The 1,153,433-nt window shown below is 43.7% G+C and overlaps 3 protein-coding genes and 1 pseudogene across 4 annotated transcripts; 3 read left to right on the top strand and 1 right to left on the bottom strand.

Moving 5' to 3' along the window:
• Nucleotides 1-61,710: 61,710 nt before the first annotated feature.
• On the bottom strand, nucleotides 61,711-63,522 carry LOC120985792 (general transcription factor II-I repeat domain-containing protein 2-like). The gene has a single exon (XM_040413938.1). The coding sequence runs from the start codon at nucleotides 63,520-63,522 to the stop codon at nucleotides 61,711-61,713; it is 1,812 nt and encodes a 603-aa protein (XP_040269872.1).
• A 725-nt stretch (nucleotides 63,523-64,247) lies between these two features.
• Nucleotides 64,248-65,876, top strand: LOC120985783 (general transcription factor II-I repeat domain-containing protein 2-like). The gene has a single exon (XM_040413927.1). It carries the CDS (start codon nucleotides 64,248-64,250, stop codon nucleotides 65,874-65,876), a length of 1,629 nt encoding a protein of 542 aa, XP_040269861.1.
• Nucleotides 65,877-245,761: 179,885 nt separating this feature from the next.
• RELN (reelin) lies at nucleotides 245,762-1,086,866 on the top strand. 2 transcript variants are annotated; one of them, XM_040412563.1, is made up of 64 exons: nucleotides 245,762-246,216; nucleotides 321,576-321,686; nucleotides 376,861-376,996; nucleotides 503,914-503,984; nucleotides 510,546-510,578; nucleotides 521,736-521,814; nucleotides 561,477-561,573; nucleotides 567,321-567,372; nucleotides 598,776-598,872; nucleotides 601,343-601,583; nucleotides 734,416-734,561; nucleotides 780,892-781,043; nucleotides 798,772-798,884; nucleotides 805,038-805,246; nucleotides 815,992-816,120; nucleotides 819,031-819,140; nucleotides 820,730-820,796; nucleotides 821,273-821,506; nucleotides 821,917-822,078; nucleotides 836,119-836,355; nucleotides 852,687-852,879; nucleotides 866,336-866,448; nucleotides 866,949-867,086; nucleotides 871,576-871,762; nucleotides 875,341-875,546; nucleotides 876,230-876,401; nucleotides 877,874-878,074; nucleotides 894,145-894,380; nucleotides 905,902-906,059; nucleotides 915,120-915,327; nucleotides 917,721-917,797; nucleotides 925,070-925,228; nucleotides 929,710-929,898; nucleotides 933,972-934,245; nucleotides 946,437-946,577; nucleotides 951,682-951,859; nucleotides 952,855-952,939; nucleotides 955,912-956,094; nucleotides 958,271-958,442; nucleotides 958,804-958,906; nucleotides 965,366-965,595; nucleotides 967,385-967,605; nucleotides 970,034-970,181; nucleotides 972,060-972,318; nucleotides 976,875-977,124; nucleotides 996,115-996,283; nucleotides 998,047-998,187; nucleotides 999,040-999,217; nucleotides 1,000,523-1,000,716; nucleotides 1,003,000-1,003,256; nucleotides 1,004,509-1,004,663; nucleotides 1,014,153-1,014,367; nucleotides 1,018,984-1,019,161; nucleotides 1,021,452-1,021,627; nucleotides 1,021,754-1,021,857; nucleotides 1,024,456-1,024,698; nucleotides 1,024,940-1,025,112; nucleotides 1,039,097-1,039,170; nucleotides 1,043,067-1,043,228; nucleotides 1,047,106-1,047,263; nucleotides 1,050,567-1,050,786; nucleotides 1,051,846-1,052,043; nucleotides 1,064,344-1,064,442; nucleotides 1,085,530-1,086,866. In XM_040412563.1, exons 1-64 carry the CDS (start codon nucleotides 246,000-246,002, stop codon nucleotides 1,085,624-1,085,626), a joined length of 10,365 nt encoding a protein of 3,454 aa, XP_040268497.1. In that variant the 5' UTR covers nucleotides 245,762-245,999; the 3' UTR covers nucleotides 1,085,627-1,086,866. The 2 variants fall into 2 exon arrangements, with proteins under 2 accessions (XP_040268497.1, XP_040268488.1); XM_040412554.1 differs by having other exon boundaries at nucleotides 1,024,937-1,025,112.
• On the top strand, nucleotides 1,010,553-1,010,671 carry LOC120987538 (annotated as a pseudogene).
• Nucleotides 1,086,867-1,153,433: the final 66,567 nt, after the last annotated feature.

Raw genomic sequence — 1,153,433 nt, 5'->3', positions numbered from 1 at the left:
TTTTTTTTTGTGTCAAAAATGATATTATTGTGTAAAACCTAAATAAATAAAAAAGTATACATATTAGGTATCGTCACGTCCGTAAGAACCTGCTCTATAAAAATAGCACATGATCTAACCTGTCAGATGAACGTTGTAAATAATAAAAAATAAAAACAGTGCCAAAACAGCTATTTTTTGGCAAATTTTCCATTTTAATTCATTTTTTCCCATAACAAAGCAAGGGTTAACAGCCAAACAAAACTCAATATTTATTGCCCTTTAGTTTATAGAAATGCCCCATATGTGGTCGTAAACTGTTGTATGGCCACACGGCAGGGCGCAGAAGGAAAGGAGCACCATATGGTTTTTGGAAGGCAGTTTTTGCTGGACTGTTTTTTTGACACCATGTCCCATTTGAAGCCCCCCCGATGCACCCCTAGAGTATAAACTCCAAAAAGTGACCCCATTTTGGAAACTACACCCCTCAAGGTATTCAAAACTGATTTTACAAACTTTGTTAACCCTTTAAGTGTTCCACAAGAGTTAATGGCAAATGGAGATGAAATTTCTGAATTTCTATTTTTTGTTACTTTGCCTCACAAAAAAGTGTAATATAGAGCAACCAAAAATCATATGTACCCTAAAATAGTACCAACAAAACTGCCACCTTATCACGTAGTTTCCAAAATGGGGCCACTTTTTTCGAGTTTCTAACCTAGGGGTGCATCAGGGGGCTTTAAATGGGACATGGTGTCTAAAAACAATCCAGCAAAATCTGCCTTCCAGAAACCATATGGTGTTCCTTTCCTTCTGCGCCCTGCCGTGTTGCCATACAGCAGTTTACGACCACATATGGGGTGTTTCTGTAAACTACAGAATCAGAGCCATAAATATTGAGTTTTGTTTGGCTGTTAACCCTTGCTTTGTTACTGGAAAAAAAATATTAAAATGGAAAATCTGCCGAAAAAGTGAAATGTTGAAATTTAATCTCTATTTTCCATTTATTCTTGTGGAACACCTAAAGGGTTAACATCGTTTGTAAAATCAGTTTTGAATACCTTGAGGGGTGTAGTTTCTTAGATGGCGTCACTTTTATGGAGTTTCTACTCTAGGGGTGCATCAGGGGGGCTTCAAATGGGACATGGTGTCAAAATAAACAGTCCAGCAAAACCTGCCTTCCAAAAACCGTATGGCATTCCTTTCCTTCTGCGCCCTGCCGTGTGCCCGTACAGCGGTTTACGACCACATATGGGGTGCTTCTGTAAACTACAGAATCAGGGCCATAAATAATGAGTTTTGTTTGGCTGTTAACCCTTGCTTTGTAACTGGAAAAAAAATATTAAAATGGAAAATCTGCCAAAAATGTGAAATTTTGAAATTGTGTCTCTATTTTCCATTAAATCTTGTGCAACACCTAAAGGGTTAACAAAGTTTGTAAAATCAGTTTTGAATACCTTGAGGGGTGTAGTTTCTTAGATGGGGTCACTTTTATGGAGTTTCTACTCTAGGGGTGCATCAGGGGGGCTTCAAATGGGACATGGTGTCAAAAAAACAGTCCAGCAAAATTAGCCCTCCAGAAACCAAACGGCGCACCTTTCACTCTACGCCCCGCTGTGTGGCCATACAGTAGTTTACAGCCACATATGGGGTGTTTCTGTGAACATCAGAGTCAGGGCAATAAAGATACAGTCTTGTTTGGCTGTTAACCCTTGCTTTGTTAGTGGAAAAAATGGGTTAAAATTGAAAATTAGGCCAAAAAATGAAATTCTCAAATTTCATCTCCATTTGCCAATAACTCTTGTGCAACACCTAAAGGGTTAATGACGTATGGAAAATCAGTTTTGAATACCTTGAGGGGTGTAGTTTCTTAGATGGGGTCACTTTTAGGGAGTTTCTAGTCTAGGGGTGCATCAGGGGGCTTCAAATGGGACATGGTGTAAATAAACCAGTCCATAAAAATCAGCCTTCCAAAAACCAAACGGCGCACCTTTCACTCTACGCCCCGCTGTGTGGCCGTACAGTAGTTTACGGCCACATATTGGGTGTTTCTGTAAACGGCAGAGTCAGGGCAATAAAGATACAGTCTTGTTTGGCTGTTAACCCTTGCTTTGTTAGTGGAAAAAATGGGTTAAAATTAGACAAAAAAATGAAATTCTCAAATTTCCTCCCCATTTGCCAATAACTCTTGTGCAACACCTAAAGGGTTAACAATGTATGCAAAATCAGTTTTGAATACCTTGAGGGGTGTAGTTTCTTAGATGGGGTCATTTTTGGGTGGTTTCTATTATGTAAGCCTCGCAAAGTGACTTCAGACCTGAACTGGTCCCTAAAAATTGAGTTTTTGTAAATTTCGGAAAAATTTCAAGATTTGCTTCTAAACTTCTAAGCCTTATAACATCCCCAAAAAATAAAATATCATTCCCAAAATAATTCAAGCATGAAGTAGACATATGGGGAATGTAAAGTCATCACAATTTTTTGGGGTATTACTATGTATTACAGAAGTAGAGAAACTGAAATTTGCAAATTTTTGGTAAATTAGGTATTTTTTTGTGCAAAAAAAAAAATTTTTTTGACTTCATTTTACCAGTGTCATGAAGTACAATATGTGACAAAAAATCAATCTCAGAATGGCCTGGATAAGTCAAAGCGTTTTAAAGTTATTAGCACTTAAAGAGACACTGGTCAGATTTCCAAAAAATGGCCTGGTCCTTAAGGTGAAAATGAGCCCGGTCCTGAAGGGGTTAAACAATTCTGGACTGCCCCATATGATGATGTCGTGTTTGGAAGCTTCTGTTAGATTTGTTGACAACATCTGAGTTAATTAGAGACACACCTGTGGATGTATTTAAATGCACATCTGAAACACACTGCTTCTTTGTGTAGCATCATGGGAAAGTCTAAAGAAATTAGCCAAGATATCAGGAAGAGAATTGTGGACTTGCACAAGTCTGGCTCAACCTAGGGTGCAATTTTAAGATACCTGAAGGTGCCTTGTTCATCTGTGCAAACAATTCGCAAGTACAAACAAGATGGGAATGTCCAGTCATCATACCGGCAAGGAAGGAGACGGGTTCTGTGTCCCAGAGATGAACGTGCTTTAGTCCAACATGTGCATATCAACCCAAGATCAAAAGCAAAAGACCTTGTGAAGATGATGGCAGAAGCTGGAAAGATTGTATCAATATCCACAGTGAAACGAGTATTGTATCAACATGGGCTGAAAGGCCACTCTGCCAGGAAGAAGCCATTACTCCAAAAGAAACATAAAAAAAGCCAGATTAATGTTTGCAAATGCACACAGAAACAAAGACCTACATTTTTGGATTCATGTCCTGTGGTCTGATGAAACTAAAATTGAACTTTTTAGCCATAATGACCATCTTTACGTTTGGAGGAAAAAGGGAAAAGCTTGGAAGCCTAAGAACACCATCCCAACTGTGAAACACTGGGGTGGCAGCATCATGTTGTGGGGTTGCTTTGCTGCAGGAGGGACTGGTGCACTTCACAAAATAGATAGCATCATGAGGAAAGAAGATTATGTGGAAATACTGAAGCAACATATCAAGACATCAGCCAGGAAGTTAAAGCTTGGGCGGAAATGGGTCTTCCAAATGGACAATGACCCGAAGCATATTGCCAAACTGGTTACAAAGTGGCTCAAGGATAACAAAGTCAATGTTTTGGAGTGGCCATCACAAATCCCTGATCTCAATCCTCTTGACAATTTCTGGGCAAAGCTGAAAAGGCAAATGCGAGCAAGACGACCAACAAACATGGCTCAGTTACACCAGTTTTGTCAGGGGGAATGGGCCCAAATTCTGATCAACTATTGTGAGAAGCTTGTGGAAGGATATCCAAAACGTTTGACAAAAGTCGTACAGTTTGAGGGCAATGGTACCAAATGTTAATGAAATGTATGTAAACTTTTGACTTTGCAGAAAGTAATGAAATGCCTTAAACATTCTCTCTCTCATTACCAAAAACATTGACCAAAAACAGAAAAGGTTTATTTAGATTTTATGTCAGATATTGAGAAAAACATGCATACAGGTACTGTACTTTTTATATAGTGTATATAAACTTCTGGTTTCAACTGTATAGTACTTAACCCATTAACACAATTCAACATGCAAATTATATTAAACCTTTAGCTGGACCATAAGTGATCCTAAAATTACTTTCGCAAATATTTTTTTTTTTTTATTTTTTTTTGCATATTTATGTTTTTTTGGGCAATTTTTTTGCACCAGTGTTTTTTTTTTCTTTAAAAATGCCATATTCAGATGCTAACTGTAGATGTATGGGAAAAATGAAAAGTAGGACACGCAAGTGTTTATTTGCGAGTGCTGTTTTTGTTCATTTGGTGGCAACATTTGTCTTGCTTCTTTTCAAAAATTCTACGTGTTATGTCTCCAGGTACGGTATTTTGACAATGTCTTCTCTATAGGGGAAAACATCATGATGAAAATGCTAGTGGTAAGACACACTGTTCAAAAAATGCCATAAAAAACATAAAGACTGTATGAATGGGGCTAAGCTGTGATACCAAGCATAAGCACTATACAATGTACGGCACTGTGCTAAGGGAGCTGTGAGAAGGCAGCAGCACTCACAGGAGTGTCACTGCCTTCTCAAACAGCTGATTGCCAGAAGAGATGTCCCGAACTATTCGCCGGCGAACAGTTCCCGGCGAACATCGCTTGTTCGCGTTCGCCGTGGCGGGCGAACATATGCGATGTTCGGTCCGCCCCCTATTCATCATCATTGAGCAAACTTTGACCCTGTACCTCACAGTCAGCAGACACATTCCAGCAAATCAGCAGCATACCCGCCCTCCCAGACCCTCCCACCTCCTGGGCAGCATCCATTTTAGATTCATTCGGAAGCTGTAGTCTTAGTGAGAGGAGGGACAGTGCAGCTGCTGCTGATTTAATAGGTAAATCGATAGTTAGGCCAGTGTATTCAGTGTCCACTCCAGTCCTGAAAGACTCATCTGATCTCTGCTGTAAGGACAGCATCCTGACAGCACCCCAAAAAGCCCTTTTTAGGGCTAGTACATGAGTCTGCTTTTTTTTTTCCCCTCTGTAATCTAACTGCAGTTGCCTGCCAGCGTGTGTGTCAGGCACACAGCGTATACTGTGCCCACTTGCCCAGTGCCACCACTCATATCTGGTGTCACAGTAGCTTGCATTTAAAAAAACAAAAACTTTTTTGACTGTAATATAATTGCAGTTAGTTGCCTGCAAGCATGTGTGTTAGGCCTACAGTGTGTACTGTGCCAACTACTGCCAGTGCACAGTGCCACCAGTGCCACTCATATCTGGTGTCACAGTAGATTCCATTTAAAAAAAAAAAAAACTTTTTTGACTGTAATATAATTTCAGTTACTTGCCTGCAAGCGTGTGTGTTAGGCCTACAGTGTGTACTGTGCCAACTACTGCCAGTGCACAGTGCCACCAGTGCACAGTGCCACTCATATCTGGTGTCACAGTAGATTACATAAATAGATTACATAAATAAAAATAAAAAACTTTTTTGACTGTAATATAATTTCAGTTACTTGCCTGCAAGCGTGTGTGTTAGGCCTACAGTGTCTACTGTGCCAACTACTGCCAGTGCACAGTGCCACTCATATCTGGTGTCACAGTAGATTCCATTTAAAAAAAAAAAAAAACTTTTTTGACTGTAATATAATTTCAGTTACTTGCCTGCAAGCGTGTGTGTTAGGCCTACAGTGTGTACTGTGCCAACTACTGCCAGTGCACAGTGCCACCAGTGCACAGAGCCACTCATATCTGGTGTCACAGTAGATTACATAAATAGATTACATAAATAAAAATAAAAAACTTTTTTGACTGTAATATAATTTCAGTTACTTGCCTGCAAGCGTGTGTGTTAGGCCTACAGTGTGTACTGTGCCAACTACTGCCAGTGCACAGTGCCACCACTCATATCTGGTGTCACAGTAGCTTGCACGCATAGTACAACTAAACTAATCAAAAAAAAAATGATAAGCAGAGTTAGGCCACCCCGCAGGGGCCGTCGTGGTCGTGGTGCTGTGATTCCCTTTGGCCCTAGAATAATGCCCAGTGTTCAGAGGCCATGTACCCTGAACTCGTGTCACAGTAGATTACATAAGTAGATTACATAAATAAAAAAAAAACACTTTTTTGACTGTAATATATTTTCAGTTACTTGCCTGCAAGCGTGTGTGTTAGGCCTACAGTGTGTACTGTGCCAACTACTGCCAGTGCACAGTGCCACCACTCATATCTGGTGTCACAGTAGCTTGCACGCATAGTACAACTAAACTAATCTAAAAAAAATGATAGGCAGAGTCAGGCCACCCCGCAGGGGCCGTCGTGGTCGTGGTGCTGTGATTCCCTTTGGCCCTAGAATAATGCCCAGTGTTTAGAGGCCAAGTACCCTGAACTCGAAAAGTTCTGAGGACATAGTTGACTGGCTAACACAGGACACCCAATCTTCTACAGCCTCCGCTCGGAACCTTGACGCACCATCCTCCTCCAGCTCAGCTTCGGGCACCTCTCAAGTTACCACTCACCCGCCTTCCACCACCACCAACACTAGCACCACAGCACTTGATCTGTCAGAGGAGTTATTTACACATCAGTTGGAAGAAATGAGTGATGCGCAACCATTATTGCCAGAGGATGTACTTAACAGGGATATGTCTCACGTGGATGTCACGTGGGTGCCCGCTCGAAGAGAAGAAGAACAGGGGGAAAGTTCAGATGGGGAGACAGAGAGGAGGAGGAGACGAGTTGGAAGCAGGGGGAGGTCGTCGCAAGGAGCTAGTGGCACAGTCAGACAGCATGTTTCGGCACCCTGGGTCAGCCAGACAGCACGGCAATCAACGCATGCTGTTGCCACCACCAGAATGCCGTCATTGCAAAGCTCAGCAGTGTGGCATTTTTTTTGTGTGTCTGCCTCTGATAACAGCGATGCCATTTGCAACCTGTGCCAAAAGAAACTGAGTCGTGGGAAATCCAACACCCACCTAGGTACAACTGCTTTGCGAAGGCACATGATCTCACATCACAAACACCTATGGGATCAACACATGATGACGAGTACAAGCAGCACACAAGCTCAAAGCCACCATCCTCCTCCTGGTCCAGCATATTCAGCCACGTCAACCACTGCTGTCCTCCTTGCCCCCTCTCAACCATCCGCCACTCCGTCTCTCACCTTGAGCAGTTCCTGCTCATCTGCCCACAGTCAGGTGTCTGTCAAGGAAATGTTTGAGCGTAAGAAGCCAATGTCACAGAGTCACCCCCTTGCCTGGAGTCTGACAGCTGGTGGAGTCTGAGGGCTTCAGAAATTTTTTTGCTATTGGGACACCGCAGTGGAAGGTACCCGTCCGAAATTTCTTTTCACAAAAGGCAATCCCCAACCTGTACTCTATTGTGCAAAAGGAAGTCATGGCATGTCTGGCACACAGTGTTGGGGCAAGGGTCCATCTGACCACTGATACCTGGTCTGCAAAGCACGGTCAGGGCAGGTATATCCCCTACACTGCGCATTGGGCAAACCTGCTGACGGCTGCCAAGCATGGAATGCGTGGCTCTGCAGAGGAGTTGGTGACACCGCCACGACTTGCAGGCAGGCCTGCTGCTACCTCCTCCATTCCTCCTACTCCATCCTCTTCAATAACCTCTTCAGCTGAGTCCTCTTCTGCTGCGTCTTGCTCCACATCAACTGCACCCCCCCAGCTCCCCAGGGGCTATTCCACATCCCGGATACGACAGTGTCACGCCGTCTTGGGGTTGACTTGCCTGAAAGCAAAAAGTCACACCGGACCAGCACTCTTGTCCGCCCTGAACGCACAGGTGGATCAGTGGCTGACTCCGCACCAACTGGAGATCGGCAAAGTGGTGTGTGACAACGGAAGCAATTTGTTGGCGCCATTGAATTTGGGCAAGCTGACACATGTGCCGTGGATGGCACATGTGTTGAATCTGAATGTACAACACTTTGTGCATAAGTACCCAGGCTTACAGGACGTCCTCAAGCAGGCCAGGAAGGTGTGTGGCCATTTCAGGCGTTCCTACACGGCTCACTGTCCTCAGGACAGCGATACAGATGCCTGTGCTAGTGCGGCAGGGCAGTGGAGGGAGACGTGTCCATTCCCCTTCCTCTGATGGGCTGCAGGTACTAGGCCGGCAGCCTATCAGAGGGCGGCGCAGGCGGCGCGATGATGTCATCGCGCCGCTTGAGCCGTACAGCGCGGGACACAGGCCGGAAGAGGCCTGCATCGCATCGCTGACATGGAGGTAAGTATAAGTGTTGTTTTTTTTTTATATGTGCAATAGTTTTACAGGCACATTAGAGGGGTTCTTGTTACTGGCACATTGGGGGGGCTCTTGTTACTGGCGCATTGGGGGGGCTCTTGTTACTGGGCTGGCACATGATGGGGGGCTTATTACTGGCACGTGATGGGGGGACTCTTACTGGCACATTGGGGGGCTCTTGTTACTGGGCTGGCACATGATGAGGGGCTTATTACTGGCACGTAATGGGGGGATCTTACTGGCAGATGGGGGGGCTCTTGTTACTGGCACTTGGGGGGCTCTTGTTACTGGCACATTGGGGGGCTCTTGTTACTGGCACATGATGGAGGCTCTTATTACTGGCACGTGATGAGGGGGCTCTTATTACTGGCACGTGATGGGGGGGCTCTTATTACTGGCACGTGATGGGGGGCTCTTATTACTGGCACGTGATGGGGGGCTCTTATTACTGGCACATGATGGGGGGCATTTGTTACTGGCACATGATGGGGGGCTCTTATTACTGGCACGTGATGGGGGGCTCTTATTACTGGCACGTGATGGGGGGCTCTTATTACTGGCATGTGATGGGGGCTCTTATTACTGGCACATGATGGGGGCTCTTATTACTGGCACGTGATGGGGGGGCTCTTGTAACTGGCACATTATTGGGGGCACTTATTACTGGCACATGATTGGGGGCACTACAGGGGCATCTACTGAGGCCACAAAGAAGTGGTATTTTATATGGGGGGCTCTGTACAGTAGCATGTTATACTGGGACACATTATGGTGGGTACTATGGGGAAGGGGGAAGAGGAGCACTATGGGGTCATCTACGGGGGGCAGTAAGAAGGGGTATTTTATACTTGCAAATTATGGGGGATACTGAGGGCATCTACTGGGGCACTATATATGGGGCATTTTATACTGGTACATTATAGGGGGCACTAGGAGGAAGGGGGGAGAGGAGCACTATGGGGGAATTTACTGGGGGCACTATATAGGGGTATTTTATACTGGCACATTATGGGGCACTATGGGGACATTAGCTCAACTGTGGGCATTACGAGGGGGTATTTTTTGCACTGTCACATTATAAGGAGAATTATTTCTACTGGGGGGGGGGGGCATTATGGTGGCATTATTACTCCCCCAGGGTATGAGCGCCCTAGTAGCAGCACCAACCTCTTCCTGCTCTGCGACCCCCTTTTCCAAATCCTTATTATGAAATCTTTCTCATTAGGATAAAACACATCATCAGCTCCACCGAGCCCCCCAGCCAAAGTGTTGAAGTGGTGTCCGAGATCCCCAAGGGCCAAGCCAAGTAATTTTAAGTTTTCATGTGAAATATGTTTATGTTATACACATACACTGTGCCACACAATATACAGTATACCTCTAAACTGTATAGTCTGTTCTATAAGCAACATTGTTTTGTGGCGGCAGACAGAAAATAATCTGGAAGTGCCCCTCCCGAGACCAGGCTATGGATCCGCCACTGGTCTGGACCGCTCACAGGAGTGTACATTTCTTCTAAACTGTAATCCGTATCCTCTGACCTGCAGAAATCAGCGCTTGCTCGGTAACAACTAACAGGCAGTGCCTGTAGGCTGTAGCCTGGCCCTGTTACCGAAGCTAGCTGAGTGGTGTAAGGTTAAGGTACTAGTAGAGATGAGCGGCCGCTGAATCCTGATTTAAAGTTAAAGTCACTGCAGGATATGGATTACAGTTTAGAAATGTCAAATGTACACTCCTGTGAGCGGCGGGGAGGGGGATCTGTGGATGATACTGTTATAGGGAGGGGGATCTGTGGATGACACTGTTATAGGGAGGGGGATCTGTGGATGACACTGTCATGGGGAGGATCTGTGGATGACACATAAAGCATAAGATGCTATATACGGTATGTCGGGCATATTTATATCTGCATATTAAGGTCTGACAATATTAGAACCAAAATGGAGATACACATTACCTTTAAGAGGCCGAACTCTCTGTTGGAATAAGCTAGAAAGGGTCAGGATAAGTTTAACTGGCACGGAAAGTCACTGGCATGCAATGTATACTGTTTTAAAAGTTATTGCCAATAGATGTGGTATCTTAAAGAATATAATGGGTCTCACATAAACTGTCTTACATACCGGGGTCAAAAGAGGTTATTGCTTAAGACACTGGTATGCAGCGTTATTCCTTTTAATCACCAGTATAAAGTATACTGTATATTCACGTGTGATTGCATATAATTTAATATATTTTAACCAATGATATAGAATGTTTGTATATTTATATCTAGTTATTGATAATGTATCATTGTATCCATTTATATATATATATATACAGTACAGCCAAATAATGTGGGGATAGGCGCTAAAACAAAATAATAATAACTTTATTATATGTACGGTTAAAATAAAGGGTAACACCCATCAGTGTAGCAGTCAGCAACTGACTAATACTAAGTATGTGAGAAAGAAATAATGTCTCCAAACAGCGCCACCACCTGGAGCACCAGAACAGTCTCACAGACTAAACCCACCAACACGTAAGGGGGCTCGATACACCACAGGGTACAATGTGTGTGACCCAGGGTGAGGACTATAATCCAGGGGATGTCTGGTGTCAAGAGATCACCAAACAACACTCCAAACAGCGAGAGCCAGCGCGCAGACTCTCACTGCACTGAGATAGTCAGAGGTGCAGGACTATGGCAGAGCATAAGCCGTCACTCCAATGATAATATACGGAGCAAGGATTGCCCTGATATACCCCTTAATGGTAACAGCTCAACGCGTTTCTATGCATTAGAGATGCATTTCATCAGGAGCTATATGCACCATACTTAAACAGAGCCCAGAGCCTCAGCTATGATTTTAGACTGAGGTAGTGGACGGACAGGCAGCAGTAGAATAACCTGCCTAACACCGCATTCCTCTAGTGTGAGGTACGGTGCTATAACTAACAGACTACTGTCCTGCCTGAGCTAGCAGCCTCTAGGTTGAGGCGCAGCGTGCTAGTGTGCATCTGAATCGGCGCTGTAATGGCCGCAAAGCGGCCCACAGAACGCCGAAATTTACAGGGTGAAACCCCGCCCTGCTAGACACGCCTCCGTCTCACAGCCAATCCGGCCAGGAGGCTCGGTCCAAGGTAAACCAATGGCTGACAGAAGGAGGAACTCAGTGGGTCTCAGGGGAAGCGCAGAAGCGCCGCATTTATATATAAGGGAATTCACAAGGCGGCTTCATATACAGTCACCGCAGCATGGAAACCTCTTCATTAGTATACAGTGGGTAAGATCATAAAGGAGAGAGATGTACAAGAACGAGCAGCCGCATATGCTCATATGTATCAGTAGATGAATACGAATCTCTCAATTCAATACAGTGCACAAAATCATAAAATAGTTTTGTCATCATATAAAGGGACAAATGAGATCGCATCATGAGGCCAGATGGTTTAATGGTGTTTAAAGAAAAAATCCATCTCGCCTCTTTTTGTAACAACATGCGATCACAGTCGCCACCCCTGGGTGACAGCTTCACAGAGTCGATCACTTGAAACTTGACCGACGATGTGTTCCCTCTGTGATGTTCAAGAACATGGCGTGCAATTGGAGTGTCTTTGAGATTCGTGATGTCAAGAATATGCTCCCCGATCCGTCTTCTTAGCTCTCTGATGGTTTTGCCAACGTATTTGATGTTGCACACACATGTCATTAGATAAACAACACCAACCGACTTGCAATTATGAAAAAGACTTGGTGAAAAACGTTTTATCTGCAGTACTGTTGCTAAAGCTATTGACTTGTTAATGAAGCCACAAAATTTACAGGATCCACAAGGAAATGTACCTGTAAACGGGTTTCGTAACCATGATTGCGGTCGGGGGCTAGTATATAAACTATGCGTCAACATGTCCCGCAAATTGTTGCTGCGCCGATATGTGACTAAGGGTTTGGCTGGAATCATACACCCAATATCTGGGTCAGATTTGAGTATGTCCCAATGTTCAGCAAGAACATGGCGCACCCTCTCATGGGCACTGTCAAACGTCCCGATAATCCTCAAAATGTTATCGCCAGTGTCTCTCTTTTTGGGAGACAACAACAGATCCCTGTTGGTGCTCATTGAATGCTGATAGGCCTGTTTTAAACACTGCTGAGGATAACCACGACGCTGAAACCTCTGCTGAAGATCTTTCGCAGCCACCCTAAAGTCACTAAGATGGGAACAATTCCTCCTCACCCTTAAATATTGGCCCTTCGGAATTCCTCTCTTAAGGGCCAAAGGGTGCCCACTCTCCCATTTCAACAGATTATTAGTGGCTGTGGGCTTTCTAAAAACGTTGGAACTAATACGCCCATCAGCAGCCAGTGAAATGGAGAGGTCCAGAATGGAAATGGTGTTCAAATCAATTTCTGACGTGAAGAACAGTCCCAGAGTATTCCTATTGAGGACTGCAACAAATTCTAGGAACACAAATTTTCAAAGACCCCCTGGACCCAGGAAAAACTAGTTATATAATTCAAATAGTCTAGTTGCCTAGACTAATAGACTCCCGTTTCTGGTCAGTATAAAATATAACGTTTATTTATTTCATTGTTAATTCTAAAAATTCTAGGAACAGTTCACTGTCGCCCCCCCACAGGATCAGCACATCGTCGATGTATCTGATCCAGAGGGGGACCACATCCGTGAACCGCTCCATATCCTCACAGAACACCACCTCTCTTTCCCACCAGCCCAGGTAAAGGTTCGCAAAAGTCGGGGCACACGGACTGCTCATTGCGACCCCCCTGAGCTGGTGGAAAATACAGCCATCAAACAAAAACACATTGTGTCTGAGTATGAAACTCAACAGTTCCATGACAAAGGTGTTATGATCCCTGTATTGTTCACCTCTCTGCTGGAGGAACGTGAGGATCGCTCCACAGCCCAACTCATGAGGAATCGAGCTGTAGAGTGCCTCCACGTCCAAACTGGCCAAAAAAGTACCCTTGTCACATTGGACACCATCCAAACGTCCCAACACATCCATAGTATCCCTAACATGTGAGGGCAAACTATTGACAAATGGACGCAAGATGGTGTCCACATAGGTGCTGATATTGGCTGTAAGACAGTTGTTCCCAGACACTATCGGCCTCCCCTTTAAAGCTCATACCCCTTGTGAACTTTGGGAGACAGTAGAAGGCCGCAGGGACTGGGTGCGCAGGTAAAAGAAAGGCCAATTCAGTCTTGTCGATGAGTTTCTTCTCTAGGGCTTGGTTCAAGATACAGGACAATTCCATCCTATAGGCTGGAGTGGGGTCAGACGGGAGTTGTTCATATGTGAGTTTATCCTTGAGCACTCTCATACACATATTCCGGTATTGTTCATGCCCAAGAATAACAATATTCCCGCCCTTATCTGACGATTTAATCACCAACTCCTTGTCCTGTTGCAGCAACCAAAGAGCCCCTCTTTCTTGATCATTCAGATTGTCACTACTAAGTCCATGCGAATCAATTTGACTCAGCTTACTGGACACTATAGACACAAAAGTGTCAATAGGGGTGCAGTCACCAATGGGAGGCATTTTGGTTGATGGTGACCTGAGCTTGGTCAATGGACCATCACCTGGATTTCTTTGTCCTTCAGCAAACAGATCTGACAAAATTTGGACGTCTGGCAGATCTGACATCTCGATTCCCAATTCCTCGCATTTCCTACGGTCATGGGTGACAAAAAATTTGCGCCATTTGAGTTTGCGCGCAAATAGATTTAAATCCCTTTATTTTAACCGTACATATAATAAAGTTATTATTATTTTGTTTTAGCGCCTATCCCCACATTATTTGCTTGATTGTACAAATAGGCGCATATCCAGTACACCACTCTAGTTTTGGATTTTCTATTAAGTTTAATTGTATTACAGGAAATGGCAGGCTTTTTGTCTAGCAGCATTGACACCGCTCAGTGGATGGGAGATCCTAGTGAGGTGTTCTCTGAACGAGACATATCCTTTTCCTCCCAGACAATTACCATCTCATCCGCTTTCAAACAAGTTACCAGGATCTATAAAAATTTTGTTAGATCTTGGTGGGAGGTGCAGTCTTTGGAAACATACATTGGGAATAAAATTGTCCCACGTGGTCTGAGGAATCCTATTACACCAGCAGTCCGACTTAGATCTACGGATTTTCTCAAAAAGTGGGAGAAGGAATCCGTAGATTCATCTCTGAGGTTAATGAAACTCCTACTAGAGGAGGAAAAGAGTGTTGTGGCATCTCTGGAGAGTGAGTTGAAGGAAGCGATTGAGGCAACCAAAAAATTCAGTAGTCATACTGACTTCAATAAAAAAGAATCGCTCCTTCAAATCTCCGTAGAAAAATATACTGCCCAGTTGAAAGAAAAGAAAGACTCCCTCTTCAATAGGGACATTAGAGACTTCAAAGAGGGCAAAATCTTTGATTATAGTATTAAACATTCAGATGCCCTTGAGTTAGATACTGAAGTTTCTTCCTCAGAGGGTGAACCAGACTCAGAGGCTACTGGTGGTAAGCAAACAGGGCCCCAATCTGCCAGAAGACCATACGGTGGTAGAAATAGGGGTCAGGGCAGCAGAAGAGGACGAGGGGGTAGAGGTCAATACGGTAGGGGGGGTTTTTTAGACGATACCCCGCCAATGTCCCAATACCTACTGAGGAACAAACAATGACATCCCCCCTTGCTTCCCAGACAGCATCTCAATTCTCACCCAGATCAGCGAGGGATGAGTTACAAGTTATTAACTTGTCCCCTCGTATTCTCGCTACCATGGAGACTCAAGTTTTACAAAAGGGCCTCTCATTTGTCCCGATGCGTAGATTTGATTGTTTTGGGTGGGTGAAGAATTTAAATCTATTTGCGCGCAAACTCAAATGGCGCAAATTTTTTGTCACCCATGACCGTAGGAAATGCGAGGAATTGGGAATCGAGATGTCAGATCTGCCAGACGTCCAAATTTTGTCAGATCTGTTTGCTGAAGGACAAAGAAATCCAGGTGATGGTCCATTCACCAAGCTCAGGTCACCATCAACCAAAATGCCTCCCATTGGTGACTGCACCCCTATTGACACTTTTGTGTCTATAGTGTCCAGTAAGCTGAGTCAAATTGATTCGCATGGACTTAGTAGTGACAATCTGAATGATCAAGAAAGAGGGGCTCTTTGGTTGCTGCAACAGGACAAGGAGTTGGTGATTAAATCGTCAGATAAGGGCGGGAATATTGTTATTCTTGGGCACGAACAATACCGGAATATGTGTATGAGAGTGCTCAAGGATAAACTCACATATGAACAACTCCCGTCTGACCCCACTCCAGCCTATAGGATGGAATTGTCCTGTATCTTGAACCAAGCCCTAGAGAAGAAACTCATCGACAAGACTGAATTGGCCTTTCTTTTACCTGCGCACCCAGTCCCTGCGGCCTTCTACTGTCTCCCCAAAGTTCACAAGGGGTATGAGCCTTTAAAGGGGAGGCCGATAGTGTCTGGGAACAACTGTCTTACAGCCAATATCAGCACCTATGTGGACACCATCTTGCGTCCATTTGTCAATAGTTTGCCCTCACATGTTAGGGATACTATGGATTTGTTGGGACGTTTGGATGGTGTCCAATGTGACAAGGGTACTTTTTTGGCCAGTTTGGACGTGGAGGCGCTCTACAGCTCGATTCCTCATGAGTTGGGCTGTGGAGCGATCCTCACGTTCCTCCAGCAGAGAGGTGAACAATACAGGGATCATAACACCTTTGTCATGGAACTGTTGAGTTTCATACTCAGACACAATGTGTTTTTGTTTGATGGCTGTATTTTCCACCAGCTCAGGGGGGTCGCAATGGGCAGTCCGTGTGCCCCGACTTTTGCGAACCTTTACCTGGGCTGGTGGGAAAGAGAGGTGGTGTTCTGTGAGGATATGGAGCGGTTCACGGATGTGGTCCCCCTCTGGATCAGATACATCGACGATGTGCTGATCCTGTGGGGGGGCGACAGTGAACTGTTCCTAGAATTTTTAGAATTAACAATGAAATAAATAAACGTTATATTTTATACTGACCAGAAACGGGAGTCTATTAGTCTAGGCAACTAGACTATTTGAATTATATAACTAGTTTTTCCTGGGTCCAGGGGGTCTTTGAAAATTTGTGTTCCTAGATTTTGTTGCATTCCTCAATAGGAATACTCTGGGACTGTTCTTCACGTCAGAAATTGATTTGAACACCATTTCCTTCCTGGACCTCTCCATTTCACTGGCTGCTGATGGGCGTATTAGTACCAACGTTTTTAGAAAGCCCACAGCCACTAATAATCTGTTGAAATGGGAGAGTGGGCACCCTTTGGCCCTTAAGAGAGGAATTCCGAAGGGCCAATATTTAAGGGTGAGGAGGAATTGTTCCCATCTTAGTGACTTTAGGGTGGCTGCGAAAGATCTTCAGCAGAGGTTTCAGCGTCGTGGTTATCCTCAGCAGTGTTTAAAACAGGCCTATCAGCATCCAATGAGCACCAACAGGGATCTGTTGTTGTCTCCCAAAAAGAGAGACACTGGCGATAACATTGTGAGGATTATCGGGACGTTTGACAGTGCCCATGAGAGGGTGCGCCATGTTCTTGCTGAACATTGGGACATACTCAAATCTGACCCAGATATTGGGTGTATGATTCCAGCCAAACCCTCAGTCACATATCGGCGCAGCAACAATTTGCGGGACATGTTGACGCATAGTTTATATACTAGCCCCCGACCGCAATCATGGTTACGAAACCCGTTTACAGGTACATTTCCTTGTGGATCCTGTAAATTTTGTGGCTTCATTAACAAGTCCAATAGCTTTAGCAACAGTACTGCAGATAAAACGTTTTTCACCAAGTCTTTTCATAATTGCAAGTCGGTTGGTGTTGTTTATCTAATGACATGTGTGTGCAACATCAAATACGTTGGCAAAACCATCAGAGAGCTAAGAAGACGGATCGGGGAGCATATTCTTGACATCACGAATCTCAAAGACACTCCAATTGCACGCCATGTTCTTGAACATCACAGAGGGAACACATCGTCGGTCAAGTTTCAAGTGATCGACTCTGTGAAGCTGTCACCCAGGGGTGGCGACTGTGATCGCATGTTGTTACAAAAAGAGGCGAGATGGATTTTTTCTTTAAACACCATTAAACCATCTGGCCTCAATGATGCGATCTCATTTGTCCCCTTTATATGATGACAAAACTATTTTATGATTTTGTGCACTGTATTGAATTGAGAGATTCGTATTCATCTACTGATACATATGAGCATATGCGGCTGCTCGTTCTTGTACATCTCTCCTTTATGATCTTACCCCACTGTATACTAATGAAGAGGTTTCCATGCTGCGGTGACTGTATATGAAGCCGCCTTGTGAATTCCCTTATATATAAATGCGGCGCTTCTGCGCTTCCCCTGAGACCCACTGAGTTCCTCCTTCTGTCAGCCATTGGTTTACCTTGGACCGAGCCTCCTGGCCGGATTGGCTGTGAGACGGAGGCGTGTCTAGCAGGGCGGGGTTTCACCCTGTAAATTTCGGCGTTCTGTGGGCCGCTTTGCGGCCATTACAGCGCCGATTCAGATGCACACTAGCACGCTGCGCCTCAACCTAGAGGCTGCTAGCTCAGGCAGGACAGTAGTCTGTTAGTTATAGCACCGTACCTCACACTAGAGGAATGCGGTGTTAGGCAGGTTATTCTACTGCTGCCTGTCCGTCCACTACCTCAGTCTAAAATCATAGCTGAGGCTCTGGGCTCTGTTTAAGTATGGTGCATATAGCTCCTGATGAAATGCATCTCTAATGCATAGAAACGCGTTGAGCTGTTACCATTAAGGGGTATATCAGGGCAATCCTTGCTCCGTATATTATCATTGGAGTGACGGCTTATGCTCTGCCATAGTCCTGCACCTCTGACTATCTCAGTGCAGTGAGAGTCTGCGCGCTGGCTCTCGCTGTTTGGAGTGTTGTTTGGTGATCTCTTGACACCAGACATCCCCTGGATTATAGTCCTCACCCTGTGTCACACACATTGTACCCTGTGGTGTATCGAGTCCCCTTACGTGTTGGTGGGTTTAGTCTGTGAGACTGTTCTGGTGCTCCAGATGGTGGCGCTGTTTGGAGACATTATTTCTTTCTCACATACTTAGTATTAGTCAGTTGCTGACTGCTACACTGACGGGTGTTACCCTTTATTTTAACCGTACATATAATAAAGTTATTATTATTTTGTTTTAGCGCCTATCCCCACATTATTTGCTTGATTGTACAAATAGGCGCATATCCAGTACACCACTCTAGTTTTTGATTTTATATACAGTACAGACCAAACGTTTGGACACACCTTCTCATTCAAAGAGTTTTCTTTATTTTCATGACCTATGAAAATTGTAGATTCACATGGAAGGCATCAAAACTATGAATTTCCTTTCAGGGACCCTTCGGACCCGGGATTTAAATTATTAAAGTTCAGATAGCCATACGGCTAATGGGTTCCCGTTTAAGGTCTATTTTAAAATATAACATTTATTGAATATTCATTTAAAATTAACGGGAAAAAGAAAAGAAAAGTATTTAAAAGTTAGTGTTGTTAGTAGCTCCATAGCCCCTGAAGACGCCACATCCGTGGTGAAACATGTCGGGGGAGCTACAATCTTAGGTTTTAGATCAGTGCAGAGTGCTTGTAGTCCGGCCCCGGTGAGCTGCAGACACTAGGTTAGCCGTGACAAATAGTTACAATCTATCCTTAAGAGGAACAAGGGATAGAGTTACATATACTCTATCCATTATGATGCGGGACTGATAGTGATCTATCTCGCCATACTCCTGCTTAACTGAAGCAGGGAAACTCAGTTAGATTAACTCCTCAGGATAGAGTTGTAGATATATCAAAGATTGAGAATGTCATACAAGCAGTGGACATAGGAAAATAGAGCAGCTACTGTTATCAAGCACCAGAGCATTTGAACTTTTAAATACTTTTCTTTTCTTTTTCCCGTTAATTTTAAATGAATATTCAATAAATGTTATATTTTAAAATAGACCTTAAACGGGAACCCATTAGCCGTATGGCTATCTGAACTTTAATAAAACTATGAATTAACACATGTGGAATTATATACATAACAAACAAGTGTGAAACAACTGAAAATATGTCATATTCTAGGTTCTTCAAAGTAGCCACCTTTTGCTTTGATTACTGCTTTGCACACTCTTGGCATTCTCTTGATGAGCTTCAAGAGGTATCCCCTGAAATGGTTTTCACTTCACAGGTGTGCCCTGTCAGGTTTAATAAGTGGGATTTCTTGCCTTATAAATGGAGTTGGGACCATCAGTTGCGTTGAGGAGAAGTCAGGTGGATACACAGCTGATAGTCCTACTGAATAGACTGTTAGAATTTGTATTATGGCAAGAAAAAAGCAGCTAAGTAAAGAAAAACGAGTGGCTATCATTACTTTAAGAAATAAAGGTCAGTCAGTCAGCCGAAAAATTGGGAAAACTTTGAAAGTAAGGGCTATTTGACCATGAAGGAGAGTGATGGGGTGCTGCGCCAGATGACCTGGCCTCCACAGTCACCGGACCTGAACCCAATCGAGATGGTTTGGGGTGAGCTGGACCGCAGAGTGAAGGCAAAAGGGCCAACAAGTGCTAAGCATCTCTGGGAACTTCTTCAAGACTGTTGGAAGACCATTTCAGGGGACTACCTCTTGAAGCTCATCAAGAAAATACCAAGAGTGTGCAAAGTAATCAAAGCAAAAGGTGGCTACTTTGAAGAACCTAGAATATGACATATTTTCAGTTGTTTCACACTTGTTTGTTATGTATATAATTCCACATGTGTTAATTCATAGTTTTGATGCCTTCATATTCATGAAAATAAAGAAAACTCTTTGAATGAGAAGGTGTGTCCAAACTTTTGGTCTGTATTGTATATTATGCCACATATGTATCAATGAGAGCATATTCTATAGAAGTATATAAGCTGATTTTCTACTAAGAAGATCTTCTTTTAGGGAAGAGCTCAGTTATCTTAGACGGCAATTAATTAGTCATTTGGATGGCTAAGATACACAAACTGGATAAAACTTTCTAAGGACTATTGTATTCTTATCTGCCCAATAAATTCAAGGATTAGGGAAACTTCTAATACCGCCAGTCGGTCTGAGCAAAGTGTCAGAAAGAGTACCTCCTTGGTTGATTTAATGGGAAAGGTTAAGGAAGTCATGAGAACAGGTTAGATATGTGTGCATTTGGCATTTCTGAACGTTTAAATTTCATATATGAAACAACAGTGCCATCAAGTGGTAGATGGGCAGAAGTTTCTAAGGAATGCCAATTAAATGACATCATCCCCATGATTAACATACGTCACACCCACCTTATCTAATTGGAAATCCCTAATCCAAGAGATGAGGGACATAGATAAGGATTAGAATATCTGATCCAGTTTTGGAGATCAGGGGATCATCACTACACACGTCAGGAACGTACCACAGGACGTCACAGATCACAGAACATTTTCACCACTTCCAGTCCTAAGAAAAATCTCCCTACACCCTAAGGAATTCTTCCAGGGACACACCCGAGACTCGCAAAAAGAAACTGACAGATCTAAATCTTGGAAAGCTGGGTCCCTTCTAAAAGCTCTTTATCTCAAAGCCAGGGGTCATGTATAATTTATTTCATTTGCAGTAATTATAAATCGCTCCATTGGGCATATAGTTGAGACCCCATTATTAGTGGGTCAATAGTGTTAAAACAGTAATTTTATGGGAAATTTTTATGAACGTGCACATCATTGGAATTCCTGTAATATATCTATCAGAGTGGGATCTCTGATCGGATTTTAGTATCTGTAGTTAGGCCAACGGGCGTATTTTTAAGGTGTCTCTTACTGCCATATTCTTTGATTGAGCATAAGGGACTTTCCACAAATTAATTTCTATTTTTTTTTTGTTGTTGCATTATAATGTTTTGATAACCAGTACACTAATCGGTAATAATTTGATAAAAGAAAAGAGTAGTATTGTATTATACTTGGTGTAGTAAATTAAGTGAGCCTGGCGTAAACGGTGGAGCACCATCTTGTGGTCAATTTTGATATTGTCCTTGTATTAATTTGTATGCAATTTTTACTGTATATATTTGTAATAAATTATATTTTATATAATTAATTGCACCCTGTTTCATTAGCTGCACGAATTGACTTTAGATCTCATCAATAAAAAAACTGGCGTTTATATGTCCGCCAATTGAATTTTTTCATTTTTCAATTTTCATATTTCATAAAAATATGAAATCATAATTTTTATGATTTCATATCTTATATGAAATAAATACTTGACAGGTATGTGTCATCCACAAATCCCCCCCATAGCAGTGTAGCAGTGTCATCCACAGATCCCCCTCCATAACAGTGTCATCCACAGATCCCCCCATAGCAGTGTCATCCACAGATCCCCCCCATAGCAGTGTCATCCACGGATCTCCCTCCCTATAACAGTGTCATCCACAGGCACTTAGGACATGTTGAAATCTGAGTGATTTATTTATTTTTTTAAACCACAGACAGCAGGACTTTTCTTCCCTGTTGTGGTTTTAGGTATTGGGTAAAGTATCGCAGTATTTCTAAGCATACTTGTGAAAATGTATCGTTGTTATAGCAGCCCCCCTACTTTTGTCCTGGCCCCCAGTGTGCCCCCCCCAAAAAATTCTAAGCTAGAGTCGCCACTGGTTGGACCCCCAAAATCGGAAAAAATCTCAGAAAACCCTTTTAAGAGAACTGTGCATAAACAAATGCCCAAAAACCTTAATGAACTAAAGCAACATTGTAAAGAAGAGTGGACTGAAATTCCTCCAGAACAATGTGACAGACTGGTAAAGTCATACAGAAAACAATTACTTCTGCTAGATGTGGTTCTACAAGCTATTGATTCATGGGGTTTATTTAGTTTTCACACATGAGTTTTCCATTTTGCTTCATTTTGTTGAATATACAGTATGATAAAACGATGGAATCTGTTGTGTGATGTTCATCTGAGGTTGTATTTACCTAATTTTGAGACCTTCTAAGGACCAGATTTTTATTTATTTATACCCTGATATGCAGCACTATACACTCACCTAAAGAATTATTAGGAACACCATACTAATACGGTGTTGGACCCCCTTTTGCCTTCAGAACTGCCTTAATTCTACATGGCATTGATTAAACAAGGTGCTGATAGCATTCTTTAGAAATGTTGGCCCATATTGATAGGATAGCATCTTGCAGTTGATGGAGATTTGAGGGATGCACATCCAGGGCACGAAGCTCCCGTTCCACCACATCCCAAAGATGCTCTATTGGGTTGAGATCTGGTGACTGTGGGGGCTATTTTAGTACAGTGAACTCATTGTCATGTTCAAGAAACCCATTTGAAATGATTCGAGCTTTGTGACATGGTGCATTATCCTGCTGGAAGTAGCCATCAGAGGATGGATACATGTTCTCATTCTGTTTTAAGCCAAATTCGGACCATTTGAATGTCTCAACAGAAATCGAGACTCATCAGACCAGGCAAAATTTTTCCAGTCTTTAACAGTCCAATTTTGGTGATCTCGTGCAAATTGTAGGTAAGAAAAGAATAAGGCAAATTGTAGCCTCTTTTTCGTATTTGTAGTGGAGATGAGTGGTACCCAGTGGGGTCTTCTGCTGTTGTAGCCCATCCGCCTCAAGGTTGTGCGTGTTGCGGCTTCACAAATGCTTTGTTGCATACCTCGGTTGTAACGAGTGGTTATTTCAGTCAACGTTGCTCTTCTACCAGCTTGAATCAGTCGGCCCATTCTCCTCTGACCTCTAGCATCCACAAGGCATTTTTGCCCACAGGACTGCCACATACTGGATGTTTTTCCCTTTTCACACCATTCTTTGTAAACCCTAGAAATGGTTGTGCGTGAAAATCCCAGTAACTGAGCAGATTGTGAAATACTCAGACCGGCCCGTCTGGCACCAACAACCATGCCACGCTCAAAATTGCTTAAATCACCTTTCTTTCCCATTCTGACATTCAGTTTGGAGTTCAGGAGATTGTCTTGACCAGGACCACCCCCCCTAAATGCATTGAAGCAACTGCCATGTGATTGGTTGACTAGATAATTGCATTAATGAGAAATAGAACAGGTGTTCCTAATAATTCTTTAGGTGAGTGTATAATTCATAGAGGGTGTGTTTTGTTTTCTTCAAGACTGTATCTGCCATTTGATAACTTTGGTGCTACAATGCAATTTTTTAATGATGAGAAGTAAAAAACGTGATTCCATTACCCATCAGTACTGTGGACCTAAGTAGGGGGTTGTAAGATCAATATTCTCCACATGTGATACCAGTAGAAACTGGTATTCTATCTACTTTAAATTGATTGGAATGCCTTTGGATGGAAAAGTTGACATTTCATTTTCTTGTATATTAACAAGAACCTGTTTTCTTTCCAGTTTGTGCTTAAGTCATCCAAATTGTATACACTCTTCACTGTTTAACATCTATTAAATACTATTATATAGAAAAAAGAAGTACAATTCAGGGGCAGGTATCAAACAGTTTTAAAACATATTAAACATCTCTCTATGAGCAAATGTTTAAGAGACCGATTCATGCTTCTTTTACAGCAGGAAACCAAGATGCAACTGGGGGAAAATAGGCTGTCAGACTTACTAACACTAGGTGGTACAAGAATACCTATTGTTTTACTAGCAAGAAATCTGCTAATCTAGGAGATTATACATTGCATCTGCTTTATCTGTAAAATAAGAAAAATTAATTAGAAACATTCTGGGCATATTTTAGCTGGATATATAACATTTAAGTTTCCCCAGTAGTTTTTAGTTAATTATGATTTGCAGCTGATTATTGTGCATGACTTTGTTTTACCTCTGTGCCCAGGACATATTTAGATACAACCTTATATCTGAAACTTGCAGTTTTCACATAATAAATTAACATCTGAGCTTTGTTAATTTTATTAAAATAACATTTGACCTAAATTTGATCAGACCATAGTAGCTAAAATGAATGCAGTTATCAAAAAATCACAAATATATACAATAAGGTGTAGATTTATCAAAATCGGTGTAAAGGAAAACTGGCTTAGTTACCCACAGCAACCAATCAGATTCCACCTTTTATTTTTTAGAGCTCCTTTGGAAAACAAAAGGTGGAATCTAATTGGTTGCTAGGGGAAACTAAGCCAGTTTTGCTCTACACCAGTTTTGATAAATATCCCCCCTAAGAGTATTTTTCACATATTGGAAATGTATTGGAGATGTCTACAGCTTCTTTACTTTCTCCTTGCTAGAGATAGATAGAAATCTTCTTTGATTGTTATGTAACACACTTTTAATAGCCTGTGTAGTGAAGAACATTTGGTAATATACACTCACTACTCTGAAAAAGTTAGGGATATTTGGCTTTCGGGTTAAATCAATGGAAAAAGTAAAAAAAAAAAAAGGAAAATGTAAAAAGTTCACGCTACTGGGATACTATATCATAAAAGTAGGGCATTTAAAGGGTTTCTGTCACCCCAATTTTCGCTATTAAAAAGGCTGACATTATAGATGTGAAAATGTCACCTGAATTTAACTCTGCATTTCTTTTATTTAAGTATGCCCCGTTTTCGTGTAATTTTGACTTTTATTATATGCAAATGAGCCTCTAGGAGAGGGGGGGGCGTTGGACCTGCTACTAGAGGCTCGGTTCGCCTACCTCATTTCCAAGCCCTTCTGTCTTGATTGGCTGCCGGCTTTCTCACTGCGCCTGCGCCGAATACTGAATGGGACGGCGCAGGCGTGAGATTTACACGGCAGACGGGGCCAGCAGGAGGACCAACGCTGGCCTGGCCCTGTCAATCAAGACAGTAGGGCGTGGAAATGAGGTGGGCGAACTGAGCCTCTAGGAGCAGGTGCAACGCCCCCCTGCTCCTAGAGGCTCATTTGCATATAATAAAAGTTAAAATGACACGAAAACGGGGGCATACTTAAATAAAAGAAATGCAGAGTTAAATTCAGGTGACATTTTCACATCTATAATGTCAGCCTGTTTAATAGCGAAAAATTGGGGTGACAGAAACCCTTTAAGTAGAAGCATGCAATACTGATTTCCTCATCTCAAACAATTTATTGAAACAAAAGCCAACAACAGTGGTGGGTATACCCCACAAAATATGTCAATGTCTTAATAACTTGTCATGTGGCCTTGAGCATCATTTACAGCTTGATAACGACGTCTCATGCTGTTCACAAGTCAACTTATTGTCTGCTGAGTCATGGCATCTCACTCTTCTTGAAGGGCAGCCCGCAGGTCATTGAGGTTCTGTGGTACAGAGTGACGAGCCTCTACACAGTGACTCGGCTGATCTCATCGGTTTTTAATGGGATTTAAGTCAGGAGAAAGTGAAGGCCACTCCATCTGAGGTACCTCAGTCTCCAGCAGCCGTTCCCTAATGATGCAACCCGATGAGCTGGCACATTGTCGTCCATAAAAATGAAATTAGGCCTGTGTTGTTCATGCAGAGGCACAATGACTGGATTAATGATGTTATTCAAGTAGTATGTGTTTTGTCACTGTACCATTAACAAAGTGTAGGGCAGTTCTGTGTTGACTAGACACGTACCTATACTAACACCACCACCACCACCAAAGGCTTATCTGGTGACAACAGTGGCTGATAAATAGTGCTCTTGTTGACGTCTCCAAAATTGTTGGTGGCCCTCATTTCTGCTCAATGTGAATCAACTTTAATCAGTGAACTGCACTGATGCCCACTGGTCCCTCGTCCAGCATAGATGCTCCCTGGCCCATGTAAGACAATTACACCTGTGTCTGGAGATGTGGTCAGGTACCCTTGCAGGTTGTCTAGCACATATACCATGCTGATGTAAACTGTTTCAAATGTCTTTCACCTCCTTTAAATGTGCCACAGACATCATCTCGTTCCGCAGGGCATGGTTCACAATGTAGCGGTCATCAGTGTGGGATGTGGCCAAAGGACGTCCACTTCTATGCCTTTCTATGACTCTTCCAGTCTCTTTGTATCTCTGTTGCAACCTGCTGATAACACTCTGAGAACATCCTGCTTGAAGCCTCGCAATGGCAAGGTACTGTTGATTAATTGTTAGGTGTCGTCTTAGTCTCATGATGTCAAAATGTGAACAGCATGATGAGGAGGACTATTTAAATACCAACACTAATTAAACCAGGACATTTATTAGGCAATTCATGGATCAAACACCTGTTATAAATTTTGCCATTAAGCTCCTTGTTACAGAACGGCAAGTTGTGCAAAAAGTACTGAAACATTGAACAGTTGAACATGTGCATTAAAAAGTTAAGAGACAGTCACATTAAATTCACCTGTAAAGGTTAGAGCACATTTTAGGTTCATCCAGAAATTTCACCCACAAGCCAAATATCCCTAACTTTTTGTGAGTAGTGTGTATTTAGCTTCACCTCTTTCACCTCTTCCTCATCTCTGTGACCAATGGAGAGAGTCCCAGCAGAGGGAAAGATTAAATAACTTGGTGCTAGGACAACATAGTGACATGTATTACCTGCATCCTCACTATAGGTAGTATCTAATGTTGCTTCATCAGTGTAAAAATCTACAATATATTTATTTTTTCTTGAAAACCAAAGGACTTTTAGGCAACCACTTTGCATTGCTTTTTTGTCTGTAACAGAATGTGATGTTATTATGTGATAAAGCTGCTCCTGTCATAACTAGAGTTGAGCGAACACCTGGATGTTCGGGTTCAAGAAGTTCGGCCGAACTTCCCGGAAATGTTCGGGTTCGGGATCCGAACCCGACCCGAACTTCGTCCCGAACCTGAACCCTATTGAAGTCAATGGGGACCCGAACTTTTCGGCACTAAAAAGGCTGTAAAACAGCCCAGGAAAGGGCTAGAGGGCTGCAAAAGGCAGCAAAATGTAGTTAAATCCCCTGCAAACAAATGTGGATAGGGAAATGAATAAAAATAATAATAAAATAAATAAAAATTAACCAATATCAATTGGAGAGAGGTCCCATAGCAGAGAATCAGTCTTCATGTCATAGCAGAGAATCAGGCTTCACGTCACCCAACACTGGAACAGTCCATTGTCAGATATTTAGTCCCCGGCACCCAGGCAGAGGAGAGAGGTCCCATAACAGAGATTCAGGCTTCATGTCAGCAGAGAATCAGTCTTCATGTCATAGCAGAGAATCAGGCTTCACATCACCCAACACTGGAACAGTCCATTGTCATATATTTAGGCCCCGGCACCCAGGCAGAGGAGAGAGGTCCTATAACATAGAATCTGGCTTCATGTCAGCAGAGAATCAGTCTTCATGTCATAGCAGAGAATCATGCTTCACGTCACCCACCACTGGAACAGTCCATTGTCAGATATTTAGGCCCCGGCACCCAGGCAGAGGAGAGAGGTCCCATAACAGAGAATCTGGCTTCATGTCAGCAGAGAATCAGTCTTCATGTCATAGCAGAGAATCAGGCTTCACGTCACCCACCACTGTAACAGTCCATTGTCAGATATTTAGGCCCCGGCACCCAAGCAGAGGAGAGAGGTCCCATAACATAGAATCTGGCTTCATGTCAGCAGAGAATCAGTCTTCATGTCATAGCAGAGAATCAGGCTTCACGTCACCCAACACTGGAACAGTCCATTGTCAGATATTTAGGCCCCGGCACCCAGGCAGAGAAGAGAGGTCCCATAACATAGAATCAGTCTTCATGTCAGCAGAGAATCAGTCTTCATGTCATAGCAGAGAATCATGCTTCACGTCACCCAACATTGGAACAGTCCATTGTCATATAATTTAGGCCCCGGCACCCAGACAGAGGAGAGAGGTCCCATAAGAGAGATTCAGGCTTCATGTCAGCGACTCAGCAGAGAATCAGTCTTCATGTCATAGCAGAGAATCAGACTTCATGTCACCCACCACTGGAACAGGCCACTGTCAGATATTTTTAGGCCCCGGCACCCAGACAGAGGAGAGGTTCATTAGACTTTGGGTTGCCCCGCAATATAATGGTAAAATGAAAATAAAAATAGGATTGAATGAGGAAGTGCCCTGGAGTACAATAATATATGGTTAAGGGGAGGTAGTTAATGTCTAATCTGCACAAGGGATGGACAGGTCCTGTGGGATCCATGCCTGGTTCATTTTTATGAACGTCAGCTTGTCCACATTGGCTGTAGACAGGCGGCTGCGTTTGTCTGTAATGACGCCCCCTGCCGTGCTGAATACACGTTCAGACAAAACGCTGGCCGCCGGGCAGGCCAGCACCTCCAAGGCATAAAAGGCTAGCTCTGGCCACGTGGACAATTTGAAGACCCAGAAGTTGAATGGGGCCGAACCATCAGTCAGAACGTGGAGGGTTGTGAACATGTACTGTTCCACCATGTTAGTGAAATGTTGCCTCCTGCTAACACGTTCCGTATCAGGTGGTGGTGCAGTTAGCTGTGGCGTGGTGACAAAACTTTTCCACATCTCTGCCATGCTAACCCTGCCCTCAGAGGAGCTGGCCGTGACACAGCTGCGTTGGCGACCTCTTGCTCCTCCTCTGCCTTCGCCTTGGGCTTCCACTTGTTCCTCTGTGACATTTGGGAATGCTCTCAGTAGCGCGTCTACCAACGTGCGCTTGTACTCGCGCATCTTCCTATCACGCTCCAGTGCAGGAAGTAAGGTGGGCACATTGTCTTTGTACCGTGGATCCAGCAGGGTGGCAACCCAGTAGTCCGCACACATTAAAATGTAGGCAACTCTGCTGTCGTTGCGCAGGCACTGCAGCATGTAGTCGCTCATGTGTGCCAGGCTGCCCAGAGGTAAGGACAAGCTGTCCTCTGTGGGAGGCGTATCGTCATCGTCCTGCATTTCAACCCAGAACAAAAACTGTGCTTTGACGGACACAATATAACTTGACCAGCTACAGCAATAACCACAGATTTAGCTGAATATAAATTTGAGGCCTATTATTTAGGCGCTGGGTGACAGGTATACATTTACGGACAGAATTAATGGAAAATAGAGATACAATTTCAAAATTTCCCTTTTTTGGCAGATTTTCCATTTTAATAATTTTTTTCCAGTTACAAAGCAAGGGTTAACAGCCAAACCAAACTCAATATTTATGGCCCTGATTCTGTAGTTTATAGAAACACTCCATATGTGGTCGTAAACTACTGTACGGGCACACGGCAGGGCGCAGAAGAAAAGGAATGCCATACGGTTTTTGGAAGGCAGATTTTGCTGGACTGGGTTTTTGACACCATGTCCCATTTGAAGCCCCCCTGATGCACCCCTAGAGTAGAAACTCCATAAAAGTGATCCCATCTAAGAAACTACACCCCTCAAGGTATTCAAAACAGATCTTACAAACGTCGTTGACCCTTTAGATGTTCCATAAGAATTAATGGAAAATAGAGATACAATTTCAAAATATCACTTTTTTGGCAGATTTTCCATTTTAATCCATTTTTCCCAGTAACAAAGCAAGGGTTAACAGCCAAACAAAACTCAATATTTATGGCCCTGATCCTGTAGTTTACAGAAACACCCCATATGTGGTCGTAAACAGCTGTACGGGCACACGGCAGGACGCAGAAGGAAAGGAATGCCATACGGTGTTTGGAAGGCAGATTTTGCTGGACTGTTTTTTTTGACACCATGTCCCATTTGAAGCCCCCCTGATGCACCCCTAGAGTAGAAACTCCAAAAAAATGGCCCGATTTTAGAAACTACGTAATAGGGTGGCAGTATTGTTGGTACTAGTTTAGGGTATATATGATTTTTGGTTGCTCTATATTACACTTTTTGTGAGGCAAGATAACAAGAAATAGCTGTTTTGGCACCGTTTTTATTTTTTGTTATTTACAACATTCATCTGACAGGTTAGATCATGTGCTATTTTTATAGACCAGGTTGTAACGGATGCGGCGATACCTAATATGTATACTTTTTTTTATTTATGTAAGTTTTACACAATGATTTCATTTTTGAAGCAAAAAAAATCATGTTTTAGTGTTTCCATAGTCTGAGAGCCATAATCTTTTTTAGTTTTTGGGCGATTACCTTGGGTAGGGTATGATTTTTGCGGGTTGAGATGACGGTTTTATTGGCACTATTTTGGGGTTCGTGTGACTTTTTGATCGCTTGCTATTACACTTTTTGTGATGTAAGGTGACAAAAAATGGCTTATTTAGCACAGTTTTTATTTTAAATTTTTTACGGTGTTCATCTGAGGGGTTAGGTCATGTGATATTTTTATAGAGCCGGTCGATACGGACGCGGAAATACCTAATATGTATACTTTTTTGTTATTTATGTAAGTTTTACACAATAATATCATTTTTGAAACAAAAAAAACATATTTTAGTGTCTCCATATTCTGAGAGCCATAGTTTTTTCAGTTTTTTGGCGATTATCTTAGGTAGGGTCTCATTTTTTGCGGGATGAGATGACGGTTTGATTGGCACTATTTTGGGGTGCATATGACTTTTTTATCGCTTGCTATTACACTTTTTATAATGTAAGGTGACAAAAAATGGTTTATTTAGCACAGTTTTTATTTTTTATTTCTTACGGTGTTCATCTGAGGGGTTAGGTCATGTGATATTTTTATAGAGCCGGTCGATACGGACGTGGTGATACCTAATATGTATACTTTTTTTTCCCCCCTATTTTTTACCAATTTTTTTTTACTTTATTTGGGGAAAATGACATTTTTGTTTATTTTTACTTGAAACTTTTCATTTTTTTAGGGGAAAACTTTATTTTTTCAACTTTTTTTGTCACTTTATTTTTTTTCCCACTTTGGGACTTGAACTTTTGGGGTCTAATCCTTTACAATGCATTCCAATACTTCTGTATTGGAATGCATTGGCTGTATGAGTAATACTGTGTGTATTACTCATACAGCTTCCGGCCTGTGAGATCCAGGTGGCTGGATCTCACAGGCTGGTCACCGGAAGGCAGTGCAGATGCCTAAGGAAGGCATCGCGCTGTCTTCCATCCCATCGGGTCCCCCCCACAGCCCCATGGGGACCCGATGGCACCACCGCCGCCGCACCAGGTAAAAGCCGCAAACCTCAGGTCTGAATTGACCTGCGGTTTGTGGCGATCGCCGACATGGGGGGGTCACGGGACCCCCCCACGCATTTAGTCGAGGTGCCTGCTCAATGATTTGAGCAGGCACCTTGTTCCGATCACAACCCGCCAGGCGGCGGTGATCAGAACAACACATGACGTACCGGTACATCATGGGTCCTTAAGGACTCGGGAACCATGCCGTACCGATACGTCATGGGTCCCTAAGGGGTTAAAATAACATAAAATATGTAAAAATAAAAAATAATAATCTTGCTCTAGGAGGACAAGGTCCATATGGAGTAGGAGGTTGAGGAGGCGGTGGATGTGGAGGTGTAGGTGGAAGTGGCAGTGGAGGAGGAGGAGGAGGTAGCCTACACTTCTTTTTGGTTTTAAATGTATTTGTATTTTTTTTAAATTAGGGTACACCCCAAAACATTGGGAAATATAACCCTCCAGTCGTGCTAAACACACGTTCAGACAATACACCGGCTGCAGGGCAGGCCAGCACCTCCAAGGCGTAAAGGGAAAGCTCAGGCCATGTGCCCAATTTGGAGACCCAGAAGTTGCAGGGGCTGACCCCTGTCAGTTAGTTCGTGTAGGCGTGTGCATACTTACTGCCCCACCATGTGGCACATCCCCGTGATGTTCACAATCCAACTTGATATCTGCTCTATCAACTCTCGATGTTCTTTTATGCGCCTACCATGGTGATCATGGGTGGTGGGGAATCAGGGTTCCAGGCCGGAGAGGGAGCGTGAGAAAAAGAGACCAAATTTAAGGGAGATAAATTACTAAAAAAAAATTGGGATCGAGCAGAAATGTGGGTAAAGCTATTGAGGCGCACATGTGGGACAAATTTAGAAGAAGCCCAAATGTGGGCCAAAAGAGTCAAGCGGAATTGTGGGAAAAGCTATTGAGGCGCAAATGTTGGCCAAAAGAGTATAGCGGAAATGTGGGACAAGGTATTGAAGCGCAAATGTGGTACAACTTGTTTAAGTTTAAGCATTGAATCAAAGGAGGTGGCGCGCATCAATTAAAGAAGCATTTCAGAAATGTTATTCCCTGTCACCTATGCAGAGCAGGGGTTTATTCACATCTAAAATTGTATAATGTCAACCCAAGAATGTAACAGAAAAATTACAGTAAATTAATTAACCTGTCTACTTGGTAGAGCAGGGGTCTATGACAGAAAACAATTGTTTATTGTCACCCGAAAATGTAAAATAAAAATTATTGAAATTTATTAAGCTGTCAACTAGGTAGAGGAGGGGTATATTACACCCAATAATTGGTGAATTTGACCCTAAAATGTAACTGACAAATGTTTTTTTGTTTTTTTTTACCGGTCTAATAGGTATAGCAGGGGTACATCACACCCAAAAATTGGTGAATTTCCCCATAAAATGTAAAAAATATTTTTTTTATTGTTTAACCTGTCTACTAGGTATAGCAGTGGTACATCACACCCAAAAATTGGTGAATTTCACCGGAAAATGTAACTGACAATTTTTTGTTTTTTAAACGGCCTACTAGCTATAGCAGTGGTACTATACACCCAAAATTTGGTGAATTTCACCCGAAAATGTTAATGACAATTTTTTTTTTTTAACCGGCCTACTAGGTATAGCAGTGGTACTATACACCCAAAAATTGGTGAATTTCACCGGAAAATGTTAATGACAATCTTTATTTAGATTTTTAACCGGCATACTAGGTATGGCAGTGGTACTATACACCCAAAAATTTGTGAATTTCACCCAAAAATGTAAATGACAAAGTAGTAAAATGATATAAAATAAAACACGTACAAAAAAAATAAAATTGATTTATGAGGTGGAGTTCCATATGGAGTAGGAGTTTGAGGAGGCGGTGGACGTAGCGGTGTAGGTGGAAGCAGCGGTGGAGGTAACCAACACAGGTTTTTGGTTTTAATTTAATTTTTTAAAATTAGGGTACACTCCAAAAGAGTGTGAAATATCCAAAATACAAACATGAGCAATTGCGCTACTGTATAACAATGGCTGGTTAGTGCTGGTATACATGTCTATTCTAGACAAGGTACGGACAAGTCCTGAGGGATCCATGCCTGGTTCATTTTAATGAATGTGAGCTTGTCCACATTGGCTGTGGACAGGCGGCTGCGCTTGTCTGTGATGACGCCCCCTGCCATGCTAAACACACGTTCAGATAATACACTGGCTGCAGGGCAGGCCAGCACCTCCAAAGGAGTAAAGGGCAAGCTCAGGCCATGTGCCCAATTTGGAGACCCAGAAGTTGAAGGGGGGTACACACATACTGCTCCACCATGTTGGTGAAATGCTGCCTCCTGCTAAGACGTTCCATATCAGCTGGTGGTGCTGGTTGTTGTGGCGTGCTGACAAAGCTTTTCCACATTTCGGCCATGCTAACCCTGCTTTGAGGTGCTGGCGGTGCCCCAGCTGCGTTGGCGACCTCTTCCTCGTCCTCTGCCTTCGCCTTGTGCTTCCACTGTGCCCCCGCTGTCAGGTGGGAATGCCACCAGCAGCGCGTCTACCAGCGTGCGCTTGTACTCGCGCATCTTACGATCACGCTCCAGTGAGGGAATTAAGGAAGATACGTAATCCCAGTAATCAGCACAAGTTAGAATGTGGGCAACTCGGCGGTCGTTGCGGAGACACTGCAGCATGTAATCGCTAAAAGCTGTCCTCTGTGGGAGGTGTATCGTATGTGTCCTCTGTATTGGCCATGAGCTGGTCTGGGTGCCACCCTGCTGTGAACATGGTTCCTCCTCCTCCATCTCCTACTCCTCATCCTCCACCTCCTCATCCTCCAGAACTGTGCCCTGGCTGAACAATTGTGTACCTTGGGTCTGTGGGTGCAGGAACCCACCCTCGGAGCCACTTTGGAATGACTGGCCGGAAACCCTACAAATGATCCCTCTTCCTCCTCCTCCTCCTGTGCCACATCCTCTTCCATCATCGCCAGGAGCGTTTTTTCAAGGAGGCATAGAAGTGGGATAGTAACACTGAGAACGGCGTTATCGGCACTGGCCATGTTGGTGGAGTACTCGAAACAGCGCAACAAGGAACACAGGTCTCGCATGGAGGCCCAGTCATTGGTGGTGAAGTGGTGCTGTTCCGCCGAGCGACTCACCCGTGCGTGCTGCAGCTGAAACTCCACTATTGCCTGCTGCTGCTCGCACAGTCTGGCCAGCATGTGCAAGGTGGAGTTCCACCTTGTGGGCACGTCGCATATGAGGAGGTGAGCGGGAAGGCCGAAGTTACGCTACAGCGCTGACAGGCGAGCAGCAGCAGGGTGAGAACGCCGAAAGCGTGCACAGACGGCCCGCACTTTATGCAGCAGCTCTGACATATCGGGGTAAGTTTTAAGGAATCTCTGCACCACCAAATTCAGAACATGCGCCAGGCAAGGGATGTGCGTCAAACCGGCTAGTCCCAGAGCTGCTACGAGATTTCGCCCATTATCGCACACCATCAGGCCGGGCTTGAGGCTGACTGGCACAAACCACTCATTGGTCTGTTGTTCAAGGCCCGTCCACAGCTCCTGCGCGGTGTGGGGTTTGTCCCCAAACAGATAAGTTTTAAAACTGCCTGCTGTCATTTACCCCTGGCTGTGCTGAAGTTGGGGGTGAAGGTGTTACGTTGACTGGATGAGGAGCTGGTAGAGGATGAGGAAGCAGAGTAGGAGGAGGAAGCAACAGGAGGCAAACTGAAGTGCCCTGCAATCCTCGGTGGTGGAAGGACATGCGCCAAACTGCTATCTGCCTTAGGCCCAGCCGCCACTGCATTTACCCAGTGTGCTGTTATGGAGATATAACGGCCCTGACCGTGCTTACTGGTCCACGTATCCGTAGTCAGGTGCACCTTGCCACAGATGGCGTTGCGCAGTGCACACCTGATTTTGTCCCCTACTTGGTTGTGCAGGAAAGGGATGGCTCGCCTTGAAAAGTAGTGGTGGCTGGGCACGACGTACTGTGGGACAGCCACCGCCATAAGGCCTTTAAAACTATCCGTCTCCACCAGACAGAATGACAGCATTTCAAAGGCCAGTAATTTAGAAATGCTGGCATTCAGGGCTAGGGATCGTGGGTGGGTAGGGGGGTACTTCCTCTTCCTCTCCAGCGTTTGGGAGATGGAGAGCTGAATGCTTCCGTGGGACATTGTGAAGATGCTTGGTGACCCAGGTGTTGGTGTTACTGGCAGATCCTCTGTTTGCGGGGTGGCAGGTGGCACTGTCACTCCAGAGGTGGATGAAGAGGCCGAGACTTCAGCAGAAGTGGAAGTAGGAGGAGCCAGAAGAGGTGTCTACTCCTCTGCAGCTCGTGCTTTGCACTTAAGTGCCTGGTCATGCAGGTCGTGCTCAGGTTGAGAACGTTTATGCCTGCGCGATTTTTCTCAAGTGAGTGCAAAACGCATTACAATGTTTTGCACTCGCGCGGAAAAATCGCGGGTGTTCCCGCAACTCACCCGCACATTTTCCCGCAACGCCCGTGTGAAACCAGCCTTACTGAAATGTTCGGGTTCGGGGTCCAAAAATCCTAAAGTTCGGCTTCGCTCAACCCTAGTACAGACCAATAAGTGGCATCTATTATTAGGCTTAGTAGCCAGTGGGAAAACTGCAGGATTTTATGTTTTTTGTTTAAATATGCATATTGACATAGAAAATGAAAAATAACATCACCCAAAATTCTTTCAAAACATGTTAAGCATAAAAATGTGATTTAAACAAAAAGTCATTTTCTGATGACATGTTTCTTTTAACTGCTTCCCGACCGCCTAACGCACGGATGCGTCCTGGCGGCGGTCGATTCATTCCTCCTGGACGCATCCGTGCGTCATCTCGCGAGACGCGAGATTTCGGTCAGAGCCGGCCCGCGCATGCGCATTGCGGGCCGGCAAAAGTTAAAGGACAATTTCGTCACCAGCCTACCAGCCAATGATCATCGCTGGCAGGCTGGCGATTTTCAAAAAAACGAATCACAAGCCATATAACACCTTATATTTATAAATATAAGGTGTTAAATGGCTTCTGTGCTCCTCTGCTGGTCCTTTTCGTTGGTTGGTTCCAGCAGAGGAGCACACATCACAGTGAGTAGCCACCAAACACTACACTTAGCCCCAGATCACCCCCTATCACCCCAATTAACCCCTTGATCAGCACTTGATCGCCCCTGTCAATCACCTAGTGAAAGGGAAAAAAGTGATCAGTGTAAACTGTCACTTTTTTTTCCCACTGGTATTGACTGATAGTTTTAGAATAGTTTAGGCCCCTTTGTTAGGTAGTTAGCGATCATTTAGCGCCCAGCCCACCGCACCGCAGTCACTGATTCGCTGATTAGCGTATCGCTAATCAGCTTTTGTACTTTTATAGTATCTGTAAGTGATCAGAACTGATCACAGTCAGATCTATAATAGTATTAGTGTCACCTTAGTTCGCCCTCCACCCAAAACGCAGTGTTTGCCTGATCAGGCCTGATCGGTCGCCCACACGTGTGTTCACCCACGCCCGCCCCAGTGACAATTTTTTTTAATTTTTTTGATCACTGCACAATCACTTTACAAGCGCTGCGGCGATAAAAAGAATCAGTTTTGATATTTTTTAGCAATCGCAGCGGCCTCCGGTACTTCGCTAGCCTCCCATTTGTAAGACAGGCTTGCTTTTTTTCTTGGGTAGTCTCAGGGAATACCCCCTAAATTTAGTAGTCCAAATGTCAAACAGGGGGTATTCTTCTGAAGAGGCCTACAGGCTTCTGACCCAGTCGGATGAGGAATGGGAACCCTCATCTGACGAATCTAGCGGGTCAGAATATGAACCTGTAGAAAGCAGTGGCAGTCTGACCCAAAGTTCGGACGAGGAGGTTGAGGTCCCTGATAGCACCAGGCGTACCTGGCCCCGTGTTGCTAGACCACAGGTTGCGCAGGATCCGCTTCAAGGGCAGCAGAGTGGGGCTGGCGTTGTCGGATTACGTGGTGAGGCATACACCAGCAGCGCAGCCCATCCTGGACCTAGTACCAGCACTGCCGTACAACATGGTGAAGTGGCGAGCACCAGAAGGGCAGTTGAAGCTGGTACGGTGGCATGTGCAATAGTTACCCCGTCGCAGCCACCGCACAGACAGGCCCGTAGAGCCCCTAGAGTCCCTGAGGTGCTGGCAAACCCTGATTGGCAGTCCCCAACTTCAGCCGCACCATTAGTTCCCCCTTTCACCGCCCAGTCTGGAGTTCGGGTTGAGACAGCTCAGATCGGTTCGGCACTGGGATTTTTTGAGCTGTTCTTGACTGCGGAGCTCTTGGACTTAGTCGTGGCAGAAACAAATCGGTATACCACTCAATTTATAGCCGCCAACCCGGGAAGCTTTTATGCCCAGTCTTTCCGGTGGAAACCCGTCCAAGTTTCCGAAATTAAATTTTTTCTGGGACTTCTCCTCAACATGGGTCTAACCAAAAAGCATGAATTGCGGTCATATTGGTCCACGAACCCAATTCATCACATGCCCATGTTCTCTGCTGCTATGTCCAGGACACGATTTGAGACCATCCTGCATTTCCTGCACTTTAGCGACAACAGTACCTCTCGTCCCAGAGTCCACCCAGCTTTTGACCGGCTCCACAAAATTCGGCCCCTCATAGACCACTTCAACACCAAATTTGCAGATTTGTATACCCCTGAGCAAAACATCTGCGTAGACGAGTCCCTTATACATTTTACCGCCTTGGCTTCAAACAATACATCCCAAGCAAGCGCGCCCGGTATGGGGTCAAATTGTATAAGCTCTGTGAAAGGGCCACAGGCTATACCCACAAATTTCGGATCTATGAGGGTAAAGATCAGACCCTGGAGCCGGTCGGTTGCCCTGACTACCTGGGGAGCAGTGGGAAGACAGTCTGGGACTTGGTGTCACCCTTATTTGGCAAAGGGTACCATCTTTATGTGGACAATTTTTAGACAAGTGTGCCCCTCTTCAGGCATTTGTTCCTAGAACAGATTGGCTGCTGTGGCACCGCGCGACCTAGTCGCCGGGGCTTCCTCCAACGGCTCGTTACCACCTGTCTTGCAAGGGGGGAGAGGGCTGCCTTGTGTAACAAAGAACTGCTCGCGGTGAAATGGAGAGACAAGCGTGACGTTTATATGCTCTCCTCCATTCACGCAGACACGACAATACAAATAGAACGGGCAACCAGTGTCATTGAAAAGCCCCTCTCAGACCACGACTATAACCTTCACATGGGAGGGGTGGACTTCAATGACCAGATGTTGGCTCCTTATTTAGTTTCCCGATGCACCAGACGCTGGTATAAGAAGGTGTCTGTATATTTGATTCAATTGGCTGCATATAATAGTTTTGTTCTCTACAGTAAGGCTGGGAGAACAGGATCCTTCCTCAAATTTCAGGAAGAGATCATCGAGAACCTCCTGTATCCAGGAGGTTCCATGGCCCCATCCACCAGTGTAGTGAGCCGTCTACACGAGCGACATTTCCCCAATGTCGTTGCTGGTACCTCAACCCAATCGTCACCCCAAAAAAGATGTCGTGTCTGTAGCAGGAGTTGAATAAGGCGTGACACCCGCTATTTCTGTCCTGACTGCCCTGACCACCCTGCCCTATGCTTAGGGGAGTGTTTCCGGTACTACCACACACAGGTACACTTAGCATAGGGATTGCATCTCACAGGACAGGCACACAGGGCTATTAGGGCCCTTTCACTCACAGCTGCTGCAAACCTCTCCTTTCACCTGGGACAAAGTGCATAATGTACTTCGCCACATCTTTGGGCGATTTGCGCTTTGCACATTGTCCCATGGGGAAGGAGAGGTTTGTCCTATAAAAGGTTAAAAAAAAAAAAAAATCACCGGTAAGCAAAAAAAGTTAACGTTCTGTTCAAAAAGTTCAATAAAGTTTATATGTTGCGTTCAAATTTTATTATAAAGTTAAAAAATTTATTGCGTTGCGGCCTGGTTTTTTCTTTTCTTTTTTTTACCTTCCAGGTGGACCAACCGATCAACTAGCTGCAGCACTGATGTGCATTCTGACAGAAGCATTGCGCTGCTGTCAGATTACACAAAAGTCGGTGTATGCGGAGCTGCAAGACGAGATTTCTCCTCTGCAGTAAAAGATACGTTTGCCGAGGCATATGAGCTGAGGGGGCGGCGGTGTTCATATGCTTTGGCAAACACTTTGTATATAAAAAATAAATAAAAAAATCCCGGCAATGATTTATTCATCCACATCGATTGATGTGAATGGAGAAATCGGGTTTGCCAGGGCATACGGGCTAAGTGGGTTTGGATGTTAGGCGGAGCTCCTATGTCCTGGCAGACGCCTTTCCCCTCCTTTTTTTTTTTTTGGCAGAGATTTTTTCATCCACATTGATCAATGCGAATGAAGAAATCTGTGACGTTCATTTTTTCTTTCAGCCCAGAGGCTGAACGGAAAAAAAAAACTCATTACCCGTATGCTCAATATAAGGAGAATAGCAGAAACTCCTAATGCTGGCCATACATGTAATGATTGCGGAGACCCTCAAATGCCAGGGCAGTACAAACACCCCACAAATGACCCCATTTTGGAAAGAAGACACCCCAAGGTATTCGCTGAGGGGCATATTGAGTCCATGAAAGATTGAAATTTTTGTCCCAAGTTAGCGGAAAGGGAGACTTTCTGAGAAAAAATAAATAAAAAATCAATTTCCGCTAACTTGTGCCAAAAAAAAATAATTTCTATGAACTCGCCATGCCCCTCATTGAATACCTTGGGGTGTCTTCTTTCCAAAATGGGGTCACACGTGGGGTATTTATACTGCCCTGGCATTTTAGGGGCCCTAAAGCGTGAGAAGAAGTCTGGGATCCAAATGTCTAAAAATGCCCTCCTAAAAGGAATTTGGGGCCCTTTGCGCATCTAGGCTGCAAAAAAGTGTCACACATGTGGTATCGCATGGGTAAAAAAAAATGGTTTGGGTAAAAGTTGTAGCGTTTACAAACTATGGTACAAAAATGTGAATTTCCGCTTTTTCAAGCAGCTCTGACTTTCTGAGCACCTGTCATGTTTCCTGAGGTTCTACAATTCCCAGACAGTAGAAAAACCCCACAAATAACCCCATTTCGGAAAGTAGACACCCTAAGGTATTCGCTGATCGGCATAGTGAGTTCATAGAACTTTTTATTTTTTGTCACAAGTTAGCGGAAAATTATGATTTTTTTTTTTCCTTACAAAGTCTCATATTCCACTAACTTGTGACAAAAAATAAAAACTTCCATGAACTCACTATGCCCATCACGAAATACCTTGGGGTGTCTTCTTTCCAAAATGGGGTTACTTGTGGGGTAGTTATACTGCCCTGGCATTTTAGGGGCCCTAATGCGTGAGAAGTAGTTTGAAATCAAAATGTGTAAAAAAGCCCTGTGAAATCCGAAAGGTGCTCTTTGGAATGCGGGCCCATTTGCCCACCTAGGCTGCAAAAAAGTGTCACACATCTGGTATCACAGTACTCAGAAGAAGTAGGGCAATGTGTTTTGGGGTGTCATTTTAAATATACCCATACTGGGTGAGAGAAATATCTCGGCAAAAGACAACTTTTCCCATTTTTTTATACAAAGTTGGCATTTGACCGAGATATTTATCTCACCCAGCATGGGTATATGTAAAATGACAAATAAATAGATAAGATGTCGCACTAAGATCACCTAAACGACACCAGGTGCTCCTGTAGATTGAGGCCACTCACTCAATACAAAGAAGCATAAAATATATAGTAAACAGGGCACTCAAGGATAACGTGACCATGTAGTAAAAGCAATTATGAGCTTTATTAATAGTTAATAAATGAAATAAATATGCAATACCATAAACTACAGATAAAAAATAATCGATGGACCAGACCAATAAATAATCGATAATCCGATATACTATGCAATGAACTATAGATAAAAAATACTAAACGATTGGCCAGACCAATGAATAATCGATAATCCGATCTAATATATCTTCGGTCCAATCTTTATGGACATTCGAAAATTTAGTTGTCGATGAATCTGCTAGTTTTTATCGAGACCACAGTCATATGTCTCACAATTGTTCAATTTGTCACGGCGGCGTCCCGCCAAAGTAACAAAGGTAGCGACAGCTCGCTACTAAATGGCTTGCAAGTGAATATAATCCATTACCTTTGAATCGACCAAATATTCGTCCGAAATTATCACAAGAGTCTTCCGATGTACTCACTCCCAAGATATGCCCTTTGATGTTTGTAGCAATATTCAATCAGGAGATTAGCGACGGCTCTCTGTTCGGTTATGGTCGATTCGTTGGTAAGGTAGGTCCCTCAGTGCAAAGATGGGGTGTAGCACCAGACGCGTTTCGGGGTCCAACCCCTTCCTCAGTGGTATGCTTCACCCCATTCAAAACCCCTCTTTTATACTGAATGTTCCATACTTTGATTGGTCTCAATTTGATCGTCACATCCTGTTTGCCGATCTACTCAGATGTTCTTCATTATCGCTCAATCACAAAGAATGTCATATAGAGAAAGTTACTAAAAAGTACTTTTGACAACTTTAGCAATTCATCATGTTTCTACAATTTCATCTAGTTATACATGGCAAATTCCTGCATTCATTAAAGCAAAAAACGCATCTAGGTACCCTGCGTTTTTGATGCGGTATCTATGCGTTTTTTGCTTTTTGAGTTGCACAAGGGCACAAATGGCCCACCCATCAATATATATTATAGTTAAAACAGTATGTATTATGGTTAAAACAATAAATAACACCACAAGAAGTCTTCCTTGCAGCTCTTAAAGGGAAATATGTTACAGGATTATAATCTAACCTAATGACTCTTTATAAAACACCATTTGTCATCTACATAAGGAATGACAATCATCAGTCCTACCATGTGTGAATATTTTCAGACATGGTGGACAAGCAAAATCAATAGATATCAATAAAAGGTTTTCCATAAATATGTTAAAAATGCACAAATTCAATAAAATTCAATAAAATCTGACAATAAATATATATTCGATAAAATCTGACCATAAATATATGTTAGTTCGAGGGATGTACTGTAGTGGGCACCCACGTCTAGAGGAGAAACCGACTGAAATGTAAACAGTCGGTTAATCGTCGAAACGTCGGCGCCCACCATCTACTCATAGAAATCCAAAGAGCTCAAACTCTGCGTTGAGCCCCCTGGGGATCAGGGTATCGAATTCAAAGATTCGCTTGGTTTCAAGTCTAGACATCCTTTCTATATGGTTACCTCCTCTCCATTCTTTCTCCACTTTATCAATAGCTAAAAACCTCAAACCTGAGGGATCCTGATTATGTGTGATTTTAAAGTGGTATGATAGCGAATGGTTCTCAAATCCCTTCTGTATATTATTTATATGTTCCGAGATGCGTTTTTTTAAAGATCTTTTAGTTCTGCCTATGTAAAGTCGTTTACACGGGCATTCTATAGCATAGATAACATTTTCTGAGTTGCACGTTAGACAATCCTTTATTGGATGGCGATGATTGTTATTAATAGACACCAATTCACTGGTTCTTTTTTGGAAAGATGTTACTTTACAATTTCTACAGGTGCCACATCTGAAAAAGCCCAGATGTGGCACCTGTAGAAATTGTAAAGTAACATCTTTCCAAAAAAGAACCAGTGAATTGGTGTCTATTAATAACAATCATCGCCATCCAATAAAGGATTGTCTAACGTGCAACTCAGAAAATGTTATCTATGCTATAGAATGCCCGTGTAAACGACTTTACATAGGCAGAACTAAAAGATCTTTAAAAAAAACGCATCTCGGAACATATAAATAATATACGGAAGGGATTTGAGAACCATTCGCTATCATACCACTTTAAAATCACACATAATCAGGATCCCTCAGGTTTGAGGTTTTTAGCTATTGATAAAGTGGAGAAAGAATGGAGAGGAGGCAACCATATAGAAAGGATGTCTAGACTTGAAACCAAGCGAATCTTTGAATTCGATACCCTGATCCCCAGGGGGCTCAACGCAGAGTTTGAGCTCTTTGGATTTCTATGAGTAGATGGTGGGCGCCGACGTTTCGACGATTAACCGACTGTTTACATTTCAGTCGGTTTCTCCTCTAGACGTGGGTGCCCACTACAGTACATCCCTTGAACTAACATATATTTATGGTCAGATTTTATCGAATATATATTTATTGTCAGATTTTATTGAATTTTATTGAATTTGTGCATTTTTAACATATTTATGGAAAACTTTTTATTGATATCTATTGATTTTGCTTGTCCACCATGTCTGAAAATATTCATACATGGTAGGACTGATGATTGTCATTCCTTATATAGATGACAAATGGTGTTTTATAAAGAGTCATTAGGTTAGATTATAATCCTGTAACATATTTCCCTTTAAGAGCTGTAAGGAAGACTTCTTGTGGTGTTATTTATTGTTTTAACCATAATACATACTGTTTTAACTATAATATATATTGATGGGTGGGCCATTTGTGCCCTTGTGCAACTCAAAAAGCAAAAAATGCATAGATACCGAATCAAAAACGCAGGGTACCTAGATGCGTTTTTTGCTTTAATGAATGCAGGAATTTGCAATGTATAACTAGATGAAATTGTAGAAACATGATGAATTGCTAAAGTTGTCAAAAGTACTTTTTAGTAACTTTCCCTATATGACATTCTTTGTGATTGAGCGATAATGAAGAACATCTGAGTAGATCGGCAAACATGATGTGACGATCAAATTGAGACCAATCAAAGTATGGAACATTCAGTATAAAAGAGGGGTTTTGAATGGGGTGAAGCATACCACTGAGGAAGGGGTTGGACCCCAAAACGCGTCTGGTGCTACACCCCATCTTTGCACTGAGGGACCTACCTTACCAACGAATCGACCATAACCGAACAGAGAGCCGTCGCTAATCTCCTGATTGAATATTGCTACAAACATCAAAGGGCATATCTTGGGAGTGAGTACATCGGAAGACTCTTGTGATAATTTCGGACGAATATTTGGTCGATTCAAAGGTAATGGATTATATTCACTTGCAAGCCATTTAGTAGCGAGCTGTCGCTACCTTTGTTACTTTGGCGGGACGCCGCCGTGACAAATTGAACAATTGTGAGACATATGACTGTGGTCTCGATAAAAACGAGCAGATTCATCGACAACTAAATTTTCGGATGTCCATAAAGATTGGACCGAAGATATATTAGATCGGATTATCGATTATTCATTGGTCTGGCCAATCGTTTAGTATTTTTTATCTGTAGTTCATTGCATTGTATATCGGATTATCGATTATTTATTAGTCTGGTCCATCGATTATTTTTTATCTGTAGTTTATTGTATTGCATATTCATTTCATTTATTAACTATTAATAAAGCTCATATGTAAAATGACACCCCAAAACACATTCCCCAACTTCTCCTGAGTACGGCGATACCAGATGTGTGACACTTTTTTGCAGCCTAGGTGGGCAAAGGGGCCCACATTCCAAAGAGCACCTTTAGGATTTCACAGGGCATTTTTTACACATTTTGATTTCAAACTACTTCCCACACATTAGGGCCCCTAAAATGCCAGGGCAGTATAACTACCCCACAAGTGACCCCATTTTGGAAAGAAGACACCCCAAGGTATTTCGTGATGGGCATAGTGAGTTCATCGAAGTTTTTATTTTTTGTCACAAGTTAGTGGAATATGAGACTTTGTAAGGAAAAAAAAATCATAATTTTCCGCTAACTTGTGACAAAAAATAAAAAGTTCTATGAACTCACTATGCCCATCAGCGAATACCTTAGGGTGTCTACTTTCCGAAATGGGGTTATTTGTGGGGTTTTTCTACTGTCTGGGCATTGTAGAACCTCAGGAAACATGACAGGTGCTCAGAAAGTCAGAGCTGCTTCAAAAAGCGGAAATTCACATTTTTGTACCATAGTTTGTAAACGCTATAACTTTTACCCAAACCATTTTTTTTTACCCAAACATTTTTTTTAATCAAAGACATGTAGAACAATAAATTTAGAGAAAATTTATATATAGATGTCGTTTTTTTAAAAAACTATTTACAACTGAAAGTGAAAAATGTCATTTTTTTGAAAAAAAACGTAAAATTTCGATTAATAACAAAAAATGTAAAAATGTCAGCAGCAATGAAATACCACCAAATAAAAGCTCTATTAGTGAGAAGAAAAGGAGGTAAAATTCATTTGGGTGGTAAGTTGTATGACCAAGCAATAAACGGTGAAAGTAGTGTAGTGCAGAATTGTAAAAAGTGGTCTGGTCATTAAGGGTGTTTAAGGTAGGGGAGCTGAGGTGGTTAAATCCACTGAATTAGACAGCAAGAAAATAATTATTAATAATGTATTGGAAGCAGGAAAAATAGACAACACACTCCACATGTATACATTATCAAAATGTCTTATTTGCTTCAAGTAGTGCAGTTCAGTCTGATAATGTGGACCTTGGACCAAAACAAGGTTTGTTATTTTAACTGAACTAATGATCTTAAAGGTTCATATCCTTTTTATGAGAACAGCAAGACATAGAACATTTGATTGAAAATACAAAGTAAAAAAGAGTACCCATTGTATGACTCTATTGGGTCCCTGTTATTTTTTGTGTATAATTATGGATGTGTTGTGCTGGGGTCCCGCTTCTCCCTGAGGGCACCACACTACTCATTCAGCTGGCTTCCCCTCCTGTATGGTGGTCTCAGTCCACTCTCTGGTCCTCTCTAGCCGGTGGCAGTCCTGATATCTTTAGTGAATGTTGCAGGCTGCATCCTGTTGTAAAGGCCTCACGGCCTGTTCCTTATGGTGCCTGTTAAAATTTCAGTGTGTGCAAGTCCAATTACTTCCCCAGACTATGGCTGACAATCCTTGGGTACTTAAGGCACCTTCATCAGTGAGAGGGTGCCTGAGCTGTAGTTTTCCTAGTCTAGTAAAACGCAAAGGTGTTTTCGATGTCTGACTACCTGTGTAACTTACTCCTGCCTGACTACCGACTTTGACTGCTAGCCACTTGCCCTGACCTTAGCCTGTTTCTCGGATTGCTCTATTGCCACATGTCCTGATCTCAGACTTGTATGACGGATATGCCTTTTCACTGCCTACCCTGACCTTTGTCTATCTCTAGACAATGCATATAGCCAGAAACCTCAGTGCCTCGTACTTGTGTCCCCGCGGGTCAGCTGCCAACCATACCAAGACTATCTCAAGAAGTAGTGTCCTGGTAGGTTCCCTGAAGTAAAATCCACCCGATCTCTTACAGGGGGCTGTGATCCGCACAATTAACCCCTCAGGTGCCGCACCTGAAGGTGTTAATTGTGCGTATCATAGCCCCCTGTAAGAGATCAGGGGCTGCCAGGCAGCAGGGGGCAGACCCCCCTCCCTCTATTGTATTAATATTATTGGTGGCCAGTGCGGCCCCCCCGGCCCCCCCTCCCTCCCTTTATTGTATTATCGTTGGTAGCCAGTGTGCGGCCCCCCCGGCCCCCCCTCCCTCCCTCTATTGTATTATCATTGGTGGCCAGTGTGCAGCCTCCCCTCTCCCCCCCCCGATCATTGGTGGCAGTGGAGAGTTCCGATCGGAGTCCCAGTTTAATCGCTGGGGCTCCGATCGGTAACCATGGCAACCAGGACGCTACTGCAGTCCTGGTTGCCATGGTTACCTAGCAATATTAGAAGCATCATACTTACCTGCTGCGCTGTCTGTTACCGGCTGGGAGCTCCTCCTACTGGTCAGTGACAGATCATTAAGCAATGCGCCGCACAGACCTGTCACTTACCAGTAGGAGGAGCTCCCGGCCGGTCACAGACAGCGCAGCAGGTAAGTATGATGCTTCTAATATTGCTAAGTAACCATGGCAACCAGGACTGCAGTAGCGTCCTGGTTGCCATGGTTACCGATCGGAGCCCCAGCGATTAAACTGGGACTCTGATCGGAACTCTCCGCTGCCACCAATGATTGGGGGGGGGGGGGAGAGGGGAGGCCGCACACTGGCCACCAATGATATTAATACAATAGAGGGGAGGCCGGGGGGGGCGCACACTGGCCACCAATGATAATACAATAGAGGAAGGGAGGGGGGGAGAGGGGGGGGCGCACACTGGCCACCAATGATAATACAATAGAGGAAGGGAGGGGGGAGAGGGGGGCCGCACACTGGCCACCAATGATATTAATACAATAGAGGGGGGGCCGGGGGGGCCGCACACTGGCTACCAATGATAATACAATAGAGGGAGGGAGGGGGGGCCGGGGGGGGCGCACACTGGCCACCAATGATAATACAATAGAGGGAGGGAGGGGGGGGCCGCATACTGGCCACCAAAGATATTTAAACTGGGGAGGGAGGGGGGTCTGCCCCCTGCTGCATGGCAGCCCCTGATCTCTTACAGGGGGCTATGATACGCACAATTAATCCCTTCAGGTGCGGCACCTGAGGGGTTAATTGTGCTGATCACAGCCCCCTGTAAGAGATCGGGTGCTGCCAGGCAGCAGGGGGCAGTCATGTACACAGTTCGTAGTATATTCTAACTTGAAGCGTCCCCATCACCATGGGAACGCCTCTGTGTTAGAATATACTGTCGGATATGAGTTTCACGATCTAACTCAAATCCGATGGTATATTCTAACATAGAGGCTTTCCCATGGTGATGGGGACGCTTCAAGTTAAAATATACCATCGGATTGGAGAAAACTCCGATCATATGGTATATTAACTCCTGACTTTACATTAAAAGTCAATGGGGGACGGATCTGTTTGCAATTGCACCATATTGTGTCAACGTCAAACGGATCCGTCTACATTGACTTGCATTGTAAGTGAGGACGGATCCGTTTGGCTCCGCACGGCCAGGCGGACACCAAAACGACTTTTTTTTCATGTCCGTGGATCCTCCAAAAATCAAGGAAGACCCACGGACGAAAAAACGGTCACGGATCACGGACCAACGGAACCCCGTTTTGCGGACCGTGAAAAAATACTGTCGTGTGCATGAGGCCTAAGAATATATTTAGATCAATTATGCAGATTGTAGCAGAAATCATTATGTAATCTGTTGTAAATTTATTTTTGGTGAATGTATATATACAGATAATGTAGGAGATGAAGTCGGAATATATATTTTTTGTACTTAAAGGGATTCTGTCATCAGAAATTACATTATGTAGCTGACTGACATTAGCGATGTGCTAATGTCAGCAGCACATAACAGTATGATTTATAACTCTCTGCCTGCCTCCGTTCTCTTAAAATAAACACATTAAAAATATGCTAATGAGCCTCTAGGTGCTATGAGGGCGTTGCTTCAGCACCTAGAGGCTCGGTCTACGCACCCTTTGGCAAGCCCAGGTCCAGTTGATTGACTGGAGAGTTCTCCTCTTCGTCCAGTAAATTCTGTGCCTGTGCCGTCCTGTTTAGTATTCGGTGCAGGCGCAGTGAGTGAAGGACTCGCTCCTGCTGCCGGCCTCACTCACTGAGCCTGCGCTGGTTCCACTCACTGCGCAGGTATTCGGCGCAGGCGCAGTAAGTGAAGGATGCGCTTCTGGAGCGCGTCCTTCACTCACTGCGACTGCGCCGAATACTAAACAGGACGGCGCAGGCGCGGGATTTACTGGACGAAGAGGAGAGCTCGCCAGTCAATCAACTGGACCTGGGCGTGCCAAATGGTGAGTAGACTGAGCCTCTAGGTGCTGAAGCAACGCCCTCATAGCACCTAGAGGCTCATTAGCATATTTTAAAAGTGTTTATTTTAAGAGAACGGCGGCAGGAAGAGACTTATAAAGCATACTGTTATGTACTGCTGACATTAGCCCATCGCTGATGTCAGTCAGCTACATAACGTTATTTCTGATGACAGAAACCCTTTAAAGTTATTTCTATCATTTTTTGTTCCCAATCACATAAAGGTTTTAAAAGTTTAGTTAAGATCTTTTAAAAATTAAATAAGAATCTGCCAATGAATATTTAATTATCATAATGCTTGAATATACCCATTAGCTTGAAATGTTCTATTATACACAATGGATTCAAAGCATTATTATAAAATTCAATTTTCTGCTAACCTTTATTTTAAACTTGTTATTCTATTTTAAATTGATCAATTTAGCAAAAGATCCTTTCTGAAAATGAAGATTTCACTCTGCTAAATAATTGCTGGTGAGGAAAAAATGTTTTATTCTGCTCCTCTTAGAGTATTCCTTAACCACCTCAGCCCCTACCTTAAACACCATTAAAGACCAGGCCACTTTTTACACTTCTGACCTACCCTACTTTCACCGTTTATTGCTCGGTCATGCAACTTACCACCCAAATGAATTTTACCTCCTTTTATTCTCACTAATAGAGCTTTCATTTGGTGGTATTTCATTGCTGCTGACATTTTTACTTTTTTTGTTATTAGTCGAAATTTAACGATTTTTTTGCAAAAAAATGACATTTTTCACTTTCAGTTGTAAAATTTTGCAAAAAAAAACGACATCCATATATAAATTTTGCTCTAAATTTATTGTTCTACATGTCTTTGATAAAAAAAAAATGTTTGGGTAAAAAAAAAAATGGTTTGGGTAAAAGTTATAGCGTTTACAAACTATGGTACAAAAATGTGAATTTCCGCTTTTTGAAGCAGCTCTGACTTTCTGAGCACCTGTCATGTTTCCTGAGGTTCTACTATGCCCAGACAGTACAAACACCCCACAAATGACCCCATTTCGGAAAGTAGACACCCTAAGGTATTCGCTGATGGGCATAGTGAGTTAATAGAACTTTTAATTTTCTGTCACAAGTTAGTGGAAAATTATGATTATTTTTTTTTCTTACAAAGTCTCATATTCCAATAACTTGTGACAAAAAATAAAAACTTCCATGAACTCACTATGCCCATCAGCGAATACCTTGGGGTGTCTTCTTTCCATAATGGGGTCACTTGTGGGGTAGTTATACTGCCCTGGCATTCTAGGGGCCCAAATGTGTGGTAAGTAGTTTGAAATCAAAATGTGTAAAAAATGACCGGTGAAATCCGAAAGGTGCTCTTTGGAATGTGGGCCCCTTTGCCCACCTAGGCTGCAAAAAAGTGCCACACATGTGGTATCGCCGTACTCAGGAGAAGTTGGGGAATGTGTTTTGGGGTGTCATTTTACATATACCCATGCTGGGTGAGATAAATATCTTGGTCAAATGCCAACTTTGTATAAAAAAATGGAAAAGTTGTCTTTTGCCAAGATATTTCTCTCACCCAGCATGGGTATATGTAAAATGACACCCCAAAACACATTCCCCAACTTCTCCTGAGTACGGAGATACCACATGTGTGACACTTTTTTGCAGCCTAGGTGGGCAAAGGGGCCCATATTCCAAAGAGCACCTTTCGGATTTCACCGGTCATTTTTTACACATTTTGATTTCAAACTTCTTACCACACATTTGGGCCCCTAGAATGCCAGGGCAGTATAACTACCCCACAAGTGACCCCATTTTGGAAAGAAGACACCCCAAGGTATTTCGTGATGGGCATAGTGAGTTCATGGAAGTTTTTATTTTTTGTCACAAGTTAGTGGAATATGAAACTTTGTAAGAAAAAAAAAAAGAATTTCCACTAACTTGGGCCAAAAAAATGTCTGAATGGAGCCTTACAGGGGGGTGATCGATGACAGGGGGGTGATCAATGACAGGGGGGTGATCAATGACAGGGGGGTGATCAGGGAGTCTATATGGGGTGATCACCCCCCTGTCATTGATCACCCCCCTATAAGGCTCCATTCAGATGTCCGTATGTGTTTTGCGGATCCGATCCATGTATCAGTGGATCCGTAAAAATCATACGGACATCTGAATGCAGCCTTACAGGGGGGTGATCAATGACAGGGGGGTGATCAATGACAGGGTGGTGATCAATGACAGGGGGGTGATCAGGGAGTCTATATGGGGTGATCACCCCCCTGTAAGGCTCCATTCAGATGTCCGTATGTGTTTTGCGGATCCGATCCATGTATCAGTGGATCCGTAAAAATCATACGGACATCTGAATGCAGCCTTACAGGGGGGTGATCAATGACAGGGGGGTGATCAATGACAGGGGGGTGATCAGGGAGTCTATATGGGGTGATCACCCCCCTGTAAGGCTCCATTCAGATGTCCGTATGTGTTTTGCGGATCCGATCCATGTATCAGTGGATCCGTAAAAATCATACGGACATCTGAATGCAGCCTTACAGGGGGGTGATCAATGACAGGGGGGTGATCAATGACAGGGGGGTGATCAGGGAGTCTATATGGGGTGATCACCCCCCTGTAAGGCTCCATTCAGATGTCCGTATGTGTTTTGCGGATCCGATCCATGTATCAGTGGATCCGTAAAAATCATACGGACATCTGAATGCAGCCTTACAGGGGGGTGATCAATGACAGGGGGGTGAACAATGACAGGGGGGTGATCAGGGAGTCTATATGGGGTGATCACCCCCATCATTGATCACCCCCCTGTAAGGCTCCATTCAGACGTCCGTATGCGTTTTGCGGATCCGATCCATCTATCAGTGGATCCGTAAAAATCATACGGACATCTGAATAGAGCCTTACAGGGGGGTGATCAATGACAGGGGGGTGATCAGGGAGTCTATATGGGGTGATCAGGGGTTCATAAGGGGTTAATAAGTGACAGGGGGAGCTACCTGTGTCCTCTGGTGGTCGATCCAAACAAAGGGGACCACCAGAGGACCAGGTAGCAGGTATATTAGACGCTGTTATCAAAACAGCGTCTAATATACCTGTTAGGGGTTAAAAAAATCACATCTCCAGCCTGCCAGCGAACGATCGCCGCTGGCAGGCTAGAGATCCACTCGCTTACCTTCAGATCCTGTGAGCGCGGGCGCCTGTGTGTGCGCGTTCACAGGAAATCTCGCGTCTCGCGAGATGACGCATATATGCGTGACTCTGCGCAGGGCTCCGTTAGGCGCGATCCTGCGTTAGGCGGTCCGGAGGCGGTTAATAAAAGCAGAGTGTATGTTCTTATGTATAGGAGTTTGCACACTGTAGGAAAAACCACCGGTCTATGCACACTCCGGTGGTTCTGACCACCAGAGAGGCTAGAGCTTTTTTCTATAGTGTGCAAACGCGGCTGGATTACAGGAAGGTCGTAATCATGGAAACGATAAGTGTATAATGCAATGAAAAAATGTATCAAGTCAGCAAAGGAAACAAAATAACAATACATTAGAAAGTGGCTTGTATTAACTTTGTATATATGATATATGTCACTTCTTGTACTGCTTTTCAAATTTTACAGTGAAAGCATTTAATCAGCACAAGTTACTGTAAAAATTCACAGTCCTGGTGACTTGAATTCTCAGTCAGTGAGAAAGGCCAGTCTTAAAGGGGTTATCCCATGATTAATGTAAAATTGAAATGAAGACATCATATAATACTTAATCTTTTTATAACCACTCTGTACCTGAAAAACATAAATAATCCCTTGAGCAGGATCCTAGGGATATTAATATTGAAATACACAATGGTCGAATGACCAAAAAATCCCACTAGGGATCCACTGAAATATCAACTATTAAAACTTAACCTTTATTTTCTTTATATTTAAAATATATATATATATATATATATGTATTAAGGCAGATTGCCTGGATTTGTGGGAGGGGCTGAGGTCCGCCTCCAGCCTATTTAGGGCACTCCCCTTACCTGGCTCCTGCATCATTGAGGTCTGAGCTTTTGAGAGAGGAGGTCGCTTGTGGAGTGTCTGGAGAGTTGCCTGCGAGTCGCTGAATTCCTGGGAGTTTTTTCGTTGCCATCAGTTCTGGATTTGGAGCATTTCGGTTCTATTTTTCCGGCTTTACTCAGGTTCACTGTGGGTCACGTTTGCCCGTTAAACTGCGAGTCATCTATACGGTACAGCCGGGGCCTCACGGTTGCCCCTGTACTGGTTCAATTCATTTCACCAAACGCTGCACCAATGTCACTGTTTTGTCATACAAGTCACCAGTATTCATTTCTGTCACGCCTTGTTCATGCGCAATTTGTCCACACCGTACTACCATTCCGGTCAACACCTCTGCAGCATGCGGCATGGTTTCTGGCCTAATCCCCCATTTCTGTTTCATTTCATAGACGCTGCGCTAATGTCACGGCTTTCTCAGTCACCAGCATCTCTTTTTGTCATGTCTCGTTCAGCAATCTTCCCACAGGCACAACACTGCGGTCAGCACCCCTGGGGTCCAGGCTCGTTCCCCATTTCTTTTTCAGTCCATATCACCCCACAATCATCCACATTCATGCCCCCCCCCCCTCCTCATGTTCATGTGCACGGCTGCAGGAGCACAAATGCGTATGAGTTATTTCATACGGTACAGCAGGGCCTCACGGTTGCCCCTGTACCGGTTCATCTCACTTCATCAATGCGCACCAATGTCACGGTTTTCATGCAAGTCACCAGCATTCATTTCTGTCACACCTGTTTCATGCATATTCATTCACAAACCGCACCACCATTCCGGTCAACAGCTCTGGCAGCATGCGACCAATGGTTCGTGGATTAAATCCCCCCCTTTTTTTCCATGGTTCTTTTCACACACACTGCATCCATGTCACGGCTGCTCGCAGCAATCACCAGCAGCTCATTGCTCATGCCTATTCTGGCGTCTCCCCACAGGACCGTCACTCCGGTCAGCCCCCTGATGGTTCCAGCCCCATTCCCCATTTCTGGGTTTCACCCCTCAAACATCCAACATTCATGCCCTCCCCCTCCCCCTTCCCCTCCCCTCCCTCCCCTCCTCGTTTTCCAGGTACACAGCACAGGGGCCAGCTGCGGTACACCCGGCACACCCCCCATTCATTTCAAACTTCACTGGGCTTGCCGCGGCGCGGACATCCCCTCCCCACCGCCTCCTGCCTGTTTGCCACTCCTCCTGCTGCGCGGCCGATGGCGCCCGGCCGCGTCCTGGGGCCTGGTCTGCGCATGCGCGGCGATTTCATCGGCGCATGCGCGGTGTCCCGGCGGCCGTGGGGGGACTCCGGACGAATGGGTTCAAAAATAAATGGCTTTCATTTTTCCTATGCTCCAAAATGTCACTCCTTACAAACAGTCACATAATCCTCCAAGCATGTTCCACATGATTCATTTTCACTTCACCAACAACGTTCATGGCCCCCCCCCGGTCATTTAGGTGCGCTGTCACGGGGGCCAGCGGCGGTGCAACCTGCACCCCCCCCCCCATTCATTTCACCTCCACTGGGCTTACCGCTGCCCTGACATCCCCTCCCCACCACCTCCTGCCTGGTTACCGGTCCTCCTGCTGCGCGGCCGATGGCGCCCGGCCGCGTCCTGGTGCCTGGTCTGTGCATGCGCGGCCGGGGTTCTGCGCATGCGCGGCGATTCCGTCGGCGCGTGCGCGGTGTCCCGGCCGTGCGCGCCGCTTCTGTTGCGGGGGGGGCGCCGTCGGACGGCAGGGGAGCCTTCCAGCACGCCCCTTACAGTCATATAACACCCCAGCAGCCCACACAAAGAAAAGAAAAATAAATAAATAAAAAAACACCATCAAACACCTTTTGGAATAAACATGAAGATTATGAGCCAGGCCCTCTTGTCCAAAATCAATGTATGATCTTATAAATGCTCTTCTGGCTGAAAGGGCATAACTTCCCATACACACACTCAGCTGCAAAGAGACTGTCTCAAAAGGGTTCTTCACCTTTTTGCTAACAATGATCTACCCTTTGGATAGGTCATCAGCTTAGAAAAAAAAAAAATAATAATAATGGAAGCACTGAGGGGAGGAGTCATCGTCTGGTCATCCGGAAAAAATAAAAAAAATATATATATTATAATTGTTTCATCATAATCAATAAATAGGTGGGAATTGCAGGGACACGGTCCAAATGTTCCATTAAATTGCCGGCACGCGCTTTCCGCCTGGGCATGGCCACACGGCACGCACTGGTCTCTTTTCACACCAGGCGCAAGCTGTCGTTTCATGAACAACCGCCATGATCCGCCCGGTCGTGTATATGTACCATATGCATTTGCACATTTCATCACACTATTTTATGTCTACCCCCCCCCCCCCCCCCCCCCCCTTTCTTTTTCAGGCGGTCAACCTATATTGTATTTTGCACTACCATGTATCCGGAGAATTTTTCTTACCACCAGGTACGTTCACCTGCTCATTAACAAAAGTCTTCCTTACATTTCGAATGATCCCGTTAGGGTCAGCGTGCTGGCTTTAGGGGCACCATCATCCCACTAGGTTACCCCCTTCTTGGCTTCGCCAGCAGTTAGTGGTCCCGCGAGGCCGACACCCCGCCTCAAACGTACAGAGGCACCCGCCCAACGCGCCACCTCGTTAGTAAGCCGCCTCGCGTGTTGCATAGAGAGGGCCTCACCTGTCACTCCCTTCCCCTAGTCCTGTCTTACAGTCACCGAGAGGCCAACGCTCCTGCCACTACCACAAGTGGCCTCATTAACCCCTCGCGCCAAATCATAGGTAGAGCCTCTCAAGCCGCTTGGCAATTAGCAGGGCCTCATCTGTCACCATGCAAGTATAATTTTTTCGCCGTCCGGCCTAGCTAGCCAGCACGATCCTGTGTTTCCCCAAGCTAATCAACTGTTTTGTTTTACTATATCTCTGGAAGGGAAAGAGAACTTCTCCCTACCTGGCACCCGTGCTAGATCCGTCACTGCTACCCAGGGAGACGGTCTAGCCAGTCCAGCACCCATCAGATCCTGGGCAATCCCGCGCATAACGACGGAGTCAAGGTGACGGCATGTTCCCTTCCCCGCCACGGCGAGGGAAGCAGAGCTTTTCCGGCTGCTGCGCACGCCAATCGATAACAGGGAGGCAGGGGAGGACCTAGCCAGTCCAGCACAGGGGATATACATGCCATGCTGTCCTCCCTAAATGTCATCCATGTCTAAAGTCAACGCCAGGTTGGAGAGGCTGGAATCGGTCACTGCGACCCTCTCCTTGGCGGGGCCACCACCGGCAGCGTCACCGGCCGGATTGCCAGTGATCACGTCGACCGTTAGCCTGGAGGACCAAGAAGTCAGCCCGACGCACATAATACCGGAGGAGGAACCGGGGGTACCCATCGCCACCAAGAAGACAGAAGGGCCAGACACGGTCATCACCTTTCCTGGGTATCCAGTTGGATTCAGCCAGTTTGCCATCTGGGAAGATCCAGGACATTCTCGCCCACATAGGCAACTACCTTCAACTCAGCACCGGCAACCGCAAAGAACTGCAGTCCCTGCTGGGCTCCCTGATCTTTGCCATGCGCATCCACCTCAGTGTCGCTCATTTATATCACGGCTCCTGCACCTCTCCCCTTTTCCTACACGACTCGCACAGGTTGTCCCTGGATGCCCACGCTGCAGGCAGGTCTGGGCATGTGGGGGAGATTTCTGTCCACCTGGAATGGCGGGAGCTTGTTTCTCCCTCAGCCGTCGGACTCTTCCCCCTCTATCTGGTCAGATGCGGCATCTACCACAGGCTTCGCCGCCATTTTTGGGAACGATTGGCTGTGAGGCAGCTGGCCTCCTGCGGTCCGGGGTTTGGAAGGATTCTCCACTGCCTCAGCGCTTTTCAAGATCTACCCCATCGTGGCGGCGGCCGTAGCATGGGGTCATTCATGGGCAACATGTCGGTCCGGTGCTATTCAGACAACCATACGACCTGCCAGTTCATCAACAGGATTGTTCCAAATCTCTCACAATCGTGAGGTTTCTGCGGAGACTTCCTCGGTTGGCCGCTTGCAATATTTTCTTCTTGCATTGTTTCCATGTCCCGGGGGTGGGCAATACGGCAGCTGACAGTCTGTCTCGCGTCAAATTTCAGGCATTTCATCAAGCTCTCCCATCACCGTTACCCACGGCCTCCATTACTCCATCATTTCAAACAGCTCATTCTGGATTAGAAGGCATCATGCGGCATAGCCAGTCTTTGTCCCGCTTAGCACTATCAGACGATACACATAGAACATACGACAGAGCGTTCACACTATTCAACAGGTCCTGTTGGAACACAACATCACGCACCCTTTTTGTCATGACGTCTCTTCCGGGGTTGGCTTCTTTTTGCCACCTCAAACTCATGTCATACAACACCATCAAACCATATCTCACTGGCATTTCAACATCATATGCTAATCATACACCCCAATAACATCAGCTTCATGTCCTCGCACCAGATCAAATCCATACTCAGAGGTATTCAGGAAACGGAACCCGCACGTCCAGCCCAGAGGCTACCCCTAATTAATCATATCTTCAAAGCATTATCCGACTTACTGGACGCCACGCCTCTGGAAACAGATACCAACTCCATCATCAATACGGCATTTACTTGACCTTCTACGGATTCCTGAGTTCCGGGAAATTCACTACAGCCTCCACGACCCGAACCTCACCTTGTCTTCTTGTCTCCCACTTGTCAAAACATATGGTTCACTACATCCTGTCCTTACCTCACTCCAAGAATAGTCAGCACTTACCCGTCAACATTTCATATTACCCCACGCACAACAGATGGTGTCCAGTCAGGGTCCTGGATGCTCACAATCAGCGTCACAAGTTCTACCCTCTCAACCGCTACTTCAACTACATGGTTCGGTACTCACCACCACCACCTTCATGACCCATGTCGGGTCATCCCTCACACAACCAGGCCTCAACGCAGCCAACTACTCAGGGCACTCCTTTCGCATTGGAGCCACGTCCACGGCCTCCAGTGCCAACATCCTCACTCATGGCATCAGGGGATTGGGGCGCTGGGAGTCATCCGCTTACGCGCAATACATTCCCCAATCCAACACAAGAGTTTAAGAGTGGCTTTCCAAAACATGTCGGGTTAAGCTATTGATACATCAATTGGCTACAATAAACTGGTTATTTCCATTTTTGCCCTCTTCTTTCTCAGGCCTACCTCATCCTCGGTTTCGGCACACCACAACCGACTGCACTCATTCCCTGCTTTCCCAGGGCTCTTCACTGTACTACCGTAAGCCCCTTACACAAGTATTAAGGCAGATTGCCTGGATTTGTGGGAGGGGCTGAGGTCCGCCTCCAGCCTATTTAGGGCACTCCCCTTACCTGGCTCCTGCATCATTGAGGTCTGAGCTTTGACCCTCCCACCACTCCACTCATTTACAACTCATTTCTTCCATATCTTTTCCTTGGGTAGGCCCTCTTCTTTCTCAGGCCTACCTCATCCTCGGTTTCGGCACACCACAACCGACTGCACTCATTCCCTGCTTTCCCAGGGCTCTTCACTGTACTACCGTAAGCCCCTTACACAAATATATATATATATATATATATATATATATACAGTATTACAGAAATGCCCAAATGTGGAAAATTTTAATTATCACCTGACTGCCAAAGATGGACCTCTATCTCAGGCCCATACTGCTATATCCATGTCAGAAGGGTCTCTAGTGTGGCTGTGGAGTATGCCTCTAATGAACATGAATCGTGAGGTTTTTTCCCTTTCATATAATGCTGTTTACTTTATTACAGCACTATAAACACCACGATAATTCTGGCCGCTTTGGTTGGCAACGGCCCACAAGCCAAAGGCTGCTTTATGATCCATCGATTGCTGGATTCCCTGGTTACAGTCCTATATTAGATTAATCAACTGAGCCCTAATGGTTATATGCAGCACCACGTACTCCACGGTCTCTTGTAAGTGAGAGGCCGCTGGATACACTGTCTGCTAGTTTATAAATGTATCAGCTTGGCTCTTGCAACATTCTAAGTCATCAGACACACACTATCACTGCCTGTAGAGACTGTCCCTATTCCCACATTGATTCATAGGTTAGCATGTTTCTGGCTCCAATTTCTTTATGTCCTGGTCTGTACAACTGAGCAAAAAAATGCACCCCTTTCTTTTTGACATGTTTCGCTGCTGGTGTGGCTTCGTCAGGGTATAAGGGGTTATGGCGCGTGCACGCCAACATCACCCTGCTATATTAGCTCTTGCAGCCCACACCTCTTCATAGTATCCAATCCATGCTTTGGCTTCTGAATGACAGCCATGCGCCTCGTTTTTTCCCTGAGTGACAGTCTGAGTCAGCAATCAGCTGCTCCCAGTGTCGCTTGCGTCATCCATGATACAGCCAAGGTTTCTATGGCAATGTATCACTTCACAGCAAGTGATGTCACTTCATCTCAGCCACATCCTCCCTGAAAGTTTCATTATGACCTAGCCAGGGAAGGATTAGTATATCTAATTAGCTCTGTTCACCACATGGATCCAAAGATCTCCCATTTAATTTAATGAATTGCTCTGCTAGATTTTATTTCAAGTTTGCAGCTCAGGGGGTGTGTCCTTTTACAGGGAGTGTGTCCTTTCTGCTGCCGTTTTCTCCCTGTAATTTCCACAGCTGGTGGCAGTTGAAAGATAGAACTGAGCATGTGTGTCCACCTCAGTCAGATGGACAGAGAAATAAAGAAAAGAACAAGCAGCAGGTGCGCTATACAGATAGATTTTATTAAATTTTTAATTACATGCAGTTACAAAAGTATTCAGATCCAGGTGCTGTTTTGAAAAATGTAGAATATTTTTATGGGACAACGCTTTTAAATGGTAAGGTAAGAATACTGTCTCACCCAAGCAGCAGCGTTAGTCAGGAGCTATATGCAGATTTCTTTAGAATGTACAGTATGTCTACAGTTGTTATTAATGCTCTCAAAAATATAAGAAACCCATTATATAAGTCAATGGTGTCCATCTGGGTTCACTGGTATCTGTTCAAAAATGCATTTGTCAAGGCTGTCATGGCTCCATTTTAACCCCTTCCTTACATATGACGTAATAGTAAGTTATGGCGGCATGTGACTTGCCGCATTTTGACGTACTATTTCGTCATGGTGATCGGGCATGCACCGGAGCAGTGCGCGCCCGATCACTGCAGGGGCCTGGTAGTTCCTGATAGCCGGGCCCCTGCTTTATCCACCGGCATTGCTGTAAAAGCTTAACGCCTTCTATGCCGCGGTCAGCGATGACCGAGCATGATAGAAGGTGCATGATAGAAGGGATCAGACCCTCAAAAGTTAAAGTCCCAGAGTGGGACAGAAATAAAGTAAAAAAAAAGCAAAAAAGGTGTTTTAATTAAAAAAAATTAAGTTTCAAGGAAAAAAAAGAATAAACACCCCCTTCCCCTGATAATATAATAAAAAAAAGGAAAAAAAAAAAAAGGAAAAAGCACACATATTAGCTATCACCGCGTCCGTAACGACTGGCTCTATAAATATATCACATGATCCACCCCGTCTGATAAACACCATAAAAAAAAGTAAAACTGTCAAAAAAAGCCACTTTTGTCACCATACATCACTAAAATTGCAACACCAAGCGATCAAAAAGGCACATGTCCCACAAAATGGTACCAATAAAGCTGTCACCTCATCCCGCAAAAAATGAGCCCCGACATAAGAAAATCGTTTAAAAATAAAAAAAACTATAGGTCTCAGAACATGTAGAAATTAAACCATCATTTTTTGGTTTCAAATATGCTATTATTGTGTTAAAGTGAAATAAAAAAAGATATATTAGGTATTGCCGCATCCGTAACAACCTGCTCTATAAAAATATCATATGACCTAACCCCTCAGGTGAACACTGTAAAAAATATAAAATAAAAACAGTGGCAAAAAGCCATTTTTGTCACCTAACATCACATAAAGTGCAACACCAAGCGATCAAAAAGGCATATGCCCCCCAAAATAGTACCAATCAAACCAACACTTCATCCCGCAAAAAATTAGACCCTACATAAGACAATCGGTCAAAAAATAAAAAAGCTATGGCCAGTGGCGTACATAAAGAAGTAAGGGCCCCAAAGCAATGATCAAACCAGGCCCCTCACACAGGACAGAAGTGTTTCTCCCTAAACCCCTTTCAATGACACTTAGGCCATTTTTTCCACTGCCTTGTTTGCTAAAACTTGTTCCTTTAGAGCAGGGGTGTCAAACTCAAATACACAGTGGGCCAAAATGTAAAACTTGAACAAAGTCGCGGGCCAGCATTGAACAAATGAACCTTTTAACATGGACCCAAACAAAATTTGCTTTAACATTGAATATGGAACAAGCATATTCATTTATTAAATAAGATTTAAATAATAATAAATAATAATACTTTTTAAAATAACAATAATAAAATCAATCAACCATTCAAGCACATGTCTTGGAGTAGCAAGAAAAAGTGCATAAAGAAAACATTAATTATTGCTCAGTTTGCTGCACACTGATCTAATCTGATGTGCCCAAGCCAGATACCTGGCATCTCTTCTTGGATGATAGTTCATCAATGTCTGGGCTCAGGCTTTGAGCTGAGGAAATCCTCAGTATCGAGCGAAGGTGTTCATCAGTCAGACGTCTCCTGTGAGATGTTTTGGTCATCTTCATCGAGGAGAAAAGTTGCTCACATAGATAAGTGCTGCCGAACATGGAGAGCATCTGAGCAGCTTGGGTGCGGAGCTGAGGCATTGTGTCAGGGATGAACTGTGGAAACTGTGCGGCGCCCACAGCATCATACTTTGACTTCAGTGTGTCATTACACTGGAGTTCAATTAGCTCCATTTGGAGGTTGGTTGGTGCGTTTTCCACATTAACTGCGAAGGGATTACTGAGGAGTTCAAACCTACATTTCTGGACATCAAAGTCGGCAAATCGCCGGCTAAACTCAGCGCCGAGTACACTGAGTTTTTCAGCAAACTGTGCGCATGGGAACAAGTTGGTAAAGAACTGCGTTTTCATGGTTTGGCAGCAGGGAAAATGGCCAAGGTTTCCTTGCAGCATCTGATTCTCCCACAGGCACAGTTTAGTTTTAAAAGCCCTCACTGCAGCGTACATGTCTGTGATGATGCGCCTGCGCCCCTGAAGCTGCAGGTTCAGCGCATCGAGATGGCTCGAGATGTCACACAGAAAGGCCAGCTCACACAGAACCTTTTTCTCCCGAAGCTCTGCTGTGTCCTTCCCTTTGCTTTCCAGAAACTGACATATTTCCTCATGCAGCTCAAAACATCTATTCAGTACTTTTCCTCGGCTTAACCATCTCACCTCTGTTTGATTCGGCACGTCTGAATACGCCGAACCACACTCCTCCAGAAAAGACTTAAACTGGCGGTGATTCAGACCTTTGGCTCTTATAAAGTTAACTACTTGTGTTACTGTGGTCATAACATGTTCCATCTTTAGGGCTTTGCCACACAGTGATTCCTGATGTATGATGCAGTGATAAACAGTTAGTTCACCTGCACAGTTCTCTTCCTGCATCTTCTCCCGGACCCTGCCCACCAGTCCACTTGTTTTACCGCACATCGCTGGCGCACCATCTGTCGTTAATCCCACGAGTTTATCCCACGACAGCTTTATTTCAGTTACGCATTTGGAAACCTCCTCAAAGATTTCCTTTCCTGTGGTTGTGCCATGCATTGATTTGAATCCCAATAGCTCCTCCGTAACACACATATTTGAGTCCACTCCACGGATGAAGACTGACAGCTGAGCAGTATCAGATGCGTCGCTGCTCTCATCCACAGCAAGGGAGAATGCAACGAAATCTTTTCCCTTTTCCAAAAGCTGGTCATACAGATTGGTGGCAAGATCACATGTGCGATCAGCTACTGTGTTTCTGCTCAGGCTCACGTTTGAAAAGGCTTGCTTTTTCTCTGGGCACACGATGTCACAAACTTTCAACATGCACTTTTTCACAAACTCTCCCTCATTAAAGGGCCGGGCTGATTTTGCGATCTCTACTGCTACAATATAACTAGCTTTTACAGCAGCCTCACTTTGTGATGTGGCTTTTTTGAACATATTCTGTTGTGAAACCAAACTTCTTTTCATCTCCTCCACTTTCTGGCTCTTTTGAGTCATGTCCAGGTCCTTGCACTTGTCATGGTGTTTTGTTTCATAGTGTCGTCGAATGTTGTACTCCTTAGTTATAGCCACGTTGACTCCACAAATCAGACAAACAGGTCTGTCTTTTACATATGTAAACAGATATTCTGTCTCCCACCTGTCCAGAAAGTTCCTGTTGTCTGCCTTTCTTTTTGCCATTTTTGGGAAGGGGTTCCACAGTGACAGTTGTAGCTTGAGATCGCTATGACTTCTGTCACACAGGAGAGGGCGTTTCTGGGACCAGTCCTTATTGACGCGCCAAAACATCAGCAAGGCATTATGGGATTTGTAGTATTAGCGATGAATGAATGCGCTGTATAATACCGGCGGGCTAGCTCTAGTAGTCATTTGGTATAGCCTCGCGGGCCAAATATAATTACACTGCGGGCCAAATTTGGCCCGCGGGCCAGAGTTTGACACCTATGCTTTAGAGCATAGGTGTCAAACTCTGGCCCGCGGGCCAAATTTGGCCCGCTGTGTAATTATATTTGGCCCGCGAGGCTATACCAAATGACTACTAGAGCTAGCCCGCCGGTATTATACAGCGCATTCATTCATCGCTAATACTACAAATCCCATAATGCCTTGCTGATGTTTTGGCGCGTCAATAAGGACTGGTCCCAGAAACGCCCTCTCCTGTGTGACAGAAGTCATAGCGATCTCAAGCTACAACTGTCACTGTGGAACCCCTTCCCAAAAATGGCAAAAAGAAAGGCAGACAACAGGAACTTTCTGGACAGGTGGGAGACAGAATATCTGTTTACATATGTAAAAGACAGACCTGTTTGTCTGATTTGTGGAGTCAACGTGGCTATAACTAAGGAGTACAACATTCGACGACACTATAAAAAACAAAACACCATGACAAGTGCAAGGACCTGGACATGACTCAAAAGAGCCAGAAAGTGGAGGAGATGAAAAGAAGTTTGGTTTCACAACAGAATATGTTCAAAAAAGCCACATCACAAAGTGAGGCTGCTGTAAAAGCTAGTTATATTGTAGCAGCAGAGATCGCAAAATCAGCCCGGCCCTTTAATGAGGGAGAGTTTGTGAAAAAGTGCATGTTGAAAGTTTGTGACATCGTGTGCCCAGAGAAAAAGCAAGCCTTTTCAAACGTGAGCCTGAGCAGAAACACAGTAGCTGATCGCACATGTGATCTTGCCACCAATCTGTATGACCAGCTTTTGGAAACGGGAAAAGATTTCGTTGCATTCTCCCTTGCTGTGGATGAGAGCAGCGACGCATCTGATACTGCTCAGCTGTCAGTCTTCATCCGTGGAGTGGACTCAAATATGTGTGTTACGGAGGAGCTATTGGGATTCAAATCAATGCATGGCACAACCACAGGAAAGGAAATCTTTGAGGAGGTTTCCAAATGCGTAACTGAAATAAAGCTGTCGTGGGATAAACTCGTGGGATTAACGACAGATGGTGCGCCAGCGATGTGCGGTAAAACAAGTGGACTGGTGGGCAGGGTCCGGGAGAAGATGCAGGAAGAGAACTGTGCAGGTGAACTAACTGTTTATCACTGCATCATACATCAGGCATCACTGTGTGGCAAAGCCCTAAAGATGGAACATGTTATGACCACAGTAACACAAGTAGTTAACTTTATAAGAGCCAAAGGTCTGAATCACCGCCAGTTTAAGTCTTTTCTGGAGGAGTGTGGTTCGGCGTATTCAGACGTGCCGAATCAAACAGAGGTGAGATGGTTAAGCCGAGGAAAAGTACTGAATAGATGTTTTGAGCTGCATGAGGAAATATGTCAGTTTCTGGAAAGCAAAGGGAAGGACACAGCAGAGCTTCGGGAGAAAAAGGTTCTGTGTGAGCTGGCCTTTCTGTGTGACATCTCGAGCCATCTCGATGCGCTGAACCTGCAGCTTCAGGGGCGCAGGCGCATCATCACAGACATGTACGCTGCAGTGAGGGCTTTTAAAACTAAACTGTGCCTGTGGGAGAATCAGATGCTGCAAGGAAACCTTGGCCATTTTCCCTGCTGCCAAACCATGAAAACGCAGTTCTTTACCAACTTGTTCCCATGCGCACAGTTTGCTGAAAAACTCAGTGTACTCGGCGCTGAGTTTAGCCGGCGATTTGCCGACTTTGATGTCCAGAAATGTAGGTTTGAACTGCTCAGTAATCCCTTCGCAGTTAATGTGGAAAACGCACCAACCAACCTCCAAATGGAGCTAATTGAACTCCAGTGTAATGACACACTGAAGTCAAAGTATGATGCTGTGGGCGCCGCACAGTTTCCACAGTTCATCCCTGACACAATGCCTCAGCTCCGCACCCAAGCTGCTCAGATGCTCTCCATGTTCGGCAGCACTTATCTATGTGAGCAACTTTTCTCCTCGATGAAGATGACCAAAACATCTCACAGGAGACGTCTGACTGATGAACACCTTCGCTCGATACTGAGGATTTCCTCAGCTCAAAGCCTGAGCCCAGACATTGATGAACTATCATCCAAGAAGAGATGCCAGGTATCTGGCTTGGGCACATCAGATTAGATCAGTGTGCAGCAAACTGAGCAATAATTAATGTTTTCTTTATGCACTTTTTCTTGCTACTCCAAGACATGGGCTTGAATGGTTGATTGATTTTATTATTGTTTTTTTTTTTTTTTTTATTATTATTTATTATTATTTAAATCTTATTTAATAAATGAATATGCTTGTTCCATATTCAATGTTAAAGCAAATTTTGTTTGGGTCCATGTTAAAAGGTTCATTTGTTCAATGCTGGCCCGCGACTTTGTTCAAGTTTTACATTTTGGCCCACTGTGTATTTGAGTTTGACACCCCTGCTTTAGAGGGTAGAGTCCTGACCAAGTTTTCACCTTCACTACAAGAGGAGATGATCCCAACTGGGACCCCTCTTGCCCTGGGCCCCATAGCAGTCTCATGGTCTGCCGCTATGGTAGTTACGCCTCTGGCTATGGCTCTCAGACTATAGAGACACTAAAACATAATTGGTTTCAAAAATGCTATTATTGTGTAAAACTAAAATAAATAAGAAAAAGTATACATATTAGGTATTGCCAAGTCCTTAACGATCTGTTCTATAAAAATGTCACATGAGCTAACTTCTCAGGTAAACGCTGTAAAAATAAATAAATACTGTGCCAAAACAACAAATTTTTTGGTCACCTTGCCCCATAAAGTGTAATAATGAATGATCAAAAAATCATATGTATCCAAAAATAGTACGATACAGCGCTCCTTTTCTTCTGCGCCCTTCCGTATGCCCTTGCATCAGTTCACGACCATATGTGGGGTGTTTCTGTAAACCGCAGAATCAGGTTAATAAATATTAAGATCTGTTTGGCTGTTAACCCTTTGACGTGTTAAAGAAAAAAATGTAAAAGGTAAAAGTTTCCTGCACCCCCATACAGGGGAACAATACCCAATACGGTTCCACCTAACTTGTATTTCGAGTTATATTATATATGTCCTTACCTGTCCATGTAAACTATTGTATGTGGGTGAGACCTCCACGGATTTAAAAACGCGCCTCAAATAACCACAGATTATCCATTAGAAAGAGGCGCTCTGATTTTCTGGTCTCAAAACATTTTCTTGACAAGAAACATGTTGAAAGGGACCTTAAATGTTATATAATTGATCATGTACAGTACAGACCAAAAGTTTGGACACACCTTCTCATTCAAAGAGTTTTCTTTATTTTCATGACCATGAAAATTGTAGATTCACATGGAAGGCATCAAAACTATGAATTAACACATGTGGAATTATATACATAACAAACAAGTGTGAAACAACTGAAAATATGTCATATTCTAGGTTCTTCAAAGTAGCCACCTTTTGCTTTGATTACTGCTTTGCACACTCTTGGCATTCTCTTGATGAGCTTCAAGAGGTAGTCCCCTGAAATGGTTTTCACTTCACAGGTGTGCCCTGTCAGGTTTAATAAGTGGGATTTCTTGCCTTATAAATGGGGTTGGGACCATCAGTTGCGTTGAGGAGAAGTCAGGTGGATACACAGCTGATAGTCCTACTGAATAGACTGTTAGAATTTGTATTATGGCAAGAAAAAAGCAGCTAAGTAAAGAAAAACGAGGGGCCATCATTACTTTAAGAAATGAAGGTCAGTCAGTCAGCCGAAAAATTGGGAAAACTTTGAAAGTAAGGGCTATTTGACCATGAAGGAGAGTGATGGGGTGCTGCGCCAGATGACCTGGCCTCCACAGTCACCGGACCTGAACCCAATCGAGATGGTTTGGGGTGAGCTGGACCGCAGAGTGAAGGCAAAAGGGCCAACAAGTGCTAAGCATCTCTGGGAACTTCTTCAAGACTGTTGGAAGACCATTTTAGGGGACTACCTCTTGAAGCTCATCAAGAGAATGCCAAGAGTGTGCAAAGCAGTAATCAAAGCAAAAGGTGGCTACTTTGAAGAACCTAGAATATGACATATTTTCAGTTGTTTCACACTTGTTTGTTATGTATATAATTCCACATGTGTTAATTCAAAGTTTTGATGCCTTCATAGTCATGAAAATAAAGAAAACTCTTTGAATGAGAAGGTGTGTCCAAACTTTTGGTCTGTACTGTACCTATGCCAAGACGAGGAGGTAATAGATCCACTCTGTTGAAGAAAAAAGAACTAGAGTGGATCTATATACTTAATTCACTTAAACCAAATGGTCTCAATGTAGAATACAATATAGGATTGGTTGGATAGGATTGTGGCTTGCCCTTGTTTCCTCGCTACTTTGGTCCGACCATTGACGCTATTCTGTGTTGGGTAGTTAGTATTTGGACCATTACTGTTTTTTATTGCCCATATAATAATAAAAATTCTTCTTCTTTTCCTTTTCCTCTTTTTTTCAGATATGCCGATGATGACTGACATGATGATATTGGAAACTACACTGCTCTGATGTCCTAGCGATTTCCTTACATATAAGATAGATATATATTGTACACTGCTCAAAAAAATAAAGGGAACACAAAAATAACACATCCTAGATCTGAATTAATTAAATATTCTTCTGAAATACTTTGTTCTTTACATAGTTGAATGTGCTGACAACAAAATCACACAAAAAAAAAAAAATGAAAAATCAAATTTTTTAACCCATGGAGGTCTGGATTTGGAGTCACACTCAAAATTAAAGTGGAAAAACACACTACAGGCTGATCCAACTTTGATGTAATGTCCTTAAAACAAGTCAAAATGAGGCTCAGTAGTGTGTGTGTGGCCTCCACGTGCCTGTATGACCTCCCTACAATGCCTGTGCATGCTCCTGATGAGGTGGCGGACGGTCTCCTGAGGGATCTCCTCCCAGACCTGGACTAAAGCATCTGCCAACTCCTGGACAGTCTGTGGTGCAACGTGACGTTGGTGGATAGAGCGAGACATGATGTCCCAGATGTGCTCAATTGGATTCAGGTCTGGGGAACGGGCGGGCCAGTCCATAGCATCAATGCCTTCGTCTTGCAGGAACTGCTGACACACTCCAGCCACATGAGGTCTAGCATTGTCTTGCATTAGGAGGAACCCAGGGCCAACTGCACCAGCATATGGTCTCACAAGGGGTCTGAGGATCTCATCTCGGTACCTAATGGCAGTCAGGCTACCTCTGGCGAGCACATGGAGGGCTGTGCGGCCCTCCAAAGAAATGCCACCCCACACCATTACTGACCCAATGCCAAACCGGTCATGCTGGAGGATGTTGCAGGTAGCAGAACGTTCTCCACGGCGTCTCCAGACTCTGTCACGTCTGTCAAATGTGCTCAGTTTGAACTTGCTTTCATCTGTGAAGAGCACAGGGCGCCAGTGACGAATTTGCCAATCTTGATGTTCTCTGGCAAATGCCAAACGTCCTGCACGGTGTTGGGCTGTAAGCACAAGCCCCACCTGTGGACGTCGGGCCCTCATATTACCCTCATGGAGTCTGTTTCTGACCGTTTGAGCAGACACATGCACATTTGTGGCCTGCTGGAGGTCATTTTGCAGGGCTCTGGCAGTGCTCCTCCTGTTCCTCCTTGCACAAAGGCGGAGGTAGCGGTCCTGCTGCTGGGTTGTTGCCCTCCTACGGCCTCCTCCACATCTCCTGATGTACTGGCCTGTCTCCTGGTAGCGCCTCCATGCTCTGGACACTACGCTGACAGACACAGCAAACCTTCTTGCCACAGCTCGCATTGATGTGCCATCCTGGATAAGCTGCACTACCTGAGCCACTTGTGTGGGTTGTAGACTCCATCTCATGCTACCACTAGAGTGAAAGCACCGCCAGCATTTAAAAGTGACCAAAACATCAGCCAGGAAGCATAGGAACTGAGAAATGGTCTGTGGTCACCACCTGCAGAACCACTCCTTTATTGGGGGCGTCTTGCTAATTGCCTATAATTTCCACCTGTTGTCTATCCCATTTGCACAACAGCATGTGAAATTGATTGTCACTCAGTGTTGCTTCCTAAGTGGACAGTTTGATTTCACAGAAGTGTGATTGACTTGGAGTTACATTGTGTTGTTTAAGTGTTCCCTTTATTTTTTTGAGCAGTGTATTAGATTGTATGTTCCCGGATTGTGTAGACATGACATAATTGGATCTGAGTGGCACATCTTTTGTTGATATGATTTTTGATAGGATGCATGATATGGAGGAGATCCCTTCTGGGCCCCGCAATGACACACTGTAATAGTGGTAATGGACGCGGCATATATATGCAGGTTTGCATGCGACTTTCTTGCGGTAAATTGTTTACTTGATGGTAAACAGTTGTTGATTCAACATTGTATAGCCCAAATGTATGCTAACATGAATGGAAGTGGCCTTTTTTTACGAGATCTGGACTTACGCAATATTCCAGTTAATATACTGAGATTCGTGCTATGACCTCTTTGTACGCTGAACAGAGCTGGGCCACGCTACACTAGAGGGGGGGGGGAATGAGAGTGACAAGGGAGGGGAATGAGAGTTACAAGGGAGGGGGGGGGAATGAGAGTGAAAAGGGAGGGGGGAATGAGAGTGACAAGAAGGGGGAGAATGAGAGTGACAAGGGAGGGGGGATAAGAGTGACAAGGGAAGGAGGGGGGAGAAGAGAGTGACAAGGGAGGGAGGGGGGGAGAAGAGAGTGACAAGGGAGGGGGGGGAGAGTAACAAGGGAGGGAGGGGGAGAAGAGAGTGACGAGGGAGGGAGGGGGGGAGAAGAGTGACGAGGGGGGGGGAGAAGAGAGTGACAAGGGAGGGAGGGGGGGGGAGAGAGTGACAAGGGAGGGAGGGGGGGAGAAGAGAGTGACAAGGGAGGGAGGGGGGAGAAGAGAGTGACAAGGGAGGGAGGGGGGAGAAGAGAGTGACAAGGGAGGGAGGGGGGAGAAGAGAGTGACAAGGGAGGGAGGGGGGAGAAGAGAGTGACAAGTGAGGGAGGGGGGCAGAAGAGAGTGACAAGGGAGGGAGGGGGGGGAAGAGAGTGACAAGGGAGGGAGGGGGGGAAGAGAGTGACAAGGGAGGGAGGGGGGAAAAGAAAGTGACTCAGGAGGGAGGGAGGGGGGAGAAGAGAGTGACAAGGGAGGGGGGGAGAAGAGAGTGACAAGGGAGGGAGGGGGGAGAGTGACAAGGGAGGGGGGGAGAGTGACAAGGGAGGGAGTGGGGAAGAAGAGAGTGACAAGGGAGGGGGGGGGGGAGAGAAGAGAGTGACAAGGGAGGGAGGGGGGAGAAGAGAGTGACAAGGGAGGGAGGGGGGAGAAGAGAGTGACAAGGGAGGGAGGGGGGAGAAGAGAGTGGCAAGGGAGGGGGGAGAAGAGAGTGACAAGGGAGGGGGGAGAAGAGAGTGACAAGGGAGGGGGGAGAAGAGAGTGACAAGGGAGGGAAGGGGGAGAAAAAAGTGACTAGGGAGGGAGGGGGGAGAAGAAAGTGACAAGGGAGGGAGGGGGGAGAAGAAAGTGACAAGGGAGGGAGGGGGGGGGGAAGAGAGTGACAAGGGAAGGAGGGGGGGAGAAGAGAGTGACAAGGGAAGGAGGGGGGGAGAAGAGAGTGACAAGGGAGGGAGGGGGGAGAAGAGAGTGACAAGGGAGAGAGTGTCACGAGGGTGTCAAGAACCACGCCTGACTCCGTTATACCCTGGGTCAGGAAGTCGCAGCGGTTGGCTGCACGCTCTATGTAAGATAGGGCTGTTTCCTTATGGTAGCTTTCTGGGTTTGCTTTGCAAACCCTTTTGGCTCACTCAGGGATCCGTAGCCCTTTCTCCTCAGCTGTTCCTTGTCCAGCACTCCCAAACCTCCTTATATTCCCCTCTCACACTCCTCTGGTTGCCAGATATAGAGCTTCCTGCCTGGACATCTATTCTGACCCTCTGGAGCTGTGTTGCTGCGTTCTCTGGTAGTTGGTCCAGAACGCTACCCTCCGGATCCCTGTTGGACCTTTGTGGTCTATTGTGGTCGCCCACCTGGGTGTATGTGTTTGTCTGTTTTGTCTGTCCTCTCCCTGGTGTTTCCCTCTTAGTGACAGTGGTGCGGACTAGCGATCCCACCGGCCCGTTCACTATCTAGGGCTCATTTTAGGGAAAGCCAGGGTTTAGGCACGTGATCGCCGCACGGGTGAGGAACCCGTCTAGGGACGTCAGGGCAGTCAGGTGCCAGCCGCAAGGTGAGTTAGGGGTCACCACCTTTCCCTCTCCCTTGGGCAGGGCTTTCCCTTTTTCCTCCCTGTGCGTGACGCCGGTCATTACAGGGAGGGGGGAAAAGAAAGTGACAAGGGAGGGAGGGGGGGAGAAGAGAGTGACAAGGGAGGGAGGGGGGGAGAAGAGAGTGACAAGGGAGGGAGAGGGGGAGAAGAGAGTGACAAGGGAGGGAGTGGGGGAAAAGAGAGTGACAAGGGAGGGAGTGGGGGAGAAGAGAGTGGCAAGGGAGGGAGGGGGGAGGGGGGAGAAGAGAGTGACAAGGGAGGGAGGGGGGAAGAAGAGAGTGACAAGGGAGGGAGGGGGGAGAAGAGAGTGACAAGGGAGGGAGGGGGGAGAAGAGAGTGACAAGGGAGGGAGGGGGGAGAAGAGAGTGACAAGGGAGGGAGGGGGGAAGAAGAGAGTGACAAGGGAGGGAGTGGGGGAGAAGAGAGTGACAAGGGAAGGAGTGGGGGAGAAGAGAGTGACAAGGGAGGGAGGGGGGAGGGGGGAGAAGAGAGTGACAAGGGAGGGAGGGGGGAGAAGAGAGTGACAAGGGAGGGAGGGGGGAGAAGAGAGTGACAAGGGAGGGAGGGGGGGAGAAGAGAGTGACAAGGGAGGGAGGGGGGAGAAGAGAGTGACAAGGGAGGGAGGGGGGAGAAGAGAGTGACAAGGGAGGGAGGGGGGAAAATAAAGTGACAAGGGAGGGAGGTGGAGAAGAGAGTGATAAGGGAGGGGGGGGGGAGAAGAGAGTGACAAGGGAGGGAGGGGGGGGAGAAGAGAGTGACAAGGGAGGGAGGGGGGAGAAGAGAGTGACAAGGGAGGGAGGGGGGAAAAGAAAGTGACAAGGGAGGGAGGTGGAGAAGAGAGTGAAGAGGGAGGGGGGGAGAAGAGAATGACAAGGGAGGGGGGAGAAGAGAGTGACAAGGGAAGGAGGGGGGGGGGAAGAGAGTGACAAGTGAGGGAGGGGGGAGAAGAGAGTGACGAGGGAGGGAGAGAAGAGAGTGACAAGGGAGGAAGGGGGGGAGAAGAGAGTGAGAAGGGGGGGGGGAGAGATTGACATCCATCACAATGCACCCCTTGCACACATACACAGACACACACACTGCATCCCTTACATACACAGAAACACACCTTGCAGCCCTTACACATACAAACACAGATTCACACAACGCATTCCGTACACACATTCAGAAACACACAATACATACCTTATACACAAACTTCTTTCTATCCCTTACACAAAAACACACTGCAATCCACTGCACACACACTGCATCATCTACACACACTGGTATCCCTATACACTACATTCCATAAGCAGACACATTAGATTCTATAGAGCAACACATAAAACATCCCCTACACACTTCACCCACTGTGAACAAACTCATGGGTGGAATATGTAGGTGGACTTATGGGTGGGCCTTATGGGCATACTCACCGTCAGGCCCTGGGGCCCTTCCCATTCTCCCAGAACATAGATTTTTGTGACCACAGCTACAAACAGCCTCCAGAGAGCCTGTTCTACACAAGAGCAGTGGAGCCAGACTGCAGCTAGAGCCCATCATCATCCTCATCTGGTTGTAAGGAGGCAGTCTAGTATATTATTCGTGGCACTAATCTCTAATTTACCTCACATTAAAGAGACACTATAGTCCCCAGAACCACTGCAGCTTAATGTTCTGGATCCAGTGGACCATCACGCCAACGACACCCTGGATGAGGTAGGACCAGATTTTATTAGGACTGGGTGAGTGAAGCCATGCATTGGGCTTAGGGCTCTTTAACACGAGCGGATGCCATACGGGTAAACATGAAAATGACGTTGTGCTGGACTGCTGGTATAATTACACAATGCTATGGGGCTGGTATGTAATTTTTTCCAGGGCTGGTTGTCATACCCAGTCTGGCCCTGCTTAGAAGTACTATTCTGGCCCCCTAATTTCCCAGACTTCAACCTAATTGAGCATCTGTGGGACCACCCCGGTCATTGAGTTCGCTCTATGGATCCTCCCCCTGAGAAGAGAGTGACAAGGGAGGGAGGGGGGAGAAGAGAGTGACAAGGGAGGGAGGGGGGAGAAGAGAGTGACAAGGGAGGGAGGGGGGAGAAGAGAGTGACAAGGGAGGGAGGGGGGAGAAGAGAGTGACAAGTGAGGGAGGGGGGCAGAAGAGAGTGACAAGGGAGGGAGGGGGGGGAAGAGAGTGACAAGGGAGGGAGGGGGGGAAGAGAGTGACAAGGGAGGGAGGGGGGAAAAGAAAGTGACTCAGGAGGGAGGGAGGGGGGAGAAGAGAGTGACAAGGGAGGGGGGGAGAAGAGAGTGACAAGGGAGGGAGGGGGGAGAGTGACAAGGGAGGGGGGGGAGAGTGACAAGGGAGGGAGTGGGGAAGAAGAGAGTGACAAGGGAGGGGGGGGGAGGGAAGAGAGTGACAAGGGAGGGAGGGGGGAGAAGAGAGTGACAAGGGAGGGAGGGGGGAGAAGAGAGTGACAAGGGAGGGAGGGGGGAGAAGAGAGTGGCAAGGGAGGGGGGAGAAGAGAGTGACAAGGGAGGGGGGAGAAGAGAGTGACAAGGGAGGGGGGAGAAGAGAGTGACAAGGGAGGGAAGGGGGAGAAAAAAGTGACTAGGGAGGGAGGGGGGAGAAGAAAGTGACAAGGGAGGGAGGGGGGAGAAGAAAGTGACAAGGGAGGGAGGGGGGGGGAAGAGAGTGACAAGGGAAGGAGGGGGGGAGAAGAGAGTGACAAGGGAAGGAGGGGGGGAGAAGAGAGTGACAAGGGAGGGAGGGGGGAGAAGAGAGTGACAAGGGAGAGAGTGTCACGAGGGTGTCAAGAACCACGCCTGACTCCGTTATACCCTGGGTCAGGAAGTCGCAGCGGTTGGCTGCACGCTCTATGTAAGATAGGGCTGTTTCCTTATGGTAGCTTTCTGGGTTTGCTTTGCAAACCCTTTTGGCTCACTCAGGGATCCGTAGCCCTTTCTCCTCAGCTGTTCCTTGTCCAGCACTCCCAAACCTCCTTATATTCCCCTCTCACACTCCTCTGGTTGCCAGATATAGAGCTTCCTGCCTGGACATCTATTCTGACCCTCTGGAGCTGTGTTGCTGCGTTCTCTGGTAGTTGGTCCAGAACGCTACCCTCCGGATCCCTGTTGGACCTTTGTGGTCTATTGTGGTCGCCCACCTGGGTGTATGTGTTTGTCTGTTTTGTCTGTCCTCTCCCTGGTGTTTCCCTCTTAGTGACAGTGGTGCGGACTAGCGATCCCACCGGCCCGTTCACTATCTAGGGCTCATTTTAGGGAAAGCCAGGGTTTAGGCACGTGATCGCCGCACGGGTGAGGAACCCGTCTAGGGACGTCAGGGCAGTCAGGTGCCAGCCGCAAGGTGAGTTAGGGGTCACCACCTTTCCCTCTCCCTTGGGCAGGGCTTTCCCTTTTTCCTCCCTGTGCGTGACGCCGGTCATTACAGGGAGGGGGGAAAAGAAAGTGACAAGGGAGGGAGGGGGGGAGAAGAGAGTGACAAGGGAGGGAGGGGGGGAGAAGAGAGTGACAAGGGAGGGAGAGGGGGAGAAGAGAGTGACAAGGGAGGGAGTGGGGGAAAAGAGAGTGACAAGGGAGGGAGTGGGGGAGAAGAGAGTGGCAAGGGAGGGAGGGGGGAGGGGGGAGAAGAGAGTGACAAGGGAGGGAGGAGGGAAGAAGAGAGTGACAAGGGAGGGAGGGGGGAGAAGAGAGTGACAAGGGAGGGAGGGGGGAGAAGAGAGTGACAAGGGAGGGAGGGGGGAAAAGAGAGTGACAAGGGAGGGAGGGGGGAAGAAGAGAGTGACAAGGGAGGGAGTGGGGGAGAAGAGAGTGACAAGGGAAGGAGTGGGGGAGAAGAGAGTGACAAGGGAGGGAGGGGGGAGGGGGGAGAAGAGAGTGACAAGGGAGGGAGGGGGGAGAAGATAGTGACAAGGGAGGGAGGGGGGAGAAGAGAGTGACAAGGGAGGGAGGGGGGGAGAAGAGAGTGACAAGGGAGGGAGGGGGGAGAAGAGAGTGACAAGGGAGGGAGGGGGGAGAAGAGAGTGACAAGGGAGGGAGGGGGGAAAAGAAAGTGACAAGGGAGGGAGGTGGAGAAGAGAGTGATAAGGGAGGGGGGGGGGGGAAGAGAGTGACAAGGGAGGGAGGGGGGGGGAGAAGAGAGTGACAAGGGAGGGAGGGGGGAGAAGAGAGTGACAAGGGAGGGAGGGGGGAAAAGAAAGTGACAAGGGAGGGAGGTGGAGAAGAGAGTGAAGAGGGAGGGGGGGAGAAGAGAATGACAAGGGAGGGGGGAGAAGAGAGTGACAAGGGAAGGAGGGGGGGGAGAAGAGAGTGACAAGTGAGGGAGGGGGGAGAAGAGAGTGACGAGGGAGGGAGAGAAGAGAGTGACAAGGGAGGAAGGGGGGGAGAAGAGAGTGAGAAGGGGGGGGGGAGAGATTGACATCCATCACAATGCACCCCTTGCACACATACACAGACACACACACTGCATCCCTTACATACACAGAAACACACCTTGCAGCCCTTACACATACAAACACAGATTCACACAACGCATTCCGTACACACATTCAGAAACACACAATACATACCTTATACACAAACTTCTTTCTATCCCTTACACAAAAGCACACTGCAATCCACTGCACACACACTGCATCATCTACACACACTGGTATCCCTATACACTACATTCCATAAGCAGACACATTAGATTCTATAGAGCAACACATAAAACATCCCCTACACACTTCACCCACTGTGAACAAACTCATGGGTGGAATATGTAGGTGGACTTATGGGTGGGCCTTATGGGCATACTCACCGTCAGGCCCTGGGGCCCTTCCCATTCTCCCAGAACATAGATTTTTGTGACCACAGCTACAAACAGCCTCCAGAGAGCCTGTTCTACACAAGAGCAGTGGAGCCAGACTGCAGCTAGAGCCCATCATCATCCTCATCTGGTTGTAAGGAGGCAGTCTAGTATATTATTCGTGGCACTAATCTCTAATTTACCTCACATTAAAGAGACACTATAGTCCCCAGAACCACTGCAGCTTAATGTTCTGGATCCAGTGGACCATCACGCCAACGACACCCTGGATGAGGTAGGACCAGATTTTATTAGGACTGGGTGAGTGTAGCCATGCATTGGGCTTAGGGCTCTTTAACACGAGCGGATGCCATACGGGTAAACATGAAAATGACGTTGTGCTGGACTGCTGGTATAATTACACAATGCTATGGGGCTGGTATGTAATTTTTTCCAGGGCTGGTTGTCATACCCAGTCTGGCCCTGCTTAGAAGTACTATTCTGGCCCCCTAATTTCCCAGACTTCAACCTAATTGAGCATCTGTGGGACCACCCCGGTCATTGAGTTCGCTCTATGGATCCTCCCCCTGCACCCTCCAGCAGCTGCGGAATGAATTGCAGTCAGCATGGCTCCAGATACCTTTGATACCTGCCTGTCTAGCTACTGTCCGTGCATATACAGTGGCATGCAAATGATTGGGCACCCCTGGTCGAAATTATTGTTACTGTAAACAGTTAAGCAAGTTGAAGATAAAAATTAAAGATGACACGGTCTCTTTGTATTTTAACCCCGTCAGTACTGAGACACTTAAGTCCAAGGCTGATATTTGTCAATCTGACATTTTATGTGGTAATAACTCTGGAATGCTCTTACTTATCCAAGCCATTCTGAGACCTTTTTCTCATGATACATTGTACTTCATGCTAGTGATACATTTTAGTCAATATGTTTTACCTTTATTTATTTTTAAAAAATCCAAAATTTACACAATTTTCGACATTTGAATTTCTTTAAGATGGATAATGACATCCCATAAACTAGTTATGTAGTGGCCTCACGGACTAAGCGTGGGCACTACACGAGGGTCAATTGGGGTGTGCGTGACTCCTCTTCACTAGGGACAGAAGTGTTATTTCCAATTGTGTATATTTTATGTAAATTTTAAAGTATTGTTTTTGTATTGTGTAATGTTTCCCTGTTATAGGCATTATCAGGCCTAGTCCCTGCAGTTAGTCATCCCAGACGCTAGAGGGAGCTAGAGTACCCCGAGTATAAGTGTTCAGGCCCCAGACAGGGAAGGGTTGTTGAAGGTCAGGAGTCTGCAAAGACAAGCTGGAAGGCACCAGTCAGGGCCTTCTCCTGACATGCAACTAGACAGTCCAGGCTTCTAGTTGCCACCAGGAGACTAGTAGAGGGATCCTAGTCTACCTCCTGATCCAGAGAGCCATGGTTAGCTCAGAAGATCTAACCCAGGGGAAGAGGTTGCCTCCTGGGAGAAACCCTGTAGTTCCCACCAAGTCAAGCAGAGCCCACAGGTCCAGCTGATACAAGCAAGCTGAAGGGCAGAGAGAATAGAGGTATGGAGCAAGAATGAGCACCTAAGGAGGACTATTTACCAAGGATAAAAGCCTACAATAAGGTATCTGGGCCTTGGGATTAAAGCCAGACAGGAGTCTGAAAGGGACAATGTACACTAATCTCCGAGGAGTCTGTACAGCCTGATTCTGCGCATGTGGATGTTTACCCTCTGTGTATCTTGCCTAACCACCATATACCTGCCATCATTGTGTAACCTGCTTGTGAAGTGTACTTGACATGTGGAACTGAGTTGCCATCTAACTGTACAAAGTGGAATTTACTACAGTAAAGCAAAGTTTGGTTCACCCTGCCATCTGTGTTCCTTGCTTATTAAGACCTTCCACCGGTGTGCCACCGTTACCGGCACTGGCGTCACGTACCTCAAAGGGACCTTGCCCCAGGCACATAAAACACCTGCAACACCCAGGGCACCTCAACCATCATCAGGCCTGGTCCCTAAATACAGAGTGTGCCCCAGAGGACTTTTGTGCCAGCCTCTCCTTCACTGCTGTATGCCTGCCCAGGGGCTCCATATAATAACTGTGAGTGACCCTCGCTTGCCATCGACCGTGACCTCACATTCGCATTACCCTGCAGGTCTGGCGTACCGCAGTTATTACTTAAAAATCCCCATATGTCCACTTTATGTTTGTATTATTTTGTAAATGCCATTTTATTTTTTGAAGATATTGCAAAGCTTATTTTAGAAGCATTTTTAAAACGTAAAAAAATTTCAAAAACCAACTTTTTACAGAACCAGTTCAGTTATGAAGTGATGTTGAGGGGCTTACATAATTGAAACCACCCAAAAATTACTCCATTTTAGAAACGTTAACCCTCAAGTTATTCAAAACTGATTTTACAAACTTTGTGAACCCCTTAGGTGCTCCACAAGATTTAAAGGAAAATGAAGGTGAAATTTCAAATGTTCATTTTTTTGCAGATTTTCCATTTTAATCAATAATTTTTTCCTGTAACACAGCAAGGCTTAACAGCAAAATAATATTTATTACCCTGATTCTTCAGTTTACAGAAACACCCCATATATGGTTGTAAACTGCTGTATGGGCAGACGGCAGGTCTCAGAAGGGAAAGAGCTCCAGATTTTGCTGGAATAGTTTTTGGGTGCTATGTTGCATTTGAAGAAACCCTGGGGTAACCCCCAGGGGCGTTGCTAGGTTAAAACATTCGGGGCCTGGGACCGAATGTCCTGCCTGCCAGCTAGATACAACTGTATTGCTGTCCTCAGGACAGCAATACAATTGAATCTAATCCACTGGAAGAGCTGAAGGATCTGTGATGACATCACAGGTCATGTGACCAGTAGAACAGGCAGTGGTTGAGAAGGACCTGTGATGATGTCACCATCATGTGGCCAGTGCAGAAGAGGACGGCAGCGAAGAGGAGAAGTTCTGGGGGAAGAAGCTGGTGTGATGTCTGCTACATGAGTAAAGGTAAGTGAAGGGAGAGGCAGAGCAATGCTGGGAGTTGTGGTTATTTACATGGAACTGTGTGTTGATGGTGGCTGTAGGAGGGAGTGATGTTATTTACATGGAACTGTGTGTTGATGGTGGCTGTAGGAGGGAGTGATGTTATTTACATGGGACTGTATGTTGATGGCGGCTATGGGAGGGAGTGATGTTATTTACATGGGACTGAATGTTGGAGGGGCTGTGGCAGGGTGATGTTGAAGGTGGCTGTGGGAGGGGATTATGTTATTTACATGGGACTGTATGTCGGAGGGGGCTGGGGGAGGCAGTGATGTTATTAACATGGGACTGTATGTTGATGGCGGCTGTGGGAGGGAGTGATGTTATTTACATGGGACTGAATGTTACAGGAGTCTGAGGGAGGGAGTGATATTTACATAGGACTAAATGTTGAGGAGGCGATGTTATTTACTTAGGACTGTATGTTGAAGGTGGCTGGTGGGGGGAAATTATGTTTTTTACATGGGACTGAATGTTGAGGGGGTGATGTTTAGATGGGATTGCATGTTGGAGGCGGCTGGGAGGGGGTGATAATATTTACTTGGGACTGTATGTTGAAGGCAGCTGGGGAGGAGGTGATGTTATTTACAAACCGGATTCCAAAAAAGTTGGGACACTATACAAATCGTGAAAATAAACTGAATGCAATGATGTGGAGGTGCCAACTTCTAATATTTTATTCAGAATAGAACATAAATCACGGTACAAAAGTTTAAACTGAGAAAATGTACCATTTTAAGGGAAAAATATGTTGAATCAGAATTTCATGGTGTGTCAACAAATCCCCAAAAAGTTGGGACAAGGCCATTTTCACCACTGTGTGGCATCTCCCCTTCTTCTTACAACACTCCACAGACGTCTGGGGACCGAGGAGACCAGTTTCTCAAGTTTAGATTAATTAATAGGAATGCTCTCCCATTCTTGTCTAATACAGGCCTCTAACTGTTCAATCGTCTTGGGCCTTCTTTGTTGCACCTTCCTCTTTATGATGCGCCAAATGTTCTCTATAGGTGAAAGATCTGGACTGCAGACTGGACATTTCAGTACCCGGATCCTTCTCCTACGCAGCCATGATGTTGTGATTGATGCAGAATGTGGTCTGGCATTATCTTGTTGAAAAATGCAGGGTCTTCCCTGAAAGAGATGACGTCTGGATGGGAGCATATGTTGTTCTAGAACCCGAATATATTTTTCTGCATTGATGGTGCCTTTCCAGACATGCAAGCTGCCCATGCCACACGCACTCATGCAACCCCATACCATCAGAGATGCAGGCTTCTGAACTGAGTGTTGATAACAACTTAGGTTGTCCTTGTCCTCTTTGGTCCGGATGACATGGCGTCCCAGATTTCCAAAAAGAACTTCGAATCGTGACTCGTCTGACCACAGAACAGTCTTCCATTTTGCCACACTCCATTTTAAATGATCCCTGGCCCAGTGAAAACGCCTGAGCTTGTGGATCTTGCTTAAAAATGGCTTCTTCTTTGCACTGTAGAGTTTCAGCTGGCAACTGTGGATGGCACGGTGGATGGCACGGTGGATTGTGTTCACTGACAATGATTTCTGGAAGTATTCCTGAGCCCATTCTGTGATTTCCTTTACAGTAGCATTCCTGTTTGTGGTGCAGTGTCGTTTAAGGGCCCGGAGATCACGGGCATCCAGTATGGTTTTACGGCCTTGACCCTTACGCACAGAGATTGTTCCAGATTCTCTGAATCTTCGGATGATGTTATGCACAGTTGATGATGATAGATGCAAAGTCTTTGCAATTTTTCGCTGCGTAACACCTTTCTGATATTGCTCCACTATCTTTCTGCGCAACATTGTGGGAATCCTCTACCCATCTTGGCTTCTGAGAGACACTGCCACTCTGAGAAGCTCTTTTTATACCCAATCATGTTGTCAATTGACCTAATTAGTGTTAATTGGTCTTCCAGCTCTTCGTTATGCTCAAATTTACTTTTTCCAGCCTCTTATTGCTACTTGTCCCAACTTTTTGGGGATTTGTTGACACCGTGAAAATTGGAATCAACGTATTTTTCCTTTAAAATGATACATTTACTCGGATTAAACATTTGATCTGTCATCTACGTTCTATTACAAATAAAATATTGACATTTGCCATCTCCACATCATTGCATTCAGTTTTTATTCACAATTTGTTTAGTGTCCCAACTTTTTTGGAATCCGGTTTGTACATGGGACTGTATTTTGGAGGGGGCTGTAGATAGAGAGGGATGTTATTTACATGGGACTGTATATTGGAGGGGGCTGGAGATAGATTGAGGTGTTATTTACATGGGACTCTATGGAGGGAGGAAAATAGTGTTATTTACATGGGACTATATATTGGAGGGGCTGAAGGCAGGAGAGTGATGTTATTTACATAGGACTGTATTTTGGAGGGGGTAGGAGAGATGGTGTGATGTTATTTACAGGATCTGCCTTATTTCTACTAAGAGCACTATGGGGGCCTCATTACTACTGAGGGGTCTTAAGAGAGCTTTATTACCACTGGAGGAACAATAGGTGAGCATTATTTCTACTGGGGGCTCTGTGAGGGTATTATTAATACTAGAGGGCTCTTCTACTAATGGGGCACTCTTGGGTAGCGTTATCACGGTTGGGGGCACTGTAGGGGGCAGTATTAATAACGTGGGCATTCTTGAGGAGCATTATCACTGTTGGGGGCTCTGTAGGGGGCAGCATTACTATTGAGGGCATTATAGAAGGAAATTACTATTGGTGGGACTTTGAGGAGCACTGTCACTATGGGGGTCACACAGTTTTGTTCAGGATAGTATTTGGGGGTATTGGGGATCACAACAAGCAGCAGGATAACACTTTGGGGACTCCAGGTTGGGAGATGATGATAGAAATGTGAGGAAGCTAAGATGTCTGTGTATCACACTCTACAGAGACAGGCATGGCTGAAAGAAGTTGTACGGACCAAATGGAGAAGATGATGAGAAGATCTACATCGGAGGAGACATCACCTGGGAGGCACTGGATGTGACAGGTATGTGCTGCTGTATAGAAAGTACAGCAAAATGCAGTGTGTGGGGGGAGGGGGTTGACTTAGAGAACTGGGCCATATTCATTGGGGCTTGGGCCCCGAATCTTTTGAGACCCTAGCAACGCCCCTGGGTACCACTATAGTTTAAACCCCCAAAGTTTGACACCATTTTGGAATTTACACCCCCCAAGGAATTTTTCAAGGGGTGCAGTGAGCATTTTGGCCCAATAGGCATTTCAGAGAATTTAGAAACACTTAGTCGTGAAGATGAAAAATTACATATTTTACAAGAAAATGTCGGAGTAACAGGAGAAAATGCACTCCGCAATTTGTTACCCATTTTGTTCTGAATAGGGCAATTCCCCATATGTGATCATAAACTGCTGTGTGGGCATACAGCAAAACTCAGAAGGGAAGGCACACCATATGGCTTTTGAGGGAAGATTTCACTGGAATAATTTTCAGGTGACGTGTTACATTTGAAGACACCTCGAGGTACCCTTACAGTGGAAGCCCCCAAGAAGTAAAGCCATTTTGGAAACTACACCCACCAAGGAATTATTCAAGGGGTGCAGTCACCATGTTGGCCCAACAGGTGTTTCGTAGCATTTGGAAACACTTGCCCATGAAAAATTATTACATATTTTACAAGAAAATGTCACTTTAGGCCCATTTTTATCATTTTCACAAAGGGTAACAAGAGAAAATGCACCCCACAATCTCTTACCAATTTTGTCCTGAATACAGAAGTACCCCATATGTGGTTGTAAACTGTTGTGTGGGCACACAGTAAAGCTGTGCCATGTTTCATTTGAAGACACCCTTAGGTACCCCTACAGTGGAGGCCCTCAAACAGTGACCCTATTTTAGAAACCCCTAAGGAAATTTTTAGGTAGTGCAGTCACCTGGCTATTAAAATGAAAAATTACATATTTTACAAGAAAATTTTACTTTAGCTTCAAATTTTTCATTTTCACAAGGGGTGAAAGCAGTGGCATAACTAGAAATGACTGGGCCCCACAGCAAATTTTTTAATGGGGCCCCCTCCCCCAGTAATTTTTTCACAACCCCTTCCTTCAATGCCGCCCCCATTCCTGTGGCTAGTAAAGATCGCTCTCTCACAGTGGCGTCTCCAGGGGGGGGGGCCAGAGGGGGCCACGGCTCCCCCTACATCACGCAGTGCCCCCCCATGTGCCCCCCCCAACTAAAATGCCCCCCCAACTGAGCGGCTGCAGCCGGGCACAGGAAGATGAGCGCTTCCATTGCGCTCATCTCCATAGTCATCTGCCTGTGCTGCGGCGGAGCAGGGGAGGGAGAGGCGTGTCCCTTCCCCTTCCTCTGATAGGCTGACGGCCTAGTGCCTGCAGCCTATCAAAGAGCATCCAGCGCACGCCTATTCTTTCTGCCTTCAGACCCCGCTGAAGAAGGTCGCACAGACCGAAACGTTCGGGATTTTTCTATCTTAAATGGCATAAATACTTACTATATGTAAATGAATTTTGCACTGGATGTATATTAACAGCATTCTGTTTACTAAGAATTAAATGAGATTATTTATCTTGCAAAAAACTTTTGGAGTGCCGTGGATTTAACTTATATTGCCTATCAAAGGCTGGTGCAGGCCACGCGATGACGCCATTGCGCGGCCTGAGCCATACAGCGCGAGACACAGGCCGGAAGAGGCCTGCATCGCATCGCTGACATGGAGGTAAGTATAAGTGTTTTGTTTTTTTTACAATAGTTTTACAGGCACATTAGGGGGGCTCTTGTTACTGGCACATGATGGGGGGCTTATTACTGGCACATGATGGGGGGCTTATTACTGGCACATGATGGGGGGGCTAATTACTGGCACATGATGGGGGGGCTAATTACTGGCACATGATGGGGGGGCTTATTACTGGCACATGATGGGGGGCTTATTACTGGCACATGATGGGGGGGCTTATTACTGGCACATGATGGGGGGAATTATTACTGGCACATGATGGGGGGCTCTTGTTACTGGAACATTGGGGGGCCTCTTATTATCGGCACGTGATGGGGGCTGGGCTCTTATTACTGGCACATTGGGGGGCTCTTGTTACTGGCACGTGATTGGGGGCACTTATTACTGGCACGTTATTGGGGGCACTTATTACCGGCACGTTATTGGTGGGCACTATAGGGGCATCTACTGAGGCCACAAAGAAGGGGTATTTTATTATGGGGGGCTCTGTACAGTAGCATTTTATACTGGGACACATTATGGTGGGTACTATGGAGAAGGGGGGAGAGGAGTACTATGGAGTCATCTATGGGGGTACTAAGAAGGGGTATTTTATACTTGCAAATTATGGAGGACACTGAGGGCATCTACTGGGGCACGATATATGGGGCATTTTATACTGGTACATTATGGGGCACTAGGAGGAAGGGGGGAGAGGAGCACTATGGGGGCATTTACTGGGGGCACTATATAGGGGTATTTTATACTGGCACATTATGGGGACATTAGCTCAACTGGAGGCATTGCAAGGGGGTATTTTTTGCATTGTCACATTATAAGGAGAATTATTTCTACTGGGGGGGGCATTATGGTGGGCTTTATTACTCCCCCATGGTATGAGCCCCCTAGTAACAGCCGTAGTTCAAAAATAGGGTCAAAATCCCAACAATTTCCCAATACCTGGGGGAGATAATTTACAGTAGGGACAACAGTACACCCCAATTGGTGTTTTGGAAACAAATGGCAGGCTTTCTCTCAAATCCAACAACTACTCAAACCTTTCTGGCAGAGGCAGGGAGAGTGTTCTCTACCGAAAGTCTACCAGTGGACTGTCTTGATGTTGCTCAGGCCTTCAAAGAAATCAACAAAACGTATAGACGATACATTCGAGGAGTTTGGGAAACAGCTAGCCTAGAAACGTACATCCAACAGCAAATCGTATACAGGGGAATGAGAATTAATATAACTCCTAACTCTCATCAGGAAGATAGCGAATTTATAAAGGGGTGGGAAATACTTCTTACAGAAAATTCATTGCGGATGCAAGCCTACCTTTTAGATTACGAACAAAAATCTCTGGTTAAAATTACGATGCAATTACAAAAAGAGATTCAGGAGATCCAAACATTTAGAACTAAACCTGAGTTTGTGGAGTACGAACAAAAATTGCAAAAAAACGTAGAAAGTCTCCAAGGAGAAATTAAAGAACGCAAGCATAGAAAATACAATCGAGATAAAAAAGACTTCGATACTGGTAATATATATTCCAGAAAACAAGGGGGGCGATTCCCGTTTAGACAAAAAGAAAACTGGAGAGAGTATACAGATATATCTGAGTCCGAAACCTCTGAAATAGAGGGCGGTAGTAGTCAGACAACGGGAAATACCAAACGAAAACCGAAAAATAAACTACCTTACTCACAGAGGAAAAACTCTCAAAGGAATCCCACCTCAAGTGGTAACCCAAATTCAACTAGAAATACAACATGGACAACAAATCAAGACCCAGGGCAAAATTTGCAAGCACAGTACTCACAATTTCCACAATATCCGCAATCATCCTCCTTACCTGTATTAATAAAAGCTGTTCCACAACCCCAAAATGCCACACAGGGGGGTTTTTTAGGACAAGGAATGGGAGTACAATTACGCGACAGAGAGAAATGGGGCTACAATCAAAAGATCTAATAACAAGAGTACCACAAATAACAGAAGGGAATATAGACCCCAGTGCAGTACCGCATAAAAATAATGAGGGGGCAATGCAGATTATTAATAAAACTAAGATTAATCTAACTACTGAGCATATCAGTCTGATACAAAAAGGTCTCTCCTTTACCCCAGCACCACACTTCAACTGTTTCCTGTGGGTGAAGGATATTAATCTCTTCGCCAGGAAATTAGCGTTGCATAAGGAATTTAATTCCAGTGAGCAAGCGGAAGCCAACGTACAAAAGCGTTAGAGGAAAGCAGTTGAAACTCTTGAGTCGTTGCTGAGAGAAGGAGAAGGGGAAGTAATAGCCCCCAGTCCACCATTTAGCACATTAACTCCCAAGTCCAGATTTACCCCCCCTTTTGGAAAATATGCAAATATCCAAACGTTTGTTGATGTTGTTACTAGGGATTTGCAAAAAATCAAAGCTCCCAAAAGGAACAAGTACAGCAATCTGACTACAGAAGAACAAACAGCCATGAAAGACCTAATGAGTAATGACAATCTAGTCATAAAACCTTCAGATAAAGGAGGGAATATTGTGCTATTGGAAAGAAATGATTACGAACAAATGATAATGGATCTCCTTAATGAGAGTAACACCTATAGGGAGCTAACAACAGACCCCACTGAAAAATACGTTTTAGAACTAAAAATACTCCTTAAAAATGCCAAAGATCGTAATTTAATCACTAAGGAAGAGTATAAAGTCATGTACAGACCGCGACCTACCATAGCAACCTTTTATGCTATTCCCAAAATCCATAAACAGAGGGAACCAATCCCAGGGAGACCCATTGTCTCTGGTAATCAAAGCTTATGTGAAAGCATTAGTGAGTATGTGGAACAGGTTATTTCTCCATTTGTTAAGACACTACCTTCATATCTTAGAGACACCAAGGACACTGTCGTCAGGTTGCAGGAAATCCAAGTAAATTCACATACGCTCATAGCAAGTCTCGATGTTGAGGCACTTTATACCAGCATCCAACATCACCTGGGTATACAAGCAACACAATATTATTTGAACACAAAAGGGACACAGTATCATGAGCACAATAGTTTTGTTATTTCACTATTAACTTTTTTGTTGGAGCACAATTATTTTATGTTTAATCGCAAATATTATTTACAGGTCACTGGTACCGCTATGGGCACGATTTGTGCACCAAGTTTTGCTAATTTATTTTTAGGGTGGTGGGAAGACCGTATAGTATTCACGGACACCATGGAAAGGTACACGCAACACATATTATTTTGGGGTCGTTATATTGACGACATTTTAATTTTTTGGGATGACACTGAAGCACAATTTTATGATTTTGTAAGCCAATTAAATGATAATCAGATTGGCATGAAGTTCACAGCTGAAATACATAAAAATACTCTTAATTTCTTGGACCTCAAAATTAATCTGCAACCTGACGGCAGAATCCAAACCGAAATACACCGGAAAGCAACATCAACAAATAATCTGCTACACTGGCAAAGCTTCCACCCTGACTCTCTCAAAAAAGGAATTCCGGTTGGACAGTATCTTAGAGCCAGGCGGAATTGCTCCACCGAGGAAGCATTCCAAAAAGAATGCAGTATTTTATACTCACGATTTCACAAGAGGGGTTATTCCAAAAAATGCTTGCATCAAGCTTATAATAAAGCCAGAAAGACAGAAAGACTCGACCTGTTGACAAACAAAAAAACAAAAGAGGGAGAGAAAATTATACGGTGTATAGGAACGTACGATACAGAACATAGTGTCATACAAAAAATTCTGAGACGGCACTGGCATATTTTGCAGGCCGATATGGATTTACAACAACTAATACCAAAATATCCAGCTATAACATTCAGAAGAGGACAGAACTTAAAAGAAAAGCTAGTCCACAGCCACTACCAATCCCATCAAACAGGGAATAAAACCACCTGGCTGTCTCACAATGGATCATATCCCTGTGGAGACTGTACCTTTTGTAGTCGGATGAAAATTACCAAAACATTCATAAATCCAGTGGATGGAAAAAATTACGAAGTCAAAGATTACATCAACTGTAAGACAAAGGGGGTCGTATATGTTATCAGATGCGAATGCCCCAAACTATATGTTGGGAAGACTATCCAGGAGTTGAGAAAAAGGATATCAAGACATCTGAGTAGTATTAATACAGGAGAGGACACCAGCCTGGCCAGACATATGAGAGAAAAGCACAAGGACCACAACACGGATTTTAAATTTTGGGGACTGATGAAAGTTAAACCAGGACCACGCAAAGGAGATATAGACAAGAAACTCCAGCAAGAAGAAACAAAATGGATTTACCTACTAAACAGTCTAGCCCTGAGAGGGCTGAATGAGGGGTTCACGTACTCGTCCTTCCTGTAGGTATCATTATCCCCGCCTAGGAAGAAAGACAAAAATTAAAATAATAAAAAATACTTCAAATAGTAAATGGTACAATGTTTTACAACAAATAGAGCAACCCTCTCTACGGCAAGACTCACTAAGAGAGATAAAAATAAAAATAAAATAATGAAAGCTTCATTGGAGAAAAAGGCCTCTCAAGAAAATCTCATGAATCTACTGTACAGGAAATATCTAACGGAAACTATACATGTACCAAGGCCAGACATTAGGGGATAAAAGTGGGAGACACCATCGAAATGATAAAAATAAGGCAGATCCTGTAAGGCAGATCCTGTTGATTTGCCTAGCCTGCTCCTCTATAATTTCCTTCCCACGACCCCTTTCCTCCCCAGTCTGGCTAAATATAAGGAGGTACAGCAAAAAGTACATTAGTATAACCATAAAGACAAATATGGTGACTTATGGAGAAGATAGTGGGATTACAACACTGGGTTTAATAAGGATCCACTCTGGCAGTATAATCTGGGGGCAGTCATCAATAGGAAGTGAATATATGGTGGCGAGTGTTTTTGGGATATACCTATAGAAGAATAGATAATACCTGAGCTGAGCAATATTGAATAATATACCCATGCTAATATATCCCACTAATAATGAAGAACATCGGGACCTAGGAAATTATTACCTGAATAGAACAGAGTGATAAATGTGATATAAATAATGATATCGCCAGAGTCGGAGCCAAAGACTGTGGGCATGCGCCGCAGCTATGTGTAAGATCCTGAATGGGAAGAGGCCGTGAACTAAGTCGGAGGGCATGCGCAGTAATACAAGCATTGGCGATACCTAAACCCACCGGACATGCGCGGAATCACCCGATGACGAGGACCAATCAGAAGGAGGAAAATAGGAGGTAGCTGACGTCGGATGGGCGGAGCCATGACGGTAGTAAGCGCTACCCGAGGACGCGGACCAATTAGAAGGAAGAACATAGGAGCTAGCTGACGTCGGGGGGCGGTGGCTATGACGAAAGCAGGCCGAGCCCCGTAGCGCACCCAATCAGCACCCCAGTAGAGATCTCCACCACGCCCCCCCCCCTAGAGAGGCCCCCAGCAATTACGTCACCAAACAAAGCTTTTATAAGCTAGCCGCGAGGAGGACACGCTCACACTCTGCCCTAACCCCTGAAGACGCCGTGATACGGCGAAACATGTCGGGGGGCAGCGTGAAGCTCTGATTTTAAAACAGCTAATCACTGTGGCCTAATAGTACATGAAAAATGAATCACACAGTGCATATATTATATACAGGCAGCGCGCAGCCTGGTTGGCACTGGTGTGTATGAACCTAGCAGAAGGTAAACCTAGTCAGGTGACAATACTGACAAGGTTGTTTAGGCTAAATAAAAAGGCCAGTGATACTGGAAGTTTTAATTAACCAGTCATTTACACTAAGTGATATTAAATAGAAGTGAATAAAAGTTAAGTCTTAGCGAAGTAGGTAGGTGCAGGAAAAATTGGTGTAATTTAGTCCAATAGGACATTAGTAGTAGTATTTGTTGGTTAACACACCATATCCCTGCTCTTAAAGGAAAGTACAGTAATTGTAGTAACAGCCCCAGCCTCTCCCTGCTCTGCTATCCCTCTGCCCCTTCTCCAAATCCCTATTATGAAATCTTTCTCATTAGGATAAAACACAACATCAGCTCAGCCGAGCCCCCCAGCCAAAGTGTTGAAGTGGTGTCCGAGATCCCCAAGGGCCAAGCCAAGTTACACTGTGCCACAAAATGAACAGTATACCTCTACACTGTGCCCCACAATATACCTCTACACTGTGCCACACAATATACAGTATACCTCTACACTGTGCCACACAATATACAGTATACCTCTACACTGTGGAGTCTGTTCTATAAGCACCCTTGCTCTGTGGCGGCGGACAGAAAATAATCTGGAAGTGCCCCTCCTGAGACCAGGCTCTGGATCCGCCACTGGACCGCTCACAGGAGTGTACATTTCTTCTAAACTGTAATCCGTATCCTCTGACCTGCAGAAATCAGCACTCGCTTGGTAACAACTAACAGGCAGTGCCTGTAGGCTGTAGCCTGGCCCTGTTACCGAAGCTAGCCGAGTGGTGTAAGGTTAAGGTACTAGTAGAGATGAGCGGCTGCTTAATCCTGATTTAAAGTTAAAGTTACTGCAGGATATGGATTACAGTTTAGAAATGTCAAATGTACACTCCTGTGAGAGGTGGGGAGGGAGATCTGTGGATGACACTGTTATAGGGAGGGGGATCTGTGGATGCCACTGTTATAGGGAGGGGTATCTGTGGATGACACTGTTATGGAGGGGGAAATGGGGATGACACTGTCATGGGGTGGATCTGTGGATGACATGCATAAGATGCTATATACGGTATGTGTCATCCACAGATCCTCCCCCCCATAGCAGTGTCATCCACAGATCCCCCTCCCTATAAAAGTGTCATCCACAGGCAACTAGGACCCGTTGAAATCTGAGTGATTGTTTTTTTTATAAAAAAAACACAGATAGCAGGACTTTTCTTCCCTGTTGCGGTTTTAGGTATTGGGTAAAGTATTGCAGCATTTCTAAGCATACTTGTGTAAATGTATCATTGTTATAGCTGCCCCCCCTACTTTTGTCCTGGCCCCCATTTTGCCTCCCCCCCCCTCCAAATAAAAATGTGAAAGCTAGAGACGCCACTGCTCTCTCAGACCAGGCCCGGCAGCTGTTCCATCCATTTCCTACACTGTCTATACTGTCACTGTATATAATTTCATTGTGTAATACTGTTGAGGGGGCCCTGACAAAATCTTTTAGTTTTCCTCCTCCTAGATGGGCCCCTTTTGGGTCAGGGCCCCAAAGCAGCCACTTCCCCTGCTTCCCCTATAGCTACGCCCCTGGGTAAAAGGATATAATGCACATTATAATTTGTTAACCATTTTCTCCAGAATACGGCAACACCCCATATGTGGTTGTAAAGTGCTGTATGGTCACACAGCAGGACTCAGAAGAGAAAGAGCATTTGTGGCCTAGATACTGTAGATGATTTACACAGCATTGACCAAGAACTGCAGAGGCTCTGAGGTTAAATATAAAAAAAGACACCGCCAAGAAGTGACCCTATGTTAGAAACTACAGCCCTCAGAGAATATACCTAGGGGTATAGTAAGTACTGACCCCACAAGTGTTTTGCAAAAGATAAATTCACCACAGATGGTGCAAAATTGCAATTTTTACACAGAGATGCCATTGCAGTGCCCAATATGCCCATTTTCTGCCAGTGTGAAAAGTGAGCCTTTTTATTATACCGCTTATTTGGAATTTACATCACCTGGTCTTCCCTAACAATGATTGTGGACAAGCCTTAACCCTAACAGGCTATTTTGGATCTGAAACCTCGGTCAAAGTTATTTGAGAGTTCAAATCTCCTTGGGTTCTCATACTTTCCTTTTTTCACTCTAAAAATGTACAAAACTAAAATAATACACTGATATTGCTTAAAATGTTGAAAAGGGAGTTCCATCTTTAACTTTATATCTTTTGGAGATGATTTCATCTTCAGCTTGTTTAAACTGTTTACAGTAACAGAAATTTGACCAGGGGTGCCCAAACTTATATATATATATATATATATATATATATATATATATATATTACAGTACAGACCAAAAGTTTGGACACACCTTCTCATTCAAAGAGTTTTCTTTATTTTCATGACTATGAAGGCATCAAAACTATGAATTAACACATGTGGAATTATATACATAACAAACAAGTGTGAAACAACTGAAAATATGTCATATTCTAGATTCTTCAAAGTAGCCACCTTTTGCTTTGATTACTGCTTTGCATACTCTTGGCATTATCTTGATGAGCTTCAAGAGGTAGTCCCCTGAAATGGTCTTCCAACAGTCTTGAAGGAGTTCCCAGAGATGCTTAGCACTTGTTGGCCCTTTTGCCTTCACTCTGCGGTCCAGCTCACCCCAAACCATCTCGATTAAGTTCAGGTCCGGTGACTGTGGAGGCCAGGTCATCTGGCGCAGCACCCCATCACTCTCCTTCATGGTCAAATAGCCCTTACTTTCAAAGTTTTCCCAATTTTTCGGCTGACTGACTGACCTTCATTTCTTAAACTAATGATGGCCACTCGTATTTCTTTAGTTAGATGCTTTTTTCTTGCCATAATACAAATTCTAACAGTCTATTCAGTAGGACTATCAGCTGTGTATCACCCTCACTTCTCCTCAACGCAACTGATGGTCCCAACCCCATTTATAAGGTAAGAAATCCCACTTATTAAACCTGACAGGGCACACCTGTGAAGTGAAAACCATTTCAGGGGACTACCTCTTGAAGCTCATCAAGAGAATGCCAAGAGTGTGCAAAGCAGTAATCAAAGCAAAAGGTGGCTACTTTGAAGAACCTAGAATATGACATATTTTCAGTTGTTTCACACTTGTTATGTATATAATTCCATATGTGTTAATTCATAGTTTTGATGCCTTCAGTGTGAATCTACAATTTTCATAGTCATGAAAATAAAGAAAACTCTTTGAATGAGAAGGTGTGCCCAAACTTTTGGTCTGTACTGTATATATACATTCATACAAACGCACACACAGTAAGTGGCAACATTTCAAGCTCAATTGATTAAACACAGGATTGTCTTTTTTGGGTTAAGAAAATCTTTAAAGCATAGCGTAATTTTGTCATTTCTGTAATTTCTTTCCATGCGGATGTTTGACAGTGACTATGCCAAGATTCATTCGCTCTTTACATTATCTGGCTAGGCAGAGGAGTATTTTGGCTCCAGTGGCCTTGCTCAAACAGGTGCTGCCCCAGCATGGAATTTGATAAAAGAACTCTGATTGGGCTAGGTAATTCTAGACAGAGGACTATTTTCCAGAGGCCCTAGTGTATTTGGAAGCAATGTGTCAATTATAAACAGTGGGATCTGAATACAATCTGTTCTTCTCATAATGATGTTATCTTAGTTCTAAATTTGCCTACAACTCATCTACATGTGGCTCTATTTTACTCTTTGAGTTATTCTGTGTGCTTAGAGCATGGCAGCAGAGCTTGTTTGCATTTTTAGACCTCTCTGCAGGGATGCTTGCAGATGTCTGCCAAAGCAGCTTTTCCTAAGGCTGGCCTTTTAAGAGATTGATACAGAAAATTATAATAACCTAAGTGCGTATTTAAATTCAAGCTGGTGCCTGCTTATTACTGAACATGAAATGTTTAAAGGAATATTAAATGTTTTGCTATGTTACATAAATGTGTAAGTATTCAGCAAAATATGCAAGAATTATGAAATATATGTTTTGTAAAGTCATTGATAAATAGGTAAAATACTTTCATACTGTTATGTCCACAAAAGCTGACCTATATTTAAAGACAAAAAAGAACATCAATAAAACAACCATTGTTCAATTGTGCAATAAATCGGTGTGGACATTACTAAATATTCTAATGGCAAAGTGCAAAAAAAATTGTAGTATTCCTCAATCTCCTTAGAATCTAGAAAAGTATGTGTGTCATGGATGCAGGGAAGTGTGTTACTTGTGTTTTACCCCTCTTGGCAAATGAGAAGTCTGCCCCTGCTTATTAACATAAATGTCAAACCTTTCACTAGCCTCCAGATTGCCCCTTTAGATGACCAATTAATGGACATAACAGTGTCATGTAATTCAGTAGTATGAGTTATGACTCAGTCTAATGCAGTGTTTCCCAACCAGTGTGCCTCCAGCTGTTACAAAACTACAACTCGCAGCATGCCCGCACAGCCATATGCTGTCCGGGCATGCTGGGAGTTGTAGTTTTGCAACAGCTGGAGGCACACTGGTTGGGAAACACTGGTCTAATGTAAATGGTTTATACTAGTAAAGCCTCAGTCACACATCCGTGTTTCACGGACGTGTGCTGTACATGTTCTCCGCGGACAGCACGCATCCCCATTCATTTTAATGTGTGTATTCACACATCAGTGTTTTAGCACGGTCCGTGGGTCCGTGTTCATGGATCCATCATGACCATTATAGTCTATGGGTCCGTGAAAACCATGTATGCCATCCGTGTTGCATCCATGCATCATGGAACATTGGATGTGAACCCACTGTGCCACTGACTAGCAATACTCCAGAGGGGTGTGACTAAGCAACTACCAGGATTTCACTAGAGCCTCAGATGGTGAGGATAGGCTTGACCGTTGGTAGCTGCCAGGGGCTACTCTGGGGTGTAAACCAGTCAGTGACAGCTGGTCCAGGCAAACCAGGAGGTACCTGCGAAGGTACCGACAGTATAGACGTAGTAAACCAGGCAGGGTTGTGACAGGAACCAAAGGATGATGCAAAGATGTTGTCAGGACGAGCAAAGGGTCAAGACAGGCGGCACAGGAGCCAGGTCAGACAATTCAGGTCGGCAACAGGAAAGGCGATGCAAGTAGGCTGGGATAGGAGATAAACGAAGTCCAGGAACGAAGCATCAAGTCAGGAACACGAGTGGTAAGCAAGCTCTTTAGCACAAGATTAGGACCTTGACACTGAGGCATCTGGCTAGCTACTAAAGAACCTGCAGGAGAGCCAGGATTAGTTAATGAGATCACCTGACACAACTCAGCCCCGCCCAGGGAGTGATGCGTACTGCCACAACCGAAGCCGAGTTCAAGCAGTGTTCAGGTTGAATGGAAGCTGTGGAGCGGAATCTTCAAAGGTAATACTAACCACACAAGCAGAACCCAAAGCTGCAGCAGAGACAGGGAAGCACAGACCACTATCACAGATAATCACGGTGCCCGGAACAGCGGTGGTAACCAGGGGGAAAGCGTCACACAGAGGACGCTGTTACAGTTCCCCCCCCTTCCCCCTCTTTTTGAGTACATGGCGAGACAGAAAGCGCTTGATAAGATCCGGAGCATAAAAGTTCTCCTGCGGCTCCCAGGACCTCTCTTCTGGACCAAATCCTTTCCAGTCCACAAGATAAGAGGTTTTCTTGCCCCGCTTCTTGACATCCAGGATGTCCTTGACTTCAAAGACTTCATCAGTATATTCAGACACTGGAGTAGGAGTAGAAGGAGCCTCTGAGAAACGGTTAAGGACCACTGGTTTAAGCAAAGATACATGGAAGGCATTGGGAATGCGCAGAGAGAAAGGCAGACGTAACTTGTACGTCACCTAGTTCATCCTCTTCAACACTTCAAAGGGTCCAAGGAATCTAGGAGCAAACTTAAAACTGGGGACTCTTAAGCAGATGTTTTTGGAGGAAAGCAATACCTTCTCTACAGATGAGAAATGGGGTGGTCTCCTTCTCTTGTCCTCATTGGTCTTCATGCGGATCACCGCTTTGTCGATACAGACCTTGGTGTCACTCCAAATCTTCAAAAAATCTCTAAAGGAAGAGTCTGCAGCTGGTACCCCGGAAGATGCAGGAACAGGAAGAGGAGTACGAGGGTGTTGACCATAGATGACAAAGAATGGCGAGGATCTAGTAGACTCACTAGTGTGGTTGTTGTATGAGAATTCTGCCCAAGGTAGCAGTGATACCCAGTTGTCGTGTTGCATAGAAACAAAATGTCGAAGATAGTTCTCCAAAATCTGATTGACTCGATCTACTTGCCCATTGGTTTGGGGGTGATAACCGGAAGAGAAGTCCAGGTCAATTTCTAGCAGATGACAGAGGGCTCTCCAGAGCTTGGATGTAAACTGGACTCCTCGATTGGAAACAATATGCCCAGGCAAACCATGTAGTCAAAATATATGTTTTATGAACAGCTTGGCTGTTTCGCAGCAGAGGGCAATCCAGGCAATGGATGTTCAGCAGCCGAGGGCAATCCAGGCAATGAAACTAAGTACGCCATCTTGGAGAAGCGGTCCACCACTACCCAAATCACTGTATATTCAGCTGAAGAAGGCAGATCTGTAATAAAGTCCATGGCAATGTGTTGCCATTGAATATCAGGGACAAGTAGGGGTAGCAACACGCCTGGTGGTTTGCTCCTGGAATTATTTGGAGCACAGACGGTGCAAGCAGAAACATAGTCACGTATGTCTTTGGACAATGTGGGCCACCAGTAGTGGCAAGACACTAGTTCTGTGGTCTTGCAGATCCCGGGATGACCAGCCAGTTTGGAGTTGTGCCCCCACGACAGAATACTTTTCCTTTTGGCAGCGGGTACGAATGTTCTCCTGGGAGGAATGTCTCTTACCAGGACAGGAGCCACTGTGATGAAGCGAGCAGGATCTATCATGTAATGAGGCTCCTCCTGTTGGTCAGAAAAATCAAAAGATCGGGACAGAGCATCCTCCTTGATATTTTTCTCAGCCGGGTGGAAGTGTAACTCAAAGAAAAAACAGGAGAAGAAAAATGCTCACCTGGCTTGGCGGGGGTTCAGACGCTGAGCTGTCTGCATATACGTGAGATTCTTGTGGTCGGTAATTTTTTTTACTGGATACTGGGCTCCCTCCAATAGATAACTCCACTCCTCCAAGGTGATTTTAATGGCCAGGAGCTCCCTGTCTCCTATACAGTAATTCCTCTCGGCAGGAGAGAAGAACTTGGAGGAGAATCCACAGGTGAACATCTTGCCCTTGGAATTCTTTTGTAGTAGGACTGCACCGGCTCCTGTGGAAGAGGCATCCACTTCTAACAAGAATTTTCGAGAGACATCGGGATGTCGCAGGACAGGTGCATATGCAAAGTATCTTTTTAATTGGACAAAAGCTACCTCTGCCTCAGGAGGCCAGTCTTTGGCCTCTTTTTTAGTAAGAGCGGATATCGGAGACGTTAGGGAGAAGTTCGGAATAAACTGCCGATAGAAATTGGCAAATCCCAGGAAGCGCTGTATAGCACGCAGACCCTGTGGGCAAGGCCAGTTCTTTACCGCATTCAGTTTTTCAGGATCCATCTGCAATCCAGCATCTCAGATGATGTATCCGAGAAATGGTACTGTCGTTCTTTCAAAGATGCATTTCTCGAGTTTGGCATAAAGTCTATTTTTCCTCAAGCGCTGTAAGTCGTACATGCCTTCAGTGAGTGGTCAAGTTTGGAGAGAAGACCAGTATATCATCCAGATACACAATCACGCAGGTATAGATCAGGTCCCGGAAGACATCATTAACTAGCTCTTGGAATACTGCAGGAGCATTGCATAGACCGAAGGGCATTACAAGATACTCGTAGTGTCCATTACAAGTGTTGAAAGCGGTCTTCCACTCATCACCTTTTCGAATGCGGACAAGATTATAAGTACCACACAGGTCAAATTTGGTGAAGACTTTAGCCCTCCGGATTCTGTCAAAGAGTTCGGAGATCAGCGGAAGAGGGTATCGGCATTTAAGCGTGATCTTATTCAGACCTCGTTAATCGATACAGGGCCGCAAGGATCCATCTTTCTTCTGCACGAAGAAGAACCCAGCCCCGGCTGGTGAAGTGGATTTCTGAATAAACCCCCTCTCAAGATTCTCTTTAATGTAGTCAGTCATCTCCTGAGTCTCTGGAAGTGAGATTGGGTAGACTCGACCACGAGGAGGAGTGGTACCAGGCAGAAGGTCGATCGGACAGTAATACGGACGATGAGGAGGCATAGTCTCGGCGTCTTTTTTACTAAAGACGTCCGTGTAATTGGCATATTGCTGCAGAAGTCCAGGCAGGTCTACAGGTACCATAGGCGAGGAAGCCAGTCGGACCTCCACTAGGCAGGTGGAGCGACAAGATGATCCCCATCAGGGTAGCCTAAGAATAATCAGATTCACAAAGACTGGCAGCACATAGAAAGAGATCAGCTCCGAGTGCAGAACCCCAATTTGTAACTTAAGGGGCAGAGTAACCGTGAGTACTGGTTCAGAAAGAGGTAGTCCATTTATGGAGGCCACAGACAAAGACCTCTCCAGTCGGGTGGTGGGAAGCCGATACTGATGGACCAGCACTTGTTGAATGAAGTTACCGGCTGACCCAGAGTCCATGAATGCTGGCACAGATAACTTAACTCCCTTGTCAAAGAGAGTCACCGAAACTGAAAGTTTCAGAGAGTACTTCTCCTGGTCTAGGACCACCTCTCCAACTGATCCTAGACAGCAGCGTTTCCCGGGCCTCTGCGAGCAGTTATGCACAAAATGGCCCTTGCTTCCACAATATAGACATAGATTCTCCACCTTGCGACGTAGACGTTCTTGGTCAGTCAGACGAAGGCGCTCAATTTGCATGGGCTCCTCAGGAGGATGCCAGAGGAAGGACCGGCCTCTGGAAGGATGGAGCCAGATGAGGTGGTCTTCTGGCGTATGTGACCTGCTTAGAGCGTTCCCTGAAACGCACATCAATCCTATTTGCCAATGTGATCAGATCATTCAGAGTGGACGGGCGGTCGCGGCCAGCTAATTCATCCTTAATGCGGTCAGAAAGGCCTTCCCATTACACCGCCAGTTAAACCTCATCATTCCATGAGAGTTTGGCCACTAAGGTACGAAACTGGATGGCGTACTGACCCACAGTCGTGGAACCTTGTCTAAGATGCAGCAGTGCTGAGGCAGTGGAGGATGTGCGACCCGGCTCCTCAAAGACCATCCGGAAGGTAGTCAGGAAATACTGCAGACCCCAGTCATTTCTGGACCTCCACGTTCCCAAATAGGGTTCACCTAGGCAAGGGCCCCATCCGACAGCAGGTACACAATAAAGGAAACCTTGGACCGCTCCATAGGGGACCTCTGCCCATTTAACTCGAAGTGGATCAGGCACTGATTAAGGAGTCCACAACACATTTTTGGATCACCACCGTAGCGAGTAGGCAGCAAGAGTTGCACATCAGCGGCACTCTGATCCAGAATCACCGGTGAAGTCATAGCAGGGGCAGGAGCGACTGGCAACCCTGCAGTGGCAGGAGGAGAGACTGCATCCAGGCGAGCAGCAACATTCTGCATGAATGTCACGAGGGTATCAAGAGCCACGTCTGACTCCGTTATACCCGGGGTCAGGAAGTCGCAGCGGGTGGCTGCGCGCTCTATATCTAAAGATCACGTTGTTTTTTAGTGATTGTTTTCTGTGTTTGCCTTGCTATCCTTTTTGTCTCTCTCAGGGATCCGTAGCTTCTCCTCCTCAGCTGTTTCTTGTCTGCCACTCCCTACCTCCTTATATTCTCCCCTCACACTTCTCTAGTTGCCAGTTATAGAGCTTCCTGCCTGGACATCTATACTGACCCACTGGAGTGGTGAATCCTGCTTGTCGTTCCTGAGTGCTACCCTCCGGATCCCTGTTGGGCTTATTGTTGTCTCCTGTTGTCGTCCACCTGGGAATATATGTTGAGTCTGTGTTGTCTGTCCTCCCCTTGGTGTTTTCCCTTAGAGTTAGTGGTGCGGACTAGTGTTCCCATCGCCCTGTTCACTACCTAGGGCTCAGCTCAGGGAAAGCCAGGGCTTTAGGCACGTGATCGGCGTACGGGTGAGGAACCCGTCTAGGGACGTCAGGGCAGCCAGGTACCAGCCGCCAGGTGAGTCAGGGGTCACCATCTTCCCTCTCACTTGGGCAGGGCCTTCCTCGTTCCCTCCCTCTGTGTCACGCATGTGATAGCCACGCCGACTGTGATATTATAACTGGCCCTTACTTTTTGAGAAAAAAAAATAAAAATAATTTATATAATTTTTTTTTGTTGTTTTTTTTTCTCTCTCTCTCTACTTAGAATCCAATATGGATCCTATTGATGCCTTGGCAGAACAGCTTCAAAGCCTGTCTTTGGAGGTGGCAGGATTGAAGGCGTCTGTTCTCCAACAACAGCAGCAAATGCAGCAGACCGCACCCCCAGCGGTTGCTATGGGTAACCAGGTTGTCACTGAACCCAAGGTTGCTCTTCCCGACAGATTTTCTGGGGGAAGGGACAAATTTGCGACGTTCCATGAGGCCTGCAAATTATATTTTAAGTTGCGCCCTTACTCCTCAGGTCATGAAGAACAGCGGGTAGGGATTGTCATTTCCCTGCTTCAGGGGGATCCGCAATCCTCGGCGTTCTCGTTACCCCCTGGTTCTCAGGCTCTCCGGTCAGTGGAGGGATTTTTTGGGGCTTTGGGTCTCATATATGATGACCCTGACCGAGTCGAAGTTACGGAGACTCCTACAGGGAGATCGGTCAGCAGAGGAATATTGCTCAGAGTTCCGTAGGTGGGCTACGGATACTCAGTGGAACGACCCGGCTCTCAGGAGTCAGTTCTGCTCTGGGTTATCTGAAAGGGTTAAGGATGCACTGGCGCTGTATGAGACCCCCCTTTCCCTTGATGCTGTAATGTCCCTCTCTATCAGAATAGATAGACGTCTTAGGGAGAGATCGAAAATTCCGGAGCAATTGGTTACCTCTCCCAAGCAACAGTCAGCCTGTACTGACTTAGATGAGCCTATGCAGCTAGGAGGAACTTCTCGTCAGGTCCGTGCTCCCGAGGTTCGCCGTAGGGGGGGGCTTGTTTTTTCTGTGGGGGGAGGGGTAATTTCATTAATGTCTGTCCCTCCTTTCTCAAAAACAAAAGACCGTCGGAAAACTACTAACCCCGGGCTGTGCGGAGGATGTCAGCCGGGGGGTATACGTTTCCTCCATACGAACATCTCAATTTGTGTTACCAGCGGTCATTGTTTTTGGTGTTAAGACGGAGTCTATTTCTGTTTTTCTAGACAGTGGAGCAGGGGTAAACTTGATTGATGCCTATTTTGCCCGCACTATGGGTTTGTCTCTCTGTACGCTGCAGAGACCTATTCCCGTATTCGCTATAGATTCTGCTCCTCTGTCTCAGAGAAACCTCACCCACATTGTTCGTAATTTACACCTTCGGGTAGGGGACCACCATAATGAGTGTCTTTCATGTTACGTTCTGGAGGGCCTTCCCTCTCCGGTGGTATTGGGTCTTCCCTGGTTGATAGCGCACAATCCAGTGGTGGATTGGCAGGCCTGGGAGATATTGGAGTGGAGTGAGCATTGCAGAGAGAATTGCTTAAATAACAATTGCTTAATCGCCTCCATAGCTTCCCTACCTACATTTATTTCGGACTTTGAGGACGTTTTTTCTGAAAAGGGTTGTCAGAAACTACCACCTCATCGTCCTTATGATTGCCCGGTTAACCTGATTCCCGGGGCAAAATTACCCAAGTCCAGGTTGTATAATCTTTCGGGTCCCGATAGACAAGCCATGAAAGATTATATCTCCGAGAGTCTGGCTAAGGGACACATCAGACCCTCTTCTTCACCCGTGGCTGCAGGGTTTTTCTTTGTTAAAAAGAAAGATGGGGGCCTGCGTCCTTGCTTAGATTTCCGTGAGTTAAACCAGATAACCATCCGTAACCCATACCCTCTTCCTCTCATTCCTGACCTTTTTAATCAGATTGCGGGTGCTAAGTGGTTCTCCAAACTTGATCTTAGGGGGGCCTACAATCTGATTCGTATCAGGGAAGGGGATGAGTGGAAGACAGCTTTTAACACCCCTGAGGGGCATTATGAAAATCTAGTTATGCCTTTCGGTCTGACCAATGCCCCTGCTGTCTTCCAACATTTCGTTAATGATATTTTTAGTCATCTCATCGGCAGGTTTGTAGTTATATACCTAGATGATATCTTAATTTATTCGGCTGATCTGAAAACACATGAGGTGCATGTCAGGCAAGTACTGCAGGTCCTACGGACGAATAAATTATATGCGAAAATTGAAAAATGTGTCTTCGCTGTTCAGGAATTACAGTTCCTGGGATATCTATTATCTGCTTCAGGTTTCCGCATGGATCCTGGGAAGGTCCAGGCAATTTTAGATTGGGATCTTCCTGAGAACCTTAAAGCCCTACAACGGTTTTTGGGTTTCGCTAATTTCTATAGAAAGTTCATTAAAAATTATTCAGTGATCGTTAAACCCCTTACCGACATGACTAGGAAGGGGACGGATTTTTCCAAATGGTCTGTCGCCGCTAAAGATGCATTTTCCTCTCTAAAGGAGAGGTTTACCTCGGCACCTGTTCTAATTCAACCTGATGTCTCCCAGCCTTTTATTGTCGAGGTAGATGCGTCAGAGGTGGGAGTGGGAGCTGTATTGTCTCAGGGTCCGTCTCCTGGCAAATGGCGTCCTTGCGCTTTCTTTTCCAAAAAATTATCTTCTGCGGAGAGGAATTATGATATTGGAAATAGGGAACTGTTGGCGATTAAACTGGCGCTTGAAGAGTGGCGTCACTTCTTAGAGGGAGCAATCCACCCCGTCACGGTGATTACGGATCACAAGAACCTTCTGTACCTAGAATCGGCTAAGCGTCTCACCCCTAGACAAGCTAGGTGGTCGCTATTCTTTACCAGATTTAACTTTGTAATCACCTATCGTCCTGGGGCAAAAAATACCAAGGCAGACGCATTATCTCGTAGTTTCCCTGGAGGGGGTAATGTTTGTGATCCGGTACCTATTTTACAAAGAGGAGTGGTTGTCTCTGCTGTACACTCTGTTCTAGAGGGAAAGGTGTTAGAGGCTCAGGGGGGCGCCCCGGCCTCTTGCCCCTCAGAGAAATTGTTTGTACCGTTAAACCTGCGTCTTGAATTATTAAAAGAACATCATAATTCGGCACTTGCTGGACACCCGGGTAGTAAAGCAACCTTGGAGCTTTTATCTCGTCGTTTTTGGTGGCCAAGGTTGCGTCAGGATGTAATAGATTTCGTGTCTACTTGTTCTACTTGTGCACGCGCGAAAGTCTCTCATACACGTCCAGCAGGGTCTTTATTGCCACTTTTCATCCCCAATAGGCCATGGACACATCTGTCAATGGATTTCATCACTGACTTACCGTTGTCGGCGGGTAAAACAGTTATCTTGGTAGTAGTAGACAGGTTTAGCAAAATGGTACACTTTATTGCGCTACCCGCACTTCCTAATGCTAAAACTCTCGCTCAGGTGTTTATCAGTGAAATCGTGAAGCTTCACGGGGTCCCTTCCGATGTGGTTTCGGATCGGGGAACCCAGTTTATTTCTAAGTTTTGGAAAGCTTTTTGTTCCCGTTTGGGGGTTCACTTGTCCTTTTCCTCAGCTTTCCATCCTCAGTCGAATGGACAGACTGAGCGTACCAACCAAAACCTAGAAACATATTTAAGGTGTTTTGTGTCTGGAAACCAAGAGTTGTGGTCATCATATTTACCGTTAGCTGAGTTTGCCATAAATAATCATTATCAGGAGTCCACTGGCAAGTCACCATTCCTTGGTGCATATGGTTTTCATCCCCAATTTTGTACTTTCAAAGAGGGGGGGTCTTCTGGGGTTCCCGAAGAGGAAAGGTTTTCTTCATCTCTTTCATTGGTATGGCAGAAGGTGCAAGTTAACTTGAAAAAGATGAGTGGTAAATATAAATGCATGGCCGATAAGAAACGGTCGCCAGGTCCGGACCTAGGAGTGAATGACTATGTGTGGTTGTCTACTAGGAATATTAAGTTGAAGGTTCCTTCTTGGAAACTGGGTCCTAGGTTCATTGGTCCCTATAAAATAGTAGCCGTCATTAACCCTGTGGCTTTTCGCCTGGAGCTACCTCAGACTTTTAAGATCCATAACATCTTCCATAAATCGTTACTCAAGAAGTATGTTCCACCTCTAGAACCATCGCCGCTGCCACCTCCTCCTGTCATTGTGGCTGGTAATCTGGAGTTTCAAATAGCCAGAATTGTTGATTCTCGTCGGGTCCGCCGCTCTCTTCAGAAAGAATGTGGGTTCCAGCGTCAGAGGTAAACGCCAACAGGTTAATTCAGACTTTCCATGCCTCTCATCCGGAGAGACCTGGTCCTGAGTGTCCGGAGGCCCCTCGTGAAAGGGGGGGTACTGTCACGAGGGTATCAAGAGCCACGTCTGACTCCGTTATACCCGGGGTCAGGAAGTCGCAGCGGGTGGCTGCGCGCTCTATATCTAAAGATCACGTTGTTTTTTAGTGATTGTTTTCTGTGTTTGCCTTGCTATCCTTTTTGTCTCTCTCAGGGATCCGTAGCTTCTCCTCCTCAGCTGTTTCTTGTCTGCCACTCCCTACCTCCTTATATTCTCCCCTCACACTTCTCTAGTTGCCAGTTATAGAGCTTCCTGCCTGGACATCTATACTGACCCACTGGAGTGGTGAATCCTGCTTGTCGTTCCTGAGTGCTACCCTCCGGATCCCTGTTGGGCTTATTGTTGTCTCCTGTTGTCGTCCACCTGGGAATATATGTTGAGTCTGTGTTGTCTGTCCTCCCCTTGGTGTTTTCCCTTAGAGTTAGTGGTGCGGACTAGTGTTCCCATCGCCCTGTTCACTACCTAGGGCTCAGCTCAGGGAAAGCCAGGGCTTTAGGCACGTGATCGGCGTACGGGTGAGGAACCTGTCTAGGGACGTCAGGGCAGCCAGGTGCCAGCCACCAGGTGAGTCAGGGGTCACCATCTTCCCTCTCACTTGGGCAGGGCCTTCCTCGTTCCCTCCCTCTGTGTCACGCATGTGATAGCCACGCCGACCGTGATAATGAACTGCATCAATACGTCTTGTCTTTCACTGGCACTTTAATTCCTGTAACAGGTCATGAACAACAGCCTTGGGATGACCAGCAGGGTCCATGGCCTCAGTGTACTATCACGGAACAGCGGATGTGAACCCACTGTGCCACTGACTAGCAATACTCCAGAGGGACATGACTAAGCTTCTACCTGGATTTCACTAGAGCCTCAGATGGTTAGGATAGGCTTGACCGTTGGTAGTTGCCAGGGGCTACTCTGGAGCGTAAACCAGTCAGTGACAGCTGGTCCAGGCAGACCAGGAGGTACCTGCAAAGGTACCGACAGTACAGACGTAGTAAACCAGGCAGGGTCGTGACCATGAGCAACAAGACAGGAACCAGAGGATGATGCAGAGACGTAGTTAGGACGAGCTAAGGGTCAAGGAGGCAGCACAGGAGCAAGGTCAGACAATCCGGGTCGGCAACAGGAGAGGCGATGCAAGCAGTCTGGGATAGGCCATAAACGAAGTCCATAAACGAAGTCAGGATCACGAGTTGTAAGCAAGCTCTTTAGCACAAGATTAGGACCTTGACATTGAGGCATCTGGCTCATCCTTCAGTAACTGCAGGAGAGCCAGGATAGGTTAACAAGATCACCTGACACAACTCAGCCCCACCCAGGGAGTGATGCTTACTGCCACAACCAAAGTCAAGTTTAAGCAGTGTTCAAGTTATATGGAAGTTGTGGAGCAAAATCTTCAAAGGTAATACTGACCACACAGGCAGAACCCAAAGCTGCAGCAGAGACAGAGAAGCACAGACCACTATCACAGATAAGCACTGTGCTTGGGACCGCGGCGGTAAGCAGGGGGACAGCGTCGCACAGAGGACGAGGTTACACCGTGTTTGACGGATCATTAAGGAAAGATTCTTTGAAAATAATTTTTCAGCTGTTCAGTGTCAGTGAAACACGGATGCAACACGGACAGCAAAAAACGGACACACGGACCCAACACGGATCCTTCATGGACAGCTTCACAGATGCATCACTGACCAACTGCTCACAGATTTGAGCACGGACATGTGAATGAGGCTTAACAGAGTGCCTTTAAGTGTAAAATATATGCATATAATTAGCCAAGCAAATTTCAGTAGAGGTTAAAGTTTATCAAATGGACAAAAACAGACTGCTACATATGTATCAGTGTGTGTAAGTTTTCATCGGTTGTCATTTGCAGCTGAATACAGACAACCATCATGCTCATTAAAAACATAAATATAATTATTCAATAGTTGATATGTTGATGCATATGGAACAAATAGCAAACACAGACGTTCGTTTAATTTTAAAAATACATTTCATCCATCTGTTTCTGACAGTTGCACAAACACTGAAGTTATTCTTGACAAAATACATTAGTCCAAATTAGAAAAAGGCACTCAGCAGCTTGTTAGTATTGTATTAGAGTTTTAGGTTTGATAAGTGCTGCGAGGTAAAGATTTTTTGGCCATTATTTGCTTTACCCCCAGTTGATCTCCTATTGGGCATTGCAAACTTCATAATACAACTCAAAATTTGTATGTTTTTCAGAATTACAGTATATGGCTATTTCAATTTTTATATTTAGAATGGTTTAAGAAATGTATTACCTCTTCTATCATACATTTACAGCTAAACCCTGCGTTCCAATGTACAAATACTTCCCTTCTGCACTAATGGCTGGGATAAGAGCAAACTGCAGTCGCGGCAGATTAACCCCCTAAAGCACAAACTGAGAAGGCTCCCTTTGTCATATCAACTGGAGACCACAATGTTGAGCTGACTCTGCTTGTTTAGGTTTTCCAAAACTGCCTATCTATTCATTTTTTTTAACTTTTCTTTATTTCTAAGTCATCCTCTAATACTTCAGTTATGTGCAGTCGTGTAGCCATATGAGATGCTGAGCAGGACTGCCCTTAAGTTGGGATATTGGCCTGTGTCACACAGCCTTCTCTAACATTTAATGTACCAAAGACATTACAAATAATGCTACCATACAATGTATAAATAACAATACCAGACAGTGCAGAACTCGCTACAGTAACTGTGTTATAGATTGGTATAAAACAGTGCCATATATTGCCCTAGTAACACTTCCACACAGGTGTTTAGCTAACAGTGCTATCAAATGCCCACCCTACCATACACAGGCCCTAGAATGCGTAAATGAATATTACCAATCATTACTAAACTAATATAACACCTTAACAGTGAATTGAAAAGATTATATATTATCTAAACAGTATTCCGATAAATGTTTTATCTCACAGAATACCTGTCAATAAAACATCACTATGAAATAATTATCATACAAACAAGAAAAATTAGCACCAAAAGTGATCATGTTTTTCAGTTACAAATTGTTTGTGCAAAGAAATCCTAAATTCCAGAATAATTGTAGGAACTGGCAGTGTAATAAAAGTATGGTATCATTAAAAAAAACTTAAAATGTAAATTTTAGGCGCTTGGAACCAAGGACCAACTAGGCATGCTTGTTCATAGACATTCACTTGGTGGATATGATATGTATGCTTGCTTTTTTAAAATATGCTTGTAAATTTATAATTTCTAAGTGACTTCAATCTTCCAAATGTCACAAGCAGGTGATTTACTTTACTTACATTACTTAAAATGAGCATGCTGATAGATTGTTGTTATAAACATTTGTAACATACAGGCCCTGCAGACTGCTCCATCATCTTACATACTTATCAGTTTACAGTTTTGTACCATGCAATGGAAGATATTTTGAAATAACTGAAAAAGAAAATGATAACCACAGAAAGTAGATATTGGGAAAGTACATTTTATGTCACACCATGTTCTTGCAACTGTTGCAAGACAAAGTAAGGCCTCTTTCACACGAACAATACGGATTGGCTCCAGATGCGTTCAGTGAAACTCGCACCATTTTGCAAGCAAGTTCAGTCAGTTTTGTCTGCGATTGCATTCAGTTGTTCAGTTTTTTTTATGTGGGTGATATCCATTTGGATGCGTTTTTCACGTGGATCAAAAAAAAACAACTGAAGGTTTACAATCAACATCTCCTAGCAACCATCAGTGAAAAACGCATTGCACTCGGACTGCATCTGGATGCAATGAGTCTTTCACTGAAGTCACATTCACTTCTATGAGGCCAGGGCTGCGTGAAAAATGCTGACTATAGAACATACTGCGATTCTCATGCAATGCAGAACTGATCCGTGAAAAAAAACTCTCATGTACACAGACCCATTCAAATGAATGGGTCAGTATTCAGTGCGGGTGCTATGTGTTCACTTCACGCATTGCACACGCACAGAAAACTCGCTTGTGTGAAAGGGGCCTAAGTGAACCCTTTCCTGGATTTCTGTATTGATTACTAATACAATGTGGTCTGATTGTTAACTGAGTCACAATTATAGAGAAGTTTGTCAAAGACCACCTGATGTTTCACAATGCTACACACTATGCTCCAACACTGGCACCTGATTTCACTTTACACTGCTAAGTTTTCTGCCAGGCTACTTAGCCTGACAGTATATCTCATGCAATTACTATCTATTGTAGAGCAGGAACTCTTCTCTGCAAAAGATAGTAACAATGCAAACCCATGTGCAAAAAACCATTGTGAATAAGCAGCCTGACAGGAACAGGGAGCTGGATTGCTTTCCTCCTCTCTGTTCCTGTCAAGCTGCTCAACCATGATCGCATATTGCACACAGTTCCTGATCTACAATAGTTAGTAAGATACAGTATGCTGTCAGGCTGGGAAACCTATGTAAAAAAAAATTAGATAACCACAGCGCATTGTACAATTCTATTTGGTATGCATACTCCTACTGTCTACACCTTGTGTTTTGCTCTCTACACTTTGGAGCAGCTCTTAATGTTCTTTCTACAGGCTGGGAAGCCTGACAGCAAAGCAAAGCAATGTAAAGGAAAGGCAGAAGCTGGTGCTGGGGTGTAGTGTGCAGCAACCCCCACCCCTCTCACGGCCCTGAGCAGCTCTAAGGCAATCTGTTCTCATTGCACTCCTGGATGGGTAACTGGAGGTCATTTTTAATTATTCCTGGTGATCAATATTGTGTCTTGTGGAAACCATCTTGCTCTGGTTTTAGCACTGATTTCCCTTCACCTCTGTTTCTGGTCTCCACCAGACCAGAAGTGTGACCTGCCACTTTTGAGGCCACGGCAGATCAATAGCAGGTGAGTTTTTCCTTCTATAAAAATATAGATGTATTAAAGATGATTTAATGCATTTTTAAGTAGAATTTGGTCTTGCATAGCTGTATTTTTTGCTAGTGCTTTTGTCACCGCCAGTTCTGTGAGAAGGTCTGGCAGATGTTCTTCTCTACCTCTTGCATGACGTTCTTTGTTTTGGTTTCACTTTCTCATCTCCTTTCCTTCTCCCAGGTGTCACCTATTTAGACTAATTGTCTTCCTTTATATTCCCTCCCATACTGCCTCACTTTGCAGTTTATACTACTTCCTGGATGAGGTGTTCACTGCTGGAGGCTTCTGCTGCTGTTTGCTAAGATAAGTATTTTTCTTTATTTGTGTTTCCTTGCTGGCTTGATTCTAGGTGACCCTGACTCCGTCCATATTAAGTGCAGGGAGCCGGTGGTCGTGTCCCCTCACTATTATAGGGTCTTCAGGTGTCACACAGTCTTAGGTACGTGGGCATGCAATCGTCTACCATTCAGACCCTTGCATGGGCATAGCAGTCAGGGAGAGCTCTTAGGGTTTTATAGGACTCACCCATATGCTCCTTAGTTTGGGATCAAGCCAGTCGGATGTTTATTTATAAGTTCCAGCTATCTGCAACATCATCCGTGACATTATAAACCGCCATAACCATCTTAAGTATGGATCCGGTTTCAGCCTTGATTGACCGCATGCAAGGTCTTTCGCTGGAGGTAGCAGATCTCCGTAAAACTGTGTCTCAGTTTCAGGTGACCATTTCTGCTGGCATTCATGGAGTTTGTTCCGAGCCTAAGATCTCGCTTCCGGATACGTTCTCCTGGGGTAGTGAGAATTTAGTTCGCTTTAGAGAGGCTTGCAAACTCAATTTTCGCCTACTTCCCCATTCCTCTGGTGAAGAGGAGCAGAGGGTGGGGATCATCATCTCGCTGCTCAGGGATAACGCTCAGTCTTGGGCCTTTTCACTGCCGGTGGAGGCACAGCCCCTCCGATCGGTGGATGAATTTTTTGTAGCCCTGGGGCAGATATATGATGACCCAGATCGTATTGCTCTGTCTGAATCTAAACTGCGTCTTTTATGCCAGGGTCCGCAGAGATATATTGTTCTGAATTTCGGAGATGGGCAGCTGATACTGGTTGGAATGATGCTGCACTCCGAAGTCAATTTTGCCATGGTCTTTCGGAAAGATTGAAAGATGCATTTGCTTTTCATGAGAGACCAGCCTCGTTAGAGTCTGCCATGTCTCTAGCTGTTCGTATTGACAGGCGTCTTAGAAAGAGAAAGTAGACTACTCCTTCCTGTCATATTCAGCCCAAGGACAGTGGGGCTGTCTCATTCAGTGTGCAGGGGTCTCAGTCTCTCTCAATCCCCTCTGAGGAGGAGGCCATGCAGCTGGGTTTGCTTGCCTCTGATAGTAGAGGATTCAGCTCTCAGAGGAGGGGTTGTTTCTGTTGTGGGGGTATAAATCATTTGGCTAATGTTTGCCCCTCTAGGAGATTCATGGAGTTTTCTAAAGGGTAATAAAAGAAAAACAAAAAGAAAAAAACCCTCTAAAAACTTTCCATTTGCTTCTATTGGCAAGGTTGATGCGGAAATTGAAGGTTTGCCGTTTGCTTGTAGTTCCCGTTTTCTCCTACCTGCCAGGGTGGCTCTAGACAGCAAGAACATTGTTTGTGAGATTTTTGTAGATAGTGGAGCAGCTGTCAATCTCATTGATAATCAATTTGCAATAACACATGGTTTCCAGGTATGCACTTTGGAAAAGGATATACCTGTTTTTGCTATCGATTCCGCTCCACTTTCTCAAAGATCGTTAAAGGGCATAGTTCACAATATCCGTTTGACTGTTGCTGAAGCTCATGTTGAGGATATGTCGTGTTTCGTCCTAAGCGGATTACCTACTCCTCTAGTGTTGGGGCTACCTTGGCTCACTAAACATAACCCCACCATTGATTGGCAAGCAAGGCAAATAAATGGTTGGAGTGAGTTTTGCAGAGAGAATTGCCTCACGGCGTCTCTTTCAGAGGTTTCTACCAAGACTGTACCATCTTTTCTCTTTGAATTTTCGGATGTGTTTTCCCAGAGTGGCGTCCAGGAGTTGCCCCCTCACCGGGAGTACGATTGCCCTATTAATCTCATCCCAGGCGCCAAGCTGCCAAAATCACGTTTATACAATCTCTCCCAACCTGAAAGAGTCGCTATGCGTACTTATATCTCTGAGAGCCTGAGAAAGGGACACATCCGACCCTCGAAGTCACCTGTTTTTTTTTTGTTAAGAAAAAAGATGGTTCTTTAAGTCCTTGTCTGGATTTCAGGGAGCTGAACCGTATCACAATTCGTGACCCATATCCGCTTCCTCTGATCCCGGACCTGTTTAACCAGATTGTTGGGGCTAAAGTTTTTCTAAGTTGGATTTAAGAGAGGCATACAACTTAGTCAGGGTCAGGGAAGGGGACGAATGGAAGACGGCCTTCAATACCCCTGAGGGTCATTTCGAGAATTTGGTTATGCCCTTTGGTTTGATGAATGCTCCGGCCGTCTTCCAACATTTTGTGAACAGCATTTTTTATCATTTAATGGGGAAATTTGTACTGGTGTATCTAGATGACATTTTGATTTTTTTCTCCTGATTTCAAGACTCATCGGGACCACCTATGTCAGGTCTTGCTGTTTCTGCGGGAGAATAAATTGTACGCTAAACTGGAAAAAAGTGTGTTTGCGGTTCCGGAGATTCAATTTCTTGGTTTTCTTCTATCCGCTTCTGGTTTTCGCATGGACCCTGAGAAGTTCCGGGCTGTGCTTGATTGGGAGCTTTCTGAGAATCAGAGGTGCTGATGCGGTTTTGGGGTTTTGCCAATTATTACAGAAAGTTCATTTTGAATTATTCCTCTGTTGTTAAGCCACTCACTGATATGACTAAAAGGGGGGTACATTTTTCCTCATGGTCGGTAGATGCGCTTAAAGCCTATTCTAGTATCAAAGAGAGAGTTTTGCTTCCGTTCCCATTTTGGTACAACCTGATGTCTATCTACCTTTTATTGTTGAGGTGGATGCTTCTGAGGTGGGTGTGGGTGCGGTCTTATCTCAGGGTCCCTCTCCTGCCAAATGGCGACCGTGTGCCTTTTTCTCAAGGAAACTCTCCTCTGCAGAAAGAAATTACGATGTGGGAGATAGGGAGTTGTTGGCCATCAAATTAGCTTTTGAGGAATGGCGCCATTGGTTAGAGAGAGCCAGACACCCTATTACCGTGTTTACCGACCATAAGAATCTAGCCTACTTGGAATCGGCCAAGCGTCTAAACCCGAGACAGGCCAGATGGTCTTTGTTCTTTTCTAGGTTTAATTTTGTTACGTTCCGCCCTGGGGTTAAAAATGTGAAGGCTGATGCTCTGTCACGTTGTTTTCTGGGAGGGGGGAACTTTGAAGACCCGGGTCCCATTTTGGCTGAAGGGGTGGTCGTCTCTGCTCTTTATCCTGATTTGGAGGCAGATGCTCCTGATCTTTGTCCTCCTGGGAGGTTGTTTGTGCCCCTCGCTTTACGACACAAGGTTTTTAAGGAGCACCACGATACTGTCCTTGCTGGGCACCCGGGGAGTAGAGCCACAGTGGAACTCATTGCTCTGAGATTCTGGTGGCCGGCTCTTCGTAAGACGGTTGAGGGTTTTGTGGCAGCTTGCGAGACCTGCGCTCGTGCCAAGGTCCCTCCTACACGGCCATCGGGTTCTCTCCTCCCGTTACCCATTCCTTCCCGTCCTTGGACGCATCTGTCCATGGACTTCATTACGGACCTGCCTCATTCCTCAGGGAAGACTGTGATTCTGGTGGTAGTGAACCGTTTTAGCAAATTGGCGCATTTCATTCCCTTTCCTGGGTTACCCAATGCTAAAACGTTGGCGCAAGCGTTTGTTGATCACATTGTTAAATTGCATGGCATTCCTTCAGACATCGTTTCTGATAGGGGCACGAAATTTGTTTCCAGATTCTGGAAGGCCTTCTGTTCTCGCTTGGGGATTCGCTTGTCATTCTCTTCTGCTTTTCACCCGCAGTCAAATGGTCAGACCGAACGCGTCAATCAGAATCTGGAGACATATCTGCACTGTTTTGTGGCGGAAAATCAGGAGGATTAGTATTCTTTTTTGTCCCTTGCTGAGTTTGCTTTAAATAACCGTCGCCAGGAGTACTCTGATAAGCCACCATTTTTTTTGGTGCATATGGGTTTTATCCGCAGTTTGGGACATTCTCTGGAGAAGGGTCTTCTGGTTTACCTGATGAGGAGAGATTTTCCTCGTCTTTGTCATTTATTTGGCAAAAGATTCAGGGTAATCTGAAGAGGATGAGTGAGAGATATAAGCGTGTGGCGGATAAGTGATGTGTGCCTGGTCCGGACCTGAATGTGGGTGATCTGGTGTGGTTGTCTACAAAAGAATATCAAACTGAAGGTTCCCTCCTGGAAGTTGGGTCCTAATTTATTGGGCCTTACAAGATCTTGTCCGTTATCAATCCCGTTGCCTTCCGTCTTCATCTTCCTCAGACTTTCAAGATCCATAATGTTTTTCACAGGTCCCTATTAAAACCTTATGTCCAACCCACTGTACCCTCCTCTTTGCCTCCTCCTCCGATTTTTGTTGATGGCAATCTTGAATTTCAGGTCTCTAGGATTGTGGATTCTCACATTATCCGCGGTTCTCTCCAGTACCTCACTCATTGGGAAGGTTATGGTTCTGAGGAGAGGATGTGGGTCCCAGTGGCGGACATTAAGGCCACTTGTCTCATCAGGGCTTTCCATAGGTCTCATCCTGAGAAGGTGGGCTCTGAGTGTCCGGAGTCCACCCGTAGAGGGAGGGGTACTGTCACCGCCAGTTCTGTGAGAAGTTCTGGCAGACGTTCTTCTCTACCTCTTGCATGACGTTCTTTGTTTTGGTTTCACTTTGTCATCTCCTTTCCTTCTCCCAGGTGTCACCTATTTAGACTAATTTTCTTCCTTTATATTCCCTCCCATACTGCCTCACTTTGCGGTTTATACTACTTCCTGGATAAGGTGTTTACTGCTGGAGGCTGCTGCTGCTGTTTGCTAAGATAAGTTTTTTTCTCTTTTTGTGTTTCCTTGCTGGCTTGATTCTAGGTGACCCTGACTCCGTCCGTATTAAGTGCAGGGAGCCGGTGGTCGTGTCCCCTCACTATTATAGGGTCTTCAGGTGTCACACAGTCTTAGGTACTTGGGCATGCAATCGTCTACCATTCAGACTCTTGCATGGGCATAGCAGTTAGGGAGAGCTCTTAGGGTTTTATAGGGCTCACCCATATGCTCCTTAGTTTGGGATCAAGCCAGTCGGATGTTTATTTATAAGTTCCAGCTATCTGCAACATCATCCGTGACAGCTTTACATGGATAACTTAAGAAAATGATTAATTTATAAAGATGTCTTATGAGGTATATACAGTATGTATAAGGCCTTTAAAATAACGAGGACTGTGCCTTTAACAGGTGAGTTTTTCTTCTATAAAAATATATATATATATTAAAGTTGATTTCATGTATTTTTAAGTAGACTTTGGTCTTGCATATTTTTTGTTAGTACTTTACATGGATAACTTAAGAAAATGATTAATTTATAAAGATGTCTTATGAAGTATATACAGTATATATAAGGCCTTTAAAAAAAACGAGACTGTGCCTTGAAAAATTCTTTTCTCCCCAGTTTTATTTAGCTAGAGCAATACAATGATGATTCTCTGCAGCTCTGCCTGTTCATAGAGGCGGTCTTAGTATGCACACAATCCCACCAAAACTCATCAGGAATTCAGTGCACAGAGGGCTGCTTTCTATTACAACAAGGTTTTAATATATCATTAACTACACAGTCATAAGTAACCGAATACTATATGCAGTTGCCAGTCATATACTGAGGTAAGTCCTAACAGCCAATATAAATGCCTTTGTAGAGAGTTTTGATGCAATTTTTGGAGACAATGGAGGAGATTTATCAAAACTGGTGCAAAGGAAGGAGCTCTGAAAAATGAAAGGTTGAATCTGATTGATTGCTGTGGGCAACTAAAATTTTCTTTTGCACCAGTTTTGATAAATCTTCCCTACTATGTCATTCTAGTAAATAGATTTTATTCAAATTGGCATATTATTCAGGGATTTAGAATCATTTCCATTTAGGGATTTAGTAGGTGTTTGTTTTACATTTTTTGCAAAAGTAAACAAAGTTGTGAAATCTTGAGAAGAACAGAAAAAAGGTAGTACACTACACTACCATACTCACTACTGTGACTGAAATTAAAACATTCCTGAGTAGTTTCCATTTCTAAACTCTGCTCACAGTCATCAGATCTTTATCTCATGCAAGTACTGTATATGCTATGGTGAGGGGAGAGGGATGAGTCAGCAGGAACTAAGGGAGACTGCGCAGGCACAGCTAAATAGACAGTTTCTTCTCAGCCCAAGTGCTATATACGCATCCATACAGGTCAGTACTTCTCTAATGTCCTCCATGACCCTGGGGCTACTTCTGAGTGACTGTGAGACAGTTAGGATGCAACTTCCCCTCTATATTATGTGCCGTAAATGGGAGCTAACTTCACCCACCAGATCTGGGAGAACTGCAAATTAGACATACACCCTGCACAGGGAAATCTTGTAATAAATGCAAGATACAAGTCATATAATGGCCAAAAATAGCATTATTCCTCACGTATACACACTGTAGTATTGATTAATACTAAGTTTGTTGAAAGGTAAAGTACATTTTCCAGAAAGACAATTTAACATTAAAGCTGAGAATATTTGACTGGGGCAAGTAATGAAACATATTTCTGATTTCATTTCTTTTGCAGAAAACTGCTTTCATCTGTAGCTGTATGTAAATTCACAGCACACAGTCATTATTTTACAAAAGAATAATACAATCCTCAAAGCACAACAGGAAGTCTGAGAACCAACAATACAAACTGTATTTGAAGCAAAATACTTTGTAAAAGTAGGCCTTAGAAATCAGTTATCTTCCTCACTGAAAATTTTAAAGAGGCCAGAATCCGATTTACATACTGTGACCTGCATGAAGCAAACATAAAAGGGGAATTTATTAGCGCTCTACAGCAAAGGTCACAACTATTATCACTCTACTCTGTAGAAAGGTCACAACTTTTGATGTAAATTTGTGACTTTCACCCTTTTATGCCACGCTTGCTACTTTTCGAAAAAGTGGGTGAAGAGTCAGTGGGAGGGGGCGTGTGCTATTTGGCCTGAAATATGTTACAATTAGTTACACCAGAAAACTGACATAGATTACACCAAAAATGTATGTCAGATACTAGCTGGGGTAGATGTTTCTGGCACATAGATGGATCTGGCGAGATGCAACAAAATTATTAAGAAGAGTGTGCATCTTCATAAATTTGTTACATTTTATGGCAGCATATTTTTTATTAAGAGTGGCATAAGAACTTCCAGTCCTGTGCCTGTTCCGTCTTGCTAAGTTTCTGCACATTTATCTGCTATGTCTGTACTCGGTTCTGAAGTGTGTTATGTGAATTTTGCATGTTCCCTGCCTGTTTCTGTCCGTGTTTTGCCTTGAACTTACTTGTGTTCTGCCTGTCAATCCTTGCCTGGTTTTGTCTATGATCTTGTCTTTGCTTCCAATGCCTTTCACTGGTGTTTGTGACCCAATGTGTCGGCTGCCAACTACACAGGACTATACCAATAGGTAGTGGTCAGGTGACTCCCTGCAGTGAAGACCAAATCTCTGTATAGGGGTTAAAGGGTGAAACTAGGGGACCACAAAGACAACGCCCTCAGGTCTAGCCCTAAGTCAAACCAGTTAGTTGGCACAATGGTTCCATGACCATGGAATAGAAATGAACCAATAGTAAACCTACCCTATGTGAATTTAACTCAGCAATACAGCCATGGCAGTACAACAGCACAGAAACAAAGAAATCCCAAACATATCAAACACACTACGTTCTGTGAAATGACAGATTCCAAAATACACAGAAAACACACCAGACTCTGTGGTCTGAAATATGTTGCAGTTTCTGGGACAGAAAAAACTGCCAACTTGCAGCTTAAAAAATATAACATAAGTATTGACTAAAATTTCTCACCAGCCCTTTGTTCTGGTGTAATAATTAGGTTGCAGTGACAAGGAGTTATTTCATGTGGAAGCATCATACAATTGATATGCTGGTGACAGCTACAACAGTGGTCTTTTTTCCCTTGGGATGTAAGATCCAAAGTCAATTAACAATGCAGCCACATGAAATTACTAAGGATCCATGGTGACTGTGGCCTGCATTCAATCTATTTCAATTTGTAAATAAATTAAAATAAATAAATAAGTAAAGAAAATTAATAAAAAATACTAGTATTGTGGATTGTAAAGGGTCCATGACCCAGACAATTCTTTAGCTTAGATAAATATGTTCAATGCAAAGAAATATATCAGTAGAGAGTAGCCTAGTGTTTTGATGTCAATCAATGACAAGATAATAATTAATTTGCAAGCAAACAGGACATTGAACTTTCCTTTTAGGAGAATTGCAATATTGATAAAGGTTTTGCAATCAGAAAGTCTGAATTTTACTACGTAATCTGTTGTGTCATTTAACATGAAGCATTATGTTTATGGGTGCTTTAAAGAATGCCAAAACCATGCATCATGGTGAATCAGTAAAGCAAAAGAACAATATACTATTTATTCTATGTCTTATTTAAACAATTTGAACAACTTAAGGTATATTTTTGATCCATAAGGTTATATTACAGGAAACAACATTTCAAATCAAATTCAATGTCAAATATCAAATCAATATCACATTGATATTTGTCATTAGAGATGAGCAAATTTCTCAAAAATTCAATTCGGCCGGTTCGCAAAATGTTTAAAAAAAATGCGGTTCAATACGAATTTATTCACAGCGAATTGCGTTAAAAAAAACTTCTATTTCCTGGCTGCAGAGAGCCTTTATAGTGGTGTAGAACACTGTGCCTTGCAGTAACACACATAGGGAGTCTGCTGTGGTAGTGAAGCAATACTGTGAATCAGTATGACATGCAGATGACAGGCGTCGCTCTTAGAATCACTGTTTGATTCACTTATTTGGGAAGTTACACGGCAAAAACTGACTAAATAACTCAAGTATGAACTCAGCCTTACAGGTCAATATTAGCGTCAAGAAAAAGCGCACTCCTTTTACACCGTCGGCAGCGGATTCCACATAGATGTTTACAGAACCTGTTCTATTAAACACTTATACAAGTAGAGCCCCCCCGACAGAGTGGAGAGGATGTCAGCAGTAAGTTTGTGTTGACGTCACTGATTATTTTGCCCTTCCTCTGATCCTTCAGAACAATAACCCCCAAAAAACGGATCCTGTCTGTGGAGCATCCTCCTTCACTCGGTCAGCATTTGATCAGTAATCCATCAGTATTGCTAAAGCCCAAAAAAAAACAGGAGTGGATCCAAACCAGAGATGACACGTGAATGGAATATTTGCATGTCTTCTGTGTTTTGTACCTTCTCCTGTTTTTGGCTACCAAATCATAAGCCAATTCTGATGCAAAATAGGGACCATGTCATGCATGCCTTACAGCTGTTACATAGACGGGGTCCGTTGTGCATCAAATTTTTCCTTCCTTCTAAAAGATCAGAAGAAGAGTCAAATAAATAAAGATGTCAGCCAGGCCGAAAGGCAAAATAGTGGCCCAGTCATGAAGAAGGGAGGGTGGGAACTGCATAAGAAATCCACAGAGTTGCCCTATGACATAGTGGTGAGGTGGAATCAGCATGAGGAGGCCACAGGGTGGCACAATGACAGTGTGGAGGTGGCAGCAGCATCAGGAGGCCACAGAGTGGCACAATGACAGAGTGTGGAGGTGGTGGCAGCAGCAGTATCAGGAGCAGGCAACAGGGTGGCACAATGACAGTGTGGAGGTAGCAGCAGCAGCATGAGGAGACCACAGATTGGCACAATGACAGAGTGTGGAGGTGGCAGCAGCAGCATCAGGAGGAGGCCACAGGATGGTACAATGACAGTGTGGAGGAGGCAGCAGCATAAGGAGGCCACAGAGTGGAGCAATGACAGAGTGTGGAGGTGGCAAGAACATCAGGAGGCCACAGAGTGGCACAAGGACAGAATGTAGAGGTGGCAGCAGCAGCATCCAGAGGAGGCCACAGAATGGCACAATGACAGTGTGGAGGTGAAAGCATCAGTATCAGGAGGCCACAGAGTGGCACAATGACAGAGTGTGGAGGTGACAGCAGCAGCAGAATAAGGAGACCACAGAGTGGCACAATGACAGAGTGTGGAGGTGGCAGCATCATCATCAGGAGGACACAGAGTGGCAAGGTGACAGTGTTGAGGTAGCAACAGCATCAGGAGACCACAGAGTGGCAAGTTGAAATAGTGTGGAGGTGGCAGCAGCATCAGGAGACCACAGAGTATCAAGGTGACATAGTGTGGAGGTAGCAGCAGCATCAGGAGACCACAGAGTGGCAAGGTGACATACTGTGGAGGTGGCAGCAGCATCAGGAGACCACAGAGTAGCAAGCTGAAATAGTGTGGAGGCGGCAGCAGCATCAGGAGACCACAGAGTGACACAGTGACAAAGTTGGGAGGCGGTTGGAAATACCAGTACCAGCTGAAGATGGTGGGTGAAAGAAGGAGCGCTTGGCATCAGATGTGTGGCATCAGGCGGGTGGCAGCATCAGAATAGTAGGTAAGGCAGGTAGCCAGAAGAAACCAGTCTCTTTTGTCAAAGTGTTGGTGTGGCACCATGGATGACTTAGTCTGATGCATCAGGCATTGGTTGGTGGAAATTCTGGCTGATCCACACCTAATTTATCTTGACAAAGGTCAGTCTCTCCACATTTTGGGTGGACAGGAGAGTTCTTCTTGGGGTAACTATGACCCCAACTGAACTAAAGACCCCCTCCGATGCCACACTACTGGCCGGGCAGGACAGATTTTCCAGGGCAAACTCTGGCAGTTGCGGACACAAATCCAGTTTGGCTGCCCAGTAGTCCAGCGGATCTTCAATGTGGGGTGGCAGGGTGCTGTCCAAGTATGCCACCACCTGCTGATTCAGGTCCTGCTCCAGGTCTTGCTGCTGGTGAGTAGTTTCTTCACTAGGCTGGTGAAGAAAGCTGCTCTTCAGCGACTCTAGACTCAAGTTGCTGCTGATGGAGCTGGAACTGCTCCTACCCCCCACCCTGCCACAGCATCCACGGCAGAAAAACGTGAGCGCAGAGGGCCCCCCGGTCAGACCTGCGAGAGGATAGACGATGGGGCAGATAGGCAGCGGCCAACTGACTACATAGGATGTCTCTATAGTAGTTAAGTTTGTCCTCCCTCTCAGCGGGTGTAAAAAAAGGCCCCAATTTTGGACCGGTACCAAGGGTCCAACAAGGTGGAGAGCCAGAAGTCAACCCTCTGCCGAATGCTGACAATTCGGCTGTCACTACGCAAGCAAGTGTGCATGCATCGGGCCATTTGTACAAGTGACTCGGAGGGACTCCCTGCCTCCATCTCCACTGCATACTGCCACGGTGTGGGTCCTCTGCGTCATCTTCCTCATCGCCCTGTAGCTCCTCTGGCTGCTCCTGCTCCTCCTCCTCTCCTGTCACTTGTGTAGAAAAACCACCCATTTCGCCAGGAGCACATTAAGCTTCTGCGCCATACTGTTGTCTTTTGACAATAGCTTCGGTGATCGATTACTGACGGAATGACTGACAAGGAGTAGGAGGAGTTGCAGGAGCATCAGGGCCAGCAGATGATGGGAAGGACAGACAGCTCTTTTCGGCTGAGGTGGTGAAGCCTTGACTGCCTGAAATCGGGTGCGTCCCACTGGGTGCTGCGGCAGGCTGGACCACCACATCGGAGCCACGGTTCTCCCAGGCCACTTTATGGTAACGCTGCATATGTTGACGCAGGGCCGTGGTGCCAACATTGGCACCTTGGCCACGCTTCACCTTCCGCCCACAGATTCTACAAATGGCCATGTTCACCTCCTTTGGCGGCTTAAGAAAAAAACTGCCGCACCGCCGAGTAGGTGATTTTACCCCCAACACTCTGCGCTGACTGACTTCTACTTCCACTGCCTCCGTAAACCCCTGCACCACTACTTTCCGGGCAGGTAGGATTCTGTGAAACGGTCTACCCCGGGCACGTTAAGCTCCCGACCTCCCACTGCTGCCACCCTGCTGACTCCCGGCCACGCTAGCGATTTACTGGCTCCGCCGCTGCCTCACGGGCAAGCTGCCATCCTCTTCTCCCAATGATGATGAAGCCCCTAATTCACCCAGCTCCCAAGTGTGATCAGCTACATCATCATTAGAGATTAGATTATAATTTCTTAAAAGTTCGATTCGACTGATTCGCCAAATTTCCCCAAAAAATTACTTCGTCACGAATCTCATTTTTTTGTAAGTAGCGTGTGCAATGACAGGGAACCGCCCCCGTCATTGTACCCCTCAGATGCCACGTTCATACATGATCTCGACATCTGAGTGTAAAATTTAAAATAAAAATAAAAATTCTAGCAAACTTACCGCCTCCATTTGCTCGCGACGGGCCGGTCGCCGCCACCTTGCTTGAAGATCTCAGTCGAAATCCTGTGCGGCGCAGGATTACGTCATCACGCTGGCTGGCGTGATGATGTAATCTCGCACCGCACGTGATTTTGGCCAAGATCTTCAAACAAGATGGAGGCTGGCAGACCGTCATGAGCAAATTCAGTAGGTAAGTTCAAATTTTTTTGTTTTTTATACTCTTTCAGGTTAAAGCGATTCGCTCACACGAAGCACAAGGAAATTCGGCTTCTAGGTCAATCGAATTTATCCTGAAATTCGGATCGAATTCCACTTCGTATGATTCGATTCGCTCATCTTTAATCATCATCATCATCATCATCATTGAGTATTGTCTGCACGTTACTGATGTCCTCCTCAATGGTCTCTGGGTCAGGAGCTGACCGCTCGCAACACCAGCTCACACGCCACCCTCCTCATCACTACTTGCCCTCCTACCGGAGGAAGCAGCGGATGTCTCCTCCACATCTTGGCTGGCCAGTAGCTGCTGACTGTCCTCTAGTATCTCGTCCTTGCTGTATAGTGATGCTGAGCCCACAGGATATAATACATCTCTGGCTGAGGGAACAGAAAAAGACAGAGGCAGGTTGAGAACAGGTGAGGGGACAGGGCCTGCTCCAGGGCCATGCCAACTAAGGGTTGTGTCTGACGAACCCACCGACTCTTGGCTGGGGGTGTCTGATGTCACTTGGGATGAAGTGGATGACCGAGTCAGTCATTCAAGAACCGCTGGGTTGCTGGTCAAGACACAACCGCTAGATGACACCGAGAGCACAGGCCTCTCGCTGCCACTCCTGCTGCCACACCCCCTTACTCTGCTGTGACCTGTGCCTGCGCCAGGAACATTTCGGCCTCTGCCACTACCCTGTGCAGTGCCTGGCACTTCTCTGTCTGACATACTGTGAGATCAAATAAATAAATAAAATTGAGATTAAAACACCCCAAAAAGTCTGTAATTTTCTCACTTCACCACACAACGGCTAATAAGCCCTTTTTTTCCACTAATACATACCAAAGAAGGCTTTAGAACATATGACTGCACCGCTGAACAGCAAATAGGCCCTTACTTTTTTACACTTAGACTCCACGAAAGGTTTTAGAACATATAAATGCACCGCTGAGCTGCAAATAATATATATTTTTTTTCACTAATAAAATCCAAAAAAGGGGTTTAGAACATATAACTGCACCACTGAACGGGAAATATATATATTATTTGCCACTAATACACGCCAAAAAGGGCTGTAATTTTCTCACTTCACCACACAACGGCAAATACTTTTTTTTGCGCCACTAATACACGCCAAAAAAGGCTTTAGAACATATAACTGCTCCGCTGAATGGCAAATAATATATATTTTTTTGGCACTAAAACACGCCAAAAAGGACTTTAGAACATATAACTGCACCGCTGAACGGTAAAAAGGCCCTTATTTTTTTCCACTTCTACACGCCACAAAAGGATTTAGAACATACAACTACACCACCGAACGTCAAATAATATATATATTTCTTTGCCACTAATACATGCCAAAAAGGGCTGTTATTTTCTCACTTTACCAAACAATGGCAAAAACTTTTTTGTGTACCACTAATACACGCAAAAAAGGGCTTTAGAACATATAACTTCACCGCTGAACGGCAAATATATATTAGCTAGAGGGAATTATGAATAGTTCCAAATACCAGTCAATTTTGGCACAAAACCTTCAGGCTTCTGCTAGAAAGCTGAACATGAAGAGGAACTTAATCTTTTAGCATGACAACGACCCAAAGCATACATCCAGATCAACCAAGGAATGGCTTCACCAGAAGAAAATTTAAGTTTTGGAATGGCCCAGCCAGAGCCCAGACCTGAATCTGATTGAAAATCTGTGGGGTGATCTGAAGAGGGCTGTGCATAGAAGAAGCCCTCGCATTCTGACAGATTTGGAGTGTTTTTGCAAAGAAGAATGTGCAAATCTTGCCAAGTCAAAATGTGCCATGCTGATAGACTCATACCCCAAAAGACTGAGTGCTGTAATAAAATCAAAAGGTGATTCAACAAAGTATTAGTTCAAGGGTGTGCAACACTTATGCAACCATATTATTTTATTTTTATATTTTTTCTTCCCTCTACCTAAAAGATTTCAGTTTGTTTTTCAATTGAGTTGTACAGTTTATAGGTCACATTAATGGTGGAAAAAGTTCTGAAATGATTTATCTTTGTCTCATTATTGCCACTAATACATGCCAAAAAGGGCTTTAGAACATATAACTGCCCGCTGAACGTCAAATAATATATATTTCTTTGCCACTAATACATGCCAAAAAGGGCTGTCATTTTCTGACTTCACCACACAATGGCAAATACTTTTTTTTGTGCCACTAATACATGCAAAAAAGGGCTTTAGAACGAGGGGCGTGGCTAGCGGCGCATGGAGACAGACGGCTGAGCCCTGAGCTCCTGAGCCATCGGCACCAAAATCGGCAAAAAACAGCCCTGCAAGTCCGTGCATCTCCCTGCTGTGAGCACCGGAGGACTGCCCAAGCACCCTGTTACCAGCGGCACCAAGATCAGCCATGCCGAGGGGTAAGAAGCGCCGTAGCCCGGCAAAACTCACCAGCTTCTTCCCTGCTGTGAGCACGCTCCAAGATGGCGACTCTCGCGCCCCAGCTGCAGTCACAGCGGCATCATCCCCGTCCTCAGCGCAGCCTGTGTCTCCTCAGACCTAAGGAAGTTCCCCAGCCTCCTCCTCTGCATCGATATCCCCTGCACAGGTCACATATTCTCCTCAGCATGACCTTTCTGTGCAGCAGGACCCTCCATCACATCGGGCACACAGTGCCTCACATAGCAAAGTTAAACAGTTTGCCTCAGCTGCCTTGCTGGAGATGGCAGGAGGGGAATCAAATCCTGCACCAATCACTGATGCAGTGTTAAGGGGATGAAAGTTCTCATGGCAGATTTACAGAAGTCCTTAAAACAGGACCTCAGGGACGCTATTACCCAAATTCAACATGATATCTCAGCTTTAGGGTCTAGAACCGCACATGTGGAATCTAAAATGGCGGAATTGACCTCTGCATATAACGAGATTGTGGACACTACTAATTCCCATGAAGAAGAAATAGCAGCGTTGAAACTTAAAATCGCAGACATGGAGGACCGTTCACGCAGGAACAATCTGCGTTTCCGCGGAATTCCGGAGACTGTGAAAGGCGAAGATCTTGCAGCTTTCCTAAAAGAATTCTTCACATGCATGCTACCTCAGGCTCCAATTGCAGATTTGCTCATAGATAGAGCACATAGGCTACCCAAGCCCAAATCTCTGCCTACCTCTGTACCGCGTGACACTATTGCGCGCATCCACTTTATCCATGCTAAAGAACAGATCCTGAAAGCAGCAAGAAACTCCCCTGCTCTACCGGAGCGGTTTAAGGACATTTCCATTTTCGCCGATTTATCAGCGGCTACCTTGGCGAGGCGCCGGGAATTCACTTCCAGCACTGCTTTACTGCGTAAGCATGGGATCCCTTACAGATGGGGGTTCCCCGTTAAGTTGCTCATTACTTACAGCGGCACACTGCAAGTGGCCTCCTCTCCGGCTTCTGCGCTGAAACTTTGTAAAGAATGGGGCCTATCCGACCCTGAATCTCATGGCGACCATCATCAGCATTCGCCGATCCCGCGCGTTGAAGAGGAATGGTTCACCGTGGAACGTCGCAAGCGAAAAACTGTATGATTATTGGATGAGTGAGAAATCTCGCTCGTCACTGCCATTCAATTTGTGCCTGTTTTTTGCCTCCTCTTATATCCTGCTAATTTTCCTTGCAGGGCGCTACTTCAGCTGATTCAGGCCGATCCTAGCTCGTGAATATGACCAGTATTTTTGTATACTGCCCCTATGTTGCATTTACCCTTCTTACTGAAGTTTTGTATATTATTCCTACTTCTCTGTACCCGAGCGGTTACCACCGCCATCTGTTCTCTTAGTTATGTTATTGTCTTGATTCATTTCTCTGTTTACAGCGCCACATTTTCCTCTTCTCAGGTGTACTCTGCATCTCCTATGATTGATCCTGTACCTCTACGATGTGGGGTCTTCTCATATGAGATAATGCGGCTAAACACTCCCTCGATTGGTTTTCACTATGGTATTTAAGATTGTTTCACTCAATGTTAAAGGGCTGAACTCACCCTTTAAACGGTCTTTATTATGGAAAGAAACTAAGCACCTTCAAGCAAACATACTCTGCGTACAAGAAACACACTTATTGCCCGTCGATGTACCTAGATTAAAGCACAAAAATTTCCCTCATATATTCTCAGCACCCGCAGTTGGGAGGAAAAAAAGGGAGGTATCCATTGCATTTAAAGACTCTATTGCATTTCAAATGGAGAAGGTTGAGATGGATAGCGGTGGGAGATTTGTCATTGTGATCGGCCTTATTAACAATGTCCAATACACAATTGTCTCTTTATATGCACCTAATCGGCGCCCCTCTGCTTTCTGTAATTCTCTTCTGCGCAAAGTGTCTAAAGTTCAGAAAGGACGTCTCATTGTGTTGGGAGACTTTAATACTGTGATGTGGCCTTCCATGGACTCTACCTCCTTAACTGATGCTAGGGAACCCTCGGCGATAGCTAAGCTTACACAAGCACATGATCTATATGACGCCTGGCGGATCCAACACCCCACAGAGCGTGATTTCACCTTTTTTTCTGCTGCCCATAGGGTGTACACTACGATTGATTACTTTTTGGTCAGCAGGCAATTACTGCCCTGCATGGCCTCCTCAAATGTCTATACCATTACTTGGTCTGACCATGCGCCCATTGCAATTGAAATAACAGAACAATATGCTACTGCACACCACTCCATATGGAGGCTTAATAACTTTATACTGCAGAGTCCGCGTTACTCACCTCAAACCATCAAATGTTTGCACAATTATTTTAGGGAGAACGACACTGGTGACATCTCTGATGGTATTTTGTGGTGTGCAATGAAAGCGACTCTCAGGGGTCATTTTATTAAACAATCTTCCTATGATAAAAAATGCAGAACTCGGTTGTTACTCCAGTTACAATCTAGGCTAGCTGATCTGCATCGATTAAATAAATCTTCCTTCTTGCCCCATAGGGCAGCAGAAATAATGTTAATTCAATCTCGCTTGCATGAACTAAATTCTTACCAGTATGACTTGATGCTACGGAAGCTTAAGCTCCAACATTACTGGCAAGGTAATAAAGGGGGGGCATTACTTGCTAAACAATTGAAGTCGCGCGGTGCCAAAAATAGAATTTCTTATCTATCCTGCTCTGATGGGTCTAGGGTGTTTGATCCGCAAGGCATTGCTGATGAGTTTGCTAAATACTATGCCTCACTGTACAACCTTTCAGATGACGCATCCACACCTCAACCTTCTTTACCCTCTATACAAACGTTTTTAAGCCATCTCAATTTGCCCTCATTGACAGATAGTCAGAAACTAGACGCATCCTCTGTTTTATCTCCGGAGGAAATTTCTGCAGCAATTAAAACCCTAAAAGTTGGCAAATCACCCGGCCTGGATGGTCTCACCAATGAATTTTACAAAGCCCATAAAGACCTACTAGTTCCTTACTTAACTAGGCTATTTAATGATGCTGCGTCCTCAGGTTCATTACCTGAAGAAATGCTAAGTGCATTGATAGTCACCCTGCCAAAACCTGGGAAATCCCCAGATGTTCCCTCTAATTTTCGGCCAATATCTCTCCTTAACGTGGGCCTAAAAATCTACGCTAAGGTGATTGCGACCCGCTTGACAAATGTTCTCCCAACGTTAATTGACGCTGATCAAGTTGGATTTGTCAAGGACCGGCAGACGGTAGATGGTACACACAGGTTCTTGAATATTATGTCAGTGGTGGCTGAAGGTCGAGCGTCTTCTCTGCTCCTATCATTGGACGCCGAGAAGGCGTTCGACCGGATCCACTGGGGCTATCTTGAGGCAGTGTTGGGCAAATTTGGTTTTCCCCCAAGGCTTCTGTCTTCAATTTTAGTGTTATACTCTAAACCCTCGGCCACAGTATATTCCTCAGGAGCCCTCTCCACACCTTTTATGATCACTAATGGCACTAGGCAGGGGTGTCCCCTTTCTCCCCTCCTATTTGCTCTGTTGATGGAACCTCTAGCTCATCGAATCAGGCTGTCCCCAAATATTAAGGGTATCACTATTGGCAAAACCGAGCATAAAATAGGTCTTTTTGCGGACGACGTCATTATTTCAGTCATAGACCCCTTATCCTCCTTAGTAGCCGTTTCAGATATCGATCAATTTAGTCGGGTGAGCTACTATAAAATTAACTCTCACAAATCGCTTATGTTAGGAATGTGGCTCTCGTCAGATACTAAAGGTGCCATCTCAGCTGAGTTCCCTTTCAAATGGGCCGAAGGTAGTATTCCTTACTTAGGTATCACCCTCACGTTCCCCCTTAGTAACCTCCAGTCAGTTAACTATAATGCTATCATCACTCAAATTAAAAATGACATTTTGGCTTATTCGCAATACCCTCTCTCTTGGGTGGGCCGAATTGCAGCGACCAAAATGTTCCTTTTGCCTAAGATTCTGTACTTATTTAGGAACCTGCCTGTCATTGTGCCACGCAGATATATTGCCTCACTTCAAGCCCTTATATTGCAATTTATATGGAAAAAACAGAGGGCGAGAGTGGCGGCAGATATCCTATACAGGCCTGTTAAGCTGGGGGGGCTGGGATGTCCGTGCCTTTTTACCTATTACCAAGCTACTGTGCTCGACCAACTCAAAAGCTGGTGGATTAATGACACCGCGAAAAAATGGGTATATATGGAATCTAGCTTAACTCGTGCACCCTCATTTCAGCATTTACTTTGGCAAGGAATACTCTCCAAAACACCTCCTTGATCTCCATCGGTCACTAATCAGGCTGGAATGTCTTTGTCGACCAAATGTCCCCTTATACCGAAAATTCTTCCATTCAGGATTATAGATGCTCCGTTGTCAGCTTTCAGTGCTTGCTTGCCGGATACTGATTTCTCACAATGGGAATCTAAAGGTATCCTTTCAGTGTCTCAAATTTTTTCTAATGGAGCCCTGATATCATTCACAGAGTTGAGAGCGGTATCAAATCCAGTGGTCTGATTTTTATAAATATCTTCAATTACGTCACCTTCTAGCATCTAAGAACATTACGCATTCCTCTAAATCCTCTGTGTTTGCTGTATTTTTCCAGAACCCTCTGATACGGAAAGGAGGTATTTCTGAGGCTTATAGGGGGTTACAACTCTCGGTTACTATATCAAAATTCCCGTTCCAGATTAAATGGGAGAAAGACCTAAATAAAACTTTCACGCCAACACAATGGGCCTTCGTATTCTCCCTCAGCTCTAGAACCTCGAAGTGTGTCAGCCACCTAGAAGCCTCAAGAAAACTCCTTTATAAGTGGTATTACACCCTTTATCGCCTATCCATTATATACCCAACTACCTCGAATGTTTGTTGGCGATGCCTATCAGCCACTGGAAGCTTACTGCACATCTGGTGGACTTGTCCCACTGTTCACCGTTTCTGGTCCAACATATTGTCACTTGTGGATGCTGTAATTGGGGTGGCACTCCCATTCTCCCCGGAAATAGCTTTGCTCTCCTTGGGGCTGGAATGTTTAAGCATAGCAGACCTAACTATTGCTTTTTATATACTAACGGTAACAAGAGTTGCAATAGCTAAGAGGTGGAAGAGCAGGGAACTCCCAGCCATACCAGAAATCATTGCTAAAGTCCACTATAATTATGGCATGGAACTACTGATTGCGAAAAAACTATGCCGGTTGTCTTGTGTCAGCGTCAGGTGGCAAAAATGGGCATCTTACATATCCAGAAACTATCCTTCTTTACCGGATCTGCAACTGTAGGAGTTAGATATTTCATTTCTACTAATTGATTTTAAATGTGGTGCAGTTTTAATTACTGTTTGTTGGCCGTCTCTTCACGGCCTTGTTTCTTCTTATATAAATGTAAACTCCTCATCCAATGTCTTCTATTTTATGAGTCTGTACTGTGATGCGCAAATTATATTGTATTTCATTGTACTGTGACACTATGGAAGATGTTGTATGCTCTGATTTTCTAATAAAAAATTTGTGAGTAAAAAAAAGGGCTTTAGAACATATAACTGCACTGCTGAACGGCAAATAGGCCCTTACTTTTTTCTACTTATACACTCCACAAAAGGCTTTAGAACATATAACTGCACCACTGAACGGCAAATAATATATATTATTTTGCCACTAATACACACCAAAAATGGCTTTAGAACATATAACTGCACCGCTGAACGGCAAATATATATTTTTTTGCTACTAATACACATCAAAAAGGGCTGTAATTTTCTCACTTCACCACACAACGGCGAATACTTTTTTTTGTGCCACTAATTCACGCAAAAAAGAGCTTTAGAACATATAACTGCACCGCTGAACAGCAAATACACTGCTCAAAAAAATAAAGGGAACACAAAAATAACACATCCTAGATCTGGGTTAATTAAATATTCTTCTGAAATACTTTGTTCTATAGTTGAATGTGCTGACAACAAAATCACCCAAAAATAAAAAAATGGAAATCAAATTTTTCAACCCATGGAGGTCTGGATTTGGAGTCACACTCAAAATTAAAGTGGAAAAACACACTACAGGCTGATCCAACTTTGATGTAATGTCCTTAAAACAAGTCAAAATGAGGCTCAGTAGTGTGTGTCACCTCCACGTGCCTGTGCGACCTCCCTACAACGCCTGTGCATGCCCCTGATGAGGTGGCGGACGGTCTCCTGAGGGATCTCCTCCCAGACCTGGACTAAAGCATCTGCCAACTCCTGGACAGTCTGTGGTGCAACGTGACGTTGGTGGATAGAGCGAGACATGATGTCCCAGATGTGCTCAATTGGATTCAGGTCTGGGGAACAGGCGGGCCAGTCCATAGCATCAATGCCTTCGTCTTGCAGGAACTGCTGACACACTCCAGCCACATGAGGTCTAGCATTGTCTTGCATTAGGAGGAACCCAGGGCCAACCGCACCAGCATATGGTCTCACAAGGGGTCTGAGGATCTCATCTCGGTACCTAATGGCAGTCAGGCTACCTCTGGCGAGCACATGGAGGGCTGTGCGGCCCTCCAAAGAAATGCCACCCCACACCATTACTGACCCAATGCCAAACCGGTCATGCTGGAGGATGTTGCAGGCAGCAGAACGTTCTCCACGGCGTCTCCAGACTCTGTCACGTCTGTCACATGTGCTCAGTGTGAACCTGCTTTCATCTGTGAAGAGCACAGGGCGCCAGTGGCGAATTTGCCAATCTTGGTGTTCTCTGGCAAATGCCAAACGTCCTGCACGGTGTTGGGCTGTAAGCACAACCCCCACCTGTGGACGTCGGGCCCTCATATCACCCTCATGGAGTCTGTTTCTGACCGTTTGAGCAGACACATGCACATTTGTGGCCTGCTGGAGGTCATTTTGCAGGGCTCTGGCAGTGCTCCTCCTGTTCCTCCTTGCACAAAGGCGGAGGTAGCGGTCCTGCTGCTGGGTTGTTGCCCTCCTACGGCCTCCTCCACGTCTCCTGATGTACTGGCCTGTCTCCTGGTAGCGCCTCCATGCTCTGGACACTACGCTGGCAGACACAGCAAACCTTCTTGCCACAGCTCGCATTGATGTGCCATCCTGGATAAGCTGCACTACCTGAGCCACTTGTGTGGGTTGTAGACTCCGTCTCATGCTACCACTAGAGTGAAAGCACCGCCAACATTCAAAAGTGACCAAAACATCAGCCAGGAAGCATAGGAACTGAGATGTGGTCTGTGGTCACCACCTGCAGAACCAATCCTTTATTGGGGGTGTCTTGCTAATTGCCTTTAATTTCCACCTGTTGTCTATCCCATTTGCACAACAGTATGTGAAATTGATTGTCACTCAGTATTGCATCCTAAGTGGACAGTTTGATTTCACAGAAGTGTGATTGACTTCGAGTTACAATGTGTTGTTTAAGTGTTCCCTTTATTTTTTTGAGCAGTGTATATATTTTTCTGCCACTAATACATGCCAAAAAGGGCTTTAGAACATATAACTATCCCGCTGAACGGCAAATAATATATATATTTTTTGCCACTAATACACGCCAAAAATAGCTTTAGAACATATAACTGCACAGCTGAATGTCAAATAGGCCCTTATTTTTTTCCACTTATACACGCCACAAAAGGCTTTAGAACATATAACTGCATCGCTGAACTGCAAATAAAATATTTTTTTGCCACTAATACACACCAAAAAGGGCTTTAGAACATATAACTGCACCGCTAAACGGCAAATACCGTATTTTTCGCCCTATAAGAAGCACCGGCCCATAAGACGCACCTAAGTTTTAGTAGAGGATAATTAGAAAAAAATATTTCCCATTACACCTCAGATCAGACCTTAGCTAACAGCCCCAATCAGACCCACAATGTTAATAAGACCCCAAGTCATGTGAATGACCCCCAATCAGACCTCAGACCCCAATCAGACTTCATATCAGCCCCCAGCAGCCCCCACTGCCTCTCATATTGCCTCCATTGCCTCTCATGTTGCCCCCATTGCCTCTCATGTTGCCCCCATTGCCTCTCATGTTGCCCCATTGCCTCTCATGTTGCCCCATTGCCTCTCATGTTGCCCCCATTGCCTCTCATATTGCCCCCAGTGCCTCTCATGTTGCCCCCAGTGCCTCATGTTTAATAAAATAAATAAACCACTTACCTATCCTGCTCCTGGACGCCACCGCTCCTCTCCTCCGGCACGCTCTGTCTTCCGGTTGTGCTGTGAAGGCTGCGCACAGCATGAGATCAAAGAGAGCAGTCACAGCCTTCACAGCTGACAGCCGAGGACCAGTAAGCGGTGAGTACAAATCCTTCACCGCTTCCCGGTCCTCCAGCACTAATGAGCGCTTCCATAATGGAAGCGCTCATTAGTATTCGCCCCATAAGACACGCATTTTATGCGTCTTATGGGGTGAAAAATACGGTATATATTTTTTTGCCACTATTACACGCCAAAAAGGACTGTAATTTTCTCACTTCACCCCACAACGGCAAATATTTTTTTTTGTGCCACTAATACACACCAAAAAGGGCTTTAGAACATATAATTTCACCGCTGAACGGCAAATAATATATATATTTTTTCCACTAATACACGCCAAAAAGGGCTTTAGAACATATAACTGCACCGCTGAATGGCAAATATATATTTTGTTTGCCACTAATACACACCGAAAAGAGCTGTAATTTTCACACTTCACCACACAACGGCTAATAAGCCCTTTTTCCCACTAATACAAGCCAAAAAATGCTTTAGAACATATAACTGCACTGCACAAGGACAAATAAGACATACAGATGTAGTAGAGTTAAGACACATGCTTTATAAGACGTGTTATCTAAACTAAATGCGTTAAGCAAACACTTTCAATTACCGTATATTTCACCCTATAAGACGCACCTGCCCATAAAACGCACCTAGGTTTTTGAGGAGGAAAATAAGAAAAAAGAAATTTGAACCAAAAGGTGTGCTTTTGGTGGGTTTTGAACTAATGGTGGTCTGTGGATGACACTATTATGGGGGATCTGTGTATGACACTGTTATGGAGGGGATCTGTGGATTACACTGTTATGGGGGCATCTGTGGATAACACTGTTAAGGGGGCATCTGTGGATGGCACTGTTATGGAGGGGGGATCTGTGGATGACACTGTTATGGAGGGGATCTGTGGATGACACTGTTATGGAGGGGATCTGTGTCACGGATGATGTTGCAGATAGCTGGAAGTTATGGATAAACATCCGACTGGCTTGATCCCAAACTAAGGAGCATAAAGGTGACCCCTATAAAACCCTAAGAGCTCACCCTGACTGCTAAGCACATACAAGGGTCTCAGAGGTAGACGATTGCATGCCCTCGTACCTAGACTGTGTGACACCTGAAAACCCTATAATAGTGAGGGGACACGACCACCGGCTCCCTGCACTAAATACGGAGGGAGTCAGGGTCACCTAGAATCAAGCCAGCAAGAAAACACAATACATGAAAGGACTTATCTGAACAAGCAGCAGCAGTGAAAACTTCAATCCAGGAAGTAGTATAAATCGCAAAGTGAGTCAGTATGGGAGGGAATATAAAGGGAGGCAATTAGTGTAAAGAGGTGACAGCTGGGAGAAGAAAAGGAGATGACAAAGTGAAACCAAAACAAAGAACATCATGCAAGAGGTACAGAAGAACGTCTGCCAGACCTTCTCAGAGAGCTGGCGGTGACAATCTGTGGATGACACTGTTATGGAGGGGATCTGTGGATGGCACTGTTATATGGGGGATCGGTGGATGGAACGGTTATGGGGGATCTGTGGATGGCACTGTTATGGGAGGGGGATCTGTGGATGACACTGTTATGGGAGGGGGATCTGTGGATGACACTGTTATGGGGAGGGGGATCTGTGGATGACACTGTTATGGGGGGATTTTTAGATGACTATGCTATGGGGGGGATCTGTGGATGACACTATATAGCATCTGTTACGACACTCACCGCCAGGTAGATGAAGCCGCCGTTTAGTGAATAAGCCCCTTTCTCCAGAAATGCAGTTTTTAATCCAGCCGATCGTCAAACTCCCGAATGGAGCATACGAAGTGGCAACTCCCGATCAGCAATTCAGTCGAACTCCTTCCACAGCTAGCAATATACGAAAGCGCTGTCCCAATAATAAATCCCTCCACAAACGAGACCAAGCTCCGTCTTGAAAGTCAAACAGGAATCAATTTTATTGAGGGCTACCCACCCGTATTTATGCAGGTCTCCATCTGGTGGACATGCCCCTAGGGGACCAGAATGGAGACTGACACAGGACAGACATGCAGCACTACAGAGACAATACATCCCCCACAATGCATCATGGTCTCCTCCTCTCTGCCCTGGAGACCCGAGGAGTAATCCCATTATCTCTCAAGACAGAGGGTAACCACAATACACATGTGGGGACAACAGAACAGACATCACCATTTAAACATACAATGTCACAACCCTTTTCAATACACAGACATTTAACATCTCACAATGGCACGCATTAGACCAGGAGTTTAAGTTAGTTTAAGTCCTTTGTGAACAATGAGGCCATTGGGGTTAACTAGCAGCACACTGTTCTCCTGGGTGGCCGTCCGTTCAGTAGTTCCAATCGGTATTTGGGGAAACACACGAACAGGGGCATACGGGCAGGAAATCCAGTGAAATGAAGGCAAACAGACGAACCAGCAATATAGGCCTATACAGATGGATCTGTCACACGGCTCCCCCCTTGTGGGACACTCCGGCAGACCCGGCTTGACCCTTTAGCGGGTCAACTTGGGGATGACCGGACTAGGAGGTAGCAAGAACGTCGGTTTGCCGGGACAATCCATCTGCATTCCCATTCTGCTTACCGGGTCGGTAGCTGATGGTGAAGTTATACGGTTGTAAAGCTAAACTCCACCGCAGCAGTCTACCATTGTCTCCTGAGACCCGGTTAAGCCAGACAAGGGGATTGTGGTCCGTCACAAGGGAAAATTCCTGTCCATACAAATAAGGGCTTAACTTTTTCAATGCCCAGACCAGGGCCAAGCATTCCTTCTCCACTGCCGCATAACTCACTTCTCGGGGTAACAGCTTTCTACTGAGATATGCGACAGGGTGCTCTCCTCCATCTTCCCCGACCTGGCTCAGCACAGCCCCCAGTCCATACATGGAAGCATCTGTATGGACGAGAAAACGTTTGCTAGGGACTGGGGCAGCCAGGACAGGGGCATTTACAAGAGCCTGTTTGAGTGCTTGAAACGCAGCTTCACAAGCCGGAGACCACAGGACCTGCTTAGGGAGATTTTTCTTAGTCAGGTCAGTCAGGGGCTTAGCAATAGTGCTGTAGTCCGGGACAAAGCGTCTGTAATACCCTGCTGTCCCTAGGAAGGCTAACACCTGGGTCTTAGTGATAGGTGTGGGCCAGTTAGCTACTGCCTCTATCTTAGCCGGCTCCGGTCTCTGGCTCCCACACCCCACTCTGTGACCCAGGTATTGCACTTCAGCCATGCCTAGATGGCACTTCTCTGGCTTCAATGTCAGGCCAGCAGCCCGAATTTTGTCCAAAACTACCCCTACATGTACTAGGTGTTCCTCCCAGGACCCACTGTAGATCGCAATGTCATCCAGGTATGCACACGCAAATTCCTGGAATCCATCGAGAAGTCTATCCACCATACGCTGAAAGGTAGCCGGGGCATTCTTCATCCCAAATGGCATGACCTTAAATTGGTACAAGCCAAATGGGGTGACGAAGGCCGACTTGGGGATAGCATCCTCGGCCAGGGGAATCTGCCAATAGCCTTTACACAGGTCTATGGTGGTCAGATAGCGTCCCCTGGCAATACAATCTAATAATTCGTCTACCCGGGGAATCGGGTAGGCGTAAGTGTTGGTCCGCCCGTTGAGCCGCCTGTAGTCTACACAGAACCGCGTGGTCCCATCTTTCTTAGGCACCAGGACTACAGGCGAAGCCCAAGGACTATCGGAGTGTTCGATGACCCCAAGCTGGGTCATCTCCTTTATCTCCTTCCGCATTCCTTCTCGGACTGCTTCAGGGATACGGTAAGGGGGCTGTCGCAGGGGGTTCTGTCCAGGGGTCTCTACCTTATGTACAGTTAGGGTAGTGTAGCCAGGCTCTTGGGAGAACGTCGCCTGCTTCTCCCACAGAAGCTGTCTTGCCTGTCCCTTCTCTGTGGGGCTTAATCTATCCCCTAGCTGTACAAGACTAGTAAGGTCAGTCTGGGAGTCCCTGTCTAACAAATCGGGTAAGGGTAAACTCTCTGTATCGTCTGCAGCAGGGGCACATACTGCAGCGACATCCTCCGGTCTCTCCTGATACGCCTTTAGCATGTTCACATGAAAGGATCGCTGGATCCTCTCATCTGAACAGCTGGCTATGAGGTAGGTAGTGTCACACACCTGAGCTACCACCTTATACGGGCCCTGCCAAGATGCTTGCATCTTGTTCGCCTTCACAGGTTTGAGCACTAGCACTTTCTGCCCAACCTGGAAGACTCGCTGCCGGGCACCCCGATCGTACCATCTCTTCTGTCTCCCCTGGGCCACCTGGAGATTCTCTCTTACCATCAGGGACAGTTTCTCCATGCGGTCCCGGAGTTCCAGGACATACGGTACTATGGGGGTCCCTATCTGCTCTGTCTCCCCCTCCCAGTGGCCTCTAATGAGATCTAGGGGTCCGCGGACCCTCCTCCCATAGAGCAACTCAAAGGGGGAGAACCCAGTAGATTCCTGGGGCACCTCTCTGTAAGAAAACAACAGATGAGGCAGGAATCGCTCCCAGTCTCTGCAAGTGTCAGAAAAGGTCCTCAACATCTGTTTGAGGGTGCCGTTAAATCGCTCGCAGAGGCCGTTAGTCTGTGGATGGTACGGGGAACTAAGTATCGGTTTAATGCCGCACACCCTCCACAGTTGCTGGGTGAGCACAGCGGTAAATTGGGTTCCCTGGTCAGAGAGAATCTCCTTAGGGAACCCGACCCTAGTAAAAATTCTAACCAGGGCATCAGCAACTGTCTCTGCCTCTATATTAGACAGCGCTACTGCCTCTGGATAGCGAGTGGCATAGTCCACCACGGTGAGAATATACTTCTTACCGGATGGACTAGCCCTGGCCAGTGGACCCACAATGTCAACGGCTATGCGGGCAAAGGGCTCCCCAATGATAGGCATAGACATAAGCCTAGCTCTTGGGTGGTCCCCCCGCTTTCCTACCCGTTGACAAGTGTCACACGTACTACAATATATCCGCACAGCCTGATTAAAATTTGGCCAAAAGAAGTTCTGCATGATCCTATAGGCTGTGCGGCGGGACCCTAGATGTCCGGCTAATGGAACATCATGCCCTATCCGCAGAATCTCCTGCCGGTATTTTGCGGGCACCACCAGCTGTCAATTCGGCGGATGGGCAACACTTTTCTGGGACGGTTTAGGGATCCTATATAACCTGTCCCCCACCCATTCATACCGCTCCCCATCTACTCCTACCTCTCCAGTATCTGCTCTGTCTCTATACTTCTGGAGAGTCGGATCTGCCTGAGTTTCCCTCCCAAACTCCTCTGGGGAATCCCAGCTAGCAAAGGTCTGTCCTAGGGTATCAGTCGGGGAATCGGGTCTTACCTGGGTCTCAGCAGCAGGTGGGCTGGTTCCAGCAGCACGGGTCTGGGCCCGGGTAGTCACTGGGTTGACATCAGCAGGTCCCATTGGAGCATAAGCAGAAACCAAAGGGGCCAGGTCATTCCCGAGCAAGACATCAGCAGGCAAGTCTTTCATAACCCCCACATTCACATGTCCAGAGCCCACTCCCCAATCCAAATGAACCCGGGCAACAGGTAGACGGAACACGGCGCCTCCTGCTACCCTCACTGCCACAGTATTTCCAGTGTGTTGGTGTTCCGAAACAAGGTTCTTTTGGAGCAGGGTCATAGTGGCTCCAGTGTCTCTCAGACCAGTGACCACTTTGCCATTTAGTCTAACGGTCTGCCTGTGTTGCTGCCGGTTATACTGCTGGGCTGCTTGTACTGGATCCGCCTCATGTAGTATACCCCAAAATTCCTCCTGCTCAAGACAGTGAGCGGAAGACTGGGGTGGCTGCTGATGTCCGCCGGCTGGTTTTCTCCACGACTGCGCATGGTTGGTATTGTTCAATGGGCACTCCGGTCTCTTGTGCCCCAACTGTTTGCACTCATAGCACCGGATAGGCTGAGAGTAATCCCGGGCGTTGAACCGAGCTGGCTGAACATAATTGTTCGCTGGTGGTATTGTGGGGGTACGTTGCGCTGGCGGGTGATACACAGTAGTGGTTGGAGGTGCTGCCGGTTTGTACTCCACTCGGGTAGGGACCTTGGCTGCTGTCTGGTCTAGCCTTCGTGCATCTGTGTATTCATCGGCCAGACGAGCAGCTTCAGGTAAGGTAGCGGGTTTGCGGTCCCTAACCCACTCTCTGACTCCTGCAGGTAACCGATCAAAGCAGTGCTCCAACAAAAATACTTGCAGCACCTCTTCCCCAGTTACCGCTTGACACCCTGCCATCCAGTGGGCTGCGGTGCGGTGTACCCTGCATGCCCACTCCACATAAGAATCGCCAGCCTGCTTGTTAGTGTCCCGGAATCGCCGCCGGTACGCCTCAGGGGTGACAGCTTATCTGGCCAAAAGGGCATCTTTTACTGCCCGGTAACTTGTAAGTTCCTCCTCTGGGATGGCCCGAAAAGCCTCACTGGCCCGGCCGGATAATTTCCCAGAGAGGATAGTGACCCATTCCTCTGTGGGTACCTGGTGTAAGGCACACTGCCTTTCAAAATCGGCCAGGAACCCGTCAATCTCTCCCTCCGTTTCCACAAAATGTCTAAATGCAGCAAAAGGTACCTTTCTCCTTCCATTATTATTATGGGGTACCTCTGCTGCTGCAGCTCCTCTTCCCTGGAGCGCCTGTTGTGCTGCTACTGCTGCTTGCACCTGGATCACAATATCTGCTGCAGGGTTGGGGCCAAAGTGTGCCAGCCTTATCTGGACTGCCCGGTTAAATTGTACCTCCTCGGGTGTTAAATCCAGTATGCCAGGCACATTAGCTCTCTCCGTTCCCTGTGCTGCATCCATCTCCAATAATATAGAAATAATCTCTCTCTTCTTGAGATTACTCGCTGATCGTCCTCTGCGTTCCAATATATCTTTAAGGGTAGCACGCCTTAATTCCTCATACTGCATTTCCACCCTGGGATTTGTAGCTGGCCTTCTGGGCGGTGGAATTCATCCCGTTGCTTGCCACCAATTGTTACGACACTCACCGCCAGGTAGATGAAGCCGCCGTTTAGTGAATAAGCCCCTTTCTCCAGAAATGCAGTTTTTAATCCAGCCGATCGTCAAACTCCCGAATGGAGCATACGAAGTGGCAACTCCCGATCAGCAATTCAGTCGAACTCCTTCCACAGCTAGCAATATACGAAAGCGCTGTCCCAATAATAAATCCCTCCACAAACGAGACCAAGCTCCGTCTTGAAAGTCAAACAGGAATCAATTTTATTGAGGGCTACCCACCCGTATTTATGCAGGTCTCCATCTGGTGGACACGCCCCTAGGGGACCAGAATGGAGACTGACACAGGACAGACATGCAGCACTACAGAGACAATACATCCCCCACAATGCATCATGGTCTCCTCCTCTCTGCCCTGGAGACCCGAGGAGTAATCCCATTATCTCTCAAGACAGAGGGTAACCACAATACACATGTGGGGACAACAGAACAGACATCACCATTTAAACATACAATGTCACAACCCTTTTCAATACACAGACATTTAACATCTCACAATGGCACGCATTAGACCAGGAGTTCAAGTTAGTTTAAGTCCTTTGTGAACAATGAGGCCATTGGGGTTAACTAGCAGCACACTCTTCTCCTGGGTGGCCGTCCGTTCAGTAGTTCCAATCGGTATTTGGGGAAACACACGAACAGGGGCATACGGGCAGGAAATCCAGCGAAATGAAGGCAAACAGACGAACCAGCAATATAGGCCTATACAGATGGATCTGTCACAGCATCTTATGCTGTATGTGTAATCCACAGATCCCCCCATAACAGTGTCCCCCAATACTCTGGGCCCCGCCACTCACAGCAGTATACATATCTAAATAGTAATTCTTAACCTCGAGTAACTTTAACTTTAAAGCAGCGCTATCCTGATTACTACCTTACAATCAAGCTCCGGTAACAGGCAAAGCGGACGATGGCAACATCACACACGTCACGTGATGTGAGTGAGTGATGTTACGCCGCCGCCCGCACTGCCTGTTTCCGGAGCTTGATTGTAAGGTAGTAAACAGGATAGCGCTGCTTTAAAGTTAAAGTTACTCGAGGTTAAAGATTACTGTTTAGATATGTATACTGTTGTGAGTGGTGGGCCCGGTGTAAGAGTACAGTGACTGCACCGAGCGCTGCCGAGAGTTGCCGGCCTCCAGCCCCTCCTCCCTCCCCGCTGATACATTGCTGCACTGTGCAGCATCGCAACTGGCGATGTATCAACGTTAGCGATGTAAAAATGCCAGCATTCGCCCCATAAGACCCACCACCTTTGGGGGGGGAAAAAGGTGCATCTTATGGAGTGAAAAAAACTGTACTTTTCAATGGCTTTTGTTTCAAGATAACGCGATGAGTTAAGAAATTTGAGTTAAGAGTTTGTGTGTCAACCCTGCTACATCTGTAGAAGTATTTCCTGTTAATGGCTGTATTAAACAGCACTTGTACCCTGATAACAAGAATGGTTTGCCGGAATTACAGAGATGTATAATGGCAATTTGGTTCTGCAGGCAGTGCAGCAAGGTGTAATAGGATTGTTCCTATTACCCAGGCTGTAAACTCCCCTACTGAACCCTGTTCTGCTTCAATACTGTGGAATGATTCTTCCCAATCCTTTCCCTGAACTTCTATACAGCAAAATAAAAGTTTTAAAGTCTTTTCTACCACTGTCCCTAGCGCCTGCTGATGTCTCTCCCGGCACTAAGTACACTGGAAAATGGCTTAATCCAAGATGGCTGAGGCAATTTATAGGGCTGTGACATCACAGGACTGGCTGGCTGATGATTGGCTGCATGCATGGCATTGTCAGTGATTCCTCGTTCCCAGAGTTCCTTGCTTCATGTCCTAACACATGCAGCAGCCATTTTAGGAAAAAATTCCATTCATTACCACGAAGCGTGAGGAAATTCGGATTCGGAGAGAATCAAAATTTTCCTGAAATTCGGATCGAATTCCACTTCGTCAACTTCGATTCGCTCATCTCTATTTGTCATAAATATTTGACTTGTCTCTCTTATGTGTTAGGTATGTATCAGATAATGTCTTGCTTACTGTATATCCTACATTAGTATTGTAAACTGGCTGCAGTATATAGAACAACTTCAACAATATTTCACACCTAATGACATTGCTGCTGAGAAGATGGTACAATTGTTACTGATGTCATGGGGGAATGAATTATGTTGGCAGCCCCCATGGAGCCTGCTGAATCTAGCTTTGTTGATCTTGTCACAATCATGCAGGAACACCTGCCACCTAAACCCTTAGTGATTGCAGAGTCTTTCGGATATTATGAACGAAACAAAAATGAAGTCAAATCTGGCCGCGTCGAAGAAACAGTATGAATATTGCCAGTTTACAGATGTGTGGGAATATGAATGTAAACATCCAGAAAATACTTTTGACAGAGCGCAGTTTAACATTAAAGAGGACCTTTCACCGCTCCTGACATGCCTTTTTAATACGTAGCTGTATGCATTCCCCATGTAATAACAATTCTGGAACATCTATTCTTATGGCTCTATGTTGTGCCGTTCTTTTATCATTTCTACTAGAAGTTATGAATGAATTGCTAGCAGTCTGCAGTAAGGGTACAGAGGGATGTTAACCAGTTGGCAGTGTACCTGCACAGTCTGACACTATCCAGTCAGTGCTGCTATTGTCAGACTGTCAGAAGAGGTGACAGGTCCTCTTTAAGATGGCATTGGAAATTGCAACATCAACACAAACAGCAGAAAGAGATGCATATGAGTTACAGTCAGGAATGAAGGTAAGCATTAATAAGGTGACAAAAATAACTAAAGCAAATGTGAGAAGACAAAATAAACTTAAATTTAAAATTAGGAAAATTGGCTTCTACCTGATGAGGGTTTCTTTGCCTTCCTCTGGATCAACTTGTCAGTATAACAAGCAGAACTGGTTTGACATATGGTATGCCTTTTATCAGCCTTACAAACTATGGGGGTCATTTATTAAGACCGGTGTTTTAGTGGCCGGTCTTAACAACCCCTGTGCTAGTGGTGAATCCATCAAAGTTATGAAGAGGCACCGACCTCTACATAACTTCGCCGCATCCACCGCCGGTCTAAATGTATGAAATTTTCTACACCTAAAACAGGCGTGGGAAATTATAAATGAGACTGGCCTGTCGGGCACGTCCCCTTCCCTGCCTACACCACACACCCTTTTTTAGACCTAACGTGAGCAAGGAAAAGTCGCAGATTGCAGCGCAAATAACCTTTACATCTTAATCTGAGACAGATATACGCTGGGGTATATCTGATATTAAATGACCCCCTATGTTATTATGTTATATTTGCCCAATGTAGTCTTATAGGGTCCATATGCAGAAAATACAACAAAGCCAGGCATATACAGAAAGTCTGTCACTCTAAGAAAAATACTCTGTCAAAAGTAAAGCAAAAAATAAAAATAAACAAAACAGATGGGTCAAAAATGTGTCAGTAGTGAACATAATGATCATGCTATAGATGAGCATGATAATGACTAGAGGTGAGCAAAGTTTTGAAAAATTCTAATTGGCAGCTTCACCAAAGTTTGATAAAAAATTTGATTTGTCACGAATTAATTCATCATGAATGTTAAGACCCTATTCAGCCTATCAATCAATGAGACCATTTTTAATGCTCGCTTAGACCAAAGTGCACTTGTCTAACAGCCGTTAAAAACGGTAATACTTTAGTGCAATATGGCCTTTTGAGTCTAAAAAGGCAGTCCACCCCTCTCTTGAGTGGAAAAGACCTGCCAAAAGACCTGCGCTGAGCATGATGTCACCGGCGTGCTCCCAGAGTGATCACGTGGTGACGATGAGTAAGACACATCTGCATCCTATCACTCAGCTGCCAATGGTTTGGCTGAAAATTTTGTCCAGATTCTAAAAAATGCCTCACAGGCCACGTCAATGGATGATATTACCCTTGCTAATGTTTTATTTGGTTACAGAAATGCTAATCATGCTATAAACCAACCTCCTAAAAAGTTGTTTCTAGGGTATTCTTTAGGGTCAAGATTAGATCTCCTCAGAGCAGGTGGATTTAGATGGACCAATAATCGTCCATATTATCAGGAACAACTATTCCTGCGAACTCACGTTCCCAATAATCTGGCCATCTAAATGTGCCGCCAATCACCTGATGAACGAACAAAATGCTTATTCATCGGGTGCTCCTTTCATTCATACAGGCACCACTAACTATAATTTCTGGGCAGCAGATCGTGCTGTCAAAACAGTGATCTGCTGCCCAGAAACAAAGATTCTATATGCCTCCTCATACTGTGTAGCAGATCTCTGTATATAAATGCAGCTGTCTCGTTCACTGAGCGAGCAGCCGACTGTTGGGAAGGAACGCTTCCTTTACGACAATCAGCTGCTCAAATTTCCTGTCTAAACCCGCCTTAAAGAAAACTGTACAATAAAAACAAAACAAAATGGATCTGCCCATAAGAAATTGCATCAGTTTAATGTGGGAAAATGTTTTGGCACTGGAGAATAGAAGTGGCTTCCAGGAAATCACAGCACAAACCAGTCCACTTTCGTACATACCCTGTTTCCCCGAAAATAAGACAGTGTCTTATATTAATTTTTGCTCCAAAAGATGCGCTAGGTCTTATTTTCAGGGGATGTCTTATTTTTCCATGAAGAAAAATACGGTACACATTTATCGTTGAAAAAAAAAAAGGAAATCAGGGTGGGGAGGGGGATCACTTAAAATGGCACAGGGTGATCAGAGAAGGGAAGCAAAATGACACAGGGGTATCAGGGTGGGGAGGGGGATCACTTAAAATGACACAGGGGGATCAGAAGGGGGAATCAAAATGGTACAGGAGAATCAGAGGGGGGGGGGGATTACTATAGCATTTTAGTACCCCCTTCTGATCCTCCTGTGTCATTTTGATTCCCCCCTCTGACCCCCCCTGTGTCATTTTAAATGATCCCCCTCCCCACTCTGATCACCCTGTGTCATTTTGATTCCCCCCTCTGATCACCCTGTGTCATTTTAATTACTGTTTTTAGTCTCTCCCCTCCATCTTCACCAGACATCCCCCACCTTCCATCAGATATTCCCCCCCCCCCTACCTGTCACCCCGTCCCCTGTGTGTCCGTGCCAGCCAAGTTGTGAGACTCCATCAGGGCAGAGCGAGCAGCAGGCGGAAGAAGGCGGCAGCTTGTCCTGGCGGCAGCTGCGGCCAATCAGTGAGCTCCGTACATTCTGGGGTGGCTTGCTTTATAATCGGGGAGGCATTATGTTCGGCGGATGTTTTATAATCGGGGAGTCATTATGTTCAGCGGATGCTTTATAATCGGGGAGGCATTACGGTATGTTCGGCCGATGCTTTATAATCGGGGAGGCCTTATTTTCGGGGGATGCTTTATTATCGGGGAGGCCTTATTTTCGGGGTGATGCCTTATATTACAGCGATAGGCAAAACTAGAGGTAGGTCTTATTTTCGGGGGATGTCTTATTTTCGGGGAAAGACGGTAGTAGAAGTCTCTCCTGTTGATAATTTGGAGACATCATATCAATCAACCAAAGGGACCGAAGATAGTGCAGTACCCCAGAATAGGATACTTGCAAAATTGTTTTTGTTATTTAATATTCTGATTAATTGCATTCTGCATGGTTTTGTATGGATAGGTCAGGGTTAACAATCCTGACTCTGCCTTTGTAAGAGGCTAGGAGTTGAACCTATGTCTGCCCCTAGTTTTAGTGTGGGAGTCTAGTGTTAGCTGAGGAAGAGAGGAAGTACATGTGCTAACTTCTCATTCTACTCACTAATATTATGTCCTATCTGCAGGGGTGGATTGGAAAATTAAAGTGGCCCTGGAAAAAAAAACTAAAAATGGCCCCATGTTCTGAGTGGGTCCAAATTGACAGAAGACAAAACAAATAGGAAAGCAACAACAAATTGACAAAACAAATAGGCAGGAACAAATAGGCAGGGCCTGCAACACTGTAGTGCAGCACAGAATACCACCCCAGCAGAACCAAATACTACAGAGCAGTACATAATACTGCTGCCCCAACCACAGTACTCAACTGTATCACAGTCCATTTTTGCAGATGACACTAAACTGTGTAAAGTAATTTGCACTGAAGAGGACAGTATACTACTACAGAGGGATCTGGATAGATTGGAGGCTTGGTCAGATAAGTGGCAGATGAGGTTTAACACTGACAAATGTAAAGGTATGCACATGGGAAGGAATAATGCAAGTCACCCGTACATACTAAATGGTAAAACACTGGGTAACACTGACATGGAAAAGGACCTAGGAATTTTAATAAACAGAAAACTAAGCAGTAAAAACCAGTGTCAGGCAGCTGCTGCCAAGGCCAATAAGATAATGGGTTGCATCAAAAGGGGCATAGATGCCCGTGATGAGAACATAGTCCTACCACTTTATAAATCACTAGTCAGACCACACATGGAGTACTGTGCACAGTTCTGGGCTCCTGTGAACAAGGCAGACATAGCAGAGCTGGAGAGGGTTCAGAGGAGGGCAACTAAAGTAATAACTGGAATGGGGCAACTACAGTATCCTGAAAGATTATCAACATTAGGGTTATTCATCAAATGTGTGAGAGAGAATCTAAATCGCACATCCTCATTACTATGCTTTTGATATAACAACTGTTTTAAATTTCAGCAAGATAAAGAATGGCTATACAGCACTATTATCATTAATTTGCTATGCACTATTAGGAGGCATTAGTATACAGTTTCATCAAAGAGCATAGTCCCTTGACCCAGGGCCTAGGTGGCTTTTCTGCACAGCGGGCGCTGTGTGGCTACTGGGTCCCATTGCCTGCTGGAGCGGTGTGGGGGCGCGATGGTCGCCGCACTGCGCCGCGCAATAGTTAGAGTAGGTCCCCACTTGAAAGGAGGCGACCTTGTCGTGGTAAGTGGGCCTATGCTCTTTGATCAAACTGTATACTAATGCCTCCTAATAGTGCATAGCAAATTAATGATAATAGTGCTGTATAGCCATTTTTTATCTTGCTGAAATTTAAAACAGTTGTTATATCAAAAGCATAGTAATGAGGATGTGCGATTTAGATTCTCTCTCACACATTGGATACATTAGGGTTATTCACTTTAGAAAAAAGACGACTGAGGGGAGATCTAATTACTAAGTATAAATATATCAGGGGGCAGTACAGAGATCTCTCCCATCATCTTTTTATCTCCAGGACTGTGACTGACGAGGGGACATCCTCTGTGTCTGGAGGAAAGAAGGTTTGTACACAAACATAGAAGAGGATTCTTACAGTAAGAGCAGTGAGACTACGGAACTCTCTGCCAGAGGAGGCGGTGATGGTGAGTACAATAAAGGAATTCAAGAGGGGCCTGGATGAATTTCTGGAGTGTAATAATATTACAGGCTATAGCTACTAGAGAGGGGTTGTTGATCCAGGGAGTTATTCGGATTGCCTTATGGAGTTGGGAAGTAATTTTCCCCCCCCTTAAGTGGGGAAAATTGGCTTGTACCTAACAGGGGTTTTTCACCTTCCTCTGGATCAACTTGCTGGATAACAGGTCGAACTGGATGGACAGATGTCTTTTTTCGGCCTTATATACTATGTTACAATTGAGTTCAGGAGGGCACATGTGGCTGTTGAGCATGAGATCATTATGTACCTGGCCTGCGGCTATCAAGAGGGCTTGAGTGGCCCCCTGGGCACCGTCCTCTGGGAAATTTCCCTGTAGGGTCTATGGCCAATCTGCCCTTGCCTATGTGCTATCTGAATAAACAATCATGCCCTTTGTGCCTCTTGAATAAATATAAATGCTCACTTGTGCCACCTGAACAAATAATAATGCCCGTGAATAACTAATAATGCCCATTGTTCCTCTTAACTAAATAACAATGCCCCTTATGTCCCCCTTATTGCCACCAGAAGAAAAAAAAAATTGTGCTCACCTTACCTTGATGTAGTGATGTCATTGCACCACCTACATTGGGATGCTGATGTCTTATACATGTTCTGGTATCCTGTAGGCCTCAGGCCACTTTAAAAAACAAAGAATGGTAGGGCAAAAAGACTATGGCTCCCTGCTATACCATGGGCTTCAACTGTATCTGCATCCTGCAGATATTAATACAGTTGAGAATAGTAGGCCCCACAATACCACTGGACCTGGGGCTCCTACCCCTTTGCACCCCAGCTAGCTACACTTCTGGTGACAGTCTCAGCTCACCTCCTCCGCTTTCTCCTGCACAATAACCTCTGCATAGGTCCTTGTGCAGAATAACTAGAAAACATTCCCATATAAGTCAATGAACATAATTCTAAAAGTACCTATGGTCCATGTGACTGCTGTAAAGCATATTTCAAAATGCTGTTAAAAGCAGCTCAAGAAATTTGACTGTCCCCATAATCATATATTGAAAAGAGAAGAAAATAAACTAAAGTCAGAAATAAAAATAACTTAAAAAAGGGAATATTTCTCAGTATATGGTTTTAATCAGTAAAAAATATAGGTAATATATTCCCATTAAGGGAAGATTCTGCACATTCTCATACAGAAAAAATGCAGCGTAATACAGTTGCAGCAAAGTGTTTGAGATTAGACAAATCTCATGTACTCTTTGCTTTTTATTTCTGTGCAGAAATTGACCTGCTGTGCATATTTAGGAATCCGCAACATATCAATTTCTTTGGTGATTTTTGTGAAGATTTCACTCTTTGCAACTATTAATATATTTTATACTCGTCTCCAAGTCATTGTGTATTATTTAAGCAACTGGGCACAAAAACATAGACCCTCGTCCTGAATTCTGGTCACCATCTGGAGAATACTGACTGATAAGATATCCAATTAAAAGTGGTCTTCAATAAACATTAGTCTGGTGCACAGAAAAAATGCTGTGCATTCCTGCTACATAAAAATAATGAATTGTACGCAATTTTCACTTATTTCACCTAAATATATTGTCTGGGTCTCTCAAAATGGCATTTCCTCACATAATTACTTGAATAGGAGCACTTTCAATGTACCAAGGTCCTCTCATGACCTTGGACAATCATTTGCACTTCCACAAAAGATGTTTGCTATTCAGATACAAGCCAAATTCATAAAACATACACAGGGTCTTTTTTTTTTTTTTTTTTTTACAGCAACTGCTTTCATGGAGGAAATAAACGCTAACATATAATATGTATTTAATTAATGTATTCAAAAATGTATTTATGGTGCAAAATATATCTTCTAATATATTAATATTATATTAACAGCACAGTATTTTATGAATAATAAGTTGTCATCCTTCAAAGGCCAGCTGCATATCACCATTCCCTGAACAGACATAATCGGGGGCTGGGATGGTTGTTAGGAGCTGTTTTTGTGATAGATTTTAAGGTAGATCAAAAGTAAAGCATTCTTGTCTTATTCTGCCTTCAAATTTATAGAAAAAAATGTCAATTCAGTCTCTAACAGCTCCCAACAAATTCCACCAATGGCATTTGTAGCTGTTTGGTAAGGTAGGCAAGCAGGAGGAATGCAAAGGGTAATGACCTAGTGGGAGCAAAACCTTGCACAGGACAATCTGTTATTTTAGATAAATGAAGATAATATCAGAGTGTACATTTTCTGCAAGGGATTAATAAAATAAATTATAAAATAAATTATATGGCAATTTTTAAAACATTGAGGCCTTACTATGCTATGTATATCACTTTTGTGGTGTCAAAAAGTCGTACATTTTGTTGCAACTTTTTCCCCTTCATGCGACTTTTCAGAAGTGGAGAGAAAAGGGGGCATGGTGAGGGCCCGGCACATTTACCTTTATTCACATCAGTTTTCTGGAGTGAATAAAGGCATAAATCTACGGCAGCTAGCAGGCTGTAGATTTAGAATGTTGCAAGTCCAAATGTATGAGAGACATGCACCTCTGCATAAATTTGTCACATATTCCGGTGGCACAGGGGGAATGAAAACGGTGAAGAAGACGCCTTTCTTGATAAATAACCTCCATTTTGAGATTTTCAGACAAATTTTATAATCAGGAAAAACGGTAAACATACAAAATAACAAACCCAAAACTTGAACTAACCTTCATTTTTAGACAGAAGCAGAATGCAAAAAAATCTATGTACTATATAATATTTGTATAAAGTTTTCCTTTTCACCACCAATAAATTAGCAAGTATTCTATCACCTAATACAAGAATAGTAGTTTGAAAGGTGTGGTACATTTTAGCTGATCTAGATAACAGTTTTAGCAGAAATGAATGGGACTTCTTTAAAACAGTCATGCAATTCCATTAGCGACTGTGAAAGAAATATCAAGTAACGATCTTTAATAAATGTGCATACTGTATCTGCAAACGTGTTGGTGCACATTTGTGTTCTGATTGTTGTTCTTTTATATATAACATGTTATCATCAAAATACATACCGTACATACAAATTAAAGTGTAAGAGGTAAAAGATAATTTAAAGGGGTGTCACGAGGCGCCAGCTTCACGTTCTCCCTCCTATGCAGCGTTTAGAACATATAACTGCACCGCTGAACGGCAAATAATATATATTTTTTGCCACTAATACATGCCAAAAAGGGCTTTAGAACATATAACTGCACCGCAGAACGGCAAATAGGCCCTTATTTTTTTCCACTTATACACACCGCAAAAGGCTTTAGAAGATACAACTGCATCGCTGCACGGCAAATAATATACACTGAACAAAAATATAAATGCAACACTTTTGGTTTTGCTCCCATTTTGCATGAGCTGAACTCAAAGATCTGAAACATTTTCTACATACACAAAAGACCCATTACTCTCAAATATTGTTTACAAATGCCAAACTAATTTAATCAGTTTCTATGAGGAGGTAAGTTCTAGACTTGACAGCGGCGAATCAATGGATGTCGTATATCTGGACTTGAATGCTCGGACTGGGCGAAAATGTCTGTATGTGGGTAAGTAACTGGCTGAGTGATAGAAAACAGAGGGTGGTTATTAACGGTGCACACTCAGATTGGGTCACTGTCACTAGTGGGGTACCTCAGGGGTCAGTATTGGGCCCTATTCTCTTCAATATATTTATTAATGATCTTGTAGAAGGCTTGCATAGTAAAATATCCATTTTCGCAGATGACACTAAACTGTGTAAAGTAATTAACACTGCAGAGGACAGTATACTACTACAGAGGGATCTGGATAGATTGGAGGCTTGGGCAGATAAGTGGCAGATGAGGTTTAGCACTGACAAATGTAAAGGTATGCACATAGAAAGGAATAATGCAAGTCACCCGTACATACTAAATGGTAAAACACTCGGTAACACTGACATGGAAAAGGATCTAGGAATTTTAATAAACAGCAAACTAAGCTGCAAAAATCAGTGTCAGGCAACTGCTGCCAAGGCCAATAAGATAATGGGTTGCATCAAAAGGGGCATAGATGCCCGTGATAAGAACATAGTCCTACCACTTTACAAATCGCTAGTCAGACCACACATGGAGTACTATGTACAGTTCTGGGCTCCTGTGAACAAGGTAGAGATAGCAGAGCTGGAGAGGGTCCAGAGGAGTGCAACTAAAGTAATAACTGGAATGGGGCAACTACAGTACCCTGAAAGATCATCAAAATTAGGGTTATTCACTTTAGAAAAAAGACGACTGAGGGGAGATTAAATTATTATGTATAAATATATCAGGGCTCAGTACAGAGCTCTATCCCATCATCTATTTATCCCCAGGACTGTGACTGTGATGAGGGGACATTCTCTGCGTCTGGAGGAAAGAAGGTTTGTAGACAAACATAGAAGAGGATTCTTTACCGTAAGAGCAGTGAGACTATGGAACTCTCTGCCTGAGGAGGTGGTGATGGTGAGTATAATAAAGGAATTCAAGAGGGGCCTGTATGTATTTCTGGAGTGTAATAATATTACAGGCTATAGCTACTAGAGAGGGGTCGTTAAACCAGGGAGTTATTCTGATTGCCTGATTGGAGTTGGGAAGGAATTGTTTATTCCCCTAAAGTGGGGAAAATTGGCTTCTACCTCACAGTTTTTTTTTGCCTTCCTCTGGATCAACTTGCAGGATGACAGGCCGAACTGGATGGACAAATGTATTTTTTCGGCCTTATGTACTATGTTACTGTAACGGACCGTTTCAGCAGACAAGGGGTTAAAATCCGTTTAGGCGATGTGCCCCTTTCTGAGAGACAGGCACAGCTACTGCAGGACACCAACCTCCCGAACTGGATACAAAGTAGCACTTTAAACTGGAACCTCACGAATAGCTGCTAGCAGACGAACAGGAATCAGCTTACACTCCTGGCAATCAGTCTCTAACAGCATACAGCGGATCCCCCCAATAACGAGACAAGGCTCCGTGTTGAGGGTCAAGCAGTGGTCTGAGGTGCTGGCACACCGAGCCTGGTTTTTATTACAGTCTTTTCAAATACAGGACCGCCCACAGGGAGGTATAAAACAACCAATCACATATCAGTTACATCCCACATATTCCCTCCCCTTATCCTGAGAGGAAACTCAATTACACATACAGTTAAAACATACTTTCTACCTAACTTTCATAACTCTAAAACCATACATCACATTCACATAAAAATTACATATTCACAATCAATCCATTCAGGGGAACAACATATTACAAAATGGCATGAATCAGACCAGGGGTTGAAAAGTTAGTAAAAGTATCTTTTGGGCCCTGGCTGGCAGCATGGCAATCTGGCTCAAGCAGGTTTTACAGAGACAATACATCCCCACAATGCATCATGGTTTCCTCCTCTCTGCCCTGGAGACACCCGAGGCGTAATCCAATTATCTCTCAAGACAAAGAGAAGTCACCAATACACATGTGCAGACAACAGAACAGACATCACCATTTAAACACACAATGGGACAATGGCACAATAGAAACACACCCAGCATTTCCTCCCAAGCTGACAAGTTACACTTATTATAAATTGTTACAACTTTGTGAGTTTACATTGGCCAACTTACATCAATTTAAACAGTATAACTTGGGGACCAACCTATCCAAAATTCACTTGAATAGGTTCAGGGGTTTAAAAGTTAGTATGGGCCATAATCCTGAGGGAAGAGGCGGATAAACAGGCCTCTCCAAAACCCAGTGGCGAGGTTGGTTTCGCCACAGTTACTATGTTACTAAATCTGTCGAAATCTGGGTTAGTGAGCACTTCTCCTTTGCCGAGATAATCCATCCCACCTCACAGGTGTGGCATATCAAGGTGCTGATTAGACAGCATGAATATTGCACAGGTGTGCCTTAGACTGCCCGCAATAAAAGGCCACTCTGAAATGTGCATGGTTTTGCCTTACTGGGTGTGGGGGAGGGGGGGGGCAGAAAACCAGTCAGTATCTGGCGTGGCCACCATTTTCCTCACGCAGTGCAACACATATCGTTGCATAGAATTGATCAGGTTGTTGATTGTGGCCTGTGGAATGTTGGTCCTCTCCTCTTCAATAGCAGTGCGAAGTTGCAGAATATTGGCAGGAACTGGAACACGCTGTCGTATACGCCGATCCAGAGCATCTCAAACTTTCTCAATGGGTGACATGTCCGGTGAGTATGCTGGTCATGCAAGAACTGAGATGTTTTCAGCTTCCAGGAATTGTGTACAGATCCTTGCAATATGAGGCCATGCATTATCATCCTGCAACATGAGGTGATGGTCGTGGATGAATGGCACAACAATGGGCCTCAGGATCTTGTCATGGTATCTGTGCATTAAAAATGCCATCAATAAAAAGCACCTGTGTTTGTTGTCCATAACATATGCCTGCCCATACCATAACCCCGCTGCCACCATGGGCCACTCGATCCACAACATTGACATCAGCAAACCACTCACCCACACGACGCCACACACACCGTCTGCCATCTGCCCTGAACAGTGAAAACCGGGAGTCACCCGTGAACAGAACGCCTCTCCACTCGCGTGCTAGATGCCATCAAATGTGAGCATTTGCCCACTCAAGTCGGTTACGACGACGAACTGCAGTCAGGTCCAGACCCCGATGAGGACGACAAGCATGCAGATGAGCTTCACTGAGATGGTTTCTGACAGTTTGTGCAGAAATTCTTTGGTTATGCAAACCAATTGTTGCTGCAGCTGTCCGGGTGGCTGGTCTCAGACGATCATGGAGGTGAACATGCTGGATGTGGAGGTCCTGGGCTGGTGTGGTTACACGTGGTCTGCGGTTGTGAGGCTGGTTGGATGCACTGCAAAATTCTCTGAAACGCCTTTGGAGACTGCTTATGGTAAAGAAATGAACATTCATTGCATGGGCAACAGTTCTGGTAGACATTCCTGCTTTCAGCATGCCAATTGCATGCTCCCTCAAACGTTGCGACATCTGTGGCATTATGCTGTATGATTAAACTGCACATTTCAGAGTGGCCTTTCATTGTGGGCAGTCTAAGGCACACCTGTGCAATAGTCATGCTGTCTAATCAGCACCTTCATATGCCACACCTGTGAGGTGGGATGGATTATCTCGGCAAAGGAGAAGTGCTCACTAACACAGATTTAGACAGATTTGTGAACAATATTTGAGAGTAATGGGTCTTTTGTGTATGTAGAAAATGCTTCAGATCTTTGAGTTCAGCTCATGCAAAATGGGAGCAAAACCGAAAGTGTTGCGTTTATATTTTTGTTCAGTGTATATTTATTTGTGCCACTAATACACGCCAAAAAGGGCTTTAGAAAATATAACTGCACCGCTGAAATGCAAATATATATTTTTTTGCCACTAATACACGCCAAAAAGAGCTGTAATTTTCTCACTTCACCACACAATGGCTAATAAGCCCTTTTATCCCACTAATACAAACCAAAAATGATTTAGAACATATAAGGCTACTTTCACACTTACGTTTGGGGTTCCGCTTGTGAGATCCGTTTGAGGGCTCTCACAAGCGGCCCTGAACTGATCCGTTCATCCCCAATGTATTCTGAATGGATAAGGATCCGCTCAGAATGCATCAGTTTGGCTCCGTTCCACCTCATTTCCACTCTGGAGGCGGACACCAAAACGCAGCTTGCAGCATTTTGGTGTCCGCCTGGCCGTGCGGAGCCAAACAGATCCATCCTGACTTACAATGCAAGTCAATGGGGACGGATCCGTTTGACTTTGACACAATATGGTGCAATTGCAAACGGATCCGTCCCCCATTGACTTTCAATGTAAAGTCAGGAGTCCCTAATAATATACCATCGGATCTGAGTTTTTCTCCAATCCGATGGTATATTTTAACTTGAAGCGTCCCCATCACCATGGGAACGCCTCTATGTTAAAATATACCATCGGATTTGAGTTAGATCGTGAAAACTCAGATCCGACAGTATATTCTAACACAGAGGCGTTCCCATAGTGATGGGGACGCTTCAAGTTAGAATATACTAAGAACTGTGGACATAACGGCCCCCTGCTGCCTGGCATCACCTGATCTCTTACAGGGGACTGTGATCCGCACAATTAACCCCTCAGGTGCCCAGACCCCCCTCCCTCCCCAGTTTTAAAATCATTGGTGGCCAGTGCGGCCCCCCTCCCTCCCCAGTTTTAAATTAATTGGTGGCCAGTGCGGCCCCCCCTCCCTCCCCAGTATTAAATTCATTGGTGGCCAGTGCGCCCCCCACTCCCTCCCCAGTATTAAATTCATTGGTGGCCAGTACGTCCCCCACTCCCTCCCCAGTATTAAATTCATTGGTGGCCAGTGCGGCCTCCCCTCCCCCCCTAATTAAAATCAACCCCCCCATCATTGGTGGCAGCGGAGAGTTCCGATCGGAGTCCCAGTTTAATCGCTGGGGCTCCGATCAGTTACCATGGCAGCCAAGACGCTACTGCAGTCCTGGCTGCCATGGTTACTTAGCAATTTTAGAAGCATTATACTTACCTGCGCTGTCTGTGGCCGGCCGGTCGCTCCTTTTAATGGTAAGTGAAAGGTCTGTGCGGCGCATTGCTTATAGCACAGACCTGTCACTTACCATTAAGAGGAGCGCCCGGCCGGCCACAGACAGCGCAGGTAAGTATAATGCTTCTAAAATTGCTAAGTAACCATGGCAGCCAGGACTGCAGTAGCGTCCTGGCTGCCATGGTAACCGATCGGAGCCCCAGCGATTAAACTGGGACTCCCATCGGAACTCTCCGCTGCCACTAATGATGGGGGGGGATTTTAATTAGGGGGGGAGAGGGGAGGCCGCACTTGCCACCAATGAATTTAATACTGGGGAGGGAGGGAGGCCGCACTGGCCACCAATGAATTTAATACTGGGGAGGGAGGGGGGCCGCACTGGCCAAAAATGAATTTAATACTGGGGAGGGAGGGGGGCCTCACTGGCCACCAATGAATTTAAAACTGTCACGGCCATGGCTATGACCGTGACTCCTGAACCGCATGCGGTTGTCAGCGGTTCTCTTTGGTGTTCAATCACAGGTGAGGGCTGTGGTATTTGCCTCACCTGTGGTTGCCGCTGGCAACAGTGTGTATGGGCAGCGTAGCAGTCGGAGCTGTGCCATTGCAGCTTGCTACGTTGTGCATGCGGTTTTGTGTGATGTGTGTATGTGTGCACTTGTTGTTAGTTATTGTGTGCACTTTCCCTTTATGTATGTTTGTTTTCCCTTCTGTGTTACTGGAAGGGTTAACTTCCTTCCCAGTGTGTGTGTGATGTCACTGGGTGTGTCCAATCCTTGGGTGTGGCCACTTGGGCCTATAAAGACCCTCTCTCTTGCAGAGCTCAGTAGGTTGCTTCAGCATGCTTGCTGATAGCAGCCTCCTGTGTTTTACATCCGCCAGTGAGAGCCACCACTGTGGTCATAGTTTAAGTTTAAGTTTGAGTTTACAGTTCATAGTATAGTTTTATGTTTGCCTATGTCTTTATGTGTGTGTTGTAGCAAGTTTGTCTGTTGGGATTTTCATATGTGTTTGTGCAGCATAACGGTTCTGGATCCCTGTCTGTTTAGGGATCCAGTCAGCAGGGCTGTGGCAGGTTGGTGAATGTCTGTTCACCTGCCATTTCCGTATTGCTGTTTCTGTTCCCCTTTTTCCTGCAGCTTGGCCGTTGAGACTCCTGCTCCTCCGTGTCTAGGAGGAGTGGGCTTGTCTTACTCAGCTCCTAGGTGAGGGTCATCTTGAGGGCTAGCAGGGACTTTTAGGTTCCGGAGCATGGGCCCTCCTACCATCAAGGTTGGCTCATGTAGCTAGGAGCCAGGGTCAGGTTAGGGATGCGTTTAGGAGGTGACCTGCTCCCTAATCCTGTCTTCATGGCCAAGCAGCCGTAACATCACCGGGCTCCACACGGCTGAGGATTTCCCCCATCCTCAGCCGTGACAGTATGACCACAGAGGCTTCCCACGTGGCACTCCCTCGAAAGAGGGTAAAGCATGCACCGCTATCTGCGGATGGGGTGCATGCGTGTTCTCCAGAGGGAGAGCGTTATGGGGCGTTCACCATTTACGGCGCGGTGAGTGGCATTCCCCGCCATTCCGCGCTCACCGTTGTCCGTGTTGGTGTCCCCTTTTGTTTGTCTTTCCCCTCCCCCCCTCCCATTGTTTTTTATGCCTCACCAACTTTCCCCTTTTGTTGTTGGGTTGGGCTTTGAGGGGTGGGAGTAGCTTCCCTCGAAAGAGGGTGTAGCATGTACCGCCGTCTGTGAAGGGGTACATGCGCGCTCTTCGGAGGGAGAGCGTCCTGGGGGTTTCGCCTCTGATGGCGCGGTGAGTGGCGTTTCCCCGCCATCCCTTCACCGTTGCCTCGTGTGGCGTCCCCCTGATTTTACTACACGTGGTGTGTGTCTGGTATGCGGTATGCATACCTTCAAAAGAGGGTGCAGCATGCAGTGCCATACCCTTGTGGTCTGCATGCGCGTTCTCTGGAGGGAGAGCGTTCCTGGGGGTTCTCCGTTAACGGCACGGTTGGTGGCTTATTCCCCGCCACCTTACCTTCCGTGTCCGTGTTGGGGATCCCTCGTTCCTCTCCATGTTCCCATCTCTGGTCGTCTGCTGGCAGCACTCCGTAAGTGGTCCGGCTGCGTGCTGGTTAGGAGTGTCTGCTGGCAGCGACTGGAGTGGGGACGTGAGTGGAGAGTCCCCTCGTTCACTCTCTGTGGTTCTCCTCCCTGTGTCACTGGTGCGGGCTGCAGGCCTCGTCGGACTGGCTGTGTTGTGTGCTGGGAGAGGATGCAGCTGACAGTGACATTTTGGGAACCGTGTCTGAGAGTGGACGTCCCCTTCTCCCATCCCCTTGTGTGAGTCCCTCACGTTTTGTTTTTTTTTATTGGTGGGGGGGCTTTGAGGGGTGGGAGTGTCACGGCCATGGCTATGACCGTGACTCCTGAACCGCATGCGGTTGTCAGCGGTTCTCTTTGGTGTTCAATCACAGGTGAGGGCTGTGGTATTTGCCTCACCTGTGGTTGCCGCTGGCAACAGTGTGTATGGGCAGCGTAGCAGTCGGAGCTGTGCCATTGCAGCTTGCTACGTTGTGCATGCGGTTTTGTGTGATGTGTGTATGTGTGCACTTGTTGTTAGTTATTGTGTGCACTTTCCCTTTATGTATGTTTGTTTTCCCTTCTGTGTTACTGGAAGGGTTAACTTCCTTCCCAGTGTGTGTGTGATGTCACTGGGTGTGTCCAATCCTTGGGTGTGGCCACTTGGGCCTATAAAGACCCTCTCTCTTGCAGAGCTCAGTAGGTTGCTTCAGCATGCTTGCTGATAGCAGCCTCCTGTGTTTTACATCCGCCAGTGAGAGCCACCACTGTGGTCATAGTTTAAGTTTAAGTTTGAGTTTACAGTTCATAGTATAGTTTTATGTTTGCCTATGTCTTTATGTGTGTGTTGTAGCAAGTTTGTCTGTTGGGATTTTCATATGTGTTTGTGCAGCATAACGGTTCTGGATCCCTGTCTGTTTAGGGATCCAGTCAGCAGGGCTGTGGCAGGTTGGTGAATGTCTGTTCACCTGCCATTTCCGTATTGCTGTTTCTGTTCCCCTTTTTCCTGCAGCTTGGCCGTTGAGACTCCTGCTCCTCCGTGTCTAGGAGGAGTGGGCTTGTCTTACTCAGCTCCTAGGTGAGGGTCATCTTGAGGGCTAGCAGGGACTTTTAGGTTCCGGAGCATGGGCCCTCCTACCATCAAGGTTGGCTCATGTAGCTAGGAGCCAGGGTCAGGTTAGGGATGCGTTTAGGAGGTGACCTGCTCCCTAATCCTGTCTTCATGGCCAAGCAGCCGTAACATCACCGGGCTCCACACGGCTGAGGATTTCCCCCATCCTCAGCCGTGACAAAAACTGGGGAGAGAGGGGGGTCTGGCCCCTGCTGCCTGCAGCACCTGATCTCTTACAGGGGGCTATGATACGCACAATTAACCCCTCAGGTGCGGCACCTGAAGGGTTAATTGTGCGGATCACAGCCCCCTGTAAGAGATCGGGTGCTGCCAGGCAGCAGGGGGCCGTTATGTACACAGTTCTCAGTATATTCTAACTTGAAGCGTCCCCATCACTATGGGAACGCCTCTGTGTTAGAATATATTGTCGGATCTGTTTTCATGATCTAACTCAAATCCGATGGTATATTCTAACATAGAGGTGTTCCCATGGTGATGGGGACGCTTCAAGTTAAAATATACCATCGAATTGGAGAAAACTCAGATCCGATGGTATATTAATAGGGACTCCTGACTTTACATTGAAAGTCAATGGGGGACGGATCCGTTTGCAATTGCACCATATTGTGTCAACGTCAAACGGATCCATCCCCATTGACTTGCATTGTAAGTCAGGACGGATCCGTTTGGCTCCGCACGGCCAGGCAGACACCAAAACGCTGCAAGCTGCGTTTTGGTGTCCGCCTCCAGAGCGGAATGGAGGCGGAACGGAGCCAAACTGATGCATTCTGAGCAGATCCTTATCCATTCAGAATGCATTGGGAATGAACGGATCAGTTCGGGGCCGCTTGTGAGAGCCCTCAAACGGATCTCACAAGCGGAACCCCAAACGCAAGTGTGAAAGTAGCCTAAAAGTTTTAAAGTCTTTTCTACCACTGTCCCTAGCGCTTGCTGACGTCTCTCCCTGCACTAAGTACACTGGAAAAATTGGCTAAATCCAAGATGGCTGAGGCTATTTAAAGGGCTGTGACATCACAGGGCTGGCTGGCTGCTGATTGGCTGCATGGCATTGTGGGTGAATGCAGCAGCCATTTTAGGAAAAAAATGCGATTAGTTACCACGAAGCGTGAGGAAATTCGGATTCGGTGCGAATTGAATTTTTCCTGAAATTTGGATCGAATTCCACTTCAAATATCCACGAATATAACAACAGTACAATCCAATTAAAAAAAAAAAACACACACATGTTAATATATGAAACAATTCTTTATTGACTCCAAAAAGGACAAATACAAAACAAAACAAAAAATGATAACCATAATACAAAGACAATGCGGACAGTGCTGAAGTATGGAAAGAACCCTCCAGAGTGGAAAGTCAGATAATAAGGTATCAGAGGCCAATCCTGGTGTGTACAGCAATACAAAAGACCAATATACCCCCAGTCCAATGACATGTAAAAAGTGATAGAAGGAAAGAAAACCCCACCAATGTAATAAGTAAATGCTAAATGCTGAGTGCCAGCTAAATAACAGCGGAACACCCAATCAAGGGGCATCAATCCAGTGCCACTAAAGTGCATGCATTGGTAATCCAGGAGTATAATAGATCGAGGGGTAAAGAGCCAAATGCCGTCTAAATAAGAGGGTGGTCACCAAATGGATAGGGAAAATACCCAACCACCCCTCAGATACACGAGTAAACACACCAGGGTAAAAAAAATGCAACAAAAGTAACATACTGACCAAACTGGAGGGGCAAAAGAGCCCGACGTACGTTTCGCCAACGTACTTCCTCAGGGGGCGTGTCAAACCATCCCTAACCCTTCCTATATATACCCCTCTAATAAATGATCGCATGTAAAACATCTGTTAGCGGGCGGTAAACAGGTCTCGCGATGCAGCCGTGGCGCATGCAACAACCAAAGTCATGCGTGCCCTGGCTGCATCACGAGACCCACTAACGTCACATGACACAGTCATGTGATCGGAACACCACGTGAGGTGCAGCGGGGACGCAACACCTCCTTGCGCAGCATCTACATGAATATTAAAGCACAGGAGGATATCCCCGCCTACTAACGAACAAACAGCGGCATTTTAAAAGTGGGCAACATCGACTGGCATAAGAGTAAGCCAGGTAAAATAAATTGTCAAAAACACTTGAATATGAAACCTATAATCAAATTAAAGTGCTAGTGCGTAGTGCAAGAAGTGCAAAGTGAGTAGTGCCAAAAAAAGAGCATGCAAGAAAACCAAATAAAACAGGAAAACCAGTGAAAAAGTGCAAAAGTGACCAGAAAAAACATGAGCTATAAAAGCATAACCAATGTATAAATACAAATATGACCCATATGTGAGAGCAGCAAAAATAAACAATAAATACTTAAAATGGTATATATATATATATATATGATCCATATCATAAAGACAATATGTATCAATCAGTAGTATACAATTACATGTCATACAGACATACAAATAGGAAAAAGGAAAAAACCCATCCATTAGACCCAAACTGCCTACAATATATAATAATAGTTTATGTCCAATATGGCACCGACTTCATGTAATGTTGATAAGTCTTGTAGATAGTGGCGCACGTTTTGGACCGTTTGTGAGTGCCCTGAACAGATCTCACAAACGGAAAGCCAAAACACGAGTGTGAAAGTAGACTAATTCATTCATTTTTACTTCTAAATTCATAGAAGTATATAGCTATATCTTTCTCTAGACAGTGAAGAAGGGAATTGTGGGGTCAATTTGAGGAATGAATGCAATTCGTACATATCGATAACAATTAAAAAATCCTTCAAGAAGCAATCTAGGGCATGATCCCCTTCACAAAATAAGGCCACTTATTTGCACTACAAGAAACATTTCTAAAATTCTATACTCCTGATGTAAACTTCAGGATGGACGAATTCCTTGTTAATTTTAAGAGGCGACTGTCATTTAGACAGTATATGCCATCAAAGAGAGACAGATATGGTGAAAAATTATGCAAAGCTTGTGAGAGTAAGGCCTCATGCACACGGCCATTGTTTGGGTCCACATCCGAGCAGCCGTTTTGGCGGCTTGGATGCGGACCCATTCACTTCAATGGGGCCGCAAAAGATGCGGACAGCAAAACGGACAAGAATAGGCAGTTATAACAATGGCCACCCGTTCCGTTCCGAAAATTGCGGAAGGCACACGGGCGGCTTCCGTTTTTTGCGGATCCGCGGTTTGCGGGCCGCAAAAAAACGCCACGGTCGTGTGCATGTAGCCTAACACTGGTTACATGTGCAATTTCAATATTTTGAGGGCAAGGACTGTGACATATAGTAAATCCTCCAGGATGCCCAGAAAACCTTGGTGCTAACAGAAAAATTGTCTGTTACCTAATGCAGTCATTTCTTCACAAGGGCTACAGCGTGTACACTGACAGATTTTATTGCAGTGTGGCACTATTCAAAAACCTTTATGCTGCTAAAACAGGGGCTTGTGGGACTGTCCACAGAAACTGAAAAGCCATCTCTAAATGCACGTAGCAAATAATTTGCTTTAGGTCTCATGCACACGAACGTATTTTCATTCCATGTCCATTCCGTTTTTTTGCGGACCGTATCTTGAACTATTAATTTCAATGGGTCCGCAAAAAAAAAAACGGAAAGTACTCCGTGTGCATTACATTTCCGTATTTCCGTTCCACAAAAAATAGAACATGTCCTATTATTGTCCGCATTACGGACAAGAATAGTACTGCTCTATTAGGGGCCAGCTGTTCTGTTCCGCAAAATACGGAATGCACACGGACGTATCTGTATTTTTTGCGGATCCATTTTTGCGGATCGTGTGCATGAGGCGTTAAAAAGTGATGAAATCCTTGCACTTAAGTTCAATGACTGCAAAGAGGTGTTAATGCGAAGTACTATACACAATGACATGGTTAACACAAGAGAGAGGCGCTACTGCCGACAGAAGACAATCTGTACTACATAGTACAATAGGTTCATGGGGGTGTTGACTTCTCTGAACAGTCTATCCAATCTTATTTGATAAAAATGAAAACTAGACCCTGGAACAAGAAAGTGGCAATAATACATGTACCTGATTCAGGTTGCCTGGTTTGCTGAAAACATGGCCCGTTATGCCCTTAAAAACCAGGACTGTGTAGTTACCAGTGCTTTGAAAACTATCATGCAGTAGTAAGTTATAGAAATAAAACCATATCTAGGGTGACCCAAAACGAGAGATATAAGAGATCTAGAGAATAAATTATAACTTTTCATACTTCCAATTTATGTGTGTGTGGGGGGTGTATCCTAATGTTGTATGAAGATTCATACCGTCCTAACCGTGGCAGGATCCTTCATTACATTTACCTATGTTTTACTCTGTAACGCTGCCAGGCGAAAAAATAGGTACAGGGAAAAGTGTCTGTATGATGGCTTCTTCCCACCTGTTGCAGATTGACTGACAGCTCTCTATCTGTTAAACAGGAAGAAACCTATCTATAAGACCGAACCAGGCATGGAGAAGCCAGAAGGGAGCCGTCTAGCAGACAATTCTCTTTTTGCTTGGCTGCGTTTCAGAGTAAAACCTAGATAATAGGAATGAGGGAGCCTGCTGGTATTTCATGCTGCCCGTGGTTAGGGTAGCATGAGTCTTCTGACAAGTTCCCTATTGTATATTTCAGGAAAATGGTTACTATATCTCTAATTGATTACCTTGCATTGTATATTATTATACCATATCTCAACAGTAAGGCCTTGTTCACATCAGCGTTCAGCCTTTCCGTTCTCCTGCTCCGTTATAGGAGCAGGAGAACGGAAAGGACGGATTCGGCTCATAACTGAGCCGAACGGAGCCTACAGACCCCATAGACTATAATGGGGTCTGTCAGGTTTCCGCTCAGAAGATGATTTTGGAGCGGAGACAAAAGTCCTGTGTCTCCGCTCCAAAATCATCTTCTGAGCGGAAACCTAACGGACCCCATTATAGTCTATGGGGGTCTATGGGGTCCGTAGGCTCCGCTCGGCTCTGTTATGTGCCGAACCCGTCCTTTCCGTTCTCCTGCTCCTATAACGGAGCAGGAGAACGGAAAGGCTGAACGCTGATGTGAACTCAGCCTTACATAGTGAGTTTGAAAATAGACATAAGTTCAAGTTCAACCTATAAAACTACTGTATTGACCCAGAGGAAGAAAAAAGCTGAAATAAAACTATATCCATACATAATTACCCTGTAGGGTCTTCTTTCCTAGATGGAGTCATTCTAGGGTTACTTTTTATGATTTGACACCATAAAACCTCAGCAAAGACAATTTGAGGCTTGAAAATCAGCTATGGAAACAAAGTCAAAATGAGCACCTTCTGTTCTATGCCATGTCATGTTTTTATTTATTTAAAAAATGTTACTCATGAAATTGAGGAAAAATTTATTTTTCCCACGTTTTTCTTGCCTTTTTCTAATATTTAGAACAAATCAGATAAGAATGCCGATAATACATACCACTAAGGCCTCACGCACACCGTATTTTCAGTCTGATGCTGACCAATTCATTTTAATGTGGCCGCAAATGATGCAGACAGCACACTGTGTGCTGTCTGTATTAGTATGTCTGTTCCGCGGCCCCGAAAAAAAATGGAATGTATCTTATTTTTCTCCATTTTGCAGACAAGAATAGACATTTGTAATATATTGCAGGACCTGCGAAAGGGGAAAATGTGGTATGCACACGGCCAGTATCCGTGTTTTGCATATGCGTGATTTGTGTACAGCTTAGGTCACCGTCACCGAAAGAGAAGATGTCATCGGCGCAGGCACACTGAGGGAGTGCTGAGGAGGCGAGCCTCCTTATCTCAGAGCGCCTGCGCCGAATCAACACAGGCGCACGATTTTTGAAATGCTGACAGGGCTGGCCGGAGGAAGAGATCGCGGCTGGCCCTGTCAATCAACAGAAGGAGGGGGCGGTTTTCTGCGGCTGCTACCAGCAAGTAGACGCCCTACTTGCTGGTAGAAAGGTAATTAGCATATCATAAAAGTACGTTTTTTGCTAAATCTACTGAACGAAAATTATTAATAACATAATGTATGGCAATATGGCAGGATAGGGATTATAAGTACACAAATAAATAAAAAAATGAGTTTAGTGGGGTGACAGAAGCCCTTTAAACTGATATGGTCATGTGTATGAGGCCCTAATGAAAGCCATACTTCTCTTGAAAAAACACCATATCAAACTTAGGGCTCTTTCACACCTGCGTTATTGTCTTCCGGCATAGAGTTCCGTCGTCGGGGCTCTATGCCGGAAGAATCCTGATCAGGATTATCCTAATGCATTCTGAATAGAGAGAAATCCGTTCAGGATGCATCAGGATGTCTTCAGTTCCGGAACGGAACGTTTTTTGGCCGGAGAAAATACCGCAGCATGCTGCGCTTTTTGCTCCAGCCAAAAATCCGGAACACTTGCCGCAAGGCCGGATCCGGAATTAATGCCCATTGGAAGGCATTGATCCGGATCCGGCCTTAAGCTAAACGTCGTTTCGGCGCATTGCCGGAGCCGACATTTAGCTTTTTCTGAATGGTTACCATGGCTGCCGGGACGCTAAAGTCCTGGCAGCCATGGTAAGTGTAGTGGGGAGCGGGGGAGCAGTGTACTTACCGTCCGTGCGGCTCCCCTGGCGCTCCAGAGTGACGTCAGGGCGCCCCAAGTGCATGGATCTCGTGATCGCATGGATCACGTCATCCATGCGCATGGGGCGCTCTGACGTCATTCTGGAGCGCCCGGGGAGCCGCACGGACTGTAAGTATACCGCTCCCCCGCTCCTACTATGGCAACCAGGACTTTAATAGCGTCCTGGGTGCCATAGTAACACTGAAAGCATTTGGAAGACGGAAGTGCATGCCGGATCCAAACAACGCAAGTGTGAAAGAGGCCTAATTCGGGTACATAAAATCCCCACCCAGGTATAAAGTGTTACAGTAAATGAAGGTACAGCAAAACTGTTAATTGCTAATACATATTACAGAGTGAGTGCTTTGGACAAGACTTTTTTTTTTATTAGTGGGTCACTTGATAATAAGGTGACCACAGAGTGGCTGTACATTTTGAGCTCTGGAGCATTCTATACCTGCAGAGTTTTGTTTTGTTTAAGGTGGTGAAGTGGTTATCACTAGGGTTGAGCGAACCCGAACTGTAAAGTTCGGGTTCGTACCGAACTTTAGAATTTTTTGACCCCGGACCCGAACACGAACATTTCAGTAAAAGTTCGGGTTCGGGTTTGGTGTTCGGCGCTTTCTTGGCGCTTTTTGAAAGGCTGCAGAGCAGCCAATCAACAAGCGGTTAACTGTCTGACCTTAGAAGCTATCACAGCCATGCCTACTAATGGCATGGCTGTGATTGGCCAGAGCAGCATGTGACCCAGGCTCTATATAAGCTTGAGTCACATAGCGCTGCACGTCACTCTGCTGTTACAAGTGTAGGGAGAGGATGCTGCTGGACTTGTGATTTCAGGGAGAGAATAGGAGAGAATCTAATTCTGTTAGTTAGGTGGGTGGCGCCGGCGGCCATTTTATGCAAGCTCAGTGCACCAGCACTGCATCTGCGCTTTTGGGACATTGCAAATCACCATTTTTTTGGGCAAACTACAACATCTGTATTAGGCTTCATTCATTTCAATGGGTCCGCAAAAGATGCGGACAGCATTCAGTATGCTGTCCGCATCCCAAATCCGTACCGTTCCGCAATGCGGATCCGTCAAAAAAGTACTGCATGTCCTACTTTTGTCCGCAAATTGTCATCCGCATATCATCCGCAATTGTGGATCGTGAATTGCGGATCTGCAGGAAATAGAAAAAGAATCCTGCCCCATGTGACCTTGATCTCCAGGGAGGCAGGTGGCAGGAAGACAGGATTCATCTTCAGAGCCGACCAGCACATATATCAGCAGACATTATATGCAATTTTGAAGTGGAAAAACTGATAGTCCTCATACAAGAGAGGCCAGCCCTGTGGGACTCCTGTCACTACCAGAGCTTTGAGACGTTCTCACAGCTCTGTTTCTCCACCCCTGTGATGATGTCACTACTAGAGCTTGGAGGAGTCCTCCCAGCTGTTCCTCCTGCGTTTGATTTCCCTGCCTTTAAATCACCCCTCCTCCTTTCTTGGGTGTGGATTATATTTCTCATTTGAGTTGTAGCTCTTGCTTGAGCATCTTCACTTGTTAGCTATCATTTCACTGGACCTGTGTTCTGCTGCAGCAAGCACTCCGGATATTGCCAGCTGTCTTTGGATCCGTCTTCTCTGCGGCTGCAGCTCCTTCAGCTAAGTGTGCAGACATTGTTGTGTACCTGTTTATTTTCTGACTGGATCTGAGGCGGCCAGGGTTCCCTCCATATACTGAGCAGGGCACCGGTGGCCGTGCCCCTTCCACTATTGTAGGGGTTACAGTGGTCATCAGTCTTAGGTACGCGGGCATGCCCCGTTCCACCATTTGGATCCGGGCATGTGCTTTAGCAGCATAGGGAGAGCTTTGAGGGTCTGACAGGGGTCACCCTTTATCCTCCCTAGTTTGGGTCCGGTCAGTAGCTCTATTAACTGTGTATGCTCTTGTTGCTCACATACAGCCGTGACAACTCCAGGATTGAAATATACCATGAACGGACCATCAAAGATCGTTCATGGAATGAAGTGTGCCTAGAGTTGCTGTCCACTGCATGGACCTCCGCATCAAAAGAAAAGCAAATTAAAATGCGTGAGTAAATACTTTACTTTAAAGTTATGTGTATTTAATATTGGTTAATACACACATTCATGTTGCATGGTGTGTATAGGCAGCCTGCCATGCACACGTGTACACCCAGCCTGCCAATACACACATTCATGTTGCATGGTGTGTGTATACGCAGCCTGCCATGCACTGGTGTGCAGGAGTGCATAGCGTCATTGCTTGCTATGACGCTGTGTGCTCCTGTACTTCAGAGCATGGCAGGCTGGGTATACATGGACCGTGCTCCACGGATGTGTGTGTCACGACTTGTTCCATGAGTGCGCTATATGTCCTGGAACAGCATAGACTGTGTAGTTTTGCACATAGTCTATGCTTGTACATGACAGATGTTAAATCACTTTTTTAAAAATATATTACATGTTTTTGTTTTTGTCCAAAAGGCCTATTCAGAAATTGTCTTTTTTAACAAAGTCAATATCAAATTTTTAAAGTTTCTAACTAAAACTATCATATATATTAATTTTTAATAGGCCTCTTTGTCATAAATGATTATTGCTCCTGGAAATGGCCGTAGAGTGGTCACTCCATGCATTGTGGAGTGCCATATGCTGGGCGCAATACGGTCATGTGCATGTGCCATAATACTCTTTTTTTATTAGAATTTTCACTCCTACACATGACCGTATGCATCTGAGTCACATGGTCTGTGATTAGGCCATATGTCCAAGAAAAACACTGATTGTGTGTACATGAGATAAATGTCCATTTAAAGTTTTGTTAGCACAATTTTAGAGTATTTAATGAATAATTATATATATTTTTTTTTACAGTTGAGCAAATAAAAAAAAGGTGGTACACATGCCGGGATCAGTTCCGGAGAGAACTCAATAGTTCCCAAAAGAGCGGTGATGGAGCCAAACGCAAGAAACCATATATGTTTACAAGGCAGCTCCAATTTCTCAAGCAAATAATGGACGTAAGACCGTAAGTAGTTTTTAAGTTATATATTGTTTGGGTGCACCTTTCACCAGTTTGTACTCATTAAAATGTGGTACCTTACACAGTAGCACATGTCCCCTACATGTCATGTAGTAAAGAATCTTCATTATATCCTCCGTTGCGGTGCAGTAGTCCCCATTAGATTTATGCGCCCTGTATGTAAATACCTAGCATGGGAACAGGGAGGAGGAGACATCTGCTTTTCTCACAGGGTGAGTGTTCTATCTGGCATTAGGGTACATGTGCTACAGTGTGAGGTACCACATTTAAAGAGTTTTAACTGGTGAAAGGTACTATGTTAATAATTTTTTTAATTTGTTAATTTATTTTTGTATTTTTTATTATAGAACGGTAGACAACTTAACTGAAAATCCTGGTTTGCAAACCCCATCTGTAGAAGTGGCTGAGAGGCCACACACTTCAACAATGGACCAACCACTGGTGATGGAAGAACAAGAAGGCACCGAAGAAGCCTTATGTTCTCAGCTTCTGAGCACAGAAGAACCAACATCAGAAAATGTGGAAGTACCACAAATCCCTCCCAGCAACGAAGCAGCAGAGGAACCCGTTTGCCGTTCTTCTGGCAGACGAGCTAGAAGAGTCAATACCGATTCCGGTGTAGATCTCCGCCAACGAGTAGATATGATGGTGATGGGGTAAACCGGAATCGGTCTGACGGGAAGGAAGAAATTACATTAAAAGGGCTGGCTCCTTGCTTCCGCCGTGTGCCCGAAGAACGGCAAACACGTTGCGTTTCGGCTATTGCAATGCTTATGGACCTTTTTTCTGGCCCCCAGGAGCCACATCATCTGATGGACTATATGATGAATGCCCGAAATGCCATGCTTCAGGTCACTCTTCATTCAAGTCACCGTCCTGATCCCCCTTATGGTCCATCCTCCAGGCACTTTCATGAGGGATTTATATGACCTTTAATTTATTTGAATTTTTGGGTTTGTTCTTAATAAAAAATATTTACCTTTCAAAATTTGAATGTTTTTTTTCTTTTTAAAGTTTAAGATTTTATCTTTTTTTTATTTTTTTATTAATATTGATGACCTATTATAAATTTAGGTCATTTGTATTAAAAATGGTCTAATGCACACGAAAGTAGACGCTTCTGTTCCATGCATTTGGTACCACAATTTGTGGTCCCCAAAACACAGAGAACTGAAGTTCAGCAGTCGGGACTGATCCAGACCCATTCTACTTGAATGAGTCCGTGATCCATCCGTTCTGCATCACTGTGATTGAGGATCCATTCAAGTGAATGGATCCACATCAGTGAAGACCACAGGGACAGGTGCCCGTGTATTGCGAAATTGTATCGTGAGGGCTGCAATACTGCAACGAGTAGGTTATGGTCATTTGCTCAAAAAATACTATTTGGATCCATATTTTCATCCATGCTCACCCTGCGTGACCATCAGAGGTTTTTAATAGTCAAATATTCTCCATTGCTATTTGCTTGTTAGTGCATGGAAATGACTATTTAAAAAATTAAAAAGTTATGCAGATGTTTCTGGCAAGTAGTGTTTTTGATTATGTCACTAGCTCTAATGGGCTGGCACTCGCACAGCCCTAGCCTTTTAACGGACCAGGTCAGCGCAGAAGGCCGCATATTAGTGCTATTGACATCACCAAACACAGTGCTTGGTAGAAGCATCTGCCCATCAGTGGCAATGTTTTGGCCAAATAAGGTACCCATTTCCATGCCCGATCAAGTGATGTGCAAATGAGAGCATTGGAGTATGAAATGCTCCAATTCTCACATCGCAGTGTCTACATAGATGAAATTATGATGTAATATACTTACCTTTTCTGCGTAGAAGGATTTTCTCTGTTAATTGCGGGCCAGATTACGTCTGTTGTTGTCCTTGTTGAAAGCTGAACGCATATATATACCATTTTATTATAAAAAATGGGACATGTTCGTATTGAGCTGTGAGGACATGAACAAATGTAAAAGTTGCAAAAAAATATTTTATAGACGTAATTAGAAAGGTATTTACACTAAATTTCAATAAAATTTGGGATTTGGCACAATACCTCGGGTCGCAAGCCCACGTCAAGGGTCCTCATTATCTTGCGAGTCCCTAATCTAAACTAACAACAGGGGATCTAACTAAACTAAGTAATTTCAATTTTTCAAAAATTTAAACCAGATTCCAGCTGAAATCAGCGTCTTCCACGGATGGCATCCAACTGCCACGACAATGCCCCCTCAGGACTGCAGAAGTAGTCGGCATAGAGTTCCCGAACAGCTAGTCCAGCTGTTCCAGGGCGTCCAGGCCGGCTCAGGTCTAAACTGACTGAAGATGTCATATTTAGGCCCAAATCTGCATCTGTTGACGCATCGTGGATCCTGGTGAAGTTGTGTAGCAGTACACAAGCCTGTATCACCAGGGTGGCATTGTCCGGATTCATCTGTATGGATGACATGAATACTCTCCACTTAGTGGACAGTATTCCGAAAGCGCACTCCACATACCGACGGGCGCGAGACAATCGATAGTTGAAGATACACTTCCTGTCATCCAGATCGCGTCTAGGGAAGGGCCGCATCAGGTGGGGTGACAATGCAAATCCTTCGTCTGCCACGATCACAAATGGAGCCGGCGGACCTGCAGATCCGGGAAGTCTACTGGGCTCTGGCAGGGCAAGCTGGTTTGTGTGAAGCCGTTCACCCATTCTGGAAGCACTAAAAATGCCGCTGTCTGAAGTGCTCCCATAGGCCCCGATATCCACAATTACAAACCTGTAGTTACTGTCAGCAAGGGCCATCAGAACTACAGAAAAATATTGCTTGTAATTGAAGTACCGGGACCCTGAGTGAGGCAGCTTCTTCACATGGATATGCTTACCGTCCAGTGCCCCAATGCAGTTAGGAAACTGCGCAGATTGATAAAATCCCTCGGCGATACGTAGCCAATCTTCCGCCTTGGGGGTGGGCATCACCGCTTCTCTGAGACGCTGCCATATAACTGTACAGGTATGACAGACGATCCCAGAGATTGTAGAGATTCCAACATACAGGGGTTTGATTCAGAAACTCAAAATGCAACGAAGCGAATGAATTTCCAGTAGCAAGGTATCTGAAAAATACAAAAAAGGAAAGAAAAATAAGTTCAAACTTTCATTATAATATATTTATATTGAATATATAGCAGTGGTGGCGAACCTATTGCACGGGTGTCAGAGGCGCCACTCGGAGCCCTCTCTGTGGGCACCCACACCCTGGAAAAAGTCTGACTGTACCAATATGACCTTTCCTGCCATTCATGAGCGCAGGACGCACCATGAACAGCGCAGGCAGCGCACTGAATGTAGACAAGCTATTATAGCTACTACATGATAAAGTACATGAAAGATATACTATATTGGACTGTAGGATTTAGGTTAACTTGCCACGTTGGCAATTTGCGATAAATAAGGGGGTTTTGGGGTTGCGATTTTGGACACTCGATCTCTAAAAGGGTCGCCATCACTGATATATAGTATCTAAAAATGGCACATTCACTTACCTCAGGGTGACAAGCAACCGTTGTTCAGCAGATATGCAGTGCCTCATGCTGGTGTCCAGGAAATTAAGGTCAGGATGTAGAGAGACCAGCAGATGATCTAATGCTTCCATGGACATCTGGCAATAGCTTTTGAACTTTATAGGGTCTTGTCGCAGATCGTTGTATAACTTATGAAATTGTCCTTTCTGAAGGCGCTGAGCAACAATGGGATGGACCCACTGCCGTCTCCTCTTCCTCCCCGGTTCTTCATCCAGCATAGATGACTGCCGTCTGAATCGCCGAGAGAGAAGCCAGTAAAATAGTACGTTATCCATGTCTTCTGCCATGATGATCGCTGAGAAATCGGTAGAAAACTATGCCAGCCAAGCAGAGGTTTCTTACACAGCTCTGAACGACACGAAAAGCACAATAAAATGGCAACTGTACAAGCACATGGCCTCTGTTCTTATAGACTTTTTTTTTTTTACAACATCTGGATTAGTCAGTGTGCAATTTGAGCTAGAAATACACCCATCATTTTCTGGGGTTTTAAAAACACACTTTTTTGTCAAAAACAGTATTTTCCTGATCTGCAAGTGTTAAATTCAAGTTTAATATATACAGCTTTCATATTCTGTTACCAAAAAAAACACTTTTTGGGCAATCTACAACATCTGGATTAGTCAGTGTGCAATTTAAGCTAGAAATACACCCATCATTTTCTGGGGTTTTAAAAACACACTTTTTTTGTCAAAAAACTGTATTTTCCTGATCTGCAAGTGTTAACGTCAAGTTTAATATATACAGCTTTCATATTCTGTTACCAAAAAAACACTTTTTGGGCAATCTACAACATCTGGATTAGTCAGTGTGCAATTTAAGCTAGAAATACATCCATCATTTTCTGGGGTTTAAAAAACACACTTTTTTTTTACAAAAAACACTATTTTCAGGCCTTGCAGCATCAGCACATGTGAAATTACAGGCTTATATACGGCTGTCAAATTCAGTTGTTAAACAAACACTCGTTTGGGCCCAAAAAAAATAGTTGACAGCCTTTGATGCATATGTCATTGTGAGATACACCCTTAATTCATTTGGGTTAGATTCAGAGATTTGAAATACCGCCATTTTGTGCAAATAAATATTTAGTTCAGGCCTACACTGGTTCAGACCGTGTGAGATACACCCTCTACATACAGGGGTATGATTCAGGCATTTGAAATACCGCCATTTGAAAGACAGCCTTGTTGGGCAAAGAAATATTTAATTCAGGCCTACACTGGTTCAGACCGTGTGAGACACACTCTACATACAGGGGTTTGATTCAGGCATTTGAAATACAGCCATTTGAAATACAGCCATTTTGTGCAAAGAAATATTTCATTCAGGCCTACACTGGATCAGACCGTGTGAGATACACCCTCTACATACAGGGGTATGATTCAGGCATTTGAAATACCGCCATTTGGTGCACCAATATTGAATTCAGCCCTACACTGGTTCAGGCCCTGTGAGATACACCCTCTACATACAGGGGTTTGATTCAGGCATTTGAAATACAGACATTTTGGGCAAAGAAATATTTATTTCAGGCCTACACTGGTTCAGACCATGTGAGATACACCCTCTACATACAGGGGTTTTATTCAGGCATTTGAAATACAGCCATTTTGGGCAAAGATATATTTAATTTAGGCCTACACTGGTTCAGACCATGTGAGATACACCCTCTACATACAGGGGTTTGATTCAGGCATTTGAAATACAGCCATTTGGTGCACCAATATTAAATTCAGGCCTACACTGGTTCAGGTCATGTGAGATACACCCAGGGCCGTCTTTAACGCAGGGCAAAAGGGGCAGCTGCCCCGGGCCCAGTTGCTCCTGGGGGGCCCAAGGCAGCTCCCTGTCCCGTCCCGATCCTAATCCTATCCTTCACTATGCGAGCAGAAGCAGAGCGGCATGGCTCGCATAGTGAAGGACTTCTTGCTTATGTGACACTGACTGCTGCGCTAGTCTCACCAACCAATGTCACCATAATAATAAGAAAGTGCGGGGGGAGGGGGGGCAGGCGGCTAGCGATGTCTGTGTAGTCAGTGCAGACAGGTCCACATTATCATCAAGTAGATGTCAGCAGACAGCAGGGTCACCATCAGGGCAGTAACTGAGCGCTGTCAGGGACCATGCTGGCTGCTGCAAAGAGGCAAAATAGGGGCCACTCATAGCTGCCCCCATCGGGAAGCCCATATTACAGTTTACTGACCCCAAGAGAAGGCAGCTCCCCCTCCTCTCTGCAGTGTGATAGTCCGTGTGAGGAGGGGGCGGGGACTCCTCCAGACCTTCAGTGGCTGCAGGAAAAGATGAGAGCTGGCCTGCAGAGACGTCACCTCAGGTAACGTTAGTGTGCCTCATCATGTGTGGTGCTGGAAGTTCAAGTATGAAGTCCCCTCACTGGCCCCTGCTTCCTTCTTACATACAGCAGCAGGGGGATAAGTTACTGTAGGGGGCAGTCAGTCCTGAAGGTGCTGCCTATCACCTGTGTTCAAGTCCAATTCTGTGCCCCCCTGACCTTACAGAGCCCCTGCAACTCTAGTGTTCCCCTGTGTCCCTTGCCACATCACAGATCCCTGCCCACCAACCATCTCACCTTCTGACATCTCCCCCTGCCCTCTGGAGTTTATATCAGTGCTGGAGCGTTATAAGAGGAGCGGCTGATATCAGTCACATATGATGTAATGTCTCTGGAGCAGGGCTTTTTTTCTCAGAGAAAAGGTGGTGGAACTCACCCCCCCTCCCCTGGCCACGCCCCTACCCAACCCTAGGACAGCCCCCCTACCCGCCCCTAAGACCGCCCCCTACCCACCCCTAGGACCGCCCCCTCTACCCAACCCTAGGACCGCAAGTAAAATTTGGGGGGGGGGGGGGGGGCTATAAAAGTCCAGCCCAGCAAAGAAACCCCCCAGATGGGGATGGCACTGGATCTGGGGATGGCACTGTTATGGGGTGGAGGATCTGGGGATGGCATCCACAGATCCCCCATCCTATAACAGTGCAATCCACAGACCCCCCCCCCCCCCTCCATAACAGTGCCATCCACAGACCCCCCCCACCCCGTAACAGTGCCATCCACAGACCCCCCACCCCATAACAGTGCCATCCACAGACCCCCCCCACCCCATAACAGTGCCATCCACACCCCCCCCCCCCACACCCCATAACAGTGCCATCCACACCCCCCCCACCCCATAACAGTGCCATCCACAAACCCCCCCACCCCATAACAGTGCCATCCACAAACCCCCCCACCCCATAACAGTGCCATCCACAGACCCCCCCACCCCATAACAGTGCCATCCACAGACACCCCCACCCCATAACAGTGCCATCCAGAGACCCCCCCACCCCATAACAGTGCCAACCACAAACCCCCCCACCCCATAACAGTGCCATCCACAGACACCCCCACCCCATAACAGTGCCATCCACAGACCCCCCCACCCCATAACAGTGCCATCCACAGACCCCCCCACCCCATAACAGTGCCATCCAGAGACCCCCCCACCCCATAACAGTGCCATCCACAAACCCCCCCACCCCATAACAGTGCCATCCACAGACCCCCCCACCCATAACAGTGCCATCCAGAGACCCCCCCACCCCATAACAGTGCCATCCACAAACCCCCCCACCCCATAACAGTGCCATCCACAGACACCCCCACCCCATAACAGGGCCATCCACAGACCCCCCCCCCCCATAACAGTGCCAACCATAGACCCCCCCCACCCCATAACAGTGCCATCCACAGACCCCCCCCACCCCATAACAGTGCCATTCACAGACCCCCCCACCCCATAACAGTGTCATCCACAGACCCCCCATTGCCGCTCCAGTACAGTTATACAATGTGTAATGAAATGAATAATGATTCCTGCTGCCCCTCAGTAGTATAACATTCAATGTATTTGTACTCACAGACGGCTACTGACATCGTAATCCAGGCCGGCCGGGCAGACGAGCGGCAGCGTCACTGACTGACGTCACGTGAGTGCGCCGCCTACTTTATGAATGAAGCAGGCGGCCCAGGCACGTGACGTCAGTCAGTGACGCTGCCGCTCGTCTACCCGGCCGGCCTGGATTACGATGTCAGTAGCCGGCTGTGAGTACAAATACATTGAATGTTATACTACTGAGGGGCAGCAGGAATCATTATTCATTTAATTAAACATTTTATAAGTCTCTACTGGAGGGGGGGGGGGGCTATAAAAGTCCAGCCCAGCAAAGAAACCCCCCAGATGGGGATGGCACTGGATCTGGGGATGGCACTGTTATGGGGTGGAGGATCTGGGGATGGCATCCACAGATCCCCCATCCTATAACAGTGCCATCCACAGACCCCCCCCCCCCACTCCATAACAGTGCCATCCACAGACCCCCCCCACCCCGTAACAGTGCCATCCACAGACCCCCCACCCCATAACAGTGCCATCCACAGACCCCCCCCACCCCATAACAGTGCCATCCACACCCCCCCCCCACACCCCATAACAGTGCCATCCACACCCCCCCCACCCCATAACAGTGCCATCCACAAACCCCCCCACCCCATAACAGTGCCATCCACAAACCCCCCCACCCCATAACAGTGCCATCCACAGACCCCCCCACCCCATAACAGTGCCATCCACAGACACCCCCACCCCATAACAGTGCCATCCAGAGACCCCCCCACCCCATAACAGTGCCATCCACAAACCCCCCCACCCCATAACAGTGCCATCCACAGACACCCCCACCCCATAACAGTGCCATCCACACACCCCCCCACCCCATAACAGTGCCATCCACAGACCCCCCCACCCCATAACAGTGCCATCCAGAGACCCCCCCACCCCATAACAGTGCCATCCACAAACCCCCCCACCCCATAACAGTGCCATCCACAGACCCCCCCACCCATAACAGTGCCATCCAGAGACCCCCCCACCCCATAACAGTGCCATCCACAAACCCCCCCACCCCATAACAGTGCCATCCACAGACACCCCCCCCCCATAACAGTGCCATCCACAGACCCCCCCACCCCATAACAGTGCCATCCACAGACCCCCCCCACCCCATAACAGTGCCATCCACAGACCCCCCCCACCCCATAACAGTGCCATTCACAGACCCCCCCACCCCATAACAGTGTCATCCACAGACCCCCCATTGCCGCTCCAGTACAGTTATACAATGTGTAATGAAATGAATAATGATTCCTGCTGCCCCTCAGTAGTATAACATTCAATGTATTTGTACTCACAGACGGCTACTGACATCGTAATCCAGGCCGGCCGGGCAGACGAGCGGCAGCGTCACTGACTGACGTCACGTGAGTGCGCCGCCTACTTTATGAATGAAGCAGGCGGCCCAGGCACGTGACGTCAGTCAGTGACGCTGCCGCTCGTCTACCCGGCCGGCCTGGATTACGATGTCAGTAGCCGGCTGTGAGTACAAATACATTGAATGTTATACTACTGAGGGGCAGCAGGAATCATTATTCATTTAATTAAACATTTTATAAGTCTCTACTGGAGGGGGGGGGGGGGCTATAAAAGTCCAGCCCAGCAAAGAAACCCCCCAGATGGGGATGGCACTGGATCTGGGGATGGCACTGTTATGGGGTGGAGGATCTGGGGATGGCATCCACAGATCCCCCATCCTATAACAGTGCCATCCACAGACCCCCCCCCCCCACTCCATAACAGTGCCATCCACAGACCCCCCCCACCCCGTAACAGTGCCATCCACAGACCCCCCACCCCATAACAGTGCCATCCACAGACCCCCCCACCCCATAACAGTGCCATCCACACCCCCCCCCCCACACCCCATAACAGTGCCATCCACACCCCCCCCACCCCATAACAGTGCCATCCACAAACCCCCCCACCCCATAACAGTGCCATCCACAAACCCCCCCACCCCATAACAGTGCCATCCACAGACCCCCCCACCCCATAACAGTGCCATCCACAGACACCCCCACCCCATAACAGTGCCATCCAGAGACCCCCCCACCCCATAACAGTGCCATCCACAAACCCCCCCACCCCATAACAGTGCCATCCACAGACACCCCCACCCCATAACAGTGCCATCCACAGACCCCCCCACCCCATAACAGTGCCATCCACAGACCCCCCCACCCCATAACAGTGCCATCCAGAGACCCCCCCACCCCATAACAGTGCCATCCACAAACCCCCCCACCCCATAACAGTGCCATCCACAGACCCCCCCACCCATAACAGTGCCATCCAGAGACCCCCCCACCCCATAACAGTGCCATCCACAAACCCCCCCACCCCATAACAGTGCCATCCACAGACACCCCCACCCCATAACAGTGCCATCCACAGACCCCCCCACCCCATAACAGTGCCATCCATAGACCCCCCCCACCCCATAACAGTGCCATCCACAGACCCCCCCCACCCCATAACAGTGCCATCCACAGACCCCCCCACCCCATAACAGTGTCATCCACAGACCCCCCATTGCCGCTCCAGTACAGTTATACAATGTGTAATGAAATGAATAATGATTCCTGCTGCCCCTCAGTAGTATAACATTCAATGTATTTGTACTCACAGACGGCTACTGACATCGTAATCCAGGCCGGCCGGGCAGACGAGCGGCAGCGTCACTGACTGACGTCACGTGAGTGCGCCGCCTACTTTATGAATGAAGCAGGCGGCCCAGGCACGTGACGTCAGTCAGTGACGCTGCCGCTCGTCTACCCGGCCGGCCTGGATTACGATGTCAGTAGCCGGCTGTGAGTACAAATACATTGAATGTTATACTACTGAGGGGCAGCAGGAATCATTATTCATTTAATTAAACATTTTATAAGTCTCTACTGGAGCTGCGGGGCCGGAGCACAGTGAACGCACCGGCCCCCAGCTCCTCCTCCCAGTCCCTCCCCGCTGATACATCGCAGCTTGCGATGTCAAAAGGTGGCGGAACGCCGTTCCGGTGCGTTCCTCCAGAAAAAAAGGTGGGGGGGCTATAAAAGTCCAGCCCAGCAAAGAAACCCCCCAGATGGGGATGGCACTGGATCTGGGGATGGCACTGTTATGGGGTGGAGGATCTGGGGATGGCATCCACAGATCCCCCATCCTATAACAGTGCCATCCACAGACCCCCCCCCCCCACCCCATAACAGTGCCATCCACAGACCCCCCCACCCCATAACAGTGCCATCCACAGACCCCCCACCCCATAACAGTGCCATCCACAGACCCCCCCCACCCCATAACAGTGCCATCCACACCCCCCCCACACCCCATAACAGTGCCATCCACACACCCCCCCACCCCATAACAGTGCCATCCACAAACCCCCCCACCCCATAACAGTGCCATCCACAAACCCCCCCACCCCATAACAGTGCCATCCACAGACCCCCCCACCCCATAACAGTGCCATCCACAGACACCCCCACCCCATAACAGTGCCATCCAGAGACCCCCCCACCCCATAACAGTGCCATCCACAAACCCCCCCACCCCATAACAGTGCCATCCACAGACACCCCCACCCCATAACAGTGCCATCCACAGACCCCCCCACCCCATAACAGTGCCATCCACAGACCCCCCCACCCCATAACAGTGCCATCCAGAGACCCCCCCACCCCATAACAGTGCCATCCACAAACCCCCCCACCCCATAACAGTGCCATCCACAGACCCCCCCACCCATAACAGTGCCATCCAGAGACCCCCCCCCCCCATAACAGTGCCATCCACAAACCCCCCCACCCCATAACAGTGCCATCCACAGACACCCCCACCCCATAACAGTGCCATCCACAGACCCCCCCACCCCATAACAGTGCCATCCATAGACCACCCCCACCCCATAACAGTGCCATCCACAGACCCCCCCCCACCCCATAACAGTGCCATTCACAGACCCCCCCACCCCATAACAGTGCCATCCATATACCCCCCCCCACCCCATAACAGTGTCATCCACAGACCCCCCATTGCCGCTCCAGTACAGTTATACAATGTGTAATGAAATGAATAATGATTCCTGCTGCCCCTCAGTAGTATAACATTCAATGTATTTGTACTCACAGACGGCTACTGACATCGTAATCCAGGCCGGCCGGGCAGACGAGCGGCAGCGTCACTGACTGACGTCACGTGAGTGCGCCGCCTACTTTATGAATGAAGCAGGCGGCCCAGGCAGGTGACGTCAGTCAGTGACGCTGCCGCTCGTCTACCCGGCCGGCCTGGATTACGATGTCAGTAGCCGGCTGTGAGTACAAATACATTGAATGTTATACTACTGAGGGGCAGCAGGAATCATTATTCATTTAATTAAACATTTTATAAGTCTCTACTGGAGCTGCGGGGCCGGAGCACAGTGAACGCACCGGCCCCCAGCTCCTCCTCCCAGTCCCTCCCCGCTGATACATCGCAGCTTGCGATGTCAAAAGGTGGCGGAACGCCGTTCCGGTGCGTTCCTCCAGAAAAAAAGGTGGGGGGGCTATAAAAGTCCAGCCCAGCAAAGAAACCCCCCAGATGGGGATGGCACTGGATCTGGGGATGGCACTGTTATGGGGTGGAGGATCTGGGGATGGCATCCACAGATCCCCCATCCTATAACAGTGCCATCCACAGACCCCCCCCCCCCCACCCCATAACAGTGCCATCCACAGACCCCCCCACCCCATAACAGTGCCATCCACAGACCCCCCACCCCATAACAGTGCCATCCACAGACCCCCCCCACCCCATAACAGTGCCATCCACACCCCCCCCACACCCCATAACAGTGCCATCCACACACCCCCCCACCCCATAACAGTGCCATCCACAAACCCCCCCACCCCATAACAGTGCCATCCAAAAACCCCCCCACCCCATAACAGTGCCATCCACAGACCCCCCCACCCCATAACAGTGCCATCCACAGACACCCCCACCCCATAACAGTGCCATCCAGAGACCCCCCCACCCCATAACAGTGCCATCCACAAACCCCCCCACCCCATAACAGTGCCATCCACAGACACCCCCACCCCATAACAGTGCCATCCACAGACCCCCCCACCCCATAACAGTGCCATCCACAGACCCCCCCACCCCATAACAGTGCCATCCAGAGACCCCCCCACCCCATAACAGTGCCATCCACAAACCCCCCCACCCCATAACAGTGCCATCCACAGACCCCCCCACCCATAACAGTGCCATCCAGAGACCCCCCCACCCCATAACAGTGCCATCCACAAACCCCCCCACCCCATAACAGTGCCATCCACAGACACCCCCACCCCATAACAGTGCCATCCACAGACCCCCCCACCCCATAACAGTGCCATCCATAGACCACCCCCACCCCATAACAGTGCCATCCACAGACCCCCCCCCACCCCATAACAGTGCCATTCACAGACCCCCCCACCCCATAACAGTGCCATCCATATACCCCCCCCCACCCCATAACAGTGTCATCCACAGACCCCCCATTGCCGCTCCAGTACAGTTATACAATGTGTAATGAAATGAATAATGATTCCTGCTGCCCCTCAGTAGTATAACATTCAATGTATTTGTACTCACAGACGGCTACTGACATCGTAATCCAGGCCGGCCGGGCAGACGAGCGGCAGCGTCACTGACTGACGTCACGTGAGTGCGCCGCCTACTTTATGAATGAAGCAGGCGGCCCAGGCAGGTGACGTCAGTCAGTGACGCTGCCGCTCGTCTACCCGGCCGGCCTGGATTACGATGTCAGTAGCCGGCTGTGAGTACAAATACATTGAATGTTATACTACTGAGGGGCAGCAGGAATCATTATTCATTTAATTAAACATTTTATAAGTCTCTACTGGAGCTGCGGGGCCGGAGCACAGTGAACGCACCGGCCCCCAGCTCCTCCTCCCAGTCCCTCCCCGCTGATACATCGCAACTTGCGATGTCAAAAGGTGGCGGAACGCCGTTCCGGTGCGTTCCTCCAGAAAAAAAGCCCTGCTCTGGAGGTTATATCAGCACTGGAGCATTATAACTGGAGCATCTGATATCAGTCACATATGATGTAATGTCTCTGGAGGTTATATCAGTGCTGGAGCGTTATAAGAGGAGCGGCTGATATCAGTCACATATGATGTATTGTCTCTAGAGGTTATATCAGCGCTGGAGAATTATAAGAGGAGCGGCTGATATCGGTCACATATGATGTAATGTCTCTGGAGGTTATATCAGCGCTGGAGCGTTATAAGAGGAGCGGCTGATATCGGTCACATGTGATGTAATGTCTCTGGAGGTTATACCAGTACTGGAGCGTTATAAGAGGAGCGGCTGATATCAGTCACATGTGATGTAATGTCTCTGAAGGTATTTTTTCCCTGGCTGTGACGCTCTGGCTGTGATTGGACATCGCAGGGAGAAGGAGACGCAAATTGAGAAACCCTGGCGTCTGCTCCCTGTTCCGATGCTAGTAATTTGCATAACAGGTGCGATAATTAAACAGGGGCACAGCGGGCGAACGGAGCTGCGCCCAGGAATAATAGTAGGCTATATTAGATCCCTGTTTGATGCCTACCTAACGTGCCACTTATTTTATAATGTCTGGACCCATAAAAGGTCCTCTTTAAATGGGTTAAAGGGTTTGTCTCACTTCAGTAAATGGCATTTATCATGCAGTTAATAAAAGGCACTTACTAATGTATTGTGATACTCCATATTGCCTCCTTTCCATCACATTATACACAGCACGTATTCGTGGTTATTACCATCATGTAATCCATCAGCGGTGGCCGTGCTTACACACTATAGGGAAAGGCTGGAAATGCTCATAGGCGAACACCTTTACCTATAGTGTGCAAGCACGGCCACCGCTGCTGGATTACACAGTGGTAATAACCACGAATACGTGCTGTGTATAATGTGATGGAAAAGACATGCAGACACAGAATGCACACAGAGTCTTTTTTTTTTTCAGCCCCATTGAAGTGAATTGAACGGTACAGACATGGGGGAAAAAAAAATAAGTTAGTGTTCAGGAGCCCTAAGGTGGGCCCCCAGAATCAGTTATACCGGTGGGCCCTAAGTACCCCAGTCCCACACTGCACAGAGGCACTGCAACGCTAGGGTGACCTGAGCCCCGGTCTCCTTCCTGCAGAGCGGTGCCCACATCCAGGCCCGGTCTCCTTCCTGCAGAGCGGTGCCCACTTCCAGCCCCGGTCTCCTTCCTGCAGAGCGGTGCCCACTTCCAGCCCCGGTCTCCTTCCTGCAGAGCGGTGCCCACATCCAGCCCCGGTCTCCTTCCTGCAGAGCGGTGCCCACATCCAGCCCCGGTCTCCTTCCTGCAGAGCGGTGCCCACTTCCAGCCCCAGTCTCCTTCCTGCAGAGCGGTGCCCACTTCCAGCCCCGGGCTCCTTCCTGCAGAGCGGTGCCCACTTCCAGCCCCGGGCTGCTTCCTGCAGAGCGGTGCCCACTTCCAGCCCCGGGCTCCTTCCTGCAGAGCGGTGCCCACTTCCAGCCTGAGCCCAGCTGCCCAGAGCACTGATCCTGAGCCACTGGAGTCTTCAGTATTGACAGTCATTCACTGTAAGCTATATTATATATATTACTTGTTTTATGTGAGTAAGGGTACTGGGTGGTTGGAGAAGGTGGGTGAGGGGGGGGGGAGAGGATGGAGGGGTTAGTAGTACAGTATTATCTGAATATTGTAAAAAGAAAATACTATATATTTGTGTCAGAAGTTGTGCTTTTTAAATTTTTAGAATAATGATACAGCCATATTAGTTGATACTTTTGTGCTGATTCTTTTTCCCCCTCTATATTAAGGGACACTACAGTCACCAGAACCACAACAGCTAAACGTAGTAGTTCCGGTGTCTATAGCATGTCTCTGCAAGCTTTTTAATGTAAACACTGCCTTTTCAGAAAAAAAGGCAGTATTTACATTTACTGCCAAGGAACACGTCTAGTGGTCACTCATCAGACGACCACTAGAGGTGCTTCCTAGTCTAGTGTTGTACAATTTGCAACACTGGCATTCACGCTAAACACTCCTCATAGAAATGCATTGCTTCAAAGCATCTCTATGAAGCCGCGCATGCTCAATAGCCTCCCAATGCTTCTCTATGGGAAAGCAGTGGGTTGGCTATAATATACTCACACACTGCACATTCCTGTGCATTGTATTGATGAGGTTGTTTGTGTGTTGTGGTGGAGGGTGTGATTGCCTGCTAGGGTGTGGGAAGGTGGGATCCAGGGGGCCCAAGTAAATTCTTGCCCAGGGTCCAATCAATATTAAAGACGGCCCTGGATACACCCTCTACATACAGGGGTTTGATTCAGGCATTTGAAATACAGGCATTTTGAAATACAGCCATTTTGGGCAAAGAAATATTTAATTCAGGCCTACACTGGTTCAGACCGTGTGAGATACACCCTCTACATACAGGGGTTTGATTCAGGCATTTGAAATACAGCCATTTGAAATACAGCCATTTTGGGCAAAGAAATATTTAATTTAGGCCTACACTGATTCAGACCGTGTGAGATACACCCTCTACATACAGGGGTTTGATTCAGGCATTTGAAATACCACCATTTGGTGCACCAATATTGAATTCAGGCCTACACTGGATCAGGCCCTGTGAGATACACCCTCTACATACAGGGGTTTGATTCAGCCATTTGAAATACAGCCATTTTGTGCAAAGAAATCTTTACTTCAGGCCTACACTGATTCAGGTCGTGTGTGATCCTCCCTATACATACAGGGGTTTGATTCAGGCATTTGAAATACAGCCATTTGTAATACAGCCATTTTGCACAAAGAAATATTTAATTCAGGCCTACACTGGTTCAAGCCGTGTGAGAAACACCCTCTAGATACTGGGGTTTGATTCAGGCATTTGAAATACCGCCATTTGGTGCACCAATATTAAATTCAGGCCTATAGGGGGTCAGGGTGTGTGAGATACACCCTGTATATACAGGGATTATATTCTGTCATTAATTAAACACCCTTTTTGGGGCAAAATACACAATATTTCGGGCCTTGCCGCATAAACACGTTTGAAATTCCTGGGTTATATACTGCTGCCATATTGAGTTATTAAACAAACACCCGTTTGGGAAAAAAAAGGTTATTTGGCAGCCTTTGCTGCATATGTCATTGTGAGATACACCCTTAATACATTTGGGTTAGATTCAGAGATTTGAAATACCGCCATTTGGTGCACCAATATTTAATTCAGGCCTACAGTGGTTCAGGCTGTGTGAGATACACCCTTTACATATAGGGGTTTGATTCAGGCATTTGAAATACAGCCATTTTGGGCAAACAAATCTTTAATTGAGGCCTAGTCTGGTTCAGGCTGTGTGAGATACACCCTTTACATACTGTCATTCTATTCTACAATTAATTAAACACCCATTTAGGGCAAGATCCTAAATTAGAGAAATATAAGGAGAGCGTCAAATAAGGGACATGGCCCAGGTCATGGTGCTGTTGGTGGAGCTCCTGTTGCAGGGAGAGGATGTGGTCAATCTGTGCCAGCTACAGGCACAAGTGACACCCCTTCCTCAGGTGAAAGTAGGTGACAAAACCTGCAGCGGTATTTGGTCGGGCCTAATGCTGCTCTACGAATGGTGAGGCCTGAACAAGTACAGGCGATAGTAGATTGGGTTGCTGACAGGGGATCCAGTTCCTTCACATTGTCTCCCACCCAGTCTCCTGCTGAAAGACCACAGTTGGCACCTGCAGCCGATGTCCATCAGTCTTTCACCTCACCCCCTTGCAAATCAGCCAAGCAGTCTAAGCCACAAGTCATGCAGCAGTCTCTTCTGCTTTTTGATGACTCTGTTAGCAGGGTTTCCCAGGGCCATCCACCTAGACCTGCCCCAGAAGTGGAAGAGATTGAGTGCACCGATGCCCAACCACTTATCTTTCAAGATGAGTACATGGGAGGACCATCGCAGCACGTCTCGGATGATGACGAAACACAGGTGCCAACTGCTGGGGCTTTCGAAAGTGTGCAGACCGACAAGGAAGGCAGGGGTGAAGACTGGGTGGAAGATGATGTGCAGGACGATGAGGTCCTCGACCCCACATGGAATCAAGGTCATGCGAGTGACCTATGTAGTTCGGAGGAAGAGGCGGTGGTCGCACAGAGCCACCAGCACAGCAGAAGAGGGAGCAGGGTGCAAAAGCGGCCATCCTCTAGACAGTACGCCTGCTACTGCATACAACAGCAAGGGACCGAGCACACCAAAGCCAGCTCCAAGGAGTTCCCTGGCGTGGCAGTTCTTCAGACAATGTGCTGACGACAAGACACGAGTGGTTTGCACGCTGTGCAATCAGAGCCTGAAGCGAGGCATTAACGTTCTGAACCTTAGAACAACCTGCATGACCAGGCATTTAAGTGCAAAGCACGAGCTGCAGTGGAGTAGACACCTCAAAAACCAAGAAAGATCTCTGGCTCCTCCTGCTTCCTCTTCTGCTGCAGTCTCGGCCTCCTCATCCACCTCTGGAGTGACAGTGCCACCTGCCACCCCGCAAACAGAGGATCTTCCAGCAACACCACCACCTGGGTCACCACAATGTCCCATGGAAGCGTTCAGCTCTCCATCTCCCAAACCTTGGAGTGAAAGCGTAAATTCCCACCTAGCCACCCTCGATCTCTGGCCCTGAATGCCAACCTTTCTAAACTACTGGCCTTTGAAATGCTGTCATTCAGGCTGGTAGAGACGGACAGCTTCAAACAGCTCATGTCGCTTGCTGTCTCACAGTACGTCGTTCCCAGCCGCCACTCTTTCTCCAGGAGAGCCGTGCCTTCCCTGCACAACCAAGTATTGGATAAAATCAAGTGTGCACTGCGCAACGCCATCTGTGGCAAGGTCCACCTAACCACAGATACGTGGACCAGTAAGCACGGCCAGGGACGGTATATCTCCCTAACTGCACACTGGGTAAATGTAGTGGCGGCTGGGCCCCAGGCGGAGAGCTGTTTGGCGTACGTCCTTCCGCCACCAAGGATCGCAGGGCATCATTCTTTGCCTCCGGTTGCCTCCTCCTCCTACTCGGCTTCCTCTTCCGCTTCTACCACCTCCTCATCCGGTCAGCGACAGACCTTCACCACCAACTTCAGCACAGCCAGGGGTAAACGTCAGCAGGCCGTTCTGAAACTGTTGTGTTTGGGGGAGAGGCCCCACACCGCGCAGGAGTTGTGGCGGGGTATAGAACAACAGACGAGTGGTTGCTGCCGGTGAGCCTCAAGCCCGGCCTGGTGGTGTGCGATAATGGGCGAAATCTCGTTGCAGCTCTGGGACTAGCCGGTTTGACGCACATCCCTTGCCTGGCGCATGTGCTGAATTTGGTGGTGCAGAAATTCATTCACAACTACCCCGGGATGTCTGAGCTGCTGCATAAAGTGCGTGCCGTCTGTGCGCGCTTCCGGCGTTCTCATCCTGCAGCCGCTCGCCTCTCTGCGCTACAGCGTAACTTCGGCCTTCCCGCTCACCGCCTCATATGCGACGTGCCCACCAGGTGGAACTCCACGTTGCACATGCTGGAGTGACTGTGCGAGCAGCAGCAGGCTATAGTGGAGTTTCAGCTGCAGCACGCACGGATGAGTGGCACTGCGGAACAGCACCACTTCACCACCAATGACTCGTCCTCCATGCGAGACCTCTGTGCCCTGTTGCGCTGTTTCGAGTACTCCACCAACATGGCCAGTGGCAATGATGCCGTTATCAGCGTTACAATACCACTTCTATGTCTCCTTGAGAAAACACTTAGGGCGATGATGGAAGAGGATGTGGGCCAGGCGGAGACTTTCAGGCCAGTCTTTTAGAAGTGCCTCAGAGGGAGGTTTTTTGCAACAGCAGAGGCCAGGTACAAATTTGGCCAGCCAGGGCACACTACTGGAGGAGGAGGATGAGGAGAATGAGGAGGAGGAGGAGGAGGATGAAGCATGCTCACAGCAGGGTGGCACCCAACACAGCTCGTGCCCATCACTGGTGCATGGCTGGGGGGATACGGAGGACGCAGACGATACGCCTCCCACAGAGGACAGCTTGTCCTTACCTCTTGGCAGCCTGGCACACATGAGCGACTACATGCTGCAGTGCCTGCGCAATGACTGCAGAGTTGCCCACATTTTAACATGTGCTGACTACTGGGTGGCCACCCTGCTGGATCCCCGTTACAAAAACAATGTACCGTCCTTAATTCCCTCACTGGAGCATGATAGGAAGATGCGCGATTACAGGCGCACGCTGGTAGAGGCGCTCCTGAGAGCATTCCCGACTGACGCTGGGGGACAAGTGGAAGCACAAGGCGAAGGCAGGGGAGGAGGAAGAGGTCGCCAACGCAGCTGTGTCAGTGCCAGCACCAAAGAAGGCAGGGTTAGCATGGCCGACATGTGGAAAAGCTTTGTCACCTCGCCGCAACAACCGGCTCCAATTGCTGATATGGAGCGTGTTAGCAGGAGGCAGCATTTGACCAACATGGTGGAACAGTACCTGTGCACACGACTACACGTACTGACTGATGGTTCTGCCCCATTCAACTTCTGGGTCTCCAAATTGTCCACATGGCCAGAGCTTGCCCTGTATGCCTTGGAGGTGCTGGCCTGCCCTGCAGCCAGTGTACTCTCTGAACGTGTATTTAGCACAGCAGGAGGCGTCATTACAGACAGACGCAGCCGCCTGTCCACAGCCAACGTGGACAAGCTCACGTTCATTAACCGCCTCCAGACCGCCTAATGCAGGATTGCGTTCCGGAGGCGGCAGCCCTGCGCAGAGTCACGCATATACGCGTCATCTCGCGAAATGCGAGATTTCCTGTGAACGCGCGCACACAGGCACGCGCATTCACAGGATCGGAAGGTAAGCGAGTGGATCTCCAGCCTGCCAGCGGCGATCGTTCGCTGGCAGGCTGGAGATGCGATTTTTTTAACCCCTAACAGGTATATTAGACGCTGTTTTGATAAAAGCGTCTAATATACCTGCTACCTGGTCCTCTGGTGGTCCCTTTTGTTTGGATCGACCACCAGAGGACACAGGCAGCTCTGCAATAAGTAGCACCAAACACCACTACACTACACCCCCCCCTGTCACTTATTAACCCCTTATTAACCCCTGATCACCCCATATAGACTCCCTGATCACCCCCCTGTCATTGATCACCCCCTTGTAAGGCTCCATTCAGGCGTCCGTATGTTTTTACGGATCCACGGATACATGGATCGGATCCGCAAAACACATACGGACATCTGAATGGAGCCTTATAGGGGGGTGATCAATGACAGGGTGGTGATCACCCCATATAGACTCCATGATCACCCCCCTGTCATTGATCACCCCCCTGTAAGGCTCCATTCAGACGTCCGTATGTTTTTTACGGATCCACGGATACATGGATCGGATCCGCAAAACACATAGACGTCTGAATGGAGCCTTACAGGGGGGTGATCACCCCATATAGACTCCCTGATCACCCCCCTGTCATTGATCACCCCCCTGTAAGGCTCCATTCAGACGTCCGTATGTTTTTTACGGATCCACGGATACATGGATCGGATCCGCAAAACACATAAGGACATCTGAATGGAGCCTTATAGGGGGGTGATCAATGACAAGGGGGTGATCACCCCATATAGACTCCCTGATCACCCCCCTGTCATTGATCACCCCCCTGTCATTGATCACCCCCCTGTAAGGCTCCATTCAGATGTCCGTATGTTTTTTACGGATCCACGGATACAAGGATCGGATCCGCAAAACACATACGGACATCTGAATGGAGCCTTATAGGGGGGTGATCAATGACAGGGGGGTGATCACCCCATATAGACTCCCTGATCACACCCCTGTCATTGATCACCCCCCTGTCATTGATCACCCCCCTGTAAGGCTCCATTCAGACGTCCGTATGTGTTTTGCGGATCCGATCCATGTATCCGTGGATCTGTAAAAAACATACGGACGTCTGAATGGAGCCTTACAGGGGGGTGATCAATGACAGGGGGGTGATCACCCCATATAGACTCCCTGATCAACCCCCTGTCATTGATCACCCCCCTGTCATTGATCACCCCCCTGTAAGGCTCCATTCAGACATTTTTTTGGCCCAAGTTAGTGGAAATTTTTTATTTATTTTTTTCTTAGAAAGTCTCATATTCCACTAATTTGTGTCAAAAAAATAAAATCTCACATGAACTCACCATACCCCTCACGGAATCCAAATGTGTACATTTTTTTAGACATTTATATTCCAGACTTCTTCTCACGCTTTAGGGCCCTTAAAATGCCAGGGCAGTATAAATACCCCACATGTGACCCCATTTCAGAAAGAAGACACCCCAAGGTATTCCGTGAGGGGCATATTGAGTCCATGAAAGATTGAAATTTTTGTCCCAAGTTAGCGGAAAGGGAGACTTTGTGAGAAAAAAACAAAAAAAAATCTATTTCCGCTAACTTGTGCCAAAAAAAATACATTTCCATGAACTCGCCATGCCCCTCATTGAATACCTTGGGGTGTCTTCTTTCCAAAATGGGGTCACATGTGGGGTATTTATACTGCCCTGGCATTTTAGGGGCCCTAAAGCGTGAGAAGAAGTCTGGGATCCAAATGTCTAAAAATGCCCTCATAAAAGGAATGTGGGCCCCTTTGCGCATCTAGGCTGCAAAAAAGTGTACCACATCTGGTATCGCCGTACTCAGGAGAAGTTGGGCAATGTGTTTTGGGGTGTCATTTTACATATACCCATGCTGGGTGAGATAAATATCTTGGTCAAATGCCAACTTTGTATAAAAAATGGGAAAAGTTGTCTTTTGCCGAGATATTTCTCTCACCCAGCATGAGTATATGTAAAAAGACACCCCAAAACACATTGCCCAACTTCTCCTGAGTACGGCGATACCACATGTGTGACACTTTTTTGCAGCCTAGGTGGGCAAAGGGGCCCACATTCCAAAGAGCACCTTTAGGATTTCACAGGTCATTTTTTACACATTTTGATTTCAAACTACTTACCACACATTAGGGCCCCTAGAATGCCAGGGCAGTATAACTACCCCACAAGTGACCCCATTTTGGAAAGAAGACACCCCAAGGTATTCCGTGAGGGGCATGGCGAGTTCCTAGAATTTTTTATTTTTTGTCACAAGTTAGCGGAAAATGATGATTTATTATTTTTTTTTTTTTTCTTACAACGTCTCATATTCCACTAACTTGTGACAAAAAATAAAAACTTCCATGAACTCACTATGCCCATCACGAAATACCTTGGGGTGTCTCCTTTCCAAAATGGGGTCACTTGTGGGGTAGTTATACTGCCCTGGCATTTTAGGGGCCCGAATGCGTGAGAAGTGGTTTGAAATCAAAATCTGTAAAAAATGGCCGGTGAAATCCGAAAGGTGCTCTTTGGAATGTGGGCCCCTTTGCCCACCTAGGCTGCAAAAAAGTGTCACACATCTGGTATCACCGTACTCAGGAGAAGTTGGGCAATGTGTTTTGGGGTGTCTTTTTACATATACCCATGCTGGGTGAGAGAAATATCTTGGCAAAAGACAACTTTTCCCATTTTTTTAAACAAAGTTGGCATTTGACCGAGATATTTATCTCACCCAGTGACAAAAAATAAAAAGTTCTATGAACTCACTATGCCCATCAGCGAATACCTTAGGGTGTCTACTTTCCGAAATGGGGTCATTTGTGGGGTGTTTGTACTGTCTGGCCATTGTAGAACCTCAGGAAACATGACAGGTGCTCAGAAAGTCAGAGCTGCTTCAAAAAGCGGAAATTCACATTTTTGTACCATAGTTTGTAAACGCTATAACTTTTACCCAAACCATTTTTTTTTTACCCAAACATTTTTTTTTAATCAAAGACATGTAGAACAATAAATTTAGAGAAAAAATTGTACATGGATGTCGTTTTTTTTGCAAAATTTTACAACTGAAAGTGAAAAATGACATTTTTTTGCAAAAAAATCGTTAAATTTCGATTAATAACAAAAAATGTCAGCAGCAATGAAATACCACCAAATGAAAGCTCTATTAGTGAGAAGAAAAGGAGGTAAAATTCATTTGGGTGGTAAGTTGCATGACCGAGCAATAAACGGTGAAAGTAGTGTAGTGCAGAAGTGTAAAAAGTGGCCTGGTCATTAAGGGTGTTTAAGCTAAGGGGGCTGAAGTGGTTAAAATGAACCAGGCCTGGATCCCTCAGGACTTGTCTGTACCTTGTGCAGAATAGACAGTTCTAACAGCTTCAACCATCCATCCTTGTACTCAAGTGCACTTATTCCTTTTTTTTTGTATATGTTCCAATATTTTGGGGGATTCCCCTATGTAAAAATGCAAAATAACAAAATAACATCTGTGTTGGCTACCTATTCCTCCTTCGCCGCCGCTTTCACCAAGACCGCCACGTGAGCCTACACCGCCACATCCACCCATTCACCGCCTCCTCAACCTCTTCCTCCTAGATCATTCCTAATTTTTATTTTTTTTAAGGTCTTTTATGTTATTTTAATTTATTTCCCTATCCACATTTGTTTGCAGAGCTATTAAGCACATTTTGCTGCCTTTTGCAGCCCTCTAGCTCTTTCCAGGGCTATTTTAGAGCCATTTTAGTGGCCAAAAGTTCAGGTCCCCATTGACTTCAATGTGGTTCGGGTTCGGGGTCAAGTTCGGGTCCCGAACCCGAACTTTTTTTTAAAGTTCGGCCGAACCTGCCGAACCCGAACATCCAGGTGTCCGCTCAACTCTAGTTATCACTGGTGCCTTGCAGCTCTGGGGTCTTTCAAATAGTCTGTATCTTCTCCTCTTGTTTGTGTGAGTTTCCTCTGGGTACTACAGTTTCCTCCCACACGCCAAATACATACTGATAAAGAACTTAGATTGTGAGCCCCATTGGGGAGAGTAAGTGATGATAGTGTCTGTAAAGTGCTGCAGAATATGTCAGCGTATTAGGTCAGCGTTCTGTGCCTGCCATGCCACTCACCATGTTGCCTGGCCCCGTCCTCTGCAGGTTACTCTCTTCCAGTCTGCCAGTATCTGTGTGCTTAGGGCGTGCAAGCTCACATCTGGCCTCTTAATAGTCCAGCACATGCGCTTCCAAATTCTTTCCCAATCGTTGGGGGTTCCTGGGTATTTAAGGCACCCTCCCCAGTCACAGAGTGCCTGAGCTTAAGGTTCTAGGTGACCAGCAGAGGTATAGAAGTCTAGTGCTTGTGCGGTTCTCATGCGTTTGTTCCTGTTTGTGGTCCAGCTATGTACCCGCCCTACCTGTGTGCTCCAACACTGCAAGTCTGTCCTGAATCTAACCTCAACCATGCTAACTGTGCATTTTCTGGATTTCAAAAACCAGCTTTCAAGCTTTAGTAACTGTTCAGACTAAACCTGCACTTTTTCTGTATTTCTGATGCATTTTCTATATCTTGAGATCCCAGTGCTTGCACTGGAGTCCCTGACCCCAGTGGGTCAGCTGCCAACTACACAAGACTATCCTAGGAAGTAGTGGTCTGGATGCTTCCCTGTAGCAAAGGCCACATCCTTGTACAGGAGTTAAAGGATGAATACCAAGGGAGCATCACAATAACATCATTAGGGTTAGCCCTACACCAAACCAGCTGGTTTGTACAATGGGTCCACGCTCATTGATCCATAACACAGCGCTATACGATGTGATACACTTTATTGATCCCCAGGGAAATTTCAGTATCACAGCAGCACAACATAGACATGGATCACAGTAGACAATTGACAGTATAATCCCATACATTACTATTCATGACAGGGCAGTACAATACACCATTGGTACAACAATAATACAACATAGTCACTTTAAGGGTTTCACACTTAGGTAGTTGTCGGCACAAACTATTTCCTGTATCTTTCTTTTTTACACCTTAGTAGGATTAGACTGTTACTGATGCTGCTCTTCTGCCTAATAAACAGCTCATATAATGGGTGTGCATTATTGTTCATAATCGCTATACACTGCTTTCGAATTCTTTCCTCCACTACCTCCTCAAAAATGTCTAAGTGGCAACCAACAACCAAGCTTGCCTTCCTGATGAGCTTGTTGAGCTTATTAGCGTCAGCCACCTGCACACTACTTCTCCAGCATATGAGTGCAAAAAAGATGGCACTTGCCTTAACAAACTGTTAGAACATTTATAACATTTAAAAAACCTTAGTTTCCGTAGGAAGTACAGTCTGCTCACCCCCTTTTTGTAAACCCTCTCAGTATTGCCCCTCCAGTCTAGTTTGCTGTCCAAGTGGACCCCCAAATATTTGTAACTCTCTACCTGCTCCACTTCCTGACCCTCAATAGTGACAGGTAAATATTCGATCTTTCTCCTGCTATAACTCACCACCAACTCCTTAGTTTTCTTTACGTTTAGTTGTAGATAGTTAGCCTGGGACCACTCTACAAAATACGACACCAGCTTGCTATATTCCTCCTCACCCCAGCCCCCCCTAATACATGCAACTACCACAGAATCATCCGAGAATTTTTGCAGGTGGCAGAAATCTAATTTATACCGAAAATCTGCAGTATACAATGTGAAAAGAAAGGGCGACAGCACAGTTCCCTGAGGGGCACCTACAATGCTCAATAAACTGCCAGACACTGCTGCCCCCATCTGTACAAACTGCAGCCTGTCTGACAGGTAGTCAATTATCCAATTTATCATCCTCTCATCAACCTTCAAATCAGTCATCTTCTTGCGTAATAAGAGTGGCTGTAAGGTATTAAACGCACTAGAAAAATCAAAGAACAATGCACACACAGTGGTTCCGTCATTGTCCAAAAATGAATGTACTGTATGTAAGAAAAACATAACAGCATTGTCCACCCCCACGTTATGCTGATAAGCGAACTGTAGGGGGTCAGCAAAAGGCCTCACCTTTGGACTCAAGTAAGCAAGCACTAATCTTTCCAAGGACTTCATATCATGCGATGTTAAGGCAACAGGACGATAGTCACTAAGGGACGTTTGGAAAGTAGTCTTGGGGACTGGCACCAGGCAGGAAGTCAACACTGGTACTCTCTGTGATTGTAGGCTCGTTAAACAAGTAGTGAAAGACTGAACACAGATGGTTTGCACACACTTTAAGGACATGTGGACTGAGTCCGATTGGCCCTGCTGCTTTGCCTATCTTCAGTTTCCTGAATTGTCTCCTCACATCATTTTGAGAGACTCTGAAATCAGCTAGTTTATCACCCAATGTCAGTGTTGCTGATTTATCCCCAGCTCCATCCTCCCTCCCTGTTGGAGCTGCACATATATTGCTGAACCTGTTGAAGAACTTGTTCATTTCCTTAGCTCTGTCCAGTCCCCCTTCTTCGTGCTCCGGCCTTGCCTTAAAGCCAGTCATTAATTTCACACCAGACCACACCTCTCTGGAGTTATTGTGTGACATTTTATTTTCTAGCTTTATTCTGAATGCCTCCTGAGCATCTTCTAACCTGCCCTTCAAATCTCGTTGTGCCATTTTCATTTTCTCTTTGTCCCTCATATTAAACACCATTTTTTTCATGTTCAGCAAAAGCTTCAGCTCTTTTGTTATCCATGGTTTATTATTTGGAAAAGGCCTAAGCTCTTTTTCTGGCACCAGCATATCAGTGAGTAAAATAAATAAATAATTTGTTTACCTTTTTTAACCTTATTTTTAGTCCCTTAAGGGACTTAAACATGCAATTGTTAGATTGCCTGTACCATATATTTTAATGATTTACCACTGCAGTCTATGGTAAATTCTGAAATATGCCTAAATTAGCTGTATTTATGGCGGCGCAATGGTTAGTTGTGCCGCAATCTGCGACTTCGCCCCGCTCACACCAGGTCTAAAATCAGACAGCTCACGACCTCAGTAACGATGTCCGCATGGGAAAGGAGCAATCCCCATGAAATATATTAAATGATCCCAGCAGACGTACTTGCTCTTCAGAATATGCTTTATTAAACGGTTCACAGAAAGTGCAGTTTAGGGTGGCTGACATGCCGAAACGCGTTCTGTGAACCGTTTAATAAAGCATATTCTGAAGAGCAAGTACGTCTGCTGGGATCATTTTATATAAAATTGTGGGTGTGGCGTGGAAATCATCATTTTCTACACCTGTTTTGGGCATAGAAAATGGTCTAGATGTAAGACAGCTCGGAAGCTGTTTTACATTTAGACTGGCGCTGGATTCGACGAAGTTATAGGGAGGCCAGCGCCTCTTCATAACTTTGGCAGATCCTTCGTCAGCTATGGGTCTTTATTAAAACACTGGTCTTAATAAATGTGCCCCTATGTTCCCATAAAGCCCTGCTGCTGAACAGGAAGTTTGCTATGGCAGACCTGGAAGTCTTCAGAAGGCTATTGGCTACCATGGTAACTGAATGACTCCCTCATTACTGCGGGGACCATTTGGTCAACTGGAGCAGCCTGTCGCTGATAAATGATCCCACAAATGCCGTGGTCGCAACTGACAATGGTATCTAGGGGTTAACTGTGGTCTGTGGTTGGAGTTATCTCCAATCATAGCCATTGCCAGCAGGCATCTGCTGTATAATTCAGCAGTCACAGACCTGCTAAGGTGTCCACTTAGCTGTTAACCAGGTGCCATGTTTGAAACATCATAAATGGGTTAAATGGGATATATTAAGAGGTTGAAACATAATTATTTTTCATGAAAAAGAAAATATCTTATCCCGGACAACCCTTTAATGGACAGAATATTCCTGTAACTAAGTGGTTAATAAATAAGAGTGAGCATATTTGCAAATGCAGTCAAAAGATGACCTTTAATGCTAGTCACAGCAAGTAGCTCTCAAGTATTTGCCGTGGGTGAATAAACAAAAGATCTGATAGTGTTCTAAAAACAATGCTGAAAAGCCCACTCTCACTTATTTAGAAAGGGTATGATGCAATAAAATTAGACCAGGCCCACACATGGCAATATGGTGCAGGTGTTGATGGTTTCAAGCCTCAATTCCTAAAAAAATGTATAAAGAAAATATGTATATATTATAATATAAATTAATATAAAAAGTTTTCCAAAAACTGCATTGTGTGAAGTTGTGTGGTAGGAAACATTTCAGCCAATATAGTAACATAGTACATAAGGCCAAAAAAACGACCTCTCTCTACTAGCTATAGCCTGTACAGTGCTCCAGACTAAAAAAAATACCTAGTAGCCATTGGCTCCTGAACTGAAAAATGTAGGAGCCAAATCGAATTTTTAGTCGCCAAATCGAAAGCTAATCAAAATTTTGGTATCGTGACAACGCTACGCCGATCAGATCGGCGTAGGGTTGTCTTGATACCAAAATTTTGATTCGCTTTCGTCACCATAAATACTGCACAAAAAAAAACACAAAAAAAAGCTGCGTGCATTTCGCATTTTATGAAACGTTCGGCCCATAATAGAACAGTCCTATCCTATTTTTTGGGGTGACTAAAAAATGGCGAATGCTCACCGCATAGGAGATATTTTTTAATAATTTAATAGTTTGGACTTTTCGGACGCAGCGCTATGTAATTATGTTTATTTATTTATTGTTTATATATTTTATATGTAAAATTGGGAAAGGGGATTTAAACTTAATATTTTAGGGTACTTCCACACTAGCGTTTTTCATTTCCGGCATAGAGTTCCGTCCTAGGGGCTCTATACCAGAAAAGAACTGATCAGGCATATCCCCATGCATTCAGAATGGAGAGCAATCCATTCAGGATGCATCAGGATGTCTTCAGTTCAGTCATTTTGACTGATCAGGCAAAAGATAAAACCGCAGCAAGCTACGGTTTTATCTCCGGCGAAAAAACAGAAGATTTGCCTGAATGCCGGATCCGGCATTTTTCCCCATAGGAATGTATTAGTGCCGGATCCGGCATTCAAAATACCGGAATGCACCCGAACTGAATCCGGACCCATTCACTTCTATGGGGCTGTGCACATGAGCGGTGATTTTCACGCATCACTTGTGTGTTGCGTGAAAATCGCAGCATGCTCTATATTGTGCATTTTTCACGCAACGCAGGCCCCACAGAAGTTAATGGGGCTGCGTGAAAATCGCAAGCAAGTGCGGATGCGGTTCACGCACGGTTGCTAGGATGAAAGTCTATTCACTGTATTATTTTCCCTTATAACATGGTTATAAGGAAAAATAATAGCATTCTTTAATACAGAATGCTAAGTAGAAGGTCAATATAATAAACATTATATACACCCCAGTATAATAAACATTGGTGGCGCAGTGCGCCCCCCCAACACCCCAGTATAATAAACATTGGTGGCGCAGTGTGCCCCCCCAACACCCCAGTATAATAAACATTGGTGGCGCACTGCGCCCCCCCAACACCCCAGTGTAATAAACATTGGTGGCGCAGTGTGCCCCCCCCCAACACCCCAGTATAATAAACATTGGTGGCACAGTGCGCCCCCTCCCAGTATAATAAACATTGGTGGCGCAGTGTGCCCCCCAACACCACAGTATAATAAACATTGGTGGCGCAGTGCGCCCCCCCAACACCCCAGTGTAAAAAACATTGGTGGCGCAGTGTGCCCCCCCAACACCCCAGTATAATGTGCCCCCCAACACCCCAGTGTAATAAACATTGGTGGCGCAGTGTGCCCCCCCAACACCCCAGTATAATAAACATTGGTGGCACAGTGCGCCCCCCCAGTATAATAAACATTGGTGGCACAGTGCGCCCCCCCAGTATAATAAACATTGTTGGCGCAGTGTGCCCCCCCCAACACCCCAGTATAATAAACATTGGTGGCTCAGTGTGCCCCCCCAGTATTATAAACATTGGTGGCGCAGTGTGCCCCCCCAACACCCCAGTATAATAAACATTGGTGGCACAGTGCGCCCCCCCCCAGTATAATAAACATTGGTGGCGCAGTGTGCCCCCCCCCCAACACCCCAGTATAATAAACATTGGTGGCACAGTGGGCAGTGCCAATGAGGGTTAAAAAATAAAAAAATAATTAACTCACCTCCTCCAATTATTGGTTATAAGGAAAAATAATAGCATTCTTTAATACAGAATGCTAAGTAGAAGGTCAATATAATAAACATTATATACACCCCAGTATAATAAACATTGGTGGCGCAGTGTGCCCCCCCCCAACACCCCAGTATAATAAACATTGGTGGCACAGTGGGCAGTGCCAATGAGGGTTAAAAAATAAAAAAATAATTAACTCACCTCCTCCAATTATTGGTTATAAGGAAAAATAATAGCATTCTTTAATACAGAATGCTAAGTAGAAGGTCAATATAATAAACATTATATACACCCCAGTATAATAAACATTGGTGGCGCAGTGCGCCCCCCCCCAACACCCCAGTATAATAAACATTGGTGGCGCAGTGCGCCCCCCCCAACACCCCAGTATAATAAACATTGGTGGCACAGTGCGCCCCCCCAAGTATAATAAACATTGGTGGCGCAGTGTGCCCCCCCAACACCCCAGTATAATAAACATTGTTGCCGCACTGCGCCCCCCCAACACCCCAGTGTAATAAACATTGGTGGCGCAGTGTGCCCCCCCCAACACCCCAGTATAATAAACATGGTGGCACAGTGCGCCCCCCCAGTATAATAAACATTGGTGGCGCAGTGTGCACCCCCAACACCCCAGTATAATAAACATTGGTGGCACAGTGCGCCCCCCCCCAGTATAATAAACATTGGTGGTGCAGTGTGCCCCCCCAACACCACAGTATAATAAACATTGGTGGCACAGTGTTCCCCCCCAACACCCCAGTGTAATAAACATTGGTGGCGCAGTGTGCCCTGTGAGGTAGAAGCCAATTTTCCCCACTTTAGGGGAATAAAAAATTCCTTCCCGATTCCAATCAGGCAATCAGAATAACTCCCTGGATCAACGACCTCTCTCTACTAGCTATAGCCTGTACAGTGCTCCAGACTAAAAAAAATACCTAGTAGCCATTGGCTCCTGAACTGAAAAATGTAGGAGCCAAATCAAATTTTTAGTCGCCAAATCGAAAGCTAATCAAAATTTTGGTATCGTGACAACGCTACGCCGATCAGATCGGCGTAGGGTTGTCTTGATACCAAAATTTTGATTCGCTTTCGTCACCATAAATACCGCACAAAAAAAAAAAAAAACACAAAAAAAAGCTGCGTGCATTTCGCATTTTATGAAACGTTCGGCCCATAATAGAACAGTCCTATCCTATTTTTTAGGGTGACTAAAAAATGGCGAATGCTCACTGCATAGGAGATATTTTTTAATAATTTAATAGTTTGGACTTTTCGGACGCAGCGCTATGTAATTATGTTTATTTATTTATTGTTTATATATTTTATATGTAAAATTGGGAAAGGGGGATTTAAACTTAATATTTTGGGGTACTTCCACACTAGCGTTTTTCATTTCCGGCATAGAGTTCCGTCCTAGGGGCTCTATACCAGAAAAGAACTGATCAGGCATATCCCCATGCATTCAGAATGGAGAGCAATCCATTCAGGATGCATCAGGATGTCTTCAGTTCAAAATAAAAAAATAATTAACTTACCTCCTCCAATTATTGGTTATAAGGAAAAATAATAGCATTCTTTAATACAGAATGCTAAGTAGAAGGTCAATATAATAAACATTATATACACCCCAGTATAATAAACATTGGTGGCGCAGTGCGCCCCCCCCCAACACCCCAGTATAATAAACATTGGTGGCGCAGTGCGCCCCCCCAACACCCCAGTATAATAAACATTGGTGGCACAGTGCGCCCCCCCAAGTATAATAAACATTGGTGGCGCAGTGTGCCCCCCCAACACCCCAGTATAATAAACATTGGTGGCGCACTGCGCCCCCCCCAACACCCCAGTGTAATAAACATTGGTGGCGCAGTGTGCCCCCCCAACACCCCAGTATAATAAACATTGGTGGCACAGTGCGCCCCCCCCCCTAGTATAATAAACATTGGTGGCGCAGTGTGCACCCCCAACACCCCAGTATAATAAACATTGGTGGCACAGTGCGCCCCCCCCAGTATAATAAACATTGGTGGTGCAATGTGCCCCCCCAACACCACAGTATAATAAACATTGGTGGCACAGTGTGCCCCCCCCCAACACCCCAGTGTAATAAACATTGGTGGCGCAGTGTGCCCCCCACAACACCCCAGTATAATGTGCCCCCCAACACCCCAGTGTAATAAACATTGGTGGTGCAGTGTGCCCCCCCAACACCCCAGTATAATAAACATTGGTGGCACAGTGCGCCCCCCCAGTATAATAAACATTGGTGGCACAGTGCGCCCCTCAGTATAATAAACATTGGTGGCGCAGTGTGCCCCCCAACACCCCAGAATAATAAACATTGGTGGCACAGTGTGCCCCCCCAGTATTATAAACATTGGTGGCGCAGTGTGCCCCCCCCCAACACCCCAGTATAATAAACATTGGTGGCACAGTGCGCCCCCCCAGTATAATAAATATTGGTGGCACAGTGTGCCCCCCCCCAACACCCCAGTATAATAAACATTGGTGGCACAGTGGGCAGTGCCAATGAGGGTTAAAAAATAAAAAAATAATTAACTCACCTCCTCCAATTGATCGCGTAGCAGCCGGTCTCCTGTTCTTTCTTCAGGACCTGTGGTGACATCATTGTGCTCATCACATGATCCATCACCATGGTAATGGTGAATTCTAAGTCGCATTGGCGACCATTTTGGAGCCCTGCTGTAATATTATTACGCTCCAGAAATACATCCAGGCCCCTCTTGAATTCCTTTATTGTACTCACCATCACCACCTCCTCAGGCAGAGAGTTCCATAGTCTCACTGCTCTTACCGTAAAGAATCCTCTTCTATGTTTGTGTACAAACCTTCTTTCCTCCAGACGCAGAGGATGTCCCCTCGTCACAGTCCTGGGGATAAATAGATGATGGGATAGATCTCTGTACTGACCCCTGATATAAGGGTACTGACCCCTCATAAATAAGGGTCTGTCTATGACAATTCCCTTAGGATACGGGGGTGTATGCGATCTGGTCCTGGCGATTTGTCTATTTTTAATCTCAATATTGTAGCCAATACTTTTTAAAATATTTTTTTCCATCAATAAATTTATATTCTACTTTTACAGAGCAGTAAGGCTTTCAGTGTTCAATAAAGATTATTGGTCCCTTAGCAACTTTTGACTATAATTGCACAATGCTTAAAAGTCTAGAACAATTTATTACCTTGTAAACAGATTCCATGAACTTCATGCATTTTGTGTCATTCTTTTATCCATACATTTTTTTTTTTTACATGAGCTATATGTGTTTCCCAATCCTATAGAAAAGACTATGGAAAAACACATGGAAAAATGCCATACTTAGAGAATGCTGTATTTAAAAAAAAAAAGTCAGAAACCCTAAAAATTTACTACAAGTGATAAATAAAAGCTCACCACAAATAGTATCCTTGTTTGTGACTTCTCTATAGAACTGGAAAAAAAATGAAAATGGCAACAGAGGCAAAAAAGCCATAAAAATGTTGTAAATAGGAAACCTATTCCTACTTTTTGCCATTTAATATTAGCTATCCATCAATATAAAATTCTGGGCTCATGCACAGAAACTTATTTTTTATCCATGTCCACTTTTTTGCGGACCATATGCGGAACCATTCATTTCAATGGAGCAGAAAAAAAAAATGCTAATGACTCTGTGTGCATTCCGTGTCCGTATGTGCGTTCCGCCCAAAAAATAGAACATGTTCTATTCTTGACGTCAGATCAGCAGAACGGAAAATTAAATGGAGATGTGGACTCTCCCTTACATATATGTACCCCCCGCAGATCCATTTAAAAACCAAACAAAAGAAGAGGCTTATTGAAGTATGACCAGTACCACCAATAAGAATATAAACTTGAGATAAAATCATGTTACAATGTGAATACACTGTAATGCCAAAAACTTTGAATCCGATTTGGTCTCTCAGTAGCAATCTAACTGAAGCTAGAACACAAAGAAACTAGAGCAAAGAAGATCAAACTTTGAAGCAACATCCTCTTGGAGTCTATTCATTATGGACAAATGACTGCTCTGTTTCAAAAGTTTGCCTTTTAATGCTTTGTAGATAAATACAGCTGGGCACTAGTAGCTGCAGTCTGGCATAGATGCACTATAGTGTGACACTGAGGGATTGTAATACTGAAAAGTACTTATTATGGAACAGGACACGGGAGAGATGAACACTGGATTCTTATACAAGATCTTGGTTCTGTCATACATGGATACTTTTTACGGGTTACCCTATAAATGTTGTATCACCATGAGGAATACAGTCTCTCAAATAAATATAGTAAACCAGTAATCATTCCTGATCATAGCGCCCCAAAAGACAAGTAGAATTTTCTGCTTGATATGTTTGCCATATTTATCTAAACACTGAAGTTTGCCTCAAATAGTCAATAAAGATGTGGTAATGTTTAAGGGGAAAACAAACAATAAGGGTAGGTCTACAGGGGATACCATGAATTTGATCTTCAACTGTTAAAGCTTTTGGGGATGAAATTGTGCAATGAAAATATGCAACAGTGCACAATGCATGTGAATGGACTTAAAGGGGTTTTTCAAGACTTTAATACTGATGACCTATCCTCAAGGTCATCAGTATCTGATCGGTTGGGGTCAGACACTCGGTACCCCCAGCGATCAGCTGTTTCATAAGGCACAGGCGCTCCTGTAAGGGCTGCGGCCTTCTCTCAGCTTTTTCTACGCCAGTGATGACACGTTTATCTGTCACGTGGCCTAGGCGCAACTCAGCTCCATAGAAGTGAATGGGGCAGAGCGCAATACTAAGCACAGCTGCTATAATTTGTACGGCGCTGTGCTTGGTAACCACAGAAAAGGCCTGTGAGCGTTGGTGCCTTCTCACACAGCTGATCGACAGGGGTCTCAGATTTCAGACCCCCACCGATCAGATACTAGGTCGTCAGTATAAAAATTTAGGAAAACCCTTTTAAACTATTTTTTTTCCAACTTTTTTGCAGTCAGCCTGACAGACAATCAGGAGGGAGGATATTGGCTGTTCTATCAGGCTCTATGCCAGCTCTAAAGCACAGACTCCATCACGGGCTCAGCCACTGATGTAATAAGACAGCCACGCCTCTGACAGACATGAATTAGACACATAAGTAAGCCATTTTAGGGTCTTGCAGAGACAATGTAGGAATTGTGAAGAAGATATATTTAGTTTGGTAGATTCAATTACTAGTTAGAAAGTAACGCTTTATCATTATGGACAGATTTAAGGCAGTGTCACGACCGTAGGCAGGGAAACGCACACAGTGAGCCCCTAACCTGCACCCAACCCGCTCTCCCTGCCTACCTGCAAAGCAAGCCCTAAACGGCTAGTCCACAATTAGTCGGCCGTCCCTATACTGGTAAGTGCACGGAACCAAACCAAGCACCCACAGTAAAAAGTGAGAAGGGACGTACAGAAATTGGTCAAAAGCCGGGAGGTCAATACAGTACGAAATCACAGGACAGAGAGTGGTCAACAATATCCAAGCCAAGGATCAAACCAGACGGGAAACGGGGTACAAAATCGCAAAGCAGAGAGAGAGGTCCAAGTCAAGCCGAATAGTAGCAATCCAATAACACACGATAGCAACTGCAGCACAGCAAGGGAAAAACCTATAACTGGCAAGGGTGTATGGCCAACAGGTGCTTTAAATAGAGCACAGAATCCCTGGCCATACCAGAGCCGGACGCGCAGTCCCTCGCTACCAGTAGGGATAGCGTGAATGCAAATCATTGTGCTCAATATTTGTACTTAATCGTCATGTCAGTCTGCGCAGCCCCGGGTCATCAGTAGGGGTTGCGCTTCGTGCTTTTTCAAGTGGCAAGCAATAATTACTGGCGGTGCCATCTCCCAGCAAACAGGGAGTACTGCGTCTCCTACCACGTGATTTTTCGGCATCTGATACTTTGTGCATCCATTTTAACACAGTGTATCAGTCTGGCCATGTGCTTCTCAGGGTTGCTTTTCTGTGGTCCCTGATGATCTGGTGACTGCCAGTGAAACGCGTTGAGCGCATTAGATGTTATAAGCGACCTTTACTCTTACATACTAAAGATGCACTTTGACTAACAATCATAGTGGATTGACATTGTGACTGCTCAGACTAGGTTCAGTCAGCAGTCATATGTACAGTACATCCAGACCCATATGTTGGTCAAACATTTGGGGTCCGGGTATATGAATTAATAGCAGGAGTAATAAGAATTTCACTCCCTTTGATCTATATTCATATTTATCCCCATTTGCCCCGTTAATCACGCCTCCACACTGTCAACGGATGTAGATACACAGTCCGCTATTAGATATCCCTTTAAGACAGCTTGGGATTGCAACATTGTGGGGCGTGAGCTTGTGATACAAGGGCAATCGCCCACCAATAGATTTTTTTTTTTTTTTTTAACAAATCTTTATTGTCGTTGAGCCATATTGATCTACAGATACATGTCAGTTACAATAATTGCATAACATGAATCGTTATACATGTACAATATTACTTACACTTATAAGCAGTGCATTAGGTGTTGGCACAACAATTTTTATTGTTTACACCTCCCTAAAGTTTCTTTTTTAGTGACAGCGTCTAACCATTCTAGATGAAAGGTTTGTCTCAATTGTCTCAGCAATACCTCAATAGTCGGAACATCTGGTTCTATCCATTTTGATAATAAACACTGTTTAGCTCCCAGCACCACTTTGTGACCTAATGTAGTGAGGCCCATCTCCTTCCCATTCCCATTTCCTGCAGTTCCTTCAACATTATCTGCGTGCAATATAACTATCGATGGTGACAGCTTTTTGTGGTAATTGCTGGTCCCTTTCAAGATTTGATCTACCTGATGCCAAAATTCCCCTAATCTTGGACAACTCCACAGACCATGAAGAAGGTCAGTTTTCGGCGTAGAACACTTAGGACAGGCAGTTATTCTATCAGGCTTAGTTGCTGTTACAGGCAGATCAAATCCATATAGCGCGTGGTGGATGATTTTGAAATGAGTCTCCCTCATCCTCTCGTTCACTACAGCTCTATTCAATGCGGTGATGCCTGCTCGAACAACAGGCTGAATATCCTGGACATTCAATTGGGCGCCCTATCTCTTGAAAAGCCCTCTGGAAGTGCAGTCATCCCATGCATTCCTCAGAGTGTTCACCAATAGATTTTATCCGAGGACTTTAATAAAGATTAATTATTTTTTGATTTTAGTATCTATACAGGCAGTATTTTTCTAACAGAAGAACCACAGTCGACACCAGCCATCTGTCCAGTGGTAGTAGTAGCAGCACACAGTTCTCTCTCGCTTCAGGTAGGTAACAGATTATTACTGAGGACAAAGTGGATGACACTGTGGACTAGATGGCTCTTAGTAATAGCAGGATAATGTTGATGTCACCTTCAAGTCTGACACCATGCCTTTGAGGCAGGATTCAGTGCATTACTCCTGCTCCTCCTCCTTTCAGCCCCAGAGAAGCCTTTCATTTGTCTTTACTTCCCCCTCCAAGTGGGGCACCTTCTTTTTCCTAAGAAGAGCCAACAACACCCCATGTGCTAAGGAAGATTCTATCGTCATATTAGGAATTGGTGATGCAGCTGATGCCATTGGTGCAGGCTCCAAAAGTGCCAGATCTAGGCCAAGCTCAGCTGCTAGCTCTGTGTAGGTATCTCCCGTATAGTAATTTTTCTTCACTGTGCCTGCACACTAAACCACTGTTGTGTGAAAGATCTGCGGGATAAAAATAAGCTGTGGGAATTCAAACATAATCATAGGCACCACAGCTACATTGCAGGCTATCCTCCTCCTGGTCTTCTTTATGGCACCTTTTTTTTATTGTAATCATGAGTTACTGCTTCTTCTGCTCAGACTCCTCCTTCTCGTCCTCTGCTCCATTGTCAGCTATCCATAATGGAATGTGTGGCTAGGAAAGAACTATATGTGCCTAGCAATCTGCTTGTGTGCAAGCTGAACTCCCACCTAGCCAAGATGCTGATGGCATGCGCTCAGTCTCGATGGAAGATCCCTAACTGCTATTTCTCAAAAAAAGCCATCCCTACCTTGGACTCTCAGGTGGCGGAGAATGTGGGCCGTTCCTTGAAATTGTCATTGTGAGGCAAGGTGCATGCCACCATCAACACATGGAGCAGCAATTATGGCCAGGCAGAATACATGTCTTTGTCACGGCCTCTGTTGTGTGCGCTGTGACACGGTTGCCGTGCATGCTGTTAACTTGTAGTTGTTGCAGCATGTAGGTGGCTCCTCCTTTCCCCTGGGTTAATTATATGGCTGGTGTGGATTTAGGTGTGTCTTGGGTGTGGCCTCTTTGCTCTTTATATGTTGTGTTGTGAGCTTGAGGTCAGTGGCCCTTCAGCCTTTTTGAGAGCTGGAGTGATGCTCCTATCCTGGATAGTCCATCTGTCCAGTGGGAGGGCCTCCTAGCTAGACATCAATTTCTCCATGATGTCTTCCCTATGTCTTTACCTTCCCTTGTATCTATGTTTGGTGTGGGTAATGTGCGTGGTCTGTTGTATGTCTAGTTGTCGTTACATGTCTGGCATGTGGTGTCTGTCTTCCAGCATGTTTGCTAGATATTTTCCCGTTAGTCACATACCCTCCGGAAGGTGTCAGGGATCCCCAGAGGGGGGATCACAAGTAGGTGAGCAGCTCTGCCTGGGGCCGCCGTGCTTTCTGTCTGCATGGGGGTCCGGTTGTCATTGTGGCCGTGGCAGGTAAGTGCGTGTTGTTTCTGGGCTCTTACCTGCCGTTTCAGTGGCTGTTCACTGGCTGACCTTTTCCTTGCAGCTAGGCCGGTGGAGACTCCTGTTCATCCGCGTCTGGGATGAACAGGTCGTCTCCTGCTCCTAAACTTATTTCAGGGATCCTCAGGGCTACTCAGTGTTCCCACTTTATATGGTGGGGAGTTTCCCTCCACTCCCCATCGTGACAGTCTTTCAATGAAAAATGAAAATGCCTGTGGAAGCGCAGTCAGTGAGAAACGGCTGTTGCCTCATTACTGCATACTGCATCCTCATGCCAGTATATTTTATGGATTTTGATAAACCAATAAAGAGGATATTTTAAATCGGTGAGTGTCACATTTTCATCTTAATGAAGATTAGACTCGTGGACGCGTGTATGCTGAGCACCGCATTGATAAACATTGTATCGCTCTTGAGGAGTTGAAGCAGAATAGGAATAAAGTAGTGCCGACTTTTTTGCCTTCTTTGTGGAGAGTACGTCTTTCATGTGATATGAAATACTCATTGCCAGTTATCGCAAATGCTTTATTGCAGTTGTTGCCGCCAAGGGTGGCACAACCAGTTATTAGGTTTCAGGGGCAATTACCTTTTCATATAGGGCCAGGTTGGTTTGAATAGCTTTTTTCCTTAATAAATTAATTATCATTTAAACACTGCATTTTTGTATTTACTCAGGTTATCTTTGTCTGATACTCAAATTTGTTTGATAATTTTAAAAATTTAAGTGTGATAAATGTGCAAAACCAAAAGAAATCTGTAAAGGGGCAAATAATATTTTATAGCACTGTGGCAGGTCCATAGCATATGCTATGGAGGTCATATGTTAAGGAGCGTGCTGCTGTGCAAGTCAATGTTAAGGGTCAGGCCGCTGAGCATGTCACTGTGGGGGGTCACTTAAGAGGGCGGACTGCTGTGTAGGTCACTGTTAAGGGGGTGGAATGCTGGGGAGGTCACTGTTAAGGGGGCAGAATGCTGTGGGGGGTCCACTGTTAAAGGGGCAGGCTGCTGTGAAGGTCACTGTTAAGGGTAGATCACTGTGGAGGGTCATTGTAAAGGGTGCAGGCCACTGTGGAGGTCAGTGTTAAGGGGGCAGGGTAGTGTGGAGGTCAATGAGAAGGTGCTGTAGAGGTCACTATTAAGGGAGGGTGCTGTGAAGGTCACGGTTAAGGGGGCAGACCACTGTGCAGGTCACTGTCAAGGGGGCAGGTGCTGTAGAGGTTATTTTTAAGGAGACGGGACATTGTGAGGTGACTGTTAAAGGGGTGGGACACTGTGGAGGTCACTGTTAAGGGGCGGGCCACTGTGGAGGAAATTGTTAAGGGGTGGGATGCTGTGAAGGTCAAAGTTAAGGGGCAGGGTGCTGTGGAGAGTCAGTGTTAAGTGTGATGGACCGCTGTGGAGAACACTGGTTTGGGGGCAGAGGACTGTGAAAGTCACAGTTAACTAGGTGGGGCACTGTGGAGGTCACTGTTAAAGAAGGGGCAGGCTGCTGTGGAGGTCACAATTAAGGGGTCGGGTGCTGTGGAGGTCACTGTTACAGGAGAGGGGTGCGGAGGAGGTCACTGTTAAGGGGCAGGATGCTGTGGAGGTCTCTGTTAAGGGGGCAAGCCACTGTAAATCTCATTGTTAAGGGGGCAAGCCTCTGCGGAGGTCACTGTTAAGGAATGGGACTCTGTAGAGGTCACTGTTAAGGGGGCGAGGTGCTGTGGAGGTCACAGTTAAGAGAATAGACTTCTGTTGAGGTTACAGTTAATAGGGCATGCTGCTGTGGAGGTCACAGTTAAGGGGGTGGGCTGCTGTGGAGGTCACTGTTAAAGGGGCAGACCACTGTAGAGGTCAATGTTAACAGGGTGGGGTACTGTGGTGGTCACTGTTAACCCCTTCACTATCAGCGCTGTACATGCTGGAGCGATGTGCGAACATGGCATCCGCTCGCACGTGCAGCGGGCATCATGGCCGACAAGTCTCTGCTGTTTCAAGCAGAGACCTGCGGATAATTACCGTGATCGGCAATAATGCCGATCTCGGTAATTAAATGCTTTAGATGCCGTGACCAAGTGAGATCATGGCATCTAAATGCGCAGATGTAGTCAATTTAGGCATTGGTGGTTGCGCTGAATACTTTCAGCCTTGCTGACGAGGCTGATGGTATTCATGCTGCAATTCTTATTTTGGCCACCAGATGGCAGGCCAGGATAAGAAATGAGAAAATTAGGGTTTAAGTGTCAATTAAAAAATCCCTGAGAAATAACAAAATCAAAAATTCAAAAAATTATTTATAGGCTCATATATGAGCTACAAAATTATCACAAAAAATAAAAAAAATGTTAAAAAATATATATAAAAAAATAAATAAAAGTTTAAATCACCCCCCTTTCCGTATAATTAAAAAATAAATACCTAAATAACAATGAATATAAACATAATGGGTATCATCGCGACCGAAAATGGCCATACTATTAAAATATATTTAAAAAATCCAATATGGAGATAGGCGGAACGGAAAAAAGGGTAAAAATTAGCAATTTGCCATTTTTTCATTGCTTCTCTTACCCCAAAAAATTTAATAAATTGTGATCAAAAAGTTACGCACACTCCAAAATGGTATCATTAAAAACTACAGATTGTTCAGCCAAAAAATTAGCCCCTAAACAGCTCAATAGACAGAAGTATAAAAAAGTTATGGGGGTCAGAATATGGTGATGTAAAAAAAAAAAAAATGTTATCAAAGTTTACATTTATTTTTGCACTATTTAGACATAAAAAACCTACACATATGGGGTATTGTTGTAATCGTACTGACCCAGAGAATGAAGGGAATGGTTTTGACGCAAATAAAACGCCGTTGGAACAAAACCCATAAAACCGTGGAGGAATCGTGTTTTTTTTCCAATTCCACCCCATTTGGAATTGTTGTACCGCTTCCCACAAATTTTTATGCCATAATTAATGGTGGCATTAGAAAGTACAACATGTCCCGCAAAAAATAAGCCCTCATACAGCTATGTGACCAGAAATATAAGAAATTTATGGCTCACGGAAAATAGGGAAGAAAAATGTACCCCAAAAAACTAAAAAACGTCCGGTAGCATAAGGGTTAAGGGGCGGGGTGCTGTGGAGGTCTCTGTTAAGGGACGGAGTGCTGTGGTGGGTGCGTCACTGTTAAGGGGGTGGAACGCTGTAGAGGTCAATGTTAACAGGGTGGGGTACTGGGGTGGTCACTGTTAGGGGCAGGGTGCTGTGGTGGTCTCTGTTAAGGGGTGGGATGCTGTAGGGGGGGTGAGTCACTGTTGTGAGGGATGAGAATCCATTTTGTATAAACATGTCCTCCATCTTGTGTATATGTGATATTTAGGTCAGGTCCTAAATAGGACTTACAGGGTTAAATAGACAGATAATAAGAAAGCTAAAAACAAAGTAAAAAATGTGTGTTTATTGCACCCACACGCCCCTCACGCCTCCCCACAGTTTCCTCTCAAACAGAGTTATAGTCTAAGCCTCAGGAGGTGCGGAAGGGGGGGGGGGCAGAGGAGAGAGGAATGGAAACATGCGTATGGTCTTGTATGGTCTTATGACCTATATCTTATAACCGCAAATGTCATGTTTGTCATGTGATGGTTTTTTTCCTGTTTCAAGCCTATATTATTGTGAGCTTGTCTTTGAACTAAAGAGAAATCTGATACAACTACATCCAATGTTTGTGTCAGTTTCCCGAGCTCTCGAATCCCTTTTAATTTGAATTCCAACATTTATAGGTGATGGGATATTTTCCTAACACTGTTAAGGGGGTGGAACGCTGTGGAGGTTACTGATAAGGAGGCAGGTGCTATAGACATCACATGTTAAGGGGGTAGGATGCTGTGGAGGTCAATGTTAAGGGACAGGGTGCCTTGGAGGTCACTGTTACACTGTTACAGGGGAAGGGCGCTATGGAGGCCACTGTAAATGTCATTGTTAAGGGGCAGGCCTTTGTGGAGGTCACTGTTAAGGGGGCAGGCTGCTGTGGAGGTCACAATTAAGGGACAGGCTTGTGTGGATGTCACAGTTAAGGGAGCGGTCCACTGTGGAGGTCACAGTTAAGGGGTGGGGTGCTGTTGGCGGTCTGTGTTAAGCGGGCGGGCCAAAGTTTAGGTCACAGTTAAGTGAGGCAGGGTGATATGGAGGTCACATTTTAAGAGGTCGGGCATTGTGCAGGTTACTGTTAAGGCGCAGGCCACTGTGAAGGTAAATATTAAGGGGCGGGGTGCTGTGGGGGGGGTCACTGTTAAGGGGGTCAGCCGCTATGGAGGTTACTTTTAGGGAAGCAGGGTGCTATGGAAGTCACATTTTAAGGGTGTGGTGCACTGTAGAGGTCACTTTTAAGGGGGTAGGCCACTTTGGATGTCAATATTAAGGGCTCTGGGTGCTCTGGAGGTCACTGTTAAGGGGTTGGGGTTTTGTGGGGATCACTGTTAAGGGTGCAGGGTGCTGTGGAGGTCACTGTTAAGGGGGTGACACACTGTAGAGGCCATTTTTAAGGGGACATGCCGCTGTGGAGGTCAATGTTAAGGGGGCGAGGTGCTGTGAGGTCACTGTTAAGGAGTGGCGCACTGTAAAGGTCACTGTTAAGGGGGTGGGCCGCAGTGGAGGTCAATGTTAGGGGGCGGACCATTGTGGAGGCCAATGTTACGGGGGCAGGGTGCTGTGGAGGTCACTGTTAAGGGGGCTGGCCACTGTAAATGTCATTGTTAAGGGGCAGGCCTCTGTGGAGGTCACTGTTAAGGGGGCAGGCTGCTGTGGAGGTCAATGTTAAGGGGGCGAGGTGCTGTGGAGGTCACTGTTAAGGAGTGGCGCACTGTAAAGGTCACTGTTAAGGGGGTGGGCTGCTGTGGAGGTCAATGTTAAGGGGCGGGCCATTGTGGAGGTCACTGTTACAGAGGCATGGTGCTGTCGAGGTCACTTTAAAGGGGGTGGTACACTGAAGAGGTCACTGTTAAGGGGGTGGGGCACTTTGGATGTCACTGTTATGGGGGACACAATTAATTTCTTTTAACCACACACACAAACATTAAATGTAAAAGCTGAAACATACCCATGCAAAGCCGAGTCATTCACAGTCATGTCCTTCATATAAAAATGCATTTTTGTATGGCGGACATGACTGTATGAATAAACGGTTTGGAGCTACATTTGCAGCCTGCGATGCTATGGTCTCTAGTTCGCTTGTACATTCTGAATGTTCATCTGGTGATCATGGGCACAGTGAGCAAATGACTCTGGTGCTGATTTTCATGGATTATATATATATAGTAAAGGCAAAATGGGAGGCAGCACCGATATAGGTATGAAATAGCCGGGTGCACGCTCTGGGGACTGAAGCTTACCCAAATATAATGTGCAAAAAAAGAGCAGCACTCCAACATAGGATAAAATAAAATGCAAGAAAATGTATTCACCCATGGTGTAGCGACGTTTCGGCTCTACAATTGAGGCTTGAGAAAGGCACACTATATATATATATATATATATATATATATATATATATATATATATACATACACACATATAACTACTAGGACACCCCCCACTCCCCACTTAGGTAAGAGTGTAAAAAGGTTGCCTGCTGTGATTGTTTCAATAATTGACATTTCTTCTACTTTCACTTCATTAACCTCTTGTCACTGAAACGCAAGTACGTACCATATCCCCAGTGGGAAACTGGACATATATCATTGAGGCATGTTTGATAAGATGCAAACCTCTGATCGAATGCAATATTCCAACAGGACATTAATAAGCCTTAATGGTTTATCCATACTTTTAAAGCTTGATTTTTTTTTTTTGTTATTTATAATTTGATAACGTGAAAAACCTATCAAATGGCAGGAGATACTGCTCAAATGGCAGGAGATACTGCTCAAACTATAAATTAGTGTAAGGAATGCATTTTGTGTTGCATTTAAAAACACCACCCACTAGGGTTGTCACAATACCAAAATTTTGATTCGATTTTGATACCATAAAAAAGTATTGCGATACTCGAAAAAAAATAAAACACCTAAAAAGCCGCATGCATTCCGCATATTATGGAATGTCTGGCCCATAATAGAAAAGTCCTATCCTATTTTTTGTGGGGACAAGGTGACAAAAAAATTGCGAATTGAGAGTTTTTTATTTTTAGTTTTTGTTACGGCATTCATCGCATAGGAGATATTTTTTATATTTTAAGGGTCCATTCACACGTCCGTTGTTTCTTTCCTGATCTGTTCCGTTTTTTGCGGAACAGATCTGGACCAGATCTGTACCCATTCATTTTCAATGGGTCCTGAAAAAAAATCAGACATTGAGCTGTCCGATTTTTTTCAGGACCCATTGAAAATGAATGGGTACAGATCTGGTCCAGATCTGTTCCGCAAAAAACGGAACAGATCAGGAAAGAAACAACGGACGTGTGAATGGACACTAATAGTTTGGAATTTTCAGACGTTGCAACAAATAATATTTATTTATTTTTTGTGTGAATATTTAATATGTAAAATTGGGAAAGGGGGTGACTTAAACTTAATATTTTAGTGTTTGTGTTTTAAACTTTTTTCTTAATAACTATTAGTCCCCTTAGGGGCTAGAACCTGGGATCTTTTAATATCTTGTCCTATCACCCTAATAGAACTCTATTAGGGTAAATAGGACTTTACACTCTCCCTGCTGTCATGTGCTTTGTGCACACAGCAGCAGGGAGCTAACCATGGCAGCCAGGGCTTCAGTAGCATCTTGGCTGTCATGGTAACCGATCAGAGCCCTGCGATTACACTGCTGGGGCTCCAATCAGAACTGCCACCATTGAAAAGGGGAAGAGGGGACCGTGTGGCCACTGCCACCAATGACTTTAACACTGTGGTGGTGGTGGTGGGGCTCACTGCACCACCAATGAAGATAACTAACGTTTAATACAAATACAGGAGGCAGGTGCCAGCAGCAGCAGAATCACAGATATTTTATATATATATATACATTTTATACATATGTTTTATATATATATTTATATATTATATATATATATATATATATATATAGAGATAGAAGAAGTCGGACTGCACTCCAAAATAATAGTGAAATACTCGGTTTATTCACCCATAGTATGGCAAACTTGCGACGTTTCGGCTCACCAGAGCCTTCCTCAAGCATAGAGGTAGTGAAAGTGAGAGCATATAAAAGACATTTCATAAGTGTGAAACCAATCAGATTGAAGTTACAATTAGGCTCCAATTACATACATCTGATACAAAACACAAAGTGCATGTGCATAAACTGGCATGTGTCATGTGATCTATATCCTCAGGACTAAATCACTTTATGTGAAAAAATAATGCCGTTACAGATCATGATAAAAACAGTGATGTAATAATGAGTACGGATCAAAGAAATAGAACCTTAGGAAGTCATAGCGCCCACATAGACCATCGCGTTCGTTGAGCGTCTCTGTCTCTTCAATGCGCATGTCCAGACAAGCGTAATCCTAGGAGTCATGATGCAGAAAATGTGGCGCATGCGTTCTATAGTATCAAACAGACATCGCCATCTTGTTAAAGGGCATATTGCCCTATACATTTATACATTGCACCGAAGTGAGCTGTACCGAATATCACCGGAATAAGGTAAGTAGCCATGGTAGGGATCTCCTACATGTGACAGCAGATGGATCGGGATCCCGCCCCACCGAGAGGGACACCGAACCAAAGGGCCGCCGGTGCCGGACGGGAACACTTCCATGAACCATACCGACACCAATAGCCTGACCGCTGACAATATTATGGCCACAGGGAGATCATCCCTTAATAAGATGGAACAGCATCACAACATAAAGATAATCAAAGATCTAGGTCTGCACTATAGAGAATTATAAATCTAGGACTGCGCACAGAAGAGAGAAGATGGTATCCGCTCTGGTCTCCATTGCTTCCAAAAGGATATAGTTCACGGATCCGTATCCAGTACCATATATATATACACTGCTCAAAAAAATAACGCATCCTAGATCTGAATTAATTAAATATTCTTCTGAAATACTTTGTTCTTTACATAGTTGAATTTGCTGACAACAAAATCACACAAAAATAAAAAAATGGAAATCTAATTTTTTAACCCATGGAGGTCTGGATTTGGAGTCACACTCAAAATTAAAGTGGAAAAACACACTACAGGCTGATCCAACTTTGATGTAATGTCCTTAAAACAAGTCAAAATGAGGCTCACTAGTGTGTGTGGCCTCCACGTGCCTGTATGACTTCCCTACAACGCCTGTGCATGCTCCTGATGAGGTGGCGGACGGTCTCCTGAGGGATCTCCTCCCAGACCTGGACTAAAGCATCTGCCAACTCCTGGACAGTCTGTGGTGCAACGTGACGTTGGTGGATAGAGCGAGACATGATGTCCCAGATGTGCTCAATTGGATTCAGGTCTGGGGAACGGGCGGGCCAGTCCATAGCATCAATGCCTTCGTCTTGCAGGAACTGCTGACACACTCCAACTACATGAGGTCTAGCATTGTCTTGCATTAGGAGGAACCCAGGGCCAACCGCACCAGCATATGGTCTCACAAGGGGTCTGAGGATCTCATCTCGGTACCTAATGGCAGTCAGGCTACCTCTGGCGAGCACATGGAGGGCTGTGCGGCCCTCCAAAGAAATGCCACCCCACACCATTACTGACCCAATACCAAACCAGTCATGCTGGAGGATGTTGCAGGCAGCAGAACATTCTAAACGGCGTCTCAAGACTCTGTCACGTCTGTCACATGTGCTCAATGTGAACCTGCTTTCATCTGTGAAGAGCACAGGGCGCCAGTGGCGAATTTGCCAATCTTGGTGTTCTCTGGCAAATGCCAAACGTCCTGCACGGTGTTGGGCTATAAGCACAACCCCCACCTGTGGACGTCGGGCCCTCATATCACCCTCATGGAGTCTGTTTCTGACCGTTTGAGCAGACACATGCACATTTGTGGCCTGCTGGAGGTCATTTTGCAAGGCTCTGCCAGTGCTCCTCCTGTTCCTCCTTGCACAAAGGCAGAGGTAGCGGTCCTGCTGCTGGGTTGTTGCCCTCCTACGGCCTCCTCCATGTCTCCTGATGTACTGGCCTGTCTCCTGGTAGCGCCTCCATGCTCTGGACACTACGCTGACAGACACAGCAAACCTTCTTGCCACAGCTCGCATTGATGTGCCATCCTGGACATGGTATGACCACATGCATAATTATTGGAACTATCCATATATATATTTATTCCCAGAGAATTCTTGTACAGTCACTCAGAATTGAGAAAGCTCGTTAGAAGAATGAGTGAAACGTTTTCAAGAAATCTACAGTAAGTCCAGTTGCCTTGATTTATTCTTTACAGATATACCATGACCTGGATAAATGAGAACCTTCACAGACAGCGCAAATATAGCATTACTCATCCTGAAAGGTGAATAGTGTAAATTAAAAACAAAACACCAGAATGAGTCTCCTATAGGCATGGTAGATGTTTAGTATTTAGCGTTATGTATATATATGATTTGTCCATTGTTGAAACCATTTGTTTAGAATAAAATGAAGTAAATAAGTAGGCACAAAATTTCTATATACTTGTGTGAGCTCACTCTGGTTAAGGGTCCCATAAGAACATGCTTTTAAAAAAAAATTCTTTAGTATTTAATAAGGCCAAGAAGGCTGAAGAGCAGCAACAAGAAGAAAAAAGTCAGCCTGGTCCATCTTCTTTGTTTGAGGAATGTGAAGAGCTTGAGGATGAAGTTGAATATGAGTGCGACACTGCTGAAAAAATAGATGATGATGATGATGAAGAACCTTCATTCCAGATTGAAGAAGAAAGCACCTCCTCACAAAGCAATATCCAGCACAGTGCTTATGAAGAGGTTTTCAGTGAAGCCGTACTGCCACAAAGTGAACAAACATCTGCTACCAGTGAAAAAACAAAGGTGCATGGACCAGATGATATCAGCCGGTGCACCCCAGAAGGGCCAAGACAGCCTGTATTAAAAAAAATATCCCTCTAAAAAATGGGAGAGCGCTTCAGGTCATTCCGACCACAGTGGTTTAAATCATTTGAATGGCTGGAGTATTCTATTTCCTAGCCTGGGAAGAGAAGGGGACTTACCTCTGACATAGCCGATAGATGCTGGAATTGGAGTAATTCCAGCATGTCCAGGCAGCTAGGACATGTTGAAATCTGAGTGATATTTTTTTTTTTTAAACCACAGACAGCAGGACTTTTCTTTCCTGTTGCGGTTTTAGGTATTGGGTAAAGTATCTCAGCATTTCTAAGCATACTTGTGTAAATGTATCGTTGTTATAGCTGCCCCCCCCCTACTTTTGTCCTGGCCCCCAGTGTGCCCCCTCTAAAATTGGAAAGCTAGAGACGCCACTGGTGCCTTGCAAAAGTATCCCCCCCCCCTTGACTCTTTTCGTATTTTGTTACATTACAGCCTTAAATTCAATGTTTTGTTAATATGAATTTTATGTGATGGACCAGAACACAATAGTCTAAGTTTGTGAAGTGAGAAAAATATATTAATAAAACTATTGTTTAGAAATAGAAAACAGAAAATTGGCATGTGCGTATGTATTCACCCCCTTTGTTAGGAAGCCCATAAAATGCTCTGGTGCAACCAATTACATTCAGAAGTCACATAATTAGAGAAATGATGTCCACCTGTGTGCAATCTAAGTGTCACATGATCTGTCATTAGATATACACACCTAAGCAAGAGGCATCAAAAACACTTAAGCAAGAGGCATCAATAACCAAACACTGCCATGAAGACTAAGGAACTCTCCAAACAAGTAAGGGATAATGTTGTTGAGAAGTACAAGTCAGGGTTAGGTTATAAAAAAAAAAATCCAAATCTTTGATGATCCCCAGGAGCACCATCAACTCTATCATAAACAAATGGAAAGAACATGGCACAATAGCAAACCTGCCAAGAGACGGCCGCCCACGAAAACTCATGGACCGGGCAAGGAGGGCATTAATCCGAGAAGCAGCACAGAGACCTAAGGTAACCCTGGAGGAGCTGCAGAGTTCCACAGCAGAGACTGGAGTATCTGTACATAGGACGACAATAAGCCGTACGCTCCATAGAATTGGGCTTTATGGCAGAGTGGCCAGAAGAAAGCCATTACTTTGAGCAAAAAACAAAAAGGCACGTTGTGAGTTTGTGCAATGGCATATGGGAGACCCAAAATGTATGGAGGAAGGTGCTCTGGTCTGATGAGACTAAAATTGAACTTTTCGGCCATCAAAGAAAACCCAACCCAACACATCACATCACCCAAAGAACACCATCCCACCAGTGAAACATGGTAGTGGCAGCATCATGCTGTGGGGATGTTTTTCAGCAGCCGGGACTGGGAAACTGGTCCGAGTTGAGGGAAAGATGGATGGTGCTAAATAAAAGGATATTCTTGAGCAAAACCTGTACCACTCTGTGCCTGATTTGAGGCTAGGACGGAGACCCCAAACACACTGCTAAAGCAACACTTGAGTGGTTTAACCACCTCCGGACCGCCTAACGCAGGATTGCGTTCCGGAGGTGGCAGCGCTGCGCAGAGTCACGCATATACGCGTCATCTCGCGAGACGCGAGATTTCGCTCAAAGCCGGCCCGCGCATGCGCATCGCGGGCCGGCAAAATTAAAAGAAGTATTTCGTCACCAGCCTGCCAGCAACGATCATTGGCTGGCAGGCTGGCGATTTTCAAAAAATCCAATCCAAAGTCATATAACAGATCATATTAGTAAATATGATCTGTTATATGGCTTGTCTGCTCCTGTGCTGGTCCTTTTCGTCGGTTGGATCCAGCACAGGAGCAGACTGAACTGTGAGTAGCACCAACACTACACCTTAGCCCCAGATCACCCACCTGCACCCCAATTAACCCTTTGATCACCCCTTTGATCGCCCCTGTCAATCACTAGTGAAAGGAAAAAAAGTGATCAGTGTAAACTGTCACTTTTTTTTTTTCACTGGTATTGGCTGTTAGGTTTTAGGGATAGTTTAGGCCCCTTGGTTAGGTAGTTAGCGTCAGTTAGCGCCCACCCCACCGCACCGCAGTCACTTATATTCGCTGAATAGCGTATCGCTAATCAGCATTTGTACTTTTATAGTATCTGTAAGTGATCAAAACTGATCACGGTCAGATCTATAATAGTATTAGTGTCACTTTAGTTTGCCCTCCACCCAAAACGCAGTGTTTGCCCGATCAGGCCTGATCGGTCGCCCACACGTGCGTTCACCCACGCCCGCCCCACCGCAGTGACAAAAAATTATTATTTTTTGATCACTGCACATTCATTTTACACGCACTGCGGCGATAAAAAAATCAGTTTTGATATTTTTTATCAACCGCAGCAGCCTCCGGTACTTCGCTAGCCTCCCCTTTGTAAGACAGGTTTGCTTTTTTTCTTGGGTAGTCTCAGGGAATACCCCTAAATTTAGTAGTCCAAAATGTCAAACAGGGGGTATTCTTCTGAAGAGGCCTACAGGATTCTGACCCAGTCGGATGAGGAGTGGGAACCCTCATCTGACGAATCTAGCGGGTCAGAATATGAACCTGTGGAAAGCAGTGGCTCTCTGACCCAAAGTTCGGACGAGGAGGTGGAGGTCCCTGGCAGCACCAGGCGTACCCGGCCCCATGTCGCTAGACCACAGGTTACGCAGGATCCGCTTCAAGAGCAGCAGAGTGGGGCTGTCGCTGCCGGATCACGTGGTGAGGCATACACCAGCAGCGCAGGCCTTCCTGGACCTAGTACCAGCACTGCCGTACAACATGGTGAAGTAGCGAGCACCAGAAGGGCAGTTGAAGCTGGTACGGTGGCACGTGCAATAGTTACCCCGTCGCAGCCACCGCAAAGACAGGCCCGTAGAGCCCCTAGAGTCCCTGAGGTGCTGGCAAATCCTGATTGGCAGTCACCAACTTCAGCCGCACCAGTAGTTCCCCCTTTCACCGCCCAGTCTGGAGTTCGGGTTGAGACGGCTCAAATCGGTTCGGCCCTGGGATTTTTTGAGCTGTTCTTGACTGCGGAGCTCTTGGACTTAGTCGTGGCAGAGACCAACCAATATGCCACACAATTTATAACCGCTAACCCGGGAAGCTATTATGCCCAGCCTTTCCGGTGGAAACCAGTCCAAGTTTCCGAACTTAAAATTTTTTTGGGCCTTCTCCTCAACATGGGCCTGACAAAAAAGCATGAATTGCGGTCATATTGGTCAACGCACCCAATTCATCACATGCCCATGTTCTCTGCTGCTATGTCCAGGACACGATTTGAGACCATCCTACGTTTTCTGCATTTTAGCGACAATACCACCTCCCGTCCCAGAGGCCACCCTGCTTTTGACCGGCTCCACAAAATTCGGCCCCTCATAGACCATTTCAACCTGAAATTTGCAGATTTGTATACCCCTGAGCAAAACATCTGCGTAGACGAGTCCCTAATACATTTTACCGGGCGCCTTGGCTTCAAACAGTACATCCCAAGCAAGCGTGCCCGGTATGGGGTCAAATTGTATAAGCTCTGTGAAAGGGCCACAGGCTATACCCACAAATTTCGGATCTATGAGGGAAAAGATCAGACCCTGGAGCCGGTCGGTTGCCCTGACTACCTGGGGAGCAGTGGGAAGACAGTCTGGGACTTGGTGTCACCCTTATTCGGCAAGGGGTACCATCTTTATGTGGACAATTTCTACACAAGTGTGGCCCTCTTTAGGCATTTGTTTATAGAACGGATTTGCGCCTGTGGCACCGCGCGAACTAGTCGCGTGGGCTTCCCCCAACGGCTTGTAACCACCCGTCTTGCAAGGGGGCAGAGGGCTGCCTTGTGTAACGAAGAACTGCTCGCGGTGAAATGGAGAGACAAGCGTGACGTTTACATGCTCTCCTCCATTCACGCAGACACGACAATCCAAATTGAGCGAGCAACCCGTGTCATTGAAAAGCCCCTCTGTGTCCACGACTATAATGCGCTCATGGGAGGGGTGGACTTCAATGACCAGATGTTGTCTCCGTATTTAGTTTCCCGCAGAACCAGACGCTGGTATAAGAAGGTGTCTGTATATTTAATTCAATTGGCGCTCTACAATAGTTTTGTTCTCTACAGTAAGGCTGGGAGAACAGGATCCTTCCTCAAATTCCAGGAAGAGATCATCGAGAACCTCCTTTACCCAGGAGGTTCCGTGGCCCCATCCACCAGTGTAGTTAGCCGTCTACACGAGCGACATTTCCCCAGTGTCGTTCCTGGTACCTCAACCCAACCGTCACCCCGAAAAAGATGTCGTGTCTGTAGCAGGAGTGGAATAAGGCGTGACACCCGCTATTTCTGTCCTGACTGTGCTGACCACCCTGCCCTATGCTATGGAGAGTGTTTCCGGAAGTACCACACACAGGTACACCTAGCATAGGGATCACATCTCACCAGGACAGGCACACAGGGCTATTAGGGCCCATTCACTCACAGCTGCTGCAAACCTCTCCTTTCACCTGGGATAAAGTGCATAACGTACTTCGCCACATCTTTGGGCGATTTGCGCTTTGCACATTGTCCCATGGGGAAGGAGAGGTTTGTTCTATAAAAGGTAAAAAAAACTAAACAAAAAAAAAAATACCGGTAAGTAAAAAAGTTAAATGTTCAGTTAAAAAAGTTTAAAAAAAGTTTCTATGTTCTGTTCAACAGTTAATAAAGTTATTGCTTTGCGGCCTGGTTTTTTCTTTTTTGTTTTGTTTTTTTTACCTTTCAGGTGGACCAACCGATCGACTAGCTGCAGCACTGATGTGCATTCGGACAGAAGCATTGCGCTGCTGTCAGATTACACGCAAGTCGGTGTATGCGGCGCTGCAAGACGAGATTTCTCCTCTGCAGTAAAAGATACGTTTGCCGAGGCATATGAGCTGAGGAGGTGGCGGTGTTCATATACTTTGGCAAACACTTTGTATATATAAAAAAAAAAATCCCGGCAATGATTTATTCATCCACATCGATTGATGTGAATGGAGAAATCTGGTTTGCCAGGGCATACGAGCTGAAGTGGGTATGGATGTTGGGCGGAGCTCCTATGTCCTGGCAGACGCCTTTCCCCTCCTTTTTCTTTTTTTGGCAGAGATTTTTTCATCCACATTGATCGATGCGAATGAAGAAATCTGTGCCGTTCATTTTTTTCTTTCAGCCCAGAGGCTGAACGGAAAAAAAAAATCTCATTACCCGTATGCTCAATATAAGGAGAATAGCAGAAACTCCTAATGCTGGGCATACATGTAATGATTGCGGAGACCCTCAAATGCCAGGGCAGTACAAACACCCCACAAATAACACCATTTTGGAAAGAAGACACCCCAAGGTATTCGCTGAGGGGCATATTGAGTCCATGAAAGATTGAAATTTTTGTCCCAAGTTAGCGGAAAGGGAGACTTTGTGAGAACAAAATCAAAAAAATCTATTTCCGCTAACTTGTGCCAAAATTTTTTTTTTCAATGAACTCGCCATGCCCCTCATTGAATACCTTGGGGTGTCTTCTTTCCAAAATGGGGTCACATGTGGGGTATTTATACTGCCCTGGCATTTTAGGGGCCCCAAAGCGTGAGAAGAAGTCTGGTATCCAAATGTCTAAAAATGCCCTCCTAAAAGGAATTTGGGCACCTTTGCCCACCTAGGCTGCAAAAAAGTGTCACACATGTGGTATCTCCGTATTCAGCAGAAGTTGGGGAATATGTTTTGGGGTGTCATTTTACATATACCCATGCTGGGTGAGATAAATATCTTGGTCAAATGCCAACTTTGTATAAAAAAAATGGGAAAAGTTGTCTTTTGCCAAGATATTTCTCTCACCCAGCATGGGTATATGTAAAATGACACACATTTGGGCCCCTAGAATGCCAGGGCAGTATAACTACCCCACAAGTGACCCCATTTTGGAAAGAAGAGACCCCAAGGTATTCGCTGATGGGCATAGTGAGTTCATGGAAGTTTTTATTTTTTGTCACAAGTTAGTGGAATATGAGACTTTGTATGAAAAAAAAATAAAATAAATAAATCATCATTTTCCACTAACTTGTGACAAAAAATAAAAAATTCTAGGAACTCGCCATGCCCCTCACGGAATACCTTGGGGTGTCTTCTTTCCAAAATGGGGTCACTTGTGGGGTAGTTATACTGCCCTGGCATTCTAGGGGCCCAAATGTGTGGTAAGGAGTTTGAAATCAAATTCTGAAAAAAATGACCTGTCAAATCCGAAAGGTGCTCTTTGGAATATGGGCCCCTTTGCCCACCTAGGCTGCAAAAAAGTGTCACACATCTGGTATCTCCGTACTCAGGAGAAGGTGGGGAATGTGTTTTGGGGTGTCATTTTATATATACCCATGCTGGGTGAGATAAATATCTTGGTCAAATGCCAACTTTGTATAAAAAAATGGGAAAAGTTGTCTTTTGCCAAGATATTTCTCTCACCCAGCATGGGTATATATAAAATGACACCCCAAAACACATTCCCCACCTTCTCCTGAGTACGGAGATACCAGATGTGTGACACTTTTTTGCAGCCTAGGTGGGCAAAGGGGCCCATATTCCAAAGAGCACCTTTCGGATTTGACAGGTCATTTTTTTCAGAATTTGATTTCAAACTCCTTACCACACATTTGGGCCCCTAGAATGCCAGGGCAGTATAACTACCCCACAAGTGACCCCATTTTGGAAAGAAGAGACCCCAAGGTATTTCGTGATGGGCATAGTGAGTTCATAGAAGTTTTTATTTTTTGTCACAAGTTAGTGGAATATGAGACTTTGTAAGAAAAAAAAAAATAAATAAAAAAATCATCATTTTCCGCTAACTTGTGACAAAAAATAAAAAGTTCGATGAACTCACTATGCCCATCAGCGAATACCTTAGGGTGTGTACTTTCCGGGTCATTTGTGGGGTGTTTGTACTGTCTGGCCATTGTAGAACCTCAGGAAACATGACAGGTGCTCAGAAAGTCAGAGCTGCTTCAAAAAGCGGAAATTCACATTTTTGTACCATAGTTTGTAAACGCTATAACTTTTACCCAAACCATTTTTTTTTTACCCAAACATTTTTTTTTTATCAAAGACATGTAGAACTATAAATTTAGAGCAAAATTTCTATATGGATCTCGTTTTTTTTTGCAAAATTTTACAACTGAAAGTGAAAAATGTCATTTTTTTGCAAAAAAATCGTTAAATTTCGATTAATAACAAAAAAAGTAAAAATGTCAGCAGCAATGAAATACCACCAAATGAAAGCTCTATTAGTGAGAAGAAAAGGAGGTAAAATTCATTTGGGTGGTAAGTTGCATGACCGAGCAATAAACGGTGAAAGTAGTGTAGGTCAGAAGTGTAAAAAGTGGCCTGGTCTTTCAGGGTGTTTAAGCACTGGGGGCTGAAGTGGTTAAGGGGAAACATGTAAATGTGTTGGAATGGCCTAGTCAAAGCCCAGATCTCAATCCAATAGAAAATCTGTGGTCAGAATTAAAGATTGTTGTTCACAAGCTCAACCCATCCAACTTGAAGGAGCTGGAGCATTTTTGCAAGGAGGATTGGGCAAAAATCCCAGTGGTAAGATGTGGCAAGCTCATAGAGACTTATCCAAAGCGACTTGGAGCTATGATTGCCGCAAAAGGTGGCTCTACAAACTTAAGTATTGACTTTAGGGGGTGAAAAGTTATGGACATTGACCTTTTCTGTTATTTTGTCATATTTGTTTGCTTCACAATAAAAAAAAAAAAAACATCTTCAAAGTTGTCGGCATGTTCTGTAAATTAAATGATGCAAATCCTCAAACAATCCATGTTAATTCCAGGTTGTGAGGCACCAAAATACGAAAAAAAAAAGTCAAGGGGGTGAATTCTTTTACAAGGCACTGTATCTACATCTACTGCTAGGAAGTTGTTGTTTCATTTGTTACTTTTCAAAGGTTAGTGGTAATGATACTTGCTGCTCTCTGCATCTGATTTGTTCATGTCATTGTCTTCCTGGCAGGAAATGAAGAGTCAACTAGAGTTGTTGATGAAGAGCAAACAATACAAATACCACAGGGAGAATCGTAGAAGTCAGGTGCAAGGGAAGAGATCAGTCATCACGGAAACAGAAAACATCACCCAGTGTCATATAAAGCCTACCTCTCTCATTATATGAAAGCTGTTCTCCGATAGTTTCATGCTTGTGTGTAAAGAAAAAGGAAAACTAGGCCATAAAAAATCATATTTAAATACTGATGTTATTATATGGCTGCAACAGCAGTGCTAAGGTCAAATATTTTCATATTTCAGATTTTCCCATATCACCGCTTACTGTATATTCTATGCAAAGGAACATTTTAGATACATATATCATAGTTGCTCTATAGGGAATATCTGGATACAGGATCTGATGTAAGGATTGATGATAACATGCAAATATCAATATCTTGATGTCCTTGTTAAATATCGTAAAATAAACCATTTAAAAAATAGAAAAATAATCAAAACCTAGACAAAGGGTACACATTTCTTCCAGCAAGTTATACCAAGCTGCTTTTCATAAAAACAAAAATAAAATCGATTCCATGTATTGAGATATCAAAACGTCATTCATTTATTGCAGTAAGCCACCGTATCCAGATATCTTAAGTATATAATTCCTGTGTCACTACACATTTTGGACTCAGATAGGATGCTTATGATCTCTTCATTTATCATTTTCATCATTAACCTTGTACTGTTGTAACAGGAATATCAATTTTCAACCAGATTTTAGTCATAGACATTTCTGCTGATAATTGAGTGCAAATCCCTGATGTGATTGATTGAGTCAGTATCAAATCATAAAGCATTCCATCAGAGTCTTTATTTCATGATATAAGAGTAATCAAGAGTAATATAACCCATTAAAGGAGCGTACTTTTAGCATAGTCAATTATACTTTTCAACATACAGTAGCTGTGAACAAAAGAAAAATTAAATACTGATCAGTCTGTGAGTTTTTGGCAGATGCATACAGCCTAGTCATAGGTTTAGCCAGGACTGTATTAAACAATCCCACCAAATGTATTCCACAAATGAAGAGTAGATTTAGTTTTAAAAAAAGCAAATCACCTAAACAGTGTCAGATACGATCACATGACAACCTTATAGGCATCAATGTAATCTACATACTTTTTTATTTATTTCAAGACTTTTAACCATTGTAAGGCTAGTTTCACACTAGCGGCAGGGGAGTCTGGCAGGCTGTTCCGGCGGGTGATCAGCCTGTTGGATCTGTCCTGCCGCTAGTTCACGTGTGCCCCCGGGCTGCTGCTCCGTCCCCATTGACTATAATCGGGGCGGGGGCGGAGTTCCGGCGGCAGCACGACAGCGCACAGCGAGAGGCAGCCAGACTAAAAGTACTGCATGTCGTACTTTTAGTCCGGCTGCCTCTCCCCATGCCCTGCCGTGCTGCTGCCGGAACTCCGTCCCCGCCCCATTATAGTCAATGGGGACGGAGCTGCAGTCCGGGGACACACGTGAACTAGCGGCAAGACGGATCCGACAGGCGGTTCACCCGCCGGAACAGCCTGCCGGACTCCTCTGCCGCTAATGTGAAAGTATCCTAAGATATATATCTATATATTAGCAGAAGGACCCATCTTCGCACGGGTATATTTCATCTTTTTCATTTAATGTTTGTGTGTTTCGTTAAACGATATCAATAGTATCCCCCATAACAGTGACCTCTACAGAACCCTGCCGCCTTAACAGTGAACTCCACAGCCCCCCACCCCTTAACACTGACCCCCCACAGTGCCCCACCTCCTTAAAATGGGATCTCCACAGAAGCCCATCCCCTTAACTTTGACCTTCACAGCAGCCCGCCCCTTTAACAGTGAGTTTCACAGCACCCCACTCCCTTGACAGTGACCTTCTCAGGGGTCCGCCCTCTTAACAGTGACCTATACAGCACCCAGCCTCTTAACACTGACCTCCATAGGGGACCGTCCCCTTATCTGTGATCTCCACTGTTCCCTGTCCCCTTAACAGAGACCTCCACATCACCCGTCCTTTTAACAGTGACTGCCATAGTACCCTGTTCCCTTAACAGTGACCTCCACAGTGCCCCGCTCCCTTAACAGTGACATCACAGTACCCTGCCCCCTTAACAGTGACCTCTGCAGTGCCCGCCCCTTTAACAGTGACCTCCACAGCAGCCTGCCCCTTAACAGTAACATCCACAGTGAACGCCCCTTTAACAGTGACCTCCAAAGCAGCTGTCCCTTTAATAGTGGCCCCTGCCCCCTTAACAGTGACCTCCACTGCCCCTTTAAGGCTACACTACGAGATGTGTCGCGCGATATTTTGTCGCACCAATGTCGCACGATTTTTACAATGATAGGCTATGGTGTAGCACTGCGACATGCTACGACTGCGACACGACAGTCACAAAAAATCCATCCAAGATGGATTTTTCTGTGATTGTTGCGTCACAGTCGCAGCATGTCGCATGTCGTAGTGCAATACCATAGATTATCATTATAAAAATTGTTGTGCGACATCGATGTCATAGTGTAGTTGTGCCCTATGTGTGGTGAGACTTATTTTCGCGCGACATATGTCGTTGTGTAGCCCTAGCCTAAAGCTGACCTACAGCAGTGAAGAAAAATGGCTGGGTTGTTATGGAAACCTGGAGTAAAACTGTGTGTACATGTAGACATGGAGGGCCTGCGAGCTTCTATTGGCTGATAAGGGACATGTGAGACTTGCAGGCTTCTATTGGCTAATGGAGATCATTTTTTGGGAATATCTCAGGAACGGTACGTCCTAGAGAGCTGAGACTCAGTCTTAAACCTTCCCGGACACCTGATGTACCTGTGTGCCAAATTTGGTTAAGATCGGTTCAGTCGTTTGGTCGTGCAATAAGAACAGACAGACAGACAGATGTTCAGACAGGCAGAAACTCATATATATATACAGTGTGTGTATATATATATATATATATATATATATATAAATTTGTGTGTGTATGTATATATTATAGAAAAAATTCGGACAATCGTTATATTTAAATTACTAGTTGCCCTTATACCAGTAAGCTAGTGGGTACAAGGAGGCCAAAAGACAGAAAGTCATATTTACTATTGTGACTGAGCCTTAATTCTGATGTAATTTGTGTCAAAATTTGCTGCATTTTATGTGAAATTTACTGTATCTCTTTTTAAAAAAAATATTTATAAACAAAGTAAGCCAAAAAGAATAATCCACTGCACCTCATACACTGAGGAGGTGTGGCCTCACGGGAAAAGGCAAGACCAGTTTGCGCCCAAATTTTGGCACAACATTCTTTCACAAAGTAAGCAAACAAATAAGTCGTATAAAGTTAGACTTTATCATCCAGCATCAGCTACTGTGATAAATCTGGTGGATTTTTAGGCTGCTTTTCTGATTTTACAGTCTATTAGACAGGATTAGTAAGTCTGCCCCAAAGAGTTCTATATGGTAAGCAAGAAAGATGTCATGGATGCATCAATGAGATAAAACTTGTCCAAACACCTGTGGAAATGTGTTACCCTGATTCGGTAATAAGTCATAGAAAATCATTCAGGAGACAAGTAGAGGAGAATGAGGCTGAAGACTGTGCTGTCTTATGACATATCTGATGGAATTTCAGTGCAAATGGCTTTCTGCAGGCTGCTATGAACTTCTATGGGAGTTCTGAAAATAGCTAAGTAAGTGTGCATGCTGGGAGTCGTAGTTTCACCACAGCTGGAGTGCTGAAGATTGCTCTTCAGATCCCTGTCCTAGATCCTAGATCCGAAGTCGCTTCAGTCAAAACTTTATTTGATTTCTGTACGGAGATTCTTCTCCATACGGTATTCAAATGTATGGGCTCCGGCGAGTTAAAATGAGTTATCAGCGAAGTCTCATGAGACTTACGGGTTGCACCTTAATGGGGAGGGTGCAACTGCCCTGGGGGAAATAATGGTTAGACAGCTGGAGGAGCTTTTAACCTAAGATCTGGGGGGAGGGTGGGGGTCATACTAATAAGGGGGTAGATAGTGTAGATAGAGAGTGGGATATAGAAGGGGACAGTGGGGATTTAGTGGGGGCTGGGGTTAGCGAGGAAAGTAGGGGGAAGACTGGGCATAACTATACACTTATGAAAAATAGAACTGCTGGTAACAAGGACCTGTTACATACAAACATCAACCAAGGTAACCCCAAAAATCCCGGATATTCACTTTTCAAGTAATAGTAATTTAAAATGTATTTTCACAAATGCCAGAAGTCTAGCTAGCAAAATGGGGAAGCTGGAGGCTATGGTACTAAAAGAACACATAGATATAGTTGGTATGGCTGAGACATGGTTGGATTCTTCGTATGACTGGGCTGTAAATATTAAGGGTTTTACACTATTTAGGAAAGATAGGGTTAATAGAAAAGGCAGTGGCTTGTGCCTGTACAGTATGTGAAGAGTGATCTGAAGACAAGTGTGAAAGAGGCAATTGTGGGTGAGAATGGTGAGGATATGGATACCTTATGGGTGGAAGTTCAAAGGGATAAAAACACTGAAAAATAATACTTGGTGTAATCTATAGACCCCATAACATCACAGAAGAGATAGAAACGCAACTGTATAACCAAATAGAGCGGGCTGCACAAGCTGGTACAGTGGTCATAATGGGAGATTTTAGCTTCCCAGACATTGACTGGGGTCATGGTTCTGCCTCAACCGCAAAGGGGAGAAGATTCCTCAACTTGCTGCAGGACCACTTTATGGGCCAGTTTGTAGAAGCTCCCACTAGGGGCAATGCTCTGTTGGATCTGGTAATCTCTAATGATGCAGAGCTTGTTGGAAATGTTACTGTTCAAGAAACACTAGTAATAGTGACCACAATATAATTATATTCCCCCTAAACTATTAGAAGCAAACTCTCTCAGGCAGAGCAAAGACAATACATTTCAAAAGGGCTAATTTCCTTGGGTTGAGGGCAGCATTTCAGGGCATAATTATATAGAGGACGGGATTAATAGTACCATTTCTATTTTTGCAGATGATACTAAGCTATGTAGAACTGTACAGTCTATGGGAGATGTCCACAAACTACAAGCTGACTTGAACACTCTGAATGATTGGGCGTCAACTTGGCAAATGAGGTTCAATGTGGATAAATGTAAAATTATGCATCTTGGTAGTAATAATCTCTGTGCTTCATATGTCCTAGGCAGGGCCGGTGCTATAATAAGGCAGACCAAGCGGCTTCCTTAGGGCGCAGAGACGGGGGGGCGGAAAAAATGAAACTTTTTTTATTTATTTTTAAATACCCTGTATTTTTTGCCCCTGGGTCTTATTGGGCGCATACTAATGAAGTGCTTCCATTTTGGAAGCACTTCATTAGTACCGGAGGATCTGTACTCCCTGCTTCCTAGTCCTCTGCTCGGCTGTCTGCTGTGCAGGGCTGTGCACCATGTGACCTCACTGTGCGCAGCCGTCACAGCTGACAGCCAAAAACCAGGAAAAAGAGAGAGAGCGCTGGTGGTGAGGAGTGGCGGCGTCCAGGAGCGGTAAGTTATTTATTTTTATTTTATTTGCACTGATGGCTGACATGGGGGGGCATGATTGATAGAGGGCCTGATGGCTGACATGGGGGGCTGATGGCAGACATAGGGGGCTGATCTGAGGCATTGGGGGTCTGAGTTCTGATTAACATTGGGGGTCTGATTGCTGGTCTGACCTGAGGTGCAATGGAAAATATTTTTCTCTTATTATCCTCCTCTAAAACCTTGGTGCGTCTTATGGGCCGGTGCATCTTAGAGGGGGAAGGGGGGGTGCCAAAATGTAGCTTTGCTTGTGTTGGCAAAAATCTTTGCACCGGCCCTGGTCCTAGGTGATGTAACTGGGAGAGTCACTTATAGAAAAAGATTTGAGTGTCCTTGTGAATGGTGGATTAATTTATAGTATACAATGTCAGTCAGCTGCTTCTAAGGCCACCAGGATACTGTCATGCATTAAACAAGGCAAGGACTTACGGGGCAGGGATGTAATACTACCACTTTACAAAGCGTTGGTGTGGCATAATCTGGAATATGCAGTTCAGTTCATAGAAAGGACGCACTACAGCTGCAAAAAGTACAGATGAGAGCGACTAAAATGATAAGGGGCATGTAGGGTCTTAGTTATGAAGAAAGATTAAAAGAATTGAATTTATTTAGTCTTGAGAAGAGACGTTTAAGGGAAGACATGATTAACCTATACAAATATATAAATGGGCCATACAAAAAATACGGTGAAAAACTGTTCCATGTAAAATGCGCTCAAAAGACAAGTGGGCACTGCCTCCAATTGGAGAGGAAAAAGTTCAGTCTCCGGAAGCGTCAAAGCTTCTTCTTTACTTCCTCAGGACGTGGTCACAGCAGGAACAGTGGACAGTTTTAAAAAGGGTTTAGATGAATTCTTAAAAGTAAACAACATTAATGCTTATGAAAACATGTAGAAATCTGAGTCTCACTTCCTTCTGGGATTCACGTCCCCACCTATCCCTTGGTTGAACTTGATGACTTATGTCTTTTTCAACCGTAATAACTTTGGCATTCGATTTTTAAAATTGAAAACCATTTCAAAACCGGAATCCGAAGCCGACTTCGGGTCCAAGTTTTAAAATGGTTTTCAAGTTAAAAAATCTAATCCTGAAGTTATTCGGTGATAACAAATTTAATCTCGTCGGAGCCCATGCATTTTAATGCTGTAAGGAGAGTTTTGAGCGAATCGACTTTGAATTTTGGATCCAAAGCTCGATTTGCTCATCCCTACTTAGAGGCTTCACCAGGCCAAACAACGCAACATTGTAAAACAATGCCCCTGTACAGGGGGGGAGTGGTAACCCACCTTATCAGCACCACTATCCTGATTACTTGAATGCCAGTACCAATACAGGGGGTGCAAAAATGGATCATGAAGCGGCTAGTATGTCAACGCTGACTGTGAGAAGACCAATGAGCACTGAATAGAGGCCTGCTAAAGCAGTAGCACTGAGTGCTATGTGCCTCCACCTTCAGTGTACAACAGAAGATGGCTTTCTGCTGCAATAGCAGATGGCCATGTATGCATACTACAACAGCGATGACTTCCAGCAATGGTGAACAAAGTGCAGGAGGAGAACTAGGATTTAGTGCCACCAGGCCAAAGAGGAGTCAAAACCCTAGTCCATGCATAAGCCCCTGGGAATGCTGGAGCCGTAAGAGGATCCCTAGCTAAAGCATCTGGTGTCTAAAGACTCATTTACCCTGATGAAGGTCCCCCTTGGGACTAGCTGCTAACTAATGAGCTGTAAATATGGACTATAAATAGTTGCAAGGACTGTGTCTATATGGAGTACTAATACGCCTATTGTGCTGCTGGACTGCAGATTCATAACTCTCAAGAGTATGCACCCTTACTTGCAAGACTGGAAGCACAGGGCAATACTGATAATGTTAGGCTCCCATCTACAAAAGCCACCTTGGTGTTGGTAGACGGGCCCAACACAATGCACACAATGTAACTTGCTACCTGTAGATTACATTGCATTTTCATGGTGACAGAAGCCCTTTAAATGTATGATCACTAGGGGGCCCCCACCGCTGGAACTACCACTGATCACAAGTATGCTAATTACTAGTCCCAACCCTATTTTCTGGAGGAATTTGAATAGAGTAGTGTTATGGCAGTGGGTATGGAACCACTGTATCAACCAACAGAGTTAACGGTGGGCTACTCTTAAGGGTCTTATCCTGGCAGTCCCCTGGTAATCACCATTTAACTCCTTGAATAGTCTATGTATTATTGACAGCTGACCCTTGGGGGTCAAGAGAGACACCAGTGCTGGGCACCAAGGGTTCAGGCAACATGTCAGGGACAAGCTGAGGTCAGGACAAAGAGAGTATTTGCAATATGGAAAATAATCTAATGCCAGGGCAGACACCAAAGAGACAATTTGGAGGTCACAGTCCCAGAAACGGGCAATCAATATAGCATATCTTTGAAGGATATTAACAGGCTAGGAACCTATTGCACAGGCACTACCTGTCATGGCCTTTGGTGTGCGCCGTGACACGGTTGCCATGCATGCTGTGTCTGGTGCCGGAGGGGTTAATTATCTAGCTGGTGGGGATTTAGGTGTGTTCTGGGTGTGGCCACGAGGTTTATATTACCTGTGGCTTCCAGGCTGGAGTTAACTTGTACTCCAGCCTTGTTTGGTGATGGAGCTCTGCTCATTTCCTTGGTGAACCTGCCCAGTCCTTGAGGGCCAACGTCATGTAAACCCAGCCTAACACATCTTATCTGTAAAAACTACATGGCCAATTACTGCATCAAACACAGCAGCAATCACAATAAAACACACCTCAAAGTGTAAGGGCTGTTTCACACGGGCGAGTCCATTGCGGGAATAACGCTCCGTGTGTGAGTGTGATCGTCCGCTCTGGACTTGCAGGAGCGCACGGCATTATCATTATTTATAATGCTATGTGCCTCTGCTTGACCTTATTTCTACAGAATCATACTGACAGCTTTATGTCACTATGATTCTGTGGAAAAAAAGGCCATGCAAAGACACATAGCATTATAAATCATGATAATGCCGTGCGCTCCTGCAAGTCCAGAGCGGAGGATCACACTCACACACGGAGTGTGATTCCCGCAATGGACTCACTCGTGTGAAACAGCCTTAACAGCTTTTTATACTCTGCACATTAAAGTCTCATGCACACGACCGTCTCCCTTTTGCAGATCACAAACCGCAGATCAACAAGATATGGATACCGGCCGTGTGCATGCAGCATTTTTCTACTAGAACTGACTATGGCTTTGGACGGCACTTAGATTAAATCTGTGTGTTGTCTGCATTTCTTGCATGGTCTGCATCAGACGCAGACCAAAACTGGTCATGTGCATGAGGCCTAAACCTTTAGGTGAAGAATTGCAACAAACCCTGACTGCCAAGAACTATAACCCCTTTACCCAACCTTGCATCCCACCTGCCATAAAAAGACACCGACAATTTTTCTTTATTAGGAGAAGGAAGTCCGTCACAGCTTTATTAAAATCTTTCCAACCTTCAACATTATTTCAACATGAAAAACAGCATATCAAGGGGTTAAGAAGTGGTATGCCAGACCCCCGGTGGGCAAGTCCACCTTCTGTTCCACTCCATTATGACCAACACCCACCACCAGCTTTGACTTGAAGAAATACGATCTCTACAAAATAGAGAAAACAGGTGAAAACAACCACACAAAACACCAACATTGAGCAGGGAGGGAGGGTGGCGATGGCGGATCACAACTCCCAATCTGGAGTGCACAAAGCGAGCAATTCTCGCATTGACTGATCTCCAAACTCTTTCCACCGCAGCAGAATCTCTGGCCCCTTGCCAAGTTGCCTGGGGGATGATCTCGGACCAGACCAAGACCAACTCGGTGATAAAATGGGCATTCTCTCCAGGTCTGACCGAATGAGGGTGATTAGCTCAACTAGTTTAAGAAAACAGAGGTTGTTACCACCCATATATATAATCAATATGACAGGGGAGCGATAAAGCCTGCTCAACTCAACGGCTTCCGGCAGTACCTGAGACCATCGAAGGCTGTGTATCCCTCGCCAGTGGACCTCGATATTCGTGAAACCCAGGCTTCTACCTCCAGGTCTATATTCCACCCTTTGGGCTGCCCAAAAAACATAGGAATGACCCAGGACATGGATATCTGCGGGGAAAACACAACTAGGTTAACAAATCTGGGCGCACATACGAAGCAAAACAGGAGGATTTCCACCAGTCAATCATTGAACTTCTGCATCAGGTAGCCCGAAACGTGTTGCTTCCGTGGCAGACCCAGGGCCGGATTAACGTAGGGGCTGATGGAGCTGCAGCTCCAGGCCCCTACAATAAAATAGGCCCATCCGCCAGCCAAAAGGCCGTCGGGAGCGGCCCGCGATAAAAGTCCTCTGTTGTCAGCTGTCACATAGCACACAGACAATGCAGAGACGCTCACCTCACGCTGGCAGCAGGGAGCCTGAGGGAGAGGCTCGGGAGGAGCGTAATATGATCCTAGAGTGGAAGCTGCTTCTGCCAGCCCCTCCCCGCCCACCAACCAATCAGAGCTGAGGCAAGGCAAGCACTAGCAGCTCTGAGTCGTCTGAGTAGTACAGGGAGTCTAAGAATAGAAATGAATCGAATGAGTCACAAGTTAAAAGAATCTAAAGATCCGATTAGTTAGTGACTCATTCGATTCTTTGAGTTAAAAGAGCCGTGAGTCAGACTCTAGAACAGGTTACAATGAGGCTGTCAGAGTCTAGAACAGGTTACACTGAGGCTGTCGGCTGATGCTTTCGTTGCAGCAGTGATAAGATTAGGCTAGGTCTACACGACGACATTTGTCGCGCGACATTTTGTTGCACTAATGTCGCGCAAAATTTTTTATAATGGCAGTCTATGGTGTCGCACTGCAACATGCAACATGTTGCGACTGCGACGCAACAGTCGCAGAAAATCCATCGAGAAGGATTTTTCTGCGACTGTTGCATCGCAGTCGCATCATGTCGCATGTTGCAGTGCGACACCATAGACTGCCATTATAAAAATTGTTGCGCGACATTAGTGCAACAAAATGTTGCGCAACAAATGTTGCGCCCTATCTGTCGCGCGACTTATTGTCGCGCGACAAATGTCGTTGTGTAGACCTAGCCTAAGGGACAGGAGCAGAGAGATAAGAGAAGTGACAGATGACACAGAGTTTAGATTACAGGTTGAATTAACCCTTTAGGATCAAATTGGCTTCTCAGGAGATATATATGTTAAAGGCATCTCATTCAGTAGCTATATAACTAAGGGTGGGTTCACATCTCCTTTATGGATTCCGTTAAGTGGGGACTGTTTTATTATCAGCCAGTGACTGTGTTACTGTAATACTGTTATCAATTCAGCACATAGTTTTCCCTGTGCGTACATTCACATTTCACTTCACTTGGTACTAGTGTCAGTGTCAGACTGTTGTCACTGTGGGTAACAATGCACAACAGACAACAATGCACACCACAGTGACAGCTCCTGAGTCCTCCTGTCCGGCGTCAGCCTCAGCTTCCCTTCACTATCACTATAATCAATCACTCTTCCTGATCCTGACTCACTCATTAGAGAGCTGAAGAGCCGACTGAGTCAGCAGCAGCAAGTGAATCGAATGGATAGCATCTGCGCATGCGCACCGGCACCTAGAGTCTTCGGTTCACTTGCGAGTCAGCTCAGCAGTCAGTCACTCAGCAAGTGAACCGAATGAGCTGATTCAAATGAACCGATTCATCTGAAAGATCCGAACTTCCCATCACTACTGAGGTCATATCTGGCGGGCCGCGGCATTACAGGAACAGCACCAGCTGCTCAGACGTCCTGCCGCCGGATATACGTCACAGGATATCCGGCGGCAGGACGTCAGAGCAGCTGGTGCTGTTCCTGTAATGCCGCGGCCCGCCGGATATGACCTCAGTGCGCCTGCGCAGCAGTTTCGACCAGCACACAGCCCACAGCGCTCAGCCACACCAGCTAGCGAGACAGCAGGAGCTTCTGGAGCAGGTATCAGATAAACTCATCCAGTTGGAAGGGAGGGCAATCATAGTGCTGTTATGATTTATTGACACAGCTCTCAGCATGCTTAGCCAGCCTTCTATCTGGCTTTGCATCTTGAGAGTTACAGTCCACAGGCTGTTTCTGAGCCTGTGGACTGTGACTCTCAAGAAGCACAGCCAGATAGAAGGCTGGCTAAGCATGCTGAGAGCTGTGTCCATAAATCATAACAGCACTATGAAAATTACTGACTGGCTAAGCATGAGAGCTCAGTCTAAATAACACATTAAAGAAATTACTGTTTCTATCTGCTAGTCCACAGCAGACATTTCTTTAAAGGTATTCTGTCACCAGGTTTCACCCCTGTCAGCTAAACATATGCTGATGTTCAGGGCGTCTTCACGATTCCTAATGTGGGCTTATAAATGTCATCTGTGGGCTTATTTAGCTAAAAAACAGCTTTTACTAACCTGTCAGTCAAACAAATATGGTGCCCAAGTGGATGTTAATGGATGCAAGGTGCCGGCCGCACCCGCCGCCGTTCGTGCCCAGCGCCGCCTTTCCGGACTTCTGCACCGCCTCCTAATCCTCTGTGCCACACATCTCGCTCTCCCTCCCTCCCCCCTCCTTCTGCTGTAAGATCTCGCGCTTGCGCACAGGGCTCTGCCTGATGCGCCCGTGCAGACTTCTCCATTTGGCTTCTTACAGCGAAGTGCGCATGCGCCGGCACTTCGCTCAACCCCTGTATGCGCGAGATCTTACAGCAGGAGGAGAGGGGAGGGAGGGAGAGCGAGAGGCGGCACAGAGGATTAGGAGGCGGCGCAGAAGTCTGGAAAGGCGGCGCTGGGCACGAACGGCGGCGGGTACGGCCGGCACCTTGCATCCATTAACATCCCCTTGGGCTATTTGTTTGACTGACAGGTTAGTAAAAGCTGTTTTTTAGCTAAATAAGCCCACAGATGACATTTATAAGCCCACATTAGGAATCGTGAAGACGCCCTGAACATCAGCATATTTTTAGCTGACAGGGGTGAAACCTGGTGACAGAATCCCTTTAATGTGTTATGTTATTTAGACACAGCTCTCAGCATGCTTAGCCAGCCTTCTATCTGACTGGCTAAGCATGCTGAGTGCTGTGTCCATAAATCAAAAAACACACCTCTATGAAAATTACTGTTTCTAGCTGCTGTTGTCCACAGTCCACAGCAGCTAGAAAACAGTAATCTTCATAGTAATGTTAAATGATCACTATAGTGTCAGGAAAACAAAGCGGTTTTCCTGACACTACAGTGCCCTGAGGGTGCCCCCACCCTCAGGGTCCCCCTCCCGTGGTCCCCCTCCATGTTGCCAAGATAGACGCCAAATGAAGGGGTAGTTGCAGGAACAAAACACTTTAATGGTATCGATAAAATATATATGTAATTAAGACACTGAGTGCAGTTCCATAAAAAGGCCCAGCAAAATCCTCAGCACCAGGCCCATGATGCTCTTAATCCGGCCCTGGGCGGACCCAATATGAAAAGAATGAGTACCAAATTCCGATGGGGATACTCCCGCCGCAATAAGACAATGCTTAATAACAGCTTGGAATTGAAAAAGGGTGAGGGTGGAACCAAAAAATAATTTACGGTCCGACACAGGGTCAGGTACTCAGACACCGCCTTTACTGGGCAAGCAGGGCAGGCTGTCGCTTGGAGCACTATCCACACACCTCGGCCAAATGTGTCCGTTTTCGACCACCATATGCAGAGGCGAAGGGCCCCTTTGGATGGGACTACATCAGGGCACAGTAGACCGGCCGGCCGGAGTTTCGATGGGGCCACTAATTCACTGATTCTAAGAGCGAAGAAAAAAACGAAGCAAAAACTAGCCCGAAATAGCACTGCTTCAAAAGGGGTGGGACAAACCTCGTCAGTTACTCCGAGTAGACAGCACAGTTAAGAGTAGGATACTGGACGCCTGCATTCCTTTCTAACATACTCCTTACGCCAGCCTTTTAAGGCCTGCCGGACTAGAAAATGCCTGGTAACATCTATCCAGCCATTAAAGGGATTCTGTCACCTCCTTTTACGATTTTAAGCTGGCACCATCGCTATGTTGACTAAAGTAGCTTATTTCCAGGACTCTTCTTTTTACTTTATTTCGTTTAGTAGTTTTGATGTAAAAGCGATTTTTATGTTATGCTAATTAGGGTCCAAGGTGCCCAGAGGGGCGTTTTTCTCACAGTCCGGTGCCCAGTGACGCCCCCCTGCAGTGCCCAAGACAGCCTCCTGATAATCAAAACACCTCCCACAGCCCGGCAAACGGTTCCGCCCCCTCCCCACGTCATAATCTACCTTATAGATATGCCCCGTCCTCCTTCCTGTCTGCAGCCAGAAAACTCACGCAGGCGCAGTACCGCCTGCGGCCTGCGCGATCATCAACGTCCTGAAGGCAACAGCGCTCAGGTCACATCACTGGGCTCGGCGCATGCCCAGTGAGACTTTTGAGGCTGTTGCCCTCAGGAGGTTGATGATCGCGCAGGCGCAGGCAGTACTGCGCCTGCGCGAGTTTTCTGGCCGCAGAGAAGGAAGGAGGACGGGGCATATCTAAGGTAGATTATGACGTGGGGAGGGGGCGGAACCGTTTGCCGGGCTGTGGGAGGTGTTTTGATTATCAGGAGGCTGTCTTGGGCACTGCAGGGGGGCGTCACTGGGCACCGGAGAGTGAAAAAAAACGCCCCTCTGGGCACCTTGGACCCTAATTAGCATAACATAAAAATCGCTTTTACATCAAAACTACTAAACGAAATAAAGTAAAAAGAAGAGTCCTGGAAATAAGCTACTTTAGTCAACATAGCGATGGTGCCAGCTTAAAATCGTAAAATGAGGTGACAGAATCCCTTTAAGATGAAAATTAAAGCTGACGCCGGCAATGTGGTGCTGGGCCACCACTGCAGAAACCCTGCGGTCGCGTAGTCAAAGTAGATAAGCTAGCGTGACCGATAAGGACTCCTCAGAACAGGCACCTGTTTGTTGGCAACTAACACCTACCATTCTGCCCAAGCCTTACCATGAACTAGCCAGGTGGCTGGTGCAACCAAAACTTGGACCAAAGACATCAACCGCTGGTCATCATATCCCGCATCCGGCAACAGGTCTCGAAACTTCTGCAACTGGAAACAAGAGCCGTTTTGGTAGATAATCTCGGGAAAGGGCGGGGACATCGGACTGCAGCATGGACGCTGCCACAGGACAAGCACTCATGCTTATATTTACAGTGGCCGTAGAATCTACAATGCCCTTCATTGAAGAGCCAGCATGCTCCTGGGCTGCGCACAGGTGCTGATCCAGGGGCATTAATGGAGGGACCATTGGCCACCGACTGAAATGTTTGAGTCTTCTACGCCAACGTTAGATGCAACCAGACGTCAGTCACTTTCATTCCCTACTCATTTCCGGCTGCAGTGCTAGGCGTCTACAAAATTCATCATCGTATTTCCACCAAGCACTGTCGCTGTGGGACTTATAAGCACTGTATATGGAGTCCATATAAATGAAAAGCTCTGTGCAGCACTCTGGGTGTTTCTGGCCCGTTATACATCCTAAGGGCTCATGCACACGGCCGTTGTGCGGCCGTTCCGTGCATTGGGGACCGCAATTTGCACTCCCCAATGCACGGGCAACATCCATGTGGCGGCCGGGACGGATCGGGACCCATTCAACTTGAATGAGTCCGTGATCCGTCCGCACCATAAAAAAATAGAACTTGTTCTATTTTTTTTGCGGTTTGGAGGCACGGACAGAAACACCACAGAAGCACTCCGTAGCACTCAAGTGAATGGGTCAGCATCCATGATGCGTGGTGCACACGGCCGGTGTGCCCTAACATTGCAAAAGCCTTCAGCCAATTACCCATTGTGCAGGTTACTTCAGACTTCCTGTCTGAAAATCTCTCTACATTGGGCCTGTGCTCCTTATCTACTGTATGTTGGTCCACCGATACTAAAGACCAAATGTCCACATACTGGTTGGACCAAATCCTCTGCTTAGTGTCCTCATCCACATAAGAACCCAAAGGGCTAATTCTGCTTCCTTATGAACCCCTGCTCTAGGAACTTTGTCAACAGGCGGCGGGTACACAGTAATGGCCGCCGGTTCAAGCTGACGTAATAAAGCCTTTTATTAGCAATCCCAGAATCCCAGGCCCTCGTAAAATTTAACTCACAGCCCTCTGGCATCGGAAGAGCCACAGGAACCATAGGCTGAACCTCTGGAAGAGTAGGTGCCACAGAAACCGCGCTGTCCCGACTGACCCCACGGGATGACCGACTGGCCAAAGGAACAGCCTCTTGCTGCAAAGATGAGGTTCCGACCTGCCAGAGCTGGAGCTGCAGGAACTCAGATTGAACGTCGATGGCGAGCGCCAACGGGAAGATCTGGAATGGGTAGAACGCCTGCTGTGCTGGGAAGATCTGGAACGGTAGCATCAGGGCGCTGCCTACGACGACTGGCACTTCTTGAGGACGACAGAGATCGGGAATCCAGCCTGGCGCCAGCTGTGGGACAGGTAGCCATGGGCTACTGAAGTACAGAAGAAGCTTGTAACAGCATGGCAGGGAGAGGGAGGCCACCAGGAGGTGGCGCTGTAATAGAGGGAATAACAGCAGGAGGAGCAGAAACCTCTGGGACTGTCTGGAGGGGAGAAAAGACAGGCAGCTCCTGGGGCTGATCATTAGGGGAGGTGACAGGCTCTTCAGGAGCTGAAGAAGAAGAGGCATTATTATTGCCCATGTTAGCAAGGCAGCGCTGTGGGGGTAAGGAGCAGGGTGCATGGGGTTATATTACTAGGCTAGCAGGCACAGAGCAGAGGGCGGGGGCACAGAACATGGGTCCGGAAGTGCCCTCATGTTGTCGGCGACAACGCAAGAAGGGGGAGGGGGGCTAGAGTCCACCTGTGCGAACGGCGCTCCCCCGCAGCAGATGCCACAGAAAGACCAGGAGATACGAGGGGCACGGAGGGAGTCTGCAACCCATCCAATAGGTGGGGCAGAAACCCTGCACCCGGGAACAGCTCCTCGTCAGCCATGCCTGCAGGATGAACCCCAAGTTTGCTCCTCTTTCAACACTTCACAGGGGAGGGGTGCAGGAGACCAGGGGAGAAAACCATTCCTGCTTTATTTTGAAGCCCCCCCCCCCTTCAGCTTGATGGCTACATCTGCTCAGGCAGGCTGGCTGCTCTATTAACCCTTTCCACACGGAAACTTAGGAAGTCTCTTGCAGTCAGAGACCTCCTTATACAGTCCGGTGTCTATCAATCTGTGCCTGTCTTTAGGAACTGTCATTTGGGCTGCATTTTCTTTCTTCTGGGAATTGTTTGTTCGGAGATTCCTGTCAGCCTCACTCATTAATACTCTGTCTTCCTCACTCATTAATACCCTGTCTTCCTCACTCATTAATACCCTGTCTTCCTCACTCATTAATACCCTGTCTTCCTCACTCATTAATACTCTGTCTTCCTCACTCATTAATACTCTGTCTTCCTCACTCATTAATACCCTGTCTTCCTCACTCATTAATACCCTGTCTTCCTCACTCATTAATACCCCGTCTTCCTCACTCATTAATACCCCGTCTTACTCATTAATACCCTGTCTTCCTCACTCATTAATACCCTGTCTTCCTCACTCATTAATACCCTGTCTTACTCACTCATTAATACCCCGTCTTCCTCACTCATTAATACCCCGTCTTACTCATTAATACCCTGTCTTCCTCACTCATTAATACCCTGTCTTCCTCACTCATTAATACCCTGTCTTCCTCACTGATTAATACCCTGTCTTCCTCACTCATTAATACCCTGTCTTCCTCACTCATTAATACTCTGTCTTCCTCACTCATTAATACCCTGTCTTCCTCACTCATTAATACTCTGTCTTCCTCACTCATTAATACTCTGTCTTCCTCACGCATTAATACCCTGTCTTACTCACTCATTAATACCCTGTCTTACTCACTCATTAATACCCTGTCAGCCTCACTCATTAATACTCTGTCTTCCTCACTCATTAATACCCTGTCTTACTCACTCATTAATACCCTGTCTTACTCATTAATACCCTGTCTTCCTCACTCATTAATACCCTGTCTTACTCACTCATTAATACCCTGTCTTACTCATTAATACCCTGTCTTACTCATTAATACCCTGTCTTCCTCACTCATTAATACCCTGTCTTACTCATTAATACCCTGTCTTACTCATTAATACCCTGTCTTCCTCACTCATTAATACCCTGTCTTACTCACTCATTAATACCCTGTCTTACTCACTCATTAATACCCTGTCTTACTCATTAATACCCTGTCTTCCTCACTCATTAATACCCCGTCTTCCTCACTCATTAATACCCCGTCTTCCTCATTAATACTCTGTCTTCCTCACTCATTAATACTCTGTCTTCCTCACTCATTAATACCCTGTCTTACTCACTCATTAATACCCTGTCTTACTCACTCATTAATACCCTGTCAGCCTCACTCATTAATACTCTGTCTTCCTCACTCATTAATACCCTGTCTTACTCACTCATTAATACCCTGTCTTACTCATTAATACCCTGTCTTCCTCACTCATTAATACCCTGTCTTCCTCACTCATTAATACCCTGTCTTCCTCACTCATTAATACCCTGTCTTACTCATTAATACCCTGTCTTACTCATTAATACTCTGTCTTCCTCACTCATTAATACCCTGTCTTACTCACTCATTAATACCCTGTCTTACTCACTCATTAATACTCTGTCTTCCTCACTCATTAATACTCTGTCTTCCTCACTCATTAATACCCTGTCTTACTCACTCATTAATACCCTGTCTTACTCATTAATACCCTGTCTTCCTCACTCATTAATACCCTGTCTTACTCATTAATACCCTGTCTTCCTCACTCATTAATACCCTGTCTTACTCACTCATTAATACCCTGTCTTACTCACTCATTAATACCCTGTCTTCCTCACTCATTAATACCCTGTCTTCCTCACTCATTAATACCCCGTCTTCCTCACTCATTAATACCCCGTCTTACTCATTAATACTCTGTCTTCCTCACTCATTAATACTCTGTCTTCCTCACTCATTAATACCCTGTCTTACTCACTCATTAATACCCTGTCTTACTCACTCATTAATACCCTGTCAGCCTCACTCATTAATACTCTGTCTTCCTCACTCATTAATACCCTGTCTTACTCACTCATTAATACCCTGTCTTACTCATTAATACCCTGTCTTCCTCACTCATTAATACCCTGTCTTACTCACTCATTAATACCCTGTCTTCCTCACTCATTAATACTCTGTCTTCCCTACTCATTAATACTCTGTCTTCAGTCACTTCTCTCCCTGAGGTAACATTTTATTGAAGCAAATGTCGATTAGCACTGCGCGCCGCAGAAATGAGGTTATTAGACATATGCAGTACTAGTTCTAAGGTTTTCCTGACAGATATCCGGCCACCCTGAGGTACACGTTTGACCAGTTCCATGCACCGTCTGAAGACTGCTTTTTCATTATAAAACCATATCTCCTAAAGTGATACTGGAGCAAATGGTGTGGAAAACAGAACAAGAGCCGAGATGAATTCCCACAAACGGCTGGGAGATATAACACCCAGTCATGCACTTCACACAGCGACACATTCGGCTCCTATTATTTATCATCTAATACCAGGACCATTCACCTTTCCAAGCCCCTCCTGGCAGATGGTGATGGACAGCTGGTGGTCCAATCAGACGCCGGGGGGCGTGTCCCTGTGCACAGATAACACGATGAGTAGATGAAGCGAGCAGCTCCTGTGTAAGGGACCCTCATCGAGTGCTCGGTCTCCTTTCTGCCACCTGTCTATTGGCTCTGGTGCTGCCTGTACAAGGTGCACGGAGTATGTAAACAGCTGCTTCCCATTCGTGCTTTTTTTAGTTGCAGAGGAGACAGTCGCATTCACTTTTATCCCTGTAAACTTTTATTGCTATTTGTCGTGCCCGCTCTTCTCTCAGCCACTTATGCAGTATATAGAATAAGTACAAGCAGCCTCGGGGAGCCCAGCAATGGATCAGAGGAGCTCCTGGACTATGCTACTGCTTGGGATGCTGAGTGTGGCCATTGCAGGAGGAGCAGTCGGGTATTACCCCAGATTCTCCCCATTCTTTTTCCTCTGCACCCACCACGGTGAGCTGGAGGGAGATGGAGAGCAAGGAGAGGTGCTCATATCGCTGCACCTGGCGGGGAACCCCAGCTACTACATACCTGGACAGGAGTACCACGGTGAGTAGCCCCTACCACAGCACCATGGCATTGTCTATGTTTTCAGGGCACATAACAGGCTTGAGGTGTGTAATGGAGCAGCTTCTGCTAGTCCAGTGCCTCCTGTCAGGATGTGGGACATGAGGGGGATTGTAATGGCATACTGGGAGGACTTCATGCTTTTCATTTTAAGGAAAGAACACCCCTACCTCCTGGTAGAATTATACCTCTGGCCATGCCAGCGCTCTGTAGTTGGCATGACACATTTATTACCATGTTGCCAAAACCACCACATAGTTTTGAACAGATGTATTGTGAGGAGAATGTTGTGTGACAGGCCTTCCTTGTCCGATACGTACAGCGATTTATGTCACCGCCTTAAAGGGTTAATACACCGATGACTATAGTGCGACTACTCTTTGTTTCCTAAGAAAGTGACGAGGAAAACTAAAGCGGTGCAATAATAAATAGGGCACATGTATCAAACGCGATATTTCCTGATGTATTTGCGCCTTTTTCTGTGGTAAAAAGACAGACACAAGCCCCCGCTGGGTTGATTAAGTTGCTACCTGCAGTCATTCTTTGAAGTCACTGTTCATCTGCCTTTGCTGAATTTTCAGTCTGCTTTTGTCTATCTAGGTTACTGGATTTATGAGTTGCTATACCAGAGCATAGCTAATTTTTTTTATTTTCTACATAAAAAAAAAAGACCCTGGCACACTGACCTGTATTATGTCTGGTGAAATGTAAGTGGTAAGCTGGCCATACATGACAGGGCAACACAACAATCCTGAGGTGGTGGCATCGGTAATTGGCCTACAGTAAGATGAAAGCGTCAGGGATAAAAACGCAAGCCTGTAGTACAAAAATACGTTTGCTCTGAAATCTTCAGGGCAGAAATTGGATGATTTTTTTTTCCCAATAGATGGAGCAATTTTTCCAAAAGGAAGCCTGAATTTGAAAATTCCTGTCACAGCTTTTGCACGATTGGATTTGCACACAAAGTAGTAATCTGTCTCTGTGTTACGTCTCCGTGTGAATGGGCAGATTTACTCTTATTTCATTAGCATTCCTGGTTTTCAGCGTTAGGGTGCGGCCATACGGTCAGGTTTTCTTAGCCTACTTTCACACTAGCGTTGTTTGAATCCGGCGTTCAATTCCGTCAATGGAACTGCCCACCGGATCCGGAAAAACGTGTGAAAACTGATTACATTTGAATCCTGATCAGGGTTTTGATCACAATGAAAAAATGCATTGGAAAAAAAAACTGATCCGCCATTTATGGACTTTAATTTTTTTTCACATTTTTCGGGTTTAACATGCAAAAGCCGGATCCGTTTTGACGGAACACACGGCGCCGGATCCGGCGTTAATGCAAGTCAATGGGAAAAAGGCCGGATCCGGCGTTCAGTCAAAGTGTTCCGGATTTTTGGCCGGAGGTAAAAATACAACATGCTACGGTTTTCTGAAAAGCCTGATCAGTCAAAAAGACTGAACTGAAGACATCCTGATGCATCCTGAACGGATTTCTCTCCATTCAGAATGCATTAGGATACAACTGATCAGTTCTTTTCCGGATTTGAGCCCCTAGGACGGAACTCAGCGCCGGAAAAGAAATACGCTAGTGTGAAAGTAGCCTTATGCAGTTTTGGAAGCTAAAACCAGAAGTGGATCATAACAGGAGAGAAAGTAAAAAAAAGGACAGATAAGAGGTATTGAGGGAGATATATCAAGACTGGTGGATCCATCCGCCAGTCTTGATCTCCCTGCACTCGCGTGAGATGCACCTGATTTGTTATGAAGCAGAAGCCTCTGCCCTGCTGTGCGCCAGAAAGTGAAGTTTATGCCAGTTACAGGCTGGTGTAGATTTCAGCTATAACTTCCGCCACTTTCTGGCGAAAGTTATAGTAAATGCGGCAGACGTAGCAAAGCCACGCCCTTTCAGCTAAGACACGCCCCCTTTTGACGGCCCTTTGGGAAAGTGTCAAGAAGCTCAAAAAGTCGCACATTATGGTGCACAGATGCCGTGCGCCTTGATGTGTATGTTTTTTACGCCTCAATTGTGGCGTATAGGGCTTCATAAATATCCCCCATTCTGTTTTTTCAATTCACTCCTGTTTTTGGCTTCCAAAACTGCATCAGGAAACCGGACCATGAGGCCATACCGCGACAGCAAGACACTGAAAAGTCATGCGGTACAAAAATATGTGCGACTTGTCTGCAACTCGTTGTCGCATGACTATTTTAGAGCTGCGGTTTGGCTGTGAAAATGTAGCCAAGTCACATGTTGCTCACAACTAACATTAAAGCCTATGGAGTAAAAGTCAGGTGCAATTTCTGACAAAAAAAAATCCAGCATTGCAACACCATTGACTATCATTACATGAATTGTTGCGCGACTTTCTAGTCGCTCAACACATCGCCATGTAGAAGTACCCTTAAAAGGGTTTTCTGAGTTTTTAAACGGACACTGTCACCTGGATTTCACTTACTGAGCTATTAACATCACCACATCAGTCTCCACAATTTACATTAAAATATACTAGTATTACTGCCCTGTGTCTTGTAATTAGTCTATAAAATCGCTTTTATTAATATGCTAATGACCTCAATAAGGAGCCCAAGGGGCTGTCCTTCCAGCCATGCCCATTATCTTGGAGCCCAGCACTGCCCCACTGCTAATTGTTTGTTGCGCCCGAAATCTCACGCATTTCCGGGTCGAGCGAAGCTGGCACATGCGCACTTCGTTCTGTGAGGCCGATGCTAGGACATCGGTAAGTGAAATCCAGGTGACAGTGTCCTTTTAACACTGATGACCTATCCTCAGGATAGGTCACCAGTATCTGTTCGGTGGGGGTCCGAGACCTGGGACTCCTGCTGAACAGCTGTTTGAGAGTGCCGTGGCCTTCTTCATGCTTACTAAGCACAGTGCAGCACATTGTATAGCGGCTGTGCTTGTTATGGCAGCTCAGCCCCATTCGCTTCTATGGAGCTTAGATGCGCCTAGGTCATGTGACTGATGAACTTGTTGTTACTTGACCTAGACTAGAGAAAGCAGCAAGAAGGTTGAGGCGCTACTGCGAGTGCCGCTACCTTCTCAAATAGCTGATCCGTGGGGGTCCTGGGTGTCATGCCCCCACTGATGAGATACTGATGAGGATCCAGAGGATAGGTCATCAGTGTTAGTGTACTTTCACTGTAGCGTTTTTGTTTTCCGGTATTGAGTTCCGTCACAGGAGCTCAATAACGGAAAAGAACTAATCAGTTTCATCCCCATGCATTCTGAATGGAGAGCAATCCGTTCAGGATGCATGAGGATGTCTTCAGTTCAGTCACTGAACGGCGTTTTGGACGGAGGAAATACCGCAGCATGCTGCAGTATTACCTCCGTCCAAAATTCCAGATCAGTTGCCGGAATGCCGGATCCGGCATTAATTTACATTGAAATGTATTAGTGCCGGATCCCACATTAAAAATACTGCAATGCCAGATCCGCATGCGCAGACCGGTAAAACTGTGAAAAAAAAATAGAAACTGATTCGTTTGTCCGTATGACAAACGTAGAGACGGATCAGTTCTTGCAATGCATTTGTGAGACGTATCCGCATCCGTCTACAAATGCTGTCCGTTTACATGCAGATTGTTGGATCAACGGAACTGCTTGCCGGATCACTCTGCCACAAGTGTGAAAATAGCCTTAGGCTAGGTCTACACAATGACATTTGGGCACAACTACACTGCAACATTTGTCGCGCAACATTTTGTTGCACCAATGTCGCGCAACAATTTTTATAATGGTAGTCTATGGTGTCGCACTGCAACATGCGACATGCTGCGACTGTGACGCGACAGTCGCAGAAAATCCATCTCAAATGGATTTTCTGCAACTGTTGCGTCGCAGTCATAGCATGTTGCAGTGCGACACCATAGACTGCCATCATAAAAATTGTCGCGCGACATTGGTGCAACAAAATGTCGCGCAACAAATTTCGTTGTGTAGACCTAGCCTTAAAATCTCAGAAAACCCCTTTAAAGTTAAAATTGATACATCCATCACCACCCAGAATGTATAATCTGAAAGCTCACTATTGGAGGTGAAATATAAAGAGTTTTAGGAGAATTTGAAACTGAAACAAAAATGTCCTGTACAGTGATTTCTTAACATACAGTGGTCTCTCATTATAATACTGTATTTTCAACATATGATGGTCTTTCCTGGACCATTGTAACTTAAAACCACATTAAATATGCAGTGCCAAAGAGAGTCATCACATGGTTTATAAGGATGCATTCACACGGGGGAGATTTTTTTTGCGGAAAATGTTTGCAACTGAAAATAAATTAATATGTTCATCTTCATAAATTCATCAGTCATCTGAATGGGGTTTTTTGGTGGGAAGCACATGGATTTCTTCAAGTCCCGTTTAGGTGAATTAAACTAATTTTTAGTTTCAGGAATTTTCTGCAACAGTCTGCAATGTGTGAAGGCACCCTAAATCTATGTATGGAACCTTAAAGGGGTTCTTCAAATAATTTATTCAAAATGGACGCAAGCAGCCATTCCTGGAATGTGAGTAGGACTGGTTGCCTCCACTTACAGAGCTGCTTAGAGGAGCAAGGGCGCAAGGCCTCACTACACACAACACATCTATAAAATAGATGGTAATGATGTGATCCTGCCTACAAAATTCTATGATGGCTGCCAGCCTGACAGGAAAACTCACCAATATGCAGTAAATGCAAGAGCGAAGTGTGTAGTGAGGCCTTGCCCCCTAGACAGCTCTGCATTCTTGGACAGGTTGCCTGTGGTCTTTTTAATTCATTTTCAGAGAACCCCTTTAAATGAAAACTATTTCTCATTTCAGAACTAGGTAAAAATGTTGATAATTCCCAAATATAAATGTGACTCATCTGTGCTCAGTTTTCCAGTCCACCTGCATTTGGATGTTTATACTTTTCTCAGTTCATTACATTTTGTAGAGTGTATGGATAAAAATCTTCATGTGCCAACAGGAAGCCATCAACAAGGAGGCTAACCGTCTGAGGTTTTTTGTCTGTGCCTCTAGTCCCTAATCATTTTATTACTTTTACTATTTATTATATTTTCTGAAATTAGACACCTGGCATCAAAATTTAATTTTTTCATTAAAAAAAAAAATATAAAAGTTGGTATTAGTGGACAACAGTGTGACCCAGGCAGAAAGTTATATGGATCACACTTCAATATGTTCAAAGGTCATACCTAGCACTTAGGTCTAAATTTACATGCTAATATTTTAATAAAATCACCAGAATGGAAAGCCCAAAACTCTATTTTTAAGCTGACATTAAAAAAAGTGGTAAATTATACAGTACAGGGATTACAGTTCTTTAAAATTAATTACAGCCCTAAAACCTATATACTGTAGTTCCTGAAAGCAGACAACTGGATGATTGCAGTTGTCTTGATGGAGTGTTGACAACCATGTCGACTGTCAGGTAAATTTGTCACAAACAGGAATTATCTTAGGTTACTTTCACATGTGCGTTTTTTGTGGATCTGGCAGGGATCAGCAAAAACGCTTTTGTTATGATACTACAACTGGCTGCATCCGTTCCAGTTGTATTATCTCTAAAGTGACCAAGACGTAAGTCAATGGCTGCTGGATCAGTTTTCTTTTGAGAAAATGGATCTGGCCCATTGACTTGCATTGTATATTATGCCGGATGCGTCTTGATCAGTATCCCATGACGCACACAAAAAATGGCTTGCTGCGTTTTAGCTTGCGTTATGGAAACACAATGAAACAAAACGGAATGCATTCTGGGGCACTTTGTTCCGTTCAGTTCAGTTTGGTCCCCATTGACAATGAATGGGAACAAAACGGAAGTGTTTTCCTCCGGTTTTGAGATCCTATAAAGGATCTCAATGCAGGAAAGGAAAGTGCAGATGTGAAAGTAGCCTTAGAAACGTTTGCATCAAAACAACAAAAAAATGATTACATAAAAAAAAAAAAACTGCGGTAATTGAAAACAATTATTTGTGGTGACAGTCAGTGAATGAAAATGTCTTTTCTGACTGAGAAAAACATTTCCATCTGCAAGAAATATATTAGATATTCCTCTCTAGTGATAATCGTTATCTCTATTATTGCAGAGTGTAACGGATATGGCTAGAGAGGCAGTCTGCATATTTTACTCTAAAAACTGGGTATGGACAGGATAGTGACAGTGTAAAATGGAAACTTTATTGATGTTTGGGGGGGTGTTTGGTGCGACTTCTTTGGCGTTGTGATCTATACACTAGTAAACCTCTGGGTCATTAGGTCAATAAATGGCATAATTAGACACAGGGGGGTGATTAGATGAACCGCCTTTAGAAATTGCGTCAGGAGTGAAAGCTGGGAACTGTTTCTAACAGCTGTATCTCGGGAAGTATTTTGGCTTGCACCACAGTGCCAGTCTTCTTTTACAGCTTAGATTGTCATCTTAAAAAATAAATAAAACGTCCTTAGCTACTGAAGTGCCTTTCTGCAAGGATATGAGATACATTCTCGGCATGGAAAGTGTTAAAGGGCATCTGTCAGCAGATTTATACCTATGAAACAGGCTGACCTGTTACATGTGCACTTGGGAGCAGTGTTGGTCCCATGTTCATATGTGCCTGCATGCTGAGAAACATTATGCTTTACTATGTGCAAATGAGCCTCTAGGTGCAATGGGGGCGTAGCCGTTACATGTAGAGGCTCCAGTTTCTCTTTATCAGGGCCAGGCAATGTAAATGTCATCACACCTGCTCCTGTCAATTAAAGTGCAGAGGGAGCTGCAGTTGCAGAGAAAGCAGAGCCTATAGGAGTAACGGCACTGCCCCCGTTGCTCCTAGAGGCTTATTTACATATACTGAAACATTCTTTTTCTCAGCAATGCGGGCACATATGAACATGGGACCAACACAGATGCCTTCAGCTGCCAAGCGCACATGAAACATCTCAGCCAGTTTCATAGGTGCAAATCTGCTCACAAATGCCCTTTAAAGGGCTTGTTCACATGAACGTGTGAAGCCCGTGCCCGTGCTGTGGACCGCAAATTGCGGACCGCAATGCATGGGCGCTGTCCATGGGGATCGCAGACCCATTCGCTGGAATGGGTTTGCGATCCTTCCGTTCCGCAAAAAGATAGGGCAAGTTCTATCTTTTTGTGCTGCGGAAGCATGGAATGGAACCCAAGAAACCACTCCGTAGTGCTTCCATAGTGTTCCGTTCTTCTGTTCCGCATCTCTGGATTTGCGGACCCATTGAAATTAATGGGTCTGCATCCGTAATGCAGAATGGCCACGGAATGGTGCCCGTGTATTGCGGATCCGTGTAATACGGCAACGGGCATCACACGTTCGTGTGAACGAACCCTAAGGTGTATTCTGCTTTATAGGACTTGACTCCTACTGAAAGTCTGCGTTAGGGCTCATGCACACGACAGTATTTTGCGTTCAGTATACTGCCCGTTTTTTTAGTTCAGTATGTGGTACATATACTGAACCATTCATTTCAATGGTTCAGCAAAAAAAACTGAAGTGTCTCCGTGTGCATTCCGTTTCAGTATTTCCGTATTTCCATACCGTGAAAAGATAGAACATGTCCTATTCTTGTCCGCAAATCACGGTGCTTGGCTCCATTCAAGTCAATGGGTCCGCAAAAAAAACGGAACACATACGGAAATGCGTCCGTATGTCTTCCGTATCCGTTCCGTTTTTGCTGAACCATCTATTGAAAATGTTATGCCCAGCCCAATTTTTTATATGTAATTACTGTATACTGTATATGGCATACGGAAAAACGGAACGGAAAAACGGAAAGAAAACGGAAGCAAAAAACGGAACAACGGATCTGTTAAAAACGGACCGCAAAACACAGAAGAAGCCATACGGTCGTGTGCATGAGCCCTTACAAAGAAAAAATCCTGAAAATATAGTGATTCAATCTTTTCAGTATTTCCCACATAATCACTCACCACTTAGGGCTGTTTCACACGAGCGGACAGCAGAGACACGGAGCATTAACATGATTGATAATGCTCTGTGCCTCTCTGTGACCTTTTTACTACAAAATCCCAGTGAGATAAAGTTGTCACCGTGATTTTGTAGTAAAAATGTCACAGAGAAGCACAGAGCATTTTCAATCATGTTAATGCTCCGTGTCTCTGCTGTCCGGAGCACGGCTTGGCTGTCATTCACACTTCGGATTACCCGCACGGCATCCGCTCGTGTGAAACAGCCCATCCTGATCTAGAATGCACTTTTAAAGCTCCCAGCCTAGGGTTATGACTGATAGGTGGTTCAGCTTCAGCTTGCTGGTCGAGCATTCTCAGTCCCAGCACTAGGAATTATAGGAGGCTGTAACTGGGATCTAGTGTGGGAGACTCACCATTGAGGGACCACAATATGAGATGCACAAGAAGGGGGTGGGGGAGACTTGCTGCTCAGCAGCTACGGGAATACAGAGGAGACAGGAATAGATGTCAGCAGTACAAGATGGAAACTGTACTCTATCCCACATGGGCTGCTGCACCAAGAAGGAGCATATAGGGAGCAACATTATGGGGAAAAAGATATGCAGGTTTTGGATGTACTATTAGTATTATGTAGTATTAGTGTTACACTATTGCTCTGTGTGTAATGGCCCTGCTGCCTTCCTTCAAGAGTCTCTTATGAACACCAGAATATGCTTTATGGTGTACTGCTGAAAGTGGTCTAATAGTAATAGTGCTTTAACAACACATTGACTCTGCTTTCACACAGCGTCATGATTTTGGCTGCATTTAAACATCTGCATTACGAACACAATACCCATGTCTCCAATCCCAGGTCCTAAAGAGCTGAATTTAGATCACTATATAATCCTCTGGTGTGTCAGCTTTCACTGGAAAGGGTGTGGGATCTTGGATACTAACCTTAAAATGCGTCCATATTACAGCAATATGAAACAGGCCTGACACCTTCCATTTGAGGGATTAAGGTGCTGAAGTCCACTTCTGTGGCAAAAAAACCCTCTAAGATTTCACTCACATATATGCTAAATATTTCTATTGTTCTTGGGGTATGTCCACATGACCCAGTCGTGACTTTAATACCGCGCGGCCATTAGCAATGAAGACCAACTAAACAGTGCAGTCTTTATTAGTTAAATGAAAGGCAGCTGTGGTCTAATTGTCTAATTGGTTCTTGACCCCAGCACACCTGCAACCCAACCGGATCACGGCCACGCCGTGTGGTCATACCCTTATAGAGGCAGTCCTTTGCATAATGGACACACATGACAAGATGGACCCCATTAACTATAATGGGGTCTGTACTATTTCTGTCACAGGACGGCATTTTACTGCTGTAGAATCTGTGATGCCTCTAATGAAGCCCCTGATGTGTAAGAGCTGGACACTACAATAAACCATGTCTGTGTCCTACTTTCCTGTGACCAGATATAGTCCATTCTACTGCCATATAATATACAACTCTCACATAGACTGTTCACATGTGACTGGAGTGGCGAGTCCACTGACTTCCAAATGACAATGCTTCTCCATTTGGCGTGATGTTAGAATGACAGGGATATATCGGGAGTGATGTATGGTGAATGGGTGGAACAATAGGTGACATAGGTTGATAGGGTATAAAAGGTATAATGTGGTGGTAGGGCAGAGGATGACATATGGGCATAGGGGATAACAGGGTGACAGACAATGGCAGAGGAAAGTGACGGGTCAGAATCAGCAGCCAGAAACGTGGGCCCTGGGCACTGAACTGCTAACCTGCCATGTCTGGGCCCATTTTGTGGGTGGCTTCAAACAGTTTAGGATTGCTGCAGATTTTGTCTATGGATTTGCAGGCACTGTCTGATCATTTATCTGTGGATTTGTCTCGGATATATTCACTTTGAATTATAGGGGATAAATGCGCTGTGAGTCTGCAGCAAAATGTGCATATCACGCGTGGATGTGCCGTGGATTTACCTTAGTGGGGTGTATTCAGTCTTAGTGCCTTTGGCAGCACAAACTGTAAGTACAGCCCTGTACACTTGCCTAAAGATGCAGACCTGTACATGTTATATGCTATATGTGCACCCTACACGTACAGAATTATATATGCCTGCTGTACATGTTCCGGTTTAGTTGACTAAATACATTTTGTCTTAGAAATAGTGGCATATTTCTGATGAGACCTTCAGTCAGGCAGCATCTTCATTGCAGGTGTGCAGTGGAACAAGCTGTAATTAACTGCTGAAATTTGATGACTAAAGTGTATATTAGGCTGTCATCACATCATGTTGTCAGTATGCATTTGAAAATAAAAATAAGTATCCTGCTATAACCTGTATTGAATACATGGGCTACTGTAGAGCTGACATATGCCAAAATATAATATTGGCATTTGCTGGCAAGTTAATTTCTGGATATTTTTCTGGTTACCTTTATGTTCTTGAAAAGCATTTTCTTTAGAAAGAGCACACATATGCAGGAAGATTTTGGCTGCTTTCACACAAGCAAGTTGTACACTCCGGAGCGTGAGTATAAGGCCTCTTTCACACGAACGTGTGCGCCCCGTGGCCGTGCTGCGGCCCGTAAATTGCAGGCTGCAATGCACGAACACCCACCGTGGGGCAGCCGCAGCGGATCGCGGACCGATTCACTTTAACGTGTCCGTGATCCAGCCGTTCCACAAAAAGATAGGACATGTTCTATCTTTTTGCTGAACGGAAGTACGGGACGAAACCCCACGGAAGCACTCCGTAGTGCTTCCGTAGGGTTCCGTTCTTCCGTTCCACACCATTCCGCATCTCCGGATTTGCGGACCCATTGAAGTGAATGGGTCTGCATCCGTGATGCGGAATGCACACGGAACGATGCCCGTGTATTGCGGATCCGCAAATGCGGTCTGCAATACAGCCACGGAGCGCACATGTTCGTGTGAAAGAGGCCTAACACAGCACCTGGCTATCCTGAACTTCTAGCACTGCTGGGGTCACGTAGGATTATATTGATTTATGATGCTATGTAACCATTACAGTTCTGGAATGTATTAGATAACAGTGACATAATGCTGTCAGTGTTATCCAATACATTCCAGAACTGTAAGGGTTACATAGCATTATAAATCAATATAATGATATGCGACCCCTGCAGGGGCAGGGCTGGAAGTTCAGGACAGGAGCTGTGTTGTCCACTCTGGACTCGGAGCATGAGTATAACTCGCTTGTGTAAAAGCAGTGTCTTTATCAATAGTCATGTTGCAGATTTATCAAAACTGGTGCTTAAAAAATCTAGCAATCAATCAGATTGATCCTTTCATTTTTCATAGAAGCTTTGAAAAATTAAAACTAGAGTCTGATTAGTTGCTATGGGTAACCAAGACAGTTTCTGTTTGCACCAGTTGTGATAAATCTCCCAAAATGGCACAAATTGCATCAAATTTATCGAAATGCATGGGGCATGATAAATGGGATGCGATTTGTTTCCTTATGTCACCTTCTGGTTTACATGTTTAGCAAAGTCCCTTTATACTCCCATGCGTTTTCTAGATGTGTAGGAACTGACTAGGTGTCGTAGGAATAAAATCTAAGGCTTCATCTTAGAAGCCTCCATTTTGTTTCATGGGGCTTTCTATCACTTTTGAGAGGACGAATAGAGCATCATTCATGGTTATTATTGCTATCAAAGTAAGAGAAACCTCAAGAGAGCCTGGGGGACCTTTTTATAATTCAGAGGGACTGTTAGTCATCATTTGGATTTGTTATACCACAGAACTGTGACATTACCATAGCTTATAAATGAAAGCCATTGTGTGAACATACCTTAAAAGACATAATAAATGTTGCCAATATGCCTATGTATAGCAGTCACTAAGGTACCTTAGTGTAGGCTGCCGCCCTTTTATGCTAACCCAATCTAAGAGCTGCACGGTTCTCCTGTGCAGAGGAGAGCAGGGGCTCTGCTCTTACATGAGAGATGGGCTCCTTCTCTAATTCCTTAGATGCCACAATCAATAGCAACTGCGACATATAAATGGTTTTGAGAAAGCAGTGCTGATGTATTCACATGGCAGCTTAGGGCCTAATGAAGGTTCCACACCTGCCTGCAGTATATCTGTATACGGATGTCAGTATAGCACTGTCAGTATAATACTTTGTACTGCATAAGCAGTACAGTGTATTATAGAAGCAATCATAAGATCGCATGTTGAAGTTCCCTTGTGGGAGTACTAAATGGTTAGAAAAAGTTAAAAAAGTTTTATTAAATAAAAAAATATCCAAATTAAAAAAATACTCAGTGGAACAAAATATAAAAAAGTTAGGGGCCTTAGGAAGCAGCAACGCAAAAACATTTTTTTTAAAGAAAAGGTTTTTATTGTGCAAAATTAGTAAAACTTAAAAAATATATATATATAAATTTGGTATCACTGTAATTATACTGACCCAGAGAATAAAGTTCTAATGTTATTTATGACGAAACATGAATGCCACAACATTTATAATGTAAAAACTCTGTGGTATTGCTGCCCCCCCAAAAAAATATATAAAAATTTGATTGAATAAATACTCATTAAGGCCTTTTGCACACGATCGTGGTTTGGTTCCACAGCCAAGCCGCATTTTTTGCGGCTCGGGTGCGGACCCATTCACTTCAACGGGCTGCAAAAGATGCGGACAGCACTCTGTGTGCTTTCCGTATCTTTTGCTCCGTTCCGTGGCCCTGCCAAAATTATAGATCATGTCCTATTCTTGTCCGTTTTGCGGACAAGAATAGGCATTTCTATAATGGGCCGTCTGTTCCGTTCCGCAAATTGTGGCGAGGCATACGGGCGGCATTTGTGTTTTGCGGATTCACAATTTGCAGACCGCAAAACATGCCACGTTTGTGCGCAAGAAGCCTAAATAATATTTAATCAGTAAGCTATGTATACCCGAAATGGTGTCATTAAAAACACAAGCCCTCATTCGACTACATCGACAGAAAAATTAAAAGTTATATATTTGGGAATACAACAATGAGAAATAGAAAAAAATTACTTGGTCACTAAGGCCCAAAACAGGCAGGTCACTAAGGGGTTAAAGCATAATGTTTTCATTAAAAATACGTGTTTGTGATAAAACTCTGACTGAAGAAGAACCTCAGATGCCCAACACTTGCAGATTTTATACATATCGTCATATTCATACATATTCACTAGAACCTAATAGACAAAAAATCTCTGAGATACAGATGCCAGGAAAAGTTTGAGTCATGCGGACAAATGTCCTAATTCAGTGCAGGGAGTGATTAGATGTGCATCGCTTCTGATGCCAGCACGGCCGCCGCTGCATCTCGCCTGGCCGGTGACGCTAAGGAGGCTCGTTCCCATATTGGCCTGCTATTAGCTGACCCCCCCCCCCCATTGCACGTGTGAAAACATCAGCCATGCCAGCATTAGAAGTGACGCGGGTGCCGGGGAGCAAGGTAAGTACAACCTCTGTGAGGGGCCCGGGCATATGGTTGGTCTCATCTTGGACAATGGGGGCATATTGCTAGGATATGCCCCAATTGTCTTATAGGTGCGGGTCCGCACCTATATCGAGACGGGAGCTCCGCAAGTGAAGGAGGGCTCACTGCGCATGCACAGCTGCCCTCTGTTCATTTTCTATGGGGCCAGCGAAAATAGCTGAGCGCTGGCTCGGCTATTTCCGTCGGCCCCATAGAAATTTAAAGGGAGCGGGGACCGCGCATGTGCGGTACGCTCCCATTCACTTCTATGGACCGTAGTCCTCCAGCCACCACCTTGCGGGGCTCCGTTCTCTATATAGGTGCGGGTCCCAGCAGTGGGACCTGGACCTATAAAACATTGGGGGCATATCCTGGCGATATGCCCCCATTGTCTATGTTGAGACAACCCCTTTAAGTGAGACAACCCCTTTAATTAAAAAAATACATTTTGGAGGGGCGTGGCTTGGCTGCCGAGTCTGATGGACGCATAGCCCAGCAGCTCCTGCACCACAGCGACATAGATCAAGCATTGTACCTTCAATTCCACCTGAATCAACCCAAAAAGAGGATCGTTCAGATCAGTACACGATGGGGAAGAATAAAAGGCTGCTCCCAAGGCTGAATAGTGAGAATCTGGAGAGATATTTTGAAAGAGAGTAAATCCAAGATGGCGCCCGGAGCCCTGGAGCCGCTTCTGCTCCCGCCTCACCACTGCTGAGTGCTCCGTCCCCATCGCAGATATCAGAACATTTCCCCTCTGCCTCATCCCCTATCCTACCGGACCCCTCTCACCTCACAACACCTCAATTCCCCGCTACTCCTGAGGACATCAGAGCGGCAGGATCGGGACACAGGGTCTCACAAGATGGCGCCGCAAGTACTTCCAGCTCACCTTCTTCAAGCCCACAGAAGAGGAGACCGAGGGTAGAGCTACCTGAGGACATCCAGGTTAGTCTGGTTTCCTCTCCTCAAGAGACTGAACTATTTACTAACTACCCTGTCTCTGACAAACTAGTGTCAGAAGACTCTCTAAAACAAATGCTGTTAGCTTTAAAATCTGCAATGCAACAAGATTTAGCAGCTTTAATTGCTCCCATGTCTGCTACACTACATAGGGTTGAGCAAAGGGTGACGCATATTGAGTCTAAAATGTCGGACTTTGCAACATCCCAAAATGAAGTAATCGACGCGCATAATGAAATGGCGGACGAAATGGAAAGCATAAAATTGAAAATGGCAGACTTAGAGGATCGTTCGCGACGGAACAACATTAAGTTTCGCGGCATCCCAGAAGATATTTCTAACACAGAGCTGCCTTCCTATATCCAAAAGCTTTTTGTGTCCCTTATCCCTAAGCTTTCCTCTCAAGATTTAATTGTGGACCGAGCCCATAGGGTTCCAAAACTGAAACACCTGGGTCCAGATATCCCTAGAGACGCTCTAGCACGTATCCATTTTTTCTCGACAAAAGAAGCGGTGATGTATGTAGCCAGAAAAATAGGCACTCTCCCGGCTCCTTTCCAATCTGTTAGATTATACACAGATCTCTCTGCAGCCACCTTGAAACAACGCCGTGAGCTTCTACCTATCACGCTCTCCCTGTGCAAACATGAAATTGTTTACAAATGGGGATACCCTATGAAGTTACTTATTTCTAAAGATGGACGCTCTCACCTGGTCCGATCCCTTGAAGAAGGGAAAACTCTACTAAAAGGTTGGCAAATTACCATCTCTACCCCGGTTCACAATACTCCCTACACTCAACATCTAAAATGATCTGCACAGTTGTCTTTTCAAGGACTTTCCCTGTTTTATTACAAGTTATAGTCACTAAATCTACCCTCGTGGTGAAAGACCAGCCGTTGACTCTTCGTGGGCAAGCCGTGAAGATTTTAAAGGACAAGACACAGATACCTCATTTTCTTCCTTCAAGGATTTGTCAAGTGTTTGTTCTCTATCACGTTTGTTTTTGTTTTAATTATCTGCCACAGGTGGCGTAATGCGCTTTTCAGCTGAATACGTATTTATGTCTACCATAGGTGCACTTTAGGTTATGATATACCCATCCAAGGCTGAATAGATTTTTATTCTTGGTTTCAACATGGAACTTTTGCCCCTACTTGTAGACACAATGTTATGTCTACTTCAGTGTTTTCTGTTTTTTTTCTTTTAATTTCCTCAGATTTTTTGCATTAATGCTTCACTTTGCGCTGTATTTAACTTTGCTTATATCTCCCTCAGGTCTTTTTGAGCAGTGTGGTGGCCATCTTCAGCGCCATGGATCAAAACCATGGGACTGACAATTCTTTCTCTCAACTCCAGGGGACTAAATTGCCACAGAAAAGAGCTTATCTTTGGAAAGAGTCGATGTTTGGCAAAGCTGATGTACTGTGTATTCAGGAATCTCACCTGTTACAGAAGGATGCATACAGGATTAGACACCGCTTGTTTCCAATTATAATTCACTCTCATAATGCACAGAAAAACAGAGGAGTATTTATCGCTGTTAAAAACTCAGTGTCCTTTTCTTTACTCTCACAAGTGATAGATCCCTAGGTATGTGTGGTGAATAATATCAAATATACATTGGTGAATATTTACGCGCCAAACGAACACCAGATTTATTTCCTACATAGAGTTATGAAGAAAGTCCACAAAATTAAGCAAGGTAAACTAATCATCTGTGGTGATTTCAACTCAATAGTGGATCCCTCTCTTGACTCAACTAATCCCTCCAGACGCTCTCCTATAGGCTTATCAGCTTTTCTTCACTCCGAAGGCTTTATAGACGTCTGGAGGGCTCAGCACGGCCAGGAAAGGGACTACACCTTTTTATCCTCCTCGCACCTCTCTTACTCTAGAATAGACATGTTTCTAGTAGACCAAACGACCCTCTTCCACACTTTAAACTCATCCATTGGTATTATCAAATGGTCTGACCACGCCCCTATTTTACTCCAATTGGCGGAACAATTCCAATCTCCCCCCCTCCAGTGTGGAGGAATAATCCATTTATCCTTTCCCACCCCAAACACAAACTTGAAATTACAAAAGCCATACAGGAATACTTCCAATTGAATGCGAACTCAGTTCCTGACCCGTACGTAGTTTGGCAGGTGCACAAGGCGTTTATAAGAGGCATCTTGATACAAATAAACCACATTGAAAAGAAAAAAAGGGAAAAAGAACTAATAGATACTCTAGCAAGGATCTCGATTCTAGAATCTAGAAATAAGCGACTTCCAACTGTTGAGATAACCGCTGACCTGCGTGGTGAAAGGGATAAATTAATGTGTCTCCTTAACAATGACTTTACTAAATTCCTCATACGCACTAAGGCCAGATATTACGCCCAGGGAAACAAAGCAGGAAAACTTCTAGCCTCAAAACTTAAACATCAGCAAGCAAAATCTAGAATCCCCTTCCTCTTACATCCCACAACTAAATCGAAAGTTATTGACCCAAGAGATATAGCAGAGCAGTTCCGCCTTTACTACAAAGACTTATATAATCTTAAGGATAGCTTGTCCCTCCCAACTGATTATGAATCACTTGTACAGGACTTTATAGATAAGGCTAAATTGCCCAAACTATCCCAGTCTCACCTATCACAACTAAACACCCCAATTACAGATCTTGAATTAAATAAGTTAGTTTCCTCCCTCCCCCTGGGAAAATCTCCAGGCCCAGACGGCTGTCAAATGAATATTATAAACACTATTACCCTACTCTAGCCCCTTTCCTTCTCCCACTGTTTTAAAAAATGATGTCTGGCTCTTCCTTCCCCTCAGACATGCTGATGGCACTAATTGTCACTTTACCCAAACCTGGTAAAACCCCGGACTCGCCTCAAAATTTTAGGCCAAAATCCCTTCTAAACTCTGATATAAAAATCTTCGCTAAACTGATTGCTTCCAGGCTTGCCATAATCCTTCCCAAATTAATAGGTGATGACCAATCAGGCTTTGTGAAAGGCAGACAGGCATCTGATAACACTAGACGTTTATTCAACATTATTAATGTTGCGGAATCACGCAACACTCCTATGGTTGCAGTTACCCTGGACGCAGAAAAGGCGTTTGACCGCCTCCACTGGCATTATGCTTTTTCTGTTCTTGAATCCATGGGTTTTATTGGCCCTATTATTCATGCAATCCGTGGTTTATATTCAGACCCTATAGCGAAGATTTTTGTCAACGGAGTGCTTTCACAAAGTTTTCATATCACTAACGGTTCCCGGCAGGGATGTCCTCTTTCCCCCCTTTTATTTATCCTAGCCTTAGAACCCCTTGCTCAACACATTCGTCTCTCGCCCGATATACACGGATTAAGAATAGGTTCAAAGTCCCTTGTAATATCATTATATGCTGATGATATTATCCTGACAATGACGAATCCCACCCAATCATTAACTCACGCGTTTTCCATTATTTCTCATTATGGAGATCTTTCATATTATAAAATTAATAACTCTAAATCTCAGGTGCTCCCTATTAACATCCCACTAACAGAACTGAGAGTCCTAAAAAATATGTTTCCGCTAGACTGGCAAACATCACATCTCCCTTACTTGGGAATCAAATTGTCATACCCTTGTTCACTCGCATACCAACACAATTATGTTCCACTACTCACCACTATGGCTAAGGATTTCGCTTCCTTTAACATGCAGGAGATTTCCTGGGTTGGCAGGATAGCGTCTTTTCAAATGATGACTTTACCCAAACTCATCTATTTTTTCCGGGCGCTACCTGTTCCAGTTCCTGATTCCTTCTTCAGAGACGCTCAAAAGATCATCAATAGTTATATATGGAAATCTAGCCGCCCTAGAGTGGCCCACTCTATTATGTTTAGAAGGAAACAAGTAGGTGGACTGGGCTTTCCCTCCATTAAGGATTACTTTCTATCTATTAATCTTTCTTTTACTAGAGAGTGGTGGAATCCACTTTCAACAAAACCGTGAATCCACTTTCAACAAAATCTATCTCTATTAAAACCTAAGAGAATAGATCATCCCCTGATTATGGTGAAACAGGCTATTGTACTGTGGTCCAAGTTCCACTTATTACAAGGCTCATCTAATCTCAACATTTTACCGCATGTATCGATGAATACCCTAAGTTTATGTATAAACAATATTGATCTCTCAACCTGGACCACAGCTGGCATCTTGTCCGCTGCTCAGTTGGTGGAGAATTCGGCCATGATCTCCTTTGATAAATTATGCCAATTATACTGCTTACCTTCCTCCCAATTTCTCTCTTATATGAGAATAGACCACTGCCTCAGCAATTTCCTTCTCTCCCCTCCTAGATCTCACACAGAGGTGATGAGGATTTTCAGGTCACCTTCTCTATTCAGGCATCATACCACTCATCATTTATACAATATACTAAATGATGAAGCTAATTTTAGCAAATCTCCTCCCTTATTGAAGTGGGAAAGTGAACTAAAATTGTCATTTTCAGAGGAGGAATGGGCTGCGGCAGTTCGTTTTATTGGGATTGCATTTAAATGTGTTACACATTATGAGGCCGGGATAAAAACCCTTCTAAGGTGGCATTTATACAGGTGCTTCGGCTTGCTGCTGGCGTGAACGTGGTAATACCGGTTCTCTCCTTCACATACTTTGGGCGTGTCCTAAACTCACTCTCTTTTGGGGCTTGATATTTGATCTGATAGCTCAAACCACGGGTATACGGTTGTCTCCTTCCCCGACGTTAGCTCTTCTATTCCCCAATATAGAGGATTTACCGTTTGATGACAGACGTGTTATAGGACATATCCTACTCAGTGCTAAATTGGTTATCACTAGACATTGGAAAGCAGTAAATCCGCCAGCAATCTCTGAAGTAATCCAAACTATAAATACCACGTGTAGACTTGAGAGTCTTCTCCCAGACTCAATGTTAAGCCAGACTCTAAAGAAAAAGACCTGGTCCCCCTGGATGTTGAGTCCCTACTACGCACCTTGAATTACATATTATCTTCTAGAATGGCCGTCGCACTGCTCAATAGACCTTATATGTTATAGTCTCAATTTTATTTTTATTTTCCTGCTAAAGTGAAGAACTCAGAATTCAGTTTTTTTTTTGTCAAAAGATCTTAAGCTCAATGACAATTTAATACTTGTATTGTTTCCTGATTTTCTGTTATTTTTATGAGGCAAATAGAGGGTTTGTGCCTCTCCCTCAACTGTATTGTACTACAATGTTACTGGTATAATACCAATTGTTCTCTATATAAAAAATCTTTTGCATAATGGACGCTGTCTGTAAACATATGCTATGCAAAATCAATAAAAACGATTAATCATAAAAAATACATTTGGTAGATAAGCAAGAAGTTGGGGACAGATGAATGGCAACATGACTGTAGGATGATACTATGTAGTTTTTTTTTTGTATGTTACTATGGAAACGTATAGTACTGTAGAGGAGCAATAGACACAAAGGGGGAATTTATCATTTGGGTTGGTTTTGGTGTCAGTTTTAAATCTGTCTTTGCTTTGTGAGGTTGCGCCAAATTTATGAAATGGCCCACTGTAATTATATATATATATATATATATATATATATATATAGCAAGGACAATGGGATGTACACTATGGAGAAGAGTTTTTTTTTAAATGGGTGTAAAGGAAAACTGGCTTAGTCGCCCATAGCAACCAATCAGATTCTGCCTTTCACTTTTCAAAGGAACTCTGAAAAATGAAAGGTGGACTCTGATTGGTTGCTATGGGCAACTAAGCCAGTTCTAGTTTACACCAGTTTTGATCAATCTGCCCCTATATCTGTAACAGTACACCAAGGGGTTGCTTGGTGTGGAGATGCAACTTTTTAAAAAGTCGTACATCATAAATGAGACTTAAAGGTGTACTGATCTGAAATCCTGACCTACTTTTCATTTCAGTTCTAAAGGCGGCGAGGTTCACCAAATATCACAGTAATATGCATCAAATGTCGCATGTGGGCATCACTTTTACACATCACATTTTTACGCCACAAAATGGGCATAGAAGATTTGATAAATATCTCTCAGAATTTTAAGACATATTTAATTAAGCCAATTTAGTCAAACAAGGTATAATATGATATTACTGCCAAGATGATACCATGCACATGAGTCATAAAGCAAGGGACAATACCCGAGAGGTAAAAAACTTTTATCTTTTCCATTGATATGCATCAGCCCCCTGAGGAAACCATTTGTTTTGGGGGAAACGCGTTGTGGAAAATGTTTTTGTAAGTCTGATAGTTTAGGGACACCCAGGTTCATTTAGGTATAGGTACGAGAACGGAGCAATCCCACCATCAGGGGCTGTCTCCAGGCAGAGGCTACAATAGGGCTGGCTCAGGAAAAGAGCAAGGGTTAATTGTTCTTTCTGTATTTGGGCCTACATGTCTTTCTCCCTTACCTCTGCCATTTTCTACCTCTCGGGTATTTTTCCTTGCTTTATGACTCATGTGCACGGTATCATCTTGGCAGTAATATTATGATATTATACCTTGTTTGAATAATTTGGCTTATATTTAGCTTCATAGATGACCAATAATCTTAAGGGGTTTCCTTTTTAAGTATTGACCTATTAAAGTAATTGTTTTCAGGCGTCCTTTTTGTTTTGAGTAATACATTTTGTCTTTGTTTGGATACTACTATCACTAGCAAATATCTGATTTTGTACATGTTTTGTTGAATAAATAAGAGTATGGCAAATTTTTTAAGCGGCACTATTTTCAGAGGCATTAATTAAGGAGGCGCAGGACATCTTTTCAGAAAAGGAGATACCAGGATTGATGTCTTCTGTCTCCTGTAAATTGGCCTTTCAGGAATTGTACGTGGGCTTTAAGGACAACATTAAATCCTGGTGGGAGATCCGATCGCTTGAGAGTTACCTGGAGCATAAAATAGTTCCTAAAGGTCTCCGTATCCCTATTTTTTCAGCCACATGGATCTCATCTCCCAACCTGACCAAAAAGTGGGAGGAGGAACTTACTCGTAGCTCCCTGAGTCTTATGTGAATTCTATTAGACGAAGAAAGAGTTCTGTTTCAAAAAACATCTGACAAGCTGTGCATCCTGAAGGAGACAGTCCTCAAATTTGAGACTGATCCTGATTTCAGGAAATGTGAAACCTCTCTGCAAACATCTGTAGAAAGGTTTCAGAATAAAAAGACCATAAGCATAGACAATTTGTCAAAGATCTCTGTGAATTCAGGGAGAACAGGGCCTATCTGTTTGAGAAGAAGGGAGCTATTCCAACTGCCTCTGACATTTCTTCTTCAGATATTGAATTATCTGATCTGGAATCTACTTCTGGCCGTGAAAAAAGTGGTTCTAGAAAGGGGGCACCAGCTTTCAAAAAACAAGGAAAGAAGTGGCAGAGATGGGGAGGAGAACCAGGCCACTCGCAAGGGGTTGATTAGCAGGGGGCATTGTCCTCCTCCTCTTCTGCACCATTATCCACGACCTCTCAGCGTCTTTTAGCGTCAGGACAAACCACATACGCGACAGAAACAAATAAGCTCCATAACAGATATAGGTGACGATCTGCAGGTATTGAATCTTTAGTTTAGATAACATGTCTCAGAAAGCATGTGTGTTAACTCTACTACATCTGTATTCGCATATACTGCTGTAATTTGTGCTGCTGTAGCCAGCTGACATTGTGGCTGTGGCAGTGCACACTGCAGATCAATTCACAGCTCTGGAGTCAGGATTAGTGGTACAGGTCAGGTCTGGTCACAGTGTGATGAATTAAGTTGTGTGGCTCACTAAAGTTTCTCTGCTAGGCGCTAGGTTAGTCCATCAGCAGCAGATTCTACTAGCACTGCTAATGCATATTGCCCAGCCTATTGCCCAGCCGAGAGACAGAGTGCTCGTTGGGACTGAGGCGGGGGTTGCTATAGAGTCAGGGATGTACTGACTAAGGGGTGGCAAGCCAGAGCACTGAGGTATTGGGGAGCCAAAAGGTGGGGCTTGAGTCTCTGGCATGGACTTGAGACGGGAGCAGAGGTATTGCATGTAATCAGACGGGCAAGGCCCCTCACCCCAGCTTTCTTCTCAGTCTGCCTCCATTGGAGGTACACCATTGCCACAGAAAAAACACCATAATGAACACTTTCAGTTTTATGGCTCTTTTCTTTAGCAGCAGAAATATTCTGGAACAAATGTATGTGTGTATGAGCTCTAAAGCCTTTTTGACACTTGCATCTATTAATGTATATTTTTTTGCCATATGAACATAGCTTTAGTTTTATATTGTGTTGGTGTAGCTCACAGTTGAAAAACATTTTTGCATTTATAGAGGGGACATGTTTTTAATATGTTTAAAATGTTTTCTCTTTTCAACTCTATATATAGTAAATTAGTAATTGGTACAAGAAATTAAACAACCTATAATCTATTAGACCTGATAGTAAGGCACACCAAAGACATATACATAAAATAAATGTTTATTTGTGTGTATCTTAATGAATTGAAATAAAGGATATATTTTTGTATATCTTCCGTTGATTTTCTGTTCTGGGTATTCACACCAGTAGTTTGTATAGGATTAGGTACAAGAGGTTAGTAGCCTAACAATGTACCATGGCACAGTTGATTGTTGACAGCAACATAACATAGGAAGAAAGGGAATTTGATGTGGCAATGGGGAAATATAATTAAAATTATAATAATGAGTTGAACTGACATACCATCTAGGCTGGAGGCTTGGTGTCCAAAGATTTGACATGACAAGGGCTGATCTTACGGCTCAAAAAAATGTAGCCCCAGGCATGTAGCTAATAGGGACTCTCATTTGGGAATGGTTGCTATCCCAAAAAGACTTTTTTATAAAGAGAATATTGTGACAAGGATACCAGAATTTTGGAATAGAATCATTTTGATGGCATTAATCTTTAATGTGTTTTATACATGAACTTGGTTGTTTTTTGCTATCTTCATATTGGTTAAAATTTATTCATATCGAATTACACTATGTGGATTGATTGATTTCAGTGTTCCAAGATTACAAGAATTTAGTATTTAGGATTGATGACATGTGATAATCATCATTGCTGAAACGTTTTATTTTATCCTATATGTGCAGTATCTGCACACCAATGCTTTATAGTTTCTGTAGTCAAATTCAACTTTGTTTTTTTCTGTGAATAATATTAGACAATAATTGTCTTTCTGACAAAAAAAAATATTATGTGTATGGTAAAACCGGAATGACTTTTGTAAAAACTCACGATTTTTTAAGGGTTTATAGTTGCTATTCCTGGAAATTACCTATACAGACCTGTAGGTTTTGAAATGACCTACTGTAGAGTTTGTTAATGTGTAGCAGTGTATACAGTTCATCCTGCTATTCCATGGTACGCATGAGACGTGGTACGCAGATTTGAATTTGTTCTTAATAGTACTATACTATGTGGCAGTGAGCCCATTCACAAAGATCAAGTTGGTTCTATTTTTTGGACTTATATTGCTGTGCATAGTCAAATACCTCCTCCCATCTGACAGCACGGTCTTTTGGGCCCATACTGATGTGGAGAAATGCATGACATATTATGTCAGATTAATAACATAAGAATAACCTACTGTTTAATACTGTGGGTGTATTATCTAAGATTCTTATGTGGTTGTGGCTGAAGAAAAAGAACACAATGTATAATTTGTTAATTAACTTTACTGTAGAATAACTCGAAGAATAAAATGTTTACTTATAAAGGTCTTTTCATGTCTCGTACATTACATTATGCCAAATGTCTGAATAGTAGGTTTCACTGTACTCAAGATAATGACTTTGGGTGTTTTGGTTAGGGTCCCAATTTGCTGTACTTTTATTGAAGTAAATTTAGGGTAACATATACATGTGACATTTCTGTCAGAGAGACATTTATCAAACACCAGTTGCCATTTGTGGTATAGAAGAAAGGTTTGTAGCGCAGTGGAAAGGTAAGAAAGGAAAGTGCTTTACTTTGGTGGTTATTCACCTTTCCCCTGCGCTACAAACCTTTCCTTTATACTCCAAGTGGCAACTAGTGTTTGATAAATGTCTCTCTGCTCGAAACATCACACACATACATTGCTCTAAATTTACTTAAATAAGGCTAGTTTTGCAATAGCCCCAAAATCTTCTGGCATAGCCAGATACTACCTTTCCCTGCTGGAGCCCATTGATGATAATGGCACCCAGGAGGAATCCAGCTTATTTTCGGCATTAGTGCAGACAAAAATATGTCTGGCCGAAACCCTGAAACAGGCTGGGTCCCATTATAGTCAATCGAGCCTGTCAATGCACTGAGCATTTCCGGCTATACTGAATACAATTACCGTAACTCTGACAGGCTGCTTCTCTCTGTGATCATCCTGCTGGAAGATTTTGGTGCTAGTGCAAAACTACCATCAAAGCACCACAATTATTAGGTTACATTTTGGAGTGCTGAAGTTTATGGGGGAGATTTATCAAAACTAGTGTAAAGGAAAACTGACTTTGTTAGCTGCAGAAGCTAATCAGATTCCACCTTTTATTTTTCAGTGCTCTCCCCTTAGGTCTTTGAAATTATGCCAAATATGGTTTTAAAAGCTAAAATTCTTCTAAAGTCTTTACCTTACATAGAAACATAGAATGTGTCGGCAGATAAGAACCATTTGGCCCATCTAGTCTGCCCAATATACTAAATACTATGGATAGCCCCTGGCCCTATCTTATATGAAGGATGGCCTTATGCCTATCCCATGCATGCTTAAACTCCTCCACTGTATTTGCAGCTGCCACTTCTGCAGGAAGGCTATTCCATGCATCCACTACTCTCTCAGTAAAGTAATACTTCCTGGTATTACTTTTAAACGTTTGCCCCTCTAATTTAAAACTATGTCCTCTTGTATCAGTTTTTCTTCTTTTAAATATTCTCTCCTCTTTTACCTTCTTGATTCCCTTTATGTATTTAAAAATAGGGGGGAAGAATTAAGGTCGGGTAAGGGAGTGGGGGTCTCTTGTATCAGCTCCTCCCACCAGTGTCAGAATACTATACCATTGTCTAGATGTGGCCATGTCGCAATAGTTATTTTTTTATATCACTTTGAGATCTCACCCAAGAGCTTAGAAAACTCTGAGTAAAGGAACAGGTAGAGAGATCCCCATTTAGTATTGAACCTCTGTCCTTGATCATGAGAGTATGCAATCAGTTCTTCCATTCTAAATATATGTCAGAGCTCAACAGCCCATTCACAGCGAGAGGGTGCAGTCCTCGATTTTCAGTGTCTCGGTATTACCAATCGAGCTGCTGTGAGGAAAAATCTCAGGGCGCACTTCTTTATTTGGGCCAGAGTCCCCGGCAAGAGAGATAGTAGAGTCACTTTGGGTAGATTGGGCACTTTCTTCCCTGAAAATTTGTCATATACCTGGAGCACTTGGTCCCAAAATTTGTTTATGGTTGGGCAAGACCACCATATATGTAAGACAGTTCTCTCCTCCTGTTCACATCTCCAACAAATGCTAGGTACATCAGGGAACATTCGATGTAGAGTCGTTGGGCAGTAATACCACCTGGACAGAATCTTAAAGTTCTTTTCTTTTGTGTAAGCTGCTACGGATAATCCATGAGAGAATGTACATACCTTGAGAATGTCCTCTGTTGAAAAGGTGAGTTGTAGATCTGTTTCCCATTTTCTAAAATAGGGAGTTACATCTGGATTGCTTTGGTCTATTGAGATCCTATACATTTGCGACAATAATCTAAGGTGAGTATTAGGTTTTAGAAAAAGGTAGTCAAAGTCCGTCAGGTTGTCACCTACACAGCTCAAAGAGCAACCACACAGAGAGTAATTCTAATCAATTATTCTTTATTAGATATCCAACACATAGATGGTATATCGGTTAAAAAACATAAACAAAAGACAGTGCATACTGGGAACACAAAGGTGTTACAATAAATGTATAAAAACAGAGTAAGCTCCAAACCAATAAGGGACTAGTATCCCCCCATACACAATAAAGCAGTATCAGCTTGGTGGGGCGCCTATAGTCCGTCAGGTTGTGACCAAGCTTTTGGCTAAGTAATCTGTTTAGGTACGATCTCAGTTGAACATAACTGAACCATTGAGAGCCTTTAAGTCCTTCATCTAAAACAAGGGATTCATATGAGACTAATTTTACCTTCTTTATAACATCTAGGCTCTGGGATACAAAGTTCTATTCCATATTAGGAACCTATCCACCCTCAATCTAGTGGTGAAAGCGGGATTACCCATGAGGGGTGTCATGGGACCTGGTCTCTGTGATATCTGAAACTTCGTGACCCAGCTATCCCATTGAGTAAGAGCATGGAGAACTAGAAAGGGCCATTCTTCCAATGGCGGTCTATCATCTGGAAGCAACCATGGAGCAATTATCAAGTTCATCGGGGATAGTTCCCGTGCCAGCTGAACTCAAAGTTTCAGAGATGATCTATTTGACCAATATAAGATCCGCATGAGGATCGCTGAAGTATGGTATGGTTGAGGTCTGGTAGTCCAACTCCCCCTCTACTTCTGGGTTTGGTCAGTGTCTTAATGTTTATCCTGGGTCTGCTCGTACCCCAAACAAAACGCGTTATGGCTCTTTGGAGGGACAAGAAGAATCTACTTGGAACACAGATACTTATCGTTTGAAAGAGATCAAAAAATCTCAGTAAGATATCTATTTTAACTATATTCATCCTGCCAAACCATGATAGAGATTTCAATGAATATTTTTGCAGGTCCTCTAAAGTCTTCCCAGTTACATGGATATAGTAGGTGTAAGTGAGCCTGGATCTGTAACCCTAGGTAAGTGAGACTCTGAGTCTGCCAGAGAAATTAGAAGTTGTTTCGTACAACATGCGCATCATTTATAGAGAGTGATATGTTCAACATTTCACTTTTAGTGAGGTTAATTTTAAAATTGCTGAGGTGGCCAAACCGCTGAAATTCACTAAGGATAGATGGGAGAGAGGTATGGGTCGAGACATATAGGAGAAGATCATCCGCATATAGTGCCAGTTTGTGATGATACTCTCCTACCCGTATTCCAGAGATGTCTGGATTTCTTCTCAGCGCAGTGGCTAGATGCTCCATTACCAAGACATATAATAGGGGCGATAGAGGGCATCCCTGCAGGGTCCCGTTCCTGGTGTCAAAATAAGGTGCTAGTATACCATTAGCTCTGACTCTAGCAGTGGGGTTGGTGTAAAGAGCACACACTTTATCTACAAAGCTAGGCCCTAGTCCTATTTGTTTCAGGGAGGCTATCATAAACCTCCAATCAACTCTATCGAATGCTTTTTCAGCATCTACTGATAGGAGACATAGCGGAGCCTGATGACTATGCGCTCTGGAGATAAGGTTGATAGTTCGAATGGTGTTATCCCTGGATTCCCTGCCTGGCACAAAGCCTACTTGATCTCCGTGGATGACCCCCGGAAGAGCTATGCTGAGCTGGTTTGCTAATAGTTTAGAATACATTTTGAGGTCACAGTTAATTAGTGAAATGGGGCAGTAGTTACTGCAGGCAGCCGCATCCTTATTAGGTTTTGGAATCACTGCTATATGTGCTTCTAAGGCTTGTTTAGGAAAATGGCAAGAGGAGGAGATGCTAATAAATACTTTCAAGAGGAAGGGTATAAGCTGTTCTCGAAATTTCTTGAATAATGGTGCAGTAAACCCATCTGGGCCTGGACTCTTCCCCCCTTTCAAAGAGGTCAAGACCTCTCTGATTTCCATCTCCGAGAATTCCTCCTCCATCCTATCACTCATCTCTTCAGAAATTGAGGGCAGCGCCGTATCATCTACATAGGCTTTTATACGATTATCTAAGTCTGATGTCTGCATATGAGCCAGTTGCCCCCTGATGTTATATAAGGATTCGTAGTACGTTTTAAAGGCCTCAGCTATTTGGCGAGGATGATGGACTGATGTGCCCCTTGTATCTTTGACAGTGGGGATGTAGCTCCCTTGTTGGCGAGGGTGTATGAGTCTCGCTAGGGCCTTACCCGGTTTGTTGGCTTTTTCAAAGAGGTAACTGTGAAATATCTCTGTATTTCTACAGACCGATTCTGTGAGAGCTTTCTGGAGTTGATCTCTGACCAGGATAAGCTCAGTAAGGAATCCCGGGTCTAATGTCTGCGTGAACATTCCAAAGCATGAACTTGGGACAATAGCTGTTGTATTTTGGCATTTCTCTCCTTCTTGAGTCTAGCCCCATTCTGAATGAACACCCCTCGTAGTACACATTTTAGTGCCTCCCACTGCAGAGGAAGAGCCATGGGATATGAAGAGTGGTCCATTATGAAATGTTTAATGGCTGAATCTAAGTCCCCCAAACAAACACTATTGTGTAGGCGAGCCTCGTTGAGGCGCCAAGTCCATTCCCTAGCTACCAGTCCTGGTAATTCCAAAGATAGAAATATTGGGGAGTGGTCAGACCAGATAGAAGTCCTTATATGTGAGCTGGGTTGGAAGGTCAGAGCATAATGGGAGATCAAAAACATGTCCAGTCTACTGTAAGATTGGTGGGCTGGGGAGAAATATATATAATCCCTGTCCTTGGGATACAGAGTGTGCCTAATATCTACCAATTGTCTAGAGTATAATGCTTGCTTTGCTCATGAGATTGCTGAGCTAGGAACCATTGATTTGCCCGTGGAGAAGTCCATCAAGGGTTCCAAGGTCATATTAATGTCACCTCCTAACAATACTATTCCTTCTGCAAAGGCGTCTAGTTTGGACAAAATACCTGTAAGTGCTTTACTTTGTTATTAAGCGTTGTATGCCGCTTTGGTCTCCTGGAGTCCCTGCTCTGTGATTGCCAGCAAGGGACCCTTTTCTTGTCCTCACCATTGGTGCCCCAAGGACTCTGGAGCGGGCTGGTGCTTAGAATCTCAGCCTCTGTCACGATGGACAGGATCTCAGATACACAGATAAACCAACCAACAAGTTTCTAGACGAGAAGCTGGGGATCAGGTCACCTCCTAGCAAATCCCTAACCGCTCTCCCTATTCTGCTAAGCCCACATTCAGACCCTTAAGGTGGGAATAATGTGTCCTCGTGCCTGGCTGAAAATACCCTAGAATCCCTGAGATGGTGAAAGGGGAAAAGGGGCAGCCTGCTCCCTCAGAACCTGGAGGGGACAGACGTCACACAAACAGCCAAGACAGCAAACAACAAAAACAGAAACCAAACTTATCTTATCTGAGCTGGAACGGACAATCCTTCCTTCCTTGCTTCCAAGGCCAGACTGATTTCTATAACCCGCACGGAACACTGGGAGTGAGTGTAATTTAAACCAATGACCCCACCCAGTGCACCTGAAGGGAGGCGGATCTGGCACGACTCCAAAACAAAACAAAAACTAGACACGTGCTGCTAGTCTGGTCGACCTCTGCACATAGTCAGAGCAGGGCATGACAGCCTCGTGGCGGGAGCTCCTGTGTGATGCGTTCTCACTCGGCCATAATCAGGCCACGCCCCCCGGTTAACGTTTTTTTGGTTATATAAGCTAAGTCGTGATGTTATTGGTAAGGGCATGTCCACATCTGCATTGGAGGCTCTGTTTGGGCCTCCATAGCAGATTACACAAAAAATGTGCAGCAGGACTTTTTTTTTTTAAAAGCAGACGTCCAAACGGAAACCAAATAGACCCCATTATAATCAGTGGAGTGTATCCGCCCCTTAACAATGGAAATAACTAGCGGATATGTAAACATGGTCTAAAGCAGTCCATTACTGAATATCAGTCGAAATGCTATTTGTAGTGCCTATTTGCACAATTTAACAATCTACAGGCTCTGAATCAGAACTTGAACTTGACCTGAAACATGGAAAATTTTGAGTCTGATTAGATTAGACATTTCCATATATGACTAGGATCCCCAGGTTTCTGGCAGCATAGCTACTGTATGTTAGGTGCATTGAGAGTTCTAGTTCATTGGTGGTAAGAATTTAGACTGCTCACTGTCAATACATCTCCATTCAGATGGCGTGAGTGTAAAAACAGCAGTATAATAACAAGTAAAAATGTCGGAGCTGATTATGCAAAAAGTGGGCAAATTACATGTTTCCAGTGACCTTTATATAAACTGAAACAGCTCGGGCATGTAGAATTTAAGCATTAAAAAAAGGGAAGGAAACATACTATATTGTGGGACTGCAAGTAGTACATGAACCTCATAAACTTTATACGGAAACAGCTGTCTGGAAAATCCTTCAGATGGCTTAGATTATTTCATATTTCCTTTAAAACAGTTATTGCTGAAAAAGCATTGATCATCAAACAGTATTTATTAGTTGCTTTATATTTATAATCCTAATTTTTTTTTATTTATCAACAGGTTTTTATTGAGTTTAATTTTCTTCTTTTTATCCAGTCATGTATCAACTTGACAAACACCAAAACAGTGATGGGGATGTGGGTAGGTTGAGGGAAACAGTTAAGAGAAAGTCTCCTTTGTTCACCGTCAGGGTGGGCCCATCAGTAAGAAGGTGGCAGAGGGCATCATATGCTCGACTGGTCCAAACTGGAGTGTGGCAGGAAAAAAATCATCTACAGGTTCCAAACAGCTGAGGTCATCATGTTGTGGGTGCAAATGAGGGGTCAGTCTTTCCCAAACTGTAGAGCCTATGAGCACCACAACATTGTAGAAGATAGTGTAGCCGCTTAGGGTTGGTTCACCTAAGAGTTATAAAGGAGAGGGATTAAGGAGAGAGAATAGAGGATGCACAGCCCTAAATCACCCCAAGGAGCTGGAGTAAAAAGAAAGAGTACATATCAAGAATGAGGAAGCACTCACTCGAAGCAGTTGGAAATACCAGTCAACTAGACTGGGTTTCTACCAAGCAAGAACTGCACCAAAAAGCAAACTGTACAGCGGAAGCATTCCCATATTCTGGATTTAACATAAGCAGGCGAGATTTAAATAGGGAGCCAGATCTCAATTTTTTTTTTTTAACGTTGCCTCTTCATCCATTGTCTTCATCGATAGAAGGCCAGCTTCTCCAAAAACAGCAGCAGCGCCAATATAAACTGTTTGTGTATTTGGGGAATAGGTGTGTCTAGCAACTGATCAAAAAGAGCCCAGCCAGGCATAAGGGAAAAATTTTGAAAAGTATGCATGTGTGTAAATATTAAAATCCTTCATTGTGGGCCCACAAAGAGTAGCTCTGTGAGTTTTGTCTGTTGTGTTCTATCAGTGTACGCTGGTCCTCTGGTATTTCCTTGTTGTCAACACTGAAGTTTGTTTATTTGGCAAGTTTTTTTTCTTTTTCTTGGCTGTCTTGCTGGGTTGAATTTCAGAGCACTGCCATTTGTCCACTTTGGGTGCCATTATCATCTCCCATATACTCCATTGCCGGACTCCCATCTCCTTCATCTGTGGCTATCATTCAGTTTCTGTCATCCATCAGTTAGTTTATTTCATTACATTGTTTACCAATGTTGATACATGCCTCATGTTTCTCTGTCTGTGTAATAACTGTACCTGTCTGAGCTCCAACGGCGCCATCCTCAGCCTCGGCATGGCCATGCCAGGAGCGACGCGCTTCTGAGCCACACTTCCTGGTGACGCGCCCGCATGCTCTGTTCCTCCACAGCTGGCATGTGCTGGAGGAGATTAGCAGGGGGCTGATTAGCTCATCTGCTCTATTAATGTGTACTAGTGTTTCTGACTAATGGAGCACCAAGTCAATCGACCTATCAGGTTCTGATACAGGAAATTGGCGCTCTATTTAAATCCCTTCCTGGCCATGCACCATTGCCACTGATAGTCTTGTTTAGCTCACTAGGTAGGTTCCTTGTTCCCTGTTACTGATTCCTCTGTGCTTCTAACCTCGGCTTTTCTTCTGACCATCCTCTGTCTCTCATTTGGTACTGAGTAGCCCATCTGGTTCTGACCCACTGCCGTATGACTCTGCTTTTGTGTTTGTTGTCTGTTGGTGTTTGTCTGTCTCTGCACTTATTTAGAGTAGGGACGATCGTCCAGCTGTGGTTCTGCCAAGTAGGTAGGGAAAGCGGGCTGGGTTCTAGGTTAGGGCTTACTGTCCTTGTCTGTCCCTACTTACAGGCGTTATAGTCCAGTTGTTGTCTAATTTAGCCTTACGATAAGTAATAGGGATAGCTGAGTGTCAAGAGACACTGTTAGTACTTGGGAAGGTTAGTTGCTAACATTATATTACCCATAAAGATTATTATTGGCTGTAGCACCAGTAATTCATTTATGTAATGGTACGGTAATGGTACTATAGAGCATATTAAGGGTAAAGGATCTAGCGATTGCCCCACAAGGAAGATCATCATTTTGTAAGGGCTGTGTGAAATATGATTTCATCCTTTCATTATTTCTCTCTCTACCTACAAGCCCAATGCAGTCAACAGCTCCACCCTAGATTATCCAATCCATGAGAGACAACACATGTGTTCACAGGATGTCCTGCATATATCGCTAAGCTGTAAGTGTCCCTCATATCACTACTAGGGGTGACCAACATATGCAATGGCTCCCCAGATCATCACACCGGCAGTTGAAGCAGTCCAAGTTTCTCATTTACGATACCACTGCAAACGACTGTGGGAGCTATTTGTGTGAGACTGTGCACAGGTACATTTTAAGGGGAACCAGCACTCGGACAAGCACCCTGACCCCTTCAAACAGCTGATCAACAGGGATCCTGGTAGTTAGACCCCTGCCAATCTGATATAGATGACCTATACTGAGGATAGGTCATCAGTATTATTGCACCGCACAACCCCTTTAATTTGCCATTCCAGTGAAGCACAGTTCTGATTTTAATCAGAGTCATGAAACCAATATTAGCCCTGCACTTGACTGACACTGACTGATAGCTGGGCTACTGCTGTAACAACCAGGATAGGAGATAACTCTGATCCTGGCTGTTTAACCCCCTAGATGCCATTGTCTATAAGCAGTTAGAATGGTGTGTGGCTCTCTCTGACCCCCGATGCGTTGCCATGACCGCCGGGGACCTAACAAAGTCCTTTTCTACTTCTCTTTTCTACTTCTCCTCTCAGTCCAGTGATGCACTCCTTCTTAAAGTCTGTTAACTGGGCAAAATGTTTTTAAGTGCATCGTAGAGGCATGTCTAGCATGTGGATGATCACTCACCAAAAGGTACACTACCCAAAGTCCCCAGGCCCATGGTTTTATACTTATTAGGTTGTGACACAGAACCAGCCTATAAGATAGCCTGTCACTGTCTTCACTGTCTTACAGTAATAGGCTATAATGCTTTGGTATACAAGCCATACTAATGCTCTGATTTGATTATAATGTCCCTTGCTTGGACTACATAATAATTAATAATTAAAGGTTAATACAGTTTATTAAAGTGGTAAAAAAAAGCACCTACACATTTATGGTATGGTTGCATTTGTCAAAACCAATATATTAAAGATAACGTCTTATTTAACCCCTTAAGGACCCTCGCCGTACATGAGCGGCGCTGGTAGACGTGATTTAAGGACCATCGCCGTACCTGTATGGCAGGCTGTCACTGACTGCATACGCCGGCATATGTGAAAACACAGATGCCGGTGTAGTAACCCCTTGTATGCCGCAGTCGAAGCTGACCATGGCATGTAGAGGGTTTGTAGAGGGTACGGTGCCCTCCGTTTCCTCATCGGGTGCCCACCACTGCAGCACGGGGACCCAGTGGGGAAGCGGAGGGCACCCGTACCAGAGAAGGCAAGCCCCCTTCCATAGGCATCGGGGCTTGCCTTCTACAGAAGCCTGTGAGATTCAGCCCTTATGCTGGGTCTCCCGGCAGGCTGTCAGCATAAATTCTTATTATAATTTTTTTTTTTATGCACTTATATAGCGCTACTATATTCCACAGCGCTTTACAGACATTAGCATCCAACTGTCCCCAATGGGGCTCACAATCTAAGGTCCCTATCAGTATGTCTTTGGAGTGTGGGAGGAAACTGGCATACCCAGAGGAAACCCATACAGATGCAGGGAGAACATACAAACTCCATGCAGATGTTGTCTTTGGTCGGATTTGAACCTAGGACCCCAGCACTGCAAGACACCAGTGCTAACCACTGAGCCACCATGCTGACAGCCAATGCATTACAATGCAGGTTGTTTTGTAATGCATTACAAAGGGGATCAGACCCCAGAAGTTGAAGTCCCAGAGTGGGACACAAATAAAAAGTTTTTTTTTAAAAAAGTGAAAAAAGTGTTTTTATAATAAAAAATAAATGAAGTTTCAAGTAAAAAAAACACTTAAAATTGTAAAATAAATTGAAAAAAAAGGAAAACCAGACATATTGGGTATTGCCTCATCCGTAACAACTGGTTCTACAAAAATATCACATGATACACCCCCTTACCTTAATGCCGTAGAAAAAAAACAAAAACTGTGCTAAAACAATCCATTTTTTTGTCACCTTACACCACAAAAAGTCATACGCACCCCAAAATAGTACCCATTAAACCGTCATCTCATCCCGCAAAAAAATGAGATCCTACCTAAAACAGTTGCCCAAAAAATAAAAAATGCTTTTATTGTGTTAAAAGTGAAAAAAATAGAAAAAGTAGACATATTAGGTATTGCCATGTCCATAACAACCAGGTCTATTAAAATATCACATGGCCTAACCCCTCAGTTGAACACCATAAATTTATTTTTATAAAAACGGTGTAAAAAAAAAATTTTTTGTCATCTTACATCACAAAAAGTGTAATATCAAGCGATCAAAAAGTCATATGCACCCTAAAATAGTACAAATCAAACCGTCATCTCATGCTGAAAAAAATTAGCCCCACATAAGACAGCCGCCCCAAAAACAAAACAAAACTATGGCTTTCAGAATATGGAGACACTAAAAAAATAATTTCTTTCAAAAATGCTTTATTATGTAAAACTGAAACAAACAACAAAAAAGTAGTTATATTTGGTATTGTCGTGTCCGTAACAACCTGCTCTATAAAAATAACACATGATCTAACCTGTCAGATGAAAATTGTAAAAAAATAAAAATAAAAACAGTGCCAAAACAGCTATTTGTTACCTTGCCTCACAAAATCATATGTACCCTAAAATAGTACCAGCAAAACTGCCACCTTATCCCGTAGTTTCAAAAATGGGGTTGCTTTTTTGGAGTTTCTACTCTAGGGGTGGATAGGGGGTCTTTAAATGTGACATGGCAACTTAAAATTATCCCAGTGAAATCTGCCTTACAAAAAGCATATGGCATTCCTTTCCTTCTGCGCCCTGCCGTGTGCCCATACAGTGGTTTACGACCACATATGGGTTGTCTCTGTGAACAACAGAATCAGGGTAATAAATATTAAGTTTTGTTTGGCTGTTAATCCTTGCTTTGTTACTGGAATTTTTTTTATAAAAATGGAAAATCTGCCAAAAATGTGAAATTCTGAAATTTCATCTACATTTTCCTTTAATTCTTGTGAAACACCTAAAGGTATAAGAAAGTTTGTAAAATCAATTTTGAATACCTTGAGGGGTGTGGTTTCCAAAATGGGGTCACTTTTTGGAGTTTCTACTCTATGGGTGCATCAGGGGGTCTTCAAATGTAACATGGCAACTTAAAATTATCCCAGTGAAATCTGCCTTCCAAAAAGCATATGGCGCTCCTCTTCTTCTGTGCCCTGCCGTATGCCCATACAGCTGTTTATGACCACATATGGGGTGTTTTTGTGAACAACAGAATCAGGGTAATAAATATTTAGTTTTGTTTGGCTGTTAACCCTTGCTTTGTTACTGGAAAAATTTGGCAAAAAAGTGAAATTCTGAAATTTCATCTACATTTTCTTGAAATTTTTGTGGAACACCTAAAGGGTTAACACAGTTTTTAAAATTCGTTTTGAATACCTTGAGGGGTGTAGTTTCTAAAATGGGGCAGTTATGGGTGGTTTCTATTATGTAAACCCTACAAAGTGACTTCAGACCTGAATTGGTCCTTAAAAACTGGGTTTTGGAAATTTTCTTGAAAATTTCAAGATTTGCTTCTAAACTTCTAATCCTTCTAACGTCCCAAAAAAAGAAAATGTCATTTACAAAATGATCGAAACATGAAGTAGACATATGGGAAATGTAAAGTAATAACTACTTTATGAGGTATCACTGTCTGTTTTAAAAGCAGAGAAATAAAAATTTTGAAAATTGCAAATTTTTCAAATTTTTGGGCAAATTTGGTATTTTTTATAACTAAAAAGAAAATATTTTGACTCAAATTTACCACTGTCATGAAGTACAATATGTGACGAGAAAACAATCTCAGAATGGCTTGGATAAGTAAAAGCGTTTTAAAGTTATCACCACATAAATTGACACATGTCAGATTTGCAAAAAATGGCCTGGTCCTTAAGGTGAAAAATGGCAGGGTCCTTAAGGGGTTAAACAGCCCAGACAATAATGTAAAAACACACACCAGAATAACACAATGGAATAGCTTTTTTTTCCTATTCCCCCCACAAAAAATAGTAAACCTTAATAAGTCTCATGTATTCCATGCGTGAAACATGCTTTTTGTGCAAAAGCAGTACAAATACAAATAACACTATACATATTTGGTAGTACCATAATTGTACTGACCCACAGAACAGAATTTTTTGTATTATCGCCCCCCAAAAAAGTTAATCAATACATTATATGTAGCCCAAAATAGTGTCACTAAAAATATAATTTGTCATAAGCTGTCATGCAGTTACACAGTTACATTAAAATAAAAGTTATGACTCTTGGAATGTCAGGGAACGCATGACGTATTATTATTGTGCAAAAGCAGTAAAGAATAAAAAAATTAAAAAACTATACATACTTTGGTACTGATGTAATTGTAATGCACCATAGAATAAAAGCAAAAAGCTGGTTACGCCAAAAAGTAAAACACAAAATCAACAGAATTTTTTTTTTAAATTCACCCCTAGAAAGACTAGGCTAATATCTTAGAATAGGTTAATCAAGTTATTTGTTTCATTATCCAGTCCTAATGGAGCAGCAGGTTCAGAATTGCACCCTGCCACTCCATTCATTCTCTGTGAGACTGCTGTAGAGCAGAGAAAATACAAGAAAATCGAGATTAAAATTGAGAATCATCCTTAAACAGGTTTTCCACTCTTTTAGAAATGATGGCCGACCCGCAGGATAAGCATATTGAGATCTGATTCAGCGCCAGAAGTAGGTGCCAGAACTGCACAGCTCTGGACTGAGTGTGTATGTGCCATTTTTGCCTATTTTTTTGCAGTTTTTTGCCCCCTTTTTTTACATACATTTTGGTGCATTTGTTCCTGAAAAAATTCTAGTTCCAGATGTTATTTGAAAGTCTACATTAATTATGAAATGCAGTGCACGCATGCATTTTTTCATGGTGACGTTTTTGTGTTCATTACATTTTTTTTGACCTGATGGCCTGATGAAGGCACTAGTTTGGTGCCAAAACACATAGGGACACTTTTATTAAGACTGGCATTTTAGACACCGCCCTAAGCTGACGGTGGATCTGCCGATGTTAAGAAGGGGATGGAGACCTCTACATAACTTCGGCACATCCAATGCCACTTCAAAATGTAAGACATCTTCCTAGCTGTCTTACATTTAGACCTTTTTCTACCCCTGATACAGGCGTAGAAGGCCTGCCAGCCTGTCCCCTTCCCTACCCATGCCACACCCACTTATTTAGACCTGGCGTGAGCGGGACATAGTCGCAGATTGCAGTGCACCTAGCTGTTGCGCCACTATCTGCAACTTAATTATGCGTAATTCAGTCATATTTCAGAATGATAAATGACCACCATAGTCGTCCCAATAAAGCATCTATCTTGGATGAACTTCATTCAAAGACCTATCAGTACCAGTGGCATGGTCAAGTCCCCACTTATCTCTTTTTGTTCATGTTGTAGTAATGGCGTTTTTTTCATGTGTGAAAAAAAAGCACGACTAAAAAAATGCCATAAAAATGGGCAAAAAATGACACGCATAATGTATGCGTGTAAGAGCTAGAGATTAACAAATCGCTCAAAATTCCATTCTGGTTTAATTCAGCCAAATCTTCTTCTGTCTCTCTCGCTATCTCTCTCCAAAATTTGCCGGATTAAATAACCAAAAATTCAGATTTGGATGCTACTTGAATTTGGCTCAGAAAATTGCATTAAAAACAGTGCTGTTGTTTTTTTTTTTTTTACAAAATGAGCTGTCTGTGTGTGAAACCACTCTAAGACTGGTTTCAGACAAGCATAATATATGGACATTTTTACACTTGTATTACTACTGCAAATCCAAGCCCAACTGTGGCTCTAATGACCTGAATTAAAACCATAATTTTCTGAAACTAGCCTAACATTTACATTTAAAATTTTATGTCCTTGTGTTCTTAACGCGTGTGTGGTTTTCTTTTATTATCCTGTAACTTTCCCAGCAATTTTTAAGAAAAAACTTTTTTAATCATTCACACAATTACTCCAAAGGACGGAAACAGGAATAATCAAGGTCATTTCTGTTTACCATTAGTTAACTATGACTAGATAATAATCTGTTCCCAGTCAAGTGCCTCTTTTTATGTAGTGCAAAATGTGTTTGAACTAGTTTAAAGGAAAGTAAGGAAAAAAATAAAACTATAAATGCATCCGCAGCCTCTCCTATTTTGGCAGGTTTGTCATTAGTGGCACTACTTCACATCCATTCCCAGCCCTTTAGACTTTAATTGTTACAAAACATCTTTTGAATAAGTATGTGAGTCCTCAGGCATCTTTCATCATGCATTGTCAGTTTTATGCAAAATGTTACTTCCCTCAATGGACTCCCCGAGTCCTTCGTTCATTCTTAGGCCTCTTTCACACGGGCGTCGCGGGTGAGGGCTGGATGTGTTCAGGGTGCATTGCGGGAAACCTGCACGAGTAGGCACGCAATTGCAGTCAGTTCTGTCTGCGATTGCGTTCAGATGTTCAGTATATTCCACGCGAGTGCAATGTGTTTTGCACGCGCGTGTGAAAAAACTGAATGTGGTACTCAGACCCGAACCCGGACTTCTTCACTGAAGTTCGGGTTTGGGTTTGGTGTTCTGTAGATTTTATTATTTTCCATTATAACATGGTTATGATGGAAAATAATAGCATTCTTTAATACAGAATGCTAAGTATAATGTCAATTGAGGGTTAAAAAATCATAAAAACATAACTCAACTCATCCACTTGATCACGCAGCCGGCATCGTCTTCTTTCTTCTTCTTTCAGGACCTGCAGAAAGACCTTTGATGCTGTAATCGTGCTCACCACATGGTGAGCGTGGTGACGTCAGCACAGGTCCTCCTGAATGAAGATAGCAGGATCTTCTATCTTCATTCAGAAGGACCTCCGCTGACGTCACCGCACTCACCACGTGGTGAGCACGATTACGTCATCAAAGGTCATTCTGCAGGATCTGAAAGAAGAAGAAAGAAGACTATGCCGGCTGCGCGATCAAGTAGATGAGGTGAGTTATGTTTTTATGATTTTTTTAACTCTCAATTGACATTATACTTAGCATTCTGTATTAAAGAATGCTATTATTTTCCATTATAAGGGAAAATAATACAGTGAATAGACTTTAATGGGGTCCAGGGTTGCTCATCCCTATCATCTCCTAGCAACCATGCGTGAAAATCACACCGTATCCGCACTTGCTTGCGGATGCTTGCGATTTTCACTCATCCCCTATGATTTCTATGGGGCCTGCGTTGCGTGAAAAAAACAGAATATAGAACATGCTGCGATTTTCATGCAACGCACAAGTGATCTGCACAGCCCCATTGAAGTGAATGGGTCCGGATTCAGTGCAGGTGCAGGTGCAATGCGTTCACCGCAGAATTCTCGCCCGTGTGGGCCTTAGGCTGCATTCCACCATCTTTGCTTTCATTTTCTGTCCATCTGTCTCTGTTTTTAATGGCTGTTTTGCATCCGTTTTTCATGGTTGTTAAAAATGGATGTATTTAATTGGCTTTTTTTTTTTTTATAAAATCCCAACCCCTGCAGTATACATAATGTCCCCCATAGTTGTCCCCAGCAGTAATAATGTACTCCATAGTGGCCCCCAGTGGAAATAATGTCCCCCACAGTGGCCCCCAGCAGCAATAATGTCCCCCATAGTGGCCCCCAGCAGTAATAATGTCCCTATATTGGCCCCCAATGTTAATAGTGGTCCCCAGCAGTAATAATGTCCCCCATAGTGGCATCTAGCCATACTAAGGTCCCCCATAGTGGCAAGGTTATTAATGATGTGTATACAGGGCAGAGCCTTACAAGCCTTCCTTCAACTCTGATGTCAGAGGGACATCATCAGGACAGAAAGCCAAAACAGGTGAGAATGTTACATGGGTGCGATGGCGTGCAGGAAAATGGGGCAGTACAGATAAACAATCACTGTCAGGGGATAACGTGTTGTTTCCTGTCAATTAATGCTGAAAATTTCAAAATTGGAATACCCCTTGAAGCTCTTTCTTGATTTTACCCCTTTGTCTTCATCACTAAAATGCTTTAAAATATGATCTGTGAGTTTGTAGGTTGTGGTCCAGGGTTGGACAGTCCATAAAAATAGGCAACTTTTTTCCTGTGTCCGTGTAAACAAATTCATGGGTCTGTGATTTTTTTCAAGGCTGGTAGTATTTGAATATATTATTTTGCTGGTAATGAGTTGTTATCAGTATTTTGAGCTATAGACCCTGTAACGGATCTCCTGGCACCCTGACCGGGTACCTCAGTTGATAGATGCTCCTAGTGCTTTCCGAGGATTCCAAGCACTCCACTTGACACCGTACACACTGCAGACCCCACGAACCGCCGAAGCTTGGTTGAGGTCTCACGGTCTCCTACCCACCCTGGACCTATGACAGGGCTCCAGGCTCCACTGGGTGAACCTCTCCTAAAACCAGAGAGCAGGAACAGCTCTTACAAGAGCTAGTAGTAAAGCCAGGGGAGTATAGCAAATCTTCAGCGTATAGCAATCCCCCAGTGTTGATCAGTTACCCAAACACCAGCCTCAACATGATGAAGGATAAAACAGGCACTCTTTATTGAGGGCTACCCGCCTGTATTTATGCAGGTCCCCATCTGGTGGACACGCCCCTAGGGGACCAGAAGGAAGACTGTGACACAGGACAGATATGCAGCAATTCAGGATACACAGACACAATACATCCCCACAATGCATCATGGTTTCCTCCTCTCTGCCCTGGAGACACCCGAGGAGTAATTCAATTATCTCTCAAGACAAAGGGAAATCGGCAATACACATGTGGGGACAACAGGACAGAAATCACCATTTAAACATGCAATGTCACAACCCTTACAGTAAACACAGACATTTAACATATCCCCAGATAGCTCAAGTCTGAGTGCATATTATTAGGTGAATGGCACTCAGACTACACGAATACAATAAAATTAGCTATCTGGGTACCCTCACATAACATAAAATACAATTCCAAAGACAGATTTAAGCTGTGCGGCCGGTCTGTCTTCTCCTTTAAAGTTAGTATGGGCCATAATCCTGAGGCAAGAGGCTGGTAGCCAGGCCCCTCCGAAACCCAGTGGCGAGGTTGGTTTCGCCACACATCTCCCCCTCCCAGGGAAGACTAACCAGATACCTGACCTCATGCCGGTCGGTATCTGAGTTAGTCTGGCAGTCCACCCACAACCCAATACTGGACCTGTTGAATTTTGGGGCCCTGTTCTGTATGTCCCCAGCTGTTGAGGGGGCATCTGCTACTCCTTGCTTCCTTGTTGCTTTCTAGCTTGGAGCTGTAGGTACTTGGTGGGCAGAGGCCGACTGCGCTCTGCCCCGATGCCAGCTCTTCCGCTGGGGTAGCCTGTGGGAAGTCCGGCTCTGGAGAAGAGGATAGGGGAGGGCAGAGGCCGACTGCGCTCTGCCCAGATGCCAGCACTTCCGCTGGGGTAGCCTGTGGAAAGTCAGCCTCTGGAGAAGAGGATAGAGGAGGGCAGAGGCCAACTGCGCTCTGCCCAGATGCCAGCTCTTCCTCTGGGGTAGCCGGTGGGATGTCCGGCTCTGGAGAAGAGGATAGGGGAGGGCAGAGGCTGACTGCGCTCTGCCCAGATGCCAGCTCTTCTGCTGGAGTAGCCTGTGGGGAGTCAGGCTCTGGATAAGAGGATAGGGGAGGCCAGAGGCCGACTGCGCTCTGCCCAGATGCCAGCTCTTCCGCTGGGATGTGGTCAGGGAATCCTATCCCCAGGACCTTGTTGCAGATCGGCTGTGGAGAGGAGGAATCGCTTACCTCCTCCTCCTGGCATTCCTGCAGGGTTGGTTGGGGATCTGAACCGGCCGTCCAGCATCCCGGTAGGCCTAGTGTCACGGAACCATGAACCAGACGTACAACAAGAGATAAGTGAAAATAAGAAGGCTTTATTGAAAATAAAGCTGTAAAGCAAAAGTCCAAACGGATGGTGAAACCGAGCAGAGTCTTTGCGAAGCCAGAGGTCAGGAACCAGAAGGGTAGTCAGACGAAGCCAGGATCAGGAACCAGCAGGGTAGTCAGACGAAGCCAGGATCAGGAACCAGCAGGGTAGTCAGACGAAACCAGGATCAGGAACCAGCAGGGTAGTCAGACGAAGCCAGGATCAGGAACCAGAAGCAGCAGCAGTCTTAGAAGCATGTGAACACAAGAGGACCAAGCAAGGAACTGAAGCCACAGACCTCCTATATATATGAGCTAGGCATCCAGCTCCTCCCAGGGGAAGGAGGAGCCGCAGGGTGGAAGGCTACAAGAAACCAAGATGGCCGCCAGCACATGTCAAACGAAGGAGAGCAGCAAGCAGGTAAGACCATGACAGTACCTCCCCCTCAAGGGCCCCTCCTCCGCGGAGCACAAAACGGTTTCTGAGGGAAGCGTGCGTGGAAGGCTCGGAGCAAGGCAGGAGCATGGACATCTGCGGAGGGAACCCAGGAACGCTCCTCTGGACCATAACCACGCCAATGGACCAAAAACTGCAACCGACCGCGGACCAGGCGTGAGTCCAGGATATTGCTCACCTCATATTCCTCACGATTGCCCACTTGGACCGCACGAGGCCGAGGAACCGAGGAAGTGAAACGATTACACACCAGTGGCTTCAACAGGGAGACATGAAACACGTTGGAGATCCGCATGCCAGGAGGAAGCGCAAGGGCATAGGCTACCGGGTTTACCCTGCGAAGCACTCGGAAGGGACCAACAAAGCGAGGCGCCAGCTTGGGAGTGGGCACTCGAAGGTTGAGGTTGCGGGTGGACAACCATACACGGTCTCCGACCTGGTAGGAAGGAGCAGGCGCTCGTCTGCGATCAGCCTGGAGTCTCTGGCGCTGCGCAGAGACCTCAAGGGACTTCTGGATCTGTACCCAAGAAGCACGTAGGACGGAAAGGTGATCCTCCACAGCCGGAATATCCTGGGGAGAGAATACCTCCGGTAACACGGCAGGTTGGAACCCATAATTGGCCATGAAGGGAGACGTCCCAGAGGAAGAGTTCACCGCCGTGTTCCTGGCAAACTCAGCCCAAGGCAGGAGGTCAACCCAATTGTCTTGGTGATCGGAGACATAGCAACGAAGGAATTGCTCCAAGGCCTGATTGGATCGTTCTGCGGCCCCATTGGACTGAGGGTGGTAGGCCGAGGAGAAGGAGAGATGAATCCCCAACTGGGAGCAAAAGGCGCGCCAGAACCTGGACACAAACTGACTCCCCCGATCCGACACAATCTCCTTAGGCAAACCGTGCAACCGGAAGACCTCCCTGGCAAAAATCGTGGCCAACTCTTGTGCAGAGGGTAACTTCTTGAGAGGAACACAGTGGCACATTTTGGAAAACCGATCCACAATCATGAGAATGACCGTATGGCCTCGGGATGCAGGGAGGTCCACAATGAAATCCATCCCCAGGTGTGACCATGGACGCTCCCCGGTGGCTATGGGTTGCAGAAGGCCCAACAGAAGGTGCCGAGGGGACTTACTCTGGGCACAAACGGAGCATGCCGCTACATATGCGGCGATGTCGGAACGTAGGGAAGGCCACCAGAACAGACGTGAAACAGCCCAGGACAGCTGATTCTTTCCAGGATGCCCCGCGGTCTTGGAGTTATGGTAGGTTCGCAACAACCGAGTGCGCAACTCCTCAGGCACAAAACATCTGCCGTTGGGTCTCCCAGAGGGAGCACCAGATTGAGCCGCCAAAATCTGCTCACCCAGGGGAGAGGTCAGGCTGGTGCGAATGGCGGCCAGGATCTGATTCGGAGGTATGACCGAAGTCGGAATCGACTCCTCCCTGGACAGCTCGGAGTACTGCCGTGATAAGGCATCCGCCCTGATGTTCTTGGAACCGGGTAGGTAGGAGACCACGTAATTAAAACGTGACAAGAACAGAGCCCATCTGGCCTGACGTGGTGTCAATCTCTTGGCCTCAGAAAGGTAGGTCAGATTCTTGTGGTCCGTCAGGATGAGAACCGGAACCACCGAACCCTCGAGCAAGTGCCTCCATTCTTTAAGGGCCTGCACGATGGCCAATAACTCCCTGTCACCAATCTGATAGTTGCACTCCGCGGAAGACAGTTTCCGGGAGTAAAACCCACAAGGAAGCAGAGGACCCTCTGGTGTTCTACGCTGAGACAGAAGGGCGCCTACTCCCGTCTCAGACGCGTCCACCTCGAGGACAAAGGGCAACCCAGGGTTGGGATGCGACAGAATCGGAGCCGACACAAAGGCGGACTTTAGGGCCTCAAAAGCTCGGATGGCCTCGAGCGGCCAGACCTGGGAATTACTGCCCTTCCTGGTCAGATCCGTGAGAGGCTTGGCCAGCATGGAAAAGTCCCTGATGAACTTCCGATAATAATTGGCGAAGCCCAAAAAGCGCTGCAGGGAACGAAGACCACTGGGCTGGGGCCACTGTAAGACAGCCGAAACCTTCTCGGGATCCATGGAGAACCCCTCAGCGGAAATGATGTAACCTAAGAAGGTTACCTGGGATCGGTGAAATTCGCATTTCTCAAGCTTACCGAACAGCTTGTTCTCTCGTAACCGTTGCAACACTCGTCTGACATCCAGAATGTGGGCCTCCATGGATTCAGAATATACCAAGATGTCATCCAAATAGACTACCACACACTGCTGCAACAGGTCACGGAAAACATCGTTGATGAATTCCTGAAAGACTGCGGGCGCATTGCACAACCCAAAGGGCATAACCAAGGATTCGTAATGACCGGTCCTGGTGTTAAACGCGGTCTTCCACTCATCGCCCGCCTTGATCCTTACCAGGTTATATGCCGCCCTCAGGTCGAGTTTGGTAAAGACCGTGGCCCCTTTAAGGCGATCGAACAGCTCGGAAATCAAGGGTATCGGGTAAGCGTTCTTGATCGTGATGCGATTGAGACCCCTGTAATCGATGCAAGGCCTCAACTCACCGCCCTTCTTTTTCACAAAGAAAAATCCAGCCCCTGCCGGGGACGAAGATTTGCGAATGTGTCCGCGTGAAAGCGCCTCCCTCACGTACTCCTCCATGGCCTCATTCTCCGCTACCGACAGTGGATAGACTTTGCCACGAGGAGGAACGGCACCAGATTGTAACTCTATGGCACAATCATATGGGCGGTGCGGAGGTAGGGCAACCGCGCGCACCTTATCGAATACATCCCGGTACTCCTCATATTCAGGAGGCAACAGAGAGTCCGAGGAAGTACACAGCAACTTGACAGACCCATGGATGCAACTAGCCCCACACTGCGGTGACCACGAGAGGATCTCGACCGATCTCCAATCGAAAGTCGGATTATGCTTCTGGAGCCAGGGGTACCCCAAGACCACCGAGTAGTGTGGAGACGAAATAACCTGGAGGCAGACCGACTCTCTGTGAACGGCACCAATGGCTATCCCCACTGGAAGGGTCTCATGAGTCACGTGTGGCGGCAGAAGGGGTCTGCCGTCTATCGCCTCAAGAGCCAGTGGGGAACCTCGAGCCTGCAGAGGAATGGAATTGGCGGCAGCGAACACACTATCAATGAACAAACCACCAGCACCAGAGTCCACCAACGCCTGGGTCGTCACCGAGCCCCCGACCCAGGAGAGGACAACAGTGATCAGTGGTTTGTCAACACGGGAAACCGGGGACGAGGAGACTCCACCCAAGATCTGCCCCCGACAGGATCTCAGGGTACGAGCGTTTCCCGGACGGTTCGGACATGCCAACCGAAAATGCCCACCGAGACCACAGTACATGCATCGGCCCTCACGTCTCCGGAGTGCCCTCTCCCCCTCGGACAGGCGAGCAAACCCCAGCTGCATGGGTTCACCCCCAGACAAGTCATCCCCAGGAGGCGTGGGAGGAGAGGGAGGCACTGGTGGGACAGCAAACGTAGGCACCAATCTGTTAGAAGACCTCCGCAGGTTCTCCTTAAAGGAAGGTCTCTCCCTGAGTCTGGTGTCAATCAAAATCAGGAAAGAAATAAGAGACTCGAGCTCAACTGGTAGGTCCTTAGCTGCAACCTCATCCTTCAAGGCATCCGAGAGACCATGAGAGAAAGCAGCGACCAGAGCCTCATTATTCCAGCCCACCTCTGCTGCCAGGGTACGAAACTCAATGGCGTATTCAGCTACGGATCGTGAACCCTGTCTGATGGACATAAGGAGCTTCGCAGCAGAGGCAGCACGAGCCGGCACATCGAATACCTTCCGAAGAGAAGCAACAAAACCGGAAAACTCGGCAACCACCGGATTGTTGTTCTCCCATAAAGGGCTGGCCCAGGCCAAGGCCTTGTCCGAGAGCAGCGAGATCAAGAAGCCCACCTTTGATCTCTCAGTAGGAAAGGCATGTGGCAGCAACTCGAAATAAATGCCCACCTGGTTAAGGAAACCTCGGCACTGAGTTGGCTCTCCCCCAAAGCGCTGTGGAAGAGGGGCAGAACCGGTCATACCCCGAAACACCGCAGGCGCAACAACAGGTGTCGGGGTAAACTCTGGCGCAACAACCGGAGCGGCAGTAGGAGCGAGCCCAGGAGCGACAACCGACCGATCGGCAACGGGAGCGAAATGAGCCGTGCGTTCAAGCAGGGTTTGCAACGCCACAGCGAACCGACCCAACAGGTGATCCTGCTGATCAAGTCTGGCAACCAGCGTGGGTAGCGAGGATGGCCCTGTACCGTCAGAATTCATGGCTTGGTCCTAATGTCACGGAACCATGAACCAGACGTACAACAAGAGATAAGTGAAAATAAGAAGGCTTTATTGAAAATAAAGCTGTAAAGCAAAAGTCCAAACGGATGGTGAAACCGAGCAGAGTCTTTGCGAAGCCAGAGGTCAGGAACCAGAAGGGTAGTCAGACGAAGCCAGGATCAGGAACCAGCAGGGTAGTCAGACGAAGCCAGGATCAGGAACCAGCAGGGTAGTCAGACGAAACCAGGATCAGGAACCAGCAGGGTAGTCAGACGAAGCCAGGATCAGGAACCAGAAGCAGCAGCAGTCTTAGAAGCATGTGAACACAAGAGGACCAAGCAAGGAACTGAAGCCACAGACCTCCTATATATATGAGCTAGGCATCCAGCTCCTCCCAGGGGAAGGAGGAGCCGCAGGGTGGAAGGCTACAAGAAACCAAGATGGCCGCCAGCACATGTCAAACGAAGGAGAGCAGCAAGCAGGTAAGACCATGACACCTAGTTCAGAGACCGCGGTCCCATCTGCACCATCGGAGTTAGGGGTGCTGTCCCCCTGTGGTTGGGGAGAGAGATCGGTTGTCTCTTCTCTCTTTACAACACACTGCTGCTGGGGAGTCAGACCAACTGTCTCAACTCCCTGAAACTCCGGCTGCCATTTGGGATCTGGGTCGACTGCCCAGCATCTCTGTAGGGCCGGTGGGGAGACCTCGGTCCCATCTCCACCTGCCATCGGAAGGTCTTCCCAGAACCAGTCGATGAAGTTCCCTACTTTGGGAGTTGGTAGGGAAGCAGGGGGTATCGCCGGCAAGTCTTCCCAGTTGTAGGAGGGCAGATCTGGCTCTGCTTGTCGAGTAGGTTGGGGATGAATGGAGCTGAGCAGGTGTTGGTAGGTCTGCTCCAGCTCCCACTCCCTTGTTACCAGGTGGGTCATGTCTTTGCTCACCTCCCTTCCGTCAGCATAAACATGCATGCCCATCCGGTAGTTGTAGATGTCCCAAAACCTAGACTCCTCCGTGCTGCCAAGATCAATGTCCTCCTCCAAGGCATCCCATAGTAACCCAGGTCCATCATAATCCTCACCCTCGGGTCTGTCGTGCTCAGCCATCCAGGGGGAATGTTGAATGACATGCCACCTTAAGGCCTGGTAAGCGTCCTCTAGCCAAAGCTCCTTACATACCAGGTTCTGGAGCTCTGTTACCCAGTCATCCAGGGGCTGCTCTCCCAAGAGACCCATCCGCATCGCCACACGCTTCTGTAGCCACTGCTCATAACTGGGGAGACTCTCACCTCGCCGCCACTGGGCATTTTCCAGGGCATCATACCAGACTTCCTTTCTGTCTGCATCCCTGTAGTCTGCGGCTGCCTCCTCCTCCTCGTCATAGAACGCTGTCCGAAGACTAGCCGATTCCATCCTGCTGTAGCCAGGGGCGCTGTACAGATACTAGCGTTGCCCTCAATTTAGTAAATCCACGAACGGTGTCTCCGAGCTGCTTCTCCTCTCACTAGGACGCCATCCCACTGCTGCCACCAAATGTAACGGATCTCCTGTCACCCCGATCGGGTACCTCCGTTGATAGATGCTCCTAGTGCTTTCCGAGGACTCCAAGCACTCCACTTGACACCGTACGCACTGCAGACCCCACGAACCGCTGAAGCTTGGTTGAGGTCTCACCGTCTCCTACCCACCCTGGACCTACGACAAGGCTCCAGGCTCCAGTGGGTGAACCTCTCCTAAAAGCAGAGAGCAGGAACAGCTCTTACAAGAGCTAGTAGTAAAGCCAGGGGAGTATAGCAAATCTTCAGCGTATACCAATCCCCCAGTGTTGATCAGTTACCCAAACACCAGCCTCAACATGATGAAGGATAAAACAGGCACTCTTTATTGAGGGCTACCCACCCGTATTTACAGTAAACACAGACATTTAACATATCCCCAGATAGCTCAAGTCTGAGTGCATATTATTAGGTGAATGGCACTCAGACTACACAAATACAATAAAATTAGCTATCTGGGTACCCTCACATCAGTGGCGTTGCTAGGGCTGGTGTCACCCGGTGCGGTAGAAAATGGTGTCACCCCAACCTGCCCCGCAGCTCACCTGGTGTCACCCCAACCTGCCAACCGCAGCTCACCTGGTCCTGGTTCTGTCTGCAGCAGCTGGCTTCTCCTCTGTGTGGTCCTGATATCTTCGCTCTGCTTCAATCTGGTTTGAGGACTGTACTTTTCGCCCTATAAGATGCACATAGGTTTTAGAGGAGTATAATAAGAAACAATATTTTCCATTATACCTCAAGTCAGACCCCCATATCAGCCGTCAGCACCCCATCCATCATGCCCATGTCAGCCGTCAGCACCCCATCATGCCCATGTCAGCCTCCATCCATCATTACCCCCCATGTCAGCCATCAGCCCCCCATGTCAGCCATCATGCCCCTATGTCAGCCATCATGCCATCATGTCCGCCGTCAGCACCCCATCATGCCCATGTCAGCCCCCATCCATCATTACCCCCCATGTCAGCCATCAGCCCCCCATGTCGGCCATCATGCCCCCATGTCAGCCGTCAGCACCCCATCCATCATGCCCATGTCAGCCCCCATCCATCATGCCCCCCATGTCAGCCATCATGACCTTATGTCAGCAGTCAGCCATCAGCCCTCCATGTCAGCACCCCATCCATCATGCCCATGTCAGCCGTCAGCACCCATCCATCATTACTCCCATGTCAGCCATCAGCCCCCCATGTCAGCCATCATGCCCCCCATGACAGCCGTCAGCCCCCATCCATTATGCTCCCTAATGGGGGACAATGTTGGAGTCTGCACCATCAGGGGGGGTGACATGATGAAGGACAATGTTGGAGTCGGTGGCACAGACATTTCTTCTCTTCCCCTCCAGGCTCCATGGCACAGACATGTTTGTACATTTTGTCCCCCATCTCCCCCTCTCTGTTACAATTACAATACATTTACAGTGTCAGTACCTGATATATCACTGGGGTCTGTCTGGAGTGGGGTCGGTCTGGTCCTGGCTCCAATCTCAGCTGGCTCTGCCTTAAGGTGTCTTCTCCAACAGTCGTGCCACTGTGTTCTTCTGCTGCCAGCCTGGAGGGGCAGCTTTTACAGGCCACAGCAGACAGAGGCAGAGCAGCTCCGCCTCCTCTCCTCCCTCCGCCGCGGCCCCACTGACAGTCAGTGACGCCTCCTTTGGCCTGAGCCGGCACACATGTAGGCAGGACAGCCGCAGGCCCGCTGCCGCTGCCCGCACTGTAAGTAAAATTTAAATAGTATGTAAGGCCCCCGGACTTACTGCCGAAGTGCAATTTCAATGTGTTACACAAGCATGTCAAACTCAAAGGCTAAGGCCTCTTTCACACTTGCGTTGTCCGGATCCGGCGTGTACTCCACTTGCCGGAATTACACGCCGGATCCGGAAAAACGCAAGTGTACTGAAAGCATTTGAAGACGGAACCGTCTTCCAAATGCGTTCAGTGTTACTATGGCACCCAGGACGCTATTAAAGTCCTGGTTGCCATAGTAGGAGCGGGGAGCGGGGGAGCGGTATACTTACAGTCCGTGCGGCTCCCGGGGCGCTCCAGAATGACGTCAGAGCGCCCCATGCGCATGGATGACGTGATCCATGTGATCACATGATCCATGCGCTTGGGGCGCCCTGACGTCACTCTGGAGCGCCCGGGGAGCCGCACGGACGGTAAGTACACTGCTCCCCCGCTCCCCGCTACACTTTACCATGGCTGCCAGGACTTTAGCGTCCCGGCAGCCATGGTAACCACTCTGAAAAAGCTAAATGTCGGCTCCGGCAATGCGCCGAAACGACGTTTAGCTTAAGGCCGGATCCGGATCAATGCCTTTCAATGGGCATTAATTCCGGATCCGGCCTTGCGGCAAGTGTTCCGGATTTTTGGCCGGAGCAAAAAGCGCAGCATGCTGCGGTATTTTCTCCGGCCAAAAAACGTTCCGTTCCGGAACTGAAGACATCCTGATGCATCCTGAACGGATTTCTCTCCATTCAGAATGCATTAGGATAATCCTGATCAGGATTCTTCCGGCATAGAGCCCCGACGACGGAACTCTATGCCGGAAGACAAGAACGCAAGTGTGAAAGAGCCCTTACATGGGCCAAAAAAACAAAATTTTAGTTTATGTGGGCCGCATCAAAAAAAAATAATTTTTTTTTACAATATAATGCAGACGGATCCGTTCTGAACGGATCCACCGTCTGCATTATATGAGCGGATCCGGATCCGCTTTGAACGCAAGTGTGAAAGTAGCCTTAGGGGCGAGAACCTGGGATCTTTCATCCCTTGTCCTATTCAGCTCTATCAGGGTGAATAGGACTTCACACTGTCCCTGCTGCTCTGTGCCTTGTGCACACAGCATCAGGGATGTTACCATGGCAACCAGGGCTTCTGTAGCGTCCTGGCTGCCATGGTAACTGATCGGAGCCCCAGGCTTACACAGCTGGGGCTCCGATCAGAAGCTGCCACTGCACCACCAATGAGGGGGAGGGGGGAGGTCCCTGTGGCCACTGCCACCAATGATTTTAATACTGGGGGGGGGGGGGGGGAGAGGGGCTGGCGCACTGTGCCACCAATGATTTTAATGGGATGGGGGGTTGAGGGGGGCACACTGCACCACCAATGATAAATTACACCTTTATACAGGAGGCTGGTACTGGCAGATCAGCAGTTAACCCCTCAGGTGCGGCACCTAAGGGGTTAACTGCCTCTGATCGCAGCTCCCTGTCAGCGGCAGGGTGCCGGCAATGCAATTCTGCTGCCGGCACCCGCCTCCTGTATTGTGTTAAAGACTGACTCTTACTATCAGGCCACACAGAGCGGCGCCCAGCGATGTCTCAGCACTCACCATTAGTTCTGTTCGCCGCTCCGTTCGCCTGCAGTGCTCCATTACTGTCTCCTCTCCTGCTCCACATGCTGCTGATTACTATCGGAGCGATGGGAGGAGACATCAGCTTCACTAGTGGGCGTTCCTTCTTCCTGGCTGTAGCGCTGTCCAATCGCAGCGCAGGGAGAAGGAACGCCCACTAGTGAAGCTGATGTCTCCTCCCATCGCTCCGATAGTAATCAGCAGCATGTGGAGCAGGAGAGGAGACAGTAATGGGGCACTGCGGGCGAACTGAGCGGCGCCCAGGACTAATGGTGAGTGCTGAGACATCGCTGGGCGCCGCTCTGTGTGGGAAATGGGAATAGTCCTATCATTGGTGGCTCAGTGCGCCCGCCCCTCCTCCGCCCCTCTCTCCTCATTGGTGGCGCAGTGCGCCCGCCCCTCCTCCCCCCCTCTCTTCCCATTGGTGGCAGCGGCAGCAGCACAGGGGGAGGGAGGACAGCTTCCTTCTCCCCGTGCTGCTGAGAGAACATGAGCGCGCCGATAGCAGCGCGCTCATGTTCAGAGATACTAGACTGCCGGGCCGCAAAGATATTCATTGCGGGCCGCATGTTTGACACCCATGGCAGCCAGACCTACCAAGGTGATTAATGAAATGATGTAACACATTGAAATTGCACTTCGGCAGGAAGTCAGTCCGGGCCTCCGGCGGCCGGGTGACACCCCATCAGACTGGTGTCACCCGGTGCGGCCCGCACCCCCCGCACCCCCCTTGCAACGCCACTGCCTCACATAACATAAAATACAATTCCAAAGACAGATTTAAGCTGTGCGGCCGGTCTGTCTTCTCCTTTAAAGTTAGTATGGGCCATAATCCTGAGGCAAGAGGCTGGTAGCCAGGCCCCTCCGAAACCCAGTGGCGAGGTTGGTTTCGCCACTGACCCATATTACTAATAATCCTTATCATTCATTATGGTTTTCCAATTTGTCCTTAAATTTTTTTGCCTGTCCATGATTCTGGGATAAGTTGTCCAGAAAAAAGAAGTTCTGGTTGACAACCCTGTTGTGGTCCCATAATTAGCTTTTATATACAAAAGTTAAAAGTGAATAGATGCTAGCAGAAGGTCCCTCAAGATAACTGCCGATCAGAAGCTGCCACTGCACCACCAATGAGGGGGAGGGGGGAGGTCCCTGTGGCCACTGCCACCAATGATTTTAATACTGGGGGGGGGGGTTGAGAGGGGCTGGCGCACTGTGCCACCAATGATTTTAATGGGATGGGGGGTTGAGGGGGGCACACTGCACCACCAATGATAAATTACACCTTTATACAGGAGGCTGGTACTGGCAGATCAGCAGTTAACCCCTCAGGTGCGGCACCTAAGGGGTTAACTGCCTCTGATCGCAGCTCCCTGTCAGCGGCAGGGTGCCGGCAATGCGATTCTGCTGCCGGCACCCGCCTCCTGTATTGTGTTAAAGACTGACTCTTACTATCAGGCCACACAGAGCGGCGCCCAGCGATGTCTCAGCACTCACCATTAGTTCTGTTCGCCGCTCCGTTCGCCTGCAGTGCTCCATTACTGTCTCCTCTCCTGCTCCACATGCTGCTGATTACTATCGGAGCGATGGGAGGAGACATCAGCTTCACTAGTGGGCGTTCCTTCTTCCTGGCTGTAGCGCTGTCCAATCGCAGCGCAGGGAGAAGGAACGCCCACTAGTGAAGCTGATGTCTCCTCCCATCGCTCCGATAGTAATCAGCAGCATGTGGAGCAGGAGAGGAGACAGTAATGGGGCACTGCGGGCGAACTGAGCGGCGCCTAGGACTAATGGTGAGTGCTGAGACATCGCTGGGCGCCGCTCTGTGTGGGAAATGGGAATAGTCCTATCATTGGTGGCTCAGTGCGCCCGCCCCTCCTCCGCCCCTCTCTCCTCATTGGTGGCGCAGTGCGCCCGCCCCTCCTCCCCCCCTCTCTTCCCATTGGTGGCAGCGGCAGCAGCACAGGGGGAGGGAGGACAGCTTCCTTCTCCCCGTGCTGCTGAGAGAACATGAGCGCGCCGATAGCAGCGCGCTCATGTTCAGAGATACTAGACTGCCGGGCCGCAAAGATATTCATTGCGGGCCGCATGTTTGACACCCATGGCAGCCAGACCTACCAAGGTGATTAATGAAATGATGTAACACATTGAAATTGCACTTCGGCAGGAAGTCAGTCCGGGCCTCCGGCGGCCGGGTGACACCCCATCAGACTGGTGTCACCCGGTGCGGCCCGCACCCCCCGCACCCCCCTTGCAACGCCACTGCCTCACATAACATAAAATACAATTCCAAAGACAGATTTAAGCTGTGCGGCCGGTCTGTCTTCTCCTTTAAAGTTAGTATGGGCCATAATCCTGAGGCAAGAGGCTGGTAGCCAGGCCCCTCCGAAACCCAGTGGCGAGGTTGGTTTCGCCACTGACCCATATTACTAATAATCCTTATCATTCATTATGGTTTTCCAATTTGTCCTTAAATTTTTTTGCCTGTCCATGATTCTGGGATAAGTTGTCCAGAAAAAAGAAGTTCTGGTTGACAACCCTGTTGTGGTCCCATAATTAGCTTTTATATACAAAAGTTAAAAGTGAATAGATGCTAGCAGAAGGTCCCTCAAGATAACTGTAACGATATCGAGATCAGTGATATTAAGGGCACAGTAGCATAGTATGGGTAAGGGTTACAGAAAAACACTGCTGCCACAGGTCTTAAAAGTCTATGGCAGCAACATACAGGTGAAACTTAAAAGGTGAAACTAACATATGAGATAGACTCATTACATGCAAAGCAAGATATTTCAAGCCTTTACGTGTTATAATTTGGATGATTATGGCTTACAGCTTATGAAAACCCCAAAGTCACAATCTCAGGTACCCTTTGCTCAGAGGGCATGGATTAATTAGCTGACTAGAGTGTGACTCTTTGAGCCTAGAATATTGAACCTTTTCACAATATTCTAATTTTAAGTTGCATTACTGAAAAAAATGAACTTTTGCACGATATTCTAATTGTTCGGGTTTCACCTGTATATATTATGGTGAGGTTAACTGCTGGTTATAACTTGTAAAACAATAGGTAAAATGTATCAATTAGCAGAAATGGGGAATACACCATAGAGTAGACAGTTGTTTATGACTTCTTTTAAAAGGATTTTCTTTGTCTTTAATGATAATAATACAAAACAATGCTCTTTATTTATATACTGTATTGTTCTTCCTTTTGCTCTGGTATACTTCACCTTATAGCATCATAAGGTAATGGTCCTAGGATGTAATGCTCACTGCATGCACTATATATAGTAGAATGAAGGTAGAAAGTGAAAGTGACTGATGTCAGGTGCCGCACCTGAGGGGTTAATTGTGCGTATCATAGCCCCCTGTAAGAGATCAGGTGCTGCCAGGCAGGAGGGGGCACCCCCCCTCCCTCCCCAGTTTTAAATTCATTGGTGGCCAGTGTGCCCCCCCCCTCCCTCCCTCCCTCCCCTGTATTACATTCATTGGTGGCCAGTGCGGCCCCCCCTCCCTCCCCTGTATTACTGTACATTCATTGGTGGCCAGTGCGGCCCCCCTCCCTCCCCCTCCTAATTAAAATCCCCCCCTATCATTGGTGGCAGCGGAGAGTTCCGATCGGAGTCCCAGTTTAATCGCTGGGGCTCCAATCGGTAACCAGGGCAACCAGGACGCTACTGCAGTCCTGGTTGCCATGGTTACTTAGCAATTTTTAGAAGCATTATACTTACCTGCGATGTCTGTTACCGGCCGGGCGCTCCTCCTACTGGTAAGTGACAGGTCTGTGCTATAAGCAATGCACCGCACAGACCTTTCACTTACCAGTAGGAGGAGCTCCCGGCTGGTCACAGACAGTGAAGGTAAGTATAATGCTTCTAAAATTGCTAAGTAACCATGGCAACCAGGACTGCAGTAGCGTCCTGGTTGCCATGGTTACCGATCGGAGTCCCAGCGATTAAACTGGGACTCCGATCGGAACTCTCTGCTGCCACCAATGATGGGGGGGGGGGATTTTAATTAGGAGGGGGGGCCCACTGGCCACCAATGAATGTACAGTAATACAGGGGAGGGAGAGGGCCACACTGGCCACCAATGAATGTACAGTAATACAGGGGAGGGAGAGGGCCGCACTGGCCACCAATGAATGTACAGTAATAGAGAGGAGGGAGGGGGGGCCGCACTGGCCACCAATGAATTTAAAACTGGGGAGGGAGGAGGGTGTGCCCCCTCCTGCCTGGCAGCACCCGATCTCTTACAGGGGGCTATGATACGCACAATTAACCCCTCAGGTGCGGCACCTGAGGGGTTAATTGTGCGGATCACAGCCCCCTGTAAGAGATCGGGTGCTGCCAGGCAGCAGGGGGCAGTCATGTACACAGTTCGTAGTATATTCTAACTTGAAGCGTCCCCATCACTATGGGAACGCCTCTGTGTTAGATTATACTGTCGGATCTGAGTTTTCACGATCTAACTCAAATCCAATGGTATATTCTAAGATAGAGGCGTTTCCATGGTGATGGGGACACTTCAAGTTAAAATATACCATCGGATTGGAGAAAACTCTGATCCGATGGTATAATAGGGACTCCTGACTTTACATTGAAAGTCAATGGGGGACGGATCCGTTTGCAATTGCACCATATTGTGTCAACGTCAAACGGATCCGTCCCCATTGACTTGCATTGTAAATCAGGACGGATCCGTTTGGCTTCGCACGGCCAGGCGGACACCAAAATGACTTTTTCATTCATGTCCGTGGATCCTCCAAAAGTCAAGGAAGACCCACGGAAGAAAAAACGGACAAGGATCACGGACCTACGGACCCCGTTTTTGCGGACCGCAAAAAAAAATTGGTCGTGTGCATGAGGCCTAAAACTCATAGTATTATACTTTGCAATGCAAGAGCATTGCAAAGTATACTACAGCCATGAGCCCCACTGGATCTTCAAGATCCAAGTGGGACTTGATAAAAAAGTGCGAAAAAAATAAATAAATAAAAAAGGAATAAAAATGTTAATTAAAAATAAAATAAATTGCCTTTTCTTATATCCGCTCATTTATAAGGGATTAAAAAATGAAAAAATAAATAAATAAACTACACATATTAGGTATCACTGCGTCCGTAACGACCGGCTCTATAAATATATCACATTATCCACCCTGTCCGATAAACACCATAAAAAAAAGCAATTTTTGTCACCTTACATCACAAAAAGTGCAACACCAAGCGATCAAAAAAGCATATGTCCCACAAAATGGTACCAATAAAACCGTCACCTCATCCTGCAAAAAATGAGCCCCTATATAAGAAAATCTCTCCGAAAATTAAAAAAACTATAGCTTTCAGAACATGGAGACACTAAAACATAATTATTTTTGTTTCAAATATGCTATTATTGTGTTAAAGTGAAAGAAAGAAAAAAAAAAAGTATACATACCATATTAGGTATCGCTGCGTCCGTAACAACCAGATCTATAAAAATATCACATGACCTAACACCGTAAAAAAATAAAATAAAAACAGTGCCAAAAAAGCCCTTTTTTGTCACCTTACTTCACAAACATTGCAACACCAAGCGTTCAAAAAGGTGTATGCCCCCCAAAATAGTACCAATCAAACCGTCACCTCATCCTGCAAAAAATAAGACAATCAGTCAAAAAATAAAAAAGCTATGGCTTTCAGATCAGAAGGAAGATGGAGCAGCATCACTTCACAGGTGCCGCGATCAGCCTTGATCGCGGCACCTGAGGGGTTAAATGGCAGGGAAGGCGCGATCACAGCTTCCTGTCAGTGCGGTCGGATGCTGGCTGTACCATACAGCCGGCAGATCGCGCGTATGGAGCGGGCTCACTGCAGAGGCCCACTCCATACATCTCCTGGCACGCAATGACGTACCTATACGTCAAAATGCGTGAAGGGGTTAATGAATTAGTGAATACTGCATGCACACTGAATATGTGGAGCAGAAAGTTCATACTGTACACAATGGTTACATATAAGTTCTGCAGATAGAGAAAATACTTGTACTTTATTGTGTATAAACGTCGTTTTGATGAACACTGAGGCAGGCTTACTAAGAAGATGAAATTGCAATTGCTTTCATGTCTCATTTAAATGGGTTTCCCGATCTTTAAAAATTGTCACAAATGGCACCGCTTTTATAAGCTGTTTGAGTCAGACACCAGAAACATAAGGCCCCTTTCACATGAGCGTGACGGTTTAGGTCCGGATGCGTTCAGTGAAACTCGCACTATTTTGGAAGCAAGTTCAGTCAGTTTTGTCTGCGATTGCGTTCAGTTGTTCAGTTTTTTCCGCGCGGGTGCAATGCGTTTTGATGCGTTTTTCACACGCGTGATAAAAAACTGAAGGTTTACAAACAACATCTCTTAGCAACCATCAGTGAAATACAATGCATACAGATGGGGGGACAGGGGAAGCTGAGCTGCGGTATACTGAAATGGCCATTAAACAGTGGATTAAACGGTGGAAGGAGCCTTCTGATTCTGGCTCCATCCACTGTTAGGCCCCTTTCACACGAGCGAGTTTTCCGCGCGGGTGCAATGCGTGACGTGAACGCATAGCACCCGCACTAAATCCTGACCCATTCATTTCAATGGGTCTGTGTACATGAGCGTTGTTTTTCACGCATCAGTTCTGTGTTGAGTGAAAATCGCAGCATGTTCTATATTCTGCAAGCAAGTGCGGATGCAATGCGATTTTCACGCAGCCCAATTCACTTCTATGGGGCCAGGGCTGCATGAAAAGTGCAGAATATAAAACATGCTGCGATTTTCACTCAACACAGAACTGATGCGTGAAAAACAACGCTCATGTACACAGACCCATTGAAATGAATGGGTCAGGATTTAGTGCGGGTGCTATGCGTTCACGTCACGCATTGCACCCTCGCGGAAAACTCGCTTTTGTGAAAGGGGCCTAACAGTGGATGGAGCCAGAATCAGAAGGCTCCTTTCACTGTTTAATGGCCATTTCAGTATACCGCAGCTCAGCTTCCCCTGTCCCCCCATCTGTATGCATTGTATTATAAAAGTGGTGAAGTCTCATAGTGCTCCTTAAAAATAAACAGTTTAAAAAGTTCTATTAGGTTTTTAGTAATATAAAATGCACATTTCACATTTAAAATGATTCAATACATGACACATAATGCCTCTTTTACACAAGCAATATGGATTGTGTCAAGATTGGATCTGACACAATCCATATTGCTCATGTGAAAAAGGCCTTATGTGTATTTTTTCAATTTTTTTCTGTAATGTACTGTAGCATTTTGTATGTGAAATGTGCATTTTATATCCGTATGCCATCCTTTTTTTTTTTGTGGATCCATTATAACAATGCCTAAAACAGACAAGAATAGGACATGTTTTATTTTTTTTGCGGGGCTACGGAACGGACATATTGATGCGGACATTTTTTGCGGACCCATTGAAATGAATGGGCCCGCATCCTATATGCAAAAAAAACTGAATTCAATGGGGCCACAAAAGATGCGGACAGCACTCCGTGTGCTGTCCGCATCCGTTGCTCGGTTCCGTGGCCCCGCTAAAAAAATATAACATGTCCTATTCTTGTCCGCGCTTTGTGGACAAGAATAGGCATTTATATTAAATGCTGTCGGTGCCGTTCAGCAAATTGCGGAACGCGCACGAACGCCATCCGTGTTTTGCGGATCCACGATTTGCGGACCGCAAAACACACCACGGTCGTGTGCATGAGGCCTTAGTTTTATATGAACTCTTTATATATAAGTAATGAATGTCCAATGTGTATAAATATTTCTTAGTGAAAGTGGATGGGCAGACAGAGTGGTAGGGCAGTCAAAATTTGGTGACCAGGCAGACTTTTTGCTTATTTGGGCGTAACATAAATCCTGAGTAATATGTAGTTATTAATGGTGCTGATGGGTCATGCAGGATATATGCACACATCAATCCAATGTGAGCTATGATATGCGTTCCCTAACAAGAGACATCAGGCATTGGGTATGTAGCCCAGCATGCTACATTGCTGACGCACCACAAGTTCCTCTTATGGGCTTCAAATGATTTGTCTTTTGTATCCACACTGCATACAGTAGTCTCCATTGATGATTTTCTTGTTCAGTCTGGTAACTCAGAATGGCATGTAAAATGCAACTTTATGAAAGTTATGCATCAAAACTTGCGTAATTTTAGGCAACTTTTCCTTTTCTTTTGTCAAATCTGAAGCATGATTGAAAAAGTGAGTGTGGTCTCTGGAGACAATGAAGAAGTTTTATTCTGTAAATGTAAATCTGTTTAGGCAGAAAGAGGTCATCGCTATTTATGTAAAAATATTGCCTAATAGCACATAGTACCTAATTTCCAGATGTACCTTTCTTTCTGCGATTCTTGTTTCCTATTTTCAGAAAATCTACTTTGTTCAGTATGCAAATCAGCAAAGCCTGCCCTCATGCAGAGCCCAAGTACGCCTCTTTTTCACTCAAATATGATGCTCCTGCTGCACCATGTCTACCCACCCCACCGCTCAGTCACAATCACACCATTATCTCGCCCACCATCTCCTTGCATAATTTCTTCCAAATATTGCGCATATGCAGTGGCGAATGCTGCCTGCACCTGCACGCCTCGTCTCCAACTGAGGGCATCTGCCTCAACTATGGAACTGGGCATGCGCCAAGCAAGGAGATGGTGGTAAGGTTATGGTGTGATCAGCAGGGTGGGCGGACACGGTGCAGCAGGGGCATCATATCTGAGTAATGAGGAGGCGTGCTTGGGCTCTGCGCGAGGGTGGGCTTGGGCACTAGATGGAGGCGTGCCAAGATCTGAGAAGGGATGACCATGGGACTGGGGGGAGGGCGAGCCGCCAACCTGGGGACTGCACAACATATGGAGACTATTCTGAACTCCGTGGGCACAGTATGCTTGACATCTATATGATGTATGTGGATTTCTAATTTAAGTACTCAAAGGATAATGTTTTTCATCGAATGGAATGCACATCCTTTCTTCTTTAGTATCGGTGTCTCTCTGAATTTTCTACTATGTTTTGTTTAAATACAGTACATGCATAAAATTAATAAAACCATAAAACCAACATAATCGTAATATATCAAGGTGTGCACATCTCCTATATACCAGAAGTATGCACATCAACAAGAGCTTGTACTCTTAAAAACCACTGGAACAGAGGCCATGCAATATATAGTTATCCACATATGTGTTAGAAATGTATACTATCAAACCCTACATCTGAAGGCGCAAAACATACTTGGAGTCATTTATTAAACTGATGTAAAGTAGAACTGGCTTAGTTGCCCATAGCAGCCAATCAGATTCCACCTTTCATTTTTGACAGCTCCTTTGGAAAATGAATGGTGGAATCTGATTGGTTGCTATGGGCAACTAAACCAGCTCTACTTTACACCAGTTTCATAAATGGCCCCAACTGTGTATAAAATATAATGTAATAAATAATTAGCAAAAATTGGACAGAAATAAAAATTTACGACAAACATGCATACCCCCATGAGAGTCCTTATGCAAATAAAATATAGTTGGCAAAAATTGTAAGATTTGAGGAGTTCATGCATACTACACATAAAAATGCAGATTGTACACGAATGGTGTACGTATTTTGTGGATCACCAAATCTAGCTTAGGATAGACTATTCTGTTGAAATTAACAATACTATGGGGAGATATATCAAGACTGGCGGATCCATCTGCCGAAGTCATGCCCCTCCACTAAGCCACGCCTCCTTTTCCTCTGCACTTAAGAAAAGTGCAGAGAAGCTCAAAAAGTCGCAAATTAGAGTGCACCATAATCTGCGACTATTTTATGCCACAATTGTGGTGTATAGGGCTTGATAAATGTCCCCGAATGACTGTAATATAGGTTGTGAAATTATTGTAATCCTTTATATAAATGATATGTGAAGAGCTAACATTAGTTGCATATCATTATTCTATTCTGGTCATGATGCAATAAATGTGATAACAAAAGATTACATATTATCCCTGTTAACATGCAGTACCAGAGAAGAAGGCTGCTTTTTATTTGCAAAAGTGTATGATAATGCAGAATTCTTCTAGAGGATTGTAGAAGCAGAGCCATTAAATATTAAACAATAAATGTGCAGTAGCTGATTAATTCAGAATATTTGTGAGCATCTCATGAAATTTTAATGCCCATATTTTGCTTATTGAATATCTTCTGCTTTATCCAGATGATTATCTCATATGTCCGTGTAATGTATTTCAGTTAACAGCATTGTTTACGTAAAACATAATAACGATAATTATAGTAAACCATGAGACAAGTTCCAGCCATAATTATATAGAGAGCGGGAGATGGTATAAATGGGGAGGGGGGTAATGGAAGCTTCATACTTTACACAATGGTGTCTGGTCTCTGTATTTTTCTTTGGCCCCTGCAGTTATAGAAAATTATGGCATTGAAGTGAGACGAGGAGCAACGTACATGGCGCTGAGGTGTCTATAGAACTTATTTTTTGCTTGTAAAGCAATGGCTTATACAGCTTCTTTACTCTTAGCCCCCTTTCACACGGGCGAGTATTCCGCGCGGATGCGATGCGTGAGTTGAACGCATTGCACCCGCACTGAATCCTGACCTATTCATTTCGATTTTCACGCACGGTTGCTAGGTGACAATCGGGATGGGGACCCGATCATTATTATTTCCCCTTATAACATGGTTATAAGGGAAAATAATAGCATTCTGAATACAAAATGCTTAGTACAATAGGGCTGGAGGGGTTAAAAAAAAATAATACATTTTTTTAACTCACCTTAATCCACTTGCTTGCGCAGCCCGGCATCTCTTCTGTCTTCATCTGTGCTGTGAACAATAGGACCTTTGATGATGTCACTACGCTCATCACATGATCCATCACCATGGTGATGGATCATGTGATGGACCATGTGATGAACGCAGTGACGTCATCAAAGGTCCTATTGCTCACAGATAAAGACAGAAGAGATGCCGGCTGCGCGAACAAGTGGATTAAGGTGAGTTAAATTTATTATTATTATTTTTTAACCCCTCCAGCCCTATTGTACTATGCATTCTGTATTCAGAATGCTATTATTTTCCCTTATAACCATGTTATAAGGGGAAATAATACAATCTACAGAACACCTAACCCAAACCCGAACTTCTGTGAAGAAGTTCGGGTCTGGGTACCACAGTCGGTTTTTTATCACGCGCGTGCAAAACACATTGCACCCGCGCAATAAAAACTGAACATCGGAACGCAATCGCAGTCAAAACTGACTGCAATTGCGTTCCTACTCGCGCGGGTTTGCTGCAATGCACCGGGACGCATCCGGACCTAATCCGGACACGCCCGTGTGGAAGAGGCCTTATTGTTTAGTATTTGTATGTGCACATGTATGTCTTAATTAAGACAACCTCTATCCATATAATTTATATCCAGCTCATAGAGGGGCTTACAAGAGGGGGAACACTTTATGTGATGTACACATGCTGCTTTAATAAATGATTATAATTTATTAGGGCATACAGTATGTACATCACATAAAGTGATCCTCCTCTTGTAAGCCTCTATATTAGCTGGAGTAGAAAGCTGCTGTAAATAACGTCCTTTGCTCTGAAACTGCAACCATGTTTTACACTATAATATTTAAAGGGGTTTTCCCCACAAATAATATTCTACAGCACCATGGTCTGAATACTTTTGTAATGGCATGAGTTATTCAATAAAATCTATCTGTATAGCACCACCTGCTGTTTGCTCTTTATCTGATTTCTCAATCCTGCTCACTCAGATGGAAGCACATGCTCAGTTCCATCCTTCAACTGACACTAGCTGCAGCAGACAGGACACACCCTCTGAGAAAAAACACCCCTCCCTAAGCTGACAGCTTGGAATAAATGTAGCAGAGCAATTGGAGCAATGAATGGGGAGATCTCTGGACCCATGTGAGAGACAGGGCTGGTTCTAGCTTTGTTAGAAAGAGGTTCTCATGTGGTAGATTATGTATGATTTTAATTTTTTACATTAATCATGGGATAACCTTCTTAATCTTAATAGTGTGAATTCCGGTGGTCACATGCAGCTTTCGGGTATAACCAGGGATTTCGGCAGCCGGTCAGTCATCTGATTGCAAGCTGCATTCTGAAAGGGGTTTAATCAGCTCAGAAATTCACTTTAAAAAGTACCTGTCAGCAGGATCAACCTATTAAACCAGGCATACTGGCTGGTAGGTTTGATCCTGCTGACTAAGGCCTCATGCACACGACAGTATTTTCCGACTATGTCCAATCCAAATTTTTGGTTGATCAAACTTAGACCCAATCATTTCTATGGGGTAGCAAAAAGTGCACCTGTGCTGCTGCTGCTGCTGCTGCTATTATTATTAATGCACATGAGAGCTTTAGTGCACTTAGGGTGGGCCTAGCTCCTCATTTGCATGAATAATAAAGGTCTTTCTTCTTGGTAATCCACAAGTGATTTTCACAAGTTAGGTATAATTTTAATAAGCAGGATTACCTTACCAAGCAGTATGCCTGGTTTAATATGGTTGGGGTTGATCCTGGAAACAGATTCTCTTTAAATTATATCTGTTGGGGTAATAAGCTTCCGTATGTAAGGAAAGCATATTACAACTAGAGGCCCTGCTCCTAGTAGCAAAAAGTCCCAGCACTCCCATCATTGCCTCACCCCAGTTGTCACAAAAGAACCTCTACCAAACTCCCAGTAGTCACAGCAGTGCAAATCTTCATTAGTAGTCACAGTAAGACTTACCTTTCTCCAGTAGTTAAAGCAGGGCTTTTTGCCTTCATTCACTAGTCAGAACAGCACCTCTTCCCTTCATTCAGCAGTCACATCTGTCATACCGGCAGTCAATGCCCGCCGCTGTCTTGCTGTCCCACGCAGTCTTGGACGTCACTCTACTCTCCCTGTGGGAATTGGGACTAGTGCTTAGTGAACTATCTTTCAGCACTGCAAAAGTTAATCCTTTCCTAGTGTTCCCAACCCAGCTGCTGATTAAGGAACTGACCAACCTTTCCATTTAGCTGGGCTTTGGATCCCCCTCCTCGCCGGAGCGTTGAGGTTGTCTAGTCTTTGGTAACCAGATAAGGTGTGATCTGTCGTCTGACTACCTGCGTATCATACTTTGCCTGACTGATTCTTTTCCTTGCTGCCTGCCCGGAACTAGGAATTGCTATCTGCATGACGCACGTACTCAGCCTGCCTCAACTGTGGAATTGTTATCTGGAATACATATGTACTCAGCTTGCCCAGATTGTATTCTGATTATGTCTTCTGCCTGATTCCTTGGTGCTTCACACCAGTGTCTCTGACCCCCATGGGTCAGAAGTCAACTACATCAGGACTACTCCAGGAGGTAGCTGCCTGGTTGGTTCCCTGCGATGAAGTCCAGATCCCTGTATAAGGGTAAAGGGTGAATATCAGTGAACCACCAGGACAAAGCCCTTAGGTTTAGCCCGAAGACAAACTGGTTAGTTGGCACAGTAGGCCCACACCTACTGTCTGTTATAACAGCGTTTCCTTTTTCTCCCATTGTAATCAGCCAAATCACTAAAAAGGTTGACATAGTCAGACTTTGCAAAGAATACTTTGGACAGTGAAATCTAAGGGCTTCAACAGGTTTTGCAGGCCTCTCTAGTCTCTATAACTTCAGGTCATCCAGCGCCAGTCTAAGTGTAAGACAGCTTCCAAGCTGTCTTACATGTAGACCATTTTCTATGCCTACAACAGTCGTAGAAAATGATGAATGAGACGGGGCTGCCGAACCGTCCCCTTCCCCGCCCACACCACGCTCACTTTTTTAAAACCGTTGCGCCGCAATCTGAGCCAGAAATATGCATACTATAATCATATGTCTGGATAATAAATAAAGGTTATATATGAATTAATACCCATTTTGATATGATAAATAAATCTGAGGTTCTTAGAAAATATATTTTGATCAAAACACATTTGTGCCCACCTCCCACAGCAAGGTGTCTTCAGTCCAGGCAGGAACCTACTCTATTTAATACCTAACTCTGTGCCAGTAGGCATCTACAGTTAGAAGAGCAGAGCCTACACATATACTTGTTACTTCTATGTGCATTTAAGCCTCCAATAAGAGTAACAGCAAACTCAGTAATATGTATCTCCTAATTGAAAGCAGCCTGTGGCATAAAATTAGTACTTCTAGTACTTATATATGTATATGTCTGTATTGATATTGTTCTATTGATCCCTAAACGATATGTATTTTGCTATATCCAATTTCAATGTGATGTTGCCATTCCTATTGATTCATTCCAGGCTTTCTATTTGCCCTTTGTACATGCTTCCTGTAATGCCTGTGTATTTAAGCACTTTACTTTTATTGTGTGTAGGGATGTCCCGATACAAGTATCGGTATCGGGACCGATACCGGACATTTGCACGAGTACATGTACTCGTGCAAATGTCCCCGATACCACTGCCGATACCTGTGCGCCGCCTCTAAATGTGTCTGTGTCCGTCCGCGGCCTGCCCCTGCATCTCGCACAGCAATTACAGCTTCAGAGGCAGCAGCAGGCAGTGTAATAGGAGCCTACAGTGGAAGCTAGCCCCGCCCCTCCCCGCCCTCCAACCAATCAGAGGCAACCAGCACTGACTCACAGCACAGGGGGAGTCGTGCAGGGACTCAGAGAATCGTCTGAGAGTTTATTAGTTAAAAGAATCGAATGAGTCAGAGACTGTGTCACCGAGTCCCTGCCAGGCTTCCTGCTCTGCGGCTCCCTGTAAGTCCGTCCGGGGGAAGGGGGGGCATTATTAGCATAGCATGTAGTGGAGCTGTGTGTGTACAGGTGCATGTAGCAGAGCAGGAAGCCTGGCAGGGACTCGGTGACACAGTCTCTGACTCATTCGATTCTTTTAACTAATAAACTCTCAGACGATTCTCTGAGTCCCTGCAATAACTATACATTGTAATTACATCACAGTCTGCTCCACTGCATTCACTGCAGCAGAGCTGTGTTTGCCAGGAGCGAGTCCCTCTAAAGGTGATAGTGTCTGTCTTCTATGGCCCTGGTCCTTCCCTTCCTGCCTGCAAGCTGCACATTGATCTCTAAAAGCAGGCATTAGGGCAAGAAGAAATATACATTACTGTATGATGGCCACAAGACTATTGTACTGAGGAGGGAGGGGCTTCAAAAATTGTTGTCCTGACTCCTTACAGTAGCGTCTCCTTGTGGCCCTGATACAGTATAACGTCTCCTTGTGGCTGACCCCATACAGTATAACGTCACCTTGTGGCTGCCCCCATACAGTATAACGTCTCCTTGTGGCTGACCCCATACAGTATAACGTCACCTTGTGGCTGCCCCCATACAGTATAACGTCTCCTTGTGGCTGCCCCCATACCGTATAACGTCTCCTTGTGGCTGCCCCCATACCGTATAACGTCTCCTTGTGGCTGTCCCCATACCGTATAACGTCTCCTTGTGGCTGCCCCCATACCGTATAACGTCTCCTTGTGGCCGCCCCATACAGTATAACGTCTCCTTGTGGCTGCCCCCATACAGTATAACGTCTCCTTGTGGCTGCCCCCATACAGTATAACGTCTCCTTGTGGCTGCCCCCATACAGTATAACGTCTCCTTGTGGCTGCCCCCATACAGTATAACGTCTCCTTGTGGCTGCCCCCATACAGTATAACGTCTCCTTGTGGCTGCTCCCATACAGTATAATGTCTCCTTGTGGTTGCCCCATACAGTATAACGTCCCCTTGTGGCTGCCCCATACAGTATAACGTCTCCTTGTGGCTGCCCCCATACAGTATAACGTCTCCTTGTGGCTGCCCCCATACAGTATAACGTCTCCTTGTGGCTGCCCCCATACCGTATAACGTCTCTTTGTGGCCCCCATACAGTATAACGTCTCCTTGTGGCTGCCCCCATACAGTATAACGTCTCCTTGTGGCTGCCCCCATACAGTATAACGTCTCTTTGTGGCCCCCATACAGTATAATGTCTCCTTGGAATGTTATAGTTCTGTTTTTGGGCCTTTTGGTTGGTCAGTGGTCAGAAAATACATGTGTGTGTATTTTATTGTTAAAATTAGTATCGGTAATTGGTATTGATGAGTACTTAAATAAAAGTATCGGTACTCGTACTCAGTCTTAAAAAAATGGTATCGGGACATCACTAATTGTGTGCTATGATTTAGGGTGGTTTATCACTTGAAACGCAAAAGCAAACATGTTTTTAACCTTCTCTGTGTACCCCAAGACTTGAAAAGGTTTTCCAAGATTTTACAACTGGATAGGTCATCAGTATCTGATTGGTGGGGGTCAGACTCCCAGGATCCCTCTGATCAGCTGTTTGAGAAAGCACCACCACTCCTGTGAGCGCTGCAACCTTCTTCCACAGCACCATACATTATATAGCGGCTATATTTGGTAGTGCACTCAGCCCCATTCACTTCTATGGGGCTGAGCTACGCTTAGGCCACGTGACTGATGAACGTGTCATCACTGGCCTAGGGAAAGCTGAGAAAAGGCCATGGCGCTGCTGCCTTCTCAAACAGCTGATCTGCGTGTTGGACCCCCACCGATCAGATACTGATGATAGTATTAAAGGGTTTCTATCACTTCGCTTCACATAATTAGCTGTCAGACACTAGCGATCCGCTAGTGTCTGCTCTGCCAAACCATCCTAATATAATTGCTTTTGGGGCAGCCGTTTTGCTAAAAAAATAACTTTTATTAATATGCTAATGAGCCTCTAGGTGCTATGGGGGCGTAATTAGCACCTAGAGGCTCCGTCTACCTTCACAAGCGTATGTATTCGGCTCATGCGCAGTGAATGTCTGACCGCTTCCCTGCTCAGACATCTCCACTGCGCCTGCGCGATGACGTCATAGTGCTCCGAGGAACAGGAGATGTCTGAGCAGGGAAGCGGTCAGACATTCACTGCGCATGCGCCGAATACAGGCGCTCACAGGGAGGATCGCATTTAGGAGGAGATGGGCGGGCTGGAGGGACGCGCTGGGCGGCGGCAGTTTGTGAAGGTAGACGGAGCCTCTAGGTGCTAATGACGCCCCCATAGCACCTAGAGGCTCATTAGCATATTAATAAAAGTTCTTTTTTTAGCAAAACGGCTGCCCCAAAAGCAATTATATTAGGATGGTTTGGCAGAGCAGACACTAGCGGATCGCTAGTGTTTGACAGCTAATTATGTGAAACGAAGTGATAGAAACCCTTTAAAGTCTTTGAAAACCCCCTTTAATAAACATGAAAGTACATTAACTTTCCTTCTCAATATTAATAATTACAACTTGCCTCACAACAAATAAACCCTAATATGGTTATGTGAATAAAAAAAATTGAAAAAATTGTGGCACCAAAAAGGGAGAGAAAAGCAAAAACAGAAAATCCTATGGGGTTCAACCCCCAGTGGCTCCAGTGTTGCTGTTCCAGTGCTCTTCGCCAGTGTTTGTTTGCATGGCTGCAGCGGTGACGTGGCAGTCTACTCACGTAACTGCTGCAGCAAATCAGTGGCCTCAGCCGTCTTGAGCTGTACACTGCTGAGGTCACATGGGTAGACAGGCACATCAGTGAGAACCTATACCGAAAAGCTAGAACTGTGGGGAATGTATCTGGTGAGTGAGTAATGGTTCATTTGTCATATTCACTCAATTCTTCATATGGTAACTTGCTTTAGGGGCCCTGTTCCCTAAAAACATGTACAGGTAATTATAATTTTTCTGGTTAGTCAAGAAGGAACCTTTAGTAATAATTTTGTCATAATTTTGTCTTATTTGGCACAAAAGTATGTAACATCACAGCTATTACTGGCTTATATGGTACAGGTGTTTTTTAATATTAGTATATTGATAATATATTGATAATATTTGTGTAAATGTTATCCTGTCTAGCATTTGGTCAAGAATTCCCAGTTACTGAGTGTTCCATAGTTATATGGTAAAGTTGAAAAAAGATATGCAGTATGTACATCTACGGGAAAAAGAAAAATCCAGCTTCTGTAGTAAAAATAAAATAGCCTTTATTATTCCATCAGTATAAAATCCATGCAGTCACCAAGTCTACGCGTTTCAGGTCTCGCACGGACCCTTACTCATGACATAATGGTAACAGATTTGACAGGTGTTTAAATACAACCACCCACCAATTATACGTGGATGGGGTGTGATTATATTTCAAGCTATTTATAACAAGCAATTGTGATTTAAAGCAACATGCACATGCAAAGAACAAAAATAATAAAAACACAACACAAGAAGACCGTTAAATAAACACCAAATAATGTAACATTATGTCTTGTCTTTTATTCAACCATTGGGTGTGCGAGTATCAAGCTGATAAATCCAAAAGGATTCATGATTCAAAAGTTTGCGCCTGTGATCTCCTCCCCGGATCGGTAAGGACACACGTTCCACCCCCTGCACTGAGAAAGGAGCGGTATTGCCCTGATGGACTACCGTGAAGTGCAGACTGGTCACAGAAACATGCCTGCTTTTATAGTGGGGTATGTCAGATAAATGTTTCCTAATTCTAACCCTCAACTCGTTGGTAGTACAACCAATGTATTGAAGGTTGCAGCCTGCAAATAGTATGGAAATAGTATAGTATTCCAATAGAAAAAGTAGAATCCAGCTTCTCATAAAAAAAGTTTTATTTCCTTGTATAAAAATATCCAGACATCATATGCAAAACTTTGTCTGTGTGTTTCAGACCTTAGAAATAAAATAAAATGAAATCCTTCTCTTATAGTGATGGGCTGGGTTTCACCTAATCAAATCCCCCACCCCACCTGTACACCTACCGAGAGGGAAAGAAAAAAAAACTCCTTCTCCAAAACATAAAAAGACCCCTTAGGCTATCTGTATTGGAGAACTAAATCATGCTTCTTATTCAGACTGCTTGGAAAACAGGTTCCTAACTTGAGCATCCAATAAGTTTCTCTGTTCAATAATTTCTGTCTGTGATCACCTCCTCTGATCGGGGCACGCACCCTTTCTATGCTCTGTACTACAAATGCCGACGTGTTTCCTTTATGGACAGTTGCAAAATGTAATGTAGCCGCTGACACATTCCTAGTTGTATAATGGGGGATATCAGATAAATGTTTCCTGATTCTCACCTTAGGCTACTTTCTCACTAGCGTTCGGGGCTCCGCTTGTGAGCTCCGTTTGAAGGGGCTCACAAGCGGCCCCGAACGCATCCGTCCAGCCCTAATGCATTCTGAGTGGACGCGGATCCGCTCAGAATGCATCAGTCTGGCGGCGTTCAGCCTCCGCTCAGCAGGCGGACACCTGAACGCTGCTTGCAGTGTTCGGGTGTCCGCCTGGCCGTGCGGAGGCAAGCGGATCCGTCCAGACTTACAATGTAAGTCAATGGGGACGGATCCGTTTGAAGATGACACAATATGGCTCAATCTTCAAACGGATCCGTCCCCCATTGACTTTCAATGTAAAGTCTGAACGGATCCGTTCAGGCTACTTTCAGACTTAGAATTTTTTTTAAACTATAATGCAGACGGATCCGTTCTGAACGGATACAAACGTCTGCATTATAGGAACGGATCCGTCTGTGCAGACATCAGACGGACCCGCTCTGAACGGTAGTGTGAAAGTAGCCTTAATTTGATTAGTCGTACAGGCCACATATTGTAGCTGGCATTCCCTGCAAGTCATGAAATAAACAGCAAAATCTGTATTGCAATTCAAATAATGTTGTATTGTATAGCTACCTCCATTAGCTGTGGAGGTGATTGATTGACAGCATATGCATCTATTCCTGCCACATTTGTAACAACCCTTGTATCTTAACCACGTGGGTTTTTTAGTCTTCTTGCCTTGATCAAAAAATAAACTCGGGCTGACCCTCTGACCAATGGTAGGAGCTTTTCGTGCTACACATTTAATACTTGCCGATACTACATTTTCCCACTCTCTGTCATAATTCGCTGTATGATATTGGTGATCTCCCCAAATTCCTCACTGAATCTTGTAACAAAGGTAATGGGATGTGTTTTTTGTTTCATAATACTGCACGGTTCACATTCTTCTATTGCTGATCTTATTTTTTGATCTTTGTTTAACTGTTAAGGGAAATACTAAAGAAACCCTATCTTGTGTCAGTGCACAGCGCTTCGCTCTCTCAATACTCTGCTCAGTATAATATCTTGCCAGCAATCTTGTTGTAATCTTCTCTGCTTCCTGTTAAAACAGGGGGGCATTTGAGCAGTTACGTCTAGCCCTAGTGATCTCTCCCTTTGGGATATTTTTGATGACATGTGCAGGATGGCAAGAAGTTGCCAAAAGTATTGTGTTACCTGCTAACTCTTTCCTGTGTGTATATGTTAGAACACTGGCCATTTCACTATAGGCCTTTAAACACAGATCTAAGAAAACAATCGATGAAGGGTCACTCTGCATGATTAATGAAATTGAGACAACACATCCATTTAGATACTCCTCAAAAACGGGTATGTCGGATGCTATACCCTGCCACACCATCAAGTCGTCAATATAACGACCATACCACTTAATACAGTGAGTGAAAGGATTTTTCTCAGAAAACAAATAATGTTTTTCCCATCACAACATAAATATATTTATTACCGACGGTGAGAACTTGGCCCCCATAGCAACCCCAGACACCTGGAGAAAAAAAAAATAGTATAGTGGAATTTTTGTGTGTACAATATACAAACATACACATTTTTTCCCTCTTTGCTTGCTTGAAAAATGTTTTAAATCTAGGTATTTGTTATAGCTATATTTAGTATAGCAGGGAAGGGGCCCTGCGTAAAATATACAAAGGCATGCAGATTTTTTTATTTATAAAAATTTTTTGAAAAAAACATCCAAATGCTTAAAATGTCCAAATTTCCCCAAAATTAATACCTTAGGGGGACAACAAAAAAAAGTCAGTTTGAAGGGTCTTGTAATGTTTTAGCATTATCCAACATCTGTACTGGCAGTACAGTGCCATACAACCAGTAATAAAAAAAAAAATAGGCTTCCAAAATGCGCTGTAGCCTTTTGAAGTCCATTTTCACAGTACAAACGTATGGTAATGGTTTAAGAAATGTTTTGTCTTGAAACCTTTTGTAATAAAATTGATAAGAAAGGAAAAATATTAAATTTTCACAATTTTTCCTTACTATTTTTTTTAAACTATTATACCTGTCATCTAATGGCACAAAAGAATGGTCTAAGACAAGTCCATTGTGTACCAATATGCCTTAGGGCTGCTTCACACGAGCGGATGCCCTGTGGGTAATCCGCAGCGTGAATGACAGCCAAGCCCCGCTCCGGACAGCAGAGACACAGAGCATTAACATGATTCATAATGCTCTGTTCCTCTCTGTGATCTTTTTACTACAAAATCACAGTGAGATAAAGTTGTCACCGTGATTTTTTAGTAAAAAGATCACAGAGAAGCACAGAGCATTATCAATCATGTTAATGCTCCGTGTCTCTGCTGTCTGGAGCACGGCTTGGCTATCATTCATGCTGCGGATTCCACGCACGACAATGGCTCGTGTGAAACAGCCCTTAGACTTTTCCTGCCATTCATTAGCAACAGGTTGGGGAGGAGTTATCTGAGAAGAAGGCAGAGCGGCCTGGGCACTTACAGCACGAATGCCACCACTGGGCACTTGCGAGCCCTCATTTACATATGAATAAAACTGTGTTTTTGCCTCTGGTGAACAGAAAAAAAAAAGAACAAAGGTACTATTTGACTCATGCATAGTTATGCTAGAGTGCTATGCAAGCAGTGTATAATGGCAAATTGTGGTGACAGACTCCCTTTAAATCCAGTCGTTCGGTAATATATAGATAGTTCAGCATTCATCTCAATTATGAGGCATACATAATGCAACTAGTAAGTGGATCACAGGAGCTGTTCAGTAATACATCGACAGTTCAGCACTCGTCTCAATTATGAGGAATACATACTGTGTAAATAAATTACAGGAGTCGGTTTCGAGCTGCGCTGATGTGTGCTGGCTTGTGAGGTCTGTTGCCAGCCGCTCACTTGGCATGCTTCCTCTGCGTGCCGTCAGCACGTGTTTGTCTCTGAGATATTAAAGGGGTTATCCCATGATTAATGTAAATAATGAAAATCAGACATCTTATAGTACATGACAACTTCTTTCTAACAAAGCTAGAACCAGCCCTGTACCTCACATGGATCCAGAGATCTCCCCATTCATTACTCTACTACATTTATATCGAGCTGACATCTCAAAGGGAGTGTCTTTTCTGCTGCAGCTCAGGGGGCGTGTCTCAGCTCAGAAGGCAGCTGAAGGATGAAATTGAGCATGTGCGGCCTTCTCAGTAAGCAGGTCAAAGAAATAAGAAAAGAAAAAAAACAGCAGATGGCGCAATACAGATACATTTTATTGAATAGCTCAGTGGCTATGCTAAATCTTTAATTACATGCAATTACAAAAGTATTCAGATCCAGGTGCTGGTTTGAAAACTGTAGAATATTTTTTCGTGGGACAACCCCTTTAAATGTTTCCACTTCTCTTGTATGCAATAGACTGTGGGTGCTTGTGTCTCCCCAATTATTTGATCCTCCAACAGGTAAGACTCGTTTCGGAGTACCAGACTCCTTCCTCAGTGGCTATAAAATCAACCATCACAACAGTGTGGGGCAGAGGGTTTGGTAGCCTCCCTGTTCTTACAGTAAAAACAATAGTTGTAGTGGATGCACACTTGTTATATTTATAGCCATAGGTATAAAAAGATTATGTACATTGCTATCTATACTACATGTACTATGTTGTATGTAATAAATACATATCATTTCTTTACAGTGACTATTTCAACAAGTACCTACTTTGATGGCCTTTTAGTGACGGGGTTATACACATCTACTAGTGTACAAGCATCTCAAAGTATTGGAGGATCCAAGGCATTTGGATTTGGTGAGTCCAATATCACAGTTATAAATGGAATAGCTTATTAATTGATGTCAGAAACAGTTATGATACTTATGGGTTAAAGAGAAGGTAGAACATTTTTTTCTAACAAATTAGCTTTATAGAATATCCACATTAAGGTATAGAAGTTGACGAAAAAATAATTATAACCAATGCATTTGTTCACTGTTGAGGGGTTTGTCTTAACCGAATAATATTCATCAATGATTAAGGCATGTAGATATCATTGTGAAGGAAGCCTGCTAAGAACCTTCTATTTTGGAGTTGAAAGCCCCTAGTTTGGCCTTTGTTGGATGAGCTAATCTCTGGTTGGCTGCATTTTGAAATATTTAATACAGTATAATACAATTTTAGCTCTGTATCAAGAAAGTCAAAATTATTATTAATGCCGTTATAAGGGATAATAAATACTCAATTGAGGATAAGCCCATGGTATTGGATTCCTTGCACTGCTGCCTCATTTGACTTTAGGTGCTGGATGCTGGTAGGAGAAAGAACCTGTGATGACATCATCGTCATGTGACCAGTCACATATGGATGTTACTGGTTACATGGTGATGATGTCATCACAGATCCTTTCTCCTACCAACATCACAGAGGAGTCTTGCTGCAGGAGAAGTTTGGTTTAGTTTCATGTGGAGATTACCTCAGGAGAAGGTGATAGAGTGTGTTATATTGTATACTGCATACTGTGGGGTACTGTATACTGTGGGGTGTTATATGATATGCTCTATACTGTGAGGTACTGTATAATGTGAGGCATTATACTATGTACTGCATATTGTCAGATACTGTATACTGTGGGGTGTTATATTATATACTGTATATTGTGGGGTGTTATACTATGTACTGAATACTGTGGGGTGTTATATACCATATACTACATATTGTGGGGTGTTTTACTATATAATGCATACTGTTGGACACTATTTACTGTATACTGAGGGCTGTTATATACTATATACTGTGGGATGTAATACTATGTAATGAATACTGTGGGGTGTCATATACTATATACTGCATACTGTAGGGTGTTATATACTGTATACTGAGGGGTACTATTTAATGTATACTGTGGGGTGTTATACTATATACAGCATACTTTGATGTGTTATATACTACTGTACATGCTGTGGGGTGTTATACTATAGACCGTATACTGTGGGATGTTATATACTATATACTGTGTGGAGCTTGGCATATTATACTATATATGTGGTATAGTTTTCTTTAATATTTACCAGAAAAAATAACTATGGGGTAGAACAGGAAAAGGGGGAATGGTTGGGGAAAACAGAGGCAGGAGGGTATCTGGAATGGTATTTTATGCTACAGTATACAGAATTTTTCTATGAGAGAGGGACTATACCCAGGTTATATGTTGATCCTCCATACTTTAAATCACAAAATAAATGGGTCAAGGATATTGCAGGCATATCAAAAGCTCACTACGTTGGTATATATAACTAAAAGCCAATTATCTATTTGAAGCATAACCTTTAAATTACAAAATTCATGTTTGTGCATAGTAGAGATGAAAAAAACGATTCTACCAATTCGGAATTCGTCCCAAATTTCCCCCAACAAAAATAGAGAGAGAACCATGGGTAATACTCTACTGGAAAAGAGACATGCAAGTCAGTTCTTTCAAAAGGACAAGAGTATTGAATGTCCCCATATTATGCTTCTCTGAAGGAAAAGAAAATTTAGTGTCTCAAGATAAAATTGAGTGGTCTTTCTCAAGGTCTTGGGGTGTTCTTTCTTATAAGGTAGTTAACCTAGTATACAGGAGGAGTATTGTAGTTCAGCCAATGCTGCTCTGCGTTTCTGGGGAAAATATATGCAATTTAGCATATATTACTTCTATTGCCATCAGGTAGGCTTAGTGTTCTTTTCTTTTTGGAAGAAAAGCTAATTTGAATATCTTTCCCAGAAACCCAAAGGTATGCAAATTAGCTTTATTTTATGAAAAAGCACTGATTGAACAGTTCGAGGCTTCCACCAGGGTAAAGTCTTATTCTGAAAAAGAACTGATTGAACTGTTTAAGGCTACCACCACGGGAAAATCTTATTATTAAAAAAAAACAATGATTGAACAGTTTTAGGCTACCACCAGGGGAATTTCATAGTATGAAAAAGCACTGATTGAACAATTTGAGGCTACCACCAGAGGAAAAAATGTAATATGGGGGCATTCTTTCTTTCTCTCTGCCTTTAATAAAACTTTTGATTTGGATAGAATTGATTCAAGAAATTCACTGATTTCTACTGCATACACTTTACTATTCTGTTTTTTTGTTCACAAGATTGGAAAAAACAAGCCAATAGCTGTGCTAGATGTTTAGCTTCTAAAGTAAACTGATTCAGTCTCACTTGGAAACTGCCAAGCTTTCCAGGTTTTTGAAGGAAAGAAGAACATTTGTACATGAAGGTGTTTGAAGGACATACTTCAAGTAGAGGCTGTACTGAATCCTTGTCTTTGCCTTCTCGAGACACTTCTACTTTTATTTTTATAAGTAAACATACCCCAAATATTTAGGGCTCTTTATTAAAGGGGTTGGTCACCCCGAGGGGCTGAGTTCCGGCTCCTTTGCTCACCCGTCACCACCGCAGCTCTCTGGCTCCCTGCGTCAACCTCACGTGCCCACTGCATCCAATGACTGGCTGCAGCACTGATGCGTTCCTCATGCATCATGTCAGTAGGTCACTTGACACATGGTGAAGAGGTGGACACAGACAGCAGAGGGCCCCTGTGCAAAGAATGTGCCTGGGCACCCCCTACCCCCCATGCCAAATTCTCAACCTAACCGATTCCCTCCTAACATTACATACAGCAATACAAAACATACAGGGTAAGGCTAATTCCACATCTGCGGCACTACAATCCGGCCACCTAATCCGGCAGAAAATACAAGGAATCGACCGGACACAAACTGCAGTGTGCAGGGTTTGTTTCCCACTGATTCTCAGCATTTTTGCCAAATTGTTGATCTCTGCCGAACCCTATTATAGTTAATGGGGCCGGCAAATGTGAAGTTAGCCTAATACAGCACCACATACCTCTTACATCCAGTGACGTCTCCTTTGATGTACAAACCGGATTCCAAAAAAGTTGGGATACTATACAAATCGTGAATAAAAACTGAATGCAATGATGTGGAGGTGCCAACTTCTAATATTTTATTCAGAATAGAACATAAATCACGGAACAAAAGTTTAAACTGAGAAAATGTACCATTTTAAGGGAAAAATATGTTGAATCAGAATTTCATGGTGTCAACAAATCCCCCAAAAGTTGGGACAAGGCCATTTTCACCACTGTGTGGCATCTCCCCTTCTTCTTACAATACTCAACAGACGTCTGGGGACCGAGGAGACCAGTTTCTCAAGTTTAGAAATAGGAATGCTCTCCCATTCTTGTCTAATACAGGCCTCTAACTGTTCAATCGTCTTGGGCCTTCTTTGTTGCACCTTCCTCTTTATGATGCGCCAAATGTTCTCTATAGGTGAAAGATCTGGACTGCAGACTGGCCATTTCAGTACCCGGATCCTTCTCCTACGCAGCCATGATGTTGTGATTGATGCAGAATGTGGTCTGGCATTATCTTGTTGAAAAATGCAGGGTCTTCCCTGAAAGAGATGACGTCTGGATGGGAGCATATGTTGTTCTAGAACCTGAATATATTTTTCTGCATTGATGGTGCCTTTCCAGACATGCAAGCTGCCCATGCCACACGCACTCATGCAACCCCATACCATCAGAGATGCAGGCTTCTGAACTGAGCGTTGATAACAACTTGGGTTGTCCTTGTCCTCTTTGGTCCGGATGACATGGCGTCCCAGATTTCCAAAAAGAACTTCGAATCGTGACTCGTCTGACCACAGAACAGTCTTCCATTTTGCCACACTCCATTTTAAATGATCCCTGGCCCAGTGAAAATGCCTGAGCTTGTGGATCTTGCTTAGAAATGGCTTCTTCTTTGCACTGTAGAGTTTCAGCTGGCAACGGCGAATGGCACGGTGGATTGTGTTCACTGACAATGGTTTCTGGAAGTATTCCTGAGCCCATTCTGTGATTTCCTTTACAGTAGCATTCCTGTTTGTGGTGCAGTGTCGTTTAAGGGCCCAGAGATCACGGGCATCCAGTATGGTTTTACGGCCTTGACCCTTACGCACAGAGATTGTTCCAGATTCTCTGAATCTTCAGATGATGTTATGCACAGTTCATGATGATAGATGCAAAGTCTTTGCAATTTTTCGCTGGGTAACACCTTTCTGATATTGCTCCACTATCTTTCTGCGCGACATTGTGGGAATTGGTGATCCTCTACCCATCTTGGCTTCTGAGAGACACTGCCACTCTGAGAAGCTCTTTTTATACCCAATCATGTTGCCAATTGACCTAATTAGTGTTAATTGGTCTTCCAGCTCTTCGTTATGCTCAAATTTACTTTTTCCAGCCTCTTATTGCTACTTGTCCCAACTTTTTTGGGATTTGTTGACACCGTGAAAATTGGAATCAACGTATTTTTCCTTTAAAATGATACATTTACTCAGATTAAACGTTTGATCTGTCATCTACGTTCTATTACAAATAAAATATTGACATTTGCCATCTCCACATCATTGCATTCAGTTTTTATTCACAATTTGTTTAGTGTCCCAACTTTTTTGAAATCCGGTTTGTAGATGTTTTCTTTCCTCATCTTCTCCATTCAGACCAGACCACCATGATGATTTCTTTCAGCCATCTCTTGTCTCTGCAGAGTTTGACAAGCAGACATCTTAGTTTCCTACTGTTCCATCATCTTCCCACCTTCTCAACATCCCATCATGCACCCCCAATACTGTGCCCACTGTGCTCCCCAAAACTATACTACAGAAACAGATAAACCCCCTGAAAATACTAGTTACACACAGATAGTGCCCCTGCAATAATTATTGGAACACAATGCCCTAAAAAATAATTGCATCCAGTAAATAGTGCCCCTGACACTAATAGTGTAAACATAATGTCCCCCAAAAAGAACTGTGCTAAGCTGATTCTGTGCCAGTGTGCCCCCCACTGTAATAGTGCTCCCAAAGTCCCAACAATAGTAATAATTCTCGCCAGAGTGCACTTCATAGTAATACTGACCCTACAGGGACCCTAAAAGGACTAATGTCCCCACTGTGTCCCAGATGTAATTAAGCTCCCATAGTGCCCATACTAGTATTCATGTGCCCCATAGTCCCCCCCAGTTGTAATAAAGCCCACCATAATGTCCCTGGTAGTAATAATTCTCTTAATAATGTGTAACAGTAGAAAAACACCCCCTTATAATGTGTGCCAGTACAAAAAATGCCCGTAAAAAAATACCTCCTTTTAGTGCCCCCAGTAGAGACAATGTCCCCAGAGTGCCCCCATGTGTACCAATGACCCGTACTGTGTGCCAACACAAAAACACTTTTAGTGCCCCCAGTTGAGCTTAGGTGCCCATTGTGTCAGTATAAAATACTCCTATAAAGTGCCCCCAGAAGATGCCCCCATAATGCTCCTCCCCATCCCCATAGTGCCCCCTATAATGTGCCAGTATAAAGTGCCCCTACAGAGTGCCCCACATAGATGCCCCCATATTGCTCCTTCCTTCCTTCCTTCCCCATAGTGGCCCCAAAATGTGTGCCAGTATTAAATGCCCCTATATAATGCCCCTCTGGTAGAGCCCCCATAGTGCTTTTCTCCCCCACTTCTCCATAGTGCTCTTATAATGTGTGCCAGTAAATAGGGCCCCCAGTAGATGCCCCCATAGTGCTCCCCCCACTTCTCCATGGTGCCCTCCATAATATGTGCCAGTATATAGGACCCCCAGTAGATGCCCCCATAGTGCTCCTTCCCCCCACTTCTCCATAGTGCCTTCCATAATGTGTGCCAGAATATAGGGCCCCCAGTAGATTCCCCTATAGGGATCCTTTCCTCCACTTATCCATAGTGCCCCCCATAATATGTGCCAGTATATAGAGCCCCCATTAGATGCCCCCATAGTGCTCCTTTCCCCCACTTCTCCATAATGCCCCGCATAATGTGTGCCAGTATATAGGGCCCCCAGTAGATGCCCCCATAGTGCTCCTTCCCCCTACTTCTCCGTAGAGCCCCCAATAATGTGTTCCAGTATATAGGGCCCCCAGTAGATTCCCCCATAGTGCTCCTTCCCCTCCCCCCACTTCTCCATAGTGCCCCCCCATATTATGTGCCAGTATATAGGGCTCCCAGTAGATGCCCCCATAGTGCTCCTTCCCCTGCCCCCACTTCATAGTGCCCCCCCCATATTATGTGCCAGTATATAGGGCCCCTTCCCTTCTTCACCATACTATACTAAAAATAATGAAAAAAAACACTAATACTTACCTCCATGCCGCTTTCAGTGATGCGATGTAGGCCTCTTCCGGCCTGTGTCCCGCTCTGTACGCTGCCCGGCTTAGGCGGTGCAACATCATTGCACCGCCTGCACCAACCTCTGATAGGCTACAGGCACTAGGCCTGTAGCCTATCAGAGGAACGGGGACGGGAGACGCCTCTCCCCTGCCCCGTCGCACCTTTCATCGGTATCGCTGTCCTAAAGACGGTGATACAAATGAATATAGAAATGAGTGCTTCCACAATGGAAGCATTCATCTCCCGCTGCCCAGCCGCCAAACCTCTCAATGGGCCCCCTTCCACACTGGGTTCCTGTGCAGACAAATCGGCTGCACAGGCAGTATGTCTATCCCTGAAATGGTGGACATGTCACTGCAGTGGCCAATTTTTGGCTTCCCTGGCCACATGACCTGCATCAAACCAGATGTTGACACGTGGAGCTGGAGAGCTGCAGTGGGGGAGCAAAGGAGCCAGAACTCAGCGTGGAGCAGGTAAGTATGATTACCTCCACAGGTCTGGCCAGGTTGGGGGAGTCTGCCCAAAAGACCCCAAGGAGTGGACAACCCCTTAAAGGGGTTTTCCCACTTTGCTAAATCAGCCTCACCTGCAGTCACTCTGCTGGTAACTTCCTGCTTTTCTGCAGATAAGGCTGGGCGGGATTAGGCAGCTAGAGTGAAGGCCGGCCACACCTCCTTATGACATCACACTGAAAGCTGATTCCTGCGTGCTAGTTCATGTGAAGACTATGACTCATCAGGCTCACTGGCTCCCGGCAGTGTCTGTGAAGCTTATCTCTCCTGGTGTGGATTGCTATCACTCAGCAAGCAATGCTAAATGATCTTAGAGAGTTGCATTTTGATGTCCTGAGTACTATCCACACATAAAACTTTCCAAATATATTCAACACTATATCTGTGCATCAAAAACTGTAATTTACTACAGCACAAATGCATGACACCTTGTATAAATATGATTTTTGTTTTTTACTCCCCTAAAACAACCACTGAACAGCATAGATGCTGTATTCTTACCATTATAGCTGTACTAAATTGAGTAATAACATTCATATCCAACTTTTCTATATATCAGTGTATTCCCCTCCCCCCATGTCATCTAGATTTCCACTTTTCTCTGTCATACCTTGCTAATCCACTCCCCTGCTATCCCTGTGGATGCTTGCAACACGATTAGCTCTTCTACATTTTATGGTTTTCCGCACCCATGTCATCTAGATTTCCACTTTTCTGTCATACCTTGGTAATCCACTCCCCTGCTATCCCTGTGGATGCTTGCAACACGATTAGCTCTGCTACATTTTATGGTTTTCCATGCCATTCATAAACTTGCCCCCAGTTTCCATAAAATTCATATAGTTGCCCCCAGTGTCCATCCATTTCATATACACTGCTCCAAAAAATAAAGGGAACACAAAAATAACACATCCTAGATCTGAATTAATTAAATATTCTTCTGAAATACTTTGTTCTTTACATAGTTGAATGTGCTGAAAACAAAATCACACAAAAATAAAAATGGAAATCAAATTTTTCAACCCATGGAGGTCTGGATTTGGAGTCACCCTCAAAATTAAAGTGGAAAAACACACTACAGGCTGATCCAACTTTGATGTAATGTCCTTAAAACAAGTCAAAATGAGGCTCAGTAGTGTGTGTGGCCTCCACGTGCCTGTATGACCTCCCTACAACGCCTGTGCATGCTCCTGATGAGGTGGCGGACGGTCTCCTGAGGGATCTCTTCCCAGACCTGGACTAAAGCATCTGCCAACTCCTGGACAGTCTGTGGTGCAACGTGACGTTGGTGGATAGAGCGAGACATGATGTCCCAGATGTGCTCAATTGGATTCAGGTCTGGGGAACGGGCAGGCCAGTCCATAGCATCAATGCCTTCGTCTTGCAGGAACTGCTGACACACTCCAGCCACATGAGGTCTAGCATTGTCTTGCATTAGGAGGAACCCAGGGCCAACAGCACCAGCATATGGTCTCACAAGGGGTCTGAGGATCTCATCTCGGTACCTAATGACAGTCAGTCTACCTCTGGCGAGCACATGGAGGGCTGTGCGGCCCTCCAAAGAAATGCCACCCCACACCATTACTGACCCAATGCCAAACCGGTCATGCTGGAGGATGTTGCAGGCAGCAGAACGTTCTCCACGGTGTCTCATGTGCTCAGTGTCACGTCTGTCACATGTGCTCAGTGTGAACCTGCTTTCATCTGTGAAGAGCACAGGGCGCAAGTGGCGAATTTGCCAATCTTGGTGTTCTCTGGCAAATGCCAAACGTCCTGCACGGTGTTGGGTTGTAAGCACGTCGGGCCCTCATATCACCCTCATGGAGTCTGTTTCTGACCGTTTGAGCAGACACATGCACATTTGTGGCCTGCTGGAGGTCATTTTGCAGGGCTCTGGCAGTGCTCCTCCTGTTCCTCCTTGCACAAAGGCGGAGGTAGCAGTCCTGCTGCTGGGTTGTTGCCCTCCTACGGCCTCCTCCACATCTCCTGATGTACTGGCCTGTCTCCTGGTAGCGCCTCCATGCTCTGGACACTACGCTGACAGACACAGAAAACCTTCTTGCCACAGCTCGCATTGATGTGCCATCCTGGATAAGCTGCACTACCTGAGCCACTTGTGTGGGTTGTAGACTCCGTCTCATGCTACCACTAGAGTGAAATCACCGCCAGCATTCAAAAGTGACCAAAACATCAGCTAGGAAGCATAGGAACTGAGAAGTGGTCTGTGGTCACCACCTGCAGAACCACTCCTTTATTGGGGGTGTCTTGCTAATTGCCTATAATTTCCACCTGTTGTCTATCCCATTTGCACAACAGCATATGAAATTGATTGTCACTCAGTGTTGCTTCCTAAGTGGACAGTTTGATTTCACAGAAGTGTGATTGACTTGGAGTTACATTGTGTTGTTTAAGTGTTCCCTTTATTTTTTTGAGCAGTGTAGTTGCCCCCAGTGTCCATAAAATTCATATAGTTGCCCCCAGTGTCCATAAAATTCATATAGTTGCCCCCAGTGTCCATCAAATGCATGCAGTTGCCCCCAGTTTCCATAAAATGCATGCAGTTGCCCCAGTGTACATAAAATGCATACAGTTGCCCCCAGTTTCCATAAAATTCATGCAGTTGCCCCCAGTGTACATATAATGCATACAGTTGCCCCCAGTTTCCATAAAATGCAGTTGCCCCCGGTGTACATAAAATGCATATAGTTGCCCCAGTGTCCATAAAATTCATATAGTTGTCCCCAGTGTGCATGCATTTTATATAGTTACCCCATTGTCCATACAATTACGTATAGTTGCCCCCAGTGTCCATAAAATTCATATAGTTGCCCCAGTGTGCATGCATTTTATATAGTTGCCCCCAGTGTCCATAAAATTCCTATAGTTACCCCCAGTGTCCATAATATTCATATAGTTGCCCCCAGTGTGCATAAAATTCATATAGTTGCCCCCAGTGTCCATAAAATTCATATAGTTGCCCCCAGTGTGCATACAATTCATATAGTTGCCCCCAGTGTGCATAAAATTCATATAGTTGCCCCCAGTGTCCATAAAATTCATATAGTTGCCCCCAGTGTGCATAAAATTCATATAGTTGCCCCCAGTGTGCATAAAATTCATATAGTTGCCCCCAGTGTCCATAAAATTTATATAGTTGCCCCCAGTGTCCATAAAATTTATATAGTTGCCCCCAGTGTGCATACATATAATATAGTTGCCCCCAGTGTCCATACATATAATATAGTTGCCCCCAGTGTCCATACATATAATATAGTTGCCCCAAGTGTACATAAAAATGCCCCCATTGAATTCACTATGAACCCCCTTTATTGCCGAATATTCAATAATCGTTGGTGGATTAGTGGGCCAGTAGATATTATACTTACAGTATCCCGTTCCTCCGACGTCCGTCCGCTCACTCCGCTGACTCGCCCGAACTGTTCGGATGCCCGCGCATGCGCAGCTCTATCTAAGATGCGGTGGATATACTGCGCATGCGCGGACGTGCGCGTTCATGTAAAAGTGGAGAGGCTGGCCGATGAATTTCTTAGCCTGTGGTGCGCAGGCGCGGCAAAAGGATGCGGCCGGCAAAAAGAGGCCGTATCCATGGGAGACCTGAGTAAACAAACGATTCTAATAGAACCAGTTTTAGGAAGATTGAAACGTTTTTTTAACACACATATATAAGAAGAAATGTTCAATGGGGGAAAATCATTTAGGATAAACCTATTTAATGAAGTGGGACAACCCCTTTAAGTCCTGTGTAAACACATTGCCATTCACTCTTAGTCCTAGGCAACGAGCACTAGCCTATTCAGAAAACCTTTTATCTTAGATACATAACTTAATAACAATACGAGATAAACCAAATGGGGCTGCAAGGTGCCATTTTGCTGGCATAATATGTTAGATGTATACAACATGTTTGCTTAACTGTCATAGTTTACTGCATCCTATGTACTTCTATTGTAACCTCTTGATTTAGAAAATGCTGTCTTACTCAGTTGTATTTTTATAATGGCACCTTCAGCATGAGTGTTTTCCTTTTGCCATAAATATGTATTTTAGTGTAAAATTTTATTAAATAATAAAGGTAAATTTGTGCATGAAGAGAGTGCAGTGTTATAGTTTATTTAGGTAATTTTTACTCTGTGTATCAGGGTGTTATTTATACGCTGTATGGTGGGATTACCCACACTTGACGTAAACCACAGCAATCCCAAAAATAGTGAATGAATAATGAAATTCTATTTCTGTAGAGTACAATCCAGGCCATCCAAACATATTCTGTAGGAATAGTATGGACAGTGGACCTTGTTTACAATGTAAGGGTACTTTCACACTAGCATTATTCTTTTCCGGTATTGAAATCCACACTGCACAGCCAACAGCCAAGGACCAGGAAGCGGTGAATACAGAGCCTTCACCGATTCCCGGTCCTCCGGCACTAATGAGTGCAAAGTAAAAAATAAAGCAGCACAAGTCGTCCCCCAGAAAATAAACTGCAATGAGTTTTTTATTCACCCATGTGAACAGACGCAACATTTCAGTCCTCAGGCTTGAATGTTGCACCTGTTCTCTTTGGTGAACAAAAGTTTTTATACTTTTTCATCATTTTGAAGATTTCCTTTCTTATATAGGGTATATATTAGTAGAAAAAGTATTGTTGTGCCTCTAATCCATACATTGATCAATAGTTAAAAAACTGTAGAAGGGATCACAACACTCCAGTAGTTGTGTAGTGATAAATGTTAGATGCAAAAACAATGAAAAACAACCAACCTCTTCTCAGATTCTAATAAGTAAGTTCACATACAGAAGGTCTTCAATACATACATTACCCTAAATTTTGGTGGGAGCCATTTCACTGTTTGCCTCAGGCAGCAGAAAGGTTAGGGGAATCCCTGCCACTTGCATTTTTATTTTTTTATTTTTGTCATCTGTCAGTCAGGATAGTAAGATAGCCAGGGACCCACACTCATGCCTGTTCACTGTTGCAGAGTTAGCCCTGCTAACATGGCTCTTCTTTATAAGAAAAATGTATTGGAAATTTTATGAGTGGCTAAAACAACAATTTGATATTTCCCTAAAAAGTTGAAATGCACTGAAGAACTTGGGAACACTGAAGGGCCTAGAAAAGCACAGAAGACTACTAAAGTGGATGACTGCAGAATTACTTTTGGCCATGTAAAAATGAAGAATACAAAACTATATAAAAAATGCTGTACTTGCTAAACTGTTAATACAATATTTTTGTCAAACCCCTAAAATTAAAAATGAAAGTTTGCAATACTGTCGTATGGCTTTATGGTGCTCTTTAAAATTCACTGTGCTCGTGTACAAAAGCTAAATTATGAAAATTGTGTCACTGTCCAAAAACTTCTGGAACAACTATGTACTAAAGGTTTTTTTCTGGTAATGTACCACTTTTTTACTTATGCCCCATAGACTGCCTCACCTATGGAAAGAGTCATATTTAACTGTTTAAATATTATATTAACTGTTTGAGGGAGCTCACCAGCTGGTGTGGAGCCCAGTCTACCGTTCACCCCACGGTACCAAATGCTACAAATAATTCACTAATATGACTGGCTCTTAACACATCTCCGGTATTTTATTAATTCATCTTATATATAAACATACATTAAAAATATAAAAAATACATGAATTGGTGATCCAGGCCTATAATATGCAGAGCTCACGCATAAAAATAAATAAAAATACAAAAATTTGCCAAACTGATATATCAAATCTGTGTTTTTTGGACGATGATTTAATGGATATTAATGTCCATATGTTGTTATTCACATTAATTTATGATTCAACAAATCTCAATTCCCATATGTTGTTATTAACATTGATTAGGCTGCAATTGATCCCAAGTGAAAATTAGACATTTAAGTTGATGTTCAGATGCTGCATATATTTATGCGTTAATATGTCCATTCACATGGATAATAACCATATGGGACTTAGAGGCTGGCGATTTTACGGTAGGCTGCGATCCTCTCTGCGGGACACTTGTGTGTGTCCTCGCTGTGTGTTCCTTGTTCAGATCGTGTCACTCGTAGCTGGCTCAGAACAGCTTCGGCAGCTACTCTCACCGACGCTTTAAACACAAGCGCGCAAACCTCAGTCCTGCTGTAACGCCTTATGCCTATCATGACCGGCGTGCCGATCACATACGTGACGCAAAGGGAGGGAAATGGGAAGGCCCTGTCCAAGGGAGAGGGAAAGGTGGTGACCCCTAACTCACCTTGAGGCTGGCACCTGACTGCCCTGACGTCCCTAGACGGGTTCCTCACCCGTACGCCGATCACTTGCCTAAACCCTGGCTTTCCCTGAGATGAGCCCTACGTAGTGAATAGGGTGGTGGGAACACTAGTCCGCACCACTAACACTAAAGGAAAACACTAGGGAGAGGACAGACATTACAGACAAAACATATAATCCCAGGTGGGCGACAACAGTGGACAACAAAAGCCCAACAGGGATCCGGAGGGTAACGCTCTGGAACAACAACCAGGAATCACAGCTACACAGCTCCAGTGGGTCAGTATAGAAGTCCAGGCAGGAAGCTCTATATCTGGCAACTAGAGAAGTGGGAGAGGGGAATATAAGGAGGTTGGGATTGCTGGACAAGAAACAGCTGAGGAAAAGAAGCTACGGATCCCTGAGTGAGCCAAAAAGGATTGCAAGGCAAACCCAGAAAGCTACCATTAAGAAACAGCACTATCTTTAGACATAGAGCGCGCAGCCACCCGCTGCGACTTCCTGACCCCGGGTATAACGGAGTCAGGCGTGGCTCTTGACACCCTCGTGACAATGCCAGTCTGTGGATATTTCTCTTATATGTCTCATGGTCTGGAAGGTGAGGTAGGATACCAGTGGCTGTGACAATCCAGATGACTGGAGTTTGCAGAAACAAAGCTTAGCCAAATAATAGTCCAAATTTGGTAACAGATGAATGGTGTAGTTGTAGCTTGAAGCAGAGGAGTAGTAAAGTAACAATCCAAGTTCAGGGATGAATAGTAATAATTGTATCGTGAGGCAGAAGTGCAGTCAAATAAAAGTCCAAGTTCGGTAACAGATAAGTACAACAGTTTGTAGGATCATATTTAACTGTTCCTGCTGTTTGGTTCTGCACACTGGCTCCCTCTCATCAATCTTCCAATCTCTGGCTTGTTTTCTTGCTGGTTGTGGACATGGTCACATGTGCCGTTGCAGCCAATGACATGGTCACCTGTGCCGCTTGGGCACATATTACCGCTGAAGAGAGCAGTTCATATGACCATTAGGTTCATTTGACCATTTGAAAAATACATTTAAAAATTTTTGAAAACAAATATGTAAAGTGTCCCCCTAGCAACCCTCTAACTGTAATTACAAAGGATAACCAGTTTTCAGAATTCTACAGAATGCTGAAGACACTGGATAACTGATGCAGCCAGCCTCTTGTTTTCCTGTCTCAGTCCTTGCCTCCGTACCCCAGACCTGTCTCCCTAAACCTGTAAAAGAGCTTACTAAAAATAATGTGACATGCCCCTCTGTTATCTGCTGCCAGCACTGATGGCTGGCAGTAGAACTTTCCACTAACTTACCAGTGCATCTCTGGTTAGCACTTGGAAGATAGGGAGGGGGTCGGGCTGCAGTGTTAAGCACTGACAGTAAGAATATGGGAATATAGTTTACTTACTGTCAGTTCTGACTGCTGAACCCCCACTTCTCTACCTATCTTTCCAAAGCTAACCAGAGACATAGTAGAAAGATAGAGGGACAGCAGTGTTCAGCACTGACAGTAAGCCCACCGTGTTCTTGCACTATGTACAGTACTTACTGTACTGTACTTGTTGTCAGTGCTCTGTGCTAGTGCCCTGCACCTCTTTTCCCATTACTAACCAGACACATGCTGGGATGGTAGGGGGAAGCACTGACAGCAGATAAATTGCAGAGAAGCATGTCACATCATTTTTAGTAAGCTCTATTATAAATTCAGGGAGGCAGTGTTGGGGTAAGGAGGAGAGGCTAGGACAGGGAGACTAGAGGCAGGCTGAGAAGCTTCTGCATTATACAATTATTTGTCGTCTTCTGCATTCTACTGTTAGAGTGTTGGTAAGGAGAGAGATTTTACATATAGTGTTCTAATAAAAATTTACTTATTTCCCCTAATAAAGTACATTACAAAAACACACTCACTGCTCCCCCCTACACATTAAAAAATGAAATAACATTTACACTTTTAGTATTTTCATATACTTCTGCAATGTGCTGCCTTTATAGACAAAGAATTTAAAGACTGTTGAATTACATCTAAAATGTACTCAATAAAATTGCCTCTTTGTTTAAGGGATTGAATATTAGATTCTGAGTCATGCGTGAGCATTTGCATGAATGTGAAGAAAAAAAAACTAGAGTAATCCACTAGTAAGCTCATCTTTCTTCTCAATGCCAAAAAGAGGACTGATAACCTTCATTATAAGGACTGCTACCAGTCTTATGAAAATTACTCTGTAAATCTCACTTAAGGATTTTAATCTTCTGCTACCTCTGCTTCCCTTCCCTCCATTATGTCAAGTAAGAACTGTAGCCAGTGTCAAAGCATTTGACAAATGAGGCACAAGCGAATGTGATTTACATTGCTCCCGTATGCCTGTCTCATTGCCATCGTTATATTTATGAGGTTTGGGGCCTTTACTGGCTGCAAGTCAGACAAGATGTGTAATCATTAAAGATTTAATTTTTTTTTCTCTAAAGTCTTTCCTCTTGTAAATTGCCATACTGTCATAAACATGATTACTGCATGAGTGTAATTTAAACACTGTCTGCACAACTTCTGGAAGCATGCAATAATTCATCTTCTTGTTATTAATGACAGAACCAGAAGGATTATTTCCTAAATGCTCTCATTTATAATCATTCCCTCCTGACAAGAAGTCCAGTAGGCACAGAATTAAATCTCTAGGTAGTCCTAGTAGTGTGATTTGACAGGATTACTTGGGCGTGTGCATCAGGCTGTGGACATCAGAGACAGTAGATATGACCTAGAAGTGGCTCTACCTGTGGTCTAGCTGTTCTTGATGTCTGGAAGCCTATGAGAATCTTATATAGTCTGGAATTCTGTCGTCTGACAATTTGAATTACCACATTTACTCACGTGTGCCATTTAATTATACAAACCGGATTCCAAAAAAGTTGGGACACTATACAATAAATAATAAAAACTGAATGCAATGATGTGGAGGTGCCAACTTCTAATATTTTATTCAGAATAGAACATAAATCACGGAACAAAAGTTTAAACTGATAAAATGTACCATTTTAAGGGAAAAATATGTTGAATCAGAATTGCATGGTGTCAACAAATCCCCAAAAAGTTGGGACAAGGCCATTTTCACCACTGTGTGGCATCTCCCCTTCTTCTTACAACACTCAACAGACGTCTGGGGACCGAGGAGACCAGTTTCTCAAGTTTAGAAATAGGAATGCTCTCCCATTCTTGTCTAATACAGGACTCTAACTGTTCAATCGTCTTGGGCCTTCTTTGTTGCACCTTCCTCTTTATGATGCGCCAAATGTTCTCTATAGGTGAAAGATCTGGACTGCAGACTGGCCATTTCAGTACCCGGATCCTTCTCCTACGCAGCCATGATGTTGTGATTGATGCAGAATGTGGTCTGGCATTATCTTGTTGAAAAATGCAGGGTCTTCCCTGAAAGAGATGACGTCTGGATGGGAGCATATGTTGTTCTAGAACCTGAATATATTTTTCTGCATTGATGGTGCCTTTCCAGACATGCAAGCTGCCCATGCCACACGCACTCATGCAACCCCATACCATCAGAGATGCAGGCTTCTGAACTGAGAGTTGATAACAACTTGGGTTGTCCTTGTCCTCTTTGGTCCGGATGACATGGCGTCCCAGATTTCCAAAAAGAACTTCGAATCGTGACTCGTCTGACCACAGAACAGTCTTCCATTTTGCCACACTCCATTTTAAATGATCCCTGGCCCAGTGAAAACGCCTGAGCTTGTGGATCTTGCTTAGAAATGGCTTCTTCTTTGCATTGTAGAGTTTCAGCTGGCAACGGCGGATGGCACGGTGGATTGTATTCACTGAGAATGGTTTCTGGAAGTATTCCTGAGCCCATTCTGTGATTTCCTTTACAGTAGAATTCCTGTTTGTAGTGCAGTGTCGTTTAAGGGCCCGGAGATCACGGGCATCCAGTATGGTTTTACGGCCTTGACCCTTACGCACAGAGATTGTTCCAGATTCTCTGAATCTTCGGATGATGTTATGCACAGTTGATGATGATAGATGCAAAGTCTTTGCAATTTTTCGCTGGGTAACACCTTTCTGATATTGCTCCACTATCTTTCTGCGCAACATTGTGGGAATTGGTGATCCTCTACCCATCTTGGCTTCTGAGAGACACTGCCACTCTGAGAAACTCTTTTTATACCCAATCATGTTGCCAATTGACCTAATTAGTGTTAATTGGTCTTCCAGCTCTTCATTATGCTCAAATTTACTTTTTCCAGCCTCTTATTGCTACTTGTCCCAACTTTTTGGGGATTTGTTGACACCGTGAAAATTGGAATCAACGTATTTTTCCTTTAAAATGATACATTTACTCGGATTAAACGTTTGATCTGTCATCTACGTTCTATTACAAATAAAATATTGACATTTGCCATCTCCACATCATTGCATTCAGTTTTTATTCACAATTTGTTTAGTGTCCCAACTTTTTTGGAATCCGGTTTGTACAAACTACCACCCATTGCTAGATCGGTTGTACAACTGATATAAACAGTGATCTGAGGATACACTGACTTACAATGGGGTACAACAGGTTCCATCAAGGTGCTGATCATTTTGATAGGAAACATAAATATGCCAGAACCTGTAACAGAAGCTCAGATGTGAATGTAGGCTTAGTTATGATGAGTTCATTGAAACAGTGAGTTTGTAGGCTCAGAGGCTGCCATAGTGAAGTTCCCATAAGCAGGGCTTGATAGAATTTTAGGGGGTCATTTACGGTCAGATATACAACAGTTTTCTGGCATATATCTATCTCAGATTGCAGCGTAAAGGCTATTTCTGCCACAATCTGCGACTTTTCCCCGCTCATTTAGATGCAAGGTCTAAAAAGGGGGGAGTGGCGTGGACAGGGAAGGGGTTGGGCTGGCCTGTCTCCTTTATCATTTTCTACGCTTGTTTTAGATGTAGAAAATTGTCTAAACTTAAGCCAGCAAGAAAACGTACTTACATTTAGACCAGTGGGGGATGTGCTGAAGTTATGTAGAGGCTGCCAGCACAGGGGTTAATAAATGACCCCTGTAGTGATTCTCCCATAGACTGCAATGATTTTTCAATGAGTTCAAGTCCCTAGGGGGATTAAAATAAATGTAAAAAAAATATATAAAAATTCAAATCACCCACCTTTTACCATTTTAAAAATAAAAATAAACAAAAAATCATAAAGATCATTGCTGCAACTCAAAATGCCCATACTGTTAAAATATAAAAGTATTTATACGATATATGATGAATGGCACAACAGAAAAAAAATCAAAATAGCCGATTTGTCATTTTTTGCTTGCTTCACTTCCCAAAAAATTTAATAAAAAGTGGCCAAAAAGTCATACACAGCCCAAAATGGTTTCAATTCAAATTGCCCCACCAAAAATTAGACTTCCACAGCTTCATATACATAAATACAAAAAAGGTATGTAGGTCAGAATATGGTGATGCAAAGAAAGATTTTTTTTTTCAAAGTTATTATTGTTTTAAAAGTATTAAAACACAAGCCTGGCCTGACTAGCCCACCAGAGTACCAGAGGATCCTCCAGTGCGCCCATGGTCTGATACTATACTGGGCTCCAAAAAGCCAGGAGGAAAAAAAACATTTGTCTGTCCATTGGAACCTATCACTTGCCACTAGGCTCTGTTTCTTTGATTCAAAACCTATTAAATTTTATTGATGATATAGGGTTTGGGCATCAGGAATAATTTCCTCAGATGGGCCCCAGGAACCCCAGTCCGATCCTTAGAAAAACTGTAAAAATTGTGTCCCTGGAATCAAACTGACCCGCAGAATAAAGGTAACATGTTACTGCAAGGCATGTTTTTTTGTACAAATATGTTATGCAATGTATTGTAATTGGACATTGTAAATAATTATACCGGTATTTATTTTGTAGTTCTAAAGTAGATTTTGATTTGACATAGATCACATCTGAACATATACGGATTTTAAGGCCGACTTGGCTATGACCTTCCAATGCCAAGAGTAAAATCTGAGATGATATCTGGAACAAATTCATGTCACAAAGAGCATGCTATGGATTTTGAACACCAGAGCATACCCTAATGATAAATGAAATATACCTACAGTATATGACTGTTCACAGTGGAAGAATAGCAGAAAAAAAACTTTAATCATGTCTCCTGTTGACAACTGTCCGTTGGGCATTGTCAGGCCAGGGAGATGTCCTTGCTTATTGTCAGTAATCCGTCCCTGACCTCTCCCCTTTAATCTAGATCTTTGGGTCAAGCATCACTTTACATTACATGATATCAGAAATCTGTTGTATTCTACTAATTGAATACTACAGGCTGCTAGTATGTTCTTTAACTTGCTCATAATCAAGATGAATAATGTTGTGGATAGGAACCATATTGTTTCCTGTTTGGACGTACTTCAATCCATGTGGGTTAGGATGCATTCACGTGACCGTATGTATTTTGTGGTCAGCAAAATGTGGATCCACAAAAAAATACGGAAGATGTGCGTGTGACAGCCACAAAACGGACAAGAACAGAACATGTTCTATTGTGTTTGTGAGACTGTGTAACGGGCACATGGATGCAGACAGCACACAGTATACTGTCCACATTTTTTGTGGCCCCATTCAAATGAATAGGTCTGCATGCAATCTGCAAAAAATGCAGATCGGATGTGGACCAAAAATATGATGATGTGAATGAGGCCTTGTACAAACATTGCTGGAGTATTGTGACTTGTTACAGTCTCCTGACCAAAAGAACTATCTTTGCCAGAAAGTTCTTACTCCTTGTTGGACTTCTACTTTACCTCATCTCTTCCTCTAGCAGATCTACTGAGGATATCCACCATCAGTTCTCCACTGTGCTCTGCTCATTTCTTCTGCCTTGGATTTCAACAGTATTCACCAGTATTATAACACATAATTTCTTACACTGAAATCCTGTCCATGAATTCTAGGGGAGGCCTAGGCACAGTTAGGGATATCCATAAATCTGTCAACCTTACTGCAGAGGTGATCTGGATCTGATAAGACCCAGCCAGCTCCACAGACATCTGGCCCCTGGTGGTCATATGACCACTGGGCCCAGAGCAAGAGGTGGCAGTGGTGTGTATAGAGCAATGGAGAAGGCAGGGACGGTGAAAAAACATCTCTGCCTTTTCTAAGGGGAGCCCTGCTATCACTGACAGCAACCTCCCTGTTCCAGCAGCTGCACAATTGGCATGCAGCTGCTATGACATTATAGTCTGTGAGCAGTAGGTAAGTGGTTAATGGGGAAAATACAGGAGAGGACACATACAGCAGAGGGCCCATGTGTAAATAATGTGCCTGCCCCCCCCCCCAACCACACATACAGATACAAACATAGGCCATAGGCAAGGATTAATACATAGTAATGTGTGGCAGCAGAAGGCACACCAAATTGTCAGGTCCCCCGATCCTGGCCAGGGGCTGGTAGAGAGTATGATAGGCCTGGGGCTGTCTACCCAACTTGGGCCCCCTCCCTCTATTTTACCTTGACATCCCCCCATCCATGTACGGCCCAATAGCTTTTTTTCTGTATGAAGAGGCTGAGGTGCTTTTCCTAGGCCATATGACGGCGCATTCATCAGTCACGTGGCAAAGGCGCAGCTCAGTTCCTTCCTAGTGAATGAGGCTGAACTGCAATGTCAAGCACAGTGCTATGAAATGGACAGCTCTGTGCTTGGTAAGGAGCGAAGAGGTCGCAGCGCTCACTGGAGCACCGCAGTCTACTCAAATAGCTGATCACTGGGGGTGCCAGGAGCCGAGCTACCACCAATCTCATATTTATGACCTACCCTAAGGATAGGCCATCAATATGTAAATCTAGGAGAACCCTTTTACCTTATGTTATCTGTAGAGTTACATAGGACTGCAGGTACGATCTACTACATTATCTGCACACAGAAAGTTATCAATGTTATCTGGAGTGTTACATAGGACTGCAGGTGACATCTACTACATTATTTGTACTCAGATTCTCTGAGTACAGATAATGTAGTAGATTTTACCTGCAGTCCTATGTAACACCACAGATAGCACAGTGATAACTCTCTGAGTACTGATAATGTATTAAATGTCACCCGCAGTCCCATGTAACACCACAAATAGCACAGTAATAACTCTCTGAATACAGATAATATAGATGTTGCCTTCAGTCCTATGTAACACCCAACTTAACACAGTGAATTATTGTGTTATGTGGGGTGTTAAATAGGACTGCAGGGAACATCTACTATGTTATCTGTACCCAGGAAGTTATCCCTGCAGTCTGCGCTGCTCAAAGCTGGCGTACCCTCATCGTGCTTGGCAAAAGGGAGGAGGCGGGGACTGCAGACAGTGTTCACCATAAGCTATGGCAGCTGCTAAGTGGGGTCGGCTTAGAGTCGGACAATGCTTAGTCAAAGGTGGACAATATGAAAATCACACATGAGATAATCGTTACATCTGTCAAACATCAAATTTAGCGTACTAAGTAAGACAGGATAAAACAGTTACTCTGCTTACAGCAGATTCCCAGGTTATACAAGCATGATCCATATCACTATATACAAGAAAATGTATAACCTTTACCAGCTGTACACATATACAGTTGCAAGAAAAAGTATGTGAACCCTTTGGAATGATATGGATTTCTGCACAAACTGGTCATAAAATGTGATCTGATCTTCATCTAAGTCACAACAATAGACAATCACAGTCTGCTTAAACTAATAACACACAAAGAATTAAATGTTACCTTGTTTTTATTGAACACACCATGTAAATATTCACAGTGCAGGTGGAAAAAGTATGTGAACCCCTAGACTAATGACATCTCCAAGAGCTAATTGGAGTGAGGTGTCAGCCAACTGTAGTCCTATCAATGAGATGAGATTGGAGGTGTTGGTTACAGCTTCCCTGCCCTATAAAAAACACACACCAGTTCTGGGTTTGCTTTTCACAAGAAGCATTGCCTGATGTGAATGATGCCTCGCAGAAAAGAGCTCTCAGAAGACCTACGATTAAGAATTGTTGACTTGCATAAAGCTGGAAAGGGTTATAAAAGTATCTCCAAAAGCCTTGCTGTTCATCAGTCCACGGTAAGACAAATTGTCTATAAATGGAGAAAGTTCAGCACTGCTGCTACTCTCCCTAGGAGTGGCCGTCCTTTAAAGATGACTGCAAGAGCACAGCGCAGACTGCTCAATGAGGTGAAGAACAATCCTAGAGTGTCATCTAAAGACTTACAAAAGTCTCTGGCATATGGTAACATCCCTGTTAGCGAATTTACAAGACGTAAAACACGAAACAAGAATGGATTTCATGGGAGGATACCACAGAGGAAGCCACTGCTGTCCAAAAAAATACATTACTGCACGTTTACAGTTTGTACAAGAGCACCTGGATGTTCCACAGCAGTACTGGCAAAATATTCTGTCGATAGATGAAACCAAAGTTGAGTTTGGAAGAAACACACAACACTATGTGTGGAGAAAAAGAGGCACAGCACACCAACATCAAAACCTCATCCCAACTGTGAAGTGTGGTGGTAGGGGCATCATGGTTTGGGGCTGCTTTGCTGCGTCAGGGCCTGGACGGATTGCTATCATCGAAGGAAAAATGAATTCCCAAGTTTATCATGACATTTTGCAGGAGAACTTAAGGCCATCTGTCCACCAGCTGAAGCTCAACAGAAGATGGGTGTTGCAACAGGACAACGACCCAAAGCATAGAAGTAAATCAACAACAGAATGGCTTAAACAGAAATAAATACGCCTTCTGGAGTGGCCAGTCAGAGTCCTGACCTCAACCCGATTGAGATGCTGTGGCTTGACCTCAAGAAAGCGATTCACACCAGACATCCCAAGATTATTGCTGAACGTAAACAGTTCTGTAAAGAGGAATGGTCAAGAATTACTCCTGACCGTTGTGCACGTCTGATCTGCAACTACAGGAAACGTTTGGTTGAAATTACTGCTGCCAAAGGAGGTTCAACCAGTTATTAAATCCAAGGGTTCACATACTTTTCCACCTGCATTGTGAATGTTTACATGGTGTGTTCAATAACAACATGGTAACATTTAATTCTTTGTGTGTTATTAGTTTAAGCAGACTGTGATTGTCTATTGTTGTGACTTAGATGAAGATCAGATCACATTTTATGACCAATTTGTGCAGAAATCCATATCATTCAAAAGGGTTCACATACTTTTTCTTGCAACTGTAATTATATACAGGAGATACCCAGGTTATACCATGGTCCATATAACTATAAGAAGAGGTTAAACCAGCTCATTGCCTGTGAATGTATATTAGAGTCCACTCTCTAAGAAGGTGCCGCCTCCCTGTTGTCACCGGACTGCTGCTGAGTCATCTTAACGCATAAAAAGGAGGAGGAGACAGCAGCAGCCCGGCAATATTGAGTAGGCGGTGCCCGCTTTGAGCCCTGCACAGAACATTCTGATGGAAGCGTCAGGACATTCTGCAGAATAGGACAACTGTGGTAGACAACAAGTATGGACAGTGGTGCACCTAGCCTTTCTGCTGCCTCAGGCGAAAATTGAAAAGGCAAACCTAACGCCTTCCCTCCTAACATTACATACAGTACTACAAAACATACAGAGTAATACAGCACCACATACTGTACCCCTTACATCAGTGACGTCTCCTCTTATGTAGAGTTTTTCTTTCCTCATCTTCTCCTTCCGGAGCAGACCACCATGATGATTTTTCAGCCATCGCTCCTGTCTGCAGAGATTGACAAACAGACATCTTAGTTTCCTAACTTTCTATCATCCTCCCACCTTCTAAACACCCCATCCTGCCATCCCCAATACTGTGCCAGCTGTGCTCCCCAATACTATACTACAGAAACAGCCCCCATGAAAATACTAGTACCGTATACTAGTACTAGTACTAGTACCTCAGTTAGGAAGGAAGACTAATGAATCTTTTGATGCATGTGTCTTTACAGAGGAAGAGGTTCTAAGTCAGCTGTCTAAAATTAATACAAATAAGTCACAGGGGCATGATGGGATACACCCAAAGCTATTAAAAGAGCTTAGCGGTGAGCTAGCAAAGCCATTAACAGATTTATTTAACCAATCACTGGTAACAGGAGTCATCCCAAAAGATTGGAAATTAGCAAATGTTGTGCCCATTCACAAGAAAGGTAGTAGGGAGGAATTGGGCAACTATAGGGCAGTAAGCCTGACATCAATAGTGGGGAATTTAATGGAAACCATACTTAAGGAGAGGATTGTGGAACATCTAAAATCCCATGGATTGAAAGATGAAAACAGCATGCGTTTACTTCAGGGAGATCATTTCAAAGGAAGGTGTCGCGCTGCCTCACTTGGCTGTGATTCAAAGGGCTTGATCAGGATAGGATACGACAGCTTTTAGGTAATGCCAAACAACGAGGTTCCACAGGAGGATAATCTCGGTCACAAAACCACCCCTCTGTAGATATAAAGGTGCAGGCACATAGTGAAGTTCCACCAATGTTTCCAATGGTAATAGCTTTTATTATACTCACAAAGGTATAAGATCAATAGACATAAAACAGCACAAAATCTCCGTGGTAATATTCATGGTTGGAATATTATTTTTAACTTGTCCTATTCTTGTCAACGCTGTCCGTGCCGTTCCGCAAATTGCGGAACGCACATGGATGCCATCTATGTTTTGCGGACTGCAAAACACAGAACTGTCGTGTGCATGTAGCCTTATAATGTGACATATAATGTAGAAAAATGTCCCCTAATGTGTGGCAGTCCAAAAAATGGACTGTTCACTAGTACAAAAAATGCCTTATTATAATGTGCGCTAGTACAAAAAATGACCCCTTATAATGTGCACTAGTACAAAAAATGCCACCTTACAATGGCCCGTAATAATGTGTGCCACTGCAAAAGATGCCCCCTAATATTGTGCACTAGTACAAAAATGCCCCCTAATGTGTGGCAGTCCAAAAAATGGACTGTTCGCTAGTACAAAAAATGCCCCCTTATAAAGTGCACTAGTACCAAAAATGGCGCCTTACAATGGGTGGCAGTACAAAAAATGCCCCCTTATAATGTGTGCCACTGCAAAAAATGCCCCCTAATAATGTGCACTAGTACAAAAATGCCCTGTTCTGTGTGCCAGTACAAAAAATACCCCCTCTTAGTGCCCCCAGTTGAGCTAATGTTCCATAATGTGTGCCGGTATAAAATACTCCTATATAGTGCCCCCGGTAGATGGCCCCATAGTGCTCTTCTTTCCCCCTTCCCCATTGTGCCCCCCATAATGTGTGCCAATATAAAATGCCCCTATATAGTGCCCCAAGTAGATGCCCCCATAATGTGCCAGTATGAATGCCCCTTCTTAGTGCCCCCTAGTAGATTCCCCCATAGTGCTTCTGTCCTCCCTTTTCCCATAGTCCCCCCCAAATGTGCCAGTAAAAATGCCCCAATATAGTGCCCCCATAGTGCGCCCAACACCATTGTGCAAAAAAAAAAAAAAATACACTAATATCTCCATGCCTCTTCTGGCCTGTCTCCTGCGCTGTATGGCAACGATGATGATGTCATTGCGCCACCTGCACTGGTCTCTGATAGGCTGCAGGCACTAGGCCAGAAGCATATTAGATGAACAGGGAAGGGAGACGCCTCTCCCCTGTCTCACCACAGCAATCAAATGTATCGCCGACCTGAGGATGAATGTAGAGAGATGAGTGCTTCCACAATGGAATCGCTCATTTCACACGTACCTACCACTGCTGCGCAACTATGGGGGTTTAGAATGGGCCCCCTCCCACACTGGGCCCTGGGAAGACATCTGAATAGGAATAGAAGATATACAGCTTCAGGGACATTCTGCAGCCCATTATCTTGTATGCTGTTAGAAGTTCATCTACAAACTGATGGAAATTTTCGACTAACATTTCCTATCAAACTAGTTGACCCAATTAAGCCTTCTGTGCTTCTGTTTTGCTGTCCTTCAACCAGTTCTCAAATTTTCATATTTTGTTTTTACGTGTTCCCTCTGTAAATTCCAAACAAGAACCGGTCTCTCATTTCAATGTCATTTTTGTTTTCAGAGCCACAATTTTTTTTAAAATTACTTAATTATAACACAGTTAGGCCTCTTGCACATGACCATATGGCTTTTTCAGTATTTTGTGGTCCGCAAAAAATGGATCTGCAAAAAATACGGATGACGTCCGTGTGCATTTTTTTGCAGAACAGCTGGCCCCTGATCGAACAGTACTATCCTTGTTCGTTATGTGGACAATAATAGGACATGTTCTATCTTTGAACGGAAATCCGGAAATGGAAGGCATACGGAGTACCTTCCGTTTTTTTTTGCGGATCCATTGAAATGAATGGTTCCCTATACGGTCCGTATACGGAACACAAAAAACGGAACGTAAACGGAAAAAAAACGTTCATGTGCAGAGGCCTTACAAAAAACGTCGTGATTTTTGTAGAACAGTGATATCAGTTATTCTCAGAATATGGTGAAAAAAAGCAAATGGAAAAAAAAGTTTACAAAGCAGAGATTGAAACATAAAAACTATGGCCCTGATTTATCTTACCTTCACTCTAGAATTCTGGCGTCAAAAAGTTGAAAAAATAGGGCTTTTAACTTTTATTAACTATCCCTTGGTTGAACTTGATAGACATATGTCTTTTTTTCCGCCGTATTAACTATGTAACTCTTTCTGAGGTGAATGGGAAAAGCAGCAATACTGCCAGTGAGTTTTTACTTTATACATTTTGTAGCATTCATTTTTATTTTGCATAAATAACATGATAACTTTACTCTTTGGATCAGAATGATAACAGATATATATACAGTTAGGTCCATATATATTTGGACACTGACACAAATTACCTGTTTACTAAAACATATTCAAGTTATAGTTATATAATGGACATGAACATAAAGTCCAGACTTTTAGTTTTCATTTGAGGGTATCCACATTAAAATTGGATGAAGGGTTTAGGAGTTTCAGCTCCTTTACATGTGGCACCCTGTTTTTAAAGGGACCAAAGTAATTGGACAATTGACTCAAAGGCTGTTTCATAGGCAGATGTGGGTAATTCCTTCATTATTTCATTCTCAATTAAAGCATCTAAACTAACTATACAGACGTGTAGAGCGGTGCCCAGGGATCCCCTGCACTTACTGTTATCCCCGGGCGCGGCTCCGTTCGCCCGGTATAGCCTCTTCATAGTTAGGCTCCACCCAGACGTCTCTTTCTCCCATGCTGTAGCGCTGGCCAATCGCAGCGCTCAGCTCATAGCCTGAGAGAGAAAAAAAACTCTCAGGCTATGAGCTGAGCGCTGCGATTGGCCAGCGCTACAGCATAGGAGAAAGAGACCCCGGCAGGTTCCCCTGGGTGGAGCCTAACTATGAAGATACCGGAGGCTATACCAGGCGAACGGAGCGGCGCCCGGGGATAACAGTAAGTGCAGGGGGGTCCCTGGGTGCCGCTCTACACGTCTGTATAGTTAGTTTCGATGCTTTATTCTGGTGAAAGGTCCTCTTTAAGCACATAAAAGGCCTGGAGTTGATTTGAGGTGTGGTGCTTGCATTTTGAAGATTTTGCTAAGAAGTAAACATGCGGTCAAAGGAGCCCCCTATGCAGGTGAAACAAGCCATCCTTCCTCTGTGAAAACAGAAAAAAACTATCTGAGAAATTGCTACACTATTATGAGTGGCAAAATCTACAGTTTGGTACATCCTGAGAATGGAAGAAAGCACTGGTGACCTCAACAATGCAAAAAGACCTGGACTCCCACGGAAGACAACAGTGGTGGATGATCACAGAATAATTACCATGGTAAAGAGAAACCCCTTCACAACAGCCAACCAAGTGAACAACACTCTCCAGGATATAGGCGTATCAATATCTAAATCTACCATAAAGAGAAGACTGCATAAAAGTAAATACAGAGGATTCACTGCACAGTGCAAGCCACTGATAAACCTCAAGAATAAGAAGGCTAGATTGGACTTTGCTAAAAAAAAAAAAACATCTTAAAAAAACAGAACATTTCTGGAAGAACATTCTTTGGACAGATGAAACCAAGATCAACCTCTACCAGAATAATGGAAAGAAAAAAGTATGGTGAAGGCATGGTACAGCTAATGATCCAAAGCATACCACATCATCTGTAAAACACGGCGGAGGCAGTGTGATCGCTTGGGCATGCATGGCTGCCAGTGGCACTGGGTCCCTAGTGTTTATTGATGATGTGACAGAGGACAGAAGCAGCTGGATGAATTCTTGGGTTTTCAGAGACATACTGTGTGCTCAAATCCAGCCAAATGCAGCCAAACTGATTTGTTTCATAGAACAGATGGACAATGACCCAAAACATAAAGCCAAAGCAACCCAGTAGTTTATTAAAGCAAAGAAGTGGAATATTGTTAAATGGCCAAGTCAGTCACCTGATCTGAACCCAATAGAGCATTTCACTTGTTAAAGACTAAACTTCAGACAGAAAGGCCCACAAACAAACAGCAACTGAAAAACGCTGCAGTAAAGGCCTGGCAGAGCATTAAAAAGGAGGAAACCCAGCGTCTGGTGATGTCCATGAGTTCAAGACTTCACGCAGTCATTAGTGATGAGCGGCAGGGGCAATATTCGAATTGTATAATATTCATCATATATTCGAGAATTAGAGATTATATTCTTGATTGCGAAAATCGACAATGTATTATTCGCGTAATGCGCGTGAAATACCGGTGTGGGTCACTTATGCTAAATTTTTCAAGCCGGTATAAGTTTCCTGAGACTGAAGAAAATGGTTGACACGGCAGAACATTAGAATAGCTTTATATGCAGCTAGAGTGCTCCAATATATTTGCCCTTGCGAATTTTCTGCAATTAATGTTGCGCATATTTTTTCGCAATATGTGCAACTTGTATAGTAAGGGGTAGGCAACTTTTCTATTGGTTGCTAAGGATGTTGCTAAGCTGTGACAAAGCCTTCTCATTGGCCACCAAGCTAGAAGAAGGGAGGGATGATCACCTGATGTGTACTGTGTTAAAAAAAAAACAAAAAAAAAACGAATATATATATATATATATATATATATATATATATATATCACTATATTCTAAATATTTGTGAATTCTCGTAGTTCCGATATTCGCGATGAAAATTTGCTTTTTGAATATTTGCGCTCAACAGTATAAGTCATTGCCAACAAAGGGTTTTCAACCAAGTATTAGAAATTAACATTTTATTTACAATTATTTAAGTTGTCCAATTACTTTTGAGCCCCTGAAATAAAGAGATTGAGTTAAAAAAATGCTTTAGTTCCACACATTTTTATGCAATCATTTTGTTCAACCCACTGAATTAAAGCTGAAAGTCTGAACTTCAACTGCATCTGAATTGTTTTGTTCAAAATCCATTGTGGTAATGTACAGAACAAAAATTTTGTCTCTGTCCAAATATATATGGAGCTAGGTATATATATTATTTTTATTTATTTTTTTCGTTTTACTTTTGCACAAATAAAACCCTTTTTAAAAAACAAAAACAGTTTTTGCGTCGCCTCCTCCTAATACCCATACTGTAGCTTTTTTTTACATTTTTCTTCCTACAGAGCAGTGTGGGGCTTTATTTTTTCCGGATGACTTGTACCTTTCATTGGGGGATACATAACAGTTTTTGATCACTTTTTAAAAACAATTACGGCATTCACAAAATGGCATAATAATGGTATTGTGCGGTCATTTTAGATGTGGTAATACCAAATATATGAAGGGGATTTTATTTTTACAATTTTTTTGCATTGAATATCTGCTGTCTATTGTACCTGTGGTTAATGTGGCTGCTGTAAAGCATATCTCTGTTAACAAAACAAAGCAGGAGTTCTGGCAAGAAGCCTTTCCCTCCCCCCATAATAATGTGCAGAATACAGTAATCAGAATAGAAAAAATATAATACAATTATGTATTCAGTATCTGGGATAGGCGATATACTCCCTTTAAAGAAATTTTAAGTTATTATATTCTTACCTGTTTTCCCTGTGCTGTTCTCAGTGCGACTCTTTGAGCTCATTTGTGTAAAGAATGTTGTGACTTTTTGCATTTTTACACCACTCACTTAAGTTTTGACACATGGATGGGAAATTGGACATGTTTAGGTATGTTATTGAGTTTCACTCCAGATTTATCATTGAGACTTTTTAAAAAACTGACAAAAAATAAGTTGCAATCTCAATCCATCAGGAAGATGCAGTAGGAAAACTGTAGTAGATTTTCTAGACAAAAGTGTTAGGTTTAAGGATAAAACAAATAGATCAAACAAAATTCGACATTTGATAAATGTGGCTTAAAGTACACCAACACACTCCACTAAAACTGACTTCAAATATTCTCCTCATAATAAATTCCTTTGTGTTCAGACCACTAAGTGACAATATTAGAGAAAAACAAGAAAATTCTGTAAAGATACTTGCAGTCTAAGCTCATATGATTTATATTGCACCTTTACTAAATATATTAACTTGACATTTGATGTGAAACTTTAATTTCTTATTTCCTAATATAGAATTATGCTTGCAGCAAGGTTTGTTCATTGCTAGTACTGAGCTTGTGAAAGTTGAGGTCACAATGATAATTACAGTGATGACTTTGAGTAGATTTTCTGCTTACCACTCCACAGATTCGTTTAGAATATTTCAAAGTTATAAGGATCGATGGTATGTTTCTTTTATAGCTTATGAATTATAACAAAATTGGATTTCCATTTCAAATGAAAACCTAATTAAGTCATGTTTTAGTAGTACATGTAAGTTCTCTTGCATAACACTAAAGTTATATTCATAATAGAGTTTTTCTTTACATTGTTCTGTCCTATTGTTCTTGAGAAAAATTGGTTGACATCAGTTAGCTTCTGTTCTGTCATTAAATATTTATGAAAGGTCACAAGAATCCACTTTCCCTAACAGTTACAGCAGTGTCCTGTGATTAGAGATGAGCGAATTTCTCCGAAATTAGATTTGGCCTGTTCGCCGGATTTTCCCCGAAAATTCGGTTTGATCCGAATTTATTTGCCGCGAATCCCATTAATAAATGACTATTTCCTGGCTGCTGAGAGCCTTTATAGTGGTGTAGAACACTGTGCCTTGCAGTAACACGCTTAGGGAGTCTGCTGTGGTAGTGAAATAATACTGTGAGTCAGTATGACATGCAGATGACAGGCATCGCAGAATCACTGCACACTTGAGTTATTTGGTCAGTTTTGGCCCCGTAACTGCCCAAATAAATGAAGTGTGAACTCAGCCTTATGCAGACGCCCAAGATCCTGCGTGAAAAAGCGCAATTCGTTTTACACCAATTCACTGATTCCACATAGATTTCTACAGAACCTGTTCTAGTAAACACTTATACAAGTAGAGCACCCCTGACAGAGTGGAGTGGGTGTCAGCAGTAAGTTTGTGTTGATGTCAGTGATTATTTTGCCCTTCCTCTGATCCGTCAGAACAATAACCCCAAAAAAACGGATCTTGTCTGTGGAGAATCCGCCTTCACTCGGTCAGCATTTGGTCAGTAATCCATCAGTATTGCTAAAGCCCAAAAAAACAGGAGTGGATCCAAAACAGAGATGACACGTGAATGGAATATTTGCATGTCTTCTGTGTTTTGTATGTACCCACTCCTGCTTTTGGCTACCAAATCATAAGCCAATTCTAATGCAAAATAGGGACCATGTCATGCAGGCCTTACAGCTGTTACATAGACAGGATCCGTTGTGCATCTAATTTTTCCTTCCTTCTGACAGATCAGAAGAAGGGTCAAATAAATGATGATGTCAGCCAGGCCGAAAGGCAAAATAGTGGCCCAGTCATGAAGTGGGGAGGTTGGGAACAGCATGAGAAGTCCACAGAGTTGCCTTATGACATAGTGGTGAGGTGGAAGCATCAGGAGGAGGCCACAGAGTGGCACAATGACAGAGTGTGGAGGTGGCGGCAGTAGCAGCATCAGGAGGATGCCACAGGGTGGCACAATGACAGTGTGTAGGTGGCAGCAGCATCAGTAGGAGGCCACAGGGTGGCACAATGACAGAGTATGGAGGTGGCAGCAGCATCAGTAGGAGGCCACAAAGTGGCACAATGACAGAGTTTGGAGGTGGTGGCGGCAGCAGCATCAGGAGGAGGCCACAGGGTGGCACAATGACAGTGTGGAGGTGGCAGCAGCAGCATCAGGAGGCCACAGAGTGGCACAATGACAGAGTGTGGAGGTGGTGGCAGCAGCATCAAGAGAAGGCCACAGGGTGGCACAATGACAGTGTGGAGGTGGCGGCAGCAGCAGCATCAGGAGGAGGCCACAGGGTGGCATAAAGACAGCGTGGAGGTGGCAGCAACAGCATCTGGAGACCTGAGTAGTGAGGTGGCAGCAGCATCAGGAGACCACAGAGTGACCCGTTGACAGAGTGGGGCAATGGGTGGCAATACCAGTACCAGCTGAAGATGGTGGATGAGAGAAGGAGCACTTGGCATCAGATAAGTGGCATCCGGCGGGTGGAAGCATCAGAATAGTAGCTGAGGCAGGTAGCCAGAAGAAACCGGTCTCTTTTGTCAAAGTGTTGGTGTGGCACCATAGATGATCTAGTCTGATGCATCAGGCATTGGTGGGTGAAAATCCTTGCTGATCCACGCCTGATTCATCTTGACAAAGGTCAGTTTCTCTACATTTTGGGTGGACAGGCGAGTTGTTCTTGGGGTAACTATGGCCCCCGCCACACTAAACACCTGATCTAATGCCACTCTGATGCTGGGCTGGACAGCTTTTCCATGGCAAACTGTGCCAGTTGCGGCCACAAATCCTGTTTGGCTGCACAGTAGTCCAGCGGATCTTCAATATGGGGTGGCAGGGCGCTGTCCAAGTATGCCACCACCTGCTGGTTCAGGTCCTGCTCCAGGTCTAGCTGCTGCTGCTATTGAGTCGTTTTTTTCACTAGGTGGGTGAAAAAAGCTCCTCATCGGCGACTGTAGACTCAGGTTGCTGCTGATGGAGCTGGAAATGCTCCTAACCCCCCCCCCCACCCTGCCACAGCAGCCTTGGCAGAGGAACATGAGCGCAGAGGACACCCCCGGTCAGACTTGCGAGAGGATGGACGATGGCGCAGATAGGCAGTGGCCAACTGACTACATGGGATGTCTCTATAGTAGTTCAGTTTGTCCTCCCTCTCAGCGGGTGTAAAAAAGTCCCCCATTTTGGACCAGTAACGAGGGTCCAACAAGGTGGAGAGCCAGAAGTCATCCCTCTGCCGAATAGTGACAATTCGTCTGTCACTGCGCAAGCAAGTGAGCGTGCAGCGGGCCATTTGTGTAAGTGACTCAGGGACTCCTTGCCTCCATCTCCACTGCATACTGCCAAGGTGTGTCTGAGTCCTCTGTCTTGTCTTCCTCATCGCCCTGTAGCTCCTTTGGCTGCTCCTGCTCCTCTTATCCTGTCACATGAGTAGAAAAACAACCCATTTCGCTACACATTGCTTGTGCTCCAATGTCCTCCTCCTCTTCCAGTTCAGCCCCCACAGGGCTCATGTGGCCATGAGATCTAGGCGCCACGTCTCCAGTCCCATGACCAGCCAGATTTACCAGCATCTCTTCCAGGACATGAAGCAGTGGAATGACTTTGTTCATCCCATAGTCCTGACGACTGACAAATAACGTGGTCGCCTCAAAGGGCCTGAGCAAACGGCAGGTGTCACGCATGAGCTGCCACTGGCTGACATTGAAGTTACACATGGGGGTATTCCTGTCCGCTTGGCTCTTTAAGAAATAATTTATGGCCTTTCTCTGTTCGTATAGTCGGTCCAACATAGGGAGAGTGGAATTCCAACAGCCTATGTTGGGGGATGCCGCTGAAATATATATTTTTTTTTACACTAATACACGCCAAAAAGGGCTTTAGAACATATAACTGCACTGCTAAACGGCAAATACTGGTACATATTTGTTTGCCACTAATACACGCCAAAAAGGGCTGTCATTTTCTCACTTCACCACACGACGGCAAATACTTTTTTTGTGGCACTAATATACGCCAAAAAGGGCTTTAGAACATTTAACTGCACCGCTGAACGGCAAATAATATATATTTTTTTGCCACTAATACACGCCAAAAAGGGCTTTAGATCATATAACTGCACCGCCGAACGGCAAATATTATATATCTATTTGTCGCTAATATACGCTAAAAAGGGCTGTAAGTTTATCACTTCACCACACAACGGTTAATAAGCCCTTTTTTCCCACTAATACAAGCCAAAAAATGCTTTACAACATATAACTGCACCGCACAAGGGCAAATAGAAATATTTCCTTGTTATAAACCCTCTTAATGGCTGTATCAAACAGCACTTGTACCCCATTAACAAGCGGTTTGCTGGAATTACAGAGCTGTATAATGCCAATTTGGATCCCCAGTCAGTGCAGCAAGGTGTAATAGGATTGTTCCTATTACCCAGGCTGTAAACTCCCCTACTGAACCCTGTTCTGCTTCAATACTGTGGAATGATTCCTCCCTATCCTTTCCCTGAACTTCTATACAGCAAAATAAAAGTTTTAAAGTCTTTTGTACCACTGTCCCTAGCACCTGCTGACGTCTCTCCCTGCACTAAGTACACTGGAAAATGGCTGAATCCAAGATGGCGGAGGCTATTTATAGGGCTGTAACATCACAGGGTTGGCTGCTGATTGGCTGCATGCATGGTATTGTGGGTGACCCCTTGTTCCCAGAGTTCCTTGCTCTATGTCCTAACACGTGCAGCAGCCATTTTAGGAAAAAATGCGATTCGTTACCATGAAGGCTGAGAAAATTCAGATTCGGTGCAAATCAAATTTTTACAAAAATTCGGATCGAATTCCACTTCGTCAACTTTGATTCGCTCATCACTACCCATGATCATTAAAAATTCTTCCACAAATGGTCATAGAATAGCCATCCAGGTGTCTCTCCCTGTTCTCTATTACTCATTGAAAGCCATTCCCTTCTTTCACCTGTACTCTGTGCATGACCTCTTCCTTTTCTTCAGGTACTTCCTGCTTCATTCGATGATGCACTCTCTGCTGGCAGGAAGCTTCATGAGAACAGTTTCTTCCCAGCTGTTGGATAAAGTTCACACTGTATTTTAGATTGTGCATGTCATATCATGACAACTGTGTGCCCTCTGCTGATAGGAATAGTGTGTATAGAGGTGAATGGAGAGCACATTGCTTTTGCGGTCACCTCTCCATTCACCTCTATGGGAATACCAGAAATTTGTCTAGCCAGCGCTCAGCTATTTTCAAAACTCCCATAGAATTGAATAGAGGGTGGGCGTGCTTGTGCATTTTGCTCTCATTCACTTTGGGGGCCCAGAATGGCATCCCAGAGGATGGACCCACATCTATCTGACATTGGTGGCATATGATATGCCATCATTGTCTTAGATGAGACAACCCCTTTAGAGGTTTTCCAAGAACCCCAGAAATTTAGATAATAGCATTGATTATTGTAAAATAAAAAAAGACGGGTTACTCACATTTCCGCTCCCACTCCCTTATAGCACTACCCACTCTGGTGCTCTCTTCCAGTTTTAACTTCTGGTGTTGCAGCAGTGATGTTCCTGACTACCCTATGTGATGTGCGGCCAATCAATGGCCTCAATTTTCATGTCGGGTAGTCATTAACGTCATCATTGCAGAGAAACTGGTGCTACATCAGTTATAATGCTGACATCATTCATCTTCATCTGATTGCTGAACCCTTTAATTGGCTCCAGCAATCACATGGGGTAGTCTGGGATAGACAGACAAAAAGTACCAAAGTGGTGGCACTGAATTAGAGGTGAACTCTTCTGTTAGCTGCAGTAGTTCCTCAGAATTTTGAAGATTTTACAGTTTATTACAAAAGACCTTTACAAATTTGGGGAAGATGATTTATGACTGTGCTTGCATTTCCTCACAACTAAACAGACACCCATAGAAAGAAGAAAGAAATAAAATATAGATTTGGACTTTGCTTTGACAAACTATTTGTTATCTACAATTATGTCACATTAGGTTTTAAGCGCAGCATGTTGCTGCTTTCGGTGATTATTATTTATATTCAAATGATAAAACTCATAATAATATATGCAGATCTTTTAATCTCTTAAGAGCTGCAATTTTATACAATACCTACAGTACAGCAAAAAGTTTAAGATTGTTAAATATATTACAATTATTAAATTGTTATTCAATAAAACAAATTAATAAAAGTATATACAGTGAATATATATATATATATATATACAGTACAGACCAAAAGTTTGGACACACCTTCTGATTCAAAGAGTTTTCTTTATTTTCATGACTATGAAGGCATCAAAACTATGAATTAACACATGTGGAATTATATACATAACAAACAAGTGTGAAACAACAGAAAATATGTCATATTCTAGGTTCTTCAAAGTAGCCACCTTTTGCTTTGATTAATGCTTTGCACACTCTTGGCATTCTCTTGATGAGCTTCAAGAGGTAGTCCCCTGAAATGGTCTTCCAACAGTCTTGAAGGAGTTCCCAGAGATGCTTAGCATGCTTCATTTCTTAAAGTAATGATGGCCACTCGATTTTCTTTACTTAGCTGCTTTTTTCTTGCCATAATACAAATTCTAACAGTTTATTCAGTAGGACTATCAGCTGTGTATCCACCTGACTTCTCAACGCAACTGATGGTCCCAACCCCATTTATAAGGCAAGAAATCCCACTTATTAAACCTGACAGGGCACACCTGTGAAGTGAAAACCATTTCAGGGGGCTACCTCTTGAAGCTCATCAAGAGAATGCCAAGAGTGTGCAAAGCAGTAATCAAAGCAAAAGGTGGCTACTTTGAAGAACCTAGAATATGACATATTTTCAGTTGTTTCACACTTGTTTGTTATGTATCTAATTCCACATGTGTTAATTCATAGGTGTGTGCAATTTTTTGGTCTGTACTGTATATATATATATACAAAAAATAAAGCAGCACAGCTGAAATTATGCCAGTAGTTATGCTATAATCTTACAGGGCAGATTATAGCTACAGACACACATAGGAAAGAAATTTTGGGAAATACTATATTACATGCTAAAATTCATCATCCTATGCATACCCTCAAAGCCATCCCTATGGGGTAAAACAATACGTACCAAGCAAATTGCAGTACAAATAAAGCTTTCCAACTAGAATCCCAGAATATTAACCAGCAATTAAAAATTTGTGAATACTCCCCCTGGACTTTAGAATGTGGGCAAAATAAACAAATTATCCTAACACCAAATATTGTTTGGAACTAACAAAAACAAAAACGGGAGCATTGCTCCGGTGATGGTGTTACAGTATGGTCCCCAATTTTTCCAACTACAAGATATTATTAACAAATATTTACCCATACGCTATTAGATAAAAAATTGGAGCACATACTGTCTCAAAGTATTAGAATTGTATACAAAAAGCACCCACTATTGGGCAAGCAGTCTACCCTGAAAACCAATGAGACCTGGTTACACTGCACTGTTTTTTACAAATGTGACACACATCCATGTAGAATGTTTCATTTTGCTAAACTTAACAAAAATGTCTCAGATTCTGCCCATATTGTTGCCTATCCAATTAAAAATTATATAAATTGTAATACAGATGCAGTAATATATATATAATTACTTGTACATTGTGTGACAAAATATATATAGGTAGTCAAATTAAACGATATGACCAGTAATAGCCAGCACAACATGTCTGGATCGTGCAGACATTTTTGTGAATGCCATGCAGGGATACTAGCAGCGTTCCGGATAAGTGGCATTCAAAAGGTTAAATTATCTACCTGAGACTGTCTGACGATGGTCCAGGCAGACACACTAGGACCAAATAGGTATAGGAACCAGTGTACACGGATTCAGATGTACTGGATCAAAACTAGGAGATGACAACAGAGCCAGATCAGAAATCCGATCACAATATAATTGCAGCCAGGTAAATACACAAACGGTCAAATCCAGGTCCACTTTGTCACACAGAAGCAAATCCAAAAACCAAGCCAGGGTCAAGCCAGGAGATATACAACAGCCAAATCGAAATCCAAGAATCAGGATCAAAGGAGTAACCAAGCTCAGTAGTTAGAGGGTCCAGAGGAATTCAAAACGCTGAGCGCTGGTGAGGTGTAAAGAACCATTCACAGACAACCTGTGACCAGTAGGTTGCCTGTTTAAATACCCCGTGCTTCCTAGTCACATGACGTGCATGGCGTCACATGACCAGTGACATCAGCACTTCTGCCGTTGAAAGGGCCGGTCCTGATTAACCAATGCTCATTCACAGGGAGAACCCACTGGGAGACCCAACCGTCTCCTTGGTAACCAGACGCCAGCAGCTCTGTGGAGGAGCGCGTCTGCCCGTGTGAAACCAGGTTAAAAAAAAGTTTAATTACATAGTATTAAGATAAGATAATCCTTTAATAGTCCCATCATGGGGAAATTCGCAGTGTTACAGCAACACAGAGAATACAAAAACTCCAAAATAAAGGCATTATAGTGACAGTAGATTACAGGTAAAAAATGTAAAAAATAAGGGATATAGATATCACAGCTTCTAGAGTTCAGTCTCTGGATGGAATGATTATACACAGGAACCTATAGACGATGACTGCAGTCTATTTCTGCTTGGGTCGGTGTTGGTTGTACAGCCTAACAGCAGCAGGGAGGAATGACTTTCGATAGCACTCCTTCTCACATTTGGGGTGAAGCAGTCACTGACGGTACTGCCCAATGCTATCACCGTCTCATGCATGGGATGGGAGTTATTCTCCAGCATGGAGTTCAGCTTGGATAGAATCCTTCTCTCGCCTACCACCTGCACTGGTTCTTGGGGGCTCCCCAGGATGGAGCTGGCCTATCTAATCAGTTTTTCAAGTATCTTCCTCTCCCGGGTTGACATTCTGCTACCCCAGCAGGTCACTGACGAAGATGGCTGATGCCACCACAGAGTTGAAAAAGCCCCCAAGAAGCCCTCTGCACTCCAAAAGCTCTCAGCCTCCTTTCTGTATAGTGCGTCCATGTTATCTGCCCAGTCCAGCTTATTATTGAGGAGTACACCCAGGTACTTAGAAGGGCTGTTTCACACGAGCGGATGCCGTGCGTGTCATCCGCTGCGTGAAAGACAGCCAAGCCCCGCACTAGACAGCAGAGACATGGAGCATTAACATGACTGATAATGCTCCATGCCTCTCTGTGATCTCTTTACTACGAAATCACAGTGAGATAAAGTTGTCACCGTGATTTTGTAGTAAAAAGATCACAGAGAGGAACGGAGCATTATCAATCATGTTAATGCTCCGTGTCTCTGCTGTCCAGTGTGGGGCTTGGCTGTCTTTCACGCAGCAGACGACACGCACGGCATCCCCTCGTGTGAAACAGCCATAAATGTTGACTATCTCAATGTCCAAATCGTGGATTAGTATTGTACAGTTGATTTATTTAGTATATATTTATAAAATTACAGCTTGTTTAGATATTTTCTTTCATAGGAATTTAGGAAACTTAAGAAATTTTCAAGTGTAGTGGTTGTTTCAGATACATTTTTCAGAATACCCTGCAATGTGTGTATACATGAGCAATAACGGCCATACCAGAGCCGGACGCTCGGCCTCTCATCATCTGCAGGGGCAGCATTCTCTCCTCCTGTGTTAGTTAATAGTTAAAGCTCTATGTCCAATGCACAGCCCCTCATTATTAGTAAAGGTGCACTGTTGCTTTGACTAATACTGGCTTAACCTGGGTGACAGCTCGATTTCCCAACACCAGGAAAAATTGCGCCCTTTTTACCTATGTGCAGTATATGCATAACTCTGATACTTTGTGTATAGCTAACTAACACACTGTATCAGTTGTCTTTCATCATACTAGTCTTTAGTGTTGCCTATTCACATCTGAGGCTCCTGATGACCTGGTGCTAACCAGAGAAACATGTTGAGCACCATAGATATGTGTTTAAGCGACAAAAACTACATACACATTCTGTGTTCATGCATTTAATTAATCACCCATATTGGATCTGCATTAGTGGACACCTGAGCTATCTCAGGTAGTTACCACATTTACATACCAGACCTCTATGTGGCGTTTAATCTTATGGGCTAGTGATTACAAATATCACTGGGGATTCAGGTTTTAATTCTCCTAGTGTACAAGCAATCACGTTACCAGTACAGTAATCTAGCCCCAACATTTATTTGTCTACACCTCCAAATGTACAACAATGCATTAAGTGTATTGGTGTACACATCTCGTAACTCCCCTTACAGGGACTCATTAGTTTGGAGGTTAGAGCCTGTGATACAAGGGCACCCGCCCATCATAAGTTTTAATATTAGTATTTCCTAATAAAGATTTTTTATTTTTGAATTTTAGTATCTATACAGGCAGTGAACTCTTTTATACATGAGCGATAACTCTTTATCTGGTTACAGGGTACATCTATGATTCTCATTTGCACCTGAGCTGGTATATAGAGACTAGAAATCATCATGTCTGCCCATAGACTACACATGGAGACAACAGATTTTGCTTCCTAACCTTTACTCATAATCACCAGTTTAGATGTGCATAAAGCACTTGGGGTGAGATATAACACTTAAGGCCGAATGCACACGGCCGTGTTCCGTGGCCGAGAGCGGTCTGTGGTATGCCGGGCTGGATTGCTGTTCAGAGCAGGAGCGCACGGCGTCATTGGTTGCTATGACGCCATGCGCTTCATGCCGCCGCTGCACTACAGTAATACACTTGTATGATCTATACGAGTGTATTACTGTACAGAAGCGGCGGCATGAAGCGCACGGCGTCATAGCAACCAATGGCGCCGTGCGCTCCTGCTCTGAACAGGAATCCAGCCCGGCATACCACGGACCGCTCTCGGCCGCGGAACACGACCGTGTGCATTCGGCCTTACTATTAGCTGCAGTTATTATGGCTGTGTGTTTCACTGTTCTGCTCACTGCTCCTCCTCCCTCAATTCTCCATAGACTTCTATGGATGATGTAATCTGATCCTTCAGTGAGCTTGCAGCCCTTCTTGGTTTAAAGAATTTATCACACAATACAGACAGAATGTTAGTTTATGAAAGGGAGGAGGAAGATGTAAACAGCTGATAACTGGAGAGCAAGGCATTTTCTCTAATGCATATAAAAGCTGTTAGATCAGCTTACCCAGCGATCATAGGGCTCAACACATGATCAACAGGGCTCACTCCCAGAAGTGAATTCATAAAAGGGAACAATGTCCAGCAGGCCCTAAAATCTTGAACTTTATTTGATCTTTTGGACACGTGTCCAAAAATCAAATAAAGTTCAAGACTGCAAGCGCTGTCCACGTACAATGTTCACTAGTATGAATTTTCTCTAATGTATTATAAAGTGTCATATTCATTTACCTGTACTTTTCATTTAAGCACGATGCATGAAAGTACAGTGACATTTTATTCATATTGATATATGTTACGTTCTGTCAAGCTAAGATCTCTGTTTATCAAAAAAAATAAGCCGCAACAGAAAGTCAGTTCTCTCCTCTCCAAGGCTGTTAGCTAAAATGAATCTGTGCTGCACATGCTCATTAGTGCTGTCTGCAGAACTGAAACATGCTGTATCAGTTCCTCAGAGTGCCATTCTCTGAGACATCTGTAGTAATAAGTCAAAGCAACTTTTTTTTCTTTAAAGACATTTTGCTGGTTGTCCAACTGGCTTTCTCAGTTAGAATAACTTGTACAGGGAATCTTTGACATCAAATACTGTTCACTCAAGCTTCAGTCTGCCTAATCTGTTTATCATAATCAACACAAGGTCAAGGACCTCATGAAGGTAAGATGTTGATTACATACAAGGTGTGATTAAACTGCTTCAGGAGATGTGTTAGAACAACATTGTAAGTGGTTTTGTGTTTATGCCGTGAAAATGCCAGAGATTCTGTGTATAAGTTATTCTAATTGAGAAAGCCAGTCGGATGATTAGTGAAACTTCTTCAAGAAAAATACAACAAGCCCAGTTGCTTTGACTTATTACTACTGATATACCATGACCTGAATAAATGAGCCACCCCTTCCTCTTTTCTCTGACCTGACATTTCTAGAAAGAAGTCTGTTGTAGAGGTTGCGCTTCACACACTATGTAATGCTGTGCATTTTACACTTTTTGGTCTGCTTTATGCCAGGCCGGGTCCCCTTGACATTGACTGCTGTTCCTGTAGCATCCTCTAAGGCTGTGCCCTAGGTTACAAATATCTTGCACTGTAGGTAAGGCACTATACTAGAGTATGTAAGGCACTATACTAGAGTATGTAACATGCACTACACAGAAAGCAAATACACTGATAAATGTAGACTTCTGTGTCTTAATGAGGTTGGAACAGGCTTAGGGTACTTTCACACTAGCGGCAAGGAACTCCGGCAGGCTGTTCCGGCAGGTGAACGGCCTGTCAGATCCGTGCTGCCGCTAGTGCACGCGTGCCCCCGGACTACCGCCCCATTCCCATTGATTATAATTGAGGCAGGCCAGAGTTCCGCGGTAGGACGGCAAACATGCCGAGAGGCGACTGGAGTAAAACTACAACACCCGCCAGAACAGCCTGCTGGAGTTCCTTTGCCGCTATTGTGAAACTATCCTTAGCTGGTGAACAAAATGTAATTGTCTGCTGCAGTTAACCCCCTTTTCTGCAAGAAACTATGGAGTTTTTGTTGGATGCTTAGGTTGTCCCCTACCGATGAAATTTTTCCATAATTCTTACATTCAGTACATAGATACTGAATAAGTTATATGAAAATTTCCCTAGTGCATGATGAAACGTATAATAAATTACTATTTACAGTAGATGTAGTATAATACACCCTACTAACTTTCTAGAATTGTGTGTTGAACATCCTCTACAAGGAGGAATTGTGTGCTCTTCTATATGCATTCTGGGAATTTCTTAACATTACTGCCTTGTGAAAGTCTATTTTCACTTTTATAACTAGAATATGTTGAGACACTTTGTCAATGACAGCGGACCAGTTGTTCTTATAGTAACAGAACATAACAGAATACCTCAGCCCAATAGGGCCCTACTTTGTCATGTTCTGACTGCAACAATTTCCTTATCTAGGAGATGGAAAACTGCTAACCTTTTTACTTTGCAATAAATCATTAGGTTTGTTAAGGCTACTTTAACATTTGAGTTTTTGCCTGATCCGGCAGGGATCAGCAGAAACGCTTTTGTTATGATAATACAACCGTCTTCATCTTTTATGAACAGATCCGGTTGTATCATGTCTAAAATAGTCATGACGGATCCGGCACTAAAACCATTGTAAGTCAATGGGCACCGAATCTGAAAAAACTGAACTACGTCTAAGCAGGACAAATATAACTAAAAATAAAACACCATTAACTTAGATTGTGTTTCATGCCGGATCTGTCTTTCTCTGCATCCCATGCCAAACAGAAAAATGTTGCTTGCAGTGTTTTTCTGTCTGGCATGGGAACGCAACCAAAAAGAACAGAATGCATTCTGGTGCATTCTGTTCCGTTCAGTTCAGTTTTGTCCCGATTGACCCCTATGACAGATGTCAATACCGGAAAGGAAAAAAACTGATGTGATAGTAGCCTAACAAAACCTACAAATACACCATAGTTCGTAATAAACACTATTCTGCTCACTGCTCCTCCTCCCTCAAAACATGGACAGGCTCAAGTTACTCTGACCTGCTGTTCTAGTGTACTTACACTAATCCTCGTTTACTCTACACAATTATGTTTTGTTTTATTTTTAGTTATACTTGTCCTGCTTGTGCGTAGTTCAGTTTTATACTGCACAAACTCAAGGTTTCTGATATGCATATACCAGTATTCCTATTTAACATTAGTATCACTGTATCTTGTACTTTGCACTTTCTCTTTATGCTATATTGTTATTGCTGTGTGTTTTCAATACTGATTCATTCTGTTGTAATCTCTATGTTGGGGCATATATGATTTAATTAAGCAATGCATTATGCCTTTTTCTTCTGTACTCACCTAAGAATGTATACTTTTCAAAAAATTCAAATTTAAACAATATAGAAGCTGTAACACACCCATATATAGTGCTTACCACAATCCACAAGCTGTGAGAATATAAATAAGTTGGATGCAGAATATTGAGGTATATTTGCTGTTCAGTTAGAATGTAGCAGGCTAATGTTTTTCTTTCCTCTGGTCTTTATACTCTAATTTGCTTAGTGGGAACCAAATTCTTAATTACACAGTTTTGCAACATTCCACAGAGAGCATGGCCATGCAAAAGAGAGTAGTGTTTGTTTTTTTACTTTGCTAAATGTGTTGCTTAAAAAGACCTATAGCTATTTCCTGTCATTAACAATAAGGAGTATAGACTATTTGTTCTTAATGAAAAATCTGCTTTAGAAAAAAGTTTTACATATACAGTAGTGCTTGAAAGTTTGTGAATCCCCCAGAATTTTCTATATTTCTGCATAAATTTCACCTACAATTACATTGGATTTTCAATATTATCTACTTTTTAAGTTCTAAAAGTAGATAAAGATAACAAAATCAAAGAAATTAGTCAAAAATATTAGACTTGGTTGTTTAATTATTGAGGAAAAAGCCACGTAGATATCTCTAATGTATTTATTGTTTGTTGTATTCGAATGAATTGAGGGGAACGACAGCCAATTGGGGGGGGGGGGGGGGCTATAAGGATATTTATGACTGTTATACTATATACACTGATCTGTTCTAAATTGGTCTATGTACTAATTTTATGTCTTTTCAAAATAAAAATATAAAGAATTAAAAAAAAAGAGTTAAAATTAAAAAAAAAAAAATAATAATAATTATTGAGGAAAATGATCCAATATCACACCTATGAGTGGCAAAAGTATGTGAACCTTTAGGATTAGTAGATAATTTGTAGGTGAAATTACAGTCAGGTGGTTTCAATCAATGGGGTGACAATTAGGTGTGAGTGGATGACCTGTTTTATTTAAAAAACAGGGATCTATCAAAGTTTGATCTTCATAACACATGTTTGTGGTGCAAACAAAGGATATTTCTGAAGACCACAGAGTTGTTGATGCTCACCAGACTGGAAAAGTTTACAAAACCATCTCTTCACCAATCTACAGGCTGTGTACAAATGGAGGAAATTCAAGACCATTATTACCCTATCCAGGAGTAGTTGATTTTGTACAAAGATCATGCAAAGAGCAATGTGTAAGGTGTCACGACCACCCCCGTTTAAATCAGACTTATGACCGCTAGAACACCCCAGCGGGGATAAAAGCCCAACCGAGGGTGGACTGTGACAGGGGGGAGATTCAAGATTACCCAAACAGTCAATCCTGGACCCCCCCTTATTTTCTGCTGCCACCACGTTCGTGAGTGAACGACTCTATAATTGTAGGGATAGGGGTTCGGACCACTCACAGATCAGCCCCACTACCACGCTACAAGCTAACACCAATCGAGTCGTAAAACAGTTATGTCTCTAATATCAGTCTACTATAAAACAGGTAGGTCTCCTCAAGGCGTACAAGTACTGTGTTGCAGTGGGGCTTAGAGCGATAAGAGAGAGACAATGGAAAAGATATGAAAATATCTTTTACTTTAAGTATCACAGAAGTGAAACAAACAATGCATACAAAAATTTACTGAAAAAGATTACAAGAGCAAGATGGGAAGCATGTGGAAAATAAACGGGGATAAAAAGAGAAATTACTATCTTGGATTTTGCCTATGCAAAATCCAGGCACAAAACTTACGTTCCAACGGACAGCCTATCGGCGATGTGACCACAGGGCAAAAAGCTCCCCTCCCCCATTGCGCACTGACTTTTATGCCCCATTTTGTGGGAGGGTAAGGGGGGTTGGCCCAGCCAATTGCTGGCCAAGGGCTGCACGGTGGGGGTTCCTGAAGGAGGGTTTGGGAGGGCTTGTTCGCCCCTCCCTGCTGCTGGCCAGGCCAGTTTTCCCTAATTTTACAAAAACTGGCACATAACTTTGCCGGCACATAATTTTGTGCTGGGTCCCCCATGAATTTATGGACAATTCCATGGGTGACACCACACCTCTCTCCCCTCTAGATGGCTAGTAACCCATTTCCCAGTCTGGGAAGACCCCAGAGCTGCCAAGTTTGGACTCTCCCGGTTCCTCTGGGTGAGAGGTGCATTTTGAGTGTACCTACATTTTTGTGTCATAATTCCATATACCCAAATATGCTTTTTGGGGTTCTCAGAGCATGGTTCACATATCTCTCCTTATGCGCTTCCCCCTCCCAGCTCTCTCTGCTTCTGATGTGTAAATTGACCAGGCTGCAAGGAAGGGCCAACTACCATGTGTTTAACTTTCGTGGTTTCAAAGTGGCCAGGAGACGCATGGTCTGAGGTTTGTCCTTTGAAGCTGTCCGAGGTGTGAGGTGATCTTAGCAGGGGGTGATTAGAGTCTGTGGTCTACAAAGGGCTACAGGAACGTCCATATATGGACGTCCTGTTCCCTGGCTAGAAGCGGTTCATTTTTTTAAACTGACAGTCAACCGGATTCTACTCATAAAACATTTTTATGAATAAGATCCGGACGGGGATGTGACATCGCGTCACATAAGGGTCTTCAAGGTCACAAAGAAACCCCAGGTAACCTCTAAGCAACTAAAGGATTTTCTCACATTAGTTAATATTAATGTTCATGAGTCCACCATCATGAGGACACTGAACAAAAATGGAGTGGATTGGCAGGAGAAAGCCACTGCTCTCCAAAAAGAACATTGCTGCCTGTCTGTAGTTTGCTAAAGATCACCTGGAAGGCTATTTGAACAATGTTTTGTGGATGGATGAGACCAAAATAGAACTTTTTGGTTTAATTGAGAAGCGTTATGTTGGAGAAAGGAAAACAACCCATTCCACATAAAAACCTCATCCCACCTGTGAAACACGGTGGTCATAGTGTTAAGGTTTTTGCCTGTTTTGCTGCATATGGTAAAGAACGAATTGCCATCATTGATGGAATAATGAATTCTGAATTATACCAGCAAATTCTAAAGGAAAATGTCAGGACATCTCTCCATGAGCTAAATATCAAGAGAATGTGGGTCATGCAACAAGTTGTTTTGCCAAAGAATGGTTAAAGAGTAAAGTTAAAATGTGGAAATGGCCAAATATCTGACCTTAATCCAATAGAAATGTTGTGGAAGGACCTGAAGTGAGCAGTTCACCATACATAACAAAGATGAAGCTATTTTGTACGGAGCAATGGGCTACAATGCCTCCAAGCCAACAAATCAACAATTACTGGAAACATTTAGTTGCAGTTATTGTTCCAAAGAGGCATCACACCAGATACTGAAATCAAAGGTGATATTGGATAATTTTCCTCAATAAATAATAAATAAAGTGTAATATTTTTGACTCATTTGGTTTTGTTTATCGTTATCTACTTTTAGGATTTATGTGAAAATCAGATGTAGTTTTAGTTCACATTTATGCAGAAATATAGAAAATGATGAAGGGTTCGCAAACTTTCAAGCACCTCTGTAGGTAAACCATTTTAATGTAGTAAAGTATACTCATTAGGCATAACAGGTTTATTTAGCTAATGCAGATGTCAACAAAATGCTGATACAAAGAAGAGTAGATGGCTCACCTAGTGCAATTGATGGAAAGCTGTGGGGGCTCTAATCTCACTGGTTGCCTGATACCAGAGTTCATAAATCCTAATACAATATTTGATAACACAGACTGGCACTCTCACATTCTGACAATTAGACTGTGATATATTGTTAAATAATAATAGTAATAATAATAATCATAATATTTTATGAAATATAACATAGTAAGGGGGAAAAAATGTAAGACTGTAGTATACCAATGAATAAAAAATAAAAAGAATATAAAAACAAATTACAAAAATATATTAATGTAGTTAAAATAATAATAATGATGTAGAATAATACTACCTTTGGGTGTCCTGACTATAATACTGTCCTTTCTCCAATGTGAACTTACATACACTGCCACCAAAAAAAAAAGCCTTTAGCTTTGATTACGGCACACATTCGCTGTGGCATTGTTTCGATAAGCTTCTGCAATGTCACAAGATATATTTACATCCAGTGTTGCATTAATTTTTCACCAAGATCTTGCATTGATGATAGAGTCTGACTGATGCGCAAAGCCTTCTCCAGCACATCCCAAAGATTCTCAATGGGGTTAAGGTCTGGACTCTGTGGTGGCCAATCCATGTGTGAAAATGATGTCTCATGCTCCCTGAACCACTCTTTCACAATTTGACCCTGATGAATCCTGGCATTGTCATCTTGGAATATGCCCGTGACATCAGGGAAGAACAAATCCATTGATGGAATAACCTGGTCATTCAGTATGTTCAGATAGTCAGCTGACCTCATTCTTGGAACACATACTGTTGCTGAACCTAGACCTGACCAACTGCAGCAACCCCAGATCATAGCACTCTCCCCACAGGCTTGTACAGTAGGCACTAGGCATGATGGGTGCATCACTTCATCTGCCTCTCTTCTTACCCTGATGCGCCCATCACTCTGGAACAGGGTAAATCTTGACTCATCAGACCACATGACCTTCTTCCATTGCTCCAGAGTCTAATCTTTATGCTCCCTAGCAAATTGAAGCCTTTTTTTCTGGTTTGCCTCACTGAATATTGGTTTTCTTATGGCTACACAGCTGTTCAGTCCCAATCCCTTGAGTTCCATTCACATTGTGCATGTGGAAATGCTCTTACTTTCACTATTAAAAATAGCCCTGAGTTCTCCTATTGTTTTTCTTTGATTTTATTTCACCAAACGTTTAAGTGATCGCCGATCACGATCATTCAGGATTTTTTTCCTGCCACATTTCTTTCTCGAATACGATGGGCCCCCACTATCCTTCCAGTTTGTAATAATGCGTTGGACAGTTCTTAACCTAATTTTAGTAGTTTCTGCAATCTCCTTAGTCTTGAATCCACCAGATATACAGGTATCTGGTAATATCATGTGCTGTTCTTCCTTCCACATATAAATCCTTATGGACTTATAGGGACGTTTTATTTAATACTGTCTTCTCTACATGCATATATATAAGTCCATTCAGATGATAGGGTATTCAAATGTATATACATTTTTTCACTTTATATACAGTATATAGTCAATTATGAATGACTCTGTGACAGTCATTACTTATTGGTTACGCTTGAATTTCAAAATATCCACCAGTGATCGCTATTAGATTGAGTACCTCCAAATTATAAGGTGACCATAAGGCAGACCTAGAGGATGTTAGGTCTCCTGCTGCCATAGCAAGTCTATTCAGGGACAAAAGGAGCACCTGTTGTCCTCTTGTTCATTGGATGAACCTGTCATTTGTGCAGGCACCTAAGGGCTGTTTCACACGAGCGGATGCCGTGCGTGACATCCGCTGCGTGAATGACAGCCAAGACCCGATGCAGACTGCAGAAGCACGGAGCATTAACATGATTGATAATGCTCCGTGCCTCTCTGTGATCTCTTTACTACGAAATCAAAATGACAACTTTATCTCACTGTGATTTTGTAGTAAAGAGATCACAGAGAGGCACGGAGCATTATCAGTCATGTTAATGCTCCGTGCTTCTGCAGTCTGCATTGGGTCTTGGCTGTCATTCACGGAGCGGATGTCACGCACGGCATCCGCTCGTGTGAAACAGCCCTAAGTTATCATTTCTGGGCAGCAGATTGTGCGGTCTAAACAGCGATCTGCTGTCCAGATACAATGCAGCTGCAATAGAGATCCTTCTTCCTCATACTGTGAAGTTGATCATTGCATGTAATGCAGCGCCTTACCTCCACTGAGTGAGCAGCTAACTGTCGGGAACGCTTCCTTCCTGAGAATCTGCTTCCCTTCACCCTGTCTAAATCCACCTTAAGGGTTTACCTAAACGAATGGATTGGAGGTAGCTTTGATCTTGGTTGTCTTGGCATCAGTGAAACATAACTGTACATAGAGGTGTGGGAAGTTAACCCTCGCCTTGACTTACAGTTACATATAAAAATATGTGCAGCATGTGCATGAGGTTTTTGGTACTACAGCCTGTTATACATTTTCTATCTGTAAATCCGGATGTAAAGTTTGTAGCAGTTCTGAAATGTATAAACAAGCCCTTACATGTACAATAACTGTGGTCTTTCTTTTTCTTTTTGCAGTCATATATAAAAATTCATATAGTGAAAAGTATGCAAATGATAAAATGTATACATGATACAATGCATACTGTCTTTAGAACTACTTCATGACTTGTAGACGTAAAGATCAGTGTAATCACGTAGATTAGGGAAAAATAGGTGCAACACTTCTAATTATGTTCAGTTTGTTGTGTTCTCAGCTTGTCTAGTGAAGCTGCTTCCTGAAAGGAAACTATTTCATGTCAATGGTGTAAAATGAGCAAGTGGCATTTATGGTGCTCTTTGTTGACTAACATCTGGGCTTCTTTTATGCATGTTCAATGGTTGAAAATCTTGTATTACTTTCAGTGAATGACTCCTAAAATTTTTGGCTCTTTAATCAGCCTCTCTTGCCTGTCTGACATGCTTTCAATGCATCAATCACTGCACAATAGACCACGGACTATGTGTGTGCTGCTGTCTAAGCATCCTGCACATAGATACATATATGCCTGACAGTCAGTTTAGTCTTTCTAATTAATTGTGAGTAATTCATTTGACTTGAGACATTCTGGCAAAGTTCAGTTCAGCGACTAAGCAAGTCAGTTGTCTTGGATAGATAATGCTATTCTATGCATAATAAAATGAAGAGACACTCAGGATACAGATATGCAAGTGTCTACTTAATATAGCCACCCAAAACTGCAAATCAGTTATGAATAAGGGCAATGTTCACAATTGCACCACTATCTGCGGTGGAAGTTCCTGTAGGAGGCTCCTTTACAAACTTTGAAAATAAAAAAAGCAGTAGAAAATACTGCTGCATGGAGCAGTTTTTGTCCGACAGGATGCTGGGGCCAAAAACTGAAAACTGACATACCCCATTATAGTCAGCAGGATCTGTCGGACTCTGTTAGTATCTGACATGCCACATACGGCTTCCATTCTTCTGTTGCTATACCAAAAAAAGAGAAACGGAAATTTGCTGAGATGTGAACCTAGCCTTAGTCTAATCTCACACGTGTATTACAGGCACATTTCTGTCTGCCTATTACATCTGCAAATTTGGGCTTGTGCTTGTGTAAAATTGGCCTTATGCTACCTTCACACTCAGAATTCACATTCAACAACAACCTACAGTCAGCAACAGAACACCCAGCACTGCAACAACCTACACTGCAGTACAACACAAATGAATGAGGATTCCAAGCAAGCTGAGGATTTAAGTACCTGCATGTCCTTTGTGGTTTTACCCAAAAATGTGTTTGAGTGTAAATTCTCCTGTAATATCAATTGCCAATGTTTTGGGCCTTCATGAATCAGCCTGCGGGCTCATGCACATGGCTGTATGTTCGTTCGGCATCTGATCTGCATGGGTCGGATGCGGACCTATTCATTTGAATGCTCTCCGCATCCGCATGTCTGTCACATTTCCCTGCAAAAAAGATAGAACATGTCCTATTCGTTGTCTGTTTTACGGACAAGGATCGGACATTTCTAGAGGAGAGTGAAAAAAAATGGCAGCATGCACACAGCCGGGATCTGTGTTTTGCGGACCCCAAAATGGATGTGGTGGTCTGCATGAGCCCTGCATCAGATTTATCATCAGGGCACTCACCTTGTTATCTAATGCACTCTTAGATGTTATAGTGACATGTCATGTATTATTATGGGTGGTGGTTTGGGTAGTGAAACCTCCACTGACTGCTGAAATGAAGAGGCATATTTGCTCAGTTAAGCACTGTGATTCTGTGACTGTGAATGGCTTTACTCAGCTCTCTTCAGAGACAAATGCAGAGTGGGGTAGAAGCCCATATACTTCTGTACACCACTTTACTCTTATCTTGTGATATGGACAATTTAAGATAAAGTACCTCCCGAAGAAGCCGTATTGTCAAAATGCGCTGGAATCTAAGTGGGTCTCGCTTTCATTATATGCCATCATTTGGTCGATAATTTATTGGATATTGAATCAGCAGGCTTATTAGTAGATACAGTTAGAAAAGTTGGATATCTTTTTCGCTTATAGCCCCTTGCACTATGTTATTCTATGCATTTTCTGACCAAATAATTTATATTATACCAACGTTTCATACTTTTGGCTCATTGCAGTATGACTGTTAGTTTTGGCGGCAGATATTTTCTTAAATTTACATGAATTTTGATATTTATTATATCTATTATTTATAATATATTACTGTACTGCATTTTTAGCCTATTGCAATGAGATTAGTAACTTTGGGAATATGTCCTGCTGATTTAATTTATATACACTTTTTATACATTATAAGTATTTATTCATAATGTATGCATCAATACTGATAATTATAACCACCAAGTATAAATTTATATTTATTTTTCTTTTTGATATATTTTTGGCATATATATGTAATATATCATCAATTTACTATATAACTATTTATTATTTTGGTATTTTATATCATTCTATTTTTTTCTTATATATTATCCACCACCTTGTTGATTAATGGCAGCCTTGTTCCCTCTAATAACATTTTTATCAGATTTTATGGGGTGTGTTTTTTTTTCTGTTGATATATCAATAAGGATTAATTATATTTTAATATAATATGGTCGGTCTTGTCGGTCTTACATTTTTTTTATGTAGTAATTAAAAGGCATTTATAGGTGATCACTTTAGGATAAAACCTGCACTGTATAGAGATTCTGATGACAGTATAACCCTGGCTGATTTTTGTGAGGTGTAGTGTTGTCATGGCCATCTTGTATGGACTCAAACCACAAGCAACAGCAAAGAGCAAAAATATAGTCCTTGATATTTCGGATGGATGTATCAGGGAAATGTCATTTAGGGAAACATATGTTGAACAAATTGAATACATCATGTACATTGAAAGTCTGGTCTACATTGAGCTAAATTCATGTTATATTGAAGGAATAAGGTGTTGTAAGTTTTTTAAATTTAAATGGATTGTCTGGTCAGTAATTTTAAATTTTATTTTTTTAAAGGCACAGAATGCTTAAAAAAATAAAAAGTAATACCTCACTAATCCCCTGCCAATCCCAAACCAACACTTCCCAGGTCTCTTGTCAGTCTTTACTTCCTGATCCCTCTTGACATGTGATGCTGCAGCCATTTTCAGGCTGTAATAAATAATGAGTAATGGACCAGGGGGTAGAGACCAGCGGGGGACCAGGAAGAATTGGAGCAGGAGTAATGGTATTGGTCAGATGAGTATAACTTTTTTCTTAAAGAATTCTAAACCTAAAAAAATATTGGCTGGACAATCAATTTTGAAGTGTACCTGAGTTTTCAAAAAGAGTTTGTATAATGACTGTGCTTCATTGTAGAATCATAACACTGAAGGAACTGTTATGTTTGTTTTTTCAGCCATATTATTCCCTGTGTCAGCTGCACAGCTAGATGCATTTCACACAAAAGCAGGGGATACCTTCTGCAAGACTGTACTGCTGTGACATCCTTGAACTTACTTCCCACTATGCTTGTTTTGGGCTCTGTATCTCACAAAACAGATAAGAAGGGATAAATCATATATACAGACACACAGGAGGCTCCTGTAATGTTCAGAAGCAGTTATTTTTTCAGGTTCATGATCTTATCTAGCTTTGACACACACACACTTCCTCTCAAACATTTTCTGAGTGTCTGTTACCAGGGACAGATCTTGCCAGATCTTAGGTGGAAGTGAGACCCTTAGTGGCCTTGACTTTACTTACAGTTTTTTTCTTCAAGTGGATACAGGCAAAAAAATTTAAATGAAGTGATTTAGAAATGGTCTAGATATACTATTCTCTATTAAATGAAATAAAGATTGTGTGAAAGTACGGTGACTCTTTAAATCAAATTCCTATAATACAATAGTCTCTGGGTAGTTCCAAACTTATATATCTGTCCTAGAGTTAATTTGTGAAATAAAGAAAAACTTTAAGGTGTTTTTGAAAACCTGGAAACTGGGATACATGATGCATTTATATGTTGTTCATAAATCCTGAGTATCCTGTACGACTTTGTTAGTGCCCGAAATACCATTAATATTGTTCAGGCAGAGTAATTTGAGGGTGTTTCATGGGAGAAAGGTACTTTCCTTAAAGAAAATACTCCCTATAGACCTTGAAGGGCATCCGTCAGCATATTCGTACCTATGAAACTGGCTAACCTATTGCATGTGCGCTTGGCAGCTGAAGGCATCTGTGTTGGTCCCATGTTCATATGTGGTCGCATTGCTGAGTAAAATGATTTATATGCAAATGAGCCTCTAGGAGCAGCGGGGACATTACCGTTATACCTAGAGGCTCTGCTCTATGCATTTGCCACACTTGACAGACCAGGCATCATGAGGTTTTTACTGCCTGGCAGCAGTTGCAGAGTGAGCAGAACCTCTAGGTGTAACGGTAACACCCCTGCTGATCCCAGAGTCTCATTTGCATATATTAAAACTTCATTTTTCTCACCAATGTGGACACATATGAACATGGGATCAACACAGATGCCTTCAGCTCATGGCAGCTAGTCTACATTGCAAAGGTGGGACATAATGGTTTCAGGAGTCTTATAGTTAGTGCTCAAGTAAATGATCCATGATTCTTTAGCGCATTCCAAAAGATTCAAGTTTTAGAAGTTGAATTTTTTGGGTTGTAACTCACATGTATTTTTTTTTATATATACATGTCCTGTACATTTTACATACTGTACATTTAAGTTAGAGTGGATGTGATTAAAATTGCCTCACTGGCTGTTATATTTCTTCAGGTATAATGTCTGACCACCAGTTTGGAACTCAGTTCATGTGTAGCGTTGTGGCTTCACATGTAAGCCACCTGCCAACTACAAACCTCAGCTTTGTGTGGATCGCCCCGCCAGCTGGAACAGGATGTGTCAACTTCATGTAAGTAAATTCTTCAAATTCAAATGGATTTTTTTTTTTTATTAAATAGTTGTCAAGCTACATTTTTATTTAGCAAATGCTTACTTTATTAACAATGGGTTCATCTTTAACTGGTTTAACTGCCTGCCGTACATATATGGCGTAAGCTTAAGGCAGGTGACCAAGTGTTTGGATAGCTGAATGTCAGGTCCCTTAGTGCGAAGAACTGCCAGAGACCCTAGAGAGAAGACAAAAGTGGTTGAGTCATACAAATGAAAAAACAGACAATCTATTTTATTGTAATACTATATTATTTTTTGAAAATAACCCTGTTCCTGAACTGGTTAAACAAACTGCTTTCTGAGCCTCCATCACAAATTCTTATTGATAATATAAAGTGGACACCTCAAACAAATCTAAATATACCAGGTTCTTCCCGTGAGCAAAAAGCAAAAAGCAATGTGTATTTGCAAACCACAGTACACATGAAAAAAAGGAGCATACCAGGCCAGAAATCCTTAAAAAATACCATCATTTTATTATGGCGTCCATTAATAAATCACAACTCTAAAAGCCACAGCCCAAGCCCCTGATAAGTCAAAAATCTATTTGCAAAATATGGTAATGCTGACAAAGTGGCTAGTGCAAAATGTACTGACAAAACATAGTAACGATGTCACATCAGAGATGCTAGAATATCCCAAATCTGATATACTGTCACCACCAGATCTTTGAGTAGTTCTGTTAGACGTTCTTCAGTACCTTCTGCATGATCTTCTTTTGTTTTTCTTTCGTTTTGACATCTCTCCTCCCTCTCCCAGCTGTCATCTATTAGCAGTGATTGCCTCCCTATATATCTCCTCCCCATACTGCCTTACCTTGCGGTTTATACAACTTCCTGGAGTGTGCTGATGCTAGAAGCTGTTACAATGATGCATTAATTTATATACCGGCCATAGGGGGTATTTTCATCCACACTTGTCTGCATTTCCCTTCTGCGTTTTAAGAAATTCTTGTATTCATTGTATTGTATTTTTTGCATATATGTTTAATAAAATATTTTTGTATGAACATCACCGCTGGCATCTATAGGAGTTTGTGAATTTGTGGCCGTGCGGTGCACATTTTGGCTGGCGACAGCCATTTTTTTGAGTCTATTAAGCTGTTACTGCTGCATCCACAAGATAAGTCTGTTTCTTTATTTCTGTGGACTTGATCCTAGGTGACCCTGACACCCTCCGTATTAAGTGTAGGGAGCCGGTGGTCGTGTCCCCTCACTATTATAGGGTGTTCAGGTGTAATACAGTCGAGGAACGAGGGTATGCAATTTTCTACCATTGAGATTTTTGCATAGGCTGAGCAGTAAGGGAGAGAGCTAGGGCTGTTACAGGGCTTACCCTTTTGTTCCTTAGTTTTGGATCAAGTCAGTCGGATCTCATTTGTGTCTTCTAGTTTTCTGTAACACCATCCGTGACATTATAAACCGCCAAAACCGTCTTAAGCATGAATCCGGTTTCAACCTTGATTGACCGCATGCAGGGTCTTTCACTGGAGGTAGCAGATCTCCGGAAAACTGTCTCTCAGTTTGAGGTGACCGTTTCTGCTTGCGTTCATGGAATTTGTTCTGAGCCTAAAATCTCGCTTCCGGATATGTTCTCCGGGGTAGTGAGAATTTTGTTTGTTTTAGAGAGGCTTGCAAACTCCATTTTCGCCTACTTCCCCATTCCTCTGGTGATGAGGAGTGGAGGGTGGGGATCATCATCTCGCTACTCAGGGATAACGCTCAGTCCTGGGCCTTATCGCTGCCGGTGGGGGCACGGCCCCTCCGTTCAGTGGATGAATTTTTTTTAGCCCTGGGTCAGATACAGTACAGACCAAAAGTTTGGACACACCTTCTCATTCAAAGAGTTTTCTTTATTTTCATGAATATGAAAATTGTAGATTCACACTGAAGGCATCAAAACTATGAATTAACACATGTGGAATTATATACATAACAAACAAGTGTGAAACAACTGAAAATATGTCATATTCTAGGTTCTTCAAAGTAGCCACCTTTTGCTTTGATTACTGCTTTGCACACTCTTGGCATTCTCTTGATGAGCTTCAAGAGGTAGTCCCCTGAAATGGTTTTCACTTCACAGGTGTGCCCTGTCAGGTTTAATAAGTGGGATTTCTTGCCTTATAAATGGGGTTGGGACCATCAGTGGCGTTGAGGAGAAGTCAGGTGGATACACAGTTGATAGTCCTACTGAATAGACTGTTAGAATTTGTTTTATGGCAAGAAAAAAGCAGCTAAGTAAAGAAAAACGAGTGGCCATCATTACTTTAAGAAATGAAGGTTAGTCAGTCAGCCGAAAAATTGGGAAAACTTTGAAAGTAAGGGCTATTTGACCATGAAGGCGAGTGATGGGGTGCTGCGCCAGATGACCTGGCCTCCACAGTCACCGGACCTGAACCCAATCGAGATGGTTTGGGGTGAGCTGGACTGCAGAGTGAAGGCAAAAGGGCTAACAAGTGCTAAGCATATCTGGGAACTCCTTCAAGACTGTTGGAAGACCATTTCAGGGGACTACCTCTTGAAGCTCATGAAGAGAATGCCAAGAGTGTGAAAAGCAGTAATCAAAGCAAAAGGTGGCTACTTTGAAGAACCTAGAATATGACATATTTTCAGTTGTTTCACAGTTGTTTGTTATGTATATAATTCCACATGTGTTAATTCATAGTTTTGATGCCTTCATAGTCATGAAAATAAAGAAAACTCTTTGAATGAGAAGGTGTGTCCAAACTTTTGGTCTGTACTGTATATGATGATCCGGATCGTTTTTCTCTGGCGGAATCTAAACTGCGTCTTTTATGCCAGAGTAAACAGTCCGTAGAGATATATTGTTCAGAATTTCGGAGATGGGCAGCTGATACTGGTTGGAATGATGCTGCACTCCGAAGTCAATTTTGCCATGGTCTTTCAGAGGGATTGAAAGATGCATTTGCCTTTCATGAGAGACCTATCTCTTTGGAGTCTGCCATGTCTCAGGCCGTTCGTATTGACAGGTGTCTTAGAGAGAGAGGAGAGATCACTCCTTCCTGTCATACTCAGTCCAAGGACAGTGCGGCGGTCTCATTCAGTGCGCAGGGGTCTCAGTCTCTCTCAATCCCTTCTGAGCAGGAGCCCATGCAGCTGGGTTTGCTTGTCTCTGACAATAGAAGATTCAGCTCTCAGAGGAGAGTTTGTTTCTGTTGTGGAGGTATAAATCATTTGGCAAATGTTTGTCCCTCTAGGAGATTCAGGCAGTTTTTTGAGAGTAATAAAGAAACAAAAAGAAAAAATCCTCTAAAAACGTTCCATCTGTTACTATTGGCAAGGTTGATGTGGAAATTGAAGGTTTTCCGTTTGCTTGTAGTTCCCGTTTTGTCCTACCTGCCAGGGTGGCGCTAGAGAGCAAGAACATTTTTGGTGAGAGTTTTGTAGATAGTGGAGCAGCTGTCAATCTCATTGATAATCAATTTGCTATAACACATGGTTTCCAGGTATGCACTTTGGGAAAGGATATACCTCTTTTTCCTATTGATTCCGCTCCACTTTCTCAGAAATCGTTAAAGGGCATAGTTCACAATATCCGCTTGATTGTGAGTGATACTCATGTTGAGGATCTGTCATGTTTCATCCTAAGCGGGTTGCCTACTCCTCTAGTGTTGGGGCTACCCTGGCTCACTAAACATAACCCCACCATTGATTGGCAAGTGAGGCAAATAAATGGTTGGAGTGACTTTTGCAGAGAGAATTGCCTCACGACATCTGTTTCAGAGGTTTCTACTAAGACTGTACCATCTTTTCTCTCTGAATTTTCGGATGTGTTTTCTGAGAGTGGTGTTCAGGAGCTGCCCCCTCACAGGGAGTAAGATTGCCCTATTAATCTCATCCCAGACACCAAGCTGCCTAAATCTCGTTTATACAATCTCTCCCAACCTGAAAGGGTCGCTATGCGTGCTTATATCTCTGAGAGCCTGAGGACACATACGACCCTCGAAGTCACCTGTTGCCGCTGTTTTTTTCTTTGTTAAGAAAAAAGATGGTTCTTTAAGACCATGTCTGGATTTTAGGGACCTGAACAGTATCACAATTCGTGACCCTTATCCGCTTCCTCTGATCCTGGACCTGTTTAACCAGATTGTTGGGGCTAAAGTTTTTTCCAAGTTGGATTTAAGAGGGGCATACAACCTGGTCAGGGTCAGAGAAGGAGACGAATGGAAGACGGCCTTCAATACCCCTGAGGGCCATTTTGAGAATTTGGTTATGCCTTTTGGTTTGATGAATGCTCCAGCCGTCTTTCAGCATTTTGTGAACAGCATTTTTTATCATTTAATGGGGAAATTTGTACTAGTGTATCTAGATGACATTTTGATTTTTTCTCCTGATTTCAAAACTCATAAGGACCACCTACGTCAGGTCTTGCTCATCCTGCGGGAGAATAAATTGTACGCTAAACTGGAAAAATGTGTGTTTGCGGTTCCAGAAATTCAATTTCTGGGGTTTCTTCTCTCCGCTTCTGGTTTTCGCATGGACCCCGAGAAGGTCCGCGCTGTGCTTGAGTGGAAGCTTCCTGAGAATCAGAAGGCGCTGATGCGTTTTTTGGGTTTTGCCAATTATTACAGGAAGTTTATTTTGAATTATTCCTCTGTTGTTAAGCCACTCACTGATATGACTAGAAAGGGGGTAGATTTTTCCTCCTGGTCGGTAGAGGCGCGTAAGGCCTTTTCTAGTATCAAGGAGAGTTTTGCTTCCGCTCCCATCTTAGTACAACCTGATATCTCTCTGCCCTTCATAGTTGCGGTGGACGCTTCTGAGGTGGGTGTGGGTGCGGTCTTGTCTCACGGTCCCTCTCCTGCCAAATGGTGACCGTGTGCCTTTTTCTCGAAGAAACTCTCCTCCGCAGAGAGAAATTACGATGTGGGAGATAGGGAGTTGTTGGCATCAAGTTAGCTTTTGAGGAATGGCGCCATTGGCTAGAGGGAGCCAGACACCCTATTACCGTGTTTACCGACCATAAGAATCTGGCCTACTTGGAGTCAGCCAAGCGTCTGAACCCGAGACAGGCCAGATGGACTTTGTTCTTTTCAAGGTTTAATTTTGTTGTCACGTTCCGCCCTGGGGTTAAGAATGTGAAGGCGGATGCCCTGTCACGTTGTTTTCCGGGTGGGGGGAACTTTGAAGACCCGGGTCCCATTTTGGCTGAAGGGGTGGTTGTGTCTGCTCTTTATCCTGAATTGGAGGCAGAGGTTCAGGCAGCCCAGGCAGAGGCTCCTGATCTTTGTCCTCCTGGGAGGTTGTTTGTGCCTCTCACTTTACGACACAAGGTTTTTAAGGAGCACCACGATACTGTCCTTGCTGGGCACCCGGGGGGTAGAGCCACAGTGGATCTCATTGCTCTGAGATTCTGGTGGCCGGCTCTTCGTATGTCGGTTGAGGGTTTTGTGGCAACCTGCGCTCGTGCCAAAGTCCCTCATTCACGGCCATCGGGTCCTCTCCTTCCGTTACCCATTCCTTCCCGTCCTTGGACACATCTGTCCATGGATTTCATTACAGACCTGCCTCGTTCCTCGGGGAAGACTGTGATTCTGGTGGTGGTGGACCGTTTTAGCAAAATGGCGCATTTTGTTCCTTTTCCTGGTTTGCCCAATGCTAAAACGCTGGCGCAGGCATTTATTGATCACATTGTCAAACTGCATGGTATCCCTTCAGACATAGTCTCTGATAGGGGCACGCAGTTTGTTTCCAGATTCTGGAAGGCCTTCTGTTCTCGCTTGGGGGTTTGGTTGTCATTCTCTTCTGCTTTCCACCCGCAGTCGAATGGCCAGACAGAACGCGTCAATCAGAATCTGGAGACATATCTGCGTTGTTTTGTGGCGGAGAATCAGGAGGATTGGTGTTCTTTTCTCTCCCTTGCTGAGTTTGCTTTAAATAACCGTCGTCAGGAGTCCTCTGATAGGTCACCATTTTTTGGTACATATGGGTTTCATCCGCAGTTTGGGACATTCTCTGGAGAGGGGGCTTCTGATTTACCTGATGAGGAGAGATTCTCCTCGTCTTTGTCATCTATTTGGCAAAAGATTCAGGATAATCTAAAGAGCATGAGTGAGAGATATAAGCGTGTGGCGGATAAGAGACGTGTGCCTGGTCCGGACCTGAATGTTGCTTATCTGGTATGGTTGTCTACTAAGAATATCAAATTGAAGGTTCCCTCCTGGAAGTTGGGTCCTAAATTTATTGGGCCTTACAAAATCTTGTCCGGCATCAATCCCGTTGCCTACCATCTTGATCTTCCTCAGACTTGGAAGATCCATAATGTTTTTCACAAGTCCCTATTAAAACCTTATGTCCAACCCACTGTACCCTACTCTTTGCCTCCTCCTCCGATTGTGGTTGATGGTAATCTTGAATTTCAGGTCTCTAGGATTGTGGACTCTCATATTGTCCGCGGTTCTCTTCAGTATCTCGTTCATTGGGAGGGTTATGGTCCTGAGGAGAGGATGTGGGTTCCAGTGGCGGACATTAAGGCCACTCGTCTTCTCAGGGCATTCCATAGGTCCCATCATGAGAAGGTGGGCTCTGAGTGTCCGGAGTCCACTCGTAGAGGGAGGGGTACTGTCACCACCAGATCTTTGAGAAGTTCTGCTAGACGTTCTTCAGTACCTTCTGCATGATCTTCTTTTGTTTTTCTTTCGTTTTGACATTTCTCCTTCCTCTCCCAGCTGTCATCTATTAGCAGTGATTGCCTCCCTATATATCTCCTCCCCATACTGCCTTACCTTGCGGTTTATACAACTTCCTGGAGTGTGCTGATGCTAGAAGCTGTTACTGCTGCATCCACAAGATAAGTCTGTTTCTTTATTTCTGTTTTCCTGTGGGCTTGATCCTGGGTGACCCTGACTCCCTCCGTATTAAGTGTAGGGAGCCGGTGGTCGTGTCCCCTCACTATTATAGGGTGTTCAGGTGTAATACAGTCGAGGAACGAGGAAAATGCAATTTTCTACTATTGAGATTTTTGCATAGGCTGAGCAGTAAGGGAGAGAGCTAGGGCTGTTACAGAGCTTACCCTTTTGTTCCTTAGTTTTGGATGAAGTCAGTCGGATCTCATTTGTGTCTTCTAGTTTTCTGTAACACCATCCGTGACATATACAGGGTGGGCCATTTATATGGATACACCTTAATAAAATGGGAATGGTTGGTGATATTAACTTCCTGTTTGTGGCACATTAGTATATGTGAGGGGGGAAACTTTTCAATATGGGTGGTGACCATGGCGGCCATTTTGAAGTCGGCCATTTTGAATCCAACTTTTGTTTTTTCAATAGGAAGAGGGTCATATGACACATCAAACTTATTGGGAGTTTCACAAGAAAAACAATGGTGTGCTTGGTTTTAACGTAACTTTATTCTTTCATGAGTTATTTACAAGTTTCTGACCACTTATAAAATGTGTTCAATGTGCTGCCCATTGTGTTGGATTGTCAATTCAACCCTCTTCTCCCACTCTTCACACACTGATAGCAACACCGCAGGAGAAATGCTAGCACAGGCTTCCAGTATCCGTAGTTTCAGGTGCTGCACATCTCGTATCTTCACAGCATAGACAATTGCCTTCAGATGACTCCAAAGATAAAAGTCTAAGGGGGTCAGATTGGGAGACCTTGGGGGCCATTCAACTGGCCCACGATGACCAATCCACTTTCCAGGAAACTGTTCATCTAGGAATGCTCGGACCTGACACCCATAATGTGGTGGTGCACCATCTTGCTGGAAAAACTCAGGGAACGTGCCAGCTTCAGTGCATAAAGAGGGAAACACATCATCATGTAGCAATTTCGCATATCCAGTGGCCTATCTTTGTACCCCATATACCACACCATACCATCAATTTTTTTGTTCCAACAGTCTTGGAGGGATCTATCCAATGTGGGTTAGTGTCAGACCAATAGCGGTGGTTTTGTTTGTTAACTTCACCATTCACATAAAAGTTTGCCTCATCACTGAACAAAATCTTCTGCGTAAACTGAGGGTCCTGTTCCAATTTTTGTTTTGCCCATTCTGCAAATTCAGTGCGCCGATCTGGGTCATCCTCGTTGAGCTGCTGCAGTATCTGGAGTTTGTAAGGGTGCCATTTGTGAGTAGCTAATATCCGCCGAAGGGATGTTCGACTAATGCCACTCTCCAGTGACATGCGGCGAGTACTACACTGTGGGCTCTTGCTGAATGAAGCTAGGATAGCCACTGATGTTTCTTCATTAGAGACAGATTTCATGCGTCCACATTTTGGCAAATCCAACACTGAACCAGTTTCACGTAACCTCGGCGACATGTCAATGGCTGTAAACAAAGAGAAACTTGTAAATAACTCATGAAAGAGTAAAGTTACGTTAAAACCAAGCACACCATTGTTTTTCGTGTGAAATTCCCAATAAGTTTGATGTGTCACATGACCCTCTTCCTATTGAAAAAACAAAAGTTGGATTCAAAATGGCCGAATTCCAAATGGCCGCCATGGTCACCACCCATCTTGAAAAGTTTCCCCCCTCACATATACTAATGTGCCACAAACAGGAAGTTAATATCACCAACCATTCCCATTTTATTAAGGTGTATCCATATAAATGGCCCACCCTGTATAATCCTGTGATGTAAGACAACAAAAATAAATAAGTCATACCATGATATAAACATACAAAATAAAAAGTAAAGAACAGCTTCACATAAATAGGGCTGTGTAACATTCCCCACACGCTTTGCCCCTGGCACAGCTTCATTAGAATACTTCACGAATTCTGTGTATTTTAAGTGTTTTTAAATTGCTTGTATTTGTCTCAGATGACATTAATAAAAAGATGGTATTTTTGGCGTGGTGTGCTCTGTTTTGTGATGTGTCCTGTAGTTTGCTAACCCATTGCAGATTCTGACATATTTGAGCGGTAATATAGCATTTTTTTTCCTGTCAAAACAACTGATACCTTGGCCTAACCTGATGAACCCCATTATAAGTCAATGGTGCCTGTGATGTCCTTTAAGACTCAGCAGTAAGCGCTATGCACTGAGGAAAGGAGAAGGCAGATATGGTTCAAAATCTCTTCTGTCCTCTCTTTCGGGACCTGATCTGCCCCTGCTTGATTTCCGGACGGTAGCTTTAATCCCACGTCATACATGTACGGTTCTCTGGATTAAGGGTCCATTCACACGTCCGTTGTTTCTTTCCTGATCTGTTCCGTTTTTTGCTGAACAGATCTGGACCAGATCGGGTCCTGAAAAAAAACGGACAGCTCAATGTCTGATTTTTTTTCAGGACCCATTGAAAATAAATGGGTCCAGATCTGGTCCAGATCTGTTCAGCAAAAAACGGAACAGATCAGGAAAGAAACAACGGACGTGTGAATGGACCCTAAAGCCCGGCACCAAGTCTGGGAAAATGCTTATTGGTTAATACAGCTCCAGTCACGCAGACAAAGTGGGTCATTTATGATGCAGAAATACGCCTATAGTAGGCATATTCCAGCCACAGATTGCTACGCAACGGACTTCTTCCCACTTACGCCAGGTCCAAAATTGTGGGCTTGACGGTGGAAGGGGAAGGGCCGGCAGCCCATCTCATTTACCATTTTCTATAACTGTTTCAGGGGTAGAAAATGGTCTAAATGTAAGACAGCTTCCTTGCGGTTGATCCGCCGAAGTTATGCAGAGGTTGGCGCTTCTTCATAACTTCGGCGAAACCACTGCCAGTGAAGGGCTTTATTAAGACCAGCGTCTAAAACGCTGGTCTTAATAAATGTGCCCCAAAGTCCGTAACTGTGTGACAAGAGACTGTTATAACTAATGAACGCTGCACTTTTGCAGTGAGGCTCAGTTCACACCTGAGCGTTTTACAGCGCGTTCCTACGCGCTGTAAAACGCTCAACAAGGAGAAACCGATGCTTCCCTATGGGAATGGTTCTCACCTGGGCGTTTTACAGCGCGTACGATCGCGCTGTAAAACGCCCGACGCTCAAACAAGTACAGGAGCGTTTTTTTGGGCGCTTGTCGCGCGTTCCCGTACATAGACTTTCGGGAACGCGCGACACTGTGTGTACACTTGTCTCTGTATGCGCGCTTGTAAACGCCCGTACAATCGCGCATACAGAGCGCTCCTTTCAGAACGCTCAGGTGTGAACTGAGCCTGAAGGAAAGTGCTTGCTAATTAAACTGTGCTTGATTTTCATACAGGCACAAAACTGATTGCACAGACAGACAATCAGTGGTAACACTATCCAGCAGGACAGGGCAGTGCAGGCCACAGGTTGTGCACCCCTGTGTTTGACACTTATAAGGATTGTCCTTCGGTATAATTTTTTTTATACTGTACATAGCTCATAGTGGGTTAAAAAAAAGCCATACTCACAATCACTGATCCCCAGCCAGTTTAATGCTTACCAGTCCCTGCTTCTACAGTTCTTGGTCTCAGCTCAACACATATCTGGTTGTGCCTGTTCAGCCAATCACTGTCCATAGAAGTGACCCACCTGGCATTGTTTTCAGTCACTTTTCTAAGGTTTCCTTCACACATAGTGGCACCTTTATAAAAACTGTCTAAGGATACCTTAACACAAAAATGTAGTCTAATTGTTTCTCAAATGCATGTGTTTTTTATGGTGTTTTTATGCATTGAGGCACATATGTGCACTACATTGAGGTACAGTGAACATCTGGAGATGACAAAAATGCACCAAAATACTTGTCAAAAAGTGTAAAAATAAATAAAAATAAAAACACCAGAAAAATAAATCTGTGAAAAAAACAAAGACAGTGTTCCTTGCAGATAGTTTTGAGAAATGAGCTCATAGTATTTGTCATGCTTTTATTCACTTTCTTGTAAAAAGCGGTATTTCACACATTTTTTTACCTGCATTTTCCCCTCAGCCCTATAGGGAAGCCTATGGGTAAATAAAAAAAATTTAAAATAAAAACTCTCTATCACATTCTGCATTTTGGAAAAAAAAACACCACTGACTAAAAAATGCACTATTTGCTGTGTATTTTCTATTTGTAGATCTGGCCTCGACTGTTTTAGAAAAAAAAAAATGGACTGAACAAAAGCTATGTGTTTCCCCCTTCCCACTCTAGTTAACTCTCTGTTCTGTAATAGTACGGAGCTGGGCCTGCAGTGTCACTTGTGGGTGGCGGTTGTATTATACAGCAGGCACCTGTCTCACACTGCTGGGATTGGAGATAACTCCAGTCTCAGCAGTCTAACCCCTTAGGCCCCTTTCACACGGGCGAGTATTCCGCGCGGATGCGATGCGTGAGTTGAACGCATTGCACCCGCACTGAATCCTGACCCATTCATTTCTATGGGGCTGTGCACACGAGCGGTGATTTTCACGCATCACTTGTGCGTTGCGTGAAAATCGCAGCATGCTCCTCTTTGTGCGTTTTTCACGTAACGCAGGCCCCATAGAAATAAATGGGGTTGCGTGAAAATCGCAAGCATCCGCAAGCAAGTGCGGATGCGGTGCGATTTTCACGCACGGTTGCTAGGTGACGATCGGGATGGAGACCCGATCATTATTATTTACCCTTATAACATGGTTATAAGGGAAAATAATAGCATTCTGAATACAGAATGCATAGTACAATAGGGCTTAAAAAAGGGGGTTAAAAAAAAAATATATATTATTTAACTCACCTTAATCCACTTGTTCGCGCAGCCGGCATCTGTTCTGTCTTCATCTGTGCTGTGAGCAATAGGACCTTTGATGACGTCACTACGCTCATCACATGATCCATCATGTTATGGACCATGTGATGAACGCAGTGACGTCATCAAAGGTCCTATTGCTCACAGATGAAGACAGAAGAGAAGCCGGGCTGCGCGAACAAGTGGATTAAGGTGAGTTAACCACTTCAGCCCCCCTACCTTGAACACCCTTAATGACCAGGCCACTTTTTACACTTCTGACCTACACTACTTTTACAGTTTATTGCTCGGTCATGCAACTTACCACCCAAATGAATTTTACCTCCTTTTCTTCTCACTAATAGAGCTTTCACTTGGTGGTATTTCATTGCTGCTGACATTTTTACTTTTTTTGTTATTTATCGAAATTTAACTATTTTTTTGCAAAAAAATGAAATTTTTCACTTTCAGTTGTAAAATTTTGCAAAAAAAAACGACATCCATATATAAATTTTTCTCTAAATTTATTGTCCTACATGTCTTTGATAAAAAAAAAATGTTTGGGTAAAAAAAAAATTATTTATTATTCGCTGATGAGCATAGTGAGTTCATAGAACTTTTTATTTTTTGTCACAAGTTAGCGGAAAATTATGATTTTTTATTTTTATTTTTTCTTACAAAGTCTCATATTCCACTAACTTGTGACAAAAAATAAAAACTTCTATGAACTCACTATGCCCATCACGAAATACCTTGGGGTGTCTTCTTTCCAAAATGGGGTCACTTGTGGGGTAGTTATACTGCCCTGGCATTCTAGGGGCCTTAATGTGTGGTAAGTAGTTTGAAATCAAAATCATTAAAAAATGGCCGGTGAAATCTGAAAGGTGCTCTTTGGAATGTGGGCCCCTTTGCCCACCTAGGCTGCAAAAAAGTGTCACACATGTGGTATCTCCGTACTCAGGAGAAGTTGGGCAATGTGTTTTGGGGTGTCATTTTACATATACCCATGCTGGGTGAGAGAAATATCTCAGCAAAAGACAACTTTTCCCATTTTTTCACAAAGTCTCCCTTTCCGCTAACTTGGGACAAAAATTTCAATCTTTCATGGACTCAATATGCCCCTCACGGAATACCTTGGGGTGTCTTCTTTCCAAAATGGGGTCATTTGTGGGGTGTTTGTACTGCCCTGGCATTTGAGGGTCTCCGCAATCATTACATGTATGGCCAGCATTAGGAGTTTCTGCTATTCTCCTTATATTGAGCATACGGGTAATGAGATTTTTTTTTTTTCGTTCAGCCTCTGGGCTGAAAGAAAACATGAACGACACAGATTTCTTCATTCACATTGTTCAATGTGGATGAAAAAATCTCTGCCAAAAAAAATAAAAGGAGGGGAAAGGCGTCTGCCAGGACATAGGAGCTCCGCCCAACATCCATACCCACTTAGCTCGTATGCCCTGGCAAACCCGATTTCTGCATTCACATCAATCGATGTGGATGAATAAATCATTGCCGGGAATTTTTTTTATTTTTTATATACAAAGTGTTTGCCAAAGCATATGAACACCGCCGCCTCCTCAGCTCATATGCCTCGGCAAACGTATCTTTTACTACAGAGGAGAAATCTCGTCTTGCAGCGCCGCGTACACTGACTTTTATGTAATCTGACAGCAGCGCAATGCTTCTGTCAGAATGCACATCAGTGCTGCAGCTAGTCGATCGGTTGGTCCACCTGGAAGGTAAAAAAACAAAACAAAAAAGAAAAAAACAGGCCGCAACACAATACATTTATTAACTTTATAATAACTTTTGAACAGAACATATAAACTTTTGAACTGAACGTTAACTTTTTGGCTTACCGGTGATTTTTTTTTTTTTTTTTTTACCTTTATAGGACAAACCTCTCCTTCCCCATGGGACAATGTGCAAAGCGCAAATCGCCCAAAGACGTGGCAAAGTACATTATGCACTTTATCCCAGGTGAAAGGAGAGGTTTGCAGTAGCTGTGAGTGTAAGGGCCCTAATAGCTCTGTGTGCCTGTTCTGTGAGATGCAATCCCTATGCTAAGTGTACCTGTGTGTAGTACTTCCGGAAACACTCTCCAAAGCATAGGGCAGGGTGGTCACGGCAGTCAGGACAGAAATAGCGGGTGTCACGCCTTATTCCACTCCTGCTACAGACACCACATCTTTTTCGGGGTGACGGTTGGGTTGAGGTACCAGGAACGACACTGGGGAAATGTCGCTCGTGTAGACGGCTAACTACACTGGTGGTTAGGGCCACGGAACCTCCTGGATACAGGAGGTTCGCGATGATCTCTTCCTGAAATTTGAGGAAGGATCCCGTTCTCCCAGCCTTACTGTAGAGAACAAAACTATTGTACATCGCCAATTGAATCAAATATACAGACACCTTGTTATACCAGCGTCTGGTGCGTCGGGAAACTAAATAGGGAGCCAACATCTGGTCATTGAAGTCCACCCCTCCCATGAGCACATTATAGTCGTGGACTGAGAGGGGCTTTTCAATGACACGGGTTGCCCTTTCAATTTTTATTGTCGTGTCTGCGTGAATGGAGGAGAGCATGTAAACGTCACGCTTGTCTCTCCATTTCACCGCGAGCAGTTCTTGGTTACACAAGGCAGCCCTCTCCCCCCTTGCAAGACGGGTGGTAACGAGCTGTTGGGGGAAGCCCCGGCGACTAGGTCACACGGTGCCACAGCAGCCAATCTGTTCTAGGAAAAAATGCCTGAAGAGGGGCACACTTGTTAAAAATTGTCCACATAAAGATGGTACCCCTTGCCAAATAAGGGTGACACCAAGTCCCAGACTGTCTTCCCACTGCTCCCCAGGTAGTCAGGGCAACCGACCGGCTCCAGGGTCTGATCTTTTTCCTCATAGATCTGAAATTTTTGGGTATAGCCTGTGGCCCTTTCACAGAGCTTATACAATTTGACCCCATACCGGGCGCGCTTGCTTGGGATGTATTGTTTGAAACCAAGGCGCCCGGTAAAATGTATTAGGGACTCGTCTACGCAGATGTTTTGCTCAGGGGTATACAAATCTGCAAATTTCTGGTTGAAGTGGTCTATGAGGGGCCGAATTTTGTGGAGCCGGTCAAAAGCTGGGTGGCATCTGGGACGGGAGGTGCTGTTGTCGCTAAAGTGCAGGAAACGCAGGATGGTCTCAAAACGTACCCTGGACATAGCAGCAGAGAACATGGGCATGTGATGAATCGGGTTCGTGGACCAATATGACCGCAATTCATGCTTTTTGGTTAGACCCATGTTCAGGAGAAGGCCCAGAAAAATTTTAATTTCGGAAACTTGGACTGGTTTCCACCGGAAAGGCTGGGCATAATAGCTTCCCGGGTTGGCTATAAATTGAGTGGCATACCGATTTGTTTCTGCCACGACTAAGTCCAAGAGCTCCGCAGTCAAGAACAGCTCAAAAAATCCCAGGGCCGAACCGATCTGAGCTGTCTCAACCCGAACTCCAGACTGGGCGGTGAAAGGGGGAACTACAGGTGCGGCTGAAGTTGGTGGATGCCAATCAGGGTTTGCCAGCACGTCAGGGATTCTAGGGGCTCTACGGGCCTGTCTTTGCGGTGGCTGCGACAGGGTAACTACTGCACGTGCCACCGTACCAGCTTCAACTGCCCTTCTGGTGCTCGCCACTTCACCATGTTCTACGGCAGTGCTTGTACTAGGTCCAGGGAGGGCTGCGCTGCTGGTGTATGCCTCACCACGTAATCCGACAGCGCCAGCCCCACTCTGCTGCTCTTGAAACGGATCTTGCACAACCTGTGGTCTAGCGACACGGGGCCGGGTACGCCTGGTGCTATCAGGGACCTCAACCTCCTCGTCCGAACTTTGGGTCAGACTGCCACTGCTTTCTACAGGTTCATATTCTGACCCGCTAGATTCGTCAGATGAGGGTTCCCATTCCTCATCTGACTGGGTCAGAATCCTGTAGGCCTCTTCAGAAGAATACCCCCTGTTTGACATTTGGACTACTAAATTTAGGGGTATTCCCTGAGACTACCCAAGAAAAAAAGCAAGCCTGTCTTACAAAGGGGAGGCTAGCGAAGTACCGATCAGGCCTGATCGGGCAAGCACTGCGTTTTGGATGGAGGGCGAGCTAAGGTGACACTAATACAATTATAGATCTGACTGTGATCAGTTTTGATCACTTACAGATATTATAAAAGTACAAATGCTGATTAGCGATACGCTAATCAGCGAATAAGTGACTGCGGTGCGGTGGGCTGGGCGCTAAACAATCGCTAAACTACCTAACCAAGGGGCCTAAACTAACCTAAAACCTATCAGTCAATACCAGTGGAAAAAAAAAGTGACAGTTTACACTGATCACTTTTTTCCTTTCACTAGGTGATTGACAGGGGTGATCAAGGGGTTAATTCGGGTGATGGGGGTGATCTGGGGCTAAGTGAAGTGTTTGGTGCTACTCACTGTGATGTCTGCTCCTCTGCTGGGACCAACCAACGAAAAGGACCAGCAGAGGAGCAGACAAGCCATTTAACACATCATATTTACAAATATAATGTGTTATCTGGCTTTTGATTTGATTTTTTAAAAATCATCAGCTTGCCAGCCACGATCATTGGCTGGCAAGCTGATGACGTGACCCCCCTCTAACTTTTGCCGGCCCGCGATGCGCATGCGCGGGCCGGCTTTGAGCGAAATCTCGCGTCTCGCAAGATGATGCGTATATGCGTGACTCTGCGCAGGGCTGCCGCCTCCGGAACGCGGTCCGGAGGCGGTTAAATTATTATTTATTTATTTTTTAACCCCTCCAGTCCTATTGTACTATGCATTCTGTATTCAGAATGCTATTATTTTCCCTTATAACCATGTTATAAGGGGAAATAATACAATCTACACTACAACTAACCCAAACCTGAACTTCTGTAAAGAAGTTCGGGTCTGGGTACCACAGTCGGTTTTTTATCTCGCGCATGCAAAACACATTGCACCCGCGCGATAAAAACTGAACATCGGACTGCAATCGTAGTCAAAACTGACTGCAATTGCGTTCCTACTCGCACGGGTTTGCCGCAATGCCCCGGGACGCATCCGGACCTAATCCGGACACGCCCGTGTGAAAGAGGCCTTAGATGTCACGGGCAATAGCGATAGAATCATCTGAGCAGTTAGACGGAGGGAAGGGAGCTCTCTCCCTCCTATTGGCATTCTGCAAATGCAATTGCAGCGTGATAAGTACCTAAAGATCCCCAGGCTCGCCACGTCCCAAATGCTATTACTTCCTGCCTCTGTCAAGGTGTGATAGTCTGCCTGTCAATATGACTATGCACTGTATTACAGTGTATAGTACAAGCAATCAAAAGGTTACAGGTTCAAGTGCCCTAAGGGGACAAAAAATTGGAGAATTTTTTTTTAATAAAAACACTCCACAGTTTTAGCGCAACACCTTTGATACATTATTCCTTATGTTTGTGTAGTACATAGAATACTTTTACTCATATTTTATTATGAGTCTACTGTAAATGAAGAACTGCAGGCAAAGGCACTTCTATGACCTTACTGATACATATTTCATTACATGGCATAAAAATAAAAAGAAGAAATGTCTCTTTTAAATCAACCCCCATAAAACATGCCACTTGCCGAGTTACACGTAGTACCTTCGAGATAATAGAATATCTTCTAGGGATGCAGTGACCTTATTTCACTCAGTAAGGACATGAAATAACGTCTTGCTGAGGCCTTGACAGAGTTTATTCCTGGCAGGCAACAATAGCGGTTTATTGGCCACCTGCATCTGATGAAGTGCAGACACTTTGCTCTCCTTCCATTCATCTCTCCAGTCAAGGCACAGCAGGGCAAAAGGAGAAAAGCTTGTATGTCAAGGACTGGTGCAGTACAGTACAGTGCACTTTTAGGGGGAAAAAATAAGGTACATATAACAAGGAGAAGGTTATATGAAAGGTAAGAAAGACATGAACTTTATCCAGGAGCACATACTGTCAATGTTAGGCTACTTTCACACTAGCGTTCGGAGCGGATCCGTCTGATGTTTCATCAGACGGATCCGCTCCGATAATGCAGACGTTCGCATCCGTTCAGAACGGATCCGTCTGCATTAAAACTTAGAAAATTTTCTAAGTGTGAAAGTAGCCTGAGCGGATCCGTTCAGACTTTACATTGAAAGTCATAGCCATATGGTGTCATCTTCAAGCGGATCCGTCCCCATTGACTTACATTGTAAGTCTGGACGGATCCGCTCGCCTCCGCACGGCCAGGCGGACACCCGAACGCTGCAAGCAGCGTTCAGGTGTCCGCTCACTGAGCGGAGCGGAGGCTGAGCGCTGGCAGGCGGATGCATTCTCAGTGGATCCGCCTCCACTGAGAATGCATTGGGGCCAGACGGATGCGTTCGGGGCCGCTCGTGAGCCCCTTCAAACGGTGCGCACGAGCGGACACCCGAACGCTAGTGTGAAAGTAGCCTTATTGTATCACTAAGCACAGGAGGATATGTAAATAAAAAAAAAAAAATTATATATATATATATATATATATATATATATATATATATATATATAGGAAACGATATGGCAGCACCAATTCACAATGGTAGTCACGGGTGCTATGTCCCAGGGTGTCACTGCTTACCCAAAAATGTAGAAGGAAACGGACAGCACTTCCAAATAGAAAATTGTGATTTATTCAGCCACAGTGGCACAGTGAGGCAATGTTTCGGCTCGAACACAGAGCCTTTCTCAAGCATAAACCATAAGTGTAATACAAGGTATAAATAGGAAAGCATGATTAGGGGGTGGAGCAATCAATCAACATAATCGTTACAGTAGAAATATATAAAAAGTGAATACAATGTGATATAACATGATACAGTGTATAGCAATAATCATAAAACACATGATTATATGTAAATTACAAAAGTTGATAATAATAAAGTGCAAGCAATGAATAAAATCCATAAATGTGTCACGAGGGTGTCAAGAACCACGCCTGACTCCGTTATACCCGGGGTCAGGAAGTCGCAGCGGTTGGCTGCGCGCCCTATGTAAGATAGGGCTGTTTCCTTATGGTAGCTTTCTGGGTTTGCTTTGCAAACCCTTTTGGCTCACTCAGGGATCCGTAGCTCCTTCTCCTCAGCTGTTCCTTGTCCAGCACTCCCAACCTCCTTATATTCCCCTCTCACACTTCTCTGGTTGCCAGATATAGAGCTTCCTGCCTTGACATCTATTCTGACCCTCTGGAGCTGTGTTGCTGCGTTCTCTGGTTGTTGGTCCAGAACGCTACCCTCCGGATCCCTGTGGGACCTTTGTGGTCTGCTGTGGTCGCCCACCTGGGTGTATGTGTTTGTCTGTATTGTCTGTCCTCTCCCTGGTGTTTCCCTCTTAGTGTCAGTGGTACAGACTAGCGATCCCACCGGCCCGTTCACTATCTAGGGCTCATTTTAGGGAAAGCCAGGGTTTAGGCACGTGATCGCCGCACGGGTGAGGAACCTGTCTAGGGACGTCAGGGCAGTCATGTGCCAGCCGCAAGGTGAGTCAGGGGTCACCACCTTTCCCTCTCCCTTGGGCAGGGCTTTCCCTTTTCCCTCCCTGTGCGTGACGCCGGTCATTACATTATGACACCAATATATATCAGCTGCTATGTATCATCATAATTAAATTAAAATAAAAACAGGAGGAGCAAACGATGAGATCAGTAACATACCGCATAGAACCATCGTGCATCCACATGCGGTCAATGGCCAAACTTGGCGTCTGTCAACTAGCAATGCGTGGGCGCCAGGTTGCATCTCAATAGTATGATGTCATGCCGTGCCCGAAGTGGACGTCTCGCACATCACCTCCCCATTCGGACACGGCCAGACTGGAAGCTCCTGCCAGTGTTCCAACGCGCATGCCCACATCAAACCATGTCGGGAATCGCCATATTGGATATTGGCAAAGTTACCTCAAGTTGTAATACTCTTATAATAACAGCTCGCAGGAAGCAAGAATAGGAGGTGGACACTCCTGTTCAAGGGGGTACACCATCCTAATAATGGGCATGCAATATGAGCCCAACCGGCACTGCTGTGCCAATCGCACATTCAAGCGCCGCCCCCATACACGCCTCCTGACACAGCCAAAGACAGGGTTCTCCTGACAACTATGGGATACATTCTACAGCATATAAAAATATCTATCAAGGCTTAACCTGGACAATAGCACAAAAATAAAAAATAACCATAACATCATTATACTAGACAGGCATGGGATAACGATGTTCATCCATATAGTATGCTAATGTCTTCTCCATATTGCTCCACATCTTTCATCAAAAATTCTACAAGAGAAAGAGAATAGAATCATGAGTAAGATCTTATATAATCACTTATGTTTAACATCAATCACCACTACAGGACAAAGACAAAACAAAAATGCAAAAGGACATTATGGGGCAAACCAATCCCTTAAGAATATACCCCTAAGTTATAATCTATATTCAGACCATTGGGTCTCAAGGTATTTAACGTATGTATCCAAAACAATTCCTTCTTTTTTAATAGCAAGATTCTGTTACCTCCACGTCTAGGTGGAGGAATGTGGTCAATTATCCAGCATTTTAATTGTTTTTCTGAACGATTCATCTCTACAAAATGTTTGGGAATAGGCAAATCCTGGCGTTTCTTCCTAATGGTGGATCGATGATTGTTTAAACGGGTTTTAAGATCAGTGGATGTCTCACCTATGTATAATAATTTGCAAGGGCAGCTTAAGACATAAATCACAAAGTTAGAATTGCATGTGAGGTAAAAATAGGATACCTCACATCCGTCGTAGGATGTACAAAACTGATTGCTCCACCCCCTAATCATGCTTGTCTATTTATACCTTGTATTACACTTATGGTTTATGCTTGAGAAAGGCTCTGTGTTCGAGCCGAAACGTTGCCTCACTGTGCCACTGTGGCTGAATAAATCACAATTTTCTATTTGGAAGTGCTGTCCGTTTCCTTCTATATATATATATATATATACAGTGTCTATATATATCTATATATCTATATATATATATATATATATATATATATATATATTGTGAGGCAGTGACAGGCCTCACGGCTGCTAGGGGAGAGCTATGGCAGGAGTTTCCATTTCTTCGCTGTCAATCAGCAGGTCAGAGGCCGCACCAGGTGGAACAATCAGTCTGGGATAAGGGCTCAGTCCAGACTGTTAGGAAGAGTCTGTGTGCAGCAGAGGCCTGGGAAGGCTCTGTACAAGTGGGCTCAGCCGAGCTGGCTGAGGGGCCACGGGGCTAGATGTTAGCCTGAACTTTGGGGGACTCCGCGAGGTCTTGGAATCAACGGTCGCTAGGCCAGAGTCAGGAGGACTTCTGGGCCACAATCCCCCAAAAGGTACTGGACTTTGTTACAGCCTGGAAGTGCTGGATTGTTAGGCTGGGAAAAGCCGCATGTTCTTCCCGTGTGTGAACGGGGCTTTAAGTGAGGTAGGGAGTTTAGTTAGAGCCCAGCCGGGCTAGTGTTTATTATTTTGTATTATTGTTTATGTTTATGCGGATGTGCCTCAATAAAGCACCGTGTTTGGATCTTAAACTTGGTGTCCTGGAGATATCTGTGAGAATGACCCCCGAATAAGAGGCAATCCCTTACAATTGGTGTCGGATGCGGGCAAGTTGTCCATGAGAGAAGGTCAACGGTCGGTTGCTAGGGGCAACGACGAGACAGCAGGTGCTGATGAAAGCTGTTTTGCAGTGCGTGGAGTTAAAGGGCCGGAAGCCTGTTTGTTCGGTGGAGCAGGTGCTGCTCGTGCTATTGTGGACTATTTTTGCTGTGGTGCAGAGATTTAAAGGGCCAGAAGCCCAGAGAAGAGACTGAAAAAAATAATTAGTTTTTGTTTTTGTCACTATGAGGTCTGTGCAGACCCACCTGCTGCAGGACTATGCAATGGACGATTGTGAGGTCAGAAGATCTGATACAGAAAGATCCTGCGAGTTGGTGATTGGGGGAATCCCGCTGTGGGTCACTTTAGATTCCCGCCAACGCGTGTCCTGGGTTAAGCCCGAAATACTGGACTTTCTAAAGAGGGGGCCAGACAGATGTCACTGTGTCTCTGACCTTTATCATGGACTATGGCCCTGTGCAATGGGAGCTCTTAAAATGTGAGACCCTGGAAGTGGAGTTTGTGCTTGGCAAAGACTTTCCGTTCTTCTGGCAGCTATGGCGCGGAAAAAAGGCTTTGAGTTCCAGAGGAAAAGATGTGTGCTGTTGCCAAGGGCAACCGTCGGGAAGAAAAGGAGGTGGAGACCGGTGCGGCTCTCAGGAGATCCTATGTTTCCTGCACGTGTGCGCAAAGTCCTAAAGAGTGCGGCTGGTGTTACCGTCCAGGAAAAGTCGGGACTCCAGGCCATACTGTTTCCGGTGGCAACGTTTGCAGTAAGGAGTCTGCGGGTGTTCGGAATACCAGGAACCAAGAGAAGGCTGGTGATCTTTGTAGAGATGTCCTGGGAATATCGTCGTCTCCCGAATCCACGATGTTAGGCGGTAAGACTGTTCCTGTTAATAGTTGTGTGACAGATCCAGTGACCGTGAGCTAGCCGCAGTGGAAACCGGCTGGGTCAGTGATGAAAAAATCACTGAGGCGAAAAACCGTCTCGGAAGTGTATGACATTCGGAAAAATACGGTGTCTGAACAGGCGGATAAGCCTGTTGTGGTTACTCCCTCGCAGGAACCTGCAGGGGAGAAGGTTTCTGGGTCGCCCAAAGAGCCTGTGATCAAAGCTAGATTTGGGGTGGTGAAAGTCAGAGATCCCATGCTAGCCCGGGTAAGAGGTAGCATGATGGCCGACCCAGAGACTGATAGAGTGTTACATGTTCGGGACAATTATGTGGATAATACGGACTATCAGGTGGTTCTCACTGAGGGAGAGTCTCCGGTGAGAACTGGGACTTGTGAACCTGATGTTACAAATACGCTCATACATGAGGGAATGGTGGGCCGTAATTTCCCCTTATGCTTGGAGGTTTTAAGTAATGGAGACACTTCTGCAGAGAGTGACAAAACTCCTGCAGAACCTGTACCTGTCCCTTTAAATGATAATGTGAAGGAGCTGCACATTGAGAACAAGGGTGCAGATAAGGTGCAAAGTAATGGTACCATGTTTGCCGAAATGCATAATGGCAATGTGATGTCATGTGAAATATGTGATAATAATGACATGCCTTTTCCTTTGCAGGCTGTGATTGGGGAAAAAGCTCCCCCTGTTGGTAAACATGTGTCTGATATAAAAGTGTTGATAAATGTTGAAGAAACACTGCTAGGAGACCCCAGTGTAGACAATGTGGCGGGGCTAGAGGGTGTACCACACGTACCAGAGGTGGATGTGCAGTCTCCACAGGTTTATATGATTAATAAAATGTCCCAGGTGGGGATTGACTCATGGGTGCCCCTAGAGGTCAGGGTTAATAATGACACGAGCAGTATAAGTGGCGTATGTGCCGTGACAGTTAGCAACTCAGAGAGTGAGGCTACCATGTCAAGACCCAGCAAAACTAAAGTGGTTACTAGTAGCGACCAGATGATAGTTATATCTGATGAGACGAGAGTTCAGTCGGGTGACAGCCTAGTGTCTGAAGCTCATATCCAGACAGTTAAAGATGTTTTTGCTTGCTCTGCACAGTCCCTAGATAGACTAGAGATGGGGCTAGCGGTTCTCGCAGAGCAACTGCAGGAATCTCCAGAGGAGTCACAGAAAGAGATGAATGAACTGAAGGAACTAGAGTCACTAATAGAAGTGGAAATTCTCCAACTTCAAGAGGAACTTGCAGCTTCTGAGCAATCCAGACTTCATGCAGAACTGGAAAAAGATGAGCTGGCTGATAAGGTTCTAAACAGCGCCTCAGAAAAATCTGCTCTCTTGGAGGAGAAAAGACATTTGGAAGCCAGGATGGCTCAACTTAATCAAGAGTTGCGTGATCGGATGGTAGAAATTGTGTCTAAATTGGAGAAGAAACAGAAGATGTTGGACAAGCTCCTGGCTGAAGAGAAAACCACCTCGGCCAGATATGCCGAAGAACGTGACCAAGCGGAGACTGATGCTCGAGAGAAGGCGACCAAGGCCCTCTCCTTGGCCAGAGCTCTTGAAGAAGTACTTGAGGAGCGAGATGAATTTGAGAGGCTGAACAGGCAACTCAGAGCAGAGATGGAAGATCTCATGAGCTCAAAAAATGACGTCGGGAAGAACGTCTATGAGTTGGAGAAGTCTAAGCGTGCTCTCGAGCAGCAGGTGGAAAATGAGAAACCTGAAGAGGAGAGTGCTCTGAAGGATGTCAAGAGGTCTAAGCCAGAGCCTGTTAGGAGGCGGTCTGGAGATGGTGGCGCTGTAGTACCGCCCGAGGCAGAGAAGATGGAAGGTTTTTCTGCTGAACCTGTTGATGGGGCTGATGTGGATGCAGAGGCCAAGAGTCTCATGACAGTGTGTAACCAGGACCAGGTCGCAAAAGACGTCCCCTCCGCCTACAAGGCCTTCCAAGTAGCCAGCAGTCTGCTGGGGAAGAAATATGAGGAGATGGACGACCAGTATGCAGATCCTGTCTACTACTGTGGGCTGGCTCTCCCGAATTCCTCCCAAAAGGAGAACAGTGTCCTGGGTGAGCCTCTGGAGAAAGAGAAGAAGGACTTAAAAGGGCAAGTATATGATGCTGGGTCCAAGGAAACAAAGGCTGAAGAAGTTAAGGCCGAGGTGTTGGGGGATGTGAAGTCCTCAGGTGCTGCAGAGACCGAAGGAGTGGCTACTGATGTGGAAAAAGCCACTAAAGAAGCAGAGGTCTCTGAAACTGCTGCCAAAGTGGGGGAAACCACAGCTGGGAAGATGGAAGATGTGCACCGGAGGCACTTTAAAAAAGCGTGCGGGGACAAGCCTGCTCTGCTGAAGGAGAAAGTGTTGAGACACAACCATGAACTGGAACCGTTCAGTCAAGAGTTGCAGCAGTCCAAGAAAGGACATGAGGAGCATGTACAGAAGCCCGAGAATCAAAAAAGAGACCTTGCCGATCATATAAAAACAGTTCCAGAGGCCGAAGGCCAAATGTGGAGAGAAAAAGAAAGAAAAGAGAGAGGCCACGGGTGCGAAGGCATAACATCCTCGCTCGTGAAAGAGAGTACCTGTTCATGAGATGGGGAAGAAAGTCCCATAGATATGATCTACTCCATAATAAACTTGTGTTCGTGACAAACCAAGCGCTGTTGTCCTGGGTCTGGCAGAATAAAGGGAAGACTGTAGGCCAGGTAGATGCCCTCTCACAAGCATCTGGGTTTGGTGCTAGTGTTCACCCCTACGGGCTTGAACAAAGGGGGGGGGGGGGGATATGTGAGGCAGTGACAGGCCTCACGGCTGCTAGGGGAGAGCTATGGCAGGAGTTTCCATTTCTTCGCTGTCAATCAGCAGGTCAGAGGCCGCACCAGGTGGAACAATCAGTCTGGGATAAGGGCTCAGTCCAGACTGTTAGGAAGAGTCTGTGTGCAGCAGAGGCCTGGGAAGGCTCTGTACAAGTGGGCTCAGCCGAGCTGGCTGAGGGGCCACGGGGCTAGGTGTTAGCCTGAACTTTGGGGGACTCCACGAGGTCTTGGAATCAACGGTCGCTAGGCCAGAGTCAGGGGGATTTCTGGGCTACAATCCCCCAAAAGGTACTGGACTTTGTTACAGCCTGGAAGTGCTGGATTGTTAGGCTGGGAAAAGCCGCATGTTCTTCCCGTGTGTGAACGGGGCTTTCAGTGAGGCAGGGAGTCCTCATGTTTAGTTAGAGCCCAGCCGGGCAGGTGTTTTATTTGTATTGTTTGTTTTGGTTTTGCTGAAGTGCCAAATAAAAGTAATGTTTGGCCCCTAACCCTGTGGTCGATGAGGATCATTGTGAGAATGACCCCCGAATAAGAGGCGATCCCTTACAATATATAGGTAAGGTGTACGGTAAATTGCTGGAAGGGGTGTATATTTCACCCAGAGTTCTCAATTGGGTGAGCTAAATGAAATCCAGAGGGTTGCAGTGGTTTCAGCAAAATGAAGTTTAATGAGGCAGGTTTGGTTAGATTCTGTTCTGCTCTGTATTTTTTGGACTGGTGGGTAGGTGGAAGTGGGAACCACCAGTCCACACCATTCTTCCAGAATGGCTATTTTCCCTAGCCTGACAAGATGTCTGGGATCATTACTGGGGAATGAAATCAGGTCTCACATTTGCAGTCAGGACCAGAAAGCCTGGAAAGCTAGCTGACCTGCTAGCTGTCTGAGCCCGATTCCCCCTGTTTGAACTGCGCTTTTTGGTGAGATAGAGACAAACTGTGCATTACATAGTTAGAGCCCAGACGGGCAGGTATTTATTTTGGTGTTTTGTTGTGTTATGTACTGCGGCTTCAGCCAAGTGACTGTTAACTTGGATGCCACAAATTGTGCTGTGCTGATGAGCAAATAAAGCGCTATTTGGACTTTTAACCCCTGGAGTCTGAGAGTCTGTTATTGCCGACCCCAGCCCAAGCACTTTTACAATATATATATATATATATATTGTGGGGATCCGCTCTGGTAGGCAGTGGTAGCGAGTGCAGTATAGAGGCAACACAGACCGGTCTTGGTGTAAAACACAATGCTTTGTTTATTCACACGGTGCATCTTTGTAAAAGACGGTGCAGTTCATAGGGAGGGTGGTCACACACAGCAAAAATAACAGTTCAAACACAGCAAGTCCCTGCTGCAGGCTACTTGAGGCCTGTTTCAGTCACATAAAGCAAAGTCTATTTAAAGCCAGGAGTAATGTCACCTTTTCTCCTTGGTGAAGTAAGTCCATCGGTCCGGCTCCTAGCCACAGGACATGGATCCCTTCTGGATTCAGCTGCGGGTCCCTGCACACTCCTTTACAGGCCTCAGCACGCAGCCCAGCTCACCTCCACTCCTCACTCTCACAGCCAGAGAACCCACAAGCTCCACACTGTGCACCACACCCTTGTTGCTGGTCAGGTTTTAACCCTTCCCTGCAAAACCTGGCCTGGACCGTGGGGAGACAGGCACCCGCCCGCATATCTGCCTGCTCCCAATAAGAGCCGGCCCGGATCCGTTGTTAACAGCGTAACCGCTGCAAAATGCACTTTTCCGGCTTATACTCCAGCGGGGCCAGGACCCCCGCTGGCACGTACCTCCCGTTTACGACCACCCCAGGTACTCTCCTACATATCCCCCCCCTTTGTTCAACCCTGAAGGGTTGCACACCCTGTTCAATCCTGAGAGGTTGGACACACGTACAACAGTGTACCCGGGACAGGGCATCGGCATTCCCCTGTAAGCGCCCTGCCCTGTGTTCGACACTGAACTTAAAATTCTGGAGGGATAAGAACCATCTGGTGACCCGGGCACTCCCCTCCTTGGCCCGGCTCATCCACTGAAGAGGGGAATGGTCGGTCACCAGACGGAACCTTCTCCCTAACAGATAGTACCTAAGGGACTCGAGGGCCCACTTAATGGCCAGGCATTCTCTCTCTACCACGCTGTACCTGGTTTCCGCTGGGGTGAGTTTGCGACTCAGGAAAACAACAGGGTGTTCCTCCCCACTGATTTCCTGAGAGAGTACTGCCCCTAGGCCCACTCCAGAGGCGTCCGTCTGAACGACAAATTCCCGTGTGAAGTCTGGTGTCACCAAAACCGGGGACCCACACAGAGCCGACTTCAAACGGGAGAACGCCTCTTCCGCCTGCTCATCCCAGCGGACCATCACAGTCTTCCTCCCCTTTAAAAGTCTTGTCAATGGGGCCGCCACTGTGGCAAAGTTGGGGATAAAGCGCCTGTAATATCCTATCATCCCTAGGAACGAACGTACTTGCTTGGTGGTAAGAGATCTGGGCCAGCTCTTGATCGCCTCAACCTTGTCTACCTGGGGTTTGACAACTCCCCGCCCAATCACGTATCCCAGGTACCGGACCTCCTCGAACCCGATTGAACACTTTTTTGGGTTGGCCGTCAGTCCGGCTTTTCTAAGTGAATCGACTATGGCCTGTACCTTGGGCAGGTGACTCTCCCAGTCCTGGCTAAACACGATGATGTCGTCCAGATATGCCGAAGCATATGGACGATGGGGCCGTAGGATGACGTCCATCAATCGCTGGAAGGTGGCTGGAGCGCCATGTAGGCCAAAGGGCAAAACTTGGTACTGAAATAACCCCTCGGGGGTGACAAAGGCAGTCTTCTCCTTTGCCGCCTCCGTGAGAGGCACCTGCCAATATCCTTTTGTGAGGTCGAGGACGGAGAAATAGCGAGCTTTCCCTAGCCGTTCTATGAGCTCGTCTACCCGGGGCATGGGGTAGGCATCGAATTTCGACACTTCGTTGAGCTTTCTAAAGTCATTGCAGAAGCGCAGAGTACCGTCAGGTTTTGGGATGAGGACTATGGGGCTGGCCCACTCGCTCCTTGACTCCTCAATCACCCCTAACCTCAACATCGACCTTACTTCTTCTGAAATGGCCTGTCGCCGGGCCTCCGGTACACGATACGGCTTTAACCGTACCCTGACGTGGGGCTCGGTGACGATGTCATGTCGGACTACCGAAGTTCGACCAGGAAGCTCAGAGAACACGTCCCTATTTCGACTCACCAACTCTTTGGCTTCCTGAGCTTGTCTGGTCGACAGACCACCCGCTATCTTTACCGCGGAGGTGCCCTCCGGGACCTCGGGTGGAGCTGGGATCTTCCCCGCAGATAAGACAGTGCTTGGGCCGTCCCCAATGAGACACTCCCTATCTCTCCACGATTTCAGTAAATTTACATGATATACCTGTTCTGGCTTCCGCCGGCCTGGCTGGGATATCTTGTAATTCACTGGCCCTACCTTCTCTTTCACCTCGTAGGGACCTTGCCACCGTGCCAAAAACTTACTGTCAATGGTGGGGACTAGCACCAGTACCCGGTCACCCGGGTTAAATGTCCGGACCTGGGCACTCCGGTTGTATGATAACAGCCTGATGAACGTTTAAAAAGAAAAAAACAAAACCTTTATTTAAAGTCTGTTTAAAATAGGGTAGGGAGAACCCATATGTCACAATCTGTGACCATCAGGCAACTAGTCTTTAATGAACATACAGAGGGGGAGACTAAATAACACCTCTGTATATCCAGAAAGACCAGGCTAATATCTGACTTGCTAGCTAAGCTAGCTAGAGTATGCAAGTCAGGAAACGGACACAATAGAAAAGAGACAGTGTGAACGGATGTAGAGCGTGTGTGTGCCAGTGACCCTGAGGACAATATATACGAAAATTACAGGTAAATACCCACTGGTATACAGATCTGAGCACACTAAGTCTCGCTACCTTAATCCAGTAGCAGTGTAAAGGATCTGAAACCACTGGATATAACGTGTACTATATGGCCTATGGTCAGGACCAACTGTATGCCCACAGCCAATTTAAGCTGAATACAGTCACTCAGAGCTAGTATATTTTAGCTCCATGCACACAACAAAAGCCAGTATATTTTGGCTCATCCGTTCATCACATGCAAACTCTAAGGCTGGCAAAAGGTAATTTGCATCTAGTGCAGTCCTGCCTAAAGAGCTGTGTCCTAGTACATTTACAGCAGCTCTACGCGTTTCTACGTGATCTATACATTATCACGCTTCTTCAGGAGCTTATTTTTAGTACATGTGTCAAAGACAGTTGGAGCCGCACTGTAGTGTGCTAAGGCTCATGGCGCTGTAATGGCCGCATGCGGCCGATAGAACGCCGAACTCATATGGCCGAGACCCCGCCCATCAAGAGAGGTGTGCTGGTAGCACCTCCAATCAGAAGTATGGGCGGGCCCGATGGCTCCGCCCTCCGACCGGCCGATGCCGAAATTAACACTGACACCTTCTAGCGCATTAAGCGCATTTACAGTAGCAGGGGGAATGAGGATCGCGGCCCGTGCAATGCCATTAGATCCGGAGCAACTTCACTGGACGGGGTTCCATCAGGGTGCATGAACCGAACCAACAGGTACCACTCACCATACATGTCATGTGACATTAGCAGGGAGGGGCTCTATCAAACAGATCAGTGCCAGACTAACGATCTACATTATATTGCTACACGTCACAGTACAGATGCAATATGCACAGTATATCCTCAATATGCATAGATATAGATCTACATATATGCTGGGTGCAGCAAATAAAGACATGGAAAAAGAATCGGACCAATTGCAATCACATATTTATAATGTAGATAACTTGGGGCAGCATAAGAACCATAGATATGTGTACTGATGTATCACCAGACATACAGTGCTGATACAGGAGAACACACATCATTCCATATGTATAGGAGGCTGTATTAAATGAAGCTGGCAAAGGATATGGACTCATTAAGCCCAGATGGTTGAACTGTCTGCAGCTTATATGTCCACATCGCTTCTTTTCGTAGTAGGGGTATATCAATATCCCCTCCACGAATTGACATTTTTACTTGGTCAATCCCTTGCACTTTTAACACATCAGGGTTACCGCCATGCATGTCGCATACATGACGTGCCACTGATGTGTCACGCTTATTGCGGATGTCAGACAGATGTTCCCCAAATCTGCGTCTCAGTTCACGTCTCGTTTTACCGACGTATTGTGACCCGCATCGGCAGCTGATTAGATATACAATACCCACAGAAGTACATCTGATAAATGACCGTATCATATACCTCTTGCCTGTTGTATGGCTAGTAAAAAATTCCCCTCTCAGGATATTTCTACAGATGATACATGAGCCACAGGGAAAGGTGCCTTTAAGGGTATTTCTCAACCAGGTCTCAGATTTCGGTTGTGTATATAAGCTATGCACCAGGTGGTCACGTAGGTTCAGACTACGACGGTACGTGATTTGGGGGACATCCGGAATAAGCCTCCCAATGTCTGGGTCAGATTGCAAGATGGACCAATGATTCAGTAAAATGTCACGGACATTTTTATGAGCCTTATCAAAAGTTGCGACAATTCTGGGCGTAGAGTCCACAGTGCTTCTGGATTTCGGAATTAAGAGCTGCGTGCGATCTGCACTCATAGAATGATGGAATGCCTGTTTCACGGTATATTCCGGGTATCCCCGATTAAAAAATCGGTCCCTAAGGTCAGACGCTGCAGCTCTGAAATCACCTAGGCCTGAACAATTCCTCCTGGCCCTGAGGTACTGTCCCTTAGGGATACCTCTTTTCAGGGCCAGGGGATGACCACTTTTCCAATGCAGTAAATTGTTAGTAGAGGTCTTTTTTCTAAACAGGCTCGTGGTGATTTTTCTGTCAGTACCTATGGTGATCATCAAATCCAGGAACGCTATCTGTTGTTCTTGTACTTCAGAAGTAAAAAATTGCCCCATCTGATTTACATTCAATGCCGCCACAAATAATGCAAATTGTTCTTTCGTCCCCTTCCACAATATCAGCACATCGTCGATGTACCTAATCCATAATTGTACATTCGACGTGTGCTGCTCCATCTCATCACTAAACACAACCTCCTTCTCCCACCAGCCCAGGTACAAGTTGGCAAACGTCGGGGCACAAGGACTGCCCATCGCGACGCCCCTGAGCTGGTGGTAGAAGTGCTGGTCAAAGAGGAAGATGTTGTGGGTGAGGACAAAATCCAGTAACTGTAACAGGAAGATGTTGTGCCGGCGACATTGTTCACCTCTCTGTTGGATGAAGGCCTCGACAGCCCTACACCCAGATTGATGGGGTATAGAGCTGTACAAGGCCTCTACATCCAAACTAGTGAGGAGGACGCCTTCCTCGCACTGGATCCCATCCAGACGTTGTAGCACATCCATCGTGTCTCGGGCATAGGATGGCAAAGATGCCACGAATGGACGTAAAATTACGTCCAAATACGTACTTACATTGGCAGTAAGACCACCTATGCCCGAGACAATGGGCCTACCTTTCAGCACTGGTCCTGCTTTGTGCAGTTTAGGCAGGCTATAAAAAGTTGCTACAACCGGAAACTTGGGAAGCAGAAAATCCAGTTCACTTTTGCTGATAAGCTTATTTTCAAAGGCCTTATTCAGCAAAATCGCGAGTTCTTGCCTGAATACAGAGGTGGGATTGGTTGAAAGACGTCTGTATGTTTTAGGGTCCTCCAGCAAACGGAGACACATAGAGCGATAATCCTCCTGCTCCATCACGACAATGTTACCGCCTTTGTCGGAGGGCTTAATAACAATAGATGTATCCTTCTCTAGTGCTTCCAGAGACCGTCTTTCGGCCGATGTAAGGTTGTCCCTTCCCAGAGGTATATCCTCAAGTTTTTGGAGGTCCTGCATAACAACATACAGGAAGGTGTCAATCGGAGTGGTATCACCAACCGGGGGAAAAATTTTTGACGGGTTCCTCAACTCCGTAAATGGACCATCCCCTATCATTCTGTCACCCTCTTCCGATAGACCTGCTAATAGCAGAACATCCTGTAGCTCCTCCACCTCTATACCAAGTTCCTGACATCGTCTCCTGTCGTGGATTTTAAAAAAAATTTTCCATTTGAGTCTGCGTGCAAAAAGTTGCAAATCTTTAACCCAATTAAATAGGTTAAACTTCTGTAGGGGTACAAAAGAGAGTCCTTTCTTCAACAGACTCATCTCTGTTGTGGAAAGTATGCGTTTAGACAAGTTGACAACTTGTAGTTCATCTACTTGGGGGACTAGGGTGCCTTCTTTTGGCGCAGTAGGTAGTCGGATACCGGAGGAAAGTCTAAAAAACCCCCCCGAGACCCTCTCCCAGATCTACCTCCCTGTTGGGAGCCACGCGCTCTACGATTTCCTCGTCTATAGCCACCTCGTCCTCTTCTAGATCCACTACCCTGTTCGGCGTCCGTGTCACATTCCGAGGACGACACTTCTGTATCCACCTCAGCCGCAACCGGACGTCTGGGTCCAAAGTCAAAAATACGACCCTCCCTAAAGTCACTAATGTCTCTATTAAACAGATTATGTTTCTTCTCCTTAACTTGACAGGTGAACCGTTCAATATTCTGTTGTAATAGAGACTCTTTCTTGATGAAATCCGTGTGATCCTTGAATTTCTGAGCCTGCGCAACAGCCTCCTTCAATTCAACCTCACTATTGGATAACTGCTTATGCTCTTCCTCAGCCAGTAACTTCATCAAGCGAAGGGAGCCCGCAATGGACTCCTGCTCCCATCGCTTGAGAAACTCGGGAGAGCGCAGTCTTGGGACCGGGAGAATGGTGTTTCTCAGACCTCTTGGTACTATATTATTTTTCAAATAGGTATCAAGTGTCTGCACTTCCCACCAACATTTCACATGATTTTTGTAAACCCTATTCAGATTTTTAAAGGAAGCAGTGATACTAGTCTGGATTGATTGAGTAGGTAATTCTTTTTCGGAGAACACCTCCTTAGGATCCCCTAACCAGCATTCCGAGCTCAGATCATGGGACAAAAAGCCTGCCATTCCCCAGATTAGGAAATTGCTTAAAAAGAAATACACACTTGGGAGAATTAAATCGGTAGACGTTCCTATAATAATTGCAAGATAACAGCCTGATGAACGTTTAAAAAGAAAAAAACAAAACCTTTATTTAAAGTCTGTTTAAAATAGGGTAGGGAGAACCCATATGTCACAATCTGTGACCATCAGGCAACTAGTCTTTAATGAACATACAGAGGGGGAGACTAAAACTAACACCTCTGTATATCCAGAAAGACCAGGCTAATATCTGACTTGCTAGCTAAGCTAGCTAGAGTATGCAAGTCAGGAAACGGACACAATAGAAAAGAGACAGTGTGAACGGATGTAGAGCGTGTGTGTGCCAGTGACCCTGAGGACAATATATACGAAAATTACAGGTAAATACCCACTGGTATACAGATCTCAGCACACTAAGTCTCGCTACCATAATCCAGTAGCAGTGTAAAGGATCTGAAACCACTGGATATAACTTGTACTATATGGCCTATGGTCAGGACCAACTGTATGCCCGCAGCCAATTTAAGCTGAATACAGTCACTCAGAGCTAGTATATTTTAGCTCCATGCACACAACAAAAGCCAGTATATTTGTATACCCGGCTCTGTGCCAGTTGGGCGGCCTCCATGTGTTCCCGGACGATTGGTAGGACTGTCTCGATACGGTCCTGCATCTTTTCTATATGCTCTATAATACTCTTGTGTGGGGTGGGCTGTTGCTCCCACGCCTCTTTAGCGATGTCCAGCAACCCTCTTGGCCGTCGACCGTACAATAGCTCGAAGGGTGAGAATCCCGTAGAGGCCTGGGGCACTTCTCGCACTGCGAACAATACGTACGGCAGCAACAAGTCCCAATCCTTTGCGTCTTTGGCTACGGTTCTTTTAAGCATAGTTTTTAGGGTTTTGTTAAAGCGCTCCACTAGTCCGTCGGTTTGAGGATGGTATACGGACGTGTGTAACCGTTTAACCCCTAAAAGCTTGCAGAGCTCCCTCGTCACCTTAGACATGAAGGGTGTCCCCTGGTCGGTCAGGATCTCTTTTGGAATCCCCACTCTTGCGAACATGCCCATGAGTTCTTTAGCTATAAGCTTAGCTGAAGTATGACGTAGTGGGATCGCTTCAGGATATCTGGTGGCATAGTCTAAGACCACCAAGATATGCTGGTGCCCTCTGGCCGACTTGTTTATGGGGCCTACCAGATCCATCCCTATTCTTTCGAAGGGGACCTCAATGATGGGCATGGGTACTAGGGGACTGCGATAGTGGGGCTGGGGGCTCGTCATCTGACACACTGGACAGGATTGGCAAAACCTTTTGACCTCTTCATAAACCCCGGGCCAATAGAATCTTTGCAGAATCCGCTCTTGGGTTTTTTTTACGCCCAAATGTCCTCCCAGCACGTGGGAGTGGGCCAAGTCCAGTACCACACGGCGGTATGGCTGGGGTACCACCAGCTGCTCCACTACCTCGTGCTGCACTTTATCCACCCTATACAGCAGGTCCTGGTTAAAAGCCAAATGGGGAAACACCGAGTCGGCCCCTGGGTGCTGAGCCACCCCATTTACCACTGTCACCCCTTCCCTCGCCCGCAATAATGTCGGATCCTGGAGCTGGGCGGTCCCAAACGTGTCACGGGATACCTCCAGGTCCGGGATGGACGGGGTTTCCACGGATTCGCCTGCCAACACCTCTAGGGAAAACCTATCGGGATGACACTCTACAGATGATGTGGTGACCCCTACGGCTGGTATCCCCGCATCGGGATCCTCGGGCACTGGGCCAGATTGTCGTCTGTCCCTAAGGGAAGGCATATCGCTCTTCCATAGAGTCCAGAATAAAGGAAAATCCCTTCCCAGTATGGCGGCATAAGGGATTTGGCGTCCCACTCCGACGACATGCTGCACCTCTTTGCCCAACACGGACATGGTAACCCTGGCAGTGGGGTACTCCCGGCGATCCCCATGGATACAGACAATGGACAGGGTTTGCTTCTCTGGGAGTGTCTCAGACACTAAGGACTCATGCACTAGGGTTACCAGGCTCCCAGAGTCCAGCAAAGCATTAATCGGATGCCCATCGACCAAGACTTGGCACAGAGGTGGCATATCTGCGTCCGGCCAGGCATCTGCGGTACATACAGGCCGGGCAAAGAAAGAGGACCGGCGAGCGAACCCGCAGTCCATGGGTTCAGGTGTTTGAGGACAGTTCGTTGCCCTATGTCCCAGGCCGTGGCAGTGCCAACATTGAATCCCCGTGGTCCCTCCCCGGTCTCTCTTCCCTGGAGTAGGACTAGCCTTCCCCCCCCTTTGTGGTTGGGACCCTTTTCCCGGATCCCTAGCCTGAGAGGGAGCCTGACGGGATTCCCGTACCTGCGTTGAGTCCCGCACCAAGTCCTGGGTCGCCACATACCTCTCGACTAGGCTTACTAACTGATCCAGGTTGCCGGGGTCTCCCTGACCAACCCAGCGCTGTATGGCCCTTGGCAGGGTCCGCACCAAACGATCGACCACCACCCGTTCCACCATCTGCGAGGGGCTCAATGTCTCAGGCTGCAGCCATTTTTTTACTAGGTGTAACAGGTCATAGGCCTGGGACCGAGCAGGCCGGGACTCAGAGAAGGCCCACTGGTAGACTCGATGTGCACGCACATAGGTATTAACCCCAAGACGAGCCAACACCTCCCCCTTCAGCCTCTTATAGCTCTTGGCTTCCTCCTGACTGAGGTCGAAGTAGGCCTTTTGTGCGTCTCCCACTAAAAATGGTGCTACTACTTCGGCCCACTGTTCTGCAGGTAACCTTTCCTGTTCCGCAGTGCGTTCGAAGACCATCAGGAACGCCTCGATATCATCCTCGGGGCCCATCTTTCTTAACGCTGAGCGCACCTTATCCGGGGCAGCAGGTAGGACTGCGGTTCCTCCTGGGACGGCTTGTTGTTGTAACACACGCATGGACTCCTGCATAGTCGCCAGTTGCTGGGCCAGTAGACTATTCAACTGCCTCTGGTCTCTCAGGGCTTCCTCATGTCTCCGAGTAGCCTCCTCATTACTTTGCACCAAGTGTCTAATGGCTTCCTCCATCTTATCTGGAGCCACAAAACTTGCCGGTTTAATATATGACATACAGTCCAAACAACACAATTTTCCGGCCTCACTGCTGTTTGCCCGCTGAAGCCACCAATTGTGGGGATCCGCTCTGGTAGGCAGTGGTAGCGAGTGCAGTATAGAGGCAACACAGACCGGTCTTGGTGTAAAACACAATGCTTTGTTTATTCACACGGTGCATCTTTGTGAAAGACGGTGCAGTTCATAGGGAGGGTGGTCACACACAGCAAAAATAACAGTTCAAACACAGCAAGTCCCTGCTGCAGGCTACTTGAGGCCTGTTTCAGTCACATAAAGCAAAGTCTATTTAAAGCCAGGAGTAATGTCACCTTTTCTCCTTGGTGAAGTAAGTCCATCGGTCCGGCTCCTAGCCACAGGACATGGATCCCTTCTGGATTCAGCTGCGGGTCCCTGCACACTCCTTTACAGGCCTCAGCACGCAGCCCAGCTCACCTCCACTCCTCACTCTCACAGCCAGAGAACCCACAAGCTCCACACTGTGCACCACACCCTTGTTGCTGGTCAGGTTTTAACCCTTCCCTGCAAAACCTGGCCTGGACCGTGGGGAGACAGGCACCCGCCCGCATATCTGCCTGCTCCCAATAAGAGCCGGCCCGGATCCGTTGTTAACAGCGTAACCGCTGCAAAATGCACTTTTCCGGCTCTTACTCCAGCGGGGCCAGGACCCCCGCTGGCACGTACCTCCCGTTTACGACCACCCCAGGTACTCTCCTACAATATATATATATATATTTATACAGTGCCTTGAAAAAGTATTCATACATGCAAGTATTGAAGTTTTCCTCTTCTTTTCACGCAACACCAACAAACTTAAATGTATTTTATTGGGATTTAATGTGATTGACCAACACAAAGTAGCAAGTATGTGTAAAGTGAAAAAAAATTATACATGGTTTTCAATTTTTTTTATAAACAAATATCTTAAAAGTGTGGCATACATTTACTCTGATACCCCTAAATGAAATCCAGTGTGACCAATTGCCTTCAGAAGCCACATAATTAGTAAATAGAGTCCACCTGTGTGTACTTTAGTCTCAGCATAACTACAGCTGTCTGTAAAGGCCTTTAGAGTTTTGTTAGTGAACATTAGTGATCACACAGCATCATGAAAACTAAGGAACACAGACAGGTCAGGGATAAAGTTGTGGAAAGTGTAAAACAGGGTTAGGTTATAAAAAAATATTCCAAGCTCTGAACATTTCACAGAGCACTATTCAATCCATAATCCGAAAATGGAAGTATGGCACAACTGCAAACCTACCAAAACATGGCCATCTACCTAAACTGACCGCCAAGGCAAGGAGAGCACTAAGGCCGATAGTCAGTCTAGAGGAGCTGCAGAGAGAGATCCACAGCTCAGGTGGGAGAATCTGGTCATAGGACAACTATTAGTTGTGTACTCCACAAATCTTAGAAACCAAGCCATAAGAAGCCCTGTTTGCAGTTTGCACAAGCCTTGTATGGGACACAAAAGTTTAACTTTTTTTCCTACAGAAAAGGCAAAATGTTATGTGTGGCGGAAAACTAACACTGCACATCACCCTGAACACACCATCCCCACTGTGAAATATGGTGGTGGCAACATCATGCTGTGGGGATGCTTTTCTTCAGCAGGGACAGGGAAACTGGTCAAAGTTGATGAGAAGATGGATGGAGCTAAATACAGGCGAATTCTGGAGGAAAACATGGTAGAGGTTTCAAAAGATTTGAGACGGGAGCAGAGGTTCACTTTCAGCTGGACCATGACACTAAACATACAGACAGAGCTACAATGGAATTGTTTAGATCAAAACATATTCATGTGTTAGAAGTCTAGCTCTAAATCCCCTTGAGAATTTTTGGCAAACATTCTTTAAAAATTGCTGTTCACAGACGCTCTCCAATCTGACTGAGTTTAAGCTATTTTGCAGAGAAGAATGGGCAAATACTCTACCTGTCCCAAAAAAAAGTCGCCACCAAAAAAAAGGTCACACACTCTAATATTTCGTTGGACCGCCTTTAGCTTTAATTACGGCACGCATTCGCTGTGGCATTGTTTCGATAAGCTTCTGCAATGTCACAAGATTTATTTCCATCCAGTGTTGCACAAATTTTTCACCAAGATCTTGCATTGATGATATAGTCTGACTGCTGCGCAAAGCCTTTTTTCAGCACATCCCAAAGATTCTCAATGGGGTTAAGGTCTGGACTCTGTGGTGGCCAATCCATGTGTGAAAATGATGTCTCATGCTCCCTGAACCACTCTTTCACAATTTAAGCCTGATGAATCCTGGCATTGTCATCTTGGAATATGTCAGTGCCATCAGTGAAGAAAAAATCCATTGATGGAATAACCTGGTCATTCAGTATGTTCAGATAGTCAGCTGACCTCATTCTTGGAGCACATACTGTTGCTGAACCTAGACCTGACCAACTGCAGCAACCCCAGATCATAGCACTGCCCCCACAGGCTTGTATAGTAGGCACTAGGCATGATGGGTGCATCACTTCATCTGCCTCTCTTCTTACCCTGATGCGCCCATCACTCTGGAACAGGGTAAATCTTGACTCATCAGACCACATGACCTTCTTCCATTGCTCCAGAGTCCAATCTTTATGCTCCCTAGCAAATTGAAGCCTTTTTTTTCTGGTTTGCCTCACTGATTAGTGATTTTCTTATGGCTACACAGCTGTTCAGTCCCAATCCCTTGAGTTCCCTTTGCATTGTGCATTTGGAAATGCTCTTACTATTACATAGCCCTGAGTTTTACTGTTGTTTTTCTTCGATTTTATTTCACCAAACGTTTAAGTGATCGCCAATCACGATCATTCAGGATTTTTTCCCTGCCACATTTCTTCCTCGAATACGATGGGTCCCCACTATCCTTCCAGTTTTTAATAATGCGTTGGACAGTTCTTAACCTAATTTTAGTAGTTTCTGCAATCTCCTTAGATGTTTTCTCTGCTTGATGCATGCCAATGATTTGACCCTTCTCAAACAGACTAACAACATCTTTTACACGACCACAAGATGTGTCTTACGACATGGTTGTTTAAGAAATGAGAAGCAACTCATTGCACCAGTTGGGGTTAAAAAACTTGTTACCGGCTGAAAGATAATCGCCCATGCAGTAATTATCCAATAGGAGCCTCATAACTATTTGCTTCGTTAAATCCGGATGGTGACTTTTTTTTTGGACAGGCAGTGTATTTCAGCCCCTATATGTGCAAAGCTGGTAGATACATATCCCAAAAGACTTGCAGTTGTAATTGTGGCGAAAGGTGGTCCTACAAAGTATTGACTCAGGGACTGAATACAAATGCATGCCACACTTTCTAGATTTGTATTTATAATTTTTTTTTTAAAACCATGTATCATTTTCTTTTCACTTCACACATACTTGCTACTCTGGGTTGGTCTATCACATAAAATCCAGATAAAATACATTTAAGTTTGTTGGTGAATTGTCAAAAAAGTGAAAAAGTTTAAGGGGTATGAATACTGTAGTTTTTTTTAATACCATTTTGGAGTGTTTATGTCTTTTTGATAAATTTTTATTTTGTGAATGGCAAATCAGCCATATTTTTCTACCATTATGGCATTCAACGTATAGGATGAATACATTTATCTTTTGATAGTATGGGTGTTTTGGGTCATGGTGATCCCTATGTTCCCAATAACATGGAGAAGGGGAGTGATTAAAATTTTTATATATTTCAATTTTTTTTATATTAAATATATTTTTTTTTTTTACACACTTTTTAAGTCCCCATTATGGAACTTACCATTTCAGCCTATGGGAGTCTGGTAAGCATGGTAGCTTCTGAGTAGGTTCCAAGTGTAAGAATAGGACCAGAGGTCTTGCAGGGGTTAAGTAGGTTGGTTTCAAATATATAGACCTCACAGAGCCACATCAGAACTGAATTGTAGTACGTAGGTTTCAGAATTAGTTTTTTTAATTTAAAAAAATTGCTTCTAAATTTGTAAGCCTTCTAACATCCCCAAAAAAATTAAAGTATGTTTGAAAAATTATGCCAATGTAAAGTGGACATATGTTAAATGTTAAATATTTACTATTTTATGAGATCTGTCTTAGGGTACTTTCACACTTGTTTTGTATTCTGGCAGGCAGTTCCGTCGCCGGATACGGCAATCTGTATGCAAAGGATACTATTTGTAGACAGATCCGGATGTGGATTCGTCTCACAAATGCATTGCAATACCGGATCCGTCTCTCTGGTTGTCATCTGGGAAAACGGATCCAGTATTTATCTTTTTGACATTTTTAAAGGTCTGCGCATGCGCAAACTGCAAAACCGGATCCGTTTTTCTGGAACACTTGGGGCCGGATCCGGCATTAATGCATTTCAATGGAATATAATGCCAGATCCAGCATTCCGGCAAGTGTTCCGGAATTTTGCATGCTGCGGTATTTTCTCCGTCCAAAAACTGTACAGTGACTGAACTGAAGACATCCCGAATGCATTAGGATAAAGCTGATAAGTTTTTTTTCTGGTATTGAGCCCCTAGGACAGAACTCAATACCGGAAAAGTTTAAAGTATGAAAGTACCCTTAAAAGCAGATATTTTCACATTTTGAAAACTGTAAATTAAAAAAATAAAATCTATAAATTTTAATTTATCAATTTATTTACTTCATTTTTTTACTCACGTATATAGAGCTGACATATTCAACAGCACTTTACAGATATTATAATCACTCACTGTCCCTAGTGGGGCTCACAATAAAGTTCCATATTAGTATGTCTTTGGAGTGTGGGAGGAAATCTGAGTACCCAGAGGAAACCCACACAAACGCAGGGAGAACATACAAACTCCATGCAGATGTTATCCTTGGTCGGATTCGAACCTAGGAGCCCACCAGTGCTAACCACATCAATGAAAACAAAATATTTAGACCAAAATTTACAAAGAACATAAAATACAATGGCTCATATTTACTAATCCTAGTATAGGCTGTCTAGCACTGCACCAGATTTATCATAAGGGCTCAGGCTGGAAGACAAATCTGGTATGGGGATAGACACTTTTCTCTGACTCTACAGTCATGGCCAAAAGTTTTGAGAATTAGATAAATATTGGAAATTGGAAAAGTTGCTGCTTAAGTTTTTATAATAGCAATTTGCATATACTCCAGAATGTTATGAAGAGTGATCAGATGAATTGCATAGTCCTTCTTTGCCATGAAAATTAACTTAATCCCAAAAATCATTAAAGGACCTGCTGAGATCATTTCAGTAATCGTCTTGTTAACTCAGGTGAGAATGTTGACGAGCACAAGGCTGGAGATCATTATGTCAGGCTGATTGGGTTAAAATGGCAGACTTGACATGTTAAAAGGCGTCCAAGAAAGTCCAGCAAGCGCCAGGATCGTCTCCTAAAGAGGATTCAACTGCGGGATCGGAGTGCCACCAGTGCAGAGCTTGCTCAGGAATGGCATCAGGCAGGTGTGAGCGCATCTGCACGCACAGTGAGGCAAAGACTTTTAGAAGATGGCCTGGTGTCAAGAAGGCCAGCAAAGAAGCCACTTCTCTCCAAAAAAAACCATCAGGGACAGATTGATCTTCTGCAGAAAGTATGGTGAATGGACTGCTGAGGACTGGGGCAAAGTCATATTCTCCGATGAAGCCTCTTTCCGATTGTTTGGGGCATCTGGAAAAAGGCTTGTCCGGAGAAGAAAAGGTGAGCGCTACCATCAGTCCTGTGTCATGCCAACAGTAAAGCATCCTGAGACCATTCATGTGTGGGGTTGCTTCTCATCCAAGGGAGTGGGCTCACTCACAATTTTGCCCAAAAACACAGCCATGAATAAAGAATGGTACCAAAACACCCTCCAACAGCAACTTCTTCCAACAATCCAACAACAGTTTGGTGAAGAACAATGCATTTTCCAGCACGATGGAGCACCGTGCCATAAGGCAAAAGTGATAACTAAGTGGCTCGGCGACCAAAATGTTGACATTTTGGGTCCATGGCCTGGAAACTCCCCAGATCTTAATCCCATTGAGAACTTGTGGTCAATCCTCAAGAGGCGGGTGGACAAACAAAAACCCACTAATTCTGACAAACTCCAAGAAGTGATTATGAAAGAATGGGTTGCTATCAGTCAGGAATTGGCCCAGAAGTTGATTGAGAGCATGCCCAGTCGAATTGCAGAGGTCCTGAAAAAGAAGGGCCAACACTGCAAATACTGACTCTTTGCATAAATGTCATGTAATTGTCGATAAAAGCCTTTGAAACGTATGAAGTGCGTGTAATTATATTTCACTACATCACAGAAACGACTGAAACAAAGATCTAAAAGCAGTTTAGCAGCAAACTTTGTGAAAACTAATATTTGTGTCATTCTCAAAACTTTTGGCCACGACTGTATACCAACTATTGATTGGCTTACTTTGAGACAGATTTTTACATCAGAATTGCACCAAAATTTGGGTGCAAATTGGTGCATCTTCAGTCCGCCCCTTTCATCTGAAGCCCCGCCCACTTTCAGCAAAGTCCTTCTCCCTTGTCATGCATGTCAGAAGAAAATGTAGAAGCCCTAAATGCACCAAATTACACCAATTATTTTTAGACAGATTTCTGGTACAGATACATTAGTAAATCTAGGGCATTGTGTCATGAAAAAACTGTCTCAGAATCTCTTTCATACATGTACAGATGTAGCAGGGGTAACACTCACACTTTTAACTCAAATTTCTTAACTCATCGCGTTATCTTGAAACAAATGCCATTGAAAAGCAATTGCTTAACGCATTTAGTTGCATTTAGTTTAGATAACATGTCTCATAAAGCATGAGTGTTAACCCTGCTACATCCGAAAAAGTGTTCTAAAGCTTTTAGCACATAAAGTGATACTTGTCAGATTGAATAAAAGGGCTATGCCCTGAAGGCTAAACTAGGTTGTGCCCTTAGGGCTCATGCACACGACCGTTTTTTTGGCGTTCCGTATACGGGCCGTATTATACGGAACCATTCATTTCTATGAGTCCGCAAAAGATGCGGACAGCATTCTGTGTGGTGTCTGCATCCGTTGCTCCATTCCATGGCCCTGCAAAAATTATGAGGCGTGTCCTATTCTTGTCCGTTTTGCAGACAAGAATAGGCATTTCTATAATGGGCCGCCTGTTCCGTTCCGCATTTGCGAATCCGCAATTTGTCGTGTGCATGAGCCCTAAAGGTGAAATTCCATGGCAGTAACCCTCTGTTTTGTGCTGCAAGTTTTTCAATTGGCATGTGGCAGATCCACCTATTTATTTATCTGTGAGTAGACTTCCTCCACAGTTTCCATTGGTGCCAAATATAGACATGTCTGGACATGGCGCATTCTGAAAAAACATGCATAAATCATCTGTGGCCTCATGAACGGAGGCATGGACTCCTATTAAAAACAGTGGTAGTTTCACAGTAGATTTGCAGAATACACAGTCAAAACTGTGGACAATATCTGGACAATATCTGTTCTGTAATGCTAAGGGGTCAATTTCAAAATGGAAAATAAAATAATGAAACGTTATATTTAAAAAACTTACAGTTTCTTCATACAGTATGGAGTACAATATTTATACATGTATGAAAAAAATAGTTTCAAGCATTTAAACAGATACTTCCATCATTTTTTTTTTTTAACTAAATATTTATAGAAACTATTTTGGAACTTAGTTTTGCTGTTATACACACCATTGTCCTTTTTTTTTTTTTTTTATCAGTCAACACTAATGATCAGACCTCCAATTCACTGTCAGTTTACTGCTGCTGTAAGTGAAAGATGTAATCTAAAGTGTAATCCTTATGATAATGGTCTGATTGAGTCACTATTTCTTGTAAAATTATTTTTATTAACATTTTTTATGTAAACAAACAAAACAGAATATAATGGAATGAATCTATGATAGGCATATATGTAATGAGGCAAATAAAAAGCAGATATGGTATCACATAAATCGGTTCAACTGAACATATATGCAGTATGTATGGATAAACTCAAAGCAATAACAAACCTGAAAAGAAGTAGATAAAAGGCATCATAACAGTATAAAACACAAATAAAACAAAATAACATAGTACAGGATTTCCCTTTACATTTGAGAACGGTGATATATACTCTCCAACCATTTGTCCCATCTGTAGTGAAATGTAGAGGACCTATTTTGAATGCGAGCAATGGTTTGCTCGAACATACATGTATTGCTGACAGTTTGCCAAACCTCCTTCACATGTGGGGTATCTGTCGATTTCCAATGCCTAGTTATAACCAATTTTGTAGCCATAACTAGGTGTGCTATAATTGACCTAAAATTGTCTGGCAAATCATCTAATCCCAGTAATAAGAGTGCTAAGTGTTGAGTCACTATTTCTGATAACTGTGATGGTCTGACTGAAAACAGTGTTTGCTATGCTAAAAGTCTAAACAAAAGAGGAATTTAAAGAGCCAGGATAGGAAGAATATGTGAAGTAACTTCCATATTTTTTTTTTATAAGAAAAATTACATTAAACGCCATCTGCCAGAAGATTTGTACCTATGAAAATGGCTAACCTGTTGCATAACTTGGCAGCTGAAGAGATCTCTGTGGGTCCCATGTTCATATGTGCCCGCATTGCCATTACTCTTAGGCCTCTTTCACACGGGCGTCATGGTTTTGGGCCGGATAAGATGCGGGTGCGTCGCAGGAAAATGTGTGATTTTTCCGCACGAGTGCAAAACATTTTAATGCGTTTTGCACGCACATGAGAAAAATCGGCATGTTTGGCTTAGGTTTTGTGTAGATTGTATTATTTTCCCTTATAACATTGTTATAAGGGAAAATAATAGCACTCTTAATACAGAATGCTTAGTAAAATAGGGCTGGAGAGGTTAAAAAAATTATAATAATATTTAACTCAACTTAATCCACTTGTTCGCGCAGCATGGCTTCTTTTCTTTCTTCAGGACCTGGGTAAAGGACCTTTGATGACATCACTGCGCTCATCACACGGTCCATTACATGATCCATCACCATGATGATGGATCATGTGACGGACCATGTGATGAGCGCAGTGACGTCACCACAGTTCTTTTTCCTACTGCACAGCAAAGATGAAGACAGAAGAGAAGCCGGGCTGCGCGAACAAGTGGATTAAGGTGAGTTAAATTATTATTATTATTTTTTAACCCCTCCAGCCCTATTTTACTAAGCATTCTGTATTAAGAATGCTATTATTTTCCCTTATAACCATGTTAGAAGGGAAAATAATAATGATCGGGTCCCAATCACGATCGTCTCCTAGCAACCGTGTGCAAGAAAATTGCACCGCATCTGCACTTGCTTGCGGATGCTTGCGATTTTCACACAGCCCCATTCACTTCTATGGGGCCTGTGTTGCGTGAAAAATGCACAAAGTGAGCATGCTGCGATTTTCACGCAACGCACAAGTGATGCGTGAAAATCACTGCTCATGTGCACAGCCCCATAGAAATTAATGGGTCCGGATTCAGTGCAGGTGCAATGCGTTCACCTCAGGCCCCTTTCACACGAGCGAGTTTTCCACGCGGGTGCAATGCGTGACGTTGTTTTTCACGCATCAGTTCTGCGTTGCGTGAAAATCGCAGCATGTTCTATATTCTGCGTTTTTCACGCAGCCCTGGCCCCATAGAAGTGAATGGGGCTGCGTGAAAGACGCATTGCATCCGCAAGCAAGTGCAGGTGCGATGCGTTTTTCACTGATGGTTGCTAAGAGATGTTGTTTGTAAACCTTCAGTTATTTATCACGCGCGTGAAAAACGCATCAAAACGCATTGCACCCGCGCGGAAAAAACTGAACAACTGAATGCAATCGCAGACAAAACTGACTGAACTTGCTTGCAAAATAGTGCGAGTTTCACTGAACGCATCCGGACCTAATCCGTCACGCTCATGTCAAAGGGGCCTTAGGCCCCTTGTAGACGAGCGTGTCCGGATTATGTCCGGATGCGTTGCGGATGCGTTCAGTGAAAACTGTGCGATTTCACAAACAAAGCCATTCAGTTTTGTTTGCGATCGCGTTAAGTTGTTCAGTTTTTATCGTGTGGGTGCAATGCAATTTACTGCCTTAGGCCCCTTTCACATGAGAGAGAACGCATCATATTTATATAGCTGTCCTGTGTGGACTGTATCATATGTATATAGCTATCCTGTGTGTACTGGGCAGTGTGTATATGTCCTGTGTGTACTGTATCATATTTATATAACTGTCCTGTGTGTACTGAGGAGTGTGTATAGCTGTCCTGTGTGGACCGAGGAGTGTATGTAGCTGTCCTGTGTGGACTGAGCAGTGTTTATATGTCCTGTGTGTACTGTATCATATTTATATAGCTGTCCTGTGTGGACTGAGGAGTGTATGTAGCTGTCCTGTGTGTACTGGGCAGTGTGTATATGTCCTGTGTGTACTGTATCATATTTATATAGATGTCCTGTGTGGACTGTATCATATGTATATAGCTATCCTGTGTGTACTGGGCAGTGTGTATATGTCCTGTGTGTAACATAGTAAGATAGTACATAAGGCCGAAAAAAGACATTTGTCCATCCAGTTCGGCCTGTTATCCTACAAGTTGATCCAGAGGAAGGCAAAAAAAAAACTGTGAGGTAGAAGCCAATTTTCCCCACTTTAGGGGAATAAAAAATTCCTTCCCGACTCCAATCAGGCAATCAGACTTAGGCCTCATGCACACGACCGTTGTGTGGCATCCGCGTCCATGATCCGTGGCCGTAGGCTACTTTCACACAGACGGATCGCAGATCCGTCTGCATAAAAGCTTTTTCAGAGCTGAGTTTTCACTTTGTGAAAACTCAAATCCGACAGTATATTCTAACACAGAGGCGTTCCCATGGTGATGGGGACGCTTCAAGTTAGAATATACTACTAACTGTGTACATGACTGCCCCCTGCTGCCTGGCAGCACCCGATCTCTTACAGGGGGCTGTGATCCGCACAATTAACCCCTCAGGTGCCGCACCTGAGAGGTTAATTGTGCGTCTCCGATCGGTAACCATGGCAACCAGGACGCTACTGCAGTCCTGGTTGCCATGATTACTTAGCAATTTTTAGAAGCATTATACTTACCTGCGATGTCTGTGACCGGCCGGGCGCTCCTCCTACTGGTAAGTGACAGGTCTGTGCTATAGGCAATGCGCCACACAGACCTTTCACTTACCATTAGGAGGAGCGCCCGGCTGGTCACAGACAGCGAAGGTAAGTATAATGCTTCTAAAATTGCTAAGTAACCATGGCAACCAGGACTGCAGTAGCATCCTGGTTGCCATGGTTACCGATCGGAGCCCCAGCGATTAAACTGGGACTCAGATCGGAACTCTCCGCTGCCACCAATGATGGGGGAAGGTGATTTTGATTAGGGGGGGAGAGGGGAGGCCGCACTGGCCACCAATGATGGGGGGGTGATTTTAATTAGGGGGGGGAGAGGGGAGGCCGCACTGGCCACCAATGATGGGGGGGATTTTAATTAGGAGGGGGGGAAGAGGGGAGGCCGCACTGGCCACCAATGATGAGGGAAGGTGATTTTAATTAGGTGGGGGGGGGGAGAGGGTAGGCCGCACTGGCCACCAATGAATATAATACTGCGGAGGGAGGGAGGGGGGCCGCACTGGCCACCAATGAGTTAAATACAGGGGATGGAGGGGGGCCGCACTGGCCACCAATGAGTTAAATACAGGGGAGGGAGGGAGGGGGGCCACTGGCCACCAATGAGTTAAATACAGGGGAGGGAGGGAGGGGGGCCACTGGCCACCAATGAGTTAAATACAGGGGAGGGGGTCTTCCCCCTCTTGCCTGGCAGCACCTGATCTCTTGCAGGGGGCAATGATACGCACAATTAACCCCTCAGGTGCGGCACCTGAGGGGTAAATTATGCTGATCACAGCCCCCTGTAAGAGATCGGGTGCTGCCAGGCAGCAGGGGGCAGTCATATACACAGTTCTTAGTATATTCTAACTTGAAGCGTCCCCATCACTATGGGAACGCCTCTGTGTTAGAATATACTGTCGGATCTGAGTTTTGACGATCTAACTCAAATCTGATGGTATATTCTAACATAGAGGCGTTCCCATGGTGATGGGGACGCTTCAAGTTAAAATATACCATCGTATTGGAGAAAACTGCGATCCTATGGTATATTAACTCCTGACTTTACATTGTAAGTCAATGGGGGACGGATCCGTTTGCAATTGCACCATATTGTGTCAACGTCAAATGGATCCGTCCCCATTGACTTGCATTGTAAGTCAGGACGGATCCGTTTGGCTCCGCACAGCCAGGCGGACACCAAAACGACTTTTTCTTCATGTCTGTGGATCCTCCAAAAATCAAGGAAGACCCACGGAAGAAAAAACGGACACGGATCACGGACCTACGGCCCCCGTTTTTGCGGACCTTAAAAAAAACCGGTCGTGTGCATGAGGCCTAACTCCCTGGATCAACGACCCCTCTCTAGTGGCTATAGCCTGTAATATTATTACGCTCCAGAAATACATCCAGGCCCCTCTTGAATTCCTTTATTGTACTCACCATCACCACCTCATCAGGCAGAGAGTTCCATAGTCTCACTGCTTTTACCGTAAAGAATCCTCTTCTCTGTTTGTGTACAAACCTTCTTTCCTCCAGACGCAAAGAATGTCCCCTCATGACAGTCACAGTCCTGGGGATAAATAGATGATGGGATAGATCTCTGTACTGACCCCTGATATATTTATACATATTAATTAGATCTCCCTTCAGTCGTCTTTTTTCTAAAGTGAATAACCCTAATTTTGATAATCTTTCAGGGTACTGTAGTTGCCCCATTCCAGTTATTACTTTAGTTGCCCTCCTCTGGACCCTCTCCAGCTCTGCTATGTCTGCCTTGTTCACAGGAGCCTAGAACTGTACACAGTACTGCTTGTGTGGTCTGACTAGCGATTTGTAAAGTGGTAGGACTATGTTCTTATCACGGGCATCTATGCCCCTTCTGATGCAACCCATTATCTTATTGGCCTTGGCAGCAGCTGCCTGACACTGGTTTTTGCAGCTTAGTTTGCTGTTCATTAAAATTCCTAGATCCTTTTCCATGTCAGTGTTACCGAGTGTTTTACCATTTAGTATGTACAGGTGACTTGCATTATTCCTTCCCATGTGCATAACTTTACATTTGTCAGTGTTAAACCTCATCTGCCACTTATCTGCCCAAGCCTCCAATCTATCCAGATTCCTCTGTAGTAGAATACTGTCCTCTTCAGTGTTGAATACTTTACACTTTAGTGTCATCTGCGAAAATTGATACTTTACTATGCAAGCCTTCTACAAGATCATTAATACTGTATCATATGTATATAGCTGTCCTGTGTGAACTGAGGAGTGTGTATAGCTGTCCTGTGTGGACTGTATCATATGTATATAGCTGTCCTGTGTGTACTGAGGAGTGTGTATAGCTGTCCTGTGTGTACTGAGGAGTGTGTATAGCTGTCCTGTGTGTACTGAGGAGTGTGTATAGCTGTCCTGTGTAGTGTTGATCACGAATATTCGAATTTCGAATTTTTATCGCGAATATAGGTACTTCGAAAATTCGCAAATATTTCGAATATAGTGATATATATTCGTAATTTTGAATATTCAATTTTTTTTTTTATCAGTACACATGATCCCTCCCTGCTTCTAGCTTGTGGGCGAATGAGAAGGCTGCGGTATATTTGAATTTAGGAGTAGTGTTGTTTGTGAATTTTTTTATTTTTATTGCGATTTTTTTCAACTTACAACTATTAGACAAAGAAGATTATAGCACTATATTAGCTAAATTGCTCTATATTCGTTTTTTTTCCCGAATATTTTCTATATTGCTATAACTTCGTAATATTCTAAAACAAGAATATATAGCAATATAGTGAATATTCGAAAAAAAAAACGAATTTAGAGCAATTTAGCTAATATAGTGCTATAATCTTCTTTGTCTAATAGTTGTAATTTTTTTCTCATCTGAAGTTCAGATTGGAAAAAAATTACAACTATAAAAAAAAAGATTATAGCACTATATTAGCTAAATTGCTCTAAATTCATTTTTTTTCGAATATTCACTATATTGCTATATATTCTTGTTTTAGGCCTCATGCACACGATCATTGTGTGCATCCGTGGCTGTTGTGCCGTTTTCAGTTTTTTTTCGCGGACCCATTGACTTTCAATGGGTCCGTGGAAAAATCGGAAAATGCACCGTTTTGCAGCCGCATCCTTGATCAGTGTTTCCTGTCCGTCAAAAAAATAGGATCTGTCCTATTTTTTTGACGGACAACGGTTCACGGACCCATTCAAGTCAATGGGTCCGTGAAAGAACACGGATGCACACAAGATTGGCATCCGCGTCCGTGATCCGTGGCCGTAGGTTACTTTCATACAGACGGATCCGAAGATCCGTCTGCATAAAAGCTTTTTCAGAGATGAGTTTTCACTTCCTGAAAACTCATATCCGAGGGGTTAATTGTGCATATCATAGCCCCCTATAAGAGATCAGGGGCTGCCAGGCAGCAGGGGGCAGACCCCCCTGCCTCCCCAGTTTTAATTTCATTGGTGGCCAGTGCGGCCCCCCCGGCCCCCCCTCCCTCTATTGTTATGTCATTGGTGGCCAGTGTGCCACCCCTCCCTCTATTGTATTATCATTGGTGGCCAGTGTGCGGCCTCCCCCGACCCCCCCTCCCTCCCTCTATTGTATTATCATTAGTGGCCAGTGTGCGGCCTCCCCCGGTCCCCCCCCTCCCTCCCTCTATTGTAATATCATTGGTGGCCAGTGTGCGGCCTCCCCCGGCCCCCCCTCCCTCTGAGGAGTGTGTATAGCTGTCCTGTGTGGACTGAGGAGTGTGTATAGCTGTCCTGTGTGGACTGAGGAGTGTGTATAGCTGTCCTGTGTGGACTGAGGAGTGTGTATAGCTGTCCTGTGTGTACTGAGGAGTGTGTATAGCTGTCCTGTGTGTACTGAGGAGTGTGTATAGCTGTCCTGTGTGGACTGAGGAGTGTGTATAGCTGTCCTGTGTGGACTGAGGAGTGTGTATAGCTGTCCTGTGTGTACTGAGGAGTGTGTATAGCTGTCCTGTGTGTACTGAGGAGTGTGTATAGCTGTCCTGTGTGGACTGAGGAGTGTGTATAACAGTCCTGTGTGGACTGAGGAGTGTGTATAGCTGTCCTGTGTGGACTGAGGAGTGTGTATAGCTGTCCTGTGTGGACTGAGGAGTGTGTATAGCTGTCCTGTGTGTACTGAGGAGTGTGTATAACAGTCCTGTGTGGACTGATGAGTGTGTATAGCTGTCCTGTGTGGACTGAGGAGTGTGTATAGCTGTCCTGTGTGGACTGAGGAGTGTGTATAGCTGTCCTGTGTGTACTGAGGAGTGTGTATAACAGTCCTGTGTGGACTGAGGAGTGTGTATAGCTGTCCTGTGTGGACTGAGGAGTGTGTATAGCTGTCCTGTGTGGACTGAGGAGTGTGTATAGCTGTCCTGTGTGGACTGAGGAGTGTGTATAGCTGTCCTGTGTGTACTGAGGAGTGTGTATAGCTGTCCTGTGTGTACTGAGGAGTGTGTATAGCTGTCCTGTGTGGACTGAGGAGTGTGTATAGCTGTCCTGTGTGGACTGAGGAGTGTGTATAGCTGTCCTGTGTGTACTGAGGAGTGTGTATAACAGTCCTGTGTGGACTGATGAGTGTGTATAGCTGTCCTGTGTGGACTGAGGAGTGTGTATAGCTGTCCTGTGTGGACTGAGGAGTGTGTATAGCTGTCCTGTGTGTACTGAGGAGTGTGTATAACAGTCCTGTGTGGACTGAGGAGTGTGTATAGCTGTCCTGTGTGGACTGAGGAGTGTGTATAGCTGTCCTGTGTGGACTGAGGAGTGTGTATAGCTGTCCTGTGTGGACTGAGGAGTGTGTATAGCTGTCCTGTGTGTACTGAGGAGTGTGTATAGCTGTCCTGTGTGGACTGAGGAGTGTGTATAGCTGTCCTGTGTGGACTGAGGAGTGTATGTAGCTGTCCTGTGTGGACTGAGGAGTGTATGTAGCTGTCCTGTGTGGACTGAGGAGTGTGTATAGCTGTCCTGTGTGGACTGAGGAGTGTGTATAGCTGTCCTGTGTGTACTGAGGAGTGTGTATAGCTGTCCTGTGTGGACTGAGGAGTGTGTATAGCTGTCCTGTGTGTACTGAGGAGTGTATGTAGCTGTCCTGTGTGGACTGAGGAGTGTGTATAGCTGTCCTGTGTGGACTGAGGAGTGTGTATAGCTGTCCTGTGTGTACTGAGGAGTGTATGTAGCTGTCCTGTGTGGACTGAGGAGTGTGTATAGCTGTCCTGTGTGGACTGAGGAGTGTGTATAGCTGTCCTGAGTGGACTGAGGAGTGTGTATAGCTGCCCTGTGTGGACTGAGGAGTGTGTATAGCTGTCCTGTGTGGACTGAGGAGTGTGTATAGCTGTCCTGTGTGGACTGAGGAGTGTATATAGCTGTCCTGTGTGGACTGTTTCATATGTATATAGCTGTCCTGTGTGGACTGAGGAGTGTGTATAGCTGTCCTTTGTGTACTGAGGAGTGTGTATAGCTGTCCTGTGTGGACTGAGGAGTGTGTATAGCTGTCCTGTGTGGACTGTATCATATGTATACAGGGATCTCAAGTCTCCCGGACGTTCAGTGAGTCTCCCGCTATTAGATAGCGGCTCCCTGACGCCCGCATGTGAAACAATATATCCCGGAAAGGTTTACTCTAGTGATGTCCGGTTCATGAACGAATCGTTCTTTTGAATGTATTCAGTTCACTGAACCGGAGGAGTCGATTCCTCTGACTGAGCTGATCCGTGTGAAACAGCTCAGGCCTCTTTCACACTTGCGTTGTCCGGATCCGGCGTGTACTCCACTTGCCGGAATTACACGCCGGATCCGGAAAAACGCAAGTGTACTGAAAGCATTTGAAGACGGAACCGTCTTCCAAATGCGTTCAGTGTTACTATGGCACCCAGGACGCTATTAAAGTCCTGGTTGCCATAGTAGGAGCGGGGAGCGGGGGAGCAGTATACTTACAATCCGTGCGGCTCCCGGGGCGCTCCAGAGTGACGTCAGAGCGCCCCATGCACATGGATGACGTGTCCATGTGATCACATGATCCATGCGCTTGGGGCGCCCTGACGTCACTCTGGAGCGCCCGGGGAGCCGCACGGACGGTAAGTATGCTGCTCCCCCGCTCCCCGCTACACTTTACCATGGCTGCCAGGACTTTAGCGTCCCGGCAGCCATGGTAACCACTCTGAAAAAGCTAAATGTCGGCTCCGGCAATGCGCCGAAACGACGTTTAGCTTAAGGCCGGATCCGGATCAATGCCTTTCAATGGGCATTAATTCCGGATCCGGCCTTGCGGCAAGTGTTCCGGATTTTTGGCCGGAGCAAAAAGCGCAGCATGCTGCGGTATTTTCTCCGGCCAAAAAACGTTCCGTTCCGGAACTGAAGACATCCTGATGCATCCTGAACGGATTTCTCTCCATTCAGAATGCATTAGGATAATCCTGATCAGGATTCTTCCGGCATAGAGCCCCGACGACGGAACTCTATGCCGGAAGACAAGAACGCAAGTGTGAAAGAGCCCTAAGTCAGATAGCAGAGCAGAGAGACGCTGGCAGCAGGGAGGAGCGTAATCTGATCCTAGAGTGGAAGCCAGCCCCTCCCCTCCCCGCCCACCCCGGCCTGCAACCAATCAGAGCTCAGGCAAGCAGCTCTGAGTCACACACTGTACACGGAGTCTAAGAATCGAATGAGTCTACAGGTTAAAAGAATCTAAAGATCCGACTTAGTTAGAGACTCATTCGATTCTTTGAGTTAAAAGAACCGTGAGTCACTCGAACAGTTTACACTGAGGCTAATGACCAGACTGCAGTAGTGATAAGGTTAAGGGACAGACGGGCAGTCAGCAGAGAGATGAGAGAAGTGACAGGACAGAGTTTAGATTACAGGTTGAATTAACCCTTTAGGGTCAAATTGGCTTCTCAAGGAGATATACATGTTAAAGGCATCTTCTGTCTCATTCAGTAGCTATAGAACTATTGAGAGAGATGTATTTTTTTTTAAATACATTTACACATTTAACCCTCCATTTTAATTATATTATTTACCCCAGTGTTAAATTCACACCCACTGGATGCTTGATTTTTTCCCTACAGTGGGGTAGATAACTACACACAGGGTTTTAAAGAATAAACTTCCTGACTCAGACCAAGAGCCGACTCAGCGAGTCAGCAAGTGAATCGAAGCATCCGCGCATGCGCATTGCGCAACCTAAGCTTCGGTTCACTTGCTTCAGCTCAGCGAATGAACCGAAGATTCGATTCATGAATCGGTTCATTTGAATGAACTGATTCAAATGAACCGATTCATGTAAAAGATCCGAACTTCCCATCTCTAGTTTACTCGCAGTAAACCTTTCCGGCAACCTGTAGCAGTGTCCCCTTCTCGGCGCGTGCGCACAGTGCAAGAAGAAGCCGATGCCAGCAGCCCGCAACGGCGCATCAGGCTGAGCCTGTGCGCACGCGCGGGATCTCAAAGCGGGAGGAGTGGGAGGGAGGGAGAGGCGGCACTGAGGAGTAGAAGGCGGCGCTGGCCACGAACGGCGATGCGTGCGGCCGGACACCATGCATCCACAAACCTCCCCTGCTTGGGCACCTTAATTCAATGATTGACAGGTTAGTAAAACCTGTTTTTCCGCAGAATAAAGCCACAAATAGCTTTTATAAGGCCACCTTAGAAATCAGAATGCTACCCTGGACATGAGCATATGTTTAGCTCACAGGGCTTATAGGTGGTGACAGAATCCCTTTAATCATATACATAAATATGATAATTTGGGGCAGGGTAATGAGCCCAGTCCTCCACACCATAGAGCAAAGTGTGCAGATACTGCATATGTTTGGAAAATGTAATAAAAAGTTTGTGGAAAAAAAAGAAAAGAAAACCTCCCTGAAATGAGAAGTGCACCTCCCTGAAATGAGTTTTTGCAGGTTGGGATGTCTGTGTATATAGCTGTCCTGTGTGTACTGAGGAGTGTGTATAGCTGTCCTGTGTGTACTGTATCATATGTATATAGCTGAGGAGTATATGTATATGTACTGAGGAGTGTGTGTAGCTGTCCTGCTTTATTATATACAGTACAGACCAAAAGTTTGGACACACCTTCTCATTCAAAGAGTTTTCTTTATTTTCATGACTATGAAAATTGTAGATTCACACTGAAGGCATCAAAACTATGAATTAACACATGTGGAATTATATACATAACAAACAAGTGTGAAACAACTGAAAATATGTCATATTCTAGGTTCTTCAAAGTAGCCACCTTTTGCTTTGATTACTGCTTTGCACACTCTTGGCATTCTCTTGATGAGCTTCAAGAGGTAGTCCCCTGAAATGGTTTTCACTTTACAGGTGTGCCCTGTCAGGTTTAATAAGTGGGATTTCTTGCCTTATAAATGGGGTTGGGACCATCAGTGGCGTTGAGGAGAAGTCAGGTGGATACACAGCTGATAGTCCTACTGAATAGACTGTTAGAATTTGTATTATGGCAAAAAAAAGCAGCTAAGTAAAGAAAAACGAGTGGCCATCATTACTTTAAGAAATGAAGGTCAGTCAGTCAGCCGAAAACTTGGGAAAACTTTGAAAGTAAGGGCTATTTGACCATGAAGGAGAGTGATGGGGTGCTGCGCCAGATGACCTGGCCTCCACAGTCACCGGACCTGAACCCAATCGAGATGGTTTGGGGTGAGCTGGACCGCAGAGTGAAGGCAAAAGGGCCAACAAGTGCTAAGCATCTCTTGGAACTCCTTCAAGACTGTTGGAAGACCATTTCAGGGGACTACCTCTTGAAGCTCATCAAGAGAATGCCAAGAGTGTGCAAAGCAGTAATCAAAGCAAAAGGTGGCTACTTTGAAGAACCTAGAATATGACATATTTTCAGTTGTTTCACACTTGTTTGTTATGTATATAATTCCACATGTGTCAATTCATAGTTTTGATGCCTTCATAGTCATGAAAATAAAGAAAATTCTTTGAATGAGAAGGTGTGTCCGAACTTTTGGTCTGTACTGTATATTACTTGTTTTATCTGAGTAATTGTCCTGGCTGGTTGGAGAAGGGGTGTGTGTTGTGTGTTGTGGTGGAGGGCATGATTGCATGCTAGGGTGTGGGAAGGCGGGATCCAGGGGGCCCAAGTAAATTCTCGCCCAGGGTCCAATCAATATTAAAGACGGCCCTGCATATAACTCTATTCACCAATGCACTTTCACTGACAGTGTCCTTTGTAAAATGTACTAAGAATGCAAAACTACAGTAAATCCTGTAAAATATGAAGTACTACTTAAAATGAGTAAACTGCATCTATTGTAGCATTGTACTAGGTGCCTCGAAAAGTGCCAGGCTACAAAGCAGATGTACCACGAGATCTGTTAAAAGCTTGAGCTATTATTTAGGAAAGAAAAGAGGTAAAGTCTGAGAAGACATACTCTGTAAAGTAAATATAACGAGCAGGCAGCAGCATTGTCCCTGCTTTTGCAGTTTCTGCTATATTTCACTGACATTATAAGGAGTGGGAGAGACAGAGACATAATGTGGGCACTTGCCACATTGTCTGTGAATTTTAACAGAACACAGTTAACAAACATTTTTGCATTAATTACCACCCATTTCTAAACAGCACAATGCAAAAGTCTTTCTGAAACACAGGACCAATTAGCACTTTTTACAGAAATGTAGGAAAAAACGAATAGCACAGTGAAAGGCAATCTGTTATGGCTGTTATTTTAATTTCCAATTCTAAGGTTAATGCTTCTGGAAACAGGGCCTTCTGCTCCACGGGAGGTTTCTGTCCTTCCTGAGCTCATGATTAGGTGTGTTTTATTGCATTTAAAGAGAATATGTCACAATGATTTTGGACTATTACTACTATTTCTCTCAGCGCTCAAGTTCTAGTCCTTATCTGCAGTACTATTCATGTAGAACTGTAGATAATACTGCAAAAGTATGGTAACATATTCCCTTTAACTGTATTAAGATATACAATATGGCTGTATTCAGATGTGCTGGTTATGTCGCAGAAAAGGCCGAATGCACACGGCCGTTTTCCGCGGCTGAGAGCGGTCCGTGGTATGTCGGGCTGGATTCCTGTTCAGAGCAGGAGCGCACGGCGTCATTGGTTGCTATGATGCCGTGCTCTTCATGCCGCCACTGCACTACAGTAATACACTCATATAGTGTATTACTGTAGCGCAGCGGTGGCATGAAGCGCACGGCGTCATAGCAACCAATGACGCCGTGCGCTCCTGCTCTGAACAGGAATCCAGCCCGGCATACCACAGACCGCTCTCGGCCGCGGAACACGGCCGTGTGCATTCGGCCAAACATGCAACAATCTTTGTAAACGTCAATGCTACAAACTGAAACGTGTATATACAGTGGGGAAAATAAGTATTTGATATACTGGCAATTTTGCAACTTTTTCCTCCTACAAAGAATGGAGAGGTCTTACATTTTTATCATAGGTACACTTCAACTGTGAGAGACAGAAGCTAAAAATAAATCCAGAAAAACACATTGTATGATTTTTTAAAGGGTTTCTGTCACCAGAATTAACCCTATTAAAGGGGTTGTCCGGGTTCAGAGCTGAACCCGGACATCCCTCCATTTTCACCCCAGCAGCCCCCCTGACATGAGCATCGGAGTAGTTCATGCTCCAATGCTCTCCTTTGCCCTGCGCTAAATTGCACAGGGCAAAGGCATTTTTAGGAGTTCCGGTGACGTACCGGGGCTCTCCATGGGGCTGACAGGAACACCGGTGATGTCACCGGCACTGAGCAGTAAAACAGTAAAACGTCACCGAACACACTGCCGGGCGGAAGTTTCCGCCTGGCAGTGTGTTATTGAAAACAAAAAAGCCCGTGCCCTGTGCGATTTAGCGCAGGGCACGGGAGCGCATCGGAGCATGAGATGCTCCGATGCTAGCCTCCGGGGTTCTGTCTGGGTGAAAAAAAGGGTATGTCCGGGTTCAGCTCTGAACCCGGACAACCCCTTTAAACTAGCTGATATTAGCGATGTGCTAATGTCAGCTGAACCTAACTAGCCTATTTCTACTTTTATCTATGCTCCCGTTACTCCAGAAATATAACTTTTATAATATGCTAATTAGCCTCTAGGAGTGGTGGGGGGCATTGCCCCTGCTCCTAGAGGCTCCGTTATCCCACCTCTGGCCACTCCCTGCTACACTAGATTGACAGGGCCAGGCAGCCTTCACCTCCAACTGTCGCCCCTGTGCGCTGGGGAAATCTCGCGCCATTCAGTATTCGGCGCAGGTACAGTGAGTAAGCCGGCAGCCGGCGAGCACCCTTCACACACTGCGCCTGCGCCGAATACTGAACGGGACAGCGCAGGCGCGAGATTTACATGGCAGACAGGGCTGGCAGTAGGAGACCAATATTGCCTGGCCCTGTCAGCAGCCTCCTATATGTCAGCCATCAGCCCCATATATCAACCCCTATATGTCAGCCATCAGCCCCCAGTGCAAATAAAATAAAACAACTCACTTACCTCTCCTGCTCCTGGACGCCATCGCTCCTCACCATCGCGATCCTCTTCATCCTGCTGTCGGCTGTGTATCGAGGCGCACAGTGTGAGGTCACGGAGCGCCCTCACGCTGTGCGCAGCCTTGCACAGCCGATAGCCGAGCCGAGGACCAGGAAGCGGTGAGTACAGAGCCTTCACCGCTTCCCGGGCCTCCAGTACTAATGAACCGCTTCCATAAAGGAAGCGCTTCATTAGTATTCGCCCCATAAGACGCAGGGGCATCTTTCCCCCACTGTTAGTGGTGCCTAAAGGGTTCCATTACTCTTTAGAGCACTACAGCAAATTTATTCAGGAAATCAGTGAAGGTTAGAGACTCTAGTGTTCTGACATGTACCCATGACTTGTTGGAAGATCATTTTTATCTTCTGACATCTGCACTAGCGTTCCTGGATACCCAAAGAGTCAGTGAATAAGAAGTAGGGAAGCTTAGAAAAGTAACTCTGGGACTCTGCAAGGTTTCTGCACTGCCCACATAATTCCAGCTATCTCATCGATAGAAAGTAACAGGGGCATATTTTCAATGCTGTTAACTGTTCTACCATCTCATTCAGTCAGTTGAATACTTAGAAAACTGATGACAGATTACCTTTAAGCGGTATTCAATTGCAACCACATCTTGTGAACCCAGCTTAAACGCTATGTACAGTACACCTTTGGGGACAATTTTTTTTATTAGTGCATTGTACTCATTATTAGAGATGGCCTTGCGGTTCACCCAGCGGTCGTTTCGCGGGGAACTTTGCTCGTTCGCTGTTCGCCGAACTTGCGAACATATGGCGATATTCGCGACCGCCATATTCTTTTACATTGTGAAAAACTTTGACCCATGACACCTCCATCAGGTGGTGCAGGACAGCCAACTGAGACATTTCAGCATATGGACATACCCCCTACCTTATAAATAGACCCGATCTGGCTGCCATTTTACATTCTGTCTTTTGTCAGTGTAGGGAGAGGTTGCTGAGTGGAGCAGGGACAGACTGTTAGTGACACAAATCGCTAGATAATAGGTCCACAAAAGTCCTTTTAAGGACTGGTATAGTTGTACTTTTGTTTGGTGTGCAGTATATAGGGGTGTAATACACTTATAATATACTTTCTTTTATAGAAAGCTTATTATAGTGGATTTGTATTGTGCAGCATTGTGACTGGTGATCGGTTCTGCAGCGATACTACAACTACAAAGAGCGACAAACGCAATTAGAAAAAAGTATTATAACTGGTGTGATAGACCAGTGGCCCCCAAAACCACATATTGAAGCGGGGTGTTCTCTAAGAATATACTTTTCTAATAGTGTGTTTGGGTACTGGCGAAATTTATCCTCTTTCACTGCGTTACCTCTGCTACACACAGTGAGAAAAGTTACAGGAACATTTTTTTTATAACTGGTGTGATAGACCAGTGGCCCCCCAAAACAACATATTGAAGCAGGGTATTATATAAGAATAGACTTTTATGACAGTGTATTTGGGTACTGCAGAAATGTATCCTCTTTGGCTGCGTTACCTCTGCTACACACAGTGAGAAAAGTTACAGGAAATTTTTCTTTATAACTGGTGTGATAGACCAATGGCCCCCAAAAAACAACATATTGAAGCGGGGTGTTATATAAGAATACAGGGAGTGCAGAATTATTAGGCAAGTTGTATTTTTGAGGATTAATTTTATTATAGAACAACAACCATGTTCTCAATGAACCCAAAAAACTCATTAATATCAAAGCTGAATATTTTTGGAAGTAGTTTTTAGTTTGTTTTTAGTTTTAGCTATTTTAGGGGGATATCTGTGTGTGCAGGTGACTATTACTGTGCATAATTATTAGGCAACTTAACAAAAAACAAATATATACCCATTTCAATTATTTATTTTTACCAGTGAAACCAATATAACATCTCAACATTCACAAATATACATTTCTGACATTCAAAAACAAAACAAAAACAAATCAGTGACCAATATAGCCACCTTTCTTTGCAAGGACACTCAAAAGCCTGCCATCCATGGATTCTGTCAGTGTTTTGATCTGTTCACCATCAACATTGCGTGCAGCAGCAACCACAGCCTCCCAGACACTGTTCAGAGAGGTGTACTGTTTTCCCTCCTTGTAAATCTCACATTTGATGATGGACCACAGGTTCTCAATGGGGTTCAGATCAGGTGAACAAGGAGGCCATGTCATTAGATTTTCTTCTTTTATACCCTTTCTTGCCAGCCACGCTGTGGAGTACTTGGACGCGTGTGATGGAGCATTGTCCTGCATGAAAATCATGTTTTTCTTGAAGGATGCAGACTTCTTCCTGTACCACTGCTTGAAGAAGGTGTCTTCCAGAAACTGGCAGTAGGACTGGGAGTTGAGCTTGACTCCATCCTCAACCCGAAAAGGCCCCACAAGCTCATCTTTGATGATACCAGCCCAAACCAGTACTCCACCTCCACCTTGCTGGCGTCTGAGTCGGACTGGAGCTCTCTGCCCTTTACCAATCCAGCCACGGGCCCATCCATCTGGCCCATCAAGACTCACTCTCATTTCATCAGTCCATAAAACCTTAGAAAAATCAGTCTTGAGATATTTCTTGGCCCAGTCTTGACGTTTCAGCTTGTGTGTCTTGTTCAGTGGTGGTCGTATTTCAGCCTTTCTTACCTTGGCCATGTCTCTGAGTATTGCACACCTTGTGCTTTTGGGCACTCCAGTGATGTTGCAGCTCTGAAATATGGCCAAACTGGTGGCAAGTGGCATCTTGGCAGCTGCACGCTTGACTTTTCTCAGTTCATGGGCAATGTTTTTCCACACGCTTCTTGCAACCCTGTTGACTATTTTGAATGAAACGCTTGATTGTTCGATGATCACGCTTCAGAAGCTTTGCAATTTTAAGAGTGCTGCATCCCTCTGCAAGATATCTCACTATTTTTGACTTTTCTGAGCCTGTCAAGTCCTTCTTTTGACCCATTTTGCCTAATAATTATGCACACCTAATATAGGGTGTTGATGTCATTAGACCACACCCCTTCTCATTACAGAGATGCACATCACCTAATATGCTTAATTGGTAGTAGGCTTTCGAGCCTATACAGCTTGGAGTAAGACAACATGCATAAAGAGGATGATGTGGTCAAAATACTCATTTGCCTAATAATTCTGCACGCAGTGTATACTTTTCTAATAGTGTATTTGGGTACTGGCGAAATTTATCCTCTTTTGCTGCATTACCTCTGCTACAAAAAGTGAGAAAAGTTACAGGAATTAATTTTTTATAACTGGTGTGATAGACCAGTGGCCCCCCAAAACGACATATTGAAGCGGGGTGTTATATAAGAATATACTTTTCTAATAGTGTATTTGGGTACTGCAGAAATGTATCCTCTTTGGCTGCGTTACCTCTGCTACACACAGTAAGAAAAGTTACAGGACTTTTTTTTGTATAACTGGTGTGATAGACCAGTGGCCCCCCAAAATGACATATTGAAGCGGGGTGTTATATAAGAATATACTTTTCTAATAGTGTATTTGGGTACTGCAGAAATTTTACCTCTTTCGCTGCATTACCTCTGCTACACACAGTGAGAAAAGTTACATAAAATTTTTTTTTATAACTGGTGTGATAGACCAGTGGCCCCCCAAAACTACATATTGAAGCGGGGTGTTATATACCTTCTTCCACATACACTGCGCTTCTCTAGAGACTTTTCTCACAGGATCATTTAAAAAATGACAGGCAGAGGAAGAGGCAGGCCCTTCCGCAGGGGTGGTAGGGGTAGGGCAGGAGCACCAGACTGGAGCCAAGGTGGGAAGTTGCAGAAGGTGCGTTCGATTACGTCAAAGGATGCACCAGACTTGGTTGAGTGGTTCACTCAGCCTTCCGCTTCTGCACCCTCCTCATCCTCTCTATCTGCACCCTCTTCACACTCTGCTGTGTGCACCCCCAAAGACACCACCACCAACACCACCACCACCATATACCCTCCGCTTGAGCCGCAGGAATTATTTTCCGATCCATCACAAGACATTTCCGATGCGCAGCCATTCTTGGCATCAGATCAGGAAGAGGAGGTAGCAACAGCCGCCACTCAGCAGTCTTACGACAGTACCCAGATCAGATCAGCCCAAGGAGGTTGGTCCCTGCTGTTGCTGCCTACTCCGGATATTTCTCGCAGAAGGGCATCCCAGAGCTATATGGCCACGTTCAGCGGCAAGTGAATGTATCTCTGGCACACAGTGTCGGTGCCAAGATACATCTGACCACAGACACGTGGTCTAGCAAACACGGGCAGGGAAAGTATATAACTTTTACGTGGCACCCGTGTTGATTTGGTTTTACCGCCACGGATTGCATGCAGGCCTGCCTCTTCTTTTCCTACTCCATCCTCCCTCTCCTCCTCGGCTAACTCCTCCTTTTCTGCTGCTACCGTCTCTTCCGCTGCGCCGGCCAAGATCCCCAGAACCTATTCGACATGCCAGGTGAGACGTTGCCATGCTGTGCTGCGTCTGTTGTGCCTGGAAGCCAAGAGCCACACTGGTCCTGCACTCCTTTCAGCTTTGCGTTCACAGGCAGGTCAGTGGCTAACACTGCTCAATTTGACAGCTGGTAAAGTGGTGTGCGACAACGGTGCCAGTCTGCTGAGCGTGCTGAAACAGGGCAAAATGACACACGTGCCATGCATGGCACACGTCCTGAACCTGGTAGTGCAGCGATTCATTGTCAAATACCCTGGGGTTCAGGACGTCTTGCAGCAGGCCAGGAAAATCTCGGGCCATTTCAGAAGATCTTACACGGCCATGGCTCGCCTTGCTGACATTCAGCGGTGACACAACCTGCCCGTCAGACGTCTTATTTGTGACTGCCCGATGCGATGGAACTCAACCTTGTATATGCTTGATAGTCTGCTCCAGCAGAAACGTGCAGTTAACGACTACCTGTACGAACTCTGCAACAGGACAGGTTCGGGGGAGCTTGTTTTTTTTTCACCGCACCTGTGGCTGCTCATGCGTGACACATGAAGACTTCGGCAGCCATTTGATGAGATCACCAAACCGGTCAGTCGCAGCGAGGGCGCCATCAGTGACATCGTACCTTACGCCTTCTTTCTGGAGAGTGCATTGTGTCGTGTCATTGATCAAGCCGTCGAGGAGCAGGAGCAGGAAGATGAGGAAGCCCAGGGGGGGCTACATCATCTGAGACAAGTCAACAACAGGAGTCTGAAGAGGAGTCAGAGGAGGATGGTGCCGGGGAGGATGAGGAGGAGCTAGAAGAGCATGCTTTAAACCTTTCTGAGATCCCTGGTGTTGTCCGTGGATGGGGGGAGGAGAACGAGGACGACATTATCCTGGATGATGAGCAGGAGCCAGGCCACTACACCGCTTCCAGTTTAGTGCAAATGGGGGCCTTCATGCTCCAGTGTTTTAAGAGGGACCCCCGTATAAAAAGCATAAAGGGCAAGGACCTGTACTGGGTGGCAACGTACTTACCAACAAAAAATGGCGGAAATGTTACCACCATCACAGAGGGCTGTCAGAATGCAGCACCTCCAGGCCTTGCTTCGAGAAATGCTGCATTCTGCTTTTGTGGGCGCTGGCAGAGGAATTTCCACTCACAGAGAAACTGTTGCGGGTACCAATGCAACTGCGCCTGCAAGAAGAGGGTGGTTTGAAGATGTGTTGGTCACTTCTGATATGAGATCATTCTTTCAGCCGACCCATCGACAGCTGTCCTCCGGATCCAGCCTCAGGGAACGCCTAGACCGACAAGTGTCCGACTACATCGGGTTAACAGCTGATGTGGACGCTCTGAGAAGTGATGAACCCCTGGACTACTGGGTGGGCAGGCTTGACCTCTGGCCAGAGCTTGCACAATTTGCAATGGACCGTCAAGTGTCCTGTCCGAAATGACGTTCAGCGCAGCAGGGGGGATCGTGACCGATAAGCGCAATCGCCTAGCTCATGACAGTGTTGACTACCTCACATTTCTAAAAATGAATGAGGCATGGCTCTCAGAGGAATTTAACACATGTGACCAGTAGACCATGTTTTATTCAAATTCCTCATGACAGCCCACAAATATCCACCACCACTCATAACAATTTATGGTCCCTGTCTTCGGTAAATACAGCGGCATAAAAGGCCTTTTATGTCGATTGAATGCCTAATTTTTGGGGCCTGTAATGGCTGACACTTATTTATCCTGTGAATGCCTAATGTACCACCAGCCACAGAATAAAATATGCTTTGCTGTCAGGTGAACGCCTGTTGGCTAATTTTTGGGGCCTGTAATGGCCGACTCTTATTTACCCTGTGAATGCCTAATGTACCACCAGCCACAGAATTAAAAATGCTTTGCTGTTAGGTGAACGCCTGTTGGCAAATTTTTGGGGCCTGTAATGGCCGACACTTACTTCTGTATCCGGTGAATACCTAATGTACCTCCAGCCACAGAATACAAAGTTCTTTGCTGTCAGGTGAACACCTGTCGGCTAATTTTTGGGGCCTGTACTGGCCGACACTTACTTCTTTATCCTGTGAATGCCTAATTTTTCAGACTGGAATTGAAAATCAATGGGTCTGTAAACGTTCCGCTAAATTGTGGAACGGATGCGGCCCCATTTTACAGACGTGTGAATGGACCCTATATGTATTTGACATGTATTTACTTGCTGCTGTCAGTTGTGGCTGATTTAGGCCAAGCTATTACACTAAGGCCTCTTTCACACTACTGTTTTTTTTTTTGTTTTGCGGGCCGTTTTTTGCGTTCCGTATATGGTCCGTATACGGAACCATTCATTTCAATGGTTCCGCAAAAAAAACGGAATGTACTCCGTATGCTTTCCGTACTTCCGTTTTTCCGTTCCGTTGAAAGATAGAACATGTCCTATATTTGGCCGCAAATCACGTTCCGTGGCTCCATTAAAGTCAATGGGTCCGCAAAAAAAAAACGGAATGCAGACGGAAATGCATCCGTATGGCTTCCGTATCTGTTCCGTTTTTTGCGGAACCATCTATTGAAAATGTTATGCCCAGCCCAATTTTCTCTATGTAATTACTGTATACTGTATATGCCATACGGAAAAACGGAACCGAAACGTAAACACAATGGAAACAAAACAATGGAACAACGGATCCGTGAAAAACGGAATGCAAAACACTGAAATGACATACTGTAGTGTGAAAGAGCTAAAACAGAGCAATATTACAAAAACAAAATACACGTTATAACTGTATAAACGATTTATATAACTTTTAGAAATTTTTATGGCAACTTTTCCAATAGCAGGATCATCTCCTGCACCCCCTTTATGGCCTGGCGTTGCCTCTCCTCCATGGCCTTCATGCGCTCCTGAAAGTCCTGCATATCGTTGCGCTGCTCCTTGTACCTTCAATGTCTTCAGTACTGTTTGAAAAAATATATATATGAACATTATTTGCAATTTTTATTAAACCTTTAAACCTTTATTTTGTGGTGCATCTGACTTTATGATCGCTTGCTATTACACCTTTGTTTTAACAAAAGTTTCCAAAAAATTGCCTAAATTTTTGTTTTGAAAGGTGTCCACCTGAGGGGTTAGTTGGTATGATATTTTTATACAGCTGGTTGTTACAGATGTGGCAAGACCTAATATTTTTCCTTATTTTTTAGTTATTTCTATTTTACACAATAAAAGCATTGTTGAACCAAAAACAATTAATGTTTTACTGTCTCCATAGTTTATGAGCCATATTATTGTTTTTATTTGGCGATTGTCTAATGTTAGGGTCTCATTTTTGGCAGAATGAAATGACCGATTGTTACTATTTTGGGGGGCATATGCCTTTTTTGATAGCTTGGTGTTGCACTTTTAGTGATGTTAGGTGACTAAATAAGTATTTTTTTTTTATGGTTTATTTTTTTAAAGTTTTACAGTGTTCACCTGAAGGGTGTACACGGAATATGTACACGGCGGTACTAAATATGTCTGTTTGTCTATTTTTTAACTTTTTTTATTTAAAGTCTTTATACACCTTGACGATTTAAATCTCAATACGTTAGTTTGTGATATTTATGATGATTATATAGTTTATTAGTTAGTGATATTTCAGTACAGTATAATTTTATTTTGTTTGTTAGTAATGGTTCTATAGAGTTTAATATTATTTATTTGTTAAGTTAATGGTTTTAATGTAAATTAAAGGGTTATTGTCCAGTGTTCTTTTTTGTATTACTATAGTGTATGTTGTTGCCTCATTGTCGGCCCTTTTAATGTTTATGTACATGTTATGGATACATAATCATATTGCTATGTGCACATATTTACCCTCCTGGCGGGGGCTGGTGATCGCCTCCTCTTCCTCCGAGTCCTGAGATGGGGTGGTGCTGGAGTGTCCAACACTTTCCACCTCCACCTCTTTAACCCCATAGGGACACAGCCTTATTTCACCTTAAGGACCAGGCCATTGTCACTTTGTCACAAATCACAAATCTTACCAGTGTCACTTTAAGCGCTGATAACTTTAAAATGCTTTGACTTATCCAGGCCATTCTGAGTTCGTTTTTTCGTCACATATTGTACTTCATGACACTGGTAAAATGAAGTAAAAAAAAATATTTTTTTTGCACAAAAAAATACCTAAATTACCAAAAATTTGGAAAAATTAGCAAATTTCAAAGTTTCAGTTTCTCTACTTCTGTAATACATAGTAATACCCCCAAAAATTGTGATGACTTTACATTCCCCATATGTCTACTTCATGTTTGAATTATTTTGGGAATGATATTTTATTTTTTGGGGATGTTACAAGGCTTAGAAGTTTAGAAGCAAATCTTGAAATTTTTCAGAAATTTACGAAAACCCAATTTTTAGGGACCAGTTCAGGTCTGAAGTCACTTTGCGAGGCTTACATAATAGAAACCACCCAAAAATGACCCCATCTAAGAAACTACACCCCTCAAGGTATTCAAAACTGATTTTTACATACGTTGTTAACCCTTTAGGTGTTGCACAAGAGTTATTGGCAAATGGGGATGAAATTTGAGAATTTAATTTTTTTGTCTAATTTTCCATTTTAACCCATTTTTTTCCACTAACAAAGCAAGGGTTAACAGCCAAACAAGACTGCATCTTTATTGCCCTGACTCTGCCGTTTACAGAAACACCCAATATGTGGCCGTAAACTACTGTACGGCCACACAGCGGGGCGTAGAGTGAAAGGTGCGCCGTTTGGTTTTTGGAAGGCAGATTTTGCTGGACTGGTTTATTTACACCATGTCCCATTTGAAGCCCCCTGATGCACTCCTAGAGCAGAAACTCCCTAAAAGTGACCCCATCTAAGAAACTACATCCCTCAAGGTATTCAAAACTGATTTTACAAACTTTGTTAACCCTTTAGGTGTTGCACAAGATTTAATGGAAAATAGAGATACAATTGAAAAATTTCACTTTTTGGGCAGATTTTCCATTTTAATATTTTTTTTCCAGTTACAAAGCAAGGGTTAACAGCCAAACAAAACTCATTATTTATGGCCCTGATTCTGTAGTTTACAGAAACACCCCATATGTGGTCGTAAACTGCTGTACGGGCACACGGCAGGGCGCAGAAGGAAAGGAATGCCATACGGTTTTTGGAAGGCAGATTCTGCTCGACTGTTTTTTTTGACACCATGTCCCATTTGAAGCCCCCCTGATGCACCCCTAGAGTAGAAACTCCAAAAAAGTGACCCCATTTTAGAAACTACGGGATAGGGTGGCAGTTTTGTTGGTGCTAGTTTAGGGTACATATGATTTTTGGTTGCTCTATATTACACTTTTTGTGCGGCAAGGTAACAAGAAATAGCTTTTTTGGCACAGTTTTTTTTGTTATTTACAAAATTCATCTGACAGGTTAGATCATGAGGTAATTTTATAGAGCAGGTTGTCACGGACGCGGCGATACCTAATATGTATACAATTTTTTTTCATTTATGTAGGTTTTACACAATGATTTCATTTTTAAAACAAAAAAAAGTTTTAGTGTCTCCATAGTCTAAGAGCCATAGTTTTTTCAGTTTTTGGGCGATTATCTTAAGTAGGGTCTCATTTTTTGCAGGATGAGATGATGGTTTGATTGGCACTATTTTGATCGCTTGCTATTACACTTTTTGTGACGTAAGATGACAAAAAATGGCTTTTTTTACACCGTTTTTATTTTTATTTTTTTACGGTGGTCATCTGAAGGGTTAGGTCATGTGATATTTTTATAGAGCCGGTTGATACAGACGCAGCGATACCTAATATGTATACTTTTTTTTATTTATGTAAGTTTTACACAATGATTTCATTTTTGAAACAAAAATAATCATGTTTTAGTGTTTCCATAGTCTAAGAGCCATAGTTTTTTCAGTTTTTGGGCAATTATCTTAGGTAGGGTATGATTTTTGCGGGATGAGATGACGGTTTGATTGTTACAATTTTGGCGTACATGTGACTTTTTTGATCACTTTTATTACCTTTTTTGGGAAGTAAGGTGGGCAAAAATTCAATTTCATCATAGTTTTTAATTTTTAATTTTTATGGCATTCACCGTTCGGGTAAAGTAACATGACCGTTTTATAGATCAGGTCGTTACGGATGCGGCGATACCAAACATGTGTAGGGAATTTTATTTCTTTCATTTTTAATCAGTGATAAATGTGTTTTTTGACTTTTACTTTTTTTTCACTTTTTTTCACTTTTTTTTTACCCAGACCCACTTGGTTCTTGAAGATCCAGTGGGTCTGATGTCTGCATAATACAGTACAGTACACTATATGCCTTTAGCACAGATCTGTTCAGCACCATGGACAGCAGGATGCCTGAGAAGGCGTCCTGTTGCCATGGGAACCTTCCCTGTCTGCTCAGTTGTGGCCAGAACTGCGCAGACGGGGAAGGGTAAGGAGGGGGATCTGTCTGGGGGCTCTCTCCCTCTCCATCAGGGGGCTGCAAAGGCACAGCAGCCCCCCGATGGGAGAGGGAGGGAGCTCCCTGAGCTGTTAACCTTTTCCATACAGCGGTCCGTACGGACCGCGCTATGGAAAGGGTTAAACGGCTGACATCGCATCACAGATGTCAGCCGTTTATACCAGGGTGTCAGCAATGTGCTGACACCATGGTATACCCACTGTACACCAACGATTATTCAAGGGGAGGCGGCGGGGGATCGCGATCCCGCCTGCCGCACCGCCCGCCTCCCGCACCGCCCGCAACCCTCCCCCTGCACCTCCCACCGCCATAAAATCATTCGGGGGTGCAGGGGGGGTTGAATAAAACTATATTTTAGGCATATAAAGTTTCTGATCCCCGCGGTCAGGGACCGCGTGGATCAGAAACTGCTGAAAGTGCAACAAACCGCAGGTCTGAATTGACCTGCGGTTTGTTGCAATCGCCGACATGGGGGGGTCACGGGACCCCCCCGCGCATTTAGCCGAGGTGCCTGCTCAATGATTTGAGCAGGCACCTTGTTCCGATCACAGCCGGCCGGGCGGCAGTGATCGGAACAACACATGACGTACCGGTACGTCATGTGTCCTTAAGTACCAGGACATCATGACGTACCGGTACGTCATGTGTCCTGAAGAGGTTAACTTCTCCCACATATGGTATGGGTGGCTCAATAGGCTGGGAGGGTCAGGCCTCTTCCTCCTCTTCCTTCTCAACCTCCACGGCCTCCGCCGATCGCTTTCTCCAAATGGAGGGAATAGGAACTTCTGTGATCACAGAATGTTCAGATTTTAGAAAAACAACTCCGAAATCTTAACAACATTAGATATAAAGAAATTCAGCTTTATGACGCATAACTCAATAAAAAATGAACAGCATGCAAAAAGACATCCCCTACACAGTGTCTTGATGAAACAATAGGGCGAGAGGAGACCCATTGCGATGGGATTATCTCCAGAGTGTATCATAGGATGATCTACTTCTCTACACCAAAGTCGGCTACTTCTTAATCCCATCACTTACACAATAGAACAAAGGGACAAATAAACTAACACATTCATTGGGAGTCTCAGTGCAGAGTTAACCCTTATTACGTTTATGGATTCACACCATGCAACTTTAATGGGGAATAGGAAAGATGTGGCCTATAAACTCAACCAAAAAATAAGGGTTTATAGTTCCCTCTAACCCAAATAGGTCAGAGTGGGGGTCTCCATAGTCCTAGGTCAATAGCCCGTAGGAAGAAGGCTAGCCCTCAGGCTTCTCCTGCAGACACAGTGATGGTTCAGTCCGTCACTTGTCTGGCACAAAGCCAACACATCACATCACCCAAAGAACACCATCCTCACAATGAAGCATGGTGGGGGCAGCATCATGCTGTGGGGATGTTTTTCAGCAGCTGGGACTGGGAAACTGGTCAGAGATGAGGGAAACATGGACAGGGATATTCTTGAGCAAAACCTGTACCACTCTGTGTGTGACTTGAGGCTAGGACAGAGGTTCACCTTCCAGCAGGATAATGCCCCCAAACACACTGCTAAAGCAACACTTGAGTGGTTTAAGGGGAAACATGTAAATGTGTTGGAATGGCCTAGTCACAGCCCAGATCTCAATCCAATAGAAAATCTGTGGTCAGACTTAAAGATTGCTGTTTACAAGTGCAAACCAATTGGAAGGAGCTGAATCAGTTTTGCAAGGAGGAATGGGCAAAAATCCCAGTGGTAAGATGTAGCAAGCTCATAGAGACTTATCCAAAGCGACTTGGAGCTGTGATTGCCGCAAAAGGTGGCTCTACAAAGTACTGACTTTAGGGGGGTGAATAGTTATGCACATTGACCTTTTCTATTATTTTGTCCTATTTTTTGTATGCTTTACAATTAACCAATTTAAAAAAGTTGTGGGCATGTTCTACAAATTAAATGATGCAAATCCTCAAACAATCCATGTTAATTCCAGGGGGTGAGACAACAAAAAAAAGAACGAAGTCCAGGGGGGTGAATACTTTTGCTTAGCACTGTATACATTACAGAGTGTTGGCAAAACATACAAAAGTTATTTACGCATCTACCTGGGCATTTTTCGTCCCAGATTCTTTTTATAATGGCCAGACGGCGGTGTTTTACACCCGTTTGGCGCCAGATCTCATAGGCCAGCACCTGCACAATTCGCTGCTTCTCCGTGTGGGACCGGGTGCGGTCATATCCCCGCCCCAACATCCGCTGCAAGATAAAAATGCAAGCATATAATCCCAATTTTTAACAATAATAGTATTGAAAACAATTTACTCAAGTAAACTGCAAAAAGTATTTAATGCTTTGAAGTGGAAATTTTAGATTTAGGCCGCCTGCACACGGGCGTGTTTTTTCACAACTACGGACCGTACAAACCCGTCCCGCAGAGTGGACGAGCGCACGGCGTCATTGGTTGCTATGACGACGTGCACTTCTGGCCACCACCGTTGTACTGTGATACACTTGTATGATCTATACAAGTGTATTAATGTACAGCGGTGGCGGCAAGAAGCGCACGGCATCATAGCGAGTTAGCAACCAATGACGAAGTGCACTCGTCCACTCTGCAGGACAGCAGCCCGGGTTTTCACGGACCGTAGTTGTGAAAAAACACGCACGTGTGCATGCGGCCTTACTGTTACGGTTAGAAGATGGGATTGTATTACAACTGTATGTGGGTGGGGTCTGAGCTATCAGATATTGTCCAGCTAAGCAGAGATGTACCTGTCTAGTTAAGTGACGGTACGGTATGGGGTGTACAGGTGGTTCGCCTCCCCGGGATGCACCCTGGGTAACTCTAAATGAACCAGCAAATACTGGCGATCTGACAAAGAAAGCTTCTCCTGAGTCCTGACCAACAGGATACAAACTATAATTTATAGACTCTGTGTATGTGTGCGGTATATAGTGTGTGTCTGTGTGTATTCGTTATATAGTGTGTGTGTGCGGTATATAGTGTGTGTGCAGTATATAGTGTGTGTCTGTGTGTGTGCGGTATATAGTGTGTGTGTGCGGTATATAGTGTGTGTGTGCGGTATATAGTCTGTGTGTGTGGTATATAGTGTGTGTGTGCGGTATATAGTGTGTGTACGGTATATAGTGTGTGTGTGCGGCATGACAATGGATGTGCAATGTGCATGTTAAATATATTTCTATGCTTTCCATACAAATATGCTACTAACATAGTGGGTGTGATGTCACAGGAATACTTAGTGCAAAAATCTATAATATCTAGTGAGACCTTATAAAATGTGAAGTTTGGTGCACGTAAAAAAAATTTAATTGCAGGTCGCACTGGCGATTTTTTGATAACACTCTTTATGCATATAAAGAGATTGTTCAGACAGAAAAACCCAACATGTGGTCTTAAACTGATGTAGGGCAGAGCGCAGAAGAAAAGGAGCACCATATGGTTTTTGGAAGGCAGATTTTGCTGGACTGGTTTTTAGATGCCATGTTCCATTTGAAGCCACCCTAAGGCACCCTTACAGTAGAAACATCAAAAAGTGACCCGATTTTGGAAACTAGGGGATAAGGTTCCAGTTTTATTAGTACTATTATTTTGGGGTACATATGATTTTTAATTGCTGTATATTACGTTTTTTGTGAGGCAAGGTAACAAAAAAATTGCTGTTTTCATCTGAAAATGGCACCATTCATCTGACAGCGCAGATCATGTGCTATTTTTATAGAGCAGGTTGTTACGGACGCAATGATTTCAAATATGTCTACTTTCTTTGCTTGTTTCAGTTTTACATAATAAAGCATTTAAAAAAAAATGTTTTTGTGTCTCCATTTTCTGAACGCCTTATTTTTTATTTTATTTTTCTGCCGATCGTCTTGTGCATGGGCTCGTTTTTTGCAGGAAGAGTTGATGTTTTTATTGGTACCAATTTTTGAGCATTCATTATTACACTTTATGGGACAAGGTGACCAAAAAATTGGTTGTTTTGGCACAGTTTTTATTTATTTTTACAGCATTCACCTGAGGGGTTAGGTCATGTGACATTTTTATAGAGCAGATCGTTATGGATGTGGCAATACCTAATATGTATACTTTTTCTTATTTATTTCACTTTAACACAATAATAGCAGTTTGAAGCAAAAAAAAACCCACATATTTTTGTGTCTCCATCGCTTAAGAGTCATATTTTTTTTTTATTTTTTCACCGATTGTCTTAGATAGGGTCTCATTTTTTGTGGGATGAGGTGATGGTTTGATTGGTACTATTTTGGGTGATGCCTAATATGTGTGTTTTTTCCTTTTTTTTCTATTTTTTATTATAAAATCAGGGGAAAGGGGCATTTTTTCTTTTTTTACTTGAATTTTTTTTTCTATTTTTTTTTTAACTTTATTTCTGTCCCACTCTGGGACTTCAACTTTTGAGAGTCTGATCCTCTCTGCAATGCATTATACATCTGTATTGTAATGCATTGCCTGTTAGTGTATTACACTGAGTAATACACTAACAGGTTGCCTAGGAGACCTAGCCTGGGGCTGGATCTCCTCGGCCCTGTAGAAGGCAGGTCCCGATGCCATGCAAGGCATTGGGCAGCCTGTGCATGGCATCGGGCTGCCTTGTCACCCATCGGGTCCCCACCACAGCAGCGCTCCCTCACCCACTGCATGCACCTTCTATGCCGCTTTCAGTGCTGACCGCGGCATAGAAGGAGTTAATTCTCCGGGCCCTTGCAGTGATCAGGCGTGCACCGCTTCGGTGCCCACCCGATCACCATGACATAATAGTACATCAAAATGAGGCAAGTCACTTGCCGCCATGACGTACTATTCCATCCTATGTCGGGAAGGGGTTAACTGGGTTGTCATATTGTCACAACCAACATTGGTTTCAGCAGTGTCCTAGCAAAAACAGTAGAAGATCTCCAGAATGGCAATGGCCATGTAAGCAAAACTTTAGGGCTAAATAGAGCTGTAGTTATGTGCTGATTTTGACAGACTTTGACAGCTCCAATGGTGTATCCATAAGCCCTTATTGTGTAACTGTCATCTAGATTTCCACAATGCCCTGCCCTCTAGAAACAGACATCAAGCAGAAGTTCCAACTATAAGTACTATAAATACATTAGGAAAACAGTGTGTGTCTTTTCTGCTACTTATTTGCCCCCAAAATTAGAGCCATTTGTGCCATGATCATCAGTTTGTAGAGGGAAAAGTGGGCCTGACTTTCTGCTTGGCCAGGAAATAGACATATTCATGAAGTGTGACTTTTTTAAATGTTGAAAAATAGTTTGTTCAATCACACTGCAAGTAGTGGGTGGTGTAGAATTTGAAGAATCAATTCTAGACATAATTAAAGGGGTTCCTCTGGGAATAAAAATAAAATAAAGGAAATACTTAAATAATACTTTTTTATAAATATATTCCCATATACCTTTCATTAGTTATAATGGCTGTTTTGTCTAGGGAGCAGTCATTAGGAGAAATAAAATGGTTGCCGTCCTATTAGTACACACAAAACCTGTCCAAATCACGCAGGAGGACTAGTTACTTCACAGAACTGAGCTAAAGAGCTGCCTCATCCTACTCTGCTACTTGTCACGGATTATGATCCTGAATACAGCTGATAGGCTCTTCAGCTGAATTTCTGTAGCAGTGGAGTTCATGAGGAGACATGAAGTATTGAGAGGATGGACAGGACAGACGGTGGTAATATGGGGCTGTGGTAATGAAGACTGCATACAAGTGCTGCTGCTCAATAGCCACATCCCTACCTTCCTCTCTGTTCCTCGTGTCTCCTCATGAACTCCTTTCCTACAGAGATTCAGCTGAAGATCATATTAATCTGTATTTAGGATCATAATCTCTGACAATTAGAGCAGAGAGGATGAGTCAGTTCTTTACCTCAGTGTTGTGAAGTAACTTGTCCTGCTGCATGATTAGGACAGGTTATGTGTGTACTAATAGGACGGTGGCCATTTTAGTTCTCATGATTGCTCCCTAGACAAAACGAACCATTATAACTAATTAAAGATATTTGGGAATATATTTATAATAAAGGGATATTTAAGTATTTTCACTTTCTTAATTCCCAGAGAACCCCTTTAAAGACGTGACACGTTTTTCCGCATTGTGTGACATTTTCATATACTGTATTTGTCTCAAAGGTAATGTTGCCTCTACAAAACTGACTTAACGCATATGATAAATTCCCCCACAGTGTTTTGTTTTTAGTTACTTAGGTAGCATTTTTGTCATTTTATACTCAGAGCAGCATACACTAGGTGAAGTGAAGTGATCGCTTTCTAAAAATTTTCTCCATTGACTTTTCTGTTGAAGATGCTTGCAACGCAGTGTTTTTACCAATATAAGCTGAAGATTAAAAAATGAAGTGAAACAGAAGCAAATTATGATACTTTATGATCTACTCTTATGTATGACTAAGGCCCCTTGCAGACGAGCGTGTCCGGATTAGGTCCGGATGAGTCCCGTTGCATTGCGGCAAACCTGCGCGAGTAGGTACACAATTGCAGTCAGTTTTGACTGCGATTGCGTTCCGATGTTCAGTTTTTATCGCGCGGGTGCAATGTGTTTTGCACGCGCGTGATAAAAAACTGACTGTGGTACCCAGACCCGAACTTCTTCACAGAAGTTCAGGTTTGGGTTAGTTGTAGTGTAGATTGTATTATTTTCCCTTATAACATGGTTGTAAGGGAAAATAATAGCATTCTGAATACAGAATGCATAGTACAATAGGGCTGGAGGGGTTAAAAAAATAAATAATAATAATTTAACTCACCTTAATCCACTTGTTCGCGCAGCCGGCATCTCTTCTGTCTTGTTCTGTGAGGAATAGGACCTTTGATGATGTCACTACGCTCATCACATGGTCCGTCACATGATCCATCACTATGGTGATGGATCATGTGACGGACCATGTGATGAACATAGTGACATCATCAAAGGTCCTATTCTTCACAAAAGAAGACAGAAGAGATGCCGGCTGCGCGAACAAGTGGATTAAGGTGAGTTAAATTATATATATATTTTTTTTAACCCCTCCAGCCCTATTGTACTATGCATTCTGTATTCAGAATGCTATTATTTTCCCTTATAACCATGTTATAAGGTAAAATAATAATGATCAGGTCCCCATCCCGATCGTCACCTAGCAACCGTGCGTGAAAATCGCACCGCATCCCCACTTGCTTGCGGATGCTTGCGATTTTCAATCAACCCCATTCATTTCTATGGGGCCTGTGTTACGTGAAAAACGCACAAAGAGGAGCATGCTGCGATTTTCACGCAACGCACAAGTGATGCGTGAAAATCACCGCTCATGTGCACAGCCTTATAAGAAATGAATGGGTCAGGATTCAACTCACGCATTGCACCCACGCGGAATACTCGCCTTTGTGAAAGGGGCCTAAGGCTACATGCACATGACAGTTGTTTTTTGCGTTCGCAAATTGTGCATCCGCCCAATAAATCGGCATCCGTTTTTTTTGGCGGATCCGTTTTTTTCCACAGATCCCTTGTAATAAATGCCTATCCTTGTCCGCAAATGTGAAAAAAGTAGGACATGCACTATTTTTTTTGCTGAAGGGAAACACGGACAACGGACGCGGAACACAAACGGATTAACTATCAGCATTTTTTTGCTGACCCATTGAAATGAATGGGTCCCCATCCTATCCGCAAAAAAAAACAGAACGGAGGCCGAGAAAAACAACTGTCGTGTGCATGAGGCCTAACTGTTAGATCCATAAAATAAGAAATGTCATGCTACCAAAGCTTTAGCTGGCTGTGTGTGTACCTAGTCATGCATATTTGTACATATGATTTCACAGGAACTTCCTGACTTTGAGAATAAAAGCTCATTTTGGTAGCTGTCAGGCTCATTTTATCTGTCATAATAGATGTCTGGCTTATAATCAAATTGTGCCAAAACAGTACTTGCAGGAGCATGGATCAGAATTAGCAGGGAAAAATGATGCTTCCAATCACTAAAACCATTTGATTCGCATTTTATAGGCCTCAATATGCAGTCTGTAATATGTGATAACAGAGCCAATGGAAGCATCTGCCTAGAAAGAGATTACTTTAATTATGGACTCAATGAGCTATTTCCTGCAAGTGATCCCAAGAGAATGTCTTCGTGCTAGACAAAAGGTGTTCACATTCACATTACAATTCACAACTCAGAGAGATCATACAGCAAAAGCGGGATGGCTGTAAAAACTCATGAAGCATCATCCACTTAGGTGCTCAAGTAAAGTTATTGTCTTCTAATTATTTTACTATCTGCCAAGGTCCTGTATTTCTTAGTGAAGAGATTGATGACATCACAATGTTTAAAATAAATTGTTGAATAATTTTTAACTGTGTAGTTTATAGCTGATAAGCCTACTTAATGTCAGTAATAATTTTAAAAGGAAGCCACACCACTGCGTATGCATGTTTGTATGTATTTAAGTTTTTGCCACAATTGTTTAAGCCCCAACCCCTTAACCCCATAGGGACACAGCCTTATTTCACCTTAAGGACCAGGCCATTTTTTGCAAATCTGACCACTGTCACTTTAAGTGCTGATAACTTTAAAACGCTTTGACTTATCCAGGCCGTTCTGAGATAGTTTTTTCGTCACATATTGTACTTCATGACACTGGTAAAATGAAGTCAAAAAAATAATTTTTTTTGCACAAAATAATACCTAATTTACCAAAAAATTTAAAAGATTTGCAAATTTCAAAGTTTCAGTTTCTCTACTTCTGTAATACATAGTAATACCCCCAAAAATTGTGATGACTTTACATTTCCCATATGTCTACTTCATGTTTGAATTATTTTGGGAATTATATTTAATTTTTTGGGGATGTTATAAGGCTTAGAATTTTAGAAGCAAATCTTGAAATTTTTCAGAAATTTACAAAAACTCAATTTTTAGGGACCAGTTCAGGTCTGAAGTCACTTTGCGAGGCTTACATAATAGAAACCACCCAAAAATGACCCCATCTAAGAAACTACACCCCTCAAGGTATTCAAAACTGATTTTACATACGTTGTTAACCCTTTAGGTGTTGCACAAGAGTTATTGGCAAATGGGGATGAAATTTGAGAACTTCATTTTTTTGTCTAATTTTCCATTTTAACCAGTTTTTTCCACTAACAAAGCAAGGGTTAACAGCCAAACAAGACTGTATCTTTATTGACCTGACTCTGCCGTTTACAGAAACACCCAATATGTGGCCGTAAAATACTGTACGGCCACACAGCGGGGCGTAGAGTGAAAGGTGCGACGTTTGGTTTTTGGAGGGCTGATTTTTATGGACTGGTTTATTTACACCATGTCCCATTTGAAGCCCCCTTATGCACCCCTAGAGCATAAACTCCCTAAAAGTGACCCCATCTAAGAAAGTAAACCCCTCAAGGTATTCAAAACTGATTTTACATACGTCGTTAACCCTTTAGGTGTTGCACAAGAGTTATTGGCAAATGGGGATGAAATTAGAAAATTAAATTTTTTTGCCTTATTTTCCATTTTAACCCATTTTTTCCACTAACAAAGCAAGGGTTAACAGCCAAACAAGGCTGTATCTTTATTGCCCTGACTGCCGTTTACAGAAACACCTAATATGTGGCCGTAAACTACTGTACGGCCACACAGCCGGGCGTAGAGTGAAAGGTGCGCCGTTTGGTTTTTGGAGGGCTGATTTTTATGGACCAGTTTATTTACACTGTGTCCTGTTTCAACCCTCCTGATGCACCCCTGGAGTAGAAACTCCCTAAAAGTGACCCCATCTAAGAAAATACACCCCTCAAGGTATTCAAAACTGATTTTACATACGTCGTTAGCCCTTTAGGTGTTGCACAAGAGTTATTGGCAAATGGGGATGAAATTTGAAAATGTCATTTTTTTGCCTTATTTTCCATTTTAACCCATTTTTTCCACTAACAAAGCAAGGGTTAACAGCCAAACAAGACTGTATCTTTATTGCCCTGACTCTGCCGTTTACAGAAACACCCAATATGTGGCCGTAAACTACTGTACGGCCACACAGCGGGGCGTAGAGTGAAAGGTGCGCCGTTTGGTTTTTGGAGGGCTGATTTTTATGGACTGGTTTGTTTACACCGTGTCCTGTTTCAACCCCCCTGATGCACCCCTGGAGTAGAAACTCCCTAAAAGAGACCCCATCTAAGAAAGTACACCCCTTAAGGTATTCAAAACTGATTTAATGTACGTTGTTAACCCTTTAGGTGTTGCACAAGAGTTATTGCAAATGGGGATGAAATTTGAAAATTTCATTTTTTTGCCTTATTTTCCATTTTAACCCATTTTTTCCCACTAACAAAGCAAGGGTTAACAGCCAAACAAGACTGTATCTTTATTGCCCTGACTCTGTCGTTTACAGAAACACCCAATATGTGGCCGTTAACTACTGTACGGCCACACAGCGGGGCGTAGAGTGAAAGGTGCGCCGTTTGGTTTTTGGAGGGCTGATTTTTATGGACCGGTTTATTTACACCGTGTCCTGTTTCAACCCCCCTGATGTACCCCTGGAGTAGAAACTCCCTAAAAGTGACCCCATTTTGGAAACTACGGGATAAGGTGGCATTTTTTGGGGGACTATTTTTAGGGTACATATGATTTTTGGTTGCTCTATATTACATTTTTGTGAGGCAAGGTTACCAAAAATTTGAATTCTGAAATTTCATCTCCATTTGCCATTAACTGTTGAGGAACACCTAAAGGGTTAATAAAGCTTGTATAATCAGTTTTGAATACCTTGAGGGGTGTAGTTTCTTAGATGGGGTCACTTTTAGGGAGTTTTTACTCTAGAGGGGCATCAGGGGGGCTTCAAAAGGGACATGGTGTCAATAAAAAAGGCCATCAAAATCAGCCTTCCAGAAACCATGTCGGTCCTTTCCTTTTGCGGCCTCTTTTTTACTGATACAGCAGTTTACGACCACAAATGTGGCATTTCTGTAAACTGCAGTATCAGGGTAATAAATATAAACTTTTGTTTGGTTGTCAACCCTTGTTTTGTTACCGGAAAAAACGGATTGAAATGGAAAAGTGCCAAAAATTGTGTTTTTGGCCCGTTTTTTTTTTTTTTTTAACCGTGGTAATCTGGGGGGTTAGGTCATAGGATATTTTTATAGAGGAGATTCTTACGGACGCGGCGATACCTAATAAGTCTACTTTTTTTTTACAATTATTTAGGTTTTTGACTATATTATCCTTTTTGATACAAAAATACATTTTTTGTATCTCTAAAGTCTAGGTGTCATTTTTTTATTTATTTTTTCTCCGATTATCTTATGTGAAGGCTCATTTTTTGCGGGACGAGCGGACGGTTTTGTTGGCACTATTTTGGGGGCTATATGACTTTTTGATCGCTTGCTATTAAATTTTTAGTTATGTTTGGTGACCAAAGACCAAAACATTTTTTTTTTGCACTTTTTTTTTTACCGTGTTAATCTGGGGGGTTGGGTCATGGGGTATTTTTATAGAGGAGATTCTTACGGACGCGGCGATACCTAATAAGTCTACTTTTTTTACATTTATTTAGGTTTTAGACTATATTATCCTTTTTGATACCAAAAAATTTTTGGGGGATCTCTAAAGTCTAAGTGTCATTTATTATTATTTTTTTATCCGATTATCTTATTTGGGGGCTCATTTTTTGCGGGACGAGCGGACGGTTTTATTGGCACTATTTTGGGGGCTATATGATTTTTTGATCGCTTGCTATTAAACTTTTTGTTATGTAAGGTGACAAAAAAAAAAATTTTTTTGCACCTTTTTTTTTTTTCCCTTGACCGTGTTAATCTGGGGAGTTAGGTCATGGGGTATTTTTATAGAGGAGATTATTTCCGACGCGGCAATACCTAATATGTCTACTTTTAAGTCTGAGAACCAGTTTTTTTATCCGATGTCAGTGCTAAATTGGGATATAAATTTAGTACTCCATGGAAGTGTGATGATCGGGGCACGTGTCACATTGAGTAGTGGTGTCCTTCCGTATCCCCCTCCTGTGACACACTCTGCACCTTTTTTGGGTTCGTCCCTTCTTTCCAGTATGGGGGACCACACCTGGAAAGTGTTGGCCAGGGACGATCCGGGCGCCTACAGTTCCCGAGGTACTCCGGCCTGCTCTTTCCCGGTCTGAAAAGATCAGGGCCATGAGGACTGCCTCATAGAACTGGAGGAATGTCCCTGTGCTGCCAGCGCTTCGGGATAGTACAAAAGAGTTGTACATGGCAACCTGTACCAAGTAGACCGCAACTTTTTTGTACCATGCCCGGGTTTTGCGCATGGCGTTATATGGCTTGAGGACTTGATCAGAGAGATCAACTCCTCCCATATACCAATTGTAGGCGACGATACAATCGGGCTTGAGGACCGTTGCCGCGGTACCTCGCACTGGGACAGGGGTGATGCCGTTACCATGAATTGTGGACAGCATAAGGACATCCATCTTGTCCTTATACCTGACCAGCAACAGGTTTCCAGTGGTAAGGGCACGGGTCTCACCCCTGGGGATAGGTACCTGGAGGGGGAGGGCAGGGAGGCCGCGTTGATTTTTCTGCACGGTCTCACAAGCGAACGTGGATCTGGCGGCAAGGGACTGGAACAAGGGGATACTGGTATAAAAGTTATCCACGTACAGGTGGTAACCCTTATCCAGCAGTGGGTGCATAAGGTCCCACACAAGTTTCCCGGTAACACCCAGAGTGGGGGGACATTCTGGGGGTTGAATCCGGGAATCTCGCCCCTCGTATATACTAAATTTGTAAGTGTACCCTGAGGTACTCTCACAAATTTTGTATAGCTTCACGCCATACCTCGCCCGCTTGGAGGGCACATACTGGCGGAAAATGAGTCTCCCCTTGAACGCAATGAGAGACTCATCAACCGCGACCTCCCTTCCAGGTACATAGGCCTCCATGAATTTGGCCCCAAAGTGATCGATGACCGGCCGTATCTTATACAGACGGTCATGGGCAGGATCACCTCGGGGGGGACATGCTGCATTATCGGAATAATGCAGACATTTCCGGATGGCCTCAAACCGGGAGCGTGTCATGGCCGTACTGTAAAGTGGGGTCTGGTATAGGACGTCCCCACTCCAGTACAGCCTGACACTAGGTTTCTTGACCAGGCCCATATGCAGCACGAGGCCCCAAAATGTCCTCATTTCGGCTGCACTGACCGGCGTCCAGCCACCGGGCCTGGCCAAAAAGGAGCCCGGGTGTTGAGCGACGAACTATTGGGCATACAGATTCGTCTGCTCCACCATCAGATTTACCAGTGGGTCACTGAAAAAATTACAAAAAAAGTCATATTCAGTATAGCCCACTGTGGAAATCAGGATTCCTGATTGGCCTACAAAATCAGGAATCACGGGCTCGTATCGCTCTGGGCTACACCAGACAAGTTCACCGGCAGGGTGCTCCGGTGGATTTAACTGGTGGGCCGGGAAACCAGTACGAGCCCCAGAGCTGCTCGTACTAGTGTGGGCCACAGGGTCCCTAACATGGCGGTCCCCTTGCTCCGCCTGGCGGCGTCTCCGCCGCCTTGGGGGCTCATCATCATCGCTAGATGATGAGGAGGACCCGGATGATAACAGGAATGTGGGGTCATCCTCGTCCTCACTGGGACTCTCGGACTCGGAGGCAAGCTGGGCGTATACCTCCTCGGCCGAGAACGTCCGGCGGGCCATAGGGGAGTGTGTGTCTGCGTGTATATGTTCGTGTGTGGAAATCTTTATTTTGTGTGCGTGTGTGTGGGGGCACGGGTGTTCACGAACTCACCCTAAAACTAACAGAAAAAAAAAAAAGACTAACTAAAAAAAGGACAAAAAATGTTTAAAAAAAATTCAAAACCGCTGATCAACCGTCCGAAGTTGATCAGCGGTGGGGTGTGCGATGCACTAACAGTGGCCGGACGCTAAGAGTGCCGGCCACAGTCAGCGTACACAAAAAAATAAATAAATAATCCTACACCCCAAAAAAGTGGGGGGGGGGGGCAAGCGGCAGCACCCCTGGGGGGTCTAGGGTCACACAGCTGTGCTGTGGACCCCAGACACCCTAACTAGGGTGATGCAATGAAAAGTTCACAAACTAACTTTCCCTTTTTTTTCCCTGCCTAAGGCCTCATGCACACGACCGTGTGTGCATCCGCGGCCGTTGTTCCATTTTCCGTTTTTTTCACGGACCCATTGACTTTCAATGGGTCCGTGGAAAAATCGGAAAATGCACCGTGTCCTATTTTTTTCACGGACAACGGTTCACGGACCCATTCAAGTCAATGGGTCCGTGAAAAATCACGGATGCACAGAAGATAGTCATCCGCGTCCGTGATCCGTGTCCGTGATCCGTGTCCGTTTTTCCTATCACTTTCAATGGAAACTTGACTTAGTTATTTTTTTCACTTTTCATGTCCGTGGATCCTCCAAAAATCAAGGAAGGCCCACGGAAGAAAAAACGGTCATGGATCACGGAACAACGGAAATCTGTTTTGCGGACCGCAAAAAAAAACGGTCGTGTGCATGAGGCCTAACCCAAACTTTCCCTATGTTGTCCCTATGTACCTGATGGGGTGCTAGGGGCACATATCGGGTCCTGGGGGCACAGATTGGGGTGCTGGCAGCGATGGCGGACACACGTGCAGGCAGCTCCTCCCTCCTCGGCTCCGGAACACAAAAGGAGGAGGAGAGGAGCGCCTGCCTCTTTTGAATCTGCCTCCGGACCGCCCACAGACCAATCAGAAGCGATCCTGAGTGGTGATGTCACCATCACCACTCTGGATGGTGATTGGTGGGGTGAAATCACACCACCATCACCATCCTGTTCCGGGTTATCGGGTCTTCAGAGACCCGAATAACCCGGAAACGCAGAAAACCGCAGGTCTGAATTGACCTGCGGTTTTCTGCGATCGCCGACATGGGGGGTCACAGGACCCCCCGGCGCATTTGCCCCAGGTGCCTGCTCAATGATTTGAGCAGGCACCGGGTTCCGATCACCTCCCGCCTCACGGCGGTGATCGGAACCATACATGACGTACCGGTACGTCATGTGTCCTTAAGTACCAGGACATCATGACGTACCGGTACGTCATGTGTCCTTAAGAGGTTAAGGACACAGCTAAGGCTACTTTCACACTCGTGTTTGGTGCGGATCCATCATGGATCTGCACAGACAGATCCATTCAGATAATGCAACCGTCTGCATCCGTTCAGAACGGATCCATTTGTATTATCTTTAACATAGCCAAGACGGATCCGTCTTCAACACCATTGAAAGTCAATTGGGGACGGATCTGTTTTCTACTGTGCCAGATTGTGTCATAGAAAACGGATCCGTCCCCATTGACTTACATTGTGTGTCAGAACAGATCCGTTTGGCTCAGTTTCGTCAGACGGACACCAAAACACTGCAAGCTGCGTTTTGGTGTCCGCCTCCAAAGCGGAATGGAGGCAGAACGGAGGCAAACTGAGGCAAACTGATGCATTCTGAGCGGATCCTTTTTCATTCAGAATGCATTATGGCAAAACTGATCCATTTTGGACCACTTGTGAAATCCCTGAACGGATCTCGCAAACGGAAAGCCAAAACGCCAGTTTTCACACGTAGTAAAACATAATGGAAACTATATAAATTTGATAACGCTGTAATCATACTGACCCACAGAATATAATTGTCATGTCATTTTTAATGCTGCAAACACAAAACAAAAAAAATTGTAAATTTAATTTATTTATTTATTTTCTCACAAAGAATTTTTTTCCACTTACAAAAAAATACGGTACAATGCAAAAATTGACCCCCGTAGTGCTATGTGAATGGAAAGTTTAATAAATGTTATGGGTCTCAAAAGGGGGGAAGAAAAAACAAATATCGCAAAAAACAGGCTACTTTCACGTAGCCTAAGTTTTTTGCGGTTTTTGTTTTTTCTTCCCCCTCTTTTGAGACCCATAACATTTATTAAACTTTCCATTCACATAGCTATATGGGGGTCAATTTTTGCATTGTACCGTTTTTTGGTAAATGAAAAAAAATTCTTTGTGAGCAAATAAATAAATAAAAATTTTCAATTTTTTTGTTTTGTATTTGCAGCATTAAAAATTACATGACAATTATATTCTGTGGGTCAGTATGATTACAGCGTTATTATTATTATTTATTATTAAAGCGCCATTCATCCCATAGCGCTGTACATATGAGAAGAGGTATACATACATAATACAGACAATTGCACTAATCATAAACAAGACGAGTTACAAACTGGTACAGAAGGACAGAGGGTCCTGCCCGTGAGTGCTTACAATCTACATGGTATGGGAGAAGGACACAGTAGGTGCGGGTAAAGTTGGTCATGGTGGTATAGAGGCAGCAGGGTCACTGGTTGGAGGCTTGTCTGAAGAGGTGGGTTTTCAGGTTTCTTTTGAAGGATTCCACTGTAGGTGAGAGTCTGATATGTTGGGGTAGCGAGTTCCAGAGTATGGGGGATGCACGGGAGAAATCTTGGAGTCGATTGTGGGAAGAGGCGATAAGAGGAGAGGAGAGAAGGAGGTCTTGTGAGGATCGGAGAGTGCGTGTGGGGATGTATCGGGAAAGTAGCTCAGAGATGTAGGGGACAGGTTATGGACCGCCTTGTATGTATTTGTTAGTACTTTGAAGTGAAATCGCTGGGCAATGGGGAGCGAGTGAAGGGATTGGCAGAGGGAAGAGGCAGAGGAGTAATAGGGTGAGAGGTGGATTAGTCGGGCAGCAGAGTTGAGGATAGATTGGAGGGGTGAGAGAGTGCTAGATGGAAGGCCACAGAGGAGAGTGTTGCAGTAGTCTAGGCGGGAGATGATGAGGGCATGTACAAGCATTTTCGCAGATTCAAAGTTAAGGAAAGCACGGATGCGGGAGATGTTTTTGAGTTGGAGGCGGCAGGTGGTGGAAAGGGCTTGGATGTGTGGTCGGAAGGAAAGGGCAGAATCCAAGGTCACTCCAAGGCAGCGGACTTGGTTGACCGGGGAGAGTGTGCAGCCATTGATCGTGATAGATAGGTCTGTTGGGGAGGTTGAGCAAGATGGGAGAAAGATTATGAATTCTGTTTTATCCATGTTAAGATTTAGAAAGTGAAAGGCGAAGAAGGATGATATACAGTTGCAAGAAAAAGTATGTGAATCCTTTGGAATGATGTGGATTTCTGCACAAATTGGTCATAAAATGTGATCTGATCTTCATCTAAGTCACAACAATAGACAATCACAGTCTGCTTAAACTAATAACACACAAATAATTAAATGTTACCATGTTTTTATTGAACACACCATGTAAACATTCACAGTGCAGGTGGAAAAAGTATGTGAACCCTTGGATATAATAACTGGTTGAACCTCCTTTGGCAGCAATAACTTCAACCAAACGTTTCCTGTAGTTGCAGATCAGACGTGTACAACGGTCAGTAGTAATTCTTAACCATTCCTCTTTACAGAACTGTTTCAGTTCATCAATATTCTTGGGATGTCTGGTGTGAATCGCTTTCTTGAGGTCATGCCACAGCATCTCAATCGGGTTGAGGTCAGGACTCTGACTGGGCCACTCCAGAAGGCGTATTTTCTTCTGTTTAAGCCATTCTGTATTTGATTTACTTCTATGCTTTGGGTCGTTGTCCTGTTGCAACACCCATCTTCTGTTGAGCTTCAGCTGGTGGACAGATGGCCTTAAGTTCTCCTGCAAAATGTCTTGATAAACTTGGGAATTCATTTTTCCTTTGATGATAGCAATCCGTCCAAGCCCTGACGCAGCAAAGCAGCCCCAAACCATGATGCCCCCACCACCATACTTCACAGTTGGCATGAGGGTTTGATGTTGGTGTGCTGTGCCTCTTTTTCTCCACACATAGTGTTGTGTGTTTCTTCCAAACAACTCAACTTTGGTTTCATCTGTCCACAGAATATTTTGCCAGTACTGCTGTGGAACATCCAGGTGCTCTTGTGCAAACTGTAAACGTGAAGCAATTTTTTTTTTGGACAGCAGTGGCTTCCTCTGTGGTATCCTCCCATGAAATCCATTCTTGTATAGTGTTTTATGTATCGTAGATTCGCTAACAGGGATGTTAGCATATGCCAGAGACTTTTGTAAGTCTTTAGCTGACATTCTAGGATTCTTCTTCACCTCATTGAGCAGTCTGTGCTGTGCGCTTGCAGTCATCTTTACAGGACGGCCACTCCTAGGGAGAGTAGCAGCAGTGCTGAACCTTCTCCATTTATAGACAATTTGTGTTACTGTGGACTGATAAACAGCAAGGCTTTTGGAGATACTTGTATAACCCTTTCCAGCTTTATTCAAGTCAACAATTCTTAATCGTAGGTCTTCTGAGAGCTCTTTTGTGCGAGGCATCATTCACATCAGGCAATGCTTCTTGTGAAAAGCCAACCCGGAACTGGTGTGTGTGTGTGTTTTTAAAGGGCAGGGCAGCTGTAACCAACACCTCCAATCTCATCTCATTGATTGAACTCCAGTTGGCTGACACATCACTCCAATTAGCTCTTGGAGATGTAATTAGTCTAGGGGTTCACATACTTTTTCCACCTGCACTGTGAATGTTTACATGGTGTGTTCAATAAAAACAAGGTAACATTTAATTCTTTGTGTGTTATTAGTTTAAGCAGACTGTGATTGTCTATTGTTGTGACTTAGATGAAGATCAGATCACATTTTATGACCAATTTTTGCAGAAATCCATATCATTCCAAAGGGTTCACATACTTTTTCTTGCAACTGTAGAAGATAGACATTGTGGGATTCTTGATAGTAAGGTGGTGATGTCTGGACCAGAGAGGCAGATTTGTGTGTCGTCGGCGTAGGAGTGATACTGAAAGCCATGGGAGTCTATGAGCTGTCCCAGGCCAAAAGTGTAGATAGCGAAGAGCAGGGATCCTAGGATAGAGCCTTTGCGGGACACCAACAGAGAGGGAATGAGACGAGGAGGTGGTGCGGAAGTGGGAGATGCTAAACGTCCGGTCTGTGAGGTATGATGTGATCCAGGAGAGGGCCAGGTCAGTGATGCCAAGAGATGAGAGAGTTTGCAACAGAAGGGAGTGGTCAACAGTGTCGAAGGCAGAGGACAGGTCAAGGAGAAGGAGGACAGAGTATTGTTTCTTGGTTTTGGGAGTCAGTAAGTCATTGAGATGTACACTGAGATATACGCTCCCTGCAGCTGGCAAAATAACAGATTTTAAACGTGCTTCATCACAAATGAATTTTTATCCAATAAAATTTTTTGGGAAAAATCGTCGAAGCATCTGAATTGAATTTTTGACAACTTCGCTCATCTCTAATCACCACATTCTGACTGTCAAATATATATATATATTTTTTCCATCTATAGTGCTGTGCGAGGGTTCATTTTTTGTGGGGAGAACTGTAGTTTTTAATGATTACATTTTGGGTACATATGGAAAATCAGCTTTTTTTATATTTTCATTATCATGTTCACAATAAATATAGTTACATTTTAACCCCTTAGGGACCTGGCTGATTTTCAACTTAAGGACCAGGCCATTTTTTTTCAAATCGGACCAGTGTCACTTTATGTGGTGATAACTTTAAAACGCTTTGACTTATCCAGGCCATTCTAAGACTGTTTTTTCGTCACATATTGTACTTCATGACACTGGTAAAATGGAGTAAAAAAAAATATTTTTTATTCATAAAAAAGAATAAAAAATGACCAAAAATTTGGAAAAATGTGCAAATTTTTAAGTTTCAATTTCTCTACTTCTATAATACATAGTAATACCTACAAAAATAGTTATTACTTTACATTCCCCATATGTCTACTTCATGTTTGGATCATTTTGGGAATGATATTTTATTTTTGGGGGATGTTACAAGGCTTAGAAGTTTAGAAGCAAATCTTGAAATTTTTATGAAATTTTCAAAAACCCACTTTTTAAGGACCAGTTCAGGTCTTAAGTCACTTTGTGAGGCTTACATAATAGAAACCGCCCAAAAATGGTTTCTATTACCACCCCATTCTAGAAACTACACCCCTCAAGGTATTCAAAACTGATTTTACAAACGTCGTTAATCCTTTAGGTGTTCCACAAGAATTAATGGAAAATAGAGATACAATTTTAAAATTTAACTTTTTTGGCAGATTTTCCATTTTAATATTTTTTTTCCAGTTACAAAGCAAGGGTTAACAGCCAAACAGAACTTAATATTTATGGCCCTGATTCTGTAGTTTACATAAACACCCCATATGTGGTCGTAAACTGCTGTACGGGCACATGGCAGGGCGCAGAAGGAAAGGAATGCGTTACGGTTTTTGGAAGGCAGATTTTGCTGGACTGGTTTTTTGACACCATGTCCCATTTGAAGCCCCCCTGATGCACCTCTAGAGTAGAAACTCCAAAAAAGTGACCTCATTTTAGAAACTATGGGATAGGGTGGCAGTTTTGTTGGTGCTAGTTTAGGGCACATATGATTTTTGGTTACTCTATATTACACTTTTTGTGAGGCAAAGTAACAAGAAATAGCTGTTTTGGCATCGTTTTTATTTTTTGTTATTTGCAACATTCATCTGACAGGTTAGATCATGTGGTATTTTTATAGAGCAGGTTGTCACGGACGTAGCGATACCTAATATGTATACAATTTTTTTTATTTATGTAAGTTTTACACAATGATTTCATTTTTGAAAAAAAACAAACATGTTTTAGTGTTTCCATAGTCTGAGAGCCATATTTTTTTTCAGTTTTTGGGCGATTATCTTAGGTAGCGTATGATTTTTGCGGGATGAGATGACAGCTTGATTGGCACTATTTTGGGATGCGTTTGACTTTTTGATCGCTGGCGATTACACTTTTTGTGATGTAAGGTGACAAAAAATGGCTTTTTTTACACCGTTTTTATTTAGTTTTTTTACGGTGTTCACCTGAGGGGTTAGGACATGTGATATTTATATAGAGCAGGTTATTACGGACGCGGTGATACCTAATATGTATACTTTTTTTTATTTATGTAAGTTTTACACAATAATATCATTTTTAAAACAAAAAAAATCATGTTTTAGTGTCTCCATAGTCTGAGAGCCATAGTTTTTTCAGTTTTTGGGCGATTATCTTAGGTAGGGTCTCATTTTTTGCGGGATGAGATGACGGTTTGATTGGCACTATTTTTGGGTGCATATGACTTTTTGATCGCTTGTGATGTAAGGTGACAAAAAATGGCTTTTTTTACACAGTTTTTATTATTTTTTTACGGTGTTCACCTGAGGGCTTAGGTCATGTGATATTTTTATAGAGCAGGTTATTACGGACGCGGCGATGTATACTTTTTTTTTATTTATGTAAGTTTTACACAATAGTATCATTTTTGAAACAAAAAGAATAAATCATGTTTTAGTGTCTCCATATTATATAGGTAGGGTCACATTTTTTGCGGGATCAGATGATGGTTTGATTGGCACTATTTTGGGGTGCATATGACTTTTTGATCGCTTACTATTACACTTTTTGTGATGTAAGGTGACAAAAAATTGCTTTTTTTTACACCGTTTTTATTATTATTTTTTTACGGTGTTCATCTGAGGGGTTAGGTCATGTCATATTTTTATAGAGAAGGTTATTACAGACGTGGTGATACCTAATATGTATACTTTTTTTATTTACTTTAAAAATGATGTTTTAGTGTCTCTAGTGTGTATTACTCATACAGCTTCCGGCCTGTGAGATCCAGGTGGCTGGATCTCACAGGCTCGTCACCGGAAGGCACCGCCGATGCCTAAGGAAGGCATCACGCTGCCTTCCATGCCATCGGTTCACCCCTACCGCCGCATTGGGACCCAATGGCACTGCCGCCCGCTGCGCGGCGGTGATCAGAACTTCACAGGACGTACAGGTACGCCCTGTGTCCTTAAGTAACAGGACATCAGGGCGTACCTGTACGCCCTGTGTCCCAAACAGGTTAATAGTTTAGACATTTTTGGATGAGGTAATGCTTAACCCGATGGGGAGTACAGTGTGTAAAACATAACTTTTATTGAAAACAAAGTTAAAAAGTACGGAAGATAATGAAAACATGGAATGCTTTAGATACACTGTGTAATGCATGTAAAGCTGACACATAGGGTTAGGTTGTTTGTGGTGGCCTGTGGCCAGGGCCAGTTTTAGACAAAATGTGGACCTTTGTGAAACTAAAAGCGGGGCCCCAAATTCTGAAGTACTGTATCAACAATCACATTTCTTTACCACGCAAGCGGAAAAGTCCCCGCCATGGCCCACAGTTGTTTGCAGGCAGCATCTAAATGGATGATGGCATCCAGGGACCTGAGCAGAGGTCGGAGAGCACTGGAGACAAGAACCAGTGTCAGGAAGCAGGTAAGGCCCAGTTTGCACTTCAGTTGTTTGGTCAGTTATTTCCATCAGTTATTGTGAGCCCAAACCAGTAGTGAAGGCTACTCAGAGATAAGGTATAAGGCTGGGTTCACACGCGCGTTGCGGGAAAATGTGCGGGTGCGTTGCGGGAACACCCACGATTTTTCCGCGCGAGTGCAAAACATTGTAATGTGTTTTGCACTTGCGTGAGAAAAATCGCGCATGTTTGGTACCCAAACCCGAAGTTCTTCACAGAAGTTCGGGCTTGGGATCGGTGTTCTGTAGATTGTATTATTTTCCCTTATAACATGGTTATAAGGGAAAATAATAGCATTCTGAATACAGAATGCATAGTAAAACAGCGCTGGAGGGGTTAAAAAAATAATAATAATAATTTACCTCACCTTAGTCCACTTGATCGCGTAGCCCGGCATCTCCTTCTTTCTCCTTTGTTGAACAAGACCTGTGGTGAGCATTAATTACAGGAACAGGACCTTTGATGACGTCACTCCGGTCATCACATGATCCATCACCATGGTGAAAGATCATGTAACGTACCATGTGATGACCGGAGTGACGTCATCAAAGGTCCTGTTCCTGTAATTAATGCTCACCACAGGTCCTATTCAACAAAGGAGACAGAAGGAGATGCCGGGCAGCGATCAAGTGGACTAAAGTGAGTTAAATAATTTTTTATTTTTTTTTAACCCCTCCAGCGCTGTTTTACTATGCATTCTGTATTCAGAATGCTATTATTTTCCCTTATAACCATGTTATAAGAGAAAATAATAATGATCGGGTCGGATGGATCACGGACCCTTTCGAGTTGAATGAATCTGTTTCCGTCTGCGGCAACAGCACGGATGGTGTCCGTGCATTGGAGATGGCAAATTGCGGTCTTCAATGTACGGAACGGCCGGTTTGTGTGCAAAAGCCAGATTTATACAAAGAATCAATAAAAAAAATGCAATTTCTCAGTAGGAATGCAAATGATACACACTGGAGCTAAGCAATCTATGTACTACCTTTGAGTGTTGGGTGAATAAAAGAATCCACTTGTTTTACTGAAGCCAAATTGCTGCCTTTCTTCCATAATTTTAGATAGATAGATAGATAGGGGATAGATATCACATAGAAAGATATTAGATAGATATAGATAGATAGATAGATAGATAGATAGATAGATATGAGATAGATAGATATTAGATATCCCAAAAAAATAAAACACAAGCGGCACAGCAGGAGCAATGTGAATGATGCTGTGCCAGCAGCTGTGGAAGTGACCCAGCATCCAAGTAACTAGGAAATAAAATTTAACGCTGCTACCAAAAGTTGTTCAAAGGTCGTGTTCTTTAAAGGGAACCTGTCACCTAGAAAATGCATATTAAACCGCCAGCAGTACATTATTGCAGCCTATAGCATGATTATAAAGGTGTCTGTGTCTTTTCTGTGCAATGTGGCAAAAGTCTGTAAAAATACTTTTATTCAACGATAGTCTTGTCAAGGGGGCAGTGGCTTTCTCGACTGAAGTCAAGCGCACCCCGCCCCCTTTACCTCCCCATAGCGTTTGATTCGATAGGATGCCCGATTACTTCACTGCCGGTTGCTTGAATGTAGTCTAGCACATGCGCGGGCTCGCGAGTACCCGAGCATTAAGCACTTTTTGGGGTCAGCGTGGAAATTTCTTTGATAGATAGATAGGTAGATAGATAGATAATGAGATATATTATAGATAGATAGATATAAGATAGATAGATATAAGATTGGTAGATAGTGTGTCTGTCAACAAGCAGCCCTTGTCATTTATTGCAGCACAGAGAGGAGAGAAGGGCCAGCAGAAAATGTCAGGTCATGAATGAGGGTGACATTCTAAACCTTAGGAGCAGGCTAGAGGAGGCTACTACATTCACAGTGCAGGGCCTCCGGTGAGAGAGAGAGAGAGAGGAAGGAGGCCTGGCCAAGGTCTGCCTGACTGCTGTGGAGCCGGTGCTATGGATGCAGAACCCAGCTCCTCACTACAGCATAAGGACCCTGCGGGCCACAGTGGGCGGGAGACCAGGGACCAGTGCTCCTTGCTGTGCTGTCTGTGCTCTTCTCAGGTGCGGCCACCAGCTCTCTTCCATGTCTGGGCAGCTCAGCAGGGGGCTCCATTTAGGGATTGGGGCCCTGGGCAATTTCCCTGTTTGCCCCCCCCTAATGCTGGCCCTGTCTGTCTGTGCAGCTTAGCAGGGGGCCGCATTTAGGGATGGGGGCCCTGGGCAATTCCCCTGTTTGTCCCCCCCCCCCCCCCCTAACGCCAGCCCTGTCTCTGGGGTCTGTATTCGTGCCTTTATTCTGGCTAGGTGTTCATTGACTAAACCCTAGCACTAGACCTCTGACCCTTATGGTGAGTGAAACTGAACTGGCTGTTCAGTGAATCTCAAACAGCAGCATAGCAGTGTCAGTAAATGCCTCCTTGAGGACCTTATCCAGATATCACTTATCTAGGAATCGTGATCTCAGGTCTTTTGCCTATGTGGAGTGCCATGGGGGTGACATCAGAGCTACCTCATTTGTCGGTACAAGGATCCTGCAGAATGTGAGAGGTGGAGACTTGGTACCGGGTGCTTTTACAGATGGAATCCAAATGGATTTTTAGATTAAGATCCTGAGCACTCGCTGGACTAAATAAGAATCTAAACTTCAATAGCTTTACTCCTCAAAGGAATGATTTTCTCTCCCTCACAAAAAGCTAGAGCAATGGAGCAGGTCGTCCTACAGCATGTACCCCAGGACTGCACTGTGCACCACTAGACCCCCCCTCACCTGGCCGATTGCAGGCATACACAACCCCTCTCTCCCAAAGTACCTCCACGACCTCCAGTGTCCATGCATAAAGAAAGCTCTGTCCTATACACATTTGGTCATGTGATCATTACGCCCTTTCCGACATCCGCCGTAAAGGTACGGCTTATGTCGGGTCTTTAAAGATGGTGTTCCGGAGCAGAGCGCGTGCCGAAGTAACCGCAGCAGGTAATGCTGCGCAACTGCAGTGATGCTGACCGTGGACATTTAACCACTCAGCTGCTTTTTCAGTATTAAAATGCAAGAAAAACTATACGTATGTGGTATTGCCAGATTTGTACTGACCTGGAGAAGAGCACAAGTCAGTTTTACCGCATAGGGAACACCATAAAAACAAACCCATCAAACTTTGGCGGAATTGCATTTTTTCCCCAATTAACCCCATTTCGATCTCTTTTCCCACTTCCCACTACATTCTATGTAATATTAAATGGTGGCATTAGAAAGTACAGCTTGTCGAACAACATAACTATGTTAGCGTAAAAAAATGCCGGGGAGCGAAAAATTTAAACGCAAAAATGGAAATCGTCACGTCAGCTAAGGGTTAAACAGCATGTGACTAGTGACGTCACAAACCTTCTAACAAATCCATTCTAGCTTCTACCCTAGCGCAGCAGTGTGGTAAGAAGAATGAGGAGGTGGCACCAGATTCCCGCTCCTTACAGAAGGTCCTGACGCTGGTGTTCTGAAGTTCTGAGCACTGACTGACTGAGGCTGAGCTTGGTGCAGTGAGTGTGCCTATTGAGGTCCTGAGCGGGGGGTGCTGTTAGGTTTGCCACCTTTCCCAACAAAAAATACCAGCCAAATTTACACATGGTAAAAAGGTTTATGTGGCTTAACATGGGTTAATTTGATGATATTTGATCATATTTAAAGTTTTTGCTCCTTTTTTTCAATAAAATAAAACTTCTCAATGTTGGGGATACCCTGTGTCTTATTTAACCTCTATTTTTGAAATGTTTCTGCCAGGATTTGAAATCTCAAACATCTATATTAAAGGCAAGAGTTTTAGCCACTGAGCTGTAAAGCTCAATGTTAAAGGGAACCTGTCACCTCCTAAAACCATCCCAAGCCGCCAGCAGTACTTGCATGTAGCCAGCAGTGTGTTTCTGATGATGCCTTTCTTCCTGAAGGCAGATACAGCAAAAGTACTGAAAACGTTGTTTTATCCCCTGCCCGGCACGCTTCTCCACACATGCTTGAAGTCAAGGAGGCAGCGGCCTCCTTGCTTCAAGTCAGGGTAACCACACCCCCTTCCCTGCCCCTTTGCCGCTGCCTCCTTGACTTCAAGCATGTGTGGAGAAGCGCATCGGGCAGGGGATAAAACAACGTTTTCAGTACTTTTACTGCATCTGCCTTCAGGAAGAAAGGCATCATCAGAAACACACTGCTGGCTACACGCAGGTACTGCTGGTGGCTTGGGATGTTTTTCGGAGATGACAGGTTCCCTTTAAACTATATTATAGCTAAAAATCTCAGTAGTAGTTTCCTATATATTATGTATTTATATATATATCAGAAGTATCATTCGATAAAACATTTTTACAGATTTTTTAGTAACTCCAAACTTATTTTGTGTAATTGTTTTTTCATTTACTAAAAAATATATAAAATAATACTTCTGGTGTATTGAATAACTAATACATGAGAAACTACAAAGAGGTTTCTCTGTAGCAGTTTAACATTGAGCTCTATAGCTCAGTGCTTAGGGCTTTTGCCTGTAATGTACATGGTTTTTGAGTTCAAATCCCGGCAGAAACATTAAAAAAATACGGGCTAATTAAAACTTAAATACACAGAGTGTCCCAAGTATATATTGACATCGCCATATATAGAGTTAGAGTAAGGACTTTCAGAAGCACTGACATAGAGAAAAGATTCCCAAGCCATACAGTTTATGGAGTCAGAGCATGGACTGAAGGAGTCCCAACTGTTCAGCTGAACTGAAGCAGGGGGCCCTGGGCAATTACCCAATTTAACCCCCCCCCCACCCCTCCCACAACGACGGCCCTGCTCACGCGGAACAGTTTTTCCAACAAAATTGGTGCAAAATGTGTCTATTTATATCTATGTCGGTTTATACTTGCTGGAGATGTGTATTAAGGTCTCAATGTAGAATAGATGCCTCACCAGTGGTGCATGCAGATGTTAGCCTAAACCAGGAGCCAGTTCAAAAAAGATCAGAAGCCGTATGTGTCCTTTATACTTTATCTCCTTTTATTATCCACTCCTACTAAGACTCAGCAGCTCGTGCAGATACCTGAACTCTATTGATGACTTGATTTTCTAGGACCGAAGCAGGAAGCGGTTTGCTGCTTTCTGATCTTTATATACAGCACTCATTGTGTATTGCTGCTTTTTCTATGGGGAGCCCAACTGTCACTGACAGCGTGTAGCTGCTAACTCTGCAAGGACGTTCAGGAACTTCCTTGCAGATATAAGCACATTCCACCCAGACATATAGGGAGTCATTTATTAAGTTTTAATAAGCCTCTGCGGCAGCCTCTATGTATTTTTGCGCTATAAGACCGCACCTACATCGCACCAGCCCATAAGACTCACCTACAGTAGTTTTAGAGGAGGACAATAAGAAAAAAATATTTTTCATTAGACCTCAGGTCATATATACACTCACCTAAAGAATTATTAGGAACACCTGTTCTATTTCTCATTAATGCAATTATCTAGTCAACCAATCACATGGCAGTTGCTTCAATGCATTTAGGGGTGTGGTCCTGGTCAAGACAATCTCCTGAACTCCAAACTGAATGTCAGAATGGGAAAGAAAGGTGATTTAAGCAATTTTGAGCGTGGCATGGTTGTTGGTGCCAGACGGGCCGGTCTGAATATTTCACAATCTGCTCAGTTACTGGGATTTTCACGCACAACCATTTCTAGGGTTTACAAAGAATGGTGTGAAAAGGGAAAAACATCCAGTATGCGGCAGTCCTGTGGGCAAAAATGCCTTGTGGATGCTAGAGGTCAGAGGAGAATGGGCCGACTGATTCAAGCTGATAGAAGAGCAACGTTGACTGAAATAACCACTCGTTACAACCGAGGTATGCAGCAAAGCATTTGTGAAGCCACAACACGCACAACCTTGATGCGGATGGGCTACAACAGCAGAAGACCCCACCGGGTACCACTCATCTCCACTACAAATAGGAAAAAGAGGTTACAATTTGCACGAGCTCACCAAAATTGGACTGTTGAAGACTGGAAAAATGTTGCCTGTTCTGATGAGTCTCGATTTCTGTTGAGACATTCAAATGGTAGAGTCCGAATTTGGCGTAAACAGAATGAGAACATGTATCCATCCTCTGATGGCTACATCCAGCAGGATAATGCACCATGTTGTTAAAGCCACACTTCAATTAGGGCATTTAAGATACACTCTGGTGTTCCGAATCAATGTACCCTCAGGGGGTTAATATCCACGCGTGGTAGAAAGACTGAACACTGACACAGAAGTTGGTCAAAGCAATCTCACTCTAACTTTTATTACATGAGGTAGACATATATATATCTTCAGAAGAGGGCAGTCCTCACTGAGACACAAACCATTGTTTCATTGGTCAAAGAGAAAAATAGATAAGAGAAACAGAGATAACACTCAACATCTGCGCAGTAGGTACCACCTTGGAATGTTAAGCTAATTGTAAACATCTAAGGGTCTCCATTTTGTAATGGTGGATAGTCTAACACTACTACTGCATACGTCATATGTGACACTTCAAAGAGGTGCTTCTCTATAGGCAGTGAACAACATATATCATCAAGTCATGTGATTGGTCTACACATTCCATCACACTCCATGGGACACCTGCAAAAAGGTGAGAAATCAGACACTGCCCACAGCACTTTGCCCCCCTTCCTCTCCTGCTTGAAACAAAGAGAGGGGTGGGAGGGAGGCACTTGGAGAAGAAAAAGTTTAACTCATTACAGTCCTAGATATACAGAAAACATAGAATAAAATTCACACATCTTTAACAGTAAAATTCACACATCTTTAACAGTCAAATTCACACATCTTTAACAATGTCACAAAGCTCGAATCATTTCAAATTGGTTTCTTGAAAATGACAATGAGTTCACTGTACTAAAATGGCCCCCACAGTCACCAGATCTCAACCCAATAGAGCATCTTTGGGATGTGGTGGAACGGGAGCTTCGTGCCCTGGAGGTGCATCCCTCAAATCTCCATCAACTGCAAGATGCTATCCTATCAATATGGGCCAACATTTCTAAAGAATGCTATCAGCACCTTGTTGAATCAATGCCACGTAGAATTAAGGCAGTTCTGAAGGCAAAAGGGGGTCCAACACCGTATTAGTATGGTGTTCCTAATATTTCTTTAGGTGAGTGTATAATGGAGTGGAGAACCGCACTCAATTCAGTTGGTTCTGGTGCCAATCAAGGGCTGAGAATAGCCAATGTTCATATAGCGAAATTGAGGCACTTCAGGTGCCTCAATTTCGCTATGTAGACCTCAGGTCAGACCACCAATCAGACTCCCAATGTTAATCAGACCTCAGTTAACAGCCCCAATTAGACCCGCATTGTTAATCACCCTAGTAGCCCCCTTTGCCTCTTATGCTAGCTCTCAGCAGCCCTCATTGCCTCATATCAGCCTCCAGTAGCCCCCATTGCCTCTCATGTTAGCCCCCAGCAGCCCCTATTGCCTCATGTTTAATAAAATAAAAAAACACTTACCTCTCCTGCTGCCGACGCCACCTCTCCTCTGCTCCAGCGCTCTTTTTTCTCCTCCTCCATTGGCAGTGCTGTGATCTGACGTCACAGTGTGAGGTTACAGAGCACCCTCACGATGTTCACAGCCACTGCACAGCCGACAGCCGAGGACCAGGAAGCGGTGAGTACAGAGCCTTCACTGCTTCCTGGTCCTCAGGTACTAATGAGCGTTTCCTTAATGGAAGCGCTCATTAGTATTCACCCCATAAGACGCAGGGAAAAAAAATGCGTCATACGGGGCGAAAATATGGTAACTTCAGCGTATCTAGCGCCTGTTTAAATGTAAGCTAGCTTCCTTTCAGCAGCCAATGGCAGGTGGTGACAGGGATGAGTCTCCCTAGCATCACCCGCGATGCTAGGGAGGCTCGTACCCATCACCGCCTGCCATTGGCTGCTCCCCCCGACACCGGATGTTTTCATCCGCACACGGGTAGAAGCAGCAGCGGCGGTGCAGAACCCAGGAGCGGCGCGGGGAGCCGGGTAGGTAGATTCAGTGTGAGGGGCCCAGGCATATGGAGGACATTTTTTAGTCTTGGATAACCCCTTTAACCCCCCCACCAAAAAACAAAACAAAACTGAGTACTTGAAAACAATGATTTATGGTCAGTAAGTAAGTGAAAATTTACATATTTTTGGACTAATGAAAATATTTTTAATCTGTCAGAAATATATTAGGCTACTTTCACAGCCTGTTGGAATTCTCTAGATCTGCCAGATGCAACTGATGTAACTGGAATGCCCACGTACCCCATTAAGTATAATGGGGGCTGACGGAGATTCGGTCGCATTCTGTCAAAAATGGCGAGAATTGTCTGGACACAAAGCGCTGCATGCTGCAGTTTCTTTCCATCCTATTACCGGCATTGTCTGCCGGATCAGGCAGCCGGATTGTAGTGCTGCCAGTGTGAAAGTAGCCTTAGATTCCTCTGCAGTGTGTAACAGGTATTGTTATAGAAGTGGTCTATATGTTTTACTCTACAGATCAGGTGTGGACAGGATAGGGAATAGGGATAGTATAATATGTAAACTTTATTGATGAGTCTCTGTTTGTGGTGTGTTTGGTAAAACTTATTTGGCACTGTGATCTGTATGCTGGTAAACCTAAATAGGTGAAGAGGGTTGATTACATGAGCAAGCACTCATCTTCTCACTACTTTTCTGGATAAAAGAGCCACCATATGTGACAGTTAGAGAGTAAGCATACTTTCTGATTGGTGGGTGAAATAGGAAGTCCAAACTGCCTTTGCTATGCTATGACTAAGAATGCACTAGCTTTCGAAACGCGTAGGAAATTTTTAGTCGGGTACTACTACATTCTTTTTGTATTTGTATTGCTGTGATTTTATTCATGATTTATTCAAAATTGCATGCTGGATTTTAACTGTGTTGGATTATCTTGTCTTTGGATCTGAATTCTAAAACATATTAGAGATAATTTGCTTTTGATTTCTTTTTTTAATATTTGATGGTTGGTTATTACCTATACCCTTAGTGCAGATACCTATGATCATATATAAATTAAAATCAGGTTTAGTTTAGAAATGTCATTTTCCCACAATGCAACATAGTAGGTATTTATAAAATATATGCCAACAACTATGTAACTACAGTTTGAGACATCTACCAAGCTGTTTCTAGATGGGGCATAATAGATTGTTAAATCATACACACAGTGGGTTTTCTGGCATCACATTCTGAGAAGCAAGTAGAAATCCTGCTGAGATACAGTATTAACTTCTGATTTTTATTCCTTTTTTCCACATCATAATTGGTTTGCTGCTGCGATTGGCTCGTCCATTACTTATGAGTTTTCTCTGCATATGTACTTCAGTAGATACTGTAGTTTTATTAACACATTTGCCACATTTCGCTTACCATATTATAACTATGCTATTAAAAAAAATGTTGTTAATAAAATTTGTTTAAATGCAATAAAATAAAAGGCACAAGGAACAAAACATGCCCCCAAGAATTGGGCGAATGAAAAGAAAAATTGCTATCACAGGTGATTCCATCCATGTTCCTTTAAATCAGTCAGGGCAGCATATGTAATGTGCTTCAGACAGGTGGGATGGACCAGTACAGTGATGCAGCAATGGGAGTGGTCCGAGTGCAGTCTATGAGCCAGTCAGAGAGCATGAGCTGTGGTCAAATGAATGTATGATGCAGTCAGGGGGATGTAAGAACATTTTTCTGGTAAGCAGGCAGAGTGTTATGTGGCTTACCTAGTGGGGTGTTTACAAGTCTGATAAGTATGATTAATGCTGAAGAGGAAAACTTAGAAGACTCTCAACACAGAAGGGAGGGGGAACAGTTTCTTCTTAGGTCGAAACTAACAAGACCTACTGAACTGCCAGTCAGGACGGCCAAGAATTCCTGGAATGCTTAAAAAAGTTTAAATTAAGGTGCATTAGTAAATATATTGTGTATATATTGCTAACATTTGCACTATCATTTCTTTAATGTACAATTTTCAGCATAAGGTATTGTAAAATACATATTTCTTAAATGTTTTTTCTCAGTTGTCTCTTTATTGAAATTCTTTCTTTAATAAAGAGACAATTGAAAAAAAAGAATCCATCAAAGTAAAAAGAAACAGATTTTATTTTATTTTTTAAAGACAGGTTTAGGTAAAATAGTAAACTAAGTTTTCATTCTCAATCAAGAAATGAAGGAGATATTTTCCAGATTCTCCAGTAATTGAGGAAGTCTACTGACCTAGTATGGAAGAAAACTTGTGAAGGCAAAGCCTGTCAACAGAAATTCCCAAAACTATTGAGGTCATTAACTGGTGTAAAGTAGAACTGGCTTAGTTGCCCATAGCAACCAATCAGATTCCACTTTTGTGTCAAGCATGTGTGGTTGCAAACAGGTGAGGAGTACAAATACAAGTGTGTCTTTCCTACAGGCAAGCATGGTGGTGGGAGTGTCATGGTTTGGGGCTGCATGAGTGCTGCCGGCTGTGGGAAGCTACAGTTCATTGAGGGAACCATGAATGCCAACATGTACTGTGACATACTGAAGCAGAGCATGATCTCCTCCCTTTGGAAACTGGAAATGACCCCGAACACACCTCCAAGATGACCACTGCCTTGCTAAAGAAACTGAGGGTAAATGTACTGGACTGGCCAAGCATCCTCAAACGGAAGGTGGAGGAGCACAAGGTCTCTAACATCCACCAGTTCTGTGATGTCACCATGGAGGAGTGGAAGAGGATTCCAGTGGTAACCTGTGAAGCTCTAGTGAACTCCATGCCTAAGAGAGTTAAGGCAGTGTTGGAAAATAGTTGTGACCACACAAAATATCGAAACTTTGTTAACAATTTGGCCATTTGGGTGGGTGTACTCACTTTTGTTGCCAGCGGTTTAGACATTAATGGCTATGTGTTGAGTTATTTTGAGAACACACCAAATTTACTAGCTGTACACTGACTACTTTACATTGTATCAAAGTGTTATATTTTCAGTATTGTCACATGAAAAGATGTAATAAAATATTTACAAAAATGTGATGGGTGTACTCACTTTTGTGAGATATTGTAACTCGGACCGCTTTCTACTGATGAAGCCAGCGCTAAACAAACATTTGGATCGTTTAAATTTATTTGTTTAAAGGGAGTCTGCCACCAAAATATGACATTATACACCACTTACATGGTTCTCTAGCATACCTATCCATGATTCAAATGGTACCTTTGTAATTTTCTTCTGACTTTCACCAGCAGGAAAAACGATGTTTAATCCATATGTAAATGAGGGCTCGCAAGTGCCCAGGGGCGGCGTTCGGTGTGTAGGAGCCCAGGCTGCTCTGCCTTCTTGTTGCATAACTCCTCCCCAGCCTCTTCCTTGGCCTTCCCTGCAAGTCCCTTGCTTCATCCACAGGACTGGCGTTTTCTGGCGCATGCGCACTATATGTAGCGATGCCGTGCCCACAATGGGCATCACAGTGCACATGCCCGGACCAGCGGTGCACTGCGCACGCACGGGATATTGGCCAGTCCTGTGGATGAAGCAATGGACTCATTTACATATGGATTAACCGTTGTTTTTCCTGCTGGTGAAATTCAGAAGAAAATTACAAAGGTACCATTTGAATCATGGATAGGTATGCTAGAGAGCCATGTAAGTGGTGTATAACATCATATTTTGGTGACAAACTCCCTTTAATGCACGAAAAGAATGCTACTTGCATAGCCATTGCTTTTCCTGTCCATGGGTAGTGGCTTTAGGCTACTTTCACACTCGCGTTTGGTGCGGACCCGTCATGGATCTGCACAGATGGATCCGTTCAGATAATACAACCGTCTGCATCCGTTTAGAACGGATCAGTTTTTATTATCTTTAACATAGCCAAGACAAATCCGTCTTGAACACCATTGAAAGTTAATGGAGGACGGATCCGTTTTCTATTGTGCCAGAATGTGTCATAGATTTGTTTGGCTAAATTTCGACAGATAGACACCTAAACGCTGCAAGCAGCGTTTTGCTGTACGTCTCCAAAGTGGAATGGAGACGGAACAGAGCCAAACTGATGCATTCTGAGCGGATCCTTTTCCATTCAAAATGCATTAGGGCAAAGCTGATCCGTTTTGGACCGCTTGTGAGAGCCCTGAACGGATCTCACAAACTGAAAACCAACACGTCAGTGTGGAAGTAGCCTTATCCTGTTACTAAATTCTTGCTACTATGGCTGCTGTGTATGGTTCTACAGTCTGTTAGCACTGTCATTCAATGCACAGTTAGACCTCTCTAATAGACCATCTTTGATCTGGACCATATTTTTCTCTGAAGGATTTTTTTATCACTTTACAATTGAAAAAAAGAGTTGTTTGGGCCAACAGAATATTACTAATATGATGCAAATGTGCACATAATTTCCATTTTACATATTGTGTCATGGCAAATAACCACCACATAGGTACCATCTGTTTATTTTGGTCATACTCCTACATTTAACTAATTTACTCTGGGCAGTGTTTCAAATGTATAGCATAAACAAAAAAGTTTGTTTTAATGGCTGCTTTAAAATTCTGTGTCTAATTTGTCATCAGTCGGAAGTATTATTTTTAATTTATTATACCTTATTGGTTTTGTTTGTTGGAAACTAAGGAACACAGGCAAGCAGCAGAGGCTTCTGGGCTGCAGTCCAGATCATCAATCAGCACTCTGGCTGCATTTTCTCTGTTTGCTGGGACTTGAACTCTGATGAGCTTCTGTACTTTCATAAATATGGGTATAGAACATGCTTTGAGGTACAAATAATTATGTTAATTCAGCCATTTTATTTTCTGACTCGCTACAATTTCTTTCTGAAAATAGTGCCTGATATATTTATATCAGTTTACAATTTAAGATAATACTCTACACTCACCTAAAGAATTATTAGGAACACCATACTAATACGGTGTTGGACCCCCTTTTGCCTTCAGAACTGCCTTAATTCTACGTGGCATTGATTCAACAAGGTGCTGATAGCATTCTTTAGAAATGTTGGCCCATATTGATAGGATAGCATCTTGCAGTTGATGGAGATTTGAGGGATGCACATCCAGGGTACAAAGCTCCCGTTCCACCACATACCAAAGATGCTCTATTGGGTTGAGATCTGGTGACTGTGGGGGCCATTTTAGTACAGTGAACTCATTGTCATGTTCAAGAAACCAATTTGAAACGATTCGAGCTTTGTGACATGGTGCATTATCCTGCTGGAAGTAGCCATCAGAGGATGGATACATGTTCTCATTCTGTTTACGCCAAATTCGGACTCTACCATTTGAATGTCTCAACAGAAATCGAGACTCATCAGACCAGGCAACATTTTTCCAGTCTTCAACAGTCCAATTTTGGTGAGCTCGTGCAAATTGTAGCCTATTTTTCCTATTTGTAGTGGAGATGAGTGGTACCCGGTGGGGTCTTCTGCTGTTGTAGCCCATCCGCCTCAAGGTTGTGCGTGTTGTGGCTTCACAAATGCTTTGCTGCATACCTCGGTTGTAACGAGTGGTTATTTCAGTCAACGTTGCTCTTCTATCAGCTTGAATCAGTCGGCCCATTCTCCTCTGACCTCTAGCATCCACAAGGCATTTTTGCCCACAGGACTGCCGCATACTGGATGTTTTTCCCTTTTCACACCATTCTTTGTAAACCCTAGAAATGGTTGTGCGTGAAAATCCCAGTAACTGAGCAGATTGTGAAATACTCAGACCGGCCCGTCTGGCACCAACAACCATGCCACGCTCAAAATTGCTTAAATCACCTTTCTTTCCCATTCTGACATTCAGTTTGGAGTTTAGGAGATTGTCTTGACCAGGACCACCCCTCTAAATGCATTGAAGCAACTGCCATGTGATTGGTTGACTAGATAATTGCATTAATGAGAAATAGAACAGGTGTTCCTAATAATTCTTTAGGTGAGTGTATATAGCTAATTCTATTTTCTGATCCCTTCTGGTAGGAAAATGTGAACATATATGTTTATCGTGAGATCAGTTCTGGAAAAGATAGACTTAACACGACTGCATAAAGAGTTTACTAAACTATGATTAAAGCTATATATACACAAAGATATATAAAGATAAGTAACAGTCACCGCAAGTCATAAGACAGATGGCTCTGGGTCAACCAGCACCCAACATGGCACTTGGTCGGGCTGTCCCTTTCCCTGCCCACACCACACACACTTTATAGACCTGGCGTGAGCGGTGAAAAGTCGCAGATTTCAGCACAATCTGCGCCAGAAATACGCCTAATATAGGCATTTATGTTTCATAAATGACACTCTAAGTGTTTTCTACTCTCCTTGCCTCTTCTAGGCCCACCTAAACGTTAGTACGCATGTACAGTTACCCGATACTGTGGCCAGGTATAGACATCACTAAATAACTTCATGAAGTTAAAGAGGAAGAACCAATTAAAACTCTCGCTTTACAATATATATAGAGTATATAGACTAAAAAGAATTCAGAGTATATGACACCCAGTGTGCTGTAGGGGGTGTCTTTGTAGCTATGATATGTAATCAATATTTTTCTTTTTGAACCCTTTCCTACGCCATGTAACACATGTTAAAGAGGTTATCCAACATGTGAGAAAAAAAAAAATGAAACAGTTATAATTGTAAAAAAAAGAAGAAAAAAAAACCTATTCACATTTTCTTTTCTCCAGTGATGCAGCACAGAAGCTCTAGAGGTCCTCCCAGTCATTGCTTGCAAGCAGCCAGCAACAGTTATGAGCTGTATTAACTTGCATTTTTATTGACGTCACAATTATAGGAAGACTGAAAACAAAAACTGTCTTTTATTGAGCACATTGAGTACACAGCCACAGTCCAGGGAGAAAAAGTGTATCTTTGCTTTTAATAAACTGTAAATCCCCTTTTAGCCAAGATGCCTTAAACCTTAGGCAACATACACACTGTCCGTTTTTCATGGTCATTTTGCATCAGTGTTTTTATCCATTTGGTGTTAAAAACGGCCATTAAAAACCAATGCAGTTCATTGGTTTTCTTTTTTTTACATCCCAACCCTGCCCTCACTATATTTTATGCTTCCCCAGTCCACCCTCAACATCAAATTGCCCCCATAATGTGTCCCCCAGTATGAATAATGGCCCCATAGTGCCCTCTCAGTATGGATAATGGCCCCATAGTGCCCCCTCAGGGGTCAGGATGCAAAAAACAAAAAAAAATGCATCTGTTTTCAATGGCCATTAAGAATTGATGTAAAATTAAAAACAGATACATGGCCAGAAAAATGGATGCACACATGAGTGTATTCATTTTTAATGGCCATTTTTACTCACTATCGTGTGAATGTAGCCTGCAGTTGGCCATACATATTAGTCTAAAGTTGATCAACACAGAGGTTGAAATTTAGCAACAAATATATATACAGTATATATAATTTTTTATTTTTTATTTTTGTGTGTTCTGCCTTATTTGCCAATGTGCACTAAAACCACTTTCCCTTGTGGATGCTTTGCCTTGAACAGCTCACTTATAGTTATCTGATAGATGTGCTTTTGCAGGCAGGCAATGGGGCTACATTGTTTCTGGTCGCAGGTGTGGGTGCTGGGGAGTAGCACAATAAATGCTGTGTTCAGGGTGGAGTTGGATGTATATGGGCTGTTTTGCATGCTTTGGGTGGAACTGTGTGTACTGAGTAGTGGAGTACCTGAGATGGGATGCATTGTACTAACAGCTGCAAGAGCAATTTGGCCTGGTCTGTGAGAGTGGATTGAGGTACAGCCAGCAAGCCACGCTAGAGCTCTTGATGCAGATACCTTATTGGGAGATGAATCAACACCTTGTTCATCTTGACCCGCATTGGGCTGTGGCCTTGTTTAGGACCTTGCTGCACCTGACTTGTCCCTGGAAGCATTGCAAGTAGTCACTTATCGCTTCCTGGAGAGTGCCTGTACTGTAGGCTGATGAAGGCCCTGGAGACTACTGCTGTTGCGACCAGAGGCTGAGAGCTAGCCCACGGTGCCACCAACAAGATAATGTGACGTTAACTCAGAGCCCGTTTAGGCTACTTTCACACTAGCGTTCGGGGCTCCGCTTGTGAGTTCGGTTTGAAGGCTCTCACAAGCGGCCCCGAACGGATCCGTCCAGCCCTAATGCATTCTGAGTGGATGCGGATCCGCTCAGAATGCCTCAGTCTGGCACCGTTTGTCCTCCGCTCAGCAGGCGGACCCCTGAACGCAGCTTGCAGCGTTCGGGTGTCCGCCTGGCAGTGCGGAGGCAAACGGATCTGTCCAGACTTACAATGTAAGTCAATGGGGACGGATCCGTTTGAAGTTGACACAATATGGCTCAATATTCAAACGGATCCGTCCTCCATTGACTTTCAATGTAAAGTCAAAACGGATCCGTTTGCATTATCATGAACAAAAAAAAAAAAAAAAAAATTTATTTTGTTTTTTTGTTCATGGTAATGCAAACGGATCCGTTCTGAACGGATCTAAACGTTTGCATTATATGTGCGGATCCGTCTGTGCAGATACCAGACTGATCCGCATCTAACGCAGGTGTGAAAGTAACCTTAGACTGCAACCAAAAATGCTGAGTGTTGCATATGAGAGACTGTAACTAATACATTTTGCATTCTCAAAGAAAGACTGTAACCAGTATGTAGTCTGCCTTTAAAGATAGACTGTAACCAACTTGCTGTGTGCTCTCAAAGAGAAACTGTAATCAATATACTAAGTGCTGTCAAAGAGAGACTGTAAACCATATGCAGTGTGCCCTCAAAGTGACTGTTCTGTTGGCACTCTCAACTGCCAAGCTCTGTTCCTTCAACCCTTTCAGGACCAGCTTCCAGCTACATTATATGCAATATAAAATGGTGCCATTAGAAAGTACAACTTGTCCTGCAAAAACAAGCCCTCATGTGGCTACGTGAAATGTGAAGTTATGGCTCTGGGAATACAGGAAGTAAAAAATGAAAACATAAAAATGGAAAATCGCCATGTCAGGTATGGGTTAAAGAAGTTGTCCCATCTGGGACATTTATGATAGGATATGCCACAAATGTCTGAGAGCAGTGGGTGCCATCTTTGGGACCTGCTCCTATTTCAAGATCGGGCCCCACTGTGAACTGAGAGCATGGCTATTTTTTGTAGTCCAATAGTGGTGAACAGAGAGGTGGCTGTAAGTCTGCAGCTTGCTCTCTGACCACTTTGGAGTCCATTCTTGAGAAAGGAGCAGGTCACAGAGGCTGCACAGGCAGTTAAAAATTATCCTTTGAAGACTTATGGCTTTACTTGCATAGTATGACACCAGTGTCCATAGTGTGTAGCAGTGTGCATATCTATCTAAGGCTGGGTGCACATACATCACTGATGCAAGTATAGTACAGTATAGTGCAAAGTTTCCATGTCCATAGACATAATGCCTATAATTTTACTTTTTTTGAAAGTTTATTTTTATGTGTAAAATTGGAAAAGGGGGGGTGAGTTGAATAGTTTTTTATGTGTGTTTTTTTAAAAACTTTTTATTACTGTACTTTTTAGTCCCTTTAGGGGACTTAAACATGCAATCTTCTGATCGCTTGACCCATAGACTGCAATACAATTACATTGCAGTATATGGGATTTTCACTGGCTGTTTTTCACAAATTTCAACAAAGTGAAACAGTCAGCACTCCACTATTCATGCGCGGTGCAAGTGTCAGGGTCGGCGTCCCCCAAATACACAAAGGAGAAGACCGGCACTCGCTAAAATAGATGCAGTGCTTCTTTTTATTGCCACATGGAGGAACCAAGTAAGTGATGCGTTTTGACTCAAGTCTTTGACAAATACAAAGTTCCTCCATGTGGCAATAAAAAGAGGCATTGCATCTATTTTAGCGAGTGCCGGTCTTTTCCTTTCACAAATTTCAGGCATGGCTTTTCAAGCAACATGCTGACAGTGCTGGGAGCCTTCACAAGGGGTTAAAGGGGTTTTCCAGGACTTATATATTGATGACCTATTGTCATGATAGGTCATCAATATTAGATCGGTGGGGGTCCAAAACCCAACACACCCACCCATCAGTTGTTCACAGGTGCTGGAAATGATACAGTGGATAAAGCCAGAGGCAAAAGGCTCTGTCAACGGTGTAGTGTCAAGTGAATGGAAGCTGAGCTGCAGTGTGCCGCTTCCAGAAGCAACAATGTGGATGAAGCCTTCTGCCTTTACTTCATACAATGTAAAGCTTCCGGCAACAGTGATTGCTGCAAACAATTGATCAATTGGGGTGGCCTGGTGTTGGCACCCCACCGATCTGATATTGATAGCCCATCCTGAGGATAGATCATCAATATCTAATTCCTGGAAAACGTTTTAATGATATTTAATATTGAGCACCACATTTACTTAACATCTATCCAACCAGTGGGTGTGTTTTGTACTATAAAATGTATTATATTTCCTGCACGTAGAATAAAAGAGAAAACTAAAATATTGCGTACAATATCATATGCTATCAAACACAACACAGGCTTATAGCATATAACAGAATGTAATTGGGTAAATTGTACCATGTTTGACATAATGCCAAATGTATGCTAGCCCTCAAGTAAAACGCTTGGAGGGGTTATTTTAATATGTGCTACAACCAGTGTTATTTCTTTTTTTACTGTACAGGCTTCTAACATAGTATGCCCGCTTGTATTTTTTTTTTAGAAGACACCAGCCTCAAGGATTTTGATTTTTCACGGATCTACAGCTGTCAGCTTCATTCTGTTGCAGATGTAAATTGTCCTTCTTTGAGGCACTAAAATTTGTTTTATCCCACTTGCAAAAAAGGCCTTGGAGAGCCATACTTTTGCCTAAATTCATAGCTTAGAGAAAACACTGATTCAAGGCACTATACTTTCCTTGAATTGCTAATATCCAAAAAAGCACCATTTCTCTAACATAATTAACATTACTTGAGACACTAGAAACTTGAAATGTTAACAGAACAAAAAGATTGCAGTTTTGTCAGTTAAAATATATATTTTCACTACGTTCCTTATATGTTTATCTTTGTAATTGATTGATACATTTCCAATTACTTTACTATTGCATGACAGAGTTTTCAACAGAAATACTGTACATAAGTTTCAAATACAAAATGCTACATACACCCTTTTAATGTGTAGGTTTTGCGCTACTGAACTGAATTCTGAAGCATAAGTTGCTGCAAAATGGCTTGGACATGAAGGGGTTAAAGGGGCTATCCAAATAGCTTGGACATAAAGGGGTTAAAGGGGTTATCAAAGACTATAAAATACCCCCATATGCCAGGCCCTTCACAATGAATATACTTACCTGGCTCCCCACTCCTTCTGCCGCTCCCGCACCGCCACTTTTTCTTCTCCCAGTGCGCAGATGAAAACATCCGGTGTTGGGGGAGAGCAGCCAATGGCAGGTGGGAACGGGGGGGAGCCTCCCTAACGTCACCCGTGATGCTAGGGAGGCTCGTCACCGCCTGCCATTGGCTGCTCTCCCCCCCCCCCCCCCCCCGACAACGGATGTTTTCATCCTCGCACGGGGAGAAGCAGTAGCGGTGGTGCGGGGACCAGGAGCGGCGCAGGGAGCCAGGTAGGTATATTCACTGTGAGGGGCCCGGCATATTGGGGGGGCATTTTATAGTCTTGGATAACCCTTTTAATGAACAAGTTGCTCTTAATATAACACAGGACTTTTTTTTTTATAGAATCAGTAGTAATACTAAACCATTATTCATATCAATGTTATATCAATGCTATAGATTAATTTTCTCTCTCTCTCTGACAAGTAGGGCAGAAAAAAAAATATATGCATCTGTTGAAAGGCAATGATTGTTTAGATTATTAAACGTATGAAATTGTTGAGACAGGTACTCAGAGTTTGGTTGTTTTTTAAGAAATTCTCAAAAGGCCAACTCCATAATTGTGTAGATCATTGTAAAATATAATTGTGTTTTTCCGTATTTAATATCATACTTGTAATTTGTTTAGTGTGGACAAACACCATTTATTTAGAATAAATGATAGAAGGCAATTAATCTGATAAATGTACATTTACTGCAAGTGTTGTCAGGTCACATCAATCCAAAGATTAGCTATGAGCTAAATGATGTTGAATCAAATTGCCTTTATCATCTCGTAATTCACTGTCACAAACTGTTTCATTTAATTAGGGTAAGAATCATCTTCTTTTTTTTTTTTGCATACATTTTAGATATTTTGATTCATAGTGCTGCAGTCATTGAGATACTCTTGCCATTATGTAGAAAGAAGCAGAATCTTTAGGCCCCTCTCACACGGGCGAGGTTATAAGGGAAAATAATAGCATTCTTAATACAGAATGCATAGTACAATAGCGCTGGAGGGGTTAAAAAATAAATAAAATATAACTCACCTTAATCGACTTGCTCGCGCAGCCCAGCTTCTCTTCTGTCTTCATCTTTGCTGTGTACAGTAAAAGGACCTGTGGTGACGTCACTGCGTTCATCACATGGTCCGTCACATGATCCATCACAATGGTAAAAGATCATGTGATGGAAGATGTGATGACCGGAGTGACGTCACCACAGGTCCTTTTCCTGCACACAGCAAAAAAGAAGACAGAAGAGAAGCCGGGCTGCGCGAGCAAGTGGATTAAGGTGAGTTAAATTTATTTATTTATTTTTTAACCCCTCCAGCGCTATTGTACTATGCATTCTGTGTTAAGAATGCTATTATTTTCCCTTATAACCATGTTATAAGGTAAAATAATACAATCTACCCAGCACCTAACCCAAACCCGAACTTCTGTGAAGAAGTTCGGGTTTGGGTACCAAACATGCCGATTTTTCTCACGCGAGTGCAAAACGCATTACAATGTTTTGCACTCACGCAGAAAAATCGCGCATTTTCCCGCAACGCACCCGCTTCTTATCCGGGCAAAAAACATGACGCCTGTGTGAAAGAGGCCTTACTGTGGTGATAACACAAATGCATTCAAATTAAAAATAGTTTCATATATTAATGCAATAAGGTATTTTTATCCAAACTAATATCTTTATCATGGTAGCTTTATGATACAAAATGATATCAGAGGGTATTCAGAAGAAATTTAAGAAGTAAGTCAAGCGCATAACTGAAATTCTTTAGACTCCATATCAAATTCAGGAATGGGCAACATACCGGTACCTTGTTGATAATAAGTAGAACTGTAAGAATGCAAACAGCAAGATATATAGGAAGGGGCAGATTTATTGAGACTTGCATGTTTTATGCAAGTGTTAAAGGGGTTGTACCACAAAAAATATTCTACAGTTTTCAAACCAGCACCTGCAACTGAATACTTTTGTAATTGCATGTAATAACTATTTTGTATAGCCACTGAGTTATTCAATACAATGTATCTGTATAGTACCACCAGGTCTTTGTTCTTTTTCTTATTTCTTTGTTCTGCTCACTGAGATTGCCGCACATGCTCAGTTTCATCCTGAGCTGTGATAGGGAGAGCTGAGACACACCCCTTAGCTCCAGCAGAAAAGACACTCCCCTTGAGCTGTGATAGGGAGAGCTGAGACACGCCCCCTTAGCTCCAGCAGAAAAGACACTCCACTTGAGTTTCCTGCTTGATATAAATGTAGTAGAGCAATGAATGGGGAGATCTCTGGATCCATGTGAGGTACAGGTCTGGTTCTAGGTTTGTTAGAAACAGGTTGTCACGTACTATATGATGTCTGATTTTCATTTTTTAAACTGATTTGCATTGAATGAAATGAGCCTAATTTATTTAGAGGCTCATCCTGGTCCATCTTTGGCTGTCTTTAAACCAGAAATGAAATATATTCCTACTATGAGTAGAAGTAGATTTGTGACATTCTTGTACCGTTTTCTGGCTGAAAACTTAATAAATATATCAGAAAGATGCCAACTATACCCCTTGCTGTTAGCCCCAACTGTTACAGCCCTTTTGAATAGTTGCAGTGGTGAGAAAAGTCACAAACTATAGTTCAGATAAAGTGTACCTGTGGCGGAAATAACCTTGCCACTGGGTTTTGGAGAGGCCTGTTTGCCAGCCTTTTGCCTCAGGATTATGGCCCATATACTAAAACTTTGAAGGAGAAGGTAGACCGGCCGCACAGCCTAAATCTGTGAAACAGTTTTGGAAAGGAAAGTCATGCTTGCGGTCGGTCAAATGTAACTTCCATGGAATTCGGGAACCCCTGCTCGGATCTGGGTGATTTCTGGATATGTTGTTCGCCCAGATCAGAGCTATCCAGGGATGTATAATTTTTGGGGATATGTGGGGCTTTGGGGTGTTTTCTGTTTTTTGGGGAAAAATGTGTGTTTTCTGCCTGTGAGTGATTAAGTTAGCCCATTGTGTTTGTTAATTGTATCACAGGCAGAGTCCATTGTGTTTGTTAATTGTATCACAGGCAGAGGGAGGGGGGGGGGGGGTGTGTACAATTGCTGGGCGTGTTTCCATACTGTAAATGCATGTGATTGGCTAATGTAAAAAAAAACTCAGTCCTCCACAGGGTCCCCAGGGGAGTGTCCTTTGCTGGAAGACCTGCATAAAAGGCTGACAAAAGAGTTCCTGTTTTACCCTCAACATAGATCCCCGTCTCATGTGTGTTGGGGAAAAGGCTGCATCTACACTTGAGAATGCTATACGCTGTATACTCCCCTGGCTATAATCCCTGAGCTCTTTTAAGAGCTTGTTCCTGCATTGCTCTCATAAGGAAGATAGGTTCACCCAGTGGAACCTGGAAGCCTTGTCATAGATCCAGGGTGGGTAGAAGAATGCGAGATCCCAACCAAGCTGCGGTGGTTCTTGGGGTCGGCAGTGCTTACAGTGTCAAGTGGAGTGCTTGGAGCCCTCGGGAAGCACTAGGAGCATCCATCAACAGAAGTACCCAGTCGGGGTGCCAGGAGATCCGTTACAGTGCCATAATCTGTGACTTTTCTATGCCATAAAAGTCGTGCAAAAGGATTCATAAACGTATAGACATCAGAAAGTCACTACCTTTTTGTTTTCCCACAATGACAAAACAAACAAGGCCAAGGTCATGGGATAAAGGGTTGTTGTGGGGAGTCTGTCACCAAGAAATTAACTGTTAAACCTGGCACAATGCCTTGTATGACAAGCTCAGGTAAATGAAATAAGCAGTTAAGTGCACCAAGGGCGGGTCCAAATCACTCTTTGCTCCCTTGCTCCCTCTACTTCTTGAATGACAGTGCCAGGCACTGTGCAGGCCCAGTCAAATTCACTGTTAAACAATATGATGTAGTGGTAAGCTGAATAGGATGGAATTGGAAAAAAATGCAATTCTGCCATATTTTTATAGACTTTTTTTTAATGGCGTTACTTACCCAGTAAAACCGACCTGTTCGTTTCATTCTCTGGGTCAGTACGACCGCAGTGGTACCACATTTATATAGTTTTAATGTGTTTTAATGCTAAAAAAAGATGGAAACTTTGAAAAAAGCTTCCAAAATTTGGAAAAATTTTTTTTTGTATCGCTATATTTTGACCCCCATAACCTTTTTTATATTTATGTCTGTGGAGCTGATTGAGGGCTCATCTTTTGCAGGGTAACCTATAGTTTTCAGTTATACCATTTTTGAGTGTGTATGACTTTTTGACCACTTTTAAAAAAAATTGGGGGGAGGTGAAGCAATGAAAAAACTGCAAACTGGCCATTGTGATTTTTTTTGTTACAGCGTTCATCATACATTTATATTTTAATAGTATGGGCATTTTGGGATATGGTTACTGCACCTCTGCTAGTGAAGTTGCATTGGTAGAAAAGGCTTCAATTTTCACAGCCGTATTGGACGTGGATCTCCACTGATTGGCAAAGGGTTGCCTTCTCAGAGGAGTCATGTTTTCTGCTTCATCGAACAGATGGACGTTGGCATGTCAGATGAGAAACATCAGAGAACAAGCATCCTGCAACCATTGCTAAAAGAACACAAGCTGGTAGTGGCAGCGTTATGATCTTTGGAATATTTTCATGGCACTCTTCACTCCAATCCATGTGGAAAGCACTCTCAACTGATTTTCTGTGTGAATCCATCCTTGCAGATCACGTACACCCGTACATGCTGACAGCAAGAAATTGAGACATGTCACACGGCTAGAAATGTCTGACATTAGTTGGAAGAGCATGATCAAGACTTCCAAATACCACCCTGTCCCCTAATCCCTCAGACCTGAACAGAATTGAGCATCTGTGGGACTACCTTGATCGTTGTGTTCGCTCTGTGGATCCTCCCCCTGCACCCTCCAGCAGTGGTGGGTTGCACTGCAGTCAGCATGGCTCCAGATACCTGTGACAACCTACCAAGACCTTATTGAGTTATTCCCAGCTCATCTAGCTTTTGTCCATGCTGCACACAGCGGTTACTCTGGATATTAACTGGCAGTCATAATTATATGACTCGACTGTGCAGTAGAACGCAGTAATAATAGATTTTATAGCAGTGCTGATAGCAAAATATCATATATTGTATTTTGAAAATTAGCTGTAAGAGTACTTGGATATACTGAACATAAATCCTGTCTTTGCTTTGTACTTATCTCTGAACTCAAATTTTGGGTGGCCATACATGTGCCATAGCTATTGCCTGATCATTCGACACCCAGCTATCTGTCACGGATGAGGTATAGGAGAAAACACCAAACTGACAACCAGGAGGGACAGGGAAAGCCACTAGGCCTTAATGCTAGGGACAGGAAAAGGTTACCTCCTAGTAACCTTACTTCTGGCCCTGGTTCCTTACCGTATGGGCACCCCTTGAAGGTAGAAATGCCCGGAACCTGGGACCCTGGAGACCCTAGATATCCCTAAGATTATTTATTGTCAGGGCTGAGGCAACTTGTTCCTTCCCCGATTAAAGAACAGGCGTCTCCCTGAGGCCTAGTAAAAACAAGCAAGGGAGGGAAAACAAAACACAAACAAATGCGACACTTAACTTCTGTAGTGATGGACGAACAGGAAAACCAGAGACAACCTCACACCAGCTCAGCCAAACCCAAATGAAGTTATCTACCGCACAGTCAGAAGGGTGGGGCAACACTAAATAGGGTAGAGTAATGAGTACTAAGCTACACTTGAAACAAGGGATGAGGTCATAAACAAACACAGAATAAAGAGTAATCAAAGAGGCTGTTAGATTCCTTCATGCTCTGCCAGTCTCCTTGATCTCCTGACATCTGACACAGAAGGGACTGTGACACTATCTCTCCTGATTCTTGTATACACATGCATGCTTGACAGGGCATGTATGACAGAAGGGTCTGCCCCAAGTATCTGTAACGCAACCTTTTGATGAAATTTTTTCTAATATTTCAGTAACTTGATTTCACCACATAATTTTCTTTTGTGTCAAGTAGTACAAAAAAGCATTTGTTCTTTATATTGTTCAATATTCTGTGTGAATATCTTATAGTGAACACTGTCTGTGCAGGGTAACTGCAATACAACTCTATTCACTGGGGTTCGCTACACAGCTGGTGGCTGGGAGCTCTGTTGTACATCTCTTATATACAGGGCTTTTTTTCTCAGAGAAAAGGTGGTGGAACTCACCCCCCCTCCCCTGGCCACGCCCCTACCCACCCCTAGGACCGCCCCCTAAAACCGCCCCTTTAGAGAACAGGGATGCAAGTAAAATTGCCAGTGACGGTCGTGACAGCCAGGCTGCCAGTGCCCGAGGCAGTGGCGACTCTAGGAACAATATATAGGGGGCGCACAAAGATACCACAGTCAAAAATGGGGGGGCAAAAACAAAATAAGTATATATAAATAAGATTACAAAATACGAGAGAATTGCGGTATGCAGGGATACATTTATAATAAAACAATTTACTTACAAAAGAAGCTATTCAGTCGTCTGCTGTGCCGTCCTCTGCTTGCTTCCGCGGATTCTTTCCCCTTCTTTCTGTCTCTTGTCAGTGCGCAGGGGTACTGTTATGGTGGATCTGTGGAAGACACACTGTTATGGGGGCATCTGTGGATGACACATTATGCCTCTCATTAGCCCTCATTATGCCTCTCATCACTCCCATATCAGCCCCCATGCCTCTCATTAGCCCCCATATCAGCCCTTATGCCTCATTAGCCCCCATTATAAGCAATTATGCCTCATTAGCCCACATTATGCCTCTTATTAGCCCCTATTATAAGCCATTATGCCTCATTAGCCCACAGTATGCCTCTTATTAGCCCCCATATGCCCAATTAGCCCCATTATGTCTCTAATTAGCCCCCATTATGCCTCATTAGCCCCCTGTCACGAGGGTGTCGAGGACCACGCCTGACTCCGTTATACCCGGGGTCAGGAAGTCGCAGCGGTTGGCTGCACGCTCTATTTAAGATAGGGCTGTTTTCCTTATGGTAGCTTTCTGGGTTTGCTTAGCAAACCCTTTTGGCTCACTCAGGGATCCGTAGCTCCTTCTCCTCAGCTGTTCCTTGTCCAGCACTCCCAGACCTCCTTATATTTCTCTCTCACACTTCTCTGGTTGCCAGAGATAGAGCTTCCTGCCTGGACATCTACTCTGACCTTCTGGAGCTGTGTTGCTGCGTTCGCTGGTAGTTGGTCCAGTACGCTACCCTCCAGATCCCTGTTGGACCTTTTTGGTTTATTGTGGTCGCCCACCTGGGTGTATGTGTTTGTATGTTTTGTCTGTCCTCTCCCTGTTTTTTTCCTCTTAGTGATAGTGGTGTGGACTAGCGATCCCACCGGCCTGTTCACTATCCAGGGCTCATATTAGGGAAAGCCAGGGTTTAGGCACGCGATCGCCGCACGGGTGAGGAACCCGTCTAGGGACGTCAGGGCAGTCAGGTGCCAGCCGCAAGGTGAGTTAGGGGTCACCACCTTTCCCTCTCCCTTGGGCAGGGCTTTCCCTGTTTTCCTCCCTGTGCGTGTCGTCGGTCATTACATTATCTCTGGCCATTATTTTGTGTAGGTAAAAAAAAAAAAAAAAATTTTTTTTACCTACTTAGAATCCAGTATGGATCAAATTGCTGCTCTGTCCAAACAATTTCATGGCCTGTCTTTGGAGGTGGTAGGATTGAAGGCGTCGGTCCTCCAGCAACAGCAGCAATTACAACTGACTGCAAGCCCAGCGGTTGCTACTGGTAACCAGGTTGTTGCGGAACCCAAGGTCCCTCTCCCTGACAGATTTTCTGGGGGAAGGGACAAGTTTTTGACATTCCGTGAGGCCTGTAAGTTATATTTTAAACTGCGCCCTTACTCCTCTGGTAATGAAGATCAGCGGGTGGGGGTTGTTATTTCCCTGCTGCAGGGGGATCCGCAGTCCTGGGCGTTCTCTTTACCTACTGATTCCCAGGCTCTTCGGTCAGTGGATGAGTTTTTTGGGGCCTTGGGTCTCATATATGATGACCCTGACCGAGTCGCCCTGGCTGAATCAAGATTACGGAGACTCTTACAAGGAGAGCAGCCGGTAGAGGAGTATTGCTCTGAATTCCGTAGGTGGGCTACGGATACCCAATGGAACGACCCGGCTCTCAGGAGTCAGTTCTGCTCTGGGTTATCCGAAAGGGTTAAGGATGCGCTTGCATTATATGAGACCCCCTTTTCCCTTGATGCGGTTATGTCCCTTTCTATCCGAATAGATAGACGCCTTAGGGTCAGGTTGAAAAAACCGGAGCAATTGGTAACCCCTCCCAAGCAGCAGTTAGTCTGTACGGACTTAGACGAGCCTATGCAGCTAGGAGGAACTACTCGTCAGGTCCGTCCTCCTGAGGCTCGCCGTAGGCGTGGGGTTTGTTTTTTTTGTGGGGAGAGGGGTCATTTCATTAATGTCTGTCCTTCTTTCCTCAGAAACAAAAGACCGTCGGAAAAACTACTAACCCCAGGCTGTGTGGAGGATGTCAGCCGGGGGGTATACGTTTCCTCCATACGTACATCGCAATTTGTGTTGTCAGCGGTTATTATTTTTGGTGATAAGACGGAGACTATTTCTTTCTTTCTAGACAGTGGAGCAGGGGTAAATTTGATAGATGCCCATTTTGCCCGCACTTTGGGTTTGTCTCTCTGTACTTTACAGAGACCCATTCCCATATTCGCTATTGATTCTGCTCCCCTGTCTCAGAGAAACCTCACGCACATGGTTCATAATTTACACCTTCGGGTAGGGGACCACCATAACGAGATGCTTTCAGGTTATGTTCTGGAGGGGCTTCCCACTCCGGTAGTGCTGGGTCTTCCCTGGTTGGTAGCGCACAATCCAGTGGTGGATTGGCAGGCCAGGGAGATATTGGAGTGGAGTGAGCAGTGCAGAGAAAATTGCTTAAATAGCAATTGCTTAGTCGCCTCCATAACTACCCTACCTACATTTATTTCGGACTTTGAGGATGTTTTTTCTGAAAAGGGTTGTCAGAAGTTACCACCTCATCGTCCTTATGATTGCCAGGTTAACCTTATTCCCGGCGCAAAATTACCCAAGACCAGGTTATATAATCTTTCGGGTCCAGAGAGACAAGCCATGAAAGATTATATCTCCGAGAGCTTGGCTAAGGGACACATCAGACCCTCTTCTTCACCCGTGGCTGCAGGGTTTTTCTTCGTTAAAAAGAAAGATGGGGGCCTGCGTCCTTGCTTAGATTTTCGCGAATTAAATCAGATAACCATCCGAGACCCATACCCTCTTCCTCTCATTCCTGACCTGTTTAATCAGATTGCGGGTGCTAGGTGGTTCTCCAAACTTGATCTTAGGGGTGCCTACAATCTGATTCGTATTAAGGAGGGGGATGAGTGGAAGACAGCGTTTAACACCCCTGAGGGGCATTATGAAAATCTAGTTATGCCTTTCGGTCTGACCAATGCTCCTGCCGTCTTTCAACATTTCGTTAATGACATTTTTAGTCATCTAATCGGCAGGTTTGTGGTAATATACCTAGATGATATTTTAATTTATTCGTCCGATCTGAAAACACATGAGGTGCATGTCAGACAAGTACTGCAGGTCCTACGGACGAATGAATTATATGCTAAAATTGAAAAATGTGTCTTCGCCGTTCAGGAGATACAATTCCTGGGTTATTTTTTATCTGCGTCAGGTTTCCGTATGGATCCTAGGAAGGTCCAGGCAATTTTAGATTGGGATCTTCCTGAGAACCTCAAAGCACTACAACGGTTCTTGGGCTTCGCGAATTTCTATAGGAAATTCATTAAAAATTATTCACTTATTGTAAAACCGCTTACTGACATGACTAGGAAGGGGACTGATTTTTCTAAATGGTCTGACGCCGCTAAAGTTGCTTTTTCCTCTCTAAAAGAGAGGTTTACCTCAGCACCTGTTCTAATTCAACCTGATGTCTCCCAGCCTTTTATTGTTGAAGTCGATGCGTCAGAGGTGGGAGTGGGGGCGGTGCTGTCTCAGGGTCCGTCTCCTGGCAAATGGCGTCCTTGTGCTTTCTTTTCTAAAAAACTATCTGCAGCAGAAAAGAACTACGATATTGGCAATAGGGAACTATTAGCTATTAAACTTGCGTTTGAGGAGTGGCGTCATTTCTTAGAGGGGGCAGTCCACCCCGTCACTGTAATTACGGACCACAAAAATCTTCTGTACCTCGAATCAGCTAAGCGTCTCACCCCTAGACAGGCTAGGTGGTCGCTATTTTTTACCAGGTTTAACTTTGTGATTACCTATCGTCCTGGGGCAAAGAACACCAAGGCTGATGCACTATCTCGTTGTTTCCCTGGAGGGGGTAATGTGAGTGATCCGGTACCCATTCTTCAAAGAGGAGTGGTTGTTTCTGCGGTACACTCTGTTTTGGAGGGGAAGGTGTTAGAGGCCCAGGGGGATGCCCCGGTCTCTTGCCCCTCAGAGAAATTGTTTGTACCGTTGAACTTACGTTTCGAATTATTAAAGGAACATCATAATTCGGCACTTGCTGGGCACCCGGGTAGTAAAGCAACCTTGGAACTATTGTCTCGTCGTTTTTGGTGGCCAAGGTTGCGTCAGGATGTATTGGATTTTGTGTCTTCTTGTTCTACCTGTGCGCGCGCAAAAGTTTCACATACACGTCCTGCAGGGTCTCTATTACCACTCGTCATTCCCAATAGACCGTGGACACATCTGTCAATGGATTTTATCACTGACTTACCTTTGTCTGCGGGTAAAACAGTTATCTTGGTAGTAGTGGACAGGTTTAGCAAAATGGTACACTTCATTGCGTTACCCGCACTACCTAATGCTAAGACTCTTGCTCAGGTATTCGTCAGTGAAATCATGAAGCTTCACGGGGTCCCCTCCGATGTTGTTTCGGATCGGGGTACCCAGTTTATTTCTAAATTTTGGAAAGCTTTTTGTTCTCGTTTGGGGGTACACTTGTCCTTTTCCTCTGCTTTCCATCCTCAGTCGAATGGACAGACTGAGCGTACCAACCAAAACCCTGAGACATATCTAAGATGTTTTGTGTCTGAAAACCAAGAGTTGTGGTCATCATATTTACCGTTAGCTGAGTTTGCCATAAATAATCGTCGTCAGGAATCCACTGGCAAGTCACCATTTCTTGGTGCATATGGTTTTCATCCCCAATTCTGTACTTTCAAAGAGGGGGGGTCTTCTGGGGTTCCCGAAGAGGAACGGTTTTCGTCATCTCTTTCATCGGTATGGCAGAAGGTGCAAGCTAACTTGAAAAATATGGGAGGTAAATACAAATGCATGGCTGATAAGAGACGGTCGCCAGGTCCGGACCTAGGAGTGAATGACTATGTGTGGTTGTCTACTAGGAATATTAAATTGAAGGTTCCCTCTTGGAAACTGGGTCCTAGGTTTATTGGCCCTTACAAAATTGTAGCCATCATCAACCCCGTGGCTTTTCGCCTGGAGTTACCTCAGACTTTTAAAATTCATAATGTTTTTCATAAGTCGTTACTCAAAAAATATGTTCCACCTCTAGAACCATCACCGCTGCCACCCCCTCCTGTTGTCGTGGATGGTAACCTAAAATTTCAGATATCCAAAATTGTTAATTCTCGTCGGGTCCGCCGCTCTCTTCAATATCTGGTGCATTGGAGAGGTTACGGTCCCGAGGAAAGAATGTGGGTTCCTGCGTCTGAGGTAAACGCCGACAGGTTAGTTCGGGTTTTTCATGCCTCTCATCCTGGGAGACCTGGTCCTGAGTGTCCGGAGGCCCCTCGTAGAGAGGGGGGTACTGTCACGAGGGTGTCGAGGACCACGCCTGACTCCGTTATACCCGGGGTCAGGAAGTCGCAGCGGTTGGCTGCACGCTCTATTTAAGATAGGCCTGTTTTCCTTATGGTAGCTTTCTGGTTTTGCTTAGCAAACCCTTTTGGCTCACTCAGGGATCCGTAGCTCCTTCTCCTCAGCTGTTCCTTGTCCAGCACTCCCAGACCTCCTTATATTTCTCTCTCACACTTCTCTGGTTGCCAGAGATAGAGCTTCCTGCCTGGACATCTACTCTGACCTTCTGGAGCTGTGTTGCTGCGTTCGCTGGTAGTTGGTCCAGTACGCTACCCTCCAGATCCCTGTTGGACCTTTTTGGTTTATTGTGGTCGCCCACCTGGGTGTATGTGTTTGTATGTTTTGTCTGTCCTCTCCCTGGTGTTTCCCTCTTAGTGATAGTGGTGTGGACTAGCGATCCCACCGGCCTGTTCACTATCCAGGGCTCATATTAGGGAAAGCCAGGGTTTAGGCACGCGATCGCCGCACGGGTGAGGAACCCGTCTAGGGACGTCAGGGCAGTCAGGTGCCAGCCGCAAGGTGAGTTAGGGGTCACCACCTTTCCCTCTCCCTTGGGCAGGGCTTTCCCTGTTTTCCTCCCTGTGCGTGTCGTCGGTCATTACACCCCCATATGCCTCATTAGCCCCATATGCCTCTAATAGTCTAATTAGCCCCCATTGTGTCTCTAATTAGCCCCCATGATGCCTCTCATTAGCCCCCATTATGCATCATTAGCCCCCATATGCCTCATTAGCCCCCATAGGCCTCCAATTAGCCCCCATATGCCTCCAATTAGCCCCCATAGCCCCCATATGCCTCCAATTAGCCCCCATATGCCTCCAATTAGCCCCCATAGCCCCCATATGCCTCTTATTAGCCCCCATATGCCTAATTAACCCCCATTATGTCTCTAATTAGCCCCCATTATGCCTCATTAGCCCCCATATGCCTCATTAGCCCCATATGCCTCTAATAGTCTAATTAGCCCCATTGTGTCTCTAATTAGCCCCCATGATGCCTCTCATTAGTCCCCATTATGCATCATTAGCCCCCATATGCCTCATTAGCCCTCCAATTAGCCCCCATATGCCTTCAATTAGCCCCCATAGCCCCATATGCCTCCAATTAGCCCCCATATGCCTCCAATTAGCCCCATAGCCCCCATATGCCTCAAATTAGCCCCCATATGCCTCAAATTAGCCCCCATAGCCCCCATATGCCTCCAATTAGCCCCCATATGCCTCCAATTAGCCCCCATATGCGTCCAATTAGCCCCCATATGCCTCCAATTAGCCCCATTTTTTATAAAATAAAAAACCACTTACCTCTCCTGCTCCTGGACGGACGCCGCCTGCAATTTTCTTTCTCCTCAGTCGACTGTGCTCTGAACTGGCGCGCACAGCGTGAGGTCACAGAGCGCCCTCACGCTGTGCGCAGCCCTGCACAGCCGACAGCCGAGGACCAGGAAGTGGTAAGCACAGAGCGTTCACCACTTCCTGGTCCTTCGGTACACTAATGAGCGCTTCCATAATGGAAGCGCTCATTAGTATTCACCTGGGAGAATCAGCGGGGGGGGGGGGCACCCGTGGGGGCGGGGCGAGTCGGCGAAAATAGGTGTCGGAACGCCGTTCCGGCGCGTTCCGCCAGAAAAAAAGCCCTGCTTATATATATATAAAAATGAGTTTCTGTCTTTTCTTTATGCACGACCAAACGACTGGCCCGATTTTCAACAAATTTGCCACACGGGTACATCATGTGTCCGGGAAGGTTTTAGACCGGGGGTCTCAGCTCTCTAGGACGTACCATTCCTGAAATATTCCCCCAAAATTACCTCCATTAGCCAATACAAGCCTGAAAGCCTTTATCTTCTCTTTCTCTTCATATCAGCCAATAGACGCTCGCAGGCCCTTAGTCTCCACATACACACAGTTTTACTTCAGGTTTCCATAACAACTCAGCCATTTTTCTTCAGTTCTGTAGGTCAGCTTTAGGCTAGGGCTACAGGACGATAATAAGTCGCACAACACATAGGGCACATCTACGTTGCTACATGCAACCATCTTGGATGGATTTCTTGCGACTGTCGGGTCGCAGTCGCAGCATGTCGCAGTGTGACACCATAGCCTATCATTATAAAAATTGTTGAGACAAAATGTCACGTGACATATGTCGTCTTGTAACCCTAGCATTAAAGGTGGAGGTGACTGTTAAAGGGGCGGACGCTGTGGAAGTCACTGTTAAAGGGGCAGGCGCTGTGGAAGTCATTGTTAAAGAGGCGGACACTGTGGATGTTACTGTTAAAGGGGCAGGGCGCTGTGGAGGTCACTGTTAAGGGGCAGACACTGTGGAGGTCACTGCTAAGGGGGCAAGGGCCACTATTAAAGAGGAAACTGCTGTGGAGTTCACTGTTAAGGCAGCAGGGTATTGTGAGGTCACTGTTAAGGGGCGGGGCCCTGAGGAGGTCAATGTCAAGGGAGTAGGGTGCTGTGAAACTCACTGTTAAAGGGGCGGGCTGCTGTGAAGGTCAAAGTTAAGGGTATGAGCTGCTGTGGAGGTCCCATTTTAAAGTGGCAGGGGACTCTGGGGGGGTCAGTGTTAAAGGGTGGGGTACTGAAGAGGTCACTGTTGTGGGGGATACTGTCGATTATCTTTTAATGACACATACAAACATTAAATGAAATAGATGAAATATACCCGTGCGAAGCCGGGTCCTTCTGCTAGTATATGTATAAATGTATATCTACTGTATACAATGGGGAAACTTGAGGAGAGGTGATTAGGCAGCAGCGGCAGCGCTTGGCTCAATGGATCTTTAGAGGGGCTGTGGTCACTGGAGGGCAATGATCTTTTAAGCCTCATGCACACGGCCGTTGCCCGCAATCCGGTCCGCAATCCGGAACTGCAGTGCGGAACAGAGGCACGGAAGCACTACGGAGTGCTTCCGTGGGGTCTCTCTCCGTGCCTCCACATTGCAAAAAAATAGAACATGTGAGGACAGATCACGGACCCATTCAAGTTGAATATGTTTCGATCCCTCCCGGCCCCCACACTGACGTTGCCCGTGCATTGGGGACCACAAATTTCGGTCCCCAATGCAAGGAACGGCCGCACAACGGCCGTGAGCATGAGGCCTTATGCTCACATGTCCTGGGCAGCATCAATTCAATGTCAGTGTCTCTGTTAGTTAAGAAATCTGATCATGCTGCAGCTGCCCAGCACACATACAGTTCAGGGATTTGTTAGTGCGCTGAACAGTGACAGTATGATCAGAAATATTAATATGACAGTAAAATAATAGTATATTAAATTATTTTATAATAACTTGACTGTGTAAATGTGTAAAAGTGACAAAAATTAAATTTTGACAATGTTTCACTGCCTTAAAATTGTAAGCATCAATTTTTATGTATGACACCCATTGTGTGTGTGTGTACATATTCTGTATTCAGTCATAGATTTTCCTTTCTTTTTCTGTCTTCAGGGCTACAGCTACTCACAGAGGCCAGGTTATATTCAAAGATGCTCTGGCACAACAGTTATGTGAGCAAGGAGGTAAGAAATTGTATGTATTAAAATGTTATGTATATGTTGTCTTTTTGCAGCAGATATTCATTGTTGGGGATTTTTTATATTAATCAAAGACAGCTGTAGCAAAGCTTTTTGTGTATGCTCAAGGCACTTGTCCTCTCACAGTCATTGGATCAGTTACCTTTCATCTTTACTAATGAGGGACCAAGGGACTTCAGTTTTAAGGCTAATGGAAGATTTGAATGTGTCAAGGAACAAATCAGATGTACAGAATTATCCAGCGCTCATTTAATGTCAAGTAATTTGAAATAGGCATTTTAATACACTAATTACGTGCTAATTACGTGCTATTAATATGTAATATGAAGACCTCACTATAATCTATCTATCTTATATCTATCTATCTCAGTGGCATAGCATGGGTTACCAGCACCCGGGGCAAGCCAATTATTGCAACCTCCCAATCTGTCGACACACCCCTTTTTTACACATAATGTAGTAGATGTCAACGGCAGTCCTATGTAACACCAGACGTAACACAGTGATAACTCTCTGAGTACAGATAATCTAGTACATGGATAGGAGGCCCTAGAATTCAGATCACACACAGTGTGGCCTGAAGTCCCTCCCCCCAACCCTACCATGAAAGAAATATGTGGATGGACATTACATATATTGGTACAAAAAATACTGTAGAATACAGCAGCACATACAGTGGGGGAAATAATTATTTGACCCCTCACTGATTTTGTAAGTTTGTCCAATGACAAAGAAATGAAAAGTCTCAGAACAGTATCATTTCAATGGTAGGTTTATTGTAACAGTGGCAGATAGCACATCAAAAGGAAAATCGAAAAAATAACTTTAAATAAAAGATAGCAACTGATTTGCATTTCATTGAGTGAAATAAGTATTTGAACCCTCTAACAAAAAAAGACTTAATACTTGGTGGAAAAACCCTTGTTTGCAAGCACAGAGGTCAAACGTTTCTTGTAATTGATGACCAAGTTTGCGCACATTTTAGGAGGAATGTTGGTCCACTCCTCTTTGCAGATCATCTCTAAATCCCTAAGGTTTCGAGGCTGTCTCTGTGCAACTCTGAGCTTGAGCTCCCTCCATAGGTTTTCAATTGGATTAAGGTCCGGAGACTGACTAGGCCACTCCATGACCTTAATGTGCTTCTTCTTGAGCCACTCCTTTGTTGCCTTTGCTGTATGTTTTGGGTCATTGTCGTGCTGGAACACCCATCCACGACCCATTTTCAGTTTCCTGGCAGAGGGAAGGAGGTTGTCGCTCAGGATTTCACGATACATGGCTCCGTCCATTTTCCCGTTTATGCGAATAAGTTGTCCTGTGCCCTTAGCAGAAAAACACCCCCAAAGCAAAATGTTTCCACCCCCATGCTTGACGGTGGGGACGGTGTTTTGGGGTCATAGGCAGCATTTTTCTTCCTCCAAACACAGCGAGTTGAGTTAATGCCAAAGAGCTCTATTTTGGTCTCATCAGACCACAGCACCTTCTCCCAGTCACTCTCTGAATCATTCAGGTGTTCATTGGCAAACTTCAGACGGGCCTGCACATGTGCCTTCCTGAGCAGGTCGACCTTGCGAGCCCTGCAGGATTTTAATCCATTGCGGTGTAATGTGTTTCCAATGGTTTTCTTGGTGACTGTGGTCCCTGCTAATTTGAAGTCATTAACTAACTCCTCCCGTGTAGTTCTAGGATGCTTTTTCACCTTTCTCAGAACCATTGACACCCCACGAGGTGAGATCTTGCGTGGAGCCCCAGAGCGAGGTCGATTGATGGTCATTTTGTGCTCCTTCCATTTTCGAACAATCGCACCAACAGTTGTCACCTTCTCTCCCAGCTTCTTGCTAATGGTTTTGTAGCCCATTCCAGCCTTGTGCAGGTCTACAATTTTGTCTCTGATATCCTTGGACAGCTCTTTGGTCTTTCCCATGTTGGAGAGTTTGGAGTCTGCTTGATTGATTGATTCTGTGGACAGGTGTCTTTTATACAGGTGACTAGTTAAGACAGGTGTCCTTAATGAGGGTGACTAATTGAGTAGAAGTGTCTAACCACTCTGTGGGAGCCAGAACTCTTAATGGTTGGTAGGGGTTCAAATACTTATTTCACTCAATGAAATGCAAATCAGTTGCTATCTTTTATTTAAAGTTATTTTTTCGATTTTCCTTTTGATGTGCTATCTGCCACTGTTACAATAAACCTACCATTGAAATGATACTGTTCTGAGACTTTTCATTTCTTTGTCATTGGACAAACTTACAAAATCAGTGAGGGGTCAAATAATTATTTCCCCCACTGTACCTCTTATATCCAATCACGTCTCCTCTGAGGTACACTCTTTCCTCACCGTCTTCATTCGGAGATAAGACTGCCATGATACCTTCTTTCAGCTGTTGTCATAAGGAAGGACCGCTAATTACCCATGGTCTGAAACGCGTAACTGAACTTATCCTGTCATTTCATGATTTTAAACCACAAATAAAGCTACAATTCTTCGCTACCTTGGAGCTGGATTTTTCTTCATTTTCTGCTACACAATTATCGCATCCAGGTGCGCTATCCGGGCTCAGAGAGTGGAGGGGAAGGTGAGAGCTGCCTTATGCCTTCTTTGTGACTTCTTTCAGCCATGTCTCATCTCTGCAGAGTTTATCACAGAATAATTTTTTTACATTCCTCACTTTACTATCATCCTCCCCCTCCTGGTGCCTCAACACTGTCATCCTGCTGCTACCCCCCAATACTGTGCTTGTACCACACAGATAGTCCCCCATAATAACACACTCCCAAACTGTCCTCAATGGTAATAGTGTTCCCTGCATCACCCTTAATAGCAATCCCATTAGTAGTAATGTCCTCCATATTGCGCTCAAAACCACTTCAGCACCCCAGTATTAATAATGCCCGCATAGGGCTCCTAGTATAAATAAGGCCTCCTATAGGGCCCCCAGCAGTAACATGGCCCCTCTATAAGGTACCCCTATAAGATCCTGCAATAGTAATAAAGTCCCCTATAGTGTCTGCAGTAGTTATAATGCCTTCTATAGTGGCCCAAGTATTTATAAAGACCCCTGTAGTAGCCCCAGTATTTATAAACACCGGTCGTAGTGCCCCCTCTGTATTATTATATATTACTATAATGAATGCCTCTGTATTAGTGGTATATTGGCCTCCTCTGTATTAGAAGTAATGGCTCCCTCTGTATCAATAGTATAATGGCCCCCTCTGTATTATTAGTATAATGACCCCCTCTGTATTAGAAGCTTTGGCCCCCTCTGTATTTGAAGTATTGCCCCCCTCTGTATATGAAGTATTGGCCCCCTTTGTATTAGAAGTATTGGCCCCCTTTGTATTAAAAGTATTGGCCCCCCTTCTGTATTAGAAATATTGGCCCCCTCTGTATTAATAGTATAATGGCCCCCTATGTATTAATAGTATAATGACCCCCTCTTTATTAATTGTATAATGACCCCCTCTATATATGAAGTATTGGCCACCTCATTACCACAGCCTGTCCTGTCTGTCCTCTCTTTACTTCATGTCTCCTCATGAACTAAATTCCCCAGAGATTCAGCTTAAAGGGGTTATCCCATCTTAGGCCTAGTTCACACGAACGTTTGGCTTTTATAGTTTTTTGCGGTCCGTTTTTCACGGATCCGTTGTTCCGTTTTTGAGTTCCGTTGTGTTTCCGTTTCTGTTTAGTTTTTCCGTTCCGTTTTTCCGTATGGCATATACAGTATACAGTAATTACATAGAAAAAATTGGGCTGGGCATAACATTTTCAATAGATGGTTCAGCAAAAACGGAACAGATACGGAAGACATACGGATGCATTTCCGTATGTGTTCAGTTTTTTTTTGCGGACCCATTGACTTTAATGGAGCCACGGAACGTGATTTGTGGCCAAATATAGGACATGTTCTATCTTTCAACGGAACGGAAAAACGGAAATGGAATGGATACGGAACACATTCCATTTTTTTTGCGGAACCATTAAAATGAATGGTTCCGTATACGGACCGTATACAGAACACAAAAAAAACGGCCCGTACACCCGCAAAAAATGTTCGTGTGAACTAGGCCTTAGACAATGGGGGCATATCGCTAGGATATGCCCCATTGTCTGATAGGTGCGGGTCTCACCTCTGGGACCCGCACCTACAAGGAGAACGGAGCCGGGGAGAGTTGTGGCTGGAGAAACCCAGGGTCCGTCCACCACCAGGTGCAGCTCCCCGCCTCTTCCATTGAAGTGAATGGGAGCGCACCGCACATGCGTAGCCACCGCTCCCATTCCTTTCTATGGGGCCGACGAAAATAGCCAAGCCAGCGCTCGGCTATTTTCGGCGGCTCCATAGAAATGAATGGAGGGCGGCTGCGCACTCCGTTCTCCTTGTAGGTGCGGGTCCCAGAGGTGGGACCCGCACCTATCTGACAATGGAGGCATATCCTAGCGATATGACCCCATTGTCTAAGATGGGCTAACCCCTTTAAGTTCTTATCATCTGTATTCAGGATCATAATCTCTGACAAGTAGGAGAGGAGGATAAGGCAGCTCTTTACCTTAGTGTTGTAAAGTAACTTGTCCTAATGTGTGATCAGGACAGGTTTTGTGTGAACTAATGGTACAGCGGCCATTTTGTTTCCCCTGATTAATGCTCCCCAGACAAAACGAGCCATTATAACTAATGAAAGGTATTTGGGAATATATTTATAATAAAGTAATATTTAAGTATTTTAATTTTCTTAATTCCCGGAGAACCCCTTTAAATTGTCTTATGTTTAAGTACCTATGAGAGTAAAAAAGACTTGCTTCTGATATACTAGGCAATAGTATATCATACATTAAAGGGGGTTTTCAGGGGAATCATTTTTATTTAAAAACAGTTTTGGATGAGTTAAAAATTAATAAAAATAATCAATACTCACACTCACCAATCCTCTGCCGATGTCTTTCCGTTGCTGCTCTCCACTTCCTGCTCTCGAACTCACAGACAGGAAATGGCTTGGACTGCCTGGTCAGTCAATCCCTGCCTGCAGTGGGGACCCTCCACAGCCATTGATTGGCAGTCTAAGCTATTGCCATTTCCTGTAGAGCCAGAGAGCAGGTAGCAGAAAACAGCAAGGTCCAGAGCAGCGTTGGAACAGCAGCGGCAGAGATCAGTGAGAGTAAGTATTGATTATTTTTAACTTATTCTAATCCTATTTTTCAATTTATAAATTATTCCCCTGGAAAAACCCCTTTAAGAAATAGCTACAGATTAACCACTACCATTGACAAATGCAGTGGCTATAGTCATCTCTAATATTAAAGGGGTTGGCCACTTTCTGGTTACTGTTCTCCAGTGTGTTTGTGAGATGGTTATATGTTAGTTACTAATATTATCTTTGTTGCAATTCTGCACCATTTTCTAAATTTAATTTAAAACTGAGCTCTAACACTCCAGGGGCGCAAAACAGCGTTAATGATCTATTAGTGTTAATGATCTATTAGTGAACGTCTCCTTGGGGGTCCTTTACTATTGGTCATAATGTAGCATTCAAGCAGTATAGACAGTCATCATGGGACCATTGATGGTCTTTTTATAGAATTTTTACTCACTCCTAATGAAGAGGAGATACAGCATTTAAAAGGGCTTTTCCATCTCAGACAATGTGAAGGAGGGCACATCGTGCATACACGGCTGCCCTCCATTCATTTCTATTGGGCCTCGGAAAATAGCCGAATGCTGGCTCAGCTATTATCGTTGGCCCCATAGAAGTGAATGGAAGCGGTGGTCGCACAGGCAGGGTGCACTACCATTCATTTCTGTGGGGATTCCCATAAATTTCTATGGTGGTGGCCAGACCCGGCACTGCTGTCCACCACTTTGCTGGCTTAGATTTCGGCTGCGTTTTCGAGATAGGAGCGGGTCCCAGAGGAGGGACCTGCACCTATCAGGCAATGGAGATATATCCTAGCGATATGCCCCCATTGTCTGAGACGGGAACACCCCTTTAAGCGACATTCTGGGTGTATCATCACCCTTCTGCAGGCAGTTTCATGGGGGTGGGTGTACACGTTGACCACTCCATTTAAAGAGCGTCTGTCACCAAAATGCTTTTTACTGTCACTAGAGCAATCATTATGGAATCATATCATACATATATTACATTCTATATGGCTCATTTTTTACCATTAACTCACACTGCATCTGTCCTGAATGTTATCTGTGTATCTAAAAAAAAAAAAAATTTATGGACCTCACCTACAATGGGTTACACTGAATCTGCAGCTATAGCTTTTAGCCCATTAGAACTATTTATCCAAATGGTACTAACAAATGTAAAGTAAATTCACTAAAAGAGGTCATGCAACCAAATGTCCAAGGTATTCCCTTGTCATAAACTAATACAGATTGCAACCTAACAATTGGTGACAGACATATTTTAAGCTATAATAAAACAAAGCTACGTACAGTATGGAGGCATGCACCCAATGATTCAAAATTCATGGAAGACTATAAACTGGTCTATAGAAGCATATGTAAGTTGTGTTAACATGTTACTTTTCTTTCCTTTTAGCTCCAACAGAATCGCCTTTACGTCCAAATTTGGGTAAGTATTAATTATTAAATTAGATAAATGATAATAAGAGAGCTAATTTACAGCATTGCTGTTTTTCTGATGATCAATATACATATTTGAAAAAAAAACATTCTTCTGTGTACTATTGTACATTGGTCTGAATTTTCATCAGTTCTTTGTACGTAATCAAATTTTCTCCTTGGCCTGAGCACTATTGTGAATTCACATTTAACAAAGGAATAATGGGGTGACATTTTTCTTTCACGTTGAAGAAAACAGCCAACAGACCAAATGCAGACTGCCCTACTTTATTTTACCTCTTTATTCTATCATATTGTTAAAGAAAAACAAAAACTGTATTTTAAAAAAAATCTGAAATCAAGTGCTGTAATTCCCTTTTAATGCTCCTTAATACCTTTTTGTTCCTGCATTCATATACTGTAGTTGTATGCAACAGAGCTTCATTGTATGGAAAAAGTACCTACTCTGTACTGGCCAGTGTTGTCTCCATTGTTTATAGTGCCAGCAGCTCAGTTTGGGGAGACTTCATTGTGACTGGCACCTCTGTTATCATGTCTTACAAAATCAACCAATAATCCAGCTCACTGATCCGTAATCGGCATGCTGCATGCTGAGAGATGTAGGTTTACATCAAATCATAGGAAAAGAGAGAGTTCCAGTTCTACGATGCTTGAAATCTCGCTTTTCCATAGGTGAAATGTGTATGTCAAAATTCTTCTGTAGTTCAAGGTCTAAATACATTTAGATTTTCCAAAATCAGATTATCTGTTATATGACTGCTGCTTGTCCAGCAGCCCTCTGCTCCACTCTAGAAATAAAGGGACACTTCTGTCAGAAAGGGGTATTTTTTAACTAATGGAAGTCATTTTTTAGACTTTTTGGGCCAGATTTATCATTAGCTCAAGTCAGAATAATGGAGTGAAAAAGTTGCAAAGTTTTGCGCAATCGCTAAAACTGCGCACAAATTTGCAACTTTTTTCTGCTCTGCACTATGCTCGCCAGTTTTCTGAAAGTGGGCGTGTTTTCTTATGTAAATGAATCTCTAGACAGATTTACTATTGGGACTATTTAAAAAGTCGCAAAAAATCGCAAAGAAATGCGCAAATTCACTCCAGTGAGGACCATGCTTATCTTATGAGACTTTTTAATAGAACATGCAACTTTTTCGTAAGGACGTGCAACTTTTGTAAAGCTGCTTACTGACGGATAAACTGCTACCGTCAAACCACATTTATTACAGTCTTAAAGGGCCGATCATAAATCTGACTTGGCTAAAACTGACTTTAGCCATATGTGAAAGTGGAGTGAGCTGTCAGAGGAATGATAAATCTGGCCTTTTGTCTTTTTTAATCCCAGCAATGTTATTCCATTAAATATCAAATTAATAATATTGTCCTGCTGTAGCATTGATCATAGAGATAAAAATTCTGAACGTCACAGTAATCTCAGTTTACAACCCTGGATTTACTGCAGCATCTGTAATGTCCTGTTCATGTACGTTGGGATTTACTCCTGGTGTATGCCTGTGATGTATTCCAGCTGTATAGACTGTGACACAGTAAGGCCCCTTGCAGACGAGGGTGTCCGGATTAGGTCCGGATGCGTCCCGGTGCATTGTGGCAAACCTGCGCGAGTAGGTACACAATTGCAGTCAGTTTTGACTGCGATTGCGTTCCGTTGTTCAGTTTTTATCGCGCGGGTGCAATGCGTTTTGCACTAGCGTGATAAAAAACTGAATGTGGTACCCAGACCCGAACTTCTTCACAGAAGTTCAGGTTTGGGTTCAAGGTTGTGTAGATTGTATTATTTTCCCTTATAACATGGTTATAAGGGAAAATAATAGCATTCTGAATACAGAATGCATAGTACAATAGGGCTGGAGGGGTTAAAAAAATTAAATTAAATTAAACTCACCTTAATCCACTTTATCGCGCAGCCGGCATCTCTTCTGCCTTGTTCTGTGAGGAATAGGACCTTTGATGACGTCACTGCGCTCATAACATGGTCCGTCACATGATCCATCACCATGGTGATGGATCATGTGACGGACCATGTGATGAATGTAGTGACGTCATCAAAGGTCCTATTCCTCACAAAAGAAGACAGAAGAGATGCCGGCTGCGCGAACAAGTGGATTAAGGTGAGTTAAATTATTTTTAATTTTTTTTAACCCCTCAAGCCCTATTGTACTATGCATTTTGTATTCAGAATGCTATTATTTTCCCTTATAACCATGTTAGGCTGAGTTCATACGGGCGAGTATTCCGCGCGGGTGCAATGCGGCAGGTGAACGCATTGCACCCGCACTGAATCTGGACCCATTCATTTCTATGGGGCTGTTCACATGAGCGGTGATTTTCACGCATCACTTGTGCGTTGTGTGAAAATCGCAGCATGCTCTATATTCTGCATTTTTCACGCAACGCAGGCCCCATAGAAGTGAATGGGGTTGCGTGAAAATCGCAAGCATCCGCAAGCAAGTGCGGATGCGGTGCGATTTTCACGCACGGTTGTTAGGAGACGATCGGGATGGAGACCAGATCATTATTATTTTCCCTTATAACATGGTTATAAGGGAAAATAATAGCATTCTGAATACAGAATGCATAGTAAAATAGCGCTGGAGGGGTTAAAAAAAAATAAAAAATAATTTAACTCACCTTAGTCCACTTGATCGCGCTGCCCGGCTTCTCGTCTGTCTCCTTTGTTGAACAGGACCTGTGGTGAGCATTCATTACAGGAACAGGACCTGTGGTGACGTCACTCCGGTCATCACATGAACTTTTACCATGGTGATGGATCACAGGTCCTGTTCAACAATGGAGACAGACGAGAAGCCAGGCAGCGCGATCAAGTGGACTAAGGTGAGTTAAATTTTTTATTTTATTTTTTTTAACCCCTCCAGCGCTATTTTACTATGCATTCTGTATTCAGAATGCTATATAACCATGTTATAAGGGAAAATAATACAATCTACAGAACAGGTTTGGGTACCAAACATGCGTGATTTTTCTCACGCGAGTGCAAAACGCATTACAATGTTTTGCACTCGCGCGGAAAAATCACGCATGTTCCCGCAACGCACCCACACATTTTCCCGCAACGCCCGTGTGAACTCAGCCTTATAAGGGAAAATAATAATGATCGGGTCCCCATCCCTATCGTCACCTACCAACCGCATCCGTACTTGCTTGCGGATGCTTGCGATTTTCACGCAACCCTATTCATTTCTATGGGGCCTGCGTTACGTGAAAAATGCACAAAGAGCATGCTGCGATTTTCACGCAAAGCACAAGTGATGCGTGAAAATCACCGCTCATGTGCACAGCCCCATAGAAATGAATGGGTCCGGATTCAGTGCGGGTGCAATGCGTTCACCTCACGCATTGCACCCGCACGGAAATCTCGCCCGTGTGAAAGGCGCCTAAGGGTCCATTCATACGTCCACAAAATGGGTCCACATCCGTTCCGCAATTTTGCGGAATGGGTGCAGACCCATTCATTTTCAATGGGGCCGGAATGTGCTGTCCGCATCCGCATTTGCGGATCCGCACTTCCGCACATTGCCGGTGTCCATGTTTTGCGGATCCGCAAAACACTTACGGACGTGTGAATGGACCCTAAAGGGAATTGTATTTGGAGGCAGGTATTTTCTTCCCAGTGTGTGCTGCTGGACTAATTAGCAGTCAGGTAAGGTCAAAAACCGGACTGGATCGCAGGTGCCGATCCGGGTTTTTGTTAACACCTAGCTGCCTTTAAAAGACAGCTGGGTTCATGCAGAGGGGATCTCTGTATTGGGATCTGAAGCTTTTACCGGGGTGGAGGGCTGAGACCAATGTGAGGGGAAACAGGCTGACTAAAGCCCGCTGATGGACTTTTATTGGCAGAACAGAACGCATGGTGTGAACTGACATCATACTGCAAGGTGACTTTTTTGCTTGAAAGTGTTTTTTTTGTTCTGTGAACTTTCTAACGTGTGAATAAACACTGAACTTTTGGTTTAGAAACTGGTTGGTGCCTCTGTACTGCTTCCGCTTATCCTGTTTACCAGAGCGAATCTCCACAATTGGTGAAAGAGGCGGGCAATCGCAGTGAGGCTGGCATAAAGCCGAAATGTTTTTGTTGCATTTTTTTCAGGCTCTGTTGTATGTCCTGGAATCAGGGCCGGCGCTTCCATAGAGGCAAGGGGGGCAATTGCCCCCGGGCCCCCGAGTCCTTAGGGGCCCCCCGCGCCAGCCCGCAACTAACTTTAGGCAGGCAGGACAGTCAGTGTCACACGTAGATGAGCGCTTCCATTGTGGAAGCGCTCATCTCCAGTCATCTGTATCGCAGTCCTCAGGACAGAGATACAGATGGCTGTGCGGCAGGGAAGAGAGAGGTGTGTCCCTTTCCCGTTCTCTGATAGGCTGTAGAGGCCGGCACAGGCGGCGCAATGACATCATCGCGCCGCCTGAGCCGTACAGCGCGGGACACAGGCCGGAAGAGGCCGGCATCGCATCGCTGCCAAGGAGGTAAGTATAAGTGTTTTTTTTTTTTTTTCTTCTGTACAATACTGGTGGCTACTGGCAAATGATGGGGGGCTCAGGCTACTGGCACATGATAGGGGGATCCCTATGGCTACTGCCACATGATAGGGGGGCTCAGGCTACTGCCACATGATAGGGGAATCCCTATGGCTACTGCCACATGATAGGGGGGCTCTATGGCTACTGGCACATGATGGGGGGGGGCCCTATGGCTACTGGCACATGATGTGGGGGGGCCCTATGGCTACTGGCACATGATGTGGGGGGGGGCTCAGGCTACTGGCACATGATATAGGGGGACTCTGGCTACTGGCACATGATATAGGGGGGCTTTGGCTACTGGCACATGATATAGGGGGCCTCTGGCTCCTGGCACATGATATGGGGGGGCTCTGGCTACTGGCACATGATATAGGGGGACTCTGGCTACTGGCACATGATATAGGGGGGCTCTGGCTACTGGCACATGATATAGGGGGGCTCTGGCTACTGGCACATGATATAGGGGGGCTCTGGCTACTGGCACATGATATAAGGGGGCTCTGGCTACTGGCACATGATATAGGGGGGCTCTGGCTACTGGCACATGATTGGGGGGCATCTATGAGGGCACATTTTACTGGCACATAATTGGTGGCACTATAGGGGCATCTACTGAGGCCACAAAGAACGGTTATTTTATATGGGGGCTCTGTATAGGGACATTTTATACTGGGACACATTGTGGTGGGTACTATGGGGAAGGGGGGAGAGGACTACTATGGGGGGCACTGAGAAGGGGTATTTTATGCTTACAAATTATGGGGGACACTGAGGGCATCTACTGGGGCACTATATATCGGGCATTTTATACTGGTACATTATGGGGGGCACTAGGGGGGAGAGGAGCACTATGGGGGCATTTACTGGGGTCACTATATAGGGGTATTTTATACTGGCACATTATGGAGGCACTATTGGGACATTAGCTCAACTGGGGGCATTACAAGGGGGTATTTTTTGCACTGTCACATTATAAGGAGAATTATTTCTACTGGGGGGGGGGGGGGCTTTATTACTCCCCCATGGTAGGACCCCCTAGTAGCAGCACCAGCCTCTCCCTGCTCTGCTATCCCTCTGCCCATTCTCCAAATCCTTATTATGAAATATTTCTCATTAGGATAAAACACAACATCAGCTCCGCCGAGCCCGCGGCCAAAGTGTGGAAGTGGTGTCCGAGATCCCCAAGGGTCAAGCCAAGTAATTGTAAGTTGTCATATGAAATATATGTTTGTTATACACATATAGTCTACACTGTGCCCCAAAATATACAGTTTCTTCTGTAAAAGTCATCAAGTGTCATGGGGGGGGGCCCTTTTTGTTTTTCGCCCCAGGGCCCCATTTCACCTAGAACCGGCCTGCCTGGAATAAGCCTGCTAAGTTGCAACCAGCATCACGGGACAAAATGGAGGAGATGATTAAGCAGCTGGTGCAGGCCAACCTAAGGCACCAACAGGCCATGGAGCAGCAGCAGGAGACTAACAGACAACTGCTTGTCACAAAAATGGGGTAGGGAGTAGTACACCCCTGACTGCCACCCACGCCTCTGTCCCTGCCTACTTGCACTTACTCGTCCTAGATATCGAAGCGCAACTGGGCGGCGGTTCCTAACTTAAGTAAGTGCGGAAAGGACAAACATGACAGACAATACAGAAAGTCCAGGTAGCAGAAGTCAACACTTGGAAGTCGCAGTAGAACCAAGGAGCAGTCAAAGTGAGTCAAAACCCGAGCCAGGAGTCAAACCAGGAGATAACAGCAAGATACAAGGAGCGGGCGAGGAAGAGTCAAAACACGAGTTGGGAGTCAATACCAGGAGATACCACAATACACAAGGAGCAGACGAGAACGAGTCAAAACGCGGGCCGAGAGTCAATACCAAAATCAGAGAAAATAATGCAGCAGTTTACACTAGGTAAGGACCTTAATCACAGGCAACATGTGGCCAGCAGGCTACCTGTTAAATAGTGAGGAGTAGGAGTCATGTGACGTGGCCAGCATCACATGACTCGCTCTCCTGTATCCAGCTGAGCTCCGAGTGCTCAGCTTGGTGCTCAGACTCAGCCCTGTTACCATGGGAGCCGGTGACGCCAGTCACGCAGGAAAGACGTGCGCGGCGGGGTCCTCCCCGCCCCTTGTTATTCTGGAGACGAGGACGCAGCACGTGTCCTCGCTCCGATCTACCTGCAGGACGCCATCGAAGCTGAGGAGAAGGAGCGCCTCGTCGGCGCCCTGTGACACTGCTAGAGACTAAAACCTTGGAAGGTTAGGGAGACCTGTACTGAGAACAGCCCGCGGCCGGTTTATCTAGGGGAAGAGATTCCGGTCCCTCTGCTACAGGGGAAGCGACTGCCGCAGAAAAGATTATTGACAGCCTTTTCCGCTAAACAGGCCAGGGAGTTTGTTAGTCGGAATACGGATGTGTTCTAGGAGCTCCCTGAATGCCCTTCCGTAACCCACCGTGATATTGTCACTGAGCTCCAGGCAAAAGTCTGGTTAAAGCCGTACCGGGTGCCCGTGCGAGCCATCTCTAAAGGAGCTATACGGGGTTGTCCGTGGCCTGTCACCACCTGGACAAAGAGAAGAAGTCACGGGTCACCAGATGGCTCTGGGCACTGCAGAACTTTGAGTTCATGGTGGAGCACAGAGCAGGTCGTTTGCAGGGAAACGTGGAGGCACTGTCCCGGGTGCACTGTTTATGCATGTGTTCACCCCCTCAAGGTTGAACAAAGGGGAGGGGGGTATGTGACACTGTAAAGGGTATTGTATTGTGTGTGTGCTGCTGGACTAATTAGCAGTCAGGTAAGGTCAAACACCAGACTGGATCGCAGATGCCGATCCGGGTTTTTGTTAACACCTAGCTGTTAACACCTTTAAAAGACAGCTGGGTTCATGCAGAGGGGATCTCTGTATTGGGATCTGAAGCTTGTGCCGGGGTGGAGGGCTGAGACCCATGTGAGGGGAAACAGGCCGACTAAAGCCTGCTGATTGACTCTTATTGGCAGAACAGGCCTCATGGTGTGAACTGACACCAATACTGCAAGGTGACTTTTTTGCTTGAAAATTTTTGTTTTTGTTCTGTGAACTTTCTAACGTGTGAATAAACACTGAAGTTTTGGTTTACATACTGGTTTGTGCCTCTATACTGTGTCTGCTTATCCTGTTTACCAGAGCGAATCCCCACAAGGCATACAATGTGATACGTCACCCATAGGCTCCGATGGTAGTAAATATGAATAATGCATAGATTTTTTTTACTGTCTAACTTTGTATACTATGCTGTTCAATACCATAAAATGGCATTCAACATGTACCAGCCCAACAGTGGCCAAAATGAAACTCTTGGCCTCCATTGGGGAAATGGAGGGTCTGTGAATACGTTTCATGTACAATATGCACTGGAAGCTTTTCGCAGTGTATTGTATATGCCAAACATAGGCCCAATACATAACTGCCCTGATCTGAGCACTGGGAAAGCTGGGCTATACTACAGCTCTGTAGTTTTTACTGACTGTTAGTAAAGCTGTGCCAATCCTGCTCACTGCTAATGTCACCCTGATTGCACTGACCAGAATAGTGTCCTGGCCTGCCTCCCCCTGCATGTCGACCGAGCGCTTGTTCTTTATGCAAGAACTCACCTACAATGAGTTACAAATCGAATTAGAAGGGTATATCAGGAGTAGCACTGCTGTGATTATCAGATGTTGTAGTATGTCAGATATAGCCGTGATAACGCTTCTGCAACACTACGCGTTTGACAGGACACAAACTAAGTACTGCCAAATCTGGAATGTTAAACTCTGTTACATCTGAAAAATGCAGCCTTATTGCATCACTAGTGTATCTGACAGGACACAATTTTGAGTAACATTTAGCAGAGCTGGTTGTGTGTCCTCGCTTAGAAGGGGTTTTTCAGTAATGTTAATTTTTAAGCAAGTGCCCGCAGCCTGCCCCCTGGTACAGAAGATTTATACTTACCAGCTACATGCTGCTCCTCCTTGTTGCCTCCACTGTCTCCATCTTAAGGTCCCCACACTGTTTACATCCAGCAGTGCATGGGCATGGTCACATGCACTGCTCCAGCCAATTACTGACTTCGGCGGTGATGTGGCTACAAGCAGCATATCGCCTATGAAGCTAGTTATTTGGCCTGAGCAGTGCCTGTGACCATGCCCATGCAATGTCAGACGAGCACCATACATTTAAAGCGATTGGGTCTTTAAAGATGGTGCCACTCATAGCCGCAGGGTGCTTGCTGTAATGTCTGCAGTCAGTGATAATGCTGATTGCAAACATTTAACCTCTCTGACTCTGTGGTGACCACAGGATCTGAGCGCTGCAAACCTGGGATCGCTGCCCAAGCTGGAACGCCCCCTCCCCCCCCCCCCTCCATGGCGATCAGGGGAGCTGTTGGTTGTTTCTAATACCCTGGGTAGAGATTGCATGGTCAGGAACCCTGGGTTGGAGGTTAAGAAAAGTTTAAAAACTTAATAAAAGTTTTAAAAACACTAAAAATTTTAAATATAACAATTCATATCCCCATAATAAAAATAAATAAACAAAAAGATTAGGACAGTAGGCATCGCCATGTCCCAAAATGCCCAAACTTTTAAAATATATGAATGTATTGCCGCTTATGGTGAACGCTGTATTGGAAAGAAATTCAAATGGTCAATTTGTATTATTTTTGTCGATTCACCTCCCAAAAAATTGAATAAAAAGTGATCAAAAAGTAACACACATACCAAAATAGGATCTATAAAAACTACAGACCACCCCACAAAAACGAGCTCCCACACAGTTTCGTAGAGGTAAATATAAAAAGTTATAGGTGTCAGAATATGGAGACATAGAGTGTTTTTTTTTTTTGTTTTTTTTTAGAATTAAAATACAAGAAAAAAATATAAATGTGCTATCGCTGTAATTGTACTGACTGGAGAATGGAGCAGGTCAGTTTTATTCAATAGGGAACACTTGTAAAATGAAACCCATAAAACTGGTAAAAAAATTTTTTTACATTTCCACACCATTTGTCATTTTCTTTCCAGCTTCCCAATACGTATGCAATACTAAATGGTGCCTTTAGAAAGCACAACTTGTCGCGCAAAAACAAACCCCTATACGGCTATGTGATCAGAAAAATAAAAAAGTTATGGCTCTGGGAAGGCAGGGAGTGAAAAGCGAAAAAACAAAAATGGAAAATCTCTCAGGCCTGAAAGGGTAAAGTAGCAGCGATGTAGCAGTGTTGAGTCTGTCAGTTTTAGCTGAGTTTGGTATGTTGATATAGCCATTTGACTGTGTATTTGTTTGGCCCCATTTCTAAGTACATGAAATTTATTGATTCATTTTTTTGTGAACTTCTGTATTTCAATATTAAAAAAATAAAAAGAAGTGGTAAAAAGAACCATGAGAGGTCTAGGAAGCACAGTATCCAAATTATATTTGTTTTTAACTCCTTAACACCAAAACCTGGAGTGGCCCTTTATAGTTCTACTTTTGTTCTGTTTTTTACTTTTTCTCATCCCTGCCTTCTGAGAGCCAAAACTGTTTGATATTTCCATCAACAAAGCAATATAAGGGTTTGTTTTTTGTTGGTATTTTTAACCAGTATTTTTTTGGATAATCTCAATAATTAATATTCATAAATAGGCGTGGATTGAAAAGGTTTTATTAACTCTTTCATTGGAGGAATGGAAAAGGAATTCACGAATTGTGCAACTTTTTTATGGCATTTACAATGCTGTATACGTAACATATGAAGTTTATTCTGCGAGTCATTGTAATCTTAGTACCAGCAGCAATTTTAGCTTTTTTCCAAAGTAGTAAGTTAAGTAGATGGGTTACAGTATGGATGACTGGGGGAAGGAGTTGGAGAGGTCTACAGGGATACTGTGTGTGATACCACCACCGGCGTAATCTCTCCGGTCATCATGTCTTACAGCAGTCCCATATCAGTGTAAACAATGGATGTTTAATGTTTTAATTCATCTGCTTGTTGCCCTGATAAAATTAAGAAATCCTATTTGTCTTAAATACACACACAGAGAAAAAGTCTGTAGTCCCGCCATTCCTCACCACTCCCATTCCTTGCAGGAACAGGAAGTTTCTTGGTCGTGTGACTGCTGCAGCCAATCACAAGCCTCACATCTATTTGAACGATATGTCACATTGACTTTCTGACCTACTGAATTTACTTTAAAGATTTTATATAAAAAAAAGAAAACCAGTAATTTAAAAAATGCAGTTGTGACATGTTCATATGTAAAAAAAAAAAAAAGTGATGGAAGTGTCCCTTTAAATAGCTGTTCACCAGCGATTGCATTCAGTTTATATTTTCAGTTTACAAGTACAGTGGGTTTACATGCAGCATTACTTGTTATTACTTCCAGTTGAGAGAAGAGCCTATAGTATACAGAGCACCTTGGCGTAGCATAAAATACAGTTAATAATGCTTTTGATATGTTGACTTACCCTACTTGGGCCTTTTGACTAATAATCACAATTTGCCCATTGATTCAATTTAAACATAGATGCTGTTTGTATATACTGTGTAACATGACAAGTGCATTAACTGTATACTTTTATATAATGTTTTTTTTTTCAGCTGAAATCCATAGCGAAAGTATTATTTTGAGAGATGATTTTGATTCTTACAAGCAGCAGGAATTGAACCCTAATATTTGGTAGGTGTGGTATCTATTGTTTAGACATGTGTGTAATATTATAATGTTTTTATTGTAAATATGACTGACTTTAATTGGTCACAGTTTGTATAATGATAAAGTACTGAAATACCAAAGCATTCTTGAATTGAGGATTTACTTGGAAGATAATGCTCAAAAGACTTGTCAGTCAAGACATACTCTGCTTCCTAAATAATGTAGGTTCCTTGGTGTGGGTAAAAGGCAAACCACCTCGATGGAAAATATGAGACCTAACAGTGACATAAATAATACACTACATTTATGGTACACTTTGTAAGATTTTCATTAAAAGTTGTACACACCTTTGCAACCTTTTTTGTGGTTCTAATTAGAGTTGAGCGAAGTGAGCTTCTGATGCTTAATCCGAAGTCGCTTCGTTCAAAACTTCAGATTAATACTGTACGGAGATTCGTCTCCATACAGTATTAGGCTACTTTATTCATGAATAAGTTCGGTAGTTGATTTTTAAAGTGGACAAACACTTAAATTTGAAAATAGAACTCGGCTTCAGTTCCGAGGCACTGGTTGGAACTGAAGCTGAGTTCGGTTTCAAGTTTTAAAGTGGTTTTCCACTTTAAAAATCAATTACTCAAGTTATACAACAAAGTCACGCACAACTTCGTGAATAACTTACTTCGGCTCATTGGAGCCCATACATTCTAAATGGAGACGTCTCGGAACGTACACGAATATCTGTACACTATTTTTCCGAACTTTTGAATGAAGTGACTTCGGATTAAGCATTCGAAGTTCGCTTTGCTCAACTCTAGTTCTAATGCATCCAACGTGAAAATGAATTAACTTAGCAAATATTGTTTAATAAAAATGTAATTCAATGTTTACAGCTCCTATGCAAATCTATATGTCTCTATATTAACAGATAACAAGAAAACTCTGGGGCTTCAGTCATTCTTCCCTCCATCTGCCCCTTACTTCTTGGCAGTATACCAAAAGTGTATTAGCAAGATAGAGGAGAGATGAAAGGGAGTTTGATTGCAGAACCAGACTCCACATAATTTGTTTGTGGTTATGCATATTTTGCATGAAAAGGCTCTAAAAGCTGCTACGTCAAAACACTAAATTTGGAATTATACCTGGAATAAAGGATCACCAAGGTCATAATTGGAAGTGCTGTCTCCAGCTGCTCATTAATTTGGATGCATGTAAAAGCTGACAGGGGAGAGGTGGCAGGGCAGAGAGGGCAAACAGGTTGAAGCTGCATTACATGTGGAAGGCTGAAAAGTCAGCCTGAATTTGTGGGAGGGGCATATTACCTTCCTAAGCTCCAGCCCCCAGCTCCTCAGGGCGCTTCTGTTCACAGTCTGGATAAGGAGTCGCTTGCTCTGGTACCACATCCGTGCACGTCATGAGTTGCTTTCATCTGGTTCGTTCGTTTCGTTTTCATACACTGCCGTCACGTCTTCAGGAGAGGTAACTCTGTGCAAACAATGCGCCACAAGGGCTCCATCAGCGGCGGTCACATACCTCCGGCTCCCTGAGTCGGCGTGCGTTCCAGCGTGGAACGCATGCCGATACACACTTCTGCCCAAAATTGTTTTTTTTTCTTGTTTCTCCCCTGTCTTTTCCCATCCAACTCCCTCCCGAGACAGCAGGGGGGGCAGGGTCTGACCCGCGGGTTCCCCCCTCCACACGGCCTCCCCCGTCCTTACCTCGGGCTCCGCTGCAGGCCGACGTGCGTTCCAGCATGGAGCGCACGCCGGAAATCCGCCACCGGGCATGATCCGGGTCACGTGGTCGGCGTGCGTTCCGGCTTGGAGCGCATGCCGGAGTCCCTCAGCCGGGCCTGGGCCTGGTCACGTGTTCAGCGTGCGTTCCAGCTTGGAGCGCACGCCGGAATCGCCATTAGGGCCCGGCCGATTCATGCCATGGCGGCTCCGGTGCCTTGGCTCCTACCTGGGTCATCCCTGTCCCCTCTGGGTCCCTCCCCTTCTTCTATTACACCCTGTTTCTGGCCTTACTATTAGGTCTACGGCCCCCAGACTGGCACCCCCGTCGAAACAGGCCACACGCGGCAAGCAGGGGTATCTAGCCCCTGGGCAACGACGGCCCATGCCCACAAACAGCAAAAAAAAAAATATACAATGAAATCGGTAGGTTCCAATCACCATGCCATTTCATACGCACTCCCGCCGTGCAAGGCAAGCAGGGCCGGTACAAGGCAGGGGCCGAAGGAGCGGGTGCCCTGGGCGCTACCATTTGCGGACAGGAGGGGGGCGCAGGTGAAGTGCCAGCCACGGCCCCCCCCTACATCATGCTGTGCCCCCCCATGTGCCCCCCCAACTAAAATGACCCCCCCCCCCCAAGTGAGCAGCCGCCCCCTAATTACTCCTGTTTACCTTTCTAAAGCTAAAGGACCTTTGATGATGTCATCACAGGTCCTGTAAGGGAACTGCACAGTGTAAAGTGTAGTTCCCAGGTTAGAACAGTGCATCTGCCAGGACCTGTGATGACATCATCTTCAACATCACAGGTCCTGCAGAATCTAGCAAAGGAACTGCACCAAAAATGGTGTAGTTCCTAGGTTTCAAAGGTACATCTGCCAGGACCTGTGATGACATCATCACAGGTCCTTCAACCCCTAACAGCAAGTATTAAAAGTTCACAAGCAGCTCTGTATTGATCCATACAGACTGGAATGGAGAGGTAAGAGGAGGTCCTCCACTTTTCATCATTTACCCCCCCCCCCCCCCCATGCCCTGTTTTTACTCATTGCTTACTCATGTATACTACTTCAGACAGTTACCACTACCTCATGTACCTCACAGTGACCATAATGCATAACTGACCACATATTTCTATAAACACTGCATCTACAGTATTATACCTTCTATGTGTCACATCAATACACTGCTCTGTATATATATATATATATATATATATATATACACACACATACATGCACACACACTGCATATATTACACAGTATTATACATGCAATATGTACAGATATATAGTATATACCGCAGTGCACTGATATGTGAGGTATGAGGTATAATAGATGCTGTGTGTACAGATATCAGTACACTTCTGTATATACTATATATGTGAGGTACGAGGTATAATAGATGCAGCGTGTACAGATATATAGTATATACAGCAGTGTACTGATATGTGAGGTACGAGGTGTCAATACACTGCTGTATTTACTATATACCTGTACACACTGCATCTATTATACCTCGTACCTCACATATTACACTACTGTATATACTGTATACACTGCATATATTATACCCCGTACCTCACATATCAGTACACTGCTGTATATACTATATACCTGTACACACTGCATCTATTATACCTCGTACCTCACATATTACACTACTGTATACACTGCATATATTATACCCCGTACCTCACATATCAGTACACTGCTGTATATACTATATACCTGTACACACTGCATCTATTATACCCTGTACCTCACATATCAGAACACTAGGGAATATACTATATACCTGTACACACTGCATCTATTATACCGCGTACCTCACATAACTGTACACTGCTGTATATAATATACATCTGCATCTATTATACCTCTTTTGTGTGCCAGGGCTGTTTTGTAATCCCATTCCGGCCCTGATGGCATAAATTATAAAACGCAGCAGCAAGAATAGTTCATGGAACAAAGGGAGGGGCTATAAAAGGGGAATGGGGGCCCAATTTAGATTCCTGCTATGGGGCCCAGTGATTTTTATGTACGCCCCTGGCTGCAGGCACTAGGCCGGCAGCCTATCAGAGGCCGGCGCAATGACGTCATCGTGCCGCCTGAGCCTTACATTACAGCGTGGGACACAGGAAGAGGCTGCATCGCATCGCTGACACTTAGGTAAGTATAAGTGTTTTTTTTTTGTTTTTTTTTACAATAGTGTTACTGGCACATTGGGGGGGCTTATTACAAAACTGGCACATGATGATGGGGGGGACTTTATACTGGCACATGATGATGGGGGGGAACTTTATAGTGTCTGTGACTTTCAAAGTCCCACAGTCCTTTGTTCTATTGCTTTAAGTATATTCTTGTTTTGAAACAACATTGATTCTTTCTTAAAAACGGGGGGGGGGGGGGCGCAGTTTGCCATCTTCGCCCTGGGCACCAAATGGCCTTGTCCCAGCCCTGAAGGCAAGTCATCCCCAGTTCCTCATTTAGGGGGAGGGCCCCGGGGTCCCTGCTGGGTGGAAGGGACCTAGTTTCAGCACGGTGTTCAAAGAAACCGGGGTCTCACCACGAGTAGGCCAGGTCATCATTGCACGCCATACCCATTCAGCGGTCACTAAACGCTCATTGCAGTCATCTATTCTATGGTGGCAACAGTGCCATGTGTTATAGGTATGTACTTCACGTTATATGCTGCTGTCTCATCTACTGGTTCGCCAGGCTCATACCTACTTCTGTCTCCTGGATCGCCCAGGCTCATACCTACCTCTGCCTCCTGGATTGCCCAGGCACGCACCTACCTCTGCCTCCTGGATCGCCCAGGCACGCACCTACCTCTGTCTCCTGGTTCGTCCAGGCTCATACCTACCTCTGCCTCGTGGATCGCCCAGGCACGCACCTACCTCTGCCTCCTAGATCGCCCAGGCACGCACCTACCTCTGTCTCCTGGTTCGTCCAGGCACGCACCTACCTCTGCCTCCTGGATCGCCCAGGCATGCACCTACCTCTGCCTCCTGGATCGCCCAGGCACGCACCTACCTCTGTCTCCTGGTTCGTCCAGGCTCATACCTACCTCTGCCTCCTGGATCGCCCAGGCACGCACCTTCTTCTGTCTCCTGGATCACCAGGCTCATACCTACCTCTGCCTCCTGGATTGCCCAGGCTCGCACCTACTTCTGTCTCCTGGATCGCCCAGGCTCATACCTACCTCTATCTCCTGGTTCACCCAGTCCCATCACCCTCCTCAGTTATGTTCTCTTTTTCCTTCCGAACCTTATGATTTGCCCTCTCAGGAACGTGTCCTGATCGTTCACTTATGCGACATTTGGATCAAGGTCAGGTGACCCAACACATCGATACAGGTAGTAGCCTCTAAGCCAGGTACGTTGCCCAGACCGACTCAAGCCTTCTCGTAGGCACCAGTCGTACTACGTTCCGATCTCATATCCCTCCTTGCTCACGCCAGGAACCTGGTTCAGCACTCCCTCTCCTCCAATACCATCAGGAACTACCAAGCCGGTGTCAGGGTTTACGAAGGTTTCGCCAGGTCCCACCCGCAAGGTGGCTTGGACGATGTCTCCTACACCCTGGCGTTTATAGCCCATTTTTTCAGTGCAGGCGGTAAAAGCTGCCCTTAGGGGGATCCAGAAGTGCGGGGACGTCCCTCCCGCCCGTAGGCAGCCTGTCTCCGGCGAGATGTTTAGGCGACTCTCGTCCGCGCTGGATGGATTTCCTTTTTGGGCACTCTCCTAGTTTGATTATTAAGGCAGCCATGTATCTCGGGTTTTACGGGTTCCTCAGGCCAGGTGAGTTCACCAGCACCTCCCCTAAACGTCAGGGGTCGCAGGTGCGACAGTTGTCCTGGGCCCATGACCATTTTGTCCTCTGGCTCCCTTCCACGAAGGCCAATCAGCATGGACCACCCTCGGAGGTCAGATTTTAAAACCTCCAACGATTGGTGCCCAGTCATGGTCCCCCGTCAATTGCTGGCCCTGTTGCAAGATGCCTCCCCAGAGGCCCCGCTGCTTCCTTGGCATGGGGGGGCCCCTGACGTCAATCCAGTTTGTGTCCCACATCAGAACGCTGGCCTCAGGTCTCAGTTATAACCCGCTGGCCATCACAGGACACTCGCTCCGAACCGGAGCCGCGTCCTCAGCATCAAAAACGGGGTCCCGGCGCACGTGATTAAATGCATGGGTAGGTGGCGCTCTTCTTGCTTCACGAGATACATCCCGAACCCGCATGTTGAGATTTCCCAGGCATTTTGTAATCTTGCTCTCTGGGTGGTATTAAAGGCTTTTGGTCACTACTCTGCTCTCCTCGTTTATTTTGCCCACTACTAGGCTTACCCTCGCTCCTGGCTTCCGGCACAACACAGCCAGCTAGGTCAGGGGAAGTGCTTCACCCACTCATCACAGTTAAGCCTCTCCCATTGTCACGGCCATGCCCATGACCGTGACTTCTTTACCGCATGCAGTTGCCTGCGGTTTTGTATGGGTGTTCAACCACGGGTGAGGGCCGCTTGTTTGTGGCCTCACTTGTGGTTGCCGCGGGCAACTAGTGTTGTATTTAGCAGCAGAGCAGCCTGAGCGTCGCTAGGCAGCTTGCTGCCCTGGCATGCGGTCTCACCTGACTTTCTTTATGTTAGGTGTGTGTGTTGTGTGCACGGTGTATTATGTATTGTGTGCACTTCCCCTTTATGTGTCTTTCCCTTCTGTGGTACTGGAAGGGTTAACTTCCTTCCCAGTGTGTGTGTGATGTCACTGTGTGTGTCCAACCCTTTGGTGTGGCCACTTGGGCCTATATAGACCCTCTTTAGCAGGGCTCAGTAGGTTGTTTCAGTCTTGCTAGCTGGAGCAGCCTCCTGTCTTTTCTATCCGCCTGTGAGAGCCACCACTGTGGTCATAAGTTTAAGTTTAAGTTTAGCTAAGTCTGTGTGATGTTTGGTTTATGTTTTCCTGTATTATTCTGTGCTGCCATGTATCTGGGTTCCGGTGTGTGGATGAGTTTGTGCTGACTTCTGTTTGCTATTTGTGGACTTCAGCTTTCCTGCACACGGATCCAGTCAGCAGGGCTGTGGCAGGTGGCTGGAACCATATACATAGGCTTGCATTTGTTCCCCTTTTCCCAACAGCTTGGCCAGTGAGACTCCTGCTCCTCCGTGCTTAGGAGGAGTAGGTCGTCTTACCCTGACTCCTAGCGCAGGGACCGGACGGAGGGTGAGTTAGGGATCCGAGGTTCCTGCGCATGGGTCCTCCTACCTTTAAGGTCGGCCCATGCAGTTAGGAGTTAGGGTCAGGGTAGGGACGCTGTAGGAGGTGACCTGCTCCCTATCCTGTTCTCCTGGCCGAGTAGGCCAACAGCAGACGCAGCGCACGGCTGAGGATTTCCCCCATCCTCAGCCGTGACACCCATAAGTGGAAGGCTGAAAAGTCAGCCTGAATTTGTGGGAGGGGCATCTTACCTTCTTAAGCTCCAGCCCCCAGCTCCTCAGGGCGCTTCTGTTCACACCCACCCACCCCCCCTGTTCTCAAACACTCCCTTTAGGGTACGCCCACTACTAGGCTTACCCTCGCTCCTGGCTTCCGGCACAACACAGCCAGCTAGGTCAGGGGAAGCGCTTCACCCACTCATCACAGTTAAGCCTCTCCCATAAATGAGAACATGGAGACTCTGCAGTGTGAGGGTATAGCAGCTGTATCACTGATCTAGTACTAGATGCCTTTACACATCACTGAACAGTTACTCAGAGTAGTGCAGTGTGACTCCACCCACTCTGCACTGCAAAGGCAGACATGTTGGGAAATGTAAGATTTATTAGGAAAACCATAAAGGGAAGAAGGAATCAAGATGGCAGACAACCTACAAATTGCACATCAAATAAAACCAGTATAAAGAAGGCATTCACAAAAGCCTCTATCTTATTCATTAATAATGGCCTATTCTGCACTATATAGGCAAAAACAATTCCTGGACTGCTTCCTTAACATGTCATTTTTACCACAACATAGTGAAAACAAAACCCTGAAAAAAGTTGCAAATTGCATTGTTGCTCCAAAAATGTTTATTGCATATATTATGCAATACAGTATAAGTGCCCCTAAATGGTGGAATAAAAAAAAATACAACTAATTAGACATAAAAATACCCTTATATGGCTATGCTAAAGGAAAATTGGCATATCACTGCATCCTGGCAGGATGTTTACATGCAGAACTTTCTTTTTTCATTAGCTTAAAGGGGTTGGCCACTTTCTGGTTATTGTTGACCAATGTGTATATAAGATGATTATATGACACTTACTAATATAGTCTTTGTGGAAATTCTGCATTGTTTTGTGCTGTCCACACAAAGGTCTTGTCCATAAAATGGCTGCTGGTGGAGGAACATGTGACTAGGCAAATCGCCTCCATGTGATGTCTCGTACATTCAGACACACTGTACCTGCACTAAACGACAAAAGTAACAAGTGCAGATGGCAGATGCAGTGTATCTGAATGGAGGAGTCATCACATGGAAGCGATTTGCCTAGTCACATGTCCCTCCATCAGCAGCCATTTTATGGACAAGACCTCTGTGTGGACAGCACAAAAGACTTTGTGTACCCTATGAAATATAGAAAACGATGCAGAATTTCCACAAAGGCTATATTAGTAAGAGTCATATAATCATCTTATATACACATTGGTCAAAAATAACCAGAAAGTGGCCAACCCATTTAACCACCTCAGCCCCCCTAGCTTAAACACCCTTAATGACCAGACCACTTTTTACACTTCTGCACTACCCTACTTTCACCGTTTATTGCTCGGTCATGCAACTTACCACCCAAATTAATTTTACCTCCTTTTCTTCTCACTAATAGAGCTTTCATTTGGTGGTATTTCATTGCTGCTGACATTTTAACTTTTTTTGTTATTAATCGAAATTTAACGAAATTTTTGCAAAAAAATGACATTTTTTCCCTTTCAGTTGTAAAATTCTTCAAAAAAAACGACATCTATATATAAATATTTCTCTAAATTTATTGTTTTACATGTCTTTGATAAAAAAAAAAAATGTTTGGGTAAAAAAAAAAATGGTTTGGGTAAAAGTTATAGCGTTTACAAACTATGGTACAAAAATGTGAATTTCTGCTTTTTGAAGCAGCTCTGACTTTCTGAGCACCTGTCATGTTTCCTGAGGTTCTACAATGCCCAGACAGTAGAAAAACCCCACAAATAACCCCATTTCGGAAAGTAGACACCGTAAGGTATTCGCTGATGGGCATAGTGAGTTCATAGATCTTTTTATTTTTTGTCACAAGTTAGCGGAAAATGATGATTTATTTTTTTTTCCTTACAAAGTCTCATATTCCACTAACTTGTGACAAAAAATAAAAACTTCCATGAACTCACTATACCCATCACGAAATACACTTTTTTGCAGCCTAGGTGGGCAAATGGGCCCGCATTCCAACGAGAACCTTTCGGATTTCACAGGGCATTTTTTACACATTTTGATTTCTAACTACTTCCCACACATTAGGGCCCCTAAAATGCCAAGGCAGTATAACTACCCCACAAGAGACCCCATTTTGGAAAGAAGACACCCCTCGGTATTTCGTGATGGGTATAGTGAGTTCATGGAAGTTTTTATTTTTTGTCACAAGTTAGTGGAATATGAGACTTTGTAAGAAAAAAAATAAAATAATTTCTGCTAACTTGTGACAAAAATTAAAAATTCTAGGAACTCACCATGCCCCTCACGGAATACCTTGGGGTGTCTTCTTTCCAAAATGGGGTCACTTGTGGGGTAGTTATACTGCCCTGGCATTTTAGGGGCCCTAATGTGTGGGAAGTAGTTTGAAATCAAAATGTGTAAAAAATGCCCTGTGAAATCCGAAAGGTGCTCTTTGGAATGTGGGCCCATTTGCCCACCTAGGCTGCAAAAAAGTGTCACACATCTGGTATCGCCGTACTCAGAAGAAGTAGGGAAATGTGTTTTGGGGTGTCTTTTTACATATACCCATGCTGGGTGAGAGAAATATCTCGGCAAAAGACAACTTTTCCCATTTTTTTTATACAAAGTTGCCATTTGACCGAGATATTTATCTCACCCAGCATGGGTATATGTAAAATGACACCCCAAAAAACATTCCCCAACTTCTCCTGAGTACGGCGATACCAGATGTGTGACACTTTTTTGCAGCCTAGATGCGCAAAGGGGCCCAAATTCCTTTTAGGAGGGCATTTTTAGACATTTGGATCCCAGACTTCTTCTCACGCTTTAGGGCCCCTAAAATGCCAGGGCAGTATAAATACCCCACATGTGACCCCATTTTGGAAAGAAGACACCCCAAGGTATTCAATGAGGGGCATGGCGAGTTCATAGAAAAAAAAAAAATTTGCCACAAGTTAGCGGAAATTTTTTTTGTTTTTGTTTTTTCTCACAAAGTCTCCCTTTCCGATAACTTGGGACAAAAATTTCAATCTTTCATGGACTCAATATGCCCCTCACGGAATACCTTGGGGTGTCTTTTTTCCAAAATGGGGTCATTTGTGGGGTGTTTGTACTGCCCTGGCATTTGAGGGTCTCCGCAATCATTACATGTATGGCCAGCATTAGGAGTTTCTGCTATTCTCCTTATATTGAGCATACGGGTAATGAGATTTTTTTTTTTTCCGTTCAGCCTCTGGGCTGAAAGAAAAAATGAACGGCACAGATTTCTTCATTCGCACGATTTTTTTTACCTTTTATAGGACAAACCTCTCCTTCCCCATGGGACAATGTGCAAAGCGCAAATCACCCAAAGATGTGGCGAAGTACATTATGCACTTTGTCCCAGGTGAAAGGAGAGGTTTGCAGCAGCTGTGAGTGAAAGGGCCCTAATAGCCCTGTGTGCCTGTCCTGTGAGATGCAATCCCTATGCCAGGGGTACTCAACTAGTTTTATTAAAGGTCCACATACCAGGGTCTGCAGTCAGGTGAAGGTCCGAGCTGAACGCCAACAGTAAAGATGCCATGCGATCATGTGATACATGCGCGTGGGGCGCTCTGACGTTATAGTGGAGCGCCCCGGGTAAGTCCCAGAATTAGTAATGGCCACATTAGTGCCCCAGTAAGAATAATGTCCCCATTAGTGCCCCCAGTAAGAGTATTGCCCCCATTAGTGCCCCCCTTCTCTGCTTTTGCAAAAAAATAAAAAATAATTTGCATTCACCTGGCTGCGGTGAACATTCGCTGCTGACTGCACGCTCAGGACCGGTGCTCTAACGTGATGGCGTCTTGTAGGTCCTGTCCTGAGCTTCTAGTCAGCAGGGAGTGTTCTCCACAGCGGGAGCAAATGGAGGTGGAGGTACCGTAATACAGTGTTTCCCAACCAGTGTGCCTCTAGCTGTTGCAAAACTACAACTCCCAGCATGCCCGCACAGCCAAAGGCTGTCCAGGCATTCTGGGAGTTGTAGTTTTGCAACAGCTGGAGGCACACTGGTTGGGAAACACTGCCGTAATATATATATATTTTTTTACTAGCACAAGTAGCGGTGGAGGTAAAGGCTGTACTAATGGGCGTTCCATGATGGAAGCGCTCATTAGTAAGGGTACTTTCACACTTGCAGCAGGACGGATCCGACAGGCTGCTCACCCTGTCAGATCCATCTTGCCACTACTTCGCCGTGCCACTGCTCTGTGCCCATCGACTATAATGGGGATGGGGCAGAGCTACGGCGCAGCACGGTGAGAGGCCGCCAGACTAAAAGTACTACATGTCCGACTTTTTCGTCTGGCGGCCCCCTCAATATAATAAACATTGGTGGCGCAGTGCGCCCCCCCTCAAAATAATAAACATTGGTGGCGCAGTGCGCCCCCCCATCACCCCGATATAATAAACATTGGTGGCGCAGTGCGCCCCCCCTCAATATAATAAACATTGGTGGCGCAGTGCGCCCCCCCTCAAAATAATAAACATTGGTGGCGCAGTGCGCCCCCCCATCACCCCAGTATAATAAACATTGGTGGCGCAGTGTGCCCCCCGATCACCCCAGTATAATAAACATTGGTGGCGCAGTGCGCCCCCCCTCAATATAATAAACATTGGTGGCGCAGTGTGCCCCCCAATATAATAAACATTGGTGGCGCAGTGTGCCCCCCAATATAATAAACATTGGTGGCGCAGTGCGCCCCCCCTCAAAATAATAAATATTGGTGGCGCAGTGCGCCCCCCCCTCAAAATAATAAATATTGGTGGCGCAGTGCGCCCCCCCCTCAAAATAATAAACATTGGTGGCGCAGTGCGCCCCCCTCAAAATAATAAACATTGGTGGCGCAGTGCGCCCCCCCTTAATATAATAAACATTGGTGGCGCAGTGCGCCCCCCCTCAAAATAATAAACATTGGTGGCGCAGTGCGCCCACCCATCACCCCAGTATAATAAACATTGGTGGCGCAGTGTGCCCCCCCATCACCCCAGTATAATAAACATTGGTGGCGCAGTGCGCCCCCCCTCAATATAATAAACATTGGTGGCGCAGTGTGCCCCCCAATATAATAAACATTGGTGGCGCAGTGTGCCCCCCAATATAATAAACATTGGTGGCGCAGTGTGCCCCCCAATATAATAAACATTGGTGGCGCAGTGTGCCCCCCAATATAACATTGGTGGCGCAGTGCGCCCCCCCTCAAAATAATAAACATTGGTGGCGCAGTGCGCCCCCCCTCAAAATAATAACCATTGGTGGCGCAGTGCGCCCCCCCCATCACCCCAGTATAACAAACATTGGTGGCGCAGTGCGCCCCCCCATCACCCCAGTATAATAAACATTGGTGGCGCAGTGTGCCCCCCCATCACCCCAGTATAATAAAAATTGGTGGCGCAGTGCGCCCCCCCTCAATATAATAAACATTGGTGGCGCAGTGTGCCCCCCAATATAATAAACATTGGTGGCGCAGTGTGCCCCCCAATATAATAAACATTGGTGGCGCAGTGTGCCCCCCAATATAATAAACATTGGTGGCGCAGTGTGCCCCCCAATATAATAAACATTGGTAATGGGCCGTGTGATGAGCTCAGTGACGTCACCACAGGTCCTGAAGAAAGAAGTAAGAACTGGAGACCGGCAGTTACGCGATCAACTGGAGGAGGTGAGTTAATTTTCTTTTATTATTTTTAACCCTCATTGGCACTTCCCACTGAGCCACCATTGTTTATTATAATGGGGAAGGGGGGGGGGGGGGGGCACTGCGCCACCAATGTTTCTTATACTAGGGGGGGGCGCACTGTGCCACCAACGTTTCTTATACAAATACAGGAGGCGGGTGCTGGAATCAAATAGCCGGCACCCGACCTCTGTGACAGGGGGCTGCGATCAGCTACAATTAACCCCTCAGGTACCGCACCTGAAGGGTTAACTCAACTGCAGCTGATCGCAGCTCCCTGTCACAGAGGTCGGGTGCCGGCTATTTGATTCCAGCACCCGCCTCCTGTATTTGTAATACAGGTCAGTTTTCTTCATTGGTTGCGCAGTGGCCACAGCCCCTCCCCTCCTCCTCCTGCCTCTTCTTATTGGCAGCGGCGGGGGCAGCAGCAGCACAGGGGGGAGGGAGAGACTCCTCCTGCGCTGCTGAGAGCTATCATCAGCTCCTGTGCCCGCCGCTGTATTGAGCAGAGCTGCCAGAGTGTGCAGGAGGAGGAGCGCTTACATGTGGAGGAAGCCCTGTCTCACTGCGCTGTGGGACAGGCGGAAGTGCGCCGGTAAGCTCCTCCTCCTGCACGGTACAGTGTGCGGGAGAGGAGCAGCGCTCTGAAGGATGGCCGGGGTCCGGACAACTGGCGGCCGCGGTCCGTATTTGGACCGCGGTCCGCCAGTTGACTACCCCTGCCCTATGCTAAGTGTACCTGTGTGTGGTACTTCCGGAAACACTCCCCTAAGCATAGGGCAGGGTGGTCAGGGCAGTCAGGACAGAAATAGCGGGTGTCACGCCTTATTCCACTCCTGCTACAGACACAACATCTTTTTCGGGGTGACGGTTCGGTTGAGGTACCAGCAACGACATTGGGGAAATGTCGCTCGTGTAGACGGCTCACTACACTGGTGGTTGGGGCCACGGAACCTCCTGGATACAGGAGGTTCTCGATGATCTCTTCCTGAAATTTGAGGAAGGATCCTGTTCTCCCAGCCTTAGGCCCCTTTCACACGGGCGTTGCGGGAAAGTGTGCGTTGCGGGAACACCCGCGATTTTTCCGCGCGAGTGCAAAACATTGTAATGCGTTTTGCACTCACGTGAGAAAAATCGCACGTGTTTGGTACCCAAACCCAAACTTCTTCACAGAAGTTCGGGCTTGGGATCAGTGTTCTGTAAATAGTATTATTTTCCCTTATAACATGGTTATAAGGGAAATAATAGCATTCTGAATACAGAATGCCTAGTAAAACATCGCTGGAGGGGTTAAAAAAATAAAAATAAAATTTAACTCGCCTTAGTCCACTTGTTCGCGTGGGGTTGCGTGAAAATCGCAAGCATCCGCAAGCAAGTGCGGATGTGGTGCGATTTTCACGCATGGTTGCTAGGAGACGATCGGGATGGAGACCCGATCATTATTATTTTCCCTTATAACATGGTTATAAGGGAAAATAATAGCATTCTGAATACAGAATGCATAGTAAAACAGCGCTGGAGGGGTTAAAAAAATAAATAAAAAAATTTAACTCACCTTAGTCCACTTGTTCGCGTAGCCTGGCATCTCCTTCTGGCTTCATCTGATCTCTGTGCAGCAACAGGACCTTTGGTGACGTCATTCTCGTCATCACATGATCCATCACATGATCTTTTACCATGGTGATGGATCATGTGATGACCGGAATGACGTCACCAAAGGTCCTGTTGCTGCACAGAGATCAGATGAAGCCAGAAGGAGATGCCAGGCTACGCGAACAAGTGGACTAAGGTGAGTTAAATTTTTTTATTTATTTTTTTAACCCCTCCAGCGCTGTTTTACTATGCATTCTGTATTCAGAATGCTATTATTTTCCCTTATAACCATGTTATAAGGGAAAATAATAATGATCGGGTCTCCATCCCGATCGTCTCCTAGCAACCATGCGTGAAAATCGCACCACATCCGCACTTGCTTGCGGATGCTTGCGATTTTCACGCAACCCCATTCATTTCTATGGGGCTTGTGTTACATGAAAAACGTACAAAGAGGAGCATGCTGCGATTTTCACGCAACGCACAAGTGATGCGTGAAAATCACCGCTCATGTGAACAGCCCCATAGAAATGAATAGGTCAGGATTCCGTGCGGATGCTGTGCGTTCACCTCCCGCAACGCATCCGCGCGGAAAACTCGCTCGTGTGAAAGGGGCCTTACTGTAGAGAACAAAACTATTGTACATCGCCAATTGAATCAAATATACAGACACCTTCTTATACCAGCGTCTGGTGCGTCGGGAAACTAAATAAGGAGCCAACATCTGGTCATTGAAGTCCACCCCTCCCATGAGCGCATTATAGTCGTGGACTGAGAGGGGCTTTTCAATGACACTGGTTTCCCGTTCTATTTGTATTGTCGTGTCTGCGTGAATGGAGGAGAGCATGTAAAAGCGGGACTCGTCTACCAGATGTTTTGCTCAGGGGTATACAAATCTGCAAATTTGTTGTTGAAGTGGTCTATGAGGGGCCGAATTTTGTGGAGCCGGTCAAAAGCTGGGTGGCCTCTGGGAGGGGAGGTGGTGTTGTCGCTAAAGTGCAGGAAACGCAGGATGGCCTCAAATTGTGCCCTGGACATAGCAGCAGAGAACATGGGCATGTGATGAATTGGGTTCGTGGACCAATATAACCGCAATTCATGCTTTTTGGTTAGACCCATGTTGAGGAGAAGGCCCAGAAATTTTTTTAATTCGGAAACTTGGACTGGTTTCCACCGGAAAGGCTGGGCATAATAGCTTCCCGGGTTGGCGGCTATAAATTGAGTGGCATACCGATTTGTTTCTGCCACGACTATGTCCAAGAGCTCCGCAGTCAAGAACAGCTCAAAAAATCCCAGTGCCGAACCGATCTGAGCTGTCTCAACCCGAACTCCAGACTGGGCGGTGAAAGGGGGAACTACAGGTGCGGCTGAAGTTGGGGACTGCCAATCAGGGTTTGCCAGCACCTTAGGGGCTCTACGGGCCTGTCTGTGCGGTGGCTGCGACGGGGTAACTATTGCACGTGCCACCGTACCAGCTTCAACTGCCCTTCTGGTGCTCGCCACTTCACCATGTTGTACGGCAGTGCTGGTACTAGGTCCAGGGAGGGCTGCGCTGCTGGTGTATGCCTCACCACGTAATCCGAAAGCGCCAGCCCCACTCTGCTGCCCTTGAAGCGGATCCTGCGCAACCTGTGGTCTAGCAACAAGGGGCCGGGTACGCCTGGTGCTATCAGGGACCTCAACCTCCTCGTCCGAACTTTGGGTCAGACTGCCACTGCTTTCTACAGGTTCATATTCTGACCCGCTGGATTCGTCAGATGAGGGTTCCCACTCCTCATCCGACTGGGTCAGAATCCTGTAGGCCTCTTCAGAAGAATACCCCTTGTTTGCCATTTGGTCAACTAAATTTAGGGGGTATTCCCTGAGACGACCCAAGAAAAAAAGCAAGCCTGTCTTACAAATGGGAGGCTAGCGAAGTACCGGAGGCCGCTGCGATTAATAAAAAATATCAAAACTGATTTTTTTTATCGCCGCAGCGCTTGTAAAGTGATTGTGCAGTGATCAAAAAAATATATATATTTTTTGTCACTGCGGCGGGGCGGGCGTGGGTGAATGCACGTGTGGGCGACCGATTAGGCCTGATCGGGCAAACACTGCGTTTTGGGTGGAGGGCGAACTAAGGTGACACTAATACTATTATAGATCTGACTGTGATCAGTTCTGATCACTTACAGATACTATAAAAGTACAAATGCTGATTAGCGATACGCTAATCAGCGAATCAGTGACTGCGGTGCGGTGGGCTGGGCGCTAAACGATCGCTAACTACCTAACCAAGGGGCCTAAACTAAACCTAACAGACAATACCAGTGGGAAAAAAAAGTGACAGTTTACACTGATCACTTTTTTCCCTTTCACTAGGTGATTGACAGGGGCGATCAAGGGGTTAAGTGTGGTGTTGGGTGTACTCACAGTGATGTGTGCTCCTCTGCTGGAACCAACCGACCAAAAGGACCAGCAGAGGAGCACAGAAGCCATTTAACACCTTATATTTATAAATACAAGGTGTTATGGCTTGTGATTAGTTTTTTTGAAAATCGCCAGCCTGCCAGCGACGATCATTGGCTGGCAATGTAATACCCCTCTAACTTTTGCTGGCCCGCGATGCGCATGCGTGGGCCGGCTTTGAGTGAAATCTCGCGTCTCGCGAGATGACGCGCCGATGCGTGACTCTGCCTGAGACTGCCGCCTCCGGAACGCGATCCTGCGTTAGGCGGTCCGGAGGCGGTTAATGATAGGTTTTGTAACCAAACCCAGCATGCTTTGATCCGTAATGTTTCTCAGGTTTTGCTCCATCTGCCACACTGTTCTCTATGAAGGAGTCACCTCCCTACTCCTCCCCTCTCCATTTTAGCTAGTAACAAAACTCCGGGCAGCACTCTGTGTATAATCCTTTATTGTACCCAACACAATGTGAGCCTTTCTCAAGCATCTCCATCTCAGCTAGATGGAGCAAGCACTGTGAAACATTGCAGAGTATTACAGGACATTCTTCTGCATCTGAGAGAGTAAATGTCTAGGACTGGAGTTATTGTCAGTGTGGGCTGGCGTTAGCTGTATTACGCAGACTGTTTCATACTCCCCACATGCAAATGAAGTTCATGGGTTAAGGAGTCAAAGAAAATGACATGAAAAAGTGGCCTTGACCACTGGACTTTTTTTCTCAAATTTTCATTAATAAACTTATTATCCTATTATTTGAGGTTCACTTGAACAGGACAAAGCTGCAATATCCTGCAGCACTGCTACTAAGTATTTAACAGCAGATAGATGGACCCACGTATGAAACATGAAATGGAGAGGCTGAAAAACTTGTACAAGCACCACGGCCTGATCAAACAGCTTATCTATGTGGGTGCTAAGAGTTGGACGTCCATCCCTACTTATCATCAATATCCTGATTAGAAATAAATTCTAAAGTTTTTTTTTTTTAAAACACAATGGGCCAGATTTATCATTATCTCAAGTCAGAATAATGAAGTGAAAAAGTCGCAAAAAAATGCGCAAACGCTAAAACTGCGCACAAATTTGCGACTTTTTTCTGCTCTGCACTATGCTCGCCAGTTTTCTGAAAGTGGGTGTGTTTTCTTATGTAAATGAATCTCTAGACAGATTTACTATTGGGACTATTTAAAAAGTCGCAAAAAAATGCGCGATTTCACTCCAGTGAGGACCATGCTTATCTTATGAGACTTTTTAATAGAACATGCGACTTTTGTAAAGCTGCTTACTGACGGATAAACTGCTACCGTCAAACCACATTTATTACAGTCTTAAAGGGCCGATCATAAATCTGACTTGGCTAAAACTGACTTTAGCCATATGTGAAAGTGGAGTGAGCTGTCAGAGGAATGATAAATCTGGCCCAATGTCCCATATTAAAGAGGACCTTTCACCTATTCTTACCCTATGAACTAAGTATACAGCCATGTGGAGCGGCGCCCGGGGATCTCACTGCACTTACTATTATCCCCAGGCGCCGCTCCGTTCTGCCGCTATGCCCTCCGGTATCTCCGTTCCCTAAGTTATAGTAGGCGGAGATACCAGTCCCTAAGTTATGGTAGGCGGAGTCTGCCCTAGCGCTGGCCAATCGCAGCGCAGAGCTCACAGCCTGTGAGGTTATTTTCTCCCAGGCTGTGAGCTCTGCAATGCGATTGGCCAGCGCTAGGGCAGACTCCGCCTACCATAACTTAGGGAACGGAGATACCGGAGGGCATAGCAGGAGAACGGAGCGGCGCCTGGGGATAATAGTAAGTGCAGTGAGATCCCCGGGCGCCGCTCCACATGGCTGTATACTTAGTTCATAGAGTAAGAATAGGTGAAAGGTCCTCTTTAACTAATGTGAGTGCTCTTAAATTCAGGCAGAAATTGTACCAAAATGTGGTGCAATTTGACACATCTAGATTTAGAGAAATAATCTGATTCTGCACCTAACCTAAAAATGGGCATGGCTTAGTATAAGTGGACGTGGCTTCGCATGAAATAGACATGGGCTAATGCACAACATTTAGCACCACAGTTCTGTTGTAATATTCTGCCTCAGTCAAACTAAGACATCCAATAGGTGGTATAAAGGTATAAAAAAAAGCATCTAGCCCTGTACCACATTTGTCTGAGCCACTGTGGTAAATCTGGTACATGTCTAGATAACCTAAGTTTACACCGTCTATCGGATTAGCAAACCTGCTCGATTATATCTGTAAAGTGTTTCAGTCAGCAACAAAATATTTACATTTTTATGTCTGCATTGCATTATTGAGAATAAAGAAAATATAAAATAAAGAAAAACAACCTTTTATACCTTTTTAAAGAAAACTAAACTGGAGAACAATGTTGCAGATACTTTGTTTAGTGTGCTTATTATTAGAATGTAGTGAAGCAGTACGAAAATCTGAGAAATAACAGATGTTTCCCTTTCATTAAATTGTTTAGTGAGGTGAACTGGGCAGGAATATCATCCGGTAACTGGTTGGAAATGCAGTGTCTTTTCATACCTAAAAATATAATAAACATGATACGTGTTAATAGATTCAGTGACATGGTGACTTACAGATAAAGTATACCCGGGAATAATTCTCCTATCTGGTGCCAGGAAATACTCAGCACATGACAGAATGCAGGAAAATTCTGTGTCCAGTGCACAGTGAATAATAATTGAGGGTGTACTTACCATAAAAAACATGCTGATTACTTGTTGATGTTACAGTTTTTCCTAAGAGAAAAGTTGTCCTTTAATTCTTTCTAAGTACTTCTCCCACTTCTTGTCTCTCTCTCTCTCTTCCAAATTGCCAGGAAAATGTATATATGTCCCAAAATACTTTCAAATACAGTGGCCAGATATATTATTAAATGCGCCAGACTTATAGGTTGTAAGATGGTTGAAGGGGTTCCCACAAAGAGATGGGACTAAGCATGGGCTCCAGATGGCCAGACTTATGGAAACAGCCTAGTGCAGTGGTGGCGAACCTATGGCCCTTTCTGTTGGCACCCACACCCTGGAAAAAGTCTATGGTGTACCAATATGCCCTAGACTTTACCTGCCACTCATCAGCGCCGGGCGCATTATGAACAGCACAGGCAGCACATTGAATATAGGCAGGCTATTATTGCTGAATGATAAAGTACATGGAATATATACTACACTGCTCAAAAAAATAAAGGGAACACAAAAATAACACATCCTAGATCTGAGTTAATTAAATATTCTTCTGAAATACTTTGTTCTTTACATAGTTGAATGTGCTGACAACAAAATCTCGCAAAAATTAAAAAATGGAAATCAAATTTTTCAACCCATGGAGGTCTGGATTTGGAGTCACACTCAAAATTAAAGTGGAAAAACACACTACAGGCTGATCCAACTTTGATGTAATGTCCTTAAAACAAGTCAAAATGAGGCTCAGTAGTGTGTGTGGCCTCCACGTGCCTGTATGACCTCCCTACAACGCCTGTGCATGCTCCTGATGAGGTGGCGGACGGTCTCCTGAGGGATCTCCTCCCAGACCTGGACTAAAGCATCTGCCAACTCCTGGACAGTCTGTGGTGCAACGTGACGTTGGTGGATAGAGCGAGACATGATGTCCCAGATGTGCTCAATTTGATTCAGGTCTGGGGAACGGGCGGGCCAGTCCATAGCATCAATGCCTTCGTCTTGCAGGAACTGCTGACACACTCCAGCCACATGAGGTCTAGCATTGTCTTGCATTAGGAGGAACCCAGGGCCAACCGCACCAGCATATGGTCTCACAAGGGGTCTGAGGATCTCATCTCGGTACCTAATGGCAGTCAGGCTACCTCTGGCGAGCACATGGAGGGCTGTGCGGCCACCCCACACCATTACTGACCCAATGCCAAACCGGTCATGCTGGAGGATGTTGCAGGCAGCAGAACGTTCTCCACGGCGTCTCCAGACTCTGTCACGTCTGTCACATGTGCTCAGTGTGAACCTGCTTTCATCTGTGAAGAGCACAGGGCGCCAGTGGCGAATTTGCCAATCTTGGTGTTCTCTGGCAAATGCCAAACGTCCTGCACGGTGTTGGGCTGTAAGCACAACCCCCACCTGTGGACGTCGGGCCCTCATATCACCCTCATGGAGTCTGTTTCTGACCGTTTGAGCAGACACATGCACATTTGTGGCCTGCTGGAGGTCATTTTGCAGGGCTCTGGCAGTGCTCCTCCTGTTCCTCCTTGCACAAAGGCGGAGGTAGCGGTCCTGCTGTCGGGTTGTTGCCCTCCTACGGCCTCCTCCACGTCTCCTGATGTACTGGCCTGTCTCCTGGTAGCGCCTCCATGCTCTGGACACTACGCTGACAGACACAGCAAACCTTCTTGCCACAGCTCGCATTGATGTGCCATCCTGGATAAGCTGCACTACCTGAGCCACTTGTGTGGGTTGTAGACTCCGTCTCATGCTACCACTAGAGTGAAAGCACCGCCAGCATTCAAAAGTGACCAAAACATCAGCCAGGAAGCATAGGAACTGCGAAGTGGTCTGTCGTCACCACCTGCAGAACCATTCCTTTATTGGGGGTGTCTTGCTAATTGCCTATAATTTCCACCTGTTGTCTATCCCATTTGCACAACAGCATGTGAAATTGATTGTCACTCAGTGTTGCTTCCTAAGTGGACAGTTTGATTTCACAGAAGTGTGATTGACTTGGAGTTACATTGTGTTGTTTAAGTGTTCCCTTTATTTTTTTGAGCAGTGTATATTGGACTGTAGTATTCAGGTTAAATTGCCGTGTTCGCACTTTGCTATAAATATGAGGGTTTTGGGTTACAGTTTGGGCACTTGGTCTGTAACAGGTTAGCCATCACTGGCCTAGTGGGCAGGCGCTCCGCTGTTTCCATAACTCCCTGTGTAGTGAATGGGAGCTATGCAAACAGCATAGCAGAACAAGCTGCACTGCTTCTGTAACTCCTGGATTTACAGAAGCAGCAGTAAGGACAGACCCATTAGGACAGTAGTCGTCTTTCTTTTTTTAAAGATCTTTAATGAAGACATTTTAGTGCAAATCACATTTAGGCCACACCCCATTTCCCAGTAAGCCACTTTTATGGACAGTAAGAGTAGAACCACTTCGCCAACCAGTTTGACTTTGGGCTAAAGCTAAGGGCGTTATCCTGGCAGCCCACTGGTTCTCCCCCTTGAATCCCTAAACAGGGATCTGGTCTTCGCTTCAGGGCAGCCACTAGGCCACCATCTCTTGGAATAGTTTCAGTATGGTTGTCTGCTGACTCACAGAGGTCAGGTACAGTGTGAAGCATTGAGGGGTCAGGCAATATTCATAATCAGTAAACAGGCAGAGGTTAGTACAGGCACATTTCATGCAAATCTGTGAAACTAGTCCAGGTCAGGGCAGGCAGCAAAGGGTCAATACGGTAAAGAGCATAAAGTCAGTGGAGGGTCAGAATCAGTAAACAGTAACTGGTAGCTAGCAAGCAAAGTGACTTAAGTGACCTAAAGCTCAAGCACCCTCTCTTAGAGGAAGGTACCTTAAATATCCTGAGGTAACCAGCCATTAGCTGGGGAAAACTTGGGTGTGTGCATTGGCTATTTAAGAGCTGGAGCCTGTGCATGCAGTAGAACAGAGCTGAGAGGCCTTAGAAGGAAGCACAGGCCGTGGCCTGCAGGACAGGAGATTTTGTGAGATGCTGGCAGTCCAACCCGCTGCTAGTTGGCAGAGAAGGGCAAGTGGCTCCAGACCACTGGCATAGAAGAAACTGGAAGAGTGGCACAGTACTTATGCTCACTCTGGGGAGCGGACAGCAGCAGTCACAGACCACCAGCACAATAATAACCCTCCTTACACGTTCTCTTCTTTGAACTGGAATTTTTGCAGGAACTTGGATCTCTCCTCAGGACCAAAGCCCTTCCATTCCACCAAGAAAAATACCTTCACTTCATAGACATCTTCAGAACTGACTGGGTAGGCAGCAGGAGTTAGACCTCTGGAATATCGTTTGAAGATCGCAGGCTTGAGAGACATAAAATTAATTAAGTACCTTTAGAGTCAGAAAGCCGCATTAATACTAACCAGGTTCAATAGCTTAATCACTTTAAAGGGACAGAGGAAACAAGGTGTCAGCTTGTTTGAGGGTACTCTGAGTCCGATGTTCCTAGAGGATAGCCAGAAATTAGGTGGAGACCTGCGTCTTCAGTCACCAAACTTCTTCATCCTAACAGTGCTCAGTTCAAGAGCAGCCTGATTCTCCTGCCAAATCTAAGAAAAATGTTCAACAGTTGGCTGCCGGTACCCCAGAAGAAACAGACACATGAAAAGGGACCCTAGTTGACAACCATACCACAATACCCTAGAAGCAGAGATGGGATGCCTTAGAAAGAAGTTCAGGCAATGGCCTGCAGCAAATGAGACTTCATGGGACGCTAGTGGTTGGGCAGCTGGGGGGCAGAGGAGGGAAAATGGGTCCAGATCGTCGGCACAGAAGAAGTTAGGGGAGTGCTGTGGCCAATGCCAGCTTGGGGGAATGGATCAGTGATGGATATGAGCCCCTAGTGCACCGTCCACATCCTTTTCACACCCATGATGGTTTAGCAAAAAAAAAAAAACACAATGTGACTTTTTCCACCAAATTGCATCAAAGTGCACACAAATTTTAGACAAATTCAAGGTATAGAGTCAATAGTGAATCTGGACTAGTTTTTTAAACAGTTGTTCAGGCCACTTTCATTGGCATTTTCATAGCATTTATGTTTCCAAAATGCTTTGGGCAGATATTTATTGTCTATTATATTGAAAAGTGTACATACACACCATATTGTTTTTTTTGCCATTTTTGTTGTGCTTTTTGGGGGTGGGGTTCAAAATGTGTTTTAGGTACTACATTTTTTGCGTTTTTAATAGACTTCTGTAGATGCTTCACAAATGGCAAAAAAGAAAAATACACAAAATGTTGAAAATTAAAAAAATAAACAGCAAAAAGTATGTCATTAAGAATGCACGAAACACATTTTAACAACATTTTTTGAAAGGGAAAAAGTGTTCAGGACCACTTCACAAAGTTTGTTTTCTGTATTTTAAAATAAATGAAAAAGGTCATGTTTTAATGGCACTTTGTGTTTTGGGTGTTTATATTTTTTAAGATTAATTCTTTTTTTAACCACCTCCGGACCGCCTAACGCAGGATCGCGTTCCGGAGGTGGCAGCCCTGCGCAGAGTCACGCATATACGCGTCATCTCGCGATGGCCGAGATTTCCTGTGAACGCGCGCACACAGGCGCGCACGCTCACAGGAACGGAAGGTAAGAGAGTTGATCTCCAGCCTGCCAGCGGCGATCGTTCGCTGGCAGGCTGGAGATGTGTTTTTTTAACCCCTAACAGGTATATTAGACGCTGTTTTGATAACAGCGTCTAATATACCTGCTACCTGGTCCTCTGGTGGTCCCCTTTGTTTGGATCGACCACCAGAGGACACAGGTAGCTCAGTAAAGTAGCACCAAGCACCACTACACTACACTACACCCCCCCCCCCCCCGTCACTTATTAACCCCTTATTAGCCCCTGATCACCCCATATAGACTCCCTGATCACCCCCCTGTCATTGATTACCCCCCTGTCATTGATCACCCCCCTGTAAAGCTCCATTCAGATGTCCGCATGATTTTTACGGATCCACTGATAGATGGATCGGATCCGCAAAACGCATCCGGACGTCTGAATGAAGCCTTACAGGGGCGTGATCAATGACTGTGGTGATCACCCCATATAGACTCCCTGATCACCCCCCTGTCATTGATTACCCCCCTGTCATTGATTACCCCCCTGTAAAGCTCCATTCAGACGTCCGCATGATTTTTACGGATCCACTGATAGATGGATCGGATCCGCAAAACGCATCCGGACGTCTGAATGAAGCCTTACAGGGGCATGATCAATGACTGTGGTGATCACCCCATATAGACTCCCTGATCACCCCCCTGTAAAGCTCCATTCAGATGTCCGCATAATTTTTACGGATGCACTGATAGATGGATCCGATCCGCAAAACGCATCCGGACGTCTGAATGAAGCCTTACAGGGGCATGATCAATGACTGTGGTGATCACCCCATATAGACTCCCTGATCACCCCCCTGTAAAGCTCCATTTAGATGTCCGCATGATTTTTACGGATGCACTGATAGATGGATCCGATCCGCAAAACGCATCCGGACGTCTGAATGAAGCCTTACAGGGGCATGATCAATGACTGTGGTGATCACCCCCCTGTCATTGATTACCCCCCTGTGAAGCTCCATTCAGATGTCCGCATGATTTTTACGGATGCACTGATAGATGGATCCGATCCGCAAAACGCATCCGGACGTCTGAATAAAGCCTTACAGGGGCATGATCAATGACTGTGGTGATCACCCCCCTGTCATTGATTACCCCCCTGTAAAGCTCCATTCAGATGTCCGCATGATTTTTACGGATGCACTGATAGATGGATCCGATCCGCAAAACGCATCCAGACGTCTGAATGAAGCCTTACAGGGGCATGATCAATGACTGTGGTGATCACCCCCCTGTCATTGATCAACCCCCTGTAAAGCTCCATTCAGATGTCCGCATGATTTTTACGGATGCACTGATAGATGGATCGGATCCGCAAAACGCATCCGGACGTCTGAATGAAGCCTTACAGGGGCGTGATCAATGACTGTGGTGATCACCCCATATAGACTCCCTGATCACCCCCCTGTCATTGATTACCCCCCTGTCATTGATTACCCCCCTGTAAAGCTCCATTCAGACGTCCGCATGATTTTTACGGATCCACTGATAGATGGATCGGATCCGCAAAACGCATCCGGACGTCTGAATGAAGCCTTACAGGGGCGTGATCAATGACTGTGGTGATTACCCCATATAGACTCCCTGATCACCCCCCTGTCATTGATTACCCCCCTGTAAAGCTCCATTCAGATGTCCGCATGATTTTTACGGATGCACTGATAGATGGATCGGATCCGCAAAACGCATACGGACGTCTGAATGAAGCCTTACAGGGGCGTGATCAATGACTGTGGTGATCACCCCATATAGACTCCCTGATCACCCCCCTGTCATTGATTACCCCCCTGTCATTGATTACCCCCCTGTAAAGCTCCATTCAGACGTCCGCATGATTTTTACGGATCCACTGATAGATGGATCGGATCCGCAAAACGCATACGGACGTCTGAATGAAGCCTTACACGGGCGTGATCAATGACTGTGGTTATCACCCCATATAGACTCCCTGATCACCCCCCTGTCATTGATCACCCCCCTGTCATTGATCACCCCTCTGTAAGGCTCCATTCAGACATTTTTTTGGCCCAAGTTAGCGGAATTTTATTTATTTTTTCTTACAAAGTCTCATATTCCACTAACTTGTGTCAAAAAATAAAATCTCACATGAACTCACCATACCCCTCACGGAAACCAAATGCGTAAAATTTTTTAGACATTTATATTCCAGACTTCTTCTCACGCTTTAGGGCCCCTAGAATGCCAGGGCAGTATAAATACCCCACATGTGACCCCATTTCGGAAAGAAGACACCCCCAGGTATTCCGTGAGGGGCATATTGAGTCCATGAAAGATTGAAATTTTTGTCCCAAGTTAGCGGAACGGGAGACTTTGTGAGAAAAAAATTAAAAATATCAATTTCCGCTAACTTGTGCCAAAAAAAAAAATTTCTATGAACTCGCCATGCCCCTCATTGAATACCTTGGGGTGTCTTCTTTCCAAAATGGGGTCACATGTGGGGTATTTATACTGCCCTGGCATTCTAGGGGCCCCAAAGCGTGAGAAGAAGTCTGGTATCCAAATGTCTAAAAATGCCCTCCTAAAAGGAATTTGGGCCCCTTTGCGCATCTAGGCTGCAAAAAAGTGTCACACATCTGGTATTGCCGTACTCAGGAGAAGGTGGGGAATGTGTTTTGGGGTGTCATTTTACATATACCCATGCTGGGTGAGAGAAATATCTTGGTCAAATGCCAACTTTGTATAAAAAAATGGGAAAAGTTGTCTTTTGCCAAGATATTTCTCTCACCCAGCAAGGGTATATGTAAAATGACACCCCAAAACACATCCCCCAACTTCTCCTGAATACGGCGATACCACATGTGTGACACTTTTTTGCAGCCTAGGTGGGCAAAGGGGCCCACATTCCAAAGAGCACCTTTAGGATTTCACAGGTCATTTACCTACTTACCACACATTAGGGCCCCTGGAAAATGCCAGGGCAGTATAACTACCCCACAAGTGACCCCATTTTGGAAAGAAGAGACCCCAAGGTATTTCGTGATGGGCATAGTGAGTTCATAGAAGTTTTTATTTTTTGTCACAAGTTAGTGGAATATGAGACTTTGTAAGAAAAAAAAAAAAAAAAAAAAATCAGCATTTTCCACTAACTTGTGACAAAAAATAAAAAGTTCTATGAACTCACTATGCCCATCAGCGAATACCTTAGGGTGTGTACTTTCCGAAATGGGGTCATTTGTGGGGTGTTTGTACTGTCTGGCCATTGTAGAACCTCAGGAAACATGACAGGTGCTCAGAAAGTCAGAGCTGCTTCAAAAAGCGGAAATTCACATTTTTGTACCATAGTTTGTAAACGCTATAACTTTTACCCAAACCATTTTTTTTTTACCCAAACATTTTTTTTTTATCAAAGACATGTAGAACTATAAATTTAGAGCAAAATTTCTATATGGATCTCGTTTTTTTTGCAAAATTTTACAACTGAAAGTGAAAAATGTCATTTTTTTGCAAAAAAATCGTTAAATTTCGATTAATAACAAAAAAAGTAAAAATGTCAGCAGCAATGAAATACCACCAAATGAAAGCTCTATTAGTGAGAAGAAAAGGAGGTAAAATTCATTTGGGTGGTAAGTTGCATGACCGAGCAATAAACGGTGAAAGTAGTGTAGGTCAGAAGTGTAAAAAGTGGCCTGGTCTTTCAGGGTGTTTAAGCACTGGGGGCTGAGGTGGTTAAAGGGGTTCTCCGGGCTTTTAATATTGATGACCTATCAGGATAGGTCATCAATTGCAGATTGGCGGGGGTCCGACACCTGGCACCCCGCCGATTATCTGTATGAGGAGACCGCGCGCGCATTGTGCACGTGCCATCTCCCGTCTCTCTTCCTGCTCTGCTGCTGCTTTGCCATAGACATAGCAGCAGCGAATAGGAAGAGAAACAGGAGACGGCACATGTACACTGCGCGCGCCGTCTCCTCATACAGCTGATCGGCGGGGTGCTGGGTGTCGGACCCCCACTGATCTGCAATTGATGACCTATCTTGAGCCTAGGCCATCAATATTAAAAGCCTGTAGAACCCCTTTAGGATGTGCACAGTGCTGCAGCAAATTACTGTAGACTGCTGAAGACAGTGATTGAATGCAGTGGTCACATGCCATATACTGGCATGTTACCGCTGCAGTTTGCAAACAAGCAGCAGGATGACTAGAATGGTGACATTGAGAAAGGCACTAGCGAAAGAGTTAAGTATAACATTTTATATTCAGGAGTTTTTCAGAGATTTTTTTATTACCTGGGATAACCCATTTAAGTATATTTTTCTGTTTTAGGAAGGTGTTTTATTGTAGGTTCTAGGATATGGTAATAAATAGGCTGAAGCAATAACTAAGTGAATAAGTGATTTTCTGACTAGAGATGGGCGAATTGATTCAGACAAATCAGTTTGTTCATCAGACTTCTTGAGTAGCGAACAGTTGGCTGACTGTCCAGGAGGATACCTCTCCCCCTTGATTGACAGGTCCAGACATCTCACCTGGCCCTGTTAATCTCACACCCTCACCGTTGCTCCGAGCAACGTTGCAATTGCAGGGGCTCTGCTGCTGCTACTGGAGCAGCATTGATACCGACTATGCACACACCTGGCCCTGTCAATTGAGAGAAGAGGAGCCCCTTTAGCAGCCAGGCCAGCCCTTTGATGCTCAAGAATTCATGTTTTAATGAATGAATCGATTTGCTCATTTCTAGGGTTGAGCGAACCTGAACATTTCAGTAAAGGTTTGGGTTCGGTGTTCAGCGATTTCTTGGCGCTTTTTGAAAGGCTGCAGAGCATCCAATCAACAAGCGTTTAACTGTGTGCCCTTAGAAGCCATCACAGCCATGCCTACTAATGGCATGGCTGTGATTGGCCAGTGCAGCATGTGACCCAGCCTCTATATAAGCTGGAGTAACGTAGCGCTGCACGTCACTCTGCTGTGCTTAGTGTAGGGATAGGATGCTGCTGCTGTGAGGGAGAGAATAGGACAGAATCTTTAATCAGAACTCCAATTGAACTCAGCGATCTACATAGATTTTGTTGTGTGGGTGCAGTGCACAATCTTTTTACCCTGCCCTGAGGCCCCAAAAAACTTTTATCCGTCTGTTAGTTAGGTGGGCGTTGGCGGCCATTTTATGCAAGCTCAGTGCACCACCACTGCATATGTGCTTTTGTGACATTCAAATCCAAGCTCGAAATACTTTTATAATAATCTGGTTTTAAAAAAACACCCTTTTTTGGCAATACCCTCCATCTGGGGCCCGGTCATTTTTTACACATTTTGATTTCAAACTTCTTACCACACATTTGGGCCCCTAGAATGCCAGGGCAGTATAACTACCCCACAAGTGACCCCATTTTGGAAAGAAGACACCCCAAGGTATTCGATGATGGGCATAGTGAGTTCATGGAAGTTTTTATTTTATGTCACAAGTTAGTGGAATATGAGACTTTGTAAAGAAAAATAAATAAAAAATCATAATTTTCCGCTAACTTGTGACAAAAAATAAAATATTCTAGGAACTCGCCATGCCCCTCACGGAATACCTTGGGGTGTCTTCTTTCCAAAATGGGGTCACTTGTGGGGTAGTTATACTGCCCTGGCATTCTAGGGGCCCAAATGTGTGGTAAGAAGTTTGAAATCAAAATGTGTAAAAAATGACCGGTGAAATCCGAAAGGTGCTCTTTGGAATCTGGGCCCCTTTGCCCACCTAGGCTGCAAAAAAGTGTCACACATGTGGTATCTCCGTACTCAGGAGAAGTTGGGCAATGTGTTTTCGGGTGTCATTTTACATATACCCATGCTGGGTGAGAGAAATATCTCGGCAAAAGACAACTTTTCCCATTTTTTTGTCATGGTCTTACCTTCTTGCTGTTCTCCTTCGTTTGACAGGTGCTGGCGGCCATCTTGGTTTCTGGGTTTCTTGTAGCCTTCCACCCTGCGGCTCCTCCTTCCCACTGGGAGGAGCTGGATGCCTAGCTCATATATATAGGAGGTCTGTGGCTTCAGTTCCTTGCTTGGTCCTCCTGTGTTCACATGCTTCTAAGACTGCTGCTGCTTCTGGTTCCTGATCCTGGCTTCGTCTGACTACCCTGCTGGTTCCTGATCCTGGCTTCGTCTGACTACCCTGCTGGTTCCTGATCCTGGCTTCGTCTGACTACCCTTCTGGTTCCTGATCTCTGGCCTCTCAAAGACTCTGCTTCGGTTTCACCATTCGTTTGGACTTTTGCTTTACAGCTTTATTTTCAATAAAGCCTTCTTATTTCTTTCCTGATTTTGATTGACACCAGACTCAGGGAGAGACCTTCCTTTAAGGAGAGCCTGCGGAGGTCTTCTAACAGATTGGCGCCTACGTTTGCTGTCCCACCCGTGCCTCCCTCTCCTCCCACGCCTCCTGGGGATGACTTGTCTGGGGGTGAACCCATGCAGCTGGGGTTTGCTCGCCTGTCCGAGGGGGAGAGGGTACTCCGGAGACGCGAGGGTCGATGCATGTACTGTGGTCTCGGTGGGCATTTTCGGTTGGCATGTCCGAACCGTCCGGGAAACGCTCGTACCTGAGATCCTGTCGGGGGCAGATCTTGGGTGGAGTCTCCTCGTCCCCGGTTTCCCGTGTTGACAAACCACTGATCACTGTTGTCCTCTCCTGGGTCGGGGGCTCGGTGACAACCCAGGCGTTGGTGGACTCTGGTGCTGGTGGTTTGTTCATTGATAGTGTGTTCGCGGCCGCCAATTCCATTCCTCTGCAGGCTCGAGGTTCCCCACTGGCTCTTGAGGCGATAGACGGCAGACCCCTTCTGTCGTCACACGTGACTCATGAGACCCTTCCAGTGGGGATAGCCATTGGTGCCGTTCACAGAGAGTCGGTCTGCCTCCAGGTTATTTCGTCTCCACACTACTCGGTGGTCTTGGGGTACCCCTGGCTCCAGAAGCATAATCCGACTTTCGATTGGAGATCGGCCGAGATCCTTTCGTGGTCACCGCAGTGTGGGGCTAGTTGCATCCATGGGTCTGTCAAGTTGCTGTGTACTTCCTCGGACTCTCTGTTGCCCCCTGAATACGAGGAGTACCGGGATGTATTCGATAAGGTGCGCGCGGTTGCCCTACCTTCGCACCGCCCATACGATTGTGCCATAGAGTTACAACCTGGTGCCGTTCCTCCTCGTGGCAAAGTCTATCCACTGTCGGTAGCGGAGAATGAGGCCATGGAGGAGTACGTGAGGGAGGCGCTTTCACGCGGACACATTCGCAAATCCTCGTCCCCGGCAGGGGCTGGATTTTTCTTTGTGAAAAAGAAGGGCGGTGAGTTGAGGCCTTGCATCGATTACAGGGGTCTCAATCGCATCACGATCAAGAACGCTTACCCGATACCCTTGATTTCCGAGCTGTTCGATCGCCTTAAAGGGGCCACGGTCTTTACCAAACTCGACCTGAGGGCGGCATATAACCTGGTAAGGATCAAGGCGGGCGATGAGTGGAAGACCGCGTTTAACACCAGGACTGGTCATTATGAATCCTTGGTTATGCCCTTTGGGTTGTGCAATGCGCCCGCAGTCTTTCAGGAATTCATCAACGATGTTTTCCGTGACCTGTTGCAGCAGTGTGTGGTGGTCTATTTGGATGACATCTTGGTATATTCTGAATCCATGGAGGCCCACATTCTGGATGTCAGACGAGTGTTGCAATGGTTACGAGAGAACAAGCTGTTCGGTAAGCTTGAGAAATGCGAATTTCACCGATCCCAGGTAACCTTCTTAGGTTACATCATTTCCGCTGAGGGGTTCTCCATGGATCCTGAGAAGGTTTCGGCTGTCTTACAGTGGCCCCAGCCCAATGGTCTTCGTTCCCTGCAGCGCTTTTTGGGCTTCGCCAATTATTATCGGAAGTTCATCAGGGACTTTTCCATGTTGGCCAAGCCTCTCACGGATCTGACCAGGAAGGGCAGTAATTCCCAGGTCTGGCCGCTCGAGGCCATCCGAGCTTTTGAGGCCCTAAAGTCCGCTTTTGTGTCGGCTCCGATTCTGTCGCATCCCAACCCTGGGTTGCCCTTTGTCCTCGAGGTGGACGCGTCTGAGACGGGAGTAGGCGCCCTTCTGTCTCAGCGTAGAACACCAGAGGGTCCTCTGCTTCCTTGTGGGTTTTACTCCCGGAAACTGTCTTCCGCGGAGTGCAACTATCAGATTGGTGACAGGGAGTTATTGGCCATCGTGCAGGCCCTTAAAGAATGGAGGCACTTGCTCGAGGGTTCGGTGGTTCCGGTTCTCATCCTGACGGACCATAAGAATCTGACCTACCTTTCTGAGGCCAAGAGATTGACACCACGTCAGGCCAGATGGGCTCTGTTCTTGTCACGTTTTAATTACGTGGTCTCCTACCTACCCGGTTCCAAGAACATCAGGGCGGATGCCGTATCACGGCAGTACTCCGAGCTGTCCAGGGAGGAGTCGATTCCGACTTCGGTCATACCTCCGAATCAGATCCTGGCCGCCATTCGCACCAGCCTGACCTCTCCCCTGGGTGAGCAGATTTTGGCGGCTCAATCTGGTGCTCCCTCTGGGAGACCCAACGGCAGATGTTTTGTGCCTGAGGAGTTGCGCACTCGGTTGTTGCGAACCTACCATAACTCCAAGACCGCGGGGCATCCTGGAAAGAATCAGCTGTCCTGGGCTGTTTCACGTCTGTTCTGGTGGCCTTCCCTACGTTCCGACATCGCCGCATATGTAGCGGCATGCTCCGTTTGTGCCCAGAGTAAGTCCCCTCGGCACCTTCCGTTGGGCCTTCTGCAACCCATAGCCACCGGGGAGCGCCCATGGTCACACCTGGGGATGGATTTCATTGTGGACCTCCCTGCATCCCGAGGCCATACGGTCATTCTCATGATTGTGGATCGGTTTTCCAAAATGTGCCACTGTGTTCCTCTCAAGAAGTTACCCTCTGCACAAGAGTTGGCCACGATTTTTGCCAGGGAGGTCTTCCGGTTGCACGGTTTGCCCAAGGAGATTGTGTCGGATCGGGGGAGTCAGTTTGTGTCCAGGTTCTGGCGCGCCTTTTGCTCCCAGTTGGGGATTCATCTCTCCTTCTCCTCGGCCTACCACCCTCAGTCCAATGGGGCCGCAGAACGATCCAATCAGGCCTTGGAGCAATTCCTTCGTTGCTATGTCTCCGATCACCAAGACAATTGGGTTGACCTTCTGCCTTGGGCTGAGTTTGCCAGGAACACGGCGGTGAACTCTTCCTCTGGGACGTCTCCCTTCATGGCCAATTATGGGTTCCAACCTGCCGTGTTACCGGAGGTATTCTCTCCCCAGGATATTCCGGCGGTGGAGGATCACCTTTCCGTCCTACGTGCTTCTTGGGTACAGATCCAGAAGTCCCTTGAGGCCTCTGCACAGCGCCAGAGACTCCAGGCTGATCGCAGACGAGCGCCTGCTCCTTCCTACCAGGTCGGAGACCGTGTATGGTTGTCCACCCGCAACCTCAACCTTCGAGTGCCCACTCCCAAGCTGGCGCCTCGCTTTGTTGGTCCCTTCCGAGTGCTTCGCAGGGTAAACCCGGTAGCCTATGCCCTTGCGCTTCCTCCTGGCATGCGGATCTCTAACGTGTTTCATGTCTCCCTGTTGAAGCCACTGGTGTGTAATCGTTTCACTTCCTCGGTTCCTCGGCCTCGTCCGGTCCGAGTGGGCAATCATGAGGAGTATGAGGTGAGCAATATCCTGGACTCACGCCTGGTCCGCGGTCGGGTGCAGTTTTTGGTCCATTGGCGTGGTTATGGTCCAGAGGAGCGTTCCTGGGTTTCCTCCGCAGATGTCCATGCTCCTGCCTTGCTCCGAGCCTTCCACGCACGCTTCCCTCAGAAACCGTTTTTTGCTCCGCGGAGGAGGGGCCTTTGAGGGGGAGGTACTGTCATGGTCTTACCTTCTTGCTGTTCTCCTTCGTTTGACAGGTGCTGGCGGCCATCTTGGTTTCTGGGTTTCTTGTAGCCTTCCACCCTGCGGCTCCTCCTTCCCACTGGGAGGAGCTGGATGCCTAGCTCATATATATAGGAGGTCTGTGGCTTCAGTTCCTTGCTTGGTCCTCCTGTGTTCACATGTTTCTAAGACTGCTGCTGCTTCTGGTTCCTGATCCTGGCTTCGTCTGACTACCCTGCTGGTTCCTGATCCTCGCTTCGTCTGACTACCCTGCTGGTTCCTGATCCTGGCTTCGTCTGACTACCCTTCTGGTTCCTGATCTCTGGCCTCTCAAAGACTCTGCTTCGGTTTCACCATTCGTTTGGACTTTTGCTTTACAGCTTTATTTTCAATAAAGCCTTCTTATTTTCACTTATCTCTTGCTGTACGTCTGGTTCATGGTTCTGTGACATTTTTTTATACAAAGTTGCCATTTGACCAAGATATTTATCTCACCCAGCATGGGTATATGTAAAATGACACCCCAAAACACATTCCCCAACTTCTCCTGAGTACGGCAATACCACATGTGTGACACTTTTTTGCAGCCTAGATGCGCAAAGATGCCCAAGTTCCTTTTAGGAGGGCATTTTTAGACATTTGGATCCCAGACTTCTTCTCACGCTTTAGGGCCCCTAAAAAGCCAGGGCAGTATAAATACCCCACATGTGACCCCACTTTGGAAAGAAGACACCCCAAGGTATTCAATGAGGGGCCTGGCGAGTTCATCGAAATTATTTTTTTTGGCATAAGTTAGCGGAAATTGTTTTTTTTTTTTTTTTTTTTCTCACAAAATCTCACTTTCCGCTAACTTGGGACAAAAATTTAAATCTTTCATGGACTCAATATGCCCCTCAGCGAATACCTTGGGGTGTCTTCTTTCCAAAATGGGGTCAGTTGAGGGGTGTTTGTACTGCCCTGGCATTTGAGGGTCTCCACAATCATTACATGTATGGCCAGCATTAGGAGTTTCTGCTATTCTCCTTATATTGAGCATACGGGTAATGAGATTTTTTTTTTCCGTTCAGCCTCTGGGCTGAAAGAAAAAAATGTACGGAACAGATTTCTTCATTCGCATCGATCAATGTGGATGAAAAAATCTCTGCCAAAAAAAAAGAGGAGGGGAAAGGCGTCTGCCAGGACATAGGAGCTCCGCCCAACATCCATACCCACTTAGCTCGTATGCCCTGGCAAACCAGATTTCTCCATTCACATCAATCGATGTGGATGAATAAATCATTGCCGGGATTTATATATATTTTTTTTATATGCAAAGTGTTTGCCAAAGCATATGAACACTGCCACCTCCTCAGCTCATATGCCTCGGCAAACGTATCTTTTACAGCAGAGGAGAAATCTCGTCTTGCAGCACCGCATACACCGACTTGCGTGTAATCTGACAGCAGCGCAATGCTTCTGTCAGAATGCACATCAGTGCTGCAGCTAGTCGATCGGTTGGTCCACCTGGAAGGTAAAAAAAAAAAGAAAAAACCAGGCCGCAACTCAATAATTTTATTAACTTTGGAACAGAACATATAAACTTTAACTTTTTGAACTGAACATTAACCTTTTTGCTTACTGGTGTTTTTTTTTTTTTTTTTACCTTTATAGAACAAACCTCTCCTTCCCCATGGGTCAATGTGCAAAGCGCAAATCGCCCAAAGATGTGGCGAAGTGCATTATGCACTTTGTCCCAGGTGAAAGGAGACGTTTGCAGCAGCTGTGAGTGAATGGGCCCTAATAGCCCTGTGTGCCTGTCCTGGTGAGATGTGATCCCTATGCTAGGTGTACCTGTGTGTGGTTCTTCCGGAAACACTCCCCTAAGCATAGGGCAGGGTGGTCAGGACAGTCAGGACAGAAATAGCGGGTGTCACACCTTATTCCACTCCTGCTACAGACACAACATCTTTTTCGGGGTGACGGTTGGGTTGAGGTACCGGCAACGACATTGGGGAAATGTCGCTCGTGTAGACGGCTAACTACACTGGTGGATGGGGCCACGGAACCTTCTGGATACAGGAGGTTCTCGATGATCTCTTCCTGAAATTTGAGGAAGGATCGTGTTCTCCCAGCCTTACTGTAGAGAACAAAACTATTATACAGAGCCAATTGAATCAAATATACAGACACCTTCTTATACCAGTGTCTGGTTCTGCGGGACACTAAATACGGAGACAACATCTGGTCATTGAAGTCCACTTCTCCCATGTGAAGGTTATAGTCGTGGACTGAGAGGGGCTTTTCAATGACACGGGTTGCTTGCTCAATTTGGATTGTCGTGTCTGCGTGAATGGAGGAGAGCATGTAAACGTCACGCTTGTCTCTCCATTTCACCGCGAGCAGTTCTTCGTTACACAAGGCAGCCCTCTCCCCCCTTGCAAGACGGGTGGTAACGAGCCGTTGGGGGAAGCCCGCGCGACTAGTTTGCGCGGTGCCACAGGCGCCAATCTGTTCTAGAAACAAATGCCTAAAGAGGGCCACACTTGTGTAGAAATTGTCCACATAAAGATGGTACCCCTTGCCGAATAAGGGTGACACCAAGTCCCAGACTGTCTTCCCACTGCTCCCCAGGTAGTCAGGGCAACCGACCGGCTCCAGGGTCTGATCTTTTCCTTCATAGACACGAAATTTGTGGGTATAGCCTGTGGCCCTTTCACAGAACTTATACAATTTGACCCCATACCGGGCACGCTTGCTTGGGATGTATTGTTTGAAGCCAAGGCGCCCGGTAAAATGTATTAGGGACTCGTCTATGCAGATGTTTTGCTCAGGGGTATACAAATCTGCAAATTTCTGGTTGAAATGGTCTATGAGGGGCCGAATTTTGTGGAGCCGGTCAAAAGCTGGGTGGCCTCTGATACGGGAGGTGGTGTTGTCGCTAAAATGCAGGAAACGCAGGATGGTCTCAAATCGTGTCCTGGACATAGCAGCAGAGAACATGGGCATGTGATGAATTGGGTTCGTGGACCAATATGCCCGCAATTCATGCTTTTTAGTTAGACCCATGTTGAGGAGAAGGCCCAGAAAATTTTTAATTTCGGAAACTTGGACTGGTTTCCACCGGAAAGGCTGGGCATAAAAGCTTCCCGGGTTGGCGGTTATAAATTGTGTGGCATACCGATTTGTTTCTGCCACAACTAAGTCTAAGAGCTCCGCAGTCAAGAACAGCTCAAAAAATCCCAGGGCCGAACCGATCTGAGCTGTCTCAACCCAAACTCCAGACTGGGCGGTGAAAGGGGGAACTACAGGTGCGGCTGAAGTTGGGGACTGCCAATCAGTGTTTGCCAGCACCTCAGGGATTCTAGGGGCTCTATGGGCCCGTCTTTGCGGTGGCTGCGATGGGGTAACTACTGCACGTGCCACCGTACCAGCTTCAACTGCCCTTCTGGTGCTCGCTACTTCACCATGTTGTACGGCAGTGCTGGTACTAGGTCCAGGAAGGGCTGCGCTGCTGGTGTATGCCTCACCACGTAATCCGACAGCGCCAGCCCCACTCTGCTGCTCTTGAAGCGGATCCTGCGCAACCTGTGGTCTAGCGACACGGGGCCGGGTACGCCTGGTGCTATCAGGGACCTCAGCCTCCTCGTCCGAACTTTGGGTCAGAGAGCCACTGCTTTCTACAGGTTCATATTCTGACCCGCTAGATTTATCAGATGAGGGTTCCCACTCCTCATCCGACTGGGTCAGAATCCTGTAGGCCTCTTCAGAAGAATACCCCCTGTTTGACATTTGGGCAACTAAATTTAGGGGTATTCCCTGAGACTACCCAAGAAAAAAAGCAAGCCTGTCTTACAAATGGGAGGCTAGCGAAGTACCGGAGGCCGCTGCGGTTGATAAAAAATATCAAAACTGATTTTTTTTATCGCCGCAGCGTGTGTAAAGTGAATGTGCAGTGATCAAAAAATATATATTTTTTGTCACTGCGGTGGGGCGGGGCGTGGGTGAACGCACGTGTGGGCGACCGATCAGGCCTGATCGGTCAAACACTGTGTTTTGGGTGGAGGGCGAACTAAAGTGACACTCATACTATTATAGATCTGACCGTGATCAGTTTTGATCACTTACAGATACTATAGAAGTACAAATGCTGATTAGCGATACGCTAATCAGCGAATAAGTGACTGCGGTGCGGTGGGCTGGGCGCTAACTGATCCCTAAACTACCTAACCAAGGGGCCTAAACTATCCCTAAAACCTAACAGTCAATACCAGTGAAAAAAAAAAAATGACAGTTTACACTGATGACTTTTTTCCTTTCACTAGTGATTGACAGGGGCGATCAAAGGGGTGATCAAAGGGTTAATTGGGGTGCAGGGGGTGATCTGGGGCTAAAGTGTAGTGTTGGTGCTACTCACAGTGATCTCTGCTCCTCTGCTGGATCCAACCGACGAAAAGGACCAGCAGAGGAGCAGACAAGCCATATAACAGATCATATTTACTAATATGATCTGTTATATGGCTTGTGATTCGATTTTTTAAAAATCAGCAACCTGCCAGCCACGATCATTGGCTGGCAGGTTGCTGACGAAATACTCCTTTAACTTTTGCCGGCCCGCGATGCCGGCTCTGACCGAAATCTCGCGTCTCGCGAGATGACGCACGGATGCGTCCAGGAGGAATGAATCAACCACCTTCCGGACGCATCCGTGCGTTAGGCGGTCCGGAGGTGGTTACAGCCCTTGCTGCATCTGCACGTGCGAAATTCAAGCATTATATACTGCTGTCATATTGTTAGTAAAAAAGCACCCTTTTTGGGCAAAATACTTAATATTGCAGCCTTTGCTGCATATGTTTGTGTGGGATACACCCTTTAGATACTGTTGTTCTATTCTGCTATTAGAAAAACACCCATTTTGGGCACAAATCTTAAATTGCGACCTAGTCTGCATCTGTACGTGTGAGATACGCCATTTAGATACTGATGTTCTATTCTGCTATTAGAAAAACTCCCATTTTGGGCAAAAATCTTAAATCTTAAACATAATTTAAACAATAGATAATTTCTGATTATAAGTTCCCTTTAAAATGTCATAAAGCCATCCACCCTAGAGACATAGGGAGGGAGGGGTAGTATATAGAGACTTTATAAAAAGGAGAATTTCATACATTTTGAGCTACATTCACACGAACGTATTTTGTTTTCGTGTCTGTTCAGTTTTTTTTTGCGGATAGGATGCGGAACCATTCATTTCAACAGGTGCGCAAAAAATGCGGGCAGCACACTGTGTGCTATCCGCATCCGTATGTCCGTTCCGTAGCCCTGCAAAAAACATAGAACATGTCCTATTCTATTCTTGTCCGTTTTGCTAACAAGGATAGGCATTGTTACAATGGATCCGCAAAAAAAACGGATGCCATACGGAACATCATCCGTTTTTTTGGGGAGATCCGCAATTTGTGGACCGCAAAACACATACGGTCGTGTGAATGTAGCCTTTTTCTGAGTTTTCCGTTAGCCAAGGTGAAAATTAAATTATGCTTGATTTTTTTCTTTTATTATGCAGGACACCATGCAAAAACTGTGAAGTTGGAGAGCTGTGTGGCATAATCATGCATGGAAGTGCTGTCACATTTTGTGATCCATATGGTCCAAGAGAGATCGTAAGTTAATATTCCAACCTAGGTGTCAAATTATTTAAATTGCTTTGCTTTATTATGTTTTCCTCACAGCTTCATCTGCATTTAAATTTTATGTTGGAAATACAAGTAGTGTTTTTTTTTAAGCATATCTTGGTACGAGAACAAAGGGTCAGCCCATAAATGGCTCAATTTTGCCATTGTGTGTTAGATGACAATGATAATCAGATGACAATCAGGCAATGTAATTACCATTTTAACAGTCAGAAATTCATGTTTTTGTACACTCACAGAGGATGCAATTTCAGTGAAAAAATGGGTTGTACTGTATGTGGGTTTGAAGCAGACATTACCCTGTGCATTACAGAGGATGTAATCCGTGTTAGAAGTCTGCAGTACCATGTCAATTTTCATTGATTTTTATGCAGCATGTGGATAAGATTAGTTCAGCCACTTTGCAGCTACTATAAAATGTTTTGGATTTTCCACATTGTATATGCCTTGTGAGACATACTTAAATATAAAATACAGTGGCTTGCAAAAGTATTCAGTCCTTGGTGTTTTTATTTACTGTTTTGTTGCATTAAACCTGGAATAAAAATTTTGATTTTATATATTTGACCTGGCAAAATAGTCCAAATTGTTACAGTAGAATGAAAACAATACCTTTTTAACCTGTTAATGCAAAATACTGTACATGTATGGAATTTGTGTGCAGGGATTGTATGGAGTGGGCTCACAAGCTTATGGCTCATGCACATGAACGTATTTTTTTTGTGTCCGTTGCATTTTTTTTGCAGACCGTATGCGGAACCATTCACTTCAATGGGTCCGCAAAAAAAAACTGAAATTACTCCGTGTGCATTCCGTTTCTGTATGTCCGTATTTCTGTTCCACAAAAAAAAGAACATGTCCTATTATTGTCCACCTTACGGAGAAGGATAGGGCTGTTCTATTAGGGGCCAGCTGTTCTGTTCCGCAAAATACGGAATGTACAAGGACGTCATCCGTATTTTTTGTCGATCAGTTTTTTGCGGACTGCAAAATACATACGGTCGTGTGCATGAGCCCTTAGCTTGCACCAGCCACCACAGGTGCTGGCTGTGTAATACAGCAGACACCCACTGGCATAACCAAGATTGGAGATGACTCCTGTCCTAGTCACTTAACCCTTCAGATGCCTGTGGATGGAAGGGGCATTCTCCCCCGATCGAAGTTCCCGCAGCAAAATCGTGGGGCCCCGATCTGTTGCCATGACATACTGTGGCATTGTGAAGGCTCCCAGGCCTGTCATAGTAAGTTGTTATTATTATTATTTATTATTAAAGCACCATTCATTCCCTAGCGCTGTACATACGAAAAAAGGGTATACATATATAATACAGACAATTGCACTAAGCATGAACAAGACGAGTTACAAACTGGTACAGAAGGAGAGAGGGCCCTGCCCATGAGGGCTTACAATCTACATGGTATGGGAGAAGGACACAGTAGGAGAGGGTAAAGTTGGTAATGGCGGTATAGAGGCAGCAGGGTCACTGGTTGTAGGCTTGTCTGAAGAGGGGGGTTTTTAGGATTCTTTTGAAGGATTCCACTGTAGGTGAGAGTCTGTTATGTTGGGGTAGCGAGTTCTAGAGTGTGGGGAATGCACGGAAGAAATCTTGGAGGCTATTGTGGGAAGAGGAAAGGAGAGAAGGAGGTCTTGTGAGGATTGGAGATTGCGTGTGGGGATGTATCGGGAAAGCAGCTTAGAGATGTAGGGAGGGCACAGGTTGTGGACAGCCTTGTATGTATTTGTTAGTATTTTGGACTGAATTCGCTGGGCAATGGGGAGCGAGTGAAGGGATTAGCAGAGGGGAGAGGCAGAGGAGTAACAGGGTGAGAGGTGGATTATTTGGGCAGCAGAGTTGAGGATAGATTGGAGGGGTGCGAGAGTGCTAGATAGAAGGCCACAGAGGAGGATGTTGCAGTAGTCTAGGCAGGAGATGAAGAGGGCGTGTACAAGCATTTTCGCAGACTCAAAGTTGAGGAACGCGCGGATGTGGGAGATGTTTTTGAGTTGGAGGCGGCAGGTGGTGGAAAGGGCTTGGATGTGCAGTCAGAAGGAGAGGTCAGAATCCAAGGTCACTCCAAGGCAGCCATTGATCGTGATAGATAGGTCTGTTGGGGGGGTTAAGCAAGATGGGGGAAAGATAATGAATTCTGTTTTATCCATGGTAAGTTTTAGAAAGCAAGAGGAGAAGGACGATATTGAAGATAGACATTGTGGGATTCTGGATAGTAAGGTGGTGATGTCTCGACCAGAGAGGTAGATTTGTGTGTCGTCAGCATAAAAGTGATACTGAATGTCTTGGGACTCTATGAGCTGTCCCAGGCCAAAAGTGTAGATAGAGAAGAGCAGAGGTCTTAAGGCAGAGCTTTGCGGGACCCCAACAGAGAGGGAATGAGACGAGGAGGTGGTGTGAGAGTGGGAGACGCTAAATGTCCATGCCTGTGGCATGGCTTGACAGGCAGCCAGTGAAAATGCAACTTGGTCCACAAAAATGAGTCCTCAAATGATTATGTGAACCAAAAATTAAAAAAATTGTGGTTCTTGGAAGGCAGGAAAGAATAAACAAAAATACGAAAAAAAACCTGGCCCTTAAGGCTGCGTTCACACGGGCGAGTATTCCGCGCGGGTGCAATGCGGTAGATGAACGCATTGCACCCGCACTGAATCCTGACCCATTCATTTCTATGGGGCTGTTCAGATGAGCGGTGATTTTCACGCATCACTTGTGCGTTGCGTGAAAATCGCAGCATGCTCTATATTCTGCGTTTTTCACGCAACGCAGGCCCCATAGAAGTGAATGGGGTTGCGTGAAAATCGCGGTGATGGACCATGTGACTGGAGCATGTGATCTGACGTCACCAAAGGTCCTTTAGCCCATAGTTTATCTTTTAAAGAACTAAAGACCGGGAGAACTACGCGAACAAGAGGAGAAGGTGAGTTATTTTTTTTAATTATTTTAACCCTCAATTGACCTTGTACTAAGCATTCTGTTTTCAGAATGCTATTATTTTCCCTTATAACCATGTTATAAGGGAAAATAATAACATCTACACAGCCCCGATCCCAAACCTGAACTTCTGTGAAGAAGTTCGGGTCTGGGTACCACAGTCGGTTTTTTATCACACGCGTGCAAAACACATTGCACCCGCGCGATAAAAACTGAACATCGGAACGCAATCGCAGTCAAAACTGACTGCGATTGCATTCCTACTCGCGCGGGTTTGCCGCAACACACTGGGACGCATCCGGAACTAATCCGGACATGCTCGTGTGAACCCAGCCTAAGGCGTTAATGAATAAATAAATGTAAACTGAAAAGTTGTGGGTTCTTATGTATTCATCTCTTTGCTATGAAACCCCAAAATAACTCACAAAGTTACTTGAAAAATGTTCCCCACTGTGCAAAGTGTCACATGATCTGAGTATACATACACCTGTTTTGAAAGGCCCCCAAGTCTGCAGCACTACTAATCAAGCAACATGAAGGCTATGGGGTTCTCCAAACAGGTATAGCTCAGGGTTTAGTTACAATATGCAAACTTTGAACATTCCACAGAGCACCATTAAATTCAGTATAACAAAATAAAAATTATGGCAAAGTTGACAAATTAACCACCTCAACTCACAGACCAAGAACACTGGAGCACCAATTAGAGATGGAAGCGTCTGTCCATAGGGCCAATCCAGAGTGGGGCTTTATGGAAGAGTGACCAGAAATTTGCATTGCTTAACCCCTTCTGGATCTTCATTGTACATGTCGGACGGGGGCTGACAGGGAGATCCGTACCCACATAGTACATGTGCATTTTTATCTGAACTTTTTTTCTTTCTCTTAAATTTTATCTGAAATTTATTGCAGCCCCATCACATGTAAAATCACTACATATACACCCTTGTGAATAAATAAATTAATACACTCTTTACACATGTTGAACCATACACATTACATATCCCAATAAAAATAAAAAATGGCCCCTTCACCCCAAAGGATGTGTTCAGCTGATGAGGCATATGCCATTATTGCCTCTGATACTAATATGGCCAGCAAGGGAGAAGACATTCTTCTACTCCTCTTCTTCCTCATCATCCAGTGAAGAGGAACGTTCAAAAAAGTGCCCCAGAACAACAGCTGAGACAGCCTCCCAACCACATGAGGATTATCAGCCTCAAATTCCTGATTTTTTGGGCAGCTCAGTAATCTAGGCTGACATTGAAAACTTCACATAACTTTTTTCTAAATCTTTTTTAAAATTTTGTAACTTTATATGCCCAGCAATTGATTGCCCAGAACCCCACATTGCCATTTGATCATATAGGGAATATTAGTTTAATATTTTTAAGGCATCACAATCTGTCTTTAACCCTTTAATGACCTGACAATTTTCAATTTTTTTCATTTTCATTTCTTACTTCCAGCCTTCCCAATGTCATAACTTTTTTATTTTTCCATTCACGTAGCCGTAAGAGGTTTTTGTTTCTTTTGTGGGACAAGTTGTACTTTCTAATGACACTATTTACGGTTGCATACAATATAGTGGGAAGCGGTAAAATAAATTCCAAAAGGGGTGGAATTATAAAAAATAAAAAATTTCACCATGTTTATAGTGTTTTCTGTGCAGTAAAACTAACCTGTTGCTTTCATTCTCCGGGTCACTACAATTACGACAATACCACATATGAATTTTTTTCCAGTACTAAAACACAAGAAAAACTATGAACTCTGGAAAAAAAATATATATATATCTTTTTTTTTTTGTATCACCATATTCTAACATGTTTTATTTTTATGTGTACGGAGCTGTACGAGGGCTCTTTTTTTGCTGGGCAATCTGTACTTTTCATTGATATAATTTAGGTGTGTATGATTTTTTAATCACTTTTTAATAAATTTTTTGTGTGAGGTGAAGCAACCAAAAAAAGGCGAGACATTTTGATTTATTTTTTCTGTTTTGCCATTTGCCACATGGAATAAATATTTTTTTATTTTAATAGTATGGGTGTTTTTGCACTCGGCAATACCCATGTTAATTTTTTAATATCATAGAAACATCATAGAAACATCAGCACTGAGGTCCGAAAAGTGGGTGGCGGTTGTCAATGTGAAGTCACTCCCCCTGGACTTTATTGGAGGTAGAAAGGCTTAGCATTAGCATTCATAACCCAATAAGCAGAAGGAGAATTCCAAGAACAATGAACTCTAACAAGGTGGGTGATTTACTGTAGTGGAACAGGTGAAACTTTGCCTGTATAAATAGAAGAAGCAGCAAGAAGTAAATGGCCAGGAGAGCAACCAGAAGAAAGAATGTCTGTGTGAGGTCAGTAACTACTGGGAAGAGCTGCAGCAAGAGAAGAGCCATATGTGTCAGCATAGACAACCAAGACAGTGCAGGGGAGGGGGAAAGGAAGTCCTAGCTGACACTGCTAAATATTCATGAGAAGAACATCACAGAATGTTGTTACATGCCCCCACATCTCTGCATTTTCTGTAACTCGGACAACCCCTTTAAAGTAATATTCTCATTTAGCAAATAAAGATTATTGTTTGTGTATTCGAAAGTAATGCCTTTTTTTTTTTTTTACATACTTGCAATTCTTCATGGTTTTCAAGATAACTGTTTACTTCCAGTGAATAAAAATGTATCCCAGTCATAGCCAAGTGAAGAATTTAGATATGATGATAAAAAAAAAAACATTACATTTAAATGTCTTTTTGTTTTAGATAACAACTAGCCTTAATACGACTACAGCATCCGTGTTGCAGTTTTCTATTGGTAAGTCTATTTTTCCATATGATCTGTCAGCTAAATTACATAGTGAGAGTTCCATATAACACTGATTGGTTACCTGACATGTAACATGTATTTGCATCCTAAGGCTCCATTCACACGTCCGCAAATGGGTCCGCATCCGTTCCGCAATTTTGCGGAACGGGTGCGGACCCATTCATTTTCTATGGGGACGGAATGGATGCGGACAGCACACAGTGTGCTGTCAGCATCCGCATTTGCGGAGCGCGGCCCCGATCTTCAGGTCCGCAGCTCCGCAAAAGATAGAACATGTCCTATTCTTGTCCGCAGCTTGCGGACAAGAATAGGCATTTCTATAGGGGTGCCGGGCGGGTGTGTTGCGGACCCGCAATTTGCGGGTCCGCAACACACCACGGACGTGTGAATGGAGCCTAAGGCCTCTTTCACATTTCAGTTTTTGACTGACGTGTGCTGTCTGCATTTTCTGCGGACAGCACACACATCTATTGATTTAAATGTGTCTGTTCACATTTCAGTAATTTTTTACTGACCATGGGTCAGTAAAAAAATCACGGGGACATGCACTACTTTGATCTGTGATGCGGACCAAGCACGCCCATTGAAGTCTATGGGTCCGTGAAAATCACTGACACATATCCGTGTTGCGCCCGTTTTTCACTGATGACTAGGAGATTCTTTGGAAATTAATTTTCAGTTGAGCGATGTCAGTGAATTATGGATGACACACGGATGGTAAAAAATGGACACACAGACCAATCACTGATCCTTCACGGACATCTTAATGGATGAAACATGTATGCTTTTTTTTCACGGATGTTACACTGACACGGAAATGTGAACGAGGCCTAAAGATTTATGTATCACATGTTATCTTCAGGGTAGCCTTATGCCAGTTATCTGTAATTTATGTCTTGTACTGTGCCATTTGAATTATAATTGTATGCGAAGAGATACATTTATTATTACTTACACCATCTTTCTAGTGCAAGTGGACTAACTGGTGTAGATTTCAGATTCTGCTGCAGAGGGCTGCCATGATGCACCAAAATGCTTAAGAGGCGTGTACCTCAATTTTATTTTGCCACATCTCACACAACCATACACTAAGGCCTAGTTCACACGATCGTTGTTTTTTGCGAGTGTACGGGCCGTTTTTTTGTGTTCCGTATACGGTCCGTATACGGAACCATTAATTTCAAAGGTTCCGCATTAAAAACGGAATGTGTTCCGTAAGCATTCCATTTCTGTATTTCCGTTTTTCCGTTCCGTTGAAAGATAAAACATGTCCTATTATTGCCCGCAAATCACGTTCCGTGTCTCCATTCAAGTAAATGGGTCCGCAAAAAAAACGGAACACATACGGAAATGCATCCGTATGTCTTCCGTATCCGTTCCGTTTTTGCGGAACCATCTATTGAAAATGTTATGCCCAGCCCAATTTTTTCTAAGTAATTACTGTATACTGTATATGCCATACTGAAAAACGGAAACACAACGGAACTCAAAAACGGAACAACGGATCCGTGAAAAACGGACCGCAAAAAACTATAAAAGCCATACGTTCGTGTGAACTAGGCCTAAATCAAGACTGGAGTTAGAACCTCCAGTCTTGATGTATCTCCCCCAATAGGTTTACAGTTTGTGTTCTGCAGCTCCCTTGTCAGCTATGCTGCATAGAATGGAACATATGAACATAGTCATCTTATTATTAGTAAAATAGGACACAACATATTTTGGCGTTCAGGATGCAGTAATTTTTTTTCAGCCCCACCTTTCAAGAAACATAACTTTTTTATTTTTCTATTGCAAAGCGTTTATTTTTTTATTTTTTTGTGGCTGGGCATACATAAAAAGCAGAAATTCCACCGTTTTTATTTTTATTTTGTTTATTGGGTTTTGTTCATAAAGCCTTCACAGTGCGGTATAAACATTCTGTGGGTCAGCACTACTACAGTAATACCAAATTCATGTAGTTTTTTTAAGAATATGTTTTATAATAAATAATAAATTACAATAAATAAGCACAATAAAAACTCTATAAAACAATCATTTGTGTTTGTGTCGCTATATTCTGAGAGCAATAACATTTTTATTTTTATTTTTCATGAAGCTGTGTGAGGCCTTATTTGTGGGATTAGTTGACATTTTCATTGGTACTATTCTGGGTTAAGTTTGACACTTTAATCACTTTTTATTCAGTTCAGGGAGGTAGGATAAACAAAAAGCAACAACATTCACTGTGCTGGTTAAGCAACAGTTCTGGTAATTGCAGACACAGCAGTACTATTATATATATTTTTTACATAACAAAGCGATTTGTGGACCATGTTGATGGTTTCTATAATATACTGCAATACCTTTCTATTGCAATGTACTATGCCTGTCAGCATAACGGTGACAGGCATCCTATTAGACCCTGCAGGGCCTAATAGTTGTACTAAGATAGAAGACATGGGGATTTTTTTTAGACCTCCTGGCTGCCATAGAAACCTATTGGCAGCCTGTCACCATGTCTTGTTAAGAACAAAAGGTAAGAGAGGGAGCCCCCTCCATCTTGCTATCCACTTACTTACTTACTCTCAGTAAACTTCCAATAATTTTAGCTGCCATAAAGTGCACACATTCTGCTGCATAGTTTATATAGACCAGTGGTGCCCAACCATTTTTCGTCTTAGGGCCGCACTAGACATGGTATAAATTTTGCGGGCCATAACCAGGTAGCTTTGCCAGAAAGAAATGCAAACACTGTGAGGGGGCACGTGTGAGCAATACTAAAATACATAATACGTAGGCCTTCAGATCTGCATTGGAGGCTGCGTTTGGAGCCTCTGTTGCAGCTTCTGTGAGAAGACCAGACAAAAAAGCCTTGTATGCAGCACTTTTGTGTCCGGTAAAAACACAGGATCCTGAACTTAAACTGAACGGATCCCATCATAGTCAGTGGAGTCTGTTCAGCTTCTTCCCTGTGGGGCACAGGAGGAGGAGAGGGGCATGGTCACTAGTGGGGTGACAGGAGGAGGGAGGAGCAGGGTCACTAGTAGGGTGACAGGAGGAGGGGGAGCAGGGTCACTAGTAGGGTGACAAGAGGAAGGGGAAGCAGGGTCACTAGTGAGGTGAGAGGAGGAGGGGTAGCAGGGTCACTAGTGGGGTGACAGGAGGAGGGAGGGGCAGGGTCACTAGTGGGGTGACAGGAGGAGGGAGGAGCAGGGTGACTAGTAGGGTGACAGGAGGAGGGGGAGCAGGGTCACTAGTGGGGTGACAAGAGGAAGGGGAAGCAGGGTCACTAGTGAGGTGAGAGGAGGAGGGGAAGCAGGGTCACTAGTGAGGTGACAGGAGAAGGGGTAGCAGGGTCACTAGTGGGGTGACAGGAGGAGGGAGGGGCAGGGTCACTAGTGGGGTGACAGGAGGAGGGAGGAGCAGGGTCACTAGTGGGGTGACAGGAGGAGGGGGAGCAGGGTCACTAGTGGGGTGACAGGAGGAAGGGGAAGCAGGGTCACTAGTGAGGTGACAGGAAGAGGGGGAAGCAAGGTCACTAGTGAGGTGACAGGAGGAGGGGGGAGCAGGGTCACTAGTGGGGTGACAGGAGGAGGGAGAGGCAGGGTCACTAGTGGGGTGACAGGAGGAGGGGGAAGCAGGGTCACTAGTGAGGTGACAGGAGGAGGGGGGAGCAGGGTCACTAGTGGGGTGACAGGAGGAGGGGGAAGCAGGGTCACTAGTGAGATGACAGGAGGAGGGGGAAGCAGGGTCACTAGTGAGGTGACAGGAGGAGGGGGAAGCAGGGTCACTAGTGGGGTGACAGGAGGAGGGGGGAGCAGGGTCACTAGTGGGGTGACAGGAGAAGGAGGAAGCAGGGTCACTAGTGGGGTGACAGGAGGAGGGTGAGAAGGGTCACTAGTGGGGTGACAGGAGGAGGGGGGAGCAGGGTCACTAGTGGGGTGACAGGAGGAGGGGGAAGCAGGGTCACCGGGGACCAGTCATATGAGTCCACGGCTCCTTACCTCTCCAGCAGCCCTGTCATGTTTCCCAAGGTCCTTGGGCAGCGCGCCCCGCTCTCCTTACAACAGCCACCCCTGGAGCCGGCCCCTCCTCCTTCCAGCTCCCGCCGGCTTCCCCTGTTTCAGGACCTGTTTCGCTCCAGCGCGCGCCTATACCAACCAATAACAAAGCTCCTTGCTGTAAGGAGCTTTGCTATTGGTTAATTCAGGCACAGGCAGCAGGAATTGTCTCTCCAAGATGGCCTCCAGCAGCGATGTTTAAAAAATAGCTACAACATTTACAATAAATATATCTCTTCCACAGACTTACATCTAAAAAATAAACACCTTTCCTACATCCTCTGTACATGTACAGCAGAATCTGCGTCTTTAACTACTTCATTACCAGAGCGTTTACCCACCTTCCTTACCAGGCCAATTTTTCAGTGCCTAGCTATTTCAAATGGACATTTTACACTGTTGACTTTTTTAGGAAAACTGAATGGAATTAGGTAGAGACCATGGACATTTAACCCTTCATATGATGTGGCTAATTGTGACTGCGGCATCTGAAGATTCCTGCATGTACGTCATTTGCATTAAATGAATATATGGAATGAGCTCATTGGCTCAGCTTGCTCAGATTGTATAATACAGCAGACACCTGCCAACAGTGACTGGAATTGGAGATAATTCAGATCTTGGCCATTTAAACTCTCAGATGCCAAAATCTTTCCCTTTTCCATTTTAAATATAAAATAAACAATATAAAAAATAAACATAATAGGTATTGCTATGTCTGAAAATGTCCACTCTGTTAAAATATAAAAATGTTTTTCCTGCATGGTGTATGCTCTAACAGAAAAAAAAAAATCTACAATTTGCTATATTTTGGTCACCTACTCCCCGCAAAAAATAAATAAAAAATATTATGTAAAAAGTGATTAAAAAGTGTAATGTATCCTGAAGTGGTGCAAATAAACACAGCAGCTCGTTTTAAAAAAAACCTGCCCTCATACAGCTCCTTAGACAGAAATATAAAAAAAAGTTGAGAGTGTCAGAATATGGTGATGCAAAGAAAATTTAGACTTTTTTTTTTAAAGGATTTTTAAGTAGTAAAACATAAAAAAACTATACAAATTTGGTATAGTTTTAATCATACTCACTATGCACTAAAAAGATCATCACTGCACTAACAAAACCAAAACATTTTTGGCATATTTTTTTTTCAATTTTGCCCAACAAATATTTTTTTCCATTTCCAATACAAGATATGGAAAATTTAATCGAGCCTTTAAAATGCAACTTTTCCCTCAAAAAGTAAGCCCTCATATGGCTATGTGAACAGAGAATTAAAAACAATTGTGGCTTTTGAAGGGCAGGGAGGAAAAAACATAAATACAAAAACAAAAATTAGCCTGCTCCTTAACCACCTCAGCCCCTCTAGCTTAAAGGGACACTGACAGGGCCAAAAAGCATATTTAGGTATATATATGACATTACAGGTCTTATAAAGTGTATTAGAATCATCTAAGTATCCCCCCTGTCCACCTTATAAATACAGTAAAATGAAGTTTTATAACCTGCTTGAATCGTGTTCAATCTGCCCAAGGGGCGGCGTTTCATCTCAACTTGCGCCCAGCCAGCCTCGCCACAACTGCCGTTTGAAGCGCCGCCCAGCTCATCAATATTCACTTCGCTGGGCGGCTACTAGTGTCCCCGACGATGAGCCGGAGGCCGATGCCCATAGTATTGTACTGGGCATGCGCCGGATCTTGCGTCAGGGACACTAGTAGCCGCCCAGCGAAGTGAATATTGATGAGCTGGGCGGCGCTTCAAACGGCAGTTGTGGCGAGGCTGGCTGGGCGCAAGTTGAGATGAAACACCGCCCCTTGGGCAGATTTAACACGATTCAAGCAGGTTATAAAACTTCATTTTACTGTATTTATAAGGTGGACAGGGGGGGATACTTAGATGATTCTAATACACTTTATAAGACCTGTAATGTCATATATATACCTAAATATGCTTTTTGGCCCTGTCAGTGTCCCTTTAAACACCCTTAATGACCAGGCCACGTTTTACACTTCTGCACTACACTACTTTCACGGTCATGCAACTTACCACCCAAATGAATTTTACCTCCTTTTCTTCTCACTAATAGAGCTTTCATTTGGTGGTATTTCATTGCTGCTGACATTTTAACTTTTTTTGTTATTAATCGAAATTTAACGAAATTTTGGCAAAAAAATGACATTTTTCACTTTCAGTTGTAAAATTTTTCAAAAAAACCGACATCTATATACAAATTTTTCTCTAAATTTATTGTTCTACATGTCTTTGATAAAAAAAAATGGTTTGGGTAAAAGTTATAGCGTTTACAAACTATGGTACAAAAATGTGAATTTCCGCTTTTTGAAGCAGCTCTGACTTTCTGAGCACCTGTCATGTTTCCTGAGGTTCTACAATGCCCAGACAGTAGAAAAACCCCACAAATAACCCCATTTCGGAAAGTAGACACCCTAAGGTATTCGCTGATGGGCATAGTGAGTTCATAGAACTTTTTTATTTTCTGTCACAAGTTAGCGGAAAATGATGATTTTTTATATATTTTTTTTTTCCTTACAAAGTCTCATATTCCACTAACTTGTGACAAAAAATAAAAACTTCCATGAACTCACTATGCCCATCACGAAATACCTGGGGGTGTCTTCTTTCCAAAATGGGGTCACTTGTGGGGTAGTTATACTGCCCTGGCATTTTAGGGGCCCGAATGCGTGAGAAGTAGTTTGAAATCAAAATGTGTAAAAAAATGCCCTGTGAAGTCCAAAAGGTGCTCTTTGGAATGTGGGTCATTTTACATATACCCATGCTGGGTGAGATAAATATCTCGGTCAAATGCCAACTTTTTATAAAAAAATGGGAAAAGTTGTCTTTTGTCGAGATATTTCTCTCACCCAGCATGGGTATATGTAAAAAGACACCCCAAAACACATTGCCCAACTTCTTCTGAGTACGGCGATACCAGATGTGTGACACTTTTTTCAGCCTAGGTGGGCAAGGGGCCCACATTCCAAAGAGCACCTTTCGGATTTCACAGGGCATTTTTTACACATTTTGATTTCAAACTACTTCTCAAGCATTCGTGCCCCTAAAATGCCAGGGCAGTATAACTACCCCACAAGTGACCCCATTTTGGAAAGAAGAAAGAAGTTAGTGGAATATGAGACTTTGTAAGAAAAAAAAAAAAATATCATCATTTTCCACTAACTTGTGACAAAAAATAAAAAATTCTAGGAACTCGCCATGCCCCTCATGGAATACCTTGATCGATGCGAATGAAGAAATCTGTGCCGTTCATTTTTTCTTTCAGCCCAGAGGCTGAACGGAAAAAAAAAATCTCATTACCCATATGCTCAATATAAGGAGACTAGCAGAAACTCCTAATGCTGGCCATACATGTAATGACCCTCAAATGCCAGGGCAGTACAAACACCCCACAAATGACCCCATTTTGGAAAGAAGACACCCCAAGGTATTTGCTGAGGGGCATATTGAGTCCATGAAAGATTGAAATTTTTGTCCCAAGTTAGCGGAAAGGGAGACTTTGTGAGAAAAAACAAAAAAAAATCAATTTCCGCTAACCTGTGCCAAAAAAAAAAAAAATTCGATGACCTCGCCATGCCCCTCATTGAATACCTTGGGGTGTCTTCTTTCCAAAGTGGGGTCACATGTGGGGTATTTATACTGCCCTGGCATTTTAGGGGCCCTAAAGCGTGAGAAGAAGTCTGGGATCCAAATGTCTAAAAATGCCCTCCTAAAAGGAATTTGGGACCCTTTGCGCATCTAGGCTGCAAAAAAGTGTCACACATCTGGTATCGCCGTACTCAGGAGAAGTTGGGGAATGTGTTTTGGGGTGTCATTTTACATATACCCATGCTGGGTGAGATAAATATCTTGGTCAAATGCCAACTTTGTATAAAAAAATGGGAAAAGTTGTCTTTTGCCGAGATATTTCTCTCACCCAGCATGGGTATATGTAAAAAGACACCCCAAAACACATTTCCCTACTTCTTCTGAGTACGGCGATACCAGATGTGTGACACTTTTTTCAGCCTAGGTGGGCAAAGGGGCCCACATTCCAAAGAGCACCTTTCGGATTTCACAGGGCATTTTTTACACATTTTGATTTCAAACTACTTCTCAAGCATTCGTGCCCCTAAAATGCCAGGGCAGTATAACTACCCCACAAGTGACCCCATTTTGGAAAGAAGAAAGAAGTTAGTGGAATATGAGACTTTGTAAGAAAAAAAAAAAAATATCATCATTTTCCACTAACTTGTGACAAAAAATAAAAAATTCTAGGAACTCGCCATGCCCCTCATGGAATACCTTGGGGTGTCTTCTTTCCAAAATGGGGTCACTTGTGGGGTAGTTATACTGCCCTGGCCTTTTAGGGGCCCTAATGTGTGAGAAGTAGTTTGAAATCAAAATGTGTAAAAAATGCCCTGTGAAATCCGAAAGGTGCTCTTTGGAATGTGGGCCCATTTGCCCACCTAGGCTGCAAAAAAGTGTCACACATCTGGTATCGCCGTACTCAGAAGAAGTAGGGAAATGTGTTTTGGGGTGTCTTTTTACATATACCCATGCTGGGTGAGAGAAATATCTCGGCAAAAGACAACTTTTCCCATTTTTTTTATACAAAGTTGGCATTTGACCAAGATATTTATCTCACCCAGCATGGGTATATGTAAAATGACACCCCAAAACACATTCCCCAACTTCTCCTGAGTACGGCGATACCAGATGTGTGACACTTTTTTGCAGCCTAGATGCGCAAAGGGTCCCAAATTCCTTTTAGGAGGGCATTTTTAGACATTTGGATCCCAGACTTCTTCTCACGCTTTAGGGCCCCTAAAATGCCAGGGCAGTATAAATACCCCACATGTGACCCCACTTTGGAAAGAAGACACCCCAAGGTATTCAATGAGGGGCATGGCGAGTTCATCGAATTTTTTTTTTTTTGGCACAAGTTAGCGGAAATTGATTATTTTTTTGTTTTTTCTCACAAAGTCTCCCTTTCCGCTAACTTGGGACAAAAATTTCAATCTTTCATGGACTCAATATGCCCCTCAGCAAATACCTTGGGGTGTCTTCTTTCCAAAATGGGGTCATTTGTGGGGTGTTTGTACTGCCCTGGCATTTGAGGGTCATTACATGTATGGCCAGCATTAGGAGTTTCTGCTATTCTCCTTATATTGAGCATATGGGTAATGAGATTTTTTTTTTCCGTTCAGCCTCTGGGCTGAAAGAAAAAATGAACGGCACAGATTTCTTCATTCGCATCGATCAATGTGGATGAAAAAATCTCTGCCAAAAAAAAAAAAGGAGGGGAAAGGCGTCTGCCAGGACATAGGAGCTCCGCCCAACATCCATACCCACTTAGCCCGTATGCCCTGGCAAACCAGATTTCTCCATTCACATCAATCAATGTGAATGAATAAATCATTGCCGGGATTTTTTATTTTTTTTTTATATACAAAGTGTTTGCCAAAGTATATGAACACTGCCGCCTCCTCAGCTCCTATGCCTCGGCAAACGTATCTTTTACTGCAGAGGAGAAATCTCGTCTTGCAGCGCCGCATACACCGACTTTTGTGTAATCTGACAGCAGCGCAATGCTTCTGTCAGAATGCACATCAGTGCTGCAGCTAGTCAATTGGTTGGTCCACCTGGAAGGTAAGAAAAACAAAACAAAAAAGAAAAAAACAGGCCGCAGCACAATAAATTTATTAACTTTATAATAAAATTTGAACAGAACATATAAACTTTATTTAACTTTTTGAACAGAACGTTAACTGTTTTGCTTACCGGTGGTTTTTTTTACCTTTATAGGACAAACCTCTCCTTCCCCATGGGACAATGTGCAAAGCGCAAATTGCCCAAAGATGTGGCGAAGTACATTATGCACTTTGTCCCAGGTGAAAGGAGAGGTTTGCAGCAGCTGTGAGTGTAAGGGCCCTAATAGCCCTGTGTGCCTGTCCTGTGAGATGCAATCCCTATGCTAAGTGTACCTGTGTGTGGTACTTCCGGAAACACTCCCCTAAGCATAGGGCAGGGTGGTCAGGGCAGTCAGGACAGAAATAGCGGGTGTCACGCCTTATTCCACTCCTGCTACAGACACGACATCTTTTTCGGGGTGACGGTTGGGTTGAGGTACCAGCAACGACATTGGGGAAATGTCGCTCGTGTAGACGGCTCACTACACTGGTGGATGGGGCCACGGAACCTCCTGGATACAGGAGGTTCTCGATGATCTCTTGCTGAAATTTGAGGAAGGATCCTGTTCTCCCAGCCTTACTGTAGAGAACAAAACTATTATATGCAGCCAATTGAATCAAATATACAGACACCTTCTTATACCAGCATCTGGTGCGTCAGGAAACTAAATAGGGAGCCAACATCTGGTCATTGAAGTCCACCCCTCCCATGTGAAGGTTATAGTCGTGGACTGAGAGGGGCTTTTCAATGACACTGGTTGCCCGTTCAATTTGTATTGTCGTGTCTGCGTGAATGGAGAGCATGTAAACGTCACGCTTGTCTCTCCATTTCACCGCGAGCAGGTTTTGGTTACACAAGGCAGCCCTCTCCCACCTTGCAAGACGGGTGGTAACGAGCCGTTGGGGGAAGCCCCGGCGACTAGGTCGCATGGTGCCACAGCAGCCAATCTGTTCTAGGAACAAATGCCTGAAGAGGGGCACACTTGTGTAAAAATTGTCCACATAAAGATGGTACCCCTTGCCAAATAAGGGTGACACCAAGTCCCAGACTGTCTTCCCACTGCTCCCCAGGTAGTCAGGGAAACCGACCGGCTCCAGGATCTGATCTTTTCCCTCATAGATCCGAAATTTGTGGGTATAGCCTGTGGCCCTTTCACAGAGCTTATACAATTTGACCCCATACCGGGCGCGCTTGCTTGGGATGTACTGTTTGAAGCCAAGGCGCCCGGTAAAATGTATAAGGGACTTGTCTGCGTAGATGTTTTGCTCAGGGGTATACAAATCTGCAAATTTGTTGTTGAAGTGGTCTATGAGGGGCCGAATTTTGTGGAGCCGGTCAAAAGCTGGGTGGCCTCTGGGACGGGAGGTGAAGTTGTCGCTAAAGTGCAGGAAACGCAGGATGGTCTCAAATCGTGTCCTGGACATAGGAGCAGAGAACATGGGCATGTGATGAATTGGGTTCGTGGACCAATATGACCGCAATTCATGCTTTTTGGTTAGACCCATGTTGAGGAGAAGGCCCAGAAAAATTTTAATTTCTGAAACTTGGACTGGTTTCCACCGGAAAGGCTGGGCATAAAAGCTTCCTGGGTTGGCGGCTATAAATTGAGTGGCATACCGATTTGTTTCTGCCACGACTATGTCCAAGAGCTCCGCAGTCAAGAACAGCTCAGAAAATCCCAGTGCCGAACCAATCTGAGCTGTCTCAACCCGAACTCCAGCCTGGGCGGTGAAAGGGGGAACTACAGGTGCGGCTGAAGTTGGGGACTGCCAATCAGGGTTTGCCAGCACCTCAGGGACTCTAGGGGCTCTACGGGCCTGTCTGTGCGGTGGCTGCGACGGGGTAACTATTGCACGTGCCACCGTACCAGCTTCAACTGCCCTTCTGGTGCTCGCCACTTCACCATGTTGTACGGCAGTGCTGGTACTAGGTCCAGGATGGGCTGCGCTGCTGGTGTATGCCTCACCACGTAATCCGACAGCGCCAGCCCCACTCTGCTGCCCTTAAAGCGGATCCTGCGCAACCTGTGGTCTAGCGACATGGGGCCGGGTATGCCTGGTGCTATCAGGGACCTCAACCTCCTCGTCCGAACTTTGGGTCAGACTGCCACTGCTTTCTACAGGTTCATATTCTGACCCGCTAGATTCGTCAGATGAGGGTTCCCATTCCTCATCCGACTGGGTCAGAAGCCTGTAGGCCTCTTCAGAAGAATACCCCCTGTTTGACATTTGGACTACTAAATTTAGGGGTATTCCCTGAGACTACCCAAGAAAAAAAGCAAGCCTGTCTTACAAATGGGAGGCTAGTGAAGTACCGGAGGCCGCTGCGATTGATAAAAAATATGATTTTTTTTTATCGCCGCGGCGCTTGTGAAGTGATTGTACAGTGATCAAAAATATATATATTTTTTGTCACTGCGGCGGGGCGGGCGTGGGTGAACGCACGTGTGGGCGACCGATCAGGCCTGATCGGGCAAACACTGCGTTTTGGGTGGAGGGCGAGCTAAGGTGACACTAATACTATTATAGATCTGACTGTGATCAGTTTTGTATTCACAGGTTTGAACATAATCCTGTTCATGGGATTCTATAGTAGAAATCGGTTGTCAACTTGAGAGTTCACAGCAAAACCATCATTCTAAAATATAACTTTTAATAATAATATATAAAATAGTCAATACATCCCTCTAATATAATTTGATAATAAATGATAAAGCGAAAAAGGAAAATAAATCAAAAACTAGGGTCAGGTTGGTGTTAGCAATAGATTAGTAGATGTTAGTAGAACCTACTAAGGGGTTATAGCCCTACTTCTGGCCCTAGTGTAGTGGCCCTGCCTAATTACGGAATAGCCGCCCCGATAGGGGCGATCCCGTTGCTCGTGCCTCCTATTGTCCCTGGTAGGCCCTATCGTGGGGTGATTACCTGTATAATGGGGGACCCTATAGGATGACCTGGGCTAATCTACACACAGAAAATAAATTATTATTGTAAAACATATATATACCCAAGATGGGTGATGAACAACCTAAGTGTCAAGTTGATATAAGAGAAATTAATAAATAATAAGAGTGAAATGTCCAATTGTCCCTACGCGTTTCGCCTGGTTGGTGTCAGGCTCATCAGGGGACATATTTGACAAGGAGTACCTATCACCAAGAAGTCTTACAAATATTAATACATATATATAAATTTCTTTTCTTTTTATTTTTCCTTTAGAGATACACGAACAAATATCCGAATCTAGAATCAGATAGACCAAAAGTTAGGAATAGTAGTGATCAATCAATTCAATGAGATTATCAAACTACTTGTGGGTAGGCCAATAGCTAGAGATAATGAAGTTACTGATCAATCAATTCAATAAGATTATCATAAAACTGATTATTAACAGCAGGTAGTCAGTAAAGGAGTGTGAATAGGAGTTTTCAATAATGATAGTGATAGAAAAAACACCCAAAATATTCACACATCTCCCGCTTAACGATATAGCCAGACTGGGATAAACCAAATCATATATCTAGGTATCAAATCCTCAGTCAAACCCAATAAGAACTATGCCTATAAATTATAGCCCCATCACAACATTAGGACATCGTGCCTCTGACAGATGTCAAATAGGACACATAAATACATTTGTCAATTATAGCAACAAGATGTTAGCTATATAATCGGCTCAAATGATGGCAGCCGATATGTATCAAGGTTACAAACATAAAGTACCACCAATCGCTATGTGATATCAAGCAGTAGCGGATAGGATCCGCCGATAATACTTGCATGCCCTTATGTGACTTAGATAGATAAGTGGTGGTGTCCGTAGATGTTGATACCAGTATTGACAACGAGGTGACCCAGAGTGGTGGCGTCCGGCAGATGAGCGGCGAGGTTATGCCGCCGTGTCCGCTTTTTAAAGCCATGACTTCCGGGTATCGGATCATGTGACTAGCTCACCTGATCATGATGTCGGAGAGCGTCCGACGTCAGACGCAAGCACCCAGCTCTCAGTGGAGCATGGGAGGAATAACGTCTGACGTCAGGTGCATCAATTGACCTCTATGCGTCTGTTGTTACTTCCGGGTATACGGTGACAGGGGGTCCCATGTGATCGCGATGTCAGGTGACGTATAACGTCACATGCTGGTACATGATCAAAACAATAGCGTGTAACAAGGTCTGCACCGTAGTGACCGCTTTATCGATCATGCGATTTATCTTATACAGCCGGTCACATGCTTATTAGATAGGGCCCCTAGTAAAATCTAATAGTTATTTATCGATACATAGAGGATGCTCAATGTGTAAAACTAGTATATGGGTGGCATCAAGTGTTATTCCTAACCATATGGATATACTGAGAAATGAGTAAGTAGATGTCAATGACAACCACATAGATGTAATATCATATGACAGTAGTCCATTCATAATTATCAGGTAATAATATTTTAGGCTGATAAATTAATAATAATATCCCATTTTGATAGAATAATTATAGGGTGATTGACATAAAATATATAGTTTTGGGGTGATTATATAAAAAGATTAGTCCCCCCTATTTCAAAATTTATTATGATATAAAGGATATGATGATCCTATAAGATAGATAGGACGACTTAAATAAAACACGCAAAATCTATTGATTCATTTAGACCAATTGGTATGACAGTATTTAGCCTAAAGATCCACCTTGATTCTTTTTGTTTTAACAATCTATCCAAGTCACCACCTCTTTTAGACATTTTAATTACCTCTATCATAGAGAAATGTAAAGTTTTGTCAGATCCTGCATGTCTACTCCATATATGTCTTGAAACGGGTTTATCCCGTTTATTACGGATATCCCCGATGTGTTCTAGGATACGTTTTTTGAAAATCCTTTTGGTCTTGCCTATATACTTCAGTCCACAGTCACATTGAGCCATGTATATAACCCCAGAGGTATTACAATTGGCAAAACAGCGGGCATAAAAGGTTCGATTTCCCATACTGTTGGAGAAGGTGTTACCCACGGCTATATACGTACAGGCTTTACATTTGCCACACTTGTATGTGCCCGTCTGTCTATTAGACAACCAAGTGTTCTTGTCTGGGGGCTCAAAGTGACTGTGGACTAACGTGTCGCCAACATTGCGCCCACGTCTATAGGTTATAGCTGGATTTTCAGACACCACTTTTGTTAAATCAGGATCTGTCTTTAACAGAGACCAATAGCGGTTCAGAATGTCCCGAACCTGCTGGGATTCTGAATCAAAGGTACCCACAATTCTTATTGGGTCTTGTGGACTTGTTGTTTTAATTTTTGGACGTAACAAGGCAGTACGATCCCTTGATTCAGCCCAATCCCATGCTTGATATAGACATGCACTGGGATAACCCCTCTGTTTAAACCGGTCAAAGAGTTTGGATGCTTCATGTTTGAAACTCTTATTGTCTGAACAATTTCTACGAACTCTCAAGAACTGACCCTTCGGGATACCCCTTTTCAGGGGGATGGGATGGTAACTCTCCCATCGTAAAAGACTATTGGTAGAGGTCTTTTTTCTAAACAGGGTCGTCTTGATACAGTTGTACTCGTCTCTTTCTAGACATACATCCAAAAAGTTGATGGTATTATGATGTATTTCACAAGTAAAGAACAATCCAATATGGTTGGAGTTTAGTGTATCCATAAATTGCTGAAATTCACTAGCTGTCCCAGACCATAGAAGAAAGATATCGTCTATGAATCTGGACCAGAGTGTGATGTATCTGGTCCAAGATATCATAGATTCGGTGAACACAACTGTATCCTCCCACCAGCCCAGGAGTAAGTTGGCATACGTCGGTGCACAAGGGCTACCCATCGCAGTACCCCTGAGCTGGTGGTAGAAACGGTCCTCAAAAATAAAGTAGTTGTGTGTCAGAATGAAATTAACCAGCTGAAGGGTAAATAAATTATGTTGGTGTAAGTCCACAGATCTGGAATCCAGGAAGTATTTAACTGCTGATAAGCCCTTGTCATGAGGGATAGAGGTGTATAGCGCTTCAACATCTATAGAAGCAAACCAGCTATCATGTTCTATAGTAACACCCTCAACTCTTTGCAGTAAATCAGTCGTGTCCCGTAGATAGGAGGGAAGTGTGGATACAAAGGGACGTAAGATTTTATCAATATATATACCAGCATGATGGGTAAGACTCTCAATCCCAGAGACTATGGGTCTACCCTTCAAGGGGCTAATGCCCTTGTGTATTTTTGGAAGCCCATAGAAAGTTGCTGTTTTTGGGGTGGTAGATAACAAATATTCAAATTCTTTCCGGTCAATACATCTAGTTTCTAGGCCATCTTGTAAAATCTGGAGTAGTTCTGTCTGGAATTTAACGGTTGGATCCCCCTTTAAAACTATATAATTATTTTTATCTAAGACCAGGGAGAGGCACATGTCTCTATATTGTTGTAGTGAGAGAATAACAATATTCCCCCCCTTGTCCGATGATTTGATAATGATATCCCTATTCCTACTCAGGTCCTGTAGAGCAGTCATTTCTGCCGAGGTATAGTTTTTAGCAGAGTTAGTGTCAACTATTTTTTCAAGATCTCGTGTGACCGATTTAACAAAAATATCTATATTAGCGTCATTTAATGTTTTGGGTGGCATCTTAACACTTTTGCTTCTCAAGGTGGTAAAGGGGCCCTGACCTTTAGGTCTTTCTCCTTCCTCTAGGAGGTGTACAAGAGTGTCAATGCCCTCAAGGTCACTTATTTCTACCCCTAACTCCTGACACCTCTTTTTGTCTGAGGAAACAAAGATTTTGTGCCAACGTAATTTCCTGGCAAAGAGTTGTAAATCCTTAATCCAGTCGAAGCAGTTAAATCTAGTAGTTGGTACATAAGTGAGTCCCTTTCTCAAAATGGACATCTCATTTTCCGACAGAATTAGACCCGATAAGTTTAAAATTTGAGTGTCATTAGTGGATGACCAATCTACTTTTTGCTGACATGTGGTTGGACTGGTTGACGGTCCCTTAACATATAGGTGTTCGGTTGAGTTTGATCTAAAAAAACGGCAGATGTAGTCGTGGGGGGAGGTACCTGAGTATATGAGGAGGAGGGCCCAGATGTAAATCCAACCTGTTCTGGTTGTTCCTGGCTTGTCCTTTCCCTGTCTCCTGATCCTCCTCTGTTTCGGGGTCCCCATGATCTAGACGGGTAACCACCTGAAAAAGATTCGTTCCTCCAATTTGACCTGGGGGCTGAATACCTATTACGTCCCCTATAACGGCCTCTACCTCTCCAATTAGATCTTGGATTTGGGAATTGTGGTCTATAGGAGGAGGACTCAGGATCCGAACTCTCTAGCTCAGAAGCTGATGTATCAGTATTAGAACCCCTTTGGCCAGCTCCCGTAGTGATATATGCTGTATTGTTTCTAAATTCAGTTAGATCGTTAGTGAATTGTCTATGTTTTCTTTCCACTAGACCAGTTCTGAATTTTTCGATGTTATTTTGTAGTTCAAGTTCTTTCTTAGAGAAATCAGTATGATCCCTGAACTTAAGTGCTGTCTCTATTAGAGCGGTTTTTCTCTTTTCCAGCTGTTCAATATTAATTTTTTCTTGTTCCAGCAATAATTTCATGAATCTGACTGAGCTCGCTGTAGCTTCAATTTCCCATTTAATCAACAAATCAGGAGTACTAATGCGTGCCGCCGGTCGTATATAAATTCTAAGGCCACTTGGCACGATAGAATTTTTTATATAATTATCTAGAGATTGAATCTCCCACCAGGTTTTGATATATTCCTTATGGATATCATAGAGCTCTTTAAAAGTAGTTTTGATTGAGGGACTCGTTATACTAGATAGAGTTAATTCTTTGTCAGAAAAGATTTCACTAGCTTCTGTGAGCCATCTGTCTTCATTAGTTTGCGTACTTAAAAAGCCGGCCATCACATAGATATTATAACAATTAGATGATTGATAAATATTTCTCGTGATTTTATAAATTTGTATTCACAGGTTTGAACATAATCCTGTTCATGGGATTCTATAGTAGAAATCGGTTGTCAACTTGAGAGTTCACAGCAAAACCATCATTCTAAAATATAACTTTTAATAATAATATATAAAATAGTCAATACATCCCTCTAATATAATTTGATAATAAATGATAAAGCGAAAAAGGAAAATAAATCAAAAACTAGGGTCAGGTTGGTGTTAGCAATAGATTAGTAGATGTTAGTAGAACCTACTAAGGGGTTATAGCCCTACTTCTGGCCCTAGTGTAGTGGCCCTGCCTAATTACGGAATAGCCGCCCCGATAGGGGCGATCCCGTTGCTCGTGCCTCCTATTGTCCCTGGTAGGCCCTATCGTGGGGTGATTACCTGTATAATGGGGGACCCTATAGGATGACCTGGGCTAATCTACACACAGAAAATAAATTATTATTGTAAAACATATATATACCCAAGATGGGTGATGAACAACCTAAGTGTCAAGTTGATATAAGAGAAATTAATAAATAATAAGAGTGAAATGTCCAATTGTCCCTACGCGTTTCGCCTGGTTGGTGTCAGGCTCATCAGGGGACATATTTGACAAGGAGTACCTATCACCAAGAAGTCTTACAAATATTAATACATATATATAAATTTCTTTTCTTTTTATTTTTCCTTTAGAGATACACGAACAAATATCCGAATCTAGAATCAGATAGACCAAAAGTTAGGAATAGTAGTGATCAATCAATTCAATGAGATTATCAAACTACTTGTGGGTAGGCCAATAGCTAGAGATAATGAAGTTACTGATCAATCAATTCAATAAGATTATCATAAAACTGATTATTAACAGCAGGTAGTCAGTAAAGGAGTGTGAATAGGAGTTTTCAATAATGATAGTGATAGAAAAAACACCCAAAATATTCACACATCTCCCGCTTAACGATATAGCCAGACTGGGATAAACCAAATCATATATCTAGGTATCAAATCCTCAGTCAAACCCAATAAGAACTATGCCTATAAATTATAGCCCCATCACAACATTAGGACATCGTGCCTCTGACAGATGTCAAATAGGACACATAAATACATTTGTCAATTATAGCAACAAGATGTTAGCTATATAATCGGCTCAAATGATGGCAGCCGATATGTATCAAGGTTACAAACATAAAGTACCACCAATCGCTATGTGATATCAAGCAGTAGCGGATAGGATCCGCCGATAATACTTGCATGCCCTTATGTGACTTAGATAGATAAGTGGTGGTGTCCGTAGATGTTGATACCAGTATTGACAACGAGGTGACCCAGAGTGGTGGCGTCCGGCAGATGAGCGGCGAGGTTATGCCGCCGTGTCCGCTTTTTAAAGCCATGACTTCCGGGTATCGGATCATGTGACTAGCTCACCTGATCATGATGTCGGAGAGCGTCCGACGTCAGACGCAAGCACCCAGCTCTCAGTGGAGCATGGGAGGAATAACGTCTGACGTCAGGTGCATCAATTGACCTCTATGCGTCTGTTGTTACTTCCGGGTATACGGTGACAGGGGGTCCCATGTGATCGCGATGTCAGGTGACGTATAACGTCACATGCTGGTACATGATCAAAACAATAGCGTGTAACAAGGTCTGCACCGTAGTGACCGCTTTATCGATCATGCGATTTATCTTATACAGCCGGTCACATGCTTATTAGATAGGGCCCCTAGTAAAATCTAATAGTTATTTATCGATACATAGAGGATGCTCAATGTGTAAAACTAGTATATGGGTGGCATCAAGTGTTATTCCTAACCATATGGATATACTGAGAAATGAGTAAGTAGATGTCAATGACAACCACATAGATGTAATATCATATGACAGTAGTCCATTCATAATTATCAGGTAATAATATTTTAGGCTGATAAATTAATAATAATATCCCATTTTGATAGAATAATTATAGGGTGATTGACATAAAATATATAGTTTTGGCATAACCTCGCCGCTCATCTGCCGGACGCCACCACTCTGGGTCACCTCGTTGTCAATACTGGTATCAACATCTACGGACACCACCACTTATCTATCTAAGTCACATAAGGGCATGCAAGTATTATCGGCGGATCCTATCCGCTACTGCTTGATATCACATAGCGATTGGTGGTACTTTATGTTTGTAACCTTGATACATATCGGCTGCCATCATTTGAGCCGATTATATAGCTAACATCTTGTTGCTATAATTGACAAATGTATTTATGTGTCCTATTTGACATCTGTCAGAGGCACGATGTCCTAATGTTGTGATGGGGCTATAATTTATAGGCATAGTTCTTATTGGGTTTGACTGAGGATTTGATACCTAGATATATGATTTGGTTTATCCCAGTCTGGCTATATCGTTAAGCGGGAGATGTGTGAATATTTTGGGTGTTTTTTCTATCACTATCATTATTGAAAACTCCTATTCACACTCCTTTACTGACTACCTGCTGTTAATAATCAGTTTTATGATAATCTTATTGAATTGATTGATCAGTAACTTCATTATCTCTAGCTATTGGCCTACCCACAAGTAGTTTGATAATCTCATTGAATTGATTGATCACTACTATTCCTAACTTTTGGTCTATCTGATTCTAGATTCGGATATTTGTTCGTGTATCTCTAAAGGAAAAATAAAAAGAAAAGAAATTTATATATATGTATTAATATTTGTAAGACTTCTTGGTGATAGGTACTCCTTGTCAAATATGTCCCCTGATGAGCCTGACACCAACCAGGCGAAACGCGTAGGGACAATTGGACATTTCACTCTTATTATTTATTAATTTCTCTTATATCAACTTGACACTTAGGTTGTTCATCACCCATCTTGGGTATATATATGTTTTACAATAATAATTTATTTTCTGTGTGTAGATTAGCCCAGGTCATCCTATAGGGTCCCCCATTATACAGGTAATCACCCCACGATAGGGCCTACCAGGGACAATAGGAGGCACGAGCAACGGGATCGCCCCTATCGGGGCGGCTATTCCGTAATTAGGCAGGGCCACTACACTAGGGCCAGAAGTAGGGCTATAACCCCTTAGTAGGTTCTACTAACATCTACTAATCTATTGCTAACACCAACCTGACCCTAGTTTTTGATTTATTTTCCTTTTTCGCTTTATCATTTATTATCAAATTATATTAGAGGGATGTATTGACTATTTTATATATTATTATTAAAAGTTATATTTTAGAATGATGGTTTTGCTGTGAACTCTCAAGTTGACAACCGATTTCTACTATAGAATCCCATGAACAGGATTATGTTCAAACCTGTGAATACAAATTTATAAAATCACGAGAAATATTTATCAATCATCTAATTGTTATAATATCTATGTGATGGCCGGCTTTTTAAGTACGCAAACTAATGAAGACAGATGGCTCACAGAAGCTAGTGAAATCTTTTCTGACAAAGAATTAACTCTATCTAGTATAACGAGTCCCTCAATCAAAACTACTTTTAAAGAGCTCTATGATATCCATAAGGAATATATCAAAACCTGGTGGGAGATTCAATCTCTAGATAATTATATAAAAAATTCTATCGTGCCAAGTGGCCTTAGAATTTATATACGACCGGCGGCACGCATTAGTACTCCTGATTTGTTGATTAAATGGGAAATTGAAGCTACAGCGAGCTCAGTCAGATTCATGAAATTATTGCTGGAACAAGAAAAAATTAATATTGAACAGCTGGAAAAGAGAAAAACCGCTCTAATAGAGACAGCACTTAAGTTCAGGGATCATACTGATTTCTCTAAGAAAGAACTTGAACTACAAAATAACATCGAAAAATTCAGAACTGGTCTAGTGGAAAGAAAACATAGACAATTCACTAACGATCTAACTGAATTTAGAAACAATACAGCATATATCACTACGGGAGCTGGCCAAAGGGGTTCTAATACTGATACATCAGCTTCTGAGCTAGAGAGTTCGGATCCTGAGTCCTCCTCCTATAGACCACAATTCCCAAATCCAAGATCTAATTGGAGAGGTAGAGGCCGTTATAGGGGACGTAATAGGTATTCAGCCCCCAGGTCAAATTGGAGGAACGAATCTTTTTCAGGTGGTTACCCGTCTAGATCATGGGGACCCCGAAACAGAGGAGGATCAGGAGACAGGGAAAGGACAAGCCAGGAACAACCAGAACAGGTTGGATTTACATCTGGGCCCTCCTCCTCATATACTCAGGTACCTCCCCCCACGACTACATCTGCCGTTTTTTTAGATCAAACTCAACCGAACACCTATATGTTAAGGGACCGTCAACCAGTCCAACCACATGTCAGCAAAAAGTAGATTGGTCATCCACTAATGACACTCAAATTTTAAACTTATCGGGTCTAATTCTGTCGGAAAATGAGATGTCCATTTTGAGAAAGGGACTCACTTATGTACCAACTACTAGATTTAACTGCTTCGACTGGATTAAGGATTTACAACTCTTTGCCAGGAAATTACGTTGGCACAAAATCTTTGTTTCCTCAGACAAAAAGAGGTGTCAGGAGTTAGGGGTAGAAATAAGTGACCTTGAGGGCATTGACACTCTTGTACACCTCCTAGAGGAAGGAGAAAGACCTAAAGGTCAGGGCCCCTTTACCACCTTGAGAAGCAAAAGTGTTAAGATGCCACCCAAAACATTAAATGACGCTAATATAGATATTTTTGTTAAATCGGTCACACGAGATCTTGAAAAAATAGTTGACACTAACTCTGCTAAAAACTATACCTCGGCAGAAATGACTGCTCTACAGGACCTGAGTAGGAATAGGGATATCATTATCAAATCATCGGACAAGGGGGGGAATATTGTTATTCTCTCACTACAACAATATAGAGACATGTGCCTCTCCCTGGTCTTAGATAAAAATAATTATATAGTTTTAAAGGGGGATCCAACCGTTAAATTCCAGACAGAACTACTCCAGATTTTACAAGATGGCCTAGAAACTAGATGTATTGACCGGAAAGAATTTGAATATTTGTTATCTACCACCCCAAAAACAGCAACTTTCTATGGGCTTCCAAAAATACACAAGGGCATTAGCCCCTTGAAGGGTAGACCCATAGTCTCTGGGATTGAGAGTCTTACCCATCATGCTGGTATATATATTGATAAAATCTTACGTCCCTTTGTATCCACACTTCCCTCCTATCTACGGGACACGACTGATTTACTGCAAAGAGTTGAGGGTGTTACTATAGAACATGATAGCTGGTTTGCTTCTATAGATGTTGAAGCGCTATACACCTCTATCCCTCATGACAAGGGCTTATCAGCAGTTAAATACTTCCTGGATTCCAGATCTGTGGACTTACACCAACATAATTTATTTACCCTTCAGCTGGTTAATTTCATTCTGACACACAACTACTTTATTTTTGAGGACCGTTTCTACCACCAGCTCAGGGGTACTGCGATGGGTAGCCCTTGTGCACCGACGTATGCCAACTTACTCCTGGGCTGGTGGGAGGATACAGTTGTGTTCACCGAATCTATGATATCTTGGACCAGATACATCACACTCTGGTCCAGATTCATAGACGATATCTTTCTTCTATGGTCTGGGACAGCTAGTGAATTTCAGCAATTTATGGATACACTAAACTCCAACCATATTGGATTGTTCTTTACTTGTGAAATACATCATAATACCATCAACTTTTTGGATGTATGTCTAGAAAGAGACGAGTACAACTGTATCAAGACGACCCTGTTTAGAAAAAAGACCTCTACCAATAGTCTTTTACGATGGGAGAGTTACCATCCCATCCCCCTGAAAAGAGATATCCCGAAGGGTCAGTTCTTGAGAGTTCGTAGAAATTGTTCAGACAATAAGAGTTTCAAACATGAAGCATCCAAACTCTTTGACCGGTTTAAACAGAGGGGTTATCCCAGTGCATGTCTATATCAAGCATGGGATTGGGCTGAATCAAGGGATCGTACTGCCTTGTTACGTCCAAAAATTAAAACAACAAGTCCACAAGACCCAATAAGAATTGTGGGTACCTTTGATTCAGAATCCCAGCAGGTTCGGGACATTCTGAACCGCTATTGGTCTCTGTTAAAGACAGATCCTGATTTAACAAAAGTGGTGTCTGAAAATCCAGCTATAACCTATAGACGTGGGCGCAATGTTGGCGACACGTTAGTCCACAGTCACTTTGAGCCCCCAGACAAGAACACTTGGTTGTCTAATAGACAGACGGGCACATACAAGTGTGGCAAATGTAAAGCCTGTACGTATATAGCCGTGGGTAACACCTTCTCCAACAGTATGGGAAATCGAACCTTTTATGCCCGCTGTTTTGCCAATTGTAATACCTCTGGGGTTATATACATGGCTCAATGTGACTGTGGACTGAAGTATATAGGCAAGACCAAAAGGATTTTCAAAAAACGTATCCTAGAACACATCGGGGATATCCGTAATAAACGGGATAAACCCGTTTCAAGACATATATGGAGTAGACATGCAGGATCTGACAAAACTTTACATTTCTCTATGATAGAGGTAATTAAAATGTCTAAAAGAGGTGGTGACTTGGATAGATTGTTAAAACAAAAAGAATCAAGGTGGATCTTTAGGCTAAATACTGTCATACCAATTGGTCTAAATGAATCAATAGATTTTGCGTGTTTTATTTAAGTCGTCCTATCTATCTTATAGGATCATCATATCCTTTATATCATAATAAATTTTGAAATAGGGGGGACTAATCTTTTTATATAATCACCCCAAAACTATATATTTTATGTCAATCACCCTATAATTATTCTATCAAAATGGGATATTATTATTAATTTATCAGCCTAAAATATTATTACCTGATAATTATGAATGGACTACTGTCATATGATATTACATCTATGTGGTTGTCATTGACATCTACTTACTCATTTCTCAGTATATCCATATGGTTAGGAATAACACTTGATGCCACCCATATACTAGTTTTACACATTGAGCATCCTCTATGTATCGATAAATAACTATTAGATTTTACTAGGGGCCCTATCTAATAAGCATGTGACCGGCTGTATAAGATAAATCGCATGATCGATAAAGCGGTCACTACGGTGCAGACCTTGTTACACGCTATTGTTTTGATCATGTACCAGCATGTGACGTTATACGTCACCTGACATCGCGATCACATGGGACCCCCTGTCACCGTATACCCGGAAGTAACAACAGACGCATAGAGGTCAATTGATGCACCTGACGTCAGACGTTATTCCTCCCATGCTCCACTGAGAGCTGGGTGCTTGCGTCTGACGTCGGACGCTCTCCGACATCATGATCAGGTGAGCTAGTCACATGATCCGATACCCGGAAGTCATGGCTTTAAAAAGCGGACACGGCGGCATAACCTCGCCGCTCATCTGCCGGACGCCACCACTCTGGGTCACCTCGTTGTCAATACTGGTATCAACATCTACGGACACCACCACTTATCTATCTAAGTCACATAAGGGCATGCAAGTATTATCGGCGGATCCTATCCGCTACTGCTTGATATCACATAGCGATTGGTGGTACTTTATGTTTGTAACCTTGATACATATCGGCTGCCATCATTTGAGCCGATTATATAGCTAACATCTTGTTGCTATAATTGACAAATGTATTTATGTGTCCTATTTGACATCTGTCAGAGGCACGATGTCCTAATGTTGTGATGGGGCTATAATTTATAGGCATAGTTCTTATTGGGTTTGACTGAGGATTTGATACCTAGATATATGATTTGGTTTATCCCAGTCTGGCTATATCGTTAAGCGGGAGATGTGTGAATATTTTGGGTGTTTTTTCTATCACTATCATTATTGAAAACTCCTATTCACACTCCTTTACTGACTACCTGCTGTTAATAATCAGTTTTATGATAATCTTATTGAATTGATTGATCAGTAACTTCATTATCTCTAGCTATTGGCCTACCCACAAGTAGTTTGATAATCTCATTGAATTGATTGATCACTACTATTCCTAACTTTTGGTCTATCTGATTCTAGATTCGGATATTTGTTCGTGTATCTCTAAAGGAAAAATAAAAAGAAAAGAAATTTATATATATGTATTAATATTTGTAAGACTTCTTGGTGATAGGTACTCCTTGTCAAATATGTCCCCTGATGAGCCTGACACCAACCAGGCGAAACGCGTAGGGACAATTGGACATTTCACTCTTATTATTTATTAATTTCTCTTATATCAACTTGACACTTAGGTTGTTCATCACCCATCTTGGGTATATATATGTTTTACAATAATAATTTATTTTCTGTGTGTAGATTAGCCCAGGTCATCCTATAGGGTCCCCCATTATACAGGTAATCACCCCACGATAGGGCCTACCAGGGACAATAGGAGGCACGAGCAACGGGATCGCCCCTATCGGGGCGGCTATTCCGTAATTAGGCAGGGCCACTACACTAGGGCCAGAAGTAGGGCTATAACCCCTTAGTGTGATCAGTTTTGATCACTTACAGATACTATAAAAGTACAAAAGCTGATTAGCGATACGCTAATCAGCGAATCAGTGACTGTGGTGCGGTGGGATGGGCGCTAACCGATGCTAACTACCTAACCAAGGGGCCTAAACTATCCTAAAACCTATCAGTCAATACCAGTGGGGAAAAAAAGTGACCGTTTACACTGATCACTTTTTTCCCTTTCACTAGGTGATTGACAGGGGCGATCAAGGGGTGATCAAGGGGTTAATTGGGGTGATGGGGGGTGGTCTGGGGCTAAGTGTGGTGTTTGGTGGCTACTCACTGTGATGTGTGCTCCTCTGCTGGGACCAACCGACGAAAAGGACCAGCAGAGGAGCACAGAAGCCATTTAACACCTTATATTTATAAATACAAGGTGTTAGATGGCTTCTGATTAGATTTTTTGAAAATCGCCAGCCTGCCAGCAACGATCATTGGCTGACAGGCTGGTGACAAAATACTCCTTTAACTTTTGCCGGCTTGCGATGCGCATGCGCGGGCCGGCTCTGACCAAAATCTCGCGTCTCGCGAGATGACGCACGGATGCGTCCCGGAGGAATGAATCGACCGCCGCCAGGACGCATCCGTGCGTTAGGCGGTCGGAAAGGAGTTAAAGGGCATCTGTCAACAGATTTATACTTATGAATCTTGCTGACCTGTTGCAATGGGAGCATTGCCATTACACCTAGACGCTCTGCTCGGTTTGCAAATGCTGCACTCTCTGCACAGGGCCAGGTAGTGAAAACGCCATCATACCTGGCCCTGTCAATCAAAGTGGAGAGGACGTGGCAGTTGCAGAGCATGCAGAGTCTCTGGGTATAACGGTAACTCCCCTGTAGCTCCTAGAGGCTCATTTGCATATTTTAAAACATATTTTTTCTCAGCAATACAGGCACATATAAACATGGGACCAACACAGATGTCTTCAGGTGCCAAGCGCACATGCAACAGGTCTGCCAGCTTCATAGGTATAAATCTGCTAACAGATGCCCTTTAAGGCCTCCTGCACACAACCGTTTCCCCCCCCCCCCCCGTTTACTGTCCGTTTTTTGCGTTCCGTATACGGTCTGTATACGGTCCGTATACGGAACCATCCATTTCAATGGTTCTGCAAAAAAAACGGAATGTACTCCGTATGCATTCCGTTTCCGTATTTCCGTTTTTCCGTTCCGTTTAAAGATAGAACATGTCCTATTATTGCCCGCAAATCACGTTCTGTGGCTCCATTCAAGTCAATGGGTCCGCGAAAAAAAACTGAACACATACGGAAATGCATCCGTATGTCTTCCGTTTCCGTTCCGTTTTTTGCGGAACCATCTATTAAAAATGTTATGCCCAGCCCAATTTTATCTATGTAATTACTGTATACTGTATATGCCGAACGGAAAAACGGAACAGAAACGGAAACACAACGGAAACAAAAAATGGAACAACGGATCCGTGAAAAAGGACCGCAAAACACTGAAAAAGCCACACGGTCGTGTGCAGGAGGCCTAAGGGTTTGAAGGGAATGGCTGATGAGATCGCAAGAACAAGGGAGCAGTTCAGTTGCTATGACATCCGGGAGCCTTGTGAGGACAGGGCTCAGTACTAACAGCAATTTAACATAGACTGCAATGGTAATAAAATATATTTTAAAAAACATAGAATTACAATTTCAAGTCACTACCCTTTTCATTTTACATATAAAAATGAATAAATAAGAAAAAATACATAATTGGCATCACCGTGTCTGAAAATGCCTACTTAAAATATAAAAATTGGGTTTTTTTTAAGATTAAAAGGAGATTTGTAACATGGAATTGGAAGGAAATGCCCAAGATTTGTCACAGCCAGGTTAAATACTGGGAAAAATTTCTCACATGGTGGAGCACATATATGTTATATTGTACATTTCATAGTCTTTTTAATACTGTAAAAACAATCTCTAAATGCTTTTTACATGTGTTCCACAATGGGCTGTTGTGATGTGCAATGTGCTGTTTTTATTTTATTTTAGGGGGATGGGTTAAATTATATAAAAATAATAAAATGTTGCACAATGTTACACTTATGTGTTTTAGTTACCGAATGCGTTGCTTGAAATAACTAATAGTTAACTAATGGTGGTTTAGCAGTAATGCAGAATTTTGCTAATTAAAATAGCAGGAGATGTCTTAATCTTCCTCATTATGTGACTATTCATTCTGCTGTATAGAATCATGTACAGTTTCATCATTCATGCTGTATGAATGTATTTGATGAACTAAAGATGAGGTTGATTGGTTCTGAACATGACTCTTCTAAGTAATATAAATGAATATGATTAAAATTTGGAGCCCTGGTGTGGAGAATGGTACAAATATGGACGGCAGATGTTCATTTACTGGAACACAAACAGTGGAAGCAGATGGGCTCAAAATAATAATAAATTGATATATCAACACAAACCTTAATTTATTGTGTTCAATATAAATACATATATATAATATTTCAGAGCACTATTTCCTGACTGTGATGTGATGTGATCTAATAGCTGTATATCTGTGACAGAAATGGGGCCTTTGTTAATGCCATGACTGAAATGACAACCCATTGGCACCCTCTAATTGCATTGTGTGGGTATCGACTTCTCTTTAACCCTTTGGAGGTTTTTTCCTTTTTGCGTTTTCATTTTTCTTCCATATCTTCCTTGAGACATAACTTTTTTTTTTTCACTCACATATCCATATGAGGGCTTATTTTTTGCAGGACAAGTTGTACTTTCTAATGCCACCATTTAATATGGCATACAATGTAGTGGGGGAAAAACCTCCACCGGTTTGCGAGTTTTGTCCCTACGGCATTCCCTTTGCGGCAAAACTGTCCTGTGCTCTTCATTCTCTGGGTCAGTACGATTACAACGATACCACATATACATGGGTTTTTATGTATAAATAGTGTAAAAATAAATTAAAACTTAAAAAAATTTATTTATTTTTTTATATCACCATATTCTGACCCCCAGAACTTTTTCTATAGTTATATCTACTGAGCTGTGTGGGGGCTAATTTTTTGCGGGACAATCTGTCGTTTTTATTGATACCATTTTGGAGTGTGTGTGACTTTTTGATCTCATTTTATAATTTTTTTTTGGGGTAAGAGAAGCAATGAAAAACACCATTCGCCGAAAAATATTTTATATTTTAATAGTACAAGCGTTTTAAGACATGGTGATGCCCATGATGTTTATATTTTTTTGTTATTTATGTATTTATTTTCTATTCTACAGAAAGGGGGTGATTAAAATTTTTATATATTTTGAATTTTTTACACATTTTTTAAGATTCATTTTTATTTAAACTTTTTTTATGTTTTTTTTTAAAACGTGTTTGAGGCTATAAGACTCTCTATTTTTTATTCTGTACCATCATGTTTCTTATAGATCTATGATGATACTAGAATTGCTCATTTCTTCTGTTGGCCGAGTTCAGTTCCAAGTGGTACCTTGGAACAGAACCTGAGTCCGGGAAATGTTTTTTTACAGTAAAAATTAATCTATGAATTTATTATGCAAAGTCACGCGAGACTTCACAAAGTAATAACTTCGGCTCGTCTGAGCCAATTCATTCTAATACTGTATGGAGCGCTTGCTCCGTACAGTATTGGACCAAAGTTTTATGCGAATCGACTTCAGATGTTTCATCTAAAGTCGATTCGCTCATTCCTGTCAGCAACAGAAAATGAGTAGTGAGAATCTTGCTATAATCAGTAATGCTTTAAAGGGGTTATCCAATGAAATGTTTTACTATGCAATGACAAGATTCTATCAAATATTATTAAATGAAATATTCATGAAATTAAAAAAAAGTTAGTTTTTTATGCCATTATATTTCTCTCACTAGTACTGCCCACTGTTGGCAATCCTTGTAGTCCACCTTCTCTTGCATTCAGAGGAGGGCTAATGTGCTCAGTAGCTTTCCTGCCCCCCCCCCCCCCCATGAGTGAGGGCTAGCGTAATGATCTTGTAGTGAAGCAGGTGAAGTGATCCAGACACCTTTTATTCATAAATCTCTACTTCAGTATATAGCTGAGAAGTACATTGAGGGGGCATTGCATGCCATATGGGTCTCTAGGCTTATATGTGAGGGACTATTTTCTATGCAGGGGAGGAAGAGGTTAAAAATTGCAATGCATTTTGGGAGACGCACATGCATCCACCCACAGAAAGGGAAGAAAGTCCTCATGAGATTTAAAAAAATAAATAAATAAATTGAGGTATAATACATTTAAGCAAAATGGATCAGTAACAACTGAACTGAAAGCTCAGGTTTGAATGAAATTATAGTTTTGCTTCAACCATAGATCACAATGCAGCGCATCTCTAAAACGGAACAAAAGTACGGTACATTTGAAAAGCATTGTCATTAACGTCTAGTTCTAGTAAAGCAGTACTTTACGAACTGTTGCTTGTTTATAATAGTGCCTTTCTGACCTTGAAAACATAATTATGCAAGCATCTGCCCTGTACCAATGCGATCCAGGATAAATGTTTATTATATTTTAACAAGGCGCCATCCAGTGAATAAAATGTGACTCGTTCTTAATAAATTACATCATATTTAAATGATAATATGATCAGTTTATGCAAATTCGTTTTTTTATTAGACCACTGTGTAATGTAATCTGTCTATACTGTTATTATCACATTGTTTCTCTGCTTTTAACCTTTTAATGCATTTACCGTACATGTTCAATATCTAGTTACTCTGTTTAAATGATGCCACGTGCTGTATATTTAAGGGTAGTATGAAGAAGTATATTGTATTGATTTTGCAGTAAGTAATATTTAGGTCATATGTTAGTAACATACACATCATTACAGAGTGCATATCATTCATACTGCTCCCCAGGGAAATCTAAAATATGTTACAGAGCTGAGCTGTGATTTATCACATTTGTATCAATCTTGGCATTTTAGGCATGGATAAATCTGTTGGTTATGTTCAGCAACAGCTCTTATGCCATTTCATTATTGATTTAGTAATTTAACGTATAAAAAATGGCATTGTGTGTAGGGGTTACTTGCCATTTGCGGTTATTAATAAAGTAGTGAATTGCTTTGTCACAGTGTAACCTTTTTTTAATGTGGTTTCATCTTACAGGGTCAGGTTTATGCCGATTCAGCTACTCTGATCCTGGTATTGTTGTTTCCTATGCCAAGAACAATGCTACCAACTGGATGCCACTAGAGAGAATCAGGTCTGTTCCTGTATATAACTGCATACTTTTATAATACTATTTTGAATACTTATATTTTGTTTACCTGATATGCATTTATACCTAAAATTCCATTACCTTACACTTTAAGTATGCAAGTACTTCAAATACTAAACCATACCACAATTATGGTGGTTTGACAGCCCAAATTTATTAATGTATCTGCGCCAAAAAGCTGAAATAAAGTGGCATAAAATGGCTCAACTTGGCACATTTAGGGTTTATAATTTCTTTCCAACATGCTCAAAAAGGGGTGGGCCTTGGTGAAAGGTAGGTGGGGCTTTGCATGAAAGAGGCGTGGCCTAAATGCACAAGTCTGTCTCAAAGTAAGCAAACAAATAATTGGTGTAGAGTCAGGAAAAATTGTCTATTCCTGCACCAGATTTATCTACCAATCTGAGCCACTGTGATAAATCTGTTGAGATTACGCCATTCATAGAATTATTAAATCTGGGGGGGTTTTGTAGTGGTTTATTTGTGTTTTTTCTCCCATTCTCCACTTTTTTGAAATCACAGCATACTCTGGGTGTGGCATTTTCAGGCAAGATGCAAGAAAAAATAACTTAAAAAAGCCTGCAGTGTGTTTTCTTTTTATAGAGGCAGAAATTCATGCCATAGGTCTCATCTTTTTGATTTGTGGGAACTTGTTATTTAAAAAGTTGCACAGTGGCGTTAATTAGCTTTACAGTTTCCAACATTTACAATTACTAAGCATTACTTAGCCATTTGTCTACTGGTGATTTGTGTGCTGCATTTGCTCAGGTGACCAAACAATATTTAGCTACATATAAGAGTACTATTCACATTAATGTGGTGGCCTTGTGGAAAAGCTAATACTCAACTTTTATTTTAACCGTAGTAAAATAGAGCACAATATTTTCAATAATATATCAATGCGTACAATAGTGCAGTTGGTTCCAGTGCCTGATAAAGGAAGGAACGGTCTTACTATCTCAGTTGTGCACAGTATTAGGGGGTCCCAAGTGACAGAGCCAGGTATCTTACCCTATTCACCCCTACTTTGCCTGAGCTGTTCTGTAGCGCTCATGGCGAGTGATCCGCTACCTGAGCGTTACAGAACAGCTCAGTAATAATTAGTATCACAACTACTGCAGTGTGTAACAGGTATCACTAGAGAAGACATCAGTATATTTTACAGGTATACAGGTATGCTCTCTGATTAATGGAGGGTGATGTTTTATAACATGTACAGAAGTCCATGTTACCCGCTCCCCTGGGGTTATGTACAGGGAGAGGAAGATCTAAGTCTCTTCTCTCTGCAGCATTTCACCTCCTTGCTGGCTGACTTAAAAGAAAAATGACGCTATATCTCAAACTATGTAGCAACTAGAGATATAAGCCTTTGTGGCAATTTTTTAGCAAGATCTTTTTTAGTAAAACTTGTGTCCTATAGTCTGAAACATGTGGTAATTATGTGGGGAACACATATATACTCCACACATTTAGGTTTGCTTGACCTGTTCTTTAGGATATAGTAAAATGGTATCATATTTAAATTTAACCAGTTACCACCACATGACTACATACATCGTGGCGGTAAGCTCTTATCTGTAAGCATTGGGTTATATTACGATTTTCTGGCACCCCGTGGTGCTGCAGATCTCTGGCTGTGACTGCGCTTTATTTCATAAAAAATAACTATATTTATTAGTTTTAGCACTTGTGTGTTTAAAATATACAAACGTACACACTTTTTTTTTCATAAAAAAGTCACTTTGACAGCGTTTCTAATGTTTTAGAATTGTACAACATCTGTACTGGTAGTACAGTCCAATAGAACCATCAATAGAAATGCGCTTTAGTCCTTTGAAGTCTTGCAGTAGGCCCAGACAGTAGATAAATTACACATATACTATCCATTTTCACAGTATAAACATACGGTAATGGTTTTAGAAAAGTTTTGTCTTGAAATCTTTTCTAACAGAAAAAAGAATTGATAAGAAAGGAAAAATATACTTTTTTGTCATCTAATAGCAGAAAAGAAATGTCTAAGGTGTCCTGTGAAAAATAATATCAAATACATGTAGTTTGGCTCAGAAATTAATTAGTTTTTTCTATTTAGATAGGCCCATTACTAAAACTCCAAAAATTGGTTTGGTAAGGAAGGTGGTGGCGGTAGGGTAAACACTCAAGTAATGAAGTGGTTAAAGGAGTTTACAAAGCTCACTTCAGAGAGGACTCGCCTATATCTAAAAAAAAAAATATATGTTTTGCAGCACACTAGTAAATATCCTAATTCTTAAGGTATTATCTTTAATCTATGTAGACTTAGATCTTTCAAAGCATGCACAGTGTCGTTTTTCCTTTTTTAAGTGTATTTTAAAATATCAGGTGTGAATCGTGTTAAAAATGTAATTTAATAGCATAGGGGTTTGCAATAAGTACTGTTTAATATAAAACATGTATTTACTTATTGTCTTCCTTCCTTCAGGGCTCCTTCAAATGTCAGTACAATCATCCACATTATCTACCTGCCTCACGAAGCCAAAGGGGACAATGTGTGGTTCCGGTGGGCACAAGAGCCCACACAGGCAGGAGATGTGTATGAGGCATGCTGGGCACTGGACAACATACTTATAATCAATGCTGCACATAAACAGGTTATATTAGAAGATAATCTTGATCCAATGGACACTGGAAATTGGCTTTTCTTTCCAGGAGCTACTGTCAAGGTATGTTGCATAAAATATTTTCTGAACAATTTTGGGAAGAGTAAATATTTTGTTAATTACTAGATATGAACACAACCCTTAAAATGTGAACCATATATTAGGGAATACTTTGTTCAGTTGGAACATTGAAAACAAGCATAAAAAATACAGCATGGTTTAATTTAATTATAAATACATTCACACCTTATTATAAAATGTCCTGGTTCAGACTGATCTTAGAATTTAAAACTTTCGTTTTATTAGAAAGTATAAATGTATTTATTATTTTATAATATTCTAGGCTGCTCAGACCCCCAGCAGTTAGCTGTAATATGTGAAGAAACCCAACAGAAAGTGTTCAGTTTGCCTACATTGTCACCACTGAGAAATGCACAGGTCTTGTTGAAATCACTAGGACATACAGTATGTATAATGTACAAACAGGCAAAGTCTTCCAGAGTCACACTCTTTGTAGATATTCTCTGGCCCAGGTAATGAGGGTCCTGAATGAGGGACGTCTTTGTACTTTTCAGTGATACCATTTTGAGGTGTGTATGACTTTTTAATCACTCTTTAGTACATTTTTTGTAAGAGGCGAAGCAACCAAAAAACAGTGAATCATCCATTTTGACTATTTTGTTCTGTTTCACCGCACACACACTCCGGCTCCCCTGGTGGAGATCTGACAGAAGCACGACCGGGAGCGTGCGCTCCCGGTTTTTATCTTCCCAGAGGCTGTGGTCACATTTGACCATGGCATCTGAAGATTTAAAAGTCTGCAATCAGTGGTACCACTGGTGGCAGACATTAGCCCCAGATGCATGCTGTTTAAAACAACAGCCATCCGGCAGCAATGGCGCTCGTTGTATGGGCATGAGCAGGCGCTATATTTACAGTCACAACCGCCAATGTATATATACGTAAGACGGTCAGAAACGGGTTAATGAACTGAACAGTGGTTAATCATGTAAATTTAGTGTATATTTAACTATTAATTGGTGACTTGCAGTGCTGTGGGGGTAAGAGGATGACATCAAGTGAATAGACAAGAGGCTACAATAGACAAAGCACAACATAGTGTAATGCTGTATTTTATAAGAGCAGACAACCATTTAAAGTTATAAATTAAAGGAGTTGCCCAGCCAAAAATACAAATTATGTAGAGGAAGACGGGTGAGTAAAAAAAAGGCATCCCTCACCTTTAAAAAGTACCATTGTGCCATAATTGCCATTCCATCCATTTCCAGTTCTCCTCACATTTATGCGACTGCTGCAGTCAATCAAATGCCTCAGTGGTCACAGTCTACTTTATGTTTGTATCATTTGGTAAATTGTAAATGTCATTTTATTTTTTTAGGATATTAGAAGGCTCAGAATTTTAGAAGCAATTTTAAAAAAAATTAAGAAAATTTCCAACACCAACTTTTTTTAAGGACCAATTCAGTTATGAAGTCACTTTGTGGGGCTTAATAATAGAAACCACCCATAAATTACCCCATTTTAGAAACTACACCCCTTAAATTATTCAAAACTGATTTTAGAAACAGTTTTAACCTTTAGGTGTTCCACAGAAATTAAAGCAAAATTGGTCTCCTTAACCACTTCCCGACCGCTCATTGACTATAAGCGTCCTGGGCAGTCGGGTTTATCTCTGAATGGACGTTCTGGAAAGTCCTTTCAGAGATGGCAGCTGCACGCTAATCGTGCAGCTTCCAAGCGGGGGGCCCGCTGTCAATGACAGCAGGGCACTCCAGGGAGAAGGCAGGGACCGTTCATGCGTGTCCCTGCCTTCTAGATCGCTGTATACACAGCACTCAATGAGCACTGCCGCTTCCTGTCCAAGCCCGGTGATCATGTGACTGCCGGAGCTGGGGGAGTACAGGAGCTGTGGGGTCTTTCATAAACCACGATCAGCCATGCACTAAGGCTGTACAGCTCTGTATTCTGCTGTACAGTCTCTCTGGGGGTGTATTTACCAAGTAACTGGGGTAAAATAAAAAAATTGAATAAAATAAAAAGTGTTTTAAAAAAAAAAAAAAAAAAAGTTTCACATAAAAATAAAAATACTCCCCCAAATCTGGTATTTAAAAAATGTTAAAAATAGAAGAAGAAAAAATGAAAAAAGAGACACATTTGGTGTCACCACATCTCCAACGACTGACTCTAAAATAATATCATATGATCTACCCCATCAGGTGAATGCCATAAAAAATTAAAAAAATAAAGATTGAGCCAAAACTGATTTTTTTTTTAGTGAGCTCACCTCCTAAAAAACATAATGTTAATCAATCAAAAAGTCCAAAATGGGAGCAATAAAACGTCACCTCATCTGCAAAAAATGAGCCCCCACACAAGACCATAGCAAGAAAAATAACAAAAAATATGGCTCTATGATTTTTTTTCTAAAAATGCTCTTATTGTGTAAAATGTGAAAAAATAAAAAAATAGACACATTTTGTATTGCTGTGTCCGTAACAATTGGCTCTACAAAAATGTCACATGATCTACCCCATCGAGTGAACAGTGTAAAAAAAAACTAATAAAAATTATGCCAAAACAGCCTTTTTTAGACACCTCACAAAAACATAATATCAATTAATCAAAAAGTCGTATGTACCCCAAAATAGTAGCAATAAAAATGTCACCTCGTCCCGCAAAAAAACAAGCCCTCACACAAGACTATAGCCAGAAAAATGAAAAAAATATGGCTCTAAGAAAATGGCAACAAAAAAGCATGATTTTTTTCTAAGAATGATTTTATTCTGTAAAACGTAAAAAAAAAAAAATAATTTGACATATTTGGTATTGTTGCATCTGTAATGACCGGATCTATAAAAATATAGACCCCATCAAGTGAACGGTGTAAAAAAAAATTGAAAAATTACACCAAACTGCTTTTTTTTGTGAATTCACCTCCCAAAAAATGAGATAAAAAGCAACCAGAAAGCCAAATGTACCCCAAAATGATGCCAATCAAAACTACAGCATGTCATGCACAAAATAAGCCCTCACACAGCTCATTCAACAAAAAATAAAAAAGTTATCGCTCTTAAAAACATGACAGAAAATTCCATGTTAGAAAATCCAGATGCCGTGAAAAACTGCTACAAGAGGACATAGTTTTAAATAAGAGGGGCAAAGGTTTAAAAGTAATATCAGGAACTATTACTTTACTGAGAGAGTAGTGGATGCATGGAATAGCCTTCCTGCAGAAGTGGTAGCTGCAAATACAGTGGAGGAGTTTAAGCATGCATGGGATAGGCATAAGGCCATCCTTCATATAAGATAGGGCCAGGGGCTATCCATAGTATTCAGTATATTGGGCAGACTAGATGGGCCAAATGGTTCTTATCTGCCGACACATTGTATGTTTCTATGTTCCTTCCCTTCTGAGCCCTGGCGTATACCCAAATAACAGTTTACGACCACAATTGGAGTCTTACTGTATTCAGGAGAAAATGGGTAGCAAATTTGTGGGTGAATACTCTCCTGTTATCTTTTGTGAAAAAGAAAGTTTGGGCCTAAAGCACAATTTTCTTGTAAAAAAAAAAATCTCACCTCTATTTTGCTTAAATTGCTATGGAATACCAGTTTTGAATAGTGGTGTTTCAAAAATGGGGTCATTTATGGGTTGGTTCTATTATGTAAGCCCCACAAAGTGATTTTAGAACTGAACTGGTCCTTAAAAAAGCTGACTTTGGAAATTTTCTTCAAAATGTAAAAAATTGCGTCCTAAAAAAATAAAATTACATTACCAAAATTATGCCAACATAAAGTAGACATATGGGTAATGTTAATAAATGAATATTTTATTCTGTCTTAAAAGCAGAGATATTAAAATTTGTCTTAAAAAGCAGATATTAAAATTTAGAAAACAGTGAATTTCTTCACATTTTCGATAACTTTTGAATTTTTTATAAATAAAGGTAAAACATATTGACTCAAATTTACCATTAACATGAAGTACAATGTGTCACGAGAAAACAGTCTCTCAATGGCTTTGATAACTAAAAGCAAAGTTATCACTACATAAAGTGACACATGTCACATTTGCAAAATTAGGCCTGGTCAGGAAGGAGGTAAATGGCCTGGTCTGGAAGTGGTTAAAGAGACCAGCTATGTATGCAGACTTACTGGAAGTGATCCATGGTATGGAGACTTATTGGCAGTACTCCATGGGAAAAGAATATGCAAAGTGGTATCTTCCAAGAAAAGAGAACCATCTCACTATCACCACCCACTGGATACAACTTAGGCAGGGTAGAAGGTCTCCTTAAAGAGACCAACCATGTATTGAGACTTACTTGAAGTGCTCCATGGAGACTCAATACCCCGCCTAAGCTGCATCCAAGGCATCACACCCAGCTAGCCAGAATCCTACTCCATAATGAGGGGCAAGCACCACAAAACAGCCGTCTATGGATAGATATTTGGCTTGGCAATATTCCCTTGTTATATCCCAAGGCTTAGTTAAAAAGTCAGATTTTGACTCATAACAAGCCACTTCCACAAGCTGGCTCTAGCAAGATGGTCCTCTTTTCTTGGGACATACCTGTCTGCATATCCTTTTCTCATGGAGCATTGCCAATAAGTCTCTATAACATGAAGCTCCTCCATATAGCTGCTATGTTTAAGGAGACTCAGCACCCCACCTAAGCTGCATCCAAGGCATTGCACCCAGCCAACCAGAATCCTACTCCATACTAACGAGGAGAAAGCCCCCCCCCCCCCCGAAACAGCTGTCGGTAGATGGATATTTGGCTTGGGATTATTCCCTTGTCATATCCTAAGACAGTTAAAAAGTCGGATTTTGATTCACAAGGTGGCTTTAATGAGATGGTTCTCTTTCCTCAGTATTACATTTTTTCCAATAAAATATTATTTTAGCCCCATTTTATAAATTTTCACAAGGGGTAACAGGAGAAAAAAATAACCCACAATTTATTATCCATCTTCTGAATATAGCAATGTCACATACAGTATGTGGTCAAAAACTGATGTATGGGACAACTAAATGGAAGGAGGACACCATCTGGCTTTTTGAGGGCAGTTTTGCTGGAATGTTTTTTGGGGTGTGATGTCGCATATAAAGTGTCACGGCTGTGTCATGGTCTGGTGGTAGTGGACCATGACACTTTTGCCGTGCAAGCTTGTTGCCGGTGGCAACATGTAGTTTTTATCATGTTTACACACTTCCCCTTTAAGGTTGTTGTCCCTTCCCAGTCTGGTGGGTATGGGGTTAAAGTGTAAGCAAGGTGGAGCTGGGTGTGGCCTCTTATAGTACTTGGGCTTGGAGCCTGAGGTGAGTGGGACTTCAGCTTCTTGTGGAGCTGGAGTTATGCTGTCATTCTGGACCTTACCATCTGTCCAGTTTAAGGGGCCTCCTTGGACATAGATTGTCATCCCTTATGTATCCTCCATGTTCCCTACCCTACCTGTGTTGATGTTTGGTGTGGGTTTATGTTCAGTGTGTGTCATGCCCTGCTCAGGCTATGTGCGGAGGTCTGCTAGATTAGCAGCACGTGTCTAGTCTTTTGTTTTGTTTTGGATTCGAGCTAGATCTGCCTTTCTTCAGGTGCACTGGGTGGGGTCGTTGGTTTCAGTTTAAATCACACCCACTCCCAGTGTTCCTTGCGGGTTATAGTTTCTGTCAGGCTCTGTGGAAGTAAGGAAGGAAGGATTGGCTTTTCCTGCTCAGAAAAGATAAGTGGTTTTTCTGTTCTCTTATGGTTTGCTTTCTAGGCTGTTAGAGAGACGCCTGCCCCTCCAGGTTCTGAGGGAGCAGGCTGCCTCTATTCCCCTTTCACCATCTCAGGGATTCTAGGGTATTTTAAGCCCAGGCACGAGGACACATTATTCCCACCTTTAGGGTCTGAATGTGGGCATAGCAGTATAGGGAGAGCTGGTAGGGATTTATCAGGAGGTGACCTTGATCCCTAGCTTCTCGTCTAGAAACTTGTTTGTTTGTTTGTTTGTTTTTCTATGTATTTGATATCCTGTCCGCCGTGACATTATAACCCGCCAATACTTTGACTGCCATTGCTCAGCGGTTTTGAGATGGAGTCAATTAATACGCTAGTTGATCGCATGCAGGGATTATCCCTAGAGGTTGCGGATCTGCGTAATTCGGTCACACGGTGTCAGAATGCTCTGGCATCAGGTGCAAGGAAAATTTATAGGGAGCCTAAGGTCGCTCTCCCTGATAGATTTGCAGGGGGTGTGGATGACTTTATCCGCTTTAAAGAATCATGCAAGTTGTATTTTTGGCTGCGTCCATCTTCGTCTGGTGATGAAAGTCAGAGGGTTGGTATAATAATTTCTCTGCTTAAAGGGGACGCGCAATCCTGGGCCTTTTCTCTGCCGTCTGGTTCTCTGGCCCTCCGGTCAGTGGAGGAATTTTTTTAAAGCCCTGGGATTAATTTATGATGACCCAGATCGGGTCTCGATGGCGGAATCTAAAATGCGTAATTTATTGCAAGGTGAACATACTGCAGAGGCTTACTGCGTTGAGTTTAGGAGATGGGCTACCGAGTCAGAGTGGAATGACCCCGCATTACGTAGTCAGTTTTGTCAAGGGTTATCTGAGAGATTGAAAGATGCTCTTGCCTTTCATGAGTATCCGGATACTTTGGAGAATGCTATGTCTTTGGCAGTACGGTTAGATAGGCGTATTAGAGAGAGGTGTAAGGCTCCCTCCGCGCAAGGGATCACTTCTGTGAGTGGTTTCATCTCACCTGCTCCCCAGGGTGATATTACATGTAACTCTGGGGTAGGGGAGGAACCCATGCAGCTGGGTCAGGTATCTTTCCGTTCTGGTAGTGGAGACTTTAGGAGATTGCATAAACTATGTTATTACTGTGGGAAAAGTGGTCATTTTATTTTTGCTTGTCCTTTTGTTAAACCGCATGTTGATGAGAAAGAGTCACAAAGAGGTTTACTTAAAGAGAAAAAAAAAACATTCCTGACTCTTGGTAGTGTGAATTGAGTGGTGGAGCAAACAGGTATGCAAGCTCCCTGTAGTACTCATTTTCTCCTTCCAACTATGGTGGCGCTAGACTCAAGAATTTTTTTTGTTGAAGTATTCATTGACTGTGGTGCTGGGATAAACCTTATTGATTCTCTTTTTCTTCAAAATCTGGGTCTAAGTCCTTGCATTTTAGAAAGAGAGATTCCGGTTTTCACTCATATTACTCATGGTATTCTGTTAAGGGTGGGTGATTCACATGTTGAGATTGTCTTGTTTTGTCATGAAGGACTTGCCCACTCCTATAGTCTTAGGTTTACCGGGGTTGACAAAACATAACCCAATTATAGATTGGCAAACAAAACAGATCATTGGTTGGAGCGAATTTTGTTCGGATAATTGTCTTGGCACATCTATCTCTGGAGTGTCTACTACGGCTCTACCTCTGTATCTCTCGGATCTTGCAGATGTGTTTTCGGAGGGTGGGGCTCAGGAATTGCCCCCTCATCGTGACTATGATTGTCCAGTTAATCTCATTCCAGGGGCTAAGTTGCCAAAGTCTCGGCTTTACAATCTTTCTCAACCTGAAAGAGAGGTCATGCGGAAGTATATTGCCGAGAGTTTGGCAAAAGGTCATATTAGGCCATCTAAGTCGCCAGTGGCAGTGGGTTTTTTCTTTGTGAAATCGCTGAGACTTGTTTGGATTTTCGGGAATTGAACCGTATTACGGTCCGTGATCCGTATGCCCTTCCTTTGATCTCCGATCTTTTTGATCAGATTGTTGGAGCCAAGGTGTTCTCCAAGTTGGATTTAAGAGGGGCCTACAATCTGATCAGAATCAAGGAAGGGGATGAGTGGAAAACGGCCTTCAACACGCACAAGGGTCATTTCGAAAATCTGGTTATGCCTTTTGCGTTAACGAACGCGTCAGCGGTATTTCAGCGATTAGTCAATGACATTTTCCATCATTTTGTGGGGAGGTTCGTGGTAGTTTACTTGGATGACATTTTAATTTACTCTTCTGATCTGAGGACCCATCAGGATCACGTGAGACAGGTTTTGACGATCCTTCGGGAGAATAAATTATATGCCAAATTGGATAAATGTGTGTTTTCTGTGCAGGAGCTTCCGTTTCTGGGATATCTGCTTTCTGACTCTGGTTTTCGTATGGACCCCGAAAAGGTCCGGGCAGTTCTGGAATGGGACTGACCGGAGAATCAGAAAGCTTTGATGCGGTTTTTGGGGTTTACTAATTATTATAGAAAATTTATTTTGAACTATTCTACCATTGTAAGACCTCTTACCGATATGACTTAGAAGGGCGCCGACGTCTCTGTCTGGTCGGATGAGGCATTGCAGGCCTTTTCAACTATTAAGGAATGTTTTGCGTCAGCTCCCATTCTGGTGCAGCCCGATGTATCTCAGCCATTCGTGGTGGAAGTTGATGCATCAGAGGTGGGGGTTGGAGCAGTGCTGTCGCAGGGTTCATCTCCTGGCAAATGGGTTCCGTGTGCTTTTTTTTCCAAGAAGCTCTCGGTCGCCGAGAGGAATTATGATGTAGGAGATAGAGAATTGCTGGCCATCAAATTGGCCTTTGAGGAATGGCGTCACTGGTTGGAGGGGGCGTCTCACCCCGTTACAGTATATAGTATACGGATCATAAGAATTTGGCTTACCTGCAATCTGCCAAGCGTCTGAACCCTAGACAGGCTAAATGGTCACTGTTTTTTACCAGGTTCAATTTTGTGGTTACTTTTCGCCCGGGGGTTAAAAACATCAAGGCAGATGCGTTGTTTCGCAGTTTTCCTGGGGGATGTGATTCAGAGGATCCTGCTCCGATTTTGGCTGATGGGGTGGTGGTCTCTGCTCTGTACCCCGAATTGGAGATGGAGGTGTTAGGAGCCCAGGAGGGGGCTCCTGGTTCTTGTCCCCCAGGGAAGTTGTTTGTTCCTGATAGACTGCGATACAAGGTATTCAAGGAACATCACAATACTGTCCTTGCTGGACATCCTGGTGGTAAGTCCACCTTTGATCCTGTGTCCCAGAGGTTCTGGTGGCCCGGGCTACGTAAGAGCATTGAGGATTACGTGGTAGCTTGTGAAACCTGTGCATAGTCAAAGGTTGCTCATACTCGACCTGCAGGTTCACTTCTTCCTTTGTCTATTCCGTCTCATCCTTGGACGCACTTGTCTATGGACTTTATTACGGATCTGCCGAGTTCCTCCGGGAAAACAGTAATTTTGGTGGTTGTTGACCGTTTTTAGTAAAATGGCTCACTTTATATCGTTAGCTAGTCTGCCCAATGCCAAGACTCTTGCGCAGATTTTTGTGGATAATATCGTGAAATTGCATGGCATCCCTTCGGATGTGGTTTCTGATAGGGGCACACAGTTTGTCTCCAGGTTTTGGAGGGCGTTCTGCTCTCGGCTTGGCATTCGACTTTCGTTCTGTTCGGCTTTTCATCCGCAGTCGAATGGGCAGACAGAGCGTACTAATCAAAACCTGGAGACCTACTTGAGGTGCTTTGTAGCTGAGAATCAGGAGGACTGGTCCTCATTCTTGTCCCTAGCAGAGTTTGCTTTGAATAACCGTAGGCAGGAGTCCACGGGTAAGTCGCCATTTTTTGGCGCATACGGTTTTCATCCTCAGTTTGGTACCTTTTCTGGGACTAGTTCCTCTGGGATGCCAGAGGAGGAGAGATTTTCTTCTGCCTTGTCTTCTATCTGTCGGAGGATCCAAGCGAATTTGGAGAAGATGGGTGAGAGGTATAAGCGAATGACTGACAAGAGACGTGTGACTGGTCCGGACCTGTGTGTGGGTGATTTGGTGTGGTTTAAAAATATTAAACTGAGAGTGCCATCTTGGAAACTGGGTCCAAGATTTATTGGACCGTACAAAATATCTGCGGTGGTCAATCCAGTAGCGTTTCGGATGGATCTCCCGCAGACTTGGAGGATCCATGATGTGTTCCACAGGCCTTTACTGAAAAAATATGTGAAACCGGTGGAACCATCGCCATTGCCTCCTCCTCCTGTTCTGGTTGATGGAAATTTAGAGTTCGAGATTTCCAGGGTTCTTGACTCAAGAGTTCTTCGGGGTTCCCTTCAGTACCTGGTACACTGGAGGGGATACGGCCCTGAGGAAAGGATGTGGATTCCGGCTCTGGATTTTAGTGCCAGCTGACTGGTTAGGGCTTTTCACAGATCCCACCCGGATAAGGTTGGGCCGGGGTGTCCGGAGGTCATCCGTAGAAGGGGGGGGGGGGTACTGTCATGCCCTGCTCAGGCTATGTGCGGAGGTCTGCTAGATTAGCAGCACGTGTCTAGTCTTTTGTTTTGTTTTGGAGTCGAGCTAGATCCGCCTTCCTTCAGGTGCACTGGGTGGGGTCGTTGGTTTCAGTTTAAATCACACCCACTCCCAGTGTTCCTTGAGGGTTATAGTTTCTGTCACTTCAATAACTAAATTTTCCCTTTAAGTACAAGGATAAGGTGTATTGTGCAACAATTTATTACTTTTAATGCCTGTTAGGGCTAGATTACACCTATTGATCCTGTACCTACCAATAGCTAAGACATAACTTTTAATTGATACTGCTGCTAATACTTAAATAAGTGACTAACTAAACTAAATGGTTAAAACTTCCAGCGCCCGCTGGCCTTCCAATATCAGTTTCAAGTGCACTGTCAGGATGTCACCTGACCAGAGTTGTATACTACTGTGTGATTCCACACTAGTGTCTAGCTGGCTGCGCGCTGCCAGTGTAGCTTGTGGACACTGTGTGACTACTATACACAGTAGTACGAGGCTTCAGCGGTATGCTGAGTTAAAAATTAGAGGCTCACACTGCCCCCCGACATGTTTCGCCGTGTACCGGCGTCTTCAGGGGTAAGGGCAGAGTGTGAGCATTTCCGCTCTCGGCTAGCTTATAAGACCTTTGTTTATTACGTGTTTCCTGTGTGTATTTCTATGGGGCATGAATTAGAGACCAGGGCTTAGGCTGTGATAGGACACTCAGCGGGGCTCCACCCCCTGACGTAATTGAGGATCCAGAGCTGAGGCGGTAATAGGATACGCTGCATAGGTGTAATCTAGCCCTAACAGGCATTAAAAGTAATAGTTTCTGTCAGGCTCTGTGGAAGTAAGGAAGGAAGGATTGGCTTTTCCTGCTCAGAAAAGATAAGTGGTTTTTCCGTTCTCTTATGGTTTGCTTTCTAGGCTGTTAGAGAGACGCCTGCCCCTCCAGGTTCTGAGCAGGCTGCCTCTATTCCCCTTTCACCATCTCAGGGATTCTAGGGTATTTTCAGCCCAGGCACGAGGACACATTATTCCCACCTTAAGGGTCTGAATGTGGGCAAAGCAGTATAGGGAGAGCTGGTAGGGATTTTTTAGGAGGTGACCTTGATCCCTAGCTTCTCACCTAGAAACTTGTTTGTTTGTTTTTCTATGTATTTGATATCCTGTCCGCCGTGACATTGTGGTGTACGTCTTGTTGTATTTTCATGTCTGGTCTTTTGGTGTTGTTTGTCCAGCATGTTTGCAAGGCATTTCCCTGTGTGTTGCGCCTCCTGTGAGGGGGCTCCTGGGTTCCTCGGAGGGAGAACCGCATTGACCATCTGCTTGCGGAAGTGGGCTCCAAGGTTTCCCGGAGGGGGAACCACTAGTCAGAAGCAGTTGTTGTTTATTCCAGTTGTTGTGGCAGGTAAGTGCTTTGTTCCAGTGTGTGTTTGCGCTCGGTGCTTACCTGCCAATCTGGTTTATGCTACTGTCTGCTCCTTTCTTGTTGCTAGGCCTGCTGGAGACTCCGGTTCATCCGTGTCGTGGATGAACAGGTCATCCCCTAGCCCTGACATTATTTCCAGGGTTAGTAGGGCCCGAGGTTCCGGGTATGAGCCCTCCCACCATTAGGGTTCGCTCATACAGTTAGGAGGTCAGGGCTAGGATTTAGGGATGTGTCGGAAGGTGACCTTCTCCTTTTATTCCTGTTTCCAAGCCCAGTGACATATTCCGCCAACCTACATTGTACGGTGTGGAGTTTCCCCCACTCTTCACCGTGACATAAAGAGACCCTAAGGTACCCATACGGTGAAAAATAATAATAATTTTACCCCATTTTGGAAACTAGACCCCTCAAGGTATTAATTTATGGGGGTAGTGAGCATTTTGACACCACAGGGGTTTTGCAAAATTTTACATACAGCAGATGATACAGAGAAGTTAACCCCGAGAAGTTAACCCATTTTGGTATTTATTGAGGGGTGCAGTGAGTATTTTGACCCCACAGGTGTTTTGCAAAAAATGAATGCACAACAGATGGTGCACAGTGAAAATTGCAATTTCTCCACAGATATGCAATTTTAGTGCACAATATGTTGTGCCCAGCTGGTGCCATCTGAGAAGCACCACACCTTTAAATTGCTAGGTGGGTTATACAAGAAATGCCATAAATGTGGACATAAACTACTGTTTGGGTACGCTGCAGGCTTCAGAATGGAAAGGCCACCTTTTGTTTTTTGTAACACAGATTTTTATGGAGTGGTTTAACTGCACCATTTCACTTTTGAACAGCATCTGGGGTACCAGTACAGCCATTTCCTGAGAATCATACTATTTTTTTTTTTTATCTTGACAGAGCTGTGTGAGTGCTTATTTTTATGAGGGATGAGTTGCCATTATCATTTGTTCTATTTTGGGGTACATATGACTTTTTATTTAGCTTTTTGGGAAGCAGGATAAAGAAAAGTCAGCAATTCTGCAATTGCTTTTTGGGTTTTGTTATTGCAATGTTTTTATTTGTCTGGTTATGGTCTTTTGTGAGGGCTCTTTTTTGCAGGATGAATTGACGTTTCCTTGGTACTATACTACACTTGACCGGGGTTAGTCAATGGATGTCATATATCTTGACTTCTCCAAAGCATTTGATACTGTGCACAAAAAAGGTCAATATATAAAATGCTTGGACTGGGAGAAGTAACTGGCTCAGTGATAGAAAACAGAGGGTGGTTATTAATGGTATACACTCAGATTGGGTCACTGTCACTAGTGGGGTACCACAGGGATCAGTATTGGGCCCTATTCTCTTCAATATATTTATTAATGATCTTGTGGAAGGCTTGCACAGTAAAATATAAATTTTTGCAGATGACACTAAACTGTGTAAGGTAATTAACACAAGAGAGGACAGTATATTGCTACATATGGATCTGGATAGATTGGAGGCTTGGGCAGAGAAGTGGCAGATGACAAATATAAGGTTATGTATATGTACATTGTGGGGATTCGCTCTGGTAGACAGGGTCTGCGGACGCAGTACAGAGGAAAATTACCAGTTCTTAAATCAAACTTCCGTGTTTATTCACACATAAAGCAAAAACAAAATGTCACTTTGCAGTTTTGGTGTTAGTTCACACGGAAAGTCCACATAGTAAAAATCACCTTGTTGGCAGTTCTGCCTCCAGCAGTCCATAGCAGGCTTTTAGGGGGCCCATTTCCCTTACAGATCGGTCTCAGCCCTCCAGCATGGCACAAGCCTCAGATCCCAGGACACACACCTCCTGACCTCCACTGTCAGACTGAGGTAATCCTCCTCACCTGGCAGTGCAGGCTGGTTTTTAGGCCTGACAGAACCTGGCCTAGAACATGGTAAGTAGTCACCCACCGAGCACTTTGACTATTCCCAGTAAAAGCCATCCCGGATCAGCTATACTGCCATACTAAGTATTAAAGTGTCAAACAGCAACTGCTGCTAACACATAAAAACTGGCTCTTACTCCACTGAGGCCAGGAACCTCGATGACATGTACCTATAATCCACGGTGATTCCTTGTACCTTCTTACAACATGTACAAGGAATAATGCAAGTCAGCTATACATACTAAATGGTAAAACACTTGGTAAGGGTCTATTCACTCCTCCGCATCTGTTCTGCAATTTTGCGGAACGGGTGCGGACCCATTAATTTTCAATGGGACCGCAAAAGATGCGGGCAGCAAACAGTGTGCTGTCCGCATCTTCACTTCGGTTCCGAGGCCCCACAAAAAAATAGAACATGTCCTATTCTTGTCCGCAGACACGGACAAGAAAATACATTTCTATTATAGTGTCGGCCATGTGCAGGGGCGGATTAAGTGCATCATAGGCCCAGGGCTGTTTACTCCTCTTTGACCCCTTCTCTCCTTTTGCCCTGACAATCCCCCCTTTTGTGTTCCACCCCATTTTTTTTTTTCTAGCAAATATTAACTCTTTCAGGACCCTGCTATTTTTCACCTTAAGGACCAGGCCATTTTTTGGACGTTTGACATGTCACATTATGTGGTAATAACTTTGGAACGCTTTTACGTATCCAAGCCATTCTGAGATTGTTTTCTCGTGACACATTGTACTTCATAATCGTGGTAAATTTCAGTCAATATTTTTCATTTTTCCTTAAAAAAAAATCCCAAATTTACAAAAAAAATTAAAAAATTTGCAACTTTCCAAATTTCAATGTCTCTGCTTTTAAAGCAAATAGTAATACCTCATATAATAGTTATTAGGTTACATGTCCCATATGTCTACTTTATGTTTGGGTCATCTTGTAAATGCCATTTTATTTTTTGGGGACGTTAGAAGGCTTAGAAGTTTAGAAGCAAATCTTGAAATTTTTCAGGAAATTTCCAAAACCCACTTTTTTAAGGACCAGTTCAGTTATGAAGTCACTGTGGGGCTTACATAATAGAAACCACCCATAAATGGCCCTATTTTAGGAACTACATCCTTTAAAGGTATTCAAAACTGATTTTACTAACTTTGTTAACCCTTTAGGTGTTCCACAAGAATTAAAGGAAAATGTAGATGAAATTTCAGAATTCACTTTTTTGTCAGATTTTCCATTTTAATAAATTTTTTCCAGTAACAAAGCAAGGGGTAACATCCAAACAAAACTTAATATTTATTACCCTGATTCTGTAGTTTACAGAAACACCCCATTTGTGATCGTAAACTGCTTTACGGGCACACGGCAGGGTGCAGAAGGAAAGGAGCGCCATATGGATTTTGGAGGGCAGATTTCACTGGGATAATTTTAAGTTGCCATGTCACATTTAAAGACCCCCTGATGCACCCCTAGAGTAGAAACTGCAAAAAAGTGACCCCATTTTGGAAACTAATATATTAAGGTGGGAATTTTGCTGGTAAAAAAAATTGCTGTTTTGGCACCGTTTTTATTTTTTGTTTTTTACAATGTTCATCTGACAGGTTAGATCATGTGCTTTTTTTTATAAAGCAGGTTGATACGGATGCGACAATATCAAATATGTCAATTTTTTCAGTTTTACATAATAAAGCATTTTGAAAAAAAAAATTTTTTTAGTGTCCGCATATTCTGAAAGCCATAGCTTTTTTCTTTTTTGGCCGATTGTCTTATGTAGGGGCTCATTTTTTTCAGGATAGGATGATTGTTTAATTGGTACTATTTTAGGGTACATATAACTTTTTCATCGCTTGGTATTACACTTTTTGTGATGTGAAGTGACAAAAAATTGCTTTTTTGACACCTTTTTTTTTACAGCATTCACCTGAGGGGTTAGATCATGTGTATTTTTTTATTTTTTGCCTGATTGTTTTATGTAGGAGCTCATTCTTTGCGGGATGAGGTGACGGTTTGATTGGTGGGCATACGCCTTTTTGATCGCTTGGTGTTGCACTTTTTGTGATGTAAGGTAACAAAAAAAATGTTTGTTTTAGCACAGTATTTATAAAAAAAATTCTACGGCGTTCAGGTGAGGGGGTTATCATGTGATATTTTTATAGAGCCCTCGTTACAGACGCAGCAATACCCAATATGTCTTTTTTTTTTTTTTTTTGTCCCACTCTAGGACTTCAACTTCTGGGGTCTCATCCCCTCTGCAATGCATTACAATACATACTGTATTATAATGCATTGCCTGTCAGCGCAGGGACCCGATGGAGATGCGGAGGGCACCGCTACAGTGGCATACGAGGGGTTAATACGACTGCCAGGTCTGTGCCGCTGATCGGGCGGGGGCAGCTCCTGCTCCCGCCTGATCAGCCCGCCGTACATGTACGCCGCGGGTCCTCTAGGGGTTAAAGAAAATTATTCAACATATATAGTATAACATTCCCAGCCTCTCATAGTGTACATGTATAGTTTACAACACCCGACAGTATATATAGTATACTACAGTATATAGTACCCCGGACACAGACAGTAGCCTCAGGCCTCTGCTGTTTAAAAAGCAGAAACCCTGCGGCTATGGCACCTGCTGCACTCACTTACGGGTGCCATATTAAAAATAGACTACCAGCGCTGTACATTAAGAGTTAAATAAAAGGTTAGGCTGTGTTCACATCACGTTTTGCCATCCATTTTACGTATATGTTGGAGGGAAAAAGGGATAAAAAAGCGCAGCACCCAACGCTTTTCTATCCAGCAGAGTCCAGTAGAAAAAACGTATACGTTAAAATATTAATTTTTCTTTCGAACTCTATGATAAAGGATGCCACTGTATGTATACATGAAACAGATGGCAAAAATGTGATATGAACTCTGCCTTACCCTTTAAGTTTTATTTATTTTTAGATAGGTGTAATGCAGAGGAGAGCCTATAAGTTAATTACTGCAGCAGGACTGCCCACACGGGTCAATGTGACCCCTGTGACAGATCTTCTGCAGGTCCACAGCATTAGATCTAGGGCTGCGCATCTTCACTCGTCTCACGATTCGATGCGATTACGATTATCAAGTCCACGATTCGATTCGATTCGATTCGGCGATGCATCACGATGCATCAAGATTATTACCCAAGTCCCCTTGTTTTTCAATTTTACATCAAAAAATTAATTCAATCAGTCAGAAATTGCACAAAAATATTTATTTGTATCTGCTATTTAAACAAATCATACCAAGTTCCCTGCATATCATATAGCAAAGTCTGAATGAACAAAACAGTGCAGCAGACAACAGTATTTATTTAAAACAGTACTGTCAGTGTCTCTGTAACATTAAACTGTTGTGCTGGCCTGGCTGGTGCAGTTAGTTTATAAGTTTTACAATAGTTTTACCATATAATATATATTATATATTATATAATATTAAACAGTACCTACAAAAAAAGGAGCACTTCAGTTCCTGACTTTAAAACATCACAGTGAGTCAGTGAACCTATAACACAGTCAGTGACTGTGTTATAGGTTCACTCACTGTGATGTTTGCCAGTCAGGAACTGTCTGTCACACAGTGTGTTCAAGTTGTCTGTGTTGCAGAACTTCCTGGTTCACCGTGATTGTTTTGCAGCAGGAGCAGCACCACCACCAGCACCACCACCAGCACCACCACCACCAGCACCAGCACCACCACCAGCACCACCACCAGCACCAGATGGGTAGTACGTCTAGATCAGTGCTATAAGCTCTCAGAGTTGTCACTTTACAGAAAACGTTACCTGCACTGAGCACTCAGCAAGCACTCTACCACGATACATCAACTGAAGCCAAGCCATGCCACCATTAGAGGAAGCTGGAAAATCCTTGACAGAATACATTTTCAACTGAATCTGAAAACCTTGGACAAATCTTTATGGGATCACAAACAGTCACCACAGAATACCAAAAAAAAAAGAAAACACACACATGACACTGGATAATGATTGGTAAAGGGCAGGCCACAGCAGGTCAGACAGACAAGCGGGCAATGTGGCACAGCCACAGACAACATGAGGTCAGGTAGGTGTGTTTTTTTTTTTGTTTTTTTTTTGGTTCGTGTGATCCAATAAAGATTTACACAGGGGGAGGGGGGTGTCACTGTCGTCACGTCAGCGGGAGGCGGGAAAGAAGGCGCCAAAAAACTTTTTTTTCCGACTCGGCTCTGCACGGCGGACGCGACGCTGACATCATCAACATGCATCGATTATTTAAAGCAACCGCATCGATGCAGAATCGCCGGGGGTCGAATCGCGATGCATCGCTGCATCGATTATATTCGACAGCCCTAATTAGATCTCTGTCTCACAGCTCAACTTCTCCCTTTGTTATTAACAGGGAGCAGAGCTGAGCATTTTTAGTCATGTCCCATCCTTTTACCTTAGAGGTAGGCTATCTGGAGCATCCAGCACATGCCTCAGGTCCCATATGAAAGAATATATAAGCAGAGCTGAGGCTCCTGTCTGACTGACCCTAAGGCTAGGTCTACACGACGACATTTGTCATGCGACAGATAGGGCATGTTAAAGGGGATATTAATTATTGCAATTTATGCAAATCACAATAATCAATATTCATAAATAGGAATGAGTCGTCTAGTGATGCCTCCGCCTATTTATACCAATTAAACAATCACTACTGATTACCTTACTCTACACTGAACTGCCTACGTCTATTGCTGCGGCACCTATTACAATAAGAGACCACACACGATGATTAAATAAAAGGTATTTATTAAAACACTATACGTTATAGTCTGATATCTGCTTATAAATATATATATATATATATATTAGGGCTGTCGAATATAATCGATGCAGCGATGCATCGCGATTCGACCCCCGGCGATTCTGCATCGATGCGGTTGCTTTAAATAATCGATGCATGTTGATGACGTCAGCGTCGCGTCCGCCGTGCAGAGCCGAGTCGGAAAAAAAAGTTTTTTGGCGCCTTCTTTCCCGCCTCCCGCTGACGTGACGACAGTGACACCCCCCTCCCCCTGTGTAAATCTTTATTGGATCACACGAACCAAAAAAAAAAAAAACACACCTACCTGACCTCATGTTGTCTGTGGCTGTGCCACATTGCCCGCTTGTCTGTCTGACCTGCTGTGGCCTGCCCTTTACCAATCATTATCCAGTGTCATGTGTGTGTTTTCTTTTTTTTTTGGTATTCTGTGGTGACTGTTTGTGATCCCATAAAGATTTGTCCAAGGTTTTCAGATTCAGTTGAAAATGTATTCTGTCAAGGATTTTCCAGCTTCCTCTAATGGTGGCATGGCTTGGCTTCAGTTGATGTATCGTGGTAGAGTGCTTGCTGAGTGCTCAGTGCAGGTAACGTTTTCTGTAAAGTGACAACTCTGAGAGCTTATAGCACTGATCTAGACGTACTACCCATCTGGTGGTGGTGCTGGTGGTGGTGCTGGTGCTGGTGGTGGTGCTGGTGGTGGTGCTGCTCCTGCTGCCAAAACAATCACGGTGAACCAGGAAGTTCTGCAACACAGACAACTTGAACACACTGTGTGACAGACAGTTCCTGACTGGCAAACATCACAGTGAGTGAACCTATAACACAGTCACTGACTGTGTTATAGGTTCACTGACTCACTGTGATGTTTTACAGTCAGGAACTGAAGTGCTCCTTTTTTTGTAGGTACTGTTTAATATTATATAATATATAATATATATTTTATGGTAAAACTATTGTAAAACTTATAAACTAACTGCACCAGCCAGGCCAGCACAACAGTTTAATGTTACAGAGACACTGACAGTATTGTTTTAAATAAATACTGTTGTCTGCTGCACTGTTTTGTTCATTCAGACTTTGCTATATGATATGCAGGGAACTTGGTATGATTTGTTTAAATAGCAGATACAAATAAATATTTTTGTGCAATTTCTGACTGATTGAATTAATTTTTTGATGTAAAATTGAAAAACAAGGGGACTTGGGTAATAATCTTGATGCATCGTGATGCATCGCCGAATTGAATCGAATCGTGGACTTGATAATCGTAATCGCATCGAATCGTGAGACGAGTGAAGATGCGCAGCCCTAATATATATATATATCAATGGAATAGATATATATATTTATAACAGTACATAACAATATACTATAACAACACACAATACGGTACTAACTACACTAGACACAATCCCACTATAATAATCACCCCCAAAATCTAACTTTACCTAACACTTACATACACGTTAACAGCAGCCCACCCAATCCTGGCAATATACTATCCCTACGGGGAATAACAAGGGGTTAATTCAGACTCAGCTGCTGCTGGGGTATGCAGGGCAGCTGTGAAAGGGTATCAAGGAGTACCAGGGGTAGAAAATGGGGTGATATATATATATATATATGGGGAGGTATAAGGGTTGAAACCAGGGAAGCAGGGGATATAGGGGAATGAGGGATATACAATGTAGGGGGGGAATGCAGGGGAATTATGGGTATAGGGGGAGTAAGGGTTAATGCTGGGGATGCAGGGTGACGTTGGTGGTGTAGGGGGGAGTAGATAAGGGTTAATTCGTTGGTGGTATAGGGGGAGTAAGGGTTAATGCAGGGGAATCGTTGGTGGTATAGGGGGAATAGATAAGGGTTAATTCGTTGGTGGTATAGGGAGGGTTAATGCAAGGGTCGTTGGTGGTATAGGGGGGAATAGATATACTCAGCCGGTATGCTCGTTGTCCAGGGGGTGCTCGTTTTCCTGGGGGATGATCCTCACCGGCTGGGGGCTGGTCAAAAAGTGCCCCAGCGTAGCGCCGCCAGACTATTTAAGTTCGGCGGCGCTCACTCCCGAGGCAGCCCGTCCTGTGGCCGCCGGCCAGAACACGTGGGCCGGCGCGATAATATGACGTCACAGCGCATCCCAGAGCGCGCTTCCAAGCGGAGGGTTCCTTTGATCCTCCGCCTGTAGCGCATCTGCATACCCTGCGGTGCGATAATTATCGTGCCGGAGGTATGCAGATAACAGAGGGAGGGAAGTTTGTTTCTATCCCCAGCAGCTGGAGATAGCTAACCCCAAAAGGCATCGGATCTCTATTGATCCTATGCCTTTTAAGGTCACCAGAGGCTGGACATAATTGTCCAGCCATCTGGTGACCTTCTCATCTCCTGCAGGGATGCAGGAGAAGGGGGGGGGGGGGGGGCACCCGAACAGGGGGCATCTTTATCTGTATACGATATGTGTATAGATGCTTGGGGCACATCCATACACACATATATTCAAATCTTCTGGTGGGAGGCATACATACATATATATTCATGGATGTTTGGGGCACATCTATAAATATATATATATATACACACATATATATATATATATATATATATCTATATATATATATTGTAGGAGAGTACCTGGGGTGGTGGTAAATGGGAGGTACGTGCCACCGGGGGTCCTGGCCCCGGTGGAGTAAGAGCCGGAAAAGTGCATTTTGCAGCGGTTACGCTGTTAACAGCGGATCCGAGCCGGCTCTTATTGGGAGCAGGCAGATATGCGGGCGGGTGCCTGTCTCCCCATTGTCCAGGCCAGGTTTTGCAGGGAAGGGTTAAAACCCGACCAGCACAAGGGTGTGGTGCACAGTGTGGAGCTTCTGGGTTCTCTGGCTGTGAGAGTAAGGAGTGGAGGTGAGCTGGGCTGTGTGCTGAGGCCTGTAAAGGAGTGGGCAGGGACCCGCAGCTGAATCCAGGAGGGATACGGAGACATGGTTTAATGAAAGAAATGACTGGGACATAACCATACCAGGGTACTCTTTATACAGAAGAGACAGAGAAGGCAAGAAAGGAGGAGGAGTGGCCCTGTATGTGAAAGATAGCATTAAATCTAAACTAATACAAGTTGGTGAGGCCAACATAGTCAGTTTGGGTTACGTTGCAGTTTGCTAACCATGCAGTAACTCGTGTAGGTGTGATATATAGACCACCTGGTCAAGTTAAAGAACTAGATGATCTACTAGTTGAAGAAATAGCTAAAATGACAATGAAAGGAGAAGTTATCATTATGGGAGATTTCAATCTTCCAGATATAAACTGGAAAACCAAAATAGCAAGTTCTACCAGGAGTACAGATATTCTAAATTCCCTACTGGGGTTATCTCTACAACAAGTGGTTGAGGAGCCAACCCGGAGGGAGGCCATTTTGGATTTGGTATTCACAAACGGGGATTCGGTATATGATGTCATTGTAGGCGAAACCTTGGGATCTAGTGATCACCAGTCAGTGTGGTTTAATATAAGAACTGTGAAAGAGTCCCACCACACAAAAACAAAAGTTTTAGATTTTAGAAAAACAGACTTTTCAAAAATGAAATTAGTCATAAATGAGTCCTTATCAGACTGGAACGGATTACATGGAGTCCAGGAGAAATGGGACTACTTAAAAGGTGCATTATTGAAGGCAACAGAAAATTGCATTAGACTTGTCAGTAAAAGCAAAAAAAGGAGGAGACCAATGTGGTACTCAGCAGAAGTGGCCCAAATCATTAAAAATAAAAAGCTAGCATTTTGTAATTATAAAAAAACCCAGAGCAATGAAGATAAGGAAATCTACAAGATTAGGCAGAGAGAGGCCAAGCAAGTTATAAGAACTTCTAAAGCGCAGGCAGAAGAAAAACTAGCTCAGTCTATGAAAAAAGGGGATAAGACATTCTTCAGATATATAAATGAAAAAAGGAAATTAAAACAAGGAATAACTAAATTAAAAACAAAGGACGGAAGGTATGTAGAAGAGAATAATGGGCTAGCCGACTGCCTTAATGAATACTTCTGTTCAGTTTTTACAAAAGAAAAAGGAGAAGGACCTCCACTAGAAAGAATGACTATTAAATCGTTTGATGCATGTATCTTTACAGAGGAAGATGTTCTAAGTTTGCTGTCTAAGGTGAAGACAGATAAGTCACAGGGGCCTGATGAGATACACCCAAAATTATTAAGAGCTTAGTGGTGAGCTGGCAAAACCGTTAACAGATTTATTTAACCAATCATTAGTAACAGGAGTCGTCCCGGAAGATTGGAAATTGGCAAATGTCGTGCCTATTCACAAGAAAGGTAGTAGGGAGGAATCGAGCAACTATAGACCAGTGAATCTGACATCAATAGTAGGCAAATTAATGGAAACCCTATTAAAGGATAGGATTGTGGAACATCTAAAATCCCATAGATTGCAAGATGAAAAACAACATGGGTTTACTTCAGGGAGATCATGTCAAACAAATCTTATAGATTTTTTTGACTGGGTGAATAAAATAATAGACGGTGGAGGTGCAGTAGACATCGCATATCTAGATTTTAGTAAGGCTTTTGACACTGTCCCACATAGAAGACTTATCAATAAACTGCAGTCATTAAGCATGGACTCCCATATTGTTGAGTGGATTAGGCAGTGGCTGAGTGACAGACAACAGAGGGTTGTAGTCAATGGAGAACATTCAAAACAAGGTAATGTTACCAGTGGGGTTCCACAGGGATCTGTACTGGGACCGATTTTATTTAATATCTTCATAAGTGATATTGCAAAAGGCCTCGCTGGTAAGGTTTGTCTTTTTGCTGATGACACAAAGATATGTAACAGGGTTGATGTTCCTGGAGGGAAACGCCAAATGGAAAAGGATTTAGGAAAACTAGAAGACTGGTCAGAACTCTGGAAACTGCACCTGGGGCGTAAAAACCCAAGGGCAGAATATAGAATATTTGACACAGTCCTGACCTCAGTATCTGAGGAAAGGGATAAAGGAGTAATTATTTCAGAAGACTTAAAGGTGGGAAGACAATGTAATAGAGCAGCACGAAATGCCAGCAGAATGCTTGGATGTATAGGGAGAGGTATAAGCAGTAGAAAGAGTGAAGTGCTTATGCCGCTGTACAGAACACTGGTGAGACCTCACTTGGAGTATTGTGCGCAGTACTGGAGGCCATATCTCCAGAAGGATATAGATACTCTAGAGAGAGTTCAGAGAAGAGCTACTAAACTAGTACATGGATTGCAGGATAAAACTTACCAGGAAAGGTTAAAGGACCTTAATATGTATAGCTTGGAAGAAAGAAGAGACAGAGGGGATATGATAGAAACTTTTAAATACATAAAGGGAATCAACTCGGTAAAGGAAGAGAGCATATTTAAACGAAGAAAAACTACCACAAGAGGACACAGTTTTAAATTAGAGGGGCAAAGGTTTAAAAGTAATATAAGGAAGTATTACTTTACTGAGAGAGTAGTGGATACATGGAATAGCCTTCCTGCAGAAGTGGTAGCTGCAAATACAGTGAAGGGGTTTAAGCATGCATGGGATAGGCATAAGGCCATCCTTCATATAAGATAGGGCCGGGGGCTATCCATAGTATTCAGTATATTGGGCAGACTAGATGGGCCAAATAGTTCTTATCTGCCGACACATTCTATGTTTCTATCCGTGTCCTGTGGCTAGAAGCAGGACCCATGGACTTACTTCACCAAGGAGAAAAGGTGACATTACTCCTGGCTTTAAATAGACTTTGCTTTATGTGACTGAAACAGGCCTCAAGTAGCCTGCAGCAGGGACTTGCTGTGTTTGAACTATTATTTTTGCTGTGTGTGACCACCCTCTCTATGAACTGCACCGTCTTTCACAAATATGCACCGTGTGAATAAACAAAGCATTGTGTTTTACACCAAGACCGGTCTGTGTTGCCTCTATACTGCACTCGCTACCACTGCCTACCAGAGCGGATCCCCACAATTGGTGGCTTCAGCGGGCAAACAGCATTGAGGCTGAAAAATTGTGTTGTTTGGACTGTATGTTATATATTAAGCCGGCAAGTTTTTGTGGCTCCAGATAAGATGGAGGAGGCCATTAGACACTTGGTGCAAAGTAATGAGGAGGCTACTCGGAGACATGAGGAAGCCCTGAGAGACCAGCAGCAGTTGAATAGTCTACTGGCCCAGCAACTGGCGACTATGCAGGAGTCCATGCGTGTGTTACAACAACAAACCGTCCCAGGGGGAACCGCAGTCCTACCTGCTGCCCGGGATAAGGTGCGCTCAGCGTTAAGAAAGATGGGCCCCGAGGATGATATCGAGGCGTTCCTGATGGTCTTCGAACGCACTGCGGAACAGGAAAGGTTACCTGCAGAACAGTGGGCCGAAGTAATAGCGCCATTTTTAGTGGGGGACGCACAAAAGGCCTACTTCGACCTCAGTCAGGAGGAAGCCAAGAGCTATAAGAGGCTGAAGGGGGAGGTGTTGGCTCGTCTTGGGGTTAATACCTATGAGCGTGCACATCGAGTCTACCAGTGGGCCTTCTCTGAGTCCCGGCCTGCTCGGTCCCAGGCCTATGACCTGTTACACCTAGTAAAAAAATGGCTGCAGCCTGAGACATTCAGCCCCTCGCAGATGGTGGAACGGGTGGTGGTCGATCGTTTGGTGCGGACACTGCCAAGGGCCATACAGCGCTGGGTTGGTCAGGGAGACCCCGGCAACCTGGATCAGTTAGTAAGCCTAGTCGAGAGGTATGAGGCGACCCAGGACTTGGTGCGGGACTCAACGCAGGCACGGGAATCCCGTCAGGCTCCCTCTCAGGCTAGGGATCCGGAAAAAGGGACCCAACCACAAAGGGGGGGGGGGGTTAGTCCTACTCCAGGGAAGAGAGACCGGGAAGGGACCACGGATTTTCCTTTGTTCTGGACTCTATGGAAGAGCGATATGCCTTCCCTTAGGGACAGACGACAATCTGGCCCAGTGCCCGAGGATCCCGATGCGGGGTTACCAGCCGTAGGGGTCACCACATCACCTGTAGAGTGTCATCCCGATAGGTCTCCCCTAGAGGTGTTGGCAGGCAAAACCGTGGAAACCCCGTCCATCCCGGACCTGGAGGTATCCCGTGACACGTTCGGGACCGCCCCGCTCCAGGATCCGACATTATTGCGGGCGAGGGAAGGGGTGACAGTGGTAAATGGGGTGGCTCAGCACCCAGGGGCCGACTCAGTGTTTCCCCATTTGGCTTTTAACCAGGACCTGCTGTATAGGGTGGACAAAGTGCAGCACGAGGTAGTGGAGCAGCTGGTGGTACCCCAGCCATACCGCCGTGTGGTACTGGACTTGGCCCACTCCCACGTGCTGGGAGGACATTTGGGCGTAAAAAAAAACCAAGAGCGGATTCTGCAAAGGTTCTATTGGCCCGGGGTTTATGAGGCGGTCAAAAGGTTTTGCCAATCCTGTCCAGTGTGTCAGATGACGAGCCCCCAGCCCCACTATCGCAGTCCCCTAGTACCCATGCCCATCATTGAGGTCCCCTTCGAAAGAATAGGGATGGATCTGGTAGGCCTCATAAACAAGTCGGCCAGAGGGCACCAGCATATCTTGGTGGTCTTAGACTATGCCACCAGATATCCTGAAGCGATCCCACTACGTCATACTTCAGCTAAGCTCATAGCTAAAGAACTCATGGGTATGTTCGCAAGAGTGGGGATTCCAAAAGAGATCCTGACCGACCAGGGGACACCCTTCATGTCTAAGGTGACGAGGGTGCTCTGCAAGCTTTTAGGGGTTAAACGGTTACACACGTCCGTATACCATCCTCAAACCGACGGACTAGTGGAGCGCTTTAACAAAACCCTAAAAACTATGCTTAAAAGAACCGTAGCCAAAGACGGAAAGGATTGGGACTTGTTGCTGCCGTACGTATTGTTCGCAGTGCGAGAAGTGCCCCAGGCCTCTACGGGATTCTCGCCCTTCGAGCTATTGTACGGTCGACGGCCAAGAGGGTTGCTGGACATCGCTAAAGAGGCGTGGGAGCAACAGCCCACCCCACACAAGAGTATTATAGAGCATATAGAAAAGATGCAGGACCGTATCGAGACAGTCCTACCAATCGTCCGGGAACACATGGAGGCCGCCCAACTGGCACAGAGCCGGGTATACAACCGGAGTGCCCAGGTCCGGACATTTAACCCGGGTGACCGGGTACTGGTGCTAGTCCCCACCATTGACAGTAAGTTTTTGGCACGTGGCAAGGTCCCTACGAGGTGAAAGAGAAGGTAGGGCCAGTGAATTACAAGATATCCCAGCCAGGCCGGCAGAAGCCAGAACAGGTATATCATGTAAATTTACTGAAATCGTGGAGAGATAGGGAGTGTCTCATTGGGGATGGCCCAAGCACTGTCGTGTCTGCGGAGAAGATCCCAGCTCCACCCGAGGTCCCGGAGGGCACCTCCGCAGTAAAGATAGCGGGTGGTCTGTCGACCAAACAAGCTCAGGAAGCCAAAGAGTTGGTGAGTCGAAATAGGGACGTGTTCTCTGAGCTTCCTGGACGAACTTCGGTAGTCCGACATGACATTGTCACCGAGCCCCACGTCGGGGTACGGTTAAAGCCGTATCGTGTACCGGAGGCCCGGCGACAGGCCATTTCAGAAGAAGTAAGGTCGATGTTGAGGTTAGGGGTGATTGAGGAGTCAAGGAGTGAGTGGGCCAGCCCCATAGTCCTCATCCCAAAACCTGACGGTACTCTGCGCTTCTGCAATGACTTTAGAAAGCTCAACGAAGTGTCGAAATTCGATGCCTACCCCATGCCCCGGGTAGACGAGCTCATAGAACGGCTAGGGAAAGCTCGCTATTTCTCGGTCCTCGACCTCACAAAAGGATATTGGCAGGTGCCTCTCACGGAGGCGGCAAAGGAGAAGACTGCCTTTGTCACCCCCGAGGGGTTATTTCAGTACCATGTTTTGCCCTTTGGCCTACATGGCGCTCCAGCGATTGATGGACGTCATCCTACGGCCCCATCGTCCATATGCTTCGGCATATCTGGACGACATCATCGTGTTTAGCCAGGACTGGGAGAGTCACCTGCCCAAGGTACAGGCCATAGTCGATTCACTTAGAAAAGCCGGACTGACGGCCAACCCAAAAAAGTGTTTGATCGGGTTCGAGGAGGTCCGGTACCTGGGATACATGATTGGGCGGGGAGTTGTCAAACCCCAGGTAGACAAGGTTGAGGCGATCAAGAGCTGGCCCAGACCTCTTACCACCAAGCAAGTACGTTCGTTCCTAGGGATGATAGGATATTACAGGCGCTTTATCCCCAACTTTGCCACAGTGGCGGCCCCATTGACAAGACTTTTAAAGGGGAGGAAGACGGTGATGGTCCGCTGGGATGAGCAGGCGGAAGAGGCGTTCTCCCGTTTGAAGTCGGCTCTGTGTGGGTCCCCGGTTTTGGTGACACCAGACTTCACACGGGAATTTGTCGTTCAGATGGACGCCTCTGGAGTGGGCCTAGGGCAGGGCTTGACAAATTTCCTTGGAATCTAGGAGCCAGCTAAAAAAGTTAGGAGCCAGGCGGAGCTGCGTCATAAAGCCCCCAGTAGGTGCCCCCATAGTGCTTCCCCCCCACTTCTCCATAGAGCCCCCCAATAATGCTGTATACCATGTTACATATACCGTCGCTCCGTCCCCGGACCCTATTGACTATAATGGGGACGGGGGTGGAGCTCCGGCGCAGCATGGCAGTTCGCGGTGAGAGGCCGCCGGACTAAAAAGTTGGACATGCAGTACTTTTACCATGCACTGCCGTGCTGCGCCAGAGCTCTGCCCCCATTATAGTCAATGGGGACAGAGCTGCGGTCCGGCGAAACAGCGGAAGGACGGATCTGACAGGGTGAACCGCCTGCCAGATCCATCCTGCCGCAAGTGTGAAAGTAGCCTAAGGCTACTTTCACACTAGCGTTCGGGTGTCCGCTCGTGCGCACCGTTTGAAGGGGCTCACGAGCGGTCCTGAACGCAGCCGTCCGGCCCCAATGCATTCTCAGTGGAGGCGGATCCACTGAGAATGCATCCGCCTGCCAGCGTTCAGCCTCCGCTCCGCTCAGTGAGCGGACACCTGAACGCTGCTTGCAGCGTTCGGGTGTCCGCCTGGCCGTGCGGAGGCGAGCGGATCCGTCCAGACTTACAATGTAAGTCAATGGGGACGAATCCGCTTGAAGATGACACTATATGGCTCAATCTTCAAGCGGATCCGTTCCCCATTGACTTTCAATGTAAAGTCTGAACGGATCCGCTCAGGCTACTTTCAGACTTAGAAAATTTTCAAAGTAATAATGCAGACGGATCCGTTCTGAACGGATGCAAACGTCTGCATTATCGGAGCGGATCCGTCTGATGAAACATCAGACGGATCCGCTCCGAACGCTAGTGTGAAAGTAGCCTTAGTTCTATAGCTACTGAATAAGACAGAAGAAGGGATGCCTTTAACATATAGATCTCCTTGAGAAGCCAATTTGATCCTAAAGGGTTAATTCACACTGTAATCTAAACTGTGTCCTGTCACTGTCTTATCACTGCTGCAAAAGCATCAGCACAGCCTCAGTGTAACCTGTTCTTTTAACTCAAAGAATCGAATGAGTCACTAACTAAGTCGGATTAGATTCTTTTAACCTGTGACTCATTCGATTCTTTCTTACTTAGACTCCCTCCTCTACTTGTGTCAGTGACTCAGAGCTGCTAGTGCTTGCCTTGCCTCAGCTCTGATTGGTTGGTGGGCGGGGAGGGGCTGGCAGAAGCAGCTTCCACTCTAGGATCAGATTACACTCCTCCCGAGTCCCTCCCCTCCCTGCTGCCAGCGTCTCTGCTATTGTGTGCTGTGACGGAGCTGACTCACACGGTGCTGCCTCCGGACAGAACGGCAGCTCCGCACCCATCGCCCGGGCACCTTTGAAAACGGGCTGACAAATACCCAAGCGCCAGGACTAAATTCCTGGTCGCCATGGCGACCTGGCGCCTGGGATTTGTCGAGCCCTGGCCTAGGGGCAGTACTCTCTCAGGAAATCAGTGGGGAGGAACACCCTGTTGTCTTCCTGAGTCGCAAACTCACCCCAGCGGAAACCAGGTACAGCGTGGTAGAGAGAGAATGCCTGGCCATAAAGTGGGCCCTCGAGTCCCTTAGGTACTATCTGTTAGGGAGAAGGTTCCGTCTGGTGACCGACCATTCCCCTCTTCAGTGGATGAGACGGGCCAAGGAGGGGAGTGCCCGGGTCACGAGATGGTTCTTATCCCTCCAGAATTTTAAGTTCAGTGTCGAACACATGGCAGGCCGCTTACAGGGGAATGCCGATGCCCTGTCCCGGGTACACTGTTGTACGTGTGTCCAACCTCTCAGGATTGAACAGGGTGTGCAACCCTTCAGGGTTGAACAAAGGGGGGGATATGTAGGAGAGTACCTGGGGTGGTGGTAAACGGGAGGTACGTGCCACCGGGGGTCCTGGCCCCGGTGGAGTAAGAGCCGGAAAAGTGCATTTTGCAGCGGTTACGCTGTTAACAGCGGATCCGGGCCGGCTCTTATTGGGAGCAGGCAGATATGCGGGCGGGTGCCTGTCTCCCCACGGTCCAGGCCAGGTTTTGCAGGGAAGGGTTAAAACCCGACCAGCACAAGGGTGTGGTGCACAGTGTGGAGCTTCTGGGTTCTCTGGCTGTGAGAGTAAGGAGTGGAGGTGAGCTGGGCTGTGTGCTGAGGCCTGTAAAGGAGTGGGCAGGGACCCGCAGCTGAATCCAGGAGGGATCCGTGTCCTGTGGCTAGAAGCAGGACCCATGGACTTACTTCACCAAGGAGAAAAGGTGACATTACTCCTGGCTTTAAATAGACTTTGCTTTATGTGACTGAAACAGGCCTCAAGTAGCCTGCAGCAGGGACTTGCTGTGTTTGAACTATTATTTTTGCTGTGTGTGACCACCCTCCCTATGAACTGCACCGTCTTTCACAAATATGCACCGTGTGAATAAACAAAGCATTGTGTTTTACACCAAGACCGGTCTGTGTTGCCTCTATACTGCACTCGCTACCACTGCCTACCAGAGCGGATCCCCACAATATATATATATATATATATATATATATATATAGAGATATAACCAATAAGCCCACCCATATAATATACCATATACATAGAGATGCATGCTGCCAAGGGGGCATACATACATCTCCATGTATACACACATGTCCCACCTGGACGGGCCCATAGAAAAGGGCCAATATATATGTATATATGTCAGGGCATATATACATATATATTTAAATATAACACTTCCCTCAACAATCCCCCTGTTGTCGGGAACACGACAAAAAACTTTTTGGGGGAAGGGTTGGGATGTATTTGCCTCCTCAATCGCACTCTTGGTGACAGCTCAGGAAGGACTGAAGTACTATGGCTCTTAGGTACCTAGACATCACCCATCGTGACTAACACCTCCGACCTGCCCTTCACCAAATGTCTCCATCCACTGAATACACAGTCTTCTTCTTCTTGGATAACTTTCATTATGATCTTCAGGTATCAGCTACTCCCAATGTAGTCTATTCCTGACTCCGGAATGGCTTCACCCTCACCGTCTTTAGGTCACTCCACTCAGTGACCGTGGACTGTCCTTCTTTCTTTCTCTTTGTCAGTGTTGCTCTTCTGGCATCAGCCACCCACAATGTCAGTGCCAGTTTTTTTCGGTGTCAGTCACTCCTAATGATTCCGGACTGACTTTACCCTCAATCCATGTAGCACCTCCTTCCGGGGTACGGATGGCCGTAGGCTGGCCTTTTAACACAAGTGCGACTTCCATATTGATTGAAGACTCAGTTGTTGGAGAGGTTCTCCCATGGACAGGTACGTAGGTCTTAACAAGGCAGGTCAGAATTTCTGGTAAGAAATGATGTCATAGTACCTAAAATCTAAATGTGGGAAAGAACCCCGCACTACCACCATTCAGTCCAACCCTTACAAACGTCACCATTGTCGATGTTAAAGTTGCAAATACCTTAGTAAAGGAGGGGCCTGTCCCTAGGGGATCTACTCTTCCCCACTCACACAAACAGGTCACATCCCTCCCAATACAGCCAAATTCAATTTAGTGTGTACCCATAGAGACTCATGCAACCTGGCCTATCTCTCTACACCTCCAAAGACACCGGTAGGTTACAGACCCCCTGTGTCAATGGGAAATGACTATAGGATGCAAGTGTGCGTCCAACCATATTGTAGTATGGCTGTCACACACTTGCACCTAGATTGTCCATGGGTACACAAGGAACTCATATGCAAAAAATCTATATATATCTACACATTATGAGGTCACAGGATGGCCTAGAAGTGCATCCCGACCCCTCATAGGAAAATCTACTACAATATAATATATACATACACAGAATACTATGAGGTCACAGGATGGCTTTGGATGTTCATCCTGAACCCTCATAGGAAAACCAACTACAATATAATATATACATACACACAATACTATGAGGTCACAGGACGGCTTTGGATGTTTGTCCTGAACCCTCATTGGAAAACCTACTACAATATAATGTATACATACACACAATACTATGAGGTCACAGGATGGCTTTGGGTTTCCATCCTGAACCCTCATAGGAACAGTCTGGTTATGGTTTAGTTGGTCCGCAAGTCTCTTGATCCTCCTGTAGATTAGACACATTCCAATATACATGACGACTACTAGAACCAGAAGAACTATAACCGGGTGTATCAATAGGTTGAAGAAGGATGTTGCCTTTGGACTGTAGCCGAACAGACTTTCCCACCAGGAAACCGTGGAGTCCTCATCTAAGGCAGTAGTTATTGCCATTATTTTGTTCTTGTCGTGCGACAGTTGGATGGTGGCCTGTTTCTCTGTTTCTCAAAGATTCTGAAGTACACTGCTCAAAAAAATAAAGGGAACACAAAAATAACACATCCTAGATCTGAATTAATTAAATATTCTTCTGAAATACTTTGTTCTTTACATAGTTGAATGTGCTGACAACAAAATCACACAAAAATAAAAAAATGGAAATCAAATTTTTCAACCCATGGAGGTCTGGATTTGGAGTCACCCTCAAAATTAAAGTGGAAAAACACACTGCAGGCTGATCCAACTTTGATGTAATGTCCTTTAAAACAAGTCAAAATGAGGCTCAGTAGTGTGTGTGGCCTCCACGTGCCTGTATGACCTCCCTACAACGCCTGTGCATGCTCCTGATGAGGTGGCGGACGGTCTCCTGAGGGATCTCTTCCCAGACCTGGACTAAAGCATCTGCCAACTCCTGGACAGTCTGTGGTGCAATGTGATGTTGGTGGATAGAGCGAGACATGATGTCCCAGATGTGCTCAATTGGATTCAGGTCTGGGGAACGGACGGGCCAGTCCATAGCATCAATGCCTTCGTCTTGCAGGAACTGCTGACACACTCCAGCCACATGAGGTCGAGCATTGTCTTGCATTAGGAGGAACCCAGGGCCAACCGCACCAGCATATGGTCTCACAAGGGGTCTGAGGATCTCATCTCGGTACCTAATGGCAGTCAGGCTACCTCTGGCGAGCACATGGAGGGCTGTGCGGCCCTCCAAAGAAATGCCACCCCACACCATTACTGACCCAATGCCAAACCGGTCATGCTGGAGGATGTTGCAGGCAGCAGAACGTTCTCCACGGCGTCTCCAGACTCTGTCACGTCTGTCACATGTGCTCAGTGTGAACCTGCTTTCATCTGTGAAGAGCACAGGGCGCCAGTGGCGAATTTGCCAATATTGGTGTTCTCTGGAAAATGCCAAACGTCCTGCACGGTGTTGGGCTGTAAGCACAACCCCCACCTGTGGACGTCGGGCCCTCATATCACCCTCATGGAGTCTGTTTCTGACCGTTTGAGCAGACACATGCACATTTGTGGCCTGCTGGAGGTCATTTTCCAGGGCTCTGGCAGTGCTCCTCCTGTTCCTCCTTGCACAAAGGCGGAGGTAGCGGTCCTGCTGCTGGGTTGTTGCCCTCCTACGGCCTCCTCCACGTCTCCTGATGTACTGGCCTGTGTCCTGGTAGCGCTTCCATGCTCTGGACACTACGCTGACAGACACAGCAAACCTTCTTGCCATAGCTCGCATTGATGTGCCATCCTGTATAAGCTGCACTACCTGAGCCACTTGTGTGGGTTGTAGACTCCGTCTCATGCTACCACTAGAGTGAAAGTACCGCCAGCATTCAAAAGTGACCAAAACATCAGCCAGGAAGCATAGGAACTGAGAAGTGATCTGTGGTCACCACCTGCAGAACCACTCCTTTATTGGGGGTGTCTTGCTAATTGCCTATAATTTCCACCTGTTGTCTATCCCATTTGCACAACAGCATGTGAAATTGATTGTCACTCAGTGTTGCTTCCTAAGTGGACAGTTTGATTTCACAGAAGTGTGATTGACTTGGAGTTACATTGTGTTGTTTAAGTGTTCCCTTTATTTTTTTGAGCAGTGTATTTCGTCTTCTTGGCTGAATTCTAGCAGGAGATGTTTGAGTTCTATCCCAAAGCCAAGAGGAATCTCACGGGAACGTCAGGGCGGATGTCGAGTCTCTTCTCCGGGGTGATTGGTGTCCTTCCTTGTAGCTCTGCGACATCAAAACCTAGGACGGGACTAAGGGTGCAATACGCTCCAGGGAGGAGTTCTCCTCTCTCGGTGCAATTAGTTCCATAAATTGTTAAACGGATTAATGGACTAGGTCCTATGGATAAATATCAAATATCAATAACTACGGGATTAGTGATTTGTTGATTGTATTAAAACATAACTTTTACTAAAGCATTTAAGAAAAATAGGCCCAAAATACAAAAATACATTATATAGTCAAAGCGGCGGTATAGCAGGTCATTGTGCATGGCGGCACCCAAACAGTCAATTAAAGGGGGTACTCGGCGGCACCTAAAAAGAACCTGTACTCCTACCGCTCTGTTGTCTGCGTCCAGGGTGCAGATTGCGTCTAGATGGTACCAAGGTGATTGACTCCAATGCCGGACGCTTGGCTGCTAAGGGGCGGCGGGGTTCAATTTGGCCCTAATATGGCCCTGTTGAGTGGTCTATGGCTTGCCCTGATACTTTAAAGGGATAGCAGCCTAACCACAGGGCACTCGTCCTTATAAGGGCGACCCCGTCCGGAACCTTTCCCTGCGACCTGGCCCTATGTGGCCCTACTCTAGTCCCGCTCCCTACATGCACGTTTCAGCAAGAATCATCATCAGGGGAGATATATAGCTAGGACTTAATTACTTGTGACGATCAGGTGATATCCGATATAACACACCCAAATGATCGTCAATGGACTATTGGATCGAGTGCTGGATAATGCTCCTCTTCCTTAGTTCGGGCATCCTCAGATAAGCCACGGGCAATAGATCGCGATGGCTTATCTGAGGATGCCCGAACTAAGGAAGAGGAGCATTATCCAGCACTCCATCCAATAGTACATTGACGATCATTTGGGTGTGTTATATCGGATATCACCTGATCATCACAAGTAATTAAGTACTAGCTATATATCTCCCCTGATGATGATTCTTGCTGAAACGTGCATGTAGGGAGCAGGACCAGAGTAGGGACACATAGGGCCAGGTCGCAGGGAAAGGTTCCGGACGGGGTCGCCCTTATATGGACGAGTGCCCTGTGGTTAGGCTGCTGTCCCTTTAAAGTATCAGGGCAAGCCATAGACCACTCAACAGGGCCATATTAGGGCCAAAGTTGAACCCTGCCGTCCCTTAGCAGCCGAGCGTCCGGCATTGAAGTGAATCACCTTGGTACCATCTGGACGCAATCTGCACCCTGGACGCAGACAACAGAGCGGTAGGAGTACAGGTTCTTTTTAGGTGCCGCCGAGTACCCCCTTTAATTGACTGTTTGGGTGCTGCCGTGCACAATGACCTGCTATACCGCCACTTTGACTACATAATGTATTTTTGTATTTTGGGCCTATTTTTCTTAAATGCTTTAGTAAAAGTTATGTTTTAATACAATCAACAAATCACTAATCCTGTAGTTATTGATAGTTCCATAAATTGCATAAGACATATTTTGCCTTTGGTACCAACACCAATACCCCTGTCCCAAGTATTTAGGGGAGGAGGGTATTGGGCTGGCCTTCGTCTCACAGGACCCTTCGGTGCTCCAACATTGGTGTCTAAGCACCCGATCCTGACTACCTTGACAGAGGATAGCATCCTCTTTCTTCCAACATCCCTCTGTGTGTAACAGATAAGGATGGCCTCCCTCATAGGTAAGAACGCCCGAGGGGAGCTGTGGATGAAGCACCGTCCGGTTATTTATGACAATCCCTAGGTTAACTGCATTGTAACCCTGTCTAAGATGGCCAGATACAGGAGCCAATGATGAAGCAGTGCAAGTGAGATTCCTACATCCGTGCCACTGGACTACCCACCAGTTGGTGTGATTGGCTGCAAAAGGAGATATGAGGACTTACCCGTTGGCGGAGGTTGAATGGGAAGTGGCCGCCGTATAATGATAATACAATATGTTTAAGGTTGTCCGAGAGTTCACTTTGGACTTGCGTACACGCCAGAGCAAGCTGAGCTCTATCCTGTTCCTCCAAGAGACCCACAACTAACCTTCTAAACTTCTCTCGTAGAGCAGAAGATAGAGAGGTAGTGGCATCTATGTGCGAATGCTGCAAACCCTCTAAGACATGGTTTACATCAAGCTGGGTCTCGAATCCTTCCCCGGCGTGTCGCGAAACATCCCCAAGTTTACCTCTCAGGACTTCCATATCCATAGTGTTCAGGGCGCCCACTCCCAATGCACCTCCGCCTAGTCCCATGGCTATCAGATCTCTTCTTCCCCTGTGATTCCTGTGTATGAGATCGTCCTTTCTTACCTCTTGCCCCGCCTCTATCCAACCTCTTATCATGTCAATTTGGTTCCTCACAAACTCCCCACATCTGTGATCCCACTGATCAACTCTGAAGTCATCTACGGAAATTTTCCAAGTAAATAGGATGAATTTTGTCCCCGTGATGATCTTCCATGGGGATGACAGTTGAAGAGCTATAGGATCTGCCAATTGATGGATAGGGACGTTGCAAGAGTCTAAATGCATTTTTACAGGTTGGAGACCTGTCGCTTCATAGGGGATCCTCACCACCGTTACACAAACTTGCCCTCTACCTCTGAACGGATACCATTGGTTACTTTCTCCAGCCTGTAACACTAGCTTTCCTACGGGATTTAGACAGATAGACCCATTGTGTAAATGTCCAGCACCCTTCATCTACTGCCTCGCAAAAAGGGCATCTAAACGAACCATCTATATTGATGTCAAAGTTAATATCCCTGCCACTGGGGTCTTTCCAATCGGAAGACACATACCTACCCTGGTATTCCTCAGTCATAGGGGTACCGTCCATCCATACATCCACTGTAGGGGTATCCACCCCATTGCACACTAAATCCCAACTCCAGGGGTTAGTGTCCAATGTTACCATCTGGGTATCTTGTTCCCAGTGGGCATAGGTGACGAAATAGTATCCGGTCACCTCCTGCACACAATTGTCTCTCATGATGGTGATCATGAAAGACCGTATGGATAGAGATCCCTTTAACTGGGCATACCCAGGATCCTTGGCATCTGTCCGTACTTTTAAAATGGTGGCTCGGTAAAAGCCTTCCAGTTTTACCGGACCACTCTGGTCATTCCATAGGGCCTGGCCAGAGTAACTGCAGTTTAACTTTAACATCACTATACTGTTTCGTATGTAATCTGTGTACACATGTGTCTGAACATAACTGGATTCCCTAGTGATAATCATCTGGGAATCCCTTAACATACAATAAGCTTTTAGGGTACCCTTTACCGGAATGGGTCTATCAAAATATGTCCTTACCCTCAGCCCATCTTGGCTATCCCTCCTTATGAAGGTAGCTTTAAGGATATACCAGCCACTATACTCTGCCCCCCGTGACATCCTCAGGACTCAGAACACCCTCCTTGGTACACAACACTGTGGTAGTGTTAGCTTCCACTTGCTTGTAAGGGTGCAAGTGAGGGTCCCTAGACACCCATCTTAAAGATCTCATAGGAGTAGGGTCAGAGTCCCAAAAATGTCTGAATTCTTTGAGGCAGAGGGCATGTAAATCATGTTGTATGGCAGGGGTATAATGTTGAATTACACCTTGGGCAAAACTCTCCCTCTGGAAACCATACAGATACCACTGTCCTGGTGTAAAGGAAAAGTTCTCGTATGGTTCCAGGATTTTGCCCTCCAAACATTGCACCATTAAAAGGCTGGGTTTACCAATAGATATGTTGGCCATACCATTATTAACTCCCAGGCCCTCCCCCGAAGAGGTTTAGCCTGCCATCATCATGCTTACCACCAGTGTCACAAGCTGGAGATGTGCCATGTTCAGAGGATTTCTATATCTTTTCTGGTTAGTCGTAACCTTGGTGAGTCTCCCTCCCGTGATCTGTCAATTCAATGTGAATGTAATCAGTTTCATAGATCCACCCTCGACCCACCAACCCCCCCATCACCCAACTCTACGAGTCTTCACGTTATTGAGTTGGGGAGGCTCGGGTGGCCTTGGCCTGGTCGATATGGATCCATAAAACTCCCTGCCGCCTACCTGACTTTTTCTTGGTCGTCATCGGCCTTTGCACCCTCAGCATTGTGTCCCCCATTACTTCAAGGACCTGATAGGGTCGTTCCCAGTTTGCATCCCAGGGGCCGGCCCGACTGAAGATTTTTACCATCACCAGCTCTCCTACAGAAGGCATCGGTGTTTCCCCCTGTAGATACGGTCTATGCAGCCGTATCGCTGCTTGAGGCAATAACTCTTTCAGGTTTAGTTGAACCTGTTGGAGAAACAGGTCTCTGGCGATGGCATTCTTCACCGGTTCTGACACTAGGGGTTCATTGGGCAGGCATAGGGGCATTTTGCGTCCGGTCATTAGTTCCAATGGGGTGATACCAATGCTGGTAGCCTCGGTAGCTCGGATTCCATTTAGCTTGGCTGGCAGAGAGTTTACCTATGAGAAACCTTTCTCCAGTAGCGCTTTAGAAAGTCGTTTCTTAATGGTCCGGTTCATCCGCTCCACGATCCCTGCAGACTGAGGGTGGTAAGGCACATCAAAACCTTTTCTTTATGTCTAAAAGACCACAAAGCGCTTTCATTACCTTACCCGTGAAATGGGTCCCTCTGTCTGACTCTATCAATCTGGGATACCCCATTGTGACAGAACCTGTTCCCAGAGAACACGGGCAGTGGTTGTAGCCGAATTGTTAACCGTGGGGATGGCTTCTACCCACTTAGAGAAGACATCCACTACCACCAGTGCGTAACGATAGTTACGACTTCCTGTTGGTAAAGGTCCTATAAAATCAATTTGGAGTGCGGACCACGGACCATCGGCAGGAGGAACTCGCTGCAACACCGGCTTCAGGGCTGACGCCCTTGGGTTGACCTGAGCACATACCAGGCACTGTTGTGTAACTTCCTCTACTGTGTTGGACATTCCCAGCCAGTATAATTTGTCTCTCAGGAGAGACAAGAGTTTATCCCGGCCAAGGTGTCCAAACAGTTGGTGGTTAGCTCTGTTTGCAGATGCTGCAGAACCACGGGAAGAGGAAGTTGCTGTGTACCGGTATCGGAACACAGGATCCCTTGCTGTATTGACCAGGGATGCTGTGGAGATGTGAAGTGTGTCATTAGAAGAGGATCTTTGTCTTGTTCCTTCTCAAATGACACCGGGCCTTTATTCAGGTTGGTACGAACTGCAATCTGGTAGGCTGGTAGCGGCTCGGTGCCTGTTTCCCGAAGGATCCCAGACACTGCCGCTAGTTTGGCCAATTCATCCGCCTTGTTGTTACCTAGCGTCAAAGGGTCGTCCCCTTTCTGATGCGCAGGTATTTTTATGATGGCTGCTTCCGCCGTGTGTGCCATGCCCCATTCCCAAAGTTCTTTCAGGACCGACAAATGAGCCAGAGGTTTGTTTTGGCTGTCCACAAATCCTCGTCTTTTCCATGTGTCCAGGTGCAGGGTGAGAGAACGAACTACATATGAACTGTCGCTATATATAGTTAGTTTCCCTGGGGGTTGAAAAAGCAAGGCTTCCTTGACCTCCTCCAGTTCTGCCCGCTGTGCCGACATGTGACCTGGTAACTTGACAAGACTCTGGGTACCTGTGGTCTCATCCGGCACAGCAAAACCTGTGACATAGGTCCCATCCATGTAAAATCGAGAGCCATCAACAAAGATGACTCTGTCTTCTGGATCTTTATCGGTTCTGAAAATTTGTGGCGCATTGATATGCGCTGGTTGGCCACAGTCATGTTCGGTTCCAGTTAGGTTCAGTAACTGGGACAGAACATACTTGGCTTTGTGGTTCACCTGCAGACTCCGGCCACTGAGATCCATAATCCACCTCCCGAATCTCTGTTGGGAGACTCCAGGGAGTGTATCACGGAGCAGGAGGGCCAATGGAGAGTGTGGAGTCTGCAAAGTGAGGGGCCTGAATCCTACAATATGCTCGGTGGTTTTGACGGCATAGTGTATGGCTGCCAGTTGTTTGGCACACTCCTCAAACCCTCGTTCAACGGGCGAAAGTAACCTAGAGAAGTATCCCAGCGGTCTAGTGTCATACCCTATCTGCTGTAGGAGGACCGCTGAGATAGACTCCGTCCCTGCATTCGCCTGTATGGCTATTTCCCCTTCAGGATGGGGAGTGGCCAGTACAGGGGCAGAGGAGAGATCCCTTTTCAAAGTAGAAAAGGCCTCTTCCTGTGCATCAGACCAACCTTTGATTGAGGGGTCTTCTCCTCTGAGGAGTTCATAGAGGGGTTTCGCTTTGGCAGCAAAATCCTCTATGAACTCCCTCATGAAATTAGCAACTCCCAGGAATTTTCTCAAATCCTGTAGAGTGCCCGGCCTAGATAACTTTACCATGGCTTCCACTCTGGCTGCCACGATTCCTTTGGCTCCAAAATAAATTTGGACTCCAAGGAAAGTCACCTCTGTTCTGGCCAAATTTGCCTTGTGGGGACTCAGCTTGAGTCCTGACTTGGCCTGGAGTCCCACTAGCTATTTTAATAGAACCATGTGTTTTTCTATGGTTTCTGTGTGTAAGAGCAAGTCGTATTGCACGTATTGCAGAAGGCATCCCGGCCGTAAAAATACACTCAGAACGACCGCCAATGCCTGGTGAAAATACGTGGGACTACTGTGGAACCCCTGGGGGAGTACACCGAACATGTACTGTTTGTCCCCTACTGTAAAGGCAAATTTGTACCTACAATTTTCAGTGAGTTCAATTCAAAAGAACCCATTGGCAACATCTATGGTCGAGAATATGCGACTTTTGCCACTTATTCTGCCCATGATGTCGGGAGTCTGTGCCACCACTGGAGCGGACATTGGGGTGTATTTGTTAACGACCTGGAGGTCTATGGTGAGCCTCCATGCATTGGTGTCCTTTTTCTTTACTGGCCAGAGGGCATTGTTGCATTTAGAATTGCCCTCTATGACCACCCCCCTAGTTTTCAATTCCTGGACGATGTCCAAAATTGAATGGGTGGCTTCTGGCGGAAAGCGGTATTGTCGTTGAGGTGGAGGGTCGGGGCCTTGTATGTCCACCTGAACTCAGATCAGTCTGCCACAATCGTTTTTTCCCTGGGCCCACAGATCAAGGTACTCATACACAATAGGCTCAAGGTCTGGATTATGCGAGATCTCAGGCCATTTGTGTTCGAGTACTTCAGTAGAATTATCTACTGTTGCCAATGGTGGTCCCAGAAACTGGCGTTTGATGACAAACACCTTGGATTGTCTGGGACCCTTCCATACAATACTATTTGCCAGATGTAGGATCCACCCATTTTGTGTCATTACGTCGGTTCCAATAATGTTGTCAGAACTGGGGTAATACCACATGGGGATCCTAAGGGTCATGTAACTGGTAATCTGGACAATTACCTCTTCTATTCTGTGGGCCTTCACCCCCCCTTGTTGGTGATCAAATCCGATCACCACACACTGAGGGCTGTTGGGATGTAAATCATGTTTGACATTGGTAATGGAAATTTCCGCACCAGTGTCAAGCATGATTTCAGCGTCCTGATTTTGGCTTTTGGCTTTTATGTGGGGTCTTCCTGAAGAATCCAGTATGATGGGACATACTGGCGCCAGATCTTTAGGGACCCCTGATCTTCAATCAATTTCCACAAGACTCCCAGTAGGTACCTGTGAGGTACATACTGCCACTCGTGGGTTCTTGCTATGGACCCTTGGTGTGGATTCCGGGAATTCCACACCCCTTACCGAACGCGCTGGAACATTCAGAACAGCCACACGTTTTGGTGTTTGGACCTGTGAATGTCCCAGATTTTTCTCAACATATTCCCCCACTGATTTGGCATAATTAGGTTTCATCTTGAAACCGTTATTATTGCCCGTTCTCTCAGGATTTGTCCGGTTATTACGTGGCTATTGTGGACAATTCCTCTTTATGTGCCCATATTGTAAACACAGGAAGCATCGAATGCCTCCTGTCCTTTCCAATGGCGGGGCCGTGGGGCGAACAGCTGAATTAAACTTTGTGTGCTGTACCCGTTCATCTTGAGATGTATCGTGTACAGGCGCACGCTCCGTCACTTTGACGCATTTCTTATTGAGCAGTGTATCCTGTCTGCACTATTCAATAATCATAGCAGCATCCGTGAGGGATGGCTCCCTAGCTGCACTCAACCGAATTGCAGTGTCAAGGTATGGGAATTTTTTCCACAAACATACGTATCATAACCTGTGGAATTCCGATACCGTGATCCTTTGTAACCCTTCTGTACATTGCTTCAAACCGACTACACATAGACAGAGGTTTGTCATGTATAGTGGGTTTGAACTTGGACAGGATATCTGGAGTGACGTCCCAATGGCCCGTTGACAGTCTCATGAGTATGGAGAGACGTTCCTCCTTGTCATAAAACTGTCCATGCATGAGTTGCGTCCTCCCCGTTACCTCATACCTTTGGTTTAGGTGTGTAGGTAACCATAACTTGAATAACTCCATGCGATATTCGGGAGCCACTGAATACTTGTTACAGTGACCCTCGAAGATATCACATGAAGTAAACAGATCTACCCTGGGATTGTATTTTGGGATCTCCTTGTAAATCCGTAACAGGAAGTTTATCCTTTCCATACTGGAATGGTTAGGATAAAAGTCTTCCTGTCTTTCCGGACGCGTTGGCGGATTGGAAGTGGTAAATGGCCAACCACTTTCCTCTCCCCAATTGTTGTCCTGTTCCTGGAATCGGTTGCTATACCTGTTCTCCCTGGGTGTTTGGGTGAAATGTAGCGTCCGTTCCATCTGTCCCCTAGTGTCTACTGCGTCAGATGTTTGATCCGTGGGAGACCTTGGCGCCGTCGCCGCTGTCTCCCCCTGTGCCGTTCCCGAAACCCAATCCTGTTTCGTGGGCAACATGCTGTTAGCACGAGGCCGTGACAGATTCGAAATGACCTGCTGTAAATCCGCAATGGTTTGCGTTTTCGCAGCCAGGTCCTCTCAAAGTTGAACAATCATGCTATCCGTAGATACCACATTGTTCCTAAACTGATTTATCTCAGTGTACAGTCTGAGCAGTTCCTTTTCCATGTCAGAGTAGAAACTCTCCTTGTCCAAGAGTCTAGACTCTAACACGCAAATCTCCCTGCCCCTCTCGACTGTACACTGGGACTTCTCTTGTAGTTGTGTTTGTAATGTGTGTAACTGTTTAATGTTCTCAACACAACAATTGCAGTGAAAGTTTGCAGTGTTAGAAACTTCCTCTGCTTTTGTTGTGCTGTTAAGTGTTTCAAGATGTTCTGGCTTCCAAATGATATCCTCAAAGGTGTGAACCAATTTGGCTAACATTTGGAGAAGTTTTTGGTTTTTTTTGAACACACTATTATTAATGCAGAGTTTATCATGAGCGTATGCCTGGTCCAATAAAGTGGACCATAGCAGCTCAGTGGATTTGTAAGTGGTGGGGATGATGGGGTTGTATGTGCTATGTTTGCTGAGGTGTTGCAGTGTGGAGAAGTTCATACTCACCTTTTGACTAGAGGCCATCTTCTTTGGTGCCGTTGTTCGTTTTACTGTGTTGCTGCGTGGAGGAGGTCCTTCAATATTCCGAACGCCTTCTCCCGACCAGCCAGACGACTTCTGTTCGGCTTCAATGATGATGGTTCTCTCTTCAGTGTTGTAGGTGATATTAATTATTGCAATTTATGCAAATCACAATAATCAATATTCATAAATAGGAGTGAGTCGTCTAGTGATTCCTCCGCCTATTTATACCAATTAAACAATCACTACTGATTACCTTACTCTCAGTGGCGTCGCCAGGGGGGGGGGCCAGAGGGGGCCACGGCCCCCCCTACATCATGCTGTGCCCCCCCATGTGCCCCCCCAACTAAAATGCCCCCCCCCAAGTGAGCCGCCGCCGCCGGGCACAGGGAGATGAGCGCTTCCATTGCGCTCATCTCCATTGTAATCTGTGCCTGTGCCAGCGGAGGTGCAGGGGAGGGATAGGCGTGTCCCTTCCCCTTCCTCTGATAGGCTGCAGGCACTAGGCCGGCGCAGGCGGAGCGATCGCGTGAGCCTTACAGCGCAGGACACAGGAAGAGTCTGCATCGCATCGCATCGCTGACACTGAGGTAAGTATAAGTGTTTTATTTTTTTTACAATAGTGTTACTGGCACATTGGGGGGGCTTATTACAATGGGGGGGCTTATTACAATGGTGGGGCTTATTACAATGGGGGGGACTTAATACTGGCACATGATGATGGGGGGGACTTAATACTGCCACATGATGGGGGGGACTTAATACTGCCACATGATGGGGGGGCTTAATACTGACACATGATGGGGGGGCTTAATACTGACACATGATGGGGGGGCTTAATACTGGCACGATGGGGGGCTTAATACTGGCACATGATGGGGGGCTTTATACTGGAACATGGGGGGGCTTAATACTGGCACATAATGGGGGGCTTAATACTGGCACGTAATGGGGGGGGCTTATTACTGGCACGTAATGGGGGGGCTTATTACTAGCACGTAATGGGGGGCTTATTACTGGCACGTGACGGGGGGCTTATTACTGGCACATTGAGGGGCTTATTACTGGCACGTGATGGGGGGCTTATTACTGGCACGGGATGGGGGGCTTATTACTGGCACGTAATGGGGGGGCTTATTATTAGCACGTAATGGGGGGGCTTATTACTGGCACGTGATGGGGGGCTTATTACTGGCACGTGATGGGGGGCTTATTACTGGCACGTGATGGGGGGCTTATTACTGGCACGTGATGGGGGGCTTATTACTGGCACGTGATGGGGGGCTTATTACTGGCACGTGATGGGGGGCTTATTACTGGCACGTGATGGGGGGCTTATTACTGGCACGTAATGGGGGGGCTTATTACTGGCACGTGATGGGGGGCTTATTACTGGCACGTGATGGGGGGCTTATTACTGGCACGTGATGGGGGGCTTATTACTGGCACGTGATGGGGGCTCTTGTTACTGGCACGTGATGGGGGCTTATTAATGGCACATTGGGGGGCTCTTGTTACTGGCAGTGGCACGTTATTGAGGGCACTTATTACTGGCACATTATTGGTGGGCACTATAGGGGCATCTACTGAGGCCACAAAGAAGGGGTGTTTTTTATGGGGGGCTCTGTACAGTAGCATTTTATACTGGGACACATTATGGCGGGTACTATGGAGAAGGGGAGACAGGAGTACTATGGAGTCATCTACGGGGGACACTAAGAAGGGGTATTTTATACTTGCAAATTATGGGGGACACTGAATTATGGGGGACACTGAGGGCATCTACTGGGGCACGATATATGGGGCATTTTATACTGGTACATTATGGGGGCACTAGCAGGAAGGGGGGAGAGGAGCACTATGGAGGCATTTACTGGGGCACTATATAGGGGTATTTTATACTGGCACATTATGGGGGACATTAGCTCAACTGGAGGCATAAGGGGGTATGTTTTGCACATTATAAGGAGAATTATTTCCCCTCTCCCTGCTCTGCTATCCTTCTGCCCCTTCTCCAAATCCTTATTATAAAATCTTTCTCATTAGGATAAAACACAACATCAGCTCCGCCGAGCCCCCGGCCAAGTGTTGAAGTGGCGTCTGAGATCCCCAAGGGCCAAGCCAAGTAACTAAGTGTTCATGTGAAATATGTTTATTTTATATATGTACACTCCTGTGAGAGGCGGGGAGGGAGATCTGTGGATGACACTGTTATAGGGAGGGAGATCTGTGGATGACACTGTTATGGAGGGGGAAATGGGGATGACACTGTCATGGGGTGGATCTGTGGATGACACATAAAGCATAAGATGCTATATACGGTATGTGGCATCCACAGATCCCCCCCATAGCAGTGTCATCCACAGATCCCCCTCTCTATAAAAGTGTCATCCACAGACAGCTGGACTTTTCTTCCCTGTTGCGGTTTTAGGTATTGGGTAAAGTATTGCAGCATTTCTAAGCGTACTTGTGTAAATGTATCGTTGTTATATCTGCCCCCCCTACTTTTGTCCTGGCCCCCAGTGTGCCCCCCAAAATTTGAAAGCTAGAGACGCCACTGCTTACTCTACACTGAACTGCCTACGTCTATTGCTGCGGCGCCTATTACAATAAGAGACCACACACGATGATTAAATAAAAGGTATTTATTAAAACACTATACGTTATAGTCTGATATCTGCTTATAATTATATATATATCTATATCAATGGAATAGATATATATATTTATAGCAGTACACAACAATATACTATAACAACACACTAATACGGTACTAACTACACTAGACACAATCCCACTATAATAATCACCCCCAAAATCTAACTATACCTAACACTTACATACACGTTAACAGCAGCCCACCCAATCCTGGCAATATACTATCCCTACGGGGAATAACAAGCGGTTAATTCAGACTCAGCTGCTGCTGGGGTATGCAGGGCAGCCATGAAGGGGTATCAAGGAGTACCAGGGGTAGAAGATGGGGTGATATATATATCAGGGGAGGTATAAGGGTTGAAACCAGGGAAGCAGGGAATATAGGGGAATGAGGGATATACAATGTAGGGGGGGAATACAGTGGAATTATGGACATAGGGGTAAGGGTTAATGCTGGGGATGCAGGGGACGTTGGTGGTGTAGGGGGGAGTAGATAAGGGTTAATTCGTTGGTGGTATAGGGGGAGTAAGGGTTAATGCAGGGGAATCGTTGGTGGTATAGGGGGAATAGATAAGGGTTAATTCGTTGGTGGTATAGGGAGGGTTAATGCAAGGGTTGTTGGTGGTATAGGGGGGAATAAATATACTCAGCCGGTATGCTCGTTGTCCAGGGGGTGCTCGTTTTCTTAGAGGATGATCCTCACCGGCTGGGGGCTGGTCAAAAAGTGCCCCAGCGTAGCGCCGCCGGACTATTTAAGTTCGGCGGCGCTCGCTCCCAAGGCAGCCCGTCCTGTGGCCGGCCAGAACACGTGGGCCAGCGCGGTGATATGACATCACTGCGCCGCCCCTGGCATCCCAGAGCGCGCTTCCAGGCATAGGGTTCCTTTGATTCTCCGCCTGTAGCGCATATGCATACCCTGCGGTGCGATAATTATCGCGCCGGAGGTATGCAGATAACAGAGGGAGGGAAGTTTGTTTCCCTCTCTCTGTTATGTTAACTATCCCCAGCAGCTGGAGATAGCTAACCCCAAAAGGCATCGGATCTCTATTGATCCTATGCCTTTTGAGGTCACCAGAGGCTGGACATAATTGTCCAGTCATCTGGTGACCTTCTCATCTCCTGCAGGGATGCAGGAGGAGGGGGGGGGGGGGCACCCGAACAGGGGGCATCTTTATCTGTATACGATATGTGTATAGATGCTTGGGGCACATCCATACACATATACAGTACAGACCAAAAGTTTGGACACACCTTCTCATTCAAAGAGTTTTCTTTATTTTCATGACTATGAAGGCATCAAAACTATGAATTAACACATGTGGAATTATATACATAACAAACAAGTGTGAAACAACTGAAAATATGTCATATTCTAGGTTCCTCAAAGTAGCCACCTTTTGCTTGGATTACTGCTTTGCACACTCTTGGCATTCTCTTGATGAGCTTCAAGAGGTAGTCCCCTGAAATGGTCTTCCAACAGTCTTGAAGGAGTTCCCAGAGATGCTTAGCACTTGTTGGCCCTTTTGCCTTCACTCTGCGGTCCAGCTCACCCCAAACCATCTCGATTGGGTTCAGGTCCGGTGACTGTGGAGGCCAGGTCATCGGGCGCAGCACCCCATCACTCTCCTTCATGGTCAAATAGCCCTTACTTTCAAAGTTTTCCCAATTTTTGGGCTGACTGACTGACCTTCATTTCTTAAAGTAATAATGGCCACTCGTTTTTCTTTACTTAACTGCTTTTTTCTTGCCATAATACAAATTCTAACAGTCTATTCAGTAGGACTATCAGCTGTGTATCCACCTGACTTCTCCTCAACGCAACTGATGGTCCCAACCCCATTTATAAGGCAAGAAATCCCACTTATTAAACCTGACAGGGCACACCTGTGAAGAGAAAACCATTTCAGGGGACTACCTCTTGAAGCTCATCAAGAGAATGCCAAGAGTGTGCAAAGCAGTAATCAAAGCAAAAGGTGGCTACTTTGAAGAACCTAGAATATGACATATTTTCAGTTGTTTCACATTCGTTTGTTATGTATATAATTCCACATGTGTTAATTCATAGTTTTGAGGCCTTTAGTGTGAATCTACAATTTTCATAGTCATGAAAATAAAGAAAACTCTTTGAATGAGAAGGTGTGTCCAAACTTTTGGTCTGTACTGTATATACAAATCTTCTGGTGGGAGGCATACATACATATACACTCACCTAAAGAATTATTAGGAACACCTGTTCTATTCCTCATTAATGCAATTATCTAGTCAACCAATCACATGGCAGTTGCTTCAATGCATTTAGAGGTGTGGTCCTGGTCAAGACAATCTCCTGAACTCCAAACAGAATGTCAGAATGGGAAAGAAAGGTGATTTAAGCAATTTTGAGCGTGGCATGGTTGTTGGTGCCAGATGGGCCGGTCTGAGTATTTCACAATCTGCTCAGTTACTTGGATTTTCACGCACAACCATTTCTAGGGTTTACAAAGAATGGTGTGAAAAGAAAAAAACATCCAGTATGCGGCAGTCCTGTGGGCAAAAATGCCTTGTGGATGCTAGAGGTCAGAGGAGAATGGGCCGACTGATTCAAGCTGATAGAAGAGCAACGTTGACTGAAATAACCACTCGTTACAACCGAGGTATGCAGCAAAGCATTTGTGAAGCCACAACACACACAACTTTGAGGCGGATGGGCTACAACAGCAGAAGACCCCATCGGGTACCACTCATCTCCACTACAAATAGGAAAAAGAGGCTACAATTTGCACAAGCTCACCAAAATTGGACTGTTGAAGACTGGAAAAATGTTGCCTGGTCTGATGAGTCTCGATTTCTGTTGACATTCAAATGGTAGAGTCCGAATTTGGCGTAAACAGAATGAGAACATGTATCCATCCTCTGATGGCTACTTCCAGCAGGATAATGCACCATGTCACAAAGCTCGAATCCTTTCAAATTGGTTTCTTGAACATGACAATGAGTTCACTGTACTAAAATGGCCCCCACAGTCACCAGATCTCAACCCAATAGAGCATCTTTGGGATGTGGTGTAACGGGAGCTTTGTGCCCTGGATGTGCATCCCTCAAATCTCCATCAACTGCAAGATGCTATCCTATCAATATGGACCAACATTTCTAAAGAATGCTATCAGCACCTTGTTGAATCAATGCCACATAGAATTAAGGCAGTTCTGAAGGCAAAAGGGGGTCCAACACCGTATTAATATGGTGTTCCTAATAATTCTTTAGGTGAGTGTATATTCATGGATGTTTGGGGCACATCCATAAATATATATATATATATATATATATATATATATAATACATACATATAGATATAACCAATAAGCCCACCCATATAATATACCATATACATAGAGATGCATGCTGCCAAGGGGGCATACATACATCTCCATGTATACACACATGTCCCAACTGGACGGGCCCATAGAAAAAAGCCAATATATACAGTTGCAAGAAAAAGTATGTGAACCCTTTGGAATTATTTGGATTTCTGCACAAATTGGTCATAAAATGTGATCTGATCTTCATCTAAGTCACAACAATAGACAATCACAGTCTGCTTAAACTAATAACACACAAAGAATTAAATGTTACCATGTTTTTATTGAACACACCATGTAAACATTCACAGTGCAGGTGGAAAAAGTATGTGAACCCCTAGACTAATGACATCTCCAAGAGCTAATTGGAGTGAGGTGTCAGCCAACTGGAGTCCAATCAATGAGCTGAGATTGGAGGTGTTGGTTACAGCAGTGTTTCCCAACCAGTGTGCCTCCAGCTGTTGCAAAACTGCAACTCCCAGCATGCCCGCACAGTCAAAGGCTGTCCGGGCATGCTGGGAGTTGTAGTTTTGCAACAGCTGGAGGCACACTGGTTGGGAAACACTGGGTTACAGCTGCCCTGCCCTATAAAAAAACCACACACCAGTTCTGGGTTTGCTTTTCACAAGAAGCATTGCCTGATGTGAATTATGCTTTGCACAAAAGAGCTCTCAGAAGACCTACGATTAAGAATTGTTGACTTGCATAAAGCTGGAAAGGGTTATAAAAGTATCTCAAAAAGCCTTGCTGTTCATCAGTCCAAGGTAAGACAAATTGTCTATAAATGGAGAAAGTTCAGCACTGCTGCTACTCTCTCTAGGAGTGTCCATCCTGTAAAGATGACTGCAAGAGCACAGCGCAGACTGCTCAATGAGGTGAAGAAGAATCCTATAGTGTCAGCTAAAGACTTACAAAAGTCTCTGGCATATGCTAACATCACTGTTAGCGAATCTATGATACGTAAAACACTAAACAAGAATGGATTTCATGGGAGGATACCACAGAGGAAGCCACTGCTGTCCAAAAAAAACATTGCTGCACGTTTACAGTTTGCACAAGAGCACCTGGATATTCCACAGCAGTACTGGCAAAATATTCTGTGGACAGATGAAACCAAAGTTGAGTTGTTTGGAAGAAATGGGTGGAAAAAAGAGACACAGCACACCAACATCAAAACCTCATCCCAACTGTGAAGTATGGTGGTGGGGGCATCATGGTTTAGGGCTGCTTTGCTGCATCAGGGCCTAGACGGATTGCTATCATCAAAGGAAAAATTAATTCCCAAGTTTATCAAGACATTTTGCAGGAGAACTTAAGGCCATCTGTCCACCAGCTGAAGCTCAACAGAAGATGGGTGTTGCAACAGGACAACGACCCAACGCATAGAAATAAATCAACATCAGAATGGCCTAAACAGAAGAAAATACTCCATCTGGAGTGGCTGTCAGAGTCCTGACCTCAACCCGATTGAGATACTGTGGCATGACCTCAAGAAAGCGATTCACACCAGACATCCCAAGAATATTGCTGAACTGAAACAGTTCTGTAAAGAGGAATGGTCAAGAATTACTCCTGACCGTTGTGCACGTCTGATCTGCAACTACAGGAAACGTTTGGTTGAAGTTATTGCTGCCAAAGGAGGTTCAACCAGTTATTAAATCTAAGGGTTCACATACTTTTTCCACCTGCACTGTGAATGTTTACATGGTGTGTTCAATAAAAACATGGTAACATTTAATTCTTTGTGTGTTATTAGTTTAAGCAGACTGTGTCTATTGTTGTGACTTAGATGAAGATCAGATCACATTTTATGACCAATTTGTGCAGAAATCCATATCATTCCAAAGGGTTCATATACTTTTTCTTGCAACTGTATGTATATATATCAGGGAATATATACATATATATTTAAATATAACACTTCCCTCAACAAGACACAACTACACTGCAACATTTGTCGCGCAACATTTTGTTGCACCAATGTCACGCAACAAGTTTTATAATGGCAGTCTATGGTGTCGCACTGCAACATGCGACATACTGCGACGCGACAGTCGCAGAAAAATCTCGAATGGATTTTCTGAGACTGTTGCGTTGCAGTCGCAGCAAGTTGCATGTTGCAGTGCGACACCATAGACTGCCATTATAAAAATTGTCGCGCGACATTGGTGCGACAAATGTAGTCATGTAGACCTAGCCTAACAGCTGTAAATTCAGTCACCCTGCTGTAGCAAATAGCCCGTCTTCCTGTCAGCTCCTCTCACCTCAGCTCTGATCCATCATGCAGAGCACTTCTGCTGCTGCTTCCTTCTGACTCCTTACCCAGCCTAGGAATAGTGTGAAGGAAGTGACTGGCAGTGCTGGGGTTAAACAAGCAAAGAGAATTGCAGGAGAACCCAGAGGAGGGTAAGCATGTGGAATATATGTCAATTATCACCACTGATAAACATAGAAACATAGAATGTGTCGGCAGATAAGAACCATTTGGCCCATCTAGTCTGCCCAATATACTGAATACTATGAATAGCCCCTGGTCCTATCTTATATGAAGGATGGCCTTATGCCTATCCCATGCATGCTTAAACTCCTTCACTGTATTTGCAGCTACCACTTCTGCAGGAAGGCTATTCTATGCATCCACTACTCTCTCAGTAAAGTAATACTTCCTGATATTACTTTTAAACCTTTGCCCCTCTAATTTAAAACTATGTCCTCTTGTAGCAGTTTTTCTTCTTTTAAATATTCTCTTCTCTTTTGCCTTGTTGATTCCCTTTATGTATTTAAAAGTTTCTATCATATCCCCTCTGTCCCGTCTTTCTTCCAAGCTATACATGTTAAGGTCCTTTAATCTTTCCTGGTAAGTTTTATCCTGCAATCCATGTACTAGTTTAGTAGCTCTTCTCTGAACTCTCTTCAAAGTATCAATATCCTTCTGGAGATATGGTCTCCAGTACTGAGCACAATACTCCAAATGAGGTCTCACTAGTGCTGTGTTGAGCGGCATGAGCACCTCCCGCTTTCTACTGGTAATGTCTCTCCCTATTACCCCAAGCATTCTGCTAGCATTTCCTGCTGCTCTATGACATTGTCTGCCTACCTTTAAGTCTTCTGAAATAATGACCCCTAAATCCCTTTCCTCAGATACTGAGGTTAGGACTGTATCACAGATTTTATATTCTGCTCTTGGGTTTTTACGCCCCAGGTGCATTATCTTGTACTTATCAACATAAAATTTTAGTTGCCAGATTTTTGACCATTCCTCTAGTTTCCTAAATCCTTTTCCATTTGGTGTATCCCTCCAGGAACATCAACCCTGTTACAAATCTTTGTGTCATCAGCAAAAAGACACACCTTACCATCGAGGCCTTCTGCAATTTCGCTGATAAAGATATTAAACAATATGGGTCCCAGAACAGATCCCTGAGGTACCCCACTGGTAACAAGACCATGGTCTGAATATACTCCATTGACTGCAACCCTCTGTTGTTTGTCCCTCAGCCACTGCCTAATCCATTCAACAATATGGTAGTCCAAGCGCAAAGACTGCAATTTATTGATAAGCCTTCTATGTGGGACAGTATCAAAAGCCTTACTAAAGTCTAGATAAGCGATGTCTACTGCACCTCCGCCATCTATTATTTTAGTCACCCAATCAAAAAAATCAATAAGATTAGTTTGACATGATCTCCCTAAAGTAAACCCATGCTGTTTTTCATCTTTCCATGGGATTTTAGATGTTCCACAATACTCTCCTTAAGGCCTCATGCACATGACCGTATTTTTTTGCGGTCCGCAAAACGTGGTTCCGTTTTTCCGTGATCGGTGACCGTTTTTTCGTCCGTGGGTCTTCCTTGATTTTTGGAGGATCCACGGACATAAAAAAAAAGTCGTTTTGGTGTCCACCTGGCCGTGCGGAGCCAAACGGATCCGTCCTGAATTACAATGCAAGTCAATGGGGACGGATCCGTTTGACGTTGACACAATATGGTGCAATTTCAAACGGATCCGTCCCCCATTGACTTTCAATGTAAAGTCAGGAGTTAATTTACCATCGGATCGGAGTTTTCTCCAATCCGATGGTATATTTTAACTTGAAGCGTCCCCATCACCATGGGAACGCCTCTATGTTAGAATATACCGCCGGATTTGAGTTACATCGTGAAACTCAAATCCGACAGTATATTCTAACACAGAGGCGTTCCCATGGTGATGGGGACGCTTCAGGTTAGAATATACTAAAAGAACTGTGTACATGACTGCCCCCTGCTGCCTGGCAGGTGCTGCCAGGCAGCAGGGGGCAGCCCCCCCTGTAGTTAACACATTGGTGGCCAGTGTGGCCGGCCCCCCCCTCCCTCCCCTGTAGTTAACTCATTGGTGGCCAGTGCGGCCGGCCCCCCCCTCCCCTGTAGTTAACTCATTGGTGGCCAGTGCGGCCGGCCCCCCTCCCTCCCCTGTAGTAGTTAACTCGTTGGTGGCTAGTGGGCCCCCCCTCCCTCCCCTGTAGTTAACTCGTTGGTGGCCAGTGGGCCTTCTCCCCTCCCTCCCCCTCCTAATTAAAATCTCCCCCCTATCATTGGTGGCAGCGGAGTGTACCGATCGGAGTCCCAGTTTAATCGCTGGGGCTCCGATCGGTAACCATGGCAACCAGGACGCTACTGCAGTTCCGGTTGCCATGGTTACTTAGCAATTTGTAGAACCATTATACTTACCTGCGAGCTGCGATGGTCTGCGTCTGGTCGGGAGCTCCTCCTACTGGTAAGTGACATGACCTGTCACTTACCAGTAGGAGGAGCTCCCGGCCGGACCTGTCACTTACCAGTAGGAGGAGCTCCCGACCGGACGCAGACCATCGCAGCTCGCAGGTAAGTATAATGGTTCTACAAATTGCTAAGTAACCATGGCAACCGGGACTGCAGTAGCGTCCTGGTTGCCATGGTTACCGATCGGAGCCCCAGCGATTAAACTGGGACTCCGATCGGTACACTCCGCTGCCACCAATGATAGGGGGGGAGATTTTAATTAGGAGGGGGAGGGAGGGGAGAAGGCCCACTGGCCACCAACGAGTTAACTACAGGGGAGGGAGGGGGACGGCCCACTGGCCACCAACGAGTTAACTACAGGGGAGGGAGGGGGGCCGGCCACACTGGCCACCAATGAGTTAACTACAGGGGAGGGGGGGCCCACTGGCCACCAATGAGTTAACTACAGGGGAGGGGGGGGCCCACTGGCCACCAATGAGTTAACTACAGGGGGGGGGCGGCCGCACTGGCCACCAATGAGTTAACTACAGGGGAGGGAGGGGGGGGCCGGCCACACTGGCCACCAATGTGTTAACTACAGGGGGGGGGCTGCTCCCTGCTGCCTGGCAGCACCTTCCAGGCAGCAGGGGGCAGTCATGTACACAGTTCTGTTAGTATATTCTAACCTGAAGCGTCCCCATCACCATGGGAATGCCTCTGTGTAAGAATATACTGTCGGTTCTGAGTTTTAACGAAGTGAAAACTCAGCTTTGAAAAAGCTTTTATGCAGACGGATCTTCAGATCCGTCTGTATAAAAACTAACCTACGGCCACGGATCACGGACACGGATGCCAATCTTGTGTGCATCCGTGTTCTTTCACGGACCCATTGACTTGAATGGGTCCGTGAACCGTTGGCCGTGAAAAAAATAGGACAGGTCATATTTTTTTCACGGCCAGGAAACACGGATCACGGATGCGGCTGCAAAACGGTGCATTTTCCGATTTTTCCACGGACCCATTGAAAGTCAATGGGTCCGCGAAAAAAAACGGAAAACGGCACAACGGCCACGGGTGCACACAACGGTCGTGTGCATGAGGCCTAAGTATGGTTTCCATTAATTTCCCCACTATTGATGTCAGGCTTACTGGCCTATAGTTGTCCGATTCCTCCCTACTACCTTGACCTGTCACTTACCAGTAGGAGGAGCTCCCGGCCGGACCTGTCACTTACCAGTAGGAGGAGCTCCCGACCGGACGCAGACCATCGCAGCTCGCAGGTAAGTATAATGGTTCTACAAATTGCTAAGTAACCATGGCAACCGGGACTGCAGTAGCGTCCTGGTTGCCATGGTTACCGATCGGAGCCCCAGCGATTAAACTGGGACTCCGATCGGTACACTCCGCTGCCACCAATGATAGGGGGGGAGATTTTAATTAGGAGGGGGAGGGAGGGGAGAAGGCCCACTGGCCACCAACGAGTTAACTACAGGGGAGGGAGGGGGACGGCCCACTGGCCACCAACGAGTTAACTACAGGGGAGGGAGGGGGGCCGGCCACACTGGCCACCAATGAGTTAACTACAGGGGAGGGGGGGCCCACTGGCCACCAATGAGTTAACTACAGGGGAGGGGGGGGCCCACTGGCCACCAATGAGTTAACTACAGGGGGGGGGCGGCCGCACTGGCCACCAATGAGTTAACTACAGGGGAGGGAGGGGGGGGCCGGCCACACTGGCCACCAATGTGTTAACTACAGGGGGGGGGCTGCTCCCTGCTGCCTGGCAGCACCTTCCAGGCAGCAGGGGGCAGTCATGTACACAGTTCTGTTAGTATATTCTAACCTGAAGCGTCCCCATCACCATGGGAATGCCTCTGTGTAAGAATATACTGTCGGTTCTGAGTTTTAACGAAGTGAAAACTCAGCTTTGAAAAAGCTTTTATGCAGACGGATCTTCAGATCCGTCTGTATAAAAACTAACCTACGGCCACGGATCACGGACACGGATGCCAATCTTGTGTGCATCCGTGTTCTTTCACGGACCCATTGACTTGAATGGGTCCGTGAACCGTTGGCCGTGAAAAAAATAGGACAGGTCATATTTTTTTCACGGCCAGGAAACACGGATCACGGATGCGGCTGCAAAACGGTGCATTTTCCGATTTTTCCACGGACCCATTGAAAGTCAATGGGTCCGCGAAAAAAAACGGAAAACGGCACAACGGCCACGGGTGCACACAACGGTCGTGTGCATGAGGCCTAAGTATGGTTTCCATTAATTTCCCCACTATTGATGTCAGGCTTACTGGCCTATAGTTGTCCGATTCCTCCCTACTACCTTTCTTGTGAATAGGCACAACATTTGCTAATTTCCAATCTTCTGGAATGACTTCTGTTACCAGTGATGGCTTAAATAAATCTGTGGTTTTGCTAGTTCACCGCTAAGCTCTTTTAATAGCTTTGGGTGTATCCCATGGGTGTCAAACATGCGGCCCGCGGGCCGCATGCGGCCCGCAATGAATATCTTTGCGGCCCGGCAAAGATATTCATTGCTCTGGTTACCTGGAGGCGGGCGGAGATAAAATAAAAAAGTCAGAGGCGGTCCAGGAGCGGTTGAAGGATGGCGGAGGCGGTCCAGGAGAAGTTGGAGGCGGTCCAGTAGCTGACAAGCGGTCTAGGAGAGGATGGATGCTGGCGGAGGCGGTCCAGGAGCAGTTGGAGGCGGTCCAGGAGAGGATGGAGGCTGGCGGAGGCGGTCCAGGAGAAGTTGGAGGCGGTCCAGTAGCTGACAAGCGGTCTAGGAGAGGATGGATGCTGGCGGAGGCGGTCCAGGAGCAGTTGGAGGCGGTCCAGGAGAGGATGGAGGCTGGCGGAGGCGGTCCAGGAGAGGATGGAGGTGCGCAGAGGTCAACGTCACGTCCTGATGTGACGTCATCAGGCTCCGCCTTGAAGGAGTTCTGACACATGCTGCGGACGGCGCCATTGCGGCTATAGACGCAGGGTACCAGATTCACAAGGTAAGAAAAGTAAATATTAATGCTAATATTGTCGTTTGAATTATTTTTTTTTTTTTTAAACAGTGAATGGGGTCTTGTGCAGGGGGGATATGGGGGCAAAAGGGGCATGGGGTGTTGTGCAAAAGGGGCATGGTGTCTTGTGAAGGAGGGGCATGAGGTCTTGTGCAAAGGGGGCATGGAGTGTTATACAAAAGGGGCATGGGGTCTTGTGAAGGGGGGTCATGGGGTCTTGTGAAGGGGGTCATGGGGTGCTGTGCAGGGTGGCATGGGGTCTTGTGAAGGGGGTCATGGGGTGTTGTGCAGTGGGGCATGGGGTCTTGTGCAAAGGGGGCATGGGGTCTTGTGCAAAGAGGGCATGGAGTGTTGTACAAAAGGGGAATAGGGTCTTGTGAAGGGGGTCATGAGGTGTTGTGCTGGGGGGCATGGGGTCTTGTGCAAAGGGAGCATGGACCAGACTGATGAGTTTGAGACCAAAGGGTCTTTCAGAAGAAGTGTGGGCGTCCTGGCCAGCACAGTGCAGTGGTAAAAGGTGCAGAGGCGGCTTGGGGAGTCGAAGCCTACTGAGAGCAGGTTGCTCCGGACTCTTTTATTATTAATGGTAAAGCTGTCTGTTGGGGAAACATTCCAACAGCTGACAGGGTGATATGTTTGCTGGCATTTGATGTTTAAAATAAATAAAGCTGTGGCCGTTGCCCTTACCCAACAAACCTAGGTCTCACTTGTGTTATTGGGCAACGGGATGTTAGGGGTCAGCAGTCATGAAACAACAATGTTGTTCTATGAAAATGTACGATTTTTTTTTTTTTTTTGATGCGGCCCACATAAACTTAAATTTTGTTTTTTTGGCCCATGTTAGCCTTTGAGTTTGACATGCTTGGTGTATCCCATCAGGCCCCTGTGACTTATTTGTATTAATTTTAGACAGCTGACTTAGAACCTCTTCCTCTGTAAAGACACATGCATCAAAAGATTCATTAGTCTTCCTTCCTAACTGAGGTCCTTTTCCTTCATTTTCCTTTGTAAAAACTGAAAGGAAGTATTCATTGAGGCAGTCAGCTAGTTCTTTATCTTCTTCTATATACCTTCCTTCTTTTGTTTTTAATTTGGTAATTCCTTGTTTTAGTTTCCTTTTTTCATTCATGTATCTGAAAAAGTAAATACAGGGCAGGCTGGTACTTTACTGCGCTTCTGGTGGCAACCCTAGCTAGCTGTGGGAGCAAACTTCCACTAAAGACATCACAGAGGGGCGGGCACATCAGGCACTGAGCTGCTACCTGATTGGAGGAAGCGTTGCAGCTGCTCACTCTCCTTTCCCTCCCTCCTTCCACTGGGGGCCTGGCCTGCTGTTGTCCGCGCAGCACTAGCGCGGCGCATAGTGATAAATGAAAATGTATATATGTAATGGCACTGGGGTGTTTGGGGTGGCAATGGGCCCCTCATTGACACTGGACCCGGGGCTGCCGACCAAAACGCCCCTATTATAATCCACCATTGGCCATGTGCGATCCGCAAAACAGTTGCAGAAGTGTGAATGAACTCTTAAACTGACATGGAAAAGGACTTAGGAATTTTAGTGGACATCAAACTTAGGCTACTTTCACATCTGCATTTTTAATTCAGCTTTTGAGATCCGGCAGAGGATTTCAAAACCCTAATTAAAAGGATCCGTTCCATTTAATACATCCTGATGGTTCTGTTTCGGCCGGATTCGGTTGTATTAAATAAAAAAGGAACAAACCTGATCAGGAATGAAAATTATTGTTAGGGTACTTTCACACTAGCGTTATTCTTTTCCGGCATTGAAATCCGGTAAAGGGTCTCAATACCGGAAAAAAACACATCAGTTTTGTCCCAATGCATTCTGAATGGAAAGCAATTCGTTCAGTATGCATCAGGATGTCTTCCGTTCCGTCCCTTGTACAGTATTTGACCGGGAAAAAATACCACAGCATGCTGCTGTATTTTTTCCGTCCAAAATCCCGGAACACTACCGTACTTGTTATTGAAATGTATTAATGCCAGTTCTGGTACCAAGTGTTCCGGAAATTGCTGCATCGCCAGATCCGGTTTTCTGGTCTGCGCATATGCAGTTATTTCTAGCTGTCAAAAAATTCAATACCGGATCCGTTATTCCGAATGATACCGGAAAGATGGATCCAGTATTTCAATGCGAAAGTCTAACGGATCCGGAAAAAAAAGATATCCATTTGCATACGGATTTCCGGATCTGGCAGGCAGTTCCGGCAACGGATTCTTCTAACGCTAGTGTGAACGTACCCTAACTTAATGGCCGTCCGATCCGTTTTTTTCTATAACGGGTTTGTTCAGCTTTGCAAACCGGACACAAAAACACCGCTTGCAGTGGTTTTGTGTTCCGTCCCAAATCACAACTGAACTGATGCATCATGATAAGTTTTGTCCCTATTGACAATTAATGGGGACAAGGCTTCTTTCACACCGGTGTCAGGCTACTTTCACACTAGCGTTAATATTTTACGGTATTGAGATCTGTTATAGGGTCTCAATACTGGAAAAAAATGCTTCCGTTTGTCCTAATTCATTGTCAATGGGGACAAAATGTAACTGAACAGAACGGAATTCTCCAAAATGCATTCCGTTCCGTTCTCATACCGGAGAATAAACTGCAGCATGCAGTCCCCCATCGACTTTAAATGGAGTTCATGACGGATCCGTCTTGGGTATGTTAAAGATAATACAACCGGATCCGTTCATAACGGATGCAGATGATTGTATTATCAGTAACGGAACAGCCTGCCGGATCCGTACTAACGTTTGCACATGTGTGCTGCCGGAAGTCCGCCCCAGCCCCATTCACTACAGTGGGGACAGGCTGGAGATGCTGCTACAGCCTGGCAAACATGCTGAGAGGTGGCCGGACAAAAACTGCAGTGTCAGACAGCTGCTGCCCAGGCCAATAAGATTATGGGGTGCATCAAAAGGGACATAGATGCCTGTGATGAGAGCACAGTCCTGCCGCTTTACCAATCACTAGTCAGACCACACATGGAGTATTGTTTAAAGTTCTGGGCTTCCGTAAAAAGACAGACAGCAGAGCTGGAGAGGGTTCAGAGGAGAGCAACTAAGGTAATAACTGGAATGGGTGGACTACAGTACCCGGAAAGATTGTCAAAATTAGGGTTATTCAGTTTAGTAAAAAGATGACTAAAGGTAGATCTAATTACTATGTATAAATATATCACGGGTCTGTACAGAGATCTCTCCCATCATCTATTTATACCCAGGGCTGTGACCGTGATGAGGGGACATTTTCTACGAGGAAAGAAGGCTTCTTTACTGTAAGAACAGTGAGACTATGGAGGTGATGATTAGTGATGAGCGGCAGGAGCTATATTCGAATTCGCAATATTTCACGAATATTTTGTAGATAATTCGTAACGCGAAATACAGGCGTGGGTCACTTTGGCTACATTTTTCAAGCTGCTAGAAGTTTCATTAGTTTCTCCTCAGAGTGGCGAAAACGGTTGGTACAGCGGAAGATTAGAATAGCTTTATATGCAGATAGAGTCAAGTGCTTTTCGCGATTGTGCTTATCGGCAGTGATTAGAATATTTTTTCGCACTACGTGCAACTTCACATTTTAGCAGGTCTGACTACAGATTACTGATTGGGGCATTACGTATTGTTGTGAACTTGACATTGCTTCCTTCTCATTGGCCCACAAGAAAGAAGCAGAGAGGAATCATGTGTTGAGATGGAAAAAAAATGATAAATATTCGATATAACGAATATACTGTATAGCACTATATTTTAAATATGTGCGAATTCTCGAAGTGGCGATATTTGAGATAAAAATTTGCTATTCGAATATTCGTGCTCAACACTAGTGATGATGGTGAATTCACTAAAAGAGTTCAAGAGGGGCCTGGATGTATTTCTGGAGGGTAATAATATTACAGGTTATAGCTATTAGATTTCTGGAGAAGGGTCGTTGATCCAGGGAGTTATTCTGGCTGCCTGATTGGAGATGGGAAGAATTTTTTCCCCTAAAATGAGGAAAATTAGCATCTACCTGGCTGGGTGCTTTTGCCTTCCTCTGGATCAACATACAGGAAAACAGGGTGAACTGGATAGAAGGATTTCTTTTTTTGAGCCTTACCAACTACGTATGTATATGTATGAAAAATAAAATCCCTTGGGACTAAAAAAATATAAAAAATAAAGTTACAGTTAATAAAATGTAGTAACCTCAAAAAGAGCAGATTTACTAATCATATTGACTGGTTATGGGCTGCCTGCACCACAGTATACTTATGGTGCAGGTTTTAGGTGGCTGCCAGAGCATCCAGGCAGCTTGGGTAGCCAATTACTAGGTCACTTATTGTCAAACACTAATAATAATAATAATAAAGCCTTTTCTGACAGTATTAAAATAAATACAAAATATGCGCACACAAAAAAAAAATACCCCAAAAAATAATGTTACCCATGCTAATTGTTGCACGAATAGCCAGTTATCAGTACGCCTGTGTCCTTTCTCAGCTTTCTTTTTGGCTGGACATGTCCTGAAATGTGTGTCACAAGATGACCATATTTTCAAAATAGCATGATTTAGCAATATTGTATCACAAGAGCTGTATGCTATATGTGTCTATGTGCAGTTGTGTTGTGATTGGATTCATGAGGAATTGGAGTCCTTAACCAAATTTATATTAAAGTAAGGCTCATTTCACAGGAGCTATACGAACTATGTCAGGATCAGTTCAGGTAAAAACTGATAGTTTTGGATGCAAGTTTAATCAGTTTTGTCTGAGACTGCATTCAGTGTTTCAGTTTTTTCCATGTGGATGCAATCAGTTTTTTTATGCGTTTTTCACATGTGTGAAGAAGAACTGAAGAATAACAATCTATAGCTCCTAGCAACCATCAGTGAAAAACAGATTGCATCCTGCTCCTGAAAAACGCACAATATACAGGTAGATCATGATTTTTCCTCAATGTAGAGATGATCAGTGATGATAATTTAAAGCGCTGAAGAATATGTCAGCGCTATACAAGTGAGTAAAATAAATAAAATAAAAATCAGTGAGCAACAGGGGTGTTGTAATTACACCTAGAGGCTCAGCTCTCTCTGCAACTACTGCGCCCTCTCCACTTTGACTTTAGGAGAAGTCAGGACCAGGTGTGATGATGATTATGCTGTCTGGCTCTGTAAATCAAAGAGCAGAGAGCACAGCAGTTGCAGAGAGAGCAGAGCATCTAGGAGTAATAGCAATGCCCCCGTTACTCCTAGAGGCTACACTTCATTTCTCTCAGCAATGCAGGCACATATGAGCATAGAACAAACACAGATGTCTTCAGCTGGTCAGCCAGTTTCATAGGTGCAAATCTGCTGACAGATGCCCTTAAACATATACTACTCACAAAAAGTTAGGGATATTTGGTTTGTGGGTAAAATTTAGGGATGAACCTAAAATGCACTCTAACCTTTACGGGTGAACTTAATGTGACCTTCTCTAAAGTTTTGAATGCACATGTCCAACTGTTCAATGTTTTAGTACTTTAGTTCAGGTGTTTGATGCATGAATCACCCACTAAATTTCAGTACCTCACCATTGCGAGGCTTCAAGCAGAATATTATCAGACGGAAGTGGCCACTGAGCTTAGAGTGTCACAGAGTGTCATCAGCAGGTTGCAACAGAGATACAGAAAAACTGAAAGAGTTACAGAAAGGCATAGAAGTGAACATCCTTGGGCCACCTCCCACACTGAGGACCGCTGCACTTTCTGCAGACCTAAATCCCATTGAAAACCTATGGGATCAGCTGAGTCACCATGTAGATGCTCGTAACACTGTACCCCAGAAATCTTAATGACCTGAGGGCCGCCCTTCAAGAAGAGTGGGGTGCCATGCCTCAGCAGACAATAAGTTGACTTGTGAAGACCATGATACATCGTTGTCAAGCTGTAATTGATGCTCAAGGCCATATGACAAGTTATTGAGACATTGATGTTGGCTTTTGTTTCAATAAATTGTTTGAGATGAGGAAATCACAATTGTATGCCTTTACTTAAATGCCCTACTTTCATGGTATAATATCACTGTAGGATAAACTTTTTAGGTTTTCCATATATTTCACCCAAAAGCCAAATATCCCTAACTTTTTGTGAGTAGTGTATCTTTCAGATTTTCTTTGTGCATGATTATCCCAGTCTGTGTGCTTAAATATGCATTAAATCAAAGGAAAAGAGCATTAAAATGTAAAGATTATAAAATATCTGCTTATATAACTCATAAGCATGAAACTGAATGTTTCTGAGGATTATTTTTTAAGGTTGGGCAGACATTTTTTCTGACTATAAGCATTGAGTAAAACCTAAATAAACTAAAATATATTAAGAATATTTTAAGTAATACTATTTAAAGGGTTTCTCAGTGAATTAATAAAATTACTGAAATTACCTACTATATATTACTTTATTATAAACACATTCCCAAATAGCTTTTGGCTAGGATAGGTTACTTAAAAGCAGTTAGCTAAAGAACTGTCTCAACTCTCCTCACTATTCTTGCTGTCATGAATTATGATGTTACACACAGCTGATAAGACATCATCTGTGTGTAGTAAAGGCGTGAAGTGAAAGTACAGAAAGAACAGACAAGACAGACTGCTGTGTAAATGTGGTAAGGTAGCAGAGTGCATACAAGTGCTGTTGCTCATTAGGTACATCCCCATTCATGATATCATAGCTGTATGTAAGATCGGAATTCATGACAGTAATAGTAGTGAGGAGAGCTGAAACTGCTCTTTAGCTAACTGCTTTGAAGTAACTGGTTCAGCTGTGTTATTAGGACTATTAGGATGGGTTATGTGTGTGCTAATTGGGTAGCAGCCATTTTAATTCCCTTGATGCTTGCCCCCTAGAGAAAAGGAGCCACTATAAATAATAAAAGCTATTTGGGACTGTGTTTGTAATAAAGTAATATTTAGGTATTTTCAGTGATTTTATTAATTCCTGGAGAAACCCTTTAAGCTCTACACATACAGTATAAATATTTTTTGCTAAAAAGATCATCCTATGGTGCTCTTTATTGTTTGTTTTTGTGTTACATGCAATTTCTGCATTTTAAATATTCTATAACCATTGAGATTTTTAAAATTAAATAGCCCAATGCATCTTCTGCATTAAAGCTCTGAATATTTTTTGTCACCACCATATGTTATAAAAATGTTATAGATATTAACATTTTGTGTGAAGATAAAACATAGTCAGTATAATTGACATTGTTTTTTTTTTGCCTTATTATAATTGTTTATATGTCTACAATCCCATGTGTAACCTGACAATGACTAACACAACAGTGTTTCATTATAGGTTGTTTCCCAGTATACTTGTCACAGTAACCTAGATTATTGTAGTATGACATTTTGAAGATGAGCCAATTAAATATTATGCTGACATATTGGAAGGTTGACATAATAACGCAATCTTGGTTCTTTGCATGCTGTCTCCTGTTTGTCAAATAGTTTTAGTTTTTTTTCCTGAAAACTGGTAATTATTAATGCTGTTAGGTTAGAATTATTTTGTTTGACTTGAAGTCTAAGTTTATTGAGTTTTAGAAAGCATCCTGACATGACTTTCATAAGCTTAAAGTCAAAGTTAGTGTGTTGTGTGTTTGTGTATATACACTGCTCAAAAAAAAAGGGAACACTTAAACAACACAATGTAACTCCAAGTCAATCACACTTCTGTGAAATCAAACTGTCCACTTAGGAAGCAACACTGAGTGACAATCAATTTCACATGCTGTTGTGCAAATGGGATAAACAACAGGTGAAAATTATAGGCAATTAGCAAGACACCCCCAATAAAGGAGTGGTTCTGCAGGTGGTGACCACAGACCACTTCTCAGTTCCTATGCTTCCTGGCTGATGTTTTGGTCACTTTTGAATGCTGGCGGTGCTTTCACTCTAGTGGTAGCATGAGATGGAGTCTACAACCCACATAAGTGGCTCAGGTAGTGCAGCTTATCCAGGATGGCACATCAATGTGAGCTGTGGCAAGAAGGTTTGCTGTGTCTGGCAGCGTAGTGTCCAGAGCATGGAGGCGCTACCAGGAGACAGGCCAGTACATCAGGAGACGTGGAGGAGGCCGTAGGAGGGCAACAACCCAGCAGCAGGACCGCTACCTCCGCCTTTGTGCATGGAGGAACAGGAGGAGCACTGCCAGAGCCCTGCAAAATGACCTCCAGCAGTCCACAAATGTGCATGTGTCTGCTCAAACGGTCAGAAACAGACTCCATGAGGGTGATATGAGTGCCCGACGTCCACAGGGGGGGGTTGTGCTTACAGCCCTACACCGTGCAGGACGTTTGGCATTTGCCAGAGAACACCAAGATTGGCAAATTCGCCACTGGCGCCCTGCGCTCTTCACAGATGAAAGCAGGTTCACACTGAGCACATGTGACAGACGTGACAGAGTCTTGAGACGCCGTGGAGAACGTTCTGCTGCCTGCAACATCCTCCAGCATGACCGGTTTGGCATTGGGTCAGTAATGGTGTGGGGTGGCATTTCTTTGGAGGGCCGCACAGCCCTCCATGTGCTCGCCAGAGGTAGCCTGACTGCCATTAGGTACCGAGATGAGATCCTCAGACCCCTTGTGAGACCATATGCTGGTGCGGTTGGCCCTGGGTTCCTTCTAATGCAAGACAATGCTAGACCTCATGTGGCTGGAGTGTGTCAGCAGTTCCTGCAAGACAAAGGCATTGATGCTATGGACTGGCCCGCCCGTTCCCCAGACCTGAATCCAATTGAGCACATCTGGGACATCATGTCTCGCTCTATCCACCAACGTCACGTCGCACCACAGACTGTCCAGGAGTTGGCAGATGCTTTAGTCCAGGTCTGGGAGGAGATCCCTCAGGAGACTGTCCGCCACCTCATCAGGAGCATGCACAGGCGTTGTAGGGAGGTCATACAGGCACGTGGAGGCCACACACACTACTGAGCCTCATTTTGACTTGTTTTAAGGACATTACATCAAAGTTGGATCAGCCTGTAGTGTGTTTTTCCACTTTAATTTTGAGTGTGACTCCAAATCCAGACCTCCATGGGTTGAAAAATTTGATTTCCATTTTTTTATTTTTGTGTGATTTTGTTGTCAGCACATTCAACTATGTAAAGCACAAAGTATTTCAGAAGAATATTTAATTAATTCAGATCTAGGATGTGTTATTTTTGTGTTCCCTTTATTTTTTTTGAGCAGTGTGTGTATATACATATATATATATATATATATATATATATATATATATATAAATTATATACATAATTATATACAGTCCTGATCAAAAGTTTAAGACCACTTGAAAAATGGCAAAAAATCCTATTTAGCATGGCTGGATCTTAACAAGGTTCCAAGTAGAGCTTCAACATGCAACAACATGCAACAAGAAGAAATGAGAGTAAGACAAAACATTTTTTGAGCATTAAATTTAATGAAAACAACGAATAAACTGAAACAGGCTCTTTTTCAGCTGATCAAAAGTTTAGGACCACACCTCCAAAAAAAAACTAAACCCCCCAAAACATAAATCCAACTTCCAAACATGAACTCAGAAATGAGTAGCTCCGCCGTTATTGTTTATCACTTCAAAAATTATTTCGGCATGCTTGATGCAAGCGTTTCCATGAGGTGAGTGGGAACATTTCTCCAAGTGGTGAAGACGGCCGCACAAAGGCCATCTACTGTCTGGAACTGTTGTCCATTTTTGTAAACTTCCCTTGCCATCCATCCCCAAAGGTTCTCAATTGGATTTAGATCAGGGGAACACGCAGGATGGGCCAAAAGAGTGATGTTATTCTCCTGGAAGAAGTCCCTTGTCCTGCGGGCATTGTGTACTGTAGCGTTGTCCTGTTGAAAAACCCAGTCGTTACCACACAGACGAGGCCCTCAGTCATGAGGAATGCTCTCTGCAACATCTGGACATAGCCAGCGGCCGTTTGACGCCCCTGCACTTCCTGAAGCTTCATTGTTCCACTGAAGGAAAAAGCACCCCAGACCATTATGGCGCCCCCTCCACTCTGGTGCGTACAAAACATCTCAGGTGGGATCTGCTTGTGAGATCAGTAACGTTGGAAACCATCAGGACCATCAAGGTTAAAATTCATCAGAGAATAAAACTTTCTTCCACCTTTGAATGTCCCATGTTTGGTGCTCTCTTGCAAAGTCCAAACGAGCAGTTTTGTGGCGTTCAAGGAGACGAGGTCTTTGGAGACGTTTTTTGTTTTTGAAGCCCTTCAGTCTCAGATGCCGTCTGATGGTTATGGGGCTGCAGTCAGCACCAGTAAGGGCCTTAATTTGGGTCGAGGATCGTCCAGTGTCTTGATGGACAGCCAATTGGATCCTCCGGCTCAGTGCTGATGAAATTTTTTTGGGTCTTCCACTTGACTATTTTGTTCTATAACCCTCAGGATCATTTAAGAAATTCCAAATGACTGTCTTACTGCGTCCCACCTCAGCAGCGATGGCGCACTGTGAGAGACCCTGCTTATGCAGTTCAACAACCCGACCACGTTCAAAAAGGGAGAGTTTTTTTGCCTTTGCCATCACAACTTGTGACTAGTACTACCTGACAGAAAATGACAATGAATCCACATCTTTGCACACATTTGGCCTTTTAAAGGCATGTGGTCCTAAACTTTTGATCAGCTGAAAAACAGCCTGTTTCAGTTTATTCATTGTTTTCATTAAATTGAATGCTCAAAAAATGTTTTGTCTCACTCTCATTTCTTCTTGTTGCATGTTGAAGCTCTACTGTCACGGCGGACAGGATACCAGATGCACAGAAAATAAACAAACAAGTGTCTAGGCAAGAAGCTGGGGATAAAGGTCACCTCCTGACAAATCCCTACCAGCTCTCCCTAGACTTCTATGCCAACGTTCAGACCCTGAAGGTGGGAATAACGTGTCCTCGTGCCTAGGCTGAAGATTCCCTAAAATCCCTAAGATGGTGAAAGGGGGATAGAGGCAGCCTGCTCCCTCAGGACCTGGAGGGGGCAGGCGTCTCTCTAACAGCCTAGACAGATAACCACAAGAAAACAAAAACCAACTTATCTTTTCTGACCAGGAACAGCAAATCCTTCCTTCCTTCCTTTCTCAGAGTCAGACAGAAGCTATAGCACGCACAGGACACTGGGAGTGGGTGTAATTTTAACTCAAACCAACGACCCCACCCAGCGCACCTGAAGGGAGGCGGATATAGCTCAACTCCAAAACAAAAACAAAAGGCTACACACGTGCTGCTAACCTGGCAGACCTCCGCACATAGCCTGAGCAGGGCATGACAGTACCCCCCGCCTTCTACGGGTGACCTCCGGACACCCCGGCCCAACTTTATCCGGGTGGGATCTGTGAAAAGCCCTCACCAGTCGGCTGGCACTAACATCCACAGCCGGAACCCACATCCTCTCCTCAGGGCCGTATCCCCTCCAGTGTACCAGGTACTGAAGGGAACCCCGAAGAACTCTTGAGTCGAGAACCCTGGAGATCTCGAACTCTAAATTTCCATCAACCAGAACAAGGGGAGGAGGCAATGGCGATGGTTCCACCGGTTCCATATATTTCTTTAGTAAAGACTTGTGGAACACATCATGGATCCTCCAAGTCTGCGGAAGATCCAGATGAAACGCTACTGAATTGACCACCGCAGATATTTTGTAAGGTCCAATAAATCTTGGACCCAGTTTCCAAGATGGTACTCTCAGTTTAATATTTTTAGTAGACAACCACACCAGATCACCCACACACAGGTCCGAACCAGTCATACGTCTCTTGTCAGCCATTCGCTTATACCTCTCACCCATCTTCTCCAAATTCACTTGGATCCTCCGCCAGATAGAAGACAAGGCAGAAGAAAATCTCTCCTCCTCTGGCATCCCAGAGGAACTAGTCCCAGAAAAGGTACTAAACTGAGGATGAAAACCGTATGCGCCAAAAAATGGCGACTTACCCGTGGACTCCTGCCTACGGTTATTCAAAGCAAACTCTGCTAGGGACAAGAATGAGGACCAGTCATCCTGATTCTCAGCCACAAAGCACCTCAAGTAGGTCTCCAGGTTTTGATTAGTACGCTCTGTCTGCCCATTCGACTGCGGATGAAAAGCCGAAGAGAACGAAAGTTGAATGCCAAGCCGAGAGCAGAACGCCCTTCAAAACCTGGAGACAAACTGCGTGCCCCTATCAGAAACCACATCTGAGGGAATGCCATGCAATTTCACGATATTATCAACAAAAACCTGAGCAAGAGTCTTGGCAATGGGCAGACTGGCTAACGATACAAAGTGAGCCATTTTACTAAAACGGTCAACAACCACCAAAATTACTGTTTTCCCGGAGGAACTCGGCAGATCCGTAATAAAGTCCATAGACAAGTGCGTCCAAGGACGAGACGGAATAGACAAAGTAAGAAGTGAACCATCAGGTCGAGTATGAGCAACCTTTGACCATGCACAGGTTTCACAAGCTGCTACGTAATCCTCAACACTCTTACGTAGCCCGGGCCACCAGAACCTCCGGGACACAAGATCAACGGTGGACTTACCACCAGGATGTCCAGCAAGGACAGTATCGTGATGTTCCTTGAATACCTTGTATCACAGTCCATCATGAACAAACAACCTCCCTGGGGGACAAGAACCAGGAGCCCCCTCCTGGGCTCCCAACACCTCCATCTCCAATTCAGGGTACAGAGCGGAGACCACCACCCCATCAGCCAAAATCGGAGCAGGATCCTCTGAATCACATCCCCCAGGAAAACTGCGAGACAACGCATCTGCCTTGACGTTTTTAACCCCCGGGCGAAAAGTAACCACAAAATTGAACCTGGTAAAGAACAGTGACCATCTGGCCTGTCTAGGATTCAGACGCTTGCCAGATTGCAGGTAAGCCAAATTCTTATGATCCGTATATACTGTAACGGGGTGAGACGCCCCCTCCAACCAGTGACGCCATTCCTCAAAGGCCAATTTAATGGCCAGCAATTCCCTATCTCCTACATCATAATTCCTCTCGGCGACCGAGAGCTTCTTGGAAAAAAAAGCACACGCAACCCATTTGCCAGGAGATGAACCCTGCGACAGCACTGCTCCAACCCCCACTTCTGATGCATCAACCTCCACCACGAATGGCTGAGACACATCGAGCTGCACCAGAATGGGAGCAGACGCAAAACATTTCTTAATAGCCGAAAAGGCCTGCAATGCCTCATCCGACCAGACAGAGACGTCGGCGCCCTTCTTAGTCATATCGGTCAGAGGTTTTACAATGGTAGAATAGTTCAAGATAAATTTTCTATAATAATTAGTAAACCCCAAAAACCGCATCAAAGCTTTCTGATTCTCTGGTCGGTCCCATTCCAGAACCGCCCGGACCTTTTCGGGGTCCATACGAAAACCAGAGTCCAAAAGCAGATATCCCAGAAATGGAAGCTCCTGCACAGAAAACACACATTTATCCAATTTGGCATATAATTTATTCTCCCGAAGGATCGTCAAAATCTGTCTCACGTGATCCTGATGGGTCTTCAGATCAGGAGAGTAAATTAAAATGTCATCCAAGTAAACTACCACGAACCTCCCCACAAAATGATGGAAAATGTCATTGACGAATCGCTGAAATATCGCTGGCGCGTTAGTTAACCCAAAAGGCATAACCAGATTCTCGAAATGACCTTTGTGCGTGTTGAAGGCCGTTTTCCACTCATCCTCTTCCTTGATTCTGATCATGATTGTAGGCCCCTCTTAAATCCAACTTGGAGAACACCTTAGCTCCACCAATCTGATCAAAAAGATCGGAGATCAAAGCAAGGGGATACGGATCACGGACCGTAATACGGTTCAATTCCCGGAAATCCAAACAAGGTCTCTGCAATCCATCCTTTTTCTTTACAAAGAATAAACCCACTGCCACCGGAAACTTAAATGGCCTAATATGACCTTTTGCCGAACTCTCGGCAATATACTTCCGCATGACCTCTCTTTCATGTTGAGAAAGATTGTAAAGCCGAGACTTTGGCAACTTAGCCCCTGGGATGAGATTAACTGGACAATCATAGTCACGATGAGGGGGCAATTCCTGAGCCCCACCCTCCGAAAAGACATCCGCAAAATCTGAGAGATACTGAGGTAGAGCCGTAAAAGACACACCAGAGATAGATGTGCCAAGACAATTGTCCGAACAAAATTCACTCCAACCAATGATCTGTCTTGCTTGCCAATCTATAATTGGGTTATGTTTTGTCAACCACGGTAGCCCTAAGACTATAGGAGCGGGCAAGTCCTTCATGACAAAACAAGACATAATCTCAACATGTGAATCACCCACCCTTAACAGAATACCATGAGCAATATGAGTGAGACTCCTTTGAGAAAGAGGGGAAGAATCAATTGCGAAAATCGGAATCTCTCTTTCTAAAGTGCAAGTACTTAGACCCAGATTTTGAAGAAAAAGAAAATCAATAAGGTTTACCCCAGCACCACAGTCAATGAATACTTCAACAGCGCCACCATAGCTGGAAGGAGAAAACGAGTATTACAGGGAGCTTACATACCTGCTTGCTCCACCACCCCATTCACACTACCAAGAGGCAGGGATGTTCTTTTTTTTTTTTTTTTTAAGTAAACCTCTTCGTGATTCTTTCTCATCAACATGCGGTTTAACAAAAGGACAAGCAAAAATAAAATGACAACTTTTTCCATAGTAATAACATAGTTTATGCAACCTCCTAAAGTTCCTACTACCAGAACGGAAAGATACCTGACCCAGCTGCATGGGTTCCTCCCCTACCCCAGAGTTACATGTCATATCACCCTGGGGAGCAGGTGAGACGAAACCACTCACTGAAGGGATCCCTTGTGCGGAGGGGACCTTACACCTCTCTCTAATACGTCTATCTAACCGTACTGCCAAAGACTTAGCATTCTCCAATGTATCCGGGTACTCATGAAAAGCAAGGGCATCTTTCAATCTCTCAGATAACCCCTGACAAAACTGACTACGTAACGCGGGGTCATTCCACTCTGACTCGGTAGCCGATCTCCTAAACTCAATGCAGTAAGCCTCTGCAGTATGTTCACCTTGTAATAAATTACGCAATTTAGATTCCGCCATCGAGACCTGATCTGTATCATCATAAATTAATCCCCAGGCTTTAAAAAATTCTTCCACCGACCGGAGGGCCAGAGAACCAGACGGCAGTGAAAAGGACCAGGATTGCGCGTCCCCTTTAAGCAGGGAAATGATTATCCCTACCCTCTTACTCTCATCACCAGACGAAGATGGACGAAGCCGAAAATACAACTTGCATGACTCTTTAAAGCGGATAAAGTCATCCACACCCCCTTCAAATCTATCAGGTAGAGCGACTTTAGGCTCCCCATAAATTTGACTTCCTCCTATTGCACCTGATGCCAGAGCATTCTGACACCGTGTGACCGAATTACGCAGATCCGCAACCTCTAGGGATAATCCCTGCATGCGATCAACTAGCGCATCAATTGACTCCATCTCAAAACAGCTGAGCAATGGCAGTCAAAGTATTGGCGGGTTATAATGTCACGGCGGACAGGATACCAGATACACAGAAAATAAACAAACAAGTGTCTAGGCAAGAAGCTGGGGATAAAGGTCACCTCCTGACAAATCCCTACCAGATCTCCCTAGACTTCTATGCCCACGTTTAGACCCTGAAGGTGGGAATACCGTGTCCTCGTGCCTAGGCTGCAGATTCCCTAAAATCCCTAAGATGGTGAAAGGGGGACAGAGGCAGCCTGCTCCCTCAGGACCTGGAGGGGGCAGGCGTCTCTCTAACAGCCTAGACAGACAACCACAAGAAAACAAAAACCAACTTATCTTTCCTGAGCAGGAACAGCAAATTCTTCCTTCCTTTCTCAGAGTCAGACAGAAGCTATAAGCCGCACAGGACACTGGGAGTGGGTGTAATTTAAACTCAAACCAACGACCCCACCCAGTGCACCTGAAGGGAGGCGGATATAGCTCAACTCCAAAACAAAAACAAAAGGCTACACACGTGCTGCTAACCTGGCAGACCTCCGCACATAGCCTGAACAGGGCATGACATCTACTTGGAACCTTGTTAAGATCCAGCCATGCTAAATATGATTTTTTGCCATTTTTCAAGTGGTCTTAAACTTTTGATCAGGACTGTGTGTGTATATATATATATATATATATATATATATATTTACAACATATATATGTATATATATTGTAGGAAGGCGCAAGGTTCCGTCATTGACGGAAGGTATGTGTCACCGAAATTCCTGGCCTCGGTAAGGTAAGAGTCAGTAATTTAATGTGTCAGTGGCAGCTAGTGCTGGCTGACATGGTTTTGCTATTTAGTTTGGCTGTAAAGCCGATCCGGGTACGGCTCTTCATGGGAGCAGCCAAAGTGCAGGGTGGGTGGCTGCTCCCCACGTTCCAGGCCGGGTCTTGGTTTGGGCTATAAAACACAGGCAGCACTGTCAGGTGGTGAGAATTTACTCCTCTCTGACAGTAAAGCTCTGTCAGTCTCTGTGTTGGGACCTGGGAGTTTGGGCCTGGGTAAAGGCCTGCTACCTTGTTGGCGTGAGAGCAGGCAGTTTCTGCTATGTCCAAGGACTTCTGCATTGCTGCATGGTGTGAACAAACACCAGACTCAAGGTGACTGTTTTCCTTGAAACTGACTTTTTGTTTTGCTTATCCTTATGTCTGAATAAACACTGAACTGTTTAAGTTAAAGACGTTGTCGTTGCCTCTATACTGCGTCCGCAAGCCTGTCTACCAGAGCAAATCCACAACTGTAAAAAGTTCACGATATAGTGATATTGTATCATGAAAGTAGGGCATTTAAGTAGAAGCATGCAATGGTGATTTCCTCATCTCAAACAATTGAAACAATACTGAAACAAAAGTCAACAACACCGGTGGGTATACCCCCACAAAAAATGTCAACGTCTCAATAACTTGTCATGTGGCCTTGAGCATCAATTACAGCTTGATAACGACGTCTCATGCTGTTCACAAGTCAACTTATTGTCTGCTGAGTCATGGCACCCCACTCTTTCTGCTCAGCGTGAATCAACTTTCATCAGTGAACAGCACTGAGGCCGACTGGTCCCTCCTCCAGCGTAGATGCTCCCTGGACCATGCAAGACTATGACGCCTGTGCCTGGTGGTGTGGTCAGGTACCCTTCCAGGTCGTCTAGCACACAGACCACGCTGATGTAAACAGTTTAATGGTCTGATGTGATACTTGGGTGCCTCTCATCTCCAATAAATGTGCCTGGAGTTGTGTGGTATTTATTATCCGGTTCCGCAGGGCATTGTTCCACAATGAAGCTGTCATCAGTGTGTGATGTGGTCAAAGGATGTCCACTTCTGTGCCTTTCTGTGACTCTTCCAGTCTCTCTTTATCTCTGTTGCAACCTGTTGATGACCACTTCCGTCTAAGAACATCTTGCTTAAGAACATCTTGCTTGAAGCCTTTCAATGGTGAAGTACAGTGGATCAGTTTTTAGGTGTTGTCTTGCTCTCATGATGTCAAAATGTGAACAGCATGATGAGGAGTACTGTTTAAATAACAATTCTAATTAAACCAGTAAATTTATTGGGCGATTCATGGATCAAGCATCTGTTTGAATTTTGCCATTTAGCTCCTTGTTAGAGAACAGCAAGTTGTGCAAAAAGTACTGAAACACTAAACAGTTGGACACGTGCAGTCAAAAGTTTAGAGAAGGTCACATTAAGTTCACCTGTAAAGGTTAGAGTGAGTGCATTATCCCCTTAGGGATGCATGACGTACCGGTACGGCATGCTTCCCGAGTCCTTAAGGACCCATGACGTATCGGTACGTCATGGGTTTAAAACGCGATTGCGGCGCGGCGGGGATTAATCTGAACAGGATGCCCGCTGAAATCATTCAGCGGGCATCCTGTCACAACGCCGGGGGAAGGTTCATGTGACCCCCCCCGTATCGGCGATTGCCGCAAACCGCAGGTCAATTCAGACCTGCGGTTTGCGGCTTTTCCTGCGGTTGCGGTGGCTGTGCGGCGGTGCCATCGGGTCTCCATGCGTCTGTAGGGGGGACCCGATGGCATGGAAGGCAGCGCGATGTCTAAGGAAGGCATCGCGCTGCCTTCCGGTGAAGAGCCTGTGAGATCCAACCCCCTGGATCTCACAGGCCCCGGAAGCTGTATGAGTAATACACACAGTATTACTCATACAGCCAATGCATTCCAATACAGAAGTATTGGAATGCATTATAAAGGAATATACCCCCCAAAGTTCAAGTCCCAAAGTGGGACAAAAAATAAAGTTAAAAAAAAGTTAAAAAAATTTAGTTTTCCCCCAAAAAATTTAAAAGTTTCAAGTAAAAATAAACAAAAACGTCATTTTCTCCAAATAAAGTTAAAAAAAATTGCTAAAAAATAGGGGGGGGGGGGGAAGTATACATATTAGTTCTCGCCGCGTCCGTATCTATAAACATATCACATGACCTAACCCCTCAGATGAACACCGTAAAAAAATTTAAATAAAAACTGTGCTAAATAAACCATTTTTTGTCACCTTACATCACAAAAAGTGTAATAGCAAGCGATCAAAAAGTCACACGCACCCCAAAATAGTGCCAATAAAACCGGCATCTCATCCCGGAAAAATCATACCCTACCCAAAGTAATCGCCCAAAAACTGAAAAAATTATGGCTCTCGGACTATGGAAACACTAAAACATGATTTTGTTTGCTTCAAAAATGAAATCATTGTGTAAAACTTACATATATAAAAAAAAAGTATACATATTAGGTATTGCCGCATCCGTGACAACCTGGTCTATAAAAATATCGCATGATCTAACCTGTCAGATGAATGTTGTAAATAACAAAAAATAAAAACGGGGCCAAAACAGCTATTTCTTGTTATCTTGCCTCACAAAAAGTGTAATATAGAGCAACCAAAAATCATATGTACCCTAAACTAGTACCAACAATACTGCCACCCTATCCTGTAGTTTCTAAAATGGGGCCACTTTTTTGGAGTTTCTACTCTAGGGGTGCATCAGGGGGGCTTCAAATGGGACATGGTGTCAAAAAAACCAGTCCAGCAAAATCTGCCTTCCAAAAACCTTTCTGCCTTTCCTTCTGTGCCCTGCCGTGTGCCCGTACAGCTGTTTACTACCACATATGGGGTGTTTCTGTATACTACAGAATCAGGGCCATAAATATTGAGTTTTGTATGGCTGTTAACCCTTGCTTTGTTACTGGGAAAAATGGATTAAAATGGAAAATTTGCCCAAAAATTGAAATTCCGAAATTTCATCTCCATTTGCCAATAACTCTTGTGGAACACCTAAAGGGTTAACGACGTTTGTAAAATCAGTTTTGAATACCTTGAGGGGTGTAGTTTCTTAGATGGGGTCACTTTTATGGAGTTTCTACTCTAGGGGTGCATCAGGGGGCTTCAAATTGGACATGGGTGTCAAAAAAACTGTACAGCAAAACCTGCCTTCCAAAAACCGTATGGCATTCCTTTCCTTCTGCGCCCTGCCATGTGCCCGTACAGCGGTTTATGACCACATATGGGGTGTTTCTGTAAACTACAGAATCAGGGCCATAAATATTAAGTTTGGTTTGGCTCTTAACCCTTGCTTTGTAACTGGAAAAAAAAATAAAAATGGAAAATTTGCCAAAAAAGTGAAATTTTTAAATTGTATCTCTATTTTCCATTAATTCTTGTGGAAAACCTAAAGGGTTAACGACATTTGTAAAAATCAGTTTTGAATACCTTGAGGGGTGTCGTTTCTTAGATGGGGTCACTTTTATGGAGTTTCTACTCTAGGGGTGCATCAGTGGGCTTCAAATTGGACATGGTTGTCAAAAAAAACTGTACAGCAAAACCTGCCTTCCAGAAACCGTATGGCATTCCTTTCCTTCTGCGCCCTGCCGTGTGCCCGTACAGCGGTTTACGACCACATATGGGGTGTTTCTGTAAACTACAGAATCAGGGCCATAAATATTGAGTTTGGTTTGGCTGTTAACCCTTGCTTTGTACCTGTAAAAAAATTATTAAAATGAAAAATCTGCAAAAAAAGTAAAATTTGGTAAATTTGGTATTTTTTTATAAATAAAAAAGATTTTTTTTTAACTTCATTTTACCAGTGTCATGAAGTACAATATGTGACGAAAAAACAATCTCAGAATGGCCTGGATAAGTCAAAGCGTTTTAAAGTTATCAGCACTTAAAGTGACACTGGTTAGATTTGCAAAAAATGGCTTGGTCCTTAAAGGGTTTCTACCACTTCATTTTCACATAATTAGCTTTCAGACACTAGCGATCCGCTAGTGTCTGCTCTACCAAACAATCCTAATATAATAGCTTTTGGTGCAGCCGTTTCGCTAAAAAAAGAACTTATATTGATATGCTAATGAGCCTCTAGGTGCTATGGGGGCGTCATTAGCACCTAGAGGCTCGGTCTACCTTCACAAAATGCCGCCGCCCAACACGTCCCTCCAGCCCGCCCTTCTCCTCCAGAATGCGATCCTCCCTGTGAGCCAGCGGACGAATTCTCGCGCATGCGCCGTGCGCGTCTGTATTCGGACATCTCCACTGCGCCTGTTCCTCGGAGCACTATGACATCATCGGCGCAGGCGCAGTGGAGATGTCTGAGCAGGGAAGCGGTCAGACATTCACTGCGCATGCGCCGAATACAGACGCGCACGGTGCATGCGCGAGAATTCGTCCACTGGCTCAAAGGGAGGATCGCATTCCGGAGGAGATGGGCGGGCTGGAGGGACGCGCTGGGTGGCGGCATTTTGTGAAGGTAGACCGAGCCTCTAGGTGCTAATGACGCCCCCATAGCACCTAGAGGCTCATTAGCATATCAATATAAGTTCTTTTTTTAGCGAAACGGCTGCACCAAAAGCTATTATATTAGGATTGTTTGGTAGAGCAGACACTAGCGGATCGCTAGTGTCTGAAAGCTAATTATGTGAAAACTAAGTGGTAGAAACCCTTTAAGGTGAAATAGGGCTGAGTCCTTAAGGGGTTATAGGTTCATCCCTTAATTTCACCCACAAACCAAATATCCCTAATTTTTTGCGAGTAGTGTGTGTGTGTGTGTGTGTGTATGTGTGTGTGTGTATATATATATATATATATATATATATATATATATATATACAGGGTAGGCCATTTATATGGATACACCTTAATAAATGGGAATGGTTGGTGATATTAACTTCCTGTTTGTGGCACATTAGTATATGTGAGGGGGGGAAACTTTTCAAGATGGGGGGTGACCATGGCGGCCATTTTGAAGTCGGCCATTTTGAATCCAACTTTAGTTTTTTCAATAGGAAGAGGGTCATGTGACACATCAAACCTATTGGGAATTTCACAAGAAAAACAATGGTGTGCTTGGTTTTAACGTAACTTTATTCTTTCATGAGTTATTTACAAGTTTCTGACCACTTATAAAATGTGTTCAATGTGCTGCCCATTGTGTTGGATTGTCAATGCAACCCTCTTCTCCCACTCTTCACACACCGATAGCAACACCGCAGGAGAAAGGCTAGCACAGGCTTCCAGTATCCATAGTTTCAGGTGCTGCACATCTCGTATCTTCACAGCATAGACAATTGCCTTCAGATGACCCCAAAGATAAAAGTCTAAGGGGGTCAGATCGGGAGACCTTGGGGGCCATTCAACTGGCCCACGACGACCAATCCAATTTCCAGGAAACTGTTCATCTAGGAATGCTCGGACATGACACCCATAATGTGGTGGTGCACCATCTTGCTGGAAAAACTCAGGGAACGTGCCAGCTTCAGTGCATAAAGAAGGAAACACATCATCATGTAGCAATTTTGCATATCCAGTGGCCTTGAGGTTTCCATTGATGCGCTCCTCATGTGTTAACCTCGGCGACATGTTAATGGCTGTAAACAAAGAGAAACTTGTAAATAACTCATGAAAGAATAAAGTTACGTTAAAACCAAGCACACCATTGTATCACGGTCGGCGTGACTATCACATACGTGACACAGAGGGAGGGAACAAGGAAGGCCCTGCCCAAGTGAGAGGGAAGGTGGTGACCCCTGACTCACCTAGCGGCTGGCACCTGGCTGCCCTGACGTCCCTAGACGGGTTCCTCACCCGTACGCCGATCACGTGCCTAAAGCCCTGGCTTTCCCTAAGCTGAGCCCTAGATAGTGAACAGGGCGGTGGGAACACTAGTCCGCACCACTAGCTCTAAAGGAAAACACCAAGGGAAGGACAGACAATACAAACTCAACATATAATCCCAGGTGGGCGACAACAGGAGACAACAAGAAGCCCAACAGGGATCCGGAGGGTAGCACTCTGGAACGACAACCAGGATTCACAACTCCAGTCGGTCAGTATAGATGTCCAGGCAGGAAGCTCTATAACTGGCAACTAGAGAAGAGTGAGGGGAGAATATAAGGAGGTTGGGAGTGGCAGACAAGAAACAGCTGAGGAGGAGAAGCTACGGATCCCTGATTGAGACAAAAAGGATAGCAAGGCAAACACAGAAAACAATCACTAAGAAACAACGTGATCTTTAGATATAGAGCGCGCAGCCACCCGCTGCGACCTCCTGACCCCGGGTATAACGGAGTCAGACGTGGCTCTTGATACCCTCGTGACACATTGTTTTTCGTGTGAAATTCCCAATAAATTTGATGTGTCACATGACCCTCTTCCTATTGAAAAAAACAAAAGTTGGATTCAAAATGGCCGACTTCAAATTGGCCGCCATGGTCACCACCCATCTTGAAAAGTTTCCCCCCTCACATATACTAATGTGCCACAAACAGGAAGTTAATATCACCAACCATTCCCATTTTATTAAGGTGTATCCATATAAATGGCCCACCCTGTGTGTGTGTATATATATATATATATATATATATATATATACATACACACACACGTCGAGTCACGTTATTATGACCACCAGCTAATATCCAGAGTAACCACCATGTGCAGCACAGACAGCAGCTAAACAGACTGGGAGTGACTCAATAAGGGCCTGGTAGGTTATTACAGTTATCTGGAGCTATGCTGACTGCAGTGCATCCCACAGCTGCTGGAGGATGCTTAAGGGAGAATCCATAGATTGAACATGATCGAGGTGGTCCCACAGATGCTCAATTGGGTTCAAGTCTGGGGAATGAATGGGCCAGGTTAGTACTTGGAAGTCTTGGTCCAACTAATGTTAGACATTTCTAGCAGTGTGACATGTCGCATTGCCTTGCTGGAAGATCCCATCCACTCCAGGGAAGACAACTATCATGTATGGGTGTATGTGATCTGCAAGGATGGATTCATACCCAAATCAGTTGAGAGTGGATGAGGGGTCCCAGAGGATACCACGAAAACATTCCCTAGACCATAATGCTGCTACCACCAGGTTGTGTTCTTTCAGCAATGCTTGCAGGGTGTTCTCTGATGTTTCTTCGCTGACATACCTATGTCCATCTGTCTGATGAAGCAGAAGACATGACTCATCAGAGTAGGCAACCTTTTGCCAAACAGGAGAGGTTCCATTCCGATACTGCTGTGAAACTGGAGCCTTTTTTTTTCTGCCAATGCAACTTCGTTAGCAGAGTAGCAGTGACCATCTGTCTGCTTACGCATATGCAGTAGGGTTCACTAAACTGTTGTTTTAGACTCACATCTGGTAGCCCCCTGGTTAATTTGGCGGTAAACTGCTCCACTGTAGCCTGTTGGTCCACCCTGGTGCAACTTCATAGCCGACGTTCATCTGTCACATGAATGGCACGTGTTGTTATGCAGTTTCCACGTTGCATATTTGCAATGGTGCCATTTGTCCAGTCAGGATACACTTTTACCACAGCAGCATGCGAACAGTTCACAAAATGCGCAGTTTCAGAAATACTGCACCCAAAAGGCAATATATGCAGTGGTCCCCCCAGATACAATAGCCTCAGGCTATGAAGAAGCTCCCCCTGCTGGTAAAAATGTAATCGATGTAAAAATTCTGATAAATGTTGAGGCACACAGCTGAGGGAACCCACTGTGATAAATGTGCGGGAAAGTGGGGCAGGGCTAGCGTATGTACCACACGTACCAGAGGAGAGTGTGCAGTCTCTCCAGTGTTCTATGTTTAATAAGAAAATGTCCCAGGTGGGGAAAAGCTCATCGGTGCCCCTAGAGGTCAGGATTAATAATGACACGAGCGGTAAATGTGACGTATGTGCTGTGACCGATAGAAACTCAGAGAGGGAAGCTACCATGTCAAGGTTCTGCGAAACTAAGGTGGTTACTAGTAGCGACCAGATGACAGTTATACCTGACAAGACGAGAGTTAAGTGGGGAGACTTCACTCTAGTGTCTGAGACCCATGCCCAAGCAGTGATAGATGACCTGATATGTCAGTACAGCTGCAATCAGATGCTGTCTACTACTGTGGGGTGGCTCTCCTAGAGCCTGCACGAATGGAGAATGATATCCTGGGTGACTCTCTGGAGGGAATGCCAGAAGATGAAGAGTCTGATAAGGACCCCAATGTCCCCAGTGCCTTCAACTTTGATGAGAAAGAAAAGGAGGAATTCAAAGGGCGAGTATATGAATCCATGTCTGAGAAGGATGAGAAGGCTATCAAAGAGAATGGAAACTCCAAAGAGACAAAGGCCGAAGAAGCTAAGGCCAATGTTTTGGAGTGAAAGAAATCCTCAGATGCTGCAGAGGCCAAAGAGGAGGCTTAAGGAGAGTTTGCCAAAGTGGAAAAAGTCACTGAAGAAGAAGAGGACTCTGAAACTGCCACCAAATCTGAGGTAACCACTGCTGAAGAGAAAGAAAAGAGTGAGAATCAGAATGAGGAATTGAAGTCCCCAGGTGCTGCAGAGAACAAAGTTAAGACGAAAGAAGCGGCTGCTGAAGTGGGAAAAGCCACTGAAGACGCAGAAGACTCTGAATCTGGCCCCAAACCCGAGGGAGCCCCTGCTGAAAAGAAGGGAAAAGTGGTCCAGATGCGCGGAAAAGGGGTGAGCCGTAAAAAGCATGCTCTCCTGAAGCAGCTATGCAAAACAAAGGGAGAGCAAGGTCAAAGAGTTGAAAGAGAGGGTCGGCCCGTTAGATGGGCACAAGAGTCCCTTAGGCATTTTCAGTGTTGATGATAAACCAAGCTCTGCTGGCCTGGGTGTGGCAGAATAAAGGAAAAACTTACAGGAAAGTAGAAAAAAATTCAGACCATTCTTGGTGGCGCTGATGCAGAAAAAAAGCTCATTACTCTAAAAGGTACCATTAAAGGTAATCTTTTATTAAAGAAAGTCTACGCGTTTCGGGGGCAAAACATCCCCCTTCATCAGGACAATAGAAATTGAATAAAGGAAAAGTGACACTGGCCACATCTTCCAGGGGGCATGGTGCGATGTTGGAAAATCCCCTGAAGAAGAGGGGGGGGGGCGGGATATGTGGTGATGTGAACAGTTAAATGTATGAGAAAGTCCCAGAAGGGTTGTATATCTCACCCAGGTTCCTCAACTGGGTGAGGTAAATACAATCCAGGATGATACTAGCTTCAGCAAACATAGTTGCTGAAGCTATTTTTCTTTAGTAGTTCATGGGCTGGATTTTATTGGACTGGGGAAGGTAGGCTTGGTAGTGGGACCTCCCCAGTCCACCCCATTCCAGGGCCTGTTTTCCCCTAAGCCTGAGGGATCTCCAGGTGTCATCTGGGACCGTTAAGGGGAAATAAAAACCTGTCCCAGGCTGTCAGTCTGGGGGAAGAGAGAGATTGACTTGGAGGCAGAGACCTGCCGAGGCTCTGCGTGGTCTCAGTCAGGAGGACTTAGGGGCCACAAGGCTATGCGATGGCTGATTACTTCCCTGGGTGTACTATTTGGCTGGGTAAAGCCGCACCTGAGACAGTGTGTGAACTGTGCTATGTAAGGGAGTCAGGGAGACACGTTATACGTATTAGTTAGAGCCTAGCCGGGCAAGTGTTTGTTTTGTGTGGATATCACATGTGTTTAGGTGAAGCTGTGACTTCATTACCTGTATCGGCTGAAGTGTCCTGAATAAATCACATGTTTGGACCTTAAATTTGGTGTCTGGTTAAGATGTCTGTGAGCGTGACCCCTGAAGTAAAGCGATCCTCTTACACTTTTTTTTATTGCACTTGTTGCTCTTTGCACTTCTGCTTGGATGCAAACTGTATTTCGTTACCCTGTATTATACATGTGTAATGACAATAAAGTTGAATCAAATCAAATCCGAATCAATCAATCAAATCCAAGTATGTCCACAGATGTGCAACTAGTGGTAGATGGGGATGAACCATGTGGGGGATCAAATTTACCTACTGATCCCTTGGTTTTACTCTTTCATAAATCCCGAGACAATTGTCAAGTACTCTTAGTGGCGAACAGAGCACTATTGGTAGTGGCCAGCTGTCTCCAAAGCACTTGGTTATGACCAATCATTCCAACTTTATCAGACTTGATATCCCAAACAAAACATTTCATATTAATGGATAGAATGGAGACAGAAAATCTTAAAACAACACAAACGAAGCACTTCTTCCGAGAGTAGAGAATGCTTTTTTGCACACATATGATGATGGACGAGATTAACAACTTGATGATATCCTTTCGTCACTCAGAATGGTATGCCAGGGAACACTTAGTTAAGAGGTACCTTAGGTAGATTGCAGGTGTCTTGAGAATGTTAATACTAGGTACTTATTTATGTATAGATATTCTCTTCTAAGCCAATAAAGAAACTAGCTTGGTTCCAGTTAGATATATGTAAAAGGGAGGGAGGGGGAGGGACTTCAGTTATGGTTGTAAATTGTTACCATTTCTAAATTGTTTTGTACCACACAAATGTTCACTTATTGCTGATGTGAACATAAAAAATGTATTTAAAAAAAAAAGCAAAACAACAAATAGTCTGTAAAGGCCATAGATTTTAGTTCTCTATTGCCTACTTTTAATCTCTGAACCCCTGCGCTTGGCCTGAAGGAGATTCTTAATAACTATAATAAAAAGTGATGGGTGACAGTAGGCCAATCCCTGATTGGCCATAGACTATATAGGGAAATTCCCCAGTGGGCCAATGCCCATGGGCCACTTAATCCCTCCTGTTGGCCATCAGCAACATACAAAAAATTCTGATGCCCTCAGCATTAATTAATGTAGGAGAATCAGGCACCTATGCACCTGGCCAGTGGCCTCAGAAGTCCTTCTGAATTCAATGATATTGCTGTCCTCAGGACAATGATACAGCTTCATACTGTGAGGCGATAATGAAGCAAATCCCAGCGAGTGCTTGTAGTAGTCTTCAATTCAGTTTATATGAAAGTTTAATGGTGGTGCTGGTGTACTTATCCCCCCCCCCCCCCCCCCCCCGAGGAATGTATAGATATCTGGCAGTCTACTTGGCTGAGTGGCAAGACTTGCTGAATTTAATAAAGCCTTATCTTGATTTGCTGCATGAGTGACAAACCCCAGCAGATCTTTAAAGTGTCTGTGGACTATTTCTATGGGCCGCAAAACTTCTTCTGTGGCTCCATCATCTGTTAAACGATTTATGGATGCCATGAGTAAAACTGAACAGGAAAGTGAGGGGTCTCCTGTCCCTGGTTCCTCTGCTGAAGCCTCTCAAATTATGAAAGCTATAGCTGCCTGTCAAGCTGCTCTTACATCAAAGATAGACCATTTACAGTCTGACCTTAGCTGTTTGCGACACAATTTTGACAAAATACGTGAAAGAACATCTGCAGTGGAACAAAGAGTGAGTGATGTGGAAGATGCGTCCAGAGCAGCTGGAAATGACACCAGGCAGCTGCTGCAACAGGTACAGATGCTGCAAGCCAGGACGCTGAGAACCGCAATAGACGTAACAACGTCCGTATCCTGGGCTTACCGGAGCGAGCAGAGGGGTCTACCCCAGAAATTTTTGCGGAACAGCTCATAAAAGAAGTGTTACATCCCATCTCACTTTCCAGTTGCTTTGTTATAGAAAGGGCACATCGGATTCCAACCAGGCCCTTACCGCCGGGATCCCCTGCTAGACCTTTCATCATGAAGATCCTGAACTACAGGGACAGAGACGCTATTTTGCTAGCTGCTCGACAGAAGGGGAATGTCAGCTATGAGAATGTCCGTTTGTCCTTTTACCCGGACTTTACTGCAGAGGTCCAGAAGAAAAGGAAGCAGTTTACTGAGGTCCGAGCGCGGCTGAGGGACAAAAATGTGAAATATGCCATGATCTACCCTTCTCGCTTGAGGGTGCAGGATGGTGAAACAGTCAGTTTTTTTAGTACTCCTGAAGAGGCTACTGAATGGATTGAGAGAAATCTAAATGCAAGGCATCACCGCTGATGGTTTATACTATAGTGTTGGCAGCTGGAGCAAATAATACTTGATTAAATGTTAAATTGTTTTGCTGACAAGATGGTTGGGGGAGGGGGGAGTATCTGGTTTAAATGCACCATTATTACTCCTGTTAGAATCCCTGTTCTTTGACTTTGTCTATTGATCAGATGTTTAACCCCATATTGGTATGCTGGGTGGCAACACCCTGTATGACTATGCACTGTTGTGGGTAGACGTATATACTTGCTTCCTATCACCAACGTACCTATATGGTATATATGTTCTAATGAGTTAGGGTAGGTTATCGTACCCAGGAGTTGCTAGTTTGGGGTGTCAGGCTCAACCATGTTAGGAAGGTTTGGGCAGGGTGGGTTAGGGAGGTTGGGAATGGGTGGGTTGAAGAGAGTTTCTCTGTTGAGGGGTTCTTTGATGTGGATTGTATGTGTGCGTGAATGTGCCTTCATTGGTCGGAAATTATGGAGATGTTATCTTTGGAAGAATAAATGGCGGTAATTAAGCTACTTTCGTGGAATGTTCGGGGTCTGAATGATAAGATTAAACGGTCTTTAGTGTTCAATTATCTGAAGAGGTATAACCCTGACATAATGTTATTGCAAGAAACGCACCTGCAGGGCCAGAAAGTACTAGCTTTGCGGCGCCCATGGATAGGCCCCACATATCATGCGGTTTACTCAAACCACGCTAGAGGCGTGTCTATTTTAATTGCTAAAAGTCTTCCATTTCAAATACTATCTGTGCAGCTAGACCCTTATGGTAGGTATGTGATTTTACATGCTTGTGTCAGAGGCCTGCAGTACCTATTTGTGGGACTATATATTCCTCCGCCATTCCGCAGAGAGGTCCTAGACTTAATTACAGCTAAAATAGCAGGATTTCCAGCAATGCCTTATATTATTATGGGTGACTACAATGCCACTTTAGATCCTATACGGGACAGAAGTGTTCCCCAGGCCTCACACAACAATGTCCTGTCACATTGGGCTAATACTTATGATTTAGTAGAGACGTGGCGCTATTTCCACCCCACAGATGCACAATTCTCTTGCTATTCAGCTTCTACTGGCTCACTCTCTCGTATAGATCTGGCCTTTGTCAGCAGAGATTTATCCCCCTATATCAAGTCTAGTGATTATCTACCGAGAGGAGTTTCAGACCATGCCCCCCTCCTTCTGATACTGTCACAGCCGCTGGCTTCGACTGATAAGCAGTGGCGGTTAAACCCTATGTGGCTCGAGGTATTACCTGTGGTGAGCGAGAGTCTAGATGCAATGGGGAATTACTGGGCAGAAAATGAAGGGTCTACGAATCCTCTGGTAGAATGGGATGCTTTCAAGTCAGTAATGAGAGGGGCATTGATTGCTGCTATTGCAACTCATAGAAAGGAACTGAATATCAAACGGATAAAACTAGAGACGGAACTAGCTGATAAGGAGAGGTTATATATACTAGATCCGTGCCCTGAGAAACAGACTTTGTGGCTTGAGGCGCAGCGTAGGTTTTTACTTTGCATTTAACTGAATATACTGAGAAGAAACTTTTAAATCAGAGGCAAACTATTTTCTCAGATGGTGATAAGTGTGGCAGGGCCTTGGCGTACTTGACTAGATCTGAGACTCAACAAACGGTGGTGGCGGGAATTCTGAATGATCAGGGGCTCTTATTGAGGGAGCCCAGAGATGTCTGCCGACAGTTTGCCTCCTATTATGAGACATTGTATGCCCCCAAGATCACGTGTACTTCGGAGGAAATTGTCAATTTCTTAGCAGGTATTAATATTCCTTCTTTGGACAGGGATGACAGGGGAGCCCTGGCGGCAGACATATCTGACCTGGAGATTGAAACAGCCATTAGTTCCTTAGCAACCAAGAAAACCCCGGGACCCGATGGATTTCCTGCTGAATGGTATAAGCGATTTTCTAAAGACCTGGTTAGTAGATTTGGGAAGCTGTTGAGGTATGCACTGGAAAGTGGTTCGTTGCCACCGTCCTTTCTGGAGGCAACGATAGTAGTGATTCACAAGTCGGGGAAACCATCTGACCAGTGTAGCTCTTATCGACCTATCTCACTTCTGAATCTTGACGTCAAAATCTTTGCGAAGGTACTGGCGTTAAGATTGCGGGGGGGGGGGTAATTCTCTCCTTGGTTGGGGTAGATCAATCGGGTTTTATGCCAGGGAAAACCACAGATATTAATTTAAGACGATTGTTCACTAACCTTCAGGTCAAACAGGATAACAGAGGTATGAGGGCTCTTGCGTCCTTAGACAATGAAAAAGCATTTGATTCAGTAGAATGGGAATTTATGTGGGCAGTGCTGACTGAAATGGGCTTTCCGGAGAAATTTTTGTGCTGGTTACAAATGCTTTATAGATCCCCTTCGGCGAGAGTCAGGGTGAATGGGTACACATCGGACTCCTTCCCCTTGGGTAGAGGCACTAGACAGGGCTGCCCTCTCTCCCCCCTGTTATTTGTATTAATCATGGAACCTTTGTCGATACTCATATCCTCTAACTCAGGTATAGAAGGCTGGGAAATAGCTGGAATATCAGAAAAGCTTTCATTATATGCTGATGACATGCTGGCATACCTGGTAGATTCAGGGAAATCCTTGGATACCCTTTTAGGTGTTGTTGATCAATTTGGGGGTTTCTCGGGTCTCCGTGTGAACTGGGCTAAGTCTAGTCTCTGTCTGGTTGATGATGTTGACCCAGCTCGCATTTCGGTGAACAATAAGCTTCAGATTGTGGAGCAATTTACATATTTGGGGATTATTGTTCATAAAGAAGTGGCAAAATTTTATGATTTGAATGTTGCTCCTACAATGCAATCCATTACTCGAAAGCTAGAGGCTTGGGAAAACCTTCCTTTAACTCTGATTGGGCGTATCAATGTTGTAAAAATGATTCTTCTCCCAAAATTGCTATACTTATATAGGGCTGCCCCAGTGTTACTCCCCAAGAAACATTTTGCTACTTTGGATAGAATAATCGCTCCCTTTCTATGGAATAAGTCTTCTCCCAGAATAGCGAGATCCACCCTCCAGGCGTCTTACCTGCGGGGGGGGTTTTGCCTTACCAAACCTGTACATGTACTATGTAGCGGTGCAGCTGAGCTATGTGGCGTGGTGGGTACGGGCGGACTCAGGTAACCAGGCGGTAGTGTAAGAGGCAGCTTTATTGGGGTCCTATGAGGCACTTACGAACTTGGCATATAGGAGGGGGGCTAGGTCTACAGTACACTACACCCAATCGATGGCTGCTGCAGTACAGATTTGGGTCAAATGGGGTCAGAAATGTAACCCTGATGAGAATGATATTACTTGGTCGCCATATTTGCCTTTGTGGAGAAACAGAGTGCTTCTGGAGCTGTTCTCATTACTGGAGTTTGAATTTTGGCCTCAGAGGGGGGTGCGCTACCTTACCCAACTATATGATAAAGGCCTATTTAGAACCTTTAATAGTTTGAAACAGGAATTTAATTTGCCCCAGCGTTGTTTGTATAGATATCTTCAACTCAGGCATGTCTGTCAGGCTCAGTTTGGTAGAGAACCTTTAAAACTGGAGTGTGGTACAGTTGAGGCAGCGATTAGGAGGGTTCCTTTCGTCAAACCAGTGTCGACCCTGTATGCGTCGCTGATGGCGTTGCAGGACTCCCCCCTAGACAGGGCATTTGTTAGGTGGAAAAGGGACATTAAAGGTTTGGAAGATGTTCATGTTAAAGAATCTAGCTGTACATGGAGATCTACAGTGGTAAGTGCTAAGGATCAGTTGATTCAAGTTAAATGGCTTCATAGGATTTATTATACTCCTGTGAGGCTATTTAAAATGGATAAATTGCCGAACCCTCATTGTACAAGATGTGGACATGAACACGGTTGTCTTATACACATGGTTTGGCAGTGTCCGATTATTCATGGCTTCTGGTAAGAGATCCATAAATATTTTAATGATAAACTAGGCTTTCCTAACGTCTGTACTGAGCTCACTAGTCTGTTGGGAGTAGCTAACGAGATTGTTCCAACCAAATTTGGCAGGAAGCTGTATAGAATACTCTTATATTATGCTAGGAAAACTATCCTTCTCAACTGGAAACCTCCTAAGAATCCTACTGTGCAACAATGGGTACATCTAGTTAATGCTGATCTTGAATTATATAAGTTTGTGTATGAGAGAAGAGGGACCCCTGATCGCTTCATGAAGATATGGGACCCCTGGATTGGAGCCCAGACTCTGGTACCATAGATGACTGAAAGACTGTTCTGACCAATGAAGGTGTGTGTGAATGTGTGTGTGTGAATGTGTGTGTGTGTGTATGTGTGCAGTACTTTTAATCATCCTTAGGTTTGATATGTTGGGTACTGTTCATCCTGAACTTGATATTTTTTCTTCTGTCCCGAACTTGGGTCATGAGGAGCTGTTATGATTGATCCCATGTATTTGATTTGTACTGGACTCAATTGATGATTGTCTGTATTTGATGTGTTTGTTATGCTTTTTGCTAAATTAATAAATAAAAAGATACTATTAAAAAAAGAAGGGAGGGATGATCACCTGATGTGTACTGTGTTAAAGAACAAAAAAAACGAATATTCGTCATTACGAATATATAGCGCTATATTCTAAATATTCGCAAATTCTCGAAGTGCCGATATTCGCGATAAAAATTAGCTTTTTGAATATTCGTGCTCAACACTTGTAACAAAATGTCAAAAAATTAAAAAGGTTGAAGACTTTCCGAATGCATTGTATTTTATTAATAGTGATTTCTGAGTTCTTTAAACACATTTGTAGTCTTTTGGCAAATCCGTTTTTTGTATTATTACTGCCTTTCCCCAAACAGATATGATCAATGTACAAGATAGACATCTGAGACACTACTTATCTGAATTACTATATAATTAATCACAATTGAGATATGTTGTAATATTCTACAGCGGCTCCCCATTAATCTCTTTCCTATTTTCCTCTGTAACTCTCATATCTCAGCTGTGCTCATTGCCTAGTTTTTAATTAAAAAAAGTCCTCTCTAAGGAGGAATCAGAAGTGGCAAACATAATCACTTAAAATATTACCGTCATTACAGAAATTGGCTGCTGCATTTTCAATCTACTCATAAACTCTTATTTTCTATTGCCTCCAAAGTGTTCTTTGCATCCACGTTGTTTATAAGCTAATCTGGTTACCAGAAACCTTCCACTCAGATGGGCTGTGACAACTCCTTAATTGGTAAAATTGATGACTTTATGCTCCTGTAGAGGTAAAGGCAATGTGGACAGATTTCTTTCCATCTGCCATCAGACCTTTGCAAGCTGCCTGTCCCAAATACCCAATGTTCTCAATCCAATCAAAAAAATGTCGCCAAAAAAAATAAATTGTTAGGTCACAGCTGTCTATAAGAATCATTGGGCCAATGGATCCCAAGGAGAAATTAAACAAGAAGTCTTACTGATTTAAGCCAGCAACAAAATGTTGAATATGTAATGCACTGTACTGTAAATTGTGCCTATAAAAGCACAAAACTTTTTTTTATAGTGAATGAAACAATGACTTTTTTTTACAGTTTTTCTTTCATGTGTTTATTCTTAATATTTTGTTGCATCATAGTACTGTGAAATACTTATGTACAGTAAAAATCTGTATGTTGGAAGATCCAATAACATGTTTCACAGTCATACCACTGCTGACGGACAATAGTGGCCTACCATTATGCATGAGCACATGCAGGACTTAATAAAAATAAAAAAATAGCACTCTACATGTAGTAGCTGCTAGGTACTTGCAGCGAGCCCAGGAGAAGGAAGAGGAGGATGGGAGTGGCAGTTGTGGCTCGGAGTGTAATTCACAGATCACAGTGGCAATTTCCCCTCTGATTCTCCCTGCCTGGTGGTAGTTGGGGTGCCCTTGGGTTTAAGCACTGTTCTGGTAAGGCAAGTGGGCTGGTGCAATGGCCGACAAATGGTGGAGTCAATAACCAGGCTAGTTGCTGTAAAAAAAAGTCTTTATTTACTAAATTGAAGTAGTAATACAGTACATCCAACAATGACAAGGCACAGTTCCAAAGTAGATTACTGTTCAGATCCTTCCCCAGTAGCAATATATGGACAAAAGCAATGATGTGATTATAGCACTCCTTCTCTCTGTCTCTCTAAAGCGTCTCTGCAGAACCTTAGCCTGGCAATAAGGTTTTTTGTAAACATTTCTGCAAATTACCAGACTGAGGGGTGCATATTTAAGATACGGTTGGCCAGACAGTCTCCAAGTGTGGAAGGGTGCACTAACAATGTTCCTTCTCATAGTTTCAAAATCTATCTTCCATAAGTCTGCACAATACCTTGCTGACTGACCCCAATGCATGACCTTGTAGATTCTGGCTTTGTATATTCTGGTCCTTTCTCTTCCTCAGCAAAGCACAGACTCTACACCAGGGGGCAGATCCAGGTCCATGTCCTGGCATCCTAAGGGGATAAACCAAGTTCTTAGCTGTCCATATGCAATGCCCCAGAACACTGTACTTGCAAATTGTTCTAGTTTTATAATATTATGCAATGTTATTTAATGCTATTTTACACCTTCATACCTTGTAACGTACCCAGTATAGCTTTTGTATGGATTAGACGGGGGTTAAGTACCCTGACTCAGTCCCTGCAGGGAGTAAGGTATGGATCCTGGGTATGCCCCTACCTCAGTCTAGAGTAGTGTGTTATAGGAGGAAGGGAGAGCTGTGACATGTGCTTCACCTTTACCTTCTCTGAGGATTATCTACTGAAAGACCTCAGTCTAGAGTAGTGTGTTATAGGGGGAAGGGAGAGCTGTGACATGTGCTTCACCTTTACCTTCTCTGAGGATTATCTACTGAAAGACCTACTTGTTGGGGGCGTGGTTGTACTTGTACAGTACTTCAGAGAAAGAGAGAGCCCAGACCGTTCAGAATCTGCATGGCTGAGTATTGTAGTCAGTCAGTATGATATTTTGCTGTTTAAGGCTGCTACAGACTTATCTGCAGTGAAAGGGACATTGCTAAAACAGCCTTCACACTGGGACACGGACTGGCCAGTCATATCTTGACCATGCATCCCTCAGCTGGAAATTACAACCACCATTGCATGAGTAATATTGCCAGCCTGAGATTCTATAGAGAGAGAGACTTTGGAGAGATGGAGGAAAGAAGTACTACAATTACCGTCTTTGCTGAAATTGATACATTGCTATCTGGGAAAATTTGCATTGTGAATTATTTGGAATTGTGTATTGATACAATTGGATGTAGTACAACTTCCATTGTGCATTTTAGTAAAGAGACGTTTATTTTCTACAACTGGCTTGGTTACTGACTCCTGCACCATATGCTGGCCTTTGCACCCTACACCTCCTGCTATGAACCTGCACCAAATCACAACAGCTAGGGCATACCAACTACCATCAGGCAAGAGCACTAACATCAAGTGTGCTCTGAGGGAAGAAGGGGTGCAGCCTCCTAACACTTCGCTGGACCTAGGGATCATCGGTTCGAGGATTGCCACTGTACATCGATTGTGAGTAACTGTGGGGGATTAGCTCTTCTCCGGGGGTCACTCACACAAGTATCTTCACCAGACACCAAGTTTAAGGTCCAAACATCGCTTTTATTTTGCACCTCAGCAAAACAAACATAATACAAAACAAACACCTGCCCGGCTGGGCTCTAACTAAACATATGGTAGAATCCCTGACTCACCTATAGAGTGCTGTTCAGACACAGTGTCAGGTCCAGCTTTCTCAGCCAAGCGTATACCAGCCCCCCAGGCTGTAACACAGTCAGTCCAGGCTATGTGCCAGCCTTGTGGTTTCTCAGCCTAACCTGGCTGGAACCAGACACCTAGAGCCTCACCCAGCCTCTGTTTGCAACCACGCCCCCGACTGACAGTCTGGGATGGGCTTTTACTCCCCAGTAATGATCCCAGGTGATTACACCTGGGGATCCCTCATGCTAGGGAAAACCTGCCCTGGAATGGGAGGGGTGGATTGGCAGCTCCCACTACCAACCTAGCTCCCAATCCAAGTAAAATCCAGCCCTTAAATACTAAACAAAATAGCTCCAGCAACTATGCCTTGCTGAAGCCAGCACCACTCTGGAACTTATCTCACCCAGTTGAGGAACCTGGGTGAGATATACCCCTCTTCCAGGATCCTTATTCACTTTAGCGTTCACATCACCACATATTCCCCCCCCCACCCCTTTGTTTAAACCTGTGGGGGTGAACACTTGCACCCACCAGATGCTCATGACAGGGCATCCGTCTTATCCTACAACCTTCTGGCTCAATGTTCCCCCTGGAATATGTGGTCAATATCACCTTTTTACCCTTATTCTGCCCTGCCCAGGCCAGCTGAGTTTGGTTTGTCACTAATACTGGCTTTCTACCTAGTAGAAAATATCTAACAGACTCGAGTGCCCATCTAATTGCCCGACACTTTTGTTTTACTCTCTGGTCTCGCTCTCTTTGTTTCTTTGGCTCTCGCCCATGCCCTTCCAGGAATCTCCACTTTGTCACCGTTCCTTTTTTTCTAGTTTTTTCAGCATTTCTGCTTCTAAACTTGCTAGCTCTGCAACGACCATAAGTTCCACTTTCATGTTCATTCTTTACTTCAGCAGTGGTTTCCTCAGCTTTGGCGGTAGTTTCAGAGTCTTCTGCTTCCTCAGTGACTTTTTCCACTTCGGCAGATTCTCCTTCAGCCATTTCTTTGATCTCTGCAACATCTGAGGAGGATTTGTCCCACTCCAAGTCATCGGCCTTAGCTCTTTCAGCTGTTGTCTCTTTGTTGTCTCCACTCACTTTGTGAGCCTTCTCATTCTTCTCAGACAGGGTATTATATGGATCTACATACTGGTCATCCACTGCCATGAGTCTCTTGGCGTCTGCATCCACATCAGCCCCATCAACGGGTTCAGCAAAAACATATTCGATCTTCTCTGCCTCGGTCGGTACCGCAGCACCACCATCTCCAGACCCCTTCTTAACAAGCTCTGGCTTAGACTTCTTGGCATCTTTCAGAGGACTCCTCTTCAGGTTTCTCATTTTTTTTTGATTGAGCCAACCTGCCATCTCGAGAAGCTCTTGCCTCTAACTCTTCAAGCTTAGTCCTCATTTCCTCGACCTGCTGCTCGAGAGCATGCTTATACATCTCCAACTCACAGACGTTCTTCCCACCGTCATCCTTTGAGCTCACGAGATCCTCCATATCTGCTCTAAGTTGCTTGTTCAGCCTCGCCAATTCATCTCGAACCTCAAGCGCTTTTTCAAGGGCCCTAGCCAGAGAGAGGACCTTGGTCTCCTTTTCCCAAGCATCAGCCTCCGCTCGGTCACGTTCTTCGGCATATCGGGCAGAGATGTATTTCTCTTCAGCCAGGAGCCGGTCAAACTTCTTCTGTTTCTTCTCAGACTTTCGCACCAGCTTGTTGGAAGCTCCCCGCTCTTTGGCCTCCTGTTCCAGCTGCTCCTCGCTCTGCTCTGTTGCAGCAGACGTAGGAGTACCCCCATTCTCTTTTGGACACCCTGTGGGGGTACCACCCAGGGTCCCTTTAAGCACTTTGTCTGTGTCTACTGTAGTCTTTGATGTCTTTCTGGAGTCTTTACTCTTCTCCTGGACATTAAGCAGTAGACCCTTCAGGTCACTCGTCTCTTTCTGGGTCTCCTCCTTTGACCCTTCTATAGCCTTCTTCAGTGGCTCTGTGAAGACCGCTAGTCCCTTCTCTAATGCATCCAGGGATGGCACGGAGCGAGCAGAACCATCTTTAAGTTTGCAGCTGCACTGACCTGCCGGGTCAACTATAACTGTCTGGATCTGGACCCGAGACACTAGGCTGCTGTTACCCCCTTATCTCTCATCTTGTCAGATATAACTATCCTTTGGTCACTATTAGTAACTCCCTTTATTTTGCAGGATTTTGACATGGCAGGCTCACTCTCCTAGTCGCTATCAGTCACAGCATTTACGTCACGCACACCGCTCGTGTCATTAGTTATCCTGACTGCTAGGGGCGTCGATGAGCTCATTCCCACCTGGGCCTTTTCCTTATTACCCATAGAACACTGGGGAGACTGCTTATCCAACCTAGCTCCTAATCCAAGTAAAATCCAGCCCTTAAATACTAAACAAAATAGCTCCAGCAACTGCTTTGCTGAAGCCAGCACCACTCTGGAACTTTACTTATATTACCCAGTTAAGGAACCTGGGTGAGATATACCCCTCTTCCGGGATCCTTATTCACTTTAGCGTTCACATCACCACAGTAACACACAGGTCAAAAACTTCACAACCATTATCTGGGGCTGTCACTGCCATTATTGTGCCCCACAACAGCACCTACTATGCTGCAGCTATACCATTTAAAGGGGACTCGCATTCAAATTGTTGCCATTGCCTATGGCAAAATACAATCAAAGATTGCCACCACTGATTCTGGACTGTGCAACTGTGGAACTTTGTGTGACATGCTGTTTTGTCAGCCTGATGTGGATGCTGACCAAGATATTTACTTATATGGATGCAGCGAGGAGTTGGAGAATAACTGCCTGCAGAAAGACTTCTATGAAGGAACTATTACCCAGGTGGAAAGCCTTCATGGATCATACGGAGCATTCTACATTGTTAGATTGCTCTGCGCTAGTTGAACCAATTGTTACCTAGCCTATGCCATGTGATCACCCTGCACCTCAAGGGCCTGTGACTGCTCCTGCATTAGACAGGGATATTGCACATCCAGAGGAGGTCCGAACCCTGGCAATGGTAATTGTAACTGCAGACAGCACTCCAGGCCCCACTACCATTGAAATTGAGTCTGAACCTGCCAATAAAGTGGCACCATCTTTGCAGGCATGGGAAAGTGAGGAACCACCTAGCAGAAGCCTGCAAAATTGAGCAAGCACAATCTGCTGCACCACAACTGGATTATCAACTACAAATGTTAGGACCAAAACTCCAAGATCTGACAATTCTCAGCAACAGTACAATCCTGAACCACCTTTGGCAAAACAACTATGGATCCAGTTCCAGACTGAGATCTGAGTCATTGGAGAATTGCAGGATTACTTCACAAGTGAAAGAATGCCAGAAGGAATCCTGTTCTGCTGTGTCCTTAAAGAGGAACTTTCATGTTTTGTTTTTTTTCTAGATAAATACCTTTACTTGCGGGGTACCCCCCGCTGATGCTGCCACCTGAGCATCGGTACAGGGAGGAGGAGATGCCAGGGTTTTTTCAATGGGCGTCAACTTCTCCCTGGCTATGGCGCGATCTAATCACAGCGGAGAGCGTCGCAGCCAGAGTGAAAAAAAAAAGCTCACCTTCTCTCTAGCTGTGACGCTCTCCTCTGTGATTGGATCGCGGCACAGACATGGAGGAGGAGACACCCATTGAGAAACCCTGGCATCTCCTACTCCCTGTACCGATGCTCAGTATTAACATACTGAGTGGGAAAACTACAGGGCATAGGAGCGATATTTTATATAAACAGGCAGGGTGGTAGAATAAGAAAAAAAAACATGAAAGGTTCTCTTTAAAGGCTGTGTACACCTTCGGAGGCAATTTTGTTTTATGATTGCTTGTTACTTATTTTTGGCTAAAAATATTTTTTTTAATTGGCCTTTATTAAAAATATTGAGCTGTTCTGTTACAAAGGGTTAATTGTTTTTCTAGCTGTGTGACTGGTACTTTCACTTTCACTTTGTGCCAGTCATCTAATAATCCTTACCTCTAAACTAGTGAGAGGTCATAAACACTTATTTAAGCCACATTCTTATTAGTAAGATAAGAACTGAGCTATAATGAGTGTTTAGGAGGTCAGAGAGCAGAGATAAGGAGTCCGTCTGCTCCTGGTCTTATGGAAAAGACAGAAAATCCAAAAGAGGTGCTACTATAGCATGTCAGCTCTGTACAGAAAAAAGGACGCCATAGGGGTCATTTATAAAACTGGTGTAAGGTAGAACTGGCTTAGTTGCTTCAAGTTCAGAAGAAATGGACACCAATGGGATACTTAAAGAAGATGAAGTTTGTATGTTCTCCCCATGTTTACGTGAGTACTCCGGTTTCCTCTCACACTCCAAAGACGTACTGACAGGGAACTTAGATTGTGAACCCTATTGGGGAAAGCTTGATGCTAATGTCTGTAAAGCACTGCGGAATATAGCAGCGTTATTTAAGTTCATAAAATAAATTTAAGATAGTAAAAAATGCTCTAAAGATCTATAATGCCCCCTCATATGCTTGGGCCCCTTACAGAGGTTGTAGTTAGTTACCTCACTTCCCGACACCCGCAATCTCTTCTGATGCCGGCACCAATAGCAGGCCATGACTAGAGATGTCGCGAACATAAAATTTTCCTTTCGCGAACGGTGAACGCGAATTTACGCAAATGTTCGCTAACGGGCGAACCGCCATAGACTTCAATAGACAGGCGAATTTTAAGACCCACAGAGACTCTTTCTGGCCACAAAAGTAATGGAAAAGTTGTTTCAAGGGGACTAACACCTGGACTGTGGCATGCCAGAGGGGGATCCATGGCAAAACTCCCATGGAAAATTACGTAGTTGACGCAGAGTGTGGTAAGTTGAATTTGCAATGCGATTAATATAACCTGCATTAATCGCATTGCGAATTCAACTTAGAGCTAAGTTCCTAATGGTTGTATTGCTAGAATTGACGAATATAACGAATATAGCACTATATTCTCAATCTTCGTTATATTCTAGCAATACAACCATTACCCAGCTCTAAGTTGAATTCGCAATGCGATTAATATAACCTGTATTAATCGCATTGCGATTACAACTTAGATCTGAGTTCCTAATGGTTGTATTGCTAGAATTGACGAATATAACGAATATAGCACTATATTCTCAATCATCGTTATATTCTAGCAATACAACCATTAGGAACCCAGCTCTAAGTTGAATTCGCAATGCGATTAATATAACCTGTATTAATCGCATTGCGATTACAACTTAGTCAAATTTGTGACACTGCAGCTTCAGAATGAATCTAAGATGGATGCTGTCCTTGCTTTTTGATAGGAGGTGGGAGGGTCTGGGGGGGAGGGTATGCTGATTTGCTGGAATGTGTCTGCTGACTGTGAGGTACAGGGTCAAAGTTTGCTAAATGATGATGTATAGGGGGCAGTCCGAACATCGCATATGTTCGCCTGCCGCAGCGAACGCGAACAAGCTATGTTCGCCGGCGAATAGTTCGGGACATCTCTAGCCATGACGGGGACAAGCCTCCCTAGCATCGCGGGTGACGCTAGGGAGGTTCGTCCCCATCACGGCCTGCTTCCCCCCCCCCCCCCCAACACCGGATGTTTTCAAACGCACGATGGGGAGATGCGGCAGCGACCGTGCCGGCATCAATAGCGATACGGGTGCCGGAAAGCGAGGTAAGTACAACCTCTGTGAGGGGTCCAGGCATATGGGGGAGGGACATTATAGATCTTGGATAACCCCTTTAAGAATCCAACCAAGTGGCCTGGGGCTATCTTAAACATTTCTGATGTCACACAAAGTCGGCACTCAATCTGAATAGATAGATGGATCAAATCTTCTGAGGACAGAAATTCTTGTCTGCACAAGTTCTTTCGTGAAATGACTGCTTAGCCCCAGACAAAATTGAATCTTAAGTGCTGCATCATTCCATTTTATATTGGCAGCAATCCAATGTAGTCTTCCACTGGCTTTGTACCTTGACTTAAAGGGCTTCTGTCACCCCACTAAAGTCTTTTTTTTTTTTGGGCTAGTTAAATACTTATACTGCGATATGTGTCACTTTATGTGCTATTAACTTTGGAATGCTTTTACTTATCCAAACCATTCAGATTTATTTCTCGTTACACATTGTACTTCATGACAGTTATAAATTTGAGTCAATTTATTTCACCTTTATTTATGAAAAAATCCCAAATTTACCAAAAATATTGAAAAATTCGCAATCAAGTTATTCAAAACTGATTTTACAAACTTTGTTAACCCTTTAGGTGTTCCACAAGAATTAAAGGAAAATGGAGATGAAATTTTAAAATTTTACTTTTTTGGCAGATTTTCCATTTTATTCCATTTTTTGCTTTAACACATCGAGGGTTAACAGCCAAAAAAATCTCAATATTTATTATCCTGATTTTGTGGTTTACATAAACACCCCACAGTAGAAACTCCCAAAAAGTGACCCCATTTTGGAAACTAGGGGATAAGGTGCCAGGTTTATTGGTACTATTTTGGTGTACATATGATTTTTAATTGCTCTATATTGCGTTTTTTGTGAGGCAAAGTAACAAAAAATGGCTGTTTTGGCACCATTTTTATTTTTTATTTTCTACAACATTCATCTGACAGGGTGGATCATGTGCTATTTTTATAGAGCAGGTTGTTACGTGGACGCAATGATATCAAATATGTCTACTTTGTTTGTTTGTTTCAGTGTTACATAATAAAGCATTTTTGGAAAAAAAAATGTTTTTGTGTGTCTATTTTTTAAACCCCTTATTTTTTTTATTTTTCTGCCGATCATCTTGTGCAAGGGCTCGTTTTTTGCAAAAAGTGTTGACGTTTATATTGGTACCATTTTTAGGTTCATATGATTTTTTAACCCCTTAGGGATACAGCCTTATTTCACCTTAAGGACCAGGCCATTTTTTGCAAATCTGACCAGTGTCACTTTAAGTGGTGATAACTTTAAAACACTTTGACTTATCCAGGCCATTCTGAGATTGTTTTTTTTATCACATATTGTACTTATTGTACTAGTAAAATGAAGTAAAAAAATTCTTTTTTATTTATAAAAAAATGCCAAATTTACCAAAAATTAGTAAAAAATTGCAAATTTCCAAGTTTCAATTTCTCTACTTCTATAATACATAGTAATACCTACAAAAATAGTTATTACTTTACATTCCCCATATGTCTACTTCATGTTTGGATCAATTTGTGAATGATATTTAATTTTTGGGGGATGTTACAAGGCTTAGAAGTTTAGAAGCAAATCTTGAAATCTTTCAGAAATTTTCAAAAACCCACTTTTTAGGGACCAGTTCAGGTCTGAAGTCACTTTGTGAGGCTCACATAATGGAAACCACCCAACAATGACCCCATTCTAGAAACTACACCCCTCAAGGTATTCAAAACTGATTTTACAAACGTCGTTAACCCTTTAGGTGCTCCACAAGAGTTAATGGCAAATGGTGATAAAATTTCAGAATTTAGATTTTTTTGGGCAAATTTTCCATTTTAATCAATTTTTTCCAGTAACAAAGCAAGGGTTAACAGCCAAACAAAATGCTATATTTATTGCCCCGATTCTGTAGTTTGCAGAAACACCCGATATGTGGCCATAAACTACTGTACGGGCACACAGTAGAGCGTAGAGGGAAAGGTGCGCCGTATGGTTTTTGGAAGCCAGATTTTGCTGGACTGTTTTTTTGACACCATGTCCCATTTGAAGCCCCCCTGATGCACCCCTAGAGTAGAAACTCCAAAAAAGTTACCCCATTTTAGAAACTACGGGATAGGGTGGCAGTTTTGTTGGTACTAGTTTAGGGTACATATGATTTTTGGTTGCTCTATATTACACTTTTTGTGCGGCAAGGTAACAAGAAATAGCTTTTTTGGCACTTTTTTTTTTTGTTATTTACAACATTCATCTGACAGGTTAGATCATGTGGTAATTATATAGAGCCGGTTGTCACGGACGCGGCGATACCTAATATGTCTAAAAAATATATATTTATGTAAGTTTTACACAATGATTTCATTTTTGAAACAAAAAATATATTTTAGTGTCTCCATAGTTTAAGAGACATATTTTTTCAGTTTTTGGGCGATTATCTTAAGTAGGGTCTCATTTATTGTGGGATGAGATGATGGTTTGATTAGGACTTTTTTGGGGTGCATATGACTTTTTGATCGCTTGCTATTACACTTTTTGTGACGTAAGATGACAAAAAATTGCTTTTTTTACACCATTTTTATTTTTATTTTTTTACGGTGGTCACCTAAGGGCTTAGGTCATGTGATATTTTTATAGAGCCGGTCGTTACGGACGAGACGATACCTAAATGTATACTTTTTTTTTTATTTATGTAAGTTTTACACAATGATTTTATTTTTGAAACAAAAAAAATCATGTTTTAGTGTTTCCATAGTCTAAGAGCCATAGTTTTTTCAGTTTTTGGGCGATTATCTTGGGTAGGGTATGATTTTTGCGGGATGAGATGACGGTTTGATTGGTACTATTTTGGCGTACATGCAACTTTTTTGATCACTTTTATTACCTTTTTTGGGAAGTAAGGTGGGCAAAATTTCAATTTTCTCATAGTTATTTTTTTATTTTTATGCCGTTCACCGTGCGGGGAAAGTAACATGACCGTTTTATAGATCAGTTCGTTACGGACGTGGCGATACCTAATATGTGTAGTGTATTTTTTTTTTTTTTTTTTATTCAGTGATAAATGTTTTGTTTTTTTTTAACTTTACTTTTTTCACTTTTTTTTACATTTTTTTGACCCAGACCCACTTGGTTTTTGAAGATCCAGTGGGTCTGATGTCTGTATAATACAGTACAGTACACTATATAGTGTATTGTACTGTATTTTACTTACACTTTGTCTGAACAGATCTATGCCTTTAGCACAGATCTGTTCAGCACCATGGACAGCAGGATGCCTGAGAAGGCGTCCTGTTGCCATGGGAACCTTCCCCGTCTTCTCAGTTGTGGCCACAACTGCGCAGACGGGGAAGGGTAAGGAGGGGGGCTCCCTCCCTCTGTCACCCCATTGTCACGAGGGTGTCAAGAGCCACGCCTGACTCCGTTATACCCGGGGTCAGGAAGTCGCAGCGGGTGGCTGCGCGCTCTATGTATAAAGATAGGGCTGATTCTTAATGGTAGCTTTCTGGGTTTGCCTTGCAACCCTTTTTGGCTCACTCAGGGATCCGTAGCTCCGTCTCAGCTGTTTCTTGTCCAGCAATCCCAACCTCCTTATATTCCCCTCTCCCACTTCTCTGGTTGCCAGATATAGAGCTTCCTGCCTGGACTTCTATACTGACCCACTGGAGCTGTGTAGCTGTGTTCCCTGGTTGTTGTTCCAGAATGTTACCCTCCGGATCCCTGTTGGACTTTTGTTGTCTGCTGTTGTCGTCTACCTGGGATTTTATGTTTTGTCTGTGTTGTCTGTCCTCTCCTTGGTGTTTTCCTTTTAGTGTCAGTGGTGCGGACTAGTGTTCCCACCGCCCTGTTCACTACGTAGGGCTCATCTTAGGGAAAGCCAGGGTTTAGGCACGTGATCGGCGTACGGGTGAGGAATCCGTCTAGGGACGTCAGGGCAGTCAGGTGCCAGCCTCAAGGTGAGTCAGGGGTCACCACCTTTCCCTCTCCCTTGGACAGGGCCTTCCCATTTCCCTCCCTTTGCGTACGCCGGTCATGACACCCATCCTGTCTGGGGGCTGCAAAGGCACAGCAGCCCCCCGATGGGAGAGGGAGCTCCCGACTGTTAACCTCTGCTGTTAACCTCCGTACGGACCGCGATATGGAAAGGGTTAAACGGCTGACATCACAGCACAGATGTCAGCCATTTATACCAGAGTGTCAGCAATGTGAATTGACCTGCGGTTTGCTGCGATCGCCGACACGGGACCCCCCCCCCCGCGCATTTAGCCGAGGTTCCTGCTCAATGATTCGAGCAGGCACCTTGTTCCGATCAACGCCCGCCGGGCGGCAGTGATTGGAACAACACATGTCATGTGTCCTTAACCCCTTAGGGACGCATGACGTACCGGTACGGCATGTTTCCAGAGTCCTTAAGGACCCATGACGTACCGGTACGTCATGAGTTCAAAATGAGATTGCGACGCTGCGGCATCCTGTCACAACGCTGGGGGGGTCATGTGACCCCCCCGTATCGGCGATCGCAGCAAACCGCAGGTCAATTCAGACCTGCAGTTTGCTGCGCTTTCTGCCAATTCTGATCCCCGCGGTCCCTGACCGCGGGGATCAAACTTTAAAATGCCCCATATAAAGTTTTTTTCACCCCCCCTGCACCCCTGAATTATATTATGGCGGCGGGTGGTGCAGGGGGGTGTTGCAGGCGGTGCGGCAGGCGGGATCGCGATCCCCCGCCCACCTCCTCTCTTGAATAATCGTTGGTGTTCAGTGGGTATACCAGAGTGTCAGCACATTGCTGACACTCTGGTATAAACGGCTGACATCTGTGATGCGATGTCAGTAAGATGGGGCTCCCTCCCTCTCCCATCGGGGGGCTGCCACAACTGAGCAGACGGGGAAGGTTCTCAGGCATCCTGCTGTCCATGGTGCTGAACAGATCTGTGCTAAAGGCATAGATCTGTTCAGACAAAGTGTAAGTAAAATACAGTACAATACCCTATATAGTGTACTGTACTGTATTATACAGACATCAGACCCACTGAATCTTCAAGAACCAAGTGGGTCTGGGTCAAAAAAAAATAAACAAAGTGAAAAAAGTTAAGATAAAAAAAAAACATTTATCACTGAATAAAAATAAAAAAAATAAAATACACTACACATATTAGGTATCGCCGTGTCCGTAACGACCTGATCTATAAAATGGTCATGTTACTTTCCCCGCACGGTGAACCCCATAAAAAAAAATTAAAAAAAACTATGAGGAAATTGAAATTTTGCCCACCTTACTTCCCAAAAAAGGTAATAAAAGTGATAAAAAAAGTCGCATGTACGCCAAAATAGTACCAATCAAACCGTCATCTCATCCCGCAAAAATCATACCCTACCCAAGATAATTGCCCAAAAACTGAAAAAACTATGGCTCTTAGACTATGGAAACACTAAAACATGATTTTTTTTGTTTCAAAAATGAAATCATTGTGCAAAACTTACATAAATAAAAAAAAGTATACATATTAGGTATCTCCGCGTCCATATTGACCGGCTCTATAAAAATATCACATGACTTAACCCCTCCGGTGAACACCGTAAAAAAATAAAAATGGTGTAAAAAAAGCAATTTTTTTCTCATCTTACATCACAAAAAGTGTAATAGCAAGCGATCAAAAAGTCATTTGCACCCCAAAATAGTACTAATCAAACCGTCATCTCATCTCGCAAAAATCATACCCTACCCAAGATAATCGCCCAAAAACTGAATAAACTATGGCTCTTAGACTATTGAAACTATGGATTTTTTTTGTTTCAAAAATGAAATCATTGTGTAAAACTTACATAAATAAAAAAAATTGTATACATATTAGGTATCGCCACGTCCGTGACAACCTGCTCTATAAAAATACCACATGATCTAACTTGTCAGATGAATGTTGTAAATAACAAAAAAAAAATATGCCCAAAAAACTATTTCTTGTTACCTTGCCAAAAATCATATGTACCTTAAACTAGTACCAACAAAACTTCCACCCTATCCCGTAGTTTCTAAAATGGGGTCACTTTTTTGGAGTTTTTACTCTAGGGGTGCATCAGGGGGGCTTCAAATGGGACATGGTGTCAAAAAAACTGTCTAGCAAAATCTGCCTTCCAAAAACCGTATGGCATTCATTTCCTTCTGCGCCCTGCCGTGTGCCCGTACAGCGGTTTACGACCACATATGGAGTATTTCTGTAAACTACAGAATCAGAGCCATAAATAATGAGTTTTGTTTGGCTGTTAACCCTTGCTTTGTAACTGGAAAAAAAATATTAAAATGGGAAATCTGCCAAAAAACTGAAATTTTGAAATTGTATCTCTATTTTCCATTAATCAGTTTTTAATACCTTGAGGGGTGTAGTTTTTTAGATGGGGTCACTTTTAGGGAGTTTCTACTCTAGGGGGTGCATCAGGGAGGCTTCAATTGGGACATGGTGTCAAAAAAAACAGTCCAGCAAAATCTGCCTTCCAAAAACCATACGGCGCTCCTTTCCCTCTACGCCACTACTGTGTGCCCGTACAGTAATTTACGGCCACATATGGGGTGTTATTGCAAACTACAGAATCGGGGCAATAAATATAGCATTTTGTTTGGCTGTTAACCCTTGCTTTGTTACTGGAAAAAATTGATTAAAATGGAAAATTTGCCAAGAAATTGAAATTCTCAAATTTCATCTCCATTTGCCAATAACTCTTGTGCAACACCTAAAGGGTTATCAAAGTTTGTAAAATCAGTTTAGAATACTTTGAGGGGTGTAGTTTCTAAAATGGTTGGTTTCTATTATGTAAGCCTCTCAAAGTGACTTCAGACTTCAGACCTGAACTGGTCCAAACATGAAGTAGACATATGGGGAATGTAAAGTAATAACTATTTTTGGAGGTATTACTATGTATTATAAAAGTAGAAAGATTGAAACTTGGAGATTTGCAATTTTTTAAATTTTTTTGGTCAATTTGGTATTTTTTTATAAATAAAAATGATTTTTTTTTAACTTCATTTTACCAGTGTCATGAAGTACAATATGTGACGAAAAAACAATCTCAGAATGGCCTGGATAATTTAAAGCGTTTTAAAGTTATCAGCACTTAAAGTGACACTGGTCAGATTTGCAAAAAATGGCCAAGTCTTTAAGGTGAAATAGGGCTGAGTCATTAAGGGGTTAAGGACTCGGGAAACATGCCGTACCGGTACATCATGTGTCCTTAAGGGGTTAAACATTCATTATTACACTGGGGCAAGGTGACCAAAAAATTCGTTGTTTTGGAACAGTTTTTATTTATTTCTTTTTCCAGCGTTCACCTCAGGGGTTAGGTCATGTGACATTTTTATAGAGCAGATTGTTACAGATGTGGCAATACCTAATATGTATACTTTTTCTAATTTATTTAAGTTTTACACAATAATAGCCATTTTGAAACAAAAAAATTATGTTTTAGTGTCTCCATAGTCTGAGAGCCATAGCTTTTTTATTTTTTAACTGATTGTCTTAGGTAGGATCTAATTTTTTGAAGGATGAGGTGATGGTTTGATTGGTACTATTTTGGGGGGCATTTGCCTTTTTGATCGCTTGCTGTTGCAATTTTTGTGATGTAAGGTGACAGAAAATAGCTTTTTTTGACAGTTTAAATTTTTTATTTTTTATGGTGTTTATTGGATGGCTGTATCATGTGATATATTTATAGAGCTGGTTGTTACGGACGCGGCGATACCTAAAATGTATACTTTTTTTATTTATTTCACTTTAACACAATAATAGCATATTTGAAACAAAAAAAATATGTTTTAGTGTCTCCATGTTCTGAGAGCCATTGTTTTTTTTATTTTTTGAGTGCTTTTCTTATGTGGGGGCTTATTTTTTGCAGGATGAGGTGACGGTTTTATTGGTACCATTTTGTGGGACATATACCTTTTTGATCGCTTGGTGTTGCACTTTTTGTGATGTAGGGTTACAAAAATGGCTTTTTTGAAACAGTTTCTTTTTTTAATGGTGTTTATCGGACGGGGTGGATCATGTGATATATTTATAGAATGGATGCTTTGATACTTAATATGTGTAGTTTTTGTTGTTTTTTTTTGTTTGTTTTTTTAATCTCTTATAAATGATATAGGAAAAGGCAATTTATTTTATTTTTAAGTTACTTTTTTATTTTTATTTTTTTTACTTTTTTTATTTTCGCACTTTTTTTTTTATCAAGTCCCACTTGGATCTTGAATATCCAGTGGGGCTGATGGCTGTACTATACTTTGCAATGCTCTTGCATTGCAATGTATAAGTATCAGTTTTACACTGATAGATGGCAACACTGGACGCCTTTGCAAAGCTCAGCAGCCCGATGGTTAATAGAGGGAACCCCTTTCCTCTATTAACCACTTGGATGCCCTTGACTGCTGCATCTAAGGGGTTTCAGCAGAGTGTCAGCGGCTCAGGAACAGAGCCCCCACCATCAAATACAGCAGGAGAACCGCATCAGGGGCAGGGGGCGTAAATGGGGGCAGCGCTGGAAAGGGGGGGTATGGCCAGCATGGAGGGGGCACAGACAGAACATAAGGGGCATGGCCGGGACAGAAGAGGCACGGCCGGGACAGAAGTGGAACAGCCGGCACAGAAGGGGCATGGAAGGACACATCAGGTGTCACAGATTGGGGGCAAAGATCAGCTAATGCCTGATTTCAGGCTCTGATCTGCAGAGTGCAGATCAGAGCCTGAGACCGGCATTTTTACACTGCCGCCATCCGATTGGTTAGTCTGCATAGACTAACCAATTGGAGCGATCGCCGACAAGGGACCACTCTGATTGGTCTATTGTCGGCATTACTGGACTGTACGCTGTCCGTGACAGCAGCAGTTCAGGGGCAGAAGCTTTAATTCAAGCGCTTTGCAGTGCTTGGATTTAAGAGCCGCCATGACATTTATACAGTATATGTGCTATCTGCACGGGGTATGTGCAGATAGCATGTATATAGCCGTATGGCCGGCGTGAAGGGGTTAAAATATAAATATATTTATCCCGTATGGTGAACAGCATAATAATAATTTTTTTTTTAAATAGCCAATTCTGTATGTTACGTCACTTCAGCTCCCACAAAAAAAAAGAATAAAAAATTATCAAAAAGTCATACACACTCAATGGTATCAGTAAACACTACAGATCTCCCCACAAAAAATGAGTCCTTACACAGCTCCATAGACATAACTATTGAAAAGTTATGGGGGTCAGAATATGGCGATGCAAGAAAAACTATAAAAAAATGTGGTATTGCTGTAGTTGTACTGATCCGGAAAATGAGAAACAAGTCAGTTTTACTGCATGGGAGCGCCGTAAAAATGAAAGCCATAAAACTAGTGGATTTGCGGGGTTGTTTTTTTTTCAATTCCACATTTTTTTCGAATTTTTTCCAGCCTCCTACTTCATTGTATGCAGTACAGATGTATCTCAATAACTTAAAAAACTCTCTCTTTTAATTTTGCTTCCTATAGCCAGTACATATATTGTGCATTTTTTGTATAGGCTTTTTTGTTCATTGTGTGTTTTTTTTCTCTTTTTGTCTCTTTTTTTTTCTCATGAGAAGTCTTGTTCATAGGTGTGGCATGTTTTAGAGGGTGTCTGCAGTAATGTGACCACAATCAGTGAAAACAGGTGCAGTCCCTCTATAAATACTGCCACTTTTTAATGTTGTATTGTGTCATGAGTAAGGGCGCGAATTGTCTTCAGTAGCCCGAAACGCGTAGACAACGACTTTGTAACTGTAACTGGATGTATTTTACCGCCAGCAAAATTAATTTTTCCTTTACCGAAGTGGAGCTGGATTTTCTTGAACCATATTGCAATATCTCAATAAATTAGAATATCACCTAAAAGTTTATTTATTTCAGAAATAGAATTTAAAAAGTGAAACATATTGTATAGATTCATTACATACAGAGTGATCTATTTTAAGTGTTTATTTATTTTAATGTTGATGATTATGGCTTACAACTAATGAAACCCCAAAAGTCAGTATCTCAGAAAATTATAATATTGTGAAGTAGTTCAATATTGTAGCCTCATGGTGTCACACTCTGATCAACAAATCAACACAAAACACCTGCAAAGGTTTCCTAAGCCTTTAAATGGTCCCTCAGTCTGGTTCAGTAGGCTCCACAATCATGGGGAAGACTGCTGACTTGATACTTGTCCAGAAGACAGTCATTGACATTCTACACAAAGAGGGTAAGACACAAAAGTCACTGCTAAAGAACCTGGCTGTACACAAAATGTTGTATACAAACATATTAATGAAAAGTTGAGTTGAACAAAAAAGTGTGGTAGAAAAAGGTGGACAAGCATCAGGGATAACCCCAGCCTTGAAATTATCCACAGTCAGTGATGGTTTGGGGAGCCATATCATCTGCTTATGTTGGTACACTGTGTTCTATCAAGTCCAAAGTCAGCACAGCATCTACCAGGAAACTTAAGAGCACTTCATGCTTCCCCCTGCTGACAAGCTTTATGGACACGCTGATTTAATTTTCCAGCAGTACTCGGCACCTGCCCACACTACCAACAGTACCAATGTCTGGTTTAATAACTATGGTATCACTGTGCTTGACTGGGAAACAAAGTTGCCTGACCTAAACCCCATAGAGAAGGCTGCTATCAAAGCAACCTGGGTGACCAGCCTCAGCAGTGCCACAGGCTGATTGCCATGCTGCATTGATGTAGTATTTCATGCAAAAGGAGCCCCGACCAACAATTGAGTGCATATACTGCACTTACTTTTCAGCAGGCCAATATTTCTGTATTAAAAATTATTATTTTTAATTGGTCCTATATAGTTTTCTAATTTTCTGAGATACAGATTTTTAGGTTTTCATTAGCTGTAAACCATAATCATCAACATTAAAATAAATAAACACTTGAAATAGATCACTCTATGTGTAATGAATCTATATAATGAGTTTCACTTTTTGAATGGAATTACTGAATTACAGTAAATTAACTTTTCTGTGATATTTGAATTTATTGTATTAAATAGTGCCATTAGAAAGTACAACTCATCTCACAAAAAATAAGCCCACACACAGTGTGAACGGAAAAATAAAAAGTTATGCCTCTGGAAAGACAGGGAGTGAAAAAGCAAACACAGAAATTTGCACAGTAATGAGGTGGTAAAGGAGCTGATGTAAGATCTGGCAGACGATATCATCATAGATAATAACCACAGAATTGGGAAAGGCATCAAGATCCAGGAGCAAGGAGCTCACTATAGAGACAGTGCTCTCACAGAACTGCAAGGAGCTGCAATTCAGACTCCAGGCCTGCTTTCCTGCAAACCCCTGCTGTAATACCCGGAATGCCTGCAGGCACGATAGCTAGCAGGCACTGCCGCCGGCGTCCAGTTTCCATGGTTACCAGATCGGGACTCCATGTACAAGAGCACCAGCCAATCCCTGCAAACACCAGCACTTCCTGCTTGATGATATCACACAGTTTCACATAATCTTGGGTGTCTTACATGACCACTGGGCACCACTATTTAAACAGGCAAGCTGCTTCCACAGTTACGTGTAAATAAGGTCTTCTGGCATTCTTAATTGCTGTGGAATTCTTGCCTGCTACCATATTCTGTCTCTGTATCTGCCTGTATCTTATTTGGACCCCGACACTCTAAATATTTTATTTTTATTTTAACTAGGCCGTAATATATTGGACTTGATCTCCATCATGGAGAATACTCACAGGTCCTTGCTGTGCTTGCTCACTGACATTTCACACAACTTTACCTAAATCAATAGTATAAGCCACCACAAGAAGCTTTGTAATATGTCTTATCAGAGAGAAATGTCTAGTTCTCATGTTGCCAGCTGTTCCCCTCTCACCCTCCCCCCTTGCTAATTGCTTTTCTGTTTTGCATATGCTTTGAATCTATATCAAGATGGAGCAGCTCACAGAGGGATCATATTACAGATGTCAATACAAGTCTATGGAGAAAGGAGGGGGAGGAGTGAACATAAACATGAGTGAGAAGGGACTCTAAAGAGAAGGCAAGACACTAAAGAGACTGCACAGCTACATAGGAAGTTCATATCACTGGACATGTGCTAAATATTATGGTCTGTGGATGTGGATACACTGCGCCAACCACCGGGAGTGGTCGACTGCTGAATCATTGGGATCAGAGACACCAATGTGAGGCACCAGGGAACCAGGCAATAGTCATAGTCTAGATTCAGGGTGAGGTCAGGGCAGGCAGCAAGAGTCAAAGTCCAGGAATCCAGCAGCAGTTCAGTACACAGGAACAAACAGGTTATAGCTCTGTCAACAAAGACTAGCAGAAACAGGCTAGACCTGCAGATCAGGCACTGAGTGGAACATGGAGTTGGCTTATATAGGGACATAGATGAGTTAGTCACTAGTCAGAAAGTATAAAGCAGACCAAGAAGAGAAAGGGTGTAACCTCTGCAGTGCTGAACCTCAGGTTAAACACATTGAACTAATCTCCTTTTCACAAATACACACCGGACAGGCAGCAAACACACGTCGCCAGTGTAACACTAAATTCACAACCATACAGGTCAGTACTTCTCGATATTGGGGCTGGGACTGCTTTTGAGTGAGTAAGGGAAGGTTAGGAAGCACATTATCATCTACTTCTGGATTGCAGTGGGTGACAACTGGTCTTAACTCACAAGATCTAGGAGAACTGCAAACAAGACATTCACCATGCACCGATGAAAACTGCTAAAAAATGCCAAATACAAGTCATATAGTGGTCGAAAATACTGTTATTCCTCATGTTCACATGCTCTAGTATTGATGAACGCAGAGTTTATTGAAAGGTTATGCATGCTTAAAGTCCTGCCATGCAGAAACAAGGGGCCACTTTTTCCCCAGGGCAACTGTAAGTTACCAATCCACCCCTGGAAGCAGCATTCTCCTCCAAACTACCATTTCCCATTGGAAGCAACACTTTCACAATTCCCACCCCTTTCAGACTGGTAGGACTATCAGAAACACATGATCAGTTGGCCCATTGACTGCTAGGGCAAATTACCTGTCCCAGTCTGACTGTAGGAGATTTTGAAAAAGCCAAGTGACCATGTGTCTCTTTTTGAAGACTGCAGGCCACTGAAGAGCTCTGGCATCCCCAACTATTATTATTATTATTTATTATTAAAGCGCCATTCATCCCATAGCGCTGTACATATGAGAAGAGGTATACATACATAATACAGACAATTGCAATAATCATAAACAAGACAAGTTTATCAAAGGGTTTTTTCATACTTACTAATTAATAATCTACCTGATAGGTGACTAATATCAGATTGGTAGCAGTCCGACTCCAAGCACCCTTGCCAATCAGCTGTTTTTACTCTATGTAGTGGCCCTGCCTGGTATGAGGTGTCTGACTGATAGTGCATAGGTGACAGGTCAATTTGAACATTTTATTTGTCTGGGCCCCTGACAGCAGCACAGCATTTATTTCTGTGATTACATCTACTGAGCTTCAGGATCTGTGCACACTAAATCTGAGAATTAAAATGACAAAATAAAAAAAGCATTTCATCATGAAACACTAAGTCAATTTTATTTATTTGTTCCTATGTTCAAGTGGCCTATATATTTTAATCACCACTTATCCACCACTAATCATCTACTAAAGGATTGCCCTTTATTCTGACAAATGAGAATGCACTGCCATCAATAGGTTACTGTTATATGAACCACTACAAAGGCGAAGAGGATTCTGAATCCTCAAGGATACACTGCTCAATGACAGAAGAATACACTAAAATCCTTGGAATAATATAAGCAATCTTTAAAGCAATGAATGGAAATAAGAGCTTACACCAAGTCCCTGGCAGAAAGCTTTTAGTAAACCATGAAGTGTGTTTTATTTTTTTTTATACTACTTCGATAGCATGCAGACAAAAATTGGCTTAGACAGAAAATGCACTAGCAAGGAATTATGAAAGGATTAAAATCATCTATACACAATTCAACTTATCTGCTTTTAGCAGGATACCCACTATCTTGAAAATGTGCCAACCGCATGGATCAGTGGTTGTTGACTGAACACATTTTATTTTAAAAATAACCATGTCCTTACATTGAGCAGAGTTATGTTAGGTCGTTCTGATGGAAGTGGCGATTTCCATTTCCAAATAGATCAGTGAATTAACCCCTTGGGGACCCTTGACGTACTAGTACGTTATGGCCGCCAGTGCCTTGACATCATTTGACATACTAGCCTGTCATGAGGATCCAGACAGGCACTTGGGCAATGCGCCCGCTGTGACTGACAGCTGTTACTCTGTATCTGCCGGCATCACTTTAAACAGTGATGTAGGCGGATTAACTCTTTAGATGCCGCAGTCAACGCTGACGGTGGCATACAAGTGGTTTGCGATTCCCTCCCCATCCCCATCGGGTCCCCGCTCTGCGGTGATGGGTAGTGATGAGCAGCGGGGGAAATATTAGAATTGACGATATTTAGCAAATATTTGGGCGAATATTCATCATAAATTCACGAATTCGAGAATTCACTATTATTTTCTTGATTGCGAAAACCGGCAATATAATATGCGCGTATTGCGCGCACAATACAGGCGTGGGTCACTTTTGCTACATTTTTCAAGCTGCTAGAAGTTTCCTGAGACTGGAGAAAATGGTTGGCACGGCAGAACATTGACAATAGCTTTATATGCAGCTAGAGTGCTCCAATATATTCGCAATTGCGCAAATCGGAAATTAATGATGCACATATTTTGTCGCAATACGTGCATCTTCACATTTTAGCAGGTCTGACTACATATTACTGATTGGTGCACAGTGTATTGTTGTGAACTTGTGACATCACAGCACTATGTCTATAGCATGTTTGTATGGACAGCAGAACCTCAGCTACACTATATCACGATCTAACCTACACTGACTATCTCCCACTATCTGTATGTTATATATAAGCTAACTATCTAATGTAATGACACAGCAAAGCACAGAGCACAGCAATGACACTGCTGTCTCTCTCAGAACTGCAAAAACAGCAGAAAATGGCTGCTGGGGAGGTTCTTATATAGTAAGGGGTAGGCAACTTTCCTATTGGTTGCTAGGGATGTTGCTAAGCTCAGACAAAGACATTGCAGCCTTCTTATTGGCCCACAAGCAAGAAGCAGGGAGGGATCATGGGTTCAGATGAAAAAAATCTAGAATATTCGCGAATACGAATATATAGCACTATATTATAAATCTTCGTGAATTCTCGAAGTGCCGATATTCGCGATTAAAATTTGTGTTTCGAATATTCGCGCCCAACACTAGTGACGGGGATCCAATGGCTGGAAAGGCACCCTGATGCCTTCCATAGGCATTGGGGCTTGCCTTGCACAGGAGCCTATTATATCCTGCCTTATAAGGCTGGGTCTCCCAGGCCACTGTCAGCATAATGTTGACAGTCAATGCATTACAATACACAATGTATTCTAATGCATTGTAGAGGGGATCAGAACCCCCAAATTAAAGTCCTACAGTGGGACAAAAATAAAAAGTAAAAACTTTAAAAAAAAGTTATTTCAAAATAAAAAAAATAAAGTTTCAAGTAAAAAAAAGCCTAAAAATGCTCCCTTCCCATAATAAACACATATAAAGTTGTAAAAAAAAATTGAAAGAAAAACAGACATATTAGGTATCGCTGTAGCAAACAGCATTATAAAAATATCACATAATCCACCCCATTAGGTGAATATCGTAAATTTTTTAAATAAAAATTGTGCCAAAAAATAAATTTTTGGCACCTTACAGCAACATCGTAATACCAAGCGATCAAAAAGTTGTATGTACCCCAAAATAGTATCAATCAAACCATCATCTCATCACAGAAAAAAACAATCACCTGAAAAATGTAAAAATAAAATAAAATATGGCTTTCAGAAAATGGAGTCACAAAAACATGATTTTTTCCCCAAAAATGCTTTTATTGTGTAAAACTGAAAAAGTAGACATATTAGGTATCTACGCATCCGTAATGACGTGCTCTATAAAAATATAGAATATAAAAATATCACATGCTCTACGTACCTCCTAAAGTAAACACCATAAAAAAAAAACTGTGCCAAAACAACCACTTTTTGGGTCACCTTGTCCCATAAAGTGTAGTATTGAATGATCAAAAAATCATATATACCCAAAAATGGTACCAATAAAAACGGCAACTCTTACCGCAAAAAACTTGCCCCCTACACAAGATGGTTGGCAGAAAAAAATTAAAAATGATGGCTTTCAGAGAATGGAGACACAAAAGCATGATTGTTTTTTTAAAATACTTTATTATGTAAGACTGAAGCAAACAAAAAAATAAAAATAGACATATTTGATATTGTCGCATCCGTAACAACTTGCTCTATATAAATAGCACATGATCTAACCTGTCAGTTGAACATTGTAAAAAATTAATAAATTGTGCCAGATTAGCAATTTTTTGGTTATCTTGCCTCACAAAAAGCGTAATATAGAGCGATCCAAAATCATATGTACCCCAAAATAGCTCCAACAAAACTGTCACCTTATCCCAAAATGGAGTCACTTTTTGGGAGTTTCTACTGTAGGGTGCATCAGGGGGTATTCAAATGTAACATGGTGTCTAAAAACCAGTCCAGCACAATCTGCCCTCCAAAAATCATATGGTGCTCCTTTCCTTTTGAGCCCTGCTGTTTGCCCAAACAGCAGTTTTCCCCACTACATGTGGTGTGTTTCTATAAATTGTTTGGCTGTTAACCCTTGATGTGTTACAGGAATAAATTGAAGTGAAATGTTGAAATTTTAACTCTATTTTCCTTTAATTCTTGTGGAATACCTAAAGGGTTAACAAAGTTTGTAAAATCAGTTTTGAATAACTAGAGGGTGTAGTTTCTAAAATGGGGTCATTTTTAGAAATTTTCTTTCTAAAATTCTACACCTTCTAACGTCCCAAAAAAAAAAAATGACATTTACAAAATGATGCCAACATAAAGTAGGCATATGAGAAGAGTAATAACTATTTTATGAAGTATCACAATTTGCCTTAACTAGAGTTGAGCGAACACCTGGATGTTCGGGTGCGAGAAGTTCAGCTGAACTTCCCAAAAATGTTCGGGTTCGGGATCCGAACTCGACCCGAACTTCGCCCCGAACCCGAACCCCATTGAAGTCAATGGGGACCCGAACTTTTCGGCACTAAAAAGGCTGTAAAATAGCCCAGGAAAGGGCTAGAGGGATGCAAAAGGCAGCAAAATGTAGGTAAATCCCCTGCAAACAAATGTGGATAGGGAAATGAATAAAAAAAAAAAATAACTAATATCAATTGGAGAGAGGTCCCATAGCAGAGAATCAGGCTTCATGTCACCCACCCCTGGAACAGGCCTCTGTGAGATATTTAGGCCCCGACACCCAGACAGAGGAGAGAGGTCCCATAGCAGAGAATCAGGCTTCATGTCATAGCAGAGAATCAGGCTTCACGTCACCCACCACTGCAACAGGCCATTGTCAGATATTTTTAGGCCCCGACACCCAGACAGAGGAGAGAGGTCACATAGCAGAGATTCAGGCTTCATGTCATAGCAGAGAATGAGGCTTCATGTCACCCACCACTGGAACAGGCCACTGTCAGATATTTTAGGCCCCGGCACCCAGACAGAGGAGAGAGGTCCCATAGCAGAGATTCAGGCTTTATGTCATAGCAGAGAATCAGGCTTCACGTCACCCACCACTGGAACAGGCCATTGTCAGATATTTTTAGGCCCCGGCACCCAGACAGAGGAGAGAGGTCCCATAGCAGAGATTCAGGCTTCATGTCACCCACCACTGGAACAGGCCACTGTGAGATATTTAGGCCCTGGCACCCAGACAGAAGAGAGAGGTCCCATAGCAGAGATTCAGGCTTCATGTCATAGCAGAGAATCAGGCTTCATGTCACCCACCACTGGAACAGGCCACTGTCAGATATTTTTAGGCCCCGGCACCCAGACAGAGGAGAGAGATCCCATAGCAGAGATTCAGGCTTCATGTCATAGCAGAGAATCAAGCTTCACGTCACCCACCACTGGAACAGGCCATTGTCAGATATTTTTAGGCCCCGGCACCCAGACAGAGGAGAGGTTCATTCAACTTTGGGTTGCCCCGCAATATAATGGTAAAATTAAAAAAAGAGGATTGAATGAGGAAATGCCCTGGAATACAAGAATATATGGTTAAGCGGAGGTAGCTATAAATGTCTGCACAATGGATGGATAGGTCCTGTGGGATCCATGCCTGGTTAATTTTTATGAATGTCAGCTTGTCCACATTGGCTGTAGACAGGCGGCTGCGTTTGTCTGTAATGACGCCCCCTGCCGTGCTGAATACACGTTCAGACAAAATGCTGGCCGCTGGGCAGGCCAGCACCTCCAAGGCATAAAAGGCTAGCTCTGGCCACGTGGACAATTTGGAGACCCAGAAGTTGAATGGGGCCGAACCATCAGTCAGTACGTGGAGGGGTGTGCACACGTACTGTTCCACCATGTTAGTGAAATGTTGCCTCCTGCTAACACGTTCCGTATCAGGTGGTGGTGCAGTTAGCTGTGGCATGGTGACAAAACTTTTCCACATCTCTGCCATGCTAACCCTGCCCTCAGAGGAGCTGGCTGTGACACAGCTGTGTTGGCGACCTCTTGCTCCTCCTCTGCCTTCGCCTTGGGCTTCCATTTGTTCCCCTGTGACATTTGGGAATGCTCTCAGTAGCGCGTCTACCAACGTGCGCTTGTAGTCGCGCATCTTCCTATCACGCTCCAGTGCAGGAAGTAAGATGGGCACATTGTCTTTGTACCGGGGATCCAGCAGGGTGGCAACCCAGTAGTCCGCACACGTTAAAATGTGGGCAACTCTGCTGTCGTCGCGCAGGCACTGCAGCATGTAGTCGCTCATGTGTGCCAGGCTGCCCAGAGGTAAGGACAAGCTGTCCTCTGTGGGAGGCGTATCGTCATCGTCCTGCGTTTCCCCCCCCCAGCCACGCCCCAGCTGCGTTGGGTGCCACCCCGCTGTGAAAATGCTTCATCCTCCTCCTCATCCTCTTCATCCTCGTCCTCCTCGTCCTCCAGTAGTGAGCCCTGTCTGGCCACATTTGTAACTGGCCTCTGCTGTTGCAAAAAACCTCCCTCTGAGTCACTTCTAAGAGACTGGCCTGAAAGTGCTAAAAATGACCCCTCTTCCTCCTCCTCCTCCTGGGCCACCTCCTCTTCCATCATCGCCCTAAGTGTTTTCTCAAGGAGACATAGAAGTGGTATTGTAACGCTGATAACGGCGTCATCGCCACTGGCCATGTTGGTGGAGTACTCGAAACAGCGCAACAGGGCACACTGGTCTCGCATGGAGGCCCAGTCATTGGTGGTGAAGTGGTGCTGTTCCGCAGTGCGACTGACCCGTGCGTGCTGCAGCTGAAACTCCACTATGGCCTGCTGCTTCTCGCACAGTCTGTCCAGCATGTGCATGGTGGAATTCCACCTGGTGGGCACGTCGCATATGAGGCGGTGAGCGGGAAGGCCGAAGTTACGCTGTAGCGCAGACAGGCGAGCAGCGGCAGGATGTGAACGCCGGAAGCGCGCATAGACGGCCCGCACTTTATGCAGCCGATCTGACATGTCGGGGTAGTTGTGAATGAACTTCTGCACCACCAAATTCAGCACATGCACCAGGCAAGGGCTATGCGTCAAACCTGCTAGTCCCAGAGCTGCAATGAGATTTCGCCCATTATCGCACACCACCAGGCCGGGCTTGAGGCTCACCGGCTGCAACCACTCGTCGGTCTGTTGTTCAATACCCTGCCACAACTCCTGCGCGGTGTGGGGCCTGTCCCCCAAACATATGAGTTTCAGAATGGCCTGCTGACGTTTACCCCGGGCTGTGCTGAAGTTGGTGGTGAAGGTGTGTGGCTGACTGGATGAGCAGGTGGAAGAAGAGGAGGAGGAAGCCGAGTAGGAGGAGGAGGCTACAGGAGGCAAAGAATGTTGCCCTGTGATCCTTGGCGGCGGAAGGACGTGCGCCAAAGAGCTCTCCGCCTGGGGCCCAGCCGCCACTACATTTACCCAGTGTGCAGTTAGGGAGATATAGCGTCCCTGGCTGTGCTTACTGGTCCACGTATCTGTGGTTAGGTGGACCTTGCCACAGATGGCGTTGCGCAGTGCACACTTGATTTTATCGGATACTTGGTTGTGCAGGGAAGGCACGGCTCTCTTGGAGAAGTAGTGGCGGCTGGGAACAACATACTGTGGGACAGCAAGCGACATGAGCTGTTTGAAACTGTCTGTGTCCACCAGCCTGAATGACAGCATTTCATAGGCCAGTAGTTTAGAAATGCTGGCATTCAGGGCCAGGGATCGAGGGTGGCTAGGTGGGAATTTACGCTTTCTCTCAAATGTTTGTGAGATGGAGAGCTGAACGCTGCCGTGTGACATGGTGGAGATGCTTGGTGACGGAGGTGGTGGTGTTGGTGGTACATCCTCTGTTTGCTGGGCAGCAGGTGCTAACGTTCCTCCAGAGGCGGAGGAAGAGGCCGAGGCAGCAGCAGAAGAGGTAGCAGGGGGAGCCTGAGTGAGTTCCTTGTTTTTAAGGTGTTTACTCCACTGCAGTTCATGCTTTGCATGCAGATGCCTGGTCATGCAGGTTGTGCTAAGGTTCAGAACGATAATGCCTCACTTCAGGCTCTGATGGCACAGCGTGCAAACCACTCGGGTCTTGTCGTCAGCACATTGTTTGAAGAAGTGCCACGCCAGGGAACTCCTTGATCTGCCTTTGGGGTGCTCGGTCCCAAGTGGCGGTGGCCAGTAGCAGGCAAACTCTCTTGGCGGCGGGTGTTCTGCTTTTACCCACTGCTCCCTCTTTTGCTACGCTGTTGGCTCGGTCTCACCACTGCCTCTTCCTCCGAACTCTGAAAGTCAGTGGCATGACCTTCATTCCATGTGGGGTCTAGGACCTCATCGTCCCCTGCATTGTCTTCCACCCAGTCTTCCTTCCTGACCTCCTGTTCAGTCTGCACACTGCAGAAAGACGCAGCAGTTGGCACCTGTGTTTCATCATCATCAGAGACGTGCTGAGGTGGTATTCCCATGTCCTCATCATCAGGAAACATAAGGTTGTGCGTCAGTGCATTCTATGTCTTCCACCGCTGGGGAAGGGCTAGGTGGATGCCCTTGGGAAACCCTGCCAGCAGAGTCTTCAAACAGCATAAGAGACTGCTGCATAAGTTGAGGCTCAGACAGTTTCCCTGATATGCATGGGGGTGATGTGACAGACTGATGGGCTTGGTTTTCAGGCGCCATCTGTGCGCTTTCTGCAGAAGACTGGGTGGGAGATAATGTGAAAGTGCTGGATCCACTGTCGGCCACCCAATTGACTAATGCCTGTACCTGCTCAGGCCTTACCATCCTTAGAACGGCATTGGGCCCCACCAAATATCGCTGTAAATTCTGGCGTCTACTGGGACCTGAGGTAGTTGGTACACTAGGACGTGTGGCTGTGGCAGAACGGCCACGTCCTCTCCCAGCACCAGAGGGTCCACTAACACCACCACGACCGCGTCCGCGTCCCTTACTAGATGTTTTCCTCATTGTTACCGTTCACCACAATAAGAAAACAATTATTTGGCCCAATGTATTGAATTCAAATTCAGGCCTTTTTTTACAGGCACCTAACACTATCTGGCTATCTTTTTAGGTACCGTATTACACTAATACAGGCACAGCAATAACCACAGATTTGGCTGAATATAAATTGTAGGCCTAGTATTTAGGCCCTGGATGACAGGTATCCCTTTTACGAACAGAATTAGACTTGGAAATGCACAGTAGCGTGTGAAGTTATTGAGAATGACCCTATCAGCACTTTCAATGTAATATACCCTTTTGTGGAAAGATTTAAACTTGGCCTGATACAGCAGAAACCACTGATTTATGGAATTGCTAATTTGGGAATTGAAATTCAACCCAGAACAAAAACTGTGCTTTGACGGACACTAAATAACTTTACCAGCCACAGCAGTAACCACAGATTTAGCTGAATATAAATTGTAGGCCTAGTATTTAGGCCCTGGATGGATGACAGGTATCCCTTTACGGACAGAATTACACTTGGAGATGCACGGTAGCGTGTGAAGTTATTGAGAATGACCCTATCAGCAGCTTCAATGTAATATACCCTTTTATGGATAGATTTAAACTTGGCCTGCTACAGCAGAAACCACTGATTTAGGGAATTGCTAATTTGGGAATTGTATTTCAACCCAGAAAAAATATATATCCTTTGCCAGACAGCAGACAGTATTACATTTGGCTAGCCACAGCTGAAACATCAGATTTAGGGTACTGCTATTTTGGCAATTGTATTTTACCCCTCAATAAAATAGCAAGCACAGCCAAGCCCCTGATGTAAGATATAGCAAAAATAAATAACACACTATTGATGGTTAAATGGACTTGGTGGCAGCTTGTGCTGGCGCACCACAAGACACAAAATGGCCGCTGATCACCCCAGAAAAAAGTGACAGAAAAACGCTCTGGGCAGCCTAAAAACAGTGAGCAATTAACTAGCAGAAGTTGAATCATACACAGCTGTAGATCGATCACTTCAGTAAGTGTTTTTTATGAGTAAATCCCTGCCTAATCTGGCCCTAACAGCAGCAGCTGCATCCTCTCCCTACACTGATCAGAGCAGAGTGACGTGCGGCGCTACGTGACTCCAGCTTAAATAGAGGCTGGGTCACATGCTGCACTGGCCAATCACAGCCATGCCAATAGTAGGCATGGCTGTGATGGCCTCTTGGGGCAAGTAGTATGAAGCTTGTTGATTGGCAGCTTTGCAGCCTTTCAAAAAGCTCCAAGAAAGCGCCGAACACCGAACCCGAACCCGGACTTTTACGTAAATGTTCGGGTCCATGTCACGAACACCCCAAAATTCGGTACGAACCCGAACTATACAGTTCGGGTTCGCTCATCCCTAGCCTTAACCTCTTATGGACACAGGGCGTACATGTACGCCCTGATGTCCGAGTCCTTAAGGACACAGGGTGATCGGAACGGGGTGCCTGCTGAAATCATTCAGCAGGCACCCTGTGACAATGCCGAGGGGGGTCCCGTGACCCCCCGTATCGGCGATCGCTGCAAACCGCAGGCCCCGTATCGGCGATCGCTGCAAACCGCAGGTCAATTCAGACCTGCGGTTTGCAGCGTTTCCGGGTCATTCGGGTCTTCGGTGACCCGATGACCCGGAATAGGAGGGTGATCGATGGTGTAATATACACCACCAATCACCCTCCGTAGATCCTGTGAGGTGGTGGTGACGCCACCTCTCAAGGATCGCCTGTGATTGGCTGGATGGATGGACGGGGGGATAACGTCCCCGCCCACAGACTTCCGTGTGAGCAAGAAGAGAGGAGCCCCGTGTCGGTCCCTCTGCCTCCCACGCAATCTGCCGCCATCCATGGCCCCTGAGCAACCATAAAGTGCCATCTGGCACATAAACATTTAGGGAGAGCTTTAGTTAGGCAGGGAGAGTGAAAAAAAAATGGGTTTTTTTGTGTGCAGCACACGGATCTGACGGTGTCTGGGGTCCACCCTCAGCTGTGCAACCCCTGTCCCCCCAGGGGTGCTGAAGCTTGCCCCCACACACACATTGTTTTGGGCGCAAGCGCTTTTCTTTTTTTTGTAGGTGCGCTGACTGTGGCCGGCATTCTTAGCCATAAAAGAGCGTCCGGCCACTGTTAGCGCATCGCCCACCCCATCGCTGATCAGCTTGATACCGCCAAATTTTTTTTCTGTTCGGCTAGGGTGAGTCAGAGTAGGGTATACATAAACCCCCCCCCACACACACACACACACACATTTTTTGCCGAAGTGACATTTAACAGGTTCTTAAGCTCTGTACGGAGCTGTGCTAGCTTTTGGACTTTTTCCCTAGTTGTAGTCTGTAGGAAACCTCAACCCGAGAAATTTGTGACAGGAGGGCGTCTAGAGCTGCTGTATGTTGTTTTTTAATTTTTGAGCCTAAAGCTACAAGCTCTCCCCTTATGTGCCTGAGCTTCCCAGACTATAAATGGGGAAACTGTGTCTGAGGAGTTAAGGGCAAAATATTCAGCGAGGGATTTAGTTATTTGCGTGATATGAGAATGGTCTGCTATCAAAGTCTCGTTTGGACGCCAATTCCACTCCCTCTTGGGTAGAGCTTTCAGTAAAATATGAAGATATATTGGAGCGTGGTCTGATAGCGTAATATTACCAATGCTAGCCCCAGTGACCAATGTCACATGTGGAGTTGATAGGAATAGGTAGTCAAGTCTGGAGAAAGTGGATTTGGTGTGAGAGTAGAATGTATAGTCAATACTCGTGGTATTGAGAGTTCTCCATACATCTGTCACCCCCAACTCATGTAGAGTAGCTTTCAGTCGGCCCAACAATTTATGTGAGATCTGTGAGCGCTTAGAGGAGGAGTCTAGATCTGGCGTAAGTGGCAGGTTAAAATCCCCTCCCAGGACAACCATGCCCTCTTTAAATTGCGTTAAGAGCTTGAGTATGTTATGCAACCATTAGACTTGCCCTTTATTTGGGCATATATGTTTGCGAGTGTTAGTGTGTTGTCAGCTATGGTGCCTTTTACAAATAGATAACGACCTTCAGGGTCGGTAATGGTGGAGATATGTCTGAACGGAAGCTGCCTGCGTATGGCAATGCTAGCTCCCTTGCTGGAAGAGGCATAAGTGCTGTGGAACCACTGAGAGAATTGCCTAGCTGGTATATTGGGTATCTTACCCATCTTAAAATGGGATTCCTGCAGGAAGGTGATGGAGGTCTTGGCTTTACATAAGAGAGAGAGAATCTGGGATCTCTTCTTCGGTTCGTTCAGGCCCCTAGCGTTCAACGATGAAACTACAATAGATGTCATAGTTGTAAGTGTGAGAGTAGTAAAGTGATGCCATGAGATCCCACCATTAATAGCAGAAGGACAGGGAAAGGAGGTGAGAGGTTAAGGAATGACAAAGAGGTTTGAGTGACAGTACAAGAAAAATGGTACAGAAGGCATAACACATAATGAAGTACTAACAGTCGTCCTGCAAAGCTCCTGAGGGGAAGATTGGTACCCCTGTTTAACATGCAGCCAGGGGAAGCCTCAGGAGGGGGGAATTGCAGGGCACCTGAGGGTTCAAGGTAAACCATCAGAAATAAGAAGTTCCTAGAACTAGGTAAAGTGCTGGCAGTAAACCCTAAATCGTAAGGGAACATGTAACCAAAATGGCAAACACGCTATGGGGTGAATTAATGAAAATGGCGTAGGGGAACACCTAACAGAGTGTATCACTAAGATAGCCCAGAGAGTCCTACATCAGGGCTGCCACTACAGATCTGACCCTTTCAGATACAGCGACCCCATCTCCGTAGATCCTAGAGAGAGGGTTCAGGTCGACAGCAGGCTGACATATAGTCCGCCATGCTGCCTGAGCAAATATATGTTAAAGGTGTTTGCGAGTGAAAGGGGGTGGCTACAGGTAACAATAAGCTCTCTATCTGGAACAAACTACATTTCGATAGCGAGAAAGAAATGAGGGCTCATCTTAGGACTTAACATAGAAAAATGATCAACGTCCTCTTATGGTTTTGTCTGCTTTCCCAGGCATAACCTTTTGCCAGGCATCAGGGCGAGGCAACACAGGTAGAGGGATGCTGTGATCCGCAGAAAGCCAGTAAGGTATATCTATAGGATTGATGTCCAAGATGTCCCAGGCCGGTTTTAGGTTGGAAGGAGTGCGGATGATGATTTGCCTCCCGTTCCTAGTGAAGGATAAACTGAATGGGTATAACCAGGGGAACGGCGTGAACGCAGACTTCAACGCATCCAGCAACGGGCGCAGGGCACGACACTTTGCGAGGGTGGAGGGCGCTAAGTCCTGAAAGAAAAGGATGGAGCTACCCTCATACTGGACCTGCGCCTCTTCTCTGTCTGCCTTTAGGAGAGCGGCCGTGTCTACATAGCTCAGAAGTCCACATATAACATCACATGGTGGCTCGTTGGGTTTCGGCGTAGGTCTCAGGGCCCTGTGGATTCTTTCTATAACAATTCTCTCTGCCCTGTCTTGGCCTAGTAGAGAAGAAAAGATCTTGCGCGCAACTGACAGGCGCGAACGATTCAGGGAGACCGCGGATGCGCAGATTCTGTCTTCTGCTGCGATTCTCCTAGTCCTCCATGCGTAAGTATGCTTCATTAAGCAGGTCTGTATGGGCTTTGAGCATATCACCTACTTTTTCCCCATGGGTTAGAATCACCTCCTGGGTGCTCTCCAGAGCGACCACTCTGTGGGCTAGGTGTCTCAGCTCCTCCTTGATGTCTGCCAAATCCTTCTTTAATGGCAATAGCGCTGATTCTAAGACTGCCCGAAGGGCAGTTTCTGAGATGGGGGAGGTCCGACGGCGGGATCCGGCTTCGGATGCATCGGAGATGCTGCTGGTCTCCGAAAGGTCCTCCATATCTGAATGCTGAGTGGAGCGCGGCGCCATCTTGGCTGCACCAGTGCTTGCGTTTTGAGCTTTAGGTTTCAGATATTTATCCATGTCAGGCTGTTTCATGCGACCCGGTGTCGAGTCCGCTTGGTCCTTAGGCTTATCTTTGCCGAGTTCCCCCATATTTGCTTGAGTACAGCGCTAATTACTGCCAGCTCGGATGAGGAGCACAGTATCAAGCGGCCATTCAGTAGCACGGCCAGGCTCCACCCCCCTACACCAGAGGATTTTGAGCCCGTGATTCCTGACTTTGTTGGCCAACCAGGAATCCAGATTCGCACAGTGGGCTTCACTGAATATGACTTTTTTAGTTTTTTTTTCAGTGACCACTTTGTGAATCTGATGGTGGAGGAAACGAACTTGTTCGCCCAACAGTTTATTGCTCAACACCCCCCGGGCTCCCTTTTGGCTAAGTCCGGTGGCTGGACTCCGGTCAGTGCAGCCAAGATGAGGACGTTTTGGGGCCTCGTGCTGCACATGGGGCAAGTCAAAAAACCCAGTGTCAGTACTAGAGTGGGGACGTCGTCTACCAGACCCCACTTTACTGTATGACCATCACACGTTGCCGTTTTGAGGCCATTCGGAAATGCCTGCATTATGCAGATAATGCAGCATGTCCCCCCCCAGTTGATCCTGCCTATGACCGCCTTTACAAAATCAGGCCGGTCATCGATCACTTTGGGGCCAAATTTTTGGAGGCCTATGTACCTGGAAGGGAGGTCGCTGTTGACGAGTCTCTCATTGCTTTCAAGGGGAGACTCAGTTTCCACCAGTACATTCCAACTAAGCAGGCGAGGTATGGCGCGAAGCTGTACAAACTTTGTGAGAGTACCTCAGGGTACACTTACAAGTTTCGTGTGTACAAGGAGCGAGATTCCCGTATTTAACCCCCAGAATGTCCCCCCACTCTGGGTGTTAGCGGGAAACTTGTGTGGGACCTTATGCACCCACTGCTAGATAAGGGTTATCACCTGTACGTGGATAACTTTTATACTAGTATACCCTTGTTCCAGTCCCTCGCTGCCAGATCCACGTCTGCCTGTGGGACCATGCGGAAAAGTCAACGAGGCCTCCCTACCCACCCCCTCCAGGTACCTATCCCCAGGGGTGAGACCCGTGCCCTTACCAGTGGAAACCTGTTGCTGGTCAGATATAAGGACAAGAGGGATGTCCTTGTACTGTCCACAATTCACGGTAACGGCATCACCCCTGTCTCTGTGCGAGGCACCGATCCTCAAGACCGATTGTATCGTGGACTACAATCGGTATATGGGAGGAGTTGATCTCTCTGATCAAGTCCTCAAGCCATATAACGCCATTCGCAAAATCCGGGCATGATACAAAAAAGTTGCGGTCTACTTGGTGCAGGTTGCCTTGTACAACTCTTTTGTGCTGTCCCAGAGCGCTGGCAACACAGGGAAATTCCTCCAGTTCTATGAGGCAGTCCTCAAGGCCCTGATTTTTTTCTGATCGGCAAAGAGCAGGCCGGAGTACCTTGGGAACTGAAGGCACCCGGTTAAAAAAAAGTGCAGAGTGTGTAACAGGAGGGGGATACGGAAGGACACCACCACTCAGTGTGACACGTGCCCCAATCTTCCGGGCCTCTGCATTAACGGTTGCTTCAGCGAGTACCACACTTCCATGGAGTACTAAATTACTAAATTTATTTGTCCACAGTCTTCCAAATTTTAAACCCCAAAATTCTTTCTCCAAAATCCCAATGGCGCTCCTTCTCTTCTGAGCCATGTAGTTTGCCCGCTTTTTCTCCTATTACCCCTTGTAAAAATGAAAAATTTGAGGTAACACCAGCAATTTAGTGTAAAAAATACCTCATATGTGGATGTAGAGTGATCTTTGGGTGAACTACACGGCTCAGAAAGAAGGAGCGCCATTGGGATTTTGGACAGAGAATTTAGCTGAAATGTTTGTTGGGGGACATGTCACATTTAGGAAGCCCCCATGGTGTCAGAACAGCAAGAAACCCCCACATGGCACACCATTTAGGAAAATAGACCCCTTGTTATGTACCTTGAGGGGTCTAGTTTTCTAAATGGTGTGCCATGTGGGGGTTTCTTTCTGTTCTGGCACCATGGGGTGCTTTTTCTCCTTTTAACACTTGTAAAAATGAAATAAAAGGGGCTACAAGAACATTTTGAATTTTCTCCTCCACTTTGCAGCTATTCCTGTGAAACACTTAAAGGGTTAACAAACTTTCTGAATGTCATTTTGAATACTTTGAGGGGTGAAGTTTTCATAATAGGGTCATTTATGGGGGATTTCTAACATAAAGACTTTCAAATTCATCTTAAAAACTGAACTGGTCCCGGAAAAAATTAGATTTTTACATTTTCATGAAAAATTGGAAAAAAATTGCTGTTCAACTTTAAAGCCCTCTAACGTCTTCAAAAAGTAAAAACATGTCAACTTTATGATGCCAACATAAAGTAGACATATTGAATATGCAAATCATTCTATCATTTTTTTGGCATGTCCATTTTTCTTACAAGCAGAGAGTTTCAAAGTTTTAGAAAAATGCAAAATTTTCAAATTTTTCATGAAATTTTGGAATTTTTCTCAAAGAAATTAGGTAAGTATCGGTGAAAATTTACCACTAAAATAAAGTAGAATATGTCACGAAAAAACAGTCTTGGAATCAGTATGATAGGTAAAAGCATCCCAGAGTTATTAATGCATAAATTGACACTGGTCAGATTTGCAAAAAAGTGCCTGGTCTTTAAGGTGAAAATGAGCCCGATCCTTAAGGGGTTAAAAGCAGGAAGAAAAATAATATTTTTTTTACATTTTTGGAAATTTGGGGATTTTTTGGGACATAAAGGTGAAATACCGGTTTATCTATTCAAATTTATCAATGTCATGAAGTACAATGTGTCACAACAAAACAATCTCAGAATTGGTTGGATAGGTAAAAGCGTTCCAACATAAAGTGACACATGTCAGATTTGAAAAAAAATTACTGACATAACCTATTTTGCGTTTTTTCACTCCCCGCCTTCCCAGAGTCATAACTTTTTTATTTTTTACGTTCACTTATGTTTTGCGGGACAAGTTGTACTTTCTAATGGCACCATTTATGGTTGTATACAATGTAGTGGGAAGCGGGAAAACATTCCAAATTATTATTTTTTTAATCTCCACATTTTGACCCCTATAAGTTTTTTGTAGTTTTGTGTACAGAACTGTTTGAGGGCAAATTTTTTTGTGGGGCGATATATACTTTTCAGTGATACCATTTTGAAGTGTGTGTGACATTTTGATCAAATTTTTTTGTCAGTTGAAGTGACAAAAAATGGCAAATTGGCTGTTTTTATGTATTTATTTTCATTACACCATTCACCCTATGGGATTAATATTGCTATATTTTAATAATACAGGTGTATTCACACAAGGTGATGCCCATTATTGGTTATGTACTATTATTTACATTTTGAGAAAAGGGGATGATTTGAACTTGAACTTTTTTTTATTTATTATTTTTTTTTAAACTGGGTCACTTTAACCGCCTCCGGACCGCCTAACGCAGGATTGCATTCCGGCGGCGGTCGTTTCGTTCCTCCTTCACGCTTAGGCGCGTCATCTCGCGAGACGCAAGATTTTTTCTGTGAACGCGCGCACACAGGAGCGCGCGTTCACAGGATCGGAAGGTAAACGAGTGGATCTACAGCCTGCCAGCGACGATCATTCACTGGCAGGCTGTAGATGCGATTTTTTTTTTTAACCCCAAAAAGGTATATTAGACGCTGTTTTGTTAACAGCGTCTAATATACCTGCTACCTGGTCCTCTGGTGGTCCCTTTTGCTTGGATCGACCACCAGAGGACACAGGCAGCTCTGTCCCTTATTAATCCCTGATCACCCCATATTAGACTCCCTGATCACCCCCTGTCATTGATCACCCCCCTGTAAGGCTCCATTCAGATGTCCGTATGTGTTTTGCGGATCCACAAAACTCATACGGACGTCTGAATGGAGCCTTACAGGGGGGTGATCACCCCATATAGACTCCCTGATCACCCCCCTGTCATTGATCACCCCCCTGTAAGGCTCCATTCAGACGTCCGTATGTGTTTTGCGGATCCATGGATCTGCAAAACACGGACACCGCGGATCCACAAAACATGGACACCGGCAATGTGCTTTTTTACGCATTTTGCGGATACGCACATTGCCAGAACTATATAGAAAATGCCTTTTTGCGGACAAGAATAGGACATGTTCTATAGGCTCTACAAAAAATGCAGTGTTCGCCCAATCAGGCCTGATCTTGTGCGCGCACTTGCGTTCAGTCCGCCCCACCGCAGTGACAGAATTTTTTTTTTCTGATCACTGCAAAAACACCGTAAAATCGCTGCGGCGCTATAAAGATCACTTTTGAGGGGCATGGCGAGTTCATAGAAGATTTTTTTTTTTTGCCACAAGTTAGCGGAAATTGATTTTTTTTTTAGTTTTTTCTTACAAAGTCTCATATTCCACTAACTTGTGACAAAAAATAAAATCTCACATGTACTCACCATACCCCTCACGGAATCCAAATGCATAACATTTTTTAGACATTTATATTCCAGACTTCTTCTCACGCTTTAGGGCCCCTAAAATGCCAGGGCAGTATAAATGCCCCACATGTGACCCCATTTTGGAAAGAAGACACCCCAAAGTATTTCCTGAGGGGCATGGCGAGTTCATGTAAAATTTTATTTTTTGTCACAAGTTAGTGGAATATGAGACTTTGTAAGAAAAAACATTTTCCGCTAACTTGTGGCAAAAAAAAAATATTCTAGGAACTCTCCATGCCCCTCACGGAATACCTTGGGGTGTCTTCTTTCCAAAATGGGGTCACTTGTGGGGTATTTATACTGCCCTGGCATTTTAGGGGACCTGAAACGTGAGAAGTAGTTTGGAATCCAAATGCGTAAAAAATGCCCTGTGAAATCGTAAAGATTCTCATTGGAATTTGGGCCCCTTTGCGCACCTAGGCTGCAAAAAAGTGTCACATGTGGTATCGCCGTACTCAGGAGAAGTAGGGCAATGTGCTTTGGGGTATATTTTTACATATACCCATACTGTGTGTGAGAATTATATCTGTAAATGACAACTTTTTAAATATTTTTATACAAAGTTGTCAATTTACAGAGATATTTCTCTCACCCAGCATGGGTATATGTAAAAATACACCCCAAAACACATTGCCCTACTTCTCCTGAGTACGGCGATACCACATGTGTGACACTTTTTTGCAGCCTAGGTGCGCAAAGGGGCCCAAATTCCAAAGAGTACTTTTAGGATTTCACAGGGCATTTTTTACGCATTTGGATTCCAAACTACTTCTCACGCTTTAGGTCCCCTAAAATGCCAGGGAAGTATAACTACCCCACAAGTGACCCCATTTTGGAAAGCAGACACTCCAAGGTATTCCGTGAGGGGTATGGTGAGTTCATGTAAAATTTTATTTTTTGTCACAAGTTAGTGGAATATGAGACTTTGTAAGAAAAAAAAAAAGAAAAAAAAGAAATAAATCATTTTCCGCTAACTTGTGCCAAAAAATAAAAACTTCCATGAACTCACTGTGCCCATCAGCGAATACCTTAGGGTGTCTACTTTCTGAAACGGGGTCATTTGTGGGGTGTTTCTACTGTCTGGGCATTGTAGAACCTCAGGAAACATGACAGGTGCTCAGAAAGTCAGAGCTGCTTCAAAATGCGGAAATTCACATTTTTGTACCATAGTTTGTAAACGCTATAACTTTTGCGCAAACCAATAAATATACACTTATTGCATTTTTTTTTTATCAAAGACATGTAGAAAAATAAATTTAGAGAAAAATGTATAGAAATGTAGTTTTGTTTGAAAAATTTTACAACAGAAAGTGAAAAATGTCTTTTTTTTGCAAAAATTTCGGTCAATTTCGATTAATAATAAAAAAAAGTGAAAATGTCAGGAGCAATGAAATACCACCAAATAAATTAGTTGAGAAGAAAAGGAGGTAAAATTCATTTGGGTGGTAAGTTGTATGACCGAGCAATAAACCGTGAAAGTAGTGTAGTGCAGAATTGTAAAAAGTGGTCTGGTTATTAAGGGGGTTTAAGCTAGGGGAGCTGAGTTGGTTAAAAGGCCAGTGTGTGCTCTTCCAAATTTTGGATTTCTTTTGGATATTTTTCTATCTATCTATCCATCTATCTAATCCAACCAAGGATAACATCTGCATGGAGTTTGTATGTTCTCCCCATTTTTGTGTGGGTTTCCTCCCACAGTGAGTGATGATAATTTCTTTAAAGTGCTGTGGAATATGTCAGCGCTATATAAGTGAGTAAAAAAAATAAATCTGTCCATCTGACATTGCACATAGAGAAGAGGATATTGAAGGGAAGTAAAAGAAGCTCTGTGAGCTTGTGCATCCTGTAATACAAGACTTCATTAAGGGACATTACCAAGAAACTGAAACTGATTTGCAGTGGTAGGCTAATAACTTTAGATACTGTAGGTGTGGATCCTACCTCTGGGACCTGCAACTATGTCTAGAATAGGGACCCCAAAGGGAAAGGGAATGAGGATGCATTGCGTAAACCATCCTCCATTCACTCTTATGGGAAAATGGCCGAGCGTGTTTGCCTGGCTCGTTTCAGAAACTCCTATGGAAGCGAATGGAGAGCACAATCCACATGCAGTGTATGTTCTTTTTCACTTTGGGGGCCACGTTCTAGAGATAGGTGCAGGTTCCAAAGGTGGGACCCACACTTAGCTGACATTGGGGGTATATTCTAGTGATATGCCACTAATGTGTGAGATGGGCCAACCCCTTTAAATTCACAGATGATCGTGTGCCCTGGATAATGGTATGCTTGTCTCAGGTTAGAGGAGGCTTGTGTGGCATTTTTAGCATCTGAATGATAACAGGGATGTTCTCATGCACTGAAAGCAAAGATATTTCAAATCTTGAGCAAATGAGATACAAAGTATATTAGAAAATTGTAAAAATTTTCATTTTACAGTAATGAAGCATTATTGGCATAAACCAGAAACCCAATTAACAGTGAAATCTAAAGCCCATTTCAATGTGCTTTAAAGATAGACATCTGGCTAGATGAACTTGTAGATCTGTTCATACCTCCAGAGCAACCTGTCTTTATAGATTAACACGTCTTGTTTTTGTCTCCATAGCATAGCTGTCAATCAGATGGCAACTCCATGTATTTTCATGGTATGGAGGGAAGTGAATACAACTTTGCTACAACAAGGGATGTTGATTTATCTACTGAAGACATCCAGGATCAGTGGTCAGAAGAATTTGAGAGTCAGCCTGCTGGGTGAGCATTTCTCTTGCAAAACAAAAATCAACACACACGAACAATGGACACAAAAACTGAGAGATTAAAAAATTACAAATGACCTCACTCCCTGACATTTTTATGGTATATACAGATGTAGCAGGGTTAACATTCGCACTTGGTGAGTTATCACCTCTAGTTAGCGTGTTATGTCTGTGACTATTAACTCTGCTTCATATGTATACTGTAGCTTTAGTGAGTTGAATTTTCTTTCATGGAGTACTTTAACATAAGCATGCAAGGGTGTTTTTTCCTGCCATATATGTTCATTTATGTGATGGATGCTTATTCATGTGATATGATTCATTGTATACCACCAGTATCTAACTGTCACTGGCCAGTTTTCTTTCCTGCCATTCCCCCATTCATTTAACTATTTACATACATATAAACATAAAAGGAGTCTGTCTCCTTCAAAATCAGTTTTAGTAAGTAAGCATGCCGGCCATGCTGTAGGTGCCCTTAAACAAAACCATAGCTTTCTTTTGACAATTTGTTCCTGTGATCCTGAGGTATGCTTTGTATTATTTGTATGCACATAAGGTGGTCAGTGCACTGTGGTCGCTTTGTTCAGTGTACCTGACTTTCCCTTCGTCATCACTACCAGATCTGAAATCTCAGGCACTGTTAAACAAGAGGGAGATACATTAGTTGGTATTACTAGTGGAGCGATTGTGCACCAAATTGCTTAAAAATAAAAAGAAGCATTCCTTAGGATTAGAGGAACGAATTTTCACAAGGAAGCTATGGTTATACACTGCGTGCAGAATTATTAGGCAAATGAGTATTTTGACCACATCATCCTCTTTATGCATGTTGTCTTACTCCAAGCTGTATAGGCTCGAAAGCCTACTACCAATTAAGCATATTAGGTGATGTGCATCTCTGTAATGAGAAGGGGTGTGGTCTAATGACATCAACACCCTATATTAGGTGTGCATAATTATTAGGCAACTTCCTTTCCTTTGGCCAAATGGGTCAAAAGAAGGACTTGACAGGCTCAGAAAAGTCAAAAATAGTGAGATATCTTGCAGAGGGATGCAGCACTCTTAAAATTGCAAAGCTTCTGAAGCGTGATCATCGAACAATCAAGCGTTTCATTTAAAATAGTCAACAGGGTCGCAAGAAGCGTGTGGAAAAACCAAGGCGCAAAATAACTGCCCATGAACCGAGAAAAGTCAAGCGTGCAGCTGCCAAGATGCCACTTGCCACCAGTTTGGCCATATTTCAGAGCTGCAACATCACTGGAGTGCCCAAAAGCACAAGGTGTGCAATACTCAGACATGGCCAAGCTAAGAAAGGCTGAAAGACGACCACCACTGAACAAGACACACAAGCTGAAACGTCAAGACTGGGCCAAGAAATATCTCAAGACTGATTTTTCTAAGGTTTTATGGACTGATAAAATGAGAGTGAGTCTTGATGGGCCAGATGGATGGGCCCGTGGCTGGATTGGTAAAGGGCAGAGAGCTCCAGTCCGACTCAGACGCCAGCAAGGTGGAGGTGGAGTACTGGTTTGGGCTGGTATCATCAAAGATGAGCTTGTGGGGCCTTTTCGGGTTGAGGATGGAGTCAAGCTCAACTCCCAGTCCTACTGCCAGTTTCTGGAAGACACCTTCTTCAAGCAGTGGTACAGGAAGAAGTCTGCATCCTTCAAGAAAAACATGATTTTCATGCAGGACAATGCTCCATCACACGCGTCCAAGTACTCCACAGCGTGGCTGGCAAGAAAGGGTATAAAAGAAGAAAATCTAATGACATGGCCTCCTTGTTCACCTGATCTGAACCCCATTGAGAACCTGTGTTCCATCATCAAATGTGAGATTTACAAGGAGGGAAAACAGTACACCTCTCTGAACAGTGTCTGGGAGGCTGTGGTTGCTGCTGCACGCAATGTTGATGGTGAACAGATCAAAACACTGACAGAATCCATGGCAGGCTTTTGAGTGTCCTTGCAAAGAAAGGTGGCTATATTGGTCACTGATTTGTTTTTGTTTTGTTTTTGAATGTCAGAAATGTATATTTGTGAATGTTGAGATGTTATATTGGTTTCACTGGTAAAAATAAATAATTGAAATGGGTATATATTTGTTTTTTGTTAAGTTGCCTAATAATTATGCACAGTAATAGTCACCTGCACACACAGATATCCCCCTAAAATAGCTAAAACTAAAAACAAACTAAAAACTACTTCCAAAAATATTCAGCTTTGATATTAATGAGTTTTTTGGGTTCATTGAGAACATGGTTGTTGTTCAATAATAAAATTAATCCTCAAAAATACAACTTGCCTAATAATTCTGCACTCCCTGTATATCTGGGCACTTACCCTACCTGGTGGTATGATTACTTTTATAGCCGTTTTGTAGGTGGCAGACTCCTTTTAAAGAAGCTGTTCAACCCCCTGTTCAACACTGGACAGGATACAAGATACAACAGAAATACACAAACCAGTGTCTAGGCCAGAAGCTGGGGATAAAGGTCACCTCCTAACAAATCCCTACCAGCTCTCCCTAGACTTCTGTGCCCACGTTCAAACCCTAGAGGTGGGAATAAACATGCCCCCGTGCCTAAGGCTGAAGATTCCCTAAAATCCCTAAGATGGTGACAGGGGGAAAGAGACAGCTTGCTTCCTCAGACCTGGAGGAGGCAGGCGTCTCTCTAACAGCCTAGACAGAACACACACAAGAAAGCAAAACCAACTTATCTTGTCACAGAGCAGATACAGCAAATCCTTCTTTCCTTCCTTCCTTCCTTCCTTCCACTGAGCAAGATAGAAGCTATAACCCGCACAGGACACTGGGAAGGGGCGTAATTTAAACTCATACAAACGACCCCACCCAGTGCACCTGAAGGGAGGCAGATACAGCTCAACTCCAAAACAAAAAACTACACACGTGCTGCTAACCTGGCAGACCTCCGCACATAACCTGAGCAGGGCATGACACCAAGGCTCCTATGTCATATATCTTTATCACATTACATTATTGCCTATGCATACAAAATGCACTGGCATCTGTTAGGGTATACCTAAGGTTCCCTAACATTAGGCCCAGGCTGTCCATATAAAACAATCAGCCCTAATGACTTCAGTCCCAGGGTAGTGGGCTAGTGGTAAAAGGGTTACCAGTGGAAGAATGGATATTGAAGTGGTTATGGACAGTGGCAATTTGTATTAGGGTGTAAATGACATAAGCTGTGATCGGAAACGGTTAAACAAAATTTCCTTTAAAGATAATGCACATTTATGTGTCAATGAGCAGATAATAGGAATTGTATCTTCTCACATAGTAGACAGTACAATATGAGTGTTTTACCTTAGTGAGAAAACAGTTTTCAAGGGGCAAAATTTCTAATGTTGCCTTTCAAGAAATATTAGCTTTAAGATAAATAAAGCTTAACTAATCAATTACTTCTTTCCAGGAAGCATCATTTTGTATATTGCTCACATGTCATAAATTGCAATCCTGGGTTAGCGTTTGGGTGAATGGAGAGACATCTACTTCCCTTGGAGTAAATGGAGCATATTTATAGCCAGTGAACCAGAAAGAGAGTGTGGCAGTCTTAATTGACTGCCAAGTAAATCAAGCATTTATGTCATCTGTATTCTTTAACAGATTCATTTCCCAGTGGACCTTTCTCTTTTTCCACAATGGGATTTAAATGCCACTTAGAGCTGTGACTCCCAAATTATATAGTAGTGCTGTGCATAGAACAGCCATGGTTGTCATTAACTCAGACTCACATGATATAGAGTAGACAAGTGAAAGCTCACTGAAAGCCACAATAAAACCTGCCACTCTAGGTCAGATGTCAAGGGGGACATTATCTGAGACTGGATGAAAAAGAGGCTGCAATAAATACATAGCACTTCTGTGATTTCCAAAGGAAATTCTTGAGAGGTAGCAGGGGTATCTGCTCACTCTACCTGTAATATGTGCCTAAGGGAGCCTTCTTCAGTTCTTGCCTATACAGTACATGACACCAAAACAAAAGAAACCGTTTAATGCCGAGATAATGCATAAATTAATTCTTAATAATAATGTCTCTCAAAACAATAGGGGCCTTTAAGTAGAGTACAAGTATTGTAATATACTGTGTAACTGTATGCTGTACATTTCAATGGGAAGTAACTCTCTTTGTACTTCGAGAGAACCTGTCACAACAAAATTCAGTCTGCAGGCAGCATGTTATAGAGCAGGAGGAGCTGAGCAGATTGATATACAGGGTGGGCCATTTATATGGATACACCTTAATAAAATGGGAATGGTTGGTGATATTAACTTCCTGTTTGTGGCACATTAGTATATGTGAGGGGGGAAACTTTTCAAGATGGGTGGTGACCATGGCGGCCATTTTGAAGTCGACCATTTTGAATCCAACTTTTGTTTTTTCAATAGGAAGAGGGTCATGTGACACATCAAACTTATTGGGAATTTCACACAAAAAACAATGGTGTGCTTGGTTTTAACGTAACTTTATTCTTTCATGAGTTATTTACAAGTTTCTCTTTGTTTACAGCCATTGACATGTCGCCGAGGTTAACACGTGAGGAGCGGATAGAAATTGTGTTGATGTCTGGTGAACACAGTAACCGGGTCATTGCAGCAGATTTCAATGCAAGACACCCTACGAGACCACCCATCTCCCATGCTACAGTTAGCAAACTGCTTGCTAAGTTTCGTGAAACTGGTTCAGTGTTGGATTTGCCAAAATGTGGACGCATGAAATCTGTCTCTAATGAAGAAACATCAGTGGCTGTCTTAGCTTCATTCAGCAAGAGCCCACAGCGTAGCACTTGCCGCATGTCACTGGAGAGTGGCATTAGTCGAACATCCCTTCGGCGGATATTAGCTACTCACAAATGGCACCCTTACAAACTCCAGCTACTGCAGCATCTCAACGAGGATGACCCAGATCGGCGCACTGAATTTACAGAATAGGCAAAACAAAAATTGGAACAGGACCCTCAGTTTACGCAGAAGATTTTGTTCAGTGATGAGACAAACTTTTATGTGAATGGTGAAGTTAACAAACAAAACCACCGCTATTGGTCTGACACTAACCCACATTGGATAGATCCCTCCAAGACTGTTGGAACAAAAAAATGTATGGTATGGTGTGGTATATGGGGTACAAAGATAGTAGGGCCATTCTTCATCAATGGAAACCTCAAGGCCACTGGATATGCGAAATTGCTACATGATGATGTGTTTCCCTCTTTATGCACTGAAGCTGGCACGTTCCCTGAGTTTTTCCAGCAAGATGGTGCACCACCACATTATGGGTGTCAGGTCCGAGCATTCCTAGATGAACAGTTTCCTGGAAAGTGGATTGGTCGTCGTGGGCCAGTTGAATGGCCCCCAAGGTCTCCCGATCTGACCCCCTTAGACATTTATCTTTGGGGTCATCTGAAGGCAATTGTCTATGCTGTGAAGATACGAGATGTGCAGCACCTGAAACTACTGGTACTGGAAGCCTATGCTAGCATTTCTCCTGCTGTGTTGCTATCAGTGTGTGAAGAGTGGGAGAAGAGGGTTGCATTGACAATCCAACACAATGGGCAGCACATTGAACACATTTTATAAGTGGTCATAAACTTGTAAATAACTCATGAAAGAATAAAGTTACGTTAAAACCAAGCACAGCATTGTTTTTCTTGTGAAATTCCCAATAAGTTTGATGTGTCACATGACCCTCTTCCTATTGAAAAAACAAAAGTTGGATTCAAAATGGCCAACTTCAAAATGGCTGCCATGTTCACCACCCATCTTGAAAAGTTTCCCCCCTCACATATACTAATGTGCCACAAACAGGAAGTTAATATCTTCAACCATTCCCATTTTATTAAGGTGTATCCATATAAATGGCCCACCCTGTATATTTTAATTAAAGATTCAGTAAAACTTTTATTTTATACATTTATATCTGTGCTCGTTCTGAACTTAAGACCACCCTTTTGTATGGCAGTGACGGACAGCTAGCTATATATACAGAATTTACACAGACAATGCTGTCAATCACTAATAACAACTCCCACGAGAACAATGAAGTCAGAAATACCAGAGATATAAATGTTTTACTGAATCTTTTCCCACAAAACTATATATCAATCCTTCTGCTCTATAGCCTGCAGACTGCACTGCATTTTGGGGTGACAAGTCCTCTTTCAGTAGTGTGTAGCAACAGTAATGTAATGTCCAGAGTGGCATTTTGAAACAATTATCCTAATTAGAGATGAGCGAATCAAAGCTGATGAAGTCGAATTCGTTCCGAATTTCAGGAAAAATTAGATTCTGAACGAATGCGAATTTCCTTGCACTTCGTGGTAACGAACCGCAATTTTTCCTAACATGGCGGCTAGCCGGCTACAATGGCGGCTAAAATGGCGGCTACACGTGTTAAGATATGGGGCAAGGAACTCTGGGAAGGCGGGATGACCCATAATGCCATGCATACAGCCAATCAGCAGCCAGCCAGCCCGGTGATGTCACAGCCCTATAAATACGGCGGCCATCTTAGAGTCTGCCATTCACTATCGTACTTTGTTTAGGGACATACGTGTATGCAGCTGCTAGGGAGAGTGAAAGAAATACTAATTGTAAAAAAAAAAAGGAATGAAGCGATTTACTAGTGCAGGGAAAGGATAGTGAGAGGAATCATTTCACAGGCAGGGAGAGACATGTGCAGATGCTAGGGAAAATCCTAATTGTAAAAAAAAAGATTTACAAGTGCAGAGAAACATTACTTGGGGGATCCATATAGTCTCATAATAGAGCTCTGTAATTCCAGCAATTAGTTATTGAGGTGCAAGTGCTATGTTAAAGTCTTTAGTGGCTTTTATCTGTGGAAAAAGATAAATATATACGCAGGCCACTTTTGCTGTTAACTGTGCTGATATCATTTAGTGGCCTATTTCAATACAATACGAGAAATATTAACGCAGATCACTTTTGTTGTTATTTGCGCTAAAAGCGTTTATTGCCATATTTCTAAAGAAAAAGAGAAAAATAGACTAAGTTCATATTTGCTGTTATTTGCGCTAAAAGCATTTCTTGTCGTATTTCACTACAATACGAGAAAAATAGACGCAGTTCACATTTGGTGTTATTTGCGCTAAAAGCGTTTATTACCATATTTCACTACAATACGAGAAAAATAGACACAGTTCACATTTGGTGTTATTTGCGGTAAGAGCGTTTATTGCCATATTTCTAGAGAAAAATAGACTAAGTTCATATTTGCTATTTGCCCTAAAAGCGTTTATTGTCATATTTCACTACAATATGAGAAAAATAGACGCAGTTCAGATTTGGTGTTATTTGCACTAAAAGCTTTTCTTGTCATTTTTCACTACAATAGGAGAAAAATAGACACAGCTCACATTTGGTGTTATTTGCACTGAAAGTGTTTCTTGTCATATTTCACTACAATATGAGAAAAATAGACTAAGTTCATATTTGCTGTTATTTGCGCTAAAAGCTTTTCTTGTAATATTTCACTACAATACAAGAAAAATAGATGCAGTTCACATTTGGTGTTATTTGTGCTAAAAGTTTCTTGTCATATTTCACTACAATACGAGAAAAATAGACGCAGTTCACATTTGGTGTTATATGCACTAAAAGCGCTTATTGCCCTATTTCTAGAGAAAAAGAGAAAAATAGATTTAGTTCATATTTGGTGTTATTTGCCCTAAAAGCACTTATTGTCATATTTCACTACAATACGAGAAAAATAGATGCAGTTCATATTTGTTGTTATTTGCGCTGAAAGCGTTTCTTGTCATATTTTACCACAATATGAGAAAAATAGACGCAGTTCACATTTGGGGTTATTTGCACTGAAAGTGTTTCTTGTCATATTTCACTACAATATGAGAAAAATAGACTAAGTTCATATTTGCTGTTATTTGCGCTAAAAGCTTTTCTTGTAATATTTCACTACAATACGAGAAAAATAGATGCAGTTCACATTTGGTGTTATTTGCGCTAAAAGAGTTTCTTGTCATATTTCACTACAATACGAGAAAAATAGACGCAGTTCACATTTGGTGTTATTTGCGCTAAAAGAGTTTCTTGTCATATTTCACTACAATACGAGAAAAATAGACGCAGTTCACATTTGGTGTTATATGCACTAAAAGCGCTTATTGCCCTAGTTCTAGAGAAAAAGAGAAAAATAGATTTAGTTCATATTTGGTGTTATTTGCCCTAAAAGCACTTATTGTCATATTTCACTACAATACGAGAAAAATAGACGCAGTTGATATTTGTTGTTATTTGCGCTGAAAGCGTTTCTTGTCATATTTTACCACAATATGAGAAAAATAGACGCAGTTCACATTTGGGGTTATTTGCACTGAAAGTGTTTCTTGTCATATTTCGCTATCATACGAGAAAAATAGACAAAGTTAATATTTGCTGTTATTTGCCCTAAAAGCATTTATTGTCATATTTCACTACAATATGAGAAAAAAAGACGCAGTTCACATTTGGTGGTATTTGCACTAAAAGCATTTATTGCCATATTTCACTATAATACGAGAAAAATAGTTCACATTTGGTGTTATTTGTGCTAAAAGCATTTATTGCCATATTTCTAGAGAAAAATAGACTTAGTTCATTTTTGGTGTTATTTGCACTAAAAGCTTTTCTTGTCATATTTCACTACAATAGGAGAAAAATAGACACAGTTCACATTTGGTGTTATTTGCGCTGAAAGCGTTTCTTGTCATATTTTGCTACAATATGAAAAAAATAGATGCAGTTCACATTTGGGGTTATTTGCGCTGAAAGCGTTTCTTGTCATATTTCACTACAATGCGAGAAAAATAGACGCAGTTCACATTTGGTGTTTGCACTAAAAGCTTTTCTTGTCATATTTCTAGAGAAAAATATTCGCAGTTCACTTTTTATGTTATTTACTTAGAAATCGTTTAGTGGCCTGTTTAATCCAATACGAGAAATATAGACGCAGTTCACTTTTGCTGTTATTTACGCTGAAATCATTTTGTTGCCAATTTCAAATCCTTTAGTTGCCTATCTCAGTAAAAAAAGAAATATATATTTGGCGCTTTTAGAGGTGCTTTTAATTTAGATCAGCTAGAGGTATGTACGACAGAGAAGTGCCAGGCTCTGCACAGGGGAGTGTTAGAGGCGTAAATGATTCTGGTGCAGGCACAGGTTGTAGCAGGGTAAGGGGTCGTGGCAGCAGGGGTTTCTTCCCAGGGCCTCAGGTCCACATGTCAGCTAGCGGTCGTGTCTTGACCAGCAACTCAGCGGTTCTTGATTAGTTGACTGGATCTTCGATTTTGTCGCAAGTGACAGCAGCACCAGCAGCCTGAGTCTAGAGTCGCTGTTGAGCAGCTTTCTTCACCCGCATAGTGAAGAAACTACTCAGCAGCAGCAGCAGCAGGTAGACCTAGAGCAGGACGTGAACCAGCAGGTGGTGGCATATTTTGACAGCACCCTGCCAGCTGTCATAGAAGATCCGCTGGACTACTGGGCAGCCAGACTGGCCGCAACTGGCCGAGTTTGCCCTGGAAAAGCTGTCCAGCCCGGCCAGTAGTGTGGCATCAGACCGGGTGTTTAGTGCGGCGGGGGCCATAGTTTCCCCAAGAAGAACTCGCCTGTCCACCCAAAATGTGTAGAGACTTACTTTTGTCATGATGAATCAGGCGTGGATCAGCCAGAATTTCCACCCACCAATGCCTGATGCATCAGATTATATCATCCATATCCACACTATTTCACCATGCCACTCTGTGGTATCATGCTGCTGCTGCTGTTTCTTCCATGTCCACACTATGTCACTATGCCACTCTGTGGCCTCCTGATGCTGCCATCTCCACACTATGTCACCGTGCCACTTTGTGGCCTATTGATGCTGCTATGTCCACACTTTGTCACCTTGCCTGTCACACACACACACAGGGAGTTGGGGAAGTGACCACTGAGCTCAACCTGCACCCCTGTTCCTGCCTACTTGCCTCACAAGTCCTAGTGACAAGGGACAATTAGTCGACAAACCCTCAACTAGGATAAGTGCAGGGAAGAGAGACGAAACACACAACAGAACAGTCGTACGAACTGAGTCTATAACCAAGAGAGCAGCAAGGTACCAGAGGAGCAAGCAGAGGCTCGTCAGGAGGAAGCCGAAGTCAGAACCAGGAGGGAACGCCAAGACCAAGGGATGAGACGGATGGGAAGTATAACACGAGCAGGAGAACAACAAACCAGGTAAGTAATCGCAGGCAGATTGCCTGTTTAAATATGGCGCCAGTGGAGTCATGACTACTGAGTTCCAATCCAGCCAAATGCCGAGTGAGCAGTGAGCAGTGGTTACTACGGGAACGGGCGACGTGGGGGGCACTGATGACGCGAGTGCGCCCCCGCTGTCCCCGCCTCCTGGAACCCCATACAGAGCGCACCGTGACAGTACCCCCCCTTTTACGCGGGGCCACCGTACCCAAGGCCCCAGGCGACAGTTTCTCAGAATGTTCGACATTAAATTTTTTAACAAGTCTAGAGGCATGAACATCCTTAGCTGGTACCCAGGACCTTTCCTCCGGTCCTTAGCCTTTCCAGTGCACCAGGTATTGTAAAGAGTTACGGACTCTCCTGACATCCAGTATCTTGGAAACCACAAACTACGGAATCATTAACCAGTATCGGTGGCGGAGCGGACTGTGAAGGAACAACAGGTGCAACATGTCTTTTAAGCAGAGATTTGTGGAAGACGTCATGAATGTGGAAAGACTCGGGCAGTTTCAACCTAAAAGATACTGGGTTAATTATCTCCGTAATCTCGTATGGACCTATAAAGCGAGGTGCAAACTTTTTGGAGGCCACCTTAAGAGGCAAATTTTTTGAAGATGGCCACACCTTCTCCCCAACCTAAAAAATCCATACCTTTTAGAACGTTTCTTATTAGCTTTAATTTTAATACTGTTTTGAGCTTTTTCTAAGTTCGACTGAACAAATTAAGAATCAAGGGGAGGGAGTATTGATTCTTAATCGTAATCTTATTTAAATCCTGATAATCGATACAAGGTCTGAGGCGTCCATCTTTCTTTTTGACAAAGAAAAATCCCGCCCCCATAGGAGATACAGAAGGCCTAATGTGCCCCTTACTGAGACTCTCCTTAACATAATCCTCCATGGCTTTGCGTTCAGGCCTAGAAAGATTATAGATGCGTCCCTTGGGAAACCTGGCACCCTCTACCAATTCAATGGCGCAATCGTAAGACCTATGGGGTGGTAGACTCTCGGGGTCTGATGAGGAGAACACATCCATATATTTCTTAATGAGTAGAGGCAATGTATCGGATTGTGCTGAGACCCCAGCTTGCACCACAGACAAGCACGAGTTGCATTTAACCCCCATTTTACCAGTTCACCCTTGGTCCAGTCAATAATGGGATTATGTAACTGGAGCCAAGGCATCCCCAGTACTACCTCTACTGGTAAGTTTTCAAGAACTAACAAGGAGCATATTTCGGAATTACACACCCCCACAGTCAAGAATATGTCAGAGGTGAAATACTTCATGGTACCACTCACCAGGGGGTGGAATCGATCGCCATGATGTGGATGGGAGTGGGTAGTGTCAAAATCGAAATGCCCAACCCTAGTGCAAATTTATGATCAATAAAGTTGGCAGCAGAACCAGAGTCGATAAAAGCATTACCAGAACATTTGTTATTACCCATGGAGATAGTAATAGGTACTAATACCTTATTCTTGACCACGTTTGGATATAACTGGTTCTTAGGCTCCCCCGTCTTGGTCGATTTACTGGAGGAAGGCTTCCTGGAGCACTGGTTAATCCAATGTCTGAGTCTCCACAATAGAAACAAGCCCCATGTCGGCGACGCTGATCTCTGAGTCATCCCGACCTGCATGGGTTCCTCAGAAGAGATATCGGCTCTGCTCATAGGACAGACCTCTGGCTGGACCGTCTCCTGGAGAAAAAGCAAATGTTTCTGCCGTCTCTCCCTAACACGTCTGTCAAGTCGAACAGCGAGTGTCATAGTCTCCTCCAATGTCTCAGGAAGCTGATAGTTTACTAATAGGTCTTTAAGATTCTCGGACAACCCTGACCTGAACTGGCTTTTAAGGGCTGGTTCATTCCAGCCAGAGGGAACACACCATTTTGAACTGGGTGCAATACTCTTCTGCAGGTTGATCTCTCTGAACCAGAGCTTTAAGAGCGGTTTCAGCTACCATGGCCCTGTCAGGTTCATCATACAAGGTTCCCAAGACCTGAAAGAACCCCTCGATGGATCTGAGACAACTAGCATCGGAAGGCAAGGAAAAAGCCCAATCCTGGGGATCCCTCTGTAGTCGGGAGATAATTATGCCTACTCGTTGACTCTCAGAGCTGGATGACAAGTGGCGTAACCTGAATTAAAGCTTACAGTTCTCTTTGAAGGACAGAAACTTTTTACGGTCACCAGAAAATGGTTCCGGAAGCTTTATCTGGGGCTCCATAAGATGACTAGGTGAATGTGGAGTGGAGGCACTCTGTCCTGTCGCGTGTAAACTGAGTTTCTCCCCCAATTCCTGAACCATCTGAGTCAAATTAGATACATGCTCTGTCAGGGTAACTAAAGGATTCATGGTAACAGTGGTAATTTAGGCCTGTTATTCTGTCACACACACAGGGAGTGGAGGAAGTGACCACTGAGCTCAACCTGCACCCCTGTCCCTGCCTACTTGCCTCGCAAGTCCTAGTGACAAGGGACAACTGGTCGACAAACCCTCAACTAGGATAAGTGCACGGAAGACAGACGAAACACACAACAGAGCAGTCGTACTAACCGAGTCTATAACCAAGAGAGCAGCAAGGTACCAGAGGAGCAAGCAGAGAATCGTCAGGAGGAAGCCGAAGTCCGAACCAGGAGGGAACGCCAAGACCAAGGGATGAGACGGACGGGAAGTATAACACGAGCAAGAGAACAACAAACCAGGTAAGTAATAACAGGAAGGACCTCAATAACAGGCAATCTGTGGCCGGCAGATTGCCTGTTTAAATAGGGCAAAAGTGAAGTCATGTGACGTGGCCAGCGCCACATGACTCCTGAGTTCCAATGCAGCCAAGCGCTGAGTGAGCAGCTCGGCGCTCAGACCTATTGTGGTTACCACGGGAAAGGGGCGATGCCGGGCACGCTGATGACGTGAGCCCGCCCCGGCCGTCCCCGCCTCCTGGAACCTCGCACAGAGCTCTCCGTGACATTGCCACTCTGTGGTATCATGCTGCTGCTGTTGCTGCCATCTCCACACTATGTCACCTTGCCACTTTGTGGCCTCCTGATGCTGCCATGTCCACACTATGTCACCTTGTCACTATGTGGTATCATGCTGCTGTTGCGGCCATTTCCACACTATGTCACCTTGCCACTCTGTGGCCTCCTGATGCAGCCATGTCCACACTATGTCACCATGCCACTCTGTGGTATCATGCTGCTGCTGTTGCTGCCATCTCCACACTATGTCACCTTGCCACTCTGTGGCCTAATCATACTGCTGCTGTCATCTCCACTTTGTCATTGTGCCACTCTGTGGCCTCCTGATGCTGCCGCCACCTGCAGACCCTTTCATTGTGCCACTTGGTGGTCTCCTCATGCTGCTTCCACCTCACCACTATGTCATAGGGCCACTCTGTGGACTCATGCTGTTACCACCCTCTATCAGTTTTTGTGGGTTATTGTTCTGACGGATCAGAGGAAGAGCAAAATAATCAATGACTTCAACACAAACTTACTGTTGACACTTAGAAACATAGAATGTGTCGGCAGATAAGAACCATTTGGCCCATCTAGTCTGCCCAATATACTGAATACTATGAATAGCCCCTGGCCCTATCTTATATAAAGGATGGCCTTATGCCTATTCCATGCATGCTTAAACTACTTCACTGTATTTGCAGCTACCACTTCTGCAGGAAGGCTATTCCATGCATGCACTACTCTGTCAGTAAAGTAATACTTCCTGATATTACTTTTAAACCTTTGCCCCTCTAATTTAAAACTATGTCCTCTTGTAGCAGTTTTTCTTCTTTTAAATATTCTCTCTTCTTTTACCTTGTTGATTCCCTTTATGTATTTAAAAGTTTCTATCATATCCCCTCTGCCTCGTCTTTCTTCCAAGCTATACATGTTAAGGTCCTTTAATCTTTCCTGGTAAGTTTTATCCTGCAATCCATGTACCAGTTTAGTAGCTCTTTTCTGAACTCTCTCCATAGTATCAATATCCTTCTGGAGATATGGTCTCCAGTACTGAGCACACTCTGTCGGAGCGAAGCATATTTTTTCGGAAAATTCAGCGAACCGGCCGAATCAAATTTTTTAGTAATTTGCTCATCTCTAATCCTAATCCCTTAATTAAAGGGGTTATTTGATTTGTAGATATTGATGACCTCTTTCATGAGAGGTTATCCAATATGAGATCACATGGGTTCTGACAACATCTGGCACTCCTACAGATTAGATCAGTGGAGGTCCAACACCCAGCAGTCTGTAGCTGCAGAAACAAAACAGTCTAAGGAGCCCAAAGGAGAAGAGGCTCCATCCACCGTGTAGTGTCTATGCTGTTTTCCGACATCTCAGTTCCGTACACAGTGGATGCAGCCTCTTCTGCTTTGGGCTCCTTAGACTACTGGGTGTTGGACCTCCACTGATCTTATATTAATGACCTGTCCTAAAGAATGGGTCATCAATATCTAGAATCCAGAGTTCCCTTTTAATAATATAATAATTAGAAATGCATGTGCATACAGTATTCTATGAACATAAATGCAAAGCTGAATCCCAGATTTCGATTTCCAAACCTTTGTTCATTTGGAAAACCGGGAAATAAAAAAAATATTAGCATTAGTGTCTAGTGACTGTAGTAAAAAAGCACCAAATAAGAAAAAATACAATGTAAACAGCCATTTTACCACTAACTCCCATATTACAACTAGAGATGAGCAAATCTAAGTTGACGAAGTGAAATTTGATCCGAATTTCAGGAAAAATTTGATTCGCACCGAATCCGAATTTCCTCACGCTTTGCGGTAAAGAATCGCATTTTTTTCTAAAATGGCTGCTGCACGTGTTAGGACATGGCGCAAGGAACTCTGGGAGCGAGGGATCACCCACAATGCCATGCATGTAGCCAATCAGCAGCCAGCCAGCCCTGTGATGTCACAGCCCTATAAATAGCCTCAGCCATCTTGGATTCAGCCATTTTCGAATGTGTACTTAGTGCAGGGAGAAACGTCAGCAGGCGCTAGGGACAGTGGTATAAAAGACTTTAAAATTTTATTTTGCTGTATAGTAGTTCAGGGAAAGGATAGGGAGGAATCATTCCACAGTATTGAAGCAGAACAGGGTTCAGCAGGGGACTTTACAGCCTGGGTAATAGGAACAATCCTATTACACCTTGCTGCACTGACTGTGGATCCAAATTGCCATTATACAGCTCTGTAATTCCAGCAAACCATTCTTGTTATTGGGGTGCTGCTGTTTGATACAGCCATTTCCAGGGTTTATTACAAGGAAACATTTCTAGGTCTTATTTGCCCTTTTTGGCGTGTAATATATATTATTTGCCATTCAGCTGGGTAGTTATATGATCTAAAGCCCTTTTTGGCGTGTATTAGTGGCAAAAAAATATATATTATTTGCCTTCAGCGGTGCAGTTATATGTTCTTTTGTGGCGTGTATAAGTGGAAAAAAATATGTGCCTATTTGCCTTCAGCGGTGCTGTTATATGTTCTAAAGTCCTTTTTGGCGTGTATTAGTGTCACAAAAAGATATATTATTTGCCGTTCAGCGGTGCAGTTATATGTTCTAAAGCCTACTAGAGCATACCAGAGAGCCCGTAATAGCAATCACACTGAACTTTTACATCCAAAAAAAGATTAAGCTGGGACAAATCAAATACGCCTAATAGCCACCTTTGACAGAGCAGCGAAGGAGGTGAGAAGGGTTATCTAAGTACTGGAGGATCCTACAACTTGATCCAGACATCAAAGGTGTGATCTCGGAGACCCCCCAAATAGCCTATCGCAGAGGTCATAGTCTGTGTGATTGGTTGGTACACAGCCACTTCAACGAGGCTACTGATAGGACAGGGTTGTGGCTCTGGTCTGTGGCCGGGTGCTTTCACGAGCAATGTCACTGGTAAAAATTATAGACGTTTTTATTATCAGACATTTCATTAATTGCCATACAAAAGGAGTCATCTACAAGGCAACATGTGTATGTGGTCTTGAATGTTTAGGTAAAGCGATCCGTGAATTTCGTAGGCGGATTGGCGAACACCTGGGTGACATGCGACATGGAAGGGATACTCCTTTGGTCAAACATATTGAAGTGAATCATAATGGCTACTACTCTAGAATGAGGTTCTTGGGATAGAGGCAGGACACCTTACCAGGTTATGGACCTAGAACCAGCTGCATTGTGAAGAACCCCGTTTGCGCAATTGACAGGAATTTGCCTATCGAGTTGCGAAGTACTATCATGTGAATTTCGGTGAGTGTATTGAGGAGGCGTATCTGGCTCATTCAGCCTCCTCACACTCCCGCCCAAGAATCCGCCAAACCACAGCATCATGGTGCGAGGCATGTACCTATTATTTGGACGCGCCTTCTTTGTGCTTGATACTGGTCACGTGACCTACTTGGTCATGTGCCCGCTCATGTGATTGCTCAGATGATAGAAGAGGTGGTCTTATAGTAAACCTGCGCAGGCTTAAAACCAGCCAGCACGGACGCTTGGGCTGTCACTGCCACATGCAGGATGGAATGCAGGCTTGCTCCGTGAACATCAACCTCTTCATAGAGAGATAAGTATTAAACAACACAGCGACTGATAATCGCTGATTCTTGATTTCTGAAACTGTTGATTTGTGAGTCCGGTTTGTACTGTGGCTATTGGTCACTTGTTTGCCAATGTTGTTGTACTAGTTCCCTGATGATTTGGATGTGGGTCATTGAAACGCGTCAGGACGTCGTGTGGAGTTGGCATGAGTGTACCCCTGATCTTTTGTTTCCCTGTCAAATGCTGGGCAGTCATCACCACTACACAGGGACAATCAGGGGCATGTAGAGAGGTGGGAATTGGAAGAAGGTATAGGGATACATAGGGGAAAAGACCCAGCATCTGTGTCCCACCAACTTCTCTTCCTCAATACAAATTACTACTACCTATCCCCCTCTCAGTCTTTTATATTTTTTTGTATGCAGGAACACTCTATGCATGCATGTGTTTTGCGTGTATAGGTGGAAAAAAATAAGGGCCTATTTGCCGTTCAGTGGTGCAGCTATATGTTCTAAAGCCCTTTTTGGCGTGTATTAGTGTCAAAAAAATATATATTATTTGCCGTTCAGCAGTGCAGTTATATGTTCTAATGCCCTTTTTGGCATGTATTAGTGGCAAAAAATATATTTGCCCTTCAGAGGTGCAGTTATATGTTCTAAAGCCTTTTGTGGAGTGTATAAGTGGAAAAAAGTAAGAGCCTATTTGCCATTCAGCGGTGCAGTTATATGTTCTAAAGCCCTTTTTGGTGTTTATTAGTGGCAAAAAATATATATTTGCTCTTCAGAGGTGCAGTTATATGTTCTAAAGCCCTTTTTGGCGTGTATTAGTGGCAAAAAAATATATATTATTTGCCATTCAGCGGTGCAGTTATATGTTCTAAAACGCTTTTTGATGTGTATTAGTGGCACAAAAAAAAAATTTGCCTTTGTGTGGTGAAGTGAGAAAATTACAGCCCTTTTTAGCGTGTATTACTGGCAAAAAAATATATATTATTTGTGCTGTCCTAGAATTTATTTCTTCCATTTAAGATAAATTGCTGTATTTGTGTTATCATATGATTACCATGTTATGTAATGCTGCCACCCTGTGGTCATTCTTGTTATAGGTTTCCTGAATGTATTATGTAAATCCCATTGCCTTTGCTCTCTGTCTACTCCTCCCTTTCGGTGACATCATATCCTGTTTGTTCTGGTCCTGTGTCTTTCTTTTCTGCAGCAGACTCAGAGGTGTTGAGAGCATTTAGTTTTGACCTCTAATGTCCTCTATATGTCTTTGCTCAAGGTAAATTCAATAAATTGCCAAAGCATCTCCATTGTATTCTCCTCACTGGATTATCACATGCAACTGGTACTACGACCTAGGGATATTAGTGCGTTCAGCTGTCTACCATTGGTTGTACAGAGATTACCACTCACAACCAGTCACAGATTTTTCTAACGTACATCTGTGGCAGAATAGTCAAAACGAAGCTTAAATCTACACTCTTTGCATGTCTACACGCAGTCTGCAAGCAAGCAAGCCTAGAGCTGTCCGCCATCTTACATGCACGTGGCTTCATAAGCACAGTGAGTAAGCTGAAATCCTTTCTTAAAGAGACAGTACCACTTAAATAGGAATAGCATGTCCACAAGAGGCTCTGTGGATTTCTCGGTCACTGAACATACGGAAACTCACCCTGCTCCCAAAAACTCAGATATACAGGAAGCAGAGTCCATGTTCACTGAAGAACAAACTGTACGATATAAACGTGTTATCAAGCCAACACAAAAGATTAGAGAGATCTTTGAGGCAACCAAAGAAGAGTTCAGTGACAATTTGAATGATTTATGGCAAAGAACTGAACACTATATAACAGCTCTTTCACGCTATAACAATGATGCACCAAAGTTAATCACAATGTTGAATCGTTTAACTAACGCCTATGTTTGCTATCAGCGAATGTCTGCAAAGTACATCACCTTTCTGAACGATTCCGATTTTGATGATGCTTCAGAAGAGTTGAGATAGCGAAAGAATCTACTCCAAGAGAAGGATACCTTAGTACAAGACACTAAGAACAAGGCAGAACTCTGCATCGCACACTTGCAGGAGGTGAGATCTCATCGATTAACTTCAACCAAATATACGCTTTCATCTTCCAAAACCTCTCGTTCCGGAAGATCGGCGTTACATGACAAGCTGATAGAGATCCGGGCAGAAGCAGAGGAAGCTAGTGTAAGAACTTCCTTTGCTAAGAAGGAGGCAGAAGCAGAAGCTCAACTAAAAATTCTCCAAACAAAAAGGGAAGAAGCATCTACCTTAGCTAAACTGAAGGTCTTCGAGCAAGCATTAGGGCAAGGTACCAACCTAGAATACAAATAAAACAGAAAGTCAGTCCTGTGTCCCAACACGGACAATTACTTGCGCTGCTGCTGGTCCCGGAATAGTGTGGTAGGTTTCACACTGGCAAAGTCAAGTCAATAGGTTTTGGAACCGCGCTGCTGGAAACTATGTGTTCCGGTCACAAGTGGATGGTACAAGGGTGTCAGCCCCTCTCCTCAACACCAAAGGATACGATCCTCCTAGATCTCCTCCTCTACAGGATTTAAGGAGATAGGCAAAATAGTGAAGCACCCTTGAGAATCTTATCATAAAAAGGTTTTATTCTACTTACAACAGGTCAGTAGACAAAAGGCATAAAAATACAAAGTGATCTTTACTTTCCTGCCCGACCCGGGTTTCGCTGCCTCGCTTCTTCATCGCCCTTGAAGAAGCGAGGCAGCGAAACCCGGGTCGGGCAGGAAAGTGACGATCACTTTGTATTTTTATGCCTTTTGTCTACTGACCTGTTGTAAGTAGAATAAAACCTTTTTATGATAAGATTCTCAAGGGTGCTTCACTATTTTGCCTATCTCCTTAAATCCTGTAGAGGAGGAGATCTAGGAGGATCGTATCCTTTGGTGTTGAGGAGAGGGGCTGACACCCTTGTACCATCCACTTGTGACCGGAACACATAGTTTCCAGCAGCGCGGTTCCAAAACCTATTGAAGGTACCAACCTAGACTGTTTCATTCCAGGAGAAGTGGAAGACCCAGCTGACCGCACTGCCAGATATGTGCTAAGGCAATCATCGCCTGCTCCTCCTGCTAAATCGCATGTACCAATGCCACTTCTAAATCACCAATAGGGTGAACCCACAGAGCACCAGATATCGTCATCCACCAATGACAAAGTATCCACTCTACCTGCTTTATCCTCTTGCTCAAGGTATGACAACACAACAGGTAAACGTAGAGACTTAAGGAAAACAAACATCCCACTTATTACAACCTCCACTACTAGGAAGGACACTCCCGTCCTTAAAGAAAGGGACCCTAATCGCATGTGCCCTTTCCACAAAATACCTCATCCTTTAAAAGAATGTCATGGGCTCAGGTCACAGACTTTGCAAGAATGCAGAGAGACACTCAAAGAGCTTGGAGTGTGTTACAAATGTTGTGCTTCGTCAAATCATATGGCAAAAGACTGTAAAGCTATTATCAGGTGTGCAGAATGCAGCAGTGACAAGCATGTTTCATTAATGCATCCTACTTTGCCTCCAGACAACACATCTCAATCCGCAACCAACTCCGTCACACTTTATGGCCGGGGGCCACCGGCTCAAGAGCTAGCTACGACTGTCTCCTCTTCCTGTATGGAAATATGTGGCAAGGAGACTGGTTCCAAGTACTGTGCAAAAGTGTGTTTGGTCAACGTCTACCCAGAAGGGCAATCTGAAAAGGCCACCAGAATGTACGCCATTATAGATGAACAAAGCAATAGGTCTCTGGAGAAACCTAAATTCTTTGAGATCTTCGGCATAACGGGAGAAGCAACATCATACACCCTCAACACTTGTTCTGGTCGTGTAGAGACACGTGTATTGGCAGAAGAGCCACTGGATACCTTATCTCCTCCATTAAAGGGAGCGTTCATATACCCTTGCCAACGTTAATCAAATGCGACCAGATACCTGATGAAAGAGAGAAAATTCCTACTCCAGAAGCTGCATACCATCATTCCCACCTGAAACATCTAGCTAGTGAGATTCCTCCTATGGACATGAATGCTGACATCCTACTCTTGCTCGGGAGAGACATTCTGGGAGTCCAGAAAGTGCGGAAACAATGCAACGGTCCTGACAACGTCCCATATGCACAAAGACTCGACTTAGTCTGGGTGATTGTGGGCGATGTATGTATAAATAAGAGACACAAACCATCTCAATTGAACTGCTTCAAAACTTTGTGCTCGCACAATTCACTTTAAGCCATGTGTTAGTCATTATGAGGCAAAGGAAAAGCTTTCTAATCTCTTTAGGCACCAGACCTCATTCCTACCTTTTATGACAATTTAGGAAGATCAGTGTTTTGTAAAACACCAGAAGACAACAGATTGGCCTTGTCCATGTATAACAAAGAGTTTATTAAAATAATGGACAATGGATTCTTCAAAGACTCAACTAAACACTGGGTTGCACCTTCACCTTTCCGTGCTATAAGAGCCAGACTTCCTGAAAACCGGGAACAGGCACTATCCAGATTCATCTCTTTGCAACGTACGTTAAAAAACAAACCCGAAATGAAAAATTCATTTTGTGGCCTTCATGGAAAAGATATTTCACAATGACCATGTAGAGCTGGCTCAACCTTTGCAGGAGCATGAATAATGCTGGTACCTTCCCTCCTTTGGAGTATATCACCCACGGAAACCAAACCAGATAAGAGTGGTATTCGACTCAAGTGCCAAACATAATGGCGTATCTCTGAACTACGTCCTTCTCACCGGTCCAAACCTGACCAATAATCTGGTAGGAGTACTTCTGAGATTCAGAAAGAAGCCAGTGCCATTACTGCAGACATTGAACAAATGTTCAACTGCTTTATCGTACGGCAAGACTATAGAAATTATCTCAGGTTTCTTTGGCACAGAGACAATGACACCAGCAAGGAAATGGTTGAATACCACATGAAGGTGCACATGTTCGGTAACAGTCCTTCACCTGCTGTTGCTACGTATGGCCTACGTAGGGCTGCCTCTGATGGTGAGTCAGAGTTTGGGAAAGATGCCCGAACTTCGTTGAAAAAGACTTCTTCGTGGACGACGCACTCAAATCCTTGCCCACAGCGGAGGAAGCTATAGATCTGCTCAAAAGGACACAAGGTATGCTTTCAAAATCTTGTCTGAGGTTACATAAAATTGCCTCTAACTGTGCTGCTGTAATGAAAGCCTTCCAGCCCAGTAATCATGCCACAGAATTCAGAGACTTGAATATAGGGTAAGACAATCCACCAGTACAGAGAAGTCTGGGTTTGAGGTTACTCCCTTGGGTTTCAAGTTAGTTGTGTACATAAACCATTTACTAAACGGGGAATTCTTTCATTGGTGAACAGCCTATATGATCCCCTGGGATTTGTAGCACCTTTGACTGTACAAGGCAAATTCCCATTAAGACAGCTTTCAGAGTCTATTTCGGACTGGGATGCTCCACTGCCCTCTGAAAAACAGCAAAAGTGGGAGTTTTGGAAGGAATGCCTGCATGCATTAGACAGGAATCACATGCCACGATGCTACACTCCACTGTCCCTTACAACTCAGAGGAAAGAAATCCACATCTTCTCAGATGCGTCTACTGAAGCTATTGCAGCTGTTGCTTATTTGAAGGTAATAGACTGTTGCAATTAGCTCCGAAACCTGAGCACACCTTTCCTAGGTTCGAACTTTGTGGGACGGTACTAGCTGTAGAGATTGCAGACTTTATACAGTGTGAGCTAGATATTGATGAGGATGACATTCAGTTTTACACAGACAGTAAGGTTGTTCTGGGTTATATATACAACCAGTCGAAACCCTTCTATGTCTATGTCAGTAACCGCATTGAAAGGATTAGAAGGTCCTCTGAACCTGAACAGTGGCACTATGTTCCATTTCATCTCAAACCCACGGATTGCGCCACCAGACCAGCATCTGGTAGAGTCTCTGCAAATTCTTCTTGGTTAACAGGCCTGGAGTTTTTGCTGAAACAGAGTAAAGAAACTCCTACTCAAGACGTCTTCAGTCTCCAAGACCCTCATGAAGATTCACCCTGAAGTTAGTACCCTTCTCACCAAGTCTGAAAGGAGGTCTCGCTTGGGCTGTCACCGCTTTGAACGCTTTTCCAGATGGTCAAGGCTTGTTCACAGCATTGCAAGATTAGTCCACATTGTACATTGCTTTCGCGCTGAGAAACATAACACTGAATGTTGCAGTTGGCACGTGTGCCATAAACCTCTCACTGCAGAAGATATTGTCCTAAGTGAGCTGCTTGTGATACGTAACATAGAGCAGAGTGCCTTTCACATAGAACTGAAATGTATACATGACAAGCAAGATATTCCAAAAAGCAGCTCCATTGTCAACTTGAAACCAGGAATTGACGATCACAGCATGCTGAGGGTTGGTGGTCGCCTAAACAAGGCTAAGTTAGAGATTTCAGAAAGGAATCCCCTCATTATTCCTGCCAATCACCATGTTACTACACTGCTGATACGGCATTATCATGAAAGAATCAAGCACCAAGACAGACATTTCACTGAGGGTGCTTTCAGAGCCGCAGGTCTTTGGATAGTGGGAGCAAAAAGACAGGTTGCTCATATAATTCACCATTGCATTAAATGTCGCAAGGCAAGGGGAAAACTGCAACATTAACAAATGTCTGATTTCCCACTTGATAGGACAAGCTCCGAACCACAGTTTACTTATGTTGGTATGGTGTCACTGCACATAGGATCAGAGGTGGTCATGCAGACAGCAAACGATGGGCAGTGTTGTTTATATGCTTAACTGTACATGCTATATACATTGAAGTAATAGAATCCATGAACGCTTATAGTTTCAGCAATGCTTTAAGACAATTTCTCGCCATCAGAGGACCAGTAAAGCAAATGAGATTTGACTGTGGAACCAACTTCATAGGCACCTGACGAGAATTGCAAATCAAATCTAAGCCAAAGCCAGTTCAAGACTACTTGGCCAACAATGGTTGTACATGGATCTTTAACCCCCCCCCCCCCATGCCTCTCATATGAGCAGTTCATGGGAAAGGATGATAGGCATCACCCGCAAAATATTGGACTGTATGCTAATGGCCTTAAACTTCACAAGGCTCACCCATGAGACTTTGACCACCTGCCTTGCATAATAAAAATTCTAAAAATAAGTTATCTACAGAGTGCTGTTGTTTCTCCTTTATTACATCATATGGACATTTATGTTTTGCATATAGTGTGAATTCCTAGGATTTCAGACAGGAAGTGTGCTGTCCCAGCATTTATTTCTTCCATTTAAGATAAATTGCTGTATTTGTGTTATCATATGATTACCATGTTATGTGATGCTGCCACCCTGTGGTCATTCTCGTTATAGGTTTCCTGAATGTACAGTCGTGGCCAAAAGTTTTGAGAATTACAAAAATATTGGAATTGGAAAAGTTGCTGCTTATAAGTTTTTCTAATAGCAATTTGCATATACTCCAGAATGTTATGAAGAGTGATCAGATGAATTGCATAGTCCTTCTTTGCCATGAAAATTAACTTAATCCCAAAAAAACCTTTCCACTGTATTTCATTGCTGTCATTAAAGGACCTGCTGAGATCATTTCAGTAATCGTTTTGTTAACTCAGGTGAAAATGTTGACGAGCACAAAGCTGGAGATCATTATGTCAGGCTGATTGGGTTAAAATGGCAGACTTGACATGTTAAAAGGAGGGTGATGCTTGAAATCATTGTTCTTCCATTGTTAACCATGGTGACCTGCAAAGAAACGCGTGCAGCCATCATTGCGTTGCATAAAAATGGCTTCACAGGCAAGGATATTGTGGCTACTAAGATTGCACCTCAATCAACAATTTATAGGATCATCAAGAACTTCAAGAAAAGAGGTTCAATTCTTGTTAAGAAGGCTTCAGGGCGTCCAAGAAAGTCCAGCAAGCGCCAGGATCGTCTCCTAAAGAGGATTCAGCTGCGGGATCGGAGTGCCACCAGTGCAGAGCTTGCTCAGGAATGGCAGCAGGCAGGTGTGAGCGCATCTGCACGCACAGTGAGGCGAAGACTTTTGGAAGATGGCCTGGTGTCAAGAAGGCCAGCAAAGAAGCCACTTCACTCCAAAAAAAACATCAGGGACTGATTGATCTTCTGCAGAAAGTATGATAAATGGACTGCTGAGGACTGGGGCAAAGTCATATTCTCCGATGAAGCCTCTTTCCGATTGTTTGGGGCCTCTGGAAAAAGGCTTGTCCGGAGAAGAAAAGGTGAGCGCTACCATCAGTCCTGTGTCATGCCAACAGTAAAGCATCCTGAGACCATTCATGTGTGGGGTTGCTTCTCATCCAAGGGAGTGGACTCACTCACAATTTTTCCCAAAACACAACCATGAATAAAGAATGGTACTTAAACACCCTCCAACAGCAACTTCTTCCAACAATCCAACAACAGTTTGGTGAAGAACAATGCATTTTCCAGCACGATGGAGCACCGTGCCATAAGGCAAAAGTGATAACTAAGTGGCTCGGGGACCAAAACGTTGACATTTTGGGTCCATGGCCTGGAAACTCCCCAGATCTTAATCCCATTGAGAACTTGTGGCCAATCCTCAAGAGGCGGGTGGACAAACAAAAACCCACTAATTCTGACAAACTCCAAGAAGTGATTATGAAAGAATGGGTTGCTATCAGTCAGGAATTGGCCCAGAAGTTGATTGAGAGCATGCCCAGTCGAATTTCAGAGGTCCTGAAAAAGAAGGGCCAACACTGCAAATACTGACTCTTTGCATAAATGTCATGTAATTGTCAATAAAAGCCTTTGAAACGTATGAAGTGCGTGTAATTATATTTCACTACATCACAGAAACGACTGAAACAAAGATCTAAAAGCAGTTTAGCAGCAAACTTTGTGAAAACTAATATTTGTGTCATTCTCAAAACTTTTTGCCACGACTGTATTATGTAAATCCCATCCCAGAGCTGGTGAGAGCATTTAGTTTTGACCTCTAATGTCCTCTATATGTCTTTGCTCAAGGTAAATTCAACAAATTACCAAAGCATCTCCATTGTATTCTCCTCACTGGATTATCACATGCAACTGGTACAGCGACCTAGGGATATTAGTGAGTTCAGCTGTCTACCATTGCTTGTACAGAGATTACCACTCACAACCAGTCAGAGATGTCTCTAACATACATCTGTGGCAGAATATTATTTGCCGTTCAGCCGTGCATTATATGTTCTAAAGCCCTTTTTGGCGTGTATAAGTGGCAAAAAATATATATATTATTTGCCGTTTAGCGGTGCAGTTATATGTTCTAAAGCACTTTTTGGCATGTATTAGTGGCACATAAAAAAGTATTTGCCGTTGTGTGGTGAAGTGAGAATATAACTGCCCTTTTTGGTGTGTATTAGTGGTAAAAAATATATATTTGCCATTCAGCGGTGCAGTTATATGTTCTAAAGCCCTTTTGGGCGTGTATTAGTGGCAAAAAATATATATATATTTGCTGTTCAGCAGTGCAGTTATATGTTCTAAAGCCCTTTTTGGCAGTATTAGTGGCAAATAAATATATATTTGCCATTCAGCGGTGCAGTTATATGTTCTAAAGCCCTTTTTGGCATGTATTAGTGGGAAAAAAGGGGCTTATTAGACGTTGTATGGTGAAGTGAGAAAATTGCAGACTTTTTTGTGGTGTTTTAATTTCCTTTTTTTCATTTATTTGATCTAACAGTATGTCAGACAGAGAAGTGCCAGGCCCTGCACAGGGGAGTGGCAGAGGCCTAAATGTTTCTGGCGCAGGCAGCAGAGTAAGGGGGTGTGGTAGCAGCAGTTGCAGAGAGAGGCCTGAGCTCCCGGTGTCATCTAGCAGTCGTGTCTTGACCAGCAACCCAGCAGTTCTTGAATAGTTAACTCGATCATCCACTTCGTCCAAAGAGACAGCCCCAGCCAAGAGACAGTGGGCTCGTCAGACGCAACCCTTAGTTGGTGCTGCAGTCCCTCCCTTTCCAAGTGGTGGACTCTGCACCTTTCAGAGAACTGATGTCTTGGTCCCCCATTGCCCGCAGAACTGTTGCTTAGCTTTTGGAATGAGGTTCTGTGTTTGACCTCATTCCCAGGGCGGCTTTACTAGCTGGGTGGCTCCCTGCTCCTAGTCTGCCTTGAGCGCCGAGCTGATCACTCGGTGCTCGACTGGTTAGTCTGTCGGTCATGTGATGCTGGCCATATCACATGACCCTCACTCCCCACTATAAATACAGGCAGCCTGCTGGCTACAGGTTGCCTGTTAATTTCTAGGCTCCTGGCTATTTGTTGGACTTCTGAATATTTACCTGATCCTGTTCCCTGACGATCCTCTGCCTGCTCCTCCTGTACTGCGCATACATCCTGGTATTGTGACCTCAGCTCCCACCTGACTACTCTCTTAGGACTCCTCTTGTACTTCGCTACTCTCCTGGTATTTGACCCCGGCTTCTCCTGACCATTCTTTGCTTAATCCGTTGTACTGCGTAGCTCTCTTGGTTCTGACCCGGTCCGTTCATGTTCCGTATTTTGTCTTGTCTGTCTTCCCTGCACATATCCTAAGTTAGGGATTGCCGTCCAGTTGTCCCCTGTCATCAGGACTCGTGAGGCAAGTAGGCAGGGCCAGGGGTGAGGGTGGAGCGCAGTGGTCACTACCCTTCCCCCTGTGTGTGTGTGGACGTGACCGTTACAGATTAACAGGCCCAATAACCACTGTATCATGAATCCTCTTACTACCCTGACTGACAATGTCTCTAACTTGACACAGAGGGTGCAGGAGCTAGGAGAGAAACTCCGTTCTTGTGAGTTAGGGCAAGGTTCTTCCACTCCTCTGTCCTCCAGTCCATATTTTGAACCCCAGATCAAGCTCCCAGAACCCTTTTCTGGAGACCGGAAGAGGTTTCTCTCCTTTAAGGAGAATTGCAAACTCTACTTCCGTTTGCGCCCCATGTCCTCCGGTCCCGAGAGCCAACGCGTGGGGATTATCGTTTCTCTACTACAGGGTGATCCCCAGGACTGGGCATTTTCGTTACCTCCTGGGGCCAGTTGTCTAACTTCTGTGGAGGGTTTTTTTCAGGCCCTGGGTACCCTCTATGACGAACCAGACAGGGCCCTGGTAGCCGAGACAGCTCTTAGGGCACTGGTTCAGGGCCATCTCCCTGCGGAGGAGTATTGCACCCAATTCAGACGGTGGTGTGTCCCCTCAGGATGGAATGAACCAGCTTTGAAGAGTCAGTTTAGGTCTGGTCTATCTGATAATTTAAAAGATCTATTGGTCAATTACCAAATTCCTGAGACCTTAGAGGAGATGATGACCCTAGTTGTCCGACTTGACAGACGAGTTAGAGAGAGACGACAAGAACGACAGTTCAGTTCTCAGATGGTGGTCCAGCCAGAGGCCTTTTCCAGGGACAACACTGAGGTCTCCACCGAGGAACCCATGCAGGTTGGCATGACCCGGGGTAATCTTCGTCGCAGACGCGGAGAGTGCTTCTACTGTGGAGATCCTGGCCATTGGATCGACAAGTGTCCTAAGAGGGACCTCTCTGACAAGTCTTCTAAAGCAAGACAACCTAAAGACCAGGTACACCCTGATTTTTCTAAAGGTAAGCTTTTGGTACCCATAACAATTTCTCTGGGGTTTTATTGACTCTGGTTCAGCGGCCAGCTTTATTGACTTTGAGTTTGCTTGTAAATTGGGTATTCCAATGTTTGCTTTACCTACACCTATCCATGTCATGGCTATTGATGCTACTCCCCTGATTGGTGGTACGGTGAGGTCATGTACCTCTGAAATTTCTCTGTCCGTGGGTGTGTGCCACTCTGAGAGATGTTCTCTTCTAGTCCTGGAGAACCTACCGGTTGAGGTGGTACTAGGGTTGCCTTGGCTCCGTTTACATAACCCCACAATTGATTGGTCCAAAGGAGAGTTGGTGAAATGGGGACCTAAGTGTGACTCATGCTTGTCCGTGGTCCTGGCTGGGGTTTCAGTAAGGTCTAATACATTACCCTCTGTTATTAAGGAATATTCTGATGTGTTCTCGTCCCTTACTCCAGAGGTTCTACCCCCCCCATAGACCTTATGATTGCGCCATAGAGCTAATTGAGGGTGCCGAATTTCCTAAAGGTCGAATTTATAATCTTTCAGGGCCCGAACGCAAGGCTATGGAGGATTATATTAAGGAGAGCCTTGCTAAAGGGCATATTAGACCTTCAGTCTCTCCTATGGGAGCAGGGTTTTTCTTTGTTAAAAAGAAGGATGGTGGTCTTAGGCCTTGTATTGATTACCGGAGATTAAATAAAATCACTGTCCAAAATAGATACTCTCTCCCATTGATTCCGGATTTATTTAACCAGGTTTTGGGGGCAACCTGGTTTTCCAAGATTGACCTGAAAGGGGCATACAATCTAATCCGAATCAAGGAGGGAGACGAATGGAAGACAGCGTTCAATACTCCGATAGGACACTTTGAATATCAGGTGATGCCTTTTGGACTCAGCAATGCCCCAGCTGTGTTCCAAAACTTAATGAACGATATTCTTAGGGAGTTCTTAGGTAAATTTATTATTGTCTATCTTGACGACATTTTGATATTCTCTCCTGATTTCGAATCTCATGTGTCCCATGTCAAACAAGTATTAGAGGTGTTGAGGGAGAACCAGCTATCCGCTAAGCAAGAGAAATGTGTCTTTGGTGTACAGGAGATACTGTTTCTAGGGCATGTTTTGACTCCTCACGCCTTTAAGATGGATCCTGGTAAGGTTTTAGCAATTAAGGAATGGGTAAGGCCTTCATCCTTAAAGGCTTTACAACGGTTTTTGGGTTTCGCTAATTACTACCGTAAATTTATCATGAATTTTTCTGTAATTGCTAAGCCATTGACCGACCTTACTAAGAAAGGGGCGGATTTGGAGAATTGGTCTACCAAGGCCATTTCTTCATTTGAAACATTAAAAAAGGCATTTAGTAGCGCTCCCATTCTGATCCAGCCTGATCAGGAGAGACCCTTTATTGTGGAGGTGGATGCGTCCGACGACGGCGCAGGAGCAGTCCTTTCACAAGGTCCTGCTAGCCTCACTAACCTGAGACCGTGTGCCTTCTTCTCTAGGAAATTCTCTCCCACGGAGAGAAACTACAACATAGGGAATAGGGAGCTGTTGGCCATTAAATGGGCATTTGAGGAGTGGAGAAATTTTTTGGAGAGGGCAAGGCATCGAGTAACTGTTGTCACTGACCATAAAAACCTAATGTTTCTCGAGTCCGCTAAGAGGTTGAATCCCCGACAAGCCCGATGGGCTCTGTTTTTTACCCGTTTTGATTTCTCCATTACGTTCAGGCCGGGAAGTAAAAATGTGAAGGCAGACGCATTATCTCGGAGCTTCCATGCTTTTCAACCCACTGAGACGCCGCCTGAATCCATCCTACCAGCAAACATCTTCTTAGCGGCTCTAACCCAGGATATCTCGGCTCGCATTAAGGCTGAACAACATCTGGCACCGGCATCCACCCCAACAGATAAGTTGTTTGTTCCCGTACAATTTCGTCTCCAGCTGTTGGGTGAGTGTCACGATTCTGCCTTTTGTGGACATCCGGGTATTGAGGGCACTAAGGATCTGGTTTCTAGATCTTATTGGTGGCCCACTCTGACCAGGGATGTCAAGTCCTACGTGTCAGCCTGTGAGGTTTGTGCCAGGTCTAAGACACCTAGGACTCGCCCTGCTGGTAACCTACGACCCCTACCCATTCCCAGTAGACCCTGGTCCCATATCTCGATGGACTTTATAACTGACCTACCGCTGGCGGAGGGTAAGACTGTGGTTTGGGTAGTGGTCGATAGGTTTAGCAAGATGGTTCATTTCATTCCCCTGTCTAAACTTCCGAATGCTAAAACCCTGGCGTCTATTTTTGTTAGAGAGATTGTTCGTTTACATGGCATCCCGGAAAATATTGTTTCGGACAGGGGTGTGCAGTTTGTGTCCAAATTCTGGAGGGCCTTTTGTCAAAGATGTAAAATTTCGTTGTCTTTTTCTTCCGCCTACTATCCTGAGAGTAATGGGCAGACTGAACGCCTTAATCAGTCTGTGGAACAATTCCTGAGGTTGTATGTTGCTGATGACCAGCAATTATGGGTCAAATTCCTTCCGTTGGCTGAATTTGCTCTGAATAACCGTGTCAATTCTTCTGCTGGGGTCTCCCCTTTCTTTTGTAACCATGGTTTTCATCCCCGTTTTCATTCTGGGTCGTCCGTCTCCTCCTCTAACCCTGAAGCTGATAAACTCTCCTCCGAACTGTGCACAGTTTGGGCCCGGGTTCAATCGAACCTAGAAAAGGCTCAAAGTTCTCAAAAACTCAAGGCCGATAGGAGACGTTCGAGGGGGGTGAACTTTCAGGTTGGGGATAAAGTATGGTTGTCCTCCAAGAATCTATCTCTCAAGGTAGCTTCTAGAAAATTTGCTCCTCGTTTTATTGGTCCATATAAGATCACGGAGGTGATTAACCCGGTATCATTTAGGTTGGAGCTGCCCGAGTCATTCCACATTTATAATGTGTTCCATAAATCTCTACTTAAAAAATATTTTGAACCGGTAGTACCATCGAAAGCCTCGCCTCCGCCGGTTCTTGTTAATGATGCTGTCGAGTATGTCGTGTCTAAAATAGTGGATGTCAGGAAGGTGCGTAACTCCTTGCAGTATCTGATTCACTGGAAGGGGTATGGACCTGAAGAGAGATCTTGGGTACCTGCCAGGGAGGTTCATGCTCCTAGACTGGTTCGTAAATTTCATTTAGAACACCCTGAAAAGCCATCGCCTGAAGTCTTGGGTCCGGTGGCCCCTCGTAAAAGGGGGGGTACTGTCACGGGGTTCCGAAGGTGCACTCGGTCCCCCATTGCCCGCAGAACTGTTGCTTAGCTTTTGGAATGAGGTTCTGTGTTTGACCTCATTCCCAGGGCAGCTTTACTAGCTGAGTGGCTCCCTGCTCCTAGTCTGCCTTGAGCGCCGAGCTGATCACTCGGTGCTCGACTGGTTGGTCTGTCGGTCATGTGATGCTGGCCATGTCACATGACCCTCACTCCCCACTATAAATACAGGCAGCCTGCTGGCTACAGGTTGCCTGTTAATTTCTAGGCTCCTGGCTATTTGTTGGACTACTGAATATTTACCTGATCCTGTTCCCTGACGATCCTCTGCCTGCTCCTCCTGTACTGCGCATACATCCTGGTATTGTGACCTCGGCTCCCACCTGACTACTCTCTTAGAACTCCTCTTGTACTTCGCTACTCTCCTGGTATTTGACCCCGGCTTCTCCTGACCATTCTTTGCTTAATCCGTTGTACTGCGTAGCTCTCTTGGTTCTGACCCGGTCCGTTCATGTTCCGTATTTTGTCTTGTCTGTCTTCCCTGCACATATGCTAAGTTAGGGATTGCCGTCCAGTTGTCCCCTGTCATCAGGACTCGTAAGGCAAGTAGGCAGGGCCAGGGGTGAGGGTGGAGCGCAGTGGTCACTACCCTTCCCCCTGTGTGTGTGTGGACGTGACCGTTACAGTGAGCCAGTCCTTGAGCCTGTCGGTGTCTGCCAAAGTGCACGGCAGCACTGACGTGTGGAGCTGTAACTAACTTAGTTGGCATGGCCCGGGAGCAGGCCCTATGCCCTTACCTGTACTCAACCTGCCTCTGTCCTTTTCTGTTCCCTCAGCCAGACAAGTATTATATGCTGTAGGCTCAGCTTCACCATACAGCGAGGATGAGCTACTAGAGAACAGTAAGCAGCTACTGGCCAGCCAAGATGTGGAGGAGACATCCGCCGCTTCCTCTGGTAAGCGGGCAAGTAGTAATGAGGAGAGTGGCGTGGAAGCTGGTGTTGCGAGCGGTCAGGCACCTGTCCCAGAGACTGTTGAGGAGGACATCAGTGACATGCAGACAGTACTCGATGATGATGTAGCTGATTGCACTTGGGAGCCAGGTGAATTAGCGGCTTTATCATCTTCGGAAGAAGAGGGTGGCAGCTTGCCCGTGAGGCCAGGCTTCGGCAGTGTGGCCCAAATTCTATATCCACCCCCCAAAACAGATATTTGGATGGACATAACATACATTGCTATGAAATATACAGGAGAATACAGCACCATACCTGTTACATCCAGTGACATCTCCTGTGATGTAGACTTTCCTCAGCGTCTTCATTCGGAGATAGGACCGTCATGATAACTTATTTCAGCCGCGTCTCGTCTCTGTAGAGTTTCACAGAACATTTTTTAGATTTCTCACTTTACTATCAGCCTCAGATAACAGACCTCCCCTCCCCCATAGTGCCCATAACTATAATGCCCTCTGTATAATTATAATATATACTGGCCCCTCTGTATTATTATTATTATTATTATTATTATTAATATTATTTCCCCCTCTGTATTATTATTATTATTAGTATTAGTATAATGGCCCCCTCTGTAGTATTATAGTAATAATTATGCCCCCCTTCAGCCCCTCCAGCATACAGTCCCATGTAAGATACAACCTTCCCCCTGCCTTCAGCCCCTCCAGCATACAGTCCCATGTAAGACACATCACTTCCCTGCCTTTAGCCCCTCCAGCATACAGTCCCATGTAAGATACATCACTCTCCTGCCTTCAGCCCCTCCAGCATACAGTCCCATGTGAGATACATCACTCTCCTGCCTTCAGCCCCTCCAGCATACAGTCCCATGTAAGACACATCACTTCCCTGCCTTAGCCCCACCAGCATACAGTCCCATGTAAAATACATTACTCCCCGCCTTCAGCCCTCCAACATACAGTCCCATGTAAAAATACAAAAACTCCCCCTGCCTTCAGCCCCTCCAGCATACAGCTCAGGTAAATAATATCACCCTCCCTCTCTTCTCCGTGGGCCTTCAGCCCCTCCAGCATACTGTCCCAAAAGATACATCACTCCCCCTGCCTTCCAGCTCTTCTTGCAAACAGTCCCATGTAAAATTCACCACTCTTCCTGCCTTCTGCCCCTCCAGCATACAGCCCCATGTAAAATAATTTCACCCCCCCGCCTTCAGCCCCTCCAGCATACAGTCCCATGTAAATAATATCACCCCCTCTACCCTCTCTTCAGACCCTTCTAACATACAGTCTCCAGTACATGGATTATTCCTTCTCCCTTCAGCCCCTGCAAAAAGCCCCCCAAGTAAACATACCAGTCAATATTCTACTCCACACACTGACCTGCAGCCTCTGCTCCTCTCTCCAACAACGTGCTCTGTAGAATCTCCTGCAAATATTGAGGCCCCGCCCCTGGGTGACGAGACTTCGCCTCTTCCCCAACATCATACCTCCTAGGAGCAACTCCATTCTAGTCACTACGGTCATTCTACTGCCTCATAGGCTTCAGGCCACTAGACTGAATCCTATGAGGAAGAACGGAGGGGACGGGTGCCATAGGCTCCCGTGGCCCTCATTGAAGTGCCTGGTGCCCCCTGCAATTTTGTGCCCGGGGCAATGGCCCCCATGGTCCCCCCCCCCCACGCTACGCCACTGCCGCTGCCTATCTGCGCCTTCTTCCATCCTCTCGCAGGTCTGATCGGGGGGCCCTCTGCGCTTATGTTTCTCTGCCATGGCTGCTGTGGCAGGGTGGGGGGGGGGTAGGAGCAGTTCCAGCCCCATCAGCAGCAGAGTCTCTGATGAGCAGCTTTCTTCACCCGCCTAGTGAAGAAACTACTCACCAGCAGCAGCAGCAGCTGCTAGACCTGGAGCAGGAGCTGAACAAGCAGGTGGTGTCACATTTGGACAGCACCCTGCCACCCCACATTGAAGATCCGCTGGACTACTGGGCAGCCAAACTGGATTTGTGGCTGCAACTGGCAGAGTTTGCCCTGGAAAAGCTGTCCTGCCCGGCCAGTAGTGTGGCATCAGAGCGGGTGTTTAGTGCAGCGGGGGCCATAGTTACCCCAAGAAGAACTCACCTGTCCACCCAAAATGTGGAGAGACTGACCTTTGTCAAGATGAATCAGGCGTGGATCAGCCAGGATTTCCACCCACCAATGTCTGATGCATCAGACTAGATCATCCATGGTGCCCCACCAACACTTTGACAAAAGAGACTGGTTTCTTCTGGCTACCTGCCTCAGCTACTATTCTGATGCTGCCACCTGCCTGATGCCACACATATGATGCCAAGTGCTCCTTCTTTCAATCACCATCTTAAGCTGGTACTGGCATTGCCAACCACCTCCCCACTCTGTCACCGGGTCACTCTGTGGTCTCCTAATGCTGCTGCAACCTCCACACTATGTCACCTTGGCACTCTGTGGTCTCCTGATGCTGCTTCCAACTCCACACTATGTAACCTTGCCACTCTGTGGTCTCCTGATGCTTCTGCCACCTCCACACTATGTCACTTTGCCACTCTGTGGTCTCCTGATGCTGCTGCCACCTCCACACTATGTCACCATGCCACTCTGTGGTCTCCTGATGCTGCTGCCACCTCCACACTATGTGACCTTGCCACTTTGTGGTCTCCTAATGCTGCTGCCACCCCCACACTATGTCACCTCGCCTTTCTGTGGTCTCCTGATGCTGCTGCTACCTCAACACTATGTCACTGTGCCACTCTGTGGCCTCTGATGATGCTGCTGCTACCTCCACACTCTGTCATTGTGCCACCCTGTGGCCTCCTCCTGATGATGATGCTGCTTCCACTTCCACACTCTGTCATTGTGCCACTCTGTGGTCTCCTTATGCTGCTGCTGCCACCTCCACACTGTCATTGTGCCACCCTGTGGCCTCCTCCTGATGCTGCTGCTGCCACCTCTACACTCTGTCATTGTGCCACCCTGTGGCCTCCTCCTGATGATGATGCTGCTTCCACTTCCACACTCTATCATTGTGCCACTCTGTGGCCTTCTGATGCTGATGCTGCTGCTACCTCCACAATCTGTCATTGTGCCACTCTGTGGCCTCCTCCTGATGATGCTGCTTCCACCTCCTCACTCTGTCATTGTGCTACTCTGTGGCCTCCTGATGCTGCTGCTGCCACCTCCACACTGTCATTGTGCCACTTTGTGGCCTCCTCCTGATGCTGCTGCTACCTCCAGACTCTGTCATTGGGCCACTCTGGGGTCTCCTAATGCTGCTTTCACCTCACCACTTCATGACTGGGCCACTATTTTGCCTTTCGGCCTGGCTGACATCATTTATCTAAACCTTCTTCTGATCTGTCAGAAGGAAGGAAAAATAAGATGCACAACGGATTCTGTCTATCTAACAGCTGTAAGGCCTGCATGACATGGTCCATATTTTGTATCAGAATTAGCTTATGATTTGGTAGCCAAAAGCAGGAGTGGGTACAAAACACAGAAGACATGCAAATATTCAATTCACTTGTCATCTTTGTTTTGGATCCACTCCTGTTTTTTTTTGCTTTAGCTATACTGATGGATTACTGACCAAATGCTGACCGAGTGAAGGCTGATGCTCCACAGACAGGATCAGTTTTTTGGGGGTTATTATTCTGACGGATCAGAGGAAGGGCAAAATAATCAGTGACATCAACACAAACTTACTGCTGACATCCTTTCCACTCTGTCGGGAGGGGCTCTACTTATATAAGCGTTTAATAGAATAGGTTCTGTAGACATCTATGTGGAATCAGCTGCCGACGGTGTAAAAGGAGTGCGCTTCTTCTTGACGCTAACATTGACTTGTAAGGCTGAGTTCACACTTGAGTTATTTGGTCAGTTTTGGCCCCGTAACTGCCCAAATAAGTGAAGTGTGCAGTGATTCTAAAAGTGACGCCTGTCATCTGCAAGTCATACTGACTCACAGTATTGTTTCACTACCACAGCAGATTCTCTATGCGTGTTACTGCAAGGCACAGTGTTCTACACCACTATAAAGGCTCTCTGCAGCCAGGAACAGCAGTTTTTTACGCAATTCGCCACAAATAAATTCGTATCGAACCAAATTTTTTCAGAAAATTCGGCAAACCAGCCGAATTGAATTTTGGAGAAATTCGCTCAACTCTAATTACAACACATCCTCTCCAAATAGAGACGGCAGAAAGCTCCATATTGGCAATGGGACAAAGTAGTCATATGCATAGAAAGTAAAAACCTTCTCCATCCCTGTCTTAATAAAAAAAAAAATCCCAAGTTTATTTCATCTTCATTAAAAACATATAAAGTAAAATCAAGGTTAAAAACATATCACACATATTTTTTGGGCGATTGTCTTAGGTAGGGGCTCATTTTTTTGCATGATGAGATGACGGTTAGATTGGTACTATTCTGGCGGGCATACGCCTTTTTGATCACTTGGTGTTGCACTTTTAGTAATGTAAGGTGACAAAAAAATGTTTTTTTAGCACAGTTTTTATTTTATTTTTTTGACGCTGGTCATCTGAGGGGTTAGGTCATGTGATATTTTTATAGAGACGGTCGATACGGACGTAGCGATACATAATATGTCTACTTTTCTTATTTTCCCTAATTTTTACAATTTTTTTACTTTATTTTGGGAAAAGGACGCTTTTTTTTTAATTAAACCTTTCATTTTTTTTATTATAAAAAACCCCACCATTTTTCACTTTTTATATTTGTCCCACTGTGGGACTTCACCTTTTCAGGGTTTGATCCCTGTTCCATCCCTCTGATTCCATCGGTCCCCCGCGCTGCACTGACAGGGGGCCGATTGTTGCCATGGCAGCCCCGATGCCTTCCACAGGCATCGGAGCCTGCCAGGTACGGAAGCCCAGGAGATCCAACATAGTGTATTGTACTGAATTGAAACAGGGATCAAACCCTAAAAAGGTGAAGTCCGACAGAGGGACAAATATACAAAGTGAAAAGAGGTGTTTTTTATAATACAAAAATGAAAGTTTTAAGTAAAAAAAATAAAAGCGGCCTTTTCCCAAAATAAAGTAAAAAAATTGTAAAAATGAGGGAAAATAAGAAAGTAGACATATTTGGTATCGCCTCGTCCGTTTCGACCATCTCTATAAAAATATCAAATGACCTAACCCCTCAGATGAACAGCGCCAAAAAAATAAAATAAAAACTGTGCTAAAAAAAACATTTTTTTGTCACCTTACATCACTAAAAGTGTGACACCAAGTGATCAAAAAGGCGCCAGAATAGCCGCCAGAATAGTACCAATCTCAAGCCCGATTGTATGCAGATAAGGCAGCATGTCCCCCCCAAGGTGATCGTGCCTATAACCGCCTGTACAAAATCAGGATGGTCATCGATCACTTTGGCCAAATTTTTGGAGGCCTATGTACCTGGAAGGGAGGTCGCGGTTGATGAGTCTCTCATTGCTTTCAAGACTCCTTTTCCGCCAGTATGTTCCCTCTAAGTGGGCGAGGTATGGTGTGAATCTGTACAAACTTTGTAAGAGTACCTAAGGGTACACTTACAAGTTTTGTGTGTATGAGGGGCAAGATTCCCGTATTCAACCCCCAGAATGTCCCCCTATCTGGGTGTTAGCGGGAAACTTGTGTAGGACCTTATGCACCCACTGCTAGATAAAGGTTACCACCTGTACGTGGATAACTTTTATACCAGTATCCCCTTGTTCCCTTGCCGCCAGATCCACGTCCGTTTGTGGGACCGTACGGAAAAATCAATGCGGCCTCCCTACCCACCCCCTCCAGGTATCTATCCCCAGGAGTGAGACCCATGCCCTTACCAGTGGAAACCTGTTGCTGGTCAGATATAAGGACAAGAGGGATGTTCTTGTATTGTCCACAATTCACCGTAATGACATCACCCCTGTCCCTGTGCGAGGTACTGCGGCAACGGTCCTCAAGCCCAATTGTATCGTTGACTACAATCGGTATATGGGAGGAGTTGATCTCTCTGATCAAGAACTCAAGCCATATATTGCCATGCGCAAAACCCGGGCATGGTACAAAAAAGTCGCGGTCTATTTGGTACAGGTTGCCTTGTACAACTCTTTTGTGCTGTCCCGGAGCGCTGGCAACACAGGGAAATTCCTGCAGTTCTATTAGGCAGTCCTTAAGGCCCTGATCTTTTCTGACCGGGAAAGAGCAGGCCGGAGTACCTCGGGAACTGGAGGCGCCCGGATCATCCCTGGCCAACACTTTCCAGGTGTGGTCCCCCATACTGGAAAGAAGGGACGGTCCCAAAAAAAGTGCAGCATGTGTCACAGGAGGGGGATACAGAAGTTTACCACCACTCAGTGTGACACGTGCCCCGATTATCTGGGCCTCTGCATTATTGGTTGCTTCAGGGAGTACCACACTTCCATGGAGTACTAAATTTATATTCCACTTCCCCAATTTTAATTCCATTTAGCCACTGTCAATCGAAAAAAAACTATGGTTCTCAGACTTGAGAAACTAAAAAAAAAAAATTTTTTTTCAAAAATATTTTTTGTAAAACTAAAATAAATAAAAAAATTTGACATATTAGGTATCGCCGCGTCCGTACGAATCTGCTCTATAAAAATTTCCCATGACCTAACAAGGCAGATGAACACGGTCCAAAAAAATAAAATAAAAACGGTGCAAAAAAAGGTATTTTTTGGTCACCTTACATCACAAAAAGTGTAATAGCAAGCGACCAAAAAGTCATATGCCCCCCAAAATAGTGCCAATAAAACCGTCCTCTTATCCCGCAAAAAATTAGCCCCTACCTAAGATAATCGGCAAAAAAAAAAAAAACTGACTCAGACTATGGAGATACTAAAATGTTTTTTTTGTTTTATAAAAAGATAATATAGTGTAAAACCTAAATAAATTTTAAAAAAGTAGACATCCGTACGAATCTGCTCTATAAAAATACCCCATGACCTAACCCCTCAGATGAACACGGTCATAAAAATAAAATAAAAACTATGCCAAAATAGCTATTTTTTGGCAAATTTTACATTTTAATCAGTTTTTTCCACTAACAAATCAAGGGTTAACAGCCAAACAAAACTTAATATTTATTACCCTGATTCTGCAGTTTACAGAAACACCCCATATGTGGTCGTAAACTGCTGTATGACCAAAGGGCAGGGCGCAGAAGGAAGGGAACGCCGTATGGTTTCTGGAAGGCAGATTTTGATGGCCTTTTTTTTGGCACCATGTCCCGTTTGAAGAACCCCTGATGCACCCCTAGAGTAGAAACTCTATAAAAGTGACCCCCATCTAAGAAACTACACCCTCAAGGTATTCAAAACTGATTTTACAAACTTTATTAACCCTTTAGGTGTTCCTCAACAGTTTATGGCAAATGGAGATGAAATTTCAGAATTTCTCTTTTTAAACCTTGCCTCACAAAAATGTAATGTAGAGCAACCAAAAATCATATGTACCCTAAACATAGTCCCAAAAAACTGCCACTTTATCCCTTAGTTTCCAAAATGGGGTCACTTTAATGGAGTTTCTACTCTAGGGGTGCATCAGGGGGGCTTCAAATGGGACATGGTGTAAATAAACCAGTCCAGCAAAATCTGACTTCCAAAAACCACATGGCGCACCTTTCCCTCTACGCCCTACCGTGTGCCCGACCAGTAGTTTACGGCCACATATGGGGTGTTTCTGCAAACTACAGAATCAGGGCAATAAATATTGAGTTTTGTTTGGCTGTTAACCCTTGCTTTGTTACTGGAAAAAATTGATTAAAATGGAAAATTTGCCCAAAAAATCTAAATTCTGAAATTTTATCACCATTTGCCATTAACTCTTGTGGAGCACCTAAAGGGTTAACGACGTTTGTAAAATCAGTTTTGAATACCTTGAGGGGTGTAGTTTCTAGAATGGGGTCATTGTTGGGTGGTTTCCATTATGTGAGCCTCACAAAGTGACTTCAGACCTGAACTGGTCCCTAAAAAGTGGGTTTTTGAAAATTTCGGAAAGATTTCAAGATTTGCTTCTAAACTTCTAAGCCTTGTAACATCCCCCAAAAATTAAATATCATTCACAAATTGATCCAAACATGAAGTAGACAAGTAGGCAAAACCACTTTTGAATACCTTGAGGGGTGTAGTTTCTTATATGGGGTCGCTTTTATGGAGTTTCTACTCTAGGGGTGCATCAGGGGGGCTTCAAATGGGACATGGTGTAAATAAACCAGTCCAGCAAAATCTGCCTTCCAAAAACCACACGGCACACCTTTCCCTCTACGCCCTACCGTTTGCCCATACAGTAGTTTACAGCCACATATGGGGTATTTCTGCAAACTACAGAATCAGGGCAATAAATCATGAGTTTTATTTGGCTGTTAACCCTTGCTTTGTTACTCAAAAAAATTGATTAAAATTGAAAAATTGGGAAAAAATTTAAATTCGGAAATTTTATCTCCATTTGCCATTAACTCTTGTGGAACACCTAAAGGGTTAAGGACGTTTTTGAATACCTTGAGGGGTGTAGTTTCTAGAATGGGGTCATTTTTGGGTGATTTCTATTATGTAAGCCTCACAAAGTGACTTCAGACCTGAACTGGTCCTTAAGAAGTGGGTTTTTGAAAATTTCAGAAAAATTTCAAGATTTGCTTCTAAACTTCTAAGCCTTCTAACATCCCCAAAAAAAAAATGTCATTCCCAAAATGATCCAAACATGAAGTAGACATATGGGGAATGTAAAGTAATAACTATTTTTGTAGGTATTACTATGTATTATAGAAGTAAAGAAATTGAAACTTTTACCAGTGTCATGAAGTACAATATGTGACAAAAAAAACTATCTCAGAATGACTTGGATAAGTCAAAGCATTTTAAAGTTATCACCACATAATGTGACACTGGTCAGATTTGCAAAAAATTGCCTGGTCCTTAAGGTGAAAAATGGCCGTGTCCTGAAGGGGTTAATAGCACATTCAAAGTATAGAACTTTAAATCCATATATTACATTTCATAAACCCTTTCAAAAAAGAAAACACTATGGAGGAGATATTTCAAGCTAGAGTAAAGGAAATCTGGCTTAGTTGCCCATAGCAACCAGTCAGATTCCACCTTTCATTTTCAAAAGGAGCTGTGAAAAGTGTAAGGTGGAATCTGATTGGTTGCAATGTGCAACTAAGCCCCGTTTTCATTTTCACCAGTAATGATAAATCTCCCCCTGTATCCATATATTACACTTTAGAAACCTTCTCAAGAGAGAAACTTCAAGAAGCCAATAGAATGACACAAAGTCTGAATGGAGATTTAAGCCCTTTGGTGCCCTTGTTTCCAATTCCAAAATCCAAAAAGCCTGGTTACTCTGGACCCTGTGTTCCAAACCACCCCTCCTCATCAGCTTATGTATTCTCCCACAGCCATATACCTTTATGTGTGCATTATCACAAGCATGGACTTATCAAAAAAATGTCTCAGTACAGCAGAAGGATTACGTGAGCCTGGACTTAATATGTCATAGAGATGTTTAGAAAACCACATGTTCAAAAAAGCTAAAGATCATTGAAGAAGAGGATTTCTGAACATATCTATGATGTATTAAGTCCAGGCTCATGTAATCCTTCTGCCACTTTGAGACATTTTTTTAAATAAATCCATGCTGGTGATATTACACATATGTATACTGCTGTGAGATAATACATAAGCCACTTGGGGTCGGAAACTCAGGGTTCGGAGTAGGGGGGACCTGTGTATATCTTTTGACCCCTTGAAGTTTATCTCTTGAAGAAGTTTCTGAAATGTAATATATGAATATAGGGGGACATTTATCAAAACTAGTGTCAAGGAAAACTGGCTTAATTGCCCATAGCAACCAATCATTTTCCAAAGAAGTTTTGATAAATCTCTCCCATAGTGTTTTCTTTCTTGAGAGGGTTTCTGAAATTTAATATATGGATATAGGGGCACATTTATTAAGACATTTTAGATGCTGGTCTTAATAAGGCCCTGCGCTGGTGGTCGATCCACTGAAGTTATGTAGAGGTGCCGCTTCAAAATGTAAGACAGCTTTCTTGCTGTCTTACATTTAGACCATTTTCTATGCCTAAAACCGGCGTACAAAATGGTAAATGAGTTGGGCCTGTCGGCCCGTCATCTTCCTCACCCTTGCCACGCCCACTTCTTTTTAGACCTGGCGTGAGTGGGGATAGTCGCAGATTTCAGTGCAAAGGACCTTTGCGCCACAATCTGCACCAGAAATACACCTAATGTAGGCGTATTTCTGTTTAATAAATGATCCCCATAGTGTTTTCTTTCTTAAACAGGTTTCTGAAATGTAAAATATTATAAATAATATTTTTTATAGTTTGAATGTGTTATTGTCCCACCTTTGATGTTATATGTTCCCTTCTTTATTGGGAATGATTGGTACTGCTTTTTCCTTGGTATAAGACATGAAATGTTTAACCAACATGATTTCTTAGTTCTGCTTACACCTGAGAATGTAAATATAATGTGTGTTAGTCACTTTTGAACACCAATTGCACAAACATTTTTGCGCAAGTGCCATTTCTCCCCCACTTTTGCCACTTTCTCAAAAAGGTGCTTCGGGAGGCGTGGGGACAATGGCCCTGCCACATTTATCATCTTTTGTGCCATTTTTCCGGCAGACATTAGCCCCAGTGTCTGCTATGTGCAACAGCAGGCACCCAGTAGCTATGGCACTTGCTCCACGGATGTCTGGAAGGGGTTGAATTGCATTTCTGGTTTACAATAAAAAGTGAATATCCGTGAGTTGTCGTCTTCTGTCAAGTTGTTAAACATACAGTATATTCAGGAGTTTGTTTGTTTTTGAAAGCTGTGTGAAAATCAATAAGGTCATCACATCCACAGGTTTCTGAGATGTCTGAATGACAAATCTATCCAACCACATAGTTATACAGGAGTAGACATATATCACTGCATAACTAGGCAGATTTCCTATTTCCTTTAGATTTAATGTTTGTGCTAAACTGCTCAGAGTAGCTCACTGCAGAAGATGAAAAGAAGTGAATGTCAGCCACAATATTAGAGATTGATAGAGAGGCATCAAGCATTGAGAATGTATGCTTATTTTGAAACCTTGCATGGCTGCTTTCTTTCAGTTGCCCTATACTGATGGTTTACGGAGAGAAAATGTCTTAAGTTAGCTATAATGTTTTCTATGAAGCCATGAGCTTTTCAATTATATGCCATGAGTTTTTCAATTATATGTTGATGTGCGGCCTCTACATAACTTTGACGCTTGATACCTCTGGCAGTGCAACATGCTTTAAACTATGCCAGCTTCATTGCTGGCACAGATTAAGGTAATTTTCCACGCCAAAAACTGTAGTGGAAAATTATTAAAAAGACGGTCCAGCCGGCCCACCATCTTCCCCGCCCACACCAGTAGCAATTTTATTAAAACACAGCTTACTCTAGGTATGTGATATAGTCAGTGGATGTCGTCCCACCATACCAACTAACCAGCTTAACCGTGGGCTAGACCAAAGGGTGTTATCCTGGCAGTCCCCTGGTTTTCACCCTCTAACTCCTATACAGGGATCTGATCTTCACTGCAGGGGAGCAACCAGGCCGCTACCGCTTGGAATAGTCCTAGTGTGGTTGGCTGCTGACCTAGGGGGCCAGAGACAATGATGCCCTGAGGAATCAGGCAATACTCGTAGTGAGTAAACGGCAGAGGTCAGTGCAGGCAGGCAGAGTACGTGCAAATCCATGAAACTAATTCAAGGGCAGGGCAGGAAGCAAAGTGTCAGTGCAGTAAACAAGTAGTGGTCGGGTTAGGCAGCAAAGGGTAGTTCGATAGGCAGAATTTGGTACACGGTCAGACAGTCAGGAACAGCACACCTTCACTTAGAACTAGTAAGCTAGAACAACCTAAAGTAAACTAGGAAGGTGCCTTAAATACCTTGAGACAGCCAGTCATAGGCTAGGGAAGAATTAGGGCATTTGAACGCTGGCCCTTTGAGAGCCAGGAAGCACGTGCAGCCTATGGCTGCGTCTTGCAGGAAGAGAACAAGACTCTAGCGCCCAGGCCCGCTGTGGGCGTAGATAAAAAGGGACTGCAGGCCCAGGCCACCAGACAGGATGGGTAGGTTAAGTACAGCAGCGCACATTTCTGCCTGTAGACAGGGGCATGAGCACTGTACTAACAGGTGTGGTTTCAGGTGTTTTTCTCCCTAAACTTCTCAGTAAAATTTCGAAAACACCCAGAGCACAAAATGCCACAAATTAAAAATGCCACTAGTAACACAATTTGGAAATGGCATAAAACAGGGTAAAGCTGTGTTTTTCTTATTTTTGTAAAAGTTCACCAACTAGGGGGTGGTATAACATGCTATCAGCATAACTATTAAAATTCAATATGTGGTTGATCAGCTTATGAATGGATACCACCAATGCCCCTAATCTGTTCCCTAATATAAAAACTATTCACCTGTCCATGGCACATCACTGCTGGTGCCGTGCTAGTTATGTGCCACTCAAGCACATTTGAACACTTAGGCCAGTGATTGGTGGTAGCAGTCATGGGACCATGTCACCTCCAGGCCTGTAGGGACTAGAAGCGGCTCAGAATGGGTCAGCAGTGCAGGCATGGCGAGACAGATGACAGGTTATTTTTATTTTTTTATGAGGTACAGTTTATTAGCATTGAGGTTGATGGCTCCTGGGCCAGACAACCCCTTTAATATTGACCTTACATAGGGCACGCCTGTTTAATAATTTTGGCATACAAAAAAATCTAAAACACCTATTTCCACAATGCAAAACCAGTATTAAAAAACATGTTTGTATATAATAACAAAATACAGATTACGCAAGTAAAAACGTGTTCCATGACTTTATTAGCTTGTAACCTGTATACAGTGTGCTGCAAACACTGCATTCCTTTAACCTTTACAGTACTTGAGTTACTGTAGAATATTGGATGTTAAAATAAACTTTCCAACATCAGCATCAACATTTCAAGCATCATTCCTATGAATACTTTCACACTTGTGGCAGAGGATTCCGGCAAGTGTGAAACTGATGGCATTTGTCAGTCGGATCAGGATCCTGATCCGTATGACAAATGCATTGAAATGCCGGATCCGTCTCTCCGGTGTCATCCGGAAAAACGTATCCGGCGTTTATTTTTTTTCACATTTTTTGCATTTGACCTTGCGCAGACTGCAATGCCGGATACGTTTTGCCAGAACACTCGGGCCGGATCTGGCATTAATGCATTTCAAAGGGAAAAAATGCCGGATCCGGCATTTCGGCAAGTGTTCCGGAATTTTGGACTGCATGCTGCGGTATTATCTCCATCCTGAAAAGGCAAAAAGACTGAACTGAAGACATCCTGAACGGAATGCTCTCCATTCAGAATGCATTAGGATAAAACTGATCAGTTATTTTCCGGTATTGAGCCCCTAGGACGGAACTCAATGCTGAAAAAGAATAACGCTAGTGTGAAAGTACCCTAGCAAACCTTACTTTGTGTACTCATTCTTGTGAAAATATAGTTCTATAAAACATTACTACTGATATAATGCAGATTTATGCATCACCGTGCTATCTTTCTGTTACTAGGTGGGAAATTTCTGGAGCTGTCATTGGTACTGAATGTGGAACAATAGAGTCAGGCTCTTCTCTTGTATTTATGAAAGATGGAGAAAGAAAATTATGTACTCCTTATATGGATACTACTGGATATGGAAACCTGCGATTTTATTTCAGTATGGGTAAGTTAACAAGGATTTGTTCAAATCAGCATTCTGTTATGTAGTGGTACTATCATGACATACATGTTTCCCTATCAGAGGGCGGCAAATGCTAGTAAAGGAGCCACAGACTATGAATATATATGTTGTAATGCACTTTATGCACTGTATGTCACATAGAAATTATATATAAGAGAGCAGTGGGTCCCTAGTAACTGTAGGTAAGCAGGGCTGGCAGAAGAAGTTACTGGAGTTTGTAACAAGTCTACTAGTTGGAATGCAACGCATTCTGTCAGAGAAGGTAAATGCGTGCATTTTGGCTACGGGCTTCATTGCATGTGGTGGGATCTAATGAGCTTCAAATTCCCTATTATACCAAAAGAACAGCCACACCTGTTTAAAGACTCATTGGCTGCAGGGGATGCTGGTAAGAAGCCTGGAAGCGCAAGCTTGATCACGGCATCTAAAGGCTTGATCACACTTGATCGCAACATCTAAAGGCTTTAATAACCATGATTGGCATTATCACCCGTCGCGGTCATTAGCCGCTGTTCTCTGTTGTTTGAAACAGCAGAGATCCACTGGCCATGTCTCCCGCTGCACGCACGAGCGGGCGCCACGTTTACCCATCGCTCCAGCGACATAAATGTACGGCGCTGGTAGCGAAAGGGTTAAGAACAGCTCAAGCAAGATGGCTGCCCCCATAATCATGTTCGGGAAATCGAATAAATAAATCTGTAATCAGAAACTAAAAACAGATTAGATAAAAAGGAGACATGTCACTATATACAGTTGCAAGAAAAAGTATGTGAACCCTTTGGAATGATATGGATTTCTGCACAAATTGGTCATGAAATGTGATCTGATCTCCATCTAAGTCACAACAATAGACAATCACAGTCTGCTTAAACTAATAACACACAAAGAATTAAATGTTACCATGTTTTTATTGAACACATCATGTAAACATTCACAGTGCAGGTGGAAAAAGTATGTGAACACTTGGATTTAATAACTGGTTGAACCTCCTTTGGCAGCAATAACTTCAACCAAACGTTTCCAGTAGTTGCAGATCAGACATGCACAGCGGTCAGGAGTAATTCTTGACCATTCCTCTTTACAGAACTGTTTCAGTTCAGCAATATTCTTCGGATATCTGGTGTGAATCGCTTTCTTGAGGTCATGCCACAGCATCTCAATCGGGTTGAGGTCAGGACTCTGACTGGGCCACTCCAGAAGGCGTATTTTCTACTGTTTAAGCCATTCTGTTGTTGATTTACTTCTATGCTTTGGGTCGTTGTCCTGTTGCAACACCCATCTTCTGTTGAACTTCAGCTGGTGGACAGATGGCCTTAAGTTCTCCTGCAAAATGTCTTGATAAACTCAGGAATTCATTTTTCCTTCGATGATAGCAATCCGTCCAGGCCCTGACGCAGCAAAGCAGCCCCAAACCATGATGCCCCCACCACCATACTTCACAGTTGGGATGAGGTTTTGATGTCGGTGTGCTGTGCCTTTTTTTCTCCACACATAGTGTTGTGTGTTTCTTCCAAAGAACTCAACTTTGGTTTTATCTGTCCACAGAATATTTTGCCAGTACTGCTGTGGAACATCCAGGTGCTGTTGTGCAAACTGTAAACGTGCAGCAATGTTTTTTTTGGACAGCAGTGGCTTCCTCTGTGGTATCCTCCCATGAAATCCATTCTTGTTTAGTGTCTTACATATCATAGATTCACTAACCGGAATGTTAGCATACGCCAGAGACTTTTGTAAGTCTTTAGCATACACTCTAGGATTCTTCTTCACCTCATTGAGCAGTCTGCGCTGTGCTCTTGCAGTCATCTTTACAGGACGGCCACTCCTAGGGAGAGTAGCAGCAGTGCTGAACTTTCTCCATTTATAGACAATTTGTCTTACCGTGGACTGATGAACAGCAAGGCTTTTGGAGATACTTTTATAACCCTTTCAAGCTTTATGCAAGTCAACAGTTCTTAATCGTAGATCTTCTGAGAGCTCTTTTGTGCGAGGCATCATTCACATCAGGCAATGCTTCTTGTGAAAAGCAAACCCAGAACTGGTGTGTGTTTTTTATAGGGCAGCTGTAACCAACACCTCCAATCTCATCTCATTGATTGGACTCCAGTTGGCTGACACCTCACTCCAATTAGCTTTTGGAGATGTCATTAGTCTAGGGGTTCACATACTTTTTCCACCTGCACTATGAATGTTTACATAGTGTGTTCAATAAAAACATGGTAACATTTAATTCTTTGTGTGTTATTAGTTTAAGCAGACTGTGATTGTCTATTGTTGTGACTTAGGCCTCATGCACACGACTGTATTTTTTCACGGTCCACAAAACGGGGTTCCGTTGGTCCGTGATCCGTGACCGTTTTTTCATCCGTGGGTCTTCCTTGATTTTTGGAGAATCCACGGACATTAAAAAAAAGTCGTTTTGGTGTCCGCCTTGCCGTGCGGAGCAATTTCAAACGGATCCGTCCCCCATTGACTTTCAATGTAAATTCAGGAGTTAATATACCATAGGATCTGAGTTTTCTCCAATCCGATGGTATATTTTAACTTGAAGCGTCCCCCTCACCATGGGAACGCCTCTATGTTAGAATATACCATCGGATTTGAGTTACACCGTGAAACTCAGATCCGACAGTATATTCTAACACAGATGCGTTCCCATAGTGATGGGGACGCTTCTAGTTAGAATATACTACAAACTGTGTACATGACTGCCCCCTGCTGCCTGGCAGCACCCAATCTTTTACAGGGGGCTGTGATCAGCACAATTAACCCTTCAGGTGCCGCACCTGAAGTGGTTAATTGTGCGTATCATAGCCCCCTGTAAGAGATCAGGGGCTGCCAGGCAGCAGGGGGCAGACCCCCCTCCCTCCCCAGTTTGAATATCATTGGTGGCCAGTGTGCGCTCCCCCCTCTATTGTAATTTCATTGGTGGCCAGTGTGCGGCCACCCCCCGGCCCCCCCTCTATTGTATTAATATCATTGGTGGACAGGGTGCGATCGGAATCTTCGCTGCCACCAACGGAAACGGAAAACGGCACAACGGCCAGGGATGCACACAACGGTCGTGTGCATGAGGCCTTAGATGAAGATCAGATCACATTTTATGACCAATTTGTGCAGAAATCCATATCATTCCAAAGGGTTCACATACTTTTTCTTGCAACTGTAGTTTTAATTGGCAGATGACATTTTTGGTGACTGAGATGTTAAAAATGTTGTCCGCGTGTGAATGCTAAGGTTTATTAGCTCGAACACTATATGTGTTTTTTTTTCAACAAATTAGAACATATAGTGCAGGGATGCCAACCCTGTGATATCCCTGATACAGTGCATGAGTCTGTGCATGTGCTGCATAAATATAGAGGGGCTGTTCACATTTGACATATACATTAAGATGTACATTAAAAAAAAGTATACAAACGTATCCAATTTTGTGGTTATCTTTCCTTTTTAAACAAAAAAAAACATACATGTTACGGACTTGCATACCTTTCAATATGTTTGTGTCCAGTGTGATAGGTTTAATAGATAAACATAATGAGGGACATTTATCAAGCTCTTTACGCCACTATTGTGGCAAAAAAAGTCATAGGTTATGGCACACGCCATGTGTGCAGCATAATTTGCAACTTTTTGAGCTTCTTGGCACTTTTCTGTAGTGCCGTGAAAAGGGAGCAGGGCTTAGTGGGAGGAGATGGGCTTTGAAGCATTTACTATAATTTTCGCTGCAAAGTGATGGAAGCTATAACTGAAGTCTACACCACTGGCATAGACTTCAGTTTCTGGTGCATAGTAGGGTAGAGATTCACCTGATTTGTTAGGAAGCATCTGCCTCTAAATAAATTAGAAACAAGCAAAATGAATACCAGCAAGTATTTACATTAAATTTGAAATGCATCAAATCTAATAACCACTGTAAACCAGTGGTAATAATGTGCTTAATATAGGAGAGATACGACCACATAAGTAGCCTAGAAAAATGCCGTTAGCAAAAATCATATAATTAAACCTACAAAAGGAATCATGAAATCTTTTTATTGAACACATTAACCACTTGCCGCACACATAACACCGATAGGCGTCCGGGTGGAGGCACTCTCAGGCTCAGCGACGCCTATTGGCGTCATCTCGTGTGAGCCGAGATTTCCTGTGAACGCACGCTCACAGGAGCGCGCGTTCACAGGATCGCGCAGTTCAGAAGTTCATCTAAAGCCTGCCGGCAGCGATCATTGGCTGGCAGGCTGTAGATTTTTAAAAGATCCAATGAAATGGGTATGTCAGACGCTATTTACAAAATAGCATCTGATATACCTGCTACCTGGTCCTCTGGTGGTCCCTTTTGCTTGGATCGACCACCAGAGGACACAGGCAGCTCTGTAAGTAGCACCAATCACCACACATACACTACCCCCCCCCCCATCACTTATTAACCCCTTATTAACCCCTGATCACTCCATATAGACTCACTGATCACCCCCCTGTCACCCCCCTGTCATTGATCACCCCCCTGTAAGGGTCCCTCATCACCGCCAGTTAGTTAGCTACTTGTTAAGTAGTTAGCGCCCACTGCACCGCAGTCACTGATTAGTCGCGGATTAGCGTCATCGCTGTAGCTAATCAGCACTAGTACTGTATAGTATCTGTAAGTGATCAAGACTGATCGCAATCAGATCTATATAAGTACATTAGGGTTACCTTAGGCTCTACAAAAAATGCAGTGTTCGCCAGATCAGGCCTGATCTTGTACGCACACTTGCGTTCAGTCCGCCCCACCGCAGTGACAGAATTATTTTTTTCTGATCACTGCAAAAACACTGTAAAATTGCTGCGCCGCTATAAAGATCACTTTTGAGCTTTACTTCGCAAGCACTCCTTTTTACTAGGTAGGTTTGCTCTTTTTCCTGGGTAGTCTCAGAGGAATACCCCCTAAATTTAGTTAGCCCAAAATGTCAAACAAGGGGTATTCCGCTGAAGAGGCCTACAGGATTCTGGCCGTGATGGATGAAAGCGATGGGGACGCCTCACCCGCTGAATCCAGTGGTTCAGATTATGAACCTGTAAGACAGCAGTGGCACTTTGGCTGTGCAGGCATGCTGGGAGTTGTAGTTTTGCAACAGCTGGAGGCACACTGGTTGGAAAACACTGCTCTAACCGCTAGTGAAGATGACGAGGTTGAGGTCCCTGCTACGGTCAGGCGTACCTGATCCCAGGTCAGTGTTCTGCATACCCCGCGTGATGAGCCTCATTTGCAGCAGAAAGTTGCTAGCGCTGATCTTTTTTATGGTGCGGCATACACCAGCAGCGCAGCACATCCTGGACCTTCTACCAGCACTGCCGTATTCCCTGGTGAAGTGGCGAGCACCAGAAGGGCAGTTCAAGCTGGTATGGTGGCACGTGCAGTAACTCCCCCGTCGCAGCCACCACGTTCACAGGCCCGTAGAGCCCTTAGTCTCCCAGAGGTGCTGGCAAACCCAAATCGGCACTCCCCTGCTTCCGCCGCACCCGTATTGCCCCCTTTCACCGCCCAGTCTGGAGTTTGCGTGGAGACAGCTCATTTAGGATCAGCCCTCGAGTTTTTTGAGCTGTTCTTCACCGCGGATCTCTATGACTTAGTTGTGGCAGAAACCAACCGCTACGCCACACAGTATCTACGCCACACAGTATATTACCGCCAATCCAGAAAGCTTCTATGCCCAGCCTTTCCGGTGGAAACCAGTCACAGTTTCCGAATTTAAATAATTTTTGGGCCTTATCCTCAGCATGGGTCTAACTAAAAAAAATGTATTGTGGTCCTATTGGTCTAAAGACCCAATACATTACATGCCCATGTTCTCTGCTGCTATGTCCAGGGCACGTTTTGAGGGCATCATGCGCTTTATGCATTTTACTGACAATAAAACCTGTCATCCAAGAGGCCACCCTGCTTATGACCGGCTCCAGAAAATTCGGCCCCTCATAGACCAAAATTTGTCATCCAGATTTGCAGATGCGTATACCCCCAATCAGAACATCTGCATAGACGAGTCCCTCGTACATTTTACCGGGCGCCTTGGCATCAAACAGTACATCCCCAGCAAGCACGCCCGGTATGGGGTCAAACTGTATAAGCTCTGTGAAAGGGCCACAGGTTATACATATCGTTTTAGGGTCTATGAGGGAAAAGACTCAAAACTGGAGCCGGTCGGATGTCCTGACTACCTGGGGAGCAGTGGCAAGATTGTCTGGGACTTGGTGTCACCCTTACTCCACAAGGGGTACCTCTTTCGGCACTTACATCTAGTCGGAATTCAATGCTGTGGCACCACGTGACCTAGTCGCCGGGGCTTCCCCCAACGGCTCGTTAATACCCGACTTGCATGGGGGGAGAGGGCTGCCTTGTGTGACCAAGAACTGCTCGCGGTGAAGTGGAGGGACAAGAGGGACGTTTACCTTCTGTCCACCATTCACGCAGACACGACTGTCCAAATTAAAAGGGCAACTAGAGTCATTGAGAAACCCCTCTCTGTCCATGACTATAACCTTCACATGGGAGGGGTGGACTTCAATGACCAGATGTTGGCTCCCTATTTAGTGTCCCGCCGCACCAGACGCTGGTATAAGAAGGTGTCTGTTTATTTAATTCAATTGGCTCTGTATAATAGTTTTGTTCTCTACAGTAAGGCTGGGAGAACGGGATCCTTCCTAAAATTCCAGGAAGAGATCATTTTGGAACTCCTGTATCAAGGAAGGTCCGTGCCCCAAGTCCCTGATGTAGTGAGCCGGCTACATGGCAGACACTTCCCGAGTGTCTATCCTGGTACCCCAACTCAGCGTATCCCAAGAAAAAGATGTCGTGTCTGTAGCAGGGCTGGGATAAGGCGTGACACCACTTTTTTTTGTCCTGACTGTCCTGAGCAGCCTGCCCTATGCATAGGAGTGTTTCCGCAAGTACCACACACATGTACACTATTAGTGTAGGGATTGCGTGACACAGGACAGGCACACAGGGGTCTTAGGGCCCTTTCACACAGAGCTGCCACAAACCTCTCCTTTCACCTGGGACAAAGTGCATAATGTACTTCGCCACATCTCTGGGCGATTTGCGCTTTGCACATTGTCCCATGGGGAAGGAGAGGTTTGTCCTCTAAAGGTAAAAAAAAAAGAAAAATCACAGGTAAGCAAAAAAGTTAATGTACTGTTTCAAATGTTATATAAAGTTTATAAAAGTTGATGTTAATAAATTTATTGCATTGCGGCCTGTTTTTTTTTTTTTACCTTCTAGGTGGACCAAGCGATCAACCAGCTGCAGCACTGATGTGCATTCTGACAGAAGCATTGCGCTGCTGTCAGATTACACAAAGTCTGTGTATGCGGCACTGCAAGACGAGATTTCTCCTCTGCAGTAAAAAAGATACGTTTGCCGAGCCTTATGAGCTGAGGGGCGGTGTTCATATGCTTTGGCAAACATTTTTTATAAAAAAAAATAAAAATTCTGGCAATGATTTATTCATCCACATCGATTGATGTGAATGGAGAAATCGGGTTTGCCGGGGCATACGGGCTGAGTGGGTTTGGATGTTGGGCGGAGCTCCTATGTCCTGGCAGACGCCTTTCCCCTCTTTTTTTTTTTTTTTGCACATTTTTTGGCAGAGATTTTTCCATCCACATTGATCGATGCGAATGAAGAAATCTGTGCCGTTCATTTTTTCTTTCAGCCCAGAAGCTGAACGAAAAAAAAAATCTCATTAGCCGTATGCTCAATATAAGGAGAATAGCAGAAACTCCTAATGCTGGCCATACATGTAATGATTGTGGAGACCCTCAAATGCCAGGGCAGTACAAACACCCCACAAATGACCCCATTTTGGAAATAAGACACCCCAAGGTATTCGCTGAGGGGCATATTGAGTCCATGAAAGATTGAACTTTTTGTCACAAGTTAGCGGAAAGGGAGACTTTGTGAGAAAAAAAAAATATCAATTTCCGCTAACTTGTGCCAAAAAAAAAATCTTCTATGAACTCGCCATGCCCCTCACGGAATACCTTGGGGTGTCTTCTTTCCAAAATGGGGTCACATGTGGGGTATTTATACTGCCCTGGCATTTTAGGGGCCCTAAAGCGTGAGAAGAAGTCTGGAATCCAAATGTCTAAAAATGCCCTCCTAAAAGGTACTCATTGGAATTTGGGCCCCTTTGCGCACCTAGGCTGCAAAAAAGCTAGGCTGCAAAAAAGTGTCACACATGTGGTATTGGGGCATGGCGAGTTCATAGAAGAATTTTTTTTTTTTGGCACAAGTTAGCGGAAAATGATTTTTTCTTTCTTTTTTTCTTACAAAGTCTCATATTCCACTAACTTGTGACAAAAAATAAAATTTTACATGAACTCGCCATGCCCCTCACGGAATACCTTGGGGTGTCTTCTTTCCAATATGGGGTCAATTGTGGTATTGCCGTACTCAGAAGAAGTAGGGCAATGGGTTTTGGGGTGTATTTTTACATATACCCATGCTTGGTGAGAGAAATATCTTTGTAAATTGACAACATTGTATAACAAAATGTAAAAAGTTGTCATTTACAGAGATATTTCTCACACACAGTATGGGTATATGTAAAAATACACCCCAAAACACATTGCCCTACTTCTTCCGAGTACGGCGATACCACATGTGTGAAACTTTTTTGCAGCCTAGGTGCGCAAAGGGGCCCAAATTCCAATGAGTACGTTTAGGATTTCACAGGGCATTTTTACGCATTTGAATTCCAAACTACTTCTCACGCTTTAGGGCCTCTAAAATGCCAGGGCAGTATAAATACCCCACAAGTTACCCCATTTTGGAAAGAAGACAACCCAAGGTATTCCGTGAGGGGCATGGCGAGTTCATGTAAAATTTAATTTTTTGTCACAAGTTAGTGGAATATGAGACTTTGTAAGAAAAAAATAATAATAATTTCATTTTCCGCTAACTTGTGCCAAAAAAAAAAAATCTTCTATGAACTCGCCATGCCCCTCAAGGAATACCTTGGGGTGTCTTCTTTCCAAAATGGGGTCACTTGTGGGGTATTTATACTGCCCTGGCATTTTAGGGGCCCTAAAGCGTGAGAAGTAGTTTGGAATCCCAATGCGTAAAAAATGCCCTGTGAAATCCTAAAGGTACTCATTGGAATTTGGGCCCCTTTGCGCACCTAGGCTGCAAAAAAGTGTCATACATGTGGTATCGCCGTACTCAGAAGAAGTACGGCGATACCACATGTGTGACACTTTTTTGCAGCCTAGGTGCGTAAAGGGGCCGAAAGTCCAACGAGTACCTTTAGGCCTCTTTCACACCGGCATTGCGGGAAAATGTGCGGGTGCATTGCGGGAACACATTGTAATTCGTTTTGCACTCGCGTGAGAAAAATTGCGCATGTTTGGTACCCAAACCCGAACTTATTCACAGAAGTTCGGGCTTGGGATCGGTGTTCTGTAGATTGTATTATTTCCCCTTATAACATGGTTATAAGGGAAAATAATAGCATTCTGAATACAGACTGCATAGTAAACTAGCGCTGGAGGGGTTAAAAATAAATAAATAATAATTTAACTCACCTTAGTCCACTTGATAGTGCAGCCCGGCATCTCCTTCTGTATTCTTTCTTCAGGACCTGGGTAAAGGACCTTTGATGACGTCACTCCGGTCATCACATGATCCATCACCATGGTAAAAGATCATGTGACGTACCATGTGATGACCGGAGTGACGTCACCAAAGGTCCTTGACCTATAATGAATGCTCACCACAGGTCCTATTCAGTAAAGGAGACAGAAGGAGATGTCGGCATCGCGATCAAGTGGACTAAGGTGAGTTAAATTATTTTTTATTTTTTTTAACCCCTCCAGCGCTGTTTTACTATGCATTCTGTATTCAGAATGCTATTATTTTCCCTTATAACCATGTTATAAGGGAAAATAATAATGATCGGGTCTCCATCCCGATCGTCTCCTAGCAACTGTTCGTGAAAATCGCACCGCATCCGCACTTGCTTGCGGATGCTTGCGATTTTCACACAGCCCCATTCACTTCTATGGGGCCTGCGTTGCGTGAAAAACACAGAATATAGAGCATGCTGCGATTTTCACGCAACGCACAAGTGATGCGTGAAAATCACCGCTCATGTGAACAGCCCCATAGAAATTAATGGGTCGGTATTCAGTGCGGGTGCAATGCGTTCACCTCACGCATCGCATCCGCGCGGAATACTCGCCCGTGTGAAAGGGGCCTTAGGCTTTACAGGGTTGCTCATAATTTAGCCCCGCCCAAAATGCCAGAACAGTAAACACACCCCACAAATGACCCCATTTCGGAAAGTAGACACCCCAAGGTATTCACTGAGGGGCATAGTGAGTCAGTGGGACATTTTTATTTTTTTTGCCAGAAGTTAGCAGAAATGGAAACTTTATTGTTATTTTTTTTTCCTCAGAAAGTGTCATTTTCCGCTAACTTGTGAAAAAAAAATTAAATCATACATGAACTCACCATGCCCCTCCGTGAATACTTTGAGGTGTCTTCTTTCAAAAATGGGGTCATTTGGGGGGTATTTATACTATCTAGCACATTCTAGCACCTCAAGAAACATGACAGGTGCTCAGAAAGTCAGAGCTGCTTCAAAATGCGGAAATTCACATTTTTGTACCATAGTTTGTAAACGCTATAACTTTTGCGCAAACCAATAAATATACACTTATTGGATTTTTTTTATCAGACATGTAGCACAATAAATTCTGACACAAACTTGTATAGAAATGTAATTATATTTGAACAATTTAACCAGAGAAAGTTAAAAATACACTTTTTTTGAGAAAATTGCAGTCTATTTTGATTAATATCAGAAAAACAAAAAATGTCAGCAGCAATCAAATACCACCAAAAGAAAGCTGTATTTGTGAGAAGAAAAGTAGGTAAAATTCATTTGGGTGCCAAGTTGCATGACCGAGCAATAAACCGTTAAAGTTGTGAAGTGTCGATTTGTAAAAAAGGGCCTGGTCATTAGGGGGGTATAAACCTGTGGTCCTTAAGTGGTTAATCAAGACAGTTTAAAAACAACAACGCAGGAAACAAATGGCGACATCACTGGAGGAGATCAACAGGGCAGCAACATATATCCAATTGGCATAAAATAGAGCAAGAAAAGTGCAAGTGCAAATGGTAAACATAATCAATGGTTTTAAAGTGAATTACCAATAATGCCAGCCCAGTCGCACGTTTCCGACGAAGGATTCCCCACTCAAAAAAAAAACCACTAACAGCGTAAGGGAGCGTACAATGCATTTATTTATTTTTTTGCTGTTTCCCATTCATTTAAATGGAAAATTCAGTGTGGATTCCCTGCCAAGATAGGGCATACTACTTCTTTTTTCCTTGATTTTTTTCCACACAGAGAAAAAAAACAAGTGCTGCTTCCCATTGAAATGAATGGGAGACTGGAGGCATTTTTTTTGGCAACGATTCTGAGAGAATAAACAAAAGAGAGATCTAAATCAAATCAATATTTGGTGTGACCACTCTTTGATTTCAAAACAACATTAAATCTTCTAGGTACAGTTGCATATAGTTTTTGAAGAAATTCTGCAGGTAGGTTGTTTCAGACATCTTGGAGAACTAACCACAGATCTTCTGTGGATGTAAACTTGCTCAAATCCTTCTGTGTTTTCATGCAATCCCAGGGAAACTAGATGATGTTAGGAACCTTCACTCTGCTTCACTGTTGTCTGCAGACACTCATTGTACCGCTTTCCAGCTGTTCGGCGAACAAACTTCTGCCACAGCCAGTTTAAATTTTAACTCGTCAGTCCAGAGCCCCTGCTGCTATTTTTCTGCACCCCACTTAATATGTTTTCATGCACAGTCTCTTGGCCTTGTTTCCACGTTGTATGGCTTTTTGGATGCAATTCTTAATTCTTCCATCAAGACCACTTCTGGCCAGACTTCTCTGAATAGTAGATGAGGTTACCTGAGTCTCCCATTTCAAATGGAAGTAAGCATGATATGTCTTTCATCTACTTCACTAAGTTTCCTTGGCTGTCCACTTTGTCTATCATTCTCAGTAATAGTCACTGGTCGGTGGTGAGAAATACAGACAATAAGGGCTCGTTCACACAAACGTTTTTTGTGTTCCGTATATGGGCCGTTTTTTGCGTTCCGTATACGGTCCGTATACAGAACCATTCATTTCAATGGTTCTGCAAAAAAACAGAATGTACTCCGTATGCATTCCGTTTCCGTATTTCTGTTTTTCCTTTCCGTTCAAAGATAGAACATGTTCTATTATTGCCCACAAATCACATTCCGTGGCTCCATTCAAGTCAATGGGTCCGCAAAAAAAGGAACACATACGGAATGTACTCCATATGTTTTCCGTATCCGTTCCATTTTTGCGAAACCATCTATTGAAAATGTTATGCCCAGACCAATTTTTTCTATGTAATTACTGTATACTGTATATTCCATACGGAAAAACGGAAACACTACTGAAACAAAAAATGGAAAAATGATCCATTGAAAACGGCCCGCAAAACACTGAAAAACCCATACGGTCGTGTGAACGAGCCCTAACTGTAGATGTATCTCTTAGTATCTTCATATTGTTGTTGTATTATGACAGTACATATGCATGCAGCTACCATTTCATATATCTCATGATCCAGAAATTAGTACAGGGTTCCTGCAATGTTTTTGTAATTTTTGTCCTGCAACTGTACCAAACAGAGTACACCTATTCAAGTGAATGGAGTACTTGTAATTACACTCGCTTCCAAGATGACGAGCAGTGAGGAAGCAGCACTTGCACGTAGCACTGCCTTCTCTTCAAACGGCTGATCGGCCGGGGTGCTGGGTGTTGGACCCTTGCCAATCTGATATTGATGACCTGTCCTGAGGATAGGTCATCAATATAAATCTCCAGGGGTTTTCTTGGAATATTAACTTTTAAGGGAAGGCACATAGCCTGCATCGCCTCTTTACCTGCTTCCCACTGCACTGGTCTTGCGCGCTGGTACCTATAGTTCTATCTTTCAGTCCCTAGTTTTCTTCAGACGGAACATGGAAATTGCTAGATGTGTCGCTGCAGGCAATGACTTGCTTCCACAGTCACTTATACCTTTAAGGATAAGTATCACAGTATTGTTGTTAATGGTGTGCATTCTGTAGTGAACCAAAAGGGTTTGCTATGGGTCCACTTTTTTTACATATGTTAGTAAGGCCTCATGCACACGACAGTATTTTTTCACGGTCCGCAAAACGGGGTTCCGTTGGTTCGTGATCCGTGACCGTTTTTTCGTCCGTGGGTCTGCCTTGATTTTTGGAGGATCCACGGACATGAAAAAAAGTCGTTTTGGTGTCCGCCTGGCCGTGCGGACCCAAAGGGATCCGTCCTGACTTACAATGCAAGTCAATGGGGACGGATCCGTTTGACGTTGACACAATATGGTGCAATTGCAAACGGATCCGTCCCCCATTGACTTTCAATGTAAAGTCAGGAGTCCCTATTATACCATCAGATCTGAGTTTTCTCCAATCCGATGGTATATTTTAACTTGAAGCGTCCCCATCACCATGGGAACGCCTCTATGTTAGAATATACTGTCGGATATGAGTTAGATTGTGAAACTCAGATCCGACAGTATATTCTAACACAGAGGCGCTCCCATGGTGATGGGGACGCTTCAAGTTAGAATATACTAAGAACTGTGTACATGACTGCCCCCTGCTGCCTGGCAGCACCCGATCTCTTACAGGGGGTTGTGATCCGCACAATTAACCCCTCAGGTGCCGCACCTGAGGGGGGTTAATTGTGCGTATCATAGTCCCCTGTAAGAGATCAGGGGCTGCAGGCAGCAGGGGGCAGACCCCCTCGGCCCCCCTCCCTCCCTCTATTGTATTATTTTCATTGGTGGCACAGTGTGCGGCCTCCCCTCTCCCCCCCCCCCCCGCCGATCATTGGTGGCAGCGGAGAGTTCCGATCGGAGTCCCAGTTTAATCGCTGGGACTCCTATCGGGGTAACCATGGCAACCAGGACACTACTGCAGTCCTGGTTGCCATGGTTACTTAGCAATATTAGAAGCATCATACTTACCTGCTGCGCTGTCTGTGACCGGCCAGGAGCTCCTCCTACTGGTAAGTGACTGGTCTGTGCGGCGCATTGTTTAATGATCTGTCACTTACCAGTAGGAGGAGCTCCCGGCCGGTCACAGACAGTGCAGCAGGTAAGTATGATGCTTCTAATATTGCTAAGTAACCATGACAACAGGACTGCAGTAGCGTCCTGGTTGCCATGGTTACCGATCGGAGCCCCAGCGATTAAACTGGGACTCCGATCGGAACTCTCCGCTGCCACCAATGATCGGGGGGGGGAGGCCGCACACTGTGCCACCAATGAAAATAATACAATAGAGGGAGGGAGGGGGGGCCATACACTGGCCACCAATGAAATTAATACAATAGAGGGAGGGAGGGGGGGCCGGGGAGGGGGCTGCACACTGTGCCACCAATGAAAATAATACAATAGAGGGAGGGAGGGGGGGCCGGGGGGGCCGCACACTGTGCCACCAATGAAAATAATACAATAGAGGGAGGGAGGGGGGGCCGCACTGGCCACCAATGAAATTAAAACTGGGGAGGGAGGGGGGTCTGCCCCCTGCTGCCTGGCAGCCCCTGATCTCTTATAGGGGGCTATGATATGCACAATTAACCCTTTAGGTGCAGCACTTGAGGGGTTAATTGTGCGTATCACAGCCCCCTGTAAGAGATCGGGTGCTGCCAGGCAGCAGGGGGCAGTCATGTACACAGTTCGTAGTATATTCTAACTAGAAGCGTCCCCATCACTATGGGAACGCCTCTGTGTTAGAATATACTGTCGGATATGAGTTTTCACGAAGTGAAAACTCATATCTGAAAAAGCTTTTATGCAGACGGATCTGCGATCCGTCTGTGTGAAAGTTGCCAACGGATCACGGACGCGGATGCCAATCTTGTGTGCATCCGTGTTTTTTCACGGACCCATTGACTTGAATGGGTCCGTGAACCGTTGTCCGTCAAAAAAATAGGACAGGTCATATTTTTTTGACGGACAGGAAACACGGATCACGGATGCGGCTTCAAAACGGTGCATTTTCCGATTTTTCCAGTCAATGGGTCCGCGGAAAAAAAAACGGAAAATGGCACAACGGCCACAGATGCACACAACGGTCGTGTGCATGAGGCCTAAATGACATAGAAAGTTTAATAACAAAGTTTTGCCTGTTTGACAATGACTTGGGGAACTCTGTGTCTGAGTATTATACTTGCAGTTCTGTATTAGCCAAGCCAGAACTTTAGGAGAGAACGATTTAGGGATTAAGATTTTTGACTACTTAAAAATCATTTCCAGGCAGTAGGAAAAGCAAGTAGAGTTCTTGGCAGAAAAGCTAGAGTTATAACTAGTAGAAAAAGGGAGAGCTAGTGAGACCATGTTCAGTTCTGGAGACTTCACCTATAAAAAAATTTTGCTAAAATAGAACTGGTCCAAAGACAAGCTGTCAAAGTGGGTCTAAAAGGTGCAGTCCATCTTCAAGGGCTTTTCAGGCAGAAAGCCCCATGTGATTGGACCTGTGGAGGGAAGTGTACTTACCTGCTTCCGAACACTGAGCTTTGGCTCCTTTGGTCCACCACTGCTACTACCATCCCCTGGTCACATGTGCCGTTGCAACTCATGACTGGCTGCATTGGTGACGTTTCCCCATTTGTCATGTCAATGGGTCACATGGAAAGAGGGGTCTTGTTGAAAGATCCCAAAAGCTGAATCACCCTTATAATCATAACACTTTGCAAAATGACTTAAAAACTTAATATGTACAGTCTTGAGGAAAGAAGAGGTACAGGGGCATGGTTGAAACCTTTAACTACAGGGTGGGCTATTTATATGGATACACCTTAATAAAATGGGAATGGTTGGTGATATTAACTTCCTGTTTGTGGCACATTAGTATATGTGAGGGGGGAAACTTTTCAAGATGGGTGGTGACCATGGCGGCCATTTTGAAGTCGGCCATTTTGAATCCAACTTTTGTCTTTTCAATAGGAAGAGGGTCATGTAACACATCAAACTTATTGGGAATTTCACAAGAAAAACAATGGTGTGCTTGGTTTTAACGTAACTTTATTCTTTCATAAGTTATTTACAAGTTTAGTTTCTGACCACTTATAAAATGTGTTCAATGTGCTGCCCATTGTGTTGGATTGTTAATGCAACCCTCTTGTCCCACTCTTCACACACTGATAGCAACACCGCAGGAGAAATGCTAGCACAGGCTTCCAGTATCCGTAGTTTCAGGTGCTGCACATCTCGTATCTTCACAGCATAGACAATTGCCTTCAGATGACCCCAAAGATAAAAGTCCAAGGGGGTCAGATCGGGAGACCTTGGGGGCCATTCAACTGGCCCACGACGATCAATCCACTTTCCAGGAAACTGTTCATCTAGGAATGCTCGGACCTGACACCCATAATGTGGTGGTGCACCATCTTGCTGGAAAAACTCAGGGAACGTGCCAGCTTCAGTGCATAAAGAGGGAAACACATCATCATGTAGCAATTTCGCATATCCAGTGGCCTTGAGGTTTCCATTGATGAAGAATGGCCCCACTATCTTTGTACCCCATATACCACACCATACCATAAATTTGTTTGTTCCAACAGTCTTGGAGGGATCTATCCAATGTGGGTTAGTGTCAGACCAATAGCGGTGGTTTTGTTTGTTAACTTCACCATTCACATAAAAGTTTGCCTCATCACTGAACAAAATCTTCTGCGTAAACTGAGGGTCCTGTTCCAATTTTTGTTTTGCCCATTCTGCAAATTCAGTGTGCCGATCTGGGTCATCCTTGTTGAGATGCTGCAGTAGCTGGAGTTTGTAAGGGTGCCATTTGTGAGTAGCTAATATCCGCCGAAGGGATGTTCGACTAATGCCACTCTCCAGTGACATGCGGCGAGTGCTACGCTGTGGGCTCTTGCTGAATGAAGCTAGGACAGCCACTGATGTTTCTTCATTAGAGACAGATTTCATGCGTCCACATTTTGGCAAATCCAACACTGAACCAGTTTCACGAAACTTAGCAAGCAGTTTGCTAACTGTAGCATGGGAGATGGGTGGTCTCGTAGGGTGTCTTGCATTGAAATCTGCTGCAATGACCCGGTTACTGCGTACACCAGACATCAACACAATTTCTATCTGCTCCTCACGTGTTAACCTCGGCGACATGTCAATTGCTGTAAACAAAGAGAAACTTGTAAATAACTCATGAAAGAATAAAGTTGCGTTAAAACCAAGCACACCATTGTTTTTCGTGTGAAATTCCCAATAAGTTTGATGTGTCACATGACCCTCTTCATATTGAAAAAACAAAAGTTGGATTCAAAATGGCCACCTTCAAAATGGCCGCCATGGTCACCACCCATCTTGAAAAGTTTCCCCCCTCACATATACTAATGTGCCACAAACAGGAAGTTAATATCACCAACCATTCCCATTTTATTAAGGTGTATCCATATAAATGGCCCACCCTGTATGTTAAAGTGTAAAGAGGTTTGGGAGGGAAGTTCTGGGAAAAAAGATGAAAGACATACAATTGTCTGTATTGCTATTCAAATTGTATTATACATATTTGGGTGATAAATAATTTGAATTATACTTTTTGACTAGATTTTAATATTATCATATATAGGTGGACTTTGCAGCCCAGGAGAATCCCATGACAATGATGTTGTCCTATATGCGCAGGTTGATGGTAGAAAAGAACATACTGTAATGGATACACTTCCCTATTCATCCTACAAGGTAAATATGCAACAAAAATAATCAAGTAAGACTGGAAGGAGTGTTGAGCGAATCGAGCTTTGGATCCTAGATCCGAATTTGATTCATTAAAAACTTAGTTTGAATGCTGTACAGAGATAGACTCCGTACAGTATTGAAATGTATGAGCTCCGGCAAGGCAAATTCATTAAATCAAATCCCGAAGTTATTCACGAAGTCCCGCAAGACTTTGGTAATTAACTTCGGGATTTGACTTTACAACTTTAAAACCATTTTAAAACATGGATCTGAAGTTGGCTTCAGTACTAAGGAACCAGCTGGTACCGAAGCCAACTTCGGATCCATGTTTTACAATGGTTTTAAAGTTTAAAAATTGATGGCCGGAGGCGCATGCACGAAGCCGGAGGAAAAGGACATGCTTCTCTGAACTCCGTGCCGCGGGCTATAAAAATCCCTCCTTAAGCGCCGTTATACCGGCTCCACAAGCCTCCAGATTTCGTGACAAGTTGCACGAGGATGAATACGTCGACTCCTTCACAGACTTTGCCTGAACTTTTCAGAAGTGCCAGGCGATCAACAATGGCGGACCCCTCTCCAGCTCCGTCTAGCCCTGCCTCCTCCATAGCCAGTGGATCCATCCTGGAGCCCCAAGAGCAGCAACCAGGTCAGACGGAGCTTTTTGCTAATAATGCATCGTTGTTCCGTATGGAACTCTCACAGGCAGTGGCCGAATTTACTCGCCAAATTCAAGACCTGGGGCAGCGGGTCTCGGACTTAGAATCTCGGACCGATGATATAGCAGACGCTCTGGGGACAGATAGAGCGGACATTGATGCGCACACAGCATCCAAGATCGAGGACCTTGAGAACAGGTCCCGCAGAGGGAACCTTCGGGTGAGAGGTCTGCCGGAATTATACACAGACCTACCTGCTACCATGAAAGCGCTATTCAGCGCCCTTATTCCACAGGAGGATCAAAGCCGCCTGAAAAAGGACAGAGTCCACAGGGTCTTGGGCAAACCGCGCTCCAGTGATCTACCCAGGGATGTTATATTGAAATTTCACCACCCTGAAACCAGGGATCTGATCCTGGCAGCAGCCAGAAACATCTCTGAATTACCGGGCCTCCCGTCATCTGTACATCTTTATGCAGACTTGGCGCCATCCACCCTGCGCCGCCGCCGCGAGCTGCGGCCTGTTACTCAAGCACTACAAAAGGCTCAAGTGAAATACAGATGGGGCTTCCCCTTCGCGCTGTCATTTCAGCTCAACTCCCGGACCCATGTGGTTCGCTCACTATCGGAAGGCCTGGATACCTTGCAGAAAGCGGGCATACCGCACGACCAAAGAGATGGTCCGGATCCGGCCCCCAAGCCTCAAAGACCAGCTAGAGTTTGGACCACAGTGGCTCCGTCATCTGGTTCCGTGAGTCGGTCGCCAAGGACCTGAACTACGCTGATCAGGGTGTTCTGATGCTCTATAGTTTTGAACTTACTGTTCTAACGTTCTTAATGATCACCGTTGCCCCTGTTATGTTGCACCACACATCAGGGATTCCTCAGCGATACCTGATTTTCACCCCGTGCTGGAGTCCTATACCGGGGAAGTAGCCTAGTGGACTTCCATGTTGCCTCACCTGAGAGGGTTGATGGAGACTGGGATTCGTGCCATTTTTGGGCGAGGTCCTCCCTCATCCAGCCTGTTAGAGTTAGCTGACCCGAGTCAGTCAATGTTAGACATTGTTTCTTATACAATAGTCATAACTTTTCTTGTTTTACTGTTTGATTTTTATGTTTTGGATCAATTATTCTATGGTACCAATGAGAGCTTAGCAATAAGTGTGGAGGTGGTTGTTTGGGTAACTGAGCAAGAAAACGTCGTTACCTCTAGCATACATACGATCCCCTTAGTAACCATGGATCATGTATAAAGTTCTGTCACATAATGTAAGGGGTCTAAACTCCCCTAGAAAACGGAAGACTGCATTCGCAGTTTACTTGAAACATAAACCAGACGTTCTCTGCCTTCAGGAATCTCACTATACACCAGGGTCCCACCCGAAATATTTTCACCCTCAATATTCCAGGTTCTATTCATCTACTTTCCAGTCTAAGAGTAGGGGTGTGATAACACTTCTAAGGAATTCCTTCCCTATGACAGTCACACAATCAATTCTGGACCCCAACGGGAGATTCGTCATTTTGTTAGGAACATATCAGGAGGAAACTCTCTGTCTGGTTAATGTGTATGCACCTAATGAGGACCCCGTCTCATTTTTTAGTGAGATGGGCTCTATCATTGACGCACTTACATTTCACAAAGTGATTTGGTGTGGAGATTTTAATTTCACTGTTGACCCTGTTTTAGACCGCTCATCCCTTCCCGTCCAACCACGTCCTCGTACCCATGACATTAGAATCCGCAAGGTTCTTGAATCCATGAACATATCAGACACATGGAGGGAACATAATGGATCATTTAGGAGTTATACTTATTACTCGCCCATACACCATGTATATACTCGCATTGATATGATACTATCCTCCATAAGTCTTCTCCCGTTTTTGTCTTATTCAAGACATATCCCTTCCTCCTGGTCGGATCATTATATGGTACTGGCCGAGATAGATAGTCCAGGCCGGGCACCTAGGCCTTTCCACTGGAGACTGAACGAGTCCTTGTTATCCAGACCGGGCTTGGTAGATCAGTTACAAGTGGACATTCGTGAATTTTTCAGGGACAATACTACAACTGACTCTGATCCATTAAATGTATGGTTAGCCCATAAGGCATTTATGAGGGGGAAACTTATTAATGTAGCTTCACGTCTGAAACGTGAACGCACTGAAGCCCAGAGAGCTTTAGACGCTAAACTAGAGAGACTGGTCAAGGCCCATCAACGCTCGCCTTCCCTATATCTACTAAAAGCGGTAAAGGATACGAAATTACAGTTAAATACCATACTCTCTAATAACACAGAAAAAGCCTTGCGTTGGACAGCCTCGTATTATTATCGCTTTGCCAACAAACCTGATAAAATGCTGGCCTCGCAACTTAAGGCCAAACAGAGATTAAACCAGGTATTCCAACTGCGTACGGCCACAGTGCACATTACTTCCAATCCCGACATGATTCACCAAGCATTTCATTCCTTTTACCAAAAGCTTTATTCAACCCCTAACCCTCCTCCTCTAGAAGCCCATCTACACAACTTCCTCTCCTTGGTCCCTGTCCCCCGAGTGACTCCAGAGATTTCCGCGTCGCTTGGCGGACCGGTATCTGAGGAGGAGGTCGAAGTGACTATAAAAGACCTAAAGTTAGGTAAAGCCCCTGGCCCAGACGGGTTTTCAGCCCTATATTATAAGAAATTTGCTCCATTACTTTCCACCCACATTGCAATGTATTGCAATCTCCTTCTGCAGGGAAGGGTCCCTCCAACTGAATTTCTGCAGGCCAACATCACAGTTATCCCCAAACCCAACAAAGACCCTTTGAACCCCTCGAACTATAGGCCAATTTCACTCCTTAATTTAGATAACAAAATTTTCACTTCCAGATTAGCCAGGCGGTTGAACGCCATTCTACCCGATTTAATACATAAGGACCAGGTGGGGTTCATCCCTGGGAGAGAAGCCCCAGACAATATAAGAAAAGTTCTGAATTTAGTGCAGGGAGCTAATCAACGTAAAATACCTCTAGTACTATTGGCTCTAGACATAGAAAAGGCGTTCGACTCAGTCTCGTGGGTCTATTTAAAAAAGTACTATCTAAGATGGGAATAAGTGGTCCCTTCCTTGCAGCGGTGAATTCATTGTATTCCTGTCCTGAAGCGAACCTTAAACTTCCCACCTCTAGTCCTTCCCCTATAAGGATTTATAGAGGTACACGACAGGGCTGCCCCTTATCTCCTGCCCTCTTTGCATTAGCAATGGAGTGTTTGGCCATTCATATTAGAGGCAACCCTGACATTAGCGGAATGACTATAGGTGGGACGGAATACAAACTGAGTTTATTTGCGAATGACTTGTTAATGTCCATTACAAATCCCACAGTGTCCCTCCCTAACCTGCTGCTTCTGTTAAAGTCCTTTTCAGAAGTCTCGGCCCTAAAATTAATCACAATAAATCAGAACTCCTCCCTTGCAATGTTCCCCCCCAGCAGAAAGATCAATTAATAGGTAACTTTCCATTCCAGCTTATGACGCATTATATTTCCTATTTAGGGACGTCATTGCCGACCAAAACAGAATTGGTTTACAAGTTTAACTTCCCCCCGATGTACAATAAAATTAGACAAGATTTGAAATCTTGGACCTCCCTGCCGGTATCATGGATTGGCAGGATTCATATAGTCAAAATGGTAGTGCTTCCAAGACTATTGTACTTGTTTAGAACGCTACCAGTCCCAGTCCCTTCAGCCGACTTAAAATCTCTGCAAAGGGATGTTATGAAGTTTATATGGGCTAATAAGAGACCTCGCATTTCTAAATCTACGATGTGCAAACATAAATCCCAAGGGGGGTTATCAGTACCAGACTTCTTGAAATACTTTAGAGCTGCTAGGTTAGCTCAGCTCTTTCTAACACAACTGGACAAGAGAAAGCAGCCATTATGGGTCTCTCTAGAAATGTCCAACATGGCGCCTTATACTTGGAAGGCCTTGATATGGACGGCTTCATCTTTGCCGTCGACCGTCCGTAGCACGTCCCTCCTATCACATTATTCATTGATACTCTGGAGGTCAGTACGTTTCAAATATAAGTTGCAGTCCACTCCATCCCCGCTGACCCTGATTTTTGGCAACCGGTTGTTTCGCCCGGGTTTGCATCCCACGTCTTTTCACTGGTGGATCAGCAACAACCTTTGCACACTACACAAATTTCTCCTTAGAGGCACTTTAGATTCTAAAAGGGGTTTCTTGGAGAAACACTCTCCTCCTGATGGAGAACATTTTAATGTTAATAGCATCTTCTCCTTTTTGAAGTCATTAGTAGGGTCAGCCCAGAACATAGACTTCACCCCTTTTGAAAGAATGGCCACATATTCTCTGTATAAGCAAGGTCTCCTGTCTAGAGTGTATGGATACCTTGATGCTCACCCGGGAGGGATAAAACTCCCTTACATGTTGGCTTGGGAAAGCGACATGGGACGGGAGTCCTCTGCTTCCACTTGGTTCCAGCGTTCGCAAACACTTACAAATGGTTCCTGGCAAGTTACCCTAGCTGAGACCTCTATTAAAATTTTACATAGAACATACATGGTTCCAGCCAGGTTACATCTTATGTACCCAGAGGTATCCGAGAAGTGTTTTAGGGGATGTGATGCGGACGGTACGATGCTACACACTTGGTGGAATTGCCCAGTGGTGAGACGTTTTTGGGATCAGATTTGCTCAGTAATTGCTTCCACCTTAAGCTGTAGTTATCTGGCTACGATCTCCCAATGTCTATTGGGCGACAAACCCTCTGGGTTATCCATGGCTAATTTTAAGCTATCACAATTTATCTTGCTGGCTGCAAGAATTCATGTCGCTTTTAAATGGCGCACACCCTCGCTTAGCAAACAAGCAGTTATAGATAGGGTCAACAAATTGCTTCTCTGTGAAAGACTCTCTGCAATCAGGACAGATACTGTTGATGTTTTTGAAAAAGTCTGGAACCCTTGGATGTCATCTGCTTTCTCTGTGGACCTCAGATACACCTTCACGTTATAATGCATATGTATGCGATTGTATAGCCTCTCATTGTGCTTGCTTACTTCTGATATTGATTGATCCGAGTTGTTTATTTTCTTTTCTTTTTATTGTTAGATCTTATCTAATAACGCATATTGAAGATAATCTATGATGCAATTTTGGTCTGTAATGTATCTTTATGCTGTAATTTTCTTATATGAATCATAAAATAAATGATTTTTTGGAACTAAAAATTGATGGCCGATGTTAATAACGAATTTACCTCGCTGGAGCCCATACATTTGAATACTGTACGGCAGACGAATGCTACACAGTGCTGCAGAACACAAGCTATGCTGCAGAAATATAAGCTAATTATAACAGCACAGTCTATGATTTGTAATTCATGACCAGTACCTGAATCTTTGACCAGGGTTAACAGTATTTCTATTTCTGCCATTGCATCATTAAAACATATGTAACATGTCTTGTTCTTTTAAGGTGCCATCCTTAGTTTCTACCATTATTAGTCCAGAACTGCAGACTCCTGCCACCAAGTTTTGTCTGAAGCAAAACAGTCACCGAGGACACAACTTAAATGTTTGGGCTGTGGACTTTTTCCATGTTCTTCCTATTCTCCCTTCCACTGAGTCTCACATGATACAGTTTTCTATTAATCTTGGTTGTGGATCACATCAGCCCGGGAACAGGTAAATCTGTCAACATAAACATATCATTCTGAGAGATATCATAAAACCTGCTACACAGTGTATGTGAATAAGTGCTCTCCATGGACTAGTTGAATACTGTATATGTAGACTGTTTTATAGAAGGAATACACATAGAAGTATTCTAGTAATCAGTCATGCTAGTTTCTTTTGCCTAATGCTTTTTACACATCTTAGGAATTTCTATGGTGGGCAAACGGCTTTCTGGGCACTTTGGCTCTTTCAGGGTGACCATAATTGTAATGTGCTTTGTGTGAGGACTGCACAGGATTTTGCACACAGTTTTGCTACCAATTCTTTAGATGCCATGATTTCAATGTGTTTCAGCTGTACAAGCCACCCAGGACAAAAAATTAAAATATGGGAATTTGTAGTAAATAGTGTCGAGCAAGCACCAAAGTGCTCGTGTGCTCGAGTAGAACACTTCGCGATGCTCGGGTGTTCTACCAAGCACCATAGCACAATGGAAGTCAATCGGAGAACCCCAGGCACCCCCTGCTCTGAAGAGGGGAGGGTGTCGGGACTCTAGTTCGGCTTAGGAGTCCCTGCTGTAACTCCATATATAGCAGTGTATTTAAATCTAATTTAGCCTGTATTTCAAAAAAGTTTCTGCCAGGATTTGTAATCACGACCTTATGTATTAGAGGCAAGGCACTTAACCACTCAGCTATAATAGTTGCATAGCCAGTTACTTAAAAAAAAAAAAAAAAGATGAGACTTCTACTGTACTGTACTTCTACTGAGACCTATAAAGTAGAAGTCTCATATTTTATTTTTTGTGACTGGCTATGCAGCTATATAGTGTAATAGCTAAAGTTCTGGGCTGTGATGCAGAAGCTGTGAGTTCAAATTTCTTTTTCAGAAATAGAGGCTAAACTTTATTTAAACTTATATATACGTTTTTAGCCATAATATATTTACAATTTATTGTTATATATTTAGAATATATAATATATTATAATATATGTAAATATATTATGGCTAAAACATCAGTAGTAGTTTTCCACATATTATGCATTCATATATATCAGAAGTATGATTATACACTGCTCAAAAAAATAAAGGGAACACAAAAATAACACATCCTAGATCTGAGTTAATTAAATATTCTTCTGAAATACTTTGTTCTTTACATAGTTGAATGTGCTGACAACAAAATCACACAAAAATAAAAAAATGGAAATCAAATTTTTCAACCCATGGAGGTCTGGATTTGGAGTCACACTCAAAATTAAAGTGGAAAAACACCCTACAGGCTGATCCAACTTTGATGTAATGTCCTTAAAACAAGTCAAAATGAGGCTCAGTAGTGTGTGTGGCCTCCACGTGCCTGTATGACCTCCCTACAACGCCTGTGCATGCTCCTGATGAGGTGGCGGACGGTCTCCTGAGGGATCTCCTCCCAGACCTGGACTAAAGCATCTGCCAACTCCTGGACAGTCTGTGGTGCAATGTGACGTTGGTGGATAGAGCGACACATGATGTCCCAGATGTGCTCAATTGGATTTACGTCTGGGGAACGGGCGGGCCAGTCCATAGCATCAATGCCTTCGTCTTGCAGGAACTGCTGACACACTCCAGCCACATGAGGTCTAGCATTGTCTTGCATTAGGAGGAACCCAGGGACAAGCGCACCAGCATATCGTCTCACAAGGGGTCTGAGGATCTCATCTCGGTACCTAATGGCAGTCAGGCTACCTCTGGCGAGCACATGGAGGGCTGTGCGGCCCTCCAAAGAAATGCCACCCCACACCATTACTGACCCAATGCCAAACCGGTCATGCTGGAGGATGTTGCAGGCAGCAGAACGTTCTCCACGGCGTCTCAAGACTCTGTCACGTCTGTCACATGTTCTCAGTGTGAACCTGCTTTCATCTGTGAAGAGCACAGGGCGCCAGTGGCGAATTTGCCAATTTTGGTGTTCTCTGGCAAATGCCAAACGTCCTGCACAGTGTTGGGCTGTAAGCACAACCCCCACCTGTGGACGTCGGGCCCTCATATCACCCTCATGGAGTCTGTTTCTGACCGTTTGAGCAGACACATGCACATTTGTGGCCTGCTGGAGGTCATTTTGCAGGGCTCTGGCAGTGCTCCTCCTGTTCCTCCTTGCACAAAGGCGGAGGTAGCGGTCCTGCTGCTGGGTTGTTGCCCTCCTACGGCCTCCTACACGTCTCCTGATGTACTGGCCTGTCTCCTGGTAGCGCCTCCATGCTCTGGACACTACGCTGACAGACACAGCAAACCTTCTTGCCACAGCTCGCATTGATGTGCCATCCTGGATAAGCTGCACTACCTGAGCCACTTGTGTGGGTTGTAGACTCCGTCTCATGCTACCACTAGAGTGAAAGCACCGCCAGCATTCAAAAGTGACCAAAACATCAGCCAGGAAGCATAGGAACTGAGAAGTGGTCTCTGGTCACCACCTGCAGAACCACTCATTGGGGGTGTCTTGCTAATTGCCTATAATTTCCACCTGTTGTCTATCCCATTTGCACAACAGCATGTGAAATTGATTGTCACTCAGTATTGCTTCCTAAGTGGACCGTTTGATTTCACAGAAGTGTGATTGACTTGGAGTTACATTGTGTTGTTTAAGTGTTCCCTTTATTTTTTTGAGCAGTGTATATATATATATATATATATATATATATATATATATTGTAATTACATATTTATTTTGTGCCATACATTTTTTACAATCACTAAAAGATAAAATATACAAATTCTGTGATTATCCTATCTGGATATTTGAGTCATTGCCTACATAGCACCACAGCCACCAATTTGCTCCAAGAGGTTTGAATTTTTTTTAAAAACAATAAAAAACACAAATTTATAAGATAATTAAAGTTGTTCTAAAAACGAGTGGAAAAAAATTGATTGTTTATTCTATTTTGTGCATTCTCCTTAAAAATATTGAAATAAAAACAGTTTATGTTAATATTTTTTAAACAGAATGTGCAAAAAAAAAATAATCTATTCCCCCAATGTTTTCTATGTTTTTTCCAATAGTTTTTTTTTGGGAGCACCTTAACCCTTAGCGGACCTTGGGAATTTTTATTTCTGCATTTTTGCATTTTCGTTTTTCACTCTCCACTTTCCCATAGTCCTAACTTTTTTATTTTTCTGTTCACATAGCCTTATGAGGGCTTATTTTTTTGTGGGACAAGTTGTACTTTCTAATGCACCATTCCAGTTGCATACGATGTAGTGGGAAGTAGGAAAAAAAAATTCCAAAGTTTTTTTTTTTTTTACACCGTTCACTATGCAGTAAAACTGACCTGTTACCTTCATTCTCCAGGTCAGTACGGTTACAACAATACCACACTTTTATAATTTTTCTTGCGTTTTAATACTGAACAAAAATTAAAAGCCTTGAGAAAACTTTTTTTTTATCACCATATTCTGACCCCTATAACTTTTTTGTGTACAGAGCTGTGTAAGGGCTCATTTTTTTTGCAGGGCAATGTGTACTTTTCAGTGATACCATTTTGAAGTGTGTGAGACTTTTTGATCACTTTTTATTAAAAAAAATTTTTGGGGAGTTAAAGTGACAAAAAATGGCAAATTGGCTGTTTTTATTTTTTGTTTCCCATTATGCCATTTGCTGTATGGCATTAATGTTGTTGGATTTAAATTGTATAAGCATTTTTGCACGCGGCGATGCCCATGATGTTTATTTTTCTTATTCATTAAGTATTTTTATTTTAAGGAAAGGGGGGTGATTTTATATATTTTTTTATCTTTTTAAAAACTTGAGGCTTTGGGCTATTAGTGTACTGTAACAGATTACCCGATCTCAGCTGGGAAATGCTGTTACCGGAGTGGGAGTGCATGTCTTCCTCTTGTGGACTGATCAGATGCCGTAGTCTCATTTGAGGGGGAAAATTTTAAACAGCAGAAACCTGGCGGCTATGGGCCCACTGCACATGCGAACGGGCGCCATGTTTAAAGACTCGACTTCTGCCGTACATGTATGGCGGAGGTCCTGAAAGGGTTAATTTATTAAATCTATGTGTTTACTTCATGTAAACTGGAAAAACATTTATAGAGGTAGTTCTATGTAGTTAATGCTAAATTCCTGAAATATATGTGGATGACACGGGAACAGGGACTATGTCTGTGCCACATACAGTGGTCATGAGCTGTACATATAGATGACTTTCTGTCCTTAAAACGATCTAAACTTTCAACAAACTCTGCATTAATCCATAGTACAGTGTGTGTACATCGGAATAACACTATCTGGTCATTATATGATTTGTAGCTGGCATTATCAGCAGTATTTCCTTGTGCATGCTGAATGTCTAGTTTGAGAGTGGAGACTACAGTAGCTGCCATCTACTGCACACAGAAAGTAGAGGTGAATCACAGAGAATTAGGACTCATGCACAGGGCCGTTGCCTGGCCCACATACAGCGGGTCCGCAATACACGGGCATTGGTCGTGTGCACCCCGCATCACAGATGCAGACCCATTCACTTGAATGGGTCCGCAATCCGGGAGATGCGGAACAGAAGCACAGATCGGAAGCCCATGGAAGCACTACGGAGTGCTTCCGTGGTGTTTCTGTCCGTGCCTCCGCACCGCAAAAAAATTGAACATGTTCTATTTTTTTACGGTGTGGACGGATCACTGACCTATTCAAGTTGAATGGGTCTTGATCCATCCCGGCGGCCTTACGGATGTTGCCCGTGCATTGGGGACCGCAAATTGCGGTCCCCAATGCACAGAACGGCCACACAACGGCTGTGTGCATGAGGCCTCACAGAGAAGTACTGACCTTGACTGCTGTGTATAAAGCACTTTGACTGAGATGGAAATTGTCTATTTAGCTGTGCAGTCTCTCTGGTTGTGTGTGCCCAACTCATTTCCTGATCACTCCTCTCTCCTCCCCTCTCCATAGAGTTGTATGTGATGATGTAATCTGATTCTTCAGTGAGCATCAGCTGTCCAAGATAGATTTCTTATGATTTTCAGAGTCATCTTAGAAAATAGAGGGGAAGGGGAAGAAACAGCTGATAACTGAAGAACTGAATCTAGAACAAGACGTTTCTCTCGGATAAGACATATTACAAAGTTTCTTATGGTTGCTTGTAGTATAGATTTCTACAAAGTTGTGGGAAAAGTTAGTGACCATTTAAGGGCAAAAATATCTGCTTGTTTAGTTTATAATTTAACAAATAATTTTATCAGACTTTATTCACATTATTTGTCCTACGAGGGGACTTTTACTTTTTAGTTTTACTTATTATAATGTATTGAGATACTTGTGTATTTTAATGCATTTAGTAAAACTATCATTCCCAGTGATTGCTATGATTGAGGCTGACAATCTGGTTTAAAACAATGGTGGTGATGTAATTCCAGTTGATCCAGTCCAGGATCTGAGTTTTCTCTGGCCCCGTCCCTTGCAATGGAGAGCCAGCTGGCAATCACAGCTACACCCTGTGGGTGATCTCACAAGCACAATTTCAGTGCCCCCATGATCACAATGGTGGAAATGTAGAGTGCTACATACTAATCACTAGTGATGCACATTTACAGCAGATGTCACCAAAGGGTTAAAAATCCATTTCAATCACTTAATGCAATGTATACAGCTCATCTGTAAATAAATATCAACTCATATTAAAGAGAAATAATGTTTGTGGTCTTACTGCTTTTAAGAATGGTTTACCTGCTTTGTATCTTCTTGGTTTGACTAAGATTTAGCCTAATCCTTACCCATGGGATGTATACAGCTCAGAAAGAGATGCAGAAGTGTATATTCTGCTTTAAAATACAGTCCCATTGTCATTTACACATGGGCATAGCTGATGTCAATCCTTTTCAATTTATTGAATATAAAACACACTAATACTGCAGTCCATTAAAATCTCTCAGTAATCTAAACAAAGAGCATATATTTACACAACCCATTCTCTCAGCTTGTCTATCTAACAATCTAACTATATATAGCTGTACCTGAAATACAGTAATGTGGAACGTCATAATGCAATACTTTGCAGCATTTTAAGTCTTAATCTTACATTTTATTTAGACTTTTAATTCCAAAATATTAAATTTATATACAAATTATCCAACACATTTTATCACAAAACCTCAGGGGCAAATCTTACTAATATTTTTACTCTTCACTAATGTTAGTAGGTAAGTTTCTATATTTATCAACAATATAAAGCACAAATTTAAAAAAAAGTTAAAAAAGCAATATTCTTAAAGGTATGTTTACAGAAAAATAAGTGCAAAAGCTGTAAGCAGATATAAATGAAAATGTGTACAGATGGATCTACAGGGAGTGCAGAATTATTAGGCAAGTTGTATTTTTGAGGATTAATTTTATTATTGAACAACAACCATGTTCTCAATGAACCCAAAAAACTCATTAATATCAAAGCTGAATATTTTTGGAAGTAGTTTTTAGTTTGTTTTTAGTTTTAGCTATTTTAGGGGGATATCTGTGTGTGCAGGTGACTATTACTGTGCATAATTATTAGGCAACTTAACAAAAAACAAATATATACCCATTTCAATTATTTATTTTTACCAGTGAAACCAATATAACATCTCAACATTCACAAATATACATTTCTGACATTCAAAAACAAATCAGTGACCAATATAGCCACCTTTCTTTGCAAGGACACTTAAAAGCCTGCCATCCATGGATTCTGTCAGTGTTTTGATCTGTTCACCATCAACATTGCGTGCAGCAGCAACCACAGCCTCCCAGACACTGTTCAGAGAGGTGTACTGTTTTCCCTCCTTGTAAATCTCACATTTGATGATGGACCACAGGTTCTCAATGGGGTTCAGATCAGGTGAACAAGGAGGCCATGTCATTAGATTTTCTTCTTTTATACCCTTTCTTGCCAGCCACGCTGTGGAGTACTTGGACGCGTGTGATGGAGCATTGTCCTGCATGAAAATCATGTTTTTCTTGAAGGATGCAGACTTCTTCCTGTACCACTGCTTGAAGAAGGTGTCTTCCAGAAACTGGCAGTAGGACTGGGAGTTGAGCTTGACTCCATCCTCAACCCGAAAAGGCCCCACAAGCTCATCTTTGATGATACCAGCCCAAACCAGTACTCCACCTCCACCTTGCTGGCGTCTGAGTCGGACTGGAGCTCTCTGCCCTTTACCAATCCAGCCACGGGCCCATCCATTTGGCCCATCAAGACTCACTCTCATTTCATCAGTCCATAAAACCTTAGAAAAATCAGTCTTGAGATATTTCTTGGCCCAGTCTTGACGTTTCAGCTTGTGTGTCTTGTTCAGTGGTGGTCGTCTTTCAGCCTTTCTTACCTTGGCCATGTCTCTGAGTATTGCACACCTTGTGCTTTTGGGCACTCCAGTGATGTTGCAGCTCTGAAATATGGCCAAACTGGTGGCAAGTGGCATCTTGGCAGCTGCACGCTTGACTTTTCTCAGTTCATGGGCAGTTATTTTGTGCCTTGGTTTTTCCACACGCTTCTTGCGACCCTGTTGACTATTTTGAATGAAACGCTTGATTGTTCGATGATCACGCTTCAGAAGCTTTGCAATTTTAAGAGTGCTGCATCCCTCTGCAAGATATCTCACTATTTTTGACTTTTCTGAGCCTGTCAAGTCCTTCTTTTGACCCATTTTGCCAAAGGAAAGGAAGTTGCCTAATAATTATGCACACCTAATATAGGGTGTTGATGTCATTAGACCACACCCCTTCTCATTTCAGAGGTGCACATCACCTAATATGCTTAATTGGTAGTAGGCTTTCGAGCCTATACAGCTTGGAGTAAGACAACATGCATAAAGAGGATGATGTGGTCAAAATACTAATTTGCCTAATAATTCTGCACTCCCTGTATATTCAAATTTGTAAATACTGTACATGCATATATATTACATGTGTTTTGTGGAATTGATAGGCTGTGGGCTGTAGGAACCATGAAAAAAAGTTTCCTTAGGGGCCTTCCTACTGTCAATTAAAGGGAGAAATCATTGCTTAACAAAATATACCTCCGTGCTCCAGGAAGTATCCAAACCTTTTGGGAGTTAATCAGAAATGAATGTTAGTGAGAGTTTCTGACCGCTCAGAGTCACTCAAAGTTTTTGAAACCATGTAATCTATTTTTAAATTTTCTGATAGTAGTGCTAATAAAACCTTATTAAGTATCACAGCATCTGTAGGTGTATGTAGTTCTTTAACACCTGTTATTGCAGATCTCCATATTGTGTCAATTTCCTTCCTTGTTTCAATGGTAATTGTAATCTCAGTGCCTCAGGCAGGAGTATTCTGAGTGGAATCCTGCTGTTTCAGACTCTGCCCTCACAGCACAAGTCACAGCAATTTACGTGCATGGCTAGACAGGGGACATGCCAGCATCCTGTCCCACCTTCTATTTGCTGGGAAACTTATTTCAATTTCAAGGTTCATCTATACCCATGTGAAAGATGAATAAATGCCCTTGCATCCTTCCAATCAATAATTGCATCTGGGATCAAACTTTCCCAGCAAAAAATTGAAGAAACATGGCTGACTCGTAACAGAAGACCAGCCAAAACCAGTACTTCCAAACAATACAACCATAAGATAATGAACATTAGATACCTCCAATACACCTTTATGGCGGTTAGTAAGGTGCCTTGGGCTAGGGCTCTGCCTTTTTAGAGCGGTGCTTGAGCCCAAGCTAGTATGAATACTAAGCACTAAAGTTCTATTCCTTCAGCTTACAAGTAGTCTTTGATCACGTGATCACTGAAAATGCTGGCAGCAGAGCTGCTGGCAGGAAGCTTTCTCTCTCCTCGCACATAAGAGTTTGGGGCCTGAAATTTTCAAGTAAAATTTGTGTTCTGAAAGCCAATGGGTCCTCCTCTATATTTGGGATGTATGTCAAGACATAAGATTAGGGCAATGGGTATATTTCGAAAATATGGCGAAAAGATGTTCCATGTAAAATGTGCTCAAAAGACAAGGGGGCACTGCCTCCGACTGAAGAAGAAAAAGTTCAGTCTCCAGAAGCGTCAAAGCTTCTTTACTGTAAGAACTGTGAATCTGTGGAATAGACTTCCTCAGGACGTGGTCACAGCAGAAACAGTGGACTGTTTCAAAAAGGGTTTTGACTAATTCTTAAAAGTAAAAAACATGAATGCTTATGAAAACGTGTAGAGATCTGAGTCTCACTTCCTTCGGGGATTCGCGTCCCCACCTATCCCTTGGTTGAACTTGATGGACGTTTGTCTTTTTTCAACCGTATTAACTATGTAATTTATTAAACAGAAATATGCCGAAATGATTCATATTTTTGCAGCAGATTGCAGAGAAAAGGTCCTTTGAGCCACAATCTGTGACCTCTCCCCGCTCATGCCAGGTCTAAAAAAGGGGGCGTGGCATGGGCAGGGAAGAGGACAGGCGCTGGATGCGCTGAAGTTATGGAGAGGCCTGCGCCTATTCATAACTCCAGCAGATCCACCGCCAGCACAGGGCCTTTATTAAGACTGGCGTCTAAAACATCAGTCTTAATAAATGTGCCCCTAAGTACTTCAAAAAAATTTAAATTAATATTAAAATTTTAAGTCTTCTAAATTCCTAAAAGAATATGTACAATTTTGTAAGAAATGCAGCCAAAATAAAGACATGGAAATAAATGTCTAATTTAAAAAAATTGAACAGTATATATATGTAAAATTTAGCAGTTAAAAATAGTAAATATTGACAATTTAAAAAAAACATTGCTTTTTGCATTTTTTATCAATATACACAAGTTGTATACCACCTAACTATTACAATATGTGTCAGAAAACCTTTACATAGTTATTCTCTGTTAAAATGACACATGCCAGATTTCTAAAATAGTCATTAAGGATCAAACAGGCATGGTCTCTAAGGGGTTAAAACATGGCATAAAAAAAACAGGGGCCGTACTTTCCACCAGAAACTATATGGCAATATTAAACTGGTTTTCGAGATTTTTCTAAACTTAGCTCAAAACAGGTTACTGTCCAAAATAAAGGAAAAACCCTTAACTCACCTTTTATATGCCTGCTCTGGTGTCAGTTGTTCTGATTCCTGCTGGGTTTGCAGCAGCCACATGCAATTTGTCATTCACATGAGAAGTGCAGCTAATCACTGGCTTCAACAGTTACAGTATGTGCCATTCATGCACATGTGGCCACTGAAGCCACTCATTGGCAATAGCATCAGATGTAAATGATGGAAATGACATCATCACTCCGCTGGATCTGGGGTACTGATAAAAGGTGAGTAGGAATTTTTTAAAGGGTTTTTCCTTTATTTTTATTTTAGATTCTTTTTTGGGCACCATATGGTGCTATTATGTAGGCTGTATTTGGCAGTCTTAACTTGCCACTATATATCAGTATTATGTGGGCACTGTTATAAGAAAAGCTGTCTACAAATGGCAAGTAGAGGAGACCTAATTTGATTGTTGCCCTATACTTTCTAAAAAAAACAGCCCTGTTATTAATATTTCATCCTTCCTTTATCATCTACGGTACTTCTGCAGTGTTTATAGATATATTTCTAGATTTTATGGAATTTATGCATTATTTATTTTAAGTACTAAATTTGATACAGTTTAGTAATGTGGTATCATACCATCTTGTGAAACCATGCAGACTTTGTCATGTCTCAGTTGTGTGACATTTAACACTGCTATTAGCATGTGTATATGGTATATATTTTTTGCAACTATATTAACATTTTTTCTTTCAAATGTCAATAGTGTTAGTTTGGAATTTTCAACCAATCATGGCAGGACCTGGTCTTTATTACATTCTGAATGTTTGCCTGAGCTTTGTGCTGGACCTCATCTACCACATAGCACCATATATTCATCTGACAACTACAATGGGTAAGAAGAAACTTCAGATTTTCAAAAAGTTCTATGGTTTAAATCATCATGGTCCCAAAAGATCAGTGTTCTGAGAAATGTTATGTTATAGAAGCACTGACAGGCTGCTGTCTTGTAATAGTGACCATACACCATCAATAGCTGTTGAACAAATGCTTGTTTAGCAGTCAGCCATTCTTCCCAACTCCCCCATCCGCATGTATGCTCAGTTTGGCAAAGTATGCTTGTGTTTTAATTGGGGAGAGGGGAAAAAGCCAATCCATCACGCCCAATTCTACATCTGCCATTAGAGAAGAGTCAACACACACATAAGATCAGTCAGTCCCATCAAAATCAGTAGGTTGGCCAACTGCTCGTATGTGTATGGCCACCTTAACTTAGGCTACTTTCACACTTGTGTTGTTAATTCTGGTATTGAGATTCGGCAGAGGATCTCAATACCGGAATTAAACGGATCTGTTTTGATTTTGCACATTACATCAGGATGCATCCCTTCCGTTAGGATGCCGTTGTGTGACATCAAAATGGAAAAAATTGGATCTGTCACTAAATACATTGAAAGTCAATGGGTGATGGATCAGTTTTTTTGGGCTCCTAAAAAAATGGATCCATCAACATTGACTTAGATTGTTTTCAGTAACGGATACCTTTTTTCCGTTTTTATGACCAGACGCAAAACGACAGCTCGCAGTCATAAAACGGAATGCTGCCTGAACGGAAGACATCCTGATGCAACCTGAACAGATCTCTTTCCATTCAGAATGCATGAGGACTAAACAGAAACATTTTTCTCCTGGTATTGAGATCCTAAGTGTGAAAGTACATGATAACACACTATTTCTTGAAGGTTATACAGTACACGTTCAAATAATAATCATAAATTCACAGCCTGAGATAACGTTAAACAATTTTTTTTTTTTAACTGAAATCACTTAGTTAAAATAGGGCGCTAAGACACCCTCGTAAGTTTAAAACAAGCTAACAGGGCACCATCTATGCACAGAAGGACTTAGACGACATCTACACACCGGGAGCCCTGATTAATACTCTGTGGTGCAATTGGATACATTCACTTTAGTTTGTAACAGTGAATATAGCGCACACAGATTTGATGAAATGGCCACTAGAAGCAGGCCTGAGCAGGGCCAAGAGCCCCCAGTAACTATCACTTTCTGGAATATCTAAGCTATTCAACAGAAGTGCAGGGGAGCTGATATCTGGCACAATCAGTCGGTAACTCACAGGTTGCTACATCCAGCTACCTCATGCCCTGCCTATTGTTTCCATAGACACACATTAGTGTCTTATTAGAATACACACTGTACACGTTTCTGCATGGGAATAGTGACCCACGCTTCATCAGTGTGAAAGTACCCTTAGCTGAGCACGGGAACATTGAGGTAAGTTTAAATCTACATGCTATTGTTGCTGACAGCATTACAGGGTCACTGTGGCAACCCTTTATAAAGGTCTATGTGTCCATATACATCAATCAGCCATAACATTAACCCTCCTGCCTTATATTGTTTGGGTCTCCCTCTGCTGCCAAAACAGCTTTGAGCCATCAAGGCATGGACTTCACAAGACCTCTGAATTTGTCCTGTGGTGTATGTCACTAAGACAGTAACAGCAAATCTTATTTTGTAAATCCTGTAGGTTGTGAGTTGGGGCCTACATAGATCAGATAAATTTTATTCCACTGAAAGAGGCCACTGCCATTAGGTAATAGCATCGCAATGAGGGGATATAGGTGGTATGCATATGTAAAAGTATCAGGATCCAAGCTTCCCATCAGAACAATGCCCAGAGTGTCACATTGCCTCCACCACTTGCCTTCTGCCCACAGTGCATCCTACTGCCATCTCTTCCTCAGGTAAGTAACATACACACATCTGGCCGCTCACATAATGTAAAAGATAACGTCATTCACCAGACCAGGCCACCTTCCATTGCTCCTTTATTCAGTTCTGAGGATCACGTTATCATTGTAGGCACTTTTGTCAGTGGACAGGGTGAGCATACATACTATTGCAGTTCTGTGGCAAGCTGCAATGTACCAAAAAAATTTATGCCACAGTAGCTGTTCTGCAAGATCAGACAAGTCAGGGTAGTTTTCTTTCCCCTACAGACGTCAGCGGGCTTTGGATTCCCAGGACCATGTAGCCAGTTCACTGGTCATCCCTTCTTGAACAACTTTTGATAGATACTCATCATTGCGTACCAAGAACACTCCACAAGAGCTGCCATTTTGAAAATGCTCAGACCCACTGATCTAGCCGTCACAATTTGGCCCTTGTTAAGGTTAATTCCTTATACTTGCCATGTTTTCCTTCTTCCAATACATCAACTTCACTGTTCACTTGTTTCTAATATATCCTAACACTGGACAGGTGCTGTTGCCACAAAATAATATTACTGACTTCACCTGTCAGTGGTTTTAATGTCATGTTATGTTGTGTGATTCATGTCCCCTTTGTATATTTGCTGTCAAATACAGATCTTGAAAGAAGAAAAAAAAGATCATTTACTTTGCAAAGGTTTTTTCTTTCTACTCTGTAATATTAATGCAGTCTTCGCAAATTGCAGTTTGAACTGTTCACTAATACAGTATATTACCTAATATATTCACAAATGTAAACCAAAATTGACATCTCTCCTGGTTTGTTTTAGTAAATGCTTGTATTCTTCATTAAATAATTAAACAACACTGGGGCACCTTTTATTTGAACTTTAATTTGTGTTATTCCTCTGTTTGAAGAGAATATGTTCCAGAATTGTTATGTTATGGGGAATATAAGTATTTACAGCAGTCAGGAGAGGTGACATGTCCTCTTTAATTATAAGACCGTAGTAGCCTTGTTTTCAGTCAGTATCCTATCCTATGTTAATATAGATATCTATATTACTCAGGTGGAGTAGGATTACAACCCCTCTTCCAAATGCAGCTCTTACCAGAGACACCCGACTTCGATGGAGACAGAACGGACCTGTTGTTGGGAACATGTGGGCACTTGATAACAGTTAGTATTAACATTCTTAATTAAAAACGAGATATAAAACCCTGATTTTAAAGGTAGCTATTATTTATTCTCCTTCTGCACACTTTAGTATATGGCTGATGGTAAACGAACTGGTCTTTAGGCCATATATCCAGATGTAGGTATCTTCATGAGAAGTCCATAATTGTCTGCTCGTTTCTATATCTAGAGTGTTCAAAGCATACATTTTCTGATGTACCAGTGATATAATAGATTACTGAATGCCTAACGGTTACAGTTGCTTTTCATGAAACGTGTGAAAATCATCAAAGCCTACAAGTACTCTGAATATGATATGAGTCAGTGTGCAAGTACAAGCAATTAAAAGCATATTTCCCAAACCTACTAAATTTAACCATTTCATTATAAGGTTCCCCACTATTAACCTTCAGCCATGTCACATCAAAAGGTTTCTGTCATTTCTACGATTTTAAATATTGTTAAAGTAATAGATAACTTGAAGTTTTTAAACATATTCCAAAAAAAAATTCTGCGAAATCATTGACTCCTTGGTTGCCAAGGTTGTAATGTACAGCGTAATAGGGTTATACAACAGTTAAACTAAACATACACGCACAGCAGACTGAACAATCTTAATAAATTCTCTTGCAACACATGGTTTCATACTTTAGTAGTTTATGAAGGGAATGTAACAACAGGAGGTAAAACAACAATGTGTCTATGGCTGGCTTCTGATACCATGCCGCCAGCTGAGCTGCTGATTACCGAGGTGGTGTGTGAATTCAATAAAAGGCATCAGCTCTTTTGACACATAAATAGCCACGTAACTCTTTGTGCAGTTCACTAGATAAGTTTTTATCTGAATATTTACTGTGTCACTGTTTTAGACACATGGATTTATTTAGAATATGTTCTGTTGGTCTACAGTAATCTATATGACATGCATTAGTCTCACGGAGAAGGAATTCTAGCATAGATTCTATCTGGGTTTATAGGGGACTGGACAGTCAAGTAAAAACCCTTTTGTGTCAGCAGTCTGGATATTTAAGTCAGGGGTGTGATGGCATATTCCTTTTAAATGCATACCACAATTCCTTAGAGAACTTGATACTACTTACTATATGTGACAAAGAACTGAAATAATCATGACCTGATGGTGCTGAATGAAAGCAAGAATAAAATTCAGATATACCTGTATTTTTCTTTTGTGTACTGCTTGTTACGTAACGTATGAATTATGTATGATTTTTGAAGTGATGTAACAAATACATATCTATACATATTGCTGTGTATACAATATAGTTTTCACAGTGTGACAGAGACCTACAGCTGCGCTCCTATATATTCACTCAACACGTAGTTTTGCAAGGGCTGAAAAACATCTTGACAGCAGAAATGAGTGTCCCAAATCCTCTGTGATTTAAGGTTCTAGAAAGGTCAATAGCGTGCTAAGCAGATATTTATGGGTCCTGTGTTAGCATGACCCTGAATAAAATGTATCTTTTACATTCATCGCTGTTCTCATGGATTTATTCTCACAACTTTGTAATCAGAGTACAGAATTCTCTTGCCACAAATCAACTGACGTGTGAATGAAATTTCTGTTACAGTTTATATTGGACCATCTTGTCTGAAATTTTGCTCTGGTCGAGGACAATGTACAAGAACTGGTTGCAAGTGAGTGTCACATATATCTTGCAAATACCTCATCTGGTGCTGGATGCACTTATTACTGCTGTATAGGTCAGATCTCCCACATGACGCTTTATCTTCAAGTGATGAGATTTCACTCCATTGATTTTTTTGCTGTGTTCTTTATTGGGTAATCATTCTTGTCATCTGTGTTTCAGTCAAAAGCGTATATATATATTAGTTACTGGTGTGGTTTCTCACTATTTGTGGATACTTTCCAATCTGTATTTGATCATTTATATATTGGTATCAGTGTTTGCCGATCTTTTTAAGTATATGAAAACCATAACTATGATTCAGACACAATTTACTTGTGCAGTAAAATCAACATGTGTTGACCTCCTTTGTACTAACAATGTGGTATACGCTAATAATGTGCTTGGCATCCTGCAAGCATTAAATAATGTGTCACTATCATGTAGCTACATTTAAACTTTAACTGAGCGTTCTTTATATTACAGGTGTGAGCCTGGTTTTTCAGGACCAGCTTGTGAAATGGCTTCACAGACTTTCCCAATGTTTATTTCAGAAAGCTTCACCAGTTCCAGACTTTCTTCTTACCACAATTTCTACTCTATCCGTGGTGCTGAAGTTAGTTTTGGCTGTGGTGTTCTTGCTAGTGGCAAAGCTTTGATTTTTAACAAGGATGGGAGAAGGCAGCTTATTACTACCTTTCTTGATAGCTCACAGTCCAGGTGAGTTAGTGGGATAGCTGGAAATCTAACAAAACAGCTTCAATTTGTACTTTATTCCTTATCCTTTTCTTAAAAATATTAAAGAATATATAATAAAATGATAAAATAATATAATAAATGCCATTGTGAGGTGCGTAGATCTCATGTAGGTATAGATGCAAATATTTCCCTGATCTGAAAAAGATTTAGCATTTATTAATTTTATGTCATTTGTTATGGAGCAACATTCATACAAATTTGTTTGCTCTGCTTTATACAAGACAAGTATAGGCCCACGGCATGCAATAAATGTGGACCTGTAATATGAATGTGTTCATAAGCACATGAGATATGAATTGATGTGAGAAAATATATTTCTGTATTATACAATAACCTTCAAAGATTAAAGAGTTAAAGAATTGTTTTCACAGATTTCTGCAGTTTATTTTGCGGATTGGAAGTAAATCTGTCTTAAGTACATGCAAGGCCCCCAATAAGCCAGGAGAAGGTGTTTTACTCCATTACTCTCATGACAATGGCATTACTTGGAAACTTCTGGAGCATTATTCTTATCTTAACTATCATGAGCCAAGGTACTGTATATACATGCATTTGTGTCAACGTTAAAAATGGATCTACTGTTTGTTTCTGTGTTTACTGCTATAGGAAGCAATTATTAGATTGTATTGAAATCTGCTTTGATTACAGTAGCAGTTTTGGCATATTGAATAATACCTTTGTGTTGATGGTAAGAAGTGGTAAACATGAGATTGTCAATTTATGTTCGAGCAGTGATCAGAAACAGAATTTACGCCTAGAAGATGATTCAGGTTCAGTCTTGTTGCCGATCACAGCTTGGATGCTACCATTACAGGACTGGCAGTACAATGGTAGCCTTTAGCTTTGACCCCACACTACGCTCTTCTCTATGCTCACTGCCTTTGTAAACCCCACAGCAGGGAGGCTCCCTTTGTGGAATGGAAGGAGTAACAGCAGTGGTGCCATTATCCTCCTGGTGAGTGCATCAGGGATCATGGAAGAGGAACAGGAGAGCTATCTGTTGGCAAGTGGTGGGCTGGATAGTCAGTTGTAGATGGACCCCCATAAAATGGATAGCCATAGGGTCCCCATCACACGGCCAGCCACAGGGTCACCGTAACACAGTCAGCCACAGTATCGCAATAACACGGCCAGCCACAGGGGCCCAATAACATGACTAGCCAGAGTAAGTAAATGCCGTATAGCAAGCTCATCTAAATTCCACATGCAGAAATCAATGTCAAATATGTTTAGGTAACAGTATTATAATATTTAGTAGAATTTTGTCCATTTATCATTTCTTTGCCTGTAATTGATGACTACATGCATGGAATAATTTATTCTTATAACTACATAATCTTACATTTAAATGTATCTCTCTGGCTATGATGTTACCTCTATTATATACAGAGTTTGAGAATATCAGCTAACTTCTACTCTAGTTCCTCAACATCCCCATAACCAAGTTCAATGTTTCCTTCCATCCCATTGAGCACCCCTAACTATAATTTGCAGTTAATGTCTCCACAGTTTTTCTCAAAAGTTTGCTGCCACAAAAACATTTCTCAGATCTGTTATTTTCTTGACAGTGAGTCAACATTAATCCTTGTACATACCCTCATTACCTCTCACTGGGACTAATTAAACATTGTCCTCTATGGCCCTCCCTCCCCAACACTCTCAATCCATCTTCAATCTGCTTTGTCTGCCACGTTGCTCTTGTTCCTCTACTGCCAATTCTCTCTGCCAAACCCTTCAACTGGTACCAATTGCTCAGCTGAGTAATTTCTAAATACTAAAAAAATACCAGGCAGTTTGAAACCTGTACCCTCCTTGCATCTCTGACCTAATCTTCCAGTAACTCTCCACACTTGATTTCCATTCTTAGCAAGACCTTCTCCTCTGCACTTTTCTTCTGCTTCTCCCATCATCATCTCTATGACTTCTCCCATACTCTGGGAATCATTACCGCAAGAAATTATACTTTTTCCACCATCACCTCTTCAGCATAGCTTACAAGCTCGAATAACCCTGCTACCACTATACTACCATATGCACAATGTCTTCCCTCTCCTCTAGTCTACTTCCCACTTCCCTTGTAGATTGTAAACAGTTGTCCTCTCTCTTTCTGTTCTTGTCACTCACTAGGCGCATTTTTTTTGTTTAGCTTTTTTTATTGCTTCATGTTACATATATTTACATAGTTTGTAGACTTCTCTGTATTTCATATGTACTGCACCTAGGAATTGTGTGCATTTTTCAAATAAGAATAAAGCAAATGTTGAAATGTATTATTTAGTGGACTTCAGGGAAAATTTGATTTGCTGTGAAGCCGAATTTCCTCGTGCTTCGTGGTAACAAATTGATTTTCCCTGAATGGCAGTAAAAAACAAATCATCCATTTGATCGTGTGTGCGGTGATGTATGACGTTAACATGCTGGCCGACGTGATGACGTCATCATGGGCCGTGCAAGATTTCATGTTAGATCTTCAATCGAGATGGTGGCGGCCGTCTTGTTACGATCAAATTGATGTGGTAAGACTTTTTTATTTATTTTACGCTGTGTTATTACTGTCAGATGCTGCGATCAGCTATCTGAGGGGTCTCCGTGGCATCTGAGTGGTTCATTCAACCCAGTACTTACAATTTTTTTTTTAATTCGGAGAAGCAGCCGAATCTAATTTTTTAATACTTTGCTAATCTCTAGTATTATTATTCAAAAGTACTCTTCAGCTACTGTATTTCCTGTTCATTATTAACTAAAAGTTTGACATAAATAAGGTCTGAATACAATCTGTGTCAATGACCTGCGCGCAATTGTATCTCAGTACTTGTGTGGTTTCTACATATTAGAAAGTCTTTTAATCAAGCTATGGATTTTTTGCAAAAAAAAAACAAAAAACAGTCTTTATGTTATCCAAAAAAAATAATCATACGGTAAGAACAACCTTTTTTGACTGCATAAAAGAGTTGTGCCATGAAAACAACTTATCTCCTATTTATGAATAATCATTTTTATTAAGTTTCACATAGGTGTTCAAAGGATATACAGTGTATTTATCAGCACAAGGGAAGAATTTGCATCATACATGTATACATAGCGATAGAATATGCCATAAATACAAGATATTCCTACAAGTTAGCTTTGACAAATAAAGTGCATTATCTCCTATTTATAGGGGAGAAGATAAGCTTCTGATCAGTGGGGGTCTGACTGCTGACAGCTTCTCCAATCACATGAACGGCAGGTCATGCATGCACACCTCCACTCCATTCATTCTCTGTGGGACCGCCAAGCATCTATTTTTAAAAGAATGGAGCACAGTGCACCAACTGCTCCATAAATACGGATGCAGGGGATCCCTTTTATCATGATCTATGGGGTTGTTTGTGCTTATTCCCTACCCTGTGGATATGTTTATCCTTTACAATGTGTTTTTTTCATCTGTGTTGATATTTGAACAGGTAGGTTATTTCACTGTAAGCAAAGGGTGGGCTGTTTCCACACTCAAGCAATCTTTACAATGTATGGTACTTCTAAAGTACTGATGAATTTTCAAAGGATTTATTTTCCCTATCGTAAAGTACTATGAGGATTCATTATGCACTGCTTTCAGCGGCGGATCCATATATTTCACATAATGAAAAGGAGCAAGATATGCATTATGCATCATTCAGATCACACAGGTCTGTTTGTAGGCTGTGTTGGGTATTACAAAGCGAGGTGGCCTCATTCATAAATCTGCCATCAAAATGATGAAATTTCTAGACTGGAAGTCTGACTTTTAATACTTTAAACTCAGCCACTCATTGATTTGTAGAGATAAGAATAATTAAAACAATCTCATTTATATAGTATTCTGACAATATTACATAGGAATAAAGTTAATAAAGCCTTATATTTCAAGCATTTCTTTATAATGAGAATTGCAATAATGGTTGAGATTGTTGCCTACACTATTATATTATGGAGTTTAATTGATGTAAGTCTAAAAAAATCTTTTATTGAAAATATTAAATATATTAAATTAGTACTAAACATATATTAAATTGTAAGAAAAAGCAAACTAGTATATGGTATACTGCTCTTATGCTTTATCAAATAACAGTTTATTACTTAGATGTGTCTATGAGGCATGTTATATAGTTAATTTAACTACAAGCTTTCCATTAGTACACATAATGATAGATTGTTTGAACTGTTACCAAGACCTTGTTTGAACAAATGCAGATGAGAGATTTACTCAATATTAAACCTACTTCAACAATGTTATGTATTTGCTGCTTTCCCATATGCAGTAATTGCTACAGGAGATTAGATATTATTCTTAATTTTCTTTGCCGTTTGTCAAGTGCACCTTTGTTGTCACAACTGCTACTGCAAATCAAATGACCCTGCGTATTCCTGTGCCCTTAGAAATGGGACCAGCTCTGATTTCCATACATACAAAGCATATATTTAAATACTTTAATCTATAATCTGTTGTTTTAAAATGTGCCTCTTTGTACTTATTTACAATGCACCAGTGGTTAAAATTATACAGTATTATAAAAGAGTTTTAAAGGCTATGTACAATTCCAACCATTTTATTGCTCCTATAAATCTAAAATAAAAATAAGCAACTTAGAAAAATGGTCTAGATTGAAAATCTCCTACTGTTTCCTGTGTATAGCTCCTATATAGACATATGTGCCCCATGGTTACTATAGACAGACCATGTATGTAGGGTTATCTTGCAATCATGTTATCTCTACCTAATCTTGTTGCTGACCTACAGAAAGTAGATCAGGGGACAAATGGAATGTAGTAACACATGGCATCATCTTAAGACTAAACACAGAGGCTGTTAATAGCAGATCTCCTGTCAATGATTGTGAAATAATACAAACAGTTTCTCAGAAGAAAAGAGGTGAGACAATCCTGGGATTTGTAGGTAATAAGACCAGGCTTGTCACGTGTTAAAGGGGTTGTTGAGTAAAAAAAATAATAATAATAATTCAAAAAAATACTATAGCTTGAGTGAGTCTCCTAGAATCTCACTGTAAAGCTTTTTTTTTTCTTCAAATTATCTTGTTTTCAGATGATATTTTTTATTTCAATTTTCTTTAGCCCGTCAGCAGCACTTCCTGTTTGTATTGCATTTCCTGTCCCCTTAATAATACAAGTTCCAGCATTCTCTGTAGCACTCAAACTCCCTCCTTCCCTCTGTAACACACCCTCACTGCATGAGATCCTGCTTGTGGAAATGAAAGTAACCTCCTTTTACCTCCCCCACTCAGTGCTGCAGTCTCTGCACAACATGTCCTACATCTCTGCTCGATGTGGTTTTCTACCCTCTCACATTCTTTCCCAGTGCTGAGTGGTTCTTTGTACATTTTAAATAAAACACCTCACAAACAGAAAATCCACCCATTTTTCTGTATTTCTCCGAGTGTACTTCTGTGGCCAAAAAGTTTGACACAAATTTAGGTTTTTACAAAGTTTGCTTCTTCGGTTTTTGTGGTGGCAATTTGCATTAACTCTAAATTGTTATTAATAGTGATTAGATGAATTGCAGTTAATTGCAAAGTCATTGCTTTCTAGCTTAATCACAAAAAAATATTTCAGCCCTGCCACAAAATGACCTGCTCAGTGTTCTTCTCGTTAGCTCAGAAGAAAGTGTTAATAAGGACACGGCAGCTGATAACGCTGTATGTTGCTGATTGAATTAGAAGAGCAGACTGGTTGCTTTAAAGATGGGGGGTAGTGCTTGAAATCATTGTCTTGTTCTGTTAACCATGGTTACCTCCAAGGTTACTTATCATTGCTTTGCATCAAAATGACATCACAGACAATGACATTGCGGTTTGTAAGATTGCACCTAAATCAACCATTTATTAGATCATCAAGAACTCAAAAGAGAGAGGTTTAATTGCTGTGGAGAAGGCACTCAAAGTGCACCCAAGAAAATCCAGCAAGTGCCAGGACCGTCCCTTAAAGAGGATTTAGTTACGGGATCAGGTCACCACCAGTGCAGAGCTTGCTCAGGAATGGCAGCAGGCAGAACAGAGTGCATCTGCACACACAGTGGGGTAAAGGCTTTTTGAGGATGGTCTGGTGTCAAGAAGAGTAGCAAAGAAGCCACTTCTCTCAGACTGACATTCTGCAGGAGTCACATAAAGCGGACTGCAGAGGACTAAAGTAAAGTTGATATTTGGGACATCTGGAAAAAAGAATTGCCTGAAGAAGAAAAGGTCAGCGCTACCATGAGTCTTGTGTCATGCCACCAGTAAAGCATCTTGAGATCATTCATGTGTGGGATTGCGTCTCATCCAAGGAAGGGGAACTCAAAATTTCACCTAATAACACTGTGATGAATAAAGAACAGTATCAAAACAATCTAGGAGCAATTTGGTGATGAACAATGCTTTTTTGGCATCCTGGAGCAACATGTCGCAGGGCAAAAGTGATAACTAGGTGGTTCGGTGAACAAAACATTGCAATATTGGGTCCATGGAACCTTCCCAGATCTCAATCCCAGAACCTGTGGTGAATCCTCAAACAGCAAGTGGACAAACAAAAACACAGAAAATTTTATTAAGGCCTATTGCACACGGACGTTTTTTTTTCCCGTTTACTGGCCGTTTTTTGCGTTCCGTATACGGTCCGTATACGGAACCATTCATTTCAATGGGTCCGCAAAAAAAACGGAATGTACTCCGTATGCATTCCGTTTCCGTATTTCCGTTTTTCCGTTCCGTTTTAACATAGAACATGTCCTATTATTGCCCGCAAATCACAGTCCGTGGCTCCATTCAAGTCAATGGGTCCGCAAAAAAACGGAACACATACGGAAATGCATCCGTATGTCTTCCGTTTCCGTTCCGTTTTTTGCTGAACCATCTATTGAAAATGTTATGCCCAGCCCAATTTTATCTATGTAATTACTGTATACTGTATATGCCATACGGAAAAACGGAACGGAAAAACGGAACAGAAACGGAAACACAACGGAAACAAAAAACGGAACAACGGATCCGTGAAAAACGGATCGCAAAACACTGAAAAAGCCATACGGTCGTGTGCAATAGGCCTAATAGAGATGAGCGAATTTCATATTTTGAGATTCGTTCACGCTTCGTTTACTGGTAAAAGGTGAATTGCGTTATGGATTTTGTTACCACGGACCATAACGCAATTCTATGACAGAATTCATAACGAAATGCCTTTATAGGCATTCCGTTATTCATTCCGTCATAAAAGAAGTCTATGGGCTGAAAAACTGATCCGTCCCATTTCCGTTATGCAGGAGAGGACTCCCCTGCATAAAGGAAACGGGACGGATCCGTTTTGCAGCCCGTAGACTTCTATTATTATGGAATGAATAACGGAATGCCTCTAAAGGCATTTCGTTATGCGCTCCATCATAGAATTGCGTTATGGTCAGTGGTAACAGAATCCATAACACAATTCACCTTTTACCAGTAAACGAATCACAAACGAATTTCATAACCTGAAATTCGCTCATCTCTAGTTATTAACTCCAAGCACTGATTAGAAAAGAATGGGCTATCAGTCAGGATTTTGCACAGAAGCTGATATCCAGTATGCCAGGGAAAATTGCAGGAGTTCTGAAAAAAGTGCTGTAAATATTGACTCTGCATAAACTTGATGTCTTTGTCAATGACAGTTAAAAAAAGTATAAAATGCTTATAATTGTACTTCAGTATACCATAGAATCATCTGACAAAAAGATCTAACAACACTGAAGCAGCAAACTTTGTCTCAAAATGTTGGGCCACAACTGTAGACTAAATAGCTAATTGTCATAAATCTGCAAGCCACTCCTGTATCTGACTGCATCAAGAACACAATCACTGCCTGCTGGCTTCTATCTCCAATCACAGATTGTATTGCATTAAAGGCCTCTTTACACAGGCCAACAATTATGGTAATTGCCTACCAATTAGTAGAGGAGATGAAAGTTGTATTTACATGCAGCAATCATTGCATCTCTATGGATATCTGTATGATCATTTGTCAGCTGATTTCATCTTTCATTTAGAATGAAAAATGTCTATTTATTGGCAACAAAGATCCCTGTGTAGTCAGGGATCTGCTGGCAATAAATCAATATAACTGAATGGAGAAGGCACTATTACAGTAGCAATCGTTCTTCACCCATGTACTTTATATATGCCATTCTAATAGGCCAATGCTAAATGACTGCCAATTGAAGTGTTTATCAACGAACAACTCTGAAGATCATACAGAGTATTGCAGTGTAAAGGCCCTTTTAAATGGGCCTACTGACAAGCAGTTATTGGGAAGAAACTGTTTGAAAACTGACTGATCATTTAGCAGAGGGAAAACTGCATTTGCCTGCAGCAATCATCTCCTCAGTGTGTAGATGAGTAATCAGTACACTCAACACACAGAATGAAAGCTATTTCCTGCTGTCAAGACTTAGGCCTCTTTCACACGGACGTCCCGAGTTTGCTCCGGATGCATTGCGTGTGCATTGCCGAAAAACCGCGCGAGTAGGCAGGCAATTGCAGTCAGTGTTGACTGCGATTGCGTTCCGATGTTCAGTTTTTTCCACGCGAGTGCAATGCGTTTGGCACGCACGTGAGAAAAAACTGAATGTGGTACCCAGACCCGAACCCGGACTTCTTCACTGAAGTTCGGGTTTGGGTTAGGTGTTCTATTGATTTTATTATTTTCCCTTATAACATGGTTATAAAGGAAAATAGAAGCATTCTTAATACAGAATGCTTACTAAAATGTGGCTTGAGTGCTTAAATTTTTTTTAAAAAAATGAACACACCTCATCCTCTTGTTCACGCAGCCAGCATGTCTTCTTTGTTCTTCTTTTAGGACCTGCAAAGGGACCTTTTAATGACGTAATTGCGCTCATCACGTGGTGAGAGCGGTGACGTCAGCGCAGGTCCTGCTGAATGAAGATATGTATATGTCTTTCAGTGACCTCTTGGGGACAAATTATGTGATATATATTTTTTATATATATATATACAGTACAGACCAAAAGTTTGGACACACCTTCTCATTCAAAGAGTTTTCTTTATTTTCATGACTATGAAAATTGTAGATTCAAACTGAAGGCATCAAAACTATGAATTAACACATGTGTAATTATATACATAACAAACAAGTGTGAAACAACTGAAAATATTTCATATTCTAGGTTCTTCAAAGTAGCCACCTTTTACTTTGATTACTGCTTTGCACACTCTTGGCATTCTCTTGATGAGCTTCAAGAGGTAGTCCCCTGAAATGGTTTTCACTTCACAGGTGTGCCCTGTCAGGTTTAATAAGTGGGATTTCTTGCCTTATAAATGGGGTTGGGACCATCAGTGGCGTTGAGGAGAAGTCAGGTGGATACACAGCTGATAGTCCTACTGAATAGACTGTTAGAATTTGTATTATGGCAAGAAAAAAGCAGCTAAGTAAAGAAAAACGAGTGGCCATCATTACTTTAAGAAATGAAGGTCAGTCAGTCAGCCGAAAAATTGGGAAAACTTTGAAAGTAAGGGCTATTCGACCATGAAGGAGAGTGATGGGGTGCTGCGCCAGATGACCTGGCCTCCACAGTCACCGGACCTGAACCCAATCAAGATGGTTTGGGGTGAGCTGGACCGCAGAGTGAAGGCAAAAGGGCCAACAAGTGCTAAGCATCTCTGGGAACTCCTTCAAGACTGTTGGAAGACCATTTCAGGGGACTACCTCTTGAAGCTCATCAAGAGAATGCCAAGAGTGTGCAAAGCAGTAATCAAAGCAAAAGGTGGCTACTTTGAAGAACCTAGAATATGACATATTTTCAGTTGTTTCACACTTGTTTGTTATGTATATAATTACACATGTGTTAATTCATAGTTTTGATGCCTTCATAGTCATGAAAATAAAGAAAACTCTTTGAATGAGAAGGTGTGTCCAAACTTTTGGTCTGTACTGTATATGTATAATAAGTTAATAAATTATATAAAGAAATTGAAAACACAATAAAATAAAAAATATGACAAAAAAATAAAAATATTGGAAAAAGTGCAAAAAAAAAAAAAAGGCAGTGTCCCCAGGCCCAGAGATTTTTTAAAGACCTCTTAGAGGACATATTATGTGGCAAAAATATATGTAAATAAATTAAAGAAAATTCTGAAAAATAAATAAATAAAATACAAGTAACAGAAAAAATAAAATGGGAAAAGTGCAAAATAAGCCTTCATTGTCCCCCAACGGTCTTTTTGTGAACACTTTGGGGACATATGTGCCAAATATATATATATATATATATATATATATATATATATATATATAAAAAGAAAGGAAGAAACAATTTAAAAAAATTGAAAATAAATAAAATTTTGTAGAAGAAATATTTTTTTAAAAAGAAGTTAAAAAAAGATTAAAAAAAATAAGATACATAAAAGAAAAAAACACCCACACCAACCAAAACTATCACCATTATCACCCCATTCACATAAAACTATACATATTATATAAGAAAAAGACCAATACAAAAAAGGAACTAATTATAAAAATTTGCATAATTAAAAAATGAGCATTGGTTTTTACAAAAATTACTTTTTAAAAATATTTTGTACAGTTTCCAAATAAAATAAAAAATATGATAAAAAGCCCTATATGTCATGTAATAAAAAGCCTTTTCAGGCCTGGTGATTAAAGGGTTAGCTAATACGTGCTTTCCTTACTAGTAAGGTAAAGTGCTTACTGGTTATTGCATGGCACCTATAACTGGGTGGGGGGCAGGAGTGGGTAATAACCAGTGACCTCTTTCCTCTGCAGTGAAAGAAAGAGCTCATTTATATATAGGAGGCAGGAAAGGGGTTTCCCAGTAAAAATAATTTTTTAACAAGTTCCTGCCCCATGCCACCCCCGCTGTCTCCATCTTCTGTTCCCTGTGCTGTTTACACCGGGCTGTGTATGGACATGGTCATGTACACCACTCCAGCAAATGACTGACTTCAGCGCCGAAACGCTGCTTGTGGCCACATCTCTGCTGAAGCCAGTCATTGCTGGAGGGGTGCATGTGACCATGCTCACAGCCATCCGGATGTACTGGAAGATGGAGACAGAGGGGGCAGCGCAGAGACCCGGAGCAGGTAAGTATAAATCTTCTGTTTCAGGGGCCATGCAGCAGGAACTTGTTAAAAATTCTTTTTTACCGAGGTGTCTCTAAGGTCTTATTACTTTGCACAACTGGGGCAGACTGGGAACTAAAAGTAGCCCTGGAAAAAAAACAAAAAATGGTCCCATATCGCCATTGGGTCCAACTTGACAGAAGTCAACATAATTAGGCAGGGCCAGCAAAGGTAGGCAGGAACAACAGAAGTAGGCAGGGCCAGCAATACCATAGTGCAGAACAATATACCTCCCAGCTGAACCAAATACCACAGTGCAGCACAAAATACTGCCACCTGCTCCACGGTATTCAACTGTATTTCCGTCCTGAGGACGTTGATACATATGAATTCAGGAGGGCACCTGCGGCTGCTGGCCAGGTGCATAAGAAAGAATCTGGCGGCCGTGAGGAGAGCTTGGGTGGCCCTCCTAGGCATCGGCCCACTGGGAGATTTTCCTGTAAGGTCTATGGCCAATCCACCACTTCTGCATGATATTTGGGCCAGTTACTGGGAACAAATGCTCACATAAGCTTGCATTCCTGATAACTGACCTGTATAATTATGAAGCTGATCAGCCAATAAATGAGCAATCACTTGTTTGTCAGCTGATTTGCATATTTTATCAGGATAAAAGATGGACGATAATCATCAACACATCTCCCTATGTAATCAGGTACAGTACAGACCAAAAGTTTGGACACACCTTCTCATTCAAAGAGTTTTCTTTATTTTCATGACTATGAAGGCATCAAAACTATGAATTAAAACATGTGGAATTATATACATAACAAACAAGTGTGAAACAACTGAAAATATGTCATATTCTAGGTTCTTCAAAGTAGCCACCTTTTGCTTTGATTACTGCTTTTCACACTCTTGGCATTCTCTTGATGAGCTTCAAGAGGTTGTCCCCTGAAATGGTCTTCCAACAGTCTTGAAGGAGTTCCCAGAGATGCTTAGCACTTGTTGGCCCTTTTGCCTTCACTCTGCGGTCCAGCTCACCCCAAACCATCTCGATTGGGTTCAGGTCCGATGACTGTGGAGGCCAGGTCATCTGGCGCAGCACCCCATCACTCTCCTTCATGGTCAAATAGCCCTTACTTTCAAAGTTTTCCCAATTTTTCGGCTGACTGACTGACCTTCATTTCTTAAAGTAATGATGGCCACTCGTTTTTCTTTACTTAGCTGCTTTTTTCTTGCCATAATACAAATTCTAACAGTCTATTCAGTAGGACTATCAGCTGTGTATCCACCTGACTTCTCCTCAATGCCACTGATGGTCCCAACCCCATTTATAAGGCAAGAAATCCCACTTATTAAACCTGACAGGGCATACCTGTGAAGTGAAAGCCATTTCAGGGGACTACCTCTTGAAGCTCATCAAGAGAATGCCAAGAGTGTGCAAAGCAGTAATCAAAGCAAAAGGTGGCTACTTTGAAGAACCTAGAATATGAAATATTTTCAGTTGTTTCACACTTGTTTGTTATGTATATAATTCCACATGTGTTAATTCATAGTTTTGATGCCTTCAGTGTGAATCTACAATTTTCATAGTCATGAAAATAAAGAAAACTCTTTGAATGAGAAGGTGTGTCCAAACTTTTGGTCTGTACTGTATGTGCGGTCTATAATCAATAGAACTGAATGAGGGAAGAATGACTGTGGTACTAATCATTCCTCCCCTTTTCATTTTGCATCGGCCTGTGTAATAGGCCGATGCAAACGAGCGCCAATCAACATTTTTTTGTTGTTGTAGCCCCTTCAATTAGTACAATGTGACAATGCGGCCCCCAGACCAAAAATTGTTGTGCACCTCTACTTTAAAGGGAACATGTTGTGAAAATGCTAAATATTGTGACGGCAGCATGTCATAGAGCAGGATGAGCTGAGTAGGTTGATATATAATGTTGTGATAAAAGGTTCAGTGAAACTGTTTTACTTTAAATTCCTGCTCATTCTGGGCTTTGAAGTCCAGGAGGCGGTCCTATCAGTGATTGACAGCTATCTCTGTATACACAGTCATAGAGGGCAGGCTGTCAATCACTGATAGGACCGCCTATGTATGAGTTAGGGCTCATACATACGACTGTATGGTCGCCATGCTCATGTTGCAAGGGCACTGGCTGCGTTAATCCAAAATTGTCGTGGGGACCCATTGACTTGAATGGGTCTGTGATCCACAAAATGTGGCAAAAGATAGGACATGTCCTGTCTTTTGCAGTGCGGAAGCACGGACCCAAAAGTCCATGGAAGCTTGTTTCCTAGGGCTTCCGATCCATGCCTGCGCTCCGCAAAAGATAGAACATGTCCTATCTTTTTGCCGCATTTGCGAATCTTGTCCCAATTCAAATCAATGGGTACGCATCCGAGGCACGGAGTTCACATAGCTGGTGCCCGTGTATTACGGGCATCACGGCTATAAGGTTGTGTAAATGAGCCCTTAAACTGAATCTTTTACTTCAACACTATATATCAATCTGCTCAGCTCCTCCTTCTCTATAACGCGTTGCAGGAGAACTGGACCAGCACTTTAGAGAATAGTGCTGAAGAAAAGGGTGAATATAACATGTTTTTAAGCCAATTTAGGGCTTGTCTGAGATGTTTAATTAACAGATATTCCTATTGCATATTGCCTTATGCTAGTACATATTCATTCATAAGGACATAAGATACACGAGGTTGCCATCCAATACACAATAGTAAAACATTATCAAGGAAGACAACTAAAACAACCAAAATGTGTGGCAGATAAGTTCTACATGAGTTCTGAAAGGGAATGTGTGATCAGAAATTGTCTTATTGTTTAATTCAAGTTATGTTAAACATATTTTTTATTAATATTTGGTGATATAATTTTAAACTTTTCATGTGGCTATCTGTATATTTTTAGTTTTTTATTCCTAAAACCCTGTAGTTTTCACACTGGCCACTAAACCTGAAAATAGGTGGCACTTCTTAATCTGTACAGATCACTTTTTAGGAGGCATCTCATTATCACAGGTAGGATTACAATTACAGATATGTCCTATATATAGATAACCCAGGATGCATGATTTACAATAGGTGATTGTCATAGATTATCTACTCCTTTCTTGTGCAGTGAGCTTCTGAAGTCAGTAAGGTCCCCTCTGTCCTATTGTGTCTATGGCCCATGTGGTTGTAAAGCATATCTCTAAATGCTGTTAGCAACAACTTGGGCAAGATGTCCATCCCCATAATCATGTTCAGGAAATACAATAGAATTAAAAGAAATTAAGTAAAACAGATTTGAAAAAAGGATATGCATCACTATCTGATTTTAACATCATTCCCTTTAAATTATGCCAGAGAATTGTAATTCTGAGTCTTTTCCATTCTTCTTCTGTAATGAACGCATTAAAATGTAATATTTGATTATGTCTTTGCAAAGTATTATGATTTGATTTTCTCTTGATAATTTTGTTTTTGCTTTAGAATTGAATCTGTGGCGCTACCTGAGGAAGCCAAGCAGTTTGGAATTCAGTTTAGGTGGTGGCAGCCATACCACTCTGGACAGGGTGAAGATGTTTGGGCTATTGATGAGATTATCATGACATCGGTTTTATTCAATAGCATCAGCCTGGACTTCACCAATCTTGTGGATGTTACTCAGTCTCTTGGATTTTATTTGGGAAATGTTCAGCCATATTGCGGTCATGACTGGACTCTATGGTGAGATTCTTATTGGTCCTATAGAAACATTTTTATTATTGTTAATGTTACTATTAGAGAGGAGCGAATTTCATATTTTTAAATTAGTTTGCGCTTCGTTGGGTGGTGAAAGCAGAATTGCGTTATGGATTCCGTTACCACGGACCATAATGCAATTCTATGATGGAATGTATAACGGAATGCCTTTAGAGGCATTCTGTTATTAATTCCGTCATAATTATAAGTCTATGGCCTGCATAACGGATCCGACCTATTTCCATTATGCAGAGTGATTTTCCAACCACACCGGTAGTGTCCCCAGTGGCCAGCCTTAAATGTGTTAATATTAGTATCCTGGACTATAGACATCATTTTTTTTTTGTTTATTTTTTTATCTATATTTTTGATTCATTTGATTATAATTTTTCAGTTTGTAGTATACAGTTGTTTCAGTGTGGTTGCTATAGCACCCAAAATATCGTAGGTGGTGTCTGCCTTAAAAATATTTGATTCTTGGTTTTCAGTTTGTCCATAATAATGTATTATTGTCTTTGATTTTTGTGTAAACAAATATATAATGCCACCGCCCCACATGATTTCTCAAGCTCTGTTATCACCACATTTTTGCCATACAGTTTTGTGGATTAAAAAAGTAAACTTCAAAATCAAAGGATGCATCCTTTTGCTATTGACTTCCATAAAAATTTTTAAAAAAAATCTGTACAGAAGATATCAGTGAATCCTGCTGTTACTCCTGCCCTGTAAAACACGCCTCTTTCAAACGTCAGTAACCATGGATTTTAATGTGTTTATAATGGATCCGTGTTCTGTCAGTGGTTTTCACTGACATTGGTATGAGATGCAATGCATGTGGGAAAGAAATGGCAAAACACAGACTGTGGACCTTTATGGACATTGTCACAGATTAAACACTGACCGTCTTGTCACGGACGTGTGAATGAGGGAGCCTGATCATATACTGTAGGTGCAATTTTTGTTACTTGTTCTGTCTTTTAATTAGCCATATTTCTGTGTAAGCATCATGTGATAAGGGCTCGAAATAAACTACAAGGCCCCTTTCACACGGGCGAGTTTTCCGCGCGGGTGCAATGCGTGAAGTGAACGCATTGCACCCGCACTGAATCCAGACCCATTCATTTCTATGGGGCTGTGCACATGAGCTGTGATTTTCACGCATCACTTGTGCGTTGCGTGAAAATAACAGCATGCTCTATATTCTGCGTTTTTCATGCAACGCAGGCACCATAGAATTGAAGGGGCAGCGTGAAAATCGCAAGCATCCGCAAGCAAGTGCGGATGCGGTGCGATTTTCACGCATGGTTGCTAGGTGACGATCGGGCTGGGGACCTGATCTGTATTATTTTCCCTTGTAACATGGTTATAAGGGAAAATAATAGCATTCTGAATACAGAATGCAAAGTAAAATAGTGATGGAGGGGTTAAAAATAAAATTAACTGACCGTGTCCACTTGATCGCGTAGTTGCGGATCTCTGTCTTCTTCTGTAATGTTGAGCTGCCGGCTAAGGACCTGTGGTGACGTCACATCACAGGGTCCAATCACATGGTCCCTCGCCATGATGATGAACCATGTGATTGAACCATGTGATGAGCACAGTGACGTCACCACAGGTCTTTTGCCAGGTCCTGAAGATAGAACAGAGACCGGCAGCTATGGAGCAGGTAAGTAAACTTTTTTTTTTTTTTAACCCCTCCATCCCTAATTTACTTTGCATTCTGTATTAAGAATGCTATTATCTTCCCCTTATAACCATGTTGTAAGGGAAAATAATAAAATCTACACAACACCTAACCCAAACCTGAACTTCAGTGATGAAGTCCGGGTTTGGGTCTGGGTACCAAACATACCGATTTTTCTCACGCGGGTGCAAAACGCATTAAAACGCTTTGCACTCGCGCAGAAAAATTGCGCATTTTCCCGCAACGCACCCGCATCCTATCCGGGCAAAAAACATGACGCCCGTGTGAAAGAGGCCTAAATGTTTACATTCACTGACAGCAAATGATGACAAAAATATGTCTTGTTCTTGTCCATTTTGCAAACAAAAATAGGCATTTTTAACATAGGACGGGATGTGCGGAACAGGAAAATGCAGGGTGCATGTGGCTGTTATCCATGTTTTGCGGATCTGCAATTTACGGACCGCACATATTGTATATATTAGTGATGGCGAACCTTTTAGAGACCGAGTGCTCAAACTACAACCCAAACCCACTTATTTATCGCAAAGTGACAAAACGGCAATTTAACCTGAATACTACAGTCCGATATAGTATATCTTCCATGTACTTTATCATTTCACACTCGCATTTGGTGCGTATTCATCTTGTATCTGCACAGACGGATCCGCACCAATAATGCAAACGCTTGTATCCGTTAATGACGGATCCGTTTTCATTATTCATTCAAAAAAAGTCTAAGTCAATACGGATCCGTTTTGACTTACATTGAAAGTCAATGGGGGACAAATCCGTTTTCAATTGCACCATATTATGTCACTAAAAAACGGATCCGTCCCCATTGACTTACATGCTGCAAGCTGCATTTTAGTGACCGTTTAAAAAACGCAACGGAGACCAAACGCAGCCAAATTGATGCATTCTGAACGGATCCTTATCCATTCAGAATGCATTGGGGCTTAACTGATCTGTTTTGGGCCGCTTGTGAGATCCCTGAAACGGATCTCACAAGCGGACCCAGAAACGCCAGTGTGAAAGTAGCCTTAGCTATACATCTGCCTACATTCAATGCGCTGCCTGTGCCGTTCTTAGAACAGTGTGGTTCAATAACTGACAATCATTTGCAGCCTTCTCTGAAGTATCCAATGGCACTTTACAGTGAAACATAAGGCGGTCATTTATTATCCAGAAATATCCCTAGATTAGGCATGTTTCTGCCGCAGATTGCAGCGCAAAGGTTAAAAAAAGGTCTAAAAAAGTGGGCGTGGGTGGGGAAACTCTGACAGACTCCTCTCATTCATCATGTTCTACGCTTGTTTTAGGGCTCATGCACACGAACATATTTTCTTTCCGTGTCCGTTCCGTTTTTTTTGCAGACCGTATACGAACCGATTCATTTCAATGGGCCCACAAAAAAAAAACAGAAGGTATTCCGTGTGCATTGCGTTTCCGTATGTCCCTATTTCCGTTCCGTAAAAAAATAGAACATGTCCTATTATTGTCCGCATTACGGACAAGGATAGTACTGTTCTATTAGGGGCCAGCTGTTCCGTTCCGCAAAATACGGAATGCACACGGACGTCATCCGTATTTTTTGTGGACCACAAAATACATACAGTCGTGTGCATGAAACCTAAGGTGTAGAAAATGGTCTAGGAAAGTAAGGAAGCTGACTTACATTTAGACTGGCGATAGGTGCACCGAAGTTATGTAGAGTCCGGCGCCTCTTCATAACTTCGGAGGATCACCGCCAGATATAGGGGTTATTAAGAACGACGTTTAAAACGCTGGTTTTAGTAAATCACCCCCATAGTATTAAGGCTGGTTGCAGCCTGTATTTGTGGGCGGGGCTGCTGGCTATATCTTCTCACGCGACCTCACCCTGAGGACGGTCGCTTCATGCAGGCTTTCCTAGGTCTGTTCCGTCATTTCCGGTTCCCTGCCACGTCACTTCCGGGTAGGTCTCAGCTCTCTAGGCTTCCTCAGCTGGGGGCAGCGTTCGTCCGGCTCCCGGCCGGGCTTCCTCTCCCCTCCAGCTCCGGGGGGAGCCTCCTCACAACAGGTGCGTTTCTCTTGTCCGCGGCTAGGGTTCGGCAGGACCGGCATCCACGGCACTTCAGGTGGGGCGGACCGTTCCGCTGGGCTCAGCCTGCGCCACAAGTTCCTTAGCCCCTACCATCACTAATTCACGCACGCCTCGTTTCATTTTATGCAGCCGATCTGACTTGTCTGGCACTGAGCTGAAAATGTTAACCCAAAAAAAACAAAAAACAGCGTGCCCAGCTCTTCTGCCTCTGTATGAATTAGTGTTCTACCAGCAGGCATGTGCATCGCACCGCATTTTTTATGGCACGGCCGTGTTGTGCCGCCCTCCTATGCCATGTCAGTGACACCTATTATGCCGCCCTCCTGTGCACAGGTACATCACACCGCATCTCATTTCGCCCTCCTGTGCACTTGTCTATAGCGCAGTGGTGTGATGCCACCCTCCATGCTCGGGTACCTGGCACAGCTGTCTCGTGCCGCCCTCCGTGTTATACCGCCCTGACGCGTGTATGGGGGAGGGCGGGATAACCCTTAAACGGGCCCTTCCTTTCTCAGGTGGAGATGCTGTTTTCTGGTTGTCTTATGTGCCATTTCGGGCTCAGGGCTGTCTTTATGAGCTTGTTGTCTTTACCTAGGTGCTGATAAATTTTTCCAAAATGAACAGGGCTGCAGTACCGTCTGATATCCAGTCTTCCCGTTCGGCCAAGTAGCTGCTCATCTTCCCGAATTTCTTCAGGTATCACGCACACGTCATTTTGTCTGTTTTCCATGCTTCTTGTCTTGCTCTCACACATCATCTGTAGTCTCCCTGGATCGCCCAGGCTCGTTCTGTCTCTGTCATCCTGGATCGCCCAGGCTCGTTCTGTTCTCTGTCATCCTGGATCGCCCAGGCTCGTTCTGTTTCTGTCATCCTGGATCTCCCAGGTACACGCTGCCTCTGTCATCCTGGATCTCCCAGGCTCACTCTGTCTCTGTCATTCTGGATCACCCAGGCTCGCTCTGTCTCCGTCATCCTGGATCGTCCAGGCACACGCTGCCTCTGTCATCCTGGGTCGCCCAGGCTCGTTCTGTCTCTGTCATCCTGGATCACCCAGGCTCGCTCTGTCTCCGTCATCCTGGATCGTCCAGGCACACGCTGCCTCTGTCATCCTGGGTCGCCCAGGCTCGTTCTGTCTCTGTCGTCCTGGATCGCCCAGGCTCGTTCTGCCTCCGTCATCCTGGATCGCCCAGGCTCGTTCTGCCTCTGTCATCCTGGATCGCCCAGGCTCGTTCTGCCTCTGTCATCCTGGATCGCCCAGGCTCGCTCTGTCTCCGTCATCCTGGATCGCCCAGGCACATGCTGCCTCTGTCATCCTGGTTCGTCCACTCCCGTTCCGTCCAGGCCTTCCTGAGCACGTTGGGTCCACTTACACTGACACATTCTCTAATTTGTCTTCTACCTGCACCTCCAGGGTTAATTTTCAGCCTGATTCACTCGGGTATTCTTGTTGACCAGTGTCCACCTGAATCGCTCAGATCCACGTACTGGCTGTCTTTTCCTAAAATAACTCAGACGTCAGCCACCATCAGGGTCCATCTTAGTTTCCACCCCATACCTTTCCGGTGCCTTTCCTGAAATCTCAGGACATTTAACAGCCTGGCACCTGCCTAAATCGCTCAGGCCCATGTCTCCACCATGTCGCTCGGGTCTTCTTTTCCTATCACGGCACGTACACGTCCAGGATCGCCCAGGGTCAGGTATTTCATACTGAGTCACTCAGGACCTCACTCGATTCACTCAGGTCCATCTAATTGGTACAAGTACTTCTTCAGTACGCCTGACCTGGGGGTATCTACAACTGTAATTAGGTATAATTGCATGTATTGTTTTCTATTTTCATTTATTTGGCAGTACATTCCAGCCGAGAAGCCATGGTTGGCATCGGTTGGCAGGAACGGGGCTGGCCGGCCTGTTTCTCCATTCCGGTGGGAGTGGGCTGGTCCTGCTTCTGCTAGGGGGGGGGAGTTCAAGTATGGAGACAGAGAGGGGAGGAAGCGCATACCAGAGCTTCTATTCCTGGGAACAAAAGATGAGATAAAAAAAAATAAAAAAAAAGCTTCAAGAACGCAGCGGAGAGACCAGACACCGGTGTGATCAGTAAGGTGCTGCCTTGCGGACACTGCTGCGGGGTCGGGGACTGCTGCTCTGATTCCCATCACCTATACTACCACTAGCCCAGGTCAAGTTTAAGTTGGAACCTCCAGTGGACCCCTATACCCACAAGTGCCAATCAATTGCTGCACAATCGCTCTATGCCTCCTCGACTGGGGCCAGAAACTGCACCTTCCACTGCTGCTACTAGATGTAACACAAGTTATCCCCTCTAGGGTAGCTAACTCCATGAATGTTGTCTTAGTAGTGGGGTTTTGTTGCCGTGCTATTTTCCGGTTTCCTAATGTACCATTTTGGGCAATCTTTTCTTAAAACAAACAGGGTTGCGGTACTGTCTGATATTCAGTCCTCCCGATCAGCCAAGTAGCTGCTCATCAGCTTCCTGAATTTTTCAGGTATCACGCATAGAAACATAGAAACATAGAATGTGTCGGCAGATAAGAACCATTTGGCCCATCTAGTCTGCCCAATATACTGAATACTATGGATAGCCCCCGGCCCTATCTTATATGAAGGATGGCCTTATGCCTATCCCATGCATGCTTAAACCCCTTCACTGTATTTGCAGCTACCACTTCTGCAGGAAGGCTATTCCATGCATCCACTACTCTCTCAGTAAAGTAATACTTCCTTATATTACTTTTAAACCTTTGCCCCTCTAATTTAAAACTGTGTCCTCTTGTGGTAGTTTTTCTTCTTTTAAATATGCTCTCTTCCTTTACCGAGTTGATTCCCTTTATGTATTTAAAAGTTTCTATCATATCCCCTCTGTCTCTTCTTTCTTCCAAGCTATACATATTAAGGTCCTTTAACCTTTCCTGGTAAGTTTTATCCTGCAATCCATGTACTAGTTTAGTAGCTCTTCTCTGAACTCTCTCTAGAGTATCTATATCCTTCTGGAGATATGGCCTCCAGTACTGCGCACAATACTCCAAGTGAGGTCTCACCAGTGTTCTGTACAGCGGCATAAGCACTTCACTCTTTCTACTGCTTATACCTCTCCCTATACATCCAAGCATTCTGCTGGCATTTCGTGCTGCTCTATTACATTGTCTTTCCACCTTTAAGTCTTCTGAAATAATTACTCCTAAATCCCTTTCCTCAGATACTGAGGTCAGGACTGTGTCAAATATTCTATATTCTGCCCTTGGGTTTTTACGCCCCAGGTGCATTATCTTGCACTTATCCACATTAAATTTCAGTTTCCAGAGTTCTGACCATTCTTCTAGTTTTCCTAAATCCTTTTCCATTTGGCGTTTCCCTCCAGGAACATCAACCCTGTTACATATCTTTGTGTCATCAGCAAAAAGACAAACCTTACCAGCGAGGCCTTTTGCAATATCACTTATGAAGATATTAAACAAAATCGGTCCCAGTACAGATCCCTGTGGAACCCCACTGGTAACATTACCTTGTTTTGAATGTTCTCCATTGACTACAACCCTCTGTTGTCTGTCACTCAGCCACTGCCTAATCCACTCAACAATATGGGAGTCCATGCTCAATGACTGCAGTTTATTGATAAGTCTTCTATGTGGGACAGTGTCAAAAGCCTTACTAAAATCTAGATATGCGATGTCTACTGCACCTCCACCGTCTATTATTTTATTCACCCAGTCAAAAAAATCTATAAGATTTGTTTGACATGATCTCCCTGAAGTAAACCCATGTTGTTTTTCATCTTGCAATCCATGGGATTTTAGATGTTCCACAATCCTATCCTTTAATAGGGTTTCCATTAATTTGCCTACTATTGATGTCAGACTCACTGGTCTATAGTTGCTCGATTCCTCCCTACTACCTTTCTTGTGAATGGGCATGACATTTGCCAATTTCCAATCTTCCGGGACGACTCCTGTTACTAATGATTGGTTAAATAAATCTGTTAACGGTTTTGCCAGCTCACCACTAAGCTCTTTTAATAATTTTGGGTGTATCTCATCAGGCCCCTGTGACTTATCTGTCTTCACCTTAGACAGCAAACTTAGAACATCTTCCTCTGTAAAGATACATGCATCAAACGATTTAATAGTCATTCTTTCTAGTGGAGGTCCTTCTCCTTTTTCTTTTGTAAAAACTGAACAGAAGTATTCATTAAGGCAGTCGGCTAGCCCTTTATTCTCTTCTACATACCTTCCGTCCTTTGTTTTTAATTTAGTTATTCCTTGTTTTAATTTCCTTTTTTCATTTATATATCTGAAGAATGTCTTATCCCCTTTTTTCATAGACTGAGCTAGTTTTTCTTCTGCCTGCGCTTTAGAAGTTCTTATAACTTGCTTGGCCTCTCTCTGCCTAATCTTGTAGATTTCCTTATCTTCATTGCTCTGGTTTTTTTTATAATTACAAAATGCTAGCTTTTTATTTTTAATGATTTGGGCCACTTCTGCTGAGTACCACATTGGTCTCCTTTTTTTGCTTTTACTGACAAGTCTAATGCAATTTTCTGTTGCCTTCAATAATGCACCTTTTAAGTAGTCCCATTTCTCCTGGACTCCATGTATTCCGTTCCAGTCTGATAAGGACTCATTTATGACTAATTTCATTTTTGAAAAGTCTGCTTTTCTAAAATCTAAAACTTTTGTTTTTGTGTGGTGGGACTCTTTCACAGTTCTTATATTAAACCACACTGACTGGTGATCACTAGATCCCAAGGTTTCGCCTACAATGACATCATATACCGAATCCCCGTTTGTGAATACCAAATCCAAAATGGCCTCCCTCCGGGTTGGCTCCTCAACCACTTGTTGTAGAGATAACCCCAGTAGGGAATTTAGAATATCTGTACTCCTGGTAGAACTTGCTATTTTGGTTTTCCAGTTTATATCTGGAAGATTGAAATCTCCCATAATGATAACTTCTCCTTTCATTGTCATTTTAGCTATTTCTTCAACTAGTAGATCATCTAGTTCTTTAACTTGACCAGGTGGTCTATATATCACACCTACACGAGTTACTGCATGGTTAGCAAACTGCAACGTAACCCAAACTGACTCTATGTTGGCCTCACCAACTTGTATTAGGTTAGATTTAATGCTATCTTTCACATACAGGGCCACTCCTCCTCCTTTCTTGCCTTCTCTGTCTCTTCTGTATAAAGAGTACCCTGGTATGGTTATGTCCCAGTCATTTCTTTCATTAAACCATGTCTCCGTAACAGCCACTAAATCTACATTCTCAGATGCCATTATTGACCCAAGTTCATTGATTTTTTTACCTAAACTGCGAGCATTTGTAGACAGGACTCTGAGCTTATCATTTCTTAACCTCTGTGCTTCTGACCTGTTCTGGCATTGTTTCGGGGGGCAATTGGACTCTTTTATTTTCACTCTTTTGCCCCCCCTTCCTAGTTTAAATACTCTTTCGCAAATTCTTGGAGTTGTTCACTAAGTACATTTGTTCCTTTGAGAGAAAGATGCAAACCATCTTTTTTGTACAGTTCCTTTCTATTCCAAGTAGAGCTATCATGAGAAACAAAGCCAAATCCTTGCTCTTGACACCATTTACCAAGCCATATGTTGAACTCCTTTATGCGCCTCTGCCTATCATTCTGAACATTATGCACAGGCAGAACTTCAGAAAATGAAATGGTGGATGCAAAATCCTGTACGTCATTACCAAGTGTGATAAGAGATTTTTTCACCTCTGACACTTCATTGCAAGCCAGGTCATTTGTCCCTAGATGGACAAGAACATCCACGTCCCCTTCCTGCTTTGCTTGCTTAACAATATTAATAATACGTCTTCTATCTCTTCTAGCAGTAGCCCCAGGGAGACATCTCACAAAACCATTTTCTTTAAGCTCCACACTTCTTATGATTGAATCACCCAGCAACAGCTGCATCCTTTGAGACTTCACTTTATCTTTTTTGTTGCATACATTAGACATAGGAGTCGATGGTTTCTCACCCTCTGTGCTTGAGTCCATATCCATGTTGTCCTTACATTCTGAGAGTGCTGCAAATGAATTATGGAGAACCACCGACTGTGGGACATGTCTTCTATCCACCACTCTAAGACTTCCAGAACCTACATTAACCCATCTGCCATTTCTGGGGGTCCTCTGTGGCAGTGGCATTGCAGCAGTCCTAGCTGGAGTTTGTTTAACAGATAATTTAAATATTTCAGCTTTCAAAAATGCAATTTCCTGCTGCAGTAAGGAGAACTGTCTACAGATCTGACAGCATCCGAATCTCCAAAGAGTGGAACATGAAATAAATGCACAACAATTCCTGCACTGAACCAAGTCTGCCATTTTAAAGAGGAGAAAAAAATAAATAAAATAAATGTGTAACTTTAAATCAAACAAATCTTACCTTTTTTTTTTTGTATTGTTTCCACCTTCCAGCCTACCTCCTGACTATCTCCTGCAATATCTCTTTACTAGTACTTAATGTAGTACTTGAAGGTAGTACTTGCAGCTAATGAATTAGGCCAGCTAATGAGTCTGTCTCTATATATACACACACTCCTTCCCAAACTCCTCCCCCAGCAACAAATGTAACACCTTAGTGAGCTAGGCTCATTAGCAAACGCACAATAGCAAACAGCTGACCGAATTCCTTACCTCTTCTCAAGCAATGATCAGCAAAAACAACACAGATGAGCCAGTTGGAGGCATCCGTCTTTTGCCTGTCTTCCCTGCTTCTTGTCGCACTCTCACATCATCTGAGGTCCCCCTGGATCGCCCAGGCTCGCTCTGCCTCTGTCATCCTGGATCGCCCAGGCTCGCCCTGTCTCTGTCTTCCTGGATCACCCAATCTCACTCTGTCCCTATCATACTGGATCGCCCAAGCTCACTCTGCCTCTGTCATCCTGGTTCGCCCAGGCTCGCTCTGCCTCTGTCTTCCTGGATCGCCCAGGCTCGCTCTGTTACCTGTCATCCTGGATTGCCCAGGCTCGCTCTGTCTCTGTCATTCTGGATCGCCCAGGCTCGCTCTGCCTCTGTCATCCTGGATCGCCCAGGCTCGCTCTGCTCCTGTCATCCTGGATCGCCCAGGCTCGCTCTGCTCCTGTCATCCTGGATCGCCCAGGCTCGCTCTGCTCCTGTCATCCTGGATCGCCCAGGCTCGCCCTGTCTCTGTTATCCTGGATCGCCCAGGCTCGCCCTGTCTCTGTCATCCTGGAGCGCCCAGGCTCGCTCTGCCTCTGTCATCCAGGATCTCCCAGGCTCGCCCTACCTCAGTCATCCTGGATCGCCCAGGCTCGCTCTGCCTCTGTCTTCCTGGATCGCCCAGGCTCGCTCTGTTTCGGTTATTCTGGATTGCCCAGGCTCGCTCTGTCTCTGTCATTCTGAATCGCCCAGGCTCGCTCTGCCTCTGTCATCCTGGATCACCCAGGCTCGCTCTGCCTCTGTCATCCTGGATCGCCCAGGCCCGCTCTGCCTCTGTCATCCTGGATCGCCCAGGCCCACGTTGCCTCTCTCATCCTGGATCACCCAGGCCCACGTTGCCTCTCTCATCCTGGATCGCCCAGGCTCGCTCTTCCTCTGTCATCCTGGACCGTCACTTTACTAACTACCCAGTGCCTTCCCGAATAGTTCAGGTCATTTAACAGCCCAGCTCCTGCCTGAATCGCTCAGGCCCTTGTTACCTCCCGTGTCGTTCGGTTCAAATAATTATTTCCCTCCTAACAGTGTGGGTAGTCTTTTTGCCCACTTATTCAGGCCTACCCCGCACTGGCTCCGGGCACAGTTCAGCCAGATAGATCATGGAGGGTGATAGGCATCCCTCCCAACTCCACGCCAATGTACACCTCAGCCCCTACCACAAGTATTAAGGCTGGTTACAGCCTGTATTTGTGGGCGGGGCTGCTGGCTATATCTTCTCACGCGACCTCACCCTGAGGACGGTCGCTTCATGCCCCACCCTCCCGACCCTTCTTTCTTTCATTCCACTCTCTTGGGTGGCCCACTTATTCAGGCCTACCCCGCACTGGCTCCGTGCACAGTTCAGCCAGATAGATCATGGAGGGTGATAGGCATCCCTCCCAACTCCACGCCAATGTACACCTCAGCCCCTACCACAAGTATATATATTACAATCTTCTTGTCTCTCTACAGAATTACTATTGAAACAATCAAACTTTTAACTGTGTCTATTAAACATTCAAGAACATTCAGTAATTTAATTGTGATAGGAAGTACAATCAGTGCTGCTGTAACACACCTTAGGAAACCAAAATAATAGTCATATCCTCCTAGAGAAACAGCAGTGCAGTTTTATCGCCTAGCACATTACAGCAATCTGATTCCACTTTGTCATCATCTTTCTATCTGAAGGGGGTCGCCTGTGCATGCTGCAGAGGATGTGCTCTAGCAGTGATAATAAGGCTATGGAAGCAGCATTACCCATTTTAACAAGGGCATGGGAAGTTCTTATAGCTCATTAACGTGAATCGACATGACTTCTGCTCGCATTTCCTTAGTCAACAAATAAAAATAGAATTAAAAAAAATGTGTTACTTTTATATTTCCCTAGTGTATTTGTTTGTTTTTAATGTTTACATGAGCACACTTACAGAATATTTATATTTAACTAGTGTTAAGTGCGAATATTCGAATAGCGAATTTTTATCTTGAATATCGCAACTTTGAGAATTCGCAAATATTTCGAATATAGTGCTATATATTCGTTATAGCAAATATTCGTAATTTTTTTCCCCATTTGAACGCATGATTCCTCCCTGCTTCCTGCTTGTGGGCCAATGAGTCCTTGGCCCACAAACAACTTAAGCAGGGAGGAATCATGACTTTAGATGGAAAAAATGACAAATATTCTAAAAAACTAATATATAGCACTATATCAAATATATTAGTTTTTTAGAATATTCATCTTTTTTTTTTCAATCTGTACAGTTGTTCCACTTTGGTATACTCCTCCCCAACAAGCGTCCCCCGTCACCATGGGAATGACGGGTTTAGAATATACCATTGGATCTGAGTTTTTATGATCTCACTGAGATCGTGAAAACTCAGATCCGATGGTATATTCTAACCCCCAGGCGTTCCCATGGTGACGTGGATGCTTTTCGGGGAGGAGTATGCCGAAGTGGAACAACTGTACAGATTGAAATAAAAAAGACGAATATTCTAAAAAATGAATATATTCGATTATAGTGCTATATGTTTGTTTTTTAGAATATTCGTAATATTCTAAAACAAGAATATATAGAAATATATTGAATATTCAAAAAACAAATGTAGAACAATTTAGCTAATATAGTGCTCTGAGCTACTCTAGACCCACTGATTGCCAGAAGATGTCCTAATTTTGATGAGGCGTGTGACATCGGCACTGAATGACTTAAAGAAAAATCATGCTAATTAACATTACATCTGTGTATGCTTGTTGAAAATCCTATTCCAAATAAAAAATATATATATATATACTGTATATACAAAGTTAGTTCACTGCTTTGCTGCAACAACACCCTCCACACATGTGTAAAGGCTACCTAGCTTTTAGAATATATTGCATTCCTTCTTAAAACAATTGGTGATAACAGCCACTCTTTAAAGGGTGTCTTAGACACCCCGATGCCACAGACAATTGTCAGGAGGGAAACGTTCCCTCCTGGCAATCGTCAGATAACTTGCAGAGGACACCACTGCTATTATATGCAGAGATGTCCTCCGTGGCATGGGGAGGAGCTATTGCTATGCCATCGCTCTTTCCCATGCATTGCAGCGGTGTGTCGGCAGCAGATAGCTATTACACACCGTAGTATGCAAACGAACGTATTTTCTTTCCGTGCTGGTTCTGGTTTTTTTGCGGACCGTATACGGAACCATTAATTTCAATGGGTCCGCCAAAAAAAAATGGAAGTTCCTCCGTGTGCATTCCATTTCCGTATGTCCGTATTTCCGTTCCGCAAAAAAATAGAACATGTCCTATTATTGTCCACATTTTGGACAAGGATAGTACTGTTCTATTAGGGGTCAGCTGTTCAGTTCTGCAAAATACAGAATGCACACGGACGTCATCTGTATTTTGTGGAGATCCATTTTTTGCGGACCTCAAAATACATAGGGTAGTGTGCATGAGGCCTAAAACACCCTTTAGGTGGTAAGAATTTTCTTGAAGTTGGCATTCCAGTTTGTACTGGAGTTGTTCAGTGGTGTACTTGAAGTCATAGCTCTGTGCAGACAAGTCAAGTCCCTTTGCAACAAACTCTGTTAAGGTATGGCCACATGGATTGGAATCTCCTGCAGCAGAACTGTTTGTGGCATTTTCTGCGGTTCTACAGAAATATCTGCAATATATCTTCAGCAAAATTTGTTTTGTGTGTGAATTTGTTGCGAATATTGCTGATTTCTTCTTATGCAATGAATAGGGTGATATCTGCGGAATAAATTGTCATGCTGTGAATTTTAAATCCTCACTGCAGATCAATTTACACAGCACATTTTTTCCACAGAATGTGGATGACATTTCTTAGGGAATGACCACACAGTCAGGTTTGCATTTTTAAAAGCCAAAACCAGAAGTAAAATAAAAAAAAATCCCACCCACTTTGCTGCTGCTGTATATTGCTGCAGATTTTCCACACCTTAATCTGCTGCTGCAAATCTACAAGTATTCAACTCTTATGAATACTTTTTTTTTTGTGAAACTAGCATTTGTTACACTATAGTATGTCATTTTATACTGTAACCTATTTTCCTCCTCATTGTCACTAAGAAACTCCTCCCAAAACCAAAGGAAACAAACCCAAGACCACAATTCTCCCTCGTACACATGGCACTAGTCATTTTTTAGTCTTTGTTCCTCTGGTAAACACAAAACACATATCCATCTGTCAAATATCAGAATCAGAGGAGTGATCCATCATTTCACACAGCATGTTTTCCCTGCTTGAAATGCTATACATTTGTGGTGTGCTTTATACAACAACAGCAGACACTTCTCATTTTACATGGTAGAAGGTAGTAAGTTTAGTAACTGAGAAGCAGTTACTCTTTGGCACTCAATGTCAGTTTACTTCACTCCTGAGTTTCTTATGCTCCTAAATGCTCCATTTCACAATAACACTCTAGGGACAGCTCTTGAAGAGGAGGAATTTAACCCCTTCAGGACCAGGCCATTTTCCAATTATTATTTTTTTGTTCTGTTTTTTACTGCCAGCCTTCCCAGAGGGCTTGTTTTTTGTGGGGCAAGATGTACTTTCTAATAGTACCATTTACTGTTGCATACAATGTAGTGGGAAGCTGGAAAAAAAAACTATTCAGCCCCAGTTTATGGGTTTTGTTTTTACAGTGTTTCCTATGTGATGAAACTGACCTGTTATTTTCATTCTCTGGGTCAGTATGATTACAACAATACCACAGTTATATAGTTTTTCTTGCGTTCTAATACTGGAAAAAAAAACAGTTGGAAAAAGCTATTTTTTTTCTTTGCCAACAATAAAGTTTTTTTATTGTTATGTCATTTTTTGCAGGACCATTTTTAGTTTTTATTGATACCATTTCGGAGTGTATATGAGTCTTTAATCACTTTTTATTCAAATTTTTGGATGATGTGAAGTGACCAAAAATTGTCGAACTGGTGATTGGGATGAATATTGTAATATTTTAATAGTACAGGCATTTTTGCATGCGGCAATGCCTATGATGTTTATTTTTTTATTGTTTATTTATTTATATTTTAATTTTGGGGAAAGGTGGTGGTTTGAATTTTTATATTTTTTTTAATTTTTTAAGATATTTTAGAAACTTTTTTTTCTTTCTTTCAGTCTTTTTAATAGTTCCCCTAGAGAACTTAAACAAGCAATCATTAGATTTCTTCTCTAATAGATTCCAGTGTATTAGCATTGGCATCTATGAGAAGTTCACTGTGATCCTATGGAGCCCTGCCATAGGCAAGGTCTTCATAGAAACCTATCTGAAGCAGCCTGGGATCATTCAGGAGGACTGAGGCTGCTGAACACACCATCTGGCTCCCCTGATCCCTGCTAGAAAGGGAAGCGGTTGCATGGGTTTTTGAGCTCCCAGATGCCGTGGTCACATTTGACGTTATCGTCGATCGCATACATTAGCCCCAGGTGTCCACTGTTTAAATATTTGACTCCTGATGTAATTTTATGATGGGCAGTCGGTAAGGGGTTAATGAACTGGTGGCATCTTATGTAATATAAAAAATCCATCAATTCTTCAGTACAACCTATATATCCAGTAATGTTTGTCAATGAAGATGGCTCAGTGAATTAATATGCACTGTAGATATAGATTAAAGCGGGAAACACAAAAATAGTTTTGTCCCTTTCAAGATTTTTTATTTCCAAGTCCAGTTTATACCCCAAGCAATTGTTTTAATTAATTTAGGAATCTTTGCCATCTATTACTGAATCAGATGCTGGAACAGAAATAAGCATTTAAATGTATTTCTTGTAGAGTTGTTCACTGATAATAGTTAACAAATGTTTTCTTGTTCCTAAAAGTTTTACAGGAGACTCTAAGCAATCCACCAGTACACGCTATGTAGAGACACAATCTATGCAGATTGGAGCATCTTATATGATTCAGTTTAACTTAGTAATGGGATGTGGTGAGCGGTTCACTCCACATATGGACAATCAAGTGAAGTTGGAGTATTCCACCAACCATGGTCTCACATGGCATCTTGTGCAGGAGGTAAGATAAGCATATGCTATGTTGTCTACATATAAAATGTATATAAAATGTTGTCTACATATTTCAGGTATTGTCTAGCATGCTTAACCTTTGTTATACTCATTGGCCTCCCAATACGAGTTATTGATCGTTACCATACGTAAGCTTTAGACATCTTGTGAGCTTTGTACAACAGAGTAGCTCCAACAGCATTAATAATACACCGTATGAGGAATAGTGGTGAGGAAAGCTCACATTAAGGCCTCATGCACACGACAGTATTTTTTCACGGTCCGCAAAACGGGGTTCCAGTTGTCCGTGATCCGTGACCGTTTTTTCGTCCGTGGGTCTTCCTTGATTTTTGGAGGATCCACGGACATGAAAAAAAAGTCGTTTTGGTGTCCGCCTGGCCATGCGGAGCCAAACGGATCCGTCCTGACTTACAATGCAAGTCAATGGGGAGGATCCGTTTGACGTTGGCACAATATGGTGCAATTGCAAACGGATCCGTCCCCCATTGACTTTCAATGTAAAGTCAGGAGTTAATATACCATAGGATCGGAGTTTTCTCCAATCCGATGGTATATTTTAACTTGAAGCGTCCCCATCACCATGGGAACGCCTCTATGTTAGAATATACCATCGGATTTGAGTTAGATCGTGAAACTCATATCCGACAGTATATTCTAACACAGAGGCGTTCCCATAGTGATGGGGACGCTTCAAGTTAGAATATCCTACGAACTGTGTACATGACTGCCCCCTGCTGCCTGGCAGCACCCGATCTTTTACAGGGGGCTGTGATCCGCACAATTAACCCCTCAGATGCCGCACCTAAAGGGTTAATTGTGCGTATCATAGCCCCCTGTAAGAGATCAGGTGCTGCCAGGCAGGAGGGGGCAGACCCCCTCCCTCACCAATATTATATTCATTGGTGGCCAGTGTGGCCTCCCCTCTCCCCCCCCCAGTTAAAATCACGTTCCGAATCCCCCATCATTGGTGGCCAGTGCGGCCTCACATCTCCCCTCCCCTTGTTAAAATCACGTTCCGAATCCCCCATCATTGGTGGCCAGTGAGGCCTCACCTCTCCCTCCCTAGTTAAAATCACGTTCCGAATCCCCCATCATTGGTGGCCAGTGCGGCCTCACATCCCCCCCCCCTAGTTAAAATCACGTTTCGAATCCCCCATCATTGGTGGCCAGTGCGGCCTCACATCTCCCCCCCCCTAGTTAAAATCACGTTCCGAATCCCCCATCATTGGTGGCCAGTGCGGCTTCACATCTCCCCCCCCCTAGTTAAAATCACGTTCCGAATCCCCCATCATTGGTGGCCAGTGCAGCCTCACATCTCCCCCCCCTAGTTAAAATCACGTTCCCCCATCATTGGTGGCAGTGGAGAGTTCTGATCAGAGTCCCAGTTTAATCGCTGGGGCTCCGATCGGTAACCATGGCAACCAGGACGCTACTGCAGTCCTGGTTGCCATGGTTACTTAGCAATTTTTAGAAGCATTATACTTACCTGCGAGCTGCGATGTCTGTGACCGGCCGGGCACTCCTCCTACTGGTAAGTGAAAGGTCTGTGCGGCGCATTGCCTATAGCACAGACCTGTCACTTACCAGTAGGAGGAGCGCCCGGCCGGTCACAGACATCGCAGCTCGCAGGTAAGTATAATGATTCTAAAAATTGCTAAGTAACCATGGCAACCAGGAGTGCAGTAGCGTCCTGGTTGCCATGGTTACCAATCGGAGCCCCAGCGATTAAACTGGGACTCCGATCAGAACTCTCCACTGCCACCAATGATGGGGGAACGTGATTTTAACTGGGGGGGGGGAGATGTGAGGCCGCACTGGCCACCAATGATGGGGGATTCGGAACGTGATTTTAACTGGGGGGGGAGAGGGGAGGCCGCACTGGCCACCAATGAATATAATATTGGGGAGGGAGGGGGTCTGCCCCCTCCTGCCTGGCAGCACCTGATCTCTTACAGGGGGCTATGATACGCACAATTAACCCTTTAGATACGGCACCTGAGGGGTTAATTGTGCGGATCACAGCCCCCTGTAAAAGATTGGGTGCTGCCAGGCAGCAGGGGGCAGTCATGTACACAGTTCTCAGTATATTCTAACTTGAAGCGTCCCCATCACTATGGGAACGCCTCTGTGTTAGAATATACTGTCGGATATGAGTTTTCACGAAGTGAAAACTCATATCTGAAAAAGCTTTTATGCAGACGGATCTGTGATACGTCTGTGTGAAAGTTGCCAACGGCCACGGATCACGGACGCGGATGCCAATCTTGTGTGCATCCGTGTTTTTTCACAGACCCATTAACTTGAATGGGTCCGTGAACCGTTGTCCGTCAAAAAAATAGGACAGGTCATATTTTTTTGACGGACAGGAAACACGGATCACGGATGCGGCTGCAAAACGGTGCATTTTCAGATTTTTCCACGGAACCATTGAAGGTCAATGGGCCCGCGAAAAAAAAATGAAAACGGCACAACGGCCACGGATGCACACAACGGTCGTGTGCATGAGGCCTAATGGTTACAGGGAGAACTGACATGTGGAGGAAGGTTCTAATCTTGATCAGCACTAAGCTGGATTCTAATATTGCTGACAAGAAGGAGCCTTTTCATAAATGGAAAATACTAAGGCAGAGATTACAAGAATAAGATTGTGGATAGTTACTAAGAGGAGAGATTTTGGTCAAATTTTCAGCTGGAGGTACACTTCAATTATGAACACTCCTAATAATTAATGAATAAACACTGCATCAACTTTCTAATCAATCTCACTACATTTCTTGGCAGATATAACCTGCAGTATAACACTAGAGTCTGATTTATCCTTCCCTTCCTCCAGCAATAACTGAGAGAAATTATTTATTATGAAAATGCAGTGGAGAATTTATCGCTCCCTGCACTTTAGAATTCTGGCTTCAAAAAGTCGCCAAATAGGGCTTTAGTACTTTTCTGGACTTTTAACGTTTTGACACCACTCACTCCAGTTTTCAAAAAAGTGAATGAAAAAGTGGATGTGGGCAGCCTGTTGAGCTGATTTAAAGTGGATTTATAAACTTTTTTTTAAGTCAACATTTTTTTTGCAATGTACAGTATTAATGTACTGTTATCCATATTGCTTCCTTTGCTAGCTGGATTAATTTTTCCATCACATTATACACTTCTTGTTTCCATGGTTATGATCACCCTGCAATCCAGCAGCGGTTGCCCTACTTGCACACTATAGGAAAAAGCACAGACTTAGGCCTCATGCACACGACCATTGTTTGGGTCCGCATCCGAGCCGCCGTTTTGGCGGGTCGGATGCGGACCCGTTCACTTCAATAGGGCCGCAAAAGATGCGGACAGCACTCCGTGTGCTGTCCGCATCCATGGATCCGTTCCGCGGCCCCGCTAAAAAATTATAACATGTCCTATTCTTGTCCGCGCTTTGCGGACAAGAATAGGCATTTATATTGTCGTCGCCCGTTCCGTTCCGCAAACTGCGGAAGGCAACACGGGCGGATTCCGTTTTTTGCGGATCCGCGGTTTGCGGACCACAAAAAACTGCACGGTCGTGTGCATGAGGCCTTATGTGTACTTCCACAGTCCTGGCCACTGTAGAGCCCGGCACTTTTTCCTATAGTGTGCAAGCACGACCACTAGTGATGGATTGCAGTCTTAGGCCTCATGCACACGACCGTTGTGTGCATCCGTGTCCGTTGTTCCATTTTCCGTGATTTTCTGCGGACCTATTGACTTTCAATGGGTCTGTTGAAAACTCGGAAAATGCACCGTTGTTCATCCGCGTCCGTGATCCGTGTTTCCTGTCCGTCAAAAAAATAGGACCTGTCCTATTTTTTGGACGGACAACGGTTCACGGACCCATTCAAGTCAATGGATCCATGAAAAAACACGGATGCACACAAGATTGTCATCCGCGTCCGTGATCCGTGTCCGTGGCTACTTTCACACAGACGGATCCGCAGATCCGTCTGCTTAAAAGCTTTTTCAGATCTGAGTTTTCACTTCGTGAAAACTCAGATCCGACAGTATATTCTAACACAGAGGCGTTCCCATAGTGATGGGGACGCTTCAAGTTAGAATATACTACGAACTGTGTACATGACTGCCCCCTGCTGCCTGGCAGCACCTGATCTCTTACAGGGGGCTGTGATCAGCACAATTAACCCCTCAGGTGCCGCAGTTTTAAATTCATTGGTGGCCAGTGCGGCCCCCCCTCCCTCCCCTGTATTTAATTCATTGGTGGCCAGTGCGGCCCCCCTCCCTCCCTCCTAATTAAAATCCCCCCCCCATCATTGGTGCCAGCGGAGAGTTCCGATCGGAGTCCCAGTTTAATCGCTGGGACTCCGATCGGTAACCATCGGAGTCAAGACTGGTCTGGGACCTACATCAGACCCCTGCCAGCTTTCACACACATCGGCACCCCGCGATCGCATTTGTGGGGTGCTGATGGCAGACAGAGGGAGTCCGCTCCTTCTGTCAGCACTTTACATTTGGCGGACGCCATTGCCCATGGGATGTAAAGTGTTAAACAGCCTGGATCTGCACTTCTGCCGGTCCGGGCTGCGGCTCTCATGTAAGAGTCGGGTCCCCGCTCCCCGCTGCACAGGGGACCCTTGCAGCACCTAGTCCGGGCCGACGCAAAAAAGCAGCGACCCAGCCTAAGGCCCCTTAGTGACCGCCGTAAAAAAGGCATATGGGTGATCACTAAGGGGTTAAAGTTGCATCAAATGTCATGCAACAGTTGATAAATTTGGAGAAACTTATGGCAATGGAGACTCCTGCAAAACTGACTTTAAAAACTTTCCTCATGATAATTTCCCCCAGTGAGGTTTCTAGGCTGGTATAAATTGCTGAAATAGGATAAAAACACAATGTACCGTATGTATTCAGGATTGATTTCACAGTGGATCTACTGGATGAATTGGTTGCCTCTCCCTTTCTCCCTATTAGAACTTATGGACGTCATAGAGGAGGGTTTCCTACTTAACCCCCCCCCCCCCCCCCCCATGAGCTTGTCCATGTTTTATATGGTTTCTGATAAACTTTTATTGGGGAGCATATAATAATAACACATCAGCCTCATAGTTGATTGCCAAGGATTTCCCCACCTAGGGAATAAGAACAGCTATAGAATACTTCATAAATGGGTATAGGTCTCACTAACATATACTACACGTACTAGTTTATATCTCACAAATGTTACCAGGAATTCTTCCACTTTCTATTATAAAAGGAATACCTATGGTTCAGTGTGCAGAAATTTTCCATCATAGTGTAAATGTATGTGTGTAAGGGTCCATTCACACGTCCGTAATAATGGGTCCGCATCCGTTCGACAAATTGCGGAATGGGTGCGGACCCATTCATTCTCTATGGGGACGGAATGGATGCAGACAGCACACAGTGTGCTGGTTACGAATAGTCGGGCGGCACTGCGTGAAGGTATGGGTGCGCGGTTAGCGGACGTCACTCCGGATGCTTAAATGAAGGAAGAGACCGGCACTCGACACATGCAAGTGCCGGTCTTTTCCTTCATTTAAGCACACAGTGTGCTGTCCGCATCCGCATTTCCGGAAGGGCGCCGCCGATCTTCCGGACCGCGACTCCAGGAAAAAATAGAACATGTCCTATTCTTGTCCGCAATTGCGGACAAGAATAGGCAGTTCTATGGGGGTGCCGGGCGGGTGTATTGCGGTTACGCAATGCACTACGGACGTGTGAATGGACCCTAATAATGACTATTCTCATTTATTGCAAGTGCTTCATATTCTTCCCCTCCAGATTCATCAGTCTGTTGTGTCTAATCAGGCTATTTATTCTATAGCCAACCATAGATTTAATGTCTTATCACAAAAATATCTATTTGCAGTGAAACGGTATTTTTTTAAAAATGATGTTTATCAGTAGATATTTATTTGATATTAAGACTGCCCAGAGAAATCAAAAGCAGCCTCTAGATCTTTATAAATACACATGGGCCCTGATTTATCATACCTTCACTCTAGAATTCTGGCATCATAAAGTCGCAAAAATAGGGCTTTTGTGACTTTTTGCACTCGCTTGCGGAAAATGTAAGCGAACACTACTGTATCCTTCTATTGTTAAGGATGAGGATGTTGGAAGGCAACAGATTCATTTAACGTAAAAGGGTCTTTATTTCTTCTTTTCTCCTGTGGAGAAATATTACAAATATTACAAGAAAAAAGCCAAAATCCTGTGTTCATTAAAGCTTCATAAAAGAAAAATAAATAAATGTAGTACTAGGCTCCATACAGCAATGCTAAAGATACCCCAAATGTAATTCTTTATTTGTGGTAATCCGCACTAGGATATCAATTTATGTTTTATGTTAGTGCATGATTTGAACTTTCTGGTGGACCTCTGATTATCTTGTAAAAAAACATTTGCAGTGAAGCTTTTTAGTTGTGGTTTCTTCTTTCAGAGGAATGGAATACGGTATTTTTGGTCCCATTGTGCCTGTGTTATCTCAAATTGCTCGTGATGACTGAGTGCTAAGCAGAAAGCCTGCCACTTAATTAGTTTTGCCACACCACCAGGTGTTTTCTCGATAAAAGGATAATAATGAAAACAAATGACTTTTTGGGGACAAGTCAATCAGCAAACAGCATGTTCAGCCAGAGAGGGTTTGATGTTGTTTGTATCTTAATAATGTTTTACACTCTTTTAGAGATATGCAATTACTGAAAATATTTGGATGGCGGTATTGAAAGTTAAGAGCTATGTTCTATTCATTTGTGGCATACACTACCCTTTAAATATCATTTCTTGTATGCTCTGGTTGTATTAATGCAAATAATTTAATATGATCATAAAGAAACAAAAAAATTGTTCACATCAGCCTTATAGAAAAGCTATATTATACATATCAGTTTATCAACATTTCACTTCCAAAATGACTGGACAGACAGCTTTGGTCAACAATGAACAGTGTGCGTTAGTATAAATAAGGCTACATTCACACTCTCGTTTTGGTTTCCGTTTGTGAGATCCGTTCAGGGCTCTCACAAGCGGTCCAAAACGGATCAGTTTTGCCCTGATGCATTCTGAATGGAAAATCTGGCACAATAGAAAACTGATCCGTCCTCCATTGACTTTGAACGGATGCAGACGGGTGTATTATCTGAACAGATCCATCCATGACTGATCCGCACAAAACGTGAGTGTCAAAGTAGCGTTAATCTCTGAAATCTGTGCTCACTGACTCTACTATGTTACCTGACCAGACCCAGTTCAGCAACTAAACAGTACTTAACTCTTTCAGTACTGAACTCTACAGCTATTTAAGGACTCCTACTGCTCCTTGCCTGAGTAATAGGTTTGCTGATTTCTGTAGTGCTTGGACTGGCTTGCATTGCTCCTAACTTTGAATGTCTGCCGCTTGCCTTTGAGCTTGTCAGTTTGGATTATAGTACTGCATGAACTCTGGCAGCAATGGCCTTTTTTTGATTGACTTTTAATTCCATCTTGTGATTTTGCCCCTATGAGCTGGTTTGTACTCACATCAGCCATTGCCCACATGTTCTATACCAGAAGTGTTGACCCCCTTCTGTGGGAACCTAAAGGATCCACTATACAGATAGGCCTCAAGTCAGTTTACCCAGGTCATGAATTTTGCTCCCTTGCCAGAGAACTATAGCATTGCCCAAGAACTGCAGAATATTGATGGACTGGCACCTGCTGCTTTAGCAACTGCAGTTTTTTTCTTCATGTTGTCCATGTACCACTGCGACTGCCAGGTTTTTGGATTTATTAATCAATGCTGGCACATCACTTTTTATCTGGTAGAGCAAAGGTGACATTTATCTTGTCTTTGCTCTCGGGAGAAGCACTGACTTGGACTTCTCCACTGTGGGAGCAGAACAATCCCGCTGTGTCCAATCTGCAGCACTTGATTTCTTTAGTAATGTCTTTGAAGAACCTGGTTGCATTTTATTTACAGAATCCTCTTTGCTTTGTCTCCATCAATGTACTTATGCTGTGGGGCAGTACACTCTTCAGTTGTCTACCAAATTGAATTGGAATAACGAGAGATTGGTAGCATACTTTCTGGGGAAAATTCTCTGGTTGCATTAAAGAGTGCCCAATTTCCAGTATTGTTTGCCATATACAGTCATGTATGCTGTATACAAGCATGAATAACTGTATATTGTATTCCAGCTGTCCTAATGGAGGCCCCTGGCTGCCCCAGTTTCAGTTAAGTAAATATACTCACCTCTCATCCTCCTTGTCATTCAGTGCTTTTGTGGAGTAGAACCTACCCAGAAACAGCCAGAGGAAGCGGTTGTCACCAGCAGTTGTCACCAGCAGTCTATGGACACCAGGGGTTTGGCCACTTTGAAGGGGTCTGTTAAAAAAAGTTGTACGTTAGATAATCATTTAAAGAGAACCTGTCACCACAAAATGTTGTAGAGGAGGAGAAGCTGAGAAGATTGATACATATTTCAGTAAATCTTCTAAATAGTTCTTTTTTGTTTTTTCTGACTTCAGTTGTACATGGTGGAGGTCTTCTGAGTGATTTATAGTATTCTCTGTGTAAGGCCTCATGCACACGACCGCTGTGTGCATCCGTGGCCGTTGTTCTATTTTCCGTGATTTTCTGCGGACCCATTGACTTTCAATGGGTCCGTTGAAAACTCGGAAAATGCACCGTTGTTCATCCGCGGCCGTGATCTGTGTTTCCTGTCCGTCAAAAAAATATGACCTGTCCTATTTTTTTGACGGACATCGGTTCACGGACCCATTCAGGTCAATGGGTCTGTGAAAAAGCACGGATGCACACAAGATTGGCATCCGCGTTCGTGATCCGTGTCTACTTTCACACAGACGGATCCGCAGATCCGTCTGCATAAAAGCTTTTTCAGATATGAGTTTTCACTTCGTGAAAACTCATATCCGACAGTATATTCTAACACAGAGGCGTTCCCATAGTGATGGGGACGCTTCACGTTAGAATATACTGAGAACTGTGTACATGACTGCCCCCTGCTGCCTGGCAGCACCCGATCTTTTACAGGGGGCTGTGATCCGCACAATTAACCCCTCTGGTGCCGCACCTAAAGGGTTAATTGTGCGTATCATAGCCCCCTGTAAGAGATCAGGTGCTGCCAGGCAGGAGGGGGCAGACCCCCTCCCTCCCCAATATTATATGCATTGGTGGCCAGTGCGGCCTCCCCTCTCCCCCCCCCAGTTAAAATCACGTTTAGAATCCCCCATCATTGGTGGCCAGTGCGGCCTCACATATCCCCCCCCTTGTTAAAATCACGTTCCGAATCCCCCATCATTGGTGGCCAGTGCGGCCTCACCTCTCCCCCCCCCTTGTTAAAATCACGTTCCGAATCCCCCATCATTGGTGGCCAGTGCGGCCTCACATCTCCCCCCCCCCCTAGTTAAAATCACGTTCTGAATCCCCCATCATTGGTGGCCAGTGCGGCCTCACATCTCCCTCACCCTAGTTAAAATCACGTTCCCCCATCATTGGTGGCAGTGGAGAGTTCCGATCGGAGTCCCAGTTTAATCGCTGGGGCTCCGATCTGTAACCATGATGCTACTGCAGTCCTGGTTGCCATGGTTACTTAGCAATTTTTAGAAGCATTATACTTACCTGCGATGTCTGTGACCGGCCGGCGCTCCTCCTACTGGTAAGTGACAGGTCTGTGCTATAGGCAATGCGCCGCACAGACCTTTCACTTACCAGTAGGAGGAGAGCCCGGACGGTCACAAACATCGCAGGTAAGTATAATGCTTCTAAAAATTGCTAAGTAACCATGGCAACCAGGACTGCAGTAGCGTCCTGGTTGCCATGGTTACCGATCGGAGCCCCAGCGATTAAACTGGGACTCCGATCGTAACTCTCCACTGCCACCAATGATGGGGGAACGTGATTTTAACTAGGCGGGGGGGGAGGGGAGATGTGAGGCCGCACTGGCCACCAATGATGGGGGATTTGGAACGTGATTTTAACTAGGGGGGGGGAGATGTGAGGCCGCACTGGCCACCAATGAATATAATATTGGGGAGGGAGGGGGTCTGCGCCCTCCTGACTGGCAGCACCTGATCTCTTACAGGGGGCTATGATACGCACAATTAACCCTTTAGGTGCGTCACCTGAGGGGTTAATTGTGCTGATCACAGCCCCCTGTAAAAGATCGGGTGCTGCCAGGCAGCAGGGGGCAGTCATGTACACACTTCGTAGGATATTCTAACTTGAAGCGTCCCCATCACTAGGGGAACGCCTCTGTGTTAGAATATACTGTCGGATATGAGTTTCACGATCTAACTCAAATCCGATGGTATATTCTAACATAGACGCGTTCCCATGGTGATGGGGACGCTTCAAGTTAAAATATACCATCGGATTAGAGAAAACTCCGATCCTATGGTATATTAACTCCTGACTTTACATTAAAAGTCAATGGGGGACGGATCCGTTTGCAATTGCACCATATTGTGTCAACGTCAAACGGATCCGTCCACATTGACTTACATTGTAAGTCAGGACGGATCCGTTTGGCTCCGCACGGCCAGGCGGACACCACAACGACTTTTTTTTCATGTCCGTGGATCCTCCAAAAATCAAGGAAGACCCACGGACGAAAAAATGGTCACGGATCACGGGCCAACGGAACCCTGTTTTGCGGACCGTGAAAAAATACTGTCGTGTGCATGAGGCCTAAGTGTGTACACATTGATAGATGTCGGTCACTGACAGCTTGTATAAATTACACGTTTTAGGCTCCATTCACACGTCCGCAAAATGGGTCCGCATCCTTTCCGCAATTTTGCGGAATGGGTGCGGACCCATTCATTCTCTATGGGGACAGAATGGTTGCGGACAGCACACAGTGTGCTGTCTGCAGCCGCAATTGCGGAGCGCGGCCCCGATTTTGGGTCCGCAGCTCCGCAAAAAGATAGAGCATGTCCTATTCTTGTCCGCAGCTTGCGGACAAGAATAGGCATTTCAATGGGGGTGACGGGCTGGTGTGTTGCGGACCCGCAATTTGCGGGTCCGCAACACACCACGGACGTGTGAATGTAGCCTTACTGAATCTTTTCTCACAAAGCTACATATCAATCAATCTGCTCCTCATGCTCAATAAAACGCATCCAGATTGCATTGCATTTTGTGGTGACAAGTTCTCTGTAACTGTCCAGTTATAGCTAGCATACGGCCATGCAGCAATTATTCCCACTGTCATAATTCTTCTTACTAATTTACCAATTTTATTGGTCAGGCTTCTGGCATTATTATATATGCAATTAAGAGATGTTTGGTTATTTTTAACCATAAAGTTTTCCTTACAAAGTGTTTAAACCCCCCACTCCCCCCGTATGTATGGAAAAGAACAATTATTATTATGATTGTGTTTCCCCATACAGTTTCTTTTGTGCTGCATGAAAGGTGTAATCACCCAACAAATGAGCATCTGCTCATTTGTAGTTAATTTGAAGTACCATTTACATAAAGGGACCCTCACCATGTAAAGACTGAAATGTAAACATCAACAGGATCATTTCATTCACAAGCGGTAGCTGTGCTTCCTCTATGGTCTATAAGACTTAAAGAAGATTTATTCTCTGGCTTAAAAATCTAACTCAAAGTAAGCCAACCAATAGTTGGTATACAGTTAGTTCAAAGTCTATGTCCAGCCTGAGCCCCCGTGATAAATCTTGTACAGGTCTAGACAACCTGTCTAAGCTTATGTCTTTAGAATTACTAAATCTGGGCCAGTGATTTTTTGCTTTCACATAACTGCATTCTAAGAGCCAGTACTTTTTAGACGACATAATTTATTGATTAATTTTATAATTTTTTTATGGAGGAATATAAAAAAAATAGCAATTCTGCAAAAAAAGTTTTTTTTTTTTTTTAACCTAGTTCACAGATATAAATAACACGGTAGCCTTATACATGGTATGCCTTCATAGCCTTATGTATAGTTTTTTTTATTGTACTACTTTAACACAATAAAAACATCATTTTGGGATAGTTTACATACACTCCTCAACATTGAAATTGCAACAAGAAGGAAAAGTCATGGAATTATGGAAATCGCAGAATCGCTAGACAAGTTACAGTAATTATATGCAATTGATAAAAAAAAATAAAAAATGTAAAACATCTTTTTTTATTCAATATAAAAAATGAGCACTACAAGCAGAAATGCCCTTATATGCTTTGGCAGGCTGTGAGTGAAGTTATTAATGGCTATGCTACATGGGAGACGAGTCTAGAGAAGCTGCAAACAATGGTAGAACGTTTAGGCCACACAGGTTGCTTACAGTAGTCAGGAGCAACATGCAGCCTGGCATTGTCCTGTTGAAAAATAGCTCCTGGGACACTTTGGAGAAATAGACGTGCCACGGGTTCCACAATCAAATCTGGCTGTGGTGTATTATGCCACCCAAACCATAATCCTGGGAGTAGAACCGGTGTGACGTTTCCTTTTGAAAAACCCTACATGGCGTTTCCCACATGGTCTCTAGTCCAATCTCTGGCTATCATTGCATCAAAGGCAAAAGTGGTCTATCCTCACTTAAGAGGATAGACCCCCATTGTAGACTCCATTGCCTTCTTGCTGTGCACCGTGATAGCCTTTCAGAGAGGTGACATGAGGTCAGTGGAGCACTTGCTGCTGAATGTCTACCTCATAGCCCAGTGGCAAGCAAATTCCTTATAATGATTTGTGTAGACATTGTTTGCTGCACTAGGCTTAGAATGTGACATCCAATTTGACTTGCAGTACAGAATGGATCACTACGCTTCATTCTTCTGTGACCTCTTGCTGTCCTTCCAGTTTCTCGTTGTTCTCTCAACCACCAGGACACACAATGAAGAACAGTGCTGACATCTCGGCCTTGGCATGTAGTGATCTGCCAAAGTGATAAACTAAGGCCTCTTAGTTCAAGGATTCTGTACCTCTCAGTTTGCAACAAGTAGTGATAACTGGCACATTGGTGAACATCCCACATGATGTGAACTGATTTTTTAGGTTTCATGTTTCTAAAAAAAGTTTGCTTTCAATCTTGCTTTGATGCCCCTTCCACATGCCACAGATTGGAGCTAGGTGCTTGATCATATGTAAATCTTAGTGATGCCTGCTAATTCCTTGATTTGCATAACCTTACAGCTTGTCCTTCATGGTGTCGTAGTTTTAATGTTGAGGAGTGTATTTAGTACGATTGATTGTTCATCAAAGTCAACCAAGGAATTGAAGGGGACATAGACAAAGGGAAGGTAATAATTGTATTTCTTTTTTAGAAGGGGGGCAAAAGAAACTATTCCGAGTATAGAGACATGTAGTCATGGTAGGCCATGGTCATTTCCGATTATTACTTTATATTTTGATTGTTATTGCTATACTTTTAATTGTTAATATTTAGAATTGCTTTATTTAGAAACATGTATTTCAATTAAAAATATTTTCTAGGAATGTCTTCCAAGTATGCCAAGCTGCCAGGAGTTCACCTCAGCAAGCATCTATCATTCAAGAGAGTTCACTCATTGGAGAAGGATTACATTGCCTTTGCCACAGAAGACCTGGTAAGTCAAAGAGAATTTGTCACGACGATATACAACGAAATCTGCAGACAGGATGTTTTAGAGCAGGAGGATCTGAGCAGACTGATATACCTGTATATATTTTTGTGGGAAAAGATTCAGTAAATCCTGTAATTTATACATTTAAATCTCTGCTATTTCTGACTTAATTTGTACACAGGGGAGGTGCTATCATTGATTGGTAGTGTTCCCTGTGTATACATAGGTAGCTGTCAGTCACTGATAGCTGTACACACAGCTGGACTTTAATATATAAGGAGAAGATGTTTAAATGCCTAAACCTAAAAGTATACAGTATGTCTCCCAATGCAAGCAAATCAACAGCGACCAACATGCTTAGAAAATCCACATAACCAATCTTGGATTTTGGCCAGAGCTGTCCAATTATAGACATTAATGTAGAGTTAGCTTTTATATACATTATTATTTAGAATGTTCATAAAAAGTCAATATTAAAAATTGTCGAATTATATTATTTTAAGGTCTAGCGCAACTCGTTTCCGCTGGAGCCAACGATATTATACATCCGAGGATGAATGGGCTTTGGACAATATTTACATTGGGCAACAATGCCCTAATATGTGTAGTGGACATGGCTGGTGTGACCATGGAATTTGCAGGTAAATATAGTGCACATGTTTCTTTTAACTAATAAAGGGGTTATAAGCTTTGAGATCCCCATCTATCAGCTGCTGTCTGTGGAGGAATTGGCACAAATTATTCAATTAGCATGCAGTGCCAATCCGGGCAAAATAGAACGTTTGTCAATGTCCATTGAAAATAATGGGCTTTCAGAATAATTCTGGAACATCCAGAGTGAGAGATCCTGAACAGAGCAAGCCCATCTACTAAGTCCAAATATACTAACAGGGTGTTTCTTAATGGGTTTTTAAGCTGCCAAAACCGTCCAAAATAATACACAAATCTGCACCTATTTGGTATTTCTAAGGAATACCTTTCTGTTTGAAAGAATATTTTTTATTAAGGTACTATTCAATTTACTGCAATCATAGATCTAAGAGACTGACTGAGATTCACATATGACTGCATACATTCAAATGTACCCAAAAAAAAAAATATATATATTCTCAAGAGACCGGCCAGCCTATCATTTTTGCTAAGTGAAGACTATACATGTGTCAAAATGCCAAGAGACTTAATATTTCATGAGTATGCATTACTTATTGTCTGGCACATAAAAAAAATAGAGGTGAAAATGGGCAAAAGATCACTGCCATAGGTTGAAGTTGTTTGGGCCACACAAGAACTTATGTGAGATATAGGTCAAGTGCTAGAGGAGTGCATAATGTGTTCTGTCAAGCATGGCAGAGGAAATGTAATGGTATGGAGCTGCTGTGCTTCTGGTATTGTGGGGAATTACACCAAGTGCATGGAGTAGTGAACCAGAAAGGTTACCACTCTGTTTTACAATGGCATGTCATGCTCCATGGTCATAGCATGATTTGTACAAATTTCATTCTGTAGATGCACATTAATCTGATGCATGCCTTTTAGCTATTAAAAAATCTAAAGTAAAAAGAGACCTGCCAGAGAATGGTGTTCCATGGACAGGTATCTCAATAAAACAACATAGCATCTCAAGTATTCCAAGTGATCCAATCTTCTTTTTGATTACCTGTTACAAACCGGTCTCCCTTTCAATAAACTCTTCTCTCTTCAATCTATCCTGAATGCAGGAACCAGGCTAATCTATCTGCCCAACCTCCACACCAATGCCTCCACCCTGTGCCAAGCACTACAGTAGTTACCCATATACTGTAACATAGAATTCAATTAGAATTTCGCATTCTCACATGCAAAGCTCCCCATAGTGCTGTACCATCCTACATCTCTGTTCTACCAGTGATTTATGACTAACATCCTCCATAGTCCAATCATCTTCTCAAAGACTTCTCTTAAGTAGCAGCAGGTCTCTGAAATGAGCTGCCTCAGACAATCAGGTTAATTGCCACAGTTTTATGTGTTCCCTTAAACACATCTTTATAGAGTTGTCTATTTTAATCTCTAATCTAACACTTTTCCATTCACCTTCCTTCAGCATTATTCATTTGAACCTGATCCTTTCATCCAACAGTATCCTCTACACACCATGAACTCAGAAGTACATGTTAAGCTGGCTCATGTAGCTTAACATGTACTCCACCGTTTAGTTAAGATGGCCGGACCATTGTGCCAAATACTTTGTCTTGTGTGTCACCACTACTTCTTCATAGATTGTAAACTCTTGTTAAGCAGGGTCCTCATGTCTCTTGTTTTACTGTTGACTAGTTTACTGTGTAATATCTGATATTGTTTGTACTGTATATCTACTCTGATTGTAAAGCGATTCAGAATATGTTGTTATATACATAAAGAATACTAATATTATTATACCAAACATTACTTCGTGATGCCAGACTTTAGCTCATTCAAGTAATTTGGTAATTTTTTTGTATGTTGGCACTGTAGACATATATAAAACTAATATCAAAGGTAAAGAAGGGCACTCTAATATCCGGAACCACCGAGTGATATATTCATAGTATTTAATCTGAATAAAATCAATAACATAAATAATAACAATTTCATAAAACACAAGCAATAAATCCAATGTCTAAAATAGGCCCGCTTACACTATAAAATATAATCAATCTAAATATCTGATATAATTATCTCAAATAGCCGCTGTAGATAACCGTTAAATAAAGTAGATCAGACTAGTATTGAGCTGCCAGTGGAACAGACTCCGGTTACAATAATTGAATACGTCGGGCGGGTATTCAATAAGCACCTGCAAATAATATAGTCCCCAAGTTGATGTGTTTCACAAAAGAAAAAATATATAAGACGTGAAGTACAATATAACGAGATATTCCAGGTGAAAGATAATCCAAACTGGTCCAAAGGAAGGGATAAATATAAAAATAAAAATGAGGATAAAAATAGAATGCTGGTGATCACTTTTTAGTCGTGCAAAAGGAAAAAAATCAATTTGAACTGTGAAGTGTTGCTGTGTTTCAAATAGGTGATAGTCAATCACTAGTTAAAGTGCATATGCTGCCCGTATTCAACAGGGATTTTATAATAGCAGTTCCACGGCTATGGCTGATACCTCCTGGTATAGATATTTGCTCCAATAGTATGGTCAATATTAAACACTCTCCACGGTCAACCAGAGAAAAATTATACAATACGGATAATTTAGCGGTCACTGATGTTTGTAATGGTACTCACGCTTGATGATATAGTCCGATCTGTAGCGTGGCTGCAAGAAAGGCTTACCTCGTATGTGAGATAAAGCGGTACCTTGCTGATATATCTGGACTCTGTAATCCACTTTCACTGTTAACCACAATTGTCCAGAGCCGACCGTAGTTCACAGGTCTCACTCTGTTTGGATCGTAGGCAGGGTCTGGGTTCGTCTGCATCGGGCGTTCCTCACTGCTCCATACGACTGATTAGATTGTCCCAGCTGGTTTTCTGCTGTCCGTAAGTTACCAGACTATGGCCAGTAGATCTGGTATTTGTTTGATGGAAGCGCTTTTTCTAGATAACAATCATCATATTGAAAGTCTAGTTCTGCCGGTTTTCTGCCAGGATTAGTTTCTTATCCGTCCACGCCAGACGCGTTTCGAAGGTTAGGCTACCTTCTTCCTCAGTGGCTGAGGAAGAAGGTAGCCTAACCTTCGAAACGCGTCTGGCGTGGACGGATAAGAAACTGATCCTGGCAGAAAACCGGCAGAACTAGACTTTCAATATGATGATTGTTATCTAGAAAAAGCGCTTCCATCAAACAAATACCAGATCTACTGGCCATAGTCTGGTAACTTACGGACAGCAGAAAACCAGCTGGGACAATCTAATCAGTCGTATGGAGCAGTGAGGAACGCCCGATGCAGACGAACCCAGACCCTGCCTACGATCCAAACAGAGTGAGACCTGTGAACTACGGTCGGCTCTGGACAATTGCGGTTAACAGTGAAAGTGGATTACAGAGTCCAGATATATCAGCAAGGTACCGCTTTATCTCACATACGAGGTAAGCCTTTCTTGCAGCCACGCTACAGATCGGACTATATCATCAAGCGTGAGTACCATTACAAACATCAGTGACCGCTAAATTATCCGTATTGTATAATTTTTCTCTGGTTGACCGTGGAGAGTGTTTAATATTGACCATACTATTGGAGCAAATATCTATATCCGGAGGTATCAGCCATAGCCGTGGAACTGCTATTATAAAATCCCTGTTGAATACGGGCAGCATATGCACTTTAACTAGTGATTGACTATCACCTATTTGAAACACAGCAACACTTCACAGTTCAAATTGATTTTTTTCCTTTTGCACGACTAAAAAGTGATCACCAGCATTCTATTTTTATCCTCATTTTTATTTTTATATTTATCCCTTCCTTTGGACCAGTTTGGATTATCTTTCACCTGGAATATCTCGTTATATTGTATTTCACGTCTTATATATTTTTTCTTTTGTGAAACACATCAACTTGGGGACTATATTATTTGCAGGTGCTTATTGAATACCCGCCCGACGTATTCAATTATTGTAACCGGAGTCTGTTCCACTGGCAGCTCAATACTAGTCTGATCTACTTTATTTAACGGTTATCTACAGCGGCTATTTGAGATAATTATATCAGATATTTAGATTGATTATATTTTATAGTGTAAGCGGGCCTATTTTAGACATTGGATTTATTGCTTGTGTTTTATGAAATTGTTATTATTTATGTTATTGATTTTATTCTGATTAAATACTATGAATATATCACTCGGTGGTTCCGGATATTAGAGTGCCCTTCTTTACCTTTGATATAATATTTTGGTGCTTTGAGTGCGACATCAGATAGGTGCACCTGACCATCCCAAATCAGGAGGAAGAGCCGTCCTTTATTTGTATTTTATATATAAAACTAAACCTGCTTACTTGATAACTTCAGTCTGCAACCGACAAAAATATAATGCCTATCGTTGTCATTTCTGCTGTGTATGAGCATCCCCTTCCAATTTTCAAATAATATTTCAAAGCAAAGTCATAGATATATTAATACAACCATATTCCTAATTTATTTGATTATTTACTCACAGGTGTGATTCTGGGTACCAGGGTTCTGAATGTCTTCCTGAAAATTCACTTCCATCCACTGTAATGTCAGACTTTGAAGGAATAAATGGCTGGGAAACAGACTGGCAGGAAGTAGTTGGAGGAGAAATTGTAAAGCCCGAGGAAGGCTGTGGAATTATTTCATCTGGATCATCTCTCTACTTCTCCAAGGTATTATTTGATTGATGATTTGAAACCGCTCTCATAGTGTGTTTGCCCACATAGTGTGTTTGCCCATTGCATTGGTGGGTTTGTGGGAGCACAGTGGGGGGAACGGAGTGAGTAATATGCTTTGGATTAGATAAGAAGCACTATAAGGCAGCTATTTATTCAAATTTCATTGATATTGTTAACAGTATACTTTCCATTCATACAGCTGCAAATGTATGAAATGTAATAAGAATGTCTATTTTTAAATGCCTATATTGTCTAATTATGTCTATATATTTTTGCTATGCATCATTTTTTGGTTTCATTCATGTACAAGCATTAAACATTTTTAATCAATTTTTCTTAGTACAGCCAAATAGCAGTGTCTACATTCGCTTTGTTCCAAATTTTGTTATACTGTATGTGTTTGTTTTTGCCCATCACGTATGTTAAAAATAATACTTGAAACAAGTGTGAACATGTATTGTATTGTCTCCACGTGGGCTTTAACCATACTGCGTTCTTTGTGTTTGCTTTTGTAGGTAGAAAATATTCTCTGTAAATATGTTACCATAGTATTTGTACAAACATTATATCTGCATCATGTGTTTTGTACAACACAGTATTATTTTAGGAATGCTTGTGCAGACCACAAAGATGTCATTTCTAAGAGACAGATCTGTCTGATCTTCGAACCTCATGCATAACAAAACCTTTGAGCATCTTTCATGTAAGGCCAACAAAATGAACATAGTACTCTGCCAAATAACTAATTCTCAGCTGTATAAACCAAACATACAATACCAGGATTCAAAAGACTTTCCCCTGAAGGGTTCTGGATACTGGAATGTGACCCTTTCATATTCTCTTTTGCATAGACGTGCATACATTCAATATATTACACAAGAAGGTTCCACGGAAATATAAGTAAATGAAATAGAACTGTCCGTACCTCATTTATCTAAACATGTATCGTCATACCATAAATTGCATTTCATTATATTAATTAAATTTAAATTTAATTATATTTTAATGAAGCACCACTACTCTAAAAAAGGGTTTCTTTAGTTTTTTTTCAGTTCATAGTATAGATAGATAGATAGATAGATAGATAGATAGATAGATAGATAGATAGACATATTGGTAGATAGATAGATAGATAGATAGATAGATAGACAGACATATTGGTAGATAGACAGACAAACATATTGGTAGGTAGATAGATAGATACATAGACATATTGGTAGGTAGATAGATAGACAGATAGACAGACATATTGATAGATAGATAGACAGACAGACATATTGGTAGCTAGATAGATAGAGAGACATATTTGTAGATAGATAGACATATTGGTAGATAGATAGATAGATAGATAGATAGACAGACATATAGATAGATAGATAGATAGATAGATAGATAGATAGACAGACAAATTGGTAGGTAGGTAGATAGACAGATAGACAGACATATTGGTAGGTAGGTAGATAGACAGATAGATAGACAGACATATTGGTAGATAGATAGATAGATAGACAGACAGACATATTGGTAGATAGATAGCTCTCATTACAGCTGTTTCTTCACAGTGCGACACTGGCAGCACAGATTGGATAATGTCAGACTGTGCAGAGACGTCCCCCTCCCCAACTGATATCGCCCAGCTGGACCTTTATTCCAAACTGCAATACCTAGCAGGAATAATAACGGAATTGCACAACATCGAGGCATAAGAATAGATGCTCCAGAATTATTACAAAAGGAATGCAAGTAGTTGCTAAAACAGAAGTATCAGAAGAGGTTACAGTGCCTGCACTCCTTGGGACCAAATGTTTCCCTCACACCGAGGTCAAGAGAGTCGTTCAGTTGCTATGACAGTCTCGGGCCTTCTGAAGTCTCTGAGGCCTGCCATAGTGAAGTTCCTAGGTTTTGTATATAGCTTTCCCTATGCAGTAAAACTAAACTGTTACCTTTGTTCTTGGGGCCGGTACGATTACAGCGATACCAACTGGAAAAAATAAATACATTTCTTTGCATCACCATATTCTGACCGCATAACTTTTTAAAGGGCTTCTGTCGCCCCCCATTGTGCAATTTTCATTAGCCGACATTAGCTATTTGCTAATGTCAGCTGAGTGCAATCATACATGTCCTACCTTTGTATGTGGCTTATTTCTTGTAAAAATCATACTTTTATGATATGCAAATTTCTTCACTACCAGCAAGTTAGGCGGTTACTTGCTGGTAGCCGCCACATCCTCAGACTATAAACACGCCCCATCTGCTCTTGATAGACAGGGCCAGCGAGCGCTCTCCTCCTCCCATTGGCCCCGTCTGCTGCTGAATTACCGTGCCTGCGCCGTAACGTTCCTCGATCGGTGCAGGTGTACTGAGTGAAGGACGCGTGCTTGCCAGCTCCTTCCTCAGTGCGCCTGTGCCAATTACGTCACACTACACCCGGAAGAGAAGACTGCCGATTATCGCTGATGCCGGGAGTCTTCTCTTCCGGGTGTAGTGTGACGTAATCGGCACAGGCGCACTGAGGAAGCAGCTGGCAAGCGCGCGTCCTTCACTCAGTACGCCTGCGCCGATCGAGGAACATTACGGCGCAGACGCGGTAATTCAGCAGCAGACGGGGCCAACGGGAGGAGGAGAGCGCTCGCTGGCCCTGTCTATCAAGAGCAGATGAGGCATATTTATAGTCCGAGGATGCGGCGGCTACCAGCAAGTCACCGCCCCAACTTGCTGGTAGTGAAGAAATTTGCATATGATAAAAGTATGATTTTTACAAGAAATAAGCCACAGACAAAAGGTAGGACATGTATGATTGCACTCAGCTGACATTAGCAAATAGCTACTGTCGGCTAATGAAAATTGCACAATGGGGGGTGACAGAAGCCCTTTAATAGTTACCTGAGTGCTGCCCTTCAAGAAAAATAGGATGCCATGCCTCAGCAGACAATAAGAATAAGACTTGGGAACAGCTTGAGGCATCGTTGTGAAGCTGTAATTGATGCTCAAGCCCACATAACAAGTTTTTGAGACATTGGTGTTGACTGTTGTTTCAATAAATTGTTCGAGATGAGGAAATCACCATGGCATGCCTCTACTTTAATGGCAGACTTTCATGATATAATATCACTGTAGCGTGAACTTTTTACGTTTTCCATAAATTTCACCCAAAATCTAAATATCCCTCACTTTATGTGAGTAGTATACTTTGTGTATGGTTTTATGCACCGATTTCAATACAAAAATTACCATAGAATACCTTGTGTAAAAAGATTAAACTTCCCAGGATGCAAATCCTTAACACAAGTACTGAAATTGTGGCAAAAGATACTTTCTAGAAAGCTATGATTGCTGTCCACATTCCGAAGTAAAACTGAAGTTAATGGAGAAGTTTAACACGTAATGTCATATTTTGTTAATATTTTTTTTATTACCTTCCGTGGCTAAACATTTATCCTTTGAATCACAGGCTCATTCACAAGATGATCAATGCTTCTTGAGGATGCAGATCTTGCTACATTTTATACACTGTAGGTTGATACATTAATTTGTACATTTAAGAACAATGTTATGTTTTTCTTTTAAAGGATGGAAGAAGACAGCTGGTCAGCTGGGACATGGACACAACATGGGTTGATTTTATACAGTTCTATATACAAATTGGAGGAGAACGTGCATCCTGTAATAGAGCAGATAGTAGGGAAGAAGGAGTGTTGCTGCAGTATAGCAACAATGGAGGTATCATTTGGCATCTGCTGGCAGAAATGTATTTTTCTGACTTCACAAAACCCAAGTAAGTACAAGCATTGTGTTTTTTAATTGATAAAAGTAACCTCTTTAGTGGTTGTCAATACATCTTTTTACTGGCTTGCTGTTTTGGCCTGGCACTGGTTTTCTGTGCTGGGTAAAGAGGGTGGTAGGCTGTCTAATGACAGCAAGGATTCTACTCTAATGGCAAGGGTCAGAGAAACCTGTAATCCTGGCTTTTTAAGCCCTTAAATTGCCATTGTTAATAGCAACTGCTGCATGTAAATGGTTTCAAAGGCAAGGGCTCCCTCTTTGTCCCCACTGGCCCCCACAACACGATCACGGGGTGCCGATGGTTGGTATGGCAGCCAGAGTCCTAAGAGTGGTCCTTGCATCTATCAAGTGCATTAGCCTATTAGGCCATGCCAGTGGTAAGGTCTAATAGGTTGCATATTATTGTAAAACTACAGGTATAATACAGTGCACTACAGAAGCAGTGCAATGTGTTATGTTATCAGTCAAATGATCGCAACTATTCAAGTCCCCTTGTGGGAAAAATGTAGCAAATACAAATTTAATAATGTTTTTTTTTTTAAATAGTAAAAAAAATAAAGCAAACATCCATTTTTCCCCCCTTTAAAACATGGTTTATTTAATGTAAAAAACTTCCATAAATTCATACACAATGAAATTATGTAAAATATTTGCTCATCTCTTGTGTTCCATCAGGTTTGTGTATCTTGAGCTTCCTAGTCCAGCAAAAACACCCTGTACTCGGTTCCGCTGGTGGCAGCCTGTCTTTTCAGGAGAAGGATATGATCAGTGGGCGATTGATGATATAATCATTCTGTCAGAAAACCAAAAACAGATTATCCCTATTGCTTATCCAACATTACCACAAGTAAGTCCTTTTTACATCTCAACTGCTGAATGCATGTACTAAATTTTATTCAGCAGGATTTTTTCATCCTAGCCTGTTCCTTATGTTATGCTAAACCTGCAGGAATATGGGGCTGCCTTTTTACATGTACAACATAAACCCATTTTTTTTTACATACGAATAAAACCATGATTAAGCATTGCTATTTAAAGGGCATCTGTCAGAAGGATTCACCCTATTAAACCATCCTTAATTCCTGGTAGGGCTGATCCTGCGGATTACAAATATACCTTTCTGTGCCAGATCCATTGCTGCATTTAGAAGAGAAGAGGAAGATGGAAGGGGCAGGCCTTCACTCTAATGGGAGTGGCTGTGCTCCGATTCCCAAGGGTACTGCCCCTTGGTCTTTTCAGCTAATTTGCATATAAGAATAAAGACCTTTTTCGGTGGAAACAAATGTCGATATATCAACAAAAAGGTGTGTCTGGCACACAGTAAATATGATCTACAGGAATGGAATGAAAAAAAGTGGTGACAGACTCCCTTTAAAATATGCAAATGAGGGCTTAAGTGCACCGAGGGCATGTCGCTAGCCGCTGACTGCACCTTAGCTCTTCCACTGTGCTTCCCTGGACAATCCCCCCCCCTCAACGTGTACACCTAGCCCTGTCAACCAAAGGGAGGGGAGTATCCAGAAAAGCAGAGAGAAGGAGCTACGGTGCTTAAACCCTAATTTTCATATTTTTAAAATAACTTATTTCTCCTAAATGCAGCAGCAGATCAGATGATGAAAGTTATAGTTTTAATCAGTAAGGTCAGTCCAAACAGGCATTATGCTTGGTTTAATAGAGTTGATCCTTTTTTGTTGCAGATTTTATTGAAGAAATGTTGCTGATTTGACACAAGTTTTCCTTTTTGCATTGCAAACAGTGAAATCCAAAATGAAAATATAGAGTATAAAGTGACATGATGCAGATTTAATCTGCACCATTGGTCAATTTATGCTGCAGATTTTTTACCATAGTGTGTGGATGGGAATTCCTATATACTTATTCACCTTGCTGGTACTGTACTGCTCTACACCACAGTATTTTAGTCATGTGTGGACATATCCTTACGAATGGCAGAAAGCCAGGAACCAAGGCATATATCAGGAACCAAGTACAATATGAAAAAAGCACAAAAATCGTTCCCATCAAACACTAAACAAATTATTATAACCCTTTATTACACAAAAAAGCAAAATAAAAATTTAACAAAAAACCAGCCAATTTGCACAGCAAGGAAAGAAGGTGATAATTTTTTTACTGATTCATAAAAATAATGTGTTATTCTGAAACTCAACAGTTCTTTCTATCTAAAACACAACATAGGGTATCTGAGTAAATATAATTTCCACATTAGTTATTTTTTTGTCGTTATGATCTATTGCATTGTGGATATGATAAATCTAAAATACATTTTTATTTGCCTTGCATTTTTTTCTCAATTAGAATTTTTATGAAAAGCCGGCCTTTGACTACCCGATGAATCAGCTGAGTGTTTGGCTAATGATGGCAAATGAAGGGATGGTTAAAAATGAAAGCTTCTGCTCTATAACCCCTTCTTCAATGATATTTGGAAAATCAGATGGTGATCGATTTGCTGTTACTCGAGATCTAACTTTGAAACCAGGATATGTATTGCAGTTCAAGGTATTTCAGAATTCTTTCTACTCTAATGGATCAGAATCGTAGTCATATACAATCTATTCAACCTGTTTTCAGCTTTACTGTCTGAATTTCTCTCGGTAACAATGGATCTACACATATAGGAACAATGTGAACCACACATGAGCAGCTTTATAGAAAATCGGGCTTGGGGCAACAAGCAAAATAGGGCTTCTTTGTTTTCTATTTTTAGATATTTATTGTAATTTCAGCTTGCATAATTCTGCCATGCCACTATATAGTGCCAATCCAAAGTCTGTCTCACACTTTTGAGTTTTTTGCACTGATTCGGACAGGGAAAACCATTCTACATTCCAAAAGTGCTTGCTTTTGAATAAAAGGAAGCAAAAAAAAAAAAGTACCAAGCCTTCAACAAAAAGATGCTTCTTTTAGATATCATGACTTCTGACATACTAGTTGTTCTCTGGATTTCAAAAATAGTTCAATAGGTAAAATAAAAAGATGCTGATTCCAAGTCAGCTTAAATTCTCCCTATATTGGCAAAAATGTTGCAAATGAATCAATCAAGACCCATTTGAACACATTTTTCTTTGTAAAGTCAAGGTTGGCCTTTTTGAATCAGAACTATGGATGATATTTTAGTAATAATAAATCCAAAAGACGCCATTCTTGAAATTTTGGCAATGATTTTCCTGTGTCAGTGATCTAACAGGTATCTGATTAACTATATGAGGGCATTTCAAGCAAGTACTTTTCATAAAGGTCAACATACATGCGCTACTGCAATTAGTTTTTTTTTACAGTTAGCCATGCCTCTAATCACAGTGCGCTCTGTGCGGAGGCGCGCTTGCGTCGTCAGTGCGCCCGGCGTCACACGTTCCCATGGTAACCGCAATGGGGCTGAGCGCCGAGCTGCTCTCTCGGTGCTCGGCTGTATTAGAACTCAGGAGTCATGTGATGCGTGCCACGTCACATGACTCCCCCAGCGCCCTATTTAAACAGGCAATCTACAGGCCACAGATTGCCTGTTATTGAGGTCCTTCCTGCGATTACTTAACTGGTTTTCTGTTCTCCTGCTCGTGTTAGACTTCCATCCATCTCATCCCTTGGTCTTGGCGTTCCCTCCTGGTTCTGACTTTGGCTTCCTCCTGACGATCCTCTGCTTGCTCCTCTGGTACCTTGCTGCTCTCCAGGTTTTGACTTGGCTCGTTTGACTGCTCTGTTGTGTGTTTGTCCGTCTTCCCTGCACTTATCTTAGTTGAGGGTTTGTGGACCAGTTGTCCCTTGTCACTAGGACTTGCGAGGCAAGTAGGCAGGGACAGGAGTGCGGGTTGAGCTCAGTGGTCACTTCCCTACCCCCTGTGTGTGTGACAGTGTCCCTCAGACAGTAATGATGCCCATTAGTTCACCTCAGACAGCTTGCTTGAGAAAGGTAATTGGCTCCTGAAATGTCGTATGTGACATGCACCACACTTTGCCTACCTCTGTGGTGAACCATGCCGCAGAGACACTACTGCCATTAATGGACTTTTAAGTTGAAAGCTTGATGGAGAGGTATGACATTTCCACTCATTCCATTGATTTCATTTTTGCACAAGATGATAATTTATCAAAAAGACATACAGTACAGACCAAATGTTTGGACACACCTTCTCATTCAAAGAGTTTTCTTTATTTTCATGACTATAAAAATTGTAGATTCACACTGAAGGCATCAAAACTATGAATTAACACATGTGGAATTATATACATAACAAACAAGTGTGAAACAACTGAAAATATGTCATATTCTAGGTTCTTCAAAGTAGCCACCTTTTGCTTTGATTACTGCTTTGCACACTCTTGGCATTCTCTTGAGGAGCTTCAAGAGGTAGTCCCCTGAAATGGTTTTCACTTCACAGGTGTGCCCTGTCAGGTTTAATAAGTGGGATTTCTTGCCTTATAAATGGGGTTGAGACCATCAGTTGCGTTGAGGAGAAGTCAGGTGGATACACAGCTGATAGTCCTACTGAATAGACTGTTAGAATTTGTATTATGGCAAGAAAAAAGCAGCTAAGTAAAGAAAAACGAGTGGCTATCATTACTTTAAGAAATGAAGGTCAGTCAGTCAGCCGAAAAATTGGGAAAACTTTGAAAGTAAGGGCTATTTGACCATGAAGGAGAGTGATGGGGTGCTGCGCCAGATGACCTGGCCTCCACAGTCACCGGACCTGAACCCAATCGAGATGGTTTGGGGTGAGCTGGACCGCAGAGTGAAGGCAAAAGGGCCAACAAGTGCTAAGCATCTCTGGGAACTCCTTCAAGACTGTTGGAAGACCATTTCAGGGGACTACCTCTTGAAGCTCATCAAGAGAATGCCAAGAGTGTGCAAAGCAGTAATCAAAGCAAAAGGTGGCTACTTTGAAGAACCTAGAATATGACATATTTTCAGTTGTTTCACACTTGTTTGTTATGTATATAATTCCACATGTGTTAATTCATAGTTTGGATGCCTTCATAGTCATGAAAATAAAGAAAACTCTTTGAATGAGAAGGTGTGTCCAAAATTTTGGTCTGTACTGTATATATATATATATATATATATATATATATTAAATGTCCCTTGCTGTTTTTTTTTTATTGTGGATAAGGATCGGCAGGTCCTGTATGCAAGGAAGTAAGGCAGTTGGCAATAAAATGGCGTGTGGGAATTATTGTGTCTCTGTGTCCCGAGGAAGCAGGCAAGGATTCAGACTTTGGGCTGCCAGTTGAGTATCCCTGAACTGTACTTGTTTAGCTTTGTGATGAGAGGTTGAGTAGATGCGCTTCCCTGTATTTGATAGCAAGGTAGTTTGGCTATTTGGGAATTAAATATTAATCTATACTCCAGGTTATTGTGCAATTAAAAATTGCCGGTATGGAATTATACGTGCGTAATTAGGTTCCAGAAACAAAAAGATGAAGATATAAACATAAAACTGATAAATATACTTTTTCAAAAAAATAAAAATTAAAAAAATTTAAAAAATTACAGTGAAAAATAAGAGTCTGAAAACGCGAATGTCGTTTGAGCGCAGCTGGATTTAGGTGAAGTGGGGTTCTGTTCACACTCAGTCTTAGAATATATAAACGAAACCGCTCAGCTCTGGTACCAACAGTGAAGATTAGGCCCCTCAAGGCACACAGTAATTTTTTTTTCTGATACGATCAATCGCAGGATTACACGGAACCTGGGCTCCAACAAAAGTCAAAGTTCTTATCTTTCTAAATGGTAGAGAGAACAGCTCGACATAGTGAAGTACCGCAAGTTCTTAATTCATCAGATTTTTTTATTGTACTTACAGGATTCCAAGTAAAGAAGTCATATAAAATATAGTCAAACCTTCATTTGCCTGATCCGAGTTTCGCCTCTGCTTCGTCAGTGGCATCTACATATGCTCCTAAATCACTTCCTCCTTGATATGGGCCTTACCCCTAAAGGTCTGCTTACAAATGCATCATATAAAATACATGGAATTCAATAAATAAAATATCTCAAATATCACATAATATCACATAAAAATACAAAAATCCTTATACTTCATACACTTTATCTTATTGTATAAAAGTATTATATAAAATCCATCATCACCTCTTAGAAACTCTTCCCTTACTTATCAATCACATGATATAACTCTTTCAATTAACATTCACTTCTCACACCCTTAAACAGCGATCTCCAGACCCAGAAATTAACATGTTCACACTATACTGGACTAAATTTAAACAAGTTTAAATTGTATCCCTTCCTTATTCAGATTTCAAATATTCGGTCAGAACCTCCAAACCTCTTTTTTCTATTTCTTTTCCGATCATGTGGTGCAGTTTCTCCAATCACTACTCTCTCATTTATGAATGGAACAACAATCTCATGCACCTAGTATCCCACGGTCACGTGTTGTAGTTCCTCCAATCACCATTTTCTCTTCTATTTATGAATGGGGCAACGATCATATACATTTCAGATCTCGCAGTCCCACGACCAATTCCTCAATTGTGCATCCACAACCTTTTCATATAGGTAAATAAACTCTAATAAATATACATACCACCTTATGCTAAACAGCACACAATCTACTGATTCTAGGTTAGACAGGCTTTAATATCAAATTCCACATTAATTCCGGCTGGTTGTAACGTGCCAAGCCTATAGATCTATTCCACTTCCTTTTTGTTTATTTTCGCTACTGGATCCTCCCCTCTCCACCGTGTAGATACCAATTCTAATCCCACAAAACTCAAACCTGCAGAATTTGTATTATGTATTTTTTTTAAATGTGCTGATAAGATATGAGTTTCCAAACCTTTTTTAATATTGCGGATATGTACCCTAGTTTTTAGTTTCGTCATTGTCCTTCCTAAATACTGGTGGCCACATGGGCACTCCAGCATGTAGACAACCCCTATATGTTCAGAGGTGAGATCTCCTTCTATTTTACATTGTTGTCACGGTCCCTCCCATGACAGAGGTGAGAAGATCGGAGAGACTGGCGGCACATGAGGGTATCTGATAGTCTCTGTTTTTTTCCTTTCAGTGTTGTGTTTGGTAATGACCACACCTCTTGTCAGGTGCAGCTTGTAGTCATTACTGAGGCCCTATTTAGTTCTGACTCACACTGCTTACCATGCGGCTGATATTTTCTGCTGGAGTTGGTTGAGCTGGTGTGTTGTTCCTTTGGATCTCCTGCTCCTCCATTCTGCTTTAAGCTAAGTGTATTTTGTCTTGCATTTTGTTGTTCACTTGTGTGTTGTTGTCTGTAGGCCTCAGGGAGACGCTGGTTCCTTCATCTGGGAAGGAACCAGTAGTCTCATTCCCTGCCACCATTCCTAGGGCCTTCCATGGTCTTCAGGGCCTAGTTTCCAGTGTATGAGTATTTCCACCTTCTGGGTCTACTCATACTGTCAGGAGTCAGGGAGAGGTCTAGGGATTCCTAGGAGGTCACCATCTCTCTCCCTTAGCTTTGAGGCCTAGACTCCGGTCTTTTCCTTCTGTGTGTCATTTGGTGTTATCCTCTCCCCATTACTCATGACAATTGTGCTCCAGTACTTTTAGACACCACCTCTTCAGTTTGAGTTTGTTCTTTTTTGTGCGGTTTTTACATGGTATGCAAAAACCGCACCATGTAAATTGGTGCTTCTTCGTCTTCTGTTGTTTCACAGGTAAATGGCTATGTACTAATTTGTCTTTAATATTAGGAGCTTTTCAAAGATAATGCCAGGTTTTTCTGGTATTAACTCACCCAAAACAGGGTCATTTTTGAGAACAGACCAATTGTTGATTATAGCATTTTTTAGGAAACCGGCATTACTGCTATATTGTGTGATGAAGGCTAGTCTAAAGTCTTCCTCTTTCTTGGGGATATCTTTCTTTTCCAAGTTCTCCCCTCCTTTCTTTTCTTCCCCTTATTTAACTACTTCTCTGATATATTTATTTAGGGCACATATTTTGTATCTCTTCTCCAACAATCTCTGCTCTATCAATACATTTTGCTCATCAAAAGACATTTGCGGTTTGAGACTCTTTTATTTAATTTTTAAATTTTTTTTTGATTTTTTTTTTTTTTCAAAAAGTATACTTGTTGGTGGGTTAGTCCCAAACTGTGTTACGTTATGGATATCTTTTGACTTCAGAGCCGATTTTAGATGTAATATAGATGATGTTTTTATTGGGGTAAAAAACCTATGGGGGAAAAAACCTAATGACCTTGATGGGATTTTTCTCGGACTTGGGAGGCTTATGACTAAGGAGGTGAAAACCACCTGGGATGTGATTGCCCTAAAGATACTTAGTAGAGAGAAAAATCCCAGAAGGTCTGGGGTGGCAACTACCTCTTAGTTTAGAGGATGAAAATGATCTGGACGAGTGGGAAAAGCTCATGAATGAATGTGGTCTCAATGTAATGCAATTTTTTATAGGAATAAGAAAGAAAAAGTAAAAACAAATAAACAAATAGATAGATGAGATTAACAAAAATGTAGAACCATTTATAGAACTGAGTGTCTATGGAGAGCTGTCCCAGAAATGTCCAAAAAATGTTTTAAAAATAGTGGCGGAAGTTAAAACAAAAAAAAAACATAGGAAGTATATTAAAGTAATAGAAGATCACCATCAGAAAAAGGTTTATAAGTGGAGATTTAAAGAGCAGGAGAAGTGTCGGCTCACACGGGTACTACAGAAAAGGATACGATTGTAGCTCGAAAAGAGGAATTCATTGGCCATATAGGGAATTATTACAGAGAAGGATATCGGTAAACCTGGAAACGAGAACATTTTGAACCGATAGGTTATCACCCTAATCAAGGGAGACCACAGAGGTATAGAAATGATTACAACCCTCATTATTTGCGGCGCCCTTATCCGCCAGCGAATTTCAGACTTAACCCTAATAGAGGATCTTTTCATTACCAACTGAGAGGTCCGCAGGAATATATACAGAGTGGTGTAAGGTCCCGTTCAAATTATCAGCATTATCAGTAATCAGAAGGAAGTATTGATGAGGATACTAACAATAGACCCGTTAGACAAGAAACCCCAAATTTTCCCCATCAGAGCATAAAGGGGATTTAGAGGGGAGAGGAAGAGAAAATAATGAACAGGGCAGGACAACAAGAGAAGATGAGAACACCCCCCCCCCCCCCCCAAAAAAAAAAGAAACAGACAGTCCCAAAACCAAGAAGACAAAAGAGAAGTTAAAGGGATTTATAATCTTAGCTCCTACGAACTTAAAGATAACGAGCGTGTCATTTTAATAAAGGGACTAAAATATGCGCCTACCAAACAAATAAATACATTTGAAACATATCTGGATATTCATCGATATATAAGGAAGCTTAATATCATGAATTATATGATATCCAATCCGAGACAAGTTGTAGTAGAGGGAGATCAGAAAGATTTTATACATATTGATGTGGGAGAAAAGTTCTTCCCAGTACCAAAAAATAATGAATGTATAGACGCTTTTAAAAGAGGTCAATTAAAAGAACTTGATAATATGGAGAGTAAGCCCAAAAAAATGTATTTCACTTATGAGGAAAGACAGGGTTTAAAGTCATTAGAGAAAATCAAACGTGTTGTGATAAACTATGTGGATAAAGGGGGGATTGTTATTTTAGATAAAGATAAATACGAACAAGTGATGCTACAAGATGAAAAAACATATAAGACACTCAAAAGAGATCCAACAATAGAATATAAGAAAGAAATGGAGATATTATTATTATTAAAGAAGGGGAAAGAAAGAGTTATTTTAAATAAAAAAAGAACATGAATACCTAGCGATAAAACACCCAGTTATCGCAGTTATATATTATCTCCCCAAAATACATAAGAACATCACTGACCCCCTGGGAAAACCGATTGTATCTGGAATAAACTCCCTAACTAGCCGCTTGTCTGAATATGTGGACTTCTACCTACAAAAATATGTGGTAAATACCCCGTCATATCTAAAAGACACAGGGGATGTGATAAGGCTTTTAAAGAACTTCGGCCCTTATACTGATAATATGTTTCTTGTAACGTCCCTATATTCAGTAATCCCAAAGGGGAAAAGGGATAGGTGCGATAGAGCACTGCCTCAAGAAAGATCAAAAATGCATCCTGATCATAGGGAATTTTTTATTAAATGTTTGGAATTTTGTTTGTGCCACAATTATATTTGGTTCAATGGTTGCTTCTATCTACAGTGCACTGGGACGGCAATGGGGCGAATTTCGCCAATTTATTTATGGCGGTATGGGAAGAGGAATTCATAGACCCAATTCTTCATACAGGCAATAAGAATGAGGACCTAGTTTTCTGGAAAAGATATGTAGATGATTGCCTGCTTATTTGGAGAGGAGACCTCTTAGGATTAGAGAGTTTTCAAAAACATCTAAAATCAAAAGTACCATTTAAAATAGAAGGAGATCTTACCTGTGAACATATGGGAGTTGTCTACATGCTGGAGTGCCCATGTGGCCTCCAGTATGTAGGAAGGACAATGAGGAAACTAAAAACTAGGGTACAGGAGCATATCTGTAATATTAAAAAAGGTTTGGAAACTCCTAGTTTATCAGCACATTTAAAAAAAAATACATAATAAAAATTCTGAAGGTTTGAGTTTTGTGGGATTACAATTAGTACGTACACGGTGGAGAGGGGAGGATCCAGTAGCGAAAATAAACAAAAAGGAAGTGGAATTGATCTATAGGCTTGGCACGTTACAACCAGCCAGAATGAATGTGGAATTTGATATTAAAGCCTGTCTAACCTAGAATCAGTAGATTGTGTGCTCTTTAGCATAAGGCAGTATGTATATTTAATAGAGTTTATTTACCTATATGAGAGGGTTGCGGATGCACAATTGAGGAATTGGACTGCGAGATCTAAAATGTATGTGATCATGGCCCCATTCATAAATAAAAGAGAAACTGGTGATTGGAGGAACTACTGTACACCACGTGACCGTGGGATACGAGGTGCATGAGATTGTTGTTCCATTCATAAATGAGAGAGAGAGTGGTGATTGGAGGAACTACACCACGTGATTGGAAAAGAAATAGAAAAAAGAAAAAAAGAGGTTGGGAGGTTCGGTCCAATTATTTGATATCGGAATAAGGAAGGGATACAATTCTATGAATTTCGGTGAAGGATTGGATATGTTAAAGGATAACTTGTTTAAATGTAGTCCAGTATAGTGTGAACATGTTAATTTATAGGTCTGGAGATCGCTGTTTAAGGGTGTAAGAAGTGAATGGTCGGGCAAATGAAAGGATTGACTATATTTTATATGACTTTTACTTGGAATCCTGTAAGTACAATAAGAAAAACTGATGAATTAAGGACGTGCGGTACTTCACTGTGTCGAGCTGAGCTTCACTGCTGGTACCAGAGCTGCTGGGTTTCGTTTATATATTATAAAACTGATGAAGCGCTTCACACAACTTGGTGTAACTGTACACCAGAGGTCCACAAGGAGTGAATGGAGGGGGTTCACAGGCAGTAACGGCAGTGGCCAGGTTTGGGGATAACTCTGGTAACATTAAAGTACCACTTGCTCTATAAAAGCGAAAAAACATAATTTTCAAAATTGCTTATGTCTTAAAGGGGTTAAAATGAGTATAAAAAGTGTTGCTGTACATTGTTCTATAGAATTAAAATGTGTGGAACTATGAAATATCATCTTTAACTTAAATGGTCACTATTATTTAAACAAACGTTTTAAAAATGAATAGTACAGGTGAATATAAAAAACAACTTTGTAATATATCTTATCAGAGAAATGTGTTCTGACAGCTGGATCTTTAGTCTTTATCTATTGGTGAAGCCTTATCAGTTTGATCGCAATTTAGCTTAAATAAATGTTTTAATATTAGGAAAGTAGAGATAAGTGCAGATCAAGCCCTTAGAGCTGCCCGATAACGGATTTCACTGAAAAGCAGAAGGAACATTCTACAGAAACAGTAATTGCTGAATGCTATAAAAGAAAAACAGTTGACAATTTTAATAAAGACCAATTGGAAAAAAAAATTTTTTGCCCAATATAAGTAAACAATAATAAAAAGGTGTCCATAGCCTTTAATTTTATCCTATGGAAAGGAAACATTTGAATACGTGTGTCTGAAATTGTGCTTATTTGGTTAGACAAGCTGTTGTTTCTGAACCCTGATCAAATTTTTATTGAGTTTATAATGAATTCCCATTTGTGAATTTCCAGGGGTAGACTGCAATGTAATTTTAATGAGCTAGCCACCACTACACGGTCCTTACATAATTGGTGAATACAGATGATGAATAATTTACAAGGGGAATTATTAAATAGATCAGATGTTTACCGGGGAGCCTTCAAAGATCCTTTCCTCAGTTCTATTAATAGGACAGCAAGCTCAGAAGGGGGGAAAGACACTTTAAATAGGAATTGCTGAGCCAGTGCATGGAGCTTTAAGAAATACTTCCCTAAAATGAAGTGATTTATACATTTCAGGGTTTTGTTAGTTTTTTTTTTACAAGGAGCTGCTGCCTTACATTCTCACCTTTTATCTATGTGGAAATAAGAATACCAGCTCAGTAATAAATCCTTGCTATACATAAGAACAGACAGAGCATTTCAGTTCATTTTAAAGTCTAAATGAAGTACATTGCTTTTATGCAATTCTTTTAGACAGTTTGAATAATTTAGAATGGGCATGCAGAAAATCCTAGATTGGCTTTTAGTCAATCATGTTGCATGACAAACTATTCATATGTACCAATCAGCGATAACCTTGATTATCTTGTGGCAATAACACCTGTCAAGTGGTAGGATATATTAGGCACCAAGTGAACATTCAGTTCTTGAAGTAGATATAATGGAAGCAGGGATAATACTCAAGTGTAAGGAACAGTGGTCAAATTGTGATGGCTAGACGACTGGGTCAGAGTGTTCTCAAAATGGCAGGCCTTGAGGGGTATTCTTGGTATGCAGTGTTTAGTACCTAACAAAAGTGATCTGTGGAAGGACAACCAGTGAAATAATGACAGGGTCTGTAGGGAGCAAACCCTAGCCTATTTGGTCTGATCCCACAGAATAACCACTGTAGCACAAATTTCTGAAAAAGTTACGCTGGCTAAGATAAAAAGGTGTCGGAACACACATTTCTGCACAGCTGCAGACCAGTCAGAGCACCCATGCTGCCCCCTGTCCGCTGCTGAATGCTCCAATAAAGGGCACATGAGCATCAGAACCAGAACATGGAGCAATGAAAGAAGGTGATGTGGATTAATGAATAATCTTTTCTTCTACATCATGTGGACAGCCAGGTACAAATCGCATGCTGGCAGAGACAATGTGGTGCTATAAACAATGTCCTACTAGAGGATCTGGGGGGTTCCAGTATTCATGTGGATTTTATTTCAGCAGGATAATGCACACTGCTACAATGTTCAGCAGTGGTTTGAGGAACATGATAAATAGTTCAAGCTACTACCAGATTTTTCTCATATTGATGATCTAGCCTTATGATAGGTCATCAATATCATATCGATGGGGGTCTGATCTCTGGCACCACCGTCTGTCAGCTTTATGAAGAGTACACAGTGCTGCATTCTCTTCACTGTTTACCGACTCGCTCAACATTGCAGAGGTGAGCAGTGTAATTATAGCTTCTCCATTCTATTCACTTAATAGGGAAGAAGCAGATGTAGTTATACTCCATCCCATTGAAGAGCTGTATTTACATTGCCCGCCGCTGCAAATATCTCTACTACACCCCTCTGGGCCCCCCTGTAATTTTCCCGCTCAGTATGTTAATCCTGAGCATCGGTACAGGGAGGAGGAGATGCCAGGGTTTCTCAATGGGCGTCTCCTTCTCCATGGCTGTGCTGAGATCCAATAACAGCCGAGAGCGTAACAGCCAGGGAGAAGGTGAGCTTTTTTTTTGTGATTGGATCGCGGCACAGCCAGGGAGAAGTCGACGCCGATTGAGAAACCCTGGAGTCTCCTCCTCCCTGTACCGATGCATAGGATTAACATACTGAGCGGGAAAACTACAGGGGGGCACAGCGGGGTGTAGGAACGATATATAAAAAAAACAGGCAGGGTCGCAAGTAAAGGTATTTATCTATGAAAAAAATACATGAAAGGTCCTCTTTAAGGTTTGTTGTATCTGTATATTTAATGTGTTATGATTTTTTTTAAAGTTTATTGTATAGTATAATATGTTAACCCTTTATACATTTTTCTGACTACCACCAAGAACAGATAACACCAAAGATTTAAAGAGAATCTGTCACCTCGTGCCGTATTAAGTACAGTATTAGGCCTCATGCACACGACCGTTGTGTGCATCCGCGGCCGTTGTTCCGTTTTCCGTTTTTTTTTCGCGGACCCATTGACTTTCAATGGGTCCGTGGAAAAATCGGAAAATGCACCGTTTGGCTTCCGCGTCCGTGATCCGTTTTTCCAGTCCGTGAAAAAAATATGACCTGTCCTATTTTTTTCACGGACAACGGTTCACGGACCCATTCAAGTCAATGGGTCCGTGAAAAATCACGGATGCACACAAGATAGTCATCCGCGTCCGTGTCCGTGATCCGTTTCCGTTTTTCCTATAATTTTCAATGCAAACTTGACTTAGTTTTTTTTATTCACTTTTCATGTCCGTGGATCCTCCAAAAATCAAGGAAGACCCACGGAAGAAAAAACGGTCACGGATCACGGAACAACGGAAATCCATTTTGCGGTCCGCAAAAAAAAACGGTCGTGTGCATGAGGCCTAACATGAATAGTACTGCTCCCGGGACTCGGGATCACTAATTTGTATGACAATATTCACTCTCATTCCACCGCCATGCACTTGCAAACCAGCGCTGAAATACATTGAGAGGACTTCTAGAGTCCTCTCCATTATGTGCACATGCTTATGAACCTTCTCAATGTATTACAATGCCAGTTTTCAAGTCAGTAGGGGTGAAATGTGGGCGAGTATCTTCATACAAATTAGGGATCTTGTGAGTCCATGGAAGCACTACTATGCATGTAGTACTGGTGATAGATTCACTTTGAAGATTACTCAACTGGCATTCTGATCGCATATCTTTTTATGGCCTAACCACAGAGTCTCAAGCATGCTTGGCAGTTTCCGTAACTACCATAGATTCAGGGCCATCATTCCATTCATGATCTACCTCAGGTGGTGGCAACCTCATCAGGAGTGTGGGGTGTCTCTGTTCTTAACATATAATCATGTATCAAATATTTATATCTCAGATAAGAATACCCCTCTAAATGTCAGAATTTGATATTAGAGGGATTCCACTTGCTAGTGTGAACAGACCCAAGTTTAAAAAAGTATAATGGTTTTAGCAGCTAAAGATTTTTTTGTATACGAAAAAAGTTCAAACATTTTCCTGTATACTTTATGTATCTCTTTTTGCTGAGTCAGTCAGTAGGAACCTTCAGGTTATGCTAACTTGTGGCACATATGCTTTGGAAAATCTTCAGCATATTACAGTACCACAGAAATTGAGCTGTGATGCGGTCCTTCAATGCGTTGGGTGAAATCCACAGCAACTCTGCTGCAAAATCTGAAACTAATGTACATGTAACATATCCCTCAGATATCCCTGTCTGTTGTGGTTATACCCTCAGTGTTCAGTGGCAGGGGCTAAAAATCAGTCCTGTCATGTAATGATCTCAGAAGTGCACAGATGATTTAGGTCAGGCATGCTCAACTTGCGGCCCTCCAGCTGTTGCAAAACTTCAACTCCCATCATTCCCTGACAGCCTACAGCTATCATCCTACAGAAGGGCATTGTGGGAGTTGTAGTTTTACAACAGCTGGAGGGCCGCAGGTTGAGCATGCCTGATTTAGGTGAAGAGACAGACGTCCAAGCCACATCCACCATTAGTGGCCAATGGCCTCATAATTTTACTGCAGATGTATGCGCCCATTGGCTGCTGCTGGTGGGAGTTGCTTGGTCTTGTGTGGCCAGCCACACTGTCTGGTCTCACACAACACAGAGTTCCTATAACTGTAGTGAAATGAGTCGTACCCCATGTGTCCATCATAATACCAGGACATCATTTTTATTTACTGGTTCACATTGAATGACAGCAAGGGGAGAACTGATAAAGAAAGTACAATGGAAAACTGTATCACTTTTCATTATCCAATAAAAAACTTTTATTTGCTGAAACAGTTTTGCCCATTTAGAGATATCCTTTAAAAAGCATTTGACCAAACACATTTCATTGTGTGGTCTACAGAGCTAGAGTGGCACTAATATACTTTTACAAATTTTAAATTCTGTTAAAAGGGAGAAGGGATGGTTCCCGTAAGCCCTGGGTTTTATGGTTAATATACTGCAAGAACTTCTACTTCCATACGTGTTAAACAGCAATGTGAAGATCATCAACACTTTTCACATTATCACATTCTCGGCTCAGCTTGTGACATAGCAGCTGGGCAGGTGTTATCACTCAACACAACCTAAATAAAGAAGTAATTCATCATTTATTTTTTTTAAACTTCATAAAGTATCAGAATCAACCTTAAAGAGGACCTTTCACCTGTATAAACTATGGTAACTGAGTATGCTGACATGTAGAGCGGCGCCCGGGGATCTCACTGCACTTACTATTATCCCCGGGCGCCGCTCCGTTCTCCCGTTATAGGCTCCGGTACCTTTGCTTCTTAAGTTACAGTAGGCGGTGTCTTCCCTTGTCCTGTGGGCGTCTCCTTCTCCTAGGCTGCAGCGCTGGCCAATCGCAGCGCACAGCTCACAGCCTGGGAGAAAAAAACCTCCCAGGCTGTGAGCTGTGCGCTGCGATTGGCCAGCGCTGCAGCCTAGGAGAAGGAGACGCCCACAGGACAAGGGAAGACACCGCCTACTATAACTTAAGAAGCAAAGGTACCGGAGCCTATAACGGGAGAACGGAGCGGCGCCCGGGGATAATAGTAAGTGCAGTGAGATCCCCGGGCGCCGCTCTACATGTCAGCATACTCAGTTACCATAGTTTATACAGGTGAAAGGTCCTCTTTAAAGTAGACATTTCATTGAGAAATATGTACAGGACCTCTAGCTAGCCTTAACAGCCCAAATAAGAACAGCAGAAAGTGCACCTTGCGCCTGTCTAATAGCATAGAGAGCAACAGCTGCAAAGTTCAGAACTGATATTTTCTGTTATCAAAAATCCTCTACTGAATGAACATTTTTATTATTCTCTCATTCCATCATTGTGTTAAAGAATCTTTCTGCGTGGCTAGAGTCAGAATTCACATAATGTGACCACAATATTTTATGCCTATTTTATGACTATGAACTGGTTCTAGTGCTATAAAGAAAGCTTATTTTGTGGTGGCCTGTGGTTACATACCTGAGGCTGAATTTACAACTGCGGTAAAAAAAAATGCAACAAAAAATGGATCAGAAAAAATGCATGTCTTTTTACCACAATTGCCATAGTTTTGCGATGCAGAAATTGCCCATGCGGCTTTACAGGGGAAACACATTTGTTAAACATGTTTCACTTGTACAACCACATGGGCAATTACTGCATTGCAAAACCACAGCAATCATGCATTTTTCATGATGGGTTTGTTGTTGCTCAAAATCTAAACATGGATGTCCTGGCAATAGACAAGAAAACTGTAAGGGGGCTAACAATTATAGTAACAATCCTTCAACCCCATACAGAAGGGATCATTGCTGTATGTGAAGGCAACTGAGTGAGAGGGCAGTAATCAGAATGAATGGATTATTCCATGAAACTGGAATATATTGTTATATTGTTAACTGATGAATATAATTGAACTTTCTACTCAGTTTAGCCCAACCTGTTTATATATTTCTTAACCTCCCTAAGGCTATATCCAAATGTCCATGTCCATGACGATGGCCTGTGTCAAGATGGTCAGTGTTTTATATCGGTGAAGGGTCCGTTGCTGATCCATGTGTCCATTTTTTGTTCTCTGTGTGTGATCCCTATTCCACATGCATCACCAGGCTGAAAAGAAGATTTCCTACTTAAAGAGCATCCCCTACTAATGGTTTATGAAAAATACAAACAGAACATTGATGTCTTTGGTGTTCTGTCAGTGATTTTCATGGACCCATAGACTTCTATGGGTATGTCTGGAAAATGGATCAAAGTAGTGCATGTCTCTGTGGGTCAATGGAAAACCACTGGTGTGGGAATAAACATATTAAAGTCAATGGATCCATGTGCTGTCTGTGGAGAAAGTGGACCGTGAGCCACTAACACATAAATAAGCCCTTCCACATGCAAAATATCTCCCACTACCATAACCATCAAGCACAACCTAGCTTACCATTTCTTACTATTCTGTCGCATTTGCAGTATGTTTACAACTGCAATAACATCATTTTTAGGATTTTAAAACTTTTTTTTTTCATGCTAAACCCTTTTTTCACAATTTGTTAACATTTTTTAGATTTAAGAATTGTAAGTACCCATGCATTACACATGTAAGTTTTTAGTCCTATACTGTATGTTACTGTTTGCCTAAGCTACATGTCCTGCTTAAACTATTTTATAGACAGCTTTTGAAATATCATGGATGGTTATTTACAGTATGCTTATCTGCTTCAGTTAAATGTAGGATGCACAAAAGAGTTCAGCAATACAACTCCAGTCCTCCTTCAGTACTCCCATGATGCAGGCCTGTCTTGGTCACTCGTGAGGGAGGGATGTTATCCTGCATCTCCAGGAATCAAAGATTGTGAAGGAAGTTCCAGGGAATTAGGCGAACCAACCTCTTACTCTCAAGGAGACTATGAAGATTGGACAAGGGTAACAATCATCATACCAAGATCACTTGCCTCAAGGTAACTTATCTTAATTTGTTTTTATTTAAAGAGGACTTGTCACAACAAAATGCAGTGCAATCTGCAGGCAGCATGTTATAGAGCAGAAGAAGCTGAGCAGGTTGATATATAGTTTTGTGGGAAAAGATTCAGTTAAACTTATCATTTATACATTTATATCTCTGTATTTTCTAACTTAATACCACCCCTGTGAACAGCTCTCAGTACACCGGGAGGTGTTATCAGTAATTGATAGCATTCTCTATAAAAAGGTCCCTTTACACAGGACAACAGAGCAGCATTCCTTCCTAACAATCACCTGCTCACCGGCAGAGGAGACCACTGAATTTGTATGCAGTGATCTCCTCCATAGTATGGGGAGGAGCGATCGCTAATGCCATCCCTTTTCCCCATACTGACTCGTTGTTTGCCAGCAGCAGAGCGTGATTACACAGCAAGATCTGATGCCAGTTTTTGTTAAATCAAAGTATGCTGTTGCTTTGACTTTTTTTTTTGTCATTTTCCTATGCATACCTAAAAAAATATGTGAACAAAAAAAACACCAAAAGAAGTGTGTGAAGGAAGCCATAATTGAAGCCAGGGTAAAGTTTAGATTTTCAAACTAAAGGTGCATTTGCATGGCCCGAGAACGGGCGTTCTCGAAAATCTGGCCATGTAAATGTGCTGCCGATCACCGAGCAAAACGCTCGTTCATCAGGTGATCCTGTCGTTCGTGCAGGCACCACCGATCGTAGCTTCTGGGCAGCAGATCGTGTGGTCTAAACAACGATCTGCTGCTCAGAAACCATGATTCTGTATGAGGATGAGGGATCACAATAGTGATCGCTCGTCCTCATATAGTGAAGGAGATCGCTACTTGTAAATGCTGCTGTCTCCTTCCCTGAACGAACAGCTTCCTTCCCGACGATTGGCCGCTCAGTCGGCCTGTGTAAATCCAGCTTAAGGCTACATCCACGTCTGCGCCAGGCATTCTGGTGCTATGTTCCAACAGAATTGCCATATCCGGCATAGCCAAACATTTCCAAGGCCCAACAGATCCTACTCACTTTTAATACTGCTGCATGGTGCTGAATCTGCTTCTGATTTCTCTGCAGTGGTTTTAAAACATACTGTACCTTCAATGTCTAGATCCAGAGGCTGAAAATCTGTCCACATCATATGCTGATCAGTACTCATAATAGTTAACCTCTTAACGCAAAATGCCATGCATGTACAGCGGGGGAATCTGTGTCAGAATGCATTCCGCCGTACATGCACGGCGGGCTAATCGGGTTGATGCAGGAGCTGCGCCTGCCCGATCACTGCAGGGGTCTGGCAGTCGCTAGTAGCCGGGCCGCTGTTTACAGCGATGCCGGCAAATTAACCCCTTCTATGCCGTGGTCAGCGCTGACCGCGACATAGAAGGGGTTTGCGGCGGGTGAAGGAGCGCATCAGGTCCCCGTGCTGCTGGGGCGTGGGACCCGATGTGTGACAAGGCAGCCCGATGCCATGCAGAGGCTGCCCAACGCCTTGCACGGCATGGGGACCTGCCTTCTACGGGTGCCCAGGAGATCCAGCCTCAGGCTGGGTCTCCTAGGCAACTTGTTAGTGTATTACTCAGTGTAATCCACAAACTGGTAATGCATTACAATACAGATGTGTCACAGATCCCTCAGTCATATGCACCCCAAAATTGTACCAATCAAACCGTCATCTCATCCCACAAAAATGATACCCTACCTAAGACAATCGCCCAAAAAATTATGGCTCTCAGACTATGGAGAAACTAAAACATGATATCTAGTTTTGTTTCAAAAATGATATTAATGTATAAAACTTAAATAAATAAAAATAAATAAATAAAAAAAAGTATACATATTAGGTATCGCTGCGTCCGTAATGACCTACTCAGGTGAACACTGTAAAAGAAAGCAATCAAAAAGTCATACACACCCAAAAATAGTGCCAATCAAACCGTCACCTCATCCCGCAAAAATTATACTCTACCTAAGACAATTGCTAAAAAAAATTAAAAAAAAATATGTCTCTCAGACTATGGAGGCAGTAAAACAGGATTTTTGTTTTGGTTTAAAAAAGATGTTATTGTGTAAAACTTAAATAAATAAAACATTTTATACATATTAGGTATTTCTACATCCGTGACGACCTGCTCTATAAAAATATCACATGACCTAATCCCTCAGGTGAACACCGTAAAAAAAATCTAATAAAACGGTGTTAAAAAAAAACTTACCTTACATCACAAAAAGTGTAATACCAAGTGAACCAAAAGTCATAAGCACCCCAAAATCGTACCAAACAGTCATCTCATCCCGAAAAAAATGAGCCCCTACCTAAGACAATTGCCCAAAAAATAAAACTATGGATCTCAGAATATGGAGACACTAAAACATGATTTTTTTTTGTTAAAAAAATGCTGTTATTGTAAAACTGAAATAAATAAAAAAAAGTATACATATTAGGTATTGCCAAGTCCGTAACATCCTGCTCTATAAAAATATCACATGACCTAACCCCTTCGGTGAACACAGTAAAAAAAAAAAAATTTCGGTGTCAAAAAAGCCATTTTTTGTCACCTTACATCACAGAAAGTGTAATACTAAAAGATAAAGTCATATGCACCCTAAAATAGTACCAATAAAACCATCATCTTATACCGAACAAAATGAGCCCCTACATAAGACAGTCGCCCAAAAAATGTAAATAAACTATGGCTTTCAGAATATGGAGACACAAATTTTTTTTTTTCAAAAATGCTTTATTATTTAAAACTGAAACAAACAACAAAAAAGTAGTCATATTTGGTATTGTCGCGTCCGTAACAACCTGCTCTATAAAAATAGCTCATTATCTAACATGTCAGATGAACAAAAAATTAAAACAGTGCCAAAACAGCAATTTTTTTGTTACCTTGCCTCTCAAAAAGTGTAATATAGAGCAACCAAAAATCATCTGTACCCTAAAATAGTACCCACAAAACTGCTACCTTATCCCATAGTTTCCAAAATGGGGTCACTTTTTTGGAGTTTATACTCTAGGGGTGCATCAGGGGGTCTTCAAATGTGACATGGCAAGTTAAAATTATCCCAGTGAAATCTGCCCTCCAAAAACCATATGGCGTTCCTTTCCTTCTGTGCAATTTCGTCTGCCCGTATAGCAGTTTACTACCACATATGGGGTTTTTCTGTAAGCTACAGAATCAGGGCAATAAATATTGAGTTTAGTTTGGCTGTCAATCCTTGCTTTTTTAGCGGAAAAAAATTGATTAAAATGGAAAATCTGCCCAAAAAAGTGAAATTCTGAAATTTCATATCGATTTTCAATTAATTCTTGTGGAACACCTAAAGGGTTAGCAAAGTTTGTAAAATCAGTTTTGAATACCTTGAGGGGTGTCATTTCTAAAATGGGGTCACTTTTTTAGAGTTTCTACTCTAGGGGTGCATCAGGGGGGCTTCAAATGGGACATGGTGTAAAAAAAAACAGTCCATCAAAATCTGCCTTCCAAAAACCATATGGCATTCCTTTCCTTCTGCGCCCTGCCGTGTGCCCTTACATCAGTTTACGACCACATATGGGGTGTTTCTGTAAACTACAGAATCAGGGCAATAAATATTGAGTTTGGCTGTTAACCTTTGCTTTGTTAGCGGAAAAAAAATGATTAAAATGGAAAATCTGCCAAAAAAGTAAAATTCTGAAATTTCATCTCCATTTTCCATTAATTCTTAACAACATTTTTAAAATCAGTTTTTAATACCTTGAGGGGGTGTAGTTTCTAAAATGGGGTCATTTTTGGGTGGTTTCTATTATGTAAGCCTCACAAAGTGGCTTCACACCTGAACTGGTCCTTAAAAAGTGGGTTTTGGAAATTTTCTGAAAGATTTCAAGATTTGCTTCTAAACTTCTAAGCCTTCTAACGTCCCCAAAAAATAAAATTGCATTCATAAAATGATCCAAACATGAAGTAGACATATGGGAAATGCAAAGTAATAACTATTATATGAGGTATCACTATCTGTTTTAAGAGCAGAGAAATTGAAATTTGGAAAGTTGCTAATTTTTTAAAAATTTTTTAGTAAATTCTGTATTTTTTTATAAATAAAAATGAAATATTTTGATTCAAATTTAACACTGTCATGAAGTACAATATGTGACAAGAAATGGCTTGGAGTAAAAGTGTTTTAAAGTTATCACCACATAAAGTGACACATGTCAGATTTGCAAAAATCTGTCTGGTCCTTAAGGTGAAAAATGACCCAGTCCTTGAGGGGTTAAAGTACAGTTATGAGAATTTTATCTTGTGGTCAGGTGTTTATCTTAGTGATCATCAAATGACTGAAAGCCAAGATCTTGATCACTATGAAAAACTGATAAAGAAAGAAAATGGGAAAATTGCACAAGTTTTTGTTTAGATTTATTAGATTAAGGCTACTTTCACACTCACGTTTTGGGCGGATCCGTCATGGATCTGCAAAATCAGATCGGTTACAATAACACAACCGCATGCATCCGTCATGAACGGATCCGTTTGTATTATTATCTGTAACATAGCCAAGACAGACCCGTCATGAACTCCATTAAAAGTCAATGGGAGACTGATCCGTTTTCTATTGTGCCAGAGAAAACTGATCCATCCTTATTGACTTACATTGTGTGCCACGACGGATCCGTTTGGCTCAGTTTCGTCAAGCGGACAGCAAAATGCTGCAGGCAGCGTTTTGGTGTCTGTCTCCAGAGCAGAATGGAGACTGATCGGAGGCAAACGGATGCATTCTGAGCGGATCCATTTCCATTCAGAATGCATTAGGGCAAAACTGGTCCGTTTTGGACCGCTTGTGAGAGCCCTGAACGAATCTCACAAACGGAAAGCCAAAACGACAGTGTGAAAGTAGCCTAAGTCACAATACCCTTTAAATATAAGCCATAATCAATGTATGCCTGCATTTTTCTGGTTCCTCTGTAAAGGAGTTATTAATAAGAATTGGGGGTTTCACTGCTGGGATCCCAAGCGATCTTGAGGTAATGTGCATGTCGTCTTCACTTCTATGGATCTTATTGAGCACTGTCTATGTAACAAGTTCTATGGAAGTGAATGGAGTGGTGGACCGACATGCGCAATACAGTTCGATTTAGAAAGGTGACTCTGGGACTCCTGTTCTTGTGATTGACAAGGGTCCCAGCACTTCAGCCATCAACAGAGACTCCTCAACCAGGTGTTTGGTACAGGAGTCTCACAGGAAAAATGTTTTAAAATGTCTTCAATAAATTGGATTTTACTTCATGCTGGATCAATTCTATTTTTCCTCATTACAAATATCAGAGCATTGATGAGCTGGCTTTTTCCTCCTAAATGCTATTTGTGAGATTAGCCCTTTAACTAGAGTAATCTGTGACATTTATTCTGAGTAGCACCACAAGGTCAGGTTTCTGCATGCAAGTTTGGAAGAATAAGTTGTATTGGTCCTTTTATGATCCACTTCTGAGTTTGGTTTCCAAAATTGCATGCATAAACCCGACCGTGTGGCCATACCCTAAATGTGCCTTCAGTAGTCAGCCCCTATGGAGGGCTCAGTCTAGTCTTGCACTATTCACTTTGCCAAAGGGCTGTGTGAACCTGCATATTTTGGTTTTGCTAAGACTTCGCATAATGGCTAGTCTCTGTTCCATTCGATTTCCATTGACTTTCATTGATAGGGTTTCTTCAGAATATGTTAGAATCCATTTCAAATGGCTGTAGAATAACACATCTTTTTAGCTACTATACTTCAGAGCACTATAATACCATGGTGGCATAATCAGTGATCTTGAGCGTGCAGTCATTTGTCATTTTGCCAATTAAGCTAGTGTATAACAAACAAACCTACCATCCATCATCATGGAATTGAGTTAAGGAATAAAAGGTCAGTGATGTGATTACTTTAAGAAGAAAATATATTATAGCTTGTTAGCACTTTGACATGTCATTGTTTGCACTCCCCGAGTTTGTGTTGAGACTGTGGATGCAGCAGGGCTGTCCCCCACATTTATGATCAATGTGCACGACATATTTTAGAAATGCAGCATAATCTTGTTGGCTGCACTTCAGCAGTAATTACTTCTGGGAGTTCAGCCTTCCTGTCCTTTCCCAGAAACTACGTACTTGGACCAACCTAGCTCCAGATGGCAAGAAAGCCCTGCACAGCAAGGACATACTATATATATGCCCTCTGTTTCTACTGGAAGAGGGAGCCAGTGATTGACTAGTGTATGCAATTCATCTCAGCTTGCCATCATTTCCACTACTCCTCAGCAGCTTGTTTGCAGAGTCATATGCTGAAAGTCACAGCAGCCATTAAGAAATAGTAAATGTGACATACTGTAGTGACAGTTCTTGTTGATAGGACTAAATATATGAGCTGAAATGAAAATAAAGTATCCTTAGGACCTCTCCACATACTCATTCCATTAGCAGATTTTACAGTTTAAAAAAGGACTAAGAATGAAAGCTGATGGTGCACACACAACTACTGCGTACGACACCTGACAAGGTTATAAATAAGATCTGTTACTTGCTCGGCCTTCTTCTCCGACTGGCAAACTGCCTCTTAGTTTTTCTGTATATGATCTGGGAAGTGATTTATATACTCATCAAGTAAAGGCATGGTTATGTTGTCGTGTAACAAGCAGAGCTTTGGTCGCCTAAAGGTAAATGATGAGATGTAAATGTAATAATAATGATAGTCAAAAATAACCTTTATATGGCATATTTAGCAAGTGACACAGAAAGGAAAATTTTAATAATGTTACATGGATTGTCACTATTCAGTATCTGTCCCAACACAGATATTCTACAGGGTGGGCCATTTATATGGATACACCTTAATAAAATGGGAATGGTTGGTGATATTAACTTCCTGTTTGTGGCACATTAGTATATGTGAGGGGGGAAACTTTTCAAGATGGGTGGTGACCATGGCGGCCATTTTGAAGTCGGCCATTTTGAATCCAACTTTTGTTTTTTCAATAGGAAGAGGGTCATTTGACACATCAAACTTATTGGGAATTTCACAAGAAAAACAATGCTGTGCTTGGTTTTAACGTAACTTTATTCTTTCATGAGTTATTTACAAGTTTCTGACCACTTACAAAATGTGTTCAATGTGCTGCCCATTGTGTTGGATTGTCAATGCAACCATTTTATCCCACTCTTCACACACTGATAGCAACACCGCAGGAGAAATGCTAGCACAGGCTTCCAGTATCCGTAGTTTCAGGTGCTGCACATCTCGTATCATCTGAAGGCAATCGTCTATGCTGTGAAGATACGATATGTGCAGCACCTAAAACTACGGATACTGGAAGCCTGTGCTAGCATTTCTCCTGCGGTGTTGCTATCAGTGTGTGAAGAGTGGGAGAAGAGGGTTGCATTGACAATCCAACACAATGGGCAGCACATTGAACACATTTTATAAGTGGTCAGAAACTTGTAAATAACTCATGAAAGAATAAAGTTACGTAAAAACCAAGCACACCATTGTTTTTTCTTGTGAAATTCCCAATAAGTTTGATGTGTCACATGACCCTCTTCCTATTGAAAAAACAAAAGTTGGATTCAAAATGGCCGACTTCAAAATGGCCGCCATGGTCACCACCCATCTTGAAAAGTTTCCCCCCTCACATATACTAATGTGCCACAAACAGGAAGTTAATATCACCAACTATTCCCATTTTATTAAGGTGTATCCATATAAATGGCCCACCCTGTATAACTGGTAAAAGTTAAAAGGGCAGCAACAGTGGGTGTAAAGTGTCTAGTTTGTAGCCCATGTGATACATGGATAGCGGTAATTGCTGCGATACAGTTATGAGACCGTACTATCCATGAGTTGTAAATGTAAAACTGTAAATATTAGGAACTATGCTAAACCCATATCATGTTTGTGCTGTACTGTCAGTGTATACATATTGATAATCTCTGGATGTACACTGTCAATTGTGCATCCAGTATTCCAGCAGACAGGACCTACACTAAAAGACTTGTCTTTCTTGGACTTTTGACCTACAGAATTTAGGGCAATGTAAAATCTAACTGTATTATACACTGATTAGAAGCACTAGGCAGATGGGCAGAGAGTGCGCATCTTAATTTGTTTATTTTTCTCTTTGGTTGATTGCCATTGACTTTCATTGCATAGGTTGGTTAAATACTAAGTCACTGTTGCCCAACTGGTGGGTCAGGAGCCACATATGGCTCTCAAGCCCCCTGCATGTGGCTACCCAGCTGGTCTTAGCTATTAGTATTGTACCTTAGTAGCAAACAAGGATCTCATCATATTATTGAAACTTGGCACTGACATTAAAATCGTATCAATGGCAGTGGCAGTTAACACTATGATAAGAACCATATGACATATCTTTAATAGACTTTTTTACTACCCAGTTGGTCTCAATACCATCTGTTACATGTGCAAGTGGCTAGAAAAGGTTGAAGACGTCTGCAATAAGCAAATGTCATATGTGTATGCATATACAGTAGACAAATATATAAATTAACTTTTGTAAAGTTTGTAGACCATGTTGCTATTGAAGGATGGGAGTTAGACTTAAAGGGTTTGTGCAAGAATGGGGGGGGGGGGGTTGGCAAACCACCCATTCTGACAAACCTACAAACGGAAGATGACTTGCTTGCAGGCAAGGTCTCCCTGCTCCTTCTCCTGTAGGCCTGCAATGCTCCGCTGGGCTCCATCAATGTCCACATCCGGTTTGACATTACTGCAGCCAGTCACAGGCCGCAGTAGTTTCCCTTGCATCAAACTGAATTTCGACATAGATGGAGCCCAACGGAGCATCGCAGGCCTGCAGGAAAAGGAGCGGGCAGCTGGGATGTGGAAGCAGGCAAGTCAAGGTCCAGCAGAATGGGGGGGTTTTCCAACTCTCCCTTCATTCTTTCATATCCTCTTTAATCCCTTAGTGACCAGCCTGTTTTGGGCCTTACTGACCAAGTGTTTTTCTTCTTTTTTTCATCGTCGCGTTCCAAGAGCTATAACTGTTTTATTTTTTATATAGCTTTATGATGGCTTGTTTTTTGCAGGACAAGTTGTAGTTTTTAATGGTGCTATTTTGGGGTACACATAACCTTCTGATTAACTTTTATTAACTCTTTCTGGGAGGGAGATGGGAAAAACAGCAATACTGACACTGCGTTTTTACGTTATAAATTTTACGGCGTTCAGTTTTCGGTATAAATAACATAATATCTTTATTCTCTGGGTCAGTATGATTACAGTGATACCAAATATATATATAGTTCTTTTACGTTTTACTACTTTTTTGCAATAAAACCCTTTTTTTAAAGAAAAAAATGTTTTTGCATTGCCGCTTCCCAAGACCCATAACTTTTTTTATTTTTCTTTATATGGAGTTGTGTGAGGGCTTGATTTTTGGGGGACGATGTTTATTTTTCACTGGTATCATTTTGGAGTAAATGGCGCTTTTTGACTTATATATACAGTACATACCAAAAGTTTGGACACACCTTCTCATTCAAAGAGTTTTCTTTATTTTCATGACTATGAAAATTGTAGATTCACACTGAAGGCATCAAAACTATGAATTAACACATGTGGAATTCTATACATAACAAACAAGTGTGAAACAACTGAAAATATGTCATATTCTAGGTTCTTCAAAGTAGCCACCTTTTGCTTTGATTACTGCTTTGCACACTCTTGGCATTCTCTTGATGAGCTTCAAGAGGTAGTCCCCTGAAATGGTTTTCACTTCACAGGTGTGCCCTGTCAGGTTTAATAAGTGGGATTTCTTGCCTTATAAATGGGGTTGGGACCATCAGTTGCGTTGAGGAGAAGTCAGGTGGATACACAGCTGATAGTCCTACTGAATAGACTGTTAGAATTTGTATTATGGCAAGAAAAAAGCAGCTAAGTAAAGAAAAACGAGTGGCCACCATTACTTTAAGAAATGAATGTCAGTCAGTCAGCCGAAAAATCGGGAAAACTTTGAAAGTAAGGGCTATTTGACCATGAAGGAGAGTGATGGGGTGCTGCGCCAGATGACCTGGCCTCCACAGTCACCGGACCTGAACCCAATCGAGATGGTTTGGGGTGAGCTGGACCGCACAGTGAAGGCAAAAGGGCCAACAAGTGCTAAGCATCTCTGGGAACTCCTTCAAGACTGTTGGAAGACCATTTCAGGGGACTACCTCTTGAAGCTCATCAAGAGAATGGCAAGAGTGTGCAAAGCAGTAATCAGTGATGCCTTCATAGTCATGAAAATAAAGAAAACTCTTTGAATGAGAAGGTGTGTCCAAACTTTTGGTCTGTACTGTATATATATAGATTTATTTTTATTTTTTACGGCGCTCACCTTAGGGGATAATTTACATGATATTTATGTAGTCTGGGTTGTTATGGATGCGGCAATAACAAACATATGCGGGAGATATTTTCTTTCAGTTTTTTTCATTGAAAAGCGTATTTTCAATGGAAAAAAGCGTAATTGTTTTTTATGGGATTTCTTTATTTAGTAAATGAGGTTTTTTTAACTTTTTTTTACCAATTAATAGTCACACAAGGGGACTATAACAGACAGCTTTTTGATTGCTTTTAAAATGCAATGCACTATCCCTTTAGTGCATTACATTTGAATGGCAATGCTATTCTAACATTGACTCTCTGGCGCAGCCTGCTGGAAATTACTGAAGGCTGGTTTGGGGCATACATCAGACCCCAGGCAGCCTTCACACACATTGGCACCCTGCGATTGCATTTGCGGGGTGCCGATGGGAGACAGAGGGAGTCCGCTCCCTCTGTCAGCACTTTACATGTGGCGGGCTCCATTGCCCATGGCATGTAAAGTGTTAAACACCCCTGATCGGCACTCCTGCCGGTCTGGGCTGTTAGAGCAGGGCCGCGGCTCTCATAAAAAAGCGGTTGCCCAGCCTAAGGCCCCTTAGTGACCGCCTTAAAAATGCGTAAGGGTGGTCACTAAGGGGTTAAGGTCCTTTTACACAACTGATCATTGGGTCAATTATCAGGGATAAGCATTTGTAGAAACATTTGTTTCCAATAATTAGCCAATGTAAATGCACAACAGGTGATCATTTCTTTTGGCTGGCACCAAACATGTTTCCTGCTGATTTGCTCATGATGAACATGAAGTTGAGTTTTAGCCATGAGCATGAATCAAGTGCTATGTTTTGCTATTATACCAATAAAAGATCATTGATTTCTTCACATGTTCATCAAGAAAGCTGTATTTATCTTACAAATATTATATTTAATACACATTTGAAAGTTGCATTCATTTTTTTTAGAACTCAGTATTTAATCAGGTGTAAAATTACTGATCCAAATGACAAGCATGGATAGGGGTGTTTAGGTCATGCTAAGGTTTCTGGTATTTTTTTTGTAATATTTTATTTCAGTGTAAATATAACCATAGCTAGTGTTATAAACTCATCCAAGTCGTTTTTATTCATTTCATGTGCACATATACTATAATGTATACCTTTTTCTTATCATTTTAGTAAAACAAGATTTCGATGGATACAAGAGAGCAGCTCATTAAAAAATGTCCCAGCTTTTGGCCTGGACAGTGTTTATATATCAGAACCTTGTCCAAATTACTGTAATGGTCACGGAGATTGTATTTCAGGAGTTTGTTTTTGTGATCGTGGATACACAGGTAAAGAAATCTAATTGCATATCAAATGAAAATAGTTATCACATTTACAATATACCTGAGTGTTATATACATTATGTGCTGCTTTCATTGAATATATCTAGAAAAGCATAAGCATGATTATTACTTTTCTTTTAAACACGAGAGAGATACTGTTCCAAAGATGTGGACTCTTCCATTACTCCATTGTTTCTCCTCACTTGCTTTCCAAGGGGAAACTTTTAGGGCTCTTTCACATGAGCGGATCCCGTGTGTGGAATCCGCTGCGTGAAAGAGTGCCAAGCCCTGTTCCTGACAGCAGAGACACGAAGCATTAACATGATTGATAATGTTCTTTGCTTCTCTGTGACCTTTTTACTACAAAATCACGGTGACAACTTTATCTCACTGTGATTTTGTAGTAAAAAGATCACAGAGAAGCAAAGAGCATTATCAATCATGTTAATGCTCCGTGTCTCTGCTGTCCGGAACGGGGCTTGGCACGCTTTCACGCAGCAGATTAACCGCACGGCATCCGCTCGTGTGAAAGCGCCCTTAGAATGTTGCTTGTTAACGGTCTCAGTTATTTTATAGAAGGCTAAAAAGTGACTTTCTTATAGCATGCATTGCTGGCATCAGTAGCTGGCAAGGATGGACAATGGCAGACGGACTATTTGTCAGAGTTCTATAAAGTTCCTCTCAGGTTCCATCACTATCTTCCTCGCTGCTTATGTCCTGTGTAGTTACTTTGGCAGGGGGGTCCTCCCAACTTTCTGACAGTTATCAGAGGATGTCTCTTTTCCGTCATTAAATAAGCTTCCTTTGTTCTGCTCAGCATGTGTTCACTTGAATGTGACAAAGTTGTAATACCTGTCATAGCTTCTGTGAAAAGTAAAGTGTGTGCAGTATAAACCAATGTAAAACCTGATGTAACCAAATACAGCCTTCATTACTCGCCTGATCGTCCTGGCCTTCAAACAGCTGATCAGTGAGGGTGATGCTTGTGTCAAAACCTCACCAATTTAATATTGATAGCCAAGAAAAGGATTCGCCATCCGTTTTAGTAAACTGGTTATCCCCTTTAATGGTGCTAATCCCCTTTAGGCATCATATGACCATGCAGCAACATATGTTATGGTCATCTGTGTCAAAAACTCAGTTTCATGATTTTTTTTTTTCTTCCTTAATTTGATTGTTAACATTACTAGCCGATGAATTATTTATGCTGTACTTAAAAAACTTTATAAATTAATAAAATCAATTACTTAGTCACTGTAAATTAAAGTCTTAGGCCCCTTTCACACGGGCGAGTATTCCACGCGGGTGAAATGCGTGATGTGAACTCATTGCACCGTCACTGAATCCTGACCCATTCATTTCTATGGGGCTGTGCACACGAGCGGTGATTTTCACGCATCACTTGTGCGTTGCGTGAAAATTGCAGCATGCTCTATATTGTGCGTTTTCCACGCAACACAGGCCCCATAGAAGTGAATGGTGCTGCGTGAAAATCGCAAGGTAATGTGAGAAAAATCGCGCATGTTTGGTACTCAAACCCGAACTTCTTCACAGAAGTTCGGGCTTCGGATCGGTGTTCTGTAGATTGTATTATTTTCCCTTATAACATGGTTATAAGGGAAAATTATAGCATTCTGAATACAGAATGCATAGTCAAATAGCACTGGAGGGGTAAAAGATCATGTGATGGATCATGTGATGACCGGAGTGACGTCACCACAGGTCCTTTACCCAGGTCCTAAAGAAAGGAGACAGAAGGAGAAGCCGGGCTCCGTGGTCAAGTGGATTAAGGTGAGTTAAATTTATTTCTTTATTTTTTTTAACCCCTCCAGCGCTATTTTACTATGCATTCAGTATTCAGAATGCTATTATTTTCCCTTATAACAATGTTATAAGGGGAAATAATAATGATCGGGTCTCCATCCCGATCGTCTCCTAGCAACCGTGCGTGAAAATCGCACCGCATCCGCACTTGCTTGCGGATGCTTGCGATTTTCACGCAACCCCATTCACTTCTATGGGGCCTGCGTTGCGTGAAAAACGCAGAATATAGAGCATGCTGCGATTTTCACGCAACGCACAAGTGATGCGTGAAAATCACCGCTCATGTGAACGGCCCCATAGAAATGAATGGGTCGGTATTCAGTGCGGGTGCAATGCGTTCAACTCGCACATCGCATCCGCGCGGAATACTCGCCCGTGTGAAAGGGGCCTTAGAATGCATGGGGATAAAACTGATCAGTTCTTTTCCGGATTTGAGCCCCTAGGACGGAACTCAGCGCTGGAAAAGAAAAACGCTAGTGTGAAAGTAGCCTAAGGCCTCTTTCACACTTGCGTTGTCCGGATCCGGCGTGTACTCCACTTGCCGGAATTACACGCCGGATCCGGAAAAACGCAAGTGTACTGAAAGCATTTGAAGACGGAACCGTCTTCCAAATGCGTTCAGTGTTACTATGGCACCCAGGACGCTATTAAAGTCCTGGTTGCCATAGTAGGAGCGGGGAGCGGGGGAGCGGTATACTTACAGTCCGTGCGGCTCCCGGGGCGCTCCAGAATGACGTCAGAGCGCCCCATGCGCATGGATGACGTGATCCATGTGATCACATGATCCATGCGCTTGGGGCGCCCTGACGTCACTCTGGAGCGCCCGGGGAGCCGCACGGACGGTAAGTACACTGCTCCCCCGCTCCCCGCTACACTTTACCATGGCTGCCAGGACTTTAGCGTCCCGGCAGCCATGGTAACCACTCTGAAAAAGCTAAATGTCGGCTCCGGCAATGCGCCGAAACGACGTTTAGCTTAGATCAATGCCTTTCAATGGGCATTAATTCCGGATCCGGCCTTGCGGCAAGTGTTCCGGATTTTTGGCCGGAGCAAAAAGCGCAGCATGCTGCGGTATTTTCTCCGGCCAAAAAACGTTCCGTTCCGGAACTGAAGACATCCTGATGCATCCTGAACGGATTTCTCTCCATTCAGAATGCATTAGGATAATCCTGATCAGGATTCTTCCGGCATAGAGCCCCGACGACGGAACTCTATGCCGGAAGACAAGAACGCAAGTGTGAAAGAGCCCTAAGTCAAAAGGGCTCAACGCCGGAAAAGAACTGATCAGGTATATCCCCATGCATTCTGAATGGAGAGTAATCCATTCAGGATGCATAAGGATGTCTTCAGTTCAGTCATTTTGACTGATCAGGCAAAAGAGAAAACCATAGCATGCTACGGTTTTATCTCCGGCGAAAAAAAAATTGAAGACTTTCCTGAATGCCGGATCCGTCATTTTTTTTCCATAGGAATGTATTAGTGCCAGATCCGGCATTCAAAATACCGGAATGCCGGATCCGTCCTTCCGGTCTGCGCATGCACAGACCGAAAAAATTGTGAAAAAAATAAATGCCGGATCCGTTTTGCTGGATGACACCGGAAAGACGGATCCGGAATTTCAATGCATTTTTTTGACTGATCAGGCATTTTACGGAACTGCTTGCCAGATCACTCTGCCTCAAGTGTGAAAGTATCCTTAATGTGACCTATAAACTGTACAACTCAATTGAAAAACAAACTAAAATCTTTTAGGTAGAGGGAAGAAAAAATATAAAAATAAAATAATATGGTTGCATAAGTGTGCACACCCTTAAACTAATACTTTGTTGAAGCACCTTTTGATTTTATTACATTGTTCCTGAGAGCTTCAGGTAAGCTATGGCATAGAAAACGCAATCTGACAATAAAAACCGCTTGGGAAACGCATAGGAGCCGCATCATAGTAAATCCGGGTTTTACATCTACCTGTCGAACATTGTGATTCCAGTCCGGTTTTTGATACTTACTTGAATATAAAAGAAGGAGGGGAAACACTGCAAGGTTACCACTGAAGAAGGGGCACCCCCCCGAAACGCGTATGGGCTACACCTTGCACCGGCATGCTGGCAAAGAGTCTCCCCTGGGCTTGAATCAAATCTCTGAAACAAAAAAATTCTGATGACGCTTGGTCTTACTGAGCGCACAACTCGCTGATGATACAGGACATAGTCAGCTGATATCCGCTCGATTACAGACCATCAAGTTCGCGTCCAGAGAAGTGAAACGACAAGATTAAGGTAATATTGTATCAGCAACTACAAGTAGGTGGGACGCCACCACGAGTGCTTATTGCATTTACCTGCTGGTCTTCCCGGTCATATTGAAAAGACTGGTAACCCATCTGTTTGCACTAGCACAGAGAGCTAGGAGCGGAACTATGCATACTTAAAGACATTTCAGATTTGGAATCACTTACAAAGCCTTCTTGCGGTTTCTTGCTGCTATTAGTTATATTTCCTACTGAATGGATGTATAAACGCACGATCAGTTTGCGGTTTTTTTTGGCTGGACTTCAACATTGCTGCCATCAGTCTGCAGTTTGAACTTTAACCATTGCTACCAATTGTTACATTATTGCCGCCACATTGTTACATTGTTGCTACGTTTATGTAACATTGGATATTGCTGCTAATCACTTTGTGCCATTGCTGCTACATTTTATGTTACATTATTTAATATTGCATATTGCTGCCAAATATTTTGTGTCAAGTTTTATGCTGTATACCACATTATTTTTAATGATTGATTTTATATGTATATCAAATAAATATCTCGTCTTTGGCCACATATATAGAGTGCCTGGTCTATCTTTCTCTATATTTTACCAATTAACCTGTGGCTGGGTGGGCCACTAAGACCAAGAGCACCTGATCCATATTGTCCAGCTGAAGTGATCCACAGATAGTCTTTCTAATTTTACCTTTTGATTTTATTACAGCACTCAGTCTTTTTGGGTATGAGTCTATTAGCATGGCACATTTTGACTTGGCAAGATTTGCCCACTCTTCTTGGCAAAAACACTCCAAATCTGTCAGATTGCGAGGGCATCTCCTGTGCACAGCCCTCTTCAGATCACCCCACAGATTTTTAATTGGATTCAGGTCTGGGCAGTCTTCTTCTGGTGAAGCCATTCCTTTGTTGATTTGGATGTATGCTTTGGGTTGTTTTCATGCTGAAAGATGAAGTTCCTCTTTGGTTTTGTGCCAATATTGACTGGTATTTGGAACTGTTCATAATTCCCTCTAGCTTAACTAAGCCCCAGTTCCAGCTGAAGAAAAACAGCCCCTTGGCATGATGCTGCCACCACCATGCTTCACAGTGGGTATGGTGATCTTTTGGTGATGTGCAGTGTTGTTTTTGCGCCAAACATATCTTATGGAATTATGGCCAAAAAGTTCAACCATGGTTTCATCAGACCATAACACCTTTTCCCACATGCTTTTGGGAGACTTCAGATGTGTTTTTGCAAAATATAGCCTGGCTTGGATGTTTTTGTTTGTAAGAAAAGGCTTACGTCTTGCCACTACCCCATAGCCCAGACATATGGAGAATACGGGAGATTGTTGTCACATGTACCACACTGCCAGTACTTGCCAGATATTCCTGCAGCTCCTTTAATGTTGCTTTAGGCCTCTTGGTAGCCTCCCAGACCAGTTTTCTTCTTGTCTTTTCATCAATTTTGGAGGGACGTCCAGTTCTTGGTAATGTCACTGTTGTGCCATATTTTCTTCACTTGATGATGACTGTCTTCACTATGTTTCATGGTATATCTAATGCCTTGGAAATTCTTTAGTACCCTTCTGCTGACTGATACCTTTTAACAATGAGATCCCTCTGATGCTTTGGAAGCTTTCTGTGGACCATGGCTTTTGCTGTGGGATGCGACTAAGAAAATTTCAGGAAAGACCAACTAGAGCACCTGAACTTTATTTGGGGTTAATCTGAGGCACTTTAAATTATGGCAGGTGTATGCTGACTCCTATTTAATATGATTTTGAATGTGATTGCTTAATTCTGAACACATCTACAGCCAGTTATAAGCAAACACATTATTTTAGTTTTTAGTTTTTTTCTTCCCTCCACCTAAAAGATTTCAGTTTGTTTTTCAATTGAGAGGTATAGTTTATTGGTCACATTAAAGGTGGAAAAAGTTCTGAAATGATTTATCTTTGACTCATTTTTTTACAGCACAGAAACTTGACATTTTAACAGGGGTGTGTAGACTTGTTTATATCCACTGTATATCCCCAATATGCTCATGTACATGAGGTCTAAAGAGTTAAATGAAAAATTGATCTCTTCAGGATTTATAACCGTATCTTTAAAACATAAATGACTGAATGCTAACCTGTATCTTGTATCACATATACAGTTAAGTCCATATATATTTGGACACTGACACAAATTTTGTTTTTATTACCTGTTTACTAAAACATATTTAAGTTATAGTTATATAATGGGCATAGAAATTAACTCCAGACTTTTAGCTTTCATTTGAAGGTATCCACATTAAAATTAGATGAAGGGTTTAGGAGTTTCAGCTCCTTTACATGTGGCACCCTGTTTTTAACCCCTTAGTGACCACCCATACGTGTTTTACGGTGGTTACTAAGGGGCCTTAGGCTGGGCCCCCGTGCAGCAGGGAGCGGGAACCCGGCTCTCATGTGAGCCGCGGCCCTGCTCTAAGAGCCCGGACCGACAGAAATGCTGTTCCAGGCTGTTTAACACTTTACATGCCGCTGGCAATGGCGCCCGCCACATGTAAATTGCTGACATAGGGAGTGGACTACCTCTGTCTCCAATCGGCACCCCGCAAATGCGATTGCTAGGTGCCGATGTGTGTAGGCTGGCAGGGGTCTGATGTAGGCCCCAGACCAGCCTTCAGTAATCTCCAGCAGGCTGCGCCTCTTTGGTGCAGCCTGCTGGTCAATGTCAGAATAGCATTGCCATTAAAATGCAATGCACTATAGGGATAGTGCATTGCATTTTAAAAGCAATCATAAAGCTATCTGTTATAGTCCCTTTGTGAAACTATTAAGTGGTAAAAAAAAAAAACATTTATTCAAGAAAAAAAATCCCATTAAAAAAATATGCTTTTTTCCCATTGAAAATATGCTTTTCAATGAAAAAAATTGCAAAAAAATAAATCTTCCCCATATGTTTGATATTGCTGCATCAGTAACAACCTGGACTACATAAATATCATGTTAATTATCCCCTATGGTGAACGCCGTAAAAAAAAGACAGAATTGCTAATTTATTCTTAGTTGCCACCAAAAAAACATAATAACTAGCGATCAGAAAGCGCCACTTACTCCAAATTGATACCAATAGAAAATACAAGTCGTCCCGCAAAAATCACACAACTCCATAAAAAGAAAAAAGTTATGGGCCTTGGGAAGCGGCAATGCAAATACATTTTTTACTTTTAAAAAAGGGGGGGGTTTATTGCAAAAATGTAGTAAAATGTAAAAAAAAAACTATGTATTTGGTGTCACTGTAATCGTACTAACCCAGAGAATAAAGATATTATGTAATTTATACCGAAAAATGAACACCGTAAAATTTATAACGTAAAAACTCAGTGGCAGTATTGCTGTTTTTCCCATCTCCCTCCCAGAAAGAGTTAATAAAAGTTAATCAGAAAGTCATGTGTACCCCAAAATGGTACCATTAAAAACTACAACTTGTCCTGCAAAAAACAATCCTTCATAAAGCTATATAGACGGAAAAAAGGAAGGAAAACGCTTGGTCATTAAGGCCCAAAACAGGTTGGTCACTAAGGTGTTAAAGGGGCCAAAAGTAATTGGGCAATTGACTCAAAGGCTGTTTCATGGGCAGGTGTGGGCAATTCCTTCATTATTTCATTCTCAATTAAGCACATAAAAGGCCTGGAGTTGATTTGAGGTGTGGTGCTTGCATTTTGAAGATTTTGCTGAGAAGTAAACATGCTGTCAAAGGAGCTCTCCATGCAGGTGACACAAGCATTCCTTCATCTGCAAAAATAGAAAAAACCCATCCGAGAAATTGCTACACTATTAGGAGTGGCAAAATCTACAGTTTGGTACATCCTGAGAAAGAAAGCACTGGTGACCTTAACAATGCAAAAAGACCTGGACGCCCACGGATGATCGCAGAATAATTACCATGGTAAAGAGAAACCCTTTCACAGCCAACCAAGTGAACAACACTCTCCAGGATATAGGCGTATCAATATCCAAATCTACCATAAAGAGAAGACTGCATGAAAGTAAATACAGAGGGTTCACTGCACGGTGCAAGCCACTGATAAGCCTCAAGAATAAGAAGGCTAGATGGACTTTGCTAAAAAAAAAAACATCTTAAAAAACCAGCACACTTCTGGAAGAACATTCTTTAGACAGATGAAACCAAGATCAACCTCTACCAGAATGATGGAAAGAAAAAAGAATGGTGAAGGCATGGTACAGCTAATGATCCAAAGCATACCACATCATCTGTAAAACATGGCGGAGGCAGTATGATGGCTTGGGCATGCATGGCTGCCAGTGGCACTGGGTCCCTAGTGTTTATTGATGATGTGACACAGGACAGAAGCAGCTGGATGAATTCTGGGGTTTTCAGAGACATACAGTGTGCTCAAATCCAGCCAAACTGATTGATCAGCGTTTCACTGGCCCAAAACATAAAGCTAAAGCAACCCAGGAGTTTTTTTAAAGCAAAGAAGTGGAATATTCTTGAATGGCCAAGTCAGTCACCTGATCTGAACCCAATAGAGCATTTCACTTGTTAAAGACTAAACTTCAGACAGAAAGGCCCACAAACAAACAGCAACTGAAAACTGCTGCAGTAAAGGCCTGGCAGAGCATTAAAAAGGAGGAAACCCAGCGTCTGGTGATGTCCATCAGTTCAAGACTTCAGGTAGTCATTGTCAACAAAGGGTTTTCAACCAAGTATTAGAAATTACCATTTTATTAACAATAATTTAATTTGTCAAATTTCTTTTGAGCCCCTGAAATGAAGGGATTGAGTTAAAAAAATGCTTTAGTTCCTCACATTTATATGCAATCATTTTGTTCAACCCACTGAATTAAAGCTGAAAGTCTGAACTTCAACTGCATCTGAATTGTTTTGTTCAAAATCCATTGTGGTAATGTACAGAACAAAACTTGCCTCTGTCCAAATATAGATGGACCTAACTGTATGGATCACTTTTCATTTTAGCTGAACATGGAACATGTGTCTCAAACAAGCCCAACCCAAGTGAGATGTTTGATAGATTTGAAGACAAACTTAGTCAGCTTTGGTATAAAATCAGTGGAGGACAGGTGGGCACAGGCTGCGGGATCGTAAGCGATGGAAAATCTCTATATTTTAATGGATCTGGAAAGAGGGAAGCAAGAACTGCCCCGCTGGACACAACACACACCAGGTAAAAATGATATTCAATAGTCTGCATCTGTGTGTGTGATACACAGCTTTCTGCTAAAAATTGCACTGTATGTTGGTGGTCACTTTTACTGCTCCTTCTTATTTGTTATAAAACCCTTTATTAAAGACAAGAACTCAAAAGCTCATGCGTCATAGGAATCAAACTTTTATACAAACAGATGACATATTGTCTTTACTGAGATTTTAGTTTTCACATGAAGTGTCAGATCTGTTTGTAAATGATGTCATCCATTGATGTGTGACCGTAATTTGACCCATTAATAGAAACCATAAAAGGACTTTTTTATATTGATGTATATTCGATTGCAAGGGGAATGCATCTTCCAGGAAAAGTGCAGGGATACAAATATGTAGAGTATATCATCAAATCAATTGTTGCTTTTGTATGTGTGCCATAGACATTGCAGTGGACAACAGAGTAAATGCATATAAAATGCATACAGTATATAATTGGCTTAGGCCAGGGGTCAGCAACATCTGTGAAACTACAGCTCCCAGCATGCACATTTGCTGTTCTCAGAACTCCCATGGAAGTGAATGAAGTATTCTTGGAGTTGCAGACTCACAACAGACAGAGTGCCAGAGGTTGCTGCCCCCTGGTTTTGCATATATAACCATATATAGTCTAAAAGTGTTTAATTCATTGAAAGCAACAAGTCATGACAATAATTACTGCATCCATCACAGAGGCAATTGCACAAAGTTAGAATCAAAAGTGGGTATGAATACGGTTGACTATAATGTATCTCATATTAGGTATGATAACATACCATATTAGTAATTTTCCCTTTATTTTTGTAAGTGTAGCAAGCTGGAAAATCATTGGACTTAAAAGTGAGTTTTTACCCGCTCAAAAGTATCAGCATAAAAATTGATGACTTATGGGGGAGATTTATCAATCTGGTGTAAAGTAGAACTGGCTTAGTTGCCCATCGCAACTAATCAGATTCCACCTTTTTCCACCTTTCATTTTGGACACGTCCTTTGGAAAATGAAAGGAGCAATCCAATTGGTTGCTATGGGCAACTAAGCCAGTTCTACTTTATGCCAGTTTGATAAATGACCCCATATGTGAGCAGAATTTTTGCTGAACTTGATATGCTTCTAACTAGGCAGTATTTTTCCAGTCATTTTCAAGGACACTGAGTATGAAACATTCAGTCTGAACCGCTGCCTCATACACCTACTGAGCTTTATGCAACTGTATTCAGCTCTCAGACTGTTTGGTGGCCTCCCTATAAAACCTCCTAGAAAATTCAGTGCTAATTATGAATAGCAGATGCAGAGGTAAGATTGATTCCAATCATCACTTGCCATAAACACTCCTCTAAATAGTATGCAACGGTGTGAAAAAGTGTTACCTTCCATATGTGCCCTTATTTTTGCATACACATGTGAAAGACTAAGTCTATTATGCAATTAGAGAGGCAGAGCGAAATTAACTAATATATACTTATATACTTATTATTCTGTAAATTGTCCTGACGAAGGGGGCACTTCGCCCTTGAAACGCGTTGACTTTAAATAAAAGAATATTATTCATCCCAAGGACTGATTTATATGCCAGCAGCGCCGGATAGTGGTCTGATATTTTTATGATTTTCTGCTATTATACACATTTCACATATACACAAGTTCTAGTTTGAAGGGAATATGTCACCATGATTTTGTAGTTTTATCTGCAGTAATACATGAATAGTCCTGCAGATAAGGAGTCCAGATTTTTCCTACTGCCTCCTGTTCCCCTGCTGTAAGCTCTAAAAGATGCGCTGAAATAGATTGCCATGGCTGCGGTGGTGTGTACATACATGTACAAGCAGCTTTAAATGCTGACAGCGGGGGAATACTGATCTGGACTCCTTATCTGCAGTACTACCATGTAGTTAAAGCGATTTTCGAGACTAAAAACTAATTTCCAGGTTGCTGAACACAGTTAAAAAATTTTTTTTTAAAAACCTGCACAAAGAAATGGCTATACAGTTTCCTGTGTATAGTTATATATCCTCGGAATCCCTTTATAATTACCTGATAAAACTTTCTACATGTGGCCTTCATTAGAGGGTGCTCAGTGTATATTATGAAATTATACAGTTAACATTGAACTCAACAAAAGCTGCAAAATCTCCTTGTACAGAGCTCACCATAGTGGTGACTGAAAAGAAAAATGGACCCCATGTCGCCACAAAAATGCAACCCCTCCCCCACAGGTGTGCTACCTCCATAGCAAGTACTGGAGCTGAAAAGTATACTGCTTATAATATTAAGAAATTAATTAGGTACACTATAAAAGCTGTCAATGTCTAAACATAATGTAACTATTGTGTATAGTCACCAACACATCTTCTCCTTTTTATTCTACTTGCTTTGTTACAGATTACTTCAATTTTATATACAAATTGGAAGTAGGAATAGTGGCTCATCTTGTAGCAAGCCAAAATCAAGAAACGAAGGTAAATTATTTTTCCTCCAGAGATTTTGATTGTTTTTGTATCGAATAAAGAACTAATAGCTGGGCCCTTAAATGGTTGCAGGTCATGATATCATTACTGTTCTAAGGAGTTATGAGGCTCTAATCTTTAGCTGCACGTAAGAATTATTTTTAGTGAAATGCTCAATAAACAATTTACATATTCATGTTTGTCTACATAGTATATAGAAGAAGGAAATGTGACTTGATTATTTCCTACACATTTGTACAGTATAAAGGTACTTTTATTCAGGGAACTAAACCGCTACCATTTTAAGAATTAATTGTAGAAACATTTCCATGGAAAACCATGATTTTATTGTTCAGACAGTAGTTTTTTGTTGTTGTAGTTTTCTTTTGAAACAAAAAAACATCCTTTAACCCCTTAAGGACCTCTGCCGTACGTGACTTAAGGACCAGCGCCGTACATGTATGGTGCAAGGTCCGCGGGGCTCTGGGGGAGGATCAGGGGGGAAATCGCGGCACCATGCCGGCTCTTACCGGCAGGCAGCCATGCCAGGTAAGGGCAGCATGGTGCCGCACCGCCCCCCCCCCCCTACAGCTCCAAGAGATGCGATTGGCCGATCAATGTGTCGGTCACATCGCAGCGCAGGAAGCTGTCATCAGCATCGGGGCTGGTCGGGAGGAGGTCAGGGAGAAGTGGCAGGTGCTGAACTGGTCAGCACCGGTCACCTCCAAGGTGAGGCAGGGGACACCAGTGTTTTGGGTCCCCTGCCAGCACTGCGATTGGCTGGAACAGCGTTCCAGCCAATGGCAGCGCTATAGCCGCACAGGAAGAGGCAGAACTTCTCTGCATGCAGCCATTCTAGCTGGTTACTGCATGCAGAGAGTTTCTGTGCCTTTCTACTTGTGGCTTGCTGGGACTTGTGGTTCACACCACAGTGCTTTTAACCCCTTTCCTGCTGAAAAGAAGAACATCTGGATAGCTCCACAGATTCTTTTTTTCATTTGCAGCTGTTCCAGATCCCTAAACCACCCTCAGTTCCTGTCCCTTCCCACCCCCTCTCCCCCTTTTTTTTACAGACGCCATTTGGTCCGTGCACTTTTTTTGTTCATTTTTTTTTTTTTTTTTTACAATTTTCCAGCTCTGCACCACTTTTTCTGCATGCGAGCTGTGACCGCCAAGTGCTGTTCAGTGTGTACCTGCCTGATCACCACCTGGGGATTATTTGTGCTGATTTTTTGGCAAATGTATCTTTTTTTTTGGTTAAAAAAGAAAAAAGTAGTTAGAGCTTTATATAAATATATATAGAGTTCTATATTTTTATATATATATATATATATATATATATATATATATATATATATATAGATATAAGTAACATTTTTAGCCAGTATTCACTTTTACAACACTGTAGTAAATTGTTATACTACAGTTTTTGCACGCACGCACGCACGATCTGTGTGCGTGCGTGTTGCAGAGCACAGATCAGTAGTGTGCTCAGTAGCATCTGCACATTTTTGAGGGTTTTTTTTCTTTCTTTTTTTTGTGTGAAAAAAGAGCTGCAGTTAGTGGTAGTAAGTTAGATATATATATATATATATATTTCAGTTAGTGTGAGTTTAGGTTTTTGCACGAACGCACCATCTGCGTGTGTGCATTTTGCTGAGCACTGTAGTGAATTTTTATACTACAGTTTTTGCACATACGATCTGTGTGAGTGTGTGCATGCTGCTGAGCACCGATCAGTAGTGTGCTTAGTAGCATCTGCACATTTTTTAAGCTTTTTTTGGGGGGGGTTTGCAAAAGAACTGTAGTTAGTTAGAGATATACCCGTATATAAATTTCAGTTAGTGTCAGTTTAGGTTTTTGCACCAACGCACCATCTGCGTACGTGCATTTTGCAACCACTGAGCCCCGATCAGTAGTGTCCATTAGGCTGGGTTCACACGGGCGTGATGGATTTGTTTCAGGATGCGACCCGGGTGAATTGCGGCAAACCCGCGTGAGTAGGTACCCAATTGCAGTCAGTTTTGACTGCGATTGCGTTCCGTTGTTCAGTTTTTATCGCGCGGGTGCAATGTGTTTTGCACGCGCGTGATAAAAAAATTAATGTGGTACCCAGACCCGATCATTATTATTTTCCCTTATAACATGGTTATACGGGAAAATAATAGCATTCTGAATACAGAATGCTTACTAAAATAGGGCTGGAGGGGTTAAAAAAATAAATAAAATAATGGTGATGGATCATGTGATGGACCATGTGATGAGCGCAGTTACGTCATCACAGGTCCTTTACCTCACAGATGAAGACAGAAGAGATGCCGGCTGCGCGAACAGTGGATTAAGGTAAGTTAAATTATTTTTATTTTTATTTTTTAACCCCTTTAGCCCTATTTTAGTAAACATTCTGTATTCAGAATGCTATTATTTTCCCTTATAACCATGTTATAAGGGAAAATAATAATGATCGGGTCCCCATCCCGATCGTCTGCTAGCAACTGTGCATGAAAATCGCACCGCATCCACACTTGCTTGCGGATGCTTGCGATTTTCACGCAGTCCCATTCACTTCTATAGGGCCTGCGTTGCGTGTAAAACGCACAATATAGAGCATGCTGCGATTTTCACGCAACGCACAAGTGATGCGTGAAAATCACCGCTCATGTGCACAGCCCCATAGAAATGAATGGGTCCGGATTCAGTGCGGGTGCAATGCGTTCACCTCACGCATTGCACCCGTGCGGAAACCTCGCCCGTGTGAACTCAGCCTTACTGATCACATCTGCTCAGTTTGCACTGCAAGTTTTATTTTTTTTGCAGAAAATACTTTTTTTTGTGCAGAAGACTTTTTTTCTGCAGAAAATACTTCTTTTTTTTTTACAACTATTCTTCTAAATTTAATTTCAAATTTATTACAAGCCCCTGCACGTGTGAAAACACTACATACACACCCCTCACACTAAATAAAGGTTTACACATTTCACACATTACACCCCAATAAAATAAAAATTTACCATTCATCCTGTCACCGCCAGACATCTGAGAAGCTCTGCCAGACGTTCTTCAGAACCTCCTGCTTGAGGTTCTTTTGTTTTGCTTTCGTCTTGTCATCTCGTTTCCCTCTCTCAGCTGTCATCTAGTTGCACTGATTGCATCCCTTTAAATCCCCTCCCATACTGCATCACTTTGCGGTTTATACAACTTCCTGGAGTGTGTGCATGCTGGATGCTACAACTGATGCTTCTACAGATAAGTCTGTTCATTTATCTGTGTTTTCCTGTTTGCTTGATCCTAGGTGACCCTGACTCCCTCCGTATTAAGTGTAGGGAGTCGGTGGTCGTGTCCTCTCGCTATTATAGGGTGTTCAGGTTTCATACAGTCGAGGAACAAGGGTATGCAATTATCTACCATAGAGATTTTTGCATAGGCTGAGCAGTAAGGGAGAGAGCTAGGGCTGTTGCAGGGCTTACCCTTTGGTTCCTTAGTTTTGGATCAAGTCAGTCGGATCTTCATTTGTGTCTTCTAGTTTTCTGTAACACCTTCCGTGACACATCCCAATGAGTGTACTCAGCTGAAGAGGCATACGCCTTTCTTGCCTCTGATACTGAGACTGCTAGCGAGTTAGAAGAGGATGCCACTTTCCTCTACTCCTCTACCCCCTCGTCATCATCAGCTAATGAGGGACCCTCTAGAAGGTGCCCCAGGATAGCAGAGGAGGCAGTCCCCCAGAGTGAGCCCACATGCCACCCACCCCCTGAGAATTATCAGCCCCAAATTCCTGAGTTTGTGGGTAACTCAGGAATTCAGATAGCTTGGGCAGGCTTCACTGAAGTAGATTTGTTTCAAAATCTTCTTCTCTGAAGATTTTGTAAATTTAATGGTGGCCCAAACCAACTTATACGCCCAACAATTTATTTCCTAGTGCCCCACAACGCCATACGCTAGACCCCAAAGTTGGACCCCAGTAAGTGCAGCAGAGATGACGACATTTTGAGGACTTGTGCTGCATATGGGCTTAGTATAGAAGCCAAACGTTAGACAATATTGGAGTTCGCAAAAAAAGGAGGATCGGCACTCTCTCTTGGTATATAATATTGCTCTGTTTATTGCCACATAATAGTGACTCGTTTCGGCACACTGCATGCTTTTCTCAAACTGTGAATATACAAGCAACCTTATCCCATTTAAATAGCCCGCCAAATCACAGTGATTATGTCCAGTTACCATGACAACCAAATAAACAAAAAGAGGAAGTGCACGTGTGATCAACAGTGTCCATCACAAAATTAGTAAGTCCATAAAGAACATTGTTACTCCAAGAATGGGTAAAAATAAATTTTTGACTCCATTTTACCAGTGTCATGAAGTACAATATGTGATGAGAAAACAATCTCAGAATGGCCTGGATAAGAAAGCGTTTTAGTTATTACCCCATAAAAATGGCCTGGTCCTTAAGGTGAAAAATGGCTGGGTCCTTAAGGGGTTAAAGTATATATGGTTGACAAGATAAACAACATAAAAAATCTTATACTATTATTATACTTATTTTCAGCATAAAAAGACGCTTGCTCAAAGTGCTTACATAAGAGACAAGAGTAAAGCAGTGTACGCTTTTAGTTTGAATAGTCTGAGACTTATGTAGCTTCCTGAGACACCCATTAACTCTGCATGGGTCCCTACTTAAAAGGTGGGTTGACCTCTCTTGATGCAGTGATGTTAACAGCCACATACAGACACCACAGAGATTTTCTGTAACAAAAGCAGACAAACAGGACTTTGCGGCAAACCCTTCTATTTGTGAATGTTTTGTTACATGCATAATGTGCATCCCACAGGCGCCTTTCCGCTTTTTCCTGTAATTAATGGATATAAAACGTAAAACATTAAACAGAGTACCTTTCACATGTTTTGTATAATTGCTGCAAGTCATTAGTCATTTGTAATTGGGTGAAAAGTGGATTTTAGATGATTAAGCCTGCATAGAAAACAGATTTTTTTTTTTCAACCAGATTGACCTAAACCTTGACATGGCGGTACTAATAACTGATATTACCAGGTTTTCTGGCACAGTCAGCTTTTTCTACCATTTCCATATCTCCTATAGATTCTAATGGAGGGTAATTGTGCATGCATGGCTACAGCTCCTTTGAACCAAACACTTGAACCACCACTGCACATACTTGTATAGCATGTCTACTGGACATGTCATTAAAAGTTTTCATTGTCAACCCTTTTAATTGTCAAACATTGTTCTTTGATGGAGGGATATATTATGTATTCCCTTCCGCCACTGTCAGCACGCAAAGCTGCACTGAAATACACAGTCTGGACAGCTGTGCTGTTCTAACATAATGGAGAGGACACATGTGCGCATGCACAGCAGTCCTAACAACAATGTATTTCAGTGCAACTTTGCGTGCTGACTAATGGGGAATGGGGGTTAGTAGGAAAATACAATGCAGTGATCTGGACTCCTTATTTGCAGTACTAATCATGTAGCATGGCAGATAATAGTCCAAGATTATGGTGACAGATTCCCTTTAAGCCATAGGGTACAAAACAAATATATGTCACTGCTTCTTGGATTTATTTACATCTAAAATATCATTTCTATTGAAATAGCAAGAATAGCTTATTCAAAACACATACCACTCCCATGCTACAGGTCAGTAGCCATTAGGAACCATCTTTTTACAGCCTGGTAGATCACCTTATTTGGACCCTGTTTCTGCTAAGTGTCAGCCCTGATAGGGGCAACTCCACTTCCCAGCTTTGTTCTAGTAATCCCTACTGTATGGTGAGGAGTGGAGTACGGTAACTATGGATTAGGCAGGTGAGACTGGCTAGTAGGTCTGATTTAGGTGGTTCCTAATGGCGATTGTAATTGTAGTGATGTGTGGGGCACATTTACAAAAGCTATACAGCAGCGTTCTGGCAAACAAAAGTTGCAATACATGTATTAAGAGTGGCAGACATCTTAATAAATTATCTACATCTTACCCTGGCAGACTTGTTATGAAGGTTTGCATATGAAATACCAGTCTTTAGTTAATGTGCCCCTATCTGTTTTAAATAATCTATTTGTTGCTAGAGTCAAAGACTGCACTAAACATAGCTTTAGTCTAGAAACTCTAGAAATAGACAGCCACGTATACTCATTTGCACACACTTACTGGTATATGCCATCACTTGCTGAAGTGAGTGGATCTGACTGCCCTGACCAATCCTCAGAATGATGTGACTGCAGCAATAGGTTGGTGTTGCATAGTGTTTTCCAGCACAGCTGCGCTCATGGCCACATGCTATTCAGGGAACTGTAGCACATTTTCATTCACTTGATCTGAGCTGTGTTGCAGTTCTCCACACGGCTGGAGGATGACAGCACTTCTTTGCAGGGAAAAAGACAAAGGGGCTTCTGCCTTTTTGTTCTCTGGATCATAAGATGTTGCCCCCCATGGATCTTTAATGTTATGGCATATCCTAGAGATGTGCTGTAACTTCATGTGATAGAAATATCACTTTATCCTTTTTTATGGAAAGCCCAGCCTGTATGGGGATTTGAAGACTTAATATTTTCTTTCCTTCCATTTGTTTTCTACAGTTGAGTTTTATTACAGCCTCTGTAACTGAGATCAGGTTTGCATTTTTTTTTATACACAAATAGGGTCATTTATCAAATGGAAAAACGCCCTTTGTGTCTTCTGCCCGCTCACGGGAGGTGTAAAAAAGGGGATGTGGCATGGGCGGGGAAGGGGACGGGCCGGCAGGTTGTCTCTTTTACCTTTTTCAACACTTGTTTTAGGTGTAGAAAATGGTATGAATGTAAGCCAACTAGGAAGCTGTCTTACATATAGAAGGGGCGGAGGATCCACTGCAGTTATGAAGAGGCTGGCGCCTCTACATAACTCCAGCGGATCCACCGCCAGGTATAGGGGTTATTAAGACCGGCGTCTAAAATGCCGGTTTTAATAAATGTGCACCAAAGTCTGTGAATGAATGGGCAAATAAGTACTTTTGGGTCCACCAAGCTATAAGTCTAAGTAGAAGGGCAGTTTTTATTTAATTCCTATGTTAAAACAACATTGCACTCTGCTGTGTGAACTATACTTGTGTTAATAGACCCACAGCTTTCTAGCCACTGCAAAGTTTACACTTAGTTGTCAGTTTTAGTGGACAGACGGAAAAATAGTAATTAACATAGTAAATTTATTAAAGCTCATAGTATTCCCCCTGCATTTACAGGAAAGGTATACTTTATGCGTATTTACTTTCATATTTATCTTTCAGGTATTGTTGTCCAATACACAAATGACAATGGAATCAGTTGGAATTTGTTACGAGAACTGGATTTTCTTTCCTATCTGGATCCACAAATAATTTCTATAGAGTTGCCTCCTGACGCTAAGACATCTTCCACTGCATTCAGATGGTGGCAACCACAGCATGGTAGGTTAAAGAAAAAGAACTTCACAAAAAATAGGTATACTGCAACAAAATAACATGTTATCTTATGTTAGCAACAGGAAAAGCAGAGTTTTTCATTTTTTTACTGACTATATCTTAGTTTTGCTATAATTTTTTTTATCATTGTACATATTTAAAATTTTGTATTAGATTTATTGAGCTCTAAAATTTCTCTAATAACACAATTCATATTGTAGTATAGTTATAAATAAGGCCTCATGCACATTGTGTGCTGTCCGCATCCGTATGTCTGTGCCACAGTCCCGCAAAAAAAAAAAAAAAATAGAACATGTCCTATAATTGAAAACATTAGAAAGTGCCCGTAATTAAATTTTTGTGTTCGCAGAGTCTGTCCAAGATCTAGAAAGTGCCCTAGAGGGACTTTCACCCCAATGTCAGGCATGCCAGAAATATTCTATTAAACTGTTTGCATCCATAGAAGCCTTAAAGGCGCCACGTATGTCAACATATTTAACATTTTTCAAACCAGCACCTGGGTCTGAATACTTTTGTAATTGCATGTAATAAAAATTTAGTATAGCCACTGTGTTATTTAATAAAAATGTATTTGTATAGCGTCACCTGCTGTTCTTTTCCTTAATTTTTGTCCGGTGCACTGAGCTGGTCGAATGTGCTCAGTTTAAAGTGAAAGACTTCTATAGCTACATGCAGGGGCGTTGCTAGGGTCTCAAAAGATCTGGGGCCCGAGCCCCGATCAATATGGTCCAGTTCTCTAAGTAGCCCCCCCCCCCTCCCCCTGCACACCACATTTGCTGTACTTGCTATACAGCAGCACATACAGTACCTCTCACATCCAGTGCCTCCTGGTGACATCTCCTCTGATGTAGATCTTCTCTGTCATCATCCTCTCCATTTGGTCTGGACAACTTCTTTCATCCGCACCTCCTCTCTGCAGAGTCTGACACACCGACATCTTAGCTTCCTCACATTTCTATCATCATCCCCCAACCTGGAGTCCCAACAGTGTTATCCTGCTGCTCTATGTTCTCCCCAAATACTATCCTGAAGAAAAATGAGTGCCCCTCATAGTCCCACCAATAGTAATTCCCTTCTAGAATGCCCTCATTAGTAATACTGCCCCCTACAGTGCCCCCAACCGTGATAACGGTGCCCCCATTAGTAGAAGAGTCCTCCAGTATTAACCCCTTCCCGACCAGCGAAATAGTACGGCTTAGCAGGATGTGACTTGCCGCCCAGCGCCGTATTATTACGGCCCGCTGATCGGGCGGGTGCATGATACACCCCGTCTGATAGACACCCGCAAACAATTAGACCCTACCTAAGACAATCGGTCAAAAAATAAAAAAGCTATTACTCTCAGACAATGGAGACACTAAAATATAATTTTTTTTGCTTCAAAACTGCTATTATTGTGCTACAGTGAAATAAAAAATAAAAAAAGTAGACATATTAGGTATTGCCGCGTCCATAACAAACTGCTCTATAAAAATACCACATTACCTAACTGAACACCGTAAAAATAAAATTATAAAAACTGTGCTAAAAAAGCAATTTTTTGCCACCTTACATCACAAAAATTGCAACACTAAGCGATCAAAAAGGCGTATGCCCCCCTCAAATAGTACCAAACAGTCACCTTATCCCGCAAAAAAGGAGACCCTACCTAAGAAAATCAGTAAAAAAATAAAAAATCCATGGCTCTCAGACTATGGAGACACTAAAACATCATTATTTTTACGACAACATGTGGGGTGTTTCTGTAAACAGCAGAATCAGGGTAATAAATATTGAGTTTTGTTTGGCTTTTAACCCTCGATGTGTTAAAAAAATGAATTAAAATGGAAAATCTGCCAAAAATTTGAAATTTTGAAATTTTATCTCCATTTTTTTTTTATTCTTGTGGAACACCTAAAGGGTTAACAAAATTTGTAAAATCTGTTTCGAGTAGCTTGAGGGGTGTAGTTTCTACAATGGGGTAATCTATGTAAGCCCCACAAAGTGACTTCAGACCTAAACTGGTCCTTAAAAAGTTGGTTTTGGAAATTTTCTTAAAAATTTTAAGAATTGCTTCTAAAATTCTAAGCCTTCTAACTCCTAAAAAAATAAAATGACATTTACAAAATGATGCCAACATAAAGTAGACATATGGGGAATGTTAAGTAATAAATATTTTATGAGGTATCACTTTCTGTTTTAAAGGCAGAGAAATAGAAATTTAGAAAATTGTGAATTCTTCAAAATGTTTGGTAAATTTGGGATGTTTTCATAAATAAAGGTGAAATATATTGACTCAAATTTATGGCTATCATGAAGTACAATGTGTCACGAGAAAACAATCTCAGAATGGCTTGGATAAATTAAAAGTGTTCCAAAAATATTACCACATAAAGTGACACATGTCGGATTTTCAAAAAATGGCCTGGGCAGGAAGGTGAAAATTGGCCCGGGGTAGAAACGGTTAATAATACCCTCACAGAGCCCCCAGTAGAAATAAGGCCCTTGGATTTATAATACCCCTACAGTGCGCCCAGTATTTATAATGCCCCTACTGTTATAATGCTCACCCTGAAGTGCCCCCAGTATTTAGAATGCCCCCTGCAGTGCCTCCTGTAGTTATATTCCTCCCTCCACCATACAGTCCCATGTAAATAACATCACACCAACTCTCCAGCTCCCTTCAATATACAGGCCCATATAAATAACAGCCCTCTCTATCTACAGCCCCCTTAAAAATACAGTCCCATGTAAATAACATCACCTCCTCCCCAGCCGCCTTTAACATAGAGTCCCAAGTAAATAATATTACCCCCTCCCCAGCCGCCTCCAACATGCAATGCCATGTAAGCATCACCCCCTCAACATTCAGTCCCATGTAAATATCACTTCCTCCCTCAGACCCCTGTAACATTCAGTCCCATGCAAATAACATCACTTCCTCCCACAGCCGCCTTCAACATACCGTCCCATGTAGATAACATCACTGCTTCCCCCACCCCCCTCTGACATACAGTCCCATGTAAATAACATCCCTCCCTCCCTCTGCCGCCTCCAACATACAGTCCCATGTAAATAACATAATCCCTTCTCCAGCCCCCTCCAACATACAGTCTCATGTAAATAACATGACCCTCTCCCCTGCCACCTCCAACACACAGTTTCATGTAAATAACCCTCCCTTCAGCCCTAACATACAGTCCCAGTTAAATAACCACAACTCCCAGCGTTGCTCTGCCTCTCCCTTCACTTACCTCTCCTCATGTAGTAGACATTACCACAGCTTCTTCCCCACATTTCTCCTCTTCACTGTCATCCTCTCCTGCACTGGTCACATGATGGTGACATCACCGCAGGTCCTTCTCAACCACTGCCTCTTTTACTGGTCACTTGACCTGTGATGTCATCACAGGTCCTTGAGATCTTCCAGTGCATTAGATTCAATTGTATTGCCGACCCTTGCTTGTTGTTGTACATATTAAAAATGTTTGATAAAAATGTGAAAATAAAATTTAGTCCATATGTATAGTGATGACTGTTTGTAGCTGATAATGATAAAAAGTTTGCGTCAGTCGAGTGACATTTCATGTAATGTATGTCTATGGTGTCGCAGTGTGACAGTTAGGCATGCAGGATTTTGTGTTGCAAGTTGCGTGTGACATTCACTCCATTGGCATCATTATGTTGCGCATGGCATGCTACTCACCTGCGACATTACTGAAAATTGGCTGTGTTTTCACAGACAGATCACACTAAAAAACAGCAAGTTGCAGACAAGTCACACATATTTTTGTGTTGCAAGACTTTTCAGCAACACATGTCCCCATGTAATCCTAGCTACATAATAACATAATAGGTAGACCCACAGATTAGTCAATACCATGCATTACAGGTGATTGCTAGGGGTTCTAGGAGTGGGACAGCCTGAAACTATCTAGACTTCAATTCTGCAATATATAGTTGCAGGGAGGGTCAGTGGTTACATATGTTTCTTCATGCAGATGGAATATATACATAGATCTCTATAAACATATCATAAAAGAATAGACAATTATAATATGTAAGCAAACAATGCAATTAAGGAGCATTGAAGTCCACGATCACTGCTTTGAGAGAATTTTAACAGCTAATTTATTATGACTTCACTTTTTACATGCTCTGTTTATCAGTAAAACAGTAAAACCCCTTTAGCTGTGCAAACATACAGTACATATCCAGGAAAACCTAAGGTTCAAGGCACAGCATTAATTATCTTTATATGTGGCACTATACCCCTGCCATTACCCATGATAACTATAATATTCCTGTTAAATGGTTATTTTAATGGCCACTTTGGCAGACATTTATGTAAGACAAATATGTAGCTGATACAGTGGTCACTTTTAATAGTACCATAAATCTAGTTAATCTGCTTTCTTATTTATTATAATGATGTGCATGTAGCTGTTCAAGAATTTGAGCAACATCTCCTTTTTCCTATTTCCCAGAGAAACTGTCTGGTCAGTGGGCACTAGATGATATTCTCATTGGAATGAATGACAGCTCTAGGGCAGGTTTTCAAGAAAGATTTGATGGTTCCATTGACTTGCAAGCAAACTGGTACAGGATCCAAGGAGGCCAAGTAGACATTGACTGTCTTTCTATGGATACTGCCCTTGTGTTTACAGACAACATAGGTATGTATTCTTAAATATATTCTGCATAGCTTTACACATCTCAGCCTTAGAAAAATAACATATAAATGACATATAATGCACACTGGTATATTCTGCCTAGACATAGACAAGAATAATGCAGGTCAGCAAGCAGAACTGGATATTATTTTGACTGGCTTGATGCATTAACGCAACAAAAACACAGTAATACAATTCACGTTAAATACCTATTCTGGTGCAGCTGGTGTCAAAATGATGCCGGCGACATCTGTAGCCAGGCCCAGTTTTAGTCTATAGACAATAAGAGGACAGTTAAACTAAAAGAGGTTAAACACTGCTCATCACACAATTTATTAGACACATTCAAACCTTCTTTTGTAATTTTATTCACCATTAGATCGGTGAGGTTCTAACCCTTCAGAATCTCACCAATAACTTGAATGGGGGCCTCATATCCTGCAGGGACCGTCAAAACGAATGGAGCAGCAAGTTCAGCATGTGGACTGCCGCTCCATTCATCTCTATGGAACTGCCAGAGTACAGCGTTCGGTTATTTCAGGGGGTCCCATAGAGATGAATGGAGTGGCTGTGTGCATGGTTGATCTGCCACTCCATTCATTTTGGTAGTCCCTGCGAGCTATGGGGCCTCATGATCGGTGTAAGTCCCAGTGGTCAAACCCCGGTGACTATATTTGTGAGTTATACCCTCCCTTCTTCTCATCACATGTGTCATGTGACCAACACTCTAAAGCAGAGTTCACACTTCAGATATTTGGTCAGTTATTAGGAGCTCAAACCAGGTGAAAGTCAAAAACACAGAACAATTGCAATTGAAATCATTATATATTATCTCTGAAGGCTTCACTACTGGTTTGGCTCAGAATAACTGATGGAAATAACTGACCAAATAACTGAAGTGTGAACTCAGCCTATGGCCTCATGCACACGACCGTTGTGTGCACCCGTGGCCGTTGTTCCGTTTTCCGTGATTTTCTGCGGACCTATTGACTTTCAATGGGTCCGTTGAAAACTCGGAAAATGCACAGTTTGTCATCCGCAGCCATGATCCGTGTATCCTGTCCGTCAAAAAAATATGACCTGTCCTATTTTTTTGACGGACAACGGTTCACGGACCCATTCAAGTCAATGGGTCAGTGAAAAAACACGGATGCACACAAGATTGGCATCCGTGTCCGTGATCCGTGTCCGTAGGCTACTTTCATACAGACGGATCCGAAGATCCGTCTGCATAAAAGCTTTTTCAGAGCTGAGTTTTCACTTTGTGAAAACTCAAATCCGACAGTATATTCTAACACAGAGGCGTTCCCATAGTGATGGGGACGCTTCTAGTTAGAATATCCTACGAACTGTGTACATGACTGCCCCCTGCTGCCTGGCAGCACCCGATCTCTTACAGGGGGCTGTGATCCGCACAATTAACCCCTCAGGTGCTGCACCTGAAGGGGTTAATTGTGAGTATCATAGCCCCCTGTAAGAGATCAGGGGCTGCCAGGCAGCAGGGGGCAGACCCCCCCTCGCTCCCCAGTTTTAATTTCATTGGTGGCCAGTGCGGCCCCCCTCCCTCTATTGTATTAATATCATTGGTGGCCAGTGCGCCCTCCCCCGGCCCCCCCTCCCTTTATTGTATTATCATTGGTAGCCAGTGTGCGGCCCCCCCCAGCCCCCCCTCCCTCCCTCTATTGTATTATCATTGGTGGCCAGTGTGCGGCCTCCCCTCTCCCCCCTCCCCGATCATTGGTTGCAGCGGAGAGTTCCGATCGGAGTCCCAGTTTAATGGCTGGGGCTCCGATCGGTAACCATGGCAATCAGGACGCTACTGCAGTCCTGGTTGCCATGGTTACTTAGCAATATTAGAAGCATCATACTTACCTGCTGCGCTATCTGGGACCGGCCGGGAGCTCCTCCTACTGGTAAGTGACAGATCATTAAGCAATGCGACCTGTCACTTACCAGTAGGAGGAGCTCCCGGCCGGTCACAGACAGCGCAGCAGGTAAGTATGATGCTTCTAATATTGCTAAGTAACCATGGCAACCAGGACTGCAGTAGCGTCCTGGTTGCCATGGTTACCGAACGGAGCCCCAGCGATTAAACTGGGACTCCGATCGGAACTCTCCGCTGCCACCAATGATCGGGGGGGGGGGGGTCGAGGGCAGGCCGCACACTGGCCACCAATGATATTAATACAATAGAGGGTGCCGGGGGGGGCGCACACTGGCCACCAATGATAATACAATAGAGGGAGGGAGGGAGGGGGGTCGAGGGGGCCGCACACTGGCCACCAATGATATTCAAACTGGGGAGGGAGGGGGGTCTGCCCCTGCTGCCTGGCAGTCCCTGATCTCTTACAGGGGGCTATGATACGCACAATTAACCCCTTCAGGTGCGGCACCTGAGGGGTTAATTGTGCTGATCACAGCCCCCTGTAAGAGATCGGGTGCTGCCAGGCAGCAGGGGGCAGTCATGTACACAGTTCGTAGGATATTCTAACTTGAAGCGTCCCCATCACTATGGGAACGCCTCTGTGTTAGAATATACTGTCAGATATGAGTTTCACGATCTAACTCAAATCCAATGGTATATTCTAACATAGAGGCGTTTTCATGGTGATGGGGACGCTTCAAGTTAAAAATATACCATCGGATTGGAGAAAACTCCGATCCTATGGTATATTAACTCCTGACTTTACATTGAAAGTCAATGGGGGACGGATCCGTTTGCAATTGCACCATATTGTGTCAACGTCAAACGGATCCGTCCCCATTGACTTGCATTGTAAGTCAGGACGGATCCGTTTGGCTCCGCACGGCCAGGCGGACACCAAAACGACATTTTTTTCATGTCCGTGGATCCTCTAAAAATCAAGGAAGACCCACGGACGAAAAAACGGTCACGGATCACGGACCAATGGAACCCCGTTTGGCGGACCATGAAAAAATACTGTAGTGTGCATGAGGCCTAAGGCCTCATGCACACGACCGTTGTGTGCATCCACGGCCGTTGTTCCGTTTTCCATTTTTTTTCCGCGGACCCATTGACTTTCGGAAAATGCACCATTTGGCTTCCGCGTCCGTGATCCGTTTTTCCAGTCCGTGAAAAAAATAGGACCTGTCCTATTTTTTTCACGGACAACGGTTCACGGACCCATTCAAGTCAATGGGTCCGTGAAAAATCACGGATGCACACAAGATAGTCATCCGCGTCCGTGATCCGTGTCTGTGATCCGTGTCCGTTTTTCCTATCATTTTCAATGCAAACTTGATTTATTTATTTTTTTTCACTTTTCATGTCCGTGGATCCTCCAAAAATCAAGGAAGACCCACAGAAGAAAAAACGGTCACAGATCACGGAACAACGGAAATCCGTTTTGCGGACCGCAAAAAAAAACTGTCGTGTGCATGAGGCCTAACACTCTAACTGACACAGCTTCTTATGTGTGGACAAGAACTCAGTTTCTCTATTCATTCCTATGAGAATTACATGAAGGCCTTTATAGGAATCAGTACAGAAAATGACTAAGGCCCCATTCACACGTCCGCAAAAGGGTCCGCACCCGTTCCGCAATTTTGCGGAACGAGTGCGGACCCATTCATTCTCTATGGGCCCGGACGTAAAGCGGAGAGCACACTATGTGCTCTCCGCTTCCGCATTTTCGGCCCCGAACTTCCGGTCCGCAGCTCCGCAAAAGATAGAACATGTCCTATTCTTGTCCGCAGCTGCGGACAAGAATAAGCATTTCTATAGGAGGTGCAGGCCGGGTTTGTTGCGGATCTGCAATTTGCGGGTCTGCAACACACCACGGACGTGTGAATGGACCCTTAATGTGTCAGTTGGAGAGTTAGTGTTGGTCACATGACACAGCTGAGGACCAGAATGGAGTGGATATCTCACAACTATGGTCACCTTCACTACAGTTTACATCATGTACCTTTCTAATTGGACAGAGAATAAAACATTTAGTGATGTTAATAAAAAAATTAAAAAAAAGCACAAAATAACATTAAAACATATTTTTTGCTGGTATTAACAGTTACAAAATGGTAGTATTATAGATAATTTTTCTGCTGTGTTACAGGGAAACCTCGATATGTGGAAACATGGGATTTTCATGTTATGCCATCTGCTTCTTTACAATTTGAACTGAACATGGGATGTAATAAGCCATTTAGTGATTCCCACACAGTTCAGTTGCAGTACTCATTAAATAATGGAAGAGACTGGCATCAGGTTACAGAGGAGTGTGTGCCCCCCAGCATTGGCTGCATACATTATACAGAAAGCTCTGTGTACGCTTCTGAAAGATTCCAAACCTGGAAAAGAGTTACTGTCTACCTTCCTCCTTCCACAATGTAAGTTTATAGGTTTTAAATAAACTTGCTTTGAAAAATATAAAGAAAACAGACTAGGTAATATTTGTATATCTAAGAGTATACCGTATTTAACGTTTAGCATAGTGTTTCTTTAGTGATATGCACTCACTGAGTGAACTTAACCCCATGGTGCCATAATGTTTTTTTTCTCCCTGGTTTTCAAAACCTACAGCCCTTTTTGTTTTTTTGTTTAAAGAGCTGAACATTAGGGCTTGTTTTTTGTGAGATTCTTTTTGATGCCATTATTTAATTTACTATATGTATTGAAAAATGGGAAAATAAAATCTTTTTGGAGTGACTTTGAAAAAAATATGCAAACCAGCTGTCATGTTCTAGTGAGGGTCCAACTGACCCCTAGAACATCTCACAACGAAGAATACACCAAAGCAAGCATACACAGAGACATAACAGTGAGTAGGAAACTGGATAAGCAGGTAAGGAACCAGTGGCAAGAAATACCACGACCAAGTGCACCGGTTTTACTTGGGGCCAAAACCAGAGAGCAGAAACCCAGTTAGCCCTGTTCTTCACAGAGCCCCAGATGGTAGGGATGAACTTAGCCGTGGCTCACTGGTTGCACCTCCAGGATGGTCTCAGTGTACTTGGCCACTTACCTGCAAAAACCAGCAGTCCACACAACAACGACTGGAACCCAGGCACATGTACTGGAACCCGAACACCGCACAGGACACAGTACTGACAACATACACTGGAACCAGCACACCAGTAACTGCCTGGACCCCCATGCAGAAAGGATGCATGGCGATCTTAGGCAGAGCTGCTCACAGACTCACTTTCCTCCCTCTGGAGAACCCAGGAGCCCTCTCAGCGAATGTCTAGACTCCATGCAGGACAATACAAGGCAGTAACAGACCAGACACGGAACAACCAACTAGACATGACAATTACATGAAAATGTCTGGACTCCATGCAAGACGACTCATGGCAGTCACATACCAACCACTAACCGGGAACAAAGAACCCACACCAGACATAGAACCAGTAAATGCAGGAAGATCAGGTGACCATGATGTCTTACTAGGTGGCCACAAAGACTGGGCAGAAGGAAACCCAGGTAAGGTGCATAGCTCCAACACCCAACAAGGCTGGAGAACAACTTACTCCCTGGCTAACAGCGACAGGATTAAATAGCACCTAGAGACCACACCCAGACCAAGATCTTAACCCAACAAGAACCAGACAGGGAAAGGAATAAGCATTCAAGGAGCAGTGTACACACAGGCTACCAAAACTACACATCGCCACTGGCAACCAGCATATACGGCATTAACCGCAGCCATTACGCCAGAGCACAAAAGTGAGCAACATGGAACCCGTGTCACAGTGAACCACACAGAGACTGTGACAGGGATACTAGGTGGAACACCCAAAACCAAGGGCAAAACAAAAAGTGTCAGTTCACACAAGTCACAGAAAGCTGCCACCGTCATGCCCCAACCAACAACCAGGTAACAGGCAGCCAAGCCTACAAAACAACCAGGAGTGACAGAATCGAACACTGCATCCATACTCAGACCCTGTTCACACACAAGGCCACAGCCAACAAGCATCACCAAACCAGCAAACACCACAGCCAGTACACCAAGTGCATACAGCCAGCCTGCACGACCCAAGAGACAGGAGCAAACGAGAAATGGATGAGCGGAGACACAAACACAGGCAACAGTTCACATACCGAACACCACAACCCATACGCGAGCGGGTATGCAGCCAGCAAACACGGCAACCACTATCACAGTGATCCGCACTGTAACAGTACCTCTCCTTTCACCCTCCCTCTGGAGGACAAGCATGAACACCAGAAAACAGCAGGCAAAACATGCAGACACCCTCTTGCCGAAGGCACACAGAACATGGAAACATAACAGAGCACAAAACATGCTCAGTGGCCTAGTAAGACATACTGTCATGTTCTAGCAAGTGTCCAACTGACCCCTAGAACATCTCACAATAAAGAATATATCAAAGCAAGCATACACAAAGACATAACAGTGAGTAGGAAACTGGATCAGCAGATAAGGAACCAGTGGCAAGAAATATCACTGGACCAAGTGCACCGGTTTTACCTGGGGCCAAACACAGTGAGCAGAAACCCAGTGAGCCCCGTTCTTCACAGAGCCCCAGATAGTAGGGATGAACTTAGCCGAGGCTAACTGGTTGCACCTCCAGGATGGTTCCGGTGCACTTGGTCCACTGGTATTTTTTGCCACTGGTTCCTTACCTGCTGATCCAGTTTCCTACTCACTGTTATGTCTCTGTGTTTGCTTGCTTTGGTGTATTCTTCGTTGTGAGATGTTCTAGGGGTCAGTTGGACCCTCCCTAGAACATGACACCCGCCATAGTTTTGGGGTTTGCCTTTACAGTTTTCACTGTGCTCAAAAATGATATGTTACCTTTATTGTCCAGATCAGTATGATTACAGTGATATCAAATTCATATAGCTGAAGAATTATTAGGAACACCTGTTATATTTCTTATTAATGCAATTATCTAGTCAACCAATCACATGGCAGTTGCTTCAATGCATTTAGGGGGGTGGTCCTGGTCAAGACAATCTTCTGAACTCCAAACTGAATGTCAGAATGGGAAAGAAAGGTGATTTTAAGCAATTTTGAGCGTGGCATGGTTGTTGATGCCAGACGGGCCGGTCTGAGTATTTCACAATCTGCTCAGTTACTGGGATTTTCACGCACAACCATTTCTATGGTTTACAAAGAATGGTGTGAAAAGGGAAAAACATCCAGTATGCGGCAGTCCTGTGCTGTGGGCAAAAATGCCTTGTGGATGCTTGATGTCAGAGGAGAATGGGCCGACTGATTCAAGCTGATAGAAGAGCAACGTTGACTGAAATAACCACTCGTTACAACCGAGGTATGCAGCAAAGCTACAAATAGGAAAAAGAGGCTACAATTTGCACTAGCTCACCAAAATTGGACTGTTGAAGACTGGAAAAATGTTGCCTGGTCTGATGAGTCTCGATTTCTGTTGAGACATTCAAATGGTAGAGTCCGAATTTGGCGTAAACAGAATGAGAACATGTATCCATCCTCTGATGGCTACTTCCAGCAGGATAATGCACCATGTCACAAAGCTCGAATCATTTCAAATTGGTTTCTTGAACATGACAATGAGTTCACTGTACTAAAATGGCCCCCACAGTCACCAGATCTCAACCCAATAGAGAATCTTTTGGATGTGGTGGAACGGGAGCTTCGTGCCCTGGATGTGCATCCCTCAAATCTCCATCAACTGCAAGATGCTATCCTATCAATATGGGCCAACATTTCTAAAGAATGCTATCAGCACCTTGTTGAATCAATGCCACGTAGAATTAAGGCAGTTCTGAAGGAAAATGGGGGTCCAACACCGTATTAGTATGGTGTTCCTAATAATTCTTTAGGTGAGTGTATATAGGTTATATAACTTTTTATTACTTTAAATTCAGATTTTTTTTGTGGGGGATGTTGGGATAATTTTTTATTTTTTTTCCAGTAATGACATTCACTTTTAGGTTTTAATAGATTGGACATTTTGGATGCAGCTATACCAATTATGTTTATTTTTATATCTAGAGCTGATAAAGGGGGTCATTTGAATGCTAAACATTTGTTTTTACATATTTTTGAATTTTTTTTTTTACTTTTATTTTTAGTCCCTCAGGGCACTTGAGCATGCAATCGTTTGATTGCTTATACCATTATGGTCTCCCTATTAAAGGGAATGTGTCTTCAGAAAATGATCTATTCTTTAAACGTTTATGTTTCAAATATTTTTGATGATATTTTTTATTTTCTTTGTTAATGTCTATATATAAACCAAACCCATAAAATCCTGCAGTTTTCACACTGGCCAATAAGCCAAATAATAGATACCACTTCTTGGTCTGTACAGATCACTTTACTTGTAGTTATCTGCTTATTTGTCATTCTAATCCTGCGTGTGATATCACCTCTGTGTATAGATAAGACAGGATCCACCATTCAAAATAGGTGATTGTCAAATCTTATCTATTCTTTCCTTATACAATGATCTCTGCACAGGACACAAAGCATGCCTAGAAAACCCCCATAGAAGTCAGTAGGGTTCCTTCCAGACCATAGTGTCTATAGCCCATGTGGCTGCCGTAAAGCAATTTTCTTAATGCTTTCTAAATCAGAAAATAAAAACAGGTTAGAAAAAAGGATATGTGTTGCTATCTGATTTTAACTGTCAGATAAAATTTTTGATGACACATTTACTTTAAGCACTGCAGCTAACACGATCCATGTATGGAACATGTTCAGCTCATGAGCTTCCTCCATACTTGCCTTCTGCCATTATGACATAACTATAGGCAAATGTCATTAAGGAGAGAGGTTTCTAATCTAGAATTAACAATTGAGTGCTCTGTGCTGTTATGTAGCTTCATTCTGTTGCAGGCTGCACACTTCATTCACTTCAAAATGAGTAGGAGGGGAGAAGAATTACTGAAGCCCTTTAATTTCTCCCGACTGACATCAGATTTTTATATGTAGAGGGATGTTTTGACTAGCAAAGTCCTCTTATTGCTGTAGCATTGGTACTGAGTCAAACAGGTAATCAAACAGGGAAGGGACTACAGAGTTAGGGCTCATGCACACGACCGTATGTATTTTGCGGTCCACAAAACACGTATCCGCAAAAAATATGGATGACGTTCGTGTGCATTTTGTATTTTGCGGAATGGAACAGCTGACCCCTAATAGAACAGTCCTATCCTTGTCCGTATTGCGGACAATAATAGGACATGTTGTTTTTATTTGCGGAACGGACATACAGAAACGGAATGCACATGGAGTAACTTCTGTTTTTTTTGCGGACCCATTAAAATTAATGGTTCCGCATACGGAACTCAGAAAAATGGAATGGATACAGAAAGAAAATATGGTCGTATGCATGAACCGGTACACTGAGGGTGCAGTCACACGTTGCAGTGAAATAAAAAAAAAATTTGCCGTGACAAACACAAATTGTTGAAGAAAGCCACTGCTACCAAATTGGGAAGAAGTCTATAGCACAAACAGCTTAGCTTTAAAGGGTACTGAAAATAATGACCTAATAGCACTATCACAAATGCTTTAAAAACACATCATATCTTCTAATGTATAAAGCTGAGTGTATGTGTGTGTGTGTGTATGTATGTCCGCTAAAGGAATCCGCACCGTCGCATTTACAACCACGAAATTTGGCACACAGGTACATCAGGTGTCTGGGAAGGTTTTAGACCCAGCTATTTTTTCACTGCTGTAGGTGAGCTTTAAAGGAAATCTGTCATTAGGATAATCGCTATTGAAGTAAAGTCATGGCCTAATAGCACTTAGTATCTTATTTCCAGATGTGCCTTTGTTCCAGCAATAGATGTTTTTATCCTCTGAAAATCCAGTTTATTTAGTATGCAAATGAGCCAGTAAGGTGCCCAGAGGGGTGTCACTCTTGCAGGAAGGAGCCCAGACACGCCCCCTGCCACAATGTGTCCACCCTCAAAAGACTAACTTTAAACCCCACCCCAGGTCCAGATAAACCACGCCCCTTATCCAGTTAGACCACGCCCCCTCACACTTCTCAGCTGGCGGGGATTGAAAAAATGAAGGTAAAAATCAACTTCTGTCAGCTGCAGGGGGGGGAGAGGGTGACTTCCTCCCTGCAGCTCACACTCAAACAGCACAGTGCTGCTGTCTTAGAGTGAGCTGTTCAAAAAGATACGCCCCGATCCGGTTAGTCCACGCCCCCTCCCACTCCTCAGCTGACAGAGATTAAAAATGAAGCTAAAAATCTGCTTCTAGGTCCCACTAAGCCACGCCCAATCTGGTTAGGCCACGCCCCCTCCCACTCCTCAGCCAACAGGGATTGAAAAAATGAAGTTAAAAATCAACTTCTATCAGCTGCAGAGGTGGGACGGACAGTGACTTTCTCCCTGCAGCTAACGCTCAGACAGCACAGTGCTGCTGTCTGAGAGTGAGCTGTTCAAAAGGACATCCTTGTGTCCGTCCAGGCCCTGCGCCAGACCTGGTTCTGTGCAGGAATTGTTGTGCTTTTATTTCAGGTTCCACTCTTCAGAGGTTTGGATGCTGTCTGATCTGTAGACAGCTCTCCATAATGCAGCAGGAAATAGCATTTTTGAAATCTGAGATTTGTAAATTAACCGTTAAACAAACTCAGGCTGAGAATGTTGCAATGCCACTGCCACAGAGGCCCCCTAGAAATGGAAGATGGGTTACTGCAGGTTCTGGTAGACTGAGAGTTGTGGATAGAAGACATGTCCCACAGTCTGTGGCTCTCCATAATTCATTTACAGCACTTTCAGAGTGCAAGAGCAACATGGAGGATGGCTCAAGCACAGTGGGTGAGAAACAATCATCTCCCATGCCTAAAGTATGCAAAACTGCAGCCAAAGACAAAAGGTGAGGACTGATAGTAAGCAGCTGTTGGTGGGCGATTCCATCATAAGAGGTGTGAAGTTTGAGGAAAATGGTGGTGTGAGATGTCTCCCTGGTGCTACCGCTAGCAGGGACAGACAACGTATCCTTAATATTGTTAGGCAAGCAAAGCATCCATCTTGGGACAAATGATCTGGCTTGCAATGACGTTTCAAAGGTGAAGGAAGCTTTTCACACACTTGGTAATGATATACGGGAGGTTGCATCGACTGTTTCATTCTCTGCAGTTTTGCCTGTGCATAACTTTCAGCATGACAGGAAGATGCGCATTAAGGAATTTAATGTATGGCTTGGTGAATGGTGTCTGAACCAAGGGTTTGGCTTTATGTCTCATGTTAGCTCTCGTTGGAATGGAAAAGAACTGTACAAGAAAGATGGTTTGCATCTTTCTCTCAAGGGAACGAATGTCCTCAGTGAACAGTTCCAAGTATTTGCTAAGGAGCATTTAAAGGGTTTCTATCACTTCGTATGACATAATTAGCTGTCAGACACTAGCGATCCGCTAGTGTCTGCTCTGGCCAACCATCCTAATATAACAGCTTTTGGGGCTGCCGTTTTGCTAAAAAAAGAACTTTTATAAATATGCTAATGAGCCTCTAGGTGCTATGTGGGCGTCATTAGCACCTAGAGGCTCCGTCTACCTTCATAAACAGCCACCGCCCAGCACGTCCCTCCAGCCCGCCCATCTCCTGCTGAATGCGATCCTCCGTGTGACGCAGCGGACGAATTCTCGCGCGTGCGCCGTGCGCGGCTGTATTCGGCGCATGCGCAGTGAATGTCTGACCGCTTCCCTGCTCAGACATCTCCACTGCGCCTGCGCCGATGACGTCATAGTGCTCCAAGGAACAGGCGCAGTGGAGATGTCTGAGCAGGGAAGCGGTCAGACATTCACTGCGCATGCGCCGAATACAGCCACGCACGCGCATGCGCGAGAATTCGTCCGCTGCGTCACACGGAGGATCGCATTCAGCAGGAGATGGGCGGGCTGGAGGGACGCGCTGGGCGGTGGCTGTTTATGAAGGTAGACGGAGCCTCTAGGTGCTAATGACGCCCACATAGCACCTAGAGGCTCATTAGCATATTTATAAAAGTTCTTTTTTTAGCAAAACGGCTGCCCCAAAAGCTGTTATATTAGGATGGTTGGCCAGAGCAGACACTAGCGGATCGCTAGTGTCTGACAGCTAATTATGTCATACGAAGTGATAGAAACCCTTTAAACTAGGAAAGGGGGGGAAAGAGTGATAATCCAGCAGTCCGACTGCCTCCCGGAACAATGCCAGAAGATGCCAGTAGCACAAAGGTTAAGAAATGACAAGCTCAGATTCTTGTCTACAAATGCTCGCAGTTTAGGGAATAAGATCAATGAACTTGAAGGCTATAATGGCATCTGAGAATATAGATTTAGTGGCTGTTACTGAGACGTGGTTCAATGGGAGTAATGACTGGAATATAACAATACCAGGGTTATCGCTATACAGGAAAGACAGAGAAGGCAAGAAGGGGGGAGGAGTGGCCCTGTATGTGTAAGATAGCATGAAATCGAATTTGATACAAGTTAACGAGACCAATTTAGAGTCAGTTTGGGTTACCTTGCAGCTTGATAATCATAAGGTAACTCGTGTAGGTGTGATATATAGACCACCTAGCCAAGTCAAAGAATCAGATGATCTACTAGTTGAGGAAATAGCTAAAATGACATTGAAGGGGGAAGACTTCAATCTTCCTGATGTAAACTGGAAAACCAAAATAGCTAGTTCTGCCTGGAGTACAGATATTCTAAATTCCCTACTGGGATTATCTCTACAGCAAGTAGTTGAGGAGCCAACCCAATAGGAGAGCATTTTAGATTTAGTATTCACAAATGGGAATTTGGTATCTGATATTACTGTAGGGGAAAGCTTGGGATCTAGTGATCACCAGTCAGTGTGGTTTACTATAAGTACAGTCACACCACACAAAAACTAAAGTTTTAGATTTTAGAAAAACTGACTTTTCTAAAATTAGATTAGTGGTATACGAGTCCCTATCAGATTGGAACAGTTTCAATGGAGTCCAGGAGAAATGGGACTACTTAAAAGTGGCACTATTGAAGGCAACAGAAAATTGCTTTAGGCACCTTGCAGACGAGCGTGTCCAGATTAGGTCCAGATGCGTCCCGGTGCATTGCGGCAAACCGGCGCGAGTAGGAACGCAATTGCAGTCAGTTTTGACTGCGATTGCGTTCCGATGTTCAGTTTTTATCGCGTGGGTGCAATGTGTTTTGCACGCACATGATAAAAAACTGACTGTGGTACTCAGACCCGAACTTCTTCACAGAAGTTCAGGTTTGGGTTAGTTGTAGTGTAGATTGTATTATTTTCCCTTATAACATGGTTATAAGGGAAAATAATAGCATTCTGAATACAGAATGCATAGTACAATAGGGCTGGAGAGGTTAAAATAAAATTTAAAAAAATGTAACTCACCTTAATCCACTTGTTCGCACAGCCGGCATCTCTTCTGTCTTGTTCTGTGAGGAATAGGACCTTTGATGACGTCACTACGCTCATCACATGGTCCGTCACATGATCCATCACTATGTTGATGGCTCATGTGACGGACCATGTGATGAACGTAGTGACGTCATCAAAGGATGACAAGATAATGCACCTGGGGCGTAAAAACCCAAGAGCAGAATATAAAATCAGTGATACAGTCCTAACCTCAGTATCTGAGGAAAGGGATTTAGGGGTCATTATTTCAGAAGACTTAAAGGTAGGCAGACAATGTCATAGAGCAGCAGGAAATGCTAGCAGAATGCTTGGGTGTATAGGGAGAGGCATTACCAGTAGAAAGAGGGAGGTGCTCATGCCGCTCTACAGAGCACTAGTGAGACCTCATTTGGAGTATTGTGCTCATTACTGGAGACCATATCTCCAGAAGCATATTTATACTTTGGAGAGAGTTCAGAGAAGAGCTACTAAACTGGTACATGGATTGCAGGATAAAACTTACCAGGAAAGATTAAAGGACCTTAACATGTATAGCTTGGAAGAAAGACGAGACAGAGGGGATATGATAGAAACTTTTAAATACATAAAGGGAATCAACAAGGTAAAAGAGGAAAGAATATTTAAAAGAAGAAAAACTGCTACAAGAGGACATAGTTTTAAATTAGAGGGGCAAAGGTTTAAAAGTAATACCAGGAAGTATTACTTTACTGAGAGAGTAGTGGATGCATGGAATAGCCTTCCTGCAGAAGTGGTAGCTGCAAATACAGTAGAGGAGTTTAAGCATGCATGGGATAGGCATAAGGCCATCCTTCATATAAGATAGGGCCAGGGGCTATCCATAGTATTCAGTATATTGGGCAGACTAGATGGGCCAAATGGTTCTTATCTGCCGACAAATTCTATGTTTCTATGTTTCTATGAGTCTGAAAGACGGACTGTCCAGCCTAAAACTGGACCTCTGGCCACCCTATGGCCAGGCTGCTGTGGAGGTCACAGTTAAGGGGATGGTCCGCTATGGAGGTCAGTGTTAAGGGGCAGATTGCTGTAAAGGCCACTGTTAAGGGAGGTCACTGTCAAGGGGGTAGTGTGCTGTGAAACTCACTGTTAAAGGGGAAGGCTGCTGTAAAGGTCAAAATTTAGGGGGTGGGCTTCTGTGGAAGTCCAATTTTGGAGGGATGGGGCACTGGGGGGGGGGGTCAGTGTTAAGTGGTGGGGGGCTGTGGAGGTCACTGTTAAGGGGACAGGGTGCTGTAGATGTCACTGTTATAGTGAATAGTAGTGATGTCCGGTTCATGAACGAATCGTTCTTTTGAATGTATTCAGTTCACTGAACCGGAGGAGTCGATTCCTCTGACTGAGCTGATCCGTGTGAAACAGCTCAGTCAGATAGCAGAGCAGAGAGACGCTGGCAGCAGGGAGGAGCGTAATCTGATCCTAGAGTGGAAGCCAGCCCCTCCCCTCCCCGCCCACCCCGGCCTGCAACCAATCAGAGCTGAGGCAGGCACTAGTCTACGAGTTAAAAGAATCTAAAGATCCGACTTAGTTAGAGACTCATTCGATTCTTTGAGTTAAAAGAACCGTGAGTCACCAGAACAGTTTACACTGAGGCTAATGCTTTTGTTGCAGCAGTGATAAGGTTAAGGGACAGACTGACATTCAGCAGAGAGATAAGAGAAGTGACACAACACAGAGTTTAGATTACGGGTTGAATTAACCCTTTAGGATCAAATTGGCTTCTCAAGGAGATATACATGTTAAAGGCATCCCTTCTTCTGTCTCATTCAGTAGCTATATAACTAAGGGTGGGTTCACACTAGTTATTTTCCTCTGTGATGTCTGTGCGGACTGTGGACTATTTTATTATCAGCCAGTGTTACTGTTATCAACTTAGCACATACAGTTTTCCCTGTGCATTCACTTCACTTGGTTGTACTGTCAGACTGTCACTGTGGGTGACAATGCATTGCACAACAATGCACACCAGGGCTCCTGTTCTGAGTCCTGTCTGCTTCCCTTCACTTCCTCACTCAGTCAGAGCTCAGACCAAGTGCCAAAAGCCGACTCAGCGAGTCAGCAAGTGAATCGAAGCATCCGCGCATGCGCACCACCTAAGCTCTTCTGTTCACTTGTGTCTCAGCTCAGCAGTCAGCGAGTGAACCGAAGATTCGAATCATGAATCGGTTCATTTGAATGAACTGATTCAAATGAACCGATTCATGTGAAAGATCCGAACTTCCAATCTCTAGTGGATAGTGTTAATATATTTTAACAACACACACAAACATTAAATGGAATAGATTAAATATACCCGAGCGAAGCCGGGTCCTTCAGCTAGTGTTTAATAAATGTATTTGGAGCAAAATATATTTTCTAGATTCATTTTTTGTTCCATTTAGACTGTGGTGACGACTATTATATTGACGAATATTGTTGATTGTTGATAAATCTTTATAAATGGTAGTCACTATACTATACAAGTTTCATTACTATGCTTCGCCAATGGGGTGCCGTTATGTTAAAACATGCATGAAATTGCATATGATAATATTAAAGGGATTTTCCTACAAGTGTCTGATTGGCAGGGTCTCACCACTGGGACCCCAGCTGATCATGTGAAAAAGGGGTCCATCATTCCCAAATTTAAATGGAGCAGCATGTCCACTATTGGTCCATTCAATTCCATGGGACTGCGGGAGCCCCATCCCAAGCTGACACCCTAGTGGTTGGACCCTACTGACGAGACAGGTGTCCTCTATTATGTGGAAAAGCTATTTAACATGGAGGAAAAAAAGTTACATTTATTTTGATTATTTAAAGAGTTTTATTTGTTTCATTCTAAACACAGTGGCATTTGTTTGCTTTTGTCATAAATGTTCTGTAATGTAGAAGTATTTACTGTAAGAGATGATTATGTGTTTCTAAATCAAAACTGTACATATGACAGATTTACAGATAAATCCGTTTCAGAAGCAGCCATGCAATCCCTTAACATTATGCAAGCAAGAATTACAGGATGTGTGATTTAAGATGACTTTAAATAGATGTCGCTCTTATAACATTTCACCACTTTGGATGAAACTGAGTCAGCACCCTGCATACTAAATGTGCTTTGCAAATAAATAAATTATTGACCCTGCACTCATGAAGTATTGATTGCAAATTGTGATATAATTGTGCAAATGTGCTTTGATTTTTATGGCAGCTCTCCTAGGACTCGCTTCAGATGGATACAGAATAACTATGGGCCTGATGCAGATGTCTGGGCCCTTGATAATGTTATTCTATCTTCCGGATGTCCTTGGATGTGTTCAGGTCACGGGATATGTGAATCAGGCCACTGTGTGTAAGTTCTGAATATAGATGTAATAGTTGAGGTAGTTAGTAAGTTTCCAACTGTTCTTTTTTGAATAATAGATTAAAGGGGAATAATATTAACATTAATTGAAATAACTATATCTGGAATAACTGATCCATTTAACACAGATGATCTTCTCATTTATGTTCTGGACCACATACGTAACTGACACAAAATATCTATTATTCCAGCAATGGCAAATAGAAGTGTTATAGTTTTTACAGTTTCCTTATAGTTTTGTGTTGATATGTATACAATTATTAGTAGCGTTGAGCGAATCGAGCTTCGATTCGCAGATCCGAAGTAGATTCGTTCCAAAACTTTGTTTTTAATGCTGTCTCCGCGTATAGGATTAAAATTTATTACTTCCATATAGGCAAAATTTGTTTCACCCGAAGTCGCGTGAGATTTTGGTGAATTAATTCGGTATACCGATCTGCATCTGTAAAAACATTTTAAAATAGCAATTCAAAGTTGGGTTTGGTACTGGCTGTTACCGACTTCGGATTGCTATTTTATATTGTTTTTAAAGATGCAGATGTGATTACTGAATTAATTCACTGATGTCTTGCGCGACTTTTTGGTGAAACGAATTTTGCCTACACTGAGGCAATACATTTTAATGCTTTATTCATAATTCTGGTTAAAATACGGGTAACACCAAAAAACAGGCCAAGGTCTAATGAAAAGGTCCTCTGAACACCAGATGTTTAACCCCCTGGTGTGAGGTAGGTGTATAGTCAGAGAAACCAAAGGTGATATTGGATTATTCAGGCTACTATATGCCAATAGCCTGAAATTAGTACACCAGGGGCGAAGTGGAAAGTTATGTGCCACTCTTCCACTCAAACCACATTCGCAGAGGCGCACAATAATCACAATACACCTACAAAAATACAGGGAACACTAGCCGTCACAACCTAAGTGATATATGCCCAGTGCATAGATAGTGTGGTATAAAGTAAGACTCGTGCCTAGGAGAGTAGGGGATGCCAGGATGTAGGTAGAATGTTAATAGTGACATACACCCATAGTTTATACATGCCATCACCTCTGCCAACATGCACAAATCCTTGAAAACCTATAGTCCCAAATTCAAAATGTTGCTTGCTCCCCGGGACTTATATGGCAAGCAAACACAGAGAAGTTCTCCCTCCCAGCTTCTGGTGTAATAGCGCACAGTGGCGCATGAACGAGGCACTGGAGAATATATGCTTAATATGCAGATTTAGTATGCAGGCTCGACGCGTTTCAACATAAGTTTCATCAGGAGCCATCTGGTAGACAGATTAAAGCAAGGTAGGCTAAGTGGTGTGACCACACTGGTGTTGTGTGACGTCCTGGGCTAGTAAAGCCGTGATCGCGCGCGCAACACAGCCAGCTGATAAGCAAAAAGGCCCGCGGCGGGGCGGGAAGTGCAGCTGCAGCCAGCCGGGGAGTGGGAGCGGGACAGGCCTCCATAAGCTCCGCCCCCAGTCTGTACCCAGCAGGGTGAGCGCTCCCGATAAGGTGAGAGGACCTAAGTAAATAGGGAAAACCAAAGCGGCGTAAATAAAGTCGCAGGGGTGATAGAGACAGCAAGGACAAAAAGAGGATGGGAGGGGGAGAGGACTGAACCAACAGTAGTCAAAGAATGAAGGCCTAGCCATAAAAAGGCACGGGTTAACCCACCTAAAATTTGGATGAAGAAAAGAACACATAAGGTGGCCAGGGGCAGCAAAAAAAAAAAGGGGAGCTGCTTGTAAATGTGACAGATACCAATAATGCACACCAGGAGCAGTTCCTAGATGAAGCACGCAAAACAGATCTGTTCATTCAACCCCTCCATTGTGCTTCTTTCTGGAGAAGAAATTTGTAAATATCGCGCTCCCCCCCGGAGAGGGCCGGATATTTTTCAAGCGCAACACCCTAGCGTCACCGTCTAGTTATTACTAGTCTCTGTTATTATGAACATTCCCAAGGTGCTCACCAATCTTGCGTCTAAATTCACGGATAGTCTTGCCCACATATTTGACCCCGCAGATGCAGGAGATCAGATATATCAACCCTGCAGTTCTGTAATTGATGAAGGACCGTATGTGGTACGTTTTGGAATCAGACATACCCGTGAAAGAGTTGCCAGTGCCAATAAATTCACATGCCACACAATTACCACACCTATAAGTGCCGGTCAGGCCATGGGCAAGTCAGGTACTAGAGGTAGATGACTCATATAGGCTGTGTACCAAGCGGTCACGCAGCTTGCAACCCCGTTTGTATGTGATTGACGGTGCAGACCCCACCAGATGACCAATATCTGGGTCTGCCTGCAAAACGCCCCAATACTGTCCAGTATCTGTCCCACCTTCGGGTGAATCGCATCAAATGTGCCTACGATGCGGATTGTGCCATCCGTCTCCTCCCTAGGTCTAGGATACAAAAGTGATTCCCTATTGCTGCCTAAAGCATGTTCATAAGCAGACTTTAGGTCGCGGGTAACCCCACCGTTGGAATCTATTGGTGAGGTCACTGGCAGCTCTTTAGAAATTAGAAATGGCAGAACAGTTTCATCGGACCCGTAAGAACTGGCCTTTTGGAATGTCGCGTTTTAGTGGTTGTGGGTGCCAGCTATCCCACCTTAATAGGTTGTTCGTAGCGGTGGGCTTCCGAAACAATTCAGTCACCATGCGACCATCCGACTCTTTGATGATACGTAGGTCTAGAAATGTAATGATGGTTTTGTGTATTTCAGAGGTGAAAAAAGGCCTAGATTATTGTTATTCAAGGCCCCTACGAAACTGACAAATTCCCACTTAGACCCTCTCCAGAAGATAAGTATAGCATCGATATACCTGGCCCAGAATTCAATCAGGGCCGACCACTTCGCCATGTCTTCACCAAAAACGATCCCCCTCTCCCACCAGCCCAGGTACAGGTTGGCATATGTAGGGGCACAGGGACTACCCATGGCCACACCCCTGAGCTGGTGGAAGAGGCGACGATCAAACATGAACACATTGTGTTCAAATATAAATTTGAGCAGGGACACCACAAATTGATTGGGTGGATGGAATTGTCTGCCCCTTTCACTGAGAAAAGCACTGATTTTATCACACATAATACTTTGCAAACAATCACAAAATAATGTTAGGGCTGGTCGGAAAATAGTTATAATCTAAAGCAAAATGATTGCACAAAGCACATTTTGTAACCCCTTGACCAATTGGTCAAACTGTAACACAAGTTCAGACTGAATTTGTTGAATGTCATCTAAAAATTCATCTGTTTTTCAGTTGTTCCTTATTGACAGACGTCTTTGCATTCCTTTGTCAGCATTCACAGTTGAAAGTGATCGTTTGTAGCCCGTGAGCAGACATAGATTTGTACCAAAATTTGCACAATTTCAAAGCTTTCTACTTAATAAATTTGTATAAAGCTACATCTGATTGGAGGCAACTAAATCTTCTCACCACTTTTTAAATTTGGAAAAGTTACACATTATAGGGTAAATTTGTCACATCTCGACATTTGTGACTTTTTTTGAACAGTTTGTGACAAAAATAAATAGTCGAAACTGGTTAGTAAATGTGGGCCATTAGCCCACATTTATAAATAGTGGGATCATTTTAACCAGTGTCTAAATTAAAGATCAGCTAATTCGTTGACATTTGTGGCAGCAAATTTATCACTGCATGCACATTCTTAAATTTGTTGTAACATACATCACTGCCATTAACTTTCAAGTACTGTACATCACTTTCCCTAATCCATGGTCTATCTGTAGAAATGTGACATGTTTGTCATTTCCAACTTTTCACATATTCACAAGTCACATAATATAAATGTATCAAAGCAGCAAACCATATGCATTTTCACTCCACTTTTGCTGATGTACATGGTGGAAAAGGCTAAATTTGTGCGCAAATGGTTGTCCCACAGCAGATAAGGCAAGTTAATTAACCTAAAATAAAATATATTTTAGGTCTCATGTTTTGCAGACCGCAATATGAACACGGTCATGTGCATGAGACCTTAATGTCATGTCAATTCTCATTAAGACTAAACTCCTGTTTTAAGCAATATCAAAATAGTTCCACTGGGGATGGTTTTATACTTCCATTTTGAAGGTGCTAAACCCATAAATATCAACATGGGCATTTTTAATGGAACTTGGGAGTGATACAGGATTAATAAAGCAATGATTCTGAAATGGTCCGAGTGTAGATAACAGTTTTGTTATTGATGTTGTAGATGTCATTAAAAATTACCTTTGTAGAACTTGTTCTACCCTGTAGATCAGCTGTTACCGTTAGCTCTGGTTCTGGAAGTTGGCACCAGAACTACACAGCTCAGTTGCAGCTCTGACTTCTAGTACCAGAGTTACAAAGTAGTAGCTGGTCTGTGGAGGTATGGAGTGTCAAACCCTTGCGAATCTGTTATTGAGGGTCTATCCTGAGATCAAACCATCAATATCAAAATCCTGGACAACCCTTTTAATATGACATACTGTATCAAAATCTTTGCCCATTATTATTCCTTAAAGGGTTTCCGTCACCTGAAAAATGGGTATTAAGCTGGCTGACATTAGCGATGTGTTAATGTCAGCTGAACATAACTATATTAGTGCCAGCTCACTGTCTAAAGCAGTTCAGTATTCGGTGCAGGCACAGTGAGGGAAGGACGCTCGGTGGCTGCTGACTTCCTCACTGCGCCTGTGCGAGATTTACACTGCAGACACGGCCAGCGGGAGGAGAGCAGCGCTGCCTGGCCCTGTCAATCAAGAGAAGAAGGGCGTGAAAAGAGGTGGGCAAACGGAGCCTCTAGAAGCAGGTTCAACTCCCCCCCTGATCCTAGAGGCTAGTTGGCATATTATAAAAGTTTGTTTTTCTCAATAAAGGCTTCAGGCAGTGAGATGGCACTAATATAGTTATGTTCAGCTGACATTAGCACATCGCTAATGTCAGCCAGCTTAATACCCATTTTTCAGGTGACAGAAACCTTGACAATATTCTTTTTTTTTGCTGAATTAGTATACAAATTTGTTATTTACTTCTTAATTGATGCCAGTGATGGTTTGTAAAAAAAAATCTAATACAATTTTTAACATTTTTAGGTGTGACCGGGGTTTTGGAGGCCCATATTGCGTCCCAATTGTTCCTTTACCTTCAATTCTTAAAGATGATTTTAACAGTAATCTGCATCCAGACCAGTGGCCTGAAGTGTATGGAGCAGAAAAGGGAAATCTAAATGGAGAAACCATTAAATCAGGAACAGCACTTGTCTTTAAGGGGGTTAGTATTTTTGTCAATGTTGTCCATTGTTTAAATCTAAATACCTATAGTCTATATTTACTATTTTTCCCACTAAATTATATTTTACTTTCCAAATGTGTCCAAATGTGACCAAATAATTATGCTGTAAAGTTAGAAATAAATCTTGTATCGTACCTACACTTTCAGATAACTTAAGCTGTTGTGTCTGTACATGAATAATATTACTATTTCTGGCTATTATATGAGTTGTATCTGGCATGTTTAGCAGATTCCCCTCCACAGGCTATATCTCTAATTTTAAGTTTTCCCAAAGCTAGTAGGGGTAGGAAACTATTCATGTCTGCCAATAGAATAGACATGGAGACAGCAGATTCTGCTTCCTAACTCTCACTCAGAAGCATCATTGATGACATTATAAGGAAGTACCAAGTGGTAGTGAATAAAGCACTTTGGGGGAGATATAGCACTATTAGCTTCTCCAGCTTCTGCATGTGTTCCTGTGTCTCTCTCTATCCCTCTGCAACTTATTCCTCCTCCATTCTCTACTCTTAATAGACTTCTGTGGGAGCTGGTTATCTGATCCCTTCATTGAGCTAGCATCCACTTTTGGTCTCTCAAGACTATCACACAATTCAGAGCAAATGCTATTTTAATAAATTTAGCAGATAAAAAAGATAACTGGAGAACAATTCATTTTCCCTTGATATGATATATTGAAAAGTTTCTCAGTTTGACCCGTAATATTAATTGATGCTAAGTTGTATGAAAAGCTACTATTTAAAAATATTATGCATGTATTGCCAGCTCTGTCTACTGCATGTTTCATAGTCATACTGTGAAATAAAATGTGGGCTTCAATTAGATCCATAACTAAAAAGTGTACCAGTTTAATATTTTAGTAAACATGCGTTTAGTGGCAAGGAAAGTAACATTGCCACATATACTGTAAGAAATATAAGTATAGTAGATGTAACTATTACCCTGCTATCTATACATATTTCTTTAATCTTCAGGAAGGATCCAGAATGCTTGTCTCAAGGGACCTGGACTGTACCCATACATTATACATTCAGTTCTCATTTAAATATATTACTAAAGGTAAGAATTCAAATTCAGAGACCTGAACCTGACATTATTTGTATACACTGCAAAAAAAATTGTTTAAAAAAAAATTGTTCAAAGCAAGCTTGGAATTTGTAATATTTGAAAGTATCTGGTCAACAGTTCCGTCTAAATATTGTCACAATGTTTCCTTATTTGCATTGTCACTGCACTAGTGAAAAACATATATAATGTTTTTCAATGTTTTTGTGATAAGCACTAAAAAACTTTGTGTTTACCTACTTTTCTTAACTGAGTGTTGCTAAGGTAATTACTTACCCCCACACATGCACACACATACCTTTACTGCTTCCAATGGCCCTATTTTTGTTACAGATAATAAAGAGCAAAAGGGGGAAAAAATTACCCAAACAACTTCCAAGTTGATCAAGGAGATAGCTACACTGTATATGTTTATATATAAGCCTGGACTAGAAGGGTATAGATACTATAACTCATTTCTTTCTCATGACTTCATGCTCTTCTGATATGACTATTCATTATATGTGCCATCCCACAAAGGACATGTATCACCTATCCACAGGATGGCTGTCTGATTGCTGGCGGCCCCAAATCTGAGACCTTGACTGGTCACTAGAATGGGAGTTCTGAGCCCACGTGGATAAGTTTGAATGAACCCATGGTCATTTATATGCACTGCTGATCCATTCAGTGTCTATTTGGCTAATGGAACAGCCAAGTGCTGTACTCAATGGTTTCCTCCAGAACCAGACATGGAATGGAGCTGCAAGTCACATTCTTGGCTGCCAGGTCATAAAAAACTCCTCTTAATTATGATGACAGAGTGGCTAGTGATCTGTGCGGGTCTCAGCAGTGAGGCCTACAGTGATCAGACATTTATCATCTATTCTATGCACAGGCAATAAATTATATTTTAGGGACAACACCTTGAAGTCGATTTGAACTTTTTTTTTCTCAAAATGCAACCTCATAGCAAAATAGTCTTTACTTAAAGAAGAACTCTTGCAAAAAATGTATTCTCTGACCTGTTAGGTCCATGATGTAATCTGTAGTGAAGGTAATCTTCTCATCAGTGACTGTATTTTCGCTGTGTCATGTGACCAACTCTCAGATCTCCAACTGATGCAGGACAGGTAGTCACTTACTTCTGTATTCATTTCTGTCCACACATAAGATGCTGTGTTATTTGGAAAGTCTGATTGCAGGTCACATGATAGCAGAGAAGCAGAAGGGAGAGGATAGCTGACAAATACAGACACTGGTAAGAAGATTACATTCACTGCAGATTACATCATGTACCTTTCTAGCAGGTTACAAAATAAAAAAAATTCCGGGAGTTCTTTAATTTTCCGAATCCGCATGAAAAAAGTTAATACGGTCATGATATATAATTTTATCAACAATTAAAACCTTTTTAACTGCTAAAATTATGCTGCATAGAGTGCTTTTTGATAGCAACAATTGGACATGATTGTTACAGTTTTTGATGCCGATGATGATACATAATAATGGAAATGTACGTTTCTGAAATGTAACCTCTTGTTATTAACATGCAACATCAGTAATATGAATCTATTTAAAGAGGACCTTTCACTAGAATAAAAAATGTAAACTAAGCATACAGACATGGAGAGCGGCACCCAGGGATCCCCCTGCACTTACTGTTATACCTGGGCGCCGCTTCGTTCTCCCTGTATAGGCTCCGGTATCTTCATATGTTCGGCTCCACTGGGTGGAGACTGCCGGCGTCTCCTTCTCCCAGGCTGTAGCGCTGGCCAATCGCGGCGCTCAGCTCATAGCCTGAGAGTTTATTTTTTCTCTCAGGCTATGAGCTGAGCACTGCGATTGGCCAGCGCTACAGCCTGGGAGAAAGAGACGCCGGCAGGCTCTACTGGGTGGAGCCGAACATATGAAGATACCGGAGCCTATACAGGGAGAACGGAGCGGCGCCCAGGTATAACAGTAAGTGCAGGGGGATCCCTGGGTGCCGCTCTCCATTTCTGTATGCTTAGTTTAGATTTTTTATTCTAGTGAAAGGTCCTCTTTACATATAATTTAGCATTTACTTTTTTCAATGCATAGATATTTCTGAAAAAATAGATATGTTGCCTTATTTTAAACATCAGAAGGAACTATTTTTATGTTAGGCCACAATGACATTCAGCCTGGAGCATGCCCTCGGATCTTCAAGTAACTGCAGTGTGATCCCTAAAGACCTGGATGTCAGTTTTGGTCAGAATCACAATGTATGTGATAAAACCTTTGCTGAAGACCAGTCTACAGTGAATGCCCTGACTATGAGTGAACATGTCATCATGGTCTTTAGGGATCTCATTCCATATGTTTGTAGGTCTGTCTAAAGAAGATGGATTCCAATCTATAACAATGTAATGATAAATACTTTTGTGTTAAAAAAATACAAAAGTATTATAGGAATAATACTTTTATTAGCTAACCATAATAAATTAAATACAGGATAAGCGCCTGATTGGCAGGGATCCGACCACTGGGGTCCCGACTGATCACAAGAACACCTTGCTGCTCCACTCAATTACAGTGTGTGCTGCCACTCCATTCGAACATATGGGACTGCCTTAGATAGCCAAGTACAGCGCTCACCTATCTCTGGCAGTCCCATAGAAATCAAGAAGTGGTAGCTTGCATGCATGACTGCCTGTCCATTCAAACAGGGATACATGGGGCCCCATTCTAATGATTGGCTGGAGCCCCAGCATTCAGTCCTGTGCCATTCAGACACTTATTATTCCCTCTTCTATGAATATGGGATGTGTTTGTCATGGGGCAACACCTTCATTGTGTGAATTCTCCATTTAGCTTCCTTGTTGAAGCATCACTATTTTAGCTTTTTATTGCTAATATGTCTAAATGAACTGCTACTACACTGGAGGATGCTTTCAGACTACTACTATATGAAAAGAAATAGAATATAGTAGGACTTGTTCAGACTTGTGTTTCTCTTGTTTTAGGTGCTCCAGAGAGATCCCACTCTATTCTTCTCCAGTTCTCTGTTACAGGGGGCATCACCTGGCATCTCATGGATGAATTTTACTTCACACAAACTACTGATGTTCTGTTTGTCAATGTTCCTCTGTCACCTGGCGCACAAACTAATGCAACCAGATTTAGACTCTGGCAACCATACCACAATGGTATTATATTTCGCCTTCCTTTGTTTTGTTGTGTTGTACAGTAAATATTCTATGGAAAATTAAATAAATAATAGCTGTGAAAAAACTTTAGCATATGATTTCCATGCTGTGTTGATCCCAAGTAGACAAAAACAAATTATACTTTCATAATGTAAGGTAAAAGGATTCATTATTAAACATAGGGACATATATTTATTTCCTAAAAAGTCTTTGAAATCTCCTTATCCAACTGAGGTTCTGTTCCGGAGTTATGATAATGTTTCTTAATATGCAATATAGGCCTTTGGTGCAACTATGGAATCACCATTGCTGTCATTGCACCCAAGGTCCTCTCTCCGGCCAGCACTTCCAGGGAGGGACTGGCACCAGAAAAAAGCAGAGCTTTGGTGCAATGAGAACAGAAGTGACATGCTCATTGCACCAAAGGCCTAATTTGCATATTAAGAAAAAGTATGACTCGGGAACGGAGCCTTAGATAAACAAAATAAAAACTGTTTTAATCAGGTGAACCACAGCTATGCATCTATGCAGACAGTTGGATAGGGAGGTCACTGGTGACAGATTCCCTTTTAGGCTACTTTCACACTCACATTTGGTGCGGATCCGTCATGGATCTGCACAGACGGATCCGCACCGATAATACAACTGCATGCATCCGTTCAGAAAGGATCCGTTTGTATTATCTTTAACATTGCCAAAACGGATCCGTCTTGACCACCATTGAAAGTCAATGGGGGGTCGGATCCGTTTTGCATTGTGTCAGTGAAAACAAATCCGTCCCCAATGACTTACATTGTGTGTCAGGATCCATTTGCCTCTGCATCGTCAGGCAGACACCAAAATGCTACAAGCAGCATTTTGGTGTTCGCCTCCAGAGCGGAATAGAGGCAAACTGATGCATTCAGACGGATCCTTATCCATTCAGAATGCATTAGGGCAAAACTGATCCTTTTTGGACCGCTTGTGAGAGTCCTGAACGGATATCACAAACGGAAACGAAAACGCCAGTGTGAAAGTAGCCTAAGCTGAAGGTGCCTACATAATATTCTTCTGGTGAAGCACAGACTGGAAATATACTTCTGTCTACTTGATGTACTTCTATTGGACACCACAACTATTGGTACATGTGTATTAAGAGTTGTGCCTCTGCACAACTTTTCAAGGTAAGCACATACCGTAAGTCACTGGTTGTCTGGCCACTTAAAATTTGTAAAATTTGTAAAATTGTTCAATATGATGTAACATAAAAGAATAATGACAATTGCTCACCTTACCTATCCCTGGCACTGTCCTTCCAGTCCTTTCCAAGTTCCTTGCTGGTCTCTCTATTTTCTGGTCCCTCTGTACACAGACCAATGACCACTACAGGCAATCACTGGCTGTAGTGGAACTCCACTAGAGATCGTGATTGGCTGTAACATCACATGGAACTTTTCAGGGCCCAGCACACAAAATCCTGTTAATAATCAGTTTGTGTGACGTGCAAACAAGGTTTTGCCATTTTCAAGAGTTTGTGTTGAGTGGTGCCCAGTAAGTAAAAAGAGGATTCTAATGATGAGTTTTATTTATTACTTTGCAACCCCAACCTTATTTTCTGATTATGTAGTTCAGAATTTAAGGAGATTAAAGGGGTTGTCCGGGTTTAGAGCTGAACCCGGACATACCCCCATTTTCACTTGGGCATCGGAGCAGTTCATGCTCTGATGCTCTCCCTTGCCCTGCGCTAAATCTCACAGGGCAAAGGCATTTTCAGAAGTTCCAGTGACGTAACGGGGCTCTCCATGGGGCTGCCAGGAAGCCTGGTGACGTCATCGGCACTGATGGACGGGCTTTAGCGGTGCCCTAGCCAGTAAAACGGCTAGGCAGCGCTAAAGCCCGCCCACCAGAGCCGGTGACATCACCGAACACACTGCCAGGCGGAAGCTTCCGCCCGGCAGTGTGTTGTGATAAACAAAAAAGACCGTGCCCTGCACGATCTAACGCAGGGCAAGGGAGCGCATCGGAGCATGAAATGCTCCAATGGTAGCCTCAGGGGGGCTGCCTGGGTGAAAATAAAGGTATGTCCGGGTTCAGCTTTGAACCCGGACAACCCCTTTACCAGACTCCACAAAAGGCTGATATTATTTGATTGTCTTCTTCCATGCCATTCATTCTCCTGCACATTTCCATGTCTCAGGAAAGAAGGATGAAATTTGGATCATAGAAGACTTTGTCATTGATGGAAATAACATAAACAACCCATCTATCCTAATGGATACATTTGATTTTGGTCCAAAAGAAGATAACTGGTTTTTCTACCCTGGAGGCAATATTGGTCTCTACTGTCCATATTCTTCAAAGGGAGCACCGTAAGTCTGCATTATTGATTATTTTTGATACCATCGCTACTTACAAATGATGACAGATTTTATACTGGAAAAGGGCCAGGGACACAAAGTTTTCCAACAACAGTGGTTGATTTACCACTGAGACCTCATGTGCAAGTTTGTTTCTCTTTTTTTATGCTGCTGTTATTTGGAGGGAATATTTTTATTTGTGCAGCTTCAGTTACTAAACCAAGGCTTTGACCAACAGAACATTTTTAAGCATGTTAGATGTTTTCTGCATTTTTAAGATGGTTTAATTGCCAGATAATCCAAGTTATCTTTAAACTTTTATCCTTAGTGACTGCAAGCAGTGTAACTCTAAATGTTTATTATTCTTGGGCAGGGAGGAAGATTCGGCTATGGTGTTTGTCTCAAATGAAGTAGGGGAGCATTCCATCACTACAAGAGATCTGGATGTTGATGAGAATACCATTATACAGTTTGAGGTAAGACTATGAACTTTAAAACTTTAAAATTGATTTCTAACTTTAAAATTGATTTCTAGTCACTAAAGTAATGTAAATGAACTACAAATGTATTATTTGTTACAATATTAACCCTTTCTAGATGAAGCGATTTTCTGTTTTTGCGTTTTCATTTTTTGCTCCCTGCCTTACCATAGCCATAAGTATGGGAGCTTGTTTTTTGCAGGACAAGTTGTAACTTTTAATACCACCATTTAATATTGCATAGAATGTAGTGGGGGAAAAAAAAAAAAGAAGTGGAATTGGAAAAAAAATACGCAATTATGCTACAGTCTTACAGGTTTTTTTTTTTGTGCTCTTCATTCTCCAGGTCAGTACAAATCTGGCAATAACACATATGTATACTTTTTCTTGCATTTTAATACTGCAAAAAAATATCTAAAATTAATAAAACGTTTTTTTTTCTTTTCATTGACATGTTCTCACCCCCAAAGCTTTTTTTTAGTTATGTCTACAGAGATGTTTGAGAGCTCATTTCTTGCGGGAAGATCTGTAGTTTATGATAATATTGGTGTGGGGGTGTATTTCTTTTTGATCACTTATTTTGGGGGGAGATAAAGTTTTTTTTAAATGTTGAATCGGCCACTTTTATTTATCTTTTTCTGATACACCATTCACCATATGGGATAACTGTGTTTTTGACTTACTCCTAGTTTTGAATCCAAATAACTAATTATAATAACTGACCAAATAACTGAAGTGTGAACTTGGCCTCTGGGAAAGGGGAGGTGATTTGAATTTTATATATATACTTTTTTTTTTCATATTTAAAAAAATATTGATATTTTTTAAACTTTTTGTTAAGTCCTCAAGTGGACCACTACTTACAATCATCAGAATTTGTACAGAATTTGCTCCATTATTCTGCTATATCCCAGTTCAGTGCTGCCACCTGCTGGCCTGAACTGGGTTATACTAATAATGAGCCTGTAAGCCTAGTACAGGCTCCAGCTCGTTATTAGACAGGGAGCTTTCCCGACCTCCGCTGGGGGAAAGCACACCTGACCTGGAAACACGCATTTCTGGGTTTTAGCCCTCTCAGGCGCTGTGGTCAAATGACCATGGCATCTGAGGGATTAAAATGTCTGTGATCAGCATTACCACTGTTCGTGGACATTAGCTGCAGGTGCAGGCACCTGCTGGCAGATGTCGGAAAGGGGTTAAGGATTCCATGTAAACTACTGTTACTTAAGTGACAGTAGTTATAAATCACTTTATCTGTAACCAATATAATTTTGAATCTTAAAGTGATATTTCGGTTAATTCAAGTTATTCCCTATCCACTGTATAGGGAATACCTTACTGGGGTCTGAGTGCTCAGGGCCCCCACTGATCCCGAGAAGAGGAACTCATTGCCCCATCTAAATGGAGCATATCTCCACCAGTTCCATAAAGAATAAATGGTGTATCAGGGAGCATACTCAACCTGCTTCTCCAATAGAACTGGGGAAAAGGACCCCTGTATACTACATAAAGAGGTCTAAAAAAGTGGGAGTGCTTTGGGCGGGGAAGAGGACGGGCCAGTAGGCCCAGCTCATTCATAATTTTCTACCCCTGGTGTAGGTGTAAAAAATGGTCTAAATGTAAGACAGCAAGGAAGCTGTTTTACATTAAGAATCGACGCTGGGTACACCGAAGTTATTTAGAGGCTGGCGCCTCAGTGATCCACCACCAGCTATAGTGCTTATTAAGACCGGCGTCTAAAACGCTGATCTTAATAAACGTGCCCCTTAGACTTCAATGACGTATTATTATAGCTGGGTCATGCCAGGTGCCAGCTGTATTTTACATCTGGCACTTTGCTCACAATGCAGGGATTGGAGTTAACTCGGATCCTGACAGTATAATAGCTTAGATGCAACTGGCTATACTGGCATATAAGTGGTCAGAGAGAGGGAGGGGGCTCATGCTCTCTATGATGTGATTGTGGGGTGTGGGGGTTTGCCATGGCAGTGAGGGGACTAACAATGGCCCTTGGCCTGCCATGTATGAAAACCTATTAGGCCCTGCTGAATATAGATTATGTCAGTTTTACTGTAACTGATATAATACACAGTAATACAGTAGTATTGCTGTGTATTATATGAGCCATCGTCGGAGGATATGTTCAAGTCCCCTTGTGGTGTTTGGAAAAAAATAAAGTAAATAAAGCACCTATTTTAGCTTTGAAACACAATCTAAAAAAATAAAACAAATCTATACATACTGTATTTTCCCCCCCATAAGATGCATTTTTCCCTGCGTCTTATGAGGTGAATACTAATGAGCGCTTCCATTATGAAAGCGCTCATTAGTACTGTAGGACCAGGAAGTAGTGAAGGCTCTGTACTCACCGCTTCCTGGTCCTCGGCTGTTTGCAGCGCTGTGACTGCGCACAGGGTGAGGGTGCTCTGTGACCTCACATTGTGCGCATCAGGTCACAGCACAGCCAACGGCAGGAGGAAGAAGATAGTTGGCGGTGAGGAGTGGTGGTGTCCGGTGTAAGAGAGGTAGGTGTTTATTTTATTTTATTTGATATGAGGCATAGGGGCTGATGAGAGGCATATGGGGGCTCATGAGAGGCGCATGGGGGCTGATGAGAGGCATATGGCGGCTGATGAGGCGCATGGTGTCGTGGAAATTTTTATTAGCATAGGATGACTATAAGTGGACTTTCTCTTTAGCTTAGGAATGTTATGTAGGTTTATTTTGTATATACCTCCCTGTGTAAAGTCTGACCGGATTACGGTTATAAGAGAGCGTGATCGGGTCAGGACAGTACCAGGGAAATTCTATAGATCAGCACTCGGGTTCCTACTCCCCCATGTAAAAGCCGCCACCATTGGTTTGAGGGGGATCTAATGGCTGCTGGCAATGTTCTTAGTGAAAGCTACCGGTGGATCCTCATCAGCAATGGTGGGGTATAGCACGCTTATGCCGGTCTCACTGAACCATGGGGGCCCCAAGATAAAACATTGGTTGGTGGGACTGGTGTCCATGTGAATGCTATATCACCTTTCTTGGTCGACCCTGTTTTAAAAGACCTTCCTCGGGGACTGATCCCCCCTTTCGGAACCATGTTTAACAGAGGTTCACTTTGGGTCAGTAGGAGATTTGTACTGGATTAAATGGATGTTGTCCAATTAGAGAGCAATATCTGTTTAAGGAAAGGCTGATTCATTTGAAAGCATTTGCAGGTGTCCTGGGAGTGGTGGTGGATTGTGAGCATGTTTGAGCTCCACCCACCGGCACTCTCAGGAGGTGTCTAAATATGTCCCTTCCAGTTCTGAAATGTATTTCTATTGGTCAAGGCATGAGGTGGATTGTACCTGCCTATCTGTAATATTATTGAGAGGCCATGTGCCATGGAGGGCGGGGTTAGCCCAGTAAAAGGCCTGAGACATGTTAAGTGATGGTGGTTTCTCATCTTCCTGTATATCATCACTTCCTGTGTTTGTTACTTGAAGGAAGTGGTGAGGTGATGGGCCTGCCCCTTTTTATAAAATAAAGGGAAGAGACTGGGCAGGAGGAGGAGGTGTGCTCAACAGAAACTCAGGATGAAACACCTTGTCTGACTCTTGAAGAGGGTTACCTTTCTTTACACAAAAGAGCTTGATACATGTGCTTTTAAGCACAGGGGTAATTCTTTGTGGTTGGCGTACTTTGGCACACTTTTAGCGCAGCTTGGAGATGTGCGTCTGATGCAAGCGAATTTCTACAACAATGGGGGCTGATAAGAGGCATGGTGGCTTATGAGAGGCATGGAGCTCTTATCTGAGGTCTGGTTGGGGGGTCATTCACATTGGGGTCTGAGCTGAGGTCTGATTGGGGTCTTATTAACATTGGGGGTCTCATTGGGGCTGTCAGCTGATGTCTAATTAACATTGGGGGTCTGATTGGTGGTCTGACCTGAGGTGTAATGAAAAATATTTTTTTCTTATTGTCCTCTTAAACCTAGGTGTGTCTTATATGCCGAAAAATACGGTACATAATTCATATTGGTATGTCCGTAATGATTGATACAGTAAAATTATCACATTTTTTTGTATTCCATACAAGTGTAGAAAATGTTTTTGTTCATGCTACAATCCAAACAAAGCCATAAAAAGCTATCAAAGGGTTATACTGTATGTATCCAAAAATGCACCAATGAAAATTATCAACTCGTACCACAAAAAATTAACACTTATACAGGTGCTTACAATGAATTAGAATATCATCAAAAAGTTAATTTATTTCACTATTTCAATAAAAAAAAAAGTGAAACTCATATATTATATGAATTCATAACACACACATGGTAAGATTTATCAAAACTGGTGTAAGGGAAAACTGGTTTAGTTGCCCATAGCAACCAATCAGATTACACCTTTCATTTCCCAAAGGACCTCTGCAAAATTAAAAGTGGAACCTGATTGCTATGGGCAACTAAGCCAGTTCTCCTTTACACCAGTTTTAATAAATCTTCTCCAGTGTGATCCATTCAAAGTGTTTATTGATGATTATGGCTTACAGCTAATGAAAACTCAAAAGTTAGAATCTCAGAAATATTGGATTATTATGCAAGACTAATAAAAATTATTTCTAAATACAAAAATATTGGCCTACCTAAAAGTATGTACAGTATATATACTTAATACTTCCATGGGGTTCTTTTTGTATTAATTACTGCATCAACAGTTGGGTCTGATGTCTCTCATCTTCCTCTTGGCAATACCCCATAGATTAATTATGAGGATTAGGTCAGGAGCGTTTGCTGGCCAATCAAGCACAGTGAAACAGTGGTTATTAATCCAGGTATTGGTACTTTTGCCAGTGTGGGCAGGTGCCAAGTCCTGCTAGAAAATGAAATAAGCATCTCCATATAAACTGTAGCTTGTCAGCAGAGTCAGGGAAGGATGAGGTGCTCTAAGATTTCTTGGTAGACAGCTGTGCTGACTTTGGACTTGATATAACACAGTGGATCAACAACAGCAGATGACATGGCTCCCCAAACTATCACTGACTGTGGAAACTTCACACTGGACCTCAATGTGTCTCTCCACTCTTCCTCCAGACTCTGGGACCTTGATTTCCAAATGAAAAATTGGATGACTGAGCAATAGTCCAGTACTTTTTCTCCTTAACCCAGACACTTCTGACGTTGTCTCTGCGTCATGAATGGCTTGACAGAAGGAATGTGACAGTTGTATGGTAGCTCATATCCTGGATAAGTCTTTGTGTGGTGGCTCCATCTCCAGTCCACTCCTTGTGAATCTCCCCCAAATTCCTGAATGGCTTTTTCTTGACAACCCTTTCAAGACCATGGTTATCCCTATTGTTTGTGCACCTTTTTCTAACACACTTTTTTTCCACTCACCTTTCCATTAATATACTTGGATGCAGCTTTCTGTACACAGCCAGCTTTTTAGCAATAACCTTTTATGGCTTACCCTCCTCGTATAGGGGATCAATGACTGTCTGTCTTCTTTTCAACTGTCAAATCAGCAGTCTTCCCCATGATTGTGTAGCCTACTGGTCTAAGGGACCAATTAAAGGCTTAGGAAACCTTTTCAAGTGTTTTGTGTTGATTAAGATTAGCTGATTAGAGTGTGACACCTTAAGTCTACAATGTTGAACTTTTTCACAATATTCTAATATTCTGAGATAATGACTTTTGGGGTTTTATTAGCTATAAGCCAAAATCATCAACATTTAAAAAATGCTTGAAATAGATCAATCTGTATGTAATGAATCTGTATAATATGAGTTTCACTTTTTGAATTGAATTACTGGAATAAATTAACTTTTCAATGATATTCTAATTTATTAAGATGTACCTGCACAGCCCCTTAGATAGAAAAATAAAATGTTGTGTGTCTTTCAATGCAGTGGCACAGAATATTTTTTTTTCAAGATAATATGATAATATAGCACAGTGAATGCCATAAAAACAAGATCCAAAAAAGCCAGTCACTGCTGTCACTCCCACCAAAAAAAGTTATACATTAGACAGACTCCAAAATTATTCCATTAAAAATAAAACTTGTCCTGCAAAAAACAAGCCCTCATATGGCTATGCTGATTGAAAAACAAAAAAGGTACGTCTTTTGAAATGCACAGATGAAAAATGCTGTTGCCTTAAAGAAGATTTCCAGGCTCCTGATACACCCCTCACCCCCACAGATCAGCTGTTCTCTGCCACCTCCGGTGTGGAACTAGCACTGTGAATAGAGAGGGAACCACAGATCTGTTCAAAGTGTAGTGGCTGTGCTGGGTTTCTGCACTTCAGCTCCCACTGAAGTGAATTGGATTACTCATTAAAATCAGGAGCATGGAAAACCCTTTTAAGTATCAAGCTAGGGAGTGTCTATAATGGGTTAATACTTTTTTTGAACTATTTCATTTACCTCATGAATTAAAGTTATTGATTAAAGTTGAAACATTTTTCATTCAATGCAGATCAATGTAGGCTGCACAACTGATAGTAATTCTGAAGACCCAGTGAGATTGGAATTTTCAAGAGATTTTGGTGCCACATGGCACTTGCTTCTACCTTTGTGCTATAGCAGTACCAGTCACATCAGTTCATTATGCACAACTGAGCACCACCCAAGTAGTATCTACTATGCTGGAACAATGCAGGGCTGGAGAAGGGAGGTCATTAATTTTGGAAAACTACATCTTTGTGGGTAGGCATTAAAAATCTTACTAGTTTTTTTCCTGCATAACTATTTTTATATTTCATAAATTTTAAATAGATGTTTATCTCAATCGCAGCAGGCTGCAATTGTGTTGCATATTTAGCTACACCTGCTGGTAGAATACCGGCGCTGGCATAGTGAGGATAAAAGAATAGTACATATAAATATACCGGGCTCTAATTAAAACATACAATGATATTTCCTAATAGCTGGTGGCAGTATCACTACCTGTATTGGTTGGCGATCGTTCAGTAGTGTGGTCCCGTTGTTCCAAGCAGCGCTGTACAGATCTAGCAGAACTCATCCCTGCAGGCTCCTCCACGCGTGTGCTTGCTACCAGCCGGAGCAGCGAGCGTGAGGTGTGAGTTAGAGCAAGAAGCGTTCTGCTAGATCTGTACAGCGCTGCTTGGAACAACGGGACCACACTACTGAACGATCGCCAACCAATACAGGTAGTGATACTGCCACCAGCTATTAAGAAATATCATTGTATGTCCTAATTAGAGCCTGGTATATATTTATATGTATTATCCTTTTATCCTCACTATGCCAGCGCTGGTATTCTACCAGCAGGTTTAGCTATAAGTGACTTACCAATGGTGAGATTAGGCGGGACACTCACCCCCAATACCAGGCAGCAGCATCTCTGGTGAACACATCAGTGACAGTGAGTACCCTACGGCAGCGCAAGTGTCCTATACTCCAATACAATGTGTTGCATATTTGTTTTATTTTCTGAAAATTTAATGTTATTTTTAAACTACTGCACCCAGAACTTACATCAACACACTACACTATTAATTGGCAAGTTTTTGTTAATTAAGAAATACATGAATACATTAAGAATGCAAAGTATTCAGAAAGTATTCAGATTATTTTATTTTTTTCACATTTTGCTATGTTGAAGTTTTGTGCTGAGATAAAAAAAAAATTGTTTTACCCCCATCCATATGGACCAAGTACCCCATAATGAGAAAGTGAAAAGAGAAGTTTAGAAATGTATGCTAATTTATTAAAAAGGAAAAATAAAATTTTACATAGACATAACTTTTCAAACCCGTTGATTTGACAATTAAAATTTTGCTGTGGAGGCCTCTGATTTGTCTTGGTCATCTCATGTTTCTATGCCCCAGTTGGAGTCCACTGGTAGTAAATTCAGTTGACTTGACATGATTTGGAAATACACACCCCTGCCATATAAGGAAATCATCTGCCCAATACCATCCCTACAATAAAGCATGGTGTTGGCAACATCATGCTGTGGGGGTGTTTTTCAGCAGCTGGGAAAGGGAGATAGGTCAGAGTAGAGAGAAATCTCTTGGAGGAAAGTACTGAGATATTCTTAATAAAAACCTGATCTAATGTGCTCTGGATCTCAGACTGGGCTGGAGGTTTTCCTTCCAAAAAGACAATGACCTCTAAGCACACAGCAAGACAACGTAGGATTGCAATAGGGACAACTCTTTAAATTACTGTGAATGGCCGAGTCAAAACCCTGACTTGAACCCATTGAACACCTCTGGAGATTGCGAGCATTCTATTTTCATGTTGTCATTATGGGGTACTGAATGATGGGGGTAAACTTGTTTTTTGTTTCTTTAATTTTAGCACAAGGTCGAAACATAACAAAATGTGAAAAAAGTGAAAGGGGCTGAAGACTTTCAGTTTGCATTGTATATTGAACTAAAAGTTCGGTAAACTGAGTTTACTTTTCTTTTTTACTAAAGTATGCAAAGTAGTAGAGTCAGCTGACAATGTTATGTTTGTGCTCATTCAGTTCCATTAGATTCAGATGGTATCAAGGATTTTACCCAACTTCTATGAAACCTGTGACATGGGCAATTGATAACGTTTACATTGGTCCTCAGTGTGAGGAAATGTGCAATGGTCATGGAAGTTGTGTCAATGGGACCAAATGTATCTGTGATCCTGGCTACTCTGGCCCTACATGCAAAGTCAGTACTAAGAACCCCGACTTCCTCAAGGATGATTTTGAAGGTGAGAATGTAAAAACTGTAAGTTACATATGTCAGTCTTATAATTGTGAGCAATTAAATATTTTGTATCCATCTTTCAGTATCAATTAGGAAATTTAATGTAAAAATTACAAAAAAGTATCTCACAGAAGCTTTAGCTATAGTGCAGCCAGAAGAATGTCTGAGCTTCTGTTTGCCTTTACGTTGGAAACTGTGAAAGCCTCCTTACAAGTTCTGTTAGGTTTGATGGGAAAAATAGAGAAGCATGTGGTCAAAGGCACATTTTATAACATGAACAGCAGCATGGTAGCTCAGTGGTTAGCAGCACTGGGATCCTAGGTTTGCCTATGATAGTATTAACATTCATAATATGTCATGTAGCCAAACATAACTCACTTTGCCTTATTTTTATTACGATATTTATTTGTCTTTCTGTGTCAAGCAATATATTATACTGCAAGTAATAATGTTTATTGTATAAGACATATTTATTTATTGCATTTGCATTTTGCTCTTAGATATAGTTAACGTTTTCAGCCCTTTGCCATTGAATGCAGTTATCCAAAGTATGGTATGTTAACCCTTAGGATACCAGCGCCGTACATGTACGGCACTGGAAGCAGGGTCTGAAATCCCAGTGCCGTAGAGCTACGGCGCTGTGTATACCTGGTCCCTGAGCAAAATCGCTCGGTGACCGGGGAATGATGGCTGCTCTGTACGGCAGGCAGCCATGTTTCCTAGGGGCACAGGGAGGTGTTTCCGCCCCCTGCAGCCCCGATTGCTGCTATTGGCTGGATTCCGCAGACATGCGCATCACAGCTCCGGCTGCGATATGGAGCTGCAGAAGGGGGGGGCATTAAGTGTCATGTTGAGGTGACCGGTGCTGAACAAGTCAGCACCTGTCTCCTCCTAGGTCAGGCAGGGGACACCAGTGTTTTGGGTCCCCTGCCAGCGCTGCTATTGGCTGGAACAACGCTCCAGCCAATGGCAGCGCTATAGCTGCACAGGAAGAGGCAGAACTTTCCTGCATGCAGCCATTCTAGCTGGTGACTGCGTGCAGAGAGGTTCTGTGTCTTTCTGTGCTGCTGTTGGCTTGCTGGGACTTCTGCCTTCTGTGAGTCACCTGTTTGCTGAGAAGTACCCTTTCTACCACTTAAAATGTTTGTATGGGGGTGCCCTTTCCGAAATGGGGTCACTTCTTGGGATTTTTCACTTCTGGGCACCTCAGGAAATTTATTTAATGCGACATGGCGCCTAAAATACATGTCTGCTAATTCAAGCCTGCAAAAAACATTTTTTGCACTTTGCCTCTAGAGACCTGCTGTGCGCCAATACAACAGGCTACAAACACATATGGGGTGTTTGCAAAATGGGGAGAAAATGTTCGTACGGAGGTGCTCTTTCTGAACTGGGGTCATTTCTTGGGGTTTTTCATTTCTGGGGACCTCAGGAATTTATTGAATGTGACATTGCACCTAAAATAAATGTCTGCCAATTCAGGTCAGCAAATTCCATATAGCTGTTTGACTCTAGAGCCCTGCTGTGCGCCCATACATCATTTTATTTTTAGCACATATGGGGTGTTGGTGTATTCAGGGGGCAATGTATTCTGTGAAACGACTTATGGGTCTAAGTGCTCACTACACACCTTGAAATATTCCTTGAGGGGTGTAGTTTCCAGAATGGGGTGACTTTTTGGGGGTTTCCACTGTAGGGCCACCTCAGGGTGTCTTCATATGCGATATAGCTCCCAATTACCATTCCAGCTAAATCCGCTCTCCTAACACCATATGGTGCGCCTTCCACTCTGAAGCCTGCTGTGCGTCCATACATCAGTTTTTGAGCACACATGGGGTGTTTCTGTAAACTCCAGATTCAGGGTAATAGATTTGGGGTTTTGTTTGGCTGTTAACTCTTGATGTGTTGCAGAAAAAATAGATAAAAATTTAAAATCTGCTAAAAAAAATAATTCAAATTTCATTCCCATTTTTATTTAATTCTCGTGGGGCACCTAAAGGGTTAACAAAGTTTGTTAAATCAGTTTTGAATAGCTTGAGGGGTGTAGTTTCTAAAATGGGGTGATTTATGGGTGGTTTCTAATATGTAAGCCCCAGAAAGTGACTTTAAAACTGAACTGAATGGCCTGGATAAGTAAAAGCGTTTTAAAGTTATTACCACATAAAGTGACACATGTCAGATTTGCAAAAATCGGCCTGGGATTTAAGGTGAAAAGCGGCTCGATAGTGAAGGGGTTAATGAAGAGATGAAATTGAGTTCATTGTTTTTATTTGGTTGAAGCAGATTTCATTAAGTAGCCACTAACAGTGCCCATATGTTGAACTATAAGTTAACACTTAGTTTTGACTCTGGCATGTTAGCTGGTCATCAGGGAGCTATTCATAAAAGGATTTGATAAATGCTGCACTCCATCATGTTTTCTGTCATCTCAGGTCAATTAGAATCAGATAGATTCCTGTTGGTGAGTGGTGGAAAGCCTTCCAGGAAATGTGGAATACTCTCCAGTGGAAACAATCTATTTTTCAGTGATGAAGGTTTGAGAATGCTGATGACAAGAGACCTGGATTTATCTTTGGCACGGTAAGATCGACATTTGATCTGAATTTAGAAACATTTTTTATTATCAAACACATTTCCTCCTCTACCTGTCTGCTGTACAGATCACTGTATTCAAGGTATTACGAAAATTCACCTGAAATGATAGGTACACCCTAAACTGTCATGCAGTGAAAAGTTATTAGCATATGATAGGCATCATTCCTTCACCAGTGCAGTAAAGTGAAGAGTTTGTCATATCTATTAGGCTACTTTCACACTAGCGTTTCTATTTTCCGGTATTGAGATCTGTCATAGGGTCTCAATACCGGGAAAAAAAACGCTTCCATTGACAATGAACTGAACAGACGTGAGGCTACTTTCACACTCGTGTTTTGGGTAGATCCGTAATGGATCTGCCAAACAAATCTGTCACAATAATACAACCGCATGCATCCGTCATGAACGGACTTGTTTGTATTATCTATAACATAACAAAGACGGATCCGTCATGAACACCATTGAAAGTCAATAGGGGACGGATCCGCTTTCTATTGTGCCAGATTGTGTCAGAGAAAACGGATCCATCCCCTTGGACTTACATTGTGTGTCAGGACTGATCCGTTTGACTCAGTTTCGTCAAGCGGACAGCAAAACGCTGCAGACAGCGTTTTGGTGTCCACCTCCAGAACGGAATGGAGACTGATCTTAGGCAAACTGATGCATTCTGAGCGGATCCTATTCCATTCAGAATGCATTACAATGCAAACTGATCCGTTTTGGACCGCTTCTGAGACCCCATGACGGATCTCACAAACGGAAAGCCAAAAAGCGAGTGTGAAAGTAGCCTAAACTGAACAGAATGCTCCAAAATGTATTCCATTTAGTTTGGTTGTGTTCTCATACCAGAGAGAAAACTGTAGCATGCTGCGGTTTTCTTTACGTCATGGGATGCGGAGCAAAACGGATCCGTCATGACCCACAATGCAAGTCAATGGTTTAACTCTGACACGATAAAAACGGATCCGTACTGACTTTAAATGGAGTTCATGACGGATCTGTCTTGGCTATGTTAAAGATAATACAACCGGATACAATAATGGATGCAGATAGTTGTATTATCAGTAACGGAAGCGTTTTTGCTGAACCCTGGCGGATCCAGCAAAAATGCTAGTGTGAAAGTAGCCTTATAGCGGCTTCAACACCATTATTGTGCAGTGCAGATTTTGCTAGTACTGTTCTATTAAAACCTGATTTGTGTAATGTTTTGAAAATATATATGTTTTTCATGTACATTTTTTATGTCACTAGGCTAGAATTACCAGTAACACAGAGTGCACTGTCATAAAATTAATGCAAATTGTAAATGAGAATTCTTAAATTCACTGTGGCCACCATCAGAATTACAAAACAAAATGGAGAAAACACAGCAGAGAAAAAACAAGCTCCTTTGTGGATGGTGGTTGGGGATAGACTTACACAAGTAACTGCCTTCAATAGATCTGATCACCTTTGTCAGCCATGCTGATGGCACAGCACCGCAGTGTGCATATACCGTATGCACACTGACTTTATTAGGTATAATTTTACATCTACACATTGAGACCATACTGTCTCTTCATAAGGATACTATACCATCTCTAATTATTTGAACCATGGCTTGGCCAATGGAAATTATTCACAGAACACCATGTGAACAGACCTTTATTTTCCTCAACATTTGACTGTGGCCACCATAGTGCTTCTGTCTTCTAAAACAAAACATACAGTAACAAATCTACCACAGAAATGTCCTGTAATTGGATGATAGATAGATAGATAGATAGATAGATAGATAGATATGAGATAAATACATATGGGATAGAGATAGATAGATAGATATAGATAGACATATTTATTTCTAAACCAAATTGTGCTTTCTAGGTTTGTGCAGTTTTTTATGCGGTTAGGATGTGGAAAGGCAGTGCCAGATCCCAGGAGTCAACCAGTGCTGCTGCAGTACTCACTGGATGGTGGATTATCATGGAGCCTTCTTCAGGAATTCCTCTTTAGCAATTCCAGTAATGTTGGACGGTATATAGCTTTGGAAATTCCCCTTAAAGCTCGTTCCAGTTCCACTCGTCTTCGATGGTGGCAGCCATCGGAAAATGGACATTTCTACAGTCCGTGGGTTATTGATCAGGTAATCAATTTTGCAGTATTATTTACATGGTTGTATTTTCATACATATTATTATTTTTGGTTTGGGTCTAATTTGCCTCTGGTTTGGGTTCTAGTCTTTTTTTTTTATTAAGTGAGCATTATTCTGGTATTGGTAAGAAATATGACATACAGTATAGTGAAGATATGTTAGAAGACATGTCACCATCTCACTGCAGACCATGCAAGTCAATCCGTTACTGATTGGATGCAGTGAGACATACATACAGTACAGACCATAAGTTTGGACACACCTTCTCATTCAAAGAGTTTTCTTTATTTTCATGACTATGAAGGCATCAAAACTATGAATTAACACATGTGGAATTATATACAAAACAAACAAGTGTGAAACAACTGAAAATATGTCATATTCTAGGTTCTTCAAAGTAGCCACCTTTTGCTTTGATTACTGCTTTGCACACTCTTGGCATTCTCTTGATGAGCTTCAAGAGGTAGTCCCCTGAAATCGTCTTCCAACAGTCTTGAAGGAGTTCCCAGAGATGCTTAGCACTTGTTGGCCCTTTTGCCTTCACTCTGCGGTCCAGCTCACCCCAAACCATCTCGATTGGGTTCAGGTCCGGTGACTGTGGAGGCCAGGTCATCTGGCGCAGCACCCCATCAATCTCCTTCATGGTCAAATAGCCCTTACTTTCAAAGTGTTCCCATTTTTTCGGCTGACTGACTGACCTTAATTTCTTAAAGTAATGAGGGCCACTCGTTTTTCTTTACTTAGCTGCTTTTTTCTTGCCATAATACAAATTCTAACAGTCTATTCAGTAGGACTATCAGCTGTGTATCCACCTGACTTCTCCTCAACGCAACTGATGGTCCCAACCCCATTTATAAGGCAAGAAATCCCACTTATTAAACCTGACAGGGCACACCTGTGAAGTGAAAACCAATTTTTCAGGGGACTACCTCTTGAAGCTCATCAAGAGAATGCCAAGAGTGTGCAAAGCAGTAATCAAAGCAAAAGGTGGCTACTTTGAAGAACCTAGAATATGACATATTTTCAGTTGTTTCACACTTGTTTGTTATGTATATAATTCCACATGTGTTAATTCATAAAAACCGGATTCCAAAAAAGTTGGGACACTATACAAATTGTGAATAAAAACTGAATGCAATGATGTGGAGGTGCCAACTTCTAATATTTTATTCAGAATAGAACATAAATCACGGAACAAAAGTTTAAACTGAGAAAATGTACCATTTTAAGGGAAAAATATGTTGAATCAGAATTTCATGGTGTCAACAAATCCCCAAAAAGTTGGGACAAGGCCATTTTCACCACTGTGTGGCATCTCCCCTTCTTCTTACAACACTCAACAGACGTCTGGGGACCGAGGAGACCAGTTTCTCAAGTTTAGAAATAGGAATGCTCTCCCATTCTTGTCTAATACAGGCCTCTAACTGTTCAATCGTCTTGGGCCTTCTTTGTTGCACCTTCCTCTTTATGATGCGCCAAATGTTCTCTATAGGTGAAAGATCTGGACTGCAGACTGGCCATTTCAGTACCCGGATCCTTCTCCTACGCAGCCATGATGTTGTGGTTGATGCAGAATGTGGTCTGGCATTATCTTGTTGAAAAATGCAGGGTCTTCCCTGAAAGATGTCTGGATGGGAGCATATGTTGTTCTAGAACCTGAATATATTTTTCTGCATTGATGGTGCCTTTCCAGACATGCAAGCTGCCCATGCCACACGCACTCATGCAACCCCATACCATCAGAGATGCAGGCTTCTGAACTAAGCGTTGATAACAACTTGGGTTGTCCTTGTCCTCTTTGGTCCGGATGACATGGCATCCCAGATTTCCAAAAAGAACTTCGAATCGTGACTCGTCTGACCACAGAACAGTCTTCCATTTTGCCACACTCCATTTTAAATGATCCCTGGCCCAGTGAAAACGCCTGAGCTTGTGGATCTTGCTTAGAAATGGCTTCTTCTTTGCACTGTAGAGTTTCAGCTGGCAACGGCGGATGGCACGGTGGATTGTGTTCACTGACAATGGTTTCTGGAAGTATTCCTGAGCCCATTCTGTGATTTCCTTTACAGTAGCAGTCCTGTTTGTGGTGCAGTGTCGTTTAAGGGCCCGGAGATCACGGGCATCCAGTATGGTTTTACGGCCTTGACCCTTACGCACAGAGATTGTTCCAGATTCTCTGAATCTTCGGATGATGTTATGCACAGTTGATGATGATAGATGCAAAGTCTTTGCAATTTTTCGCTGGGTAACACCTTTCTGATATTGCTCCACTATCTTTCTGCGCAACATTGTGGGAATTGGTGATCCTCTACCCATCTTGGCTTCTGAGAGACACTGCCACTCTGAGAAGCTCTTTTTATACCCAATCATGTTGCCAATTGACCTAATTAGTGTTAATTGGTCTTCCAGCTCTTCGTTATGCTCAAATTTACTTTTTCCAGCCTCTTATTGCTACTTGTCCCAACTTTTTGGGGATTTGTTGACACAGTGAAAATTGGAATCAACGTATTTTTACTTTAAAATGATACATTTACTCGGATTAAACGTTTGATCTGTCATCTACGTTCTATTACAAATAAAATATTGACATTTGCCATCTCCACATCATTGCATTCAGTTTTTATTCACAATTTGTTTAGTGTCCCAACTTTTTTGGAATCCGGTTTGTAGTTTTGATGCCTTCATAGTCATGAAAATAAAGAAAACTCTTTGAAAGAGAAGGTGTGTAACAAGTAAGTTACTCCGTGTGAATTCCGTTTCCGTATGTCCGTTCCACAAAAAAATATAACATGTCCTATTATTGTCTGCATTATGGACAAGGATAGCACTGTTCTATTAGGGGCCAGTTGTTCCGTTCCGCAAAACACGGAATGCACATGGATGTCATCCGTATTTTTGGTGGATCCGTTTTTTTCGGGCAGCAAAATACATATGGTTCTGTTCATGAGCCCTTATACTAAATACTCCCATGACAGCTCCAGGTTTTCACCATGACAGCCCTGAATATTTATAAAAAAAATGTGCATATATCAATGTTTTCAGATTGTGTGAACTGGGCTTAGACATTCCAGAATAAATTTTCTACTTAATTATTGCTTTACACTGTAATATTTAAAGGGTTTCTGCAGTTTGTTTAAACTGATGATCTATCCTCTGGATCGATCATCAGCATCTGATCGGCGGGGGTCTGACACCCGGGACCCCTGCCGATCAGCTATTTGAGAAGGCCGCGGCACTCCAGCAGCGCCGCGGCCTTCCCACTGTTTACCGCTGGCCCAGTGACGTCACGACTAGTATCAACTTGCCTGGGCTGGGCTAGGCTCAATTCAAGTGAACAGAGCTTAGCCCCGCCGAGGCCAGTTGATACAAGTCGTGACGTCACTGGGCCTGTGGTAAACAGTAAGAAGGCCGCGGCGCTCCAGGAGCGCTGCTGCCTTCTCAAATAGCTGATCAGCGGGGGTCCCGGGTGTCAGACCCCCGCCAATCAGATGCTGATGATCTATCCAGAGGATAGACCATCAGTTTAAACAAATTGCAGAACCCCTTTAATGGTTTAACAAATGTGTTAACTAGAGAGTTCATGTTAAATATAATTGTCTAGTAAGTTAGATTAACAGTATAAAGGAGTTGTCAGTAGTCAGTCATATCATTGCTGCAGTGTCGGTATATCATTGACATACCCACCTACCTCACATCACCACTGAGGCCCATGATTTGCAGCAGCAGTCACATGTAGTAGTTGGGCATATCATTGCTGCAACACCAGAGACATCTAAGAACGCTGCAGTGGCACTGCTGGAACAGTGAGTAATGCTTCTTTTTTATTTTATAACATTCCTCACCTTCAGCAAAATGTTTGGAGTCCTAGAAAACACATTTAAAGATAACAAAGGAATTAAAAGAAAATCACAAAAAATTGTCACACAGGCTGTGTTCACAACTTCACCAAATGGTAAACTCTTCACCAGATTTATCACAGTGACTCAAGCTGGATGATAAATCTGGTGCAGACACTTTTACACCAGAATTGAGGTACACACCCTATAGGCCACCCTCTTTCCAGCAATGCTTCATCTCTCCTCTTAAGCCCTATCCCTTTTCGAGTAAGTCAGAAAAAAGTGTCGAAACTTTAGTTGCACCACACTGTGCCAATTTGGCCTACTTTTTAGACAGATTTTATATCCAGACACATTCTTATATCTGGGCCCTTGTGTTTTTTTTTTTATAGTTTCAGTGTAGTTTTGTTGGGATTTCCCCCCAAATTTTTTTGCAAAACCACATGTTTTGAATACTTTTTCACATTACTCTATTGGTAGTTATGGCTGCAATGTGTGAGCTGAGTCTATGTATCCAGGGCTTCCTATGGTACATTAATATGTAAGTTTGTTTAGACAGGAAAATATCTAGTGTGTTTTTCCAAGTGAAATTTGTGTTAATATTGCTATTACTTAGAATATCATATTTGAAACAATGATATGTTTGCTTATTGGTATAGTGTGATACTAAATGTATTGAGTTTTAGAAGACACGTGTTTTTACATTTCTAGATTCTTATTGGCGGGAATATATCTGGAAACACTGTGTTAGAGGATGATTTCACCACTTTGGACAACAAGAAATGGTTACTCCATCCTGGAGGCACAAAAATGTCAGTTTGTGGATCTAGTGGTGATGCACTTGTGTTCATTGAAAAAGCCAGCACTCGTTATGTGGTTACAACGGACATCGTGGTAAATGAAGATTCTTTCATGCAGCTGGATTTTGCTGCTTCCTGCTCTGTTACAGACTCTTGCTATGGTAAGAAACTTTAACCAAGAACAGGTCATCACAAATACAAACACAAAGAGGGACACTTATTATGAATTATACGCCACTTTTTGGCATATTAACATTATTTGCATCAAAATCTGCGACTTTTTGACATTCACGTCACTTTTCCCAAGTGCCAAGAAAAATGGTGTGTTGTGGGCGAGGAAGAGGGCGGGCCGGCAGGCCCGTCTCATTTATCATTTTCCATGCCAGTTTGTGGCATGGAAAATGCCTTAAAGGGGTTGTCTCATCATAGACAATGGGGGAATATCGCTATATCGAGAATGGAACCCCACAAGGTGGTGGCTGGAGGACTCTGGTCCGGCCACCACCAAGCCAGCTCCCCATAAAAGTGAATGGGAGCGCACCTCGCATGATGGGCCACCGCTCCCATTCACTTCTATGGGCTCGACAGAAATAGTCGAGCCAGTGCTCGGCTATTTTCGCTGGCCCCATAGAAAATAAATGGAGGGCGTCTGCGCATGCGCAGTGCGCCCTCCTTCACTTTCGGGACCCGCACTTATAAGACAATGGGGGCATATCCTAGCGATATGCCCCCATTGTCTGTCATGAGACAACCCCTTTAAGTCTACTCCAGCAAAGGAGCTGGTGTAGATTTTAGTATGTTGCACAGCCTGCTGGAGGAAGCGCTAAAGTTATGTAAAGACCTGAGCCTCCACATAACTTTGGCGCATCCACCAGCAGACTAAGACCGGATTCTAAATCATCGATCTTAATAAATGTCCCCCAATGTCCATATTTTTACAGTATTCTGAGCAACATGCATACAAATTACCAATTGCGGCATCATGACATGACAGTGTCCATATATTTAGGTCTCCAAACAATAGTTCAGTAAAATATGGACACTTTACATGTGCATTCTGCATTTTCCTCATTCTCATCATTAGAAAGGCTCATCTACAAAATGGACCAGAATAGCACATGTTCCATCATTTGTGGAATGGAAAAACAGATCCACAAAAAATCACTGACATATGCTTGGTCCCATAGAATTGAATGCGAACCAAACATTTAAAAATTATTAAGAACAATCAGGGGAATATTATGGAGTCATTTATGCCGCATTTATCAAATGTCACATGTTGTTTGATAAATTTGTCTTATCCTTAAACCTAATACTGTACTTATGTCTAGAAAATCTACTCCAGTTTTCCTACTCCACTGTCCTACTGGAATGTGATTGTGACTTTTTTGTGCCTTTAAAAAAAAGGATTTATGATAAATCTGGAGTGAAACTCATTAACATAGCTAACTACACCCACTCTTCCACCCAAAGTTCAAAACTGGAGTGAGTGGTGTAAAAATGCAAAAGTCTCACGAATGCAGATTCATATCTGACCTAATATTTTCTGCTGAATAACAGTAAGGGCTCATTCACATGAACGTGTGCTGCCCATTGCCTGATCCGCAATACACGGGCACCGTTCCGTGTGTATTCCGCATCACGGATGCGGACCCATTCACTTCAATGGATCCGCAAATCCGGAGATGTGGAACGGAACACTACGGAGTGCTTCCTGGGGTTCCGTTCCCCCGCACCGCAAAAAGATAGAACTTGCTCTATCTTTTTGCGGAGCTGATGGATCGCGGACCCATTTAAGTGAATGGGTCCGCGATCCCCATGCGGCTGGGCCACAGTCAGTGCCTGTGCATTGCGGACCGCAATTTGCGGTCCACAGCATGGGCTTCACACGGTCGTGTGAACAAGCCCTAAATGTGATGGACCAAAGCGGTCACTGAAGCTTCAGTCTTTAGTCTCTTTTAAAGACAGGTAATCTCACCATTTGGTCTTAGAATTTTCTGAAATATAGCTCAATGAGTCACTTAAAAATACATAATTTAACTGAATATTCCTAGCAGAATATATAAAAATTATAGCTTAAAAATGATAGATTCCCTGTCAAGGTGTCCTGGGTTTACAATTATTCATAATGCACCTTGAAAATTCAATATTATTCTCTAAAAAGAAGAGTTTTACTAAAATATTTAAGCACAGCAGTGTGTTTTCAAACCAATCTGGTGCATATCACAAAACCAATAACTGCGATGCATAGGTTAAAATAAACTCAACCAATGGATTCATTTCTACCAGATTGTTGCAGAGAAACTGGTGCAAAAATCTGAAAAGATAAATTCTTATCCTGTTATCATTCATAGAAAATCTCTTTTAAGACTCATGCACATGACTGTTGTCAACCGTTGCCCATATTGTGGCCTGCAAACAGCGGGTCCTTAATATACGGGCACCGGCCGTTTGTGCACCGCATCATGGATTCAGACCCATTCACTTGAACAGGTTCTGCAATCCGGTAGGTGCGATGCAGAACGAGGGCACGGAACCACACAGAAGTACTACGAAGTGCTTCTGTGGTTTTCTGTCCGTGCCTCCACACCGCAAAAAAATAGAACATGTTCAATTTGTATGCGGTGCGGACAGATCACAGACCCATGCAAGCTGAATGGGTCTGCATCTGTCTGCGCCAGCGACGCGGAAGTTGCCTGTGCATTGGGGACCGCAATTTGCGCTCCCCTGTGCTCAGAACGGGTGGCACATGTTCGTGTGCATGAGCCCTTAAAGGGAACCTGTCACCAGGATTTTGTGCATAGAGCTGAGGACATGGGCTGCTAGATGGCCGCTAGCATATCTGCAATACCCAGTCCCCATAGCTCTCTGTGCTTTTATTGTGTTAAAAAAACGTTTTGATCCATATGCAAATGAACCTGATATGAGTCCTGTGTCCGGAGAGGAGTCCAATTTTCTGAGCGCAGCACTGCCCCGCGTCCTCCGAATCTCCTCCTTGCCGGCTGACGTCACAGAGCTGGAGCGCCGAAATCTCGCGATGCGCGAGCTAGCACATGCGCAGTGTCGGCATCATGTTCATTCCCTGTACTGGCATCAGCACAGGGAACGAACTACGCATGCGCTAGCTCGCGCATCGCGAGATTTCGGCGATCCAGCTCTGTGACGTCAGCCAGCAAGGAGGAGATTCGGAGGATGCGGGGCTGTGCTGGGCTCCTTTCCGCTGGACTCATCTCCGGACACAGGACTCATATCAGGTTCATTTGCATATGGATCAAAACAGTTTTTTAACACAATAAAAGCACAGAGAGCTATGGGGACTGGGTATTGCAGATGTGCTAGCGGCCATCTAGCAGCCCATGTCCCCAGCTCTATGCACAAAATCCTGGTGACAGGTTCCCTTTAAATATAATAGCAGGTTTCTATGTTAAAGGGCTTCTGTCAGCCCACTAAACCGTTTTTGTTTTTTTGTTTACTAATAATCCCTATACTGCGAGCTCTGCGTACATAAGTTAAATAATCATTTTGGTTCAGTAGAATTTGATAAAAAGCTATTTTTAAAATATGCTAATTACCTTGCTACCAGCAAGTAGGGCGGCTACTTGCTGGTAGCAGCCGCATCCCCTGATCCTAATGACGCCCCCTCCGCATTGTGATTGACAGGGCCAGGGAACGGAATCGTTCACTGCTGGCCCTGCCTGTTAGCATTCAAAATCTGGCGCCTGCGCCGCGGCCGTACCTATCTTCAATCTGCGCAGGCGCACTGAGAGGCGGCCACTTACTCGGCCGCTCCATCCTCAATGCGCCTGCGCCGATGACGTCACATCTACACCCGGCGCAGGCGCATTGAGGAGCGAGCGGCCGCCTCTCAGTGCGCCTGCGCAGATTGAAGATAGGTACGGCCGCGGCGCAGGCGCCAGATTTTGAATGCTAACAGGCAGGGCCAGCAGAGAACGATTCCGTTCCCTGGCCCTGTCAATCACAATGCGGAGGGGGCGTCATTAGGATCGGGGGATGCGGCTGCTACCAGCAAGTAGCCGCCCTACTTGCTGGTAGCAAGGTAATTAGCATATTTTAAAAATTGCTTTTTATCAAATTCTACTGAACCAAAATGATTATTTAACTTATGTATGCAGAGCTCGCAGTATAGGGATTATTAGTAAACAAAAAAAAAAAAACGGTTTAGTGGGCTGACAGAAGCCCTTTAAGTGGTCACTGCACTTGCAACAAACTTTGCATTAATCAGTAATGCGATAGATATGATAGTGATGATCAGTGATGGCCAGTTCGCAGTGTTTGCCAACGAACACATGCGGGCTGCCATCTTAACTCACAAGTCTGGCGATGCACAGGTAAGCCCTCACCTGTTCCTGTGCCGCGAGCCAATCTGAAACAAATGTGGTCACCGGGAGCAGGCAGTTCCGAGAACAGCCGCCGGGGGCATTTATCGGGCTGTTCTCGGAACTGCCTGCTCCCGGTGACCGCATTTGTTTCAGACCGGCTCGCGGCACAGGCACAGGTGAGGGCTCACCTGTGCATCGCCGGACTTGTTAAGATGTTAAGATGAAAATAAAAACGGCTTACAAAAAAGATGATAGAATTTTCTATGTTAAAAGTTACTGATGGCACATGGAGTGAGACGTGCGTCTCAGGAGCTCCGGCCGAGACCCTGATCTTCAGCCTGTCCCAGCTACCAGCATCGCCGCTTGACACAACTTATAGATCCCTCTAACAACACAGAGGTGCGGATCACCTACCCCAACCACCTACAAGACGAAAAAAAGGTAAAACCCTGCTGAAACCAGAGCGGGACGAGCGGGCCCAACATGGCGCCGGGGAGGAGGAGGACGGAAGTATGCCGGCAGCAGCACGCCAGGAGATAGCGCAGCTTGAGAAGTTTGTGTATAAACCTCTAAGGAGCATGCAGGAGAGGTGGGGAGGTTCAGAGGATACACGCTCAGCCTCAGATGATAATGAAAATTCCTCAGAAGAGGAACAGCCAGACCAGGGGCCACAGATAGCTTCAAGAAAGTACAATAGCACAGTCCATAAGGAGCAGAGTCAGGGGGATGAAAATGCAGAGCCAACCTTGAAAGATATAATGGCAACAATAGCAAGCTGCAATTCCACACTCGAGCATAAATCTACAATTTGGGAGCCTTAAAGAGAACATTTCTATAATATGTCATGATTTACACAAAGTGGCGGAGCGCACTACTGAGGTGGAGCGCAGGCTGTCGGAATTATAGGATGGCGCTAAACTGCTCCAGAAAACTGCCAAAATAACCGCAAAAGATAAAGCGGCGCTATACGCCAAAGCAGATGACCTAGAAAACCGGTCGCGCCGGAATAACATTAGGCTTGTGGGGGTACTAGAAATGGTAGAAGGATTAAATCCCACAGAATTTGTTGAAAAATGGCTAGCTGAAAAGTTCCAAGATAAAGGCCTCTCTTCTTTATATGCCATTGAGTGTGCGCATCGAGTTCCTACTAGACCGTTACTGCCTGGACACCCACATCGTCCGATCCTTGCAAAGATTTTGCATTACAAGGACAGAGACGCCATACGTAAAAAAATCCAGTTACCATGCAGAGCTCACGATCAATAAGATAAAGATCTCTATATTCCCTGATTATTCATCAGAAGTACAGAAGAAAAGGGCTCGCTTTGTGGATATAAAAAGAAGACTCATTGGATTGTAAGTCTAATATTATATGATGTTTCCAGCCAAGCTGCTGGTAGTAGCTTTAGGATCTACGCTGTTCTTTGAAGACCCGGATTCTGTACTACAATGGTTGGATAAGAATGAAAGACACTTTCATGTGAACACTTGAAGCCTTTACCTACTGGGTGGATAAAATCTAAACCCACTATGAGGGGTTAAGTCTAATAAAGTGGCAGTTGTGGAATCAGAATGGACTTCTCGGGCCTGTTGCTAGGGACTCTATAGGAGCGTGAGTACTAGATGTCGTCTGCAAAGACTGTTGGGCTAGTTTTGTTTTGTTAGCCCTATGAAAGTATTACTGCTAAATCCGAATGTATCTTAGTTTCTTTACAGGGGGGTGGGGGGTTGGATGGCAGGGTTTTTTCCGGTATCAGCATGCTAATATTTACGGGGGTACATTACAGCGATAGGATTATGGGAATGACTGTTAGATATTCGTGTAAACTGAACAATTGGGATGGCGTCTCTGACTAGGGTGCTTAGCTGGAATGTGCAGGGAATGGCGGAGGAGACCAAAAGACATAGTATTTTTCAGTACTTATCGAGATATCAGCTGGCCATTTTTTGCCTACAGGAAACGCATATGACAAGATCAAGAGTAAAATTGCTTCAGAAATCTTGGGTCGGCTATTCTGTGCACTCGGTCTTTTCCGCACATTCCATGGGAGTTAGCGTATTTGTCAATAAAAACATTTGTTTTGAATGTCTGAGAGAGCTTGTGGATTTGGAAGGCAGGTTTATATGCATATACTGTGTGATAAATGGTGTAAGGATGGTGTTGGTGACTATCTATATTCCTCTGCCGTACACTTCGATACCTCTGCGAATGGTGTTGGAGTTCATGACAGAATATCCAGATGTCCCGGGACTGTTGGGGACTTTAATAGAGTAGTGAATGAAGAAATGGATAGATGCAAGGTGCCATCAGGAGTTTGGAGTCTCATGGAAACCCCTTTTGGTAGATTGATACGAGAAGTGGGACTGGCGGATGTATGGAGGGAAGCCCATCCTGGGGAAAAAAGGTATTCTTGCTGTTCATCTACCTATAGGTCTCTCTCTAGAATAGATATGGGATTGGCAAACTCACTCATGAACCCATTAGTGCACATGTCTGAATACTTACCTAGAACTCTGTCAGATCACTCACCACTGCATGTTGAGTTGGACCTGTCGGAGAATGCCAGGCAGGGGCCCAGAGTCTGGAGACTTAATGCCTTTTGGTTGACAATCATGGGAGAAATGGAGGATGTGAAGGCTGCGCTACAGGAATACTTTGATATTAATGTGGGTTCATCCTCAATACATACAGTATGGGAGGCCATGAAAGCCTATCTGAGAGGGATATTAATTAAATCCATCAGTAGGATTAAACCTAGGTCTAGGGAGGTAGATATCCGAATGCATGCAAGAATGCAGGCTGCGGAGGTAACTTTTACTCAGGTTCCGTCAATAGAAAATGGATAGGGATTGCAAGCTGCGCAGGAGGAGCTGAGATGTCATCTCCTTCAAGCAACGGAGAGGAACCGCCTCTTTTACAAACAGAAGTTTGTTGAAGAAGGGGAAAGAGTGGTGCACATGCTCTCTATGATAGCCAAAGCACAGCAGGGTTCTACTTGTATTATGGGACTAATGGATTCGGAAGGAAAGCTTAGACAAGATACTAGTAGTATTTTGGAAATCCTTGAGGTTTTTTATTCCTCTTTATATTCCTCAAAAACATCATGCTTGGATTCAGATATTAGATAATTTTTAAAAATAGAATATAATTATATCGTGGCTCACCCGTGTCTGTTAATGTGGTTAAGGTGCTCTGTTTTTTGGATGTTTCACCTATTCATCCAATGTAACAAATGTACCTCAATTGCAAAGGAAAAATAAAAACAGGCACTCACCAGCTGGTATGTCTATAGTAGAATATTTATATAATAAAATCTCACATAAAATACAGAATACCGATTAAAATACAATATATCCTAAAATTAATATACACTGAGATTGTCACATATATTAAATCTCATCCGCTCTATATAGTTAGCAGGATAAATACATTGGATGCGGCCAAGGCCTTTGATAGTGTCGAATGGCAGTTTTTGTGGTGTGCGCTTAACCAAATGGGATTTGGGCAAAAATGTATATCCTGGGTGAAAGTACTTTACTCAAGCCCAAAGGCAAGAATCAGGGAAAATTGGGGCATGTCCATGAGATTTCAATTACAACTGGGTGCTCGGCAGGGATGCCCTCTGTCGCTGTTGTTGTTTGCTCTGGCGTTTGCTCTGGCCATTGGCTGCTGCAGTGCGTAAGTCTAGTTCTATACAGGGATTTCGGTATGGTATGGTACAGTACACAATAAGGTGGCGATGTATGCAGACGATACCCTGATGTTTTTGGGTGACACATCTACATCACTAGTTGCTGTAATGTCTCTTATTGATAGGTTTGGGAAGTTGTCTGGTTTAACAATTAACTGGCATAAATCTGCGCTAATGCTCATAGATGGTCAGCCAAGATCAACAGTGATAACTGACAGAAATATCCCATGTATAGAGACATTTAAATATTTAGGTATTAACATATCCCCTAAAATTAAGGATTTTGAGGAATTAAATCTTACGCCGCTAGTAACTAAATTTAAGGCCTGGTTTAAGCTTTACTTGTCAGTGGTGGGGAGGACGAACCTTCTTAAGATGGTATTGATGCCGCAGCTTTTATATGTTCTCCATAATGCCCTGGTCTGGCTGCCATGGGACAGGTTTAACAGAATTAACTCGATATTTAGGGATTTGATATGGCGCAAAGGACAACCTAGAATAAAATTTGAGACCTTGCAGTATTGTAAAACAGAGGGACACCTGGCAGTTCCCAATCCATAGGTATACTTTCTGGCGGCCCAAAGTCAACACTTTCAAGGATGGGTAGAGTTGGGGTCTATGGATATAACTAGCCAGATTCTTAGACATCATCTGAAAGGCAGGGATCTAATGATGTTATTAGAGGGACTAGATGGGAGGTCAGAAATTCCCATACGACATACAATGCATTCGGTTTGGTGCAATATCAAACACTTAAAGGGAACCTGTCACCAGGATTTTGTGTATAGAGCTGAGGACATGGGTTGCTAGATGGCCGCTAGCACATCCGTAATATCCAGTCCCCATAGTCCTGTCCCTGACTCATATCAGGGACAGGACTCATCTCAGGTTAATTTGCATATGTATCAAATCGTTTTTTTTACACAATAAAAGCACACAGAGCTATGGGGACTGGGTATTGCGGATGTGCTAGCAGCCATCTAGAAACCCATGTCCGCAGCTCTATACACAAAATCCCGGTGACAGGTTCCCTTTAAGAGGGGTTTCTGGGATTACAGAATATGCCCCAATATGGCGTAACCCAGTTTTGTCTGAATTCGAATCGCTGACAGGGTTTGATGAACGGAAGGAGAGGGGAGTGACCAGAATGGGACACCTCCTGAAGGGTGGAGTGTTCAGAGCTTTTACTAGCTTCCAGGAGGTCTATGGCATTCCTAGATGTTGTTTCTATCAATATCTACAAATGCCGACATGCCTATAACACTATGATCAAGAATGGTCTTATGGTGTCACAGCGGGATACAGCATTACACTTTATAGTTTCGGGAGGAGAGAGGAGAGGGTTGATATCCATGGTATATAGGTTGTTGCTTGACAAATACCTAGAGGCACATTGACCAGGATGCAAAAATGGAAACAAGACATAGGCGTAATTTAGAAAAATCTATTGTCTGATATACTAGAAGTGGTACCTCTTTCCTCTTTGAGTGAAAGTGGAAAACTATCACAATTATTTATTATTCATAGAGTGTACACCGGTTTTCTTACATGGGATGGGCATAAGATCAGATGCTAAATGTCCTAGATGTTCTATGGAATCTGCAGATCTGATACACATGTTATGGCAGTGTCCAGTTATAACTACTTTCTGGGATAAGGTGATTGATGTCATACAGAAAGCCTACATAGTACGAATACCATGGGACCCCAAGGTGTGCATCTTAGGTTATGTGTCAGAATTGGGAACAGAAAACACGCTTAAGGTGGCTATAGGCCGCTTGCTATATGTGGCTAGGAAATTGATAGCTCTACATTGGATTCAGGCTGATCCCCCCCGACACCCAGAGACACCCAATGTAAAATTAACAATATGCTTGTATACGAGAAAGATGCAGCTGATACCGAAATAGGGGGATTGGTTAGGGTTCGGAGTTCAAAGAAAAGAAAGAATCATGTCATATATGTATCTGTCAACATGCATGTACACTGTATAATTGGGACCTAGGCCGAGTTCACACAAACGTGTGTGACCCGTGCCTGTGCACGATCGCCGGCCGTAGGTTAGCCGCATCGGATCTCGGACCCATTCACTTTAATGGGTCCGCGATCTGCCCGTTCCGCTAAAAGATAGGAGATGTTCTACAGAAGTACGGGACGTAACCCCACGGAAGCACTCCGTAATGCTTCTGAGGGGTCCTGTCCCGTGCGGCCGTTCCGCGATTCCAGATTTGCGGACACATTGAAGTGAATGGGTCCGCATCCGTGATGCGGAATACACACAGAACTGTGGCCATGTATTGCGGCCCGCGATTTGCGGGCACCAATACGGCCACGGATCACACACGTTCGTGTGAACTAGGCCTTACTCTCTGACATATTTTAAATGTATGTTGTTTTTATTCTTTGTGACATGTAATTAATAAAAACAATCTGATTAAAAAAAAAAAAAGTTATTGTAACCACAGCCAACCTCTTCAATTTTCTATAGATTTTCTATAGTAGTGCTCTGTGTGAGAGCTATGCAGCTACACCTCTTTTTGTTTGGCACATTCCCCAGACCTCTCAATTTATGAAAGCAACTCCATTTATAATATGTTATTCTGTTTCCAGAAAAATTCTTGTGCTATAAAATAAAATTTGTGGCATGTGGATCCTTATCTTAAAGGGATTCTGTCATCAAGATTTTCGATATGGAGCTGTTCATATCATCCTCTGTCTCCATTATCTAATTAAAAATATACTAGTTTTACCCCCACCTGTCCTTTCATTTTGGATAAAAATCGGTTTTATTAATATGCTAATTACCTTACTAGCGTGCCCAAGGGCTGTCCCTCCGGCCGTTTGTGCCCAGCCGCGCGCCTTATCTCGTAGCCCAGCGCCGCCCCACTGCTAATTATGCACTCCTCTCATCGCCGATGGTGCGCCGTAATCTCGCGCATGCGCCCTAAATCTACTGGTCAGCGCCCGCAGGCGAAGTGCGCAGACAGCTGGTGCATGCGCGCTTCGTTCGCTGAGGCTGTTGCCAGGACACCGCGCGGGCGCTGACCAGGCATATAGACAGGTAGGGCCGACAATGGAGACAAAAACCATACCTCTATTTCTCATGTAGTTGTTCCGGTTAGGCAGAAACAGCAACTTTTAAAAATATGCTAATGAGGAATTCAAGCACTCGGAGGCGGGCTTATGCCTTCCGAGCACTGGTTCTGTGACTCCCCCGTTCATTGCTAATTCCGGCCTTCCGCACCTAATCACACCCCCATGTCCATTGATTGACAGCGCTAGACCTATCGGTCTAGTTCTGAGATCCCGTTCCTGGGCACTCGCTTCTTGGATATTTTCCATTCTTCCAGGCTTGTGTGTATGTCTAGTGCGCACGTGCAGTCACACACAAGCCTGGAAGAATGGAAAATATGTGTGCAAGTGCACAGGCGCGGGATCTCAATCAAAAGATATGTGGGTGTGATTAGGTGCAGAAGGCCGGCATTAGCAATGAACGGGGGCGTCACAGAAGCAGTGCTCGGAGGCATAAGCCCACCTCCGAGTGCTTGAATTCCTCATTAGCATATTTTTTTAAGTTGCTTTTTCTGCCTAACCGGACCTACTACATGAGAAATAAAGGTATGGTTTTTGTCTCCATCGTCGGCCCTACCAGGCTATATGCCTCTTTAAATGTGTTATCCCACATATCAAGTTCATAGAAATAGTCCCATAAGGCCATTATCTGCTAATTACTACTTTGACCCCTCTCCCCCAAAATAAATGTTTAACCACTTAAAGGGTTTCTGTCACCCCGCAAAACTCTTTTTTTTTTTTTTGGATAGTTAGATTCCTCATAGTGCGATATAGGAGAATATAATGCTCTTACTTACTTTCATGCGGCCGATTCTTTATAAAACAAACTTTTATAATATGTAAATGAGGGCTCTACCAGCAAGTAGGGCGTCTACTTGCTGGTAGCTGCTGCAGAAATCCGCCCCCTCGCCGTGTTGATTGACAGGGCCAGCCGTGATCTCCTCCTCCGGCTGGCCCTGTCAGTAATTCAAAAATCGCGCGCCTCGCGTCATTCGGCGCAGGCGCTCTGAGATGAGGAGGCTCGTATCCTCAGCACTCCCTCAGTGCGCCTGCGCCGATGACATCACCGAAAGAGAAGACGTCATCGGCGCAGGATAGTTAGATTCCTCATAGTGCGATATAGGAGAATATAATGCTCTTACTTACTTTCATGCGGCCGATTCTTTATAAAACAAACTTTTATAATATGTAAATGAGGGCTCTACCAGCAAGTAGGGCGTCTACTTGCTGGTAGCTGCTGCAGAAATCCGCCCCCTCGCCGTGTTGATTGACAGGGCCAGCCGTGATCTCCTCCTCCGGCTGGCCCTGTCAGTAATTCAAAAATCGCGCGCCTCGCGTCATTCGGCGCAGGCGCTCTGAGATGAGGAGGCTCGTATCCTCAGCACTCCCTCAGTGCGCCTGCGCCGATGACATCACCGAAAGAGAAGACGTCATCGGCGCAGGCGCACTGAGGGAGTGCTGAGGAGACGAGCCTTCTCATCTCAGAGCGCCTGCGCCGAATGACGCGAGGCGCGCGATTTTTGAATTACTGACAGGGCCGGCCGGAGGAGGAGATCACGGCTGGCCCTGTCAATCAACACGGCGAGGGGGCGGATTTCTGCAGCAGCTACCAGCAAGTAGACGCCCTACTTGCTGGTAGAGCCCTCATTTACATATTATAAAAGTTTGTTTTATAAAGAATCGGCCGCATGAAAGTAAGTAAGAGCATTATATTCTCCTATATCGCACTATGAGGAATCCAACTATCCAAAAAAAAAAAAAGAAGAGTTTTGCGGGGTGACAGAAACCCTTTAAAGACCGTGCCATTTACCCCCCCCCCCCCCCCAACACACACACACACACACACACAGTAAGGGATGCTTATACCTGCATCTTTTACTCCTGACCAGGATTCCAAAGGCTGTATATTTCCATGTAGCCCACTTAGCACTGGTCTACTTGGTCTTGTTTAACCCCTTAAGGACCACCTTCTATCTTTTGTCATCGCTGTTTTAGAGGGAGCTGAGCACTTCTGTGAGCATACCTACACTACGAATGAACTGTAACTAACAGTACTTTTTAAAGCAACCTTTTGCTCTGTAGCCAGGATCATAGGTAGCTTCAGTCCCAACTGTTAACCTTTTGATTGCCGCAATCTGTGACAGCAACATGATCAAAGGGGATCTCCCCCTCTGGGTCCCTTTGATCAGATTAGAGGCTGCGTAAGCCCTCTGCAGTCAGCCTTGATGGCCTAGAAGGGACCCCAGAACTGTAAGTTCAGTAAGGCCCCTTTGACACGGGCGAGTATTCCGCGCGGATGCGATGCGTGAGTTGAATGCATTGCACCCGCACTGAATACCGACCCATTCATTTCTATGGGACTGTTCACATGAGCGGTGATTTTCACGCATCACTTGTGCGTTGCGTGAAAATTGCAGCATGCTCTATATTCTGTTTTTCACGCAATGCAGGCCCCATAGAAGTGAATGGGGTTGTGTGAAAATCGCAAGCATCCGCAAGCAAGTGAGGATGCGGTGCGATTTTCACGCACGGTTGCTAGGAGACGATCGGGATGGAGACCCGATCATTATTATTTTCCCTTATAACATGGTTATAAGGGAAAATAATTGCATTCTGAATACAGAATGCATAGTAAAATAGCGCTGGAGGGGTTAAAAAAAAATAAAAAATTTACCATGGTGATGGATCATGTGATGGATCATGTGATGACCGGAGTGACGTCACCACAGGTCCTTGACCTGTAATGAATGCTCACCACAGGTCCTGTTCAATAAAGGAGACAGAAGGAGATGCCGGGCATCGCGATCAAGTGGACTAAGGTGAGTTAAATTATTATATTTTTTTTTTTTTAACCCCTCCAGCGCTATTTTGCTATGCATTCTGTGTTCAGAATGCTATTATTTTCCCTTATAACTATGTTATAAGGGGAAATAATACAATCTACAGAACACCTAACCCAAGCCCGAACTTTTGTGAAGAAGTTCGGGTTTGGGTACCAAACATGCGCGATTTTTCTCACGCGAGTGCAAAACGCATTACAATGTTTTGCACTCGCGCAGAAAAATCACGGGTGTTCCCGTAACGCACCCACACATTTTCCAGCAACGCCAGTGTGAAAGAGGCCTAATCCTGCTGTTAGGGCACACAACTGTTGTCCTAACCACAGTCTGTGCCTTAAAGACACAGATCATAATGTATTAACATGCAGGAGCATACTAATAAATTACAGTAAAAAAAATAATAATTTTGTAAGACAGTAATTCCTTAACGGGGTTGTCACATTTCAGCAAACTGCATTTATCATGTAGAGAAAGTTAATACAAGGCACTTACTAATATATTGTTATTATCCATATTGCCTCCATTGCTGGCTTCATTCATTTTTTCATCACATTATAGACAACTTGTTTCCACTGCAATGCACATTTGAGGTGGCTGGGACGGGAGCTGCTGTGCTCTATAAAAATATCACATGATCTATCCTATCAGGTGAATGGTGTAAAAACAGCTAGCTTTTAGGCCTCTTTCACACGAGCGAGTATTCCGCACGGGTGCAATGCGTGACGTGAACGCATTGCACCCGCACTGAATCCTGACCCATTCATTTCTATGGTGCTGTGCACACGAGCGGTGATTTTCACGCATCACGCATTGCGTGAAAATCGCAGCATGTTCTATATTCAGCGTTTTTCACGCAACGCAGGCCCCATAGAAGTGAATGGGGCAAGAAAGTGCGGATGCGGTGAGATTTTCACGCACGGTTGCTAGGAGACGATCGGGATGGGGACCCGATCATTATTATTTTCCCTTATAACATGGTTATAAGGGAAAATAATAGCATTCTTAATACAGAATGCATAGTACAATAGGGCTGGAGGGGTTAAAAAATAACAAAAAAATAATATAACTCACCTTAATCCACTTGATCGCGCAGCCCGGCTTCTTTTCTGTCTTCTTCTTTGCTGTGCACAGGAAAAGGACCTTTGATGACATCACTGCGATCATCACATGGTCCGCACATGATCCATCACCATGGTAAAAGATCATGTGATAGACCATGTGATGAGCGCAGTGACGTCATCAAAGGTCCTATTCCTCAAAGAAGAAGACAGAAGAGATGCCGGCTGCGCGAACAAGTGGATTATGGTGAGTTAAATTTAATTATTTTTTTTTGACCCCTCCAGCCCTATTGTACTATGCATTCTGTATTCTGAATGCTATTATTTTCTTTTATAACCATGTTATAAGGGAAAATAATACAATCTACACAACACCCGGGTTTGGGTCTGGGTACCACATTCAGTTTTTTATCACGCGCGTGCAAAACACATTGACCCGCGCGATAAAAACTGAACAATGGAGCGCAAAACTGACTGCAATTGCGTACCTACTCGTGCGGGGTTGCTGCAACGCATCCGGACCTCATCCGGACACGCTCATGTGAAAGAGGCCTTAGTCACTTCACCTCCCCAAAAAATTATATCAGGCGATCAAAAAGTCATACGTACCCGAAAATGGTATTAATAAAAATGTCACCTCATCACGCCAAAAATGAGCCCTCACACAAGACTATAGCCAGAAAAAAAAATATATATGGCTATAAGAAAATGGCAATACAAAAACAAGATTTTTTTCCCAAAAATGCTCTTATTGTGTAAAACTTTTAAAAAAATAGACAAATTTTGTATTGTCGCGTCCGTAATGACCAGCTCTATAAAAATATCACATGATCTACCCCATCAAGTGAACGCCTTTAAAAACAAAATAATGCCAAAACAGCTTTTTTTTGTCACCTCACCTCTCCAAAAACAATATCAAGTCAACAAAAACCTGAAAATGATGTATGAGACCTTAAATTTTGCGGGACGAGTTGTAGTGTTCATAGGAACCATTTACTTTTATTTTTTTATTTTATTTTGGAGGGGTAAAAAAATGTCCTAACCTATTGCAGTGCTGCCCCTGAACTTGCTTTTTGATTGTTATATATGAGAGTATTTTTTCCCGGAAAAGGACTGGGAAGATAAGAGCATATTCATCTAATCACAACCTGCCCAATCACTAATTGGGCAATTCATTGATGCCATGGCCCAGATATTTACCAGCATCTGGATCACACCATCAGATAAATCACTCCAAACATTTGCACCCGTCCCACACAAACATCAATAAAGTTCCCATTTAACACTGTCCTTATACTGTCAATATCCTATCTCTAGTTAAAATATGCTGACTGCTGCTCTGGCTATATATTTTTTACATACTTCAATAATAGCAACTATCACTATAGAGGAATATCTAATATATTTCTGATAGATGGAAAAGGTTTCCATCAGTCAGAAAAGATTCTCTCACTGACTGTCTCCATAAATTGTCATTTTCAATTCATTTTAATAAAGCTCCTGCATAGGACCGCACTGCTCAGGAGCAGTACAACAATAGATTAGGGTATTTTTTTACCCCTCCAAAAAATTAATAAAAGTTTATGAGTTCTGTGAAAACTACAACTCGTTCTGCAAAGTTTAAGGTCTCATACAGTAAAATTTAAGAAAAAATAATAAATTGTGACATTTTTGGGAGTTTTTTTCCCCAATTTTGATGTAACTGTTGGGGGGTTAATTGTATACAAATAAAATGTATTTGGCAATACCTACTTTCTGCTTGAACAGTTGACACATCTTAAAAGGTATTGATTTTCAGTTGTACTCAACTATTACAAGGCCTGTACTTGCAATGTGCAAAATAGAGACGTGTGTTTAGTGTCGCTTATTTTTCCTCTTTTACAATGAATATTTTCCTAATGTCAGTTTTGTTAAAAGCTCGATTTCCCCATAAAAAAAATAGAGGTGTTTTGCACTGTTCCATGCGTCTGAATTTCAGACTTGCCTACTTTTACAAATACTATAAATAATTAAAACTCAGGGGTCATTATGAACTGACCTTTCACCTAGAAGAATATTGCAGCACTACTCTACATAAATCACCCTTGTCTCCGTTAAAAAAAAGAAAGTCCCTTGGGTTATCCCAGGTTATTTCTGCACCAATTCAGCAGTGTAGCTAATATTACATAATTTTTTTTATTTTTATTTGTATGGCTTTGCTATTTTTTGTAATTTAAAATACAAAATATTAAAATTAAAAAGTCTCCCAGTCTCATCCAGTCCTTTTCCTAAAGGTATGTATAACATGTACGGTATGTCAAAAAGTGCAAAAAAAAGTGTTAGCTCATACTCTTAGGGCTCATGCACACAAACATATTTTCTTTCCGTTTTTTTTGCAGACCGTATGCGGAACTATTCATTTCAATGGGTCCGCAAAAAAAAACACCTGAAGTTTAACCATGTGCATTCCGTTTCCGTATGTCCATATTTCCGTTACGCAAAAAAATAGAACATGTCCTATTATTGTCAGTATTACGGACAAGGATAGTACTGTTCTATTAGGAGCCAGCTGTTCCGTTCCGCAAAATACGGAATGCACACGGATGTCAAATACGGTTGTGTGCATGAGCCCTTAAACTCTTGCCAAATTACAGACCTGTTTTCCGGGGGCAGACACAGTAGTAGTCCCTCGGGTTATACCAATATTACATGATTTTGAGTTTTCATTTGGATGCCTGTGCTGTATTATTTCATCCAGCCCCATCCCTAAATGTATGGAAAACTTCAAGGGAGCAAAACATGTAAAGAAAGTGTCAGCTCATATTCCTAGATACTTACCAAATGACAGATTTGTTTTCCAACAGCTGACACAGAAGACCAATATGTATACAGTTTATAACAATATATAGACTATCATAAATCAACGCCTTTAGGTGCAATAGTATTTGTGGACAGCATTTTTTTTTAGGGAAGGACGAGCTCGGTAGATTGAGATATAGTTTTGTGGGAAAAGATTCAGTGCAAGTTTTATACATTTATATCCCTGCTCTTTCCATGCTTAGGAGTGCAGTGGATGGTGATTGACAGCCTTCTCTGTATGACTGTGCTTAAGGATAGTTTCATTTTCTGACAGAGGTGGACTAGTCATAAACCCTACAGGAAAATTTCCCAGTGGGCCAATGCCCAGGTGGCCACCCGAGCCCCCCTCAATGCCACCGGCTGTGTACATGGACCTGGCTTTCAGCTGAATTCAACTGTGTTGCCTTCCACAGGGCAGTAATTGTGCTGCACTGTGGTAAGTGGTTTCGTGTTACACTAAGGTATTGGCCCTGCCTTCTGTCAATTTGGACCCTCCTACAACATGAGTCCACTTTTTTTTTTCAGGGCCTCTTTACGTTCCCAGTCTGCCCATGCTTACTGATTAGGACCACTCCATCTACTCTGTAACATGCTGCCTACAGAATGGACACTATATTCAGCATGACAGCTTTTCTTAAAGTGTCTTTAAGAATCCACCAGTAATTGTTATCCATGAAATCCATTACTTCATCCCCTTAGGGCCTAAGGTAAAGGCCCAAGGTAGTACTGGGCGCACTTACCTACTGCCCCCTGCACAGGTTGCACATAGGGCATATCCACCCCTGCTGTTATTTACTATTAATTCTTCCTAGCATCAACAAACTATGTATTCCTCTCTTCTAGTTTCTACACCATTATATAAGACCTTGATCATTTTGTTTTCTTTATATACGTATGTATGCTTTTTCTTTTTATTGTAAAGTTTTATTGTAAAGTTAATGAGACTATATAGTTCATCATGTATTTTTGCTCTATGCTGCAGTTTGAAATTAGGTGGTGTGCATGAGCCGCAGGCAGTGAGTTCATGCTCCTGCTGTACTACATGTACTCATATACTACATTTTACACATTCTTTTTTACACATTATAATTTGACACATTATACACATTCCTTTTGTTTCACCCAGTGGTTGCAGTGACATGCAATGTCTGTGGCGAGACAAGCACATTTCTGATGTTACCACAATTTAATTATCTGACATGACTATGCATGATGTGTAGCCCTAGCATGTTTTCTTACAGTATACCATTATTACAGGTGTTCATTGTTGTAAATGAGTAATAATTTCACTTCTTTCTCTTTTATTTATAGCCATTGAACTAGAGTATTCAGTAGATCTGGGTCTCACCTGGAATTCTGTACTTAAAGACTGTCTTCCAACCAACGTGGATTGTAATAAGTATCAACTTCAAAGAGTTTTGGTGTCTGACACATTCAATAAATGGACCAGGTTGACATTACCTCTTCCTGAATATACCAGGTACACAAAAATACTGAATGAACAGAAAGACATTCATGTCATTGCCTGTGATATATATATATAAACATTCAGTTATTCCAAACTTCTATTTGTCTTGAATTTTTAACTTTTGGATAGCTTTAATCATTGATTTTGATAGAGGGCTTTTCAGTAATATGAATTTGACTGCAACACTTACTTAGCAGTGACTTCGGGGGTCATTTACTATGCTAAAATATGCCTAAATTAAGCATATTTCCTGCGCACATAGTGGCACTGCTATCTGCGACTTCGCCCCGCTCACGCCAGGTCTAAAAAAAGTGGGCGTGGCGTGGGCGGGGAAGAGGATGGGATGGCAGGTCCGTCTCATTTACAGTTTTCTACGCCAGGTTTAGACGTAAAAAATTGTCTAAATGTAAAATAGATGGATACTGTAGATAGAAAGATAGATGGATACTGTAGATAGATGGATACTGTAGATAGATAGAAAGATAGATGGATACTGTAGATAGATAGATAGACAAATACTGTAGATAAATAGATATTCTTATATAGTGTATAGTGTTACAAGTCAAGTCCTTAAAGGGAACCAGTCACATTGAACATGGTCTCTGAGCTAAAGGTAGAATATTATAGAGCAGGAGTCACTGAGCAAATTGATATATGGGGGGTCATTTATTAAGACCAGCATTTTAGACGCCGGTCTTAATAACCCCTATACATGGTGGTAGATCTGCCGAAGTTATGAAGATGTGCCGGGTTCTACATAACTTCAGCGCATCCAGCGCCACTTCTAAATGTAACACAGCTTCCTAGCTGGCTTATATTTAGCCCGTTTTCTACGCCTAAAACAGACGGGCCTGTCGGCGGTCCCCTTCCCTACCCACGCCCACTTTTTTAGACCAGGCGTGAGCGGGGAAAAGTCACAGATTGCGGCACAACTAACCATTGCGCCGCAATCTGTGCCTGAAATATGTCAATATAGGGTGTATTCCAGGAAAATAAATGACTCCCATAGTTTCATAGGATAAGATTCAGTAAAACTTCTAATTTATACATTTATATCCATGCTCATTCTGGGCTTTAAAGTCAAGGAGGAGGTCCTATCAGTGATTGACAGCCTTCCCTCTATCACTGTGTATACAGTTGTAGTTGTCAATCACTGATAGGACCTCCTGCTTGACTTCAAAGCCCAGAATGAGCAGGAATTTAAATTAATGAAATACAAGTTTTGCTGAATCTTTATTTACAAAACTATATATCAATCTGTGCAGCTCCTCCTGGTCTATAACATGCTGCCTGCATATTAATTTGCTTTGTCATAGTGACAGGTTTTCCTTAAACAAAAAAGAGCACATTACCATTCACTGATGTTAGTTTGGTGGCTGCATGTGCAGAAAAAATCCCAGGATTATACATGGCAAATGACATCAGGGTCTGACTGGTAAGGACAGTTGCAACAGAATGTGACGGGGTAGAAAAACAGCAAATCATACTGGGAGAAAATGTGGATTTGTGTTCACAGCTTTTGAAGAAATGTTGTAGGGTGCACATTATATCACTGATATTAGTTTGTATTACTATGAAGGTAAAATTATACTTTGCTATTTTACAAGTGAATGTTTTTGAAACATGTAATGCTAATGAACACTCTCACTGGCCTACAAGCAGGTGATAAGTCTGTAATACAGTGTATTGCTACATTAAATAATCAAAGCCATTATTAATTCAACTACATAAAGTTTGATACATATTTATTTATAGATAAGTGTTAATATTTTCAGATCTCAGGCTACAAGGTTCCGCTGGAATCAGCCTTCACCTTTTGATAAGCAGCAAACCTGGGCTATTGATAACATCTACATTGGAGATGGGTGTGTAGATATGTGCAGTGGACATGGGCGCTGTGTACAAGGGAATTGTGTGTAAGTATCACTGGTCATTGTAAGAACTTAATCAATGGTTCCTTCCTCCAAGACCCAGACACAATATGAAAAAATGCAACCAAAACAGAAAGCAATGCAGCTCCACCGGAATCAAAGTTGAATTCTTCTAAATGAAAAAGAAGAACATTAAAAAGTCACAGGTAATGTTATACATGAAGAAGAAGGAGATTTAAATTTTCATTCAGATGGAGCTGGATAGCTTTCTCTTTTGATTCTATTACCCCACTTGTTGGAGTGGAATCCATACACCTGGAACATCCATTGGCTAAGTACCTGGTGAATACCCTACTCCATAATCAAAAGATCTTTCTGAGAAGATCCTTTCAAGTAAAAATCCTCACGAACCATCTTTCTTTGAACAAAATATCTTTCGTCCGACTATCAGACGAAAATATTAAACATGGTCAACTACTTTTCAAATGATAATAGCCTGGCAACAGTCAGCAAATATGATCGTTATTTGTTCATTTTCAATTGACAGATGTTCATTTTGGTTGAAATCGCCCATTTTGATCAACTTTAGACTAATGTATATGGTCACCTTAATAAGATGTGGCAGTTGTAAACACCATCAGCGTAGTAGAATGCATGAGTAGAAAAGAAAAAAACCTTGAGCACACCCGCCTTCTTCAGTAGGTTGAACACATAATCAGTTACTTTTATCTTCTATCTGCAGTCATTTGCATTAACACTACATTAACTGTGCACTTATGGTAGTGGTACTTTTGTTATTATGCATAATGTCTGTAGATATTACTCTGAATATTTCATCTTTAAATCATGTATGTACAGTATTGCTTTTGGGATGTTATGGTACTTTTTGCTTTACAGGTGTGATGACTACTGGGGTGGTATTTACTGTGATGAGCCAGAGATGTCTTTACCAACTCAACTCAAAGACACCTTTAATAGAGCCCCAGCCAGTCAGAACTGGATTACAGTAAGCGGTGGCAAACTCAGCAGTGTATGCGGTGCAGTAGCATCAGGAATGGCTCTTCACTTCAGCGGGGTGAGTTTTGTCATATTTAGTATAGCCCATATTGTCTGCATTAGTTTTAAGTCTTATTAGCTGTGGTTGAATGGGTATTCCAGCATTTGGATGAGAAGGCTGCAGGGTCATTACACTTACATCCTAAACAGGTATACTCACCTTTTGTGTCACACTGTTCCCTATGTGCTCCTCCTTGGTGAAGCAATAGTGGGCTTCACTTCAGTAGCCACTGTGTTGCAGACTACAGTTCCCATCATGCATTGCTGATTGAATTCCAAGCTCTTCTCCTCCTCTGTATTTCCATGGTTGCTGAAGAGCAAGTCTCCCCTCCCTTCTTGTGCTTCTCACATTAGTTCCCAGTTACAGCCTCCTATAACTCCTAATGCTGGAAGTGAGCATGCCCGACCGAAAAGCTGAGTAACAGGTCGTAACCATGGGCAGTGAGCTACTAACATTACATTTAGAGCCAGAAAGTGGTGTGTAAATGCTGGTTAAATTAATGTATATTAAGGATATTTACTTTGTACTTCATCCTTTTAATAGGAGTCAAATTTTGTATACCAGAGTACACCTTTAGGTCCAGAAATATATTAATTATGCTTTTATACATCAGAGAAAAAGGCATAATTTTCAAAACAGTGATACATGCTGTAAATGTAACATGGTGACCCACACCAGTGTCCTTGCCCCAGGTCATACCTGTTTAGTGCACCAGTAGTAGGTAGACACCCAGATCTCTAGACTATATCTAGGACACTCTGGCCTACATTTCATAGTTAATTTATGTGAATTTTGGCATAAACTGTGCTTTAATCCATTAATAACCAGCTATTTTTTCAGGTTCTGCTTCTTCATATTTAAGAAGCTGTAACTTTTTAATTTTTTCACTGACATGGCAGCATGAGGCCAAGTTTTATGCAGGAGTGATTACATGTCTTTGGTGCTGTATGAGTGTATATATGAATTACTTTGTAATTTATATATTTTTTTGCATTACACATATAGAAAAAGTGATTTTTGACATTGCTTTGTTATTTTATGGCGTATACTGTACATACTGTATTTCACAGCAGATAGCCTGTTAAATTAGTTAATCAGGTTACTTCTGTCGTGTGGACACCTAATAAGTGTAGTTTTTTGCTTTTAAGTAAAGTATGCACAATAAAATCTATTTTATGAAAAATATTTGCTTATTTACTATTTTTTGAAAGCTTTTTATGAAAAATTTGTTCATTATTTTTTGTTTATTTAATGAACAAATTTGAAGGAGTGATAAGGGCTTTTATTGTTGACTGAGGTTTAATAATTTTTTTTTTTTTGTAGGGTTGCAGTCGCCTCTTAGTCACTGTGGATCTGAACCTTACTAGTGCTGAATTCATTCAGTTTTATTTCATGTATGGCTGTCTAATAACACCTCACAGCCGTAATCAAGGAGTATTGCTGGAGTATTCTATAAATGGAGGCATCACCTGGAACCTATTAATGGAAATCTTTTATGATCAGTACAGCAAACCAGGGTATGTATGGAAAATCTAGGACCCATTTCTGCTTTTCCTACACTTTAGGATACTGCCCTAATATCGAAATTTCACATTTTTATGTCTACAGCATGCCCATTTTGTTGTCTAAATGTTGTGGAGGTTCACAGAGGATTTTAACTTTTAAAGGCCAGCCGTAAAAAATCCACCATGTCTGGTGGATTTTACATTCTACAAAATAACTGTATCTACATAGTAGATCTGAAGAATTATAAATAAGAACACCACCCACAATTGCACTGAAAAGTGATATTCTAGGTGGCAGTCTTCTTAAAGAGAATTGCCAGTATGCATATTATATGATGGAATTTCACAGAAAATGTGGTCTGTATAAGGGGTGCTGGAGAGCTTTCACTGTACTATTATTAAGGAGAAAAATATTTTGAACTTTAAATGCATAAAACCCAACAACACCTTGTGTTAATCTCCGACAGTGGAAGGTTTCTGCAGTTAGAGATAAGAATGTTTATGCATCGCTGTATCACAACTCCCCCTACTGTTGTTTTATGAAACAGCACTTCATCTGTTAGTGACCCTGTATTATTATAATATTGGATTGCCTAAACACTGTAGTTATCTCATCACATATTGTTATGAGTGGAAACTGCCCCTTTCAAAGCAGATGTGATCAGATAAATGTTCAGGGTTGCAGGAAATGTTTAAATCATTTACAACCTGCATTCTGCTGAAGGGTACGGACTTTCATGAAACATCCTATACCTACTGCAGTTTTCATGCTCAGTTATCAGGCTGTTCCCAATTGTATATTATGTAAATTATAGGGTACTGTTTTGTTTTAATATGTAAAGTGGTATATACTTTAAATAGTCTGTTCATTTAATTCTTACACATATACCAGAACAGGAACAGATTGGGAATGTAAAGTGGCCCTGGACAAAAAAAACTTAAAGTGGGCCCAAGTTGTAGACCAGGCCAAATTGAAAGAAAGCAGGGCAACCGAAGTAGGCAGGGTCAACACAAAGCTACAAGTAGACAGTTACAAGAGAAGTAGCCGGGCCAGCAATACCACAGTACAGCACCAAATATGGCCATATAGGACGGTGATACAGTTGGATTCAGGAGGACACCTGCGGTTGCTGCCTAGGTACATAAGTACCTGTTGCTTCTAGCATTAATTAATGTTGTGAGCGTCAGATCATTATGTACCTGGCCGGCAGCTATGAGGAAGGCTCAGGCGACTTCCATGGGCATTGGCCCATGGCCAGTCTGCCCCTGTACCCAGAACATGTAAAGAAGTTTAGTAACATGGAACTACTTTTTACAGCCTTATGAAAAGATGCTAATAGAGCTGATCTGAGGCAGTTTTTTAATGCATATTGCAATCAAGGTGAGGAGATGTGATTGTAAAAGAGTGGGGAGGTCTACAGGAAAGATTAATTGAAAAGGTGGAAATCCACAGCTAAAGCCGCAAACATAATTGACATGCTGTGGATTTTGAAATATGCAATGCAGGTCAATTTCCGCATTAAAAAAATGCAAAAGTGTACATAAGATTTGTGTTATCTCATACTCTTTGCTGGTACTGTTCTACGCTGCGGTAAACTCGCAATGTGTGCAGGGGGCCTTAAAAAAGCACACAAAAAATGTATTACAAAAGTTCCAGAATATCAGAATATAGCTTTTTAATGTTGCAGAATAATGTTTTATATCTTTTGTATGGTATGTATCTTGCAGAGTATACTGTGGCCCCATTTAATAAAGTGAGTGCACCTAGATTTTGGCATAAATTTCACTAAAATGTGGAGCAGTTTGACACATATATGTTTGGATAAGTTATTTACGCCTAGCTTGACAAGGGGGGGGGGGGGGCTTAACATAAAATGGGTGTAACTTTATGCCAAGGGGCATGGTGCCATTAGAAAGTACATATTGTCCAACAAAAAAGCAAGCTCATACGGGTATGTGAATGAAAAAATAAACAAATAAAAGTTTTGGCTTTGGGAAAAAACTGAAAATCACTTGGTCTTGAAAGGGTTAATATTGGCCACAATTCTAGTGTAAAATTCTGAGAATTGTGTCCATCCCTGTACCAGATTTATCATCCAGCCTGAGACCTCTGTAATAAATCTGGTATAGGTCTAGAGCCTGTCTAAGAGTATGCCATCAATAGGATTAGTGAATCTGCTCCATTGTGTTTATAATTTACTTTAAATAATTTCATTTCTGAAAAAAGCTATTTCCTGCCCTTCATCAATAGGACACCAAGGTGAGCTGCTTAACAATAATTTTTTTCACTTGCAGCTTTGTAAATATTCTTCTACCTCCCAGTGCTAAGACATTTGGCACTCGATTCCGCTGGTGGCAGCCTAAGCATGATGGCCTAGACCAAAATGATTGGGCAATCGACAATGTTCTGATATCGGGTTCTGTAGATCAGAGTACGGTGATGTTAGACACATTCAGCAATGCCCCACTTCCACATCATGAGCGCACCCCAGCTGATGCAGGCCCCGTTGGGAGGGTAGTCTTTGATTTTTCTGACGAAGAAAAAACTGCAGGTAATTGAATTAACAGTATAATGATATTAGCTGTTATAATATTCTTCTGCTTACATATATTTCCATACTGGGTTATAATCACTTCAGTATATATATTCACTGTCTATATATTCTTCACGTTACACTTATGAAAATAATATGCCAATGTTTGCCTTTGCAGAACATATACAGCAGGTAAGTAGTTGTAGAACATATATTTTCTTTATATCATCTAAAATAAATGTCATGTTCTCTCATGAAGGAGTTATTTTATGAAGACAACCCCAGTCATACTGCTGTATTAGAGAAAATGGAAGTCATAAAGGGACCCCCTCCATGAGCCAGAATGCTGTATAGTCAATGGGCCCACACAGACTGTCAGTCTATGTAGAGAAAATCATAGCATGCATCATTTACATACAATCTTTGCCCATTCAAGTGAATGGGTGTGCAGTAAAGACGGATATCACACGGACACCATCCGTCCGTATTCCATGGACACCATGACGTACAGTAGGTGTCATTTATAGTTTCAGAAGAAAACTGATAACTGGTTTTAGCAGTTATTAAACATCATACTGTGTATTCACACAACCATTTTAATTTCCGTGTGCTGTCCATTCTAAAAGGGGATACAAGTCAATGGGGCTATTCATACGTATCTTTTTTTCATGTTCTGGTAGTTTTTTTAGTTTTTTTTTTAAGTTCAGACAAACCAACTCAATGTATGAGAGTGAGAAAAAAACACAATGGAGGACATTTGTCATTTGCAGTTGTTTTTGTGTCAGTTTTAAGTCTGTCTTTGTTTTGTGTCTGTGCCAAGCTCATGAAATGGTGCACCTTCTAAATGTATTTGGATACGATTACATTGTGGTCTACACCTAAATGTGTAAATGTACACCAGGGAGCTTGGTGTAGATTGTGACTTTTTTGTGACTTTTACAAAAGTTACCCATAGTAAATGTGCCATAATCCAGGTCTAATCTCACTTTTAGCCTTGAAATATAGACCACTTTGAAAAGTGGAGGGAAACCGCAAATCTCCCAAAATGTAACCAAATGTGGCAGGAAACACTGCAATCAGTATCACGTGTGACAATTGTAAGCCAAAAAACTGACATATCTGACTTGTTAAATGTCCCCCAATGTGCATATAAACCATACATGTTTCCCAGATTCTCTTTGCAGATGGAAAATTGGATTAGTGTTCATAAAGAAACAGTGTGAATAAAGCTATAGTGTGTAAAACACTAACATTTTTGTTTTATTATAAGTGAATGAGCATTGGCTTTTCCATGATGACTGTAGCATTGAGAGATTCTGTGACTCACCCGATGGTGTAATGATCTGTGGAAGTCATGATGGCAGAGAAGTGTACACAGTAACCCATGATCTGACACCAGCAGAAAACTGGATCATGCAGTTTAAGGTAAATGTGATTTCTTTTTAAATTACCAGCTTTCTTTTGTTATTTCATTACAATTCACTGGAGTAGAGGAAACATGAAAGCAATACATACGTACCATATTTGCTGAGGGCTTTGCTCTTTTCCTCAAGTAGACTTATATAAGCTGTAGTGTTGAGCGAGCATGCTCAAGTCAGTGTATTTAAATCCAATTTAGCCTCTATTTCTGAAAAGTTTCTGCCGGGATTTGAACTCACAACCTTCTACATTAGAGGCAAGTACTTTAGCCACTCAGCTATAAAGCTGAATGATAAACTGTGTCAGAAAAACCTAGTTTGTCATGTAGTAAGTATTCCTATACAGCAGAAGTATCATTTCATATTTCACTGCAGGTTCACATGTAGCTGTATAGCGTAGTGGTAAAGGTTCTTGGCTCTAATGTAGAAGGTTGTGAGTTAAAATCCCGGCAGAAACTGTTCAGAAATAGAGGCAAAATTTAATTTAAATATATATATATATATATATATATATATAAGTTTTTATCCATAATATATTTACATATATTATATATTTAGAATATATAATATATTACAATATATGTAAATATATTATGGCTAAAAACATCAGTAGTAGTTTCCCACATATTATGCATTCATACTGTATATATCAGAAGTATGATTTTATCTATATATACACTCACCTAAAGAATTATTAGGAACACCTGTTCTATTTCTCATTAATGCAATTATCTAGTCAACCAATCACATGGCAGTTGCTTCAATGCATTTAGGGGTGTGGTCCTGGTCAAGACAATCTCCTGAACTCCAAACTGAATTTCAGAATGGGAAAGAAAGGTGATTTAAGCAATTTTGAGCGTGGCATGGTTGTTGGTGCCAGACAGGCCGGTCTGAGTATTTCACAATCTGCTCAGTTACTGGGATTTTCACGCACAACCATTTCTAGGGTTTACAAAGAATGGTGTGAAAAGGGAAAAACATCCAGTATGCGGCAGTCCTGTGGGCAAAAATGCCTTGTGGATGCTAGAGGTCAGAGGAGAATGGGCCGACTGATTCAAGCTGATAGAAGAGCAACGTTGACTGAAATAACCACTCGTTACAACCGAGGTATGCAGCAAAGCATTTGTGAAGCCACAACACGCACAACCTTGAGGCGGATGGGCTACAACAGCAGAAGACCCCACCGGGTACCACTCATCTCCACTACAAATAGGAAAAAGAGGCTACAATTTGCACGAGCTCACCAAAATTGGACTGTTGAAGACTGGAAAATGTTGCCTGGTCTGATGAGTCTTGATTTCTGTTGAGACATTCAAATGTTAGAGTCCGAATTTGGCGTAAACAGAATGAGAACATGTATCCATCCTCTGATGGCTACTTCCAGCAGGATAATGCACCATATCACAAAGCTCGAATCATTTCAAATTGGTTTCTTGAACATGACAATGAGTTCACTGTACTAAAATGGCCCCCACAGTCACCAGATCTCAACCCAATAGAGCATCTTTGGGATGTGGTGGAACGGGAGCTTCGTGCCCTGGATGTGCATCCCTCAAATCTCCATCAACTGCAAGATGCTATCCTATCAATATGGGCCAACATTTCTAAAGAATGCTATCAGCACCTTGTTGAATCAATGCCACGTACAATTAAGGCAGTTCTGAAGGCAAAAGGGGGTCCAACACCGTATTAGTATGGTGTTCCTAATAATTCTTTAGGTGAGTGTGTGTGTGTGTGTGTGTATATATATATATATATATATATATATATATATATATATATATTTATTTATTTATTTTTTTTGTAATTACACATTTATTTTGTGCCATACATTTTTTACAATTACTAAAGAAACAAATATAATTTAATTTAGCCTCTATTTCTGAAATGTTTCTGCCAGGATTTGAACTCACAGCCTTCTACATTAGAGCCAAGAACTTTAACCACTACACTATGCAGCTAAATGTTAACCTGCAGTGAAATATGAAATGATACTTCTGCTGTATAGGAATACTTACTACATGTCAAACTACAGTACTAATGAGGTTTATCATTCAGCTTTATATCTGAGTGGTTAAAGTCCTTGCCTCTAATGTAGAAGGTTATGAGTTCAAATCCTGGGAGAAACTTTTTAGAAATAGAGGCTAAATTAGATTTAAATACACTGGGTGTCCCCAAGCACTGACTCCATATATGGACATAGCTATATATGGTGTCAGAGCAGGGACTCCTAAGCCGTGGACTCACACTGGGGGATTCCCTCACTGTACAGCAATCTTCTGCATAGAACTCAGTGGGACACGGCACCCTCCCCTCATCAGAGCATGGGGTGCCTAGTTTAATGCTCGGTTTCTCCCATTGACTTCCATTGTACTCGGGTGCTCTGTAGAGCACCCGAGCATCGCAAAGTGTTCTACTGGAGCACCAGAGCACCCGAGCACTTTGGTGCTTGATCAACACTATTAAAGGGGTTATCCCACTTTGCGTTTTTATACTTACCTGCTGCCACCGCGCGTTCACTTCCTGGATTCTGGCTGGGGGCGGGCTTCATCTTGATTGAAGTCTTCTCCCGGCCGGGCCGCGCGCTGGATCGAACGCGCACGCTGCCGCGCATGCGCAATGTGACTTATTTCTGGCCAGTATAGTACAGAGCCGGCGTGCGCGTTCGCAGCTCTGTACTATTCTGGCCGGGAAGAAGTCACCGTCGCGCATGCGCGGCAGCGTGCGCGTTCAGGACAGCGAGTGGCCCGGCCGGGAGAAAAGAAGAAGTCTTCTGGGCAAGCGCGACCATCGGGATTTTGCGGAAGAGCGGTGGTCGTAACCAGGGGAGACCGAGTCACAACAATAAGGTAAGTGGGGATGAATTTTCTCCTAATCGGTGGGAATTTGTTAATAAAGTATATTTACAAAAATGATCACTGTCAAATCATTAACAGATTTAACAGTGATCATTATGATGGGATAACCCCTTTAAGCTGTAAACAACTTGCAGACATCACGCTAGAGCTCACAAAAATGAGTTCTCAAATAACCGATTTAGGCTGCGTCCACACTTCAGTTATTTCTATCAGTTATTGTGAGCCAAAACCAGGTGCAGGTCAAAAACACAGAAAAGGTGCAGATCTTTCCTTTATAACTGATTTCTGTGTAGGCGTCACTACTGATTTTGGCTCACAATAACTGATGGAAATAGCTAATCAAATAACTGAACTGTGAACTTGTACTTACATGTTGAGCAGGAGCACCTGGGAGACAAGGGGCTTTATACTTAGCATACAGGCAGACATTGCAGTGCCCTAGTGTGGCTGTAGCCCCGCACACATACAGTGGCCATGTGATATTGCAAGTAAAACTGAGATATGACATAGATAATCATGTAGCCATTGGTCACCATATGTTTAGCCACACAAGGACGCATTGTGTGGCTGTATCTCTGTGGTGCCTGTACATGGCCCAGCATTCAGCAGTAAGCCACATGGAGTTACCATGACCAGCTGCACTGTGGGTATAGGCACACATTACAGTGTCCGGCCACACTGTGTAGGAGCACCTTTAAGCAAAGTCTTGTTCACCTAGTGTGTAATGATAAGTGTCATATGTGACTATATCTGACAAGCCTGTGTTTGGATTCTTCTACATTAGCTCAAATCCCACAGGTCATTACTATTTTCCATAAGATACTCTCAAAAAGCCTGAATGCATTGTGTGTGGGCCACCAAGACTTGCAATCTTGTTCTCAAAACCCCAAAGTCTATTTCCCTGATAGATTTACAATTTGTGCAGTTATTGTACAGTCATACCCCTACGCTGGTCCCATACTTCATTAAGTTTTCTGGCATCCCTGCAGAGATTGAATAATTACTACACTACACCCAACTCCTCTGCATATGCTGCCAAATATTCGGAGGACACATTGTACAAAATCTCATTTCCCAGGAAAACCCCACTGAACATAATGTATACTGTACCTCTGGAGAGTATTATCATTGCTGAGTGGTGTATATAGTCTAATAAGCCTCTGAATCTTGGAACTTAAAGAGAAAGTGTAATCAGAAAATGTCCCATTGTTTAAATTACATTTTTATATTATACATATGATTTTAGAATTTTTGGTGAGTTTTTATTTTTTTTATGTTTCCATGTCATTATCTACGGTATATTAAAAATGTATATAATCCTTCTGATTTCCAGCTGTATACAGATAACTTTTCACTAGATATTATCATCACCACAGGTAGAATTACAATGACAAGTAACACCTCTATATAGATAACACATGATCCACGCTTCACAATAGGTGATATCACACCTCATCTACTCCTCCCTGACCTCTGCACAGGTCACTGAGCATGCCTAGAAAACTCTCCCATGTCCATTGTGTCTATGGCCCATGTAGTGGCTCTAAAAAGACAGAGGCGGAGATTTATCAAACTGCTGTACAGTAGAACTGACTTAGTTGCCCAGAGCAACCAATTAGATTTCACCTTTCATGTGGAATCTGATTGGTTGCTATGGGCAACTAAGTCAGTTCTATTGTACACCAGTTTGATAAATCTCCCCCAGGGAATGATTAACATATTTTAGGGCTGGTGGCCAGTGTGAAAAATGCAGGATTATATACTTTTTAAAATATAAATAGCGACATGTAAAAATAAAAAATAAAAACACCAAAAATTAAAAAAAATATATGTCTGACGTAAAAACCTGTTTAAACAACAGATCATTTTTCAATGTGTGAAGTGAAGGCATAGCACCCGCAATTAATCCTAGCCCATTCATTTCAATGGGTCTGTGAAAATGAGCGTTGTTTTTCACGCGTCATTTCTGTGTTGTGAGAGAATAGCAGCATGTTCTATATTCTGCGTTTTTCACACAGCCCTCGGCCCATAGAAGTGCTTCAGTGGCTTCAGTGAAAAACGCATTGCATACGGATGTAATGTGTTTTTCCCTGATGGTTTCTAGGAGATGTTGTTTGTAAATCTCCAGTTTTTTTCACGCGCATGAAAAAATTAAAAACTGATTACACCCGCACTGAAAAAATTTAAACGCTGAACGCAATTGCAGACAAAACTGACTTGACTTTCTTGCAAAATGGTGCAAGTTTCACTGAAAACATCCTGACACAATCCCTATTCCCTTACGTCCTACCAGCAGCACAGATGGGGTTAACCACCCCCCATGGACTGGTAGGACCGGGGGAATTTTAATGAGCCCAAGTAATAATTAAACACTTAAACCTCCCCTATAAAGGAGGGAATCACCTCCAGCCCATTGTGTTTTTTTCTGTCCTCCGGACAGGTGGACTAGGCGGTGATTCCCCCCTCTCTTAGGGGGGAATCTTTTTTTCATGTTATCTGCGGGCTTTGCCTCCGTTTTTACTACTAGGGCTTGTCCGGCAGCTTACCTGCTGCCGGCGCTGCGTCCTCTGAACTTTTCCTTGCGGCCGCTGGGCGCCGCCATCTTCCGAATCTGACGTCACTTCCGAAATTTTTTCCTTGCGACGCGATTTCGCATCATTATTGCGAATTTTTTTATATATAATTCGCGATTTTCCCTCCGGTTGGAGGTTTTATTGTATTCCTTCCTGGGGGGAAACCTTTTTATTTACTGCTATGTGTTTTCTCCTCTGGGGGCGGGGACTCGGCTCTGAGCCCACTCCCTCCCCTATTTAAGGAAACATTGTGAACCAGGTCGTTCTCTGGCTGCACATGCTTTTTAAGCTAGCTCCCAGAGTCCCATAAGCTGGTGTTCCTCCACTTATTGGTGCCTTATTTCTGGTCCTCATTTTCAGCTATCCGCCGGTCTGCCTTTTCTTTTACCTTTCTCTTGAAACATTTATTGGTTGTTTACAAATGTTTTACTTATCCTTTTTTTCTTTTTCCCCGCAGTGAGGTCGGTCAACGGTTATTCTAAGCTGAATTTACCTGCACTCATCAGATCGCAGAAGATAAGCAGCTTGGGGCTTGGTAGGAACCAGCTTGGGAGACTGGTTGGGAATCCCTTGTTCCGTTGACTTTAAGAAAAAAAAAAAAAAGCCTCCACGGGATTCGAAATGGCAAAATAGCGGTTTCCAAGCAGAAACATTTTTCATGCTATGATTGTAGCGCACTTTTGGAGGATAGCTGTCCCTACTCCAGGTGTGATGGCTGCCGTCTGAGGGTCCAACCTTCCACCGAACCTACGATGCAGGATATGTATCAGTGGGTAAAGACCTATGTTGATGGATCCATCAAAGGGGTTATAAGCCTGCTGGATGAGAGGCTTCCTACTCAGACTCCTATGGAGTCTTCGGCTCCAGTAGAGAGACCGTCCGTAGTCTCCTTGAATTCCTCCTCCTCGGATGAGGAGGAGCTTACTTCATGTTTCTTTCCTCCTGATAAGACACAAAAGTTACTTAAGTCCATCAGGTCGGGGGACCATGATGTTGACCTGGGGGAGCCCTCTGATCCTGCTAGTCGGGCACTTCGTGTCTTTAAAGCAGATAAGACCCTCCTCTCTGTCATGCGCACAGAGTGGAAGAAACCCGAAAGGGGTCCGATTCTAACTGAAGATTCAGAACCATGTTTCCGATGGCTAAACCCTTGGTGGAATCGTGGGGTTCCATTCCCAAGGTGGACATGGCGATTGCCAAACTGTCCAAGCGCACTCTGGTTCCTGCGGACAATGGGTCGAGTCTGCAGGATTCCCTTGACAGGCAGAGTGCACACTCAGGAGAGGTTATACGGCAGCTGCAGCTTCCGCTTCTACGGCCATCGCTCCGGTCTCGATTAAACCAGATCCAGATGGATGTGGATCAGAAGGAGTCTCGGGACGACATTCTGGCGGCTTTCAAGACTGTCAACCTGGCGATGAATTTACTGTCTGATACAGCGCAACAGCAACTGAAGTTGGCGGCCAAAACCATAACCCTGGTGTCAGTGGCCCGCAGGCCTTTGTGGCTTAAGCCTTGGGTCGCTGACAATTCCATGTAGCCTTCCCTTTGAGCCCAACCGTTTGTTTGACTCAGAGTTGGATAAGATTATGGAAGACCTGTCAGATTAAAAGGGGAAGAGTCTTCCCCAACAGTCCTTTCGGGGGCGAGGCAGACAAAACCGTGGTGGTAGGTCTGACCAGCAGTCAAGAGCCCGGAGGGACTGGGGAGCACAGCGAAGAGGTTCGAGGCGCTCTCTTGAAGGAGCCAAGGATAAAAAATCCACCTCCTGACTACGGGCCTGTCATGGTCTTACCTTCTTGCTGTTCTCCTTCGTTTGACATGTGCTGGCGGCCATCTTGGTTTCTGGGTTTCTTGTAGCCTCCCACCCTGCGGCTCCTCCTTCCCACTGGGAGGAGCTGGATGCCCAGCTCATAGATATAGGAGGTCTGTGGCTTCAGTTCCTTGCTTGGTCCTCCTGTGTTCACATGCTTCTAGACTGCTGCTGCTTCTGGTTCCTGATCCTGGTTTCGTCCGACTACCCTGCTGGTTCCTGATCCTGGTTTCGTCCGACTACCCTGCTGGTTCCTGATCCTGGCTTCGTCTGACTACCCTGCTGGTTCCTGATCCTGGCTTCGTCTGACTACCCTTCTGGTTCCTGACCTCTGGCTTCGCAAAGACTCTGCTTCGGTTTCGCCATCCGTTTGGACTTTTGCTTTACAGCTTTATTTTCAATAAAGCCTTCTTATTTTCACTTATCCCTTGTTGTACGTCTGGTTCATGGTTCCGTGACAGGGCCTCCTCAAGGCTCTTGGATGACTCCCGTGACTCCTGCCATCCTGCCAGAAGACTTCCCCACTCCCCTGCCTCATCTTCCCATCGGAGGTCAGCTCTCCCACTTCAAGGACATCTGTATCCGAGAGATTTCGGATCCCTGGGTCCTGAATGTCATATCAGAGGGGTACTCAATCAATCTTCTTTCTCTGTCTCCGGACAGGTTCATCAGAACCAAACTTCCACAGGCCGCAAGGCAGTCGGTTCTGGAGGCTTACATTCAGGATTACATCCACAAGGGGGCTCTGGAGGAGGTTCCGGCAGGGGAACGGGGCTTAGGGATTTACTCACCAGTGTTTCTGGTTCCCAAGGCGTCAGGGGATCTCCGAATGATTATCGATTTGAGATTCTTCAATCGATACGTAAGGAAAGTAAGGTTCCGTATGGAAACCATCAGGTCAGTGGTTCACGTTCTCAATCCTGGAGATGTGACGGCAACCCTGGACCTCAAGGATGCATATTTGCACATCCCGATTCATCCTGCTTCCAGGAAATATCTCAGGATCGCGGTCCAGGTGTCAGGTGTCACCAGACACCTTCAGTTCGTTGCCCTTCCTTTCGGCCAAGAGGGTCTCTGAGCTTCAAGCTCTATCAGCGCACGAGCCCTATACCATTTTTTTGCAAGACCGGGTCCTTTTAAGATTTCTCCCGTACTTTAAGCCTAAGGTTCCTTCTTTCCAGAATATCAACCAGGTGATATCCCTCCCGGTTCTTTCTAGACCTTCTACCTCCTCCGAGGAACCTGCTATGCATCCTTTGGATGTCTCGAGATGCCTCTGGATCTATGTGGATAGATCAAGGAGTTCAGGAAAGATGAAAATCTTCTAATCCTGTTTGCCGGTAAATTTAAAGGCCGTAAGGCGTCTAAACCATCCATCAGTCGATGGATTAAGGAGGCTAATGGGGAATCCTTTGTTTCCCAATCTCTAGACCCTCAGGGGTTTGTAAAAGCCCATTCTACGAGGGATGTAGCTACTTCTTTTGCCGAGAGGAGTCTTCTTCCGCTCGACATGATTTGTAAATCTGCCTCCTGGAGCTCTGAATCAACATTCATCTCCCATTATAGACTAAATGCCAGATTAGCTGAGTACTCGGCCTTTGGGCAGACTATTCTTAGTTCTGCCAGGCATGATGGCCCTCCCTAGGGGTTCTTCTTGCTATCTCCCCATCTGTGCTGCTGGTAGGACGTAAGGGAATCTTTCATTTCTAACGATAATTAGTTTTCCCTTAGTCCTAACAGCAGCACACAAATTTCCCACCCTAGTAAGACTAGTTTTTTCTTGCTATAACACAATGGGCTGGAGGTGATTCCCTCCTTTATAGGGGAGGTTTAAGTGTTTAATTATTACTTGGGCTCATTAAAATTCCGCCGGTCCTACCAGTCCATGGGGGGTGGTTAACCCCATCTGTGCTGCTGTTAGGACTAAGGGAAAACAAATTATCGTTAGAAATTAACGATTGTTAGTGTGCAAGAGGCCTAAGGGGTTAATGCTTTCTTTTCATTTATGATGTACGCCTGATTTTGGCTTCAAAAACTGCATAAATAAACTGAATGTGTAGTTGTACCCTCACAAGAGATTTTAATACCTGTAAATGCAAACTTTGATCATTTAAATCCCTTTTCTATAATCCATTTTTTATTTAATATATCTTCTCTCTTCTTTGCATCTACAGTATATACCGTATCATATAGTATAAGTTATCTCACTATTAGTGGAAAAGTTGAATTTCATTGTTCTTTTTGTATCATAGATTGCAGTTGGCTGCAAGACCTCTGAGAAGAATGTGCCGAACAATGTGCATGTTCAGTATTCAACTGACTTTGGTGTGAGCTGGAGTTACCTAATTCCACAGTGTTTACCTGCTGACCCCAAATGCTCCGGGAGTGTGTCACAGCCATCAGTGTTTTTTCCAGCTAAAGGATGGAAACGAATCATCTATCCTTTGCCTGTTAACCTCATTGGAAAGTGAGTCAGTGAACTACAGTTTGCCTTCATTTTTGTCAATAGTGTATTTTCCTCAGTCTATGAAAACTACAAAAAGCATGAGAAACTGATTGGTATCTATAAATATGTTAACTATCCTAATTCAATACAAGTCATAAGTAGGCTCAAACCAGACCCGAAATGCCACATTTGGAGGTCAATGGAAACATAATCTGAGAGAAAACAAACCTAAAGATAAATTTACGTTAGCTTATCACTATGGCCTTTTCCAGGTCTTTATTCTTTTTACTATTTTATGCAAGGTGCAGGTGTAATGTATGGATAGACCTGGTCCACTAAAGTGGTATCTGCTCTTACATGGTTGCACTCTGTTCTGGATTATAGAGGGGTAATCCCCTTCTATGACTCCATAAAAGGATATATAGCAAGAGGTTGTCTTGATGAAACAACCAATTTAAGGCCAAGTGTATTTTATCCAAGGTGGATAAACTGGGGGTCATTTAGTAAGACCAGGGTTTTAGGAGCCAGTCTTAAAGGGGTTCTCCAGGAATTAAGAAAATAAAATTACTGAAAACATTAATTTATTATAAATATATTCCCAAATGCCTTTCATTAGTTATAATGGATTGTTTTGTCTGGCGCACAATCATAAGGAGAAATAAAATGTCCGCTGTCCTATCAGTACACACAAAACCCGTCCTAATCATCCTAATCACACAGATGGACAAGATACTTCACAAAACTGAGGTAAAGAGCTGCCTCATCCTCCTCTCTGCTCGTCAGAGGTTATGATCCTGAATACAGTTTAGGCCTCCTACACATGACCGTTTTTTTTCCCCGTTTACTGGCCGTTTTTTGCGTTCTGTATACAGTCCGTATACGGAACCATTCATTTCAATGGTTCCGCAAAAAAAACGGAATGCACTCCGTATGCATTCCGTTTTTTCCGTATTTCCGTTTTTCTGTTCCGTTTAAAGATAGAATATGTCCTATTATTGCCCGCAAATCACGTTCCGTGGCTCTATTCAAGTCAATGGGTCCGCAAAAAAACGGAACACATACGGAAATGCATCTGTATGTCTTCCGTTTCCATTCCGTTTTTTGCGGAACCATCTATTAAAAATGTTATGCCCAGCCCAATTTTATCTATGTAATTACTGTATACTGTATATGCCATACGGAAAAACGGAACAGAAACGGAAACACAACGGAAACAAAAAACGGAACAACGGATCCGTGAAAAACGGACCACAAAACACTGAAAAGCCAATCGGTCGTGTGCAGGAGGCCTTAATATGAACTTCAGCTGAATCTGTGTAGGAATGGAGTTCATGAAGAGATATGAAGTACGGAGTGGACAATTGGGATGTGGCTAATTAGCAGCAGCCCTTGTATGCAGTCTCCATTACCACAGCCCCACATTGCCACAGTCAGTCCTGTCCATCCTCTCTGTACTTCATGTCTCCTCATGAACTCCATTCCTACAGCGATTCAGCTGAAGATCTTATCAGCTGTATTCAGTATCATAATCCCTAACAAGCAGAGCAGAGAGGAGGCTGAGGCAGCTCTTTAGCTCAGATCTGTGAAGTAACTTGTCCTGCTGTGTGATAAGGACAGGTTTTGTATGTGCTACTTGGACGGCAGCCGTTTTTTTTTTTCCTAATTATAATAAAGTAATATTTTAATTTTCTTAATTCCCAGAGAAGCCCTTTAATACCCCGTTAGCTGGTGGTGGATGCACCGAATTTATGTACAGATGCTGGCCTCTACATAGATTTATACCATTTTCTACACCTAAAACAGGCATAGAAAATTATAAATAATACAGGCCTCCCGCCCATGCCAAGCCCCTTTTTTTAGACCTGGAAAAGTCGTAGACTGCGGCACAAATAACCTTTGTGTCACAATCTGTGACAGATATATGCCAAAAAGTGGTGTATATCTGTTTGTAAACGACACCCACAGTTTTTAGAGGATATTTTAGAGAGCTTTTTCATGGAGTAGAATTTGCTACTGTATTTAATCATGCATTGGTCTGAGGGAGATTTACCTTTTTGGATTTATGTCTGTGTATGACAGCAAATTATATCAGCATGGTGTGCTGCATACCAAGACACTAAGTATAGGTGTGGATTAACAAAAGGCAGCAGATGAGTAAATTGGGTTTTGCCCAAACTATCAATTTACCTTTATACAATATTGCTTAGGCCCCTTGCAGACGAGCGTGTCCGGATAAGGTCCGGATGCGTCCTGGTCCATTGCGGCAAACCCACACGAGTAGGTACGCAATTGCAGCCAGTTTTGACTGCGATTGCGTTCCGATGTTCAGTTTTTATCGCGTGGGTGCAATGTGTTTTGGATTAGTTGTAGTGTAGATTGGATTATTTTCCCTTAAAACATGGTTATAAGGGAAAATAATAGCATTCTGAATACAGAATGCTAAGTAAAATAGGGCTGGAGGGGTTAAAAAAAAAAAAAAAAATGTAACTCACCTTAATCCACTTGTTTGCGCAGCCGGCATCTCTTCTGTCTTGATCTGTGAGCATAGTGACGTCATCAAAGGTCCTATTGCTCACAGATCAAGACAGAAGAGATGCCGGCTGCGCAAACAAGTGGATTAAGGTGAGTTAAATTATATATATTTTTTAACCCCTCCAGCCCTATTTTACTTAGCACTCTGTATTCAGAATGCTATTATTTTCCCTTATAACCATGTTATAAGGGAAAATAATAATGATCGGGTCCCCATCCCGATCGTCACCTAGCAACCATGCGTGAAAATCGCACCGCATCCGCATATGCTTGCGGATGCTTGCGATTTTCACGCAACCCCATTCATTTCTATGGGGCCTGCGTTACGTGAAAAACGCACAAAGAGGAGCATCTTGCGATTTTCACTCAACGCACAAGTGATGTGTGAAAATCACCGCTCATGTGCACTGCCCCATAGAAATGAATGGGTCCGGATTCAGTGCGGGTGCAATGCGTTCACCTCACGCATTGCAACCGCGCGGAAAACTCGCCCGTGTGAAAGGGGCCTTAGAGTAATTCATTGTAATATCTTAAAATATGTATATGTTTATTAATATTGTATTTCTTTCAAATTGTCTTCCATCTGAAGTAACTCTCTCTGATGGCTTTTTCAGTTATATATATTCTTTTTGTTTTAGCTTTACTGTATCTTTGGGGTGTCTTTTTCTAATGTGTCAAGCCAGCAAAGCACTCTAAGGCCTCTTTCACACGGGCGTCATGTTTTTTGCCCCTATAAGATGCGGGTGTGCTGCGGGAAAATGCGCAATTTTTCCACGCAAGTGCAAAACATTGTAATGCGTTTTGCACGCGCATGAGAAAAATCGGCATGTTTGGAACCCAAACCCAAACTTCTTCACAGAAGTTCGGGTTTGGGTTAGGTGTTATGTAGATTGTATTATTTTCCCTTATAACATGGTTATAAGGGAAAATAATAGCATTCTTAGTACAGAATGCATAGTACAATAAGGCTGGAGGGGTTAAAATAAATAAATAAATCATTTAACTCACCTTAATCCACTTGATCACGCAGCCGGCATCTCTTCTGTCTTCTTCTTTACTGTGCACAGGAATAGGACCTTTGATGATGTCACTGTGCTCATCACATGGTCCAATCACATGGTTCATCACCATGGTGAGGGACCATGTGATTGGATCATGTGATGTGACGTCACCACAGGTCCATAGCCGGCAGCTCAACATTACAGAAGAAGACAGAGATCCGCAACTACGCGATCAAGTGGACTCGGTGAGTTATTTATTTATTTTTTTAACCCCTCCATCACTATTTTACCTTGCAATCTGTATTCAGAATGCTATTATTTTCCCTTATAACCATGTTATAAGGGAAAATAATACCTAGCAACCATCCGTGAAAATCGCACCGCATCTGCACTTGCTTGCAGATGCTTGCGATTTTCACGCAGCCCCATTCACTTCTATGGGGCCTGCGTTGCGTGAAAAACGCTGAATATAGAGCTTGCTGCGATTTTCACGCAACGCACAAGTGATGCGTGAAAATCACAGCTCATGTGCACAGCCCCATAGAAATGAATGGGTCTGGATTCAGTGCGGGTGCAATGTGTTCAACTCACGCATCGCATCCGCGCAGAATACTCGCCCATGTGAAAGGGGCCTAAACGTGTCCATACAGTTACAACCAGATTCACAACAAAATATACATTATACTGTAATACCGGAAAAAGGTATGGAATAGCATTGTAGACTATGCTATTCCATACAGAGGTATCCAGTAAAAAAAAATAATAAAGTATATGTCGAACACATAGATGTTTTGCAGTCGATGCCTAGGGGTGACTGAGGCATCTATGTAATGTGAACACCCCGGCATATACAATAAGAAAAGGCCATAAATGAAATGTGAACCCAGCCTTACTTTAGATGATTTTCTATACATATACTAATGCAGAGTTGGCTTTCCTTCACCTGAGGCAAAGATTCAGTTTGACACCCTCGCCATGTATCTAAATAGCCTGACCAAGGCTGAGTGGCTTATTGGCACCCACTCCTCCCTTCCCAGCACCATGGCATTTACAGGAAATTTGAAACTACTTCTGTAGCCTTCTTTGACACACTTTTCCTTGTAGTCCTGTCAGGTTTCGATTTTACCAAAAGTATTCAGATATGCAGTGGGGAATTGACAATTTATACATTGGACCTGGATGCTTGAACAACTGTAATGGTCATGGAGATTGTTTGAAGGAGCAGTGCATTTGTGATCCAGGATACTCTGGGCCAAACTGTTATTTGTCCCATCCACTAAAGGTGAGTACCTTAAATACATTGCTGGAGAAATATTAGCAAACGGCACTCAAAGTCTGGGGTAAAATACAGCAAAATGTGCATGGTATACACCAGAGATGCTCAACCTGCGGCCCTCCAGCTGTTGCAAAACTACAACTCCCATCATGCTCGGCTGTAGGCTTTCTGGGCATGCTGGGAGTTGTAGTTTTGCAACAGCTGGAGGGCCGCAGGTTGAGCATCCCTGATATACACCATTTCTTCTACACACTTTTCATACCTGCAGTTTTAAAATTGGAGTATGTGGATAAACGGAACTGTAAAATCCACTATAAATTTATTAAAGGTGTGGGCCATAATTTGGAGCAAAATATTGTATATCGGCCACCAGTAAGCAGGCACAAAGAAGAAAAAGGTTATTTAAATGTATCATACCAGTGAATTTGCTGCATTTTGTAAATACATGCATCCTGAAACACTCATGATATACAGTATTTCCTCCATTGCTTTGTAGTGAACTATGGGGGAAATCTTTTATTTTGATTAGACCAAATATAAGAGGAAAAAAACATCATTTTATTGAAAAGTACATAAAAAAAATACGTGCCACAGAGCCCTGGTCACCTCGCTGACATGTTTTGAACTTAGTTGCAATGGTTCTTACTCATAGCATGCTCTGGTGCAGCCTGCTGGTGGATGTTAGTATAGCACTGACAGAATAATACATTGCATTGCATAAGCAATTGCAATGTATTATAGAAGGGATCAGAAGGTCGCCTATTAAAGTCCCCTTGTGGAACTAGTAAATAGTTTAAAGTTAATATTTAAAAAGCTTTATTAAATAAAATAAAAATGCAAGTTAAAAGAAATATGCACTTTTTCCACTGGGAAAATAAGCTTTTTAATGAAAAAAAATTGCTAAAATAAAATCCCCTCCAGATATTTAGTATTGCCACATCCTTAATGGCGTGTACTACACAAATATCATGTAATATATTCCATATGGAGGATGCTGTAAAAAGAATGCCAGAATTGCTGATTTTTGCTTATTCGTCACAAAAAAAAATATTAAAAGAGCTTAAAATGTTTTATACACCCCAAAGTCATCCTACAAAAATCAAGCTCTCACACAGCTCTGTACAATGAAACATAAAAAAAGTTATGGTCTTAGGATCCGGCAATGCAAAAACATTTTTTTAAGTAGTACAGCATAAAAAACTATTGGGGTCATTTATCAAACTGGTGTAAAGTAGAACTGTCTTAGTCACCCATAGCAACCAATCAGATTCCACCTTTCAATTCCAAAGCAGCTGTCAAAAATGGTGGAATCTGGTTGGTATGGGCAACTAAGCCAGTTCTAAATTACACCAGTTTGATAAATGACCCTACATATGTGTTTGATATCACTGTAATCATATTGACCCACAGAATGAATTTATAATGTTATTTATGCCAAAAAATGAACGCTGCATAATTTATCACGTAATAACTCAATGGCGGTATTGCTGATTTTTTTTACCAACCACTTCAGACTTAATCAGTAAGGCTACTTTCACACTAGCGTTCGGGTGTCCGCTCGTGCGCTCCGTTTGAAGGAGCTCACGAGCGGCCCCGAACGCATCCGTCTGGCCCTAATGCATTCTCAGTGGAGGCGGATCCACTGAGAATGCATCCGCCTGCCAGCGCTCAGCCTCCGCTCCGCTCAGTGAGCGGACACCTGAACGCTGCTTGCAGCGTTCGGGTGTCCGCCTGGCCGTGCGGAGGCGAGCGGATCCGTCCAGACTTATAATGGAAGTCAATGGGGACGGATCCGCTTTAAGATGACACAATATGGCTCAATCTTCAAGCGGATCCGTTCCCCATTGACTTACAATGTAAAGTCTGAACGGATCCGCTCAGACAACTTTCACACTTAGAAAATTTTCTAAGTTTTAATGCAGACGCATCCGTTCTGAACGGATGCGAACGTCTGCATTATCGGAGCGGATCCGTCTGATGAAACATCAGACGGATCCGCTCCGAACGCTAGTGTGAAAGTAGCCTAAGCTGTGTTCCCCAAAATGGTGCTATTAAAAACTACAACTTCCTCAAAAAACAAGACCTCGTATGGATATATTGACAGGGGAAAAAAGGTTATAACTACTAGAATGCAACAAATTTTTTTTAAAAAAAAACTCTTGGTCGAAGCCTGCTGGTCAATAAGGGATGTTTATATGTTAACTTTCATTACAATTACAGCTATTGTTATACTTGCATTGAGTAAAACAGAAAAATGAACTAAATTTCCTTCAAGTTATTTCTTAATTCTTTACAGACCTTTCTCAAGGAGCGATTTGACAGTGATGAGCTGAAACCTGATTCCTGGCTGTCTATGGACGGGGGGAAAACATGTACTGATTGTGGTATACTAGCTGAGGACGCTGCCCTTTATTTTTGGTCATCTTCCATTCGGCAAACAGTCACCCAGGATCTAGATTTAAGGGGAGCAAAGTAAGGCATAGTAAACAGTACAGTACAATGTATTGCAGAAAATGTTTCATCTGGAACCATTCTGGTTTTCCAGAAATGAATGAAATATTAATGACAATTGTACATTTAAACGTTTGTTTCTTCTAGGTTTGTTCAATACTGGGCAAGGATTGGCAGTGAAAATATCACATCTTGCCATAGACCAATGTGTCGGAAAGAAGGTGTTCTTTTAGAGTATTCAACTGATGGAGGTAGGTGTTAATTGTCTAAGGCTACTTTCACATTAGCGTTTTCAATTCTACTATTGAGATCCATCATAGAATCTCAATAGCAGAAGAACACCCTTCAGTTTTGTTCCCATTCATTGTCAATTTGGACAAAACTGAACTGAACGAAACGGAATGCACCAAAATGCATTCCGTTCAGTTTGGCTGCGCTCCCATCGCGGACAGAATAAAGCTGCCTGCAGCATTTTTCTGTCTGTGATGTGGTGTGGAGCAAGCCAGATACGTCCTGACACACAATGTAAGTCAACGGGGACGGATCCGTTTTCTCTGACACAATGGAAAACGGATCTGTCTCCCATTGACTTTCAGTGGTGTTCATGACTGATCCGTCATGGCTATAGAAGACCTAATACAACTGGATCCGTTCATGATGGATACATGTGGTTGTATTATGGTAAGATCATGACGGATCTTCAAAAAACGCTAATGCGAAAGTAGCCTAAATGAAATCATGTTAACAAATATTCAATGTGTCATAGTGACAAAGGCAAAATAAGGCACATCTAGGTCTGTCTTGCCAGGGTAAGGTTTGCATTAGGCACTATATTGCTTTATATGTGTATACGGGTCTAATTGTTGGTCTCTTTTATTTTGGATGCTAACTCTGTGAGGGGCTATTAACAACTATTGTAGCTATACTGATTATTGAGTTTTGCCTCCCATTCCTCCCTGTGCTGTGTTGTATGTGTTTTAATCATGATATTTATTAAATAAGACATTTATATTACAGTTAGTAGTGGTGTCAGTCTTTATATGTTTACTATTTGACTGATCCATCTAGATATTGTGAGTAAAGTTCTATTTGTATTGGTATGATTACATTTCATAGTTTATGTCAGAAGTTTTGATCGACGGGGGTTCTGGTGCTGAGACCCCCAACAATTGCTAAATTGAGGAGTCCAAAGTGCTTAGCTGGGAGCTGTGCCTCTTTGTTTCTGTTTGGCACTGCTCAGCTCTACGAGCCTATAGATTTTCTATAAATCTGCACGTGACTTGCCCGCGCTGTGAGGAGAGCGGAGCAGAGCTGAACAGAAACTAAGGGGCAGAGCTCTGAGCTGAGCGCTTTTGACCCCTCGGTTTAGCAATAAATTTTGGTCTCAACACCCAGACCCACAGCGACTATGACATATCAGAAGTATGTTGGATGGTACAAATGTAATTTAATGATATATATGATATCTGGCAAACTCAATAGACCAGATGCTATAATTCAATGAGTTTGACAAAGAAGAAGAGGGGCATGAGCATCAAGTCCTAAGCCATTGGTAATAACTGGAGTAACCTCCTTATTGTTTACACCTCTAAATAAGGTGGTTGGCCATAAAATCTGAAGCTTTCATATACATAGAAACATAGAATGTGTCGGCAGATAAGAACCATTCGGCCCATCTAGTCTGCCCAATATACTGAATACTATGAATAGCCCTTGGCCCTATCTTATATGAAGGATGGCCTTGTGCCTATCCCATGCATGCTTAAACTCCTTCACTGTATTTGCAGCTACCACTTCTGCAGGAAGGCTATTCCATGCATCCACTACTCTCTCAGTAAAGTAATACTTCCTGATATTACTTTTAAACCTTTGCCCCTATATACTATACCAAATGTTTTGGCCAAATACCAAAAGAAGCACTCCCATGTTTTTTTTTTTTTTCTCTAAACCTAAAGATAACTCTACAAGTATGTTCTTACTGTTGCTTCTTCCCTGCTACAAGTCTCCTTTCTGCTTTCTAGTTTTCCTGTGCTGGTCTGCCATCTTTATCTGCCTTTTCTCTCTACTATAATGATTAAAAATGGCTGATACTTTGTCAAAACTGCTTCTCATATTGATGCCGTCTTGCCTACAATTCCCAGAATACTGCTGCCCTAAGGGGGAGAGTGTAAATGAGGGTGGGCGTTTCCTCTATAATGTTGCTTCCACCCACTGATGGTTGGATCATGTGACCACTGTTTTCAGACTTCAACATCAAAACATTTATTTGCTTAAATTATTGTTTAATTTCCTAATATAAAAGGGTTTATAATAATAGCTAATAGAATAGCTAACATAGATCTATGCATTTGCTAGTTTTTTAATTTTTCTGCAAAGTGTGACCATGTGATGTCAAAAGGTCCTTGCAGCCTAGTGATACTAAGCATTCTATGCTGGTGTGGAGGCAGTGGGGGCTGTAGTGGGAGGAATGAAGAGCTGCTGGGAGGCGGAGATACAGCAGATGACAATCTTCCTTCAGTATCTGCTTGTAGTTTCCATCTGCACAGGGAGGATAGAAACTGGATAAGTATAAGGACAGAATTCTTAGTCCTATCTAAGTCACATGATGCAGTAACTGAAAATGAAGATGTGAATTTTTGTATAAATTAAGCATCTAAAAACTTTAGAAGTAAAGGAGGTTTAATATATATTTGAAATGTGAGTCTGAAATAAAAAGAATAAATATGAGAGTGGTTCTTTAACATGTATTGCAGTACTTTAATTCAGCATTAGTTCTATAGCTTTATTTTATAAGTGAATATATAAGTAAGTTATGGTACTTACTAGTTTTAAATGTTATCTCCCTGCAGGAATCTCATGGACCCTGCTTCATGAGCTGGATTACCAGAAATACATGGAAGTCCGCTATGATTACATACTTCTTCCAGAGAATGCCCAAACCAACACAACTCGCCTACGATGGTGGCAGCCCTTCACCATTATTAATAGTTATGTGGTTCCAGGTCCAGATCGATCTCAGTGGGCCCTTGATAATATATTAATTGGAGGAGCAGAGATCAACCCGAGTCAGCTTGTTGACACATTTGATGATGGTATGTTTATAGCTGTGTTGAATATCAACCCGGATAATTCCACTTATACTAGTTTTCAATTTTCTTCATTTTTTCAGTGGTTTGCAAATGCTGTATATTAGAGTACTGACTTTGCTATGGTGAAGATTTTGTTCATTTGTGGTTGTAAATGACCAGTAGTTTTTTATTGGTATATTTTCAGCTCAGTTTGAAACTACCTGTGATATCAAAAAATGATTAATATTTGTTCTCCTACTAGAAGGTACGTCCCATGATGAACATTGGAGTTTCTACCCCAATGCTGTGAGAACAGCCGGTTTCTGTGGTAATCCATCATTTCATCTTTACTGGCCGAACAAAAAGAAGGACAAAACACACAATATACTGTCCTCTAGAGAGCTCATTGTACAGCCTGGCTATATGATACAGTTTAAGGTAACGTTTATATTCAGCCTTACGCATGGTTAACCTTAAAATAAATATCCATCTTTTCAAACGATGTTTTCAGGTCAAACATTGTGTACTGATTATTTTTTTATTATGGCTTTATAGTGCTTAAAGTTCCATCAATATGCATTATACACTGACCTGGACAACCTCATTTTAATTATGTTAATATATGTACATGTGTTATTCCCATGCCTGCTGCTGTCCCACTTCTCCAAGCCAGCACGGACACAACATCACTTTCCTGGGTTCTCGTTTTGTTGTACCGACAGTCCACACCCACTTGCCCTCCTCTGTTCACCAGAAGTGGGCACAACTGCCGGCGTCCCATGTGACTCTCCATGCTGTAGGCCACAGTCTGCACTTCCATGAAGGATCTCCCTGGTCTGTTTCTTGGTTGCATGCTCTGCATCTCTTAAAGGGCTAGGACGTGCTCCCTAGTCTTCTTCAGCCGATGGCTGGTCACCTCAGGGTATTTAAGGCACCTTCCCCTAGGGGAGGGTGCCTTAGCTTTAAGTTATCTAGATTACAAGTTCTCTCAGAAGGTATGCTGTTCTGTTTGTCTGCTTGTGTACCGACCTCTGCCTGTTTACTGACTCTGACCCTCTGCTGTCTGACCTGACACTTGCCTGATTACTGTACTGGCCCTCTGCTGTCTGCCCTGACCTCAGACTTGCTTAACAGATTTGCATGTACTCTGCCTGCCCTAACATCTGCCTGTTCCTGACTACGAGTATTGCCGGACCCCTCGATGCTTCACACTTGTGTCTCAGCCAACCATACCAAGACTATTCCTATAGGGGTCTGGTAGGTCTCCTGCAGCTAAGTCTAGATCTCAGTATAGGGGATAATGGGTGAAAACCATCAGACTGCCAAGATAATTCCCTTAGGGCTAGCCCTAAGTCAAACCAGTTATTTGACTAGGTAACAACATGATTTTGAAATCATTATCAGAAAAACAGAACTCCAATCCCTATAAAATATACATTAAAAATTATCAGCTCAGCACATTGGAACCACAATTACTAATGTGAGTGCAGGTACAAAATGCACCACAAATTTGGAATAAAATGCTCTCTTAATGGAAGCCATACAACAGTTTCTTAGTCTCTGAACCAACGAGCGGTAGTGGGTATGCTTCTCATGCCTTCAAAGAGAGTATCAACATAGCGCAGACCTTAATAAAAAAAAGTGTGAACTATTTTACATGCAGGTCTGTGCTATGTTGATACTCTCTTTGAAGGCGTGAGAAGCATACCCACTACCGCTCGTTGGTTCAAAGACTAAGAAGCTGCGAAGGAGGAAGGATAAGGAGGAGATTGGAAGAAGCAGCATAAAAAGAACCAGTGATTTTTGTGTTACCCCTTAGCTTTCCTTTATTGCAGCACGGACCCTAACCCCTTTTTATACGTTTTGGACTGAAAGAAGTGGGGACCTACTTCTACAAAGGGACTGCAGCTAATATCAGCACGTAATCTAATACACAAAACTTTTGTATATTCATACAACAGTTGAAACAATAATTGAAACAAAGAAAAGTGGCATGCACCAAATTTGTCCGCCAGCATTAACCACTGCGATAAATCTAGTGCAGGTCTAAAAAATTAAAGTTTGTGGCATCTAAAAGATTAGTAAATCTGCCCCATTATGTTGAAGCCATTACCGGATTGGCTATTGGCTCAACAGGGAAAACCGCAGTGGGACAGTCAGGTTATGATATGAGGCCGGCCATCCCTAAACTATTAAGTAGCTCAGCATTCGGGGCCTGCATGTCATTGATGACCTGTATACTAGACTATGGTAAACATAGGGTACTATGTAATACTATGGGGCTGTATGTGTATTTATAGTGTTTTATATATCACTACTGGGCAATATATATATTTCTGGTGCTATAGGGCTCTATATTTAATAATTGTTCTCCTTGTTTTACTATAGGACTGTATATGTAATGACTGAGCTTTATATATCACCATAGGACTGTATATGTAATAACTGAGCTTTACATATCACTATAGGACTGTATATAAACAATGGTTCTTTTATTGAAATATACACTCACCTAAAGAATTATTAGGAACACCATACTAATACAGTGTCGGACCCCCTTTTGCCTTCAGAACTGCCTTAATTCTACGTGGCATTGATTCAACAAGGTGCTGATAGCATTCTTTAGAAATGTTGGCCCATATTGATAGGATAGCATCTTGCAGTTGATGGAGATTTGAGGGATGCACATCCAGGGCACGAAGCTCCCGTTCCACCACATCCCAAAGATGCTCTATTGGGTTGAGATCTGGTGACTGTGGGGGCCATTTTAGTACAGTGAACGCATTGTCATGTTCAAGAAATAAATTTGAAATGATTCGAGCTTTGTGACATGGTGCATTATCCTGCTGGAAGTAGCCATCAGAGGATGGATACATGTTCTCATTCTGTTTACGCCAAATTCGGACTCTACCATTTGAATGTCTCAACAGAAATTGAGATTTATCAGACCAGGCAACATTTTTCCAGTCTTCAACAGTCCAATTTGGTGAGCTTGTGCAAATTGTAGCCTCTTTTTCCTATTTGTAGTAGAGGTGAGTGGTACCCGGTGGGGTCTTCTGCTGTTGTAGCCCATCCGCCTCAAGGTTGTGCGTGTTGTGGCTTCACAAATGCTTTGCTGCATACCTCGGTTGTAACGAGTGGTTATTTCAGTCAACGTTGCTCTTCTATCAGCTTGAATCAGTCGGCCCATTCTCCTCTGACCTCTAGCATCCACAAGGCATTTTTGCCCACAGGACTACCGCATACTGGATGTTTTTCCCTTTTCACATCATTCTTTGTAAACCCTAGAAATGGCTGTGCGTGAAAATCCCAGTAACTGAGCAGATTGTGAAATACTCAGACCGGCCTGTCTGGCACCAACAACCATGCCACGCTCAAAATTGCTTAAATCACCTTTCTTTCCCATTCTGACATTCATTTTGGAGTTCAGGAGATTGTCTTGACCAGGACCACACCCCTAAATGCATTGAAGCAACTGCCATGTGATTGGTTGACTAGATAATTGCATTAATGAGAAATAGAACAGGTGTTCCTAATAATTCTTTAGGTGAGTGTATATTGTGCTAGCCCCACCTGCTACCAGTTTAGAGTTTAGACCTACAGTACCTACAATATGAGTACACTTTTAGAATTTTTTTCTAGAGCCACTTTAAGTCCCCACCCCAGTTGAATCTGTTTCAGTAAAAAATTGTGTTCAAGGATGGACATTTACTGTAAATATATACAGAATCTCACAAAAGTGAGTACACCCCTCAAATTTTTGTTAATATTTTATAATATCTTTTCATGGGACTACACTAAAGATATGACACTTTGATACAATGTAAAGTAGTCAATAGTAGTACAGCTTGTATAACAGTGTAAATTTGGTGTGACCTCAGAATAACTGAACACACAGCCATTAATGTCTAAACCATTGGCAACAAAAGTGAGTCTACCCCTAAGTGAAAATGGCCAAATTGTGCCCAAAGTGTCAATATTTTCCAGCACTGCCTTAACTCTCTTGGGCATGGAGTTCACTAGAGCTTCACAGGTTGTCACAGTCTTCTCCCACTCCTCCATGATGACATAATGGAGCTGGTGGATGTTAGAGACCTTGCGCTCCTCACCTTCCGTTTGAGGATGCCCCACAGATGCTCAATAGGGTTTAGGTCTGGAGACATGTCCAGCACCTTTACACTCAGTTTCTTTAGCAAGGCAGTGGTCGTCTTGGAGGTGGGTTTGGGATCATTATCATGTTGGAATACTCCCCTGCGGCTCAGTTTCCTAATCCGAATCAGATCATGCTCTGCTTCAGTATGTCACAGCACATGTTGGCATTCATGGTTCCCTCAATAAACTGTAGCTTCTCACAGCCAGCAGCATTCATGCAGCCCTAAACCATGACACTCCCACCACCATGCTTAACTATAGGCAAGACACACTTGCCTTTGTACTCCTCACCTGGTTGCCGCTACACACGCTTGACACCATCTGAACCAAATAAGTTCATCTTTGTCTTATCAAACCACAGGACATGGTTCCAGTAATCCATGTCCTTAGTCTGCTTGTCTTTAGCAAACTGTTTGCGGGCTTTCTTGTGCATCATCTTTAGAAGAGACTTCCTTCTGGGACTACAGCCATGCAGACCAATTTGATGCAGTGTGCAGCGTTTGGTCTGAGCACTGACAGGCTGACTCCCCACCCCTTTAAACTCTGCAGCAATGCTGGCAGCACTCATACGTCTATTTTGAAAAGACAGCCTTTGGATATGACACTGAGCACGTGCACTTAACTCCTTTGGTCGATCATGGCGAGGCCTGTTGTGAGTGAAACCTATGTTGTTAAACCACTGTATGGTCTTGGTCACCATGTTGCAGCTCAGTTTCAGGGTGTTGGCAATCTTCTTATTAGTGTTGGTCAAGCACCAAAGTGCTCGGGTGCTCGAGTAGAACACCTCGGCATGCTCGGGTGCTCTACAGAGCACCCGAGCACAATGGAAGTCAATGGGAGAACCAGAGCATTAAACCAGGCACCCCCTGCTCTGAAGAGGGGAGGGTGTCTGGTTTACAGGAAAAGGTCAGAAATTGATGGAAACACCACTGAAATGGTTCAGGAACAGCATGGGGAGGATGTCTGGATGCATCTTGGACTCCCAGGTCGCTGCTGGGAACGATGTTGTCCGAGTAGTACGCCACTTTTACAGACTGACAATAATACGCACAAAACCAAAGATAAAATCGATTTAAGAGGAAAAAATGTTAGGAAACATTCTTTCCTGTATATTTACTTGTATATAAAGTGCAAGTGCTGCCAAAAATTACAAGGAAGAGGCACTCCGATACAACCTGTATATCACATAAAGGAGGGGCTCTTTCACATTGTGGTACAATTGTTCAGGTAGTGGGACTCCTACACTCATAAACCCTATGCACTAAGTGGAAGGGCTGCCAAATATTACAAGGAACCGGCACTACAATAAACCTTTTATTACACATAATGGAGGGCATCCTACACACCCTTGAAAAATTATGATTGATGGCCTGCTGGTGACCCTGAAAAACTATTGGAGCAAGGGCCTGCTGATCTGACCATCTAAAACATTAGGGGCGAGGGCCTGCTGCTGATGTGACCATCTAAAACATTAAGAGTGAGGGTCTGCTGCTGAGCTGACCCCCTAAAACATTAGGGGCAAGTGCCTGCTGCTGATCTGACCATCTAAAACATTAGGGGTCAGGGTCGGCTGCTGAGCTGACCATCTAAAACATTAGGGGTGAGGGCCTGCTGATGACCCTCAAAAATATTATGAACAAGGGCCTGCTGGTGACCCTCTAAAACATTATGGGCGAGGGCCTGCTGGTGACCCTCAAAAACATTATGAACAAGTGCCTGCTGGTGACCCTCTAAAACATTATTGGCGAGGGCCTGCTGGTGACCCTCAAAAATATTATGAACAAGGGCCTGCTGGTGACCCTCTAAAATATTATTGGCGAGGGCCTGCTGGTGACTGTCAAAAACATTATGGGAGAGGGCCTGCTGCTGAGTTGACCCTCTAAAACATTAGGAGCGAGGGCGGCCTAATAAGCATGTTGATATGATGGAGGAGGAGGATGATAAAAGGGAGATTGAACCATATACCCTTTTTAGTGGTGGAAGGGGTGCATGGGAATACAGTGTATTCAATACACCATAAAAGCCACATTTAGAGTGCCTTTATGTTCAGCCGATTTCCTTTGGTGGAGTAGAGAGGTCAGGGGCAATCCAGGCCTTGTTCCATTTTATAAGAGTCAAACGGTCAGCATTTTCAGTTGACAGGCGGATTCGCTTATCAGTTATTATGCCCCCCGCAGCACTAAATACACGCTCTGACAAAATGCTGGCGGCGGGGCAGGCCAGCACATCCAAGGCATAGAGCGCCAGTTTGTGCCACGTGTCCAGCTTGGACACCCAATAGTTGTAAGGCACAGATGGATTACTGAGGACGCTGACATGGTCTGCTACGTACTCCTTCACCATCTTCCAAAATGTTTCCCTCCTTGTGACACTAGGCCGCGCATCAGGTTGAGGGTACTGGCGGGGTGTCATAAAACTGTCCCAGGCCTTGGAGAGTGTTGCCCTGCCTCTGTTGGAACTGCTGTGTGTTCCCCTCATATCCCCTTCTCGGTTGGCCAATTAACTACGTACTCTGCAGCCAGCGTTGTCAGCTGGAAATTTTTAAAGCTATTTTTCCACCAGGACCTTCTGGTATTGCACCATTTTGCTCGCCTTCTCCACCACAAGAATGAGAGATGAGAAATTCTCTTTGTAGCAGGGGTCGAGAAGGGTGAACAACCAGCAATCGGTGTTGGCCAAAATGCGTACAATGCAAGGGTCACGGGAAAGGCAGCCTAACATAAAGTCAGCCATGTGTGTCAGAGTCTCAACATGCAAGACTTCGCTGTCCTCATCAGGAGGATGACTCTCAATCACTGTATCCTCTTCCTCCTCTTCTACCCATCCACGCTGAACAGATGGAATAAAACTTCCATGGGTACTACCCTCTGTAGCGGAGGCAACAGTCTCCTGCTCCTCCTCCTCCTCATCATCAAAAAAGACGGACTGAGGGTGATCTGGCTATCACCCTGTGTACTGTCTTCCCCCATTTCCACCTCTTCCACATGCAAAGCGTCCGCCTTAATTGTAAGCAGCGAGCGTTTGAGTAGACACAGAAGTGGGATAGGTATGCTAATAATAGCATTATCGCCACTCACCATCTGTGTAGATTCCTCAGTTGCGTAAAACCTCACAGAGGTCAGACATCAATGTCCACTCATCGCTTGTGAAGAGCGGAAGCTGACTGGAAAGGCGACGACTATGTTGCAGCTGGTATTCCACTACTGCCCTTTGCTGCTCACAAAGCCTGGCCAACATGTGGAACATTGAGTTCCAGCGTGTGCTCATTTCGCACAACAGTTGGTGAGCTGGCAAATGCAAGCACTGCTGCAGCGTTGCCAGACCGGCAGAAGCTGTTGATGACTTGCAAAAAATGGGCACACATGCAGCGCACCTTCACCAGTAGCTCAGGCAAATTGGGGTAGGTTTTTAGACACCGCTGAACCACTAGGTTGAACACATGGGCTAGGCATGGTATGTATGTAAGCTTGCCGAGCTCCAAAACCGCCACCAAGTGACCGCCATTATCAGACACAACCATGCCTGGTTCTAGGTTGAGTGGCGAGAGCCACAGCTCAGTCTGGTCCCTTATCCCCTGCCACAGCTCTGCAGCGGGGCTGTTTGTCACCTAAGCAGATCAGTTTAAAGAGGACCTTTCACATTACAATAAAAAATCTAAACTAATTATGCTGACATGGAGAGCGGCGCCCAGGGATCTCCCTGCACTTACTATTATCCCTGGGCGCCGCTCCGTTCTCCCGGTATAGGCTCCGGTATCTTCAGATTTTCGGCTCAACTGGGAGGAGCCTGCTCTTGTTCTCCTGGGCGTATCCTTCTCCCAGGCTGGAGTGCTGGCCAAGGGCAGTGCTCAGCTAATAGCCTGGGAGAAAAAAAACTCTCAGATAATGTCGCTGTCTGCAGCGTCTATGAAAAAAGTACACTGAGTGTCACAGATAATTTTAGGATGTGCAAACGTTATACAGGAGGTATAGCGCAAGTGCCAACATGGCTACGGCATTACAGTGAGTGCCAGTACCTCTGTGCACGTTTATTGGCTGCGTAGCAGCCAACAAACGTGCGGGGAGGAGACTCGAACATCGCACTCGAGCACACGCGGTGTTCGGCCGAACACCGTGATGTGCCAAGCATCACGATGCTTGAGTAAAATTTGTGTTCGGCAGAGCATGCTCGCCCAACACTACTTCTTATAGCCTAGGTCATTTTTATGTAGAGCAACAATTCTTTCTTTCAGATCCTAAGAGAGTTCTTTGCTATGAGGTGCCATGTTAAACTTCCAGTGACTAGTAGCGATAACCCCAAATTTAACTCACTTGCTCCCCATTCACACCTGAGACCTTGTTACACTAATGAGTCATATGACACCAGGGAGGAAAATGGCTAATTGGGCACAATTTTGCCATTTTCACTTAGGTATGTACTCACTTTTGTTGCCAGCGGTTTATGCATTATTGATAGGCTGTTGTCACGGCTGTATGTGAGCAACAAGAGCATGCACAGAAAATAGAGCTACTGACCGGACCCAAACTAGGGAGGATAAAGGGTGACCCCTGTCAGACCCTCAAAAGCTCTCCCTATGCTGCTAAGCCCATGCCCGGATCCAAATGGTGGAAGGAGGCATGCCCGCGTACCTAAGACTGATGACCACTGTAACCCCTACAATAGTGGAAGGGGCACGGCCACCGGTGCCCTGCTCAGTATATGGAGGGAACCGTGGTCGCCTCGGATCCAGTCAGAAAACACACAGATACACAGCAATGTCTGCACACTTAGCTGAAGAGCTGCAGCCGCAGTGAAGACGGATCCAAAGACAGGCTGGCAATATCCGGAGTACTTGCTGCAGCAGAACACAGGTCCAGTGAAAGGATAGCATACAAGGGAAGATACTCAAGCAAGAGCTACAACCCAAATGAGAAATATAATCCACACCTACAATAGGAGGAGGGGGAATATAAAGGCAGGGAAATCAAACTGAGGAGGAACAGCTGGGAGGAAGGAAACAGAAAACTCCTCCCAGCTCTAGTAGTGACATCATCACAGGGGTGGAGAAACAGAGCTGTGAGAACATCCCAAAGCTCTGGTAGTGACAGTACCCCCCCCTCTACGGGTGGACTCCGGACACCCAGGACCCACCTTCTCAGGATGAGCCCTATGAAATGCCCTGATGAGGCGAGTGGCTTTAATGTCCGACACCGGAACCCACATCCTCTCCTCAGGACCATAACCCTTCCAATGAACGAGGTACTGGAGAGAACTGCGGACAATGCGAGAGTCCACAATTCTGGAAACCTCAAACTCCAGATTGCCATCAACCAAAATCGGAGGAGGAGGCAAAGAGGAGGGTACCGTGGGCTGGACATAAGGTTTTAAGAGAGATCTGTGAAATACATTATGTATCTTCCAAAACCCGTGGAAGATCAAGACGGAAGGCAACAGGATTGATGACTGACAAGATTTTATAAGGCCCAATAAACTTGGGACCCAATTTCCAGGAGGGAACCTTCAGTTTAATATTTCTTGTAGACAACCACACCAGATCACCCACACTCAGGTCCGGACCAGGCACACGTCTCTTATCAGCCACACGCTTATACTTCTCACTCATCTTTCTAAGATTACTCTGAATCTTTTGCCAAATGGTAGACAAAGACGAGGAAAATCTCTCCTCCTCAGGCAAACCAGAAAGAGCCCCTCCCGAGAATGTCCCAAACTGCGGATGGAACCCATATGCACCAAAGAATGGCGACTTATCAGAAGATTCCTGACGGCGGTTGTTCAGAGCAAACTCAGCAAGAGGGAGAAATGAACACCAATCCTCCTGGTTCTCTGCCACGAAACAGCGCAAATATGTCTCCAGATTCTGATTGAGGCGCTCAGTCTGACCATTCGACTGCGGGTGAAAAGCAGAAGAGAAGGACAGCCGAACCCCCAGGCGAGAACAGAAAGCCTTCCAGAACCTGGACACAAACTGCGTGCCTCTATCGGAAACAATATCAGAGGGAATGCCATGCAATTTAACAATATGGTCGACAAAAGCTTGCGCCAACGTTTTAGCATTGGGTAAACCAGGGAAAGGTACGAAATGAGCCATCTTGCTAAAACGGTCCACCACCACCAGGATCACCGACTTCCCTGAGGAACGAGGAAGATCCGTGATAAAGTCCATAGACAGGTGTGTCCAAGGACGGGAAGGTATGGGTAACGGGAGAAGGGAACCTGAAGGCCGTGAACGAGGGACCTTAGCGCGAGCGCATGTCTCACAAGCAGCCACAAAACCCTCCACCGACTTACGAAGAGCCGGCCACCAAAATCTCTGAGCAATGAGATCTACCGTGGCTCTACTCCCGGGGTGACCAGCAAGAACAGTATCATGATGCTCCTTGAAGAGTTTGTGACGTAGCTCAGGAGGCACAAACAACTTCCCAGAAGGACAACGGGCAGGTGCCTCAGTCTGGGCAGCCTGGACCTCGGCCTCCAAATCCGAATATAGAGCAGAAACAACTACCCCCTCCGCCAAATTTCCTCCTCCCGGAAAACAGCGAGAGAGAGCATCAGCCTTCACATTTTTGATCCCAGGGCGGAATGTGACGACAAAATTGAATCTGGAGAAGAACCGAGACCATCTGGCCTGTCTCGGATTCATACGCCTGGCCGACTCCAAGTATGCCAGATTCTTATGGTCGGTAAAAACGGTGATAGGGTGCCTGGCCCCCTCCAACCAATGGCGCCATTCCTCGAAAGCCAACTTGATGGCCAACAACTCCCTATCTCCCACATCATAGTTTTTCTCTGCCGGGGAGAGTTTTTTAGAGAAAAAGGCACAGGGTCGCCATTTGGCAGGAGAAGGGCCCTGGGACAAAACCGCACCCACACCCACCTCGGAAGCATCCACCTCAACAATAAAAGGTAAGGAAACATCGGGATGCACCAAAACGGGAGCAGATGCAAAACTCTCTTTAATCTTAGAAAAAGCTGCAAGCGCCTCCTCCGACCAAGAGGAAAAATCCGCCCCCTTTTTTTTCATGTCAGTGAGGGGTTTGACCACAGAGGAATAATTCAAAATGAACTTTCTGTAATAGTTCGCAAAACCCAAAAAGCGCATCAATGCCTTCTGATTCTCAGGAAGCTCCCACTCAAGTACAGCACGGACCTTCTCCGGATCCATGCGAAAACCAGAAGCAGAGAGGAGAAAACCCAGAAATTGAATCATGATACCATAAAAACACATTTCTCCAGCTTGGCGTACAATTTATTTTCCCGCAGAATCTGCAGAACCTGAAAAAGATGATCCTGATGGGTCTGAACATCAGGGGAAAAAATCAAAATATCATCAAGATACACCAATACAAATTTCCCCATTAAATGGTAGAAAATACTGTTAACAAAATGCTGAAAGACGGCCGGAGCATTCATCAGGCCGAAAGGCATAACGAGATTCTCGAAATGCCCGTTAGGGGTATTAAAGGCCGTTTTCCATTCATCCCCCTCTCTGACCCTGACCAGGTTGTACGCGCCTCTCAAATCCAATTTGGAAAAAACCTTGGCCCCAACAATTTGGTTGAAGAGGTCCGGGATCAGAGGAAGGGGATAGGGATCGCGAATCGTGATACGGTTCAGCTCCCTAAAATCTAGGCAAGGTCTCAGAGAGCCATCTTTTTTTTTAACAAAAAAAACCCAGCGGCAACAGGTGATTTTGAGGGACGAATATGCCCCTTATCGAGACTCTCGGAGATATAGGTTTGCATTGCGATTCTTTCCGGTTGTGAGAGATTGTAGAGGCGAGCTTTTGGCAGCTTGGCGCCGGGAATGAGGTTAATGGGACAGTCAAACTCCCGGTGAGGAGGTAGCTCCTGAACACCGCTCTCGGAAAACACGTCCGAGAAATCAGAGAGAAATGATGGCACAGTTTTAGTAGACACCTCTGCAAAAGTCGCTGTAAGACAATTCTCTCTACAAAAGTCACTCCACTCATTTATTTGCCTTCCTTGCCAATCAATAGTGGGGTTATGTCTAGTGAGCCAGGGTAACCCCAAAACTAGAGGAGAAGGCAATCCGTTAAGGACAAAACAAGATATATCCTCCACATGAGTGTCACCTACAGCTAACCGGATATTGTGAACAATGCCCTTCAGAGATCTCTGTGAGAGTGGAGCAGAGTCAATAGCAAAAACAGGTATATCCTTTTCTAATGTGCAAACCTGAAAACCATGCATGGCTACAAATTGAGTGTCAATAAGATTGACGGCCGCTCCACTATCAACAAAAATCTCACAAGAAATGACTTTTCTCTCTAGCGCCACCCTGGCAGACAGGAGAAAACGGGAACTGCAGGTCAGAGGAAAAGCATCAATTCCTACATCAACTTTGCCCAAAGTAGCAGATGAAGCAGAGTTTGATGATTTACCTTTTGAGGTTTTTCTCTTATTATCGCTCTTAGTACAGTTCAAGAATCTCCTAGACGGACAAACATTTGCCAAATGACCTATGCCCCCACAACAAAAACACACCATACTCTGAGGACTAAATCCTCTTTTATCAGGGGCAAGTCGACCTAACTGCATGGGCTCCTCCTCAGAGGGGAGCGAGACAGGATGAGGCCCCTGCACACTGAATGAGTCCGCACCACTGCCCCTAGACTGACAATGGCTGGACAGAGAGGTCTCGTTTCTTTCTCTTAGACGCCTGTCAAGGCGTACCGCCAATGACATGGCAGACTCTAAGGACGTTGGTCTCTCATGGAAAGCAAACGCATCTTTCAATCTCTCTGAGAGACCATGACAGAACTGACTCCGGAGTGCAGCATCATTCCAACCTGAATAAGCTGCCCATCTCCGAAATTCAGAACAATAAAGCTCCGCAGACAGTTTGCTCTGGCATAAAAAACGTAAGTTAGATTCGGCCAGAGCAACACGATCCGGGTCATCATATATCTGCCCCAGGGCCACAAAAAATCCTTCCACGGATCGAAGGGAGGGATCCCCTGATGGCAGCGAAAAAGCCCAAGTCTGAGCATTACCCCTGAGCAGGGAAATGACAATCCTCACCCTCTGCTCCTGATTACCAGAGGAATGTGGACACAAGCAAAAAATGGAGTTTGCATGCCTCTCTGAAGCGAACAAAACTCTCACTGCCCCGGAGAACGTTTCCGGAAGTGAGACCTTTGGCTCGCAACAGACTCCATGGGCCGGAGCAGAGCCCAATGCTTGAAGCTGAGTCATAGATTGACGGAGATCCGCTACCTCCAAAGAAAGACCCTGCATGCGGTCAACCAGGCCAGAAAGCGGATCCATGTCAAAAAAGACGGTTTTGGTGGATTATAATGTCACGGCTGTATGTGAGCAACAAGAGCATGCACAGAAAATAGAGCTACTGACCGGACCCAAACTAGGGAGGATAAAGGGTGACCCCTGTCAGACCCTCAAAAGCTCTCCCTATGCTGCTAAGCCCATGCCCGGATCCAAATGGTGGAAGGAGGCATGCCCGCGTACCTAAGACTGATGACCACTGTAACCCCTACAATAGTGGAAGGGGCACGGCCACCGGTGCCCTGCTCAGTATATGGAGGGAACCGTGGTCGCCTCGGATCCAGTCAGAAAACACACAGATACACAGCAATGTCTGCACACTTAGCTGAAGGGCTGCAGCCGCAGTGAAGACGGATCCAAAGACAGGCTGGCAATATCCGGAGTACTTGCTGCAGCAGAACACAGGTCCAGTGAAAGGATAGCATACAAGGGAAGATACTCAAGCAAGAGCTACAACCCAAATGAGAAATATAATCCACACCTACAATAGGAGGAGGGGGAATATAAAGGCAGGGAAATCAAACGGAGGAGGAACAGCTGGGAGGAAGGAAACAGAAAACTCCTCCCAGCTCTAGTAGTGACATCATCACAGGGGTGGAGAAACAGAGCTGTGAGAACATCCCAAAGCTCTGGTAGTGACAGCTGTGTGTTGAGTTATTTTGAGGTCACACCTAATTTACACTGTTATACAAGCTGTACACTGACTACTTTACAGTGTATCAAAGTGTCATATCTTCAATGTTGTCCCATGCAGCTGAACAGAAACACACACAGGAGCAAATCCAAATACATGTGCTTTAAAGAACAGAATGCATATTTTATACGTTTTAATGTTTTATGTCTTCTGAGGATTTGATTCATTACATTGTTACATGCCACAGTCAACCTTGTTTTTTTTTTCTTTTCATTTCCATTTTTTTTGCTACTTAGTTTTATTTCCAGAACCTAACACCCTTTACTTTTTTCAGATTGTGGTTGGCTGTGAAGCAAATTCTTGTGTTGATCTTCACTCAGTTATGCTTGAGTATACAAAAGATGCTAGGTAAGAGAGTAAAGATTTAAATGTTAAGCATTATTAGTGTATGTACATACTTCACAGGTTTGCCTGTGGCAAATCTGAAAAGTATTTGCATTAGGATCTGCCAGTGGCGTCGCTACAGGGGGGCAAGGGGGGGCAATTGCCCCCCCCCCAGGTCATTCCTTGCCCCCCCGGGTGCCCACCCCGCTGATTCGCTAATCGCTGCTGCCTGCGCCACGGCCGGCCGCCCGCACTACTGACTCAGTGATTCAAGTTAAAGTACAATACTCCACACACTACAGAACACAGATACATACACAGTCTCAGACATGAGAGTCACATGACAGATGGGGGTGGGGGCAGCGTTCGGACCCAGCGGAGGCAGAGCGTGCAGGGCGGGCGCAGGCTGGGAGTGTGGCAGACGCAGAGACGAGTTGACGTCACGGTCGTCACCACGTAAAGCTATGTGCCTGCCCGCCCGCGCGAACGTTTGCTGCCTTCATCTTCTGCTCCTGCGTCACTCTGCTGCTAGTCTAGTGACTTAGACTAGTGAGAGCCTGTCTCTGTCTGTGCCCACTGCCTAGGGCTAGGCCCCAGCTTCGGACTGTCAGGAGAGGAGGACAGGACTACTGACTGTGACTGCTGCTGTGGCAACTTCCCAACTCTGCCTGGCCCTACCTGGCCGGCCCCGGCCCTGGCCCTAGAGAAAAGAAAACAAAGTAAGAATAAAAAGTTTTTAAAAAAGTATGTACCCCTACCCCCACTACCTCGCCTCATGGCCTGCCCTGCCTGCTTGGCTTGGCTTGCGCCCAGCCCCTCCTCAACCCTGATACCCCTATAACTTAGGGGTATCAGGGTACATTATACAGGGGTGATAGAACTAATGACCCCTGTATAATGTCCCCTGATAGCACTGAGTCCTCCTCAGTTATATTACCCTTGTATAATGTACCCTGATACCCCTTAGTTATAATATTACCCATAATGTCCCCTGACTGATACCCCTTAGTTATATAACTGAGGGTAATCAGGGTACATTATACAGGCGGTAATATAACCAAGGGGTAGCAGGGTACATTATACAGGGGGTAATATAACTTATATTACCACCGTATAATGCCTGATAGGCCTCCTGAGTTATATTACCCTTGTATAATTATGTACCCGGATACCCCTTAGTTATATGATGCCGGCAGGGTCATATAACTAAGGGGTATCAGGGTACATTATTATACAGGGGTAATATAACTCAGGAGGCCTATCAGGCATTATACGGTGGTTATATAGCTTACATTACCCCTGTATAAGGTCCCATGATAGCCCTTCTCAGTTATATTACCCTTGTATAATGTACCCTGATACCCCTCAGTTATATTACCCCTGTGTAATGTACCCTGATATCCCTTAGTTATATAATATAACTAAGGGGTATCAGGGTGCATTATACAGGGGTAACATAGGAGTGCTATCCTATCAGGGACGTAATACAGGGGTAATGTAAGCTATATTACCCCTTTATAATGTCTGATAGCCCTCCTCAGTTATATTACACCCAATGTACCCCTTAATTATATTACCCCGGCACCAGGGGCGTAGCTGCAGGGGAAGCGGCTGCTTTAGTATTTTTCAGTAGTATGATTAGCTGGTGAAAATTATTAGTGCCCCCCCATTTTTGACTGTGTATCTTCTGTGCCCCCCCCTATATATTGATCCTAGAGTCGCCACTGGGATCTGCAAAGAGACGTGAGGCTAATGTGCAGTAGATGTGATTGTGGGCTAATCTAAGTGGGGCTAAATTGCAGCTTTTCAGACCGACTCTGCAAGAAGTATAAACAAGCTCGTTTTTTTATTTGTTTCTGAAGTGAGGACAAACATATGAGCAGATTGTTTACAATTCATGTGAGTGATGTTACAAAACCCCCATTCATTTGAATTGGAGGTAGATTGTGACTGATTTGATGCATTAAGACTGGAATCAGTACTGAAATCCTCATTAGACCTAGAATATGTAAACAAGCTTACAATAATCTCACAAATAGATGTAAGGCTACTTTCACACTAGCGTTCGGGTGTCCGCTCGTGCGCTCCGTTTGAAGGGGCTCACTAGCGGCCCCGAACGCATCCGTCTGGCCCCAATGCATTCTCAGTGGAGGCGGATCCACTGAGAATGCATCCGCCTGCCAGCGCTCAGCCTCCGCTCCGCTCAGTGAGTGGACACCTGAACGCTGCTTGCAGCGTTCGGGTGTCCGCCTGGCCGTGCGGAGGCGAGCGGATCTGTCCAGACTTACAATGTAAGTCAATGGGGACGGATCCGCTTGAAGATGACACCATATGGCTCAATCTTCAAGCGGATCCGTTCCCCATTGACTTACAATGTAAAGTCTGAACGGAAATGCTCAGGCTACTTTCATACTTAGAAAATTTTCTAAGTTTTAATGCAGACGGATCCGTTCTGAACGGATGCGAACGTCTGCATTATCGGAGCGGATCCGTCTGATGAAACATCAGACGGATCCGCTCCGAACGCTAGTGTGAAAGTAGCCTAAGTACCACAGGGTGAAGTTACATTGGAACACATTGCTGGAGGTACTATAGTCCGCTCTTCACCATATATGTAAAAAACCAGTAATAAACCAGTTCACTATGTAGAAATAACCTACATGATCTATTTCTCTTGAGATAAAGACCAGAGTAGCTTTTGTCTTATGTCTTTTGTAGGCTGTTTTATTAATGCATTATTATTATTTTTTTAAATGCAGGGTCTTTGGGCATCAGCAGTAGAACTTTGATTTCTTTCCGACTCATTTGAGCTTTATTAGTACATGTAGATTCCACAATTATGATCACTGATAATCATTGCTAGAGATGAGTGAACCTTCACTCTGCCAATGCTTCACTATTAACAGTTTTTTTTTTTTACAGCATGTAAGTTAATGGAAGATGAAATTCTGCAATATAGATCTGTATTTCCACTCAAAGTATCTTAAAAAAGGGTCAATAATATATAAAAACAAACTGAACCAGCACCAAAATGCTGAAAAGTTTCATTGATAGAGAACCTTTCATTCCGAAATGCAGTGCAATCTGCAGCAGCATGTTATAGAGCAGGAGAAGCTGAGCAGATTGATTGATTGATTGATATAGTTTTGTGGGAAAACATTCAATAAACCTGCATTTAAATCTGTTCTTTCTGAGCTCAAGACAGACATTCGGCTATTATCAGTGATTTATAGGATTCTCTGTGTAAAGGCCCCTTTACATGGCCCGATGTAGCAAGCGATTGTCGTGAACGGAAGCAGTAATTTCCTCCTCAGTATGGAGAGGAGCGATTACAGAGAAGGCACATAACTGAGCCAAATGGAGACTAAGGACCCCATAGACTATAATGGGGTCCATTAGGTTTCCGCTCAGAAGATGATTTTGGAGTGGAGACAAAAGTTGTGCATGGAGGGCTTTTGTCTCCACTTCAAAATCATCTTCTGAGCGGAAACATAACAGACTCCATTATAGTCTATGGGGTCCTAAGGGCTCCGTTTGGCTCAGTTATGTTTGTTCTCCTGCTCCTAAACGGAGCAGGAGAACGGAAAGGCTGAACGGTGGTGTGAAAAACAGAGATAGCTGTCAGTTACTAATAAGATGTCCCCCATGTGCAACTGAACTCAGAAAAAGCAAAGACTTAAATATATAAATTACAGGTTTTGCTGAATCTTTTCCTAAAAAACTATATATCGGTCTGCTCAGCTTCTCCTGCTCTATAATATGCTGCCTGCAGAAAACACTGCATTTCGTGGTGGCAGGTTCTCTTTAAAGATATGCCCTTCACTAATTATTACTATACAAAGACTAGATTTGCATGGTAGAAAATAACATTGTCACACTCTAACTAATTGACCTTTTCTTTTGTTTATTATTTCTAACAGAACGGATTTGTGGCAGCTTGTTCAGACGCACTGTCTTCCTTCCTCATCAAATAGCATTGGCTGCTCTCCATTCCAATTCCATGAAGCCACAATCTATAACTCCATCAACAGCTCAGTGTGGAAAAGAGTAACACTGCAACTTCCAGACTATGTTTCCTCCAGGTAACAATCATTTTCATGACATCACCTTTCAGTTGTAATGTTTTTAGCATGATTAAGATTACCATTTGTTTGGTAAGTTGCAGAGTGGAGTTGCCAAGTGCTGAGGCACATAAGGGGAGATTTATCATCTCCCTTGCGCCTGAAAAGTGGCATTAAATATTCACAAATGACAGGTATGTGTTTGCAACTTTTTAAGTTCGCATTTTAAAGAAAATTGTTGCATCTTGTGGATTTTATGCCACATTTGCAACTTTCCCTAAAGGGGGCATGTCAAGTGCAGGAAGGGAGCATGGCCAGCCACCCCGACAAATTTATCTTCATTTACACCAGTTTTCTGGCCCTAAGAAATCTATGGCAGCCCTGAGCTGTCGTAGATTTCTGTTTAGGCGCAGAGACTGCAGGAGAAAGCGCCTAATTTATGGAGAGGCTTGTGGATATCATGACTGGTGCAGAAAGTGCTGGTTTTGATAAGTCTCCCCATAGTGTATAAAAGTCACCAACACTCAGTAAGTGCAGAGTTGCAAACCTCTTCCAGCATTAAAGGGGTTGTCTCTCTTCAGCAAATGGCATTTATCATGTAGAGAACGTTAATACAAGGAAATTAGTAATGTATTGTGATTGTCCATATTGCCACCTTTGCTGGCTTGATTAATTTTTCCATCACACTATACACTGCTTGTTTCCATGGTTACGACCACCCTGCAATCCAGCAGCGGTGGCCGTGCTTGCACACCATAGGAAAAAGCGCACTACAGCAGTCCCAGTCACCACAAGCAAGGTGTCACGGCGGGGAGTGGGGGAAATCCCCCACCATGCGATGTTAAAGGAATAAGGAAGCTGCTAGGCCAGGACGACAGGATCAGGGAGCAGGTCACCTCCTAAAACGTCCCTAATTCTGACCCTGGCTCCTAACCGTATGAGTCAACCCAGATGGTAGGAGGGCTCATACTCCGGAACCTCAGGTCCCTAGTAGCCCTCAGGAAATCCCTGGACTAGGAGCAGAGTAAGACGACCTGTTTCTCTACATCACGGACGAACAGGAGTCTCAACTGGCCAAGCTGCAAGGAGAAGGGAACATATACAGCATATTGATATGGCAGGTAGGTTAAACCAGTTCCACCCTACCTGCCACAGACACACTGACTGGAACCCGTGCACAAGTGCTGATGTCCACACCAACATAAAAGGACACAGCACACATCACAAATCACACAGGAAACCAGGACACCATAGCTGCACTAAGGTGAGACTGCAGCGGAACATAAACTTAACATCATGACATTTACTTATGACCACAAGGGTGGCCCTCACTGGAAATATGGCATAAGAAGACCAGGAGGATGACTCCAGCATACAGCATGGCTGGAGTACCCCTCTCCTTCAGGCATCCAGCGGAAGCTAAATAGCCCAAGCAGCCACACCCACTCACACACACTAGGATGGGAGTTAACCCTTCCAACACCAGACAGGGTAGTGAAGCCACTTAAAGGGGAAATGCACACACAACTAAACCCCGTGCACACCAAACAGGGAAAATGCACACATACACTACACAAGTTGCCAGAAGCAACCGCATGCATAGACAGTGAGCAGCCCAGCAGTCAGCTCAGGCTGCTACACTGCCAACAACATCATGTTGCCAGCGGCAACCACACGTGAGGCAAACAACTCACAGCCCTCACCTGCGGTGAACAACCAAAGTGACCGCTGGCAACTGCATGCGGCTCTAAGAGTCACGACCATGAACATAGTCGTGACACAAGGCCACCACTGCTGGAGTGCAGGGTGGTTATATCCATGGAAATGAGCAGTGTATAATGTGATGGAAAAATGTATCAAGCCAGCAAAGGAGGCAATATGGATAATAACAATACATTAGTAAGTGCCTTATATTTGTCTGCATGATAAATGCAAGTTGCTGAGAGACAACTGCTTCAATGTCTGAGGAAGTTTGGAACTCTGGAGTTACTGAGTGTTGGTGTCATGGCTATCATGGTCTGGTGGTAGTGGACTGTGCCACTTTTGCCGTGCATGCTTGTTGCTAGTGGCAACGTGTTGTTAGCATGATTGTACACTTCCCCTTTAAGGCTGGTGTTCCTTCCCATTTTGGTTTGTTTAGGATTCATGGTGTGTGCAAGGTGGAGCTGGGTGTGGCCTCATGGCTCTCCTTATACTGGAGTTGTGAGCCTGAGGTGAGTTGTATGTCTGCCTTTGTATGAGTAGGAGCTTTGCTCCCCTCTGGATGTGTCACCTGTCCGTGAGGGCCTCCTTGTGGAACATCCAGGTCTTTGACAGTGTCATCCCGATGTTTTCCTGTGTCCCCTTACCCTTCCTCACCTGTTTATGATGTTTGGGGTGGGTTTATGTACAGGGTGTTTGTTGTATGAAAATTGGTGTTCCATATCTGGTCTATTTGGTGTTTGTAGTCCATCATGGTTGTTTGACATTTCCCCTGTCTGTCTGTGCCTGCGGAAGTGGGCTCCATGGTTTCCTGGAGGGGTGAACCACAAGTCAGCAAGGTGTAGTTGTTCCACCCAGTCGTTGTAAGTGGTGGTTGTTCCAGTGTGTGTCGTTTGCGCTGGGTTCTTACCTGCCGTTATGTGTTTATGCTTGCTCTCTGATCTTTCATTGTTGCTAGGCCTGTGAGAGACTCTGGTTCTTCCGTTTCTTGGAGGAACCGATTGTCTCTTTCTCCTTACATTACCATCAGAAATCATCAGGGCAAATTAGGGTCCAAGGTTCCGGGTATGAGCCCTCCCACCATCAGGGTTGGCTCATACAGTCAGGAGGTCAGGGATTGTATTTAGGGATGCATAGGAGGTGACCTGCTCCATGGTGGAATATCTAGGAGAGAAGAAATTTCAGGAACTGACTTGTTACAACAGTGACATCCTATTACAGGACCACACTGGAATTCAGTGAGCTCAATACATTGTTTCACAAATATTTGTAAAGGCAGACTACATGGCTAGGTGCCGGATTTTATACAACTGTGGCAATTGGACTGAATGAAATGTCTGAATTTAGTGCTTTAGAGGTGTGTCCCAACATCTTTGTCCATATACTGTATGTGATGTATACACCAATGAACCAAAGACAGTCTGATTTTTCAGGCAATGATCTGTGCCAGACCACTAGGTCCTAGCATTCATATGGATATTACTTTGACATGTACGACTTACCTAAACATTATTCCAGACCAAGCACATCTCTTCATGGCACCGGTATTCTCTAATGGCAGTGGCCTCTTTCAGCAGGATATTGTGCCTTGCTATATTGCAAAAATTGTTCAGTAATTGTTATAGGAACATGATAACGTGTTCAAGGTGCTGACTTGACCTCCAAACTTCACGATCTTAAGATTTGAGGTGTGCTGGAAAAACATACTTGGAAGTACCACCTTGCAACTTACATGAGTTTAGAGGATATGCTGCTAATGTACTGGTGCCAGATACCACAGAATACCCTATGATGTTACACATAATGTTAAAAAAAGGTTTGGCGGGGGTATAATATAATGCACCTCCAATGTAAGATGATATGACACATTCACTACATAGGAGAAGGAGAGTCTCAAGTCAGTGGAGGATACTGTTTTTGGTTTACTGCTTCTTTGGCCTTGCAGAATTATATTGCATCTGGTAGTCACAAACCTCCAATAAAGTGATTATTACAAACAAAAACATAATACTAATGTTGGGTACTAATATTTGAGTACTATTGATTTGCCACATACTGTAGCTCTACAAAATAAAAATTCTGGAATACATTGGTGTCGGGTGTAAAACTTTCTATGTAACTACCCATAACTTCTCATTGTGTTTATTGTATACTAACATTTGGCTAATGATTACTCATTATTTTTGCTGTCTCACAGTGCCACACAGTTCCGCTGGATTCAGAAAGGAGATGAGACAGAAAAGCCAAGTTGGGCTATTGATCATGTGTACATTGGAGAAGCTTGTCCTAAGCTTTGTAGTGGACATGGATACTGTACAACTGGAGCTGTTTGCATATGTGATGAGGGATATCAAGGTAATTGTGTAGCAGTGTGAATACAAAAAATCAATATGAGAGTAGAGCCCAGTACTTAAAGTAGTATTCCCATCATAAAATGGGATAAGCCAAATAACTCTGATCAGTGGGGGGCTAATCTCTGGGATCCCCACTAAGCTGCAAGACAGCTCAATTCAACCAAATAGGTCTGTAGTGTAGTTCCCTGCACAACAGGTAGTTGATTGGGAATACTATACAGGCAACCACTGCCTAACTACCACTGCAGCTCTTTCATATTATGGGGTCCCCCAGTCGGATCCTCACATATGACAGATGACCATCCTTTAAAACTTAGCCTTTATTAATGCAGCACGCCAGACCTGCAGGGTATTGCGATTGTGAGGTCACGGTTATGGGCAATCGAGGGTTACTCACTGTTTGGAGGATCCTGGGCAGGCATGCGGCAGTGAAGGAGAGGTAGACACAAGTTCCTCTGGGGCACACTCTGTATGTAGGGACCAGGCCTGATGGTGGATGAGGTGCCCTGGATGTTACAGGTATTTTGAGTGCCTGGGGCAAGGTCCCTTTAAGGATTGTGACGCCAGTGACTGTAACGGTGGCACACCGGTTTTCCAGTAGCAATAAGTGAGGTACACAGGTGGTATAGTGAACCAAACGTTGCTTTACTTTAAACAGTCCAACTTTGTACATACAGATGATGATGTAGTCCCATATATCAATGTTCCACAAGCAGGCTTATTCTCAACAATATGGCAGGTAATAATCTTGCAAGATACTCGGAGGGTACACAATTAATGCTTCACAGACCAGGCTGCACTATCTCCACAGCTATTCTGGCTGGCTGTATCCCAAGGCCCGGATGCCTAAATGCTGGCTTTAATCCTTGGTAAAATAATCTTCCTCCCGTATTGACCCTTGCTTCTATTTTATAGTACCTCTGCCCATCAGCTTACTTATCTGAGCTGGTTGTACTGTCCTTGCTTGGTATGCAGGTGGCTGCAGGTTTCTCCCAGAAGGTACATCTCTTCTCTTGGGGTAATCTTCTGAGCTAACTGTGGCTCACTTTATCAACAGGCAGGCTAGAGTCTTCACTAGCCTCCTGGTAGCAACTAGCAGCCAGGACTATCTAGCTGCATGTCAGGAGGAGGCCCTCAGCATATCTCTGGCTAAGATGCCCTCTCACTTCTGTGTCCACAGACTTCTGACCCCTCCCTGTCTGGGCCTGAACATTTATACTAGGGGCTCTCTATCTCCCTCTAGTGTCTAGGATGCCTAACTACACCCTAATAGGCCTGCCATGCATGTCACAGGGGAACAATACATGTAAAAACACATAGAAAATACATAAAAGTATATGGACAAATATAATATTACTGTCCCTTAGGAGTAGGAGTAACACTTGACCCAATTGACCCTTGTGTAGTGCCCACCCCTACCTAGTGGGACACTACATTAATATAAAAAAAATAAAAAAAGCACATAAGATACTTCTAATAGACCAATAAATACAAAGCAAAAAATAAAAGAAAATTACTCTTGTGAAAGAGACAATCCTCACAATGGTGGGCGGCATAATGGCAGGGATTCGTATGATGAACGATACTTGGGGGACTGTCCCTAAAGATGACCCTATCTACGTTCTGCCCTGCCTAAAACGGAATAGCCGCCCGATAGGGGCGATCCCGTACCAGGAACCTTCTGGATGCCCTAGGATGGCCCTAATCGGGGAGTATAGAACAAGCTACAGTTAGTTAGTCTAGCCTTTACCAAATGAAAATAAACGTACCAAAAAAAATAAGTTGTGACACAAATAAGTGCATATCAACTCCCATCAGCACTGGATGAGTCACATGATAGCTTTGAAAAATACCACAGTTATTGAGTGGTGGTGTTCTGGGAAGTGTGAGATTCACATGTCCCTGTTCTAACGCATTTCGCCCAAACACTTGGGGGGCTCATCAGGGGACACTAAAAAAGATTGTGGAGGTATCGTTCATGTTAAAGCAAATACCAATCAGTGTGGATTAACACATTAACCGTGGAGTTGAAAAAACAGACTTCGCTGCCTCCATCTAGCCAGGCTGCTTAGCCCCTCTCTGAGCACTGCACAGCTGTATTTCCTATATGGCCGCTGCTCCTGTGTGGCGATATCTGACCTATTTTGGTACTACACACATACAAGTAGCAACCATATCACTAAACAGGAGGGGTCTTTTATATGTTCGGCTGACTAGATGACGGTCTGTTTTTTCAACTCCACGGTTAATGTGTTAATCCACACTGATTGGTATTTGCTTAAGGGTCCATTCACACGTCCATGTGTGTTTTGCGGATCCACGGATCTGTGGATCCGCAAAACACTGACATCGGCGATGTGCGTTCCGCATTTTGCGGACCGCACATCACCGGCACTTAATAGAAAATGCCTATTCTTGTCCGCAATTGTGGACAATAACAGGACATGTTCTATTTTTTTCAAGATCGGAATTGCGGACCCATTCATAGAAATGAATGGGTCCGCAATTCCGTTCTGCAAAATGTGGAACGAAATTGCGGACGTGTGAATGGACCCTTAACATGAACTATACCTCCACAATCTTTTTTAGTGTCCCCTGATCAGCCCCCAAGTGTTTGGGCGAAACGCGTTGGAACAGGGACATGTGAATCTCACACTTCCCAGAACACCACCAATCAATAACTGTGGTATTTTTCAAAGCCATCATGTGACTTATCCCTTGCTGATGGGAGTTGATATGCACTTATTTGTATGCACAATTTGTGTCACTTATTCTATACTCCCCGATCAGGGCCATCCTAGGGCATCCAGGAGGTTCCTGATACGGGATCGCCCCTATCGGGCAGCTATTCCGTTTTAGGCAGGGCAGAACGTAGATAGGGTCATCTTTAGGGACAGTCCCACAAGTATCGTTCATCATACGAATCCCTGCATACCATTGTGAGGATTGTCTCTTTCACACAAGTAATTTTCTTTAGTTTTTTGCTTTGTATTTATTGGTCTATTAGGGGTATCTTATGTGCTTTTTTTATTTTCAAATCTTAATAAAGGCTAAGTTTTAAAGGATGGTCATGTGTGATTATACTTAACCTCATTAGACCATCACGACTTATATTACCCTCTGACGGGTTACTGTGAGTTTTTTTCCTCACATATGAGAAAGTGATTGCATATCATAGTGATAAGACTCCTTTATATATTAAAATTTGTAAAATAATATAACATCAGTTTTATACCCAGAATGCCCAGAGGCCAAAGGGGATGTCATGTTGGACTTGTAGTAAAAAAAATGTTTTTCTATATAGGTGATGATTGTTCCATGTTTAACCACGACCTCCCAAGCTACATTAAAGATAATTTTGAATCAGGAAAGGTGACGGAAATTAACTGGGAAAATATTCAAGGAGGCACAATAGGAAATGGATGTGGTCAGCTTGCACCTTATGCTCATGGAGACTCCCTTTATTTTAATGGATGCCAAATAAGACAAGCCATAACAAAACCACTTGATCTCACCCGTGCCAGGTAAGACATATTCTCACTTAAGGCCCAAATGCATATTAGGGTCCATTCACACGTCCGTAGAATGTGTTCGCACCCGTTCCGCAATTATCCGGAACAGGTGCGGACCCATTCATTCTCTGTAGGGCGGGAATGTGTGCTGTCCGCATTCGCATTTTCGGAGCGCGGCCCCGAACTTTTGCTCCCCGGCTCCGGAAAAAAATAGAACATGCCCTATTCTTGCCCGCAATTGCGGACAAGAATAGGCAGTTCTTCAGGGGTGCCGGCCGGGTGTATTGCGGATCCGCAATACACTACGGATGTGTGAATGTAGCCTTAGGGTGGGTTCACTCTAGCGTTAGGGATTCCGTTATGGCTTTAACTGAAAATAACGGAATGCTCAGACAGAATGCAAAACGGAAGCCTTTAAAAGGCATTCTGTTTGCTTTCTGTCCTAATAGAAGTCTATGGGAAAGCATAACTGATCCGTCTGGGTCCCGTTATGCAAGATGGAAAACAAAGTCCTGTCGACAGGACTTTGTTTTCCGTCTTTCATAACAGGACCCAGACGAATCCGTTATGCATTCCCATAGACTTCTATTAGGACGGAAAGCAAACGGAATGCCTTTTTAAAGGCTTCCGTTTTGCATTCCCTCATAATACAAGTCTATGGGCAGAAGAACGGATCCATCCTTCCGTCTTATGGATTCCTTTATTTTCCGTTATAACCATGTGAGCCGCTAATCCCTGCTCTAATGTATGTGGGGAGCTCTCGACTGTCCCTGAGCAGATGATGTCGAGGAAGAGAGGAATCAAGTGAAATAAATATTTTTTGCCCGATCCTTTTGTTCTCCCTGGATATAAGTCGCCATCATAAGTGTCTGGCAGCGGCTTTCTCCACTCCCCCCATAAAATATATAGACAGGTTCGGCAGAGCCAAACATGTATGGGTATAGGGGAAGCCAGGACGGAGGTGGGAGAGATGGCTGTAGCTATTGTATGTGTATGGAGGGCCCTTACTAATATAAACATTTCACAAATAAATTGTTATCTAAGTAATCTTTGGTTTATTTTTCTTAACAGCAAAATAATGTTTGTGCTTCAGATCGGAAGCATTGCCCAAACAGAGAGCTGCAATACTAACTTAAGTGATGCAAATACAGTAGATAAGGCAGTGCTGTTACAGTACAGTGTCAATAATGGGATAACATGGCAAGTCATTGCACAGCACCAGCCAAAAGACTTTATACAAGCACAAAGAGTGTCATACAATATCCCACTGTAAGTGACTTTTTTCTTTTAATATGCCTGAGTATGTATGGTTGTGCCTGGCACTGCTGCTTAATCCAATTTCCTTGAATAGACATGCTGCTGTGTCAATATAGACATTGAAGCTGCAACACTCCAGTTCTGCTGGTCAACAGGGGTCCCAGGCAATGGCAGATTACAATAAGGCCATTTTGGGCGACTGTCCAGGGCCCGAGGCTCCTAGTCCTAGGGGGTCCAATGCCGCTTCAAAGTGCAGATCTGTGTGGACTGTAACTTCCTGCAGGAGCAGGCTGCTAAAGAGAGCCGTGGCTGCTTCATTTCTGCTGGAGGAGAGGTGTGTAGCTGCACAATGCCCCTCTACCTCCTGCATAGACTCCCCCTGCTCTCCTCCCTACCTCAAAAAACTAAGTTTCACCCAGTTCCTGCCTATAAAGTGATTGAAAATGTTAATGTTTAATATACATAGGTGTATGTGTGTGTGTGTGTGTGTGGGGGTAAGTTCACTCCTTCACAGAGTTTGTCAAAAATAGTGGAGAGAAAAGTCCTGCATGCATTTTCTCCACAAAAAATGTTCTGAATGGAAACCGAACAGATCCCATTATTGTCAATGTGATCTTTTAGGCTTCGTTCCCGTCAGTTATGTCCATTCCGTTATTATCATTCTTCTATAACAGAGCAGAACAGAAATAATAAGCGCTGATGTGGGTTTTCCAGGAATGATTTAAAATGGCTGCTAGCAACCTGTACTGGAATATGAGTAAGACCACTTGCTTGCTTCTAAGGCTACGTCTACACGACGACATTTGTCGCGCTAATGTCGCGCAACAATTTTTATAATGGCAGTCTATGGTGTCGCACTGCAACATGCAACATGCTGCGACGCAACAGTCGCAGAAAATCTATTCGACAAATGTCGTTGTGTAGACGTAGCCTTAGGGGAGCGAGGCCTCACTACACACTGCACTATGGCACTTGAATATACTAAATATTGCTGACTTTTTATGTCAGGCTGCTCAGTCTTGATGACATATCATTACCATCTTTTGTAGAGCAGTGTAGTGGCGAGTGAGGTCCTGCCCAATACCCCCAGGCAGCTCTGCAAGTGGCGGCAACCAGTCCTACTCACATTCTAGGAAAGGTTGCTGGCGGCCATTTTAAAATATTCCCAGAGAATCTCTTTAACATACTTAGGGCACTTTAACACCATTTTAAGATGTATGCGTTTAATGTCTGTATGTATATAAGTATATGCATATGTGTATATAAATGTATGTGTCTATATCTATAGATGTGTCTGTATATAAGTGTATATAGATGAGTATGAGTCTATAAATATGTGTATATCTATAGATGTGTGTTTATGTACAAACCGGATTCCAAAAAAGTTGGGACACTATACAAATCGTGAATAAAAACTTAATGCAATGATGTGGAGGTGCCAACTTCAAATATTTTATTCAGAATAGAACATAAATCACGGAACAAAAGTTTAAACTGAGAAAATGTACCATTTTAAGGGGAAAATATGTTGAATCAGAATTTCATGGTGTCAACAAATCCCAAAACAGTTGGGACAAGGCCATTTTCACCACTGTGTGGCATCTCCCCTTCTTCTTACAACACTCAACAGACGTCTGGGGACCGAGGAGACCAGTTTCTCAAGTTTAGAAATAGGAATGCTCTCCCATTCTTGTCCAATACAGGCCCCTAACTGTTCAATCATCTTGGGCCTTCTTTGTTGCACCTTCCTCTTTATGATGCGCCAAATGTTCTCTATAGGTGAAAGATCTGGACTGCAGACTGGCCATTTCAGTACCCGGATCCTTCTCCTACGCAGCCATGATGTTGTGGTTGATGCAGAATGTAGTCTGGCATTATCTTGTTGAAAAATGCAGGGTCTTCCCTGAAAGAGATGACGTCTGGATGGGAGCATATGTTGTTCTAGAACCTGAATATATTTTTCTGCATTGATGGTGCCTTTCCAGACATGCAAGCTACCCATGCCACACGCACTCACAGGGGCGTAGCTAAAAGCTCATGGGCCCTGGTGCAAGAGTTCAGCTTGGGCCCCCGTCCCTCAGTGCTTGTTGGCAGGGGAGCACATATCCTTCCTGCTGCCTGAGGCAAACATTGAAAGGGCGCCCCCTCATGCCAAATTCTTAACCCAACCCCTTCCCTCCAGCCAGAGGTGTAAATTGACCAGCATGCACTTTCTATAATGCCAGTGTCTTATGTGCCACAAGGGTCTTTGGGCCCCCTCAGGCTCCTGGGCCCGGTAGCGACTGCTACCTCTGCACCCCCTATAGCTACGCCCCTGCGCACTCATGCAACCCCATACCATCAGAGATGCAGGCTTCTGAACTGAGCGTTGATAACAACTTGGGTTGTCCTTGTCCTCTTTGGTCCGGATGACATGGCGTCCCAGATTTCCAAAAAGAACTTCGAATCGTGACTTGTCTGACCACAGAACAGTCTTCCATTTTGCCACACTCCATTTTAAATGATCCATGGCCCAGTGAAAACCTGAGCTTGTGGATCTTGCTTAGAAATGGCTTCTTCTTTGCACTGTAGAGTTTCAGCTGGCAACGGCGGATGGCACGGTGGATTGTGTTCACTGACAATGGTTTCTGGAAGTATTCCTGAGCCCATTCTGTGATTTCCTTTACAGTAGCATTCCTGTTTGTGGTGCAGTGTCGTTTAAGGGCCCGGAGATCACGGGCATCCAGTATGGTTTTACGGCCTTGACCCTTATGCACAGAGATTGTTCCAGATTCTCTGAATCTTCGGATGATGTTATGCACAGTTGATGATGATAGATGCAAAGTCTTTGCAATATTCGCTGGGTAACACCTTTCTGATATTGCTCCACTATCTTTCTGCGCAACATTGTGGGAATTGGTGATCCTCTACCCATCTTGGCTTCTGAGAGACACTGCCACTCTGAGAAGCTCTTTTTATACCCAATCATGTTGCCAATTGACCTAATTAGTGTTAATTGGTCTTCCAGCTCTTCGTTATGCTCAAATTTACTTTTTCCAGCCTCTTATTGCTACTTGTCCCAACTTTTTTGGGATTTGTTGACAAATTGGAATCAACGTATTTTTCCTTTAAAATGATACATTTACTCGGATTAAACGTTTGATCTGTCATCTACGTTCTATTACAAATAAAATATTGACATTTGCCATCTCCACATCATTGCATTCAGTTTTTATTCACAATTTGTTTAGTGTCCCAACTTTTTTGGAATCCGGTTTGTATATATGAATATAGTAAGATGTTTCTATGTATATGTGTATACCTATAGATGTCTATGTATATATGTTTCTAAATGGATCTGTGCACATATATCTACAGATATGTTTCTATGTATCTGTATATAGTTGTAAACATGTATAGATAGGTGTCTGTGTGTGTGTGTGTATATATATATATATATATATGTGTGTGTCTATGGATATATCTATAATTGTATATGTGTATATCTATAGATCTATAAATCTATATCTATAGATGTGTGTGTATAAATATAAACTGCTTTGATAAAGTGACTTGGAGCTTTATTTGGAGCCTGCGATGCTGTGCTTCTTTCCTCTATTTGAGTATTCCAGATGTTCATATGGTGGTCACGGACACAGTGGGCTGACATTCCAGTTCTGATTTATTTTGTTTGCATTTATGTGTATAAGCAGATGTATATGTAGCTGCATGTGTGTGTGTGTGTGTGTGTGTGTGTATATATATATATATATATATATATATATATAACACAAATAGTGCAGCAGCACAGTCAGACACGATGTACCGGTTGCAAAATCCCCACAGAGGTCGGCTCTTCCTCCACGAAATATATCTAATGAATGATGAGGCAGCACTTCCAGCATAGAGTGAACGGGTGAGGACCCCAAACTTTATTCAAGCGACGTTTCGGCCTGCTCAATGAGGCCTTTCTCAAGCTTGAGAAAGGCCTCATTGAGTAGGCCGAAACGTCGCTTGAATAAAGTTTGGGGTCCTCACCCGTTCACTCTATGCTGGAAGTGCTGCCTCATCATTCGTTTGATATATATATATATATATATATATATATATATATATATATATACAGTGGGATGCGAAAGTTTGGGCAACCTTGTTAATCATCATGATTTTCCTGTATAAATCGTTGGTTCTTACAATAAAAAATGTCAGTTAAATATATCATATAGGAGACACACACAGTGATATTTGAGAAGTGAAATGAAGTTTATTGGATTTACAAAAAGTGTGCTATAATTGTTTAAACAAAATTAGGCAGGTGCATAAATTTGGGCACTGTTGTCATTTTATTGATTCCAAAACCTTTAGAACTAATTATTGGAACTCAAATTGGCTTGGTAAGCTCAGTGACCCCTGACCTACATACACAGGTGAATCCAATTATGAGAAAGAGTATTTAAGGGGGTCAATTGTAAGTTTCCCTCCTCTTTGAATTTTCTCTGAAGAGTAGCAACATGGGGGTCTCAAAACAACTCTCAAATGACCTGAAGACAAAGATTGTTCACCATCATGGCTTAGGGGAAGGATACAGAAAGCTGTCTCAGAGATTTCAGCCGTCTGTTTCCAGTTAGGAACATATTGAGGAAATGGAAGACCACAGGCTCCGTTCAAGTTAAGGCTCGAAGTGGCAGACCAAGAAAAATCTCGGATAGACAGAAGCGACGAATGGTGAGAACAGTCAGAGTCAACCCACAGACCAGCACCAAAGACCTACAACATCATCTTGCTGCAGATGGAGTCACTGCGCATCGTTCAACCATTCGGCGCACTTTACACAAGGAGATGCTGTATGCGAGAGTGATGCAGAGGAAGCCTTTTCTCCGCCCACAGCACAAAAAGTGCCGCTTGAGGTGGGCTAAAGCACATTTGGACAAGCCAGCTTCATTTTGGAATAAGGTGCTGTGGACTGATGAAACTAAAATTGAGTTATTTGGCCATAACAAGGGGCGTTATGCATGGAGGAAAAAGAACACAGCATTCCAAGAAAAACACCTGCTACCTTCAGTAAAATATGGTGGTGGTTCCATCATGCTGTAGGGCTGTGTGGCCAGTGCAGGGACTGGGAATCTTGTCAAAGTTGAGGGACGCATGGATTCCACTCAGTATCAGCAGATTCTGGAGACCAATGTCCAGGAATCAGTGACAAAGCTGAAGCTGCGCCGGGGCTGGATCTTTCAACAAGACAACGACCCTAAACACTGCTCAAAATCCACTAAGGCATTTATGCAGAGGAACAAGTACAACATTCTGGAATGGCCATCTCAGTCCCCAGACCTGAATATAATTAAAAATCTGTGGTGTGACTTAAAGAGAGCTGTCCATGCTCGGAAGCCATCAAACCTGAATGAACTAAAGATGTTTTGTAAAGAGGAATGGTCCAAAATACCTTCAACCAGAATCCAGACTCTCATTGGAACCTACAGGAAGCGTTTAGAGGCTGTCATTTCTGCAAAAGCAGGATCTACTAAATATTGATTTCATTTCTTTTTTGTGGTGCCCAAATTTATGCACCTGCCTAATTTTGTTTAAACAATTATAGCACACTTTATGTAAATCCAATAAACTTCATTTCACTTCTCAAATATCACTGGGTGTGTCTCCTATATGATATATTTAACTGACATTTTTTATCGTAACAACCAAGGATTTATACAGGAAAATCATGACGATTAACAAGGTTGCCCAAACTTTCGCATCCCACTGTGTGTATATATATATATATATATATATATATATATATATATATAAAGGTAATAAATGGCAGCACCAACCTTTTAGATGGAAAATTGGGTGCATATATATATATATATATATATATATATATATATTATTTTTAGGGGCTTTCGCTCTGGTAGACAAGATTAGCGGACGCAGTATAGAGGCAACAAGTTCTTTGGATCAAACAGTTCAGTGTTTTATTCACACTTTAGACAAGTCAAAAAACAAGCGGTCATAATCAAACAAAAAGTCACCTTGCGGTGTTGGTGGTATTTCACACCATGCGGCAATTCTGCCTCAAAGAGTCCTTGACCATAGCAGCACCAACCTGTTTTCACATCTACACCTGGCGCAGGCGCACTGAGGAAGGAGCGGCCGAGCGAGCGTCCTCCTATCAGTGCGCCTTGTAACGGTCACGTACACACACACACACACAGGGGGGAGGATAGTGACCACTGCGCTCCACCCTCACCCCTGGCCCTGCCTACTTGCCTCACGAGTCCTGATGACAGGGGACAACTGGACGGCAGTCCCTAACTTAGTATACGTGCGGGAAGGACAGACAAGACAAATAACAGATAGTGAACGGATCTGGTCAAAACCAAGAGGACAACGCAGTACAGAGGGATAAGCAAAGAAAGGTCAGGAGAAGCCGGGGTCATAAATACCAGGAGAGTCGAGGAGTACCAAAGGAGTCCGCAAAGAATAGTCAGGTGGAAGCCAAGGTCAATATACCAGGAAGGATGCGCAGTACAGAAGGAGCAGGCAAAGGATCGTCAGGTAACAGGATCAGGTATCCAACAACTGCCAGGAACCTAAATTAACAGGCAACCTGTGGTCAGCAGGCTGCCTGTATTTAAAGTGGGGTCTGAGGGTCATGTGACGTGGCCATCGTCACATGACCGACAGACCGACCAGTCGAGCATTGAGTGATCAGCTCGGCGCTCAAGGCAGACCTAGGAGCAGGGAGCCTCCCAGCTAGCAAAGCCACCCTGGGAACGAGGTCAAACACAGATCCTCGCTCCCGAAGCTAAGCAGCAGGTCTGCGGCTGATGGGAGACCGAGTGTGCCTTCGGCACCCCGTTGCAGTACCCCCCCTTTTACGAGGGGCCACTGGACCCAAGACTTCAGGCGATGGCCTTTCAGGGTGTTCTGAATGAAATTTTCGAACAAGTCTAGGAGCATGAACCTCCCTGGCAGGTACCCAAGATCTCTCTTCAGGTCCATACCCCTTCCAGTGAATCAAGTACTGCAAGGAATTACGCACCTTCCTGACATCCACTATTTTAGACACCACATACTCGACAGCATCATTAATAAGAACCGGCAGAGGCGAGGTTTTCGATGGTACTACCGGTTCAAAATATTTTTTAAGTAGAGATTTATGGAACACATTATGAATGTGGAATTACTCGGGCAGCTCCAACCTAAATGATACCGGGTTAATTACCTTCGTGATCTTATATGGTCCAATAAAACGAGGAGCAAACTTTTTAGAATCTACCTTAAGAAAGAGATTCTTGGAGGACAACCATACCTTATCCCCAACCTGAAAATTCACCCCCCTTGAACGTCTCCTATCGGCCTTGAGTTTCTGAGAACTTTGAGCCTTTTCTAAGTTCGATTGAACCCGGGCCCAAACTGTGCACAGTTCAGAGGAGAGACTATCTGCCTCAGGGTTAGAGGAGAAGACGGATGACCCAGAATGAAAACGGGGATGGAAACCATGGTTACAAAAGAAAGGTGAAACCCCAGCAGAAGAATTGACACGGTTATTCAAAGCAAATTCAGCCAATGGAAGAAATTTCACCCATAATTGCTGGTCATCAGCAACATACAACCTCAAGAATTGTTCCACAGACTGATTAAGGCGTTCAGTCTGCCCATTACTCTCAGGGTGGTAGGCAGAGGAAAAAGACAATGAAATTTGACATTTCTGATAGAAGGCCCTCCAGAATTTGGACACAAACTGCACACCCCTGTCAGAAACAATATTTTCCGGGATACCATGCAATCGAACAATTTCTTTCACAAAAATAGACGCCAGGGTTTTGGCATTCGGGAGTTTAGACAGGGGAATGAAATGGACCATCTTGCTAAACCTATCGACCACTACCCAAACTACAGTCTTACCCTCCGCCGGCGGTAGGTCAGTTATAAAGTCCATCGATATATGGGACCAGGGTCTACTGGGAATGGGTAGGGGTCGTAGGTTACCAGCAGGGCGAGTCCTAGGTGTCTTGGACCTGGCACAAACCTCACAGGCTGACACGTAGGACTTGACATCCCTAGTTAGAGTGAGCCACCAATAAGATCTAGAAACCAGATCCTTAGTGCCCTCAACACCCGGATGTCCACAAAAGGCAGAATCGTGACACTCATCCAACAGCTGGAGACGAAATTGCGAGCCGAGATATCCTGGGCTAGAGCTACTATGAAGATTTTTGCTGGTAGGATGGATTCAGGTGGTACCTCAGTAGGTTGAAAAGCATGGAAGCTCCGAGATAATGCGTCCGCCTTCACATTTTTACTTCCCGGCCTGAATGTAATGGAAAAATCTAAACGAGTAAAAAACAGAGCCCATCTGGCTTGACGGGGATTCAACCTCTTAGCAGACTCGAGAAACATAAGGTTTTTATGGTCAGTGACAACAGTTTACACAATGCCTTGCCCCCTCCAGAAAATGCCTCCACTCCTCAAATGCCCATTTAATGGCCAGCAGCTCCCTATTCCCTATGTCGTAGTTTCTCTCCGTGGGAGAGAATTTCCTGGAGAAGAAGGCACATGGTCTCAGGTTAGTGAGGCTAGCAGGACCTTGTGAAAGGACTGCTCCTGCGCCGTCCTCGGACGCATCCACCTCCACAATAAAAGGTCTCTCCTGATCAGGCTGGATCAGAATGGGAGCGCTACTGAATGCCTTTTTTAATTTTTCAAATGAAGAAATGGCCTCAGTAGACCAATTCTCCAAATCCGCCCCTTTCTTAGTAAGGTCGGTCAACGGTTTAGCAATTACGGAAAAATTCATAATAAATTTACGATAGTAATTGGCGAAACCTAAGAGTCGTTGTAAGGCCTTTAAGGATGAAGGTCTTACCCATTCCTTAATTGCTAGTACCTTACCAGGATCCATCTTGAAGGCGTGTGGAGTCAGAACATGCCCTAGAAACAGAATCTCCTGTACACCAAAGACACATTTCTCTTGCTTAGCGGATAGCTGATTCTCCCTCAACACCTCTAATACTTGTTTAACATGAGACACATGGGATTCTAAGTCAGGAGAGAATATAAAAATGTCGTCAAGATAGACAAAAACAAATTTACCTCAGAACTCCCTAAGAATGTCATTCATGAAGTTTTGGAACACAGCTGGGGCATTGCTGAGTCCAAAAGGCATCACCTGATATTCAAAGTGTCCTGCCGGAGTATTGAACGCCGTCTTCCATTCGTCTCCCTCCTTGATTCGGATTAGATTGTATGCCCCTTTCAGGTCAATCTTGGAAAACCAGGTTGCCCCCAGAACCTGGTTAAATAAATCCGGAATCAATGGGAGGGAGTATCTATTCTGGACAGTGATTTTATTTAATCTCCGGTAATCGATACATGGCCTAAGACCACCATCTTTTTTCTTAACAAAGAAAAACCCCGCCCCCATAGGAGAGACAGAAGGTCTAATATGCCCTTTACCAAGGCTCTTCTTAATATAATCTTCCATGGCCTTGCGTTCGGGCTTAGAAAGATTATAAATTCGCCCCTTAGGAAACTTGGCCCCCTCTACTAGCTCTATAGTACAATCATAAGGTCTATGGGGGGTAGAACCTCCGTGGTTGGTGATGAGAATACATCAGAATATTCCCTAACAACAGTGGGTAAAGTATCAGACTTTACTGAGACCCCAGCCTGTACCACGGACAAGCACGAGTCACACTTAGGCTCCCATCTCACCAACTCCCCCTTGGACCAATCTATAGTGGGGTTATGTAGTCGGAGCCAAGGCAACCCTAGTACCACCTCAGCTGGTAGGTTCTCCAGGACTAAAAGGGAACATCTCTCTGAGTGGCACACACCCACAGTTAGAGAAATCTATGAGGTACATCAGCTCACCGTACCACCAATAAGAGGAGTAGCATCAATAGCCATGACATGGATAGGAGTTGGTAAAGCAAACATTGGAATACCCAATCTTACAGCGTACTCAGAGTCAATAAAGCTGGCCGCTGAGCCAGAATCAATAAAGGTCTTACCCGGCCATTTATCTACCCCCAGAGAAATCGTAATGGGTACCAAAAGCTTACATTTGGAAAAATCAGGGTGTACCTGGTCTTTAGGTTGCCTTGCCTTAGGAGACTTGACAGAGAGGACCTTCTTAGGACACTGGTTGATCCAATGGTCAGGATCTCCACAGTAAAAGCATTCTCCACGTCTGCGGCGAAGATTCCCTTGGGTCATGCCAACCTGCATGGTTTCCTCGGTGGAGACCTCAGCATTGTCTCTGGCTGGACCACCATCTGGGAAGAGAACTGTTGTTCCTGTCGTCTCTCTCTAACCAGTCGGTCAAGTCGGACAACAAGGGTCATCATCTCCTCTAAGGTCTCTGGAAGTTGATAACTGACCAGAAGATCCTTTAAATTATCAGATAGACCTGACCTGAACTGACTCTTCAGGGCTGGTTCGTTCCATCCTGAGGGGACACACCACCTTCTGAATTGGGTGCAATAATCCTCCGCAGGTAGATTGCCCTGAACCAGTGCCTTTAGAGCCGTCTCGGCTACTAGAGCCCTGTCTGGTTCATCATAGAGGGTACCCAGGGCCTGAAAGAACCCCTCCACAGAAGTTAAACAACTGGCGCTAGCAGGTAAAGAGAACGCCCAGTCCTGGGGATCACCCTGTAGTCGGGAAATGATAATGCCCACGCGTTGACTCTCGGGGCCAGAGGACACGGGGCGCAAACGGAAGTAAAGTCTGCAACTCTCCTTAAAAGAGAGAAACTTCTTCCGGTCTCCAGAAAAGGGTTCTGGGAGCTTAATCTGTGGCTCAAAATGCGGACTGGAGGCCTGAGGAGTGGAAGAACCTTGCCCTAACTCAAAAGAACAGAGTTTTTCCCCTAGCTCCTGCACCATCTGCGTCAGACTAGAGACATGATCAGTCAGGGTCACTAGAGGATTCATTATACAGTGGCTATTGGGCCTGTTAATCTGTAACGGTCACGTACACACACACACAGGGGGAAGGATAGTGACCACTGCGCTCCACCCTCACCCCTGGCCCTGCCTACTTGCCTCACGAGTCCTGATGACAGGGGACAACTGGACGGCAGTCCCTAACTTAGTATACGTGCGGGAAGGACAGACAAGACAAATAACGGATAGTGAACGGATCGGGTCAAAACCAAGAGGACAACGCAGTACAGAGGGATAAGCAAAGAAAGGTCAGGAGAAGCTGGGGTCATAAATACCAGGAGAGTCGAGAAGTACCAAAGGAGTCCGCAAAGAATAGTCAGGTGGAAGCCAAGGTCAATATACCAGGAAGGATGAGCAGTACAGGAGGAGCAGGCAAATGATCGTCAGGGAACAGGATCAGGTAAGTACACAGGTATCCAAAAACTGCCAGGAACCTAAATTAACAGGCAACCTGTGGTCAGCAGGCTGCCTGTATTTATAGTGGGGAGGGAGGGTCATGTGATGTGGCCAGCGTCACATGACCGACAGACCGACCAGTTGAGCACAGAGTGATCAGCTTGGCGCTCAAGGCAGACCTGGGAGCAGGGAGCCTCCCAGCTAGCAAAGCCGCCCTGGGAACTAGGTCAAACACAGATCCTCGCTCCCGAAGCTAAGCAGCAGGTCTGCGGCTGATGGGAGACCGAGTGTGCCTTCGGCACCCCATTACACGCCTGCACCGACTGAAGACCGGTACGGCGAAGGCGCAAGATTTAAACCACAGACAGGGCCAGCCAGAGGACGAGAGCGCTCGCTGGCCCTGTCAATCAACATGAGGAGGGGGCGTCTTTATGAAAGGAGGATGCGGCTGCTACCAGCAAGTAGCTGCCCTACTTGCTGGTAGAGGGGTAATTTACATATTATAAAAGTCAGTTTTTTTAAGAAACTACTGAACGAAAAAGAGTAAGAGCACTATATATTGATAAATCGCAGTATAAGGATTTTAAGTAGCCAAAAAATGAAAAATGACTGTAGGGGGGTGACAGAAACCCTTTGAGGACAGCCAGGTGCTGCCAAAACCCAGATCGGCACTTAAAATCCGGTCCGGTACTTGACCTCAGCTGGCTGTAAATCAGCCCAGCAGCACATGTTGGGAAGAAAATACCTTGGGGCTTTAGGCCACTTAATCTGCCCCTGGTCCTAGGAGGTGGACACCACCAATCACACATCAATGGCTTCTTCTAAGGATAGGCTGTCTGTGTGTTTCCACAAAAAAATCCATTGAGGCAGTTTTGTAAATGATTTGCTAATCCTGCAGTTTATGTTTATTTTCTTTATTTACCACCAGTATTAATTTGTCATTTATGATGATCTGCAGTGCATCTTTCTTTTTAATTTTCTACAGAGAAGCCCGTATGAAAGGAGTTCTATTACGGTGGTGGCAACCACGCCACAATGGATCAGGTCATGATCAGTGGGCTTTGGATCATGTAGAAGTTGTACTGTGAGTATCAGCTATGCTCATTATCTGTTAAATAGAAACTTTCCAACTCCATCGCTAGAGTTCACACCCATTCATCTTTCTCTGTGTGGATATGTAAGTATCCACCTTTCATACATTCTAACCATTGTATTTTCTAGTGTCCGAACTAACCAAATGCCTTATCCCAAAAAAAATCGATTGTGTTCAACAGCTGTGAACCTCTCAGATTCTGAGAATAGATGCTTCTAGGCTGAGCCAATCATCAAGAGGTCATCTCTATTGAAATGAACATAAGTTAGAGAAAACTCCAAGTACTCTGGTACCGATGTAGTAGAGTTAACACTCATGCTTTCTGAGATGTGTTATCTAAACTAAGCAAACACCTTCAATTGCTTTTCAATGGCTTTTGTTTCAAGATAAGACAATGATTTAAGAAATTTTAGTTGAGTTTGAGTGCTAACCCTGCTACATCTGTACTTTTATGTTCTCCACTGATAGTCCTGTCAAGCATGACTCGACTTACATGTTTGGTGGGCATCTCATCTGCCACACACTCACCTATTAGACTTCTACACATGTCTGATGAACAGGCCATCAGTCTTTTTTTGGGACAACCTCCATCGTGCAATACTTTTTAACTACATTTTACAGACTGTTATTTTTTGGTTCTAACAACTGGCTTTGACCTAAGAGATAAAGAGCCTTGTTTATTAAAATTGTCCTTTAGTATAAGTGGTCTTGTTGCCTCTAAGACTTCTAACTCAAAAGGAACATGAATGTGGATTGGTTGGTAAGGGAAACAACCCCTTAGGCCACTTTCACACTAGCATTTTGGCTTTCTGTTTCTGAGACCCGTCCTAGGCTTCAGAAGTGATCCAAAACAGATCAGTTTTGCCCTAATGCATTCTGAATGGAAAAGGATCCTCTCAGAATGCATCAGTTTGCCTCCGTTCAGTCACCATTCCGCTCTGGAGGCGGACACCAAAACACTGCCTGCAGCATTTTTCTGTCCCCCATTGACTTTCAATAGTGTTCATGACGGATCCATCATGGCTATAGAAGACATAATACAACCAGATCCATTCATGACGGATGCATGCGGTTGTAATATCGTAACTGAAAAGTTTTTACAGATCCGCAAAAAATGCTAATGTGAAAATAGCCTTAGGGTTCTTTTTGCCATTGGAAATTTGGCAGGAACTCTATGTAAAAAAGGCACCATGTCCACTTAGAGTCCTCCTGCCAATTTTTTCAATGGGAGGTCATGCCACTGTTCATGTCCATTCCTGGCATGGTCACAGCTATAAACAGTGGCCACATGAACAACAGTGTAGTTTACAATGATAGGCTGATTCCCCATGTCCACTGACTGTTTTTTGGCGCAAGATCTTTGCCAAATTTCCTATGTCAAAAGATGGTGTGAGAACAAAATTTAAAGGGGTTTTCCGACTAACAATACCGATCCTCTATTCACAGGATAGGGATATGTATCTGATTCCTGGGGGGCTCTCACTTGTACTATCTCCGGCAGTCCCAAAAAAGTCAATGTTAGTGGGAAACCGCCTTTAAGAGTTTATGGATGACTAGGAGACATAATATTGGGGATTTCTGAGCAACTAGATTAGGTGCATAATTTCACACTTAAAAAAGTTTGCAAATGTAAAGTGATAGGACAGGAGTGCAAGTTATTAGTATAGTGTCCATCAATTTGTAAGCAAGATTTGTTTTTTGTTTTTTGTGGTAGTCAATAGTTTTCAGTTACTTGGATCCCTGTGTAAGCACATACATAGTAATACAATGTAATATCCTAAGATATCTGGAGAAGGACCAGGAAACAATCTACTAATGACTTTCCAAATTACATTCATAGTTAATACACACGAGGATCCACTGGTTCATTCGTTATTTTCTTGTCATTGAGCCATAATTTATTGACATTATTTCCATTTGTTGGCAACTAGTCAGACGTCTGCCAGTTTATAATCTAATCACATTTTATTTTCACACTCAGGCTGCTTTCACACTGCGTTTTCCGCGTACATTTGCGACATGTGCTATGAAAGATCAAGTCATACATATCCATCGGCACCCACTTACATAAAAGAGCCACAAAAGTGTCTTTTTGGCCTTCCTTGGGCTGGTATATGTCAATATATCATGTTTTTTTTTGTATGGAGTACCGCAGTGTGCTGTGCCATTCCATACAGAGGAATCCACTCAGTGTACTTTTTTTTTAACATAGGAGCCTATGGAGGACAAATGCCACTGTATGTATGCATATACAGCAGCATCTATCAGAGCTAGATGCTGCTTATGGGTTTCCATCGTGATATCTCCCTGACGGAACCTCCATCAAATACTGCAAAACAGTGTGAATACACCTTTACCAAAATAAACTGAGACTAAACAGGTTTTACATAAAAAAAAATATATTTTATTGTGAATACAAATTACATAGCTAAAAAAGAGACATGATACATCAGATAAAAATAGTTAACTACACCTGAGGAGGTATTGACAAAGTGTATATGTAGAGGGAATACAGAAAATCATGCAGCATTCGGGTGTCCGCCTGGCCGTGCGGAGGCAAGCGGATCGGTCCAGACTTACAATGTAAGTCAATGGGGACGGATCCGTTTGAAGATGACACAATATGGCTCAATCTTCAAACGGATCCGTCCCCCATTGACTTTCAATGTAAAGTCTGGACGGATCCGTTCAGGCTACTTTCAGACTTAGAATTTTTTTCAAACTATAATGCAGACGGATCCGTTCTGAACGGATACAAACGTCTGCATTATAGGAGCGGATCCGTCTGAGCAGACATCAGACGGACCCGCTCTGAACGCTAGTGTGAAAGTAGCCTTATTTCAGTAATGCAACTTAAAAGGAATTGCATTAATGCAGCTTAAAATTAGAATTTTGTGAAAAGGTTCAATATTCTAGGCTCAAAGTGTCACACTCTAGTCAGTTAATTAATCCATACCCCCTGAGCAAAGGGTACCTGAGATTGTGACTTTGGGGTTTTCGTAAGCTGTAAGCCATAATCATCCAAATTATAACAAATAAAGGCTTGAAATATCTCGCTTTGCATGTAATGAGTCTATCTCATATGTTAGTTTCACCTTTTAAGTTGCATTACTGAAATAAATGAACTTTGCACGATATTCTAATTTTTCGAGTTTCACCTGTATCTAGTCAAGTTCCTCCATATCAAATAGCAACATGCCAGTAAGGTAAACAGAACTACTTGAATTATACAGATAAATATGCTGGGGAACATACATATGGAGAGCCTGGACCCAGTAATAACATTATGTGTGTATACAAATACACCACTAAGGCCCCTTTCACACGGGCGAGTATTCCGCGCAGATGCGATGCGTGAGGTGAACGCATTGCAACCGCACTGAATACCGACCCATTCATTTCTATAGGGCTGTTCAGATGAGCAGTGATTTTCACGCATCACTTGTACGTTGCGTGAAAATCGCAGCATGCTGTATATTCTGCGTTTTTCACGCAACGCAGGTCCCATAGAAGTGAATGGGGTTGCGTGAAAATCGCAAGCATCCGCAAGCAAGTGCGGATGCGGTGCAATTTTCACGCACGGTTGCTAGGAGATGATCGGGATGGAGACCCGATCATTATTATTTTCCCTTATAAAATGGTTATAAGGGAAAATAATAGCATTCTGAATACAGAAGGCATAGTAAAACAGCGCTGGAGGGGTTAAAAAAAATAAAAAATAATTTAACTCACCTTAGTTCACTTGATCGCGTAGCCCGGCATCTCCTTCTGTCTCCTTTGTTGAACAGGACCTGTGGTGAGCATTCTTTACAGGTCAAAGACCTGTGGTGACGTCACTCTGGTCATCACATGATCCATCACATGATCTTTTACCATGGTGATGGATCATGTGATGACCGGAGTGACGTCATCAAAGGTCCTTGACCTGTAATGGATGCTCACCACAGGTCCTGTTCAGCAAAGGAGACAGAAGGAGATGCCGGGCATCGCGATCAAGTGGACTAAGGTGAGTTAAATTATTTATTTATTTATTTTAACCCCTCCAGCGCTATTTTACTATGCATTCTGTATTCAGAATGCTATTATTTTCCCTTATAACCATATTATAAGGGGAAATAATACAATCTACAGAACACCGATCCCAAGCCCGAACTTCTGTGAAGAAGTTCGGGTTTGGGTTCCAAACATGCGCGATTTTTCTCACGCGCGTGCAAAACGCATTACAATGTTTTGCACTCGCGCGGAAAAATCGCGGGTGTTCCCGTAACGCACCCGCACATTTTCCCGCAACGCCTGTGTGAAAGAGGCCTAAGTGTTTACCTCATACCTAAAATCACATTGGTATCACATACCCATAATAGGAAAATCCACCTCAGGTTGCCATATGCTGGGTGCCATATATAAATTGGGCCTGCCTACATGATTTTCTGTATTCCCTCTACACATACACTTTGTCAATACCTCCTCAGGTGTAGTTCACTATTTTTATCTGATGTATCATGTCTCTTTTTTTATCTGTAATTTGTATTTACAATAAAATATATATTTTTTTAATGTAAAACCTGTTTAGTCTCAGTTTATTTTGGCATAGGTGTATGTATGTACACTGAGTAGGTTTTTTGTTAGGGTCTTATTAATTTATAGTGCCCAACACATGTTTTTGGGTCTATATGTACTCTATGTTTTGTAGCCTGTGCATACTAAAGCACAGTGTTAAAAGAGCCTAAATTTGCAACAACTTAAAATATTTATTTTTCATTATTTTATATTGGCTGTAATTATTAGCAAAAAACAAACAGTTAAAGTCAATATATTATGGACTATATAAAAATGTGTATATCCTCCCAGAAACTTGTAACATTATGTAGGAGGCTACAAAAAGCAGAACTGGGGTTGGCTCATTTTAAGTAACTTAGAATAAAATACTTTGATTTCTATGATAAAAAGTCAAAAGTTCATAAAAATGTCTAAATGAAAAACTATGCCCATAGCAACCAATCACAGCACTGCTTTCAAGAGTACTATAAGAAATGAAAGCTGCTCTGTGATTGGATTGTATGAGAAACATAGACAGTTTTTCTGTTAAACAATGTCATAAATCTCCTTACTTGTGTATCGGCACCTCTTTTCAAGATCTCTTCTTGCAGTCATTTGATAGGAACCTTTATTTACTTCCAGTTTATAAAACTCTTTGCTGGCCATGTGATGATCACATGGGTGAAGGATGATTACAGATAGGGCCATGCACACAAACATATTTTTTTTTGTCCGCATCCGATCCACATTTTTTGTCTGTCAGATATAGACCCATTTACTTCAATGTGGCCACAAAAGATGCGGACAGCACACCGCGTGCAGTCCGCATCCGTATGTCCATTCTGTTAACCCTGTAAAAATATAGAACATGTCCTATTCTTCTCTGTGTTATAGACAAGGATAGGACAGTTCCATTATGAGCCAGACGTTCTATTCCGCAAAATGCTGAAGACACATGGCCGGTATCCGTGTTTTGTAGATCCAAATTTGCGGATTGTAAAAACGGCTACGGCCGCGTGCATGAGCCCTTATAGTATATGTATCAGAGATCCTGTGTGTCCATCACATAGAGCAGGACAGAATAATCACATTAGCTCATCTGTATGAGGGGCTATGCCTGGTACTGCTACAGTTCACCCCACTGACAATAGGAAGCAACTAGCATATATATATATATATAAAGGGTTTAGTTACACACCACAGAATCTATTGAATACATGTGAGTGGGGTTGGCTCTGCAGCATATGTGTGAATTTCAGATGAATGGGACAATCATTGAAATGACTGCCACATATCTACTGTATGTAAAAAAGGGTATATTCAGGTGGTATTGCATTTGAGGTACACTTAAAAAAATACATCTAGAAAACTGCATATGGTTTGCCGTGGTTTTGCAGGTGAAAAATGTACAGGAAACATGTTTCTCTTGTAAAAACCGCATGGCCAGTTATCAAGGATCAGCCTTTCTGCCATGGATTCCACAGAAAATACACATTGGATTTCTCCAACATATATTTCTGCCATTATGAACAAACCCATGTAATGTTCATTACCAACACTTTCAGTGTAGTGTTAATATGAGTTATGAAATATCAAGATGAAGACTTTATGTTCTTTTTTGAAGTAAAAAAAAGTGTGTCATAGACCAGGGATGGCCAACCTAAGGCTCTCCAAGCTGTTGACAACTCCCAGCATGCCCACACTGCCTTCAGCTATCAGCCTACAGCAGGGTATGGTGGGAATTGTAGTTTTACAACAGCTGAAGAGCCGCAGGTTGGCCATCCCTGTCATAGACTTTTAACCCCTTCATGCATTATTACGTACATGTACGTGATAACGTGTAAAGGATTGTATTTCTTTAATAGTAGTAAAACAAAATAAGAACTATACAAATCCCATAATTGTACTGATGCACAGAATAAGGATGTCATGTCTTTTTTGGCACACAGTGAACACAGTTTTTTGGCACACAGTGAACACTATAAGAATCAAAACCCAAACGCGACGCGCGTTTCGCCTAATGCTTCATCAGGGGCTGGACATAATCTGGCACAATAGAAAATTGATCCGTCCTATATTGACTTTCAATGGTGTTCTAAACAGATTGTCTTGGCTATATCAAAGATAATACAAACTGATCCGTTCTGAACGGATGCAGATGGTTCTATTAACTGAACTGATCCGTCTGTGCAGATCCATGACGGATCCGCACCAAACGCGAGTGTGAAAATAGCCTAAATGAAATGGTGCCATTAAAAAATATTTGCAAAAAATAAGTGAAATGGAAAATTTATATATATATATATTTATATATACATATATATAAAAAGTTGGACTCGGGCAGGCGTGCCCGTCTCGACATCTAACCAGCTGAGTTGTGCCTGGAGCCGGGTACGAGAGCAGCCTATAAGGGGGCTGCCTTGGAGGAGAAGATTTAGAAAATAAGGGGAATGGGCGGGTGGGTTGATAACCGGAACGCCTGCCAGGTAAGAGTGAGAGGGGCTGATATAGGCTCAAGCCCCTCCCACAAATGCAGGCTGAGCTTCAGCCTTAACTAACTTGTGGTCGTGGCTAAAAAGTTGGACTCGGGCAGGCGTGCCCGTCTCGACATCTAATCGGCTGAGTTGTGCCTGGAGCCGGGTACGAGAGCAGCCTATAAGGGGGCAAAAAGGAAACCAAGGTAGTTAATTAAAGGATTTTTTTTAATCATAATACCAGAGACTGAAAAGCTTGCGAAATTTCTATCTGCGGGTTTGGTATGTACCTGGTGAAGCATGACGAGCGCCAGCGTCTTATTCTCCGGATGACATGAGCGGGGACCCTGTGCTTGGAAGCTGCGGATGCAGCTCCGATACGGAAGGAATGGCCAGATATTGAGCTGGGGTCGAAACCTAAGCCTGAGGCAAGTGTACGGATGTGGCACATGAATTGCGCAGAGGTGAGAGGGCCATTGAGATGAGGTAGCGGTGGGCTGTTAGGGGGAGCTTCACGGATGGCGTGCATGAGCTGCCTGAAGACTTGTACCGGGCACCAATTATTGCCAGATTGGAAGAATCTTACCTCAACTGGGGGACCTGTCTGGCTTGTCTTAGTGGACAACAACCTAAGCGTATAGTGGCCCTGGCTCCACACTAGTTGCTCCTTTAACAGACCGCTGCGCCCAGCTGAACTGCAAGTGAATTCACCTGGCCTAAGGAACCCGTAGAAGCCCAGGTACATAGCAGCTTTGATGACCAAGCTGGAGAAGGGCCCAAAAGGGTCGCCATCAAGGGCTGATGACATCCTCTGGAACATCTCGCCTGTGACTGCCTCTCTATGGGACGGGGGATTGACCCTGCCTTTCTGGACCCCACGCAAGGTGGCCTTGACTGCATGCGAGGAAAAAATGGAGCCCCCTCACGGGTTACGGAGCATGGTGTGGTGTTGGACGCCCGCAAGGTACAACTTGATGGTGTTATGCGAGAGATGTAAATGGTGATGACAATGGGCGATGAAGGCCATGATGTACGGGATGTCCACTAGCTCGCCCTGTGGGTGCAGTCTGGAAAAATCCTGGTAGGTTCTCAGGCCAGATTGGTAGTTCCTGACTGTATTTGGGGCGAGGGACTGCTGTGCCAGGCCCTTTGCTGAGGAGACGAGAGAACTTAGTCCATGGTCAGGGAACTGAATGCCGGGGTGGGACATCTGAGCGGATCGGCTTCAGGCATGACCTGGAAAAAGAGGGGGAAATTAAACCAGGATAATGCGTCTGCCGCAATGTTTTGCTGGCCCGGAATGTGGCTGCAGTGCAAATGGAAATTGTGAGAAAGGGCAAGCCAGACCAGCCGGCGCAAAAGTGACATTATTTTTTGGGACTTAGCCCTACCCTTGGTTAATATGTCAACTAGAGCCTGATTGTCGGTGACGAACATCACCGGCGTGTTGGCCCAGTGATGACCTGTGGAAACCTAAAATTGCGTGACAAATAAAACCTAAAAAAGAAAAAGAAAAAAAAAAGGGTGCTGGAGTAAAAGGACCGAGAAGGTGTGAGGGCGAAGATATAAACGTACCCGAATACAGAACACCGTAACACGGACTAGCAGAAAAACCGACCTGGCCAGATAGATGAAGAATCAAATTAACTGAGAAACATTAACCCGTTGGGCTCACCGAGGATGTCAGTGAGTACTTACCTGTACAGGACTGACTGGAACCAGGGAATAGGCTAGAACCTGAAAGAAAAAAGGGGGACAGGCAAAAACTTGAGTGCAGAATGAGGGACGACCCCAGACCTATTGAGCCATGCGAACTGGCCAAAAGGGGGCGCACCCCTGGAGTCAAATAAACGATCTGAGCTTATCAGACTGGCCATTGACAGAAGAAGGCCACCTGAGCGTACCAGGTGGCAGAAGGGAAAGATGGCGCGTTGCCATGAGACAGAAGCTGCGCGAAGGGCGGAAGACATTACATAACGGACCTGTGGGCCAGGCGGACAAAGAGTGTGGAAGAAACCTGAGGATCAGGCGGAAGAGTGGCCCCGCAGGCTGCACAAGAACAGACAGCATGACTGCCAGCTGGTTGAAAGGTGCGAGGAGACCCACGTACCAATTGAAGGTGAGTAGGCAAGGAGGACCTGGGCGTACCAGGAACGAACTGTGCCCTGGGCGAACCAGGGGTCGACAATGTGACAAAACAAGACAACGACTGTGCCCAGTGAACAATCAGGGGCCTAGGAAGTGGCTACTGACAGAAGGACAACAGTAACCTGGGCGTACCAGGCAGACGATGACAGGCCTGGGTGTGACCAGGTGGAGAAAAACCGTAGAAAGAATGCCAGGGCGATCCAAGCAAGAGGGAGATGACCTGAGCGTATCAAGGAGGTGGTTCATATGAATTTTATTTTTATTTTTTTAAACTTTATTGCTGTTTTTTTTAAAAGCAACCCAAGCTAAAATATAACAGGCGCTATTGCTCCTAGGAGCATGCCAGCACGCATCTGCCGCACCCTACCTGGGATGTCAGCAGGCAGGACCGCAGGGTGGCTAAACGTAATGGCATGCCCAATTGCGCCCCCTGCCGACCAGATATGCGTAGCAGGCGCCCTAAGCAGCTACCTGGAAACCAGCGCAACGTGACCCCTGAAGGAAGCCGCGAGTCTCACCAGCCATCGTGAGAAGTACGGCAGGCACTAGATGTGGCAGGCGGAACCCGAGCCCCCCCCCAGGGGTCAGGCCGATAAGCGGCGGACGGCAACTGTGAGAACCGGCCCAGGAGGCAGGGCTGCTGGCCGCCCATGAATCCCTCCTTAGAGAAGGCGGGGTGCCGCGTGCGTTCCACGGTGGAACGCACGCCGCTGGCCGCGGCACTGGTGATTCAGCGGTGCGTTACCTGTGGTAGCTGGGGTGCGATGAGGATGTCCTCCAACTTACCCCCGTGCAACGCGGAAGCTGCAGCGTGAAGCGACCGGGACGGCTGAGGGGAGCAGATGCGACTCTTCTACCTGGAAGTCGATAACCGGAATGCCTGCCAGGTAAGAGTGAGAGGGGCTGATATAGGCTCAAGCCCCTCCCACAAATGCAGGCTGAGCTTCAGCCTAAACTAATAAATATATATATATATATATATATATATATATATATATATATATACACAGTTATGGCTCTTGGAATTTTGGGAGGAAAAAATAAAAATGCAAAAATGAGCTTCATCTTGAAGGGGTTTATGGGATCCAAACTGGACACAAAAATGTAAAAGAAGCATTGCTGCGCTTACTCTCCGACTGCACATAAGTACCAATGACTAGAAGCAGGATTCTACCACGTCTGCTGTCCTCTAAGTTATAAGTAGTATCTATATGTGACACAGTCACGCCTACCTGTACTTGTAGAAGAGAGTCCGCAATGCTGATGTGTAGTGGCGTCATCCAGTGTACTAGCCAAAATCCTGTGAGTGCCCAGTTCACCGCCGGGCTTGGGCATGAGCACTGTGATGACCATTGTGGGCAGCTGCATCGCTCTATGCCAGGCATGCTCAACCTGCAGCCTTCCAGTTGTTGTAAAACTACAACTCCCACAATTCCCGGCTGATAGCTGTAGGCTGTTCAGGCATGCTGGGAGTTGTAGTTTTGCAACAGCTGGAGGGCCGCAGGTTGAGCATGCCTGCTCTATGCAATGCATCAGCGGGATCTCAGCCAGTACTTTAGATGACGCAAGGGTCCTACAGGGCGGGCCAAGCAAGAGGCTGGGAAGGAGTTATCTAAGAAGAGGGCAGAGCGGCCTGGGCACTTACAGCCCGAACGCCACCCCTGGGCACTTGCGAGCCCTCATTTACATATTAATAAAACTGTGTTTTTGCTGCTGGTGAAAGTCAGAACAAAAGACCAAAGGTACCATTTGAATCATGGGTATTTATGTAACAGCACTATGTAAGCAGTGTATAAGGTGAAATTGTGGTGACAGACTCCCTTTAACACAAAAAAGACCGAACATTGCTATATATTACCACCAGGTGGCAATATACATCATTGTATGATTAATAAATGTAATGTGTGCATTAAAACTAACATCACACATGACAATTTATTTTTATAGAAATTAAAACAGCTCAGCAGGTGTTGGACTGTACAGATTTTAAATGATCAAAATTGATAGACTCTAGGATGCTTTATTAATTTAATGGCCAGACATAGCTTCTTTTTTTTTTTTCTTTTTTCTCCTCCTGTGCTGCTGTGCTCTTATTTGGGGGGAAATTGTGTCAGACAAGGTTTTCTGAGTCAATTTTGTATGTATAGGGGGTCATACTGTCTTAGAAATGTCTGGTGCTACACAGCAACATGTGTTTTGCGAGATATGAAGATTGCAATATCTTATTCCGACATCAAATCTAATGATGGTCAGTTAGGTCACGATGACACTCGACATGCTGTAGCTTTGATGTGACCATCTAAAAAAAATCCCATACTGCTGACATCATAAACCACACTGCAAGTTGCATGTGACAGCGACTTGCCTGTGACTTTTCTATAATTTGGCTATGTTTCTATGGTCCATTCACAGGTCTAAAATAGAAATGCAATAGTAAATTTCAGAATCGCACAAATGTTGTGGAAACTTGCGGATGTCCAACACATGTATCTATGTTGGAACAACCTAAATGTAATTTTGCCTTTTAACTTTTCCTTGTTTTTTTTATGTTTTATACCAGTGATTGGCTGACCTCCAGCACTCCAGCTGTGCTGAAACTACAACTCCCAGCATGCACCATTAATTTCTATGGAGGTCTGAGAACAGCCAAGCAAGTGTACATCCTTGGGAGTTGTAGTTTTACCATAGCCAGAGTGCCGAGGTTAGCCATCACAGTCTTGTACCATCTTCCAGAATGCCAGAAAAGACTCTATAGATTTATGCTGTAAAAGTCCACAATGAGATAGGCTGGACGTAACACCCAAAGATCACTGTGTAACAGTGCAGCCACCAAAGTGAAGTTGCCATGACTGTGACAATCACAAAAAAAAACACTGCTGGATTTTTTGCAGTCCTTGAGTCTAGGTTGCAGAAAGTCTGTATATTTGCTGTATACCAGCAGATATGGGCGTTTTAGGACATGAAAGAGGAATTTACTAGTCAAAGAAATCGGAAAGATGGCCAATGCAGTCATGTGAGTATATTATAAGACTGCTGGATGGTGACATCACAAGGACAGCTTTTAACCATGTATTATTTACATTCTGAGAACATGGGCACAATTTAAAAAATATATTGATAGGGTATTTAACAGTTAATGTGAAAACTGCTTCTACATCTGGAAAACACCTTATATCATATCTGATTGAAATGAAAATCTACGATGTTCCAGCCTACCTTAGGTTGGTGGGATGAAATTTATCAATTGTGTCATAAAATGCAAGAATTTAGGAGTCAGTGAAAAGTCACAAAAAGCACCAAATTTATTAAAATGGTGAATACATTATAATACATTTGGCTCAACTATGCACATTTTTCTACCTTACGGTACCTTAAGGCAGGTGCGCTCTCCCCTTCCTTGTAATAATATTACACATTATATATGAGGCATACCATGTTCTTTTGTTGTGTAGTTTGATATATAATTATGTTACAGATTGTTTAGAAAATTTCTCTCCTTTTCTTATACATGGTATCTTCTTCACTTTTCAGTTCATTAATTATATTGTTATGCCCATTGTAGTTAACATAAATTACCAAGATTGAGGTAGCTTTGGCTTAACAACAATATTAGCGCTTGTCAGTAAATCTGACTCACTTAATTGGGGCAAATGTACTTAACTACTCCTAACTGTGGCTTGTCAGAAATGGGACAACTTTCTCCTGATTGCACCATTTTTTGCACAGCATAAGGTAACCAATAGGTTGTACCAGATTTATCATAAAGCGTGATCCACTATGATAAATCTGGCAAATCTTTAGACTGCCTGTCACTGTTTACGGACTAAATATGAGACCGGATTAGTAATTCTGCCCCATGATTTGTAATTCAGTTAGTCCATGGTTTCTTCTATATTCTCATCTAGAAAATATTGCTGTTTTGAATGGCTAACACTAGTTTACTCCTCCCTTTTATATATCCTGACACAGTATTCTGGGTAAAAGGCTGACGTGATGTCATGTACAAACCAGGTCCTTTTAGATGTTACCACTGTTCATGTATATGCACTTGTAAATTGCTGGAACTGGCTGTGTCTATTCTTTGCACATCTTCCTCTTACCTGCTCTTAAAAGCACTTTATTTTGTCTGCTGCACAAATGGAAAAAAGCCACTCAGTGTTTGCATGTGTGATGAGATTAAAAGTTGCCGCCTTTGCATTTGTACACCCATATATGTTTAGTATGTGTGTGGGATGTGTTCCCAGCTGGAGAAGATAATGATTTCCCTATATTGTAATACTGCTGATATTCTAGACAGTTCTAATAGCTTACAACTGAAAGGCTCATGCACACAAACATATTTTTTTTTCCCCACATCTGCTCCACATTTTGTGCGGGTTGGATGCGGACCATGTACTTCAATGGGGTCGCAAAAGATGCGGACAGCACACCATCTGCCGTCCACATCCGTATGTCCGTTCCATGGCACCAGTAACAAAAATAGAATATGTCCTATTCTTATCCATGTTTTGCGGATCTGCAATTTGCGGACCAGAAAACAGACTATGAACATGTACATGAGCCCTAACTCTGTTTCAGCTCTTTAGGCTGGAACTACATGGGAACTTTGGCCATGACACCCATCGTGCAGCTAAAGATCACAGCAATATAACAAAAGTATATGTGGTCATGTTGTGATCTGCAGGTTGCTGTAACCGATACGTGCGAGTTGACAGAAATCCAAACATTTTATATTTCTGGTGACTTTTGTGTCACCCCCACGTCAGCTTGCACATAAGAACACATTGCTGTTCATTTGATTATGCTGTGATGTAGCATGGACATGCTACGATTTTTGGCTGTGCAATGTGTGTCCAACCAAAGTCTCTGTGTCACCCCAGCCTTTTCTGTAAGTTGCTATTGTACACAGATTTAATGTGAACATACTGTAAATTAAGTCTCATTGCCACCTCCAGACATTTGTCAGTACATCATGAGTGTGAAAGTACATCTGTATTGCGAGCAAATACTGCATGGCATATGTAGCAAGTATTCTGAATGTCTGCAAGCACAATAGTAATGTCTCTAATTTCTCTTTCTATAAGAAATGAAAAATCGTTAATTGCCTCTAATCCTCATCCGTCTTTTATGAGTAATCACAGTGCTGCATGCATAGAAAGGCATTTTCTAACTTGTGTTATATTTCATTATTTGCTTTCATTGGTTCTACACTAGAATAAGGTAAGTGTGTATTCTTTGTCTTCCTTTTATGTACACAAAGCTATAATAACAGGACAACACTTAAATATAAGAAGGGTTAGTAAATACTACTCCTTATAGTACAGGACTTTGCAATATAATTTTTCTAAATCATTTTATTAGGTTATTTTGCTATAGAAACCCTTCCACGAACAGCATCTCATTAGTTAGTAGAAGACAGAGCCTCATGCTCTACTCATTAGGCTACCATTTTAAGTGTGGGAGCTAGGGCCTTATGTTTGTACAGAACTTGCTCCTGTACTGAAGATGGTAGCGAAGGAAGCAAAGCAGAGCTCTTAAATGTCCTCAGTGGTCCAATGCCATAATACTGGCACCACCACAGGGAGTACTGCCAGAGCTTCTGTCCTGGATCAGCAGGTGATTGGAGAGGCGAGTATTGTTTTTAGTATTTTTTTATATTTTTTCTTATTTTCTAACATTTTCTGCTGCATTTTCCCCAAAGACTAACATCTTTAAATACTATGCATATGGTTGTGTACCACAAGGAGCAAACTAAACATGGATTTATATAGCAGAAATATAGAAGATTGATGGCAGAAAATGACCAAGTGGTCCGTCAAGTCTGCCTTTATAGTATTTAATTTGTATTGTTATCTTAGGATAAGGATATGCAGAATATCCCAGGCATGTGGAACTTCACTACCTGTTCCAAACATCTATTACTCTTTCAATCTTTTGACCTTATACTGTATATAACCTTTACATAATATTAGATTATTCAGTGTAAACTAGACATTCATTTTTTTAATAAAAGATGCTTTAAGCCAAATTGAGTCATTAGACACAGAGTAGCTTTACATATGTACCCTACACATGTAGAGGCCTAAATATCCTTTTTACATTTAGTCATAGACTACTGATTGCCTCATCTTGCCATGTGTTTTTCTAACAAATTAAATAAAACTTAACTTTTATTTGTGCTTTTATTTTATTAATCTTATCTAACCACAATTATTTAAAACTTTTATCAGGAGTCCCCCTATTCTAATGCTGTATTGCATGTGTTATTCTCTGCTCTGGTAGCTGCGCGCTAGTCATGACTTTTATCAGGAGTCCCCCTATTCTAATTCTGTATTGCATGTGTTATTCTCTGCTCTGGTAGCTGCACGCCAGTCATGACTGCCCGATCCCCTGAAGACGCCAGGTAGCTGGCGAAACATGTCGGGGGGCAGTGCATGAGATGATTTTAAATATTAGGTGAACCTACTAAGTGCTATATATAGAAGGAACTAACAGACGCCAAGACAAATCTGGAGCTAGCGCGCAGCTACCAGAGCAGAGAATAACACATGCAATACAGCATTAGAATAGGGGGACTCCTGATAAAAGTTTTAAATAATTGTGGTTAGATAAGATTAATAAAATAAAAGCACCAATAAAAGTTAAGTTTTATTTAATTTGTTAGAAAAATACATGTCAAGATGAGGCAATCAGTAGTCTATGACTAAATGTAAAAAGGATTAGACACAGGGAACACAAGTGAACACAATATTTAAATTATTACTGCATTTATGAGATTAACAAAGTTATTTAACACCCATATGAATAACTGCCCTTAAAGTTAAAAGTTGACCACTTTTGTAGCAATAATTGCAATAAAACATTCCTATAACTTCCTTGCATGCTGCTGATGAGAAATTTGTAATCTCTGTAGAACTGGCTTTAGTACGGTTACACCTATTTCTGCTACAGCTGCAGGACTATCTTTAAAGCGGTATTCCTTTTATGCTAAGTTATTCCCTATCCACATGATGGAAAATAACTATTAGATTGGTGGCGGGCACTTGTTCACTTGTTCATCGGGTGAAAATATCACTTGAATTATAAGCGATCTGCTGTTCAGAAACAATAAACGTTCATAGAGGGAGGAGTGATCAGGGAGATGAGAGATTGCTTGCGACATATACCCAAGGTGATTGATATATGCAAATGCAGCTTTCACCTCCTGTACCGAGCAGGCAATTATCGGGAACAAGCGGTTCATTCCCCATAAATGCCTGCTGTTTCGGTCCCTCTCCATAACTGAAATCTACTGTGGAGTAGATTTCTGGTGTAATGTACCCCAGCTTTCTGGCACACATGTTGTTAAATGAGTCGGTTTGCTGAGGTCCTGCCCATGGCCTGCTTCCTCCCACCCATGCCACACCCAGATTTTGGAAAAGTAACAAGGGTGTTAGAAAAATCTAAAAAGTTGCTAATTTTTCACACACTGGCACTTGCAATAAAATTGGTGACTTTTCCATGTCATTTTTGCTATAATAAATGACCCCCAATGGCTTTCACTATGGTTGTCTTAAAGGGGTTGTCCACATTGGAGGGCCTTTCAGCTAGACCACTTCTGCATTTTGCCAAACCTATGACGGGAAGCATACTTAACTGCTCTGTCACTGGATTCTGGCTCCTTCCACTGGTCCCACTCTCCAACATCCAGTTTGCTGGGGATCACATGTGCTGCTGCAGCCAATGACTGACAGCACTATAGATGTGTTCCCTATGCATCACATGACACATGGTGGCTGCCCAAAATGTTCTGTAATGGTTTCTGAGACTGATATATTTTCCAGACTCTTTGATTTTGGCATGGTCTTCTTGAAGAAACTTTGTGAAAACTACCCTATCTTTCAGTGTATCATTTCTTTTTACCTAAAGTGTATGTTTTATTATGATGCAATGGGGTGTCATTGAGGCACTGTCATAAAGCACATTGCAGGACAGCAGAGATGATGAACTCATGCTTGGACTCCAACAGTGTTCAGATACTCTTTCCATCTACTGATCTCGAACTGCTTTGCATTTGATTTATATTGTTACTGGCTAAATGGGTTTTCTGATAGTTTATACCTGATGACCCATCCTCAGGATAGATAATCAGTATCTGATCGGTGGGGGTATGATACCTGACACCCCCGCTGACTAGCTGTTTGAGAAGGCATTGGCGCTTGCAGTAGCACCTTGATTCGCTCACGTGGCCTAGGTGCAGCTCAGCCCCATTCAAGTGAATGGGGCTGAGCGCCACACCAAGCACAGCCACTATACAATGTACGGTCTGTGCTTAGTAAGCTGCAAGAAGGTTATGGTGCTCACAGGAGCACCTGTGCCTTCTAAAACAGGTGATCAGTGGGGGTCCCGGGTGTTGGACGCCCATAATTTAGATACTTATGACCTATCTTGAGGATAGGTCATCAGTTATAAAGTCTTGGAAAACCATTTTACAATGTACAGTTTATAAGATCTATGAAATGCTATAAAAAAAAGAGGACTTTAACCACTTCATGACCACCCATAGACTATAAATGTCCTATGGGTGGTTGTTTATATCTGAATGGACGTTTTAGAACATACATTCAGGGATGGTAGCTGCACGCTAATCGTGCAGCTGCCTAGCAGGGGGCCCGCTGTCATTGACAGCAGGGCACCCCAGAGAGAAGGCAGGTACAGTTCCCAGGTTTCCCTGCCTTCTAGATCGATGTCTTCCACAGACCTCGATCAGCCCTGCACTGAGGCTGTACAGCGCTGTATTATGGGGGGTGTATTTCCCCTGTAACTGGGGCTACTATGTATGTCAGCCCCAGTTACAGGAGAAATCAATAGTGAAAAAGAAAAGTGAAGTTAAATGTCCCCCAGAGGTCTTGTATGACGTTATGGGGGACACAAAGTGTAAAATAAAAAAAATAAAGTGTTTTAATAAAAAAAAGGTTTCACATAAAAAATCCCCAATTAAGTAATAAAAAAATTAATTAAATAAACATATTTGGTATTGCCGCATCCGTGATGGCCGGATCTATAAATATATCAAATGATCCACCCCGTCCGATAAACACCATAAAAAGAGCAATTTTTGTCACCTTACATAAAAATTGCAACACCAAATGATCAAAAAAGGCATATGCCCCCAAAAATAGTACCAATCAAACCGTCACCTCATCCCGCAAAAAATTAGACCCTACCTAAGACAATCGATTATTATTAGAATTTTTTTTAATAAGTCAAAAAATAAAACTATAACTCTCAGACAATGGAGACACTAAATGATTTTTTTTTTGCTTCAAAGCTGCTATTATTGTGTTAAAGTGAATTAAGAAAAAAAGTTGACATATTAGGTATTGCCGCGTCCGTAACAACCTGCTCTATAAAAATATCACATGACCTAACCTCTCAGATGAACACCATAAAAAAATTAATAAAATAAAAACAGTGCCAAAAAAGCAATTTTTTGTCACCTAACATCACATAAAGTGCAACGCTAAGTGATCAAAAAGGTGTATTCCGCTCAATATATCAATCAAACTGTCACCTTATCCCACAAAAAATTAGATCCTAACTAAGACAATCGGTCAAAAACAAAACAAAAACTATGGCTCTCAGACTATGGAGACACTAAAACATGATTTTTTCAAAAAAGCTATTATTATGTAAAACTTAAATAAATAAGAAAAAGTATACATATTAGGGATTGCCACTTCCGTAACGATCTTCTCTGTAAAAAATTCACATGACCTAACCCCTCAGGTGAACGCTGTAAAAATAAATAAATAAAAACTGTGCTAAAACAACCAATTTTTTGGTCACCTTGCCCCATATAACGAATGATCAAAAAAATCATATGTATAAAAAAAAACATGAATTGTTCCTACAAAAAACGAGCCCCTGCACAAGACGATCGGCAGAAAAATGTAAAAAATATGGCGTTCAGATAATGGAGACTTTTTCTTTTTCTAAAATGCTTTATTATGTAAAACTTAAACAAAGTAAAGTAGACATATTTGATATCATTGTGTCTGTCAGATGAATGTTGTAAAAAATTGAAAATAAAAACAGTGCAAAAACAGTGCCTTTGGTTACCTTGCCTCACAAAAAACATGATATAGAGCAATAAAAAAATCATATATACCCAAAATAGTACCAATAAAACTGGCACCTTATCCCCGAGTTTCCAAAATGGGGTCACTTTTTGGGAGTTTCTACTGTAAGGGTGCATCAGGGGGGCTTAAAATGGGACATGGCATCTAAAAACCAGTTCAGCAAAATCTGCCTTCCAAAAACCATATGCTGCTCCTTTTCTTCTGCACCCTGCCGTGTGCCCTTACATCAGTTAACGACCGCATGTGGGGTGTTTCTGTAAACCGCAGAATCAGGATAATAAATATTGTTTTGTTTGGCTGTTAACCCTCGGTGTGTTAAAGAAAAAAATGGATTAAAATGGAAAATCTGCCAAAAAAGTGAAATTTAGAAATTTGATCTCCATTTCCTTTCATTCTTGTGGAACACCTAAAGGGTTAACAAAGTTTGTAAAATCAGTTATGAGTAACTTGAGGGGTGTAGTTTCTATAATGGGGTCATTTATGGGGGGTTTCCACTATTTAAGCCTCACAAAGAGACTTCAGACCTGAACTGGTCCTTAAAAAGTGGTTTTTGAAAATGTTATAAAAAAAATGTAAGAATTGCTTCTAAAATTCTAAGCCTTCTAACGTCCTAAAAAAATTAATTAACATTTACAAAATGATGCCGACATAAAGTAGGTATATGGGGAATGTTAAGTAATAAATATTTTATGAGGTATCACTTTCTGTTTTAAAAGCAAAGAAATTTAAATTTTTTGGTAAATTTGGGATTTTTTCATGAATAAAAGTGAAATATATTGATTCAAATTTATGACTATCATAAAGTACAATGTGTCACGAGAAAACAATCTCAGAATGGCTTGAATAAATAAAAGTGTTCCAAAATCTATTACCACCTAAAGTGACATGTCAGATTTGCAAAATTAAGCCTGGTCAGGAAGGGGGTAAATGGCCCGGTCTGGAAGTGGTTAATGGACAGAGGTTTTGAAGTTTTGTTGAAAAAATTCTAAACATTTATTAAAGTGTCATATAGCAGGAAAAATAATGTTGAGAGGATTTATTGGTATGTGTAAATGGTTTAGGCGAAATAATTACCATCATTGGAACTTCATAATGTAAAGTAAGTGAATTTTTTTAATGTTGAAATATTATTGAAAAAAAGAAAATATATAGTCATTTGGCCTTGAAACAAGAAGGAATGATAATACTCAGAAGAGCCTGTATAAATGAATATTCAAGAGATTTACATGGAAAATATTTCTGTAAGCTCAACTTTGGTAATATATCCCTGTAGTCCTTGCTTCAGAAGACTGAGGGTTGCCATTTACTGCAGCCTGTACTGTAGCTTGTCAAAGTATTCAGGAAAAAAGAATGCTATAAATTAACATGCAGGACGGATAAAGTGTGATATGCTCTAGGCCTCCCTGACAATCTGCATTGGTGATGTAACTACCGTTATATAGACCTTATGACTGCTGCAACAAATGACTGGCTCGGCAGTGTCCTGCCATATATCGTGGAGACCAGTGATTGGCTGCTGCGGTCACGATAGATATACAGGCTAGAGCGGGTGAACTAGTGAGTATAGGTTCTTTTGATTTCTTTAGCATTTCTTACTTTTGGCCCATTTTTTTTTATTATCTTTAAATTTTACAAGAACGTTTTAAGGCAGCTGTAAATTGTTCTTAATCTTGTTTTGCTTTTCATCATTGCACAACATAAATGACACTGACTGACTAACAAATATCTATGTAAACCTAGTTACGCCTGTTTGTACTGAGCACCTTTTCATTACTTTATTTTATTAATTCTTTTTGCAGCACTCGCAAACAAAATTACATGATGAATTTTTCACGGCAACATGGGCTCAGGCATTTCTACAACAGACGAAGAAGGGCTCTGAGACGCTACCCATGAAGAAGTGAAATATGTAAAGTTCCTGCCATCATGTGAAGTGTTTGATTTTCATTGTGTCCAATCGCAACACTGCATCAAGAATCAAACCATTCCTGCAGTTGGCTGAAATAACTAAGAACCTCCTTTAAGACTGACCATACTCCACTTTTCGCACTGTGAACTAATGAGAAGCAACTTTTTTTCTCATCGGTAAATGTTATAATGTTGATGTGTCTGTGAAAGTATGTGATTTTTGTACCAGTTTAATTGGCAGTATTTCAGTTAAGCAATATAATCTGTTTAACATGAAATCATCCTTAAGCACAAAGACTTGTTGGAACATATGAAAAAAGCTCAGTATTTAACAAAATGTTGACACTTAGATATAACGTGCACTGTATTTCATCTATGTATCATATTTTATAAAGTTAAATTATCATATTTTTGTCCTCTATGTATGTACTCTCTTCAGATATGACTTGCTGACATCTGTAACAGTCAAATACAGTACAATGTTCTGTGTGATTTATGTGCCAATGAATGTACATTGATATCAAACCTGTAACTACAGCTATACAGTAAAAGTTTCATTTATGGCAACATACATCTGATGAAGTTATAGCGGAAATGTTAATAAGAATATGTGATCTTGAAAGTTTCCCTCTCAGAATTGTGATTTTATCCTCAACAGATGGCACAGCATTTTATTACTGGCAGTGACAGTGTTTTTAGTTTTAAAGGCCAATGAACCCACCAGTACCTGCATAGTGGTGTCCGTGGCATTAGAGTGGTTTGTAGTTTGTGGTTGTGTTCTTTGTTTTCCATTTTAATACTGTATGTCCCTACTGCAGTCTTATGTATCTTCTGCTACTATAAGTACCACCAGCAACAGTAACATGGCCACGATCATTATGTATATTACACGATAATTAACATTTTACAGTTTTCCATCAAAATAAAAATATAAGCAATGTTTAAAATGGCTATTATAGGCGGGTGTGCTATACCAGAGAGAGAATACAGTTGTTTGTGTTCTGATCTGTTGTCAGTTTTATAATATGTCCACATTAATCACTGGATAACCACCCCAAATGCCTAAAAAACTTTTACAGATTTTCCATAAAGTTGCAATCGTTACCATGTGCCCTTTTGTTTCATTTCCCTTAATTTGTATATACCATGACTGAATTGAGCATATTGATAGAAAATACTGTTCTATGTTCTGTTCATGTTAATACAGAAATAAACTGTTATGAATGTTTGTTCCTTTGGCAGTGTGTACTTTATTTAAGAACCCCCAGTCTGTAAAGCGAGAAGAACACTGGTCCTGGAGGACATATTCTGAAGTGTATGGAGTATGCCCATCCTCAGAGCTGCATGCAGCCCACAGTGCTTTCCTGTGTGACCCTCAACAGGAGGAGATATACAGTGACCCTTATTCATGTATGAAGACTAGGGGTTAATTCAGTATAAACTATTCCTGTGATCGCCCTCACACAGCTTTGTAAATATAAAAAAAGCTATGGAGGTCAGAATATGGCAATGCAAATAAAATATTTTTTCAAAATATGTTTTTAAGTATTAAAAACACATGAAAAACTATAAAAATGTGCTATCACTGTGTTTATAATGACCTACAGAATGAGGTTATCATGTCAGTTTTACCAAATGGAGAACTCCGTAAAAACAAAACCCAGAAAACTATGGCAGAATTGCATTGTTTTCCAATTCAACTCTAAGAAAAAAAAATTCAGCTTCCCACTAAATTACATGCTATATTAAATTGTGAAAAAACAATGGATTCCAGCTCTTCTTAATAAAAATGCTTTATTCAACTTCCATAAAATCCGACATCAAATAGGACACTTTGCTGTGATGCGTTTCGGGCTATAACATCTTAGCTCTTCATCAAGACAAACACGTAAACTTAAAAACCTCTATTTTATACACAGGCAAGAGACATGCCCATTTGATTGAATAATCCCCATCACCTGGAATCAGCACCTGGTGGCTAGTCGAATTTTGACAGAGGGGAAATTCAGTCAGATGGAACGGAGACTCAATATTGATGAAAATTATATTATTTATATTGTAGGGTTAAGTCATGTTTTCTATTCAACCCCTTAGGTATACATGTTCCAAGATTAAACATCCAGTATGTCTCTCTACTAAAAAGTTTCTGTCTGGGATCTCCCCCTCTAATTGGTGTGGTAACTCTTTCGATACCTTGCACGAAAAACGCAGAGGTATCGCCCTTATGGACAATCGCAAAGTGTGAGGTGGCTGCTGATACATTTCGCGTTGAAACATGCGGGATATCACTCAAGTGTTTGCGAATTCTTACCTTGAGCTGGTTCATAGTACATCCCACATATTGCAATGCGCAAGTTCGACAGGTAATGACATACACAACATATTCTGTATTGCAATTAATGTATTAATTAATGTCGCAGTTCATGTGTACTGCCATTCGATCAGCAAATACACTTCTTGCTTCCACATTTAAAATTACCCTTTGTAGTCAGCCAAACTGGTTCACAAATAGCGTTCTCCGAAAATAAGTTAGGACTTACTTTTTGTCCAATAGTCGGTGCTCTCTTCGCTATGCATATAATGCCTGCAGACAAATTTGGAAAAAAGGTTTCTGGAGACGATAAAGATCCTCTTTTAGCTCTTCTTTATTGATAAATGCATAAAACCGACACAATCACTGAGTCCACGGCATGGTTGCTGACGCGTTTCGGGTGAGTACCCTTAGTCGTAGCACCATGTTCAGTGTGACCCCATATTATAAAGGATTTGGAGTGCACCTCGTCAGAAAACTCTGGGTGGAGCATCCAATCTTATTGGCTGCCACTGCTGAAGCACACCTTTTCCTTTAATTCATCAGTTAAACATACAATTGGAAACACACTGTGAAGATATCCCATGGACAATTTAACCCCATAGTTAACTTATTCTGTGCTTTTACAAGACAAACCGCACAGTGTGAATACCTATTCATTCTACTTATTAAAATCGTAATACAAACAACCAAAATGACAGCTTTCCAACCTGAAATATGTTACAATTAGTTCTGAACCGACAGATAATATAGAAATTTCATAATAAATCCTTATAATTGAAACAAGGCAATTTGGTATAAAACGTTTTGTTGCAGAAGTAAATAGCAATTAAAGTGTTCCTTGCCATCTAGCATATCTAGTGTCAACAGAAACTGTCAAGTCTGCATGTCTAAGGCATAAAGATCAAATTAAATAAATAAGTATATAGACATACAGACTTGCCAGCAGATATAATATTTCCGACACTTTAATGCTATGGGTAGATTCTCTTCTAGGCAACCAGAACCGCACCGTGTGATCCCTGTCCTAAACAGTGTCCAGCTAAAATACTCCATTTTATCAGACACTGTGGATTGTGTCCATCTTGCCTGCTGAAAAGGGTAATAGATTCAACTACGCTGAAATCAAACCTCCATATTAAACTGTTGGTAAATATCTGCCCTTTCTTTATCCATATGTTCTCTAGGTCAATGGTAGATATACATTAGTTCTTTGCGCAAATTGAGACCTGCTGGAATTCTAGATCCAAGTCTAAAGATCCAGTAGGCCTCCCGGAGAAGAATCTTTTTGCGGTGGTCTCCTCCCCTTTTGGGTGCCAAAACTTTCTCTATCCCAAAGGATTGAAAAAATGACACTCTACGGGCATGTTTCTGAATAAAGTGCCTCGCTACATTTGATATATTAAGAATATTGGGATTCCCGATGTAGTTCAAATGTTCGAGAATCCGACTCTTAAATTTGCGGGCCGTGCTACCTATATACATCAGATCACATTGGGTGCATCTGATGACATAGACTACACCCTCAGTATTACAGTTGATATAACTGCGTATTGGAAATGTGACGGTATGTGTTGAGTTGTCAAAAGTCTGAATAGGTACTACATAACTGCATGTTTTGCAGCGATTGCTTCCACATTTAGTGAAGCCCTGATAACCTAGCCACCTGGATTTGACATCATGTTTGGTAATACTGGCAGTGTAGAGGGACGGTGATAATGAGCAGGACAGAGTGGTTGCTCTTCTGGAGACTATCCTGCAACCAGACTTCAATGTTTGATATAGAATATAATGCCTGCCTCTGCAATGTCTCCCCAGCCTTCATCAAAACCTATAACTGGAAAATGTTTACGTATAATGTTGCAGACAAGGGGATATTCGGCACTATAATTTGTGACAAAGGTCACAGGTTCACTCAAATTTCGAACATGAAATCGATCACATTTCCTTCTCTTATATTTTTTCTTATGGATTTGCTTCATGTTCTTGGTTCGAGTAAATACAAGAGAATTTCTATCCATGATCATCGCATGTTTTCTCGCCTTGCGAATATTTTCCATCGAATATCCCCTAATCTGCAACCTTGCTGAAATATCAGAGGCTTCCTTCAAGAATAAGTTCAGGGTGGAACAATTACGTCGAGCCCTCAACATTTCCCCTATGGGGATATTTTTGGCTACATGGGGGGGATGGCAGGATGATGCATGGAGCAGGGTATTGCCCGCAGTAGTTTTACGATGTGTGCAGGTATAAACCCTCGATCACCCCACAATGAGAGATCCAAAAATACAATCGAGAAAAAATCACTGACCATAGTGAGTTTAATGGAGGGGACACAGTTGTTTAGATACTCCACAAATAGCATCAGATCTTTGACATCACCCTGCCATACCCACAACATGTCATCAATAAAGCGCCCATACCATTTCATGGACATCGAGTATGGGTTACTGTCCGAAAATAAAAAACAATTTTCCCACCACACCATAAATACATTGGCCACAGAAGGTGAAAATTTCGCACCCATTGAAACTCCGGATATTTGTAAATAATATGAACCATTAAACATAAAAGAAATTATGTTTAAGTAAAAAATCTGTGCAAATACAAATAAAATCACGGAGTTCCAGGGTATAATTGCTATACATATCCAAAAACCATTTTAAAGCTGAAATAGCCAAGTGGTGTGGGATGTTGGTATATAATGAATTAATATCGGCAGTAACCCATATATACTCTTTTTGCCATGTGAATTGATGGAAATTCTGGAGAACGCTACATGTATCTTTAAGATAGCCCGGTATAAGAGGCACAAGGGGTTGCAGCAGGGAATCGACCCATTCCGAAAGTCGTTCCAAAAAAGATCCTATCCCTGCCACAATTGGTCTTAAGGGTGGAGGAAAGCCCCCCTTGTGCACTTTAGGGAGAGCATGGATTATAGGTGTGCTCGGGTGTTCCACATATATAAATTCTTTTTCTTTTTCAGACAGAACACCTAAGCACACTCCCCGATCCATTCTAAAAAGGTTAAATCGATCAAGGAATAAGCGAGATTCCAGGGTATCTTTTAGTTCGATTGAAGCGGACTCACATGATGCGGTTCCTGATTCTGTGGAAGATCTGGGAGCCTCCGATTTCTCTGTGGGAGAATTTTATTTTCGGAGAACGCTATTTGTGAACCAGTTTGGCTGACTACAAAGGGTAATTTTAAATGTGGAAGCAAGAAGTGTATTTGCTGTTCTCATATGTCAGTTAGTAAAAACATTGTATCCACATCGATTGGCAGTACACATGAACTGTGACAATACATTAATTGCAATACAGAATATATTGTGTATGTCATTACCTGTCGAACTTGCGCATTGCAATATGTGGGATGTACTATGAACCAGCTCAAGGTAAGAATTCGCAAACACTTGAGTGATATCCCGCATGTTTCAACGCGAAATGTATCAGCAGCCACCTCACACTTTGCGATAGTCCATAAGGGCAATACCTCAGCGTTTTTCGCGCAAGGTATCGAAAGAGTTACCACACCAATTAGAGGGGGAGATCGCAGACAGAAACTTTTTAGTAGAGAGACATACTGGATGTTTAATCTTGGAACATGTATACCTAAGGGGTTGAATAGAAAACATGACTTAACCCTACAATATAAATAATATAATTTTCATCAATAGTGAGTCTCCGTTCCATTTGACTGAATTTCCCCTCTGTCAAAATTCGACTAGCCACCAGGTGCTAGCCACTTGAGTATTTCCCCATTCTGATCTTTATTGGTTTTTGAGGTGGTGCTATACTCATTTTTTTGTTTTTTTGCCTACCAGTGTATTGTTCCAAAGTGTGAACTCTTTTTTCCTCTGTCAATCAATATTGACTAGGGCCTCACTAGGGCTTCCTATTCAGGATCAGAGTTCCTGTCTGGGCCACCCCTTGCGGGGCTTTTTTGGACCCCGTCCTTTGGACACACTTTCTAGGGTGTAATAGGACAAGTAGGGAGGTACTAGGGCTAGTGGGTAGTACATACTTACACCCACCCCCCCCCCCCCCCCCGCCCGACCTTCCACGTGGTACTTGTCCATTCCCCTAGTGATATTTCTGTATGTATTGTCATTGTCTCTGCTCTCTCATCTATCCTTTGAGAGGGCACGTCTTACTCGTGCGTAAGTAGGGGCCTTTTTTATCTCCTATAATTAAAAGCGAAGTTTTATTGAGTCTACTGCCCCTTTAGTTTTCTTTTGCATTCCTTGAGCAGTATATCAGGGAGGCTCTGACTGCCCCTCCTGACTGACCAGATTTATTGTGATTTTGTATTATTGGGGTATGTCGGGGTTTCTGGCAACAGGTCTGGATAGGAACGTTTGGGTCTCTGAGGCCAGTCTGGTGTTCTCTGAACAACTCTTTATACAGAAAAAGTATACCTCTACTTTGAATGGTGCCTTCACGGAACTCACTAGACTATATAAAGAACATATAAGTTCCTGGTGGGAGGTGCAGGGCCTAGAGCATTATATCAAACAGGGGATTGTACCCAGAGGACTCCGTATCACCCTATCCCCTGCACATCGCATCAGGAACCCGGAATTCCTAAAAAAAAGGGAAAGGGAGGCAACTGATAGCTCCTTAAAATTCATGCAGCTACTGGTGGATGAAGAGAGGGCTGTTCTGGAGCGGGCGGAGGCTAGTCTCAAGGAGCAGATTGATATCACAAAGAAATTCCAGTTGGAACCGGAATTCTCTGTTAAAGAAGTGCAGCTACAGAATATGGTAGAGCGGTAATCAATTTCATCTGAAAGACCGTAAGCACAGACAATTTAACAGAGATTCCCAGGATTTCCGTGATAATAAAGTATACCAATTCCTGACTAACCCGCCCACTTCCCAGAACACAGATATCTCTTCCACGGATACGGAATTCTCCGACGTGGAGAAAGAGAGAAATCCTAAGAGTAGGGGACGCGGACGGGGTTCACATAGGTCCAGGGGACGTAGCAATCGGCCGAAACAGTACCCACAAAATCCCTCCCAAATTCCACCTGCATCTACACCGGGTCCTTCTTCTTTTTTAGATCAAGGGACACATTACCCTCTCGGGAGCAGGAACACCGAGAAATAGACATTGTACATCATTCCCCCTCAGACAAACGGGTTATAAACCTTTCTTCCCGTGTCTTATCGTCAACCGAACTCAGTCTTATGGGGCGTGGACTTTCCTTCATCCCAACCAATAAATTCGATATTTTTTACATCTCTTTGCCCGCAGACTTAGGTGGCATACGTTCCACAAACTTAGGGACAAGAGGGAAAGCCGCGAACTAGGCGTCCCCGTGGAAATCTTAAAAGACGTCCATCTACTATTTAATCTCGACCAGTCACCACCCAACGCAGAAGGGCTGGGTCCATTTACATCTTTGAAAAACAGGAGCGTTAAAATGCCGCCAATGGGGGAGGTGTCCTGTGTGGACGTGTTCCTACAACACACCACTTCTGAACTAGCCAATATACATCCAATCCAGTCCCACCCAGATTTAATTGTAGCAAAGAGGAAAGGATGGCCATCAAAAACCTTGAAGAGGATAAAAACATTGTAATCAAACCGTCGGATAAGGGGGGCAACATTGTTGTGATGGAGATGTCCGCATACCGAGAAATGTGTCTATCTATCTTGTCAGACAGCACAGGGTACGAGATACTTCAAAGTAGTCCTATCAGTAGATTACAAGGGACTCTGAGAAAGATTTTAGTGAAGGCCAAAAACACCCATCTAATCAGCGACGAGGAATACGACTTTCTATACCCGCCCCATCCGATTACGGCCACTTTTTACTGTCTACCAAAGGTCCATAAAGAGACCACACCTATCAAAGGACGGCCAATCGTCTCAGGGATTGGGAGCCTATCACAGAACTGTGGCATCTATGTCGATAGGGTGTTACGTCCGTTTGTAGTGGCCCTGCCATCCTACGTGAGGGACACAGGCGACCTGCTGGGGAAATTGGAGGACATCTGTATTGAGCCACACTGGTTTCTGGCCTCCATTGATGTGGAGGCCCTCTACTCCTCCATTCCGCATGAACGAGGGCTGGAGGCCTCCAGTCATTTCCTGAGAACTAGGGGGCAACAATTTTCCCTGCATAACGTCTTCACCCTTGAACTCCTGGACTTTGTGCTGTCGAGCAATTTCTTTATGTTTGATGGTCGCATATACCACCAGCTCAGGGGCACTGCTATGGGCAGTTCATGTGCCCCATCCTATGCTAACTTGCTCCTGGGCTGGTGGGAGGAGTCCGTGGTGTTCGGGGAACCACCACGGTGGTTCGTTGACCACATCGCTCTCTGGTCACGCTATATCGACAACATTTTTTTTTGTTGTGGAGCGGACCAGAGAGCGATTTTGACAGATTGATTTCCAAACTGAATGTAAATAACTTTAACCTAAGGTTCACTTCGGTTATTGTTAAGGATCGCCTTCCCTTCCTGGATGTGGTTATCCTCAGGGATGACAGAGGTGGTCTCAATACGTCCATCTACCGAAAACCCACCTCTACAAACTCCCTCCTTAGGTGGGACAGCTGTCATCCTGTCCCTCTTAAGAGAGGGATTCCTACCGGACAGTACCTGAGACTCAAACGCAATTGCTCTGAAGAAATGGATTTTAAGCATCAAGCGCGAGACCTTAGGTCTAGGTTTCAGGAGAGGGGATACCCAGATAGGACCCTCAGACTGGCCTATGAGAGAACTAAGGCACGTACACGTACCGAACTTCTTCATCCCACAAACAATAGGGCACGCGGGTCTCAAGGTACTGTCCGGGTAGTAGGCACTTTTGACGCTGCCGCTTCACAGGTGAGGAGGATTCTGGCACACCATTGGGATACCTTGCTGATGGACCCAGACCTGGCTGAGGTCCTGGATCCCTCGGTTTCCCTCACATTCAGGAGGGGCAACAATCTGAGGGATAGACTGGTACACAGTCACTTCACCCCCGCAGCTAAACCATGGACGTGGCTGGATAGATCTGTGACAGGGTGCCACAGATGCGGACGATGCAGCTTCTGTGGCTGCCTGTCCCAGGGTAAGACATTTGTCGGAGAGCCTAATAACACCACCTACTATGTGAAAGGCTTCTTAAACTGTCGTACTGCAGGCGTGATTTACCTGATAACGTGCGTGTGTGGCCTACGGCCTTCAGGGAATTACGCAAACGTATGGGGGAGCACCATGGTGACATTCGCAATAACAGGGACACTCCCATTGCACGTCACGTACAGATATTCCATGAGGGACGCCTGGCGTCCATCAGCTTCATGGCGATTGAACACGTGCCTAAGCCCTTACGTGGGGGGGACTGGAACAGATCCATCCTACAAAGGGAATGTTGGTGGACATTTACACTTAATACGGTTGTCCCCAACGGGCTTAACGAACAACTGAACTTCAGTTGTTTCCTCTGATCACCAATATTCCTGTTCAGGCCCTGGGGCCATATTCCCTACTATAAACCCCTTTTTATTTGGTCCTTGACGCAGGATTTTGGGCACACACTGTCATATTCCTGCTGGGGGTGGGGGAGGTACAGGGGGGTCAGTGGTCTCGACGGACCAATGAGCAGGATGTCTCCCCCCCCGAGCGCTCCCTCCCTCCACCCCAAACTCTTGATGGATGTGAGTCTCCCATTTGTTGTATAATGGGGAGCAATCCACTTATAGTTTATAATTATAATATCCTGCAGGCCGCAGGAGAGGCTGTGGCGGGATACCATGTTTGCCCCGGTTGGCAGTCAGGTAATAGACATGGAACTCTGTTTATGTAATCCCTGTGTTTGGCCGTCCAGGACACCTTTGTGCCAGTGCGGCTGGGGCCAGGCCTCGATCATGTGACCACGGCCATTACACAAGCGCGTCCTACGTGGCGCGGCCGGGTGACGCGGAGACCCTGCACCAGCCGTGCGTTTCACCCCTAGCCCCATGGAACGCATGGGGCAGGGGTTTGAGGCGCAGGCGCGGACACGTGACTTCCGGATTCCCCGATCACGTGACCGTGGCTTCAGACGCCCGACAGGTGCGACATCAATAGGCGCATAGCCGGAAGTTCACTGACCTGGGATGATGCGCCTCACCTGGCCCTCTAGCCCTTATAATGTGGCAGACTCTGCCCCACTAGCTGCCGGTCACCATCTCAGCAGAGACCACCACCCTGGGTCTCGCCGCTTAGTGTGCCTACAGCCACCCCTGACCACAGCCATCAGTGAGTAAGTAAACCTCTCCACGACCCTACACCGGGTGATTGATGGGGAGGTTTCTTTTTTGACTATTTTCTGTTACTATGTATGTAATTCACAGCATTGGTTTGAAATAAATATGTTGTAGGAACAATTAAACTGTATCACTGATTTGTTATCCTACTAAAACTTAACTTTTATCAGATAATATATATAAAAAATATGTCCCACAATAATAGTAGTAGATGACTGCATATATATATACTATGTATGTACTTTATTATTATTTGTAGGCTTAGTCACAGACTGACTTCAGCGAACGCATAGGTCATTCCCTGCCCACAGGACCATTAGTCGCCAGGGATAACCACCGTCTAGCTCCGTGTCCCCTGAAGAATCCTGGTGCTACAACTGAAGAAACGCGTCGGGACACTTGAGTATTTCCCCATTCTGATCTTTATTGGTTTTTGAGGTGGTGCTATACTCATTTTTTTGTTTTTTGCCTACTAGTGTATTGTTCCAAAGTGTGAACTCTTTTTTTCCTCTGTCAATCAATATTGACTAGGGCCTCACTAGGGCTTCCTATTCAGGATCAGAGTTCCTGTCTGGGCCACCCCTTGCGGGGCTTTTTTGGACCCCGTCCTTTGGACACACTTTCTAGGGAGTAATAGGACAAGTAGGGAGGTACTAGGGCTAGTGGGTAGTACATACTTACACCCCCCCGCCCGACCATCCACGTGGTACTTGTCCATTGCCCTAGTGATATTTCTGTATGTATTGTCATTGTCTCTGCTCTCTCATCTATCCTTTGAGAGGGCACATCTTACTCGTTGTGCGTAAGTATGGGCCTTTTTTATCTCCTATAATTAAAAGTGAAGTTTTATTGAGTCTACTGCCCCTTTAGTTTTCTTTTGCATTCCTTGAGCAGTATATTAGGGAGGCTCTGACTGCCCCTCCTGACTGACCAGATTTATTGTCATTCACTAAGTGACCAGCCGCCCAGTGAGGAAGAGAAGTTACCTTGGGGACTCCGTTTAGTAGTGGGTAGCTCCCACTGTGACCAGTGGAGGTGTGTCCTTCTCCCCAACTATAGAAGATATGTGAAATCCAGTAACCACTCTTGGTGATACTTCTGGTTGGTCAATTTTACTAACCTCAGTTCATAGCCACTGTAACAGGATATTGTGACACAAATTTAAAGCGAATGTTTCATCAGAAAATTACCTATTGTTTAAATCACGTTTTTATGTTTAGCATATTTTTATAGAATTTCTGAGAAAATTATTTAATTTTCCATGTCAATATTTATATTCAAACAAAAAACATAAAATCCTGTATATTTCACACTGGCCACTAATAGATGCCACTTTACAGATCACTTTACTGCAGTTTCCCGCTTATCAAAACAGAGGTGATATCATTACATACAGGATTAGAATGACAGAGAAAACAGGATCCACAATTCACAGTAGGTGATATCACAGTTTATCTATTCTTTCCTTTACAGTGACCTCTGCACAGGGCATAGAGCATGACAAGAAACCTCTACCATAGAAGTCAATGCGGTCCCCTCCTGTCCATTGTTTATGGACCATGTGGCTGCCGTAAAGCAATTTTGTTAATGCTTTCTAAATGCTGTTAAGAACAGCCCAAGATGGCCACCCCCATAATCATGTTCAGAAAATAGAATAAAAATATCTGCCTCAGAAAATAAAAACATTATAAAAAGGGATATGTGTTGCTAGTGGAGTGCCAGGTGGGGGGCGGTCCACCCCAGGTGCCCGCTCTCAAGGGGTGACAGCGTCCAGAAGCAATGAGCGCTTCCATCAATACCACTCACTGCTCAGCTCCCCACGCTCCTCCCCTCCTTCAGGCCGGCGGCACTCTGAATGGCAGGAAGACTTCTCCCCGCTCCATCATTCAGTCTGCAAGCATTGATGGCGCTGCCGGCCTGTGTGGGCGGAGTCTTCAGCCTGCGAATCTACATAAGCTCCACCCACACAGTGCTGCAGAGCGATCAGTGCCTGTAGGAGAGATAAGACTGTGAGCTTCAGGAACGGGACAAGGTACTGTAGGTACAGTAGGTACTGTTTTTTTTTTTGGTTTTGTTTTTTAACACGAGGCACAATGGGCATTTCTACTCTGGAGGGGGCACAATGGGCATTGCTAATCGGAAGGGGACACAATGGGCATTTCTACTCTGGAGGGAACACAATGGGCATTGCTAATGGGAAGGGGACACAATGAGCATGTCTACTATGGAGGTGGCAAAGTGCACAGAGGGCATTACTGCTCTGAAGGGGGCACAATAGGCATTACTACTCTGAAGGGTGCACAGAGGGCATTACTACTATGAAGGGGGCTCAGAGGGCATTATTACTGTGAAGGGGGCACAATGGGCATTACTAGCACAGAGGGCATTACTACTATTAAGGGGGCACAAAGGGGATTTCTACTATGGAGGGGACACACAGCATTATTACTGTGAAGGGGGAACAATGGGCATTATTACTGTGAAGGGGGCACAATGGGCATTACTACTATTAAGGGGGCACAATGGACATTATTACTAGTAAGGGGGCACAATGGGCATTATTACTGTGAAGGGGGACAACCGGCATTACTACTATTAAGGGGCATTATTATGGTAAAGGAGGCACAATGGGGGGTATTACTATGAAGGGGGCACAATGGGTATTATTACTGTGAAGGGGGCACAAAGAGGGCATCACAACTGTGAAGGGGCACAGATAGGACATTACTACTGTGAAAGGGGCACAGAGGGCATAACTACTGTGAGAGGGGCACAATGAGGGCATAACTACTGTGAGGGGGCACACATCTGTACAAAACTACTGTGAAGGTTGTACAATGAGGGTAATACTACTGTGAGGGGGTACGATTTTTTAAAAGTTTTGGGGGGTGCCAGAGAAAGGACCCGCCCCAGGTGCCAAACAACCTAGGCACGCCACTACATGTTGCTATTTGGTTTTAACTGGCAGATAATATTTTTGGTGATGCATTTCCTTTAAGTAAAGCTCAACTTGATCATATTCAGGGATGGCACATATTTTTGATGCCTTGTTACCATTCATCATAAACGTTTGATGCCTTGTTACCATTCATCATGGGTCATAAACGTTCATAGTGACATTCATAATTCCCATAAAATGGCAACCATTGTACATATCTATAATCTATATATACAAAAGAAACCAGCACCTCCTGTGGTGTAACTAGAAATGACTGGGCCCCACAACAAACTTTTGAATGGGGTCCCCCCTCAGCAACTTCTTTACACCCCCTTCTTCAATATCACTTTCTCAGACCAGGCCCAGCAGACACTTAGTCTGTTTCCTACATGTACAGTCCATATATATTTGGACAGATACAACATTTTTCAAATTTTTGTTCTGTACATTACAACAATGGATTTTGAACAAAATAATTCAGATGCAGTTGCAGTTCAGACTTTCAGCTTTAATTCATTGGGTTGAACAAAATGATTGCATTAAAATATGAGGAACTAAAGCATTTTTTAAACTCAATCCCTTCATTTCAGGGGCTCAAAAGTAATTGGACAAATTAAATAATTGTAAATAAAATGTTAATTTCTAATACTTGGTTGAAAACCCTTTTTTTGGATTCGCTGCCTGAAGTCTTGAACTCATGGACATCACCAGACGCTGTGTTTCCTCCTTTTTAATGCTCTGCCAGGCCTTTACTGCAGCAGTTTTCAGTTGCTGTTTGTTTGTGGGTCTTTCTGTCTAAAGTTTAGTCTTTAACCGCCTCTGGACCGCCTAACACACGGATGCGTCCTGGAGGCGGTCGATTCATTCCTCCTGGACGCATCCGTGCGTCATCTCGCGAGACGCGAGATTTCGGTCAGAGCCAGCCTGCGCATGCGCATCGCTGGCCGGCAAAAGTTAGAGGAGTATTTCGTCAGCAACCTGCCAGCCAATGATCGTCGCTGGCAGGTTGCTGATTTTTAAAAAATCAAATCACAAGCCATCTAACACCTTATATTTATAAATCACAGTGAGTACCCACCAACACCACACTTAGCCCCAGATCACCCCCCATCACCCCAATTAACCCCTTGATCACCCCTTGATCGCCCCTGTCAATCACCTAGTGAAAGGGAAAAAAGTGATCAGTGTAAACTGTCACTTTTTTTTCCCACTGGTATTGACTGATAGGTTTTAGGATAGTTTAGGCCCCTTGGTTAGGTAGTTAGCGATTGGTTAGCGCCCATCCCACCGCACCGCAGTCACTGATCCGCTGATTAGCGTATCGCTAATCAGCATTTGTACTTTTATAGTATCTGTAAGTGATCAAAACTGATCACAGTCAGATCTATAATAGTATTAGAGTCACCTTAGCTCGCCCTCCACCCGAAACGCAGGGTTTGCCCGATCAGGCCTGATCGGTCGCCCACACGTGCGTTCACCCACGCCCGCCCCGCCGCAGTGCCAAAAAAAATATATTTTTTTGATCACTGCACAATCACTTTACAAGCGCTGCGGCGATAAAAAAATCAGTTTTGATATTTTTTATCAATCGCAGCGGCCTCCGGTACTTCGCTAGCCTCCCATTTGTAAGACAGGCTTGCTTTTTTTCTTGGGTAGTCTCAGGGAATACCCCTAAATTTAGTAGTCCAAATGTCAAACAGGGGGTATTCTTCTGAAGAGGCCTACAGGATTCTGACCCAGTCGAATGAGGAATGGGAACCCTCATCTGATGAATCTAGCGGGTCGAATCTAGAATATGAACCTGTAGAAAGCAGTGGCAGTCTGACCCAAAGTTCGGACGAGGAGGTTGAGGTCCCTGATAGCACCAGGCGTACCCGGCCCCGTGTGGCTAGACCACAGGTTGCGCAGGATCAGTTTCAAGGGCAGCAGAGTGGGGCTGGCGCTGTCGGATTACGTGGTGAGGCATACACCAGCAGCGCAGCCCATCCTGGACCTAGTACCAGCACTGCCGTACAACATGGTGAAGTGGCGAGCACCAGAAGGGCAGTTGAAGCTGGTACGGTGGCACGTGCAATAGTTACCCCGTCGCAGCCACCGCACAGACAGGTCCGTAGAGCCCCTAGAGTCCCTGAGGTGCTGGCAAACCCTGATTGGCAGTCCCCAACTTCAGCCGCACCTGTAGTTCCCCCTTTCACCGCCCAGTCTGGAGTTCGGGTTGAGACAGCTCAGATCAGTTCGGCACTGGGATTTTTTGAGCTGTTCTTGACTGCGGAGCTCTTGGACTTAGTCGTGGCAGAAACAAATCGGTATGCCATTCAATTTATAGCCGCCAACCTGGGAAGCTTTTATGCCCAGCCTTTCCGGTGGAAACCAGTCCAAGTTTCCGAAATTAAAAATTTTCTGGGCCTTCTCCTCAACATGGGTCTAACCAAAAAGCATGAATTGCGGTCATATTGGTCCACGAACCCAATTCATCACATGCCCATGTTCTCTGCTGCTATGTCCAGGACACGATTTGAGACCATCCTGCGTTTCCTGCACTTTAGTGACAACAGCACCTCCCGTCCCAGAGGCCACCCAGCTTTTGACCGGCTCCACAAAATTCGGCCCTGCATAGACCACTTCAACAACAAATTTGCAGATTTGTATACCCCTGAGCAAAACATCTGCGTAGACGAGTCCCTTATACATTTTGCCGGGTGCCTTGGCTTCAAACAATACATCTCAAGCAAGCGCGCCCGGTATGGGGTCAAATTGTATAAGCTCTGTGAAAGGGCCACAGGCTATACCCACAAATTTCGGATCTATGAGGGAAAAGATCAGACCCTGGAGCCGGTCGGTTGCCCTGACTACCTGGGGAGCAGTGGGAAGACAGTCTGGGACTTGGTGTCACCCTTATTTGGCAAGGGGTACCATCTTTATGTGGACAATTTTTACACAAGTGTGGCCCTCTTCAGGCATTTGTTCCTAGAACAGATTGGCTGCTGTGGCACCGCGCGACCTAGTTGCCGGGGCTTCCCCCAACGGCTCGTTACCACCCGTCTTGCAAGGGAGGAGAGGGCTGCCTTGTGTAACCAAGAACTGCTCGCGGTGAAATGGAGAGACAAGCGTGACGTTTACATGCTCTCCTCCATTCACGCAGACACGACAATACAAATCGAACGGGCAACCAGTGTCATTGAAAAGCCCCTCTCAGTCCACGACTATAACCTTCACATGGGAGGGGTGGACTTCAATGACCAGATGTTGGCTCCCTATTTAGTTTCCCGACGCACCAGACGCTGGTATAAGAAGGTGTCTGTATATTTGATTCAATTGGCTGCATATAATAGTTTTGTTCTCTACAGTAAGGCTGGGAGAACAGGATCCTTCCTCAAATTTCAGGAAGAGATCATCGAGAACCTCCTGTATCCAGGAGTGTAGTGAGCCGTCTACACGAGCGACATTTCCCCAATGTCGTTGCTGGTACCTCAACCCAACCGTCACCCCGAAAAAGATGTTGTGTCTGTAGCAGGAGTGGAATAAGGCGTGACACCCGCTATTTCTGTCCTGACTGCCCTGACCACCCTGCCCTATGCTTAGGGGAGTGTTTCCGGAAGTACCACACACAGGTACACTTAGCATAGGGATTGCATCTCACAGGACAGGCACACAGGGCTATTAGGGCCCTTACACTCACAGCTGCTGCAAACCTCTCCTTTCACCTGGGATAAAGTGCATAATGAACTTCGCCACATCTTTGGGCGATTTGCGCTTTGCACATTGTCCCATGGGGAAGGAGAGGTTTGTCCTATAAAGGTAAAAAAAATAAAATAAAAATCACCGGTAAGCAAAAAAGTTAACGTTCAGTTCAAAAAGTTAAATAAAGTTTATATGTTCCGTTCAAATTTTATTATAAAGTTAATAAATTTATTGCGTTGCGGCCTGTTTTTTTTTTTTTTTTTTTTTTTTTTTTTTTTTTTACCTTCCAGGTGGACCAACCGATCGACTAGCTGCAGCACTGATGTGCATTCTGACAGAAGCATTGCGCTGCTGTCAGATTACACAAAAGTCGGTGTATGCGGCGCTGCAAGACGAGATTTCTCCTCTGCAGTAAAAGATACGTTTGCCGAGGCATATGAGCTGAGGAGGCTGAGGAAGTTCATATACTTTGGCAAACACTTTGTATATAAAAAAAATAAAAAATCCTGGCAATGATTTATTCATTCACATCGATTGATGTGAATGGAGAAATCTGGTTTGCCAGGGCATACGGGCTAAGTGGGTATGGATGTTGGGCGGAGCTCCTATGTCCTGGCAGACGCCTTTCCCCTCCTTTTTTTTTTTGGCAGAGATTTTTTCATCCACATTGATCGATGCGAATGAAAAAATCTGTGCCGTTCATTTTTTCTTTCAGCCCAGAGGCTGAACGGAAAAAAAAAATCTCATTACCCGTATTCTCAATATAAGGAGAATAGCAGAAACTCATAATGCTGGCCATACATGTAATGATTGTGGAGACCCTCAAATGCCAGGGCAGTAGAAACACCCCACAAATGACCCCATTTTGGAAAGAAGACACTCCAAGGTATTCGCTGAGAGGCATATTGAGTCCATGAAAGATTGAAATTTTTGTCCCAAGTTAGCGGAAAGGAAAAAAAATAAAAAATTCCGCTAACTTGTGTCAAAAAAATTTAAATTCAATGAACTCGCCATGCCCCTCATTGAATACCTTGGGGTGTCTTCTTTCCAAAATGGGGTCACATGTGGGGTATTTATACTGCCCTGGCATTTTAGGGGCCCTAAAGCGTGAGAAGAAGTCTGGGATCCAAATGTCTAAAAATGCCCTCCTAAAAAGGAATTTGGGCCCCTTTGCGCATCTAGGCTGCAAAAAAGTGTCACACATCTGGTATCGCCGTACTCAGGAGAAGTTGGGGAATGTGTTTTGGGGTGTTATTTTACATATACCCATGCTGGGTGAGATAAATATCTTGGTCAAATGCCAACTTTGTATAAAAAAATGGGAAAAGTTGTCTTTTGCCGAGATATTTCTCTCACCCAGCATGGGTATATGTAAAATGACACCCCAAAAAACATTGCCCAACTTCTCCTGAGTACGGCGATACCAGATGTGTGACACTTTTTTGCAGCCTAGGTGGGCAAGGGGGCCCACATTCCAAAGAGCACCTTTAGGATTTCACAGGTCATTTTTTACACATTTTGATTTCAAACTACTTACCACACATTAGGGCCCCTAAATTGCCAGGGCAGTATAACTACCCCACAAGTGACCCCATTTTGGAAAGAAGACACCCCAAGGTATTCCGTGAGGCGAGTTCCTAGAATTTTTTAGTTTTTGTCACAAGTTAGTGGAATATGAGACTTTGTAAGGAAAAAATAAATAAATAAATAAATCATCATTTTCCGCTAACTTGTGACAAAAAATAAAAAGTTCTATGAACTCACTATGCCCATCAGCGAATACCTTAGGGTGTCTACTTTCCGAAATGGGGTCATTTGTGGGGTGTTTGTACTGTCTGGCCATTGTAGAACCTCAGGAAACATTACAGGTGCTCAGAAAGTCAGAGCTGCTTCAAAAAGCGGAAATTCACATTTGTGTACCATAGTTTGTAAACGCTATAACTTTTACCCAAACCATTTTTTTTTTTTTACCCAAACATTTTTTTTTAATTAAAGACATGTAGAACAATAAATTTAGAGAAAAATTTATATATGGATGTCGTTTTTTAACCCCTTCAGGACCGGGCTCATTTTCACCTTAAGGACCAGGCCATTTTTTGGAAATCTGACCAGTGTCACTTTAAGTGCTAATAACTTTAAAACGCTTTGACTTATCCAGGCCATTCTGAGATTGTTTTTTCGTCACATATTGTACTTCATGACACTGGTAAAATGAAGTCAAAAAAATTATTTTTTTTGCACAAAAAAATACCAAATTTACCAAAAATTTGGAAAAATTTGCAAATTTCAAAGTTTCAGTTTCTCTACTTCTGTAATACATAGTAATACCCCAAAAAATTGTGATGACTTTACATTCCCCATATGTCTACTTCATGCTTGAATTGTTTTGGGAATGATATTTTATTTTTTGGGGATGTTATAAGGCTTAGAAGTTTAGAAGCAAATCTTGAAATTTTTCCGAAATTTACAAAAACTCAATTTTTAGGGACCAGTTCAGGTCTGAAGTCACTTTGCGAGGCTTACATAATAGAAACCACCCAAAAATGACCCCATCTAAGAAACTACACCCCTCAAGGTATTCAAAACTGATTTTGCATACATTGTTAACCCTTTAGGTGTTGCACAAGAGTTATTGGCAAATGGGGAGGAAATTTGAGAATTTCATTTTTTTGTCTAATTTTTCATTTTAACCCATTTTTTCCACTAACAAAGCAAGGGTTAACAGCCAAACAAGACTGTATCTTTATTGCCCTGACTCTGCCGTTTACAGAAACACCCAATATGTGGCCGTAAACTACTGTACGGCCACACAGCGGGGCGTAGAGTGAAAGGTGCGCCGTTTGGTTTTTGGAAGGCTGATTTTTATGGACTGGTTTATTTACACCATGTCCCATTTGAAGCCCCCTGATGCACCCCTAGAGTGGAAACTCCCTAAAAGTGACCCCATCTAAGAAACTACACCCCTCAAGGTATTCAAAACTGATTTTACATACGTCATTAACCCTTTAGGTGTTGCACAAGAGTTATTGGCAAATGGAGATGAAATTTGAGAATTTCATTTTTTTGCCTAATTTTCAATTTTAACCCATTTTTTCCACTAACAAAGCAAGGGTTAACAGCCAAACAAGACTGTATCTTTATTGCCCTGACTCTGATGTTCACAGAAACACCCCATATGTGGCCGTAAACTACTGTATGGCCACACAGCGGGGCGTAGAGTGAAAGGTGCGCCGTTTGGTTTCTGGAGGGCTAATTTTGCTGGACTGTTTTTTTTACACCATGTCCCATTTGAAGCCCCCCTGATGCACCCCTAGAGTAGAAACTCCATAAAAGTGACCCCATCTAAGAAACTACACCCCTCAAGGTATTCAAAACTGATTTTACAAACTTTGTTAACCCTTTAGGTGTTGCACAAGATTTTATGGAAAATAGAGACACAATTTCAAAATTTCACATTTTTGGCAGATTTTCCATTTTAATATTTTTTTTCCAGTTACAAAGCAAGGGTTAACAGCCAAACAAAACTCATTATTTATGGCCCTGATTCTGTAGTTTACAGAAGCACCCCATATGTGGTCGTAAACCGCTGTACGGGCACACGGCTGGGCGCAGAAGGAAAGGAATGCCATACGGTTTTTGGAAGGCAGGTTTTGCTGGACTGTTTTTTTTGACACCATGTCCCATTTGAAGCCCCCCTGATGCACCCCTAGAGTAGAAACTCCATAAAAGTGACGCCATCTAAGAAACTACACCCCTCAAGGTATTCAAAACTGATTTTACAAACGTTGTTAACCCTTTAGGTGTTCCACAAGAATAAATGGAAAATAGAGATTAAATTTCAAAATTTCACTTTTTCGGCAGATTTTCCATTTTAATATTTTTTTTCCAGTAACAAAGCAAGGGTTAACAGCCAAACAAAACTCTTTATTTATGGCCCTGATTCTGTAGTTTACAGAAACACCCCATATGTGGTCGTAAACTGCTGTATGGCCACACGGCAGGGCGCAGAAGGAAAGGAACACCATATGGTTTCTGGAAGGCAGATTTTGCTGGATTGTTTTTAGACACCATGTCCCATTTAAAGCCCCCTGATGCACCCCTAGGTTAGAAACTCCAAAAAAGTGCCCCCATTTTGGAAACTACGGGATAAGGTGGCAGTTTTGTTGGTACTATTTTAAGGTACATATGATTTCTGGTTGCTCTAAATTACACTTTTTTGTGAGGCAAAGTAACAAAAAATAGAAATTCAGAAATTTCATCTCCATTTGCCATTAACTCTTGTGGAACACTTAAAGGGTTAACAAAGTTTGTAAAATCAGTTTTGAATACCTTGAGGGGTGTAGTTTCCAAAATGGGGTCATTTTTTGGAGTTTATACTCTAGGGGTGCATCGGGGGGGCTTCAAATGGGACATGGTGTCAAAAAACCAGTCCAGCAAAAACTGCCTTCCAAAAACCATATGGCGCTCCTTTCCTTCTGCGCCCTGCCGTGTGGCCATACAGCAGTTTACGACCACATATGGGGCATTTCTATAAACTAAAGAATCAGGGCAATAAATATTGAGTTTTGTTTGGCTGTTAACCCTTGCTTTGTTATGGGAAAAAATGAATTAAAATGGAAAATTTGCCCAAAAATAGCTGTTTTGGCTGTTATTTTTTATTATTTACAACGTTCATCTGACAGGTTAGATCATGTGCTATTTTTATAGAGCAGGTTCTTACGGACGTGACGATACCTAATATGTATACTTTTTTATTTATTTAGGTTTTACACAATAATATCATTTTTGACACAAAAAAAAACATGTTTTAGTGTCTCCATAGTCTGAGAGCCATAGTTTTTTCAGTTTTTTGGCGATTGTCTCAGGTTGGGTATCATTTTTGCGGGATGAGATGACGGTTAGATTGGTACTATTTTGGGTGCACATGACTTTTTGATCGCTTGCTATTGCACTTTTTGTGATGTAAGGTAACAAAAAAATAGCTTTTTTGACACCGTTTTTATTTAATTTTTTTTACAGTGTTCACCTGAGGGGTTAGGTCATGTGGTATTTTTATAGATCAGGTTCTTACGGACATGGCAATACCTAATATGTCTACCTTTTTATAATTTATCAGGGTTTTACACAATAATATTTTTGAAACAAAAAAAAAATCATGTTTTAGTATCTCCATAGTCTGAGACCCATAGTTTTTTTATTTTTTGGGCCATTGTCTCATGTAAGGGCTCATTTTTTGCGGGATGAGGTGACGGTTTGATTGGTACTTTTTTGGCGTACATGCGACTTTTTTGATCAATTTTATTGCCTTTTTTGAGAAGTAAGGTGGGCAAAATTTCAATTTCCTCATAGTTTTTATTTTTTTATTTTTATGGCGTTCACCGTGCAGGGAAAGTAACATGACCGTTTTATAGATCAGGTCGTTACGGACGCGGCGATACCTAATATGTGTAGTGTATTTTATTTTTTTTATTTTTATTCAGTGATAAATGTGTTTTTTTGAAACTTTACTTTTTTCACTTTTTTTTACTTTTTTTTTGACCCAGACCCACTTGGTTCTTGAAGATCCAGTGGGTCTGATGTCTGTATAATACAGTACAGAACAATATATATTGTTCTGTACTGTATTTTACACTTGTCTGAACAGATCTATGCCTTCAGCACAGATCTGTTCAGCACCATGGACAGCAGGACGCCTGAGAGGCGTCCTGTTGCCATGGGAACCTTCCCCGTCTGCTCATTACTGGTCAGAACTGCGCAGACGGGGAAGGGTAAGCACAGGGCTGAGGGGGGCTCTCTGGGGGCTCTCTCCCTCTCCCATCGGGGGGCTGCAAAGGCACAGCAGCCCCCCGATGGGAGAGGGAGGGAGCTCCCTGCGCTGTTAACCTTTTCCATACAGCTGTCCGTACGGACCGCTGTATGGAAAGGGTTAAACGGCTGACATCGCATCGCAGATGTCAGCCGTTTATACCAGGGTGCCAGCAATGTGCTGGCACCCTGGTATCCCCACTAGACACCAACGATCATTGAAGGGGAGGCGGACGGGGGATCGCGATCCCGCCTGCCGCACCGCCCGCCTCCCGCACCTTACCGCACCTCCGGCACCGCCTGCGACACCCCCCCTGCACCACCCGCCCACATAACATCATTCAGAGGTGCAGGGGGGGTGAAACATCTTTATTTTGGGCATACTAAAGTTTCTGATCCCAGCGGATCAGAAACCGCAGAAAGCGCTACAAACCGCAGGTCTGAATTGACCTGCGGTTTGCAGCGATCGCCGACATGGGGGGGGTCACAGGACCCCCCTCGGCATTGACCTAAGGTGCCCGGCTGTGTGTGACAGCCGGGATCTCAGCGATGTCACCATGTCTGCAGACATGGTGACAGTTTATGCCATGACGTGTATACTCATCATGGCGCGCTAAGTAGCAGTGCTCCATGACGAGTATACTCGTCATAGGTGGGGAAGATTTTCACACTTTCTCCTTCTCTGATCGCTTCCCTGACAGGAATTGGGGCGATCAGAGAAGGAGAAGCACATAGTCCCTCCCTAACCCCCCCTTACCTGCCCCGATGCGCTGTGATTTGTCCCTCTGCAGTAATGGATCAATCACAGCGATCGCGGGCGGGTCAGAGCTCCAATACAGCTCCTGCAGGCTTCTCTGGTTGCCTAGCAACCCCAGCACGCCGGCTTCACTGAAGCTTCAGCGCTTCGCTCCCTGCGCTGACAGTGAAAGCCGATCACGTACATGCACGTGGGGATGCGGGGAGGCACCACATTCCCCCACGTACATGTACGTGATGTTGCGTGAAGGGGTTAAAAAAAAATTTACAACTGAAAGTGAAAAATGTCATTTTTTTGCAAAAATTTCGTTCAATTTCGATTAATAACAAAAAAGTAAAAATGTCATCAGCAATGAAATACCACCAAATGAAAGCTCTATCAGTGAGAAGAAAAAGAGGTAAAATTCATTTGGGTGGTAAGTTGCATGACCGAGCAATAAACGGTGAAAGTAGTGTAGTGCAGAAGTGTAAAAAGTGGCCTGGTCATTAAGGGTGTTTAAGCTAGGGGGGCTGAAGTGGATAACAAGTGAAATTCATGCTCTATTGCAGGGCTGGCCAACCTGCGGCTCTCCAGCTGTTGCAAAACTACAACTCCCAGCATGCCCAGACAGCCTACAACTATCAGCCTACAGCAGGGCATGGTGGGAATTGTAGTTTTACAACAGCTGGAGAGTCGCAGGTTGGCCAGCCCTGCTCTATTGGGTTCAGATCAGGTGACTGACTTGGCCATTCAAGAATATTCCACTTCTTTGCTTTAATAAACCCCTGGTTTGCTTTTGCTTTATGTTTTGGGTCATTGTCCATTTGTATTATGAAACCCCGACCAATCAGTTTGGCTGGATTTGAGAACACAGTATGTCTCTGAAAACCCCAGAATTCATCCGGCTGCTTCTGTCCTGTGTCACATTATCAATAAACACTAGGGACCCAGTGCCACTGGCAGCCATGCATGTCCAAGCCATCACACAGCCTCCGCCGTGTTTTACAGATGATGTGGTATGCTTTGGATCATGAGCTGTACCATGCACCAATGTTCTTCCAGAAGCGTGTTGTTTTATTAAGATTTTTTTTTAGCAAAGTCCAATCTAGCCTTCTTATTCTTGAGGCTTATCAGTGGCTTGCACCGTGCAGTGAACCCTCTGTATTTACTTTTATGCAGTCTTCTCTTTATGGTAGATTTGGATATTGATACGCCTATATCCTGGAGAGTGTTGTTCACTTGGTTGGCTATTGTGAAGGGGTTTCTCTTCACCATGGTAATTATTCTGCGATCATCCATCACTGTTGTCTTCCGTGGGCGTCCAGGTCTTTTTGCATTGTTGAGGTCACCAGTGCTTTCTTTCTCAGGATGTACCAAATTGTAGATTTTGCCACTCCTAGTAGTGTAGCAATTTCTCGGATGTTTTTTTTCTGTTTTTGCAGATGAAGATTGGCTTGTTTCCCCTGTATGGAGAGCTCCTTTGATCGCATGTTTACTTTTCAGCAAAATCTTCAAAATGCAAGCACGACGCCTCAAATCAACTTCAGGCCTTTTATGTGCTTAGTTGAGAATCAAATAATTAAGGAATTGCCCACACCTGCCCATGAAACAGCCTTTGAGTCAATTGTCCAATTACTTTTGGTCCCTTTAGAAACAGGGTGCCATATGTAAAGGAGCTGAAACTCCTAAACCCTTCATCCAATTTTAATATGGATACCCTCAAAAGAAAGATAAAAGTCTTGACTGTATGTCCATGTCCATTATATAACTATTACTTGAATATGTTTTAGTAAACAGGTAATAAAAACAAAATTTGTGTCAGTGTCCAAATAAATATGGACCTAACTGTATATACTGTATGTCATATCACTGTACATAGTGTCACTGTATATAATGGCATTGTATAATAATATTGATGGGGCCCTGGCAATAAAATCTTTTAGTCCTCCTCCTGGGTGGCCCCCTTCTGAGTTTGGGACCCAAAGCAGCCGATTCTCTTATAGCTATGCCCCTGAACACCTCGATAATATATATAAATAAAGGCACAGGTGCGCGCTACCTTGGCTGCAACATAATGCGTAGAACTACAAGTAGCAGCACACTGCTTTATGACACAGGTAAAAGGTGAATATATGAAAAAGTAAACTACATAACTGCTGTACTTACTGTATGAAAAGTAAAAGCTCTTTGCACATATTATTGATCAAAAATATGTTGGGCCCATCCACCAGCGACAAGGTGGCTTCCAACAGACGGGATCTACTCTAACACATGGCTGTCCCACATAAACAACACAAAAGAAAATTAAACCAGCAACTCCATAATGTATATAAATAAAGGCACAGTTCTGTCATTACCACCTTCTTCACCTCAATTCCAGAGCTTGGTCTTGTCACCACTATGGAGATTCCGAGTCCCTATTATGTAATACGTTACAATACGTTGTCTATAATGATCAATAATTGTTTTCTTCCTCAAATACTTTTATTAATTATCATTATTAGCAGTATGGTAGAAATAGCCCTGATAAACTCCTAACTCACAAAGAGTCGTCCTTTAATACTCAGGAAAGGAACCCCCTCCAGTGGAGTAAACCTCTAGGAAGCCATGACTGAAGAATTGCCCTTTCCCTGGGCTCGGGGGTAGCAAGCCATTGTGGCACGAGGAAGCTGTAGCAGAATATTCAATAGAATATTGACTACAGAAAGTCCAATAAATGGTCAGTATAGAGACTGAGTCTACTTTCACACTGGCGTTTCTGGGTCAGCTTGTGAGATCCATTTCAGGGCTCTCACAAGCAGCCCAAAACGGATCAGTTAAGCCCCAATGTATTCTGAATGGATAAGGATCCGCTCAGAATGCATCAATTTGGCTGCGTTTGGCCTCCGTTGCATTTTTTAGGACGGTCACTAAAACGCAGCTTGCAGCGTTTTTGTGACCGTCTGACTAGGCGGAGCCTACAATGTAAGTCAATGGGGACGGATCCGTTTTTCACTGACACAATATGGTGCAATTGAAAACGGATCCGTCTTGACTTACATTGAAAGTCAATGGGGGACGGATCCATTTTCAATTTTCAATTGCACCATATTGTGTCAGTGAAAAACGGATCCGTCCCCATTAAGTTTTGACTTAGACTTTTTTTTTATGAATAATGCAAACTGATCAGTTATTAACGGATACAAGCGTTTGCATTATTTGTGCGGATCCGTCTGTGCAGATACAAGACGGATCCGCACAAAACGCGAGTGTGAAAGTAGCCTAAAGCAGATAAGATAAATCTAACAGTAGAATGTTAGGTAATATCATGTTTAAGAACAGAGACTTAGGCCAGAATCTGTCTCTTCTTATTCAAGTGTCTGATCCTAACGTGAAGCTGCTGGTCTCCATGTCATTGACTTATGGTGGAGCTTTCATCTCCAGCTGCTGATTGTCCAAACTTCAAAACCCAATTTTTTGTTGTATCTGGGTCCATGGTATAGACAGTAACACCACTGCTTCACTCTGTTTCTGTGGAATAGGTGAAAAGAACGACATTATCCACAGTAATTGTCTGAAATTATCCAATCAGTGCTCTCAGTTCTCAGACTTTTCAGGGACACAACCCTAACTAGAGACACACATCTGCCCCCTCATTACAAACTACTAGCAATTCATTCATAACTTCTAGCATTAGTAATAAAGGAATGGCACAACATAAAGTCATAAAATGGCTGCTCCATTCATTATTTCGGGCTCCATGGGGTACAGGGCCCCTGGAATATCCCTTTAATTCAGAGGATCATTGCTTGAAATGTGAACATAGCCTTATGGAGCAAAGGCTATTCCCTCACTCTTTTTTTTCTGCAAGTGCTTTGTAAGAGCAGGGTTACAACAAAAAAAGAGTAATAGAAACAAGAAAAAGTATTACATGGAGCTTATACTGTACCAACAGTTTTACCTGTTTTTGGTGTAGAAAAATCATCAATCCACCAGATTTGGGACTTTTCTAGTTGCAGCTGGAATTTTATGCTGCCTTCTTCAATTTTACAAAAAGGAGGTGCAGTGTGGGTGGGACTATAACCGTTGTCTGATTCATAATTATTTACACCAGAAACCTATGTAAATAATGTCTGAAATCTAGGATAGCTCCGAACTACGGTAGATTTCATTTCGGTGCATGGACTGCCAGAGGTCTGCGCCTTGCCATATTTTACATGGTTTCTCTGGAAGCACAGGCCCCATCTAGACTGGCGCAGCTGACGCCAGTCTTTATTAATTGGGTCCATAGTCCCTGCATTGGAGCCCCTCTCACAGATTTCATGAAACATAGTGGACAAAATAGCGAAGCATGTTGCACAGTTTATTTAGGTGAAATGCCAGGATCCATGATGGAAACCTAACAGACCCCATTATCATCAATGTTGTTTGCTGGTAGTGTTCAGGTCTAACATGACTGGGATCTGGAATTCCCTTATTTTCATTGTTTTGGAACAGAACAACAAAAATGACAACACAAAAGTGAATAGAACCTAGCAGAAAAAGTAGCTAAACATCACTTTTCCATCTGACATATATGTAGCAGGAAACTCAGTACTATTAAGGGTGTGTCACTGCACCCTATGAGGCACGCTGGGGACTTGACTGGAGCACAGAAAGGGTAGACAAACTGAGTCAACTTAAGCACAAACTGAACTAAACTTGAAAGTGCAGGGGCACGCAAGCAGGATAGCACACACTTGAAACATGGCAGGAATACAGGAAGGAGATAACACAGGATAAACGCAGTTAAATCCCAATACCCAGTTACATCCCAGCACTAGATTGTCAGAACACCTTCACTGGTCACCAGGGAACCTAAAGCTCAGACACCCTCCTGTGCGGAGAGTGCCTTAAAAACACAGGGACCCTCAGCCGTTGGCTGGGGAAGGATTCTGAAGCGCTCTCACCTCCGACATTTTAAAGGGTGTACCCTAAGGGAGCATCAGGCAAGAGCATAGAGGCATAGTTAGGGGTATGTTTGATGTACTGCCCTTTGGAGTGAATGTTTGCTTTTAAGTGTTTTTGAGTTGTTTTTGGCAGAGCAAGTTGCTTAATAAAGATTGTTTACTTTTTTTTTGTGGTGTGCCCATCTATATTTGTTGTCTGTGTGCCCATCTGTCTATAAATTTATCCTATAGGATCTTGTTTCTGTAATGTTGGAGAATGTTGGTATCAGGCCAGGCTTCTCATGATACCTCTATGGCAGGTGACTGATGTCAATTTATCCATTTGGTGGGTATTGCATGTCTAGATATATCAAACTCAGCGCACATATAAATTAGCATGACGAGGACTGCCAGTCCAATTAGTATAAAATTCGCCTGCGAGCAATGTTTTCACTAAAGTCCTTGTACATTGGAACTTCGACCTGCTGTTTTGTTACTGGTATCTCCACAGGGGAAGTGGTGCTCCCTTGTATCCTTCATCCCCTGGGTATACAGGTGAAACTCGAAAAATTTGAATATCATGCAAAGTTCATTTATTTCAGTAATGCCACTTAAAAGGTGAAACTAATATATAAGATAGACTCATTACATGCAAAGCGAGATATTTAAAGCCTTTATTTGTTATAATTTGGATGATTATGGCTTATAGCTTATGAAATCCCAAAGTCACAATTTTGAGGTACCCTTTGCTCAGAGGGTATGGATTAATTTGCTGACTAGAGTGTGATACTTTGGGCCTAGAATATTGAACCTTTTCAAAAATTCTCATTTTCAGCTGGATTAATGCAATTCCTTTTAATTTGTATTACAGAAATAAATGGGCTTTTGCACGATATTCAAATTTTTCGAGTTTCACCTGTATATTGAGGGTTGGTAATGTCTCCTCTGTCTCTTCCGATTCACAATAAGGGACATTTGGTAGACGGTATTTTGCTCGAGAAAGATCCTTACATTATGAATCAAAAGTGGTGATTTGTTTCACCTCATTTATCAAAAGGCTCATGTTATTTTTAAAATGTCTTTTGTAATTTAAGGCTAATAATCTATCATTTTATTTAAAAAATTAATGCAAATTTTTTTACCCTAAAGTGTTAAAATGAGACATTTAATTGTACAATATTTCAGATAATGCATCTGTGTTCAACTGATTTGGAACGTGCGACTCCTTTAAGGAGACATTTAATCTCTAAAATAAAATCTCAGATAAAATCTGATCTGCTGTGCTCCTTTTTAACAATTTACACTACCACAGAAGCAAGCGTAACCTACCGCTACATTTTGCACCTTTTAAGCGGAACATAAGTTGATAAATGTGAGACAATATAAGATAAAATACAGATAAGGGATGGTATAGTGGTGGGTATAGAACACACTGGAAGAAATATATATATACACGGCACCACGAGTATATAGACATGTACATATAATTCGGAATATCCAGACTAATTAAATCATGTAAATAGTATATTGAATAACATGAACCGGATACCTAAAAAATATATATAGAGGCTAAACCACGGTTAACAAGCCAGAATGGAGATCCAAAATAGTACAAAGAGTATAAAGTGCAACCATACATAGAACCTGGATAACTACAACTGGGCTGACCACAATGGAGCCATGGCATAAGGTACTTATGCCATGGCTCCATTGTGGTCAGCTCAGTTGTAGTTATCCAGGTTCTATGTATGGTTGCACTTTGCACTTTATACTCTTTGTACTATTTTGGATCTCCATTCTGGCTTGTTAACCGTGGTTTGGCCTCTATATATATTTTTTAGGTATCCGGTTCATGTTATTCGTTATGCTATTTACATGATTTAATTAGTCTGGATAGATCATTATTCGTGGGGCGGAGATTGCCGATGGCTGAGTGAGACGCGTCTTGTGTGAGCTCCTGAAAGACTCCAGCATTTACACTTCCAGCAGGACTTAGTTTACTCTCAAGACCCCATGGGAGGCCGTAGAAGAGGGGTCCCATCTACTCCTGCTCCTGCCCTGAGATCCTCGAGAGCGATCACCTGCTTTTTCAGCACTCCTAACCAGTCGGGTGCTCACGGCGGGAACGACGCGGTGCCCAAGATGGCGCAGGCTCCGAGACAGACGGCTGCTTCCTCCAGCAGTGCGCTGAACAACCCCAATCAGGATGCTATGCCTGGTAATAGGAACCTGCCGAGTAGTCACTCACCTACTTCTTATGCAGCGGCGGTGAGTCCATCCTCGGCTCCCTCGTCCTCTCCAGCCCTCTTCAAGACAGTGGACGCATCCATGAGCTCCTCACCACATGTCCGCAGCTCTCCAGAGACATCACCCAGGTCAGTGAGCCCTTGTGTCCTGCAAAATGATGGGGGCGATTGGGACTGGAAAACTCACCTCAAGTCCCTTCCCACTAAACAGGAGATGGATGGATTATTTATGAGGCTTGAGGCGTCCCACAAACAAGACATGGCGGCTATACAGCACGACATACAGCATGTCGGCAACAGGGTGGAGGAAATTGAATCTGCCCAAGAGCAATTCCAGGCGACCATAGAATCGCATAGGCAGGTCTTGCAAGATCACACTGACCAGATTCAAGATATCCTCTCCCATCTTGAGGACATTGAAAATCGTAACCGGAGGAATAACCTTCGGATATGGGGCCTCTCTGAGAAAATACTCCCTCAAGACCTTGAAGCCTGGGCCCTGTCCTTCTTCGGATCACTCCTACAAAAAAACCCTGATCAACATATTGCATTGGACAGGATTCATAGGTCTCTGGGCCCCAAGCCGAGTGACTTATCGCGTCCCCGCGACGTTATCTGCAGGGTGCACTTTTACAAAGATAAGGGAGCAATCCTAAAAGCCTACAGAAATGCAGAACCTGTCCGGTCTGAAGATAAAGAGATCCTCATCTTGCCAGACTTGGCCAGACGCACTTTGCTCCTGAGAAGGGTCCTGAAACCCCTTCTTTCTGAGCTACAGAAGTGCTCCATACCGTATAGATGGGGTTACCCGTTTCAACTAATCGCCAACAAGGACCGGAAGACGGGGTCATTCAAGTCTATATTGGACCTTCCTAAGTTTCTGGAGACCTTCGATCTACCTCATCTGGACTTGCCAGAGTGGCCTAGACCTCGAGAAATCTCGGCGGCCCAACGTCGTGAGCAATGGCAGAGTGTGGCGGCTAAGCCTAAGAGGCCTCCCAGACGTCCTCCTGTGATTTCTGATTAGACTTTATTGTCTCGCTTGCCACTTGTGTCTTTGAGTAATATGCTACTCATATTTAGTTCGGAGGCTGCGTCATTGTTGTCGCTGTTGTACTACTTATCTAGTTTTTCTTCTCCTGTCATTTACACGGGTCACAATGTGTATTTTATATGTCCTGCACTGTTATAAGTTCACTTTCTTATGTTGCTGGAGTCTAAGGTGGAGTCCACTTAGTTCTAGGCTTCTCCTTCTCCCACCTAGCGGTCTGCGGTACGCAGTACTGCCTGTGACTAAACTCACGACTTAAGTTCTTTCTTTTTGTTTTTCTAGTCCAGTTTCTTTTCCCCCTTCCCCCCCCCCCTGTGTTTTTTTTTTCCTTTTCTCTTGGCTGCCTTTGTCGGCCCTCAGTGTGTATCTTGTCTAGTCTTGTACTTAGGGTTTTAGTCCCTAGCTCCATTTGTCACATCCCCTTCCTAGTGTTCCTCCCTACCCCTCTTCCCTTACAGGTTTCTCTAGAGCTCCATAGGGGTGGCTCCTCTCTCATTTTGTACATATAATGTCAGGGGTTTCAATGTACCGGAAAAGAGGAGTCAGGTCCTGTACAGATTGCATAGGAAACGGGTATTGATCGCTATGTTGCAAGAAACGCACTTTAAAGCTAATGCCATCCCGAAATGTGAATCTAAATATTTCCCGACCTGGTTTCATGCTCCCAATCCTGAGAGAAAAGCGGCGGGGGTGTCCATTGCTTTTCATAAACACTTCCGCCACTCAGTATTAGCCTCTGAAGTGGATCCTAGGGGCAGATACCTCTTTCTTAAGCTCTCTGTTGACCAATATGTTATATCTATTGCTAATGTTTATTTCCCCAACCAGGGTCAATCCTCATTTGGGACTAAAGTCTTGAGGAAAGTGGCTAAATTTGCGGATGGTTCCCCGATCATCGTAGGTGGCGACTTTAACTTAGTGATGGACCCGGCCCTTGACTCATCTACTGGTAAGTCCTCAGTTCCCTCGGTGTCGATACATCAGTTCCAGAAGGACTTAGGTGTACTTGGATTGGTGGATATGTAGCGGGTTCTGCACCCAGGCATCAGAGACTACACCCATTTTTCTGATAGCCATAATAGTTATGGCAGGCTGCGCCATCTTTTCATATCACAGAAACTTCTTGACCTTGATCCCAACTGCTCCATAGACACTATTGTGTGGTCCGACCATGCCCCTGTATATGGTCTTCTGATGGGTTCCTCGCTATGAAATCGGGCGTCCTCATGGCGGCTAAACGACAATCTGCTGAACGATGGGGTGTGTGTGGCTGACATCAGGAAAGCCGTGGCGGATTTTTCTTTAAATCACGAATCCGGCACTACCGCTCAACCGGTGAAGTGGGAAGCCCTCAAAAGTGTGATATGAGGCCTCTTTATCTCACATGGGTCACGGTTGAAAAAAGAGCGTACCTTGAAACTTTCCAATCTTTTCTCTGAGCTTACTCGGAGTGAGGAGCGGAATAAGCTGTCTCCCACGGATTCCCTGAGAGCGGACATTTCTTCCCTTCGTCAGCAGATTTTAAAGATATTAGACCAGAAATCCCTATGTGCCAGGGATAGAGTTAGACATGGTTTTTATGAATATGGGGATAAAAGCGGGCGGTGGTTAGCACGAGCCCTCCATCCCAAACCCCCAGGGACACATGTGCATGCTATCAACACAAATACAAATGGCTTGGCCCATGCCCCTTCGGCAATCTCCACGGAATTTAAAAATTATTACTCCACCCTTTATGATTTGGAGGCCTCCCGAGATATATCTGCGGTACCCCTGTCGGAGGACATACGTCAGTACATAGCCTCCAACGGCCCCAAGCCTTTAGATACTGAGACTTCCTCTGACCTGGAAAGTGATTTTTCCATCTCAGAAATTAAAGCAGCAATCCAGGACCTGAAAATAGGGAAATGTCCCGGACCAGACGGGTTCACCCCCCGATTTTACAGAGCCCTGGCAGAGGACTTAGCTCCAGTCCTAACTGAGACCTTTAATTCTATTTCTGCTGTTTGTCCCTTTCCATATCAGGCCTTACAGGCGCATGTAGTAGTCATCCCTAAACCGGGTAGAGATCCTACGGTTTGTGGAAACTATAGGCCCATTTCGATTCTTAATGTCGACCTGAAAATGTATGCTAAGATAATAGCCATGCGATTGCGGCCACACATCCCTGGTAGTGTTCATAAAGAACAGGTGGGATTTGTCCCCGGCCGAGAGGCCCGTGATAATACCCTGAAGTCTCTGGGTCTCATAGCCAGAGCAAGACAATATAAAACACCTTTATGTCTTCTGTCGATTGATGCCGAGAAGGCATTCGACCGGGTGGACTGGAGGTTTCTGTCTGAAACCCTAGTCCACCTAGGTCTGGGTGACAAGAAGCTCCAGCGCATCAAGGCTCTTTATTCTTCACCTTCGGCATGTGTGCGGGTCAATGGCACTCTGTCCTCACCATTTCGGATTCGAAACGGCACCCGCCAGGGTTGCCCCTTGTCTCCGTTTTTATATATACTGACTATGGAGTCCCTAGCCAATGCCCTTAGGGCAAACACAGCAATCAACGGTTTTCGGATCGGACAAACCGAACATAAGTTATCGTTGTTTGCAGACGACTTGCTTTTATATCTCACGTCCCCCAGAATAGGCCTTCCGTCCGTTCTTAAGGAATTCGGTATGTTTGGACGCCTCAGCAACTTCAGAGTTAATGTACATCAGTCCGAAATTCTGAATATTTCACTTCCCCATAGAGAAGTGCAATCCCTTGGAGAATCCTTTTCCTTTAAATGGGCGGAAGGCTCTATTAAGTACTTGGTAGTTCACATGCCTGCCAATCCCTCACACCTATTTAAACTTAATTATACTCCTCTCCTTAAATCCATTACAGCGAGTCTTCAGAACTGGGCGCCCCTACGAATTTCCTGGTTTTTAATACCCTTAAAATGGACATATTACCTCGCCTGCTCTATTTATTTCAAACTATTCCCTGTAAAATCCCCCTGATCTACTTTACTCGCCTCCGGCGCTTGACTTCTCAATTCGTGTAGAATCAGTCTAGAGCAAGGCTTGGCCATAGTCTTTTGACTCACCCTAAATTAGAGGGAGGGACAGGTTTACCTAACTTTTTGACATATTATAGGGCTGCAGTTACGAACTGCGTCTTGGACCTTTTTCACAACAAGGATACTAAGATGTGGGTAGAAATTGAGCATGTAACGAATCCCCACCTGGCAACAGGCATATTTTGGCTGCCCCCTAATTCCTTATGCAATCTCCAGCATGCCCAATCTGATATGCTCCTCCCTACTTTAGCCGCTTCATGGATAAAGTTTGCACCTAAACTAAATTTAGCTAAGATCCCAGGTCCCCTCTCAATGCTCACTGATCATCCAGATTTACCTGAGGGACTTAAGCAGGTGCCCGCCTTTCGCGTTAATTACACATCTACTGTCAGACTGAGAGACGTCTGTTCTCCTACTGGGATACGCCCTCTACAGGACTTATCACACATTCTCCCGCCATCTTCCGGAAGATGGTTCCTCTATTTTCAGCTCAGGGGGTTTATTAGTTCTCTGATGCCTGGTTTGCAATCCCGCACATCTCTAACGGAATTTGAAAAGTTATGTGTTGCTCAGGCGGCCCCGGGCCATGCTATTTCTCTACTTTATGCCATGCTGAACACCGAGGTGACTGGGGACAGCCAATCTGGAGATTCCTACCCCAAACTCAAGTTTATGCTAGATTGGGAGAAGGAATTGGGTGAAATCTTTACTGGGGATCAATGGAGACGATCTCTATATCGTGTAATTTGCAAGAACTCAATTATAAAATACTTACTAGATGGTATCGGACACCGGAGAAATTGCATCGTTTCTATCCCTCGGTCTCTGAGCTATGTTGGCGGTGCCTAGGTGCTAGGAAAACCATGACTCATATATGGTGGGAATGCCCGAAGCTTAACCCGTTATGGGTAGATGTCTTCAAGCTTTATAATTTTCTATTCCGGGCCACTATACCATCCTCCCCTTCCATCGCTCTTCTATCTATTTTCCTGGGTCGGATCTCGCATATTAAAAAGGGGTCATTGCGGCTTTTTATGCTGGCCATGAGACAATTTATACCGCGTAATTGGAAGTCGACTGAGAGTTTGAGAAGGATTACTTGGGCCTCTGCACTAGATGGGCTGATTCACAGAGAGGAGATGTGTATGCCTCTGACCATAACAAGATTCCGGCGTTTCTGAAGGGTTGGGAGCCATGGTCCAGGTTTAGAGCCTCTCCCTCGTTCTCGGTGTGGGTGACTTCTGGGGTGCTCCCTGATTCCCCTCCATAAAAGTGCCTAGTTAATCACCTGCTATGCCTTATGATTTTCACCCCTAAACCCCCCCCCCCCCCTCCTCGTGTGTGTCGTCTTGTCTCCCCCCTTTTCTGTCACTGTTGGTCTAAAATTATTAGCCTATATATCATTTGTTTGAGGCCTTATTAAGCCCTCTTGGGTTTTGGTTCCTCTGACTTTATGACAGTTGGTTGTGTACAGAACAGTTACAGTTACATGCTTATACCATGTCCTTGATGCTATACTGCTGTTTGCGGTGCATGTCGCAATGTAATTGTATGTGTGGTTTCTATACTGCAATGTGTGATGTTTACTTTATGATTATAAAAGATAATAAAATCTTATTGTACCATAATTAGTCTGGATATTCCTAATCGTATGTACATGTCTATATACTAGTGGTGCCGTGTATAGATATATTTCTTCCAGTGTGTTCTATACCCACCACTATACCATCCCTTATCTGTATTTTATCTTATATTGTCTCGTGTTGAGACCTCAATAAAGTTTATATTTATTTATTCATTTGTGCCAGCCTCTTCCCTCTTTTGGTGTTCTACTTTGCGTGCAGGTTCGGCACGGGCACTCACTCTTGTGAGTAATTTATTGGTGTTGATTGATAAATGTGGTGTAATAGATGCCAATTTGGTAGTCCCACCCACTTTGACATTCAAAACACTCTTTTGGCGTTTTTTATTCTTACCTCGCTCCCCGGTACCTGCGTCGCTTCTGCTGCCCACATGGCCACCTCTGAATCTCCCAGTTGAGCGGATCAAAACATCTGGCGATGCAGCAGCAGCCATATAGGGATCAGGAGCAACGGGGAGCGAGGTAAGTACAATCTTTGTAAGGGGCCTGGGCATTTGGGGGGCATTTTTGGGGTTGGATAACCACTTTAAACATATAGAATATAAACTGCGGCACTCGTATAGTTAATATGTAAATTGTATTTTTTTATTATCCATCCAGGAAATTTAGTAAATGAACACTGGCCAACGTTTTGGTCTCGTCCCAAGACCTTGTTCACGGCCTTAGTAGGGAGGACATCTGGTGTGCTGGATAACCACTTTAAGGCAGTAGCTTGTACTTGGCAGTGGTAGTGAAATTCAAAAGTTTTCTTAAAGGCAAGTAAGAGAATATGCTGGACATTGTAGCTCTAGACGAGGCAGCGATGAACTGAAAAGATTATGGTGCAGCAACACTTCTATAATGCTTGTTGATTGTGACATCACCCCATTATATTTCAATGACATCACCTCATTATATTTCCATGACGATTATAGTTTACCATCCTGGACCTAGGGCTTGCTGGCTGTGACATCACAATGGTCGTATGGATAATACATTTAGTTCAACTAGTTCTGGGTAGAAATTTTCATATAAGCTAAATATCGGAAGAGACTGAGGTCACTAATAACATTCCAGCTTTGATACTTCTCAGCAATGAAAGAAAATTAAAGGTAGAAATCCGATGGGCAAATAGTTTACTAATGCGTCCCATTACAAAGAAGTGGATGGATCATGACGTATATTTATCCTTATTCTTTCACTCATTGTCTGTACATCTGTGGGCTGTCTGTTATTTTTGTAGACCCATAAAAATGAATGGGTCTGTGTGCAGTCCGCAAAAAATGCAGATTGGACTCAAATGTAAAATATGATCGTGTGCAAGAGGTTTTAGAATATAATCTATACGTTGTTGGCTGAAAATGCCATCCACGTCATAAATATGACTGTAGATAATTCTTTAAAGCAAAAAAAAGTTACAATTTAGGCTACTTTCACACTAGCGTTCGGGTGTCCGCTCGTGAGCTCCGTTTGAAGGGGCTCACAAGCGGCCCTGAACGCATCCGTCCAGCCCTAATGCATTCTGAGTGGATGTGGATCCGCTCAGAATGCATCAGTCTGGCGGCGTTCAGCCTCCGCTCCGCTCAGCAGGCGGACACCTGAACGCTGCTTGCAGCGTTCGGGTGTCCGCCTGGCCGTGCGGAGGCAAGCGGATACGTCCAGACTTACAATGTAAGTCAATGGGGACGGATCCGTTTGAAGATGACACTATATGGCTCAATCTTCAAACGGATCCGCCCCCATTGACTTTCAATGTAAAGTCTAGTCTAGTTCAGGCTACTTTCACACTTAGAAATTTTTCTAAGTTATAATGCAGACGGATCCGTTCTGAACGGATACAAACGTCTGCATTATAGGAGCGGATCCGTCTGATGAAACATCAGACGGACCCGCTCTGAACGCTAGTGTGAAAGTAGCCTTACTTACAAGGACATTCGGGGAGGAGAGATTTATCAAAAATCTGCATTTTACGTCGTTCTCTGATATCCCCCGGGCTGCTGGAATTCTCTAATTTTTTTTAAATTATTAAAACATAACAAGAACTATATCAATTTGGTATCGCTGTAATCATAGTAACATAGTTTATAAGGCCGAAAAAAGACATTTGTCCATCCAGTTCGGCCTATTATCCTGCAAGTTGATCCAGAGGAAGGCAAAAAAAAAACTGTGAGGTAGAAGCCAATTTTCCCCACTTTAGGGGAATAAAAAATTCCTTCCCGACTCCAATCAGACAATCAGAATAACTCCCTGGATCAACGACCCTTCTCTAGTAGCTATAGCCTGTAATATTATTACACTCCAGAAATTCATCCAAGCCCCTCTTGAATTCTTTTATTGTACTCACCATCACCACCTCCTCAGGCAGAGAGTTCCATAGTCTCACTGCTCTTACCGTAAAGAATCCTCTTCTATGTTTGTCTACAAACCTTCTTTCCGCCAGACGCAGAGGATGTCCCCTCGTCACAGTCACAGTCCTGGGAATAAATAGATGATGGGAGAGATCTCTGTACTGACCCCTGATATATTTATACATACTAATTAGATTTCCCCTCAGTCGTCTTTTTTCTAAAGTGAATAACCCTAATGTTGATAATCTATCAGGGTACTGTAGTTGCCCCATTCCAGTTATTACTTTAGTTGCCCTCCTCTGAACCATCTCCAGCTCTGCTATGTCTTCCTTGTTCATAGGAGCCCAGAACTGTACACAGTACTCCATGATTTGTAAAGTGGTAGGACTATGTTCTCATCACGGGCATCTATGCCCCTTTTGATGCAACCCATTATCTTATTGGCCTCGGCAGCAGCTGCCTGACACTGGTTTTTACCGCTTAATTTGCTGTTTATTAAAATTTCTAGGTCCTTTTCTATGTCAGTGTTACCGAGTGTTTTACCATTTAGTATGTACCGGTGATTTGCATTATTCCTTCCCATGTGCATAACCTTACATTTGTCAGTGTTAAACCTCATCTGCCACTTCTCTGCCCAAGCCTCTAATCTATCCAGATCCATCTGTAGCAGTATATTGTCCTCTTCGGTGTTAATTACTTTACACATTTTAGAGTCATCTGCAAAAATTGATATTTTACTGTGCAAACCATCTACAAGATCATTCATAAATATATTGAAGAGAATAGGGCCCAATACTGACCCCTGAGGTACTCTACTAGTGACAGTGACCCAATCTGAGTGTGTACCATTAATAACCACCCTCTGTTTTTTATCATTGAGCCAGTTACTTACCCACATACAGACGTTTTCTCCTAGTCCGAGCATACGACATCCATTGATTCACCACTGTCAAGTCTAGAACCTCCTCATAGAAACTGATTAAATTAGTTTGACATGACTCATGAAGCCATGCTGATATGGTGTTATTTGCTTGTTTTCATTGAGATCCTCCAAGATAGCATCTCTTAGAAAACCTTCAAACAGTTTAACCACAACAGATGTTAAACGTAGCGGCCTATAGTTTCGGGGGTCTGTTTTTGTACCCTTTTTGAATATTGGCACCACATTTGCTATGCACCAATCCTGTGGAACACGGGCCCTGCTGTTTGTCAAGACACAAGATTAGGGCCACAATGGGGATATTTCTGAGGACAGCAGAAATGGGGTGATACATTTTGAGGTGTACTTCTTCATTTTCAGGTGCTTTGTAGAAAAAAAACTGTCTTTAAATTGACACTTTTTTCCACTTCTTAGCGTTAATTTATTTTAAAAACTAGGGGGTCAAAAAACTCATCACACCCATAGATGAATACGTTAAGGGGTTTAGTCTTCAAAATGTGGTCACTTTTGAGGGTGTTATATTAGTCTGACACTCTGCAAACTTGGCTTGTTGCAGGAAAAAATAAGTACTTCAAAAATTTTAAAATTAATGTTGAAATGGTAAGTCTCCTAAATTAAAAATAAATAAATAAATAAATAAAAGTTTTTTGTAAGTGCAGCCAAAATAAAGTAACACTACACAATAGAAATGCACTATATAGAAATTATATTATAGGTATATCACACCCCTGCCTCAATCAGTTTTTTGGGGGGGCAACTGGTATATCACACCAGTTGCAATTAGTTGTTCCAATAGCATTTGTCCCTCCGTATAGCTGCGGTATCGCAGCAGAACCGCACACTACTGCTGCACAATACAAATGCACTATACAGAAATTATATTATATGTATATCACACCCCTGTCTCAATCAATTTTTTGGGGGGCAACTGGTATATCACACCAGTTGCAATTAGTTGTTCCAATGGCGTTTGTCTCTCTGTATAGCTGCGGTATCTCAGCAGAACGCACACAACTGCTGCACAATACAAATGCACTATATAGAAATTATATTATAGGTATATCACAGCCCTGCCTCAATCAGTTTTTTTGGGGGGCAAATAGTATATCACACCAGTTGCAATTAGTTGTTCTAATAGTGTTTGTCCCTCTGTATAGCTGCGGTATCGCAGCAGAACCGTACACAACTGCTGCACAATACAAATGCATTATAATATACTTTCTATGTTAGAAAGTATATTATAAGTATATCACACCCCTCAATATGTCACACCTATCAATAGCACACCTATACCAGTCCTTAAAAGGACTTTAGTGGCCCTATTAGCTAGCGTTTGGTGTCCCTAACAGTCTGTCCCTGCTCCACACAGCAACCTCTCGATACACTGGCAAAAGACTGAATGTAAAATGGCGGCCAGATCGGGTTTATTTATAGGGTGGGGGGGGGTGTCCATGTGCTGAAACATCTCAATTGGCTGTCCTGTCCCTGATGGATGTGTCATGAGTCAAAGTTTGGCGCAATGCAAAAGAATATGGCGCCGGCGGACATCGCCATATGTTCGCATGTTTGGCGAATCGCGAATGAGCAAAGGCCACTGGGCAAACCGCAAGGCCATCTCTACTGATGATAACATATATAACTGCAGCCCAGAGGTCGTGTCTCCGTAGAGTTCGTGATCTCTGAATAATCTTGCCACTCCGTCCAATCCCACTGCTCTGTCCTTCAACAGCTCCCAGACCCTCCTATGCTGCAGTGGATTGCAAAAGAAAAGAAGCTTATCCAGATAACCAGGCAAAGTTGTGGGATTGTAGTATAAATTGTATGTATTGTGCATAAATAAATAGAGGAAGTGTATGTACAGCAAATATACATATGTGTAAATATGTTTGCTGTCAGAAGACAATCCAACAGATTTATAAATGTATAATACTATTTTTTTTATGTAAGGGTACATTCACATGCGATTATCAGAACCATTGCATCTCAATCTCTACACAAACTTCCCATTCTGTCGCCCTTCTTACCCTTGCCCTACTGCTGCAAAAATAGTGCTGGCCAAATACAGATAGTGTCTTCCAGGCTCAGGACGAGGTATTTTGGTGCCCCAGGAGGAGCAGGCAGATTGTGCCCGCCCCGAATCTATTTAAAATGACCCTAATTTCTAAGGATACGGCCAGTGGATCATATAAGGAGATAAAGTACAAAGGATGGATACAACTTCTCTTTTTTTTAAATTCACTTCTGGTTTTCGCTATCAAAACTGCATCAGGAAACCTGACTGTGACTAGAGTTGTTGCGATACCAAATTTTTGATTCGATTTAAATATCATAAAAATTTATTGCGATACTCAATACCATTCGATACCATGCAAACGCCAAAAAAGCCATGTGCATTCCGCATTTTTAAAATTGGCAAATCACACAGTTTTTATTTAAAAAAATTTCTGTTCCGGCGTTCACCACATCGATTTTTTTTTATATTTTAATAGTTTGGACTTTTTGGACGTGGCGATATGTGATATGTTTATTTATTTTTTGTTTATATATTTTATGTGTAAAATTGGGAAAGGGGGTGTTTTTTTATAACTTTTTTATTTTTTATAGTGATGAGCGGCAGGGGTCATATTCGAATTCGCGATATTTCGCGAATATTTTGTAGAATATTCGTCGAATATTCGCAAATTCGAATATTCGTTATATTCTACGATTTTTTTTACTCGAAAAATCGGCAAGGTAATGATCGTGTAATATGCGAATTTTCGTCATGCGAATTTTAGTAATGCGAATTTTTATTGAGATTTTTTTCAACTTACAACTATTAGACAAAGAAGATTATAGCACTATATTAGCTAAATTGCTCTATATTCGTTTTTTTTCGAATATTTTCTATATTGCTATAACTTTGTTTTTTCGAATATTCGTAATATTCTAAAACAAGAATATATAGCAATATAGTGAATATTCGAAAAAAAACGAATTTAGAGCAATTTAGCTAATATAGTGCTATAATCTTCTTTGTCTAATAGTTGTAATTTTTTTCCAATCTGAACTTCAGATGAGAAAAAAATTACAACTATTAGACAAAGAAGATTATAGCACTATATTAGCTAAATTGCTCTAAATTCGTTTTTTTTCGAATATTCACTATATTGCTATATATTCTTTTTTAGAATATTACGAATATTCGAAAAAACGAAGTTATAGCAATATAGCAAATATTCAGAAAAAAACCGAATATAGAGCAATTTAGCTAATATAGTGCTATAATCTTCTTTGTCTAATAGTTGTAAGTTGAAAAAAATCGCAATAAAAATTAGAAAATTCGCAAACAACACTACTCCTAAAGTCAAATATACTGCAGCCTTCTCATTGGCCCACAAGCTAGAAGCAGGGAGGGATCATGTGTACTGATTAAAAAAAAAAATTGAATATTCGAAATTATGAATATATATCACTATATTCAAAATATTCGCGAATTTTCGAAGTACCTATATTCGCGCAAAAAATTCGAAATTTGAATATTCGTGATCAACACTAATTTTTTACAGTTTATTTAATAACTACCCCTCAGGTGATAGCAGCTCCCTGTCAGAGGCAGGGTGCCAGCTATGCGATTCTGCTGCTGGCACCTGCCTCCTGTATTAAAAGTTAAAGATGACCTTTCATGAGCAGGCTACATAGAGCGGCGCCCAGGGATCTCCCTGCACTTACTATTATTCCTGGGCGCCGCTCCGTTCGCCCGCTGTGCCCCCATTACTGTCTCCTGCTCCGTATGCTAATTACTACTATCGGAGCAATGGGCAGGAGACATCAGCTTCTCTCCTGGGCGTTCCTTCTCCCTGCTGTAGCGCTGTCCAGTCGCAGCGCAGAACGTCACAGGGATCTCCCTGCACTTACTATTATTCCTGAGCGCCGCTCTATGTAGCCTGGTAACTTAAAGTCCGGACCCATTTAAAGTCCTGCTATCATTGGTGGCGCAGTGCGCCCGCCCCTCTCTCCTCATTGGTGGCAGTGGCACATGGGGAGGGAGAGAGTGACTTCTTCTCCCCTGTGCTGCTGAGGGAACATGAGCGCGCTCACAGCAGTGTGCTCATGTTCTGTGATACTAGACTGCAGGGCTTTTGGAGATACTTTTATACCCCTTTCCAGCTTTATGCAAGTCAACAATTCTTAATCGTAGGTCTTCTGAGAGCTCTTTTGTGCGAGGCATCATTCACATCAGGCAAACCCAGAACTGGTGTGTGTTTTTTATAGGGCAGGGCAGCTGTAACAAACACCTCCAATCTCATCTCATTGATTGGACTCCAGTTGGCTGACACTTCACTCCAATTAGCTCTTGGAGATGTCATTAGTCTAGGGGTTCACATACTTTTTCCACCTGCACTGTGAATGTTTACATGGTGTGTTCAATAAAAACATGGTAACATTTAATTATTTGTGTGTTATTAGTAAAGCAGACTGTAATTGTCTATTGTTGTGACTTAGATAAAGATCAGATCACATTTTATGACCAATTTGTGCAGAAATCCATATAATTCCAAAGGGTTCACAGACTTTTTCTTGCAACTGTATATAAAATGCTCCCCCTCCCCCTTCCTTGGTACCACCAATAGTGCTGACATTTAGTATTGAAAAAAAACATTTATCTCACTCCCATTCCCTGCTGCCGTCTGCAAATCAGGCCACAAGTCTGGTGCAGGAAGTTGCAACCTCTTGCACTGTTCCACTGCCTTATAGGCTTCAGGCTTGTGGCCTGAGGCCTAGGAGACTGAACAGCCACAGATGCAACCTTGATTGCCCCTTCCCCTTATGGGTAGCGAGTTGGTGCCCTAGGAGGGAGCTTACCCATCAGACTGTCTCCAATAACAGAGGCAGATAGATAGTACCCCAGATGATAATTGTAGCACATTTAGTGCACCAAAAAAGTGCCCCCTTAGTAGCCTTGCACAGTAATTGTACTTTGTACCATGCACAGTAATAGTGTTCCCTTAGTCCCCCATAGTTATATTGCCCCCTTTGTGCCCCACACAGCAACAGTGCCCCCCAAAATGTAATAATGCCACCACACTGCAATAGTGCTCCTCCTTAGCCCTACACAGTGAACTCTTTGGAATTAAGGGTTCACTTTATTTTTCTCCCTGCACACAATGTGCTCCATATTACTTTAGTTCGATTATATTTGTCTATAATTGTGACTTAGATAACAATCAGATTACATTTTATTAGTGATCAATGCAGAAATCCACGTAATTTCAAAGGGTTCACTTAAAGGGGTTGTCCAGGTTCACAGCTGTACCCGGACATACCTCCATTTTCACCCAGGCAGCCCCCCTGACTTGAGCATCGGAGCAGTTCATGCTCCGATGCTCTCCTTTGCCCTGAGCTAAATATCGGGCCGTGTAAATCCACCTTTAAATACGGTAAGTGTCCGTTTAGTAATTTAGAGATACGTTATATTAGATGAACAGCACAAAGTGAAAGTACCATTCACACAGCTAGACAGAAAAAAATGATTTTTAGCCCAAAATGAATAAAATGTAATCAGATTTTTATTTTCTGCTTACATGGCTGTATGAGGGCTTCTTTTTTGCAGGACAAATTGTACTTTCTAATGGCACCGTTTAATATTGCATATGATGTAGTGGAAAACAGAAAAATGTTCCAAATGGGTTGGAATTGGAAAAAAAATTATATTCCACCACAGTTTTATTGGTTTGACCTATTACCCTTATTCTCTGGGTAAGTACGATTAGGCCGAATGCACACGGCCGTGTTCCGCAGCCGAGAGCGGTCCGTGGTATGCCGGGCTGGATTCCTGTTCAGAGCAGGAGCGCACGGCGTCATTGGTTGCTATGACGCCGTGCGCTTCATGCCGCCACTGCACTACAGTAATACACTCATATAGATCATACGAGTGTATTACTGTAGTGCAGCAGCGGCATGAAGCGCATGGCGTCATAGCAACCAATGACGCCGTGCGCTCCTGCTCTGAACAGGAATCCAGCCCGGCATACCACGGACCGCTCTCGGCCGTGTAACACGGCCGTGTGCATTCAGCCTTACAGTGATACCACATCAAATGAAAATGATAAAATCAGGAATCTGAGGGGCCAAGTAGCCTATGATCCAGTCCAGATCATGGAAATGATGGCAGAATATCTGCAGGTAATAAACAATTTAAATAAAGGTCCAAAGATATTCCAACCTACTATACCCCTGATTAATACATTTTTGGAGTCTATAAATTTACAAAATTTTAGTGATAATCAAAATATGAAGTAAACTTCTCCAATCTCGATAATTGAAACTACCAAGGCAATTAAAAAAAGTAATAAATAAAGCCCCTGGCCTGCATGGCTTCTTGCCCATATATTACCAGCAGTGTACAGATATACTAGCTTCCTCACCTGACCCACTTATTTAATAAATTTTCAGAAGACTTGGGGCCCCCGAAAGAAATGTTACAGATTAAAATAATGACTATTCTTAAACCAAAGAAGGATCCTTTAACTCCGCCAAGTTATAGACCTATATCGCTGATTAATAACAACATAAAAAGGTATGCTATAATATTAGATGATAGAATAAGGACTGTCATAAGTGATTTGATTTCATCAGACCAGCTTTGATTCATGCCTAGAAAACAAACCCTGGATGCCACATGCAGAATCATTAACTTGATACAACTAGCAGGGTCCTCGGGCTCCCCCAGTGCATTCTTGTCCATAGATGCTGGGGGTTCCTGATCACCGCTCTTAGGCCTCATGCACACGACAGTATTTTTTCACGGTCCGCAAAACAGGGTTCCGTTGGTCCGTGATCCGTGACCGTTTTTTCGTCCGTGGTTCTTCCTTGATTTTTGGAGGATCCACGGACATGAAAAAAAAGTCGTTTTGGTGTCCGCCTGGCCGTGCGGAGCCAAACGGATCCGTCCTGACTTACAATGCAAGTCAATGTGGACGGATCCGTTTGACGTTGACACAATATGGTGCAATTGCAAACGGATCCGTCCCCTATTGACTTTCAATGTAAAGTCAGGAGTTAATATACCATAGGATCGGAGTTTTCTCCAATCCGATGGTATATTTTAACTTGAAGCGTCCCCATCACCATGGGAACGCCTCTATGTTAGAATATACCATCGGATTTGAGTTAGATCGTGAAACTCATATCCGACAGTATATTCTAACACAGAGGCGTTCCCATAGTGGCAGTCATGTACACAGTTCTCAGTATATTCTAACTTGAAGCGTCCCCATCACTATGGGAACGCCTCTGTGTTAGAATATACTGTCGGATATCTGAAAAAGCTTTTATGCAGACGGATCTGCGATCCGTCTGTGTAAAAGTTGCCAACGGCCACGGATCACGGACGCGGATGCCAATCTTGTGTGCATCCGTGCTTTTTCACGGACACATTGACTTGAATGGGTCCGTGAACCATTGTCCGTCAAAAAAATAGGACAGGTCATATTTTTTTGACGGACAGGAAACACGGATCATGGCCGCGGATGAACAACGGTGCATTTTCAGAGTTTTCAACGGACCCATTGAAAGTCAATGGGTCCGCAGAAAATCACGGAAAACGGAACAACGGCCACGGATGCACACAACGGTCGTGTGCATGAGGCCTTATCAAGATGGACTTTGAGGAAACTTTTCTTACATGGGTGACAGTTCTATACCAAGAGTCAACTTCTCACCTATGGAATAATGAATTCAGCTCTGTAGAATTTTAATTAACAAATGACACCCCTGTTTTTTAGTTTGGTCTTAGAGCCATTGGCTATCATAATTAAATCTAATGAGAATATTCAGGGTTTCAAGGGTGGGAATCACATAAGATATTATATTAATATGTGTCAACTACTTGCTATCTCTGGAAAATCTAAAACAGACTCTATGGAGGTCATTTTAGACACCGGTCTTTATAACCCGTATATCTGGTGGTGGATTCGCCGAAGTTATGAAGAGGTGCAGGCCTCTACATAACTTCTGCGTGTCCAGCACCAGTCTAAATGTAAGACAGCTTCTGGCTTACATTTAGACCATTTTCTATGCCTAAAACAGACGTAGAAAATGATGAATGCCTACACCACGCCCAATTTGTTTTGCCCTGGGGTGAGCGGGGAAAAGTCGCAGATTGTGGCGCAATGGTTATATAGGCCTATAGGCAATATAGGCATATTTCAGGATAATAAGTGACCTCCTATATGACTATTCTCAGGTATCATATTATAAGGTAAATGAAAACAAATCAAATCTAAATCTAAATTATTAATAGTCAGTAACAATAGAATATTATCAACCAAAATCAAGGAGAGATTTTATAGCAGCCATGGGTACTTGGTCTGTGAAGGTTCTCATTTATCAGCATATAGACGTCAGTAGGGGCGGGCGCATGCACACTGGTATAGGGAGGTATAACGAGGGCACTGGCAAAGAGCGTCATAGGTGCAGAACCGGAATTGAGATTTTATTACATGACACGGAGGCTCCTATTGCATTCTCTTTCTTTACTGAAATTTCGCTAGCAGCACAGAAAAAGAAAAAACCTTTACCACACAGGGTAACCATGGCAACAAGCCCACCCCTAACCCAGTATAAGAGTCCTGGCATCAAACAGCTCCTCCTCTTTCTTTGCTGCTCCACATCAGATAAGTTGCACTTTTCTCTTGTGTAGACTTGATATATACACTGTGAGATTATTGTGTTTTTGTTATTAGACACTGGGGTTTTGTCCCCATCTGGGGTCTGTTATTACTGTGTGCTTATTGTTTTTTATTAACCTTTTTGCTGTCTGTGGGCGATTCTTTTAGTACGGTCCCCTGGGATTTTTATCCCTCGGTTCTGCCTTCGCCCTTATTCAATCTTTCCCCCCCTTCTGTGGCGGCCGTTCGTCGCTTTCCTCCCCTCTTCCCTTCCTTGCGGCCCTCACCTTATTCCGGCCGTTTGTCCTGTAGCCACTCCCCCTCGCCGTCTTTGCCCGCCTTCTTCTTCCCTGCTCGCCTTCCCGCTTCTACTCTTGGCGGGACGGCGCACTCCTTCCGGCTCTTGCTTGAAGTCTCGCGAGATTACGGCCGTCTTTCCCCTGCAATACCGGAATCGGCTGCTCCGATCCACGATTGTTCTGTTTTTCTGCTCCTAGGAATATTAGTCTAATACTACTATTTGTTGTTCATTATAGTGTCTATATTTCGGCCGGTTTACTTTTACATTTCTGATTATGGCTGAAGGGAATAGTATTAACCCTTCCTTACCTGGGGGCCCTGAGGAGGTGTTGTCCCCTCCTTCTCTGATTCATAGTGCCCCAGCTGGTTCTTTGTCTCTACAGGCATCTGATTTGCAGCGCTCTGTTGCAGCTGCTATTCAAGCCGCCATGGGCTCTGTATCCAGCGCCATTTCTTTCTCTATCTCTGAGGCGCTTAAGGGTCATTCATCCAAACGTCATCATCGCCCTGCCCGTCAGCACAGTCACCCTGTGCCTGATCCCACCGCCTCCAGAAACCCTATGACCTGTGTGCAGAAATCCACCACTGAGAGCGCGCAGATATCGCGCAAAAGAGCCCATGCCCGCCGGGCAGAAAAGACAAGGCTTTGGAAGTGCGCCAGAGCGCAACCTGAACCCGATTCTGAATCGGATGTATTATCTGATGAGGAGGCTAGTATACAAGATGTTTCTTCTGGTGAAGAGGGGCTTGATTACTCAGACGAGGTCCTCCCGGGCACCTCTTCCACCTTGGTGGAACCTATGGTCTCTCCTTCTGTCCCACCCCCTACTCCTACTTCGGCGGTCCTTGACCCGTCCGGAGAGTCACTTTTTGACCCGGATGCTCTGCATCACCCTCGCTCCGCCGAATGGCTACCATCTGACCATGTGGCGAGATACTTAGAGTCCCGGGTTCACCATCCCCTATCCAAGGAGGCGAGAAATAAATTACGGGCTGAATGTCCCAGGCCCATTATCCCAAACAAAGTGGGCGAGACCCCTTCGGTAGATCCGAAAATGACTCAGTTCCTGGCTAAGTAGGGGTTTGGAGTCGGCCCAGAAGGCCTGTCAAGACAAATTGCTTGACGTTTTAGGCCCTCTGACCAAAATGTTTGAGATGGCAGAAGCTGCCAGGACCCAAAATCTGACCATTGACACAGAGGAACTTAGTGGATGGGTTCAGAGAGCCGTGTGTATTACCGGCAATGTCAACACCTCTCTATCCATCGAGAGGAGAAAGGCCATACTATTTAAGATAGAGCCGAAGCTCTCTAATTTGGCCCTCACTGAGGCCGGCAAGGACGCCCAAGGTCTACTTTTTGGGGACTCCTTTATTAATGACCTCGGCCGTTTTGTAGGGGCCTTCACTGCACTTGATAAGGCCAAGTCGTCCATGAGACGCGTCTTCCATGGGCGGGTCTCTTCTAGGGCCGGCAGCTCCAGGGGCCGCCTGTCCGGCCGTGCAACATTTCAGTCCCGCGGTTCTGCTGGTCAAGGCTCCTACCCATTCCGTATTTCCCAGGACTCAAGACAACCTCCGGCATTCTTCCCGTCCCGCGGTTCCTCTTGGAGATCCAGAGGCCCCAGAGGTTCTTCCTATCGTCGACCCCTCGGTAAGTCAACCTCTGTCTTCTTCAGCAATTTGGATAGGAGGCAGACTCCATCGTTTTTCCCATGTTTGGTTGACTGTCACCACAGACCCTTGGGTCTTAACTACGGTTCAGGGGTTCCATATAGAATTGATTGTTCCATCTGTTCAGATTCCTGTTCCCCATCCCGTTTGTCTTCCATTTCAGAAACAACGTCTTCTACACTTGGAACTGTTTTCTCTTTATCGGAAGGGCGCGATAGAACATGCTCCCTCCACTCCCGCTGGTATTATCAGCAGCATCTTCCTGGTGGCCAAGAAGGACGGTCAAATGCGCCCAGTGATAAATCTCCGTCCCCTATATCACTATGTCCGCTACCGCCATTTCAAAATGGAGGGCATTCACCTTCTCCGGGACATGCTCCTCTTGAACGATTGGATGGCCAAGCTCGACTTGAAGGACGCCTACCTGACGGTTCCGGTAGCGGATTCTTCCAGGGACCTGCTGCGTTTCCATTGGTGCGGCAAAACTTGGAGGTTCACATGTCTTCCATTCGGCCTGTCATCAGCCCCTTGGTGCTTCACCAAGCTGATGCGGCCGGTCGTGGCCTTCCTCCGCAGTCGTGGGATTCGTCTAATTATTTATCTAGACGACATCCTTCTCATGGCCCAGGATCGCAACTGTCTTCTGGAGCACCTGTCGACTTAAATGGATCTTCTTTCCCGATTAGGTTTTCTCATCAACCTGGAGAAATCTTGCCTTGTCCCATCTCGTTCCATGAAGTTTCTGGGTTTCCGGGTCGACTCTGCCTCAGAGTCCCTCAGTCTTCCTTCCGCCAAGGTTCGTGCTATTCGCAAGGAACTTCACCGGACGTTGGCTCTCCCTCAAGTCTTGCTACGCCAGCTTGCCCGAGTGATAGGCCTGCTATCCGCTTCCATTCAGGCGGTCTTCCCGGCTCCGTTACACTACCGAGCTCTTCAACACCTCAAGCTTGCGCACCTTCGTGCCGGCACTACATACGAGGACCTGATTTTTCTGGACAGAGAGACCAACGACGAGCTACGGTGGTGGATCCACAATCTGGATGCCTGGAACGGCAAGGCTATCTTCGGTCCGCTTCCAGACTTAACGATAGAGTCGGACGCTAGTCTCTCGGGCTGGGGTGCCTACTGCAACGGCGTTACCACTGGCGGCCGTTGGTCCCCTGCGGAAGCGAATCTACACATCAATTCTCTGGAGCTACTGGCTGGCTCTTTCGCTATTCGCAGCTTCACGAATGGTATGGCTTGCTCGTGTGTGAGACTGCGTATGGACAATATCTCGGCTGTGCGTTATGTCAACGCCATGGGAGGAACACGCTCTTCAGCTCTTTCCCATCTAGCGAGGGACTTCTGGGAGTTTTGCCTGGAGAAGGACATCAATGTTGTGGCAGAATATCTTCCGGGTTTGCACAATACTCACGCGGACTGGTCCTCTCGTTTTCTGGTGGATTCCAGCGATTGGAGATTAGACGTGAGGATGTTCTCCTCCATTTCTTCTCGATGGGGTCCTATGTGCATCGACCTTTTCGCTTCTCGCCTGAATACCCAGCTTCCGAGATTCTACAGCTGGAGGCCGGATCCGGACACGGAGGCGGTGGACGCATTTCTCCAGAAGTGGACCAGTCGTCTGTCATATGCGTTCCGCCGTTCATGATGATCCCACGAGTCCTTGCTCAACTGCGTCTTCAGAGAGCCGAGATGGACGGCCCAGTCGTGGTTCCCTCAGCTACTGGAGTGTCTGATCCAACCTCCCTTGCTTCTGCCATCTTTCCCAGACCTTCTACTCGATCCATCAGGTCGCCAACATCCGCTCGTGTCTGACGGGTCTCTACGCCTGATTGCGTGCAGAGTTTCAGGGGTTCCTGGGACGTCTCGGATGTTCCGGAAGCAACTAGACGTCTTCTGGAGAGCGCATGGGCCCCTGGGACCAGGAGATCCTACCGTGCCGCCTGGCGATCTTGGACTGATTGGTGCCTGGCAAGGAATTTGGATGCCGTATCAGCCCCTGTAACGGAAATCTTGAAGTTCCTCACTTCGCTGTTTGAGTTGGGTAAGGCTTACCGAACAATTAACTTGTTCCGTTCTTCCATTTCTGCCTATCATTCGGGTTTTGACGGTCGCCCGGCTGGGCAACACCCCTTAGTCTGTCGTCTTCTCAGGGGTTCCCGTCTTTCCCGTCCACCTCGTCCTCGTTTTTCTTGTACCTGGGACGTTTTCTTGGTTCTTTCCCTTTTTTCTTCCTGGCCCTCCAATGAGCAGCTGTCCTTGCGACAGTTGTCTGCGAAATTGGTTACTTTGTTTTGTTTGATTTCGTGCAAACGGGTTTCCGATGTCAGGGCTTTAGATTTTGATGCTAGGTCTTTTACGCCAGAGGGTGTTGTTTTTAACATTTCTCGGCATACCAAGACCAACATTAGATCGGTTTCTTACCCTAGCTTTCCCGAGGTTCCTGCTCTTTGTCCAGTTGCGTGCCTGCAGGTATATGAGGCCCACACGTTTCCTCATCGTTCTTCGGCATCGCCGGAATTATTTCTGTCGTATCGTTGTCTATTTGCTCCAGTCACTTGTGTTACTTTGTCCAGATGGGTTAAGTCCTTTGCCATGCTGAGTGACCGTGACGTGGTGCATTGATGGGCTCCGATATCTTCCTGACTGGAACATATTGGCGAAAGTCTCAGCTTTTAATACCTGCATGTATGACTTCCCAGTATAGTCAGTAGCATTTCTGTTTGGTGCATTTCCTCTCTGTGTTTCATATGTTTATTTGCTACATTCTGTGTAGTTTGCTCTTGTGGTGCATGTGGACCGCGTCGACGTCCTCCATTGTATGCATATTTTGCTGGGGTTAGTCGATTATTGCGGTCCACATGCGGTGGGGCTGCTCCCCCAATAAAAGACACGCCACAGTGTCAGGGGCTGAGCAGCTCCTCCAGAATTGCCACTTCATTTCTGTGTTTTTGTCTTGTTAGATTTGAGTGTGTTTGGACACTCTGTTGCACCTGGTAACTTCCATCACATGGTCTGGCATAGGTGTGGCTCACGGCCTGGCCTCATTCACATTGTACTACCACAGTATTCATGCTGGGCCTTTGTGTGGAGGCTTGGCTGTGTGCTGAATTATATCACCCCCAGACCATGTTCACACCATAGTTAGAGTAGCGGCTAGGACCCTTTGCCATGCTGAGTGACCGTGACGTGGTGCATTGATGGGCTCCGATATCTTCCTGACTGGAACATATTGGCGAAAGTCTCAGCTTTTAATACCTGCATGTATGACTTCCCAGTATAGTCAGTAGCATTTCTGTTTGGTGCATTTCCTCTCTGTGTTTCATATGTTTATTTGCTACATTCTGTGTAGTTTGCTCTTGTGGTGCATGTGGACCGCGTCGACGTCCTCCATTGTATGCATATTTTGCTGGGGTTAGTCGATTATTGCGGTCCACATGCGGTGGGGCTGCTCCCCCAATAAAAGACACGCCACAGTGTCAGGGGCTGAGCAGCTCCTCCAGAATTGCCACTTCATTTCTGTGTTTTTGTCTTGTTAGATTTGAGTGTGTTTGGACACTCTGTTGCACCTGGTAACTTCCATCACATGGTCTGGCATAGGTGTGGCTCACGGCCTGGCCTCATTCACATTGTACTACCACAGTATTCATGCTGGGCCTTTGTGTGGAGGCTTGGCTGTGTGCTGAATTATATCACCCCCAGACCATGTTCACACCATAGTTAGAGTAGCGGCTAGGACCCTTTGCCATGCTGAGTGACCGTGACGTGGTGCATTGATGGGCTCCGATATCTTCCTGACTGGAACATATTGGCGAAAGTCTCAGCTTTTAATACCTGCATGTATGACTTCCCAGTATAGTCAGTAGCATTTCTGTTTGGTGCATTTCCTCTCTGTGTTTCATATGTTTATTTGCTACATTCTGTGTAGTTTGCTCTTGTGGTGCATGTGGACCGCGTCGACGTCCTCCATTGTATGCATATTTTGCTGGGGTTAGTCGATTATTGCGGTCCACATGCGGTGGGGCTGCTCCCCCAATAAAAGACACGCCACAGTGTCAGGGGCTGAGCAGCTCCTCCAGAATTGCCACTTCATTTCTGTGTTTTTGTCTTGTTAGATTTGAGTGTGTTTGGACACTCTGTTGCACCTGGTAACTTCCATCACATGGTCTGGCATAGGTGTGGCTCACGGCCTGGCCTCATTCACATTGTACTACCACAGTATTCATGCTGGGCCTTTGTGTGGAGGCTTGGCTGTGTGCTGAATTATATCACCCCCAGACCATGTTCACACCATAGTTAGAGTAGCGGCTAGGACCCTTTGCCATGCTGAGTGACCGTGACGTGGTGCATTGATGGGCTCCGATATCTTCCTGACTGGAACATATTGGCGAAAGTCTCAGCTTTTAATACCTGCATGTATGACTTCCCAGTATAGTCAGTAGCATTTCTGTTTGGTGCATTTCCTCTCTGTGTTTCATATGTTTATTTGCTACATTCTGTGTAGTTTGCTCTTGTGGTGCATGTGGACCGCGTCGACGTCCTCCATTGTATGCATATTTTGCTGGGGTTAGTCGATTATTGCGGTCCACATGCGGTGGGGCTGCTCCCCCAATAAAAGACACGCCACAGTGTCAGGGGCTGAGCAGCTCCTCCAGAATTGCCACTTCATTTCTGTGTTTTTGTCTTGTTAGATTTGAGTGTGTTTGGACACTCTGTTGCACCTGGTAACTTCCATCACATGGTCTGGCATAGGTGTGGCTCACGGCCTGGCCTCATTCACATTGTACTACCACAGTATTCATGCTGGGCCTTTGTGTGGAGGCTTGGCTGTGTGCTGAATTATATCACCCCCAGACCATGTTCACACCATAGTTAGAGTAGCGGCTAGGACCCTTTGCCATGCTGAGTGACCGTGACGTGGTGCATTGATGGGCTCCGATATCTTCCTGACTGGAACATATTGGCGAAAGTCTCAGCTTTTAATACCTGCATGTATGACTTCCCAGTATAGTCAGTAGCATTTCTGTTTGGTGCATTTCCTCTCTGTGTTTCATATGTTTATTTGCTACATTCTGTGTAGTTTGCTCTTGTGGTGCATGTGGACCGCGTCGACGTCCTCCATTGTATGCATATTTTGCTGGGGTTAGTCGATTATTGCGGTCCACATGCGGTGGGGCTGCTCCCCCAATAAAAGACACGCCACAGTGTCAGGGGCTGAGCAGCTCCTCCAGAATTGCCACTTCATTTCTGTGTTTTTGTCTTGTTAGATTTGAGTGTGTTTGGACACTCTGTTGCACCTGGTAACTTCCATCACATGGTCTGGCATAGGTGTGGCTCACGGCCTGGCCTCATTCACATTGTACTACCACAGTATTCATGCTGGGCCTTTGTGTGGAGGCTTGGCTGTGTGCTGAATTATATCACCCCCAGACCATGTTCACACCATAGTTAGAGTAGCGGCTAGGACCCTTTGCCATGCTGAGTGACCGTGACGTGGTGCATTGATGGGCTCCGATATCTTCCTGACTGGAACATATTGGCGAAAGTCTCAGCTTTTAATACCTGCATGTATGACTTCCCAGTATAGTCAGTAGCATTTCTGTTTGGTGCATTTCCTCTCTGTGTTTCATATGTTTATTTGCTACATTCTGTGTAGTTTGCTCTTGTGGTGCATGTGGACCGCGTCGCCGTCCTCCATTGTATGCATATTTTGCTGGGGTTAGTCGATTATTGCGGTCCACATGCGGTGGGGCTGCTCCCCCAATAAAAGACACGCCACAGTGTCAGGGGCTGAGCAGCTCCTCCAGAATTGCCACTTCATTTCTGTGTTTTTGTCTTGTTAGATTTGAGTGTGTTTGGACACTCTGTTGCACCTGGTAACTTCCATCACATGGTCTGGCATAGGTGTGGCTCACGGCCTGGCCTCATTCACATTGTACTACCACAGTATTCATGCTGGGCCTTTGTGTGGAGGTTTGGCTGTGTGCTGAATTATATCACCCCCAGACCATGTTCACACCATAGTTAGAGTAGCGGCTAGGACCCTTTGCCATGCTGAGTGACCGTGACGTGGTGCATTGATGGGCTCCGATATCTTCCTGACTGGAACATATTGGCGAAAGTCTCAGCTTTTAATACCTGCATGTATGACTTCCCAGTATAGTCAGTAGCATTTCTGTTTGGTGCATTTCCTCTCTGTGTTTCATATGTTTATTTGCTACATTCTGTGTAGTTTGCTCTTGTGGTGCATGTGGACCGCGTCGACGTCCTCCATTGTATGCATATTTTGCTGGGGTTAGTCGATTATTGCGGTCCACATGCGGTGGGGCTGCTCCCCCAATAAAAGACACGCCACAGTGTCAGGGGCTGAGCAGCTCCTCCAGAATTGCCACTTCATTTCTGTGTTTTTGTCTTGTTAGATTTGAGTGTGTTTGGACACTCTGTTGCACCTGGTAACTTCCATCACATGGTCTGGCATAGGTGTGGCTCACGGCCTGGCCTCATTCACATTGTACTACCACAGTATTCATGCTGGGCCTTTGTGTGGAGGCTTGGCTGTGTGCTGAATTATATCACCCCCAGACCATGTTCACACCATAGTTAGAGTAGCGGCTAGGACCCTTTGCCATGCTGAGTGACCGTGACGTGGTGCATTGATGGGCTCCGATATCTTCCTGACTGGAACATATTGGCGAAAGTCTCAGCTTTTAATACCTGCATGTATGACTTCCCAGTATAGTCAGTAGCATTTCTGTTTGGTGCATTTCCTCTCTGTGTTTCATATGTTTATTTGCTACATTCTGTGTAGTTTGCTCTTGTGGTGCATGTGGACCGCGTCGACGTCCTCCATTGTATGCATATTTTGCTGGGGTTAGTCGATTATTGCGGTCCACATGCGGTGGGGCTGCTCCCCCAATAAAAGACACGCCACAGTGTCAGGGGCTGAGCAGCTCCTCCAGAATTGCCACTTCATTTCTGTGTTTTTGTCTTGTTAGATTTGAGTGTGTTTGGACACTCTGTTGCACCTGGTAACTTCCATCACATGGTCTGGCATAGGTGTGGCTCACGGCCTGGCCTCATTCACATTGTACTACCACAGTATTCATGCTGGGCCTTTGTGTGGAGGCTTGGCTGTGTGCTGAATTATATCACCCCCAGACCATGTTCACACCATAGTTAGAGTAGCGGCTAGGACCCTTTGCCATGCTGAGTGACCGTGACGTGGTGCATTGATGGGCTCCGATATCTTCCTGACTGGAACATATTGGCGAAAGTCTCAGCTTTTAATACCTGCATGTATGACTTCCCAGTATAGTCAGTAGCATTTCTGTTTGGTGCATTTCCTCTCTGTGTTTCATATGTTTATTTGCTACATTCTGTGTAGTTTGCTCTTGTGGTGCATGTGGACCGCGTCGACGTCCTCCATTGTATGCATATTTTGCTGGGGTTAGTCGATTATTGCGGTCCACATGCGGTGGGGCTGCTCCCCCAATAAAAGACACGCCACAGTGTCAGGGGCTGAGCAGCTCCTCCAGAATTGCCACTTCATTTCTGTGTTTTTGTCTTGTTAGATTTGAGTGTGTTTGGACACTCTGTTGCACCTGGTAACTTCCATCACATGGTCTGGCATAGGTGTGGCTCACGGCCTGGCCTCATTCACATTGTACTACCACAGTATTCATGCTGGGCCTTTGTGTGGAGGCTTGGCTGTGTGCTGAATTATATCACCCCCAGACCATGTTCACACCATAGTTAGAGTAGCGGCTAGGACCCTTTGCCATGCTGAGTGACCGTGACGTGGTGCATTGATGGGCTCCGATATCTTCCTGACTGGAACATATTGGCGAAAGTCTCAGCTTTTAATACCTGCATGTATGACTTCCCAGTATAGTCAGTAGCATTTCTGTTTGGTGCATTTCCTCTCTGTGTTTCATATGTTTATTTGCTACATTCTGTGTAGTTTGCTCTTGTGGTGCATGTGGACCGCGTCGACGTCCTCCATTGTATGCATATTTTGCTGGGGTTAGTCGATTATTGCGGTCCTCATGCGGTGGGGCTGCTCCCCCAATAAAAGACACGCCACAGTGTCAGGGGCTGAGCAGCTCCTCCAGAATTGCCACTTCATTTCTGTGTTTTTGTCTTGTTAGATTTGAGTGTGTTTGGACACTCTGTTGCACCTGGTAACTTCCATCACATGGTCTGGCATAGGTGTGGCTCACGGCCTGGCCTCATTCACATTGTACTACCACAGTATTCATGCTGGGCCTTTGTGTGGAGGCTTGGCTGTGTGCTGAATTATATCACCCCCAGACCATGTTCACACCATAGTTAGAGTAGCGGCTAGGACCCTTTGCCATGCTGAGTGACCGTGACGTGGTGCATTGATGGGCTCCGATATCTTCCTGACTGGAACATATTGGCGAAAGTCTCAGCTTTTAATACCTGCATGTATGACTTCCCAGTATAGTCAGTAGCATTTCTGTTTGGTGCATTTCCTCTCTGTGTTTCATATGTTTATTTGCTACATTCTGTGTAGTTTGCTCTTGTGGTGCATGTGGACCGCGTCGACGTCCTCCATTGTATGCATATTTTGCTGGGGTTAGTCGATTATTGCGGTCCACATGCGGTGGGGCTGCTCCCCCAATAAAAGACACGCCACAGTGTCAGGGGCTGAGCAGCTCCTCCAGAATTGCCACTTCATTTCTGTGTTTTTGTCTTGTTAGATTTGAGTGTGTTTGGACACTCTGTTGCACCTGGTAACTTCCATCACATGGTCTGGCATAGGTGTGGCTCACGGCCTGGCCTCATTCACATTGTACTACCACAGTATTCATGCTGGGCCTTTGTGTGGAGGCTTGGCTGTGTGCTGAATTATATCACCCCCAGACCATGTTCACACCATAGTTAGAGTAGCGGCTAGGACCCTTTGCCATGCTGAGTGACCGTGACGTGGTGCATTGATGGGCTCCGATATCTTCCTGACTGGAACATATTGGCGAAAGTCTCAGCTTTTAATACCTGCATGTATGACTTCCCAGTATAGTCAGTAGCATTTCTGTTTGGTGCATTTCCTCTCTGTGTTTCATGGGTTAAGTCCTTAGCTGGAGTGGATACTTCTGTGTTCACGGCTCATTCCACTAGAGGCGCTGCTTCTACATCGATGGCGGTTGCTGGTGCCCGTTTGGAGGATATTCTTCATGTGGCTAACTGGTCTCAAGTTTCCACATTTCGTGAGTTTTATTTCCGTCCATCCACTCATGCATTTTCTTCGGTTATTCAACAGCTTTAAACTTGCAATAGGAGCCTCCGTGTCATGTAATAAAATTGCATGATTTTCCTAGTTTATGACATAAAGTCATGATTTTATTAAAGACACGGAGGCGAGTATTGCCCCACCCATATTTATATTCTCCCACCCTTATTTTCTATGGTATTTTTATTGATATTCTTGTTTTTGCTATATCATGCTTCATGTTTCTTAATATTTATTGATATTCTCCATTTGCCTTTTCTCTAGGTTATCCTGCTTTACTGCAGTATTGATCTGTTTTTCTCGCTCTGCAGTACATTAAGCTTGCATTGACCTTACATTATCTATGTTCTCTTTATCTGTTTTTTCCTTAGGATAACAGCACGAGTGTTCTTGGTGCCTGAGATCGAGTTTGGTTCTGTTGCCTTGTCTCTACAGTCATCCCGGTTGGATGTTTTCGGATTGAGTTCTTAGTGATTGGATTCGGTCCTGTTGTGTCATCACGGTTTTGAGATTGTGTCTTCATCAAAGAAAGAGGAGGAGCTTTTTGATGCCAGGACTCTTATACTGGGTTAGGGGTGGGCTTGTTGCCATGGTTACCCTGTGTGGTAAAGGTTTTTTCTTTTTCTGTGCTGCTGTAGAAAATTCAGTAAAGAAAGAGAATGCAATACTCGCCTCCGTGTCTTTAATAAAATCATGACTTTACGTCATAAACTAGGAAAATCATGCAATTAATATTAATAGCCTGTAATGGTTATATGTTATAGTAGAGAACTCAATACATGTAACGTCCTGTAGCAGGATTAGGTAATCAGTTTCGGATAGGTAGGTTAAAGAATACTAAGCTCAGGATTAGTAGGGATAGACATAGTAGATACTAGAGTTATCATACTATATTGGCGATATACTACCTGTCTGATAGAGATCATTTCGTCTGTGGGGTCCATTCCAAAATGGGGTCACTTGTGGGGTAGTTATACTGCCCTGGCCCTTTAGGGGCCCTAATGTGTGAGAAGTAGTTTGAAATCAAAATCTGTAAAAAATGCCCTGTGAAATCCGAAAGGTGCTCTTTGGAATGTGGGCCCCTTTGCCCACCTAGGCTACAAAAAAGTGTCACACATCTGGTATCGCCATACGCAGAAGAAGTAGGGCAATGTGTTTTGGGGTGTCTTTTTACATATACCCATGCTGGGTGAGAGAAATATCTCGGCAAAAGACAACTTTTCCCATTTTTTTAGACAAAGTTGGCATTTGACCAAGATATTTATCTCACCCAGCATGGGTATATGTAAAATAACACCCCAAAACACATTGCCCAACTTCTCCTGAGTACGGCGATACCAGATGTGTGACACTTTTTTGCAGCCTAGATGCGCAAAGGGGCCCAAATTCCAGACATTTGGATCCCAGACTTCTTCTCACGCTTTAGGGCCCCTAAAATGCCAGGGCAGTATAAATACCCCACATGTGACCCCATTTTGGAAAGAAGACACCCCAAGGTATTCAATGAGGGGCATGGCGAGTTCATAGAAATTGTTTTTTTTGGGCACAAGTTAGCGGAAATTGATTTTTTTTGGTTTTTTTCTCACAAAGTCTCCCTTTCCGCTAACTTGGGACAAAAATTTCAATCTTTCATGGACTCAATATGCCCCTCAGCGAATACCTTGGGGTGTCTTCTTTCCAAAATGGGGTCATTTGTGGGGTGTTTGTACTGCCCTGGCATTTGAGGGTCTCCGCAATCATTACATGTATGGCCAGCATTAGGAGTTTCTGCTATTCTCCTTATACAGGGAGTGCAGAATTATTAGGCAAGTTGTATTTTTGAGGATTAATTTTATTATTGAACAACCATGTTCTCAATGAACCCAAAAAACTCATTAATATCAAAGCTGAATATTTTTGGAAGTAGTTTTTAGTTTGTTTTTAGTTTTAGCTATTTTAGGGGGATATCTGTGTGTGCAGGTGACTATTACTGTGCATAATTATTAGGCAACTTAACAAAAAACAAATATATACCCATTTCAATTATTTATTTTTACCAGTGAAACCAATATAACATCTCAACATTCACAAATATACATTTCTGACATTCAAAAACAAAACAAAAACAAATCAGTGACCAATATAGTCACCTTTCTTTGCAAGGACACTCAAAAGCCTGCCATCCATGGATTCTGTCAGTGTTTTGATCTGTTCACCATCAACATTGCGTGCAGCAGCAACCACAGCCTCCCAGACACTGTTCAGAGAGGTGTACTGTTTTCCCTCCTTGTAAATCTCACATTTGATGATGGACCACAGGTTCTCAATGGGGTTCAGATCAGGTGAACAAGGAGGCCATGTCATTAGATTTTCTTCTTTTATACCCTTTCTTGCCAGCCACGCTGTGGAGTACTTGGACGCGTGTGATGGAGCATTGTCCTGCATGAAAATCATGTTTTTCTTGAAGGATGCAGACTTCTTCCTGTACCACTGCTTGAAGAAGGTGTCTTCCAGAAACTGGCAGTAGGACTGGGAGTTGAGCTTGACTCCATCCTCAACCCGAAAAGGCCCCACAAGCTCATCTTTGATGATACCAGCCCAAACCAGTACTTCACCTCCACCTTGCTGGCGTCTGAGTCGGACTGGAGCTCTCTGCCCTTTACCAATCCAGCCACGGGCCCATCAAGACTCACTCTCATTTCATCAGTCCATAAAACCTTAGAAAAATCAGTCTTGAGATATTTCTTGGCCCAGTCTTGACGTTTCAGCTTGTGTGTCTTGTTCAGTGGTGGTCGTCTTTCAGCCTTTCTTACTTTGGCCATGTCTCTGAGTATTGCACACCTTGTGCTTTTGGGCACTCCAATGATGTTGCAGCTCTGAAATATGGCCAAACTGGTGGCAAGTGGCATCTTGGCAGCTGCACGCTTGACTTTTCTCAGTTCATGGGCAGTTATTTTGCGCCTTGGTTTTTCCACACGCTTCTTGCGACCCTGTTGACTATTTTGAATGAAACGCTTGATTGTTCGATGATCACGCTTCAGAAGCTTTGCAATTTTAAGAGTGCTGCATCCCTCTGCAAGATATCTCACTATTTTTGACTTTTCTGAGCCTGTCAAGTCCTTCTTTTGACCCATTTTGCCAAAGGAAAGGAAGTTGCCTAATAATTATGCACACCTAATATAGGGTGTTGATGTCATTAGACCACACCCCTTCTCATTACAGAGATGCACATCACCCAATATGCTTAATTGGTAGTAGGCTTTCGAGCCTATACAGCTTGGAGTAAGACAACATGCATAAAGAGGATGATGTGGTCAAAATACTCATTTGCCTAATAATTCTGCACGCAGTGTATTGAGCATACGGGTAATGAGATTATTTATTTTTTTCGTTCAGCCTCTGGGCTGAAAGAAAAAATGAACGGCACAGATTTCTTCATTCAAATCAATCAATGTGGATAAAAAAATCTCTGCCAAAAAAAAAAAAAGGGGAAAGGCGTCTGCCAGGACATAGGAGCTCCGCCCAACATCCATACCCACTTAGCCCATATGCCCTGGCAAACCAGATTTCTCCATTCACATCAATCGATGTGAATGAATAAATCATTGCCGAGATTTTTTATTTTTTTTTATATACAGGGAGTGCAGAATTATTAGGCAAGTTGTATTTTTGAGGATTAATTTTATTATTGAACAACAACCATGTTCTCAATGAACCCAAAAAACTCATTAATATTAGTAATATATAGTTTTTAGTTTTATCTATTTTAGGGGGATATCTGTGTGTGCAGGTGACTATTACTGTGCATAATTATTAGGCAACTTAACAAAAAACAAATATATACCCATTTCAATTATTTATTTTTACCAGTGAAACCAATATAACATCTCAACATTCACAAATATACATTTCTGACATTCAAAAACAAAACAAAAACAAATCAGTGACCAATATAGCCTGTCACGAGTTGGAGGTCCCAGGAGAGACCACCGCGTCGTCATGCAATAAACAAACGGAAATCAGGTACAGACACATAAGAGTTTATTGCACAAACAAAACATGAAAAGGCAGCACAGAGAAAACATGAGCTCTATGTACCGTCAGCACAGTGGGAGAAAACCCCCACTGCGCCACTGTCTAGTAATACTCCAGAGGGGCGTAACTAAGCAACTCCTGGTTTTCACTAGAGCCCTAGATGGTAGGGTTAGACTTAGCCGCAGAAAGTTGCCAGGGTCCACTCTGGAGCGTGACCTAGACAGTGACAGCAGGAGCGAATGGACAACAGGTACCAGAAGGTACCGACGGCACATAGGCAAACATAACAGACAGGTAAATACAAAACAGGGCAAATAATAACACAAGCAGGAGTTCATGCAAGGGAGCAGGAGTGGCAATGAGCAGAGAAGGACTTGCTCCACCAGAAGTAAACTGCATGGCCTTGTCATGCCACTCTGCTGCAAAGGCTTGCAGAACACAGACATCAGAATAAACACAAAGTAACTAAAACATAACTGACAGAACAGATAACAGAAAGACAGGAAGGAAGACATCAGAGAACATAAATGAACAAGTAGGGAAACCCACAGAGCACAGACAAACAGACACGGATCCCATGGGTCAGCAGCATGGGAGACAGAGTAGAAACCAGGAGCAGCACAAGACAACACACACCAGGAGAGCTGACACAGAACTGAGGAAACCTCAGCCTTATATACAGGTTCCATGGGTGCAGCAGAGAGACCACACCCATGGAGCAGACAGAGGATTAACTCCTAATAGGAACACAGGGGAGTTAACCCATACAGAACCACAAATAATACACAGGAACAGAACTTCAGCGAGGAGCGCCGAACAAGCAAGAACGGAAGGTCACAGCCAGAGATAATGGCTGTGACATAGCCACCTTTCTTTGCAAGGACACTCAAAAGCCTGCCATCAATGAATTCTGTCAGTGTTTTGATCTGTTCACCATCAACATTGCGTGCAGCAGCAACCACAGCCTCCCAGACACTGTTCAGAGAGGTGTACTGTTTTCCCTCCTTGTAAATCTCACATTTGATGATGGACCACAGGTTCTCAATGGGGTTCAGATCAGGTGAACAAGGAGGCCATGTCATTAGATTTTCTTCTTTTATACCCTTTCTTGCCAGCCAATTTGCCTAATAATTCTGCACGCAGTGTACAAAGTGTTTGCCAAAGTATATGAACACCGCCGCCTCCTCAGCTCATATGCCTCGGCAAACGTATCTTTTACTGCAGAGGAGAAATCTCGTCTTGCAGCGCCGCATACACCGACTTTTGTGTAATCTGACAGCAGCGCAATGCTTCTGTCAGAATGCACATCAGTGCTGCAGCTAGTCGATCGGTTAGTCCACCTGGAAGGTAAAAAAAACAAAACAAAAAAGAAAAAAACAGGCCGCAACGCAATAAATTTATTAACTTTATAATAAAATTTGAACGGAACATATAAACTTTATTTAACTTTTTGAACTGAACGTTAACTTTTTTGCTTACCGGTGTTTTTTTTTTACCTTTATAGGACAAACCTCTCCTTCCCCATGGGACAATGTGCAAAGCGCAAATCGCCCAAAGATGTGGCGAAGTACATTATGCACTTTATCCCAGGTGAAAGGAGAGGTTTGCAGCAGCTGTGAGTGTAAGGGCCCTAATAGCCCTGTGTGCCTGTCCTGTGAGATGCAATCCCTATGCTAAGTGTACCTGTGTGTGGTACTTCCGGAAACACTCCCCTAAGCATAGGGCAGGGTGGTCAGGGCAGTCAGGACAGAAATAGCGGGTGTCATGCCTTATTCCACTCCTGCTACAGACACATCTTTTTCAGGGTGACGGTTAGGTTGAGGTACCAGCAATGACATTGGGGAAATGTCGCTCGTGTAGACGGCTCACTACACTGGTGGATGGGGCCACGGAACCTCCTGGATACAGGAGGTTCTCGATGATCTCTTCCTGAAATTTGAGGAAGGATCCTGTTCTCCCAGCCTTACTGTAGAGAACAAAACTATTATAGGCAGCCAATTGAATCAAATATACAGACACCTTCTTATACCAGCGTCTGGTGCGTCGGGAAACTAAATAAGGAGCCAACATCTGGTCATTGAAGTCCACCCCTCCCATGAGCGCATTATAGTCGTGGACTGAGAGGAGCTTTTCAATGACACGGGTTGCCCGTTCTATTTGTATTGTCGTGTCTGCGTGAATGGAGGAGAGCATGTAAACGTCACGCTTGTCTCTCCATTTCACCGCGAGCAGTTCTTCGTTACACAAGGCAGCCCTCTCCCCCCTTGCAAGACGGGTGGTAACGAGCCGTTGGGGGAAGCCCCGGCGACTAGGTCGCGCGGTGCCACAGCAGCCAATCTGTTCTAGGAACAAATGCCTGAAGAGGGACACACTTGTGTAAAAATTGTCCACATAAAGATGGTACCCCTTGCCAAATAAGGGTGACACCAAGTCCCAGACTGTCTTCCCACTGCTCCCCAGGTAGTCAGGGCAACCGACTGGCTCCAGGGTCTGATCTTTTCCCTTTATAGATCCGAAATTTGTGGGTATAGCCTGTGGCCCTTTCACAGAGCTTATACAATTTGACCCCATACCGGGCGCGCTTGCTTGGGATGTATTGTTTGAAGCCAAGGAGCCCGGTAAAATGTATAAGGGACTCGTCTACGCAGATGTTTTGCTCAGGGGTATACAAATCTGCAAATTTTTAGTTGAAGTGGTCTATGAGGGGCCGAATTTTGTGGAGCCGGTCAAAAGCTGGGTGGCCTCTGGGACGGGAGGTGCTGTTGTCGCTAAAGTGCAGGAAACGCAGGATGGTCTCAAAACGTGTCCTGAACATAGCAGCAGAGAACATGGGCATGTGATGAATTGGGTTCGTGGACCAATATGACCGCAATTCATTCTTTTTGGTTAGACCCATGTTGAGGAGAAGGCCCAGAAAAATTTTAATTTCGGAAACTTGGACTGGTTTCCACCGGAAAGGCTGGGCATAAAAGCTTCCCGGGTTGGCGGCTATAAATTGAGTGGCATACCGATTTGTTTCTGCCACGACTAAGTCCAAGAGCTCCGCAGTCAAGAACAGCTCAAAAAATCCCAGTGCCGAACCGATCTAAGCTGTCTCAACCCGAACTCCAGACTGGGCGGTGAAAGGGGGAACTACAGGTGCGGCTGAAGTTGGGGACTGCCAATCAGGGTTTGCCAGCACCTCAGGGACTCTAGGGGCTCTACAGGCCTGTCTGTGCGGTGGCTGCGACGGGGTAACTATTGCACGTGCCACCGTTCAACTGCCCTTCTGGTGCTTGCCACTTCACCATGTTGTACGGCAGTGCTGGTACTAGGTACAGGATGGGCTGCGCTGCTGGTGTATGCCTCACCACGTAATCCGACAGCGCCAGCCCCACTCTGCTGCCCTTGAAACTGATCCTGCGCAACCTGTGGTCTAGCAACAAGGGGCCGGGTACGCCTGGTGCTATCAGGGACCTCAACCTCCTCGTCCGAACTTTGGGTCAGACTGCCACTGCTTTCTACAGGTTCATATTCTGACCCGCTAGATTCGTCAGATGAGGGTTCCCATTCCTCATCCGACTGGGTCAGAATCCTGTAGGCCTCTTCAGAAGAATACCCCCTGTTTAACATTTGGACTACTAAATTTAGGGGTATTCCCTGAGACTACCCAAGAAAAAAAGCAAGCCTGTCTTACAAATGGGAGGCTAGCGAAGTACCGGAGGCCGCTGCGATTGATAAAAAAATATCAAAACTGATTTTTTTTATCGCCGCAGCGCTTGTAAAGTGATTGTGCAGTGATCAAAAAATAAATACATTTTTGGCACTGCGGTGGGGCGGGCGTGGGTGAACGCACATGTGGGCGACCGATCAGGCCTGATCGGGCAAACACTGCGTTTTGGGTGGAGGGCGAGCTAAGGTGACACTAATACTATTATAGATCTGACTGTGATCAGTTTTGATCACTTACAGATACTATAAAAGTACAAATGCTGATTAGCGATATGCTAATCAGCGAATAAGTGACTGCGG

The sequence above is a fragment of the Bufo bufo genome, chromosome 1 (genome assembly GCF_905171765.1).
Source record: "Bufo bufo chromosome 1, aBufBuf1.1, whole genome shotgun sequence".
NCBI classification, from domain to species: Eukaryota; Metazoa; Chordata; class Amphibia; order Anura; family Bufonidae; genus Bufo; species Bufo bufo.
The sequence above is the reverse complement of the archived record's forward strand: the minus strand, read 5'-3'. Positions and strand labels throughout refer to the sequence as shown.

Bases quoted from the DNA above. Each gene is read 5' to 3' on its own strand.
- LOC120985792 (XM_040413938.1), bottom strand. From the start codon at position 63,522: ATGGCAAAAAGAAAGGCAGACAACAGGAACTTTCTGGACAGGTGGGAG.
- LOC120985783 (XM_040413927.1), top strand. From the start codon at position 64,248: ATGACTCAAAAGAGCCAGAAAGTGGAGGAGATGAAAAGAAGTTTGGTT.
- RELN (XM_040412554.1), top strand. From the start codon at position 246,000: ATGGATCAGAGGAGCTCCTGGACTATGCTACTGCTTGGGATGCTGAGT. The intron at 1,000,717-1,002,999 runs GTATGTATGGAA...TTTCACTTGCAG, and splicing joins GATCAGTACAGCAAACCAGG to CTTTGTAAATATTCTTCTAC. The intron at 1,025,113-1,039,096 runs GTAACGTTTATA...TACTTTTTTCAG, and splicing joins GCTATATGATACAGTTTAAG to ATTGTGGTTGGCTGTGAAGC.